At 52.8% G+C, this 1,072,546-nt stretch overlaps 352 protein-coding genes and 1 non-coding gene across 353 annotated transcripts; 191 read left to right on the top strand and 162 right to left on the bottom strand.

Moving 5' to 3' along the window:
* Nucleotides 1-336: 336 nt before the first annotated feature.
* J4E86_006328 (uncharacterized protein) lies at nt 337-1,320 on the top strand (the record flags this gene model as incomplete). Its single annotated transcript, XM_051446858.1, is given in 2 exon segments — nt 337-457; nt 476-1,320. The coding sequence occupies 2 exon segments, from the start codon at nt 337-339 to the stop codon at nt 1,318-1,320; spliced, it is 966 nt and encodes a 321-aa protein (XP_051302433.1).
* Nucleotides 1,321-3,100: 1,780 nt separating this feature from the next.
* Nucleotides 3,101-3,961, top strand: J4E86_006327 (uncharacterized protein; the record flags this gene model as incomplete). The annotated part of the gene is made up of 2 exons (XM_051446857.1): nt 3,101-3,406; nt 3,437-3,961. The coding sequence occupies 2 exons, from the start codon at nt 3,101-3,103 to the stop codon at nt 3,959-3,961; spliced, it is 831 nt and encodes a 276-aa protein (XP_051302432.1).
* Nucleotides 3,962-5,392: 1,431 nt separating this feature from the next.
* Nucleotides 5,393-8,040, top strand: J4E86_006326 (uncharacterized protein; the record flags this gene model as incomplete). Its single annotated transcript, XM_051446856.1, has 6 exons — nt 5,393-5,573; nt 5,635-5,731; nt 5,778-5,877; nt 5,931-6,687; nt 6,951-7,625; nt 7,676-8,040. The coding sequence occupies 6 exons, from the start codon at nt 5,393-5,395 to the stop codon at nt 8,038-8,040; spliced, it is 2,175 nt and encodes a 724-aa protein (XP_051302431.1).
* Nucleotides 8,041-8,771: 731 nt separating this feature from the next.
* Nucleotides 8,772-9,809, bottom strand: J4E86_006325 (uncharacterized protein; the record flags this gene model as incomplete). Its single annotated transcript, XM_051446855.1, has 2 exons — nt 8,772-9,428; nt 9,471-9,809. The coding sequence occupies 2 exons, from the start codon at nt 9,807-9,809 to the stop codon at nt 8,772-8,774; spliced, it is 996 nt and encodes a 331-aa protein (XP_051302430.1).
* A 288-nt stretch (nt 9,810-10,097) lies between these two features.
* J4E86_006324 (uncharacterized protein) lies at nt 10,098-11,656 on the top strand (the record flags this gene model as incomplete). The annotated part of the gene is made up of 2 exons (XM_051446854.1): nt 10,098-10,293; nt 10,341-11,656. The coding sequence occupies 2 exons, from the start codon at nt 10,098-10,100 to the stop codon at nt 11,654-11,656; spliced, it is 1,512 nt and encodes a 503-aa protein (XP_051302429.1).
* A 2,554-nt stretch (nt 11,657-14,210) lies between these two features.
* On the bottom strand, nt 14,211-15,289 carry J4E86_006323 (uncharacterized protein; the record flags this gene model as incomplete). Its single annotated transcript, XM_051446853.1, has 2 exons — nt 14,211-15,117; nt 15,174-15,289. The coding sequence occupies 2 exons, from the start codon at nt 15,287-15,289 to the stop codon at nt 14,211-14,213; spliced, it is 1,023 nt and encodes a 340-aa protein (XP_051302428.1).
* Nucleotides 15,290-18,610: 3,321 nt separating this feature from the next.
* On the bottom strand, nt 18,611-22,330 carry PAN2 (poly(A)-specific ribonuclease; the record flags this gene model as incomplete). The annotated part of the gene is made up of 7 exons (XM_051446852.1): nt 18,611-20,573; nt 20,623-21,039; nt 21,088-21,683; nt 21,730-21,856; nt 21,918-22,093; nt 22,150-22,257; nt 22,310-22,330. The coding sequence occupies 7 exons, from the start codon at nt 22,328-22,330 to the stop codon at nt 18,611-18,613; spliced, it is 3,408 nt and encodes a 1,135-aa protein (XP_051302427.1).
* Nucleotides 22,331-23,171: 841 nt separating this feature from the next.
* Nucleotides 23,172-24,188, bottom strand: J4E86_006321 (uncharacterized protein; the record flags this gene model as incomplete). Its single annotated transcript, XM_051446851.1, has 3 exons — nt 23,172-23,287; nt 23,336-24,041; nt 24,093-24,188. The coding sequence occupies 3 exons, from the start codon at nt 24,186-24,188 to the stop codon at nt 23,172-23,174; spliced, it is 918 nt and encodes a 305-aa protein (XP_051302426.1).
* Nucleotides 24,189-25,564: 1,376 nt separating this feature from the next.
* Nucleotides 25,565-27,513, top strand: J4E86_006320 (uncharacterized protein; the record flags this gene model as incomplete). Its single annotated transcript, XM_051446850.1, has 3 exons — nt 25,565-26,062; nt 26,113-27,293; nt 27,345-27,513. The coding sequence occupies 3 exons, from the start codon at nt 25,565-25,567 to the stop codon at nt 27,511-27,513; spliced, it is 1,848 nt and encodes a 615-aa protein (XP_051302425.1).
* A 3,991-nt stretch (nt 27,514-31,504) lies between these two features.
* Nucleotides 31,505-32,371, bottom strand: J4E86_006319 (uncharacterized protein; the record flags this gene model as incomplete). Its single annotated transcript, XM_051446849.1, has 3 exons — nt 31,505-31,707; nt 31,765-32,058; nt 32,146-32,371. The coding sequence occupies 3 exons, from the start codon at nt 32,369-32,371 to the stop codon at nt 31,505-31,507; spliced, it is 723 nt and encodes a 240-aa protein (XP_051302424.1).
* An 880-nt stretch (nt 32,372-33,251) lies between these two features.
* Nucleotides 33,252-33,911, top strand: J4E86_006318 (uncharacterized protein; the record flags this gene model as incomplete). The annotated part of the gene is made up of 1 exon (XM_051446848.1): nt 33,252-33,911. One exon carries the CDS (start codon nt 33,252-33,254, stop codon nt 33,909-33,911), a length of 660 nt encoding a protein of 219 aa, XP_051302423.1.
* A 327-nt stretch (nt 33,912-34,238) lies between these two features.
* J4E86_006317 (uncharacterized protein) lies at nt 34,239-34,717 on the bottom strand (the record flags this gene model as incomplete). Its single annotated transcript, XM_051446847.1, has 2 exons — nt 34,239-34,451; nt 34,526-34,717. 2 exons carry the CDS (start codon nt 34,715-34,717, stop codon nt 34,239-34,241), a joined length of 405 nt encoding a protein of 134 aa, XP_051302422.1.
* Nucleotides 34,718-34,905: 188 nt separating this feature from the next.
* On the top strand, nt 34,906-37,884 carry J4E86_006316 (uncharacterized protein; the record flags this gene model as incomplete). Its single annotated transcript, XM_051446846.1, has 1 exon — nt 34,906-37,884. One exon carries the CDS (start codon nt 34,906-34,908, stop codon nt 37,882-37,884), a length of 2,979 nt encoding a protein of 992 aa, XP_051302421.1.
* A 565-nt stretch (nt 37,885-38,449) lies between these two features.
* Nucleotides 38,450-40,979, top strand: J4E86_006315 (uncharacterized protein; the record flags this gene model as incomplete). Its single annotated transcript, XM_051446845.1, has 3 exons — nt 38,450-40,316; nt 40,388-40,525; nt 40,657-40,979. 3 exons carry the CDS (start codon nt 38,450-38,452, stop codon nt 40,977-40,979), a joined length of 2,328 nt encoding a protein of 775 aa, XP_051302420.1.
* Nucleotides 40,980-41,462: 483 nt separating this feature from the next.
* On the bottom strand, nt 41,463-42,840 carry J4E86_006314 (uncharacterized protein; the record flags this gene model as incomplete). The annotated part of the gene is made up of 3 exons (XM_051446844.1): nt 41,463-42,305; nt 42,355-42,438; nt 42,490-42,840. 3 exons carry the CDS (start codon nt 42,838-42,840, stop codon nt 41,463-41,465), a joined length of 1,278 nt encoding a protein of 425 aa, XP_051302419.1.
* A 5,719-nt stretch (nt 42,841-48,559) lies between these two features.
* J4E86_006313 (uncharacterized protein) lies at nt 48,560-50,479 on the top strand (the record flags this gene model as incomplete). Its single annotated transcript, XM_051446843.1, has 2 exons — nt 48,560-48,860; nt 48,912-50,479. The coding sequence occupies 2 exons, from the start codon at nt 48,560-48,562 to the stop codon at nt 50,477-50,479; spliced, it is 1,869 nt and encodes a 622-aa protein (XP_051302418.1).
* A 771-nt stretch (nt 50,480-51,250) lies between these two features.
* Nucleotides 51,251-52,189, top strand: J4E86_006312 (uncharacterized protein; the record flags this gene model as incomplete). Its single annotated transcript, XM_051446842.1, has 1 exon — nt 51,251-52,189. One exon carries the CDS (start codon nt 51,251-51,253, stop codon nt 52,187-52,189), a length of 939 nt encoding a protein of 312 aa, XP_051302417.1.
* Nucleotides 52,190-52,240: 51 nt separating this feature from the next.
* On the bottom strand, nt 52,241-53,215 carry J4E86_006311 (uncharacterized protein; the record flags this gene model as incomplete). Its single annotated transcript, XM_051446841.1, has 2 exons — nt 52,241-52,334; nt 52,395-53,215. 2 exons carry the CDS (start codon nt 53,213-53,215, stop codon nt 52,241-52,243), a joined length of 915 nt encoding a protein of 304 aa, XP_051302416.1.
* A 1,562-nt stretch (nt 53,216-54,777) lies between these two features.
* Nucleotides 54,778-55,651, bottom strand: J4E86_006310 (uncharacterized protein; the record flags this gene model as incomplete). Its single annotated transcript, XM_051446840.1, has 2 exons — nt 54,778-54,787; nt 54,843-55,651. The coding sequence occupies 2 exons, from the start codon at nt 55,649-55,651 to the stop codon at nt 54,778-54,780; spliced, it is 819 nt and encodes a 272-aa protein (XP_051302415.1).
* Nucleotides 55,652-56,155: 504 nt separating this feature from the next.
* Nucleotides 56,156-56,959, bottom strand: J4E86_006309 (uncharacterized protein; the record flags this gene model as incomplete). Its single annotated transcript, XM_051446839.1, has 3 exons — nt 56,156-56,646; nt 56,694-56,810; nt 56,875-56,959. The coding sequence occupies 3 exons, from the start codon at nt 56,957-56,959 to the stop codon at nt 56,156-56,158; spliced, it is 693 nt and encodes a 230-aa protein (XP_051302414.1).
* A 333-nt stretch (nt 56,960-57,292) lies between these two features.
* Nucleotides 57,293-59,349, top strand: J4E86_006308 (uncharacterized protein; the record flags this gene model as incomplete). Its single annotated transcript, XM_051446838.1, has 2 exons — nt 57,293-57,459; nt 57,516-59,349. 2 exons carry the CDS (start codon nt 57,293-57,295, stop codon nt 59,347-59,349), a joined length of 2,001 nt encoding a protein of 666 aa, XP_051302413.1.
* A 3,528-nt stretch (nt 59,350-62,877) lies between these two features.
* On the top strand, nt 62,878-63,964 carry J4E86_006307 (putative secondary metabolism biosynthetic enzyme; the record flags this gene model as incomplete). Its single annotated transcript, XM_051446837.1, has 2 exons — nt 62,878-62,984; nt 63,226-63,964. The coding sequence occupies 2 exons, from the start codon at nt 62,878-62,880 to the stop codon at nt 63,962-63,964; spliced, it is 846 nt and encodes a 281-aa protein (XP_051302412.1).
* Nucleotides 63,965-64,319: 355 nt separating this feature from the next.
* Nucleotides 64,320-65,576, bottom strand: CPC2 (cross-pathway control WD-repeat protein cpc2; the record flags this gene model as incomplete). Its single annotated transcript, XM_051446836.1, has 4 exons — nt 64,320-64,745; nt 64,921-65,238; nt 65,312-65,438; nt 65,497-65,576. 4 exons carry the CDS (start codon nt 65,574-65,576, stop codon nt 64,320-64,322), a joined length of 951 nt encoding a protein of 316 aa, XP_051302411.1.
* A 752-nt stretch (nt 65,577-66,328) lies between these two features.
* J4E86_006305 (uncharacterized protein) lies at nt 66,329-67,261 on the top strand (the record flags this gene model as incomplete). The annotated part of the gene is made up of 1 exon (XM_051446835.1): nt 66,329-67,261. The coding sequence occupies one exon, from the start codon at nt 66,329-66,331 to the stop codon at nt 67,259-67,261; it is 933 nt and encodes a 310-aa protein (XP_051302410.1).
* Nucleotides 67,262-67,684: 423 nt separating this feature from the next.
* On the bottom strand, nt 67,685-68,338 carry J4E86_006304 (uncharacterized protein; the record flags this gene model as incomplete). The annotated part of the gene is made up of 2 exons (XM_051446834.1): nt 67,685-67,938; nt 67,990-68,338. 2 exons carry the CDS (start codon nt 68,336-68,338, stop codon nt 67,685-67,687), a joined length of 603 nt encoding a protein of 200 aa, XP_051302409.1.
* A 394-nt stretch (nt 68,339-68,732) lies between these two features.
* J4E86_006303 (uncharacterized protein) lies at nt 68,733-69,195 on the bottom strand (the record flags this gene model as incomplete). Its single annotated transcript, XM_051446833.1, has 2 exons — nt 68,733-69,028; nt 69,084-69,195. 2 exons carry the CDS (start codon nt 69,193-69,195, stop codon nt 68,733-68,735), a joined length of 408 nt encoding a protein of 135 aa, XP_051302408.1.
* Nucleotides 69,196-69,566: 371 nt separating this feature from the next.
* J4E86_006302 (uncharacterized protein) lies at nt 69,567-70,538 on the bottom strand (the record flags this gene model as incomplete). Its single annotated transcript, XM_051446832.1, has 3 exons — nt 69,567-69,641; nt 69,689-70,189; nt 70,239-70,538. The coding sequence occupies 3 exons, from the start codon at nt 70,536-70,538 to the stop codon at nt 69,567-69,569; spliced, it is 876 nt and encodes a 291-aa protein (XP_051302407.1).
* A 1,487-nt stretch (nt 70,539-72,025) lies between these two features.
* J4E86_006301 (uncharacterized protein) lies at nt 72,026-73,567 on the top strand (the record flags this gene model as incomplete). The annotated part of the gene is made up of 1 exon (XM_051446831.1): nt 72,026-73,567. The coding sequence occupies one exon, from the start codon at nt 72,026-72,028 to the stop codon at nt 73,565-73,567; it is 1,542 nt and encodes a 513-aa protein (XP_051302406.1).
* A 2,469-nt stretch (nt 73,568-76,036) lies between these two features.
* J4E86_006300 (uncharacterized protein) lies at nt 76,037-77,181 on the top strand (the record flags this gene model as incomplete). The annotated part of the gene is made up of 2 exons (XM_051446830.1): nt 76,037-76,669; nt 76,729-77,181. 2 exons carry the CDS (start codon nt 76,037-76,039, stop codon nt 77,179-77,181), a joined length of 1,086 nt encoding a protein of 361 aa, XP_051302405.1.
* A 456-nt stretch (nt 77,182-77,637) lies between these two features.
* On the bottom strand, nt 77,638-79,014 carry J4E86_006299 (uncharacterized protein; the record flags this gene model as incomplete). Its single annotated transcript, XM_051446829.1, has 1 exon — nt 77,638-79,014. The coding sequence occupies one exon, from the start codon at nt 79,012-79,014 to the stop codon at nt 77,638-77,640; it is 1,377 nt and encodes a 458-aa protein (XP_051302404.1).
* A 579-nt stretch (nt 79,015-79,593) lies between these two features.
* Nucleotides 79,594-79,930, bottom strand: J4E86_006298 (uncharacterized protein; the record flags this gene model as incomplete). Its single annotated transcript, XM_051446828.1, has 2 exons — nt 79,594-79,682; nt 79,756-79,930. 2 exons carry the CDS (start codon nt 79,928-79,930, stop codon nt 79,594-79,596), a joined length of 264 nt encoding a protein of 87 aa, XP_051302403.1.
* Nucleotides 79,931-80,556: 626 nt separating this feature from the next.
* NPS6 (NRPS) lies at nt 80,557-86,522 on the bottom strand (the record flags this gene model as incomplete). The annotated part of the gene is made up of 2 exons (XM_051446827.1): nt 80,557-85,980; nt 86,028-86,522. The coding sequence occupies 2 exons, from the start codon at nt 86,520-86,522 to the stop codon at nt 80,557-80,559; spliced, it is 5,919 nt and encodes a 1,972-aa protein (XP_051302402.1).
* Nucleotides 86,523-87,954: 1,432 nt separating this feature from the next.
* On the top strand, nt 87,955-88,714 carry J4E86_006296 (uncharacterized protein; the record flags this gene model as incomplete). Its single annotated transcript, XM_051446826.1, has 2 exons — nt 87,955-88,103; nt 88,162-88,714. 2 exons carry the CDS (start codon nt 87,955-87,957, stop codon nt 88,712-88,714), a joined length of 702 nt encoding a protein of 233 aa, XP_051302401.1.
* Nucleotides 88,715-88,761: 47 nt separating this feature from the next.
* On the bottom strand, nt 88,762-92,804 carry J4E86_006295 (uncharacterized protein; the record flags this gene model as incomplete). The annotated part of the gene is made up of 3 exons (XM_051446825.1): nt 88,762-91,511; nt 91,567-91,803; nt 91,856-92,804. The coding sequence occupies 3 exons, from the start codon at nt 92,802-92,804 to the stop codon at nt 88,762-88,764; spliced, it is 3,936 nt and encodes a 1,311-aa protein (XP_051302400.1).
* A 379-nt stretch (nt 92,805-93,183) lies between these two features.
* Nucleotides 93,184-94,425, bottom strand: J4E86_006294 (uncharacterized protein; the record flags this gene model as incomplete). Its single annotated transcript, XM_051446824.1, has 1 exon — nt 93,184-94,425. One exon carries the CDS (start codon nt 94,423-94,425, stop codon nt 93,184-93,186), a length of 1,242 nt encoding a protein of 413 aa, XP_051302399.1.
* A 636-nt stretch (nt 94,426-95,061) lies between these two features.
* On the top strand, nt 95,062-96,444 carry J4E86_006293 (uncharacterized protein; the record flags this gene model as incomplete). Its single annotated transcript, XM_051446823.1, has 2 exons — nt 95,062-96,021; nt 96,076-96,444. The coding sequence occupies 2 exons, from the start codon at nt 95,062-95,064 to the stop codon at nt 96,442-96,444; spliced, it is 1,329 nt and encodes a 442-aa protein (XP_051302398.1).
* Nucleotides 96,445-98,024: 1,580 nt separating this feature from the next.
* On the top strand, nt 98,025-102,201 carry J4E86_006292 (putative NRPS-like protein biosynthetic cluster; the record flags this gene model as incomplete). The annotated part of the gene is made up of 5 exons (XM_051446822.1): nt 98,025-98,463; nt 98,511-98,805; nt 98,854-99,560; nt 99,620-99,947; nt 100,455-102,201. 5 exons carry the CDS (start codon nt 98,025-98,027, stop codon nt 102,199-102,201), a joined length of 3,516 nt encoding a protein of 1,171 aa, XP_051302397.1.
* Nucleotides 102,202-102,675: 474 nt separating this feature from the next.
* J4E86_006291 (uncharacterized protein) lies at nt 102,676-103,752 on the top strand (the record flags this gene model as incomplete). Its single annotated transcript, XM_051446821.1, has 2 exons — nt 102,676-103,569; nt 103,597-103,752. 2 exons carry the CDS (start codon nt 102,676-102,678, stop codon nt 103,750-103,752), a joined length of 1,050 nt encoding a protein of 349 aa, XP_051302396.1.
* Nucleotides 103,753-103,843: 91 nt separating this feature from the next.
* Nucleotides 103,844-105,700, bottom strand: J4E86_006290 (uncharacterized protein; the record flags this gene model as incomplete). The annotated part of the gene is made up of 4 exons (XM_051446820.1): nt 103,844-103,979; nt 104,028-105,236; nt 105,290-105,627; nt 105,674-105,700. The coding sequence occupies 4 exons, from the start codon at nt 105,698-105,700 to the stop codon at nt 103,844-103,846; spliced, it is 1,710 nt and encodes a 569-aa protein (XP_051302395.1).
* A 2,423-nt stretch (nt 105,701-108,123) lies between these two features.
* On the bottom strand, nt 108,124-108,563 carry J4E86_006289 (uncharacterized protein; the record flags this gene model as incomplete). The annotated part of the gene is made up of 2 exons (XM_051446819.1): nt 108,124-108,462; nt 108,513-108,563. 2 exons carry the CDS (start codon nt 108,561-108,563, stop codon nt 108,124-108,126), a joined length of 390 nt encoding a protein of 129 aa, XP_051302394.1.
* A 1,377-nt stretch (nt 108,564-109,940) lies between these two features.
* On the bottom strand, nt 109,941-110,627 carry J4E86_006288 (uncharacterized protein; the record flags this gene model as incomplete). Its single annotated transcript, XM_051446818.1, has 2 exons — nt 109,941-110,249; nt 110,427-110,627. The coding sequence occupies 2 exons, from the start codon at nt 110,625-110,627 to the stop codon at nt 109,941-109,943; spliced, it is 510 nt and encodes a 169-aa protein (XP_051302393.1).
* Nucleotides 110,628-113,092: 2,465 nt separating this feature from the next.
* On the top strand, nt 113,093-113,527 carry J4E86_006287 (uncharacterized protein; the record flags this gene model as incomplete). The annotated part of the gene is made up of 2 exons (XM_051446817.1): nt 113,093-113,207; nt 113,241-113,527. 2 exons carry the CDS (start codon nt 113,093-113,095, stop codon nt 113,525-113,527), a joined length of 402 nt encoding a protein of 133 aa, XP_051302392.1.
* A 1,624-nt stretch (nt 113,528-115,151) lies between these two features.
* On the top strand, nt 115,152-116,081 carry J4E86_006286 (uncharacterized protein; the record flags this gene model as incomplete). The annotated part of the gene is made up of 1 exon (XM_051446816.1): nt 115,152-116,081. The coding sequence occupies one exon, from the start codon at nt 115,152-115,154 to the stop codon at nt 116,079-116,081; it is 930 nt and encodes a 309-aa protein (XP_051302391.1).
* A 425-nt stretch (nt 116,082-116,506) lies between these two features.
* Nucleotides 116,507-117,214, bottom strand: J4E86_006285 (uncharacterized protein; the record flags this gene model as incomplete). Its single annotated transcript, XM_051446815.1, has 1 exon — nt 116,507-117,214. The coding sequence occupies one exon, from the start codon at nt 117,212-117,214 to the stop codon at nt 116,507-116,509; it is 708 nt and encodes a 235-aa protein (XP_051302390.1).
* A 2,414-nt stretch (nt 117,215-119,628) lies between these two features.
* Nucleotides 119,629-120,125, top strand: J4E86_006284 (uncharacterized protein; the record flags this gene model as incomplete). The annotated part of the gene is made up of 2 exons (XM_051446814.1): nt 119,629-119,780; nt 119,828-120,125. The coding sequence occupies 2 exons, from the start codon at nt 119,629-119,631 to the stop codon at nt 120,123-120,125; spliced, it is 450 nt and encodes a 149-aa protein (XP_051302389.1).
* A 1,211-nt stretch (nt 120,126-121,336) lies between these two features.
* Nucleotides 121,337-124,571, bottom strand: J4E86_006283 (uncharacterized protein; the record flags this gene model as incomplete). The annotated part of the gene is made up of 3 exons (XM_051446813.1): nt 121,337-121,477; nt 121,534-124,197; nt 124,245-124,571. The coding sequence occupies 3 exons, from the start codon at nt 124,569-124,571 to the stop codon at nt 121,337-121,339; spliced, it is 3,132 nt and encodes a 1,043-aa protein (XP_051302388.1).
* A 593-nt stretch (nt 124,572-125,164) lies between these two features.
* J4E86_006282 (uncharacterized protein) lies at nt 125,165-128,524 on the top strand (the record flags this gene model as incomplete). The annotated part of the gene is made up of 2 exons (XM_051446812.1): nt 125,165-127,659; nt 127,714-128,524. The coding sequence occupies 2 exons, from the start codon at nt 125,165-125,167 to the stop codon at nt 128,522-128,524; spliced, it is 3,306 nt and encodes a 1,101-aa protein (XP_051302387.1).
* A 3,730-nt stretch (nt 128,525-132,254) lies between these two features.
* On the top strand, nt 132,255-133,514 carry J4E86_006281 (uncharacterized protein; the record flags this gene model as incomplete). The annotated part of the gene is made up of 1 exon (XM_051446811.1): nt 132,255-133,514. One exon carries the CDS (start codon nt 132,255-132,257, stop codon nt 133,512-133,514), a length of 1,260 nt encoding a protein of 419 aa, XP_051302386.1.
* Nucleotides 133,515-137,121: 3,607 nt separating this feature from the next.
* Nucleotides 137,122-138,658, top strand: J4E86_006280 (uncharacterized protein; the record flags this gene model as incomplete). Its single annotated transcript, XM_051446810.1, has 3 exons — nt 137,122-137,614; nt 137,665-137,804; nt 137,852-138,658. The coding sequence occupies 3 exons, from the start codon at nt 137,122-137,124 to the stop codon at nt 138,656-138,658; spliced, it is 1,440 nt and encodes a 479-aa protein (XP_051302385.1).
* Nucleotides 138,659-140,155: 1,497 nt separating this feature from the next.
* J4E86_006279 (uncharacterized protein) lies at nt 140,156-142,118 on the top strand (the record flags this gene model as incomplete). The annotated part of the gene is made up of 4 exons (XM_051446809.1): nt 140,156-140,228; nt 140,278-140,347; nt 140,395-140,615; nt 140,665-142,118. The coding sequence occupies 4 exons, from the start codon at nt 140,156-140,158 to the stop codon at nt 142,116-142,118; spliced, it is 1,818 nt and encodes a 605-aa protein (XP_051302384.1).
* Nucleotides 142,119-142,985: 867 nt separating this feature from the next.
* J4E86_006278 (uncharacterized protein) lies at nt 142,986-143,990 on the top strand (the record flags this gene model as incomplete). Its single annotated transcript, XM_051446808.1, has 1 exon — nt 142,986-143,990. One exon carries the CDS (start codon nt 142,986-142,988, stop codon nt 143,988-143,990), a length of 1,005 nt encoding a protein of 334 aa, XP_051302383.1.
* A 2,015-nt stretch (nt 143,991-146,005) lies between these two features.
* On the top strand, nt 146,006-146,849 carry J4E86_006277 (uncharacterized protein; the record flags this gene model as incomplete). Its single annotated transcript, XM_051446807.1, has 2 exons — nt 146,006-146,162; nt 146,221-146,849. The coding sequence occupies 2 exons, from the start codon at nt 146,006-146,008 to the stop codon at nt 146,847-146,849; spliced, it is 786 nt and encodes a 261-aa protein (XP_051302382.1).
* Nucleotides 146,850-148,742: 1,893 nt separating this feature from the next.
* Nucleotides 148,743-150,302, top strand: J4E86_006276 (uncharacterized protein; the record flags this gene model as incomplete). Its single annotated transcript, XM_051446806.1, has 1 exon — nt 148,743-150,302. The coding sequence occupies one exon, from the start codon at nt 148,743-148,745 to the stop codon at nt 150,300-150,302; it is 1,560 nt and encodes a 519-aa protein (XP_051302381.1).
* Nucleotides 150,303-150,355: 53 nt separating this feature from the next.
* On the bottom strand, nt 150,356-152,332 carry J4E86_006275 (uncharacterized protein; the record flags this gene model as incomplete). Its single annotated transcript, XM_051446805.1, has 1 exon — nt 150,356-152,332. One exon carries the CDS (start codon nt 152,330-152,332, stop codon nt 150,356-150,358), a length of 1,977 nt encoding a protein of 658 aa, XP_051302380.1.
* An 899-nt stretch (nt 152,333-153,231) lies between these two features.
* Nucleotides 153,232-155,101, top strand: J4E86_006274 (uncharacterized protein; the record flags this gene model as incomplete). The annotated part of the gene is made up of 2 exons (XM_051446804.1): nt 153,232-153,668; nt 153,718-155,101. 2 exons carry the CDS (start codon nt 153,232-153,234, stop codon nt 155,099-155,101), a joined length of 1,821 nt encoding a protein of 606 aa, XP_051302379.1.
* Nucleotides 155,102-181,513: 26,412 nt separating this feature from the next.
* Nucleotides 181,514-183,245, bottom strand: J4E86_006273 (uncharacterized protein; the record flags this gene model as incomplete). The annotated part of the gene is made up of 3 exons (XM_051446803.1): nt 181,514-182,101; nt 182,153-182,654; nt 182,773-183,245. 3 exons carry the CDS (start codon nt 183,243-183,245, stop codon nt 181,514-181,516), a joined length of 1,563 nt encoding a protein of 520 aa, XP_051302378.1.
* An 823-nt stretch (nt 183,246-184,068) lies between these two features.
* Nucleotides 184,069-185,682, bottom strand: J4E86_006272 (uncharacterized protein; the record flags this gene model as incomplete). The annotated part of the gene is made up of 3 exons (XM_051446802.1): nt 184,069-184,237; nt 184,288-184,736; nt 184,825-185,682. 3 exons carry the CDS (start codon nt 185,680-185,682, stop codon nt 184,069-184,071), a joined length of 1,476 nt encoding a protein of 491 aa, XP_051302377.1.
* A 690-nt stretch (nt 185,683-186,372) lies between these two features.
* On the bottom strand, nt 186,373-187,410 carry J4E86_006271 (uncharacterized protein; the record flags this gene model as incomplete). The annotated part of the gene is made up of 1 exon (XM_051446801.1): nt 186,373-187,410. The coding sequence occupies one exon, from the start codon at nt 187,408-187,410 to the stop codon at nt 186,373-186,375; it is 1,038 nt and encodes a 345-aa protein (XP_051302376.1).
* A 417-nt stretch (nt 187,411-187,827) lies between these two features.
* On the top strand, nt 187,828-189,803 carry J4E86_006270 (uncharacterized protein; the record flags this gene model as incomplete). Its single annotated transcript, XM_051446800.1, has 5 exons — nt 187,828-187,957; nt 188,092-188,600; nt 188,680-188,869; nt 189,079-189,358; nt 189,428-189,803. The coding sequence occupies 5 exons, from the start codon at nt 187,828-187,830 to the stop codon at nt 189,801-189,803; spliced, it is 1,485 nt and encodes a 494-aa protein (XP_051302375.1).
* A 43-nt stretch (nt 189,804-189,846) lies between these two features.
* Nucleotides 189,847-191,421, bottom strand: J4E86_006269 (uncharacterized protein; the record flags this gene model as incomplete). The annotated part of the gene is made up of 2 exons (XM_051446799.1): nt 189,847-191,355; nt 191,392-191,421. 2 exons carry the CDS (start codon nt 191,419-191,421, stop codon nt 189,847-189,849), a joined length of 1,539 nt encoding a protein of 512 aa, XP_051302374.1.
* A 207-nt stretch (nt 191,422-191,628) lies between these two features.
* On the top strand, nt 191,629-191,988 carry J4E86_006268 (uncharacterized protein; the record flags this gene model as incomplete). The annotated part of the gene is made up of 1 exon (XM_051446798.1): nt 191,629-191,988. The coding sequence occupies one exon, from the start codon at nt 191,629-191,631 to the stop codon at nt 191,986-191,988; it is 360 nt and encodes a 119-aa protein (XP_051302373.1).
* Nucleotides 191,989-192,450: 462 nt separating this feature from the next.
* On the bottom strand, nt 192,451-193,689 carry J4E86_006267 (uncharacterized protein; the record flags this gene model as incomplete). Its single annotated transcript, XM_051446797.1, has 1 exon — nt 192,451-193,689. One exon carries the CDS (start codon nt 193,687-193,689, stop codon nt 192,451-192,453), a length of 1,239 nt encoding a protein of 412 aa, XP_051302372.1.
* Nucleotides 193,690-194,179: 490 nt separating this feature from the next.
* J4E86_006266 (uncharacterized protein) lies at nt 194,180-199,048 on the top strand (the record flags this gene model as incomplete). The annotated part of the gene is made up of 4 exons (XM_051446796.1): nt 194,180-194,378; nt 194,467-198,022; nt 198,071-198,650; nt 198,698-199,048. 4 exons carry the CDS (start codon nt 194,180-194,182, stop codon nt 199,046-199,048), a joined length of 4,686 nt encoding a protein of 1,561 aa, XP_051302371.1.
* Nucleotides 199,049-199,718: 670 nt separating this feature from the next.
* Nucleotides 199,719-200,761, top strand: J4E86_006265 (uncharacterized protein; the record flags this gene model as incomplete). The annotated part of the gene is made up of 2 exons (XM_051446795.1): nt 199,719-200,055; nt 200,106-200,761. 2 exons carry the CDS (start codon nt 199,719-199,721, stop codon nt 200,759-200,761), a joined length of 993 nt encoding a protein of 330 aa, XP_051302370.1.
* A 2,210-nt stretch (nt 200,762-202,971) lies between these two features.
* Nucleotides 202,972-204,602, bottom strand: J4E86_006264 (uncharacterized protein; the record flags this gene model as incomplete). Its single annotated transcript, XM_051446794.1, has 3 exons — nt 202,972-204,282; nt 204,327-204,418; nt 204,467-204,602. 3 exons carry the CDS (start codon nt 204,600-204,602, stop codon nt 202,972-202,974), a joined length of 1,539 nt encoding a protein of 512 aa, XP_051302369.1.
* Nucleotides 204,603-205,411: 809 nt separating this feature from the next.
* Nucleotides 205,412-206,148, top strand: J4E86_006263 (uncharacterized protein; the record flags this gene model as incomplete). Its single annotated transcript, XM_051446793.1, has 3 exons — nt 205,412-205,560; nt 205,608-205,820; nt 205,869-206,148. 3 exons carry the CDS (start codon nt 205,412-205,414, stop codon nt 206,146-206,148), a joined length of 642 nt encoding a protein of 213 aa, XP_051302368.1.
* Nucleotides 206,149-206,927: 779 nt separating this feature from the next.
* J4E86_006262 (uncharacterized protein) lies at nt 206,928-207,879 on the top strand (the record flags this gene model as incomplete). Its single annotated transcript, XM_051446792.1, has 2 exons — nt 206,928-207,102; nt 207,149-207,879. 2 exons carry the CDS (start codon nt 206,928-206,930, stop codon nt 207,877-207,879), a joined length of 906 nt encoding a protein of 301 aa, XP_051302367.1.
* A 262-nt stretch (nt 207,880-208,141) lies between these two features.
* On the top strand, nt 208,142-208,978 carry J4E86_006261 (uncharacterized protein; the record flags this gene model as incomplete). Its single annotated transcript, XM_051446791.1, has 1 exon — nt 208,142-208,978. One exon carries the CDS (start codon nt 208,142-208,144, stop codon nt 208,976-208,978), a length of 837 nt encoding a protein of 278 aa, XP_051302366.1.
* A 2,485-nt stretch (nt 208,979-211,463) lies between these two features.
* J4E86_006260 (uncharacterized protein) lies at nt 211,464-212,406 on the top strand (the record flags this gene model as incomplete). Its single annotated transcript, XM_051446790.1, has 3 exons — nt 211,464-211,773; nt 211,828-212,169; nt 212,234-212,406. 3 exons carry the CDS (start codon nt 211,464-211,466, stop codon nt 212,404-212,406), a joined length of 825 nt encoding a protein of 274 aa, XP_051302365.1.
* A 378-nt stretch (nt 212,407-212,784) lies between these two features.
* Nucleotides 212,785-213,532, top strand: ERV25 (vesicle coat component; the record flags this gene model as incomplete). The annotated part of the gene is made up of 2 exons (XM_051446789.1): nt 212,785-212,994; nt 213,083-213,532. The coding sequence occupies 2 exons, from the start codon at nt 212,785-212,787 to the stop codon at nt 213,530-213,532; spliced, it is 660 nt and encodes a 219-aa protein (XP_051302364.1).
* A 1,829-nt stretch (nt 213,533-215,361) lies between these two features.
* On the bottom strand, nt 215,362-217,183 carry J4E86_006258 (uncharacterized protein; the record flags this gene model as incomplete). The annotated part of the gene is made up of 3 exons (XM_051446788.1): nt 215,362-216,127; nt 216,173-216,608; nt 216,655-217,183. The coding sequence occupies 3 exons, from the start codon at nt 217,181-217,183 to the stop codon at nt 215,362-215,364; spliced, it is 1,731 nt and encodes a 576-aa protein (XP_051302363.1).
* A 2,215-nt stretch (nt 217,184-219,398) lies between these two features.
* J4E86_006257 (uncharacterized protein) lies at nt 219,399-220,543 on the top strand (the record flags this gene model as incomplete). The annotated part of the gene is made up of 3 exons (XM_051446787.1): nt 219,399-219,665; nt 219,717-220,052; nt 220,106-220,543. The coding sequence occupies 3 exons, from the start codon at nt 219,399-219,401 to the stop codon at nt 220,541-220,543; spliced, it is 1,041 nt and encodes a 346-aa protein (XP_051302362.1).
* A 981-nt stretch (nt 220,544-221,524) lies between these two features.
* Nucleotides 221,525-223,581, top strand: J4E86_006256 (uncharacterized protein; the record flags this gene model as incomplete). The annotated part of the gene is made up of 4 exons (XM_051446786.1): nt 221,525-222,422; nt 222,473-223,245; nt 223,303-223,364; nt 223,413-223,581. 4 exons carry the CDS (start codon nt 221,525-221,527, stop codon nt 223,579-223,581), a joined length of 1,902 nt encoding a protein of 633 aa, XP_051302361.1.
* Nucleotides 223,582-224,567: 986 nt separating this feature from the next.
* On the top strand, nt 224,568-226,811 carry J4E86_006255 (uncharacterized protein; the record flags this gene model as incomplete). Its single annotated transcript, XM_051446785.1, has 1 exon — nt 224,568-226,811. One exon carries the CDS (start codon nt 224,568-224,570, stop codon nt 226,809-226,811), a length of 2,244 nt encoding a protein of 747 aa, XP_051302360.1.
* A 1,808-nt stretch (nt 226,812-228,619) lies between these two features.
* Nucleotides 228,620-231,050, bottom strand: J4E86_006254 (uncharacterized protein; the record flags this gene model as incomplete). Its single annotated transcript, XM_051446784.1, has 7 exons — nt 228,620-228,766; nt 228,818-229,023; nt 229,073-229,151; nt 229,203-230,573; nt 230,740-230,896; nt 230,943-230,964; nt 231,020-231,050. 7 exons carry the CDS (start codon nt 231,048-231,050, stop codon nt 228,620-228,622), a joined length of 2,013 nt encoding a protein of 670 aa, XP_051302359.1.
* A 1,077-nt stretch (nt 231,051-232,127) lies between these two features.
* J4E86_006253 (uncharacterized protein) lies at nt 232,128-235,436 on the top strand (the record flags this gene model as incomplete). The annotated part of the gene is made up of 3 exons (XM_051446783.1): nt 232,128-232,625; nt 232,677-232,893; nt 232,951-235,436. 3 exons carry the CDS (start codon nt 232,128-232,130, stop codon nt 235,434-235,436), a joined length of 3,201 nt encoding a protein of 1,066 aa, XP_051302358.1.
* Nucleotides 235,437-236,368: 932 nt separating this feature from the next.
* Nucleotides 236,369-238,477, top strand: J4E86_006252 (uncharacterized protein; the record flags this gene model as incomplete). The annotated part of the gene is made up of 2 exons (XM_051446782.1): nt 236,369-237,006; nt 237,058-238,477. 2 exons carry the CDS (start codon nt 236,369-236,371, stop codon nt 238,475-238,477), a joined length of 2,058 nt encoding a protein of 685 aa, XP_051302357.1.
* Nucleotides 238,478-239,301: 824 nt separating this feature from the next.
* Nucleotides 239,302-241,996, top strand: VPH1 (H(+)-transporting V0 sector ATPase subunit a; the record flags this gene model as incomplete). Its single annotated transcript, XM_051446781.1, has 3 exons — nt 239,302-239,430; nt 239,516-241,607; nt 241,659-241,996. 3 exons carry the CDS (start codon nt 239,302-239,304, stop codon nt 241,994-241,996), a joined length of 2,559 nt encoding a protein of 852 aa, XP_051302356.1.
* A 1,190-nt stretch (nt 241,997-243,186) lies between these two features.
* On the top strand, nt 243,187-245,227 carry J4E86_006250 (uncharacterized protein; the record flags this gene model as incomplete). Its single annotated transcript, XM_051446780.1, has 5 exons — nt 243,187-243,274; nt 243,633-244,067; nt 244,118-244,287; nt 244,424-245,106; nt 245,158-245,227. The coding sequence occupies 5 exons, from the start codon at nt 243,187-243,189 to the stop codon at nt 245,225-245,227; spliced, it is 1,446 nt and encodes a 481-aa protein (XP_051302355.1).
* Nucleotides 245,228-249,350: 4,123 nt separating this feature from the next.
* J4E86_006249 lies at nt 249,351-249,459 on the bottom strand. The gene has a single exon. It is a non-coding gene; the product is annotated as a tRNA-Glu (tRNA).
* Nucleotides 249,460-250,149: 690 nt separating this feature from the next.
* J4E86_006248 (uncharacterized protein) lies at nt 250,150-251,567 on the top strand (the record flags this gene model as incomplete). Its single annotated transcript, XM_051446779.1, has 3 exons — nt 250,150-250,235; nt 250,287-250,460; nt 250,511-251,567. 3 exons carry the CDS (start codon nt 250,150-250,152, stop codon nt 251,565-251,567), a joined length of 1,317 nt encoding a protein of 438 aa, XP_051302354.1.
* A 351-nt stretch (nt 251,568-251,918) lies between these two features.
* Nucleotides 251,919-253,626, top strand: J4E86_006247 (uncharacterized protein; the record flags this gene model as incomplete). The annotated part of the gene is made up of 5 exons (XM_051446778.1): nt 251,919-251,993; nt 252,050-252,298; nt 252,346-252,646; nt 252,698-252,978; nt 253,030-253,626. The coding sequence occupies 5 exons, from the start codon at nt 251,919-251,921 to the stop codon at nt 253,624-253,626; spliced, it is 1,503 nt and encodes a 500-aa protein (XP_051302353.1).
* Nucleotides 253,627-256,548: 2,922 nt separating this feature from the next.
* Nucleotides 256,549-258,279, top strand: J4E86_006246 (uncharacterized protein; the record flags this gene model as incomplete). Its single annotated transcript, XM_051446777.1, has 2 exons — nt 256,549-257,052; nt 257,110-258,279. 2 exons carry the CDS (start codon nt 256,549-256,551, stop codon nt 258,277-258,279), a joined length of 1,674 nt encoding a protein of 557 aa, XP_051302352.1.
* A 284-nt stretch (nt 258,280-258,563) lies between these two features.
* J4E86_006245 (uncharacterized protein) lies at nt 258,564-259,743 on the top strand (the record flags this gene model as incomplete). The annotated part of the gene is made up of 4 exons (XM_051446776.1): nt 258,564-258,609; nt 258,657-258,878; nt 259,182-259,463; nt 259,517-259,743. The coding sequence occupies 4 exons, from the start codon at nt 258,564-258,566 to the stop codon at nt 259,741-259,743; spliced, it is 777 nt and encodes a 258-aa protein (XP_051302351.1).
* A 1,499-nt stretch (nt 259,744-261,242) lies between these two features.
* J4E86_006244 (uncharacterized protein) lies at nt 261,243-262,611 on the bottom strand (the record flags this gene model as incomplete). Its single annotated transcript, XM_051446775.1, has 2 exons — nt 261,243-262,476; nt 262,523-262,611. The coding sequence occupies 2 exons, from the start codon at nt 262,609-262,611 to the stop codon at nt 261,243-261,245; spliced, it is 1,323 nt and encodes a 440-aa protein (XP_051302350.1).
* Nucleotides 262,612-262,861: 250 nt separating this feature from the next.
* Nucleotides 262,862-265,190, top strand: J4E86_006243 (uncharacterized protein; the record flags this gene model as incomplete). The annotated part of the gene is made up of 2 exons (XM_051446774.1): nt 262,862-263,326; nt 263,379-265,190. The coding sequence occupies 2 exons, from the start codon at nt 262,862-262,864 to the stop codon at nt 265,188-265,190; spliced, it is 2,277 nt and encodes a 758-aa protein (XP_051302349.1).
* A 225-nt stretch (nt 265,191-265,415) lies between these two features.
* J4E86_006242 (uncharacterized protein) lies at nt 265,416-266,515 on the bottom strand (the record flags this gene model as incomplete). The annotated part of the gene is made up of 3 exons (XM_051446773.1): nt 265,416-265,906; nt 265,956-266,153; nt 266,278-266,515. 3 exons carry the CDS (start codon nt 266,513-266,515, stop codon nt 265,416-265,418), a joined length of 927 nt encoding a protein of 308 aa, XP_051302348.1.
* A 771-nt stretch (nt 266,516-267,286) lies between these two features.
* On the top strand, nt 267,287-268,944 carry J4E86_006241 (uncharacterized protein; the record flags this gene model as incomplete). Its single annotated transcript, XM_051446772.1, has 3 exons — nt 267,287-267,656; nt 267,704-268,539; nt 268,588-268,944. 3 exons carry the CDS (start codon nt 267,287-267,289, stop codon nt 268,942-268,944), a joined length of 1,563 nt encoding a protein of 520 aa, XP_051302347.1.
* Nucleotides 268,945-270,530: 1,586 nt separating this feature from the next.
* Nucleotides 270,531-274,514, top strand: J4E86_006240 (uncharacterized protein; the record flags this gene model as incomplete). The annotated part of the gene is made up of 3 exons (XM_051446771.1): nt 270,531-270,669; nt 270,844-271,294; nt 271,343-274,514. The coding sequence occupies 3 exons, from the start codon at nt 270,531-270,533 to the stop codon at nt 274,512-274,514; spliced, it is 3,762 nt and encodes a 1,253-aa protein (XP_051302346.1).
* Nucleotides 274,515-275,590: 1,076 nt separating this feature from the next.
* PAB1_2 (Protein phosphatase PP2A regulatory subunit B) lies at nt 275,591-277,908 on the top strand (the record flags this gene model as incomplete). The annotated part of the gene is made up of 2 exons (XM_051446770.1): nt 275,591-277,728; nt 277,779-277,908. 2 exons carry the CDS (start codon nt 275,591-275,593, stop codon nt 277,906-277,908), a joined length of 2,268 nt encoding a protein of 755 aa, XP_051302345.1.
* An 885-nt stretch (nt 277,909-278,793) lies between these two features.
* Nucleotides 278,794-280,001, bottom strand: J4E86_006238 (uncharacterized protein; the record flags this gene model as incomplete). The annotated part of the gene is made up of 4 exons (XM_051446769.1): nt 278,794-278,936; nt 278,995-279,703; nt 279,752-279,824; nt 279,877-280,001. The coding sequence occupies 4 exons, from the start codon at nt 279,999-280,001 to the stop codon at nt 278,794-278,796; spliced, it is 1,050 nt and encodes a 349-aa protein (XP_051302344.1).
* Nucleotides 280,002-280,667: 666 nt separating this feature from the next.
* Nucleotides 280,668-282,655, bottom strand: J4E86_006237 (uncharacterized protein; the record flags this gene model as incomplete). The annotated part of the gene is made up of 5 exons (XM_051446768.1): nt 280,668-281,224; nt 281,282-281,470; nt 281,520-282,222; nt 282,277-282,386; nt 282,442-282,655. 5 exons carry the CDS (start codon nt 282,653-282,655, stop codon nt 280,668-280,670), a joined length of 1,773 nt encoding a protein of 590 aa, XP_051302343.1.
* A 910-nt stretch (nt 282,656-283,565) lies between these two features.
* J4E86_006236 (uncharacterized protein) lies at nt 283,566-285,399 on the top strand (the record flags this gene model as incomplete). The annotated part of the gene is made up of 6 exons (XM_051446767.1): nt 283,566-283,599; nt 283,712-284,150; nt 284,210-284,594; nt 284,646-284,776; nt 284,826-285,265; nt 285,311-285,399. 6 exons carry the CDS (start codon nt 283,566-283,568, stop codon nt 285,397-285,399), a joined length of 1,518 nt encoding a protein of 505 aa, XP_051302342.1.
* A 2,284-nt stretch (nt 285,400-287,683) lies between these two features.
* Nucleotides 287,684-289,437, top strand: J4E86_006235 (uncharacterized protein; the record flags this gene model as incomplete). The annotated part of the gene is made up of 2 exons (XM_051446766.1): nt 287,684-287,834; nt 287,885-289,437. The coding sequence occupies 2 exons, from the start codon at nt 287,684-287,686 to the stop codon at nt 289,435-289,437; spliced, it is 1,704 nt and encodes a 567-aa protein (XP_051302341.1).
* A 4,460-nt stretch (nt 289,438-293,897) lies between these two features.
* Nucleotides 293,898-295,910, top strand: J4E86_006234 (uncharacterized protein; the record flags this gene model as incomplete). Its single annotated transcript, XM_051446765.1, has 2 exons — nt 293,898-294,039; nt 294,091-295,910. 2 exons carry the CDS (start codon nt 293,898-293,900, stop codon nt 295,908-295,910), a joined length of 1,962 nt encoding a protein of 653 aa, XP_051302340.1.
* A 9,105-nt stretch (nt 295,911-305,015) lies between these two features.
* Nucleotides 305,016-308,138, bottom strand: J4E86_006233 (uncharacterized protein; the record flags this gene model as incomplete). The annotated part of the gene is made up of 2 exons (XM_051446764.1): nt 305,016-306,658; nt 307,163-308,138. The coding sequence occupies 2 exons, from the start codon at nt 308,136-308,138 to the stop codon at nt 305,016-305,018; spliced, it is 2,619 nt and encodes an 872-aa protein (XP_051302339.1).
* Nucleotides 308,139-308,724: 586 nt separating this feature from the next.
* Nucleotides 308,725-310,746, bottom strand: J4E86_006232 (uncharacterized protein; the record flags this gene model as incomplete). Its single annotated transcript, XM_051446763.1, has 5 exons — nt 308,725-309,075; nt 309,126-309,513; nt 309,965-310,203; nt 310,253-310,710; nt 310,743-310,746. 5 exons carry the CDS (start codon nt 310,744-310,746, stop codon nt 308,725-308,727), a joined length of 1,440 nt encoding a protein of 479 aa, XP_051302338.1.
* Nucleotides 310,747-311,457: 711 nt separating this feature from the next.
* On the bottom strand, nt 311,458-312,705 carry J4E86_006231 (uncharacterized protein; the record flags this gene model as incomplete). Its single annotated transcript, XM_051446762.1, has 2 exons — nt 311,458-312,243; nt 312,295-312,705. 2 exons carry the CDS (start codon nt 312,703-312,705, stop codon nt 311,458-311,460), a joined length of 1,197 nt encoding a protein of 398 aa, XP_051302337.1.
* Nucleotides 312,706-313,621: 916 nt separating this feature from the next.
* Nucleotides 313,622-315,178, top strand: J4E86_006230 (uncharacterized protein; the record flags this gene model as incomplete). The annotated part of the gene is made up of 2 exons (XM_051446761.1): nt 313,622-314,864; nt 314,916-315,178. The coding sequence occupies 2 exons, from the start codon at nt 313,622-313,624 to the stop codon at nt 315,176-315,178; spliced, it is 1,506 nt and encodes a 501-aa protein (XP_051302336.1).
* Nucleotides 315,179-316,385: 1,207 nt separating this feature from the next.
* On the top strand, nt 316,386-317,645 carry J4E86_006229 (uncharacterized protein; the record flags this gene model as incomplete). The annotated part of the gene is made up of 2 exons (XM_051446760.1): nt 316,386-316,610; nt 316,677-317,645. The coding sequence occupies 2 exons, from the start codon at nt 316,386-316,388 to the stop codon at nt 317,643-317,645; spliced, it is 1,194 nt and encodes a 397-aa protein (XP_051302335.1).
* Nucleotides 317,646-318,646: 1,001 nt separating this feature from the next.
* On the top strand, nt 318,647-319,708 carry J4E86_006228 (uncharacterized protein; the record flags this gene model as incomplete). The annotated part of the gene is made up of 1 exon (XM_051446759.1): nt 318,647-319,708. The coding sequence occupies one exon, from the start codon at nt 318,647-318,649 to the stop codon at nt 319,706-319,708; it is 1,062 nt and encodes a 353-aa protein (XP_051302334.1).
* A 2,566-nt stretch (nt 319,709-322,274) lies between these two features.
* Nucleotides 322,275-322,853, top strand: J4E86_006227 (uncharacterized protein; the record flags this gene model as incomplete). The annotated part of the gene is made up of 1 exon (XM_051446758.1): nt 322,275-322,853. One exon carries the CDS (start codon nt 322,275-322,277, stop codon nt 322,851-322,853), a length of 579 nt encoding a protein of 192 aa, XP_051302333.1.
* Nucleotides 322,854-323,151: 298 nt separating this feature from the next.
* On the bottom strand, nt 323,152-325,028 carry J4E86_006226 (uncharacterized protein; the record flags this gene model as incomplete). The annotated part of the gene is made up of 5 exons (XM_051446757.1): nt 323,152-323,459; nt 323,524-323,891; nt 323,946-324,305; nt 324,357-324,687; nt 324,740-325,028. The coding sequence occupies 5 exons, from the start codon at nt 325,026-325,028 to the stop codon at nt 323,152-323,154; spliced, it is 1,656 nt and encodes a 551-aa protein (XP_051302332.1).
* A 1,853-nt stretch (nt 325,029-326,881) lies between these two features.
* J4E86_006225 (uncharacterized protein) lies at nt 326,882-328,620 on the top strand (the record flags this gene model as incomplete). Its single annotated transcript, XM_051446756.1, has 4 exons — nt 326,882-326,926; nt 326,974-327,124; nt 327,178-327,635; nt 327,685-328,620. The coding sequence occupies 4 exons, from the start codon at nt 326,882-326,884 to the stop codon at nt 328,618-328,620; spliced, it is 1,590 nt and encodes a 529-aa protein (XP_051302331.1).
* A 1,975-nt stretch (nt 328,621-330,595) lies between these two features.
* J4E86_006224 (uncharacterized protein) lies at nt 330,596-331,450 on the top strand (the record flags this gene model as incomplete). The annotated part of the gene is made up of 3 exons (XM_051446755.1): nt 330,596-330,649; nt 330,704-331,135; nt 331,187-331,450. 3 exons carry the CDS (start codon nt 330,596-330,598, stop codon nt 331,448-331,450), a joined length of 750 nt encoding a protein of 249 aa, XP_051302330.1.
* Nucleotides 331,451-334,068: 2,618 nt separating this feature from the next.
* J4E86_006223 (uncharacterized protein) lies at nt 334,069-335,460 on the top strand (the record flags this gene model as incomplete). Its single annotated transcript, XM_051446754.1, has 1 exon — nt 334,069-335,460. One exon carries the CDS (start codon nt 334,069-334,071, stop codon nt 335,458-335,460), a length of 1,392 nt encoding a protein of 463 aa, XP_051302329.1.
* Nucleotides 335,461-335,929: 469 nt separating this feature from the next.
* Nucleotides 335,930-337,412, bottom strand: J4E86_006222 (uncharacterized protein; the record flags this gene model as incomplete). The annotated part of the gene is made up of 3 exons (XM_051446753.1): nt 335,930-337,090; nt 337,210-337,319; nt 337,388-337,412. 3 exons carry the CDS (start codon nt 337,410-337,412, stop codon nt 335,930-335,932), a joined length of 1,296 nt encoding a protein of 431 aa, XP_051302328.1.
* A 538-nt stretch (nt 337,413-337,950) lies between these two features.
* Nucleotides 337,951-338,859, bottom strand: J4E86_006221 (uncharacterized protein; the record flags this gene model as incomplete). Its single annotated transcript, XM_051446752.1, has 2 exons — nt 337,951-338,583; nt 338,635-338,859. 2 exons carry the CDS (start codon nt 338,857-338,859, stop codon nt 337,951-337,953), a joined length of 858 nt encoding a protein of 285 aa, XP_051302327.1.
* Nucleotides 338,860-339,907: 1,048 nt separating this feature from the next.
* J4E86_006220 (uncharacterized protein) lies at nt 339,908-342,188 on the bottom strand (the record flags this gene model as incomplete). The annotated part of the gene is made up of 2 exons (XM_051446751.1): nt 339,908-342,092; nt 342,154-342,188. 2 exons carry the CDS (start codon nt 342,186-342,188, stop codon nt 339,908-339,910), a joined length of 2,220 nt encoding a protein of 739 aa, XP_051302326.1.
* Nucleotides 342,189-342,705: 517 nt separating this feature from the next.
* On the bottom strand, nt 342,706-343,636 carry J4E86_006219 (uncharacterized protein; the record flags this gene model as incomplete). Its single annotated transcript, XM_051446750.1, has 2 exons — nt 342,706-343,344; nt 343,391-343,636. 2 exons carry the CDS (start codon nt 343,634-343,636, stop codon nt 342,706-342,708), a joined length of 885 nt encoding a protein of 294 aa, XP_051302325.1.
* Nucleotides 343,637-349,397: 5,761 nt separating this feature from the next.
* J4E86_006218 (uncharacterized protein) lies at nt 349,398-355,835 on the top strand (the record flags this gene model as incomplete). Its single annotated transcript, XM_051446749.1, has 1 exon — nt 349,398-355,835. The coding sequence occupies one exon, from the start codon at nt 349,398-349,400 to the stop codon at nt 355,833-355,835; it is 6,438 nt and encodes a 2,145-aa protein (XP_051302324.1).
* A 301-nt stretch (nt 355,836-356,136) lies between these two features.
* Nucleotides 356,137-357,159, bottom strand: J4E86_006217 (uncharacterized protein; the record flags this gene model as incomplete). The annotated part of the gene is made up of 2 exons (XM_051446748.1): nt 356,137-356,278; nt 356,327-357,159. 2 exons carry the CDS (start codon nt 357,157-357,159, stop codon nt 356,137-356,139), a joined length of 975 nt encoding a protein of 324 aa, XP_051302323.1.
* Nucleotides 357,160-358,873: 1,714 nt separating this feature from the next.
* J4E86_006216 (uncharacterized protein) lies at nt 358,874-361,951 on the top strand (the record flags this gene model as incomplete). Its single annotated transcript, XM_051446747.1, has 2 exons — nt 358,874-358,909; nt 358,955-361,951. The coding sequence occupies 2 exons, from the start codon at nt 358,874-358,876 to the stop codon at nt 361,949-361,951; spliced, it is 3,033 nt and encodes a 1,010-aa protein (XP_051302322.1).
* A 408-nt stretch (nt 361,952-362,359) lies between these two features.
* On the bottom strand, nt 362,360-364,052 carry J4E86_006215 (uncharacterized protein; the record flags this gene model as incomplete). Its single annotated transcript, XM_051446746.1, has 3 exons — nt 362,360-363,081; nt 363,131-363,828; nt 363,973-364,052. 3 exons carry the CDS (start codon nt 364,050-364,052, stop codon nt 362,360-362,362), a joined length of 1,500 nt encoding a protein of 499 aa, XP_051302321.1.
* A 330-nt stretch (nt 364,053-364,382) lies between these two features.
* Nucleotides 364,383-365,180, top strand: J4E86_006214 (uncharacterized protein; the record flags this gene model as incomplete). Its single annotated transcript, XM_051446745.1, has 1 exon — nt 364,383-365,180. The coding sequence occupies one exon, from the start codon at nt 364,383-364,385 to the stop codon at nt 365,178-365,180; it is 798 nt and encodes a 265-aa protein (XP_051302320.1).
* Nucleotides 365,181-366,391: 1,211 nt separating this feature from the next.
* Nucleotides 366,392-370,295, bottom strand: J4E86_006213 (uncharacterized protein; the record flags this gene model as incomplete). Its single annotated transcript, XM_051446744.1, has 2 exons — nt 366,392-367,412; nt 367,462-370,295. The coding sequence occupies 2 exons, from the start codon at nt 370,293-370,295 to the stop codon at nt 366,392-366,394; spliced, it is 3,855 nt and encodes a 1,284-aa protein (XP_051302319.1).
* Nucleotides 370,296-372,793: 2,498 nt separating this feature from the next.
* Nucleotides 372,794-374,800, top strand: J4E86_006212 (uncharacterized protein; the record flags this gene model as incomplete). The annotated part of the gene is made up of 2 exons (XM_051446743.1): nt 372,794-373,483; nt 373,532-374,800. The coding sequence occupies 2 exons, from the start codon at nt 372,794-372,796 to the stop codon at nt 374,798-374,800; spliced, it is 1,959 nt and encodes a 652-aa protein (XP_051302318.1).
* Nucleotides 374,801-375,615: 815 nt separating this feature from the next.
* On the bottom strand, nt 375,616-377,301 carry J4E86_006211 (uncharacterized protein; the record flags this gene model as incomplete). Its single annotated transcript, XM_051446742.1, has 1 exon — nt 375,616-377,301. The coding sequence occupies one exon, from the start codon at nt 377,299-377,301 to the stop codon at nt 375,616-375,618; it is 1,686 nt and encodes a 561-aa protein (XP_051302317.1).
* A 4,070-nt stretch (nt 377,302-381,371) lies between these two features.
* Nucleotides 381,372-382,593, bottom strand: J4E86_006210 (uncharacterized protein; the record flags this gene model as incomplete). The annotated part of the gene is made up of 4 exons (XM_051446741.1): nt 381,372-381,789; nt 381,841-382,193; nt 382,242-382,370; nt 382,417-382,593. 4 exons carry the CDS (start codon nt 382,591-382,593, stop codon nt 381,372-381,374), a joined length of 1,077 nt encoding a protein of 358 aa, XP_051302316.1.
* Nucleotides 382,594-385,302: 2,709 nt separating this feature from the next.
* Nucleotides 385,303-387,494, bottom strand: J4E86_006209 (uncharacterized protein; the record flags this gene model as incomplete). Its single annotated transcript, XM_051446740.1, has 2 exons — nt 385,303-386,800; nt 386,983-387,494. 2 exons carry the CDS (start codon nt 387,492-387,494, stop codon nt 385,303-385,305), a joined length of 2,010 nt encoding a protein of 669 aa, XP_051302315.1.
* A 477-nt stretch (nt 387,495-387,971) lies between these two features.
* J4E86_006208 (uncharacterized protein) lies at nt 387,972-388,805 on the bottom strand (the record flags this gene model as incomplete). The annotated part of the gene is made up of 1 exon (XM_051446739.1): nt 387,972-388,805. One exon carries the CDS (start codon nt 388,803-388,805, stop codon nt 387,972-387,974), a length of 834 nt encoding a protein of 277 aa, XP_051302314.1.
* A 565-nt stretch (nt 388,806-389,370) lies between these two features.
* J4E86_006207 (uncharacterized protein) lies at nt 389,371-390,787 on the bottom strand (the record flags this gene model as incomplete). The annotated part of the gene is made up of 2 exons (XM_051446738.1): nt 389,371-390,615; nt 390,671-390,787. The coding sequence occupies 2 exons, from the start codon at nt 390,785-390,787 to the stop codon at nt 389,371-389,373; spliced, it is 1,362 nt and encodes a 453-aa protein (XP_051302313.1).
* Nucleotides 390,788-391,191: 404 nt separating this feature from the next.
* On the top strand, nt 391,192-393,221 carry J4E86_006206 (uncharacterized protein; the record flags this gene model as incomplete). The annotated part of the gene is made up of 6 exons (XM_051446737.1): nt 391,192-391,244; nt 391,293-391,373; nt 391,434-391,906; nt 391,954-392,224; nt 392,275-393,076; nt 393,129-393,221. The coding sequence occupies 6 exons, from the start codon at nt 391,192-391,194 to the stop codon at nt 393,219-393,221; spliced, it is 1,773 nt and encodes a 590-aa protein (XP_051302312.1).
* Nucleotides 393,222-393,394: 173 nt separating this feature from the next.
* Nucleotides 393,395-394,907, bottom strand: J4E86_006205 (uncharacterized protein; the record flags this gene model as incomplete). Its single annotated transcript, XM_051446736.1, has 3 exons — nt 393,395-394,190; nt 394,249-394,678; nt 394,736-394,907. 3 exons carry the CDS (start codon nt 394,905-394,907, stop codon nt 393,395-393,397), a joined length of 1,398 nt encoding a protein of 465 aa, XP_051302311.1.
* A 795-nt stretch (nt 394,908-395,702) lies between these two features.
* J4E86_006204 (uncharacterized protein) lies at nt 395,703-396,787 on the bottom strand (the record flags this gene model as incomplete). The annotated part of the gene is made up of 4 exons (XM_051446735.1): nt 395,703-395,912; nt 395,959-396,087; nt 396,137-396,353; nt 396,405-396,787. The coding sequence occupies 4 exons, from the start codon at nt 396,785-396,787 to the stop codon at nt 395,703-395,705; spliced, it is 939 nt and encodes a 312-aa protein (XP_051302310.1).
* Nucleotides 396,788-397,223: 436 nt separating this feature from the next.
* J4E86_006203 (uncharacterized protein) lies at nt 397,224-398,402 on the top strand (the record flags this gene model as incomplete). The annotated part of the gene is made up of 3 exons (XM_051446734.1): nt 397,224-397,259; nt 397,311-397,754; nt 397,812-398,402. 3 exons carry the CDS (start codon nt 397,224-397,226, stop codon nt 398,400-398,402), a joined length of 1,071 nt encoding a protein of 356 aa, XP_051302309.1.
* A 389-nt stretch (nt 398,403-398,791) lies between these two features.
* On the top strand, nt 398,792-400,548 carry J4E86_006202 (uncharacterized protein; the record flags this gene model as incomplete). The annotated part of the gene is made up of 3 exons (XM_051446733.1): nt 398,792-398,820; nt 398,881-399,509; nt 399,575-400,548. 3 exons carry the CDS (start codon nt 398,792-398,794, stop codon nt 400,546-400,548), a joined length of 1,632 nt encoding a protein of 543 aa, XP_051302308.1.
* Nucleotides 400,549-400,628: 80 nt separating this feature from the next.
* J4E86_006201 (uncharacterized protein) lies at nt 400,629-401,535 on the bottom strand (the record flags this gene model as incomplete). The annotated part of the gene is made up of 3 exons (XM_051446732.1): nt 400,629-400,924; nt 400,978-401,424; nt 401,475-401,535. The coding sequence occupies 3 exons, from the start codon at nt 401,533-401,535 to the stop codon at nt 400,629-400,631; spliced, it is 804 nt and encodes a 267-aa protein (XP_051302307.1).
* Nucleotides 401,536-401,854: 319 nt separating this feature from the next.
* On the top strand, nt 401,855-404,237 carry J4E86_006200 (uncharacterized protein; the record flags this gene model as incomplete). Its single annotated transcript, XM_051446731.1, has 3 exons — nt 401,855-401,936; nt 401,999-403,393; nt 403,444-404,237. The coding sequence occupies 3 exons, from the start codon at nt 401,855-401,857 to the stop codon at nt 404,235-404,237; spliced, it is 2,271 nt and encodes a 756-aa protein (XP_051302306.1).
* A 30-nt stretch (nt 404,238-404,267) lies between these two features.
* J4E86_006199 (uncharacterized protein) lies at nt 404,268-405,937 on the bottom strand (the record flags this gene model as incomplete). Its single annotated transcript, XM_051446730.1, has 2 exons — nt 404,268-405,673; nt 405,721-405,937. The coding sequence occupies 2 exons, from the start codon at nt 405,935-405,937 to the stop codon at nt 404,268-404,270; spliced, it is 1,623 nt and encodes a 540-aa protein (XP_051302305.1).
* Nucleotides 405,938-406,450: 513 nt separating this feature from the next.
* J4E86_006198 (uncharacterized protein) lies at nt 406,451-407,700 on the top strand (the record flags this gene model as incomplete). Its single annotated transcript, XM_051446729.1, has 2 exons — nt 406,451-406,654; nt 406,711-407,700. The coding sequence occupies 2 exons, from the start codon at nt 406,451-406,453 to the stop codon at nt 407,698-407,700; spliced, it is 1,194 nt and encodes a 397-aa protein (XP_051302304.1).
* An 86-nt stretch (nt 407,701-407,786) lies between these two features.
* Nucleotides 407,787-409,897, bottom strand: J4E86_006197 (uncharacterized protein; the record flags this gene model as incomplete). Its single annotated transcript, XM_051446728.1, has 4 exons — nt 407,787-408,028; nt 408,085-408,482; nt 408,597-409,148; nt 409,239-409,897. 4 exons carry the CDS (start codon nt 409,895-409,897, stop codon nt 407,787-407,789), a joined length of 1,851 nt encoding a protein of 616 aa, XP_051302303.1.
* A 1,620-nt stretch (nt 409,898-411,517) lies between these two features.
* Nucleotides 411,518-412,702, top strand: J4E86_006196 (uncharacterized protein; the record flags this gene model as incomplete). Its single annotated transcript, XM_051446727.1, has 3 exons — nt 411,518-411,605; nt 411,652-412,147; nt 412,330-412,702. 3 exons carry the CDS (start codon nt 411,518-411,520, stop codon nt 412,700-412,702), a joined length of 957 nt encoding a protein of 318 aa, XP_051302302.1.
* Nucleotides 412,703-413,000: 298 nt separating this feature from the next.
* Nucleotides 413,001-414,246, top strand: J4E86_006195 (uncharacterized protein; the record flags this gene model as incomplete). Its single annotated transcript, XM_051446726.1, has 4 exons — nt 413,001-413,238; nt 413,290-413,780; nt 413,836-413,905; nt 413,963-414,246. 4 exons carry the CDS (start codon nt 413,001-413,003, stop codon nt 414,244-414,246), a joined length of 1,083 nt encoding a protein of 360 aa, XP_051302301.1.
* Nucleotides 414,247-414,968: 722 nt separating this feature from the next.
* On the top strand, nt 414,969-416,712 carry J4E86_006194 (uncharacterized protein; the record flags this gene model as incomplete). Its single annotated transcript, XM_051446725.1, has 3 exons — nt 414,969-415,218; nt 415,272-416,231; nt 416,282-416,712. The coding sequence occupies 3 exons, from the start codon at nt 414,969-414,971 to the stop codon at nt 416,710-416,712; spliced, it is 1,641 nt and encodes a 546-aa protein (XP_051302300.1).
* Nucleotides 416,713-418,646: 1,934 nt separating this feature from the next.
* Nucleotides 418,647-420,390, top strand: J4E86_006193 (uncharacterized protein; the record flags this gene model as incomplete). The annotated part of the gene is made up of 4 exons (XM_051446724.1): nt 418,647-418,818; nt 418,880-419,086; nt 419,146-419,313; nt 419,375-420,390. 4 exons carry the CDS (start codon nt 418,647-418,649, stop codon nt 420,388-420,390), a joined length of 1,563 nt encoding a protein of 520 aa, XP_051302299.1.
* A 1,961-nt stretch (nt 420,391-422,351) lies between these two features.
* J4E86_006192 (uncharacterized protein) lies at nt 422,352-424,805 on the top strand (the record flags this gene model as incomplete). The annotated part of the gene is made up of 1 exon (XM_051446723.1): nt 422,352-424,805. The coding sequence occupies one exon, from the start codon at nt 422,352-422,354 to the stop codon at nt 424,803-424,805; it is 2,454 nt and encodes an 817-aa protein (XP_051302298.1).
* A 3,397-nt stretch (nt 424,806-428,202) lies between these two features.
* Nucleotides 428,203-432,805, top strand: J4E86_006191 (uncharacterized protein; the record flags this gene model as incomplete). Its single annotated transcript, XM_051446722.1, has 4 exons — nt 428,203-428,206; nt 428,260-428,826; nt 429,080-429,684; nt 430,802-432,805. The coding sequence occupies 4 exons, from the start codon at nt 428,203-428,205 to the stop codon at nt 432,803-432,805; spliced, it is 3,180 nt and encodes a 1,059-aa protein (XP_051302297.1).
* A 1,664-nt stretch (nt 432,806-434,469) lies between these two features.
* On the top strand, nt 434,470-435,522 carry J4E86_006190 (uncharacterized protein; the record flags this gene model as incomplete). The annotated part of the gene is made up of 1 exon (XM_051446721.1): nt 434,470-435,522. One exon carries the CDS (start codon nt 434,470-434,472, stop codon nt 435,520-435,522), a length of 1,053 nt encoding a protein of 350 aa, XP_051302296.1.
* Nucleotides 435,523-436,208: 686 nt separating this feature from the next.
* Nucleotides 436,209-436,965, top strand: J4E86_006189 (uncharacterized protein; the record flags this gene model as incomplete). The annotated part of the gene is made up of 2 exons (XM_051446720.1): nt 436,209-436,283; nt 436,336-436,965. 2 exons carry the CDS (start codon nt 436,209-436,211, stop codon nt 436,963-436,965), a joined length of 705 nt encoding a protein of 234 aa, XP_051302295.1.
* Nucleotides 436,966-439,864: 2,899 nt separating this feature from the next.
* J4E86_006188 (uncharacterized protein) lies at nt 439,865-440,664 on the bottom strand (the record flags this gene model as incomplete). Its single annotated transcript, XM_051446719.1, has 2 exons — nt 439,865-440,337; nt 440,385-440,664. The coding sequence occupies 2 exons, from the start codon at nt 440,662-440,664 to the stop codon at nt 439,865-439,867; spliced, it is 753 nt and encodes a 250-aa protein (XP_051302294.1).
* A 1,632-nt stretch (nt 440,665-442,296) lies between these two features.
* On the top strand, nt 442,297-443,478 carry J4E86_006187 (uncharacterized protein; the record flags this gene model as incomplete). The annotated part of the gene is made up of 2 exons (XM_051446718.1): nt 442,297-442,912; nt 443,096-443,478. The coding sequence occupies 2 exons, from the start codon at nt 442,297-442,299 to the stop codon at nt 443,476-443,478; spliced, it is 999 nt and encodes a 332-aa protein (XP_051302293.1).
* Nucleotides 443,479-446,375: 2,897 nt separating this feature from the next.
* J4E86_006186 (uncharacterized protein) lies at nt 446,376-447,104 on the top strand (the record flags this gene model as incomplete). Its single annotated transcript, XM_051446717.1, has 1 exon — nt 446,376-447,104. One exon carries the CDS (start codon nt 446,376-446,378, stop codon nt 447,102-447,104), a length of 729 nt encoding a protein of 242 aa, XP_051302292.1.
* A 1,506-nt stretch (nt 447,105-448,610) lies between these two features.
* J4E86_006185 (uncharacterized protein) lies at nt 448,611-450,849 on the bottom strand (the record flags this gene model as incomplete). Its single annotated transcript, XM_051446716.1, has 3 exons — nt 448,611-449,419; nt 449,481-450,798; nt 450,847-450,849. 3 exons carry the CDS (start codon nt 450,847-450,849, stop codon nt 448,611-448,613), a joined length of 2,130 nt encoding a protein of 709 aa, XP_051302291.1.
* A 725-nt stretch (nt 450,850-451,574) lies between these two features.
* On the bottom strand, nt 451,575-452,629 carry J4E86_006184 (uncharacterized protein; the record flags this gene model as incomplete). The annotated part of the gene is made up of 2 exons (XM_051446715.1): nt 451,575-451,675; nt 451,723-452,629. 2 exons carry the CDS (start codon nt 452,627-452,629, stop codon nt 451,575-451,577), a joined length of 1,008 nt encoding a protein of 335 aa, XP_051302290.1.
* Nucleotides 452,630-453,247: 618 nt separating this feature from the next.
* J4E86_006183 (uncharacterized protein) lies at nt 453,248-454,421 on the bottom strand (the record flags this gene model as incomplete). Its single annotated transcript, XM_051446714.1, has 3 exons — nt 453,248-453,845; nt 453,892-454,151; nt 454,200-454,421. 3 exons carry the CDS (start codon nt 454,419-454,421, stop codon nt 453,248-453,250), a joined length of 1,080 nt encoding a protein of 359 aa, XP_051302289.1.
* A 412-nt stretch (nt 454,422-454,833) lies between these two features.
* Nucleotides 454,834-456,548, top strand: J4E86_006182 (uncharacterized protein; the record flags this gene model as incomplete). The annotated part of the gene is made up of 2 exons (XM_051446713.1): nt 454,834-454,974; nt 455,145-456,548. 2 exons carry the CDS (start codon nt 454,834-454,836, stop codon nt 456,546-456,548), a joined length of 1,545 nt encoding a protein of 514 aa, XP_051302288.1.
* A 265-nt stretch (nt 456,549-456,813) lies between these two features.
* Nucleotides 456,814-457,498, bottom strand: PSF3 (DNA replication protein; the record flags this gene model as incomplete). Its single annotated transcript, XM_051446712.1, has 4 exons — nt 456,814-456,881; nt 456,928-457,036; nt 457,085-457,274; nt 457,326-457,498. The coding sequence occupies 4 exons, from the start codon at nt 457,496-457,498 to the stop codon at nt 456,814-456,816; spliced, it is 540 nt and encodes a 179-aa protein (XP_051302287.1).
* Nucleotides 457,499-458,418: 920 nt separating this feature from the next.
* On the top strand, nt 458,419-464,416 carry J4E86_006180 (uncharacterized protein; the record flags this gene model as incomplete). The annotated part of the gene is made up of 3 exons (XM_051446711.1): nt 458,419-458,855; nt 458,910-464,304; nt 464,354-464,416. The coding sequence occupies 3 exons, from the start codon at nt 458,419-458,421 to the stop codon at nt 464,414-464,416; spliced, it is 5,895 nt and encodes a 1,964-aa protein (XP_051302286.1).
* Nucleotides 464,417-465,304: 888 nt separating this feature from the next.
* J4E86_006179 (uncharacterized protein) lies at nt 465,305-466,369 on the top strand (the record flags this gene model as incomplete). The annotated part of the gene is made up of 1 exon (XM_051446710.1): nt 465,305-466,369. The coding sequence occupies one exon, from the start codon at nt 465,305-465,307 to the stop codon at nt 466,367-466,369; it is 1,065 nt and encodes a 354-aa protein (XP_051302285.1).
* Nucleotides 466,370-466,657: 288 nt separating this feature from the next.
* RPL8B (60S ribosomal protein L8B) lies at nt 466,658-467,604 on the bottom strand (the record flags this gene model as incomplete). The annotated part of the gene is made up of 4 exons (XM_051446709.1): nt 466,658-466,920; nt 466,975-467,336; nt 467,386-467,474; nt 467,524-467,604. The coding sequence occupies 4 exons, from the start codon at nt 467,602-467,604 to the stop codon at nt 466,658-466,660; spliced, it is 795 nt and encodes a 264-aa protein (XP_051302284.1).
* Nucleotides 467,605-471,033: 3,429 nt separating this feature from the next.
* On the bottom strand, nt 471,034-472,958 carry J4E86_006177 (uncharacterized protein; the record flags this gene model as incomplete). The annotated part of the gene is made up of 3 exons (XM_051446708.1): nt 471,034-472,446; nt 472,496-472,542; nt 472,940-472,958. The coding sequence occupies 3 exons, from the start codon at nt 472,956-472,958 to the stop codon at nt 471,034-471,036; spliced, it is 1,479 nt and encodes a 492-aa protein (XP_051302283.1).
* A 663-nt stretch (nt 472,959-473,621) lies between these two features.
* On the top strand, nt 473,622-476,359 carry J4E86_006176 (uncharacterized protein; the record flags this gene model as incomplete). The annotated part of the gene is made up of 2 exons (XM_051446707.1): nt 473,622-474,758; nt 474,806-476,359. 2 exons carry the CDS (start codon nt 473,622-473,624, stop codon nt 476,357-476,359), a joined length of 2,691 nt encoding a protein of 896 aa, XP_051302282.1.
* Nucleotides 476,360-477,206: 847 nt separating this feature from the next.
* Nucleotides 477,207-479,367, bottom strand: J4E86_006175 (uncharacterized protein; the record flags this gene model as incomplete). The annotated part of the gene is made up of 2 exons (XM_051446706.1): nt 477,207-478,493; nt 478,543-479,367. 2 exons carry the CDS (start codon nt 479,365-479,367, stop codon nt 477,207-477,209), a joined length of 2,112 nt encoding a protein of 703 aa, XP_051302281.1.
* A 614-nt stretch (nt 479,368-479,981) lies between these two features.
* Nucleotides 479,982-483,338, bottom strand: J4E86_006174 (uncharacterized protein; the record flags this gene model as incomplete). The annotated part of the gene is made up of 3 exons (XM_051446705.1): nt 479,982-480,113; nt 480,162-482,927; nt 483,015-483,338. The coding sequence occupies 3 exons, from the start codon at nt 483,336-483,338 to the stop codon at nt 479,982-479,984; spliced, it is 3,222 nt and encodes a 1,073-aa protein (XP_051302280.1).
* A 3,583-nt stretch (nt 483,339-486,921) lies between these two features.
* On the top strand, nt 486,922-489,747 carry J4E86_006173 (uncharacterized protein; the record flags this gene model as incomplete). The annotated part of the gene is made up of 2 exons (XM_051446704.1): nt 486,922-488,860; nt 489,026-489,747. 2 exons carry the CDS (start codon nt 486,922-486,924, stop codon nt 489,745-489,747), a joined length of 2,661 nt encoding a protein of 886 aa, XP_051302279.1.
* Nucleotides 489,748-492,944: 3,197 nt separating this feature from the next.
* J4E86_006172 (uncharacterized protein) lies at nt 492,945-496,000 on the bottom strand (the record flags this gene model as incomplete). The annotated part of the gene is made up of 2 exons (XM_051446703.1): nt 492,945-493,052; nt 493,103-496,000. 2 exons carry the CDS (start codon nt 495,998-496,000, stop codon nt 492,945-492,947), a joined length of 3,006 nt encoding a protein of 1,001 aa, XP_051302278.1.
* Nucleotides 496,001-496,519: 519 nt separating this feature from the next.
* On the top strand, nt 496,520-497,443 carry J4E86_006171 (uncharacterized protein; the record flags this gene model as incomplete). Its single annotated transcript, XM_051446702.1, has 1 exon — nt 496,520-497,443. The coding sequence occupies one exon, from the start codon at nt 496,520-496,522 to the stop codon at nt 497,441-497,443; it is 924 nt and encodes a 307-aa protein (XP_051302277.1).
* A 132-nt stretch (nt 497,444-497,575) lies between these two features.
* On the bottom strand, nt 497,576-498,032 carry J4E86_006170 (uncharacterized protein; the record flags this gene model as incomplete). The annotated part of the gene is made up of 4 exons (XM_051446701.1): nt 497,576-497,596; nt 497,644-497,694; nt 497,842-497,934; nt 497,985-498,032. The coding sequence occupies 4 exons, from the start codon at nt 498,030-498,032 to the stop codon at nt 497,576-497,578; spliced, it is 213 nt and encodes a 70-aa protein (XP_051302276.1).
* A 597-nt stretch (nt 498,033-498,629) lies between these two features.
* Nucleotides 498,630-502,019, top strand: J4E86_006169 (uncharacterized protein; the record flags this gene model as incomplete). Its single annotated transcript, XM_051446700.1, has 5 exons — nt 498,630-499,096; nt 499,150-499,229; nt 499,290-499,337; nt 499,386-500,506; nt 500,553-502,019. 5 exons carry the CDS (start codon nt 498,630-498,632, stop codon nt 502,017-502,019), a joined length of 3,183 nt encoding a protein of 1,060 aa, XP_051302275.1.
* Nucleotides 502,020-504,553: 2,534 nt separating this feature from the next.
* Nucleotides 504,554-506,324, top strand: J4E86_006168 (uncharacterized protein; the record flags this gene model as incomplete). The annotated part of the gene is made up of 4 exons (XM_051446699.1): nt 504,554-504,897; nt 504,945-506,012; nt 506,067-506,107; nt 506,185-506,324. The coding sequence occupies 4 exons, from the start codon at nt 504,554-504,556 to the stop codon at nt 506,322-506,324; spliced, it is 1,593 nt and encodes a 530-aa protein (XP_051302274.1).
* Nucleotides 506,325-511,280: 4,956 nt separating this feature from the next.
* On the top strand, nt 511,281-512,393 carry J4E86_006167 (uncharacterized protein; the record flags this gene model as incomplete). Its single annotated transcript, XM_051446698.1, has 1 exon — nt 511,281-512,393. One exon carries the CDS (start codon nt 511,281-511,283, stop codon nt 512,391-512,393), a length of 1,113 nt encoding a protein of 370 aa, XP_051302273.1.
* Nucleotides 512,394-514,400: 2,007 nt separating this feature from the next.
* J4E86_006166 (uncharacterized protein) lies at nt 514,401-516,493 on the bottom strand (the record flags this gene model as incomplete). The annotated part of the gene is made up of 7 exons (XM_051446697.1): nt 514,401-514,598; nt 514,747-515,002; nt 515,052-515,155; nt 515,212-515,314; nt 515,361-515,705; nt 515,765-516,386; nt 516,442-516,493. The coding sequence occupies 7 exons, from the start codon at nt 516,491-516,493 to the stop codon at nt 514,401-514,403; spliced, it is 1,680 nt and encodes a 559-aa protein (XP_051302272.1).
* A 501-nt stretch (nt 516,494-516,994) lies between these two features.
* Nucleotides 516,995-518,434, top strand: J4E86_006165 (uncharacterized protein; the record flags this gene model as incomplete). The annotated part of the gene is made up of 1 exon (XM_051446696.1): nt 516,995-518,434. One exon carries the CDS (start codon nt 516,995-516,997, stop codon nt 518,432-518,434), a length of 1,440 nt encoding a protein of 479 aa, XP_051302271.1.
* Nucleotides 518,435-519,166: 732 nt separating this feature from the next.
* J4E86_006164 (uncharacterized protein) lies at nt 519,167-521,784 on the top strand (the record flags this gene model as incomplete). The annotated part of the gene is made up of 2 exons (XM_051446695.1): nt 519,167-519,922; nt 519,970-521,784. The coding sequence occupies 2 exons, from the start codon at nt 519,167-519,169 to the stop codon at nt 521,782-521,784; spliced, it is 2,571 nt and encodes an 856-aa protein (XP_051302270.1).
* A 446-nt stretch (nt 521,785-522,230) lies between these two features.
* Nucleotides 522,231-524,633, bottom strand: J4E86_006163 (uncharacterized protein; the record flags this gene model as incomplete). The annotated part of the gene is made up of 4 exons (XM_051446694.1): nt 522,231-523,424; nt 523,473-523,741; nt 523,789-524,392; nt 524,445-524,633. 4 exons carry the CDS (start codon nt 524,631-524,633, stop codon nt 522,231-522,233), a joined length of 2,256 nt encoding a protein of 751 aa, XP_051302269.1.
* An 829-nt stretch (nt 524,634-525,462) lies between these two features.
* J4E86_006162 (uncharacterized protein) lies at nt 525,463-527,416 on the bottom strand (the record flags this gene model as incomplete). Its single annotated transcript, XM_051446693.1, has 2 exons — nt 525,463-527,282; nt 527,329-527,416. The coding sequence occupies 2 exons, from the start codon at nt 527,414-527,416 to the stop codon at nt 525,463-525,465; spliced, it is 1,908 nt and encodes a 635-aa protein (XP_051302268.1).
* An 808-nt stretch (nt 527,417-528,224) lies between these two features.
* On the bottom strand, nt 528,225-528,943 carry J4E86_006161 (uncharacterized protein; the record flags this gene model as incomplete). The annotated part of the gene is made up of 2 exons (XM_051446692.1): nt 528,225-528,729; nt 528,777-528,943. 2 exons carry the CDS (start codon nt 528,941-528,943, stop codon nt 528,225-528,227), a joined length of 672 nt encoding a protein of 223 aa, XP_051302267.1.
* A 409-nt stretch (nt 528,944-529,352) lies between these two features.
* On the bottom strand, nt 529,353-530,659 carry J4E86_006160 (uncharacterized protein; the record flags this gene model as incomplete). Its single annotated transcript, XM_051446691.1, has 4 exons — nt 529,353-529,535; nt 529,581-529,754; nt 529,802-530,183; nt 530,238-530,659. The coding sequence occupies 4 exons, from the start codon at nt 530,657-530,659 to the stop codon at nt 529,353-529,355; spliced, it is 1,161 nt and encodes a 386-aa protein (XP_051302266.1).
* A 3,317-nt stretch (nt 530,660-533,976) lies between these two features.
* On the bottom strand, nt 533,977-534,740 carry J4E86_006159 (uncharacterized protein; the record flags this gene model as incomplete). The annotated part of the gene is made up of 2 exons (XM_051446690.1): nt 533,977-534,210; nt 534,267-534,740. The coding sequence occupies 2 exons, from the start codon at nt 534,738-534,740 to the stop codon at nt 533,977-533,979; spliced, it is 708 nt and encodes a 235-aa protein (XP_051302265.1).
* Nucleotides 534,741-535,716: 976 nt separating this feature from the next.
* J4E86_006158 (uncharacterized protein) lies at nt 535,717-537,789 on the bottom strand (the record flags this gene model as incomplete). The annotated part of the gene is made up of 2 exons (XM_051446689.1): nt 535,717-535,904; nt 535,959-537,789. 2 exons carry the CDS (start codon nt 537,787-537,789, stop codon nt 535,717-535,719), a joined length of 2,019 nt encoding a protein of 672 aa, XP_051302264.1.
* Nucleotides 537,790-538,345: 556 nt separating this feature from the next.
* On the top strand, nt 538,346-539,528 carry GPI8 (glycosylphosphatidylinositol anchor biosynthesis; the record flags this gene model as incomplete). The annotated part of the gene is made up of 2 exons (XM_051446688.1): nt 538,346-538,863; nt 538,925-539,528. The coding sequence occupies 2 exons, from the start codon at nt 538,346-538,348 to the stop codon at nt 539,526-539,528; spliced, it is 1,122 nt and encodes a 373-aa protein (XP_051302263.1).
* Nucleotides 539,529-540,176: 648 nt separating this feature from the next.
* Nucleotides 540,177-544,086, bottom strand: J4E86_006156 (uncharacterized protein; the record flags this gene model as incomplete). Its single annotated transcript, XM_051446687.1, has 3 exons — nt 540,177-541,082; nt 541,131-543,679; nt 543,930-544,086. 3 exons carry the CDS (start codon nt 544,084-544,086, stop codon nt 540,177-540,179), a joined length of 3,612 nt encoding a protein of 1,203 aa, XP_051302262.1.
* A 775-nt stretch (nt 544,087-544,861) lies between these two features.
* Nucleotides 544,862-545,884, top strand: J4E86_006155 (uncharacterized protein; the record flags this gene model as incomplete). Its single annotated transcript, XM_051446686.1, has 1 exon — nt 544,862-545,884. One exon carries the CDS (start codon nt 544,862-544,864, stop codon nt 545,882-545,884), a length of 1,023 nt encoding a protein of 340 aa, XP_051302261.1.
* A 2,509-nt stretch (nt 545,885-548,393) lies between these two features.
* Nucleotides 548,394-549,836, bottom strand: J4E86_006154 (uncharacterized protein; the record flags this gene model as incomplete). The annotated part of the gene is made up of 1 exon (XM_051446685.1): nt 548,394-549,836. One exon carries the CDS (start codon nt 549,834-549,836, stop codon nt 548,394-548,396), a length of 1,443 nt encoding a protein of 480 aa, XP_051302260.1.
* A 275-nt stretch (nt 549,837-550,111) lies between these two features.
* Nucleotides 550,112-551,467, top strand: J4E86_006153 (uncharacterized protein; the record flags this gene model as incomplete). The annotated part of the gene is made up of 1 exon (XM_051446684.1): nt 550,112-551,467. One exon carries the CDS (start codon nt 550,112-550,114, stop codon nt 551,465-551,467), a length of 1,356 nt encoding a protein of 451 aa, XP_051302259.1.
* A 1,350-nt stretch (nt 551,468-552,817) lies between these two features.
* On the bottom strand, nt 552,818-556,555 carry J4E86_006152 (uncharacterized protein; the record flags this gene model as incomplete). Its single annotated transcript, XM_051446683.1, is given in 2 exon segments — nt 552,818-555,378; nt 555,397-556,555. The coding sequence occupies 2 exon segments, from the start codon at nt 556,553-556,555 to the stop codon at nt 552,818-552,820; spliced, it is 3,720 nt and encodes a 1,239-aa protein (XP_051302258.1).
* Nucleotides 556,556-556,756: 201 nt separating this feature from the next.
* J4E86_006151 (uncharacterized protein) lies at nt 556,757-559,745 on the top strand (the record flags this gene model as incomplete). The annotated part of the gene is made up of 3 exons (XM_051446682.1): nt 556,757-556,770; nt 556,818-556,954; nt 557,005-559,745. 3 exons carry the CDS (start codon nt 556,757-556,759, stop codon nt 559,743-559,745), a joined length of 2,892 nt encoding a protein of 963 aa, XP_051302257.1.
* A 1,551-nt stretch (nt 559,746-561,296) lies between these two features.
* Nucleotides 561,297-566,376, bottom strand: J4E86_006150 (uncharacterized protein; the record flags this gene model as incomplete). The annotated part of the gene is made up of 3 exons (XM_051446681.1): nt 561,297-565,993; nt 566,041-566,287; nt 566,335-566,376. The coding sequence occupies 3 exons, from the start codon at nt 566,374-566,376 to the stop codon at nt 561,297-561,299; spliced, it is 4,986 nt and encodes a 1,661-aa protein (XP_051302256.1).
* Nucleotides 566,377-566,917: 541 nt separating this feature from the next.
* On the top strand, nt 566,918-569,147 carry J4E86_006149 (uncharacterized protein; the record flags this gene model as incomplete). The annotated part of the gene is made up of 2 exons (XM_051446680.1): nt 566,918-567,205; nt 567,258-569,147. The coding sequence occupies 2 exons, from the start codon at nt 566,918-566,920 to the stop codon at nt 569,145-569,147; spliced, it is 2,178 nt and encodes a 725-aa protein (XP_051302255.1).
* Nucleotides 569,148-569,702: 555 nt separating this feature from the next.
* Nucleotides 569,703-570,480, bottom strand: J4E86_006148 (uncharacterized protein; the record flags this gene model as incomplete). The annotated part of the gene is made up of 3 exons (XM_051446679.1): nt 569,703-569,861; nt 570,099-570,225; nt 570,362-570,480. 3 exons carry the CDS (start codon nt 570,478-570,480, stop codon nt 569,703-569,705), a joined length of 405 nt encoding a protein of 134 aa, XP_051302254.1.
* A 582-nt stretch (nt 570,481-571,062) lies between these two features.
* Nucleotides 571,063-572,808, bottom strand: J4E86_006147 (uncharacterized protein; the record flags this gene model as incomplete). The annotated part of the gene is made up of 1 exon (XM_051446678.1): nt 571,063-572,808. One exon carries the CDS (start codon nt 572,806-572,808, stop codon nt 571,063-571,065), a length of 1,746 nt encoding a protein of 581 aa, XP_051302253.1.
* Nucleotides 572,809-574,227: 1,419 nt separating this feature from the next.
* On the top strand, nt 574,228-578,813 carry J4E86_006146 (uncharacterized protein; the record flags this gene model as incomplete). Its single annotated transcript, XM_051446677.1, has 2 exons — nt 574,228-578,238; nt 578,289-578,813. The coding sequence occupies 2 exons, from the start codon at nt 574,228-574,230 to the stop codon at nt 578,811-578,813; spliced, it is 4,536 nt and encodes a 1,511-aa protein (XP_051302252.1).
* A 3,832-nt stretch (nt 578,814-582,645) lies between these two features.
* J4E86_006145 (uncharacterized protein) lies at nt 582,646-585,370 on the top strand (the record flags this gene model as incomplete). The annotated part of the gene is made up of 6 exons (XM_051446676.1): nt 582,646-582,763; nt 582,819-583,345; nt 583,390-584,685; nt 584,730-584,829; nt 584,882-585,216; nt 585,266-585,370. 6 exons carry the CDS (start codon nt 582,646-582,648, stop codon nt 585,368-585,370), a joined length of 2,481 nt encoding a protein of 826 aa, XP_051302251.1.
* Nucleotides 585,371-586,338: 968 nt separating this feature from the next.
* On the top strand, nt 586,339-588,397 carry HSE1 (ESCRT-0 subunit protein hse1; the record flags this gene model as incomplete). The annotated part of the gene is made up of 4 exons (XM_051446675.1): nt 586,339-586,428; nt 586,549-586,879; nt 586,928-587,548; nt 587,595-588,397. 4 exons carry the CDS (start codon nt 586,339-586,341, stop codon nt 588,395-588,397), a joined length of 1,845 nt encoding a protein of 614 aa, XP_051302250.1.
* An 817-nt stretch (nt 588,398-589,214) lies between these two features.
* Nucleotides 589,215-589,766, top strand: J4E86_006143 (uncharacterized protein; the record flags this gene model as incomplete). Its single annotated transcript, XM_051446674.1, has 1 exon — nt 589,215-589,766. The coding sequence occupies one exon, from the start codon at nt 589,215-589,217 to the stop codon at nt 589,764-589,766; it is 552 nt and encodes a 183-aa protein (XP_051302249.1).
* A 1,015-nt stretch (nt 589,767-590,781) lies between these two features.
* Nucleotides 590,782-594,736, top strand: J4E86_006142 (uncharacterized protein; the record flags this gene model as incomplete). Its single annotated transcript, XM_051446673.1, has 3 exons — nt 590,782-591,369; nt 591,416-594,483; nt 594,538-594,736. The coding sequence occupies 3 exons, from the start codon at nt 590,782-590,784 to the stop codon at nt 594,734-594,736; spliced, it is 3,855 nt and encodes a 1,284-aa protein (XP_051302248.1).
* Nucleotides 594,737-595,056: 320 nt separating this feature from the next.
* J4E86_006141 (uncharacterized protein) lies at nt 595,057-596,244 on the bottom strand (the record flags this gene model as incomplete). Its single annotated transcript, XM_051446672.1, has 1 exon — nt 595,057-596,244. One exon carries the CDS (start codon nt 596,242-596,244, stop codon nt 595,057-595,059), a length of 1,188 nt encoding a protein of 395 aa, XP_051302247.1.
* Nucleotides 596,245-596,627: 383 nt separating this feature from the next.
* On the top strand, nt 596,628-599,120 carry MAK5 (ATP-dependent RNA helicase; the record flags this gene model as incomplete). Its single annotated transcript, XM_051446671.1, has 1 exon — nt 596,628-599,120. One exon carries the CDS (start codon nt 596,628-596,630, stop codon nt 599,118-599,120), a length of 2,493 nt encoding a protein of 830 aa, XP_051302246.1.
* Nucleotides 599,121-599,362: 242 nt separating this feature from the next.
* J4E86_006139 (uncharacterized protein) lies at nt 599,363-600,289 on the top strand (the record flags this gene model as incomplete). The annotated part of the gene is made up of 1 exon (XM_051446670.1): nt 599,363-600,289. One exon carries the CDS (start codon nt 599,363-599,365, stop codon nt 600,287-600,289), a length of 927 nt encoding a protein of 308 aa, XP_051302245.1.
* Nucleotides 600,290-600,737: 448 nt separating this feature from the next.
* J4E86_006138 (uncharacterized protein) lies at nt 600,738-601,682 on the top strand (the record flags this gene model as incomplete). The annotated part of the gene is made up of 1 exon (XM_051446669.1): nt 600,738-601,682. One exon carries the CDS (start codon nt 600,738-600,740, stop codon nt 601,680-601,682), a length of 945 nt encoding a protein of 314 aa, XP_051302244.1.
* A 1,975-nt stretch (nt 601,683-603,657) lies between these two features.
* Nucleotides 603,658-604,437, top strand: J4E86_006137 (uncharacterized protein; the record flags this gene model as incomplete). Its single annotated transcript, XM_051446668.1, has 2 exons — nt 603,658-604,023; nt 604,075-604,437. The coding sequence occupies 2 exons, from the start codon at nt 603,658-603,660 to the stop codon at nt 604,435-604,437; spliced, it is 729 nt and encodes a 242-aa protein (XP_051302243.1).
* Nucleotides 604,438-610,941: 6,504 nt separating this feature from the next.
* J4E86_006136 (uncharacterized protein) lies at nt 610,942-612,672 on the bottom strand (the record flags this gene model as incomplete). Its single annotated transcript, XM_051446667.1, has 5 exons — nt 610,942-610,994; nt 611,042-612,009; nt 612,058-612,146; nt 612,193-612,258; nt 612,667-612,672. 5 exons carry the CDS (start codon nt 612,670-612,672, stop codon nt 610,942-610,944), a joined length of 1,182 nt encoding a protein of 393 aa, XP_051302242.1.
* A 514-nt stretch (nt 612,673-613,186) lies between these two features.
* J4E86_006135 (uncharacterized protein) lies at nt 613,187-614,787 on the top strand (the record flags this gene model as incomplete). The annotated part of the gene is made up of 2 exons (XM_051446666.1): nt 613,187-613,219; nt 613,378-614,787. 2 exons carry the CDS (start codon nt 613,187-613,189, stop codon nt 614,785-614,787), a joined length of 1,443 nt encoding a protein of 480 aa, XP_051302241.1.
* Nucleotides 614,788-615,158: 371 nt separating this feature from the next.
* Nucleotides 615,159-617,074, top strand: J4E86_006134 (uncharacterized protein; the record flags this gene model as incomplete). Its single annotated transcript, XM_051446665.1, has 2 exons — nt 615,159-616,241; nt 616,289-617,074. The coding sequence occupies 2 exons, from the start codon at nt 615,159-615,161 to the stop codon at nt 617,072-617,074; spliced, it is 1,869 nt and encodes a 622-aa protein (XP_051302240.1).
* A 353-nt stretch (nt 617,075-617,427) lies between these two features.
* Nucleotides 617,428-618,424, top strand: J4E86_006133 (uncharacterized protein; the record flags this gene model as incomplete). The annotated part of the gene is made up of 3 exons (XM_051446664.1): nt 617,428-617,481; nt 617,543-617,817; nt 617,938-618,424. The coding sequence occupies 3 exons, from the start codon at nt 617,428-617,430 to the stop codon at nt 618,422-618,424; spliced, it is 816 nt and encodes a 271-aa protein (XP_051302239.1).
* A 688-nt stretch (nt 618,425-619,112) lies between these two features.
* Nucleotides 619,113-620,009, top strand: J4E86_006132 (uncharacterized protein; the record flags this gene model as incomplete). The annotated part of the gene is made up of 3 exons (XM_051446663.1): nt 619,113-619,339; nt 619,404-619,503; nt 619,581-620,009. The coding sequence occupies 3 exons, from the start codon at nt 619,113-619,115 to the stop codon at nt 620,007-620,009; spliced, it is 756 nt and encodes a 251-aa protein (XP_051302238.1).
* Nucleotides 620,010-622,038: 2,029 nt separating this feature from the next.
* MIC33 (putative mitochondrial 2-oxoglutarate/malate carrier protein) lies at nt 622,039-623,103 on the bottom strand (the record flags this gene model as incomplete). Its single annotated transcript, XM_051446662.1, has 2 exons — nt 622,039-622,087; nt 622,142-623,103. 2 exons carry the CDS (start codon nt 623,101-623,103, stop codon nt 622,039-622,041), a joined length of 1,011 nt encoding a protein of 336 aa, XP_051302237.1.
* Nucleotides 623,104-625,023: 1,920 nt separating this feature from the next.
* J4E86_006130 (uncharacterized protein) lies at nt 625,024-626,411 on the bottom strand (the record flags this gene model as incomplete). The annotated part of the gene is made up of 2 exons (XM_051446661.1): nt 625,024-625,275; nt 625,335-626,411. The coding sequence occupies 2 exons, from the start codon at nt 626,409-626,411 to the stop codon at nt 625,024-625,026; spliced, it is 1,329 nt and encodes a 442-aa protein (XP_051302236.1).
* A 1,365-nt stretch (nt 626,412-627,776) lies between these two features.
* J4E86_006129 (uncharacterized protein) lies at nt 627,777-628,315 on the bottom strand (the record flags this gene model as incomplete). Its single annotated transcript, XM_051446660.1, has 2 exons — nt 627,777-628,039; nt 628,090-628,315. The coding sequence occupies 2 exons, from the start codon at nt 628,313-628,315 to the stop codon at nt 627,777-627,779; spliced, it is 489 nt and encodes a 162-aa protein (XP_051302235.1).
* Nucleotides 628,316-629,700: 1,385 nt separating this feature from the next.
* J4E86_006128 (uncharacterized protein) lies at nt 629,701-634,840 on the top strand (the record flags this gene model as incomplete). The annotated part of the gene is made up of 6 exons (XM_051446659.1): nt 629,701-630,223; nt 630,270-630,423; nt 630,469-632,093; nt 632,137-632,573; nt 632,625-632,678; nt 632,726-634,840. 6 exons carry the CDS (start codon nt 629,701-629,703, stop codon nt 634,838-634,840), a joined length of 4,908 nt encoding a protein of 1,635 aa, XP_051302234.1.
* An 11,227-nt stretch (nt 634,841-646,067) lies between these two features.
* On the top strand, nt 646,068-646,351 carry J4E86_006127 (uncharacterized protein; the record flags this gene model as incomplete). Its single annotated transcript, XM_051446658.1, has 2 exons — nt 646,068-646,074; nt 646,116-646,351. The coding sequence occupies 2 exons, from the start codon at nt 646,068-646,070 to the stop codon at nt 646,349-646,351; spliced, it is 243 nt and encodes an 80-aa protein (XP_051302233.1).
* Nucleotides 646,352-647,336: 985 nt separating this feature from the next.
* Nucleotides 647,337-648,497, top strand: J4E86_006126 (uncharacterized protein; the record flags this gene model as incomplete). The annotated part of the gene is made up of 3 exons (XM_051446657.1): nt 647,337-647,553; nt 647,958-648,337; nt 648,378-648,497. 3 exons carry the CDS (start codon nt 647,337-647,339, stop codon nt 648,495-648,497), a joined length of 717 nt encoding a protein of 238 aa, XP_051302232.1.
* A 334-nt stretch (nt 648,498-648,831) lies between these two features.
* J4E86_006125 (uncharacterized protein) lies at nt 648,832-649,501 on the top strand (the record flags this gene model as incomplete). The annotated part of the gene is made up of 3 exons (XM_051446656.1): nt 648,832-649,154; nt 649,192-649,397; nt 649,452-649,501. 3 exons carry the CDS (start codon nt 648,832-648,834, stop codon nt 649,499-649,501), a joined length of 579 nt encoding a protein of 192 aa, XP_051302231.1.
* Nucleotides 649,502-654,220: 4,719 nt separating this feature from the next.
* J4E86_006124 (uncharacterized protein) lies at nt 654,221-656,313 on the top strand (the record flags this gene model as incomplete). Its single annotated transcript, XM_051446655.1, has 5 exons — nt 654,221-654,531; nt 654,811-654,941; nt 654,993-655,197; nt 655,250-655,532; nt 655,591-656,313. 5 exons carry the CDS (start codon nt 654,221-654,223, stop codon nt 656,311-656,313), a joined length of 1,653 nt encoding a protein of 550 aa, XP_051302230.1.
* A 1,269-nt stretch (nt 656,314-657,582) lies between these two features.
* Nucleotides 657,583-659,322, top strand: J4E86_006123 (uncharacterized protein; the record flags this gene model as incomplete). The annotated part of the gene is made up of 3 exons (XM_051446654.1): nt 657,583-657,867; nt 657,922-658,265; nt 658,317-659,322. The coding sequence occupies 3 exons, from the start codon at nt 657,583-657,585 to the stop codon at nt 659,320-659,322; spliced, it is 1,635 nt and encodes a 544-aa protein (XP_051302229.1).
* A 3,165-nt stretch (nt 659,323-662,487) lies between these two features.
* Nucleotides 662,488-663,487, top strand: J4E86_006122 (uncharacterized protein; the record flags this gene model as incomplete). The annotated part of the gene is made up of 2 exons (XM_051446653.1): nt 662,488-662,555; nt 662,611-663,487. The coding sequence occupies 2 exons, from the start codon at nt 662,488-662,490 to the stop codon at nt 663,485-663,487; spliced, it is 945 nt and encodes a 314-aa protein (XP_051302228.1).
* Nucleotides 663,488-664,181: 694 nt separating this feature from the next.
* J4E86_006121 (uncharacterized protein) lies at nt 664,182-665,010 on the top strand (the record flags this gene model as incomplete). The annotated part of the gene is made up of 2 exons (XM_051446652.1): nt 664,182-664,207; nt 664,254-665,010. 2 exons carry the CDS (start codon nt 664,182-664,184, stop codon nt 665,008-665,010), a joined length of 783 nt encoding a protein of 260 aa, XP_051302227.1.
* Nucleotides 665,011-667,615: 2,605 nt separating this feature from the next.
* On the bottom strand, nt 667,616-668,999 carry J4E86_006120 (uncharacterized protein; the record flags this gene model as incomplete). Its single annotated transcript, XM_051446651.1, has 3 exons — nt 667,616-668,009; nt 668,058-668,932; nt 668,982-668,999. 3 exons carry the CDS (start codon nt 668,997-668,999, stop codon nt 667,616-667,618), a joined length of 1,287 nt encoding a protein of 428 aa, XP_051302226.1.
* Nucleotides 669,000-671,120: 2,121 nt separating this feature from the next.
* On the top strand, nt 671,121-673,895 carry J4E86_006119 (uncharacterized protein; the record flags this gene model as incomplete). Its single annotated transcript, XM_051446650.1, has 1 exon — nt 671,121-673,895. The coding sequence occupies one exon, from the start codon at nt 671,121-671,123 to the stop codon at nt 673,893-673,895; it is 2,775 nt and encodes a 924-aa protein (XP_051302225.1).
* An 822-nt stretch (nt 673,896-674,717) lies between these two features.
* J4E86_006118 (uncharacterized protein) lies at nt 674,718-675,359 on the top strand (the record flags this gene model as incomplete). The annotated part of the gene is made up of 1 exon (XM_051446649.1): nt 674,718-675,359. One exon carries the CDS (start codon nt 674,718-674,720, stop codon nt 675,357-675,359), a length of 642 nt encoding a protein of 213 aa, XP_051302224.1.
* An 801-nt stretch (nt 675,360-676,160) lies between these two features.
* J4E86_006117 (uncharacterized protein) lies at nt 676,161-677,177 on the top strand (the record flags this gene model as incomplete). Its single annotated transcript, XM_051446648.1, has 1 exon — nt 676,161-677,177. One exon carries the CDS (start codon nt 676,161-676,163, stop codon nt 677,175-677,177), a length of 1,017 nt encoding a protein of 338 aa, XP_051302223.1.
* A 329-nt stretch (nt 677,178-677,506) lies between these two features.
* On the bottom strand, nt 677,507-678,931 carry J4E86_006116 (uncharacterized protein; the record flags this gene model as incomplete). Its single annotated transcript, XM_051446647.1, has 1 exon — nt 677,507-678,931. One exon carries the CDS (start codon nt 678,929-678,931, stop codon nt 677,507-677,509), a length of 1,425 nt encoding a protein of 474 aa, XP_051302222.1.
* A 4,888-nt stretch (nt 678,932-683,819) lies between these two features.
* J4E86_006115 (uncharacterized protein) lies at nt 683,820-684,908 on the top strand (the record flags this gene model as incomplete). Its single annotated transcript, XM_051446646.1, has 1 exon — nt 683,820-684,908. The coding sequence occupies one exon, from the start codon at nt 683,820-683,822 to the stop codon at nt 684,906-684,908; it is 1,089 nt and encodes a 362-aa protein (XP_051302221.1).
* Nucleotides 684,909-685,327: 419 nt separating this feature from the next.
* On the top strand, nt 685,328-688,338 carry J4E86_006114 (uncharacterized protein; the record flags this gene model as incomplete). Its single annotated transcript, XM_051446645.1, has 3 exons — nt 685,328-685,389; nt 685,440-686,424; nt 687,364-688,338. The coding sequence occupies 3 exons, from the start codon at nt 685,328-685,330 to the stop codon at nt 688,336-688,338; spliced, it is 2,022 nt and encodes a 673-aa protein (XP_051302220.1).
* Nucleotides 688,339-688,640: 302 nt separating this feature from the next.
* Nucleotides 688,641-689,426, top strand: J4E86_006113 (uncharacterized protein; the record flags this gene model as incomplete). Its single annotated transcript, XM_051446644.1, has 1 exon — nt 688,641-689,426. The coding sequence occupies one exon, from the start codon at nt 688,641-688,643 to the stop codon at nt 689,424-689,426; it is 786 nt and encodes a 261-aa protein (XP_051302219.1).
* Nucleotides 689,427-689,641: 215 nt separating this feature from the next.
* On the bottom strand, nt 689,642-690,043 carry J4E86_006112 (uncharacterized protein; the record flags this gene model as incomplete). Its single annotated transcript, XM_051446643.1, has 2 exons — nt 689,642-689,937; nt 690,013-690,043. 2 exons carry the CDS (start codon nt 690,041-690,043, stop codon nt 689,642-689,644), a joined length of 327 nt encoding a protein of 108 aa, XP_051302218.1.
* A 694-nt stretch (nt 690,044-690,737) lies between these two features.
* J4E86_006111 (uncharacterized protein) lies at nt 690,738-693,427 on the bottom strand (the record flags this gene model as incomplete). Its single annotated transcript, XM_051446642.1, has 5 exons — nt 690,738-691,414; nt 691,470-692,114; nt 692,170-692,660; nt 692,724-692,995; nt 693,044-693,427. The coding sequence occupies 5 exons, from the start codon at nt 693,425-693,427 to the stop codon at nt 690,738-690,740; spliced, it is 2,469 nt and encodes an 822-aa protein (XP_051302217.1).
* A 2,894-nt stretch (nt 693,428-696,321) lies between these two features.
* J4E86_006110 (uncharacterized protein) lies at nt 696,322-697,682 on the top strand (the record flags this gene model as incomplete). Its single annotated transcript, XM_051446641.1, has 4 exons — nt 696,322-696,498; nt 696,550-696,622; nt 696,676-697,152; nt 697,198-697,682. 4 exons carry the CDS (start codon nt 696,322-696,324, stop codon nt 697,680-697,682), a joined length of 1,212 nt encoding a protein of 403 aa, XP_051302216.1.
* An 833-nt stretch (nt 697,683-698,515) lies between these two features.
* J4E86_006109 (uncharacterized protein) lies at nt 698,516-700,010 on the top strand (the record flags this gene model as incomplete). Its single annotated transcript, XM_051446640.1, has 4 exons — nt 698,516-698,770; nt 698,834-698,957; nt 699,008-699,561; nt 699,618-700,010. 4 exons carry the CDS (start codon nt 698,516-698,518, stop codon nt 700,008-700,010), a joined length of 1,326 nt encoding a protein of 441 aa, XP_051302215.1.
* Nucleotides 700,011-701,534: 1,524 nt separating this feature from the next.
* Nucleotides 701,535-702,161, top strand: J4E86_006108 (uncharacterized protein; the record flags this gene model as incomplete). Its single annotated transcript, XM_051446639.1, has 1 exon — nt 701,535-702,161. The coding sequence occupies one exon, from the start codon at nt 701,535-701,537 to the stop codon at nt 702,159-702,161; it is 627 nt and encodes a 208-aa protein (XP_051302214.1).
* Nucleotides 702,162-704,823: 2,662 nt separating this feature from the next.
* Nucleotides 704,824-705,850, bottom strand: J4E86_006107 (uncharacterized protein; the record flags this gene model as incomplete). Its single annotated transcript, XM_051446638.1, has 3 exons — nt 704,824-705,263; nt 705,316-705,450; nt 705,769-705,850. The coding sequence occupies 3 exons, from the start codon at nt 705,848-705,850 to the stop codon at nt 704,824-704,826; spliced, it is 657 nt and encodes a 218-aa protein (XP_051302213.1).
* A 1,022-nt stretch (nt 705,851-706,872) lies between these two features.
* On the bottom strand, nt 706,873-708,462 carry J4E86_006106 (uncharacterized protein; the record flags this gene model as incomplete). The annotated part of the gene is made up of 1 exon (XM_051446637.1): nt 706,873-708,462. One exon carries the CDS (start codon nt 708,460-708,462, stop codon nt 706,873-706,875), a length of 1,590 nt encoding a protein of 529 aa, XP_051302212.1.
* Nucleotides 708,463-708,845: 383 nt separating this feature from the next.
* Nucleotides 708,846-709,480, bottom strand: J4E86_006105 (uncharacterized protein; the record flags this gene model as incomplete). The annotated part of the gene is made up of 2 exons (XM_051446636.1): nt 708,846-709,421; nt 709,475-709,480. The coding sequence occupies 2 exons, from the start codon at nt 709,478-709,480 to the stop codon at nt 708,846-708,848; spliced, it is 582 nt and encodes a 193-aa protein (XP_051302211.1).
* A 1,347-nt stretch (nt 709,481-710,827) lies between these two features.
* J4E86_006104 (uncharacterized protein) lies at nt 710,828-712,786 on the bottom strand (the record flags this gene model as incomplete). The annotated part of the gene is made up of 3 exons (XM_051446635.1): nt 710,828-712,154; nt 712,204-712,555; nt 712,609-712,786. 3 exons carry the CDS (start codon nt 712,784-712,786, stop codon nt 710,828-710,830), a joined length of 1,857 nt encoding a protein of 618 aa, XP_051302210.1.
* Nucleotides 712,787-715,382: 2,596 nt separating this feature from the next.
* Nucleotides 715,383-716,195, bottom strand: J4E86_006103 (uncharacterized protein; the record flags this gene model as incomplete). Its single annotated transcript, XM_051446634.1, has 2 exons — nt 715,383-715,802; nt 715,929-716,195. 2 exons carry the CDS (start codon nt 716,193-716,195, stop codon nt 715,383-715,385), a joined length of 687 nt encoding a protein of 228 aa, XP_051302209.1.
* A 703-nt stretch (nt 716,196-716,898) lies between these two features.
* J4E86_006102 (uncharacterized protein) lies at nt 716,899-717,807 on the bottom strand (the record flags this gene model as incomplete). Its single annotated transcript, XM_051446633.1, has 2 exons — nt 716,899-717,254; nt 717,312-717,807. The coding sequence occupies 2 exons, from the start codon at nt 717,805-717,807 to the stop codon at nt 716,899-716,901; spliced, it is 852 nt and encodes a 283-aa protein (XP_051302208.1).
* An 894-nt stretch (nt 717,808-718,701) lies between these two features.
* Nucleotides 718,702-719,262, bottom strand: J4E86_006101 (uncharacterized protein; the record flags this gene model as incomplete). Its single annotated transcript, XM_051446632.1, has 1 exon — nt 718,702-719,262. One exon carries the CDS (start codon nt 719,260-719,262, stop codon nt 718,702-718,704), a length of 561 nt encoding a protein of 186 aa, XP_051302207.1.
* A 984-nt stretch (nt 719,263-720,246) lies between these two features.
* On the top strand, nt 720,247-721,012 carry J4E86_006100 (uncharacterized protein; the record flags this gene model as incomplete). Its single annotated transcript, XM_051446631.1, has 3 exons — nt 720,247-720,819; nt 720,875-720,911; nt 720,987-721,012. 3 exons carry the CDS (start codon nt 720,247-720,249, stop codon nt 721,010-721,012), a joined length of 636 nt encoding a protein of 211 aa, XP_051302206.1.
* A 491-nt stretch (nt 721,013-721,503) lies between these two features.
* On the bottom strand, nt 721,504-722,967 carry J4E86_006099 (uncharacterized protein; the record flags this gene model as incomplete). Its single annotated transcript, XM_051446630.1, has 1 exon — nt 721,504-722,967. One exon carries the CDS (start codon nt 722,965-722,967, stop codon nt 721,504-721,506), a length of 1,464 nt encoding a protein of 487 aa, XP_051302205.1.
* Nucleotides 722,968-724,757: 1,790 nt separating this feature from the next.
* On the bottom strand, nt 724,758-725,249 carry J4E86_006098 (uncharacterized protein; the record flags this gene model as incomplete). Its single annotated transcript, XM_051446629.1, has 2 exons — nt 724,758-724,792; nt 724,820-725,249. 2 exons carry the CDS (start codon nt 725,247-725,249, stop codon nt 724,758-724,760), a joined length of 465 nt encoding a protein of 154 aa, XP_051302204.1.
* Nucleotides 725,250-733,354: 8,105 nt separating this feature from the next.
* Nucleotides 733,355-734,062, bottom strand: J4E86_006097 (uncharacterized protein; the record flags this gene model as incomplete). Its single annotated transcript, XM_051446628.1, has 2 exons — nt 733,355-733,871; nt 734,010-734,062. The coding sequence occupies 2 exons, from the start codon at nt 734,060-734,062 to the stop codon at nt 733,355-733,357; spliced, it is 570 nt and encodes a 189-aa protein (XP_051302203.1).
* Nucleotides 734,063-734,424: 362 nt separating this feature from the next.
* On the bottom strand, nt 734,425-735,351 carry J4E86_006096 (uncharacterized protein; the record flags this gene model as incomplete). The annotated part of the gene is made up of 3 exons (XM_051446627.1): nt 734,425-734,475; nt 734,640-735,037; nt 735,108-735,351. The coding sequence occupies 3 exons, from the start codon at nt 735,349-735,351 to the stop codon at nt 734,425-734,427; spliced, it is 693 nt and encodes a 230-aa protein (XP_051302202.1).
* A 392-nt stretch (nt 735,352-735,743) lies between these two features.
* J4E86_006095 (uncharacterized protein) lies at nt 735,744-737,306 on the bottom strand (the record flags this gene model as incomplete). Its single annotated transcript, XM_051446626.1, has 4 exons — nt 735,744-736,292; nt 736,341-736,590; nt 736,645-737,070; nt 737,119-737,306. The coding sequence occupies 4 exons, from the start codon at nt 737,304-737,306 to the stop codon at nt 735,744-735,746; spliced, it is 1,413 nt and encodes a 470-aa protein (XP_051302201.1).
* Nucleotides 737,307-738,045: 739 nt separating this feature from the next.
* Nucleotides 738,046-738,986, top strand: J4E86_006094 (uncharacterized protein; the record flags this gene model as incomplete). The annotated part of the gene is made up of 2 exons (XM_051446625.1): nt 738,046-738,226; nt 738,274-738,986. 2 exons carry the CDS (start codon nt 738,046-738,048, stop codon nt 738,984-738,986), a joined length of 894 nt encoding a protein of 297 aa, XP_051302200.1.
* A 644-nt stretch (nt 738,987-739,630) lies between these two features.
* J4E86_006093 (uncharacterized protein) lies at nt 739,631-741,649 on the top strand (the record flags this gene model as incomplete). Its single annotated transcript, XM_051446624.1, has 3 exons — nt 739,631-739,709; nt 740,023-741,465; nt 741,516-741,649. 3 exons carry the CDS (start codon nt 739,631-739,633, stop codon nt 741,647-741,649), a joined length of 1,656 nt encoding a protein of 551 aa, XP_051302199.1.
* Nucleotides 741,650-742,340: 691 nt separating this feature from the next.
* Nucleotides 742,341-743,324, top strand: J4E86_006092 (uncharacterized protein; the record flags this gene model as incomplete). The annotated part of the gene is made up of 3 exons (XM_051446623.1): nt 742,341-742,423; nt 742,472-742,851; nt 742,909-743,324. The coding sequence occupies 3 exons, from the start codon at nt 742,341-742,343 to the stop codon at nt 743,322-743,324; spliced, it is 879 nt and encodes a 292-aa protein (XP_051302198.1).
* Nucleotides 743,325-745,081: 1,757 nt separating this feature from the next.
* Nucleotides 745,082-746,680, bottom strand: J4E86_006091 (uncharacterized protein; the record flags this gene model as incomplete). Its single annotated transcript, XM_051446622.1, has 5 exons — nt 745,082-745,384; nt 745,465-745,643; nt 745,697-746,274; nt 746,328-746,589; nt 746,641-746,680. The coding sequence occupies 5 exons, from the start codon at nt 746,678-746,680 to the stop codon at nt 745,082-745,084; spliced, it is 1,362 nt and encodes a 453-aa protein (XP_051302197.1).
* Nucleotides 746,681-747,996: 1,316 nt separating this feature from the next.
* J4E86_006090 (uncharacterized protein) lies at nt 747,997-749,848 on the bottom strand (the record flags this gene model as incomplete). Its single annotated transcript, XM_051446621.1, has 3 exons — nt 747,997-749,262; nt 749,311-749,405; nt 749,452-749,848. 3 exons carry the CDS (start codon nt 749,846-749,848, stop codon nt 747,997-747,999), a joined length of 1,758 nt encoding a protein of 585 aa, XP_051302196.1.
* A 382-nt stretch (nt 749,849-750,230) lies between these two features.
* J4E86_006089 (uncharacterized protein) lies at nt 750,231-752,394 on the top strand (the record flags this gene model as incomplete). The annotated part of the gene is made up of 4 exons (XM_051446620.1): nt 750,231-750,322; nt 750,370-750,704; nt 750,755-751,164; nt 751,213-752,394. The coding sequence occupies 4 exons, from the start codon at nt 750,231-750,233 to the stop codon at nt 752,392-752,394; spliced, it is 2,019 nt and encodes a 672-aa protein (XP_051302195.1).
* A 74-nt stretch (nt 752,395-752,468) lies between these two features.
* On the bottom strand, nt 752,469-753,092 carry J4E86_006088 (uncharacterized protein; the record flags this gene model as incomplete). Its single annotated transcript, XM_051446619.1, has 3 exons — nt 752,469-752,734; nt 752,792-752,910; nt 752,965-753,092. The coding sequence occupies 3 exons, from the start codon at nt 753,090-753,092 to the stop codon at nt 752,469-752,471; spliced, it is 513 nt and encodes a 170-aa protein (XP_051302194.1).
* Nucleotides 753,093-753,696: 604 nt separating this feature from the next.
* On the bottom strand, nt 753,697-756,430 carry J4E86_006087 (uncharacterized protein; the record flags this gene model as incomplete). The annotated part of the gene is made up of 2 exons (XM_051446618.1): nt 753,697-756,088; nt 756,135-756,430. The coding sequence occupies 2 exons, from the start codon at nt 756,428-756,430 to the stop codon at nt 753,697-753,699; spliced, it is 2,688 nt and encodes an 895-aa protein (XP_051302193.1).
* Nucleotides 756,431-757,149: 719 nt separating this feature from the next.
* On the bottom strand, nt 757,150-758,462 carry J4E86_006086 (uncharacterized protein; the record flags this gene model as incomplete). The annotated part of the gene is made up of 3 exons (XM_051446617.1): nt 757,150-757,187; nt 757,240-757,799; nt 757,849-758,462. The coding sequence occupies 3 exons, from the start codon at nt 758,460-758,462 to the stop codon at nt 757,150-757,152; spliced, it is 1,212 nt and encodes a 403-aa protein (XP_051302192.1).
* An 834-nt stretch (nt 758,463-759,296) lies between these two features.
* J4E86_006085 (uncharacterized protein) lies at nt 759,297-761,726 on the top strand (the record flags this gene model as incomplete). The annotated part of the gene is made up of 4 exons (XM_051446616.1): nt 759,297-759,547; nt 759,604-759,830; nt 759,882-760,551; nt 760,634-761,726. The coding sequence occupies 4 exons, from the start codon at nt 759,297-759,299 to the stop codon at nt 761,724-761,726; spliced, it is 2,241 nt and encodes a 746-aa protein (XP_051302191.1).
* A 2,720-nt stretch (nt 761,727-764,446) lies between these two features.
* On the top strand, nt 764,447-768,420 carry J4E86_006084 (uncharacterized protein; the record flags this gene model as incomplete). The annotated part of the gene is made up of 4 exons (XM_051446615.1): nt 764,447-764,472; nt 764,515-765,860; nt 766,709-767,285; nt 767,958-768,420. The coding sequence occupies 4 exons, from the start codon at nt 764,447-764,449 to the stop codon at nt 768,418-768,420; spliced, it is 2,412 nt and encodes an 803-aa protein (XP_051302190.1).
* A 1,060-nt stretch (nt 768,421-769,480) lies between these two features.
* J4E86_006083 (uncharacterized protein) lies at nt 769,481-771,417 on the top strand (the record flags this gene model as incomplete). Its single annotated transcript, XM_051446614.1, has 5 exons — nt 769,481-769,797; nt 769,843-770,335; nt 770,383-770,724; nt 770,771-771,062; nt 771,125-771,417. The coding sequence occupies 5 exons, from the start codon at nt 769,481-769,483 to the stop codon at nt 771,415-771,417; spliced, it is 1,737 nt and encodes a 578-aa protein (XP_051302189.1).
* Nucleotides 771,418-771,584: 167 nt separating this feature from the next.
* On the bottom strand, nt 771,585-774,485 carry J4E86_006082 (uncharacterized protein; the record flags this gene model as incomplete). The annotated part of the gene is made up of 1 exon (XM_051446613.1): nt 771,585-774,485. The coding sequence occupies one exon, from the start codon at nt 774,483-774,485 to the stop codon at nt 771,585-771,587; it is 2,901 nt and encodes a 966-aa protein (XP_051302188.1).
* A 772-nt stretch (nt 774,486-775,257) lies between these two features.
* J4E86_006081 (uncharacterized protein) lies at nt 775,258-776,315 on the top strand (the record flags this gene model as incomplete). Its single annotated transcript, XM_051446612.1, has 2 exons — nt 775,258-775,744; nt 775,795-776,315. The coding sequence occupies 2 exons, from the start codon at nt 775,258-775,260 to the stop codon at nt 776,313-776,315; spliced, it is 1,008 nt and encodes a 335-aa protein (XP_051302187.1).
* Nucleotides 776,316-776,522: 207 nt separating this feature from the next.
* On the bottom strand, nt 776,523-777,331 carry J4E86_006080 (uncharacterized protein; the record flags this gene model as incomplete). The annotated part of the gene is made up of 2 exons (XM_051446611.1): nt 776,523-777,213; nt 777,264-777,331. The coding sequence occupies 2 exons, from the start codon at nt 777,329-777,331 to the stop codon at nt 776,523-776,525; spliced, it is 759 nt and encodes a 252-aa protein (XP_051302186.1).
* Nucleotides 777,332-777,905: 574 nt separating this feature from the next.
* J4E86_006079 (uncharacterized protein) lies at nt 777,906-778,847 on the bottom strand (the record flags this gene model as incomplete). Its single annotated transcript, XM_051446610.1, has 2 exons — nt 777,906-778,565; nt 778,611-778,847. The coding sequence occupies 2 exons, from the start codon at nt 778,845-778,847 to the stop codon at nt 777,906-777,908; spliced, it is 897 nt and encodes a 298-aa protein (XP_051302185.1).
* A 360-nt stretch (nt 778,848-779,207) lies between these two features.
* On the top strand, nt 779,208-779,950 carry J4E86_006078 (uncharacterized protein; the record flags this gene model as incomplete). The annotated part of the gene is made up of 2 exons (XM_051446609.1): nt 779,208-779,324; nt 779,375-779,950. 2 exons carry the CDS (start codon nt 779,208-779,210, stop codon nt 779,948-779,950), a joined length of 693 nt encoding a protein of 230 aa, XP_051302184.1.
* Nucleotides 779,951-780,367: 417 nt separating this feature from the next.
* Nucleotides 780,368-782,532, bottom strand: J4E86_006077 (uncharacterized protein; the record flags this gene model as incomplete). Its single annotated transcript, XM_051446608.1, has 3 exons — nt 780,368-780,400; nt 780,451-782,258; nt 782,310-782,532. The coding sequence occupies 3 exons, from the start codon at nt 782,530-782,532 to the stop codon at nt 780,368-780,370; spliced, it is 2,064 nt and encodes a 687-aa protein (XP_051302183.1).
* A 1,740-nt stretch (nt 782,533-784,272) lies between these two features.
* On the bottom strand, nt 784,273-786,811 carry J4E86_006076 (uncharacterized protein; the record flags this gene model as incomplete). The annotated part of the gene is made up of 14 exons (XM_051446607.1): nt 784,273-784,334; nt 784,390-784,415; nt 784,467-784,537; nt 784,606-784,651; nt 784,721-784,754; nt 784,813-784,825; nt 784,885-784,910; nt 784,964-785,264; nt 785,320-785,511; nt 785,563-785,599; nt 785,761-785,864; nt 785,914-786,093; nt 786,158-786,302; nt 786,366-786,811. 14 exons carry the CDS (start codon nt 786,809-786,811, stop codon nt 784,273-784,275), a joined length of 1,683 nt encoding a protein of 560 aa, XP_051302182.1.
* Nucleotides 786,812-791,716: 4,905 nt separating this feature from the next.
* J4E86_006075 (uncharacterized protein) lies at nt 791,717-792,623 on the bottom strand (the record flags this gene model as incomplete). The annotated part of the gene is made up of 4 exons (XM_051446606.1): nt 791,717-791,850; nt 791,901-792,319; nt 792,367-792,551; nt 792,600-792,623. The coding sequence occupies 4 exons, from the start codon at nt 792,621-792,623 to the stop codon at nt 791,717-791,719; spliced, it is 762 nt and encodes a 253-aa protein (XP_051302181.1).
* A 261-nt stretch (nt 792,624-792,884) lies between these two features.
* On the top strand, nt 792,885-794,650 carry J4E86_006074 (uncharacterized protein; the record flags this gene model as incomplete). The annotated part of the gene is made up of 2 exons (XM_051446605.1): nt 792,885-792,963; nt 793,011-794,650. 2 exons carry the CDS (start codon nt 792,885-792,887, stop codon nt 794,648-794,650), a joined length of 1,719 nt encoding a protein of 572 aa, XP_051302180.1.
* A 4,449-nt stretch (nt 794,651-799,099) lies between these two features.
* J4E86_006073 (uncharacterized protein) lies at nt 799,100-801,823 on the bottom strand (the record flags this gene model as incomplete). Its single annotated transcript, XM_051446604.1, has 2 exons — nt 799,100-801,022; nt 801,074-801,823. 2 exons carry the CDS (start codon nt 801,821-801,823, stop codon nt 799,100-799,102), a joined length of 2,673 nt encoding a protein of 890 aa, XP_051302179.1.
* A 655-nt stretch (nt 801,824-802,478) lies between these two features.
* Nucleotides 802,479-803,204, top strand: J4E86_006072 (uncharacterized protein; the record flags this gene model as incomplete). Its single annotated transcript, XM_051446603.1, has 1 exon — nt 802,479-803,204. The coding sequence occupies one exon, from the start codon at nt 802,479-802,481 to the stop codon at nt 803,202-803,204; it is 726 nt and encodes a 241-aa protein (XP_051302178.1).
* Nucleotides 803,205-803,639: 435 nt separating this feature from the next.
* J4E86_006071 (uncharacterized protein) lies at nt 803,640-805,365 on the top strand (the record flags this gene model as incomplete). The annotated part of the gene is made up of 3 exons (XM_051446602.1): nt 803,640-803,754; nt 803,807-804,123; nt 804,172-805,365. The coding sequence occupies 3 exons, from the start codon at nt 803,640-803,642 to the stop codon at nt 805,363-805,365; spliced, it is 1,626 nt and encodes a 541-aa protein (XP_051302177.1).
* A 2,775-nt stretch (nt 805,366-808,140) lies between these two features.
* On the top strand, nt 808,141-809,917 carry J4E86_006070 (uncharacterized protein; the record flags this gene model as incomplete). Its single annotated transcript, XM_051446601.1, has 3 exons — nt 808,141-808,790; nt 808,856-809,707; nt 809,770-809,917. 3 exons carry the CDS (start codon nt 808,141-808,143, stop codon nt 809,915-809,917), a joined length of 1,650 nt encoding a protein of 549 aa, XP_051302176.1.
* A 741-nt stretch (nt 809,918-810,658) lies between these two features.
* J4E86_006069 (uncharacterized protein) lies at nt 810,659-813,307 on the top strand (the record flags this gene model as incomplete). The annotated part of the gene is made up of 1 exon (XM_051446600.1): nt 810,659-813,307. The coding sequence occupies one exon, from the start codon at nt 810,659-810,661 to the stop codon at nt 813,305-813,307; it is 2,649 nt and encodes an 882-aa protein (XP_051302175.1).
* Nucleotides 813,308-813,828: 521 nt separating this feature from the next.
* Nucleotides 813,829-815,707, top strand: J4E86_006068 (uncharacterized protein; the record flags this gene model as incomplete). The annotated part of the gene is made up of 4 exons (XM_051446599.1): nt 813,829-813,933; nt 814,117-814,473; nt 814,624-814,639; nt 814,686-815,707. The coding sequence occupies 4 exons, from the start codon at nt 813,829-813,831 to the stop codon at nt 815,705-815,707; spliced, it is 1,500 nt and encodes a 499-aa protein (XP_051302174.1).
* Nucleotides 815,708-816,728: 1,021 nt separating this feature from the next.
* J4E86_006067 (uncharacterized protein) lies at nt 816,729-818,566 on the top strand (the record flags this gene model as incomplete). The annotated part of the gene is made up of 2 exons (XM_051446598.1): nt 816,729-816,864; nt 816,915-818,566. 2 exons carry the CDS (start codon nt 816,729-816,731, stop codon nt 818,564-818,566), a joined length of 1,788 nt encoding a protein of 595 aa, XP_051302173.1.
* A 239-nt stretch (nt 818,567-818,805) lies between these two features.
* On the top strand, nt 818,806-819,720 carry J4E86_006066 (uncharacterized protein; the record flags this gene model as incomplete). The annotated part of the gene is made up of 2 exons (XM_051446597.1): nt 818,806-818,827; nt 819,074-819,720. 2 exons carry the CDS (start codon nt 818,806-818,808, stop codon nt 819,718-819,720), a joined length of 669 nt encoding a protein of 222 aa, XP_051302172.1.
* Nucleotides 819,721-820,599: 879 nt separating this feature from the next.
* Nucleotides 820,600-823,698, top strand: J4E86_006065 (uncharacterized protein; the record flags this gene model as incomplete). Its single annotated transcript, XM_051446596.1, has 3 exons — nt 820,600-821,803; nt 821,857-822,131; nt 822,163-823,698. The coding sequence occupies 3 exons, from the start codon at nt 820,600-820,602 to the stop codon at nt 823,696-823,698; spliced, it is 3,015 nt and encodes a 1,004-aa protein (XP_051302171.1).
* Nucleotides 823,699-827,395: 3,697 nt separating this feature from the next.
* On the bottom strand, nt 827,396-830,804 carry J4E86_006064 (uncharacterized protein; the record flags this gene model as incomplete). The annotated part of the gene is made up of 3 exons (XM_051446595.1): nt 827,396-830,034; nt 830,085-830,271; nt 830,319-830,804. 3 exons carry the CDS (start codon nt 830,802-830,804, stop codon nt 827,396-827,398), a joined length of 3,312 nt encoding a protein of 1,103 aa, XP_051302170.1.
* A 2,204-nt stretch (nt 830,805-833,008) lies between these two features.
* J4E86_006063 (uncharacterized protein) lies at nt 833,009-834,244 on the bottom strand (the record flags this gene model as incomplete). The annotated part of the gene is made up of 2 exons (XM_051446594.1): nt 833,009-833,135; nt 833,286-834,244. 2 exons carry the CDS (start codon nt 834,242-834,244, stop codon nt 833,009-833,011), a joined length of 1,086 nt encoding a protein of 361 aa, XP_051302169.1.
* Nucleotides 834,245-838,551: 4,307 nt separating this feature from the next.
* Nucleotides 838,552-840,367, bottom strand: J4E86_006062 (uncharacterized protein; the record flags this gene model as incomplete). The annotated part of the gene is made up of 4 exons (XM_051446593.1): nt 838,552-839,277; nt 839,327-839,674; nt 839,730-840,116; nt 840,173-840,367. 4 exons carry the CDS (start codon nt 840,365-840,367, stop codon nt 838,552-838,554), a joined length of 1,656 nt encoding a protein of 551 aa, XP_051302168.1.
* Nucleotides 840,368-841,953: 1,586 nt separating this feature from the next.
* J4E86_006061 (uncharacterized protein) lies at nt 841,954-842,792 on the top strand (the record flags this gene model as incomplete). Its single annotated transcript, XM_051446592.1, has 4 exons — nt 841,954-841,986; nt 842,039-842,192; nt 842,241-842,338; nt 842,403-842,792. 4 exons carry the CDS (start codon nt 841,954-841,956, stop codon nt 842,790-842,792), a joined length of 675 nt encoding a protein of 224 aa, XP_051302167.1.
* An 826-nt stretch (nt 842,793-843,618) lies between these two features.
* On the top strand, nt 843,619-844,548 carry J4E86_006060 (uncharacterized protein; the record flags this gene model as incomplete). The annotated part of the gene is made up of 1 exon (XM_051446591.1): nt 843,619-844,548. One exon carries the CDS (start codon nt 843,619-843,621, stop codon nt 844,546-844,548), a length of 930 nt encoding a protein of 309 aa, XP_051302166.1.
* Nucleotides 844,549-844,794: 246 nt separating this feature from the next.
* Nucleotides 844,795-849,932, bottom strand: J4E86_006059 (uncharacterized protein; the record flags this gene model as incomplete). The annotated part of the gene is made up of 8 exons (XM_051446590.1): nt 844,795-846,347; nt 846,395-846,492; nt 846,541-846,695; nt 846,743-847,321; nt 847,377-849,358; nt 849,415-849,456; nt 849,504-849,671; nt 849,719-849,932. The coding sequence occupies 8 exons, from the start codon at nt 849,930-849,932 to the stop codon at nt 844,795-844,797; spliced, it is 4,791 nt and encodes a 1,596-aa protein (XP_051302165.1).
* A 268-nt stretch (nt 849,933-850,200) lies between these two features.
* J4E86_006058 (uncharacterized protein) lies at nt 850,201-851,331 on the bottom strand (the record flags this gene model as incomplete). Its single annotated transcript, XM_051446589.1, has 2 exons — nt 850,201-850,425; nt 850,525-851,331. 2 exons carry the CDS (start codon nt 851,329-851,331, stop codon nt 850,201-850,203), a joined length of 1,032 nt encoding a protein of 343 aa, XP_051302164.1.
* Nucleotides 851,332-856,813: 5,482 nt separating this feature from the next.
* Nucleotides 856,814-859,583, bottom strand: J4E86_006057 (uncharacterized protein; the record flags this gene model as incomplete). Its single annotated transcript, XM_051446588.1, has 2 exons — nt 856,814-859,287; nt 859,337-859,583. 2 exons carry the CDS (start codon nt 859,581-859,583, stop codon nt 856,814-856,816), a joined length of 2,721 nt encoding a protein of 906 aa, XP_051302163.1.
* A 1,764-nt stretch (nt 859,584-861,347) lies between these two features.
* J4E86_006056 (uncharacterized protein) lies at nt 861,348-864,504 on the top strand (the record flags this gene model as incomplete). Its single annotated transcript, XM_051446587.1, has 5 exons — nt 861,348-861,896; nt 861,949-862,500; nt 862,550-862,807; nt 862,857-863,034; nt 863,081-864,504. The coding sequence occupies 5 exons, from the start codon at nt 861,348-861,350 to the stop codon at nt 864,502-864,504; spliced, it is 2,961 nt and encodes a 986-aa protein (XP_051302162.1).
* Nucleotides 864,505-866,384: 1,880 nt separating this feature from the next.
* Nucleotides 866,385-867,770, bottom strand: J4E86_006055 (uncharacterized protein; the record flags this gene model as incomplete). Its single annotated transcript, XM_051446586.1, has 1 exon — nt 866,385-867,770. The coding sequence occupies one exon, from the start codon at nt 867,768-867,770 to the stop codon at nt 866,385-866,387; it is 1,386 nt and encodes a 461-aa protein (XP_051302161.1).
* A 956-nt stretch (nt 867,771-868,726) lies between these two features.
* J4E86_006054 (uncharacterized protein) lies at nt 868,727-869,238 on the top strand (the record flags this gene model as incomplete). Its single annotated transcript, XM_051446585.1, has 2 exons — nt 868,727-868,853; nt 868,907-869,238. The coding sequence occupies 2 exons, from the start codon at nt 868,727-868,729 to the stop codon at nt 869,236-869,238; spliced, it is 459 nt and encodes a 152-aa protein (XP_051302160.1).
* A 50-nt stretch (nt 869,239-869,288) lies between these two features.
* On the bottom strand, nt 869,289-871,667 carry J4E86_006053 (uncharacterized protein; the record flags this gene model as incomplete). The annotated part of the gene is made up of 2 exons (XM_051446584.1): nt 869,289-871,609; nt 871,637-871,667. The coding sequence occupies 2 exons, from the start codon at nt 871,665-871,667 to the stop codon at nt 869,289-869,291; spliced, it is 2,352 nt and encodes a 783-aa protein (XP_051302159.1).
* A 1,442-nt stretch (nt 871,668-873,109) lies between these two features.
* On the top strand, nt 873,110-876,286 carry J4E86_006052 (uncharacterized protein; the record flags this gene model as incomplete). Its single annotated transcript, XM_051446583.1, has 4 exons — nt 873,110-873,637; nt 873,683-874,160; nt 874,211-874,386; nt 874,442-876,286. 4 exons carry the CDS (start codon nt 873,110-873,112, stop codon nt 876,284-876,286), a joined length of 3,027 nt encoding a protein of 1,008 aa, XP_051302158.1.
* Nucleotides 876,287-877,034: 748 nt separating this feature from the next.
* On the top strand, nt 877,035-878,690 carry J4E86_006051 (uncharacterized protein; the record flags this gene model as incomplete). The annotated part of the gene is made up of 1 exon (XM_051446582.1): nt 877,035-878,690. One exon carries the CDS (start codon nt 877,035-877,037, stop codon nt 878,688-878,690), a length of 1,656 nt encoding a protein of 551 aa, XP_051302157.1.
* A 259-nt stretch (nt 878,691-878,949) lies between these two features.
* Nucleotides 878,950-880,937, bottom strand: J4E86_006050 (uncharacterized protein; the record flags this gene model as incomplete). Its single annotated transcript, XM_051446581.1, has 3 exons — nt 878,950-880,389; nt 880,618-880,716; nt 880,890-880,937. The coding sequence occupies 3 exons, from the start codon at nt 880,935-880,937 to the stop codon at nt 878,950-878,952; spliced, it is 1,587 nt and encodes a 528-aa protein (XP_051302156.1).
* A 720-nt stretch (nt 880,938-881,657) lies between these two features.
* J4E86_006049 (uncharacterized protein) lies at nt 881,658-883,595 on the bottom strand (the record flags this gene model as incomplete). Its single annotated transcript, XM_051446580.1, has 1 exon — nt 881,658-883,595. One exon carries the CDS (start codon nt 883,593-883,595, stop codon nt 881,658-881,660), a length of 1,938 nt encoding a protein of 645 aa, XP_051302155.1.
* Nucleotides 883,596-884,066: 471 nt separating this feature from the next.
* J4E86_006048 (uncharacterized protein) lies at nt 884,067-884,408 on the bottom strand (the record flags this gene model as incomplete). Its single annotated transcript, XM_051446579.1, has 1 exon — nt 884,067-884,408. The coding sequence occupies one exon, from the start codon at nt 884,406-884,408 to the stop codon at nt 884,067-884,069; it is 342 nt and encodes a 113-aa protein (XP_051302154.1).
* Nucleotides 884,409-884,730: 322 nt separating this feature from the next.
* J4E86_006047 (uncharacterized protein) lies at nt 884,731-887,520 on the top strand (the record flags this gene model as incomplete). The annotated part of the gene is made up of 5 exons (XM_051446578.1): nt 884,731-884,877; nt 884,930-885,269; nt 885,517-885,913; nt 885,962-886,454; nt 886,954-887,520. The coding sequence occupies 5 exons, from the start codon at nt 884,731-884,733 to the stop codon at nt 887,518-887,520; spliced, it is 1,944 nt and encodes a 647-aa protein (XP_051302153.1).
* A 96-nt stretch (nt 887,521-887,616) lies between these two features.
* On the top strand, nt 887,617-888,978 carry J4E86_006046 (uncharacterized protein; the record flags this gene model as incomplete). Its single annotated transcript, XM_051446577.1, has 3 exons — nt 887,617-887,652; nt 887,718-887,865; nt 888,524-888,978. The coding sequence occupies 3 exons, from the start codon at nt 887,617-887,619 to the stop codon at nt 888,976-888,978; spliced, it is 639 nt and encodes a 212-aa protein (XP_051302152.1).
* A 1,112-nt stretch (nt 888,979-890,090) lies between these two features.
* On the bottom strand, nt 890,091-890,963 carry J4E86_006045 (uncharacterized protein; the record flags this gene model as incomplete). The annotated part of the gene is made up of 1 exon (XM_051446576.1): nt 890,091-890,963. One exon carries the CDS (start codon nt 890,961-890,963, stop codon nt 890,091-890,093), a length of 873 nt encoding a protein of 290 aa, XP_051302151.1.
* A 2,184-nt stretch (nt 890,964-893,147) lies between these two features.
* Nucleotides 893,148-894,308, top strand: J4E86_006044 (uncharacterized protein; the record flags this gene model as incomplete). Its single annotated transcript, XM_051446575.1, has 1 exon — nt 893,148-894,308. One exon carries the CDS (start codon nt 893,148-893,150, stop codon nt 894,306-894,308), a length of 1,161 nt encoding a protein of 386 aa, XP_051302150.1.
* Nucleotides 894,309-895,217: 909 nt separating this feature from the next.
* On the top strand, nt 895,218-896,381 carry J4E86_006043 (uncharacterized protein; the record flags this gene model as incomplete). Its single annotated transcript, XM_051446574.1, has 1 exon — nt 895,218-896,381. One exon carries the CDS (start codon nt 895,218-895,220, stop codon nt 896,379-896,381), a length of 1,164 nt encoding a protein of 387 aa, XP_051302149.1.
* Nucleotides 896,382-896,503: 122 nt separating this feature from the next.
* J4E86_006042 (uncharacterized protein) lies at nt 896,504-898,077 on the bottom strand (the record flags this gene model as incomplete). The annotated part of the gene is made up of 2 exons (XM_051446573.1): nt 896,504-897,557; nt 897,614-898,077. 2 exons carry the CDS (start codon nt 898,075-898,077, stop codon nt 896,504-896,506), a joined length of 1,518 nt encoding a protein of 505 aa, XP_051302148.1.
* A 2,342-nt stretch (nt 898,078-900,419) lies between these two features.
* Nucleotides 900,420-900,854, bottom strand: J4E86_006041 (uncharacterized protein; the record flags this gene model as incomplete). The annotated part of the gene is made up of 1 exon (XM_051446572.1): nt 900,420-900,854. The coding sequence occupies one exon, from the start codon at nt 900,852-900,854 to the stop codon at nt 900,420-900,422; it is 435 nt and encodes a 144-aa protein (XP_051302147.1).
* A 1,150-nt stretch (nt 900,855-902,004) lies between these two features.
* On the bottom strand, nt 902,005-902,826 carry J4E86_006040 (uncharacterized protein; the record flags this gene model as incomplete). Its single annotated transcript, XM_051446571.1, has 1 exon — nt 902,005-902,826. One exon carries the CDS (start codon nt 902,824-902,826, stop codon nt 902,005-902,007), a length of 822 nt encoding a protein of 273 aa, XP_051302146.1.
* A 978-nt stretch (nt 902,827-903,804) lies between these two features.
* NUO51 (NADH-ubiquinone oxidoreductase 51 kDa subunit, mitochondrial precursor) lies at nt 903,805-905,427 on the top strand (the record flags this gene model as incomplete). The annotated part of the gene is made up of 3 exons (XM_051446570.1): nt 903,805-904,098; nt 904,150-904,221; nt 904,270-905,427. The coding sequence occupies 3 exons, from the start codon at nt 903,805-903,807 to the stop codon at nt 905,425-905,427; spliced, it is 1,524 nt and encodes a 507-aa protein (XP_051302145.1).
* Nucleotides 905,428-905,642: 215 nt separating this feature from the next.
* J4E86_006038 (uncharacterized protein) lies at nt 905,643-906,371 on the bottom strand (the record flags this gene model as incomplete). Its single annotated transcript, XM_051446569.1, has 1 exon — nt 905,643-906,371. One exon carries the CDS (start codon nt 906,369-906,371, stop codon nt 905,643-905,645), a length of 729 nt encoding a protein of 242 aa, XP_051302144.1.
* A 1,354-nt stretch (nt 906,372-907,725) lies between these two features.
* Nucleotides 907,726-914,359, top strand: J4E86_006037 (uncharacterized protein; the record flags this gene model as incomplete). Its single annotated transcript, XM_051446568.1, has 6 exons — nt 907,726-907,825; nt 907,944-908,063; nt 908,252-911,955; nt 912,119-912,346; nt 912,398-914,191; nt 914,246-914,359. The coding sequence occupies 6 exons, from the start codon at nt 907,726-907,728 to the stop codon at nt 914,357-914,359; spliced, it is 6,060 nt and encodes a 2,019-aa protein (XP_051302143.1).
* A 1,458-nt stretch (nt 914,360-915,817) lies between these two features.
* J4E86_006036 (uncharacterized protein) lies at nt 915,818-920,867 on the bottom strand (the record flags this gene model as incomplete). The annotated part of the gene is made up of 3 exons (XM_051446567.1): nt 915,818-916,771; nt 916,829-917,700; nt 917,750-920,867. 3 exons carry the CDS (start codon nt 920,865-920,867, stop codon nt 915,818-915,820), a joined length of 4,944 nt encoding a protein of 1,647 aa, XP_051302142.1.
* A 2,361-nt stretch (nt 920,868-923,228) lies between these two features.
* ATG13 (autophagy protein 13) lies at nt 923,229-926,083 on the top strand (the record flags this gene model as incomplete). Its single annotated transcript, XM_051446566.1, has 3 exons — nt 923,229-923,462; nt 923,514-923,609; nt 923,660-926,083. The coding sequence occupies 3 exons, from the start codon at nt 923,229-923,231 to the stop codon at nt 926,081-926,083; spliced, it is 2,754 nt and encodes a 917-aa protein (XP_051302141.1).
* Nucleotides 926,084-926,595: 512 nt separating this feature from the next.
* J4E86_006034 (uncharacterized protein) lies at nt 926,596-927,902 on the bottom strand (the record flags this gene model as incomplete). The annotated part of the gene is made up of 3 exons (XM_051446565.1): nt 926,596-927,603; nt 927,651-927,712; nt 927,761-927,902. 3 exons carry the CDS (start codon nt 927,900-927,902, stop codon nt 926,596-926,598), a joined length of 1,212 nt encoding a protein of 403 aa, XP_051302140.1.
* Nucleotides 927,903-928,398: 496 nt separating this feature from the next.
* J4E86_006033 (uncharacterized protein) lies at nt 928,399-929,418 on the top strand (the record flags this gene model as incomplete). Its single annotated transcript, XM_051446564.1, has 2 exons — nt 928,399-928,609; nt 928,670-929,418. The coding sequence occupies 2 exons, from the start codon at nt 928,399-928,401 to the stop codon at nt 929,416-929,418; spliced, it is 960 nt and encodes a 319-aa protein (XP_051302139.1).
* Nucleotides 929,419-929,879: 461 nt separating this feature from the next.
* Nucleotides 929,880-932,933, bottom strand: J4E86_006032 (uncharacterized protein; the record flags this gene model as incomplete). Its single annotated transcript, XM_051446563.1, has 1 exon — nt 929,880-932,933. One exon carries the CDS (start codon nt 932,931-932,933, stop codon nt 929,880-929,882), a length of 3,054 nt encoding a protein of 1,017 aa, XP_051302138.1.
* A 5,715-nt stretch (nt 932,934-938,648) lies between these two features.
* On the top strand, nt 938,649-939,258 carry J4E86_006031 (uncharacterized protein; the record flags this gene model as incomplete). Its single annotated transcript, XM_051446562.1, has 2 exons — nt 938,649-938,664; nt 938,882-939,258. 2 exons carry the CDS (start codon nt 938,649-938,651, stop codon nt 939,256-939,258), a joined length of 393 nt encoding a protein of 130 aa, XP_051302137.1.
* Nucleotides 939,259-939,839: 581 nt separating this feature from the next.
* Nucleotides 939,840-941,358, bottom strand: J4E86_006030 (uncharacterized protein; the record flags this gene model as incomplete). The annotated part of the gene is made up of 2 exons (XM_051446561.1): nt 939,840-940,824; nt 940,907-941,358. 2 exons carry the CDS (start codon nt 941,356-941,358, stop codon nt 939,840-939,842), a joined length of 1,437 nt encoding a protein of 478 aa, XP_051302136.1.
* A 340-nt stretch (nt 941,359-941,698) lies between these two features.
* J4E86_006029 (uncharacterized protein) lies at nt 941,699-942,247 on the bottom strand (the record flags this gene model as incomplete). The annotated part of the gene is made up of 1 exon (XM_051446560.1): nt 941,699-942,247. The coding sequence occupies one exon, from the start codon at nt 942,245-942,247 to the stop codon at nt 941,699-941,701; it is 549 nt and encodes a 182-aa protein (XP_051302135.1).
* Nucleotides 942,248-945,282: 3,035 nt separating this feature from the next.
* Nucleotides 945,283-947,843, top strand: J4E86_006028 (uncharacterized protein; the record flags this gene model as incomplete). The annotated part of the gene is made up of 2 exons (XM_051446559.1): nt 945,283-947,692; nt 947,743-947,843. 2 exons carry the CDS (start codon nt 945,283-945,285, stop codon nt 947,841-947,843), a joined length of 2,511 nt encoding a protein of 836 aa, XP_051302134.1.
* Nucleotides 947,844-950,791: 2,948 nt separating this feature from the next.
* On the bottom strand, nt 950,792-951,971 carry J4E86_006027 (uncharacterized protein; the record flags this gene model as incomplete). Its single annotated transcript, XM_051446558.1, has 3 exons — nt 950,792-951,646; nt 951,726-951,876; nt 951,943-951,971. 3 exons carry the CDS (start codon nt 951,969-951,971, stop codon nt 950,792-950,794), a joined length of 1,035 nt encoding a protein of 344 aa, XP_051302133.1.
* A 2,742-nt stretch (nt 951,972-954,713) lies between these two features.
* Nucleotides 954,714-955,121, top strand: J4E86_006026 (uncharacterized protein; the record flags this gene model as incomplete). Its single annotated transcript, XM_051446557.1, has 1 exon — nt 954,714-955,121. One exon carries the CDS (start codon nt 954,714-954,716, stop codon nt 955,119-955,121), a length of 408 nt encoding a protein of 135 aa, XP_051302132.1.
* Nucleotides 955,122-955,633: 512 nt separating this feature from the next.
* J4E86_006025 (uncharacterized protein) lies at nt 955,634-956,638 on the top strand (the record flags this gene model as incomplete). The annotated part of the gene is made up of 1 exon (XM_051446556.1): nt 955,634-956,638. One exon carries the CDS (start codon nt 955,634-955,636, stop codon nt 956,636-956,638), a length of 1,005 nt encoding a protein of 334 aa, XP_051302131.1.
* A 1,207-nt stretch (nt 956,639-957,845) lies between these two features.
* On the top strand, nt 957,846-959,179 carry MPG1 (mannose-1-phosphate guanyltransferase; the record flags this gene model as incomplete). The annotated part of the gene is made up of 5 exons (XM_051446555.1): nt 957,846-957,852; nt 957,904-957,947; nt 958,028-958,174; nt 958,229-959,105; nt 959,160-959,179. The coding sequence occupies 5 exons, from the start codon at nt 957,846-957,848 to the stop codon at nt 959,177-959,179; spliced, it is 1,095 nt and encodes a 364-aa protein (XP_051302130.1).
* A 482-nt stretch (nt 959,180-959,661) lies between these two features.
* J4E86_006023 (uncharacterized protein) lies at nt 959,662-960,747 on the bottom strand (the record flags this gene model as incomplete). The annotated part of the gene is made up of 3 exons (XM_051446554.1): nt 959,662-960,125; nt 960,171-960,287; nt 960,342-960,747. 3 exons carry the CDS (start codon nt 960,745-960,747, stop codon nt 959,662-959,664), a joined length of 987 nt encoding a protein of 328 aa, XP_051302129.1.
* Nucleotides 960,748-961,626: 879 nt separating this feature from the next.
* On the bottom strand, nt 961,627-962,512 carry J4E86_006022 (uncharacterized protein; the record flags this gene model as incomplete). Its single annotated transcript, XM_051446553.1, has 2 exons — nt 961,627-961,839; nt 962,411-962,512. 2 exons carry the CDS (start codon nt 962,510-962,512, stop codon nt 961,627-961,629), a joined length of 315 nt encoding a protein of 104 aa, XP_051302128.1.
* A 3,106-nt stretch (nt 962,513-965,618) lies between these two features.
* On the top strand, nt 965,619-966,374 carry J4E86_006021 (uncharacterized protein; the record flags this gene model as incomplete). Its single annotated transcript, XM_051446552.1, has 2 exons — nt 965,619-965,643; nt 965,878-966,374. 2 exons carry the CDS (start codon nt 965,619-965,621, stop codon nt 966,372-966,374), a joined length of 522 nt encoding a protein of 173 aa, XP_051302127.1.
* A 937-nt stretch (nt 966,375-967,311) lies between these two features.
* On the top strand, nt 967,312-969,258 carry J4E86_006020 (uncharacterized protein; the record flags this gene model as incomplete). The annotated part of the gene is made up of 1 exon (XM_051446551.1): nt 967,312-969,258. One exon carries the CDS (start codon nt 967,312-967,314, stop codon nt 969,256-969,258), a length of 1,947 nt encoding a protein of 648 aa, XP_051302126.1.
* A 359-nt stretch (nt 969,259-969,617) lies between these two features.
* On the bottom strand, nt 969,618-972,831 carry J4E86_006019 (uncharacterized protein; the record flags this gene model as incomplete). The annotated part of the gene is made up of 3 exons (XM_051446550.1): nt 969,618-972,411; nt 972,467-972,682; nt 972,737-972,831. 3 exons carry the CDS (start codon nt 972,829-972,831, stop codon nt 969,618-969,620), a joined length of 3,105 nt encoding a protein of 1,034 aa, XP_051302125.1.
* Nucleotides 972,832-973,187: 356 nt separating this feature from the next.
* On the top strand, nt 973,188-974,879 carry J4E86_006018 (uncharacterized protein; the record flags this gene model as incomplete). Its single annotated transcript, XM_051446549.1, has 2 exons — nt 973,188-973,355; nt 973,428-974,879. The coding sequence occupies 2 exons, from the start codon at nt 973,188-973,190 to the stop codon at nt 974,877-974,879; spliced, it is 1,620 nt and encodes a 539-aa protein (XP_051302124.1).
* Nucleotides 974,880-975,102: 223 nt separating this feature from the next.
* On the bottom strand, nt 975,103-976,821 carry J4E86_006017 (uncharacterized protein; the record flags this gene model as incomplete). The annotated part of the gene is made up of 1 exon (XM_051446548.1): nt 975,103-976,821. One exon carries the CDS (start codon nt 976,819-976,821, stop codon nt 975,103-975,105), a length of 1,719 nt encoding a protein of 572 aa, XP_051302123.1.
* A 293-nt stretch (nt 976,822-977,114) lies between these two features.
* On the bottom strand, nt 977,115-979,114 carry J4E86_006016 (uncharacterized protein; the record flags this gene model as incomplete). Its single annotated transcript, XM_051446547.1, has 2 exons — nt 977,115-978,322; nt 978,370-979,114. The coding sequence occupies 2 exons, from the start codon at nt 979,112-979,114 to the stop codon at nt 977,115-977,117; spliced, it is 1,953 nt and encodes a 650-aa protein (XP_051302122.1).
* Nucleotides 979,115-980,859: 1,745 nt separating this feature from the next.
* Nucleotides 980,860-981,795, bottom strand: J4E86_006015 (uncharacterized protein; the record flags this gene model as incomplete). Its single annotated transcript, XM_051446546.1, has 1 exon — nt 980,860-981,795. One exon carries the CDS (start codon nt 981,793-981,795, stop codon nt 980,860-980,862), a length of 936 nt encoding a protein of 311 aa, XP_051302121.1.
* A 780-nt stretch (nt 981,796-982,575) lies between these two features.
* J4E86_006014 (uncharacterized protein) lies at nt 982,576-983,750 on the top strand (the record flags this gene model as incomplete). The annotated part of the gene is made up of 2 exons (XM_051446545.1): nt 982,576-982,920; nt 983,031-983,750. The coding sequence occupies 2 exons, from the start codon at nt 982,576-982,578 to the stop codon at nt 983,748-983,750; spliced, it is 1,065 nt and encodes a 354-aa protein (XP_051302120.1).
* Nucleotides 983,751-984,437: 687 nt separating this feature from the next.
* J4E86_006013 (uncharacterized protein) lies at nt 984,438-985,439 on the bottom strand (the record flags this gene model as incomplete). Its single annotated transcript, XM_051446544.1, has 1 exon — nt 984,438-985,439. The coding sequence occupies one exon, from the start codon at nt 985,437-985,439 to the stop codon at nt 984,438-984,440; it is 1,002 nt and encodes a 333-aa protein (XP_051302119.1).
* A 1,227-nt stretch (nt 985,440-986,666) lies between these two features.
* On the top strand, nt 986,667-988,805 carry J4E86_006012 (uncharacterized protein; the record flags this gene model as incomplete). Its single annotated transcript, XM_051446543.1, has 1 exon — nt 986,667-988,805. One exon carries the CDS (start codon nt 986,667-986,669, stop codon nt 988,803-988,805), a length of 2,139 nt encoding a protein of 712 aa, XP_051302118.1.
* Nucleotides 988,806-989,008: 203 nt separating this feature from the next.
* Nucleotides 989,009-990,202, bottom strand: J4E86_006011 (uncharacterized protein; the record flags this gene model as incomplete). The annotated part of the gene is made up of 2 exons (XM_051446542.1): nt 989,009-989,027; nt 989,091-990,202. The coding sequence occupies 2 exons, from the start codon at nt 990,200-990,202 to the stop codon at nt 989,009-989,011; spliced, it is 1,131 nt and encodes a 376-aa protein (XP_051302117.1).
* Nucleotides 990,203-990,872: 670 nt separating this feature from the next.
* Nucleotides 990,873-992,363, bottom strand: J4E86_006010 (uncharacterized protein; the record flags this gene model as incomplete). Its single annotated transcript, XM_051446541.1, has 4 exons — nt 990,873-990,899; nt 990,950-992,125; nt 992,182-992,238; nt 992,289-992,363. 4 exons carry the CDS (start codon nt 992,361-992,363, stop codon nt 990,873-990,875), a joined length of 1,335 nt encoding a protein of 444 aa, XP_051302116.1.
* A 408-nt stretch (nt 992,364-992,771) lies between these two features.
* J4E86_006009 (uncharacterized protein) lies at nt 992,772-995,663 on the bottom strand (the record flags this gene model as incomplete). The annotated part of the gene is made up of 2 exons (XM_051446540.1): nt 992,772-995,404; nt 995,651-995,663. 2 exons carry the CDS (start codon nt 995,661-995,663, stop codon nt 992,772-992,774), a joined length of 2,646 nt encoding a protein of 881 aa, XP_051302115.1.
* A 298-nt stretch (nt 995,664-995,961) lies between these two features.
* On the bottom strand, nt 995,962-998,593 carry J4E86_006008 (uncharacterized protein; the record flags this gene model as incomplete). The annotated part of the gene is made up of 4 exons (XM_051446539.1): nt 995,962-997,819; nt 997,877-998,251; nt 998,300-998,403; nt 998,474-998,593. 4 exons carry the CDS (start codon nt 998,591-998,593, stop codon nt 995,962-995,964), a joined length of 2,457 nt encoding a protein of 818 aa, XP_051302114.1.
* Nucleotides 998,594-998,947: 354 nt separating this feature from the next.
* On the top strand, nt 998,948-999,968 carry NUO31 (NADH-ubiquinone oxidoreductase 30.4 kDa subunit, mitochondrial; the record flags this gene model as incomplete). The annotated part of the gene is made up of 4 exons (XM_051446538.1): nt 998,948-999,094; nt 999,146-999,279; nt 999,328-999,859; nt 999,912-999,968. 4 exons carry the CDS (start codon nt 998,948-998,950, stop codon nt 999,966-999,968), a joined length of 870 nt encoding a protein of 289 aa, XP_051302113.1.
* Nucleotides 999,969-1,000,772: 804 nt separating this feature from the next.
* J4E86_006006 (uncharacterized protein) lies at nt 1,000,773-1,001,414 on the top strand (the record flags this gene model as incomplete). Its single annotated transcript, XM_051446537.1, has 1 exon — nt 1,000,773-1,001,414. One exon carries the CDS (start codon nt 1,000,773-1,000,775, stop codon nt 1,001,412-1,001,414), a length of 642 nt encoding a protein of 213 aa, XP_051302112.1.
* Nucleotides 1,001,415-1,001,868: 454 nt separating this feature from the next.
* Nucleotides 1,001,869-1,002,794, top strand: J4E86_006005 (uncharacterized protein; the record flags this gene model as incomplete). Its single annotated transcript, XM_051446536.1, has 2 exons — nt 1,001,869-1,002,183; nt 1,002,240-1,002,794. The coding sequence occupies 2 exons, from the start codon at nt 1,001,869-1,001,871 to the stop codon at nt 1,002,792-1,002,794; spliced, it is 870 nt and encodes a 289-aa protein (XP_051302111.1).
* A 345-nt stretch (nt 1,002,795-1,003,139) lies between these two features.
* J4E86_006004 (uncharacterized protein) lies at nt 1,003,140-1,003,568 on the top strand (the record flags this gene model as incomplete). Its single annotated transcript, XM_051446535.1, has 3 exons — nt 1,003,140-1,003,209; nt 1,003,269-1,003,322; nt 1,003,405-1,003,568. The coding sequence occupies 3 exons, from the start codon at nt 1,003,140-1,003,142 to the stop codon at nt 1,003,566-1,003,568; spliced, it is 288 nt and encodes a 95-aa protein (XP_051302110.1).
* Nucleotides 1,003,569-1,004,017: 449 nt separating this feature from the next.
* J4E86_006003 (uncharacterized protein) lies at nt 1,004,018-1,004,561 on the top strand (the record flags this gene model as incomplete). The annotated part of the gene is made up of 2 exons (XM_051446534.1): nt 1,004,018-1,004,081; nt 1,004,275-1,004,561. 2 exons carry the CDS (start codon nt 1,004,018-1,004,020, stop codon nt 1,004,559-1,004,561), a joined length of 351 nt encoding a protein of 116 aa, XP_051302109.1.
* Nucleotides 1,004,562-1,005,583: 1,022 nt separating this feature from the next.
* On the top strand, nt 1,005,584-1,006,177 carry J4E86_006002 (uncharacterized protein; the record flags this gene model as incomplete). Its single annotated transcript, XM_051446533.1, has 2 exons — nt 1,005,584-1,005,632; nt 1,005,849-1,006,177. 2 exons carry the CDS (start codon nt 1,005,584-1,005,586, stop codon nt 1,006,175-1,006,177), a joined length of 378 nt encoding a protein of 125 aa, XP_051302108.1.
* Nucleotides 1,006,178-1,006,282: 105 nt separating this feature from the next.
* On the bottom strand, nt 1,006,283-1,007,537 carry J4E86_006001 (uncharacterized protein; the record flags this gene model as incomplete). The annotated part of the gene is made up of 2 exons (XM_051446532.1): nt 1,006,283-1,006,990; nt 1,007,055-1,007,537. 2 exons carry the CDS (start codon nt 1,007,535-1,007,537, stop codon nt 1,006,283-1,006,285), a joined length of 1,191 nt encoding a protein of 396 aa, XP_051302107.1.
* A 674-nt stretch (nt 1,007,538-1,008,211) lies between these two features.
* On the bottom strand, nt 1,008,212-1,009,225 carry J4E86_006000 (uncharacterized protein; the record flags this gene model as incomplete). Its single annotated transcript, XM_051446531.1, has 1 exon — nt 1,008,212-1,009,225. One exon carries the CDS (start codon nt 1,009,223-1,009,225, stop codon nt 1,008,212-1,008,214), a length of 1,014 nt encoding a protein of 337 aa, XP_051302106.1.
* A 446-nt stretch (nt 1,009,226-1,009,671) lies between these two features.
* J4E86_005999 (uncharacterized protein) lies at nt 1,009,672-1,011,186 on the top strand (the record flags this gene model as incomplete). The annotated part of the gene is made up of 1 exon (XM_051446530.1): nt 1,009,672-1,011,186. One exon carries the CDS (start codon nt 1,009,672-1,009,674, stop codon nt 1,011,184-1,011,186), a length of 1,515 nt encoding a protein of 504 aa, XP_051302105.1.
* Nucleotides 1,011,187-1,012,132: 946 nt separating this feature from the next.
* J4E86_005998 (uncharacterized protein) lies at nt 1,012,133-1,013,663 on the top strand (the record flags this gene model as incomplete). The annotated part of the gene is made up of 2 exons (XM_051446529.1): nt 1,012,133-1,012,576; nt 1,012,626-1,013,663. 2 exons carry the CDS (start codon nt 1,012,133-1,012,135, stop codon nt 1,013,661-1,013,663), a joined length of 1,482 nt encoding a protein of 493 aa, XP_051302104.1.
* A 1,965-nt stretch (nt 1,013,664-1,015,628) lies between these two features.
* J4E86_005997 (uncharacterized protein) lies at nt 1,015,629-1,015,993 on the top strand (the record flags this gene model as incomplete). The annotated part of the gene is made up of 2 exons (XM_051446528.1): nt 1,015,629-1,015,815; nt 1,015,875-1,015,993. The coding sequence occupies 2 exons, from the start codon at nt 1,015,629-1,015,631 to the stop codon at nt 1,015,991-1,015,993; spliced, it is 306 nt and encodes a 101-aa protein (XP_051302103.1).
* Nucleotides 1,015,994-1,016,650: 657 nt separating this feature from the next.
* On the bottom strand, nt 1,016,651-1,017,277 carry UBC15 (Ubiquitin-conjugating enzyme E2 15; the record flags this gene model as incomplete). Its single annotated transcript, XM_051446527.1, has 3 exons — nt 1,016,651-1,016,907; nt 1,016,967-1,017,059; nt 1,017,118-1,017,277. 3 exons carry the CDS (start codon nt 1,017,275-1,017,277, stop codon nt 1,016,651-1,016,653), a joined length of 510 nt encoding a protein of 169 aa, XP_051302102.1.
* A 943-nt stretch (nt 1,017,278-1,018,220) lies between these two features.
* J4E86_005995 (uncharacterized protein) lies at nt 1,018,221-1,019,438 on the bottom strand (the record flags this gene model as incomplete). The annotated part of the gene is made up of 2 exons (XM_051446526.1): nt 1,018,221-1,018,949; nt 1,018,998-1,019,438. The coding sequence occupies 2 exons, from the start codon at nt 1,019,436-1,019,438 to the stop codon at nt 1,018,221-1,018,223; spliced, it is 1,170 nt and encodes a 389-aa protein (XP_051302101.1).
* Nucleotides 1,019,439-1,020,202: 764 nt separating this feature from the next.
* SPB4 (ATP-dependent rRNA helicase spb4) lies at nt 1,020,203-1,022,188 on the top strand (the record flags this gene model as incomplete). Its single annotated transcript, XM_051446525.1, has 2 exons — nt 1,020,203-1,020,393; nt 1,020,442-1,022,188. The coding sequence occupies 2 exons, from the start codon at nt 1,020,203-1,020,205 to the stop codon at nt 1,022,186-1,022,188; spliced, it is 1,938 nt and encodes a 645-aa protein (XP_051302100.1).
* A 667-nt stretch (nt 1,022,189-1,022,855) lies between these two features.
* Nucleotides 1,022,856-1,023,905, top strand: J4E86_005993 (uncharacterized protein; the record flags this gene model as incomplete). The annotated part of the gene is made up of 3 exons (XM_051446524.1): nt 1,022,856-1,023,170; nt 1,023,222-1,023,434; nt 1,023,489-1,023,905. 3 exons carry the CDS (start codon nt 1,022,856-1,022,858, stop codon nt 1,023,903-1,023,905), a joined length of 945 nt encoding a protein of 314 aa, XP_051302099.1.
* Nucleotides 1,023,906-1,024,131: 226 nt separating this feature from the next.
* On the bottom strand, nt 1,024,132-1,024,968 carry J4E86_005992 (uncharacterized protein; the record flags this gene model as incomplete). The annotated part of the gene is made up of 1 exon (XM_051446523.1): nt 1,024,132-1,024,968. One exon carries the CDS (start codon nt 1,024,966-1,024,968, stop codon nt 1,024,132-1,024,134), a length of 837 nt encoding a protein of 278 aa, XP_051302098.1.
* Nucleotides 1,024,969-1,025,374: 406 nt separating this feature from the next.
* J4E86_005991 (uncharacterized protein) lies at nt 1,025,375-1,026,761 on the top strand (the record flags this gene model as incomplete). Its single annotated transcript, XM_051446522.1, has 2 exons — nt 1,025,375-1,025,548; nt 1,025,598-1,026,761. 2 exons carry the CDS (start codon nt 1,025,375-1,025,377, stop codon nt 1,026,759-1,026,761), a joined length of 1,338 nt encoding a protein of 445 aa, XP_051302097.1.
* Nucleotides 1,026,762-1,026,940: 179 nt separating this feature from the next.
* J4E86_005990 (uncharacterized protein) lies at nt 1,026,941-1,027,316 on the bottom strand (the record flags this gene model as incomplete). Its single annotated transcript, XM_051446521.1, has 2 exons — nt 1,026,941-1,026,972; nt 1,027,022-1,027,316. 2 exons carry the CDS (start codon nt 1,027,314-1,027,316, stop codon nt 1,026,941-1,026,943), a joined length of 327 nt encoding a protein of 108 aa, XP_051302096.1.
* A 777-nt stretch (nt 1,027,317-1,028,093) lies between these two features.
* J4E86_005989 (uncharacterized protein) lies at nt 1,028,094-1,029,956 on the bottom strand (the record flags this gene model as incomplete). The annotated part of the gene is made up of 4 exons (XM_051446520.1): nt 1,028,094-1,028,800; nt 1,029,191-1,029,385; nt 1,029,450-1,029,869; nt 1,029,947-1,029,956. The coding sequence occupies 4 exons, from the start codon at nt 1,029,954-1,029,956 to the stop codon at nt 1,028,094-1,028,096; spliced, it is 1,332 nt and encodes a 443-aa protein (XP_051302095.1).
* A 1,968-nt stretch (nt 1,029,957-1,031,924) lies between these two features.
* Nucleotides 1,031,925-1,033,730, bottom strand: J4E86_005988 (uncharacterized protein; the record flags this gene model as incomplete). The annotated part of the gene is made up of 1 exon (XM_051446519.1): nt 1,031,925-1,033,730. One exon carries the CDS (start codon nt 1,033,728-1,033,730, stop codon nt 1,031,925-1,031,927), a length of 1,806 nt encoding a protein of 601 aa, XP_051302094.1.
* Nucleotides 1,033,731-1,034,168: 438 nt separating this feature from the next.
* Nucleotides 1,034,169-1,035,449, bottom strand: J4E86_005987 (uncharacterized protein; the record flags this gene model as incomplete). Its single annotated transcript, XM_051446518.1, has 3 exons — nt 1,034,169-1,034,371; nt 1,034,421-1,034,817; nt 1,034,865-1,035,449. 3 exons carry the CDS (start codon nt 1,035,447-1,035,449, stop codon nt 1,034,169-1,034,171), a joined length of 1,185 nt encoding a protein of 394 aa, XP_051302093.1.
* Nucleotides 1,035,450-1,036,502: 1,053 nt separating this feature from the next.
* Nucleotides 1,036,503-1,038,264, bottom strand: J4E86_005986 (uncharacterized protein; the record flags this gene model as incomplete). The annotated part of the gene is made up of 3 exons (XM_051446517.1): nt 1,036,503-1,037,800; nt 1,037,861-1,038,038; nt 1,038,124-1,038,264. The coding sequence occupies 3 exons, from the start codon at nt 1,038,262-1,038,264 to the stop codon at nt 1,036,503-1,036,505; spliced, it is 1,617 nt and encodes a 538-aa protein (XP_051302092.1).
* Nucleotides 1,038,265-1,038,871: 607 nt separating this feature from the next.
* Nucleotides 1,038,872-1,040,302, bottom strand: J4E86_005985 (uncharacterized protein; the record flags this gene model as incomplete). Its single annotated transcript, XM_051446516.1, has 3 exons — nt 1,038,872-1,039,087; nt 1,039,133-1,039,198; nt 1,039,253-1,040,302. 3 exons carry the CDS (start codon nt 1,040,300-1,040,302, stop codon nt 1,038,872-1,038,874), a joined length of 1,332 nt encoding a protein of 443 aa, XP_051302091.1.
* Nucleotides 1,040,303-1,040,956: 654 nt separating this feature from the next.
* On the top strand, nt 1,040,957-1,042,521 carry J4E86_005984 (uncharacterized protein; the record flags this gene model as incomplete). Its single annotated transcript, XM_051446515.1, has 2 exons — nt 1,040,957-1,041,480; nt 1,041,570-1,042,521. 2 exons carry the CDS (start codon nt 1,040,957-1,040,959, stop codon nt 1,042,519-1,042,521), a joined length of 1,476 nt encoding a protein of 491 aa, XP_051302090.1.
* A 1,646-nt stretch (nt 1,042,522-1,044,167) lies between these two features.
* Nucleotides 1,044,168-1,044,954, top strand: J4E86_005983 (uncharacterized protein; the record flags this gene model as incomplete). The annotated part of the gene is made up of 3 exons (XM_051446514.1): nt 1,044,168-1,044,199; nt 1,044,246-1,044,581; nt 1,044,630-1,044,954. 3 exons carry the CDS (start codon nt 1,044,168-1,044,170, stop codon nt 1,044,952-1,044,954), a joined length of 693 nt encoding a protein of 230 aa, XP_051302089.1.
* A 659-nt stretch (nt 1,044,955-1,045,613) lies between these two features.
* Nucleotides 1,045,614-1,047,521, bottom strand: J4E86_005982 (uncharacterized protein; the record flags this gene model as incomplete). The annotated part of the gene is made up of 5 exons (XM_051446513.1): nt 1,045,614-1,046,813; nt 1,046,861-1,047,065; nt 1,047,115-1,047,226; nt 1,047,286-1,047,408; nt 1,047,479-1,047,521. 5 exons carry the CDS (start codon nt 1,047,519-1,047,521, stop codon nt 1,045,614-1,045,616), a joined length of 1,683 nt encoding a protein of 560 aa, XP_051302088.1.
* Nucleotides 1,047,522-1,054,017: 6,496 nt separating this feature from the next.
* J4E86_005981 (uncharacterized protein) lies at nt 1,054,018-1,056,937 on the top strand (the record flags this gene model as incomplete). Its single annotated transcript, XM_051446512.1, has 2 exons — nt 1,054,018-1,056,243; nt 1,056,290-1,056,937. 2 exons carry the CDS (start codon nt 1,054,018-1,054,020, stop codon nt 1,056,935-1,056,937), a joined length of 2,874 nt encoding a protein of 957 aa, XP_051302087.1.
* Nucleotides 1,056,938-1,057,310: 373 nt separating this feature from the next.
* J4E86_005980 (uncharacterized protein) lies at nt 1,057,311-1,058,286 on the top strand (the record flags this gene model as incomplete). Its single annotated transcript, XM_051446511.1, has 2 exons — nt 1,057,311-1,058,251; nt 1,058,277-1,058,286. 2 exons carry the CDS (start codon nt 1,057,311-1,057,313, stop codon nt 1,058,284-1,058,286), a joined length of 951 nt encoding a protein of 316 aa, XP_051302086.1.
* A 2,299-nt stretch (nt 1,058,287-1,060,585) lies between these two features.
* Nucleotides 1,060,586-1,065,437, top strand: J4E86_005979 (uncharacterized protein; the record flags this gene model as incomplete). The annotated part of the gene is made up of 3 exons (XM_051446510.1): nt 1,060,586-1,063,418; nt 1,063,473-1,065,093; nt 1,065,152-1,065,437. The coding sequence occupies 3 exons, from the start codon at nt 1,060,586-1,060,588 to the stop codon at nt 1,065,435-1,065,437; spliced, it is 4,740 nt and encodes a 1,579-aa protein (XP_051302085.1).
* Nucleotides 1,065,438-1,065,837: 400 nt separating this feature from the next.
* J4E86_005978 (uncharacterized protein) lies at nt 1,065,838-1,067,235 on the bottom strand (the record flags this gene model as incomplete). The annotated part of the gene is made up of 1 exon (XM_051446509.1): nt 1,065,838-1,067,235. One exon carries the CDS (start codon nt 1,067,233-1,067,235, stop codon nt 1,065,838-1,065,840), a length of 1,398 nt encoding a protein of 465 aa, XP_051302084.1.
* A 1,237-nt stretch (nt 1,067,236-1,068,472) lies between these two features.
* Nucleotides 1,068,473-1,069,451, top strand: J4E86_005977 (uncharacterized protein; the record flags this gene model as incomplete). The annotated part of the gene is made up of 3 exons (XM_051446508.1): nt 1,068,473-1,069,030; nt 1,069,085-1,069,198; nt 1,069,251-1,069,451. The coding sequence occupies 3 exons, from the start codon at nt 1,068,473-1,068,475 to the stop codon at nt 1,069,449-1,069,451; spliced, it is 873 nt and encodes a 290-aa protein (XP_051302083.1).
* A 1,518-nt stretch (nt 1,069,452-1,070,969) lies between these two features.
* On the top strand, nt 1,070,970-1,071,339 carry J4E86_005976 (uncharacterized protein; the record flags this gene model as incomplete). Its single annotated transcript, XM_051446507.1, has 2 exons — nt 1,070,970-1,071,271; nt 1,071,327-1,071,339. The coding sequence occupies 2 exons, from the start codon at nt 1,070,970-1,070,972 to the stop codon at nt 1,071,337-1,071,339; spliced, it is 315 nt and encodes a 104-aa protein (XP_051302082.1).
* Nucleotides 1,071,340-1,072,546: the final 1,207 nt, after the last annotated feature.

The raw sequence follows: 1,072,546 nt of genomic DNA, 5'->3' as shown, positions 1-1,072,546 counted from the left end.
CTGGGGCATCCAGATCGAACCATTGCTGTTGCACTGGGCATCATCACGGCACGCTAGCCACGTGTGAGCAAGATGGCCCTCCAGGGCTGCCTTTACCTGAGACCACGTGATCAGATCACCGCCAAGGCTGCTGCATCTATATCAACCCTGCCACACTTGCCTTCCCATCCTTCCGAAGCCACGCTTTCGGACCTCTCACAGACGACTTTGGAGTTCACCCTCACCTACTGACATACCCGATACTACATTGCCAACGCCCTGGAACTTCCCTCCGCCAGTTCGGACGTCCTACTGAACCTACCACCGAACGGATCTCCCACGTCGCAAGAGTCGGACATGTACAACGACACTGAAGTACAGGAACCCAGCGCCGACGATGTGGTATCACTGCTGGTCGACCGACAAGCCGCGCTACGCTCGAGTGTACAGAACAAACAGCGGTTGCTTGCGCGGCTGAGTACGTCCCGGTAGTTAGAAGCCTGGATTCACGAATACGATCGCGTCATGCTTGTGCAAGACGTGACCCGGACAGATAACGTCAAGGACACTTGGGCTGGTGGAGAGCATGGCGCGATTTTGCTCGACGACGGTGACTATCTCGACACCAACGACATGACTTCAGAGGAAGTAGCTGCATGGGCGACGCACATGAATTCTGAGAACACAGCATGCATGAACTCTCCTTCGGAAGCCAGGCTCGCTACAGTACGGGCAGAAGTGCTGCAACCTCTAGCCATGATGACCTACGGGGCGCGTGAGTTCCTAGAAGAATCTGTGTACGACCTGGAGTACGGACAGAATAGCTTCGATATGCCCGAGCTATTCCAAGCATTCAAGAAGGAAGAGGCGAGGCGAAGCGGCATGCTAGAATCCCATATCGTCTCACCATCAGGCTGCGCAACCTCCATGTTGCATTTGCAGCTACACTATCCAACTTTCACGACAAAGACTCCCAAGGACGGTCAGACGCTGGACGCGTCAAACTGCTGCATCCGAATATTCATCGAGAAGGGCTTCGCGGCGAGCGACACATATTGGTACGAAGCGTACTTCCGCCGTCTGACCGCGGCGTCCGTACGTCACCTCGCGAATGTCGCCGACGAGTGGAAAGAGGAGGTCAAACAACTGCACGACGAATTTTTCTACAGATGTCAGTCGCTTTCGAAGAAAGTCCTACTGGTATTTGGCGCCTTCAATAGAAAACAGTTCGATGAGCGACATAACGTGGAGAACATCACGGTCCGACTATCGTGCGGCAGCCCGACGCTCATGGGCATAGTGCGCAACGACGCCCAAAAGATTTTATTCGTCGTTGTTTAAGCTTGGCATCCAGAGTATCTACTGAGGAATCGAACCACTGCAGTCGGTCGACAGTACGACGCAGCATTGAACATTGCTGCGGCATTGACAGGCATAGACACCAAAGCAGGTTACTTCGAAGCCCGAGCAGCGAGAACGCACGAGAGCAACAAAAGGAACCCAACACAAACTAAGTCCACGATCTCTCAGCCCCCTCCGACGCTAGCCCTCGTGAACGCCACAGAAAGAGAACAGACAAAGAGAGCATACAAGGTTAAGGCGCTTAGGAAAAGGCTAACTTAAAAGACACTACAATATTAGAGAACTGTGAATTACACTAAAGACGTGCCCCTTTACACCTACAGTCTAAACAGCCTGGGAAATTATTTTGACTGCAAAATTAGATGACGCCTTTCCGCAAGGCGGATACAAACAGTGTTATTCTGTTTTCTGCGCTCTAAAACAGTTGCCAGCTGTATACAACGGGTTATTGCGAGTGCACCGAACGATGCCAGGAACGTGGAGTCCCTCCCGGGTACCGTTTTGGTACCCCGGCATTACAGTGTTGAACCCTTGTCGACGGCACCTCGAGGAGAAATATGATGCTAGTATATACATACTTAGCTACCGATCATCTCAGACATTGGCCTATACACCTCACATAAGTCTCAAGTTCACCTTAGGACAATGTCTTGTTCATAACGAAAGACACATGTCTAACCCTAGACAACACAGCGGACAGAGCATACATCTTCATCTATATAAAAGGGCAATCAAGATGTCAAGATTGAAGCAATCATCAGCCAAACCGCCCAGCACCCGAGACGAAAGAAACCCCGCCATCACGTCCCAGCATCTCAACACCCGCGCTAATGTCCACACCAATCACCCTGCCTATCAGACAAAAAGCCACATCAGAAGCCCTCCCACCGCTAACGCCCTCCAACCTCCTCCAACACTTCCCCACTCTACCCCTGTGGGGGGCCCAAGCATACCAAGAGATCTACCAGGCAGTTCACATCTTCAAAACCCTCCAACGCGCCACCAGACTCTCGCCCGAAGCTCGCGCGTTGCTCAACATCGCGATCCTGCCCATGCCAGGCTACAAGTACGGCAGCAACAAAGCGCCGATGCTGGATTGCAGTGTGGGTATACGAGATTTGTTTGAAGATGAGAAGAGCTATGAGTTTGGAAAGGAGCAGGTGGTGTTAGTGAGATTCGGGAGGGAGTGCGAGAAGTTGTGGGTGGGAAGGTGGGATGAGGATGGGATTGAGGGTTGGACAGGGGATGTTGTCTTGAATCGATAATTTGAAATGGTATATCGCTAGCATCCGTCGCTTTGATGATTGATGCAGTCTCGTTCATTCGCCATGGCCGTGCGAGAGATGGTGATGCAAGAAATGATATGCACATGTATTGCTTGCGGCTGCTTCACTGTCAAGTGTACGTTCCAAGGTTCTTTCGAGGTCGCGCGAAACTTCATGCGATACCGCAAAGTTAAGTCATACGGTGGTCGTTCGTAGAGATAAGCGCCAGATTGGGTCTTTCAGAGTATTCAAGCTCGATCTGATAAGATGAGCGTATACAAGTGACTGATTACTTACGCGACAAGCAGTGTTGGCAGGAGCTACCCCTCATGCATCCCTGTCGCTTCCCGTAGCCGCTCCCTTTCCGGACAAGCCTGGGCGCAATGACTCCACGTCCACGAACACTTGGTGCTGAGCTCTTCAGGTAGTAATTAACTCACCGTGAGATAACCTGAGGTCCCAACCAAGTCAGTCCCCAAGATACAACTGCCGCAATGGCCACGTCACAGCAAAGCCTAGACCACCTAATCCTCTTCGTCCCCGCCAACCCAACAACGCAACTGCCCGAAGTCCCTCCATTCTTCTCGGACAACTTCACACTTACCCCAGGAGGCTTCCACGCTGACGGCGCGACATCAAATGTCTTGATTCTCCTCGCAGACGGATGCTACATCGAACTCATCTCCTTCGTCAACCCTTCCCTCGCGCCTGAGCATTGGTGGGGCCCGGACGCCAACTTCGTAGGCTGGAAAGACTGGTGCTTGACCAACTCGCTTTCGCCCGAGAAGAACTACGAGGCGGTAATAGAAAGTCACTCAAACCCGATCAAGGGTGGGAGAAAGAGGGCCGATGGAGTCGATGTAGCCTGGGCTGTCACCTTTCCCAAGGGAGAGAAAGGTGGACAGAGTGTTAGGGGCAGGGTGCCATTCTTCTGCCACGATACTACTCCTCGGGGTGTCCGCGTTCCAATCGACGATCCGAAGACGACTCATCCATGCTGCGCGATTGGGGTCAGCCGACTTACTATCATCGTGCGCGACCAGGCCCTGCTAGATGAGACTAGAAAAATCTACGACGCCGTCATCGGTAGTACTGGAGAGAAGTTTGATGGAGGATTTGAATTCAGGATCAAGCGCGTGCATGAAGTGGAGACTCGTGACACCGGTGCGAAGATTATACTGCGCTTGCCAAAGAACGAGGAGGAGCAGGAACGCGTTAAAGATAGGGGATTCTGGTATGGCGACGTAGTCCTAATAACAAACGCAAAGGCCGGAAAGTTTGGAGGCTCCGCGGAGAGGCTGGATAGTGGAGAAAGAGGTGGCGGGGTTGGCGGGGTGTGGCTCGAGCATGCCTGAGCGGACGGCGGTGGATATAAGAGTGGAATATCAAGGGATCAGTGGGACCGAGATTGAGGCTGAACTATAATTTGGCGTATTTCGTATTGCCTGCCTGCGAAAATACATGTGCCGAATGGAAAAGGCCGCCGGAAGTTGCCAACGTTGGAGTTGGTCTGGGGTGGCGACCTGGGCTATAGCAAGGGATGCACCTGCAGGCCGGCGAAATGAAACCATGCTTGCACACACCCGTGGTACTACTGTGCTGCGTTGGCACAAAGCGCAGATCAAAGTGGTTATATCGCGCAGAAGCGCCATGGGCTTGTTCCTAGCCATGCAAGACTATATTCGCATTCGCAGTCGGGAGGATTTATGGATGTGTAAAGCTAAAGGTTGCATGTGCCTTAGCGGCGCTAGGCCGCAACCGGGCAACCGAGGGACAACCCAAATTTGGCAGCTGCGATGATTGGCGGGTGTTGTCCGGTGGTTTGAGATGACTTGATCCACAAAAGATCGGGTTTTATCCTTAGGTGGGAGTGTGGTGATGCGCGTGTTTGTTCAAGACGTGGCTCACTAACAAGGTGCAGTCTAGGAGATACACCATATGCTGCCCGGTCACGATAAGGTTACAGAGCACAGTGCATGACTCGGGTTATTTGTGCGATGGCACTGCAGAGGTACATAGACGGACGACGAGGACGACAGGACGACGATCTGGAGGCGTTGATACGGCAAAAGAAAACACGCCAGCGACCCAATCTTGGGTTCCTCGCTTACAAGCAGCGAGATGTCTAGAGCGAGAGCAGTAACTCTTCTCGGCGGAACTCGAATCGAAATTCTGGTGTTGGCGGAGCTAGCTCGGACGACTGATAGCGGGCACGTGTCCCAAGGTTTGCTTTTGTGCTAAGGTGACAAAGTGAAGTGCCGGCAGGATCGCATTCGACGCAAATTCCATGTCGACCTGTCTGGTCGCGCATGGGAAATTACCGTGATGCAGTGTGCGAGTGGGCAGCGACGGCGGGATGCCGCTGAACGGCAGAGGGGACGACCGGCAGAGGGGCCCGAGGGCTAGCGCCTGCGGATCTGGACCGACGTCTGCCCAGCTGGAGTCAACGTCGACGCCGTCTACTTCTCTGCCCGCGCCCGTGGTCGAGGAAGTCACTATATAGGGCGCGGCGGAACCTTCGTCTCGACACTCGCCCCGTGGCGCGCCCCTGCAATGGCGGCGCACGCAGCAGGTCCAGGGCAGATGCGCGGGCACGATGAGTATTGGCCATGCGGACTTGTGCACCGAAGCCAATCACTACGAGGTCGCTCCCGCCAAGGCGCAGCGTTCATCCCCAATCTTTGATTCCCATGACGCAGGCGGTTATTTTCATAAACACGATGCGAGATGCGCTGAGATGACTCTTGTTCCCTTACCACGCAGCGTGAGTTTTCGCGAGCGGCCCGATGCAAGACGACAGGCGACCTGGACCCCCTCCGGCTGGTCACCCCTCGGCCGGTCCCTACGGGTCGCAGTTCAAGGTCGCCATTCCACGCTTACCACCCCGACGCGCCCCGCCACCCACCACGCCCAAGTCGCGCCAGAGGGACAGAGTCCAGCGGGCATGTCGTAACTGCCATAAGAGGAGTGCGTTGCCATTGTCCTTTTCGACATCATTCACTTTCTCACGACATCTAACACACGCTAGAGATCAAGTGTAGCGGCGGCCTCCCCCGCTGCAACTACTGCGACAAGACCGACAAGACATGTGTATACGAGCGCCCCAGGAAAGACCGTCTGGCGACGTTAGTTGATCGACCTGATTCCGAGTTCTGAAATTGACTCCCCCAGTGCCAAAGACCGCAACCATGCCCTCGTCTCCGTCCTCAGAGACCTCAGCTTGCGCGTCAGCGACGATGACCGACGTCGAATTGAAGATGCCCTCCAGGATGTGAGTACAGGACCTGCCAGCCGGATGCCACTGCTCAAACTAATACCGCCAAGTCAGATGACGAGGTCGGGTCGCCCGTCTCCATATCCTCTTCTTCGCGAGCATCCGCCCCTCAGCCATTCTCTCAGCACTCGCGCATGCACCCCTTTGCCCCGTCCTCTAGCTATGTGCCGCTCGGAGCAGAGACCTCGCCTACCTCGGATCAGTCACCCCTTCCTCGCCTGGACGGTACTGTCCCGGAAGACTCTGGCGACGAAGACGGTGGCGAAGTGCCCAATGTAGTCGAAGCAGGCTTCTTGGGCCAGATCTCCGAAGTACAGTGGCTACAGACGCTCAGGAGCAGAGTACAAGCGCTCGATACCGTTCTGCTTGGCCCACCTGACACCACTGCGCCACTCTCTCAGCCACCCTCGCCTACTTTCACTGCCTCACCCACCTCCCTTGCCGCAACCCCGCTCGAACAGATCGCGCTCACCAACTACTATCTCGACGAAGAAGGTATAAAACTCACAGACTGTGGGAATCCCTTTGAGCTGCCACCCGAGCATACTGCAGCACTGCTATTCCAGTGCTTCACCCAGACCATCCAAAGCTCCTTTCCCATCCTCCCCCCAACTATTGAGCACCAGCTGCTCCAATACTATACCTTGGTTCGGAACGGGCAGGCTATACATTGCCCGGAGAAATGGTTTGCGCTAGTCAACCTCGTCTTTGCCATAGGCGCCAAGTTTTCACATCTCGTCCAGGCCGACTGGAGAGCTGATGAACTGGATCACATCGTCTACTTGTCGCGTGCCTTTCAATTGCTTAGTATGAATGACACAATCGTTGTCCTAACGACTCCGGATCTGCTCACAACGCAGGCAAGTCTGAGCCGCGGATTCTGTTCGACTATGCTAAACATTTTAGGCTGCTGGACTCTTTGCGATTTACTACATGACTGCTGGCCATTTGAATCGGTAAGTATGCGCAATATCTTTGCTCGTGACTACCTAGTCTATCCTTTCTTCGTCCCTTGCTTCCAATCGATGTGCTTGCATGCTGATACTGTATCAGGGCTTGGGTAATGGTAGGCATGGCGATGCGATCGGCTTTCTCGCTCGGCCTTCACGTGCAACAAGATGATCAATCTGTCTCTGCCGCCCGAAGGCAGAGTATGGTTTGCACCTGGTGGAGTTTACATGCCCTGGAGAGCATGCTCAGTTCGATTACCGGTCGACCGAGCATTATACCCAACGAAGACATCACAACTCCACTGCCCAGTGCCGTGAATAGCGATCAGACCCAAAGCGTACCTGTGCCCAGTCTCGACTTTCTCGATGCCGATATCCACCTGAATCTCCTGACCCAGCAAATCATCTCCAACCTCTACACACAGCGTAGATCTGCGCCATCATGGGACTACCTCCAACAAATGACTATATCTCTATGCGAACACCTTGACAAGTGGGCATTTGAATACATTCCCCAAGTTCAGTCAGAAGAACGGAACTCAGCTCGCATGCAACAACGCGACGTCTTCTTGCTCAAACTTCAGTACTACCGACTGAAGGTTCTGACGACTCGTCCCTCACTGCGCCGTATTGAACGCTGTTTCCAAGCCGGAACCGATGACTTCAATTCGCTCGATCAGTCTGTGGCAGAGTCGTGCGTACAAGCGGCACGAGATGTGGCATCGCTGTTGGCAAACGAGCCTAATGTCAGGAGTCTATATGAAAAAGGGCCCTGGTGGACAATTGTCCACAACAGTATGTTAAAACCTCAAATTCCCGTCTCAACTACTGACACATCACTACAGTCATGCAAGCTCTCGCCGTCCTCATGATAGCCATATCCTGTCCCGATCACTTCCGCGACACACACCAAGCGTCTGTGCACAGCACACGGCAACTCGTCACCTCACTCCGCAGCATGTGCGACACAAACATGCTGGCTTCCCGCGCCTACCAGGTCGTATATTCGATAGTCAAGACGTCAAAACCGTACGTCTGGGCCGACATAGCAGATGCCTTCCCGGATGAGGTCATCATGGTGCTGCAACAGCCAGCACCAGCAAAGGTGGATCCACAGTATCTGCCATGGCCGGACAACGACCAACCATCCGAAGCTCTTTTCCGCTACGAGATGGATAATTTCGGCAACTACCATTTCCACATGTTATGAGGACGGGGGATTACCTTTCGCGACAAATCACTGCAGCACCGACTGCACACAAAATGATGCGATTGGTGGTGGACCTGGGAGACTATTCTTACCCTTGCGGCATCGGTATCCGATTTGACGCTAGCGGCCGCTGTATCGTACCTTAACGGGATCCCCACCTCGTCATCAACGGGGCCAAAAGTTGGAAACAGGACAAGCTCGCATTCTGGATCACTGCCGGCTAAAAACGGGGCAACTGGACGAACAGAATCGGATCAAACGGCCACGTTGTAACTCTCTGCCGGTTGAACCCCAACACTCTTCGCTACCGCAACATGACTTACGCGTGTTATACCCAAATACTATTTCGAACAGCGATGCTAGATGAAGGAAAGATGTTGTATCATAGCATCAGCATTCGCTTATGCGTGTTGGACTATGGACTCGCATCGCATCGACGCGTTCGCGGGACGGGGAAGAGGAGTACTACGCAAGTACATAGTACATCATTCACGGAACAGTAATAGCAAGATAGTAATAAAAAGCAATATTGGTTCATGACCAATGCATCTCCTTTGATGCAACAGCGGGGAATTTTCACATGGAGGCATACTGACAATGTCCATGTGACAGTTGTTTGATGCTGTAGGGATGCACTAGTAGGAGACTACCTAGGTAAAGCCATATAGTCTAGCCCCATTGCATTACTTCAGTCTTGCTAACATCCAACAGGGCAAATCCAGCACAGAACCTCAAGACAGTCTGGCAGGTCTCAAGCCAGCTCCTCCCGCAGCATCTCCCATGTTTTCTGTATCAATCTCTCCAATGACGCTCTTCAGCAACTCGGGCACAATCTGCGCTGCATCGCCTTGGAAGAACCAGTCCCCATCGTACAGTCCTCCCGCGGGAACGTCATTCGCGTCCATGTTGATAATGGCAACCCTCGCTCCCTTGCTGCGCGCAAGATCCACATACCCGGCGGCAGGGTATACCTTCGCACTCGTCCCAATGACCATGATGAGATCAATATCTTCTTCGTCCTCGATAAATGCGTCGACATCCTCCATAACCTTCTTAGGCAGTATTTCGCCAAACCAGACTACACCCGGACGCAGCAGGCCGTTCTTGCATTCGGGGCAATGGGGGAGGTGCTTGTAGTCGAGTTCTGGGATTTCGACATTGATGTCTGAGATGTCTAGTTCGCGGGCGGCAAGGGCGGCGTTTGTAGTTGGGTCGGATTCGTCGGTGGGTATGGCGAGAGCAGGCACGATGGGGTCGGTGTAGTTGTTCCGCTCCGAGTAGTTGCAGAAGAAGTCTGAGCACTTGAGGTCGAAGAGGGAGCCGTGCAGGAGTTTGAGTTGTTCGGCGGGGTGTTGAGCGCGCGGTGATAGGCCTGGTGGTGGTGTTAGCTATGCTACAGCTGAGGGTCGAGGTGGATACTCGCCATCAACGTTCTGGCTCAGCGTGATAAACTGTTCCTTCTTCTTCGCCAGTTCGGCAAGGGCGTAGTGTGCGGGATTCGGCTTGGCTTTGAGGGCCATGTGCCGTCGGTAGCTGTAGAATTGCCACACGAGTCCTGGATCGCGCTCAAAGGCTTGGGGTGTTGCTAGTGATGTCGCGTCATGCGTCCTCCACATGCCTCCCGCACCTCGAAAAGTCGGTAGTCCAGAAGATGCTGATAGCCCCGCACCGAGAAGCGCGAGAATACGCGTCGACTTGGTCAGGTGTTGCTGGAAGCTCTCGAGGTCCTTGGGCGGAACGACGCTGGGTTGGGCGGCCGACGAGGCCATTCTGCGGATGATGGTGGGCAGCGTCACGGTGGAGGTGGTCTTCTTCGCAGACTGGGCGTGCGAAGAGGAGGAAGATAAGAGGCCGGGCGTGTCATGTGTGCGTTGGCTGTCCGACAGGCAGAAACGGGGGCCTGGAGGTGTTTGCGGGGAGGGGGAAGCTGCGGCGGTAGTGGCACCTGCAAGGTACGTCAGGCTCCCCCACCAGCGGCCTAGCGCCCACCAGGCCGGGAAACCGATGCCTCTTCCGCCGAAGCTTGATTCGCCCGAGCCAACCCTCCGCCAACGACCATGACTTTTGCCTTAAGATGGCTGCGACCGGCTGCACGCGTGCCATACCGGTGCGATGCTGCGAGACGCGTCGGGCGGGTGCAGCCCAGAGTCGGCGGCACGAGGGCGTATGCGGCCGCTGCTGTGCCCGCCGCTGAACTCCGATTTGGCCAACCGCTCCATGAGACGCATCCACACCTACTCAAGGCTGGGGAAGGTGATGACCGCCCGAGCAACGTCTTACCCTATACTAACATGCTGTAGTCACCCCCGGTATCACGGCACTCGAGTACCACCAACGCCGCGCCGCCCTCGCCAAAGAACTGCCCCCAAACTCGACCGCCATCCTCGCCGCAAACGACCTGAAATATGCGTCCGGCGCCGTCTTCTACAAGTTCCACCAGGATCCAGACTTCCTGTACTTGACGGGATTTAGAGAGCAGGATGCCGTGGCCATAATAGAGAAGCATGGAGATGGGGAGCACACATTCCACTTATATGTCCGGCCCAAGGACCCCAAGGTGGAAGCCTGGGAGGGGCCACGATCAGGCGTTGAGGCCGCGGAGGACGTCTTCAACGCCGACGTGAGCGGCAGCGTCGACGACCTACCTCGTCTGCTCCCCGACATAGTCAACCGCGCGCAAGCCATATACACCGACCTCCCCCAATCCCGCGTATCCAAGAACCTACTATCACGCTACCTCGCCGGCGCAGAGCCCTCACGCACAGGCGGTATCTTCAATGTCTTCCGCGACGCACCCGCAAGCGTACGACCCCTCCGCCCGCTCGTCAACGAGCTCCGCCTCATCAAATCCGAAGCCGAGATCACAAACATGCGCCGTGCAGGCCAGCACTCGGGCCGCGCCATCACAGACGCAATGCGGCAGTCCTTCACCACAGAAAAGGACCTCGACTCCTTCCTCGACTACTGGTTCAAGCAAGACAACTGCGACGGCCCGGCATACGTCCCCGTCGTGGCCGGCGGCATCAACGCCAACACCATCCACTACGTCTCCAACGACATGCTCCTCAACCCCAAAGAACTCGTCTTGGTCGACGCAGGCGCCCAGTACGGCGGCTACGTCACGGATATAACACGTACATGGCCTGTATCCGGCAAGTTCAGCCCCGCCCAACGCGATCTCTACACCCTCCTGCTCGCGGTACAAAGATCCTGCATCTCGCTCTGCCGCACAGATTCAAATTTCACCCTCGACAAACTACACCATACAGCTTCCAATTCCCTAGCTGCCGGTCTGAAGGACCTCGGCTTCGACATGGATGCCGATGCTATCCAGACACTGTTTCCACACCACGTGGGCCACTACGTTGGTCTCGATGTGCACGACTCCCCTGGTCTGAGCCGGAGTAGGAAGTTTGAGAAGGGCATGTGTGTTACCGTGGAACCCGGTATCTATGTCCCCAATGAAGAGCGGTGGCCCAAATGGGCGCGCGGCATAGGCATGAGGATTGAAGATAGCGTTTGTGTGGATGACGAGAGTCCGTATGTCCTCACTACCGAGGCGGTCAAGGAAGTCGTCGATATAGAGGCGTTGAGGGGGACGGAGACGAAGTTGTAAATGGGAATCGTGATATCCGCTTTGATCCTTTTGTAATGAAACATCCTTGGTATTGCTTGGTGACCATAAGGGGAAGTGAGGCTTACACAAGTACGAATTCGTCTGCACTCCCTTCATCCCAAGTTACTTCTTCGCCGCGCATAGCGCCTTCAAGGTAACACTGGCCCATCAAGCGATAATAACCATTTGCAAGACGACGAAGCACAAGTGGTACTTTCGAGCCGTGGATGATGCATATCAAGTCGCCCTCACAAACCGAACGATGTGCAAGCCCAATTCTCCAATCGCGTCCCACGATAACCTGTCGGGCCCAGGCTACGCGAGCATGATCGCGAAGTCTAGTCGCTCGTTTCCCCAGATCATCAGCGTTCTTGGACCGACCCATCGTGATAACGTCACGCTCTTTTGGCGCGTTTTCAGTCGCCAAGTACGTTGAAACCAGCTCGTCTACATCTGAAGCTGGTAGACCTTCGCTGCAGTGCTCCCTTAGCTTCTGGTTCAGTGTGAAGGAACCGTCGGCTAGAATAACTTTCAACAAACGCTCCATTGACGGGGCAGTCGACTTCTGTTCTCGCCACATCTGTCCCAACAGATAGTGTAGATGTGGCAAGTTGAGGTAAGAGCAAATGTCCCATCCATGCCGGTTCGTAAGCGGCTCAGCAAGGCCTTTCGTAAACGCCAGCGTGTGCGCCACCTCACCGATAATCTTCCCCGTGACCACCAGATGCGACGTGTCGAGGCCAGTCACCATCTCAGCTTTATGCCGTCTCCCAGCAGCAGCATCAAAGTAAATCCAACTCCTCGGAAAAACCAACGGTTCCGCCTCAGCCGTCCTCGACCAATCCGGCACCCAAGACGCCAGAACCGGCCACCGACTCGTTTCTTCGTCCTTCCGGTGCAGCAGTCCGAATAGATTTAAACTGGCTGTAGCTTCAATAATCGACTTGGTGGCTACGTAGGGTACAATATCCCATTCCATATCGTGGTCCGGCAGAATCTTAACCCGCCGATCTCGCTGTAACCCCAGAAAAGCGAAAATGATGTCATGCGGGCTCGACGTCCTGGATCTCGGCGCAAAGACGGAAAGTGAGTGGTAGAAACACGTCGACTCATTAGGGCTGGGACCTCGCTGAAATCGCGCCTGCATCCGCAATCGCATGATCTCGTTCAGCACCAAATACCCAGGTAGCTGACGTAAGTTGACATAGTCCCTCCCTGTGAGATACCGTTCCGCGCTCCTGAAGTGTACCACAACGGCCCATAGATCTTCTATAAAGAAGGTGAAGGCGCCGAGGAAGCAAGTGGCTTTAGTTGGTAGCACGGCTTCTTGGACTACCCAGGCTCGGGTGAACCAGGGTAGGGCGAGGAGATTTCGCACGAAGGACTGGTGGCCGGGTTGTGATAGATGGGATGCGGATGAGGGTGTGTGTTTGGTTTTTTTTTGTTGGATTTCTGGAGGTGGGGTGGGGGATAGGTAGTAGGACATGTATGAGGAGGAGGGTGTCTCTGGCCCGAGCCAGATTAGGACGCGTTTGCATTTGCTGTAGATTTCGCCCATGAGAGCGACTTGCTGGTTGCGGTCGGGGATGCTTGTTTGGTCGACACACAACTGCGGGCGGAGCAGCGAAGTCAGTAATAGATCTTTATTTAATCTATGACGGATACCCTACCTGATCGACCCAAAGATAGCCCGTTTGACAATAAGGCCAAATTCGCGTAAGTGTAGTGCGCAATGTAGGCGTGATGAGGACCGACTTCCCCGATCCCAACTCGAAGACACAAGATTTGTCTTGCTCGCCCCATACATAGGAGATCGTTTCGTAAGGAGGTGGTGCATTTAGTGACACATCCACGAGAATGGGCTCTTCTTCACACTCAGAAGCTTCTGGTAGCTTGAGAAGCCTGATGTGACGTTCCGCGAGAGCTTTGTATTCGTGGTGCGCCATTTCTGAACAGCGGTGGTGTATCTTCATGGATTAAGCGTTTGGACCAGAACAGGCCCTCACCTGAATCACATTGGCTGGCTACTGATGGCTGTCACACCTGATTCATGGCTTGATCAACATGCAACTTTGTGAAAGCTAGGGTCCGATTTATCAGTGACGTGACAATGGTATCGGTGTACGCAACTACCTAAGGTTGAGGGCCATGGCTATGCGCTCCAGTACTCCGGCGATGGTCACTGACACCTGAGGCATGTAGAGTCGAGTTGGAATTGTGCCAGAGGTGGTGTTCCCACTGGAGCTAAGTTGATGCGGAGGCTTGGTGTCCGCTGCTCTGGCGGGGAAAACCTTAGGTGGGCCGCTAGTGCGATTCTGCTGCCTCTGATTGGCGAGACCTGCGATGAAAGGGTGAGTGCCATCAGCTCCAACTGTTTGGCCGTCTTCTGAGCTGGTCAACCAAGTTACATTTTGAGGAGATACTGTGCCTATCTATCCGACATGGCTGCATGTTTGTTGGTGCCTTGCCAAGACAACCTTAGGACACGGAATCATGATTGAGTGATAGATTATTTATTAAATATACACATGAAGTGCCTGAATATCTACTACTTCTAGTAAGTGTAGCAAAGGAGTTTACCCTGAGTATCCAAAAGATCCCTCAACTTGACAGTCGGCGCCAACTTACCCAGACCAACCTCAAAGTCCAGAGTAACGTTCTTGCCACTGTAGTCGAAAGGAATGATCGGGCCACCTACCTGGTGAAGGCGGTTCTTCAAGTCCTTCTGCTGCCACATCGAGAAGATGTGGTCGATGTTGCCGTGGTGGAGGTAGAACACTGGTTCACCGGGGCTGTTGTTCGCATCACCAGCCTGTCCCAATGCACCGCCAACGCCGAAGTGGCCGCTGCCGTGGATGTTGGGTACCGCAAAGGTAGCCTCGCCCTCGACTGCACGGGCAAAGCCAGTGTAGTCCTTCGAAGCCATGACCTTGTCGACGAGCTTTTGGTCGGCCCAGACGTTAATGAGGGTAGGGACGAAGTCGCGCTTCAGGCAGTGGGGTTCCGGGAAGTTGACCATGAACTTGTCGGGTGTGAAAGGTCCGTTGGTGACGCACCCACCACCTGTTCCACCTTCAACACCAAAGGGGTTCGTCTCGGGTGTGGGGTCGACCTTGACGCCGTTACCGCCGAAGCCGGTATCTGGCTGCCAGATCTCAGAGTCGAAGATGCGTGTCGATGTGGGGTTCTGAGGCTCCGCATCCGCAGACCAGTCCCAGTAGGGTTGGCCGCCAGTGTAACCGCATTCTTCCCGCAGGGCCTTTTCGTAGGTCGCGACGAAGTAGCGGTGCCAAAGTGTGAAGTGGCCGACCCAGTGGATGTCGGGTGTTTGGCTGCTGTGGACGGCTTGGAAGTCGTCGAAACGGTTGATAGCGCCCTCGATGCCAGAGATGGCTGGCTTCGACGCTAAGCACAATACCGCGTCAATGTATGCCTTCTTCTGTGGGATTGACAGTTGCTTCCTAAAAGGCAGGTGGTCAGTATAGTTTCAGAAGAGTTTCTGATGTGTTAGACCTACCATTCGTAGCGCTTGATGGGGTTCTTGCAAGTCTTGGCCGCAGGTGCAGGAAGAGCCGCTGCTACTGCCGACGAAGCGAGGCAGAGCGAAGAGATGAGGACGTTGATCTTGACCATATTTGCGGTTGAAGTTGAAATGCGCAGCTATGTGTTTCAGGTTGTTCGAAGGCGGAGTCTTGAGGTCCCTGGAGACTTGTAAAGATGGTGGGCGTCAAGCTTTATGTGCGGCTCATTGTAGGCCTTATCAGACGCATTTTACCCGTGCAAGACCCATCGAACGACATGAACGCTATCAAAATTAGAGCAAAGGGCAGTGAGTGGCGAGCGGACGTGAGCATTGCGAATAGAAACGGGACGTTGGACCCTACGCTGTGGGATTTGGAGCGATGTCCGGGGCCTGAAAAATTCCTGTATGCATGGCGATTCAGGAGACATGCAGCCGCGCCGCATGCAAGGAAAAGTTGAATGTGTACCTGCTAATCAAATGTTACATGCGTTAGTGTGCGGCGCAGAGATCTGCGTAGCCACCCAGATACCCAAATTCCTTGCTGTACATATGCCATCGCAGGCTATAACTGTTCAAGCTCTTCTTTGCAGGGGATTCTCTTATTGTAAATGCCCATGGCTTTTCAGCGTCCGTTGAGCCTAAGGAAATGTCCCGAGCGGAAGACGTAGCGTGGCTAGTGCATGTTCCGTCAAATGTAAGCTACCGAGAGCTTGGACGGCTCGTATTCCTCCCATGTGGCGCTGAAGCGGAGTCGATTGGTTCGGAGGCGCTCTACACGGGAAGCCCTTATTGACGTTCTTCCTTTGAGTTCACCCATGCGCGCCAACGGTCTAGATGTGGTGGCATGGTCAGACCAGTTTGAAGCGGAAACGCACGTTCTGTGATTGCCTAAGCATTGAAGCATACAACAATTTCGGATGATTGTGGCCGGTGGGCCGGTCTGGATATTCCTGTAGGATTTACCTTGCATAGCCAAGAGGTCGTTGCCGAGATAGCTAAGATGCATGCGTGTTTTCTCCCCTCATCCTTTCGATCTTGTCGTGTTGGCGGTCACATGGGATTCTTTGAGTTCGGAACAAAGTAGCTGATAGGAGGCGCATTGTTTCTATCGGTGTTTTGCTCCCCAACGCGTGTCTTTGCTCAAGCAGCAAAGCCGCTGCGATAAGGTGTGTGGGCTAGGGACGGGAGAACCCATGGATCGGTTTGGCCCGCCTCCGCGCTGCGGCACAATCAACGTCTGAGTCGTGTGTTTAACGACTGCATTGATTGGAAGGACCCCAACATGTCCAGGTCTTCTTGTTGGCGATTGACGGGAAAAAATAGGGTTAATGGTGGCGAACGGGATTAGATGCTGGGAAGAGAAGGCACGGCACGGAGCTGCTGAGAAGCCCTGGTCTAGGCGACAACGGAGCGTTCCTTCGTCCCAGGACTCTTCGTCTTCATTCGCGCTGCCCTCCTGGGTACCGGCTCTCGGCTGGGGAACGGGGAGAGCGCGCGGGTGAGTCCAGTTCCGCCTCGCAGATAGCCGAGGGGAGCTAGACTGTTTGGAGCGAAGAGCCGCATCACCAACATCCACCATGACTGAACGAGGACAGTCGCACCGAACTCGCAAATCCTTCACACTCTGTCGGATTCCAGCCGCTTCGTTTATCCAATGATGGCTCGGAGACTTTAGCCGCCGAGGAAGGAGTTCATTCAGTCCTGTTGGAAATGCGGCATGTAATAACAGAAGGATTGAGAAGATGAAGCTGCTGGGCAATGTCGTTCCGCGACACGGCTGGGCGTGGTCAGGGAGGATTTGTTAACATTCATAGCCATGGTTCGTGCCTGTCAATGCGAGATCAACCTGATGTGAGTGCATGCCTCCAGTATGGCAGACGGTGGCTATGGTATCACTTGGGACAATGGCTCGCGGCAGCCAATGTTCGTGATCACGACTGGATTTTTGATCTTCTTCGCGACAATAGCAGTAGCACTTAGGTAAGATCTCTCAGCCCTTGATAAGTACATTCATCGACCATTTGCTCATCTTTTCCCAGGCTCTACTGTCGCTTCACGTTCACACGACACATAGGACTCGATGACAAGTTCATGGTAGCTGCGTGGTTGGTTTCAGTTTCACTGGGTATTCAGAATGGTTTCCTTGTTAGCTGGGGAACTGGGTATGTACATCCGTGTCTACACAGCATATGGCCACTAACAGAAGAGAAAGTCGACACAACGCCGATTTGGATGCCTCGATCATATTGATCCCCACATTCAAGCACTGGTAAGACACATACTGTCCAGATAGAAAGTTCACGACTGACTCTGCTTCAGGTATGCGTATCAGCTCGTGTACCCATGGGCATTGTTCTTCGTCAAAGCTAGCATCTTGGCTCTCTACCATCGAATCTTCACCCAAACCAAGTTTCGCTATACTGTGTACGGTGTAGCCGCCTTTGTTGCTGTTCAGACAATCGTTGTCACATTTGTCAATGTAAGTCATATGCGGAGCTACCATATACCTCCCTGAGACTACCACTGACTTCCCCAGGCCTTCGAATGCGGAAAAGAGCCATGGAGAGCCTGGTCCCCAACCTTTCCGAAAGGATGTAACGATCTTGCCAAGACATACTTCTCGATGGCTTCGGTCAACATCCTCACCGATATTTTCATCCTGGTTATGCCGATGCGCGCTTTTGGGCAACTGAAACTTCAACGGACCAAACGATTTGCGCTCCTCGGTGTGTTCATGGTCGGCGGCGTAGCGGTGATCGCCTCTATCGTCCGGCTGTACGCTCTCTATGTGTACGCTGTAACGGATGATCCACCATACGATGATATATTTGTAAGTACCGACCCAGTAGCGACCGTGACTATTATGACAAACACTAACGATGCAACAGATCCTCTTGCTCTCGCAAATCGAAGTGAACGCAGCCATCATATCCGCTTCCGCCCCAGCGCTCCGACCTCTTCTTACCAAGGCATTCGCATCCTCATCCCACAATTCATCCGGCCAATATCCAGTGTCCTACGGGGTCGGTGGACCGAACTCTAAGATGTTCAGTCGTACGGCTCGCACGCGTTCAAGGGGACACATGGAGCTCTACTCGTTTAATGGAACAAAAAGGGTTAGCAAAGCTCCCGTAGGGGATACCCGGAATACAAGTGAAGAATCCATACTGGGCCCCGAAGGCATTACAAAGACGGTTGAAACAAGAATCGAGGAAAATTACTTGGGAGATTCTATAAATGGAGGGCATGGTAGACATGGGGAAACCCAAGGGTATGATGGTGTGAGGCATAGCGATGTATAGTATTCACGATCAATAGTCGTATAATGGAATCCTACCAGCCACCAAACAGAGCGTACGCAAACTTTGGTGGAGTGATGTTCAATATCCCAATAGTATGAATTCGTTTCTACCTGCAAACAAAGTCATACATCAGCGCCTGAGCGGACTGCGGAAGCCCATACTACCAAACTGGCTACCTCCCTTCTTCGGCGTGGTCAATGGATCCGGTACCTCCCCGCCATAACTCCCACTCACAGCCCTATGTCCGTGCCCACCATTCCCAACAGCTCTTCCCCCACTACCTGGCGCTTTGAATCCCACCAAACTGCCCTTAGCATAGACGTCATTCAACATCTGTTCCAACACGCCCGCATCATCAAACTCCTGCCACTTTCTCCAAAGCTTCAGCGCGGTTGTCGCGTCCTCGATCGAATCGTGCGTGTCCTCTTGGATGCTCTCTTTCAGTACACACCAAGCCAGGAACTTCAAGTTCAGTTTTCGCTTGAAGTCTGGTTTGAACCATAGGTTGCTTGTGTCGACGACTTGGTTCTTGGGGACGTGGATGTTGATGGTGCGGAAGTCGTTGGCAAGTGAATGGCCGACAAAGACACATCCTAGATTGAGTAGCAACCATAACTTCTTGTAGGCGTGTTTCAGGGATACTGGCGCGTGCGGAGAGGTTTCGCGGCTGAGGTCGCCCGGAGATATACCAGACCATTCGGTGAGGTAATCGACCACTTGTTCGGTTACAGCAATGTAGTCATCGATGAAGGGAAGGCCTGCCTGCTCTCCTTCGCCGCGACATACTGAGACACGAGCTAAGCCCTTGCGATCAGGACGAATGGTCTGGCGGGTGCCATCAGCCTTCATTTCGATCTCTTCGGCTTGGAGGCGGATGAACTCGGCATCGATAGCGACTGGGTAGCCAGGGCGTGGCTCTTCTGACGAGTGTTGGAGCAGCTTAAATTTCTCCTCGGGAGGCGTTGGGTTAGACGACCACCACCTGTACAGAATGGAAGTGTCAAGGTTTTGTTTCCACGAGTCGTCGATCTTGTTACGGGCAGACTTCAGCTGGAAGGTCAGGACAGACGGAAGCTTCCAACTTGTATCGAAGCGCAGAGCCTCCTCTTTGGGGATTGGTCTCACTAGGAAGTCGTTAAAGAGATGCCATCTGTCCTCTAAATCCTCTTCTCGTGACGAAGGTGCGGTGTTGATGGTCGCTACCAGGTGAGGCTTCTGACGCTCGCCGCTGTTGATATCCGCGACTACTCCAACAAGTTCATAAACCATGATCTGATGTACTCCGCGTTGCAGGTGTAGCTTCAGATCTTGGCCTTCGAAACAGTAGAATTGACCTTGATCTACTATGATCCCGATCTCTTGCGGAAGCCAATTGGGCGTCGACCACAACAACTTGGCTTCATGACTTTGTATGGCGGCGTTAAGCATCAGCACTCCAGGTACTGACTGTATGGTCTTCCGCTGTACCATCTGCTGATAACGGTTGCACTTTGTACACCAACCCCGAGTTTGATCTTGCCGCTCGACGCTGGCTTTCAAGATCTGTGAGAAGGTCGGACGTGCTATTCTAGTGTTCCTCATCACCTGCTTCGCAGGATATACGAGCTCATTGACGAAGTTCTTGCCTCCACGGATGGTTTCGTTATTGCACTGTGCACATCTCATGCTCGCTTTTGCTTGGGTTTCCAGTACTTGATCCATGGCTGAAGGCCCAGTGTGCCCTGGAAGCATTTGTCGGAATTCTTCGGAAACCTTGTCCAAAAGAAAGCGGTTGAGGTTCTGGATCATAGTGGTAAGTGCAACGTTGGGAGCAAATTCTTCAAGCAGATTCAGTGAAACTGCATTCGAAAGGCCACTGAAGGTCTTCAAGAAGTTAGATGCTTGACAGTTGAGCCCAGCCGCCTTTTCGAGCATATCGATGAGAAACCCCAGTTCGCAAAGAAGGCAAGACTCAAAGAGGCATGGCGAAGCAGTGTGTTGCAGAGCGAGATTTCGTAGCAGCGGCGTAAATCGGAAGAGTTGCAGAAGTGAATTGGCGTAAGAGTTGGTAATATGAGTCTCTAGACCAGAGTAGGGTGTCTGGTTGTAGTAGCTGGTGCCGTGTCAGTGCGTGGGCAAATGATATTGTTGGGAAGACATACGCAAAGTCGAAGTCATCAACACCGAACTTGCTGTATTTGATCTCCACGTTTCCATACATGGCTGGAACATCTTTGCGTGTAACATCGTCGAGATGCAGGTCGGTCAAAGTCTCCATAGTCTCTGTTATCCGGGCATCTGGCTCTGTGAAGGACTGCGATGCACGAGCTTTCTCACTTAGAAACTTGGGGGCAGACAGCGATTCGCTCACTCTATCCACCTGCCGTGTTGCTTCGGCTTGGTTTCTGCGCTTCGTATTGGGGTTCTTGGCGTAGAATCCAATCTCGGCGCGCGTCATGTTGCCGAGTATTGTGCTATCAATCTTAGGCGGAGGGGCGCCGACTTCGAAAACTAGATGACTAGGCCAACTCGAAAGCAGCTGTTCCTTGTAATATGGCATACCAACAGTACTTAGGGGCCTAGAGAGGGTGAGTAAAACGTAGAAATTGGCAATCAGTGGGACCTACGTGTCAGGGCTCCAGTCCATCTGTGGCGGCGGTGGGACATTATGATCTGCAGTCTCTGTTGGGTTACTGTATTCCGGGAAGTGGACCTTGGTCGGAGAACCCCATAGATGTATGTGCGAGTTGGAGTCTGCTAGTGCAATAGCCTCGCCTGAAGGTGCCATCTCAAAGCCAGTGAGGAATGAATCATAGAAGTTCAGCTGCCGGAGGTTGGCCGAGTCGGGGTTCATGAGATCGATGACCTGCATCTGGCCGTTCTGAGAGGCGATGAAAGCTGTAGTAGACATACGGGGATGCATGCGCACATAGGCTGCACCTGTGTGGAATGGAATGGGAGGTAGCTGCTTGAGCGTCTTCAAAGAGAAGACATTGGTGAATGGATCCAGCATATATGCATATTGTTGTCGCGGAGACCATCCGCATGTTGCGAGGAAATCGCCCTTTGCGTCCATGTCGTTGATGCTACCAGTATGACCTTCGAACACCTTGATGACGGCAAGCGAATTTGAGTCCAAGATGTGGATGCTACCGGTCTTCGTGGCGGCGCAAAGGTACTGTCCAGCACGCTTCATGATCGTGTATTGAGCTTCGGCAGGGAGCTTCCATTGGTTAGTTCAGGGTAGTTGATGAAGGCATGCGATATACCGTATGTGTGATGATGCCCTTCTCCACATCTACTTTGAACATTTGCGCCTGGCATCCTGCGACGAGGATCTCGCGCGTGCCTTTGGAGGTGAAGTTCATGCATGTCATGTCCTTGAACTCGGCGCTCCTATACGCTGATGGTCAGCCGCTGCCCTTGTGCGCTCTTTCCCCTTCCGCAGCCAACATACGTCAGGTGCCATTGTGTGAGTCCGCGGCGGTGGGAATAGTGGACGCTTTGTTTAGAGATGGAGAGAATCCCCTTCTCGGTGAAGAGGAATTGCTTGACGGGGCCGTCGGGGGGCGCATGTCCGCGGTACGAGGTATAGCGTTCGAGGTGAGGGCCGTAGAAAGACGTGACACGCCCCTGCGAAGATGTCAGTCGCACGGCACCAGGCACGGGCCGCGAGTGAACGTACTCACATGGTTGTTTCCTGTCCATAGCAATTCTTGTGTTGTGTCGAAAGCGAATGTCGATATGGGTACAGCAGGTAGGTGTGGTCCTGGGGGCGGCAATTGAGCGATGGCTAGCTGCGCAGTGGTCAGTACGGTAGGCGTGATTGGCATGCCGTCGGCTACCTACCTCGTCCCAATCCGCCTCCATGCTGAAGTCGCGTGTTGCAGTCCAGGAGCTCTACGGAGCAGTCCCGACATGCCTTGCGCTACGTGGTTGACGGACGCGTCGCGGTAGTTGGACCGTCGAGGCGTGGGGTGAGGCCGGAGCTAGAAGACGCGAGGATGTGTGCTGGTGGGACCGCGGGGCATCCGGGAACAAAGCCGCGACCACCGCCTTGGAAGGTGCTCGGCAACTCAACGTCCTTCGCGTACAATACGAGTCTACACTTATTGTTCATGAATATGGCACGGTGGCATGTGATCTTGAATTTGAATGTTTGATTCCTATGAACAATCCCCAAACGCTACTTGTCCGACCGACTACGTAAAAGACCTGGCCGCAGATGATGGTACGCACAAGAGTAGTGGCTCATGTACGCACGCACGAAAGGAGAAAGTAAAAGTGCATGTATCTTACCTGACAATGTAACTGGTCCTAGCCATACGTGATGCGGTGACCAGTGATGTCAGATGGATTGGGTATCGAACGCCTATCGAGTCGTCGTGCTTAGTGAGTTGGCTCAACAGACGAGAGTGTGTACCGAAGAGTCATACCGAAAGATGCAAATGTCGTGGTCTTCGTGTGAGCTCAATCGAGTAGTCGTGAGAAGTCGAACCGAGTGCGAACTCCTGCATCAGGTTAGCTCCATCCTCTAATACAAAGCCAAAGCTTCGCTTCTCGATCAACAGTGGATCACTCCATGTAGCTGAGGTATATCTATGTCTGAAGTTGGCCCGAGGGCAACGTAAGCAAGGGATTCAGAGTATCAAATGTTCTCGATCACACTTGTACGTACCACGGAGTATTCGTCGACCTCGCCTTGGACGATCTAGAAGCCTTTGCGGTCGCCAGAGTACTCCTCGTCCTGGTCGGCGTCGGCCTTGTGGTCGTAACGCTGACGCTTGTGGGTTTCGGTCATGCCCTTGCCAGAGCCCGTGAAGCCGACTGTGAGGGTTAGCGATGAGACACGGGAAGATTGCTAGATTTACTCACCTCGACTGCCAGCCTCGGTACTGGTACGGAACATGGACTCCTTCTTGACAACGCCCTTCTTCTTGCCTTTGTTCTGGAAGTCGGCCCAGTTTGACTGCCTCTTCTTGAGGATGCCCTTGTTGGCGATGCGACTAGCCTTCCGCTCTTCTCCGTCCTGGGCAGCTCCGGCGCTCTTGGCAGCCTGCGCACTCGGGTTCATGCTAGCAGCTCCGGAGATGACGTGGGCACTCGAGACAACGGGCGCAGACGGGGTTGCGGCGAACGCAGGCTCGGCGTCGCGCTTGCGCTTGTTCGGCAGAGGGCGTACGGCGGAGCCATCGACGGTCAGGGTGTCGTCGTACTCGATGAAACGAACAAGGTACTTGGGGGCTGAGGCGGCGCCGAGTTTACTCTGGATCTTGGCTTTGTACCAGGACCTGTCAGTCCACTGCGCCTCGCAGATGTCGCCAATGTTCAATACGATGGCCTTCTCGGGCTCTTGCTTCTCCATGGTCTTGCGCAGGACTGGGTGCTTCTCAATATCGAACTTGGGACCGGCAGGTTCAGCGGCGTCCTCAGGAAGCTGGGCCTCGAGAGCGGCGAGTTCGGATCGCAGGACCTCGAGTTTGGTGTCGTGCTCGGCGACACGACCCACGATTTCCGCACGCATGGCTCCTGTTTCTTCAGTCTCTCCGACCGTCGCGATCAACGTCTCCATCTCCGAAAGCTATACAATGTCAGTTGGGTCAATGCGATAGCTCCGTGGTGCGCAGCTCACCTGGCCTGCCCATTCTGCACGTCCTTGCTCTTCTACGGCGATTGCCTGCTTCTTGGCGTTGATGGCGCTCTTGATCTGCTTGGTGTTGTCCGCCATGTTGCAGTCGCTGGTTGACTTGAGGTTGCGATGTTGTGGTGGGTTGGATTAATCACAGTCGCGTACAAGTAAGGATGTCGCGACCAGCAGTGACGCCCGGCAGGCAGCCGCTGGGCTTGGCGCCGCCCCACACAGCCTAGACCCTTTTTTTCTCCGCGCTTCAGCCCTATAAGTGAGACAAGCGTGCGTGAAGGTCGAATGGCACTGGGGCCGTCACCACCGTCACCCAAACTCACTGCTCACGTCACCTAACGTCTGCAGATGCAGCCATCACTTCTGCATTTGATAGTTCCTGCCGCATCTTCATGCTTGGCACCAGTCTACAGTCTACGCTGCTTCACCGACGTTTGTGACAGATAGTATCCATGATCAACTATGGCCGAGTCGCAGGGACCACGCAAGTACGCAGCGAGATGATTAGTATTCTTCTTTCCAGAAAAGCGCCGTCTTCGGAAGTAGACTGCGAGAGACGCACTGGCAGCTCTTATTCAGCATGACGCATGACGCCAATGAGTGTAGTGGCAGCGAAAACCCCAATTCTGTTATAACCAGCCAGTCTCCTTCCAGCAGACAGCACTCGAGAATCTGGCGAGACTCACATCTGCTGCAGGACCAGGCACCGGACGCGGTGATCAGCGTCCGGTGTGGTGGTCTTCGATGGCGTTCTCCCTACCCCACCAAGCTTTGTGCTTATCAATCAGACCAGGAAGCGCATGCTGAGCCTGCCGTCTGCTGCGCCCTTCTCTGACGCCGTGCTTCTGCGAGAACAGTCACACTCTCGGCCCCAACCTATCACTGACGCTGATCATCCGTTCACCTGTTGTCGGCCGCTTTTTGACAGGCTTAACGGCGTTGCTCCGAAAAGTCGCCCGAACCAACCAGCTAGGGTACCCAGGTGCCGCATTGGATCTGGCTTCCAGGCTGTGAGGCTGCGAATTGACTTCTTGCACCATTGCTCCTTCACCATCTGACCACCTTTCGCTCAAACTGCCCATTTCTTGACAAAAGACTTCGCATACCCCACTGCGGCCGTCGTCAAGTGCGCTATACTCACAGAGCGCTCTGCCCTCTGCACAAGCCCTCCCATACCCGCGAAACCTTCGTCGGCTTACTGGCCCGCCTCCGCCCGCTGAACGAGCTACCCAGATCAACCCCAAACATCTTGCGTCATTCATACCACCTCTCAGAACCCCAACGCGCCCGCTCCTCCACATTTTGCGGTGTCCGGGTGGCGAAAACGGTTATCGCACGTGGTTGACCGATAGCCAGCCCCTCCGAACTTCCGCTACGCTGCGCAGCTGCGGCAAGCAACCCGCAAGCTCTCCTCGGAGCTATACACAACACCAACCATCCTCTACCTCGCGACACTAGTTGCAATGGCTGGAACTACCAACGATTTCCAGAATGGTGCGCCCTTCTACCTGGATGCGACGCAGCAGGATCTCCTCCTCGCGGCCCTGGCCTCGAACAACCAGAACCCTAACGACATCTTTTCCGCCGGCCTAGACAGCGGCTCCAACAACAAGCAGTCTATGAACAATTCCCAATTCCAGTATCCTCTTGACAGCCTCGATCCCGCATACTTCACGTCGCCTCAACAACAAACACCCGCGAACGGCTTCAACGGCGGAAGTATGGAAGAGAGTCCCTTTGTCGACTACCTGGACGGCGACAATGGCTTCGATTTCGACAACGCAGACGGCGACATGATCGGCTCACTGCCTGGAGATACCCCCGGCGATTCGAGCGAAAAGCGGAAGAGTCCGGATGACGGTGATGATGACGATGATGAGGGCGGCGGCAAGCGCAGGGAAGGTGAAGATAAGCAAGCCAAGAAGCCAGGTCGCAAACCATTGACTTCGGAGCCCACGACTGTAGGTTTCATGGAGCATGCTCACGTTGGCCCAACTGACAGCAGGCATAGAAGCGGAAAGCCCAGAATCGCGCGGCCCAACGAGCTTTCCGAGAACGCAAAGAGAAGCACCTGAAGGACCTCGAGACCAAAGTACAGGAACTTGAAAAGGCTTCCGATGCCACAAACCACGAGAACGGTCTCCTCCGGGCACAGGTGCAACGGCTGCAAACGGAGCTTCGCGAATACCGAAAACGACTCTCACTCAACAGTACCGGAGTGTCTCGTACTCCTGCTCTTGCTGGAGGCTTCAGCTCTATGCTGAACAACAATAGCAACAACAACAACTTCTCCTTCGAGTTCCCGCGTTTTGGCGGACTTCCTGGCGCTCAGCTACTAGACAACGGTCCATTAGCAAAGAACAAGAACACGTCGGTTTCGTCGAATGCATCTGGTCGCCAAAACAGCACCGGACGCGCCCTTAGCCCTACCAGCAGGGCCAATGGCTCGCTCACAGACTCCCCTGGCGCCATGGGCCCAGGAAGTGCGCAGCGCTCCGGCAGTCTCAACGGCTTTTTCGGATTCGACAACAACAACAAAACGAATAACGAACCCTCACGCAGTAACACGGAGAACTCCACTCGTTCGCAATCGCGTGTCTTCCAGTTCAACAGTGGCTCGTCAAGCCATTCAGACTCACCGTCCAACTCCTCCACATCGCCTACCAACCAAGACTCCTCCTGCGGGACATCACCAGAGCCAAGTCATACCTCGCCCAATCATCAGTTGGACACGATCAAGGACGGTTATGTGTGTCATGGAAACTCCGAAGGTGAGGTTCTCTTCTGCGAAAAGCTCAACATGGCCTGCGGCAACCCTCGTAATCCCATGCCTCGTGCGATGTCCCAATCTGACGACAAACCTTCTCCTGCAGTCTTAGCCGCCAAATCACCCACTCCCGCCGTCAACGGCATCGATTACTTCGCGAACCAAAACGGCGGCCAATTCGACCCGACCCTCTTTGGAGAGTACCGCGATACCCAAAATGCGATTGTGGGCGACGGCGACTTTACTGGTGGCTTCTTCAATGATGCTTTCCTCAACACTGGTTACGGTAGCCCCTTCCACTTCGGCGACACACCTGCTGTGCAGAAGACGAATCCTCTTGAAGAAATTGAGCGCATACAAGATGGTGAGGACGAGGTAGTCCCCGGCGAGGATGTCAACTCGCTGCTCAACTGCCACAAGATATGGTCAGTACAACCCTGTAATCGCATGAGAATTGGTACGCTAACACCGCACAGGGACAAGCTCTCAAGTCGCCCAGACTTCAAGGATGGCACGATCGACATCGACAATCTCTGCTCAGAGCTCCGCGCTAAAGCCCGTTGTTCTGAGAGCGGCGTGGTCGTTGATCACAAGGACGTTGAGGCAGCCCTCAAGCGTCTACCCAAGGACAAACTTCTTGGATGAAATATGGCGCACACCTGCATGGGATAACGGTTAAGGCGTACATGTTTGGCTTCTTTTGGGTCCATTTATTTCTCATGTTGGCACGGCCAGTCACTCGTTGAGCATGCACTTAGCAACCTTGCAACGATATCATGATACTTGGAAGGGTGGGCATATCGGCGTTCGAAATGGCGAAACGACGAAAATGATTAACGGCTGTGGAATACACTGTTCGTGTGCAAGTCGTAGGGTCGATCATTGGATGGTGCTTCGGTCACAACCCCAGCTTCCTTTATAGCCTTGTATTCAATGAAGTATTTTATTACTACTGCCTACATATGACAGCTGTCCAGCCCACATGTCCCTCCTACTATACAGCCCCTCTCAGCATTGCGCAAGTGGTCTCACCCCTTTAAGTCTCCTACTTCTCCTTGGCATTCTCGCCTCCAGAATCTCTGCTATAGCCACTTGACTACCTTCCCGCGCATACTCCGCAGCCGTCGAACCATACGTCACAACGTTCGGATCAGCCTCCGCCTCCAACAAGACTTTCACCGCTTCGATGTTCCTGAAATACACCGCTTGGCTCAGAAGAGTGTCTCTCTTGAGAGCCGCCCCTCGATCATTCACATCTACGCCTCTCGCGATGAGGAATCTCAAAGCTGACATATCTGTGGTTTGCCCTTTGGTCGCGTGGTAGATGGCGGCAGGATCTAGCGTTGCGCCATGGTCGAGCAGTATTTCCATTGCACTTACAAGTCCGGATTCGGCAGCTCTTGCTAAGGGAGTTACACAATCGGCGCAGGAACCTACTATTCGGGGATTTGACGTTATGTTTGGGTTTGCGCCGTGGGCAAGGACCCAGAGGAGGGTGTTGTCGTGCCAGATAGCTGATCTAGGTGTCTGTCAGCACAGGTTTTTGGCTTCTCAGCATGATCGCCAACCTCCGTAATGAACTCGGATCAATGGAAAGAGCACATCCCAGCAACAACAATAGAAAACCTACCCAACAACACTCGTTCCATACCATAGTCCACCCAACTTCCACCCCCTCTCTAACATCAAATCCAATAACTCCGTCTCACCATCGCCCCTCTCAAGCGCATCTTCAAAAGACTTCCGATTCAGATATGCCCCGTACCCGATCAGCGTGTCAATCACCTCCAGAGAAGCTTCTGGCATCGCTACTTGGAGACAGTACACTTTGTCTTCTTCTGTAATGGCTCGCGTATCCTTTTTAGGGCGGCCGCGTTTGGAGAACTTGGCGTGGAGCCCGGAAACATCGTTAGAGCGGATTAGAGACACGAGCTCGAGGGATAGAGGGTCTGAAGGCGGGTATGTTGACATAATGGATTGAGTTCAAGAAGGAGCGGGCATGCGACAGTCTTACATACCTAGGTAGGCTCAGTGTGGCGAGAAGCTGAGCATGCGAAGGCTATGCCAAGGTGGCAGCCTAGTAGAAGCAGGACGTGTATGCAGGCGTACGGCGTGGTTGAATTGATGATGACTCACATCTCCAGAGTTGAAGGAATACCAGCAGACATCAATTTGGATGCGGTCAAGAGACGACTGTTCTTGCCCACGAAATGAACAATCCACCTGTGGCCATACAAAACGCCCTCAGTTCTGACGATGTCGATGGTGTACGAGCATGGCTAGAAAGACATCCTCCACCCAGCTACGAAGTCTTACAAGAGTGTCTTCTACTAGCCATGCCCAGTGGCTCTCTTGAAATGATCGATACCCTACTCAAACATGGAGCCACACTCTCATTTCTAGCCTTCCTCGAAGCTTTTGAAAGGGAAGAAACCGCCGTGTTCCAGAAACTCGTTGACTACGGCTGGGATGTCGATTCTACGGAGTTTGAACTACCCGCTGTGCAGTGAGTGAAATATACAGCATCAGTCTGGCCATAGCTAATCAGTTTCAGCCTCGTTCTGGACAATGAACGTTTACTGCGTTGGTTTTTGGATCAAGGAGCTAATCCTAACACCAAATCTGTGAGGCGAGGCGCGTCCTGTCTACAGCCTTGCACACCACTCGCTGCCGCAGCAGAGTTTGATGATGATGCGCCTCTCAAATTGCTACTCGCTTACGGGGTTGAGATGGATCCATTGGCACTTTTCCACGCTATTGGAGTTAGGGGCCAAGCAAACGGTATGGCTACTACGATCGCTTTGGTAGAGTGTGGTGCCGATATAAACTATGTGGCGAGGCTTTGGGCGACTCCACTCCACCATGCTGTCAAGTGGGGCGCAAAGGAAAAGTTGGTGTACCTGTTGGAGAAAGGGGCTGATCCTAGGAGAGGGTCTAGGTCGAGTGAGGACACGCCCGCGATGTTTGCGAAGGTCAAAAAGCAGCCGGAGTTAGTCAAAATCTTAGAGGAAGCGGAGGCTAGGCAGGAGATTTAGATGACCACATGCATGCGCTAGGATGCAAAGATATTTCGATGGTGTACGGCAATTGGAATATCTGCTATTGAGTTGGCCCCAGTGTGATATATTGCTAGCCGGGGATCGAATCTATTGGGGATATCTGGGGAAGCTTACAGTTGTTGTTGGACGCATGACGCACCTTTGTAAGTAACCCTGGAAGCGACGTCACGCGAAGCGCTGCTACGCCGCAATACCTAGGTACCACTTGCTGACGTACATAGAGATGCAACCACGCCTCTGATTCCATGCAGTTCATCATCATACCGACCAACATCACTGTAGACGCAGCTATACTATCACGAGACCATTCGCGAAATATGTGGCCACCATTGTCTAACCATCTACTAGAGATCATCCGATCCGACGACTTGTCCAGATTGAATAACGAATTATCGCAACATCCACCTCTTGACCAAGAAGAGTTGGATAGATGCCTCATATCTGCCATGTCGGAAGCATCTATGGAAACAATTAATGGTCTTGTCAGATGGGGTGCTAAGATGACGGAAGAGTCTTTCTACGCAGCTATCGATCGAGGGAATCCTGCCTTGCTTCAGTTGATGGTCGAAAACGGTTGGAACGTTAATTCCACGAAATATGGTCCCACGGCACTTGAGTGAGTGTATGTTTTGCCACATCTCTAGCCCCTTCACACATCTGGAATCACGGCAGCCGTTGAGAATGAAACGCTACTCCGTTGGCTACTCGCACATGACGCCAACCCAAACGCAGAGGCCAAACAAAAACCTGGCTTCAGTGCCGAGCGCTCCACTCCGCTAATTGCGGCGGTCAAGCTCTCTGATCCCTCTCCGGCTAAGATACTATTGTCTCATGGGGCTGATATGGACCCTTTAGCGATGTTTGCCGCCATCAGTGATCACACCTGGTCTAGAGGCACAGAGACTCTAGAACTACTGATTGAACAAGGCGCAGACATCAACTATCGCACAGAGAGATGGGGTTCACCGTTGTGTCACGCCGTTCATTGGATCAAGAAAAATCAGCTGGAAGTTCTGCTGAGACACGGCGTAGACACATCGTATCGTGATATCCGCGGTCAGACGGCAGCAGAGTACGCAAGGGAAATTGATCAGCATGAGTTGGCTGCCATCATAGATGCGGCGTCCAGCACCGCTGTTTCTTGAGGTGTCTCGAGAGACGTGTGTTGGGTTCCCGTAAGAATGACGCCGCTCTGGTGAATGCGCTCTTGGTAGGATGACTTGTTAGACGTGCGTTCTGACATCTCTATGAAAAGTTGTTTTCGGGTTGAGATGCGTTTTCATCGAATACAAGTTTCGCGCTGGGAATACACGTATCGGTGCGTCACTTATTCGGTGACTGATACCAACGATCCGAGGTGAGGGTCGAAATCCAGGGGCTCTCAGCACTTTAAGCGCCATAATGCAGGGGGTTTTGGGTTGGGAGTTGGCGGGTACCAGAGTCTCTTATCCGCAAGCAATGAGCTTGGAAGGGCTTGTTCGAATTCTGTATGGTGCTGTAGCTCTACAATCTCATGTCTTCTTATACATATCATCGTTTCTCATCATCTTAATGCCTTGCCCTCATTCACGCCCCGCTCACTCAAAAGGCCTCATAAGCTCATTGCCTGCCACAGACTCGGCAAAGTTCTCCAATGCCGTAGTATGGCACCAAGGCTTCAATCTGATCTCTTTCAGAATGGTGCTCGAGAAACATCCCGACCACCCCATTCGAGGCAGCTGCGCCGTCACCGATTCGATAACCTCCCGGCCTATGAGATGTGGTTGTAGTCCCATGTTATCTGAGTAATGTCAATCAATTGAATACACAAATCAACAACAGCAGGAGTATGGCTTACCGAACTCAGTAGCAATCTGAATCATCTGCACCATTGCACTGACCGTGCCTGTCTCACCGGGATCCTGGTGGCGGATGATGGCCTCTGCAACGCTCTCAGCTTGGATTTGGGGAGCGCCGAACTCCTGCAACTTTGTCAAAGCGAGGAGACCGCCTTGGAACTCGAAGGACATGTGCGTGTTCGACATGTTTCCGTCGGTCGTGCCGATGTCGTGGAACAGGCAGGTCAGTGCCCAGGTTTCGAAGAAGGCACTTGAATGGTATTCCGGGAAGTAATGTTGGATGATGTAGATACCTGTCATACAGTGTTAGCGGTTGTGAAAGATGCATAATTGCTACCATAACCGTGATGATGGGAGCATTGGTTTCGGAGAATACGTACCGTAGCAGAATACCCTCATGCTGTGATTGTAGGTCTCCTTGCTTAGATGCTCCTGTGCATACTTGCGCGCTTTGTTGGTCACATCGGTTACAGGCCAGGCGTCCATGGGGTCTGAGTAGGAATCATTGTTCATCTCTTTAACATCCTCAGCAGACGGGACGTTGGAGCGATTCCTTGGGACGGCAATCCAGCCAAAGTTCTCGGGTGTCCATTTTCCATGAGACATGTTGGATGCTTCGAATAGAATAGTACTCTTGAGGTGAGTTACAAGTGAGAAGAGGGTGTTGGTGATTAAGTTTGAAGTCGTGATGGCGCGACTTTAAGTACACCTGCTGTATACAGATGCGCCTTTCGTCCCAGATAGGTTAGACTTGACAAGAGCTCATCCAGGCGAAGTCTGTCGGGTAAGCGCGACACACGTGCGCATTAGCGAATAACCTTCAGCTTTACATGCTGACGTTGTTTGACAAATTTTCGTCATTATGGAATTCGTTTTGCCATTAGCAATTATTGCATCATGTACGTCATAATCATCTCCGACGACGGTGACGATCGATGATTAGAAGATCGAGTACGCCTGGCTGTGTGAGCAGAGGACGTGCCGAATAAAGTCAAAAATTGATACGCTTGGACCTATCGTCAAGCTGATAGACTTGACGAAAGAATAGCAAGCCATCGTTGGATAACTCCAAGATGAAATGAAGCACGGACATGATGGGTCGTTGGATCATTCTATCGATAAGGGATGACTAAGAAATGAAGATGGCCGAGGCCGCAGATCCAAAGTTTTGGTGACATCAACGTGCACCGCGTCTCACAGGCACGAACAAGCTTCAATTGTCGTTATGAAGCCACAATTCATAGCCAGAGCAGTGCGCTCGATACAGAGAGGATTACCACAAACCTCATCATGTCGAACAGCAACCAAACAATCCCCATTCCGAATACCTCCAGCAAGCTCACGATGCATATCGACCACCGCCCCCAAACACCACAACCCAACACCCAATTCCACCTCCACCGTCGACCCAACAGAAGTATCGCACTTCAACGCGCTCGCATCATCATGGTGGGACCCCCACGGCCCCTCCCGCCTCCTACACCTCATGAACCCGCTCCGCCACGACTTCATAACTTCATGCCGCTCTTCTACGTCCCCACCAAACCCGTCTGAGAAACTACGATATCTAGACATTGGCTGCGGCGGCGGCATCTTCGCCGAATCAGCCGCGCGCCTACCGACCACTACCTCCGTCACAGCAATCGATCCCACACCACAAGTCCTCTCCATTGCTGAGGCGCACAAGCGACGCGATCCTACACTTACCTCGCCAGGTAAACTTACATACTTGAATACGTCTATCGAAGATCTACCACGTCCAAAATCAGACACAGAAGCCTTCGACATTGTCACGCTGTTCGAAGTAATCGAGCACGTAAACGCGCCAGGCCCGTTCCTCGAACACGTCCTCCCACATGTGAAGCCTGGTGGCTGGTTGATAATGAGCACGATTGCGCGGACGTGGACGAGCTGGGTTGTTACGAATGTGGTTGCAGAGGATGTTTTGGGTATTGTGCCCAAGGGGACGCATGAGTGGAGTAAATACGTCAACGAAGAGGAGTTGAGGAGTTGGTTTGCAAAGCAGCCTGGTTGGGGCAATGTTAAGTGTATGGGTGTTGTGTATGTGCCGGGGTTGGGGTGGAAGGAGGTGGCGGGGAGTCAAGATTGGGGGAATTATTTCTTTGGTGTAAGGAGGGAGGGCTGAAGAGGGGGTAAAGAGGGTTGTGACGATATGATGCGATGCGTAAGTGTTATGGTCAGATGGGAGCATATGATACCCAAGTAATGTACAATATATACAACATCATAGCCGCCTGGCTTTACGTACGCTATGCTTCCTCGAAGTTTTCATACACGGCGCTGTAGCAACGTTATGCGAAGCGCTCCGCTACGTCTGTGTTTGTCGCTATGTTGCGCATGCACTCGGTCTTCCCCATAGCATCGTGTTGTGTTCCAACGCTTCCTCGTATCATTTCCCTCTCAGGATTGAATCCGAGATATCGCAATCGCTCTTGTCCCTTCTCAGCCGTCTTCATGACTTCGTTGCAGGTCTCTCCTCGAATGGTGTCGGTATGTTCCTGCCTGAGGCTACCGCTTCACTCCCTGTCTCCACGAGATCGTGTCCACCAGCCAATTTCCACGCCCTCAGGTAATCTTCGCCGGTGAATCGCTTTTCGTAGTTCTCCGCCTTGCCGACGTCGAGTCCTCGCACCTTTTCTAGACTGGAGTCTACAAAGGGTGTCAACTATGCAGATGTTAGTATGAGATCTCTACAATGTCTTCCCAGCTGTCGCAAGCCAAACAAATCATTGTACGCACCTCAATGTTATGTGTGCCATGAAGTGGGAACACATATGTCCGTATCTTGCTCCAGTCGGGTGTGAAGTTTCCGTATCGGTTGATTGTGCCCATGGATCCCACGCGGTTTCCCTTGTAGTATTCCTTGCCGGCTTGTTTGGGTGAAAGCGGCAGGCGCCGCAGCATCTTCTGGAGAGAGGCCGTGGGTTTCATGGCGGCGGTTTAGCTGGACCCTGCCGTTGTAGCGAGCGATGCGACGATGTCGATGATGGCCGCCATCAATCTTCGAGGCGTTTGCGGAGTTTGGAGCGGAGGTGGGCGTGGCCCGTGCGTCAAAAAAGTGCAAACCCAGAAGTTCTGCAGGTCGCTCCGCCGCGTTGCCTCTCCACCACAACGCCAAAATGCCGCCCCGAGTAGCACGCAGCTCGATTCAGAGCGCTGGCGCTTCAAGCAAAGGCAATGCGAAGTCGCGAAACCCCAAGAAAGCGCAGAAGCGCGCCCTCGATGCCTTCTCCATCGCCCAGTACGAGAATCCAGACGATGCGAAAGTGCGCAAGAACCGCTTAGGCGAATTCGACCCCGCCTTCAACCGGAAGCGCGCGCGCGATGACGACGAAGAGGAGGACGAGGATGAGGACGAGGAAGACGGGCCCAAAAGGCGCAAGAAGAAGTCTGGTGACGAGAGCTACGACGAAGGAAGCGACTCCGAGGGCAACACCTGGCAGATGGGCCACGTTGAAGACGACGACGATGACGAGAGCATCGACTCGGACGAGGCGTTTGGCGAGAGCGACGAAGAACGCTTCGAAGGCTACACGTTCAGAGGCAGTTCCAAGAACCACAAGGGAAAGGTAAAGAAGTCGAAACGAGAGCAAGACATGATGGACGAGGATGGCGACATCGATCTCGACGAGGGCGACAGTGCAGACGGAGAGGAAGATGATGAAGACGACCTTGGCGAAGATGCTATCGATCTAGCTACCGCCTTGGATCAATACGAGGAGGATGAGGCTGAGGAGCGAAGGGAAAAAGAGAAGAAGAAGAAGGCCTCCGCGTTCGACGACAGCGACTCGGAACCAAGCGAAGGCGAGGACCCCGCAGCAGATGGCGCATCCGACCTCTCGTCCGACGAAGAAGATGAGGATGACCGCCAGGCGCAATTGCAGAATTTGATCTCTTCGTTGGCTTCACGAGAGGATGACAAACCCAAGGGCAGGAGAGTGGATGTTCATGAGTCGGCTGCCCCGGACGAGTTTGGTGTCTCCCGCAAAGTCGATCTCCTCAGCTTTAAGTCCAAGGTTGCCGACGCGGAGAAAAAGAAGGCGCTCAAGCTACTGCAAGACGACAAATCCTCAAAACGAAACGACATTGCTAGGAAACTAGACGCGCCTTTACCGAAGCGACAGCAAGACAAGCTCGACCGCACCGCGGCCAACGCCAAAGCAAACGAGACTCTTGAGAGGTGGACCGACACTATCAAGCAAAACCGCCGCGCCGATCATCTGATGTTCCCTCTACAGAACCCTACCGGAGGCGACATGGGTGAGAAGACACTCCTTCCCACAACGACCGCCGCACCTACGAACGATCTCGAAAGCACGATTCAGTCCATCCTCCAGCAGAGCGGGCTGTCGAACGGCAAGGAAGACGAGGAGAAGATACAGAAGTGGGAAGAGCTCCAGACGAACAAACTACCAGTTGAGGAAGTTCTCAGGCGACGCGCTGAACTGCGAATGCAACGAGAGCTATTGTTCCGTGAAGAAGTTCGCGCCAAGCGCATCAAGAAGATCAAGAGCAAGTCTTATCGGCGAGTACATCGTAGGGAGCGCGAGAAGCTGCTGGAGAAGGAACGTGAGCAACTCAAGGCCGATGGCGTTGATCTGTCTGAGGAAGAGCGCGAATATAACGATCGCCGGAGAGCTGAGGAACGCATGGGGGCTAAGCATCGCGAGAGCAAGTGGGCCAAAGGTATCAAGGCTACTGGAAGAGCCAACTGGGACCAGGACGCGCTCGATGGTGTGACTGAGATGGCCAGGCGGAACGAGGAGCTTCGTCGTCGTGTTGAGGGCAAGACCGTGCGCGATGACGATGAGGAAGCATCTGATGTGCCAAGCGAGGAGGAAGAGAGCGACGATGACGACGATCAATCGGACAACGACGCACTACAACAATCTCTCGGCAAGCTCAAGTCGAACCCCTTCTCGACTAAGGAGTCTAAGCTGGGTCAGATGGCCTTCATGCAGAAGTCCGAGGCTGCGAAACGCGCACAGAACGACGAAGCCGTTGAAGCCCTAAGACGCGAGCTTGCAGGTGAAGACAGCGATAACGCCGAAATCGATGAGAATGCTACCAAGGCAGGACGGAGAAGATACGGTCCCAACGCGGACGTGTCAGCTCCGGCTATACAGATCAACCGCAGCGAGTTCGAGGAGCACGAAGGGTCCGACGCAGAGAACGAAAACACCCCGACTGCGGAAGGCGAAGAGTCTGTTGCGGACGCAGCGTCAGCTAGAAAGCCCGCCAAAAAGAACGGCTTGAGCGGTCTCTCGAATGGCGCCCGTAAAGAGCGCAAGGCTGCCGCGCCTGTAGAGAACGGCAGCGGAGAGTCCAACCCTTTCTTGACCAAGGCGAAGAAAGAGAAGAAAGCTACAACAGAGCCTGAGCTCTTCCCAGCCACAAGTAGCACAACCACCGCTACGCAAGCTAAGGCCGTCGCTCCTAAGCCTACGCCCAAAGCCAAGCCTCAAAAGAAGTCAAAGCAAGCGGCCAAACCTCAAGAAACCAAGGTAGACGACTTCTTGAAGCAACGCGTTACAACGGCCGATGACGATGGTTGGGCGACTGTCATTGGTGGTCAACAAGATGAGGACATGGACGAGCAAGGCATCGAAGACGAGGGTATCGATCTTGACGTCGTCATGCGCAACCAAGCTCTCACAGCAAAGGGTTTCGCCGGCGACGACGTTGAAGCCGACTTCGACGCCGAAAAGAAAACCACCATCGCAGATGAAGAAGCAACCGAAGAAGTTTCTATCCTCCCTGGCTGGGGCTCCTGGACCGGTGACGGCATGTCCAAGGCCGAGAAGAAGCGTAACCTTGGCGCCAAAACAGTCACTAAGAAACCCGGTATCGATGCCGATAGGCGGAAAGACAGGAAAATGGACAAGGTCATCATCAATGAGAAGAGGCAGAAGCCTAACGTCAAGTATATGGCTAGCCAGCTACCATTCCCGTTCGAGAACAGGGAACAGTATGAGAGGAGTTTGCGCGTGCCGAAGGGCAAGGAGTGGGTCACGAAGAAGACGCATCAAGACGTTACGAGGCCGAGGGTTATTGTTAAGCAGGGTGTTATTGCACCACTGCGGAAACCGCTGGTGTGAGCGGACGGTATTAAGCAAAGGTTCGCTTGCCTTGCAATGGAAGCGGATCAACTTTTCAATCTTACTTGTCTGTCATGTGCTGGCAGTCACTTCTGCAAGCCACGTGGAGAAGCTCCTCCTTCCACTTACACCGTGACTTCCCCCTCCTTCCACCTTTCCTTACAGAGTCACATGTTACGATCCACCACTGCATGTCATTTTTCCCTTGTCTTTCTTCTTTCTACTCAGTGATAGATCGTACATTCCTTCGCAATGCCGCCGTGGTGCGACCGTTTGACCGCGCAAATGCGCAAACCTCGTGGTATTGAGCAAACTAGCCAGGCGTCACTTCCCAACCCTCACTGCGCCCATCGCGACAGTAACACCAGACAATGGGTCTTTCGCAGCCTGCAGACCGCATCCTACAACCTAAACCGATATCACCATTACCCACCTACTTGTCTATCAACTGTATTGATACACGATCACTATCACGCCTACGAGCATACACGGAGAAGACTGACACGCAGTTCACATCGAGCATTCGGCTCAGGCAGCTCCCTTCCAAACCCCTAAGATAGCGTCGATGGGACCATCGCAATCCCGCGTCGGCGACCCCCGACCGGTTTCGAAGTCTTCGAAATCTAGCAAGAAGGATAGTTGGTTCGGAACGTTGCGCGAGACGCGTAAAGGCATCAAGACCTCGCTAGGCTATAACGGGTCGACCGTTCCCGACGAGATACCTCCCGATAACATCTTCACGCCTATACAGCAAGACAGCATTCTTCCGCAAATACCGATTGGTCGTCATCACCCAGTCCCTAGAACGGGCGTGGAGGATGACGACAAGACGACTCTGCACACGAACAAGTTCTACGCCAATGCATTTCTGGGTCAGCAGAACCAGCCTATTTGGACACATCCCTACTCGATATGGTGGGGCAAGTCGGCATCGGATGTGGGAACGGTGCAAACATGGGGCATGTGCGTGAGCCATATTGAGGAGAAGGATTTGGTCTTCGAACCGGGACATCCTGCAAAGGGCTATATCAATCCGCTACACAAACAGCATCTCATCCTCAGTGCCGTCGAACTCGATGCTCGCACTACCCTTACCACGGACACGCATCTCCCCTTCTCCGTCAATATCAATCTCAACGCGCATTCCACACCTAAAGAACCTAAAATTATCTTCCCTGTCGTTCAAGGCATGAGCTTCGTCACAGCTGGCTATCGAGACGCAACGCCCATGATACAGACTGGCGGTCGCGGCTTCGTAGACGTGGTGGATCCGATCATCATGGGTCGTACAGTCAAGTATCGTCTGAAAGACAAGGACGGTGCGTGTTGGGCCATGTACATCAATCCAGTGGCGAGCCTCGAGTACGACGCCACGAAGTTCGCCAGAATCAATGCCAACACGCTCGTCGGCCCGCCAGCCTTTAAAGGCACGATCCAAGTGGCAAAGAACCCACTCGGCGCAGAAGGAGAAGCCATGTACGACCGAGCCTGCGGAGCATTCGTATGCGAAGCCAGACTCACCGCCGTAGTACCCGACGGCAAAGGCATCTACACATTCCGATACACAAAGATTGGCCACTCACCATTACTCATGTTCGCCCTACCGCACCACATCCAATCCCTCGACCCCGAGATGCGCAACCAAATAACCAACCTACGCCTGCGCACCACCACCAAAGGCATAGCAACAGCCATCTGGGCCGAAAAGCTCACCTTCATCGAACCCGCCATCCCCCTAACCATGCACTTCGGCCCCTGGAACCCCACCATGAGCGCAAACGCCAAAGTGCGTTATCCCCCCGAAGTCCTCGCCTTCATCGCCGCAGTCGCAGAACGCGACCTCCGCCGCGCCATGACCGAGCGCATACCCCAAGACTCCATGTACTTTGCCGGCAAAGCTCTCTCTAAATTCGCAACCATCGTCTGGGTCATCAAAGACGTGTTGAACCACGAAGCCATCGCAAACGCGGGTCTAGACAAATTAAAACAGGAATTCGCGCGGTATGTTGAAAATCAACAGCGTAATCCGCTTTACTACGACGACAGCTGGAAAGGCGTCGTCTCCGCCGCTGGCTTCACGGATCCAAATGCCGATTTCGGTAATACGTATTACAACGACCATCACTTCCACTACGCATATTTTGTCTATACGGCTGCTGTAATCGGGTATTTGGATCCGGAGTGGTTGAATCAAGGGGATAACAAGGCGTGGACGAATATGCTGGTGAAGGACTACGCGGAGAGTGATTACAACGGCCGCGACTACCCATTTCAACGCGCGTTTGACTGGTGGCATGGACATAGTTGGGCGAAGGGGTTGTTTGAGAGTGCAGATGGGAAGGATATGGAGAGTACGGGGGAAGATGCGTTTTCGTGCTATGCGGTTAAGATGTGGGGGAGGGTTAGTGGGGATGCGAATATGGAGAAGAGGGGTATGCATACCCAATTTCCTGGCAAAAAGACCGAGAGTTCTTGTATAGAAGGCTTACTGACGGGTGGATAGGAAACCTCCAACTCGCCATCCAAGCCCGCTGCTTCAACTCGTACATGTACATACGCTCCAACAACACAAACCACCCAAACCGCTACACGCAGAACAAAGTTGCGGGCATCCTGTTTGAGAATAAAATCGATCACGCGAGTACGTATGCCCGTCATAGTACCTTTTGCTGTTGCTGTAAGGCCCATCACCACACCCACACACACACATACACATCGAGAACCCCCTCCGCCTCCCCATCTAACCCACTGTTGGCTAACACACCCAAACAGCGTACTTCGGTCTCGAAACCTCCCTCATCCACGGCATCCACATCGTCCCCATTTCGCCGTGTACCTCGCTGATCCGGCCCCGGGGGTTTGTAAGAGAGGAATGGGATGCGCTCTTCACGGAAGGGCGGGCGAATGTAGAAGGAGGGTGGCGCGGGATACTATATGCGAATCTCGCGTTGATTGATCCGAGAGCGAGTTACTCGTTCTTCAGGGATGGCATCGATGGGTTTTGGGATGAGAGGTGGATTGATGGTGGGGCGTCAAGGACGTGGTATCTGGTTTGGGCGGCGGCTTGGGGGGAGTTTGCTAAGACTGGACGGTGAGGCGTTGGTGATGTGATGGGGTAGACAGTGAAGCAGGGCTTAGAGTGTTGTTTGAGTAGCCTGTCCTGAGCAGGTGAGTATCCACGACGACAAGAGCATTCAAATATTTCTTGACAGTTCATTTGATCCTACATATACAAATCCTCCCCTCCCTTCCTTCAACCTTACCAACATGAGGTCCCTGCCAAGCTCAGACCACATTCGATCGTCAAGCCACACTCCACTTTTCGGCAGCCGATCGTTCCGATGCACTGCCACAAGAAGATATAACGCCAAGGACAGCTGCACCGCCCCACAGATACTCGTACAAGGAGACTAGGAACCAAGGAAATGCAGTAGCAAATAGGAAACTAAAGAGGCCCTTCCGTTCTGTAGTCTTGTGCCAAGATATATTAGAGCAGAACATAGATTGTACAAAGGAAATGGGATTCACCGCGCCGCTCAGCGAACGCGAATCGATTGCAGCTAGCACGCTTGCACGCTCTAGGTAGTAGCGAAGAAGCGCTTGACAACATCGACGGTGATGTCGCCGGCTGCGTTGTCGGGGTAGATGTAGAACGCAAGTGCGATTATGGCGTAGATACCAATGCACATGGCGCCCTCAAGGTAGTTGCTCTTTCCGTCCTGGATCAGGTAGTTGACGATCAAGACAGAGATGAAGAAGATCATCGTCTCGAAGCCCTGGAAGTGGAGGGTCATGGGCTGACCCATGATCCAGCCGAGGATGACAAGGAAGGGAGTAACGAAGAGAGCGATCTGCATGGAGGATCCGATAGCGACGTTGATAGCGAGGTCCATCTTGCCCTTGTATGCGACGATGACGGCGGTGACGTGCTCGGCGGCGTTTCCGACAATGGGGATCAAGACTAGACCGACGAATGTTTTGCTGATGTGTGCGGATTCCACAATCGAGTCGATACTATCAACGAGGAACTCAGCGCAAATAGCGACAAGGACGGTAACGATGACGAGCGCAACACCGGCAGCGACGGGAGACAAGATCTGAGCCTCCTCCTCCTCGCCGCCACCTTCTTGGTTCTCGACATCAGCGAAGAGGCTGTGGTGGGAGTAGAGCTGGAAGTAGAGGTATAGGATGTAGAGGATGAGCAGGATGATGGCAGTGCCGTGGGAGAGGACCAGGATGTTCTTGTCAGTCTCAAGGTTGTCCTTCTTGTTGTCACCGTGCATGACGGCGTAGAGGGTGGCGGGAATGATGAGCGAGGCGGATGCGACGGCCATGAGCGAAGACATGGTAGATGCGACGGTCTCGTTGAATCGGCTCTCGTGTTGAGTCAGGCCCGCGGCGAGGAAGCAGCATCCGAGCACCTGGTCACAGTCAGCGCTGAAGTATGAGTAACAGAATAATTTGACTCACAAGAAGGATATTGGACAGAATACTGCCCAGCATGCTGGCTTGGACAATTCGGATTTCGCCCTGCTTGAGCGCAACAATAGAGACCTGATGCGGTTAGCCAATGTTGCAGCGCAATGGATGCGCGCGGAAGCTTACAATGAGTTCGACTGCATTTCCGAAAGTCGCATTCATCAATCCACCAAGAGTTTGACCAAGCTTGGCGGATAGTTCCTCAGTCGCGAAACTCAGGAGGGCAGCAAGAGGGATAATAGCGATGAAGTTGAGGACGAAGACGACGGTAGGGTTCCAGTGCAATGCGCCGGCGATGATGCCGAGCGGCACGAAGACGAGGAAGACGTTGACGTAGTTGCTGGCGAGTGTCGCGTAAATCAAATGCAAGACATGCTTGGGCATAGTCTTGACGCGCGACTCGTCCTCATAATTCTGGGTGCGCCCGATGAGCGGGGTGTGCTCATCGTGGAGCCGGCCGTTGGCGGGCTGGGGCATGGCTTGCTGCTGGTGACGGTGATAACTCTGTGCTCGACCGTGACGGTGGAAAGACTGCTTTATGTTTTCTGCCAAGGGCACAGGTTAGCGATATATAATTCGTGGGCCGAGTGCGCGATGGAAGTTGATGAGGATGCTGTGCTGCGCCCCGGTCGGTCGGTCGGCGGCGATGGAGGTTTGGTTAGGAAAGCCGAACAACGATGGTGTTGTAGGGTCGATCCAAATACCAAGGCTGCGCGAAGCGACTATGACAAGGCCGGCTAACTGCCGCGTGCGGGAAAATGAATCAAAAGGGCCATTGTTACTCACTCATTGCTGTTCGGGAGAAGAGTCAGATGCGCACGGCGCGGGAAAGCTAGCAGTATATGACTTGTCGAAGCCAAGCTCGCTGGTCTGGTAGGTAGCTGCCGAATGCACGCCCTGCGATTGGCGGAAGACAGGCTAGGAGAATTGGCAAATGTTTTGAGGTTGTGTCTTCGCAGCGAGGACCCGGCGAAAGTGGTTAGTTATCGAGAGGGGGAGGAGGGCAGTGCTGGCTTGCTGTTTTCCTGGCCGGTTGAGATGACGAGGTGGTTGGTGAGGTAGGCTGTGTAGACGCCAAGCGGGTACCAGCGCATGGTTTAGCTCGGGAGCTGCCAGGTTGCCCAGGGGAAGTGGAGCATATCGTCACATATTTCCCTCACTAATCGCCACGCTGTCTCAGAAATTGCAGAGACTTGATTCAGAATGTCTATATCGCATTCTCACCAGCCTCATGAGTTTTGAACATGTGTGCCTCGGTGCGCGCTTCAGCCAAAGCTGGTGATGTCATCACCTCGTCGCGCTTGCCCGCCAAGTTCAATCTGAGTCTGGAGTGGCCCATGCACGTCAAAACAACCGCTTGCAGATCATTCAAACTGACCGTCTAATCAAAAAGTTCGTTTTGAGCGCTTCACTCCGGTACGTCGCGGAGTGCCAAGTGCGCGGACGAGATTCACTGATAACAACACTGCCCGCTGTCTTCGTCGCTCAATGTGAACAGCCTCACCGCTTCTACGAGGTAAGCCCGAGTCTTACAGTTGACGATGTACAGCGTGGCAAGGGATACTTGGCGCGCCATATTCTCTCTACGAGGATACACCACGGAGGCACATGGCCCGAACTCCGCCTTCGTGGCTGACTGACATGTTGATCCCCTCCCGTGGCGGAGCTGTGAGAAGAGTTCTTGGAGCGTTGGCAGGCGGTTTTCTGGCTTCGTTCTTCAATGGGCTTTTGAAGGTCTTCATCGGCTCATCACTGATATCCTGGGGCGTGCTCTGCGGTGCTTTGCGCGGCGATGCATCCATTGTCCACTCTGTTTCCATGCCCGCGCAACTTACAGCTTTCGCGCTCGAACCTGAAGAGCCTTCTCATGGGTAGCTTCAAATGTGTACTTTGAGAACGCCGACACTTCTTGAGTGTACAAGTGAGATATCGAGGGCACTCTATCCATGAATTTTGACATAGGTGTGCATCCGCATGCTTGAACCATCGGCTACTGATCGAATGGCAACCTCAGCTGTCACAGCTGTGGACTTTTGTCAAGCATACTGAGAAGGCCTCGATAGCTTGTTGTCGTTTCGAACGCGTATAGTGACCGTATTCCAACTCACGCAATGGGTGATCTCCTGCTCACTCATGCTGCTACAGGCAGATTCGTAGCAGCCCGATGATAAGGTGAACCACATTGCGTGTCCTCCAATGCAATAGTAAGAGCAGAAATGTCCTCAATGTATAATCCACGTTCTTCAAACTTCCACCGAAGAAATACAACTCTAACGTGTGTAGGAGCTGTTGAACAATAGGGTCAGTTAAATATTAGATGCACAATATTAAAGAAGAATTAAGTGTATTGTTCTCGAAAGATTCGAGACAAACTGCTATCGAGCCACAGTAGCGATTACGAGGTGTTTATGCTGGGTGCTAAGTCATATCGGCCTCTTGAGAACCATGTACTGAGGGTAGCCGAACCAGCCGCGTTTCCTGAATTCTCGCCGCATCAGTCCAAGCGGTCCGTTCATTACTAGTTCTTCATGCCATCTGTTCATTATCTCAGGCGGGCACAACTCTATCCTATATAGCATACGGGCTCTGTAAGATTGGAAAGCAGCGGAAGCCGCCCACAGCGTCACAGAACATGCACACATTGCAACGGCCGTGATCACAAAGGCTGTGATAGAATGGCCAGTACTGTTGATCTGCTGCACATTCTACAATGGTTGTTAGTGCTGATATCCATGAGCAGAAACCAAGGTGCTTACCATTCCGTACACTGAAGATGCGAGGGAGACGGGTAAGAATATAAATGCCAAAGCCGTGACTTCAAAAGTGTTAGCGTTTGTGTTGGATTGCGCATGGATGTCGCCGTACGTAGCATGACTCTTTTGCTCTCACGGATGCTCATCTCTGCCATATGAGTACTCTTTCTTGTGCCTTCCACCGCTAGATGATCCCTGACCTGTGACTCGGATTGTTCGAGATCTTGCAGTTGAAATGTCAAGCATTCCATGGCGTCTTCGAAAGCTACTTGAATGCCTTCGTTGTTGTAGTTGAAATGTTTTCGGAAAAAGCGCGTTATCCACCGCAGTGTAGTTCTTTGCGCGTCCATGTCGATCCTCAAATAAGTCCATGTTGGAATTGGAGAATCTAGTTCATAACGGAGAGGCAGAATGGGGAGGTTGACGTTGTCACCTCGGTATTGTCTGTAATACTCCAGTTCCACCTGAGGCTGCAAGCCATCCCTACTGATATGAGGTACATGCAAAGGTGCTGTAGATAATTGTAACTCGATTAGTGCAGCCAAGCAAACGTAAAGGAAATTACCCTTGCCGAAGGAGTCATTAGAGCCAATTCCCGACGTGATGAACCGCTGAACAAGCCAGGTGTTCTCATGTTCATAGTCAGGGAGATCGGCGGCAGTTCCGAATCCTTCCGGGGCACATGATGGTCGTTTGATTGGATACATTACAAAGCTGGTTGAGTATTTAGTTGCCCAGCCTTGCCAATTGCGGTTGTTTGCCAAGAACAGGATTGCTGTGATACTAGTCAGCTAACATAGTTGCATACGGCTGGACGGTTGCAAATACCGGTTTTAGATGCTGTTCCTGGCGTATCCTCAAGTATACACAAGACGTTCCTCCCTATTCGTAAAGCTGGAAAGGTTTTGTGCCAAGGTCGTTCTCTTCCATTGCATGGATCCCCCATACACATCTCCGCATAGTCGAATATCTCAGGCCCTAGATCCAGACCGAGGCCGAGGATGTCTTTCGTTTGAGAGGAAGTAGGGCGATACTTTGCACTTATGATAACCACCCTGTAGGCCACATTATCATTCGGAGTTTGGAGTACCGTTTTGAAATCATGGCAGGATAGAATTGCTGTGTAAGGTCTGACACCGCTTCCGTCTACGGCGGGTAAGTTCCTTGGAATATGGAGGCTATCCTTTTCGTGTGCGTTGCAGTATTTGGCGGAATCATATCCGAGTGTGTAGCTGTACTCAATGGAATCCTTTTCGAGTGTGTCGCAGTAATCCCATCTCAGACAATGACCATCTCCATTGAAGCTTGCCAACCACAAAATGTCCCTTTCAGGACAACAGTTTCGCCTGGGCGGTTGCTTCAGTTTCGCCTCATACTCTGCGTATGATTTGAATCCAGAGGCAGCCTTGGAATCCGCAGGAGAATATGCGCCACTGGAAAAGCTGGCTCCGGCGCTAGCATCGCTTGCCATGGTGTGGGTCATTTCTTCAAGAATCTTGAAAGGCGAGTGGTTTCGTTGGTAGACAGAGGATGCGTCGATTGAGTGGTACACGGAAGATGATGTGAGAAGGTCTTTCAAAATCGGAGATGCGGCTGGATGTCATTCCATATCAAGCCCCTGCGGGGTCGTCATGTGAAAAGCCTGATGCAGGCATTAACAAGGCTGTTATGCAGATTTACCTCTGTTTGTACTCGTTGTGCCATATTTGAGCAAGGTTGAGCACCCCGCGCGTAACTCCGTGGTGTCAATTGGCTGGCTAACTGACCTGTGCCACATGCTGGCATACTTAGACCATCAATCGGCCGCGAAACGAGAGCTGAGCGTACATGCCTTCGGGCCGACCTACAAGTTTACACCAATGGGCTGTGTAGAGTTAGAGCGAGTGTGGTACATCTGAAGCGCTGTGGGACTCGTAGGCCCATGTCGTCCTCGTACTCCGCATGTGCTGTAGGGGCTAAAGAATGCGTCGATGCCGGGAATGCTGATCGTGTTGGTAAATAACCAGAAATTTGTGAGACACGAAGCAACTGGAAGGTGTTGTGCGATTGTTACACTGGGTCGTTGTGGAGATACGCTTCGCACTTTGTGAACGCATCTGGTGGCAGCCTGACCGCGACAGCGCCAAATGACCAAGCGGCAACTTTTTACAAACATTTTGATATCTCCGTATGCTGTAACTGAATAGGCAGTAAGCCCTCCATGGTCTTGTGCACCTAGACATGCGATGATGGCTTGTTTCGCGAGTTGTTGCGGCGTGGTCTCCGACGTGGGCCTGCAGATGCGCTGCGACCATAGCGTTCCAGCAATGGAGGCCATATATGGCTGTCGCAACGATAAAAATACATGTGTACGGTGCAGGAGCAAAAAAGACGTGTTCGGTAGTCGCGACTGCCCTCAAGCAGCTAAGGGTGCCGGGTGATGCCGGCGCTTGCCCATGACGTCATCGGCAAACCTCAACCCAGCGTAGCTTCCTCCTGCCTCTTCAACTACACCCAGCTGCCATCCTGATGCAACGTCCGCCTACTACGCTCATGAGTGCATCTTCACGGGAGAAGTCCATAACCCTCCATAGCTCAATCATGCCTCAGGAACCCGCACAGCCGAAGCTGCCCGATCGCGTTCGCTCCGCATTCGAAGTTTGGGTGGACACATAAACCATGTCTTCATAGATGCTATCACGAGCGAACAGCCAACTTTTGAAAGAGTATGGATATGATTGGAAATGACTTTGGAATTCCGCCGGTACTTTGCTGCCTACCGCGAGGTAGACACCACCAATATTCGGATCGATTACATGTTTCCCATACACCTGACTTTGAAAGAAGGCCAGATTTCACGTTCACGCTAAACACGTCGCAATCCTGGAATTTCAGGCTTCCAAATAATGGACGGCGTCTTCAGGGAATGGCTACCGCGAGCATAACCTGTGCGCTGTATGCGTCTACCGTTGGTTCCAAGGAGTCCATGGGAGAGTAACTCTTCACAAACAGCGTCAGCAAGCCGATAGGTCTGAAGTGTCTACAGCAAACAGCAGCGCAACTGTTCTGGTAAGGTAAAGACTGTATGATAGCAAGCATATGCTGCACAGTCCATATTCCTACTCCAGAAACCGCGTTCATTCTGCGACTGACATAGGCTGCGCGCCAGTATAGGCGCCCTTTGCAGCCGTGGTTGTATGGTCACGCGACCCATAACCCTTTTAGTGCACTCTTGGAAGATTCTGCTCAGAATTCACTACTTCAACCTACGTCAGAAAGCACGAGCCCCTTTCAAGTGTACACTTCACTACGATACGCTAACCCAGAACCACGAAAGTTCCCAGTGACGCCTAGATCACGCGCTTGGAACTGTGATATATACAAACAACAGCCTCTACCGTCTCACCACTCGGGCGAGTCGTCACAACATCCACCACTCTCTGTAACCCGACAAAGCCGCCGACATGGCTCACCTCGGACTACGCGCGAGTTGCTTTTCTCTTCCGGCCGCGCCGTACTTCTTCAGCAATGCGTACACTATTTTCGAGCATCCCAGCGGCCCATTTGGCGCGCGTGGTAGTCACACTGGCGCTCTCCCCCCTGCGGCGACATATCTTCGCCAGATAGTCAACCCCTCAACTCCCGCTCATGGTCTGTCGCCTTACGCTAAGTTTCGGCGCTTGGGTCCGGTATGGGCCGTTTTGAGCTTGACGACATGGAGCGCTGCAATAGTCGCCTTCAAGTTGGAGGAGGAGCAGATGAAAGGTACGCAAGTCTTCAAATGCAGTTAGTAGATTGAGACACTGACAGCGCCAGCATTGGAGGACATCCTCAGCGCAACACGCTTTCTTCGCTCGACTCCCCTCGCCTCTACCACCCTTGTGGCGCAAGTCAATCGTGCAGAGTGGGACAACATCTTGATGAACCTACTTCGCATGCCCCACGATAGTCTCTCCGCGACCCTTCGTGCGGTAGCGTCCGAGATCGAGCCAGCACTGGAGATCGAGGCTCTACATGTCCTAGAGCTACCCACACACTCGTCTCCCGTCAAGCTTCACACAGCTGACCAGATGAGCCGCCATAACAAGTTCAACCTCTTCTTGGACGACTTCCCCGCCGGACGTGTCGCGGAAAAGGACTACAGCCTTCTAGCGGCCAAGCTCCTCGAGAACCCCGACTTCTCGGTTGTTCCGCCCTGGCACGAAGAGTTCTCTCTCTTGAGACCTTGGTTCAACGTCGCGCTCGAGCTTCCGGAAGACTACCTCGACAGCGATATCTTTGCGCATGAGATATTCCTGAGGAAAGTCTTCCCTCTTGTCAACAAGCATAAAGGAGCACCACCCCCGAAGAGGCTTCGCGCTGCTATCCACGCCGCGAGCGGCGACGCGCCCCTAGAGGCCGAGAAGATGATGCAAGCTGAATTAAACGCAGCTGCGCTTCTGGAACCTGGTCGCCTGCTGCAGGTCAAGATAGAAGATCTAATTCCTGACGTCGCCAAGACCGAAGAAGAACACAAGGCTTTGCGCAAGATCTCTCTGAAGGAATTGAATATCCCCCGAATCCTGGAATCTGACGACCGCAGCGTCATCCTTCTTCTACAGGCCAAGATGCGCGCCATCATGCGTAACAGCAAGCATGTTGCTGATGTTGATGATACCTGCATCTGCGACATCATCAGCGAATACAGTGATGACGAAGGAGAGCATCACTTCAATGACGCTGCCGCGCTGAAGAACATCTTTCCCCAGCGTAAGCGAGACATCGTCCTTGGTTGGGTCTCATCCATTGAGACTTCAGTTATCCACCACATTACGCTCTCCAGCGCTGATCAGACGTACTGCGAGCCACTGGAGCCTATCGGCGATGCGGACGACATGACTGAAGTAGAAGGCGAGCTCCAGAAAGCGAGCGATATAGAATGGGAGCTCGAAGGTTGCTCCCTCATTTTCCCCCGCGGTCACGATGGTGAGATCTTGCTCGGATATGGCTTCCAGGCAGACCAAGTGGTCTCCGAAGGACACTTTACCAACATGATCAGTGCTGCCTCGCCGTCAGAGTCAAGCTCGGATGCAAGCTCATACGAGAGCGAAGACGAGAAGGCAGCCAACCGCCGCAACTCCGACACCTCGTTGGAGAGCAATACTGCTCGGTACGACTACCAAAAGAAGCGTATCGTGATGGCTTCGGTGGAGCATTTCAACAAGCGCCGGATTAAAAATCTCCACATGGCGTACGGCATTCCGCGTGGTGCGCTGGACCCAGACCAGCCGGGACACAACACGCCCTCTCGTTTTGCGACATGCGACGAAGCTCCGGGCCTACTGGACCAGTTCAACGCGGACTATGAGGTGAAACGTCGCGAGCATGAACATATTGCCGAGTGAAGGAAGATTTCCAGATGGATATCATCTCACATCGGTCACTCTGACAATCCTCCAAGCTTTTGGGACTTTTGTCCTCTCGAAGATGCGGTCGCTGCTCAAACTCGGTCATGGTATGACCGGAAGCAGGCTTTCGGACCTCGCTTCATTTCCAATCTGTCGCTGTACTGTTTTTGTTCTCTTGTTCTCGTTGTAGTTTTGCTTTCTGGCACGCACAACGTGCGGCGTTTCTCCACAGCTTTGATACCCGTCCGTTTCTCTCTTTCGGCGTTTTATATCGACTGCTTCGGAGTTCGAAATGTCTGGAACCTTCCCCAATTTAATACAACTTCCTACTTAATTTCTATAGTATCTTTCTGACTGCACCACGCGATTACACTTCTCGTCACGTGTCTTTTATAAGCTTGCGCTCCGGCTGGTGACCCACTCTTTTCGGCAACCTTGGTTCTCAACTCTGTCCCTAGGTTAGGCTCCAAAGCGTCCTCATAATGCCAGATTTGCTTACTATGGCAGTATGAATGACTGCCCTGTGTTGGACATTGTATCGCAGGTCAACCATAGTTGTGTTAGTGCAGCTTTCGTCTTCGCATTGAGATATGTATATAATGACTCTCGCATTTCACAGTAAAATTGGTTGTTTTTTCACTGTCCCTCCAAGACTTTCAGACTATCTTCACCCAAGTGCACTCACCAAACCAGACACTTTCTCAACCACGCGCATACCAACATCACGCGCCTACACTTTCGAAAGCAGAACAAGCAATAGCCAGCATCATGTTCTCTCAACTTGCAGCTTCCAAGAGCGATCAGGCCACTGTCATCACCAAGCCTGCCATGCAAGAGCATAATGATGTTGTTCTGGAGCAAAATCACCCAGATAAGCCAGACCACCAAGACTGCCCAGAATTCCAGGCGGCCAAGAAGCACGAAGCCTTCTTGCAGCTAATCCGCGAATCGCCGGCATGGATGGCTGACAAGTATTTGAACGGCCTCTCCGACCCAGTGCGCCGAGATTTCGACGAAACTACCGACAAGACTAAACGATACTGGGCGCAACATCCCGACTTTTTCTTGCTCCATTTTGGTAACTCTGGATCAAGCTCTGAGGCATCCAGTGGGAATCAGTCAACGCTGCCGACGCAGGTTTCGTCTGATCTTGCTGAAGATGATGGGCACGTTGATCACAAGACATTTATCCACGCACCAAGGCCGCGCCGCGAACAGCGGATCGCCGCCAACTTGGAGGAAATGATCGAACAGGCCGAGGCCTACGATCCAATCTCCCCTGCTACCTACGAAGCTGTCCACAACGCGCCCGAGAGGACGTTGAGGCAGCCTGACAACTACCAGACGTACCAGAGCGGGTGGCAACAACGTCTATACGCATTGTGGTGGGGACATCAGAACTACGCTCAGCCAGCGTTCGCCCATGGATATCCCGGGGAGTATACACGGTGGTCGCAGGGTCAACAAATACCTCCTTATGAGCAATGTCAGCCTCAACCACCACCAGGATACTTACAATACCATGCTACCCAGTCGATGTATATGCCTGGGTATCATGCTCAGTACCAGCAGCAGTATATCCCATGGCAGCCAGGATTTGGCTACTACAGACAGTTCCCAGTACAAAGGCCAGCATATGCGGCACATCAACGCCCGCGATTTAACACTTATGCGGATGAGATGACATGGATGGGCTTCGCACGTTGAATGGATAAGATTCGATTCGTAGCCTACTCCCTGACACCGACGTAGCATACTCTACAATCCCAACGCCTCACTAATACCTCCAGTGAGGTTACCCAAGATATTCGACCCACCAACAATAGCAAAGAACACATCTTTGTACGAATCCCTAGCAGCAACCGTTAGCACATATCTCCCACAAAACCAGACAGTCAGGAAGAAAACTTACGCCACAATTTTGACCCCCTCCAGCAACGGCTCCGGCGAACTCGACTGCAACTGCACAATCATCAACCCCAAACTGGGCAATGTCGTCGACAGCACACTCGGCCTCCACCCCAGCTCAAACGGCAACTTCTCCATCTCAAACAAACTCCTCACATACTCAAGCTTGGCCTTGCCCGTAACCGGATCGCCCATGGTAGAAAGATACAAAGCATTCTCTCCATAACTCAGCACCGCTTCTCTCGTTCCATACACAAACTCCGGATTCCTCTTTTGACTATCCGTCGTGCGCGCGTACTTCGCCTTACTCGCCGTCGGGATATCCGTACGCTCTTTCCCGTTGAAGAAGGAGATGTATTGTTGCCACGTTGGGTTGTGGAAGGGCTGCGGGTTAGCGAAGTAGGCATCTTGGCGGGACATGCTGGCGTCGTGCTCGATGGGGAAGTTGTGCATAGACAGGTCGTCGAGGTCGAAGGAGCCGCCTAGGGGGTTGGGAGAGGAGAGTAGACCCGCGGCTCCTATGGCGGTTGTGAAGTCTGCGCCCATGTTTAGGCCGGCGGCGAGGCCGGCGATTAGGTGCGGGATGGTCATGTTGCGCCCGTTGCGGTGGATGAAGTCGTGGTTTGCTAAGGCGTTTAGACCGGGGCAGGGGGAGCGTACATCACCGCTGGAAGCGGGATGCCAGTTTGTCCATCGAGGGTCGCTCGCCGGTGCTGGGGCGAGCGAAGTGAGTAGATTCGCTATGTCGAGTGGGAGATCTAAAAGGCCTTTTGCTGATACTACGCCGGCTCCGACGAGCACTGTGGTGACGAGTGTAGAGCGCATGTTTCCGGTTGTTTCAAGAGGTGTATATATTTCCCTGCAATCCCGAACGGGATGGATGTTGAAGTACAGTTAAAAATTCGATAGTAAACACAAAAAACGTTCCACAACAGACGTCCATCCCGTCCTTAAGCTTTCCCACATCCACTACTCAGGCAACTCCCCCATAATCCCCTCGTCCAATGACCACGCCCCCAATCCCGCTGACCCCTCATCCTCCTCTTAAAGCCCTGGATCGTGCCTCGGAGCCTGTGCATAGCGTCATGTAGCTCGCATAGTCCCGCGTAGTTCCTGCATAGCTAGTCGTAGCCGGCATATAGTCCCCACGTAGTCACGTAGTCACCCGTAGTCAATCACTACTACTACAGGTCAAATCGACTGACATCGCTGCGGACCTGGATGCCGTGGCTGGCGACTCATGCTGATCGGCGGCTAGGCAAGATCGAAGTGCGCCAGATCGACAGACTCCAGACCCACGACGGGGAGATCGGTGATGCGAGGGTAATTGGAATGCACGGAGAGGGGAAAGTCGGCACGATGGGGATCAAGATATGGGGTCGATTGGGTTTGAGTCTTGATTCGTGTTGTGGTTTTGTTGTTCTTGCGGCGAGGTGCAAAGGTGGTTGGGGCGGTGACGTCATAGCTGCGCTGAGCCGGGTAGTTTGGGGGCCGAGGACATATTGTTTGTCTTGCATTCGCTTTACCTTGCCGTTCATCCCTGCCTCGCTGTACATCGATTTTCCGATAGCAGCAGCAATACGATGAGTGCGATTACTCAATGCTCTAAAGATCGATGTGTAGCGGCGAGGTCGTCACGAGTTCGACATGGGGATGATGCATGATTTTTGAGTATCTTCATTCTTTTTACATTATTATTGCTGACACCTCTCCATATCTTCGCCTAACCAACATTATTGCGTTCTGCGCTGTTACTTCCATCAATCTGGAGCACTGTCTTAGGCGTGACGGCCGACAGGGCTCGTAATGTCTACCATTGCGCACTCAGGGCTTCGATTCTAATGTCAACTTGTATGCACGCTCATGCAAACTTATATACGCAAAGCACCGCCGCAGTGAGTGCGACTATTCTACTCTGATCGCGTTGACGCAACGCATGCGGAAACGTGCTTGAATGAATGAGTAAAACCATCTCATGCAACGGAGAAACTTAACAGGCCTGCAGCCTACACTACGGCAATGATAAGCAAATAAGAACACGCAGCGTTAACGTAGGCTTCAAAGCAATCCCAAACCAACACCACTCATCCAATCCCCCACCACCTCATCAGAAAGCCTCTCAAACTCATCCCAAGACTTAGCCTCCAACTCTTCCTCAACTCTCCCACCCCGTAGCCGCCAGCACCCCACATCACATCTACAAGCCGGCGGATAATGATTCTGCGGCCTCCACGCCTCATCTTGCTCGTCCTCATCCTCGTCGTCTATACCAATAGTTTCCAAATCAATAGGATCAGGCTCATGCACAGCGAAAATACGATAATACAGTGCAGGATACTCCTCGAGGTACATAGCATGCCGCTTGAAGATATCATACCACTTCTCCTTCACCCACGGCTGGACATCGCCAGTTAGGGTAATCGTCTTGATATGTTGGAGATACCCTCCATACCAAGCATACTCCAGTATCCAGTCAATGACCAAGCCACTATCACACACGTGCGGGCGTAGCCTTGCTTCCGCGTAGTTCCAGACCGGATTCTTCTCGCACCAAGCAGCTTCTCCGACGTCGTACCAGGGGTTTGCCTGCTTGTATGCATCGCCGAAATGGATCTCGAGTTCCTTTGTGTGCAAAAGGAAATGGCCGGCGCCATGGCAGAATTCGTCGCGATATAAGTTATCGCCGGCAACTGCACCGTCGCGGTAGTGGAAGGGTGGTACCGCGACGTCGAACATGGCGAAGTATTGTTCAGCCGTGAAGTCGAGTTTGATCTTCTCTAGTCCGTGGAGCGATGAGAGATGCTTCATACGAGCGTATTGCGCACCGCGATCGTTTATCACAGGAAACTTCGTCGACAAGGAGAGTTTCGGGTCCTGGCAAATGGCATCCCATGGCTGGTTGGGTAGATAGTACCAGCCTATGCGGTCCTTCATCTTCAAACTCATCAGGAGATGGCTCATGTAGAATGTTGTTGGGTCGGAGAACTCTTTGGCGTCGGTCAGCCAGGAGCGGATCCGAGACCGAAAGTATTCTTGGAAAATGAATGACGGCACATCGCTGGTCCTGGAGATGGTGGCGAAAGGATCGATGTTTTCAGGATTGGTGTACGATAGTGTGTAATGAGGATGGGCGGAGCCATCGATTACGATGCGTTGTTGGCCGAGCCAATGCTGTAGTACGCTGAGGAGTAGTTCTGGGGGTAGATTCTGTGCAGCGACTTGGAATGTCATTTGGTCATCGTTGCTTGAACATGGTGCCATGGTTCAGAATACTGCCTTGAAGAATAGACGTCAAGACATGGGTAGAGGGCCTATATATGTTTTAAAGTGCATGCTTAAGCGCATCGTTGGTATGATTTTCGTCACTGCGCGTGGTTTACAGTCCGGTTCGTGAATCGGTACCACAGTTCGTACTCAACACCTGAATAAGTGCGGAAACGCGGAGACACTAAGGTGAATTTCTGGTCATGCTGCGTTGTAAACAAGTAAGCGGCAGTGTTGTTGGCATGGGTGTGAATATGTGCTGGGCATGGATATTGAGTGAGCGGAGGAATCGGCTTTGCCACGCTCCCATCGACTCGAGATCTGACCCATGGTTGGGAAGCGTGGCATGACAGATCCTACGCCACGGAGGATCATCTTGACAGGATATGAAATGGTTGATCGAACAGAGAGCAGTATTTTGGTGACATTGAATATCGCATATGCTTGCTGATGTTTGCCAGATATTGAAACAGGTAGTTGTACAGTCGCTATTGAACATGGTCATGATCGTCGTTTGGTTGGCGCTGGACTCCAGCCCTGGGGTTGCCATTCCTGGCTCTGAGCCGCCTGCTTCCATGGCGAGTCCTTGGGCTCCTTCTTCATCCTCTTTCTAGGCGTGAAGGCAGGCGCGTCGTCTTCGGTAGGAGGTGCTGGCGGGTCGCGTGGCATCTGCTGAGGCTCTGCGGGTTGTTCGGGCTCTACTGGCGCTGGACTCGCGGCTTCCTGATCGAGTGGCCGCGGTGGCTCTATGCTGTCGCGTATCTCTTGGTCGGCATTCATTTGCGTGACGCCGCTGTCTGGGTCTCGCGACTGCAGCATTTGCACGGGCTGTTGCTTATCCGGCGCATCGAGCGCCGACGGCTTCTCGGCCCATCGTGCATCTGCCTGCGCGGCCAGCTGCTTCATCCGCTCCTGCCTCATCATATCCTGGTGTTGTTCGGCGACGGTGGGGGGTTCGTAGCGCGTGTGTCTCAGCCATTGCATCCATGACGCTGCCACAGTCAGCCTCGGTCAAACACTGGATAGGGAAGGAACAAACGTGATATTTGCACGTCGCCATAGTGAGTGCTGCGACTGTATTTTGCTATTCGCCGGTTGCGCAGGGCGTGCAGAGCGTCTTTGAATTCCCAGAAGGTGTTGCCCTGGAGATCGAAGCCTACGAAGTGTTATTACTTGGAAGCAAGGATACGCCAGAGACCTATGTCGAGGCCTGCACTCACCCACAAGCCACTTCTTGCGCCAGGGGAAGCGCTTCATCTTCCATTGGTACCATGCTTTGCGAATTGCACCCGGTGCGCCCGCCATGCTGAGTCTCGTTGGGCCGCGAACAAATTCCAGCGGGCGAATATCTGGAGGCGACTTTGACGCGCAGCCGGTGACGTTGGGGCGAGTGGCTGGTGCGTTCACGTTAGCACATGTGCAAGCATTCCCCCCACCACCAAGTTTCTCCACACAACAACACATGCCATCATTGCATACCCCGACGCCACAACAACACACGTAGCAGTCGAGGCCCTTACATAGAGACATATACATTATCATATCTCACTACTACACCTCGTGCACCCTCCCCATCACCGCCCACACGACCTTCGTGCCCAACAGCAACAAGCCTGATTTGCGCCCAACCCAACCACCATGGCGTCTGTAACGTCGCTAGATCAGGACATGCGGAGGCTGCGGATGGACCGATATACCCCCCAAGCAGCCAACGAAGTCCGCAGTTGGATAGAAGACACACTCGGAGAGCGCCTGCCTGCGGGAGATCTCCTGGACGCGCTCAAGGATGGGACCGTATTATGCAGGTACAGTGATATCCGCAGCTACCAGGTAGCCGGGCCAGTATAGCTAACTTTCCCAGACTCATCAATCTTGCCATACCCACGCCTGTCCGGTTCAAGAAGTCGAATATGCCCTTCATACAGATGGAGAACATCTCGCACTTCCTGCGAGCTTGTGAACAGCCGCCGCTGAACATGCCCGCCCATGACCGCTTCCTCACCGTCGATCTCTACGAATCGAAAGACCCAGCTCAGGTGCTGCAGTGTCTCGGCGCCTTCAGCCGTGTCGCCAACGCGAAGAACCCGTCCAACTTCCCCAACGTCATTGGTCCCAAGCGTGGTGGAGCTGGCGCGTCGAGCCCGACAGCAACCGGCGGCATGGCGAGTCCTGCATTGCCGTCTCCTGGCTTCCCACGCAGCAGAGGACCTAGCACCGCCAGCAACACCAGCGGCTCGAGCACATTCAACCCCCTTGCGCGACCTCCTGCCGAACGGACAGCATCGACGCTCAGTGCCGCACGCACCGGGGGTTCAGACACATCATACACATCCAACGGTCTCCCCAAGTCACCTCCAGGCGGAGTCAGTAGCTGGAGCAAGAAGGTCGACGAAGGCAGCACAGCACCGGCATGGAACATTCATCAGTACGGATACATGGGCGGTGCGAGTCAAGGCAATCAGGGCATCTCATTTGGTGGCCGGCGGCAAATCACGAGCGCAGGCCCGCACGTGCCGAACCTGGCTGAGAAGGAGCGACTGCGACGCGAGAGGGCAGCCGAAGAAGAGCGACTACGTTTGCAAGCTGAGGAGGCCGAGAACATACGTCGCGTCGAACGCGAAGCCGAAGAAGAGCGCATACGCATAGAGGAGGAGCAGAAGTGGGAAGAGGAGACTCGCAAACAGCAAGAAGCCAAGCAGGCGCGACTGGATCAACAGAAGCGCGAGTGGGAAGAGCAAGAGCGCCAGTGGAAGCTGGAGGAGGAGCAACGCCAACGTGAAGAGCGCGAGGCACAGGATAGAATCGACGCCGAGACGAGACGAAAGCGCGCTGGAAGTGATGCCAGGCTGAAGGGGCAGTACCTGAGCGAATACCAGGCTGAGAAGGTCAGGTCGCCGCGGAGTCGACGAGGAAGCAGCGAAGAGCCCAACGCTGAGCGCGACCGCATACGAGAGCTAGAACGCCAGCTCGAAGAGGCCAAAGAACGCGAGCGCCAGTACCAGGCAGAGCGGGAAGGACGCCTATCAGACAAGAAGGTGCGATCGCGGTCCAAGAGCCGTACACGCGAGCGATCCAAGAGTCGAGCCCGACCAGCGCCTCCACCCCGCGCTCCCTCGCCACAAGACAGCAACGTCTCATGGGCGCAAGCAGACGATCGCGAGTACCTGCGCAAGCAATGGGACCAGACACAAAGACAGCCAGCACGACCTCTCCCCGAGCCCGCAGCGCCATCTCTCCCCACGCGTCCACTACCCGAACCCACCACGCGACCCCTCCCCGACCCAGCCGCATACACAAAGCAGAGCCGAACAGACCGCTACCTCTCCTCCAACCCTGCCCCCACACCACCGAAGCCTCAAACCTACATTCCACCTGAGCTCACATCCACCTCCGAGCAACGCGGCGAAGACGCCCGCCGAGCCGCCGCTCAAACAAAGACTAAGGCCGCCGGCTGGGCCAGCAAGTCGCTCCTTGAACGCGAGATGGAACGCGAACGCGAGCGCCAGAAGGAGTGGGAAGAGTCGCAGCGTGCGCTGCAAGAAGCGGCCAAGGACCCTAATGCGGGGACTGGCGGTGGACAGAGCTGGGACGTCAATCAGTATGGATATATGGGTGGGGATAATCAGAATAAGTTGGGGGGAATTGGGGCGGGGAAGAGGCAGATTATTGGACCTAGGCCTTTTGGACCTAGGTAGATGGGATGGGATGAGCGGAGGGGAGAGGGTGATTTCGTTTGTTTAGGCTTGGTAGATGTTGCATGTTAGCGCTGCTTGCGGCGGGATATGTACGTTTCTAATACATTAATTTTAGACTTTCTGTATATCTGCTTCTGTTGAGAAATGTGAATGTACTGTGCTTGGTGCAATGAGGAAGAAGGCTTTTCTTTAGTATCGGTCACTTTAGATTAGCCCGGAGGGCGGTATCTTCTTGGTATCTGGACGAGATATGTTTTCCAGCTGGTATTGGGGGGCTTGCTTCTTTGCGAGCACGGAATTGGTTTGAAGAACTGGCCAATGGTCAACTCCAGGCCGAACGCTGTTAAGTGATCGTGAGCATTGAATCATGCCGTACGCTGTGATGTTCGTACGGTCAATGTTGTTAGATTGGTAGGAATGTAAGGCTGCGAACATGCTCTAAGTTACAAGCTCACTCAAAAACAGTCCAAGATATAGAAACATCGTATTCGCTGTGGAGATATATATTGAACACGCACTTCATGCAGCCGACGTGCAATACGGCTCAATGACTGTAGTGATGGCGACAGAAATGTCTAAACCGCCTAACCCGTCTTACTCACGACGAAAGCAACGATGAGACCGCAGGCAGTTATCATGTACGCGCTCACGCCGAATGCGCCCTGGATGTCGTGCTTAATCACCGACCAACATATTCCGAAGAGCAGACTTCCTCCGATGAGTATGACAAAGCTGATCGTGATGATGAGGTCGAAATCCCAGCCTTCTTGGAAATAGAATCCCCATCCTTCCGTTGGGTGGTCAATACCTGCCTTCAATTCGCCCGTAGTACGCTTAGGGACTAGGTTGTAGATCCAAGTTGACTTCTCATTGATCTTGTCTGGGTATTTGAGCATGTGAAGTAGCGTTTGTGGTCCAACGGGTGGCCAGGTACCTTGGCGAAAGGGAAGAGTGCGTCGATATTCTGCGGCAGGGGATGGGTGGACCTTTCGCAGTGGAGGAACGCAATTACACTCTCCTGGCTGAGCTGAGGGCCACTGGCAAGACGGGATGTGGTGGCGCACCTCAACGCTGGTACTGTTAAAGAGACGGAACTGCTGTTTTGTTAGATTGTGGTCTCGATGTTAAGAGTGGATGCTTGGTTCACTGACATTGCTAAAGAATATCCCTTGAATGGAACGGCATGATAAAGCAAGTAGCATACGGTTGCGGCGTTTCGAGACTCTTGATTTCAGGATGCTAAACAGCGCCCGGTCATTGTCAATAAAGCTGACATCGTTCTGAAGTAGTACCGTTTCGTCGCGTGTTCGATGCACACAAGCCATGAGGTGGAGTGTAGTCGATTGTTGCTGTGGGCCGCTCGCATTGGAGACGCCGGTTGCCATTGCCATACCGCCACCATTATGACGAGGGAGGCCTGTTTGATCCTGGCTGGGCCATTTGAAGGCTCTGAGTACGCTGCGACTGATGCGAAAGAACCAAGTCAAGATCCCACCGGTATATCTCTGGTTTTCAGAGCCACGCTGATAACGAACGACCGTGATGTTGGCTTCTGGTAAAGACTGCCGCATTTCTTGTGCCATATGATCAATGATATTACCCGGTCCGATTCGCGAAAACCTTTCCAATGCCTGGAACCTGGATTCTCTGAAGTCGTCGAAGAAGCGATCGCCATAGTTCTACGGTCAAGGTCAGTGAAAATCAATCGTAGGAAATTCTTTGCCAAGACACACATATTCACATCTTATCCGAGTCCAACCTGTTCGGGGCAGTGGAGGCTCTAGCCACCCCAGGTCGATGAAGATGCCATCTGTCAACAGCAAGACAAAATCGAGTAAGAGAAACACCGCGACTTTCGCTCCAAGTAATCGGTCAAAACCCAAGAGCAGATTGCGCGCCAGTTCCTTGGTATCTTCCTGCCACGAATGCCAATTTCGCTCCGTGTTGTCTTTAGTAGCAGGTAATGGCCTTCGCACGAGCGAAGCCCGCTTCTGTATTGTGGCTAATCTTTTCATGTAGACAGCATGCATGGCCACTTGCAGTGTTGTGTAAGCACTGCTCTCCGTCAAGAAAAGACGAATAGCTCTCGGATCCCTTGAATCTGCATCGATAAGTTGTGACTCCACCGTTTTATCTTCGACTATGCCCTTCCGGATCGTACTCGTTCGCCGGCGAAAGTTCATAAGGATCGCTGATACGCTGCGATCTCTTGCATTTCCTACATTTCTTGTCGATGAGCCAGCAAAGTGTTCAGCGACTCTGCGCGCATTTGCGCGTGTGAGGCGATAGGCTTGGAACTGAAGATGGTTATTTGCTTCCACATGGAGATTTTCCGCAAAAGTTTCCAAGGCTCGACGCAGACCCATCGATAGTCCCAAGTCTAGAGACCTGGTATGTATGCCCAGAGCCAGGTACAGGGGCTTCAAGAGCTCGTCCTCGGAGAGAATAGAGATAAGGATTTGCGTAGCACTTTCTCTTTGGTTGGACGAGAACCTGCTATCCTTGGAAAATCTCTCCCTTGAATTTCCTGGAGCGTTTTCATGATACAAAGAGTTATGGAACTTCGATGGTGATGATACGTTATGCTCATCGTCCAAAGTGGGAAAATCTGAAGTGTCCCAGTGGCTCTGCATCGCCGCGGCTGAAGTCAATACCTGGGATGCCGCTGCATCGCCGATCTCGTCGCCAATACCACCGTTTGACCCCCAAAGTTCGAATTGGAATCCGCAATTGCCCGCTAGAATTCCAAAGCTGAGGTTGCAAGGCCTTCGTCAATGTGCGTTCCGATGTTCGGGAAAGGTTTTGAGCAGATGAATCATTTGTGGACAAGTACCGAGAATTTGATCTCCGCTCGATTTCCGAGCTTCTTGGTCTCTGTACCCTACAGTGGGCACAAGAGGTTTGAGGTATTGGTATTCAATCTCTTGGAGAGGCGGATATGAAAGATACTGTATGATTTCCGCGGGAAAGGTGATGGAGAAGGCGTAATCGATCTTGATAGAAGGCTACGTCTTACCTACCAGGCTGAAGGATGGCTGGCTGAGAATGAGTAAGCAATGAACACATATCGGCTCAGCCCCATAGCTTTCGTCCTGTATTCAGCCTTGGAGCGACCAATGACAATTGGACAGCTCCAACACTCCGCGGAGTAAAAACGATTGCAGCTCTGTCAAAGCCCGAAATCAGCCAGCTCATCTTTTTGTGAGCGCGATGTAGCGGCGGATGACGGTAGTGAGCTAGAAAGCTGCTCAGGTGAAGATGGGTCACCATACATTGCCCATCGAGTAACGAGCTAGCCGCATTCGTTCTACCTCGGCTCCATCATCACAAGCTCCAACCGAACGACTCGCCCGCCCAGGTCATCAGAGCCGCCGACATCTCACTCCTCATCTTACGGACGTATCGGCACTTTTCTCAGCATAGATTTTCGACTTTCCGGGCAAGAACTCAACACCGGCTTCATAAGAGAAGAGAAGGAGCAAGGAACTCGACAAAGATTAGGCGTACTACGCGACTTCAGAAGCTACAATGGCGGAAGCATACCAAAAAGAGTTCTTCAACGTTTCCTTTCCAGCGGAATATGTTGCGCATGTCGAGATTAATCGACCGGAGAAGCTGAATGCTTTCAAAGAGGTGTGAGTGGACAACAATTCCTTTTTTTCACGGAAGGTCCGGGTTTATGGCCTCGGAATCCACGCGTATCACGTGTCATCATGAAAGAGACGGGAAGGAATCATATCAATGTCGCGAATTGCTGGGGACATCTATGCTATATGGTGTTCATATATTATCTCCAAATCGTGTATAGCCTATACGCCATAGGACGCACACATCCCACAACCCCATCTCCACAAACCCCCAACTAACGTTGCCCAGCATGTGGCTAAACCTCTCCACCATCTTCCGCCAACTCTCCCACGACCCCTCCGTGCGCGCCGTCCTCCTAACCGGGGCCGGCGACCGCGCCTTCACCGCGGGCCTAGACGTGCAAGCAGCCTCAGAAAACGGGGCCCTATCCACGCAAGCCGACATGTCAGATGGCGCCCGCAAAGCCAACGCCCTGCGACGCCACATCCTAGAATTCCAATCCTGCATCACCGACATCGAAAAATGCGAGAAGCCCGTTATCTGCGTGCTGCACGGCGTATCCTTCGGTCTAGCGCTGGATATGTCACTAGCGTGTGATATCCGTGTGAGTACGACGACGACGAGGTTTAGTGTGAAGGAGGTGGATATAGGACTTGCGGCTGATATTGGTACTTTATCTCGTCTTCCTCACTCTGTTGGCAATCTGTCATGGGTTAAGGATATTGCGCTGTCGGCGCGGATCTTTGGGTCGGATGAGGCGCTGCAGCATGGGCTTGTGTCCAAGGTGTACAAGGATAAGCAGGAGGCGGTTGCTGAGGCGACCAAGTTGGCGACGTTGATTGCATCAAAGTCGCCGGTGGCGGTGCTGGGGACGAAGGAGATTATCAATTACTCCAGGGATAGGCCGATTAGTGAGGGCTTGAACTACACGGCTGTGTGGAATGCGGCTATGCTGCAGACGGCGGATGTCAAGGATGCTATGATGAGTGGGTTGAAGAAGACATCGCCCAAGTTCAGCAAGCTGTAGAAAGGCCATTGAATGTGTTTTGGAAAGACCCTGGGATGCGATTATCATTTGAAAGACTTTTATCCCATACCATATCCGAGCAGCGAGACACACTTCGTTCATCGCGGAGGACGTCTCAGTGAGCAGCCTTACCATCCCATAGCCCACATACGAAAACATAAACCACCACGCATGGCAAGCAACCACTTTTGGACTTGAGAATTTTCATTGACTCTAAGCGCCTGGACGTGGTAATGCCGGAAGAGTCCCAAACCCATCCCGCATGAGCATCAATCATAACCCATGGCATGCTACAGAAGATGTGGAATCGTGATTTTCCCGTTACGCCCCGTTGCACTACCCAACATGCACTACCTTATCCCCTCGCCATGACACCCCAGCAGCGGATACGGTTGTCGGTGTATCCGGCGAACAGGGTCTGGCCGTCGGCGCTCCAGGCCAAGGAGACACACTCGGGCTCCCGGCTCTTCTTGCCAACCTCCATGTACTCAGGCTTGAGCTCGTCAACCTTGGACTTCTTCTCGAGGTCGAAGATGATGATGCTGGAGGCGGTGGCAGCGCACAGCCAGTAGCGGTTGGGGGAGAAGACAAGGGCGTGGATCTCGTCACCAGCGGAGAGAGAGTAGAGGTGCTTGGACTCGTTCAGGTCCCACAGCATGGTGGTTCCGTCCTTACCACCGGAGGCGCAGAGGGAGCCATCGGGCGAGATGGTGACGGTGTTGATGTAACCGGTGTGACCGATGTGGTCGGTCTGGATGCGGCAGGAAGCGAGTTCCCAGACCTAGATGTTGTCAGCTTCCCGAATTTGAAGTGGCTTGAAGCAGATCGAGTGAGGAGCGTAAATCAGTACTAGGTGATAATTGTCTCATAGCCGAAGCTCTGAAGTAGCAAATACATAGATATTCATCATATAAACAAGGAAACGGAGGGATTTGTGTAAACGCGGATGTACGCACCTTGACGAGCTTGTCCCAACCAGCAGAGACGATGACGGGGTTCTGGGGGTTGGGGGAGAAGCGGACGCACGAGACCCACTCGGTGTGGCCCTTGTCGGTGATGGTGTACTTGCAGTCACCGAGGGTGTTCCAGAGCTTGATGGTTCGGTCGCGCGATCCGGAGACGATCTGGCGGTTGTCGGCGGAGAAGGAGACGGAGAGAACGTCGTTGGTGTGGCCGACGAAGCGGCGGGTGGTGACACCAGTGGAGAGCTCCCAGAGGCGGAGGGTCTTGTCCCACGATGAGGAAAGAGCGTAGGCGCCGTCAGAGGAGATGACCTGTGCAGCAATTGTCAGCTCAGCCGTCGTCGCTTCCTAGCTAGCCAATTGCCCAATTTTGTGGTGAACGTACACAGTCGGAGACAATGTGGGAGTGACCGTGCAGACTCCTCTTGGGGTAACCGTAGGAGGTCTCGTCGCGGGTCAGGTTCCAGATGATCAGAGTCTTGTCGCGCGATCCGGATAGGAGCATGTTGGGGCTAATCGCGTGTCAGTATTGCGCATTCGTGCATTTTCCCTCTTCCCGCGTATACGCACTTCTCCAGGGAGGTTGCCAGGGAGGTGACCCAGCCGGAGTGGCCCTCGAGGGTGCCACGGAGTACGAGTTGCTCGGCCATGATTGCGATGAGTGGCTTCTGCTTGGGATGGACGTAGGCGCACTCGGGTGTTAATAGTTGTTCGTCGAAGAGCACTGCGCACAAAGACTGGAGGCTTCAAAATTCCAAGGTTGATAGGCGAACCACTAGCGTCGTTTGGGCTTAGCGTGGACCGTCAGCACTGGTGCCCTTACTCGACATTTGACCTCACTTGGACATGACATTGTCAAGCCATTAACTAAGTACCTGGAGTGAGTAATACAGCCCTAATGAATAGTGGTTTACCACATGACGCCACTCCACGCGATATCTCATCCTCAGCAACTCACTCCAAAGTCAGGTATAGAGGGGTCAACTTGCTTGCGCGTATCTCACCTCTACGTTACGTGCCACATTATCGCTTACATTGTATAAGCATTCGCGTTGATTCTATTTCTGAAGAATTGCATCAGTGCACTATCAAGACTAGTCAATGCATCTCTACTCGTTCCTTCCTTAACTTCACAACCTCTATCCAAAGCCGACTAACTCCGGTTTTCCAAGTCTTATCTCCGCGCTCCTTCCCCACCATAGAAACGTACACAAGCATAGAACAGCATACCTCGCATGTGATAGATGATGACCTGATCCTGTTCTTGATCTCATGCGATGACTTACACTCACGTAAATATAAGACTAAGTCTCTACCTGACGTGAAACCCTCCACTTGCTTCCATCAAGATAATATCCATCTCATAATACTCACATACCACACTATCAAACATTCCTCCAAAATGACCTCCCCCGAAACCACCATCCTCCTCCTCGGCGCCGGCGAACTAGGAACAGCCTTCCTCCCTCACCTCACCGCCCTCCCCAACACCCACATCACCATCGGCATCCGCTCCCCATCCAAATACACTCACCTCCAATCCCCCAACATCTCCCTCACAGCCATCGACCTCTCCTCACCCTCTCCCTCCCTCGCCAAAACCTTCTCCGCATACGACATCCTCATCTCCGCAACAGGTTTCGGCGCCGACCCCAGCAGCGTCCTCAAGCTCGCCGAGGAAGCACTGCTAGCCGGCAAGATCAGAAAAGATCAGGGGAAAGGGAAGTTATGGTTCTTTACCTGGCAGTGGGGTGTCGATTACGATGTCATTGGTGATGGAGAGGGGCTGATGCCTTTGTTTGGTGCGCAGCGCGATGTGAGGAATTTGTTGCGGCGGAAGGCAATGGAGAGTAATGTCAAGTGGACGGTTGTTAGTACGGGGATTTTCATGTCGTTCCTTTTCGAGCAGTTCTGGGGGATTGTGGATCGGAGTGAAGAGGGGGAAGGAAAAGTGGTGGTGAGGTGTTTGAGGGAATGGGATCATAAGGTTACTGTGACGGATGTGAATGATATTGGACGGGTGTTGGCGAGGGTCGTAGTGGGGGATGTGGAGGCTGAGGACCGTGTATTGTACATCGCGGGCGATACGATTAGTTATGGGCAACTGGTTGACATCGTCAAGCGGGTGAGCGGGAAGCAGGTTGAGCAAGAGGCGTGGGGTCTTGAGCATTTGAAGAACGAGCTTGACTCGGCGCCAGAAGATGGTATCAAGAAGTATAGGCTGGTATTCGCCAGGGATGGTGTGTGGTGGGAGATAAGCGGGACGGTGAATAAGGCACTGAGCATGGACATGATGGATGTTGAAACGTTTGCCAAAAGTCTGTTCAGTAGATAGAAGGTGGTCGGCAACTAAAAGCAATGAGCGTGTTGTGAGTTTCGATATAGATTTCGTAAACCGCATTACGTATAATTACTGACGAACTCTTTGACAAGTAATACTACATGAGCGTGAGCCGAAAGCATCGCGACAGCCTGGGGATGGGACGTACTTGTTCCCAAGTGCCTTCACAGCCGTCTTGCTCTCGCTTCCCCTAGCGTATGGTCGCAGCCTGCGCTATACCCTCTTGATCCGTGTCGGGACTATGGCGTTCGCGCCTGTAGCTGCTCCACCTCCTTCTCGTCCACCACCCCTCATGGAAACTCCGGGTATATCTTCATCGTTCTGCCTCTTCCTCTTCATTCCCGCCTCAAGGGCCTCAGCTGCGTAGTTGTCGTGACCAAAGGCAGGTATCATTCCTCCATGTGCACCAGGTCGCTCCTAACGTCCCGGTGGTCCAGGAGGGTATCTGCCAGGAGGTCCGCCAGGGGGCATTCCCATACCGCCTGGGGGTGGATAAGGCATTCCTCCAGGGGGTGAGCCTGCCTGTCCTGGTGGTGGGAATGGGAAGGGCGGCATTCCTTGGGGTGGGCCGCCTCCCATGTGTGGTGGTGGAAAGGGCGGCATACCGCCAGGGCCCGGGGGCATACCGTTTGGCGGAGGGAAGGGTGGCATTCCGTTGGGTGGCATTGGAGCTGTCGCGCTGTCAGTATGGGATCGTGTGTGGTAACTGTGCGGCAACGTACGACCTCCGCGGCCCATGAAGTTTGGAGGCATTCCACCCATGGGCGGCATTCCTGGCGGCGGGAATCCAGGCATACCCATCGGTGGCATTCCCATTGGAGGCATTCCGCCCATGGGTCCGCCAGGGAAGCCACCAGCCAGGTTCTGTTGGAACAGCGGGTTGGCCTGTCCTTCTGTGTTGTATGCGTCGGTGATACTATTGATGACTTGCTGTGTCTGGTCGCTCGATATCTGCTCGTAGTAGGCCTGGACGTTGCGGAGGTGGTTGCGGCCGTTGTTGTGCGCCTTCCGCACGCTCATACTGTCGTGGGTGAGGTAGACATCGCAGTAGTCGCAGAAGAACTTCGGCATCGTGTACAAGGTGCTCGTCTGGGCGCAGAGATGGAAGATTCGTAGTAATGGGGTTGGTAGCGAAGTTGCGCGTGGAGTACTGAGCGCGTCGCAAGAGCTAGAACTGGAAGAATCCCGTCGGCGATAGTTGCGCCGATGGTCTTGGCAAGCCTCATCGCCCTTTCACGTGTTCCATCCTGAGTCCACACCTTCCACATCATGCATCGCTACCCACGCCATATCGCATCGATGCAAACTAAGCACTATTCGAATTGAGCTCTTTAAATCAGGATGTGCTCGTAGGAGAGATCGAATTTCGCATGCAAAGGCTACAAAGGTCGTCCTTTTGAATCCATCCACGGCTCCGTGAGGGACGCGTCCAACAGTCTCTCATCGAATCTTCTACCACCATCCTCTATTGAGGATCATGAGCCGACACCTCAATCTCCACCCTCATAGCATCCTCGCCTAGTTTGACAACGCCAACACACGTCCAGATAGGCTGATGGTCCGGCATCCATTTTTTGAAATTCCGCACCATAGCCCCCAAGGCCTCATTGTCCATAGGAATGTGGTAAGAGTTTACGCGGAACACCTGCGACCAACCCTTCCCACCAGCGGTCTTCAGAGCGAGTTCCACGTTCTGGAAAGCTTGGTCGATCTGTGCGTCGATGTCTGCCGGAATGAGTCTGGTCATGGGATCCCATCCACCTATAGTCGCAGTCATCAGTTTGTGGAGCTCAAGGAATTCATGGGTATGAATTACCTTGGCCTGCACACTCGATGCGGTCACCGATCCGGACTGACTGGCTGTAACTAGTGTTCTCTCTGGCCGACTCGCCCTTGCCGGGGTAGGCGTAATACTGAAGATGCGACATGTTTTTGCGGCTATGTGCGTATAAATTCAATCTTTGGAGATTCCGCACGTATCGTAACATTGCGGTACCGCAGCATTTATAGGTACCAACATTGGCATATGACGCATATACTAATCATATACAGTCCGGCTGACCAAGCTCGCAGGGAGCTATCGTTAGCTGCTTGGGTGGGCTCGCGGCTCCTTCTCCGCTGCTCCGCTATACCACCGCGTCCGCTACGCAATCCACAACACCACTCCGTCGTATATCATACAACTATACGTAACATAAGGATCTGATCTGGAGTACGGTAAAAACAATACCCAGGTTCAAAGACTCGTTTATCAAGTCAAGGGAGCCTGTCTAGTTGGCACGACCGATAGCCCAAACACCTACAACACCTCAGTCCCCTTTGAACGAGTATCGGTGTCCAGAACCAGACTGTCATAAGATTTACCGCAAATGCGCTATAAGCTGTCAGTATCATGCAGTAGGAGGTCACATCATAACATACCAGACGTCGCTCCGAAAAGTCCTTACGAAGCTCCAACCACACTTCCCGGTCCGTACAATCCGGCTTGCCTTCCGATGTGGACCTGCATTGAGGTTGTTGCTCTGAAATTTGCTTCTCTGTCGCCTTCAACCAAGGCTTCGGCAATGGCCAGTCTGAGAAATGGACGAACTTAGCTTCCTCTATCACTTCTCGTGCATTCCAACTATTTGTTGGCGAACCAAGATACGCTTCACGCTCATTGGCCTGTTGACCAAAGGTGCGAGTCAACAGAGCGTATCTGCGAGGTAGGAGCGCCAGGGCAGAGTTACCGAACACCTTGTTCAATATTTCCATATCGTAATCATTGCCTTCGTGGTGTTCCATCGCGTCCTGCACCCGTTGCCAGCTATCTTCCGACGGCTCGATGACTACAAGCAAAGACGACAGGAAAAACCGGTCGAGCCAGTATGCGCGAGGCATTGCGACTGGAGTTGTAGGAAGGAAGAAGAGCTCATCCATGTTCTGCTACTCATTAGCCAGTGTCGTGATTAGGAGAAAGAAAACGGCCTACATTGAACAGCGTTCCATCAGAATCCAAAGCAATGACGCGCTTATACTGAGTCTGGTTGAATGCTAACAGCTTTGTATAGCTATCCTGCCAAGTCGTATCATTCTTGTTCTCGTAAGTCTGCACTTGAATAGGACTTAATCGTGCCCCATATCTACCCCGAGCCCGAGCAAGTAGCTTTCCTTCATAGTTGGTAGCATCCGTCTCATCTTCGAATACACCACTAGACACTTCCCATTCTTGGGGATACAGCATGAGGAGTTCTGCTCTTGTTCCGTGTCGTCTGAGAGCCTCGAATATCATGAGAGAGTTGCAAAGATAGCTTGCATCTGTCACGTATTGTACGTATGCGTAGTGTGTCCAAGTTACGTTCTTGCCTATGGCTGCGGGTGGGTACGGCGCGCGGTTCTTTGCGGAAGTATAGTCAGGTTGAGGGGACTGTCGGGATGTGGATAGTCTGTAAAGGTTTCTTGCGAAGACATATGCTAGCAAGAGTGTTACTCCTACAATGAAGATGGCGCAGGGCTTACGAGTCGTAAGCGCAAAAAGACGTCGCATGGAGAAAGTCAGATGCGCTATCCGAATGATGCATGAAGAAGAAGGTTGGGCGGAAGAACTTAACAGAATGGCTAGTGTGCAAGCGAGACTCTGGTGTTTGAACACAGTCTGGAAAACTGACAAAGGCAAGCGCAAGAGATCTCACTGTCTGCTCGTACTTGGTGAATGACTGGATTCAGTACCTACGCAGATGCGGGTAAACCGTGAACGTACCACTGTGAAACAAACAGTAGAGAGGCCATATCGCACTGTTCGCTCTCGAACCGAGTGAAGGAGAAAGCATACTACGAAACGGAGTCTTGTGACAAGGCAAGAGATTCCAAGACTGAGCGGGTATTGTCTCGCAGTCAAATTTACATTCTTCAGCCTGCTAGCACGTCCACTGTCGTACACTACCGGAGCATTGACTGTTAGCGACGTATCCGCCCGTATCATTCCAATCTTGCGCAAGAATGGTGTGATACCCTCAGGTTCAACAGCAAGGTGATAGGAATGAGGCATGGCTGGTACTTGACGCTTGGGTAGAGAGATCAAGTATAGACCTTCACAAGCAGCCACGAAGACGCATGCTACAATCGCTGAATCATACCTGCCGGGCTGAAAATCATTATGAAGACCTGTAAAGGCGCGATCCTTCCATACGCTATAAAGTCATTGTTTCGAAATTCTGCCCTTTCGCACGCGGGACCGTTAGTGGAATTATTCGCAACGTTCCAATCCGCGACACGAGAATTGCCCAAGTGGTGGTTTTCACCCCCATCACCCCACGTTGTACAATGACGCAGACATTGATCGTCGCGGTACCAGGGGACGAAAACAGCTCTGCGGGGCAAGCTCTCCCGTGATTCAATGGGTACATGCTGGCAGAGTGCCTAGTCGACGCTTCCAATTCATAGAACCTTTCGCCATCCATTGGAGAGACCGTGATCCGGTCGATGATCTGTTTGTGAGCAGCTGCAGAGTTGACAATACTGTAACTATCGCTGAATACATTATTTGATGGCATAGAAACGGGTTTGGCAACTGTGTAGCCGCGCTGAGCGGTTGAGTGTGAACCTTGTACGTGCTGTGCTAGTACGGGAAGGGACTCAAGCAGCGAGAGATGCCTGCCGTGCGATAATGCACGACAAAACATGCTTACGCCCAGCATTCCAATGCGCAAGATATAATGATGCGTCGTACGGCAAGATGCGCATTTCGCAGTCTTCCTCCTTCAACATACTCGTTGCAAAATGACGGGCAGCGTTGACGATGGCGGGGCCAGCCCCACGCTGAGCAATTACAACAGCCTCATCGCGATTGGCGTACCAACCGCACTACTGCTGACACACCTCATCCGTGTCGCACTGCAATGGTACCGTCTATCGCACATACCCGGTCCCTTCTGGGCATCAATATCCACCTACTGGATCATATCGAAATCGCTCAGAGGGCAACTGCCTTTCGCGACGAAAGAACTAACCGACAAATATGGCCCGCTGGTACGCGTCAGTCCAACCGATCTGGTCACCAGCGATCCAGACATTGTGCGCAGAACAACAGCAGTGCGGTCTGAATACACACGAGGGCCATGGTACGATGCAATGAAGCTGGAGCCTGGACGCGACAATCTCTTTTCGATGCGCGACGAGGCGGCGCATTTGAAGTTGAGGAATAAGATGGCTCCTGGCTACTCTGGGAAGGAGAATGAGTCCATGGAAGGCACTGTTGATGAACAGATTGCTGCTTTCATCGATCTGATTGAGACGAAGTACATCTCGAATGCGACCGAATACCGGCCTATGGATTTAGCGCTCAAAACGCAGTACTTCACACTGGACGTCATCAGCGCATTGGCATTCGGGAAACCGATGGGTTATCTAAAGCAAGACGTCGATCTCCACGATTACATCAAGATCACAACGACATATGTTCCAGTTATGATGGCGCTTTCGTACGTGCCTTGGCTGGCGAATCTGCTACATTCGCGCCTGTTGAGAGGCGTGCTTCCTAAAGAGAGCGACAAGCTCGGCTTCGGGGCCTTCATCAACGTGGCTAGGAAAGCGGTTGCGGAAAGATTTGCATCCGAGGAGTCCAAGCCAAAGTCCGACATGCTTGGATCTTTCATTCGTCATGGGCTTACGCCGGAAGAAGCATCGAGCGAAGCGCTCCTGCAGATTATCGCTGGTAGCGATACTTCGGCGTCTACGATTCGCGCTGTGATGCTGCATACGCTGACCAATGCGTCTTCTTATAGAAGACTGCAAGCGGAGATTGACGACGGTATCGCTGCTGGGACGATTTCTTCCCCTATTACGGATGCTGAGGCGCGACAACTACCGTATCTTCAGGCTACTATCAAAGAGGGCTTGCGCATTCTGCCTCCAGCGAGTGGGTCGAACTTCAAAGCCGTTCCTGCAGGCGGTGACATCCTTGCCGGCAAATTCATTCCTGCAGGCACGCAAATTGGGTCTTCCTATCTCAGCATTCAGCACTCTACAGATATCTTCGGTCCAGATGCTGAGCTCTTCAGGCCAGAACGTTGGCTGGACGCTTGTGAAGATCATGCACGTCTTGCGCACATGGCCAGTACCGTGGACCTAGTCTTCCACTACGGAAAATACAAGTGCTTGGGCCAGAACGTCGCGTTGATGGAATTTAACAAAGTATTCGTGGAGCTACTGAGGAGGTTCGACTTCTCGATCGTACATCCGCATGAAGCGGCGAAGATATACAATGCCGGGATGTGGATTATGGAGAACTTTTCGGTCAGGGTCACACGACGTGCAGTCTGATTAAGACGTGACCAGGGCTGAGTGAGATGCGCTTCCCATTGCCGTAGTGCTGATGCACTTGTTAGGTCTTACGGCGGGTTGCGGCAGATGTCGACATAACGGAAGGGAGGGAACCGACATGTCACCGAAAGTATCGGAAGCAAGGTTCATGTCATCAATCTCGGCCTCCGGGTAAACCATGTCTTGTATTGACGCACTTCAAAACCAACGTCCGAACAAATTGAACAATGTATAGCCTGCTGTGTAACTTGACAGTTTAGGTGAATGTGATGAGTATTACGACTGTAAGACGTAATGGAATCGACCACTACAGGCTCAATGCGCACCTCATAGATGATGACGACTCCAAATCGAGACAATGCATCGCATACCGAAACTACGGAGTTCAGCGTGGCAGAAACAGGCCCATGTTGAAGAATATCGAAAAGCATGCGCCGCAGTATATACTCGGCTTTCCAAACCCAGCATCACTGCGCCAACCAAAACTGCTGATCGAAGCGTGGCAACGGAAAAAAGAAGGCCTGCACGAACAAGCATATACAGTTCTCGGCTTCTCAGACCTAGATCGCGGAAGACCGCTGATCGAAGCGTGGCGGCAACATTGTTCTGTCAGAGTTGGAAGAGAGTACTCGGTTTCCAAAACACCATCTGGGTCGACTACGAATGCCTACGAGGCGTAGCGCGGGTTGCATTGCTGATGAGAGCACAAAAGTATCATATGCTCGATTTGCCACGTGCACGCATCGCGAGCGGTACCAGTACCGGTGTTCTCCAACCCAGCCGTGTGACTTTCCTCGTTGGGGACGCTGCCGCTGGTAGAGACGCTGGTAGGCTCTAGCTAGTGGGTTATGTGTAACCGAACAACTGTCCCATGAGGCTGAGACACGCCCTATAGTAGCGCGAACATGCGTTCTACACATAGATTGAACGTTTTTCTTCTTTGCTCATGTGGCACATGCCCGTTGCGGCATTGCTTGGGTTTGCACTGGTGAGTTGTATGGCGGTGAAGAAGCATAGCGGCACGCCGGGCTCGCCGTTTCGATTGCTAAAAAGAATCTTACACGGGATGGTTTTTTTTCGCACGCCTCGCAGGTACTAAGCTCAGCCTTCTTCAGCCCTCGAGCAGTAGTGTTATCGTTTTTCTCGTGTCGGCGCTGGCTAGCGCTGAGTAGTTGGCGGGGTAGACCGTATTCCTCCTTCGCCCTCACGCACTTTCCAACATCATCACCATGCTGCTTCGTACTGTGGAATTGGACCTCGTACGACGAGGCATTGGGGCGTCACGATGGAAGTGGAGCTCGCCACTCGAAATAGACGGCCGATAAGCCTGTGCGCGAGGAGATTGCGATGGGGAGTTTGCGTGATAAGGCGATAGTGGATTGTTCGGGATGCTTTGTGCGAGGTTATTCCCGCATGTGTGTGGAGCGCCTCTATGTGAGGCGCTGGGGGTTGGGTGTTTAGCGACAGGAAGTGCATGCTGGCCGCAGATCCCCCTTTCAAATCACAGCCACTTTGTTTGCAACGGCAACGGCTGCTATCTTGCCGTCGCACAATGGATTGTGGCATTCTAATCTCAGCTGAACGGGCGAAGGGCAATACTAGCAAATCCTCCTGGTAAGATGACACTGCCGTATTCAATTGACAACTCACCCGCGCGTGATGTGACAGTCTGCATGACAGTAGGTATGGCACGCTGGCGGACGCCATGTTGACCGGAGCATTACTAGACATTGCTAGATACCGAGGGCGTTCCTGAGAGCTATATTTAGCTGCACGGCATCTGGAAGCGAAGAGAAAAACACGATGCGCCATCCAATCATGGCGGCCCTGCATTCCGGCAGCCGACAGGTCCGCCGCGTGAACGCAGCGTGGGCAGCCCAGGAAAAGCGACAAGCTCCACAGTAGTTCGTTCACGTCAGCGCGCTGACAATTTCCGCGCAACTCGGGGTCGGCTCAGGCCCAGGAGCCCACGGCAAGCAGCATTATCCTCGTGTGTAGACTGTCAAGCCCGAGGTTGGCCTGACCTGGGCGCCCGGCCAGCGTTTGATGAGCCACGGCCCAAAAGCAGTATAGCCTCCCACTTATCATTTGTTCCCTCTGCTGTAGCTCGCGCACGCTTACTTACTTTCCAATACTACGTTGCAGGCCTAGGCCGAATTCACGCCCACGGTACATGCGTGCTTCGTATTTCCATGACCGATCATCAGGTGTCGCTGGTGAGACGGCTCGTCAAGCGCACTGCGAATGATCTGCAGTACGAGGCGCGCGCTGTGGATAGTCGGGCGGTAAGGCGGAAGATGCAGGTCCCAGGTATAAGGATGACTGGCCGTCCTGCATGTCGGGATCTTTTTGTACAGCTCGCTCAACAATCACACCAAGCAACCGCATTCGCTTTTAGGTTGTTGTCCTTCGCTTTCCTGCTACTGTCAATCGGGATCTTAGTACCTTTTTAATACTTATACCTTAATCATGCGTACCTCAATCTTGTCCGCCACCTTGGCTGTTGTAGCCAGCGTCTCTGCGCTTCCATCTCCCCAGGAACTTCCCTTGACCAAGCTCATCAAGGCCCTACCCCTCAACATCTTCGCCGAGACACCAAAGTTCGTTCAGCCCGTTCCTCTCGCGGATGCCAAGCGGATATTCGAGGAGCACAATGCCACACAGCCAGAGGAGCCTGCTGCGCAAAACCAAAACTTCCGCGTCTCTACACTCGCTGCCGCTGCAACATGCGCCAACCCCCGCGTCCGCGTTGAGTGGGACTCCTACCCCGACAGCAGCAAGCAACAATTCGTGGATGCCATCAAGTGCTTGATGGGCCGCGCTCCCTCAGGCCAGTTCCCCGCAGCCAAGAGCCGGTATGAGGACCTCGTCGCCCTCCACCAGACCCTGACACCCAACGTGCACGGAAACTCCAAATTCTTGCTCTGGCACCGATACTACACCTGGGTCTTCGAGGACATTCTACGCTCAGAATGTGGCTTCAGCCAAACCATGCCATGGTTCGACGAGACCAAGTACGCCGGTCGCTTCTCGGCATCATCCATCTTCTCAGCCAAGTGGTTCGGAGGCATTGCCCTCGGCGGAAACTGTGTAACCAATGGCGTAAGTACAACCCCATTGTCCGACACGCCTCCTATAACCAAGCAACTAACACTCTACAGGCATTCGCCAACCTTGCCATTAACATTGGCCCCGGTTCAGGCAACACGCCCCATTGCCTTGCCCGCAACGGCGATGCCGCCAAGACCCAATACTGCAACTCCGACTACGTGAATCAATGCAACGCTTACGGCGACTTCGCCGGCATGGCCCAATGCGCAGAGGGAGGCCCCCACGCCTGGGGCCACAACGGTATCGGCGCTGTCATGCAAGACACGTACGGTTCGCCCGCCGACCCCATCTTCTGGCTCCACCACGCTTTCGTCGACCGCAACTTCCGCATCTGGCAGAACGCCAACGGTGCTCGTGTCAACACCATCAACGGCAACGACGCATCTGGCCGGGCTCTTACCCTCGACACCAACATCAACGTCTACGGTATCCGTCCTGATGTCAAGGTCAGGGATGTCCTCGACACCACTGGAACCACGCTGTGCTACAAGTACAACTACTAGAACTTGTTTGGCTTTTGTGCTTAGCGTTGCTTGGGTGGCAGTGCCCGTTTACGCCTTTTCGTGTTCTTAGCGCTTCTGTAAATATTTTATTAGAATGACATGTGTATCCATGAGAATGTCCTGTCTATTGTGAGACTATGTGCGACGAGTACGATTGGGTCGCATGGCCCCTTCATGTAATGAAAGTGGCTGAAACAGGCGACATTGTAACAGTACTGACGGCATGTAAGACATCGACCCCATATCCTCATCTTTGCAGGTTCTGACTGTATCTCACATGAAGATTATTGCCAAAAGCTAGTTCTCTTGTAGTGCTTCTTACTGTAAAGCACCCTAAGAATATACGCGATGTTCCATGCGCGACCCTGACGAACAGTGGCGTGAAGGTAGATCTCCAGGGCGAGCCTTTTAGAAAAGCTCATCAGAATAGGCTTTTCCGTACTTGATGTATCGTTACTATGATGTGACTGAGATTGGGGGGAGTTCGCAATTGTCGATCGCAAAGTGAGCGTTGTGAGCCGTCAGCGGGCACTGCCCTCCACTGACGAGATAATTCTCAACATCAGCGGCGAGCTCGTCGTCCTTCTTGTCCAGTCGCCATCCAAGCACATCCCCGTTTTCACCAAGCGTTCCCGACACAGTCGCACGTTTCAGCGACAAGCACTCCGCTATCTCTTTCAATACACCCGGCCATGCACAATGCTGAATAGACCTCAATGGTACCTTGGGCTTTTCTTCTGATGCGTCGTTTGGGCCTGCCGTCCAGGAAATGTCGCGTAGCCTGAGATCCTTCAACGTGGAGCTGTGTCTGCTCAGAAGTGACACCAATGTGTCCGGCGTAGCAGAAAAACCAGACAACGATAATTTCTGTAATTTAGGCCATGCAGTTTCAGCAGCGAAAACGTGGCGGATGCTTGCAAGTGGTGCAGTAGTGTCCACTGACCCGTTCTCCAGGCCGACTTTGAGACTTTCGAGCTCTGGTAGACACGCAATGAACATCTCCAGGTTTTCCATTAGTAGTTCCAACGTCCATTTAGTACTTTGGAAGCGCCAGTCACCGGAGAATCCAAATATCGTGATGTCCAGACTTGTTAAGCAATGTAGTTCACCCGGCTCCCATGAGGTGAAAGCCTGAGGTTGTACTCTGTCTAACTTGAGTTTTCTCAGCGAGGTTTTGCAATATTGCTGTATAGTCCGGAAAGCCTCCACCCCTGGTAGAGCATAGAAAGCGTTGATACCTTCTCCTCTACGCAACACGGGAGGTACGGGCAAAGCGCGGGGTAGCGTATGTGCCACTTTTCTCACACCTCGGTGGGCCTGCGAAAGCTGACCGTTGACCATGTGTATCGAACGCAAGTTTTGAAAGTTTCCAAGCGCCTCGAACTGGCTCATCGTTTGTCTTGCGATTCTCTCGTCCTTTACTTTGTCACCATACGCCTCCCACTCTCGTCGGTCCTCCGCAAGCTGAGCATATAACGGCTTATCTAGCTCTTGTGAGTCGCTGCGGCGATGTCGGGGCATGAAAAGACCTGCTGTGAAGTCCCAGTACCACTTCCATTCGTGCATGCCCTCGAGGCGGTAAATATGCCATAAATTGTCGTCCCAGAAGATGGTCTTGACACATCTTCGAAGTCGATCATTTGCACTGAGCTTCTGCAAGCGATCAATGCTCGCAGTACTGTAGTGGAAGATAATCGTGTTGAAGAGTTCTTCGGTGCCTGTCACGCACAACTGTTTGCTTGCGAGCCGATAGTGTGGTAAATCGTCACGGTGGACGTATGTTGCGATAAGCCGATGTATCTCTGCGGGAAGGTGCGGCACTTCGGCTGTCATATTGGATATCTGCGGCAGAAACCGGGCAGTGATGTTGGGGTGCGCGCTTCAGGCTGGGTGTTACCGTTGTGCGTGGAGTGGAAAAGATCATTTGGGTGTCGCAAGGCAGACGCGGCATGATGGAATGCTGGGCAATCACGCTAACCACCAAAGCACGTGCCCTGACCAGGACGCGTTCCTTCCCGACATCGATATGCTATCTGGGCAGTCTAGGAACAGATAAGATTGAGGATAACGACGGGATACAATTTTCCATAGAATCACAAAAGATGCCGGGCACTGGATTGATCTACAAGAGAGCGCAGATCCTGTCTTTGTCCACCGCCAACCGAGCTAACCCATTTGGGCAAGGAGAGAGCCCCTTGCTTTCTCTTCCCAACCACCGCCCTTTCGCGCACTCAGCCACCACAACACGCCACGCTGTCGTCAATCACTCACACAATCCACCCTTGCACCAATCTTGGCATCGATGCGAAAATTTGTAGCCATCTTCGGTACAATAAAACGCCGAGTTCCAAGCTCCTGGCCCAGCGTCGCAGAGGTCAGTTGGGAACGGCTGGCGCATGCATCCGTGGCAGCTCAGAGCGTCATGGGCGTATTCCCCTTGGCAGTAAGTATGAAGGAGCGTCTGGTAGTCTTGGCCTGTAGCAGATCAGCCTTGCGATTCTCTAAGAGTATTGAGGAACGAAGAGGAAGTTGCAAAGGGGTGGATTGGGCGAGGTATCTCGAGAGATGACGCACCTTTTCCCCAAACGACTTCGTCGAAGCAATATGTGCGACCGGGTTCGCCATCGCATTCGACCTGGCCCTGAGCGGGAATAGGACTGGTAAGAGCACCTTGTCTCTTACTCAGTCCTTGTGGAGGGGCCGCTGCTGTAAAGACGGCGAGAGAGACGATTGCCAGAAGAAGATTCATGGTGGCGGATTGTATATCGATCAAGGGGTGAAAACGGTGTATATCAACGAACAGAGGCTGATAGATGTTGCGACGCAGAATTTAGATGACATGTCACTGGCATAAGTAGGATGCCACTGGGCGTGACGTGGTCACGATAGATGGGCGCCAAAGGCAACAAGGCGATCCGTTAACTATCACAGTATCTCATGTCCGCATGCTCTAACTCGAAACCGGAAATTGTAGCACGAAGACGTCGACTGAGATCAACTTTGTCACACCTAGACTCGATGACAAGCACGTGCGTAACGCTACGCGCACAGTTGCTATAGCATCATCAGGAAGTCATATCCGTATGATGCCTAGCCGGAGAACCTCGAGTCACAACATCAATCTCCAAAGACGCCGTCTAAAAGACAGAGTAGGGTGATTGTGCCCAGCGAACAATGCTCAAGAGTGTTGCATCCATGGCGAAGCCTAATAGGCAGAACAAGGCAAGAAAGAGCGATACTAAGCTAGAGCACATACACAGTCACATTCCAGCAGGAGATGTCGGGATTCTTCACCCGATCAAGTTCGCAAGGGCCTGAACTGAAAACGCATCATAATTTACACCAACGCCTATTACCCAAACACCATAACGCGATCTACATCACACCCTCAAAATCTTCCAAGCTCGGCTTGCTCTCCTCGACAAGTGCATCCCCACCATCGAAGATCTTCTCTCCCGCCTTACCCTTCATCAAGCAATCTAATGCCTCGCCAACCTCCTTCAACACCCCCCTCGCAACGTCCTTCCACTCCTCAAAAGTCACAATCTCAATACCCAACTTCTTTCCTCCATCCTTGACAAAGGCCTGGCACTTCCACTCCCTCAACGGCTCGCCATGCGGATACAGCGTCTCGAACTTCGCTTCAACACCATTACCGAAAGGCAGTTCTTCGACCCAAGCAGGTGCTTGATGGACAACTGTATCGAACCAGTTGACCTTCTTAGCATCCCAATCCGTGCAGTTCTCCACGATCTCTGTGAAGCCCATGGACTCGTAGGCCGCGGAGGTAATGTGCTGGTGCTGCACAAAGTTCAACAGGTCGAGGTACGTCCAGCTAGACTTGAACGGTACGCGGAAGGGGATGTACTGCCATGTCGGTCCAAAGATGCGATCAGCGTTCGCCGCGCCGATGTTCCTTCCCGAGACGACCTCACCAAAGACTACGTCTTTGAGGCCAAGACGCTGTGACAAAACGAGCGCCCATGCAGCTGTTGGCAGCGACCCGATAGTGATGTTTGCCGGGCGGGCAGAGATATCAAACTCCATGTATACATCCGCAGGGCCGCGGTGTGTGAGCGGAATGTCGGGCTTCAGGACAGACATCTGGGAGCCAGAGAGAAGGTTCTGCCAGTAAGGGATGGCTTTTGGCATGTTGTCTAGAACCACGTGGTTTACGTGCTTGCTGAATGGTATCGTCTCTGGTACGTCGGTGCCTGCGTATAGCGCGGAGAGCTGCTCGTACAGGATGGGAAGACAGATCTCGTCGTATTGGGCGTGGGAGATGCGGAAGACGAGGGTGGAAGCGCCGGTCCTTGCGCTTGTGAAGAGGGTGAAGGACACGAATGACGAGCCATGCGGTTTGGGAGCTTGGATGTCGTGTTTTGTGAAGGCTTGGGCGACTGTGTCGATGTCTTCGTTGTCTGGTACTGCGATCTCGGTGTAGGGAACTCGCAGAGAGGACAGCACCACGCCAAGTACCTTGCTCTCGTCTTTTACAAAGACAGTGCGCAGGACTTCGTTGCGTGCCACGAGCTCTTGGCAAGCTTGCTCGAGCTTCTGACGATCGACTGGTGTAACGAACTTGATGAGTTCGTAACGAAGTGAGTAGCGTGGCAGATCGACGGTACCCTCGACAGCGAGTTGCTGGAGCGGCCTGGCAGGGTATATATCCGCAATCTGCCATGTCTGATCTTGCAGGTATGCACCGATGCGGTCGGCACTGTATAGCGACGCTTCCTTACCGAGCGCGGCGAAAGCTGCATCGATGTTCACGTTAGTCTGCGATGCATTTGCTTCCGCCGCGGACGAAGCAAGCTCGGAAAGAGATTGGCTTTGGAAGACTTGCGCGACGGTGATGTTGAGACCCTGGGCGCGTGCGTCGGATACGAGACGCATGGCACCGATGGAGTCGCCTCCAAGCTCGAAGAAGCTGTCGCTGCCGTTGATCTCGCTCTTGGGCATACCAAGAATGCGGCTGAGGATATCCAACAGCTTATCTTCTTTCTCGTTGCTGGTCGAAGCCGCCAACTCGGACAACGACTGGCTCTGGAAGACTTGAGCCACGGTCAGATTCAAGCCTTGTGCGCGCGCATCGGACACGAGGCGCATTGCACCAATGGAGTCACCACCCAGTTCGAAGAAGCTGTCGTTGGGCTTGATCTCGGTCTCTGGCATACCGAGGATACGACTGAGAATACTGCACAGCTTCTGCTCGTTTGGCGACGACGCCTTTGACTTGGCATCTTGAGTCGGGCTGTCGATTGGCGAGGTGCCTACACCACTGTCGCTCATGACACCTCGCGGCCTCATCGCCTCTGCATCTCGAGCCTCGGCAGGATCGAGAACAGCCACATCGCCCAGCTTGCTCTCGGGGTTACCCAAGAACGCCGTGATGATGCGGTTGAACACGACAAGTACCCTCTCCATAGCGTCCTTGCTGATGCACTTTGAATCGAAGCTAGCCATGACCAAGAAGCCGTTCTCGTCCAATGTGCACACGAGCATGAGTGCGTATGTGTTGAACTTGAGTGCTTCACGTGCAGCTTCTGCGTCATCAGCGGGAAGGAAAGTATTAGCAGGGGCAGTCTCCATATCGACAGGAGCGCCGTCGTCGTCCTCTCTGGGATGCAAAACAAGACCCGTGCGCAGATCGCATGCTACTCGTGCGTCCTTGCTTAGACGGCGGATATTTTGCAAGCCCAAGTGCTCATGCGGGATCTGCTGCACAGTCTGCGCGTGAACGGCTTGGAGATACTCAGCGATTGGTCGGTCGAGGTTCAACCGGACGCGAATGGGAACCGTTGTGATCATGGGTCCTTCGATCTCCACAATCGCGTGTACGGGCGCGGAACGACCGGTCAACGTCTCTCCGAACACGACATCGGGATGGCCCATGTACAACGATGAGGTCAATGCCCAAGCTCCGCGGATGATAGTTGCCAGAGTGAGCTTGTTGTGCGCTGATGTTGGGACGGTAACGTAGTGTTCGAGCAATGAGTCGGCTTGGGTAACATACCCCTTCTGTGGTAGGGGAGGAAATTGATGCGGGTTGACGCCGTTCAATCGCTCTTTCCAGTAGTCTCGAGCTACAGCTGGGTCAAGGCTGGTGAGGTGCTTGATGAAATGCTTAAAAGATACAGGTCTTTCAGTCTTGAGGCCATTGAAAGCGCGGTTGATGCGATCAAACACGAGAGGCATCGACCAGCCATCGTATACAGCGTGATGCATCGTGATGACGAAGTGAGTCTTGTCGCTACCAGCTTCTTGAGCCAGACCGTAGCGGAATAGTGCAGTGCCCAGATCCATAGCTTCTTCGCGGTCGCGTCGAAGATACTCTGCTGGATCATGACCATGCTCGCGCAGTAGTTTGCCGTCCTTCAGGACGACCTGGTAAAGACCACGGCCAGAGACGTTAACGATTCTCGTGCGCAAGATGGGTGAGCCCTGAACTGCGACATCGAAGGCTTTCTTCAAGCGCTGAGCGGTCGCTGATGGCAATGTCGCAACTCGCTGAGCGACATAGGCATCCTGGAACTTGGCCGAAAGGGCCATGAGACCTTCTTGAAGCGGCGTGCAGGGAAGAACGTCCTCGACTTCGTCAACTTCAACACCACACAGCTTGGCAGTTTCGGCTTGTGCGGACTTCGCTTCCCAATCCTTTCCAACCAGCGAGAAAGCAGGTACGTCGTTCGTTGCTTCTTCCGACAACGGTGTTGCCTTGGCAGCCATGGCCGACAGGGTGGGATTCAGCATGATGTCTGGAACGTGTAGCAACAACCCAGCTTCTCTCGCAAGAGGAACCAGCCTCATCGCTCGGAGCGAGTCTCCGCCCATACTGAAGAAGTTGTCGTTGGCACTGAAGTCCGCTTCTCCTCCCAGAAGCTTCGCCCACAAGGAACGAAGCTTGAGCTCCGTCTCAGTAGTAGGCTCTTGCTTCTCAGAGATCACTGAGTTGAAGCGCCTGAGATCTTGGCGTGTGACGGAGGTACCGATCTCGCGAAGTCGCTTCCGGTCTGTCTTGCACGACACTAGTAGTGGCATCTTCCAGAGCGGGATGTAGGCGCTTGGCACCATGTAGCCGGGAAGATCGATGGCGAGTTGCTTGGTCATGGCTTTGAGGGCTGACTGGAACTTGGTGGTGAAGCTTCCAAACACATTTCCGTCGAGATGTCGCATGCCGTTCTTCTTCTGCTCGACGAGGAAAGCGACGAGCGTCTGTTCCCCACCTCCACTGGGCTTGATGACTTCAACAGCGAGTTGAGTGTCTGCAGGGAGATGCTTCTGCATGTTGAACTCAATTTCAGCTAGCTCAATGCGCTGGCCTCGCAGCTTGACTTGCTGGTCTTGCCGTCCGACGAAGATGGGTTCACCGTTACCGTCAGGGTCGAAACGTACGAGATCTCCAGTCTTGTAGATGCGCCCATGTCGACCTGGATAGCTCTTGCTACCTTTGAGCAGGAACTCTGGGTCTTCGATGAACACTTCCTTCGTCTTTGACGGGTTGTTGAGATACCCGTCACCGACGATGGGGCCTTCGATGAGCAGTTCACCGACTGCACCCACTGGTACGAGCTTGTTGTGGTCTTCAGGCTCGGTAAGCCAAATAGCACATCCCTTGCGCTTGCCCATAGTGATGTATGGCTTAGCAGCCACGTTGTCGTTGATGGTCGCACCAACCGTGGCTTCCGATGGTCCATAAGCATTGACGACCCTGGTCCTTTGACCCCACGACATCGCATCGCTAGTCGATACTCCTTCGCCACCTAGCGCGATGGAATCCAAGTGATCGAGGATGTCTACGTCCAGCGTTCGAGCGACCGAAGGAGTCATGCCGGCGAATGTCACGCGCATGTCGCGCATGGCACCGCTCATGTCGTTCATCCGACGTTCATCGGAAGGTGTGCAAAGCGTAGCACCGTGAGCGAGTGTACATAGCATAGAGTCGATGCAAACATCGAAGGCATAACTCGCGAAGTCCAACACGCGAGAATGCGATCGATAGCCCACAGCATCAGCGCGCGGTATCGCACCAGACGTGTACTGACTGTGCGTAATGATGCATCCCTTCGGAAGACCCGTACTTCCACTAGTAAATTGGATGTACAACGGCTGGTCAGGTGATACTGGTGCGAGAGTGGTCTTGGGTTGCTGCGCAGCAGCTGGAGAGTACACCTTGTCGAACTTGGACGCGGAGATGGGGATGATAGTCGCCGATGGGGCGACACGCGCAGCTAGTGTAGACTGAGCTTTCGATGAGATGAAGAGCTTTGCACTGACTTGCTGCACTACTGCTCGTAGGCGGCCTTCTGGTTGTGCTGGGTCAAGGAGCGCGAAGCATGCGCCGGCCTTCATGACAGCCAACACTGCAACCGAAGTCCATCGCGACTTCTCGAAAAGTACCGGAATAATCTGACGCGGCGAGTCGTCCAGCAGTTGTAGGGTCTGCGCCAAATCGGTAGAATAATCTTCGACTTGACGATACGTCAAGGTGCCGTCCCAGGCCTCGATGGCGATCTTCTCCGGATTGAGCGCAGCCTGCTCGGAAACCTTCTCATGCATGCAGAACCTCAACTCTGGCTGTAAGGGATAATTCCAACTCCAGAGCTCATCGAGTTCTTCTTCGGTAACAGGCATGAAGGAAGAGAGGGTGTGATCAGGGTGGCTGAATAGGGTATCAAGAATCGAAGCAAAGAAATGAAGTTGGGAAACGGCTTGGTGGCGAGACATGGTCGTCGTCTGCCATCTTGAAGTGGCATGGAGAGAGCCCCCCTCCCTTCTGAATGATACTTCAAAAGTCCACTGGGTCATGTCAGTCGTGTTAGGGAAATGCTTGGGCTGGTTAATACCTCATGTAACGATCCATCGTTAAGGAAAAGAGTAGCATTGTGCGCATCATAGTCCTTTGATCGCACATTGCTAATCTGTGACTTCAGACTCCCGGCTGTTTGGTGGCTGGCGAAGTTGATATCGGTTGTGTTGATGGTTTGCGAAGCCCGATCACGGCCATCGACCGCGCCCCAAGTGAATTGATGGAAGACATCTCTCTGGTATCGGTGTATGAGTACCGACCATGCAGCCAAAACAGTGTCCACAACAGCATCTGAGGTGAGGTCGCTGGGTATTAATGCCCAAATCTCGTTGGCTTTCGAGCTGTGGCCGTTCGTATGCAGAACGTCATGGTCGCCATTCTGGGTTGCGGCCTGCTTGTGCGTCTTCGAGGCGCCATTGCTTTGCACCTTCTTCGCAACATGCTCCTCTGGAGCACCACTGAAATTCGATACATGCTCGCCGTTGCGAAGATGCATCTTGTCGCCGCTCAAACTGCTATGTGGTCTCTTCATGGCGAGGTCGGTATATATTTTTGGAGAAGGTGTGGAGCTGAGGAAGACGTGTACGTTTCCGAGTCCGATGAAGACCCCGGATACTTCTGTAGCAATAGCCAAGCAGTGTAAAGCCGCGAGTCCACCAAGTTCACCCACGATCTTCCGTCTCTCTCACAAACTAAACTCCCCACACATCGCGCCAGGATGAATCTCCGGCACGAGCACACCAGACCGCTTCAAGTGACCCATCATCCTCGGTCGGACAGCCGTCGGCGTCATAGTTTTCTCTTACGACGCAGAAACAGGGTCCACTATATCGCGCCATTATGTCTTTCTCGATGTAGGCTGTACTGCGCATCGCCTAACGTAAAACACGGAGGCGATGTCACCAATATGGGATCAGGCGCAGTACCACGATTTAGCCGTAAAGAAAAGCCTCGTCCGCCCCTGCACACCCATCCCCACACTTAGCGGATCAGATAATTCTAGCGTGAAAGGAGGCGTCATGAGGCTTCATCTGATAAATTTGATGATGTGGTTTCGATGCAAGCGCGGAATTGCCCGATGGAGTAGGAGTCATGCAGGGTTACGTCTTTGGCGCTGCAGATCTTTTTCATCTGATAACGGCCGATGTTCGGAGAACTACTCGCGTCCAATTAGAGCGTCAAGGCCCGTTGCTTGCATCGATCGACAGCGTCCACCGGCTTTAAGTGTCGTGCATCATTCGTTAGGGATGTTGCTGGTTGAATGAGAAGGGCCGGCGCTGCAGTATGCACGCTGTACATACGGGATACGGCCATCCCACGCGTGAACGACACGGCAAATTCTCTTGTACGCGCTGATCGCGGCAAGAGGTGGGTATGCGCATGGCCATGGTATTTCTTGGATTTCGCGCTCTAGCCGTCATCGGGCTTTATGACGGGACATCCCTCCGTCGGGAAGTTTCGCTAAGAACGGATCAGATAACTTTAATCGGCACATGCGAGGGGGAGGCACAGGCAGAACGGCCGGTACGCCTCAATGGAGAAGGCCTGGTTGTCGTCGGTGGCGTGAGGGTTTTTCTCGTCGTAGTGTGGGTCTTGCATACTAGTTTTGCGCCCTGTAATTTAGCGTTTGTGAGGCAGGTGGTAGTGCTTCAGCGACAGCCGAGGAATTGGCACAGCTATGGTGCCCGCCCTCCAACTGCTTGGTATCAAAGTATGTTGTATGCGTGACTGACGATCTTTGAACCGCAAAGCTGGGCATCGGGAGTGGATCGTTGAATCCCCGTGGTTAATGGGCGATAATGCTACCAAGTTCATGTCTTTGGGTCGAACAGTTCGCTGCAGCTGTCAAACGTTACCAAAACCTTCTGTTTCTAAGTTTACATCTTGACTGGCAGACGGTCTAGATCTTTCCCCGCTGCTCGATCACCCAAACGACACCACACTAAGTTGACGAATCGTACAACATGGGCTTCGTAGTCCTCCCCGCTCTGGTGCCAGACATTAGCGCGGTATACGACGTGCACTTTGCGGCCTTCAAAGACAGCCCGATCACGCGCGCGCTGTTTCCTTCGGCTACCGAGAAAGATTTGACAGACTCAACTTCCGAGTTTCGGTAAGTGCCGATCATTGAATCGCGTTGACTGTCGGACGTTTGGACTGACTAGGCGAAGACAGGCTCATACCGGCCATGTCTCGGAGTATTGGAAGACCAGTGCGACGCAGTACACCCTGAAGTGTGTCGACACCGAAACTAACAAGATCGTTGGTATGGCGCTTTTCGATGTGTACATCGCGCCTAGTGATTGGAAGAGAGGCGAGATTGGATGGTTGAAGGGCAAGGAACGTGAACGAGCCGAGGCACTTGTGAAGCCGCTTTGGGACGCGAGAGAGAAGCTGTGGCTCAATGAGAGATACGTTTACTGCCACGTCATGGCCGTGCACCCAGACTACCAACGGAGGGGCATCGGTGAATTGCTGTTCAAGCATGAGATGGACGTTTGCCGGCAGACTGGGTTGCCAATGTACATAGAGAGCTCCAAGCAGGGCATCAAGTTTTACGAGAAGATGGGAAGCAGAAGACTGAAAGAGAAGCTGGTGCACAGGTCGGAAGACATTACTCCGGAGAAGACCAACGGCGCGAGGGAAGACCAAGAGCTTCCGTTATTCGTCTGGCTGCCGGAAGGCGGGGAGAAGAGACTGCCAAAGTCTGTGGAGCTGGCGTGAATCTGACATGGTGAAAAGCGATATAACGATATATATTATGAACAAATCTATCCAAGCATTTGATGGAGAGCATTGACGCGGTAGCTCTCACTGCGTTGCACCAACTCTTCGTGACGTCCTTGGTCCACTACTTTACCTGCCTCGACCAAGAAGATCACATCGGCCCTGGCAATCGTCCTCAGTCGATGCGCGATCGCGATAACGGTTACACCGTGGCCCTTGACAGCCCGTTCGAGGCCTTGCTCCAAGGCCTTCTCACTCTCCGCATCCAATGCGCTCGTACTCTCATCCAATAGCAGCAACTTGGGCTTACGCACAAGAGCTCGGGCGATGGACAAACGTTGACGCTGACCTCCAGATAGCTGGTTGCCCTTGGACCCACACTCGGTGTCATAGCCTTGGGGAAGATCGATGATGGTGTCGTGTATGTTGGCCAACTTACAGGCTTCTTGGATCTCTTCGTCGGATGGTGTGTGTCCAGGTCTTGCTCCTAGTCCGATGTTGAACTTGATGCTTCCTTGGAAAAGTATGTTCTCCTGGGGGACGTAGGCAATATCATCACGGAAAGACGCGCCGTGGTGGCGCGCGATGTCGAGACCGTTGATGGAAATGCTGCCGGAGGAGGGAGAGTAGAATCGTTCGAGAAGGGCCAAGACAGTACTTTTACCTGCACCAGATGGTCCGACCAAGGCGCAGAATTGACCCGGCTGAATGGTCAAGGAAAGAGATGTCAAGACCGGGACACCAGGACGTGCTGGATACGAAAAGCCGACATCTCGGAAGACCACCTTGGCGCCACCTTGTGTGGTAGCTGGTATTGGTGATTCAGCCAGTGCTTCGACATCATCCTGGTTCTTTTCCGAGAGACTGAGGTCATTGTGGTGGCCCCCAGAGGGTGTATCCTTGCCCAATTCGATAAGTCCGCAAATGCGCGACATGGCGCTCTTGGCCTTGGAAATCTCAGGTGCGAGTGTGAACAACTGACCCCATAGTTGTGCGGAGACAAGCATGGCGATGAGAATGACGAAGAACTCGGTCTGGGTGTACCTGCCTTCGATGATGTTCTTTGTGCCCCACCAGTAGGCGAAAGCGTAGATGAAGGTACCGCAAGAGTTAGCGACGGCCAACCAGACATTGGTCTTGAAACTCTGCTTGACCATCTCCTTGCGTGGCGCCTTAAGCGATCGCCGATAATTTTGGATGATCTCCTCTTCGATAGAGAGTGCATGTACAGTCTTAATGTTAGAGACAGCTTCGATGGTAACACCGATAGAAGAGCTGAAAGCGCCAGCGTGCTTGGCGGCGAATTTACCAATAGCACGCAACTGCATGAAACCAGCGCCCAAAAGAAGTGGTACGACGACGAGGCAGACAACTGCAATTCTCCATGCGAGAATGTGGGAGAGGATTATGGCGGCTATGAAGTTGACAATGACGGAAAAGAGTGTGCCAATGATGGAGCCGCTGAAGCCCGCTAACGATTGGCCATCCTTGGTGATGAATTCAAGAAGCACAGTCGGGCTTCTTGATTCAGACTCATGCCATTGTAGTGGCTGTTGAAGTAGCGTGTGTAGAGACAGGTTGCGGACCTTGTAGATCAATCGTTCCGACAAGAGACCAAAAGATGCCCAACTGGTGAAATTCGCGAGGAAGGCGATACAGGCAAGCATGAACCACATTCCAGAGAGCAGTTCGCCTCTAGAACGAACGTACTCGGGCGTGTTGCATGGAGACATGGTGCCCATGATGTTACCGAATAGAAGACCCGATCCGCAGTACTGGCCACCCACTACGAGTGCTGCAAAGAAGGCCAGCATCACGAGAAGCAGGTACGGTCGCGTCAAGGGAAGCATTGTCTTTCTGATAGACCCCGCAATGACGACACCCTTGGTGTGCTCGACAGCTTCCGTAGCCTTGTCGTCGTTCGCCGGTACAGCATCAGGCTCCTGCGCACTCAGCGCCAACTTCTCATTGACGATAGAATCGGCATCGCGGGAGTCCAGACTGGTCCTTGAGCTAGTCGCGCCCTCGTCAGTTTTGACACTTTGGAGGCGAACCATGTCTGCGTAGGAGCCTTCCAAGTCCATGAGTTGATCGTGGGTTCCTTGTTCGATGATGTCACCCTTCTTCATGACGATGATCTTCGCTGCAGCTCTGATAGTGGACAATCGATGAGCAATCGAGATCACCGTCCGGCCGCGGGAAGCCCGCTCGATAGCAGCTTGGATACGTTGCTCACTGGCTGAATCTAGAGCAGCGGTGGCTTCGTCGAGGATCAGAATCCGAGGGTCGCGAACCAGGGCTCGGGCGAGAGCAATGCGCTGCTTCTGGCCACCGCTGACGAGACTGCCGCTTGAGCCGACCGAAGTCGCGAATCCAAACTCCAGGCGATCGATGAAGATGGCAACATCGGCAAGGTCTGCAGCTTCTTTCACCAACTGGAGGATTTCCACAACCTCTGGGCCAGCCTTCTCTGCAACTTTGGCAAGATCCTGGCCGCCCCTGACGTCTTCGGCAACTTGAGCAAGGATTCCGCTCAGCAGTATCTTCTCCAGATGGGCATGAGGCGGGCTGTTGACGAGACCGAGAGCAATGTTCTCCAAAATGGAGCGATCAAGAAGTGATGGTTCTTGCTGGACGAGACTGATGAAACCTCGGAGAGACTTGATGTTGATGTCCTTGACGTTGCGACCGTCCAGAAGTACATCGCCAGATTCCGGGTCATAGAAACGGCTGATAAGACTAGCGACTGTGGACTTGCCGCTTCCGGAAAGACCGACGATGGCAGTCAGTTTGCCTGGATTGGACGGTCAGCAAGATTACTTCCATTTCATTACATGTGTGCGACTTACCAGCTTCGCATGTCAAAGAAATACCGTTCAGCACGGGATGATCAGGCCTTGAACTATACGTGAACGCGACGTTGCGGAACTCAACAGTCCCATCAACATGAGTAGGCTTTTCCGCGGATGATGAGGTGTTGTCAATGGTGGGTTGGGTCTCGATGTCCTTGCGCAAGCGCTCAAAAGCTGAGATCGCCCCGCCAAACAGCGGCAACATGGGCGCGATCTGACTGAGGACGATGGCACCTAGTATCCGAAGTTAGCGTCGGAAGACCCAAACGATTGGTAAGATACTGACCATCGAGCAGAATGAACGTGACAGTGTAGATCTCTCCGATAGTTGCATTGCCTTTGCCCTCAAGAGAGTCTGCGATCCTGCGACTACCCTGCCAGTAACCCAAGGCGCTGGCTGAGAAGGCGATGAAGTAGAGCAGACCAGCCTGGACCGCAGCGGTCGTGGCCTTCTTGATACCTGCCTCACGAGCATCGCTCAAATGACTCTCAAACTTTGCTTCGAGCCTGGCATTTGCACCCAGTGCATGCACGAGGCCTACATGACTGAGAGCTTCAGACGCGATGGCGCTAGCAGACCCAAAGCAATTGCCGACCTTGGCAGCATACTTGCCAAAGAAGTGACCGCCAACCACGGCCATGAGCAAGAATGCAGGGATTAAGGAGACGAGCATGCCAGCAATCTCGGCATTCTTGATGAAGCCAACGATGTAGGCCGTGACACAAAAGGACAGGCAGGTCAATGCAACGCCAACCTTTTCGCCAGTACCACTCTCGATTGACTGGATGTCGCCATTGAGTCGAGAAGACACTTCTCCGGCCTGTAGGTTGTCGAAGAAGGCCATGTCCTGTCGCAGCAAGTTACGGAGGTAACGGTCTCGGATGCGCTGAGCTAGGCGCTGCGATGCCAAGTTCCAGCATACAAGGTGCGTGTAGATGCAAGTGAAAGTGCCACAAGCAATGTAGACAAGCAGCAGGATCTTGGGCGTAATGTTGGCCTCTTCAGATCCATTGGAGCTACCTTCGCGGTTGTTGCATGTCGCAATGTTGATCTCGTCGACCAACTGACCGAAGACGATTCCGATGAGCGGGAATGGCACGCCTGCTGCAATGGCAGCTATTGCGCCCACGAAGACCAGTATCTTGTCGAGCCATGTCGGGTCTGCGTAGAAGAGGAGGTGGAGGAAACCAAAGAAGCGCCTGATAGAGGCCCCCGAGGGCTTGCTGAACGGCATTGAGCCTGTGTGATGGGTTCAGAAGCTCAAGAAGGAGTATCTCGCGCCGTATGCAATGGTGAAGCTGCGCGAAGACGCCTGCATGAGGTTCATCCGGGCGCTATGGCCCCGCCAGGAGGCGATGGCCAAGATCGACATGGTGCAGCAGCAGGGTCAACGGCTAGCACAGCGTGAAGAGGCATAGCGTCACGTGAAGGAGGATGCGTGGTGGAAAGTGGTGTGGGCCGGTGTGGTTCGTGTGTGGAGGCTTCAGGACGTGTCACCGAGTCACTTGCATTGGGGTCTGTGCTCAAGTTGCATCAGATTAGATAAAATTTTGCACCATCTAGCGCCTAAACCTTGGAACCCAGAACCCACAGCTGCGCGCCATCATCCCGCTCTATATCCTAGCCTGGACCTGTAGTCCGGCGCCATCCCGTACTTCAGATGACCCTGTCGCTACCTTGCGCACGATCTCGCCAGCCATCAGGGCAATGTCCTTGGCCAATGCACGTCCGCCCTCTGACTTTGAGGACACCAGCCACAGCCGGCAGCCCTCCGCGACGGCGCCACGCTTGAACTGCACTTCCTCCAGGCTTTCTCCCTTTGGCCGGCAGCCCAGGATGAGCGAATCAATGCCCTGGAATAATGCTGTGCTCGAAAGCGGACTTGCTGCAGTATCCCTGATGATGAAGTCGGACTGTGAACACGCGGCAGCAGCGTCCTTCCCGATGATGACGCGCAGTCTGAACTCGCCCTTGGACTGGACTAGCTTCTCGTACGCGCGCATGTAAATCGTCTGGATGAGCTCTGATGCTTCCGTGACGGAGGCTGGCTGCGCGCTAGTCGGTTTGGCCCAGATCGAGCAAAGTTGGGGTTGCGCCGGCTTCGTGTCGTCGAGAACCGTCAAAGGGGCCAGCGATTCGTCCTCTGTCACAACGGTAATGTTTCCCAGACGCGAGCACGTCAGGAGATCGTCCAGCACCTCGGCAGTCTTTTCGCCTGAGCCAACAAGAGACACGTTGAGCCGTGGCTCATTGGCTCCTCGCAGTTCGTTACGCCTGCTGGGGTACTCGTCCATGGAGATAATCCGCTGCCCGGATAGGAAGTCAACATTCGGTAATGGCTGCGCAGCCGGACTGCTCGCTCTCGATGGGGAGGGTGCGACAAGACTCCTCGCCCGCACCACGTATGTCTTGCCTGCGCTGTCCTTGACGGCCACCTTCCAGCTTTGCACAGCATCTGCCTCAACTCCGGGCGCTACACCAACGACTTCGCTGCCATAGCGGACTTCGTCTTTGAAGTGCTCGGCGGACCACCTCATGTAGTCTTCGAACTCTTCTCGTAAAGGGTTGAGACGATCCGAGTTTGAGAACTCGATGAGACGTTTACGAGCGAGCAGATAGTTGACATAGCTGAAAGCAGTCCTTGGGTTGCGTAGAGTCGCCAGGTCGTACATGAAGGGGCTCTCCATTCGCGTTCTCGAGATGTTGGATGTCGATCCCCATGAGAAGGATTTATTCTGCTCGACGAAAAGCATTTTGGACGGTGTCTTAGACTCGCGATTGGCGATGGCTGTGGCGAGTTGAGTTGCGCCAAAGCCAACGCAGACAAGGTCGTAGTATGGCGATGAGTCTGCCATAGGTGCGGCAGTCGTTGCGTCAATTGCTCTTCTCTCGGTCGAAGTCATAATGGAAGGATGTTTGGTTGATCTGGAGCAAGTATCGATTGTCGCCCTCTAGATTTGTACAGCAAGAAGGTGTTTCAGCGCTAAGAGATATAGTATCACAGCGACATAACTCGATTGCACAGCTCAGGCACAATTTGCAGACCCCGCGCACTGGCCATCATCAAGGTATACTGATGCCCACGCTCGAAACAACGATGTCACCAATGGCTAGCGTCGCCGGTACTCAATGCGCGATACATTTTCGTCCACTGACGCCGACCTGCATGGGTTTGTGGAAGCTAGACTCAGGCCCACATGGGGTGGATCAGCCACCAAATCGGAGCTTTCCTCACGCCACCTCTTGACCACAACCCTGTGACCAGATTTCCTTGCCGGAGAATGGGTAACAAATCCCTCTAAGCCTGCGTAATGCGGTGGGCTAAGCTATACCGGATATTAGGAACGACCTCGGTTAAACATTCACGCATCGTATTCTGAGCATCTTGAACGACTTCAAGCATCAGGGTTATAGCTTCTCGTACATTGCTGTCGCATGCTCAACTTTGTCTTCAGCTCCTTCTTCATCGTCCTCAATTATCATCTATCATTATGGCGCAGCAAGCAAAGCCGGATACCGCGAAAGAACCGCTCGTTCTCAAGCTTCCTCATCCATACCTTACGGCATACACTGTCGTGAATGTGGCACCAGAGGGCCAGCCTGCTAGCTACCAAGTCCAGCTATCTTCATCAAACACCACCAGCAAAGGCATCGCTCCACCCACAACCTTACATAACGGGACTGTCACATTCAGCGACGTCGCGACCTTGAGCCAAGATGCTGTTCCACCGATGGGAGATAACAGTTCTTGGGCTCGCACTCGACGATCTCCATACGTGACAGTTACGTGGACCCAAGATCGTCCATCTGTCCCGCAGCTCTGGCTCATCGCCTACGCGTTGGTCTCGCTGCACCCTCTAGTTGAGAACTTCCGCGTGCTATTGTCAGGGAAGGACTCTCAAGCACTAGCCCAAGAGCTATACGCCACTGGTTTGTTTCATTCGCATCCAAAGGGTTCCAACGCGTCGGCACCTCACGATGGCCATCTCCTCTTCCGCGGAACATTCTGGCAGGGCGCGGCATCTCCATTCGGTGCTCGACCAGTCTGGGCACCACATCTCGATGCCTCAGGAAAGCCGATCGATAGGCGGTATCCTCCCTTCCCGTTCCAGAATGCACCATCAACACAGTTTCCGGCGCTTCCACGGCATACTCAGCATCCAGTTCGGGAACCGAAACCTGAGCCGGGCTCGATCATCTATAGCCGATGGGTACCACATCTGAAGGAGCACTTCACGATGGTGGCTCTCGACTACACCAATGACGAGCATCTCCGCCTTTTCAACAAGTGGCAAAACGACCCACGTGTCGCTGCGGGATGGAACGAAACCGGTACCCTGGATCAGCACCGTGAATACCTCCGAAAGCTGCATGAGGACCCCCACGTCCTCACCATGTTCGCTGCCTTCGACGACATACTATTCGCGTACTTTGAAGTTTATTGGGCGATGGTAAGTCAAGATCTCGTTCGATCCATTGTAGCATTGAACTAATACATGTCACAGGAGGATCACATGGGCGCCCACTACCAATCCTCGCCCTATGACCGCGGAAGGCACTCACTCGTCGGAGACGTCCGGTTCAGAGGACCGTATCGTGTCTCAGCGTGGTGGTCTGGCCTAATGCACTACATGTTCCTCGATGAGCCGCGCACCTGGAACTTGGTCGGTGAGCCCGCCGCAACGAGTAGCACGGTGCTAGCATACGACTTCGCCCACGGCTTCCACGTTGAGAAGCTCATGGATCTTCCTCACAAGCGCAGTGCGCTGATGATGGTCAACCGCGAGAAGTTCTTCACGTTGAGCCCATTCACCTGGGACGGGGAGAAGAAGGTTCGCCCAAGCCTGGATGCAGGCGCGAAAGCGAAATTGTGATTTGGCATTATGCGCTCCTTTCTCGATACCATGTAGCTATACCGCTTTCCATTAATGTAAAATGTGCCCATGTTCAGTTTCCGACTCAATGCGTGAGCCATTTCCCTTTCCGAACACGTCGGAACTAGCTTCCGCGCCCAAGTACCGCATCCCGGGTTTCGCCTGGAGACGGCTGCAACATTTGTGTTATGCATTAGACAGCTTCCGCAACGCGTTCACAAGCAAAATTACAACAACTACAATTCTCCCGGCTATTCGTATATCCCACGCTAACCCATGGCACGCACGTCACATATGACATGACCTCACCTCCGCTCCATCCAATGAACGTCGGTCTGCACCCCGGCCTCCTCGCTGCAGCATGCGGATCTGATAATTAGCCGCAATGTTTTTATCTGATCCGTCGGTGCATGGCGCCCAAGCCAGTGCGCACCGCCAGTGGACGGCGGCATACGCCTACATGGATGTCTTCGACCGCATTTTCACGCGCGCTCGGATGACGGTCACTACTATGTGGAGATGTGGTGTGGATGCAACACGTAACGGTACTGCAGCGACATGACAGGACAGGCCCCCGCGGGTTACAATCTCGAACTGGTAGATCGCTACGCCGATGGTGGATGTGGATGTGGATGAAAAAAATTATCAGATGCACCGGCATGACACCTGGGCGCCTGATGGGGCAGGCCAGTAAATTATCTGATCCGCTGGAGGTTATTGCCCAGCCGGATACAAGGCGATAGAGCATCCTTCCCACTCTCCACACCTGCATCCAACGCCCCATCCCATGCCGGACGCCTTACTCGTACTTTCCATCTGATAAAAATTTCTTTTGATCTGATAAAACTTTGCTCTGCATCAATGCGCCTTTTACGAGGTGGAGGAGGCCCACCGATGTCGCAGCTGCTGTACAGTAGGTGGTCCGTTTAATCTTATCAGATCAAGATCGAGCGCCCGACCCCTGTCAGTCTACTACCCCGACAATGGTGGCTTCGCCGCTTGCTGTCCTCGGTCCCAACATGCAATGGGAACGAACTACACTCACGGGGGCGATGCGACTTGAGCGTCGATCTTTGCCTGGTGCGAGGAAGGAAAATTCTGCCCATCACTTGATGGTGCCTTGTTAGCCTGGCTGCGGCGTTGCGTCCGGAAGGAGCAGGGCTGAGCGAGAGGCCGGCGATGGCGTGGGTAGTCGATCGAAACGTGAGTGATGGCCCACAGACGCGTCGTTTCGAGGGCTCCGGAGACGGCGAGTTGGGAGGGCGAGATGGGTTGCCCTGTTTGTGCTCTTAGATCCGAGCCATCGGCGAAGCACCGTCATTGAGCTGTTGTTATCGCTGGATGCTATGGCTGAAGTTACTACCGACAAAGTTCATCGTCGAGTGATTGATTGCCTTTGGGTGTTGTTGTATACTATTGCTTCTTTATTGTTTTCTTTCTACGCCTTCCATCAGCTTAGTCGCCAGCTTATACCCACCGTCGCGAACTCTTAGTTTTGAGGTAGCATTCGGATCGCTTTCCGCATTCGACCACAGTACTTCGAGACACTGCCAGTGAGGGAGCGACATACACACATCGAAATGGGGGAGATATACGACCAATCGCGGAATGACGCATTACAACGTCTGAACCAAACTCTGCTTCAAATCGACCCTTACATCCTACCTCCATATCCCAACCTCTCCATTGTCGCAGGACCATTGGACCCACCACTACTTCAACTAACACTATCGCAACTGCTCCAGCGGCAGGTCGAGTGCTACCCGGACAATGAAGCCGTCGTCATTCCCTGGACAGGTGCGCGGTGGACGTACAAGAAGCTATGGGAGGAGTCAAGTTTGCTCGCAAGAGCACTACTGAAAGAGGGAGTGCGGCCGAGAGATAGAATAGGAATCATGAGCGGGAACTGCGAGAAGTACATTGCGCTCTTCTTTGCGTGTGCGAGAGTAGGCGGCATCTGCGTTACCCTCAACAATACGTATACGGCGACGGAGATGGAGTATGCGCTGAAGCACACCAGTAAGTTGACTTGACGTATGACATGGAAGAAAGACTGACCATGGTAGAATGCAGAATACTGTTTACTACACCTACGATCGCGCGATTCGACAATGGGCCGTTGCTTGAGAAGCTCAGTCAAGACGATATCAGCTCCACACTACCAGACCTCAAGACCGTGTGCCTGATACGCGGTCAACACGACAGCTTCATCTCCTACTCTTCCCTTATCGAAGAAGCCCAATACATTCCCGAGCATATCCTAGACATCTTCGACGGCATAATAAGTCCCTACGATGTCGTAAACCTGCAGTTCACGAGCGGTAGTACTGGCAACCCGAAGGCTGCCATGTTGACACACCAGTAAGTGTTACCATATTATCTCAGATGGCCCTTTACTGATGTATACAGCAACCTCATCAACAACTCCCGCTTCATCGGCGACCGCATGGATCTCACACCGAACGACACCCTCTGCTGCCCACCACCTCTCTTCCACTGCTTCGGTCTCACCCTCGGTCTCCTCGCCTGCCTCACACACGGGGCGAAGATTGTCTTCCCAGCCGAACAATTTGATCCAGTTGCCTGTATGCAGGCTATCGACGCGGAGCGCTGCACAGCCTTACACGGTGTACCAGCTATGATGGAATCTATAATGGACGTGCCACGGCCGGAAGGCTGGACGAGCGATCTGAGGACAGGCATCGTGGCGGGAAGTCCGGTGCCGAAGTGGTTGATGGAGCGCATGGTCAACGAGCTTAACATGTCGGACTTCACGTCTTCGTATGGGCTCACCGAGGCTAGCCCGACGGTGTTCAACGCACACACAACTGACTCGCTGCATGCGCGGTTGACTACTGTCGGAACGGTGCTGCCACACGCGCGCGTCAAGATCGTCGACCATCAGGATCGCGTCGTGCCCATCGGCGTCAGAGGCGAACTCTGCGTCGCTGGATACCAAGTCTGCCGCGGATACTGGGAGAATGCTGAGAAGACGGCGGAGCTCATCGTTCGCGACGAGTATGGCGAGCCTTGGCTTCATACTGGTGATGAGGCGGTTCTAGATGTGGATGGATACTGCACCATCACCGGGCGGTTCAAGGATATCATCATTCGAGGTATGTGTCTCCCTTCCGACAGCATAACCCTTGAGACCTGCGTACTGATGAGATGTTAGGAGGCGAAAACATCTACCCCCTCGAAATCGAGGAACGTCTCGTCGCACACCCATCCATTGCCCGCGCGATCGTCGTGGGCGTCTCGCACCCTCGCTACGTCGAAGTGCCCGCTGCCTTCCTCCTACACGAGCCCAACACGGATAAGCCAGACTTGGCTGAGGTGCAGGGCTGGGTGCGGAAGGTGCTGGGCAGGCACAAGGCGCCTATGCATATCTTCTGGTTGGGAGAGGACTGCGATTCCGAGGTGCCGTTGACGGGTAGTGGTAAGATCAAGAAGTTTGTGTTGAAGGATGTTGCGGAGGGTTTGTTGAAGCCCGCGGAGGGGAGGTAAGCACTGTGTCACGTGCCGACGTGCCGCGGATGAAATTTAGCGTGTTGCGGTTTCGCGCAAACATCACTGTTCTTATCGCGACTTCATCATCGTCTTTGCGCAATTACTTCTCTTTAGCTGTACACACCTTACCGACTTTCTGAATTATTTCATACCTCTTGCTCAGACTCTTTCCCCCGCTGACAGTCGTTCCTGTCGTCCACAACTTGACGCTCCACGGAGTCGCACAATTGACGTCATGTCGTCGTCAAAGCTACACCATTGCCAATGCTTTGTTTTGGCTCACGCGACGCACTGGACCAATGATGCACCAGCTATTACATGAACCCGTCATGATAATTGACAGTTTAGGCATATACAACACTATGTACCTCCACGTGCAGCTCCTACGCTCCCTCCACCTGCCGTTAAGACATGTCGCTGTCTGCCCCTCGTCTCTTCCGTATCTCTCTCCTACGAAACACCGCACGAGTATCCTCCATACGTCTAGCTTCATATAGCAGACTCGCGCCCCGCCTACAGCAAACACCGAAATACGCTTTCGCAGGACAACGAGCGAATATGGCGACCGTGAGCGGCGATGCGCCAGTAGCCACGGCCAAGACTTCGAGCCCACAACACTTCATGTGCACGAGCGGAGAGACGGACCCTGTCTGGATTCACCACTTGCCGTACAAGAGCATCCCCAAGTTCCCCAAGCTTGACAAGGACCTCGAGACGGACGTCTGCATTGTCGGCGCCGGCATCTCCGGTGTCTCAGTTGCTTATGAGCTCGTCACTCGTGGCCTGAACGTCGTCTTGATCGAAGGCCGAGAGGTACTTTCAGGTGAAACTGGACGTACCAGCGGTCATCTCGCCAACGACCTAGACGACGGCTACACTGCGATTGCGAAGAAGCACGGGGACAAGGGCGCAAAGGCGGCCGCCGAATCACATACCTGGGCGCTCAACCGCGTCGGCGAGATCTCCAAGCAGCTGGGCATTGAGTGCGAGTACCGCCATCTTCCCGGCTACGACTTCTCGCAATACCCCAAAGACTCAAAGGACCATGCGAGCGACATCAAGACTCTCATCGAAGACGGCGACAAGGCGAAGGCGCTCGGTATCCCCACGGAATACAAGGAGGGTTTCAAGCTCAAGGGATGGGAAGGCAGCATTGATCAAAGCGATGCCGTCATATACCCACAGCAGGCGACGTTCCATCCCACCAAGTACGTTGTTGGTGTGCTCGATTTTCTCAAGCAGCAGTCCAACTTCTCGTGCTACACCAACACTCGATGCATCGACGTGCAGGAGAAGGGCGTAGAGATCATGGGCATGGGCCACAAAGATGTCTACGTCAAGACAGCCGACGGAAACACCATCAAGTGTGCTGATGCCGTCGAGGCTACTTGTGTCCCGCTTCAGAAGCTCTCTGTCATTGCCGAGGAGGAGTACTTCCGCACCTACTGCATTGCTATTCGCGTACCCAAGGGTTCAGTCGAAGACGCCCTAATCTACGATTCGGCCGAAATCTACAAGTACATACGTCTCACCGAGTGTGACGAGAAGGATGACTACATGGTCGTGGGTGGAGGTGACCACAAAGTTGGCCAAGCCGACACCGTCGCACCCTTCAAGGAGCTTGAAGAATGGACACGCGCCCGCTTCCCACAAGCAACCACAATCGATTACAAGTGGAGTGGTCAGGTCTTCGAGCCCGTCGACCACATGGCGTTCATCGGCAAGAACCAAGGAAACAAGCACATCTACATCATCACCGGTGATTCTGGCAACGGTCTGACTCACGGCGTCCTCGCCGGAAAGCTTATCGCAGACTCGATCACTGAGCAACCCAATTCCTGGATCGCCGCCTACGACCCCAAGCGTCTAGCTTCCATCGCAAAGTCCGCAACCAGCATGATCAGCCACGACCTCCAGATCAACGCCCAGTACAAGCGCTTCGCTCAGTCGGATATCAAAGACATCGAAGACCTCGTACCCGGTGAGGGCGGTGTTCTCAACACCAACCCCACTAACCCGCTCGCTGTGTACAAGGATGAGGGTGGCCAGGTTCATAAGTTCTCCGCGCTTTGCCCGCACCTGAAGGGCGTGGTCTGCTGGAATACGACTGAGAAGAGTTGGGATTGCCCGGTTCATGGGAGCAGGTTTAGTAAGGATGGTGTGCAGCTGTGTGGGCCGGCGAAGATGGGTCTTGGGCCTGCGAATGAGAGTGGTGAGAAGATGCAGCAGCAGGCTATTAAGGGCTGAGTGTTTGATGCGATTAGTCTCAGGCGGCGAGTACGGTAAAGTTACTTTATGAATGGAAAAACATATTTCAAAGTATCATCACGCTGTTGCGTCATGGTGTCATTGGTGTAGACTGATTTAAATCTGAGCACAACCACAGGTCATGCAGAACGCTCTTTGTGTCAAACCTCTGTAGAGAAGCTTTTGGCTTAGGAGAAGACAGCAAGCCACTCTAATTGCCTGGCAAACATGCACCTGCCTCTTACCATCATGACAGAAAATATCACATCCTCTTTCACTGCCCTTTCACGCTCACCTCCACCCATTCCCCCACAATCACTCACGTCATACCAATAACAACGCGCACTCTCACTTACACACAACATCCCATATACTCAAAACATTCTATACGAATCTTACCTACCGTCGCCAATCACCACCTCCACACTCGCTCGCTCGCTCGCTCCTGTAGTCCACTCCTTCCGCGCACCCAAAATGGCAACACCAAACCGCAACCGCGGCCGCAGCTTCCAACGCGTCGACCGCGCGCAAAGCATACTCTCCGACTCCCAAGCCTCCTTCCACACACCGCGTCCCACACCCCCACCGCCACCTACACGCAGCGGCCGCGGCGTACGCGCCAACAGCACCGTCAGCGACGCGCCCTCGCTGCTCGAACAAGACACACCCGGAAGGTCCGCGAGGAAAGATGCAGCAGCCGCAAAATTATCCGCACACTACCACTTCGCGCCCACAGTCCCGAATCCGTTTGCAGGGACGCTGGAGGCGAGTTTGGACGCGATACAAGCCTGGGGCCGGATTCACAGCAACCTTGGGATAAAAGGGTTGCATCCGCTCATGGACACTTTACTCCGGCCAGTGGATAACAAAACAGACTGGCCGGCTCTATTCAGCGCGCTTGAAGATAGGCCCGCAGGTCGTTTCCGGTATCTGTGTGAGGAGGTACTTTTCCTTGTCACGCGGACGTTGTTGCCGGAGGGGATTGTGCAGAACAGGGCGCTTATGGCTAGGCTTTATGATAAGAAGAAACAGCTTGCTATGCGGTTGGTGCTACGGTATGATATGTTGAGGGAGTGGAAGATGAAGCATGGGGCGACGGGTCGCGAGATGCCTGTTGCGGTTGCTTCGGTGCCGCCGATGGGAGTACCGGCGCCGGATCCGGTTCCCGTGAGCTTCCCTGCGAAGTTTCCGCATAGGAAGGCGCGGCTGCCTAATATCATTGCGACGGTGATTGCGGCGCCGGCGGGAGGGTATGGGACGCATGGTGTGATAGCGAGGATGAAGCATCATGTTACGGCTTTGGATGACTATCTCTTGTTGAGCGATGAAGAGGTGGTGGGGCTGAGTGGTATCGCGCTGCTGGAGAGGGTGTGGCAGGTTCTACTGCATTGGCAGTGGTTGAGGCAGAACAATGAGATCCTGGAGGAGATGGAGGTGCATGGGTGGGAGGAGCTGGAGGGCAAGGCGGATGAGTCGGAGTGGATTGCTGATGATGTGAAGAAGAGTGCGCAACCTGGGAGTAAGAGAATGAGAGAGAAGGAAGATGAGTAAGGGTCGAGAATTGCAGGTGATTGCAGGCTGAGAGCTATGAGTAGGGAAGCTGCTGCCAGGAAGACTTGCAGATAAAGAGGTGCGCTGCGCACTACAAAGCGCCTAGTCGATGGACGCTGCTGTTCTTGCTCCAGCGACGGAACGTCTTGCCTTTCCACCAAAAGAGAATACCAAACGAGCACCAGAGCGTAACAAGAGCTGCGTTTGTCATAATGGGCGAGATAAATCTACTACAGTTAGCAATGCTCTTTCAAGATCAGATTTACGCGTCTTACCCAACCTCTTCACTCCACGGTGTGATGAATTTGCCAAACCCATAGCCCCAAAGATTCTTGTTGACGGTGATGGCGACGAATAACGAGCCTGCAACGGGCTTGTACGAGTCAACAGCATATGTACTGACGATACCAGGTAGCGCTGCAACCTGTATACCAGCGCATGTGTAGCCGATGATGATGATAGCTTCCCAAGGCCACTTGCGCTCATAGCCTATCGCGACGACGATGTTACCAATAAACATGATGATGACATATGGTATCATAGCTGGTAACCGCATCTCCGGTTCACGAATACCATTGTTCTTCCTGGTGCTCCTTGCAGACACCCAATCGCTGAGTGGGCCAGCAGTGAAAAGTCCGATGAATGCACCCAGCATGATAGCGAAGTTGGTAAAGCCAACAGTCATAGGCTTCATGTTGTAGGGAGGTAGGGCGAGGACTTGGCTTTGTGTAAGGTTGATGGTGAGGAAGCTGGAGCATGACCAACTGACGACGAAAGCGGCGAACTCGACAATGGGGAAGGCGAATAGCTTCCAGGGAATCCAAAGGTCGAGGAAGATGGAACGGAACGGGTGGGCGTTTGGTTGGAAGATCTTCCACTGCCATTTGCCAGGTTTGCCGCGGCCAAGGAAGGGGTCTCGTTGAGCTGTCTCGGACATCTCTAGGCCGGCCGTGTTTGGCAAGACGGAGTTAGCTGTGTTGATGTGCTGGATTGGATTTGTCTCTTTCTCGCTGTCGGAGTGGTTAATATCTTCCTGGGTAGTCGCTCGTGTCTTCTCTTCTAGTGAACTGGGTTTCTTTTGTCCCAAATGCTCGGGCAACGCGCGCTTGAACCTTGTTTCTGGGAACATAAAGACCACCATCAAGAAGGAAAGGCCGAGGATGCCAGTATTGAGCCACCAGAAGCTGCGCCAGCCGACCGTCTCGGTCATTGATCCAGACACGATGGGACCGACCATCAGCGAGCCCATGTAGACTACCCAGTAAAGAGTGTTCCACTTCCCACGGTCGTGCAAGAAGAAGATGTCGGCGATGATCTCGGGCATGATGGTCTCGGCCGGTCCAGCACCAATGCCATTGAGGATGCACGCGCCCATGAACGAGTTGTAGGAGTTGGCCTTGGCGCGCCATATCGAGGTACCGAAGTTGATGAGTTGGGATGCGAGATACACCGGGCGACGACCGAACGATGTGCTGATTGGAACCCTAGCATTACTAATTAGTCTTTGGCCCCTGTATCATGGTCTGATGGTACTTACCAGATGAAGTTGCTAAATCCCAGTACCAAGATGCAAACACCAGTGAATTGGACTGCACCCGCCAGATCGGTATTGAAAGCTTCTATCAGTGCCGGAAACATTGGTGCTAGAGCCAATGGACCAAACCCTTGCGTGAACGTGGCCATTGATGCCGAGATGATGCATGCCATCTTCCAACCGGTACTCCAATTGAGAGGATCGTTGGGATCATCGCTGGGTTGTGGAACGAGGACTTGGCGATGCGCTCCTTTGACGAAATGGTGTGAGCCTACATCTGCCATGACCTCCGTGCCGGGAAGGATTTCTGTGTGAAGCTCGGCTTCGAGCTGCCGGCGTTCCTGAATTTCTTAGCACTGGGCGGTATCAATCATCTTGAAAACTTACATCTTCGTTATAGTCGTGTGCCTCCATCGTGATCAGAGCAACTGGTGTGTGAGAGGCTATGGTTGTGCTCAGACCAAGGATGCAGCGAGGTACTTGTATCGCTTGCTGTACGAAAAGGCGCACCTCGCGGGCCTATTCTGACTCAATCTGGAATGTCGGTGCTATTGCGATTCGACTTCGAAAACCAGCCGGAGTGCAAGTCAGACGTGGCTTGCCATAGAGCGCGTGAAGATGTCGGCAGGATAGCACCGTGAGCACCTCTCGTGATCCGGCAATTGTAGTCGGAGCAGAATCCAAGACAAAAGGTTACTAAAATGTGTAGACAACGGCCGGCCGATCCTCCGCTGAGCGTCTGGCTACTTATCGCCCAGCCTGGTTTCCAACAGCCAGGTTCTCCGCATCTTCCGCACGTGAAGGGCCTGCGTGCCGTCTCATCGTTCATAGCACATCATCTACGGCACATATTGGCGCGCGCTGTCCAGTCATGAGCCTTGAGCACGTATTAGCCTCTGTTTAGCCCCGGTACGTCGACACATACCCATGTTCGCAGCGTTGTAATCTCGACCCAGGTTCCGGGATCGAGCGGCAGCGGATGAAGTGGGCGGCAAATGTCTCTCGAGCACGCTCAGCCACGCTGCGCGAGTTCACGCGAGGGTCAAGCTGACCGCACGGGAATTTGATCGAAAGAGTGATGGTTTGGTGATCGTGAGTGAGGTTTGACGACTTGTGTAACTGCCGAGCCACGCTACTTCGCGCTACGTCACTAGTGCGATGCGGGGAAAATAAGGGGAAGCCGCCACGAGAAGACTAGAACGCCGAGCTTACGACACCAACATTGACAGTCCAGCGTCACGATATCCCGCATGTCAATACGCCTCTCGACGGTATTTTGCTGCTGGTCTCTTCAGACCATCTAGGCTACAGCACAACCAGGTTGCTGCGTCTTCATACCGTGCGCGTCATAGCCTTATTTCCCATCGTCCTTTAACGTCTCTCATTCCAAAGCTCCCACGAGTCTCAATCTTCGCATACGAACCGATCGTGTACTTTGGGATCGTAATCCAAATAGCCTGCATACGGTTGCCATGAGAACTCGAAATTGGCTTTCTTGCCGAGGGGAGGTGGACCGAATTCCTTCCACCAGTGGCATGGCCGCTTGCAGACGCATGCAGGAGGGCTGGTAAGGGATAGTCAAAACACGTGCTAGCAGCAGCAGCACAACGACAGAGCAATGAAGGTGACTTACAAAGGTCGCTGTAAGTAATCTGATATGATAACTTGTCTCTCGACGGAAAGATCATGGAGCGTACCATTGCGCTCATCGTACAGGATTGCCTCCCACTTGGTACGCGTGCTATGCTTCACATGTCCCGACATAGACACAGATGGAATACCTCGAAGAGCCTCCAGCGCGAGAGTGAAGAACCAATCCAAGAGAGTCTTTTGACAGGAGATCAGGTTGGCGCGATAGTCCCGTAGCGAGGGAGTCCAAGGGTCTTGAGAGATGAAGCGACCTCGATTAGCCACCTTATGTATCCGCAAGGGTGTAGGTACTTGAAAATGGAGATGAAGATGGGCTAGCGTCGGGATGTTTCTAAGGACGTGGATCGGAGGCCCATCGGGTGACACCATGAGGCGCTGGTCGCTGAACCCTAGGAACATGAAGTAAATAGAATTGGGAAAACCAAGGGAGATGCGACGGAGCCATTTGCCTTGGAAAGGATCAATAGCGTCCGTGAGCGTCCAGAGATCACCAAAATGCGGAACCGTCGACGTCGTGACAAAGTTACGGATCTCCGCTCTCACCTGCTTACACACAAATTGTATGGGCATATTCCCAGGACTTGTGTTTCCTGCCGGGTCGAAGGTGTACTGAGTGGTACGAGCGAAGGTCCGCCAACGCTCACTATACATTTTGTAGTGTGGATAGCCGAAGACTCTCAAGGTAGCCTTTGGCGGGTTTCGACTACGGTCCCACTCCTCACGTGGCCATAGGTAGTACCCGATGATGTGTCCGTATATCATCGAGCGAAGTTCGAAAGGCAAGTTCAATAATCTAAAGGCTCGCCCATTCGCCTGCCACCAGCATTGCTGGTCGTTGTCGAAGGCACGTGGGGGTAGTGTCGCGAGCTTTCCCTTGAGCCAGTGCTCGAAAGAATTCCATTGATCTGAGAGCCCAATCTCGAGGTCGCTCAATAGGCTTGCTACTGGACCGCATGTAAGAACCAAAGAAGGTCGTCGGCGTATATGTAGCTTGTTTGTCATGCCAGCTTCTTCAGAACTATGGAGCGCGAAGAAGGACCCGTCTTGAAGCGACTCCAAGGACATGTCGGCGATCGGGGTCCTCCTCCATACATCGAAGTCAATCTTGCGCAACTCGAGGAGACGGTCCTGTAAGATACGGTAGTCAACGAGCTGAGAGTCGTGTCAGCCTAGTATTCGAGTAACGTTCACGTCGCACGTACAAGCCCTGTCTCCTTGCTAAAGCCCTTAGTTTTGCACCGAACCTCAACCCAATTACGTAGAGGACGCCAGGTACGGCGCTCGCGGACCTGGACACATGCTAGAGAAGATACGTCTGCGATGTCTGACTTGTTCGACAACGATAGATCATAGCGTATCTTGACGTGAGGGGTTCTTGGGCTTGTGCCGACGAAGCTATAGTAGCCGGAAGAAACTTGTTGGATCTTTCGCGGAGACACCTTGAACCCGACCGTTTTCGCGTGGAACCTGGCGCATCCGCGGCGCTTCTCGGCAATGTACTCGTTGATCGTGACCGAGATCAAGTCCTTGAATCGTCAGTATTGCCATACATTAACCTTGTATGAGACGAACTTACTGCTTCTTCGACCGCATTTGAAGCTTCCTGGCGACTCGAGTGTTGTGACATTTTGCCGCTGGGTCTAGGGGTTGAGTACAAAGCGACTGATCATTGTTTGAGAAGCAGTGTTACGGACAGCGGTTTTATACGCGGGCGCAACGAAAGGAGGAGTGTGTGGCCCTTAGGCAGCAATCTGCGTGAAAGATTATGGTCTTCCTCTAAGTCAGTGTGTCAAAGCTTACTCGGGACCCAACAAAGGTAAATTTGGGATAGAAGCCGGAAACTTGTGATTGCTTATCGGCGAGATGATCGTATGTTCCATAAAGCGCGTTGCGAGATTACGATTTGTCGGCTGCGAGTAAGACATATAGGCAGGACATCTACATCGCATTCGTATTGTCTTAACGTGTTCATTCAAAGATATTGTAGGCTACATAGTAGACGATGGTCTACCTGCGCCAGGGCCAGACTCGGTCCAAAGCTCCGTACCTATCACATGCTGTCATAGGTATCATGACTTCTCAGTACCAGGAAGACTTCACAGTCGCACCCTCTCCTTCCTCAGCTAGGACACCTGTTGCACCACCGGCGGGAATTCGTGGAGCGAAATCGTCAGGTACCCAAATCACAGGCCCGAAACTCACCCCATGAAACTTTCTCATGCTGCAGGAGTCGAGTTCGTCACTGAGACACTTCGTATCCTGACAGACATGTCCATACATGCAGTCTGCACGATGGCAACCACTGCCCATCGCGCAAGGGTTCCTCTTTGTCATGTATCTAACCACCTTGCAGATTTGGCTACTGATTTGAGAGTGATCGAAGGAACAATTGCTACCAAAGCGGCATTTTCCTTTCCCGAGATGGAACGACCTGCAAGGCGGGGCGCCACTTCCGAATTTCTCTGCGTATGCTTGTCTATCGGCGGGAGAAGGAAGCTCCATATGGTAGTCTAGACGATGTCCAGTTTCGTTGACGGGTACATGGCCACGTTTTGCGTCTTGACGATACGGAAGTCGAGCTTTTTGACGATGCGCATCCGTGGTATCGTTCGACACAATAGGTTCAATGTCGCAAATGTAGTGAGTGTCGAGGTATGAGAGACCGTGTGACTCGTCTTTGCAAGGAACCTCAACACTGATCAGTTTCTCTATGAAGCGCTTGCGCATAGAGTGCGATGTGAGTGAAGCTAACGGGTCTTTCCTGCGGGCTTTTCGAAGATTTTCGGGATGCTGATAGAATCGCACGGCAGAGGAACGAACACGGCCCCTGCGCCCATCCCGTTTCCCTCGATTAGCGTGACTTTCTTGGAAGATGTGCGCAGCATCGCGAGGTATACGGGTCGTCTCCAAGCAGCGAGGAAGATGTGCTTGCAATTTGAATCGTATCGAGCTGTTTCAAAGGCATCTAATATGGTTAGGAAAGACAGTCCGAGATGTTCAAGTGTCACTCACTAGAGACTTTGAGCTCTACCGTAGTTTCGTCTTGAACGCCGATGAAGTCGAAGTCGGCGTCAATCGAGGAGAATTGAACAGCAAATTGCTGAAGCGGGCGAAGTAGATCATTCTCTAACTTGGCCGAGTCGGCATATAGGCGCACAACCAGTCGAGACGCCCCGAGGGCTGCAACTGCGGATATCCCGATCAAGTAATTCTTAATCGCTTTGTGAAGACGACTCCTGATTTTGAATGGCTTGACTCTTTCGAACTCGGAGTAGATGTGCTCGGAGGATTCGTGGTAGACGTCGTTACAGAACTGAGTGTAGAGTTAGCAGTTGATGATGTAAAAGTGCTCGTCATGTTGAGATGTACTCCAACACTCCAACACGTCCTAGACGGCTACATTATCATCTCCTTCTTTATCTTGCAACGTAGATCGTCGCGTATCCATCTGACTTAGGCTCTGGATAATAGGTACAGGGGAACAGCTTACCGGATGACTATGCGCATCAATCAGCACCAGTACGTGAGCATCGCCGCGTGAGTGGAACTTGGTGACAGTCTGTTCCAACTCCACCGCAGCCTCTTGGAGCGACGTCTTAGACCTTTCGCCAGGATCTTCGTGGGTCGATATGCTATCAGCGAGACTACGCAGTCGCGCCGCCAGCTCAGCGACCTTCTCGGGGCTCGCCATGTTGTTGAGAAGATGAGAGAGAAGCCTCTGGGGCTGGAAATCTCTGTATGGGCGTCTCTGAGATCCCTGTCAAAGCGCGTCGCTCTTCATGTTCACCTTTCACCGCGCCAAGGCGGTGAGCGTGCGGCGATCGACCGATTAGGAAGTCAACATAACAGACGCGACAAAGACGCTCGAATAGATCGCAGTCGAAAGCGGTAGAAGCAGATGGAAGCAATGGTAAAGAGAAGTAACGCAAGAAGTGGACCTGTCGACCACACGTGAGACTGTATAGCAAGTATCAAAGAACTATTGAAGGTCAATGGTGGTCGAAGACAAGGCCTTAAAGGCCGTAGTACTACTTCGGAAGCACTGCATATCTTGACGCAGTGCCCATGCCATCTCCAGTACCAAGACCTAAGAATCGGCCGTCCCAGCTGAGCAGCTTCTCTTCGCATGCTTGATTTGAATGTCTCTTTCTCCCTTTCTGGACAAAACGAATAGCTTTCCAGCAAGCATATGCGATCAAGCACCGTTACCGGCTCGTGGACCCTGGGAGTGTCTGCGTCTACCAAGTGGGCAGCATGGCGAGAGAGAATGGTCCTTAAAGATTTCCATAAAATGCAACGAGATGTCGTGAGGACGTATTTGTTGAAGCGCAACGGAGAGAACTACCCGCACGGTCGGTATCACTAGCGCTCTAAGATGACGATCAACGACGTCATCACCCTTTCCTTTTCCCACAATCCCAGCCACACCGATCCGCGTGGCTGTTCCTGTTTCACCATCCACATCAACAATATTAGAGTACCCTCTCTAATATTATACTAGACTCTTCGCGCCACGCTTCGATATACTCGCATCAGTCTGCCCGCGTGGGCGGAATATCTGCCCCAGCTCCTCTAGGCCAGCGTAGCACGCTCTTGTGGCGAGAGCAGCCACCTGCTCACTACGCGCGAGTACACACACCAATAACGATTGCCAATTCGTTTGCGATCATCCTACAATTTTTCGGAAGCAATACAACTGCCCAGTGTCACTGCTAAGTAGCCCTTGAACGTCTCGCTACGCCGTTTGATGTTATCGGAGTCGACATCGGCTCTGCTGTGTTGCGAGAGGCGCTGCTTCAACAGACCCAGAACAGTCAAAGGCTATAAGAAAGCTGATAGAACAAACATCCCGTTCAAGATACTGCTTGGTCCAGTTTTTGCGAGATTACCGGTGGTCAGCGTGCGCGCCTCATTTTATTGTGGTCTAGTGCCTATGAAACCATCATCCAGGAAGAACGTCTCATTTCACCATCTGGAGCACTTTCACCCACTTTGGTCCCTTTCGGTCTAACGCAACCATTGCGGATCTCTGCATCGATAATACTCGTGTAGGGGCTGTCAGGCCGAGCGGCGTCTGCCTGCAGAACGTCTCCTACGCTCAAGTGCGCACACAAGAATGTGGCTGAGTTGGCCGTGTGGAGTAAGCTCGCGGTACCGGAACCCTCGAGAACGAATATCACGCGCAGATTCTTGTCCGCAGCGACTTGTCCAAAATACTGAGCCATTCGGCATGGAGATACAAGGTTGCTTGTGTGTGTACTAGCCGAGATTGGCACACTAGGGCTTCATAGGTCAGCATGCAGTCAACCCCCCGGGGCACGCCCTTGAATGACTCCACATTTCGCGAACGCAGTCCATTCCATGCGTCATGTTGGCGCGGATGTCACCACTTCCGTAGTCAACTCCTTCCTTTCTTGAATAGCACTGACTATCCCTACTGCGCAACATGGATACCTACGATTCGACTGTCGGTACTGTGTCGCTTGGTATGGTGGTTATTGATGAGATCCACCTGCCAAAACGATCGCCTTTGATTGACGTAGCGGGGGGGCTCCGGAGCTTACTGTATGTATCTTACACGTGTGGCGCTTTTAGAACGCTGATAGACTTACGATAAACAGCAACGCTTGGGAGCCGCCTATTCAAGACCCCTGCGCGATCGAAGACGGTGGGCTGTCTGGCTCTTGTGGGCTACGACTTTCCCGATGCTGTGCGAGAGCAGCTACAGGCCTGGCGGACCACTCTGCACGAAAACGTCTCGCAGGACAGACTGAGCACCAGAGGGCTTCTTGAGTACGAAGATGATACCTTTGGACGTATGTGACTGCCTTGTTCCAGTGATAAACTTTTGAAGCTTATGATCACCTAGCGAAGAAGTTCCGCTATACTACGGAGCCGTTGAATCCATCACCAATCGATCTGGTAAACACGAATCTACTTGGATCGGAAGCATTCCATCTACTTGCACCGCCCGAGATTGTCGAAACACAGATACCAGAATTGATAAAGCTTCGCATGCAACACGGGTTCAAAAGCCGGCCATTCATAGTGTGGGAACCATTTCCAGCCGCTTGCACCAGCCAGAACCGAGCTTCATTCCTGAAAGCCTGCAGACTTGTGGATGTGTTTTCGCCCAATCACTTAGAAATGTCTACCATGTTCGAGGATTCACCCTGCGAAGGCTTTCAGCCTGGCCGACTGGAAACATATGCACTAGAGTTCAGCAAGGCAATCGGACCGAGCGGAAACGGAATCATTATTGTGAGAGCAGGTGAGCATGGTTCACTGACCACTCAACATGCAGCTAAGAGTGTATGGCTACCCCCATACTACGAACCATCGGCGGTCAAGGTTATCGACCCCACCGGTGGTGGCAACACGTATCTAGGCGGGTTTATTGCAGGCTGGAAAGCATCAGGAGATATTCATGAAGCATCTATGTACGGTAACGTGGCTGCAAGTTTTGCTATCGAGCAGATCGGTTTGCCTTCTTGTGAAGTGAGTGATGGTGAAGAGATATGGAACGGTACTCGGGTAATGGAGCGTCTTGCTGAGTACAGAGCACGGCTCAGCTCCACAGGAAAGAAATGAGAAGAATATACCACACAGGTAGAAGAAACCGTTGCAATGATCGACTCGACTGCGCGTTTGGGAGAGGTCCATCTAGATGACAAAGGTTTTGATCCTCCTTCGCTCTCCTCAAGAAAGCCTCCCAGCCTTCATTCCGTTACGACTGAACAGATTTGAGCTGAGACGAAGTTCTTACCGCTACCACCGACTACATCGCGTCATATTCCGGCTTTAACACATCCACGCACAAGTGAGGCTTCAGTCCGCGAACCCACGGCATCACGGAGAATGCTCCGCCGAACTCTACTCGCAACCTAGCGTACCAAACTGCATACTGACGCTACTGTCTAGATGCCGCTGTAGAACGGAGATGCCGCTTTAGATTGGAGATGCCGCTGTAGATTGGAAATACAGACTTCACCAACCCGTTCCCGAGAAGGGGATCCATGTAGCCGCGGGCTCAGCCCTGCCACCTCGTATCGAGCGCCTGTATAGCGTCTAGGATGGATTCAACAGCTCTTGGTGTGACGATTCGTAGCTCACGGAGGAATCCCGCAGCCTCATCACGATGCAAGGCATCCTTCCCCTTCGCCTGCGGTAGATTCGGATATCGCTCGTGATGCGGCTGACAAGACTTGGGAGATATGGGGCAATGAGGCAATACGAGGCTGTGGGCGTCCCGTCCTCGCTATCAGTAGCGCGCGGATAGGTAATCCCGAGCGAGCGATTTACCACCATCTTACAACGCAAGACTATCAGAAGCTTCAAGATGCAGGATTCGCCATTCGAGGGGCTCATGGAGCAACGCCGCCACCCTTCATACTGGGGAATGCTGGGTTCCTGTACATATGCTGTTGCGTATCGTGCAGGAGGCTGAGGAGGCTCAGTAAGTCACGCGCCAGGGTTCCCAAAGGATGATAGTTGGATCGTCAAGCATGAGGGGTTGGTGAAGGCTTTGCAGCCGTATGCCTAGATCTCTCCCAAGAAATCCTGACAGGACTAATGCACGCACACATGCAGAAGTCTCAGTTCCATGCGTCTCAGCTTTCCACTATAGGATCGCGATCATCAGCGCTCTATCACGTTTGAGAATCCCATTGGGTACCGATTGGGTACCAGAAAACGCTACCCCACCGTTGGAACGTGCATCTCCAGGGCTTGTTTTGTAATCTGACAGAACGGGACGCTAAAATCGCCGATCACTCCGCAACTTCCCACTCTTGCACGTTTGCCCTGCTGCTGCCACGACTACCAACGTCAAGAATACGTTTCCACGATACCTTTCAGGATGTCCGACACTCAAGTCTTGGGCTCGATTCCGCTTGTTATTGGTACGAACTGAAACGACGACATGGCGGCGCGCATTCCGGTTCGATACGGAGTCGAATACCGAATAAATAGAGGAATGCCTTTGCCGCTTTGTCTCCTCAGGCAGCTTTGTAAGTATTCAGGAGATATGTATATAAAAGTATGAGCTCGTGTCTGTTCGTCAGGATGACCACATTCGTATGTCTCTTCAGAACAACTTCTAGTAGCACGTCTACTCCACAAGACATCTACCCAAAAAGAGAGCAACACCATCTTTGTCATCATCACAGCTATTCCACTTTACAGTTTCTACCAGGACACATCTTTGATCCCAACCATGCCTTCGTTCCTAATGAGAACTTCACACGGTCTCATCAGCATCTACGACTCAAATCTCAAGAACGACCAGCCCGCCCTCCTTCTCCTACACGGCAACGCCTCATCCTCCAAACAGTTCCGCCATATCATCGAGTCGCCCACCATCAACAAGGGCTGGCGCATCGTTACTCTGGACCTCCCCGGCCACGGCTGCTCGTCCAATGCCCCTGATGTCAAGACAACGTACTGTCATCGTGGCTACGCCGACCTCGTTATACGTGTCTTGCAGCACCTCAGAATCGAGTCTGTGGTGCTCATGGGCTGGAGTCTGGGTGGTCACATCGCGATCGAAATGCTTCCTTGTCTCGCTCATGACGATCCTCCCATGGTGGAAGATGCACCTCGGATCAGCGTCAAAGGGCTCATGCTTATCGGTACCCCGCCCTCGCGTGGCGCCGAGCAGATGGCTCAAGCGTTCAAGATGCCGGCTGGTGGTCTTACCTTCGCGGGGAATAGAAATTGGGTCAATTTGGAGGCTGACCTTTACCTGAGACACGGTGTGGCAGCGGGCAAGGAAGAGTTCTATGAGAGGTGGATGTTGGAGGATGCGAAGCGGACGGATGGGCGCGCGACAGTCTTCATAGCTGATGCCGCGACTGGGACGAAGGATAGCCCGCCCAAGGGTTGCGATCAGAAGCGTGTGGTGGAGGCGACTGATGTGTTGATCGCGGTCGTGAACGGAATGGAAGATCAGTTTGTCAACCTGGATTATATCGATGAGGAGGTGAAGTGGAAAAGGCTCTGGAGGGGTGAGTGCTTGGGCTTATCTGGGCTCGGGCATGCGCCATTTTGGGAAGATGCGGCAGGGTTTGAGAAGGTGTTGGAGGAGTTTTTGGACGATTGTGAGGAGTGGGAGGGTTCGGATTGTGATTCTGCTGTAGGTATTTAGTCTACCATGTTCATAGTTTCTCTCCATGTACGCAAATCACTGATACCTAATGCATATGTAGTATCCACTACTGGTTCTTGTTGAATGTGCTGGTTCTATAACGCAGGCACGGCGCGGCTGAGTAACACCGTAGATAGTCGCAATGCAGGTGTATTTCCCAAACACCTTTGCTCACAGTATGTAGCAGGTAGTATCCGCTACAATCCCATCATAGTCGTGAGCATGTGCATTGGAACCGCCACATCGCATACTATAACGTACACTAATTGCTGACAACCATCTCGATACGAGGACATGTGATCGCAAGTTCGCTTCTGGCGAGGTTTGGATGGGGCGTAACTAGTCAGTGTCCATGGAAGCGCTAGGTCTACCATTCCGAAAGCTAGATCCCTGTACACGTCCCGCCTGATCTACGCATGTCTGATCTAATTCTTACGACCTAACAGGGCGTAGTCCCACTCCTCTTGATACTTTCGGAAGAAATCCCGCTCACCAATAAGGTGCTTGCCCATGAACGCCTCCCAATGCTCGCGCTTTTCCCCACCCTGAGTCATGGCCTCGAGCTCTCGCGCTCTCCGCATGCGAACCAACTTCTCCGCGGTCTGCTTCAGCATCTGTTGTGGGGCGACATATTCAAGTACACTCTTGTCGGGTTCTTCGCGATTCATATATATTTCGGTGGCCGTACGTATCGTTTCCAAGGTTCTACTATCTTTGAGGTAGAAGACCCCGTCTTCGCCTTTCCAGGGAACTATGACATGCTCCCACTCATCAGCTCTCATCTTTTCCAAGCCGTGTGTAACTTCGAGGCGTTTGTACCAACCACGTTCACCCTTAGCGATAGTTCGCATCACTTTGTGCCGGTTTTGGCCTTCCGTATATTTGATGAGAGTGTTTTTGAGCACGGCTGTTCTTTTCGCGTATCTTCTCAGGGTAGATAGACCGAACGGAATAATCGCCGCGAGAGACGTGTCGTCGGAGGCCGAACTGGTCTGACCAGCACCAATGGATAACAGAACGGCGGGCTCACTGTCGTCGCCCCAGAGCGAGGCGGCTTCGGAATAAGCACAAAAGCTGGGGTTGTTCTCAAGTATGCCGCCATCTTTGAGGGTTAAGCTACCATTAGGGCCCATTACTTCCAGCGGCTTGAAAAATAGGGGTGCGGCAGTAGTTGCTCGACCGGTCTGCCATGTGCGCAAGTCAGGAGGATCTTTGTTGTAAATGGGAACCCATGGCGGAAGCGTGTCAGGGTTGTAGTGATGATTGTACGTGCGCAAGAGAAATGTCTCGTGCTGTTGGCTTGAGGAGAGCGTTGTCAGGCATACACTGGATAGTATGTGGATCAGCTTTTTTCTCACGATCATAGTATCGATGCTGACTCACGTTTGGCAAAGCTGATATTCTGGGGTTTGAAGCTCATGAGCAAGGATCTTAGCCTCCTTGGGGGGTCGACCTCGCCGTATTTCTGGGCCATCCGAATCGTCCGAGCCATCTCCGTGACCTACATATATATCCGGCCCTGTTGAGCGCCACTTGAATAGTTCGTCATAATCGCACGAAGCTCGTTCGTGCTGTTTGCAGTGCTGTCGAACCATCACTCTGAGAGTAACCTCAAGATCCGAAGCACGATATCTGACAGCAAGAGGTGCCAATTTCCGAGGGTTTGCATACATTGCTTCTAGAATCGATTTGAAAGCAATTATCGTCTCTGGTACTGTCATACGAAGTCGACTCAGTGCAATGGCTAATATCCTGCCAGCGTTTGTTAGCAGATGTCGCTACTGATCGACCACTACTGGGTGCAACAAAAGCTTGCGCTGGTCGACCATCGCATAGGCAGCACTTACCCTCCCGTCGATGTGCCATACATCTTGTGAAAGTAATGACATGGACGGAAATCAGAAGCCTGAAAATTTCTGGGATAGTGTGTAAACTGCCGCTCGAACCGGTTCTCACAAGCGATGACCTCGTTCATAAGTGCCTTAATAATCAAAAGACTTGACCACGACTTGACTCCACCACCATCTGACACTCATGTTAGCGATAGCTCTGGAGACACTGGCTGAAGTACAAACCGAGGGTGAGTAGGCATTCTCCTGTTCCACCCTCCACTGATCTCGACCATTTGGTCCCCGATTTGTCTGCTTGAGATAGTGTATCGTTGTACCCTGGACGGAAAGATGCGCCATCGTTGGATTCCTCCTCTCTCTGGGTCTCAGTGAAGGGTTCCTCGCTGCTGAGGAATGAACGGACTGATGCGACATCGTTGTGTTCTTCGTCTCGAGTAGTCTTACTGATAAGTAACCCGTTGAACACTGAACGCAGTGATGAGCCATCGTTGATTCCCCCGCCCCCCTCAGTCTCAGTGACGGCGATATTGTAAGCTTCAGATAGACGTAATGTTCGAGCTGTAAATTCAGATGGCGATATTTTGGATTTGGCTCCTTCCACGACCCAAGGCTCTGTATTCTCCAGGAAGGTATCCTCCAATACGGCTACAATGAGGTGACGGTTGTTTCTGACGAACTCTGTCGTAAAGCCTGCTGCTCGTAGAGATCTCTCTATTTCTAGCCAGACCTGTTGTTCGCCATCTGCAATTTGTGGAGCCGTAGCAAAGCTGCGAATAGATGGAGCCGTGACAAAGCTACCAATGGATGAAGTCGTGACGAAGCTACGAATGGATGGAGCTTCAGGGAAGCTGCGAATGGATGGTGCCGTAACAAAGCTGTGAATGGAAAAAGCTTTGTCTGTATTTTGAAGGCTATTCATCAGCTGATTGAGGGTCTCCTTGATGGTCTCGTAGTCCTTTTGGGTCTTGCGGTTGCTGACGACATTGAGATGTGATTGCAGACTTGTGAGCCTCGACCGCAAATCCAGAACATTTTCGCCGAAAGATGGAGAAAGCTCGTATCCCCTAAATTCACCTTGCTCTAGGGACTCTACCAGTAGTTTGAGCTCTCCCAGTATTGAACCGCATTCTTCTGAAACTCTTCCAAAGTGTAGGTCGCTGGAAAACACGCTGGTGTCGAGCGTATTCGCATAGTCTTCAGTGTATTTCGCAAATACACTCAAAGCCTCTAGACTACCGAGAAGTTTATGGGAGTTGTTTGCTTTGTTGCAACGACTGCTCAAATGTTCAGCGACCTGCCGTATTTCGGTGATCTGGTTGATGGTAATGTCTCTGCCTGCCGTAATGTCGCCTTGGAAGACGGCGCCACCCCCACTATCCACGGTTCGGTCCGGCGGGTCCATTCGTGCGCAAGGAGCTTGGCTGAGGTCTTGCAACCATCCGGAAAATTATTTAGAGGCTGGCGGCGACATGCGATCCATGAACCGGTCTTGATAACGTTTGGGATGGAGGTGTTCTTCTGGGTGTCCTCACAAGGTGGGGTCAGGCTGACTGCGTATCGCACACCTTGCAGCAGGCTTGGTCAGCTCACCTGCAGCTGCGGCTGAGACAAGGCAGATGGCAGCCCGATGTCTGCCTGCTTGACACACTCGTCAGAGGCTGTCGCGCATAGCTTCAGAAGCTGTGGAGATACTAGAAATGGGCATGTTCCGCCGTTTGAAGACGAGCGGGAGGAAAAAGAATGGGTCAGAAAACGACAAGCATACTGAGCAGCCAGCCGAAGAGTTGCTCTCCACGGCAGGCGCATACGGACTCAAAACGGTAGCGGAAAGCGCGACTGACACCGTAGAGTAGGCACCCAGCCTCACCACCAGAACACATCTAACCCCTACCTTAGTGTTGTATTCGTCCACGGCCTCACTGGTAACCGCGAAACCACGTGGACGTACAAGAAGACGATTTTCTGGCCAAAAGACCTCCTGGCGAATGACCTCGAAAACGTGCGCATCTTCACCTTTGGGTACGACGCAGATGTGGTCAAACTCCTTAACATCGCGGGCGGAAACACTGTACGCGATCACGGGAAGTCTCTCGCTCAAGACCTCTCCTTGCGAAGAGCAGAAACGAACACAGTACACACCTACCTTCCCAACACCATTCCACCAAATAACCATCGTAGACCTCCCGCCCAGTAATCTTCGTAGCCCACAGCCTCGGCGGCCTCGTCGTCGAGCAAGCCCTCCTAATCTCGCGCGGCACCTCCCAACTGCACGTAAAATCACTCCTCACCTCCACCTTCGGCATCGCCTTCATGGGAACCCCCCACCTCGGCTCACGAAAAGCAGACTGGGCCGCTCCACTAATCCGCCTATCCTCGCTCCTCCGAAAGACCAACAGAGAGATCGTCGCAGTCCTAGAACCTGGATCAGAAATGCTATCAACCCTGCAACAAGAGTTTCACACCATGCTCGAGGATAGAAGAAGGAATGAGGGGAAATGGATCGAAATATTTTGTTTCTACGAAGAACTGAGTTATAGCGGGATTGGGGATATTGTGCCGCGTCAATCGGCGATTTTGCCGGAGTATCCGAATGCTAGTATCCATCAAAACCACTCTGATATGACAAAGTTTAGTGGGGAGGCGGATCCGGGGTATGTGAGAGTACGGGGACAGCTGTGGTTGTGGGTCGATGCAATCAACAAAAGAGAGCTTAGTGCCACTGCGACAATTCCAGTCCAAACTGATTCCGACGAACGGACACTTGTCTCGCGTTCGGACAGATCAGAGCACGCATCTAATGTACCCGATGGCAAAGAAGTATCTGAGTTGGAAGGCTCGGGAGAGAGGCAAGCAGCGCGGACGGGGGATGGGGTACAGGAAATTGGGGGTAGTCGGACTGGCGCTGTTTTATCCGGAGGCGGCCCAATCTTCATGGGCAATATCAGTGCTGGGCGTGATCTTAGTTACACTCAACGCTCTTCCTAAGAGACAAACCTTGCCTCATCAGTATATAGCAGTCGGGTTTATTGAACGTAAGACCTCCTCTCCGTCTCTCGCAACACCAGCGAGACCAGCAATACCAAGCCCCATCTTTGAACAAGGAAGATCAAGAACTCAAGTTAAAGTCTACGAGCTACCTGACCACCAGTATAATCTGTCAAAACCACATGCCTCGAGACCAACGCATCACCTAAATGTTACCTCAAAAGCACTGGCAGCCCCCTACTTCATCGTGGGTACAAGTCCGACGTAGTGATCATTGTCACAGTGTATGGCACCGAGAAGGAATCTAGTCCATAAGCAATAAACTCTTGTATGCGGCCAACAAAAAATCTGATGTAGACCCGAAAACAAAGTTTATGATGGACAGCGAAGATGAATCGATTTACGTCTAATCGAACCAATCTACTTCTTCTTCTCCTCTTCTTCGTCTTCATCATCATCATCATCCTCTTCCTCGTCACTATCCTCTTCATCCTCGTCGTCGTCCTCATCGTCATCATCTTCCGCATCCGATACCTCCTCTCCAAGAGCCTTAAGCCGTTCCTACAATCATTAGCCCCATCTCTCATCGACTCTTTACCAAAGTGTAAACGACATACCTTGTCTCTCGTCCTCTTCTCCTCAAGATCAGCCAGCACCATAATGAGGTCCTCAAGCTCCGTCGCCTTCTCCTTCTCTGCTTCTTCCGCTTTACGCAGTTTCTCTTTGAGGTCTTTAAGTTCCTTTTCACTTGCGCCTCCAGCCTTACCCTTCTGGGAGTTCGACTTTGCGGCAGCCGCTGCAGCTTCAGCTTTACGCAATTTCTCCTCCGCCTCTTTGACCTTCCAAGTTGAATCTTGAGCCTTGGTTTTGAGATCCTGGTTTTCGGCTTTGAGTTTATCGATGGTGGATTGGAGAGCTTCCTTTTCAGACTTGGATTGCTTGAGCTGGGTTTCGAGTGTGGATTTGGACTGCTCTGTCTCTTCTCTGAGTTGTTTGAGTTGAGTCTCTTTCTCTTCTTCGAGTTCTCTGAGCTGCGTCTCTTTCTCCTCTGTAAGGATCTGAAGCTGTGCTTCGCTGTTCTGTACATGCAATTGTGCGTTGCGGAGGGTTTCGGTGATGGTGGCGACTTCGGTGCGGGTTTGTATGAGTGTGTGTTCGAGGTTGCGGATGTTCTCGATGGCTTCTTGGCGGGCCTTCTCTGAGGCGCCCAATCGACGCTCTAATTCGGTGCGTGTTCTATGTGCGTCGTGGAGCTGCTCGTCGTACTCTTGCCTGACCTTTGCGATGGCGAGGTTGGCGTCCTTGCTCGCTTGTTGCACCTTGTTGTTAAGCGCCACGATTTGAAGATTGTACTTGTTCTCCATCTCCAGCATAGCTTGTCGGTGGTCACGGTCCTTCTTTGCAACTTCCTTGTCGAGGTCGTCGTGCAGTTTATCATTGATGCGCTTCAGGGTGCTGCGTTGCTCCTCGGCTGATTGCTGGGTCTTGCGATGCTCGGCCTGCTCCTGGTCTATCTTTTGCTCCAAAGTCATGAGCTGTGCTTTGAGCTCTTGGATGGTTTGCTCCTTCTCGTTGCTCTCTCCACGAAGCGCATCGACTACATCTCGATCAACACCATCGTGTGACTGATGCTGTTCAATATTTGGGTTGCGATCGATGGCCCGAGAAAGTCGACTAAAGTTATCCTTCAAGAAGTCTACAAAGGCTTCGTCGAAAAAGATGTCCGGCAATCCACCACCTCCGCCGGCAGTCCGGGGCAAGACCTCAAAGTCTCGTACGAGCGGATGACGTCGTAATCCGGTGATGGCGTCCAGGTATTTGTCACGACCGAGCTTCGTCATGAGAACTGGTTGTAGTTCGCGTCGTGGCACGGGTGAGTCCCTTGTTGAGAATTCGTATACGACTCCTAGCAGTGCAGCACAAAGACCGCGAATCATGACTCGGTCTTCTCCAGGGGTCAGGACGGCTTGTACCAGACTTTGCAGACTGCTGGCTTCTCCTAAGAAATCATCTACTGCAGCGGCATCCTCAAATAGCCAGCCTAGCAATAGCATTAGATAGGCTACCGATATGCGCTCATCTTCCCCGAGTTGCAGGCTTGCGATGAGATTCGCAGTAAGCGTTTGTATGCACGTGACGACCTCTTCACCGCTCTCTGCATCTCCTTCCTTGACCCCCATAAGAGTGTCTTTCGCTTGATAGTCATCAAAGATGAGGTGGTAGATTAGATTTGAGGCAAACCAGATTCTGTATGGGTCGCCAGTTGGGGGAACCTGGGGTCCGGCCATTAAGATGGTAAGAGCATTGGCTGTTTCGTCGCCGCCTTCGTGACCACCGATGGCTCGGTTGAGGAAGTGTTCTTGTATCTGTCTGTGATTGTAGAAGTAGGCCTTGATGCACTCGCATCCTGCATTGCGCAGGTCGAACAGGTCGTTCGGCGCCGGAAAAAGGACCAGGTTCAGAAGCGCTTCAATAACGTATACGGAAGGTACGCCGTTGGGAGAAGTGACGCCATTCGTAGGAGGCTCAACAATGGGCCTGACCTGCTCTTGAGCGAATCCTTCTTGGAGCCGAGCGTTGCCTCTAATCAGATCCGCGCACGTGTTGAGAGCCTCGATCTTGATAGGCATGGCGGTTGCAGGGTCGAAGGCGATGTTCAGCAGTTGGCGGACAAGGCCATGTTGCTGGAAGACGTTCTGGTTCTGCAGTGTGCCCGGACTGCCCTTGACGAGGAACATGCGCATTATGGCGAGCAGCCCCCAGATGTTCTTGTCGCTCTGCGGACTGACCCATCCATCCTCTTCTTCAGCACTTGCGCGTGCCTTCTTCGGCTTGTTGCCGCCGGGTAGCAGCGCGGCAAACCTCGCGACATGGCCCATCTCTCGTATGTTCGTCTGGTTTGACACGTTGAAGCGTATGAGGATAGCCAGCAGACTCAGGCAATCTTGAACCACAACCCCGCCCTGGGTGAGGCCGCCATCGGCATGTATCATGTTGAAGACCTTGGTAAAGGCATCCTCGAAAACGAAGAGCTTCTGAAGTTCGGCAGAGGTTCGGGACAGGTCGGTAAGGACGACGAGGGCTTCGTTACGGATGGCATCGCGGGGGTCGTCCAAGGTGGCTACCAGGCGCTCAATGCCGCCGGGGGCTGTGAGGACGCATTCCTGGGTTCGTTGGGGGCGGGCGAGGGAGATGGCGCGTATCAGTTGGAGCGAGTAGAGGCGGGAGTAGAAGTCGGGCTTGTCTAGGAGATCAAGCAAGAGAGTGATGTTGTCTTGCCGCTATCATAAGCTCAGCACTAGTAGATATGTAGCAGGACAGGACCTACTTGTGAGAACTGGTCGGCCAGCAGCAGCTCCAACTCTTCCGAGGCCTCGTGACTGGTCTCGTCGGGGTGGAAGAGCATGAGCAGCGTCTCGAGCACCACCTTGAGCGTGTCGACGTCGTCGCCATCTTTAGTCAGCGAGGCAATGAGCCCTTTGAGCGCGCCCGAAGCAACCGAGGCGGGATATTGTTTGGCGAAGCTCCGGAGGCCGAGAATGGCAGCGCGACGGTCTTCAAGGAGGCTTGCGCTCGTCAGCCTCCCACTAAGAGTGCTGATGGTGTCGGTTGCCGTCTGCTTCGGAGGCGCATTGGCCTCGAGAACGCGCATCATCTTGGGAGATTGACAGGGCTATGGCCTCATGGTAGAATATACGACGAGTGTTCAGTCATACGTATAACTATCCATAGAAACGTAGTCGTCCCGTTGTATCGAGGCCTCGTGCTGTGGAGCTCCACGTATAATTTGGCGCACGGGCTCGCGGGTCCTCCACATCCCTGCAGCGTCGGCGAGTCGGCAAAACCGCGACCTTCAGGGTCCCGGCCGCGATGCTAAGGAAAGAGCGCGTCTTCCATCGCCGCTCCCTCTCCCTCTCTCTCCCCATCACCACCTCCCATCAACCATCGTGCGCAAATTCGGTGATCGCGCGCCCACGGAGATTGCGGCACTAGCACTCATATCGCCGCACTGGATATCGCATCCGGCACTTGAAGAGGAGGAAAGGGCTTTCATCGCCATCAGGCAGTCTTTTTCTTTCCACCGCGCATCGTCGCAGCACTACCACAATATCCAGACTACTAGTACACGCGCTTTCGCACTCGTCGCAATCGCACTCGCACTACTACCCTCCAGCTACAGTCTCACTATAGGCGCCCTCCACCACCCTTCACCCTCACACCGCGCGCCACCGAGCGCCTACCGCCATCATGGGTGTCCCAGCCATGTTCCGCTGGCTCAGCCAGAAATACCCCAAGATCGTCTCAACTGTGCAGGAGGAGTTGCCCAAGAAGGTCGGCGACAATGTCATTCCCGTAGACCGCACCGGCCCCAATCCCAACGGCGAAGAGTTCGACAACCTCTACCTCGACATGAACGGCATCGTGCATCCTTGCTCGCATCCCGAGGATAAGCCCGCGCCCAAGACCGAGGCCGACATGATGATGGCCATCTTTGAATACACTGATCGCTGTGTCGGCATGGTCCGTCCCCGTAAGCTTCTCTACATGGCAGTCGATGGCGTTGCGCCTCGTGCCAAGATGAATCAGCAGCGTTCGCGTCGTTTCCGTGCCGCCAAAGAGGCAAAGGAAAAGGACGACGAGCGCGCTGAGTTCCAGAAAATGCTCAACTCGCAAAAAGCTAGTCGTGGCGAGGACATCTCCAGTCTCGAAGAGGTCATCGAAAAGACCTGGGACTCCAATGCAATTACCCCCGGTACACCCTTTATGCATCTCCTTGCCGAGAGTCTTCAATACTGGTGTGCCTACAAGTTCACAACCGACCCCTCGTGGAAGGACATGAAAGTCATCATTTCCGATGCGTCTGTGCCTGGTGAGGGTGAACACAAGATCATGAACTTTATCCGCTCGCAGCGTTCTATGCCTACTCATGACCCCAACACCTCGCACGTTATCTACGGCTTGGACGCCGATTTGATCATGTTGAGTCTTGCTACCCATGAGCCTTATTTCCGTGTTCTCAGAGAAGATGTCTTCTACGACTCGGGTAAGGACAAGGTCTGCACGCGCTGTGGCCGCAAAGGACATATCCGCAACAACTGTGAATTCCCCGACGACGGCAAGAAGCTTACCGAAGAAGAAGCTGCCGAAGAGTGGGCCACTTCAGAGCACCAACTCAAGCCCTTCATCTGGCTGCATACCAACATTCTGCGCGAATACCTGGCAGTCGAGATGGAGACGCCAAAGCGCAAGTTCAAGTACGATCTAGAACGCTCTCTCGATGACTGGGTCTTTATGTGTTTCTTTGTCGGTAACGATTTCTTGCCACATTTGCCTAGTCTTGAGATCCGAGATCAGGGTATCGACTTGCTCATCAGCATTTGGCGAGATCTCGCTGCTGAAATGGATGACTACGTGACCAAAGATGGTTTCCCAGACATGCGTCGTGTGCAGCAGATTCTCTCCGCCCTAGCGACTCGAGAGGCTGGCATCTTCAAGAAGCGAAAGGAAGTCTCTGATCGCCAGGCAGCAAACAGGGCTAGGCGCGAGGCACAGCAGAACGGCAACAAGCGCCAGCGAACTGAAGCAAGCGGCCCACCTGGCTTCAAGCGTGCGAAGGAGAGTACCGACACATATACCAGCGCGGGTATTGTATTCTTCGACCCCAAGGATGCACAGTCCAAGGAAGTGCGCGATGTGCACAAGGACATCATGCACACCCGTGATGCCCAATCCAACAAGAGCGCCGCTGCTCGACTCAAGGAGCTCATGAAGGCTAAGGCCGATGGCACCGCTGCGCCTGAGCCTGAACCGACCCCAGCTTCTGAGCCTGCGTCGGAAACCGCTGCTGAAACCGAAATCGTCCACCTTGGAAAGCGCAAGGCAGATGAGGTTGAGGACGCCGACAACGGCACGCCCGGTCGGAATACACCCGTAATCCCCGACCCACCCGCCCAGGCTGCCGAGCCGAAGAAGAACGACGACGGCACTGTAGAAGACACCATCATGCTTTGGGAGGAAGGCTACGAGGAGCGTTACTACGAGCAGAAATTTGGCGTTGACCCCAACGACATCGCTTTCCGTAACAAGGTTGCGCGTCAGTACGCCGAGGGTCTCTGCTGGGTGTTGGCCTACTATATGCAAGGTTGCCCATCGTGGACATGGTATTTCCCTCACCACTACGCTCCCTTCGCTGCAGACTTTGTCGGTCTCGAAGATATGGATCCCCGCAAGCTCTTCGAGAAGGGCACACCGTTCCACCCGTACGAGCAACTTATGGGTGTCTTGCCCGCCGCATCAAACCACGCCATCCCCGAGCCCTTCCGTGTACTCATGGAAGATCCTCAGAGTTCAATCGTCGACTTCTACCCTCCAGACTTCCCTATCGATCTGAACGGAAAGAAGTTCGCCTGGCAAGGTGTCGCCATCTTACCCTTCATCGACTCGAAGCGACTACTAGATGCCATGGCAACCAAGTACCCTGAGCTCTCTGACGACGAGAGAAAGCGCAACGAGTTCGGCAAAGAGACACTCATGTTCTCCCAAGAGAGCGGTCTTTTCGACGATGTTGAGAAGGCTCTGTACCGCAAGGGAGAGCAGAAGTACAAGATCGATCCCGCCAAGAGTCGCGCGCTGCATGGAGAAATTGAGCCGCACGATCTTTTCGTTATGGACAGTCAACTCGTGCCGCCTTTTGATGCAGATGGTATCACGGAGTTTGAGATTACTCAAGATCGGTCAATGAGGTATGTTCCAGATTCTTTCAACTTTACATCGACACAGCACTAACAGTCATACAGAGTATACTACGAAATGCCAAGCGTGAGCAACACCCGAGCCCACAAGTCCGCTCTCCTCGAAGGCGTCATCATGCCCAAGCCAGCTCTCAGCCCCGGTGAAGCCGAATCAGTCCGTCGCTCCAACGAACGCGGTGGCTTCCGCGGCGGCCGTGGTCGCGGCGGTGGAGGTTACCGCGGTAACTACAACAATGATCGAGGCGGCGGCTACAACAACGACCGTCGCGGCAACGATAATTATAACAACGGCGGTGGACGAGGCGGCTACCAAAACGGTCGTGGAGGCGGTGGCTGGGACAACAACCGCGGCGGATACGGAAGCAACCAAGGTGGCTACGGCGGTCCTCCACCTCCGCAGAACTTTGCTCCTCCCTTCCCCGGCGGCAACTTCGCGCCTCCTTTCCCAGGCAACTTCCCTCCCCCACCTCCCGGATGGGTGCCTCCCCCCGGTGTAGGAGGCTGGCAAGGTGGTGCGCCCCCGTACGGGGCACCTCCCATCCCTCCACCAGTCACGCAGCGTCCAGCTTGGATGAACGGTGGAGGTCAGCAACATGGTGCCCCGCCGCCACACCACGCACCCAATAACAGCTCATTGAGGGATGAGCGGTTTTACCGCCCTGCAGACGAGATCCTAGGTCGCAGTGGAGGTGGTGGTGGATACCAAGGAAACAACGCCTATAATGATCGCCCGCCGAGGGACGATAGGGGTGGTCGCGGAGGAAGAGGCGGACGTGGTGGACATCGTGGCGGTGGTGGTGGCGGAGGGGGATACCAGGGGAATAGGCAGAGCTATAACTCTAATGACTATCGCTAGAGGGAGGCTTAGGTTGGATGTGGTATGGATCGGTATGGAAAGGATGGGATGATTAGGATATGAGCTTTGTACAATAGTATATGGGTTTTGATTGATGCCTATCGAAAACTCGTTTTATGTTTTTTTGCAGATGGAGAACGAAAGAGTGTGTGAATGTTGTGGGTGTGTGTATGTCTTCACGTGATCTTCTTCCGCTGCCCAGAATTTACATGTCGCACAGAGCATCATCTTTCGTCGATACTGCATCGAAACACGGAGGATTGATTTGACATTCTCAAGGCTTAGCGCGTGACTAGTACCTGGGGAGTATAAATACCCCTCGTATCTTCAGTCTTTCTCACTCAAACCACCTTTCTTCTCTTTTTACAAAAAACTATGCGCGATCACGTTCGATGGTGCGTTCTCTGCTCTCGGTGTATCAAAATACCCGCAGAAGCTAATCATGATCTCCTGCCTCTCGCCAACGCCGGCATCATGCACATTCATCTCGCGTTTAATCACATCATTTGGTGATTATGATTTCGTGTTTTGTACCATATCGTCGTGCTCTCTAAGTCTTCTTCCCATGACGACGTAAGAGTAAGATTTTTGAAATGCACATATGTTTAGGTTGTGGATATTTTGGAGACATACGTTGCCTATAACTACGTTTTATTGGATATCTCAGATTCAGGAAGAGAACAGAAACATGGACATTGGTCACATCGATTTTGGTAGGTGAAGTGCAGGAAGGCGACTCGCACATGTATACAGTGTTACTGGGTTTTTTCGGTGACTTTGGTGCTCCGCACATGGCAACGGTGTTGGTTAATTTTCTGTTTCTGGTTCCCAGACATCCCCCGTTTCCATTCATGTTTTGGGAAACGCGTCGGTGTCGAACATGCGATGATCGTCTTTGGTTTTCGTAACTGAAGTTAAGGAAGGAGTACCGGAAGACTCGCACACATAGGTTGAAGGAAAGAGCAGTTTTGGTCTTCCGCACACATGAATACTATGGTAAAGGTTTTTTCGATTCCAGACATATGGAAGTCGTCGAAAAGTTCCAAGGAAAGATGGTGGAATTGATCATAGTCAGGTCGTAGGCGGACTTTTGGTGATTGAAGTGGAGGGAGAAGACGCGGAAGACTCGCACACATCCAAGTTTGCGAATGACGATTCTGGTCTTTCGCACATCGCCATGGTGTAGTAAAGTTTTGGTCACCTGCCATGATGCGGATACTCGTGATTTTTGAGAAACAGAAGTGATAGTGTGATGTAAAAAGTCGAAGGGAGGGGAACTGGGTTTATTTAGACATCCGGGTCGGTGCGGAGACAGCATGTGATGTGCACTGATCGACGCACTGATCCTCACAATCACCTTGTACAAGGAAAAATCTAAACAGGTCTGCAGACTACAGCAGCACAAAGACATACAAAGTAGGTGACCTAACGTCGATGTAGGCTCTAGAGTGTTTGGTTTTTCCCTATGGCTGCAGGGAAAGGGTAGAGAATGAAGTGTGGCGGTACCGCTGTGTCTGCAGAACTGGAAGACCGCGTGGGATCACGTGTCAGCGCGGGCAGATGTGTATACAAACCCCCCTTTTGATCTGGCTCTTCTTCTCTTCAAATCACCATATCTTGACCCTCGAAATTAAAACATGATGTACACAGCCGAATGGCTGTCTTCTTTTCCAAAATGTGGACAAGCAAAATGGCATGTGTTTGTGTTCTTCCTCCTCAAAAGTCAGTCGAAGAATGGGATGGTCTGAGTAAGCCCATACGACCTGTTCGATCTTCCGCGTTCTGCTCTCCCAAAAATAAAAGTCATTGTTCGCGACTGTCCTTCCCAGAAGCCTTCACACAGCTGGCATGAACTGAGCACACCGATACAACTTGCCATCTCTTTCTCGATCTGCTGCTGTTCGCGATCTACCTCTCCTGAAATCTCTGATGAAGAAATATATGGCATTGGCGTCTGTGAATCCATAAACTCAGTCGATCATGACTGCGTTGCGCGATCGTAGTCTAGACACGTAGAACGACCAACGAGGTTATTCATGAAGTGGCGTCGCTGCTGCACTTGCATTTTTCTGGAGGTCTTTGTCCCGGATTCAAAATACCAAAAACCCGAGATCGCATTTCGATGTCGCCGAACGCTTTCCTGTCTCGGAGACTTTGGAGTATCCCATTATGAGCGAGCTGTGCCTGGAACCCTCAGGAAACCATTGAGATTGTTTGTACGATTCCAAAAACGCGAAGGTCCCCGTCATGTGTGCTCGGGCTATGCGATTCGATTGTCGCAACGCGTCCCAATATTCTAATTGATCAATAAGAATATATGTTGCGGTAAAATGCCTATGATATCTATCATATGACACGTCGCGACGGCGAGTGCACGGGGGAGCTGCTGGGAATGCCCAGGTGCTGTCGCGCGACCGTGACGCGTCGCGTTCACACGACAGATTACTTGCCGTGCGCACCTTGCGTCCTCAACCAATACCCCAGCTATTGTAGCAATCTTGAGGAAAAGAGCAGGAACGCTAACGATGGATTCCTTGATGATTGCGCAACACGCATGTGCGGGACCTGGTTTTCGAGGAGTCCGATGCTGGTGTGCGTTGGTTGGCGTAATCCGAATCAGGCAAGTTATCGAAAGTCGTCGATTGCGGCGTCTGCATTGTTACCACAACTTTTTGAACCTTGAGCCTGCCAAGACGCGGTATCCGCACGCACTCTCCCGCGGAGAAACCTCAATTCGTGAGCCAGATATACAGACATCGTCATAAGATATTAACAACCCATCAGCAGACTTTCAGAAACGGCTGATTACCTCAGAGCGTGCCTGCATTTAGGTGCAGCGTTGCCTTCGGAAGAAGTCGGCATTTCGGAAGCGAGCTGCGAAGAACCATCGGATGGTGATGGTGTGACTTTTAGTCAACAAATACCGCAACTGCATCATCAGACTTGAGGCTATGAGCGACTGTGCGATTCTGGTGGCTACGAAGCTTAGAATGAGTTCACAGGGTCTGGTGAGGACATTAACGTCATGGAGTGCCTCCAGAGAACGTTGACGCCCGATATAGAAAGTTGCGGCGAAGCGACCTAGGGATGGATGACTCCAGTTGTCTATTGTAACATTCCACTCACGGATGTTACCCACCTGGGCAGGCAGAAACTGCAAAACGTTGTCGCATGTCGGAGTCTAGACCTATCGTAGCTTTCGCGCGTAGATGTACTTCGTACCTGAACATCCTCACCCGCGCGCCATCCCTGTAGCCGTGCAGCGGAAAAGCCGCGGGCGCCCGGATACGACGAAATCCATCACTCACACGTGTGCTATGCGTAATATCCGATCGCACTTACTAGACGGACGCTTAGAGGCTATTGTAAGCCTGCGAAAATCCTGTCACGCTTTGTCAATGTGGAGCCATCGAACTATTCTCATCGTTCGATATATCCTGGTTGCTTGCTGGATGGAAATGCATCACCGCGGAGATGCACAACTCAGCGGGAGTTGCAGGGAGTGGGAAATGGCGTGTTCGTATGTGGGAGGGAATGGGAGAGATATTTAGTCGGGTGGGATTTGAAAATTATCTGTCCATATCACACAGTTGTGTTGTTTTGGTTTTGGTGGTATATGCCACTCATTGTACTCCTAGGAAAATTCACAACACCACAACGACGACCAACACTCAAGTTCGCACCCGATTTTGCTTACCTCACAGATAATCTCAATCGAACACCCGCGAAAATGGGCGCATTAACCCCATCACAAGTGCAGACCATCAAATCGACAGTCCCCGTCCTCGCCGAGCACGGCAACACCATAACAACAAAGTTCTACCATGACCTACTCTCCGTACACCCCGAACTGAAACACGTCTTCAACAACACGCACCAAGCGACCGGCCACCAAGCACAAGCCCTCGCAGGAGCCCTCTACGCATACGCCGCCAACATCGATGACCTGGGGAAGCTGAGTCCAGCAGTGGAGCTCATATGTCACAAACATGCGAGCTTGTTTGTCCGAGCAGACCAGTACGATGTCGTCGGCAAGCATTTACTTGAGACGATGCAGACAGTGCTGGGTGATGCCGCGACGCCTGAGATTCTGGAGGCGTGGAGTGCGGCGTACTGGCAGTTGGCGAATGTCATGATTGGCAAGGAAGATCAGCTGTATCAAGAGACGTCGTATTGGCCTGATTGGAAGGAATTTACCATCACGAAGAAAGAGAAGGAGAGTGAGGAGATTACGTCGTTCTACCTCGAGCCAGTGGATGCAGATTTGAAGCTACCGGTCTTCAAACCTGGCAAGTACATCTCGGTCAACGTTTTCGTGGACGAGCTGGAAGGTGGTGTATGGCAAGCGAGACAGTACAGTTTGAGCGATGCGCCGGGAAAGCAGTATTTGAGGATCAGTGTGAAGAAAGAGCCTGGGATTGAGATTGGGGAACCAAAATACATGACACATGCGGGCTACATCTCCAACCTGCTACACGACACGAAGAACGAGGGAGACGTAGTGAAGGTGTCGCATCCATTCGGAGAATTCTTCTTCGACGCGGAAGAGGTCGATGCAGACGCACCCGTTGTTCTAATCTCAGCAGGCGTCGGACTCACTGCTTTGACCTCCATCTTCAACTCCCTGACAGCGGAGAAATCGGATCGACCGATAACCTGGGTCCAAGGCGCACGCAATTCAAAGACACGTGCCTTCAAGACGCACTTTGACCAATGCGCTGCAGCAAACGAGAACGTGCATGCAGTGTATTACTCGTCGACTCCGGGCGAAGGGGAAGTCCAGGGCCGTGACTACACCATCAAAGGTCGCGTAGATCTGGACAAGATTGACAGGAAGTACCTGCATACCGACAACGGCAAGACACAGTACTACTGTTGTGGACCCACACAATTCATGCTCGGCGTTGAGGCAAAGCTGAAGAGCTATGGCGTGCCTAGCGAACGGGTGAAGATGGAGTTATTCGGTACCGGCGGAGTACCGAGGATCTAGGGCTGTTGGTGGAATAGCGATCGGCTTAGTGATGCGTTCATCGTATTTCTAGCTGTTTAGTATACCAGATTTCGTATTAGTAGATCCAACACCGTTCTGCTCATCCGCGCGCCAGTCGCGCAGCGGATTTCGTCAGTGCAGCGGCGTACAAGCCACTAATTCGGCATGTGGGATGCGTACCACAACGCGCATGCCGTAGGATGCCATTTGCAACGCTCCTACGGACACGTGCAGCGGAACGAGGAGCTTTGATGGTAGATCTTCTTAGATGGCAGCGGGAAGGTAAGGTACTAGGACATTGACCAATTCCGACGTCCCGGTCGTTCACCAGGTCAGGCCAGAGGTCGCACACTTGCGCCAGATGCAGGGCAATGTTCCCATGCCTGGGACCATGTAAGAACGGTCTTTGAGGAAGCTCGTTTTGGATATATTGTACCCCAGATACTGACGCCACCTGGAAGGCACGCGGCAATCTCTTTGTTTACTTCAATAGAACGTGTAATATCGAATACTACCAGGATCCCATACCTGAATGCAGAACAACTCAGCAGAAACAACGGTCTTCGTAATTTGCCAATTGAACTGAATGTTGATCGTGATCATAAGGGGCGCATATAGTTCACAACTGCCAGTACAGCAGGGCCGGTAGGATCATACGACAAGGTAGGGCCGAATTTTGAACGTTGTCCGTTATCACCTTCATGCAGGTCGGAGTTGTACGCGCTGCCGCCGACGTCTAATTCGCCCATAGGGGCTAAACAAGGCGTTGCAAGGCCAAAATCTGGGTGGCTGGTAGCCTGGCGGGTAGAAAGCAGGCGCCAACTGAGATGACGGCATGCAGGTTCTGAGCAGAGTCATCTCTCGGGCTCGTGTTCGGAGTCACAACCGGCGAAAGGGGTAATCTTCTGGAAAAGACAGGGTGTGGGCGAGTGAAGCGCACCGTGAGCCTGACCAATGCGAGCGTCTTCTAGAAATTGCGCAGAAGGGCGCTCGGGCAATGTGTGAGCCTTACGCGCAGGGTTGCGACAAGCACGCCGGAACGTTGGTCAAAGGAGCTGGGGCCGCAACCGCCGGCTGGGCCAGTGGCATATTCTGCGGCGATGACACAAAGCGCAAGGAATTGTGAGGCGCCCGTGCATTCGGAGACAAGAATAGCTCCCAGGAATCCATGTCGGGTGAGGATGTGAAACAGCTGTGGGCAGCGCTGCCGTAGATGGCACAGTACGCGTTGTGTGCGCGTGATGATGGCTCAATAAGAAATAAGATTTAGCTTGTCGGTGTCGATCGTCTATGAACGAGTCTGGGGAGTGCGGTGTAGAGAAATTATGCTTTTGTGATGTGCTGGCCCCGTGCACAACTGTTTTGGAGATGCGCTCGTGTCAGGCACAGAAACGCGACGAGGCTGGGAGTGGGTCCGGCAAATATGGGCATTGGCTTTAGGTGGGACGCGCAGCACAGACGGATCTGGCGGAAGCATACCGACGACCAGGCTGCAAAGAGTTGAAGATATGCGGGACCCCTTCACCGCAACACGGCCAGGAGGCAGCAAATGTCGGTGGGCAGAGCTTGGCTTGGAAAAGGGAGTGAGGGAAGAACCACGTGCCTGACTTGCCTTAATGAGGATGTGCTAGAGACGCGGAAGCGGCAGGCACGCTGTACCTGCCGGGAAGGAGGTTTTGTGATATTGAATTCCCTTTGAAGATGCCGTGCATTGCAAAGGATGCAGAGGCGCCCTGTTGGCAGTTGGACATGGACATCGACGACGTTGGATACGGCCTCGTGGTGGCGGTGTAGACCACGCAGACCTGGCGTTCGCGCCCTGAATGATTGACTCGGCGGCGGTCAGGGGCGTCTCCGGGTGTCTCACAAGTCTCCAACCTCCACAAAATGGACAAGCGTGGCCCAATAGGCTGCGGGACTGCAAAGGCAATACGTTGGTTATTCAGTCGTTATGCTTCTTTTTCGCTGTCTCAAACCCGGCTGGTGCTTTGGCCCCCTGGTGGCTTCTTGTCGCCTGCTGCACGTTCTAAGCAAGTGCTATGCACCGTGCCTTCCCTCCCTTCTAGCGGCCTTCTATGTGCCTTCCAAATCTGGCCCATGCTCCCACATCCCAGCAGCCTCCAGGAACCGCTGAATCGCTGCACATGGTGTTGCGACCCAATCTGCGCGGTAGTGGAAAGGGGAGGGTGAGATATCGTGGCGACCGCATGTAACGCCGGAGCCGCAACTCTATGCTGCTTGTCAAGTCACGATGCATCATCAACTCCAGTCGCGTGGTAAGGTCCAACATGGGCGTTGGAGACTACCGTCGGCTTGTGGATCCTCATCTGTGCACAAAAGCGCCACATACGCCTCAAACAAGGTCGCAGGACTGCCCCAGCTCCTTGACAGCTAGCAGCGGCATGCTAACAGGAAAGGTCATGGTGAAGCTGTAGTGTCGCGAGCGCGAGATGAACGCAAGGATAGGGCCGCTCCACAGCTGGATGCGCTGCGATGCATTGATCGAGTGTATTTGAACGTGCCCTGCTCCATGCTGTCAGAAGAATGCTTGCCCGTTCCCTCTACACGCACCACATCTCCAGACTGCTAGGACCAATCACCTAGAGCCTCAGACACAGTCAGCGAGCAGAACTGATTTTGCTGCAGCCACGATTCACCTTTTCTTTTGCCGGCCCTAGGGAGGAACACGATCGACCAGCGCCCCCATCAGTCCACGACAAAGTTACCGACCATACCGACCCTCTTGTTGGGCGGAAGCAATCTAATCAGCACTCCGGCCCAAAGTGTCTTGTACGTCACGTCACCACATTGTCTAGGTGGACAGCCAGACGCCAGAGAACCAGAACCGCCGCGCCGCCCCCGCCACTCTTCAGTTTGTTTGCGGTGAGACGCGCAGTTTCGTGTGTCTGCATAGCCGTTCGTCTACATAAACCGCAGTGTCAGTGTGGTGGGCTTCAGACGCTTTGACAGCGACGCTGCCTGCACATCGTGGTCCCTTTTTGTCGACTAGCGCCTAGGACGATCCGCCCAAGGCCGAATCTGCTCTAGCGCCCCTACGACTTTCTGGGCAACTACGCGCAACGAGGAAAGAAGTACCTGCAGACTCTCCAACACCACGCCCTCCATCACCGCCATCCCCTGCCCTGCCCTCTCGCGCGTCTATATCTATCTCAGGTACGTACTCCCGCTTTGCACGATTCCCTTTCGCCCCGTGCAGCCCGCGCATTCCCGCTGCAGGTCCTTCTCACCGCTCCACTCCCCTTTTCTCCTGCTCCGACGTGGCCAGCGTGACTGCCAGACCGACAATTTCTGGCGCGCCCTTCTTTCACCCTTTACCTTGACGCTGCTGCCACGACGCTCGCTCAACCTCGCAACTGACATCGCCATCCTCAGTAGTGCATCCGCTGCATTGACCTACGCGCGGCCCCTCGACGACTCGACCTGACGCCCTCACCAAAGCCCATCTTCGCTGCGTCCTTGCCCGACGCCTGATTTGCATCATCCTTACAGGCTCTCACCCTCACTTGGTGCGCACCGTCCCGTCTCTTGCTCATCGGGCCTGCAGTGCCTTGCCGCTTTCCGTCACGCGCATCCCGCCGACCGGAGAATGGAGTTGGACACGATTCTGAACCAGAGATTAACAGCATCCCTAGGAAACGGAGCGCTCACCATGCAACACGCAATGCAGCCCCAGCACTTCGGTGCGCCCCCCAGCTACCTCAATGGCGGCCACATCAAGTCGGAGAACGGCTCGGAGCGTGGCGTGTCGCCGCACCCGTCAGACTCGTCGCGCTACTCGTCGCAACAACCGCAGCAGCAACTCCCCTCGTATCCCTCGATCCCCCAACAGCACATGAACGGCCTGCGCTACCCCTCGCCCTCGCAAATGCAGGCGCCCATGCCCATGCTCAACAACAGTAATTACATTCCCAACCCGCCAGAGCACGCGTACGCGCAGCAACAGCAGCAGATGGCGGACGCGCAGGTCCAACACCAACACAACGGTGGGCGCCCCGCGTCGGACACGGGTCCACCTAAGGCCTTCGCGTGCTCGACCTGTGGTAAAGGCTTCGCGCGACGCAGTGACCTCGCACGTCATGGTAAGAAGCTTTGGCCCCAACATCAAAAGCAGAGCACTGACAACATGCAGAACGTATCCACAGCGGTATCCGCCCTCACGTGTGCGACTACCCCAACTGCGGCAAGCAGTTCATTCAGCGCTCCGCCCTCACGGTTCACCAACGTGTCCACACTGGCGAGAAGCCTCATATGTGCGAGCGATGCGGAAAGGTACGAAAATTCTGTTTCGCACTGCATTCACATCTAACATCGAACAGCCTTTCAGTGACTCCAGTTCGCTGGCCCGCCACCGTCGCATTCACTCCGGCAAGCGCCCATACAAGTGCCCATACGCCGACTGCCAGAAGACTTTTACGCGTCGCACTACCTTGACGCGTCACCAGAACCACCACACCGGCACTGTCGAAGAGGCCGCTGCCGCCACTGCTGCTGCGCTCGCATCGCGTGCCTCTGCCTCGAGCAGGACCGGTCGCTCCGACGGTGGTGACTACTCCGAGACAGCATCGCCGCTCGGCACTCCTTCGCCCAATGACCGCAATCTCTCTCTTTCACCCGCACAGGGAATGCCTCCTGGTGGCATGCCTGGCCTGCACCGCCAGGGCTCCGACTACGCCTACATGGGCGGTATGAACGTCCCTCCTCACATGCGTCATGAGATGCCCCAGCCCAGCCCTCGTGCCTCCCCTGCGCTCACAGCTCAGTCATACACATCCAACGTGAGCGGCTCTCGCCCAGCGATCACCTCTCACCCGACCGCCTACGGCCCACCGCCGATTCTTGAGCCTCCTGCGTCTGCAAACCACAACCAGTCCGGAGGCACCACCAGCGCCAACGGCAGCCCTCACATGTCCGCCATGGGCTGGCAATCACCTGGTCAACAGGCTCTCCCCTCCCCAGGAGCTCAAGACAACGGCTACGTCTACCCAGAGCCCCAGTACCAAGCACAAAACGGCATGTACTACCAGCAAAACAACATCCGTCGGCCCAACAGCACCGAACCCGACCACTACAATCCCAACCACCGCGAGATGGGCAACGGAATGTGGGCTCCTGCTGTCCAATAGAGTTGCGGCCCTGGCGCAGTTCTCCCACAGATCCTGGAAGATACATCCAACGTAACGCTTGAGCAAGCTCCACCGCGGCGTCACGGTTAATCTTCCCCACTGTAAAACTAATACATGCGATCACCTCATACCAGGGAAAAACTGGACAGGTCTGCAGACTACATTGACCCAAAACCTTGCAAAGGAGGTGACCCAAAGTCAACGTAGGCTCCAGGCTGTTCAGCTTTTCCCTAGGTTGGTGTGCGATCCTTACTCTGGTGTTCTCGGCAGGCAGGACCTATACCCTGTTCCACAAAATTTTCTTACTGGCGCGTCTATTGTTTGCGGTAATCTGTCCTGCATAGCGAACCCTATGGGCATGCGGGTCATTGAGCGCGCTAGTTTTCCTGTTTCATTCGACTTGATCATCTCCGGGTCGTGGTTATCTGGCGGCGGTTTTTCCATGGGTTTTTGTCCATCCCTCTCGAGACGGGATGGCAGGCGTTGGGCGTGCCTCATACACACCAAGACGGGCAAGGGCGTCCTGGCTTGTTCCGTTTTGTCCTGTTTTTCATATGCACCGGCAAACCTCTCTAGACTGGTATTTAATGAAGGACTTATATCCGCCTCTTAGACTACACCACTATTCTGCGCAAGCAGAGCCAAAAATTTAAATCTCCATAATACACTCATTCCACGACATGCAAGTGAGATGCGTAATATGTGAACCGCTGTGCTATTTCCATTGTGGTAGTTGTAGAGATGTTGTGCTCCCGTCGTGCATGGCAGGAACATGAAAGAGCTCGGCTGTACCTGAATACCCTGAAGGTGTTCGCAGAACTTTGAATTGACGATAAACTTCGACAACAATGCATGCTTGAGGGTGTATCCCAGTTGTGCGTACAAGTTGCTCGAGACGAGCGCCTTCGTATTCTGTGTGCTGCCCTACAGTCGCCTCATTGGGCTCAGCGCATTGCGAGCATTACCCGTTGCATCCAAGATCTGCCCAGGCGACAAGAGAAGCCTCGTCAGCTCATTCGCAATAGCTGCGTGCTGCTCGCACAGTTGTTTCACGACAGAGAAGGATATCCAAGTATCTAGCACGAGTGAATGCCACAATATGAAAGACCAATGTCCATGTTGGACCTCAAGTGAAGGTGCTGGTGGTGCCCGGCATTGACGTCGTCGCCGCGCTTTGACCCTCGAATTCGGTCGCTCGGCCCTGTCCTATGCAGGCGGTCATCGCACCAGCCTCGCATTACGTCTATCCACGTCTCTCCTGCATGTTCATTTTACCCCAGCTTGCCACAACCCACGCTGCCATATCTCGCTACTCTCACCATCGCTGGGCAGTCAATTCCGACGACAAACCGCGCTGTTGATTGCTTGCGCCCGTCTACTTAGTGGCACGTCATCCGCCCAGCGCTATACCTCAGCCACTCCTCTGGCGACCCTTCCCTCCCGACAGCTCCGACCCAACGACACCGCACACCGTGAGACGGAAATTACGTCGCGACCATGAGTAAAATCGCGAGATCGGTCAAGAACGTGACCAAGGGGTACAGCCAGGTCGAGGTCAAGGTCCGCAATGGTATGGAGTGCCCCAGGAGCTGCATGCACGGCGTAGCTGACCATCGCAGCGACCAGCAACGACCCATGGGGCCCCGTCGGGTCTGACATGGCTGAGATCGCCCAAATCACCTTCAATAGGTACGACGAGTGCGAAGGCTACGCGAGCCATGCTGACCGCTACCCAGCTCGACCGACTTCTATCAGGTTATGGACATGCTCGACAAGCGCCTGAACGACCGCGGCAAGAACTGGCGTCACGTTCTCAAGTCGCTAAAGGTGCTTGACTACTGTCTGCACGAGGGCTCTGAGCTCGTCGTGACATGGGCGCGCAAGAACATCTACATCATCAAGACACTGCGCGAGTTCCAGCACACCGACGAGGACGGTCGCGACGTCGGCCAGAACGGTAAGCGCGTCTTGCTTGGCGAATTCGTGCCTTACTAACACAATCGCAGTGCGAATGGCAGCTAAAGAGCTGACTTCGCTCATCCTCGACGAAGAGCGCCTGCGCGCCGAGCGAGCCGACAGGAAATCGTGGAAGTCGCGGGTCACGGGCATCGAAGAGTACCCCGGTGGAGGCCACCACGGTCCAGATGGCGGGGAGAGAGCCACGCGCCCGCGCAACGGCGAGCAGCGTCGCAACCGCAGAACAGAAGAAGAAGATCTCGAGCTGAGACTCGCGCTCGAGGCAAGCAAGAACGAGGCAGAGGAAGAGAAGAAGCGCCGCCAACGTGGGGCCAGAGTTGAGGACACCGACGATGACTTGGAAAAGGCCATCAAGCTGAGCAAGGAGGAGGAGGAGCTGCGCCGGAAGGAACTCGAACAGACCAACGCCGACTTACTTTTCGGCGAAACCACCGCACAGCCAAATGCCTACCAGCCCACGGGCAACAACCAGGGGTACCAGCAGCAGGGCCAAGTGGACTGGTTCGGTAACCTCATGGACCAGAACCAGCAGCAGCCTCAGAACACTGGCTTCCTCAACAACGCATACTCACAGCCCACGGGCATGCAGCCTCAGCAAACTGGCTTCCAGAATGGTTTCGGCGGCTACGGTGGCTTCCAGCAGCAGCCCCAAATGCCACAACCTACCGGCTTTGATCAGTTCGGCGCTCAGCAGCAACAGCAGCAATACATGCAGCCCCAACACACGATCCAACCTCAGCAAACCTCGTTCAACAACAACCCGTATGGTCAATTTGGAGGTGGAGGCTTTGGTGACATGGGCCAGCAGCAACAGCAACAACCGCAGCAAGATCAGAATGCACTCCAGCCTGGCAGTCATAACCCGTGGGCAAGCAACCAGACTCAAGAGTCGCTCAAGCCGCAGCCCACTGGCTCCAACAATCCATTCGCTCAGTCCTTCAACCGACCGCAGCCCACTCAGACCTTCACGCAACCGACGTTGAACTCGTTGAGCGAGCAGAAGACTCAGACCCAGTTCAACAACACCTCGTTTAACCCACCGGTATCCTTCTCTCCTACACCGGCAGCGCAACCACAGCAGCAGCAGCAGCAGCAGCAGCAGCAGCAGCCACAGGCGCCGCAAAAAGAGATGGATCCGACCGCTGCCAGACTCAACGCGCTTCTTGCAACAGGCGAAGGTCAGGACACTTTCGGCAACGTTGGAAACATGCGTATTCCAGCTCAACACACAGCTCCGGGTACATTCGTCAACTCGGCTGGTGCAGGCTTGAACCGGGTCAACGCCAACGCTACCGGCAACAACCCGTTCTTGAACTCGCAGTTCACCGGCATGCCGCAGCAAAACCGCATGATGCCCGCGGCGACCGGCCCAGCGAGCAACTTTGGCGCCAACCCTTACGGCAGCGCGAATCCATTCGGTGCTCAGCCTCAGCAGCAGCAGCAACCCCGTCAGCCTGGTGCCAACAACCTAATAGACTTATAGTGTGCTGGTCCAGAAGGTAAAGCCTGCGCTTCGGGTCATTCTTCGATGCTGAAGCGTGGCACTCAGGTCTGCCCCAGATCCCCTCTCCCTCAGAGGCCCAAACCCGCATTCACGTATGGCAAGGCAGAGAGGAGCTTGGACGAGGCTGGTAGGGACGCGTGGTCATTTTGATTCCCTTATTATTATTTCCCCCGACCACTGCGGTTTGCATAGAGGCGAGCGACGAGCGCAACGAGTCAGTGGTGGCTAGTGTAGATAGCTTGATGAGACTATTCAACCCATGATAGTACAGCTCGTCTGTGGTGCCGCGCAAATGTCTAGATCGAGACTGAAATCATTAATCCCTATTCTCTTTTCACGCTCCTCTCCGTGAAGTGAAAACTTGAAAGCTATCGGGTACCAGCACGAGACTGCGACGGCCTTTTCCTATTGTCCATTTACGCCCTCTCACCGTGAATCGGGAAGCTATTGTAAAATAGGCACACGTGACGCAATCTTCATGCGCACTGACGTTTGCTGGGCCCACAGCCGTTCTACACGCTATCCAACCCCGCAATCATTCACCTCCGCGTCGAGTCCACCTGCACCTTGCCGTGTCGCGAACTCCCTTGCCGGCTATTGTTTGCGCCGCTTTGGTTTATTGCCATTGTATTCACTTTTGACGCTTCTCTCAGCCCAGCTATTATCGAATGCCGCGCACCTGTTAGCATTGTCTAGACCTCACGCTTGGCCAGCAGACTTCACGCTACTGTACTTGGCGACTTCGACGCGTCACGGCCAGCCAGCCATCGTTTGATATACAGACAAAACAAATACGATTACTAGTATCGCCATCTTTAGGACATATCGTTCTACCCAAGAGCCTACATGGCTTCAAAAGACAAGGCAATGGACCGACAAACACGCCCGGTGTTCGCCATGAGTAGCCGAAAGCGTGCCATTCAAGAGGAGGAAGTAGAAGCGCATGCGCCAGAGCCCAAGAAGCTTCGTACTCGTGGCCCAGTTGATGACGATGTGGTCGGCAGAAAGCCTCAAGCTGCTGTGGCACCAACCTCGCGAGGCCGCAGCGGTCTTCTCACGCCAGAACCCAGCACCTTGACCGAATCGCAATTTGAGCCTCCAGCCGACACCTCAGAGACGTCCGAGACTGCAACAGCAAACTTCTTCCCCTTCATGAAGCTTCCCGCCGAACTGCGCATCCACATCTACCACATGGCGCTCGTGCGCGAAGAGCCGCTCCTCCTGCATGCCGACCGCGCGCCCGAGAAACCCGAAGACGGCGACGACCTTCTCGCAGCACCGCGCCGAAACAACCTCTACGCCCCCTACATGCCCGGTCGCGATCCGCCCGGCGGCGCCTTCCATCGACCCAGACCGGGTCCCGAGCGCATCCCACTAGACGACCCCATCGTCCCCGAGATCCTGCGGCTGAACAAGTTGATATACAGAGAGGCGCGTCAGGTCTTGTACAGCGACAATGTATTTACTCTCAGCCTAACAAGCGGCATCCACACCCTATCTACCCTCCACCAGCGCTCGCGCAGCCTCATCAAACACGTCGTCCTCACCATACCCTCCCACCACGATATCCTCGACGGCTTCGCCGACCTCGTCCGCCTAGGTCTGCGCTACTGCTGGGGTCTCAAGACATTCAAAATTATCCTCCAAGCCAGCCTACCAGACGACGGACGGGTGACCGGCGCGACAAGCGTATACGCCAACGCATTCCACATACTAAGGTGGCTACCTCGCGGTTGCAACGTCGGTCTTGAAGGCAACGTGAGCGATACCGTCAAGCGCGTTGTCGCCGAAGAAGGCAGATTACAGGCTGTACTTGATGAGGTGAGAGAGCAGCGTTCTGAAACAACGTGATGATGTGAGGATGTTGGGCGCTGACCAGTGTTGCAGGCGAGTTATCTCAAGAGACAGCATCAGATGCCGGAGAGGCATTAGTGGTGTCGATGTGGTGGCTCTGTGTTGTGTTTTTTGAAGAGCGTGATCTGAGATGGTCTTGGGTGTAACGCTGTTGATGATGTGATGGGAAGTTGCCCTTTTTGCTGGCTTTGAGCCTTCGCGCAACGGCATGTTGTCGCGTCTTGCGTCGTTGCCAGCGAAGAGACTTTACGCTGAGTTGCAGTGTTGATGATAAGATGGAAAGTGGCTTTTACGAGCTGGACTGGAGACTCGTGTTGTCTCGTCTTGCGCAGTTATGAGCAGAAGCGTACATCTTGAGTAAAGCTTCTCTCTTCCATAATCCCGCCTTGCGTGACGGAGGAAGCACGTGTTAATGCGTGCTGCCAAATCTTCAGCAGGAAGTTTATACTGAGAGCAGAGAACCTTTCTACCAGTCTTTCTTCGTATTTTGGGTTTCAACAACATGCGACTGACCAAAGTACAGCCGCAATGACCAACCCAAATGAGAGACCCAATTTGAGTCACAGGCGCATTGTGCTCTTCGTCGAGACACGCGACCGCTTTTCTCAGCCTCTTCTTGGCACGTCAAGTAATGCCACCTGCCATGGCAAAGCTGCCTCTTGTATTTGCGATATTTTCTCGTTGAAGATGATCTGATTGGATCGATGTGATGCAAATTCTGGGGGTCGTGAGTGGCTCGGCTCCTTCCCGTCACACAGTGACATTGGACGAAATGGACTCGACCAAGGCATCGTATCACTCTCAGCAGTTGAACGTGACTGACGACCGCCACACCCAAGGTTGTAATTTTATCGTAAGTTATGAATAATGCACAGCTCGCCCCTTTCCCTCGAAAAGGCGGCGTGAGATTTCCTTGTCTCGCGACTGCTTATGCAGCACCTTAGCTCCTACCTCTATTGGCTAGTAGCTTACGACGTTGAGACGCCACAGGTACAGTACCATCTCAGCTCAACAGTCCCGCGTACTCGCTAGAAAACTGCCTGGTAAGCCTCTCGTCATCGCACGCCTGAGATCGCATGCGCTGTTGGACTGAGGTTTGTTTGGACTTGACGGCGGAAGCTATGGCGGTGACGCGTCAAACGCGCCAGCGAGACGTCACAAAGCTATGAGAACCACCTGGAAAGACAGGATAATGAATCTTATCGTCAGAGCGAGGACCAAAGCGCGAGTCCGAGTTATGACCGCCTCCTGTTTTGGTGCGCAGATGGGAAACACCGCACCGTACCACCAACACTGCTCGGCACACCGGCGTCCAATTTCTGTTGGAAAAGCTCAGCTAAAACGAAGCTTCTCAGATGATTCAGCTTCCTCGGAGAGTGATGGTGCAGGCGGTGGGGACGAGATAGATGCCTCTACCGCCTGCTCCGCCTGCTCTCGTGCATCTCAGCATCCACCATACATACGTCAGATCGGATCACGGTTCCGAGATGATTCAGCTCTTCTTCAAACGCAAGCACTCATGGCTATACTGTTCGTTCAGTATGCCCAATGCGGAAACAAGTAATCTTGGGGTTCAGTGACCAAGCGGCTCTCAATCCGCATCTGTCGCACAGCATTACAGGCAGCTATGACTAAGTCCTCGAAATGAATACCCTTTGGATTTGGCATCTCGGATGACCATATCATAATGCCGTGCGGCGAAGTTAAGACCATGGTTGACGGCAGCATAGTGGTGAAGTGCGTTACTTGCCTCCGCCGCCCATTGGGGCTGTTGCTATTCTTGTTGTGTTTAATCAGCAGTGCCCAGGAAAAGCACGGCAGCGGAAGCCGTCGCCTGGCTGTACCTAGCCAACGTTGATGTAGGGTCTAGGCTAAGCTCTCTTTACGGCTTGGATGTAACCCTGCCGTCTTGCAATTAGGAACTGATCAGCGGCTCAAAAGCAAGCCTTCGCCAACGCTTTCGGGCAATATTGATCCCATCGTTCTGGTTACCGAATACACTAGCTGGCGCCATGGACTCTCCTCCTACCACTTCATCGTCACAATTTCTTTCCACACCCGATGCGCGACCAAAACGAGCGGCAGTGAGTGAGGAGCCCGGGAAGAAGCCTAAGAAGCCCAACAGCGAGATACGAAAGCAACAGAACAGGATAGCTTCACGTAACTATCGTACGTGAGCCCACGGGTCGTCGCTTGTGGTGACCACAACTAATGACATTCGGTATAGGAGAGAAGCGCAAACGGAAGCTCCAATACCTCCAGCAGTTGATCAGGGACGACTCAGAGGGCCGTCAGGAGTCAGAACCTTCGCCTGAGCAGCACGAAGTGTACCCGCGCTCTCTGTCTGCGGACTACGACATTGCGGGCCCGAGTTCGTCGCCCTACCAGATGTCGTCAAACCGTGTCTTCGGCGCAAGCAGTGCAGTTGCAAACGAAGCCATACTGGCAGCTACCGTCGCATCCCTTGATCCCCATCATCTCGCAGTGGACCAAGCGTATCCTTCTTACCCGCCTCATTGGAACACGCACATCTACTCTCCGTCTCCACCAGCGAGCATACCCTGGAACATGCCGCCAGCGTGGATGTCGAGTTTAGACTACTCTGCGCAGGCAGTTGCGACCACCCGCCCCTCTATGTACCGATACCACACCCACCCAGCACGGCCATCGTTTCAGCACCCGCATGCGCCATCACCGTCACATTTCCAACGCGACTTCTCATCGAACACGGATGTCTACGGCTATGGCGCAGAGTATGCATCACACAGCCAAGCGCCTGGCAACCCCAACGTGAGTCTGCCTACCTCGTGCTCGTACTCGCCGTATAATCAGGGCCGGCGGACTGCTCCACATTGAGGTTCGAGATCCTCTTCCCCCGTTTTTTGCCGTATGGCTTGGGTGGAGACAGCAAGTAAGCTGACGTGACCAACGCCTAGCAGTACGCGCTTGTATGCGATCCTTCGAGCTACGAAAGGCTGGTCTACATCTGAACGTCTATAACGCATCGATTTCAGTCCGCGATGGCTCGCTTGATGCGAATAATGCAGGCAAAACCGTGCCAGAACGTTTTCCTCCGTCGCAGTCAACGCGAAGTCTCTTCCCCGATCAAAGATAACGCGCGTCACCACTGAACCGGCAAACTACCACGCACAGAAAATGACCACGACGATACAATCGACTTTCAGCTGTCTCCAAAATTCGCTTCAAACGAAGTATCTTACTCCATCGGGCTATTGTTCACGCGCGGAAGCCGCGAAACAGCTTACGCCAAGGCTACTGCCACGCTGGTAGCACCACATCACGATATCTGAGACATATGGCCACGCGGTCTTGCGTTACTTGCTGGTATATGGGTGAGATGGATGAGATGGAGGGGTCTCTTGCCGATGCCATACCGTGTCCATGTTTCGGGCAAGCTTGGATACTTAGGCATTGGAAGGAGGTTCACGGCGATGAGCTTTATCATAGGAAGCCAAGGACATCGACATTAGGGAGGGCTTTTGCTTTCGAGGTTTTCGTTGTTGCGGCTGAACAGCTAACAACCATGCTGGGTACGGAGGGTGTTGGATCGAGGTGGACTGGCGTGACGTCAGCTGACCGGTCACCTTTTTGACCGATACATGCTGCAGCAAAATGGGAAAGTAAGATCTGTGTGTACTCCGATGGAATAACAAACATCTATACTGAAATTGCGGGTACGCGGATACGCCGTTCTTCATGCTCCTGTTGTGAGATGGGCTTCGGTTAAGCGCCTACATGGCACCGCCACAGTGTAAGCGCCGGGATCAGGATCGTCGCCTCAACCTGTTTCAGCCTTGCCCAACATGCCTACGAGGCGCGTAATACACGCGAGAGAATTATTAAAAAGCACTGCATTCATCATGCCTTCAAGAAATCTGCTACTTGCCAAAGGTGGAGTTGACCTTCACCGTGTCTGTCTATCTTCTTGTTGTCATGAGACGAACACCCATGCGCACTTCGCCTTATGATGGCGAACAGGCAGTTGCGGGGGCGTCCTCAATACGCCACTCAGAGTTCTTGTAAGGCGATTTGCATGCAATATCGAGTTGTATTGACCTTCCGTAGGCCCATGGTCAAGAGATTCTATCCGTACGAATCCGAGAAACATCTTGCTGAAATAACGACAAAGCTGGGTCGCGTATGCTTAGATTCCACGAACATAGACAGAGATGCGGAGGCGTATTTACAGCGTCGCACGAAGGCTGAGTGAGTAAATCTGATCGCTTTGAAGGGACACGTACTAAATTTTGTGCAGGTCTCTCGCCAGGAGATTCTACGGGGGAAATGAACGGAGTAGCGCTCAACACGCGGACCAACTTGCTCTAGTGTCCAACGAAGAATTCTCTTTCTACGAAATCTGTTGCCCCGCATGCCGTGAGTTCGGAAGTACTGAGGTGATCCGCCGAGAGGAATACCACCGAGAGAAACATTTTCGAATTCCGAGGCGAGAAATCAAGATTTCAAACTTGAGGGAAGACTGCGGCTTTTGTAACATCCTGCGGAAATGCCAGCAAGGTTTTGCACCGCGTTGTAGGTTGATCAAAATATGCTTCCAAGGAGATACAAGCGACAAACAGTTATGCTTTCGAGAAAGCGTCGAAAATGACAAATGTAGAGACATTCACGTTCAGCTGTACTCAATTGGTAGGTCTGTCATCTCGTTGGAGGGTCTTTGCTGATATAATAACAGAACCTATAGCTGCCATTCGACCGGGCCCCTTCCCGTTCATGAGAGAGTTTGATCAAGATGCTGGTTCACAAGCCTCGATTGATGTCATGAAACAGTGGATTGATCACTGTCAGAAGACACACGATCATGCTCCAACAGGTCATTATCGTGGGCCTTCACGTCTGATCAAGCTGAGTAAGAGTGAAGAGCACAAGGCGCAGATCTGCTCACCGAGAGTTCCGGTGAAGTTCGCTGCGCTTTCCTATCGTTGGGGAGCAGACGCGAACTCTGCAACATTGAAAGCCAATGTCAAAGAACGTTACAAGAAGCTGGTAACATCAGACTTTCCTCAAACTCTCCAAGACGCTATTCGCGTTACTAGAGGACTGGGCCTCGAGTACCTCTGGATAGATCGGATCTGTATCGTACAAGACGACGATGATGATTGGGCAAGGGAGGCATCAATCATGGCCGACATCTACGAGACTGCGTACGTTGTCGTATCAGCCACCGCCACCGAAGATTGCAGAGATGGCTTCTTGAGAAAGAGTTCGAAGCCACCGCTCGTTCTCAAGTACACACAGCCTGGCCAGGGAATCCTTGAAGTGCGAGCAAGACAAATTGAAGGCCACAATTGTGACTGGAAGGCACCAAATATCCACTACGCATTGGATTCACGGGGTTGGTGCTTCCAAGAAAGATATCTAGCCCGCCGCACTATCCACTTCCTGCCCACCGAGATCGTCTTCCAGTGCGAGCTTGAAAGACAATGTGAGTGTGGCGCAGCTGGCAAGGAGGACTTTGACTACAGCGAAGATGACGGACTCGGCACCTTTCTGGACCTGCGGGACGAGCCGAACCTTGACCCCAAAAAATTCCATTTTGGAGCCGATTGGATGCTAGTTGCGTCGGAGTACAGCAAGATGAATCTCACCTACGGAGGCGATTCACTTCCGGCGCTCTCAGGCCTTGCAGCCTCTCTAGCGCACTTAAAGGCTGGCGAATTCATCGCTGGACTTTGGCAGAAAGACATCGTATTCCAACTCGCATGGCACATTGAGCCAGGCCTTGATTACCGGCGCTGGACCTTTCCCGAAAACGTTGACGTGCTGGGTCCCACGTTCTCATGGAGCTCGCATGTGCTTCCTGTTGTCAAAGGCCGTGAAGACCATAAGAGAGATATATGTACTTTGAAAAGCTTCGACGTTGACCTGGCCACGTCCAATCCTTACGGGAAAGTTCGACATGCGTCGATCCGCCTCAATGGGCCGGTGGTGCCTGGACGTGACTTGATTTTATGGTACAAGACGTCCGATGACAAGCAAGACACGGCGGACGTGTACCTTGACTCGGGATTATGTCTCATGGTGCCCTTCCTTTACCGAGATGCAACGAATGCTGCGCAATACACAAAGCTCGAAAGGGAGATAGACTGGGATTCTGTGATCTGCTTCGGGCTGTACGAATGCGGAACCTGGGCAGCGATGCAGCTTGATGTTCTTTTACTGCAGCCCAGCAAGACGAGGAAGGGTGACTACGTCAGGATTGGACTTGTTAGCGGCATGTGGAAGCCCTGGTTTTATGATAGGGCCGTGGAGCGTACGATTACCGTAGTCTAGCTAGGTAATTCGTAATAGTATTGGCTGGATACTACAACGCGTCCCAGCGAGTCTTATCCACGTTCTCTCCCAGGTCGTCTGCGTCTTCTTCCACCCGTTCTCGACTCATTCGGTGGCTCCTCCTGTGGCGGTGGCACCTCACCCGCGGACCACCTATCCTGCTCATCCCTCAAGTCGATCCAGCGTTCGTCTATCCCTTTAGCCATTGCCTTGTCTCTCCGTTCTTTGCGTACGACGCTAGCCGTCACACCGCCCTGAACCAACAACTGCATCCCTATTCCTTCTTCCGTACCTTGCTCATACATACCCAAGTTCATGACTCCACCGTCTGGGTTATAAGATTTGCGAACATCAATGTTGTTGTGATGTCGGACCAAGCCGTATGACAGCATAGGATCCGGGTATGTATCCGCGATGCCGTGAAAAGTAAGATTTTGGACGGCGCCTTCAAGACCGGCATATAAGTTCAGTGATGTCGACGACGGAATGGAAAGACTGTAGACGGGGGAATTTTGCTGCGCGCGTGAGACAGGGTTGCGGGGCTTGAGGTAAAGATTCCAGCCGCCACTTTTTCTTGAACTTTGGCTTTTGTTATCATCGACGGTGTTGGTGGCCGAGTCGCGCGAAACTGCCTTGCCTTTCGGTTTGCTGCTGGGTAGAGAAACAGCGTGGTATGAATGCGAGCCTGACAAGCGCAGGTCAAACACCTTGATCATGCTGTGTAGAGCTACACCTGCTACGAAGCGTTCTCGCCCTTGTGCGGCAAGAGAGTATACTGCCGAATCGTTTGTTGGATCCCAAAAGATCTGTTCGAAGCCGCGTGGTGAGCGCATGTCATGCAGCCTAACGATGCCATCGTAGCCGCCAGACAGGAAAGTGTGACCCGCTTCCGATGCGCCCGGTGATGTGCTGGGTACTGGGAGTATAGAATAAACCGCCGTGTGATTTGAATGCGCCAGGCTCTCGCTGGCCACAGTGAAGCGACGCAAAGGCTCTGATACAAAGCCTTCGGGCCCAATGTGGTAGACCTCGATAGGTTCGGCGTGGGGACCCCATCCAATGGCGACAGCATCATCGCTTATAAACTCGCATGACCATATTTTACGTTGTGGTTTTCCGTCTAATACGGTCTTTGTTGTGGAAGAGGGTCTAATCGCTTCATCCGAGAAGTTGTGACGATCGATAGGGTAAATCGCTAGCGATGTATCCGAAAGTGCGGTGGCTAACAAGGGCGTGCTCGAAGACGATATCGAAAGTTCGGCGATGGCTCGTTTTCTGGTTTCATCAAAGACATTAGGACGGTCGGTATTATAGTTTTGCACCCGCGTCTCTGCAAAATCAGGACTGGCGCTGAGTACCGATAGCTGGCCTGATGCCGTCCCAAAGACGATGTCTTCGGAGGCTAAATCCCGTTGATGCGGACGGAGCAACTTCAAGTTGACGATGTCGTCGCGACCTTCAGAGCTGTCTGGGATCTTATACGTGAACCACGTATTCAAGTGTCTGAACGCGTCATACCTCCACGTCTGGTCAGGCGCCTGGTCGAGCCCCTCTTCACGTTGTCTGATCTTCTCGATGTTCGCACCTGTCTCTTTCGTACGCATAACAATTTGCGTACCGGCAGACCATGCCAATACTTCTTTTCTTTCTCCCCACGATCCATATATCTCTTCATAGCTGTCAATGCTAGGTTGATAGCCCATTGTCTGACCCTGTGGACCCCTCCATCTTTCGGCTCGCCAGGTATTCATGCTCATCGTCTTCTCCGTTGGCTCTAGGTACCTTGCGATCAGACCTCTTCTATCCCAGTTTCGGCATAATGTTGTCACGCCGTGGACGGCGTTGTAGGCATCCGCGTCCAGACCGCTCAGGCCAAAGCGGCCTCTGAGCAAAGCTTTCCATCCATCGAGCTTTGCGAACTCGCTCAACCGGCGGCTTGCAAAAGAGAGGTAAAGTAAATCCCGCGGTCGTTCAAGATGGCTCGTTATCAACGAGAGAATCTCATTCGGCAGCGTGTCGATAGTCGCCATGCTGTAGTCGCCCTCCTACACTTTTGCTCAAGGCTTGGACGACTAATAATGTAATGTTGATATTTGAAGTGTCAGTAATCAGTCGAACGATCGCAGGGTCGGCATGTTGGCGTTTATAGGGCTCATGTTTGCTGGGCGGAAAAATGAATGCCTAGGTGTCTCATCGGACGATGACGACAGAGTTCTCGCTTGGTGGCGTTTGCACTAGCCACATGTGAGCCGGGAGGTCTGGGGAGTCATCGATCATGGCGACAACGAGGCCACTTTGTGACTCTTCTTCGTACACTGCACGCCTAATTCGGTCGACATCAGCTCAACCCAAAGCGGTTGTGCAGTCAGGAGACGATATCGTTTTGTACCTGAAATCAAACTGCGCCGCTCGGCATCCGCGCCCCAAATTAGCCGGCATCCCTCATCAGGGACCGCCACACTACCCGCTGGCCGCGTTTCCCCCTGGCATCAAAACGCGCTATCACGCCGTTGAGATCACGGCAGAAACTGTTGGCTCGTTTTCACCATGAGCCCGCGCCGCTGTTGTTGGAATCCCGCACTGTCCGCACGCCCTGTTGATCGCGGTGCAACTCTCGCAAGATAGCCCCATCGCGCCCCAAGCTCGCGGTATCTTCTCGGGTCCTGGGCCCACGGCCATCCCTATAAGCAGGCCATCCACCTCCGCGGATCTGGCGCTGATGACTTCCTTGTTGTGTTCTGTCTTGTGACAATCATCCGCAAGTGCCAACCTTAATCCTGGTTGTTTCTGACTAAATGCGCGGGGTCTCGCGAGCGTTGCCGTCAGTCGCAACAATTCCTGACAGTCAGACACTTGTTCAGCAATCCGGCGCCGCCCAATCGATCCACGACATTTGTTTTGCTGCGACGCGACGCGACGCTATCGCGCCATGGCGGACGATGAGAAAAGGGTGTTCGCCTTAATTAGCGCCATCGGCACGATTCGCGATCAGCTGCGACAGAACATCGACGGCTTGCGACATATCCACAATCGTTGGAGAGATAGCGATGGCTCTTCCATCAACCTCATCGCGCAACTAACAGCATTGAAGTCTAGTCTCGGTAACATCCTGGACTGGCTCAATTATGCTATTAGCGACCTCCATCCACAACTGGTATCCGACTTGGACGTACTAGCGCATTCTTGTGGGCTGCTGGTACGCCATGTAGATGCCCTGAATGCGCGTCTGGACTACCGGGACCATGGTGCTGTCGATGTCGCTTCCAAATTAAAATACAGCGTCGCTAGTAGATCTATGGAGCGATTGCAGCAGGTTGCGCAACGACAGAATGACGCCGTGAACTTGTTACTTGCGGCATGCCAATGGTGAGCTGCTAACCCACCCCTACGTACAACTGATTCTAATGCCTCTCAGTACTGCACAAGCGCAACGAAAGATCCTGCTTCATAAGAGCCGCCAGATCAGGAAGGAAGATGCGGCAAATCTGAGGACCCTCACCCAATCCTCGAAATTAAACGGCGCTTGCATTACAAGCCTTGCGCAATTATCGCGATTCATCCAATGGCTGAGACTATTGTTCCACATGAAGATTGCGCGGAACGATTTCGATGGAACGATCACACCATCGGACGAAGAGTACGAGCATATGGCAGCAATCAACCGGTCCGAAGCAATAGATCGCGCTTTGGAGAGAGAAGCTACTAACCTTCGGCACGAGACTAAGCTGGTCCTTGTAGGCAATCCACAGGGTGGCAAAGAGTTGATAATGCATCAGCTGAAAGTGCAATTCGCCGAAGGTTATGATAAGACGGAAGAACGATTGAAGTACCGCCCCGCAGTTTACCAAGTTGTAAGATCGCTCATATCGTCTATCACGAACTTACTCACAGAAACTGGTGTTACGCTCTCTGCCGAACTGACCCACGACTTCGCCATCTTGTTGCACGAGCTAGACGCCAGGGAGGAAGGCATATCGTCTGACGCCGTCAAGGCAATCACCAGAATCTGGTCCTGTCCCGAATTCTCCAAACTATACGTCAGGAACTTCGAGATCGAATTCCCGCAGTACGCGCCATACTTCGTGCAAGAAGCACCACGCATAGCCGAGGAAGATTATGTCCCCAGCGAGGCCGACATCATACGCCTAACCCGATCTGGTGGTGGCATCAACGAAACACGCTTCAACTGGGACGAGCTAGATATCCACCTCTTCAACATCAAAGGCTACGTCCCTCAACACTTCAAGGAGCGCTGGTACCATCAACTCGAAGACGCGACTGCCGTCATTTTCACTGTTGACGTATCCCTCTACAACAAGCCCAGCCCCGAACGGCCCTCCGAATCCATCCTAGTCCACGAATTTGAAGGCTTCGAACAATGGGTCAATCGTCCCGGTTTCGCCAAATCCACCATAATACTCATTCTCAATAATTTTACCCGCTTCGTCAGCAAGATGGCCTACGCACCCTTGGAGAAGCTTTTCCCCGATTACGTCCGCAACGAATCCGATCCGGAGTTGAGTGCACGTCAATACATTCTCCGGCGTTTCAAGAACATGAACCATCAGTGTCTTTCGATATATTCTTTCTGGGTCGATTTGGATTCGAGCGATAATCAGCATTTGTACGGTGCGCTTAAGAAGACACTGAGCCAGGTTCAGGCGAGGAAGGCGCAGGAACAGGCTTGGTGTGAGGGGCTCTCGGCTGCGACAGAGTCGGATAGGCCGTCCACGAATGGGCTGTCGGTTGCGTTGAGTCCGACGAGGAGTCGCAGTCGGAGTGGGGGCAGGAAGAAGTAGGAGAAAGATCGAGCGAGGGGTGCCAATCTGATGCGGGTTGGCTGGAATAATGGACTAGTGGAATATGTCGTTGAGGCGGCGCGTCGGAATAAGTGTGACTAGGGTAATGGCTTGGGATTTGCTGTTCGGATTTGGCGTTCCTGGGTTCGAAGATACCATGGTACAGGTTGTTTACATATAGAGAGCTCCGTCTCATAATCATCACCGACATCTCCTTTGTATTTCAACGAGAGGTTGAATAGCAGGTAGTTTGTTAACAGGCCTGAACTGTTCTTCCTGGATATAATACGGTTGAGCTGTGGTATGACGGACGCCTGGCCTGGTTTCGCGCTGGTCCTTGGCGTCTGAAGGTCTTCTTGGTGTAGAGTCTAAAGTTACTTGCGCTGCATCCTATTGATACAGCAGCCTGACAATGTAGCATCCCTCAGCCTCATGCGATCACTCAGCCACTGCTCCGTCTCCTTGCGGGTCTGCACGCTGCTGCTATATGTACTACTTGGGCAATTGCGGCTGTGCTTCGTTGATTGGCTGCTTCTCTTCTGTTTGGCACTACCGTCTTAGCGCGGGCAATGCCCCGATCGCGTAATGCCCGGGCAACAATACAACAACCTCTACACAAATCGCGATATAACTCTACTAATATAAATTTAATTTAAGAAGTAATTAAAGAAATTAATTTACGTAAAAAAAGTATAACTTTCTTATATATATAAGTTATAAAAAAGTATAGCGTTAATTAATAAACGCTCGCTTAAAAATACTAGAGGCAAACCTAGCTACGCGAGCTTATATACCTTTCTATCTATCTATAATATAAGATAGAGCTTATATAGTATATTAAGAAGCTTACTAAGTAACGTTTACTACTTACAAGGATAATAATACATAACTTTACTTTAGATTTAGCTAGAAAAAATATCTCTAATAGCTAGGTTATACGCTTTCTAAATAGAAACGCTTTTTATCTTATATTACGCTAGTAGATAGAGATAGACTATAAGCGCTATAAAGCTAATTTAGCTACTAAGTATAGCTTATACTTTAAGAATTTATATAATAAGATAAAGAAGTATAATATAGAGCCTACCTATATATATAATATAGATAAAAAAGAGTTTTAAATTAGATTACTTAGACGTTTAAAACGTATATTTAATAAAGTATTATATAACTAAAAAGAAGTTAGAGCAGCTCTTTAAGATAGTAATATATAGTAGATAACTATTCTAGCTTACGTTTGTATAGATAGTATAGCTTTAAGCCTATTACTTATTTTTTAGTTAGCTACTAGAGCTCTATAATTCTTATAGATAGACGCTATTAATAGTAAAAAGTACTTAGTCTTTATAAGCTTATCTCTATTAGACTAGATAAATAATAATATAGAGCTTACTTAGTTAAAGAAGGTATTTAAGAGAGAGACTAGATAGTAAGCTTACTTAGGTTACTAATTACTTCTTCTTAATAGCTATAGATTCTATAAAACTATAGATTTTATTAATTATTATAATAATAATAAGATTCTATTAGCGCTATTTCTATCTTACGTAATCTATACGCTTTAACTACTTAATATTAGAATATTTAAGCCTCTCTTAGAAGCTTACTTAACTAAGCTTTTAAACTACCTTTAGAGAAGTTAGAGAATCTTTCTAATAATAAAAGAAGACTTCTTTCTACTCTTTTAGCGTGTCTAAGGTACTACTTTTAAGCTTTAAACTATTAGAAGGTCCTTTAAAGCTACTAGTATTTACCTATCTAATACTAATATTATACTTAAGAAGTACTATATAAAGATTGTTCTAAGATAATCTAAGAGTTAGTTCTTAGAGTATAAGCGAGTGCGCTAGATAGAGTAGGTATACTAGTATAATTAGTAGATTAATATAATAGTATAAGAGTGTAATAGCACGTTTAGTAGAATAATATAATATTATAAGAGGTTAAGAAAGTATAATCTTTAGATTAAATACTAGAGTCTTATATAAAGTTAAATATACTAAACTATAAGAGTTTAGTGCCTAAGCTATATACTTAATAAGTATTACGCTTATAAATAAGTATATAAGTAATTATAGATAAGTAGTAATATATCTTACTAGTTATTAGTCTAACTACTAATACTCGTAGATAAGCGCTTATATAGAACTAGCGCTATTCTACTTATAGATAAGTAGTTACGTAACTATAGCGTAGTTCTTATACTATACTTCTATAACTATACTATATAATTCTTTAAAGTAATTACGCTAACTCTAGAGTATCTCTTAGATTAGATTATAACACTATTCTTCTTCTCTATAGATTTATTCTTAAATTACGTAACTAATTTATTATTTCTATTAATAACTAAGGCTTACTCTACGTTATAAGTAAGGTAGTTATTATATTCTCTTTCTACTAACGTTACTTACGCCTTAGCTCTAAAATTATTTAAGCTAACTATTCTACTAAAACTTCTTATAACTATTATTTTCTTAAAGAAGTTATTTATCTTATTATACTAGATTCTCGTCTAAAGTATACTAAGTGCACTTAGTTAGATTAGGCATATATAAATATATTCTAGAAGTTCTTAGACTATACTTAGAAGAAGTACTAAAAGAAAGTTAATAATAATAAAAAGTTATTAGTAGCGGTAATTTTGCAGTTACTATAGAATAAGAAAATTCTAAAATAGGTAGAGAAATAGGCGCGTAGAAAAGCGCTTTATTTAGCTTTAGATATAGAGGTAGCTAGTAAGATAGAGACTACGTAGAATATTAATTATCCTGCTACATTAATTAGCGTCGCGTTCTCGCTAACTATATAGGCTATAATAGATATACTTAATACTTCTATCGCTAAGCTTAGTACTACTAAAGGTATTATTAGTAGTTTGTAAAGTTCGTATCTAGTTTCTATATATTATCGCTATCGTTGTATTCTAACTACTTAACTAGATACTCTATTTCGTTATTACGTTATTAATATTTAAGAATTTATTTAACTTTAAAGATATTATCTTCTTCTATTTTAAAATAAAAGGTTTTCTATAGTAGTATTCTAAGATCTACTAGTTCTAATATATTAATATAGAATTATAGGTAGATTTTTACGTTAGAGAGAAGGTTAAGTATAAATATAACTAGTCTCTTCTAGTTAAGAATTAAAAATAGTCTAATCTTAATATTATTAAGCCTTTTATTAGGTCGCTTAGTGCAGAGATTCTTTATAAGCAAATAAACTTTATCTCTCTTCTTTAGCTAAGATACTATTTTTCGTTTCTTATTAATATATAAAATACTCTAGCGTTATACCTTCTTAAGTATCGCTTTAAGTAACTTATATACTATCTTTAGCTTATTAGTAGTAGTAATAGCTACTTCTATCTTCTAACTAGAAAAAGTACGTATAAAGAGATTTAGATATCTTCTATAGTTCGCGTAGAATAGAGTCTATTTTATAGACTTAGAAAGCTTATTATTATACGCTATCTATACTATAAGTAGTAATAATACCTAGTTATTCTATTATTTATTAATATAGATACGTAGATAGACTTTTATTATATAATTTATTCGCTTAGTTTATCTATCTATCTATAGGTAATAAGCTATTAATAGCTTTCTCTTAGTTCTAATAGCAGCTAATAAGATAGTCTAGAAGTTTAAAGTAAAGAGCTTATCTCTATTACTAATAATTAACTTTAGAATACTATAGTGTTAAATAACTTAATTATTAATAATATATACTAGTTATACTACTATAAAGTTCTTACGAAAAGTAATATACTTAGCTTGCTTCGTAAAACAATCTACTACTATAAGAATAGCGTTATAGAATACTTATATTACAAAGTCTCTTAAGACTAGTAGGCCTATAATAAAGTCTATAGAGATATCTAACTAAAGCTAGTTAGGCAGCTCTATTGCCTATATTTCTCTATAGAGTACGTAGATACTATACTTATTCTTTTAATAGTCTGCGCACTTAGTAATAAAGGTAGTAACCTTATTCTTTATATATAGAAACTTATAGTTACGTTAAATAAACTCTATAGTTCTAGTAATACTAGAGTAACTATATATAGAGTTGTTATAGTATTACTTAATAATTACTTCTTATAATTCTTCTAGTACCTTACTAGTAACTCGTAGTATTAAGTTTAGCGTCTTAGCTAGTTCTAATAATCTATTATTATTAATCTTAAGTATTATAGTATCTATAATAGATTTAGTTCTAGTAATATTATGTCTATAGCTAAGAGCGTCTACTCTACTATTATCTTTTCTAGGTATATATACAATCTTAAACTTATACTAGCCTAATTTCTTTAACTATTATACTTATTAGTAGTTAAGTTTCTTAGTAGTTATAAAGTTAACTAAGTTCTTATAATCTATAAATATTATAAGTTCTAAGTAGCTTTTAGCGTATACTCTCTAATATTCTAGATAGGTAATAATAGCTAGAAACTTCTTATTATAAACGTTATATTATTCTTTAGGCTCTAAGAACTTACGCAAGTAGTAGGTAATAAAATACTACTTGCCTTTGTATAGCTAGCTAGCGCAGCTTCTAAGAGTAAGGTCTAACGTATTAGTTTTAAAACGTAGTAGTTATTCTAATTAGAATATATAGAAGTATAGTAGTATAATACTTATATTCTTAAGCGTCTAAAACGTATCTTCTACTTTCTTGCTCTATATAAAAGGCGTATTGTTTTATATTAGCCTAGTTAGAGAAATAGTAATCTTAGAGTAATTCTTAATAAACTATTAGTTAAAGTTTAGAAATTCTAAAAAGAACTATATTTTCTTAACTATAGTTAGTTAAGGCTATTTCTTAATAAGCTTAATCTTTTTTTCGCTTATTTATACTCTATTAATATCTATAATATAGCTTAAGAAGAGTACTTTTATTGCGTAGAATATACACTTCTTTAACTTAACCTATAAGTTATACTAGTCTAGGCATCTTAGTACTATATAGATATATTCTACGTAGTCTTCTTTATTCTTAAAGTAGATAAGAATATTATCTAGGTATATAATAACAAAGATATCTAGATATATTCTTAACACGTTATTAATAAGTACCTAAAATATTACTAGAGCGTTCGTAAGCCTAAATAGTATAACTATATATTTATAGTATCTATATTATATACAGAACGCTATCTTCTATTCTTTACCTTTTTTTATTCTAATTAGATAGTAGCTATCTCTAAGATCTATTACTATAAAGATCTTAGCTTTTAATAGTTAATCTTATAGTTCTATAATATTTAGTAGAGAGTATTAATTCTTAACTATAATATTATTAAGTTTTTAGTAGTTAACGTATATCTTTAGTAAGTTTTCTTTCTTCTTTAGAATAAAGAGTATTAGAAATCCTACTAGTGTAAGAGGCTACGCTATATTAAGCAGACGGTTCTAGTTATATAACGTATAACTTAGCGCTAACTAAAGTAGTAAAGCACAAGGCCTATAAGAGGCAAGTTGTACGCGTAAGAAGAACCTTTCTTCTCTTATCTTTCTTCTTCTATATATAGAAGCAAATGTATACTTATTAGTAGGCCTCTTTCTGCCCGTAACATTAGAAGAAAGATTAATCTTACCTTACTCTTTCTTTTTGCACGTAGCAAGTTAGAATTAAGAGCAGCTACTTATTAAGTGTTATAGATTAGTAAGACTCTACTCGTATAATAGAAGCACAGGTAGATAATAATATAATAAACTAGAAAGAGCTAAGAGGAAGCAGAATAGACTTCTCTCTAGAAAGAAACTATACGCTTAAAGTAGAGGAGCTTTAAGATTACGTATAACGACTATAGAGCGACCTAAACTAAGTAACCTAGAAATAATAGTTATATGCTATGCTAAGCTAGCAACTCTAGGCTCTAACTTAAATTGTCGAGAATTAGAAGAGGATGCTAAGTATGCTAAGTCTAGGTAGGACTACTCTACCTGCTACGTTAACATTAGGCTGAATTTAAGAGTCTATACGATACGAGAAGCTACGCCTACTAGATATAGAGGTCTTTAAGAAGGGTAGTTATAAGAACTACACTTAGTAGAAGATACGCGTGTAAGCGAAGCTCTTTGTAGACTAATAAGCTTACCTAAGCGAGAGTAATTAAGTTTACTATATAATTACTTATATAAAAGAATAGGCCTTTATAGCTCTAAGAACGTACGTTACTATATTAATAGAGAGAAGATCTAGCCTCTCTCTCTAGGATTTGTAGTAATAGCTAGATAGGTTTTTTATTAACTCTATAATTAAGGAGAAAGTAATATAGTTTCTTTATACAACGAAGTAAGGCAAAGAGAATCTTATTCTCTACGTACAATTCTTTAATCTTAAGTTTCTAGAGGCTAGTCTAGATAGCGCAAGCAATGCGCAGAAAATTAATTACCTTAAGAACTTATTAAATAAGAGATTACTACGTTACTAAGTAGGTTATTAACCTCCTGCTAGAGAGACGTATAAGCAGTTTATTTAAAGAATGCGTATTACTTAGAAGAATCTAAAAGCTGTAGATTAGTTCTCTCTTAACTACACACTCTATATAATCTTACCTCTACGTATCTATTACTATAATAACGCGATAGATTAGACTCCTACTATAGCAGCGTTCTAGCCTCGTACGAAGAGAGAATTTTAGAGAATATAGGCCTAGGTTTAGAAAAGAAGAGAGCGAGGAGACTATTTAAGATGTAGGCACTAAGGCTATAGAGTCGCTTAGTACTAGGCTAAAATTAGAAAGCGATCTGCTTATATAGAAGAGAAAGAAGCTATAGTCGCTGTAGTTACTCCTGTAAGAGTAGATACTAACTCTAAGAAGTTAGAAAAAGAAGGGCTCTAGCTTAAAGACGTAAGCTAGAGCTAAGTATAGAAAAGCTTCTTTAGGCTATATAATCTTCTTAGAAGATTCTGTTACAGCTAGTAGTAACCCTTTCTATGTTAATAGATGTTATAATAAATAGCCTAGAATACGCTACCGCTATAGTTAATAATAGTTACTGCACTTATAGAATTATAACTAAGAAGCTTGTATAATTAAAGGGCTTACCGCGTATAGAGATACTCTAAATCTAGATTAATAGAGTAAACGATTAGAAGAGCTCTATTAACGCTATTATAGAGTTTAACTTAGACGTCAGAGAATTAAAATAACGTACTACGGCATATATTGTTTCTACAACGTATAATTACGATATAATTCTTAGAAAGTTATAGCTAGAATAAGTTAGTAGAATTATTAATTCTAGCTAGCATATATTAAGGCTACTCTAATATAGTATTACTATACGTAGTATAGAGTTATAGAAGAAGAAGATAGACTTCTCTCTAATCTCTACTGCAGCCTTCTAACTACACGTACAATAAAATTAGTAAGAGAAGAATAAGGTATAGATATTTGTAGTAAGCCTTCGCGATATTAAGAAAGCTCTCTAAATTAAGACTCTCTTAACAGCAGAGCAAATCCGCTAGTAACTTCTAGAATATCTATAGTCGTACGTACACCTATTCTAACTAAAGAAGAGAGAGGACCTTCTACTCTTATAAAGGCCTAAGATAGACTACTAGCTAGAGCTAGAATAAGAGAATAGCAAGAACCTAAAAATTCTGTATAGGCTTCTCTACAGCATATTAAGAGATAAACTATTAGTACTATAGAAGATACTATATAAGCTTCTAGATAAAGAGTTTATATAAGCAAGCAATTCTTCTATAGCTTTACTAGTTCTATTTATATAGAAGCTAGACGGTAGGTTATAATTTTGTGTTAACTATAGAGCGTTAAACGCTATTACTAAGAAGAATTAATATCTACTGCCTCTTATTAAGGAAACTCTGCACTAGATTAGACAGGCTAAGTAGTACACTAAGCTTAACGTAATAGCTACTTTCTATAAGATAAGAATTATAGAGAGGTAGAAGTAGATAATAGCTTTCTAGACAAGATTTAGCTTATATAAATAGCTAGTAACCCTCTTTAGCCTTATAAACGCTCTAAGCACGTTCTAGCGCTACGTAAACTAGGTACTAAGAGACTTCTTAGATAAATTCGCCTTAGCGTATCTTAATAATATTATTATCTTTACAGATAGACTACTATTCTAGCACTATAGCTACGTATAGGCGGTGTTAGACTAACTTAAGGCAGCCGGACTATAATTAGAGATAAAGAAGTGCGAATTTAACGTCTAGCGTACAAAGTACTTAGAATTTATTATAGAAGTAGAGAAGAGCGTGTCTATAGATCTAGATAAGGTATAGGCTATCTAAGACTAGAACGCGCCTACTACAGTTAAAGGCGTACGAGAATTTCTAGAATTTACGAACTTCTATAAGAAGTTTATTCTCTACTTCGTATAACTATCTAAACTACTAGTCTAACTTATACGTAAGAACGCTAAGTTTATATAGAGAATAGAGTAAGAGAGAAGCTTTCGTACGATTAAGAAAGCCTTTCTATCTAACGAGATTCTTATACTCTTTAACCTAGAGCTGCCTATAATTCTAGAATACAACTCTTCTAGATACGCACTAGAAGAAACTCTTTCTTAAAGAGGCCTAGATAGCGTACTTTGTACGGTTGCCTACTTATTACGCAAGTTTCTTGCTTATAAATGCAACTACTTAATCTATAATAAGAAGCTTCTAGCTATAATCTACTATTTAAAAGAATAGAACGCTAAACTCTAAGACGTATAAGAATTTAAAGTTATTACGGATTATAAGAACTTTAAATACTTTACTAAGAAGTAAAAGATAATAGAGCGCTACGTATAATAGTTAGTTAAGCTATTAAGGTTTAGGAATATAAAGATTAGATATAGGCTAGAAAAGAAGAACGTATAGGCTAACGCTCTTTCTAGATAGAACTAAGATATACTATAGAATAAGGATAATAATAGAATCGTAAGTAGAGAGTTTGTAATGCTAACTCTAGCTTACTAATAAGATAGCGTACGAGTTACTGCATTACTCTCTCTAGTTACACTAATAGTCTTAGATATACTGCTCTAGCTACTAAATAAATAAGAGTTAATACAGAACTACTAGGCTATAGTAGTAGCTAAGAACAACCTTTATTAAGAAGTGCTCTAGTCTATATAGAAGAGGCAACACTTACTATCTACGACTAGAAAGATAGCTATGTCTCTAGGAGACTGCGTAATTAACTTAAACAACTGCCTTATATAGAGAACACGAACCTAGGTACCTAAATTAGAACTACTTCGTACGGGCATAATCTAGATAGCCTACCTATTCTTATAAACAGGCTATCTAGGTTAAGAAGAGATATATAGAATTATAGCAAGAGAATAGTACTAGCCGAAGATAAGCGATAATATTAGACGCTTTATATAGAACTGCGAGCTTTATAGAAAAAGCACTCTATAGAGAGATAGAAGATATAGTTACCTCTACTCTCTGCTAGTTCTAAGCTATACGTAGCAGCACTTAATAGTAGACTTTATTACAGAGCTCTCTCTTTTAGAAGAGAAGTTAAACTTAATAGTAGTAAAAGACCGCCTTAGTAAAGCTATAATCTTAATACCTATGCAGAAGATAGAGAGCTAGAACGTAGCCTAGGCCTTTGTACGAGAAGTATACTATTACTATAGCCTTTCTCTCTCTATTACGTCTAATAGAGGCTCTTAGTTCGCAAGCGCTATATAGAGAGACGTCTATAGGTTATTAGGTATAAGAAGGAACCTATCTATAGCCTACTATCTATAGACTAATAGTACGACTAAGAGAGTAAATAGCAATATTAAGGTAGTTATACGAGTATTTTGCAATAATAACTAAGATAACTAGGCTACGCTATGCCTAATTCTTAAGCTAATGCTTAACTTCTGCACGAATACGTCTACTAGTGTCTCTCTCTTCTTTCTATAATATAGTTACTATAATACGCTTTTCTTCTAATAGAGAGAACAAGAACGTGCGGATAGTAACGAGATAGCTAAGAAGCCTATATATAAGAAGGCTAAAGATATTATCTAAATAATTACTTCTACTATAGAGTAGGTAATTGCAGCTATGTTATACGTATAGTAAGAATAGAAAAGGTAGGTAAATAAGTCTAGAAAACCTGCCTCTACTTACAAAGTTAGAGATTAGGTTTAGCTTAACCTACAAGACGTACGCACTATAAGAGCTAGCAAGAAGCTAGACTAGAAGAGTAAAAAGTACTAAGTGTTACGTGTACGAGACTCTTACTAGGTAGAGTTAGCTATTCTCTAGAAAACTAAGTCGTTCTATATTAATAAGATTAGACTAGCTGCTACTAATTCTCTACTCTTATAACAGACTAATAATCTAAATTCTATAGTAGTTATTATATAAGACAAAGACGAATAAGAGAAATATCTTAAATAGTAGGTAGAGAGTATTATAAGTAAGAGAACACGTTAAGAAACTAAGTAATATCTTATAAAATAGGTTAGATTTTAAGAAGCTATATAGAAACTAAAATAAAATCTAGCTAACACTGCTGCTCTATAGTTCTAGCTAACTCGTATATAAGCTATATAGTTGCCCTCTAGTTCTCTTTAGAGAAGATAGAACTGCTAGTAGCAAAAACTTAGTTGTTTGTATTAATAAACTTCTTCTTAGCAGAGAGAGCACGAATCGCCTAACTATCTATACGAGGACGAGAACTAGAAAGAGCTTCTCTTCTACTATTAGGCGCTTCTTAACTAATAAGACTATAGCGCGCACTATGCTTAGTCTAGACGTAGTTAGAATAGGCACTATTCTACTCTCTAGAAATAGAGACATAACTAGCGAAGGCAGTAAAGGCTCTAGCACTACGTACGGCATAGGCGCAGTTGTTAGAGTAGCCGGCAGAGTTAAGAACACTATAGGTATAGATAATAAAAGCCTTAACGTATAAGTTGCGTCTAGTAAGAATTTAGCGAGTATAGATAGTGCTGCGAGCAACGATAGAGGAGTACTTACTGTTGCCTAGACTCTAATAGGCGTTATATAGTAAGTTCTAGGTAGAATAGAGAAAGAACTTAGCGATATAGTAGATAGAAGTCTATTAGATAGTTAGTAAGGTAAAAGAGAAGTTAAGAGAAACGTATAAAAGCTATTGCAAGCACATAATAAAGCTTATTAGCAACCTCTCTATTAAGAATATACTAGATAGAGTAGTTATTTATATTAATACTGCCTTATACGTTAATAACCGTAATCGCAGCGTTAGGATAGTTGCAAGTGAGCAGGCGATAGGTAATATTCTAGAGGTTAGTCGCAGCGTTAGCGTACGAGCTATTAGCCTAACCGCTAGTAGCGAAAGCAAGGTAGTTAGAACTATTAGCGGCCTAGATACTACGAGTAGAAGTAGCTATTATTAGGTTATTGTATAAGAGGTCTTAATAAGAAGCAAAGAAGTTAGTTATTACGATCTAACCTAGAGGGCACCCCGGGGTTAGCGTAATTACTTTAAAGGATCGTGCGGCACAGTTGTAGAAGTGCGGCATAGGAACTGCGCCGTAGTTACGTAACTACTCGTCTATAAGTAGAATAGCGCTAGCCCTATACAAGCGCTCGTCTACGAGTATAAGCAGTTAGACTAATAACTAGCAAGACACATTACTACTTGTCTATAATTACCTACACGCTTATCTATAAGCGTAATACTTATTAAGTATATAGCTTAGACACTAAACTCTTATAGCTTAGTGTGTTTAACTTTATATAAGACTCTAGTATTTAATCTAAGGATTATACTTCTTTCTTAACCTCTCGTAATATTATATCGTTCTACTAAACGTGCTATTACACTCTTGTACTATTACATTAATCTACTAATCGTGCTAGTACACTAACCTATTCTACCTTACTTACTTATACTCTAAGAACTAACTCTTAGGTTATCTTAGAACAACCTTTACACTTTAAACACTCTTAAGATAAGTAATATAGAGATAGACACCTCTACCGCTTCCTATACTATAAAAGTTACTAGCAAGAGTAATAAGCCCGATATCTATAATAGAGAACGCAATAAGCTCGAAAGTTAGCTACTCTAAGTTAACTGTTACTTCTACCTCGAAGGCGATAAGATTAACGATAACGACATAGTTGTCTAGGCTACTACGTTTCTACGAGGAAACACTAGAGAATAGGTTACGCCTATTATCCGTCGCTATATAGACGACACTATTAAGAATACGGACAATAAGAATCTAGTCGAAGACTAGAACACTTTTAAAGCAAAGATGCGCGAAGTATTTTTACTCTTCTAGGAGATAGTAATCGCCGAGTAGAAGATTTAACAGCTGCGCCAGACGCACTCTGCCGCTAACTACACTACTTAGTTCTAGTAGTACTAGGTAGTTATTAATTAGAATAACAACGCTTTAATGCAGATATATAAACAAGGTCTTAAACTCTAGGTCTGCAAAGAACTAATAAGAAGTAGAACTAGTATTAATACGCTTTAAGAACTTACGAATAAAGCTATCCGTATTAACAACAAACTCTACAGACTCTAGCTAGAAGAACGACTGTTTGCGTAGAGAATGCGAGCACTAGGGAATATAAACAGGAACGCCTAGGTTTACTCTAAACCTCGCCGTTCGTACCCTAACTAAGAACGTCCACGAAATAATCTATCTAGGATTCTAGAATCGTACGCTACTAATAGCTACGAACCTATATATCTTAACAATCTTAACAAAGGACCTAGAAGACCTAAGTTTTAAGATAAGAAGTAGAAGAAGAAGAACTTTAACTGCTACGCCTATAGCAAACTAGGTTATATAGCACGGGACTGTAAGAGCTAAGGCAAGGTAGTACGATAGCTAAATGTCCTACGACCTGCAGGACTCTAATAAGATAAGAAGTAGAACATTATTACTAGACCCGTTTATAATATTAATAGCTACACGAACAGTGTAATTAATAGGCTAGAAGATTTAACCCTTATTACTCTAGTAGACGCTACCTTAGACGAAGCAAGCGCTTCTAAGGACGAGTCCTTCGAGGACCTTAAGGCAACCGAGATCGACTAGACTAAGTTTAGCAAGATAGAACTGTTTTAGCAGAATAACAGGCTAGCGACACTATTTGTACTAAGCGATAAGATGCTATAGCTCTTACTGCAGAATAACTAACTACAATAGTACCTTAACAAACCTAATGTTAACTACGCATACAAAACACCTAACATTATAGCTGCTATGCGATAAGACTTCTACGAGCTTTCGTAGTAAGTTTAACAACACAAGACAGACGTCCCTAAGGATATACACTAGTTTCTACTAACGCCCGAAGAACTAGACTAGGTTAATAGAGCGGTTAAGTTATAGAAAGATAACAACTATTATCTCTTAGATAGAGAACGAGCTTAGAAACTAAACTAGCTCGAGAGGAAACAACTAACGTAGTTAGCACCAAAACTAAAGAAGCAGCTACGCAGACAACAGCCGGAGCAAGGCAAGGTTAGAGAATAGCACTAGATAGACTACCGCAATCTAGAGCATGTTAAGCTAACCTAGGTCGCGTGCTTACACAACTACTACACTATCTACTACTCTAGTAAGATTAATAACAACTACTTTCCTAGAACGTGCTACAAGGCAGTCTACTGCAAGAAGCGTTAGTACGAATATCTAAAGGACGAATACTCTTTGCACTTATAGAATAAGAAGAAGAAGCTATACTTCTATAGTTACGAAGACCTATAAGAGACACTGCAAATGCATATAACGCAAGAGAAGCAGTACAAGAACGGAATTAGTGCATAGAAGTGCAATTAACTCTTATAGCACACGTGCCTTAATATTAAATACAACGCACATATAATCGCAAAAGAACTCTATAGTTACGGTAGGCAGTCTTTTTTAGACAGAAGACCGGTATACCTAGAGCTAGCAAGAAGATCAACTTATTAAACTTCTTAGAACTTATTTAGCTCCCGGTAGAGCTTAATAGAGTAGAGATACAGGTATTTATAGACTTAGGAGCTTAGGTAAGCTATATTTCTGCACGAATAGTGTACTAAGCCGGGCTTACACTGCGCAGAAAAAAGAAGAGTTACACGCTACTTATTGCTAGCGGGCAACTAATGCTAAGTAAAAGAAAGATTACCTATAAGGTCACTAGAGTAACGCTCGATATCTATAGATATTAGGAGAAGCTAGACCTAGACGTCTTTAGATTAGCTACCTATAATATTATATTAGGCCTACTCTAGTTATAAGAATATAACCTATAAATTAACTAGAAGTTAAGAGAGTTCTTGTTTAACTGCTGTAGATTAGACGCAACTATAAGTATGCCTACGTATCGTATAAAGCTAATAGTAGATAAGAGGGAGATTAACGTAATTGCAGCGAAGCAACTAATCTTAACTAAGAACGTCTTTAAGAAACAAAGGTTCGACTTAACAGATATAGGAAAAGAATTACCCGATCACGAAGTTAGAGTTCTAGAGAAACGCGTAACTCTAAGCATCCCGAAAGAGTATAAAGAATTTAAACATCTCTTTACAGAAGTAGTAGATAGCGACGCCTTACTAAAGCACTAAGATTAGGACTACAAGATCGTCCTAGAAGAAGGAAAGAAACTACTCTTTAGACCGATCTATTCCTTATTAGAAATAGAACTTAATATTCTAAAGAAGAAGCTAGTAACTAACTTAAAGAAAGGCTACATTAGACCTTCTACTTTACTAGCAGGATTCCTAATACTCTTCGTTCTAAAGAAAGAAGGAGAACTACTAAGAATGTGCGTTAACTACTAAAAGCTTAACAACATTATAGTTAAGAATTAATACCCTCTACTAAACATTACAGAACTACGGGATCAACTATTAAAAGCTAAGATCTTTATAGTAATAGATCTTAGAGACGGCTACTACCTTATTAGAATAAAGAAAGGTAAAGAATAGAAGATAGCGTTCTGCACACGATATAGACACTATAAATACACTGTTATGCTGTTTAGACTCACGAACGCCCTAGCAACATTTTAGGCACTTATTAACAACGTGTTAAGAATACACCTAGATATCTTTATCGTCGCATACCTAGATAATATTCTCGTCTACTCCGAAAACAAAGAAGACTACGTTAAACATATCCGCATAGTACTAAGGTGCCTAGACTAGTACAACTTACAAATTAAGCTAAAGAAGTGTATATTCTACGTAATAGAAGTACTCTTCTTAGGCTATATCGTAGGCATTAATAGAGTACGGATAAGCGAAGAAAAGATTAAGCTTGTTAAGAAATAGCCTCGACTAACTACAGTTAAGGAGATACAGTCCTTCTTAGAATTCCTAAACTTTAACTAACAGTTTATTAAGGACTACTCTAAGATTACTATTTCTCTAACTAGGCTAACACAAAAGAATACACCTTTTATATAGAGCAAGGAAGCAGAAGACGCGTTCTAGACGCTTAAGAATGCAAGCATTACACTACTATACTTCTGCATATTCTAATTAGGATAACTACTACGTTTTAAGACTAACGTATTAGACCTTGCACTTAGAGGTTGCGCTAGCTAGCTACACAAAGGTAAATAGCACCTAATTGCCTACTACTCACGCAAGTTCTTAGGGCCTAAAGAACGTTACAACGTTTACAATAAAGAGCTTCTAGCTATTATCGCCTGCCTAGAATATTAGAGAGTATACGCTAAAAGCTGCTCAGAACTTACAATATTCACAGATCACAAGAACTTAGTTAACTTTACGACTACTAAGGAACTTAACCGCTAACAAGTTCAATAGTTAGAGAAATTAGGCTAGTATAAGTTTAAGATCGTGTATATATCTAGAAAAGACAATAGCAGAGTAGACGCTCTTAGCCGCAGACACAACATCGCTAGAACGAAATCTATTACAGATACCGCGATACTTAAGGTTAATAACAATAAGTTATTAGGACTAGCTAAGACGCTAAACTTAATACTGCAAGTTACTAGTAAAGTACTAGAAGAATTGCAAGACGTAATTATTAAGCAACACTACAACAACTCTATACACGGTTACTCTAGTATTACTAGAACTATAGAACTTATCTAACGTAACTACGAGTTTCTAAATATAAAGGATAAAATTACTACCTTTATCGCTAAATGCGCAGACTATTAGAAGAACAAGTATAGTATCTATATACTCTATAGAGAAATGCAGGCAATAGAGCTGCCTAACTAGCCTTAGTTAGACATCTCTATAGACTTTATTATAGGCTTACTAGTCTTAAAAGACTTTATAACACAAATGTTCTATAACACTATTCTCGTAGTAGTAGATTGTCTTACGAAGTAAGCCGAGTATATTGCTTTTCGCAAAAACTTTACAGCAGTACAACTTATACACATTATTAACAATTAAGTTATCTAATACTATAGTATTCTAAAGTTAATTATTAGTAATAGAGACAAGCTCTTTACTTTAAACTTCTAGACTACCTTATTAGCCGCTATTAGAACTAAGAGAAAGCTATTAACAGCTTATTATCCGCAGATAGACAGACAAACTAAGCGAACGAATCGCACGATAAAAGCCTATCTACGCATCTATGCTAACGAACAACAGAACAACTAAGTATTGTTACTACCTATAGCATAGATAGCGTACAACAATAAGCTTTCCGAGTCTATAGAATAGACTCTGTTCTACGCGAACTACGGGAGACACCTAAATCTCTTTACACGTACTTTTCTTAGTTAGAAGATAGAAGTAGCTATCGCTACTACTAATAAGCTAAAGATAGTATATAAGTTACTTAAAGCGACACTTAAGAAGGTATAACGCTAGAGTATTTTATATATTAATAAGAAATAAAAAACGGCACCTTAGCTAAAGAAGAGGGATAAAGTTTATTTGCTTACAAAGAATCTCCGCACTAAGCGACCTAACAAGAGGCTTAACAACGTTAAGGTTAGACTATTTTTAATTCTTAACTAGAAGAGACTAGTTACGTTTACACTTAATCTTCTACTTAACGCAAAAATCTACCTACGATTCTACATTAATATATTAGAACTAGCAGACTCTAAAACGCTACTCTAGAAAACCTTTTATTTCGAAACGGAAGAAGATAATATCTTCGAGGTCGAACGAATTCTTGAATATTAATAACGTAATAACAGAATAGAGTACCTAGTTAAATAGTTAGAATACGACGACAGCGATAATATATAGGAACTAGATACAAACCTTACGAACTACTAATAACACCTCTAGTAGTACTAAGCTTAGCAACAGAAGCATCGAGTATACTTATTATAGCCTATATAGTTAGCAAGAACGCGACGCTAATTAATGCGGCAGAATAGTTAATATCCTGCGCCGCCTCTGTCTTACTAGCCGCCTCTATGTCTAAAGCTAAACAAAGCGCTTTTCTACGCGCCTGTTCCTCTGCCTGTTTTAGAATTTTCTTATTCTATAGTAACCGCGAAATCACCGCTACTAGCAACTTTTTATTATTATTAACTTTCTTTTAGTACTTCTCCTAAGTACAGTCTAAGAATTCCTAGGACATGTTTACACATGCCTGACCTAACTAAGTGCACTTAGCACACTTTAGACGAGAATCCGGCATAACAAGATAAACGACTTCTTTAAGAAAATAATAGTTACAAGGAGTTTTAGCAGAATAGTTAGCTCGAACGATTTTAGAGCTAAGGCGTAAGCGACGTTAGTAGAAAGAGGATATAACGACTGCCTTACTTATAACGCAGGGTAAGCCTCGGTTATTAATAGAAACGATAAATTAGTTACGTAATTTAAGAACGAATCTATAGAGAAGGAGGATAGTGTTACGATCTAACCTAGAGGGTACTCTAGAGTTAGCGTAATTACTTTAAAGGATCGTACAGCATAGTTATAGAAGTGCAGCACAGGAACTGCGCCGCAGTTACATAACTACTTATCTACGAGCAGAACGGCGCTAGCCCTATACGAGCGCTCGTCTACGAGCATAAGTAGTTAGACTAATAACTAGCAAGATACATTACTGCTTATCTATAATTACCTATACGCTCGTCTACGAGCGCAATACTTATTAAGTATATAGCTTAGATACTAAACTCTTATAGCTTAGTGTGTTTAACTTTGTATAAGACTCTAGTATTTAATCTAAGAATTATACTTCTTTCTTAACCCCTTATAATATTATATTGTTCTACTAAACGTGCTATTATACTCTTATACTATTATATTAATCTACTAATTGTGCTAGTACACTAACCCGTCTTACCTTACTTACTTATACCTCGAGAACTAACTCTTAGGTTATCTTAGGACGACTTTTATATTAGTGTAAGAAAGGAACAAGTTAAGAGAGGGAAGCTAGCCTTATATACCTAGAAGGGGGCGCTAAAACTCTTTCTTACTACGAGAAGTAGTTAAACAATAATAGCTAGATCTATACAAGAGGCCTTATTTACTATTAGAGTAGTTAAATAATAATTAATATATACGTATAGAAGTTAGATTTACTATAGACTCTAATGTTATATCGTAAACACTCTCTTATAATAACGCGTTACGTATAATTCTTAGAAGAGGAGTATTATAAGAGGCTACGCTATATTAAGTAGACGGTTCTAGTTATATAACGTATAACTTAGCGCTAACTAAAGTAGTAAAGTATAAGGCCTATAAGAGGTAAGTTATACGCGTAAGAAGAATCTTTCTTTTCTTATCTTTCTTCTTCTGTATATAGGAGCAAATGCATACTTGTTAGTAGGCCTCTTTCTGCTCGTAACAACTAGTAAAGTAGAGAGTCTAATATAGCCTTTCTTTAAGTTAGTTACTAGCTTCTTTTTTAGAATATTAAGTTCTATTTCTAATAAGAAATAGATTAGTCTAAAGAGTAGTTTCTTTTCTTCTTCTAGAATAATCTTATAGTTCTAATCTTAGTACTTTAGTAAGGTGTTACTATCTACTACTTCTGTAAAGAGATATTTAAATTCTTTATACTCTTTTAGAATACTTAGAGTTACGTATTTCTCTAGAACTCTAACTTTATAATTAGGTAATTCTTTTTCTATATCTATTAAGTTAAACCTTTATTTCTTAAAGATATTCTTAGTTAAGGTTAGTTACTTTACTATAATTACGTTAATCTCTCTCTCTTATCTACTATTAGCTTTATATAATATATAAGTATACTTATAGTTATATTTAGTTTATAGTAGTTAAATAAGAACTCTCTTAACTTCTAGTTAATTTGTAGATTATATTCTTATAACTAGAGTAGACCTAATATAATATTATAAGTAGCTAATCTAAAAACGTCTAGATCTAGCTTCTTCTAATATCTATAGATATTAAGCGTTACTCTAGTAACCTCGTAGATAATCTCTATTTTACCTAGTATAGGTTACCTATTAGCAATAAATAGAGTATAACTTTTTTTCTTTCTACGCGGTTTAAGCCTAGCTTAAAATACTATTTATATAGATATATAGCTTACCTAAGCTTCTAAGTCTATAAATATCTTTATCTATACTTTATTAAGCTTTACTAAAAGCCTAATAAGTTCTAAGAAGTTTATACTATTAATCTTCTTATAAGCTTCTTCTATCTAGAGTCTTAGTTTAAAAAAGCCTTTCTAAATCTATAGAAATCTTTAGCAATTATATATTTATTATAGTTAAGGTATAGGTAGAGATACTAGTTATCTTAGTTACACTCTTATACTAGTTATTCTCTAATATCTTTCTAAAATACTATTTATATTTAGAAGATCTCTTATAGATTAACGTATCTAGAAAAATAGAAAGTAGTTTGCTTATTCTATAGATACACTAGGCACACGTTAGTAGTGTATTTAAACTAAAACTATTTACACTTTAGCGTTATCTTATTTAATCTAGAGTTCTATTCTACTTTATTCTTATTACTATAGTAGATTAGGTAGAAGTTCTTAATATATATTATCTAGAACAATTTATCGTGTAAGGCGTTCTAGTAATCTATCTAGTACTTAACTTTAGTAAGGCGTCTATCTATAGATTACTTCTTTAACTTTAGAAGTACTATCTTAGCTTTCTCTTATTCTATATTAGAGAGATAATACGTAGATTAGTTCTTCTATAACGCTATAGCGTCTCTAGTCTATTTATATATCTTTTTACTATTATAGCCTATCTTCTTAAGTTCTTCTAAGAGATCTTAGTATTTATTAAACTTTTTAAATTCTTTAAAGAAGTTCTCTAATTTAGAGAATTCTTTTAGCAATCTATCTAAATAGGCGAGTAGCGTATTAATCTTAAAATCTAATCTCTTAGAGTATTAGATAATAACCTTATTATTACTAATCGTAGAGTCCTTATAATTCTTAATAGCTTTCTAGACCTAGTCTAGTTATTTAGAGGTAGAAATAATTTTAATAATATATAGTAGAGGATTTTTCTTATCTTCTATTACTTATTAGAAGAGATAATAATAGTTCTCTTACATTTTAGCTATAATATCTAGAGTCTCGTAGATATACTTAATATTAAGTTTATTAAGATATCGCAGTAGCTAGTTAATTTGCGATAAGAGTTAGACTATCTAGTTCTCTAGAATATATAGTATAGATAGTCTATTATTATTCTTAAATAGTTCTATCTTTCTAAACTTAGTCTTATTAATTTCCGTAACCTCTATAGGTTTCTTAGATTCTTCTTTAGAGGTACTTAACTTATTTAAAGAGATATCTTCTTAGGTTATATTATTAGAGGTTAGAATAGATATATTACTTAGTCTACTAGTTAAGCTTCGTAGCTACTTACGTTAGAAATAGTAGTTAATAGCCTATATAGCTCTCTAGTTATTCGAGTCTATAGATTATAGAATATTTAGCTATCGTACTACCTTGCCTTAGCTCTTATAGTTTCTTGCTATATAATCTAGTTTTCTATAGGTATAGTAGTTAAAGTTCTTCTTCTTCTACTATTTATTATAAAACTTAGATTATCTAGATTCTTTATTAAGATTATTAAAGTATATAGATTTATAGCTATTAGTAGTGTATAATTCTAAGATTCTAGGTATATAGCTTCTTTAACGTTCTTAGTTAGAGTATAAATAGCGAGATTTTAAGTAAACCTAGGCGTTTCTATTTATATTCTCTAGTACTTGCATTCTCTGCGTAAATAGTTATTCTTCTAGCTTTAGTCTATAGAGTTTATTATTAATATAGATAGCTTTATTCTTAAGCTCTTAAAGCGTAGTAACTTCTTCTCTACTTCTTATAAGTTTCTATTGCACCTAGAGCTTAAGATCTTACTTATATATCTATATTAAAGCGTTATTATTCTAGTTAATAGCTATCTTATACTACTAGAATTAGATAGTATATTTAGTAGTAGACTGCGTCTAGCGTAGTTATTAAATCTTCTACTTAGTAATTACCTTTTCTTAGTAGAGTAAGAAGACTTCGCGCATCTTCGTCTTAAAGGTATTCTAGTTCTTAACTAGAGTAATATTTTTAGCGTCTTTAATAGAGTTGTCTATATAATAGTAAATAATTAAGATAGACTACTTCTTAGTATCTCTTTTAAGATAAGTAGTAGCTAAGATAATCTTGTTATTATTCTTAACTCTATCTTCTTTAAGATAGAAGTATTAGTCTAGCTAGAGCAGCTATACTTTAAGTTTATTATAATTACTATAGTAGATATTAGGCTTATTACCTTAAATAGAGGCTCTAGAGACGTAGAAATTAGCAGAGGTATCTATTATAGTATTACTTATCTTAAGAGTATTTAAAGTGTAAAGGTTATTCTAAGATAACCTAAGAGTTAGTTCTTAGAGTATAAGTAAGTGCGCTAGATAGAGTAGGTATACTAGTATAATTAGTAGATTAATATAATAGTATAAGAGTATAATAGCACGTTTAGTAGAATAATATAATATTATAAAAAGTTAAAAAAGTATAATTCTTAGATTAAATACTAAAGTCTTATATAAAGTTAAATATACTAAACTATAAGAGTTTAGTGCCTAAGCTATATACTTAATAAGTATTACGCTTATAGATAAGCGTATAAGTAATTATAAATAAGCAGTAATATATCTTGCTAGTTATTAGTCTAACTACTAATACTTATAGATAAGCGCTTATATAGAACTAGCGCTATTCTACTTATAGATAAGTAGTTACGTAACTATAGCGCAGTTTTTATGCTACACTTCTATAACTATACTATACAATTCTTTAAAGTAATTACGCTAACTCTAGAGTATCTCTTAGATTAGATTATAATATACTATAAGAAGATATCTAGTTTAGATAAAAGCTCTAATTCTTATCTTAGTAGAGAAGACTAGCTTAAACTTAAGTCTATTATATATTATATAGTAAAAGATTAGAGTAGTAAGAATGTTAAAAAGCTTTACTAAAGTCTATACTATATTTTAGCTTAAAATAGTATTCTCTATAAAGAGATTAGAGGTCTTAAGAATACTCTTTTAGTAAAAAAGAGATAATAAAAGAAGAGCTTTACTCTCTATCTTAATAACTCTTAGAAGTACTATAGTAGAGCTATTTTCTAGTTATCTAAGAAGATCTAGTAAGCTTATAAGAATAAGGCTTTATAATAGTAATAACTATAATAACTATAACTATAGAAAAATAAAAAGAATAAGCTTAGAGAGAAAGCTTAACTCTATAAGCTTTAGCTAGTTAAAGAGAAGCGTATTAAAAGAGAGAGGCTTAAAGAGATATAGAAGAAGAAGTAAACTATAAAAGAAGCTAAAGAGAAGCGCTAGAAATCTCTTCGTAATATATAAAAAGCTATATAACTATTTTAAAAGAGTAAGTATAAGGCCTTATAAGCTTCTAAGCCTTCTAAAAAGTATTAGAAACATACTATTATTAGTATACTTTATATAGAAGCTAGTAGTGCTGCTATAGTAGCTCTAATATAAAAGACTAAGACGTAATTAATTTAGACGTCTAAAAAATATTCTAAATAGCATAAATTATTTATAAGTATATAATTATTATAATACTAAGTTTTTATAATATTACTACTATTTACTATAGCTCTATAGCTTTGTTTTTTATATAGATAAAGTAGTTGTTGCCTAGGCATTACGCGATCGGGGCATTGCCCGCGCTAAGACGGTAGTCAATATCCACTCTATTTCCGGAATGCGCATCTCCTTCCCCCTGCATCGCAACCTCTAACATCTGTTGTGCTCCCATCTACCATCGACTTTACCTGGGTAAGGCCTGCTCTATGATGTGGGTAAAGAGAATAAGGCGTCCAGTTCGGCGTTCAGTCGCATCCATGCGCCTACGACTAATGACCTAGATGATCTCGCAGCTTGTTACCGGTTTCCGATACGGTGTGGGGGCCAGCCTTGTGATGCGGCAGGGCTGTTAGGTGTTACTCTGTGGCTTCGGGCAGGACAGCGCGACACCGCTGATAGGGCCCGCTCCGCCTGACAAGGCTTGCTTGTGTTAGTAGGCTGGTTATGAGAGGTCGCCGTCCCTCTGGTGGCTGCAGGCGGGCCACCGGTCAGCCATGTCGGAAGATTGGTGGCCGCCCCGCAACCTTCAAGTCGCCGACGTCTCAACTACTATGCGCTCGACTTTGAGTTCATAGTTCCCGTGTTCCCAAGCCCTTTCTCCTGAAACGTTCGTTCTTACGCTCCGTTCGACTTCCCATCAACATCAAGCATGGTGGTATCCAGCATAGCCATTGTTACCGACCTTGCGCAATGGAGCAGTTCAGGTCCATCCGGCGATCCTCCTCCTCTGACAACCAGATATGATCCTAGCCCGGGATGCGCGACCCAATGGGTACACAATCCTGTCAATGCCACCAACATCCGAAGCGGAGACAATAACCTTGTCTGGCAATCCACAAACGGAAACCCGGGTGGTCGGACGGGTATCGCAAGCCTTCTATCAGCGAACTACTGGAAGTCTTGCCGCCCTTTCCTCCAGCCGATAGATCAGCCGTATTACAGCCCGGGGATATGTACAAGACAACAAACGATAGCTGGCATCGAGGAGCAGCGCTTTGGCAGCTCGCGAAGGTGGAGAGGATGGTGTTGCGACAGGTTGTTTGCCCACGGCTGAATCCGAATCTCTAAACCCGGGCTTACGTATCCACCAGGGGAATGTCCATGACAGTTTTTGGACAGGACTGCGAAGGCGAATTTTCGACTCCTAGGACTGCGCTCGCAAATTTCACAACGACAATTATAGACCAGTGGGATAGGACTCAAATCGTCTCTGGCATTGACACAGCAACGAGGTTTTGTACAAGGTCAGGCGGTTCCCAGACTTGCGCAGATCAGACGACGCTGCAGAGGCCGACTGTGTTATCTTCTGGTATGGCTTTTGCTACTCCCTTCGGGGTGTATTGGGAGGAAAGAGATTTGTCGAACTTTCCTACCGAGTATGCTTCGTCACTCGCGTCCCTAGTTGACACTACATTTGGAGGCAACAATACGACTGCAGATCCATCTCCGGACTCAGAAGATGATGGCCTAAGTCCTGGCGCTATAGCGGGTATAGCTGTCGGGATAGGCCTATTTGTTATCATTGGTGTCGTCATCCTCTTGTTCTTGAGGCGAAGGAAAAAGCAGCAGAGAAAACGCCTTCAGCGACCGAATGAGGCGGAGATGGATGGGAACTCGCAAGGGTTCATGCACCCTGTGGATACTAAATGGAGGGCTGAGGCGGATGGAAGATCGGTGCCCGTCGAAGCTGGGACGGGAGGTGTGGTGCCGCGGTCGCCGGTGGAGTTGGATGGCACGCAGCGGGAGAGAGACCGCTGAGGATATGGAAAAGAGAGAGACACTATAACGAATTTGTCGCGCTAACGAAGATCGCAATCGAGCGATGGCCGTCGTTTTCTTGGCTCACTGTTGCTTGTGTGCCTGTCTTGCATGCGACAAGGCTGCAGGTACTCTGTCATAGTATTGGGTGTGTGTAGTACACAATGCCGCTGTAGCCGCTGCATGATATGCACATATCGGCGCCGAAGGACTACGCCGCATTATGCGGCGTAGCAATTCTACCAATCAACCTCACAATTCGATGCCCGTCACCTCTCCACATCTGGATCAAAGTTCTGTGCCGCTGGTAGAGCTCTTTAAAGATCCGTTCTTCCCCGAAACCAATGTCGACTTATTCTACCTCCGAGATCCCGACCACATGGCGACTGTTTCAACCATACCAAAGTCTGATTGGAGATACCAAACTGCTCCAACGAATTTGCCCCCACTATTGACCATCTTTACGCCCCCAGGAGAATGTTCAACGCGCTGGATCTACGACGACACCAGTTCATCTGCAATATACAGCGGAAGAGCTGTCTTTCAATACTATACCGATGCTGTTGCCGACTCCTATTACTATGAATGCAATCCGTATCGGCAGGAGCAGACGACGCCGCTGTACAGCCCCGGAGTTTGTGGGGATAGTCAGCAGCCCGTTGAGATAGATGAGATTCGCTTGGACTATGTCTATTGGTTAGCATACTGTTGTCCCAGGTACGCTACCCATGCTCTCAAAGGGTCTTTAACTCTCACCCCGCGGACACGCGCTTACACGAATGCAAATTAGCGATATGTCTTATCGTTTTGTGGAGCGCGAAGGCTGGTTCTGCGAGAAAACGTTTTCGGAGACGACAACTGTACTTAGCAAATTCACCATTACCACAACCTTCGACGTTGGGGGAACATCCGTCCGTACGCTGATCGACACCACTGAGCAGGCGTGCGACCCTCGCCCATGCTCTAGTGTTACTACAAACAGTAAGATGGTGTTGACAACAGGTACGGCTCGAGCGAAACCAACCGTCGTCTTCTGGCAGTCTAGCGATCTCGCCCTGTTCCCGAGGGACTATGCATCTTCTATTGCAGCGATTATTGGTGTTTCATTCGACGGCTCCGCAGCGTCCTCTTCAATACCATCCATCACCTCGCAAGATGCAGACTCCGGACCATCGACTTCGTCTCCGCCCATCACATCACAAAATACAAACTCCGGCTTAAGTCCAGGTGCCAAAGCTGGTATTGGAGTTGGGGTAGGTATCTCCATTGTACTAGGCGTCGTGTTCTTCTTATTCCTATGGCGAAGGCGGAAACAGCAACGACAACAAAAGCAAAATGCACAGCGACCAGAGCAGGAGCCCTCGGGCGAGATTGGGGTATCGGAGATGGATGGTGATGCTAACGGCTCGAAACGCTTTTTGAGTGGCCATTGGAGGGCTGAGACGGAAGCACCGTCGGCTCCAGTTGAGGCTGGATCGACGAGTGTGCATATCATACCGGGACCGCCGGTGGAACTAGACGCTACACATACGAGAGGAGGAGAATAATGGCTACGCAAAATCATGTGGAGTATCATATAGAAGGGAAATGTTTGTATGAGAAAGAGATGGAATCAAGACAGAACGGAGTCATCGGAAAGCCTCCATCTATGACCCATCACTAGAGTATCCTTCGTCGAGTTCGTTCTCATCTTCGCTTGTGTCGTAAGTCTCTTCTTCCACCGTGTTGAAGCCATCGTCGTCGCCGCTTGCATCATCGCTTGCCACGTAACTTTCATCGTCGGAGCCACTTGCATAGCGCTGCCAATCGCTTTCACTTTCCTCAGAAACATCTCGTTCTAACTCTTCGATACGAATGCTCAATCGATCCAATTGTTGAGACAGCGAACTGGGAGAGCAGGTCCGTCTTGGTACCGTGTTCTCTCTCGCTAAATGCGGAATGATCTTTGAGCGAGGAGGCTTTCGTGACGTAGAGGGTATGTCAGGTATTCTCTCATTGGGTGGCTCGAGAGATTTCGCTCTTCTTCGTTGCTCGACCTGATGGCCGTCTGGAGTGAGAGACGTCGAGGGCTTTGGATGCAAGCGGACTTGAGTGATCCATCTGCATATCTCAGGTTTCACCCGGTCGTGCACCCATTTGCGCATGTTCTCGATCACAGCACGTAGTGCAAAGACACCCCAAGTAAGCTCCAATGAAGTTGCCCAAATGCAGCGCATCTCAATGTTGTGGCTGGTCTGACGCATGTTAGCTACTTGTGACGCTTGTATGGTAAGCTTCATACTCACTGGGTGTCTGAAGGTAAGCCAAAACCGAACGCTTGGACCAACACATGTGAAAGAGAAGATGACCAGAGCATCCTTACTTGGCTCGTTCACTCTCTCAGCCAGTCTTTCCCTCATCATGAGTGCTTCAGCAGACGCGTTTGCAGCTTGGCAATAACAAAATTTTGACTTGTCACGCTTCCATTTACTGGTTTTGACTTCGACAACAGCCCAAGGAAAGCATGTTAGGTCTGCAGCGCCAATCGGTTGTGGTTTTTTAGGATCCCACTTGGCCAACGCAGATGTCGGTGACGAGATTAGGCTACATCCGGATGCCTTCCGGAGTTCGCTAAGGACAGGAAGCGTGAAGTTTTCGACTTTAGGGTCAAAACGGTGGAATTTTGACATCTTGTGTGAGGGATCGAAAATAGGGAATGAGTAGGTCACGTCCGGCTTCGGTCCAGTGCGCACTCGTATTACGCAATCATTCCTCGGGAAGCGTTCGTTCCAATGAACATCGGCATGCCTATCAAAGTTAGCCTGATGTGTGAGGCGCCACCGTATTGCTTACAGTTCCCATCGATCAAACAAAAAGCTAGAAGAAGTCAATGAAGAGACTTTGAAAGCATTACAAATGTGCATACCTGTGCTCGTCTGGAGTGCCATGTACCTCCATGTATGTTTTGAAGAAGCTCAATCCTAGGAACTCCGCCCATGCGGATTCCTTCTCGTTCCTCCCACGAAGATATATCGCCCGTTCCTTGACTTTCCGACAATTTTCCAGTACTTTTGTCGTCTCTGCTGCTAGGCTGTCTTCTTCGTCAAAGCTCTCCTCGCGAAGATATTGATTCCTGTTGGGCTTCAATCTCCAGAGTGATTGCGATGCGATAGCCCCATCTTGACCTGAACGTTGGAACGTCTCGAGCTCGGCGACAAACTTCTTTCTTTTTTTCCTTGGGACTTTTGTGCGCAAAAATCTCATCTCCCAATGTATGGGACGGAGCCACTTAGGCAAAGAGTTCCTCTTGTGGACATGCTCATAGAAGTAAATGCCCTCATCTTCTAATATTTCCCGGGTCAAGTTGGGCTTTTTAGTGCCTTTGGAGGGAGACTGCATGTCTTGATGGCGTTTCGGGGTTAACTGTGTGCGCTGTACGGGAGTAGGTGGTAATGGGTAAAGCTTCACACCACGTTTGCGACGGACGACTGTGGTAAAGCAGAAAGTACGCTGGCTGAGTGTAGTTCTTTACGACTATGTTCTAACAGATCTTTTTATTTTGTATACTGGAAAGCATCAGGAGGCTGGGGCGCAGTACTTCGAGTATGCAAGGCTGAAACAGCTTTGGCGAAGCACCTGCCAGTTCAGCCTCCGCGCTCTCGCCCCCACGCTGCAGGAGTAACAGCACCGCTGTCATCTTGGCCTCGTCTTCATTTCACCGATAGATAGCCCGTCTATCGCGTGCTGTTCAAGCTCTAACCGAGATGTTTGAAACATGGAGTAGTGTCAGATGAAGTAGAAGGATGAAAGATGAGGTTCCGCGGCGGGAGACGGCTCTCCTCTCACGCGGCCCGTGCGCAGGATCATAACGCTAACGTGTTATTGGGAGCTGCTCCGTCGATGCAACACCATTCAGCAACGTTTCCGGAAAGCAGCAACGAGAATAGTGTACGAAGGATGCTTTGATACAGGTGATGGCCTGGTTTGAGACGATCGACGACGGATGCTACTTGGCGATGTTTCCGCATCCCACACCCACGTGGCTGTTATCGGATGATGTACTCATTAGAACAGCACACAATTTAGCACAAGAGGTGGCCAGGGTACGGAGTGTCAGTTCTCGATATGCCCTGATAGCGTTACAACGACATCACTCAGAAGGGGAGCTATCGACATCCCAGAAGGAGCTACGTTTTGAACCGGATGTCTGCCTACGGCCTATTTACAGAGTGTAACGGAAAAGAAGGCCAGGTCCGTTGGCGACACCCTCCAAACCGACCGCCTGGTCAGACTTGCGGTTCAGCTTCTGCAGCCAGAAGCGCAGTATGAGTGACGCAGTTGCGCAGCAAAGGAGTGCTACTGTTAAGACAATGCAGCCCATGCGGTAAAGGCTAAATCACTGAGTTAGTGATTGTTCATTTGGGGTATAGAGAAAACTTACGGTGCGCTCCACGCGGGGTATAGGTAAGCAGTGGCGATGTTCGTCGCATTCGACACAGCCGTCGCCAATGCCAGTGTAACAGCCCTCTTTGCCTTTGGCCGTGCAACTGTTGCAGAGACCCAAGGCAAGATGAGCTGGAACGCAGAGAAAGATCCCATAGCTTGTAGGAACATGGCGAAGTAGCGAGGTCCAGTTTGGTATGTTGACATAGAGATGATCTGGCCAACTGCGGAGATGACGCATGCTGCGACAATGTGGAAGCAATGCTCACCGGATCGTCCAGAGTGCCACGAATTTGCGACCGAGAAGATGAAGGCCAGGAAGTAAGGCGGGGCTGTGAGCAAGAGCGTTTCAACGCGGGGGAAGCCGAGTGTCTGGACGATGGATGGGAAGAAGTAGGTGAAGCTCATGGATACGACGGCGCACGTCTGGATGAAGACGAGTAATGGCTAAAGGTGGCATTCGACGTTAGCAACGCGTACTGATTCACAGATTTCGATTCTCGACACGCAATGATGAGATGAGAGATATACATACCACTTTCGGATCGGAGAAAGCCTGCTTTAGTCCAACGAAGACCGATTCATTCACTTCATCTGCCACACCATCATTCTCGCGGTCAAGTCGCCATTGCGCCATAGCGGTCTCTTCAACCGATAGGAACGAGGTGTTCGATGGGTAGTTGGGAAGAAGTGCGTATCCAGCAAAGGCCATAACGATCGTCAGAGCCCCCTCTAGAATGAAGATCCAGCGCCAACTCGGGTAGCCACCAAGACCTTCCATGCCGTCGACAATGCCAGCGGCAATCAATCCGCCAAAAGCCGAGGACAGCGTGTATCCAGAGTAGAAAGTGGCGATACGACTTGGTAGCTCTTTCCGCGTGTACCAGCATGAGAGAAAGAAGATACATCCAGGGAAGTACGGCGCTTCCGTTACACCGACCAGGAATCTCAAGGCGACTAGACCGGCGTGGTTTTGAACGAATCCTGTAGCGCCGGAAACAATACCCCAGATAATGACAACTGTCGGCAGGTATAGCCTGGGCTTGAAGATGGAGAGCAGCATGTTCGACGGAATCATCATGGAGATGTAACCAGCCCACAGCACCATAACGGCAGTCTGATACTCCACATCGTCGATACCCAGTGTGGCTTCTAGACCTCCGAGACGTGCATTGGCGATGGCGTTTCGATCGAGGACGTTGAGTAAAAAGAGGACGATCAAGATAGGTAAAGCTCGGAAGTCGATCTTCCGCACAAGTTTCTTCTCGAGGGCGGTGAGTTGCTCAGGTGTATGATTTCGCAGGATCTCGGGGACGGAGTTGCGAGATTCATTTGTAGCTTCGATGTATTCGCACGCTACATCCTTTTCCAGAGAGTGCTTTTCAACGTCCATGGTGATGGATTAGACAAGGTTTCGGGGTCGTGACGGTTGAGGGTGAAGCCAGACTGACGCTACCCCACGAACCTGGGGTAAACTGCATCTTATACTCTTACCCCGGATCCATATAGTCACCACGTCGTCGTCTTACCTACTGGTGCTGGCTAGCTTAGTGTGGGATGAGATGCGGGGGTTCCCGCATCTAGCTATGTCTCCCGGCCGGGTAAGGTCGTCCATGCAAGTCGCACATGCATAGCAGGTGTCATGGCCAGCCAAGTCTGGTGATCACGGCATTTTGGCCGAGACTTACTGAAATGACGCTTGCATGCTAAAGTATCGGTCTTTGAGCGACTTGGCAATGATCTAGATGAGAGACGAGGGGGAGACCGGGGATGCGCCGATCACGGTGCTTTATGTATAGCCGAACAGGGTCGTGATGGAACGTGCCGACGGGCAGCATGTGCATTCAGTCACCGACAGTGCGTAAGGCTGTACTGTATGCGATAGGGGTGTCATCATAGAACAAGATAGTTTGTGTAAGATAATAGTGGCCTGGCCAGCGACATGCGAAAGGAAGACGCCTGGCATGTATCTTTGCAGACGTAATAATCTCTGCGCGATGACTTGGACGTCATAAGAGAGCGCTGTCAAACATGGTAGCATAGTGGCTGTGTGAATCTTTCAAACGGATCGTGGTCTAGTATATTATGCTGCAACTTCTACAGTATTGACTTGCACACTCTCAATCTTCTGGCTCGCCTGCCCGGTTCCCTTCACACTCTGTTTCGGTGCGAAAGCCTCCACATAATCCCGAACAATTTGATCAAATCCAGTATCTCTCACGAAGCCAAGGTCCAAAGCCTTAGTGTTGTCAAACTCAGCAGGCCATGAGTATAGAATCTTCTTGCACGTGGGTTCGTCCTTCATCTCAAGCAATTCAAGCTTATCGCTACCTCCTACCCTTGCAAGAGAGTCCATCATGTCCTGCACCGAGACGCCAATACCAGGGAAATTGAGGCAGCGATCAAACTTGGCTAGGCGGTTGATGTCAAAATCCGTAGCTGCGTAGACGAGATTTTGAACCAGAATGCGCGGAGAGCAGAGCCAATGTCGCCATTGCTTATCCTCTAGCGGGATAACGCATTTGATGCCATTCATCGGCTCGCGGATCATACCGCTGATGAATGAACTCGCCGCAGCGGTAGGCTTTCCAGGCCGTACCGAGACGGTAGGGAAGCGAAGCGAGATGCCATCAATGAAGCCGCGTCGTGTGTACTCGGTGATGAGGTACTCGCACATCATCTTCTCCGCGCCGTAGCTTGTCTCTGGTGTCGGCATCTGAGATTCCGTGACGGGTAATGTGACGGAGTTGTTGTACACTGCCTGACTTGAGGCATATATTACTCTCGCTCCTGGGCACGTTTTCCGGATAGACTCCAGTAGTGCGCGGGTAGCATCGAAGTTCGCTTTCATGCCAAGCTCGAAATCGGCTTCTGCGCCTGAGGACATGATGCCGTGGAAGACATAGACGGCTTCTATGTCCTTCGTGACGACAGAATCTGCTTCCGTACATAAGTCCGCCTTGATGGCTTGTGCTCGTATTGAGAATCGCGCATCTGATGGGATGGGTGGTTCGATGATGTCGGTGAGAATGAGAGAATGTGCTGCCTTCTCGTCGTCGAGCAGCTTCTTTGCTACGAGTTGACCGATGAAGCCGGCGGCACCTGTGATAAGAATGCGCATTGTGTTTTTGATGAACTGGGGTAGTGTGAGATGGCATGCGGCTCTGCCAAACAAACTTTACTCATATACGAATCGCGCTCTGCAACCATCGGAGCGGTGCTTCGGCCGACTGTATGCCCTTGTGATGCAGGCATGTTGCTCGCGAAACCTTCTCCCCTCGGTTCATTGTATCCGTAATGATTAGATGCTTGATAGTGTTGGTGGTGCCGGCCGCGGTTGCGATTGTCAGAGGCTCGTCGCTGCCTGCGAGCCATCGGCGTTTCGCCGGGCCCACTTCTCCGCATCCACGTCGGTAGATCGACTAGCGAGGTACCTGCCGCGCCAATTGACAGCCTCGCGAACATTACAAACGTTCTCGATTTACTCGCGTTCTTAGCACGATCAATTCATTAGCCCTTCTTGTGACAGTGTGACAAAATGGCAGATAATACCGTTCCCGTGGAAGAGATCAAGAAGCATGCCACTGAACAAGACTGTTGGATAGTAGTAGATGATGTAGTATGGGACATAACAGAGTTCATACCAAGTCATCCTGGGGGCAATGAGAGTGGGTGTTTTCTTGCATGTTCTATCAACCTTACGAAGCATTGAAAAACATGCAGACAAAATTAGAACCTCTATTTCGATGCACCCATTTCAGAGTACCATCATGTTACGAAAGACGCAACTGACAGCTCCCAGTAATAACCAAACACGCCGGGCTCGACGCCTCCCTAGCCTACAGCTCTGTCCACTCACCCACTTTGATATCCAAGACTCTCGCTCCAGGCAAACGCATCGGCAAAGTCTCGTCCTCAACACCCTCCTACGACCTCCTGAAACCACCCCCAACAGAATCCGCTCAACCCGCCCTATCAATCGCCTCAAAGCCGCCGCTCAGTAGTTTGATCAACAGCTACGACTTCGAAGCCGTCGCCGAGAAAGTTCTCGGAAAGAAAGCATGGGCCTTTTACTCCAGCGGCGCCACGAATCTGGTGACGCGGGATGCGAACAAGAGCATGTTTGATCGGATATGGTTTCGACCGCGGTTATTGAGAAACATCTGGCATGTGGATACGAGGACGAAGATGTTGGGACAGAGTGTGGAGTTGCCGTTTTTTGTTAGTCCGGCTGCGATGGCGAGGTTGGCGCATCCGGAGGGGGAGAGGGCGTTGGCGAGGGGGTGTGAGGGCAGGGGGGTTGCACAGTGTGTATGTTGATATCTCCATTTGCTGTGCGAGCTGAAAGACGGGAAGGTGGGAAAGATGATGTGCTAATGCGAACTGCCAGATCTCAACAAATGCGTCGTTTACCATGCAAGAAATCACAGGAAGTGTGAAAAAGGATTCCATACCCTTCTTCTTCCAACTCTACGTCAACAAAGACCGAAAAGCATCTGAAGCTCTTCTCAGGGACGCGGAGAAGAATGGGATCAAGGGCGTGTGGTTTACCATTGACGGGCCTGTGCAGGGGAAACGAGGTATGTCCCATCCCACCCTACTGAAACCCTCATCCTTGCATCCACCTCATACAAGAAGAAAAATGAACAGGCCTGCAGCCTACATTAACGCTTAGTCGCCTATCTTGTAGGGTTTTAAGTTAATGTAGGCTGCAGGCCTGTTTAGTTTTTTTCTTGTATGGCGTGCATCTCTACGTCTTTGCAAGACCCATACTAACCCCCTATTGTAGAAGGCGACGAGCGCGTAAAAGTCGAATCCGCAACCTTCGCCAAAGCCGCCATCAGCGGCGCGGCCGCCACAAACGACAAGAAAGGCGGTGGCCTCGGTCGCACCATGGGCGGCTACATAGACGACACGTTCAACTGGGATGACATCGCTTGGTTGCGCAAAGCGACTAAACTACCCATCGTAGCGAAGGGAGTACAGACAGTTGAAGACGCGGTGCTAGCTGTGAAACACGGATTGGATGGTATAGTGATAACGAACCACGGAGGGAGGAATTTGGATACGTATGTCCACTTAACCTTCCAAGACGCGGACGACGAACGATTAGAGCGTTTGCTAATACAGGACAACAGTTCCCCACCATCCCTCCTTACACTTCTCGAAATCCGACGCCACGCCCCCGAAGTCTTTTCCAGCCTAGAAGTGTACCTAGATTGCGGTATCCGTCGCGGAACTGACATAGTCAAAGCACTGTGTCTAGGCGCTAAAGCCGTTGGAATGGGTCGGCCCTTTTTGTATTCACTGACGTATGGACAAGAAGGTGTGGAGCACTTTATCGACATTATGAAAGATGAGTTGGAGACGACGATGAGGTTGTTGGGTATAACATCGCTGGAGCAGTGCCATCCGAGGTATCTCAATCTAGGCGGTGTGGAACATTTGATCCCGAAAGATCTGGAAGGCGGGTTACCGGAGATTCCAGGGAAGGGGGTGAAGGCGAGGTTGTAGAGTTTGTTTGTGTTGACGAACGGAATATTGGATTTATCTGTAACTATTCAAAGTCGCCCGACTCCAGTGCCCTTTTGTCAGCTCTCTCCTCTTGCATCTTCCTCTCCTTCCTAAACTTCTGATCCAACCCCGCAGCCTTCAGCACCGCAAACCGTACGTGGTCAACACCCAATCTCTTCCCTTCTACCAGCGTCTCCGCACTCACTCCCAGAATCTCTCCTAGCGCACCGCCTCCGACCGGCGGCTGGATGTCGTACTTCAACTTCTCCATTGCTTTTCTGAGTTCCTCGGGGCTACCTTTCGGCGACAGTCGACGCAGCACTTTTCCATCGTGGCGTTTGATCTCCTTGGCTGCGGGGATGTATAGTTTATCTAGCTTGGAGAGGATGACTTGGTGACTTACACCCGCTAGGCGCAGTGAAGCGAGCAGAGAACGGTCTTTATCTTTAATACCGTGTTCAGCGTCGATCAAGAGGAAGACGCGGCGGAGTTGCTTGCGGTTGGTAATGTACTTCATGATCTCCGTTCCCCATGACGCGAGTGAACCTTCGCCATAACCGGGCATGTCAACAATGGTTAGACCACCGAGGCCGACGATCTTTTCGCGATCTTGGCCTTGCTTCTTGATGGTTACGCCGTTGCCGGCGCCGAGACCGTAGAGGTTCATTGTTTTGGTGAAGCCGGGCGTGGAGGACGTACGCGCTAAAAGTGCTTTGATATCGGCGTTTACGACGGCGTTGAGCAACGAGCTCTTGCCAACGTTGGAACGACCGACAAAAGCTACTTCCGGCACGTCAGACTCGGGGAAAAGACGGAATTGCGCTACACTTCGTAGTAACTTTGCGTTGCGGCCGTGGGTAGTGAAGAAGTGGTTTGCAGTTGTTTTCTGTGCGACAGTTGGCGGAAAGGTATCCCAGTACCAATTGAAGTCTTGCAATTTGTTGAGATTGAGCGAGAGCGAACTGATTGGTGTCTCAGGCGCTGAATTTAGTGTTGTCTCGGATTTTGGTCTTCTGCCCAAGGGCGCTGATGGCGGAGAGGGTACTAGTTCGTCTTGGAACGATTTCTTACGACCAGCGGGGAAATTTGTCTCCCATTTGCGAATGACAACACTCTTTGGCTTTTTGATAAGAGGTTTGTGAGGCGCGTTGAGATGTGCTAATTCCATTTCTTTCCCTTCTTCTTTTAATTGCTCCATCTCCAATTCTCTCTTGTGTCTTCGGCTCTCTCGCATTGCCCGCATTTGTGCGGTGGTCATGGGTGCATCTCTGTTTTGTTGCCGTCTCTCGCGCATCGTAAGAGGTCGTGGTTCATTCGCTACTCGTTCAAGATCCTCAGCAGATGGTTTTTGCTCGTCCGTCAATTCTACGCGCAGATTATGTTCCGTCTTGCTCATATGCAGTATACTGCGTGTTGGCGCAGTCGGCCTAAACTTGGCGATGGCATCGCCATTCCAATGCTTCCGTATCCGTAGCCTCGCGTTCGGCGCATCGTCTTGAGATGCATCGGTGGATTGTAGGCGTACTTGCGATCGCGCGAGGGGTGTGGAATGCTGGCGCGATAGCCTTTGTATGCAATTGCGGCATACGTATCGCGAACTTGGCGCTAAGTTGTTCATTGCGTTCGTACAAGAAGACGGAGGAACAGTGGTGGTGCACATGAAGTTCACGACTGGTCCAAGCGCTGCCGCATCTTTTCGCCGCAGCACTTCCGTGTGGTGAACTTCTCCAACACCACGTCAACATACCACCACACCCAGAACACCCCGACGGCCTCTCGATACATCTAATCTCCCAAACCAAACCAACTACCTCCACCGCCCACAATGGCACCACCCGCCACCCCCCAAATCCTCTCCATCTACCGACGCCTCCTCCGCGAACTCCCCTCCACCCCCCAATTAACCCGCACCCAACACCAAAAGCTCTCCGCACCTTCAAAACTGCAACAGCGCATCCGCTCGACACTCTCGCAAGCGAACCCCAATACCAGCACGCAAAGTCAATTACAACAGGCGGAGCAATTCATACAATATGTGCAGGCGCAACGGATGCATTCGACATTGCTGGAGCGGTATAATCCGGGTATGGGTATGACGGAGGAGGAGAGAGTTAGGTTGAGCGCGAGGAGGGTGGGCATGAATTTGCCGGTGGAGTTTGAGGAAGAGGGTGGGGAGAAGGCTTGAGGATGAGGGACGGGGGTCGGCTGGTTGGAGTAAGATGGATGCGTGCGAAGTGCGATTTCAGACATTGGAGGGCATGATGACTGGAAGGATGACGCGCGCGCTGCGAGAACCTCAAGATATGGATGATGCAATACAAGATCACCAGCATCGCGACACGAAACCGGAGTCTTCTCGGACGAAATGAAGAACACTGAGACGGACTGGCACATGGAGATGGAACTAGAAATGTGCATATGCAATGTACGATTAGAACTGTACAAATCTATAAACTCAAACTTTCAACACAGTAATCCGACCCTCAGTCGACCAAAGTCTCGTACTAGTGTCGCCAATTAAGGGTATGCTGCTTTTGGTATACATAACTCCGTGTTCGCCATACTCTTACACGCCAAGGCGCATATCCTCTTTTTACTCGTGAAAATGCTGTGCGAACCGTCTCCCACCTATATCCGGTTATGACGCTCAGTCCTCAAACTTGAAGCCCTTGCCGCCAGAGGTGTCAATCATGCCACCCCTGTACGAGCCTCTCTTTCCCTTGTTCTTCTCCTTGGTGAAGCCCTTGCCCTTGGTAACGATCAGCTTGGCGTGCGCGCGGTCGGCGTAATCGTAGGAAACGTAGGCGTTGCTTGCGAGGTTAGGGTCGACTACGACGTCGGGCTTGATGCGCTGGAACCGGTTCTCGACGTGACTTCGCTTTGACTTGGGAGCGTCTTGTGAAGGAGAGCCGGCCTTGCGCTTGTTGTTCTTTGGCTCGGGGGATGTTGCTGGCAGAGTCTGAGACGAGTCGCTGCCAGAGGCCTTGCGCTCGAGCGCGGCGGGTTTCTTCTCATCATCGTTGTCGGAGTCGGAGTCGGAGGAGCTGTCCGAAGAGCTGTCTGAAGAGCTGGAATCGCTTGAGGACGAGGGTGTGGCAGCCTTCTTTCCGCTCTTCTTGGCTTTCTTCATCTTGGCTGGCTCTTCGTCAGAGTCGCTGTCGGAGGAGCTAGAGTCGCTGGAGTCGCTAGAATCTGAAGAGTCCGAGTCGCTTGAAGCAGACGATGATGAGACTGAAGCGGCCTTCTTGCTCTTCTTTGCCTTCTTGTCCTCCTTCTCGGCTTCTGAGTCGGAGCTGCTGTCGCTCGAGGAATCGCTGTCTGAGTCGCTGGACGAAGAGTCGCTGGAGGCATCGGACGAGTCGGAGTCAGGAAGCGGGACGTTGGCGGGCTCTTCTTCAGAGCTGCTATCGGAGTCGCTCGAGTCGCTGGAGGAGGAAGCGGAGGATGAAGACACGGATTTGGCCTTCTTCGCTTTGGGTTTCGCCGGCGCGCTTTCCTTCTCAGATTCGGAATCGGAATCTGAGCTGGAGCTGGAAGAGTCGGAGCTAGAGTCGGAGGAACTCGATGAGCTGGAAGCATCGTCCTTCGCAGCTGCCTTCTTTCCAGCAGTCTTCTTGGCCTTCTTTGGCTTTGCCTCGGCCTCAGATTCGCTGCTTGAGTCGCTGCTGGACGCGCTTTCCTCATCGTCGCTAGCCTCAGAATCGGTGTCGCTCATGGGCGACGCACACCATCGGTCAAACTCCTCGTCAATCTTGGTGACAGCATCCTTCTCGCCCTTCTTCTTGAGGAACTTCTTTACCAGCTCAAGCTGCGGAATTTCTGTCGATGCAGCCTTCTGCTTCTTGTCGCCGCTAGACTTCTTAGAGGCCTTCTTTCCGGTAGCCATTGCGCGCGATACGTGTCGTAAATTGTGGAATGCGGTGGTGGAGTAGTGGTGTTGGCGTGAAAGGTAGCAGACGTCGCGCAAGAAAAAAAGTACGGTAGGCGGAATGGTTCAGCGCCCCGGCTGCGCTAAGCCCCAAACGTGATCCCTGTCCCGCGCGCCTGCCGTCTCATATGGAGTACACGACGCCAGACGTCCCTCTCCGCACACCACCCCATTGCCTCTCTTCACTCGCCGCCCACATTCTTCCCTCGAACGGCGCACTTGGCAGCACTTGTTCCGGGACTACCGCATTGAGCACCCCGATTGCTCCTCACCGCCGCTCCACCCGTCGACGTCGCATCGCCCGGCCATCGCAAGACTCATTACCACCTTTCGCGATTCATGGCAGCTCCCGGAGGACCTCTCGCTAGCGCCCGGCGGCAGTAATCGGCGCATCATCCACCCACGCCTTCAACTACCCCATCGGCCTTGCAGATAGCCGCACAGCAGAATGGAGGGGAGGCCACGCAACTACACCAACGGGGCGGGGGACCCTCGAGCTCCTGCAGGCCGCCCGCCTGGCAGCTCGAGGGGGGCGCCTTCTGCCTCCAGCTCGACGCCCTCTGGCATGTCGCGCGCAGAACGATTCGACGACGAGCGGAAGAGAATCACCGAAAGCTGCTTCTCCAAGACGGATGACCAGGGTCAGCGTACGTGTCTACATCAGTGCCCGCGCATCTTGGGATATATGCTTGGCATACACCTCTACGTGCTGTAGCATCGACTGACAAACCCAAGTCCAGGAATCTTATATCACCCACATCCGCGTCCAAGAAGATGGCGGCTACCCGCAGTCCCCCCCACCACCGAGCTCGGCCCCGTCGAACAAGAAGGCGCGCATCATCATGATATCAGTGCGAAACACAGGCAGGGTGAAGCTGCACAAAGCCAGGGAGAACGCCAACGGGTCCTTCTCCATTGGAAAATCTTGGCCTATGGAGGAGCTTACTGCTGTCGAGAACTACACCCACCTCAATCCTACCAGTGAAGAGGAGGCACAGCGGAAGCTATGGGCTGGGGAAAAGGGCTTCACTGTGACCATAGGTAAGCCTTACTACTGGGAAGCGGGCACGGCAAAGGAGAAGGAGTTCTTTATTGGAAGTATGGTTAAGATCTACAACAAGTACACTAAAGGAGACTTTCCTATCCTGACAGGATTCAGCGTGACAGAGCTGAACAGTCTGACCAACGGACAGCCGCATCTCGCGACATCAGAAGGCCGAGCCGCCGCAGCCAGTGGTCAGGGTGGTCAAAGTCCGTCCCAGAAGCGACCCGGGCCACCAGATCAAAGACCAATGCCTCCAAAGTCACCTGGACCACCGCCGAGAAGACCTGGCGAATCTCCGCCTATATCTGACGGGAGAGCGCTTCCACCTGGCCCAAATCCAAACTTCCGGAGACCTCCTGGAGAGCTAGGGGGGCCACCTAGAAGACCAGGACGACCAGACGACTTGGGTAGACCGAGTACTGGGGATGACGCCCGTAGGCCTCCGCCATTCATGCCGAATTCAGTTTCGGTCGCGCCATCTATGCCCGACCTTCGCCAAAAGCGGTCAATGGACCCAAGCATTCGCTCTCGGCCTAGCGGCGATAGTATGCGACCTCGTCCTGGCCAGGGACAAAGCCCTATCCCACCACAGTTTGCGTCTCGCAATTTGACCCCACAATCTTCGAATTCTGAATTCGCTGGTCGGCCACGGACACCAGATTCAGGCAACTTCCCAGCAAGCTTGAGTCCAGGGCGCGGGCCGCCACGTGAGGATGCGCAATCGCAACGGTCGGAAAGATCCCTTGACGAACCATCATTGGACGGCGCGCCTCCAGGTATTGCGCCACCAGACCCACGCAGACAGAACGGGTACCCCTCGCCTAGGAGAGATCCGTCGCCCAGGGGTCTCAGGCCTGGAACAGCCCAAAGCGCTGGTCGACCAGGTACAGCTCAGAGCAACACCAGTTCAAACTTCACACGAAACGACGACATGCCGCCAGAAGAACCGCCCCAAAGGAGAAGGCCACTCATGGAGCCTCGTCCGTCACAGATGTCACAACGAAGTGTTGATAGCCAAGGCCCAGAGCCACGCTCAACATTCCATACGCCTTCAGGTTCGCCTGCTCCACCACTGGAAGTACCGCCGCGGAGACGACCTCAGGAGATACCCGAGAGACTGAAGCCCGTTTCTCAGGAAAACATCGCGCCTCCCGCAGACCCACTGCCTTCTCGACCACCACAGCCTACGCCTCCTCCCACATCACCCCTTCCACAAATTCCGACTGCGCCAATACCAGCAGCACCACAAGCTGAGGAAGTAGCGGCACCTGCAACACCACCAACAGCGCCTGAGCCAGAACCTATAGAACGCACTAACTCCATGCCTGAGGATCAAGAACGCCCTGGCCTTGGGCCAATGGTCAAGAAGCCGCTGCTTAACGATAATGCGGCGACCAAGTTCCGCAAGGCAGCAGCGGCGGCAGGCGCATTCAAGCCTCGTGCTGGCGGAGCTGCTGCAAAGCTCTTCAATAAGGAGACGAAAACATCCGATGAAGCAGACGGCGTCAGCGCAGTGTTTGTGCCCCAGCGTCCAACACCAAAAGAAACACCAAAAGAAACCCCTAACGAAGAAGTCGAGACGAAACTCGAAGAGCCCTCCAAAGCCATACCAGACAGGTCATCTAAAGAGCGGCTGCGCGTTAGTACAGAGGTCGTTCCGTCAGTTACAGTCTCTGGCCCAGGCGATCGCACTGTGGCTGGCGCTGTCCAAGAAGTTGAGGAACAGCCTGCTCCGCCACCTCCAGAAAAAGCAGCGTCAAGGAACATTGAGCCTGAGCCCGAGGTGAGACGAAAGAAGCGCCGGTCCAACCAGCAGATTGTCAACATATCCAAGCTTGGTATAGACCCGAACATCATTGACGAACGGGGATTGGAATTTGAGAGTCTGCTGACTGAGCTGGGATGGGGAAACAACGAGCTGTCCGCAAAGCACATCGAGTCTCTGGAGAATGACATCAAACGTGAAATCGCCCGCGTGGAGGCAGGGAGCTGGCTAAATCACCTGGAGCAGAAGGACGATCGCGTAGAGGCTGTTGAGCGCATGTTGGACCGCGCAATCGCTGAGTGCGACGAGCTTGAGGGTCTATTAACCCTATACAACGTTGAGCTAAGCAGCTTGAACGATGATATCGCTTTTATCGAAGCACAGAGTCAGGGTCTGCAAGTGCAGACTGCGAACCAGCGGTTGCTGCAGCACGAACTCCAGCAGCTAGTCGACACTATCTCGATCACATCAGACCAGCTGGAATCATTGAGACGCGCTCCTATTGGCAAGATCAACGGACTCAAGGATATTGAGTCTTCTTTGGTTTTGCTTTACAAGGCACTCATTACAATCGACCCTTCTTTCGTCGCCGGAGCTCGACAAGGCACGATCAGCAGTGGACCAGGATTTGGTAATAGCGATTTGGCAACGATGCAAGCTCTGCAAGAGAAACGAGACAGGTACCTCAATGAGGGCTCCATGTTCCTTGAGAGGCTCAAGAAACACATGGAAATCACGTTCGGTGCAGCATTCTTATCGACGAAGGACGCACTTTCGAGACTCGATGACCAGGGATCTGAGCCATCTCTCAAGAGGAACGTAGAAGCGCACGACGCAGGTCGAAACGAGTTGTGGATGTTGAGCCCAGTCATGCTGTTCGCGAAAGAGATCGACAGGGCAGCATGGGACTCACTACTACGCATGTATCAGACTCAAGCAGCGCAGGTGTATCAACAAGAGGTTCGCGACAATATCCTGGCATGGAGACGGTTCGCCAGAAAGCCCACTGGCGAGGAGCAAGAACTGCTCTTTACTGCACAGGAGAAAGAGCCAGAAACTACGTCCACATTAGGCACGGCAAGGAAGCTGACCGTTAAGCGAAGTCAGACCCTAGCTCGTGGCCTGAGATCAGCGTCTGGGGACAAAGATGGCAAGGCGAAGCCAGCGGCTCAAGACGGCAAATTCCACGCATTCAACGTCTTCGCTAGGATCCTAGAAGATACCGGTCCGGTTCTTTTGACGGAGCAGAACTTCATTACTGAGTTCTTCCATGCTACTTCAACTGACTCGCTTGACTTCCCCGAGGCCGTGCAAGCCGCGCCCCCTGAAGCGCGTCGTGGACCCAACCTCTGGATCCGCAAGCAGTTCGAGGCGGACCGAGTCATGGCAAAACATGTCACTGGTGTCATGGAGGAGATCTTTTCTTTCTGGCCCTCTGAGATTCAGAGCCTTGTGGACTGGGCTACCAAAGCTGATCCTCTGTAAGTCATATTTAGGTTATACATTGCTCGCTCACTGACTCTTCCTAGGCAAGGTGTAGGCATTCTTTGTGCTGTCGACCGGAAGTTGCTCGATATAGCAGAGACGGACCAGGACTTCTTGACAAGGAACCTGCGAAAGATACACGAACGTCTGCAAGGGCTGTTCAGCCGCTTCTTGGACGAGCAGATACGGGCCATTGAAGATACGAAGGTCAAGATCAAGAAGCGCAAGGGCGTCATCTCATTCATGAAGACCTTCCCACACTTCTCTGTCGCGATCGAGAACATGTTGCCGCCTGCTTCAGAAGGCGGAGACAAGTTGGAAATCCGCGACATGGTTGACGAAGCATACCAAAGGATCAACAAGGCCATGTTCGAGAGCTTGAAGGTCATTGCCAAGGAGTCGCCCACCGTCATGGCTTCCCAAGGACAGGGCGATCCCGAAGATAAAGAGGCGCTCAACTACCACATTCTGCTTATTGAGAACATGAACCACTACATGGAGGAGGTTGATGCCCGCTCGGTCCACGTCCTGGAATTCTGGAAGGGTAAGGCTCAAGACGAATACAGCGAGCACATGAGTCTGTATGTCGACGCCGTCATCCGGAGGCCACTGGGCAAGCTTCTGGTAAGTAAACCTCTTCATCTTATACCACTAAATCTGACATGATCCAGGAATTCATCGAATCAACCGAAACCCTCCTCTCCCAACCTGGCGCAAGCGCGCAAGCCATCGCCCAACGCTCCTCGCACTCACGTTCCGTCTTCAAGAAACTAGTCCACTCCCACGACGCCAAAGAACTCCGCAAAGGCATCGAAGCCCTCAAGAAGCGCGTCGATAAGCACTTTGGCGACGCCGACGACCCAACTATCAGCCGCGACCTCGTCTTCAAGGTCCTCAAGGAATGCGAGAAGACATACAACAAGGTATCAGAGCGCATGACGACTATCAACCAAGATGTATATAGTGGGGAGGTGGAGATTGATTGGGGTACTAAGGAGGTCGAAGCCGCGTTCAGGAGATAGAGTCTTCGGAAAAGTGGGAGTCGGCATCTTCTCGGGTTTGTCGTGTAGTGTCAATTGTATCGCTGTGTTGCTGGTGTTTGTTGTTGTGTTACTAGGATTTGTGTATTGGAGTGTTTTGCATTGACGCGTCTATGATGGTTGGTGTTGGGGGTTGTATGGCTGGGTGCTGGGTTAGGTACGCGGCTTGCATGGTGTCTTGGAGCGGCGCGAGTGATTGCGAATGTATCGTTGTGCCTTCGGGCTCATATTTTTGCCATCACACCCACACTATTCACATATCCAACATTTGCATCCATTCTAGACTACAATGCAGTACGTCAACACGCATCCTTATGCACGTAAGCAAGATCTCGTATCCTGAATGCGAAGCCCGCCGGCGTCCGAACGCACCGAGCCCTGCGCGCTATCCGGAAGCTTACCGCTGGACCCCAGTCACAAGTGGAGGTAAGCGAGGAATGACGGCATCGATCCTGACTACGAGTCTAGATCGCCAGGCGCTTTGCAACAACGGTATGCGCCGGATGAACCGCCGATGATTGTGTTTGTTGGGTTGAAATAGCGAAGCGCATAAAGAGTACCTGAAGATCCTCCGTCTTCCGATTGAGGGTATATGTTGGGGTGCGCAGAAGTTTCCTCAACCGCATTTCTGGTTTCGAAGCTTTGCAACAACATGACGCTCTTACAAACCCTTCTCCGCGCAACCGCGTTCAAGAATCCTCTTCTACGTACCCTCGTACCCTCTGTTGCGCTTGCATACGGCATTCAGGCTGCTGTCGCTGTCCCCTCCATCGCAGCACAAACGGAACGGTACTATGACCTCTCCGGCAGCTTCACATACCTCTCCTGCACAGCCCTCAGCTTAGTGCTGCCCTACATGCGCGCAAGAGCCGCAGGAACCATCACCGGCGGTATAACCGAGTATTTCAGCGCTCAGGGCCTGGGACAGGGCACGTGGTGGTGGAGGCAGGCGCTTTTGAGCGCCGCCGTGGGGATTTGGGCTACGAGACGTACGTTCGCTTGCGAAAACGTGACTTGAACAATCATTAACGATGGACAGTGGGTTCTTACCTCTACAAACGTATATCCAGCGACGAAGGAAAAGATTCCCGTTTCGACTCCATCCGGACCTCCCCACCCAAATTCCTCGTCGCCTTCTTCGCCCAAGCAACATGGGTCTCCCTCTGCACTCTCCCCGTCATCCTGGTAAACTCCGTTCCACGCTCCGCCTACGCAACCTCACTCCTCGGACAAGCCGTATCTTCGAAACCCTACCTAACAGACATCCTCGGCCTCGCCATCTTCGTCTTCGGTCTCACGTTTGAGGTCGTGGCTGATAGACAAAAGGACGCCTGGGTCCAAGGCAAAAAGCAAAAGAAACATTCCGAAGAGTTCCTCACACACGGCCTGTGGAGTAAATCTCGGCATCCGAATTACTTCGGCGAGGCGACGCTGTGGAGTGGCATTGCGATTGCGGCGGCAGGGTTGTTAGTTAGGCAGCCTGCGCAGGCTGCTTTGGGACTCAGTGGGGGAATTGGTGGACAGGTGCTTGTTGCTGGTATGTGTGCGGCTAGTCCGGCTTTTGTGTCTTTCTTGCTGCTGAAGGTTAGTGGGGTGCCGTTAAGTGAGGATAAGTATGATAAGAGGTATGGGGATCGCAAGGATTATCAGAAGTGGAAGAGGGAGACGCCGATGTTTGTGCCGAAGATTTGGTAGGTTGATGGAGAGGAGTTTGGAAGATGGAATTGTTCTGGACGTGTCAGGACAAGAGGCCGTAGGTGAGAGCCCATTATGGGGAAAAGTGAAGTCGATCAAGGCGTAGAAAAGAATAGCAACGTCCTTTCTCCCTCAGTTTTTCGGCGCTTTCTCTACTATTCGTAAAGCCTCTTTGTCCATGATTTTTGCTTCCACCAACGCTGTAACCGCATCGCGTATCCAAGTCTGACAGTTCCTTATCTCTACCTTCTTTCTCGGTACCTACCACATCCAGTCAATCAGCCATCCCATAGATCGCTTACACATCACAAAACTCACCTTACTATCCGCAGCGATCAAACTCGGTCCCGGCGGCTTTACACCCAACACAACCTCCTCAAGACGATCTCTCGCAACTTGATCAACAGACCACTTCCCGTCACCCATTACATCGACAACATGCTCGTCCGCAACTTCCCCCAAAGAGATGAGTTGGTGCCGCCGGCCATCAACACCAAGTTCGTGGTTACGTTCGAATTCTATGCTGAAGCCACTTGCTGCATCGCCGGTTGCGTTGAGATACGTTCCTATTTGAGGGTCGCTAGACGAGGGGTCCGGGATCCAGAAGCCCCAGTGCGCGGGGAAGAGAGGGGAGTTGAAGACGATGAGGTAGATTGGCCGGGGCATATTCTACTCTTCGGTGATGAGTGTGGAAGGATTGGGGTGGAGGCTGTGTCCGGAGATTTTGCTAGTAAGCAAGGGGGTGCGCAGCGCTAATGCACTGTGCCGCCCCCGCGATCAGCGTTGCATACCTGAATGTCTTAAACGTGCTAGGCATCAGTTTTGTAGTTGTATACAAGAAAGATGCTGGAGAATCTTTTGGATAACGAAGTCTCTAGTTCCTCAATATGTTGCGGTAGACATTCACAAGTCGCCATACTACTGCAATACTAGACATCGCTTTCCATCCTTGCAAGATGCCGGTTCTGGAGTTACCAGTCTGGCTTCGCATGTTCGTTCAATCTCTCAACACTCTTTATATCGTACTAACACCATCCAGTATCCTCTTGGTTCTCACCGTGGCGTCCTTCATACCACAACTCCACCGTACCATCTTCAGAAAGCAAAGTTCAGGCATGTCGACAAACTACCTGCTATTCAACCTCATCTCAGCAACCGAACAATTCGCCTTCACGTTCTTCTATATTGTAGATTCCATCCGAGAAGACAGAGGTTTTCACCGCGAACCCGTAACCGTGGGGAATTGGATCGATCTAACACAAACCGTTGTTGTACTGCTGTATTGGCTTACCTTGTATGCACCCCTTGCATTCCTTCCATTTCTCCAGTTCAAACAGTACAAGCACTGACTCTCATCGTTTACGATAGTTCAATCCTACATCTCCACTACCCCTCCCCCTACCGCGACGTCTCAACAAGCTCCGCCATAACAGTCTATGCAACGTATTTCTTCATACTGATCTTCCCCATCTTCGTCGATGCCTTCTACGCTAACGATATAAATTGGTTTTCCCACCTCATGTTCGCCTGGGCATGGCATGGTGCGCACATCCTCTGCATCAACTGGATTGTCATCGGTTTGGTTATCGCGTCGTTTTTCTGGCAGGCGAGAGCGATTCGTGCCGAAAAAAATGATGAGGAAGAGGAGGAGGATCGGGACGAGGCGAAGGAGGAGGCGCTGAGCCGTTTGGGGCTTGCGATGCAGGCGGTGGTATTTACTGGGGTGGGTGTGGCCTGGGGGTTAAGCGTCGATATGCCTTCGCGGTGGGAGTGGTACAATGGGTTTTTGGGGTGGTGGGATGGATGGTATCATTATGCAGGCTGGGCTGCGGTTGGTTATGTGATGTTTGCCGGTGTACAGGCGGGCTTGCTATGGGAGGTGATGCGGGATTGCAAGGAAAGCAATGGATGTGATGATGATGAGACGGAGCCGTTGCTGCACGCATGAAGGCAGTCTTAAGACCCTGCTAAACTTTTACCGATTACAAACGAAGTGATTAGCCACTCTTAGGTTGAAAGTCATGCAAACCTCGTTGGTGAAGTCCCCACCTAAAATTGCTACCACACTTGTCTACCCGCACTGCGCACCCTATGATCAACGAAAGACGCGCACTTCATTTCCCGCCAGATTCACATTCAATCTTGTATCTATTGGCTTCTCTCACAGCAACAATCATTTCATCAAAGGTATCATCAAATCTACATCACACTCACGCCAACGCGCCCATCGGGTCCCACAGCTCCAGCATCTTCGGCTTCTGCTCGAGCACCTTCTTAATCGTGGAGCTGACAACGCTGGGATCAACGACGGCTTGGTACGCAAACTCATCCATCCAAGCATCGCTCATGACGAAGTAGCCCTTGTCGCCTGCGCGCTCACTCCACGAGTTCTCCACCCTCCAGCGCACGGACTTGCCATCAACAACATGTACAGCCGTCAGCACCATAGCATGCGTCATCTGGCTCTCACCGGTCTGCAGACGCTCCGCCTTGGACATGCCGAGCTTGATATTGAAGCCGAGCTCGTACTCGAAGAGATCGGTGTCCATAATTCCCTTCGTGGAATCGGAGTACTTGCCCACATCCGAGCCAAAGAAGACGGGCATGCCTTTCTTCAGCATCGCAATGCAAGCATCTTTGATGGTCTTCATGTCGACATTCACATACGTCACTGGTCGGCCGTTCCAGACGTTACCGAGTCGCTTCACGCTGAGCAGACGGTTGTAAGGGTTGCGCGGGTCGTTTACAAGCGAGAAGAGCGAGTGCACGTCCGTTCCAGACAGCGCGCGGACGGTCTTGTTGTCGGAGAGTTCTTTCGCAAAGGCGGTGGGTCGCGTCTTGACGGTGCAGAAGTTGCCGTCCTTGTCATAGTACTCCCAGGTGAACGGCTTGGTAGAGCACGGGGGAGGTCCTAGCATCAGTGTAAGGATTAGGTGGATTTCACGCAGCATCTTCTCCTTCTCTTCGGCAATAGTCGCCTTGATCGCGTCTGGCGATGCGTTGCTGGATGCGATGGCACGTAGACGGACGGCATCCTCCCGCAACTTGGTAGTGATCAGACGGTCCATGGTGGACGAGTTGGACGCGTTGAACGAGTCTGGGTACAGCGAGTGCGGTACCAGACCATACTTCTGCACGAGGTTGGCCACCATATCCCACTGTCCGCCGTCACCGACAGGGCTGGACATCAGCGCCTGCACGATGCGGCTGTCAATCTCCTCACTCTTTGTATCCAGTATGCTTTCGAGGAAGTAGTTTGCCTTCTCAATCTTGTCCCAGTAGAAGAGGTATGCTTGCGATAGCTGGAACTCGGACAACTTGTACTTCTTCATGATAGCGACGCGGAAGACGTTGGTGGAAGCGAAGAGCCAGCATCTTCCAGATGAGGCTTGGTTTGTGACAGGCGAGCCCTCGAAGGGGATCTTGATGTTGAACTTCTGGGTGTCTGCGATGACAGCGGATCGGGATGAAAGTACGGCGTTGGCAGAGTTGGAGCTAAGAGCTGCGAGAGCGAGACGGTTCTACAGAGGTAAGTAAGAGACGGTACAAGAGCTGTGTGTAGTACCTTTGGGTCTTCCATGAGCTCCTTCTCCCACTCTGACACTGACGCGGCAGATACATCTTGTCGGTACTTGACGCCGGGGGTGTATCGAGGTGCTTCGACAGTTAGAGTTGATATATCATTCTCAACGCCATGTAACGTACGAGCCTCTCCGCCAACAACGACAAATCCATCCTTCTCGTTCATGGGTCGTTCATCCTTCATGTGGAGCGCCTGGAGTCGCTCCATCAACTTCTCATTAACAGCAGCATCGGACGGTCGTGACTGGTTGTTACCCATGATGAAGATGGGGACAGAACTTGCGGACTATCGTACAGCTCTCGATCGAGAGATAGCTATGTGTTGTAATCTGGGGAAGCTCTGGCTGCCCATCAAGGTGTCGCTCGTTATCGCGCTTATCGGGCGGGAGCAACGCGTGCATGGGTCTCGTGGCAGCCCCACTCCGATCAGATGGCTGGCGCGGAAAGTGCCCGCCTCCATACCTTCCACATTCGATCGACGTGCATCGAAGCATGATGCTTACATGCGAGACACGCCGACTTGTGCACAACTCAGCATGCAGATGCACGTTACTCACGACTGTTGATCGGGTGCTGGAGTCTATCGTTGCCTGACTGCCTCAGCCACGACGCTGCGACCACCGCGCTATTACCGCGTACGAGGCTACGAGCATCGCCTAACGGCCCATCTCCACAGACCCTGAAACTCGTGACAGCCGTTTTGCTTCTTCATCAGGGCAGCGAGTAACATTATACCGCACCAATTTAAACACTTTGAACATGCATCCAACACATCCATCACCACCTACGCATAGAGGCCATGCTGCAACACCGGCCCCAAACGGCGCGGCTGCTAAAAGAGGGAGATGAAGATGTACAGGGCCGAACGCGTGTTTCATCACGGCGCCGCAAGGCGTTCCCCTGAGCGTACGCATCACAGCCCAGTCAACGCGAGTTCCCGAAATATCGGTGTATCTCGCGCTCAGCCCTGCAAACTGAGATTTATATCCTGGTTTCCTCTTTTTGTTGCGCAAACATCGCACCTAGCCACCGACAAGCAGCGATAACCTCCAGCGGCACCGATTCACCATGGCGCAACGACCGGTATTTTGGCAGAAGCGCGTTCTCGTGCCCTTCTGGATAGTGCGCATATGTATCATGCTCTTGATCATTGGAGCAGTAGGCATTTCGCTGAGCAACGTGAAAGAACTGGAAGACGTTATCCAACCCTCAGTCTCGTAAATTACACCATCAACGGCGCATACACAAAGCTTACAGCCAGCAGATTGCTCATTGTCATTATACTCTTTAGCTGTATAGTCCTCCTCATCGACATTCTCGCCATCCTGCTCTTCCTTCGCGATGCGCTGAAACCCGGCACTTTCCTCACCATGAACTCGTTCCAGACTGCGTTCTGGGGCGTCGCCTTGATCATGGAGTTTGCGGATATCGGCAAGGGCGGTAGCCATGTAGGGCTTGGATTCGGTGTCTTCGTATTGTACGTTCAGAGTTCCATGGGGTCGTTTGCAGCACTGACACATCGCAGCCTCAGCTACTTCGGTCTCTTCATCTACTCGGTCATCGGTTATCGTCGCGCGAAGGCAGAGGCCAAACGAGGCCAGTACGCACCGGCGCACAACCCATTCGGGGGTTCCGTACCTGCTCAGCAATCATCTCCGTACAACAGCGCACCCGAATACCAAAATACCGCATACCACTCGCAGACGCAACCTGCTGAGATGAACAACCAGTATCTTCCGCCATACCAGAGCGGTGCTACGACGGACTACTACCAACAGCCGGTGAAGCCTGCTCATATCGTATGAGCGAGAGATGGAGTTCTTAAGGATCTGGCGAAGTGCAGAGAAATATAGAGCATTTGGATAAGGCGTTCTGGCAACTAGGAGACATTGATACCATGGGTTCCGGATACTTTCACATGTCAACATGCCGCATGAACCTTCATGCGCAGCGGTCCGAACAATTCAGTATTGAATGATGGAAGCATAGTTCTTCGAGGAACGGGCCGTTTGATTACATGCGCGGGATGACATCCCATATGGTCAGTGTGAGGAACGGTTTCCTGAAAATCGATAGACGGATATATGACATATCATGAACCAAACTACTTGCATGTCAAAATCCGTGAATGACACCTCGAGCTCCTCACACGTGCGAAAGACTACCGGGCGCTCCTGCCCATTTGAGTGGCTGCAGCCGAGGCGCTAGGGGCGACACCCCCAAAGGCTTGGAAATGTCTCCGTTTCGGAGGTCAACAACCACTCACAGCCCCAAAGCCGATGTTTGCAGCATGTCACGACCATGGTCATTTATGCGAGGAGCAATCAGATCGCTGCTACCCGCACGTTGTGACTAGACTGCGGCGTGTGCCATGGCTGTGTTCCTGACCTCTGTTCGCCCGTTCGGCTCGCATAATGCTTGGAACATTAGCGGTGGATCAAGACTGGGGACTCTGTGGCTGGCGTAAGGATAGATCGGGAGAAGGGTGTTGTTATAAACGTCAGGTGCGCGCTGTTTACTTGCATAGGTCTCAGGTCGCTCTGTCAAACACATTCGCTTCATCATCTTCCATTCGTTACTCAAAATGCGATCCTTCCTACTACTCGCTGCGGCAGCTCCTTTCGCTCAAGCCGTGCGCATCGTTCAGTCAAACGATGATGGTTGGTCAGAGGCAAACCTTCGCACCTTTTTCGACGTCTTGAACTCTGCTGGTCACGAAGTCGTATTGTCTGGTCCCGCCGAGAACCAGTCTGGCAGAGGTTGGTAGTCGAGTCATGGCCATATACACATGCTGACTTATATCAGGATCCTCCGACGCACCCCCGAAAACCGTTGATTCAGACGGTTGCATTCATGCGTCCTGCCCAGGAGGAAGCCCGCCAACCGGCGCAAACGCGACAGACCCTCGCCTAAACTACGTCAACTCGTTCCCAGTCACTTCGATCAAGGAGGGAATCGATGTCACGGCTCCCAAGCTCTGGAACGGCGCAAGGCCTGAACTCGCCCTGACCGGACCGAACGTCGGGAGCAATGTTGCTGTTCAGGTTCCCTTCTCCGGCACAGTCGGCGCCGCTGCATTCGCGGCAAAGACGGCTCAGATCCCAGCCATCGCTTTCTCTGGCGTGACGGGAGACCCTACTGCATGGAACGCACCTACTCCTTTCCATAGCAAGGTCTATGCTGACCTGGCTTTGAACGTTACCACGACTATCATCAACTCTGGAAAGCCATACCTCCCAGCAAACTCCTTCCTGAACGTCAACTTTCCCGCTGTATCCGAGACCAAGTGCAGCGACCCCAGCCAGTTCAAGTACATCTTTACTCGCATCAACACGGGTCTTCTGAGCGCTCGCGATGCCGAATGGTGCGGTAGCACGCGCCTGCCGTGGGAGGCGGACGTCATCTTGATCCGTGGAAGCGACTGCTACGTTACCATCAGCCCTGGCGATGCAAACGACAAGACGACTATGAACGATGCTGCGGTTCAGACTGAGATTATCAACAAGCTCAAGCCGATCCTTTCGTGCTTGCCTTAAGCTGGGAATCATTATTGGGATGGCTGAACATGAAGCTTTTATGATGTACATAATACTATGAAGGATAATGCCGCTTCATAAATACCCTTCGATCCGTCCTTCATCGTGACGTGACCACCATAACGACCCTAAGGAAGTAACTGAAGTGAAAACACGTGAGGCTGATGAGTCATCGTTAATCTAGGGTGAAGGTAGGCGTAGTCTTACATCCCAACAGCCAATACAGCCAACCTACAAGATTCTCAACACCAATACCGAAACCATGTCAGACCGCAACGACGTCGAGACACCACGAACACCGCGCACCGATAAACCCTTATCACTCGCAGCGCGCATGAAATCATACGAAGCACACTTCGACCAAACCCTCCCACTCGACAAACCAATCATTCTCCGCCTGGATGGTCATGGCTTCTCACGCTTTACCTCCCATTTCGCGCGTCCATTCGACGAGCGCATACACACCGCAATGACATCAACCTGCGCCGATCTCCTCCATTTCTTCCCTCGAGCCACAGTCGCATACACTCAATCCGATGAAATCACCCTAGTCTTCCCAGAAGGCGTGCAGACTTTCAATGAGCGAGTGCAAAAGCTGTGCAGTCTAAGCGCTAGCTACTGCTCCGTGAGATTCAACAAGCATCTCACTGATGCTCTGAAGGCCATGCCTGAGCCGGAGGTCAAGGGCGATGTGGAAGAAGTGCTGGGGACGGCGCATTTTGATGCAAGGTTCTTTCCTGTGCCTGACATAGCAGAGGCGCTGAATAACCTTATTTGGCGCTGTCGCAATGATGCTGTGAGGAATTCTGTTTCTGCTTTTGCGAGGACTATGTATTCGACTAAGGAGATGAATGGGAGGAAGACGAGGGATCTTGTTAGTATGATGCTAGAGGAAAAAGGTGTTAGGTTTGAGGAAGCGGTGCCGAAATGGGCGATAGAAGGTTGTTTGATGAAGAGAGAGCAGTACGAGCATGAGGGCGTGAATTTGAAGACTGGCAAGATTGAGAAGACGTTTCGGACGAGGACGCGGGTGGAGGAGAGGGGTATACGCGAATTTGGAGATGAGGGGTTGAAGTTGATGACAAGTAGGTATTGGTAAAGTAACTTCGTGAGCTTATTGCTCTTCTGCGCGGCAGTCAGGCTGCGACAATAGCCACAGCGATCAAACGTCACATGCAACCCACTCGTATGTGTGCTTTTCTTAATCCTTTCTTAGTTGATATTGAATCCGCGAAGAATAAAGGTACATAGGTACACAGCTGCGTAAAGTTATTACAGTGTGTTTGCGTTGCGATAATACAACGTGTTGCTCAACCGCTCCATTTAGCGTTTCCAGACCAGCGCAATTAAAAAATGAAAAAATAAAATAAAATGAAACAGAAAGATGTGAGTCACACACGCAACTCATACCTGATCTCCTCATGCGTAGAATGCTGCAAAAAAAGAAGTTGGGGCCTGACCGGGATTCGACTAGACGCTATTAGTTTGCGTTCGATTTCGAATCTTAATGGGTGAACTTACACCCGGGGCCTCCTGCAGAATAGGCTTATCACGGTCACGTGATTTCCCAAAGCAGGAATCATACCACTAGACCATCAGGCCGATGGATCTCTTGAAGAGATGATTGATGGAAGGTTGTGATTTTGGTGCGTTTATATCGCGGGTTTGGAAACAAAGGGGCTGCGCCGAGAATTGGCGCATTAGCGTTCCGAAGCGAGACATGCTGCATCTACCCCACCTTAGTCCACTAGTCTCACTATCTTGCCCCTCGGATTTGACCCAAGAATATTGGATATTGCATTTTCATGTTTCCACCGCGACTCGTTTTTGCTCGACACACTTAGGACCCCAAGAGACTTTCCGATGCACTCGATGTAAAGCCTCAACACCGCATTCATGATCTGGATTTCCAGAGCCTGCGTTGTCAATTTAGTGATCGCACTTGAGAACAGTCATGGGGTAGCAGCAATATGAAATCATAAGAAAGTGCAACACTGAAGCACAGCATGCGAAAAAGTTTACAATTTCAAGACCAACTGTGCGCCGTAAAAGCATGTACAGTATCATGAGCATCGATTCAGGTTCCGTGGCATTTGATCGGCCTCCTAGCATCCAAAGAGGTTCTCATCCCTCCAAAAAATGGAAATTTGCTCAGACAAAACATCAGAGTGTGTAGAATCACATCGTGGTATTAACCATAAGATAAGCGGCAGAAACATGGGTGTAACGAGAGAATAGCCATCTCGACTAGAGAAGTTCTTGGAACTGTCACTTGGTCCGCAAACACTAATCTGCCAGAATAGATGCAATGAGTATTTGCACACACGCCGCATGTAATGGATGCAGAAAGCGTTCGTGCCTCATAGTTAAAAGCTTTATCACTGCCTAGAAATATTGCAATATTTGATTAAAAGCTTTGCGGATTGCGCAAAAATGGCGCGTTTTGCCTCCAACCATTCATGATTACACCGTCATACTCATGTATCTAGCAACCCGTAGGTTCAGGTCAAGCTTGCTTAGATAGCAACGGTATGATTTATGTAGCGCGTTGTGTTGCATTGTGCAAGTACGTGTGCTTCTCAACTGAGTAAGCCCGGTCAACCAAATCACGATGTGATCGCTTCTCGAGGTGCCCAGGCCATTCTATCGTGAAAAATGAATCCTGCAATGCAAGGAACACGCGAAAGCCTGACGTGAATCCCATGGCAAAGCGGATCATTTTCTCCACAGCAGCCGCTACCACGACCGTGCATGCTGCGCGGTCAGACTCTTATCATGGAAAAATGAGAACTTCTCCATCTCAGATAACGCATCAAGCACAGAATTCCCATGTTTGCTCAGAATGATGTACCTCTGGCGTGTTGGCGACACTATCCGCGACCAATCACCACAACTACCACCCAGCCCTGTGTCTCCACAGCCCCGCATTCCGGATACCGGTTGGGAACAGGCGCGACCCACTCAGACCACGCAAGCCAGCCGTGCCTGCAGGTGCCAACATCGTGAGATTGATGCTCGTACGTCTGTGTGGCAAGCCCAGTAAGCTAATCGTTACCAAATCTTATGCCGTGTCTCGGTCACGCGCCTAGCATCAAGCTTTTGCCCTGCTCGTCTGCAGCGGCGTTCATCTAGGGTCTCAACGAATCGTGCGGCTGGGTCGCCGCGGAAGTCACGATGCTTTGTCGGTCAGCCAAGGTGAAGGAAGGGGAGGTACGCGTATGAGCTGCAATTACATCATGCCTGTGTGACATATACATGTCAGCACAGGAGCGCCCTGGCTTGTCACTCAACATTGTGTTTCCTCTCGTCTTGTCTTCTTACTTTCGACTATCAGTCTGCGAATACACAACATCAGTTATGGCAGCTTTCCGGTCTTCGAGAATGTTGCTTCGACGTTTCGCGCGCCCAGCGCCACCTGCATTCCGACTTCAGCCTTGCACGACCCCTCTTCAGCGTCGAGGTCTCGCTTCACACCAAGACGCAACCTATCCCCAAGTTCCATACGAAAAACATGAAACTGTTGGAGAGAAGCGGTTCAGCCAATTCGACCTCGACGGAAAAGTGTTCGTGGTTACAGGTGCAGCATGCCGTCCTCCTCCCATCTCCAGAGCAGACAATATGCCTTTGTAACCCGTGTTAACGTATCAACAGGTGGAGGTCGTGGATTGGGACTATGCATGGCCGAAGGGCTCGTAGAGGCTGGTGGCAAGGTGCATTGTCTCGACCGGTTACCAGAGCCCCCTCAAGCATTCCAAGAGGCTCAGGGCCGTCTCAAGAGCAACATCGGTGCAGGTCTGCAGTACCATAGGGTGGACGTTACAGACGAGCAGGCGATGCGAAAGTGCATTGGCGACATTGCCTCGGAACACCAAAGGCTTGACGGCCTCATTGCAGGTACGGGATTCTTCAAATACTTCGGAACTCCAATGCTAACCATCCCTTCTCCAGCTGCCGGCATCCAGCAAGTCACACCCGCGATCGACTTCAAGAAGGAAGACATCGCAAAGATGCTCGACGTCAACTATACCGGCGTGTTCCTAGCAGCCCGAGAATGCGCCCGTCAGATGATGGAATACAAGATTCAGGGCTCGATCTGCCTGGTCGCAAGCATGAGTGGCACCATTGCCAACCGAGGCTTCATCGCGCCCGTTTACAACTCGTCCAAGGCGGCCGTGGTGCAGCTGGCACGAAACTTGGCCATGGAGTGGGGGCGAAAGAATCCAGATGGTTCAGGGGGTATCCGAGTGAACTCTTTGAGCCCAGGTCATATCGTCACGCCGATGGTGCAAGGTAAGTTCTGACTGTACGAAGTGCATGTGAGACATATACTGACTTCGTACCTCTACCTCTGCAGCCAACTTCGACAAGGGCGAGGCCAGCCGCGAGGAATGGGAGAACAACAGCATGTTGGGCAGGCTCAGCACCCCTGAAGAGTACAAGGCTGCGGGACTGTTCATGTTGAGCAAGGCGAGCAGCTACATGACTGGGCATGATCTGAAGCTGGATGGCGGTACTACCGCTTGGTAAGAAGGGTGTTGTCGTACTGTAGGATATGTCTTTTGAGCGTTCTCAGCGACAGGTTGGCGTTGGTATGGATTAACGCCGTTACGAAATAGTCTAGTTTTCGATAAGCTTTCAAAGCTGTAACGTTATATTCCTGAAAAGTTGGCGCAAATTCGTGGTCTCAACATATTGAAGCTGAAAGAGTGATGGCAAGACACGCTCCTCCCAGTCGCTGTTCTGGTTCAGGGTCCGCACGCGCCTTCCCCACTCCGCGCTAGCTTACAGTCGGACCATCTGTCCTTCCGCGCGGTCTTGCGACAGCTGTACAATTCGCGGAGCCACCAAGAGGGCAACAACTCGAGTCCGCAAGCGCTGCAGCTCCCCACACATCCCCAATCTAGCATGGACCGGTTAGCACGTCTTCTCAGCTGCGTGCTGCTGGCAATCCTCCCCCTCGCCGCGGCCCTGAAATTCGACCTCCACCCGGTCGCACCACACGACTCGGCCAAGTACGAGCGATGCGTTAGGAACTTTGTTGCCAAAGACCAGTTGGTGGTTGTCACGGCGATTCTGGATGGATACCGCGGAGATGGCCAGAGAGTGGATATGCATGTACGTTGCAATTCCAGCGCGAATGTCAACAAACCAGCATCATGCGAGCATTATACTGCCTGGAGACCTTACTGACAGCAACAAACAGATCCGCGACGCAATGGGCAACGACTACCACCGTCCCAAAGACGTAGTGGGCGAGAACCGCTACGCCTTCACCTCGCACGCCGACTCAGCCTTCGACGTATGTTTCGAGAACATCTTCACCTCGTCCGGCTCGTCCAAGAACATCGCACCCCGCCACGTCGAGCTTGACATTGACATTGGCGCCGACGCCAAGGACTGGAACGCCATCCAAGCCGTCGACAAGCTGAAGCCTGTAGAAGCGGAACTCAGGCGGATCGAGGAGACGGTTGGCGAGATTGTCACCGAGATGGATTACCTGAGGAGTCGCGAGCAGAAGCTGCGTGATACCAATGAGAGCACCAATGAGCGGGTCAAGTGGTTTGCGCTGGGCACTATGGGTATGTTGGTTGGATTGGGGGCTTGGCAGGTTGTGTACCTCCGCGCCTACTTCAGGAGCAAGCATCTCATCTAGAGATGCGGAGTGGAGAGGAAGACTTGGAATATGGTCGTTTTGGTTAAGAAAGAGACGTCAGGTACGGATGGGTATGGATACGAGTACGGAGCGTTATGGCCTGCATACTTCACACACGATTGGAGCGGCGTTGGTAGGACATATCCAGATTTCAAAACATGTTTACAATAGTCAGCCGCTACGTCCCTTTCTTTGGTACTCCTCCCATAAGGCCGCTGGCGTCCTCTCCTTCTCCACAGCCCTGATGTCTACTACCCATCCAATGCCCCTCGCCAACCCCAACAGAACCAGTATGACGATCCATTCCATCCACCCCTCCACCTTCCTCTTCCACCGCCCAACCCACAGCACCCCAGACCACACATGTCTAACCCTCAGATAAACCCCTTCTGGCAACGGCCACCCGTACCATTCCGCCCCCAACATGTTCCTCAATCCCAGCACCACAGGCCAATTATCCAACTCCCAAAACACATTCCATAGCTGAAACTCTACCCACCAGGCACCCAACACCCATCGCGCAAAATGCTGAAGCGGAGGCAGTGTCGTGTTAGAAGGTGCCTGAACAACCCCATTCAAATTCCAGAAGAAAAGCGCTTTCTCCCCATCCGCCAGATCCGTCCATTCCTCCACCACAACCTCGTCGTCGATATCAACCGGAAATCGTGGTGTAACACACGATGGTCTGTGGTTCGCCAGATACTCTCTCGCTCTCCCCCAGTTATGCCGTGCGTACTTGGGGACCTGGATAACTAGTCCGGGTTCAGTCTTGTAATTGCCGTAAACGCATACCTCGCCACCGGCTGCAGCGCTCAGGATGGCAGTTTTCCCGTCGAGACACACGAAGATGGAGCCGCGGACGAGGTGTAAGTATTCTGTGTGAAGGGTGTGGAAGTGGAGGCCTGATGTCCATTTTGAGTGGCGGGGCAGGGAGATTGTGGTTTTGGATGGGGATTGAGTGGAAGAGGAAGGGGAGACGGGGATGTGGTAGGTTACTGCGGAGGGCCCTGGGCGGATGACAGGTTGGGTTCCTGGGGGAGGAGGGTCTAAGATCGTAGGAGAGGGGCTGGGTTTGGAGCGATGGGAACGCCTAGGCATCTCGGCTGGATTTGCAGCGTGTCGTGGTATAAGTTGAATGCTGAAAGGAGACCAGAGAAGAGATGATGGAAAGGGAGATGTAGCCTCGAGTTATGCAGCGTCCAGTGTATTGTCTGTGTAATGATTCAAGTCGAGATCCTGAGGACTATTGCGCAGTGTAGTGAGGTAGCTATATAATACATATATATAGAAATGTAGTCTGGCTGCCTAAGCATACTATGTGGTAATCAGCAAGGGGCGGCTGACGTTCGCCAGGTACCTAGGTACTGTCAGACAAGCGGAACAAGTCCGCACCTGTAGCGACATGTAAGCCACTGTACAGAACTCTAGCTTACCACATCCCAGGTCTCGTTCTCGACAACGGCGCAAGCACAATAATATTTATGTATAGATTGATATCAGTATGTGATAGTAGTAATGCTTGTACAAAGCTGTTGACAACACAAACGCCTCAACCCAGCCCATGTCCCTAACAAAAGTATCAAGGCAACGATGCCGTACATGTGATATGTCCAATACGCCACGATACATATCTCATCAGTCAGACGCCGCGATAAGTATAAGCAGGACACCGCTCCTTTATCTAACCAAGTCGCCATGCTAGAACGATCAAGAAAGAAGCAGCAGTAGTAGTAGTAGCCAGACAAGAGCCGTAAGCTATGCATTTGAACGCCGAAAAACAGTATTCAAAAAGGAGGAAGAAAGAGAGAGACTAGAGGTAAGCGGGTGAGTTACTCGCTGTCCCCCTCGATCTCCTCTTCTTTGCCACCAGCAGTAATGGCAATGCGCTTTTTGGGCTCGCCCCACATTTGCTGTCGAACCTTCTTCTTCTGGTCGTCTCTCAGCGTCTTGAGGAACCCATATGTGCCCGTCAGGTCGTTCAACTGCTGGTCCAAGCCAAAGCTGTTGCTCTGCGCAGCGCGGATGAGAGGACTGATGAGGTTCTTGCGTGCTTTGTCTAGCTGGTCCCTGACTGAATGAATGATTTGGATATGCACTTTCAATTCCGATTTGTTGATGAGTGTCGATGCGCGCACGTCTTTGAGTAGCTTGAGATTCTTTTCGTACTTTTTGATCTTCATCTTGTTGTTGATGGAGGTGCGCCACATGGAAGCGAGGAACTCGTCTTTGCGGTTTGCGAGCGAGTCTTCTTCTTTGGCGACGGAGCGGTGGAGGTTGTGGAATTGGCGGTCTACACTCTCGAAGAGTTGGAAGAGGACGTCTGCGCGCGCGAGCTCATTTGCAATGTTCTCCTCTAGAGTGGTCAGGAGGTAGTCGAACGTGCGCTGCAGGGTAGCTTTCGACCGCTGTTGTGTAGTGTGTCCAAGGATATCGTTGACAACACGGCCAACGGCTGTAGCTTCGCCGTTGCGCTCAAGCAGGCCAATCGCGTTGAGGCCGCCGTGGACATTGTCGATGACTGTGTCAATCATGCCAACCTTTGGGCCTTGAATACTTGCTAGCTCTCGCTTGGCCCATTCCATAGTAATGAGGATGCTACAGTTATCAGTAGGTGTACGAGGTCAAGAAGGCTATACCTACGAGTCCATGTCGCCATCTACGTTGGTAAAGAAGCTGGTAATCTTCTCGGATAGGATCCTGAGACTATCGCCTAGGTCGTCTAGCTGATCGATGATGACAGGCGACGCAGACATGTTAGTCGCACGGACGCTCTCTCCCAGGTCTTGCACGGCGATACTGGCGTCTGCGAGCTCGCGCGACCGTGGAATGACACTTTCTGAAGCGTATAGCAAAGGCTCAAACTGTTTCGCCATGCTGGCGACATTGGCGACATCTGGAATAAGACTGGCTTGCCAGGGATGTAGTAATAGGTAAGACATTAAAAGAGTCGCGACAGTAAAGATGAGGTTGGCTCTTGACCTCGTAAAGACGTGAAGGCCACTTGCGAAAGTGGTGATTGTATCTTCGATAGGCGCTGTGCGGAACTTAGCTTCTCCTCTGTACGCAAAGCGCATGACTATGGCTGTCAGTATACACAGCGCGCATTGGGTCTCAGTACTTACAGCCCTCGACTGGCCCTCCGTCGTCATGTTGCGACAGCGTTGACTCGGTCCCCGCCAATGCGCCCGCGCTCGCTTGCGGCTCTTCCTCCGGGCTCTGTAGTCGCGACGCGATGTTGGTCGACATGTATCTCTGCTCCTCCTCGGGAATGGGTTCTGGGCTGGTGCGCGGTGTCTGCTTGTAGGGCGACTCGGGCAGTGGTATGCGCGAGGGTGTGACGTCGCGATCGGTGCGGTACTCAAACGGCGACTTGGACGGGCTGTTGCGCATGGCGCTTTCACCGAGCAGCGACTTTCTGTACCAGTGATTGCTAGATTGCGACTTTTGCCATGCTGGAGGCGCCCATGGCCCGTCCGACTCGGTTTCACTGTCTACCTCGTCCTGGGGCACGCTCCAGCGCGACGAATGCATGTTGGAGCGGCCGCTGTAGGCCGAGTGCATGCTGCGCTCCGGGTCGAATGCTTCGAGCGACGCGCTCAGCGACGGGATGTCGTGCTCGTATAAGCTCCCGCGATCGGTTGTGTCCATCATGGTTTGCGCGCAGTCGCTGGTGGCGGAGGAATGGGAGGAATGGGCGGAATGGGAAGGCTGGTTCGCCGTCTCAGCTATGCGGTACTACGGGCGTGTCGAGGCTCTGGCGGGCACATGGGAGTACCCTTGTGACGCGTGAATCGGGGAAGGAATGGTGCAGGTGGTGGGTGCCTAGCGCTTTGGTCAAGACAGAGTCGAGAGGGAATGCGATCATGGTGGAGGAGCCCACAGAGAGTCCCCGTATACCGCCGATAAGCTAGCCCGCCTATGCGAGCGCATCTAATCGCCCGTGTGCTGTCCAGGGCTGCAGTGGGGTGAAACGGAGTGGCTGGGAGCTGAGTCTTGATTGGCTGTCATCCATCCGGGCTAGTGCGGGGAAAGCGCGACCGCGACCCCGTGACGCCCTGCAGCACGCATTCCGTACCCTTGCAGCCCACCATGCCCGTCCGAGTGGTGACGATAACATTAAGCAGTAAGCCCTTGGTCTTTGCGTCCTCAAGCTTTCGAGTAGAGTCCAACATCACTCATCGCGGAGGGTGCGCATTGCGGAGTTGCTGTCCTCCGATTGGCTGTCATCGCTGTGGAGCAACACTGCGGGACGGGGGCGAGCGACTGACTTACATGATATGCACCATACTGGGTACTAGCTCCATCTAAGGTAGCAGTAACCAATGAGCAATGTCCGACGATCAATGCAAAGGAAGAGTGCAGTCAAGCAAGAAACAAACCTATCGCCAGTTCTAGATGGCATGGACGGACAAGTGGGGACAAAAGCAATGCCATCTCACAGGTGCAAGGTGTGTATATCGACTTGAACTATTTCCCACGTATAACTTGACGTTTGTACTATTCTTTCCGTATTTGAAGAATCCGGTGATGGTGTGCACCTTGCGTTTGGTTTCCTGATTCTCTTTGTTGCTGCCATTGTGGTTTTAGGTGCGATTCGTCTCGACCTTGACTTTCTTGAAGAAGTTCGAGACCTGCTTAACTGTACAGTGCCAAATTCCTCGACGGTGATCTGGTACGTGTTCCTCCAACGAGCATTGGCCAGTCCGGCGTCGCCATTGTCCATGGGCGAAGGCCAAGGATCGCCGCCCTTGGGATGGTATACGACAGTGTATGTATTTCTCATGGAGTTCCAACTTGACTAAAGAGACTAGCTTCTGGTTCCAGTCTGTTGCAATTTTGGCTGCTGAAAAGGGCGGCATGCTCAAAAGGAATTCGATCAACCGCTTATTCCAGGACTTGGAGAGTTTGTCGTCGGAGAATGCAAGAGAGTATCGACAAAGGTCTATCTGGCTTGACTCCCTTGAGCTCGAAGAAATTGGTCCACCGCACGATGGGTCTTCTAGTCGTGCCGTAGGCAGGTGGGGAGGGCAACGCAAAGTTCAAAGAGCTTACCGCCATCGCTGACGATAGACTGCCCCTAACCATGTCGTTCTCGAGCTTGGTGACTTGGGCATTGGGCTGCGGGAATTGGCCATTGATGCGTGTGTTAGCTTGATTTCTGTATTTTGACTGATTCTCATATATGCGTGGCGACTACAGATGTAGATGCCGTTGGGGAAATATTCTTATATATGCATGGCAATTACCGTGATGTTGAAGTTTACCCGAATACCTTGGCTGGCTCACGAGAGGCCATGCCGCCGCCTGCGCCACGTCCGGTCATGTTGTGTTCGTTGAGTGAAAGCAGAGGCTTATGGAACGATTTGGTACAAGTGACTTGAGAGATAGGGAAGAGACAAAGCGTGGGACATCTGTTATGAGATCGTGACTGCTACAGAAGCCGTGGAGTGACGGGTAACTGCACATGTGAGACTTTTCGACGCGGCAGGCTCAACTCAACATCCAACGGCAAACGGCCATGGCGTCTGTCTCACCGGTTCCTTCCGCCCATGTGTAACGCTCCCTACGAATCAGATCGTTCTGCGGGAGTCGCAACCCAACCTGCACTGTGGAGGTATACGCTGCATCATGTATCGTAGTTTTGCAGCAAGTAATATTTTGAAGGCCTTCGGGGTACATCTTGAGCGAAGGCGCACATGTAGCATCTTGATCTGCCAATATCAGATCATGGTAGTGATTTGCCGAACACGTTGGGTTGATCTGGGGTAAAGGCAAACTGCGCACGGACGTTGTAGCGCGACATCGGCTTGAATATTCGGCGTCACTTTGCAAGAACATCACCAAGCCGACTCCACAACACAACACAATGCCGCCACGATTAAACGTCCCCGCGATCACGCGCTCGATCGCGTTCCGGCCAAGGCCTCAGGCTCAATGGCCTGCTCGGTCGGCGCTTCGAATGGCGCCGTCGCAATGCCGCCTCTACTCGGATCAAACCAAGCCTCCCGCCGCCGACCGATCGAAGCGAGAGGACGCAAAGCCGATTGAACATGTCTCGGAAGAAGCAGCTTCGATGGCGAAGACGATGGGAGAGGATGGTCCCGACCTCAACCAGGGCACACCAATTGAAGATGTGGAGTCATCCACAGCAAACATTCGAAGGCGAAGGCTGACAATGTGCTAGGTAGTCAAGGGAGACAAAGAGGCGCAACAGAATCTGCCCAAGGTGATGCAGGACAAGCTCAACTCCCAAAAGCCCAAGACGACACCGAACATGGCACCCAAGGGCTCACGGTCCTATTCGACAATGACGACACAGCCAAGTGGGAACAGCGGCATGGACATGGGTCTCGTAGACTTCCAGGCTGCCTCAAAAGCGCCCACGACGCCAGGACTCAAGTATGAGATGCCCACTCTGCCGCTGCCCAAGGACGGCCATGTCAAGCATCGCCACGACCCCGTAGTCGACCAGGTCACCAATCTGCTCATGCGACACGGCAAGAAGAGCGTTGCGGAGCGAGTAGGTCAGCCACCCTCGAATCAGAGTCTACAAACAACTAACTTGACTTGCAGAACATGGCGCTGATCCTGCAACACCTTCGGACATCACCCGTTCCCACCATTAATCCAGCACGACCTCTGCTTCCTGGTGCGCCGCCACCATCGCATCTACCCCTCAACCCTGTGCTTTACCTTACTCTCGCCATTGACTCTGTCTCGCCTCTGATGCGCATCCGAAGTCAGCGTGGCGCTGCTGGAGGTGGTGTTGCCCTTCAGATCCCCGTTCCGCTGGGTCAAAGGCAACGGCGACGTTCTGCTATCCAGTGGATCCTGGCCGCAGCTTCCAAGCGGAGGAATATGGGCAGTGGAAAAGGCAGCTTTGCCCAGCGTATTGCGCAGGAGCTCATTGCTGTAGTACAGGGCACGAGCGGCATCTGGGACAGGCGCAATGCTATTCACAAGCTTGGTGTCGCTGCACGAGCTAACATTGTCTTGCCCAGGAAGAGGTAGACTTTCGTTCGGTAGGGAGCGTCTATGTATGATATATTTATCGATGCCATTGCTGCACCCATATGCGTCTTTTTTTCGCTTTACGTCGGTTGATTCGGGAATGATGCGGTAACTTTCATTGTTCTTTTGGCTAGACCGCAGGAAGCTCCACATGAGTATCCGTGGATGGAGCGACTGCCAGCACAGCACAGCCACACCCCGGGCTGCTTCACTAATCGCCAAGCATCATATGAAAGATGCGCGCGCTGCTGTTGAATTGCTCAATGTGCGTGCGCTTGATGATTGAATTCAACTGGACAGTAGTGGAAAGACTCTTCATATCTGCGCGTTGTTGCCTATTCATGTCAAAGTAGCCACTCGTCCCTGCGTCAGCGGCGTGGCAGTCTCTGGCGATCTTCGCTTGCCAAGCGCTGCCAAACCGCCAGATGTTGAGGGGAGGGGTTTCATGCCCACTTCGCCTGGACCAAGAGCACCCGCGACCATCGACGCGCGCTGACTGTTCGTGCATAGCTTCATCGCCTGCTGCTCGCGCTTTGACTTCCACATGTCGTCCGCCTCCATCAACCTGCTAGGGAACAACTTGTTCTCCGACAGCGGTTAGCTACACTGTATACTACGGTTCGGCCCGCCATCGCTTTCAGCTACTGCCAGCTGCTACAGTCTTTGGAATTGCTACCCCACCGCTGCTATTAGTCCATCCCATCACGCGCTCACCCCACATCTTTCCAGACGACTGCGCTCGGGACTGCATCGCTGCTATTTGTAGCCCCTTCACCCGACAGCACACAGCACCGCCTATGATGCCATAGCGCGACGCCAATTGATACTTTAATCACTTCTGCTACCCCGCGAGCACGACCGCGTTTTACTACCAAACTTCCACTTCGACCAGCCGCCAGCCTCACTCACTTACTCCACAACTCCACAGTCCGCACTCCACACGCGACTCCGTGTCTTCTCGTCCAGTTGCACACCGCCACCATGGCGTCACTCGAAGCTGCTATTGACGAGGAAATGAGAGAGGTCGTCAAGATCCTCGAAGGCAACCAAAAGCCCGGCGCACGACGCGCAGAGAGCCCAGCCGCGCGCGCGCAAAGTCCTGGCTCCGCTGCCTCGCCCATCCGCAGCATGCTGGACGTCGACTCGCCGGCCCAGCGTAGGAGCTCCAGCCGCGGCAGCACTGGCATCCCCTTCGCCATGCCCTCGTCACCGCGTCGCGTGAACCCCGAATCGGCGTACAAGTTCGAAATGCTGCCCTCCATCGACGCACATGCCATGCCTAAGCGAGTCTCGCAGGGTGGCAAGCTGGATGCCGCTGCGAAACCTCGTGCCATGTCCTCCGTCTATGGAAACTCCAGCGGCTTCCTGGGCAATTCTAGGGATAGGCACAACTCCGCGAGTGGGCCTTTGGGCAGATCCAAGTCTGGCTCTCCGGGGCCAGGCCGATCTGCCTCCCCAGTAACGCGCATGGCCAACCCGACGCCGGCCGCACCAACATCGAACAACACTTTCGTCACAGACTCGGGCAAGCGCATTGACATGGACAAAGCATATCGCAAACTGAACGACTCTGCTTTGGCGCAGTCTGAGGGCGGATTGGCCTCACTACCGAATCGCAAGGGTGTTGATCCCGTCAAGGGCACTGCCACTGCGCCCGGTGGGGGCGTGCGCCTGGCGACAGACGACGACGGCGAAGATAGTGCTGCTGTCGAGAGTAGTGACAATGCTTCGGATAGTTCAGATTGGGAAGATGGGTGGAACAAAACCAAGGAGAGAAAACGAGGCAGGCAGCGGTCGAGAAAGTCGTCTGGAGGCACCGACAGCATGGGCCGAGAAGTCATCACTGCTAAGAGCCTGCTGGCTGCTGCCGAGCAAGAGCGTAAGTGTTGCAAACAAGATCGACTTGTACATCTCACTGACTCCACACAGGGCGAGATGTCGCCGTTTCCTACAAAGTACGATCATTACTAGACCCCAACATAAACATCACTGGCCCCAACGGGGAGAGGATATCGAGGAAGGGTTCGTCGGGAGTGGTACATCCCCATACCAGTTTTGACCAGGGCGGGTCTGGTCTTTCGACCCCAGTTCATTCAGACCACGAGGATGAGCTTGCCGAGATCAAATCAGCCCAGCAGCTTTCGCTGAATATCTCACCTATCCAATCCAGCCCAGAGGCCCACCGCTGTGTTCGACAAATAATCCGGGGCGACTACGTTCAGTTTGCTGAAGACGCGAAGAACGGATTGAGAAGACAGCGTGTGTATCTGGTGTCTACTGATTTAAGTGACGAAGCAGCCTATGCTTTGGAGTGGACCATCGGCACCGTTTTGCGAGATGGTGACACTCTACTCGCCGTCTATGCCGTCGATGAGGAAACTGGAGTCGCAACCACGGATGCTTCAGGTGCACCTATCAGTCAAGGTACTACCGGACGGCAGGAATCTGATCATCTCAAACGGACGCTGTCGAACCATGACGGGTTGCCAGCCACAAGACCTGGCTTCTCCGCGCTATCCAGCTCCATAATGGCTACCGAGGCCAATGTGAAAAACATGGGAAAGGCGGAGAAAGACAGGTACCAGGCATGCGTAGAGGTGTCGGACCGGTGCGTCAAGCTGCTAAGGAAGACCCGGCTGCAAGTGCGTGCCGTCGTTGAAGTGTTTCACTGCAAGAGCCCTAAGCACATGATCACTGAAGTGGTAAGTTTTCGATCTGGCATCTCGTAAGCGAGCAGTTTGCTGACAGGTGCTGGACAGATTGACTTCTTGGAACCCACCCTGGTGATCCTGGGGTCGCGAGGCCGCAACGCGTTGAAAGGGTGAGTTGATCTTGACAAATGCCCCTCCGCAATTTCTAACTACGGCAGTGTTCTTCTCGGATCGTTCAGTAACTACCTTGTAACCAAGTCGTCGGTACCAGTCATGGTCGCACGGAAACGGCTCCGGAAACACAGCAAATACAAACGGCAGAACGTTCGGATGTCGAACGTGATCGCGGGCTCCAATGACAGGCTCGCAAATGCAAAGATCGATTGATGCTCGTTTGGAAATTTGTCAATTCGCGTTTTGGAGGGTGTTTTGGTCCGGCGGGTAGCTGCCATCGCAAGCCTGAGATTTGAGTTTCCAAAACGTGAGCGGTTTGGCCGGCCAGCATCACGTGTCTGGCTTGGTAATGGCTGGAGTCTGGGTTCTGTTTCTCACAACACATGTATCTCTACACAGATTGGGGAGTCAATCTCGTGCCGCGAGTCTATTTTTATCCAGATCGTGCTCAGGCACAGCATGCTTCAGCATCCTTCCGCGCTGGGACGATCCATGGTAGGGCTTAGCCTCTTCATGACTTGACCGTTCAACTTCGTATGTCTGCTGCATCATAATCACTCTCCGCTAGAACAATTTTGTCCGGAAAATTACGTACCGTGTGAAATTGCAGGACGATGCATACCATATTGCTTTTTTCCTTCTAGAACTTCTAGCGCGGCATGTCGAGTCCGCAACCAGGCGTTTACCGGAACAAATCCATGAGTCTGCATGTTTCAGCTCGTGGTTTTTCTTTTGCAGTCGCGACTGCCCCTTCCGAAAGATTGCGACGTCACCTGCTTTGCACCTGCGAGGACCGTGCGGACCCGTAATTGTACCCGAACATCTGGATCGCTCAAACTTTACTATACCCAACTACGCCTTATGCATCCTAACGTATCGTCAAAAGGCAGCCAAGCCTTCATCATACCCCGCAAGTACGCAATGCGGTAGCAGGTGCGCGAGGGCCCGCTTGTGGCGCCAGTGGGCTGACGGAAAACGTTCATGCATGGCACCGTCCTCTCAGCTTGTCTACCGCTGGCCCCAAGACCAGAGCACGGCTTTGCGCCGGCGCTCTTGGGTGCAGAAGGAGGGATCATGGGTCATGAAGAGAGAGCGAGGCCATCGTAGTCAAAAAGGTCTGGGTGCCTTGTACAAGAGGCCAGTCCATCATCGAACACCAACAGTTTTCCTATCAAGCGATCTGGATAATGTATTTTCCGATGGCTTTGTCAACACCATTCCAATACTACTCCCGGTTCGGACAGTGCAACTTTCTGGACATCGACGAAGACGAGCTGGACACTTCGAGTCTTACTACACGGACTGTCAAATCTGGTGCACGAGAGAGTTTGATCAATCAGCACAGATGGACGGCGCCGTCGTTCACCACCAACATCAATGCGACTACCCTCTTGGCAAATATCAGCCGTCTAGCACCGGCACTCACCAAGGAGTTCGTTCCCAAGGACCATCTGGAGGCCACTTTCCCCTTCCGGTTGATCAACGACGTCGAGTTCCGCGGCGAGGAAGAGTCGTATATCGCACTCAGCTACTGCCGGAAATCTTTCACTCTGAACGCGCCAAGAAGAGTAGTCACACCGGTCGGAGATCTTCCTTTTGGATGGCAGAAGGAAATAGAGCAGTTCCCGCTACCGACTGGTGCCGCGTTATTCGAGGCTGTTATTAGAGAAAAGAACAAGGGCGAAGGGCTATGGTTCGACCAAGTTTGCCTGGAACAAGAGGATGAGAGCGAGAGGACAGGGGTCGCGGGTGCTATCGATGTCATTTACAAGAATGCAAGGGCGGTTGTAGTGGCAATAGACGACGTCGCCATCACACCAGACGAGGAACAGTTTCTACGCTACTACGTCGAGCAATACAGCTACTCCCAGGTACCTTCGGGCCAGCAACCAAATGCAGGACTTACTCCGCCTCTCATGGAGCAGTTCAGCCCCCTCAAGACTTTCCTGGAACGAATTCTCAGCTCTGAGTGGTTTGATCGCGCTTGGTGCGCCCACGAGATGAAGATGGGGCGAAGCCATGTTTTCTTAGTACCTTGCTTGCGGCACTACGAGGATGAGGTCCAGACAATCGTACGATTTACCGGAGAGTTCTTCACTCACTTACTGGTTCTTGCCAGTGAGCTCACTACCTTCACAAACCCAGTCTCGATGAAGATCCGCTCGCTTCTGGCCTTCTTCCAGGAGCTCGATACACTAAGTGCACATGGCCAAGGCACATTACAGAGACCGGATACTCCGCACGATCAATCTCCAACGATGCAATCGTTTACGTCATTGGTCGCGGAAACCTTTCGCATGAGAGCCGGTGGTAATCCAAGATTACCCGAGTACATGCGGAGGCTTGACGCAAACCGGGACAAAACTGCTATCGCTTTGAACGCTTCAGGCCTACCTCTAGCACTGGCTCCTCCAGGTCCGTTCTCGAGACCGAACATCGAAGACGAATGCCTTCGGTCACTACTACTCGTCGGTATTGCGGCGCGAGATCCTGTCGCACTTTGCACAACTGGCACACCACTTCAACTACACGACGGGTCAGTTTCGTGGCTGTGCCGTCCAACCTCCCTGGACACCAACGCGGCCCGGCCCCCACCCCCACGCTTTTCAAGCCAAGCAAGTCAGATTGTTCAAGCCTCAGACGGCAGAGCCGAGTATGCGCAGCTAGATCTCATCTTCCTTGATCTACCACACCGAACACAACCCAGCCCGTCTTTTCCCGCACATGTTGTGCGAGCGCGTACAATCATCGATCTCTGTGTTCAATACCAGATACCAGGAACAGGGTTGTGGAACTTCTCACATGCACCCCATCACCCACGAACACCAGCTTTACGCAACATCTTCATCCAAACACTGGCTTGCGTACTGAGCTGCGGCTCACAATGGCTTCTAGAAGTCTCGACAAGCCTCCAGGAGCCAAACGAACCCCGACTGGCGCCCTACAGCATCGAGATGCTGTTGAATCCTCATCTCATCTTACAGAACTACATGCTTCTTACCGAAGGCCGAACGGCCTTCTCATCGCTCGTCCACTTCCTCTCTAAACTAATCACTTCGGGTATACCCTGGCCCTCAGGCGCTTCAGAGCGCACTCACGGCCCTTTAATCATCTCCGCGCCCTCTTCACCTTCATCGACATACGACTACACCGGCGTACCCCTCTCAAGCGGCAAAGCCATCATCTTCGCTCCCTTTGAACACTCAAAGACGCTTCTCATCGCCGTTCCCGAAGTCGTCAAGGGGACGGAGTATTCCCCGTTAGCCCGCGGTTGGATCTTAACCAGCATGAACCCCTTCACTGGCAGTCCCAAACCGACAGTCAGCTGGACGTTGCAATCTAAAGGCGCCATCTTCGGAGACATCAACTTCGCTACGAGACTAGCAGGTAGTGGCGCCGTGGACGTCAGGAATCACAGGGTTTACGGTCCTTTGCGTCGCTGATACCTGGTGCTGTAAAACTTCTTTTCCTTTTCTTTTGGGCGTTTTACTGGGCACTTGGTTTTGGGTTATACCTCGGATAGACTGGATAGACGGATGGGATGGCTTGATGACACTTTAGATTGATGTGATAGATAGACCTTTTTGGACGCGAGCCCTTTAGATTGATGTGCTGCGGTATCTCGAGCCGCTATGAATGTATTGTATATTATCACAAAAATTTGGAGTTGTTTCGATCGTGTCGCGATGATGTTCTCTGATGCCGTTTGGCTTTCTTCTCACATCCTCTACCTTGATCGCAAAAGGTCATTGCTCGCCCCACCCCAACCCTCCACCACACAAGACGCGTCTCTCATAATGTTCGTACTATCAACCCTCTATCACATCAAGTCCCTGCCTACATAGAGGCCCTTACTCGGCATTCCGCATAACAACCTCGGTCCACCATCGTGACAAGCTGAACAACACAACAGAAGAAACGACCTCAATCACAAAACGACCTGAAACCTCACTCGGCACAATTCCAGCAACCCGAATTATACGACAGTGCTGTTTGATCGGCTGGAGGGTACTCAGGATAGCCACGCCAGCCACGCCAGCCCTATCGTCCTCCAAGCACGCAAGGTCGTATCTGCATAACGGCAAACACAGCCAATCGCATCTCAGTACCACAATAACAACACCAATCGCATCCCAGCATCTCAACATCCCTACAGCACTCGCGTCTACATTTCTTTTGCTTTTCCTGCGTGACCTCATTTCACAGTCATGCATAGAAGCCCACGAAGCCTGCACAGAAGGATCTGAAACACCCCTAGCGTATATCTCGCATCGTGAATCTGCTGAATCGCACACACTTACACGTCAAGGGCGTGCATATCGTGGCTTGTCAAAGGATTCGGTCCGTCAACCGAGTGCTGAGGCAGACGCTGGCAGCTGGCGAAAAAAGCAAACAAGAGTGGGGCGGGCGACGTTTCGAGATAACGGGTTTGGGGAAAAAGCAATGTGGGGGTGTAGTTCGCTGCTTTGAGAGATGGATGTTTCCGGTCGCAGATTGTTTGATGGATGACGGGGGTGTGGGAAATCGGATGTGCGTGGCACTGTGGGTAAGGGGTTGTGGGTTGTTGAGGATCGGGCTGGGGGGATGAGTGAGTCGTGTTGGTGGTGGTGTGGGTATGCTGTGGGCTGACGAGTACCTAGGTGACCATGGGTGGATCATGAAATCTGCATGACGTGACGCGTGTAAGTTTTCTTTTGGTGTCGTTGCAGCATGACTGGGTGGAGTGTGTGAAGCGGGAAAGTAACACCCGAGTCTATGATGAGTTGATAGTCAACATCATAAGACCTGGGGTGGACAGAATTCGTTTCGCGTACATACGTTTAACTCTCGACAAGCAGTAACATGTGTTGCATGTTTCTGCATAGATGGTTCTACATGTTGACGAGAAGATACGTTATAAGCTGGTGTATACTTCTGGCTCCAATCACTTTGCAGAATTTGTATCGCACTTGCTGCATACAAGTTGCTAAATTTTGACAAGTACGTAGTTGTGAGGTCCATAGATATTGGCGTGATTCGAGGCAGGGCACCAAGGGTGGCCAGAGTTCATGTCGTATGTTGCAGCATACATGTTGCTGAATATTGATAAGTGGATACGTCTTGAGCTGATCTATGCTTCAACCTCAAAATAGTTTTGTCAAATACAACACGGAATCAAGATTTGAAAATAGTTAGCATGGCTACATGGCTATTGTATTCTGCAGAATTCATTATTTTCAAGCTAATGTGGACTTCAGAGCCCCAATTCAGCTCAGGTGCTCTCCGCACCCAAAGGCGCAAGCTCATTAACGATGAAGTCACGTGCGGAGTACAGATTTGTGGAGCCATATACCACTCTTCTTTGCTGACCTGCACCCGCAGCGCTGGTCCGTTGCGACCATGCCTGGAGGTTGCCAAACTATGGAGATGTTAGAACATGTCTTGGGTGCATTTCTAATTGACTACTCACCTCGTCCATACTGCCGCCTCCCACTGGGAAGACGAGGGCTTCTGTGTAGCCTTGCCGTCTTTGTCCGAAAGAGGCTTCAATACCACGTGAGACAGTGCCTTGATTGCGTGATTGACTGGCTGGCGGTATGGTTCCACGCGCGTTCGCTGACCGGGGATCAAAGTAAAGCCACGATTCGATCTTGTTAAGCGCACTGGAAGTCGCGTCTAGAAAGGAATTAGCACAATTTTTGATATACCAAGGGATGTTGCTCACTTTGTGGATCGGATATGGCCTCTACGACTTTGGTGAGGGTAAGATCCTTGTTGGCTGGCAAGTAACTTTTAATGCCGGACTAGAGGATGCCACATTAGTTATTGTCTCATACAAAGGTCTATGAACCTACCAATACACCTTCCAGATTAGGTGTTCCGAGACCGGCTTCCTTGAACTTGTCGGTAACGCGACTCCCTAGACTCGAGAAGCCGCCGAAAAGATTCGATGACGTCGTCTGGGCAGGTTGTGCAGGCGCGGAGCTGAGCATTGTCATGCGCGTGATCTGTCGGACTGTCTTGACGTATGCGACGGCAGTTGTATCGCATCCAGCTTGTTCCAGAGCTTGTGTGAAGCTGTCGAGCTCGTTGCGCGATAGGTCGTCAGAGGTGGTGAGATACCACTGTAGGAACAGGCGCAGCTTGTCGTAGGGGTCGTTTCCTTTATCCGCGGCTTTGATTATTTCCATTATTGTTGCTTTGGTGGCCTTTCCAAGCTCTTCTTCAAGCTGGAAGAATTCATCCAGCTTCCTCTGCTTGATGCCATCCATGACAGACTCAAGCATACTCATGTGACTCTCAATGGTAGCCTTGCGATCACGGAGCTCAGGGAGCATGGATATGGCCCCTTTGAGGTGGGCTGCGAACTGGGTCTCTACATCGTCAAGAGAGTTGGAACCTGTGGTTTTCGTGATCTTCTCCGCGTCTGCTGTGTACTTGGTCCATTCGTTTGTGACGTCTTCCGCTACTTGAGGGAACGGCTGCGCCGCGTTGCGTTTCCAGAAGTAGTCACTCGCAGTCAAATCGTACGTCTGCTTCTTGGAACCACTCTCTGGCTTCTCCTTGTCATTAGGCACAGTAACGGTGACTTTGTTGAGGGAAAAGTCTAGCACGTCGTAGACAAGACTTTGGTATATCCAGGAGTGGCTGAACATGGGGTTGAGGTCGATGTTGCGGTCGACAATGATGAGGACGGGGCGAGACGCTGTGTTGGCGGAGAAGAGGTTCTCCTTGCTGTTGAGGATGTGGTCGCGCAGTTTTCGATCGAGCTTTGCAGCGATATCAGAAGCAGCGCCTCCAGTTGGGCATCGTATGATGGGTACGACGGCCATGGTGACGACGACGGAGAAGAGGCCTGAGACAATGCGGTCGATCAGCTCGTCCAGCTCCTGATCCGACGTCTTCGGGCTGTTGATCTTTCGGTACGCATCTTCGATGTTCAGGGAGAACTGGTCGCTATCCAGGGTGACAAAGTTCAGATACTGGTCGTATAGCTGGGCAATGTTCTCTGCAGCTCCTGGCGACGCAGCAATCTGACTACCCCAGTCTTCCAGGAGTGTTCGGGGGACGCTTGAGAGGAAGTTTAGGTATATCGGAGTGTACAGGCTATCGTTGAGGTCCTTGGTGACTAGCGCGAGGTTCTCGGCGGTGGGGGCGATCAGGTACACGCCTGGCGTGTCGGGTATGGGGCTGCGCTTGGAGGCCAGGTTGAAGTGTACAGTGACCTGTGTGTTCTCAGTATGTGTTCGTATTCTAACACACCATAGGAAAATCTGATGACCGTGGGGACTACATTGACGCTGAGCCTTCACGTTTGCTCATTTTTGAGTCGATGTAGCCTCCACGGTCTTCAGACTTCATCGTGAATAGGGTGCTCGGGATTGGTCATACCCCAGCTGCCCTCAGGTCGTTCATGCGTAGAACTGCCGATATCACATTCCTTGCCTGTGTATCGAGGACTAGGACCTTCCATTCGATGTCGGAGGTATTTGCGGTCGCGCTGGCGGCGTCTTCGGGAGCGTCCACATCGTGGATGGGGGCATTGAGGCTTTCTGGGTTAGCGGTGCCGTCGGTGAAGCGGTTTCAGCACTCACTTCAGTATGCGCTTGATTGCAGCTATCACGTGCTGTCAGTGCTATTCCAGCGTCTCAAAGAAAGTCGCATCGCATACCAATCTGGCGATCCCGCAGTGAGAGAGCCATTGTTTCCGTGCTGGCACCCGCCTCTTGTTAAATTAAGCGCATGCGCAGAGGGGACATGAAAGAGCGTGAGACGTACGCGAAGACCAGAGTGCACAAAGAAGATACTGTGGCGCGTCTGCCTGCCCGCGCTCCTTCCACGGTTGCTGTCTCGGCCTTTGGTGATGCAGCTCGAGCTTGCCCGCCGCCCCACTGGGGGCTAGCGCGTCGCGCTACTTGGCGGCCAGGCGACCTTTGAAAACGGGCTCGCCCCTTCGCTGCGCTCCCTCGCTCTTCAACTCACCTCGCCCACGACAACAAATCGTCCCCTTCTTCCCTCTTGACACTCATGCTACTTCTCAGTGAACTCTCGCCCACCTAATAAGGGCATCTGATTCTGAGGCTAGATTCAACCTTCGGGTCCTTGCTTTGGGGGAAGTGCGCGCTCAGGCTGGCGGCGGCGTTTGTGAGGAAGGCTTGCGTTGTGGAGGGCAGAGTGACAATCATCTTCGATTTCTGCTACTAATACAGCTCCGTCTTCGATTCGACGCGCTGCGCATCAGGGAGTCTGGCCGGAGAGAACTGCTCGCCGCTGTCGCTGTCGCAGACATACAACACGTGCTGTGCTCTGGTGCGCGCAAACGTACGTCAAGTGACGCGCCCAGCAGTGGGCTCCTCATCGCATAATACGCGAGGCAAAGTGCCATCTCCATAAAAGCCGTATCTACTGTACGCATCGTGGACTGGGCGACACGGCATCGCGGGCGTCGGGACACGAGTACTGCCTTGTGAGCCAGGTCTGTTGCATCTCCCACCACATCCGAGGGCCTGCGACCTGCGACGGCCTTCAGACAGCACAACAGCACTACCGCCCGAACCGGAAGTTTTATCGACCTTTTCTCCCTTCCCCGAATCGGCAACCCTTCACACTTGTGACTCTGCGCCAGTCCATTTGGCGCCTAGTGCTGCTGCATAGTCGCCTAATTCATTCCGTTCGCTGGTTTCAGACACTTGTGCGTCATCCGCCAATCACACCCCTGCAGTTGTAGCTGACAGCTGACACTTTGGCCAGCCAAGAAAATCCTCTTCACCAGCCACAACATGGCGGCTAATCACGTGCCGAGTGACCAGGTGCCTCTGCAAGGCCAGAACGTCTACACCGACCCTTCGTACCAGCACCTGTTCCCTGGTGTCGACCGCTACGGCACCCCTTCATGGGATGCCCAGTTGCATCAACACTCGGCGCTGCCACCTAATACCTCAGCCCAAAGCTGGCACCATGGGGCTTACGCACAACAACCCTTTAGCGGCAGCAGCCAAGCATACACCACTCAATCACATGGTCTTCGCACCGCCTCGCCGTATCAGTATGGACAGTTTGGCCAGCAAAGCTCCTTGGGCAGTTACGGACAGCAATCGAATGTCGACCCATCGCTGGGCATGGATCCCAATGCTATCCGACAGCAGCAACAGTCGCCATATCCAATGCCCATGCGAACTCAAACTCCCCAGGGCCATGCAAGTACCGTGACACCACAAGCTCTGCAGCACAACACGCCCTCGCTGCAACAAGCCCGCCCTACTGCATCTCCTTATCAAGTAAGCCTCACCATTGCCTCTTGTCATCTATCAAATGCTAATTCTCTAAAGGCACCGAAGACCTTGGCAGACAACTTTGCTCAGCAGCGTACATCTGCTACGTTTGCAAAGCCAGTACCCGTGCCTGAATATGACATGCCAAAGGGAAGGAAGTCGGGGGGTCTGTACGTTCTTGACCAGGCTGCACTAGCAAAAGCTACCAATTCTACTCCTTTGAACAAGTTTGTGACATTGGGCAACGAACCTTTTCATCTCGCAACCAATAGAAGTAAGCCTGAATATACTACAAACATTGCATTTAAAGCATCCTCTAACATGTGCACAGCTGCGCTCCCCGTCTACGTCCCTCGGCAATCGCTCAAAGACCTGAAGAAGGCTGGTGCAGACAGCAAGAAGCTTCGTGCAAGTCTGTCGGCTGCCAAGTCTCAGTCGAGAGCCTTCAAATCCACAAAGAAGCCTACGAGGCAGGCGAGCGATAGTGAAAGTACTACCGACTCATCGGATTACGATAGTGACTCTTCAGAAGAAGAGGAGATGCCCATTCCAGAGACAAGACCAGATGATCCTGATGCGGCTGTTCGTTATGATGTCGTCAAAGCTACATGGCATCCTTCTTCGTCTTCGCCTAGTTCTGACAAGATCAAAAACAGCATGCGCGAGGTATGGGAAGTACTCGACACAATCCATAAGCGGTGGCGAGCCGACAGCAAAGCTGTGACGGAAGCGGAGGAACAGAAGAAGCTAGGTGAGCTGCCCGTGCTGAAAAGCCGGGTAACCAGTCAGCGTGACCTGCTCAAGTCTGCCCTTCAAGCTGCGCTTGAGCACTCCCATCCCGATGTGCTATATCAATTGGGACTGATTAAGCCTTTCTTGTATATGTGCTATCAGTTTCTGGCGAACCGTTTCAAAATTAAGGACTACGATGGGCCTTTGTCCGCGGTCATATACGAAGTACTCTCGCGGTGTGGTACCTTGACTTCTGAGCTCCTTGAGGAGACTAGGCTTGGAAAGGCACTTGTTTCGATGAAGAAACACGCAAATGACAAGCACAAAGCTTTCATACAACAAATCATAGATGGTGCTTCCGCAAATTCCAAAAAGGCCAAGGCAAGCTCGCCGCCACGAAGCGAGCCCACAGAAAACAAGGGCATCAAACGACCAGCACCAGATGCTGCGAGCCGATCGTCCGCCGAGAACCCTTTGACGAAGAAACCAAAGGCACCCGACGCTCCCGTGAACGCTGTCAAGAAGGATCTCGCGTCCACATTGGCTTCGAGGTCTGCAACCACTGGTTCGAACACAACAGTACAAAAGCGACCTGGCGAGAGAGCGGCACCGGCGCCCGCTCCCGTCAAGACCCGTGTTAGTCAAGTTACCAATAAGCCCTCGGGCATCTTTGCCTCGCTCAACGCGGCAAGCAAGAAGTCAGCGCCTGCACCAGCCCCCGCGAAGGCTGCTGCGCCTAAGGCTGCTGTCCCCGCGCCGAAAGACAAGAAGCCAGCGGCAACGACATCATCGAAGCCCGCATTTTCGTTTGCTCAAACAATGGCCTCACTCCAGAAGTCAAAAGAGCCGGAAGCTGCGCCAGTCAAATCCGAGAAGCCAGTTCCAGCGGAAACACAGGAAGAGAAGGCGAAGCGTCTGCGGAAGGAAGCTCGAAGACATCTTCGTGTTACTTGGCGGCCTGAGACGTCGCTGGTGGAGGTCAAGTACTTTGATCACGAGGCGGATGACGAAGAGATGGACAACAAGGGCGACAATCTTGTTCGGGATGCCGGTGACCTCGGTGGAGAAGGACACATGTTCAAGCAGCATAAGGAGCTTGATCTCGACGACGATGATGAGGAGATGGATTTCGACAGCCGATCATGGCCCCCACCGTCCCAAGTCGACTTCAGCGTGGTGCCTCAAGACGAGCGCCAGCGCAATTACGCGCCTTATGGTGGCGGAGAAAAGGAGCCGTCGTGCCCTGAAAGGGAGGCCAACGTACAGCGCGAGAACGGTACATTGATGGTCTACTACTCAAGTCCTGACGACATCCCACCATCACCCCAAGAGCCGGTGGAACAAGGGCAAGACAACACATCGACTGGCACCGTGGTCAGTTTCGGTACTCCGCCCGATATAGTAAAGAACAGGTGCCCACAAGCGCCAATGTCTGCAGGTGTACCCGACTTTAGTCAATTGGAGAACATAATCAAACAGCTTTCCGGAACCAGTCAACCGCCTGCCGCTACTCCGGCTCCTGTCGAACAGGCTTACACGCCGCCTCCTCCGTCAACAGCCGCTCCATTCGACCCCGCTGGCCTTCAGACCATACTTAACTCCATCAGCAATGGCCAAGCCCCTCCTCAGCCCCCACCTGTGTCTTTCCCGATGCAGCCACCGCCACAGCAGCCAGGCATGCCCCTGGATATTGCTGCACTCATTGCCAACATGCAGGCAGCAACAGGCGGCGCTCTTCCTCCACCACCACCTCTCCCAACTGGCTTCCCTCCATTCCCATTCGCTTTCCCACCCCAGCCTCAGCAGCCTGAAGCTGCAGCATGGACACCACAGATGCAGGATGCGTCCACCTACCAACCCCAGATGCAGCCGCAGTACAACCAGCAGTCGAACGGTGGCACCAAGCGGCAACGCGATGAGGGCAATGGCAACGGCAACAACGATCGCAACCAGGGAAAGCGGCCCAAGAACCGGGGAGATCACAAGCCTCACAAGGTCCTGGCATGCAAGTTCTTTGCCAAGGGTCTCTGCAACAAAGGCGAAAACTGCACCTACATTCACGACCCCAAGATGATCGGGCAATGATGTCGTTGCAAAACCTACGTGTCTCTTGGAGGAGTATGATGGATCTGTATAACAAGCGCTTTTCTTTCTTCTTCATGTTTTCCTAGTTGTCATTCGAGCATATGCATGCATACCCCGGGCGGTTGGCCTGCCCACGCGCGCAGGCCGGAGCATTCACAGGCGTTTGTTAGTAGCGCAGCATTTGAAAGGCGCAAACAGGGATAGTTATGGATATGGGTGGGATGCATCTCTACGGAGACATGGATGGGCTAGGAGTGGTATGTGTCGGATGATAGTAATTGTGCAGATGGATAGCATCCTAATTCTATTCACACATACTTGCATTTTATTGATCTGTTACTTGATTTCGCAATGCTACCTAGAGTGATGACGCGCCCTTGGGGAGGAGACTAAATGTTCAGCTGCAGTCGATAGCGTTCGCTCGCAGCCTGGAACCTGCAGCTATGGCCCAAACAGTTTCAAGGCTGCATGTTTGAGAAAAGCAATCACGTGGTAAACGACTGAAGCACTCGGCGCCCTCCTTTTGATGATTGTCTTTTCCGCACCATTTTGTGCCTGATCATCGCCTTTGTCCTGGTTCCGAGACGTGTTGTTGTGGAGTAGCGCGCATCAACCGGTTCCGCGCTGACCAGGCTTTCCCGCAACGGCAAGCTCCGTCATATCTTTTCACAGGCATCAGACATCATCCAACCTTGGCCGATCCGAATCCAGCCCTCCGTCCAACACTCGCCCTCGCCCATCACGACCGCAATCGCTGCACTCGCTGCACCCTCTGGACCCGCACCCTCGGCGCTCTCCACGTCGCTGGCCTCTTCTTCCCGGACCTTCTCCGCTGCCGAGTCATCGCTCCGCCGTACACGAGCCGATCCACGACCACCCCACGCCCACCACATCGCGCCTCCATCGTCCGCCACTACCCAGACCCCGCAATCATGGCTCCCGCCCGCAAGAGGACCACCAACATCGCGCGTCGCAGGCGGACAGATGACGAGGATGAGAGCCAGTCGGTGGCAACCCTTGCCGACGACTCGCAGAGCGACGCTTCCCTGCTGAGCGATGTCGACGAGGACGCCGACGCCGACAACAGCGACCTGAGCGAAGTCGACAGCGCGCCCTCCCTCACACAAGGAAAGCCCAAGCGGAAAGCAAACGGGGCGCGTGATGCAAAGGCCCGCCAGGATGCAAGCAATCGCCAACCCTCGCCGCCCATCGCCCGCTCCGATGTGGCCTTTTCCACCATGAAGGAGACGGAGATCATGATGAATGGCTTGAAGATTGGCGAGGACGGAAAGGACGCGGAAGTGGTCGACTTCGAGACGGGCGTGGCAGCAGTGGAAGCCGCACCCGCCGTTGGTGCGCCGCAATCGCGGGCAGAGACGCTGGCGGAGCGGCGGCGGCGGGAGCATGAAGAGTACAAGAAGAAGCGCGACTCGGACCCCGCCTTCATCCCCAACCGCGGCGCCTTCTTCATGCACGACTCACGGCATGCTCCCGGTCAGAATGGCTTCAGGCCCGCAGGCCGTGGGCGTGGGCGGGGTGCTCCCATCGGCGGGCCCTTTTCCCCTGCCAAGTACGTACAGACGCGGAGAGCATTGAGACATTCAACTAATTCATGCTCTAGCATGCGGCCACAGCCACAGGAAGCCACGGATTCCCCCTGGCAGCACGACCTGCATGAGACCGTCAACGCGCCCGGCTCTCATGCTCACCCCGGACACCATCCTTCCAATGGCCCCATGTTCGCATCGAGAGTGCCGCCAGGTCCTAGTCAAAAGCCACCGCCAGCTCGCAACTTCTCCACCACGACGCACACGCACAATGCCATGGTACGCGTCTTCCTGCCGAACATGAAGGGCCCTATACACTTCCAGAACGTCCCCATAAAGTCGCACACTCGTCTGCCCAACCATCGGCCACCCCTCCGTCGCGACAAGCCAGTCCGCATATCCCTACCTCCGGCTCCACCGCGCTACATCTTCCCCACCACAGAGCGCTCCTTCATCTTCATCCCAAGGGCCCTTCGACCCAACCAACAAGGCTTCGGCCGGGGTCGCGGTCGATTTGGATCCTTTGGCGGAGGCTTCTCAAGCAGACGGACAAGCGCGTACGGAGGCAGTGTATACTCGCCAAGTGTAGCCATGAGCAGGCGGTCGTCCATTGCACGCGAGATGGGCCGGGACAACCTCGTCTCTCCGGCTGGTTCCATCATGTCACGTAACGGTGGTTTCGTTGATCCCAGTCGTCCTGTCGTGCGCCTCCCGCCTGGTGGCCCTCGGATGCCCAATGGACCGTCCATGATCTCGCCCACGAACGGCGCTGTGCAGCCACCTTACCCTCTTCCACAGAAGCCTACCTACCGGGAGAACTGGCAGGGTTCACTTCCGATGCACCAGCCCCGCCCGCAGAAGACTGTCTCTGTTGCTGGTATCGAATCGCCTGCATCTATGAGCTTCAACCCCCCGCAACAACAAGAGCAGCAACCCTTCCATCAGCAAGTTCCCGCGCATATCAATGGAGCTGCCCCTGCGGTCGAGCAGCCATACTATCAGCATGGACGTCACCCTTCGTACCCAAGCCAAGTGTCAACCGGCACACCCAACATCCCCGAACGAGCCATCCACGCGCCCGCATTCCAGCCTTACGCGCAGCCTGGCTTCCAGCCACAAGCCTTTGTGCCACAGGGATACTACTATCCCCAAAACGGCGCACAGCCCCAATACATGGCTCCTGCCGGCATGGTGCCAATGTTCGTTCCTGGTGCTCAACAGCCCGGCTATGTCATGCCGGTGTCTGCTCCTCCTCCTCCTCCTCCTGCGGCTCCACCAGCGCCTGCTGGCCCTCCCAACATGGTGGCTTACGAGCAAAACGGCATGACATACTACGTGGATTCCGCCCAGCTCTACCCGGCGCCGCCGGTAGAGAACTATGCTCAGCCTAGCTATGCCGTTCCTGGGATGGGAGGCATGATGACACCTGGTCCGGACGGCGCCTACTACTACCCACAGCAAATGCAGCCCGCGACATTCTATCCGCAACAATAGACGACTAGATCCTTGCCACCCATGTCCCATCTCACAATCGCTCTGATTACCGGTTTTGCATTTCGACATGTTACGTCAAACTATACAGTTCCTTCCTTGCAGTCGAGCATGGCGCATCTGGCTTTCGATTGGGATATTTGGTGTTCTAGGCGAAGCACATTCGACAGCGTAACTTGGTTCTTTCCCTCGGTCACGATAGCAAGCGACACAAAAACATTCATATTATCAAATGTACTGGCGGGTATCGGTCTTTTCTCAGCTGCTTACGATGTGGCTCTTTTACACAAGAGATGATCTGCTTACGTTTGCATGGTGTTCTGCGTCTTGCGTTCGGTGGCTGTATCTTTCTTAGTCTGGATATTTCTACTCTGTCCTAATAAAGCTAAAGTTTGATTCCTCGTCATTCGACATTCCGGTCTTCTCCTGGCTTCTTGCATTATGGCAAGCAGCAATGTATCGGGGTTGGAGGGACGTCAAGTAGGCGAATGCCTGTGCAAGGCTTTGTTGCTCGTCAACTACTTAGATAAATAAATATTGGTTTCACCACCACGATCTCGCGACGGCGAACAGCATCAGACCTCATTGTGTTGCTTGTATTGCTTGTGAATTGCTTTTAGATGGTGAGTGGGTGTGGTTGGCATGGATGCAGTAGCGGGGCTTGGCGCGTCAAGACGCTAAGAGCTGGCACTGGGTTCGCCGCATCATCATCGCGCAGGCGTTCGAGGCAGCTCTCGCTCCATCAACCTCCATCTCGCATAACCCGCCCCCATCGAATTCCGGGACAAGCACACCTCCCCCGAAGTCTTGTCTCCCGATCCGCCATCATGGCGCCCAACAAGGACACCATGTTCCGCTCCGCGGACATGTCCTTGACCCAGCTGTACATTGCCAACGAGATTGGCCGCGAGGTCGTCTCAGGCCTCGGAGAGCTTGGTGTCATGGACTTTAGAGATGTGAGCACAGGCAGACATGTTCTGGAGCTTCCCTGGCAGCTCTGGGACGGATGTGATGGCATGGGAAGCTGACAAGATGTGCTAGCTCAACGCCGATACGACCGCCTTCCAACGTACTTTCACCCAGGAGATTCGCCGCCTCGATAACGTGGAACGCCAGCTCCGCTACTTTCGCGCCCAGATGGAGAAGTCGGACATCTCGATGCGCTCCATCTACGACTTCAACAACCCCTTCACGGCGCCTTCCGCCTCCGAGATCGACGAGCTCGCGGACAAGAGCCAGAGCCTGGAGCAGAGAATCTCTTCGTTGAACGAGAGCTACGAGACCCTGAAGAAGCGCGAGGTGGAGCTCACAGAGTGGCGATGGGTGTTGAGAGAGGCTGGTGGCTTCTTCGACCGGGCCCGTGGCCAGACCGAGCAGATTAGGGACTCTGTTGATGATGACGACGCGCCGCTGCTCCAGGATGTTGAGCAGAACGGACAGGGGGACACGGGTGCCGAGCGCTCCTTCACCGTCATGAACATCGGTTTCGTCGCTGGTGTCATTCCCCGCGAACGCATTGCCGCGTTCGAGCGCATCCTGTGGCGTACTCTCCGCGGTAACTTGTACATGAACCAGTCGGAGATCCCCGAGGCCATCATCAACCCGGAGAACAACGAGGAAACCAACAAGAACGTCTTCATCATCTTCGCGCACGGCAAAGAGATCATCGCAAAGATCCGCAAGATCTCAGAGTCGCTTGGTGCTGACCTCTACAGCGTGGACGAGAACAGCGAACTCCGCCGCGACCAGATCCGCGAAGTCAACACCCGCCTGAGTGACCTGGCTAGCGTCCTGAAGAACACCAAGTCCACCCTCGATGCCGAGTTGACCGCGATAGGACGCAACCTCGCAGCTTGGATGGTCGTCATCAAGAAAGAGAAGGCTACCTATGAGACGCTGAACAAATTTTCCTACGACCACCAGCGCAAGACGCTCATTGCTGAGGCATGGGCCCCCACTAACTCCCTCGGTCTGATCAAGTCGACCCTGTCAGATGTCAACGAGCGTGCTGGCCTGTCAGTACCCACCATTGTCAACCAGATCAAGACCACCAAGACGCCACCGACATACTTCAAGTCGAACAGGTTCACAGTGGGTTTCCAGACCATCATCGATGCCTACGGAACGATCAAGTACCGCGAGGTCAACCCTGCGCTGCCAGCCATCGTTACGTTCCCCTTCATGTTCGCTGTCATGTTCGGTGATGCCGGACACGGTGTCATTATGCTTCTCGCAGCTTGCGCCATGATTTACTTCGAGAAGCGGCTTGAGCGCAGCAAGCTCGATGAGTTGTTCTCCATGATGTTCTACGGTCGTTACATTGTCTTCATGATGGGTCTCTTCTCCATCTACACCGGTCTTCTCTACTGCGACGCTTTCTCTCTCGGACTGCCCTGGTTCAAGTCTATGTGGGTGTGGGACAACGACGGCAAGGGCCCAACCTCGAGCCGTGTGGAAGGTTACACCTACCCCTTCGGTCTGGACTACCGCTGGCACGACACCGAGAATGATCTGCTGTTCTCCAACAGTTACAAGATGAAGCTCAGTATCTTGCTCGGTTGGACCCACATGACCTTCTCCCTGATGTGGTCGCTTGTCAACGCTCGCTACTTCAAGACCAAGATTGACATCTGGGGTAACTTCGTTCCCGGTATGATCTTCTTCCAGTCCATCTTTGGTTACCTGGCCTTTACCATTGTGTACAAATGGTGCATCGACTGGCCTGCGCGTGGCGAGAGCCCGCCCAGTCTGCTCAACATGTTGATTTACATGTTCTTGAGCCCTGGTACACTCGAGGCTGGCACCCAGCCGCTCTACCCTGGTCAAGCAGGCATTCAAGTGGTTCTCCTCTTGTTGGCGCTTGCTTGCGTTCCCGTTCTTCTGTTCCTCAAGCCGTTCTACCTCCGCTACGAGCACAACAAGGCTCGCGCGATGGGCTACCGTGGTATCGGCGAGAACTCGCGAGTCAGCGCGCTGGATGACGACGATGAGAACGGTCATGCCAATGGACGTGACAGCTACGGAGATGACGACGACGGCATTGCCATGATCACACAGGATATAGGCCACGGTGAGGACCACGAGGAGTTTGAATTCAGTGAAGTCATGATCCACCAAGTCATTCACACTATCGGTAAGTTCTCCATCTTGATATCATACCACATCCACTAACACGCTCTCCCAGAATTCTGCCTCAACTGCGTCTCCCACACAGCCTCGTACCTCCGTCTCTGGGCCCTCTCGCTCGCCCATCAGCGTCTCTCCATCGTCCTCTGGGAAATGACCATGAAGAACGCATTCGCCTTCACCGGCGTCGGCGGCGCTTTCATCATGGTCTTTGTCTTTTACTTCTGGTTCGCACTCACCGTTGCTGTGCTGTGTGTTATGGAAGGTACCAGTGCCATGTTGCATTCGCTGCGTCTGCACTGGGTCGAGGCTATGAGCAAGCATTTCATCGGTGACGGTGTAGCGTTTGAACCGTTTAGCTTTAAGCAGTTGCTTGAGGATGAGCCTGTAGAGTAGTTTGCATTTGTTTTGTGCAATGTCTTTCCTTTTGTTTTTCTAGTTTGGGGTGCTGCTGTAGGAATATGATGAGAGTAATTTTGCATGTCTGTATATAGGAATGGATATTTTTACTCCGTGTCACTTGTGTTGTTCGTAAGCTGAAACTCGTCTCAAGTCTTTTTTGCGTGGTTTCTCGGACGAAGATATATCGGAAATATTCGGGTCGTCAAGGAACCGACTGCCAGGACCGCGGACAGGAAACATGAGTGGGCCCAAGATCGTAGGGCTGTCACTGTGGCTGGGTGAGGCATTATTCCCCTTGGGCGCCACGGAACTGCGGATCAGTGACCAGTGTTACAAGCCTCATATCGGTGATGACATTTGGAGCTGCAGCTGTGACATCTGGCGGTGCTGAGGCGTAAGCTGACAGGGGGTTGTTTGGCCACACCTTTGGAGGGGTCTGCATGGGCAGCAAGCATGGCTGACTTTCGATGTCGCTCGTCGTGCATGGCGTCTTCTCCACGCCAATGCCGACCTGCATATCCGTCCCATGCGGCATGGACTAAGTTCTTACATCGGCCTCGACGCGGTCGGCAGCACTAACTACCGTACGCTACGTATACCGTCAAGCGGTGAAGAACAAGTGAACCCAGGATGAGGGCCTTTGTGATCTAGAGGCTAAAGGCACGCGCCGATCCGAGACGTAAGCCTCCATCATCTCCGTGAGGCAATTGATTAGGGATTGGGATTGTCTGAGCAACGTCGCAAGGCATGTCTGTGTTATCCCCGGTGGCTGAAGCAGGACGCGGAAGAAGGAATGTTACATACGGGATTGGGCTAGCTACCAACGTAGCTTGCACATGTGCAGTTGCGGATGCGTGCATGCATGCGTTTGTGGGTGGATGCCCTACCTGGCGTGCGAGCGGCGTGCGAGAGGGCACCACGACACGCGTGTTTACTTCGTACGGCGAGTTATAAAGGGCCGATGCGCCTTACCTACCCTACATACACATATTATCTGGCCCTTGAACCTCCCCTCGATCGATCTTCTTGAGCCCCTCGTTCTCCAAAGCTCGCTCTGTTTTGTTCTGTTGATACCACTTGCCGTCTTCCTTCCACCCCACTACGAAGATCTGCGCACCCACCCCTCCATCATCGAAAGCTAGGCAAAGCTTGATTTCGCGCAACCACCAAACTCTACACACACGATGTCTTTCTCAGCAGACAAAGTCAGTCATCTCAAGGGCGCCTTTTCGCAGAGGCGCTTTTCGAGTTCCAAAGATCCTAGCGAGAGTGGTACGTACATTACCGTTTGTTCCTCCCGCGATTGCCCATGCTACGTCATTCCTGAGGTGTACAACCCAATGGAAGTGGATCTGAGAAAATTGGGGGCGCTGCTTAAGATGGGCTTCTGGGAGCTATTCGGTTCTCGATGTTCCGATCTTGACCGCTAGAGGTTCTTATCGGACCTCCTCCAACTTTTGCGCTTCCTTGGAGAGTCTTGTTGGAGTTGCTTGAGTCCTTTTAGCCGCTTCTCTTATCGCGCATTGTCCCCCCGTGCCGTTGCTCGCAGCCATGTCGCATACCAGACACGAATCAGGTCTTTACAAACTGGGAGGATGTATTGAAGGTCAAAAGTGCTAACATATCGTAGAACTCGGATCCTCCATCCATCGCCAATTCCGCCAGTCGCACGAGGGCCACAAGCCACACGCCGGTCTCGACGCCACGCGCGCCTCCACAGGTGTCGTCTGGACATCCGAACAAGCCTACAAGCACGGTTTCCTCGAACACCCGGAAGAATGGGCAAACCTCGGCCAGGGAGCGCCTGAAGTCGACGACAGCATCAAAGGCTGCTTTGAGAGGCCGAAGGAGGTAGATATCAGTGCCCATGGCAGAGAGTACGGCCCAACTGCTGGTATCAGGCCGCTGAGAGAGGCGGTCGCGACACTATACAACGAGCACCACCGCAAGTGGCGCAAGAGTCAGTACACATGGGAGAATGTGTGTATTGTGCCTGGTGGACGTGCGGGTTTGATCCGTATTGCTGCTGTATTGGGTAACTGCTACTTGGGCTTCTTCATTCCTGGTATGTTCGGATTTAGACTGCAGGGTATAGGCTGGTGCTAACGAGATTAGATTACACTGCGTACAACGAGATGTTGTCGCTTTTCCGTAACATCGCTGCTATCCCCGTTCCCCTAGGCGAGGCCGACCAATACCACATGTCTCCCGACAAAATTGCTGAGGAAATCGCTCGCGGTACCTCTGTTATCCTCACATCGAACCCGAGGAACCCGACTGGTCAGGTACGTTCAATCTTTGTTTCTACGCTCGAGCTGCGTAGTTGTAAACATTTTGCGATCGCGTATTGCAATTTCCTGCCGACGCAGCGATCAAAACAGTGTCTCGGACATCTTACTATCCGTGCTAACAGTTGAATAGATGGTCACCAACCCCGAACTCGCACAAATCCAGAACATCTGCCGAGACCGCGCAACCCTGATCATGGACGAGTTCTACTGCGGATACAACTACACCACCAACTGCGACGGCACGGTCATCTCCGCCGCCGACAACGTCGAAGACGTAGATGAGGACGACGTGCTCATCATCGACGGTCTCACCAAGCGCTTCCGTCTCCCCGGCTGGCGTGTAGCATGGGTCATCGGCCCCAAGGAATTCATCCAAGCCATCGGCTCCTGCGGTTCCTACCTCGATGGTGGCTGCAACGTGCCCTTCCAAGAAGCCGCCGTAGAGATGCTCTCACCACCCCGCGTCCGCAACGAGATGCGCGCTCTGCAAATGCACTTCCGCACCAAGCGCGACTTCGTCATCGGCCGTCTCCAGGAAATCGGCTTCAAGTTCCCGTACATGCCCAACTCGACCTTCTACCTGTGGCTCGATCTGTCGAACCTACCTGAAGGCATCAACGACGGTTTGAACTTCTTCCAGGCTTGTCTCGAGGAGAAGGTCATTGTGGTGCCTGGTATCTTCTTCGACTTGAACCCTAGCCGTCGTAGGGATCTGTTTGATTCGCCGTGCCATCACTTTGTCAGGTTGAGTTATGGACCTAGGATGGATGTTCTTGAGAAGGGACTGGACTCTATTGAGAGGATTGTTAAGAAGTAAGCTGATATTGAAGTGCTTGGTTGCGGGATAAGGCTAACTTTTGATAGGTACAGAGAAGAGCCTCAGAGGCATCGCGCTGTAGCGCACAGGCCGCGTGGTACTGGTGCGCCCAACTAGATGTGAGTAGAAGGCGACATGCGTGGATTCGATGATTTGTGTGTTTTAGTAGGTCAATGTCGACTTCAGTACACATCATCACTCTTTTATCCTTCAGTTTTCTTATGAATGTCCCCACTCACAGCGACATCTGATCATTCCTTCCTTGATGATTTACGTGACTCAGTAGGCCAAGCCTTGTCGGGCGTATTGCGATGATGTACTATCGCGCGTGTCCTAAAAGAGCCAGGCCGTTTCAGCTATAGGCTCAGGGGTCACGAGGAGCATACACTCTCAGCGAAATCATTGTTGCACCCCTTCTCAAGGAAACACGAGACCTTGTAAAGTCCAGGCGCCGACCCGGTCAAATGCTCATCTCAGGAATCCATGCTATCACAAGCGCTCGCGTCGTCATTCGGTTTGGCTGGAGACACTGGCAAGAAAAAAAAAAAAACAGGACCCAAAGGTACGTTATTTCGTACAGTACATCGCTCGGGCTTCGATTCGGCCTCAAAACCCCGGACTGTAGCATGCCTTAGGATCAAGGTAAACCATCACGTGGTTTCGCTGTCGTACCTGAGCATGGCCGTATTTCCGATCATCTGAGATGAGCCAATAGCTCGTGTTGCACCACCCTGCTTGCTGCATGTGCACTCATTGGAGATGCTGGCAGCATATCGCATTGCAGGAAGTCTTCCTACCAGTGTCACATCACAGCCTACTCCAATGCTTGCCCCGGCCCGCATTTTGCAATAAAGTCAGATATCTCTGCCTTTCCCTTCGTTCCAGGCTTTCAACTCAACCACTCGCTTCATGTCTTCCACCGTGGTTTCCGTGGTTACGTATCAGCCCTCTGACATTTCGACATGGGGGATCGAGGTTCCAACGGGTTTACCACCGCTTCAAACTGTATTTACGCCTCCCGATTCGTGTACTACACGTTGGATGGCAGATAGATCGTATTCTTCAAAACCAACTCTAATAAGTGGATATGGCGTGTACGAAGGGAACGATGTGGAAAGCCGGTACTGGTCAGCTTGCTATCCGTACTTGACATCACCCAGATACAGTCCAGGGATCTGCACTAGTGGTCAGGCGTTAGCTCGGATATGGGAGTATCATATTAGCAGTACTGTGATATGGGCAGGGCTATGTTGTAAGAGGTGAGTAGATCGCTATGCTTTTCACCTCAGGTCTTTACTCACTCGTCGTTAGTGGTATGCAAGACGTCGACAGTCTATGCCAAGAGATATTCTCACGGGAGCGAACTGCACTTGCATGGTTCAAGACATCAATGCTGGACCAATGGGGCACGATGACCACCATATCACTGTACGATTCGCTTTCTCAAGCACTCATGAAGGACGAATACGACCGTCGTATAAACAGCCCAACCGTCGTATATACAGGGACAGCACACGCGATACCGATCGAAGTTTACTGGAAATCAACCGATCTATCATCATTTCCAAGACAGCAAGCTTTGTCCTTGGCAGCAATCATGAAAGTCCCATTTGGTGACAGCTCATCCTCGACGCCGTCATCAACATCTTCCACGTCGCCACCTGACACAACGGAGCCAAGCAAGCCACATACCAGTCTAAACCTTGGTACAAAAGTTGGCGTAGGAATCGGAACGGGTCTCTTCACCATCTTCGGCATCATTTTCCTCCTACACCTTTGGCGAAGGCGAAGACAAAGGCAGAGGCAAGAGAAGGAAGCGCCTCCTCCAGCAGATATACCAGAGATGGGAGCGCACTCAAGAGGACTAGCGCATTTTTTAGGTGGAGAATGGAGGGCTGAGACTGATGGAAGTTCAGAGCCGGTCGAAGCTGGATCGAGAATTGTGAGGGTCACTCCGGCGCCGCTGGTGCCGCTGGTGGAGCTGGATGGTAATCAAGGAGGAAAGAGCTCAGTAACGCATACGGGTGAGGAGGAATGCTGTGCAAAGCCGTGCTAAGTAAGGAACTTTAGCGACAAAGCTCGCATGAATAAGCTGCTCGAACCGAGCGGACATATCGCAGACCCAACGGCCTAACACATAAGCTAATGCGCCTTGGCTCAGACAACGGCTCCTTTCCAATGCGACATGCGCGAAATGGATGATGCGCGTGGATTAGTATGTCAATGTCTACTTCAATACATACCATTATTCCCCAGTCTCTTCCCAATCCGTGTCTTCGCACATTGGTCACCTTTCTGTCTCCGTCCGATACTGACACCAGTCCACATCCGACGTTTTTTCTTTCGAGACTGTGGGGGCCAGCCTTCGGACACAATGTAAGGCATTGAGGGGGCTATCGCTTGGTTTGAGGCTTGCAAAAACGAAGTGTGATTGATTCTGATCCAATGTAGGACTTTTAGCTGTCTTGGTAGGCTAAGTAGGTGAGGAATGAGAGGACGCCACCACGTGTGGCTGCAGATGGTATACCGGTCAGCTTTGGGCGTCATTGGTGCCCGCTCCGCAACTTATCAACTTGGATTTCTTATCTGTTGCTGTTCAACCTTCCGGTTCGGTTTGATGTTTCTTCTATCCTACTTTCTTGAATCGGAGGTTCTGCGATCTTCCGCTACTCGGAAGCAAGGATGGCCACGATCATAACGTCTGTTATTACGGACGCAAATGTGTGGAGCGATATAGTTCCGACCAGTTTGCCTCCACTCACGACCTTCTTCGAGCCACCAGACGGGTGCTCAACTCAATGGATCTGGTATGGTGCAGGATCGGTATCCAGCGGATTCAGCGTACCAAACATGGCTGCGATGGGTGTGCAAAGCGATTACTATGCACGTTGCCGTCCCTACGACCAAGTAAGCGCAAGGTATAGCCCAGGCATATGTACGTCTGGCCAAACTTTAGCTGAGATGGACGAACTGCGTTTTCAAAGCTTTGTGTTATGGACTGGAATTTGCTGTGATAGGTGATTGCTCACCTCAAGACTGTCAATAGAACTGGCTGACTTTCTCATCCAGCGGTATGAGGTACGATACCATTAGCGAAAAGTGCGAAAAGGTTTTCACAACCGTCATGGAAGTTCTCACAGGAATTTCCACCACTATACCCTGGCTTTGTGAGGCCACAAATCCGACAATATATATTGTGGATCTCACCACAATACTCTGTTCCTCGTTCGAATCGGATGGTCACACTGTTCACAGTACGAAGCAGACTATTCTACGGCAAATGCCATCCAGGGTCTCGTCTGGTACAGCAGTGGCAGAACCTTTGGTGGTATATTGGCAAGCCAGCGATCTGAATTATTTCCCTGTTGATTACGCGTCGTCGCTCGCTTCGGTGATGAGAGTCCCTTTCGTAGCTACAGGACTTTCATCACTAACTCCTTCGAACACTACGACCCCGGTAGCCACACCTCCACCCACCGATCCAAACAACAAAGGCCACCGGCTGAGCCCCGGAGCCATCGCCGGTATAGCAATCGGGATTGGCGCCTTGGTCATATCCGGCATCGTTATCCTTCTGTACCTCTGGCGAAGACGGAAGCGACGACAGCGTTTACAGCATCCAGACGTGCCTGAGATGGAAGGAAGTTCAAGAGGTTTGAAGCGCTTCATGGGTGGGAAGTGGAGAGCTGAGACGGATGGGACTTCAGAACCGGTAGAAGCTGGATCAACAAGTGTGAGGATTATTCCGGGGCCGCCCGTGGAATTAGATGGTACGCAGAGAGAACGGAATCAGTAACGCATACCTGGGTACGGAGAAGGAGGGACTCGGGGATTACTTTACAGAGTGATATGTTGGGAACGAATGCTAGAAGGCTTTGACGACTATGCTACACGAAAGGGTTTTGATGGACCGCAGAGGCGACCATTTTACCATTGTAATAATATGCTTCCCTTTCAAACTGAGGTCACGGTGGGGATGGAGAGGATTCTGCATGGCCCAACGGCACTTTCGTTTCTTCCACCCATGATTAATCGACCACCATTGTTCCCCAATATACTAGTAGTTGATGGGGGTAACAAGAGGGCGCTCTGGACGTCTGGGTAAATCTTGGGTGTGATTGACTTGGTGGGGGTGGTGTCCCGGGTGCGTTGAGTTGGCAAAAATGATTCTATTCAAACCAAACACATCTAGTATGTTTCTAGATTGTCCAGATGGTGTAGAATAGCAAAAAGAAACTGATTCCGACACCGGGAATCGAACCCGGGCCTTGCCGGCACTGCGCTGCTGTGAGGCTGCGAGCTTACTCTGCGATGAGAGCGGCAAATCCTAGCCACTAGACCATATCGGAAATTGATGGAAGGTAGAGAAAATGAAAACAGTATATTGAGAGTTATCGACATCTGGCGTGGTTGGGTAACGAGTTCGAAAAGATGCGAGTCAGGAAATCGGGCAGGGAAAAGTTGGACCAAGATTAACTAGATCGCATCAAGCCGATGTATTACAGACCCACAACGACTCGAGGCTAGACTAACTGTACTTGTAAGGTATTCTATTGGACGACTTAGGTGCATACTACGTCGTACGTGGTTTGCGAAGCCACTGTTGACGCATGGCCGAGGAGGTCCTCAAGACACTTTCGGATTACGCAGGATATCTGGTACCCTACTGAAGTACACTAGGCATCTCTATTGTATTCTGATCGTAATATGAACAGCTTGTGAAGACCTCCTGGCTTGAGAGCTTGTACCACAGTTCACGTACTATGTCATTCAACCAACAGCTTCGACTGCATATTCGCCCACCAAACGTAAATAGTTCACCCGAAAATGGACATATTTACCTGCGCCGAGAGCTAGCTCCTATGAATTGGTATCGAAGTTCGATCAATCAAAATAGTTCTCCGATGATGTGATGACTCCCGACATCGCCGCGTCCCGCCCCGCGAAACAAAAAGTTCCCCGCGAACACCAACTTCGACTGGACATAGCGGTCCTCCATTCCAACTCCCAATCTCTCTCATCCACCAACCACACCCACAATGGTCGCAAAGAACACGGTGTTCGATCTGCAGAAATGCGCGCGATCCAACATCCTCGCATTGGAGCCGTACCGATGCGCGCGCGAGTAGGTGAATATCCATGACTCTTACCGCGGTACCCAGCTCATGACGCGTAGCGACTACAAAGATGACGGCACCAATATCCTCCTCGACGCGAACGAGAACGCATACGGACCGGGACTACAATTGAATGGCGAGGGCAAGCTGCCTGGCGCAAATGTCAATGGCACCTCCGACGCATCTTCCGCGATTGATGTTGATTTGGTTGGCCTGAACCGATACCCAGATCCGTATGCACACCGCGACCGCTTGCATCACACACGCTGACGACCTCATACAGCCACCAAGAAGAACTCAAGCAACTCCTCTGCAACCTCCGGAATACCCACACCCACACCTCGAAGAACATAACACCCGCCAACCTCTTCGTTGGTGTCGGCTCCGACGAAGCGATCGATGCCCTCATCCGCGCCTTTTGCGTCCCCGGCAAGGAGAAGATCCTGACATGCCCACCCACATACGGCATGTACAGCGTTTCTGCGCAAGTCAACGACGTCGCGCTAGCCAAGATTCCCCTACAAACACCAAGCTTCGATCTCGACGTTCCCGCGATACTGAAGGCCATGGATGAGGACAAGAGCATAAAGTTGGCGTACCTGTGTTCGCCGGGCAACCCGACTGGAAAGCTACTCAAGAAGGAGGACGTACAAAAGATACTGGAACACCCATGGAACGGTGTCGTAGTGGTGGACGAGGCATACATCGACTTCGCGCCCGATGGAACAAGTCTAGCGGAATGGGTAGCAGAATGGCCCAATCTGGTAGTCATGCAGACACTCTCGAAAGCCTTTGGTCTCGCAGGCATTCGATTAGGTGCTGCCTTCGCAGACCCAGCGATCGCGCAGATTCTCAACAACATGAAGGCACCCTACAACATCCCCAACCCAACAAGCCAGATCGCGCGCGCCGCCCTGAGTCCGAAGCATTTGCAAGTCATGCAAAGTCACAAGGACCTCGTCGTTAAGCAACGCGACAGGCTGATCGAAGAGCTGCCCAAGATCCCTGGTATCGGAAACCTTCACGGCGGTGTGGAGTCGAACTTCTTGCTCTACCAGATACTCGATGCGCCGGCGGATCAGGGCGGTAAGCCATCGAATGAGACAGCGCTGGCGGTGTATGAGGGCTTGGCGGAAGAGAAGGGCGTGGTAGTGCGGTTCAGAGGAAAGGAGCACGGGTGTTTGGGCTGCTTGAGGATAACGGTGGGTACGGAGAAGGAGGTAGATCGCTTCTTGCAGGAGATCAAGCAAGTGATTGAGGGTATTCACCAGAGCTCGGGCAAGCTGGGGAAGAAGGAGGAGCAGAGGAGGGAAAAGGAGGCTAATGATGTGGTTGCATAGAGGAGCGTTGCAGAGAGGGTCGCGACGACAAAGTACAACTTTAAACGAGCAGTCTGAACCAATGTCAGGCCCCAGTTTGATTCAAAGGCACATTGTCTTCTTCATCAGGTGGTAGAGTGCGTCACTTCTGGTTCTTGGCACTTCGAGTACTTGAGGTGAAGGTGAACTCTGAGCGTTTGCTCTTTAGCGCTCATTCCGTTTCGGGAAACTCAAATTTCAGTCTCGATATTCCGCTTCTGCCTGGTTTCCCCTTCCTTCTCTAGAGTCGCGCAAATTTTGTTCGTCGGCTACCTTCCTTAATACTTTCCGACACCGCGTTGCGCCTTTCGACAATCGGCAATAGCAGCGCACATGGACACGGCAAAGCAGGAAGCTGAGCTTCAGGGCCTGCTCGCGGAGGGCCGAGCCCTGCAGAAAACTTTAGCGGTATTGTCTTCCACTTTCCATGCCTTTTTGGTCTTTGACGACTAACCTTTTACTAGATTGCGACGACGGATCACGGCGCGTATGTAGAGAAGTGCATCGCAGCGAGTGAGCGCATTCTTTCCGCCGCAAAGAGTGTGGCTACAGCGTCTGTCTCAACACAGACTGCGTTAGAGGGCGTACAAGAAGCTAGTACAGCCAGCATTGCTACTACTACTACTGCGTCTATTCCAGCCCGTGCCAGCATTGCTAGAGCCCTAGGCGGCCATGCTATTGTTCTGGTTCTCATCGATGGTACAAGCCACCATGTATGTGACAAACCGCTGGCTTTGATCACGATCTGACATCTAAGCAGTTTCTTGATGAACTATACCGCAATAAGATGTCAGGAGGAGCTGAGACAGCGAAGCGTCTTCGTGCTGTCGTGGGCGAGAGGGTTGCAGCCATACTTCCCGCAGTCGCACGAAGCGGGTACCATATCTTCATCAAGATGTTCGCCTGCCTGAAGACTCTCTCGACCCGCGCTGCCGCAGCTAAGTTCGCGTCTCCGGAGCCTAGATCCCTTGGGTTTCACTTCGGCGAGTTCACCAAGGTGTCCTCATTCTTCGATTTCGTAGATACAGGCGATGAGGGCCATGTGCCGACAAAGATTAGTGGTAAGGTTCTTCTGCTGTATGAGATATCTGGTGCTGACATGCCTGATGTAGAAAACCTCAAGTTTTATATGGCCGACCCGAACTGCAAGCATGTTCTCTTTGCCGCTGCGGATTCACCTTTGTACCGCCGAGCACTATATCCCTATCGCGGCCAGGCTAAGAAGGTGACACTTGTGCGTGGCACGAGCAATACTGGCGGGTTAAGTGAGCTGGGGTTTCCTGTAGTGACATTCGGCAATGTGTTCTCTCTACCTTTCATTGGTAGAGTCAACGACGGAGGTACAACGCAGATTGACACTACCATAGAGTCTGCCGTGGCTGGTACTGCTGCAGTGCGTTGAGTTCATCATTATGTCATAGGTTTCTACTGACCCATGTCTCAGAAAGCACGTTCCACGAGCCACACAAGTACTTCCACCAGTCTCATTGATGTCAGCGGAGATCTCGAGACTGTGGGGGCTACGTTATACGAAGGCAAGTTGCCACTCTGCTACATTGACGGCCGCCTACCCGTGAATGCGGCAGAGCAGCGCATCGACATTTATGTGCCAAAGCCACCCGCAGCGGAATTTGATATGTACGACGCGCACTACAAACGGGATAAGCTGTGCAACCAACACCATCTAGGCAATTCTTGCACCATCGCAAAATGTCGGTACTACCACGGCGTGTTGGAACCCGAAGCACACAGGGCGCTGCAGTACAAAGTGATTCGCATCCCATGCGAAAAGGGTGGCCATTGCAGATCTTCAAATTGTTTCCACGGACACGTCTGCCAGAACAAAGAATGCGCTATAGCGGGCAAGAGTGTTAGGGGATGTCGAATGCCCGCTTCGATGCACGGGATGGATGCCAAGGTCGCTGACTGGGTGGCCCCATCGAATGTCAAAGTGAAGAACAAAGCTAAGCTGGCTACACCAACCAAGATGGAAGATCTCCGGCCGTTCGATGATATCGGAGACCTTATCGACTTTGACTAATGGGTTTCTGTCTGGCCAGGCGTGTACTTTACCTGGACCTGAATACTGGAGTAAGGATTAGAAGGACACAAGTAGATGCCCGAGATGATGAACCACGAACCTAATGAGGAAGACCGAGGAAGCGCCTTGTAGGCTACATATACCTGGGAACGACACGCCTACAAATCATAGGAGAACGCGCCTTGGGGCTCGGATTCGTTGTAGGCATGTGTACCATCTATGGATGTGCGTCGACATCGAAGGGCTATAAGCAAGCTAGTAGATGGAAAAGCCAATACATTGGAGAACTGAAGACAAAAACAATCATCCATTATGATTGTTGAATGTGGTGCATGACTGAGATCTGAACGATGTAGATGACCTCATGTTCCCATGGCTGCCAAGCCTCCATCGCCGAGGCGCAAGTTCGCGCCAGTGAACCTTCCATCGCGAACAACACGCGTCCAGCCACCTCATTTTTCCGGACCCGTGTACCAACGCCCACCCCGCATCACTTCTCGCGCTTCCGTCTGAGTGAACACTCTATCTGAAACCTTCACATGATCCTGCAGCACCCGCGATTGCCCGGTAGTGGTAAGCAGAATTCTGAAGGTGCCTACTGATGTCTTCTGGTGCCCGAACAGTATGCACAGGAAAGCATCGCACCACTGCGCAACTGCTCCGAATGCGAGATCGTTGAGGCTGTCAATGACGCATATGCTGAGGTGTGGAGTCGCTGCCAGAAGTGCTGAGAACAACTCAAGAGCTGCCGGCCAGCTTTCATCCGAACCGTCCAATCTACGTAGCGCGTCCTGAGACGCTTCGAAAGTGTCTCCGTCAAATTGGAATTGCAACAGCTGAGATACCAAGCTGTACACCAGCCCGATCAGCCCGACTTTCTCCAATTCTCGGTCCGCTACATGTGTCGCAATCCGAGGTCTCTCGCAGAAATGCGAAACTGTCGGTATTCCCGCTTCCCACGCTGCAGCTAATATGTTCATCGCGAACGCGCGAGAGCTGGATATGCCACTATGCGATACTTCTGGGCCTGACACCCAGAGTGTAGAGAACCCAGCTTCTGCATCCTCCCAAGCCTGGTGTTTGCACGTTCTTTGGACCTCAGATACCCAGCATTTGTTATCGACACAAAGCGAACGACCTTCGGTCCCTACACAGAAGTCCTCTAGACCAGGAACGAGGTACCTTGATTCTGTTCGATTTACCAAGTTGTCATCCAGCGCGGCTTGCCCTGGCGCCCTGAAATCAATAGTCTGTGCGAGCTCCTCCTTTTTATGATTATCTTCTTCAGCCCCGAATTCGATACAAGACCTCTTGTGCCCACTTAAAAGCAAGTTATGTGAGTTCCGTCCTATGTCATACAAGTCGGAGAGCTCCGAGTTTTGCTGTAGCTGAAGAAGCAAGCGTTCACCGCTTCGCTTCTGCTCCGCACTCATGACCAGCGAATTGGCCAGGTCCGCAGTCTGCGCTACCCTATACATCATCGTCACTTCTCTCTCGATTTTTGCTATCGCTTGTTCGTATCCTTGCTTTATCTTGTTGTTGAAGCTCTTAAAAAAGCGGGTCGGCTGCGACTCCATATACCACTGCATAGCCTCGCGATAGAAGAGGAAGACTTGCGCGTAAAGTCTGGAATACAGCTCGCGCATCCGGCGTGTCTGTACCAACAGCACAAGATCCGCTGTATGAATCGCTACTTCGGTTATATGAGTAACATACTCTGAAAGGCAGTCGGCAATCTCGTCGTGGTTGACAGCAGCCTCAATGATGAGCATAAGGCTACCAGAAAGCACAGAGACGTAACTGTTGTGCGACGGGAAGATCGTGAACACGTTCTTGTGGGCTTCCAGTCCTTGGCAGAGGTGACGAAATCGACAAGCGAACTTGTTGGTAGAATTAGTAAGGTGAGCATTACTGCGCAGTTTATCTGGCTATCGTACCAATCCTTCTTTGCTCCTCCATGTGTTCTCAAGATCACGAACGTAGTTGCACAAGTCATCGAATCCATGGGTGGCCATACCCTGGATTGCCTCATTGGCTCTCGTCCGAGCCGCTTTGCGTTTCAATCCGAGTTTCGCTAATCGCGATGGCGGTTCTGGAATCTCGAACAATTTGCAGGTCTCAAGAAGTGCAAGTCTCTCCGTTTCGATTGTATGGAAGGCAAAGTCGCTAATTCTGTCAGTACAAGCAGATACACGGAAAGAAGATGAGCTTACTCTTTCTCGTCGTCTTTGTATAGCGCCCGTGCCCGAGCCTCGAACATCTGCTTCTCTGCAGCGTCCTGCGCATGCTGTACTCTAATGGTCGCAAGCTCGAGGGTCGAATCTCCTGGCAGCTTGTTTGTAAATCGCCGCACCAGCGTTTGTCCTTCAAGATTCTCAGCCTCGATCCGATTAGAAACAGTGTCCGACGCCATCTGCTGACCTTGAGATTTGACTACGAACCTACGGAGATCAGGTCAGCTAGTGATGATGCAGGCAGAAGATCCAAAGGCTTGCTGAAGCCCTGCGCCTCACTTGCACCCTTGCAACCTCAACAAAGGGTCACACAATCTGCAATGGCCCGCGTGGCTTCACAACTGAGAAGCAGTAACACTTCCAATACCTATACACTGGTCACGACGTGCGTGGCTTCATTGCTGAACAAGAGGTACAGATTGATATTATCGCGACACAAGCGCTGATCTGAGCTAGATTGACGGGACCTCATGTAGTATCCGTTTCTTTGTCCTCGTTCACTGCCCGCGTCATGCATTCTCCCGTATAACTACGCATGACTATCTAATTTAGGCTGACCGGTTACGAAAACAACTCGGGAAAGCCCAAGCAGCGGCAGGTTCCTGAGGGGCCAACCTTGGCTCAATTGCGACCACGAAATCATTAGATTTTGATCATTCACGACACCGCGCTTCTTCTCTTGTCCATCATGGCAACGGCCGAGCCCAGCTCGCTTCCTTCCAACGCCTGTGCTGAGCCACCAAGAAAGCCTTGCCCGGAATCTGTTCTCGTCGCAGTCGGTGGAGACGAGTCTATTGCTGACCACTACTCCAAAAACCCGAAGCACGGCCGATCGAAACTCCCCAGCGGTGATACTACTGACGATATTCAACAATGCAACAGCCAATCCGAAGAAGTCATGGAAGCCTGCTCCGAAAACAACAGTGCTGGAGATGCGAACTCTCAGGACGAGGAAGCCGAAGAAGTAACCGAGGAGCTAGGCGAAGAGGACCACGAACAAGAATTTGATGACGATATCACATTTGAAGCTCCGATGGATCATGTCAACAGAGCTATCCAGGCGGCCACCGAAGCTGGGACGAAGAATGAACCGTGCTTCGACTTGTCGACAGGTTTACCTCGGCATATCAGCGCAAGATTTGAAGATTCGGACTACTACGTCATTCCTTGGATAGCGTGTTACTCATGGGAGGTATGAAGAACCCATTTTTTATAAATTTCGTGTTGTACGCCTGACTCAGTATACCAGGTGGTCTTAGTTTTACTAAAGATGTATTACTGCAACGACCACAATGCACTGAACGACATAAACTGGAACAACATCACTATTCGAAAGGTAGACCATGGCTTAATCTCCTCTGAAACGTGGGATTCAGTTATCCAACACGGAATGCGCGTCTCATTCTCGGTACACTCCTCTCGCGTCCCACAGCAGCCTCCACTGGATTACCGAGATCAGTTGCGGTATACTGTCACCTACTTGGAAGTCAGTCCAAAAGACAGGGATGGATGTTTCGTCGACGAGCGCACATATGACGCTCCAATGGAGGTAGAGACTATCCACGGTGATACAGCGATGCCCGCACTGGAAGAATTGAGGACCATCCAGACCCCACGTTACCGGGCAAATGAGAAGGACGCCGATGCGCAAGCGAGAGCTAAGCTGGGGCCTCTCGATCAAGTGAAAGAGATTAGCCTGAAGATCAATTCGTCATATCTACTGAACATACTCAAGTCGGTGATCGAATACGCGTCAGAATCTCCTCATGGAGAGGAGTTCGGTGTAGGTATGGGCGAGTTCAACTACCCATATAAGGATCTTTACCATCACATGGACGATCTGGTAAGATACCGGGCTGGTGAGAGCTACTTACGTGCTCAGCACCCCGCAGCTTTCAACGAGAGGGCAGACTGTCACATTGACTTAATTCTTGACTATCTGAGCTTGCAACGAGATATACCCTTCGAGAAATATGCCTCTGCCCGCCGCGAAAAGGTGTCAGTCACTACTTTCGCATCATGCTGGTTACTCCTAAAACCGGGCACTGATGTGTATGTGCGTGAAGAAGATGGACTTATGAACGCGTATATCGTGCATGCAGTCAGCGGAGGCGTCACCCAGGTCGATGGAAAAGCGATCAATCGCGACTACGAAGTATCCGTATGGAACCTGGCGTGTGATGGAACACACGCATTTCCCGAGGTTCGACATGTGCGTGTTCCAGTTTTCGACAACGAGAGGGAGGTGAAAAGTCTGCCCGTATTTCCCGTTGAGTACAACGACAACTTCGACGACGGTAAACTCAAGCAGGAGTTGACAGAACGAGGCAAGAGGTATCTCAAATACACGAGCCAACCAAGCTTCTTGCAGTACTCTGGCCGGGGCTTAACAAAGGGTGTAGAGGTAGCTACATCATAACGCCTACGATATAAACAACTGACTGTATGCAGTACAAACGAGCACGTGTTGTTGTTGCACACGAGAAGACGCCCTGGATTTCTTGCGACTTCAGCGATGCCCACCATAGACCGATGAATTTCTCAACCTACATAAAAGCATCTGTTCGCGTGGCAAGCTGCGAATGCCACCAATGTGAAGAGTTGAGAACATCGCAAGAGAGTCACGACAAGGAACGATTCGGCGATTATCATACGATTCAGCCAAAGAGCCCTGATCTGATCTCTGACCATCAATACATGCTTATGGCATCGCATGTTTATGCCTTCATGCTGAAAGAGCGCACTTATGGTATGCTCGCCATCTTTGTCGCCCTAAAGTTGCTTACTGTACACTAGACTTGCTAGCTGTCGAAGGCTTGGAAGAGCCTGAGCTGGTCGAAACAGCGATCGACAGACTGGTCATAGATCACAACAACAAAGAGTTGATCAAGGTCATGGCCCAGGTCTATACAGATAGCGACCCCGATCGGTTCAGTGGGGACTTCATACGTGGAAAAGGCGAGGGGCAGATCATACTTTTGCACGGGCCTCCTGGAACTGGCAAAACGCTCACAGCTGGTGTGTTTCCGTATCATGTTGTCGGTGTACAATGACTAAAGTGTCCCAGAAACCGTTGCAGAGTATACACGACGACCGCTCCTTAGCATCACTGCAGCTAACTTAGGCCATAAGCCTAAAGCGTTGGAAAGGAGTCTTCTCCGCTTCTTCAAAGATGCTAGTGACTAGGGCGCTATAGTGCTACTAGACGAAGCAGACGTGTATCTCGAGCAGCGAACGATACACGACCTGAGGCGTAACAGCATTGTATCAGGCAAGCTTTTCACCTCTGTGTCTACTAACGGTCGCTAATTGTCATTACAGTGTTTCTCAGAGCTCTCGATTATTTTGAAGGCATATTTTTCTTGACGACGAATCATGTTGGTCAATTCGACGAGGCCTTCATGTCGCGCATCCATCTCTCACTCGGGTATGACAAGCTAACGAACGACTCGCGTGGCAAGATATGGGACAATATGTTCAGGAAGCTCCGCGATGATCACGAGCGTGGCGGACGAGAAATACTCTACGAGTATGACGCGAAGAGCTATGTCAAGAGCAGAGAGGTACAGGAGCTAGAGTGGAACGGACGAGAGATTCGAAATGGTGAGTCGCTTGATGTGTATACTGCAACGTGTGACTGACGAGTCGTACCGTAGCCTTCCAGACCGCCGTCGCCTTAGCGGTCTTTGAAGCCAAGAAGGACAAGAGTGGAAGGCCACCCAAGGTGACTGAGGGCCGCCTCAGACAAGTCGTGCAGATGTCTTCGGCTTTCCCCAAATACATGACTGCTGCGCATAACGGTATGAACGAATCGACATGGGCTTTCAGACATGGGAATCGCGAGGACAAGTTTCCAAGCACACCAGCGAAGACTGCGACTTGAATCTGGGTAGCGCGAAAGTACTTTCCTCATGCTTTTTAGTCGTCAATATCTACTTTGACGGCTTCTCAAATGGAACTGAGTTCCTACGCTTAGTTTCAGTTCATGGCAAGCTCAAAACCAACTCCTCGCATGTGTCAATCACCGAGAAGCAGTACATGACTTAGTTCCGTTATACTTTGATCGCATGCTGTTCTCCAAGAACTCTTTTAGATACGCACTAGCTGCAAATCGCAGCGCAAACAACATATCCATGGATCGAATTTGTTTTGATAATGTGATTTCGAGATGTAGTTGAAGAGACAAGATGCGTACTTCCAAAAGGTATATATACCCTTGCATGGCTGGAATTTATGAGGTAGGTCATCGCATCTCTTTCGTACACGACTCATGCTATTTTCCGAGCACGCATTTCTGTCATAGTTGGTTCTTCTGGTTGTGAGACCACAGCACACTCATCATATCAAACACTTTAGCTTTTCGTTTTGGATAATGCGTGATATACATCGGATCTTTTTGCGACTGTGCTCAACTTCTCAGAACATAGTATTTTAGCTCGTCCGTTTTGGGTTTTCTGAAAGAGGAGGCAAGGCTCTCGCTCATCAAATCGTTCCGAACAAATTTGGAAACGCAGCTTTCGATGTTGGAGAAAGAATGAAGGATGGTACAGGTCGTCGGAACGGACAGTATTTATACACCTCTGCTCCACTTCGACACAGCCACTCATCGGCTACGTTTTGATACTGTTGCACGACGACACACATGGATCCTGAATGTTTTCGTTTTAGTAGTTCCGCAGACATCATCTTTTCAGGAAGCTCTTTTGGAGTCTCGAGACATGTATGGGGGTTCCTGTGTTTTGAAGACATCGAAAGCACAAGCCAGACTCGCGCACATGAAAGTACTTTTGGAGGCTTTTGGAAGCACAAACATTAAAGTTGTGGTAGGAGTATAGAGCTTGAAGGCAGCGACGGAGCAGATATTTATACTCGCGTCAGAGCTCCGATGTTCGACAGTCTTTTGGGCTTGAGACATAAGGCGAGAACATGTGCAATTTTCCACCCATTTTTGGTATGTGATGTGATGGCCATGAGGGATAGCAGACGTGCGCAAATCAGGGAAGGAAGCCCGAAAATGTCCGAAGAATATACATGTGCGAGCTGTGGATTCATCGTGTAGCTGTGAGTATGTCGAAGGATACCCTGTCCCTGTTGAGACATCGAAAGTGGGAAACATGTCTCCAGAACTGCCCAAAGCAGGCTCTCTGAATACCACAAGAACATGCGCGATGAGCACTAGCATTTAATTTTGAGAGAGAAGGTCATGGGTCGAAGACGAACGGCATTTGGAACGCTCTTTCTGTGAAGGTTGGAATGAAGAAGGGTTGTGGGTGGTTCGACGAGCAATTTATAGACCCAAGGACAAGAGTTTCAAAGACGGGCCATGCCGGAATCCATGAAATGTTTATCATTATGGTACAAAAGTCTAACTTAAAATATACATCAGTTCGACAACACCTCAACAATGTTATCCCAGAAACCCAAATCGTACACATTTTCCACCGCCGCCAGATTCCACACGCGCTCGAAGCTATCTTCTCTAGCTACTGACTGTATGCGGACCGGAAGTGTTTTAGGTGGTTGACCATTTCGCGTGCGAATGAGAATATGTCTACTTTCTAGCGGCCAGGTCGTTGGCGGCTCTTCGTCTTCTGGCGGGGTTTCCGGAGGAGTCGGGAATGGCGACGTTGACGAAGAAGAATGCGCGGAGGCATGTGTATGTTGCCGTGCAGGTGTTGCTGAGCGGTATTCTTGCATAGTATCTTCCCGCCTATGGCCCAAGAAAACGACGCCATCGGCCATTTCGTCTCGCCAGTCCGCCCACTTGGCGCTCTCGTTCGTAGTCATGCCGGCCCAGATCAGGTAGACGTGGTATGCGAGCAGACCCAACGGAAGCGGCCATGTGAGAAGAGCCAGTAGTCCAACCCCAGATCCGCGCACACCGCCCATGTCGAGGTAGATGGTTGTGTAGATGAGAAAGTAGTGGGTCTTCCTGTCAAAGTATCCAAACCAGCTCTTCGTGTTTACGCCTTGCTTGGGGCTGTATCTGTACCATCCTTCGTACTTCAGGTAGTGTCTGTGGACCAACGGCGAAAGGCTGTAGTAAGCCAGGTATGCGCCATAAGCGATCAGTATGCCGGTGGATAGCAAGAGGGCTAGAAACCACTTGTAGTTGCCCCTTCCTAGGCAGTTGTTGACCCATATACAATGATGGTCCATCCTCGACACGCATGTCTTGCATATACTGCAATGCTTGCTCCGCGCTGGCTTCAGGAACTTGCACGTCCGGCACGGCGTGCCTGGATAGTACAGCACCCTGTCGTACGGGTAGTGTCGCATCTGCTCGGCATGGTTGAGCGTGGTGATGTATGTCTGGCTGTTGCTCTTCGCGCTGAGATATAGGAAGATGTACGGCTGCGGCAGAAGAACGAAGGCTAGGAGCTTGTGATGCGGTCGGATGAGGTGCCAAACGGTGGGCAGGAACAGCGTCGCGCATGCGGTTACGAGGCCGAGGAAGAAGATGACGACCAGCGGGTGCTTGTCGTGCATGAGGTAGTTGCCCAGGCGGGCGCCGCCATTGGTGATGCGGCCATTGGTGAGGGCGAGGTCGAACTTTCGGAAGGCGGAGGGGAGGTGGATGAGGAAGAGGCGGTTAAGGAAGCCTATGGGAGTGTTTCTGGGAATGTTAGAATGGATGATGCGAGCAGGAGGAACGTAGATACCTGAAAGCCGGCAGTCGTCCGAAGAAAGCTACAAAAGTCACCAGCGACACTGTGATGGTGAAGATGATGATGGTGCGGGCGACGGTCATGGTGAAAGAGACCAGCAGGCTGCGACACTACGCATGGCGGAACAGAATGAAGATGTGGACCGAAGCTCTATGGCATCACGTCGCGCTCTGTCTGTCAGTTCACAGAGGTGACAGCGCAAGCGTCGGATAGGCCTGAGCAGCCGCGGAGGCTAAGCGACCCCGCGTGAATCATGCGTCCCATGTGAGCACGCGTCGCGCCTGAGCCAACGCGTCATTCACCACCACCACAACCCGACAACACCACCCCACCATGGCTGGGCCGACCGTATACACCGACGTCGCCGAGGATTTTGATTTCGCATCGGGCGGCCAATTATTCGCCGGCAAAAAGTTCTGGGTCGCGCAGCGCGTGGCGTCGCGGAAACGGCTGCTGGACGACATCAAGGCCAACGGCGGAGAGATCGTTGCATTGGAGAAGAAGGCGGACTACCTCATCGTCGACCACGCTCGGAGAGACTGCCCTCCCGGATCAACATCGTATGAGTTCATAGAAAAGTCCATCAAGGAGGGAGAACTCCAAGATCCCGAAGACTACACAGCCGGACCGCCGTCAGGTGAGGCGCGAGAGGCTGGTTCCATCCACCAGCCCACGAAGAGCGGAAGGACAGCGTACACAGCAGAAGAAGATAGGATACTCTCCAAATGGGTGCGCGACGCTCAATCAAAAGGCGCTTCCATCAGTGGGAACGAGCTATACAAGCAGCTTGAAGCCAAGGTATGCGCCAACAAAGAAATCGCGCGTGGGAGTGGTTGCTAACAAACGACAGTACCCACGGCATACATGGCAGTCATGGCGCGACCGATGGGTCAAGACACTTAGCAAACGCCCGCTCTCGGCTTTCACGATACCTGATAACGCTCCTCCATCTCCTCCCTCCGACCAGTCGAACGAACGTATGCCCCCAGTTCCATCCCCCTCCAAGCCTACAGAACAGCAAATACCTAAAACAGAACAGGCTGCGAGCGCGACAGCCCTCGATAACAAAGGCAAAGCAAAAGCAAACCGCGACTATAGTGTGGAAGAGTTAGAAGTCTTGTTCAGCACAGACGACTGGCTGGAATGCTATGCTTTTGTAGAGATCATCGATGGCGTCGAAGGACAAGACGACTATCTCTCTGCTTGGGATGGGTGGGCTGAAAATCAGGGTAATCAAACTGCCGAGCAGTGGCGGCAGTATTACGAGAAGGTAGTCCGTCCACAGTGGTTGCGCGATCCGGTATCGAAAAGGGAGAAGATCAGGAAGAAGATGGAACAAAAGCACGATGCCGAAATTGCAAGGCGGAGTCAGGCGCTCAGTCAGCATCCAGCAGAGATAGAGAAACCAGACGAAACACTCCCGCAACCTCCTCCAACAACACGAAATAGACTGGAGCCGGTACAGCGGTCAGCCTCTGAGGGAGCGCACTCTGAGGAAGTACTGCAAAATCGAAACCCACCCAAAATCGCATCAGAGCCTAAGATGCCGTCATCATCCACCGCTCGCCAAGAATCCCCGAACTTTTATGATGAACAGCTTGCCAGGTACACTAAGCGATTACGGGAAGACAACTTTGTGAAGCAGGAAGATGAGGAAGAACTAGCTCCTCCCACCAAACGTCGGAAGAGCGGAAGCGCGACGCCTACCCAGGATGAGCCAATGCATCCGATCAAAGCCGAGGGCACGCAGAACCAGCCTGTGGAGATATCTTCCGCTGCGAGTTCCCAGACTACTTCGACGTCAGAAGATGCCGAGGAGCTGATGCAAGAGCAAATCCGGTCTCAAGGACTCGATGCAGTGGATGAAGATGCTACCATTGTCAACATGGACGAGGATCTGAAGGAAGAAGAGGTGGGAAGCATAGAGTCGGATGAGTTTCCTGACATCGACGAGCTACACCCACTCTCACCACCGCCAGAGCAAGACTCCGTATCTGGCGATGATCTGCCCTCAAATACACCTACACCGCGTGCCACCCGACAAAAGGTTTCTAATTTCGACACTCAAGCCATCCTCTCGTCGCCGACGCAAGACACGTTCTCAAGACCACAAGACTACGTTCCCAACATGAACCCTCGACAACCGCAGCGATTTTCATCACCACCCGAACAACCGCCATCCGACGCATCGACAACCCAGTCTATGGAAGAGTTCCGCCGCTCCCTCCAAGAAGAAGGAGAAGGAGAAGACCCCGACCAAACACTCTACTCGCAACATCCCCCTCAACCCCTCCTCATATCCTCATCCCCCGCACCTTCCACCTCATCCACAGGCGAAGAAGACTCCGACCCACCTCTCACCGGCGACGAAATCATCGATTTCTACACCGAGCTAAACGAGCAAAAATGGTCCAACGAATTCATCAGCAAAGCACTTAAACGCACAGGTCTGCGTCCGGACTTGGCGGAAAAAGTACTCGATGCATGGAAGCTTGGGAAGCCTTTACCGATGGAAAGGGGTATTTGGAGTAAAGAAGACGACGAGGCTGTTGAGGGTGGTGATGGGTATCAGTTGGCACTGTTGGAAAAGAAACATACGCTAGATGGGTGGGGTGGGATTGTGGAGAGGTTGAAGTTTTTGGACACGTATCGAAGTCGGTAGGGGGGTTGTTTGGGAGTTGGTGTGGTTATCTCTATCACTTTCATCCTGACGTCTGTCAACATGGAGTCGATTTTCGGAATGGTGTTTCGCAAGATTGGATTGGACGTTCATATTTGTATATACCCTCAGCGCGCCTACGTGGCCTCTATCCTCACGTAAAAGGCTAGAACAACGATCTGGCAATCTATGGCTAGAAGAAGCTCATCGAACCAACTTCTACGACCCTCAATGCCCAACCCAAGCCCGATGCGCCTCCCCATACCTCTCCCCCTCCGGCTTCGCCTGATCCACAATCCTCCTCATCTCCGCCATCTCCTCCTCGCTCAACTCCACATCCCTACTCCCCCAATTCTCCTCCAACCTCCCCACCTTCGTCGTCCCCGGAATCGGCATCATCCCCTGACTACTTACCCAAGCCAACGCAATCTGACTCGTCGAACACCCCTTCTTCTTCGCCAACTTCTTAATCTCCTCCACAATCGCTTTATTGCGATAGAAATTTTCGCCTTGGAATTTCGGGACAGTACGCCTGAAGTCGTCAGGCGCAAAGTCGTCGGGTGAGGCATAGTCGAAGTTGTCGACGAGCCAGCCGTGGCCGAGGGGTGAGTACGCGATGTAGGAGATGGAGAGTTCGGCGGCGGTGGCGATGAGGGAGTCGGTTTCGTGGAGGGTTTCGAAGGCGGAGTATTCGGCTTGGATGGCGTGGATTTTGGCGACTTAAGTGGATTAGTAAGTTGAAGACTGATAGGTTAGGGGAAATTGTACTTGAGTTTGCTTTTCGGAGTGTCTTGGCCGAGCACTCTGAAAGACCAATGTACTTGGTCTTGCCTGCCTTGCGGCATTCGTCGAGTGCGGGGATGGATTCTTCGAGGGGGGTCTTGGGGTCAATGCGGTGGAGGTAGTAGAGGTCGGGTGTAAATCCCAGCCTCTCAATGGTACCATCGATGTATTTCTTGATGTGAGCTGGGCTGTTAGTTACGCCTGACTCGCCATCGAAGCATGCAACGCCACACTTTGAGGCAACTGAACATAGGCTATCAGTGATACTGCCAGTGCGAGATCTTGTTCTCTAAGTGAGATGACTTACTGAAAACCTTGTCACGGACGTTGTGCTTTCGGATGAAGTCTCCTAGAAGCTTTTCGTTCACACCTGCCTGATACACGACGGCAGTGTCCCAGAAAGTGCAGCCGAGTTCAATGGCTTTGAGAAGAACAGGCTCAGCTTCTTCGAGGCTGAGGTTGCTACCTAGCCCATGACTGAGACCCATGCAACCAAAGCCTGGAGATGGAACTTGGATGTCCTGGAACTGGAATGTCTTGACCATTTTGATGGAGTTGGCTGCGTAGAGACGAGGTGTGCTGAGGTAGAAGTGGAAGCTGGTGAGCTGGTGTAATAATGCAGGACTTGCCCACATAGGTCTTTCTTATATATTCACACATGGCGACTTGGAATACGTTCGGTGATACAGACTTTGAGAGTGTCAGCCAGTTGCATTAGCGGACCCATGCAACTTCGTGGATAAGTGATGTTGAGTCGAGTATCTCCGCTAAAGCCGCGTTACCTTCATGCCTCACGTACTCCTAATCCTCACGTACTCCTAACAAGAACCGAATTTTGTCGGTGAAGAATCTGACGTGATGTCCACATGGTTGTTTCAATTGGCGTGCTCAGAGGCGTTATGTCCGTTACCGCCGGTGTTGCGACTCACATGGACATCGATAGTTTGAAGTATCGACGTCTTGTCTATGCCAATTTCGCAGGTAGGTTCCACAATCGCATAGCTTATAGAAGTGACTGTTGGTATTATTGCAATTGTATTCAGCTAGTACGAGTTGCTTTGCCTAAGGAGAGGTGAGATATGTGGGAAGACCGCAGCTAGCACATCGATGTTGATGAGGACCTCCAGCCACGCAGCCACAGCTTCAAGCCACTCATTACCAGCAATGACGTCGCCCAAGATGTGGATGCTGGAACCCTGCTTGTCGCGTGTGTCTCCTGAGATCTGTTGAAGTGTCGACACAACTACGTCTTCGCGTCTCCGTGTATTACGCCGCGATCCGATCTCCCCGGCCATTGCATCATCCCTGAGCCGACAATGAGGCACCGACTGTCGGCGCTGGCCTCGCTCCCACGCGCCTCAACCTTCCCAATCGCTCGATGCGCGCCACTATTCACACGCAACTCTCCACGCATATCAATACAGCTTAGGGCATCCTCCCAATTCAGATGCTATGCGACCAAGCCCAGAGGCGTGGACAAGGAGACTGACAAGTATGGAGATTACAGCAACTCCAATGCGCGGCCCGCTGCAGACCTCAACGAGAACATCACACAGGAAGAGAAGGACCACTTCGCAAAGAAACTGAAAGAAGACAAGGGCAAGCAAATACGAACACCATGGCACAGGGAAGGAAGCGACTTGCCGCCTGTTGCGCGACAGAGGAGCGCTGGAGCCATGACCAAGGGTATGCCTCTTTCGTTTTATGAGGACTTGGTCACTAACAAGAGATAGGCAAACTTCTCACTACCCCATCACGGATGCTTAAGATCATCCTGCCACTTACGACGAGCGATATGAACACCGATCGCAAAGACGTGGAACCGCTAGCACTTCTCGTCCACCCACAACAACCCATCTCCTACCTCGAACGCCTGATACAAGCCGAGCTACCCACAATCAAGGACAAGGAGGGCCGTGATCGCCAGCCGAATGTCTACTTCCGCGCCGAGGACTCGATGCAGCACGACGCCGAGCCGGAGGAAGTGGAAAGCACACCAGTCAGTAACGAAAGCGAGAGTCTCAGCGAGAAAGACGGCGAGGAAGACTTTGAACAGGTCGACGAGATCCGTATCGACGGAAAGGTCCAGAAAACAGGGAAGCTCAACAGCCAAGATCGGAAGACACCTGAGCAAGCTGAGCAGCTGCGAGGTGGGCCTGGAAAGGGAGGCGTCGAGTCGTACTCTGGACAGGGCCAGGAAGCACCAGCAGACAAGCAGGGCGAACGCAAGTTTGTACGATGGTCATCATCAACCGAGATTGGTGACTTCATCCGCGATGCTGCTCGAGGGCAGGAATTCGCCATTGAGATTGAAGGTGCGCCAGAGGAGATCCGGGTTGGTGTGCCCAGCTTCAACGACAGGACCTACTATCTACGAATGCGTCTGCGCAAGACGTCCAAGAAGATCAGTGAGATGGCGAGTGTGAAGAAGGAGTGCGACGATCTGGCACAGGCGGCGGCAAAGAACGTTGCAAGGGCTGGTTTCGTCGGCATCGCTGGATGGTGGTGCGTTGTGTACTACCTCACCTTCCAGACGGAGCTGGGCTGGGATGTCATGGAGCCCGTCACGGTAAGTTTGGTCACACCTTGAATCTGGGATTATCTAACGTTCTGACAGTATCTTGTTGGTCTCTCTACCTTGATTGGAGGTTACGTATGGTTCCTCTACCACAACCGCGAAGTCAGCTACCGGTCTGCCATGAACTTCACCGTATCCCGCCGACAGCAGAAGCTGTACGCGCAACATAATTTCGATTTGCGCAAGTGGGAAGTCCTGATTGAAGACGGAAATGCCCTTCGCAAGGAGATCAAGGCTGTTGCCAACGAGTACGATGTTGAGTGGGACGAACTACAAGAAGAGAAGGACGAGAAGGTCCAGGAAGCACTCAAGAAGGACCGCAAGAAGAAGGAGGAAAAGAAGAAGTCAAAGGACGACGAGGATGACCCGGCACCGGAACCGAAGAAGGACGACTAAGCCACGTGAGCGGTAGTTTGTTGGACCAGCTCATACATGTTTTGTAGATTGAGCACTTGAGCGAGGCGTTCATGGGCATCTTCGGTAGACAGCGCTTGCAGCATGGTACATATTGCTGCCACGTGTGGTTGTCCACCACATATACATATTTGCCATTGAATATCACTTTTGATCATCTGATGGCGCGCAAGCTGATTTAATATGAGAAAGCATCGTCAGCCGGGTTTGCAGGCGGAGAACGCCCTGCTGTCATCTATAACGTGGTACTGTGCCGCCACTATACATGACCGCGTCTGGGGCTAACGCGCTGTCAGACCTGGGTCTGGGAATGCACGATTGCCGAAAACCGTACTACTACCATCAGCATGCAAGCAATCGCTTCCTCCCACGGTCATCAGTGTGCCTTTTGTCTCACACCTCAGTCCATGATAGGATTGCGACACCACCACCAACTCGTAAAGGAATGTGCATCATCATGTATAATCGGTAGCAATGTCCACGTATGCGACAAATGTTGTGTTGCGATATAAATGGATTGTTGCCTCCTCGGCCAGCGAAAAGCAACTCGGCACCAAGACACTTCGAGATGGCGGTGCATGGTGGTGTAGAGATTTAGGGCCCGGGTTGGAGTGGGCCGTTGCGCGTGTTGGAGTGGGCCCACAGCGACTATTTATATCGCCCCGTGTGGGGATTTCTTCTTAGATACCAAGACGAACACCACAACGGTCGCATGTCGGACAGGACGATAAACGTGTCACGAGGCTGTCCGAACTTCGCCCGGAATACATCGGCGGTTTGCAGCACACCTGGGATTGATAGTGCTTGTTCCGAGAGGTGCTAGACGGGTGCAGACATGGCCTGAGGATGGCGACCGTGTGGTGCCTGTTCTTTACTTAGCCGCCGACGTCTGGTCGCGGGCAGGGATGGTGCATAAGGTGCATGTGGGCGTATGCATGAGGCGGCGCCCATTCGCTGGACAAGCAAAAGTCAAGCCTCGCTACAGGGCCAAACCTCCGTCGTCGACACTGCATCGAGTCTAGACGTGCAAGCCGCGTGCCCGACATGATCGACGTCTGCTTGCCCGGCGTCGAATTGGCCGCCTTCCCTTCCATCCTCATCGTTGACCGACACACAGCATGACCCAGCATCCTTGCGCGCCTCGGCCTCTGCGTTCGCGTGCTAGGTGACAACGTCGAGCGTGGTGCAGCGACCAACGCCGCCCCATCGCGTCTCCGCTGCTGGATTCGCCCGTACCACTTGGGAGCCGCCAGCCCTAATTGACATCAAAGTTGATAGTGGCAGCCATGGAGCACGCCTACAGTCCCGCGCCGCCGTCTCCCCGACTGCCTCCACCACCGCCCTCACCGCATCCCGCCCACCTCCAGGCTCCGCAGATATCTCCCCGGCGCTTCGCTGTGCAACCTCCCCTCCTCAACACCACCCTCGCCCCGCCCCATCACTCCCCCCACGCGTACCTGCATGGCTCGTCGTCTACGCCGGGGACTTCCTCATCTCTGAGCCTGCCCTTCACGCCTTCCCCGACGCCCTCGACATATGCGCCTTCCCCCAGCGCCGCTGCTTCTCCCATGGCCATGAGGGGCTCGGGTTCAGCCGTGCCATACAATCCCCAGCAATGGACGCGGGGAGGGAACGTCAGCGGGCAGCATGTCCAGCATAGCCAGACGTCGGTCCCTACGAGGCTCCAGGATGTGACGGGCATGGAAGGTATATATCACTTCCTACTTCTTCCTCATCTCATACCATACGTAGTAGATTGGATAGACTTTCTTTTCGTCTTCGCAAAGCATGAATGCCTGTGTGCCGAAGCCTTGTATCAATTGCGCAAACCCTTCGTGGAAATCTCCCGCGCATAATGAGATGTGATGCTAATGGCAACAGCGTCGATGCCCTCCCCACCGCCTCCGTACTCCCCCGGCCAGAATCCGAACGTATCGCAGTCCCTGAGCAGCCATAGCAATACCTCGTCTCCTCAGATGTCGGCCGGCGCGTTTCCGCATCCTCCACCTCCCCCACCACCGAGTAGCACCCCTTCCTCGGCGCGACCAATCTCTGGGTACCATAGCCGACCCGGATCTATGGTCATACCCTCTAGCGCGACGAGCATAACGTCGAATCCGCTATTCCCTCCTCCACCGCCCAGAAACGGGCCTGGTCGGTCAGCATCGCGCGACAAGTTGGCTTCCAAGTTTAGTCTGTCGTCGTTCAGGAATCGGAACAATGACCATAGTCCTGCCCCGAGCAACATCGACTCGCTTCATATCAGCACTTCCGATGCGATTCAGCGGGCACCAGCTTCTCCTGGCCTGGTCGCACAGAGGGCAACTTCCAAGTATGTCATTGTACACTGTAGCACGATTCGATACTGATTTCGTTACAGTTACATTGCAAACACGTTAGAACGGCGGTACAGTCCCGACACACAGTCGCCTATCCGGGCACCAACCTCTCGCAGAGCTGCATCTGCTGGCGTACCAGGCTACGAGACCCGGACGCCTATTGACGAGTCGCCCATAGTTCCACCAGGAGGGAGCTGGAGTCGAAATGCCCCATTACCCCCGCCTCCGCCGGGCCCGCCGCCCAGCAGCTCAAGATCGCAAAGTATGGGCCCCGGAACAGAACCGCCAGCAAATCGAGCGCCTACTTTACCCTCCGCGCCTCCAACGAGGAGGCCAGGTCAAACAACATTAACGCCGATACCACCTACACCCCAGGGCTGGCAGGAAGAGCCGCAGAACGTGCGATCAAGATCCCCTGCAGCACACGGCCTACACATTGATACAAGTCCTCGCGCTGTCCATCTATCAGATCCTGCGCCAACGTCAGAAAGCGGAAGCGTTTCGATATCTTCGGGGCCAACGACTATCACATCGGGTTCCGGGAGCACTCTCTATCGCGCAAACAAACGGGAATCTAGTACCAGAGGCATTCGGGAGCGAAGGAGCGAGAGTCGTGCTGCTCGGGAGCTACGGATCGAGCCGAGCAACAACCCTTGGGCGCAAGATTTAGAAGCAGAGTCAGCAAAACCCGCCAATCTCGACTTGGGAACGCCTGAGGGTGGGTTGACGCGTCGTGGTGCCATCACCAAAGGCACACCGAGGAGTGGTGGCGCCCTACGATCGCCCAGGAGCGGACACCTCTTTGAAGACCCTGGGTCGTCGCATTCTACGCCTCGGATGGACGTGAACGGAAAGGCGGCATCTTTGTCCGTCGCAACGCCACCTTTCTCGCCAGGTATGGAACATCTCAGTCGTTCAGCACAAAAAGCACCCGTCTCCATTCCCTCGAAAGCGCTACCCACTCCACCGTTGCGTATCTATGGTGATGATGGAGAAGCGGATCTGACGCGACACTCAGAAGCTGCAAACGAATCGGCTACGCAAACACCCAACACATCGAGAATGGGCGTACAAAGCTCAACGCTGAGCACACCCAAGCCAGCAAACATCCACGCTTTTGCGACTGCCTCCATGGAGCGACATCGACAGTTCATTGAAAAAGAGATGGCTGCGGAAACGGACCAAGACAGGCTGGAGTTGTTTGCCGAGTTCATTGTCACTGAGTCGCGACTCCGCCGTGATCGGTACTCTGGAGCTTTCGACGCAATGGCCGGAGACATTATGGATCTGACAAGAGATTTGTGGCGCTCGTACGGCAATTCTGGGCGCAGATCAGCTACACCAAACACCCAGGCCACGCCTGTAGGTCATAGTAGCAGGAGATCTCAAGGATCTGTAGCCGGCGAATCTCCAGATACACGCTTCTCCTCGATGCCGACGACAGCTGCTAGCCCGGCATCCTCCATTGGCAACTTCACTCCGCATACCGAACCGGCCTCTCCTTCGAGCGCATCTAGCCAGAAAGCTCGCGATGCTTCGTGGGCGAACAACTACCACCCCTCGCTCTCGCCCATCCCGAGTATGGCTATGAGTACCATTCCTGATGAGCAAGATTCGCGGGGACGCTCAGCAAGTCGCTGGTGGGAGAGCGATGGCGGCTCATCTGGCGTAGGAGGTGGCAGAAGGGTGGAGCGGAGTAAGCGGGAATCCAAATACATGAGTTTGTTACCGAAAGAGGCCCGCGAGAACCAACAGTGGGCGGGTGAAGATCTCTCTACTCCCAGGCAACGAGGCGAATCTAGCAGTCGACCAGCTTACGGAGCCAATGAATACCCACCCGAGAAGGTCGGACTGCACGAAGACAGTCTACAGTCATCGCAGCAGCAGCCTTACGGTTACTATCCCAGGTCTGCTACGGCGACGCCCGACCCACACAAGCTGGACGTATCACGATTAGTCACTCTCCCGCCATCGTACCCACGTCATCACCCCGCAGTCAACAATAGCCATCCCGATTTGGCAACTATCCGGACTAGCCTCCGAACTCTATCTGAGCTCGACGATGTAAAGAGTACAAAGGCGAAGTTCAAGGCGAAAATTGAAGCACGAAAAGAGCAAGAAAATGCATCGCTGTCTGACAGAAGAGCCCAACTGCGATACAACATCCAGGACAATGTTCGGAATGGAGTCATGTCGTTTGCTGAGGCGGCGAAAGCAGAAGCGGACTTCGAAGCGCGCGAGCACCAAAGAGCTCAGGACGTAGTCCAATGGGTGTTCGACAGCTTTCAGGCTGAAGTCGCCAATCCACTGCACGCCATGTTCTGTGAGCGCATCACCAAGGCCACGGCATCGATGGAGCATCTCAAAGGGCGTTTGAGCAGCGAGGCGCAGGAGCCCAATCCGAACCAGATGCAGGAGGAGGGCGACGAGAAACCAGAACTCCTGGAGATGCTTACCCTGCACAAATGGCTCTTTGAGGCCAGAGAGCAGCTGCACAAGGAGATGTTTGACCTAGAAGACGAGCGCAACGACCTTTACAGAGACATCATCGTCTTGCCGTACGTCCAGACCAAGAACGAGCAGAAGGTGAAGGAAGCCACGACCTTCTTCCAGCGCGATGGCCAGGATCGCAAAGTCACCTTCGAGAAGGAGACTTTGAAGCGCTACGAAGATCTGATGAACGTTATCGAGCAAAACGTGACTCGGGGTGTCGAAGCGCAGTTGTCAGCTTTCTGGGATATTGCGCCTGGACTACTGGAAATCGTGCAGCAAGTACCCCGCAATTTGCATGGCTTCGGAGTTCTGGTCCCACCGCAAGAGTATGCGGAAACACCAGCATACCACGACTACCCTCTACAGTATTTGTACACTCTACTGGCTCATGCTGGTCGTTCGGCGTACCAGTTCATTGAGTCTCAGATCAATCTGCTCTGCCTATTGCACGAGGTCAAGACTGGAGTCATGACCGCGGGCTCCCGACTTCTCGAGACTCAACGACTATTAGAGGGCGAGGATCTTACGGGTGTGAATCAAGAGATGAAAGCCATCAGGGCAGACGAAGAACGGCGACTAACGGATGACCTCAAAGAAAAGGTCGGTCTTGTTGAAAGCCAGTGGAACGAGGCACTTGGGCAAGGCCTGGAAGACTGCAAAGCACGTGTAGAAGACCACTTGACCGAGCAAGGAGGGTGGGATGATACTCTCAAGGAGTAGTCTGAGTGCTTGTTGATGACGATGACGTGGTTGGCATTTTTAGCATTTTCGCACCGTATCGATACCCGTTTGAATATCTACTCAAAATACCATCTCGTAGGTTGCCGAATCTGACATGGATACGCCTTGGAGGTATGATTGCGCTTGTCTCCGAAGACGGTTGTCTAGCTTGCAGTGCTTGTGCATGTATGTTGTGCGTCGTCTGACAGAGATGCACCTTACCCCAGGATAGCTGGTCAGCGGCGCCAAACCTGGTTTCGATGCGCACTTGATAATCTTGCTTTGTTTTGTTTCTCGAGTATTGATCAAGTTGGTACAGTCCTGCACAGAACTTGCAACAATGCATGATCGCGACTGCAGAAACTCTTCTGTTCCACCCCTCCTACGCCTACTCGCGTATCTGACATGTCATACGCACAAGGTCAGGGTCCAGTATCGCAGCGGCTGTTACGCTTGTCTGCTCTTTCACAAACAAGAGCACTGTAGTGAATCCGCTGCCCCTGGTCTTGTCAGCCGACTGCCTTCCTATTTGCTCACCCATCGCCATTGTCTGCCTGCCCAGGGCTCCTTCATTCACCGCCCTGGTTGCGCCGTCTATAAGAAGCTAGCGCGGCGCCCGGACCACCCAAAAAATCACACACCTGCGCATAAAGACTGGCAACCTCGTCGTGTCCCTCCCCCCCAAACGCTTAACCACCTCCAACTACACCCACAGCTCTCCAAGCCCTCGGTTCCCAGTGGACCGTTCATAACAGAAAAAGAAACAAAAAAATACAGAAAACAACAAGAAAAGCCCGTCCGACGACCACCGCCAACTCTTCGTCTCCCACTGTCGCTTGCACCCGACAGACGTCTTACTTGATCTCACCTTTTTCGCACGAAGAAGCAACCAGCGCGCTCGCACAGCCCGCGCTCCCGGTCCCATACGCCGACTCTGTTACCCCGCACATCTTCTGTTGCAACTTAGGTGAGTGCTGAAACTTTTTGCGAAGCGAGCGCACTGGCACATGTCGACGCTGCTCGTGCCCGCAATATTAGGACCCCTCCGCTAACCTGCGACCCCGTAGATATACATCATGTCTGACGTCGCCAACTCTACCTCGCCCGTCCAGGACGGTGCTGCCGCCAACGGCGCTCAGGTCGACACCAACGTCGCTGCCGCCCAGGGCGAAGCCCCCACCCCCACCACCGCTGCCCCCGCGAACAACCAGAACTCCGCGTCGCTCTATGTTGGCGAGCTCGACCCCTCCGTCACCGAGGCCATGCTCTTCGAGCTGTTCTCGTCGATTGGCCAGGTCGCGTCTATCCGTGTCTGCCGTGACGCCGTTACCCGTCGCTCGCTCGGTTACGCCTATGTTAACTACAACAGCTCTGAGGATGGCGAGAAGGCCCTCGAAGAGCTGAACTACACCGTCATCAAGGGCAAGCCTTGCCGCATCATGTGGTCCCAGCGTGACCCCGCTCTGCGCAAGACCGGCCAGGGCAACGTCTTCATCAAGAACCTCGACCACGCCATCGACAACAAGGCTCTCCACGACACCTTCGCCGCTTTCGGTAACATCCTCAGCTGCAAGGTCGCTCAGGACGAGCTTGGCAACTCCAAGGGCTACGGATTCGTCCACTACGAGACCGCCGAGGCTGCCAACAACGCTATCAAGCACGTCAACGGCATGTTGCTCAACGAGAAGAAGGTCTTCGTCGGCCACCACATCCCCAAGAAAGAGCGCATGAGCAAGTTCGAGGAGATGAAGGCCAACTTCACCAACATCTACGTCAAGAACATCGACCTCGATGTCTCTGACGAGGACTTCCGTGAGCTGTTCGAGAAGCACGGTGACATCACCTCTGCCTCCATCGCGCGCGATGACCAGGGCAAGAGCCGCGGGTTCGGCTTCGTCAACTACATCAAGCACGAGGCCGCCTCTGACGCCGTCGAGAAGCTCAACGACGTTGACTTCCGTGGTCAGAAGCTCTACGTCGGCCGTGCCCAGAAGAAGCACGAGCGTGAGGAGGAGCTCCGCAAGCAGTACGAGGCCGCTCGTCTTGAGAAGCAGTCCAAGTACCAGGGTGTCAACCTCTACATCAAGAACCTCAACGACGATGTCGACGACGAGAAGCTGCGTGACATGTTCACTCCTTTCGGTACCATCACCTCCGCCAAGGTCATGCGCGATGCCATGCCCGCTGAGCGCGCTGAGACCCCATCCGACGAGAAGAAGGACGAGGCCAAGGAGGAGCCCAAGGAGGTTGAGAAGACTGAGGAGTCCAAGGACGAGTCCAAGGCTGACTCTTCTGACGAGAAGAAGGACGAGAACGCCAGCGGCGAGAAGGTCACCATCAAGGGTGAGAAGAAGATCCTTGGTAAGAGCAAGGGCTTCGGTTTCGTCTGCTTCAGCAACCCCGACGAGGCCACCAAGGCCGTCACCGAGATGAACCAGAAGATGATTGAGGGCAAGCCTCTCTACGTCGCTCTTGCCCAGCGCAAGGATGTCCGCAAGAACCAGCTCGAGGCTACCATCCAGGCCCGCAACCAGCTCCGCATGCAGCAGCAACAGCAGCAGCAGTTCGGTGGCATCCCTCAGATGTTCATCGCACCTGGCCAGCAGCCTATGATGTTCCCCGCTGGTGGCCGTGGTCAGATGCCCTTCCCCGCCGGTATGCCCGGCCAGCAAGGTGGTCGTGGCGCTGGTTTCCCCGGCGGCATGCCCGGTCAGCAAGGCGGTCGTGGTGGACCCAACGGCCAGCAGATGCCTCCCATGTACATGCCCCCCGGCATGGCTCCCGGTGCTTTCCCTCCCGCCTACATGAACCAGCAGTACATGCAGCTTGCTCAGGCTGCTCAGCAGGCTATGGGCGGACGCGGCGGTCGTGGTGGCCCCATGGCTCCTATGCCCGGTATGCCCCAGGTCCCGATGGCTGGTGTTCCCGGCATGCGCGGTGGTCAGGGCGCCTTCCCTCCTCAAGGCGGTCGCGGCGGTATGCCACAGGGCGGCCGATCTGGTCAGTCCCCCATGCCCGGTTACCCTCAGGGCGGCCGTGGCGGTCCCGCCGGTGCTGGCGTCGACATGGGTGCTCTGAGCGGCGCTCCTCCTGGTCAGCAGAAGCAGATGCTCGGTGAGGCTCTCTACCCCAAGATCGCTGAGATGCAGCCCGAGCTCGCTGGCAAGATCACCGGTATGCTCCTCGAGATGGACAACAGCGAGTTGATCACCCTGTAAGTTTTCCCACTTTCCATCGCACTACCTTCCGTACTGACTATCCTAGCACCTCCGATGAGTCTGCTCTCCGCGCCAAGGTCGACGAGGCCATGAGCGTCTATGACGAATACGTCAAGAACAAAGAGGGTGAGCCTGAGAAGGAGGCCCCCAAGGAGGAGACCAAGGAAGATGCTTAAACCTCTTTCTAGTTGCCACTGAGTAGGATTCGGTTCGCCATTCTCTCGAAAGGCAACAAGTTACGATGGTCGCATGATCTTTCTGAACGGCGAACGGCGCACGGGTAACGGTTTTCATTCACGACACGGGACGGCTTTCATGACCCATGCACCCAAAAGTTTTCACGATTCGATGTCCACTTCTCAGCTACCTACTACGATACCTCTTTCCCCGGTGACTGACTCCTTCACTGGAACGTCGGACACCTACAGCACCCAAACTCGCATCTCGAGAGTTTGGTTTTCCCCTCATGTTTTTTTCTTTGTTCCCCGCTTTGTGCATGTTATCATAGACGGCGCCCCGTCTTCGAAACGTTCATGATATGGGTCTGTGTGGATGGATTTTCTTTGCGCAAACAGTATGATACCTCACGAGCAGCTTTACGATATCAAGCTGGCTCTCAATGTTCGGGTTTTCGGCGTCTCGATAATTCATGGTAGATGTGGATAGGATTACGGGTTCGAAGCATCTAGTCCGTACTGGATAGCTTTGCTGGGGAGAGATGAGCAGATAAGATCTTAGGCATGTAGTCGATACTCCTAATAGATCTTACAATATTCACGACTGGCTCTTGATGTGATGACTTCCCATTTTGTCTGCTTGGGTGTTGGTGTCGCTAAGGTCTGTAACCACGCATACAACCATACCATCAAGATCTCAAGGTCAGACACCACCATTACACGTGCGTGAAAAAAAGACAATGAAGAAATGTCGAAATTGGTATCGTCATTCAATAATACTGCGTCGATGTCGTAAACTCAAGTCTTGACCAGCAAGGTATCTGCTTATATGCCCGTGATAGCCCAATTATACGCCATCCCACGTTCCAAGCTATCCACAGACGCCTATTTCTTGTAGTTCTTGTGCGCGTCAATAACCTTCTGGACCTCGCCTTCCGAGCCGAGGAAGATACCCGATCGGTCGTGGATGTGTTCGGGGACGACTTCGAGCATACGGTCCATCTTGCTGTTTACTGCCAAACCGCCAGCTGCAAGCAAGAAAGTTAGCATGAGTGCATTGGGACAGGAAGAAAGGGGTGAACATACCATTCTCAAACACCATAGCCATAGGCGCACACTCATACAGAATCCTCAACTTGCCCTTTGGCGTCTTCTTATCCGCGGGATAAGCAAAGATACCACCATAAAGCAGCGTGCGATACGCATCCGCCACCATGGAACCAATGTACCTCGCACTGTACGGCTTCTGTCCCTCAGCGGGGTTCTTAAGGCTCTCGCACCACTGCTTAACAGGCTCTTCCCAGTACATGCTGTTACCCTCGTTGACGGAGTAAATGCTCCTCGTCTTGGGGACGCGCATATCAGGATGTGTGAGGATGAACTCGCCAAACGCGTTGTCAAGCGTGAAGCCATTGACGTTTCCGCCCTTCATTGTAAGCACCAACTGTGCGGACGCGCCGTACATGGTGAAGCCCGATGCCACCATCTCGGTGCCGGGTAGAAGCATCTCCTCTTTTGTGCCCTTGGCGCCCTCGGGCAGTTTGTAGACGGCAAAGATGGTGCCGACGGCGACTCCGGCGTCGAGGTTGGAGGATCCGTCGATGGGGTCGCAGGCTACGGCGTAGCGCGCGTTGGGGTGCTCGTTGAAGACGATGGCTTCTTCTTGCTCTTCTGAAATGAGGAGGCGCACGCGGCCGGAGGAGCGCATGGCGGAGATGAAGAGCTCATCGCCGATTACGTCGAGCTTCTTTTGGTCGTCGCCGGTTGTGTTGGATGTGCCTTGGAGGCCGGTGAGCTGGTGGTGTTAGTCGTGATTTCGCCTGACTTTTGATAAGTTGCATACGTTGATGAGTGTTGCTCTCCGGATGTAGTAGGCAATGCTCTTGAAGGCGAATTGCAGTGCGTGGCATAGTAGTCTGGTGAGAATGATTAGGCCTCTGTTCCACATGACTTGAGTTTGGCACTTACGTGAAGTCTCCTGTTGCCTCCGCGTACTTGGTCTGCTCTTCAGTGAGGAATCGCGTAAGGGTGATGATGTCGGTGTTGATCTTCTCCTGCGCGACTGGGCCTCCCTCGTTACCGTTGGAAGCCATGGTGTAAACTTTTGGTAGAGTTCAATTTACAAGATGCGAAAGTAATCAGACGGTAGAAGCAAGCAGGTAAGTTGGTATCAGCGGTGGAAGGGAAGATGGGAAAGCAGTATGGGAAATGGGGAAATTTGGAGAGAGGGATGGTGAAAAAGCTATCAAGCTCAAAGTTAAGCAAAAAGCGGAGCTGGCTATCGTTATGAAGTCAGGGTGGGTAGAGTCGGGCAGGCGGACCACACTTCTGTGGCATTTGTTTGGCAGGCCGCTGGGAAGCTATAGCCCTCGGCAACTGGCCGGACGTCACTGGCAGCTCACGATGCTTCAGCCGGGGCGGCGGTCAGCGCGTGTCACTGCGCCAGTTTCTCCGGAGCAAGCCCGAATTTCGTGGAAAAATTCCCGAGCGAAGATGCTCGACATGGTTCTGGCCCGCGAGCTGAGGACGGCATCCAGAGTGTTGCGGGAATTGACGCGCTTTGTTGCGGGAGCGCGTGGGTGGCAGGCTATGATGCAGGTGCGGAGACGGAAAAGTGGAGGGGCACGAGGGGTTGGCGGGGCGCGACTGAGGCGCTGACGTTTGCCCGACTTCTTCCGGACCGCGGACGGGGAGACATCACCATCACGCTCGTGCTATATACTCCCGTGCTTCTGAAGACTATTCGTGGTTTAATTGCGCTATGCTGCGTTTTCCTCTTTGGGCTTCCGCGTCTGGAGAGAAACCGCGACTTTCTCAGTCAACAATTTACTCGTGTTCGGCGCAAGCAGCGACAACAATATGCCCAGTCCAGTAAAAGCTAAAGACACCAGATAAACTGTCTTGAAAGCTTGTGACAGGCCCGAATGATAGGCCGATACCGCAACTGCTCTAATCTCAGGGGTTAGTCCTTTTACCGCGGACCATGCCGCAGGCGTTCCCAACGACAAGGCTGAGAGGATCGAAGCAGTGCTATCTTTAGGCAAGCCAGCGCCCAACACGGCGGGTACTACTGCAGCAGGTACCGTCGTCGAGCGCCTGTTCGCCAGGACGACGTTGTAGACTGCTTGACATGTACCCGCGACAGCGGTGCGTACTGATGCAGCAGCACCGCCAGCAGCGCCAATCTCTCGTTGATCGGTTATCGTGAGAATCGCGTTTCCGAGGGCGATGTCCGCGACGTAACCCATCATCATGGCAGAAAAGAAGATTAGCGCAGAAGATTGGGCTTGGTTGCTTGGGTTTGCTGTTGACACCGCTGTTGTCCCCGTTAGTATACAATACAGTGTAGATGCAGGGACAAAGTAAGACTTACACGCAAGCAGCCCTCCACCTATAGCCATAGCCACGGTAATCTGCCAATTCTGATATCCGATCGGTCCAGCCAGGCATCCTCCCACGAAACCGCCTATCAGGATGCCTAAATTGGCTAATGAGGAAAGGAACGCGGCATGCATAAGGTCGCCGTTCGCGTAGAAATTCTGTGTAATCTGAGGCCAGATGACTGCAGAAGATTAGCGGCTTCCTAGCAGGACTCAAGGATAGACACTTACTTGCACCGGCATAGTATACTCCAGCCCCAATACCCGTGAGTATTGCCGATACGACCCACGGGCGATGGCGAAAGAGACTCATAGGAACCAAAGGCTCCTTAAGATCCATGAAGAGTTCCCAGCATACAAAAGCAACAAGACAGCCGAAGCCGATGAGAATGAAAGATAGCACTTCAGCCGACGTCCAGCTATACTTCGTGCCGCCCCATGAGAGACCAAGCAAGAACATAGTAAGGCCAGCGGCATAAAGCAACGTGCCGACGTAGTCGAACTTCTTAACGAAATCCATCTTCTTCTCCCGCTGACCGTGCTTCTGGTGGAAGTTGGGAGGATGGTAAAAGACGCAGTAGCAGATCAAAGACGCTCCGTTGACGGCAGTGAGTAAGAAGTATACTGCTCGCCAGCCAACGCGAGTCGCAACTAGGCTCTGCGCAACGACGGGGGCGAAACCCTGCCCAGGTAGATTCCAGACGTTGATTGCGCCAATCATGAGGTATCGGTACTTGGACGGAATGAGTTCGCCGATGGTGTAGTAGCAGGATAGTTGCGTCGCAGCTGCGAGTGCCTTGATCATGGATCCAACTATCAACATGTTGACGTTAATGGCGAGAGCACTGATGAGCGTGCCAATCATGGCGAGGAATGCGCCCACGATGAAGAAATAACGACGACCGAAGATATCGCTTAGTCTTCCTATGATGGTCTGGTCAGAGTCAGTGATGAACGAGTGGAAGTCAAGATTCGTCGTTGTACGTACCATACCTACGGACAGTCCAACTGGATGCACAAGTGCGACCCATTGGATATTGGGATCTGGTCCAATGTCCGCATTGATGGTACCCAGAATAGGTGCAGCATAGGCAAAACCTGCATTGTGTTGGTTAGACATCCTCTCATGTGATTTACCAAATAGCGGACTTACCAGCATTGCCAGCCCAAGCCCCAAAGCCCACGGCGCAGCATGTACCGAGGAAGAAGGAACTGAGATAGTAGCCCTTGGGCAGATTCTCCACATCGCCAGCGAAGCCATCGGCGTCAGTCTGAATCTTGTCTTTGTCCTCCATGTCTTTGAGAGGTATGCTCGAAATGTCCTCGATCGTAGAGATATCGGGAGTTGTCTTATCGGTTGCGGCCATTCTGATAGCTGTTGTTGCCCCAGTTGTTGTTGAACCGGACAAATGTCGGAAGTGAATACAGCATTGATAGCAATACTTATGGTCTGGGATGAGACTTGATTCATACGCGAATCACACAGTCCCATCCTTCCCAATGTTGTGGCTGTCAATGTCGCGATCTGTGTTGAGAATTACGGGAGTGGATACATTTCTCCGAAGCCACCGTTTTCAGCTCAGCACACGCCATGAGATTCGTAGAGTCTGATGATTCGAGAACACGACTCTGCTACGTGACTGTGATCAGGGTACATAGACAAGCATTGCGGGGTATCGCCGCGCGAATGGTAGTTCTCACGCCGCCACGTAGTTCGGTGGTGAGTCTCGCCGTTCATGATGCGATATGCAATGTCAGTGTGGTAGCGTACGAAAGCGGGCGCTAATGCAAGGTCATGCTAGCGGCACCATGTCGTTTGCGGTTATAGCGATTTCGCGGAAGCCGATATGCGACCGTATACTTTCGATTGGATGAAACGAATACGGATATCGTTGTTCAAACGATGTCAGTCGTGCCGCAACTCCGCGTAATCGACTTGCATGACACTGCATTGCAGAGTTCATGTCGATCAGAGCGTGCACCGTTGAAGTGGAGATGTATCTGGGCAGTCAAGTCTATCCTGAGTTCAAGACAGCCCAGAGTCCCCCTGAAATTGATCGAGACCTTACGTCGTCTTCGAAGTCGCACGTCTCCAAATTTCACACAATATGGTAAATCGTCAGCGGAGTCCCATCAAACCAGGATGGGATGCACAGACGACTGTTCAAGAAGTGGACGAAGCGACTCCCTTGTTTCCTGAACTGACATCAACATACGAGGTGAGCTTTCGACTCCGAAAATGATCTCTTTTGTCAGCTAAAGTTTTGTAGGCAGTAAATGGCGCTTCACAGGATCCTGAGCGAGGAGATGGGTCCGCGAAAGACCACTCAACGCCGAAACGTTCGCTGGTGACAACCATTTCCATCTTGTTGATCGGTGGGGGTCTTTATCCTGTCAGCATAGCTCTCCGCTAATCGTAGCAGGTGTCTTCATCTCCCAAGCAGACACATCGCTGGTGTTAGCCACCTACGGCAAGATCTCGTCAGAATTCCACGACCTCGAAAGCGGCTCCTGGCTCCTTTCAAGCTACATGCTAGCCATGTGTATATCGCAACCACTCTTCGGAAAGTTGAGCGACATCTTTGGGCGAAAGTCGTGTTTGCAGGTGGCCTACGTCCTCTTCGCGATCGGAACGCTCGGTTCAGGACTGGGCCGGTCAATGGCTCAGATCATCGCTGCTCGTACAATTCAGGGTGCTGGGGGCGCTGGTATGGTGTGCATGGTGTCAATATTGTTGACTGATCTGTTGCCCTTCCACGAAGTCGCGCTATACCGAAGCTATGTCAATGTGGTGCAGACAGTAGGAAGAAGCTGTGGCGGCGTGATTGGGGGGCTTCTTGCTTCCACGATTGGCTGGCGCTGGTAAGTTCTAATATGACAGTCCTTTCGTTACGTACACAAGTTACTGATGGATGCCGCAGGGCCTTCCTGGCACAAGTTCCTCCAGTCATTCTTTCGATTGTCTTAGTCCAGTGGAAGTTGGACGTTCCGCAGAAAACTTTCAAACCTGGTCACTGCGAATCCACTCGCGACAAGTTACGACGTATCGACTTCGTCGGAGCGGTGTGCATGAGTATAACAATCTTCACTGCGCTGCTCGTCCTGGACACTGGCGGCCAGAAATACGATTGGAACCACCCCGTCATCGTCACATCCGCTTGCGCTGCTGTTATCGGCGCTGGAACGTTTGTCGTATACGAACGGTACTTCGCGAAAGAGCCAATCTTTCCTGTCCAACTACTCACCCGCTACGTTGTTGGCACTTCTTATGGAATCCTTCTCCTGCAGAACTTTTCTCAGACCGCAGTAAGACCCAGCAATTGTGGCTGAAAGATGATAGGCTAACTCAGTGGCAAGCTAATGTTCATCATCCCCATCTACTTCCAGGTCACCAACAATGCATCGACTGGCGAAGCCGGCGCCTACCTCATACCCTCTGTGGTTGGAAATACAGTCGGTGGCCTCCTGACGGGGGCATGGATCAAGCGGTACGGTCCTTCGTCCATGTATCTGGGATGGCGGGCTAACACAAACCAGGACCGGAAGTTACAAAGCTCCTACCATACTCGCGAGTGCCAGCTCAGCGTTGTCTTTCGTTCTCTTGCTCTTATTCTGGCGTGGGCATACCACAGTCTTGGGATCCCTCCTGATATTCCCCGCCGGCTTTGCAACAGGCATGGCTCATTCGGCCGTCTTCGTTGGATTGACATCCGCAGTGGCGGAGGACGAGGTAGCCATTGCTGGCTCTGGCTTGTACCTGAGTGGGAACGTGGGGGGCGTTACGGGCGTCAGCGGGGCTGCTGCAGTCTTTCAAATCGTTTTGCAGATGGGCCTGAATCATGCCCTGGAGGGGAGGAATGACGCATCCGAGATAGTCGAGAAGGCTACCTCGGATATCGCCTACATTCAGCATGTGGGCGACGGTCTTCGCGAGCTGCTGATGCCGGCATATATATACGCCACGCAGCAAGTATTCGGTAAGTCAAGAACATTCGAGGCCTGACTTTGCTAACTTGCGACAGTGCTTGGGCTAGTCGCCTCCGTCATCGCATTTTCCATCGCACTTGTCACGAAGGAGAGGAACCTGTTGAAAGCAAACTCGCCCGAGTAGACAACGTATCTTGACACCCCTTCTCTACGCGTGAGAGTCAATAACTTGGATGGCGCAAGGTGTTTGACGTCACCCATGCGCAGCCTGTTGTTGAATGGTGTAGCCGAAACATATAGCCCGAATTGCTACAACGATCAACAAACACCGTATAGTACAATGAAGTCTTGCATCAGCTGCGGCGCTGACCAAGTCATTCGACGCATGCGTGATCAAAGCGTCGCCGGAATGCAGTCCAAGTATGGGAATGTTTCCACCATGTCGGGCCCGACTGTCCAGTTCTTCAGCTGCCGGACGTGACTTTCGAAGTCCGGATTGAGCTGCAGCTCACTGTTCGATGCGACGATGAGAATACTAGATATGTCGTGAGGCCAATGGATTAACAGCGAATTGCCCGTGATCTCCCGTAGCTTGGAGAACTCCCGCCCCTCAGACAAGTCCATATACTGGAGTATGCGCTTCCGTGCTTCAGGCCTTCAACTATATCGTCAGTAGTGACACTCAACCTTTGACCGTAAGCTTACCAAACTATCGTATCAACCCAAATCGGATGGGGTATTGTTAGCTGGGCTTCTACGGGCCTCAAGAAGTCTGGCATGGCTTCGTAATTGCGCTTTGTGGGGGATATGAGCCAGCGGAGCAACAGGCTCATATAATACAAACACGCAACCCTTTCGGCTGAGCCTTTGACTGCCATACTTATCTTACCGTGCTGACCTAGAGCATCCGAAATCGGATTCTGCGAATTGCGGGTAGCAGGGTTGAGCAATGACCGAACGCTAGGGAAAGACTTTTCTGGAAGCTGCCCAGAAGATTGCACGTGCTGACGGCTGGTAACGATGATCTCGAGCAATACAGAATCGAGCCGACAGGTGGCGGATGCATGAAGTGGCAGTCGCTCCCACGGCGGAGGCTGTGAAGCTGTGCCAGCCATGTCTAACAACGGGAGCTCTGGTGCGAAAGGCCAATCCCTTGGGATGCCGACACCGTCCTGGGCTGCATTCGCGCCAAATAGTGACAATGAGTATGTATTGTTCGCGTCTGGTTCCAGGACTAAGGATTTAGCTGATATCCGATCAGTCCATGATAGCGAGACTTACTCGAAGTGCCATCCCACATATTGAAAAGAGACTCGTCCGCACTGATAGGCAGCTCTAGGCTCAGCCCAGTATCTGCATCTCTCAAAAGCACGCCCTCGGTGGACGTTGCGCCGTAAGCTGAAGCATCGATAGTCGCTGAGCCATCGCTCAGGCCAGCAGATAGTGAATGCGATGCGAAGTTCAACGTCGTATTGGCCCCAATACTAGTCGGGGGAGATCTTGAGGTTTGCGACAAGTCGAGCCCGGCCTCAGCAAAGGATGGGTCTGGGACTGCTCCAGTCGATGGTGAGGACGCATCTCTATCAAATGGTGAGACTGTGTGGTGATCGACCATCTGAAGGGACACTCGCGCCGAATTGATGATCTCTCGAAGGCATGTTTCATTGTTCTGCAGCTGTTTGACGAGGCCTTCCGAGCGCGTAAGGCGCCGCTTCAGATCAGCGACCTCTTCTTCTAGCTCTGCTATACGCGACTTCTTCCGCGCTCTCGCAGCTCTTTGGTTAAGTCTGTCGAATGTCCTCTTTCGGTACAATTGTTCGGTACTCATATTTGCCACTGTCCTGTCCATGGCTGCGTGTCTCGTCGGTGACGAACTTTCCACATGGAGAAGCCATGAGAGGAGCGCGCCGGCATTTTCGGCGACTTACTAGGAATCGCCCCGAGAGGATTGGCGTTTGCGGCTTGCTGCGTCGTAGCCGGGCACGCAATGCGGAGACGATAGCACGAGGGAGACATTTCCCGCGATGGCTGGTGCCAGGTGTGGGGTGAGGCTCGTGCTCGAGGTTTAGCGTCGCACTACGTGACAATGCATCGACCCATGAACTCCACTCGCTTCCTGCACTCACGCGTCACGGCGCCGGCCTCGTCTTGAAGCCCAGTATCGACGCGGTAACATCGACCCTGAACATGGCTCTGTTTGGACGCGGGGAGAGCGCGTTCAACCGTATGATGCCTTATAAGGGCACATTTCTCCCGGTCCAGTTGTCAGCTTCGACAACGGCTTGTCACCATGAAGTTCTTCAAGCTATTCCATTATGCAGTGCTTTCGTCGGTACTGTACTGCGCAGCAGCGAAGCAACCGAACATTCTCTTCATCTTGACAGATGATCAAGATTGGCACATGAAGTCATTGGTTTGTGCATCTCTGGCTGTCTCGAGTAACAATAGCTCACAAAGAACAGGAACACATGCCATTCCTGCAAAAGTATCTACTCCATGAAGGTACACTGTATGCGAACCACTTCTGTACGATTGCGTTATGTTGCCCTTCTCGCGTAAACCTCTGGACCGGAAGAGCTGCTCACAACACGAATGTGACTGACGTCTTTGCACCCTACGGTTCGTAGTCATCGCCGCGTGTTACTACCAGCCTCGTTAACACGTTTCAGGTGGCTACCCAAAGGTCGTTCGCGAAGGCATCAACGATGACTACCTCCCAGTATGGATGCAGAATGCTGGCTACAACACGTACTACTCAGGCAAGCTGTGGAACCACCACTCTGTTGACAATTACAACGCACCCTACGCCGGCGGATACAACGGTTCCGACTTCATCCTCGATCCCTATACGTACGAATACTACAACGCACACATGAGTCGCAACGGCGGACCACCCATAAGCTACAAGGGTCAATACTCGCCTGATGTGACTGCAGAGAAGGCGTATGGCTTTCTCGAGGAGGCAATGCAACACCCTGAGCCTTGGTTCCTCACCATTGCACCTATCGCGCCCCATAGCAACGTGAAGCTCGTGCCTGCCGAAGAGTATAGTGCGGATTTGCCTCAATACGCAGAGCGACATGCTCATCTCTTTACCGAGTACAAGATCCCACGCGATGCCAACTTCAATCCCGAGAAGCAGGGTGGCACAGGATGGGTCAAGAGACTTCCGCTTCTCAATGACACAGTCATTGACTACAATGATGAGTTCCAGCGCTCTCGCCTTCGCGCCCTTCAGTCAGTAGACGAGATGGTAGAGCAACTGGTCAAGACTCTCGAGCAGAAGGGACTTCTAGAAGACACATACATCATCTACACCACCGACAACGGTTATCATCTAAGTCAGCATCGCCTACATGCCGGCAAGGAATGTGGCTACGAGACTGATATCCACATCCCCCTCATTGTGCGCGGGCCAGGTGTAATGAAGGGCCACACCACCGACATCGTCAGCTCCCACACTGATCTTGCACCCACAATCATGAAGTTGGCCGGTCAGACTCTACGCGAAGACTTCGACGGCTCGGTCATGCCCCTCACCAAAGAAGACACCCTTCTCGCCGAATCCACAGAACGTCAAGAGCACATCAACATCGAGTACTGGGGCCGAGCCATCCCCGAAGGCATATGGGGCCACTACGACAACCCGGTGAAGGAAATTCACCCGCCCGACCAAAACTGGGGTGGCTACCTACACTCTGTACGCAACAATACATACAAGGGCCTTCGCCTCATCGGCGAAGACTACAACATCTACTACTCAGTCTTCTGCACGGGCGACAAGGAGTACTACGACATGCGCTTCGACCCAGGCCAGCTCGAAAACTACTTCGACGACGAAGACGTGGACCTCATAGCGAAACGTGACACCTACCGTATCGCAGGCCGCCTCTTCACCGCCATCATCGACCGTATCGACGCGTTGATGATGGTCCTCAAATCATGCAAGGGCGAAGCGTGCAGAGATCCCTGGGGCGTGCTACACGGTAGTGACAACAAAGTCAAATCACTCAAACAAGCACTATCGTATCGCTATGATACTTTCTACGCAGCGCAACCCAAGGTCCAATTCGAAGACTGTGCTTTGGGCTATATCCGTGAGGTGGAAGGCCCGCAGGATGCGAATGTGTGGGGTGGTTGGGATGACGGAGAGAGGTCTGAGCTTAAGGCGCGAAGGAAGCCGAGTTTTGTGTATCAGGGGAATCCGCATTTGCTCACCTGAGGTCGATAATGAAGTTGTCTTCCGGTACAGCCTAGAGGTGGTCAGTAGGTCTCTAATCAAGCAAAAATTGATGCGAAATGCAATATATGCCTCAAGAGCCGATCGTCTTGTGAGATATACATCCCAAGCCCCAAGTAGGAGGACTAAGTTTACCTACTACGGCGACTTGTTCCACGCCAGGCCGAGTTTCGAAGTAGAGGCTTACCGGCTACGACCCCTTCTTCAAGCTACCCAGAAAAGATCACAGAAAGGCATGTAAAAGGTAGGATAATGTATGAAGTAAAGAATTTTTGTTCAGACTGTCATTGAAGTACATCTAGCTTCCACGACAGCACACGAGACTACACGCTGTAAACATACATATCATGGGAATAAAGTAATGCAATCAATGACCAACTACCCCTTTCCACGCCTCATCCAGCATTTACTCGCCCTTCAAGTGATCCTGCTTCACGGTGAAAGCCATATCTAATAGGGCCTTCTCTTCGTTCTTGTGTGACACCTTAAGTCCAGTGGCCACCGACGCACTAGGGTTGCGGCCAGCGTACATCACGTGACGTCTATTGTGGTGCTCGGTTTGGTTGAGCAGAGTCTCGATTCTGGGCTGGGTAAAGCTCCAGGCACCGGCGTTAAGCGGCTCTTCCTGGCACCAGATGATGTTCTGGGCGTTGGGGTACGAGTCCAGGTTGTCCTTCAGTTGTTGCCAGGGGAAGGGGTTGAGCTGCTCGATACGAGTGATAGCAACGTCCTTCTCACCGCGGGCCTCACGCTCCTTTACGAGCGCGGCGTACACCTGACCTGTGCAGAGGATGACACGGTTGATGCCCTCATGCGACTCAATCTCGCCAGTAGCGTGCGCGGGGTCTTCGATGATCCATTGGAAGTGAGAGTCGCCGGTGAACTCCTCAATGTTGGAGCGAGCGAGCGGGTGACGGAGTAGCGACTTGGAGAAGAAGAGGATAAGAGGCTTGCGGAACTGGCGGTTCATCTGGCGACGGAGGAGATGGAAGAGGTTAGACGGCTTCGTTGTGTAGGCAATCTGGATGTTGCAGTCCTGGTGCTGTCGGTCGAGCTTGTCGGGCGAGGGGAAGATACGGGGATCCTCATTGCAGAGCTGCAGGTAGCGTTCCATACGTCCAGAAGAGTGCTCGGGACCTTGACCGTCGTAACCGTGGGGCAAGCTCATGACGAGGCCGGAACGTTGAAGCCACTTGACTTCACCAGAGGCAATGAACTGATCGATGATGACCTGGGCAGTGTTGGCGAAGTCACCGAACTGAGCCTCCCACATGACGAGGGCGTTGGGTGATGATAGCGAGTATCCGTATTCGAAGCCAAGCCTACAGGTGATTAGTCACGGCAAAATACAACAAAATGGCATGAACTTACACTCCGTATTCGCTGAGCGAAGAGTTGGAGATGGTGAATGTTGCCTGGTCCTCGGCAAGGTTCTGGAGAGGTGTGTATGTCTTCTCAGTTTCCTGGTCGTGGAGCACGGCATGGCGCTGAGAGAAGGTTCCACGCTCGACATCCTGTCCGGAGACACGGACGTGGTGGCCTTCCATGCACAGACTTCCGAATGCCAAGGCTTCCGCGGTAGCCATGTCGATGTTCTTGCCGTCCATGACAGTCTTGGTGCGGCCAGCCAAGATACGCTTCAAGTTCTTGTGTACATTGAAGTCCTCCGGCGCGCCGCCGATCTTTTCAGCGATGTGCTTCAGTTGAGTCTCCTCGATGGCGGTTGGCAGATGGGGCAGGACCTCTTCCGCAAGCTCCTTGGGCGACTTGAAGCCGTTCCAGGCCGAAGTAAGCCATTCCTTGGAGTTTGGTACGTAGTCCTTGCTGCGGTTGAAGCTCTCATCTAGCATACCCCAGACCCAAGCCTTGTGCTCGTCAATGTCCTCCTTGGTGAAGGTCTTCTCGTCGAGCAGCTTCTTGGTGTAGATGTCCAGTGTTTGGGGTTGTTCTGAGATCTTCTTGTACATGAGAGGCTGGGTGAAGAAGGGCTGGTCAGTCTCGTTGTGACCCTGCTTTCGGTAGCAAACCATGTCGATAACCACATCCTTCTTGAACTCGGCGCGGAAGTCAGCTGCTAGCTGGCAGACGAAGTTGAGGGCCTCGACATCGTCACCGTTGACGTGGAAAACGGGCGCATCAATTGCCTTGGCGATATCAGAGCAGTAAGGAGTCGAACGGGAGAACCTAGGATCCGTGGTGAAACCAATCTGGTTGTTCACGATGATGTGAATAGTACCGCCAGTGTGGTAGCTGGGGAGCTGGTGGAAGCCCATAGTCTCGTATACTATACCCTGACCGGCGAAAGCGGCGTCACCGTGCAAGAGCAGACCCATGGCGCTGGAACCTTCCTTCTCGTCATTGTTGTAGTGCAGAATGGCGCGGGTCTTTCCTAGTACGACGGGGTCTTCGGCCTCGAGATGGGACGGGTTGGCGACGAGAGACAGCTGTACGCGCTTTCCGGATGGGGTGGGGCGCTCGAAGTTCATGCCCAAGTGGTATTTGACGTCACCGGAGCCCTCTTCGTTGGCCTCGGCAGTACCGGCAAATTCACTGAAGATGGACTCGTTGGGCTTTCGGACGACGTTGGAGAGCACGTTGAGACGACCACGATGCGGCATGCCGATAACGATGTCCTTGACGCCAAAGTCGACACTGCGGTCGATAAGGGCCTTCATTCCGGGAATCAAACTCTCACCACCCTCAAGACCGAATCGCTTGTCGTTGGGGTATTTGGTGGCCAGGAAAGCTTCGAAGTTGGTACCCCAGATCAGGCGGTCCAGGATGCGGCGCTTCTCGTCGACGGAGTACTTGAAGGGTGTGGGAACCTCGATACGCTCACGGAGCCAGTCGCACTGCTCCCTGTCGGGAATGTGAATGTATTCAACTCCGTAAGAGCCGCAGTAAAGGCGTTCGCAGGCGTCGATGATCTCCTTCAACTTCATCTTCTTGCGGGACTCGGTCTTGAAGCGCGGCAAGATACCGGGGCCCAATTCGATCTCTTGTTCCAAGTCCTTTTCGGTGAAGTTGTAGTGTGACAGTTCCAATTCGCGCGGCTTGCTGTATCCGAACTGTTCAGCTTCGGAGCGGATGCCCAGCGGGTCGATCTTGGCCTTGTGGTGACCGCGGGCCTGGTAGGCTCGGACGAGCAGTTGCACTTTGAGATGGTTCATGACGTCGGTACCCTCGGCGGAGGCCATGCCCATGCCAGGCCTGTTCGCGGCGCCGCCCTGGGGCGAGCTCATGATGTTTGGCGGCGGTTGGAAGGCTTGCGACACGGGCATGTCGCCGGACTCCATGTTGTGGAAGTAGACCTGCCATGAGTAGTGGACGCTGGCGGGGTCCTGCTTCCACTGCATGTACATGGCATCGATGTAGTTGGCCGTGTTGCCTTGGAGGAACGAGTCGTTGGGGTCCTATGCCGTCATTGTTAGCTATGGGTCGAAGAGTTTGAGGGTCTGGCTGGGAGGCACGCACAACGCCCTTGTTGGTGTCTTCCGACGACACGGCATACTGGCGGCGCTGCGTCACGGCAAGCGGGCGGCGACATGTCGAAAGAGCGGTTCGTGAGGGCTGTGCGAGGCTCGAGAAGGATGCTCTCGCCGGGGCGCACTGGAGCTGGCGGGAGCAGCACTGGCGCAGAGTGTTGCGCAACATGACGGGGATTAGATTAACAAAGCGGAGGTAGGGATGGGTGACATCCAAACGGACGACGATGAAGAGAAGAAAAGCCTCAGCTGTAGCAATGTGCAGTCGAAGTTAAGCGTCGCACGCAGTAGAAGTTGATGCAGCCCAGGACAGGCCCCGTGTTCCGGCCTAGCGCGTATCATGGATCGCGGGATTTCTGACCGGTCACCACCCACCACATTCAAGGGAGCGACCGAACACCGTGAAGTCTATATTGACACCGCGTCTTCTCGTCTGCTTGTTGTTCTCCAGATATAGTCTGCAGACCTGTGCAGGCTTGCAGTGGTACTCTTTGCTGGTCACGGCGGCGCTGCGATATGACGAAGTGGTCGCTCATCTAGTGTTCTCGCACCACCAGCCAATAGCAGGGCAGGCCTTATGTAACTCGCATGCAGCCTCTGACGGCTTCTGACGCTGCATGGCACGGATATGTATCCGTTGCGCCTGATGTGTTACTTCTCTTGGCTGATGCGAGCCATGCGCCATGTTTGCAGATACGCGTTCTGAAGTGGGCGAGGAGATGAAGAGGCCACATATAGCCAAACCTCCTCAAACAGCAGATGCATTCCAGCTGAACATCGAATTGAGTTTCGGAGTAGGGTACAGCCTTGCCTCAGAGCCTCAGCGGCTGCCATGCCGTTCGCTAATGCGTAGTCACGTGCGACGCGTGAATCTGGGGAAGCCCAGACAAGCTAGTACCGCGTCAGCCTCAAGCCAGGCACGCCTCACTGATCGCCGCGACCTTACCCCCCGCCATCATGGCCGACGCCGCTGCCCAGTACAAGAAAGATAACGGCAGGGTCGCCGTGTCTGCAGATGGCAAGACGGTGTCCTGGAAGTCGACCAGTGGCGCGGCCAATGCGCCTGCTCCGTGGTCCATAGCCATAGCAGATATTGGCAGTATGTCGAGGCCCCACGAGAAAGACGCTTTACACTACTGACACTCTCCAGACCTCCAGCAGACGCCCGCGACCGCTGCCAAGGCATCCATCAAAATCGTCGTGCCCGAGCCAGCGCCCCTAGCTGGCAACCACACCCTCACATTCACCTCCGCTACCGCTCGCGACGACCAGCAGAACATCACCAGTCTATTGCGCAAATGGATCGAGGCCTCCAAACAGCAGAGCGCTCCGTCTCCGGCTCCTGCTGCTGGTGGCAAGGATGGAGGGGACAGCAGCGCCTCAGCTGCCATCGCTATGGCGCAGACTGTAACCGCTGGTGGCAAAGACAACGAGGAAAACTACGATGACGCGAAGCTGCTTGCGGATACGACGCTTCAGATGTCGCTTCTCAATTCAAATCCAGCCCTTCGTCAACGCTTCGACCGAGCGCTCGCAGAGAAGCCTGATTCCGTCGGTGTTTTACAATTTTCTATGCAATTTTGGTCTACACGCGTGCACATGTTGAGATCTCATGCAACAGAAAAGTCGCAGGCTACAGGAACTTACAACGTGCTGTCCGTCATCAAATCAAAGTCCGTCAACGGCACCCTCATGCTGAGCTTGACCAAAGAGCAGATTGAGCTCTTGTTCAGGCAGCATCCAATCGTGCAAAAGGCTTACAATGAGAACGTGCCCCAGCTGAGCGAGGGTGATTTCTGGGAGAGGTTCTTCCACAGTCGTTTGATGAAGAAGCTCAAGGGCGAGCGCATCCAAGAAAAGGACGTGCTTGATCCTAAGCTTGACAAGTATCTATCCTACGATGAGACGGCAGACAATCAGGATCTGCTTGCAGCTTCTATCCCCAACTTCATCAACATCGAGGCGAACGAACAGAATCACAGCCAGAAACAAGGTAACCGGCCCGACTGGACCATGAACCCGACCAATTATGAGAAGGCGCCCATTCTCCGAGTCCTGAATCGCATGAGCGAGAAGATGATGAAAGAAGTGCCACCTTCAGACGGAGGTCGGCATGGACCCGTTGGAGTTGATGAAGAGACATACAAAGAGCTGCAGTTGCGGGATCTACAGCGTGCAGATGACGACAACAGGGTCGTTCTCCGCGTACAGGATCAAAGCCGGTTCTTCTCCGCCGGCCAGAGCGTGCACACCTCAACCAGTGCTGCGACCTACACCAAGCGTACTCCTGCACAGGCCCTCTCGACGTTACAGCAGGATCTTCGCAAGTTCGGCGGCGACGGCCAGCTTTCGCGCGTTGACCTCCATTCTACGATCGATATCGACGATGAGAGTAGTAGTGACGAGGAGGAGTCGGTTCCCAAGAAGACTAAAGTTGGCAGTAAATCCTCACGAAGTGCAGCCTCATCACAGATCATTGCGGCTGTTAGGAAACGACATCTGCACAACGATGACTACACGTCATCCAAAGCCATTCCCACCAGCGAGCGGGCAAAGGAGCTTCACGTATCAGAAGGGGTTTTAGAGAATCTCACCATGACCCACAACACGACAGTCGAGTTCTTGCACTACTTCTGGGCCGTGTTCTACTCGGGAGATCCCGACCGCGCGGGTGAAATTGCACGTCTCATCGAGACGCTGGATAAGTCACTTGACCGGATCAAGGCGGTTGCCGACATGGCAGAAGCAGAGCGCGAAGCAAGGATCGAGCATGCGCGGAAAGAGAATGAGTTTGCCAACCAGCGAGAGAGGAAGAAGAGGAAGTTCGACCCAGGAACTATCAGAGGAGGCGCGAAAGCTGTCAAGCAGATCGTGGATCCCCTGATTCGGGCGATCGACGCTGCGCGGAGTCAATACAAGAAAGCGCTCCAGGAGCAAGTTGCACGGAATACGGCGACTGCGACTGCTTGATATTATGCCAGGCCTCCGTCTTTCAAAGGTTGAAGATCCTTCTGATTTGCATAGCGAAGGCGTTTGGGAAATATGGCTTGTGTCGATCGGAGACCGCTAGGTATTTTCGTGAAACAATTGCAGACCATGCTTTGAAATACACACATTCTTTCCGGAGATACATAATAATTGTAGTCAGTGAGGCAATTGATGTTGGGAATGCCCATGTCTATCCAACAGCCATCTACGTCGGTTATTGCGCAAATCCGCAATGATCTACACGCATCCCACGAAAATGGTCCGCCATGACCAAAAGTGATGCTGAAAGCTACAAACCACATGTGTGATCAATACCCCATCGGGTCTGAAGGTGCATAGACGCCGACAATTTTCGGATCATGTACCTTAACAAGAAGTAATATCAGGAGAGTCTCTACACCGCTACCTTAAGGCTCGCAATGTTGATAAGTGCACAGTACGGCCGGTTCATCGCACCTGCCAAAGTGAATGTCTTCTTACCAGCCCGGCCTGCTTCGGCAGGCACTGGACCCCTGACCTGGGAGAGGCCCCACTTATTGAGTAACTCGACGAGGCACATTTCTTTCACAACCTCATCCTCACTTCATTTCTTCGCGGTATGATACTGCGCGGCCTGGACGCAGCAACTGAGGGCTTGGATATTAGGGTAACATGAAGACATGTTGCGCATGCAGAAGAAACACACAAAGCAAGAGAGGACGTCATCAATTCCTGAAACGCAGGAACAACTGCGACCAACAACAACCGAAATTGGAATGAGCGTTTGTTGCGACCAGCAATACCGAAACATCGAAAAACCAAAGGAAAAGTCTTAACCGAGTATTAAAACCAGAAAACGAAGGGCAAGGTTGGATGAAACACACCCGAAGAGCAAACAGATCCTCTGAGTAGACCGAAACCGCAAGACCTACATCATCCAACATGGACCGAACCTACGCGACACCTACAACATCTACAATAAGAGATGCCGTCGCAAGTATACGTGTTCCCGGGGTTGAAAGCTAGGGTTGTCGTCCGCGGTAATAGTCGCGCGCTGGATCATAGTATGGTTGGTTTCCTACTATCCTTTAGCTAACCTGCACCAGATACGTAACAGAACATCTATTCATCGACTCAAAAATATACGTACCATTGTTATTAGGAACTCGCTCCCTCGGTCGGTTGTCTCTGCAAAGATCAGTGTCGAGCTCAGCTGCACGACAACCTTAGTCGACCTACCTGTAACGGAAGCTATGCCAGAGGTACCATCTCGCGACCCAGTTCTCTTCGTTGACATGGAGCATGTAACGACCGATGTCATAATATGGTCTTGTTTCCGCGCAAGCATCGCGTACGATCATCAAAATATGCAGATGTTTCGACGTTTCCGACAACTCGTCCCATCTATATGGTTCTGCTACAGAGGGGTCTGCCCTCGATTGCTCGGTCAAATTGTAGCGGTTTGAGCTCAATGCGTTTCTGGCAGCCACAGCTTCGGCCTACGAAAGTCGTGTGGGTTAGCGGACAGCTTTCTATTGTCAGGCGGAGACTTACGAGAAGCAGTCTGTGTGTACTCTCACTGAGTTTAAGTCGATTGCAAAGCTCGCTCTTGCTGGCGCTCTGGGAAAGAGGTGGCAGGGTCATGGTATGGCGACGTTCCCTAATAGGATCGTTCATCACGCCAATGGTACGCAAAGAGCAGCTCAAGTGAAACTAGATATGAGAAACAGAAAGTCAAGTCTCTTTGTCTTATACCTGGGTTCGACAGCCGTGGAGGAAGATCTTATGGAGTCGCTGTCATGTGACAATCAAGGTCCGTCCCGTCCTCTTTCCTTCCGCTGTGACACGGCGCATACGCCGCATTACGAGATAATGGAGATCCGATTCGAGAAATACCCATTTCCCACCCTTACTCGCCTGGCCCCGGCGCCATGCTCTCGAGGTGGCTTCACATGCAGCTAGCGAATCTTAGGTGTTATGCCTGGCCAGCGCCGATCTATTGACGTGGACAGGGTGGATCACATGGGTCTCGCGTATCCTCCCGTGCAGCAACGGCAGGTAGATGCGTCGAAAACCGCTGTCCTGATTTGCCGCGAGGACATAGCTTCAGATCCATGGGCGTGCAGCGATTCATAACAACCTGTAGATCTCTCCACATCATTATACCATCATGTTGGCGCTAGCTAAATCAGCGATAGTGTAGCTTAGCCTAACGACAAAACAACATCCGCACTGCGATCATCGGGCCGGTGAGTCGAGGACCTGATGCAATCCCGAGAATCAGGTCGACGGACTTGAGCGCTTGTCAGACATGAATACGACAAGCATCCACGGTCGGCAGGGAGATGACTGCTTCGAAGACTTTTCGGACCAGCTAATGCCACTCAAGCGCGGAGCTTACGACTACATGGCTCACGAGCGTGGCGCATTGGACGGAATGGATGGAGCTCGACTCGTAACGCCCAGCTCTTGCGGACCAAAGGCGCTCGAAGAAAAGTATCAGAGTTGGGGAGTGTAGGTGCAAGACAGCACGGCCCGAACTGAGTCACGCCTCGACATGAGATCAATACTCCACTCCATACTTACAGCTCCACGAATCAGCCTACGCGAGACATTCAACTTGCTTGAATTTTCAGCACTTTCGAAGGCCATCTAGCTGTCAACGACGTACCAGGGTGATACATGCCGTATCCGCCCTCAGCTACTGAAAGTAAAGATCGCCGTCAAGTGCAGGTCAAAAGACAGAAGTTGAAAGTAATCAGTAAGCCTGGCTTAAAGGCGTCATCGAGGGTTCGATGAGAATCACCATAGAAGCGTGCAAGTTTACACAGCATCATGGACCGGACAGGCATGAGCAGTCCCACAACCGTATGTTTCGACGGTGAAATGCGCATTTCGCTGCTGAGCGGATCTTGTTCATCGAACATATACCAAATCCAACAACTTCTGGAAGCAATGAAAGGTTTTGCCGCGCCCATGCAGCCTCGTCCAGCCCGGCTAAGCCCGAGCTAAACGAGTCTGCAGCGAGCGCACGGCTGGTGCCCATCGCGAATCGAACTTGCCGAAGGTCAACACCGGTCAGCTACCTGGAAAAGCTACCCCTTGCTTACCGTCATCATGCTGGCTCATAGGTTGACGACAATGAGACACATCCCGTGTCTATTTTCAGTCTTCTCAGCGCACTCGCACCGACTGAATGGATCGCATGAGTGACATATCGCTGATTACCTTCTATTACATCGGTGATGGATGATTCGGCGGCTTCTCCGTATCCAATCCACTGCGGCAGTAGCTCTGAGAGCTCGTGGATGGTGTGGACTGGAAGTCGCTTCTGCAGTTCAATCTTGCCAGGCTATCCTGGGACTTTGTCGACGATATATGAAGGTACATGGAGAAGAGGACGTACGACCAGCCACATGTGCTCGGAACACAGCTCTATGATTGTCACGACCGCGATAGGCTACATGTTCCATGGTGAACCTAGCCAACACATCGCTACCCCAGCCTTAAGTACGTCGCTTCTGTGGAGACTGCGTCAAACTAACCAGTATGCTTTCCGTGCCGGCGAATCTGGATTAGTGGACCGTTTCGTCTGCTCAACGCATCGTATACAATGTAAGCGGCACGACCTACTTGTTCCCGTCGCCGGCCTGATTGTACGGATCCGGCTTGTTTTGCCGATCATTAGGCTCTGATTGTGCAGCCTGTGAACAGAGGCTATGGAAGCTATGCAAAACCAGCATTCTCGATGGAGCCATTTGCGAAATGCGTAGGTGATCTTCGAATCCTTCGCTAAGCACATGCTTGTGCAATCAATTATGGATGAGCGCTCTGTCCATGAATAAGGGTCATGATCTCACAGCGGCGCTAGCCAAAGACAGGCAGGCTGGGGCATAGGGTCTGCATGCAGGAGAAACCGCCACGAGCAAGTTGGAGCGATGTACTTGCGTACGGGAGGGTCCGACGTTGAAGTCGAAGAAGCACAGCAACAGTTTTGCTTTTGCGCATCATCGCCAATTCTAGGAAGGGTCGTGGGGCTTAGAGGCTACGAGTACAGAGCATTTTGATTGGATGGCCCTCCGCACACAGCCGCGTCGAACATGTTCCCTTCGCTAGGACAGAAAACATTGGAGCTATCTCCTGGGCGGACTGCAATGGTCGTACGATTCGGGAGAATTGAGTCGGCGAATACCATGGCCTTGGTCATGCCGTCCGAGTGGTGAATGAGCCGCCACGAGATACGACAGGGCGGTTGCACAGGAGCAGGTCATGGCTGCTCCTGCCTAAACAATACAACCTCGGAAAGGGCGCTGCGGAAGACCTGCTACTTCCCAGGATGCCCTGCGGCGCACAAACCAAGTTGCTCTGCTATCAGCAGGGTCCCACACTCATGCACATTATGATCTAGCATCGATCGGATCTCATCTTTGACAATATCGATGACAGGACATGAGCATGATGCCTAAAGCACAGCCCCGCGACGCCAGTCTACTAGACCGCAGCAACGGCCAGGAACCAATATGTGGTCCAGCTCCATCAGATCCTCTGAACGAGACCTACGCCACTCCGTCCTTCCGATCGACCCATGCCATGCAGCCGGATCCGTTCGCCTATTACAGAGCTTTCCTAGATACGAGCTCGTCGCAAATGCAACCGCAAACGCAAGGCCAAGGGCGCGACCGGCATTACATCGCACAAGATCACGATGATTATGCCTGCCACGATATTACCGGGACCGGAGATATGCAGCATGACATGGAATATCAGCAACAGGCCAGAGCTCGAGGCGTTCCCTACAATCTTGCCGTTCGGCTCGCAAATCGCTCCAATGGCGCGCCTCTAGCCACTATTGTGGAGCAGGGTTCCTACTCGACGCTAAACTCACATGGCTCCCTCCTCAGCGTGGGCCGCTTCCCTTCACTCCGTGTGGTGGAAAATGCCTCGCCAACGCGCTCGTCACACAGAATTCCATACACACCAGAAGAACATGTTCTCCAGCGCATCACAGAAGACGTGCAGCGAGGGCAATTGTTGAAACCACCAAGCAATACACACGATGTGCCCTTGTGCAAGGATTACAGCAACTCGTTCCGGGCTGATGATGCCGCAATCCCATCCGCGTTTCCCAGTCTTAAGCCATCGCAATTTATTACCCATCGGAATGGCAAGGCCGACTCCGACGCTAATACCAGCAATGTCAAAAGCTTCTTTCGTGGCGTTATACACAATGTTCGAGCTGCCTCGAGAACCCGGTCTAGGTCGTCCTCGACTCAGATGTCGCTCGTTGAGAACCACAGCGATCGGCCGGGCGCGAGCGAAGATAGCCTACAAAGCCAATTACAGGCATCTGACATGTCTCAACTGGGCGATGACACATTTGACATGCCATATCGTTTGCCTACTGCATCCCAGGCCCTAAGCGCGACTAAAGCGTTAGCTTCAGAGCATCAGGCCAGAAATGGGCAGTCATCCATGGCTGATCCTAGTTCCTCAGCTCATGCGATAGCATCCAATTCTGACGTCGACCCGTATACGCTCGAGTCGCGAACGGCATTTGGAGCCGTGTCAAAGCTACTACCACCGTCGGCTACAGCCCGCCCGCGTGAACGGTCCTCTTCTGTGCGTCTTGTGTCCCCGGAAGCACGCGATGGGGCGCGCGATGGCGGTAGCGCTGGAGTACCAAAGCTGTCAAACGAGGTCAACAACACCATATCAGCTGGACACACATTTTATGGTGCAGGCAAGAATACCCATTCACTCACAGAGCATGACCACTCGACGGAGGCTAGTCACAATGCGAGCTTCTGTAGTACCATGTCCACTTCCTACTCGGGAACAGTAGTCGGTGTCGATGTCGATCTTCAGCACGACTTCCCTCATCCAGTGCGTTCCTCGCGTTCACCCACACCTGTCGCGCCAGTATGGTTCACTCCGCAGATGGTCGAACTAGAACGGCAAGCTTCACTCTCTGAGTCACCTCCCGAGCCGAATCAAGTTGCTGAGACAAAACCTACGCGTCGTTCAATCACCTCATCCGCATTGACGTCTTTACTACCAATAGCTGCAGCATCGGGTATCGTTCGCCCCAACTACGACACACCCAAGATTTCATTCTTCTCGCCTTCCGGCAATCTTATCCAGCCAGAGGGTAGTTCGACGCCAGGCACTACGAGCCCTTCGGACTTCAGCGGCTCACCCACTGCGACCACATCGTGCTACGATAACAAAATCACACCTGCAACCTATCGTGCGTTCCCGACAACGACATGCCTGCCACCCCCAAGGCCCTCTTTGAGGCCAATGACCACACCGCCCACATCGTCGGTTCCGCTCCCTATGCACCTACGTTTCCATCACAACTACAGACGCCCTGAGCAGTCGCAGTTCGACTCTACGGTTGGCTCCACAGACTCGTTCATCTTGCCTGCACCGTTAGTCCAAGGCTGTGACGGGATAGCGCAAACCGAAAGTCTTGCGCCTTGCTCCAGACCGCGTCATTCGTACGAGAAGCTGGGGGCACGCCCGCGCTACAAACCTCGCAGATCAGCTCGATCATTCGCTGAGGACCTCAAATATGAGGCGAGGTTCCACAGAGCCCGATTGATCACGGCCATCATCGCAAGTTGCACCTCGTCTGGAAAAGGAAGGGTCCTTCGCAAGCGAAAGGCCGCGAACCGTAGAGCCGCAGCAACCGCATACGTTAGCATGCTCCGGAGCTGCGCAGGTGAGGCTACAATTAGGTCCAGAAAGAAACGGATACACCCCCGTCAACCCACAGCTCGACGCGACGTAGGGGTCCTCGGACCGCTTGCCGGGCACATACTGCGGATTTGCTTCTGCCAGCCATACGACGGCGCAGGCAAGACGACAGCCAGCGGCGCTACCAACAAGACCTGCATTGGCAAGAGCAGCAGCAATCACACAAGAAACACTCGCAGCGTATCGAAGAAGGAAAGCCCTCGCTCCAACGCAAACGACATCGACGTGGATGCAGCCTTACCCAACGCGCGGGTCGTGACCGGAACCGAACGGAAGGTCAGCAATACCGTACGCCAGCGCACCACGGTCCGCAAGGAGAAGAGACACTCGTCCACCGGCACCAGTCACCACTCCAGAACGCGCCGTGACAGTGCCGTCAGCGTGGGTGTGGCACCCAGCACCGCTACCGCGCGTGGCTAAGCTGACGGGCTAGACCGCATCTGCTGTGACAGCTGCCACACAGGTGTGTGCGGGTACGTGGTTGTTCAGTTCGGTACCGATGTACCACAAGGAAAGCGGGTCTTGTCACATCTCATCAGAAACAGGCATTGCGGTCGTCGCTGGAAGCGGTATAGCTTGGTAGTATGGTTGTTCCGCTTTGGGAACTTGCGCAAGAAGGAAATGGACACATTCGTTACTGCTTTTGGATACGATGGAAAGTAGGATTACGCGATATGGTTAGACGTATGTTGTTAGTTGGCTCGATGGAGGTGTGTGTGGGGATGGTAATGGGTGGGATCGACAATGTTACTTCTTTTCTGAAAGGGATGATTTGTTCCACCAATGATGCTTGCTTTGCAATGACTCAAGAGTGGTTCTTCTGGCGACTGCAAAGTGATTTTGCTTTTGCGTATCGTTCATGTGTTCTTCTGAGATGTGAATGATGTGCATATACGCTATCATGGTGGTGCTATAGGACAGGGGCGGCTACTCCACTACCCCACACGGAAGAAGCAAACAACAATACTGGTCTGACGTCTTCTTTGCTTTGATCTTCCAAGGGGATGCCGCGCTGCATATCGGCAACTTGATAGTGCATACGCAGATAACTTCAAGCATCACAACCGACGTCAGGTTACAGCATCCCACGCCTGGCGAGTAGAACGCACCAATGCAAATTACTCGCGAGCCTCACCTGTACAAACTCGTATCGAGAGCAACCCGCCAAGTCCCGACACCGGTGACCCAAGCATCACCGCACGTGTATTGTTGATATCGCTGAATAGAATGAAGCAACCAGTGAGACGTTCCGACCACTATGATAAAGACGTAGTAATTGGAAGAGAGACCCGGATATCGGCGACCTACTCCAAGTATCTGGAGCCGCCAAGACATGACAACCATAACACAGCGGTGTACTCCGCTGCCGTCTGTCATCCGTCATCCACACATACACATACATACACGCGAGGTGCTGAGAAAGCGGTATGCACACCGATAACCAGTATAATTCGCTTTCTACCTCGGCGCATGTCTACACGCTAACAGGCTGTCGGGTTCGTGTAAGCTCTACAACGCTTGGCTATAGAGTAGGAAAACGCATGGAAGTACCGCCTAGAACTGCCGCTTGAGCGACTCGAGAAAGCATATGCAGGTACTGCCCGGTTGAGTAACAATGCATCCGAGCCGAGGAGCTGAACCCAGTCAGCTCAACTAAGCACCGTCTCCCTTGCGTATATCAGAGACCAATAGTTGGCCATACGCGACCATCGAGATTCACGCATGAAAGTCGCGTATTAAGCGTATCCGAATCCGAGAAACGTGGTTCCCGGTAAACAGGTTCGAAGACAACAACAAACGCCTCACTTTCTCTCCCACGTAGGGCGGGCTCGCCGAGCTCCGCGGATTCATGCAGCTGACGACAGATTGGGACATTGGGTAGTCGCGAAACCCCACAGATGAGTCTTGTTGGTGTTGTTGTGGTGGGTGTACGGCTGTAGTACTTCATCCAACCCCCCTGCCCATCACGGCACTCCCGACGCCTCACGCCTGCGTTATCGACCCAGGGCGTCGGTAGCGGGGGGCACCGCTCATTCCGGGTCAAAGGATGTAGATCCGTCCCCATTCGAAAACACGTGCATATGCCCATGACAAGCCTGAACAAGAACTTGAAAACCTGGAATTCGTGTTGCTGATCACTGACTTCGAGGTCGCTACGAAGAACTACAGCCAGGGATAGGCGAAAGCGTGTGTGCGTGTCGATCATGTTCCTCTCTCTCGATGTCGTGCAGCAAGGGCGCGGTAGCTACATACAACGGTGGGCGAGTGGGTTTCGAAAGGACACGGTGACGAGAGGTTTCGGAGTCCGCGGGCATGAGGATGCGAGGATCGGGCTTGGTGGTGACTGGCTCAATAAGGGTTGCTGGACTTGTCGGCCCAGAGGTCTTTCCAAAACTGGCGGAACCCATACTGCTTCTCGCGGCGCTCATCTCGGACGCGAACTGGCCCTCCAATGATGTTGTCTAGCACGCTCTTCTGGCCGGAGCTCTGCCAACTATCTGCTTTCTTGGGCGGTTTGCGTGCGCGTTCGAGGATGGCCCCGGCGAGCTGGGGCGCGACGTCGGCGAAGCAGGAGTTCAGCTCGCGCTGCAGATTGTAGTAGGGTCTTTTTGCTAGCTCGGGTGCGAGGAGGTTGTAGCTGCGCGCCTTGTCGTTGAGGTCCTTGATGGCGACTTTCCAGTAGCCGCCTTCGATACGTTCCCAATCTGGATCGCGGAAAGGGTACGGCGCTGGTGCGACTGTTGGTTCGGGAGCTTGGACAGGTACTTCCATGGTTTCCGTGGTTGTTTCTGTTACGGTAGCTGCTGCTGGGTCCTGCGCTACAGCTTCTGGGGAAGCATCAAATGTAACCTTTTTTGCTACAACTTCTTCCGTGACTACTGGCTCCGCATTCGATCCTTCACCTTCTGAGTCTACCTTCAGCCCGCCTGACAAAGTGATCTGTGACATGTGCCCGTCATCGTCAACAGTGGTGAGGGTCTCTTGTTGTTTCCTTCTCAGAGGGTTTGCAATCAGCTCTGCCTTTGCGAATGCCTCAGCTGTCTTGATCTGGTCCAGTAGCGATCCGCCCTTGCTGGCTATCACGCGAGCAGCATGCCTCTTCCAGTCCGCCCGTAGTCGAGTTCTGAACTTGCTCGCAGCCGACGTGAGCTCCTGCTGCTTTTCGATCCACGGCGGTACAATCTCCTGCTTTTGTATAATCTTATTCATGAAGTATTCGGTCGTGTCGATGAAAGGGCTCGATGCGTTGTAGTCTCTTTCGATGTTGGCCTTCTTTCCGCGCGGGATGTTCTTGAACTGGCCACGAGCGATGGCGTCTTCGATTCTCTTATTCGCAAGAGATGCGATGCCTTGGATGGAGCCAGGGACGATGGTACGCGCACCTGGTTCGAAGCGGTCTTTGAGGTCCTGCAACCGCTTCTCTCGGTCGAAAGCCTCTATACTCTCGTCTTCATTGATGGAAGCGTAGACGGTGCTCCTGTCGCGTGCGTTGGCCAATCTCACGCCGCGCCCCTCCTTGCTCCGAGCATGTCCGGTATCGATGGACTGGGGTATAGGAACGCCTGGCATCTTGGCTGGTCGCCCGAGTCGCAGCGGCTTATGGGCATCGTTCAGCATGCGTAGGCTCGCATCGTGGATGGACTCGGTGCCGGTCCAGGCTTCTGTTGTGGCAAGCTCGCGTGTGTGGCGGGAGGCGAAGGCGGGCAATTCTGCTTCGGACGATTTGAGGTTTGCAGATGCGATTCGCTGTTCGAGCTGTGCCTTGAGGTCTGCACTGAAGCCTGCCTCTTCCACAGCTTTGACGGCGCCATGTCTTCCCGACTCCAGCGCGTCTTCACTCATTTCCCGCATGCGTCGAGTGAATGCGCCTTCCTCCTTTTCGGCCCCCGCGCCTGATCCATGGCCATTGTTTCCTGCTTCTTCATGCTCCTGTTTCCCGTCATCCTCATCTTTGCGCTGTGTTGCCGTCTGCCCGTATCGCCTCAGAGGCCCTGCCGTCGCGGGTCGGGATGGAACGAAGACATTGGATCTTCGATTCGTGCGCAAACAGCGTGCGCAGATGTACTGTCTCGGAAACGCAAACGCGGGCATACAGGAGGGTCGGTGAAAGGAGATGGGGTGTTGGAGGAAAGTGGCGTCGCCGAATTCTAAGAAATGCCCATATCCCACGTCATGACCTCCAGTTTTAGCGCGAGTCTTATCGATAAGTGACATGCGGCCGAGGCTCCCCCAAACCACCGATGAACTTCCTACTCAAGTTGAATGAATGCACTGTCATGATCTCATAACTGACACCTGATGGTACATCCAAACTAAAGTATATGTTCAAGAGAAGCCAGCCATCCATAACTAGCCACCCGCACCACCTTCAGCAACATTCACCAGCAAATCTAACAAAGTATGTCTCTTTTCCTTCTCACCCTTGATCATACACATAGCAGTAGCTAAAAACACCTGATAGATCCTACTTCTCTTCATCCGCAAGATCCTCGTACTTTCCGCCTCTTCTTCTTCCGCCCCTTCCTCACTTCGAAGTAGCATCTCGGGCGCGTTTTCATTGATGAGACGCAAGATAACAGTATCGAAGAACTCCAAAGTACCACTCTTTCTACTCGCAACAGACGACGTGTATACCCCCAAACACACCTCATCTCGCTCCTCTTTCTTCTTTTCAGTGACTGGTAGCCTGGCGACTAGCTTCAGATGGTTGAACCGCAACAAGACACCACACGTACGAGATTCCTTGATAGTACCTGTTCCTTTCCAGAAAAAGTCAATACCGACATACTGGAAATGATAGCATCTCGTGTTACGAGAAAGAGGGCTCTTCCACCTTAGATACACCACCTCGTCGGCTGTCGCAGGTTCTTCTAACTTGCCATTCGTCCTGGCAATAACATCGGGATCTTTTCCTCCGCCAGTCTTACGGATGTTTTTCACGGAGCGAACGTATTCCTTGCCCGTCTCACCCCACAACCTCCACGTCCGCACTTTGTACCCTTTGAGCTTGTGGTGATCGTGCTTGAGGGCGTTCTTGTCGCCAGCGTTGTGGCGCCATGGGACCACACCGCGTGGGTCGAGTATGCCGGGGGTGGATGGGAGGAGTTGCAGTATATACTCTTTCCAGAAACAGCCTTCGTGTATCAAGATAGCTGGCTGCGCGGTGTAATTACTGCTGCCAGTGTAAAGTACGCGAGGCGGTACGTGGAAGGCGAGGTATGGTCGGTGAAGGAAGAACGCATTATCGTCAGGTTTTACACTAGGTAGTCCAGCGTCTCGACGCTCTTTCTTCTCCTTGCGTGTAGCCTTCTGTTCTTTGATCGTTGGGCCGGAACGTCGTTCCAAGATAGGGTCGACAATCGGTGTGATGCTCTTATGACATGCGTGCTTCTCGTAGATGTGGAAGGTCGAACTCGACTCGGTACTAGGTGGTAGCTCATGGTCATATTCCGTGGGTAGGCGGGTAGTCATCACACCTGCAGCCGATGGTATGGGTGCTGTAGTGAATTTAGTGCCCTGATCATGTCAACATCTGTCAAGCGAGAGGCTGTCGGTATCAGCACACATACCTTCGTCCCGTCGACTCCATCAAGCTTGATTGTACCAGAGTCATCTGACTCTATGACAGTCGCCATAGCTCTTCCCCGCGATGTTCATCTCCCTACATATATATGGAGTATGGCCTGTGAATCTGGCTAGCCACTCCCTATATGTGGTGGTTTTGGTGGTCACCAGATGATGCGCGAGTGTCGCGCCAAGCTCTGTTGTGGAGGCTGAGCCACTCGCATTGCTCGTGTTGATGCCGGCTGCTACATCGTCCAATCGAAACCTTGTGCCATGTGTATGAGATAGTACGTGATGGCTCGACTGGCCACCGTTTTGCTAAGAAGTTGTGTAAGCACATGCAAACTGCTGAGGCAGACTTGAGGCAGAGTTCATACAAACCTGTCCAGGCGCAACACCTCCCAATGGCATGCACAGTGCACTAGAACCCTTGCATACGATGATGTGGTACTTTTGTACTTTCCCGATAATGCAGTATGCCATTCCATGCTATTTACTGACTCTCAAGCACCCTCTTCGCGCCATCGCTGATGCGCTTAACCTCCTCGTGTCCCTTCTTGACCACCTCCTCCATTTTCTTCTTCGCCTTTTGCAGGTCATCCGGTAGCACATCGCGATTCAGCTCGAATTTCCTCAGCTTCTTGTTGTGTTCCTGACGCCCTTGCTGTATCAGCTTGTCTGCTCGCTCAGAAGCTTTGACGGCCGACTCGACGGCTGCGCGACGCGATTCTCCTGTTGGCGGAGGGAGCGGGACTTGGATCGTGAGTGGGTTGGAGGGTTCGGGTGTAAGAGGTGTGAGTGAGTGCGGTGAGGCGGCGATGGCGGAGGTAACGTGCTTGACGTGCTGTGAAGTGTTAGAAGACTTGGTGCTGTTGTAGCAGCAGCTTGAAATACCGTGTCTTCCCCGCAGATGACATTGAACATTCTCCCTCTGGGCACAACCTGCGCGATATCACCCAGTCTCACGGTCTCTTTGTTTCCTGCCGTGCCCAGTTGCACTTTCAAGTTCTCCACGATTTCAGGGTTCGTCTTTCCCCCACTGCGCAACTGACTGAGATCATGCGTAAGCTTCTCTAGGGCCTTGAGGATCTGTGCCTCCAAGCCCGAGACATCGTAGGCTTCGTCGGTAGGTGTGAGCGGACCCGGGTTGCTGACGGGTGGTGAGGAATCGGTTCGCGCATGGGCTTTGTTCGCTTTGCCGGCCTTCTTCTGTAGTTGTGTGCTTATGGAGAAGCTCCGGATGGCGTGGATCGAGCATTGTGGTGTTGGTCGCAATATAGGCCTGGTGGTGTGAGCGGGGAAGTTCGCGCAAAGCAGCGATTGAAGCTTACAGACTGCGACTCGGCGCCTCAATTGACCTCGAAGATGTACATAACGGGCTTCTTGAGCTAAGACGTATTGCGGCACGTGGTATGGCGGTGCGAGACATGGTTGCTGATATATGAGGATGATGGCTTGCTGGTACAGCTGTTTACGCGGGCGGAGGCACGGACAATCTTCCGCACGCGACGAGGACGTCATCGTGTTCCCGAACCCTAATCACTAATCAAGGCCGCCCATCCATGGATGGATTACATGTAACTTTCGGTCCTGACTTTCATCCCCGCATTGCTGACATGCAGACTCCTGGTACAGATCATTGCTTGTTCCAAAGTCTAATTGCAAGGCTAGATCACCGCATCTCTCTTGGAGGCATCTCAACAGGCCTGTCACCCGTCAAAGGGTCCCGATACCAGTTCTCCTCCGGGTCATCCAAGCATTCCCCTACTCGCACCAGCTTGTATCCATGCGCCCGTGCGTTGTCAATCATGAACTGTGTGTATCTATGCACGGTTCCTTCGTGGGTGTCGTGCGCCAGGCCTAACCAGGCCCGGACCCCGTTACGGTTCTTGCCCTTGATCTTCTCCATGAAGTTCTGTTCCGTGTAGGTGTAATTACCTTCCCAGTCCCGTCCATCGAGATCGGCTGCAGTCTTTTGACGCAGTTAGTTTGGTCCTCTCCGTTACTCTTTGCCAACTCACCACATGGTAACCGAGCTCTCCCATCTCTTCCTGGCATTGAGGGCCACAGATGTTGAACGGCGGGCGCATGTAAGTTGGGAAGAAGCCCAGAATGTCATTGAGAACAATCTCTGCTTTTATCTGTTCGTCTCTGCGTTGCTGCGGAGTCATCTTATCCAAGTTCTTGTGGCCCCAGGTATGTCCCGCGATTTGGTGTCCTTCGTTGTATATTCTTCTGATAAGCGCAGACCTCTCATCGAACTTGTGAGCTATCAGCTCCCAGTACAGGTTGATTGTCCTGATATAAAATGTCGCTTTGACGCCGTTGGCTTTCAAGATGTCCAACAAATCCGCTGTCCACTCTCGAGGACCGTCATCGTACGTGAGTGCAAGCGTATTTTCCACTTTGCAGTTGAAAATCTTCGTTCCATAGGGAACATCTCCCAGCTTGGGCCGAGGGGTGTCTGATGTATTGAATCCTGGAGGCCATTGCGTGCCATCGCAGGCTAACCCATAGTCCCAAAGACACATATGTTTACCAGCAAAGTTTGGATGTGTCATGCGAATACCCTATTCACATTGTTGAGTAAGGCGGTAGGCGATACGCAGGGCTTCAACTACTCACATCTTTCGAGCAGCATCGGCTACACTCAGGTTGCTGAACTCCTGGTCCGCATCTTCCATAGTTGATAGTCTCAACGTTGACGACTGGATTTATTACTGGGCATATATTTCCCAATGGTGTGTAGTAAAATGGATGGTAAGCTCCCAACGCACTGTTCATGATGAATTGGATATTCGGCTGACTGATGCGGCGCTGTCCAGCTTATCTAGATCGATTGCGACCACAGCGACGCTGTCAGCCGGTTCCGCGAGCTTCGCGACTTATTCGCCCCGTGTTTAGGTTCACATCCGCAGCGGCGCGACTGCTCACCGCTTGCATCCAAATCTCAGGGGCCAAATGTATCAAAGCGCCGGTATGGACTAAATAAACGCCCGTTAGGCCCGATCTCCAAATGTGCAGACAAAATTAGCCGGTCTTAGACTTGGGTACCGAATGCAAAGACCGGACGATCACTTCCTCGGGCCGATTACGAAAGATGGCGTGTATTACCATTAAATAGGCGAAAACCGTAATGTACAGAAGATGGCCAGCCAAACAACCAATAGAGCCACTTTGCGAATGCGACTGAAGATGTGTCGGCCTCTGACGCCCGCGTCAGCTATCATCGGTTCCAGACTTCAATCCGCACATCTGCCAAGGTTTCCAGAACTGTGTAATCTAAGCCAGGTTGTTTCGCCGCTACCACGATGGCGTCAAACGATCTCAAGACGTCGGGCTTCCAAGAACCTTCTTCCAATCTTGATACTTCGGGTATCGCCTCCTGGTTAACCAGAGGATCGCAAAACATGAGATCTACCTCGCCAGACTGTCGCATGTAATTCAGCAACTGCAGGCCTGGCGAGTGTGACAGGTCCGACTGCCCGGGCTTGAAACCGACTCCGACAACGAGAAGCCTGGGGCGGTGTGTCGAACCATGTTTCTTGTGGCACTCGTCCATCATAGTTGCGAGAAGCTGGCTAGCGATGCGCGACGGCCGCGACATCATCTTCTCGTGCGCTTGTTGTAGGAGCGGAAGATTGCATGTCGACATGAAGTAGATCGGGTTAACCGGGATGCAATGACCCCCAATTCCCAACGACGGGTACATCGGCAGATACCCAAAAGGTTTGCTGGCGGCTGTGCGTGCCACTTCGAAGGGGTCGATCCCCAGTCCCTGACAAGCGTCTGACATCTCGTTGGCGTACGCAATGGCTATCGTCCTTTGGCAATTCTCGTACAATTTTGACATTTCCGCGACTTCGGGTTTGCTGACAGGGATGACAGTGTCGAACACCGTCTCATACAATCGTACAATGGCATCCAGCGAGCCCGGGACAATGTCGTCGAGCCCAGAAACGACCTTTGGTATTGATTTAGGCGGAGGCTCGATTCGGCCTGGGTCGATCCTCTGGTAGGTGTCAGCCAGTACTCGTTCTTTCGGACGAAAAGATCATCTTACCTCTGGTGACATCCCCGCAAGGATGCCGCGGGATCCGGCCAGCGGCCCAAGGAGAGCTCTTGTCATGCCGACGGCGACGGTACTTTCTATGACTACTATCGATTTGCTGGTTGCGTAGCGTTGCAGCATGTCTATCGCGCTGCGGACATGTGATGAGTCTACTTGGCCGCTCAATCCCAGGGTGGTCGGTACGCAAACGAGAAAGTGTGCCGCGTCCTTCAAATTCCTCTCATCGGTTGAGAATTTGACATTGTACCTCTGTGAGTGCTTCGATCGCAATCTTTCTATCCGGGAAGCCGAGACGTCGTATCCAATAACCTGGTAAGCGGAAGAGAAGACTTCCATGAGATGTTCGCCAACATATCCCACTCCGATGATCGCAACAACGGCATTCTGATCGTGTTTCTCCATGGGAATGTCGTAATACGGTGATAATCCGTGGTCGTACAAATTGTGATGTACGAAATAACAAGCTCAGTAATCGAGAAGTCCCAGAGACGACATGGTTTAGGGACGAGGTATATATTTGAACTCGCTAAATTACTCCTATCTTGATACTCTACTGAACGCACAATCCCACTGAGACATGACCGTATTGCGATGGCAAAATTTCATCCGGTATTGATACACTAGCAGCGAGTCTCGCTACGCGCCAAGTCTTAGCTTCGGTACTACCAAGTATTCCGAAGCGGTCCGTATGTTTGGACTCACCGGTGTACCTCCGAACTAATGCGTGTTCAGCATGAAAAATCGCCACAAAAATGTGTTTTAGGAAAGCCACGCACGCAGGCACAAGATGTCACGCCGCCTGGAGGTACCTCGGTGATCAGCCCTGTCACCGTCCCTGGCGTCCCTGCGTTACACCGCCTGAAACTGTATCGCCTAGCTGGCGTTCTAGAGATTAACCAGACTTCCATTGTGGATATGCTTAGTTTGACGCTCGTACCCTGACACAGTGACCCTGAATTCCAAAAGGCACATGGCGTTTGTACAAAATACTAGAATAGCATCTTTCGCTCCTGCAGCACTCGCCGTTAACCACATCACGACACAGGAATTCCTATCTTCCCCATGAAGATGGATGTCCTCAATACAGCGAGCTCTGGCGCTCAGATTGCAGGCAATCTCAAGAAACGATCGCGCTTTTTCTCCTCCAAGGTTTTGAGCAGCGCTGTTGAACATTTACCAGATGTCAATACGGATCGTCTCAGGATTGAGAAATATGTAATATGGGCCATCTTAATACCATTCAAGTAAGTGAATGAAAACCATCACACCCCACTGCGTAAGATACGAGTTGCTGATAAAGCTACTCAGCCTCTGCATAATGTACATGTTTGCAGACTGGGCAAAGTATTCCTGGGTCCTCTTCCCGAACCTAATTCTTCGAGCCGTTGTGGATATGATCGAAATCACCATGGTCATCCATGCCCTCATTCGAAAGCGATTGAACCCGCCTAAGATCACGATCCCCGCAACGCCGGAGAGCTTGGTCTACCTACTTTGCTGCTACAACGAGTCGTATGAAGAGATGATGAATTCGCTGGTTTCGCTGGCTGAGCAGCAGTCGCTGGATGATCACAAGAAGGCTATTGTCGTAGTTTGCGATGGTCGCGTGAGCTGCAAGGGCATGACCAAGACGACTTCCGCCCATCTCAAAGAAGATATTGTTGAGCGTTCGACTAGCACGTTCATGAAGGAGGCGTACACTGCCTGGGACGACGGCCCAATGGACATTGAAATCATCAAGGGTGAATTCCGAGGGCTTCCAATCATCTGCATTATCAAGAACGAGAACCGCGGGAAACGGGATGGCATCATTCTCATCCGGACGTTCCTGAACAAGTTCAATCAGCGCAAGGCGAACCCTGATTTGAAGATGATCTCGCCCAAGCTCTTCGCCGAGCTCTCAGGCTTCCTCGAGACCCAATCCATCCAGAAAGTTGACTACGCTCTTGGAATAGACGCAGACACCCGATTCGACACCAAATGCGTTCACAACCTGATGCAGACCGCAAGAGAAGGCGATGAGATCGTGGGAGTAACCGGCTACATTCGTCCCGACCCGATTGCTTTGGGAGGCTGGACAATTTCGTATCTCTATCAGAACGCCGAGTACATGGTTGGCCAGCATCGGCGTCGCCTGCGCCAGAGTCTCACAAGTGGAAAGGTGACGTGCCTGCCCGGCTGCTGTCAATTGTTACGGGTCTGCGAGGAAACAATGGGCGACTTCATCCTGGGGAAATTTGGATACTATCCCAAGGCTTCCGATGGTCTCTTCCGTACAGTTCGTTCCATGATGAGTGAAGACAGAGACCACGTCTGTCTCGTCATTGCACACTACGCCCACGTCCGGACGCGTGTGAACCTCAGTGCGCGAGCGTACACTACAGCACCGAATACTCCTTCGGTGTTCGTCAGTCAACGCCGTAGATGGACGCTGGGGCCGCTCACAAGCGACAGTCTGCTCCTCAGTCGCAGATCGACGGGCTGGATGGAGAGAGCTTCTGCTTTGGCTTCCTTGACGCATTGGGTGCAAAACCCAGCGCTTCTTATCTCACGGTTCTTCCGTACGTACCACTCCGGCTGTGATTCTTGAAATTTTGCTAACATCATAATAGGTGACCTGGACGATCGGACCATATTTTATATCGTAGCTTTCGAGTACTACCGACGCGTCTTCGACTTAATGGTCACCCTCATGTCGTGCGATTCGTTCATCGATGTTGTCCAAACGGTCATTGGCTGCGTTGCCTATACCTGGTCCGCGGCCTACGTCAACGTCTGCACGCAGTTTTACACGCTGTGGAGGATGGACGATTTCCGGTGGGGCAAGACGCGTATAGCGGTTGCGGGCAAAGAAGAAAAGACGCACACGGGGTAGAAACAAGGCTTCCTGGAGAATGCAAATGGGGGAGATGAGAGAGGTTGGGCGGTTTCTTTGTTCCTTCTGCTAAAGGGTTCTCGGCCCCTGGCTTAGTGTGAGCCCTGGCGCGTGTAGCCAATCGGGTCATAGATCGTACGTCACGCTCCGTAATGTAATCATAGATACAGAAACGATAAAAGAGAAACTTTCGACATTCGCATGCGTGTTTCATGGCTTTTTCTGCTTTGCTGTACTTTTGATGCAGCCTCGTTGGCGTGACAGGTTGGTGGAAGGTTCGGATGAGATCATGCCGGGCATATGAGATCTTGGAACAACCTCTTTGTTCCTTTTGCGACAGTATGACATCTTTCCTCATTGCCATGGCTTACATTGTTGCCGGGCACGGTATTGATCGCCCCTTCGTTGCCGTCCTCCGTCGTACAGTTAGTGTGCTTACACCGATCGCTCCTTGCAATTCGCCCAACACAGATACTACGCGCGAGGTTCGCTGACTGCTCGCCCTCAGGTAGTGGAAGTCAAGTTGACCGCTACTGCAGTAGCTCTTACGAATGCGCGCCCAAATGTACTACTATGTACTACTTGAAATGAGGCTCAACAGACCTTGGCGTCGAGTCAGCGTAAGGTTTTCGCTTTCGTCTCAGGCAGATGAGAAGGCAGCCCTGTCGACCACAGCCACGCCTGACATCACCGCCGATCAACAACGCATCACACCAACAACACCCGGCTCCGCCTATTTGCTCCGTCGCGCAATAAGACGTCTGCGCAACCTAGACTTGGTGCGCAATATGTTTGTCAGAATTTAGAGCGGCGGCATCTCCGTCGCGATGGCAATGCGATCATGTGTTCCGTATTTCCGTGGCCAGCGCGAGAGGCTTACTGCGGCCAGCAGCCCTGAAAGCCTCGCTGTGCCCACCCAGCCCAACCGCCTTGTTGCCGGTCCCGCCACATTGGAAGGGCGGCAGAGGTTTGTATGAACGTTGCATTTTGCTATAACGTCTACCCGAAAGCCGGTTCTGCCACTCTATGTAAGGCAGCAATACCCCGGGTTTCTTTCACGCCTCTTGCTGCCACTCACCCGTCTTCTCGCCCACGATCGGCCCCACTTTGTCGACGCGCTCTCACTTCATACGCGACGTGAGTGAAGTCGCCTTACATGGCTCCGGACTCAGCTTCGCTCTGATCTGAGAATTGACAAGAAACAACAATGGCACCGCTCAGCACCATGGACATGCTGGCCATGGCGAAGCGATTCCCCGGAACGGCTACGACGCGTACTTCGCCACCGAACAGAGAGAGCATGACGACCGAGGGTGGTTTTCTCGAGGCATGGGCTCAAGGGTACAATGTCGGCGCTCTGATCATCCTCATCTTGATCGTCTTCTGCAACTACCGCTCTGGCATGTGGCTTCACAAGCTCATTCTACTTGAGGTGAGTCTCGGTGGTGCTCTCCAGGCGAATTGCTTCATCGTATTTACCAATTACTAACCAACCCAGCTTGTCCTTGCCATCTGGCACGGCACCTTCATCTTCGTCGACGACCCGAAATATGGCTGGTACCTCAGCGCGACTGCAACCCTACTCTTCATATCATATTTCCTCCACAACGTCGTCTCGTGGCTCAAGATCCGACCCTTCTTACCACTCTGGGGATCTCGTTTCTTCATCATATCGCTCATTTGTGTTCAACCGTTCTGGATAGCAGAGGCGTGGTCTAACTTCGCCTACTTCAATCAGCTTGCAAACGGCTCCAACATCAACCCTCGCATGCGGCCGTTTGAGGCTCTGCTGCGCGACCCCTGGTGGATCTTCACAACATGGAAGCTCATACATGCCATCAAGAAGACCTACGCCTTCAGTCTGTGGACTCTTGTCGGTATCAACAGGAGGTTTGGCGTCATGCTGGCATGCATGCTACTCTCCATTGTCTTCCTGCTTACCGACGTTGCCGTCAGCGCTGCGAAAGTCACGGCCAGTAGCGGCATCAATCCATACTGGCGGTTCGCCCTCGTCTTCAAGTGCGCATCCGACACCATCTTCCTCGACGACTTCAAGTCCATCCTAGACGATATCGTCGCCCGCAAATTCAGCTCCAGGGATGACTCAGGGCGCCGCCGTTCGATAACCGGCATCAGCCGTCCGAAGAGCTCCCGCTCAACCTCCCGCAATGACGAGTTTATCGAATGCAGCAACCTTGAGCGACCCGACATGCCGTCACACGGTTTTCAGCCCAAGATGACGGCACGGTCGAAATATCGCTCAGCTTTCTCCAAGAACCACAACATGCCAGAAGTCCCGGCCATTCAAATACATCACGCTGAGGCCGACCAGCCAAGGAGCCCAAGTCAGGATAGCCGCGATAGCCAAGGTCCTGTGTTGCCAAGGCCGGCGCATACAGTTTATCGCAACCCGGAGTTGCGGGCGAGCGAAAGCGATGGTAGCTTGCTGATTGGCAGGCTCGTCTGAAGAGTTTGAGGTCTGCGGCACAGGAAAACATACATTGGGCGTTCTTATGAACCTCATCATACCTTTCGACAGCGAATGAGATGTCGCGTTCCCCACCGAACCAATCAGGCATGCTCTTGGGTATTCAAAAGTCCCCGGAAGCTTTAGATCTTCGAGCACTTGCATGCATGATGCACTTCTTGTTTTTGAAGCGAGTGATGGCACAAAGTAAGTCTCAATTAATTTTCTCCAACACGAACACAGCTAACACTTCTTACTAGAAGCACAACACACAGCACACCTGCAGGTCCCAACATTGACTCGATGGCGCGCTGGGCGCGATATTGAATGATGCCCGTGAAAACGACGGCAAAAGCGACAGGAAGACGAAAGATGGAAGAGACATGGCGTTCTGAAGCGATGATTTGCATGATACCCTGACATGATTACATTTACACACACCACGACGGTAATTTCATAATACTTATTCCTTAATCATATCATACAGTCTTTCCTCTCCTTTCGTAAACGTGCTTGGAGGCATTCCGCTCACACCCATGATCGGTGCTAAGACATTCGGTACTAAATGATTGGTCTTACATGAGCCAAGAGGTGGCTTGCTGCTGTGGTAGGGCAGAGTCGGGGAACACAAACATCTACTTCAGCTTTTTATATGCTCACCGGAGGGAATGGAAACCCTCCGCGGATGGCTTGGCATATCGGAATGGATGCGAAGGTTTCCTCGGAGGGTTTGCCAAACGGACCCGCACGCCATTTTGCTTGGAAAGGGTTTTATCTAAGCACGAACGCGTCTTACCGCGGAGCCTGATGCTTGGAGCGTTATACCAGTCCATTTAATGCTGCGTGGACGAAAAGAAAGAGACGTCACACGCGGAGCATGACCACATAAAGCGAATCATGGTGCTTTTGCCACCTTTCCAACACACTCGCTTTGATATCCCAGAACAGACTTTGTCTTTACCAGTCCGCTGCGACAAAACGATCAAGTAATTCTACCAAACATGCCGTCGTCAACAGCCCCCTCCAGCACTCCAACCACACCCGCATGCATCACCGCCATCCCCGACTCAAACGGCCACGTCCCACCCTACGCCTGCAACGCGCTATACCAATACAACCCCTCCCTCGCCGCCGCTATAGTCTTTGCCCTCCTCTTCGGCCTCCTCACAGTCGCACACATCGGCCTCGCAGTCCTTCATCGAAAGCGCTTCTGCTGGGTGCTCATCACAGGCGCAATCTGGGAGTTTGTCTCCTTCATCCTACGCGCGCTCGGCACACGAAACCAGCAAAATGAGGCGTTGGTGATCTTGTCCACGCTGCTCTTCCTGCTCGCGCCACTGTGGATCAATGCCTTTGTGTACATGACCGCGGGCCGGCTGGTGTATTTCTTGCATCCGCGGAAGAAGCTATGGCGTATCGAAGCAGTGAAGATAGGGCGCTGGTTTGTGGGACTTGATATCTTCAGTTTCATTGTTCAGGCTGCGGGTGGTGTGATGATGAACCCGCAGGCTGGTGCTAAGACCAATGGGTACGGGAAGAACGTGTATATGGTTGGTGTGGGTGTGCAGCAGGTCTTCATTCTTATGTTCCTGGCCTTGATTATTAGGTTTCATTTGGATATGCTGAGGGTGGAGCGCCAAGGTCGGGAGGATACGGAGAGTGACCGGAGGGCAGGTACGGTGCGTTGGAAGTTGCTGACGTATACGCTGTATGCTGTCCTTGTGCTCATCACGACGCGTATCATCTTCCGGTTGATCGAGTTCTCGGCCGGTGTCAAGGGTGCAACGAACGTTCTCGTTGGCACGGAGGGGTATGTTTTGGGACTGGATGCTGTGCCGATGGTGTTGGCTCTGGTGTTGCTAGCAGCGGTACATCCTGGTGTCGTCTTGAAAGGGCCTGGAAGCGAATTCCCCTCGCGCAAAGAGAGGAAGGCGGCGAAGAAGGCAAGAAAAGCCGAGAAGGAATCTCGAAAGGGTAATAACTACTTGCTGCAGAATAGCAAAGGCGGCCCAACAGTGGAAGAGAGCATGCGCATGGATCGGGGGACGAGCCACGATGTGTGAGTGAGTTGAAATACATCTTTGTAATCAGAAAGACGTCATAAGAAGAAACAATTAAACAGGTGCTTTGCTGTCTACATTAGGCCAAAAGTTAAAGTTTACACATTCCCTACAGCAATGTAGGCTTCTGGGAGGTGTGTGTTTGGCGTTTTCCTTGTACAAGGTGCTGAGAAAATGGAAGATGGGAGGCTGGGCTCGGGGAAGTTTGTTGAAACGCTAGCTGCTTTCTGGTTAGCGTCAAGGCAGCCATCGGGACCGGCCCCGGGGGTGTTCGTCGACGGTACCAGCGACCGTGGAACACACAAAGGACAGATGTACTGAGCTTGCATACCTGGCCTGTACATAAGAGAACACTGCCGCGTCCCGACTGCAGGTTCACATACATTCGACAATATGACCACCGGGCGTTTTCCATACTCTCTCCGCCTCAGCGACGAAGGGGCACTCGAGCAGAGCAAGGAACCTCGCATGGTATTACTCTACTCACTCTACGAACCACATCAAGACCCGGCAGGCCTCCCTCCCTCTGATGTGTTCATGCATAATTCTGAGCACAGCATGAGCGACCTCATGAATGTTCGGCCGAAAGCAGAGCCGCCTTACTCAAATGCAGAACGTTCGGCAGTCGAAGACTGGAGACAGCAAGTCGAACAGCAGGTGACGACACGCATCTCCAGCTATCGATACAAACCGTCGTACCACCCATCGTACCACAAAAACACTCTTTTCTACGCGCGGCCAAACGACGAGCGTCCCACCTACACAGAACATCGAATGCTTCAAATTTCTGAGTTACGAGATCTCATACTCCAATTCGCCGGACCTGCTGCGCAAATTCGAGCATTGCATGTATCGAGAAGCTGGCGGTCTTCAGTATTCGCCACTATAAGCAGTGGCATGCCCGCTACTACATACCGAAAACCATTATCGTCGCGTTGCAATACTGTAGAGCATGGACAGCTCATCGACGAAAACGCTATGGCGCCTCTGCAGCCCAGTTCCGAAGAGATGAGGGATTTTGAGGCAAATTTTGATCGCATTCACAAGAGATGGTGCAGGGCGCGCGTAGGCTGGAGTTTGTACTTTCCCGCAAAGTGCGTACAAAGGCGAGATCTACCCAGTTCCTTATCTGACACCCTCAATAATATGGATTTGGGTCAGCGAGGCGATGCCTTCAGGATGACGTATAGTGTATCCCGTGAGACGGACACATACTGGTTAGATCTTAGTCAGTTGGAGATAAACCCATACCTGGAAGCACTCTTTGCGGAAGAGCACCAGAGCAAGCATCGACTCGGTAGATGGGAAATCTGCTTGAGGAAAGCGGCAAATAGCCCGCAAACACTTCTGCTCAACTCATTCCTCTCGAGCAAAGCTTTGTTGGACGCTATTGGGTCTATGCATGTCACATCACCACCCTGCCGAGCTTTAGGCATTTACCATGACGACTTTTGGAAAATGCATGGAAACGGCCGTAATACACTTCTGACAAGGATCAGGAACGATCAAGGTGTACGCATTTCTGAGCTTTTGGAGGCCTTACAGCGAATCGCACCAATCGTTCTAGAAGCTTGGTTCAAAAGTACTGAATGGCTTGTCAAAGAGATACCACAAGCACACTGGATCGACAACCTCTGGAGAATGTCTGGCGCACCCACGATTCGAATTTATCTGGATAATGTGGGTATGTCAGATGATGTCCATATGATCAATTCAAGCCCTTCGCTTGAAGAATTTGACGCATGGGAGACGGCAAATCCGTTGGTACTCGGCTTGTCAAGCCATATCACTCGCGCTGCTCAGATGAACGCAGAGCCCTTGCGGAGAACGAGAGAGAAGGAGTGGATATCTGAGGATCTTATCGAACCAGCTGAAAGCACTACCGGCCGGTACCACATCAATTGGAATAGTTAAGGAATTGGGTTGAGCTTTCAGAGATTAGACAGATGATACGGCGGCATGTTTCAGAGGTCATGGTTCATGAAATACATCGCTTTTCCCGGTCATGCACAACCCACAGCGTACCTTTTCTTTGGGATTTGGTAGCATAATCCCTAATTCAAGATCCTCTTTACAAACACACTTCCCAGTCCCTAATGTTACCGCAGAAGCCGAATGTGCACCGAATAGACCGTAGAACATGTCCTAATCCTGTGGCGCCTTACCGTTTACAAAGGTTTATTTAACCCACTCACACACCGTGAGGGCTGCACGCGATTTTCCGGTTGATAGACGCCGGTCGTCTACTGTGATATGGAAAAATTGTCCTGAACCATGGTATACAGGCGACACCCATTGTCCTGGCCAATGCGACAAGCTCATAATGTAATTCCAAGAGATTTATATCCTCAAGCCAGCGCACCCGCGCTTGTTCAGACCATTATAGCAATCGCAAAAAAATCGCTGCGACAACCGTGCACTAATTCACCTCGATTGCTCCATTCCGAGAAGGTGCGACCGGCAACAATTCTCACTCTCACCTAGTCACATACCACCCGCCTTGAAACCGAACTCAACCCTCCGCGACACATAATACACTCGCGACTACTTCAGCTTTCTCACATCCAAAATGACAGTCTTCGCAAGCAAAGAAATGTTCAACAGCCTGGGTCTCGAGCAGGTCCAACAGTCGCACGCGCATGCATCGCAAGATTGCACCATCTGCCGCCATCCTCTCGCCCTTCATCCTACGAAGAGTAAATCGGCGGAGTCCAAGCTTCACCGTGCTGTACGAATCGCCGCCTGCGGCCACATCATCGGTCAACAATGCCTAGACGCTTGGCTCGAAGTCGGTAACACATGTCCAACATGCAAGCGCCTTCTCTTCGAACCTACTGGCGACCCTATCACACAGCAAGACATCAACAACATCCTTCGCACCTTGGGCCCGCAATACGGTGAAGATGCGATCATGGCCGTTGTGGCGCGACGCGTCGCCCGCCAGGAACACGAGCATGCGCGTATGAGACAGGCGCACGAGATTGAGCTGGAGAGGATGAAGGCCGAGGAAACAGAGGCTAGGAATGATGCGTTCACGCTGTCCAACGACGACTTCCTGGACAGCGATGAGGACATGGATTTCGAAGAGGAGGAGGAGGATGACGATGAGGCCTTTGAGGCAGAGGAAGATGGCTCAGACTCGAGCTAGCACTTTCTAACGAGTTGATGGAAAGAGAAGGTCAGCATGTGCGCGTAGCCAAGGCAGTCTTTGCGAATCGATCGGAGCTTTATGAGTGATAGAGTGCCTCCGATGATATCTGGAATTACTTCGGTGAGAGCGGGCACGAAGTGGGTGGCTGTGATGTCTTGACCACAATGGTCTATCTATCCGAAGCTACTGAGTACCTTCGGGGTCTTCTTAGACGTTGGAATACAACAAAGTGCACTTTGACGTATTCGTCGAATGAAATTGTCATCCCTAAAGCTCAGTGCCGATCTTCGCCCGCTCACTTACTCTCCACCCTCAAGTTTGTCCACATCATACCCGTGACCGGTACCTTGGCGACCGCAAACCCGATGAGTACCTTGACCTGCAGGTTATACGCCTCACCAAACACCTGCCTCACACGCTCCAACGTTTCCGGTGAAAGAGTCTGCACTAACTCCGTCCTTTCTAGCAGGCTCTCTGCAAGCTCCAAGGGTAATATGTCGGTCAGATGGGACCGGATGTAGGGCGTGGAGATGGACGTAACGATGGCGATACCGACTAGACCGCCCAGGGTGCGGAACTGCGATGTAGCTGCTGAGCCAACCGCTGGTAGTCGTTAGTAAACGGAAACCTTGGACACATGCGTTTGTGAATGTAGTGGATAGCTTACCCAAATCCCTTTTATCCATCGCGTACGGCACAAGTAGGATGAGTCCCGAGTTGACCAGACCAGTTCCCGTTCCGGCAATGATCTGGAACGCATACTGACTAGCATCGATATGCGACGAAGTATCGATCTGCGACAGCAACGCAATACCGAGAATCTCCATCAAGGAGCCACCGAGAATGATCCAGCATGGCGGTATCCTGGGCTTGCCCATCATCGCACCAGCGATACCACTGCCAAAGGGCACGAAAGCGCCGTATGTGAGGAGTCGGGCGGCGGCGGCAAGGGGAGAGAGGCCGTTGACCGTGATAAAACGTTGGGGGATTTGCGCAATGCATACGAACATGACCGTGCCGGAGAGATAGGTATTTCTGCATGTCTACATCAGAATGACGCATGATGAGGATACAAAGTTGTGGACTTACATGATCATGCCGAGCTGTATGCGGCTCTGACAGAAGCGCCACGGAAAGACGGGCTCGGGGTTGGTGCGACGCTGTGTTATGTACCATTGCCATGTGAAGAACGCGACGGCGAAAGGCGCGGAAACGACGAGTAGAGGAAGGACTTTGTTGGAAGACCACGCATAGTCCAGCGACGCTTGTTGGAGACCTGTAGCGAGTAACACGAGAGTGCCGAGCATCAACGTCGCTCCAAGGAAGTCAAGTCGACTGAGGGAATGCTTCGAGAAGATCGGGTGAGTCTGCTGCGCAGCTGGCTCGTTGAACAGCGTTCTCGGAAGTGTGAAGCAAAGTGACACAGCAGTAAGAACTCCGACAGGAACGCTCCACCAATGTTAGTACGTTGACCCATGTTCTTCAATGACGTGTACATACTTCAAAAGGAAGATCCAGCGCCAGCTACCATGCAGGGTGATGCCGCCACCAAGAAGCGGTCCCGTGATCAGGCTGAGTGCGAGCACCATACTAACACCTGCCATGTACTTCGGCAACTTGCCTGGTGGCGCAATCTCCATGAACATGAGTTGAGTGAGTGCGTACACACCGCAGCCGCCGATACCCTGACACCACCGGAACATGATGAGCTGGATGAGTGTCTGACTAGCTCCGCAAAGCGCTGAGAAGATGGTGAAGATGAGTAGCGAAGCAATGAGGGTGTATTTTCGTCCTGCAATGTCTGAGAGCTTTGCCCAGATCATCTGGAGACCTTGGACATGATTAGCGAAGTGGTCAGTCTGTGAGGGTAAGGAAGTGCTTACTGCAGTAGGTCAACATGTATGCCGTGAAAAGCCATGAGCTCTTCTCATAGCCACCCAGTTCGTCGGTGATGTCCACAATGGCAGTGCTGATGACGGTCGATTCGAGAGTAACGAGGAAGATCGAGATCGTGAGACCAGCATTGATCAGGTAGAGCTTCAGGCCTGTGATGTACTTCGATTCATCAGTCGCTACCACCGGCTCAGCTTCATCGGGGGCGGAAGTATTTGTCGACGCCTTCTCGGCACTCGAGTTATCCAGTACGGCATCGTCCTTAGGAGTAGAAGACATGGTCATGCTTTGGCAACGAAAGTGTGGAAATGAGGTGCGGTGAGTGAAACAGAGCGGGAGAGAAGTGTAGGAGTGAGAGCGCAAGAGATTTCGCTAAGGGTCCAGAGAGGCAGGCGCGTTGTTTGTCGCTGCTGTTGCTAGGTGACCAAGGAAAGTGCGAACCACAAAGTCAGGTACGACTTGCATAGCTTGTGTGGAAATGTGTGAGGTGAAAAGGATAATGGAATTATAAGAGTGCTTCAGCCAGGGGCTGGCAACTGTGCCACGTATTGTATGCAAGCATGGCGTTTCCCTTGCTCTTTCGATAAGACCGTGCCATTCACTGGTCGTGAAAATGCGGTTCTCCATCTGCGTACGGCGAAGAGTACTATTCGAGTATTGACAGCCCGACGATGTAACAAGTTATGCCTCCCATTTGCCGTGCCATTGCGCGAGTCTATAGTAAGTAAGCTGATTATTCCGGGAACACGGTATCACATAACGCCGCAATCAAACGGGGTTTTGGTTTCGGCCCCATGCATAAGCGAGCAGGATCAAAATCCACATATGTGAGGCTGTTCTCGGTATGCCCGAATTCGTACAGATAGTAAGTACGTTAGCTCTTAGTTCAGCTGTGGGTTGCCCTTTCCTTCCCGGCAGGATCATTGTTGTGGGGGCGGGGCTGTGCGACCATTGGGGCTGGTCTTAGCGCAGGCGCGAGCCGCCCGTTGGATGTTGAACCTGGAGCCGTATTTATCCCGTACCGAGTGCTTGGGCATAACTCATCCATGGTCCAATAGAAAACGCTCGCATGCGAAAATCCTCTCGTTTTATCGACTGTGCCGGAGTGCTGCATTCTTTATCTGTCGCGTGGTGCCATAATGCGACCGGAGAGGTTGTCCAGTGCGAATGGCCCATATGCGTGGCGAACGTTACAGCGCGAGATTGGAGTTGACTTGGCGAAGGACCTTATTCTCCCTATAACTGATGATAGTAAATCAACCTAGGAGAAAATTGGATAGGTCTGCACATCATCATGGGAACATGCAAGTAGGTGACCTAACGTCGATGTAGGCTCCAGGCTTGTTCGGTGTTTTCTTGTATGAGGTGGCCCCCAAGATGAGCCCCTTCAATAGGCGCCCGAGCTACAAAATGAGTATAACTTGGTCGTCGTCGGGGTCGGCGACTTGAAGCTGAGCGAACGCTGGATGACTGCAAACCCCACAACCCATTATGCCGCGATGAGACCTAGTCTTGAAGAATGACTATCATAGCCACATCCGCTTACGTGCAGTTTGACATTATACTCAAAACATACATCGCGCTTATAACTTCGCCAAAAGCAAGACGACGGGACGTCTTAAACTATCGTTGGCTTGGGGCCATGTGCGTACGGGTGTATTGAAATGTGGCGTTGAGGGCTACCGCACTGTCAAACCCCGCCCCGCTGATATAGCACTAGTTCGCTCAATATGCTCGGATGATTGTTGATAGTGATGGCCTTTCTCAGTTGGGATGGTATGGCATCGGGAGTATGTCGGAAGTAGCGGGTTGGGGCTGCGTTGAAGACATAAAAAGAAGTCGAAGGAGTGAGTGGTGGTCAGATGGAAGGCACGCCCGACACGTCGCGACAGATTGTGCTAAATTGTGCAAAAGGCGCATGGGAAAGCTTCATCTTGGTATGGTGGCGGGCCGTCTGAGGTGGAGATTGAGGGACGAGATAGTGTGCCCAGGCGGTTCGAGCGTGTCTCGCGGGGTTGGCGGAAGCCCTGGAGGCCGTTGAGATGGCTCGGAGCGACAAGATATAAAGTTCAGTGTCATGGAGTCTTGATTTCCGCAGTATCAGCCGTTACAATTTATCAGAACTCTCCAACATGATTGTCTCCGCCCCGCTCGTTCTTGGCGTAGCTACCATCTATGTCAGTATACTCCACATTAATACACGGTCTCAACTTACATGGGATAGCTCGTGTACTCCACGATATACAACCTATGGTTCCATCCTCTCGCAAAGCAGCCGGGACCGTTCTTTGCTCGCATCTCCGGCATACCCTCTTTCTACCATGCCTGTAAAGGAGACCGCCACATCTGGTCTTGGAGGCAGTTCCAGATCTATGGTACGTGTGTCAGGCTTCGACCCTTGAAGCCATATCGTTAACGTTGCGTGCAGGCGACAAGTTCCGGGCAACTCCCAATCTCCTACTCTTCCAGACCCCGGAAGCTTACAACGCCATGTTTGGTTACAAAGCCAACGTCAAGAAGTCCCCATTCTATGAGGTGTGGAGACGGAACAAACATGACCTAAACACACTAGGCTGTACGGATGTAGAGGTGCATGCTCGAAGGAGAAAGGCTCTTTCTTTGGCATTTACCGAGCAATCAGTCAAGGCTACCGTGCCTTTCGTAGCTCGACATGTCGATCGATGGAACGAATTACTGCCGGGTGAGACCTTCGGTGGTGAGGGGTGGTCTGGACCACAGAATCTAACCAAGTGGGCTGACTACTTGTTGTTCGACATGTTCGGCGACATCTGCTTCGGCAGCTCCAACAACACCAAGGAGCCAGGGTTGAATGACCTGAAGAGCATCCCACACAACATTACTAGATACTTGCGATTTTATAACCCAGTAAGTCGTCGCCGCTCCTCACCGCACCTTGTCTTGCTGACCGCCGTAGCTCGCAAAATCCCCATTCCGAGGCCTGTTGCTTTGGCTCAAGCCCCGCAGCTTGGATTCATTGATGAAGCTCATCACTCCGAAGGAGATCAAAGCTTACTTTGCCTTCACGGAAGGTCTGGCCAAAAGCCGAATCGAATCCGAGCGGAGGAATGAGGCCGAGAAACGTCCAGTTGCTCGAGAAGACATGTTCCACTTTCTATGCACGGCGAAGGATCCAGAGACGGGTGATTACGCGCTGAGTACCGACAATCTGATTGCCGATGCAAACTTGCTCACAGTTGCTGGCTCGGATACAACCAGTGCAACTGTAACCGCGCTCTTCTTCTTCATTACTCGCAACCCCAAGGTCTATACAAAGCTCGTTCATGAGATCAGGACCAATTTCAACGATGTCGAAGAGATCGGCTCAGCTCCGGATCTAATGGCTAAGTGCGAGTATCTCCGAGCAGCGGTATACGAGTCCTTGCGCCTCTCACCGGCTGGCCCAAGTGAGCTTGAACGCACCGTGCTTCCGGGTGGCATTATGATCGCTGGTGAACACCTTCCTGGCGGCATCGTAATTGGTGTTCCGAAGTGGTCGCTCGGTCGAAATGAAGCTCTTTGGGGCGATTACAACACCTTCCGCCCAGACAGATGGATGGTCTCGGACACCAACACACAAGAGGAGGTGAACCATCTGAAGCGATCGTTCCATCCTTTCTCCAAGGGCGTCGGTAGTTGCCTAGGTCAAAAGATGGCGATGGTACAACTCTGTATGATCGTTGGTAGGACTCTCTGGAGATACGACGTGCGTCAGGCTCCTGGGCAGAACGTGGGAGAAGGCCGCCCCGATCTTGGCTGGGGCCAGAGGAACCCTGGTCACTTCCAGTTGAGAGACGCGTACATCTCGCTTCGTGAAGGTCCCATCGTTCAATTCAAGAAGAGGGTGTTATGAGAGGCATGGCGTTGCAGGATTTCGAAGCTGAGACTTTGAGATCGCCGGGGTAGGTCATTAGGTCGTCTCTTTTCTTGGGTTCGTACTGCATTTGGTGTCTGTTGCGTGCTGCTGGTTGGCAACAGCGTCCGGCGCGTCATGCGAATTGCTCCGTAGGTAGGATAATCATCGTAGCCAGGGTTTTCAGGACTAATAACGCGTCCCTTTCATCAAGAGACGTCACAAGGCAACGCTGACGTGAGTTGCTGTGATCTTCGTGCAGTGGTAAATTTGGAGGGGGCTGGGACTGGTTCGCGGGCGTGTCTAGATGCGCCGACTGTCGCCGTTCCCAGGTTGCCTTAGTCATCGATCCCCGCCATCAATCCACATTTCGTGATCGCAGTCGGTAAGAATGTGCTCGTTCTGATAAGATATACTCGAAGTCTACACTTAAATCGTGCACCTTCTCTGTAGACATTCCAATGTGAACTGCAACTTAGGCTTCCAAAGATGGGATATCTGGCAGCCCATAGGTCTCAAAGATCCATCAGCACCAAACTACTCCAGGGTTGAAGACACGTGTAAATGGGGTCCAGACTACAAAAGCAACGCGGAGGCGGAGGCTGATGGCAAGGGGAGATGTGTCGGTTTCCGGTGAGGGCGGGCGTGAGTCATAGGCCGACGATCCATGCAACACCCAAAAAGTCGTGCACCAGGCTGCACCCTCCCAATGCCTCCACGATCATCCCCGGATCACAATCTCGCATGCGGCCGTCCTTCGCCCATCAAGTTCTTTGTTGTCGCCGTGATTGCGTGTTCTATTGTTTGCACTTTCACAGGGTGCGTGCCTAAACAGGCCCGGGGGAGGCGCAGCGTACCGCAAGTGTCTCAGGTCGTCGCACGCCTTTCAAAGGGCGGCAACTCAACCAGCAGAACCCAAGGGGTCCAAGGAAAGGTGTCGCGATGAGTTTTTCTCTTCGTTCTGCGCCGTTGCTGGTGGCCAGAGTGCGGCAAGTGAGGCGACGGGGTCGAGTGGACGGGCTGGATTTGGGCCATCGCTCAATCCGGGTCAGTGCGTCGTCATCGCTGGTAACGAGGGAAGGCACCGGCCGACCTGCGCGCATCAGTAAGGCAGCAACATGCGCGCTGCACCTTCCAGTGTCGCGGAGAGCCTGTCGGCAGCGCTGCAGTCGACACAAGCAAACCGGCTCAGTGATTGCAGCGTCGCATATGCGGGGTGAAGCTGGGGGAGTGAAGGGAAACGGTTGCGCATGACGCTGGGAGCCCCTTTTACTCACAGCAGAATCTTCTCGCTACCGGAAATCTGAGGCTAAGCCCCAATCGCCGCCCAATCCCTGCGACGTAGCGGGGCGCTAACGGCTTGGCACGCAGGCAGCCACTACTATAAGTACTCGGCCTCCCCCCCAACTTTTTAACGAGATTTCCGCCGAGCCCGCCGTTGTCGCAACACCTCAACCCTCTACTCTACCATCGCCGCAGATCGAAAACTCACCTTTTCAACTGCGCGCTCTCTAATACTGCGACTCAGAAATCCCGGTGTGCCATTTTCGCACATATCCACTCTCTCAGAGGTCGCGATCGGCGCTAGCTATATTCAGCCTGCGACAGCCCAACAGCAGCCTCATCCTCAGTCGCAATCTCGACTTACCCCGCCAAAGGCTTGCTGGCTACGCTTTTGGTCACTTAATCTACACACTAACCCGCCGTCCACTGTGACAGCACCACTCGACGGCATACTTGTCAACGTACGCGAGGGACACATTCGCTTGTAGCTCTCCTGCCTCCGGTACCGTCTCCACCTATCTCATAGACACACCCCTCCGGTGTCGACCGACCTCGCTCTCTACCTCGCGATCTCGTAGTCCGCCGACTTGACCGTCGCTGCCGCTCTAGAACACACTCTGACCTGCGCAGTCTGTCAAGATACCGCTCTCCTCAAGAGTGTATCACTCCAAATCCAATCAATAACTTCATCATGGATCCCAACTCTCTCACTTCTCACCCGTCCACCGCCGCCCAGGCTCAGACGGTAAGCTCTTGTGATGTCTCCCATTTGTCAAATTGTTCTAACGTTCGCTCTCAGTTCGTCGCTCCTGGATCTCTCTCGTACCCCCAGGGCGCGAACCTCGACCTGAGTGCGCCAACCGCCGAGCAGAACACTCAGCAGGTTGCCGACAACGCGAACGGTGTTGCGACCCCAGCGGCTACTCCTGATACTCAGAACGGACAAGTGCCCTCTGGTATCGTGCCTACTCTCCAGAACATTGTCGCTACCGTCAACCTGTCCGCTCGTCTCGATCTCAAGACCATCGCTCTTCACGCCCGCAATGCCGAATACAACCCCAAGCGTTTCGCTGCCGTGATCATGCGTATTCGCGAGCCAAAGACGACGGCCTTGGTCTTTGCGAGTGGAAAGATGGTTGTAACCGGTGCCAAGTCTGAAGACGACAGCCGCCTTGCTTCCCGCAAATATGCGCGGATTATCCAGAAGCTCGGGTTCAGCGCTAAGTTCACCGTACGTCGCATCGGACTAAGTACGTATGATTCAATGCTAACGTCACCATAGGACTTCAAGATTCAGAACATCGTTGGCTCCTGCGACATTCGCTTCCCCATTCGTCTCGAGGGTCTTGCATCTCGCCATCACACTTTCTCTTCCTACGAGCCTGAGCTCTTCCCTGGTCTCATCTACCGTATGATGAAGCCGAGAATTGTCCTCTTGATCTTCGTATCTGGCAAGATCGTCCTCACTGGTGCCAAGGTCCGTGAGGAGATCTACCAGGCTTTCGAGCTCATCTACCCTGTCTTGTCGGACTTCCGCAAGTCATGAGCACTCTTTCTTCCCAGGATCCGGCCTCAAAGAGCCTTGACCACACACCTTAACCGGTGACTTGGCTACGACTTGGACCTTTCCTTCTAACTTGTCATTTTTTGCGGCATTGCATGGTGTTACGGTGCGCGGCATTTCCTTCTTCATGCCTTTTCAAAACTCCAAATTACCCTCGACACGATTAGACATCTGCACGCGGGGTGCCTTCAACCTCTCTTAATCCGGGTCACGAAGGCTTTTTACTCTCTTCTCTTTCCATTTACGGGTACGAACACGTCGGCGGGCGGCGTGAGGGGATGGTCCCAAAGATTGCTATAACGGGCGGAGGAAGGAACGCGAGGACGTTCGGACAGTGCGACCGTAAAAGCTCGCACCGGGAGCTCGAGAAGGTTGACGATATGACACCAGAGCTCTCATCGATGGAAGTGCTTCAAAGCATCCATCGTGTATGTGTACATGACCCTTGGCCTTGAAACAGGTTAGGCAGTAATGTTATCATGATCATAATAGCCTTCTTCACCCTTGATGTGACGTGACTGCATGTGATCATTGACTGCCCACCCGAGAAGTATGACCGTCGCTGCTGGATACCTATTTGCACCAGCGATACTATGCTTGGGTCATACTCCTACTTTGAACAAGCCATCTTGCTCCATGTTCTCAAGGCTAGAAGAGGTCTGGACTATCGTCTTGAACTGCTGGTTGTGATAGAAGTGGTAGACGAACCCAGCGACGGTCATGTGTAGCCTTCTGTTGTATGGTACGCGCGGCCATTGTCGCTCACGAAGGCGGTGGCTAGATTGAGCGCGCGCGAGAGTGTGCGATGATGTGGATATGCTATGTGTTTCCTCCTGACTGGGTTCGCCTTAGTGGTATGGGTGGTCGAAAGCACAACAGTGGAGGCGCTGTGCAAAGTTTCGGGGTAGAAGAGGAGGTACCCGGCTACGAAGTCGGTAGCCCGCTGCGGCGTCTGAACGTGGGTCGATGTAGCGCTTCAGTGGTCGAAGTGTTTGCTGGAAAGCGAAAAGGTGGACGTATACGGGGCTGAATCTGGTGTTTATGGTGAAGGTGTAACTCGGGGTCGGGTTGAGCGAAATGGGAAGAGATCGGGGACCTTGGTTGCGGAGCCAAGCTCTTCGATCGCCCCAGAGCTCGGACAATATTGTGAAAGCCAGTGCTTAGGAAGTGAAATTCAATAGAGTGAATTCCTTTCCTGCCTGTTCCTCTTTGTCCTGCGGGGCTCCATCACGTCTCAGCGCGTGAGGCCTTCGGTCGGGTCTGTCGAAAAAGGCAAGCGGCATGCCGCGTAGCTCGAAAGTCTTGTGGAAGGGTATCAATTTAGCTCTGTGTGGCGTTTACGAGCGGTCCAGGTTTGGTCGAAGATTGACTACACGGTAACCCGGCGACTACCGCAGTCCGAAACCGTGTTGTGGTGTATTCATAGGTAGTCTTGGCTCGAAGCCACAGCTCCTTGAAGTTATCCATGTGATGGTTTCTACCATCAGACTTCCAGTAAACCTACCGTTCAACGCAGCTACTAAGCAAGACGATGCGATGAAGTAGGATACGACGGAGAATATGAAGAATGAAGAAATCAAGATGTGACGCGGGACTTGTGAAGAATCAGGAGACAAACGAAAAAAGGAATAAGAAACGCTGTGCAGACCAATGCACGCCGGTTTGGGGCCGTACGCCTAACCTTCAGAAGCCCTTGCGAAAGTGCATGGCCGTGAACGATAAGGGAAGGTTAGCGCTATACCGTACCTGAAAGAGTTGAACCACATTTTGGGCAGCAGGATGAAGATGTGGTTAAGAAACTTGGTACAAACCTGATAACCTTGGCGAATAAAGCGTCAGGGAAGTACCAAGCTCCTGAGACATCCCGCGTTCCATCATGAAGTCTATTGAGTTCGGGCGTTAGAGGCGGCTTGGGTTGTTGCGTGTCTCAGCTAGCGAGCATAGACCGCTTGGTCAGATATGGGATCCTAGTTTTTGATGTTTCGAAACGTTTATACAAGGAGGCTCATACAAGGAAGAAACTGAACATGCGCGCTGGAGTTTGCATTAGTATTAGAACATGTGTGTATAAAATTCGAAGGCAATGTTGCTTCAGGAGGTCTGTTTCGGGAGTCATACTTTGTCGAGGAGTCGGTGTCCAATCAATTCCTTGAAAGGGGTGGTGTGGTAATTCTCCGAGCGTCTATGCTACGTCACGGTCGAAGGTATCGATGGAGGAACGGCGTTTCTGCGCTGGCTTGTGTATGGATGTAGAGGGGCAAAGAGAAACGAAGAAAGTGCCAGAGTAAAAGATACAGGTCATGCGTACTGCTGTAAGTCAGTGGATTCATTTTCAAGAAAAGTTCCCTGGAATTTAGAGGGTAGTCGCTGATTGTGTGGGAAACGAGATGCAAACACGTGGGCCGTGCGTCATGCATGCCGTTTGCGTCAGTAGCATGGCGCGCCTTCCCTCCTTTCACCAGCAGCCACCATGAGCGCATAGCTGCATCCTCAGCGCAGCCAGGCCATGTAGCCACACTTCACTTCTCTAGCTCTAATTTATAATATCCTCAGACCGATGCCTACATTCCTTACGCCTAGCCCTTACGACCGCCGCCGCCATGCGCATTCCTCTCTTCCGCATCTGGTACTCGACCACGTACACCACCCTTCTCATAATCCTGCTCCTGCTCCTCGCCGTTACGCCCGCCGACACAATATACCAATCGATCAAATCTAAAGAGCTTCAGAAGCTATTTGTCATCGGAGGTGTCTACCTGTTGACCTGCCTAATTGTCCTGTTGATCTACTCGACGCGCATCTACACAAATAGGACTGTGCTTGCGGCGATACCCAAGAGCTATGTGCCGATTGAAGAAGGAGAGGTTGGTAAGGGTGTGCGATGGATGATTGTCAAGCATTTCAAGAGGAGCGCGGTCATTGCATGGGACAGCAGGCCGAGGGATGTTCGCGGCGAGGTCGACGTGGATGAAGAGAAGGGCGAGGAATCACGACCAAACACCGCGGAGAGCAGAAGGGAGAAGCACAAGGCGAACAAGAAGAAAGGCCATCATCACCATCACCATGCGCCGGATGCGACAATCATACCCGTGTCTGCGAACTCGCCGCCTTGGGGCAACGTCTCGCATCCAGGCTGGGCGTCACCTTCGTCGCCTGATCTGCCAAACCTCCAGTACTGGGGCGTCATCTGCGAACTACCGAACCTCATCGAAGCGAAAGCCGTCTCCCTCGCACCGCCCGACCCAGCCCTCGAAGAAAGCGCCCAACAATACCCCGATAACGCGCCGCCTCTCCCAGACGCGCGCATTGTGACCCTCCTCCAGCGCCCACGCGCAATGGGCCTCCGCGAATACCTCGCCCGCCTCGCAGAATTCGGGCTGCTCAACCCACCCTCTCTCGGTGCCACCTTCCTCGCGCAATACGAATACGCCCGCTTCTCCACCGCAAGCCTAACCGAGACACAATTCCGCGACACCATGGCCACTTTCGCAGAGATCCTGAACGGCATGACAGAAGTCGACCCGGCGGTTATCGAAGAAGCACGCGCCCAAGACATCGAGTCTGACACACGCAGTCTTGCGCCCACAGAATCAAGCTCCGAAACGAGCATCTCCTCGCACTCCCATCTCCCCTACCGCACACCCCAACTCGAGCGCCAAGCTTCGCTGTCCTCTTTCAACAGCTCCCTATTATCAGCCGATAGTAATTCGACTACGCATTCCCCGCAAACTGTCCGCACCGCTCCGTCACGCCAACAACAGCGCAGTTCCACTCTCTACGGTACACCGCGTACACCCTCGCAACGCTCGCATGCGGATTCTGGGTCGGAGACAGGCTCTGTCATAGTCCGTGAAAGGCCGCGCAGAAGTCCGAGTACTCTGTTGCCCAATTCGAGCGAGAGTTCGCTGGGAAGTGGAGGCAGTGTGATTCGCCTGCATCCTAACCCCAGTGAGGGGGATTTGCCGTACGAATATACTATTGACGCTGGGTGAAGGGGAGGGGAGGGGAGGCGTGCTGGGAAGCACGTTGATATTCTAAATACATACCTGGGAGGATCGAGTCAGATCCGCGGCAGCATGAGTATTGAGCGCAAGGCTCCAGACGCGAAGACGCGCCCGCGTGAAGAGGGAGAGAGAAAAGGTTACGACAGCGCCAGACTCTTGGGTCAAGGTGAAGACAAGCGCAGGCAGGAGTGGCATTCCGCGCGAAAGCAGTGTTGGCAGTGGGGCAATAAGAACACACACAAAGCTGAACTGCAGACATCAACTCGTATGAGCCAAGCTACGAAGAAGAAGGACAATCAAAGATTCTTGTATATATCATTCACAGCACATAACATTTTACTTATCATACCATCATGTAATCAACGTACATTCAACCCAACCTTGACTTTCATCAAACAATCATACATATAATGTAGTACCGAACCCAAAGTCCAATGTCATACAACATTGTATCGTCTTACTCCGCAACCCAAACAGCAGCCATACCCATACCGGTACCAATACACATACTAGTAACACCCACACTCTTCCCCGTCCTCCTCAACTCCGTAAGCAGCGTACTAACCTGCCTCGCACCCGTCACACCAAGCGGATGCCCAAACGCAATCGCACCACCCTTGGGATTAACCTTCTTAACATCCAGCCCCAACTCATTGATACAGTAGAGACACTGACTAGCAAACGCCTCGTTAATCTCCCAGATATCCACATCCTGCTTATCGAGACCAGTCTTCTCGAGCACAACGGGAATAGCAGCAGCGGGACCCACGCCCATCATGAGCGGCGGGACGCCGACGATGGAGGCTTGAACGAACTTTCCGATGATGGGTTGGTTGAGGCGCTGGGCGGTGCTGCGTTTCATGAGGAGCACGGCGGCGGCGCCGTCGGAGATTTGCGAGGCGTTGCCGGCGTGGATGGATCCGTCTTTTGAGAAGGCGGGGCGGATCTTGCCGAGCGATTCGGCGGTTATGCCTTGTCGGACGCCGTCGTCCTTGGATACGGTGATGGTTTGTTCTTCTTGTGTCTTGGGGTCTGTCCACTTGACCTGGAGAGGTGCGATTTCCTCGTCGAACAGCCCTTGCTTCTGGGCCTCGACGGCTTTCTGGAAGGAGGATGCGGCGAAGGCGTCTTGCTCGGAACGGGGGATGTTCTTCGCTTTGGCCATTTGCTCGGAGAGGACGCCCATGGGGACTTTGCAGTTCGCAGACTCCTTGTGCGACTCGAGGAGTTCGGAGAACTCAGAGACGGCGCCGGGACCGTACTGTGTGCTCATGCTTTCTGCGCCGGCGCCGATGCCGATTTCGATCATGCCGCTCTTGATAGCGTTGGCGATGTCGACGCAGGCTTGCAGGCCGGAGGAGCATTGTCGGTTCAGCGATTTGACGGCTGTGGTTGTTGGGAAGCCGGCGGCGAGGGCAGCGGCGCGGAACTCAGTTGCACCGCCGCCTGGGGCGAGGACGGCGCCGACGGCGATGTCTTCAACGAGGTTGGGGTCGATGCCGGAGCGTTGGAGGAGCGCTTTGTAGGCGCCGTGGAGGAGGTCAGAGGCTTGCGTGTCTTTGAAGCCGCCTTTTCCGCCCTTGGTGAAGGCGGTGCGGAGGGCGCAGGTAATGACAATCTGGGAGATGAGGGTTAGTATGGTATTTCAATGACAGGAATGCGTCTTTAGCTGGAAAGGACATGGAGCTGATCCAACAGTCGCTGTCGCATCGCTCAAAGACAGAATGTGAAACTCACGTCATCAGCCTTCTTCTCCAACAACCCCTTCTTCCCCTTGGAGCCCGCAGCCCCAGGACTCCCACTTCCACCCATGAGATGGCCCTCGACCTGCGTAAGGCGTTCTTGAACTGTACAACCGTCAGCAATCTCATCCTTCATTCACCAACGCCACTTTTTCTACTCTCACCCAACATACCTTTGTTGGGAGCTTGGTTGGCCATATTGAGTAATATCGTCGATATAGAAGCTGTGTGAATGGAAAGCTGGAGAACAAGCTCCGACGTGAAGTATATGAAGCAGCACTACCGTTCGGTCGCGGCAAGCATTAGGTCATTCGCATGCGAATCGCCGAGGTACGTTATGCTTCTGGTTAGCGCGTCTGTGGGGCGCGTCATCCGTTCCGGGGGAAGCTAGCTTTCACATGCTTCCAGGTGTCGACTTTGCGGGCACTTTGGGGTGCTTCACATGTCAGTGTGGGAAGTTTGCTCGTCATGTGCGGTTCTGCGGTGCTGGCTATCGTGTTGCTGATGCTGACGGAAGATGCTTTGTGACACGAAGCAGTGGATGTGTAGGTGTTGAGATGCAGACACGGCATTCGCGAGAGCAGCCATACTCAACAAATCACAATCTATAGTCTCCAGTAATTCAGACGAAGTGGAGTATCAGAATAATATGATAATAATTCATGCGGCCATGTGAAGCCGACGACCCTGAACGCCCTGCTCAAACACACCCATCTAATCATGACAACGTTCCTCTTCACCGCCTCGCCTCATCTTCCTTCCAAGGATTATTCATCATCTGCCTCTCCAACTCATCTACAATGCTTCCACGCTGGGTCTCCTCATAGCCTGGCGGCGGATCCGACGGTGGCTCGAAGCGCTCTTGTTGAGTCCGCGGGCTCGACAGCGGACTCGATGCTTGTGGACTGGACGGCACGGGAGCCGCAACGACAGGACCGCCTACGCCCGCTGTAGAACCGTCCATCGGCGGACTGGGAAGCGGATCCGGTACTCGGGCATGTTGTCTGCTCTCCTCGTATGCCGGTAGGTCTTCCAGATGTACGTTGTTCATGTTCACGCCTCCAACACCTCTGCTTCCATCTTCCACGTCACCGCCGCTCTCCCGCGCCACCTCGACAGCCTGCCGTAACCGCTCCTTTAACCGCTCGAATATGCTCGCAAAGTCGAATGCGCCGCCCTCTTTGAATTCCATGACGAGGTCAAGCTCGGCGTGCTGTGATGGTATGCCGCCGCCTTGGACGGGCTGGATGATGGCTTCCCATTTGTTGGCGCCAAACCAGGGGGCTGTTACGCGGGAATCGGTTACGTTGAGGATGGGGACGGCGAAGGATTGGAGTTGGGGGGTTGGGGCGACGGGGAGGTAGATCATCTGATGGTCACGTTAGTTGGATGCCACATGATGGGGGTAGTATGTACGAACCCGTCTGTTTGTGAGGTATACAACGCCCGACTTGCATTGTTGTGAGTAGGACTCGCTGGGACTACGTTGATGGCTAGTCTGCAGCGAGAGGGTGGTTCGAGGAGGAGACTGGTATAATGTCTGTTCGCCAGGCAGAGGAGTGTACCCGCCATTCTCAGCGAGCATAACCCAACTAGTTTTGCGGTCAGACTTCGACTTCTTCATCTTGTGTGTCTTGAACCCCATGCTGCTCTGCCGAAATGACTATGCCCAAAGCTCCTTGTTACAATCCGCGGGGTAGGAATGCGAGGGGCAACACAAGCACACACGACAAAGCCAGGACAGGACGTTCAGGCAGAGCGGGAAACGGAGCGAGAGAGAAAAAGGAGAGAAGATACTAACTTGACAGACATGCTTGGAAACCGCCTTGCAGCAGACTTGTTCACGGATAAAGCGTGAATAGTTCGCCCACTCCCCAACTGTCAATGCAAGCCAGCCTTCCTTACCGCGAATGCGCTAACTGTGCCTGCGCGTGAAGCGCCCGCCTTGATTGTATCGGCCCGACCGCCGACTGCCTATCAGATCTCGCGTTGCGGTTCCCGCGCAAATGCGAGTGATCGGTTTAGCGTGGTGCGGTGGAGACGAACGGTGGGGTGGCTACGGTCGAGAATTGTCGGCTGGGGCTGGTCTGCCGCGGCGAGCGCGGTTGTCGCGAATGCAAATGTGTGCACTGCGGAGGGCGAGTTATGAACGCTGTATAGAGGGGTAGAGGTGAAGATATGTAGATGTATGTGTCGATATGCGTATGCAGCTCGGATGCGGTAGTTACGTGTTCCGGATGGGCTTTCGGACTGGTGCCTGCAGTATGTAGGCAGGTAATGCAGCTGATGATGATCCCGTGAGACGGGCTTGCGTCACTCGTTGAAGGTGGAACCCAAGCCTGGAAGCATGGCAAACGTAGCGCGATATTGGATCGAGTGCACCGCAGTCATGGGCAAACAACATGCACGTGTTTCATAGATATTGTTCCCACTTGGGTAGGGTATTCCATTCATAGCCGTAGCCCTCGCTGATCAAACGCCATAGTCCGCCGCTACAAATGCTAGTCATGAATCAATGAAACACAGTAATAACCCCAACAGCCCATCGCTGAATACCGAAGATACGAATAGCATTCCACATCATTCGATGAATAGTCTGGATGCCCTGAAGCCCACGTTGACGTTAGGTCACGTACTTTGCGTGTTTCCATCGTGACGTAGGCTCCAGGGTGCTCAGTACTTCCCTTTCTGAACTATTCCTCCCTCTCCGTAACCGTCCATCGCCTCTTAGGCCCATGACTATGCTCGTAAACGTCGTCCAACTTTGGCGGTCCCCAGAGCCCGTTGTTGGCTTTTGGGGCTACCTTGGCGCCCCAGAGACCGCCAGCAGAAGTACTCGGAGCGCTCTGTTTGCGGGTCTGGGCACTAACGAGAGGAGTGGGTTTATCGTTGACTTCTCGCTCTTCTTTCGAATCGAGTTTTGTCAAACGATTGCTCACATCAGACGCGCCGTCCAAGTGTGCGATAGAGTTACTCTTGGATTTGGAGGCAGCTGCGGCAGCGGAAGTCGGCTTTGGCGGCTGTGGATGCTGGTTTGAGAAGTTGAGGACCATGTCGGCTTCTGTGGCGGGTGTGCTTGCGCCTGACCACAATCCGCCTGATGGAGATGCAGCACCGCTTGTCGCACTCTGCGCAAACCTCGAGTTAGATCCCGAGCTCATCGTCCGTCGCACGCCTCCCAGTGAGCTGTTCCAGTTCCTGTACGGCTCGCCAAGTGAGAAGGGGGAATCAAGTGGACTGCTAGTCGTCGATGATCCTGTGAACCTTCGTCGGTACTCCAACGATGGACTTGCTGTGATGGCTGGGGATGATGTTTGTGTCTGCGCGGATGGCGGTTTTGAAGGGTCGACGCCGGGCCGTAGATGGTCGACTGAAGCTGAGAGCTTCATATCGTAGGTATCTGACATGCCGGGGTCTGCTACGGACAGTCTTCGTGTGTGTATTGTGGCTGGTGCGGATGTCTGCCTAGGTTCATCTCTCCGGACTGCCATGGACAGCGACGCCAGACCTATATCCATCAAGACAGGCTGGTTCGTCATGGCGCCGAGCAGCGCATTGCATCCTGCTCCATGAGTAATCAGAATCAGAACCAGCTCTTCCTCCTCATCCGCGGTAGGATCATCGTTGAAGTTGGGGAAGGGGTCGGACTTGGTGTGCGACATAGGCGGTGGCGTCAGGCGCAGCGGTTCCTTAAACATGAAGCCAGGAAACTGGTCCTTTGGAGGCGCTGTGCCGTGGACTCGATACCACTCCATCATGCCCGCAAGGCCTCTCCTGAAGCGCTTGTGCATTGTGCTCCATTCGTCGCCGTACTCGCCGCCGTCGCCCCAGTTCTGTGGTGCACGCATGCTGTCCCATTGGAAGTCTACTTTGACGCAGGCTTCTTGGGCGTGCGCGACGTAGCCTCGTGGTATCGGGTCGGCGGGCGAGACGGAGTAGGAAGGGTGCGGCGGTTCGTAGACGCGGTTGGGTATCGCGGTCGGCTTGGGTGTCTGAGTTGGCATCGCCAGTGGTGCGGTTGCTTCTTTCGATGGTGTTCGTTCCAGACCCAGTGGGCCGGCGTAACTGCTCGAGCGCTCACGAAGCGGCGCAAACTGAGCCAGACTGCTCATAGCAGTGCCAGCTCCTCTACCACCATTTGGTGTGCTAGTCCCTGATTTGTTCCCCATCCAACCTCCCGGGAAGTGGCCCTTGCTGCTGTTCGGGTTTGGCTGTTCTTGTATGTAGTCGCCCCTCCGCAGCAGATCAGCTTTGGCGCCCGCTACCATCATAGTCGAGTTTGGCGGGGCCGTGATGTCGGCGTAGTATTCGGGAGACAGCCATTCGCCCAGGAACGCGTCGATGCGCAGGAGCACCCTCTCAGGGCCTGTGTGAGGCCGCGGCAGTATCTCGAGATTGGGGTCGGCGAGCGGCTCAAAGGTTCGGGGCTGCGACGAGGTCGACTTGGTGCGCGGCGCTTTCGGCGAAGGGACTCCCAGCGAGCCATTGGTCTCTTTCGAGGGAGGTTTCGGGACATTGAGCTGGGGCGTGGTAGGCGAGTGGTATTGTGAGATGCCGGCTGCGACCGCGGTGCTGGTCTGGACGCATCGCAGGAAGGGACTCGAGTGTATGATGATCTTGCGCTTCTTCTTGGGCCGCCCTTGCGCCTTGCCGTCCTTGGAGATGCTCAGCTTGCTAAAGTCGAGGTGGGCGGGGTCGTTGGTGGTCGCGTTCTTCGCGTCTTCTGCCTGCTGGATGTCTCGCTCGTGCAGGAGAGCGGCTATGCGCTGGCCGAGGGCCTTTGCCTGGGACCAGCCGCCGTACGTGAGGGGCGGATCATACGGCGTGGGCGAGGAAAGATGCCATGACTTGTCGGCAGCGTCGAGTCGGGCGCCGTGTCTGGGTGCAAGTTAGCTACAGAAGCGGAATGTGGAGCCGTGAAGGCTGGGTGAGACGGTACCTGGCGACGACTACGACTGCAGGACCCTTCGCCATGCCCCGCTAGAGATGCTTCGCGTGCGTCTGGCGTGCAGCTGTGCGACGGTCGTGTATGCAATGCGCCTCCAATACGAACAAGCAAGTCGGTGGAGAGAGCGATTGTAGAGGCTTGAAAAGAAAGCAAGGCGACAGCTGCGAGGCGTCAAGTGATGCTGCAGACGCTCCAGGGTTCACTATAACTTTGCGACCCTGCAGACGCTATGACACCATCGTCTCTCGCGCTGACAGCTGGAGCGGGCGCTCGAGAGGGGTTGGTCTGGTGTTAGGCTGTTTGTGCTCGACGCCACTCTGCCGCCTGGTGTTTCACTGCTGCATGTCGACTTCTTTCACTACTTTCGCCCACGTGTTGCCTACAAGAGAACGCGTAGGTCAAAACAACAAAAACTTTGTCTCGCCTTCGCATATGTCATCTTGGTCCGGCGGCGGACTTAAGCCGCCGGTGGGGCCGGGAAGAGCCCTGACAGCCCTGGAGCACGCCATCAATTTGCATGTGATCTTGATTCGACTAACACGCCTACTCCAAATAATCTCCCTGCGTCTCCTTGTGTATAACGTCGAACAGCGGTTTCGCACTGAACCACCCAGCTAGCGAGCTTCCAATCGTCTTGTGTGTGTAAACCGCGTCCTCCTCTGTAATCTTCACCGTCTCGCCACCCCGCCCAACCGCCGCTGCGTCCGCCATCAGCTGTGACTGACAGCACTTCTCCATGCTAATGAACCAGAACACTGCCTCCTCTACGCTCTTGCCTACAGTCAGCAGGCCGTGATTTTGGAGCAGCGCAGCCTTCTTGTCGCCTAGACACTTTGCAATGTTCTTGCCCTCTTCCTCGGCCAGTACCACACCGTTGAACGACTCGTAAATGACGTGGTCGTTGTGGAAGGCACATGAGTCTTGTGTTATGGTGTCGAGTTTGCGACCAAGTGCGCAGAATGTGCGACCGTAAATCGAATGCGAGTGTGCTGCGGCGACGACATCGGGGCGGGCAGAATGGACAGCGTGATGGATCATATAAGCTGCCGTGTTCAACAGTCGGCACTCGCCACCATCGATGACCTCGCCCTTTGCATTGACGAGAATGAGGTCCGAGGATTTGATGAGGCTGAAGGCGACACCGAACGGGTTGACCCAGAAAGTCGTAGGGTCCACAGGATCCTAAAGCAATCAGTTTACTGCGCACAGCATGTGCTACACGACTTACTCTCAGTGTGATATGGCCAGCCACTCCCTCATCAAACCCGTACTTTCCAAAGATGCGGAAAGCAGCAGCCAGTCGGCCCTTCAGGTACGCCCGCTCCTTGTACGGGTCGTCAAACTTTGGCGGCTTGGGAAACTTCAACATCTCGATCTTTCCATCCTTCTGGTTCAGACCAGGCTCGTTCGGTGCCACCGTGTTCGCTCTGGTCTCGTCGCCTGCTTGAGGCTCGATTGCTGACGGAGGAGACATGATTGTATTCTTAGATATAGTCGGGTAGATCTGATAGGTAAAGAAGAGCTCCAAACGAAGACGAAGTAGCACGAGTATCGAAACAGCAGTAGAAAGAGCCCTCCGTTACAACGTGCGGCAATAAACAGAAGTCGCGACGGACCAACCTTGGGAACCGCCACCCCTCCTGCAAAGGCAACCACGACCTCGGTCACTACCTCGGAACTACAGACGTAAGCACCCTATCTGCCCAAGTAATCACCTGCGTTATCGGAACGCTTCCGATAGTCACCCATCCGGCGTTTAGCACGTTAATCAACAACGCGTGGTTGGTCGGCGACCGATAACTAGATGCGTGTGCGGGGCGTGATGGGCGGGGCGGGGTAACTGTATCTACCGCCGCTCGGCTTTTATGATCAACGAAGGTTTTCGGTAGTGGGCGGAAGTGGAAAGTTTCCATGATTACGGTGGCGAACGGAGATGGAAAGCCTCCGTGATTATGGGTTCGGGGTGAGTCGAGAGCGAGAGCTCGGTATGCCCAGATTTCCGAAGGCGAGGTTGAAGCTGGAGTGGATGGAATGAAGACACCGGTCCGAGGAACAGGCATGTATCTTGCGTAGATGGGTGTTGAGATTACTGTACTCTTGAAGCAATCGCGAAGAATGAAGAATAGAGTGCTCCTTTGGTTCAGACTAAGGCCTGGTCTTGGTTCAACCTGGTCTTGGTTCAACCTGGTCTTGGTTCAACCTGGTCTTGGTTCAACCTGGTCTTGGTTCAACCTGGTCATTGAAATTGTATCTTAGTACCTAAGTATACACGATTGGGGAGATTGAAGCTACTTCTCAAGAATTGTCCAGACATTCACATTACGGTCTACGTTAACATAGATAGTTGACTAGGTATCTTGTGTTGTGAAGATTCTAATTTCTTGATACGTGTTGGTAAGATGTCTACCGCAGTACGAGAATGAGATTTTATTTTACTTTCCCTTCGCACACCAGTAATAGCACATATCCAAAGCAGGCAAGCTACTCAGATTGTTATAAAGCAACGGGAACAGACACGGATATACCAGTGTTACAACTTCCAACCGACGCGTGATAGTATTTCTAGCTTCTACGACCACACGCAAGCGTATATGCCATATAGATATCAAAGAAGGGCCGCGGACCGACAATGCGATGTGTATGGAGCATGTGAGAACTGAAAACGACATACTTCGGCATGCAATCACGAAGTAGTTGGAAAACAAAGGTGCCTAGGAACTACCACTACTGCTGCGTCTATCCCAGCGCGAACTGATCTCCATGTTTGTGTATGCAGACTAGGTATGCCATGCATGCGAGGAGCATACACCCTACCGCTAATTCTGTCAGGTAGGAGAGAATCGTACTCATGTCATGCAGGTGAAGTATAGTCCCCGTTCTGGAGCTGTGCATGGCGTTTTGAGTGCTAAGACTAGTACCGACATCACCCTGCATCATGTCGTGGAACGGTGGAACCGGGTGAATGCGTTAGGATATGCATGTCGGTTCCCGTGTATTACTATGGAACCACAGATGCGTCTGAGAGGATATACAGCAACATTTGGCAGTGGCTGGTAGTCATGCGTTACTTATGTATTTCTTTGTGGTTGTGAAATCTGCACAGAGTCGGAGTTCGATCTAGATGCTTGGTCTCTCTCTCTAACACGGGTATCAAGAGACAAGAACGATTAATGGTGCCTTTCCACGGCTGGCTTCCGTAAGCTTGGGGAATGCGACGGTGGTTTCCAGTGTCAAGACGTTCGGTCATGGAAGCCAGAGATCACTTAAACATCATGATCGCAGTCGAAAAGATGGTATATTATTGGAACTGTCTCGTAATCGTGCTAGACGCAGACTCATTGTGATGTGACATCTCGACGAGATCGAAGAAGCCTTGATGCGTTTGGACGTCAAGAGAAACTCTGCGCCTGCCACCGAGGGCGTAAAATTCTTCCCTTATCGAAGAAGAGGATGCGTCTTCGACTTAGACCGGGGCCTGTTCATGTTCCAGAATGGCCATCGAAGTCGTATCTTGGAGTTAGGGATAATTGCGATAAGTCTATGGTGATTCTCCCTCATGTGTGATGTCAAATATGGAGAGCGCGTATCCTGACCTGTAATATCACCAGACATCTGCTTGACTCGCAACCACCGGAAACAGACTGCCGATCAGTTCTCCAGGGAACACTTTGCTAATCACACTGCGCAACCCCCAATGTATCGGTTTCGCCGTACTTCTCATGCGCAGCCGATCTGATTGGCTTTCATCCTTCTCACACTGAAATTGCGATGCAGGATCAAAGTGGAGCGATTTGCTGCATTGCATCTTCGATCATTTCGAGTCAGACTAATGATCCACTTGAAGTAGATCACTACAAGCGAGGCGACGTTCAGCTGAGCGTTCCGTGGCGCCACGGGAATCCGGCATGTCAGAATGTCAATCACGGCTCCCAGCGCCTCGCACTGACTGTGCTCGTCACGTTCGCGTGGCATGCATGTCTGCTTCAAACACTCCATGTATTGCCTTTCTCGCGAACGACTCGCGGAGCAATCATGCCGTCATACAGACGTAGTGCTGTTGATGATTACCCGGTGGGGGTTACAATAGACTATCGTGAGTATTGTGATCCGGCGAAGCCTCACCGGAGACTTTTGTCGCTCGACCGTTCACGGTAGCCGAGAAGTAGCGTGTTTGCCGTGAGCACACTTGACACTTGTGAGGGTGGTGCAGATCAGCGTGGTAGCTTGTGCAATGCTACGTTACCACAGTCTCCCACGCTTGGATGCTTCTTCTAACTTCCGTCCGATTGGGGGTATGGCTGCGCCTTCGTACCGTTTCGGACGAGGGTCCTGTCGGTCGCAGTCTCCAGATGTATCATATTGGCGAGCTAATATCGAGTCCAAGACATCGCCGGTATCTGGGTAGCTGCAGTGTCGCTTAGTGTAGCGCCATGCTGGGTGGTAATGCTCACTGCCTCCACTTTACATGGAATCTTCTCCTGTTGGTGACTGAAGAACGACCGGCAATGACGCCAGCTGCCCATCACGGCTTGTGGAGACGCTCTTTCATTAAGATTGCGTGACTGTTGAGATTTTTCGACACGCCTACTGCTAAAAGCATGTACTGCTATGTTGGCGTCAACGGGTACTCTACACGCTGTCTGAGCTCTCCGAACCCAATTGCCTTACAGGACACATAAAACTGCAGATCCCACGGACGAATCAACCAAAAGAATTCGCTGGGAAAATGTTCCGGCTTTCAAAACACGACGACGATTAGCCGTGCACGGTTTCCGTACCGTGCTGGGGGAAGCTGTTGCCGGGAAGCCCGATGACCCGGCGTTCGAGCCGAATCTTAATTTCGTGGCTCCCAATAAGGAATACGGCTGGTGAGAAAGTGCCAAAAAGGACGCTGGTGGGACGCGCCATCGTCTAAAGTAACTAGAGTTGGAGATGCAGACAGCCTTGGAAGTGGAGGTGAGTGGAGGCCAGGATCTGCGGCTAGGGCGCGGGCTGGCGCATGACGTAGCGTGGATACAAGCAAAAAGCACACATTCCGAAGGACACGTCGATACAGAGCCCGATGCCAATCTGAGCAGCGAAATCAGCTCTCTCCCATCTCTCCTAATCTTTCTTCCATCTATCAGAATCTCTGGCCGGTGTCTTGAGCGTCGTCGAGAAGCGATTCCAACGATGCTGTCGCGGTTCGATAAGCGAGCCCTGCCGTGGAAGCGTAAATCGACGGGGAAGGCTAAAAGGAAAATGCCGAAAGCCAAAGACGCATCGACGACCTCTCTCCGAGGCTGGGGAATGGCTCTACTCAGATCCCAGACACATCCTGCACCGATTTCCGGCATCGCAATCGATCGACGTGAGTGGTGGGTCTGCCCTGCTCCCATCAGCTCTGCACTCTGCCTTAGCGGGCCGCCCATCGATGATGCTAGGAGCAGATCAATCTTGAGGCTTGCAGATGTCGGCGAGCAGCGATGTGAGTGGGCCGCTTGGCCCAAGAGCGGGAGGACCGTTCCTCCACCCGCAGATCCACCTGGCCTAATTGCGACAGTTCAGCTCTCGCCGCGGGCCATGAGATCCACACTATAGGACTTCGGTCAACCCCGCCTACTTCCTAAACTCGATCAACACTAGCGAGGTATCCCGTACTTTCATCTAGAGCCACGGCAGACGTGGTCGCCGACCATTCATGGAGCAGCTAACAGGCTGCTCGCTTGCAGGCTATCGTGGCTTGCCCACGCTGTTGAGAACGACATTGCACCCCAACGGCGGTGCCTGTGCTTGCCGCCTCGTCAACTACGGAAAGAGAACGTGTTTGACGGGAGTGGAGACGGGCAAGGCGTGGTGATGCAAAAACAATCATGGAAAATGAAACGCGAGACATGTGATATCTCACTCCTGCAGAATGCATGTCGTGGATGTGGTACGGTTACCACTCTATTGGAATCTTCTTCTCCGACAGTCTTGCATGGGCTCTGAAAGACTGCAGATCGAAGCAGGTTCTGAGGGACGGAGAATCTCGACTACGAGGACTCCAGATGACTCTACTGGACGCCATGGCATCGATGTGCAGCCTCTCAGCTATACCAGGCTGATGACAAAGCTCCCAAAACGGTACTCCTGTTGACCGGTCTTGGATAACCTTCACATAGATTGACTGAGCACTGCTCCTTGCAGCGATTGTGTTGAGTCGCTGCGGCATTTGTCCAGATCAAATCGCCATAGCTCAAGCTTCCCCACTCCGGCTGAGTCCTTAGTTGCATTGCCTTGGTTCATTCGACTACGGAGCAAGCGCAGCCTCCCCACGTACTCCATACGGTGGAGCTCATGCACCATGCGTGCGCGTCAATGCACTCACTCATGCCAAAAACGACGTACCAGACGTGTCAAGCTCGGCTAGGATGCATGATCGCCGACCTGCATTATCACTCTAGGGCTGTCTTGAGCCATCCACAGACCTCATCCTGGTTCGAGGGACTAGCTCATGCGCGTAGAGCTGTTGATACTCATCGGGAATACTCACAAGCTCAGACTATGACGACAAGCTGTTGATCCATACTATCAAAGTACATGTGCCCCGCTCGTGGTCTGTGAGCTCTGCCGCATCTGATCGTAGCTTTTGAAGCCATTGGGATATATAGGGACGACCTGAGTATCATTGGAGGCATATTTTTCATGTTCCTCTCAACTCATGTTACAGATTTTCAGTGAGTCGGCCTCTCATCCTCAACATATCCTCATACTGATCCAGCTTCCTAGAGAGACATAAAAAGAAGCGCTCCTCCCAGGCATCCGTAGATTCTCAAGATCTTAATAGACGCTCAGCCTCCATCGCATCTATCGAGACCGACGTAACCTCGTCTCCTCCGTCCACGAAGTATTCATCTTCGCCGCCGTCACTACCAGTCACCAAAGGTCGACCCTCTCCGGCACAAATCAGCTACTCCACTTCGGCAGTACCTGGAATTGATCCCCAACCATCGCCAGAACCTACTGTACGACCCAGTCCAGTGATAAGGAACACCTTACCACTCACAGAGTCAATACCTTCGGTCTCGCCTGCATCATCTCGTGTTGCTCCTACAACACCTACACCAGCTCGCCGTAACACGGAGCTAATTTTTGACTTGTCTCCGCAACCAGACAGTCCTCCTTCACCATCCCCCATCCGTTTCTCAGTGAGCTCCAACATCTCATCTGAGTCCGTGGTTACCATCAAATCTCCACAACCTTCATCGCCCATCATGCAATCCCCCAGACCCACCTCTTCTAGGCAACAGACGAACGGCGCGAACGGTTCATCTGCGGTGTTCTCTCCTCCACAGTCACCTCAAGCCCTCTTTCGCACAAAGGGCCGTCTCCCATCATTCACCTCTTCTCGCGCTACCAGCGGAAACTTCAGCATGATGAAGTCGTCGTTCAACAACTTGAAGCGAGGAAACGGCAACCAGTACCAAACATCCATGGTCCAGGACTCGGCAGCCTCTCTCCGGAAGAAGAGCATGGCCGAGCTGGGCGCTGGTGTGTTCCAGAGCATCGGCAACGTCTCTTACGTTGCCTTCCTGGAATGGATCAGATCTGAACGCCTGACCACTCTCCCTCACAAGGGCAGTCGCTGGGACAAAGTTTTGATCCGCGCTCTGTACTTCGCTGAGCAGCTTCACAAATTCGAGCAAGCTGTCAAGCCATTTGCTCAGGACAGCAGCTCGGCAGCTACCATCGGATATGGACATGCGCAGCTCCTTCTCGAGCTGAGCCACCACAACTCCGAGGCTCTTGACAAGGCCTTCTCCGTCTTCTACAAGTTCGCTATGTCATTCCAGTCGGTTCTGCATCGCTCAGAGCTGTTGACATCAGGTAGCTCAGAGATCCGCGAGCAGATCTGCTTGTTGTACACAGACCTCATTACTCTCGTAGTAGACGTGGCCATCAAGTTCTACAAGACCGTCAAGGGCATGACTCCCGGCCGAACAACGCTTGACATCTTTGAGCTCTTCGGTGAGACCATTGATGCTTTCCGTACTCGCCAGAACACTGTCGTCGAGTTGATCTGGCAGTCCCAGATCGAAGGCGGAGAGTTCGAAGAGGGTGAGGCGATCGATGTTCAGCACTTGAGCCGCTGGTTGGCTTCGCAAGACCGTGTCATTGCCGCCATCACCAGAGACCACGAGACATATGTAGACAACCAAGCCGAGTTTACTTGCCTCTGGTTCAACAAGCACATGACCAGGTTCTTCCAGAGCGAGAACAAGGTTTTCCTTGTCACCGGTCAGTCGGGCGCTGGAAAGACGACATTGGCTGGATCGATCGTCGAGCGATTGCAGCGACCCATGAACAAGAAGCAGTACGACACGCTCTTCTGTTCGCTGTCGCCTGACATCCCGACTGCTGCTACATCTTTGGCAGTAGTAAAGTCGCTCTTGTACCAGCTGCTTAACCTTCGCATTGGTAACATGGGTGTGTACCACGCCCTTTTCAATGCCTACAACCGATGCCGAGGCACCGATGATATCAAGGCCTACGAAGAGACCATGTGGCAGGCACTGGGTGAGGCTCTCCAGCAGCCAGTATCTGGTAGCAACGAGTTGGTTATGGTTGTAGACGGTCTTGATGAGATCGCAGCCTCCAACAGCGCCTCTGTTCAAGCTATGGGTGGTTTCAGCCCAGCTGATTTGCTTGAGAGGCTTGCTAAGGTGACTCAACAAGGCCACGGAGTCAGACTCATCACATTGTCATCTTCCATGAAGATGCCAACTTCGGCCAAGGGAGTTCAGCACCAGATCGTCAAGGAGGACGTTCGAGACGACCTTCACGCCGTTGCCCTACGTGCTTTGATCCACAACCACCACTTCCATGGTCAGCGTCCTTTCGACCAAGAGCAACTATTGGACCGCATCATCACCATGGCTAACGGATCTTTCCTCCATGTCACTTTGACTTGCGAGTTGCTAAACACCCAGAAGTCACCGGATGCGTTGATCAAGACTCTAGAGAGCTTTGAGTCGTCGAAGCCGTCCGTTCAGGACCTCACTCTCAAGCTCTTTACCGCTCTCAACCCCAACAACGAGGCAAAGACTTTGTTGTCATGGGTCTTGGCTGCTGAGCGACCTCTCACAATCGATGAGATCAATACCTTGTTCTCGGTCGACGTGCAGCGCAGCACTGTATCCGACAAGGGCGTCAACACGAACGAGATCTTCAGGACTCTTGAGCCGCTGTTTACTCTGCACCAACGCATCGTTCGTTTCAAGCATCCCGTGATCCACTCCACCCTTCACGACTTCTCCGCCAACGGAAAGATCCCTATTCCTCTGAAGGACAGTGAGACCGACATGCTTCTTAGGGTTCTTGCTTACACCAAGCACACTTTGAAGGACCACAACACCGAACCTACCTTCGACACGTTCGATCCTACCACACCCGACAGGCTGTTCAGAAGGCACCCTTTCCTCGAGTACGCGGTGCGCTACTGGGTTCTGCATCTTCAGCAGTCTCCATTGGCTCCCAAGTCTACTGGCGAGTTCAAGCCTACTGCCGAGCTTCAGAAGGTGTTCCCCCAGAGCACCATGTTCCCCATCTTGGAATCTTACTGCTGGGACACTCAACTCCCCATCCCCGAGGCTTTGGATCTGCAAAAGCTTGTGGTCGTTCTCCGCAAGAGCACCCTGCCAGAAAACCACCCTGGTCTTCTCCAGACGTACCTGTCCATCGCGACGAGCTATTTGCTCATCTCCAACATCCCGGAAGCAACCAAGTACCTCTACTTGTGCACCTTCGTCAGCCGAAAGGTCTTGTCTGACATGCATCCATTGACTCTGGAGTGTGCTAGTCAGTTCTTGAAGATCACTGAGACCCAGACTACCACCACGAGGACTGAGATCATGACTCATCGTGAGGAGATCCTCAAGGTGCTGATCACGACTTATGAGCGTCAGTACGGAAGCACCTCTGAGCTAGTCATTGAGACCCGCAAGCTCCTCGCTCAGCTCTACGCCCATATCAACGAAGAGGATAAGTCTATCGAGATCTACCGTCTCATCCAGGATGCAACCATCCAGCTCTACGGCAGGGACTCGCACCAGGCCCATGACATCAATGACCACCTCAAGGTCACTCTTGGAAAGGATACCGGCGATCGCGAGATCGAGATCTACGACGACTTCACTTTGGATTATGACCACGAGGAAGAGGAGGCCATTGAAGCCCTCACCATCTCCACTATCAACGCTCAGTTGATCCAGATCCAGAAGCTTCTCTCTATGAAGAAGTTCGCGGAGGCTGAAAGGATGTACGTCGAGCTTTGGATGGAAGTCTCCTCCAAGTGCCGCACCGTCCAATCTGTGGAATGGCATGAGAAGAACATTGAGATCGCCACCTCTTATGCCCAGTTCTTGAAGAACCAGAAGCGTACCAGCGAGTCTACCGCCATTTTGTCTTCAGTCTGGCAACAGTACGAGTCGCACCAGTTATCTTTCGCAAACAGCATCGTCTCGCGCCTCTTGACGGTCGGCAAGGAGATGCGAAGCATGAACGCCCACTCGCAAGCTCTCTCGATCTTCAAGTTCGCCCATTCTTACCACAAGAACATGAGCTCTCAGGAGAGCAGTGAGTCTCGCGAGGTCAGCCAGCAACTGTCTGAGACTTCGAAGGAGCTCGTCCAGCACAGCCTGAACAGCACTGGAACTACCACTACGACGACTGTATCGGAATCTGTCTACCAAGATGTGTTCTTCTCGACCATCGCAAGCTCTAAGACTATTGAGGCAAGCACCATGTCGCTAGCCAGGCAGCTTGTCACTCAACACATGGCAAAGAAGAACTACACCGCTGCCATCAACGTCATTCACGCGACTCTGCAGCGCACTTGGTCTTCATTCCTTGCCAACTCCATCCACGACGTCACAATGGCGACTGTGTTCACTCAAGAGTCTATCGAGCTTGTCGAACGCCTCGCCGAGTGCTACTTGCAGACCCGCCAGCTTGACAAGGTTGATGATGTGTACAACCGCTTCTTCCGCGCGGTCTTGGTCACCGAGAAGGTCGACAAAGCCACCTTCGAGAGATCGAAGAACCTGTTGATCAACTTCTACGACAAGCACGGCTACGCCGACAAGGCTATCAGCACGTACCAGGAGATCTTGGTTGTGTACCGCGCACGTCTTGGTCACACCCACGAGCTCACCATCCAGACCTTGTACATCTTGGCCCAGAGATGCCGCAGCCACCCCCGCAACCACGGCTACTGGCTCGACTACTACCTGCAGATCATCACCGCTCTCAACAAGGACTCTGATGTCTGCCACAAGGACGCACTTGACGCTATGCTGGTAGTCACTGTCACTTATTGGGAAGACCGTAGGTACGCAGAGGCAGTTACCTTCTACGGAGTCCTGTGGAACACCTTCGTCCGTCAAACCAAGCAGCACAAGGTCTTCACCGACGTCAAGTTCGTCGAGACACTGTACGAGCGATACTACCAGTGCCTGGAGGAGACCAAGGCCAACTGGTCTGAGCTCTACAAGGTTACCAAGGAGTACCGTGAGACTGCCATTGCCGTCTTCGGTGCTGAGTCGACCACTGCTATCAGCGCAACTCTCGCACTTGCTCAGGTTGCCCAGAGCAGTGAGGCGCACATGTCCGAGGCTATCGCTTTGTACGAGGCGGTGCAACAGTCAGGCAAGCAGGTGACGACCACCACCAGCACCACAGAGATCAACCAAGCTTTGTCATCTCTCTACGTCAAGCAGATGCACTCTTCGCTCTCCAGCAACATGAAGGCTGAGACTGTCCAGCGTGCTCTGAGCATGTCTGAGTCGCAGTTCCAGCAATCTACACGCGAGAACGGCTACAGCCACGAGTCCTCGCTCACTAGCTTGAGGGAGCTGGCGTCTTTGTACTCGCGCCAGCAGAAGTCAGATCTTGCTGTCAAGCAGATCTCCAAGGCTGTTTCCGAGATTGTGTCGAAGGAGACTTCTTCGCAGAAGCAGATCGAATCGGCCAAGTCCATTGCCGCCACCTTCCAGGCCATCGAGCAGACCAGCACTGCTCACGCCATGGTGCAAGAGCTTCACCGTCAGATCTGCGCCAAGGATGCTCGCAACGCTTCCAAGTGGTCGTTCGACCTGACCAAGAGCAGCCGTACCGCCATCGCCTTCCTGGCATCCCTCCAGTACAACTTGCGTAGGGATCTCAGCATTGGCTTCTCGGAGATCTACGCTGATCTAACCATGGAGTACATCTACTGGGTGCAGTTCCACTCGACTCTGGACAACAACGAGAGCCTCACCAACATCCTGCTCGCTGCCGCTCCTCTCCGCTACTTCTTGCGCCGCAACGATCAGCAAGACATGATCACGGTAGTCGAGGAGCAGGCCGTTGGTCTCTTCGTCAAGCGTGACGCCCAGGACCTGAAGGACTTCAGTAAGGAGTCGCCACGCATCTTCATCATTGGCATCCTTGACCATCTCGGCCACGGACGCAACAAGAACTTCAACCGCGCCGTCATTCTCTCCAGCAATGACAGCGTCGCCAAGCTCACCAAGGCGAAGAAGTTCCATGAGGCATACGACATTGCCAACCTCGGCTTCCTCTTCGCCCGCAAGAACGACGGTTACAATGGTCCTCGTGCCATCAGCATGGGCTTCAAGCTCGCCTCCCTGCTCGTTGGCCGTGACGGTGAGAAGTGTCCCGACGCCACTCTCCGCAAGAAGATGCTGGACCTCTCCAACCGCATCGTCAAGCAGATCTTCGAGATTTGCAAGAAGCTCGAGATCAACTTCGCTCAAGTCCAGCTCTACGAGTTGTCCCACCTGTCCGCTCTTCTCGGCCAACAGGAAGACTACGAGACCCTCGAGTGGCTCCTCACCACTCTCTGGCAAACCCGCGACGCCCAGCGCTCATGGCCCTCCGAAGTCCTGCTCAACCTCGGTCGTCGCCTCATCTGCGCCCGCTACCTGGCGAACCACCAAGTCAAGGCCATCCGCCTCGCCGAAGACATCGCCTACAACATGCGCCGTGCCCACGGTCCCCGCGCCCCTGTCACCATCGAGACGTACGAGCTCCTCGCGCAGCTCTACACCTCCACCGGCCACGCCTACCAGGCCCAAGCCGCCAAGGGCGAGAAGACTGCCAGCCTCGCAGCCGACTACTTCAAGAAGGCCATCAGCGTGCACGAAGACATCCTCCGCGTCCTCGTCAACGACCAAACCTCCGCCTCCAACGACTCGGACGACGAAGACGACACCACCGCCGAGCTCCTCGCTCGCGAAGGCGTCAACGTCCAGAACTCACCCAACTCACCTCGTCCCGCGGCTGTCGACTCAAACACCCTCGACAAGTCAGCAACTGCGCTCAAGCACTTGCACCTGCTTAAGCTGGCGTACCAGCGCTACGGCGGCTGGCCCAAGAGCTACAGCGAGTACGAACACCTCAATGCTCAGCTTTTCCGCTTGTTCGGCGCAGAGGCTAAGTGGAAGGGTGTTGAGGGCACCGAGAAGTGGGATGCGAAGACCTTTGGTGCTGGCAAGGCGGAGAGCCAGGAGGGTGGCTTCCGCGGTATTGCCGACTGGAGCCTTGGCAGTGAGGAGCTGGTTTCTGTTGGCCATGGACATGGTCAGGGACAGCATGGTGCTATGGTTGGTAATGGTGTTGTTGCTCCGCTCAAGACCCACATTGACTACTAAGAGGTTGGATTTGATCTGTTTCGATTAGCGCGTTTGGATCGTTGCTCACACATTTCCTTGAGTCATTGAGTTAGAGATGGAAGAAGTCTTGCTTGTTTCGATCAACAGGTTTTGATCGTGTTTTACAAAAGTTCACACTTTTCTTTCTTTGTGTCAGTTAGTTAGTTGGTAATAATAGTTTCACGGCGGTTCTGAATCGAACGTCCTTCTTAACATCTTTTCCATTGGTGCTGTGACGCTTACCTTTATACTGTGATACTCCAAGGTTACCCTATCTTCTGACTTCCCTTCTTTGCCTCCTCTACTTTTTGCTTAATAATTCCGCAATCGAAGCCGCCGTGGCGTTGTGAATAGGGAAGGTGGGATGTAGCTCGTTGAGCCACAGGTACTCGTTAACTGGGTACTCGCACGAAGCATCCTTGGTGTACCAGTCCGGCGTCCCACTAGTAATCTGTTAGCAATGCACGCTCTCATCTCGATCCAGGACTTACTTCATATACGCTGCACAGTAGCCCGTGACATTCTTCAATCCAGCCGTTTGCTCATAGCTCGCGGGGTCCTCAATAACCTTACTGAACAAGCCCCACGTATCATGCACAAACACCTTCGTCCCCGTATGATTCGCCTGGAATGCATCGACCATCTCTCCAAGCCTCTTATTCCAATCTAGGATGACCTTCCCTTCGTTCTCCACCGCATAACCGCCATCATCTTGGTTCAGCGTCAACGGCGCAAGATTGACAGGCGGCACGCTCAGGAACAAGAAATTGCGCGCCCCAGTCTCATACACGTCGTTGAGAAGATCGGCGTAGACGGAGAAGATGGTGTCGTAGAGCGTGGCGTTGTTGAGCCACCAGCTGTTTCCAACATCGTTGATGCCGATGAAGAAGGCGAAAAGTGAGGAGGATGACGTCCAAGGTGCAGTCGCAGCGTGCGAACCATAGGTAGGCAGGAACTCGGTGCGGACCTGGTTTTTCATGCTAATGACTGTGGGAGCGTATGGTGTCACGAGGTCGGAGTCAACAGTAGCGCCACCGTAGGCCATATTGTAGGTGAGTAGGTCGCTGGCATTGTAGGTTGTAGAGAGAAAGCCGACCCAGTTGGGACCGTTGGAGGACGTGTAGCCGGGGTACGCCGGGTTACCGAACAGGTTTGAGGGGCTGGGCTGTGTTCCGTTTACGTCGAAGCCGGTTTGTGTGTAGGAATCGCCGAAGACGAAGAGTTGTTTGACATTTTTCCAGCCTGACCATGATGAACTGTTTGTGTATGGAGCTGCGAGGGTGGTAGTTGCTAGGGATAGCGCGAGGGTAATTGACTTGACCATTGTGTTGTCCGTTTACTGCGGTTCAGACAGAATGAAGGTAGCTAGGAGGTAGACATTGAAGAGAGCACGGCATGGTGAGTATAATAAGGACAGAATGATGCCAGTACCCAACTAATCCGGGTCCCCGGACCAGACGATCGACAGGTGCGAACGAGGTAAATTGCTCGAGATTACTTGACGTATGCGAACACCCCACATATTGCAACTAGAGCGCATGCTACACTGAATCGCTCGCGGAATAATTCTAGAAGGACGTATGTGATGCACTAAAGGCTTGCGCGTGAGTAGTGCGCGTAGAAATGCTTGTCCGGAACAGGGTCCGAAGAGGGTGACGCTCCGTGTTGTAACGGGTATAGTGGGTCGGTGAGCATCATCGTCGACGCGCGATATTGGAGTTGTACTCCGGATTACTGATCTGAATGGATATGAAACACGTGCGATGTTTGTACCTGTGCTTACACTGACACAGGGTGGCTGGTAGAAACTTCTGGCGCGAGGTCAGTGCGGTAGACGTTGTGAGATGCAGGCAACAATGCCATGGCGCGGTCTTCATGACTCCCGAATGTTCAAGCTCAGATGAGAGAGTATGCGAATTGATGTGTCCTCCTGGGATATGTAAACGCGTTGTGGTGTGCGTCTCCAAGGTCCCGTCCGCGTGAAGGGAGTGGGTGCAGTCCCACCATCTCAGAACGACAACAATATTGGGATGAAGCAAAGACTGAGTGAAAGTGTTTCTGGGAGAGAAGCGAAAAGGGAAGATACTGTATCAAGAAGCGCCTGGCGGTGTAGTTGCATTTGCCAGAGAACTGGCTCTGAGGGTCGGCTATGAGGGTGGGGCGCGTCACGGGTACTCGTTCAGCGCTCGTATACACACGTATAGCAATGCGACCGGCGTATTTCGTACCGGCAGCCAGCGGACCTCTGTAAGGAGATCTAGAAGGCAGGAAGCATTCGGCCGTAGTCAGGTATGATATCAGTCGGATGGAACGGGATGGCGGGAGTCGGAAAGCAGGAAAACATCCATCGGCCGAAGCAGGATGCACATGAGGAATGCGTCAGAGGGCGTGCGGGCAGCGAACACCTGCTTTCCCATGCTGCGTCGCATGCGAAACAGGATGGAAGAAAGACGGGTAATTATCGCAAAGTGTGTGGCTAGAAAGCCGGTCAGTCGAGTAGCTATGGGTGGAAAAGGCGTGGCTGAGGAAAAGATGGCTTGGTAAGGCTGAAGACCCTGGCTACCAGCCGCCCGCGTAGACCGCCCGCGTCGACACATGTCATCCAAGCATTGGAACATCGTCTGCCCGTTGCGCTACCTTTTTTTGCATAGCTGTTACAAAGAAGCAACGTGGTAGTTCTCCTTAGTACTCTCGAACACTCTGGAGCCAGAAAAGGGTCAAATTACCCCCAGATCGGCGCTCTACCATTCGGCTTCGCAGCAATCCGCATTCCGAGTCGACAACATCGTCACCAGCGCGCCCGTAAAAGCTGACAAGGCACCGAACACCCGCCCGACCCTTAGCAATCCGACTTCCGAAATGCCCGGCTGCTAGGAAACATCGTCACCATCGTCACCGTCGATCCCTGCATTCGCTCCACCGCCAGACATTTATACACGCTTGCGCTACACGCCTGCACCCCGCGTATTTGTACCAAGGTTCACAACCACGACCACCTTAACGCATAGCAAAGAGAGTTATAGTAGCAGAATCTAGCCATGGCGGGAATGGAGAACATCGAGGTGCATAGCAAGGTATGTACAGCGTCTACGTCGCGCTTCCTCGCTGACTGAAGGCAGTCGTACCTTGTAAGATGGGTCAATGTCTCGTCAGGCCACACCATCTCCTGGAGCGTCCAACCCCATAAGAAGTCGCTCAACTTCGGCATCTTCAAGCACCCCGGAACAGCTACCGGCGCAACTCCCCAGCTGCCCACCTCTGCGCTCGTCGAATCCGGGCCCGGCACGCCTACCCTCGAGCCACCTACAACACGCGGACGCGGAGCTTCGACGTCGCGGAATGACAGAACAGTCGTTTTAGATAAGCTGGCGGCTATTGGGCTGCGGCAAGTGCACTGGCATGGGAAATGCGAGGCTGATTTGGTATCCATGGGCACATACGACGTGCCACCAGGCGAGGGTGGCATGTACGGACTGGTCTTTGACAACACCTTCTCCAAGACCGTGTCAAAAACTGCCACCTTCGTCCTCATGACATATCCGACCAACGCGGCGCCCAAGTCTGGTCATCACATGCACTACGCGCAGGCCATGGCAGGCGCGAGCACCACGAGCCTCCCGAAATCGAGCCCCTCCATGGGCCCCATCGAATCCTCAGAATCCCTACCGCAAGCCTATGCCGAGCGACCGAAATCACAATACGGGCAGAAACAGGGGAGTCTTTCCGGCTCCTCATTCCTGACAGGAGTGCTGCAGAAGAAGAGGAGAAAGAGAAACCAGGGCTATGCCAGGAGATTCTTCTCCTTGGACTTCACGTCCTCAACGCTCTCCTACTACCGGAACGACCACTCATCTGCACTGCGAGGAGCCATACCTTTGTCACTGGCGGCTGTGGGCGCGAACGAGGAGACACGCGAGATATCCGTCGATTCTGGCGCCGAGATCTGGCAGCTGCGAGCAAACAATGAGAAGGACTTTCAGATGTGGAAGAACGCGCTCGATCGCGCCTCAAGAACCGCTTCGGATAGAGGGGCAGTCGCTTCACCAACCCTGCAAATCAAGGACAGCCCATACCAGAGTCTCCCGCACGTCTTGAACTCTGCCGAAGAGAACGAATGGGCAAGAGTCGAGGCCTTGGTGGGCAGAGTCTCTGGAACGCGAGACGCAGTACGGAGGTTAGCACAAGATACCGATCCGAAGTACAACGCATCATCGGCCATGAGCGTCAGAAACATGGGTGATAGTCTGTCACCAACGCCCTCCAACGACGAGGCGGGTGACTACTTCCCTGAACAAAAGGCCCCTGAGAAGATGGCTTTCTGGAAGCGCAAGCCGAGCAGTTCTGGCACCCAGAGTCCGTCCGCCGGCATTTTCAAGAGGAGTGTGTCAGCGCAAGTAGGAGCTGCGTCGCCTGGAGCCGTCCCTCCTGGTGCCTCCAATGCGGCAGGTAATGGCACCCTTGCCGTACCCAAACGCAATGGACGCGCGAGCACCATGATGAGCTCCGCAAGCATTCCACATGAGGAGAGCGTTCACGACAACTGCATGGCTCTACTCCGAGACCTAGACTCTGTTGTCAGGGACTTTGCTGATCTTATTAGCAAGAGCAAACAAAGACGGATGCCCCCGGCCGCACCTCTCTCTGCTGTAGGATCACGGCACAGCTTTGACTCAGTAGCTGAGTCTGTAGATGAGTTCTTTGACGCTCCAGATGGCGATGCGAGCAAGTCCCAGCTTCTGACTATCCGACGTGACAGCCAAGAGGATAGCCGCGAACGTGAGCAATCACCAGATGCTGACTCAGATGGCGAGTCGGAGTCTTCCTCAGAGAATGGCAGTGTGGGAATGCTGGACCGACCTCGCATGTCGCGGGAAACCACTCCAGCACTCTTCCCTACACGTCCCAAGTCGCTTACACCTCTGCCACTAGACCCTGTGAAACGTCGGGGCACAGTTCCAGCTCCGAAGGTTCAGCCTCCAAGTCTCATCGCATTCTTCAGAAAGAATGTCGGCAAAGACTTGTCAACAATCGCCATGCCGGTATCAGCCAACGAGCCCACATCCGCGCTGCAAAGACTGGCAGAGCAACTAGAATACAGCGAGCTGCTCGACGCCGCAGTAACCGCAACCCCAGATAACGGCGAGCGCCTCGCCTACATGGCCGCCTTCGCCATCTCCGCCTTCAGCAACGCCCGCGTCAAAGACCGCGCTATCCGCAAGCCCTTCAACCCCATGTTAGGCGAAACCTACGAACTCGTCCGCGAAGACAAAGGCTTCCGCTTCTTTGCGGAAAAGGTCGTCCACCGCCCCGTCCGCATGGCCTGCCAAGCCGAAGCCAACGAATGGACCTTTGTACAATCCCCCACGCCCATGCAAAAGTTCTGGGGTAAGAGCGCCGAAATCAACACCGAAGGCCGCGTCCGCATCTTCCTCCACGCCTCAGGCGAACACTACTCCTGGACGCTCGCCACATCCTACCTGCGCAACGTCATCGCGGGTGAGAAGTACCTAGAACCCTCCGGCACCATGACCATCATCTCTGAAACTACCGGCGCAAAAGCCGTATGCACATTCAAAGCGGGTGGTATGTTCGCCGGCCGCTCAGAAGAAGTCTCCGTCCAGGTCTTCGACGCTTCAGGTTCCGTTCTACCAATGGGTCTAACAGGAAAATGGACATCAGACCTCCAACTCACTTCCGCGGGCCAACCCACCGGGAAAACAATCTGGAAAACAGGCGATCTGGTTGACAAAGCAGAGAAACACTACGGTCTTACTACTTTCGCTGCTGCACTCAATCAAGTCACGTCCATCGAGGAAAACCGCATGGCGCCCACTGATTCCCGTTTGCGACCTGATCAGCGGGCCTTGGAAGACGGGGATGTGGATAAGGCGGAGGCGCTGAAGGCGAAGCTGGAAGAGCGTCAGCGGAGTCGCAGGCGTGTGTTGGAAGAACATGGCCAGGAGTGGCAGCCGAAGTGGTTTACCAAAGTGGGGCCTGTGGAGGCGGCGGCGTTGGGTGACGAGGAGGTTTGGAGGCTCAAGGGTGGGAAGGACGGGTATTGGGATTGTAGGGAACGGGGCGATTTTGGGGATGTGGAACAGGTTTTTGAGACGTAGACGTAGACGTAGACGTAGATACTGGGGAAGTGGTTGTAGGGAGAGTATTGTGGAATCTACAAGGTCTTCTGCATTCGAGTTAGGGTTCGACTTGATGTGACGTAGTCTTATTGGTATGACATGAAGTGTACGAGTTGATCTCGAAAATAAAGGTCTTTGGTATATAATACTAATTCGAGAATGTATACCAAATACTGGCACGAAACACCATAATACCCAAGACACTCATTCACCCATGGGTCTCAGAGGCAGCCGGCAACCTCAAACACCACGCAATGCTAAGAACCAAAACGTGCAAGCTTTTGGTGTCTTCGTCTATAACAGAAAGGTCAAGCTGGAGAAGAAGAAGGCAAGCCAAAGCCCAACACTAGCACCCGACCAAAACTGACCCTACGTTTAGCAGGCCGTTCAAATCTCAATATCCATGCCGATATCCATACTAGCAATGATATCGTCATCCATCTTCGGCTTCCTAAACGTGGGCAGACCTTTCCGCTCCGTCTTCTTCTTCTGCGGCTGCTGCGGGTTGGGCGTGCTAGCTCTGCTGGAACCATCGCCATCGAACAGCGCATCGACGTCCAGATTATTACTCTTCTTGAGCGCCTCTTCCTCCTGCGCTTTGCGAGCTTCTTCTTCGGCCTTGCGCCTAGCAAGTTCCTTCTTCTGCTCCATCTTCTTCTGGCGTTGTTGGTCGAACTGCGCTTTGCGCACGCGCTCGGCTTCCTGGATGCGGTTCTTGCGGTTCAGTTCGGCGATGCGGGCGGCGGCTGTTTCTGATTGGGTTGCGATCTTGGGTTGGGCGTCGGCGTTGGGGCGGTTGAGGAGGTGGGCGTACTTCTTGGACTTGGCGATGCGCGCGCTGATGTCGGCGTCGGTCCAGTGGTGGTTTTGGAGCGCCTTGAGGTCGTCGTATTTGCGCTGGAGGAAGGACTGTGTGGGGACCTTGGCGTTGGTCTCTATGAGGGATTGCCGGTAGGTGTCGAGGTCGTTCTCGGTGAAGCGTTGGTTGGACATGAATTGGAACTGGTAGTCCTTCTTCACGGAGCCGTGTTGCGCAATAACGTATTGATCGGTCGCGACGCGCTTACCGTCCTTGCCGTCAAAAACGTATGGTTTGCCAGCTGAGAAGCCTGGATAACATGTTAGCATAGTCTGCGATGCAGCTGGTGTCGTGCATACCCTTGATTTGCGCCATCTTGTACAGTGTCCGCCGTTGTGAGTCCTGACCGACGCCCACACGTCCGAATGCGCCAGTCAAGGCCTCCTCAAAGCCTGGGTGGAAGCAGACTTCTGAGAAGAACCCGCGACCAACACGCACCGACTCGAAATCGCGGAGGGTGGCAGGCAACTCTTCGCGGGCCTTCTCTGGTGCTCGGTCGTCCCACTCCACGTCGCTCTCACCATCAGCGTCGACATCTGAGCCACCGTCACGATCTCCCGAGCTGGACCGCCTGCGGCCACTGCGTCGGTCGTCGTTGCGCTGTCGTTGCTGACCGCGCTGCTCTCGCTCACGCTTGTATGCCTCGAGCTTCTCGTTCTTCCGCGGTTGTACCTTGGGGCGAGTGCTCCTGCGCTCGTCGGCGTCTTCGGAATCAGCCTTGCGCTTCCTGTCGTTCTGGACGTTCGCGGCGCGCCTGGCGAGCTCGGCCTTGAAGTTGGCGCTGCTCATCTCTTCGGCACGCTGACCGAGGATCTCTTCCCGCTCCAGCTGCGATAGGCCCAGGATGCGGCGCTTGTCTGATTCGTCGATGTACTTGCCCTCTAGGGGGTAGGGGACGTCTGCGGAGCGCTCTGGTACGTCATCGTCGCGATCTGAATCCGACTCGTCCATGGCGTCGGAACCCAACGAGTTTGGCGACGAGGCTGCGGGCGACGAGCTACGTGGAGTCAGCGCCATGTTGCGGCAGGGGGTTGAGCGGTCGGTGGAGAATAGAGCGGAGCGGAACGGAGAGGAGAGGAGCGAGGGAAAGTAGCGAGGCAGAGGCAGAGGAGGAGAATGATAGGTGAGAGATGGTACTCACGCCTCGCCTTCTTCGACGTCTGCATCTTCGTCACCGCCAGCGAGGGCGAAGAGCTCGTCGTCGATATCATCGGCCGACATGTTGAGTGGGATTGGCGAGGATTTCGCGGTGATTTCTGGATCGTGGAGGCGCGTTGGAGACGGGCCCGGTGTCGCAGAGGGTGCCGTGAGTGAATTTGGGCGTGATTAGGGGGGAAGAGGATGAAAGAAGAACGTGGGAAGTCCAAAGGTCGGGGAAACGCTCGTTGAGCTCAGGCCATGCCGCGTTGAAAAGTGGGTCGTGTTAGCGTGCCTTGAGCGCATCATACCTCACCCGCCTATTGTCCGACTCACTGGATTCGAGAACAATAGCTTCCCCCCTTCACCTGTTCACCCGTATTGCCTGTGTTGCACAGTAGCCCGGCCTGGAACATGTCTCCCGTCTTGCTCTTACCGCGGGCATTATCGCGCAATGTGGCCCGTCGCAGCCTCCAATACCCTGTGCTCGACTTTCTTGCCCCCAGTACCACATGCGCACCACGCCAAACGTCACGCCTGGCCAGCACCGCCTCCGCACCGCAACCCCCGCCTTCGCAGCCCGACTCCGCGCAATCACCGCCTTCACTGCAAACCCAGAAAGATGGCAAACCAATACGGCCGCTTTCGCAGCAGCAGCAGGAGTTCCTCTCTTCCGCGCTGCGTGTGAACCAGACGGGTGAACTCGCCGCCATCCTCATCTACGCTGCCCAATCACCCGTCCTCACACGGTCACACCCGCACTTGCGACCGCTCATGAAACACATGTACGACCAAGAAGCTGGCCACTACAAGTTCTTCAACGAGATCATTTCCAAGCACCGCATACGACCCACCGCCATGACTCCCATATGGACCGCCGCGGCCAGCATGCTCGGGTGGTCCACCGCTGTCATGGGCCGCGAGGCCGCCATGGCATGCACAGAGGCTGTTGAGACGGAGATCGGTAACCACTACAATGAGCAGGTGCGTGTGCTGCTAGACTGGGCGAAGAAGTGCGAGCAGCGGGGTGAGAGCCTGGGACCCGAGCTGGACAAGTTGGTGGTTGAGTTGCGGCGGATTAGAGATGAAGAGCTAGAGCACCTGGACCATGCGGTGGAGAATGATGCCAAGAGCGCGAAGCCATATGATCTGCTGAATGAAGTCATAAGAGGAGGGTGTAGAGGCGCCATCTGGGTGAGTGAACGTGTGTAGTGTGATGTATGACTGAGACGATCTTGTATATACTGTAACATTAGACACGCATACCTTATATTGCGTTTACCTTCTTCCTTCAGGTGAGGGGCGGTGAGGGGTTGATTCTTCTGTTGGCGATGTTTCCTTTACAATCTTCGCCCTCTAGTCAAAACTCTCACATGTCTTCTGCTCAACTCCTTTGCTTTCATGCGCCAGTCTCTTGTCTTGTCTTCTTTGATGCCGATGCTGGTCAGGGTGTTGAGAGGTTCATTCTTCTGTTGGCGATGCTTCCTTTACCTTCTTCGCCCTCTAGTCAAAAGTCTTAAACATTTGATACTCAGCTTCCTCACTTTAACACGTCAATCTTTCCTCTTCTCTTCTATCCTTTGATTTCAATGCTGTTGTTCATACCCCACACGTCCCCCAGCCAACTGCGCGGTTTTCTCCATTTCTCGCTTTCACCTTCACTTCAACTGCGCACTCCACCAAAACACGCTCTCGCCATCACAACACGCTCTCATCACCACAACAACGCTGCCACCCACTCTTCCCACCACCCCATGAATCCCATTGACTTTGACCTCTATTGACTCCCTCTCTCTCTCCTAATATATAGCACTTACTGCGACAATATTTCATCAAAACAAGTGTCCGGCACAACACAAAGTACTGCCAACCCAACTCTGGTTAGGTTAGAGGTTCGATCCCTCTCAGTGACACACATACAGATGGGAGGTTCATCCCCACGGGGCGTCGGGTTCCTTATACCTGCAAGCATCGCTTAGCGGGTATATGGAACCTGAGCGGCATCCCACCAAGGGAGACGTCCCTTGGTCGGATGTGCTCGAGTAACGTTAGAGAGTGAATCATCGAACTGGCGGAGGCAGGGGCCTGTTCCATTGATCTGTTTTTTTGCTGTTTTTTTTGCATGTTGTAGTACAAACTAAGGGCGACAGTTGACATAATAATGTAAGCTAGTGCGTAAGCAGTAGAACTTAGTTAGTTCGAGGTGCAAGAGGTAAGCAGTTAGAAATTAAAGGTACGTTATGCGTGCAAGGGCGTTGAAGGAGGAGAGTAGAGATAGGCGGTGGAGGTAAGTTTAGAAATGTTAGATGAGTAGTTGCATCATGGTATAAAGAAAAAGCTACAGCGAAGTGATACCTATCTAGCGCACTACATAACACCCAACACCACGCGCGTACATGCTGGAAACATCACCTCCGCAACACCTACTCAAACCCACCACCAAGATCACTAAGCACACTCCTCATCCCCTGCTTCCTCCCACCCTCCACCTTCTTCCTCAACGCCTCCTTCCTCTTCCCCTCCTTCTTCTCTAGCAACGCCCTCCGCTCCGCTTCCCTTGCCTGAGCATGGATGTTGCTCCGTCCCGTACCTCCTCTCCTCACCCCACTCTCCTTCGGCGCACTGCTACCCACAGACCGCTCGCTACTGACAGACAGATTACTAGTTGCCTGGCGTATGAGCGACGGAACACGGAACCCTGGTGTCGCAGCCCCGCGCGATGGAGCATGGAAGGCCAAATTGGTGTCTGCGCTCACAGACTCTTCGACTGTGGATTGCCGACTTAGGGTCAGGCGGTCGATGATGGGTTTGCGCGCTGCGGAGACGAAGGCGGGTTCGTGGTCGTCTTCTGCGTCCGAGAGCTGCGAGTCTGGGATTACGATGCGGGTGTCTTCGATGAGCTCTGAGATGGAGTCTCTGACGTCGTCGGCGGTGAGAGGCTTGCGCGCGAGGCTCTCGGATGCTGTTGTGCGGCGCATGTGTGGGGGTGGTCGGTTCTCTTTTTGGGAATCTTGGGACTTGCGCTTGAGTGGGCTGTTTGGTGCTGATAGGGTTTGGGAGGCGGCCTGGGAGTCTGGGACGGCGATGACGTCGCCTTGAACATCCTCTTGCGATTGTGACTGGGAGTCGTTCATGTCCGGCTCCTTCTCAGGCATGTTGAGATAGTCGTACTCGCCTTCGTCGTCGAAGTCAGCGAGTGTCTTGAAGAACGCCTTCTTCTTGTCATCGTCGGCGAGCGCCTTGACCTTCTGGTCCTGCAACAAAGCGTTGGTCTGCTTTTGGAATGCAGCGCGCTTCTTGCGCTGGCGCAACTCGGCCTCGTCCTCAGAGTCAGACATATCAAAGCCGTCATAGCCGCCGCCACCTCTGCGAAGGCCACCCTTCCTCTGCATCTTCTTGTAGAGCTCGGCGAGGTGCTTTTCGTCATCTTTCTTGGTCTTGTCACTGCATTGCATTAGTATCGACATAACAAGTAGGTGGAAGTTGAACCTACGCGTAGAAAGCGGCAATCTGGCGCTCGTTGACCTTGACGTCGTTGTGGTCAATCATGTCCTTGAGGTCTTCGTCTTCCTCGCCTTCCTCATCGTCACTGGCTCCTCCAAGCCCGGCGTATTCGTCCTCAGACTCCTCGGCTTGTTCCATGACGGCTTCTCTCGCCATACTCTTCTTCTTGTCAAATTCTTCGGCCGCCTTGGCCTTCTTAGCCGCTTGCTGCAACTTCTTGAAAGCATCTTTGCTAAGCTTAGGAGGGCGCTGAATGTCGTCCTCGCTCTCTTCCTCTTCAGCATCGATCAAGTCGTCTTCAACGTCGGAAAGCTCAACAGCGGCCTCTCGTCGTCCACGCTGAAGCTTGCCCTTCTGCTTGATTGGCGACTCAGCAATAGGCACCATGACGGTATCGGTCGTTGATGGTGGCGGGGCAAGGCCTGCTGGCGACCGAGAGAAGGAGAAGCCTGCATCCTGTGTCGGTTCAAAGTCCTCGACCTGGGTCCGCGAGAACATGGGGGAAGTCCTGACAACTTGGCTGATCCCCATGCTGAACTGAGACTCGTCACCAGTCTGTGTTTGCTTCTGTGGCGACATGAAAGTCTGACTGTTGGGGACTACAAACTCTGAAGCCTGGCTAAAGTTTGCAGCGGGTTGGGTATCGGGCAGGTTTCGCAGGAACTCTAAAGAGTCTTGTTCGGTGTTGATGGCGGCAGCGGGCTGGGAGTCAGACTCCAACTCGGCCATGGTGCCTGCAAACATTTGTGTGAGGCCTATGCCGGTGTTGGCGTTGCCGAACCCAAAGGCGGCCATTGCGTCGGTTTGAGTTGCTGGTTGAGTGGGTGTGGCAGGCCTAGGAGCCTCTGCATCATCATCGTCGTCATCGTCAACAACTCGGTTGCGGGCACGGTTGATGGTTTGCCTTCGGGCAGGAGCGACGGCATCTTCGTCTTCCATATCAACATCCTCGGTGACGTTCTGGGCTTGCACTGTCTGCTCTGGCTCGCCGTCCTCGTCAGCCATTCCGTCGATGAGAGGATTGTCTTCAGCGTCGTCTTCCATCTGCTCGTCTTCTGAGCCTGATAGAACAACCTCGGCTTCTTCTTGATCATCGTCCTCTTCTTGGTTGGCGTCCTCCTCGCCGCTACCGACATAGTCGCCGTCTTCATCATCGCTGGAGGGAAGGTCATCGATGGTCTCGCCGTTTTTCTTCGCCTCCTTCCTCTCCATCTTGGCTAGCTCAAGGTCCTCCTGCCTTTGCTTCTCGAGCATTGCTACCATGTCATCGATCTCCTCTTGGCGCTTCTCCCTCTCCTCTTCGGTCTCAGGGTTGTGGCCTCGCTTGATCAAGTCAGCTATTCTCTCCTCTTTGGCTTTCGCAGTCTGCTGGCGAGCCTTCTGAGCTAGGGCGAATTCCATCTCACCACGAGTCACTATCTTCTGTCCCTTCTTGCCCTTTGGTGGTGACTTGGTCAACTGAGCGAGAGCACGAAGATGTACGAATGACCCTGCCTCGTTATCCTTCTTTGTGGGTAATCGGTCAAAGACGGGGAATCGGCTCTTGGGCTGTTCCACCTTTGCATCATCGTCCGAGTCCGAAAGTTCCACCATGTCATTGTCGGAGGTCTTTTTGGTTTCCACCGCCGCTGTATGCACAGTGACTGGCTCTGCCTGCTTCATCCAAGGATGTACCGGCAAGTGTTGGAACTCGGGTGCTCGCCCTTTGCCCTTGTCCACTCTCGCGGGCTCGAGTGGCTGAACGTTGCTTTCGGGCGCCGTGGTAGATGTTTGTTGATCTACGGAAGCACCATTTTCCTCCGTAGCATTTTGTCTTTGGGGACTCGTCGGTGGCGTATCCTGTATTTGGTTTGCCTCTGCATCAGACGATGTAAGGGCTGAGCTGGCCTCTGGCGTTGGGAGAGGTACGACTTCGGCGTTAGGCGCTTGGTAGTTGAACTTCTTGAACAGATCCTGGGTCGTGAAGCGCTTCTTTGTCTTGGCTTGGTGGGTAAGCTGCATGTTGCGGCTTATGCGCTGCTGGTCGCGAGCCATTGCCTCCAGGGCCTTCTTGCCAGCTTTGCGGGTTGGCTTCGCTTGTTGTGTAAGCCGCCTGCCGCTCTCGCCATCCGACTCGCTGGCAGAGTCCTGATCTGCTAGCCGTCGTGCGAGCTTCTTAGATTGTGCCTGCTGCGCTTCCTCCTCCCGCTGTTTTGCTAATCTTTCCTCTCGAATGCGTCGTACCCGCTCTTGCAGGTCGGTACTATGGATGGGCCGCGAAGACTCGTCGGAGTCTGAGCCGGCATTCGCTGATCGCCGCGATGGCTTCTTAGCCGGTGACGGACCTGGAGTCACGAAGAGGCCTGGGGAAGATCGTCGTGATCGTACGCTTGGCGATGCGGATGCTCGAGGGCTTGCAGTCTTCGTCTGGGTTGTGGCTGGTTTGCGGGCATTCGCTCGTACAGGCATTGCGTCCTCATCTTCGCTACTTTCAATGGTAGCAATAATTGATGCCTCCTGCTGTGCTTGTTGCGGGGCGGCCGGTTGTGCTGTTGATGAGCTCTTGTTGGCAGCGAGTCTCTTCTTCATGAGTTCGTATGCGTCTTCTCCGTCGCTCTCGTCTTCCTCGTCAACCTGCGTTGTCTCCGGCTCCCGACGTGTTGTTGTGGAAGGCTTTGCGCTGATTGTGGGGGCTGTGTCATTCTCAGATGCAGACGCGTCACTATCAGATCCGGCTTCGCTATCTGAAGAGTCCACGGTTTTGCGCAGAGCTGCTAGCAGCTTTGGCCGAGGCTTCGCGGACGCGTCTGCCGCGCGTGTTGGGGACGTTGGTGCTGATGTCATGGTGTATGCTGAAGTCCCTAGATTGGGCTCGTAGAAATGGGTGTTAAGAGGCGCTGGCGGTTCGTGTGTTCTGATATGTGATGGTGGTTGTAGGTAGAGGCCGCGTGAAGTCTTCGTCGACGAGGTAGACCAGAAAACCTAAATGGAGGGGTATTAAACGCGTAATGCAAGTACTGAAGATGTATATCGAAAGACGTAATAATTTTGCAAGGCTGGATACGTTCAATTGCACATGCACATGGCGGGGAAGTGTCGTGGTTGGAGCAAGCTTGGACTACGCGTGATTCTGGAGGTCGCGACACGCGACTTACGACGCGACTTCTCGCGCTTGCCAAACGTGGCTTAAGTGCCACCATTCCTTTTTCTCTCCACCACCAGATCGCTCCACATCACGATACATCGCATCGTCTGAGACAACGTCGCAGTTGGCGACTTCTACCGGAATACCAGCAGGACATGCTTCATTTCAGACAGCTCGCTTTCCTTTATCCGCGTGACCCGCCACTCACAAGCCTCGCTGAGTTCTCGGCCAAAAGGTCCTCCACCATCCCACATGACACTGTCGTCGCGTGTGTTGTGTGAGCAAGATACATGGGTTGCGCTCCGAAAGAGATGAATTTCTTGGTTCGATACCACCACATCCCGACCAGTTCTGTTTATCCATTTAGCCAAGATTTCGATCGCGCTGTCCTAACCATGATAGTCCGTCTCTGTTAGCAAGAAACCAACGGGACGGCGTGTCGCGGACTGATTGGGCACGTCGACATCATATGTCCATACGAGTGCGAATGCGTCAGCCCTATGCCTCTTCTCTGACCAAGCAGTAGCCGATCCACTGCAGGAGTTTGCTCCGCCACAAAACACACGATCAGCATGAATGCAGACTTCCATGCAATTTGAGTATCTCCTTTGTTGAGGCTGCGATTTGGCGTAAACACGATGGAGGCCTGATCACGTTTCATGGAAGCCGAATCATCGTCGCTTACAAAGGACTCTGCGCGTGAATCAGACGTGCAGCTAGGTTCTTAGCCTCCTGGATTTCGAATTTGATGCAGGTGTAAGTTCACGGGGTGTAGGAGTTGTTTTGCATGAACTCTGGCACACAGCCTCGATGGATACCTTGGGCACGCACAGGCAGCTGCGCCGCAGAACACCCGCTTGGTCAGCTCATCTTCACGATGATCATACTGGTGGCCAGTCCTCTCTACAGCGGGCGCGTTTCGACTTATGCAAGGTGGTGGTCATAGCAGGAGGGAAGGTTGACGTTTTACAGGCGTCTTACCTGTTGCGATCGGACCATGGTGCTCCGCCAAAAATAGCACCCGTTCCTTCGTCGGTAACGCGTACCCCAGAGAAAGACCGTTGCCAGCCAAGCAGATCTTGCAAGGGCCACTTTCACTTTGACTGCTCGCGAGCATGGCTGGAGCGATCATTCGACGTCATGCGGGATCTGCAGAACTCCTTGCCTTATCTCGCGTCCACATGCGTCTGAAAGATGACGACAGACGTGAGCAACAAGCGCCTAACACGCTACCACGCGTAACGCGCCATTGGTGGCTTTCCGCCGAAACGAACGCGATGTGCTGTAGCAACAGAACTACCGATGCGGCCATCGCGATGGTACCTGTTGTTGCTCACGGAACTGACTGCGAAACGCCTCAGGCTGGCTTTTTAGTGTTGGTTGTTCGATGTGTCTTACAGGGCCACCCTACTTCTTTGAGCACTGCCACCAGAACGGCACTTTTGCAGGAACGCATACTGCGACGAATTTCGGGCCAATGGCCGAGTGCGAACTTCTCTTACAGCGCGATGGATCGTAGATGGTGGGGGTGAGGAGTTGGGATTATGTCACGTCTGATGCAAGCGACGGCTCCAGATACCTTTTACGCGTTCGACAGTGAGGTGGAGCGGTACGACAGCTTTCAGATGGCGAGCAGATGCACGTTTCATGTGGTCTGCTGAATTACCCCTGAGAATGCGGCCCTAGGTTAGTAGCGCTGGGGGTCCCTGCAGCGCCGGCGCGGCGATCTCCCTTAGAGCATCGTGAGGCTCGACGCGTTCAGAATTTGAGATCGCGAAAGGAGAGATCACCATGGACAATATTGATCACTAGAGGGAGTTGCTGCAGCGCCGGAAACTCTCCGTGCAATAGTCACTTGCTCTAGTACCAGACTGGTGTGGAGGCATGCATGCCTGGGTGCCTGCATGCCAAGGCAGCCTCTTAGTGCCCTCTTGAAACCCGTGAAACAGACCACGGATGTTGCTCTTCTAAACAAGAGCCGTCCGTCTCCGCCCGGAAATTGGACGATCAATGTCTTCCTGGCGGCCTAAGAACTGAGCTTATACCCATCCGTATACCGTCAAAAGCTTCTCGAACGCTTCCATTTCGCGCGCACTCGCCCTCCCTACATAGTAACCACAGCTCTGCCCGCCCAAGACGGACCGTGAACCACCAATCTCCGGCATGATACTGGCGATTGCGCATACATCGAGATAACATGGAGGCCGACGACGCTCAACTCTACCAATTCAGCACCCCTCAGCAGAGCAACTCGTTCAAGCGCGCGCGGCGCAGTCTACAAAGCTCCACGCCCTTGAGCAGCGTGACCGAGAGTGTCACTTCTTCCCCCCGTCACTCTGGCCAGAACCAGTTGGCACCTCAGCTCTTTGACCATGTCAATGCGCTGAAGCATCTTGATGACCAGCAGATCCTCCAGCTACTTTCCGTTGCGCGCAATGGAGGTCAGTCAACGTTCAGCCCTGGCGGCGCGTTGTATGCTCACGCGTATCCAGATGGTATGCGTCGGTCGGGCGCCGACCGATCGTCCATGTCGACCGTCGGGAGCCGCGCGTCATCATACCTGAGTGTACCATCCAGCAGAGTACCCAGCATGCTCTCGGACCCGCGCTCGTCCATCGCGTCTACCGACTCGTCCTTTACACACTACAGTGCCGCATCCTCGCGCCTGTCGACCGCATCATCTCGTCTCTCCACAATCTCTACCACATCGACGCCCGCGCCCAAGAACTTTGCCTGCACATTTTGCGACAAGGCTCTCAAGTCGAAGCCATACTGGAAGTCGCACGAGGAGGAGTTCCACGAGCAGCGACTTACCTGGAGATGTCCCGACTGCGAGCAGATCTTCCATGCTGGCAAGCGCTTCCGTGAGCATCACACCAAGCTACACGTACGTCAGCATTACCCTTCATCTAGATTCAAGGCTAACAATTTACAGGGCTGTGAACACTGCAAGCAACCGAGGGAAAGCGGTCAACCCACGAGCAGGAAAGCATCGCCATGCGTCAAGAAGTACGAGATCGTCATGCACGACAAGGACGCCTGGGGTTGTGGTTTCTGCGCTTCTCTTCTAACCACCTGGGAAGAAAGATGCGAACACATCGCTCTTCACTTTGAAGAGAAGGGCGGATCCAAGTGGAACTTCACCAACGTCATCCTCGGTCTGCTGAAGCAACCCGAACTCGCCAGCGCATGGAACCAAATGATGCTCGATCGCCATGGCGACGAATCAAACTGGCCGTCGCTGGCGTGGGAGTCTAAAAAGTGCAACCGCTTACGGTATAAGCTCGAGACCAAATGGGATACACGCGTTTTCGACATTGAGAAGTTGGTGCAGGACACCTACGACTTGGCCGAAATCGAGGTGAAGGACGTCGTCGAACCCACGACTGAACTCACGCCCGAAGCTCCGGAGTCCCTCGACAACAGCCAAGGCGAAATCGTGGAGTTCAAGTTGGAGTCGAATGACTTCATGACGGACAACAGGTTGCATAGCTCCCACGGCCTACCGTCCGATAACAGGCTCCACAGCTCGCACGGTCTGCCGTCTGAGCATATGATGATGGACATTGACTCTGTGGAGCCCCCACAGATGCATCATCAAGATATGCAACAATCACAATGGCCGGTCAGCCAGGACATGCACCACAGCATGAGCGCGGCAACCGCCATGGGTGGCTTCGGTGCTTTCGATACCACCATGACGTCGATGCCAACGGACTTTTCGCAACCGATGGCGCAAAGCTTTCAGCCACAGCAGCAAAGCTGGCCAAACGCCGGCTTCGCTTCGACTCCCGACCTGCTCAGCTACCAACAACCAGCGCCATACATGGACTACCAGCAACCCAAGGAGATGGTCTCTGTACCCACATCGCAGTACTCCAACTTTGCGCACTACCCCCGCCAAAGCCTCCCACCAAACTTCTTGCAGCAGCAACAGCAGCAGCACCAACAACAACAACAGCAACAGGCGCCCAGCACGCCAACTTCTCGTCGCTACGTCCCCAGACTAATTAATATTTCGAACAACTCGAGCCACCGTGGCGTTCAACTCGAACAGCCACCGCCGCCACCACCCAAAGACGAGCACCAAAACCGCTTCTCCCGTCTCATCATGAGACGGCGCCCAAGCAACATCTCCCAGCACAGCATCGTCTCGCACCGCGATATGGGCGGAACCTGGGGCGACGATTCTAACTGGGGATAACTCTGTTTCAGCACTCTCTCCACCGCGCATACACGCACATAATACCACCTTTTGCACCCTCGGCTGGGCCGACCACGCACACTCTCCTTAGAAACAAACAAATAAAGCACCGCAACAGGTGACTCCGAACCTCGCTATTCGTCCCTGGGTCCTGGCTCCGCCCTGCACCCCTCGACGAAGCGAGCTACACGACACCTCAACGGAGATAGTACCCACACAAGCAGCTTCATCAGCGCTTGCCACTTGTTTTTCCTTTATCATTTCCTTTCTCCTTACGTATACAACAGTGTTTCCAGCGGGATGGGATGAGGATATACCCATATATGCAGCGACTTGCCTTTTTTCCCACCTTGTTTGTTGTCGCTGTTTCGCCGCAACGTAGTTTAGTGTCTTTGTTGAGAGTTTCAACCATCTTTGCTTGCATGCACATGCACCTAATACCCCCGCACCTCTTTTTTCATGTTGCCATTTGGTTGCGACGCTATTGATGTAATGATGGGGTTTGGAATGAAATATCTAGGAAGGGAAGGAAGAATGGGATGGACAGGGCAGATACCATATAGAGTTACTTCAATGTGCTTGTTAACTTGTTTCATACGTTGACTTTTGACTGGCTGGGTGATGTTTCGTGTTACTACTGTGCTTCATACGTTGGATTTTGAAAGGCTTGGTGATGTCGTGTCATGGCACTGTGGAAGAGACATTACGTTGCAACGGTTGATGTCAACGTGAGGGTATTGATTGCATTCTGCAGGTCTTACATTTAGTGCCTCTAGATACCTCACGCCGCCCACGTAAACTCCACAATCCACTATCTACAAGACCACACGTCCACCCATGTACCTCTGCATGCACCTATGCTGGTCAGAAACGCAGCGGAAGCACAACCAATTCTTGTCGTTGAAAAGGTGGTTGGCGAGCTTTTCATCCGCAAATCCGATGGCCGCGTCCCTAACCTTGGTGTCAACAGGAAGGTATCGCTTGTCGTTGCGAGCAAGGCCATTTCCAAAATTAGCCAAATCGATCACCATTGACGCGTGCTTCTTTCGCTGAGATGCTGGCACCTTGAAGGCGCACAGCACCTTCTCGACCTGCGCATGGAGGTTGGCAGGCTGGGCTTTCCGAAGCCCAGAAAGGCGCAGAGAGCCGTGCTTCAGCTGCTTGAAGACGACATGGGATGTCTCAGGAGGAAACTCCTTCCTGAGGTCCCTCACAATCTTGTTTGTTGACTTGCGCTTTGGTGCCACGACCTTGTCGCCCTCGGGGTCGGCCTTGATGCAGGAATAAGAGGTCGAAGCATGCATTGTAGGCTTCACAGGCTCTTGAGGTTTCGCGGTGGACTTGGTTGATGCCAACGTCCCCGCCCGGCTTGCTTCAATCTCCTCCACCAGTCGATCAACCTTGACTTGTAGGCGGCTCATGGCCCCCATCAACTCCTCGACTTTCGTATCAGCCTTGATACGCGCAGTCCTCTCTTCCTCCAGAATGCTCAAGATCATCTCCAGCTGACCCTTGTTGGGAGAGGGCGCCAGGTCAGTCTGAGTGGATGTGGACTTCGATGGGACGGAGTCTAGAGAGACCGCCAGTGACGAAACGATCTTGGGAGGGGAACCATCTTTGCTGATGAAACTGGGTGATGATGGTGAGGGAGTCGAAGTGTGTCGTAATCTCTTCTCCTTTGGCTCGGCCGATAAGCTAGGCTCTAGTGTTGAAGGAGCTGTGAACGATGTTGAGGAAGCACCAAAGTCAAAGACGAGTTTCGGTGCTGTGACTGGCGGCATTGTCTTCTCCACGGATGCGGCAGCAGTAATTGGGCTTGTATCAAGACCGCCAGGTGCCAACTCGCCATTAGGCTTCTTGGAGCGCGACCCTTTTTTCAGAGGTGCCAGCTTTCTTTCTGGTACCTTGGCTTCAATGGACGGGAAAGGCTTGTCTGCAGGCTTCGCCTCTGTATCAACCTTGTTGAATATGGACGCACCATCGGGGCCGACGAAGGGGTTTACTACTGCTGATACCGCTGGAAAGCTCATAGCTATACCAGGAAGCTGCAACGGGGAAGCATCGTCGGGTGGCGAGACGACAACCTCGGGAATGTCGTTATCTTTCTGGGCGGGTTCTACAGTGACAGCCTCCAAGGCAAGGTCCGTCTGAGGTGGCAGCGGACGAGCGGGAGTGGTGTTGGGTGTAACGCCTTCCGGGTACTTTGTAGCGTCTCTTAGTAGCTCTGAGAACTCCCGCCAGTCGGCTGGAAGATCGTCACGAATTATCTCAAGCCTCTCAATGAACTCTGAACACACTTGGTGATAGTCTGTTACATCCGTCCTATTGTCCCATGTTGACTTCTCGAGTCCTCTGACATACGCACGGAGAGCCGCGTCTGACAGGATGAGCGTCTGCTCGGGACAGTCGCTAGGGACCTTGTTGCGACACTCAATCACGAGATCAACTATTCTCCGCGCATAGTTCTGGCGTTCTTTCGCTTGACTGGCTCTGTAGCTCATGGTGTATGTTGGGGTAAAGGTGGGCTGCTTGGTATCGTCGGGTAAAGGTGGATCGTTTGGTATCGTTGAGGTAAAGGTTGACTGTTCAGTGCCGTGAGTCGGAAGTTCTGCACTTGAGGTGGAAAGGATGGTTTAAAAAAGAAGTAGAACTGTACCGTGCGATTATATAGTATAACGCGAGGCTGTGACTTCGAAGTGAATTGGAGTGTTTACGCCTTGGCGCTCAGTCGCAGCGCTGCACAATAGCAGACACTGGTATTGTCGCTGAAGCGCAAAGGTGTCGCAGAGTGCGCTAGTAGAGGCCGTGTCTAGCAGTATCACTGGTGAAGGTGGAATTATGAGAGATTGACGACTTGTTGCTGGACGCAGCGGGGGTTGTGGAGATTTGGAAAGAGGAGAGTTTGAGCGCAGGCGGGGAATACAGAAACGCAAGTGCGAGTAACTATTAGCGCTATCAAAAAGCCCACAGGTTATGCGGTATGTGTTCGCAAAAAAGGGTGGAGCGCGGGACGGGTATCGGCCCAGACGCGTTTGCGCTGAGGGCCTTTCACTACGTCTAACGCAAATCACACATCTTCCGACTAAGCATTCTGGCTCCTGAATGAAAGTGTGATGCTGAAATACCGGCATTAGATCTATTGGGTCTGTACGAGTATCCAGAGTGACACCGACGTTGAGGGTATTCACCGCTAAGAGTTTGTCCATCAGTATAGTTTGTCGGTGACGCAATGAGCCTCGAAAGCGCAGAATGCGACAAACGTTTGTGAGAAACTCCGCATGCGTTTCTTGACTGACCGATGTCTCCGCAAGGAATACCAGATCTGCTCTTTCTAGTGATGTGAACGTGGTTGCTTACAGGCCATGTGTACGGGCCTCCAGAAGCCTGGGGACAGCAGAGGAAAATGGCGCAATAGCATTTAGAAGATGAGAAAGCATTTCCCATATATGAAAACAAACAACGAGTGCTATCCGAGTACAATGATCTTGGATCTTCTACTGAAAGCTCTATTGTGTTATCTCGTCCTTCATGGTGGGCGTTCGAGTTGGGACGTCGATATGTACGCTGTAGTAGCATGAGTGATGATATAGACATGGCATATCAGTGTTCGATATGTGTGTAAAATCAAACAAAGACGCTGGGCATTCACGTATGCGACGCGATGGTGAAGAGGAAGGAAAGGAAGGGCTGGCGTTGAGGTTGGACCGGGCTGGCCCCACTTCGGACGGACCGCTCCGACATGAGCCCGCCAATCACCCAGGCCACGGAGCGTCTGGTGTCTTCCAGTTGCCAGGCTGGGGTGAGGTGTTTGCTTGTAGCTCATTTCGAGTAATAATCGCCCTGTGCGACATTTGCATGCGTGAACTGCGGCGCACGACCTCGGGACGCTTAGACTCGCAAGGTCCTACCTGGATGATGACACCACGGCAGGATTGGTCAATTCGGCTTGCACGTACACTTGGGGTAAGATCGAGTCAGATCGCGCGCAGGTAATCTGCGTGCCGTCGCTGACAGCGGGAGCGATGCGAATAGCGCACTTGTTCGAACTCATTTCCGAGTGCAGAGAGCATAAGTTTTCATAGCGAATGATCGGCATTCACCGGAGTCGTTCCGGCATCACTAGTATATCATTCATTCACACTTCCCGATTTCAATAGCTTTGGTGCCCTGGTGGCGGCCATCAGCACTAAATATGTGGCTAGATCGTTCCATGCTACAAGAGGTTGTCGTAGGCGCACACCATATCCTCTAGCTCGTGCTTTCTCCCGAGCAGGTACGCACGGTATAAGCAGGTCGACGAACAGCGAAGGCAGAACCAGAATCTGCGAAAGTAGCAATATTAGCGAGACTATTCCAATCCAAGTGTCACCCGCAATGGGAATTTGCAAAATCGACTTACGCAGCAAACATTGACAGTCCATACGACCATCTCATAAGCTCGCAACCGTACAGGTTTTCCTTCCATGCCTCCGCACACCCGCGTTCGAGATACCAAGGCCGGAGACTGATATGCTCTGGATCTGACAGGTCGCCCGAGTTTTGGATCGAGGCACTATACATCCACAGCCCCGCCAGTATGATATCGTACAACGCGTTGACCGTGATCGAGGAGTGGAAGTCGAGAGTTTGCTTGCTGAAAGACATGATTGAGAAGCGGACGAGCCATGTGAACAGGGTTATGATGGCAATGCATAGGTTGCATAACGTACAGCTGGTTGAAGTGTTAGAAATCCAAATGGCTGCTGTATTGAGGACGTGGGAGGATACCTTTCATCCCATATCAATGGTATGGGTGGTGATTTCCGATAGTTCGCATAGTCGTATACACGTTGGATAGGATCGGAATTCCAGCCTTTGGTGCCGCCTTCTTTCCATAGTATGCTGCGGAAGCGATCGGGATATGCAGTCGCAAAGAGAGATACGAGCGCGATGGCTAATATGAGATCAAACAATGTGGCACTGAGAAAGATCAGATAGGGATTGCGGAGCATGGTGAGCGTGATAATAATTGAGGAGCGACAAGTCCGACTGCCAGTTTCACCGAACGACATAGGAGCCGTGCAATGGGATTGTTATGTCGACTCAGTGATTGATTTGACAGAGAACGTGCGCTAGCGCGATGTCAGCTCAGTTGTGGTTGTCTCAGGTGCTCAGCGCCACCCCATTCAAGGAAAACATAGAACACCCTGGAGCTTACATGGACGCTACGCCTCCATATTTGCTCATCGTTGGTCTAATGTAGGCCCTAGGCCTGTTCGGTGTTTTCTTTGTACAAGGTGAGCGCGTCGTGACAGCGGCAGGATTCGGAAGAGAGACATCGAATCTCCGTCAATCATCAAGCCTATCAGCACCGAAGACAGGTAGCAATGTGGAGTGAACTACAGTGACAGCAATGCCTTAGCCTGTTCTCTTTGCATTAGCTTGTAGTTCAGTAGGGAAGAACGCCAAGCAAAGTTGCGCAAATGGCCTCATTCTGACTTTCGAGAAGCCACACCTCAAATAATGCCAACGTGATGTTGCGAAATTAATGCGATTAGAAAAGTGCGCCGATATGCGCCCATTCCCATGTGCCACCTCGCCTCTTGTGTAAGTGAAATGGCTTGCCACATGCACTAACAGTATATGTATGTACGAGAACATCATCGGATCCCGCAGTGTATCGCAAAGCAAGTTGGTCGTCTATGCTCATTACATTATGCATGCGCGCATATCTTCTGCGCTTGTCTAAGCCATGGTGATTGATGCTCACCAGCTCTCCTGTCTTGCGACTAATCATCTAACTCCTGCCCTGCTCCTCAAGCTCTCTTAAGCCTTGCCAAACCCCTCCATTGCCCTCACGGGCCTCGCCGTAATCGCTACTTTTCTAACGGACAGCATCGTCATCTGCGTTTCCTCACGTCATCTCTCTTCGTAATGTCCCTTCCATCGGAAGCTCACTGCTTGAGAGCTGAGCCGATAGTGAGTGTGAGTTGAGTGTAGTAGCTGGCTCATCGGGTCTTCTCTGCAGGTGCATACCTCCTGGCGGCTCTTCATAGTCGGGATCTTTTGGCAAGTACCACATGGCGAGTCCAGCTTGGTATAGTGGAGGCAGCGTGCCGAGGCGAAGATTGGGTTTGGGGGCTATGATGGCTTGAGCGTTTGTAGGAGGATGATGTTGGTGGCTTGAGTCGTGTGGGCGAAGGATCCATCCGTGGATCACGTTCCCACCTCATACAAGAAAAAAACCGAACAGGTCTAGAGCCTACATCGACGCTAGGTCACCTATCTAGTAGGTTTACATGTTGATGTAGGCTGCAGGCCTGTTCGGTTTTTTTCTCAATTGACGTGTTCCGGTCATGTGACTGTGACGTCAGATGCGCGTCCTCCCGCAGCGGCACGACTGTGCCACATAGACATCAACAACAAGTGCGCTCATGTCCGAATTGACACTTGCCTCCCACGTCGTACAATGAAGCACCTCACGTTTTCCGAGAAGCCGCCGTGCTACGCGCCTGCTTCGTGCATCAACGTCGCTACCCCCAACATGCATCGCTGTGGCTAGCCATCTCGACTCTGCGCCCCAACAACGCACTCATAACCGATCAAGGTTATATTCTTTCGTAACTTTGATTTCGTTCAGCCCCAATGAGCCCAGTCTCTCCGAAGGAGCCGATTCATTGCTCAGCGTGACGAAGGCAGCCGCCTGCGGTTTGATGCCTGGCATCCATTGCGAAGGAGGTGCGTTGAGATTCGATGTCGACGAGCCGTTGCTCTGTGTCCGGAACTTCATCCGGCGAAGACCGATACCGCCATCCTCAGTAGGGAGCGGAGGAGTTCGGCGCCACGAAGGAAGCGAACGGACGTTGGGAACGCAACAGCAGACAATACCGACAGCGACCTCGATTGGGGAAAAGCAGATACGCCACCACGACGCACCGATCGGATCGTCATTGACGTTGCCGAAGACGTCGATCGCGCAGTCGATACGGAGGACTGCTAGGATGGTACAACTGTGTGGTGTCAGCAAGAGCTATCTGGAGCGAGTGCTTAGCTTCACGTACAAGCATCCAAGGAGGAACAAGACCATCACCCATGCCTTCTTCTTGCCTGAGAGATCTGCTGCTGCTATAGCAGGTATCGGGGCGAAGAGGATGACACTGTTGAAGAAGACGTGCAGCGATCCGATGATGATGCACGACTTCTTGCTCTGCAGCTTGCACTCCCCTGGTGGATGGCACATGCTGATCCAACCCGCGAGCGACCAGATGTACCAAATCGCGATGAGCGCCATAGACACATAACAAGCGATGCGAGCAAAAACTCTCTTCTCGTACAGGCGGAGGTAGGATTTCGCAAAGGCCACCTGCACCGTTGCAACCGACGTAGCCCAACAGATGTCGAGTGCGAATTGTATCTTGAAAGCCTGTTAGCCAACTATCGAGAAGCCTCCAGCTAAACATACCCGCAGCCAGAAACGCTCCACAACGTCAAAGTTCTTCGTCGGGTCCGCCTGAATCTCATAGCTCGTAAGCCCTTCTCCGCCGAGGAACACCAGCACGTAAACTAGCGTAACTACGACAAAGCTCATAGCCTACGGTTGTTAGCATGGTACCGCCGTCATGATTCCATCGTCTTACCAGAGCAGCCAGCATCAGCGCATCTTCGTTGATCGTGTTGACCCGTCTGACACTCCTCGTGTACCATCTCGCCGCCACCGCCGCCGCAGCCACCGCAAGGCATAGTGTAGGCGCAATCAACAACGCAAGCTGCTTGCCATTGACAATGTCAAAACGATCCGATTGCTTCCCCGCCATGATCGATACTATCCAGCTCTTCTTCACTTCACCGCATACCGAGCGCACATCAAAGCCAAAGTCGTCGAAAGAGAGGGGCGTAACTGGAACCAGGATTAAAAAGCCCCGAGCGGAGCGAGTGAACGTAGATAAAGCCAAAGAGGCGATCCTCCCCATTGCCTGGTCCAGAGCACAGAGTTGTCATGCACTATGCTCGTTGAGTCCGCCGTCTTCAACGCCTATCTCGCGTCACCCAGGGTGCCTCAGCCGTGCGGCCCATGCGACAAGTGTAGTGTTGGCCTTTCGGGAAGCAAGACCTAGTCAGGGAGCGCGGCGGGGCTCATGCTGTGCGCCGCTGATTTGTCGCACATCTGACGGTCCGACGCGGAACACGGCTAACCTGCATGCATCCCTGCCAGCCATATACCTGTGACCCAATGAAAGCTACCACACCAGCAGGCCCTCCGTTCATGGGGGCTTGCGCTTCCGGGGCACTGATGCGGCTAGCATGAGCTATTGCAGACAAAAAGCAATATAGCAAGCTGGCAATCCTTTGCCGTATTCTGGTAGGTTTCTTGATGATAGTTTCACTTCCCTCGAGGCGATCGGTTAGCAAAAGAAAAGTAACTCAACGCTATGGGCGATCCGCGCATATGTCTGCATCACGACGTGCGGGGTTGCCGAAGCTGAACACCCCCGAGGCGACGGTTGGCTTCCCCTATCGATCACGCAGCCCCCATGCTCATCACCGCGAACTGAAACAAGCCCGCCCGCGTCGGCCGTTCTTCGTCGCGTGGTCTGCCAGGTCATGGTTCCGGCACAAGCGAGGTGGCGCCCTTCTATCGTGACCTAGAACACAAACTCCACCTACCAACAAGCCTAACAAGATTGTAACTTTGCTTCTCGAGATTCCCGGCACACGTTGAGACAGCATTCATGCCTGGCTATATACTCTAACCTTCTTTCTCAACAGTCGTGCCGTCTCGCTCAACACTACACATATTAAAGGACGCCGCCCTCTCTTTTTCCTTTCCACAGCGGCCCGATCGGTCCTCCGAAATAAATCTCCGACATGACACCGCAAATGCACACGCGTGCAACGGGAGAGTTACCGCAAAGATGTATTCTAGAATTAGCTAAGAGATAAACCCGCATCTGGGGTATATCTCGCTCCGATCATACGATCCTGCAGCTCTTTCGGCCTAAAATCCTAGAGGTGACGTCGCAGATTGTATATTGGATGAAGTCATCGGGCTAAGGTTCGGGCAGTAATGCGGTCGTCTGCGTGTCATATGCAGGGCAATAGGAGGGAGGGAGGTGGTATCACGTGGGGCGGGCTTATCTGGTGCTGTCACATGTGATTGGGGACGGCAGAGAACGGGTGAGTGAGGGAGAGACAATGCATTCGGAACTACAGAAACCATACGGTACGACTATGCGCGGAGGCATTCGCAACCGTGAAAACCGATAGACGCCAACGCCAAACCTATCCCAGGAGATATTCAGTGACCTCTGACCCAGCCCAGACAAACTTCATGAGGGTGCGCGTCGACCTTCACGACCCCAACACCCAAAAAACCCAAACGCCAAAACCACCCCAGGAGGTCGTCGCATACTTCGCACGGATGCAGTGAAATGCTAGTACTCAGAAAGGAGGTTCTATCCACCCCCAAAAACTCCTGCTCGCCTCCTCCTCCCTCTCCACCCTCTCCCTCTCCACCCTCTCCCTCTCCATCTCTTCCTGTGCCCATGTTGGGAACAGTACTTTCCTACACATAGGACAAGTGTTGCACCTCTCAAACCAAGTTATGATGCAGTTGGTGCCAAACACGTGTCCGCAGGCGTTTAGCTTTGACACTGGTTGCTCTTCATTGGTGTGGTGGCTGTGAAGAGGCTTTGTGGATTTGAGCCAACTTGACTTGAAGACAATCGTGTTGGCTGGGTATTGTAAAGCCAGTTCAAGGACTTCTTTGTCGGCGGCGGTGAGCTTGGTGGCGGAGGGGTTCTCGCAGGCCAAGTCTTTAGTGCAGATGCTGCACGTGTCTGTTTCACCGGCGGGCTGGAGGTAGGGAGACAGACCCGCAGCGATGAAGTCGGCCTTGCAGGCGTAGACAGGTGTGGTTGAAGACATCTTTGTTGTGGTGTGGTGAGGTTGTGTTGGTAGATGTGGTAGTAGTGTTGGTAATAGTGTTTGAAGATAGTTGGGATGGAATGGTAAAACTTTCTTCGGATTTTGGACTTTGAATGTGATGGATGATGAAGAAAGGATAATGGAGAGAAGAGAGGGACAGAGCACTATTTATTGAGTTGGAAGCGTCTCTGTGACTCACATTGCACGTTGGTAATGAGTTAATGATTGAGTTGGAAGGCTATCTGTGACCCACACTGGCCGTGGGTAATGAGTGGGTTTGCTGACCTTGGAGACCTCAGGAGTGGTGGTTCCGTACTATCAGGAGCGCATGATCGCGCATTGTTCGCCGGAGCGCCATGCCGAACCTTAGATTTTCAGATAGCTGTGACTCAAGTACATCGACGGGCCTATAAAAGAAAGCCGCATTCACCACATGCCAGGGAAGCCTAGAAGTCTCTACTGCGCTGAGGTTTCGCGGACTTTCGATTCAATACCAATGTGGGCTGCGAAATTTCTGTTCGCTTTCTTCCATAAACGAGGTGTGGGCAAAAGCTCCGCATCAACAATGACCAGATCTATTAGAATTACACACACACACACTATAGCTCCTCAAACTTCTTGCCCCGTGTTCTGCTCAAGGCAGCAGTAGCGCCAAATGCGATACGACCCACATCATCCGTGGGTTTCTCGTCCCCGACGAACCCTGGACACGCAGCAACAGTCTGCTTCCACTGCTTGTCCCCCTCGGCAGCGCTCAGAATATCAGCATGTGCCGTACCAGCCTTGACCACGAATTCTGCACCCAACCAAGGCATGAAAGGCCTCATCCAAAAGGCGTACAGGGCAAGCACTAGTAATCCGAGAAGGTGAAGGCCGAGGAAAACGGACCCGGTGATGACCCCCCAAAGCGCGATATATGTCTTCTTGGTTGGAACGCCCGTATCGACATATACATTCCGCGATTGGTCGAATCCTCCCCATCTGTGGAATTGGCTCGGGTTCAGCCACTCCTTGTTGGCGAGGAAAGCGGCCACAGTGAACGCCCTACTTGCAGAACGTTCCGAATCAAAGAATGCGGCTAGTTGTCTCACGCGGCCAAGGACGTCGACTTCGGACTGGTAGTCGTAGTCGCGGAGGCACGGGCCCCCTATGGCAAAGTTGAGAGGCATATTCCCGAGGCAGTTGTTGCCGAAATTTCTGAACCATACTTCATCATCGACCTCAGGCCGATCTACAAGGAAGGCGGATGGATTTGAAACTCTTCTCTCGATGAAAGAGCCTTCGCCGAATAGTGCCAGTCCAATAGCAGTCAGCGGACCGATGTGATTTCCAATGGGTTGTCTCACATTTCCTGCGTATGTTTCGTTGGTTGCTCGTTTCTCATCTCGACTGGATCCGCTGGTTGAAGAGCCTCTAGCGCTGTCCAAGGATAGCTTATGGAGTAACGGCCCGGCGCGATTGCCGTTCTTGGTATTAGGAAGTTCGAAGTAGCCTAACGTCGAACGGGCGGTGATTTTCCACATAACAGGAGTGCGTAACATTGAAGGCACCGAAATTGCGAGGAAAAGATCCTCGGTAATGTCCTGCCGGTTGTACGTAGCTTGCCAAGGCGTGCCAGAGATATTGGCGGGTATGCAAGCTATTATATCGAACTCCCGGTATCCCGTCTCTCCTCCACGGTATTGTGCGAAAAATACATCTTCTCTGTCGCGAACGCATTCGGTTGGCCACTCAGCGTCTGTCATGTTCCTGTATTCAATTGTGGTATTGAGGCGCGGTGCGTACTGAGGGTCAACATAGACACCGGTGCTGAAGTCCAAGGGAACGGGTGAGAACCAGGCATCTAAGCTCATCTCATCAAGTTGATAAAGACTCCTCGAGAAGCGGTTACAATTGGTGGCCACACTGAATGTATCGTAACACATGTCATTATCCAGTCCATCCTTCTGTTCATCGATCCAGAGGTAAGGCTCATGTTCTCTTTCCGCGCGCGATTCTAGAATGCTACGGAGTCGAACAACTGCTGTATTTATGTCATTGTCGGTGCTGCTGATTAGAGCAGGTATATCAGCGACCCTAATCAGACCGGACTGTGTGCTGCGAGTTGGTATTCGTGTCGGAGTAACCTGGATAAACGTTGTCTGCAGAATCGGGAAGACAGCACCTGTATTCGAGTCAACACCGGCTTCCTGCCAAGATCTGGGCATGACTCACCCACTAATGTCAATGCAAAGGCGAAGTACAATGGAAGACTTCCAACTTTAGACCACCTAGCCCACATTCTTGGGCTGATCCAGCCTTGATCTGCAAGCGCCATAGTCTGACGCAGATTCAACTTCGTTCTCGAGCTGCCAGCCTGGATATAGGCAGCGAAGGCTATAGAGCATATCGCTGAAGTGATGGGAATGGTGAGTAGGGCGACCACCGATTGCAGGATCTGTGCAGCCCTAAGGATCCTCTCGTGTTTAGCCAAGAGACGAGCTACATCTTTAAAGTAGTCTTGATTATCCGTATAGCTTAACTTGCTTCCAATCGGCCGGCTGCTCGCGACACAAAGAACGATCCAGGTAAATAGGGCGAGTGTAGCGTAAAAGATGAAGACCATCAGCGGCCAGAACGAAGTGTGGAGGGTCCTGACGATGGGCTCGCGAACGGTCATGGAAGACGCTCTCGACAGCCTCGACGTGTACATGGGCTCGTGAGTAGTTTCCGGGACCTTTGGTGCACTCGCATTTGCTTGTCTGGTCTCCTCGCTGACGCTGTGCATCTCATGCGACTCCCGTTGCTCCATGTTTGGTGTGATCGATCCGCCGGTAGGGAAGATGGGGAGTCAAGATTCCCGCTGTAAGGGATGTAGCGTAGATTTAATAAAGCATGCGGATGTTGTCGTCTGACAGCGCGTAACTTGACTGCGCCGTCTTGGCTCTTGTCTTGGCGTGCAGTTTGTATTGAAGTTGGGGGCTAAGAGCGGGTGTCGGCACGAGGGAATGTGATCCTCCACCATCGTCGCACAGGGGCTCCAGAGGGAGGCATACTTGTACACCAAACGCAGTGCCAAACCCTTGTGAACCTATTCAAAGGCCAGCCCACAGATTAGTCAATGAGACATCATGGCGCAAATTCGAAGAGGGTCGTCCAACGCGTACACTTTTCGCGGCAAGTGCTGGTGTCTTATTTCCACCTCAGCCTTACAGGGCTGACTTCAGGCCTCCCACCACACCGGTAAAGGGTCCAGGCGAGGTTAGACGTCGTATAACCGACATACGACTCATTTCTTCGCGACCACTACTACGCCACGCACAACTCCGGTCCGCCCCCACCAGCCGAACATGGTTTTCGCGACACCAAAGCGACCTAAGCCTAATCCTAACATCTTGAGCCTGTCGTCTTGCTCTTTCAGGAATGCTGCCAGTGGCGCGAACACATGTTCTGAGATGTCAGTGATGGTGATGGCTTCAGGGTTGTATCCTATCTGCTCCAGCCTCTCGCGGTACCCCTGTGGTGTGGTGAAGTTCGCCCAGGGCGCACCCATGAGAGCAGTGAGAAGGCGAAGCGTCATCTTCTGAGCCCATGTAGCGGTAGGAGAGAGACATAGATCAAAGGCCATCCAGTTTGCTTCTAGCTCTGAGTGAGCGTACTCAATGATGGGCCAGCGTGAGGGAGCGAAGTGATATGCTGTGTCTAGTGCCAACACCCAACGCTCGTCTGTATCGTCCTTCGCATGCTGCAATTTTGTTTGCAGCTGTTTGTCCCACGACTTGGGTTTCGACGCGTCGGCAGAGGAGAGAGATATCGTGGGGTTTCCACCATCTTCCATTTCAGGAGATTCCCCCTTCGTCGTATTCTTCTTGAGCTCGTCAACTCGCTGCGAGGCGTATCGAGCCTGCACAGCATCTTTCGTGATGCCAATGTAATGTTTCCATGTGGCGCAGCAATCTCTTTCATCCCACCAGTCTTTGTCGCACGCTCGAATAGGTCCCTTGCTCATGAGATAGATGGTTTGGTCCCCGCATCCGAAGCCCAGATCCACCAAGGCTCTTCTCCGTGCTGCTGGGCCTTTGTCGCTTGAAAGGCCAGCCTCAGCAAGGATTACGTTCAGCATGTCTCGACAGGCTTCGCTTAGTGTCGTTGAAGTGGTGGCGTTCTTCCAATACCCCATGTTCATCCACATGGCTGTGGGAAGCTGCAGATGTAGCCGCCCATGTTGCAGCCCGTAAACTGAAGCCTGGTCTTCTTGAGCCCCCCGCGCTCTCATCATCAGCCAAAACAGTAGGGTCGCCAGCACTGCGCCGAATATCTGCGTAGCGGACATTTGTTTGACGTGTGGTCGTGATTGGTGCGACGCAGAATCGGGTGCTTGTGGGATTTCGCGGGAAGCTTCAACGAGGCAATGACGCTAGCCGTTTCCGGCGAGAATGTATGACAAGACGCCATATGATATGCACAACAGGAAGTCGCATCATAGACCCCTCAATCCCGAATACTTTCACTTTCGTTCAAACACTTTGAATCGCCTACATCACTTCTTGAGTCCTGGGATGCTATGGGCATGTTGTCTTGCCCGGGTATCTACTCTATTGGATTACCTGCAAGGCTACGAAAGGACCAAGGGCAAGAGGATGCTCCATGCGTCACAGTCCGAGTCTGGATACGCTTGTCTTCATGAATTATTGATGCCTCCAGGGCACCGCGACGTCGAACGCATCAGCCACTCGCATGGCCGAGACAACGCAGCCTTCCAGGAGGACCATACCGTCCCAACACCAGCCGCCCACGAGCCACACATTGTCCTCGCCATTCCTCCACTGTGGCACTGACTTGTCATCTGTGCCGAAGTTCGAGCGCTTGTCAAATATGGCGTTGACGATGCGCTGGCTCTCCGGGCTGCGAAGAACGCGCGTGAACCGGCTCCGTTGAGCAACGCATTTCTCATCGAGAGGAGTGCATGGGCAAGTGGTTACTACGACGCCACATGGTTGGACATGATGTGATTCGGTCGTGTGCGTACCGGAGGTTGCTGTATTGAGGTGGATGAGCTGCGCGCCTTTCTTATCGACGTGCCTGGCGTCGCTACCGTGGAGGACTGCCCAATCCGTGTGAACGACACTTTCTACGACTGCAGTTGGTATGCGCTGCATGTGGTGTTGCAGAGGTCTGAAGATACGGCCGACGACATCTGGGGCGACGGCTAGAATAACCTTGTCAAAGAATTCCGTTTTTTGAGCGTCTGACCCGCCCTGAGACCAGGTTATCCGAACGCCCTTTTCGGAGGGCTCTACCGCTGTTACAGTGGCCTCGAGAGTAACATCGATACCCTTGACCAGGCGGTCTTGTACCCCTCCTACGCCATCTGATACAGTATAGTGTGGTGCGCCGTGGCTCCTCCGCTTGTACTCGATGATATCGCTGGCAGGGAATGCGAGTAGCGACTCGTGTGGACAGGTGGATACGCTCGATAAGAGGGGGAGGAGGTAGTAGGTAACGAAGTAGGTTGGGCAATATGTGCGGTCCAGGTACTGCTGCATAGTCTCGCCTCGTCTAGGTTCGAAGAAGAAACAGCAGAGCGCGAACCACGAGTAGGCAAGCGTCAAATATAGCCATTGCATCAGGTACGAGGTCCTGCTAACTCTGCTCGGTCGGGACGCCATCTGGTGGAGGTTCGATGCATGTGTAAAATACGATGTGTCGCGGCGGCCAGTCGCTAAGGCCTCGGGGCTCGCATCGCGGCATTTCGCGAATTCGAAGAGGAAGGGCTGGGAGTTGTATTCGATGCGCAGGTAGTCGTACAGGGCCTTGAGGTTGTTGTAGTAGCCGCCCGCAAACGCGCGCATGGGCAGGTCCACGCGGGTGGAGGCGTCGGTGGCTGCATCGGGGATGGAGATGGAGGCGGCGTCTAGGGAGAGCGTTTTGCCCTAGAATTACTTTTGTGAGTACAGTCGCGGATAGAGTGGGTGTCAGGCGGCCTACCGACTCGAAGACCCTGACGGCATATCGCTGGCGGACATCGTGGAACAACAGGTTCGCGCTAACCAGTCCCGCCAGGCCAGAGCCTATTATTGCGACCTTCTCGCGTGGCTGCTCCATGCTGAGGTAGTCGTGGACGTCAGCGGTGTGGAGCTATGGTGTTGATATTTAGGGCATGACGTGCAAATCGTCGCATGTCCTCGGCTGCTGGCCCGCAGCAGTCTCAGAACAGGCATCGTCCGTCTCTACCCAATTTGATAGCAGACATCAATTGGCGACGGCATCGTCGCCGGGGCTAGGCTCAAATGGAGCAAAGTGCATGGAGCAACATGTGCCCGTCGGAGTCGCGCGTCCTGTCTTGATGTCATCCTTTAGATTGAGCGTCTTGATTGGTTGAGGGAATATCACCGACGCGTCCCTTGCATGCGACATCCAGCAGTGGCCACACGAGATGTAACTCTAGACTCTAGAACATCACTTTCCTGTAGACGTTGTAGATATCGTTTTTTTGATTGATCGTGGAAATGGCAGGCACCGACAAGCTTCCTGAGATGCGAGTCGCCGTCATTGGGGCTGGGTACGCCACCCTCTCAACAAAAATCATCACATGCTAACACGGCGGAAGTCCCGGCGGACTGACGACTCTTAAGACACTGCTTGAGGCATCGACACCTGATCGGCCGATAGAGGCTGTTTTGTTCGAGGCGTAGGCATACTCCACTCAGCCCCGATCGGGTTTACCATCACATGACCTAACACCCTCCAGCGAAGACAATATCGGAGGCACATTCCACTACCGTGCTTATGAGAACGCCGAGCTGGTATCTTCAAAGCAATTGACTACCTTCTCCGACCACCGCTTCCCCGTGTCAGCACCAGACCACATTTCGCTTCCACAATATGTCGGCTATTTGCAGGACTACGTGGACAAGTTCGACCTACAGCCGCTCATGAAGATGGGCTGCAGAGTCAACAAGATCGAGCCTATATCGAAGTCGACTGATCGGAAGTGGAAGCACCGTGTCAGATACGTCGACAAGAATAGCGATGGGGAGGAGCGCACTTTCGACTGTTCACACGTCGCTGTCTGTACTGGACTGCATGTCGAGCCCAACATTCCCAATATCCCTGGCATCGAGAATGCCAAAGGAGAAGCTTTCCACTCTTCACAGTACAAGAAGCGAGCACAGCTGACAGGCAAAGATGTGCTCATCATGGGCTGTGGAGAGACTGCCATGGGTACACTATACAAGGACACGGAGACGAGTACACGCTAACGTTTGTAGATATCGCTTACGAAGCCATGAAGGGTGATGCAAATTCAGTCACCATGTGCTTCAGAACGGGTTTCCTTTCTTTCCCCAAAGCGCTTTCGCGTTTCAAGGTGTTCGGCAAGCAATTCAAAGGAGGTCTGCCTATCGACGGTCTCATCACCAATCTCTTCGAGACAGCCTACGTGCATCGCGCGATAGCTGCGAGTCGATTCCGTTGGTTTGTATCGGACTTTGTCATCAAGCGTGTGTTGTGGTTCTTGACTGGCACACAGGCGGGCATGAAGTGAGCTTCTATCTGATTTTAGCGAATGGGCACATGCTGACCCAATACAGTCAACATGTCGGCGCACTGCCACACGACAGACTAGGCAGAGCTTTCGTCTTCCTAAACAAGAGCAGTAAAGCGATGCCATATCTAAACCGGCCCTACAAAGAGAGCCACCCTCTCGCCTTCCTCGGCAACGGCTACGTAGACCCACCCGAAGACGCGCAGTCGAAGAAATGGGTAGACACATGCACATTCCCGGAGCGCATAGACGAGACCGGAAGAGTGATATTTGAGAAGCGCCCCGACCGTAAAGATTGGAGACGCATGAAGGACACGGAAGTGCGACCAAACTGCGTAGTCTACTGCACCGGCTACAAACAGTCCTTCTACTTCCTTGATCCATCATACCCCACAGCAGCCGACGCCACCATCCGCAACATCGTCTCGCCCGCAGATCCTAGCATATCCTTCATCGGCTTTGTACGACCTGGTGTTGGCGCCATCCCTCCCATCGCTGAACAACAGGCCATGTGGTGGACAGCGCTCATCACCAATCAAATGGCCATGCCTACCGATCCCCCACACTACCATCTCCTGGCCAAAGAGACATCGCGCATCAAGTACGGTGTTGATCACAGCGCGTACATGAGCACTCTAGCGAAGGACTTTGGTGGCGCTCCCGGGTTGCGCGAACTTTACATGGCGCACGGGTTGAAGGTGCTCCTGGTCTACTGCTTTGGAGCAAGCTTCGTTACGTTTTACAGGCTTGTCGGGCCTTTCAAGAGTGATGTTGCTCCTAGTATCACGAAGACTGAGTTGGCAGAAACTATTCTTCGCAGAGGCATTCTCGGCAACTTGTTCTTCGGGGTAAGCAACAACCAAGCGCATTTTCGTAGTTTGTGTACTGACATCTTCGCAGGTGATACCAATGCTCTTCTACGGGTTGATCAACTCCACGGCCTGGATGCTTGAGATGGTGGGCCTGATACCAGAGGAGAAGCCGGTCGTTTGAGTAGGATGTAGTGTCCTAGCCATTACGATCGACCCTCTTGGCGCGAAGATAGCAGAGTTTACCGACGAAAGTGAATGAAATGTAGACATGTTTGCAATTACATGATCATCTTCATTACGGTGCTGACCGAGGGTATCTCTCAAACCATGTCTAACTAGCAAATAGAAAACCACCTACGACGAGTTACTGTTGTCCGCGCACGAGAAAGCCGAATCAATCGACCCATCCTTGTACGCGTCCATGATCTGGACGATGACGCCATACGTGCCGCCGATCGTCAGGAAGACCGAAATACCGATCAAGATAACATGCAGCGCATACATGATCTTCTGCCACCAGTTCCCCTTCCAGTAGCCCTGGTGGTCGTAGATCCACAGCCACCCAGGCAGACCCAGCGCCAACGGCGCAAACGCCACACTACCCGCCAGACTAAGCAGATAGTTGAAGATGGGCACACCGGACGCGATCAAGAAGCTGACAACCGTCATACCCGTAACGCAACCAAGCCAGGTACCCCAATGAACCGGCGAATTCGCCTGAAGATGTTTCGAGTTCCTCAATATGCGGACGAAGATGTACTTCGCACTAACATGCACATACAAAGCGCCACTGACACAAAGTCCAATAAGACCAATGCCGTACGCAACTTTCTTCACCATGGGTCCTGCGCTGCCGAGAGAAGGCGATGCAACCCACTTTCCGCACCACTTGTACACGACAAGGCTGAAGGAGAGGTACGCGGCGGTAACGAGGCCCATGCACCAGTTCACTGCTTTGCTGAATTCGCGCGGGTTGCGCATCTCGGACATGACGGGTAGGAAGGCGGAAGTGCCGGCGCCGGAACAGAAGATTGTGCTTGCGGCTGTGATGCCTGCGGCGAAGGTCGGGTGGCCGATTACGTGGTAGCCGAATTCGTAGGGCCCGGATTGGGGGGCTGCGGCGGGACGGTCGAGGGTTGTTACTCCGACGCTGTTGAGATAAATCAGCTACGTGGTTTCGAGGGCTCGAGAAGGAGTGGAAAACTTACACGACGATGAAGACAGCAACGAAAACAGAAATGAATCCCGCCCACGTAACCCAAGCAATCTTCTCAAACTTGCGTACACTTGCACACGTGCCAACCATAATCGCCGCGATGATGGAGAAGTAGTTTGTGCAGAGGGAGTGGTTGGATAGCGCGTTGAGTGCAGTCGATACACCGACTATACCCGATGCTGCGACGATGATGAACGCAACGAGGAAGAGCACGCCGGTGATTTCTTTGACGATGCGGCCACCGACCAATTGGCCCATGTCGGCGATGGAATGACAGCCTGGGTGGTTGTTCCGGAATTGGCCTTGCACGAGGGCGCACCATGTGTTGAGGGCTTGCCAGCCGAGCACGTTGATGGCGCCGGGGAAGGCGCCGAGCGTGTACATTGCGCTGGGAATTGTAAGGACTCCCGTCGCGAAGATGACTATATAGTGATGGCTGTTAGCGAAATGGTCGTGAAAAGGAGAAGGCCGTTACTTACGCTTCAAGAAGATGACTGCGGTGTGAACCCAGGACACCGTTCGGAAATCCTCATAGCCCTCTCCTCGCTTGAAGATCTCGCCATCGTTCTCGAGGTCAACCTTCCCGTTGATGCTCTCGGAGCTGGTGCTCGGTGCGGGCGCAATGACATCGTCTTGCTTTTCAGCCGACATGTTGGCGATGTCGTCAGGTAGTTGTACTGTCGACCCGGATTGAGTAACGAACAGTTGTTCAACACTTCAAGTATCGGTACCTGGGTCACTGTATATATATCCGTTCATGTACGCATGCCACGCAACGGCCCTATCCTTGCCAGATGCAGGTGCCCTGGTAGAACGTTGATAACCCGCGTGGTAATCAGCACGCCAACGCGGTATCTCTCAGAATCCGGGGCAGGAGTGGATCTTGCCAGCCCGCTCTGCCCCGTTGTTTTGGAGGTTGATAGTGGCGAGAGAGCGGTGCGGGCGTCTCCATCGGCTACGCGATTCAGGCGCAGGGGTGCCTCCAATGGTTACCCCGGTTGGAGGGAAGGGTCGCCTGGGGATCATCATTACTCCAACTGATTGCGGAGATGAGCAGCGGAGGGCTTGTTGCGGCGCGTGGATGCTGCATGCCTTGGGAGCTGGGAGGGGGTTGGAGACGGTGGATATGCCCGATTGCTGGGTGGGGTGTTGCTAGCGTTCACCCTGCAGTGGCTCGTTTGGCAGTTGCCGGTGGCTGCGTATGACGGCGGTTCCTGCGCGGGGCTGGCTTCTAGAACGGCGTTCATGCGGAGCTAGGTGGCGCATGTTCGTGATCTGATCGTACTGTAGATGCCACGGACTAGTGGTGATGTTGTCTTTGGCGTGCTAGTGACAGCTAGCTCGTAGTTCGCATTAGGCACTGCTGCGATGCGTCTTCGCTACCATCTGCAATGGACGATCTGCGGAAAAAGCAAAGTCGGAAAATCAAAAATGACATCAAATTGTTTAGTTAATTGGGGACTCCTTCAACTTCAGTCCCGCTTCAGATGGCATGAGCGCTCCTTCGGGCGGCGGGTTCTTCTTTCTGAACTTATCCGCCATCTCCTCCATCGTCACAAACTCAACGCCTTCATGCTTCTTGAAGTGCTCGATCAACCTCTCATGCATCAGCAGCAGATGTGGTCGTCCAGATACATCAGGGTGGATTGTGATAGGCTGCAGGGGTGTTAGATGAGTTCTTCAGGCAGTTCGGGATACTTACAAAGATGAACTCGTCGTATTCGCGGTAGAAGTAGTCGAAATGGTCCCTCCATAGGTCCTCAGTATCTCGCGCATTCACGAAGCCATGGCTGTTCTTCGAAGCCTTGATGAACATATGTGGTGGCAAGTCCTGAAATTCAGTGTGAGCGATGAATCAGGGCGTATTAAGTCGTACTTACATCAAGATACCAGTTTGCTGGGATTTCGACTAGGCCAGTCTGTTGACCTGCAACGAGTGGCTTCATCCAGTCCTTGGCCTTTTTCTTATAATCGATCTTGGTCCAGGTATCTCCGGTTCTCAGATAGTAAGGTTGGCAGTCGTGGTGGCTCATGCTGTGATCGTACTCAATGCCGTACGAGAGCAGCAGTTCGGCACCTTCACGGCTTGTTTCCCACCTACCGAAATAGTCAGCGTACTGTATGCAGCGGCGGTCCTCGGAATATTACCATGGCGCAACGCTTCCTCGGGGAGGCTTGCCAGCAAACTCAGTCAACATGCGGTACGTCTTATCCAGCACGTGGTGTTGCTGTTCCAAGCTCATATCGGAGGGGTTCTCGTGACTGTAACCGTGGAGGCCTATTTCATGTCCTGCATCGCGTACTGCTGCCATGTCTTCCGGGAATGTCTCCAAACTATGGCCTGGAATAAACCATGTGGTCTTGATGTCGTACTTCTTGAACATCTTCAAGAGGCGTTGCGTACCAACCGTGCCAGCGAACAGACCACGCGATATGTCGCTGGTGCTGTCTTCTCCGCCATACGACCCAAGCCATCCACATACCGCATCTACATCAACACCGTACGAGATGAGAACGCGCTTCTTGCCCATGATGGCTGTATTGTATGGGAGATGATGAGTTGATGAGGTTGTCAATTGGATTAAACGAAGAGCTATCAGTCGGACGGATTCGTGTGGGAACAGTCAGACCAAACTACCCGCACGGGACTACTTCCTCTTAATGCCATGATGCCGAACCTGAGAGCTATGGCGGGGTAAGTGGGATGGAATGATGCTGGACCGACGGCGCGCTTGTCAATTTCGTCATGGGATGCGCCAGCCGCCAGCTGCCCCTGCCTCCGCAGCTGCCCCTCGCTTGGCCTTATCGTCGACCCCAACCACCTCCAAATCTCGTCTCCAACAGCATCCGAAAACGGTCCTACGCTCTCCAAGACGCGTTCGCATGAAGTTACGATGACGATAACCAGGGTGTTGAGGGTAATAACGAAGCGCGCACCTTTGAGTACATCCATGGTCAATTACAAACATGTCTGATAAGATGCGCGCCGCACAGATCGTAGAGGTATGATGACGTCATGAAACGCACGGAATCATATCTAACAAACTGCATCAGTATGAGAAACCGTATCAGCTATGTGAGCGAGCTGTACCTCAATGCGGAGACAATGACCTTCTCGTCGAAGTTTACGCAGCCGGCTTCTGTCACTCGGACCTTCAGGTTTGGAATGGTCAATTTCCGGCGGCCCTTCCCATGATACCATCGCACGAGCCGGCTGGAAAGATTGTACAGATTGGCGCGCAAGTGCAAGGCTCATGGAAAGTTGGGGATCGCGTTGGAGTTCTCAACTACAAGAATGCTTGTGGACAATGCGCAGGATGTCGGCAGCATGGACGACGAGCAAAACGTCCTGATCCGCGCTTCTGCCAGAACAGAATTGTCGCTGGCTTCAAACACGACGGCGCATTTGCCGATTACATGCTGGCAGATCCTAATACTACTGTGCACCTCCCTGATGAAGTTTCTTTCGAACAGGGAGCGCCTTTGATGTGCGCTGGTGTAGGTCCATCTCTTGTCGACTTCGTTTGCACGACATCATTGCTAATAGCATGAAAGGCGACAGTATGGGGCGCATTGCGAAAGCTTAGTCCCCAGGCTCAACCAGGCGATGCCGTAGCCATTGTAGGTATTGGGGGTCTCGGTCAGCTTGGAATACAATTCGCCAAAGCCCTTGGGTACCGGACGATAGCCATGGACAACCGTGAACAAGGCCGTCAGCTTGCGCTCGACTTGCCCGACCACTTGAGACCTGATCTAGTCATGGACTCAAGCGCTAAGAACGCCGAAGAGAAGATACTAGAGTTTACTTCAGGCGAAGGTCTCGCGGGCATCGTAGTATGCACAGATTCTATACCAGCCAACGCGTGGTGTCTTCAGCAACTGGGCAACGGCGGTGTTATGGTTCCGCTCGGCTTACCAAAAGACAGCTGGAAGTTCGACTCGGAAGCCATGGTATTCCATGAGCTTACCATAAAAGGCAGCTATGTCGCTAGTGCGGAGGAAGTTGAGTCCATGCTCAAGGTCGTAGCCAAGCACGGCATCTCGTCTCATTTGACCGTTTTGAGCTTTGCGGAGATACCCAGTCTCATAGAAAGATACCAGCATGCATCTATGAAAGGCCGACTAGTAATCAATATGAAAGGATAAGCCTCCGTTGGGCCGGGGATGAGCTTGTTCTTACGAGCAGACTTGGAATCTTACGTGTCTTTTACGTGTCTTTTGGACTTTGGTCTGACATTATGAAACTTAGCAACGCAGACCCTCAGAAACGCGAGGTTCTGGGTACTTTCTGGTACGTTATCGAATCGAGTTCGCCACGAGTTGGGGTCATTTGGAGAGCCTCAGGCGTGATCTCTTAGTTTGTTTTGTGGGACCGTCGACCCACTTGCTCACCATTGGTCAAACGGTACGTAAGAACATCTCGTCTACCTGAATATGGTCCAAGTCTCGCGGCAGAGTATACCGTTCAGCAAATTCTTATATTGACTGTAGCTATCGTAGTATCCAGTTCACACAGCCGCACCTGCGTAACCATCATGTCTGTCTTCTTCGACTCGCCTCTAAGGTCAGTACCATATACTTTACTTTCCAAATGGAAAGTGTGCGAATATTGACGGTATTACAGTGAGGATCTTGTACGGGTTGGGGACGCAGAATCAGTACTACAAAGCATTGGCATCAGTAATGGCATCCCAGCACACGAATCTCGGGACTACCACCAATTGCTAGCGGCGGTCCACGATGTAGCGGAGCACGTACTTCAACTTCCCGACTATACATCACATACCGATACCGAAAGATATCCACGGGGACGAATTCACCGACCATCAACGGAAGAGCAAGATTTCGGCAATGCTTGGGCCCATAAGTTCCAAATACGTGGTAACCCGCAAGGACATCTCCTCCAAGGGAAGACTGTATGTCTCAAAGACAACATTGCAGTGGCCGGAGTACCGCAGTTCTTCGGAACAGACGCCATCCCTGCATGGACACCCGACTCCGATGCCACCGTAGTTACCCGCACATTAGATGCTGGCGCTGACATCGTGGGAACGACCATATGCGAAAACTTCTGCAACTCCACATCGTCATTCACTTCAGCGCAAGGTACCGTTCACAACCCGTATGCGAGAGGGTACTCGGCTGGTGGCAGTACATCTGGTGGCTGTGCTGTAGTCGGTGGCGGTTTGGTAGACATCGCAATTGGTGCCGATCAAGGCGGCAGTATTCGTGTTCCATCGTCATTCTGTGGATGTAAGTACATTATGACTGTTGCGTATCACATCACGATGTAGTGCGAGGCTGACGATCTACACCAGGTGTTGGACTAAAACCAACGCATGGCCTTGTTCCTTACACTGGTATATCCAGTGGCGACGCTGTCAGTGATCATGCTGGGCCCATAGCAAGATCAGTACGTGACGTAGCTTTATGTCTCGATGCGATCGGCGGAAGGGATGACTATGATGATCGTACACTTGGTGCACCAACTCACGGGTCAAAGCATTACGCAGAACGTCTTCAAAGCTCGGTTACAGGAATGAAGATTGGCGTTCTTAAAGAAGGCTTCGAGCACCGTCTCGTAAACCAAGACGTCAAATCAACCGTAAGAAAGGCCGTTCAGTCCTTTGAAGAACTAGGTGCTATTGTCGAAGAGGTCTCATTACCCCTTCACCTAGAAGGGCCAGCTATTTGGACCATCCAACAGCGCATCGCAGGCACCTTCAGCATGTTGGGATACGCGCACGGTCGGAGAGGACTATTCTCAACAGCCTACGAAGCGGCGCGACAACCATGGACGAATGAAACATTCCAAAAGCTCTTTCCGTCTACGAAGAATACTATGATCAACGGCCTCTCGCTGATGCAGAATTACCCGGGCCTTTACGCGAAGACCATGAATGTGGCGCAACAGCTCCGCGACGCGTATGAGAAACTACTTCAGGAGTACGACCTTATCATTATGCCGACAACACCTTTTGTAGCACCACCCAACATAGACTGGAAGCGCGGGGAGGATGCGCCGATAGACGCGCTGAAGCCGAGTATGGGCATTACCATCAACACCGCTATTTTCGATGTAACGGGGCATCCGGCCATGTCACTTCCCGTAGGCTTTGCTCCTTCGGGTGTTGATTCTGAGGTTAGCTTGCCGGTTGGTATGCAGTTGGTCGGTGGCCTTTGGCAGGAACAAAAAATACTAGATGCGGCGTTTGCTTGGGAGTCGGCAAACGACTGGAAACAAATCGGCGTGCGACAAGACCAAGAGTCGAAGCATGCTACGAAGCTGTAGAGTATGTCGTCATTTAAAATATCCGAAAATTGGCTTCGCTATTTCAAGCAACATGCCTCGTCACCGCGACATCTTTCTGATCAATTTATCGTGTAGCCACCATCCACAACCAATGCATGCCCTTGGATGAACGATGATTGTGCCGAACACAAGAACAGCACTGCGTCAGCGACTTCCTCTGGCGTGCCCATTCTCTTCATAGGCGCTATCTCAATAGCAGGCTTCAAAGCTTCCACCATAGCTGGCAACGTCGTAGTCATGGGTGTCTCAATAACGCCAGGACAGACACAATTCACGCGTATCCCATCATCGGAGTAATCGATAGCGTTTGCGCGTGTCATGTTGATGATGGCACCTTTTGAAGCGCAGTATGCCGCTGTAGGATGTTCATTAGTTGAAGTCTTATATATTACGACAAGGTCAACTTACCAGCACCCGGCCTCGCTACGATGCCGAGCTGACTAGCGATATTGACAATAGAACCCCTCTGCTTCGGATGCTCATCAAGCGGCTTCTGCTTCAACATGTTTCGCAGCTGCGCACGGCAACTAAGCCATGACCCCTTGTAGTTGATAGCATTGAGTCGATCAAAATGTTCGGTCGTCATCTCTACAGCTTTGATGACATTGCCTCCAAGCACACCAGCACAATTGACTCCATAGTCGAGCCTCTTGAACTTGGAAAAGGTCTCATCGTTGAATGAGTCGACGAACTTCTCATCAGCGATGTCGCCAGCTCGCTGGAAGACCTGAGCGGAAGGGTTGATGCTCAGGATAGAGTCCCTGGTCTGCTCGAGAGTCTTCGGGTTGATGTCGGTGATGGCGATTCGCGAACAGCCTGAACGGGCGAAACCCTTAGCTACGGCCGCACCAATGCCTGATCATCATGAGCATGGCAACACAACGTCGCATAAGATAGCCACCTACCAGTTCCTCCAGCGCCTGTGATGACGGCTACACCTGGGAGTAATCTTGCAAGCGATGCCATACTGCTATCATGTGGCGGTGAAAGCGTGATCTACCGAGATACGCGCTCACTGATTGCCCTGATACACGCATAAATGCACTCAAGAATGGTTAAGGGATAGCGTACCGACACGACGTTCTACCGGCGATACGTTCGGCGGCTATCCCGTCGAGTTCCGCTATCTTGGAGTAAGCGTTCCACCTACTCCGAAGATACGCCTTACGCTAACCACGGCGCTATTTACCCCGCAGACATAATTGGCCGAGGGCAAAACCTTGAAGTAAAGACCAAGACCCACCTCGCTCCAATTCACCTCCAACTCCAACAATTCTCACACCACATGCACGGACTCGCTCACGTTTGTACCCATTGCTCCAGAAGCTTCAAGCGAGCAGAGCATCTGATTCGCCATACTCGTACACGTTCGTGCCCTCAACTAAGTGACTCCACGATGAAGGCGTCGTCAGAACTGATGTCAGCATAGATACTAGAGAGAAGCCGTACTCGTGTCGATGCGGACAAGCGTTTACACGCCGTGACCTGCTTACTAGACATTGGCGCATCACGCACCATGCTGGCAATCCTGATGCAGAGTCGACAACGTCGACTGAAACAGCGACGACAATAGACGCACCGGCTTTGAACGTCCCCAGCGCTGGGGCCGTCGAAGCGCATCTCGTCCCGCAGGTCCACGCAAGCCAGCTTGATTTGCAACATCCTCCGCCCACCTACCAAGAACTTCAGCCGGCGCCGCCGTATCGCGACGAAGGGTTTGAAGATTTCCGTGACTTTGTAAATTTCATCGATGGTGTTGGACTATCCGCTCAATGGACGCCTGAGTACGACTTTGACTGGATGCGCCTAGGAGAACCTCGTCAGGAGTCTCGGCGGCACTCCCGAGAACCAGAAAATCAGCCTTCCTCACCAGGTGCAGAGGATATTGGCACACCTTTCAGCACATGGTTACCATCAGCTCCAGCTGACGATGAGGTCCATTTGCGATCCAATACGCAGGATGGCGAAAAGAGAACGAGGAACGGGACATACAATGTAACGGATGAGCACCGAAACTTCTTGGTATCCTTACTTGAGAGCTTCGCTCCTCCCATCGCCGACTTCCAGATCCCTTCCCGTCATACCCTTACTAGGTATATTACCGCGTTCTTTGGTGGCTTTCATTCGCATTTTCCGTTCATACATGCGCCAACTTACAAACCGTCATGTTCGCCTCTGGAGTTGACACTGGCCATGTGCGCTGCTGGAGCGCAGTACTGCTTCGAGCGAAGAAGCTCCGAACGTCTCTTTCGTGTCTCGAAAGCCATTGTCTTCGAACGCCTACGACAAGAAGAGTCGCATTTCGGGCCACAAACTCTTTCCTTCATCGCTTCTACGAACATATGCTCGCCAGAAGCGCATTTCATTAGCAGACGCACAGGACCGTGGTCGCCTTTGGACATGGCGAAGACCCTACTGATTCTGGTAGGGTTTGCGACATGGGAAAGGAAAGACCTACTTCAGCAAGCGTTCGCACTTCGAGGCCTTCTAGTGCAGTCACTTCGAGATATTGGTCTCAAAGAAGAGGAGCCGCCCAGGACTATATCGACCTCTAGAGCAGCAATGTGGGATAATTGGGTACAGCGCGAGTCATCCAGACGTACAAAGCTTGTGGCCTTTTGTTACATCAACGTGCATAGTATTGCATACAACATCCATCCTCTGCTTTGGAGCAGCGAACTTCATCTGCGACTCCCTTGCTGTACACCAGATTGGCAGGCTAGTAGTGCCGCACAGTGGGCTGCGCTACAACGCGACGGACGCGAGGATCACATGCCCTTTCAGCAAGCGTTGTCGATACTTTTGCAGGGAACGACAAATGAGGGTAAGCTACTTTGTCAGAAAAGTGATTGAACGTGCGTTAACATATTCCAGAACTAGTACACCCCATACCCAGCCCGATTGGCAATTACATCCTTCTCCATGCACTGCTTCAACGAATACATGTAGTCAGGGAACTCTCCTTCCCGGCCACATCACCGGCGACAATATCAGCTGCAGAGCTACAAGTCATTGGCCGCGCACTCCGCGCATGGACTTCTCTCTGGCAACAAACTCCAGAATCAATGCTCGATCCCAACAATGAGAGCGGACCCATCCCTTTCACATCAAGCGCTCTGTTAGTTGTAGCCTACGTGCGGCTCTCCCTCGACATAGGACCTTACCGTCATCTAGAGTCGCGCGACACCGACGTCATAGCCAACGGTCTAGCAAACCTCCCAGACATTGAGCGCAACGACAATATACTGTCAGCCCTGCTGTACTCAACCCATGCGCTCAGCATCCCCGTCAGATTAGGAATCGACAGGGTAGCGCGCAGCCAAGCCTTCTTTTGGAGCGTTCAGCATGCTATATCGAGCTTCGAGTGCGCCATCTTCCTTGGGAAATGGCTGTGCTGTATTCCACGGCCGTTCCGCGAGGAGTCGTTGTCGCGATCTGAGCATCGAATCCTTCACTGGGTGAGATGTATCATCAAGGAAGCGTATGCGGTGATTGACTTTGAGGATGCTGAAGAGACTGATGGTTTCTTGACTGTACCCAGCGAGCCGTTTGCGCTTGGTCTGGCTGTGCTGAATATTTGGTCAAGGTTCTTTCGTGGTAACACGCAGTGGCAGTTTGTTGTGAATCTCGGGTTGAGCTTAGAGAAATACATCGCCAAGCTGGCTTGAACTATATATTCGCTCGAAACCCACAGCCCCTCATACCTTATCATTATGCATCTTCTCATCATGAGCCTTGACAGTATCCATAACCTCACCATCCCCATCAGCAAAAGCCCTATCCCCGAATGCAATCGCAATCTCCTCAAGCGAATGATTCGCTGTCTCAACATAGTAGAAGTGCGCCAGGCCTGCGGAGAAGAGACAGAACCCTGCGATGACAAGGTAAAAGTACCCACCAATACCTGCAAAAGCGTCCGGCGAAACCATGCCGATAATGAAGTTGAAGACCCAGTTTGACGTCGTCGCAAGCGCCATGCCCTTACTGCGGCTGCGGAGCGGGAAGATCTCCGCAGGTAACAACCATGGCATTGGACCCCAGGTGAAACCGTAGACAATGTTGTAGAGCATGATGAAAGCGAATTGTCCGTTTGCGCGGGTCATAATGGGCATGGAAGCTTCTGTGAAGGCACAGACGATGCCGAGAAGGGCTGCCATGAGAACGCCGCCGAGGATGAGAAGAGGCTTGCGGCCCCAGCGATCGGCTAGCCACCAGGTTGCGACAGTGGCTGCGGTGTAAGGGAGCGCGTTCGCGGCGGTGTAGAGAAGGGACTTCTCGTCTGAGAACCCGGCGCTGGAGAGAGTGGAGGGGAGGTAGAAGGATATGATGTTTATGCCGTTGAGTTGAGCGAACATTTGCACTGTGACGCCAACGATTGTACGTTTGCGGTAGCGGGTGAACATTTCCATCCAGCCAGCTTTGCCGAGCTCAGCCTCGTAGACGACGGCCTCCTGGATTTCGAGAAACACCTTTTGCACGTGCGGGGCGTCGGTATCGCCGCTGGAGTGCAGGTCTGCGACTGTTTGGAGGCTTTCTTGCATGAAACCGTTGTTGGCTAGCCATCTTGGAGTTTCTGGGAGGAAGAATGACATGACCACTAAGATGAACGAGAGGATGATTTGGATGATGAACGGCCCTTGCCAAGATAGCGCGTCTGGAAGCATGAAGTGGAAGCCGTAGTCGACCCAGCAAGATAACATGTAACCTGCAATCAGGCATGTGTATTCAATGCCGACCATGAGACCTCGAGCGTGGGGTGCCGCAATTTCAGTTTGGATGATGGGGACTGTCATGGATAGGAAGCCCACTCCGAAGCCCTGAATCGTACGTCCGACGACGAAAGTTGCGAAACCTGGGGCGAAGATCTGGATGAAAGCCGAGAGGAAGTAGATCAGGCCACCGAGACGGACAGTGCGCTTGCGACCGATCATGTCTCCAAGACGTCCGGCGATGAGAGCACCCACAGCGGCGGAGGCTTGTAGGCAGGCAACCAATATTCCTGTGATGGATGGATTCACTGCTGCTGTGCTACCATCTGCGCCACCGTACTCGCTGAAGAAACGCCTGACGAATACTGGGTTAACCAGTAGGCCAGACATGATACCTAGCGGAATCAGTATTGTTGATCAACATGCAAGTACCCGAACACACCTGAGTTGTAACCAAACAAGGCATCACCGAGACTGCCAAAGCCACATGTTGCGAACAACAAGGTCTTGCCCTTGATAGGGTACCTGGCCGTGATCTTCTTCGGCTTTAGCTTGCTCTCAAGCCATCCCTGTTCAGCAGCGACCTGTCCAGCTATTTGCGAGGCGCGTTGCTGGATGTTGGCGCTCTGACTGGCGACTGAGTTACTACGGGCAGCCATATTCTCGACCAGTATAGAGCAAGATATGAGTAGAGAAGTAGTGCGTGTTACGGAGCACACGGAGGAGATGCGGTGGGATGATGGAGAAATCTGGGGAAGCCTGACAGCTTTATCGTCCCCAGATCTCCGCAGTGGAGCGCGTTCGGCATCATCGCCTGTAGTCAGGTCATGTCACGGTTCCGGTCCTAACGCTGGCCCTGCAGCGAAGAAATTTGGTCGGCATATACTAGTGTGTTTCTCGAGAAGTTGATCAACGCTGTAGCGCTAGGGGATGCTTTGTCAGCCAATCAGAAGCGCTCTTCTCATGAGCCGCGGAACCGGTGCTGGGGCAGAAAATTCCGGGCTGGCGGCTCCGACTCGTGAGCATCGGAAGGTCAGCAGCCTGCATGAGCCGCCGGAACCGTACTGCAGTCGCTCTCGCACTCGGGTAAGGACGCCTGGCCGGTGATATAGTCAGGGCCTCAAGATGGAGACATCAATTCTAATCATTGCCGTACACTGTGTTTCACAGTCATGTCTTCAGCTGATGTTCACGAACCCGAGAATTCCTCTGGGTCTTTGACGTCGCCTGAGAACCAAGTCACAGCGCCAATGAACACGTCCTTCGTCCTGAGCCCATCCAGGGTATTCTCATACGAGCATGGTCCAGTTCCAAGTCTTCCAACTCCCAGGCACATTCGCGTGAGGATTGTGGCTACCGGTCTTTGTGGTTCTGACGTACGTATCGCCCGCTGTGGTCTGTAGTGTGTTCATCAACGTTGACTGCGATCTAGGTACATTACTGGCAACATGGGCAAATCGGAAGATATGTGGTCGAGAACCCGATCACTCTCGGCCATGAATCTGCTGGTATCGTCGATGCTTGTGGATCATCCGTCACAGGGCTGTCGGTGGGTGACCGCGTCGCATTGGAACCTGGCGTAGGATGCAACACCTGCGAGACATGTCGCAGCGGCCGATACAACCTGTGCGAGTCGATGCAGTTCGCTGCCACCCCTCCCTACAATGGCACGTTATCGACCTTCTACTGTCTACCCGAAGAATGCTGCTACAAGCTGCCGTCACACATATCCTTCCGTGAAGGTGCCCTGGTGGAGCCGCTAAGCATAGCTGTGCATTGTTGCGGCCTCGCTGGAAGTCTTCAGGGCAGGTCTGTGGCGGTATTCGGGGCCGGGCCCATAGGCTTGCTGTGTTGCGCTGTGGCACAGGCTTTCGGCGCTGCGAAAGTCGTGGTTATTGACGCAGTGGCCCCCAGGCTGAGCTTTGCGACCGACTTCGGTGCCGATGACGTATACATGATGGAAGCTGGGTTTCCAGAAACGAATGCTCAGAAAGTTTTGGAGAAGGCTGGGCTGGCTACAGGGTTTGATGTTGTGATCGATGCAACAGGAGCAGAGCTATGCATCAACTGTGGTGTAGCTGCGTTGAAACGCGGTGGAGTCTTCGTTCAAGCTGGGCTGGGCTCTCCTAAGATCACATTTCCAATCGGCCAGATTTGCGACAAAGAAGCTACGCTCAAAGGAAGCTTTCGATACGGGCCAGGAGACTACAAGCTTGCTATCCAGCTACTAGAGTCCAATCGTGTTCAACTAGCTAGTCTTATCACTCATGAGTTCGCGTTCTCAGATGCGGAACAGGCTTTTCAGAGTGTTGCGGATAGAGTCGGCATCAAGTCGCTCATATATGGACCAGGAATCGATAGGGCGTTCGCAGAGGGTCGCACCGAGCAGCATAGGGGTGTGTCTGATCTCCCGAGGCTCTAGTCTGTGATGCGCTGAACACATATCGCAATAATTGAATTGCTCGAATTGAGACGCGTGCCCACCAAAGGATGTTTGAGATGCGACAGCTAGAATTGTGGCTCGTTCCAGACGGAATCCCAGAACCAGTATAGGCCGTTGCCAGTAACATCAACACCATTTTCATCGCTGATCCAGTCCAGCTCGCCTTCGAGGTTGAAGTCTCCGGCGCTAGCATTTGTCCAATCATTGTGTTCGCTAGGCAGGTGATCCATACCACTGTCGTTCGTGCCCCATCGCGGGACTTCAGCTGTGTTGTCACGGGAGACGCTGTCGAGGGCGGCGGGAAACACTGTGAAGAGTATGTGATTAGATTGGTACGCAGCTTCGGGAATGCATCAGTCTTACCTCTCTGTACTGACGCCATGCTCTCGTGAACGCGCTGCATGCTGTCAACTGTACTCTGTTGCTGTCTGTTGTGTCCACTCGGTGGCAGTTGCGTCGGCAGACGAAGGGTGTCTTCGACAGACATCTGCGCGGTCCCGGTGTGCGATCTCGTCATATCGCTCTCGCCAAAGATGGCATCTGCTTCTCTGCGCAGTAGCATCTGGATGACGTCTTTGAGGACCGCATTACTCTGCATTGAGAGCTGTGTCCTTTTGCCAAGTAGCTCTTGCAAGCGAAATATGCGTGTGATGGTCCTTTTCACTTCCTGTGCTCTGTCCGAGAGTGGGTCAGACAGCGCCAACACAGCCATAACGATGGCAGAGTTGAACAGATTGATAGCCAAGAAAGCTACCAGGTGGCTGTCAGTGGCTAGCTGAGAAAGCCGTGGTAGTTCAGTCACCTTCGATGTTCTCAACGCGGCGTCCCACCATTGCTCCGTGCTCGACATATGGCTTCTGTTAAGCGGGCTAGACCCATGAACCGCATGAAATGGGGATTCGGTGTTCGTAAGGCTTGCTGGAGATAGTGCGTTGCCATGCCCGCTTTCCGGTTGCGTCCTGATGAGGCGGTCCACTTGTTTTGCGATTAACGGGCGATTAAAGATGATGAGGAGGTTGTCAAATGTCAGCTGGAGGGACAACGCTTGCAGCTGGTGCACCCGTCCGGTGCGTGATTGATCCGTACTACAGTCAGCAGCCATATCTAGTAGAAGATGGGGCGGCAGACGTCGGCGCCACGCCCAAAGCTTCTCCGTCACGTCCGTGATCTGATCAGTGTATTGTGGTCCGCTCGGCCGTTCATTGGGACCCACCGCCCGCATTCCGAAGATGGTCTCGATGATGGGTGACGCGATAAGGTAGAGTTTGTTGAGCTCTCGTTGGTAGGACGAGTAACAAATTGTTAAATCGGCTTCTGGGGGGTTCGTCCCTCTGAAGTAGGGCGACTCGCATACGTCGATCGGGTGGTGTGTATTGCAGTCCTTCTCGTTGATCCCGATGGGTCGTCCGTACGTAATGGAAGCGAACCTGGTCAAGTTAGCTAATGATGCTACAGTATACGAGGAGGCTCAGACCCTGTACTGAGGTCCTTCGTATCTCCAGGGAGGGGCGCATTACCGATCCCATGTGTAGATAGTCCACCAGACTCTTTTCCTCTCTTCGCCATAGTGAGGGTCGCCTCGTAGCGGCTGGCGGTGGAGGCCGATGGCTTGTGCCGTTCGAATGGTTGCGCCTAGTAACGCAAAGGATAGATTAGGCTTCCCATGGTAGACATAGTAGGAGCCGAGCAAGATACACGTCTGAACAGACGAGATGGTACTCTGGTCCATCAGTTCAGCCAATTGGGAACCCGCGCCTTGAACGAGGGACTGCGACCAGGCGTGCCAATCCTCGTCTGGAAAGTCCGGATCCACGTCCTTCTTGTGGGACTTGTACCATGCTCCCATTCCCACAACTATAGATAAGAGGAGGAGGAATGACTTCTGCGACGGATAAGCAAGGCCATCTTTGATAGAGTCGAGTTTTGGCCGGAATCTTGGCTCATAGATGACCAAGCTAAACCAATGCACCGAGTCGAAGTACTCTTCCAAGAGTGCCCGCATCATGTCGATTGGCGGCAGAGAATGACCGAGAATAGACGCTGTAGGGCGTCTCTGAGTGCGATCCAGACGAGACGCTGGAGCTCTGCCATAGACATTGCCGCCCGGTATAGCTGATGTTGTCCGGCTCAATGTTGGCTGACTTCCCAGTCGGTAGATCTGGTGTGCGATATCCATGGCCGAATTGGCTTCACCTTCTGCGATACTAGCACGCCTGCTCTCATCGCGACTGTTGCTCTCCGGATCTATAGTTTGATGCGTACCTTCATGATGCTGAATTGGAGCCTGCGGTTGCTCATGCGAAGCTTCGCGGGAGGGGCCTTGGGTGCGTCTCCTCTTCGATGCGCGTGGAATTTCGGCATTACCTACAACGCATTCCACGTTTGCTCGGATGCAAAGCGCGCAAGGACGCGATATGTCGCACTTGGATACTCAGTCGGCGGCGCGCGTGACAGGCGGTGGGAGGGCGTGACTGACTCGGCTCTTGTTGCGACGAGTCCTCTCACACGCCTTGCTGACCCTGGTGGGTAGCTGACGCCCGACAGCGGCATCAAGAGTTGCCGAAGACATTGTTTGGGTGGTGCCATGGATGATGTTGCGATGGAACGGGTGAGGGCGCGCACGCGTCAGGCACGCCCGGTCAGCTGCGGAGCTCGGCGAGGTTTGCACGGTTGCCGTCGATGCCGCTGCCACTGCACTTTCGCGTCGTTTCCGCCCACCAATGGCATTCTCATCGCTTTGCGTGTCGCCGAATGCGCTTCACAGGTGATGAAATAGGCAGTGTTAGACAACTCGCGCGCCTGATTCTCTCAGTCATTCCGCCTCGATGTTACAGATCTAGCGCTTTCACCAACCTCATCAGGTCAGCACCAACAATCATCGGATATAGCACCATATCGCTTTCTGACATCACCGAGCGTGATCGCGGTCATGGAACGTGGCCAAGATGGAGACGCGCCGTCCGAGGTCTTCGTGGACGAACAGCCGCCTGCAAAGCGACGGCGAACATCAGAACAACCTGCTCGGGAGGTGGGCTTGATGCGAAGCGTCCCTGGTGACAAGTTCACGGGCTTCGTGGGCAGTGCCAGCGGCATCTTCTTCATTAGGTCAGTCTATGGTGCGATCCGACGCTCTGCAGTGCCTACAGACCGCGAAACGCCCGGCAGCGACATCGTGCCAGGCGAAGACGACCATCTGTCTCTAGTGCAACCGAATTCCTCCGGACGCCTATGGCGGGAAGCTGAGATCTCACACGGTCAAACCTCTCACATAACGTTTCGCGATCTGGTCGCTTTTTCTGGGAGCTATTTTGCCAATTGGCACCCGTTCTACCCCTTCGTACACGCCACAACCGTCCTAGAGTACTTCGATTCTTATGCAAGAAATGGCTTTCCCGATCATGGTGCTTCGGAAGACCTACAGCTGGTGATAGTGCGTTCGATCATGTCCATCTCGCTTGCAGACCATCGACAATCGCCAGCGCTACCGAGTACTCGACATCCTGCCTGTATTGTCTTTCCATCGTATGATGCTGCTGTAGATAGTCTCCGCACGATACTTTCTCGTCCCACGACAATACTCACGCTACAAGCCGCGCTCAGTGTGCAGCTCTTCTTAGTCTCTATGCTTCGCTTGAATGCCGCCTCCCGTCTTGGAGGGCTGATTATGCGGATGGCTGTGCAGCTAGGGCTTCATCGTTGCCCAGCCAGATTTTCGACCTTCACATCAAGCACAAGAGAGCTTCGGCAACGCGTCTTCTGGTCACTTTATGCTGTTGATCGTCTTCTTGCCCAATCCATGGGCCTCCCACTCGGCCTACCTGACGACGATATCGACGTCTGCTTTCCCCTCGCGGAACACCATCTGCAGACGCGCGTCGAGCCTCGTAAGTTAGGTAATGTTTCTTTTGTGCCATATCTCACAACCTGCAGGTCGTGAACTCCACCTGCTGCACCTGGTTGCCCAGCAAGCCAGGCTGCGTGGCGAAATCATCGAATTGCGCAACAAGTCGCTACACTACGTTCAGCATGATCCTGACCGAGCGACATCAATCATAGCTAAACTTGGCCAATGGTGGAACGATGTTGAGGACTTCATCGACCCGGATAGCCGATGTGGCGCTTCTCATTACGCGACTGTAGTGTTGACACTACTTAGACACGAGTTGATCATCTCGCTGTATCGTCCCGTCTTAGCTACCGGTAGTAAAGATGTCGCTTATAATGCCGCTTTAGAACAGTGCATCAGTTCTGCGCGTAGCATTATCACTACCTTGCACAACGCTATCCAGGGCAAAGATGGGTCGCAAACTTATCATTACCAATTGGCTCTCCTTTGGCCCTCCTGCACCTGGGCTGTGTGGATCAGCACATTCATCATGTTCTACGCCGCCCACGAGGGCCGCATTGATCATAGCATCGTCATAAGGTAATCAATATGTCGAAATCGTGTTACCTTTACTAACATTAACAACCAAGATTCGCAGATAAAAGTCTCGACATACTTCAACACCTCACGCTACGCGGCAGTGCTTGGCCTGAAGCAAGCTCGGCGGCCATTCGAGACTTACAGGCTCGAATGCTGCAGAAGTCGGCTCAAATGGTTTCTAGATACGACTCGGAGGTCGCGGGAGATGCAGGCATTGCTCAAAAAGGTGATTTGAACGTACATTCAAGCCTGCACGAGCAGTCATTACCTACCCGCAACGATCATCCAGAGCAAATCGGTAGCCAAAGGAGGAATGATGTAGATCCTCATCATGACCCGCAGTTTCCTCCATATGATGCAGCGTTCGATTCCAGTACGACGAGCAACCCGAACCGCAATGCTACTTTTCTTGAGCGCAACAGCTACTGGAACATATTCGTTGGGACGGAGGGTGCCAACGCTTCATCAACAGAGTACTCCAACGGCCTAGACCCTTTCTCTGGCTTCGACATCCCCTTCTGGTTCGATCAAGAGCAGCATTGGGATTTCACATAGTTTCAAGCGCCAGGATAAATCCGAAGTGCTGGGTGTGGTGGCATGGTTTGGGAGCGTCGGACTTTGTTTGTCCGCGCTCCCCCGCACTTACCCTTATCCAGCGCACCAGTGGCGAGCTCGGCAACAGTCCCATCGTCGACGAAGTGTGAATATGGGGTTTCTTAGTCCGGACTATGAGGCTTAAAAGATACTGCGCATAGAACACCTCAAGAGATATCAACTCAAGTGCTTACCGCCATTACGATCACTCATTAGCCGTTACTCCCTGTCCGAACCCAACATTTCATCAGCCACCAACATGCGCACGCACTCTATTGCGACTATGGGTGCCGATGGCATTGGCCCTGAAGTTATCGATGCCGGGGTAAAAGTTTTGAAGAAGCTGGCACAACTTGACGGCACATTCGGACTACAATTTGAAGACTACGACTGGAGCTCTGAGACCTACAAGAAGACAGGCCAATATATCCCTGATGGGGGATTAGAGAAGCTCAAGAAGCATGATGCGATCCTGTTTGGTGCTGTAGGTGCCCCGGGTACGTATCATATGCTAAGTCTTATGCAGTGTTGGTACTGAATCCTGACAGATGTACCTGATCACATCTCCCTCTGGGGCTTGCGGCTCGCGATTTGCCAGACCTTCCAGCAATATGCCAACGTGCGACCCACCAAGATCTTCCGGGGAACATCATCGCCTTTGCGCAACGCAGAGCATGGCGATCTAGACTGGGTGATTGTACGAGAGAATTCTGAAGGTGAATATGCAGGACAAGGAGGCCGGTCGCATAGAGGCCAGAAGTGGGAGACTGCTACGGAGGTCTCGATCTTCACCCGCCATGGTGTGGAACGACTTATACGCTTCGCCTTCGAAACAGCCCAAAGTCGGCCGAGGAAACAGATAACGGTCGTTACCAAGAGCAACGCGCAGCGCAATGGCATGGTTATGTGGGATGAGATTGCTGCCGAAGTTGCGAAAAACTTTCCTGATGTCAAGTGCGACAAGATGCTCGTCGACGCCATGACGTGCCGGATGGTACTTGATCCGAAATCTTTGGATACGATAGTTGCAACAAACTTGGTGGGTAACACACAGCGTACGGTGTTTTCACCTCGGCTTTGACTGACTCGTCCAGCATGCGGATATTCTTTCCGATCTCGCAGCTGCACTGGCAGGCTCCATTGGCATCGCTCCTACCAGCAACCGTACGTATCTTTCATTTCCACATGGTTGCATCCATTGCCCATGCTAAGTGTTACCAGTGGACCCCACACGCCAGCATCCGTCCATGTTCGAACCGATTCATGGCTCGGCTTTCGACATTACCGGCAAGGGTGTCGCAAACCCAGTCGGAACCTTTTGGACAGCGTCTGAGATGCTAGCATGGCTAGGCGAGGAGCAAGCGGCAAAGAGATTGATGGAAAGCGTGGAAGCTATCACGGAGCGAGGCATTGCCACGCGCGACCTGGGAGGCAAGGCGTCGACAAAGGAGGTTACTGACGCGGTCTGCGCTGAGCTAGAAAGCATCTACAGCAAGAGTCAGTAGAAGCCAGGGTCAAGATGGGGTGGGCCTGATGATGCGGCAACGTTAGCCGCTGGCTCCAACCTGGTGGAGCGGACGTTGTCCGGTGCAAAACCTGACTCGTAGCCGATGCGATTGTCCTTTAGGCCTACAACGCCATGTGCCAGCCATCACGATAGCTTGAAACGCCATATTGTAAAGTTCAGAGATCAGCAACACCCGTCCACATCCGCGCATGTCGATCGTGGCTACGTTACCTTTGATGAAGCCACCACTGCCACGAAGCCATTGTTGGGACCTTATGTGAACTCTAAAGCAGAGCCTCTGGCGATCTCTTGTTTCCCCTATGCGGTCGCACACCCAAAAGAGGCGACGATTGACAGCATCTCCATCGGTCGCATTAACCCGAGGCATGCTGGTATCACTAGCCGTCTGCAACATGAAGCAGTGGATACCTGTGCGACCAACCCGGAGCTAGCCCCCGCATCCTACCCATCCTTCCCCGCACACCACCGAATCATCATTCCCTGTATGCAGTCGCCCAAGCTCAACTGCCGTGGGATTAAGGCATCCCCCACCACCACCACATTATAGTGTCCGTCGCATCTTCGACAATTTAGGATTGCTTCCACGCTGCTTCCATCTATCTGCTGTGCGATCTAGATTGCTTCTTTGCATATCGTTTATCCTTCCACGTGTGCTCCCTTGCGCTACCATTCCAATCACACCGCGGAAATAGAGTTACCATGCCTCTGGGTATACTCCAAGACTACAAGCTCGAACATGTCCCTGGGACAGCTCCGTTAAGCGAGCTTGGTCGCATTGATCTCGAGATCACGAACGATGTTGATCGCGGGCTACTGAAGCATGATCCTTCTGGGCAGATCGTGCTGGTGCCGCAGCCTTCTGATTCGCCGAACGACCCCTACAATTGGCCAAGATGGAAGAAGGAGATGTTCACCGTCGTCATCGCATATGGATGCGGCGCTGTAGGAGGTAGGCTCGCGACATCAAGATACCACATACTGAGCTAATCGCATGTTTTGTAGCTGTCGGTCCGCTGCTCACACCAGCTTTCGTGCCCCTGGCAGAACAATTCAACGTCCCATTACAGAGGTTCACTCTCGGTTGCAATGGATCCTGTATCGTCGCCATCGCAGTGGGTAGTCTCATCTGCAACACCCTGGCCGTCAAGATTGGGCGACGACCAATCTACCTCGCAACCACAGTTGGCCTGGCGGTGTCCTGTTTCTGGGCTGCGGAAGCTACCAGCTTTCCCTCTCTGGCGGCAGCCCGAGCCGTCCAAGGTCTTTGCATGGCACCGTTTGAAGCACTCATCCCAGCATCCGTCGGAGACATCTGGCACGTTCATGAGCGCGGATTTCGAATGGCCATCTTCAATCTTGGTGTCCTCGGTGGTATCAACCTAGCGAGTCCAATCGCTGGATCCGTCATCCAATACGGCTCTCACCGCATCGCATTGCACGCAATGGGCGGTGCTTTTGTCATCATGCTCATCCTGATTATCTTCTTCATGCCCGAGTCCGCCTACCGCCGCCACGACGTCATCAACATCGACACGAGCTCCAAGAATGTGGAAAGTGACGCGGTTGAGAAGGAGAAGTCCGCCGAGCGCGTCGAAGACTATGCGGTCCAGTCGTCCGTCTCTTCCGAGGCCCCATACCCTTACGTTAAGACCCTCATGCCATGGTCTGGTTACTGGGACCATGTCTCCTTCTGGCGCACATTTCTACGCCCCTTTGTGGTGATCATGAGCCCGGTAGTCATGTGGGCGACCTTGCTCTTCACCATCTGCGTATCCTGGCTTGTCTTGATCTCCATCACGTTGTCGCAGATCTTTTCCGCGCCACCATACAGTTTCTCCGTGAGCGCGGTTGGCGCAACGAACCTGTCCTCGTTCGTGGCGTCGTTGTTGGCCACGCTGGTAGCCGGTCCGATCATCGATGGTGTGGCGAAGTGGATGTCGACACGCAACAAGGGTACTTTCGGTGAGTGCAGACGACCCAAGCTGTGATTGCAAGCAACTGACAAAATTCAGAACCCGAGTTCCGTCTCCCTGTAATGATAACCTACCTGATATTTACCGCAACCGGCTTCTTTGCTTGGGGCCAATCACTCCACAACCGCGATCCGTGGCCCATCCCAGTCATCGTCTGCATGGGTCTGATCAACCTGGGTGTTCAGTTAGGAACTACCGCCGTCGTAACCTACGTCTCCGACTGCCATCGCGAGCAGGCCGCCGAAGCCTTTGCCATCATGAACTTCGTCAAGAACCTTTTCGCATTCGGCCTGACGTTCTACGCCAATGATTGGATCGCGGTACAGGGTGTGAGGGACGCGTTTTATGTCATTGGTGGTACCACTGTCGCTGTCACACTTTGCACGATTCCAATGTACATTTACGGCAAGCGTGCGAGGAGTTGGGTGAAGAGATGCGGAGTACTCGATAGTGTTCTCAAAGCCGAGTAAAGGATCAATCGTGCGACGAGAAGAGCCTGCGTGTCTCGTGAGCGTTTCCCAGTGTATTCCAAACTCTAGAATGTATTACCGTAGCAATATTTTTCCAACCTCTTGATCGTGTCATACGTCCAGTGCCGACCACAGCGTGATGAATGGCCAACATCGCCTTCCAAGCGTAGGCTGGTCCTGCGGCTGCCGACAATCGGTATCTGTGGTGGTTGACTCGTGTGACTCAGGACGAGCCGCCTACCTGACTCAGCCTGACTGGCATCGCAGCAGCATCTGCCAGGCACTCCTCTCGAGTTCTAGAAATAGTTTTCTTGCCATCTTGCTGGATCAGTGGGAGCTCGCTGCATGTTCGGTGCTATAGGCATTTCGCAGTCTTTCAGTTGCTGCAGGACTGACACCGGTGGGAATGTATCGCCGGGGATCTGGCGAGAAGCGTGCGCACCACTATTCGGTCGACCTTCGGCTGCCCTGGATGTCTTGCGCGCTCCGTCGTTATCAGAGACGGAATTGCTGTGTCTCGACGGAAATACTTCCGGGGCTGCCGTCGCGCGACACTGTGCTTGTAGCCAAGCTGTCAACTGCTCGGTCGTCTGCAAAGGCAGGCGCTTCCATTCTTCAAGCTTTTCTGCTTTTGAACCTTGTCGCTTTGGTGCGTGCGATGATGCATCTGAAAGCCTAACGTCGTTCAACCGTATTAAGTCTTGGTTTTGGACGACAGTGAGTGTTGCGGAGAGTGCAGCCTCGGTGTCTGCCAGCCGCTTCTCAAGAGCAGTGATGTATGCGGCTGGAAGACCTCGCTTACCACCCTCTTGATAGTGGCATGGCAGCGATGATGTCTGGCACTGAGAACAGCATGGACTGTGTTGGTTAGATGAAGTTCTGCAGCTGGCATGCGGGTTACCCACAGCTTCCGATCGCACTTGCACTTCTTCGATCTGCAATTCTCGCATGCGATGGGATTCAACTGAACCTCCAGGTCGCAATGTCAGTGTATTTACCACAGTGCTGGACGGATTCGCGCACCGCTTCAGTCATAGTGGGATGATGATGGAAAGTGTTGGAGTTTGAGGAGGCTGGAGCTATCCGGAAGGTGTGGCTTGGTGATCTGTGCGCCACGAGGAGAGCCGGCCCCTAATGGCAGGCGCGTCAAGCCTTTCACGTCATCTCTCCGACGCGACAGCATCTACTTCAGGGCTTGAAACGACATACATGACGAAGAGCAATGCTGCTGAGCAGGATACGCATCGTGGAATGGTGCAAGCTCCTGCTGAGACCCGCCTGCGAATCGATTGCCGTTGCGGCACTACCGCACAATGTCTTCCGCCTGAAGAATGCCCGGGTTTTTGGCCCGCCGATCCAGCCTCTTTCGCACTTCGTCGCCCAGATCAGTCAAGAAGTTGGCGATGCTGTGCGAAAGAACTTGTGGAGGGGCAGGAGATTTTCCCCCGCATTCAACCTTACCTGTTGCACCACGGACCGCGCCATACATGGCTAGTGCTGAGGTCTATGTCGGGCATCGGGTCATTTGAGTCCAGCCCTGCATGCACATTCACGGACCTGAGTACACGATTTTGATATTGAAGCTGACGGTGTTGAGTAAGGCAGACTAGCATAGCACGGCATTTATCCGCACGGCAGAGAGAATTAGCCTCATATTTCCAGGTATGGAGCAATGAGACTTGGTGGTGGCTGTATCGTCGCAAGACAGACATTCGTATTTCCTTTGATCAACGGTCATGCTTTATCATGAAGGATGCGTCAACCGTACCACCGGGCACAAACCCCGCAAAGCCAAGAAGAAAGCGAGGCAGATCCAGCATCCCTTAGTCGGTTCGACGGTTCCTTGAACCGGTGAGGTGCTTGGCTTCGAGTATGTAAGTTGAGAAAGTGCCATCCTGACGCTACACTGAGTACCTATCTCAACCGGAAAAATCATGGCACCAGCAGTTGCAGGCCCTGGTGACGGTATCATCGAGCGTCTTGTCGCCGCCGATACGGTACGATGGTGGAACAAGCCAAACCTCCGACGTCTCTACCTATTGCTGGTACCTTTCTGCTTCTTCATTGAGTCTACTTCTGGATTTGATAGCTCGATGATGAATGGAAGTAAGTAGTTATTACTACAGCGCTGCTTGAGATGAAACACTGATCCAGTATACGTCATCAGTGCAAGCTCTCCACTACTGGCAAGAATACTTCAATCATCCCAAAGGAGGCCAACTCGGATTACTTGTCGCCTGCTACAACCTCGGCGCTATATCGAGTATTCCGTTCGTTTCCATCGTGTCTGATCATCTTGGAAGGCGGAAGAGTATCGTCTTGGGGTCCACGATTATGATCATCGGAGCAGTAATGCAGGGCTTGTCGCAGAACCGTGAGTACCTTCAGCATGCTTATTGCATTCAGAGATCCTTGCAACTGACATACATGTAGTCGCCATGTTTATCTTCAGTCGAATTTTCCTTGGCCATGGTATTGTCTATGCAATTATCTCCGGCGCCGCTCTTCTCGGCGAATTAGGCCATCCCAAAGAGCGACAGTTTCTAGGTAGTCTCTTCAATGCATTCTTTGGAGTAGGCTCCGTTCTCGGTGCGGGTATCGGTGAGAAGTTCCCTCCATCGAAGGCAGATGAATGCATGCTGATCTTGGCTCCGATGTGTAGTCGTCCGCACACTACTCATTCCGAGCGACTGGTCTTGGCGCCTCCCCTCCATCCTCCAAGCAGGCCCTTCTGTTATCCAGATCATCTTCGCTTTCACGGTCCCGGAAAGCCCTCGATGGCTGGTTTCGAAAGATCGGAGCGAAGAAGCTCTTGAGATCTTGATCAAGTACCATGCGGAAGGCGATGCATCGGCTGAGCTACCTCACCTTGAGATTGCTGAGATCAGGAAAGCCCTGGAGTTGGAGAACGAATCGCGACAACGTGGCTGGGCCGAGCTCTTCCAATCCAAAGGCATGCGACACCGTGCCCTTGTCGCCGCCGGCCTTGGCATTTTCGTCCAGTACAGCGGCAACAATCTCATCAGCCAATACCTTGTGCCTATCCTGGAAAAGATCGGCATTGAAGATAGTCATACCCAGGTGCGCTACAACGTCGGCTCAGAAGCATGGGGCTTCCTCATGGCGCTTGTCATGGCAACTGTCACACCCCGATACCCACGTCGCAGGATGTATCTGCTGTGCGCGAGTTGCTTATTGTGCGTGTATACCGCTTGGACCATTGCTCAGGCTCGTAATCGCCAGACTGGGTCTAAAGAGACAGGCTATGCGGTTCTGGTCATGATCTTTCTCTACAAGCCCGCCTACAACATCGCCTACAATGCCCTCACATATGTCTACATGGTCGAAATCTTCCCGTACTACGTCCGAACCAAGGGTCTCTCATGGTTTCAACTCTTCAATCGTTGCTCCGTCATGCTTGGATCGTTCACCAATCCCATCGGACTGGAAGACCTTGACTGGAAGTTCCTCTTCGTGTACATCGCTTTGCTGTGTTGCGAGATTGTCTTCATCTACTTCCTGTTCCCGGAAACGTACGGAAAGACATTGGAAGAGCTTACTTTCTTGTTTGAAAGTGAGAAGGATGATGCCGATGCGCTCGCTGCAACCACCGCCAAGGTTATGGGTCAGGATAGCAACGCCATCGAGCTTCATGAAGCGCCAGACAAGAAGGCCTAAGTCGCAAGTAAAGTGGTGGCTGGGACTGAGGTCGATAGATCTTGCAAATGACGTTGCATTTGGCGCTCACAAGGCGGGTTTTGAGGCCGCTTGGAAGTGAGCCGCATTCCTTCGAGCGGGTATGAAACGGTCGTGGACGAAAATAGTGGAGATGGAGATGCACAATTTGTGGCTGTTCAGCACAAGTCAGTGTTGCTCGCGGTTGTCTCCGGTAATGAATCATGAACTAGTCCTCCCTTTCCCGTGTGAATTTTCTTGCATCGCTCATTGTGGCTCGCAATGAACACTTCGGGGTCGTGCAATATTAATGAAGCCATGGCTGACATCAGCTCAACACCTTTGCAATGTTGCCCGTCTGCCCGTTCAACGTTCCAATGTAGCATGCGGCGCAGCAACATATCAGACCATACCCTGCATACAACGCCTGAAGAGGCTGGAAACTGCGCGGATCTCCACTTCCATCCATAAGTTTGTTTCGACAACACAACGCACCAATGACTCGCTCTTCTATGCGACCATGACACCGATCAAGCGACAGCGGCTACAGAAGACAGATCTCCGACTGATCGGGACCTGTGGGGTATGTTCCGAACGAATGGGAATCTGGCGGCTTTGAAACAACAACAGATGGGCATAAGCTTGGCCAGTGAGGGTACGCAACGATCGCAATGCAGCCTTGATAGCCGCGACCCGGCAGACTGGATTTAGCGTACGCCGGTGTTAGTACACGTGTCAGTACTAGAAAACACGAATGACATGTTCAGCCTCAAGCCACCGTAGTATCAAGTCAGTAAGCGAAGTGTTGGATGTAGAGGTAGGCTAGCTACGAGGTGTCAGGCGATGGTCCATCATAACACACCTGATATGCTTCGGCTACTCCAGAGGAAGGCAGTTGTCACACCCCTGCTTGACACTGGGAGACGCCGTCACGTGAAGCTTGCTTCATGCATGCATGCGTTGGTTGCTTTGCACCGAGATGCCAAATGCACGATAGACGCGACGTAGAATATTCGAAAAATAGACGCATGGCTAAATATTCCGCGGCGCTAATAGGTGGCTATTAATAAGTGGGGTTATCGGCCCCGCGCTTAACGATAGCGCGACCCCGCTATCTGAACCCCCAAAAGTTTGTCGAAACATCCCGAGGCCGTCGTTCACCCACCACCACCTCGACCACCCACGTCGCGCGAGTTCACGCGATACCCCCGAGGCTGGAAAGCGGCATCGCCATTCGCTCACCGAGCAAAACCAACATGTTTCCCCAACCCCGCGCTCCTTACACTGGCTGCAGCGTCCGATGAGGCTCGAAGCGCTTATACGACTGTGCCTCATTGATGCATCGTCATCGAAACGTGACCTCATGGAGGGGCCAAAAGCTAAGAATACGCCTAGCTGCATATGTTTTAATACCACAGCGGCAACGAGAATACGCTAGCCTAGCCATGCGGCCATCCCAGCGGTTATACACATGCTCTGTACGGCTACACCCACAGCGGTGACCCGGCTTGACAGCTCCCGACGCCCGCGCCGCACGCAGGTGTCGTGGAGATGGCTTTCAGCCGCCTTTCTTGGCATGCTTTTCTGGAGGTTGGGTCTGGTCCTTGCGGCTAGCTCGTGCCGTGAATGGTGCGTTTGCTCGGTAATGCACCGGTTTCCAGAACGAAGGCATAGTTTGCATGTACGCCGCAGTAACAGTGCTGTTTGATGTTTCGAGCAGCCTCCAATCATGGAAATGGCCTGTGGAGGCTAATACTGCAGCTCGATGTTGTTATAGTATGGTGATGGACACCGATGGTAAGTACCTGGTATCAGCCTACAGCTTCTCTCCAGTCTGGCACTGCTCTACTATCTTGTACGAAGCAACATCTTTCCATCCTTCTCCACTATCTACGTACCCTAATTCGTATTCACGTATTCTTTTAATGCCTTACCCGATTTCCACATCAGGTTACTATCCCAACATGTCTCGATCTCCTCGCACTCCTATGCGTTCGCCTGCTTTTCCAGACATTCCAATCTACCTGGATACCGGCGATGAACGCATCACAGCAAAGACATATGGTACAACACCAACTACGCCAACCACACCAGACATCATCCCTCCTCAACGCCCGACACACCTGAGCCCGTCACACATCAATGCGCCACCCATCAGCCCGGCCGAGCCGAGCCCCACAACCACTATCGAGACTTCCAGTTGTCGGTCAGTCATCTGGCCCATTCCAGAACCACCACCGGAGATTCAGCACCAGTCTGACTCTAGGCGACCGACTCTTCGCTTCTTCCCGACTGAACGCCCTCGAGTCCGTCTTGACACCGTTCATTCCCTGCAGGTTCCTTCCATCAACGAGAAGACCCCAATCAGCTACTACAATCACCCTGGGTTAGGCATTCTCAATGGGCCGCCTAAGCCTCCCTCCATCGAGATCTCGCCGCCGATCAACGAAAAGTCCAACCCGGAGGCCAACATCGCACAACGTATCGAAGAGACGTTATGGAGATACAGTGCATCTGGTAACATCTTGAAGAGATGGTTACTGGAAGTACTCAGTTGGCTGTTCAGCGCGATCTGTATGGCCGCCGTGATCGGTGTACTTATCAGGCTCAAGGATGAACCATTGACAAAGTGGGCCTTGGCTGAGAAGACTGGCTTGACTTTGAACGCCTATATCTCCATTCTGTCCAAGATGGCCGGTGCCGCCCTCATCTTACCAGTGTCTGAAGCCCTTGGCCAGCTGAAATGGAGCTGGTTTTTGGAACACTCAAAACAAATGTGGGATTTCGAGATCTTCGACAACGCATCCAGAGGGCCGTGGGGCTCTTTCCTACTATTAATACGAACCAAGGGACGGGCACTAGCCGCTTTAGGAGCCATGATCATGCTGTGCTCTTTGGCCTTGGATCCCTTCTTTCAGCAAGTGGTCGATTTCCCCAACAGGTGGGCCCTTCAAGACACAGCGAGTCTCATTCCAAAGGTGGCATCTTACACACCGTTCTATACTCCGGAGTTTTTCCAAGGCTTTGAGATGAATTTTCGAGACCCTGCTCTTAGGCCCGTTATCAGTCAGTTCTTTATTGACAACGGCACACAGCCTGTACCTTTCGGTAATGGAACGAGGCCCGAGATACCCCTTTCTTGTCCCACGAGCAACTGCACTTGGCCCCCGTATGAGACGTTAGGCGTCTGTAGCGAATGTGTCGACGTGTCCCCGCTACTCGAGTGGGATTGCATCTACACTCGCATTGATTGGAGCGCCAACCAGACGGGCCCAATAGAGGTTGACAAGTACCCGAATTCGACAGTCTGTGGTTACTTTCTCAACAAGACCAGCGATGCGCCCGTTCTCATGTCGGGTTACATCCTTGATGATGCCGACGATGAACCCATCAAGGGCGAAGCTCTCATCATGCGCGCCCTTCCGCTTACGGACATGCTCGATAGGTTTTCGTTATTCCAAGGCTCTATCAACTTCCGGCACGTACGCAATCCTATTCTGGATGCCTTGATTGCCTCTGTCGATGGTGGGTCTGCTGGCGTATACCGTAACGAAACTCCGGTCATACATGAATGCGTTCTAGCATGGTGTGTGAAGACTATTGAGTCATCGTATGCTTGGGGAAGCTACGACGAGAATGTCACATCAACCTACCTCAACGGAACGTCCGGACCTTTCCCATGGACCAGCGTGCCAGTGGAACTAGAAGGAGAGAACGCCACCATGACCATTTATGCGGACGATATCAACATAACACCACCACCGTCAAGCCGGAATCTGACAACCGGCGTCGTATTCAACGATACCTATCACTTGTCGAACACAACCGCTTCGAACGTCATCATTATCTTCGACGATTTCTTCCCATCTTACTACACTGCCGCGACGTCAACGGAGAAACCGATGCTGAGGTATAAGAACTTCGCGGACGGCCCATCCATGCGCAAGCTCGCATTCAATCCATTGTTAGCACCGAACAACATTACTCATCATTTCGAGAGACTCGCTACTGCTATGACGAACGTGGTACGATCCTCCGATGAAAGTAAAAACATGCTTGGAGGTAAGGCGTATAACCAGGAGAACTACGTTTCGGTTCGATGGGAGTGGCTCACTCTGCCGATTGGTCTTCTCTTAATCTCTCTCGTTTTCTTGTCGGCAACTGTGGCTAAGTCAGCGATGGAACGCGATCGTGTGGGAGTATGGAAGACTTCGGCATACGCCACCCTCTTGTATGGTCTGCCAGATGAAATGCAGCAACGGATCACAAGATCTTCGAGCACAGGAACCCCAAGAGCCAAAGCAAAAGAACTCAAGGTCAAATTGCAGCCCAATCAGGGCTGGAGAGTATCTGGAAACCTTTTCTCCCCATTCGTAGCGAAGCCAAAACCCAATCTACCTCCGCCGGGTTGGATCTAAGAACATCCAGTGTTCTTCAGAAGTAACATGAACAAAAGAATTAAGGAAATTACAACTAGTACTTTACAAACCGACAAGGAACGATGCTCGTGCGCTCACTTACTTCCTCCGCTCTTGGGTCGGCTCAGACCCCTCTTGCTTCCACCGCCGCCACCACGTTGCAGACCCCTCTTGCTTCCGCCACCACCACCACGTTGAAGGCCTCTCTTGCTACCGCCACCACCACCACGTTGAAGACCTCTCTTGCTACCGCCACCACCACCACGTTGAAGACCTCTCTTGCTACCGCCGCCGCCACCACGTTGAAGACCCCTTTTGCTTCCACCACCGCCATGACGCTGGAGACCTCTGTCCTCCAGATCGTCGGAGAGTTGCTCGGAAGCATCTACATCGACATCTTCTACCATATCCTCGTCGTCGTCGTCGACGTCTTCGCTTCTCTGATCGATGACGATGTCGTATGCGGCGTCTGGAACGGCTTCGATCAAGGCATGTCGTTTGAGAACATCACGGACTAGACCGGTCAAAGAGAAGGCATTGCGTCGCTCAGCCACGGCCTCTCCACGTTGTACAATCTGAGGGTGATCAATATTGGTAAAGAGGTAGCAAAGTTTGAGGGGTACTCACATCGGTTGCCGGGGTTGGCGCAGCAAGTGTGAGAACAGCCAAAGAGGCAGCGATGAGAAGGTTACGGCTGTACATCGTTGGAACAACAAGAGGTCTTGAAGAAAGTATGTGGGTCTTGAAGAGAATACTCTTGCTAGGTGTTGGAGGATGATGCCAGCTCGCTACCTAGGAGGGTGTAACAATGTTTTGGAATGTTGGATGGAGAATATGGAACTTAGGAAGCAGGAACGGTCCCGGCATTTAACCATCGTCCAGGGTACACACCAACGGTGACCGACAGTGACGACTCCAGACCATCGCACCGCATGCTCATTTCCACTACCTGGCTACCGGCGCTTCAACCCGTAGTCTCTCCCAGCTTCGTAACCGCCTTCGAAGCCACCGGCACGGCACCAGACGCATGGCATCGCACGTACGATGCGCGCATCACACAAAGTTGTGCAACCATTGGGAGAAAGAGCAGGGAGCATGATAGCTGATATACGAATGGGGAAAGGTGAAACGCAAAGACCGACGCGTTGGAACACAAGGCGTTAGGCCCTGGAATTTGTGGTGGTCCACGGACGCGACGCAATGGATCAGGGGACATCCCGCGATTTTCGTCACAGAGTTATCACATTCGAAGCGCTCAAATAGCAGGGCTTTCCACGAGGCGACTCTGCAAATTCGAGATCATGTAAGTACGATTCATCACCGTACTTCCTGCAATTCTCATCCATTGCCAGAACGACTTCTGACCAATCGAAAGGTTATGACAATGTGATGTGGCTTGGCGGCGTTTTACACCTACCCCTGGAGTTGAAGCGATTGGCCCTACGCGATCGGTGCCTTATGCGAATCAGCCATAACCCCGCGACCTAGTCACGAATCTTTCCTACACGTGACGAACATCAGCGTTACGCTTTCTTCGGCTTCTTTGTACATTCTCAATAGTAATCCTCAAAACGACTATTCACAGAAAGAAGTCACACGTTCAACTGTGCTTGTAGCTTTCGCTGAAATGTGGTGGCGTCTTACCCCTGTACAGGAGCCGGATCGGGTATGGCTCAGGGTGCGATCCATTTCATTAATATCTGCGACCAGCATCATCATGCCTTCTCTGGATCTGAACTCGAATATCTTAACCGTCCCACTCGACTTTCCGGATCAATGAACTGTTCTGATACGGCAACTCCGCGTTGAGATAGATGTTTGGCGAGCCGAAGTGTCTACCTGAGATTGACATGGACCAATTACAGACAACGTCTAAGCGCCCGAGATCGATACTCACATCATCTGAGCCTCTTCATCCAAGCTGCAACACGACCGCTACATGCATGCAAACCTTATCAAAACCACCGTTCATGCGGCTGGAAGATTTTCTTTGATTCCGCTGCAGTGTCACCACCTAAATCATGCGGCACAGCCGACAACCTTCCGAGCCTTCTTCGCACGCCATGCGCAAGCAGTCACAGTGTTCATGCATGGTGATATCGACCAATGTCTTGTCTTGACCTGTCGCAGTACCAGTCTTGTCTCGGCGAATGCATGGGCTGCCACATGGTTTTGATGAAAGTACAGATCTTGAGGTAGTGCCTAGGCGACCTCAGGAGCGTCACATAATCCGAAATCCATCACTCTACGATCTTGACGCCATCGCACAGTGGACCATGCTAACCCTTGCTTTGCGTAGGGCCGTGATATGCTCGTAACATCATTCATCGGTCCCGCTTTTTCAGAATGCTCTCCTCTCCATGGACATTGTTGTCATTGGTCGAGCGAAACTATCTTCGCTCTGCATAGATGACATGTGCTACCAGAGGCTGTTCTACAGGAATCTCGGTTGAGCTTTTGAAGCCCTTCGACTGTTGTTTGTGCCTTGCTATTCCAGTTAGTTCCGAACAGAATGACTGTGTTGGTGGTGTTGCACACTTCATGACATCATGGCACGAAGGCCAGAACCTTCCAACGTTCCAAGGTTGGAACGCAGCCCAAACTCGATCCTCCGTACCTGACAGCATTCACCAGTCAGACCTGCCTTTACCAAGCTGCCTTGCGCTCTGCCTACTCAGATAACGACTTCAGCGCTTATGACTTTGATCATACTTACTGTAAATGCTGGCTCTAGACGGTCCGACAAGCTGTACCTGCAGGATGGTGCGCCCGGCGCTAAGGTGATCGGCGCCACATGACTCCAGGGCGGGCCTGACGACGCTATGGGCGCTAAATATACCACTCCGACAGGTCTGACAGTGTCGCCGAGCAACAACCTCAAGGACTCGTCCTCGTCAACGCGGTAGTCTCGAGCCCTACATCGACTTTCGTCCAGTTAGCCACGCTTCCCGAGGATCACGCCCGCTATGATCGCGTCGTTCCATCTAGACGAGCTGCAAGGCATTCGCAGTTTAAGCGCTCTATCGTTGAAAGAGGGCCCTGGCGGAATGTTGGTATCTACCAATCATTACTTCCGGCACCTCTTGTAAAGCATCACCTCTGACGGCATGAACATTCTCGCGCTCACCGAGACGCACTCACGATGTCACAACAACAACAGCGACAAGGGATCCCGCTACCCCTTTCACTCGCGCAGCCACAGCATTCATACTTCTCGTCGATCAATGAACCCTCGAACATACCACCTCCGCCATCCTATCGAGCTTCTGTCCACGAAAAGCACCGTCTCGACTTCCCAGGGCGCATAGAGCGAAAGCTAGCGCAGTACAATTCCTCGCAGAATGTTTACAAACGCTGGCTTTTTGAGATCGTTAGTGTGGCAACGAGTGCTGTCTGCATGGGTAAGACACCATCAGTTCTGCCTGATCTTTACATGTGCTAACTAAGAGTGTAGGCATAATCATCGGATTACTCTACTATCTCCACGATCAAGCTCACAACAAATGGCCTGCAGGCCTAACGATAATCACGGTTCTTTCGAAAATTGCCTCGGCAGCACTTATTCTACCTATATCGGAAGCTATCGGGCAGCTGAAATGGACTTGGTTCTACGGGAAAAAGTCCAGAGACGCATTCGACTTCGAGATATTTGACAAAGCATCGCGCGGTGCATGGGGATCGTTCATGCTCCTGTGCCGAACGAAGGGCAAATCACTTGCCGCACTAGGTGCACTGTTGACAGTCCTGCTACTTGCGATTGATACTTTCTTCCAGCAGGTTACCGATCTCAATGAGCGTTGGAAGCTACAGGGCAACAGCTCGATTCCACGAACCGTACAATATACCCCCTCCCTCGCCCTTACATACGACAGCACCTGGGACAACGAACCCGTGGCCACGATGAACCAAGACCTCAAGAGGACCCTGGATCCATTTTTCTTTGACCAAAATGGCACACGTCCTTTTCTCACCGAGGGTGGTCCTCAGGCTGAGATACCACTAGTATGTCCAACTAGTAGATGTGAGTGGCCGGCCTATCAGTCTTTGGGAGTCTGCAGTGCCTGCGAAGATGTGTCATACCTACTTGAATATGATTGTCTCCCCATGAAGATGGACTGGATTAGAAACTCAACTGGTCCTGGAACGGAGGATACATATCCCAATGGTGAGATGAGCCTTTCATCATCGACTGTCAGTCTCGGCCATACCAAGCAAGGCCGCCGACCAACCTGTGCAGGTTGAATATTACTATGGCTAATATCATTGTGGTATAGGTACTGCTTGTGGCTATTTCCTGAATGCGACGAGTTCACTGCCTGTCCTGATGTCCGGGTACAGAGTCGAAAACAGCACGGATTCCCCTCATGGAGAGACACTTCTCATGCGCACGCTACCGCTCGTCACAAACCCTTTGAGGTCACCGCTGTACGGGGGTTCTATCAACTTCAAGCACATCAACTATCCTATCATCGATGCGATAATCGTAAGCGCAGCGGATGGCTCCTCCGAGAGCGTCTATCGCAAAGCCCTCCCAGTGGCTCACGAATGTGTCTTATCCTGGTGTGTAAAGACACTTCGCTCCTCATACGCACGAGGAGGTTACAAAGAGGAGGTCATCGAGACCTTTACCAACACGACACAGATCGAATACCCATGGTGGGGCGAGAGTGTGGGGCTTGGCATGACGCTGACTGAGTTTGATGCAAATATCACGATAACTCCACCTACCAACGACAACTATACGACCACTTATGGTGTCTCAAACGAGACGTTCATGAACACAATCTTTGTTCTGGACGAAGTGTTCCCCTCCCTGATTACTGTCACCGAGCCATCGGCCAAGCCATATCTGAAGATCAGAACTAGTTTCATCGATCAGGTCATGTTTCGAGAAGTTCGGTTCAACCCATGGCTTGCTCCCAATAACGTCACCTACCACATGGAAAGGATAGCACATGCTCTAACGAACGCAGTCAGGTCTGATGCTAACAGCAATGAGCTCATCGTTGGAAGCGCCTCATCCCCAGAGACTTATGTGGTGGTTCATTGGGCTTGGCTTACATTCCCTTTGCTTCTCCTTTTCCTAAGCATCGCATTCTTGGTGGCTACAATGATCAAGACTTCACAACACGCATACGATGATATCGGCAACTGGAAGACTTCCGCCATGCCGACGCTGATATACAGCCTGCCAAAAGACCTTCAACAGGAACTCAAGACACCGGCAGCATCAACGCGCACCTTGAATAGAAGGTCGAAGAAGGTCAAGATCAGACTAATGCCCAAACAAGGCTGGAGAGTGTCTGGTCTAGTTCAACCCACGTCTACAGCTCCACCTGGTTTTATATAGCTGTAAAGTCTTACTTGTTATACACACATGATTTTGATGAAGATTGTCAAATTACGCGTCAAAACCTGGCTTTGCTCCAGTCGTACTCAAAAGGTACGTGAGGCTCAGTGCCAATCGCTCATGCAACCAATATGCTCGATTCTAAGCGCAACAAGACAACGAGCCTGGAATGAGCGCGTCTGTGTTGCAACGCCAACTTTCACATGCCTAGTCGGCGCCAAAGCCAGCGGTAAATCGACCGGTGTCATTGGCTTATACCGCCAAGCCACACGCGAGATAAACATGGTTAGACACACAAGTCTGCACGACCATGGACTCGCAGCTACTCGGCGCCAAACCCGCTGCTCTAACAAGTTTCTTCCTTCGCTGGCAGCTTTATCTTGCACTCCGCGGCTAAATATCTTTAGTTTTAGGACGTGCGATCGCTGCATCAAGGAACTGCCGAGCTAAGCCATTCCCGCTAAAGGTTCAGAGTGTATGGCGGGTTCATACAAGAGCATGCCACCGATTTGGTGGCACGCCAACTTCGTTCAGCAGCCATCAAGCATACTTCCATTCGAATCACACATTCCCAATGAATGAACCACCCAGTTACACATCCGCGATCTCAGAACACCCACGTAATCACGTACCGACACTTCCCCAGTACCAATTCTCAAGACAGCCGCCACACAATGCGCAAACCTTAGAACGCGATACGCCACCACCGAGCACTTCCGACGAGGCCGAGAAGAACTCATTAGACTTGGTACAGCGCTTAGAGAAGAAACTGGCTGAGTACAACGCGTCTCAAAATGTTTTCAAGAGATGGCTTTTTGAGACTGCCAGTTGGACAGTGAGCGCGTTGTGCATGGGCGCCACCATCGGTATCTATTTATCGATCAGTGGGGAGGAGATGACCAAGAGCGACCGATTTCTCACGATAGCCAATATCTTAGGGAAGGTTGCATCCGCTGCCCTTATCGTACCGACATCTGAGGCACTTGGGCAACTAAAGTGGCATTGGTTTCATGAGTCCAAAGCTATGTGGGATTTCGAAATCTTTGACAAGGCATCCCGCGGTGCATGGGGGGCTGCACTACTTCTTTTCCGGACGAAAGGAAGGTCGCTTGCTGCGTTGGGGGCGCTTCTCATCGTACTACTGCTTGCCATCGACACCTTTTTCCAGCAAGTGGTAACCTATCCGGACCATTGGGCCATGCAGAACTCTTCCTGTTCGATTCCAGTCGTCAAGAAATACCGTCCACCTACCTCGAAGTTCTACATCAAAGCTGAAGAACAGGGGTTGTATGATGAGGTATCTGCCCCTATCATCAAAAAGTACTTTTATGGGAACGGCACACGATCTACACAGCTGGGGCGAGGCATTCGTCCAGAGATTCCCTTATCGTGCCCTACTAGCAACTGTATTTTCCCTGAGTACGACACTCTTGCAACGTGCAGCAGCTGCGCGGAGGTCTCTCACAGTCTAAACATCACGCACGCATGTCTCAACACCACGATCGACTGGAGTGCCTACTACCAAGGTCCGATAGAAAGTGTTCCGTATCCAAACGGGACCGTGTGCGGGCATTTCCTCAACATCACTTCGAGTACACCGCTTCTTCTCTCGGGATACGTGGTACTAGAAAACGGAACGACAAACACTACTGGCGAGGCTCTATTGATGCGTACAGTTCCTCTTTCCGACTTTTGGACTAGAGACCCCTTCTACGGCTCAGGCTCTGTCGCCTTCAAGAACATTCGTTATCCAATCTATGACGGACTTATCGCATCCGCAGCTAATGGTATTGGCAGTGTCTTCCGACACGAGCCCCCTGTAGTCCACGAATGTGTACTGTCGTGGTGTGTTGAACGCATGAGATCCTCATACGAATCGGGTATATACAGCGAGAGCATCCTTTCAACGCATCTGAACATCGCCACCGACCCCACACCATGGCCTTGGATCGTTACGAAGCGGGAGTCTGGCACAGATTTTGTTTATGCGCCCAATGTGACTCTCGATGTTCCATCGCAGAGCTTGCCAGGTACAACCTCACCCGGCCCCAACATCACGTATACTATCTGGAACGAAACCGTCTGGAAAGTCAACGCCATTTGGGACGATTTCTTCCCAGCATCTTATACGAGCAACAACTCGGCGATGCAGCCAATACTCAGGTTTCAGAATTTCGAAAATGGCCCTGCTACGCGATACATCGACTTCAATCCCTGGCTAGCACCTAACAATATTACACATCATATGGAGAGGCTAGCTAGAGACGTGACCAATGTCATACGGTCTAATGTTGATAGCAATGAGATGATAGCCGGAAAAGCATACAGCATGGAGAAGTTTGTCCACATCAATTGGCTGTGGTTGATATTCCCACTCCTGCTACTCGTACTCAGCCTTGTGTTCTTGGTTGCTACTATCATCAAAACTTCGAAGGACACCGAGACAGGTATATGGAAGACTTCGGCGATGCCAACGTTGATGTACGGTCTACCGCAGAATATGCGGAAGGACAGTACCTCAACCACAAGCTCGGGTGGCGCATCACACCACGATCCCCGCAAGGTCAGAATTAGACTCTTGCCAAAGCAAGGCTGGAGAGTGTCTGGACAGGTGCAGCCAGCACCGACAGCTCCACCTGGCTTCATATAACCGTAGACCTTTGCCCGCGATGTTAAACTGTAGACAATCAAGTCATTCTGATAGAACTAAATAGCATGTAATGGATAACCACATCTGGCACGTTTTGCCAAGCAATCGTCATCGCGGAGCCAATCTCGCTTGCCGAAGCCCAGCTCCAACGCGTCCCGCTGACCCTCACTCCTTGTATCCCCGTCCCAACTTCATCACTCGAATTTCAACTCCGCCTTCGGTCGCCGGAAGATCTTCGCTTGCTACTGCATCCAAGGTCGCTCTATTCGTCTGCGCGATATGGCTATGTCGGTCTCCGCGCCGAGGTCGGTAGCTGACATCCAGTCGCCATGCCGCAGCGCTAACAGCAAACCTCCCATAGGCGCACGATAACGAAGCGCACGCCCAGCCACGAGAATGGACACGTGCAACTTGCGCTTCGCCTCTGCAATACCTGGCTAGGTAGTAGAAGATGATGTTCAGCCTATACAACTCCGCAGGCGCCGGTCTGCGGCCATCTCGCTTCCAGGAATCGATCGAAACACCTTCTTGCCAGCAAGACGTCTACCCTTCATGTCTCTCACTGAGAACCACGATACACTCCACAGCAATATACGCTCCACCTCGATGGCTCCAACCTCGACAGCAAGACGATCTTATCTTCCCCATAGTTCACCACAAAGTGGGGAATACCGACGACCCCATTCGCCTGAATCGCTCGACCCTCCAGAACACGAAAAGCCATCGCTAGACTTTACACAACGAATCGAGAGGAAGCTAGCGGAATACAACGCCTCTAACAACGTCTTCAAGAGATGGCTGTTTGAGATCTCGAGCTGGTTAATAAGTGCATGTTCGATGATCGCGATAGTCCTGATATGCCTTCATATCAAAGATCAGCCAATACTCTCCACGAATAGCGCGTTCATTGCCGGGATCAATGTGCTGGGGAAGATCGCGTCTGCTGGATTGATAGTTCCCACAACCGAAGCGCTCGGCCAGCTGAAATGGAATTGGTTCCACAACTCCAAGGCTATGTGGGATTTCGAAATATTTGACAAAGCTTCTCGTGGACCGTTAGGAGCGTTAATGCTCCTTTATCGCACCAAGGGTCGTTCACTAGCAGCACTCGGCGCTCTGCTAATACTCCTGCTACTTGCTATAGATACATTCTTTCAACAAGTCACCGAAGTATCCGACCGATGGACCCTCCAGGCAACTCTCGCGGCAGTGCCTAAGGCATACAACTATGAATCGACCTATCCGAAAGAGTACCTAGATGGATATGAGATAGCAACAGACGATAAAGACACCTTCTTGATAATCGAAAAGTTTTCCTACGGCGAAGGCATACGCCCAGTCGTGTTCGGAAACGCCGTTCGCCCCGATATCTCAATCGTAAGTGATACACGATACGTCATCTCGATTATCTTCCACCGTTGATCTCCACGCTGACCAGCTACGTCTAGTCTTGCTCGACTAGTAACTGTACATGGCCCTTGTACAAGACACTAGGCGTTTGTAGTCAATGCTTGGACATATCTACTGAGCTCTCGTTTGCGTGCTTGACGCAAACTGTGGATTGGACCGCAGATTCAAATGGATTATTCGATCTTCAGCAGCCGTACCCTAATGCGACAGCGTGTGGTTACTTTCTAAACGCAACAAGCGACAATCCGACATTGATGTCAGGATACCTGTGGGACGAGGCCAACTCGATCGCGGGCGAAGCCCTCACGATGCGCACTTTTCCACTGACTCAAATCATCACGAAAGAGCCTTTATACGGCAACGGCTCCATTCATTTCAAGCACATACGCCACAAGATTCAAGACGTTCTAATCGTCTCATCGAGCGATGGGTCAGCTGAAGCGGTGTACCGAAATGAGACGCCTGTGGCACAAGAGTGCCACTTATCTTGGTGTGTAAAGACCATGAGCTCGTCATATACTTGGGGCGGGTATAATGAAGAAGTAGTTGACACTGTCTTCAACACTACTTCTGGTCCATTTCCTTGGGAAGCCTATCCTTACCAGACCGAGGTTGAGAACGGTACCGATATCTTCTATATGGAGAACATAACTATCAAGGCGGGAGAATTCACCGGCGATGGCAGGCTTGCCAATTTTGGGACGTCAAATAATACTGCCTTGGCGTTGATGCAAGGCTTCACAGATATATTCCCCGCATACACCACTCAGGTCAATGAGTCAGCTTCCCCGATTCTGCGCTACAAGACATGGAAGACGGGTTCTCCATGGCACCAAACGCTCTTCTTCAACCCGTGGCTTGCTCCAAACAATGTCACGAGGCACATGGAACGATTAGCCACAGCTCTGACCAACGTTATACGATCAGCGCCTACCCGCGAGGATGTCGAAGGCCACGCGTTTTCTAAGGCCAACTTCGTATCAGTAAGATGGGCATGGCTTACGTTCCCACTTCTCTTACTGGTCCTAAGCTTTATCTTTCTGGTTTCGACAATAATCAAAACCTCCAAGGATACTGGTGCCGGCATCTGGAAGACCTCCGCGATGCCGACCCTTATCTACAGCTTGCCGAAAGAGGCGCAAGCCCAATTCACCAACTCGTCAACATGGAATAGCGCACAGGATACAAAGAAAGTCCGCATAAGATTGCTACCGAAGACAGGATGGAGGGTGTCCGGCCAGAGTTTATTGAGCCGTTCTCCGCAGTTACCACAACCTGCTGTTCAAGCACCACGTGGCTGGATTTGAGATGTGTTACCTCGCCCTGTGCGGCTGAATGCTGTGTATGATATATGACATATTTATTGCTTGCACGGCAAAGCCGGACTCCTCACGGGATGCACATTATGGACTCTTTTATTACAATGTGTTCTGTCGATCTATCTGATACATGGAGCATGATCTAACGCATCTGTTCGGACCCACCGGGGGTCAATTTACAGGTGTGGCGCTACCCGCAGAAATCTCCTGCTCCATTGCGGCGCGGTCGCGGGCCGTCACACATTTCCGGCGTGACGCCTTGTGTTCCAGCGTCGACGCGAAATGCAAGGAACAAGCACGCACTACATGTTCATCACGCGAAGATGCGCAATCATTGGGAGCGAGAACGGAGAGCATGATTCCTAGAGGACGAAAGAGGCAAGCTGAAACGCAAGACCGGTGACTTTCCAGGTGGCAGCGGGTCGAAGCACTATGGAGGAGTAGATGGACATGAGTATGCTATGGGAGCCTTTTGATGACATTGCGGCATGGGTGTCAGGATCGAGGATATATGCCATGCTGAGTACCACACTCAGACCGCATACCGAAAATGCACTGCGGCCCAAAATCTCTTTCCACAAGCACGCCCACCCAAGCTTAAAAGCTTCATCATTCTCGAAGAGCATCACGACTTTCCTCATAGCCCTTGACGCTGTATATCTTCAATCGCCGCGATGTACGGATCTAGAGTCCTCTTTTTGGGGTTCCTCGTGCTACCCATCTCTGCCGTACCTCTTACAGGCTCTACAGTACGTCCCATCCTGCAGGTGCATGTTGAATTCACACTAACACTTGTACCAGATTCTGCAGAAGAATGCCGTGGTCGAACGAAACGACGACCTTGTCGGAGCCACTATCCTTCCCAGCCTACCGAAGCGAGAGCCTATCATCGACCTGGTGGGGCGAGCCAGGCGTATCGGCGGTGGTGGTTTTACCCCCCCGAAGAGGTCGGTAGAGGAAGTCGAGAAGCGAAAGCATCTTAATGGTGGTGGCTCTGGCCTCCCTAAAAGGCGCTCAGACAGCCTCGAGACCCGAGGGATACTTCGTCCTATTGGCGCCTGGGAGGAGCCGGGTTCAATTGACAGCCTCAAGACACGTGGAGGAAGGCGCGGTGGTGGCGGTGGTGGTAAGTGGGTTGGTCGACGTTCAGAAAACCTTGAGACACGCGAAGAAGCCGACGAAGACAAGGATCCTGTGGACGAAGTCGAAGTCGATGCTTCCGAAGAAATCTCCAACGATCTGGAGGAAAGGGGTATCACGAAACATTCAGGAAACGGCAGAAGAGGCTTCCAAGGTGGTGGCGTTGGTGGAAACAAGAGCGGTCTCCGTGGTACAGGCGGTGCTGACGGTCATAAGAGAGGATTGCAACGTCCTAATAAGGGAGGAGGTGGCAAGAGAGGGTTGACTCCAGGCCGTGGAGGAAGTAAGTGAGCGCACGGTTCTTTTGTTCATGTTGCATCCCAAGGAACGCTGGTCGTTCTATGCTCCAGCCTGGGGGAGGCTGGTTGGGCCATGGTTTAGATATACAAAGGGCGGTAAAAACTTGTCTGCCCCTCCAGCCTTCATTCTTTTGTGGTTTAGCCTTCAATACCTTTGCCTTTGCTTTTTATACGCTACAACTATCCATATGGACAAGTTATCTGAAGCTGACGCGCTTGCCCTGCGTCACTACCTTTTTCGACACAAGTACAGGAGGTCATGGAGCAAAGTCTTGAGTGGGCTGTAAGCCGAAATCACAAATATAGACTTTCAAGAGCAATGTAGACTCCTCGGTCATGTAACATGTATGGATGCCATATCTACCGAACTGCCTTGTAGTAGGCTCTCGGAGCGCTTGCAATGTGATGGATTGGTGTGATCAACGTTACTAGGAGCGATGGGATGCATTTCGGTGCATTCTCGGTCTCGTGTGCTATGCCGCTAAGCGCCATAGGTTCCCACTTATGCTGGTGACTGGGTTTCAGCCTACCTGATTTGCACCAACCGTTATGCTCTCTTGGTTTTACTCCAATCATTTTACAGGTTACACACGACACCATGAGCTTTCGTGCCTTGACAATGCGACAGAGCCCGCATCGATGGCATCTAAGACGATTATCAGGGTGAGGCGTGGTCGCTATTCGAAGCGCCAATATCCTGGAAACTCGCACATGGTGAGCCTAAGCCATGAATAAAGTCGTAGGCAACCTCCTTCGCTGCTGGCAATTGCTTCATTAACCGAAGGGCCTTCCATCCTCTTCGGCAGCTCAGTCTTATATCGACACCACTCCTTTCCGCTCGTACCAACACATACAGTATGCGTGCACTCGCAATCACCACGTTTCTTTCCTTCTCTCTTGCCTTATTTGCGGCACCAGTCCCAGACGCTGAGGTATGCCATCTCGTGGTTTCATCCCCGTGTCTTCGCTCACACTAGTATAGACACCTCCTCAAGATATCTCATCTGCTAGCGCATTTCATCGACGAAATGCCATCTCCGTGACTCTTATCGAGCCATTGGAAGCTCGGGCCAGAATCGATGCCTGTCCCGGACAGGCGAAACGAGATGCCGAAGAGACATCTGTCGAAGCTCGGGCCAAAACCAAATGTGGCGACGGATGGCCGAAACGAGAGGCCGAACCCGAGGCTGAAGTTGAAGCCCTGGTCGACCGTGGTCGCCTTGTCCTATATCCAGGCGCGTCCCTTGCGGTTCCGGTAGGCGACTTGGTGGAGCGAGCCCGTGGCTCCCGTCCGGGTGGGGAAGGGAGTGCTGCTGATCCCCGCAAGTTCAAGACCGCTGGTGGTAGTCGACAAGAGGCCGAGCCCATCAAGCGAGCTATCGGATTTCCAGAAGGTGGCTCAAGCACCGACAGCAGACGTGTATCGAACGATGACCCGGCCCAACGTGGCCACCTTGTCTCATGGCCCCGCACGCCCAATGCTGAGGCATCAAACGACGTGGTTGAGCGTGGGAACGCGGTGCCATGGACTCCCAAGCGCGATGCGGACCGGGCAGAGGACTTGATCGAGCGATATCCTGGTCTTGTAAGACCCCCTGGAGGTTCTCCTAAGAGAGGTCTTACTCCAAGTCGCGGCGGCAGCTACCGACGTGAAGCTGAGCCTAACAGAATCGGCGGGAGTATAAGTGGCGGTCGACGAGATGCTGATGCAGAGACCATCGAGGCCCGTCAGCGAATGAACTCAAGCACTGGACGTGGCCGCCGAGATGCCATCCCAGGATTCGTTCGCCCAGGCGGAGGGACCCGCCCAAGAGATGCCATCCCAGGAATTGTTCGTCCATTCGGAGGGACCCGTGTTCCATGAGGCATTCGCGGTAATGGTGCTAACCCACGAGGCGTCCGTCCGGGCAACGGAAACAACGAAAGAGATGTCACTGCAGAGACGGTCGAGGCCCGTGGAAGATTCAGAGGTATAAGTAGTCCTGTTTGATCGAGGAATGGTAGAGAGTACAATCAGGCAGATTTTACTTCTTCTGTTGTTGCGAACTCTTTTTGTACTACAAGATCAGCTCGGATACCTCAAGGACCTGCTGGACACCAGGCGGGAGGTATCCAGCTATCCTGTATCTCTTTACAATAAAATACACATGTTTCCATTGGAAGTGCCTAGCTTTAGATCCATCCCGGTCGTGGTTGTGTTTGCAATTGCCGTGATGTCGAGGCGAGTATCACGTTGTGCTCTTTCGCTCTTGCTTTTGTGGTGCTGGTGCTGGTGCTGCTTGACGACATTCTCTATCACTTGGCTAGTTCTTTTGCATTTACATCACGGGAGAAGGCTGCATGGGTACATATTGTATCGAGATTGTCTAAAGACGAGCTATGAGTACATGAAACCGGCATACGCCGGCAGTATCAAAGATCAATGCGCAGCTGATATGGTTCATCGCAGCAGCGATATCATTAGACCACACGAATGCAGTATCATAGACCAGCAGAGCCAGTATGGTGACCAGCAGAGCTAGTATCAGAGACTAAACGAATCTAGTATTGTGACTGGTCCGAGACCAGTATCAGGCAATGTATGCACCGCTACCAGCGGCAGAACATCGCTTTTGGATGCTGACGCGAGCTCAGCTCCGAGCAGCAGCATCATTCAGAGTATCGAAGGATTCATTGCCCAACTCCTTCGTAGGGTCAAATGTCTTCGCCGAACTATCTGTGCGTTCGAAGGCGTCGAAGTGGAGTCGAATTGTCGGATTCGACATATTCTGTTCTAAAGCTTGGAGTCTTTGGTCGATGGAGCCGTCCTATAGGTGCCGGCTGGCAGCCTAGCTGCTTCATACTGCGACTTCAATCGAACATCTCGGGAGGGCGGATCAACCAGGGACGGATCAAGGTTCCGGCTTGATGAATTGGCTATTGGATGGAACATTTGTCGAAGTCTGGCCAGGTTGCGCACTGCTCTGCTGCAGAGGCGAAGTCTGGTTGTGCTCATTCGCAGGCATGTTCCCACGATTGCCGATCAAGATAGAAGCTGACGCTTGCTGTAAGATCTCTGCGATCTGCTCACGCACTATCGAGGTGATCAGGGCTCGGAGTTCCGGCGTATCGAGGGGAGTGCCAGTAGTCGTATTCGAAACAGGTCCGCTGGCTTGTTGCGCAAGGTACTCGTTCACCTTTCGCTCGGCTTCCATATATATGTTGTGCGAATCCTCGAATTCGTTGACTTGATCGACTTGCAAAGAATGCAAAGGAATAAGCTCTTCACCATTTCTCACTATCTCAAAAGTTGTGTCGCGATAGTCGCGCGCGACTGCCATAGCCATATCGTAGTCAATCTTGTTGGGTGCATTGGGAGTGTAAACTATCTTAATTAGCATTTCGTTTCACTAAAAGAACGAGCTGACTGACATTTCATCTTCTTTCGCGACTCCGTTCCCATTGAGTCCTGCGCATTGTACGCGCCGTATCGCACATTATTGTCGGATTGGTGAGAGTTGGAATAAGCTCCGCTGCGTTGCGAATTATTGGCGAATTGGTTCGAATTGGCATACTGGTTTGAATTGGCGTGTTGGTTCGAATTGGCGTATTGGTTCGGGTTGGCATATTGGTTCGGATTGTTTTGGTAAGGGCTATTGTGGCCCTGGTTGGGATAGTTGTTTTGGAAACTGAAGTTTCCGCGACCGGCCATTTCACTATACATGTCAGCGCTCGTCTGCGAGATGAGAATGTGGGGAGTACTTACATTGTGTGTGGAAAGGCGAGGAGCTAGAGAGGCCAGGGAAGCTGCGATAATACAGCGGCAGGTGGGAGACAGCGTCCAATTGGGGTTAGCGTGGAACCTGGATAGCGCCCGACATGGACTTCCAGCAGCCGAGCGCGATACCCAGGTACGTGCCAGGTAACAACGCCTGCAGAGATTGGAACATTTCTACATCGTGCGCAAAGCCGCGAAATTCGAGAACATCTGGATAGTTCGCGTCCGATGTGAGGGCTAACATGAATGATGGGTAGGAGGTGATAGTGGGTTATAAAGTACATACATTGTACCCGATATTTCGTCGCGTTGCACCTTTGGCACCACCCACTGGAGTGCTCGTTTTTTTCATGGGCGCGACACAAGCATCGTCTTCGACAACTGCATCACTTTGCTCGCATTATAGCACTTTTCATCTGTCGCCGAGGGCGGCGTAATTGCTCACCTCATTAGCGTGTTTACGCGTCGGACTTTGACGCGTCAATCGCTCCGTTGTCGCGAAAAAGACGCGTGTCCATCAGCAGCCCATTACCTCAACGCCTACGCACAACTCGTTCATCGTCCATCGCCCATTGGCGGCAGTATATCGATTGTTCTGCTGTCCACTCGCCTGTTCACTTACTTGCGCATAGCGTCGCCAGAGGTGTAGAGCTTCGCCGCGGTTGCAAGTACCTAAGTATCTGGAGCGTTGCATAACCACCTCGTTCTTCGATTGAACGCTCTAGTCTAGGCTTCTCGGAAGTTTGCATCTGCCTCCAAACTGTCTTGCCGACTTCATGATACCATCGCGATCGCTTGTTTGCCACAGCGCAGCAATGTATTCTGCAGCACTTGTATGACGCTCAGCAGAAATCTGAGGCCGCGACATACGTGCTGCCGAAGCACTGACTCGTTCAAATGTACACTGGCGACTACTGTTGCCGACTTACCAAACCCCAAATTTAGACGCTCAAAATTACCGCCGGAAGACTTCAGATTCGAGCGCGGAACCCAGAAGCATTACCCACATACCTAGGTAGCCCTGGAGGCAGCTTGTGCTGCGGTCACGCTAAGCCAGATCCTAGCTAGCGCCCATGCTTCTCTAGGCCCCGGCCATATGTATCTCGTGGTACCAGCAACCGTGGGACGTACAAAGAACACCTGTACAAGCGAACGCGGCGAATACTTAGCCCCTCTCACGCTTTCCACAAACTCTGTATTTCGACTTTTCGCAAACCTTCACAACCGACCCCTTCCTGCTAAGCGACCATGGGTGCCGCACTATCTTCAGTAATCCAATCAAGGGCCAACGAGTCAATTCTGCAGGCTGATCCTAGGAATTCCTTGCTCCACTCGATCTATGAGCCAGACCGTGATCTTCGACACCTACATACCAGAGAACTGGAACTCCACTTGGAGTGGTACCATATACAAGACCGCGCAAACCTACCCCCAGTAGCAGCTCCGCCCTACTCAGAAGCGGAGCTTTCAGCGTTGGAGTTATGGAGACAGCAAGTCGATCGCCGAATAATGAAGCGGATATCCAGTTACAACGTTAACGAATGCATCCCGGAAGGCACAAACAAAATGGCATCCGCGTCACGGCCACTGGGTCGCTCAGAGCATCAAGTGTTTCAAATTCCCGAGCTCTTAGACCTGATACTGCATTTCTCGGGGCCACAGGCACAAGTCCGAGCACTGCAGATCTCAGCTGCCTGGCGAACCTCCGCAATATCTGTTATTACAAATCGCCGCATCCAGGAAGCGTTCCTTTCGCCATCGACTGCTCCAGTTATTGAGTACGGACAACTGATCGATGATGCTGCTTACGTCCTGCCGAGGCCATGCACGCGGCAGATCGAGCAATTCGGGCTTCATGTCAATCGTATGATCAGTTGGCGGAACAAGTCGTATTACCCGAACTACATCTATTTCCCAGCATGTATGGCGCAGCTGAGTGATCTACCGAGCTCAACTGCGAGCTCTCTGAACGAACTGGATATTGGCCAGCGCAGCATTGACTATCACGATAACACATTCTCAGTATCTCGTGATACGGAACTCTTTTGGCTGGACTTCACACAGCTCCAGATCAATCCTTACTTCGACCTCTTGTTCTCGGAGAAGGGCCGTTTACTGCAACGCCTTGGTAGATGGGAGATTAGTCTACGTCCTGATGCGACACCTGGCCATCTTGTTGTAGGTAACTCACCTTCAGACATGTTGCTAGTACATGCTATTGGATCGATGCACATCACGAACCCGCCGTGTCGATGTGTGGGTATCTATTGCTACGATGCGGTCGTTTTTGGAGCGTGTGGCGGCGCACCAGCGTTGTTAAAGAGAATTCGCAATAACGACGGTATATGCGTTGGCGAACTTCTAGATGCGCTTGAAGACTGCGCACCGAAGTTGCTCGGAAAGTGGGCTGAGAACGCCGAACAGCTCCGCAATCGCGTTACGGAAAACGGCCATTGGATTGACGACGTTTGGCGGATGCCCGGCACACCCAGATTTCGCCTTCATCTGGATAATTACGATATGCCGGACGAAATGCTCCGCATCAAAGATACCACTACACCAACAGGGGGAAGGGATCCAGAGTCCGTTGCTTCCACGTTCTTAGGGCTCCAATTCCACATCACCCGCACCGCCTATATGTCCGCGGAGCCACCCAGAGCAACGACAGAGGGCGAATGGCTCCCTGAAGAGCTTTTCGAGCCTATGAAGACTGAGACTGGACGATCGAATGTTGATTGGGAGGTGTGAGAGTCATTGGAGTTACTAAGGTACTGTCAGGCATGGTTAGCACGTTGCCTACTTTCTTTTATTTCATACGCGTCGACACAGGCATACTCAGCTCATAAGCTCCATCTTCACATGCGCACAAGAGGAGCACAGCAAGGAGTGTTCTGTTCCGAATTACTTACAGCACCACGCCAACCAAGGAAAAAGCTGAACAGGTCTGCAGCCTACATCAACCTTATATCACCCCCTTTGCAGGTTTTAACGTTAATGTAGCCTGCAAACATGTTCGGCTTTTTCTTGTATGAGATGGGACGAATCTTCAATAATACTAGTTCGATTAATAATGAAAGGGTTTTCACTGCATCCTCCGAAGATGACCAATAGCCCAGAGGATCTGCCACCCTCTAAGCAGTATGCATGATTGTGCCTTGCCACTCTTGACCTTCTCTTAATCTAGCATCATCAAAGCTGCAGTCCAGTGGTAGCTGCAGCATCCTTGATTTGGTCGATAGCTGCTTCTGATTTCAGGCCAATCTCACACCCTCTCCGGCACACCAATCCGATGCTGGAAATACCAGCCAGTCCATGCCGTCGATGCGAACCTGCACTCCCTCCCATCGTCTGGCGCATCTCTCAAAGTCTTCGCGAAATAAGTCCTTGGGTGGAACTCGCTGCAACGGTCGCACCACAGCATCCCAGGCAGATCCCAGCTTTTGTTCTCGAGCATCAGTCGAGAGGCGAAGACATCGCGCCTCATGCGTCGCCAGTATACCAGTAGAGCGGGTTGATCGAAATAACGTCGGCGTTGCAAAATTGCGGTATGCCTGCAAGTACGAACGAGCGTTAGGAGGTCGGCGGGAGGGAGATACATGGCGATTTGCTCGAGAAGCTCATTAGGTAGACGGTATAGTGCAGACTCTCGATGATTGCGGTTCTCGATACGAAGGTATTTCCTTTGTGTCTTGAGATTGTGCCACCGCCCTATAATCGCTTGCAGATACGAGTTATTTTCCTCCAAGCAGAAGTATCTTTCATCGCGCGATACGATAAGATTGCCGTGGGTCCGCGTTATGGGTGTGACCCTGCCCGACGAAGTGATGGCTGCTCTTGTTGTGATGATGCTCATTGCTGCGAATGCAGCCACCTGCATTGTGTCGAGGACGATAGTTTTGGGACGTTGATGTTATTTTCAAGAAGAGTTTTTGAGGATCTTGTGGTATGTCTGCTTTCTCATATAGTACCGTCAGATTATATCACTAGCCTACTTACCGTCACGAGAGGTCTCGTTCGAGAATCCACATCTGTTCCCATGGTTATGAGGTAGGTTGTGAGATGCCTAGTGGCGGCTCGTTCCTCGCTACCTAGGTACGCATCATCGATGAACCGCTTCAAAATTCTACGTAGTGCGCAAAAACGTGCGAGCTGAGCACACTTGAGCTGTTATAATCGAGGCCAATGCGAGAGCTGGGATGCGTTATCGACGAAACGTGATCGTGACGTGGAAGATCCATGCCCGTGCGATCACAGCAAAAGCAGTAGTTCGTGGTACCGGCGCTACTGTCGCCGCGCCCGAGCTCACGGTGTTCAACCCGCAGGGTCTTACGGGCTGTGCTTCCATCACCAACCCGCTGCTCGCGCGCTCGCGTTACGTGCAGTTTTAGCATCATCGCCGCATTTGCTTTTCTATCCTTTATGTTCTCTCAAGGCCAACGGCGTAAGAGTTTAGATCTACCGGCGAGCAGCCATATTCTCCTATCGACGCGTATCCTACGAAGTATTCGACGTGTCGATCGCGCCCAGATGCCATTGTCGTCGGAAAACCACGTCACATCTCGTCCACAGCAGCTCCTTGCCTCAGCGCCTACATACTGATCGCTCGATCCCGCAGTTGGTTCAGTGAATTAATCATTCCGCTGTCCGCTCGGCTATCCACTGCGTCGCAAAAATGGAAGGCACCCGGTTTGCCTTTGCGCCAAGCCGAATCCTAGCTAGCGGCAAGGCTCCAACAAGCAAACCATGGGACTTACGGAGGACAGCTGGACAAGTGCAACTTCTCGCAAACTGTCCTCTGCGACTTCAAAGGTCTGCTCATTACTGTGACCAAGAGAACGCGATCGAATCCTCACCTCACTTGACACACCATGGGATCCGCACTTTCCGCAATAGCATCGTCCAAGATTGTCGATCGATCCAGTTCGCCTCTAAATGCCAGAAACTCCTTTCTCTTCTCCATTTACCAGCCACAGCACAATCCGGAGACTCTTGCGCAGTCACATCGCAACGTTCTCAACGACATAAATAATTTATGTGATCTATCAAATACGCCTACACAGGCGTCGCCGTTCTATTCCCCCTCAGAGCAACGAGCTGTTGAACAATGGAGAGTGCAGGTTGGTCACCGAGTAAGGACACGCATAACCCTTTACCAGATTCGCCAACCAGACACCATAATCCAAACGCATAATCAACGACCATACCAACAACCATGCCAGCTACTAAATCAACGTACAGAGCATCACATGTTTCAGATTCCCGAACTGCTGGACATGATACTCCAGTCCGCCGGGCCTCAGACCCAAGTTCGAGCGTTGAACATATCGACTGCTTGGCGCACCTCTGCCAAATCTGTTATATGCAGTCGCACAAACGTTGACGCGTTTTGTACTCTATCCTCACCGGATCTGCCAACAGAGTATGCACAAATCATTGATTGGGAAAGCGAGACCCCTCTTCAACCCAGCACTGACGAAGTCGCGCAATTCTGCCTTCACGTGGCGCGCATACGCGACAAGCTCTGTCATCCGCAAGTCCACAGGTTCTTCTATTTTCCCGCGTACTTCGCACAGTCACCAGGTCTACCAGACGCAATCGCACACTACTTAAACGAATTGGATGTTGCGCAACGCGGCCAGACCCATATGAACGTACATTCGATCTCCCGCGACGCAGATCTTTACTGGCTCGATCTCAGTCAGTTTCGAACGAACCCGTACTTCGAGTTGTTGTTCTCCGAAGAAGGCCGCTTAGAGCATCATCTAGGCCGATGGGAGATCAGTCTACGGGCCAAGGCTACACCTGACACTATGTTGGTCGACGACTCGGTTTCGAATCGACTTCTTCTCCAGGCTATCGGGTCAATGCAGATCGTTCATCCGCCGTGTAGGAGTCTTGGTATCTATCACTTCGACGTCGATAAGTTCAACATAGGCCGAACACACCCGCTGTTGAGAAGACTTCGCAGAGAAGATGGCATTCGTGTGATCGATCTTATAAGAGCATTACACGAATTGGCCCCTAGTCTGTCATCAACATGGATGCGCTATGCGGAGCAACTCCGTGACCAAATCAAAGACGCGCACTGGATAGACGACCTCTGGAAGATCCCCGGATCACCGAGATTCCGAATTTGTCTCGATAATGCAGATATGTCAGATGAGTATCATCTAGAAAGTCTTTCGCGGGCGGCGTCTATGGCGCGATCGGCAGCCGCGGATGTGCAATTGGGTATGGATGCTCACATCACTCGTCGACCGTACATGTTTGCCGAGCAGTTCAGAGGATCCAGAGAAGGCGAATGGCTTCCGACTGAACTCTTCGAACCCATGAAAAGCGAGACAGACCGTCATCCAATCGAATGGAACAAGTGATATCCATCTTGGTTCCTGACATGAACAGGAGGACGCAGAGCAATATCACTCACGATCTCTGCAACACATACTCTGCGTATACGTACAGGTACTTTCCAATGAAGGACATCACAACCCTCAGAGACTTGCTTGCACAGGGTAGAGCAAGCGGCGACATCTTCACCATCATGTAGCCTCGCCACTCCTTGAGGATCGCTCTGGGGGCGTCGCGTTTCAAATATGTAGTTTTGATAACAGTCACGAGTGCTTTCAAGACAAGAATGCATATGTATGAGTCAGCATCATGCCATCTCACTAAACGTGACGTAAGGTTATTTCCTTCGAGGATTGAGAATGTATTGCTACTCACTACCCACACCCTCTAACCAACCCCCACCCTTACAGTCGCAACATCACGCGTCACTTCACAGCATTATCATTACCCGTCCATCATTCGCATACCAATAACCAACCAATCCCACCTCGCAACTCCATCGCCACCGCAACCCCGGTCAAAACCACACCTCAGTCGACCAACTCGGCACCGCAGCCTTGGTCACACGCCTCTGCGCCGGCCTCACAGCAACCCGCGGATTCAACACCCGCCGATCAATCGTACCATCCGTCATTGCGCCTCCTTCCATATCCGCCAACGAGGAACTAGGCAGAAACAGCGTTTTAATCCGCGAAAATAGCGACGGCTGTGGCGATTTTGGGCCGTGCTCTCCTTCTATCTTTGGCGACAGGTCAGGTGGTGCCGGGCCATTACTCGGAGGAGTGCGCAGGGGTGAGCGAGAGGAAGGGATGGCCGTTGACCCAGGAGTCAGGGACGGAGACGGTGTTGGCTCAGGTACAGGTGGTGTCGCATGTGGTGGTGGGGGCGTGGGTGGACTGATTGGCGGTGTTGGGGTGGAGGATTGTAAGGGCGGCGGGTTGGTTGGCGGCACGGACACCGAGGACGAGAGTTGGGGACGCGCCACAATGCTTGTGTTGGAAGGGAGAAGCGAGGTTCCTGTAGGTGGGATAGTTGGGACGCGCGGTGATAGGCTTGCATCTTGCGACGGGGAGAGTGATCGCTGCACGGGCGCGGTAGAAGTTTCCTCTTCTGCGGTTGGCATTGGTGCCGGCTTGGTTGACACAGCCGCTGCTCTATCTCTGAGATCGTCGCTTGGTCTAGGGCTTGCTTCAGGTATCGACTCCATGTGCGTTATTTGCCGACCGAGAATGGTTGACGTAGGCGTCGGCGTTGGATCATCATCAATCACTTGCTCGACAACAATTGGACCCTTTCCAGCATCATCCGGAAAAGGTCCATCGTAGACTTTACGTCGTCTGAAGCAACGGCAGCAGCACAGCATGGAAAGTAAACCTCTGTATATATTCATTCAGTAAAAGGTGGTTTCAGAAGTGAAAGCGCGGCCGTAGCTATAAGGTGATGTTTGAAATGTAGAATGTTTGTGAAGCGAAATTGCGCGAATGAGTGTGCAAGGCGGTCTATATGACAGATATGGGAAGAGTGCTATGCACTCACAGCAACAGAGCTACCGCTGCAGCGAGACCACCAATGAGACCATTTCTGATGCTACTGTCGCGAGAATCCTCCGGTTCAGACAATAGATCGCCTGGGTTGTGACGGCGCGAACGGCTGAAAGGGATATTGAATCGAAGTGCCGATGCTCCAGACGTCTGTTTGACCTTCTGATCGGCGGTAGCGGTGTACACTCCAGTCATAGGCACGGAGTTTGTCGCAGTGGGCTGCGGTTCGGGATCACCCGCGCTCGTCGGCACGTCTTCCTCGGATGGATACCAGATGCCAGCCTTCACGGTACCATTGCCCGCGATGATAGCTGCGTTTTCCTCCTCCGTGCAGGCAAGGATAGCTTGACGAATCCAGCATATTGGTGGAGGGCTCTCTCCTGGGTTATTTCTGTGCTCAGAGGTGCTAGGGCCTTCTGTACTGAAGCTGGACAGATCGACGTCGCGACCGGTGCTGATATCGTCGCCATGAATGATACGACTGAAGACGGTAAAGGCGGTCTCTGGCTGGAATGTCGGGACGTAGTGGCCGGAGTCGTAGATGCGAGAAAAGGACAGGTTGCCATGTTGACGAACAGCGCCGCCAACGTAAGATTCGTTCACCTGAATGTCCGCATATCCAGCCTCCTTGAAAGCCGTTTCGTAGCCAGGCACACGACTGGCGATCTCGAGAGAGTTGTTCTGCCCTCCATACCAGTTGCATATGATGTCCGCGTCACCGTAGATGAGGCCGACTTTGATGCCGCGGGCGAGCAGGTCTGCCACGGCCTCCAATGCGCCTCCGCGGGCAGAGTCTCCGTCTAGATACATGGTTAGCAAGGTAGATGCGTATAGAATCGAGGATAGGGCATGATTTCATACTGTAACTGAAAGCATCCAACACCATGTTATTTGTAGAAGTGAAGTTGACTGGAGCACCCACGGATTGCATGATGTGTTCTTCGTTAAGATACGTCTCAAGTGCGTCACTAGGGCCAACAGTCGGGAGAGCTCGGATGTCGTAGATGCTTCTACCAGGAAGATAGGCGGGGCCAACGTTTGTTTGGCATGTTAAGAGCGCAGCTACGCAAATTTCGTTCACTTCCTGGACGGTACCCAGACCTTGGGGATCATTGGCAGCTGCCGAAGCAGCGCACTGGTCGACCAAATCTACACAACCCCCTTCTGCGTAGACGTCTGATATCGCGTTTTGATAAGTTGTGAGATCATAGCCTTCGATGCCGTAGGTATTGTTGTATGCGAAGAGCAAGCCCGAAGTTGTTGACGTCCTAACATCCATGATACCGTTGACGATGCCCACTGAACCAACGCGTATCTCCAACGTTTCAGCCGGAAGATCGCCTTTCTTTCGACGATCATTCTGCTCTTCGTAGTGATCTGCGAAGACAGGACCATAAACACCCCCATAGCTCTCAGCGAACAGGTTTATCTCAGAGGGGTTGACGGTGTCGCTGTCGGATCGAACACCAGGATTGTACTGGGGAAAGGCTGACAAGAAGCCTTGAAGGAAGTGCCATGAGGAATCCGCGGCAATGACGGTCAAGTTTTCGGTTTTCTTAGAGCTGGCAGACGGGAAGGTGCCGTTCTTGAAGCGCCATTCCGGGACGTCGGCGGGAAGCGGAGAAGGTTCTAGGCGCTGGCCCAGATCTGCCCAATAGCCTGTACTGAAGTCGACCGAAACGTTGACGCGCTCATCATACGAGAAGCCGACTTGCGTGGGTTGGTCGATGAAGAGTATGTTGGAGCTGCGGTCCCATCCCCAAACCCTAGGCTGAGAGACGTAGCTGCCGTTTGGCCCTTCTACCAGCTCGCATGGACCCAGTTCTGAGAAGAGACCAATCATGCTCGAACTTCCAGGTCCTCCACTGAGCCAGATGGTCAACGGAGCGGTTTCTGGATTCTCACGTGCTTCGAAGAACCAGAAGAAGGTGTTGATTGGGTAGTTTTGCTCGGCCGGCGACAGCGTGAACGGGGGAATGTTGACATATCCAGTATACTGCTTCTGCGTCTCAAACGCCGTTGCGCATACGTGGGCGTCGGGTGATTTGTAGGATATGGTGATGCGCGGGTCTGCAGGCGACTTGATAACGGTGTCATAGGTTACAGGTAGTGGATACTGCTGGGCGATTGACGATCCAGCGTGGAGAGCAGACATGAGAACGATGGCGAGTAGTTGGATCTAGTGACCGTCAGTGATTGGTTGGCTTGCGCAGAGCAGTGTGCCTACCATGTTGGCGGGAACCGGTGTAGCGGAAAGCTATCGCGCATGAGAATGAGGATAAGAAGCCTGACAAGGTAGAGCAGGCGGCCGAATTGTTACAGTCAAGCGATGCGCAGTGCCGCGTCTTTGGTCCCGTGTTGAGGAAGTGAAAAGACGACGGTCGTTCAGAGGCAACCGCGTGTAGTGCCTAGTGGTATTTGTAAGGCGCCTTCCTTCACTTCGGACAAGCGAAGGGATGCGCGAAACGGGCAGTCCCTCGCTCACTGCAGAGCAGCGGCGAAGAGAGCGTTGCGCGGGTGTACACGCCACGAGGACTAGCGAGCGTTTGTAATACAATACTACGCGATGATGTAGACGGCAGGGAAAGGGAAATCCAGTTCGGTATCACAATAGTCGTGCACAATCACTCACAATAATGCAGCTGTACCCTTCCAATACACACTGCATTCTGTTGCTCGCCGAAGCATCTGTCCTGTCGCGCACCACTCTGCCTTATCATCACAGCGCGTTGTGTAAGACATCTCAGCCACCTTGTGCTATTTGCGCGCTACGCCGCGTGCTAGAGGCGTGTAGGAACGTGTCTAGGAAATTATACTTGCCGTACCCTAGTGTCGGGTGCATACAGCCTAAATGCCGACAAGGGCTTGCATGGTCATGGATCCGGCCGCCAGCCACCCTTACGTTTGGGTCGACATCCAGGGCGCGTAAACCGGCTGTGTTGTGAAGCCATGTAGTCAACTGTTCAGAGCGGCGTTGGCCAGTTGTATCCTTCTGCCGTGGCCCCCATATATCCACGCGACCGCGTCGGCCATGTCGTTGTGGTACGGTATCCATCCTGCGCAGTGTGAGCTGAGAACTTGCAGAAGTTGGAATGAGACTTACCTTCGGGGGCAAAGCCGCCTGGCTCTTTGCCCTTCAGTTCCTCCCAGGTCTTCTTCCCGGCGAGTCCCAGCTGTACGGCTCTTGACCTCTTGCCTCTTTTTGCTATGATCCTTACTTCACCTTTCATATCCTGGTCCGGCCCTGCGACCCTCCAATTCTCGTTGACTTCGTGCCCTGGCTTCGCTGCCCAGGGCTGCATAATGCGCCCGTCCTCAGTCTTCTTATCACCAGTCGCCGTCTGCTGCGCATACGGAACGATGTACATCTTGACCTCGGCGCCGAACTCGTCTCCATCCCGTTCCTTGAGGAGCGCATCCCAGTTCTCAGGTTGAGCCGATCGTTTACGCCGATGATCGTAGCCGGACGCGATGAAATCGGTACACGGGGTGATGTAGGTCAGTTCCTTCCAAGCATCGCTATTCAAGAGTGTCTCGATATCGAAGTAGGTTGTGACGTCTCGCCAACCGTCGCCCATGCCGAAACCGTGCCAGCAATCTTCGACGACCAAAGTATCTAGACAGAGACCGGGAAGTAGTGTGAGCGCATTCGCTGCATAGTAGGTCGGGTAGTACTGCGAGCTTCCGGAGGAGTACAACGGGAAGGGATACGCGCGCACTCGGGCATGGCGCAGACGCGTAAGTACACTCTGATCGACGGAGAGGAGCGTCTCGAGTAGATTCTCTGTACCGCGAAAGTGGAGTGTGCAATTGAGCGGGAGATGGCGGTGCGCCTCGGCGAAGATCTGGCGACAACTGAGCAGGAGCGCTATGCGATTAGAAGACTCAGAGTCGTCGCTAGGTGTGCTAGCGTGCTTGAAGCCATGTTGGATAGTGTAGCTGCTGAAGAGGAAGCCATAGATGAGTTCGCGCAACTCAACAGGTATCGTCAGAAGGTTTGGGGTGCTCATGGTGTCGATACTGCTGTTGCGCAGCGATGGTTTCAAGGATAGAAACGTACGAATCCCTGCTTTTAAAGGAACCAAGCGATACTAAAGGAGCTGCTATTGATAAGGAGTAGTCTATCTTAGAAGTTGGTAGCCGGACCCAAACAAGTGGTCGTGCTGCGTAAGCGGTGCAACTGGCCGATAAGCAAGATCAGGTTACATGGGAACGATCTGACGGCAGCTGTCAGTCCAGCCCAATCCTGCGGAACGCGCGGATTATAAGTCATGTTCAGCTCACATCCCGGCTGGAGCTCCCTGCCAGCGGTGGTTCTTCCGAGGGTGAGATGACGTTTGAAGCTGTTCGGCGCACTAGGCAATGGGCTAGTGCGCGCCCGAAGTGTCGCATGCGCGGTCGCAAACCACGAACGGTCAGGGTATGGGCGAGCGATTAGCTGCGCATATGTACACGTGCCACGATAGCGCAAGATCGACATGTATTACAAGATATGGTTTGCTGTGGAAAGCCTACGGCTAGACGAATGGAATGCTCTGTTCTGGGTATCTTCGATGCTCGCTCAAGTTCAGATCTGCCTGCTTCTATGGTCCGCGAGGACTTTGCGCCATATACTACAGCCAACGCCCTCAGTCTGACTTGGACCGCCCACGGGTCCGTTGTTGTTCCTCTTGCAGCTTCTTCTGCTGCCACTGCCACTCTACCAGCACAGGCAAAAACTGCCACAGATCAAACTCGGGCCACAGACACTTCAGGAAAACGATAGACGTGTTCTCGTGGGCTTGCCATAGCATGAAATCGCTCAGCCGCTCGACGCCAGAGGTGCGAACTAGCAGGTCAAGAGGCGGGGCATCAGCCGTCATCATGTTATCGTTCAAAGTCTGAGCACTGATGGACTCTGGATCCAGAAACGTCGGCCCGTTATTCGAGTCATCCTTCTCAGGCGAGTTGATGGCGGTCGAGGTTGACGAGGAACGCCCGTCTTCAGCCAGAGCCGCCTCTTTCGAGGGTGACGCTGGCCGCGAATCAGCCTGCTCAGCAAGGCCCTCTGTATCCTCCTCCAACATTTGCTTGCGAATATGCTGGGTGATGTGGGACTCGGAAAAGGTTCGCTTCGAAGGAGTGGGCAGGTTGTGTATCGGCGTGCCGTACGTCTCGACAGTCTTCATGACTGCGGTCGTGATTTCGTGTCGCGAAGTGTAGGGGAAGCAGACGTTGAGGACAGCCCTGCGGGTGGTCAGCGATGTCACCTAAGGAGCGGCGGGGAACTTACTTCTTGTTGTGTGCTGTCATTGCAACAGCCTTGTCCACAGCCATTTGTACATCAGGACTGAGAAGCTCGCGCTCTCCCAGCACCCGGATGGATGCGCCGTAACGGTCCAGCAAGGCTCCGTGCTCTGCCATTTGTTGCAGCTTCACCTTGGCCATGGACATGAGGGCATCGACTTCATGCTTGGAGCGCTTGAAGTTCTCTATGCTGAATGCGTAGATGGTGACGACCTTGACGCCAGTCTTGTAGCAGACTTCGAGGATCTGAGATGGTTAGCATGACCCCAAAACACTGATGGCAGTCTCCTATACCCTTGCTAACGATTCGAATCCAAGGTTGTGCCCTTCTACCGTCTCAATGTGGTGGTTGCGCGCAAACCGGCGGTTGCCGTCCATCACGAATGCAACATGTTGCGGGATGGGGCCCTGCTTCAGTGACCCGATAAGGAGCTCACGTAGCTGTCTGACTGTCCATGCGACGGGCGGCGAGGTCGCAAACCACTTGTGTATGCGTGAGTCGTGGAGGGAGCCCATGGTGAATATTGTTGAGATACTTGGCTTAGGGCGTAGGGGCTTCGGAATGTCGAGGGGATGCAACGTCGTGGTTTATGGATGGGTGAGAAGCCGGATGGATGAGACTATGCTACGGGAGTCAGGGTATCATAGTGTAAAAGGATTGATGCCAATGCTAGACGCTACGTATGACTTCAAGGCGCAGCGATGGTCTAGGAGTCGCGTCACTTTGGGGCCCTGCGGCGGTGTGGCTGGGCTGACTGCGTTAGGCGTGGCGCACCCGTCGCTTCCGATTCTCGAATCTCTTTGCCGGCAGCCGACCTTCCGACCATCTTTCTTCTTCTTCACCGACGCAAGCCTCACTTGCCGCGTCATCAACACTGCGCTCATCGCCCAGCTGTAGCATTCCACCCATCTCTCTACTAACATCGCCATGGCTGAACAGCCTCAGAGTAACGTGACGGAGCTCGCCGAGCAGCTCGTTGAAGGCTTTGCAGCTCTGAGTGGAGAATACCAGGTTTTGTTTGATTCACAGAAACAACTCGAAAGCAAGCTCTCGTGGGCTAAGCAACAGGTACGCAATGTCTTTTTACACTCCTTCCTCTTATGATGAACAACTTTAGCTCTAGACCTGAAGCTGCACTCGCAGCTCTGATCGAAAACAATCACAGCTTAGCCTGATCCGGACACCATTCTACATTTCAGCACACGATATCTTTGACGTACACTGCTGACAATACCCAGTATCTTGACCTTTTGAAACGCTTCTCGCCCAACACGTTGTCGCAAGAACACCTTACCTTCCTGCAAGATCTTGAGCGCGTAGGAGACGAACAACCGCGGACACATGTGAATTTGGTGGAGCAGTTGGCACATAGCGATGATGTAGAGCGCAAGAGCCGAGCACTGGTCATCCAGAAGGCTGAGGAGGCTGCTGTCAAGCTGCACGCCCATGAGAATACTAGCAGTGTAAAAATATGGAGTGGTCCGTCCGCAGACAAATCCGCCTCGTTACCTGAGATACAGACCAATAGAGCCACATCACCCATTGAGAAAGACTTCACTGTTGCTGGAACTCCTAGTAAGCTCGCCTGTCCCTTCGCATCGGGCAGCGGCAGAGGCAGCCCGCTCGCTACCCCACGTAGCTCGACGTCCCGATTAAGCGCACGTGGCCGAAGATCGAAACGACCCTCCTTTACCGATCCTATTCGCGCCGAAATATGCAGTAACAATCCTGCTGCTTCCGCAACTGCCTCAGTAGCGGCCTCTGGCTCCGCTGCCGTCTGCCCCATACGCTTCCTCGACCAACACAACCCAGAGGAGGTGGCCCAATACTTTGAGAAACACAAGCATGAGCTACCGAGAAGCCATGAAGTTTGCATCAAGCGCTTCCAGAGTAACCAAGAGAGCATAGAGCAGCTAGATCGCAAGTATGGCAATCTGGTCAATATGATCCAGGGCCTCGGTCAGAAACATCAGGAGTGGCTCCCTGAGGATCCCGACGACGCCATCGAAGAAGAGCCCGAGGCAGAAGCCCACTTCAGCACTGACGCAAAGGCGGACACCAAAGTTCAAAATTGGGCCTCGGCCGTCTCGGCAAGTCTCAACGATGGCACCCCACCGCCTGAGGAGGAACCAGAAGAAAACACACTGGACGAGTCGAGAAGCGGTCACTTTGACCGCCCGCTCAAAGAAGTCAGAGTTGGCGAATCTCCAAGTCGGCCCTGGGGCATCTCGATACCTGCCAAATACACCAATGCACACAGCTCATCCTCGGTTGGCTCAGTACCAACAGCGTCGCCGCAACTACCCCTCGACACTGGCCGTCCAATCGGCGAGACGCCCCAAAAGACTGGCAAATGCCCGTTCGACCATCGCGCGATGATGGGACAGACGCCGCAGCAGCCTGAAGTGCCACAATACACTATGCCACCGCAGTCGCAACCTCGGGCCCCAACCACACATGTTCCACCGACGGAAACTCCACCGCAGCCCCGAGCTCCGGAACCATCACAACCACCAAGAGAGACGGAAAGTCCGAAAATGGTACCGCAGATGGTTTTCAACGGGCCTGTGTTCTTGGGCTACCCGCCCGAGCAGTTGGCTATACTATTGCAAAACAGCAATCTGGGTGCGTCACTGCGGTAGACATGGAACACTCACTGTACATGTTCTCGTTCGCTGGCTGTGTGCTTGCAGGTATGGTATTGTACTCAGAAGGTAGGCTCGAACAGCTGCTTCTTTCACACCTACACCTCACCTCGTCTTTTGGTATCGTCGTGCTTCTTGTCATGCGCTCGTCATTGATTACTACGCTGTGCCTTCGTCCATCTTTCAAAGCTCCTGCGCGTCGATCTTCTACCTCTACTGGCCGACCCTATGGCACTCATCTTCTGCGATCCGGCTACCGTGCTCATTTCTTCTTCAGATCTGCCATCCACGTCCGTACGCCCTTTGCGCTATCGTGTGCCGCACGAAATACTGCATCGTCGTTAGCTCATGTATGGCTGAATCCCTCAACACCTACGTTGCCGCTCGTTCTCATCTAGGCCTCGCATGAAGTCGGCGCCTTCTCCTAATGCACCCCGTGGATTATGAGCCTGATCAGCTATGAGAGCAGCCCGGGCCTTGAATGTCTATATGGGTTAGCATATATCGTTGCATCGACCAAGCACAGAACTCACATCGCTCAGTACCTCAATCATCTCTTCCTCTTCAAAGAGCTCCAGGATTCGTGCGCCGAGATTGTAGAAGTGCGGGGCCAGAGCTCGCAAATCGACGGTCCTTGGGTCAGCTTTGAGGGCGTTCAAGACGCGCGGAGATAAGGCGGACGGAGGGTCGATGGTCACAAGTGAGGATGTATTTAGACTTTGACTGTAGATGTTGTGAATACGGAATGTACATATGATTAGAATCTTCATTTACCTCAGTGCAAGCATCTCGCCGAGCCAAAGTGGAAGCTCGACTTTAGAACCCTGCTTCATATCGCCGCTCATGTTGCCCTCGAGATAGCCGAGGCCAGGAACGGTAAGCTCAAAGGTACATGGTACCTTTTGCGCATCCGTCAAGATAGCGTCGACGTCGTAATACGAACTCATCTTCTGACAAGCATTTCTGTCAGTAAGCCGACACGTAGAAACAGGAACAAATTGACTATCTTTCAGCTGATGCTGCGGTGCGAAAGAAATGCATCAGAGGCCATCCTTGTACGAGGCAACCGACGTGTCGCGTGTCGTGCCACCAGCCTGGTGCATCGGGACGAATATGCAAGGAGATGAAAGCGCAGGCAGAATGGAGGACGAATGCAGCCCTGCGAGTAGGAACGGGGCGGGAAGAGGCAAAAAGAAGGCGGGTCAGAAGATGGTAGAAACGTGTAGCTTACTGCGTAGTCGCCTGTGTGTATTGCGCGTCTTCGAGTGCCTGGCGGAGGTCCGATGATATATAGCGCGTTTCGTCCGGATGTGATGAATCACCGCGCACCTCGCCTTTCAGCAGCGCGTACAAGTCTCTTTGAGATTAAACGAGTGGATTAGTCGTTCTGCAAACGTTCGACCGCGACAGCGACTGTTCCCCCACGATCTCGACGCTGCCGCCGCTCTCTCGCCTAAGGTTGCAGGGTTGGAGCTCCAGACTAGATGTCATCTGGACGAGGCGCCGGATACCCACATGAACCACTGCTCGTCAACCATTGCACCCGACTACATCTCCACCCGCACTCACGCCCAACACCCGGAATCTGCTATACACGGCGCATTTGTGGAGTAAGTAGCGCGCACAGCAATTCACCCGCCCCACGTGCTGCGGTGTTACTCTGTGGTTCACAGCCCGTGACTACGACGACGTCTCAACCACTTGCTGACTGTTTGTGTCTGCAGTCAATCCGTCCCGGCTGCCCTCGACTGTGAATTGCTAGCTGTACATTGATGACTGCGCACTCCCAAGACTCGTCTCTCCACTGCGCCCTAGGCACACGCCTCACGACCCCCCACCACAACCTCGACCACCACCACCCGGCACCATGGCGGTCAGCGAACGGATATCACAGCTCATGAGCGCCCTCGATACGGGCTCCGGCCCTGATACCTCGCGTGCTACGTCACCAGGTAGCGACTGGCGGCAGCCCAACGGTGGCGTCAACGGAGCAGACGACCGGCGCCGTCCACGCACATTCCCCTACTTCGAATACCTCCCGTACCAGACAGAAGACCAGAGCGATCGCGAAGAAAGCCTCAACACATGTCTGAAGCACCTCTACATAGCCGTCTCGGCCGGCGACTTTGCGCCTGGCGCTGTACATTGGACGCGCGAGATCCGAGGCTGGCTCTCGCTCAAGTTCGACCTCCCCCGCACCACGCGCGTGAAGCTCGTGAAGCTCTACTATGAGCTGGCGCTGGCTCCCGGTCTGGACTACCTGGTCGCGGAGCGCTTCGCTAGCATGTTCATGGTCCTGACGAAGTAAGTGACACACATTAGAGTTTGGATGACGGGTGGAGACTGACACGACGACAGGCGTAAACATTACCTGCGACCCGGCAAAGACCTCATACTCGACTGGCGACCCCTGTATCGAGAGCTGAAGATGTTCGTCCTGCCCTCAGAATCCGGAGGCTCACATCCGCCAAACGTAAAGCGCAATATCCGTACGTTGACGAAGATGTGCACCTTTGCGCAGTCGTACTTCGACCCCAAGGAGATACCGGCTATACTGGAAGAGCTCCTGCCCTTCTTCAGCACATCGTTCAGCGAGAACGCATTTGTGGTTGTCGGTCTATTGAACCTGCTCTTTCCAACCCACCCGGCACCCGAGGACATGCAGCAACTGCTGCCTCAAGAATATCTCCCGACCTTCTTCCATCTATGGTCGCTCGTCAACCGGTCGCGGCTCTTCGATGCGCACTACATTGATACACTTTCGAGGCTGTCTAGGGACAACCTGACCGCGGCGCATGTGCCTTTCTCACAATACGGAGTGTTTACCGGCGAGCAGTCGTCTCAGATCTTCACGGCTATCCTGCGGCTACTGGAAATCCCAGTCGGTCAAGCCACGTCACCATACAGCAATACTGTTGACCTAGGTGCAGGACTTGCTGTGATGCTTGACCGTGACCCGCGGAAGCACCCGTCGACTCACCACATTGCCCGCATCATCGCCATGTCGTTATCGCCTGCATGTGCAGAGCATTCTGACTCTACCCTGACTAAGCTCGAAGGGCTCATCCAGGCTGTGGAGACTTTCTTCCATCCATCCAATTCGGGTAGCTGGACTAGACCTCTGGCGCAGTTTGTCTACTACCTGGCCGACATCTTTGTGCTGCGGTGGAATCGAGAGCACAGCGGGGAGATGGATGTGCCAGAAGAGAGGAAGCTAAACGACGCGGTCAAGAGGCGCTTCGTACTCTGTCTACGAGAGGTCACATTCATGGGCATCTTCTCCAAGAGCGACAAAGCCGTACAATACGCCTTGTCCACCCTACAGAGCCTGGCACACCTCGAGCCCAACTTGATTCTCCCCGGCGCACTACAACGCATCTACCCCGCAATGCAAGGGCTTGTCGAAGTACATCGCACCATCTCGTCAATACGTGCGTTGCACATGCTCTCCAAGGTCATGGCTAAGACAAAGGGCTTCCGGTGTCACGTTACTTCTGTGCTCGGGCTTGCGCTCCCGGGTATCGACGCCAACGACCTGGAAAAGACTGTGCATACTTTGCAATACGTCCAGGGCGTGTGCTACCTCATTCCATTCCAGGACCTCACCAAGGCGCGGAAGGCGTCGGATGAGACAGCTCGAGATGGAGCAACTACACCGGATGATGTTGGCGGTAACACAGGGCTTGCTTTGGAATGGATCACGGCACAAGTCGAGCGATTAGAAAGCGCCAACGGGAACATTGAGATCAACTACGACGAGGAGCTCAGTGACGGGGATGAGGCAATGATCTTACGGTCATCCACGACTGGTCTCAACGAATTCCTGATTACATTCCTTGGTCGCGTGTTCACGCTCCTGGAAAACTTGCCCGATGCGTCTAGGGTCCGCAGTGGCTCTCCTGAAGAGTATGTGGTTAACCAGCTACCAGCCGCTTTCACGCCGCTGCTTGCGGCACTCTCTCCGGAGCTGTACGATGTTGCGCTTGATAAGATTGCGAACTTCATCACAAACCATGTCGTTCACCAAGCCAAAGATGCCATCGCATTCATTTGCAACAGTCTTGTCAAGATCAACCCTGAAAAAGCACTGAAGCGTCTGTTGCCACATCTTCTGGCAGGCATCCGTACTGAGATTGATGAGATTGGCGCTGGATCGACGCGAACAACAGGCGCCGAGGTACTTCCCCGCGATCGTGCTCTTGTTTGGAACCTTTGCATTCTTAGCATGTGTGTTGTCCATGTTGGTGACGCAGTTCTTGAGTGGAAAGACGAGCTCTTCGAGATTGCAGAATACATGCAGCAGAAGTGCCGCGGTACCCCCACCGTGCATGTTTCCAACTTCATTCATCACTTGCTACTTAACCTTACTTGCACCTACACCATCGACTACTCGATCTACGAGCAAGATGAGCTTGCACAAGGCTTGTCGACAGAGTCGTGGGGTAGACAGGTCGATATTAAGAAGCTGAACATCAAGTGGCACACTCCGAGCTCCGACGAGATTGACTTCGCCGTCAAGCTTTTCGAGACTCACGCCAACAACTCGATGAAGGCACTCAAAGCCCTGACGCAACCAGACTCGCCGATAAAGCGCGAAGGCACTGGCAAAGATTGGTCCGACGAGGTTTCTCGAAATCTTGTCCTGCTGCGCTTGATCATCTCCGGTATCTCTGTCTTGTTTGATGTTCGGCATGATCAGGCTGCTGATGGCGCCACCGAGTCTGATGACGACTCTGACGCTGATGCGATGGACACAGAAGGCATCGATGACGATGCTGGCCTAGGAGAAGCTGAAGATGAAGAGGTCAAGCCTACTTTCCAGTACGAAGCCGGCTACCCTCTGCGTCGTGGCGATGACAACTACAACCTCATTCACGATCTTCGCGAACAGGTTGGCCAGATGCTACACAACGTACATCAATTCTTGATCGAGAAGCAGCCTGACGACGTGCCGTGCTTCAACTCTTTGTACAACGCCTATCGGTCGTGGTTCATCGATGTTGGCATCGAGCGATCTGCTCATGTGCTTGATAGAATCTCTAGGTTACTAGAGAACGACGAGCGGCCTTTCCGGTTCAGTGGACTCCGAAAGCAATACCCACGACCTCTACTAGTGCGCCGCGCAAACGTTTATCATCTGCAGCGTTTACGGCACAATGCTAACCCACGACCCAAGACTGATCTCGACATGATCTTGCTGCTTGATCTCGCCGAATCTAGTATCTCAGTCTACACTGAGATCCGGCGCACTGCACAGACAGCCAATGAGTCAGCCGTTAAGTGCGTGCTGGGTGCTAGGCCGCTTGTCATTCCTCCTCTACTGGATGCTTTCGTCAAGGCTGTTGCCGAGAGCGACTACCCTCGCATTAAGGGTGCGATGTTCACTCTTCTGTTCGGTAGCCTGGCGAAGACCATCAGCCGCGACTGGCGATTTACGCCTAAGCTCATCAAAGCGTTCATCGAGGTTACCGGTGCCGACAAGCCTTCGGTGCAGAAGCTAGCAACTAACGCTACTTTCCAAATCATGGACATGGGTAAGGCAATGGAGCGCATGGTTATCCTCCCGAAGGAGGTTGTGGAAGCGATCGCATACGCTATCGACTCTAGCGAGGGCGATAGTGTACATACCAAAGTCAACAAGCGTCGGGACTATATCAAGAAGAAGCGCGCTCGCATCGAAGGCAAGAAGGCTGAACTGTCCAAGGAGCTTGTCGATATTGCCAAGACCGAGCACTGGAAGAAGGTCAGTCGGACTGCAGCCATCATTGTCAACCTGGGAATGCGTTACGACAGCATTGCCTCTGACGAGATGATCGATCTCGTGGCGAAGGGATCCATCGATCAACATCCTAGTCTTCGAGGCCTTTACGCTGGAGCGCTTATTGGCTTGTACTCCGTTATTCAGACCCGTGCGATTACTGGACATAACTACGAAAAGTACTTGCTCAGCGAAGAGGAGCTGCCGGATAAGATCTCGGTACCGACCAAGCCAGAGGATCCGAACTGGACCGAGGAGTACCTCGCTTCGTTTGCGCAGCCAGAGGCCAAGTACTACGTCGACTTTGATTATCCTGGCTGGCTTGTGTGGAACAAGAGCATGACCGCGTTCAAGCCCAATGCGCCCCAGCTATCGTATGATGAGGTCGAGAATGGCGTCCGCCAAAAGATCGCCAAGCATCTTACTCGATCCTGGTTCTCCAACTACTTTGCCTTCATGAAGCAAGAGCCTCGTGACAACAGCGCCGACAGGTTCCGCATGTCAAGCGCGATGGTTTTGACTCACTCATTCGATCTAGTCTTCGGCGGGTTGACCGAGGCGACGTTCGAAGACATCAAGGATTTGACCCAGTCTGTCTACGCTGATGGAAGCGACAAGCATCAGCATCGTGCCACCGCTGAGATCATGGCCGCACTGCTCTCATGCGCCCCAGATCTTAAGGCAGACCAGCGCGAAGCCGTATGGGAATACGTCTTCCCTATCGTTCGTGGCATCTTCCAAGACGGACTGACACCAGAGAACTCCGGTTACTGGACTACTTTCCTACATGTTGTGTTGCAGTCGAAGGATCCACGCCGAGGATGGCCGCTGGTCGACTGGCTAGCTAGCTTCCGCCTTGACATGGAGTCCAACGCCGCCTTCAAAGAGAGCTCCAAAGTCCACTTGCTGACGCAATGTATCTGCGATGCGGGCTGGCACTTCCGTCTAGAGAAGCCGATCTTGGAAGACTTCATGAAGCATCTCGACCATCCGTACAAGGGCGTGCGAGAAGCCATGGGCCAGACCATCGCGAGTATCTTTAGGACACGTTACCACGAATCGTACAAGGATGTCGACACGCTGATGAAGGCGCAAAAGGACGCTTCTTCGATCGGCGAACGCCCTTACCAGCCTACGGAAGAGTTCACTAAAACCATCACCGAGGTCTTTGATCGCCTTGAGGTCTGGCGTGGGGAGCGTCCGGCAGGTCAACAGACACCTTCGTCGTACACGTCAGGTGGTAAGACTGTTCTTCTCTGGCTCGACTCTACGCTCTCCTCGTACGAGTGTACCTCGCTCGTTAGGTTCTTCCCCGATATGTTCATGGAGCAGCTGCTACACATGATGGACATCAAGGAGGACCCTGAATTGCAGTCGCTCGCTTACCACGTCTTCCGCCACCTGCCCAACATCCCGCATCGCCAAGGTGAGGACTCAGACTTCATCTCTGCTCTCATTCGCATCGGACGCAACGCGACAAGCTGGCATCAGCGTCTTAGAATCCTCATCAACATCCAAGTCATCTACTTCCGCCGACTCTTCCTCATGAGCGAGGAGCAGCAACAGAGCATGTTTGACTGCGTCTCCGCGATGCTGTCAGATACACAACTCGAAGTACGAATGGGTGCTGCCACCACGCTATCAGGCATGATTCGTTGCTCGCCAATTGCATTCCGCGACCGCCAAGTTTCTACACTCAAGGAACGATTTACCAAGCAGCTCAACAAGAACCCATTACCAAAGAAGCGCAACCCAGGAACGCCGACAACAGAGCAAGGCAAGCTCGTCCTGACGCGCCACGCAGCTGTGCTGGGTCTTGGTGCGCTTATCCAAGCTTTCCCATACCAGAGCCCTCCGCCAGCTTGGTTGCCCGATGTACTTGCTACACTGGCTAGGAAGGCTGCGGCTGATCCAGGCATGGTCGGTAAGAGTGTCAAGACTGTTCTGGCAGACTTCAAGAAGACTAGGCAGGATACTTGGCATGTTGATGTCAAGGTAAGTTTCTACTCTGATATGATCGTGAACTGTGCTAACCTCTACTCAGGCGTTCGAACAAGAGCAACTGGAGGACTTGGAGGGTGTGCTGTGGAAGAGCTACTTTGCTTAAACGACAGCTATGCGGCGAATGGGATATTACGAACGACGCTCAATGATACCATAAGCGACGAACATGTACATTAAGTTAGATCGGACGGGTCATGACTACGGGCGATATGAACAGGCTCTGCATCAGTGGCGCCTAGTGGAAATAGCATTTTCTAGATAGTCTCTTGCTTACACAATGAACCTTTTCGCTCAGCATTGCTTACTCAGTCGCGACCCGACGCGCGCTCCTTCCTGCTTAAAGCCGTCTGCCCCTCCCCCGCTCCGCTGTACCTGCGCCTGCACATGTGACATCATACCCTGGACCTTCCGACCATCAACAATAAAACCACCGCTCGTTGCGCGACGCATAAACAGCACTCGTTTTCCGACACTACCCCATCATCGAATCTACAATGCCATTGACTGTACTTACTGACGAGGATGTGCGCACTCTCTTATTGCAATTGACCAAACAAGACATTCTCGACTTGCAGCAGAACCTCGCTGATGCGCTGCACCATTATTCTACCAGCACGGAAGAAGACGACAATAATGGATGTTGTGAGAGTTTTCAGTCTGCAGGCACGAGTGTGAAGACTAAAGATGGAGGGATGATGACGGTTGCGCCGGCAAGCAGGTAAGTATAGTTCTTGCAAATACAAATGCATGACAATTGCATCGACTAACTATCCGCAGCAACGATGGTCTCGGAGTCAAAATAACAACAAAGCCAGAGTCCAATTCTCCAGACACAGCCTCTGTTACTTCATCGATGAGCTCACTCGCTCTATCTCAACAGTCCATACCAACGAGTAAAAGCTCAGCAACCACAGCTTCTCTCTCTTCAACCCAAACATCGGCATCAAATACTAGTCTCACACTCTTCGACCGCTCCGGAAACCCTCGCGCCATGCTAAACTCGTCTGAAATGACAGCCTTCCGCACCGCCCTCGCAAGCACAATGCTCTTTAAGAAACGAGCAAACGTTCACGACGTGACAGTCTTCGGCGCAGGGAAACAAGCTTACTGGCACATCCGTCTTGCTCTCCTGCTACGCGGACCCGATATCCATCACCTTAACATCATAAACCGAGATTTCGAACGTGTACACCAGTTATTGGAGAAACTATACGATCCCGACTCCGCTCCTTCGACGTTCAACCCAGATCCAAACCACGTGCCAACCTACCGCCGCGCATCAGGCCCAGAGGAAGGCTCAACAGAAAAAGAAACCCAGCACCAATACCTCCACCGGCCCAAAATCCAAATCCTTACCCCAGGACACGGCGAATACCCACGCCTCCTGCACGCCACCCTCCGCTCTTCCTCGGTCCTATTCCTCTGCACCGCCTCACCCACACCCCTCTTCCCCGCGCCCATCCTGACGAATCCCGAAGGCCGAAAAAAAGGCCGCTACATAGCCGCCATCGGCTCCCTCTCTCCACTCGCCACAGAACTACACCCAGACATCCTACGCCAAAACGTCGCGCCCGAGCACGGCCACCGCCACTTCCACAAGCACGCAAAGCAAAGCGGGGCGGTGGTGGTGGATAGTGTTGAGAAGGCGTTGAAAGAGGGTGGGGAGGTGGTACAGGCGGGACTGGGTCCGGATCAGGTTGTTGAAATAGGAGAGTTGGTTATGTTGAAGAGGGATGCGGACAAGAGGAGGCGAGAGTGTTTAGCTGGGAAAGGGTTGATGGAGGCGGAGGGCCTGGATACGGGGGGTGTGGAGTTGGGCGAGTGCGAGATGAATCGGAGGGAGAAGACGGAGAAGGCGAGGAGGGGGAGTAGTGAGAAGAAGGAGAAACATCATGAGGGGGAGGATAAGGCGCATAAGAGTTTGATTGAGTGGTTGGTCAAGGGGAATGTTATATATAAGAGTGTGGGACTGGGTCTTACGGACGTCGTGGTGGGCGGTGACCTTGTTCGCATAGCGAATGAGCGCAAGATCGGGACGAAGATCGACAACTTTTAGGGTGGGTTGTCGCATCCATCGGAACTGGAAGTGGGTTCACAGCAGTTCCACTCGTGCGAGTGTAGCTGAGACGGTAATTAGACTTCAGCATATACAATCGAAACATAGTCACAAGCAACAAATCATGCGAATGGCGTGCGTTATCGTGATTGATTCCAGTCAATGCAGTCGTTTGCCGACCGCTTTTAACCCTCCTAAACTCCGTTGGTATTGTGAACCGACTATATGCAGAGATAAGAGACACGCCGTAAAGTCATCATGAAATCGAGAAAGCACATCAGAACCCGCTTAGATCTTGATAGCGCTCTCGATGGCCTTCCTCTTCTTCTCCATGCGGGCGTTGGCCTTGGCACCCATGATACCACCTCCCCAGTGACGGGCAGCGTCCTTGTGGTGCGACTCGAGGTAACCGTCGTTGACAGCGGTGACAAGCTTCTGGAGCTCGTTCTTGTCCTCGGAGCGGACCTCAGTGAGGGCGAGGACAGCGGCGGTCTTCTGGTGGACGACCGTTCCGAGACGGGCCTTGCCCTTGACGATAACGTAAGGGACACCTGATGTATGTCAGTGAAGGTTCGATGTGCAATTTGCGCATTTGGGGCACTCACCCATCTTCCTGCAGAGAGCGGGCAGGTAGACAACGAGCTCGATTGGGTCGACGTCGTTGGCGATCAGGACGAGGGAAGCCTTCTTGTTCTCAATCAGGCCAACAACGTGGTTGAGACCGTACTTGGCGACGTAGGGCTTCTTGCTGACGTCCTCCTTCTTCTTGCCCTCAGCGACGGCGGTGGCCTCCTTGGTGAGGCGCTCCTTCTTCTCGGCCTTGGTCTCGGGACGGTACTTGTTGAGGATCTTGAAAGCCTGGGTGGCAAGGTTACGGTCGGCAACGTGCTGGAACTGGGCAATCGCCGGCGGGACCTTCAAGCGCATGTTGAGGATCTTCTTCTGGCGTTGAAGACGGACATACGCGCTGCACATCGTCAGTATCTGCTATCTGCGGTGGGTCGGGGTTTGCTTACGGCCAGCGGACCATGCGGCCGACGTTGCGCTGGGGCTGGATGTCCTGACCGATGCCATAGTTGCGAGGACGCTTCTCGATGAGAGGGTTCTGTTCCATTGTGAGCGGTTGCAGTTGAATGTTTGAGGAATGGGCAGACCTTTTGCTTCTTGGCGGCAGACGACTTAGAAGTGGCCTGGGGGAAAGCCGCAGGCTTCTTTCCGGATCCTTTGGGAGGCATTGTCGAGGCTGTCATAGAGAACAGAAACCATTAGCGAATGTTCATTCACTATAGGTCTGAATCTCGTAAGAGCGAGAGGGCCTTTCAGCCGCTCTCCACTCTAGCCATCATTTGTATGCGACACGCTCATGTAGAGACGTGCGATTGTGATATGCTACCGAGCATTCATGGCGGATATGCGCTTACCTGGTGTGTTGGCGGCGACGAAGTAAAGATTGGCGACGGTGGACTTGACGAACGTTCGAAAGCGGGCGCAAAAGTTGTCGGCACCGAAATCCAGAGAAGCGAGTGCGCGCGGGTAGGGAAGAATGTTTCGCCGGCGCTAGCGCCTGCCCAATCGTAGCGTGGTGCCTCACCATCCATCATCGACCGCGACATTTTCAGTGCGAGATCATGAACGCGATTAATCTCAGCACGAAAGGGCGTAACGCGCAGCTCGTCGCCATATTCTGCCTATGGAAAGCTCTGCTCCTCTCGCTTGCTGCATTCTGCCCAGGTCCCGGATACGACACCTCTGGTCTCATACTGCTCGACACGAGCGCCCGGCGTCATGTTAAGCTGGATGTCACCTCCCGCTATGAGCGTTTTGTCCTCAACCTGCTCCGCTGGGACGCATTGTACTTTGTGAAAGCAGCTGAGCGGGGTCATGTCCACGAGCAAGCGTGGGCCTTCAGCGGGGCGTATTCGTATCTCCTGAGACTAACCGGTCAATGTGAGCACCAGAGGCCCAGTCATTTGGGTCGGCACTGATATCTCGCAGTGATGGTTGGCGATGCGCAGGCTCCTCTGCACTACTATGCCCTGGCCGGAATCATCCTTTCCAACATCTGCCACCTCCTCTCTGTGCTAGTGTTGTATCGCCTATTGACCTTGGTCCTGGAACCTCAACGCCGACAGATCATCCCATTCATCGCCGCTGTCTTGCATATCCTGACGCCAGCTTCTCTTTTTATGAGTGCACCGTATGCTGAAGCCATGTTCTCATTGCTCAATTTCACAGGCATGCTCTTCTATGCTCAATCTCAAACTGCGGCTGAGACTGGCATGTCATGGGTTCGAGCGGACTTTCAAAAGATTGGCTCTGGTGCTTTTTTCGCAGCAGCTACACTGATGCGAAGCAACGGTCTACTCAGCGGCTTAATCCTCCTATACGATGTCGCTAAGTACATGCCCTCTCTGATGTCTGCGCAGTTGCGCATACCAGATGTAAGAAGGATGCTTGTCACATGCATGGCTGGTAGTCTGATAGCCTTGGCTTTCTTCGGGCCGCAGTATCTGGCATACACGGAATTTTGCGACCAAGGCAGCGGCACTGGAACTAGACCATGGTGTGACAAGACCTTCCCGAGCATTTACTCGTGGGTACAAAGCCATTACTGGTAAGTTACCCTAATACGATGACTTACTAGTCTGACCTCTTCCAGGAACGTAGGACTCTTCCGTTACTGGACCATCTCAAATCTGCCTCTGTTCATACTAGCGGCACCAGTTTCGTGGCTGCTCCTCACATCAAGTGTCACCATTCTCCGCAGCGGTGCCCCACACCCGTTGCGTGGGCGTCCTGTACCCCAGACTGGTGAAACAGCCAAATCCAGGAACGGAACCTCCGCGATATGCAAGCTACCGGAATTGGCACTGCCCCAATTACTACTGGCTGCAACAGCCGTTACCAGTTTTCACGTCCAGATTGTGAACCGGATTGCTTCCGGCTATCCCATGTGGTATCTAGTTGTCGCTACGTGGTTGGCTGATTCACAAAGTACTCGTCCGACAGCAAACCGTTCACGAACAGCCAAGTGGTGCATCAGAGGTAGCATCATGTATTGCTTGATACAGGGAATGCTTTTTGCTAACTTCCTCCCACCAGCCTGAAGCTCAGGCCGCGAAAATACTGTCGTACCCACAAAGCGGTGGCGTAAGCTCTACAACGTAGCTCTTCAATTCAGACGCCCAGACAAACTGTACGACGTAGCTTATTACTAGTAAAACGCCATGGTCAGACTCCTGAACTCCAATACGAATGTTTTGCAATTACCACAACACTCGGTACATCTAGACGGTTACTTCATTCTCCGGGCGAGCTGGTGCTAAACGTAGGAATAGCTCAGAAGGACACACATTACCGAGCTATGACCCATGTCTTACATGCGAATTTTGGCACTGCGGTAGAAGCTTAACGATCAGCTACGAGGCTGTCATGATGCCAAGTACCTCACAATCTCACTACTAGTGTTGCTGCTCTAATGTCTCAGCCATCGCAAGTAACAAGACATGCACCCTACAATGGATTTTGAAGATGACAGATGAACGTCGCATAGAGCGGCTGACCTGTCTTTCTAGCCTATCATGGAGAGCTGGTCTGACGACTTTGTACCTGCATGCGCTACTGACGCCAACCTACCGATGGAAGCCTAGATCATCGTATAAAAGTTGGCGATGCGACAATATGGCGAGATGCTGTGCCAGCATACTACTACAGTTCCAGTTCAGTTGTATACAAAAACGTCATGATATCGAACCCCTCTGCAAGATGCGACACATTGGGCGAAGCAGAACATTGCATCATCCACTGCTTCCCTACACATGACCGACAGCGTTGCAATGTCACTGTTTTCGCGACGGAAAATGACTTCCTGAACACCAACGCGCCATTTCAGAACACTGATCAATGCCCTAGTTTCTGAGTCAGAAGCCTTCTGCTTGAGAATGATGACCACCGTCAAGTCTCACAGCGACGCCACCTACACCAACCAGAGTGTCGGAGCGAATACGAAGGCCTCCCGGAAAGACAGAAGGAAGGCTTGGTCACGCCAGCTTTGTCACTAGTCTTTGGCATAGCGAGGGCGACTTATAAAGGTTGCTCCAAGCTCCTTTGGTTGGTAGCCGTGCTCATCAACTTAGTCCGACCTACACTCGTTACGAGAAAACGATGAAGCTTTCTACCTTCGCTACCTTCCTCAGCCTGTCCGTGGCTTTGGCAGCCGTGCTCGACACTAGACAGCAATGCAATGAGGATGACTGCTTCCGCGCAGTTTTCGGCAACGGCGGATTCGGTCAGATAATCAGGGCTGGAGAAGATTGCGATGACTTCCTTACTACAAGTGTCATCTGGTACCCAATGTTCGTATCCCACTCAAGATGTCCATCGAACACACTAACGATCTACTACAGCACCACCATCACGTCCTTTACTCTTACGACATCTACTCTGACAACACCATGTCTTTCGGAGGTATTGCCCGTTCCGACAGGAGTGCCCATTACTACCGACGAAGAAAAATTGTGGATTCGACAAGCTCTGCCAACCGGAACTAACTGGTCCACGACCACTGTCTTTGGACCAGTGCCTACATACGCCACCCAAGCCTGTGCCTCGCAAGAATACAAATCTGTATGCGGATGTGCGAGCATCACCGAAGATACTGTCACCTATCTTGGAACCGTAAGCTTCATGTCAGTGCGTGATGGGTAATGGCTGATCATGTTGTAGACTGTGACAAATATTGAGACTACAACGTATACCAGCGTCACGATAACTGGGACGTCCTGCCCAACCATTACACCGTCGTCTTCGATGAGTTCTTCAACTTCGAGCATGGTGACCTCGTCTCCGGTGTCCAGTAGTGTTTCTAGCAGCACTAGCTCTACTATCTCGTCATCCTCGAGCACGGATAGTTCTTCAAGCTCGGCGACATCGTCATTTAGCACAGGAAGTTCTTCGGTCTCGTCGACGGAGTCAAGTAGCTCGTCTAGCACGCCAACTGAAACCAGTTCCTTCGTCTCTTCATCCACGACTTCTAGTGGCTCGTCTAGCACAGGAAGCTCTTCAGTGTCCTCGACCGACAGTAGTAGCTCATCTAGCTCGTCTGCCACGCCAACTTCATCCAGCTCTAGCTCTTCAGCATCGTCAACTGAGTCTAGTAGCTCGTCAAGCACACCGACTGTATCCAGTTCCTCCAGCTCTTCATCTACAACACCAAGTAGTTCGTCTGCTAGCTCAAGCAGCTCATCTAGCAGCTTGTCCAGTAGTTCGAGCACATCATCATCAACCACAAGCGATGTATCAAGCACGAGCTCGAGTAGCTCATCTAGTACTTCAACTGAGCCCTCCGCCACTTCAAGCACCTCGTCCACGGTATCAAGCAGCTCTTCGACTTCCTCGGGAGAAGTTCCTGTCACAAGCAGCATGTCAAGCTCTTCCATGTCTTCATCATCCATCATGACACCAAGCTCCTCGTCAGCTACTACGTCACCCGAAAGCTCTTCCAGCAGCTCTTCATCAAGCACATCGGACATATCGAGCTCCTCTAGCAGCGTCTCGACGAGCTCAACTAGTAGTACTGAGTCCTCATCTTCAAGCAGTGCAACATCTACCTCTAGCGACTCAAGTTCATCTGCAAGTAGTAGTTCGTCATTTTCAACAAGTAGCACGGACTCGTCGTCGTCATTGTCATCAACCACTACTTTGACTCCGACCTCCAGTGCTTCGAGCACATCGGCTAGCAGTTCATCACCTTCATCTTCAGCGAGCAGCACCGACTCGTCGTCCTCGCTCTCATCGTCCACTATCATAGACCCGACGACCTCTAGTGCTTCAAGCACGTCTGTCAGCAGTTCATCGTCATTCTCATTGAGCACCACAGACTCGTCCTCCTCGCTGTCAACGATTACGATCATAACTTCAACCTCCAGTGATTCGAGCACGTCTACTAGCAGTCCGTCGTCCTCCTCATCATCTTCTTCTTCGTCGTCATTCAGCACCACACCGATTTCCTCAACCACCGATGTATCTTCGACTACATCCACAACGAGCGCAACGCCCAGCCCACCCGTGTGTGGAGGCTTTGGCGTTGGTCTCTGTGACGGCGCCTGCCGCGACCTTGCGACTGACGTTCTTCACTGTGGCCGCTGCAACAACGCGTGCGTCGCGGGCAACGTCTGCAATAACGGAGTGTGCGCATCTCGTGCATGCGACTCCAACTGCGAATTCGACCGCCTGTGCAACAGAAACGGAACTTCGTCATGCCGGTGCGCAAGGACCATGGGTGGCGCTGGTGTCTGTTACGACAAGGATGCGACAAACTGTTCTGACCCAGGTATCCTTCAATGCAGGACCTCAGCTAGCTGTCCGATCGGCACAGTTTGCATGCCTAACGTCTGCGACTGTGCAGATACTACCAAGGGCATCTGCGTTGGCACCACTGGGTGTGGGGACGAAGGATTGTCTGTCATGGGCGGGCTGATCCGAATCGGAGAGATGGAGAAGCGCAGAAGGACCGTCAGAGGGTTGGCGAACCAACTCTAAGGATGGGACGAAAGCATGGTGGTAGCATACGCAGGGAAAAGGGCGGCATCGTGGTTTGTTGTGATTTGGGAATAGTTGGGTGCCTGCCAATGTGCTAGTGGGCGTTGTACAATGGTCTTCACAACACAATATACATCCTTCGCTTCTATACCTACACCGGCAACGGCATCCCGTGTTGTGAATAGCGGTTGGCGTCAGTGCGACATTAAGCTCGCGGTGCATAAAGGCAATTTTTTGTTGTCAAGTGACGCTGCCGTGAGCGGTCAGTGCCTCGGAAGTTAGGTGCTAGCTTCTTTCGCGATGTCAACACACGATAGCGGGTGGTGCCAGTGTAGAGGGTCGCGTGTTTGGAGGCAACAATACGCGACGCGACTGGGGAAACGCAGGTGGTGTGGAGGTGTCCAGATGCAGGCCATCGTAGAAGGGCCTTGTAAACCACGGCGAGATATGACGGGTGCAATGTTTAATGTCTAACGCATGAATGTGGCGTCTAGCGGGTCCTAGCGTGCTCCCCACGCGCTGGTGTCGTTGCCGTGGGGATCGCCCGCCATGTCCGCGACGTAAACACAAAGTATGCCGGACATGTGCCTCATCGCCTCCCCAAATATGCCCGCCATCCTTCTGCTATAGACAACCCACGTTTCAAGCCTTCTCTTCCCGGCCCCGACCTCAGTCGACGCTTCCCCAATTCCCATCTTGTTGGAGCATCATCATGTCGACGCCGGACATGGCCACCGCCGCACCTTCGCATAGACGGAACAGGAGCGCTGCAGCTGGAGTGCTCAAGTCCATCATCGCGAACAAAGGCCACAAGCGTTCGCCGACCGAGGGCGCTGGGCTGCACAACAGCACCCAATTAGCCAGCCCGCCGTACATGCCTGTCTCCAACTTCCAGGCGCCGCTCCTGCCGCCAGACCACCCCCATAGCCAATTGCGCGCGGCAAACCAGACGGAGAACGTTCCCACCAACCCGCCGTCACCGCGCAAGTCGCGAGACGTCAATTCGAGCCCCAAAAAGAGCCTGCACAAGAAGACGCTCAGTTCCGTCTCGCTGCGGTCACTGGCCAAGAAGGAGAACAAGGAGGAGAAGGAGAAGCCCGCCTACAAGAAGTCATTCGACTCGCGGCGATCTCAGGAAGAAGCTGAGATGGGCGAGAAGCCGAAGAAGACAAAGTCATCGACCAATCTGGCTGCCATGTTCGGCGGGCGCCGGAGAGACAAGTCACCTGTGAAGGAGAGCAGAGACAAGGAGAACACCACACCACCCCGCTCTTCCCACGACAAGGCCCCACCTCGCACTCCCATCTGGGCCGAGTTCAGCTCCCAGCAGGAAGTCACCACTACGAGCAAAGTCCCGCTTAACGATCAGCGACGGAGCGTCGAGGAGGAGATTGCCCTCTACACTCCCCAGGACTACTCCCCCACCAAGCAGCGCAACTTCTTCGAGGTCGGCCAGCCAGCTCTCCGACCAGCTCCAAAAGAGCGACCCAAGTCTATGTTTGCTCCGAAGTCGACCTCCACGGCATCCTTGCTTGAGACCTTCTCGCGCAAGCGGAGCAACGAGCGCGTTCCTCTATCAGACACCAAGGGCAACGAGGGACGCACAAGGGAGAGCTCCCCTACAAAGCCTGCAAGACCCGTACTCAGTAGGGCGAGTACCGACACCGGCAGCAAGGACTACAGTCTCAATTCCATGGCGCCGCCGCCGCCGCCAGCCACAACCAAGAAGCAGAACCGAGTCATGGCTGCCGTTGCTGCCTTTAACGGAAAGTCAAAGCAAGCTGACGGTGCTCCGGCGTCTGCCAAGCTCGACCCAAAGGCGGTAGACGCCGAGTTCGAGGAGGTTCTGGTAAGTGCTGTCTGAAACCACCAATGAATACCTGCTAATGATACTAGGAATCTCGAAACATCCCCACACATCAACGTGCCCAGATGCGGACACTGAAGCTCGAGGTCAAGGCAGACTTTGTTCGCATGCACAAACTTGACATACCCCAGACCTCGCGAACAAACTCCGCCCAGTCTTCAATTGGCGAGAACACCAAGCAGGCACCACAGAAGTCGTCCAAGTCTCGACACGGATCTGCTGTCGAGGATGCACAAGATGAGGCGGAAGAGGACAAGTCAGCCAACTCTACTAAGCGTGAGCGACCGCGGAGCCGAACATTTACCTTCAACAGGAGTGACTCTCCCACGAAGAAGCAGAAGGGCGAATCCGGCGAACGGAAGACGAATTCAAAGCCAGCGCCTATTCCCAAGTCTCCGTCTATGAGGTCACTGAGGTCCAATGCTTCTGATCGATCTGTGTCCAACGGAGCGAAATCGGTCAAGGCCGACGAGTTCATCTCCTACTTGAAGAAGACGCCCAAGCCACAGAACGTCGAAGTTGGCAAGCTGCACAAGCTGCGCCTGTTGATCCGCAACGAGACCGTCGACTGGGTTGACAACTTTATCCAGGATGGCGGTATGACTGAGTTGGTCGCGCTGCTGCACCGCATCATGGAGATTGAATGGCGCGAAGACCACGAAGACACACTTCTGCACGAACTCCTTCGATGTCTCAAGGGACTCTGCACAACTGCCACAGCTCTCAAGCAGCTCAATGAGATCTCGTCGACACTGTACCCTGCATTACTTGCTATGCTTTTCGACGAAGAGCACAAAGGTCCGAGCGAGTTTACTACGCGTGAACTCATCATCGAGATCATCTTCGCTCACATCTCCATGGCACCTGAGGGCGAGCTGGAGACCCGCGCTAAGGAGCTGATGAAGTACCTCAAAGACCCTGTCAAAGAGAAGCAGGCTTCGACGGTTCCGTTCATCCTCCAGATGCACACACAGCGGCCCTACCAGGTCTGGTGCAAGGAGCTGTCCAACGTGACCAAAGAAGTCTTCTGGATCTTCATCCACCACCTCAACGTCATTCCCGTTCCCCCCAAGCCTACGGAGGGAAAGTCGTACGCGAAAACGCACTTCCCAGGTCAACGCGCAATCGTTCCTGCAGCACCCTACGTTGGCGGCGTGGAATGGGACGCAACCAACTACCTCGCCACTCACATTGACCTCCTCAACGGCATCATGGCCTCTCTCCCCACACGCACCGCACGCAACGAGTTCCGCTCCGAACTCAAAATCTCAGGCTTCGAGAAACTGCTCGGTCACCTCCGCGCCTGCAACCCCAAGTACTATGGCGCTGTCCACGACAGCGTCAAAGTCTGGATCGGCGCCGCCCTCGAAGACGACTGGGACGTCAAGACTGTGCGCATGGGTGCTGGCGATGGCAAGGGCGGTAGCGTAAGCCCAGCTAAGCAGAGCCCGAAGAAGAAGACGGAGCCTCCACCGCAACTCATGGCACCGCCTAAGATGGATGTCGGGCTTGGTCTTGGACTGGGCTTTGAGCGGGAGATTGCCATTGGCAGTACGAACAAAGTGGACGATGACTGGATTTGAGGTGTTCGACTTCGCTATCTGTCCGACATCTACTACCACTTGGATATCAGCCTGATATCTCCTACCCAACAGCCACTCTCGACCATCTCCTCCTTTGGATGACCAACTGCTTCGACTCACCATCAACTCAGCAAACCCATCCACACTGCTTTTCCCACCGGCGCAAACACGGATACAACGGCGTTCATCACCTCTCCACTGCATTCCATCTCACATCGTCACATCGTCAAATCAACATCAAATCATAGCATGCATCTTATCCTTTCCATCTCCCACCCCCATTGGATCTCTTTCACGACACTCTCTCTTTTGGCATTCCTGGGGTCATGAACGAATATCTCTCCCTCTTTCACATCACGACCTTAGCATATGACATGACTCTCACGACCGACACGACACGGCTGGCTTCCCTTTTGCATAGGGGGCAACGACGTTGTGTTTTACTACCTTCCTACCTTCTTTTCGACACACACAGATACATGAATGGAACGCGTGTATAGTGTATACATATACTTGTTATTGCGCTCCTTTTTTTTATTGTTTATGCGCTATGTTTGAGATGCATGGGTATGGGCTGGGGCGTATAATGTTTGGTTAAGGAGTTTTGATGGGGAGAACTCAAGGCATCTATCTTCAACATTTGGTCGTTTTGTGATGATGATGATTGATGTGATACAAACGCCCTAACCAGGACTCTATTCAACGTTCTAAGTGGGTATCTGATGTCTGACAACTGCAACTCCGTCATCCCAGGCCATAGCCATGACCATGCTAATGCCGCTAAATGATAAACTCCACATGAATGCCTCAAACCTCACACTCTTCGTAAGTCATACCCCATACCACATCAAGCCTTCTTCTTCCCCTTCCTCCTCCCCTTCTTCTCACCCACCTCCACGGTCCCACCCTCCACCTCACCCTCCTGCAACCCCATAACCCCATTCCCCTGCATCTCCTTCAACTTCTCCTGGCCACTGATAAAGAAGCTCAAATCGCGATTCTGCTCCTCGAGATCCGCTTTTTGGGCCTCAAGCTCCTTAACCTTATTCTCAGCCTCTTCAGCCTTCTTCTCCAAATGCTTAATCCGCTCCATCAAGCTCTCATTCACAATCTGCTCTTCTTTGTATTGCTTTGTGAGTTTGCGGGCGAGTTCAGATGCGGACGTTGCTTTCTGGGCGTTGCGCGCGGATTCGCGGGTGAGGGAGGCGATGGTATTTGTTGCTTCGGACTGGGAGGTGGAGAGCTGGTCGAGTTTTTGGGAGAGCGAGGCGACGGATCGGGTTGCTTCGTCGGCGGTGGAGGCGGCTTTTGCTGCTTTGTCTACTGCGCGTTCGAGCTGTTCCTCAAAGTATGCGCGTTGGGATTCGAGTTGCGAGGTGAGTAGGTAGGCGTACTCCATGCCCATATTATCGAGCTTCTCGCGTGGGACGGTGTCGTTGGAGTAGCCGGTCATGCCGGGTGCGCTGAAGGATTGGTTCGAGGCGGGCATGTCGACAAGTTTGCCGTCTGCTTTGTTCTGGATTAGGCGGTGGACGTAGCCGTCGCCTGCATAGTCCCAGACGTGTTGGGTTACCACGTCCATTGCGTAGGTATGGCTTGTTGCTTCGTAGTGTGCGAACGCGTGTGCTGAGTCGTAGCGGCCACATCCTATGTTACCGCAGATTAGGCAGATCCAAAGGTTTTGTGTGGATCCGCAGACACTGCACTCGTTGTCTGGACTCTCGCCGTCTGCGCCCCGATTTGAGGTAAAGGCATCGTTTTGTGTGTACCGACAGACTGGGCAGCCTGAGCCCCGCCACTTCTCAAGACAGGCGCAGTGGAAGACGTGCTGACATAGAATGGTGAGGAGGCCAGTCGTTTCGTCCATGCGTTCGAGACAAACAGGACAGGTTGGTAACTCTACCAAAGCAGGTGTAGGTGGAGCGTGTGGTTTTGCGGTAAGCGAAGTAGCGATTGATGGTCCGTCGACTGGTGAAGGTACGGTGCTAGCTGGCGGAAGAGGAGCTGTGGGTTGTTTGGTTGGCGCGGGCGCGAAGGGATCGTTGGTGAGGTCAGGATACGAGGTGGGATCGCGGTTTGAGTCGCCGTTCTGGAAGTTGATCGACTTGACAAAGACGACATGACAGTACTCAGGCTGTTTCTGTTAGCTGCAACCTCTTGACTATGACTGTCCTTTGTCTTACCTCCATACTATTGAAGGCCTTGCCATCCCATTCCTTTCTCCACGCCCTCGCTTTCTTGGCTTCCCGGAACTTCATCAGCACCATGTACTTGTTCGCTCTGCTTGTCCGGATGAGCCTAAAGTGCGAGACGTCCTCCCTCGTCTGCTCGCCCATGAAGCCGAGAAAGTCGGAAGGTGTCATGTATGAGGGCACCGCCAGTATGCACAGCGTAGTGCAGTCCTCTTCGTTGAAGTCCTTGCTCGCTCCGTCCACCTCATCGTACAAGCCTGGCGTGTCCTGTCCATCGCGATAGAGATGCACCACGCCCCAGCCAACATCTGTGTCTTTCAGATCTGAGGGTATGAACTTGCCCTTGGTCGCGAGACCACCGGCATTTGGCGCGTGTGAGGAGTGCTTGAGGCGGGCTCGATCGAGTTCAGTGCCGGTGCTCGGGTTCATGTCGATGCTCAGTATGGAGATGGTGTCGAAGCGCCAATCCCTGTGTGCAAAGCTTTGTGTTCGCCTGTGTCCCGGCCTTTTGGGCGGTTTGACAACGGGTACCGGGCTATCGTGGTGATCTGAGAAGGATGGTCGCGCGCGATGACTGAACCGGCGGGCGGTAGATGTGCGATCACGGGCAGCAGCAGCTTGGCCGGCCTCACTGCTAGAAGCTATGGGTTTCGGGAGGTTATTGTATGCGCGTGATGCCGGGGGATAGGAGCCCCAGGACGCTCGGCGATGGGCTGGAAGCTTCGAGTCGAAGATGTCGCTAGGTAGAAACGTCTTGTCCGGCGACGAGCGCGAGGGATACAGCTCGAAGGTAAGGTGGAAAAAGTACGCCGGCATCAGGTCTTATTGGTAGGTGCCTGCATTTCCAGCGAGTGTGATTGTGAACAGAAGTTTAGAACGTACGCAACGTGTTTGCGACCTGAGCTACGTGACTTGCAGCCGCGGCAGTGGGGCAAGCGCAAGCGCGTCATTCCCGCATCTCCGCAAATGTTAGCGCACCAAGACGCGCACGACTTCACGACAAGGCACATTTGGAGGATTCTAGTGATAGAATTATATTTCATTCTTGCCCTGTACCTATGCAGTGCAAGCCCAGCTAATCCTCATAATGGTGGTCGCCCATGACGTGCCCTCGATGCTGTCCTTCGGATATAGTAAACGCCATAGCTATGCAATAGTAAAGAAAATGTAAAGAAACACGCTATCCCGACAAAGATGTCATTTCCCACACTATGTGTACGGTAAGAGAGACGGCCAAGGCCGAGCCAAAGAAAGGCATTTCATGATGCCACCTGAATAAATAAGATTCCATCGCCGTGTCGTCAAGTCATTCGCCAGAACGCGTAGTGGGTATCGCTTTTGAACATGGCCAAAACATTCGCGCCGGTCCCAAGTGGTGATGGGTGTAACTGTAATTCGTGTAACTCGCAGTGTTGAATGGTAGAACAGAACTAAGCCTGGTCCACGTCGATTAGGTCGCCCTCGGTGATATCTTCGATCTCGTGGCCCTTGGAGTTGACGACAATGCGTCTTCCTCGTTGGTCGGCGGGAACTCCGTCGCGTGAAGCACCAAAGTCGAGAACCTGCAATTGTCAGCTAGTAATTCGTGAAGGCTGTTCTTAGTTGCTTACCTCGATGTATGTCATGCTGTTGCGCTGAACAGCAGCAACACAACGACGCTCATTGAACTTGACCTGCCATACGCCGCTCAGGTCCGTCAGCAAGTCCTTGACAAACTCGCCCGTCTTCACGTTCCACATCTTGAGTGTGCGGTCAGAGCCAGATATGACTTTCTGGCCGTCGTGCTGGAAGCATGTTATGGCACCTGTGTGAGCACATAGTCGGCTCTTGCATTGCCCATTCTCTGGGTCCCAAATTCGGAGAGTTGAATCAGCAGCCGCTGATACCAAGCGCTCGTGACTCAGATCGAGAAGACCGACGAGCGAGGTATGACCCTCAAGCGTGAAGATGCAGGCCCCTGTCTCCAGAGACCAGACTTTGACCATGTTGTCCATGGAACCACTGATGCAGCGGTTGCGCGCATGGTCGAGAACAACACTGTACACCTTCTGCGAGTGACCTTGAAGGCGTTGCAGAACCTCTCCGGTAGAGATCTTCCACACTCGGACAGTGCAGTCGTAACTGCCACTGACGAGCGTGTCACCGTGTGCAGCGATCGCGCGCACTGAATGATGGTGTCCAGTAAGGGCGCGTATGAAGTACGGATTGTCATGATCATTGGATGACGCTGCTGCCTGCATGATGCCCCGATCGCCTGGCTTGGGAAGTTTCCAGACACGAAGTGTAGAGTCTCGCGAACCCGTAATAATGAGCTCCTCCTTCGGCATCATGATTGGCTGGCCGTCAAGGGTCTCGCCAATCTGAGTTGGCTTGAGTATCACTAGGCATCGGACGGTGGAGGTGTGACCCTGGAAGACATGCGTGCACTTTCCCTTTTCGATATCCCACACGCGCACTGAGCGATCGGTGGAGCCGGATACAAGTGTGTTGCCCTCGTACTGAAGGGCCCACACGCCGCCTTCATGCCCTTCAAGGCGGCTTCGTAGCGCTCCTGTTTTTGTGTCGTAGACATTGATGTTCGTATCATCACTGCCTGTCAAGATTTTGTCTGTGTCAAACTGAAGGCATGTCACCACGTGGCGCTGATGGGCGCGGAATGCAATGTGCTTCGGCTTCGTGTCAGTCGCCATCCAGCTCTTGCGGATGAGATGATGACGTTGATATAGAGACTTGAAGAGATGCATAGCACGAAGACCAGGCAAACCAACATTGGGATCGGAAATGGCGGCCTCTGCTCGCTTGGCAAAAGCATGCGGGCCTTCTTGGCAGTCTGCGGGGCGCGAATAGAGGGCCATCTGTGTCCTAGTAGAGGGGCGGCTCTTGCGCGCTTTCTTGCCGCTGCCACTACCATGTTTACTGGTAGCCTTCCTCTTCTGACGTATGGAAGACGATCGTGTCACTGCGCCCTCTTGGTCTAGCAAACCACTGGAGAATCCCGAGCTGGAAAAGCCCGAGTGGCCTTCGTTGTCAGATCTAGAGGCTACCGATTGAGCCCTGAGATCGCGCTCGTAGCTGTCAGCAGAATGAGGATATTGCCAACCCCAGCCTTCTTGCACAGCGCGCTCCAACTCGCCATACGGCAGCTTGTAGCCATCCTTGTCCAACAGATCTTTCCATGCAGACTCGTGGGTATCGGTGAGCTTCCTCCAGTATTTCGACACCTGTGCGGCGCTGCACATGCTCTTGACGTCCAGATACCCAATAATCTCAAGGCTGAGCTCCGTAGGTAACGAGGCGATGAAGTCGCGTTTGAGGGCGGGATTGACGACATCTGCAACAAAGTGTAAAGTCGGCTTCTTACATCTTCTGAGCATCTGGTATAAGACGTACGACTTCATCTGTTCCGGCAGAGCATCGAACGAGTTCAGCATGTTCGGTATGTCCATAGCGGAGGGTGTGGGTAGTTGCGTGTTGGAGCTGTCGGCGTTGTCACGCTGTCGGGAGCCAGGAAACAGGGTGAAATCTCCCACGCGTGAGCTGCTTGAGGTGCCCTGTGACAGGTCAAGCCCGGAGACGTCGTTCGCATCGAAGTCCATGTCTGTGCCCGAGAAGGAAGCCCCGCCATTTGTTTGTTGGGCGAGGTTTGCGGCCGCAGTGATGGGCGACAAGCTCGGACTAGGTAGGCTCGCGTCTTGTGCAGACGTTGTGTCAAGAGGCGTGAGGCGTGAGGGGGTGAAGGACGCGTCGTCGGCGAAGGGTCCAACTGGTTCCAGATCAGATTCGGCGATTGGGGGTGTAGCAGCTACGCCGGGGCCATCGAATACACCTGTGGGGAAGGCGTGCTCGGGAGAAGGCTCGCGATGGTCCGAAAGACTACCGCTGGAGTGTGATGACCGAGCGCCTGATTCTTGGAGCCGCCATCTGGGCGGCGTTTCGTCTGGTGCAATTTGCTGTGACGTAGTCCGTAGCTTGGAGTTGTGTAGATGGGCGGCGGTGCGGAGTTTTGCCAGCTTGGATGGTCCGGAGCCTGCCATATCGGTATCGGGTGTGGCCAGCTGCGGATCCTCCATGTCATCCGAGGTGGAACGGGAGGCCGTACGTGTAACGTCCTTATTCTCGTGCTCCAGCCGGGGCTTCTTGCTTTGGCGATGTATGCCGAGAAGCTCGACGGCCTTTGTTATTGACGGTGGCGGCGGCGAATCGTCTGCATTATCCCGTTTCCGACGGCCAGATACGGAGCGTAGGCCTTGGTGAGGAGCGCGTGGTTTCGGACGCGTCGAGCGGCTGGGTGTCGTGAAGACTGGCGGGCCGTCATACGACTCGACCTTTCTGAGGGTGCCGTTGGTCGATCGTAGATTGCGTTGGAGTGATTTCTGCTACAATAGAAGCGTTAGCCGGTGGTTGGCAGATGCAACGTGCAGGGCCTCAGCCGCAGGCATATCCCTGGCATGAGGAATGCGTACCTCTCGCACCCTTTCCGATGCAGCGTCTGCCTCCTCGAAGCAGGCCAGGTTGCCTCCAGATTCAAAGTAGAACTTGCGTATCGACTCGGGTGCCTGGACGTGGGCCAGCGGGTAGTCCTTGGGGTCCCGCTCGCTAAGGCTGCCGGGGGCGTTTACACACAAAGGCGGGAACGTGGTCGTCGTGGTGTATGTGGTCGTGACTACCGTGGTCTTGGTGGCAGGCGCGAAGGAGAACTGTCCCATGGTGGCGTACGGGTCTGTGGCTTCGGTGTGCACCGTCTTGGCCACGCCGTCAGCGCCGGGGCCAGCAGCGTTGGAGGCCATGTTGCACGGACGTGACGAGAGACTGAGGGCGTGAAGGCTCTTTCGGGATCCAGTATTTCGTGGGAGGATGGGCGTGGAGAGCCTGTTCGGAACACTTGCCGAGTGAAGAGGCTCGCGGAAACGTTAGTGGTACTGTTCCGGGACCTGAGACCTCGGGATCAAAGCGCGAGCTCGGAGGAGCAGAAGACAGGCGGGAAGAGCAGCGACTCTAGTAATCATACATGTCGCCAGCCTATACGTTCGTCGTGTACGGGCTCGTAGTGGTGGTCACGGGAACCTGGTACTTTGCTATCCGACGTGTCGCCGCTGACGGAGAGATAGGAGCCGCTGGAGACGTGATGCCGTGGCGGAACGCGAAGTGCAAGGTGGCGGTAAGGTCGGCACGCGGTGGATCGGGAAGACGCCAGAAACGAAGGTTGGTCGTGTAGTCGTGTAAAAGGCAGTGTGGTGGACTGACAGTGGTGGTGGGGTCTAAGGTAACGAAGGCACCTGGCTGGTGGGCAAAGCTAGCTTCCTCCATCCATGCAGGTGTCAACCGCCCCAATTCACACATATCACGCGCAGCGGCAAGCTTCTAGTCTTCGCGGCGGGGCAAATTATCCCAGCAATACTCTCCAGCATGTAGAAATCACCTCAATACATCGCAACGCCTCTTCCTCTCTATGTCGAAGCTATGGTTCCTATGACATGAGCTATCGCTGCACCTGCGCAGCTTGCGGGTGGATAGTGTTCTCGCGTCACTCGGCTCAGGCGCCTTCGTGTGATTCGATCACTGCCCCATCGACTTTTCCCGCCGTGGCAAAATCACAACAACAAGCGCCGCCCTCATGCTTTACCATCTTCCGCTTTGTCTGAGGGAAAAAGCTTCCATAACAAACGATACCGTGGATCCGTTCGATTTTCGAGACTACACGCTGTGTATGCGTCGGACACATAGGCAGCAGTGTTGCAAGAGACAGCTGCACGACGCCGGAAAGCGCCACATTGCATGACACATCTGGACAAACACAATACCCAATGAGCAATACAGCAGCAGCAGCATCCAGCAAGAGTGACTGTCAAGATGCAGTCGCAAAGACATGGACGGTTGCGTGGTTGAAAGCCCGGCTGATGGCCACATCGCCACATTGGCGACTTGCCATGATCAGATGTCTTCTTAATACATATCGAAGGAGCGTACGTCCGACATGTGGCGTGACTCACTTGAATCTGCATAATAATAGGAAATCATTGTTGCCCAAGTGTGTTGTATAAAAACACGTGACGACCTTATTTCATCGTAACGTGACCAGTAAAACCGAGACGATGCTTTCCGCTAGAACCGCACATGACGAGCTGTCGTCGTATGATGTGTCTACCATGACCTGCCTTCTCATCTAAGGCAGCATCCTTCATCAAACCCTTTCGTTGCGTTTGCGCCAGCAACGTCGGCGTCTTCGTGCTAGAGTGTCTGAGAAAGCGACAGAAAGAGATTTCATTGTCTGTTCGCTGTCGTTCTCTCCACCCAATATAAAAGGAGGAAAGATATCTTGATACCCAAAGCGCAGTTACTTATCATCGTTCCAGTCGACCAGGCTCCCGGGCTCGGAGTGACTGAACGATAGTTTGAGAGGAATATGTTTTAACTTCTGGATGTGCATCTAGTGTTTCAGCTGCAACTCGAATGTTCATCACAGAGAGTTCGCATTGTCGGGTCCATGTTTGTTGCTCGGGTTCGGGTGGAGGAGCTTGTAAACTCTACTACTCAGACTGCACATGATGTGTGCATCTCCTTCGTACGGCCAGCCAGGACCTGCTCCGAAGTCATCCATAGGGAGCAAACATGAGCGCACCGAGCAAGCTGAAACGACCTTCCCAAGCCCCAGTACCCATAGCACCAGCCGGACCTGTCAAAAGTTCGCGGTGCGATCTATATTCATATTAACACGGCGAAAACTCCGAAAGCCACTCAACGCCACCAGATGCGTTCGGCTGCGTTCTTTCAGCCTCGTTCTTGGGCCTAAATAATTTTGTCACGCTGACATGTTGGGTTCGATTGACCCTGAAAGTAGGGCTGTCGTTCACGTCCGGGCCTTCTTTGAACGGCCTTTCAAGGTTTAATGTAGGGAACAGAGCGTTGGACAGCAACACGCGACAAGCTCTCGCATCAGCACTACGTGAAGTATAATGATTGTGTTCGACGCGTACAGGACATGGACTACCTTGGTATCACAGACTAGCTGTGATGGACTTCCAAGGGGATCGCGCTTTCTTCGCGAGGAGATAGCCGGATCGGCGAAGAGCCGGCTTGGCTTTCGTCCGTCCCCACGAAGATGTCCATTGATCACCGTGGAGCAATCCACACCATATCCTTATAGAGGCGACCTGTGACCAGAAGGGAAGGACGCGGGCGCATCACACAGTTCATCTCGCATCCCTGAGTATGCTCGACAACCCGAGATACCCAAGATACCCAATGTACCCAACATGCGGACGCCTCAGCGCTGCTACCCGCCTTGTGTCGCAACTCTGTGGATGAACGCGAAGCGAAATGCGACTTGTGCGACATCACCTGCGATGACGGTGAGTCGGAAGTGAACCCGATGGAGGAGGCAGTATGCAGGTACGAAGGGTGGAAATTGGCGACTTATGGAGGACCACGATAACACGACCATTCTCGACTTCCTCGTCCATATTCGGCATGCCACGAGCTAGAGCCTTGGCAAAGGCTAGCATGTCGCCTACTGAGCATGGGCGATCCTACAAACTTCGGTAACGCGAGCTCTAGCTTTGCTCAACCACTTGAGCAATTTCTTTCCGACAGATCCAGCCTCGTCTGATGCGGTGACGGGCAACAGGCGGATATGCTCGAGGCCGTGCCTCTCCGCACTGCTGCACATTCGGGTCGCGGCGGCGTGCTGTCATCTGACTGGAACCCAGGGAATGCATGTATGCGACGCAGCAGTGTGGCTTTTGGCTCGGAGCTTGTGCCTTGCTGCGGTCCGCACGTCTTGCCGAATGGCATGATACCCCTGAAAGCCTACTACGATGCGGATCCTACCACCACCAGCTCCTCACAAGCGGTAAATTCAATGGATCCTTGGGTTAATACTCGCGGGTTATACCCGCCATCGCCCATCTTCCTGGGAGATCTCGAAAGCTGGTTCTTTACTCCGCCATCCCCATCGCCCCCAGAAGCAGCAAACTCGATAGTCCTGAAGCGGCGCTGCATGACATCGTACTACTTTACGCCGCGCTGCCGTTCCTGCAGATAGCACTCAACCAGTCCACGCCCGATTAGCGCTCAGTGCAGCAGCGCAGTAGGGGCCCGCAGTTGAACCCTTGGACTCCTCAATTGAGGTTGCCGGATCTCTCCTACCGCATATCGGATCGTCATCTGCACCAAAAAGCAAACATCACTTAATGCTGTCAGCGCTGGCCGGGGGTAGCACAAGACGTGCCATTCGACGCAATTACACCCTATGTGGGCATTGACTTCGTAGCGCCAACTGAACTGGTCCCGCGATTCAGTCTCGACTGTCATATCTCTAACTACCCTGAGTCGCGCCCACGCCGGCACCACAGCCACCAATCTTCCACCATCATGGCTCGCGGCGACCGCGCACCCAAGAAGTTTTCTTTCCCTCTACCTCGCCGCTCGCGACCCAAGAACGACGACCTCGACGCCCGCCCTGCACCGTCGATTGGCTCTGGTCCCGACAAGCCCTCTCGTCCCGAAGACACCTCCAGCAAAGCACACCGAATCCTAGGGACGTCCGATGTCCTGCATCGCTCGGCATCTCGGCAGTCGACAATACCACCAAGTCCTGGATTCATGTCCATCACTGTGTCTGAGGCTAGCTTCGGCTCCCACATCGACGAGAGAAACACGGCAACACCCGCCGAGAACGACGGATACCTGAAACGTCCCACCATGGCAACACGAGCCTCGTCGAACGTTCTGGGACGCACATATACTGGGGAAAGCAGGCAAGGCTCGGATAGCAGTTCCCTCCATCGCCGGCTACACCCTCAAACGTCGAATTCGACCCTTCGATCACATTATGATGCAAAGAAGTCGCCGCTGGCCATCTCCCAGCAAACTTCCGACTCGGCAGTCAGAGACAGGGCTTTACGAAGAGGGTATCCCCCGGTGTTGACGGATCATGGTTACGACAATCACGAAGCGAGTCCAGTGTCGCCTGTCATCCTGGAGGAAACGAGGAAGAAGGAATACCGAAAGAGTAAGCCAGCCCGGCTAGATCTTACAAAACTGTTCCCCAAGCCGAAGGATGGCAGCGGCGGTCATGGAGGTACGCTGCTTTCGCCTGCCAAGATGGTCAACTCGCCGGCCGCCATGTCATCCACCTCTGAGTTCTTTCCTCGCCCAATGACGAGGCAACCGACGCCACAAGTACAGCCTGCCAAATTACAGAAGAAGAAGAGCATGAAGTACCATAATCCTCCAGTAAAGCCTCAACCTCAACCCCAACCTCAACCGCATATGAGTCCAGTACGCAAAGTCAAAAGAGATCAGTATGATAATGCCAAGATTCACGTACGCCGTCCACCAAAGGGCGTCCAGCACTGGTTCGATGCGCTCGATGAGGATAGTGAAGAAAGTGAGGAAGAAGTGCGCGACTTGGAAGACAAACGCCACAACAGCGTCGCGACTGAGCCAGACCTTGTGCCAGACCTTGTGCCTACTGCTATCGAGGCTTGGCAAGTAAGGAATGCATCTCGTTGCGATAGTCGATCGCAGAATCCCACACCAACGTTTAAGAGGGACAGTTTTGCGCTTGAGGATATCGTCGACATTACCCATCTGACCTCACCCAGCCAGTACTCTTTGGACACATATCGCTCATATACCTCAGCAAAGACCAAGACGTCAGCTATCTCCAAGACTAATCTCCAGGACTCTAGTGTCTTGTCTTTCTCCTCGTCTGAGGATGAAGCTGACGACCGGTCACGATCCCGCAAGGGCAGTGTCCGCAAGAGCATGGATAGCGCCGACTACACAGGGGAGATCGTTATCGGTCGGGCGCAAGCTTACGAGCTTCCACCACATCGCCGTATGCAGTCGTCGGGAAAACTGAGCATACTCTCAACGTCAACAAACGCCACTATCGAAGTTATGTATGCACCAGAACCGCCTTTCCCTTCGTATCATCACCCTCGTGGCAGTACCTACAGCGGTGGCAGATTGTCCAGCCACGTCAGGCAGCCCTCGATCATTCACGAAGACGACGACATCCGTCCAAAGACCGCCGTTACCCAGCCGATTTCACCAACGGCACACAGTGTTGTGAGCACGCGCACGTCAGCCAGCGCACCACAGGCTCAGTCCGAAGGGTCACGTAAATTTATGCAAGTCACGCCAGAAGAGGAGGCTTTGTTGGAGCTGATGAGGAAGAAACGTGCCGCTATGAACAAACAGATCGAATCATCGCAGTCATCTACACCGGAACAAGATCGGCATCAACACAAGTCAACTAAACGTCCTACGCCGCCGCATCGCACGTCTGCCTCTCTTGCAGAAGGTATGTCTCCCAGCTCTGCGCGAATGGTTGAGTCACGGACCAAACACCGAGCACCCACGAGTGCACCTTGCTCCATTGCGCCATCACGTGGCAGGTCTTCGACGACAGAGAGTCGTGCAACTACGAGTCGACTCCGCGACACCTCGGCCAGTACCACTTGGTCAGATCGAAACTACTCGCCTGTCAGTCGCGGGAGAGTGTCGCACCAACTGCTCACCCCGTCCGTGTTCTCGCCTCAGGACATGTTGTCTCCCCCGTCTCCACCGCTTGCTGCGAGCTTCGCATCGCCCACTACCACTGGCCACCCATCTCCCCTGCCATCGCCGATGACCCCTGCTCTTTACGCCGATGAGAGAGACGTCACTGTGAAAGTTGCAAGCAGTGACACGAGCAACGAGCTTGACGAGCTAGCTATGCTTGACCACGGTATCATGCGTATGCCCTCCGTGGGTGCGAAGTCTGAATCCTCCCACCGACGACGTAGGACCGCATCCAGCGACGCCGAGATAACCTTCCCGGTGCCGCCCACATCCACCAGCTTCCGCGACCTGACTCCAGTCTCAGAGGCCTCGTCTCGCGCTCCCAGCATCGTCGAACCCGCACTCCCAAAGATGCCCAAGAAGAACGCGCGACACATCAGCGAACTCGCGCTTGCCAGCATAGAAACGCGGAGTCGGCAGAGCAGCATTCGTTCTACTGAATCCCGTACGTCGGTCTACTCGCAGTCATCGAGCTACTACAAGCCTGCAAGTAAGGGGAGGGCACGTCATTTGAGCCCAGACGCCAATGTTACGAGCAGTCCCAGGATGACGAGTAATGATCGGGATAGGGACAGCGTCAGTGATGATGTCTTGGCTGCCTGGGGCAGTCTGGGAGGGACGTACTAGACTTGCACATTTTTCTTTTCTTCTCATTTCACCATACTTTCACATTTGGTCACGAACTTCTCTTTCTAGCGGTTACATCATTCCCATTTCAGCGGTATGATACCCTTCCGCTTCTCACCCGCCGCTTATAGTTCGGCCGGCCTATTTACCTTAACTTGTAAACCTAAAGTCGATATCTGTTGTACGATTTCCTTTGTCGCTTTTTATCACTGCATCGCCTCGTTGGGTTTTCAGCATCAGATGCATTGGTTTCGTTACCACTATTACCATTATCGTATGAGGACAGGGCTTGGTGATGAGGTTGGGCCATTCACATTCCCATCATAGATTCTTTCCACGACTCGTAAACCGAGTCTTCAACCTAGAGTTGAGTCGCGCGTCAAATTGCGCTCGACGTTCTAATCACATGACCTTTTTCAACGCAACTCATATTCCATGCCATGTTTTTTGTCATGTTCCCCCACCCCCCATGATGCGTGCACCCCTTTTTTCCTTCTCAAACGACTTTCTTTTTTTGGAAGACACCAGCATGTCATTGTAGGGCCGTGCACCCGGCCCTATCTCGCTTCTGCACGCCCCGTGCGACCCCAACGAGAATGGGAAGGAGAACGAAAGTGGCGGACGCAATGCAAGCATCAGGGAAGAATGCAGGATGCAGCCAGCCGTTCAACCATTTTCCGCGTTCCCGACCCGTTGGGAAAAAGCGAATAGAGGGCTGTTATGCTTTTTTGATTGAGTCGGGTACCTCGTCCACGCATGTTGGCGGTGTGTTGTGTCACATTGGTCGGACATTTTGACGCGTTTGCTTTTTCGATGATACCCACCGCGTTTGTGGAGAGAGGTTGTCGTGGTGGTGTGAGGGCGTCTGCTTTGGGAAGAGGGAGTGAGGGGAAGGTGGGGAGCATGATCATGGGGGTTGCTTGTTTGGAACGTTGAGGTGGGTTTGTTGTTACTTTTGTCGATTGTGAGGATTGTTCTTTTCGGGATCGTGTGAGTTCGCTAAGTTGGAGAGAGTGTTTAGTATGCGAGTTATTGTGGTCGTTCTCACGAATACTATGGCGTCTTCTCATGACGTACACGTCGTTGAGGCTGAGTACGTTGTCCAACGGATGATTGCACGGCTTTCCGTCTGTTACTTCTTCGACACGTCTCTAGCCTTCGAATTGTTGTGGTTGAGACTATCAACGTAGTTGCTCATGAAGCGAACAAATGTTACTACTATACAGACTGACCATCGAAAGTCTGATACACGAACAAGGGAACGCTTATTTATCAAGTACCTTATCAAGTTTTCTCGATACTGTAGCTGACATAACTCTCATAAACGATGCAATCCAGCCCAGTATCGAGATACTTCCTTGCTGTTAGCAGTAAACTCATGCACTTCCACACTACCCACCACCAGCGCCTCACATGCCCATCTACCTACCCTGAATCTGCACTGCAACACCCCCCTGAGGAATATACGCAGCCCCAGACACCGTGTTGTCGCCCCTCGTACACCGATCCATAATCACACCAGCCGACCTTGCGATATCGTTACTAAACCCACGCGTTAGCACTCCATACAAACCATACTAATAACAACCAAGAATACATGAAAGATGACTTACCAATTCACACTCTTAGGAGCATCATCCCTCCCCCTAACACTAACCACATCCGCACTTCCAAGTCTACACTGCACCCGCGCGGTAAACCCATCAACATTACACTGCTGGCCCGCATTACCCCTGCCCGCTAGATCATTGATACAAGCCACGGCGTCAGGCACAGAAGGAGGTCGTTGGGAGAGTTGTTGGCAGTTGCCGAAGGCTTGGCGCTTGTCCAGATTGGCATCGTCAGTGGAGAGGTCAGGATTGGGATTGGGGTTGGCGGCATGGAAGGCGGCAACTGCTTCCTCGGGGCTCATGGCATGCGCTGGGTCGGCGATTAGGCTGTCGACCCAGGAGGTCCAGGTAAATGTTGAGCGGGGGCTTTTGAGGGCGGTGCTGCTGCCGAGGGTGGCGAGGGTGAGGGTTGTGAGGAGGATTGAGGGTCTCATTTTGGATGGGTGGGTAGCTGGTGTCGTCGGATGATGTGGGATGGTTGCGGATGGGAAGGACTTGGAAGTGGTGTTCTTCAACTCATTTATACCCATCTCACCTCCCACATCACCATAGAGCACCACATGAAACCTTCTCTCAGGCCTCCAAGGCAACCATATCGTGAAGCTTCGATAGCATCGTCGGAGATATTCGGTGTCAGCCCGGGGACCTCTTTGAGTTAATCGGCGAGCATGAGGATAGAGCAGCGATATACTTCCTCATAGTAAAGACAAAAGACAACCAATGACAAAGGGAACCTGATCGCCGAAGACGTGACACAGCCACTGTACCGGTTCTTCAGGCTGCCCATGTGGCAGGATACTCGGAGAATTGAGCGCTGACACTTCGCACTATCTCGCCATGAGAGTACACTCAAGGCCACCCGTATACAGGGGACTGCAAGCGGAGATGTCGGCCTTCTGTCTGTTCAATAAGGCCGTACTTCGGAAGACAGCACTGGTATCGCATGTGAGCCTCAAAAACGTCAGGAGGCATACTACGGAGGAAACGAGAGTTCATCGTTGTGGTTCAGTCCTGGGACCAGTTTGTTCGATCGATTACCAACTCGAATGACGTTGTCTTACGGCAGTTCATAAGGTTTGTGTGAAGGGTAGACCATGGTGTGTTGCGGTCCGAATACGCGGAAGCTTTGAGCAATGTGGAGGCGCTAGTAAACGTCTATCTTGTAAGGCGTCCCACGTCTTCTCGACTGGGTTCTGGGCAGTGATTGATATCTTGACTCTAGAAGAAGACGTTCTGTGGGACTAAAAGGCGAGGCATGGCCACCTCGGATGCATTTCTTCTGCTCATTACATGGACAGCCCATCACAACGGAACAACAAAGGTCAGATTCATCTGCGATCTTATGCCAACATCATTTCAATTGAGAAGCGCAGCGTATACATTACTTTATATGCAGATATGCTTTCCACTATAGCAGCAGCGATGCAACGCCAGTACATGTGTTGCGATGCAAGTCCCAAACTCCGCGTGTAATGCGTGAATGATAACGGATCCAGAAGAGTACAAAGTGGGTATATAGAAATACAAAGTGTAAGAACGAGAAGTGAAGTTAAACGTAACATGGCGATGCAGTCAAGCGACTCGGCGTTATTGTGGCGTCGTCATAGTGCGGGAGAGTTGAGAACGTTGTGGCATAGCGTCTTTGCGTAGCTGCCGAACAACGGCTTCGAGCTTTCGTCGTTCTTCTTGTTCCGCCTGTGAATTGTTAGTGATGTGCGAAACAGTCGTGCATGAATATGACTTACCCTCAGCGCCTTCAACCCCTCAGCCGTCCGGTCCCTCATCATCTTCCTAAAGTCTTCTCTCAACATGCGAATACTAGTCGCGCCCATGTCAAGCTGTGCAGCAGCTCCATTAGGCATACCGGGGCCGGGACTCCTAACTCCGAGCCACTTGACTTTCTCGTCACTGAGCTCGCGCTCCAGAGCTTCCTTCTCGTCGCGCAGCTTGTCGATCTGCGCTTCAAGGACTTCGCGGTCCTTTTCGTTTTGGATGGCGTCCCGGGTGAGGGCTTCGTACTCGGCAGCCATGCCGGACAGCTCGGCTTTGAGGTTGCGCTCGGATTGCCGGGCTTCGGCCTCTGATTGTGAGGCAACGTCTTGCACTTTGCGGAGCGCTTCTAGTTCGCCGAGGAGAGCTTGGTTCTGCTCTGTGAGCTCGTCGAGCTCTCGCTTGATAGCCGGGTTGGCGGCGGAGTCGGCGGCACGTTGCGCGCGCGTACCGTAAGCGCCATCGAGCTCTGCTTTGGCGAAAGTGAGTTCGGTTGTGAGACGGACGATCTCGCCTTCAAGATTGCGGAACTCTTCCTCCTTAGCATTGAGAGAGTTGGTTGCGTCCAAAGAGCGAGCCTCGGCAGCTTGCTTCTCGGCAGTTACGGCTTCGAGAGCAGCTGTAGTCTCTGTGATCTTCTCCATGGAATTGGCAAGTTGAGCCTGGATCGTTGCCGCCTCGGTACGAGCTTCGTCCTGAGCATCCCTCAACTTGGTCTCTAGCATGAGAGCCCGTTCCTGCGCGTCCCGAACCTGGGCTTCGTAGCCAGCAGTGCGTTGCTCGGCCTCTTGTGACGAGACATTGTATGCGGTGTTGCGCTCCTGGTGATCCTTCAGCTCTTCCTCGAATGTGGCAGCACGCTTTTCAGCCTCTTGCATCTTGCTCTGGAAGTTTACAGCTTGCTCTTGCACGTCCTTGAGCTGGTTCTCGTACGCGACAGCACGTTGCTTGGCCTGGTTCAGTTCAGTCTCAAATGCCATCACTCGCTCTTGTACGTTGATCAGCTGAGCCTCCAGACCAGCGTTCCGCTCCTGCGTCTCGCGCAAGATCTGTGTGTCAGTCGAGACCTTTGACTCATCGAATTGCTGTAGCTGTTCCATCGCACGCTCGAGCTCACCCTCCATGGACTTCTTCTCAGATCTCGCGCTGAGCAAATTGGTATTGAGTCGCTCAAATTCTGCCTCTTTCTGTGCGTCCGACTTGTTGTTCAGTTCACGTTGCTGCTTGATCTGGCGCATCAGGACTGATTGCTTGTCTTTGAGACTAGTCGCTCGCCTGAACAGTAATTGCACCTTTGAAGAGAAGGCAGGAAGAGAGTAGCTCTCGTTGACGTAGTCTTCGTCTGGCGAAACTTGTTCATTGGCGTCGGGATCTTCGGCAAGCAACTGGCGTCGTTCACGTTTGCGTTCGCGTGCTTCTTCCTCGCCAGTGAGGATAGCCTGCCAGAGGCCCATGATTGTAGTCTCGTACTTCTCAGCCTTCTCAGCGCTCTCGGACTCGTCGACCGCAGGACCCTTGGAACGAAGCTCATTGATTTGCTCATTCATTGCGTACTGGATCTGCTCGAGGTTGTAGAAGGAGTCTTCCATGTAGTTAAGCTGTTCGGTGGCGCCACCGCCAGTGATGGTGGGTGGCGGTGGGATCTTGTCGGACTGTTCGTTTTCGGATCGAGATATTACCGCATACAGTTGGTTGTTCATGCCTTCCAGGCGGCCCTCAACTTCGCTCAGAGTATGCCTTGAGTTGTTGCGGATGTTGGATTGCTCAGCGGCGATGCTACGGAGGCCCTGATCGAGGAAATCGAGCTGGCGATCTAGGGTTGACGCGTCTGGCGTTCCTTCCAGAGCCAGCGGTGGCAGTGAATAGTCTTCGTCACGCTCGGGGTTCGCCTCGATGATGAGTGATCTGAGACGCTCGTTGATCTCCTGGAGTCGCGTGGCAGTCGCATTCAAGGCTTGATCGTGACGCTCTGTGGAGGCTGTGAGATGCTTGCCGGTTTGCAGCACGTTCATGAGGTTGTCGAGATTTTCCGGCGTCCTGTAGAAGCTGCGCTCGTCGAAAGCGCCGTTGAGTCTGCCGTCTTCGTAGGTGTTCAGGCTTGCGGGGCTGTCTGGTCTGCGGAAGCGGTCTTCTGACAGTTCAGAGTCGTCTTGACGCTGCTTTGGTCCTTTGTGCGTGAGCTGCAGTACAGCCGCAGTGTGCATCAGGAGTTGCATATCGATCATGCGCATGCGAGACTCTATCTCGAGGCACTCCCGAATGAACTCCTCGACCTTCTTGTTGCTAGACTCCAGCCCTTCCTCTGTCTTGGGGTCGTAGTCCTGCACGGGATTGCTGCCTTTGCTGCTCTTGCTGCTCTGCCCGCGCTTGTGTCCGTTTGCCTTCTTCGACGCCAGCCGTCCGAGGGAGCGCGTCGCATCGCGGATCTTCGTCTCCGACTCCAGCTTCCGCCTGACCGTGCCCAGACGGGTGTCCAGGCTCTTCTGCTCCTGCTTGAGCGCTTCCACCTCCTCGACCGAGAGTATGTCGAAATACTGGCTGTCTCCGATTGCCGTCTCAACAAGCAGATGCATAGCCACGGGGTCGGTATTCAGCGCGTCGGAGTTTCGCTTGCCCGAGTTTCGCGGTGTGTAGACGCCATTCTCGCGGATTGTCTCCCGGCGGCCGTCTACGAAGACCTCTGGGGGCGGTATGAAGGCGCTGGCACCGAAGCGCGGGGAGATCTGGTAGGCCATGGGGAAGAAGCTGGGCGAGGCGGTGCCATTGATGCCGGACGGGTAGTTGGACGTGGGCGAGGGAAAGTCATAGAGGGCGCGGGGACTGAGCGTGTCCCCGACGTAGGGGTACTGGGTGCGCAGGCCATTGGCGGTCATGGTTCTGAATCTGAGCGAGCGACGCGGCGACTCGGGGCGTTGGGGGGTTATAAAGGACCGGATGGAGAAGGCGACGGGAGCGCCCAACAGTAATACTCGCGCAGCCAGCGGGGGTGGTGGGCGCGCTCACGGCGAGCAGCTCAACATGGTTGCAATTGGAGAGTTGGCTCAGGAGACGCTACTCTAGCAGTCTGCTCCTAGCACTCGACTGCGCCCGTCAAGGGGTGAATGAGCCACTAGCCGGCGGGAGTTCACGCGTTCATGCGCGCTTGGCAGGCACCGCCCATCCAGACATTCCCCACCATCCCGCGTTCTCGTCCCGTATTCGCTGCGCAGTCCTGACGACACCACAGCTGGCGTCTCGTAGCGTGCCCCGCGCGAAACATTTCTCTGCAGTGACTCTAGTGCTGGCGCATCTCGTGGTGAAAGTGCCTCTCCCATCTGATTGCGTCTCAGTTCGCCGCATGCCAAATTCGGATCTGCACTCCGCTATCGATAACGTCCGTGTCAGTCAACAACATGAGCGCACGCGCAACCTACACCAGAGACCAAATAACAAAGTACTTCGACCGCCTGGGGTTGCCTGACCAAAAGAGAAAGTACGATGTAGCCGGTCTGGACCCCGACAGCGCACTGGAGTACCTCGCACTGCTCCAGAAGCTGCAGCTAGCAACCGTGCCCTTTGAGAACATCAACCTGCATTATTCGGCCCATCATTCCATCTCTATCCATCCGGAGGAATTATTCAAGAAGATCATTGACGATGACAATGGACGCGGTGGGTATTGCATGGAGAACAACAGACTATTTGGCACGCTGTTGAATTCGCTGGGGTTCACCCTGTATTCAGGCGGCTGTAAAGTTTGGGCTGCTGACAGCTGGACGGGCTGGTCGCATATGGTGAACTTTGTCACCATCGGCAACACCAAATACCATGTCGATGTTGGCTTCGGGGCTGACGGGCCCGTTGTCCCAATGCCTCTCGACCGCTCGGGCACAGTCCAAAAGCACATCCAGCCTGCATCGGCCCGTCTCCAATGGCGCAACATTGCAGACAACACTGACCCCGACCAGCGCTTCTGGGTTTACGAATACCGGAGGAATGACGAGAGCGACTGGGAAACCAAATACTCGTACAGTGAGCTGGAATTCCAGCCTCAAGACTACGCAGTCATGAGCTACTACACTTCCACCAGCAAGCATACTTTCTTCACGCAGATGGTGGTGGCAGACAAGAAGATTCTAGGTGATGATGGGGAGCTAGAAGGGAAGATGAGTCTAGCGGCTGCTTCGTTGAAGTGGAATATCAAAGGTCAGAAAACCAAAGAAATCGAGTTCAAGAGTGAGGGAGAGAGGTTGGAGGCGCTTGAGAAGTACTTTGGGATGAAGTTCAGAGACGTGGAGCGAGAAGGCATTGCCGGACTGCCATCAGAGATCAAGTAGACACCAGTACTCAACATTGAGAATTGTTGATTGCTCGCACGCCTACTATTGCTATATATGCCGTAGACCCTCCCAGCGCGATGAAGTTACTATTGGGTATGTTGTATGCTGTGTCGGAGCATCTCGCATCGTCTAGAGGAATCGCTTCTCGCACTGCCTGTGGTTAGCACCTTCCAACAGCCCAGCACCCGCATACGCACCCTCCATGGGTTGTTGAGCTCGAAGCCTTCCGGGGCGATCGGCTTGTCTGTCTGTCCGCGCATGAATCCTGTCAGTCGGCGGTCGCGCTCCATCACTGGGTCTCGTAAGCATGTCGCATGAGGTCATCGTGAAGCTGTCGTACTTTGCTGTACACCTGTTAGCTTACTCCTGGTGCGCATATGTCTCTTGCAACCTACCCTGTCCCATTGGTCGATACCCCTCCTGGTCTTCTTTCCTCCGTTCTGGATCTCCTTGAGCTTTCCGACAGACACGGCGCTGAATGCGAAGAACTGGCCCCCGTGTTAGCAGCCTTTCACTCCCAGGCGCGCCGATTACTCACGCCCGTCATAATGGCATAGGGCAGCAGAGCCTCGAATGGGACACCCATGATTGCGGTAGTGTGTTCAGGCGCGGTGGTGTTGCGGGGTGGGCTATCAGTGCGGACTGGCTGGAGGTGCCGACGGCGTGAAGTGAGGTGCGGCGGCCGTGCGTCAACTGCTCCTTGGCGGCAACCCCGACTACGACCAAGGGTGTCATTTCGGACGACGACAGCGCATCGCCCATACCATTTCCTGCCGAGCGACAATTATTCTCGGTGTCGCACAGACTCACCCTTTCATACGAGGCGCGAAACCCGCAACCTTCAGCCGCCAGACCCCCGAAATAATTGCCTCCGCTGCGATCGCACCTCCGCCTTCCCCACAGTCACGCCCAACGCGACTACGAGACCGCCGCATCTGCCTCTGGCGATTCACGACCTCTAAAACCCATTACACGATACACCTGAGTCGAAAACACGCGGTTATAAGTTTCACGGGTCACGACAACGCGCTAGGACACAGACACGACGCGCTCACCAACCACTGCATGAGAGAGCCTCCGCGGCTGCTACCGCTCGCGCAACCAATGTTCTAAGACCTATACCAATTGGACTGCGACAGTGGCGTATCTTGCCTCCAAGGTGGCCTCTGCCGTCAACTTCGCAATGGCGGAAATCATGGGCCAAGCCGCGGCCAACACCGACCCGGACGACATCGATGCGGATGGCGAATACGAGATGGACGATGTAGAGTACGCGCCCGGCCCGCCTATCGAGGACATGCCCGATGCTGAAGGCCAAACTACAGACGCTGAGGGTTCAGACGTGGATGCCGAGGGCGAAGATGTCGATGCTGAGGGTGAAGATGTGGACGCCGAGGGTGAAGAGGTGGACGACGATGAGGACGAAGCTGAGCCCGTCGGTGCTGTCAAGATCGCACTTCGTCGACCCAGGTCCGACGACGAGGAAGAGGACTATGACGGCGACGATGTCGCGAGAGAATCCTCCGATGCCAAGTCCAGCGACAGCGACGAGTCAAGCAACCTTGATTCTGAAGAGGAGAATCAATGGCAGGCGAGCGATGGTGGTGAAGAGGATGAAATCATTAGGTCGAACAACCCCAACGTGTGCATGTAAGTATCGCCCCAGAACATTGAGCCTGTAAAACCATTTACTAACTGAGCAGATATTGCAATTTAGACGAGGACAACGACCCCAGCCCGGAATTCGAGGAGTACCTCTCTTGCGCCCAGTGCGGAGACAATGGTGAGTACTCAGTGGGGAGGTTCGACTTACGATGTGGTAGCTCACACGTTGTTGGTCCAGCACATCGGCAATGCGCGCGTAACGCTAATACGCTTAGTCCCGATGACGGTATGTTCCCTTGTCAGGCCCGAACCGCACCTTACTAACGACGAATAGATGCAAAGCTTTGGCGCTGCGAAGGATGTATCAACAACTTCCCAACGGAAGCAGAAGAAGAGGCAGACGAGCCTTCGACTCGTCGGAGACGTTCGTCTGCGAACAAATTGACCAAAGAGTTGCTCCCTTCACATCGTGGGGTTGACCCCGAAGGACATTCAATCTTCAAAGAGCTAATTCTTCCCGACGAATCAGCAGATGGACTACGTTCGCTGCGCAAACGCAAGACTTCGCAGGAAGAGGAAGCGCCGATTCCGTCGAGGCAAACACGGAAGAAGCGGAGACCTTCCGAAGCATCCAACTCAGATGCGGCGCCATCAGTGCCTGCAGTTTCACCCCGGCCACCTTCAAGAAGCGTACGAAGTGCTCGTAGCGTCATGACGGATGGTCACGAGAGTGGAGGCGAGGCAGAGCACACTGGTTCAGATCGAGAGGCAGGTCGCTTACGACCAGCGCGAGCACGTCGTGGTCAGCCTAAGAGGACCGACAAACGACCACTCGCATGGATCGAAGAGGCCCAGCCTGGAAGCCTGATCATCGCTTTCCATCTCAACAACGAGAAAGTCCAGAAGATTGTCACCGCCAAGCCCAAAGTAAAGACACTCACGCGCGAGCAAGAGCGACAAGAGAGGCGGCGCGAGAGGGATAGAGAACGTCGCGAAAGAAATCGTCGGGCTGCACAGGCTGCACGAGAATCCTCAGAGGTCTTGCATTACCCGACAATCCACATTCAAAATGCCGCTCCGTTCCCAGGCTTCACCGACAGGGAGCCAGACGAGGTCAAGAGCAAGCCCTACGGTGGTGTACTTTCAGAAGCGGATGCCGATACATCCAAGACCTATCCTTCGCCCGCCGACCGGAAGCGGTTCGACGATGCTCGTATCAAGGCTGAAGAAGAATGGAAAGTGAAACAGGCTGCACTTTACCCGCCCGAGCCACTCCGGTCGCACAAGCAAGCAACCACAGCGAGCAAGATTAAATGCGTCAATTTCGGTGGCTGGGAGATCGACACCTGGCACGCTGCGCCATATCCTGAAGAGTACAGCAAGAATCGGGTGCTTTACATATGCGAGTTCTGTCTCAAGTACATGAACTCGGATTATGTGGCATGGCGGCATAAGGTAAGCGTTTCGACTTCTTTCCATGATCATATACTAACAAACACAGCTCAAATGTCCAGCGAAGCACCCTCCTGGCGACGAGATTTACCGCGACGGCAAGTACTCTTTCTTCGAGGTCGATGGCCGAAAGAATCCAGTGTACTGTCAGAATCTCTGTTTGCTCGCCAAGTTGTTCCTCGGTTCCAAGACGCTATACTACGATGTCGAGCCCTTCTTGTTCTACGTCATGACAGAAAATGACAACTTCGGGTGTCATTTCGTCGGCTACTTTTCGAAAGAGAAGCGTCCCAGCTCGCTCAACAACGTTTCTTGTATTCTCGTACTTCCTATTCACATGCGCAAAGGCTACGGACAGTACCTGATAGAGTTCTCCTACCTCTTGACCCGCGTGGAGAGAAAGACGGGAAGCCCTGAGAAGCCTCTCAGTGACATGGGTTTGGTGAGTTATCGGAAATACTGGCGGCTTGTCCTGTGTGAGGAACTACTCCAACAAAAAGCCGCGATCAGCATATCGGCTATATCAGATCGCACCGGCATGACACCTGATGACATTGTATCAGCGTTGGAAGGCTTACGAGCTCTCGTGCGCGACCCTGTCACGAAGAAGTACGCGCTTCGCCTTGATTTGAACTACTTCAAGTCATACATTGAGAAATGCAACGCTGCAGGCAACCCAAAAATCAACCCAGAATGTCTGATATGGACACCATACGTCATGGGCCGTCTGGGCCAGTACGAAGATGGACCCGCCCTGCAGACAGTGCAACAGCGCGACGAAATCGAAGAAGAAGACAAGCCCGCACCCGAGGAAGGTGTACAGATGGCAGCCGCGAAAGCCAACGGGACAGGCGAGGAAGCAGACGGCCCCCACCCCGCCGAAGACTCTGTCAACGGCGGCTCACCAGCCCCCGGCACACCCCTCGCCAACGGCTCCACCGTCGCACTCGCCGGCTCCCACATGGACGAACCCGCAATCCCGCCCTCCCGCTACGAAATCTTCCCTCCCATCCCCGGCCAACCTGCACAGCGCCGCCGCCCAGGCCGCCCCTTCGGCACCCGCCGACGTACCAGCACCCCCAATCGCGTCCGCAACACATCCCTCTCCATCCACACCGCCCCGGTATCCAAAATGCAACTCTCGCCCAGCCGCGGCGCAAAAGCCCTTATGTCGCCCTCCGCCAACGGCGCCCTCACACCGGGTACTATCTCCCTACGGCGTACACGCAGTCGCCTCGGCGAAAGCGTCACCAATGGCGACGACGTCTCAGATGGCGGCGCCGTTAAAGCTGTTGTTGTTAATGGAAGGAGGAGTACAAGAAGCTCTGCTAGCTCGAGGGGTAGTATTGATTTCAAGGGCAAGGGCAAAGCGCTGCCCATTGAAGAGGAACAGGAACAGGAACAAGAGCATGATGAGGATATCGACGCCGATGGCGACTATGATGAGGAAGAGGGGGATATGGATGTTGATGCTGAGGGCGAGGAGGACGATGATATCATCATGCAGGATGCATGAGTGTTGCTGAACACCCTTTTCACTTCTCCCGCCCACGTCTTGTAATATTTAGTGTTGGTGTTGGTGGTGTTGATCTGACACCTAACTACCCTTTTCCTCGTTCTCCTTTCTATTTATGTTTCAGCGCGGAGAACTAGGGCTTCGATTCTTTGTAGTGTTATGGTTGTAAGCGGGTTGGGGCTATTGGTGTATATGCATTACGGAGATACCTTGGGACGGGATGGGATGGGATTGCGAAGCGGGGCGTTATTCAATGTATCTGCATATATCTTCTGAACTGAGCTTGATTTGTGTTTTTTTCTTGAGAAGACGGGATGAGGATTCGTTTCTCGGACTCTCTTCTTAGGAAAAACCACATGTCGAGTTTCAATTCAGGGGATGTATGTTCATCTATGGAATATTCTCGGTGATGCATTTGGGTACGACGTTCCAGGGGCGGTATCATAGTCTTGTTGTTATCGCTGGTAGCATTCGTGCCAAATGACGAGTGGTAATGACGCCGTCTCAGTTCTCTTCACTCTAAACATCCATCACAATCCCCACTTTTGCACCACCTTCTACTGTTGTCTTATCCCAACGCGCTTGATCTAGCTAACAGCCCCAGGGCGCTCCGCGCTCGAGCCAGGTAGTAATACAAATCCGAAGAGTGCTGCTATGTCTCCACATCCAGCGTACACACTCGGCTAAATACTCCTGCAGGTTATGGGAGCCATGTCATCATGGATGGCCCGCAGATAACAACACGGTGGATATGTAGGTACATGTAGTTACATCAGTGCATTGAAATTGCGCAGGCAGCTAGGTGACTACGTAGCGTAGTTTGCAATTGTAGCCACGATGCTTCATCTGAGAACGATTACACGCCTAGGTGGGTATTTAGGTATACTTTGATTTTGTATATTCATCGCTGTTCTACCTGATGAGCAGCTAGTTACTTAGGAACATCTTCGTAGGAAACGCTTACCTGCCTAGGTGTAGGTAAAATCTAGAGAGTTAACTACCTCCATTTGTACCCGTGGAGTCTATTGACATGACAAGCATAAACTGAGTGTGTGCAGTTTGTTCCCTCGACGGTACGTTTTTACATTCTGCCTGATATGGATTGGATCATCGTTGTTTGGACCAAGGTAATATGCTGCAAATATGAAGACTACTTAATGGTGATGCTGTGGTTGTTCGGATGTTGTTGACATAGATACCACGCGCGCGTGGATATAGTCTACTTACTTTGATAAATAATCCTACCTAGATAGTACATCAATACCATATATCCACTTCTATTCCAGGTCCTATTTTCTCTTTCTGGACGATATTGTTAAAGTGGCGTATGAATTCAATTTGAAGAATACATTGGTGCCTCATTAGGTGAGTCAGTAGACCCCCGTATCTGAGACTGAACCTGCTTATGCAGTGCTCCAGTAAATTCTAGGGTACATGTCCAGCGACATCACTACTTGGGGCCTCACTGGTACACTAGTGGATGCGCATGCGACGAAGAATGGCAGAGACGGGACGACAGAAGCGCATGGTACGAAGTTCAACCTTCGAAGTTGGGGACTGGTCGGGCAAGTTCAGGATATAACAACGACATACTGGTATCTCAAGCAGAACAAGGGTGCGTATACCGAGCATAAGAGTACATCGCTCATCCATTCACACTGAGCTTTCTCTTTTCCTCTTCGCGCGAGATGCCCAGTCGACATTCTTGACATTCAGTCCCGGACTCTCAAACTGTATCCCGTACCGATCCTCGCACCACAGCGGACACAAATTGTTTACCGAACATGTCGTGCTACAGTGCACAGCCCGTCACCCACCAGTCTCCATGGCATTTTCAAGTGATCATGACCTGGGATCTTCTCCCTGCTTCACACATCGACGAAAACCCTATGATATCACCCAGCATACTAACTTCCCATCTGGACGATTAACGCCCAATCTGATCTTCTCTGCGCGCAATGACGATCTCATACGGTCTGTGTAAGCAGAACCCGTTTTTTTCGCTCGTCGCTGATGAAAGATGCCGAACACCGGCGTTCCCCAAGAATGAACTCCATCTTCAATGTAACTCGCCGCTTTCGCTCCTACTTGCATCGCAGTGCAGCGCGTTGCATTGCATTCCTCTAGTGACTTGTGCGACGTGAAGCGCCGTTGGGGTGCCGATACCGCATGCCAAGGCTGTGAGCACGCGATGATCGTGTACTGTGACACATTCGTCGTCAACCCCTTTGCCAGACATCCATCATCAATCTCGATTCGCGTGTTGAGACTTGATGGAGGCTGAGAATGTTTGTGGCTGGATAGCGATGGATAGGGCTGAGAGCACTAGGCCTGATGCGGTTGGACCGGGTTGCGATAAGAGTGATGTGCTGCGGGGATGTCAGAGTGGGATATCCCGATCGAAGCGGGACAGAGCCCGAGTCTAGCGCTGTCGTTCGCAAGGCGTCGTTGACATCTGCCTTTTCTTTTGCGTTCCTGCATTCTCGAAGACGCCTCTGCATTTGCTTTTGAGGTTTGTGGCACGTTACAACACGATGCTCGGCCTGTCCATTTCCGCCCTGGGTATCCTTTTCCCACTTCTGCTTATCGTCCAAGTGCTGGCTAGCTATGTGAGCAATCCACTGCGAAAGGTCCCCGCTGCCCATCCGCTGGCGCATATCACTTCACTCTGGATGCATTCAGTCCGATGGCGGGGTATCGAGAATGCGACACTGAAGGCAGCGCATGACCGCTTGGGCCCAATTGTGTGTTTGGGACCCAGCGAGATCAGCGTGAACTGCGTCAAAGGAGGGATCCGAGACGTCTATGCCGGGGGATTCGAGAAAAGCAGTGCCAAGGATGGGTACAGTTGGTATGCTTTCTTTTCGAATTATGGAGGGTAAGCACTGTCAGATGACCGGCCGTGCGTTTATTGACTCATCGTAGAGTCGACAACATGTTCTCCACTGGACGCAATAAGCCGCATTCGCAGAGGAAGCGAATGCTGAGCAACATCTATAGCAAGTCTCATGTCACGGCAAGCGAGGCACTGCTCGGCCAGACGTCTGCCATTATGTACAAGCGCTTTTTGCCGTATCTGGCGACGACGTTCGCCGAGTCTGAGAAGGGTGTCCTGAACGTCTACGCACTACTCAGCGCAACCACGATGGACATTGTGACGTGCTTCATCTTCGGGCTCAAGGCAGGCTCGAACCTAATCGATGACCGAAAGCAGCTTGCGTGGTTTCTTGATTTGTACAACTCGCGTCGATCCTACAACTTCTGGCCGCAGGAGTTCCCACGATTTACTAGCTTTGTGGAGAAGTGGCTTGGCTACCGATTGACACCGAAGTGGGTCGATGAGGCGAACGGTGAGATCGAGAGGTGGACGGTGAGGATGTGCGACGATGCTAGTGCTGTCTCGAGCGCAGGCGATGCACAGATCGAGGATCGACCTGTGGTGTGGCAGCAGCTCCAAAACACCATGGCAAAAGCCGCGAAGGAGGGTGGGGAGAGCGCACTACAGACTCAAATTGCGAGCGAGGTGCTGGACCATCTTGCGGCCGGGTTCGATACGTCCGGGATAACACTGGCCTACGTCGTCCACGAGGTCTCGCGACATCCGGGAATCCAGGCCCGTCTTCGCGCTGAGCTGCTTGGTCTCTCGCCGCAGCTTATCCCGTCATCAGCACCGACACTGCCTGATGCTAAGGCTGTAGACAGCCTACCATTTCTCCATGCCGTCATATGGGAGACCCTGCGTCTTCATTCGGCCATTCCGGGCCCACAGCCACGATTCACGCCGCCGCAAGGCTGTCAACTTGGACCTGAAGAGGCTTCGTACCACATTCCTAGTGGAGTAAGGGTGAGCGCAAGCGCGGGCCTATTGCACCTCAACGAGGAAGTGTTCGAGCGTGCAAACGAGTGGAGGCCAGAGCGATGGCTGGACATGGACAGGCTAGATGAGGAGAAGCGGAGGGATATGGAGAGCCGGTGGTTTTGGGCCTTTGGAAGGTCAGTACTACTTCTCGAAGCACGTTGACCGCTGACACTCACTATCATGGACAGTGGCGGACGCATGTGCGTTGGAAGTCACTTGGCGATATATCGTAAGTGCTGATCCTCCATGATTGCTTTTGGGCGCTCCGTTCCCAAGACATGGATGCTAGACGCTGACTGAACCCAGAGATGAAGTACATCGTCGCAGCGCTGTATTCCAACTACAGCACCACGATCGTCGACGATACAGGCATCGAGCAGATGGATTCGTATACCGCGCCGCCCAAGAGTGACAAGCTTATGGTAAGACTTGCAAAGGTAGAGTAGGAACGAGGCTTGCTGAAGGCTCTTACCTCAATGATCAGGCATGTTTGGACCCTGATCTCCGACACTGAACAAGGAAGGAAGCATCTGCCCCGCCGCACGTGCAACCAGTCTTAGCGGGGAATCGCCTTGACGTAAAAGCAAGCATACTGTCGGCAGCCGTACGGCGAATTAAGAGTGTGCGGCCGGTTCACGCCGCTGAGAAATTGTACCATGGTAGAGCTGTGGGAACCGTACGTAGTTGAGCCAATCAACAGTCATAAACTCATGCGCTATCGTGGGGAACGCAGCGTTAGAATCCTTCAGGAGCGTTCAACTCGTTTTTGGCGGGCTGTGAAGGCTTCGACTGTTTGGACAGGTTTCTGTCAGTGCGGTGGTATGCTTCTTGTCTCATCTGGGCAAGAGATGATGCTTGTTGATCTGCTTCTTCCATCAATACAAACGCATCAGCTTTGGCATAAGTTGCATTGCACCGGCCACCCGGCTAGACCAACGCAAGTCTTCGTAGTTCTGCCACAGTTTCGTACAGCCAATGGCGACCTGGAAGCCGCGGGCTCGCTCGACGCCGGCTATGCAGCATCCCTTTGTCCAGGGATCATGTCGTTCTGCGCGACCAGTGACCTTCTGCGTACATACATCATATCTTCTTGGCTCACAGGTGGCCAAATTGCTGGTGACAGTTCAATGTATGCGGATCGCCGAATTCCGCTTGCGATGTCTCAACTCTCGGTTACAATGTATCATGAGGGACACGTATGTATGATACAATGATTCGCGGATTGGTCTGGCAGTCGGTGAAGCTGCTCGACAGTAATAAGCTTGCGTTTCTACGCAAAGCGATCCGTGTGGAGTGGTATGTGGAGTGTTCGTTGTGCAAGGTGGGGGCGGTCGGGAAGAGCTGTGACCAATATTTACGGCAACAATAACGGACTTGGAAGTGTTGTGGATCTGGACCTGGCCGCATTCGCATTCGAGGGGCACTCGACTCGAGTAGCTAGGGCAGGCGAAGTGCAGCCGTGCTACACTCTGTCAGTCAAGTGCCGTGTAACCCAAGACCGGTGTAGTGATTATCATGCGACAGTATCCTGCTCGGATGGATGATGGATTTCGGGGCCGCCGGACGGTAGTTGGCGTCGAAGCTGCATGTAAGCAGTCCTTATTTGCGGCGGCAGAGAGGGCAGCGCCATATGGCCCTATTGGGAGACTGATAAGAATCCCATAGGTACTGCTGTGAATGCCGATCAACCCGTCTGAGGTGTACGCAACCGTCATGTCTACGGTGTGTGCCGCTGATAATCTGCAATGTACACTCAAAGAATTGTTTGACAAGCTTCACAGTTAGAAAAAGTATGCCGGGATGCATATCTACTGACCGCCTCGACGCGTGCTCATGTCAAATCGCCAGCTGATCTTACAGATCAAGGCCGCTGTTACTGACATCTTAGCCCAGACGCACGGTGGTGTAGTTGCAGCGAGCCGTCCGATCTTTGGCACGAGAATGTACTATGGTCGTTAGTGCGTTGTTTGTGAACCATGTGTGTTCATTCTTTCGATCATTGCCTTGCTGCGGCAGTTGTAAACGTGGCTATGGCGCCTAAGACTCATTGCGTCCACTGCATACGGCTCAACGGAACCAGAAGCCTAGTCGCGATGTGTCCCAAGATACCAACCGTGTTTGTGCATTAGAGATCTTAGATCCAACAAGATGCAGGGAGAATGTCCACGAGGTCTTTGCGATAGAGGCCATGTCACCACCCCACATCCGCATGAGGGGCCCACAACCGCGAGGCACTGGAAAGGTTTCCGAGCTTGCACAATGCAAATATCCAGATTAAGACGCTTGGATGGAGGCCGGATACCAGAGCAGAAGGGCAACCCTTTTGTTTGGACTGTGCAGGCAGATTTGCGATATCCCAGAGTGCACGCCTGACTAGTATTGCAATATTGAGTGACAGTGAACCTCATGGCAGCCCGTGACGGCAGCTGATAATCTCTCGACAACGATGAACAGCCCGAGCCTCCGCGGTAGTAAGCGAAAAGTAAATTAAGCGCATACAAGGTCGATGTTGGGACAATATTTGCAACATATGCAAAGGGCCAATAGCGGGAGGCTCTCGTGTCCTGCAGGAACAGCGGCATGTCGGAGGACGGAGAGAAGACGTGGTGCACGAGGGAAAGCTGCCGAGACAACGAGACGATCTGTCGTAGAGGCGCAACAAGCAAGCAGCTAGCACTCAGATCATCGTGCTTTGACGACAGCGAGTGTTACCTGGTGATGGTGACCCGGCAAGACTTCGCTAAGGACATGGCTGGCTATAGCGCTGTTGTCTGAGGTAGACTGCCGGCCACATGAGGCATCGCAGGAAGTGCGCCGGCCTCTCACTCGCTGGCAGTTTGTGGCTAAAGGGGTGTTGGACGGGGGTGCGGATGACGGTGTAACATCGTAGAATTTCTTTCATGAGGAGAACGGAGCATTCGGCGGTCTTCGCTTGGAATCGAACCACATCCCTGCAGAAATCCTCCCAGCCACCGCGCGATTTGACGGCGATCATCCTCCCCACATGCATCTTCATAGCCTCCAGACGACATCACCCGCCCTCAGCCCGACGAACGTGAATGCACAATGCGTCATTGCCCCATCGGTCTGCAGCGCCCAATGGGGACGTTTCCTGCACGGTTCAACGCCCGTTCCAGGTCCGATTGACGACAGCGAGCGTACCGGGCACTCTATCGCAGCGTGCGTGCCGTCTGCTGCAGTGATACGCGACTATGTTGTGGGTATCCTAGCCTTGACTGTCCTGTCAGTTTAGCCTTCGAGTCCTGAGGCACGTCCCGGAGCCGCCATCGTGCGCCGTCGGAAAGCGTGTGACAGCCGCCATGTGTGTGGACGTGTTCAGTACCACTGCACTCGCCTGCGAGTGGTCCCGACGGATATGTTGGGGTCCGTTCATCAGCTAACTCGAGCGCTCTGTGCCTCTGGCTACGGATCAGAGGAACCGTAGCAAACAGGCTGTCGAACGGCGTGATGCTGAGATATTGGGCGCCAATGGATCATTATATACGACCTCTCAAGTAGAGTAGTTGCAGTGGCTAAATTCCGAGCGTCTCTGTGAGTGTCTACAGACATGGGGCTCTTCCGTTGCATGCAACCGGGTCCCCCGTTCGATGCCCTTGGACAGTGCCCTACCAACCCCAAACCTGGGATTGCCGTTGAATCCAAGCCGTCTCGCTATCCTTGCTCTACTGCCGCGCAGTCTGTGCAGCCAGGCTCTGCCATCCGGCTGCATGGGTTACCCTCGCTCTGGCAGCATAGTGCGGACGGGCTATTGCTGCATTCTAGCGCCAAACGACCCTTGGGCTCTCTTCGGCTTCATTCGAAAGTGCTGTTGAGCATATAGAACAGTCGCTGCACTACGGCACAGCATCTGCGACCAGCCTGTCTTCTTGTACCTCGTCCCGCCGTGCCGTCCTTGCACGCTGACACATGCGCCAGCGGGCTGGACAAGATCCCATTTCCATCGCAAACCCGGTATTTCGCTGAGTGCATACCGTCCTGTCGTTTTCGATTGTACCCTCGACGTCATCTGCAGAACGCATCAACCACACTGCAGCCCTCTCCGGACTCGACGAGGTGCAAGAGCAAAATCAACCAGGCCTGTGTCAACAAGCGAGAAACCTTAGCTTCCAAAGCGACCGTGCCTACAGAAGAAGAAAGAAGCCCAGGCGACGATCGATTGGCTGCACTAGAGCTTGTTCGCATGATTCACGCCGCCGCTCGTTCATCTCTTAGCACGCTAGCTCGGAGAGACCCTACAGCACTGATCGGCCGCGCTCGGCACCAGTTGCACTCGAGACTAGACGGGAAGCGACGAATCACCGTCGAAGCCGCCACGGAAGCACGAGTGTAGAGGAGCCCCGATTGAGACGACTACCTCGAGGTACCCTTGCCAGCTCTTCTATCTTGTGTCTTACTCTTGTGCGTCTTCCTTCATGAGCACTGCGACGTCGTCGCCCTCGACGCTCTTCCTCTGACCTTCACTTCTAATTCCATAATATTACCAGATTACCCTAGACTTACCCCCCGACACGTCATCGCTGCTTGACTGGTCGACCAGCACGACACTAATACCCTCGAAGCCGTTGGAAACGGCCCTCTTTATTGTAATATTCGGAGCACACCAGGGCACTCTCGACCACGGTTCGGTACCAGACCTGCGTAACCTCAGTTCAATCGCAAACTCCTCTTCGACATCAAGCTGGTGCTATGCCTTGCGGAGACAGTGCGGAAAGTACAGTGTTCTACGGGTTCCACACTGCAGGTGCTGAGCGACGCAGGCGCAGTACACATTTTTCGTTGTTGCTTATACCTGCGCCTATTTCTGTTGGAAGTCACGGTCAAGGGTGGAGTCAACCTTCTCTCCGCAGGCGGGCCTTTAGTTCGGTCCCGTTGCAAGGCGAGCGCCAGATCCACTCCCGCGCGCGCCATTCTGATATCGACGCTTTCCAGAGGTGCCTCCAATTTTGAGAAAGGCAGCGCATACCATACGAGGACACGCATTATTATCGATTGTGCTGGACTGGAACACTGAGAGCAGGCAGCCGCGCTTTGACGGCACTTTCTCCGAAAAGGGTCTTCCACCCATGGAACGGTGATCCACTCGCACTTTCATCGCTCATTACCACTACAATCACTGGTCACGCAGCACCTTCGGACGGCACTGCACTCCGTAGTGACTCAAACCTTTGTTCGATTGGTCACCTTTCGCGTATTTCTCTCAAAGGTCGCTAGCCGAATTTCCAAATTCTCTTATGTTCTCAGTATTTTTCGACCGGACGACTCCATCTCACCACCACATTCTCGGGCGTCTCTGAGACTTGATCCTTGGGTTCCTTACAACACGATTACGACCGCCGACCTCTGCTACAGAGGGCCAGACCATGAACATGAACATCCCAACCATGTATCCGCACCACCCGATGCCGCCGCAGTATAACCAGCCCTACTATCAACAGCACATGCCTGTCACACTACCAGTCGCAAGTCAAGGCCCCGAGCCTTTGAGCCCGAACAATTGTTACCTGTCCGTCCGCCAGCAGCCTAAAGAGGCACTGGTCGCGGTCAAGAGCAAGGAAAAGTTCCGGAAGCCTGTGGATCCTCCACCCATTCTCCAGCTCAACCTTCGGGATCGCGTTGACGCCTCGAACAGCTTCTTACAAAACCCCTACATCTTCCTCAGTGCATCCCTGTACAAAGCGGACAGAGATGAGCCCGTCGAACACACTCCCAATGAATCCATGGCCGGCACACTGGTGTCGTCCCTGCATCGTCTCAAGGATGTCGATAACAAGGACGGCGGTTTCTTCGTCTTCGGCGATATATCTGTCCGGATTCAGGGCAGCTTCAGGCTGTGTTTCAGCATGTACGAGTTCCACCCTTCACGTGGGGAGGTCCAGAACCTCGGCTCTACACTGAGTGAGAAGTTCGACGTCGTACTTCCCAAAGACTTCAAGGGTCTCGAAGAGTCTACGTATCTCTCGCGGGCGTTCTCCGACCAGGGCGTTCGACTCAGGTTGCGCAAAGAAGCTAGAGGGATGATGAACAACAAGCGTTCGTTCCAGGCAGACTCAGAGCCTACCTCCCAGGCACAGATCGCCCCTAGCTACGAGTTTCAGTCATCCAAGAGAAGAAGGGAAGAATACACTCTACCCTTAAACCCAGAACCGACCACACAGGCACCCATGGACCACCCCGCCTACGACTACGAGCCATCCAAGAGGAGGAGGGAAGACTCTGGCTATATCTTGCCTACCAACTTGGGCTCTGACCCCCCGCCTCTACCAGCGTACCCAAATAGCATGAATTTGTACGCTTCCTCCACTCTCGCACAGCCACCACGGATGCCATTCCACCCAGGTCATCCAGGTCATCCAGGTCATCCAGGTCACCCAGGTCACCCAAGTCACCAGGTGTACAACTCCATGAACTTTAACATGGTACCCTCGTACGTCGATCATCCAAATGTTGATCCATGGGATCAGAAGATTCAACAGGAGACGGATTATAAGGTCTAGGAAGACCGCGATCGTCTTCCTCCATATCGAGATTTTGCGACCGGCTTGCTCGAGTTTTGCCCCGATATCAAGATTCAGTCATGCGAGGACGAGGCGGAGGAAGAATTCCCCTGGTCGAAATATGATGACCAGGTCGAGTTCATATGATAAGCACACGTCGGAGAAGGCATCGCATCACGCGTCCGTCTCGTTCATTCAGTTTTCGATGGGTATTTGACTTAGCGGTCTCAACCCTTTCTACACTCTCGGTTTGCGCGTGGTTTCGGACGTCGTCGTCCCCACGCTTTTCTTTATCAGCATGGTGTTATGACGAGGGCATTATGCATTTGGGTACGGAGTCATTAATCACGACAACATGACGTCGTCTTTCTTTTTGTTCCTTTCTTATACATCGCTACGGTACTAGGTATCACACTGTCAATGGAGAGAGTAGTAACCCTACCCTCCTTGGGATCAAAAAAACACACCGCCCACCGAACTTAAAATACAAACAATTCAAAATTACACACTGAATCCCTATGAGTGATGCGCCTGATGATGAGCTGTGCCTTCCGCATCGCAACCCCCCAATGCCGTACTACACTACCAGCGCGTGCAAGCCCTGAAAGATTTGGAAGACAAAGACGGCCACTCGGCTCGTTACCACCGTCACATGCGAAAGCGAATGTGTAGCGTAGATCTCATTGCGCACTTCCAGTCTCAGACTCGCGCTTGAACTAGTGATCGACAGCCGCGAAAACCTGCCTGGTGACATCGGGCGATGCCGTGCAGTAGCAACACAGCGGGGTTTCCCGTCACAGCTGACGAAAAATGGTACGAGATTCTTGTGCGGGCAAATTTGTGCCTAACTTAACACAGGCCATGCTCTTGCGGCGATACGAAGACGAGATCCTGTGCTAGCTGGGTTGGTGGTTTTCGTGTTGGGCTGCATTCTCATCGCGCAGTGAGGATGGAGAAGGTTTGGGGGCGGTTGAGTGACAGGATGAACGTGTCGCAGGCTCTTCTGGTAGGGAACTGGTCCATCTATCTAACAAACAGGTCATGAAGACCGTGGAATACATTTCTCTCGAGCCGTAGTCCCTCCCGTCTCTCTACCAGACACTCCCATCTATGCAAACACGTTACACTATTCCTACCACAACCCCCATCTGCTTGCCCCAGCAAGAAGAAACTGGTAATGGTTCGGTTCGCTCCAGCCCATACTCGCACCACAACCCCCCCTCCCTTCACTGCCGGACCCAACCCAAGCTACCCAGCCCCTCGCCTCGCTTCCCCCATCGCGTGCTTCGCGTACATTCGCGCGTCTTCGCGTTTAACCCAAGCCACCGCGCCGCCCGTCAAGCTCAAACGCCACACAGCACCCTAAACCTTTCCCACGATCGCCGTTTCACACTCATTGCCTTGGGGATCGTTGGGCCCCACTTTTCGCGTCGGCTGTATGGCTGGAAAGGGCATGGTTGGTGAGATGACGCGCATGAGCTGGAGGTAACGTGATTTAGTGCGTGGTGCTAAGGGACGGTTGGGCCGAGAGAGTTTGGGGGCTTGGCAGAGGGGGAGGTGGTGATTGGTGGGGGTTTGATGATTGTTGAGGGGTTGAAAGGGGGTTTGCTGAGGGAGGCGTGGTTGGAGGGGGTGATGGGGTGGTTGCGGCGTGGTGGGCAGGATGGGGTGGTGTCACGGTGGGAGGAGGAGAGGGAGTTCAGGGTGCATTAAAGTTTGTGGTGAGTGCTTGATTTGCTACTTGTGCAACTAAACAAGACGACCAGCTCGTGGTGTGTCTCCATGATTCGTATCTTGAGGAAAAGCTCATACGGTAGCCTGAAGGATACGCAACGATCATAGTCGTGCCATTACATCAAGAGCCACCAATGTATTCCCCAACCCTTCGCCATGCTCCAAGCAGCAACACTCGCAACGATTCCATACCAAAGCTTACAACGAAATAAGCGTCGCTACCAAATACCGAGTGTATATGCGTCGTGTGCATGCTGACCGTGTATCTATGTCTTAAGCATAGGTCGCGGTAACGGCTCCGTATCGAACGCCCTTGACCAAGAGAGAGAACTCCAGAGAAGACTGAATGATCATCTCGATCTTAATGTTCAACTCGTAGTAGGCCCCACCACTGATGCTTGTGCAAGCTTCATACGCACTCTGGGGAACTCCGCTCAAGTCGACTACCAGCGTGGCAACCGTGAAGACACGCTATATTTGGTCAGTCAAAAGAATTCGTGATATGCTTGAAACTTCGGCAACTCACCTTGTCAGATGAACGGGTAGGGGCCTCTTCAGCATTGCAAGCTAGCAAAGCCAGAGTAGCAGTACGCGGAGATTGAGGCCAAAAGTAACACACCAAATCCGAGTACGCATGCGACTCTGACTTCGAAGAGAGATCTTGACCCTTGTCCAGTAACCACATCATCTGTTTTGTAGCCATCTTGATACCCGTGAATGAACACCGGGATCCATCGGCCTCGTCATGCTGGCCAGCGACGAATACGTTACGGATTTGGGTGCCGTAGTGTCTACGACACTTACGGTTCGTGATCTGGGCGCGGCCGTCGCCTTCAAGGCCCTTCGCAGCTGCGCCTCGGACGATAGCCGACCATCTAGATCAAGTCAGTATTTGTGAGATTGATGGTCGGAAGTGTCACTTACGCGTGAGCAGGTCGGATCGCTACCAGACCATGAGATTCGGCAAACAGCTTGATCTTCTCGTACATATAGGGCGACTCAGAGAAGCCACCCACCATGAAGACGAACTAGTCTTGTAAGTATGTTCCAATATATTAGTTGGGAAGATAAGGCTCTGACATACCTTAAGCTTCACGTTACCAGTGCGGCGTGCCTGAACGATCTGCTCAAGCAAGAGTTCGTACGTGCGACGAAGCGGAAACTCAAACATTTCCTTGATATCAGCCCTGTGAATGTTAGAAGCTGCTTCAAGCCTCGCCTAGATGAACTTACGGAGTGATCATGATTTCACCATCTTGGATACCTCTAGCCTCGTCGTCTTCGACAGAGCTCAGAGGAACGGGTAAGCGCAGAAAGCTGGTCTCGTGACCCGAGAAACCGGTCTTGACCTCCATCACAAAGTCCTGAACCATGCGTGAGAGCTTGGGAGACAGCGATGTACGAGGAAGATCTTCACTTCTCTCTCCGGCGATCGAGATAAAGTCGGCAGTGCCTAGGCGACGCTCCAAACACTTCATAAAGCCTCGCTCGACAAAGCTACCGCCACACTGATCACCACTGCCCACTGTAGCTTCTTCCAATGTTGTTGGATCCAGCTCAGCGACGCGGTATGAGATCCTAAGTTTCAATACGTTAGTGGTTGCCCGGCTTATATATAGTAGGTGCGATGGACTCACAAATCGACTGTACCTCCGCCCATATCACACACGATGAACCCGTCGCCGACAGCAAACTGATCATCCTGAATGCCTCCACGCATAGACTGAATGGTGTAGATGGCAGCCGCTTCAGGCTCTGTTGTAAGCACGATCCTCTTCAGCTGAGGAAGCTCGATGTTGTTGAACCCGGCTTTGTCGACAGCTTGTAGAGTTGAGTGCTTGGCAGCATCTGACCATACAGCTGGAACTGTGACGACGAGAGTGAGAGGAAGAGTTCGCCAGAGGCCTTTTCCATAGTGAATGTCGAGGTTCTTGATCGTATGGGCCTTGATATGCGCGAGATACTTTGCGATGATCTCAACCGGCTTAGCAGATGATCCTTGATCACTACTGAGTGACAGCTCCCTCATGATCTTGTCTACTTCGCCAGCCTTGGGGTCATCCAACAAGAGCTTAGTCCACATATGGCGCTGTTCATTTGGAGCGATGAGTGAGCCCCAGTTGGCGAAGTCCTTCAGCGCGAGCTCGCTGGGGACCTTGTCCTTGGTTGCGATCCTGGTATTGCGACACGGCCAGTCTTGGATCAAGATAATGGTCTTGCCGACTACACCTGTATCCGAAGTTTCGCAGAAGGCGACACCTGTGCAATGTCAGCTCCCGCCCAATGCTGCGAGTATCTCAAGGATCACGCTTACCGGTGAAGGTAGTGCCATAGTCGATGGCTATGATCAGGCGATTGCCGCGCATAGTGGGCAAGTGTCGATGCAAGGTGAGGTGGAGGATGGATTATGCGTGCGTTGGAGATGGGGAGAGGCAGTTCTTGTGCGAGCACAAAAATATTTAGCGAGAGACTTTGAAAATTTCGTCAGGAAAAGTGAAGGTGAGAGTGAGTCCGCGCGTCGGTGTGTTTTCGCGCAACACAAACCACACCCTTCACTCACCACCCACCGACGGAGACCACACAACACTGCTTCAAGACATCCAGCCAATCGGTCGTATGAGATTGCCATGCCAGGTTTGGTCAGATACCTAGTAGGAGTAGTGAGTCTTCATCCATTCATGAGTAACTTTGTGCTAATTGACTGTGATCAGTACGAAGCTGCCATGGGCACTTCACACCGCTCTCACCCGATCGAATCGGGCCATCGCACTAGGACCCTCGGCGTCGATTCGTCCTCAAGACAAACAGCTCTAGACGATAGCCACAAGAGGAGCAAGAGCGACGGCGTTCGGAAGAGGTCTGCGACGATGCAGTCAGCAGGCAACTACGAAGACATGCCTTTGCACGTACGCGAGACGACGCACTCGACAGAAGAACAGGAAAATCTCATCGCCGCTTTCCAGCTTACACTTACCAAGCGCGATGAAGAAATCGCAGAGCATCGCGCCGAGTACACCAAGGTTCAGTCCAAGAATCGCAAGCTCAAGTATATCATCGCAGAGCAGATCACGAAGATTGGAGAACAAGACAAGACTATTGGAGAACAAGAGAAGACCATCGGCGAGCAGAGCAAGAAGATTGAAGAGCAAGACAAGACAATTGCGACGAAAGAGTACTCATTGAACTGGAAGACCAAGCTCATTACTCGCGCCATTGACGAGTACCTTAAACCTCACTCGTATGCGACTGGGGAGAGCATAGACATATTCAGCCCGGAATCGTTCTGCAATACCCTGGCCTCCCTGGCTCGAGAAGCTGCAGAACGCGGCCCTATGCAAGATCAGATCTCGTCGCTACAGAAGGAGTTGCTCGGACGAGTCGAGAAGGTACACGCTGCATCTGACGACGATTTCACGCAGGAATTCCGCGTAATTGCTTCACTCGTCAAGACCTTGAGCCGCACCGTTCGCGCCGTGAGCGAACTCGATGTTGCGGACGCCCTTGGAACTGGCTGTCTTCAACAGAATGTATCTCACCACCATTGGACCAGCCGAGCAAGGAAGAAGCAGTTTGTTGAAGCTTGGGTCTGGTCCATCCTCATCGACGACATCTTTCGTACACCTTTCTCGATCTTTGGTGCAGACTGCGAAGTACTGAGCACAGCCTGGCAGAACATGTACGTGACCGATCATGTCAACGGCTGGCCAAACCCGACTTCGCTTTCAGAGAACTGGCGCTGCGCAACGATGGAGAGCATGTTCGCCTTGGTCGATCGAGAAGCGATCACTCACGGAAAGATGAATGAAGTGCCCAAGCAACTGGAACCCGCCGTCATTGCCACACGCAACAAGATCCAGACCACTATCGAGAACGGCCTTAAGAAGATCTCTTCCGATCCCGATGTCTCGCAAGTGGGCAACATCGTCAACAAAGCATTCGCGTTGGCCGCACATATGTCACTCCAGAAGTCCCGTCTCCAGGTCACATATCCCAAAGTAGGAGACACATTCGCAGCAGAGTCCATGAACTATATCCCGGATCCTGATGGCGAAGACATCGACGAGGGCGTAGTGGCGTTCACTGTCAATCCAGGCTTGACCAAATGGGGTGACACCCACGGTAAAAACCTCGATCACCGTTACGACATCGTCGCATCTCTGGTACAACTCGAAAAGGCCAAGGAGAAGTTCATGGAAAGGAAGACTGAACACGACTATGTCGACATGTTTAGAGAGAGCTTCAGGGTCGCGCTCCCTCGGTTCGAGGACTTGGAAGCTCTCAGGCGCGACCGTGAGAGCCAGCGTTGAACGGAGAAGAAGTATTGCTGGAGCAAAGAGTCGACGACCGCTATGAGATCCGGGTTATGGCAGTTGAACAGTATGTTCTTTTGATGGACTGAATCTGGAATGGCGAATGTACTGGAGCGGCACGGGTGTACTCTTGCAACACGCGAGCTGTTTCTACGAAGCTTCTCAGTAGTCCTGTTTCTAATCTGAACTGTAACCCCGACGAATGTGTGAGAGTACATACTCTATATGAACGCTGTGTTGCTGTGCAGGTGTGATGATGACAACAACATGTGTGTCTGTTCACAAGTAAAGTTCTGGAAGAGTGAGATGCACTCACACAGCTTCTTTACTGCTAGGACAGAGGAACGAAAGCGAAATGGGACAAGCTCTTCTCCTTTGACGCTGACAATTTATAGGAGATGAGACGCGATCGGAATCGAGATGAGGGTGAATGTTCACGTCAGAGGCGCGTCCGAGCGAAGCCATTTCCGCGGCTAGCGCCGAACGCGTCTCGCCCATCCTCGATACCACACGCCTACGAGCTGTGCAAGCACCCGCACCCACGCATGCCAATTGCCCTTCTGTCATACTCTTTATTTTAATCACGTCTTCTATTCTTCGCCCCGCAAATGCAGAGCATACCATAAGCTTCACGCCGCCCCACCAGCCCCTCTCAAATCCTCTCGACGCGTCTCGCAGCGCGTTTTCTCGACACCCGCACGCAGGGCAAACCACTCTACCGCCGCCGCCATGTACCTTCCGCGAAACCTCATAGCCCACCTATACCAGAACCTCATAAAACGCACACATGCCGCCGCACCGCCTGTTTTACTCCTCGTCGCCCTCGAACCAGACGCGCTTTGTGCCTGCCGAATCCTCACCGCGTTATTGAAGCGCGACTACATACAACACAAGATCCAACCGATAGCCGGATATGGAGACCTATCACGGGCGGCAGAAGAGCTGGTACGGCCGATGCGGACAACGGACGGTGGAAGTGGAGGCGTCGTAATATGTCTGGGCGTCGGAGGCATGGTGGACATGGAAGAGATACTAGGCCTGGACGTGGATGAGGATGGCGAGGGTGGCACTGGCGATGTCGAGGTCTGGCTTTTGGACGCGAGACGGCCGTGGAATCTGACGAACGTTTTTGCCGCCCCCATAAGTCAGGACCCCGCAACGGGAGAGTTTGTGCGGAGACAAGCGGGGGTGGACAAGGGCAAGATCACGCAGTCATACCAGTCGTCAAGGGGTGGAATTATAGTCTTTGACGACGGTGACATCGACGAAGAACTACAGGCAGAGCGTGAAGCATACGCTGGGCTTGAGGAGATGCCAGAGGTGGGGGAAGAAGACGACATCAGCGACGACTCGGACGACCAGGATGATGAGGAGCCGCCGTCTGGACAAGCACCGAAGAAGCGGAAGTCGTGGGGCGAGGAAGACGACTCTGAGGATGACATGACAGACGATGAACGGCCAGCACAAAGACGGAGGAGTAATTCGGTATGTATAGTCGATGTTCAGACGGAGGCCATGCTAACATTACCCAGGGAGGCTCAATACCATCGTCACCCGAACCGAGAAGGCGAAGAGGCCTGCTAGCAGCGCAACAACTAGGCGGCTCCTCCGACTTTTCTCGTTCAGACTCCCGCAGCCGCTCCGCATCCCCATCAGTAGCCGCACCCAAAGAGAAGTCTCTGAAGAGCCTACGAAGGCAGCTGATCAAGAAGCGGAACAAGTACGCATCTACACTCGATAAATACTACGGACTCGGCACTTCCTACTCAGACCCCGTCTCTTCTCTCGTATACAACCTAGCGTCAGAACTTGGCCGCGAAGACAACGACCTGCTATGGAATGCCATCGTCGGCGTCAGCAGTCTGGAACTATACGGGCGGACAGGAAGCGGTGTTGGTCTAAACCCACTATCAGCACAAGGTGGCTCAGCAGGATGGAATGGCAACCGAGGAGAGAACATACGCTCTGTCCTACGAGACGAAGTACGGCGACTGAATCCTGTCACGGACGCTTCGAGTGTGTCCCGCAATGCAACGATGGGTGAAGTGTGGGGTGTCATCCCCACAAGCGCCCTCTCAGCAACCGACAAGTCAATCCGCCTCTCTCCCGAGCCGCGTTTCCTTCTCCTCAGGCATTGGTCTCTTTACGAAAGCATGCTGCACTCGCCCTACCTCTCTGCCAAACTACACATCTGGAGCGATGCGGGGCAGAAGCGACTTGCCAAACTCCTTGCCAAGATGGGTGTGTCACTCACTGAGTGCAAGCAAAGATATACACACATGGATATGGAGCTGAAGCGTGGTCTCCGAGAACGCCTTCTGAAATTCGCTCCACAATACGGTCTCGATGGCCTCGTACCACCAAAGTCAGGTACAGGCGACCCCAAAGACGGATGGGGTTTCGTGCGCTGCTGGGGCTGGAAAGCATGTCTCTCCGCCATCGACGCCGGCGTAATCCTAGGCGCCATCCTCGAAGTCGGCGACGCAAAGAACCTGAACCAGTCCGCCCTCGACAGCTCCAACTTCGTCGGAGCCAACGACCACACCGAGATGCCCTCCTCCACGCAAGAACAACAAGACCTCGCTCAAGAACACATCACCAGCCGCTTCTGGACCGCTTACGACGCCCTCGGCGACATCGACCGCCTAGTCGAGCACATCAGCACAGCCCAACACCTCCACCGCGCGATCCTCCGCACAGGAACCGCCCTAATTGAAAAGAAACAGATCCGCCACCTGCGCGCCTTCCGCATGGCCGTCGTAAAAGAAGGCCCCGACGTCCAACTCTTTACCCATCCAGGCGCCCTCACCAAACTCGCCCTCTGGATCGCCGAAGCCATCGTCGAACTCAATGGCACAAAAGGCAAGAACAAAGGCAGTGAGCTCGTCATGGCCGGTCTCGACGACTCTCGCGGTCTTTATGTCGTTGTCGGTCTCGGCGGCGGCGGCGCAACTGAATCTGCTAAATCCCGTCTTCAGAAACGAGAAGCTAAACTTAAGGCCAAAGAGGCACGTCAGGCGCAAAAGGCTGAAGCAAGGGAATCACGTCGCAAAGCACGTGTTGCGCGGAATCTTGCTGCGGGCCTTGAAGAAGACGAGGTTGCTGATGAATCGGAGTCCGAAGCCGAAGAATCCGATTCCTCGTATAACGACTCTGAGGATAGTGAAGATGAGGATGAGGAGAGGGGCTCCGGCAGGAATCGCTTCGGCAATGCGTTCCAAGAGGTTGTCAGGGAGACGGGAGCCCGAGTAAGAATGGATAGTTTCGAGGCGTGTGTGATTGAGATTAAGAAGGAGGACCTCAGTGGGTTTTTGGAGAAACTGAGTCAGAAGGCTGTTGTTGGGTAGATGGGTCGATACGCACTGTATCGTCTGTCGAGAGATTTCTTTGCGTCACGTACTGGTTTGGACAGAGGAAGGCGATGATTTGGATTTGGTAAGAAAGGAAAGGCAAGATACCACTTTTGCAGGAGGAAAGGTTTGATCTGGGCACAGCGCTTTTGCATGATTTGGCATTTTTGGATGGGGATATCCGTAACTTCTTTCTATTGATTCAGGCATATTTGTAGGCAGGGCGAACGATGTACAAGCGATGATATTACAAGAGTACTTAGCATAGCACAACCACAACCACAACACAGCATAGCATTACAAGTAAGCATAGCAAGCAAATCGTATTCATGCATAACATATCCAATTTCGACCGCTGGGAAGAAAGGAAAGTGGTATCTTTAGTACTAACGCACAAACAAAACCGACACACCGCTCATCCAAACTACCATCACGACCAAAAACTACTTGGTATACGAGCGCTCTTTCCTTCCTCCCATTGTCAGGCCCTCGCCATCTTCGACGTCGTCCCAGCTTCCTTCTCCGCTACTCCTTCTTTTCCGCGTCCTTTGCTTGACACCATCTGTCAGCCTCCTCTTCACCTCATCTAGGTTGCCATCAATAGTGCTGAAAGGCTTGAGCTGGAAGCCTCCGAGGTTCGCACTGCTACTATTCCTACTACGGCTCTTCTTCGGCGTCTGCGGTCGACTAGAGAAGAAGTCTTGGTTGGCAAGGTCGTGGAACGATTCGTTGCGCGGTATCTCGTTGATGGAGCCGGGTGACGCGGGGTAGTCGTAGGTTTCGATGTCCTGGCCTGCTTCTCTTTCCGCGTCTTCGTCCGACTTCTGCGGTGGTGTGTTGGGACGCTCTTGCTTGATGAAAGGATCCTCGACGATGCGTTTGGAGTGGAAGTCCTCGTACATCTCCGGACCGAGTTCGTTGATGATGTCGTTCACACGCTGGGCGAGGTTCTCGCGTCGCTCTTGTAGTTTGACGAGTTCGTTGTTGGAGAAGGGGTTCATCATCTTCCAAAGGGGACCGAGTGACTTGAGGATGTCCATGGCGACTTCGCCGAATCGGAGAGCGCCGTATGTGAGGGTGACGTAGACGACGAGTTGGGGGATGATGAGCCAGCGCTTCTGAATGCCAGCGGGAAGATATCCGTTGCATTGGTTGTAGGAGTACCAGTAGAGTCCCAAGCAAACATACCAGGCGTAAGCTGTTGGGGCGGCGGCCATGGCAACGAGAAGCTTCCACGTAGCCATGACATCTCTGGCTTGAACCTTGACGTTTGATGCAGCGAGTGCCTCTCTGGCCTTCTTGATCGAGACAACCTTAGTAACAATGAAGACCAAGCTGAAGAGCAGAGTTCCGGGAAGGACGAGCATGCTCAGGAAGAGCAGCTTTCCGAGACGGTAGAAGAAAAGCCCAAATGCCGTAATAGGATGCATCTTGGCGTATTGCACCTGATGATCCCGGAGACCGAGCGCCTTAAGCTTGCCGTTGTAGGTGGTGACTTCCTTCTTGAGTTCGACGATGCGAGGGTCGTCTTTGTAGCGTTCGTAACCCTGGACGAGGCGGCGATTAAGCTCCACGATCCTGGGAAGAGGGAGCTTCGTGCCTTTGGAGTTGTAGAGGCGGCGCACAGCTTGGATGACCTAGAAGGGTCAGCAATGAGAAATAGTATGGGTGTGTATTGCACATACCATGAGTGTATCGTAGTCTGGTGTTGTGACCGTGACGGAGATAAGACCCTGACGAATGGTTTCCAGCATCTCGCCGATGGCCTCACGTCTGCCAGGGCCATCGAACTTCTGGGCTAGCTCAGGTGGGACGTGGATGGGCGTGCCGAACTCGATGACGGCCCTTGATCGGAATTTGTGGGCGTGGAAGTAGTTCATGCCGACGGGAATGATGTTGAGATTGCAGTCTGGCTTCGTTTGCACTGTACCAAGCGCCATGATAGCAACACCAGCTGGGAGATGTTAGTGTATTGAATACTTGAGCTATGGGGTAACTTACCTTTCAGAGGAAGAAGATCAGTTCTGTCGTGACTACCGCCCTCAGGGAAAATACCGATGCTTCCTCCGTGGTGGAGAACCGCATGCACCGCGTCGTAAACTTCTGTCTGATCGAGCTTGGGCGCAACCTGGAAGGGAGTTCCCTCGTAACCATCAGCGATACCCTTCTTCGCATTGGCTCCGTCCACGAATGTGCCGTCCTTGGTCATGTCGTTTCGCCCAGTCATCTGCTGCATGGCAACACCTCCCTTGAAGCCACGCTTCAGCCTGATCTCTTCTGGGCCCTTGATCTCGAGTATCTCAGCCGTCGCCGCCTTGTTGTCCACTTTAGGCAGTACGAGGGAGCCGCCGACCTGGAATTTCTTATCTTCAAAGTTTGTGCCCACACCTCGAACAAGCGTCGGGTCGTTGATGGGATCGGGGAGGTAGATCTTGCCCTCTGCAGGCTTCGTCATGTCCATGGCTCTTCCTACAGGCACGACACCTGTCAAGCCCGCCATTGCGCCTACGAACTTGCGCTTCATCGATTTATCGGCGATTAGGAATTGGATTCGGCGGTCGGATTCTTTCTTTACGACTCTCATCAACATGAGAGGGTCGACAAACTGCCATCTGTCAGCATACATCCTGCAAGAGTAGCGTCGCAACATGTCCTACCTGGTTCGCGTGCGGTGCGCACACGAAGATAACGGGGCCTTCCTTTGGCACCTTCCAACTACTCCTAGGATGCACTTCTCGGAAGAAGAGCTCCACCAGGATCGAGAACGTCCACAAGAAGGCATCGTACACGTATTTGTTCATGACGGCAAGCTTCTTGCCCTTCGCATCTCTCTTCTGGGTCGCCATGGCGGCTACCTAAACCACGATTATGCTGCCGGCGGATGTAAAGAATATGGTATGCGCCGCCAGGAGGGCGAGGTTGGTGTAGCCTCCTATGGCTGGTGGTGCGTATCCGTCCGCGGACGCGATGGCGAATGCGACAGAAAACGAGGGGTGACGAGACACGAGATGCGCGCAAGGCGGAACAGGGTCGCTGGCAATGAAGCTGCGTTGGAAGCTACAGTAATGTCCCTCGTTAGCATCAGAGCGCAGACTCAGACATGTTGTCACGCACCTTCACGTTCTAGCACTTTCTCTACGTAGGTCGCGTGCAGAAGAAGAACATCAGGCCACAGTAAATGGAAGTTCCGAGTCTGCGCGGACCTGGATAGCCGATACCCGACGAGCGCTGGCTCTGGTGAGGAAATCAAGCTTTCAGCAGCGCATATCCGCAGCGCTATTTTCGTTGTTGAGCTCGGATATGTGGAGGGTTGCAGATAGGGCCGGGGAAGTGGGATGGTTGCTATGTCATCGCACATTAATTGTTGGCGGCCCTTTTCTAGTGGGGTAGGAGCCAGCTGAGCCCGCTCCACCAAATGTCACAGCTGGGGATGCGCCACACCGATGAAGGTATCTGGCAGAAGTTTACCTACATTTTTAGCTTGGAATCACACGTTGATGATTGAGTCAAAATCACAATTACACACGCGGATAGTCAGATGAAAGGACCATTATACATTCCAATCTATCAGAGGGTGCCGTCAAGCGGCCCGGGAATATGGTGGTCTATAAAGCAAGAAGGGTATATATGTACAGTAAAGAAGATGAAGACAAGATGTGATGTGCAGATTAAGGCTTACACCATAGCAAAGGCCATCGCTGCCACCAAAACGGTGACAACAGAGGTGCTGACGGTGAGGGCAGAGCCAGCGCCGAGGAACTGCTCTGGAGATGTCGGGTTGGGCAAGCTGGTATTAGCAGCGGGCGCCGACATCAACGTGGTAGTAACAGGAGGTACAACCGGAGCTGGCGAAGAGTCTACGACAAGGCCCGTGGTCGCCGATGCTGCCGGTACGTAGACAGTCTCGGTCACGCTGGGCGTGCAGCTGGTTGTCGCGGAGGAGCGAGCGAGAGTCACAGTCCGAGTTACGCTGCGGGCGCAACTGCTGGATGAGCCTCCGCTGGACTGACTAGCAGGCTTGCCTGAAGCCGAGGGCTGGGAGCTTGAGACCGACGTGCTTGTTACGACAACGACCGAAGAGACAACCTGTGTGGAAACAGGAGCTTCATCAGCCTCCGGGAACTTGGGAACGATGTTGTGGTTGTCGTTCGAAGGCGCCTCGGTGGATGGGGCCTTGCTGGGTGCAGGGGTCTCGCTGGTGACGCTTGATGAGGGAGTAGCTTCGCTGGCAGCTGGGACTTGGCTAGACACAGAGGTGGCTGAAGAAGCGGCGTCACTTGTCGCAGGAGCAGGTGATGGCGCTGGCGTAGAGCTAGGCTTCGGGGAAGGGCTGCTTGATGGCTTCGGCGCGCCGTTGCCCTTTGCAGGCAGGGTACCCTTTTCGATCATCAAGAGTGCCTGGGTGACCTCCAAGGCTGACAGCTGCTGGCCGACGCCAGAGGTGCCGTCCCAGCTTCCAGTGTACCACTTGCTGCCGCATGTGACGCCGTCAGTGCCTCCAGAGCAGGCCTTGGCAGCACCGACCGCAGACGCCTTCAGCAACGGCACGATCTTGTCCTTAGTAAAGGGAGCGACCATGGCAGTCTTGGCAATGAAGCGAGAAAGGTATGCCTTGAATGATTGCTGATCGAGGTTGCAGTGTCGGCCAGACTCACCCGTCTCGCAAGCCCACTCGTACATGATGTCTGTGGCGTTCTCGTAGGGGCTGAAGAATAGCAGTTCAGCGTGATCAAGGAAGCCGGACGTGCGATCCTTCCAGGTGCTCTCGCCGTTGGTGTAGTCGTACATGAAGGCCGATCCATGGAGATACATGGCATTGTTGTAGCTCCACTGGGTCTTGTCGGCGACTGTGGCGCAGTTGGTCTTGTCGTCTGTGCCATCGAACACCTCGTACTGGTCGCTGATAAGTCCAACCTTCTTTGTCCAGTCGTAGATCTTGACAGCCCAGTCCGCGTACTTCTGCTCGCCAGTGTAGCGAGCAAGGCGCGCACCGAGAGCGAAAGCGCAGCCGTTGGAGATTGAGTTCTTGTAGTTGTAGCCGTAGCTGTTCTCAGGGTACACCTGCCACTTCAGTCCTCCACCACAGCTTGTCTCGTCCCAGCGTCCGACAATGTTCTCGAAAGCGTTGGTCACGACCTCGAGGTAGCTCGCAGGCGCATCGGCGGGATCGGGGAACTGGTATTCGACTGCGCTCATGACGGCAAGCGCCCAGAAAGCCTGGTCATCATTTCCAGTCTCTCCTTTGCGGTAAGATAGGATGAAGTCGTTGTCGGGCCCGTAGTTGGCAGTCAATGCCTGTTGGAGTGTCTTGACATGTGAATCGTCGCCGGTGAACTGGCTGTACTCGATCATGCCACCCCAAGCGGCGCCACCCTCCCACCAGTAGTGGGGCTTGGGCCAGACACCGACACCCTCGATGGATGTGCCTGTGGCGTTGCCCTGGTACATCGACATCAGTCCGTACGCGTATTGTCGAGTGACGGCGAGGATTGACGCTTCTGAAGGTTAGCTTTGTAGCGCGGTTGCTGCGAATATCCTCACCTTCATCCTCGGGGTCGAACTTGATACCGCCGGCGGTTGCTGTAAGGGCACTGAGGAGCACTGCTCCAGTAGTGGTAAAGTACTTCATATTGGTTGAGAAACGAATGAGTAGAGTTCAAAAGAAGGTAACGACTAAAAGTCAGAAGAGAGAAAGGGAAGAAAAGAAGGACTGTATAGCGCCGAGGCTGCAGAATGTGAAGGAGAGCAAAGCACGCATGGTGAATGCCGGGAGTAGGGCTTATCTAAGATCGAACTCGCGTGGACCCATATTTCTTCGGTGAGGGCAGTCGGGGAAGGAGCGCGCGGGTGCAGCAGGGATTGGGTAAGCGGGCGTTTCGAAACGCAGGAACAGATTTGGTGTCGGCCAATGGCTAACTAGCACGCATGTTTCAGGTCGGCGGCTGCGCTGCTTTTGGGCCTCCATTTTGGCGCCACTGTACGGTCGTCCGGGCGGCTTGTCCTTCATTATTTGGCCTCCTCAAATCCCTTGTGTTCACTGGCCGTGCCGACGTGCTGCTACTTTGCTATTGTTTGGCTGCTAAGAAAAGATCGTCGTGTGTCGCAGTGCTCTTACGACCAACACCAGGACCGATTGCACGACCATCTCTTACGCTACGGATGATCAGCTAGAGGTACACTAACCGCACGAATGAGGGGCGATCGGGGCCGTCGTAGTGCTAAGAGCGCGGGGATCATCACAACCATAAGCAACAGGAAAGAATGTTGAATAATAAAAGTCAGCTTACGGACCCATGGCTCGTTCATGAGGCGGAGTTTAATCAAAATCCCCCCAACTCATGCCTCGGCCCGTCTGCGATCATGCGCTGAGGCGTATCGTCCCAGGTCTACCCAGAACGCCCCCATATATGAATAGTACGCGAAAGTAACACAGCCACTCAGTTGACCCCCACAAGCCTCTTCTCCTTCTTTTCCTTCTCTGATTCGCGCAGTGCGGCGATCTCCTCTCTGGTCATGTTGTACGATGCGTTGACTTGGTTGAACGGGTTTTCGGGGTGCTTCTCGAACTCCTTGCGGATTTGGTCGATCTTCTGCTGTCGTCGCAGACCCTTCTCGTCCTTCATCTCGTCCAGTCTTCGCTCCTCAAACGCAGCGTATGCAGCCTTGAAGCGCCTCTCGGGATGGCGGTCCACCTTGTCCTGGCTGTTGCCCGTGATATCCAGAGCGTCGAGGGCGTTGTCGATACCGGTGGCGTTGAGCGCGCCAGGCTTCGCGTCGAAGGAGCCGAGCGCTGAGTCGATGCCGCCCCCGCGGGGCTTCTTTTCGGCTTTGGGGTTCTTGCCCTTGGGCTTGGAGGGCAGGGAAGCCTCCTCTTCGCGGAGCAGGGCTTCCTTCTCAGCCTTCTTACGGGCTGCTTCAGCGGCCTTTTCTGCTGCGGCCTCGCTATGTTATGTTAGCTACTGCGTAAGTAGGGGCGAAGATGCACATACGCCTTTGCATTTGACTTTGCGCCCTTGTTCCACTCCTCTGCCTCTGCCTTTTCAGCTTGTTGGTTCTTTGCAGCCTGCTTCGAGGCAGCGGCGTCTGCCTTGCGGGCTTGTCCTTGCGCCTTCTTCGAGCCCCCTCCATCGCCGCCGGCCGCGCCCTTTTTCGCCATTGTTTTGTGAGGTATGCGAGATAGTATTTGTTCCCGAAGTGTATGGACGTGGTGCGCGCGTATTTCGATGTGTGGTGTGTAGTTGGGAGTGAGTCAAAGTTTGGTATGCGGCGCCTGACAGCGGCTTGCGGGCATCAGCGGGGCACAATGGCGTCAGACAACACCGACACGCGTGAATGACTAAGCAGCACTGAAGGCTCTTTCCACGCGTTCAGCAATACCCGCGAATGTCTGCGCCCTTAGTGTTCAGATGAGATGCAACTCCCATGAGTCTGCAATCACCTCTACATATACTTCAGGGACAAAGAATACATCGACAAACAGATTGTGACTGCTTGCAGAGCCTGCATTTCTGTTTATTGAGTATCTACCTTGCCACGCCTCATGGTCGGATGCAAAGAAGGGACTGTTACACAATCCCTTCTTCTTTCTCTCTCCTTATGTGCTCTCGTCTCGCTCGCATCGCATTACCCGGAGTGAGCTGCTTCAAGCCGAGCCATGGCGAGTTGATAGGACTGGGACCCGTGTAGATGAAGATGTCGTAGAGGAAGCCTCCAAACGCGCAGCCAAGGAATGGTGCCACCATCGGGATCTAGACATGGTCAGAAAGAGCTATCAGCGCCATCAGAAGACATACCCAGAAGTAGTAGCCCCCAGCCGACCACACCTCATGGCCATATCCAACAGCATACGACATCAATCTTGGGCTGAAGTCACGAGCGATGTTGATCGCATAACCAGTCTGCCAGCCGAAGCAAGACCCCAAGCCGAAGATGAGGAAGAACAGGCAAAGTGGGAACCATTTGTCGGACTATAGCAAAGTCAGTACTATCCCTCAATGATGCCTATAAGCCATACCTTCGGAACTCCGTTATTGCTCGGGTCCTTCAACGCGAAGATGACGAACATCAATAGTGTACTTGCGATGAACTCCGAGAAGAATTGGTTCGTATTGGTAAGGAATGGCTGCGGATAGGTGCAGAAGATGTTTGCAGTAGCTTTCTCGGCAGGTGGCACTGTTCGCATCTTCCCGCCCTCGAACCAGTCGATGGAGCTGATGTAGTTCGCGTATACGATCCCGGACCCGACGAAACCACCAAGCATCTGTGCAGCGAAGTACATCGGGAACCGCCGCCACGGCAACTGACGGAAGATGCAGTTGCTGAGAGTAATCGCCGGGTTTAGGTATGCACCAGAGTCGCCTGCGACGTACAGACCAAGCATGACGCCCAGGCCCCAGCTTCTCCGAGTCAGCATACATTACCAGCATCTAACACTTCAGCGCTCGACTCACCCCCAGTTAATCGACTGATATTGTCCGAACCCGTTACCACCCGGTGCCGTCGTCTGTCCAGTCGAAAGTAACACCTGCGCAACCGCTCCATCACCGAACATCACCATGATAGCGGTGCCCCAGAACTCCGCAAACGGCTCCCTCATCACCGTCCTTATACGCGACCATAGCAACTCTGAGGCCGCGCCGTGATCATGCTCTTCGTCGATGGGTGCTTGAGGATGCAAGCCAAGTACCGATCGCTTCCGTTGAGCGCTCGAAGACGTTCGATGGGCCGAGAGTTCAGAATTGGTAGAATGCGCCGAATGCTGTGTTTGCGCTTGGGTCAAAGGCGTGGCGCTCGTACCAGACGTAACACTGTGTAGACGATCATCGGAGCGGTCGTCTGCCCAATCCCGTGTAATAGACGGCCCTGGGGCCATAGGTCCTTGTGAAGTCATGCTGAACACACGTCAAAGCAACACTAAACGAAGAAGAGAAACAGTCTAATTCAAAGCCTGTTGAGCCTCAACACCAGTACCAACGTGAGAAGAGTTCTAGCAGACGCACACGAACAGCCTACTCAGCGGACCACGACTGCTTAAGCATGTCTCGTCGCATGCCCTCGGCACTGTATACCCCGTATGCTAGAAGACGTCACAGCATGATCCCCCATCGCGATGCCAACGCCATTGGAAGCCGATCTCGTACTTCCCCTCATTTCTACTAGCCAGATCTCCCGGATTAGGGGGAGGGTGCCCGCGCCATAAGCTTGGGTCGTGACTGTTGCGCGCTAGGCATGACGTCTGTCAAGGCTGGTGGCTTATTTCCGTGGATGGGGCTGGGGGGATGGGGATCTTCATGGGATTGTGGGAAAGTGTGGTTAATCGGTGGTCGAATGAGTGTAAGTTTGGATGGGTAGCATTGCTGTGGGCACACCAGAGTTGATCTGATGCCCCGTTATTCCCGATACTTGAAATGTGGAACGAATCTGGGGTGCATAATGTGGATGCGTCGGGCGATCGCGATGCCCTGTTAGCGCGAAGTTTGTTAACCACACCTCCAGGGCTATCTGGCCATCGATCGCCTTCCTCGTTCTTCTATCCTGATGCCCTATACATTTTTGACAAGTCACTCACATGAATGCGCCTTCACTTTCATTGATCGGTACACTTCCAAGGCTGAAATATGCACATAAGCGTGTATGATGTCATGAGGCTGCGCATGAGGTGGTAGCAGCAGACCTGGAGCACTGCCCCGGTGCCTCGTCCACTTCTGCACCCACCTTCATCCTACTCATTAAAATCTCAAGCTCTCATCCGGTTTTCACTCGAGTTGCATCTATAGTCATCACCTAGCGATTTATATTCTTACAACTCAGCGTCGACCGTATGTCACAGGAGTCCGTACCCCGCGTCGGTTTACAGTGGCTGTGGCCTTGCTCTCTGCAAAGAAAATCTAATAAGCGTGGACGCACACAAGATCAATCTCATCTGCCTCGCCATCGAGACACGGTGCAATGCACACTTTGCAAATCAGTCGCGGACGCGATAGAGAAGAAGACAGCGGATCCTGGAGAGTACGTGTGGAAATATCGCGATGTCCAGCAGAACGTTGGGTGCTTTACATGCCAGAAGATAGCGCAGAGGTTCAAATTCAATACACAAGCGGATCATATAGGAGAATGGACCGGCTCTGTTTCCTACTCTCAACGCGATAACCATTGGGCTTTGGGGGTTCGTGGCGAAAGAGTCAAGGACGAGAGAATTTACCCCCTCCATTTCTACGTGGAGATCCAAAAAATTCCAAGTAAGCCCGGCTTTTCCCCTTTCGACCAGAAAATCGACATCGATGGCATCAAGAGATGGATCAGTAGATGCGAAAAGGACCACGCGGGCATATGTCATACACTCACGAACTCAACGACTAAGATGCCGGATGCCACAGACTTACGGTTCATTGACGTTGAGAAACTTTGTCTCGTGAAGCAATCCGAACAAGATGGCGATGGTCGATATGCGGCCTTGAGCTACGTTTGGGGGACAGATGTCGATCCTTTCCAGACAATGAAAGTCAATGCCGAAGCTTTGAGCCAGGAATATGCGCTCGATCTCCCTTGTAACCGCACTCGGCTCCCCAACACCATTTCAGACAGCATATCCTTGACACGCGCTCTAGGCCTTCGCTACTTATGGGTTGACAGATTCTCTATCATACAGGATGATGAAGTCGCGAAGCCCCATCAGTTGGCCTCCATGGCATCTATATACTCCAACGCTTACGTCACTATAGCTGCCACAGAGGGGGGAGACAGTGCCTATGGGATACCTGGAATCAATACAGAGCGCCCGAGGAAACCACCTTCTGAAGTTTATCATCTTAGTCCCAACTGCCGCGTCCAGGTGTTGACGCCTTTACGTGGAGAACAACGTACAGTGTATCATACCCGCGGCTGGACTTTTCAAGAGTGGACATTTTCGCGCCGCACGATCGTTTTCCACAATCAGTCAGTGTCTTGGATTTGCGAAGAATTCACGCGATCGGAAAGTGAGCAGTATCGGTACATGATTCCTAGAAAACTGTCACGGGGGGCTTGGGATACGTATCCTAATTTTAGAGGATACTGTAATGCTGTTGAAGTCTACAACAAACGGAAGTTGACCTATTCCGAAGATGTTCTATCTGCGTTCGACGCGTTTATGGCTGTGCAAGGACGTGCTATGAAAAGCGGTTTCATATTCGGTATACCAGAACTCTTCCTCCCCAATATGCTTTGCTGGCATCATGGCCAAAACACTTGGCACTATAATAAAGGACACCTCCAGCAAAGGCGAACGGGTTCTCACGGCAACATCTTGAAAACTTTTCCTTCCTGGTCGTGGGTGGGCTGGTCTGGGTCTGTTAACATGAATTCCGCCGAGGCGGCATGCCGGCTGGCGATAAGAAGACTGCACTGCACCACTCTTGAATATCCTCACCTTATTCAATTTTCCAAACTTGTAATCGAACCGCACGACGAGCGGAAGGAACACGTCAAAGACCTACACTATTACGAAACCCGTGGCTTGATTAGCCTAGCGGAAAACGAATACTATTCCTACCGCTTACCTATCAAAGTACTCGACAAGCACCCCATAGTTCGAGAAGATGAGGTACGTAGCTTGACATCTGGATTCGTTCATTCTACCATTCTAGAATTCAGGACTCGGCGACTTGTTGCTTCCTTGTCCAGGCACGATCGCGACGACCTGAGAGAAGAGACGCCAATTCTGACAGGTCCTGAAGGTCAAATGATCGGTATCTTAGATATCGACTTCTCGATCAATGCTCTTCAGTTACCTCAACATGATGTCGAACTTATCTGCATCAGCGTGGGTAGGCCTGTATGCACTGAACATGCTAAGCTGCGTAACCTCGACCAAGGACATGTCTTCCAAGGGACCTGTCCTCAGGAGTGTTACCCAGACTGGCATCACTTCGCTTCGGAGATCCATACACCAGCATCCAAATGGCAGTTCCTGGCCTATCACGTTCTCTGGATCGAGTGGGAAGATGGGATAGCATATCGAAAAGCCATAGGACACGTGTGGAAGGATGAATGGGATGCTGCAGACACGCAAGAAGTAGACATTCGACTTGGGTAATCGACTCATGGTGGTACTGTACTGTATTGGTATCTGCCCGGCTGCCCTTTCACAGCGTGAAGTCCAACGTCATCAGGACGCGAGACGACGACAACGACTCACCCCGCCGCAACTATCTACTCCATGCGGTCTCCAGGAGCCAACATCTCCTCCTCGGAGTCAGACTCGACCTTTTCAGGAAGCCTTGTCTTCCTCAACTTCTTCTCCACCTTCTCCATCGCCTCACCCCCAACCGGCATGTCGGTGTCTACGGCCTGCTCGGTGGCCTTCATGTTCTTCCGCTCGGACTGGCGGCGGTCGTTGAAGCCGGCCTTCCGCTTCCTTGCCGGAAGGGCGCCTTCCTTGTACTCCTGGTCATGATTAGCATAGTTTCCAATTCGTCAAAATGGCTTCAAAGAAAACTTACATCTTCATTGAGAGGATGCAGCAGATCCCGAATCACCCTCACTACATCCACCGCAATCACCACACCAAGATTCTTCTTCGTCCTCTTGTCAATGTTCCTCAATTCTACCGCCGAATTGATCTGGCCGCCCATGTAGTCGCCCTGGCCCTGCGTAAACTCCGACAGAACCGCCAGAGTCGCCAGCAGGCGCAAGTCCCAACTCGCCGCGTCGCCAGCGGGGCGGAAGGTGCGGCCGCCGTACATAGGCGGAGGAGGGGGGAAGGAGGTCATGTCGATGCCCCAGTTGTCGTCGATGAGCGCGAGGGACTCGGAGGCGGGGTGCGTAGTCGCCAACTTGTTGTTGGGGATGCTCGCGAGGGTGTCGACGAGGTCGCGAATGCTCTTGGGTGCCATGGTGACTTGCACACCGTCGAAGGGCTCGCCGCGAATCACATCGCGCTTCTCTTTGCGGGTGAGTTGGGAGAAAGTAGACATGGTGTAGACAAAAAAGGTTTAAAGTGATGATAGCTTGATTGTGTGTGGATGGCTAAAGGAAGCAGAATTAAGGCTACAAGAAAGTTTTATATGGGCCTACGCTCAGTGCTCAGTGAAGGAGCGAAGAGAATCCATATTCACCTTCTCATTCACTTTCAGTTCTCACTAATTTTCCGCACTCACTGCAACTACAATCGACGTATATTCACGCACTAGTACTGAAACAAGCAGGAGCAAAAATGACGCAATTTGCCAGTCTAAGTGAAGGCGAGTGAAAGACCTTGAAGAGCGCAAAAAAGAGCAAAAATAAATAATCACAACACTGCGGTAGACTATGAGGATCGAACTCACTCACCGAAATGGCTGTTATCGACGGTATTACCAAGGTCAACCCAAGGTACACATCCAGGGATTATTAGGCCATTCGGAGTCGTGTTGTGATGGAATGTTGCTAAATTTAATACAATATATACACATATCGCAAGTCATGGGTGAGTTTGTTGTGGGGAGATATGGGTCGAAGTGAGAGCAAACGCAGTGTTGTGGGATGTGAGTGCAACCACGAGAATATGACGCACTGGCAAACACGAACCCCAGCCAGGAGGCTGTCGCTACATTATGGATTGACGGACAAGAGATGCCGATAGAGCGGGGAGTATCTCATCTTAGTCCCAGGCGGTGGAGGTGAGTAGACAACAGAGCGAGGAGGATGTCAGTGCAACCCCCAGCAGTGGAGAGTTAGGACACAAAGGAAATTGAGGATGACATGGTGATGTAGCATACTCACTTGTCCATGCAGAATGTGTTGAAGGACACTAGGCTTCAAAATGCGCGGCCCCCAGCAATGGAGACTCACGAAACACAGAGCGTTGAAGAGGACATGACAATGGAACATACTCACTTCGCTATGCAGAGTCTGTTAAGAGACACCAGGCTACGTCACGCACCAGCTAATTTGATATGGTTGAGACGCGCCTTACAAGTGAGGTACCTTGAGACTCGCCAGCAACAAGTTCACGATACTGAACAGTCCTTCGCCGAGAATTAACCCACTCGCGAGCACAATGATCGGCGTCTCGCTTCGACCTTTCCAGCGCCGCCACCATAGACTGAGCAGGCCGCCAATCGTACGCGCCAACGTGAAAGAAGGCGTGTTATACATGCCTACGCGATGAGTTAGTTTATGGGATATGAGAAGTAGAAGGGCGGCAAGCATACCGACAGCGACAGCGATACCACCAGGCACAAAGTCAATCCACCACCCACTTAGACCCCTCTGCTTTCTGTTGTTACCCCATACTCTGACCATCGTACCCACGGCGAAGATGATAGCCGCCCCACTAGCCCATTCCTTGACCATGGGTGGTAAGCCCTTCCCTGTCACTAACCGCGCAGTGAAAACCCATACGTATCCAGTAGGCACCTCGAACAGGCCACCAGGGATGGTGTATACGTTAGTGTAGAGCTTATACACGACAGCAGATAGTACCGCGCCAACTGCAGACCCAATCATCTGACCCCAGAATTGCGCATTCGGCGCAGCGCCGAGAAGATGGCCGCACTTGAGATCCTGCAACAGATCGCCTGCTTGTAGCGCCGCGGACTCAGAGATGGCGCCCGCAACAAGGTTAATGATGACGGCGTTCTTGGCGCCAGGGCCCGTAGTCGGAGTGACGAGCGCGAAGACGAGTTGTGTGAGCTTCGAGATACCAGAGACGGGGTTGAGATCGGTTTCGCCAAGTGCGCGAACACCCATGACGGACAGGAGAAGCGCAAGTACCAGCGATAATAACGTAAGGCGGAAGGGGATGAGGTTGGGAAACGATACGTGGACTGCGATAACGCAAAGGACTAGTGACGCGATAAGACCGATGATGGTGGTGCGGTTCGAGACGAGGTGCTCCGGCGGCGCGTCAGGCTCGTTGCCTTCAGCCAGGTGCTGCTTGATCGCCTCCAATGGATTGACGGACGTACCATCGCTGAGCTGAGTATATTGCGGCTTAGACGTGATGTTGAGCGTGAGGATCTCCTTCCAGGTATGCGACTGGAAGTTCTCTTTCGCGGTTGGATAGTAAGCTCTGGCAATCGTGACGACTGGGCGTAGAAGAAGCCATCCCAAACTGACGAGGGAGTCTGCTAACATGATGGCGAGAGAGATCCAGACAATCCATCCTTTTGAGCCATTCGTCCAGTCTGACACTGGCCCTGGAGCCCACTCCTTGTGCTTCGCGAGAGGCGAGAGGATGCCCCAGCCTATGATAGCCCCAAGAAGCATGTGTAGTGTCGTAGCCGGACCCATAATGATACCCTGGCCGACGTATGCAGGTGATGGATTCAAAGTCCAGAGCCAGTTCTGCGCCAAAGAAAGACCGAATACGGGTATGTCGTGAAGCTGCGGGAGGAAGTACGACACGACAGTGTATAGCGCGGATCCTCCGAACGAGATCAGCAACAGCCTAATCTTCGATCTCCAGTCTCCGTCTTCTCCGAGCTCTTGATCTGGGTCCTTCATGCTGTCGTCCATGGATGGCCTGAGGTCATGCTCTTCGCGCTGCGCGCTTGAACCTTGCAAAAGGCCCTGTGTCTCTCCATCGCCGGACCGATCGTCCCCGTCCTGGACTCCTTCACGGGCCATCATCGTCTTCGATTTCTCATCTCCGTGCAGCACTCTGATTAGAAGAGCAGTCGCAGTACCACTAGGGAACTTCAACTTCTCTCTGATGATCATCTCTTTCCGCAAGGGCACTGCAAACACTACTCCGAAGAAGCAGATGCCAACAGACCACACGATCAGTTTCCACAAGCTGATGTCCAGCGGTCCGTTCTCTTCAGGCGTCAACAGATAGTTCAGCGCAGGAATCACACCAACAAATCCGCATCCGAGAGGCATGGTGCCAACCGATCCAGCGACTGATTGAACCAAAACATTCTCCACCGGCGTGAACGGCAACTTGAGCGTCCTGGCAACGACCTTGAAGTAGGCGAATCCGATCAGAGCAGAAGGCATCGCCATGCCAGAAACCCAACCCGTCTGCAGCCCAAAGTACATGTTGGAAAAACATATCACAACACCAATCGCCAAGCCCACCAAAACACCCCTCAGCGTGAAGTTTTGCGGCTGATCTGCCTGCTCAGCCAGGTACCTGCGGGCACCCGTCGTACTGCGGCCGAGCGCATGACCATCCACCTCTTCACCAAGCCCTGCTCTTTCGTTTTCCAGCGATGCGGATCCCCGGTCTGGAGCCATCCTCGAGATATCCTGGAGCTGAATCGACTCAGCCAGCGTGAAGACGAGGAAGGCGCATTCGGGAAGAAAAGGAAGAGGTCAGAAGGCCCTGATAGGAAGATAACGAAGTCTTGACAGGGTATGGCGTGCTTGGGCATGTGCACGCGATGATGCAAGGCGATCTGCTAGCGTGCGCGGATCCACACGTGACAGCCGGCTGTTATTGGCGGAGTGAATTGCTTATCTCCGATTTGTCAGATTGCGCCAACACTCCAACGTGCATCGCGAACTGCTGGACAGGGGCGCGTCGCGGGTCCGCAATACGACGTCAAGAACGCTCTGAACTGCCCGCCGATCTACATACGACATTGGTTTCACGATGAAGTTCTCCGCCGCCCTCCTGCCTCTACTGGCAGCGCCCTTCGTCGCCAGCGAACACACATCCAACTGGGCGGTCCTCGTCTCGACATCACGCTTCTGGTTCAACTACCGCCACCTCGCCAATGTCCTCTCGCTCTACCGCACCGTCAAGCGTCTCGGGATCCCCGATTCGCAAATCATCCTCATGCTGCCTGACGACATGGCATGCAACCCGCGCAACGCCTTCCCCGGAACCGTCTACAACAACGCCGACCGAGCGCTGGATCTCTACGGCGACAATATTGAGGTAGACTACCGAGGATACGAAGTCACAGTCGAGAACTTCATTAGGTTGATGACAGACAGAGTGGGCGAGGACATGCCACGCAGCAAGAGGTTAATGACGGACGAACGGAGTAACATCCTCGTGTACATGACCGGGCATGGCGGAAACGAGTTCCTCAAGTTCCAAGATGCAGAGGAGATTAGCGCTTTCGACCTCGCCGATGCATTCGGACAGATGTGGGAGAAGAAGCGGTACATCCACCCCTCCTTCCCCTCCACCACACAAAGCCATCTACTAACATGATCATCTCAGCTACCACGAAATCCTCTTCATGATAGACACCTGCCAAGCCAACACCATGTACTCCAAATTCTACACCCCCAACATCCTCGCCACGGGCTCCTCCGAAATCGACCAATCCTCCTACTCCCACCACGCCGACAACGACGTCGGCGTCGCCGTCATCGACCGCTACACATACTACAACCTCGAGTTTTTGGAAAACCAGGTCAAAGATCCGACGTCCAAACTTACCATGGGCGATTTGTTTGATAGCTATGACGAGGAGAAGATACACAGCCACCCCGGTATACGGTATGATCTCTTCGAGGGAGGCGAGCAGGCGGCGAGGGAGAGGAGGGTTATGGACTTCTTTGGGAATGTGCAGAATGTGGAGGTTGAGGGGAGGAATGAGACGGGGTGGGTACGTGAAGCGGGGAGCGCGGTCAAGCTGGCGAAGAGTCATGATCAGAGTGTGGGGAACGTGAGTGCGGAAGAGGTACCACACAGAGCGCGTACAGAGGGTGCTTGGAAGGTGGATGAAGAGCAAGGGTGGACGAAGCAGGCGTATGGGGCTGCGGCTTTGGTGGGTTGTGCGAGTGTTTGGCTCGCGGGGAGTTGGATCGAGTCTATATAGTGTCGCAGAGACTTGTGGTCTTCCATATTTTTTGACGTTAATGATACCCAACATCACAAAAGCCATAAGTTCCGAACTATGCTACTGGGCGCTAGTGTTTATTCTGGGTGGGATTGTCAGGCATGGGCTTATGTTTATGTTGACATGAACTACAGTGGACAATTCCAAGTCTGCATGGTAAGGACAAGCCTAAAAGATACGTCCTTCCGATCATTTCGGGACATCGCATCACATTACATCACATCTGTACGAAACAGTGATGAAGCGCTCGATTGCTACTTTTCCACTATGCGTAGAACCCGCGAAAAGGAAAACACATAAGGTATCGTATGCCGTTCTCCATGATCCATGCTATGCACCGAAACTCCTCTAAAGAACATGAAACCAATCTCAATTCATTGCGATCACATAGCATCGTGTATCGCGCCGTGTCGCGTGAACTCCACATGTATTGTCCGACAATCAAACCCCATTGAAAGGAATAAGCCCAAACTCATGCAGTCTGCATTGGCAACAAAAACGAACGTTGGCGGGTTCTTGACGCGATGTAGACTTCTGGGTCGCTTTTGTCCGTTACCCGCTATGAGTTGGTGTTCCGTTCTCCCTAGCATGAGGTGGTCAACGGAGAGATGCGCTTAGCCCCATCTCCTAGTACATGGCAGACGCGTTCTCCGCCCCACCATAAGCCGTCTCCTTGAAGCCAGCGGGAACAGTCCATCCATGTGTTTGACAGGCACGTATGTATGCGTCAACCGCTTCCATGACACCGTAGTCTCCAGGAGGGCCTTGTTGTAGACGAGCAGGCTTGGGATCCAGACTGGAGATGGCCATGCGTACTTGGAGAAGAATAGATTCGATGGAAGAGACAGCGCTCCAGCCATCGTTGGTGAGAAGCTCCATGCACATAGCACCACCACCGGTGACGTGACCTCCTCCACCCATGGTGAAGGGTAGGAAGCGAGGTCGGATGACACGGACGAATGGTGGGCTCATGGGATAGTCCTTGCCAAATCGTAGCTCCAGTACGACGCTCTTGACTTTCTTTGACTTCATGTCTTTTGCAAGTGGCAGAGTGGGGTCGAATGAGTGCAATTCTACGATCCACTGGTAGATGTTCTCGGTCTTCTCCTCATCAATGTGCCAACCTAGCTCATGCATCGGTTCTTTGTTCTGGATCTTGACGAGGTCCTTGAAGTCCTTCATAAGGCGCCTGGTAGCAGCAGTTGTCGCCCATGCAGGTTCTTGAAGTTTAGGAAGCTTATCGTAGTCAAGCTTTCCGGGCTCGTAGTCGGTCAGAGGTTCACTGGATGATGACTTGCCAAAGATCTTGGACGAAAACGACGCTATCGAGGCCGCCACCTTTGACTTACCCTTGTCGCTGATTGAGTTTGGCGTGGGAAGAGGGTCAGTCCCTTGGAAAGACTTGTGCTCATCTTCACCGTCAAAGATGATGCGATCCTCTTCAAGGGTTGCGACACTGGCGGCGTCGTCATCATCGTCAATCTCGATGGGATCGTACTGTGTCTTCCCAGAAGCCTTCTGCCGCTTGTGACCCTGTATGTCTGTCAGCAAGTGCGCAGTAACATGTGGGACACAACTCACTCCAGTAGATTTCGCCTTGGGACGCCGAGAAGCAGCAATAGCGTGGATCGGAATAACGAGGTCGCCTGTCACACCACGAGGCGTGCGGAGCGGATCCTGATCAACACAAAGAAGTGGCTTGCTACCCGGATCTATGGCTGTTACGTTATCCGCGCGTGTCTTTATAAAGAGGTAGCGGGTCTGGATCCAATCAAGCTGAGCGACGACGAGATGCGGAGTCTGGCTCACATATTCCTGCGGAGCGTTGACAATCTCATTCAGAGCCAAGGTCTGTTGAACCTTCAACTCGCTCATTGACCAAGCCGCGCCGTAGGACATCGAAGAATAGCCCAAGCTAGTATTGACATCAGGAGCATGGTAAACGCCATTTCCGAAAGCGCGTCCGTGAGCGGTCTCCTTGAAGTGAAGACCCTCTCGGATGATGGTGTGCCAGTTGTGGATAGGACTGCCATGCCACGCGAACAAAGTTGGGAATTTGAGGCTGAGGCGGTTAGTAGTGTCTCGTACTGCCTGGATGAACATTCGCTCCTTATCAGGAGCACCCATTGCGAACCGGAACTGCGCCCAGCCCGCCATGCCATACAGACGCTCCTCCGACTTGCGGCCGTTCGAAGCATCCTCTTCGTTATCAACCTGCAGGATGCAAGCTCGATTCGAAGCGATGACCCAGCGCAGTATTCCAAGGACGGCAGGGGAAAGACGGTCAACCCAAGCGCTCAAAGAAGACTGCGATTTCCGCAAAAGGTACTTCCTCATTTCTTGCACAGGCGGCAGGAGATCGAGAAGTGATGCAATGACTCGCGGCTTCTCGACATCGGCCAAATCGTCGAAGTTGGTGTTGTAGATGTAGAAGCTTGCGGACTTGAACTCGTTCTCTGGGACTGGCCGCGGGGCTGACACCTTCGGTTTTGATGGAGTTGGCTGTGCCATGCCGTATGCATCCGTCGGTCCCTCGATGGACGGGATGACAGGATTTGAAACCTTGACTGATGGATACAGAGACGCATCGATCACGCGGCAATGCAGAGCTTTGGTCGGCTCATCATCTGTCCGCATAACGATCCATTGGCCCTTTGATACAGGACAAGCTTCCCTCGCGTTCTCAAACAGCATCTCAAGATTGGCCGCATTGTATCGCACACTCAACGCAGCTACTGGAGGTGTACTGTCGGCTTGCGGAGGATGTTGTGCGGGGTCTTGGGTGACATAACGATAGTGTGTACTGATAGGTATGTAATCCTTCTCATTCGTTATTGGAGGTGGAACTGCCAAACTGAGACCGGTTGGAAAGTCCCTCAGTCGACTAGCGCGCGCACTAGCGTAGCAGAAGCTGATTAGGAGATCGACGACTTTGGGTTGTGAGACGATCTCATGCTCGATACTCGGACCGAAGCCTAGCGACATGTACTGGTACAAACACAGCGGATTGTCACAGACATAGGGCTTGATAGCTTGTAGGTCATCAGGCATTCTACTGAAACAGATCAGGCAGAACTCGGTACATCGGACGAAATGCCGTAGCACGAATTGCATCCCTACAAGAGGTAGAGAGTGCTCTTGACCATGTGAAGATGTGATGTGATCATCGGTAACAATCTTCGGCCATGTATTGCCGGCACGTTCGTCGTCGTAGTACCTGTCGTGCGAGGCATCGTGATCCGAGTGTGATGCATGAAGCACTTGATCGTTGTAGAATGACTCGGCACCATGCCATGGCATACCGCCGTAGCGGTATTTTAGCAGCATGTGAAAGCGCTGTTCCAACAGCTCGTTCAAAGGCCTTGAGATGAACGAATTCCGGAACCCCTTAGGTAGCTCAGAAGAGACGTTTTGAGAATCGCCTTGTTGCGACGCTTCCCGTCGCTTCTCCTCCTCTTTGCTCAAGACTGTGAAGGCAGATATAGCCTCTTGCATGGTCGGCTTGTACGTGGTACAGACACCGATGCGGATGCCGAAGTTCCGTCGAGCTTGGTGGGCATCGTAGGACCTCAGGTCGTCCATGTTCTTGTAGCCTGACGGATAATGAAATACCGCGACAAGGTATTCCGATGGCTCGACCTGCCATGCTTGCATAGCCTCTTCTGAGATACCGAGTTTCGAAATGCGAATGGACAGGGAGACATAGCATCCTAGACCATCCATCAAACCTCCGAGATGTCCAACCTTGAAACCCTCGCTCTTGGCAATCAAGAGGTCATTTCGGACACGCTGTCGGAAAGCAGACGTAGCTTCTGTGTAACCTCCACCCGACATTGAACCACCGTCGGTGGCAAGTCGCGGTTTCGGCATCATGTCGTCGTCACCGGGAAAGTACTCGTCTTCTTCGTCCTCTTCATCGTCGAAGTCTTCAAACTCCTGAGAGTCGAGCATCTGCTGGTCTCCATCCCGGTCGGTGGACTCCAGCCGGGTAGAGACGAGCTCTAGAATCTGGGAAACGGTCTTTGCGTAGGTAGCGTCAGCGATGCTGTCGAGGGCAGTAGCGACGCCAGCAGAAAGGTTATCGGCGCCGAAGATCATGCAGGTATGGCCAGTAGGGTAATCGGATACTTCTGTACAGTCTGTTAGCTATGTTCCGTCAAGGTAATGCAGACAGGCTGGGAGTTCCAGGTGGTAGGGGCCTCACTACCAGGGCGACTAGAATTCGTGGCGCCTGTGTCTGCATACAGGGACTTAAACCTTGTCAAGTATAGACCTCTTGAGCCAATGTATGCTTCTACCTCGAGACAATCTTGTAAAGTGCGACACGAATTGTAGCCGTCCCTAGTGTCGCGAGTTTTGTATATACCGGAAGTAGCTTACCTGGTACAAGCGCTGAGATCTCTAGCTGCTGGCCGTCTGCGAGGCACATGAAGGTGAACTCGCCATCGTCACCACCAGGGCGCACATTTGAGATGCCCGCAATCGAAAGTCCTTCTGCCGCCTTTTGCAGATCGGCTTGGAATTGCCGCCGCGGCATTTTGACGCGCGTGTTTGACAAGTGTTGCTGGTGTCGCGAAGTGTTTGCGTACTGTAGTGGAGGTTGCTGTTTGCAGGTGGAAAGCTGGCGCGGATTGCGATCGGTGGTTGAGCGAGTGGGCTGCGGCGTAGTGCAAGTCTGGTGGAGAGGCCTTAATCTTTTGAGCACTCCAGATCGTGGATTAGGCAGAAACTGCCTAGGTAAGGGCCCACGAGTGACGTCGAACTGCCGTATTCGGCGTGAGGTAGCAAACGCTGGACGGCTTAACCTTGGAAACTAGGTAATCGCGCCCACGAACAGCTAACGACGGACGAGGAGGAGAAAGAGACGAAACAGAAGAGCGAGAGGAAGAACAGCGACTGGCGACCCTGCCTTACAGGCTCTTGGCAGACTAGAATCCGTGAAACGCAGTCAGTCCATGGTGGTGGTGGAGGACGGGCCCTGTTGCCTGGGAAGAGTGGGTAGGGACGGAGTAGTGTGGCTCAGTCCAAGCTCCAGCCCGCATCTTGCAGGCGGGCAACCGCAGGGATGATAGCTATGCAATCCATTTCAGCAATTACTACTGATATCATAGATCCCATATCGAACAAAGAGAAAGTGAATAGCAAACACAAAGACGTACGCGGCGCACCCAGGACGTGGAAGATGCCGGCCCCTCCCCCACAATTACCTAGTTTCCCTCTCCCGCATCTAAAGGTCCCGAGCGTTCGGCTTAACTGATTCAGGAACGGCCGCCGCCGCTCCAGTCTTCCTCAGCCCTGCTCACGCCCTCGCCATGGCTGTGTCGGAACAAAAGACGACGCCCAAGTCCACCCACGTCTCCGACCCTGCGCTTGCCCCGTTTCTGGGATCGCGCTTCGATGCCGCCGAATACCTCAACGCCACGCTCCCCTCGCTCTCGCTAGCTGCCAGGCCGAAATCGAGCAATGCCGCCTCGTTAGCCGACCTCTCCTCCCAGACCCAAGATCTCCTTTCACAGCTCAATGCGCATACGACGCGATTATCGGCGATCTTGACACAGTTGACTGATGACATACTGCGGAGTGGCGGGCGCTTGGCGTACGAGGTCGAGGTGCTGCGGGGAGAGGCCATTGGGCTCACCGAGACCTTGACAGATGGGCTAAAGAATGATGTTCAGAAGTTCCTACCGGGCGGCATCACGATAAAGACGGAGTCGGCCGATGACGATGCTAAGAGCGCTGCTGCGACACAGGCAGATGCGCCAGATGAGCAACCGTCACAGCCAGCACTGGAGGTGCCCGATGAAACCACCCCAGAGTACATCTCAGACCTCCGCACCCTCACCACAGTCCGCTCGCGCCTGGAGACTGTCATCAAAGTCTTTGGGGAAGCCATGCACTGGTCGATACCACCTTCTGAGGTCTCCCTAGGAGCCTCCCTCATCAGCGTCTCCGCCCCCGAACCCGGCACAGACAGCGCCTCGCGCGAACAGAAGGGCAAAGAATTCGCTGCCTCCCTGCGCACCGAGATCGCGGACCTTATCACCGGCGATCCGGACGGTGGCATGGAGAAGGCAGAGGTGCGCATACAAGCTCTGAGAGACCTAGCGCAGGTCTGGAAAGGCACAGCAGAAGAGAAGGCGAGGACCAAGTTCGTGGAGGGTCTTGTCAAGTTGGCAGAGGATAAGCAAAGAGAGCTTGATAGAGAGAAGGAGAGGAACAAGGAGCGTGGTCAGCAGAAGCACGCTCGTAGTGGGAGTGTGCCAAAGCCGCAGCAGCAGCCACAACAGCAAAGAGGCGGCTTTCTGGAGAACCTGCAGAGGAGATTTGTGGAATGAAAAACATGCACCCGTCCACTGCATATCATTTCCTGAATATCATCGTCACGTGAAAGCGCATCAAGTCGCGATGGAAAGCATTTTCTCTCAGCTCAAGTGTAACCTGCCATTGGCTGCGCGTGCGTATTCATGCTGCAAAGACATATCCGCAGTACCATCCCCAAAGCACCGCCAACATCTCTACTCAGCACGCCTGCTGCATCCTCTCCTCCGTTCTTTGAATCACCCTTTCAGCAATCTTGTCAGTCACCGTTTCGGCGATCCTCTCGACCATTCTTTCAATGACACGTTTGACTACCCACTCAACTGTCTTTTCAATCACTTTCTCGAACAGTCTCTCTATCAACCTTTCGATTATCCGATCGACAATGTCTGGGCTATCCGACCCACCGGGACGTATGAGACCCATGGCTCTGGTCTCTGGTCGGTTTCACTGAGGGGGAAAGGAGACGTAAATACGCGGTTGCTGGATACTACAATGTTGTGAGATAGCGTTGTGCCTGTACCGCGCGCTTACTTGTCAGAGAGATGAGAGCCAGTCCTGGTCATAGCAGTCAGACAAGCTCGCAAGATACCCATGCTCATTTCTTCACATCATAGCATCTTTCCTCTACTCAGCTGTACGCTGCGCCTTTTCCCCTCATCTGTTCGTCACTACAGCTCTTCTCCTTACTCAAATCACCCGTCGCGACTACTAGATCCTGCATGCCTCCTACTTACTCTCGACGAAGACCCCTACTACACTGGCAAGGAAGTAACGCTAGAGCAAACTTTGTTTACATACTCCAGCCATAACCTTTTGTCCGTTCACATCCACGTAATAACCAAATCCGTCAAGCTTCTCTCGCTAGTCTCCAGACATCGTAACTTGATCATTACGCCCCTTCATACACCATGATCTTACTTCTCACATTGTCATCACCTTCGTCGTCGTCACATCTCTCCACGGCCCTCTTCATCTCACCTTATCTGTACCCAAGTATTCATCACAAGCGGATCATCGCAACACAGTGAGTTGCCAACATGGTATCATCGAGACCCCTTATGCACTTAACTAATATACAATACAAAAGGTTCCTAACATGAACTCGCATTTTTTCGACCATCTTTTCGCCTATCCTTCCAGCCAGCTTTAACTTATCCTTCCGGTCCTTCTCCCTGTCATCCCCTTGACAACGCCAATCTCCAATCTCCTTCCTGCGATCGTCACGGCCGCCGCCGTCGTCTACTTCCACACCTGCACCTGACGAGGCCGAGGATACCCAAGATGGGGTTTCGTGTGTTGGTCAAGCGGAACACAAGCCTATGTTCCCCAACCGCGCGACAATTAGCTTGAATAGGTACTACCCTCCTCTTGCGCAACTACCGCAACCTTAAGCTCTCCTTTCTCCTCTTCCTCCTCCTCCTCCTCCTCCGTCGTCGCGGCAGCGGGAGCAAGGGAGCTAGTTCACCTCTTCGCAGCGAATATCCGACTGTCATGCTATGCAGCACCTGAGTCATCTCAGTCCTTCGAATGTCGCCACTAAGACTAAGCAGACTTACATGTCCAACACCAACACAACGATGACTCGGGCCATGGTCTTCTCGATGATTGAGCGGAGTATCCGAAATCATGTACGAGCTCTCTCAAACACTCCAGCTGTGTGCCATACAAAATAGCTGATATGAACACGCAGCCATGATGGCTCCTTGGGGTTTTTTCCTAATACTTCTCCAGCATTCTTTCGGCATTCATTCACCATTCTTCTATTATTCTCCCGCTATCCTTCCACCGTATTCTTGGGCAATCATATTGCTTGCGACATTTTTCTCATTTCAGATATCACTGGTCGTTTCAACAAAGTCATGGACTTAAATCGCGCATGAGCGATGCGATGGAAATGACCGAGATGTCAGAAGTCACACAACCAGCACCAGAGCGCGGGAAGAAGCGCACTTCCTGTCAGAGATTGGATTGGATTGTTTCGTTTTGTGTTTACCTGTTCTGTACTGTACGAGATGATGAAGAAGACAATGAACCTCTACATGACTGATCTGCGTTTTATGGACGTGCAGACAACATGGTGTGCTAACTGAGCAGTGAGTGTGACGCTTGTTGATCGTTAACAGTATAAACACACCTCTTAATGCACGGCCATGACACAGCCACGAAGCACAGCGAGAATGATAGCTAAACTATCTCGCATTGTTACAGAAGCAAACAACTATCATAAACTCATACAAACGTTCTCGACAACAAAAATGCCTCGCCTATCCCAGCCCCATCCCTAGGCTAACCAGATCCCCCCACGGGAGCCAGCCCTTGCGGGCGGCTACAACTGTGAGGTTCACCTTAAGCCCAAGGGAAAGGGAAGAGGGCGGATGCGGCCACAACAAAACCACGAAACCAAAACACAACAACAGAAACAACCTCGAAAACCAACAAAACCAAACGCCAGTCCATATGCCCGGGGTATCATAAGCGACCGAACTCCGAAGTACTCCAACCCTCACCGAACGCGTGGGGAAATCAAATAGTGGGAATGGCTTCCAAGACCGTCATAGCGCGTTGACCCTCAGCCTCAAATGCCATGATTTGCCTTTCGCAGGCCATGCGCAATTTCTCCTCGCCCCGCTTGGCGTTGTAAAGAACCCATTGCTCGATGGTCATGGACTTTTCATGGTCTGTCAGGTTTGCCATAACAGCGTCGAAGATTTGTTCGGGTGTTGAACCAGCGGCCTCGATGTTGTCAAGACCGGCGTCGATGAGAATGTCTTGCATCAGGCCCTGAGCCTCTCCCTGGGACGCGAAGAGCATGTCCACATTGGCGGGCTCCCAGCCGTTGTTGTCATCTGCCTCGCTCATAGGAGGTGGGGTCCTCTTAGGTGTTCCCACCATCAGGTCGCCTGGCAGGCTGGACATGTCGAAGTCTGATGCGACGTGATCTTGGGTATGAGTCGGAGTCTTCTTAGGTGTTCCGCCCGGCAAGTCGCTGGGGAAGCTTTCAATGCTTGATGATCGAACGCGCTTGGGTGCAGGTTGTGCGACCTCTGACATCTCCGTGATTTCCATTGCATCGCTCATGCGCTTCTTTCCGCGCTTGGGTGCAGGTTGTACAACCTCTGAGACCTGGGTAATATCCATCGCGTCGCTTGTGCGTTTCTTGCCACGTTTAGGTGCCGGTAGTGGCATCTCCGATAGCTCACTGTCCTCCATCGCCATCGTAGTGTCATCGACGTGCTTCTTGCCCCGCGTGGCCTTCTTACTCGCAGTGGATGCAGTAGACGAGCGTGCTGAGCGACCTTTGGCTTTTGAAGCCCGCTTGCCCTTCTTTGGCGCAGGGATGGGTGGGTTGTAGATATCGGACAAAGTGAAGAAGAGACAGTCGGGAGAGCGTTTACGATGCTCTTGCATTGGGTCGTCGCCAATGTCCCAGGCGTCGAGTGCGCGAGCACAGTATGCACAGGTGACACCATCGGGAGTTTCGTCTGTGGGGTCGTAGAACCATCCCGCGGCGACCATCTGGTCGACTGAGGGGTAGCCGGCATTGGGGTCTAGAGGCCACATGTCGCCGAACGTGTCGCGACGCGCCGCGACCATCGCGTCGGAGGTCGGGTCTTCTTCAGTTCTGCCTGGATCACCAGAACGCAGGCGAATGCACGCGATGACTGCGAAGCCGCAACTCGGCGAATGTGTCGCGTGTTCATATGCGGGGACGTCTGATTCCTCCCAGCCGTCGAGCTGGCACTCGCAGGAGAAGCATTGTACGTTGTCTGGGCTGGCGGTAGTGGGCCTCCATACAAACCCCGCGTACGCGAGATCTTGTGCCGCTGGTGAAGCCAATGGCCAGCCGGCTTTGGACTTTGTGCCTGCCTTTTTCGATCTGCTGCTCGTGCGTCGCGTCTTTGTGGTCGTCGCTGCTCCGCCAAAGGTCGCGAGACGCGCCTGGAATGAAGCCAGCGCGGCGTCCATGGTGTTGGCTGTTGTAGGGGTGGCCGAATTTCTTTTTGGGCGTTCTTGTGTGATTTCTGTTCAATTGAAAAGAGTAGCGCCTAAGTTACACGCAGTATTGAGAGTTGCTGGTGTGGAGTGTGGTGGGATGGGTGGGATGAGAGGAAGTCGCGTCTTTACGACGCGGCAGGCGGGACCAGCCAAACATCAAATCCACCAAGCTGGTTACGGAAGCAACCGCTTACGTCATCCACCCTCTCACTTTGCGAAACCTCAGGCATCGACTTCTGTACAAGATGTATCGACGCCAACCAGCATTCCGGATAGCGTGGTGCAGGAGGCCTCTGGTTAATGTCAATCGCCGCTTCATCTCATCCGAAAAGACTGTACCCGCCGACAAGCCACATGCATTCCGATCGCTGCCCCCAGACTGGGAAGATGAGCCTCCCTCGCTGGACGACTTCACGCAGCTGCCACGCGACTTCGGGAAGAACCAGCTGATACAAACGAATGAGGAGTTCAAGCGATCGTTAAGGGGCATACTCCGGCAATTTCCACCGGTTACCTATGCGTTTGCCTATGGCTCCGGCGTCTTCCCTCAGTCAGCTGCGACAGCTTCACGCCCGTCGGAATCACCGCATCCGAACGCGCCCGAGGCAATTCTCAAATGGCAGAAGGGCGGTGGAAAGATGATAGACTTTATCTTGACACCTCGGTTCTCGCAGCACTTCCACTCGCTCAATCTGCGCGAGCACCGAGACCACTATTCTTTCCTGGGGTCGCTCGGCTCAGGCGTCGTCAGCCATGTGCAGGAGAAGTACGGTGCAGGCGCCTACTTTAATCCATATGTTGTAGTGAACGGAACGATGATCAAGTACGCTGTTGTCAACTACGAAACGCTCCTCCGCGACCTCACCGATTGGGACACCCTCTACTTCGCCGGCCGCTTACACAAGCCCGTCAAGATCCTCCACGAAGAGCCCAACCTCCGCGTCGCGAACCAACGTAACCTCCTCTCAGCCGTACGATGCGCGCTTCTCCTACTACCCCAGACGTTTACCGAGAAGGAACTATACTCTACAATCACTGGCTTGAGCTACCAGGGCGATCCGCGGATGCAATATGGCAGCGAGAACCCCAAGAAGATCGACAACATCGTCACGCACCAAATACGGAACTTTAGATACCTCTACCACGACCTCATACTGTCACTACCAAACATACTCTACGCCGACGATTCCGTGGTGCGCACAAGGGGTTGGATCGAAGAGCAGACGCTAGATCAGAAGATGTCGCAAGATATGGATCCCGAGAGGCGCGCTACCATGATCAGGCGGTTGCCCAAGAAGTTCCGTGAGAAGGTGTACTTCCAATACCGCGGCAAATTCGGCATTTCAGGTCGCGAATACCAGGAGATGCTGGATGCAAACAAAGACGAGTCTTCTGGTGGTATCTTGAAGAAGCAGGTTGCTGGCGACTTTGACAAGCGGATAGCGGGCGAAAAGGACGTTCCGCAGATGGTCACCAAGGCAATCAATCAGACAGTTAAGTGGCCTTCCACTGTGCAGACTCTGAAGGGACCTTTTACTGCAGGCTTCTCCAAGACAGTGCGGTATCTGCAGGAGAAAAGGCAGAAGGCGAAGATGAAGTAAACGACATGTTATTATATGTGAATGCTCGCTCTCTCAAGCATTGTTTCCTTTGTACCATCACCAAAAGCGAGTAGCAAGCAACTTAGCTTCTACGTGTCTCGAATGCAATCGCATATAGCCGCCGTCGCAGCTCACGGGTCAGGCTCTCTGTATAAGCGGAAAAGCGAACATAGACTTTCAATACTCTTCAAAATATGAACATAGCTTGATCTTCCTGCATGCTTTGTTTCCTGTGTTTCTAACAGGTTATTTGCACGTTATCAACTGCACATATTGATTAATCTGCGGCTATCCACATTGTTGAGCCACTGCTGCATGTAAACGAGTCTCGTCCTGACCGCCCCTCTCCACCGTCTCCACCCACAACTAATTTTGAACAAACGCCCACACCTTCTCTCCATATCTTGACATACGTAGCAAGATCCTACGAAATCTCTAGCGCTGTAATGATTACTTCCAAGGTTATATACATTCCAAATCCCCGATTAGTCATCAAACCAACCCATCCAACGGCTCAATGGTGTAAGTCCCCAACTTCACCCATTCAAGTCAAACACCCCGACTAACATCTCTACCAGCTAGTCGCATGATTCCTGCTTTGGGAAAAGCTTTCACAAACTGCAGGAGGTCCCGGGTGTATGTTGCCAGTGTTCGAATTACCAAAGTATCAACCACTAACGCGTGTTAGTCAAATCCCGGTTGAGCCCTTTACGGATCTTTCTTTTTTTGCCGATTTCTGGGCTTTATTGAATGGGGAATAGATAAGAGACGATACATGTAGTGCCAGCGAGCTACTTACTTTGGCTTTTGTGTGTGTCTGGTTGCGTGTTGTGACTTGGGCGACCTTTTTTGTGTCACGCTCAGTATGTAAACCTCACCCTTTAGATCCTTACAGTTCTTGTCCCGATGAAAAGAAACCATAAATTACAATGTGTTATGCAAGACGATCTTGTAACGAATCTTGTTCGACTTGCATGGTTCGATGCAGCAGATACAGGATGTTGCAGAAATATATCCGCATGAACGTAAATTAGATAGAAGGTGTCTCTCTAATCGGGACCTGTTGGCTTAGCTCCGCACTCTTACCTGATAACAAGCATCTTAACTCAAAGTACTACATATGCTGTGTCGCATGAACACTGCTGATCAGGAGCATACATCACTAACTCTTCCACCTTTCAGCAGCACGATCTTGAGAAAAGTTCAATAGCATTCAAAAATACAAAGTAGAGGTATCTCAACATCCCCCAAACTCCAACCCCACCTACCCAAAGAGTGTGAAACAGGTATCATAACTTCATATGCGCATCCGACCCAACCCAAAACGCCAATCCCAAGCGAATCAAAACATCACCGCCTCCCCACCGGCCACTCAACCTCCAACCCCAAACTCCTATCAATAGCTCTCCCCTCCCTCTCATCCCTCCTAACACTCTCCCCCATAACAACAGTCGCGCACCTCCTAAGCACCTCCTGCCCCGTAATCCTCTCCCCAACCCTCCCCGGCGCACAATCCCCCACCTGCAACCTCCTCTGCGTAACCTCGAAATACTGCTCTTCATTCTCCAGCGTAAGCAACTGCATGAAGACGCTGCACATAACAACCAGCTCCTCCGTCATCTCCATTTGGTAGCCCCAGGCGTGGAATATGGCGCCGACGTATGGCAGGTTCCCATTTTGGGTGAGGAATTGGCGGAGGAGGGTGTGGTTTGTGGCTGAGAGGCGGGTTGGGGGGATGGTGGAGGGGCAGAAGAGGGCGGGGTGTTTGAGGTGGGTTGTGTAGAGTTTGTCGAGGGCTTTGTAGTGGGTGCGGGTCCAGGGTTCGATTTTGGGGAGGGGGTGGAGGTGGGAGAGGATTGGGTGGGGGGATGGTGATGGGGGCCGTGTGAGGGTGGACTTTACGCGGTCGAGGAGATGCGGTTGCTGGGGTGGAGATGTGGCGGGCTGGCTGCTTGCTTCTGGGCTGGCTTGTGACTCCTCGCTGATGGAACTTTCGATTGACTCGTCGACGACCTGGGGACCTTTGTAACGGGCTGGTGATTGTTGCGGTGATGATGCGGAGTCCTCTTCGGGTTGATGCGAGGCCTGGGAGAGTGGCGAAGGCTTGCGGGCGGACAACAAGTTCTGCTGGAATCGTTGCTGCATCTTTGGCGGACTTGAGGGAAGTCGACTGCGGTCAATCCTACTGGGCTCCTCAGTGACCTCAGTAAGGTCGTTCAAAGTCCGCTCTTGCGGCTCGTAGGCATCCAGATACTCATTCGCTTCCTCGCGCACGCGGACTATCGTAGAAGCTGTGTTACCCTCCATCTCTACACGGAATTGTCGTTGGTCGGATGCTGCAGAGATTTTGCTATCGCCATCAACAATGGTATGGAACGGAGAGCTTTGCGCGATTGGCAGCGTAGACTCCTCAAATTGCACCGAGCTTGTTGAGATGTCGGCGCTTTGAAGTTCTCGCCTCAAAGGACTGCTCTTCTTTGGTGAACTCATGAGCGCAGGGAAGCGAGGTGGGGTGTCAATGAACGGGTTTGTCTTTGTTGTCGGAGATGGCTTCTTTGTTGCCATGGGCGGCGGCGAGGATTCTGGAACGAAGCTCTCACCTTGGTCTAGAAGTTCGGAAAGGCTCACTTTCTCCTTCTCTTGTCGCCGCTGCCGTCGCTGTTCGAAACGGGATGGTCGCTTTTGGTTGAAGACGTTGGGCATGTTCGACTGGAAGAACATGCCGGTGTCATCACTAGCCTCGCTTGCCGGACTCGACTCATCGTCAATCTGGATCGGCTTGTCTTCCTCCAGTGGAGTTACGACATCCTCATCCTGCTCATCCTGTTCTTCTTCGTCTTGGTCTTCGTCATCTTCGGGTTGTTCTGTGACTGCAGGTTCCGCCTGGGCAGGGCTCGGTTCTCGCTGTAACTCAACTTTCTTGTTGTAAAGAGCATCATTCGCCTTTCTACGACGCCAGGTCCTTGCAGCCGATTTGGTGGGAATGTCCTCAGTGAAGACATCGCGGAGTGACTTCTCTTCCTCCACAGGGGCTTCCTCCTCCTCAACTGAGACCACCGAACGACTAGCCTCTTCTTGCCAGATGTCAGCGAAGTCATCCCATTGCGCAGGTTTGTCTGCCTGTTCTGCAGATTGACCGTGCCGGGATTCTTCCATCTCATCATCTCTCTGCGTCAAGCCAGTTCGTTTCGCGGGAGGTGTGTCTGCCCGCCAGCTCATCTCACCCTCGCTCCTCGCAGGGCTCACCGGTACACTCTCCTCTTCGACATCCAGGACCGGGTATTGCACCTCCTCCGCTGCGACGGTTGGCTCCACTGGTGAGACGGCATGATCCTGGTCTTCGGGAGTAAGAAGACGTGACTGACGTTTTCGATGCGTTCGGAACACACCTTGTTTGGGAGCTATCGTAGGATTGCTTTTGATGGGACTTGAAGGAGCGGGTGCACTCTCCTCATATGGCTGGCCCGCAAGCTGCTCACCAAGACGTAAGCCCGCTTGAAGCTCTTTCCGGGTGCCCTCGCTGAATCCCCGGAACAGATCATCAAGCTCGTCACGCTTCTTGTCGAGTGCCTGTTGAGGAGGTTCGGGCGTAGACGAAAGACGATTCGGATCCAGCAAGCCTTGTAAAGCTACGCCGGCGGTGACTACACGCCCGAGCGTCGGTGTCTGAGCTTTGGGTGGACTAGGCTCTATAGCGGGCGGCGCTGATGGGACGTCGGCATCTATAACAGGTGTCACGAAACGCGATAGCTTTGGGCGTGTACGGTCCGAGGGTGCTGTGAATGTCTGGGGTGGAGGTGATGGCTCTTCGCTAGTCGATGGTTCAGCATTGTGTGCTGTAGCTGTATTTGGCTCGGAATATTCGTTCCTCAGTGATGACCCCACGGCTGGCGCTGTGGTGTTCTGCGTATCTGCAGGCTTTCGCGTACTCCGCGGTCCGTTACTAAGCAAGGTGTCAAGTGAAATCATAGTGAAGCTCTCGTTGCCAACTGTGTCGTCCCGCATCCTCATCGTCCCCTCGTCAAAAGCGGCATCTGCGGGATTCCGATCGTCGGGATCGTCTTCGAAGGCTTGAGCTTGGTCGTCTTCGGCATCGCTCGCATGGGCGGAGCTTTCGCTGGGTGTGGGGAGGCTGGCATGGCCATCTTCCGAGAAATCGAGATCCTCGGGCTGTATAGGTTCTGCGTCGTCTCCACTGGTCGGCGTAAGAACATCGCTTCCCTCCTCTTCGCGCTCGTCAGACTCCATGAGTACCACTCTGTTCGCGTGTGGGGTGCCCTTGCGCGTTCGCAAATCCTGCCTCGTGCTCCTTTGTATCGGCGAGCTCAAGTTGGGTAATTCTTCAGCCTCCATCAGCGCATCGCTCATGGTCTCGGTAGTGGGGCCGGGGAGATGTGCGAAATGCGCGCTCTTTTTTGAGATTCCGGACTTTGAGCTCGAAGGAAGTCCAGGCGTAGTATCTTGCACCGACCCTTCCCGTGTCCCTGAATCCTCGGCCACAGCCACGACCTTCCTGGGCCGGCCTCTCCGCTTCTTGGGCGGCACATCGGTGTCGACATCGGCTGCGCTTGACTCTCCACCCTTCATATTCAACTCGCGTGATCCGGATCGTGCGCGTCTCTTGACTGGTGTTCCCTTCCGCTTTGGTTTAGGAGTGGCTCCCACGTCAGACTTTCGGGGGCGTCCGCGGGGGCGTTTGACAGGCGAGGAAGTATCGTGATCCTTCAATGGCACCGTCGTCGTCTTCGTTCTTGTGGTTACTCGCTTCACGGATGGGGATGCGTTGACGTCGTCGCTTCCGGGTTCAGCCTGGACGGTGACCTTGATGCGCCAGGGGCTCGCACCACCGCCGCGTGGTGTGCTCATGATCATGGACTTGGTGGGCGACGAGAACATCATCTCCGAGGCCTCGAGTCTGCGGTTCTGCTTGGTCGGCGAGCTGCCCGCCATTGAGTCACGCGGCCGGGGCTTGCGGGCGGACGTGATGGTGTTGTCGAAGGAGAGGGCCAGCGGATCCGGGCTCGAGTCGTAGCTGCGATCGCTGTGGGCATCGTCGCCTGCCGTTGCGCTTCGGCCGCGGGGCGCCATGTCTTAGAAGGGTCGGAGGGGTGTCTTGGTTGTTAGTGCGAGAGGAATGCATGTGGGTGGGGAACAAACGTGCGGCATCCGTCAGAATGCGGGACGGGCCACGCGCTGTCGCCCTAGCAACTATCTTATCACGCGCTGCTACGCGCGACACCACCAACAAGGCAGCCGGCGAGACGACCGAGTGCAGACTATGGAGCCGCGATGGGTATTCATGGGTGAGTTGCGCAGTCGTTTTGTACGCTTTCTATACTGATTCGCGCAGTATCTACAAGGAGATCGGCCCAGGAAAGCGCGTAGCCCTGTCAAAGCTCGCCGTCGAAAAGTTCGAAGAGACCGGACGGCCACTGCGCATTGCTATCGACACATCAATATGGCTTTTCCAGATACAAGCTAGCAAAGGTAGAGCTCTGGCGTCACGTACATGCTTGCGCTATGCTGACTGTGAACAGGCGGCACCAATCCGGCGTTGCGCACCTTCTATTACCGCCTCCTTCGCCTCATCTCGCTCGCCATCCATCCCGTCTTCGTCTTCGATGGACCAAACAAGCCACCCTTCAAGCGCAACAAACGCACCGGCCCCAACGTCGCCTCTATCCCCGAATTTCTCGCAAAGCAGCTATTGAAGCAATTTGGATATCCGATACATCTTGCGCCGGGTGAAGCTGAGGCAGAATGCGCGCTACTACAGCGAGAGGGAATAGTGGATGCGGTTTTGAGTGAAGATGTCGACACGCTCATGTTTGGAAGTGGCATTACGATACGCAACTGGTCACCGGAGAAGACGGGAAAGACGCCAACACACGTCAACGTATACGATGCGGTTGAAACAAAGAACGGGCCGTCAGGACTGGATCGTGAGGGCATGATATTGGTCGCGCTGATGAGTGGAGGAGATTACGTCCCTGAGGGTATACCTGGATGCGGCCCAAAGACAGCATGCGAGGCTGCGAAGGCAGGTTTTGGCGCCGATTTGTGCAAGATCCCGAAGAACGACGCCAGAGCCATGTCCCAGTGGCGGGAGCGACTGCAGCATGAGCTGAAGACGAACGAGAGCAAGCACTTCAAGCGGAAGCACGGTGCACTAAAGATCCCAGACGACTTCCCGCGTCTGGACATTCTTGGATACTACACACACCCGGCCATTTCGAATCAAGCGGGATTGGATAAACTGCGCCGATCGATCAAGTGGGACCAAGAGCTGGATTTCTCGGGCTTGCGCGAGTTTACACACGATGCGTTCGACTGGGTCAAGCTTGAAGGCGCAAAGCACTTCGTCCGCAGTTTGGCGCCCTCGATGGTTGTACGCCAGCTACGTATACGCGCTGGAAACCTCGATCGACTACCTACGAACAACATCCAGGCGGTACAAGAGGACGAAGCTCTTCTCATCAAAGGCCTGCATGGCAAGCGACAACATTCGGTCACGGACAACTGCACAGAACTGCGAGTAAGCTTCACGCCCATTGAGCTCGTCAAGATCGACCTTAGTAAGGAGGATCCGGACGATGATGTGGAAGTACCACCTAGTTCTCAGCAAGCCGGAGGTGATGCGGAACTCGATGATGAAGATCTGGAAGATGAAGGCCCTAAGAAGCGTGGACCTACGAAGTTCGACCCAGAGAAGGCTGCAAGAATCTGGGTGATGGAGACTTTCGTCAAGGTTGGCGTGCCGCTCACGGTGGAAGATTGGGAGGCCGGGCGGCAGACAAAATTGAAGCCTAAGCGAGCAGCAACTGTGCAAGAGCCTGGCAAAGCTGCACCAAAGGCCAAGGCTGCTCCCAGGCGGACAAAGACAGCCGGCGATCAACCGCAGGCTCGCATCCAAACCTTCGCCAAGGTAACGAAACCGGGCTCAAAGCTCTCGCGAGCTCTCGCAAAGACACAGGACAAGGTTGCTGAGGTCCCTGTACCTGTCCCGCAGTCTGCACCACAACAGGACGATGTGATTGATCTACTCTCCTTCTCGCCAGTAAAGATTCGGGATATTGTACAGCCGCCACCACCTGAACGCGAGAAGTCGGTGTCTCCCCCCATTGCAGATCTGCCTCCAAGTGTGAGCAAGCGGAGAAGACGAGCCCCGATTCAACGCTCCAAAACACTTCCCGCTGATATCAATGCTGTTCCTGATCGACCATCGACGCCTCCTCTTCTGAACACGATAGAAACATTGGACTTGATAGATTCGCCTGCCCATCCGTCACCCTCACAATTACCCGCGAAGAAGGCGAGGACACGAAGGACTAAGGATGCGCCGGCTACAACAGCGTCTCGAGATACTTCTCTAGCCTTGTCTCCTAGCAAGTCAAAGCAGTCGACGTTAGATGCATGGCGAGCATCAGTGACGCCCACAAAGCGACGAGGTGTGACACCAGCTCTCAATGCAGCGCCACCACCCCAACTTCGCTCCCTGTCAGAAGAAGTCGACTCCCTAGACTTGACGCTTTCGTCGCCGGTACGAGAAACCCGACATCAACAAAGTGCCAGTACCAGCGCACTACCAACTTCGAACGTGTCCACGACGCGTCCACCATTAACATCGATATCGTCGAATGCGTCGCATGCATCCACAAATTCGGCATCATCAACAGCTTCCACAACCAACAAGAAGAAGGGTATAAGAGACGTTCTTGGCCCATCTCGACCTCGCCGTACTTCACCTCGTCTTAGCAAAATCATGTCTGCGCCTCCCGATGTCGACTCCCTCGATCTCACATCACCACAGCTTGTTGCAGCAAAACCAAGATCAGAATCACCAACGACTGATACTCTTGACCTCACATCGCCAGAACCCATGTCAACAAGACCACGATCTGCATCTCCAAACGTCGAAACGCTTGATCTTACTGAACTCTCGTCCCCCGTCGTTGAGCGCGCCCCAACACCGACAGCACCTGACCCAGTATCCCCTCCACCGACCTCGACCTCACCTTCCTCTCTGCGCCGATCCCCACGCGATCACAAATCTACCTCACCACAGCCGCCTTCTCGCACCTCCCCGCCAGCAGCATGGAAAGCGCGAGAAAAGAAGAAACGCGCAATCGTCCTGCGAAAAAGCGTAGTCGGCGCCTGGACTTATGTAGATGTCGATAGTCCGGAAAAGACAGCAGCTGGTGAAGCAGGACTTGTGCTCAAGGGCAAGGAGAGACGGAAATGGCGCGAGAGTGCTGTGGAGATGTTGGATCTGACATAAACCTGGATGGTTGTGTTTTAGCATGAGAGAACTTCCTTTCGGTCCTTTTCGATGCAGGTTCCATGATCCGGGACATGATGGATACGAAGCGCGGAGTTTATTGAATGTACCACGTTGAATTCCTGTCCACCTCATTTTCTCATAATCGTGCAGCTGCTACATCATCCATACCATACCACACAAACTACCCACATTGACGACACCAAGTGCGATACGAAAGTCATACACATACCCTCCGTATCTTGAGACGTTGTACCCCTGCAACAAATCCCAGACCCTGCGCGCGTTCACACCAAAACCTGCTCCCCACCCCAGTCTCACTCCCAATCCAGCCCATGACGTCATACACCCAAACCTTCACCACCAAGGCACGCGGCCATGCATACAAAGCATGCGTACCACTTTCATCCGCGGAGTCTGCTCCGTTACCAACCTTTCTCTTTCTTTCCAAGATACCACAACAGCAATAAAACACATAGCCCAATCTCTGCATCGCGATACCCGTTAAACCTCCGACCACCACATTATCTAATAACCTTGGTACACCTTGAAGAAGACGGAAAAATTTATTCTCCAAAATGACACAAGCGGTATCCAAACAAGACACCTCGTCCCAACAAGTCCAACAGCAGCGTCAAGGCGCGGGAAGTAGAGAGGTGCAGGAACATCATGCTAGTGCGAATGCTTCTGTATGTGCTCCATATCCACTCCCTTTCCCCCTTTCCGTTCCCTATTTTTAATATATCGTTTCACGGCATCACCTACAGTCCTATTCAATGCACTGCCATTAGTAGATGAGTAGATGGATATACATGTAGTATGGATCGTGTGTATAAACCTGTACTAACAAAGCGTAAAAGGCCGGTCTAAACCTCAACCTCTTCGGCGCCCTCTCCGGCGCCTTCTCCTCCAAGCAAAAGAAAACTACGCATCAGAATGCTGATGGGTCGAGTACTACGGAGGAGGATAAGAATGATAAAGGTAGTGCATCCCCACCACCCACTCATCAATCTCATCCCATCCCATCCCATCCCATACAATCCAAGCCCCTCATCCAATTCCCCAATATACTCAGCGTACCCCCCAGCCTTCCCCTTCTTCAATAACCCCGTTATTTGACTACAGTCTTACTAATCGGATTGTATAGGTACCGCGAGCGCAGCAGCCGGCGGCAAAGGAAGTGCATACGCAGCAGGAAATGCACAGCAGAGTAGTTTGAAAGCGAGGGAGAGTGGGATGGCGCAGGAACAGAAGCAGGGGAAGAAAGTGGAAAAGGTTGATCATTTGGGGATTGAGGGATAGCGGGGTTGATACCGTTACAACGTGAAGAATATGATGACACTGAATATGAAATGACTATGACTATGACTACATTAAATCAACCAAATCGGGATGATGCTAGGCGTGACAACATTGCGAAAAGTAATACAACGATACATCGTTCCATGCCTTCATGAAGAATTCCCAAAAACCAAAAACGCCATATGTCAAACCAACATCTCCAGATCCGTCCCGAACACCTTTACAAAAACCACATAAAGAAAACATCTCTCAAACCGCCCCACCAATCCGACTCAACCCCTCAACCCCCCTCTTAGCAGCAACAACATGCCAAGGCACCGTCCCATTCCGCGTGCCCCTCATCCCCCTCAACTTCGCCAAAACGCCCAACGCCCTAAACTGCCCCAGCACCTCCTTCAACAACCCCTCAGCCGTCGTCCTCGTCTGCGGCGTAGGCGTCCACATAAGACTCGTCGTACTTCGCTGCGCTGGATCCTGACCAGGCCCCGGACTCTGCGGCGTACCCGGATTACTAGCGTAATGATTAGGCAAGCCAGCGCCGCCTGGACTGGGGAGGTCGGAGGAGGCAGAACTACTACCGCTGCTGGTGCTGGTGCTGGTGCTGGAAGAGGGTGGGAAGGGGGAGGAGGCAGCGCGGGTGGAGCCTACGGCGCCGATCCAGAGGAAGTTTACGGCTATGACGATGGGGCCGGGTTCTGGGTCGGGGATGGGGTGCGAGATGCTGTTGGTTGTTTGGTGGGTTTCGCCGCGTTTGACTAGGAGGCCGGAGATAAGGGCGGGGCTGAATTGCGTTGTCGAGTGGGTGTTGTGGAGGCGATGGGCGAGGATTACGCCCCAGGTTTCGTCTGTCACGTCGACTAGGCGGGCTTCTGGGTCTGCTGTTGGGTCTGTGGAGGAGGGGTCGGCCGAGGGTGTTGCAGCGGGTGTTAGACCTGGTCCTGGATCGGAGGGGGAGACGCCAGCTTGGGAGGTGGAGTCTGGAGGGCTTGCGCCGCCGCCGATGGTTGTGCTTGGAGCAGCCATGGTGGGTATGAACTTGTACGGTGGATCTGCATCTACTGCTGTGAGTAATGTAACGAACACATTGATCTGTGTCGGACACGAAATGAGGTAGACCCATGTCTCCAGTTCCTCCCTTTCCAGGACTCCGGCTTTGGCAATGCAGACACGCCAGTTAACTCGTCGTGATTGTAAGATCTCAATAGTCGTCTGCCAAATCTCTTTTGCGACCTCTCTGAACACACGCGTACCTAGATGGTACGAAACAACAGCTTGTGACTTGCCACAGCTGTCGGTCCAAGCTGCTGTCACCCAAGTGCCATCGAGACTGATCGCGTAAGCAAGATGCATATAGGTATTCTCTCGAAGCAAATCCTGCGCTGGCTCGGGGATAAGCTTGAAGGGTATGTTTCGTGGAAGCGTCTCCTCGAGATGGAAAGCAGGTGCCGCGTATATGCTGAGAGATGTCTTGTCGCTGTTGGGTGCACTCGGCGGGCATCGATCGTAAACCTCTCGAGCAAGACTGAAGTAAGTAGCGGGATCCAGGATGACAGGGGCGTCAAACGAAGCGATGTACTTGATGGGTATAACCTGAAGCACCAGATCCGGCTTCTGGGGCTGATCTGGACGTCCTGGTGTTCCTTGACCATACGCTTGGAAGAGCGCCCAGAAGGCAGAGCATAGTTCCCAGAGCGCAGACGGACCACCGAAAGGATCGATCATGTAAATGACGAATGCATCAATCTTTGAATCCTGTTGCTCCCGTATCTTCGCATGTTGTATGGCAAGGAGCTTTCCGAGCTGGACGCAGGTCTCTCTGAGGAGCTTGAACGTCTCCGACGGTGTGATGGACGAGCTGGCCCTCACAGGCACAAGACCTCCTTCAAACTCGACAACCGTCTCGACGCGAGAGTGTGAACCGAGCTTGCAGCTGTCGTAGGCAAGCTGAAGGTTGAGCAGGAAGTTCTCAAGGCAGGGTCGTAGAGCATCGCTATGTGGGTATACGCAGAATGTAACGACATTCTTGGCAGGACTAATGGGTGATAATCCCAAGGGCTCCCAGAACGCTACTGCTGGTGGAAGCAAATCCCAATGCGTCTCCGCACGGCGTACCCTTAAGAATGGTGCGTTGATCTGGTACATGTGGCTCCCGGTAACTGCCGGACCGTCACTCTTCCGTGCAGGTGGCCTCTGCTGCGCTTTTGCCAGGGCAGCATAGTCCTGAAAGACCTCGTGCACGCCTACAAGTGTAGGTAGGTCACAATCCTCGGCCGCTGGGAAGAGCTCTTTGATGACAGCCTGCCAGCGCGTTTCTGCCATCTCATCACCTCCGGATTCTTTTTCGAAAGGTACATCCTCTCCCAATAGATCCAGAGTTGCAGACACAATCTGGTCTGTTACAATCTGCGTAATTGAGATGCTGTCCTTGGCACTCAAAGGCTTCTCTTCTGATACTTCGTAAATCATCTCAGGCTGAGAGGTGGGAGTGTCGGGCATTTGCGCTGGGTTTGTCTGTAGGGTAGGTAGACTGTAGCGCGCGCCAGCTAAGTGTCGTTCCACTGGAGACGGGAAATGGACCAAAGACCAATCCCATAAGCTTGGCTCGAAATTGTTCAGGTTTGACTCATCAAGTTGAAGACCGTGTAAATCTTGCCAATCGCCTCCCATCGAGTCCGCGAACGACGTTACCGAAAGCGGCGTGGCGTTGCCCTCGCTCTGTAACTTCCTCTTCACAGGCATGACGAGACCGCCTATGGTAGCTGTGGGCGTCGCTTCCACTTCCTCATCTTCTCCAGAGTCTTCATCGGATTCGTCTGACGTCTCACTAGAATCCGAGTCTTCGCTAGCTGCTCGAGCTAGAGATGCTATTTCTGGTATCTGATGCGTAGACGCGGCCCCTACAGTGATACGAAGCTTCGAAAGTAAAGGTATGTCTCTCAGACTTTTCGTCTGGGTGACGGTGGCCCCAGCACCAGAACTAGGGCTGGAGATACTGTTACGGCCATGTTCCACAGAGTGATGTGTGCTGAATCGTCCATCCTGATACTTGGCGTCAGACATGCTCATTTTGCGACTGAAAGCCACCGGGCTGAAGTGTGTATCGTGTGGGGTATCCGTGGGTTGAGTCGATCGAGCACGCGATGTCTTCTTGTTCGGCGGAGATGGCTGTAGTGCTTTGGAAACAGCGCTCGGGCTTAGTGGTGGAGTTGGCTCCTTGGAGAATGACACTTTTGCTCTTGGTGTTGGGACGGTACTTTTCTCCACAAGCAGGTCGACGCTTTGGTTCGGCGGTTCTTCCACGACCATAGGCTGTTTGCCTTTGTCTTCTTTCTTCACGTCGACGGGAGGCTCAGAAGCCGTATCCAACGCACTTTCGAGTGCAGCGAAAGGGTCAGACGTGTCTTCTTCGGTCTTGGGTTCGACAGTGACTTGAGGCTCGGGCTTTCGTGGTGTGTTGGCAGGTGCTACACTCGTATCTGGCAGCTGAGGTGCGTCCATCATGTCAATATCGTTATCGTCCGGTCCGTCAAAGAAGTCGAAATCCGTGTCGTTGATGCGATCCCCTCCGTATCCATCTTCGTCCATATCGTCGCCGAAAAGATCATCGTTTCCACCGGAGGTGTTGAAGTTGTCTGGCGCAGGTGCGACGGGTGACGTCAAAGGCATTTGTTGATCTTCCATCTTGGTGTCGTCTTGTGGAGCGGAGAGATTGATGGCAGGGTTGCTGCCTCCGGGTGCTAGGATAACGTTGGAGACCGTGCCGGATACGCTCGGTGTGTCGCTATGGGAGACTGCAGTTCCGGGAACAACCCCATCCGGAGGTGTGGGGTAGACACCACCTGCAGGATGCAGGTCCCCGTAGGCACCACGAGCGTTTACAGGTGATGACGCGATCATGTTCTGTTGTTCGTCCTTGAGACGGGCAGCGTCCTCCTCAGCCTTCTTCGCTTTTCGCCTCGCTTCAAGAATCTTGTCACGATCCGGCTTTCCTAGAAACCACTCCTGTGCGGCATCAAGTGGATCCTTGAAGCCTATTGATTCTGGCGTGTCGTACCATCTCAGCATACTGTGGCCTCCAGCTGCCGCCACACTAGCCGGCTCCGCAGACTTCATCTCGTGTTCTTCTGATCCGTGAAAGAAGCACAGTGCTCTGGGCCAGAGGACGTCTCGATCCTGACCTGTTAAAGCCGGGCTCGAAACTAGAGGGTTGTTAACTGAGGTCATACGTATTCTAACCCAGGAGCTTTTCTTCTCAAGGTCAGGCAAAGTGAAGCCCTTCCAGCCCAGCCAACGCTTGACACTCGACTTCCAGTTCTCAATGCTCTGCTCTAAGGTGGTGAGTCTAGTGCGTTTCCTATGACGGAGGCCTATCTCCTCTACGAGGGAGTCAAGTGGATCTTCAAGGCTCGTTATTGTCGCAAGCAGGCCATTCGGAGCCACTCGGATACATCTACCAACAAGAGACTGCTCTCCAGCTTGCGCTGACACATCGCCGACGCAACGAATATCAGTCTTTTGGTCAGTGAAAGTCGATACGAGGAGTGTGCCCGAGCTGGCCCAATGTACATTGATGCTTGTAATGCGATGCACGCAGTCTGGTGGTTCAATCTCATCTTCATCATCGTCTATCTGCTTGTAGGCCTTGGAAACAAACGTGCGGAAGTTCAAGGCAGTCACATTGCAATCTTTGACAATGTTGAACGAGATGAGAGCAATGACGGATGATGTGAAGACCTCATAGACTGTGAAGCAATCGGGCGGCGCAGGGGCATCAGATGCCGAGGCCTGGCTGTTGCCCTGTGACGATCTCGCACTGCCAGCAGGCAGGCCTCTTTGTGGTGCTGTTGCCGATGAGGAATTGTTCGAGGCCGCGGTGGTGTTGGGGTTGCCCGGGCGCATGGGAGGGCGCGCTAGATCGATGGCCTTGGTGCATCCTGTCTGCTCGCCTAGCACGTGTCAGTCGTAATTTTGGGAAGGTGCGAGCGCGACATACTGTGCAGGCGATAGCCGTCGAGCTCTGGGAGGTCGACGTTCGGCTCTATCTTATCGACGGTCGTGGGCTTGAACAGCCACAGCCACGGTCGCGAGGCATCCTGCGCAACAAGGCGCAGGTCCTGTCGCAGCTCGGCTTCGACTGCGCGTATGTCGTCGGAAGCATTCCAGTCTCGCGTTCTCGAGGAGGTGGGGGTGGTGGTGCGGGTGATTGAGAAGGCGTGATATGCAACAGCCTCAAAGTCTCCCTGTATATTGTCAGCGTGCCGTCGCGTATAAAGAGTTTCCGACGTACTATAGCTTGCGCATTCGTAGTACAGGTTTTGAGAAATTCCATTAGAGAGATGGCTCCTTGTTAAGGGACATTCAAGTGGTATGCGCGGCGTATTTTCACTCCCAAGACTGCGCTGTACACTTTTTCCATCAACTCCACTGCGGTCCGCCCAGCGCGTCACGCGCGACAGTGTCTATCAAAGCGATGGAGGAGTGGTGTGGGCGGGGCGTCGAGGGTCGAGGGTCAGTGTATCGGCATGATCTAGACGCGTAGGAGAAGTGATCATGGCTCCGAACACGGGGAGAGAGCCGGATGCAGCTTTCGACGCCTCCCGATTGCAACGACGTGGTACAGGGCGGGCAGTACAAGCACTTGAGGGACAGAGCGACTGGACCCGGCAGCGAAAAAGCATGTGCATGCGATGTCAGCTACGCGGAACAGGCAGACCAGTCGACGGCGGCTGGCTCGCGGTCGCTAGCCCACACATCCATGTCGCCCGGGTGCACGCCCGGAGTTGCGCTTAGTACTAACGGCTCCACTCTTTTTTCATCGCGAACTTCCAAACGCTCTCTGCTGCCGCTCTGTCGCAACCCACTCCGCCACCATGAAGATTTCCTCAGGCGCCGTTCCGGTATACACCATAAGTGGCAGCGAGGCGCGCCCGCTGCCCGAGTGGCTTATTCGGAAAAGAAAGCGCAGTCTGAAGAACGACCCCGAATTCGCCAACCGCGTCGACCTGCTGCAGGATTTCGAGTTTGAGGAAGCCAGCCAGTGTGTTCGCGTGAGCGAGGATGGCGACTGGGTCATGAGCACGGGCACATACAAGCCTCAAATACACGTTCACTACCTGCCCCATTTGTCGCTGTCGTTTGCAAGACACACCAACACTCTTGTAAGCTCTTTCCGTTCTTACTACCCCCCGCAAGATATACTGACTTTCGCAGAACCAAACCTTCCACCTCCTCTCCTCCGACGCCAAAAAGAGCGTACATCTCCAGCAAGATCGATGCATAGAATTCCACACCGGTGGAGGCCTCCACTATGCGAGTCGCATACCACGTTACGGTCGCGATCTTATCTACGACCGGAGATCAGCAGAGTGCCTGGTACCCGCCGTCGGTGTCAACGCCGATGGCATGGGCGAGGCCTTCAGACTGAACCTGGAAGTCGGGCGCTTCATGCGGAGTTACGAGATTGACGTCGGTGGTGACGATGTGACGACAGTCGGCGGCGGCGCTCTCCAGGGTGGCATTGGTGCGGGCGCAGTGAACACTGGTGCTATCGCCGAACATTCGCATGGCCTCCTCGCCTTCGGTACCTCTATCGGCACAGTTGAGTACTGGGACTCGCGATCAAGAAACAGAGTGGGCATTCTGTCGGCGCCTCCAGATGCGTTCGAGGGGAAGTCGGAAATCACAGCGTTGACCTTCCCGTCATCAGGCCTGGAAGTTGCCGTGGGAGACTCTAACGGCATTGTACAACTCTACGATCTTCGATCACCGAAACCACTTCTGCGAAAGGACCAAGGATACGGCTATCCGATAAAGAACATCATCTACCTCGACGGCGCGCAAACTGCCGAGCCCAAAATTTTGACCGCAGACAAAAGGGTCATCAAGATCTGGGATCCAAAGGACGGCACGCCATGGACCTCCGTGGAACCATCAGTAGACCTCAACCACGTCGAATGGGTGCCAAAGACTGGTATGCTTCTGACGGCAAACGAGGGCAGGCAACAACATTCCTTCTTCATTCCACAGCTCGGTCCAGCGCCAAGATGGTGCTCCTTCCTTGACAACATTGTCGAAGAAATGGCCGAAGACCCCAACGACCCCAACGCTTTCGGCAAGGGCGCATCTGGAGATGTGTACGACAACTTCAAGTTCCTGACCCACGAGCAGCTAAAGCAGCTTTCCCTGGACCATCTTGTCGGAACTACAAGCCTACTCCGACCCTACATGCACGGTTTCTTCGTCGCCCAGAAGCTGTACGAAGAAGCGCGCCTCATCTCAAACCCAGACCTCTGGCAAGAACAGCGCGCCAAGAGCATCGCGGAGAAGATCAGCAAAGAGCGCGAGTCGCGAATCCGCGGCAACAAAAAGGTGGCCGTCAAAGTCAACCGAAAGCTCGCAGAAAAGATGCTGGAAAAGCAAGAAGAGCAAGCGCGCCGGCAAGCCAAGCGCGTCCTCAAGCAAGGCGGCGACGACGACATGCTCGACACCACCAGCACCGCGCCCGCCGTTTCCGAGCCCACCAAACCTGCCGACGGCGTCCTCAACGACCCTCGTTTCGCCAAAATGTTCGAAGACCCCGAATTCGAAATTGACGAGCAAACCCGCGAGTTCCAGCAGCTCAATCCCAGCACCAAGATCCCCAAGGGCCTCACCGCTGCCGAGCAAGAAGACCTCGAATCAAGAAAAGGCTCCTCCGACTCGGACTCTTCAGACTCTGAAAACGACGCCGTGCGTCCTGCGAAGAAACCACAACAGCAGAAGGAAAAACAAGACAACTCGCGTATTTCATCCAGCGCCTACCGTAAAGCAGGTCACCGCTCGCAACGCGGCCCCGAAATGGTCGTTTCGTCGTCGAACCAACGGAAGACTGGGTCGTCTGCGATGGCGAAAGACAAGACGTTTGGTTCGCGTGTCAGTAAGCTTAAAGAGAGGAAACCGGCCAAGTCGGCGAGTAACACGACGGTGGTGGGTGAGCGGGAGATTACGTTTGCGCCGGAGAAGAAGCAGAGGAAGAGGCCGGAGCAGGAGGGGCAGAGGCATGATCGGAGGAAGGAGGGCGGGAGGAGGAATGCTAGTAACAATGTTTTTAGGAATATGTAGTGGGATTAAAAGTGAATGGTGCGAGGGATGGTCAAGGAGATGGAGATGGAGATGCATACTTGGGAGTTGAATGATACCCTTATCAAAGTGTAACAATGTGCTGGAGTGGTGATGTGTTGCTGATGTTGTTGATGTGCTTCGCTTCCTTGTTTACCATGAAGACGCATGAAGTCACTCTATCATCCAAAAATTTCCACTTCAGCCTTACAACCTATGCGGAGCAGGAGGCGGGGAACACAGAGCGAAGAAATAGAAAAGTGCTGAAAGTGTTCTTTCGCATATCTGTCAGGACACGTACGAATTTCAGATTGAAGAAAGTTAAATCGATCTATTCCAATAGCTCGTCCGCAGCATGATGAAAGCTCGAAACGCAGCCTACGCCATATATAAAATATACTCCTCCATGCGATCAATACCACATGGCACCGCCTCTGTATAGATATACCCCAGTCCCATTGTCTTGTCTAAGCGGGACTTCCTCTCTCGCCCATTCAGGCTCAGAACCCTCGTCGATGGTATTCGTTATGTTATATTGCCCGCTCCGCGTGAAGAGTCTTACTCAGAAGACTGCTTGTTCATCATAGTGTAGGCAGCGAATGCGAGCGCACCACCAAGCAGGATGATAGCGTAGAGACCCACACCGGTGGATGCGCCGTCGGTGGTGGTAGCGGTTGTACCGGGTTGCGCGTAGCTCTTGGGCTTTGGGTCGCCCTCCTGTTTTCGCTCGTCAGTATTGTTGTTCTGTTTTGTGGATACGGAGAACGGGTTGTTTCGTTTCCGTGCATGGTGGGCGGAATCGTTCCGAAAAAGTTCCTTGACCCGAGGACCGGCTTCTGGGCGCGGCATCTGGGGGCGCGGGATGCAGATGTCTGGTGTGTCGGGGGATTTGTTTTGTGTAAAGGAAGGGAGAGAGGGAGGGAGGGTTATGTGTGTATGTGAGGGGTGTCGTACCTGACGCTTCAAGTTTCCAACAAGCAGCCCATCGAGAATCTCACGGGCTTCATCCGAGTGACCAACATCCTCAAAGGCTTCTGTTGAGTCCTGGCCTCCGACATCGAGAAGTACCTCTTCACCACCTCTGTACATGTGTTAGCAACCGTTGCTGTCACCATTGACCCGAGACATGTGAACGCGGGGCTTTTCGACATAACAAGCATGAGTATGCGAATGCCGAGGTGCGGTGCATTGCGCGGTGGGCAGGGCAGCGAACGTACGGGTGCTCGTCTACGAAGCTCGATGCGTTGTAGACTTTGTCGTGGACGACGATGTACAGGTCCTTCTTGGTGTTGTGCTCCGAGACGTCGGAGTAGGTGAATTCCTTGTCGGCAGACATTGTGGTGGTGTAGCGGAAATTCGGGGTACGTGGTCTTAAGGCGGGAAAACCGAGCTGATCGTGCGTCGAGGCGAAGAGAGAATTGGACGGGAGACGGTTGCGTTGACGTGGAGGTGTCAGATGGGAAACAGCACGGCGGATAAGAAGTTGTGCACAGTTGTAGCGGGTTGATTAGCTAGCTTCTCCCGAGGTCGGTTTAGGCGTTGCAGAGGCGCTCGCGCTCAAAGTCAAATTGCTGTTCTACCATTGGCTTAGGCGCTCACCGACCCAAGGCTTCCGAGCTCCGGCCACAACGGGTAAGAAGACCCTGTCGGCGGGGCTTGCGGTCTTTTTGAGTAGTCAATTCCGCTGGCAATGGGAATAGCACCTTGTGGGCTGAAAGAAATAAACAGGTGCTCTGCCGTCTACATTAGTATAAAACTTGGAACGTACATATTCCCTAAGGCAATGTATATTTGTAGGAGGTAGGTGTTCAACCTTTTCCTTGCAGAAGGTGATGTAAGGATGGTTGTCAAAGAAGTCGCTTGCTATGCTATAATGCTATCATGTTATCTACACCTGCTCCGCCTCCCTAATTCACCATCACGACCCCAAGACCTTGATCTTCATCCACTCGCTCGTTCCTATCCCAAGGTTTAATCCGTTCAACGCCCACCATCTTCGCACGGCATCTCCCCGCGCTCCCTCAACACCATCCTCTAATGCTTCTTCGATATCACACGTCTTGTACTCCACCTTCAGGCCGCTGCGCTTCCACCATTCTAGCACGCCGGCATGGCCCATTTTGGTCGGTCCTACGAGAACCTGGTTGTCAAAGAGAATTTTCTCGCCGCGAAGGGTACGCCAGTAGTCTAGAATATGTGTGTGGCCATGGGTCGAGGCGATTTTGGCTATTGTATCTTCATGCGAAAAGGGAATGCCGGATTCAACCCAAAAGTGAATCGCGGGTAGGCAGCCTGACTGTGTTGCGTAGGTGATGGACTTGCCCACCTTGAGAGGTAAGTCGTCTTGGCGGGGTCTGCTAGGAGCTTGCTCATCGATTGGTGATGAAGGTACCGAGGGGGCCGTCCTGTAACGGCTGTGCTCCTTCCACCACTTGAGTACGTGAATGTGGCCCTGCGAGCTAGCTTGCTCGAGCGCAGCTTCTGTGTACTTCAGTGAGAGGCCAGAGTTATACCACCAGTCAAGGGCCTGGACCGAGTTGGTGCGGCTCGCATTGTCAATGGCTTCCGCGGAGTACTCCTTGGTAAGGAAGGTAGGCGACGTCCGCCAGTACTCGAGAATCTCCGTTTTGCCAAACACAGAAGCCTTGTGGGGTAAAAAGGTGTGCCCAAATGTGCCCCAGAATAGCTCCTTGTGAAACTTTTCTAGATGCGCAAGAACGGGTACCATGGCAAAGCGCATGATGAGTTCGATGCATACCCGGGAGATGCGTGTGGGGTTCTCAGTGTCGAACACAGCCTTGATCTCCGAATAGGGATAGGTAAGAAGCGCCCATTCTATCTTCTGCATCTGCGTCTTGGGGCCTTCATCGCTAGCCGATTGTCGCCACTCTTTCGGTATGGGCAGATTCGTGTGGACATTCAATGTAGTCGCCAGCTCCCAGTCCTTGGTAAATTCCAGGATGATGGACCAGAGCTCTGGCGGCAGCCGAGACCCCTTGCTTCGCGTAGGTGTCAGTGTTGGGAGATGGGCAATAGGTAGTGCGATAGTGCGATCACCAACTGCCATCAAATCGATCTGGGTTTGTATAGATTCATTGAAAGCCTTGTGCCCTTCTACCCATGGGTGGTACTTGCGCCCGGAATGGTCGAAAGACCACAAGAACGGAGGGAGTACGCGGATCCAGTTCCACTTCCGCCGTATCTTGCTGATCTGCTTCCTCGACATGGGGTTCTCCCACATGAGCGTGGACATGCCCGGTATGAGCATTATCTTCTTTGACACATTCCAGCTGCGCAAGATCTTCAGATGCAGGTTTGTTGTGAATCCATGGAGCATACGGGCGAGATTCTCGGCGTCAAGCGGTGCGAGGACGAGCAAGTCGGCCCATGAGCAGTACTCTGCCACGTTGGTCTCCTGATAGTCGATATGTTGCCACTCGGGCGTCGTGTCGCTCTCGGGGTCATACCTGTACCAGACAGGCTCGAGCTGGGGCGGGACAGTCGTGTGCGTCGTGGTCGGGAAGTCCTTGCATGCGATGATCTTCAGAGAAACATGCTGGAGGCGATGCAGGCGCGCAACGATGGAGCAGCCAAAGCGGAAGGCCGAGGGGTCAGTGAGGGCGACGAGGACGTTTAGCGTTCGCGCGGGTGTTTGCGAGGACATTGAGGGGTGGCGTGTGGGAGTGTGTAGGTTGCGGTGAGTGCCTCCAGACATCGATTCACCGTTACGTTAGACCGCGATTGGCCGCTGCCCCACCAGCGTTGCTGTCAGTAGCTGCCAAGCCACGACAGTGTCAGGCACGAAGGGTGCATGGACGTTTGGGGATGTAAGCCATTGATGCCATACTGTCGCGAACGGTGGTGACGGCCGCATTCAAAGGCCCGACCTCGTTACATGTACGCGTCAAACATGAAGTAATTCCATGGTGCATCGTTGGTCCATGAATTCGTCAGAGCTTGGCGCGTTGATCGTCGAAACATTTGCACGCCACGGGCCGGAGTGGACATGGATCACGTGAGATCGGCGCATCCTGCCCCCGGGGCTGTCTGCCGTGGGCACTCTGCAATTTTCTGGGGACAGGACAGTTCCGCGGACCGGCGACGCAGCGTACCGATCTTGCTGCGAGAGTGTCTGGAGCCCTCTGAGCCCTCTGACAGCTGTCATGGACATGTTTGTGAGACCCGGGTGTCATTATCCGACGCCTCTGTGGTGGTGAGGGCAATAAACAAGCAGATGACTGTCGCAATGATGCGCCGCGTCTCACCAAACACATTCCACGTTCGGCGTCAAGCCACGCATCTCACCGATGACGTAGCCCTCTTCCGCCCCAATTCCCGCGCGCGAGTGGGTCCGAGGCCGCTGAGGATGGAAATGTGTCGAATATCCATGCTCTGGTCGCTAAGAACTTTCATGGCCTAACCTGCATCTTGCCCCTAACCTACCTGCTCTGAGCTTAGATCGTCGATCGCAGAGATAGAGCGACTTAACCCAAGACGTTCGCGATCGACATCTGGAGGCGCATCAAGCCATTCAAGACGACGCATGGCAGTCATCTATCTCATCAACTAGACGGTGACGCGCTGCCCGTCGTTGTGTCTGCACAAGTGCAGCTAGGAGCCAGCCTGGTCGTTGCGCATCTTCTGCCTGTGTCCGTCCTTCTGTCGCTTTCCATCCACTCCAACCGTTGCATGCCTCGCACTTGACTGCCCTGGACGGTCCAGATTTCGTTCGCCCCTCCGCACGCCGCCACATCCCCCAGCAGCAGCAACTCTGCCAACTTCATGAGGCTGCTAGACCCGCCCACCATTCCCCTCTGGCAAAACGAACGAGACTCCTATTAGGGATTGTCCGCCTTTCGCCACCCTCACGCGGTCCCTGCATAACGCCAAGTGACCTTGCCTGCGGTTGAGAGCACCACAGCAACTATCCACACCACACGTTAGCGACCACCAGACCCCCATGGACGCCTGAAGGCACAATCCCACCGTGTGCGGGTGCCTCTATTCCTACCAACACCCAGGCCGTCGGCGCACTCTTAACCCTGCCGCCGGCGTGCTCGCCTGATCGACGACACACAGCTCCATGTCTCAATCACCCCAGCAAACCCCCAACCTTGGTCGTAATACACCAAGCGATGGCCGCTTCAACTTCTCCACCGTGTCGCCCGTGCCCGAAGAGCCTGCCACGCCCGACGCTGCACCAAAGGCCGCCGACTTCGCTCTGCCACCCAACAGTGGTCCTAGTAACGAAGGCGCCATGAGCCCCTCCGCTACCGACCGTGTCTTTCCCATACGGAGCGCCATCAGCGTCGACCCTACTCCCACCCCAAAGGGCGGTCACTCCCAGGGCGATTACTTCCACCCATACTCGCGAACAAACGACTCCCGCTTCACAAGCGACTCCCGCCGAGCTTCGCAGGGATCGACTACGTCACAGGCTTCACATGGCTCGCAGCGCGCTTGGGGGTTGCGCCCCGGGGGTAACAAGGCGGACTCAGGTTCCGATACGCAGCGCTCGTCCATCCAATCCACTCAAAGAGCTGACGGCTCGAGAAGGGCCGCCCCTCAGATACCCCAAAATCTGTTCAATGATCTGTCGTCAACAAGGTCAGGTGGAAGCGCACAGGAAGGCAGTCGGTCACCGGGGTCCAGAGCCGAACGGGCACCGTCAATTGGGGGTGCTTCCGCTAGAAGCGGCATCAGTAGTTTGGATATGGGCGGACTGGTAACACATCGGTTCAAGCACGTCACGACTGAGGGAGGACACATGGTCATAACAGGCCGTGAGGGCGATACCCTACAGCGCTGCGAGGATGAGCCCATCCATCTCCCGGGCGCCGTGCAAGGCTTCGGTCTGCTACTGGCACTGCAAGACGACCCCGAGGGCAGCCTGCTAGTGCGCGTTGTAAGTGAAAACTCTAAACGCATATTAGGACGCACCCCGAAGGAGCTATTCGCACTAGAGAGCTTTACAGACATCCTCTCTGAAGAGCAAGCCGATAACCTCTTGGACCACATCGACTTCATCAAAGACGAGGACTCCGATGTCACGTCCAATGGGCCCGAAGTCTTCACCATGTCCATAAAAGTGGCAGGCTACAATCGAACCCGCAAGCTGTGGTGCGCCATCCATATCAATGAGTCAAATCCTGGGCTCGTTATCTGCGAGTTCGAGCTTGAAGAAGATCCACTATATCCGCTGGTGCCCCCCAACGACCTTACTCCAGAGCTGCCGGAAGATACTTTGTCCAGTCAGCCCACGGCGGAGGAACTACTCGAAAGTACAGAAATCAAGAGCAAGCCCTTACGAGTCCTGCGTAGTGCGCGGAAAAGGAAAGGTGAAGCTGCTGCGATGGAGGTCTTCAACATCATGTCCCAGGTGCAAGAACAGCTGGCTGCGGCACCATCATTGGAAAAGTTTCTCAAGGTTCTTGTGGGCGTTGTCAAGGAACTAACTGGTTTCCATCGCGTCATGATATATCAATTCGACCAAACGTTCAACGGCCGTGTCGTTACCGAACTTGTTGACCCGCGAGCGACCAAGGATTTGTACAAGGGGCTGAACTTTCCTGCTTCCGATATTCCAAAGCAAGCTCGAGAACTGTACAAGCTAAACAAGGTACGCATGCTCTACGATCGAGACCTAACAACCGCAAGGCTCGTTTGCCGTACCGCTGAGGATTTGGAAAGCCCTCTCGACCTCACGCACTCGTATCTTCGCGCCATGTCCCCAATACATCTTAAATATCTCGCGAACATGGCCGTAAGATCGTCAATGTCCATCTCCATCAACGCGTTCGGTGAGCTGTGGGGTCTCATTGCCTGCCATTCGTACGGGCCTCGCGGCATGCGCGTATCTTTTCCTATTCGAAAGATGTGTCGCATGGTCGGCGATGCAGCATCGAGAAACATCGAAAGATTATCGTATGCGTCAAGACTACAGGCCAGGAAACTCATCAATACTGTACCAACACAACATAACCCCTCCGGGTACATCATCGCCTCCTCTGACGATCTCTTGAAACTGTTCGATGCCGACTTTGGTTTACTCTCGATTCGTGATGAGACGAAGATTCTTGGCGTCCTAGAAAACTCGCAAGAAGCACTTGCCATGTTAGAGTATCTCAGGATGAGGAAAATACAATCGGTCATGACCTCCATAGATATCATCACGGACTTCCCCGATCTACGATACCCGCCAGGTTTCCATGTCATAGCAGGCATGCTAATCGTCCCCTTGTCGGTAGATGGCGAGGACTTTATCGTATTCTTCAGGAAAGGACAACTGAAGGAGGTGAAATGGGCTGGCAATCCATACGAAAAGTTCATTAAAGAGGGCACCGAGGGTTACCTGGAGCCAAGAAAGAGTTTCAAAACCTGGTCCGAGACCGTCGTTGGAAAGTGCCGCGAATGGACGGAAGAAGAGATTGAGACCGCCTCAGTGCTATGTTTGGTATACGGCAAGTTCATCGAGGTTTGGAGGCAAAAAGAAGCTGCGCTGCAGAGCAGTCAGCTGACCCGGTTATTGCTGGCGAACTCGGCGCACGAAGTCCGCACACCACTGAATGCAATTATCAACTATCTCGAAATAGCACTGGAAGGGGCCCTGGACACGGAAACGCGGGAAAACCTTTCGAGATCGCACTCGGCGTCGAAATCACTCATCTACGTAATCAACGACCTACTTGACCTGACCAAGACGGAGGAAGGCGGACCACTCATTAAGGGCGAGTCGTTCGACTTCCGGGAAACCATCAAGGATGCCACCGACATGTTCAAGAACGACGCCAAACGGAAGAACATATCTTACGAAGTTATCGAACACCCGGGGTTGCCTACCTTGTGTATCGGAGATCAACGGCGAGTCCGTCAGGCCATTTCCAATATCACTGCAAACGCCATACAGAATACCACGCAAGGAAGCGTCACTGTGGAGGTTTATGTTGCAGCAAGGCCCCGCAGAGATCACGTCGAGGTTGAGGTGGCGGTAGCCGACACGGGTAGGGGCATGAGCCAGAAGAAGCTTGATCAGCTCTTCTATGACTTGGAGCAAGTTCAGTCTGAGCCTGCATCCATGTTGGAGGATGCGCTGGTGCCTGACAAGAAGCAAATTGCCGAGCAAGATGAGAAGTCAACGTTGGGTCTCGGTCTGGCTGTCGTTGGCCGCATCATCAGGAATATGAACGGACAATTGAGGCTTCGATCCGAAGAGGGCAAAGGCACGAGGTTCGTCGTACAGTTCCCGTTCGACCTTCCAGACGCCGAGGTAGACGCCGTGACAACGGCGGAGGCTTCGCCAGCTGGTAGCATCACACCCCAACCGGACAGTACCTTATCGAGCATCTTGCCTGGCACTGATGAAGGCGAGCGGACTCTCATTGCCCCAAGTCTATCGCGCCACACCTCCGACAGCGAGAGGAGGAGTAGCTCGAGTGGCGGGGTGAGTGGTGGAGCGAGTGGTGTGGTCATTCGAAGATCTAGTGCGGAGAGTCTGACCAGCAAGACGAGTCTCCGAAGCTTCAAGAGCGGTTCAAGTCAAAGAAGTGACGTGGACAGACTTATCGACGCGATACAAGAGCCGCACATGATCGGCAGAGGCGATGGAAGCCCAAGTGCACACTCTCTGAGACCGACCTTGACGAAGCGCAATAGTCTTGATCCCGGCGCCGCGCGCATGAGGTCTAGGAGCCTGGAATACATCAGCAGCCAGCCTATTGTACCTCCACACCAGAGAAGTATGCAGGTCGATCACCCAGGTAAAGCTACCGTACCTGGCTCCGGTGCCCCAATCACGGCTTTGAAGATGCCTGATGAAGGCGGCGATAGTCCGGTAGATCCTCGGCCCAAGCCTGGGAGTGTCCTCGGAGAGGTACAGGGCGACACACCAATACAACCGTCTGCGGAACCGGAGAAATTGACTTCGGATCACATGCGCGTACTCGTTGCGGAAGACGACCCGGTGAATAGTAGGATTGTCAAGAAACGATTAGAAAAGCTTGGACATGAGGTCCATCTCACCGTCAATGGCGAGGAATGTTCGTCGGCATACTGCGACAATTCACGAGACATTGATGTTGTCTTGATGGATATGCAGGTCAGTAGAGTGTTCTTGAAGACCTGCCCTGTTTACTGACTTTTTTGAAGATGCCAATCGTCGACGGACTTACCTCAACCAAGATGATAAGATCGTTCGAAAAGCTTCACACCGACATTTACTCAGCCCGAGCCGCCCTCTGCGGCCGCGTCCCCATCATTGCAGTCTCAGCCTCTCTGATCGAGCGCGACCGCCAACGCTACATCGACGCCGGGTTCGATGCATGGATCCTGAAACCTATATCCTTCCCTCGGCTCAACGAGCTCATGGCCGCTATCGTCGACACAGACATTCGCCATGACTGCCTCTACCAACCCGGAGAATGGGAGAAGGGTGGCTGGTTCCACGGGGGCAAACATAGTGCCGACGAGGCCAACACCAAGCCATCAGGCGAAGCGCCAATGCCCAACCCTTCGGAAGAAGTGGACGAAGCGGTCATGCGATCAGAAGAACCGATGGCTGGAGAGGAGAACGAACAGGGCGATATTCCAGACGAACAAGCTCGGCTCTTGCAAAATCAGGAGGAGGGAAAGACGGAGCCACCACCGGATGACGCCTCCAAAGATCCAGCATGAAGCAATTGAGATGTGTGTTATTGATCACGTGGTCTGCCATCACCCTAGTCGACTCACCTTGCCCGCAGTACTGCTGATAGATGCCGCCTGTTTCGGCCAGTCAGCTATCCGCGCCCACACCGAACACCGCCACCACAGCCTTTACTTTCTTTCAGCGCCTCACGACCTCAATCCTAGTCCACTGGTCAGCGCATACCCTTTCACCGTATACATATAAATTTTTCTCCAAGTTTCACCACTCGATTCAGGCGGCATAGTTGGGTTGGCAACAGGGCCCTCGCAAGCATTGGAAGGGGTTTTTTGGGTTCTTGTCATCTTATCCCAGGTCCAATATTAGACGTTAGAAAGTCTGCGTCGAGTTTCTTTGCTGTCACGCGCGTATGATGATGAGAAGAGGAGTTGTTGTTTTTTTGCTGCTGTACGACAGCTGTTCATGATACGGGATTTTGTCGTGTCCGGGGAAAGGGGAAAAGAAGGGTTGGAAAGGGGGCTAGAGTAGGATAGGTGCGAAGTTCAATTGATGGACACAAAAACATGAGATGTTGCTGTGTCTGTATGTGTGTGTTTTGGTGCGCATGATGTAATGTGGGAACTGCGCAGCTGTCAACCTCTTTCGTGTAATCGTTATATCATGTCCATGGAACTTCTGCAAGTAAAATCTTGTTTCAGCGAGGTATATCACATATATTAACGCAACTCCTACGAACTCAGAGTGTATCTTCATTGTTGTGGCTATGAAGAGCAGAGCGATAGTAGATGTTGCGGCACTTTTTACAGGTTTTGCGCTTCGTAATAATTGCAGCTAACTATGTGAAGTTGTGCGAGATGCAAGGTAACCCCTTACCCCAATAAATGTTTATAAGAATACTTGTTCGTATTATCTCTAGAATTCAGAACAATACTAGAGATTACTGCAATATCAAAAATTTTGGATTAGGGGGTCATAGGTAGCATCGTACTTGCCAGATGTAAAATTTCTCCTTATATCCCTGTTTTGCATGGAATTTGTATGTTTTATCCGATCACGTATCCGGTCACTTTACAGATACCACGTCTTTTGTCGCTTTTTATTCTATAGAAGACTTTCTTTCACTCCCATCACTCGTGTTCTTTTGATTGTTCCGCAGCAGACACCGTCGTCAGAACCTTAGCTAGTGACCTTTTCTCTTTCCGGCTAGACAGCTACTTCGTTTACTACATTTTGTCGAAAGCTTTCAGCATGCAGAAGCGCTGATCTATAACGGGGATACAGACAGTTGCGTAAGCGCAGCTAGACGTAATCGGAGGGAAATACAGGCATACACTTGTATTATCATCGTACGACTAATTGGTTCAGCGACTTGAGTTGTTCGCCATGCAACCTCTTCGGGAAATGTACATTTCTTGTGGCTACGAAAGATGACTGGACTAAAATAATGCAGACCTTTAAAGCCTCGTCGCCAAGTTGACGTACACTACTACGCATTTGTTGGTGGGCAACGCAAATCGAAAACGAGGTCTCCCTTCGTGTACTAACGGATTCACGCGTGACTCTTAACGGGTAATCGGAGCAGATACATGAAGAGCTCGTACAACACAAATCTGGAAGAGCAAAAGAAGAAGAAAATGAAGATAACGACAATGTAATTTACGAGGAAGAAAATGCTAGCGAGTAGATGAGCACAGGAGTAGACGTCGTAGAGCCAGGTGATCGCATTGACAACATGGGAGAAGTGCACGAGCACAGTTCGCAAAAGGAGTGAGCGCAAAAGTCGGTGGTGCAGTTTATGTGCGTCTCTACACTAGGTTGTTGAGTAAAGAAGGTGAGGATTGCCGTGCCACAGTACGTTGCATTGACCGGGGTGAGGAGGGCGGCACGGATAAGGAGCGCATGGCAAACGTGAAATCTGATGAGATAAGGGATGCGCGTTGTACATGCATTCGAGACATGCATATGGATGACGAGTCTAACCATGCTACGATGTATGTTTGGTCGTAGGTTCTTGACGGGTTTCGTGGAGAATCTAACCTGAATACTGTACCTCATGCTTGCGAAGTCCGTAACCCCCACGAATTCATCTATCTGGAAGAGACAGCAAGGAGTCGAGCAAGCCTCCTTTCTGTCGACATGCATGATCTAGGTGCTTATTCAAGAAGCAAAGTCTTCGCAGAATGCCAAGCCTGAGCGCGATGCGGGTTGAATGTGTAGAAGGCTTGTGTTTATGGTGTTGCTGCAATCCATCTTATACAGACGCGCAGTTACATCGCGTCGACTACAGATGCGTGTGGTGATGATGTAAAAGCGTGCCGACAACCGAACGTTGAAGCCATGACGTCGAAGAAGCAAAAATAGCATGACCAACTGCATGTTTGACGGTGATCGTCATAGCTCACGATGTGGCTGTTTCGGGCTTCTTCACAGATGAATCCAGACTCGAAGAGCGTTAGAGAGCTGACATAGATCGACAGACTCGTATCATTTCACGTGGCGTGTGTTAGCCTTGCGCAGTTTTGGGGCGGGCTGATCAAACCCCTAGATGCTCAGAGGAGCGTTGTTGTGCACGGGGCAAAGTGCCGTGGCCGGGTGCGTTAGAAGAACGGGAGATGGGCCGTTGCCGCGGCGCTCGGGGTATGCTGGCTCTTGTTGCATGACCATTACTCGTTGACTCGTAAAGCGGGAGTGAGTTGTTCGTGCAACGTTGGTTTTGGAGCGTCTAGGCGAGCCTGGTCGGAGTTGTTGAGCGATGCCGTGCTCCTTGCCTTGACATTTCATGTTCTTGCCCAGGTGGATTAGTATTTGTTGGCGCATGACTTACTGCTGTCTCGCGTGCTTTGGGCTGGCACGTTGGATGCTGTATCACGGCGACCTGCATGTGGGAGAGGAGACGTGCGTGGCGTGTTTCATGAGGGTGAAGGTTGAGGCTATCGTGACGCTGTGCTCTGCGGCCGGAGTCGTAGCGACAGATAGCGCGATGTGGGGGGAAAGAGGCTGTCTCGGAGCTCGGGCGCTGCCTTGCATGGCATCACCAGTTGATTTACAAAACGCGTCTGCCCTGCAGTGAAGCTTCCATGGTGAGGTAATGATCGCGCGTATTGCCCGGGAGACGCGATAGGATGCGTGGTGTTTTTGGGCATCGGTGTTGGTAGCAGGTACCGAGCATGTGAAAGATGCGACGCCGGGAAGAGCCGCACGTCGACCAAGAGCAGGAGCGTCTACCAGGGAAGGCGCGATGGGATGGCAGGTATAAGAATAGACTTTACGGCGTGGTTTGGTGTTGGGTCGGGGTCGCTGTCAATGGGGCAAGTTCAGTCCTCGATGCCATATGGACAATTAATTGCACGGAGATGAATGCGAAAAGAATAGACAAGACATCGACTTGGTGATGTACTGTGTAGACGTCGACGTGACATGAGCTACTGCATATCGCCACACCTTCTTTGGGCGTCAAATGCGGGCGCGCATGAGTCGGGGGGCTGCGTCGCAACGGGCAGAGGGCGGGCTTCAGTCAGCGGCGGCAGGCCGTTGAGAAATTAGAGGAAACAAGTCCTGAAACAGACGTATTCGGAGTAGGGTGGAGGTATAGCTGGCCTGGTGGAGATTAGGTGGTAGAGTCGCTAGCTAGGACTTGAGCACGGCAAAACCAGCCCTGGAGAGTCGGCCAGATCCATCTGTGCTTCTGCTGCGATCACTTCTGTCTGTACCTGTTTCTGCCGTGCATCCCCTCTCCACGTATCCAGCGACTGAGCTTCCCACGGCGCCGCCCATCTTCTCTCTTCTCCCCTTCCGGCCTGGCCCCCCTCGGCTGCGCAGGCTCGAGGTGTGACGTTGACTAGGACACTCTGCAGGCCCGCAATGGACGACAAGTCATCAACGCGGCCCACGAGGCTGACCAAGAGAGGGCCGTCAAAAGAGCGAGGCCCGCCAATAGCCTATTTGAACAAGGGCCCGACGACGCTGAAGCGTGCGCCCAGTGCGTGGTGTTCCTGTGTTCCAACCTGGCCTGCGATACTGACCTTACTCCATAGGCGCCGCCTCTTACTTCCAGCCGAATCTTGGCGTAGCACCTGCAGCATCCTCGTCGCAGTCGCCAGCGCGAGGCCTCTCCCGCTCGCCCTCGCACACCCTGCGGCCAGTCTACGAGCCGCCGAACCCGCACGCCTATGACCTGCAACCCGTCCACGTCGGCCAGCCCTTCGACCGCATCGTCGAGGAAGCTCTGAACGCCTCGAGCCAGCCGCGGCCCGCCCTCCAGCACTCGTACACCGACCAACCTGCCCAGAACCGCTACCTGCGCCAGTCGCGCTCCTTCACCTCCAAGATGGACAGCACGACGACCCCGCCCTCGACCACCTCGAGCAAGACGAACCGCTACAGCGACGGCAGCGGCGATGCAGCCAAGAAGCGCCTCTCGGGCGGCGCAAAGAAGAAGGGCACCTTTTCCAACTTCATGAGCAGCATGCTGGGCTCGCCGCGCCGCCCGACCATCTCGACGCCCACGAACCCCATGCACGTCACCCACGTCAGCATCGACAACCACACGGGCGAGTACACGGTGGGTAGCCCCTCATTGCTGATATATGTGTGCTAACAGATCAGGGCCTCCCCAAGGAGTGGCAGCGCATGCTCCAGCAGAATGGCATCTCGCAGGAGGAGCAGAAGCAGCACCCCCAGGCCGTCATGGACGTGGTCAACTTCTACAAGGACAATGCCGAGAAGAACGAGGAAGATGCCATCTGGGACAAGATGGGCCCCACGCAGCCTCAGGGATACGCGTACCAGGCCAACATTGTGCCCCAGACCGCAAGCTACGGCTCCAACCAGCCCCCGCTCAGTCCCCCGCAGAGCCCGCGATTCCCACGGAACGACCAGTCTAGCTTCGAAAACCCGCGTGCGCCTCCTCCCGTTCCGCGCAGCCTGACCTCCCCCGTCGTTAACTCTCCTCCAGTCAATGTTGCAGCTCTCGTGCCCAGCCGGCCAGCGCCCAAGCCTCCAGGTCCTCCTGCTGGTTCCGCCGCGCCCATGCCAAACAGGCCTGCCCCCGCGGCCCCAAGTCCGATCATCACCCAGCACCAGACCCCTCGCTACGAGAACGACTACCCCCAGGCTGCCTATGCCCACCCCACTCCCTCAGAGAGCCCCAATGGCTCTTCTGCAATGTCCCGCACCCGATCCAACACCACGGGAGGAACACCGCCGCGATTTGATTCCCCAGCCAGTTCGACCCCGATCTCTCCCGCCCAGCAGTACCAGCAGCAGCAGCAACAAGCCATGGCCATGGCAACCACGCAGCAGCCAAAGGCACCTCTAGGGCGGAGCGTCAGCCAAAGAGCCCCGCAACCAAACTACGCACCACCTGTAGTCCCTGCGCCGCAGCCGCAGCCGCAGCCGCAGATGCAGATGTCCCAGCCGACGCCCCAACAGGTCTTTGCCCAGCAATCGGATCCCCAAAACATTCCATTACCATCGCAACAGGCTCGTGTTGGTCCAGCGCCCCGACCACGTCAAAGGCCGAGGCAGAGTCAGGGACCGGATATCGTGGCCAAGCTCAATGCCATCTGTACCAATGCCGATCCCCGGGAGAGATACCGCAACCTCAGCAAGATTGGTCAGGGTGCTTCTGGTGGTGTCTTCATGGCCTATGAAAACAGCACCAACAAGTGTGTAGCCATCAAGCAGATGAACCTCGAGCAGCAGCCTAAGAAAGACTTGATTATCAACGAGATTTTGGTCATGAAAGACAGCAAGCACAAGAACATTGTAAATTTCATGGACAGTTTCCTGCTCAGAGGCGATCTGTGGGTGGTTATGGAGTACATGGAGGGTGGAAGTTTGACGGATGTCGTTACTTTCAACATCATGTCCGAAGGCCAAATAGCTGCTGTGTGCAGAGAGGTGAGTTTTCATGTCCCGCTCGAAGAACTCAGCTAATTTTTCAGACCCTCCACGGCTTGCAACATCTTCATTCCAAGGGCGTCATTCATCGAGACATCAAATCGGACAACATCCTGCTTTCCCAAGAAGGCAACATCAAGCTCAGTATGTTGAATTCGGACTCACCACTCTCCATCAAGTCTAACACATTTCACAGCCGATTTCGGTTTCTGCGCGCAAATCAACGAAAGCCACAACAAGCGCACGACCATGGTAGGTACCCCCTACTGGATGGCCCCCGAGGTTGTCACTCGCAAGGAGTACGGCCGAAAGGTTGACATCTGGTCGTTGGGTATCATGTCCATCGAGATGATCGAGGGCGAGCCGCCGTACCTGAATGAAAGTCCACTCCGTGCACTGTGGCTCATCGCGACCAACGGCACACCGACGATCAAGGAGGAACATGCCTTGTCGCCAGTGTTCCGTGACTTCTTGGGCTTCTCGCTCAAGGTCGACCCCGACAAGCGGGCTAGTGCTCACGATCTTCTGGTGGTAAGTACATTGGAGCTGTCTGTGGTTGATAATCGCTAATAAAATGCAGCACCCCTTCATCCAGACCGCTGAACCGCTAGGCACATTAGCGCCACTGGTACAATCGGCGAGGAAAGCAAGGGCAGAAGAGAGGCGGAAGAAGGGTGGTCTGTGAAGTTTCTTATTTCATTATGAATGTCTCTTAACACCGGAACTTAGGTACGGGCAATGCGCAGACCAACGGCCGCGATTCGTCACACACGAGCACGAATTCGTTCGCCGATTGGTATGGCAAGACGATGGAATTATAGGTGACGAAATGGCGCACAACGATGAACAGACGCACGTGGTGGAGGCTCCCAAGTTCGCATATCCAGCCCCAGTGGCAGCTCGAAGCCACCCGCCCCTCATGGTCGTGTCGCGGTACCACCCCCTGCTCGGCAGTCAGTATGCAAAGGTCGAAGCCTCATACTGCTGCTCTACACAACGAGCATTGTCGAGCGAATTAGCAAGCGCGTCATATCCTGTTCAACTGCTCATATTCGCGAGCGCATTATATATGTTGTTTCAAATACTCCGAGTGCCGATGTAGGCATACATCCCATCTCATGATCTGGCAGATTTCTTGGGTTACAGAAGGACGCGCATCTCTTACGACTATCTCATACAATGTGTGCAATTTTAGTGTCTATACGATTTGGGGTTACAAACTTGGCCGGAGGTGGCAATCTCGGCATATAGAAAAGTCGAATATGAATATTCTTCCTGTGTACCTGCAATCGATCGATATTCAGGGGCGTATATTGTGATGGGCATTGACATGTCTTGCTTGGTGAATTTGCGACCCGAGCATTGTGGCTGAGTAAGGGCCGCCACATCGTCGTCATTGGGCGGGGAGCTCTAAGCCCGGTTGCATACGACTGACTGCGACACGAACGACTTTCACTCTCCCTATAACACACAACTCGGCCTTCCCCCGAACCTACCCTTACTACCTCGCGCGCATTTGCGATCTATCCGCGCACCCTCCGCCCTTCTCAACTTTACACCTTTACCTCAACTCGCGTATCGACTCCAGGCACCCGCGCCCCCGGAGAGCTTCCCCATACCGAGTCTCAAGACACTTGGAAGCAGGCAGACGTCATGTTTCGCGCGCAATCCAACATCTTCGACGATGTTGTCGTAAAAGCCACCGACGAGAACCTCACGAGTGAGAACTGGGAATACATTCTGGTATGGTCAGCACTCGCGATGCCTTGGGCGGCGAGTTGGGCAGATGTCGCAACATTCGGCCAGCCACGACCATGCGCCTTACATTCCAGCATATGCGACAGATGCTAACTTACCACGCAGGATGTATGCGACAAGGTTGGATCGTCCGACACGGGCGCCAAAGATGCGGTCGCCGCCATGATCAGGCGGTTGGCACACCGAAATGCGAACGTACAACTATACACCCTCGAGCTGGCCAACGCCCTGAGCCAGAACTGCGGAATTCAAATGCACAAGGAGCTTGCTTCACGAAGCTTCACAGAAGCGCTGCTGAGGCTTGCCAACGACCGCAACACACATCAGCAGGTCAAGGCCAAGATACTGGAGCGCATGCAAGAGTGGAGCGACATGTTCGCCCGCGACCCTGACCTGGGAATCATGTCTAATGCCTATATGAAGTTGAAGTCACAAAGTGAGTTGGGGAGTTAGCGGTGCCATGTACAATACTGACAGGTCTTAGACCCCAACCTCCGAGCGCCTTCCAAGCCACAGAAGACGCAGATCTCCGACGTCGAACGCCAGAAAGAGGAAGAGGAGCTACAAATGGCGCTTGCCATGTCGATACGAGAGTCCAAGGGCGCAGCGCCGACGACTGCCAAGTCCAATACCCCCCAACAGGGCGGATCGACTCCCAGTGCCCAGCCCGAACAGCCTTCGCAACCCCTACCATCAGGCACAACCGCGGCGACCGTCTCACGCGTACGAGCCCTCTTCGACTTCCAACCATCCGAACCCGGTGAACTGCAGTTCCGTAAGGGTGACATCATTGCCGTACTCGAATCAGTATACAAGGACTGGTGGAAGGGATCCCTGCGCGGGCAGACAGGTATCTTCCCGCTTAACTACGTGGAGAAGCTGCAAGATCCGACGCGCGAGGAGCTCGAGAGGGAAGCACAGAACGAGGCTGAGGTATTTGCACAAATAAGGAATGTGGAGAAGCTGCTTGCGCTGCTGAGCACGAGCTCCCAGCCAGGCGCAGGCGATGCGCGAGACAATGAAGAGATCACCGAGCTCTACCACTCGACACTGGCTATTCGGCCGAAGTTGATCGAGCTCATCGGGAAGTACTCGCAGAAGAAGGGTAGGTCAATTGTACGAAGTCTCGCGATCAGCGCTAACTCTACTAGATGACTTTACACAGCTGAACGAGAAGTTCATCAAGGCTCGTCGAGACTACGAGTCCATGCTGGAGGCATCCATGTCCCAGCCTCAACAACCTGCGTACGGTGGCCGTCCTGGATATGGCGGCTACAATGCACCACCTCCCTCAAACTACCAAGGATACCCACCTGTATCATCTACGCCACACCAGGATCCGGGCCGCTATGCTTATGGTGGAGGACCCCAGCAACATGGGCCTCCTTCCCAAGTACCACCCGTAGGCTCAAGCCCTGCTTTCTTCATGGTTCCCCCGAACGAACGGACACAGCAAACCCCGAAGCCAGGACCGCCATCAGACCCCTACACATTACCTCCAGGAAGAGTACCAGTAGGAGGTCGACCGCAAAGCTACGCACCCCAGGAGCTAGCGACCAGCCAATACGACTCGCCAGTAGACAACCGCCATTCTTTCCACGCTCCAAGCCAGCCACCACAAGGCTACGAAGCAGGCGGCTACCCACCACAGCAAGGCGCTCCCCAAGGCCCACCACAGGGACAGCAAAACCCATACGAGCAACTCTCATCGCCTCCTCCACAGCAAGCTCCACAAGAACAGCAGCCTCCATCTGACCCTTACTCACAACAGCCGCCTCAGCAAGGCTATGGATACCCGCCGCAACAGCCCGGATATGCACCACCTGCTCCGCCTGGCAACACCTCTAGCCCCGCACCGCCTGCTCAGGGATACTTGCCATATCGACCTGGAGGACAACAAGCGCCCAGCGCGCCGCCGGTCGGCGGAGATGATGCCGCGGGCTTTTACCGTTAGAATCGGTCGTGGGGGTCGATGGGCGGGTGATGGAGATTGTAGTCGTAGTTATATAGTATAACAACAGGTTTATAAATGCGAGATGCTACAAACTCGCACTGGTTCTTCACATGGTTTTGCAGATGACAAACGGCTCTTTTATACACACATTTCCCCAGTTCACCCCGAGTTTCAGGATACGATGATACAGCGGCGGGGCGTTGCTACGCCACGTTGACGTCTTTGTTTGATGTAAGGCTGTTTTTGGACGTGGGAAGGGTGATGCGAGGTGCGAGATGCGGTTTGTTGGATACGGAAGGCAGATTTCCGGTCATGACAAAACGCGTTGTGTGATTGAAGAGGGATTTGGTGGCAATACCTCAATAGAGTGAATACACAGTGATGCAAGGATCCCATTGATATAGCCTGCCTTGAATATCTTGATCTCATGGCAGTGTTGACTTCGCCGACGCGTGTTGCACCACGCGATCATCTCTTTGTTCGGTTGAAGGGACGAGCGGGTCGTTTCTTTATCTTTGCGACGCCGCATCGTGAACCTGTTTCATCGATCGTGCCGCATACAGGCGTAGGGCTTTCCATAGGTCATGGCATCGGCATCGTTTCTTTATGATAACCGGAAGGACATCCGAGTCGTCTCTTTGTCCTTGCAACGCCTCCTTCGAACTTCTTGTCTATTGGTTGGCTGGCATACACAAGCAGGGCGTTGAAGGATATAATAAGACAAACTACACGTCTTTCACGTTATGCACCTTTGCTTGCCCACGTCCACGTCCACACCCGCGCCCACTCGAAAGGTAGAGTCAGATTACTCCACACCATGCATCTACCCATGGCATTCCTCCTCGCGGCCTCCGCAGCAACAGTCCTGTCTGAACCATCCACCCTGACCACCCCTCCACACGACACCAACACAACCACCCTCGTCCGCCGCGGCGACCAATGCAACACCGCCCAACAACACTACCCCGACGTGCCCGAATGGGAAAAAGCCATGCGCCAATTCTGCTCCATCCACGGCTCCGCCCCCATCTTCTCCGACAGTGCCACCGTCTTCACCTACACCATCACCGGCCACGACAACAAACCCATTGACTGGATCTTCAAAGTGAACATCGACAACGAATTCGCACACCACTTATGGAGCTGGATACCGCTCACGCAGGAGTGCTTAGACGGGTTTACGGCGCTGACAAAGGACAAGGGAGGCGGGGTGGGCAGGAGTTGGTGTTATTGGAAGGCGAGGACGAGTCAGGATGATAGTGTGGGGTTTTTGGGTGGGAAGTGGACGCAGCATATGCCCAAGGAGAATCAACCTGATGGGTATATTACTTGGGAGAGTCGGGCGAGGAAGGGGCAGAAGGGGATTTGAGTGGGACAGGAGATGGAAGATGCGAGAATGAGGATGTAAGTGTGGGATATATGGTTGGAGACGATGTTCTTGTTACTACTTTGACATTTCTGGTCATATGGGCGGCGGTATGGAAATTCTCTTCTTGATCATGCTCTTTTTCGATGCTCAGCTTACCAGAGTCATGTGGTAACTTCCGGTGGCTATAGTCCATCGGCCGTTTGTTCCTGTTCCTTTGATAATGACCAAAGAATTTACAGAATTATGGACATATATTCAGAGGCCAATGGTTTGTCCATGCGTGGTTGAGAAGAGGATATTGGCGACCATACTGAGGTCGTGAACATCTGATCCGATAGCATCTAGTGCGCGCTGGAATGTGCGTTCCACCGGAAGTCATATCGCAGGCGAATAGTATCCGGTCAGTTGCAATACAGATGAACGAATGCGAGGAGTGGATTGCAATTATCGAGGCGTGCCCAGGTGTGGAGGTTAGCGGCTCTCCAGGGCTAGGCTCAACGGGATGGATCCATTGGAATTAGTCGGGTGGGGCGGCTTCGCAGGGGTCCAACACCGACCAAAGGGAAGTTCGAGTACCTTCGAGTAGCTTTCTGGCCACCTGTGCTCTCTCTCCCATTGCACTATCGCCTACGACACCTGCAACCGTAGCAGTCGTCTCCACATCAATTGAACCCGCACCGCCCGTCCAGTCACGTTATGGCCTGCTGAGTAACGGCATCAAGACCCTGTAAGCTATTTCCTGGTAAGCTCCGAGTGACAACAGGCACATCCCACGGTTGCATTACTTGGTACCCGCACTACCGGTAAAGCGCTGCAGCGAGAAAGCGAGGGCTTCTACACTTCGGCTCTTATTTCTCAACCACCCACTAACTCTTCACCCCCAGAACAAGAAGTACACCGCCCACCGAAATCTCAATCTCCACGTCAACGTCAAGCTGGCTCCACGCTGCTAAGCTGCCCACCCACCGTCCACGCGAACACCCTTTGGTCAACTCGAAACGGTTTATACTCAATCATGGCATCCGAAGCAGTTGCTACCTCTGACGACGGTCTGACCCCGGCGCAGAGGCTCATGCAGAATCATGGCGTTGAAGATCACCATGTCACTGTCGAGGACGTTCCCGACGAGGATGAGCTTGCCCACCCCTCTGCCGAGCTCAGCGAGAAGGCAGCTGGCAAGCAACCTGCCTCCAAGAAGCCAGCCCTCAACATGTCGTCTGAGGAGGCCTTCCCGGCTCTCGGTCCTGCCAAGCGCACTCAGGCTCCTGTCGCGCCCACTTGGGGCAAGAAGCCTGCCTCTGTCACTTCCAACGGCGTCAATGGCAGCGCGCCTGCCCCGTCTGCCCCCAGCCGTGGCCCCGCCCTCCCGTCCATGAACATCCCCGGCAAACACACCGAGCGCATCTCCCTCGCTGCCCACCAGGTCGCCCCTCGCGGTGAGCTGAAGAAGCCCATCAACGAGATCGTCCGCGATATCAACAGGCGCTCCAAGGCCAAGCTCGACTACAAGCAGGGCCAGGGAGCTCTCATCTTCGAGGCCACCGGTCCGGTTGAAGCGGTCAGGCAGGCTCTCAAGGAAGTCGCCAATGAGGTCGGCTCCAAGGTATGTCAACCATCAATTCCACTCTGAACAAACTAACATCTGCCAGCAATCCGTCGATGTCCCCGTCCCCGCCTCCGTTCGCGCCCACATCATCGGCCGTCAAGGTTCCAAGATCCAGGAAATCAGCAAGCGCACCGGTGCCCGCATCCAGGTCCCCAAGGCCGAGCCGGGCGAGGATGAAGATACCGTGGTCAATGTTCACATTGAGGGCAATGCCTTGACTGCTGAGATGGCTCGTCGCGAGATTGATGCCATCGTCAACGAACGCACCTCGACTGTCAACTTGCGTCTGAAGGATATCCCTGCCGAGTTCTATCCTTTCCTCGCAGGTCCCAACAACGTCCACACCGACAGGCTTGTCCAGGGCCGCGACGTCAACATCCAGATCCCGCAGTACCACACTTGGCAGTCCCAGGCACCTCCCCAGGCTACTCGCGGCCAGCCCATCCAGTTCGCTCCCCAGGCCAACTTCCCCATCCAAGTCTCTGGTGACCGCGCCGCTGCACAGCAGATCCAAGCTGAGCTCGAGCGCCGCGCTCAGCAACTCCGCCAGCAGTTGGCCATCGAGCAGCGATCCATCGAACGCGGCAGGCATCAGTTCATCGTTGGTGACCGGGGCCACTCTCTCCATGACTTCTTGGAGGAGACTGGCTGCAGCATTGTCATGCCCCCGAGCTCCGACGACAGCGAGACAGTCTACATTGTCGGCCCGCCCAACAAGATCGAGCAGGGTATCAACAAGCTTGAGGATCTTGCTGCTAGCATGACCATGGCTACTGCGGATGCTGCTCGTGAGCACAAGGGTCCCAACGCACAGGCGCATGCACACAACCTGACTCGCTACCTGCGTCAACGCAAGGCCCTTGCTGACCTTGAGCGCATGCACGAGGCCAGCATTGTCGTACCCACAGACCGTGATGCCCCAACCGGATGGGAGATCTACGCTCGCGACGGAAAGAACAGCATGAAGGCTCGTGGCGACATCATGAGCGTCTTCCAGTCGCACCCTCCTAGCCGTTTCGCGACCATGAACGTCGATCCTTTCTACCACCAGTTCTTGCGTCAGCAGAATGCACCAAAGGTCCGACAGGACCACGGTGTTCATATTGTCTTCCCCGACGAGACCGAGCAATCGCCAGAGTTGATTCTTGTCTACGAGGGTGACGCTCCTTACAGCGAGTACGCCATTCCTCGTGGCCGACCCTCCCCAGCTGAGATCAAGGCATACCAGCAAGGTCTGCAAGACGCTCAGCGATTCATTATGGGTCTGACCAAGAACCAACCACAAATCGATACTCGTGGCCTTGAGTCCAACCCCAAGTTCCATCGCAAGATCGAGCAGTTCGTCAATGAGCAGCAAGAAGGTCTTACACCCGACCAGGTTCCCGTTCAGGCGCTGTTTGGTCAGCGACGACCGGAGCCTCACAGCCGCTCAAACAACAGCTTCGCGATCCGTGGACCGTCGAGCGCCGTTGATGAGCTCAACAAGAAGATTCTCGCTTTCATCGAGCAAGCTGAGAAGGACGAGCTTGAGCGTAACCACGTCACAACATTCGACTACCCCCAGAAGTACGCCAGCCATCTTGTTGGCAAGGGTGGAGAGAACATTCAGCGTCTGCGCCAGAAGTACGACGTTGATGTTCAGATCAACGACGGTAAGGTCGAGCTGAAGGGACCTTCCGCCAAGGCACAGCAATGCAAGAAGGACATTCTTGACATGGCCAAGAAGCTCGAAGACGAGGCCACACACACCTTGAAGGTTGCGCCTCAGTTCCACCGCGACCTGATCGGTGCTGGTGGCAAGCAAGTAGAGCGTCTGCAGGACCGCTACGGTGTACGCATCAACTTCCCCCGCCGAGCACAGAACGACGAGGAGGCAGCAGATGCGTCATCACAGAAGAACGTTCGTTCTGGTCAGAACCAGGATGAAGTCATCATCCGTGGACCCAGGAAGGGTGCCGATGAGGCCCGCGACGAGGTGCTTAGTCTGCTCCAGTACATCAAGGACAACTCCTTCAACGACACTGTCTCGGTCGCTCAGAGCAACATTCCTCGCCTGATTGGATCAGGCGGTCGCGAGATGGAGAACCTCCGCCTCGAGACTGGTTGCCAGATCGACGTCCCCGGCGCGCGTGATGCCGCTGATCCATCCGGCCGCGCGGAGATCAAGCTCAAGGGTACTAAGAAGGCTGTTGAGGAGGCCAAGAAGATCTTGCAGCAGCGTGCCCGCGAGTTTGATGATACCATCGTCGAGACTCTGGATATTGACAGGAAGCACCACAGGAGCCTCATTGGTGGCAGCGGTGCCAACATCCGCTCCATTGTCACCTCGGCTGGCGGACCTGACAACTCGCGCGACTTGGCTCGTATGGTGCGCTTCCCCCGCCCCGAGTCTGATGAGACGACTATCCGTGTTGAGGGTCCCAAGAGTGTGGTTGAGAAAATCGTTGCTGCTTTGAAGGCACAGGCCTCCTCGCTGGAGAACCAGACCACCGAGACCATCGAAGTCTCGCCTGACAAGCACCGTCTGCTTATCGGCCGTGGAGGTGAGACACGCCGCCAACTCGAGTCGCAGCTCAGCATCCAGCTCGACATTCCTAAGCAGACTACCACTGGTGCCGCCCGTAGTCAGGTAAAGATCACCGGTGAGCCTGCTGCCGTTGAGAAGGCCAAGGAGCACATCCTTGAGCTCGTCAAGGGCCAAGAGGGCGAGACCATCCAGGTCCCCCGTCACCTCCACCACGCCATCTCAGACAACGGTCAGTTCTTCAGGCAACTGCGCAACCAGCATAAGGTTACCGTCGACCACGGCGGTGAACAGGTGCCCGCGAAGCCTGCCCAAGCTGAGGCTGGACGCGCTAGGAAGGGTGCTAACGGTGCTCTTCCTTTGATCACCGACGATGCGACTGCCGGTTCCAACGAGCACTCATGGGAGATTGTTGACAACAACGCTGTGGCAGAGGGCACTGATACCTCCGCCACTATCCCCTGGATCCTGCGTGGACCCACTGAGAGCCTTCCCAAGGCCCGTCAAAGGCTTGAGCAGGCTATCGAGGCTGCTTCCAAGCCTTCCGCCACTGGGTACCTGATCCTGCCCGACCCAAGAAGCTACAGGTAAGCTCAAGCGTGCAACACTTTCAATGCTGCAGTCATACTAACACCCCATAGGCTCGTTGTCGGACCCGGTGGTGCTACAATCAACGATCTGCGCAAGAAGACCGGCACAAAGATTCAGGTCCCCCGCGACCAAGCCAAGGATGAGGCTATCGAGATTGTCGGTACCAAGGATGGCTGCGAGGAGGCCCGCCAGATGATTCTCGACATCGTTTCCAAGGGTGGCAACAGTGGTCGTAGGGAGCGTGCTTAGGCATTTTTATGATCATTTTGGGGATGCGATGATGACATTTACTATCAAAAGCTTTGGGCATATTTTGGGGTTAAGGTGATTCTGTGGGAGCGATGTTCATTCAATATGGGAGAAGCATCTACTACTCATCTTGGACTACCTAAAAGGGGATATGCTTAGCTGTTGTATACAGAAATAAAGCTTCAAGTTCAAATGTTCTCATTCAAGTGACTACTGCTGCATCCCGTGTTCGCGAAGGATCATCTTCCTTCGCCCTACTGGACCATAAGCTGAAGTATCTGCCTGATGTTTGATAAGTCCGGAAGGGTACCTAGCCTATACTATGACGCTGCTTTCTCTGCCCTTCCCTTTGTCTTGCCATACGCCCCACCAGCCAACTTCCGCATCTCCAACGCCCTCTTATACGGCGGCGCAGTAGGCGGCTGTACAGGATCCAGACTAACCCTATCCTTTGGCAAATGATACGTCGCATCCGAATCATACGCCGACAGATCGCCACAAGCCAGAAACGGAGCTATCCACCGCCGACCACCCTCCTCAACATCATCCTCGTCATCCGTCTCATCCCCCAAATCAATCTCAATCGCACCATCCTCCCTGACCCGGCTCGTAACCTTCTTTTCCGGTTTCGTAGTATCTGACTTTGCCGGCTGCGGCAACACCGTCCCCGCCCCCAACGGCCTGTCCAAACTCGCCATAAACCCCTCAGGCGGACAAAATCCCTCACAAACCACAAACGCCTCAATACTACTCGCCCGACTACTCCTCGGCTTCGCCACTCTCACACGCTCAAACACTATCTTGAGCTGCGCAAACAGCAGATCTACGTCTTTGCCTCTGAAGATCTTGGCTACGAACTTGCCGCCCGGTTTGAGGACGCATAGGGCGAGGTTGAGGGCCGCCCAGAGGAGTTGCGATTGCACGTAGATGTCGAGGTCGTGCAGGCCGGTTACGTCGGGGGCGCCGTCGGAGATTACGAGGTCGACGGGTGAGGAGCGCGTGGGGTGCGTGGGGTCGTAGGTGTCTGGGTCGAGGGCTTTGAGCATGAGGGGGATGGTGGAGGGGTGGGTTATGTCTGCGCGCATGGTTGTTACGCCTTCGAGGGGGGACATGGGTTGTAGGTCGATGGCTACGATGCGGACTCCTTCCCTCGGTGTGAGTTTTGATGTCTCGTCTACCTTTTTTTTCTCTTCTTCCTCTACACCCTCCTCTTCCTTCTCCTTCATCTCCTTTTTCTCCCCACCACCGCCCAAAACATAATCCCGCATATTCTTCTGCTTATCCTGCCATCCCGCTCTCCCAAACTTCTCCCCCTTTATCAGCACGCGCGAGAGAACCTGACTCCAACTTCCTGGCGCGGCGCACAGGTCTACGACGCGCGTTACGCCTTCGAAGAGGTTGAATTCTTCGTCTAGTTGGAGCAGTTTGTAGGCGGAGCGGGCGCGCCAGCCTTCTTCTTTGGCGAGGCGGTAGTAGGCGTCTCGCTTGTCTTTTGAAGATTTGCCCATCTTGATGGGTGTTGTTGACGTCGATTGACGTCGAACTTCTGGTCTTTAGATGTGTCTTTGGTGGGATGTGTATTTCTTGCAATGCGGGTAGGGCTATGCGAAGGCCGTGAGGCTTTGTCTGGATATGCCAACCACGTCTAAATCGAATTTTCTCGCCAAAGTGTTCCCGCTCTTTCTATGTCTTATGCGTATCTCTCATCGTTGCCGATCCAGAAAAGGTCAATTAATGAGTGCGAGTCATTCGCACGTGAAGTGTGGGAAAGCGCAAGTGGGCTAGAACAAAAGTGGGGCGAGCGGACTCCCGAAGGCCGACAAGTTTTCCAAAAAGTTCACGGCGCGCGCATCCAACCCACGACAAACCTCAATCGCACCCACAGCCCACCATGAAGCGCCCTAATCCCGCCCCGAAACAAGCGTCGCATAAGGGTCACAAACCCAAACGTCAAAAACTCGACGACTTCCCCAAACCTCTTCCCCCATCTACGAGACCCAAACGCCGTGTCCAACTCAACGAGCTGGGATGGAAAACTGTGGAGATGCCCGATCGGTTGGAAGATACAGAGGGTTTCTATGGACTAGAAGAGATTGAAGATGTTGAGATTGTGAAGGATCCGGTTACTGGCAATCTTACCTTTGAGACTACAAAGACGGAAGATGAGGTGGCACAGGATGTGGAGGAAGCGTGGCAACGGGAGGAGGACGAGCAAAAACGCTTGGAGCAGATTACCTTTGATGAGGAGAAGGTGGTGGGACAAGATGAGAGCGTAGGAAAGAAACTGCAGGAAGCAGATGAGGAGGTCGCGTGGGAGGGCTTCAGCGATGAGGACGATGCGCCGGTGGGAATTTTGAAGCAGACAAAAGACGTGGATGCCAAGGATACAGCTGGCGCACCCGCTACCAACGGCGAGCCGGAGGTGAAGAAATTGACAAAGACTGAGAAGAAGAAGAGGGCGAAGGAAGCAAAGCTCAAGAGGGAGGCAGAGGAAAAGGCCAAGGCAGAGCTGCCGACACCAGATGAGGTTGAAACAGAGGAGGCCGAGGACGACGAGGACGACGAACCCTCCGATATCGAAGATCGCGAAGACGGCGAGACCTTCGGACCTGGCGCTTGGGATATATTGGCGAACCACGCTGATGACGACGACGACGAGACAGACGTCCGCGCATGGGCTAAACTCGATCTCTCCGAAGAGATGCTGGGTGCGTTGGCGAAGCTGAAATTCTCGAAACCCACCAGTATCCAAGCGTCTACCATACCCGAGATCATGTCTGGCCGGGATGTTATCGGCAAGGCTTCGACAGGTTCAGGAAAGACACTCGCTTTCGGCATCCCAATCGTCGAGACATATCTTGCTGCTCGTTCGACGCCCAAAGAGCCCGAGGACAAGGCGCCCATTGCGCTGATCATTGCGCCGACACGTGAACTTGCGCATCAGATCAATGATCATTTGATCGCCCTTTGCGCGAAGGGCGATTTTGACTCCCCGTACATTGCATCCATCACAGGTGGTCTGTCCGTACAAAAGCAGCGCAGGCAACTGGAAAAGGCTGACATTGTTGTCGGAACACCAGGACGACTGTGGGAAGTCATGAGCAGTGGGTCGGGGGTACTATCGAAGTTCAAGCAGATCAAGTTCTTGGTCGTAGATGAGGCTGATCGTCTGTTGAGCCAAGGACACTTCAAAGAAATGGCAGAGATTCTCAAAGTCCTAGAGCCCGATGATGAGCCTAACGAGAAAGACAATATTGAGGAAGCGCCAGAATCTCAACGGCAAACTCTGGTGTTCTCTGCCACGTTCGGAAAGGAACTGCAGCACAAGCTCGCTGGGAAGCAGAAGTATGGTGGTGGGGATCTGATGAACCAACAACAGTCGATGGAGTACCTGCTCAAGAAACTTAAGTTCCGCGAGGAGAAGCCAATGTTCATCGATGCCAACCCGACTTCGCAGATGGCCAGCAGATTGCAAGAAGGACTCATCGAATGCGCCGGACCCGAGAAGGATCTTTATCTGTATTCGCTGCTCATGCTCTACACCAAGAAGCGCGCTCTCGTCTTTACCAACTCAATCTCGGCAGTACGCCGCATAACGCCGTTCCTGACGAATCTGGCGCTCCCAGCTCTACCCCTACACTCCAACATGCCCCAGAAAGCCCGATTACGTTCCATCGAACGATTCAAAGAACGACCAGGATCAATCCTCGTAGCCACAGACGTCGCCGCCAGAGGTCTCGACATACCCAAGATAGACCTAGTAATCCACTACCACCTCCCTCGTGCCGCCGACACCTACGTCCACCGCTCGGGACGTACCGCCCGCGCCGACGCATCCGGAGCCAGCATCCTCATCTGCGCTCCCGAAGAAGTCGGCGGCGTTCGGCGCCTCGTCGCCAAAGTGCACGCCCGCGCCAGCGACGCCCCCAAATCAAAGAAAACCGCCTTCTTCATCCGCACCCTAGATATCGACCGCCGCATCGTCTCCCGCTTGAAGCCCCGCGCTACCATCTCCAAACGCCTCGCCGACACCGTCATCGCGAAAGAAAAGAAACACAGCGAAGACGATGTACTCCGCCGCGCAGCTGAGGATCTAGGCGTAGACTACGACAGCGAGGAGTTCGAGAAGGAAGCGCCTGGCAAGAGGGGCCGCGGTAGTGGACGCAAGAAGAAGGAGAAGGAGGCGAGTGAGATGACGAAGGGAGAGATGCAGGCTCTTAGAGCGGAGCTTAAGCATTTGCTTAGTCAGAGGATTAATACGGGGGTTAGTGCGAGGTATCTTACTAGTGGCGGTATTGATGTTGATGCGCTTATGGCTGGGGAGGGGAACATGGAGTTTTTGGGTAATTTGGATGGGCTGGGGTTTGATGAGGTTGTTGAGTAGTTTGGTTGATAGGTGGAGGGTACATATCTGCACGCATAGTCCACCGCTCGGGTCTACGATCTTCTGGACTTTGTTTGGCTTTCGTCCCAACAAACTAAGCGATTGCGAAAGACAAATTGGGACTGCCTTTGTGAGGTTGTAACGCGCAAACATACTACCCCTATATTATTGCCGTCGTTCTGCGACTCCTCGTGGCTAATCATACAGAGCGACCTGTCTTCTTGATGTCTTCAAACGCAACTATGAACCCGGAGGATCAGACTCAGCCAAGCGTCGATGACACGGCGACCAGAGACGAGTCCTCCATCACGAAGCCTGACGTCTCAACAACCACGGAAGAACCTCTACAGCCCCAGCCTGCTAGTCACATCTCGTTTGAGTACCTCCAGAGTATTCTCGTGCAGTTTACGATCTGGGCACCCGTCATCTACTTCTTGCTCCATTTCCGCGCCAACCTCTTCACCAGCGATGTTCTCACCAACGCTCGGGCTTCTGAATCTCTACTACTAACTACGATTATCACTGTCCGCACCATCACAACCGAGTACATGCGAAGAACCATCGACGCGCAGACGAAGACTCTGAAAGGAAATGCGGATACGGTGAGGGGATTACAAGACGAGAACAAGGCGTTATCAGAAGAGCTTTCTACTTGTCTCCAGGGCAGAGAAGACGCGTATGATTCGCATAGGCAACGCATCAACGAAGCCCGTCTTAGACACTACACATCCCTCCACAAGCACCAAAGCAGCACCATCAGTTATCTAGAACATCTATCCAGAACCCACACCAAGGTCTCCGAGTCTCCCGCGCTAAATATCCCGTTCGATAAGCTCTACATGATGCGATCAAGAACACAAATGCGACTGAACATAGCTGAGAGTATCGAGAAGATCCTGTACTCAAAAACATTACGCGCATTGAAAGACGAGGGAGCTGATGGCTTTATCCGCGAGGCAGAAAATGATCTGGAGAAGGCGGCGGTGGTAGATGGGTATTTGTTGCATCTGGAAGATCTGGCGAAAAATCCTGCTGCTCCTGCTAGGGTCGATTCTGGGTTGGAAGTGAGGTTGAATGGGCATAGGGAGAGGCTGGAGAGGTATTGTGAGGGGGATTGGAGGGTTAGGAATCATTTGAGGAAGGTAGATAGGGAGGAGGAGCAAGAGTAGGTAGAGGATTAGGACCAAAGTAGATGTGATGCACGCGTAGGTAGAGGAGCGTCGGGATGTCATATGTGTGAGAGCGTTTTGTACACTTCACTTGTCGCAACACCTGCCCTCCGTGAAGTCGCGTATCCGCAAGAAAAGACTTCCCTCGATACAATTTTATCAGTGAACGCCCAGTAGCAATTATTCGAAATGTGATGACGTTATCTTTCCCGCAAGTTCAGACTACGAGGGGTAAGGTAATGTGGTTGCCTGATTGCTAGGTGGAAACGTCCACAACAAATAGCAAATGACGTAGTATAATCCATCACACCCCGTCGTCTATATGAGAAGCTCTTTCGTCAAACCAGTATCTTCCTGAACAAGACTACCAGAACACGAGTCATCCCAAGCAAAGATAGCGATGGAAATCAGCGCTGAGCCTGTCACTACCCAACGTCCAACTCCAAACATGGCGACCATGGAGCCCAACATCGACAAGGACAAGCTCCCTTCTGAAGCGGAATCTGATGGGACGCGCCAGGGACCCAGCACTGTCGACATGGACGAGCTCAACCGAATCTTGCGCAAATCCGTCGACGAGCCGCCACGTGCTCGACACCAGTTCTCACCAGGCACGGCTGTTCTACTTATCTTCTACACAGTGATACATATCGCGTTCATCCAGCCCGTATCTTTGATCCTAGGTCGCCAGTTCCTCGTCCCCATCGTCTTCATGCTCCTCATCAAGCTCACCGCCACAACCTATCTGGAAGAGGTGGTAGAAATGTACGACAAGTACATTGATCAAATCAAGGACTTGGCAAGCCTTTCGCTCGAACTGGCACATAAGTATGAAGAAGCGGCGCAAGAGAACGGGGAAGCGTTCCGCATGTTTCACCAAGGAACAAATGAGATGCGGCTAAGATACTATCAAGCCTACTTGGATCACTACCAGACCCTCATCGATTACATTGAACCCATCGCCAAAAAGGTCAAAACCATAGCTGCGCCGCCTAAAGTCAAGGGCGCAAGAAGGAATGGCTGCAATCGCAACAAGAACGATAACAACGCTCTTGCTGATACCCTAGAGGACTTCGCTGCAGCACTCAAGCAGAGACAGACCACGACCAGGCTACAGATTGCAGTAGCGGAGAAGATCAAGGACATACTCGATCGCGAGGGCTTGTTACCGGAGGAGATTGATCAACTAGTGGATGAGGCGGGAGAGGATCTGGAGCGTGCGCAGGAAGCTTCGAATACTCAGACTCGATCATCCGGTTCTTGTACCTCCAGCTCTATCGCATTGCCATCACCGGTCGTTGAGAGCGTTGATAGCAAGCTGGAGAAGCATTTCGAGGACTTGGATAGGTGGTTCCAGAGTGTGCGGGATCGGCCTGTTGTCGCAGATGAGTAGCTGAAGAGAAAGACATCGCGGGGAAGATCGTGGTTGCCATGGAATCGATCATGCTGCATGGAAAGTGGATGAGGATGATGAATGAGGAGCACACCGATCCTAAGTGTGTTCCCCAGCGCTTATCCCAAACGTACTCCTAGTGAGGAAAACGTGACATGTATCCCTTCTTACCTCTTCCCACGGCTGCGTGACAGGAGTTCGCGATTGACGTTGTGTGATGTATGCGTGACTGGCCGTATCCCGAGACGATGCGCGAGCGGGTGCTTTTGACGTCTTAGTAATCGATGACGTAAGCACGCCCGCGCTCACCTTCAGGTGCGCTCCAAGCTATGGCAATCAAACCGTAACATCCTTTTCACCAGATCTCTCCCGGGTACCTAATCCATCTTCTATAGCGACATGATCGTCTTCGCAGACACGAAAATACGAGTGTAAGGGAAGCAAAAATGACGTTAACTCGATATCCCGCCGCCAAATTCGCGACTGCGACGCATCACGCCCGGTGAATCATCAGAAGCTGATGAAAAGCCAACCTTCGATCAGGCAATACAGCCTTGCTTTCTGCATGACAACAACAATATCTGGCACCGTGCGGTAATGCAAACGATGGTCTAGACTGCATCTCGACCGCCACCTTCTCAGCTGCGCTCAGCCTTGTAGGATTAGGAACGCCATGAGGAACATCTGACTTTTGCACAGCCTGACGACCACTTTGATCTAGCCATCCTTCATGGCAAGCAAACTTTATGTTTCTGGCTTTTTGCTGCATCTTGCGTTCCAGATAGGCGGCGTTCACAGTTCATTGCTTCGGTGGTTCATGCCAGCAAGAGCTCGATCCGCACCAGAGGTCGGCAGGCGTTCTTGAAAATGATGTCAAGGTAGGATTATACATTGTAGTAATGGCTGATCACTTATTAAGGCTCAAATGTATGTATACGACAAGAGTTCTCGCCACCTCTGGTGTCCGTCAGTCACGAGTTTGTTCAGCCTTGTGTGCTCGCCACACGAAGCTGGGTTGGCACCCTTTCCTTGTTCGTTGAAAATACACCAATCACCCTCCGATGACTTGCATTCGCATATATTACGCATAAGCCAAAGGCTTGTATATTCAGCCTGATGTACGCTTACCTCGTGTACTTAATGAACCCTTTCGGCTCTTTCATCGAAGCTTTCTTACCTCGCACACATCGTCGCATCGACCGGACATACTGCGATGGCGGCAGTAGATCATCTTCCATGGCGGTACGATCACTGGAAAATACGTCCAGAAAAGTTGGTTCCGCAGGACAAACATCTCATACTCTCAATGTGTGAGACCAGCGTAAGTGCACATACAGCCAAATGACTTTGACGCAGCTGACGGTATATAGGAAGGCGTCAAATTCAGCGAGAAGTCAGTACGCGACAGTAACATACCAGCGCTGTGTGCGGAAACGGCCGGATCGAGTCCGGGTACGAAATGGTCTCTGGAACTGTCAGTATTACAGACTTCCAATTGAGGCTTTTTCTGAACCCCCAGAAGCCTCATGACTGTCATTCCAAATATCGATTCTGGGCCGAACGTTGTCCCGTATTCACTGGATGCTATTCAAGCTCTGCGCGCATACTGGCAACTCCCATACACCTACGTTCCTACATTGGGAAGTGGTCCAAACGTATCGATGGCCTTTTCTCCTCTGCTGGATGATGAGCATTGGAAAGGTGAGTTGGCTCTGATGAGTTTCCAATCGCAACGTGTTGAACCTGCCGGCCAAGCGCTTCACTTGTAGCTTATCCATGCTTACCGAAATTCTCAGGTTTTGTCCATAATCTCTTCGGCGAAAGCAGGACTACAATCATGCATCATATCCCAACACGACGGACCTTCGGGGTGTGCCTCGTGGAAGAAAATGACGTTGCTCGTTTTACGGGAGAACTTCGACACGCCCAGAGCTTTGGGTCAAACCCACTTCTATTCCCAATTGTTATACTCTGTATGAGCTTAACTGCCTTGCGGTCAATACAAGAAGAAACCTCCGAGGAGTGTACAGAGCTAGAAGAGACCATGGGCCTGAACGATGAGAATCATGAGGTTGCATTCAATCAAATGGCAAACTTCACACGGATACCTCAACGCTTAAACGTATTGTCGGCTCAATTAGCAAACATTCAGTGGTACTGCTCGGCTTATGTCGAGGCACTCAATTCTTTAGAGGATCAGCTCCAAGCCCTACCTGATGGATATGGCACTAGTGTCTTCACCGAACTTCATGAGCAGATGACGTATTCCCGATCGTGCTTAGAACATATTGGCTTCATAACGAAACGAGACAATATAATTGTCCAGTCTATGATACAAACGGTACGCATTTCTCTTGCGACATCTGTTGAAAACCTATGCTTATGACTGCAGGTTCACGTAAATCTTCAGCAGAGAGACAACCAACTCAACCACCGGTATGGCGCCGATATGCGACTGATCACGGCAATCACTCTCGTCTTCCTGCCCGGAACCTTTGTCGCAACTTTCTTCAGTACTACGTTTTGGGACTTTTCTCCCGACAATAAAGGCACGAAGGTGACATACTGGGTGTATCTGTACTTCGTGGTCACGATAGGTCTGACCCTGCTGGTGCTCGTTGTATGGAGGAAATTCACTGCGCTTAAGCGACTGAAATTGGGCATGTTACAATTTGGGCGCCGGATCCCTATGTTAGGAAGGCTGATGCGCGAGAAGAAGGTGGATGACGAAGAGTCGGGAAAGAAAGGTGACTGAGGCATATCTCATATGATTTTTGGTTAGATTGTTCTAGCCCATATAGCTGAATAAGCATGCGTTGAATGATGATGATCATGTTGTTCCGAGATAGAGCGGATGAGGCCAATTTCAACCGTGGTACAGTCATCTCGCTAGTCCAGTGTTGTTTGCCCGAGCAAAAGTCGTCTCGCTCAACTTCTCACTGCACTCCACACACAACGAAACAAACTAACGAGAATCTACCGCTATCAGCTCAACAAGATGAACTCTGTATCACCGGAAAGGATCAAGTTGAAGTTGCTGCTACATACTGCAGTGGACCACGTAAAAGCGCAGGGTGTTGGTATCGGCATCTTACAGCAGGCCAGATGTGCAAAAACGGGGGCCTTGATGCCAGGACTACTGCCTACCGAAGAGCGTAGATACGGCATTACGCGCGCAAACTTTTCGACCGAAAACGTCAAGACACGCGAAAGAGCTGAGCTACTTGCTATGTTACACGCTCTCGGCCTGGCCTCCAGCACGATCAAAAAACGATGTCCGCCAGATGTCCAACTGCGGACTATACAGATCTTTTGCGAACATCCGTCGGTTATATATACTGTCAAACACCACCTTCGGTATTCTCCAGCGAGCCTCGAAGACGAAGTGAGTGGAAACGACCGCGCCATGATCAAGAGAGTTATCCAAGCCATTCAAAAACTCGAGAGAAGATCTTTTGAGGTCGTCTTAACAATCGCAAACATGGAAGACGACGCGCAAAAGAAGGTACGCTTGGCAGCAAGGCAACGAGGCAGTTTCGCGTGTAGACAACGCCGCCAATTGCAGCACGCTCGGGGAAGAGCATCAACAGCAGTGCGCCGCACCTTGGAGAACGAAAACTCTACAGAAGCGCTCGTAGAGGGGATTCAGGAGCTCAAACTAGCCCATTAGCCACGTTATCACCAGACATCGTCATCCGTATCACCGGCGTCAAGCGCCTCGATGGTAGTCCCTCCTTCAACGAACACTTCATCTTGATCCATCAACCTCATTTCCTCATCCAACACGGCCCTCCTGTGTCGCCACTCCCGGAACAGTCTCCGACCGCACAGCTTCCACATTATGTTCGTAAGTGAGGTGAGTACGCCGAAGAGGAGGAAGCTCGCCACTGCATTTTCGAGATACCACATGGCGTATGCAACGCATGCGACGATCGATAAGAAGATCGACGTGTATAAGATGATCTTGAGAGAATAAATCGAGAGACCCTCGATCTCGGCATCATCGATCGTGGAGATGGGTGTTGCGCTAGGTGGAGAGAGCGGTATTTCGCTGTCGACATTCGGTGAGATAACCTCTTTAGAAGAGGTTGTGGGTAAGCCTCGAGTCGGGAAGTGTGTTTGCGTGGTCATTGTCTGTTGCCGATGGATGCAAGATCGAGTAGGGTTCAAAAAAGACTGCTTGGAAGACCGGGTGTTGCGCAACACAAATTGCAAAGGCGATCGAGCAAGATTTCATCGAAGATATACGTACATCCCAGTCATCTTTTTCAAGAAGACACGTTGTCATGAGTGCCTCGAAATGGGGCCGTCTCACGTACATCCGTCCCATGTTGCCACCACGCCGCAGTCAACATCATTGCACCACCGCATACGATTTGCCACAGAAGGAAAGCGACATACCATCTCCAACCGCATCCCTGTTTCTTCGCCATCTCAAGCCCTGTCCACCATCTCCAATTGAATCCCCGATTCTTCGCCAACTCAACTCCCCTGTCTGTATCTCTGCGTACCGCATAAAAGTCCACCTTTTCGTCCGATAAGTCACTCCTCTTCCTCAAACCAACTTCTGCCTCGTCATCCCCCATTGTTCTTCTCACCCTCCACTTGTCCTTCACCATCTTCTTCCATAGCAAGTCTAGAATAACCCCCGCGATTGCAAACAAAAGTGGATGATAGAGACGACGGACAACTTCGTGTGGTTGGAGAGACCGGAAAATGTGCAGTATAATGCATCTGAGGAACATGTCGTAGACCATAAACCCGAACGTGCGGAAGGACAGTGGCTGATCTTCGTAGCGAAAGCGATCAAGGTCGTCCCACCATTTCCGAAGACCTGGTGGAAGGGCCAATTGAAGTTTGGTTCGTGGTGGATGGGAATCCGGCTGTTTCTCGCTGTAAGCCGAGGGCTGTGGCAAGAAGTGTTCTTTTTGCGAAAACATATTGTTGTGATCGTGATCCAATGCTGACAAGAAAGTGAGGAGATGGTCTCGTACAGGAAATGCAGCAAGGGAAGTTGTGTTTGGAATACATGAGTAGAGGGAGGCGGTGTTCATGCGCGATGCGGCACAGTAGCGTACAAGGTACGCGCTAGGGAATCTGCCTTGCTGCGCCACTTGATGTCTCATCTCAGCGAAAGATTCTTGGCAGCATATGCAACCCGAACCAAAAACGATTACCTGGTTTAAGTGGCGTCAAGATATATGAAGGCATCAGTACCACCTTATACAAGGGAAAAGCTGAACACCGTGGAGCCTATAATACTATTAGGCTGCCTAATTTGCATGCTTTCATCTTAATATAGGCTCCAAAGTGTTTAGTTTTTCTCATGTATGAGGTGGTACATAAGCCAAACATCGAATCAATGAGCATGTACCGTGCCACAAGCACCACTGTCTCAACACCTTCTCATTTCCTCAATCCAAATTCCTCCCCATCCTTACATCCGACAGCATGGAGATGCAACCCATCCTCAAGAATCTCGTCAGCATCCAACAAACCAATGACAGCCTCGTCATCTGCAATCGTCCTGTTCATTCTATAACGCCTGTATCTTCTCCAAAGAGTAGCAGCCGTGTACACCCACCACGGGAGAAAGAAAAAGGCAAGGACGGGGCTCCAGTGTACGGAGGGAATGACCCAAGGGAGTATGAAGAAGTAGGTGATCCAAGCGAATGGGATGCCAGTGAGGCACATGAGCATGCCTGTCGTGTTGCGTATGTTCCAGAAAGTGCGTGGTCTGTTGCGACGAACCCGAGGATGCTGTGGTTTATTGGTTGTTTTGCTAGGAGACGGAGGACGCAGTATAGTGCATGGCGACTGTGATGGTGGATGTGATTCTGAGTTTGGCGTTTGTGTTGGTAATGATTCCCGTGGTAGCGTTATCAGAGGCTTCTTCTCGTAGCTCGCAGATGTGGCCATTGGGATGGACTTGATATGCGCCCTCGTGCTGGATTTTGTGGGAATTGAGCGCACAAAAGAGGTTCATGATCGTTTAGTACATGGAGGTGCGGCTGCGTTGCCATCTTGTCGGGTCGCATGCGGCACAGCGGATGAAGAGTCTGCCTCGCTGCGCCGTAAGAGTTGGGGGCCGGAACTCACACTGCAATCCGATCACAGACTGACCGATCAACGAGGGGCGGAACCGTGTCTTGGTATTGCTGTTATCTGCAGTGTACGTCATCCGTTTCGTCCTGCTTGCTCCGCTACATGCGCTTTCTTCCACCTTTCGTACCCTTGCCTTATACCTGCTCTTTTAAGTTCATCCACCACATATTCTTCATCATCTCCATCGGCTTTGTTATCTTTCACATCGACCTCCCAACCACTCTTCTCCCCTCTCGCAATCACCCTTTTTACCCACATCCGCACCACCCATCTGGTGATCACCAATCCCAACCCACCGACACCAATTATGAAAGGTATCAACTGCCCAACACTCGTCCACAGACCACTCAAACCACTCACGTGATTCCAATGCAGTGTCAACTCGAGCTGCAGGATGACGATGACGTGGATAAGCAGATCGAGGATGGTGTAGTACCACCCTAGCCAGATCTTCTTTGGCGTTGCAGGGTTGGTAAGCAGGAGTGATGAAGCCAGTGATACGGAAGTCCACGGTTGTATGACATCCGGGGTTGAAGGAGCGGAAGTATATGTGATAGCGGCGTATGTCTGAAACGGTCCGTTAAGTGGATCGAGAAGATGGGCTTGGCGTAGATGCGAGTAGATGACGAAAGCCTGGGGTGGGAAACGACATGTCAGAAAGGCTATGTAGCTGTGTAGTTGGCAGTGAAACCATGATGGCGGTGCTTGTCTCTCAGTAGTTGCGTTGCGGTACTTCTTCGGAAAAAGTATCGATCGTGCGATGACTGGGAAGGTGAGAGGTTTGCCGTCAGTGCTCATCTGATATGGGCTCGCTGCGACGCAGTGTTTGATATACAATTCGCTTTCGTAGACTTCTTGGATGATGGAGAGGTCCGGCAAAGGTTGAGAGATGCTTGCGTTGGTGCGAGAAGACGATAGCGAAGTCGGTGTGGTAGGAGAAGGAACCTCCTGAACAGTGATGCGGGATGATCGATTGGAGTGTCCCTGGTGAATGATGCGAGAAAAGTATCTCCACTCTGCAGTTCTTTGCGCCAGGGGATCTGAACGCGTGCGAACCAAGTTGAGTGGGCGGGCGGGCCCAAAATCGACTCTCGCTGGTAGACAGCGTGAGCATAGAGCTTGAGTACATGCTTCGTGAGATGCTCCATGCTTTGAGGTATCCTCCGTGTCCTTCTCTTCAACAGCCTCTTCGTTAAGGTTTTGTCCCCGAGACTCCTCCCAAGACCTAACCGCCTCGACGAACTGCCTTCTCTTTTCGCTGACCTTCCAAGCAGTCCACGGTTTCAGAAACCCCAGAACCATCCAATAAATCGTGCAAAGCAGAACGAACAGACTCATAGCCATCATCACCTTCCTCGCCCAGCCAAACAGATCCGTCTTGACCACATACATCATCAACCACGTACCACACGGCGTCTCCTTCATATGGTCCAACCCTGCCCACCAGAACCACACATGGAGACAGATATTCACTAGATTGACAATCTCGCACACTACTCTCCTCAGGAAGCTGCCGCGCGAGAAGGTCGCTTCGCTGTATGACGACTTGGCGCGCACACCCGTTATGCAACTCCATGCCAGTATTTGTAGCAAAACGAATGCCTCTACGGCATACACATCGGCCGGATTAGAAGCGTAAATTAACGTGACGATAAGGATTGCGACGCTAAAGATGCTGACGGAGTCGCGGAGTACCTGGGCTTCAGAGAGGAGGAAGTAGTTTGCGAACCACACAGCCAGGATCTGCGCGTATATACCGATCCGGATCCCGATGCCGTAGATATCATTATTGCCCTCGAAGCCGCATGTTGGGTCTGTAGTTGCGTGATTGAGGATGGGGGAAGGCGACGAGGAAGGTGTGGAGAGGTACATCGACGCTGGCGGGTAGGAAGACGTCGGAAAGCGAATGCGATGGTGATACAGTCGGAAATGACACAACCTACATGTCAGCAATCTCTGGTAGGCATCAGTAGTGCAGTGCGCTGCTGTGCCGCATTCTCTGTGCTGTCTCTAAGCGCCCAGGTTCAGGCATAGCGGATACCTGAGGCAAGCCATTCGCCACAGGCGCAAGGCACTGAAACATCGAGGCATAGCCCAACAGCCGCGCGACGAGAAATAAAGTCGTGGTAGAGTAGGCATCGCAAAATCTTTCCCTACTCGTTGATGCAAGGTGTGAAGAGAGGCGATTTGAGGTGTAAAAGGAAAAGGCGCAGGATGAATGATCTAAACGTCCTATTGCTATGAGCAGTTACCAACGAGCTCATGAGCTGTCGCTGTATTCCTAAACTCCAAAAGTAATCCTCCTGCTGTGGTATGCTCGCTCAAAATGTCCCAAAACACCGTTCCCTTATCGTGCCCGTTGTCTGGCGCGTGCCGTCCGTTACGTGCCGACTGTTGCCGCTTCCGCTTTCGCACGCGACGGCGCCGCCATGCGTCGAAGCCGTCCGCGGCTCTTCATATTGTCGTCGCGTTTACATGACCGTGCAAGGAATGCAGCAGCAACTGCAGTCATCGGTGCTGATGCAGCTGCACTTTCCGCCCTGAGGCTTAACGATCGAGCCGGCGGCGGAAGAGACCGAGTTGGTAGAGGCAGGCATTGCGAAGTATGAATATGCGACGATCGAGTGAGTTTACGACGTGTTGTGACTCGGAGGATGGCGGTCGCGGGCTCGTGACTGTTGGTTCAGAGAGATGACAGACTTGCGCTGCGATGACGTTAGCGGTGTTCGCGGCCACAAGATCAGGGCTGGACTCACAGTTTGTGCGATGAAGGTGCGTGAAAGGTGAAGTTTGTAGCGGGATAGTAGACAGTGGTATCGAGGAGGCAAAGGGGAGATTAATACGGTCGCAGAGGGCATCCAGCCCTGCTTCAATGCTGCGCGTGGCGCTAGGCCAATGACAGGCCGACGCTAGGGGCTGCATGACGTCGCCCGCGTGGCAGTGAACGTGGCTAATGCCGCGCGTTCGGTCAGAGGCGCGCGCGGGGCATGCAGGAGATGGGAATGCATGGCAGATGGTGTGGAAATGTTGTATTGAGATCTATCTAGATGGCGAAATTGTAGGAAAGGGTATTGCTAAACATGAGATGAGGAAAGCCCAACACCGTGTCTCGCCTTGAACATGCAGGTCGTGTCCGTATCGTGTCTTTGATAGCTTAGACGTCTCTCCAAGTTGGTTGGCCCTTCTCTGCGAAGGGTGTTTTGACAGCTGTGGCGCGTTAGCTAGGCCAAAGAGAATGTTTGCAGTTGTCTTACCATTACTGTCGCCGAACGGGTCATCCTCATCCTCCTCCGGCTCACTGTCCGGCTCGACGCGCTGCGGAGGCATGGGGATGCTCGTGGGCCTAGGCGGCTTCGGAGGGGCGGACTCATTGATACCCATATTCGCCATAGCTGCTTCAGCGGCAGACACGTTACCCTCTTCGTTATCACTATCGCTGTCGTCGTCGATGCTCTTGTCCATGAGCTCGAAGGCCATGAGGCCCTTGACTAGCTCGTCGTTGGCGTTGAGAAGACCACCAATGTACTGCTCAGACTCCACCAGGTGAATGTAGCGCAAGATCTGGCGACGCAGTTGCTTGCACGTCTCGAAGCGTCGCATAACTTCTGCGTTCTCGCTAACGCGCTGTTGCTCTCGGTTAATGAGTTGTAAGCCGTTCAGCAGATTCGTACTGGCGACGTTTGCCGATGCCATCGTCTCAAGCATCTGACCCTTCTCCTTTTCGAGGTTAAACGGCTGCCCCTTGGTCTTCTTCTTGTCTTTCTTATCCCTCTTGAATAGCGAAGTGGTTGGAAGAGGGGTACCAGCACCGAGTACAACAGGTGTGGTCGTCCGTGAAGATGACGTATGGGGTGGCTCCGGTCGCCTGCTTCTAGGAGGAGACTGCGAATGCTCCTCACGCTCGCGCGCAGCTTCGGCATCTTGCTGTCGCACAATCCGAGATTGTTGTGGCTGAGGACGTTTGGTACGAGGAAGTTCTTTGTGTAGTGCAGCTATCCGCTCAAGGCCAGGCGTTCCCTTGTATGCGACAGCCCAACTTCGGAACAAAACGTTGGCCTTCTGCCGTACTTCCGCATCGACTGTGTCGTCCCTTGCCAGGATGCGGAGTCTCTCGAGAAGTGGCTCATCTGCGAACGCTTTCTGGAATCTGGTTCCAGCATTCTGAATCAGAGCGTCCATTATGACAAGGGCGCGGATCTGGCGATGCACATTGCCATACTTGCTGACGACTTATTAGTGCATATTGTGGTTGCGCGGGAATCTGGCTTACAGCTTCTTTCGCAGAGCTCGTGCTGCTTCCGTAGGACCAGATGCCTGGATGCGAATGACCTCGATGAGATCAACGACACCACCGACATCCTGTACTAATTAGCAAGAGACATGCAATCTTGACAGGACAACTTACATTCTCCTCGTATTGCTCGCTCGTCAATCGATCGATCTGGACCGTGACAGCCGAGAAAGCGTGCTTCTACGTTTGATCCATGTTCTTAGTACCGTGTGACAGTGTTCAAAGAAGCATAGCGGGCAAGGGTTCTCGAAAATCGGAAGGTCCGCATATGCTTTAGGGTCCTTGTGGTGATGCAGTGTTTTGCGAGGGGGTTCGATTGACGCCTCGACTGACGACTCGCTTGACAATGACAGACTTTTGCGGTACAAAGGAAGTGCTTGCAGTTCAGAAGATGCACTGCTATACGAAGAGGAGGTTCTACGAAGCGTCTCTCCGTAGAGAAGGGGTTGTCCGTCATACCAAGAAGCGTGGGAAATCATGACTATGGTACGAATGGTGGTTTGAAGGATGAATGAAACGGGGCTGCTGCGGAAGAGAACATGGTATTTGAACGCTCTTAAGGAGAAACGAGTCTGAAGAAGAACTTACAGGCATCGTACGTTTGTCGCTTCGTTTGACCCTTCAGGGTAAGACCTGCTATATTTGAGAGGCGAGAAAAAGAAAGCGCCCCGAACAGGATGTTTGCTTGGCTGTCAGAACGAATCTGGACAGAATCAGGGTCTGGTGTTTGCACCACGGTCTGAGAAAGGTCGGAGGGTCGGTCTGGAAGCAGAGCGCCGGTGTTACAGATAAGAATAGAACACTCGGGGTTCAACGGAACATGTGTTGACGAGTGGTGTAGAGTTTGCAGAGAGTCAGAGTTGGTGGCAGAGCTTCGTAGCGGAAGTCTAAGTAGTAATGGTTGCCCATGCGCACGCGATAAGATGAAGCTATGGTTGCTTGGTCGGGCGCAAGCCCCCCGCAGTGGGGTGGCTTTGGGCTGAGTAAGGGACCATGGAAGTCGCGACCCACCACGTCAACCTTCTTCACCTCACCTCTCACTTCGCCTCCATATCGTGTCGCTTCACGCATAGAGTCAGCATGGATGCATTGAGCGCGCTGCATCACGATGGGGCCACGGGGACAACGAGAGAACGAACTGGTGATGATGCGTGAGAGGCCCGACGCGCGCTCACTCACCTTTTCTCACCACACGTTGCTTTTATCTCAGATCGCTTGAACTAACCTGAAGTATGCAGATGCACTCACATTCGCTCGTCGACTTCTAGTTTCACGGCCATCAATCAGCCCTCGACGCAGTTTTCGACGCCTCCCTCGTCAACCGCAGCACCCGTGCAGCAGAACCAGGCGCGCCGGAGAGCCGCCGTGCACGAGCGACGGCGACACAATTCTACTGTCGCGCGCTATCTTGGTCTTGGTGGCGCGGACGAGCCAACGCATCTCGAAATACGTGCTCCTTCGCCGGCATTGCCGCGTAGCCCGCCTCCAAAACCTCGACGCAAGCGACCTCGGTTGGCCGTCCAAGGGAGCACATCAGATGGCAGACGCGTGAATCCGGAAGGAAACGGACTCCCCGATCAACCTCGTGTGTCGGAGAGCTTTCGGACAAAGAAGCCTTCACGCAATTCCGCAGCCTCTAGATCTAAGGCTTCACTATCTACGACAACGCCGCAGTCAATATTTGTTGACGATGCGCAAACACCACGATCGACAACAACCGGCAACGGAACGGCGGTTTCACACCAGGACCACCTCAGTCAAGCCTGCAATGTGACAGATTATGGTTTCGCGAGTCCTGAAACCATACGAAATGTTAGCCAAGATACAGTAGCCGCATTGCCTGTGCAGTATCCGACCGCACTCTGCGAGTTTGATTTCGACGATAACGACTTTGATACCAGTGAACCTGAACAACTTGATGCTCCCCTCGCACCACTTCAGATTGAGAACTCGATGCTTGCGCAAGACGACTTCGACTTTGACATCAACGATGATGACCTGCTCACATTGACATCCGAGATTGACGACGCATATCCTGACCTTGCAAATGCTGCTTTGAACCGCTCTGTGCAGCCCGGGGACAGGGACGATGACAGACTGCGTCACCCTCCCGGCACCTGTGCGGATGCCCCTACCATACTTGATGGAAGTCCTGACAAGAAGACCTGTCAGCCCGTGTCAAAGCAATTCACTTCCCCGGTCACTCTCACGACGCGCCTGCAAGCCGCAACTGGCGATCTAGGTTCATCGAAGATACGCAAACCATTTGTCAGGCCACCATTTCCAGAGGCTGTCCGTGATCGCTCACCCATCATCGGTCTTTCGTCAAACCTACTGCTCAGGACATGTTTCCGCATCGGTGAAGTGATTAATCAAAGCTGTCAGGCATCCAAATCAGGGAAGCACATCATGATTGAGATGTATGCCAGAGTGCTTGCTTCTGAGCGGACTAGTACAGAGCAGCAGTTCACCTTCTGCGACCTCTTCCACGCCAAGCCACCTTACATCAAGGCAGTGTATAATGCTGCTGTCTGGAAGTCGGTGCAGCTCTTCGAGTACGACAGCAGAAGACTGTTACAGCAAGGGCGGATCTGCCGCTGCATTGGCACCATGAAGCGCGAGGGTAAGGAATGGACAATGACAGTCCTCAACATCTGGGAGGCAACTTGGGAGGACATCGAGTGGGTGCAAGGAATTGTGGACTCTTAGCAATAGCATGAAAAGAGTGTTCAGGGGTACGAAGGCACGGGTGATCTATGGGTGACCTACGCGTCATGATCAACATCATACCGAAGGCGTATGGAAGCTGTTAATACGTTTCGTATAGCATTACACAGCCTGTGCTACAGAAGTTTCAATTCCAGAAATATCAGAGGTTGTGGTTGTAGGTAAAGCCTCATAGCATGGTTCACCCATGACGGTGGCTTGCACGTGACGAGAGGCCCCGCTTCGTGACATTGACGTTCAACGGACGGGCCATTCACCAATCCCGACAAATTGACTCTGATCACAGCGCGTTGCTGAGAGAATGCGTTTCAGGTCGCTTCCTGTCATATCAACCTTCCACCTCAATGTTGACGATGACGCCAGACATCGGTAGCGAGCGCAGTACCGCCGAACAGGGCGAGGGAGCCATGATGGAGTCGCAACCTCAACTGGCGACAACGCCGTCAAAGACGAATTCGCCCAAAGCACGGTCGCTCTCGGACAGCACGCCCCGTCTTGAGCCCTCTCCGAAATTCCGCGAACCCGCTCGCATGTCCAAAGATGATCAGACCATCGTCGCCAGCCCCAGCACACCGCGTCGACCCGACTTCCTCTCGCGAGGCCTGTCGCTGCAAATGCCTGCGCGAGAGTCGCCCATGCCCAGTCCCGCCCACTTCGCTGCCCGTGTGCCCCTCTCGCCCCAGCTAGATTCGCGCAACACGTACGCGTCGCCCGCCTCTGTGCTGCCCCGACGGTCGCGCGGTGCCGAGTTCTCGAGAGCCTGCACCAACCTCCACCACTCGACCCTCCCCGACCAATCCTCGCCAGATTCCTCGCCGACGATCACGCAAAAGGGCATCAAGATACCGCCGCGGAAGCCTCGCTCCAACTCGATGCTGCTCGACTCGCCCAATGTGAGCATGCAAGGGGGCTGGAGCCATGGCGATAGAACCGCCCCGTCCAGCTCCGTCGGCAGCATCAACATGATGGGCTCGGAGGACTCTAGTAGCTCTTCGGACGAGGTGGATCCACTGGACCCTGAGGACAACGACGATCCTATGATCATGACCCCGCAGGCGAAGACCAACACTCTCTTCCCCGGACTCAATACCGGTAACGCGTGGTCGAACTTGTTCTCGCCTGGTGGACAGCCCAACTTTGCGAGCATGCACAGGGCAAGGTTGCGTAAGGGTCGCAGCCGGAAGAGCTCGAGCTCGGCCAGCGGACACAGCTCCATGGCAAGCCCTGGGCCAGCATCGCCGCCAAACGGCAAGGATACAGGATACTTTGCGCGAGAAGCGGCTATGCGGAAAGCGGGATCACGACGAGAGAGCCTGTCGCTCTTTGCCAACGACCTTCACATCTCGTCTGGCAATGACAGCGGAGACGAGGGCGGTAATCTGCCCCAGACTCCAGGTGTGGTGAGGCGGGTTGTCACGCGGAGAGGCAATCTACTGGTATGTACTTCCGTTGACACGCAGACATCAGATGCTAACTTTACCAGCCCAAATCGAGGCAGTTCGGTCGCATACGAGCGGAGCTATTTGAAGAAGCCGCACCGGTTGATAGCGAGTTCCGTCGCGAAGCCGAGATCATCCGACAAGTGAGAGAGAGCGACACGGATCTGGAGCGGCCCTCTAATACAGCGCAATCATCGCCCAATCTACTACCCACAGTACCCGGGCTGGACGGTCCGCTCGAAGGTGTCCCGGAAGAGGGCAGCGAGAGCAACATGAGTCTAGACGGATCAACGTCCAAGGGACTTTTCGGCGCATTCGGTAGTCTTCACAGTGGTCGCAACTCGATAAGCAACGGATTCTGGAACCAACGCGCCGCACATACTCCACCGCCATCCTTCCCTCGCGCAGAGTCATCCGCAATGAGCGAGGACATGAACATGGACTCGCCTTCTATGAATGGCGGAGCATCCCGAGCATCTACACCAGGTCCCATGCAGCCCCCCACAGCAGCTGAGGCCTTGAAGAAGTCAAACAAACGCCGACGAGACGACGACTTTGACGAAGCTTCGATCAAACGACGTGCTGTTTCCCCAGGCCTCAGTGTTCACAACAGCCCGGTTATCTCGCAGTCGCCAGCACAAAGGGACAGCAGTCTTTGGGGCACGAATACTAAAGCCAGTCGGGAGACTTCGATCAGCGGTCAGTCACACGGTGAGCGTTCAAACAGTGGAGGCAGCATGAGCATGACACCGACACTGGGCCCAAAGCGGATAGGTCTGCAGGGCATGACGGATACCAACGACGGCTTGATGAAGATGAGCATCGAGTGATGGCCATGTGACTTCTTGTAAGATAATGTTAGCATTGATCACGGCTTAGCGCGGCGTTCCAGGATTAATGAGGCCAACGATGGTTGCTCGATATATATAGATACCCATTGTCAATTTCCAATTTCAATATCATAAACGTGATGCGAACATCGTCCGCGTGCACTGCAGTTGACGTAGCGTCCTCCGCAATCGAGTATGGGCACATGGATGTTTGACCCCTGTTCGCCCTGCTGGCCCTTGCCCCACTAAGCGGCTGCGCGCCTCGACGTCCGCCCGCAACTCCACGACGCGCCAAACAATTGAGACAACCACAGAAGCATACCCGCCCTCTGCTACATAGCCAAATCGCAGCTATGTCACGCACAGCAGCTCTCTCCTCCTTCATCGACAGCGCGCCGCCTGGCGAGGTACTTTCCCCACCAAAATAGAGCTCCCCTCCCTCCAGTACACCTGCTAACAGCACCACAGCTCGCCGATGTCACCAAGGCAATCAAGTCAATCCTCGGCGACGACGCCGTCCAAAACGAGCTCTCGCCCGCCTTCCAAAAGTACAACGAGGAGCAATTCACCACAACCAAGCTCCCCGGCGGCAGCACCGAGGTCCTAGTCAGCCAGTACAACTCATTAGGCGACGGCCGCTACTACGACATCGACACACAAAGCTCCTTTGACTTTGACCACGCCACGGGCAAAGCCAGCGCTGTGCAGAGTTACGTGGTGGAAAGCGCACAAGAAGAGCTCCTGTACGTTCCGCCCCGCCCCTCCCCTCGCCAAGCCAATCCCGCGCGCATCCCTCGTGCACACCCATTGGCTACCAACACACCCATGCCGCATAAAAGCTTAACCTAACCTCACCCCAACAGCAAGAGCCTAAACAAGTCGCTCAGCACCCACGCCTCGGAACACTACCCCAAGTCTTCTCACGGCGTATACCCGGTGCCCTCCTCCCCCTCCTCCCTCGCCATCATCACGGTCGCAAACAAGTACTCCCCCACAAACTACTGGAACGGCCGCTGGCGCAGCTCCTACATCTACGACACGTCCTCCGGCTCCATCACCGGCAGCATAAAAGTAGACGTGCACTATTACGAAGACGGCAACGTGCGTCTGCTTACGACCAAGGAGGTTAGTCTCAGTGCGGGCGCCAGTGCGAATGGAAGCGAGGTTGTGAGGAAGATTGCGGCCGAGGAGAAGAAGTATCAGGAGGATCTTAACAGGGCGTTTGGTAGTCTGAGTGAGGGCGCGTTCAAGGCGCTCAGGAGACAGTTGCCGATTACGAGGCAGAAGATTGAGTGGGAGAAGATTAGTGGGTATAGGTTGGGCCAGGATATTGGTGGTGGGAGGAGGTGAGGGGATGTTGCCTCGTTGTGTGATGTGAGGTTTGCGGGGGTTAGTGGATGGGACGTGTGGTCGTTAGCTTTGTGTACTGAGGGGTCGCTGAATGTGATGGCTGTAGCACGTGGTATGATATTCGTGGCTGCTTACCCCGGTGTCCTCGCTCGCGTGCTTGCTAAACGAGAGATGGTATCTTGGCACGTTTCTGGTATATGTGGGCGGCGAGACCAGCTTCTCCGGGCCGCATGGTATCATGATGTCGGTCCTTTTCCTGCTTCTTCTATTGTCACGATTTGCTTGTCTTTCAAACATCACGTTGTCGCACGTTTGTGTTGAAGCTGAAGAAGCTACAAGCAGGTTTATCTTCGATGGACTGTCTCTCGTGAACTTCTTCGACTCTCAATTCCCCGGTAAAGATGCTGGTGGCACTAGCCTCAAAATCAAAGGTACGAGATCCATGCGAAACGATTTTTGATGAATTTGAGATCGCGTCACTAATATATACTACTTCCGTAGCTGGTCTTGCTGATCCTGGCAACGACGAAGACAGTCTCGTCAGTCCTGCCTCATCAATGCCTCAACGTTGGTCGCACAGCCTGACAAGGAAGTAGGGCGGGTCTATCAATGGTGCCTACTCATGGGGCCAAGCCAACGAATTCTTTGCTCTATCAGGCGGTTGTCAGATAGACCCTGCGGGCACCTGATGATCTCCCAGTCTGTTGCGGCCCAACGAGGGGAATACATAGGCATTTCCAACAATGACGATGCTACTTACATCGCGTGGGTTAGCGTCGTTCAATACGACGGCACTGTGGGTGGTGCTTGGACCGGCGATATAGGCCGCTACTGTGATCAGAGGTTTTACTACAGCAAGGAAAAGGCTGGAACGTATCGAGACACCGGCAAAGACTATATCCCTTCGTGCACCTGGTGAGTTCTGACTTTACGGACTGCGATCGAGAATTAGGCTGGACTCGTACCTCCAACTATACAGGCTTGACGAAGATGGCTCGAACGATATCGTGAACGCAGCGCTCAAGTTCAGCCTTGGTGCGTATGGCAAGGACGTCACATCAATTGGTGACGAAGAGGTGGTATGCGCTTCTACTCTCTACGGAGGAGACAGGTGAGTACATCATTCAGTGAATCATATGAGTAAATGGCTACCTAGGTAATCACCAACGCAGCGAAGCCCGCCAAGCGAAGCATCCCCAAACGCCCTACGTGGATGCACGAACATCTCATCGTCTCCAACTGGACCAGCCAAACGGCCCCAGAACTCTGCGACTCAGCCATGTCCTGGGGCCTCGACTTCGTTGAATCTGACGGCCAGTTCTGCGATATGGCCACGAAGACCCTTACTCCACTTTGTTCATCCGAGACCGTCGGCAGCTCGGACTGCGTCGATGTTGACGAGGAGGCCGTCAGCGTGGTGAAGCGCACCAGCGTTGCAAGGCGGGCCGCGAAGGTTACGCACAAGTCTTACAATAAGATTCAGAAGTGGAATCCAGCCCATTCTAACTTCGCGCACGATGATTGGCTCTCATTCCCACTGGCACCTTTCCTTGGGGAGATCTTGGCGCTCTACCAAGATGGATAAATCGGCAAGGAACGACTGTGCCACACAGTTAGCAACGGGCTCACCGAGCGTATCCCAATGCAGGGTGTGATTAGAGTTCCGTATAGTTATGACATAACGCCTAGCGGACTGTGCCACATAAGCATCTTGGCCCGCGGGGCGAGCGGGAGCTTGGCGACCTCGGGAGGCATCCCCAGGCTTGGCGCCACGTCAAATCATATTAACCGCCAATAGGCGAATGCTGGAAAGGGCATTCCAACTCAGCCGGGCACCGCCCGACGGGTACCGGCTCATGCATCATGTGGTTGCAATTTCACAGATGAGCACTGGGACGATGTCAACTCGGCAGACTGTGGTTCTATTATGCTAGGGCTTCGCGCAACACACATCTCAACTGCATGTACAATCTGAGACTTCTCCGCTTCTTCTTCTCCGGACGATCGAACTACCTACAGGCCATTACTGACGGAATACGAAATACACTCGAAACGGATATCACTACCAGACTATGCATCAATCTCGTATGCTATCTCTCCTGCAAGTTGCCAGTGGACTGGCATCGGTCGCTCTATTGCTGTTTCCGCCCAACGCTCACGCCTACGAATATGACATCGTAAGGTACTTATCACTTACTCTATGCATACCCACAACCAATGAACTGACTCCAAAGTGGCAACAACTTGACAGTTCGCTTCTTCCAAGAGAGCCAAGACGAAACCTGCTCTTTCCGCAACAGCAGTAGCGCATTGACTTTTACGACATCGACCGTCCCCCTCGGCGAGTACTGCTTCGAGATGGAAGACGTCTTTGGCGGGAACACCACTCAGGGTTTTGCGAACACAAGCTGGGCCCTCGGGCAGCTTTCAGGCGAAGCAGGCATTTACTGGGCAGTGGAGAACGCCGAGTTATACAGCCCCGAGGTGAACTACACCAGTGTTCTCTATCATCTACGCCCGGTACTATCTGCTGAGACAAACGAGTACGCGGATCGCTCAGTCTCTATTTATCCTGCTAAAGGCTGTGATACTTGGGATCCTACCAGTGACCTCCCGGTAAATCCCCCTGTTCCCTGGTATGGCTTCAGCTGCTGGAGCGAGGAAGAAGGCAATTGCGGTACTTCGGAGTACGGTGCACGCAGCTTTCGCGTCGCGCCAGCCCGAAAGGAGAGCGATCGTACAGGCAAGTGTATGGTATTCGCGGAACGTGGTGCGGCTATGAGTGTCCATACGTCCTCTCGTGCCATTTTCGGCGCCGCACTGAGTGTTTCTATGGTCATCTGGTTTACGTTGTAGTCATGATAGTCCTTTGGTAGCTTGAAACGTCACGAATCCCGTCACCTTCGTTATTAGTTAGCTCCTTGGCAGTTGCAATACATCTATGATAGGCTGGACACCTCGCAAGACAGCCTCCGCTAAGACTGTGATGACCTCGAGACAGCAAGTCAATCACCTCTTCAGCAGTCCATGCGCGGGGAGCTGCTCTCGAATGATAAATGTCCTGACTTCAAGAACCCCACCCTAGCGAAGAACATGTCAAATGGGGTGTAGCTAGCTGATCAAGGTATCACTAAGTATCGACACCCAACTACAGCCCAAGACCATTTTTCAGACCTTGAACTCGCGATCCTTTTGGAGCGTCACTCAAAGTCACGAAGCATACTCAAGTAAAAATCAGTAGTTGCAGAATCATTGTGATAACAGAAACCCTTTTCCTAACGCGTTACATTGAAGGCCTACTCTAATAATTTCCTCGAGAAAAAATACTCTTCCTAGAATGAGTACAGCATTGTGTCACGTCGCGATACACACATTGAGACACCCGTATACTGGCAGCATGCGTGCGTGCGCAAACATGGCAGCGTACCATATGCATTAGTCCTGAGCGATTAACGGACGCCTCCATCGGAAGGATACGTGAATGAACGATGGTTCAAAGAGAAAAGACAATGCCGAAACAACATCAATGGCAATAGCAGCCACGTGTAAACGCCATAAACCCTCACTCCAAACGCCTCATTCTGATAATAAAAAAATAGTCCATCTCAACACTCTCATTTCGTGATGAAGCCCAAGTAATCGGCGACAATAAGCGTCACCATCCTATCACTCTCGTTAGCACACACCCTCACATCACGCCAAAGGACAAAAACTTACGCATGCGGCGCAATACGGACATAGTACGTCCCAAAGCCACGGTAAAACCTCAAAAGCCCCTCTTCCTTCGCAACCTTCCTGAAGCAATCAAACATGCCCTTATACGGCATGGTGCCATCCGACCCCTTCGTCTGCTTCTGCAACCTCGTCTTCATAAAGTCAAACGGCAGCGACAGGAACGACGCAAAGAAGCCTGCAACCGCCGACGCAGTAAGAGTCTGTGTGCGCGACGACAAGGACGTGTTCTTGAGCTGCTGTTTAGCTTCAGAGAAGAAGGCTAATTGGCCGAAGTTGAGGGCCATGGCGCGGACGACGGTCGGGTAGCTGCCGGCCCATAACCGTGTGACGCCTTCTTGCTTGCTGATGCGGACGAGGGCGTCGATGACGGAGGTGTAGTTTGCGCGTTGGGCGACGGGTTTTAGGCCGTCGGATTGCATGCGGATGAGGGCGAGGTCGGCCGGGTTGCCGACGATGGCGGCGAGACCTCCTGCAGCTAGACCCGCGCCTGCGCGCTCTTTGAAGCCGATGGCTGTACCGTTTTCCTTGGCGCGCGCGCTTAGTTTCTTCATGAATGTGTCGAAAAAGCCTAGGCGCGCGGTTGTGTAGACGGCTTGGCGCAGGATTCCCGCGCTCAGGCCTGTGTAGAGGTCTAGCACTTTGCCTTGGGCGATGATGTCGCGGAAGACTGTGACGGGGGTTGGTTTGGGGCCGGTCTTTACTCCTTCTCCGGCGAGCTGTAGGCGCACTTTAACCATGTCTACGGGTTGAATTACAGTTGTTGCTGTCATGCCTGCGATGCCGCCGTTTACGAAAGGCAGTGCTGCGCGCATGAAGGGTGTGTGTAGGAAGTCGGCGGTGGCCTTCTTGGGGTTCTCGGCGGCTTTGGACATGGCGGAGGATGCGTCGCTTAGGACAGCTTCTGAAGATTGCTTTGCGTTCTCGAGAGCGCGTGCGGCGGGCATCTTAAGGGTTTGCGAAGTGGCGGCTGCTGTTGTCGACATTGCGTTGTCAGTGACAGCCTGCGCAGTCTTGATATGTGAATAGATAATGCAGGAAAGGAAGATCTGTGGGGTATATCGCTGTCGCTATGCTGTACTGGAAATAGACCAAATGTGAAGAAAGACTGTAACTAAGAAAGTAAGAAAGCCCACAAAAGAGACTCCATGGCCGGGTCTATATCCCAGCAGCATAGCACTACGACGTGCGTCCGTGAGGTGTTGGCAGAGCCTCAGCCTGAGACGCAGTTCCCATGCGCCTTACACCGCGGCCGTGGACGTCGCAAGCTAGCCGGCTACGACCTAGATGTACAGCTTCGCTCGGCGCACAGGAAAGAGTGTCATCGGACATGTGTGCATTTCCGAAGGCGCGCGCACGTGCGATAACCCTTCTCTTTCCGATTGCACCCGCGGCGATCGCATTGTGGATGCTCAAAGACGGTGAAGAGGAAGATGGGACGTTGGGTGCGTACCTCGTGCGCTGACGTCTGTGCGGAGGATCCAGTCCGCGTCGGAGAAGTGGGGTGTGGGTCGCGGGTTTAGTGGGTAGGGTGGTATGCGCTCGACTACCCGCTTCCTAGCATCAAACGACTATGCGACGATACGACTTGGATTGAAGCAGCAGAGGAGATAGATTTATGGACGAGGCTGTGAAGGAAGAGGCTCGGAGGACAAAAGCAGCACGATGATCTGTTGTTCTTAGTTGTCAACAGGCCCAGCCAGTCGACCGGTGCCATGAACTGAGGGGTGGGCTGCGTTTCCCCGCATCGCAGAGCTGCCCCAGCGAGCCACTGATATGAACTGCTGCTCGTCCTACCTGATGCCAATCGCTGTTGGGCCAATCGGGTCACACTGAGTTCTCGAACTCTGATGCCATTCTTACTTCACAGGCTCCCATGTTGAAGTTTAACTTGCACGGCGGAGCGGGACGAGCTGGGCGCATTGATGTCGCGTGTCCATGCCATCCGGTCTCCCTTGCACCGTTGAGGCTCTCATACCATTGCGCAATGTCTTGGTCGAGTAACACACGATCTTCAGGCACAGAGTATCCCGTTTCCAGTGCGCCACATGCGGAACCGCTTGCATGTGAGCGATGACGTTTGTTGTAACGGCAGCCTTCGGCCAATCGAACGATCGCAACTTCAACGCAGCGCATCCTGTCACATGTCATGGACAATACTGTGAGAGGGCCTGCTGCAGTACACCACGTTGTGGTTGCGGTACCCTGTTACTAGGTGCAGTGACCTCACTGTGCTTTTCCGGATGAGACTGCGGTTTCCGCGCGCACAACGTGCATCCGTGCGTCGTTCCAACCCGACGTGCGTGTACGCACATTGCTTTTCATTCGTTGGGTATTGATATACCGCCGTGTCGCAGATCGGAATGAACTGGCGAGATCGCTTTCTTTTGGGCGAGATCCAGGGTCCTCAGTGCTGGACGGGGCGGTGCTGAGGCCTTTCGCCCAGGTGCGCGGTTGAAGTTGCAACCACCAGTGACCCGAAGGTATCCGCGGCCGAAGACATTCTGAGTGACGACAGGCTGTGAACGACTTTGTGAGCGGAAGAATATTGTAGCGAAATATCATGCAGGGTACCAGATCTAGGCCAACACAATGTCCGTGGGTGAATGGTAGGTCAACTAGTCTTCGGCACAGGGTCGGGAATGTGGAGGTGCCCGGCCGGCCTGAACGCTTGCAGAAGAAACGAAAGGGCTGCGCAGGTACTGTTGAGAAGATTGATGCCTGACTACGGGACAAGTACTACGCCGCATAGATTGCGCGGCCTGTCTGTTGTCTCAACATATTTCGCTGGAATCAACTACGTCTTTACACCTTTGGGTATCATTGAGCCCGTCCGAAACCGAAACGCCATTCCCATCGTGCATAGGCTAAACCGACATCTCGCTATCGCTCGGAGATCCGAGGTCCTCGATAATGCTTGACTCTGGCGGTTGTTGAGTTCCCGGGACCTGCAGCCTCGAAGTCGCTCCAGACAGATCGTCGCTCCCATCGATTTGTTGAGCCTCACGAGGAGCTTGCACCTCTTCGTCGGAGTCGTCACCTTCAAGTTCAGCTGCTAGCATGCGCTTGATTCTGCGAGCGATAATAGTGTCCTTGCGCACGTCGTCTTTGGTCAGCAACTAACAAGCAGTGTTAGTATAGGTCTCTGAGAATATTGACGTGCAGGGGATAGACTTACCTGTGAGCAACCATTGACTGGGCACTCAATGGCTCTCTGACCGTCCACCCTGTGACCGCCCGATCGGATCATATCGAGAACGGCATTCTTCTCAAAGGTATGAGGACACTTTGTACTTGTGTATGGGTCCTTGAACTGCTGGTATGTGATGGGGCACCTCGTGCTGATGGTCGCTTTGTCTACTACGATGTCGTCGTCGTCGTCGAGGTCGCCTCGGCGTGTGTCCGTAATGCCAGGCGCTGGCGACCCGGACTCATTGAACCAGGTGTCTTCATGACCAAGTGTGGGACCCTCGTCGCCATACTTGGCATCGTGTACCGTGCGCTTGAACTCGCGGTAATCGTTGTTGCGTGCATAGCGCGCTGTGTAGGAGAGTGACGTGTAGGCATCCTTGTCGCGCTGCATACGATCTGCAAACAGCTCACTTGCGCCTGTGAGAGCTACGCGAGAGCCATCGAGGGGTGTAGGACCGGGCGTAGGTCTGTCGTCCATATCCTCGTCGTCACCCTCGTTTTGTGCCCGCTGGCTGGCTGCCTGAGTCTGGGTGTGCCTTTGTGTTTCCCGCTGTGTCATCTGCGTCCGGTATTCGTCTGCCGACCGCCCGGGCGCAGTGTTCCTTAACCACTCCAGCGCTTCCTCGATGCGCTGCGCGGCGACACCCGAGTCAATGACGGCGCGCATGCTTTCTTCCAGCTTGGTGGTAGCCCCATCCACATTGGTCTGGAGCTCTGCCATGATAATTTCTTCTTCGTCTTTGTCGTCCAAACTCTTGCCCACGTCCCACTTCTTCTGCCGTCGCTCGATGTACCCAGCATGGTCGCGTAGCATGTCGTTGATGTTTGCCGCTGTACTGGTGACATGCTCGGTAGCCTGCTTATTGTGCCTCTTGATGTCATTAATATTGCGACCTTGTAGTTCCCTCAGGGCTCGCGTCGCTTCAGTATCGAGGGGATGCGATGGCTTCTTGTACGGTGGAAGGACGTCTGCGCTGCGGTTGCTACCGGCAGTTCGCGCTGGAGTGGAAACTCCAGACGGGCGACTAGCAGATGGCCTCGTAGTTCGGTGTCGAGAGGCCATGTTGTTCTGTTCAGTGCGATTTTGCTATGTGAATGCGATGTGGTGCTGCCCAGGTGTCGCGTTGGGCAGGAATGGCGCCAGACACGATGATGCGGGGGAACGCGTCGGGATAATTACTTTAGGACTAGCGTGCTCGCCAGGTCACGTGCTACAGCTTGAGTGACTGTGGCCGCCCTCTTGTCGCAAGGCCTTAAATCGAGTGTCGGTCTCGTGAACATCAAGTGATCAATGCTCTTAAGTCCTCAGTACTTGAATTGATATCACAGGAGCAATTTGGAGTCACGGTGTTCAAGTTACGATCTGCCTGCTGCCCAGGCGGCCTTCCTTCTAATTCATGCAAACAAAAGTCCGAACACCATGAAGCCTACATCAAGATGAAAAGATGCCTAGCGTCGATGTCGGCTTTACACCCGTTTATTTCCTCCCTTGTATGAGGTGCTTCCGCGATGTAGCTCTGCGGCACAGCGAACTATTCTCGGAAATTAACTGCACGAAGCGATCTCGTCACATACCCTGCAACATTACCGTTCTTCTAATCCTGGGTCAGACCTACGGCAGTCATGCAAAGCCGGCAGATGAACTGGGTGCCCAGCCGGGCGCATACCACAGCACCGGGATAGTAGGATCAGGGTCAGATCATCTCTGCATATACCACGCCTTTCCCAAGCCTTTCCCAAGCCTTTCTCAAGCTTTCTCCAAGCTATTCCTGGGCATTTGCCCAAGCTTTCTCCAAGAAACTCCCAAGAAACATCCAAGCGATGGCCAAGTAACGGGCTATTCCTGGACGTTTGGCCAAGCGCCTGTGGTCAGATGGGCGGTCGCTGACTTGGCGTGGTCTCATAATAGGCCTTGGTATTGCCGGGCTCGAAACTCTCATTTCAGTATTCCCGGACTCGAAGCTCTTACCTTGAGTATGTCGAAGGGTAGAGAAGAATATTGAGATCTTTGAAAAGGTGGTTATAGTTATGTTTGGGTACTATCGAAATCTAGGGTCTACGTCTTGACACCATCGACGCTGACCGATGCGTCCATTATCCATACGTCCGAAAAAGCGTGGTATCATAATATGTTGACAAGAAAATAATGACACCCAAAGTGCAAAGACTCCGGAGTCCTAAGCAGCCATCAACCGCTTCCCAAGTGCTATCGTTACCGTAATATTCATGTACGCCCCAAAGATGCATGCCCCGCGTGCTATGATAAGCCGCATGAAGAATGCGGTATGTGTGCGCACGTTCCGACGGACAAGAGTTGTGAGGCGTCCTGTTCCAAACTCCGTCATCGTCTTTCGCGTCGACGGGTGCCTCGGCCCGCGTGGCGGCGCTGGTGTTGCTTCCAGATAGTCTATGCTATGCCTTCGGAGCTTCACCTCATCACGCTCGTGATGGTAGTTGTAGTTTGTGGCGCCTTGTTGGACAGAGGGAGGCCCTTCTCGATATCGCGCATTTTGTTGGCGTTCTTGCCCGGGGGCGGCGAGTTGAGTCTGATGCCTGTCCTTCGGTTTTCGCGGTTCTGCTTGCCGGCGTCGTTGTTCGCGCGGCCGGTGAAGCGACGAGACGCACGGCGAATGGATGCGCGAACGTCCCACTGGCGCTTCTTCGCGAGCCACCAGAGTACACCCGATGCGACTGTGTTGATGTTAGCTCGAGTATGCTGGGACGTGATGTGCAGAACGTACTGGATCCGAGCACGACTAGGACGGCGACCACAATGATCGCTGCGATAGCACCTCCCGAGAGCGAGAAAGCACCCTTCTGTGTTCCCGCAGCGCCAGCATCGCTGGGGTCTTGCGGGTTGTCGCTACCGCCGTTGTAGCCGGGAGGAGGAAGCTCGCTGCCCGAGGAGGAGTCCTGAGCAAGGGCGAGCAGAGGGAGGAGGAACGAGAGGAGGAGAGGCCTGCTCATGATGTCGATGTGCCGTGGGATGCGGCGTGGACGGGAGGATGGATCGGATATGAGGTGACACGAGGCTGGTGTGAAGGACGTTCGATCAACTGGAGGAATACCAACAACTCGCTACCAGAACGGAGGGCATGTCTCTATATTTGCGTGGCCACCTGCGAACATCTTTTATCCAAGCCAATACCTTTGCCATCACTTGTCCAATACCCCGCCAGTCTCAGGCTTCTCGGCGGTTAGCATCGTGCGCTTGGACGGCAGACCAGGTTGGCTGCCGGAGAGTACATCAGGCCATTCTCTTAATATAGCGGCATTGGCGTCGAGTTTTGTCGGCTTGGAAGGATAAGCCGAAAGGATTGGTAGGGCGTACTGGGTAGTGGGCGCGTAGCTGTGTAGATGAAGATCACCGTGCAGCCGAGCTAGTAAGGGGTAAAATGTGATTGGCCGCACCCCGGTCTGAAGCGCCCGGCTAGCTATGTCGCCGCACACTTTCGTTTCAGGGGAGCATGCAAGGCGACGACTCCCATCGTCCACCTCACGGCGTACATGTAGCAGCTGCCGCTTATTGTAGTCGGTGAGCCCGTGGTATCGAGGTATTTCTGGCTCCTCATCTCCGGTGCAGTCCACGTTAGCCACCTACGTTTCGGCGCAGAGTGGACCAGACGACGTAAAAAAAGTAATCACATGGCAGGCGACATGACCTTCTCTAATCTAGGGACAAGTATCGTACGATGTTACCTGGGTATTCTGGTGGATGCGCGCAATCGGAAAGGTGCACCGCGATGATCAGTGTGGTGCGCTGCATGAGGCGACTTTGGAGTAAGTACTCACCCCTCAAAGATTTGCCTTCCAATGCTCTTTGTCTACCGTCACGTGCCTGTGGCCGCGCGGGGTACAGAGCAGGAACATGCCGGATGGTTGTAATGGCAGCTATAGAGCTTCAAAGCAAGCTCAGCAAACTGCATGCAGACATCATCGATCGAATGGCTGTGGGCAGACATGGATCCGACGCATGATCTGGAAGATGCGTCCGGAAAGCATACTGCAGTGTGAAATATGTACGCCGTGAGGAGGTGCTTCACTGGTTCTATGTAGGTATGCGATGTGGGTGTTCTTCTTCTTTCCATCGCGCCTTCCACCATGTTTTTCTCAGCCGTCATGACCGAACGTGTGGCGTCATTCTGTTCAACCGTGACTCCCTCGCGTCGATGAAGGAAAGAACGAAGGCAGGACGCCGCTGCAAACCTCGTCGCCCCTCACTCTTGTCACACAACACTTCATCCTCGTCTACTGGTGCAGTCGTCTAGCACGTCGCTTCTCATCTTCTGCCTGCGTTGTTCCTACTACGGTTTCCTTGCGTCCGAACGCGCCTGGCAGTGCTGTCACTCACCATGGCCGAGTTGCCTCGACAAGGCAAGCAGGTGCCGAAGCGGCAGAAGCCTTCACGACTAAGACATGGAGTACGCCCCGAGTTGACCGATGACGAGCGAGATCGCAAAAAGCCTGCCCCCCAAGAACCTGACAGCGATGCAATTGTTCCTGAGACTCAGCCGAATCAGGACGGATACTACGTTCGTAATGACTTCACTCCCGAGCGTGAGCCGGACCTCAGCGACCTGCCTACTAGTCCCGGTACTGCAGAATTGTTGCAGCGCACTGCAGTAACAAAAAAGGCGGACATTCATACATCAACCTGGGTTCCATTTGCTCTCAGCACTCGCACCAAAGAAACACCCGGATTGAACAATAACTCTGGACCAGCAGATGTATCCACGTTCGCTTTCACACGTTCGCAACCGAGCCAAGTCCCCAGAAAGGCATCCCCTAAGGACAAGGCCTTTACCGCCAGGTCTGTTTCTGATACTGAGTCGACAACACCTGGTGTTCACAAGCAGGTTGTGCATGCATCTCAGGGTAAGCAATCACGCCATCTCAACCGATCAGACTAACGTGCGAATAGATGCCAGTGTGACAACAGAGCCTGCATACGTCTCACCATCAGTCTTCCCGGGCAACGTCGATCGCCACAAGCCAAATCCTGCTACCGATCAGGAAGTACTTCTCTTCCAACAGCCGGCCGCCAAAGAGTCACAGAACGAGTCTGCATATCCTTCGTAAGAGCTCATAGCAAGCGTCCAGAACTCCACTGACTTACGTAGACCTACCCAAGCGGACACGCCGTCTAAAATTCCTCCTTCCGCACAGCCCGATGCAAGGCCGGCTCCTGGAACTAGCAAGGCCCGTGTTGTCAAGAAGAGCAAGAAAGGGAGAAAAGGACAGCTCTCTCAGCAGCGTGAAGGGCAACGGCCTCCTCGATCAAACGTTCTGGCTCGGCACGCTCAACAGGCCATGACGACGGGCAAACCAGTCGCCGAGACATTCAGCAAGCCCCTTGCTATCGACGACGCAACAGTTCATACATCCCAATCTCATGCAGTGCAAGCACCTGCCCCTATCAATGACCTCGATGGGCATACATACATTGAGGAGTCTCCGCTGATGAAAGAGCATGAGTCTGTCGCTCACGTCGAGGAGTCCTGCAACACCACTCAGACCATTCCGGACACGACCTTCCAAGAATTTCTAGAGTCTTCCGCTCAGCGCGAGTTCCCCACGTCCTCTATGTTTGTGACATCGACTTTGCCTCCGAAAGTGGACGATACGGAGCGCGAGCAACAGCCGCTCGCAGATGTTCACTATCAGGATCGCGGGCTGGCATCCGCCGAAGAACGTACTCCATTGCCGGCTCAGGACTCTGGCCTCCATATCCCAGAAAATGACGAGTCGGTTGCTGTGACCATCCAGTCCAATCAGCTGCAGCAGCCCGAAATATGTGCAAGAAGTCAACAGTCTGCCCCACTGCCAAAGGATTCTGAAGCTGTTCTACATCGAATCTCCCACCAGGACGCATCTCACCGTGTGGCTAAACCTCGAAGAAAGCTACGACCCAGTGGTTCGGTACCAAACAGCCCCCAGGAGCAGGCCATGTCTCTCAGTGTTGATCAAGCAATGGAGAGCGTGAGAGTGGCGATGTTGGCTGACAAATTTCGGGCCAAGCATGAAAGCATGATCGTCGCTGAGCAGCGCGAGGCGGAAATTGCAGGACTTCAGGGCACGATCAACGATCATGTCCAGACTATCGCAGAGCGTGATGCGAGCATTCGAAGCCTGAGAGAAGCTTTCAGTCAACTCACCGACAAGGCCAAAACCAACCAGAAGTTCGTGCATGGCCTTCAGCAGGACTACGAGAAGCTGCAGAAGTCTGCTGCGAGCTTCCAAAAGCACAGCCAGATGACACTGACAGAGAAGATCACCGAGCTTGAGGATGAAAAGAAGACGTTGTACCGCGAATGCGAGACTTCAATTGACAAGCTTGCTGCAACTCAAAAGAAGATGAAGTCCGCGCTCAACGATGTCTACGGGCGGTTCATCATATCGGAGTCAAAGAGGAGAGATCTTATCGAAAATCTGGGCAAGCGGGACGCCGAAATCGGAGAAGAGCGGAGAAAACGCGAACACATGGAAAATCAGCTCCTGTCAAGCGTTCAGAGTATTCCCGGTAAGATTGTCGATGCTTCTGACACCCTGGCCAAGAAGTTGGAATCACTCCAGAAATCGATTGAACAGGCGCCTGCCCATGACGATCGAAATGACCCGATCGAAGAATGTCTGGACGCTTTGCGAACCCTGCAGATGTCGCCAGCCTTGACAGCTAAGGACATCGAGAAGATGGAAAGCACGTTGCGTCTTGTGCACGAACGGCAAGTCATGATCCTTTCTTATTGTGCATCTTTGATGTGCTGACTAGTTGCACAGATTGGACTCAGGTCTTGATACCCTCTCCCGGACCATAAGGAGCGAACCAACTCCTGACACGGAACTCCGGAATTTTATCGGAGAGCGACTGAACAGCCTTCAGGAAGCGATGCTGAAATACGATGAGGCTACTACCGAGAACCGCAAAACGCAGGAGCTAAACGTTTCTCTTAAGGTGAAGCTCGAGGAGCAGCAGCAACATTCCCATCAACTCAACGAGCAAATCAAGGAGCTACAGCAGTCCGAGGCCAATCTTCGGGACCAATCCGATCAGCTGGAACGGGATCTGAATGAAGTGAGAGTTTCTCCCCCCGTCCCACACGTCGACACAGAGAAGCTCGAGCGAGAAGCTGTTGACCTTCGCCAACAGTTGAAAAAGGTTGAGGGTGACCTGGAAGCTGCAAATAACAAGGTCGAGACGATTGAGCAGGAAAGAGATACGTACAAGGTGAGCGGCGTCAATCTTCTGCCTACTGCGTCTTTTTTTGACGAATGACAGAGCCACTCCGATGATCTCAAGACGCAGCTACAGGAACTGCAGCAGAAGCATAGGGTAGGAACCACCATCCCGTCTCATGGCCTCACTAATTCTGTCAATAGGTTGAAGACGACGTCGCCATACGAGAGGAGATCGTCAAAGACTGCGAGAGTAGATTCATGGAGAAAGAACGCAGCTTGAAGAGCGAAATTGATCGACTCACAACTGAACGCGACGAGAAAGAAAACGCACATGAGGAAGTGAGCTTCAATTTGGACGCCGCGGATACCCAGATTGATGAGCTAGAGGACAAGATCCGCACACTTGAATCGAAGGCGTTGGAAACGACAAACATCCAAGAGCAGCTACGACAGACGACCGAAGAGCTTCACACCAAGAGTAGGGGCCATGCTGAGTTGAGTCGCCGTTGCGAGGAGAACGTCGAGAAGATCTCTGAGCTGCAAGGTCTGCTCGTTAAATCACAAGCCCAAGCAGTCGAACAACGTACGACGATGCAAACTATGCGCGAAGAGGCTGATACTACACTTGGCAAAGTACAACAAGATGCAAGCAATACGCTCCAACTTTTACACAATCAGATCTCTAAACTTCAGGAGGAAAAGAACGATGTGTCGTCCAAAGTTCAGCAAGCCCGGACCAATGAGGGCAAACTGCGACAAGACGTAGCCGAACTATGCGCTGCAAAGGAAGCAGACGAATCTCGATGCCAAAAAGATGCCGATCAAGAGCGCGAGAAGCTGAATGAGCAACATCGCACCGTGATTGATGACTGGAACCGTCGTCTGACCGAGAAAGACGCTGCATTAGAAAAAGCAGAAGCGGATTTACGGCTCGCGGCAGACCAGTTCAAAGCCAAGCTAGCAGCTGATCGCGAAAAGGCAGAGTCGAATATGCAGAGACTTGAACGACAATATCAGGATGTGATCAAGGCTGAACGCGAAAAGGTTCGCCGCAATCAACAAGACGGCTCCCAAGTACAGGGTGGCAAGAGTGTCTTACAGGATCCACGCGATGCTGTACAGGCAGCGAAGCCCCGGAAGAAACTTCAACGACAAAACCACTCGGTGCTCGACGGTCTTCATGGTCAGAGTCCTCATTTTGAGAAGCCATCATGGGCCTTGGACGCCGAGTTCTCACAGACTCAGCTTGACGATGACGACTTGTTTGCAACACAACATCACACTCATGAAACCCCCAATAACGCAGACAGCATTGATCACGAACCTGGGACGGCTACAGAAACTCAGGATCTTGGAAGTGCATCTATCTCGCAGGATATATTCAACATGTTCCGACCGTCACAGCAAGATCCCAATCGCCAAGTCTCAAGCTCGTTGAATTTGAGTAGCATATCTCTCGACGACTTAGCAGCGCTGGATGAGACCCAGCCTGCTTCAGGTGCTATGCTTCGTGGTTACGTTCGTGATTCTTCCAATCATGCCTCAGCCCATGCAAATGCAAAAGCAACGCCGGCAGCCGACAACGTATCTGTGGCTGGCTCTCACTCATCTCGATCATCCGGACGACCACGATCGCAAGCCAACACAGCGTCGCGAATGATGCCACCTCCTGGTAATAGCTTCAGATACTCTCAGTCTGGTACTGGTATGCATACGGAAGAGCGCGGAGGCTTCACCCGACATACTACGTACGGAAAACCACTGGAGGCGCTCGGCGGTAGCGGCACAAGTGCCTTAGATCCTAGAGATCAGACTAGACCTTCGTCACAGCAGACCAGCAACCAGTACGACCCTCGACGCTGTGCCCAACCCGGATCACAGCACGGCGTGACGCATCCCACAAAGCAGGGTTACACCGAAAAGCGCAAGAGTAGCAGTGACTTGACGGAGAAGGAATCGGATTCAAAGAAGCAGCGGACCAGATCTCAGTCGCGCCCGTTGAACTCCTCTACTGATCTCCCTGGAAAACCCCCGTATGCTTCTGGGAAGTCAGCCTCGACTTCGCGCCCGAAGGCACAAAAGACCCTGTTGTATGGGCAGGCAAGTGCTTCAACTTCGTCCCGATCAAAGACTCCTGTCGTTTCCTCCCGTGTGCGTGGTCGTGTCACCCGTCAGGCTCCGTCTTCTAGTGGTGCGTACTCCCCGCGTGGCCAGCCTTCATCGCAGATATCCACTGGTGGTCCGACCCGTCGATCCTCGACCCGTCTTACTAGGAGCCAGAGTAAGGACGCTCGCTATGAACTTGTATCGAACTGAGCTAACTCGGTGGTGTAGGCAGGAGCGGCACCGCATTCGGCGATGGCTATAACGATCGCTTCCGCCAGGAGCTAGACTAGCTGCATTGTCGAGTTGAAGCGTAGTAGGGTTTGTAGACGAAGCGTTTACGTGAGGAGATCGCGGACTCTCGAAGACTGTTGCGGTCCTCGACATCGGGTCCCGCTCGAGTCGTTCGTGTGTGTGTTGTGTGTCTCGAGGTGCGCGGAGGGAAGACAGCGTCGTGCGCAGGTCCTTTTCGCGAGTAGTCTTTACGAAGGAAACGATAGAAAAGGAGAAAAGTTCAACGTGGCGAGGATCCTGTAGATCTAAGTAGCAGACCTAATGCGAGTACAATATAGCCTGTATTATGTCAAGCTTGGCCTGCTCGCACAAGTGCAGACGCTCTCTGGGGAGCCATTAACGCCTGGAACGTGCTTCACCAAGTGATGGAGGGTGGTCGGTGCTGCTGCTGGAGGCTTTTGGCGCTAAGGTTTGTTATGTTGTCAGGCCTTTTCAAGCTCCCCTTTGCCACCCACACCACCAAATCACGGCCACCCACAACCTTCTTCTGCAAGGCTGGTGCGCATTTCAAAGGTCTCTTTGCACCTTGCCCATACTTTCTCTCTCGTTCCATGCCCGTCTTGAGCCTTTGCGGCGCCTTGACGATGGCGGCGATGCGGGAGTCCCAGATCGCTCCAGGTCTTGCCCACAACCACGCCGCTCTCGAACACCACTAGAGTTGGCGAGAAGCTGGCCAAAGGTACAAAGAGCCAGCTCCAGCTTACTGGACCGCCGAACGAAGTGGTGCTATCGAGATCGACGCCCTGTTGTTGACCTTGTAGCCGGCAAACTCTACCCCGCCTCAGGCGGCGGCAGCCACAAAAACCTCACCAGAAGGCTACAAGGCCTTGACCAGTAATTGAACTCCCTTTCCATCCCCAGTACACGGCGGCAAGAGAGCCAGGTGAGATGTCGCTGCTCAGCTCCTGGCCGTGGACCTCCGCTGCTGGCCTCCGCGGCGACAGCGGCGGCGACTATGTCCCCTAACAACACACTCTGGCATGCCCTTGTTGACTACTATGGTCTTCGCCATGCGCGCGCTGATACTGACAAGCATTCGTAGCGATGATGCCGCCAACCTCACCGGCGATGCTGGCAGGTCTTGCTCGGACATGCGCGACCTCCGCCATGACCACCGCATCAAGCGAGTCCATGGTGATCTAGTCGGTCTCCCCTCAGGTATGCTCCAGTCAGAGCGGCGTGAGCAACGTCCGCCTAATCAACGCTGAGCGATTCGGCTGTCACCGAGTCGCAACTCCCCTTTCCTACCTCATGCGCACAAGACCCATGTGACCTTAGGCCTCAGGCAAGTCTTTGCCAAGTCTTTACTCTTGTACTGGGTCCTTCTCTTTCTCTTCCAGCAACTCAAGTACATCAACTGACGGATGTGCTCGCAGGTACCTTCCACCTTCCGAGTCTGCTCTCCCTGGCCGGGCCGTTCGATGGTCATCCACACCCGAATCGCCTATCATACATTGACGCGCCGCCCACACGGACAGTAAGACCACGTCACAACCCTAGGTAAGTCTGTCTTCCTTCTTCCTCAGACCATACCGACCGACACGTTGGGTGAGCATCTGGCCCCGCATCCTGGGTTGTGGTTCTTCATACCGCATCCTTCTTCCCGGGGCCTATATTGAAGCCATGACGCGGTGAGAGAGTTTGTTGGTCCTTGTTGGGCGCTGCTGGGGCAGCGCGTCTCGAGCCCAGAGACAAAGTGGAATGACAATCAGATACCGTCGCCAATCTCTGATGGCCTGGAGATCGATCACCAAGGGGGGCAATGACCGCGTCGACGCTTGACTGTTCCCCTCGCCGTGGTAGCCATCTACCAGTACGGCCTGGATGGTTGTCAAGCTCGTACATTTCGTCGCTTTCGTACTCTTGTCGTTTTACTGCTGTCGAAAGGGTAACGACCTTGAGCAAGCTGACACCTTTTCTAGATTCGGCATCGGCGTCGACCTTCGCAACCCGTCTTACTCCTTTGACGCCACCGCGAGACCACCAAAGTCCTCAGCTTAGCTCCATCAGGTAACGTTCGACTCCTCTCCTACTCCCCGTTTCCATATCAGACCCAGGCGCCGGGTGTGCGAGGATGGGTGTTCCATACCCTTGTCTCGCATGACCCTCCGGTGATTCGGAGATCCAGCGCGCCGAGAACAAGACTACAGCAGAGATAAGCCTTGAACAAAAGTGGAACGAAACGATACTGCCCTGGGAGATTAGCATACACCAGTACCCTGGCGAGAGAGTACACCAAACAAAACAAGAGAAGCTACCACGTTCAAGCATCTACTGTAGCGGACGCATGACTGTTCCATTCGCGCTGCCCTCGTCGGCAAATGTGCCTATAGGTTGTCATGCTCGCACATGCCAACAACCTGTCTTCGACTTGAGTACGAGCGCAGACGTTTGCTGACTCAACTGTAGTTTCGTGGAGCGCACCAGCCGCAGCCATCATGGTTTCATCAGACTTAGGTAAGTCCGCCACACCGTCTTCTTTTCTCCCATCTCTTCATATCCCCCTGCAGGCGCAGGGTGTAGGAGGATCGATCTTCCATATCCTTACTCGTACACCCACGCGCCGAGATCAACAAAAGACCTGCAAAACCTCCCGCTCTCGGATATCTGTTCTTAAACTACAACTACCAGTCGACTCGGTCGATTTGCTCTTGGGCAAGGAAGGAGCAGTATCTTCAAAATCTGCAGGTCGATGCGTGACTGGTCCATGGCGAGCTAGCTCCTCCCCGCGAGTGCCGCGTGTGGTTTGTCGCTCTCATACATCTTTTCAGACGATGATAGCCTCTTCAAGAACTTTGATGAGCATGTCCGTTAACACTCTAGTAGGTTTTTCGCGACGAGTTCGCAGACGATAACGACGTGTCGGAGTTGCCGACCTTGCAGTAGGTTGGTAGGTCGCATCGTCATGTCATCCTCGGTACGCATCCCTCATCTATTCCAACTCTTGCGCATGTGCCAAGTACCCGATGATGATACATCAACACTCATTCCAATCACCGAACAGTCGCTGTCGAAACCTATCGCTGAGGGTTCTCATGGGCTTTTCTTGACCGAGGTTTGAGCTTCGTTTTGCTGACATTGAGGCGCAGGCAGCTCTGCCATCGTACCCAAATAGCATGAATTTGTACGCTTCCTCCACTCTCGCACAACCACCACGGATGCCATTCCACCCAGGTCATTCAGGTCATCCAGGTCACCCAGGTCACCAGGTGTACAACTCCATGAACTTTAACATGGTACCCTAGTCGAGAACATCTCCAACAAAGGTAAGTGCGCAGTCGTTCATGTTACTTGCCCACCTCCCCTCATGATGATCAAAGAGTAAGGTTCAGACCGGACGACGCACGCTCGTCAGTTCCGATGGCGACATTCAACTGTTCTGAAGATTACACTTCCACTCTGTAACTCGTACTGTGTTGGTAGACTCCGCTGACAACGCATGTAGACGTTGGCATGACTGGATGGTCGACACATTCGCGACCCAATTCCGCGACAGTTGAATAAGTCTTTCTACCTCTTCCCACTTTGTTCATCTTCGTGATGATACTTTCTAAGCACGTCTTGCTCGTTTCGAATATCCATGAGAACAACGAAAGTTCTGATCTTTCCTTCTCTTTCCATGATCTTTGAGACTCTGATACTGTTTCTGTGCTGACAAGCAACAGGCTCCTGAAGCACCGGCCTTGATGGCAAGGCTATTGGCGACAATGCTAGTAAGTTTGTCCAAGGCCTTCCCACCCATACGCCTCCACTGCAAGGGCCGTCGTCTCCGAGGTAAGCGTGCGACATTTCATCCAAGACTTGGCCAATGATGAGCAACCGACTAAGCATCTCTTCTGACAACCCATGAGGTCATTATCATGTATCATACTCTGAGGCTTCCCACTCTTCTGTTTGCTACCTGTCGTACATGTCTTGGCTGTGACTGACAATGCAGGAGGCTGGCTCGGTCTTGACCGCGATGCGACATATCGACCAATGTACTGCACTCCACTCGTCTCTGTATAGAGGCAGCACATCGACATGATGACAACCAAAAGCAGAAATTGCCGCCGCCAGCAGTAATTCAGGATCGCGAACGTGTACCCGCCGACTCGCACGTTCCCGAAGTAAGTCCTTCTCAGTTTCTCGCGTTTTGTTGTTGCAATGATGATTTACTCTGCCGAATACCCCATTTAACCCTTACTGTAAATGACGGCTTGAGTGGTAACGTCGACAACCAGATGCATGGCCCCTGTGGCAGATGCATCTAGGTAGTTGACATGTCAAAAACGGATCTGAGCAATTTGAACCTCATTCTCATCGCCTTTGTTTGTAGGATCGAGCTTGGCTAACGAGGTACGAGAGCAGGACATCGGCCCCATAGTGTGGCTTCCAGGTAAGCGCCGTTTCGCAAAGTCGGCGTTTGCAGTCGTTGAGCATCCTCACACACCCGGAGGTCCGTTTCGGCGCCAGTTCAAGCCGAAGGTATGTACTGCCATCTCCTCCTCTTCTATTGTGTTATGATGAACCTGTTTCCCGATATACTTCCACCTTACCCTTATGAGGGCATGACCTTACGAGGGCATGAACACGGGTGCGATCAGCCAGTGTACCTCGTTTATCGACTGCAATGCCTTTACTCGCAGCGATTTCTTGTGCCCTCTTCTGTACATTTCGGTTTTGAGTACCCGCCTTTACTGAATACGCGATGCTATCTCCGAATTTTGAAGCCAAGTCTTTGTCGAACTTCGCTAACAAGGCATGGGGCCAGATCGAGCGGTGCAGTTGGGCTTGCGCAGCATTATAGGTATCGACATCGTCGTAGTCGGTTTGGCATGCACCGCCGGGAACGCATGGTCGAAGAGCGGTCATTCTCGTGCGAGGTCCGAGAAGCAGCGCGGAATGAACGACGGTAAGCATGGCTCCTCTGCACTCTTTGCTATGCTTGGAATACCTTTTCCGATTCCTGAAGACCGTTACATCTGTTTTCTTCTGTAACATCTCTGTAAAACCGAGCAACACATCTCCACTTCGTCTTGAGCATCCGATGATTGGCTGTCGCTAACGAAGTAGTTGCTAAGGCACAGAAGATCCTGCTGGCTTTTCGGTGGCGGTCTTCAGACGTGGCTATCTTCCACGCGTGTAGAGGGAGGCTTGGCGCTGCCGATGCGCGTCCGTGTCTTCTCCGCTCGGCGGTTCTTCCATCTGCAGCGCGATGGCATCGCAAGCTGCATTATCGGGCCATCTCTTCCGTCGAATTTTATTGTCGTTGTGCACATGATTGTAGACGTTACATGCGGTTGATGTTCAAATGTCATGAGGAAGGTAGGAGAGCGCTTCGACGCGTCGGCGAGCGACTGAGCGGGGCCTTAGACGAAAATGGTTTAGCTGAAGTTTGCCAGAAGCACATCTCGCCTCATCAAACTTCTCCCATCCTGCATCACGCCCGCCGCCATCATGGACGCCAGCGAAGTCGTGGATCCAGGAAATTGTGTGCAGCCTCGTTGCTCGGCCGGCATAGATTTGCAAAGTCTTGCTCCTAACATGCTGCTGCCGTGCGATGCGCTTCCTCCGACAGCGGTGCATCGCGGCATGCGGTTCGACGCCCCGGCTTTCGTATGACGAAGGTATGTTCAACATCGTCTCGTTGTTTCTCTGCCTTTCCTCGCGACGTTTATCTCCTTTCCCAATCTTCTTCCTTCGAGGTTGTCCGTCCTTTTCGTATTGTCATGCCGCAGCTGCCGGTCGTATCCGATGAGACGTCTGCGCGTGGGGAAGAGGAGGGATCGTTCGACGGTGTTGTCTGGCGGAGGGCGTACTGCGGCTGCCGTGTCGCTCTACCGCAGCCGTTGAATGCTGGTATTTTACTGCTTCGTAGTCAGTCCTTGTCATCATGCTACAGTAAACTCTTACCATGTCTTCGCCGGCTCTCTGCGTCTCCTGCAACCCATGGTTCTCCACTGTGGTTGTTTCTTGTCCTCAACATCATGCTGCTTATGCGGGTCGAACCGGGGCGAGCTCTGGAAGAGGCCGAGCATGACTATCAGCCGTCACGTCATGTCCATGTCGCTGAAGAAGCTTGCGGAGAGCTTGATGCTGCGTCTCGCCTTCGCCCTGAGGCAATGGCTCTCGCGTACTCCTTGTCGTATGCAGATCTTTCAGCCATGTTCTACGTTGATGCTGCTTGTGCGGAATCGCTCAATTCGATGCATGTGGCCGTGAGCAGACGTCCTGCGACGACGCGGTCCGCGGTAGAAGAAGGCGACTGAGGCTGGGGACGCGGAGGTGCAAATTGTCGCTGCTTCGCCTAGACCATGCAGCTGGCAAAAAAGCCGGCGGGGTGGCTGCCGCGCAAGCAAGTTGACTTGTGGAATTTCCCGCCGGTACGGAAATGTGCTCCAGCATCCAGCGTCGGCGGTCCTCATGAGCCCGGTGTTTTGCACCGCTGCTTGTATCGCTCAACCTCCTGCGTGTCCTTTATATTCCTTCGCGGGGTTCTTGGCGCGCAGATGCGAAAGGCGGGCGGATGCTGGGAGGCTTGGTACCGGCGGATAAAGCTGTACGGCGCAGCTCTGGGCACTATGATCAGGAGATTAGCATAAGTTCCTGTAGGTCTTGGAGACTGCCGGCCATCCGGCTGATGATGTTCGGAAGGCTCGTCACGGGAAGAAGGATGCCTCCGCATGCATGATCGGACCGTAGCTCGGTCGGTCGATGCCTCGCCTAGCCAAGGAGTTCCCTCTGGGGCTTGCTTACCTTTGTGTGCATGATATGAAGCCTTCGCATGGCCGCGTCGCCTCCGTATCCTGGCTGCGCCTCTGGTGTACTGGTCTTTGTCGCTCGCCTCAAGTATTGCCGCGATGTCGTCGAGGCTTCGGCACCGGTGCGTGCTGTGAAGGAGGCGTCTGCCACGGCGAGAGCGCTGCGGAGGTTCGACGTGGGAAAGGTTTGCGGGGTATGCCCAGGGTGGTGGCGCAAGTTCGGCGGAGTCGCGCTGCGAGAGGTAGGTCGACAAAGACTTCATTCACGCTCATCGCCGTCCTGAAGACTTTGGAAGTATCGGTCTCTCCCGTGGATCTCCCAGGCGCCCAGTAAGCTGGAAACTTGAGACGCCGTTGCCGGTTGAGGTTGTTCTGCCGCCGCCGTTCCCGCCCTTTGTCGGTCTGTTTGTTCGTCGCCAGCAGAGCCCCTGTTGTGCCTTTGCCGGTGAGTTGCGCTGTTCGATGAGAAGAGAGGAGAGGCCGTTCATGTTGGCGCGCCGATGCTCGAGGAGGTGATGGTTGTCGTGTAGCTCGTCTAGCCCCGATGTGCAGAGGGTCATCGGACATGATCGTGCCCCTGTCGAAGAAGTCTTGCGGGATCGAGACGCGAGGAGAGCTCAAGCCTTTCGTATTCCAGGGGCAAATCTGTGCGGACTGGAAGCTCCATCCCATACAGTATCTGCGCGCCCTTGTGCTGCCCTTGGGTTGTATTCGATCGGACTTGTTCGTGCGCCGCCCAATATCTCCGCCGTCGCCATCGCCGATTCCGTCGCCACTTCTATGCCACGGAGGCAGTTGTGGAGGGTAGTCTTTCGCCCAGCTCATCGAGTTGGTTGAGGTGTGGTGCTGGTAGAGGTCTCCGCGCTGGTGGATGTCGGAAGACGCGTTTTGGTGCCCGCCCTGGGCGATGTAAGTCACAACCCTTGTTCATATACTCACAAGTAAGCAGATACTCGGAAGTTCCTGCTGTCGCTGGATGCCCCCTAGCATCCTCGTAGTTCTCGACTGAGGTAAGGTCGTCACCTCCAGCTGTGGTCTCGGAGGTCACGGCTACCTCGACGCCGCCCGTCTTCAGCAGAGTTGCTGTGCCTCTTTCCGATACATGCAACAGCTTCAGGGGCTTCATCCGTCTTTGAGCAGCTTGGGCTCAAGCTTCTGTAAGTCTCTGGGCCATCTCAAGTCGGTGCAGGCTTGGCAGTGGTGATGGTGTTGAAGGGGCCCGCGGAGATTATCACTAGCGTCAAAGGCAAAGCAAGGTCAGGATCACCAACACAACACGGCAGGATAGGACTTCAAGGCCTCGCGAGGAGGATGCAATACTATATAGCTATCTAAAATCATCATCGTCGTCCTCCCAGCTCTTCTCTTGGTGTTGCAGTGTCTCAGTGGCAGATGCATCAAGCTGCCGCCGTCTGCCCACCCCTGTCTCATTGCTTGCGGTGATATTGATACTATCGAACAACTCGCCGTCACCGCCGCTCTCTCAGCTAGCTGCCTTAGCATAAATCAGAGCTTTTTGTCTCACTCCCTCCCTCCCTCCTTCTCTCACAACCACCACCCCAAATTGCCTCGCAATCGCCCTTTCTCTGCTCCTCAAAGCTTCATTTTCCTCTTTCAACACCTCTACTCTACTTGGCAATTGCCTCAAGGTATCCCCCCACTGCTTTTCTGACAGCCCGCTGATTTTGATAGCAGTAGCGCTGACTTTGGCTCTCCCCGCCACCTCTTGCCTCGCCTGGAGTCCGTCGCCCATGCTTTGCATGGGGATGAGTATAACCCTTCCATCAGTATCTTACCCTCCTTGCCTTGAACTTTGCTGACGATGACCTCGCCGGCGCTGCCGTCGCGCGTCTGGTCTAGTACCCCGCTCCAGGAGCCAGCTCCAACCACCTCTACAAGTATCCCCTCCCCTCCTCTAACATTGCGACGTCGTCATTGATACGGCGTCGCCCTTGTCATGCTAATCCGCAACTTGTAGTCGCTGGGTCACTTCATGGCACATCTTGCCGTCGCCAGCTCTGACCACCGCTTCAGGTATCCTCTCCCCTCCTTTAACATTGCGATGTCGCCATCAGCGCGGTGTCGCCTCGACCTGCTAATCCCCGATCTGTAGTCGCAGCGCCTGCATTACGGCACTTGCTGTCGTCGCCAGCAGTATCTTCGTCGGACCACCCAGCGTCACTACCCCGCAATCTTTACTCACAAAACGACTATGTCCACCCATTGGTATGTTATCTCTTCTACCTTACATCATGAGTTCTTTGACTGACCTTTGTCTAGTGGTGCTTGCCCTTCCACCTCCATCCCCTTATCTCCCCCACCCTCCTTCATCCAGGTTTGTCATCCCCCTCTTTACTGACCTCTCTCAGACCATGGTGGCCAAGTATCAGTAGATGATCGACTGCTCTAGCTTGCCGCATTCTGTATTGCAATAGCAACGCGCTACTTGTCGATCTCATGCATGCTGGCCCCTCATGACCATTGCGACAACTCTTGGTCCACTTCTAAGTCCATTCCCTTCCCTCATCGAGCTCATTGACTAACGATACCAGTACATGGCACCTCAAACCTTACCCATCCCCCTACCGAGTACCCCAGATACCTTATCAAGGCGACCACTCAGGCTGACTACATCCAGGGTATCGCTGCCGCCTTCGATCGAGCTCAACACCACGAACCGAGACGCCTCCCACAACCGGCTTTCAGCTTTTCCCAGACGCTCAACGAGGCTTGCGCGCGCAAGCATCAACCGACTTCCGTTTTTCTTCCGATATCTCCCTCTTTCACTTCTCTCGCCTTCGCCCAAGAGAAGAAGTGACATATCGGATGCCACCGCTGTACAACATGACAAGGCAACCTCTGCACGTACGTATCCCCCCTCCTCCGTCGTCGGCTAACTAGTGTTCCAGGGTGGGATGGCAAAAATCTGACTCTGGCTCCCCGTTGCCGCCTCCTGGTAACGCCCTTCTCTTCGGAGAAGGTCGGCTAACTGAGCTCCAGTATAGTCGTGCTTAACCGCATTGAACCTTCTTCCAATCATTTTGCTTTCCTAAGCATCCTCGCCATATCATCCTTTCTTTCTCTCCTCCCCTTATCCGAGCTCGCCATCCATGCCGACCTACGCGCTGGCCAGCACATCATCGAGCAGTATACCTTTCATCAGCGTCTCATCGACGCTTAGTATTCACGTACTCCTGTCGTTGACGTCCATTTACTAACATGTATTCAGGCTGTCTCTCACTGATACGTCAGCGTCTCGAGATGCCATGTGGTTGAGACAGACGATCCATGCGCCCATCGTGGGCAGTAATCGTATTCGACCCTAAGGCTTCGATAGCCTATCGCATGTACGTCGTCCTCAACCTTTGCCTTTTGCTAACGTGTCTCAGTATAGAAAGCGATGTAAGTGCCCACTCCCCTTTGGTTGTTGCTAACGTGTCTCAGTGTGGGAAGTGAATCTGTCTCTGTGCGTCCCCGCCGCGCTTCCTGGAAACATCTCACCTAGTCTGAGGGAGATGGCTGAACAGGGCAGTCCCAGCAGGAAAGGTCATTGCCTGCTGGTGTCTTCGTTTGTTTAGGCGACCGCGCCGCGAGTGGTCAAGCCAATTCCTCGCCGAGAACGCCTTCCGCCCCTGAAAGTTCAAGCAGTACACTTGGAAGCAAAGCAAGATGTGTCACTGGGACATTGAGCAAAAACAAGCTACAATGAAGAGGCGAGCTGGCGTCAGACGAAGTGAGCATCATCTTTCCCCTTCAATCAATTCCTCTTCATTGACTAACGCTTGCCAGATACCAGCACCCCGACAAGCCCTGCCATCCACCCAGGGCATGGGAGGCAAAATCTGACTCCGGGTCCGCGCCGAGTCGCACCCGCCTCCCGGGCAATGCCCTCTCCCACGACGAGAGGGTAGCCAAGTGAGCTCCAGTCGCCAGTAAGACCTCAACATCACTTGCTGGTGTCGCCCCGATACCGCCGCCGCGAGCGAGCGAGATCGACGCCCGCTGAGAAACCGTCTCGAACGCCAGCCTTATAACACTTCCAAGGTCATTTGCAATCGCAATGCGACGTCGCTATCTTTCCTACTTTTGCAAGCGTTGCAGCGTTCTTGGTTGGAAGATGGAAGGTACTCGAAGTTCACGCCTTTCGCTTCTGCCAGGACATATTCGTTGGTACAAGCAGCGACCCATCGGCAAGTGAAGTACAAGACCGGTGAGTAGCTTCTTGCATCCTACTTGAAACCCATACTAACTCGTCTACAGGAAATGCCGTCCGACGTCACTTGTGGTGGTCTCGATAACATCTGCTCCATCTACAACCTGTCGGCCCGGGAAGGCCCAACACGTTCAAGACGCAAGCTTTTCTGCTACTCGTCAACAAGCGCATCCCCACATCGTTTGTTGGCATGACCTGTGTGCTGTGGGATCGGGTCGGTCCATCTGCCGACCCAAAGACTACATCACTCCCACCGCCGATGAGAACGCATACCCGCCTGGCGATGAGGTTTCGTCCGTTGTCAAGGACAGCCCAAACAAGCTGAGCATCGTCAACATCCCCACATACATCGAGGAGGAGCAGATTCGAGAGCTCGTCGAGACCCAACAAGCTGATCTTTCTTCTCTCTTCTCCTTCTTGGATCTCGGGACTGGCTCCAAGGTGCACGAGTTCGCCGACCAGTCGTCATCGTGACTGAGACGATCTTCATGACCGTCACGCTTGAGTCAACTTCAAGCTCTGCTTCGTCCAGTTGCTACGCCATTACTACCTCTGCTGCACTGCCGGAGGCGTCTATCACCGTCGAGGTCCCGCAGAAGGGCGTTCCTGACGTCGCGTCCACGCCTTGGTTTCGCTTCAACCTCCTTACCTCCTTGGCTCGTTGGCTCCTCCATGCAGCTACTACACTCCCACATCGCCTCTTTACATGGCCGATATGAACCAAGAAACGATCCAGAATGTGGGACAATGTTGTTCTTATTGTTGTTGATGGACGTGTTCCAGAAGGTCATTACCATGGTACATGAGTACGTTCAAGGAGAGGACTTTGAGGAGGACGATGCTGGCCCTCAGGCCGGCTTCGAAGAGGAGGATTCGACAGCGACAAGTCGCCTTCCCTAATGATGGGTTGGTGCCCATGGTAAGCCGCCTTCTCTACCGATAGGGTTGGCGTTCATGGTAAGTCGTCTTCCCCAGCATGGGGTTGGCGCCCGTCTTCGGATGGCGACATGAGTATTCGGCGACCACGGCGAGGAGAGGTCTAATGCAGCAAGTCCGCTTTTACTTCCTACGTACGATCGAGACATCCCATCTCCCGAATCAGAACCCGGAGTCGCGAGAAGTCAAAGAGCAGTACGTTCTGCCCAGGGCCAATGTCACCGTTGCCAAGCGTGGCAGCCAGAACAACGACGTAGCGTCGGCAGTCAAGATGCCCAGCACCCCAGATACTCCCCGTGGTGAGCAGAGAAGAACTCACACCTCTTGTCATGGCGCACAAAGACAGATGTTTGGATCTTGGAGTTGGCGATAAATGCAGAGCATCTGTTCAACAACTACAACATCGACCTGCTCATCAAGTACGTGGACTTCGTTGCGCTTGGTCTTCCGCAAACTTCTCCGGCAGGCCTCTCGCCCAAATGCCTACAACGTTGCGCCACAACATCAACAGCTTTCACGCCCCATGCTCAACGACGACAAGTTCGAAATGCATCCCGCACGATCACGTACTCCTGTCCTTCACGTCCAAGAACAGAGTCTTGAGGATCGATACGGTACCCCACAGACATTCCCGGGCATCACGAGAGTAAACCTGCATACCAAGATGGCGGAGATGAGCCAACGCATAGCTGCTAGCACTTGGTTTCAGCGCTTCCTCTGGCCACCCTCATCGGCAAGAAGTACTTTGTGTTTCACGACACCAACGCGATGGCATCGCAACGCATACTTCATCTCCTCCGATAGCTCGTACCAACGGCAACCACGTCAAGACCTGCTCTGATGTTCGGCGAGATCGGCTACCATCTCAGCGCCCACCGCCTTCGGGTATGTTGAATATTTCATACCCCAAGCTGTAAGCCGCCTTCCCCATCCTAGGGTTGGCGCTTGTCTTGGGGCGACAGTTCAGAAGCAGCCGATATCTCTTCACCCAACCAGTAGTACGAGCATATCGTCGACAGACGAAGCCCATACATCGCAGTATCCTGTGACGCCCTGGAATACTTCATGCCCGGATGGCGGTCTCCATCTGATACGGCTTAGACTGCTACCTCGCTACTGCTGTATGCTCGTAGCCCGTGCCTAGAGTGCCACGACTTCTCCTCTCCATCGCCGCTGCCTCCAGCTCCTGCGGACGGAGTTCACCATCTTGAATCAGCTGAAGAGTTCAAGTACTTATCGCCTCTTTCGGGGAGGAACACCACTCCGGATCTGCTACTCGTCAACAAGCGCACGCCTCTTTCGGGGAGGAACACCACTCCGGATCAGGGCGGCGGCGGTGACGAGGATGCCGCTAAGCGCAAGCTCTCCAACCCGATCCTCGCGCGTGTCGTCGTTGGTCGCAAACTTTCGAAACCTCGCCAGAAGCCCGTCTCGGAGCAGCCCGTCCTCAGGATGCGCGGCGACAGGGAGGCCAGGTACCGAAGCCAATCTACTGGACACTACCAGACGGATTCGCTAGCTTCTGTGCTATCCACCTCGCCATTTCGTGCTACTCGTCAACAAGCGCAAGGAGATGTTCAGTGATATTAGCCCTCAGGCAGGCTTCGAGGAGAATCTGTACGCTGCTATGGCGCTGTCTGGTACCAAGGCTCAGGTCCTTGAGATGCACAAGGAGTTGGTCTGATTTGAGATGGATATGGATGAAACTGGTAACTGGTGTGTAATGGCTTGAGATGATATGGACATGACTGCTACCACTACCCAATCGCCACTTTCGGAGAGGACGCGATGGAGGCTTCGGCGGCGGACGTGATAGGATGCGTCAGCTCTACTGTCGATTCCGGGTTCGGGTTCTTCGACCGCAGGTCGCCCAGTAACATTACCAAGATGCCAGATATTCGCACTCCAAGCCCTCTGGAGGCAAAAGGAGTCCCCGCCCTTCAACAAGCCGCGCGAGGCTACGCCCGATCTCACCAGCTTCACAAACATTCAGAAGAAGGCGAACGTCGCATGACACAATGGGGCATCAAGCCCGCAGGTTACGAGAACATCACCGCCAGAGGCCGTCGCATCGCAACGCATACTTCAGTCCCACTGGTCCGCCTATTCCGTTCAGTGGCTCACGCTTGAAGCGGCCTCCTCCCCGGGTCTCAGCGTCTGCCTTCCCCGATGACGCCCCATGGGATGACCGCCAACAGCTCTGTCCTGGACAAGAGCATATTGTGCCGGTGCACAAGGTTTCCTGTACATTTTTACCATCGCCAAAGAGTTACCGCAGCGACGACTTCGAGAACACATACAGTCCAGGGCCTATGCTAGATCAATCTTCGCCACGGCTGCGGTCCCTCCGCTTCATTCACTCTTTCACTGACTCCCAGCGCATGGAACCAGTTCACTGACCCCAACAACACCACCGTCTTTATTGGCGGTCTCTCCGGCTACGTCACCAAGGACGAGCTCCGCTCCTTCTTCCAGGGCTTTGGCGAGATTACATATGTTAAGACACGCCCAGGCGAGGATGAGTTGGTGGAGTGGATGATGAGAAGTATCGAAGGAAACCCTCCTTGGTGTTGCGGTAGATATAGTAAGTCTCCCATCCCTGCTTCTCTTCCCGGTTCCAGTTGCTAACCCTTCTCAGATTTATACTTGTTTGATACCTATTCGGTCCCTTTTGCCTGCGTGATATGATGCTTCCGCCTTTGATGTTGACCTGGCTGCGTATCTTCGCTTCCGGTAAGTACTCCCTTCTTCGCTCCCCTTCATACAAGACCATAGCTAACTCTTCCACATCTCCTCTCGGCTTGTACCGACGCTCGCTCTGCACTTCTCAAGGCGGTGCGATAATCTTCCGAGACTACTTCCTCATAGTAGCTTCTCCAGTCCGCACCGCCGAGATTTGAGTCCTATCTCTTTCCCCAGCCCTTGATCCAATGGCGGCTATCTCTGGCGTCGTCTCCAGGAGCGCCGACAGCAATCTGTGAGTGTCGGTCAAATTGACTAGATGATCGGAGGTTTGAGACGGTGGCTGACTTCAAACGCATGATCTCCGGTATCGCGCTCGCTTTCGACTGACAGTCGCATCGCTGTAAGTACTTCCGACCAAATGCTCGATGGCTGTGACTTATACTGATGTTCTGCATGCACGCCTTCCCGACTGGCGTTGACGATGGTCAGCTTTCTCGAGCCCAATCATTCGGAACGGCGGATGCTATCTTGTGAGTGTCGTTCATATTGAACAAGTGTATGAAGATCCGGCTCCTTCACTAACTTGGGCACCAGGCACTTCAATTCGCGTTCCGGCAGGCTTTGGTCTTGATTACTTTATCGCAGTAAGTGCCTTGACCAAATGCTCGGTGGTGAAGCACATTGCTGATCACCAAGATATACGCCTCCTCGCCTGGCTCCTCTTCCTGGTCGCATCGCCTGACGGCTTCTCATCTTCCACTCGCGGCAACTCCGCCCGATCACCAATCAACACTGGTAGCATTGTCGCGCGTCGTTTTCCGTAGCGGCCAAAGTATCTTGTGAGTTTTGTTCCCATTGATCAGCTGACCCAAGTATTCAGACACTACCGGCGTGTTCTCATGTCCTCATCTCTTTCTCTGATCGATCGCAGTCCCAATGTTGGTTTCAGGGAGTCGCATCAACCTCTAAGGTAGTGAGACCACTTCCTCATAGTGGCCTCTCACTGAGCGGCTCCCAAGAGCAAGTCGCATTTCGAGTTGCTATTCAGGGCTTTTGTCCTGTATAGACCCACAGCTCGATGGTCGGGCGTGGGTTAAGCATCTTTTCCAATTGATTGGACTGATGTTCTGGGTCGTCCGTACATTTCCCATACTTCACATGAAATTGAGGACACTTGATCGAATTTGGCAGCTTCTGGTGTCGGCGGCGGCGCCACGCATCTGGTGAGTGTCGTTCGAATCGACCAAGTGCTCAAAGATATGGACTTTGCTAATGCGATGCGTGTATTCTGACCTTGTTCGACTCCGCGGCGGACTTCCAGTCTTGACGGCTACTTTCAAGGTAAGTACCTCCTCTCTCCAAGACAACATCCTGCTAACCGTATGGTGTCGTATGCGCGCAATGTGCTCTTCCAGCTTCCTCACTCGTACCCAGCGGCGTGACGGTGAGTACCTCTGATCCCCCAAGTCAGCATCATGCTAACCGGTTGGTGTCGCATACGCGCATGTGCTCTTCTCGGATTCGACGGTAAGTGCCTCGTTCCTCTCAGGACAACAGCATGCTGACCGCGGGCGGTCTGCCTTCTCCAGGTTATTCATGCGATGAGCTCTTGTCCAGTCTTCGCAATACACCCAACGCCATAGTGTTGAGTGTCGTCGTCTGCTCTGCTCTTCCCATTCGCGTACAGCTAACGTTGTCGCAGATACGCTTAAGCATCATCAGCAAGCTGCTACATCCGTCCCTTCTCATCCGTTTCTTTCATGTCTGCCTCCTTCTCTTCTGGCTAACTGATTGCCGGAATGCGTCACGGTTGGTGGATCTTCAACCTCAATTCCACGGATGTCGTTCAAAGCTGATCAGATAGCCAAAGCAGCTTCCGAAGGATGCGACAACATCAAAAGCAGACTATAAAGCATTTCAAGGGTATCGCCTTGGCTCCAGGCGCCACTTTGACGCTCCATCGTCGTAGTGCGAGGCCGGGGTCGCAGGAAGCGCCGCACCAAAGGTATGCTCAACACTCCATCTGCAGGCCATGCTAACATCGACTCAACCTTGACCAGCCGTCTCGGAACTCTTCTCCTCTCCCCTCGGCCCCCTGCCGGCGCTTAGCGCATGCCACACGCCGCCTGCTGCCTTGTTGCTGCGCACAAGCCCGGGTACCCGCTCGACGCAAACAAACACCCTCACCGCTCGACCTTGGGTATATAACCACCACAATCGAGTTTCCCTTTGCCTTCGGGCATTTGGTCATTTGAAACGATACAGAGAAGATTAGCATGGCCCCTGCACTAAGGATGACACGCTCAATCAAAGAGACGCTAACATTTTTTTTGCGAATCTTTTGGCTTCACTTTGCCTTGCGTAAGGTCAGCGATTCGAACACGCAAGGCGACGGCAGCACGGACTTGCTTTCCGCGCTCTTTTTTGCTGACAACGCCGGCGCGCTGAGTACGGACAAGCGACATAAGGGTTCGTCGAGCATCCATCCCAGGCTATGGTGTCTTGTTATCAACTTTGAAAAGCTGCTGATATCCAGGTCTGTCAATCCGTGGCTTTTTTTTGCGAGTGCTTTCTGAGCTCATCGTTGGTATCGGTTCGACGTTGGTCCTGGTCTTCCAAGGGGATACGCGATCTTCGAACGCCGCTTTTTTTTCCAACCAGTACAACGGCTCCACAGAAAAGGACCTACTGCCTCAGGGCGATAGTAGTGTCCCGAAACTGGAGCCGAGAAGAAACCAAAGTGCATGCCCTGTCTTCCAGAACTCGAGGGGTCGGATCTAGAATGGTGTCATCAAGTATACTTGCTGCGCCCGTTACGCAGATGCGGAAGGCAGGTTGCGTATATGCATGGACGCAGAGCTGTTCTGCTCGCCCGCTACATGGAACGGCATGTCGCGTGGGTCTGCAGGTTGCTCTGCTCCAACATTTTTAGGTATATCAATCCATGTATTTCTCAACATCGCCCGGCGTTCGAATTCGGAGTGAGTGACATACGCCAGTCATGTCGATGACGGTTTGCATATGACGTCGTCATCGCCGAATTTGGTGATGGAGACATGTCGCAAGAGAAATGGGATGACGATAGTACACATGGGCTTCCAATCTGGAAATAACAATGGAATTGGTGGAACGATCGAAAGGACACTAATGACAGCCAAAGTTGGAAGAGTCGCGAAGAAGAAGAAGAGTTCTGAAGGGAACGCGAGGGGTACGTGTAGCGTGCACTTATGCAAGCGTCAGTCAGGACTCGGATGATGCAAGGTAGAGCAGCATTGTTCTGGGCGAGACCCGGACATGGCGAGGTCAAAGGTGAGAGGCGTGAACCAGACCATGGCCGCGATGGTTGGAACGAAGAGGTTTGACGGGCACAGCTGAACTTTGGTGCCGCGAAGACCTCAATCGACGCTGATTGGCTGATTGGCTTGGCGCCGCAGAACCTCCGGGCCAAGATCCGCATCTGCAAATCGTCACGCAGCGACATCACCACCGTTGACGTCGGCACCACACATCTCCGCCTGTCGCAATGGCGAAGAAAGGTATGTGCTCTCGCTTTACTCAAATATCAAGCCCTTAGAAGCCAACACAACGCCCCCGTCAATCCGCAATGCACCCTCCCACGACTCACACATCTGCGGGCATGCGCTGACGACGAGCCTCACAGCAAAGTCCCGTACCATTATGGTGCGCCTGATTTCGATGGCCATGACGGGCTACTACCGGACGATGCAAAGACCACGTGCGCATCAACCGCTGAGCATGCTCAAATACGACCCCATCGGTACGACCCCATCGCTCCTTTCCCTCCATCGACCTTGGGCGCGCCGGCCTTACACACGACGTCATACTAGAGTGGATGCAATTTTGGGGCAATTGAAGAACCCGCGGGTCTTCGCGGGGCAGGCTAGATGCAGGAACATGGCTGACAGCAGACAGTGCGGAAACAAGTACTTTTCCTCGAAGCCAAACGCGGCAAGAAATAGAACGAACTCTTCACCACGATATGAGCGGGCGCAATGGAGAGCATTTGACGATCACAATGAATATTGGATCTGGGCAGTTATGGAAGTCAGGATGAATAGAGGGAAGCCGCGCACCACAGGTGGAAGCCCCGGCAGCAAGGACTACCATCTGGAGCCAGCGACAGGCATGAAGCAAGCCCCATGCTTGCACGCCTATGTACTATACAGTCAGCATGGTTTGGCGTTATATCAAAGCAGACATGAACAGCACGTCTGCCACACAACAAACAACTTCTCACTCTCGCCTACTCCAACTTTTCTTACTCTATCTCCCCGACTACGCGGCAATACTTATCTCTGTTCACAGGTACTCCCGTATTCCTGACCCGAACGCCGAGATGAGGATGCTCGCCAAGGTCAAGGCTCCGCCCCGCTGCTTGTCTGGCCTCTTGGCCCTACTTAGTGCATCGGAAAAGCCTCAGCACCTGGACGGGTTGCCCGAAGAGGTCGTTCCGACTGGAGAAAGGCTTGGACTACGTCGCCGATGGGCTTTGTACCAGCCACAAATTACCCCATATATGCTATGGCTAAGACTCTGGGGTTGCAGGCGATGGCGCACGGAGGAGTTGGCTGCAACCTAAACGCGTCTGTCTACCGGCAGGATAGCCGAGTGTGCGGAAGCGCAAAAGTATAAAATGGTGCTGACCAGCAGATGTTTGCACTATTCGTTGGCTAGGACTCTTTCGACCATCTCAGTCTCAAAATGGGTTCCGAAAAGATGGACGAGAAGCGCTCAGAACATTCACCTGACACGCGCATTGATAACATCAACTATGACAATCCTTCCTCATCATCACAACATGCGATCGAACAACAAAAGGCAGCATCACAACCTTCCGGCGTCCTAGGTATCTTCTCCAAGCTCGGTAACCTGCCAGAATGGCACGTTCCCGGCGCTGGTCTCCTCCAAGGGAAAGCGTTGAACACCGCCATAGCATGGTGCTCTTGTCTGGCATTTCTCATGTTCGGTTATGACCAGGGAGTTTTGTCCGGCGTCCTCACTCTCGATGGCAAGTACTCTGACATATGAACTGTATGAGACATACGCTGACTTCTCCACCATCTAGATTTCCAACGCCACTTTCCTCTTATGACACCTCGCGAACGTCAGAACAATCTCTGCTGGCTCGATGCACCGACCAACACTGTTCCTGATCCGAGTATGTGCACGGGTAGCCCCAGTATCTTGTCCGCATGCGTCGCGGTGTATCAGATCGGATGTTTCCTCGGCGCTGTCCTCATCTTGTTCTACGGTGAGGTCTGGGGAAGGAAAAGCAGTAGCTTTTGGGGCAGCTTCATCATGATTGTTGGAACTATTCTTCAAGTGGCTGCAGGAGGTACTCGTGGTGGTGGAGTCGACGGTTACGCCCTCCTATCCATTGGGCGTGTGGTCGGAGGCATTGGCAACGGCATGGTCACAGCAAGTGAGTATCACCTCGACTTGCACGCGTGTTCACTTGCTAACAACCTTTCAGCGATTCCAACCTGGCAATCTGAGTGCGCGAAACCTGAGAAGCGTGGACGCTTGATCATTACATCCGGAGCAGTCATCGTCGCAGGCGTAATGATCTCGTACTGGGTAACTTACGGATTCTACTTCCTGCCATCGGGCGAGGTCTACAGCTCCGTGCGCTGGAGGTTCCCCATCGTCTTCCAGTCTTTCTTCACTATTCTTGTCATGTACGTATACCTTCTCCTGCTTCTACAGAGAATACCACTAACATGATCTCAGGATCGGTCTTTGCTTCCTGCCCGACTCGCCAAGATGGCTCGTAATGCGCGGCCGCCACACCGAAGCCCGACTCCTGCTTGCTCGCCTCGCCGGTACATCTGCAGACTCGGAAGAAGTCGATACGGAGCTTACGAACATCAAAGACGCGCTGGAAGCGCAAAGTAGGGATGGGCCATTCAAGATGAAGGAACTTTTGCACAACGGCCCCAGTCAGAACCTTCGGCGCACGTTATTGGGAGTCGCCTCGCAGTTCTTCCAACAGATCAGCGGTATCAATCTCATCGTACGTACGCCTTCAGATATCGCAGTGGTAAACCACAAACTGACCTTGCTTTCACTAGACCTACTACGCAACCTACGTCTTCGAGAACTCACTCGGTTTTGGCCCCGACATGTCCCGTCTCCTGTCCGCCTGCAACGGTACCGAATACTTCCTCGCCGGACTAGTCGCAATTCCATTGATCGAACGAGCTGGTCGTCGCAAACTCATGCTCTTTGGTGCGTTCGGCATGATGGCTAGTATGGCTATCATGAGCGGCATGACGTCGACGGCCACCGAGAACGAATTTGGTGCTCCGGTCTTAGAGCCCAAGTACGGCATCACGGCTGTGGTGTTCATGTTCGCCTTCAACACGTTCTTCGCGATCGGTTGGCTAGGGATGACATGGCTCTACCCTGCCGAGATCACTAACCTCCGCATCCGCATCCAAGCAAATGCGCTCTCTACGTGCTCTAACTGGATATCCAACTTCCTCATCGTCATGATCACGCCCCCAGCTTTCGCGAATCTGCAATATAACACCTACACCATGTTCGCAGTCTTCAATGCCTGCCTCATTCCTAGCGTCTACTTCTTCTTCCCCGAGCCCAAGGGTCGCAGTTTGGAAGAGTTGGATGTCATCTTTGCGAGCGCGCATCATGAGGGCATCAATCCGGTCAAGCAAGCGAAGGAGATGCCTAAGCTGATGGGCAGGGAATTGGACGTGGAGATTGCGAGGTACTTTGGTGGTGATGTGGAGGAGGCGAGGCGGAGGAGTGTAACGAGTGCTGGAGTGAACGCGTGATTCAACCCGGAAGACCCGGATGGGCTGTCGTACACTGGGTAGGAGCAACCTCGGTGTGTGTGTTTCACACATAAACCTCGCAGAGTCCGGAGATTAGAGCATTAGTAAATGCCACCAACAACATTGCTCATTCCAACCCAATACCTCTGAAGTCGCGAAAATTGCTGTTATGGCCGCGTGTACCCGCCTGTATACTCATCCGCTTGAAGCCTGATTCAACAAGACACCGAGATACCGTGCCGTGTTGCCCGTATGCGATCTACTTGCTGACTGCGATTGTCCCCACCCAGCCACTTGCTAGTGGTCTGTGCAACCAGACACCACTCACCCATCTGAACTAAGCCTTGGCCATCTCCGGTTCCTAATGCAACAAGCCATGCGATTTAACTTCCTGATGCAGGAAAAAGCCTACAGCTCCAGGTAATCGCCTCAGTCGCCAAAGCCACAATTAAGGCCTACCGCTCGGTCGGAGTCAGCACAGGGCTGGGCTGCGGCATGTGGCGGGGCATCTCCCGGCCTCTTCCCCTCCATCCACCTCCACACGCCATCGACAGCGAACGGCTCATCAAACTCAGTGCCAGCCCTCCGTCCAATATCACGCCGAAATCATGACGTCGATAAGCTTTGCCCGCTCGGTAACAAGCAAGACAAGCCTTGGCAAAGGGCCTTGTTCCGCCGCTGTGCATAGCGAGCTTCTTCTTTGGGTAAGGAGCTCATTATGCGCGCTGCAGCAAGCTTTGGGGCTTGTGGATACGAGGCTTCAACGTCAACGCGGTATTGTAGCAAAGGACTTGATGAAGTGGGCGTGCAAACATCATAGCTGAAGTTGCAGCTTGAAGAAACGAGCGCAAGAAGACGGCACAAGGATTATTGATGGTCGCGCAGGTGAAACAGCAAATCACGCTCTACCCCCGCCAGGACGTGCCGGTACTTCCTAGCCGAACTTCCTGAGCACTGCTCCCAGCACACAGCCGGAGGATCTTCAGAGACACGTTATCCGGCCAATAATTGCACAGAATGTCCGCAGTTGCCTGATTTAGACTACTTTCCTGTGCCCCAACCCGCGGCTCGCAGCATACGACCATGTAGTCTGACGTTGACCCCAGCGCTGAAATATGCGAGAGGCATGCGTAGCTAGGTGAGCCGGTGCACGCAAAGCCGCTTGGCTTCGTAGTAAGGCCGTGTATATAAAGAGGTGGAAGACACTACTTTGCTGGGCAAGCATTCGCTGAAGTCTTGGTTGCTCTTCTTCCCGACAAGCTTCCCACCATGGCGCGCTTCGCTCAACTCGCCGCCGTTCTGGCCGCTGCTTCGCTAGCCAATGCTCGCGCGCCGTTCATCAAGGAACGTCAAGTGCCCGCTGACCCTACCGGCGTCACGACCATTACTTCTGCTGCTGGTGCCAAAATCACGTACAAGCAGCCTGGCAAGGCTGGTGTGTGCGAGACCACCGAGGGTGTCGACGACTATGCCGGTTACATCAGCCTCAACCCGACGACGAACATGTTCTTCTGGTTCTTCGAGGCTCGCGAGAACCCGTCCGAGAAGCCATTGGTAAGTACTGTGTTCGTGAAGCGTTACTACAATTTGTACTAATCATATTGTCAGACCTTGTGGTTGAACGGAGGACCCGGAAGTGACTCTCTCATTGGTCTGTTCCAGGAACATGGCCCTTGCAACGTTACCGAGGACTTGAAGACACAGCTAAACCCTTACTCGTGGAATGAGCGCAGCAACATGCTGTACCTTTCACAGCCCGTGGGTGTCGGCTTTTCCTACGAAACCACCGAGACAGATGAGGATGGCCGCTACTCGCTCGTCGACCCAGACACTGCAAACACCACCGATGCTGCAGCCATTGGTGCATGGCACATTCTCCAGGCTTTCTTGGAGCTGAGCCCGCAGCTCGACCCCGATATCACCAACTTCACTTTCAACCTTTGGACGGAGAGGTAGGTCATGTGATAGTCTAGAAATGATCGCAATGCTGACAATGTCCCCAGTTACGGAGGTCACTACGGCCCAGGCTTCTACAACTACTTCTACCAACAGAACCAGAAGATCAAGAACGGCTCATGTGCCGGTGTCGAAGTCGAGATGGACACTCTCGGTGTCATTAACGGTATAATCGACGAGCAGATCCAGGCGCCCTACTACCCCGAATTTGCCGTCAACAACACCTACGGCATCAAGGCCGTCAACGACACCGTCTACACCTTCATGAAGAACGCCTACTACATGCCCGAAGGCTGCCACGACCAAATCGAATACTGCAAGCAATCCGACCGCACCACCGAAGCCGGCTACCTCACCTGCGCGCAAGCCACCAACCTCTGCCGGTCCCTCGTCGAAGAGCCCTACTACGCCTTCGGCGGCCGCGGCGTCTACGACATCCGCCACCCCTACGACGACCCCACACCCCCGGACTACTTCGAGGACTTCCTCAACATGGCCTCCACCCAAGAAGCCATCGGCGTAAACATCAACTACACGAGCACCAACGCGCCCAACGTCTCCTACGGCTTCTCCACCACGGGCGACTTCGTCTTCCCCAACTTCCTCGAAGACCTCGAGGAGATCCTCAGCTACGGCGTGCGCGTCGCCCTCCTCTACGGCGACGCAGATTACATCTGCAACTGGTTCGGCGGCGAAGCCGTCTCCCTCGCTGTCAACTACACAGACTCCGAAGCTTTCCGCGCTGCGGGCTACACGCCTTTCCTTGTTGATGGCGTTGAGTATGGTGAGGTGCGCGAGTATGGTAACTTCTCTTTTACAAGGATCTATGAGGCGGGGCATGAGGTACCATATTACCAGCCTGTGGCTAGTCTTGAGCATTTTAAGCGCGTGTTGGATCATGTTGTTATTGCGGATGGAAGTCAGGTTGTTACGGATGATTATAGTACGAATGGGACGGCGGAGAGTACGCATACGGAGGAGTTTGTTCCGTTGCCGCCGACTAGTACGCCCAGTGCTAGTGCTGTTAGTAGGGTTAAGAGGAACGTGGTTTAGATAGGTCGTGGTTGCCATGTGAATGGATGAATGAAATTACGCATAATAATGTGGTTCCTTAATGGCTTGCTTTGAGTAGATAGGCTTTAACGGAACGACTGTGGAAGGGTCTCTTTTCCGGAGTCTATCAGTATATTCATCGATACGGAGTCACAGACATAAGATAGTTTGACCTGTTCACGTGACGTATGAGCTTAACGACCGCCAGCGTGCCAGTTTTGTATGCTCGGAATATTCACATGGATCTGCAGAAATGCTGTGCTGCTTTAATTTACTTAGGAAATCCGAGATCTGATCTTTCTCTCTTATGAACCTGCATCACGTCCAGGAAACCCCATGCCAAGATCCACGTGACAATGCATCGTTTGGCAGCAGTTGGCCCAATGAAGATGTCAGTGATAACAGTCCTACTTTGAGTCTGAATGTCGGTTCGCCAGTCGTATGATGGCATGAAGCGTATTATCAGACTTGTCACTTCAGCACCACAGTCTCTTGTTCCATACCCTGCCAACAATGCTGGATACCGTAAAAGCCATGCACGTACGCAGCTCCGATGAACTCAAGATCAGGCCCACTATCTTTCGATCTAAGCACGTATCCAACACTTCCGCCACCTTCAAGAAAGTACACCGCATCGCCCTGCTCTGTGTCCGGTGGTACAAGTAAGAAGTATCCGGTCTGCGTGACTGCGATGCATCTACCAATCGATGCGTATGGAAGTGTTGTTGCGAGCCAGTCATTGAACCATAGCAATGCCATATTTCCCTGTCTAGAGAAGAGGAATGACCGACTTCGGCGTTGACGATGGTACGGGCTACGTTGCCATCTCTCTTGCGCGCGATGATTCGTTGAGAATGGCATAAGAACGTCTGTCGATTTCAATCGCGGGTGACGTCCGACTCGTATCCAGAAATCGCCGATCGTATGTGGATCTACGCGTACACCTCTGGGCCATTGTTCATGACGAAATGGTAAAGCAGTGATCTCTGAAGCCGATCCGCCAGTGTATAGATCAGCCCACTCCTCGAAGCGGGTGGTATCAGGCAAGTGTAGTGTGGCATCCCAGACGGAGCTGATCGTTTCAATCGTGTCTAGCTTGTACCCTTGCAGTGTGATCGTTCTTCCATCTGCACTGAACGACGCTACTGGACACTGATTACTAGTTCTTCGAAGTGGCGGCATCCACGATTTGTCAGGCCATATGTTATCGTGAAACTGGGATCTGTAGTGTATAGGATTCGATATACGCTGTATGGGAAAAAGTCTTTGAGCAGTCCAGTCAGGTACCCAAGAAGGCAGACCGAGTATGTTTGGCGTTGCGTCTTTGTAGCAAAGGATTTCCAAGGAACGTTCGGTCTCGATGCTGTAGCGCGCTGCTCTTAAGTAGACTTCGTCTGCAGGCAGTGTATAGTCGACGTCTAACAGCCACGCGAATTCAGCTTGCGCAGTACTTGTATCCAGCAAGTTCAGTAATGAGAACACTTTGTCACGAGGATCAGTAGCCAGACAGAAGCGGCTGTCTTGAAGAACCTCGGTTAGCCGTGGCTCCAACCACAAGAAGAAAAGAGTGCACAACCACTTGTAGATACTTGCCAGCATCCCATATCCCCCATACCGATCCAGACATGAAACAGACGAGATGCCTGAGACGTCCATAGCTGTCCAAGTTGTTACAATCAATTCATGTTGGCGAACGGAAAGGGGCAACTGGAAGAAGCTGAACTTCTGCCCGGGAGAGTAAGCACCAAACCAGCTGACAGTCCAGGACAGCTTGTCCCATGACATATGGTTCCCCTTGTAGTACACAATGATCTTTGACGTGTTGGACATATTGATCTCTTGCAAGATCCAAACTCTTCGAAACCATGGATGAGCGAATAGGACCTGGAATTCTCTCATGGTATCGCTGACATTGGAATCGGAAGCTTTCAGTAGTTCACAAAAGAGCTTCCAAGTACTCAAAGCTGTCGCGGGCTGCTCTGGTCCCTCCGCTGAGCCTAGAAAGACAACCGTCCTTGTCGCATGCTTGTACACAAGGTGCATGATCGTCACCTGACTGTTGCGCTCTTGGATATCTTCTTGGTTGATACAAAGCTGGTCAATCCAAAGTATGCGTTTCTTATCTGGATAGCGCATGACTCGGAGGGCTTCCCGGAGGTTGCTGGTAACGCGAAGAAAGGAGCCGTCGCACTCCACCCGATAGCATCGATCTGGCAAACCCCATGTATATGAGAGTGCTTCGTATGAAACACTCTGGTTGATCGCTATGTGACGTAGACTGCAGAGTATATCGTCTTCCTTGGTGCCTGGTAGGAGGTGGAGCACTCGTATCTCTGTAGGCGAGCCGGTACCGCTAGCGAAGCTCTTGTAGACGTATGGCTCCATGTGATGCTGTAATAAGTGTTCAGCTTTGTGAGTATGGCCATGCTGACAACCAGGCTGAGCGAACGAAGTGAAGGTTCGGGGCCAACGCCCAGGCGCCCATGCTGAGCCATGTGGCTTACTGCCTTCCAGCCAGCTGCTTCCCACACACGCCACATAGGCTTTACATCTGCTCCTCTTATATCGCTGCCCTCTTGCCTAGGCGTTTAGCTATTAATAACTTTCGGGAGTTTCTTCGCGATAGCGACGGAGTGCGTAGCCGTTCTTAGCATGGTGCGCGAGCCCGTCTGGGCATGACGTCACATGTGTCAAAGCTACGCCGCACTCTCGCTGCACGCTTCGTGCTGACGTCCTTCAGCCACCATCACTATCACAAATCGAAGTCGCCATGCATGCGCACTCGATCGAAAGAGGACCACTCCGACAGAATATATGCCGTACACGCAAGTCGATTTCAACGCCCTCGACATGAGAGGTTACTCACGCGTAACGTTCGCGCAATCGTGTCCCCGACCACGCGTCAAACGCGTCTCAAAGGCCTTCAGCCACCTGCAGATATAGTCATGTATTGTGACGCCAAGTTCACAACGCTACATGCATATGCAGCTCGCGCCACCAACAATGGTATTCAAACGCCAGCTCAAGCCTTGGAACGTCACCGTTGAGGAGAATCAACATGTAGTGAGGCTGTGTCAGCCCGCAACAAGGTGTCGCACTCCCCATGCTTTCTGGCACCCCTCGCCTCTGGGGCCACACGTGACGGTCGTACGGCGCTTAGACAGCATGCACAAGCAGCTGCAAGGTCAAGAAGACCCGACCGGAGATGCACGTAGGGCAGGAAAGTCCCTAAGGTACGAGTCTACCTTGTCTGAAAACGAGTAGTACAAGCTAACAAGATGGCAATAGGGCCTCATCCACGAATACCCAGCAGTACGCGAACTCTACAACCGAAGGCGAGTCAAACACATCGAACTCGAAGCCTCCTACCTACAAGCTGGTCAACGACAAAGCAGACCACGATGACGACTTTCTCCTGCTGGCAGGAACGCCGGAGCCTGGCTATCTCGTCCCTACAAAGAAGCGCTTCTTTACAGGATGGCGCATGGGTGCGCTCGCATCGGCTACCTGCGCCATATTGGTGTTCAGCATGAACCTCGCCGTCACAATGTGGGTCTGGAAGAACCCCGATTACGAGCATGCGAATGGCGTTGGGACATTATTCCAAGGCAGCTGCTCTACTGTTAGAGAAGTGAATGTCTACGTCCACCTGGTCGTGAATATACTCAGTACCTTATTGTTGTGCAGCTCGAACTACTGCCAACAGATCCTCGCCGCACCAAATCGAGAAGAGCTGGGGCGTGCGCACTCACGGCGAAACTGGCTGCACATCGGCGTTCCTAACCTCCGCAACCTATGGCATGTTGGATGGGATCGCTCCGTATTGTGGATTTTGCTGTTTCTCTCGTCTGTACCGCTACATTTGTTATTCAACTCTGTTGTCTTCACAAATGTACAGGCAAATGAGTATGCTGTTATACCGACGACGCTTGACTGGGTAACGTCTACGCAAGACGTTTACGACACTTCCGGCTTCCTGAACGTCAGCATGAATGCAACAGAGGCGATCTCCTCAACGATTAGGGACCAATATAGATTTGACCCCTCTGATGCGGTCGCGTTAAGGAATGGCAGCACGATGCCCAAATACAGGAATGTTACCACATCAGATGTCTCAAAGCATACGGTACGCAGTATGTATCAGCAGTTGGGAATTTATACTTGATCCAAGCAAGCCCAACGGTTTTCCGGGACGCTACTGTCTGGGTTGGTCGACGTTATCGGAGCGGCTCTTTCGAATGGGTGCTTAGAACACCAGAGACGATGAAAGAGGACCTCAGAAACGATACATATGTTATCGAAGATCCAAACCGACATCTCCCGTTCATAAGTACGCCATCTATGTATCCGTCCAACGGGTGGCGCTGCCTTCCTCATCGTCCAGAGAAGTGTAAGTGAGCTCCGTATTCGCCACCTACGAAGATGGTGTATTGACTAGAGTTGACACAGGCGATCCTGGCGATGGGACCGCAATCCCAAGCAATCGATCAGCGTGGCAGCCATTCGAAGTACCCGTGGCATACTGCACTATCGAACAAGTCGAAGAGTTTTGTAAGCTGTAATTCAGCTTTACCATCGCCACAGCAGTTATTTTGGCCAACCTTGTCAAAGCGATTTGTATGATACTGTTGCTTTTTCTGTACTGGGATCATGGCGCGCTTGTAACCATAGGAGATGCGATCGCGGCATTTCTTGAAGATCCGGATCCCGAAACCTACGGTCGTTGCCTGCACACCAAACGAGACGTCGGTGTCCGATGGAACTGGAACGAATACGCTAGCATTCCGAAAGTGGCACTCGACACTGAGCCCGCGAGATTCAAAATGAGAAGAACGAGGTGGGCTAGAGCTCCGAGCACCATGCGTTGGTGGCAGACGTACTCTGCGTAAGTCGTGTGCAAGCCGTTCGCGGTCATCTACTTACCTTTACAGATACACCATTATTGCTGGGCTCGGTGGACTCTCCATAGCACTTTCGTTGGAAGGCATGCCCAAAGACCCTGTAAAACTGTGGAAGACAGGGTTTGCGACAGTCAACGGCAACAATCTCCTGGACTTCAGCACATCACTAATTCCGGGCGTGCTCTTGGCGAATACACCTCAACTAGTCCTCTCATACTTGTATATCGCGCTAAATGCTCTCTACACAAACATGTTCGTCGCAGCGGAGTGGGCAAGCTACGTCAAAACACGGAAATCACTCCGCATCACATCGCCCACTGGCTTCCAACGCGACTCGTACTGGCTCAACGTACCCTTCCGCTACGCTATTCCCATGACCATCATGTCAGGTCTCTTCCACTGGCTCGCGTCACAAAGCATATTCAAAGTACAAATCTCCATCACAGACATGCACACGCGCAAAGCCGCTAGCGAAGTCTCAACATGTGGCTATTCACCCGTCGCTATCATCCTGACCACGGTCGTTGGTTTCACCATCGCAGCTGGCGGTCTCGTCATCAGCAGGTTCTGGTATCCAGCTGGTATACCTCTGGCTAGTAGCTGTTCTGCTGCTATTAGCGCGGCCTGTCATGCGCCGCCAGAAGATGTGAACGCCAGTCTTTTACTGGTACAATGGGGTGCTGTTACACATGGGAAAGTAGGCGAGGGTGGGGAGGGGCCGATCGGCCATTGCTGTTTTACGAGCTTCCCGGTTGAGATGCCTATCCCGGGGCGGTTGTACGCATGAAGTGTATGAGTAACGCGAATATCTCTACGCCGTCGCAGCTCTAATGGCATTAAGAGTACCACGACTATCAATCTTAATTAGAGCAGACAAGGAATGGTCGAGCTAATGATATGGCGCTTATGTTAACGGTAATTCTTTTCGAGCGCCGCGCCCTTCTTATCTGCACCTGTTGACTATCTGCTCCAGGCCCTTTGCAACTATGTCCCCTCCTACCAGAACATTCATCGCGCTACTGGAGTTCCCCACGGAATAGTCGTCAGTCTTTTGCTTCGCGCATCGCTGTTGTTTCGCGTCCCCGAATTCCCTGTTCATGGACTATTTTGACTTGTTCCACCATTTCCTGAACTTGGAGATCAGTCAATGAACTTGTTTCCCCTTGTTGCCGTAATCTCGCGAAGACCATGTCCTCGGCAAACGGCGCATTGATAAGTATTCGAAGGTTGGTCGGTAACGCGACTGCACCGGTGTGTTCGTCTAAACAACCTTCTAAAAGATTTTGCGTACCCGGTATCCAAAACGCTTTCTCTCTCTCAGATAGTGTGATAAGGGATTCGCCAGTAATGACGATCTCCAGGGCTGCCATCCACATCAACACCAACCCTGGCCGGTACGCCTCACATGACCGCAGATCGAACGCCCACTGAATCTCACACAACGGATGGCTTCTGCTATACGCCACCCATGCATTCAGGGAAAGCTGAAACCTGTTTCGGCCCGGCCAGTAAATCATTACCGTCAACATACGGTCCAACTTCCGGTCGTATGGAACCCGAACGAACAGTCTTCGAATGGGTCCATGGCGATACACATCAGAGTCCATACCCCTGACGAAGCGCCACATAATTCCGTTGTACATCAGCCGCTGGGCCATATCCTCGACATGGACTACATTGGGTTTTAAAGGGAGCTTCTGCGTCTCTGCACGGACTTGGTGACAAATGAGTTTGAGGGGGTTTGCGATGGGGCCATCAGCGGCGTTTCTTGGGCGGAGTGTGATGGAGCTTGTGAAAAGTCCTGTGAAAGGTACAATTGACAGCCCATCTTCGTAGTAGAGAGCGTATTCATATATCATGGTGCGCAGCTCCAATGGTAGATCAAGAAGCTGTGAGGGGCCCGTTGGTGAGGGCGAGGGGTGGATCCTCGTTGGCCATGACACTGAGGAGATGTAACCGCCCATGGTGATGATCAAGAGTCGGAGATTGGGAATGCGCGCTGGTAAGACCGAAGGGTTGAGAAGGGTTCTTATCTCTCGAGAGGAGTAATCGGTCGACCAAGAAGCGTAGGAGCCTTGACTGTCGCCACTTCCAAAATCACCGCTACTGTGAATGACCGCCAAACCGTCAAAGATCATGATCTCGGTGCGTGAAACTTGTAGCTTGGCCACCGAGCGTACAAATAGGCCTCTGCTTCACCGCTGTATTTCTACAACCACACAAGACTGCTCCACCAGTCTCAACTACCCACCTAACGAACGCACACCACAACTATGACTTCAAGACACAAGCAGCCTCTGCGATTCCGAAGCCACCCAGCCGATGCCGCAGACCCCAGTGGCGTATGCCACTATCTGAACCTTCCTCGAGAAATACGAGACATGATCCATACATACGCCTTGACATGCGAAGATGACCTTGTCGCGACTTCAGCACCCACCCGGCATGGCCCCGGGCATTTCCGATGGTCGCCGAGTCTCCAGCCTTTCCAGTACAGTGAGCGACCAGCCGAGGACTATCACCGCGCTATCTTCAAACCCGGTGATTGCAACCCTCTTCGCTTAGTCTGCCATCAGACTCGTGCGGAGACTCGGGGGCTCTTGCTGAGCTTGAACGATATTTCCTTCTCTCTTATACCGCAAGGAAATAGTCGCTGGCTCGATAAATTGTATGAGAGAATCTTCAAGGACTTCTACACTCAGTGCAGTCACATCAACCGGAATCGCCTGCGCAAAATGACTGTTCACGTGTCTTCTCACAGAGTCAGAAGCTCGGATTTTATCCGAGTTCGCGATATCCTCGACTGGTATACCTGGAAGTTCTCTTTCCACGACAACATCTCAATTTTTTTCCGCTTCAACATGGACGGTATCAATCCGGAACACTACCTCAAGGAAACCATCAGCTGGAGTCTGCTGCGCCATGAAGCTTTTCCTGAAAATCCTGGAAGGAGGGGGCCCTCCATGGACACGTTGCCGTGTTATAAGAGGCCTGTGCCGTTTGCGCCTAACGTACGTTTCTCGATCGTGCAGGAGTTTCCGGAAGATGTTGTGGAGGCGCAGTGGAGGGCGGCTTGTGGGAAGTGTGCCGAGTCTGGTCGGAAAGACGCGGGTTGCACCTGTGTGGAGGGTATAGCGGGGTCACGGAGGGTGTTTGAGGAGGGCTTGTAGGCTGCGGTGGGGTTCTTGCGTGGATCCAGCGTATGGCGGCGACAGCCGTTCAATATTCACGTCTTCTTGAATTACCTCTAGTTTGATCACTTGCTATAGAAGCCTTAATTAGCTTTCCATATGTGCTGTTTCGTAATGATACTTGCAATATCTTGAATGCACGGTATTCCGCATCATGCCTACTAAAGTCTATATCCCGAAAACGTCTCGTTCCTCCCACGACTACGCCGCCGCGCTATTCTCCGCCAAAACCCCATTCGCCGCCGCCAGCTCTCCCATAGCCTTCCCACTCCCCTTCTGCTTACTCTTAAAGTACTGCGTGAAATCATGTCGAACCTGATGTATAGTCTCTGCAACGCTCTTCCCCCACACCGGATCATCACTCGCCCTCTCACACATCTTGAAGAACTCCTTCCTCTTCTCCTCGTGCTCGGGGTCCCAAAGACGGTGGAAGTTTTCGCGCGACATGGGGTCGATCATTTCGCGCCAGATCTTGATGCGGATTTCGGAGTATTTGTCGAGGATGGAGTCGTCGAGTTCGTCGAGGTGGATGCCGGTGAAGCAGTCGTAGAGGGAGCCGACGTCGGCGAATCCGCCTGTGAGGCCCATGCCGCCGCTGACGTTATGTTAGTAGAGTCCGCTCCTCATAAACTGGTATACATACAATGGATTGCACAGATGCGCTGCGTCGGCGACTAGTACAATTCGGCCTACGCGGAAGCTGGGCGCGCATCTTTGTTGGAGCTTATAGGGGCTCATACTCTTGAGCTTGTACTCATGGGGCTTGGGGTGACCGGGTAGGATTTGCTCGTAGCGGAGGGGTTGGCGTTTTACGAGCTCTTCTTTTGAGAGGCCTTCCGAGTCGCCGTATGTCACTCGCCAGAGGCCGTCGTTGGTGATCTTTGCGGCCATGTACCAATCCGTGGGGTGGACGATGAAGTTTGAATCCCACCAGTCGAATTTCTCGTCGAAGGGTAGGTAGACATTGGTAGCGACAATCTGCGCCTTGAGCGTCTCCCCTGGATATTCCTTCCCGAACAACGCTGTGCGCACACCACTTGATGCGCCATCAGCACCAACTAAATAATCGCCTGTAATCTTCTTCTTCTCGCCATCCCTTGTCTCGACAATCGCGGTCGCGCTGTTGTCGTCTTGCTCTACACCGGTCAATTTGTGGCCCCACTTGATCTCGGTGTTCGGGTAACTTTCAAAATGCTTCACAAGTAGGGGGCCTAATTGATCGAGCGGTAGCACAACCATTGCGTATTTTGAGTCTTCTGGATCGCGGCCCATGCCACCTAGAAAGGTCCCATCCTGCAAGCGCCAGCATACACCTTTAGGGTGCAGCCCGACGGCACGTACATCGTCTATGATGCCTGCGCGATGGAAGTCGTAGACCGCTGAAGGCGCATAGTGAGCAGCCCGCGGGTTGTCGTTGATCTTGGTATCCGCATCGAGGATGGTGACTTTGATGCTGAGGTTCTTCGCTAGAAGAATTCCAAGCAAGAGACCGGAGGGGCCAGCTCCTACGATGACGACCTATCGGTGTTAGCGACATACACATGCAAGCCATCACGGAGGAACATACGTGATTAATCTTCGGCATTGTGACAGATTTGGTCTACCGCATACAGATGATGAAGAAGTATATCTCAACCACATGTCATCCTTTAAGAAACTCAGATGACATGTCCATTATGGTGGGGCTGTCACATCCCCGCCTCCAAACTTCTCCATGCCAACTCGCAGAGTGTCGGCTGAGCTGCAGCTGGCAGGTGCGGGGAACGAGTCGACAGCCCCACATCCATGGTAGGTAATCGGCACCGGGACATCGTGGGACCGCCCGGACCGGCACTCGTGCACGTGATGCGCTGAGTAATGATAGCCGTGATAGTGGAGCAAAGGGTCTTGGAGCCGCAACAATGCTTCCTGCAGGGCTGGTGGATCGTGAGGTGCCTAAGTATGACGTAAGGAAGAGCACGCGTCTCCCCTGATGATCATAACTCTGGCGCGCGCCTGAGCCCGACAGCAGGCAAGCAACCGTTGCTATAGCGAGTGCGTCTTACGAAGATGGTGACGAAGACATTGCGATACACATAAGAAGTGTTGGGAAGACGTGGCCCACGCTATCGACACCTGGAGGTCGCGAACCTTGTGGAGAGTGGAGATAAGTCGTAGTGGTGGCAGGTGGTGAGATCCTAACAGAATTAGAACGCACCACCCGCGCGCGACGTCATGATCATGGCGTATCGTCGTGTCCGTCACACGCAAACACCCTAGCATGTGACGATGCGAGCGACACCGAAACATGCGCTCCGACTTCTCTCGCGGCGCATTGTTGTTGGGACCGTGAGATGCGCAGGGACTCCCGGGCTCGCGAAATAAGCTTTACCGGCCTTTCAGAGAATTTGAGCCGCAAGTTTGCTCTCGTTCGCCACCAACGCGACCACACCCAAATCCAACACCATGCGACGACCTAGGTAATCTATCCATGGCTATCGTGTTCAACGCATTCCTTTTCAGTGCGCCTCCGCTGCCATGACTCAACCGTGTGATGAACCTAGGCGCTGGTTAATTCTCGATCATCGCCTAGGAGCCATTGCTCCACCCATGCTATCATAGCACTCCAAGCTCATTCCCACGATGCCCCTAGGTTTGCGACGATTGGGCCGACGCGCGCTGAGAGGCTTGGACGACCCAGTTATACCCACTGTCTCCTTATCTCGGTTTCCCTCAACCAGAATGTCCCAAGCTTTGGCACCACGATGTCCACTTTTCTTGCTGCGCCGACATCCGTCCTGGGTATGGGTGACTGCAAATCTTGGCTGTAGCGGTGTCCGCGCTTTGTCCACTGTCGTCAGTCCAAGAGCTTCATCAAACATTGTGCAATCCTGCTGCTAACATGTTGCTTCAAAGTCGTCGTACGCCGACTCCTGACGGCTCCCTAAAAACTCTGCGCGTCCGGCGAATGCAGGCGTCTTTATACTCTGATATCTTCGGCACGCTTGCGGCTCTTTTGCATCGGCCTTCGCGGGTTCCCTAAAATATATTTAACGCCGGTGCAGCCACAACCGCTGCAGCGATCAAGGTTCTGGAAGTTTGGGCTACGACTTCTGGTGCCTGTCGCGATTTTGGCGCTCCCGACGTTCCACGTCCCCTGCACTTTCCGCTCCACCCTCACGCTGTCGAGCTGACGAACCCGACACCGAACCTTCTGGCCGCTGTGTTTCGACTAGGAAAATTGGGTCGGCACGCCACTACAGAGTTTGAGAACCCTTACAGACCCGTTCGGGACTACGCGACACACACCATTGCACTAGAGGCTCTTATCAATCCCACGCAACATTAGGAGTACTCGCCTTCCATCGCGATCCCAGCTTTTGACTCAAAGCAACACTTCATTCGTACCTGATTTCCTGTCATTACGATATTATTATTCGATTTCTAGGCATCATCCACACACAGGCCACAACAACCAGTCATACCCTGTTTGTACCTTGGAACTCACGATACTCGATAGATCCACCTGCAGGCGCATGAACGGGACCGGATATCAACTCGCCTATTGAGTACCGCCGCCTGATTAGCGCACAGTCAGCACTCACCACGCGAACGTTGTTTGCACCGAGTCGCGGAATCCGGCGCATTGGTCATTATTGCGAGCGCACTGGCTACTCCTGAAGCGCCCAACTAGCCCACGATAGTGCCCAAACAACACAATATCATCATGAATCCCTCTCAAGACGCCGGTCCCTCTCGTCAGGCCACTTTCGAACTCGAGGACCAGATGTCTACCACTCCCGGCAGGAAACGTGTTGGTTGGCAAGCAGAACACCCCGCTGTACGAGCAACACAGTCACCTGAGGACACTGGCTCTGCCGGGCAAAACACCCCTCTCGTGCGGAATGATGTATCACATGATGATCTCCAGAAGATCCGTGCCTCGTTACGCTTAGCTCTTGGGAACGAACATTTACCAGAAGAGGTTATCCAGGAACCTATCACTGCTCCAAAGGATGTACAGAAACCCCGACCAGCCATTCGGAAGCCAGGCCCTCGGACTCCGCCCCCGGAGTTCTACCTCAACGACCAACCAAATCCATTCGACGACCAGAATGCGGCAGCGACGCCTTCAGTGCACCAAGAGCTCAAGGAGAGATCTGGACTCGCTGCTCAACGACGTGCGGCAAGATTGTCGAAGTCGGTGGGCACTTACTCTGCTCCAGTATCCCGGCGAAACTCCAAGGAGCTGGCTTCTCCACCAGTTGAACTCCAGAACCTGTCAAAGCAGTACGAATCCGTCGGCGAAACGACTGACGACGATGATGAAGACCCGCAGTTCATGAAGCGCGCATCCATGCTCCTTCGTCAGCACACCATACGCGCCGCCAATGGACAGCCCGCATTGAGCGCCGAGGATCTTTACCATACCGAGGCCACATTACGGTCAGGCCAGGTGACACCGGATGCTATGGAGGTTGAGGACGAACACGTCGTTCGTCCTACCAAGTACCGGACAGGAGTATTGGGTACCCTAATGAAGATGTCTAGTAACGCGGCACCACCTTCGTCATCTTCGTCATCACGCAAACCCATCCATCACCGAACCCTCAGCACCAGTACATTCAGCGGAGCTTCGACTGCTGCGAACTCACCCAACCCCTCACCACCCGCTTCCGGATATTCCACCCCGCGCGGAGGACGTCCCTGGTTCAGGAGTCACTCCAACAACCAGTCCGCAACTTCCATCTCGCACTTGGTCGGATCGTCGGCGCACAGCTTTGCGGCGCCTGCACAACAAGAACTAGGTCAGGAGTATGATCAGCAATACAAGAAGACCGCGGCGCGCCCTGGCATGGGCAAGCGATCCAAGTCAGACGAGTCCATACTCCCATTCAAGAAGAACAAGAGGAAGGAAGAGGAGATCAAGATCAAGATTCATCTCGCTGGTACACTCGCGCGTCAGAACTATCTCCGCAAGCTGTGCAAAGCGCTCATGATGTACGGAGCCCCCACTCATCGACTGGAGGAGTACCTGAACATGTCGGCTCGTGTCTTGGAGATCGAAGCACAGTTCCTGTACATGCCAGGTTGCATGATCGTCGCGTTCGATGACTCCTCAGTTCACACCAGTGAGGTCAAGCTCGTTCGAACTAGTCAGGGTGTCGATCTCGGTAAACTGCACGATGTTCATGAGATCTACAAGGACGTGGTACACGACAGGATTGGTGTCGAAGAAGCCACACCTCGACTTGACGCTATCATGGGGCGCAAAGCTAAGTTCAACAAATGGCTTCGCGTGCCGATGTACGGTTTGGCATCCGCAACTGTAGGGCCTTTCGCGTTCCAGGCTCGATTCGTCGACCTACCCTTCTGCTTCCTCTTGGGTTGCCTCATCGGATGGCTTCAACTCGTCGTCGCACCCGGAAACGATCTTATCAGCAACGTTTTCGAGATTGGAGCATCGGTCATCACCAGCTTCGCGGCGCGCGCCCTTGGATCGATTCGACATGACGGGAAAGAGATCTTCTGCTTCAGTGCCATGGCTCAGTCTAGTATTGCCCTCATCCTACCCGGTTTCATGGTGCTTTGTGCATCGCTGGAGCTCCAAAGCAAGCACATTGTCGCTGGATCTGTGCGCATGGTCTACGCTATCATCTACTCCCTCTTCCTTGGTTTCGGTATCACCATCGGCACTGTCCTGTATGGCATGATGGATCACAACGCCACCTCGCGCACAACATGCCATGAACCCATGTCAACCAACTTCTACTATCTCTTCGTCCCTGCATTCGCCATCTGCTTGCAGATCGTCAACCAAGCCAAGTACAAGCAGATGCCCTCCATGACTGTCATCGCTTTCATCGGCTGGGTTGTCAACTTCCATAGCTCAAAGTACTTCAAGAGCAACGCGCAGGTCAGCAACACGCTCGGAGCACTGGCTATCGGTATCGCCGCCAACGCCCATGCTCGCTTCGGTCGTCACATCGAGAACTGGGGTCATGACACCTGGGAGAACAAGCTGCGCCCCCACTTCGTGAAGGTGCGAAAGATGTGGCAGAAGAAAAACCACGGACCGCTCACGCTCCGTACGCAAAAGGTCGAGCGATCAGCTTATGACCCAACCCACACCAGCAGTGGCCACACATCACGAGCTAGCTCAGTCAGCGACTTCACACCTCACACTCGCAAGATTGGCTACGGTCTTGCCGCAGCCGCCATGTTGCCAGCTATCTTCGTCCAAGTCCCATCTGGACTCAGTGTCCAAGGCTCTCTCGTATCGGGTCTGACCTCAGCCGACCAAATCGTGCGCAACCAGACTGGCAACGCTACGACAATCAGCAGCGCCGACGTTGGCGGCAGCACAAGCATCAACTCCATCGCTCTGGACGTTGGTTTCTCCGTCATTCAGATCGCTATTGGTATCACAGTAGGCTTGTTCCTTGCTGCGCTTATCGTTTACCCACTGGGCAAGAGAAGGTCGGGGCTGTTCAGCTTCTAGGGGAGGCTGCACCTACCACCGGCTTTCTCGCACCCATCGCTCATCACCTTTCTCCTTTCAACATGTTATCCGCCGCAGTTCCCTCAGCGCATCAAAACGCATTTCTTTTGTTGTCGTGTTTTACAAGCAAGCGAGTCTAGCATTTGCAGGAGTTGGTGTTGCTATTTTTACATATATAGATGCAGCTTCTGCGAAGCTACGAATAAGATTAGATACACGATTCTCGTATAATGTATTACTATCCTTGGGCTGGGCCTCCCAAACAGTGCCGCTCTTCCCGGGTATGATGATGTCACCAGCGTGCACAACCATATATTGAATAGCGCTGCTTGGCACCCGTGCCTCAGATCGGCATCGCTGACGCTCCACCGCTTTGGTCTCTGCGTAGCAGAATATGGCCATTACTCGTCTGATATCAACGCACACCTCTGCACAACATGTCTTCAGATTCGAGCCCTATCATGCCGCAATACAGCGTGAATGTTGGGGTGCCGAGGCGCATAGCTACCCCGCATGCTTGCATTTCTAGGGCTATTGGCATCCAGTAACGTGCCAAAGACGTACCCACACGGCGCCTTAATGTGTACTTTGCGGCACGCCGTGGCTGAACGCACGCCCGAAACCTGGTTCATGACACGTAACGCCGAAGCCAAACATGCGGACATCGGTGTCGGTGGTTGGTAGCTCCAGATTACAAAGCTCGCGGGTTACACGTCCGACCTCATGCGCAACGACTCCATACTAAAGTATCGTGAACATATACATCTTCATCACGAGCAACTCACCTGACAGCTTTTATAACTCACTTCGCAACTGCTCAACATGACAGTAACACAAATAATCCACTTCCGCGCACCCTCCGCCTCGGAAGCCGACGCAGCAGCCCACGCCGCCGTCAAAGCCCTCAAAGGCGCCAAAGCCCCCGAGAACTACGTCCTAGGCACCCAAACCCAGGACAAGCGCAATCTACAACTGACCTCTGAATGGCACGACCCCAAAGCCGAGTCCTCAGCGGAAGCAAACACGTACCGCGAGACTGTCATCAAGACCCTCGGAAACCCCGACAAGATGTTTCACGTCACTTTCAAAGACGGCCAGTCCGCCTTTGACAACGGCGGTCCAATGTCGTCTCCCCTAGTCGAATTCGTACAGACCTACTTTCCAGCCAGCAAGATCAACGAGTCGTTCAGGAATAAGATTGAAAAGGACTTCAACAAGTTCAACGACATGTGTGCGAAGGCTTTGAAGGGGAGTGGAGGTTTGACGTACGGATGGGTGATGGAGGAGCTGGAACACAAGGATGTGAAGAAGGAGAAGGCGAAGTGCTTTTTTGTGGCGAGGGGATGGGAGGGTATGCAGTATTTTGAGGAGGCGGTTAAGAGCGAGGAGTACAAAGAGGCGATTGGGATTTTGTTGGGGTGGGAGGCGCCGTGGGAGTTGTGGCATGTGAAGAGGGAGTATTAGATGGGAGAGGGCTGTGGACTAGGACGTGGCGGGGCGTGATGCGCTGGTATGAGCCGAATATATCCCGCGACCTCAAGTCGCAATTCCCGTCACCATCATGTGATGCGGACGTCGTCTGTGAGTCTAAGTATGGGTCATCGCAGTACCATGTCATCGCGATGCATATCCTGCGAACACAGCCCTTTTACGTGAAAATTTGGTGTGGTTAGGAGTACAGTCACTGTGGTTGGTCAACGCACGACCTGCCCATACTTCGCAGTACTTCCCATGATGTAATGGTATGTATGCCGCAAGACATGACAAACAGTTTAGCTATCGCCAGTGTCGATGCATTGTACTCGGAATGACTTGATTGGATCGTTGCTCACTCTGCTTCAGCGCAGTACCACTGGGACAGTGGATTTACCAAGGTATCGCATCGGCGCTCAGGTCTGAGTCACAGGTGCAGCCTGACATGACACATACTTTAGCTACCCCAGTGTTGGTACGTTGCATTCGGGAGGGCTCCATTGGATGTTGCTCGCTCTTCGTCATCGCAGTACCAGTGGACGAAGTGGATAGAATAGATGCGACCAATGTATTGCATATGTGTTTTGATCTGAGTCAGAGGACGGAATCGTATATAAGGGCTGCATTCCTGGCTTTTCTACTTGGACAACTTCATCATCAGACAGTATCGAAGACCTTGACGCTAGTACCAAAACACATCCGCGAATTACAAATATCTACATTTGCTCGACTAAGACGCAAGATCATAACTACAAAGTGCTACTGTACTTCCATCTCGACATTTCCGACATCATGGCTAACATCAAAGATTTGGAGATGCAGTGCAAGTTTACTGAACTGCGGAGCGCTGAGTTGCAGGAAAAGTCGCATCGAGAAAAGATGTTTTGGACTACCCTGGACAAACGTTTCGGCACTAGCAAGCCAGAAGTCGTCAAGGAGGATGCTAGTAAAGCAGAAATTCCGCAAATCAGGCGGCTCGAACAAGACACAAGCGCAATGCCGCATGCGTCTGCAAGCATTGTTTATTTCAACATGAGCATGGAATTGAGCGACATGCTTCCACAAGAGCTTCGCGACATGATATACGGAAAAATCATGCCAAGCCACGTCATAGTCAGAAAAGCCGAAGCTGGCGGCATATTTTTCGAAAATGAGGAAGATGGAAAACGCTTCGACCTCGCTCACCACGAGGGCTTAGGCCCAGAGATCTACCTGGAGTTCGTTGAGCGCTTTTATCGCACAACGCAATTTACATTTGAACTTCCAAGTGAAGAAGAGAACATAGCCCTGTTTCTCGCTTCAGACACATCCGGACTCCAGCTCGATCTAAACAAGCTAGTCTCGAAAATCTCGCTTGATATCAACGAGCGCCACTTCACAAAGATGGAGGAGGCAGGATATGAATTTGGCTTCGACACTCCGTATACAAGAGCGTCGCCGCCAATCACCGAGCTTTTGATGCTGCACAAAACCCCCAAAATGGTTCTCAAGCGGCGCCTTGATTTCCTCACCACTTTGCTGCCGATGGATAGCAAGAGTCGCATCCTCACTGTCGCTTTGGAATACGACGTGAGGCATAGGAATTATCTGCTCAATATCCTGCTGCCAATCCTCCAAAAGCTCAAGAGCAAGGGCTGGAGACTACGTCTGGAGCTTGAGGATTACAAGACAGCGTCGGATCGCTGCGCGAGCTTTACTGAGGATACGCTGGACTTTACAACGAAAGGCTGTTTAGAGGGTGTGCAGAAGTGGCTTCAGGTTAGTGAGATGGATGCACTTTGCAAGATCAACACTGACTTGATCAAATAGATGAATTAATGAGTTGGAATGATGTGTGTATATGCACTCTGATTAAGGGAGGGAGCGAACACTTCTAGGGTTGCTTCATATAGAACAATGGAAATCACCCAGACGTCTACATTACCCCCCAGAGTGCGTGAAGCTTCATTTTGATACTGATGTAGGCGGCAAAGCATAAATTCAAAGAGGGCAATGTAAATGACCCAGACATCTACATTACCTCCCAGAGTGTGTGAAGTTTCGTTTTCATGCTGATGTAGACGGCAAACCATGAATTGATAGAGCACTATATCCACACGGAGCGCCCGACCTGCTTAAGCATACTGACCGTCAAAAACTTATACGTCTCCAACGTCCTCAACAGCCGGTATACGAAACTCCAACTCCTGGCCCCCGAAAACGCCTTCTGGCTTCTGATCCCAAAAGGCCTGCCTACATGCGAGCAAGTCATCCACGCTCATGCTGTCCCTGCTCATGACCCAAGACCACTTCTCTCGGCCATTCAGAATCGTTACGACTTGTCCATTCTTGACCAGATCCTGGAAGAACGGCAGCAACTTCTGCATCAGCACCAGCAGCAGAAGACGCCCAATGAGTTCAAAGTCTTCTGTGTTTTCCCACTCATTTTCTGCTTCGTCGCCGCCTTCATATTTGAATGGGCCCTCGTGGGAAGAGTCCCTCCATGCCTCCATGATATGTTTTGGCAGAAGGTGGGACCAAGTCCTCATGCTGGGTCGAATGTCTATAGTAATCCGAACACCTCTCTGTGTGAGCGTCTGTAGCGGCGCGAGCTCGTTCAAGAGAGTATCTCCAGCGACAAGTCTCCATAGAGAGTGCGCCGGGTCTTCCTCGAGTACTGGGTCGTACGCTTCATATTCTAAACCTTCATCCGCAGAGCCTGAGATTGAGTCCAGATATGCTTGGCTTTCTTCCGCAGATTCTGAGTCTTCCGGGCCTATCCATTCCTCGTGGCACATATCTAACGGTATCTTGAGATGAATGTTGCGCACGAATTCCTTTGGGACCAGGTACTCGTATCCCCTCCAACGATTCTGGTTAAGGAAGCGCGTGAGGTGGACTAGACGGTCGATGGAGAAAACCGTCTCGCGATGGAACGTCTTCATTCTCTCCTCGGCAAACTCAGGGCTCACGATGTTGGTGTCTAGATACCAGGGCGTTTTACAATCTTTTCCATTGAACTCTCCGTTCAGAGACTTAGAGGTGTATACTCGTTCCACGACTTCTTGGTTGCTGGATTCGTCTCCCAAAGGCTCTTTGTGTTCGACGTCATAGTCGACTTCAAGTTCCTTAGGGTAGGGTTCGACAAAAGCGTAAACTATGTCTACGAGCTCCGTGGGTAATTTCTCGGAGATAAGTTCGCAAAAGACCCTCGCTTCGCTATTGTGCTCCAGAACGAAATCCAGCTCTGCTTCAACGCGTGCCAGTCTTTCTCTAGTAGTTTGAGCTGTAGATTGGTGGACTAACAGGCGCTTCTGGTACAAGGCAGCATGCGCAGCATTGTCTGGGTTGTCCGTGTATTCAAGCTTCCGGGCGATGAAGTCTTCGAGTTCCACTTCTTTCGCCTGCTTGGACTGACAATCTTGCCTTAGGGTTGACACAACATTCCTAAGTGCAAGACAGCGAAGTCGGAAGTGCTCTCGTTCATCCTTGGCACACGATGTCCGTCCAGAGGAATCCGTGAAGCTGTCGACCTTCCAAAGACGGAGATCGTCGGCAGTCGCTCTGTTATGTGCCGCAGACATCAGAGTTTGACCGAGTTGATTGAAAGTAATGATTGGTGTGAATCGTCGATAAGGGTGAAGTTTGGGAGTTTTTATAATGGGTTACAAGCGTAGTGTTCACCTACCATTGTTGTGAAAGTGGCCAAGCGGCGGGATTGCACGACGCAACTCACTCACTCGTCGTGTGGAAAAGGTGCCTTCTTTTACGCACATTACTGTGAAAGCGTTTGACTCGAATGTTCGTGAAATAGCTTGTTGAAATAGCTGCAAAGACGCGCCGTAAGAATGCCGAGGCAATCAACGTCATATCCTTCCGACTCCATGAACGCCAGAGAAGAACCGCCAAAACTTTGTGGTCTAGAGATAGACCCGTAAACGGAAAGTACAAATACATGTTATACAGTTCGTGATACAATCATCGTATCGTTCGATGCGACAAATTGTTGGAAGAAACCCTCTTGACACCGCCCAGATGCAAGACGAAGGACAAAATGGTACAGAAACTGAAGGATATACAGCTAGAAGGGGTCACAATGCACGATCCTCGGACTATGCCGCACATCGCGTACAGCAGGAATGGTTTGCGATCTGGAAGCTCGGGTGTGAAGTAGGGTGTCGTGAGGCGAACGAAGCGGCGGCGCATCGTGCGGTATGTCTGCACGAGCATGTGAGCGCATATGACTTGGAGGTGGCGATCTTGGGTGAGCGACTGGGCGCATTGGTGAAAGCTCATATTGATCGGTCTTGGGTTGCCAATTCGGTGGGGCCTCCATGGGTGACGATGGCGAAGGATAGTCTGTCTTGGCACTGCTAAACCAGCCATTGATTGCTGCACCCATGGGGGATGTTAGGTCTTGTATCGAACCGGGTCTGATTCCAGTCCCCTCATATGTGGTCATCAGCGGTGGTGTCTGAAGATGCGTTGTGGTACTGAACTTCCGAGGTTGCGCACGGCTGGACGACCGTGTTATGAGTGCCCCTGGACCGGAAGGACTCTTCGTGACTGACGGATCAGAAGACCTTACGCTCGTAGATATCGTTTGTGATCGCATTGCTCGAATTGGTGGCACCCGAGATGGGCTATACTGTGGCTGCGGTGAAACGGAAGAGGAGCTTTGAGCCGGGAAAAGCGAAAAGCGTTCCGCATATGGCGTAGTCAAAGCCGGCGTTGGGGTGCGACTGGAGTAGCATGAGCTTGAAGAAGTTGGTCTGGGACTGTAGATCTTTGTTGGTGGGCTGGGTGCCTTCCTGGAAGGGATGAATGATTGCGGAAGCAAAGCTTGTGGCGATGCGCACGATGGCGAAAGCACGCCCGAGCTTTCTGTGCGTGGACTCGCCCAGTCTAAGCTTCGTTGCCGCCGAGGATCTCGACATGGGATATATATGTTCAAACCGCGAACGCTAGCCTGCTTGCCGAGCGGCGTCTGCGGCCGAGGAGGCGATAAAGGCGATAAAGGTCTTGGAGCGGGAATAAAAGGCGAGAGCTGCGGCACGCGATTGTATGGAACAACGGCATCTGCAGTCGGGTTCCAGAGTTCAAGAGCCTTGGTCTTGTTGTGTCGGCGAAACCACAGCGAGGACCTTGAGCGCCCTGTCTCTTGATCGATGAGATGGAGGCGACTCTTCGTCGAGTGAGTCCTTCGCAAGTCACCGTCCATACCTTTGAAGAAGGGCACCATGTATGGAATGCTGGCAGTTGCGATGCTGAGGCATACATGGGCTTGCGATACGATCGCCGGCACCCAAAGTCGGTATTGGGGATCGCCATGGAGCGTAGCTGGGAATAGCAAAACGAGACGAACAATTGCCAAAATTAGCACCAACATGCGCGGCGCAAAGCATGCAATGACTGCAAATTTCCTTGAGAGCCGTACTTGAAGGTATGCTACGAGGTGTATGGAAAGCATAATGACTGCGACTTCGGTGGAAATGTCGACGATGCAATAGACGATCCAAAAGATGCGCTGTTCAGGTCAGCTTTCAGATCGTGTTTCATTGGGTCCTATGTTGCATACCGAGTTGAAACATCTTGGGCCTACAATTTGCCAAGGTCGAGGTAGCTGGCACTGAAACGCAATTGCGACAAGCGACGCTGCTGTCCAGACTGACACCACCACACTGAAAGCTACCACAGCTCGGCGGATGATGCGTTGCGTTACGACGACATTGTAAAATATTACCAATATCGATAACTTCGCGAAGCCAATGGCTACGATGTAAACAATCTGAGACGAATAGTACCCTTTCATGAGGAAGATGGTTTGCTCCGGGGTCAACGGGCCAACAGTGCCGAGACCTTCGAAAGACAGGACAAGGGCTATGATTGAAAGACTGACGGCGAAGGACTGCATGCATTAGCGAAGTTCGAGAGATATGTTGTGCAACTTACAAAAGCCATAAATATCAGGAGATCATCGAGCGCCATTCTCCGAAAGACAACAACCTTCATTATCTGCCGTGCTCCAAAAACCATCATCGTGATGATAAGGATGACCCATGATGCGGCCCTGATGGTATTTCCTCGGTCGATGGGGCTGGCTGATGTACTTCGGGGCAGGAAATATCCACTCGGTAACTTCATATTCGACACAAGGGAAAAATGGACAACGTCCAGGAAACTGACCCAGAAGGAAACGATAAGGAAATAGTGAAATGATCAGACCTTCTTACCCCATATCACCCTAAGCATGACGAAAGAGCAGGTCATGGAGCAGAAAGGCTGTAGCTGGTAAGGCGAATTATGGGTGAAGCAGAGCCTCGCGTGTGCTTCGAGTTGTCCAGGGTGCGGGCCAAAAACAGTACACGAGGCGATCAATCCTAGAATATCGCTACAACACTTTCTTGGTACTGCTTACCTTGACGTTCAGTTCGGCAGTTCATCTCAAGCTGCTACACTTTTGTCCTGGGTAAATAGGACCTTGGCGTCTCTGGTTCGCTGTTCAGAGCCCCTCTGCCTCTTCCCTAGGATTAGTGTCCTGCGATGCACTGGTAAGCGCATATGCGACTCGGCAACGCTGCGTCATGCATCTAATCTTGGGGTGTATAGGCGCTTGCGATGATTTGTAGATGCTGCTGATGGATGGCGCGGCTGACATGCGCTACGTTCCTTCCGGCGGGTATGCGCGTTGGGGCGCGGGGCCATCCTCCCGCGCCCTCAACGTAGACGCGCATGAACACTGGTGAACGGTACGAAGTGACTAAATCGCGAAACATGTTCCTTAAATGATCATCGCTGGCAGGAGGATGTTGCGGTCTACGCAGCATCCGCGGATCGCTGGGGCTCAACGACGGTGAAATCGTACATGGTTTGCAAGGCTTCTGTGCACTCCATCAACTGGTAGTCATCAGCTTGCCTCGTAGCCTTGTCGCTGTAGACTTGTCTCTGAAGTAGAATGCCAGACCGGATTTCCTAGAACGGTGAAGACGACGGTTCCGGCTATGTACGCTGAGGTTGGGTGCGGTTGTCTTGGGTTCGCGTAACGTGGCGCGTCTTTTCTTAGGTCTTCGTGCAGACCCCGGAAACCGATCCCAAGGCCAAGCGTACATCCTTCCCAGGTACCGATAGTGTGACTCGGCGCTTGAAGCCGTCTTATCTTGCGATTCGGGGTTTGAAGTAGATAAGGTGCCTATTCTTGTATTCAGCCCACGACTGAGCAGGTGATGCGCTCGAAACTGAGGGCGATCGAGATTATTGAAGATATCAGTAAGCGGACCGCTCATGCGACGAACACTATAGTGGTGTCGATCAAGCACAGAGCGCTTGAAGCGTGCTGATGAATCAATAAGATAGAAGGTGGGCCAGAAGTCGTTCGCGAAGAGCGTTGTTGTGATGGGTCGCGAAAGCCGCCAAAACCTTGGAAGGATGGGAGGGCCGCGCCTTGACCCAGCCTAGCGGATGATGTCAGCACCGCCTTCCAGCCGAGACCGCTCTCACCCACTCGTCTGAACGGCAGCTTCGTCAACAGTGACAACACCAGGCGATCCCGACGCAAGATGAGAAACCCGCCAGCGCAATGCATGCCCACTGCATTACTCAGGACCAGAGTGCATTGATAACCCAGAGACGGTCACTGCGCGGATCATCTACGGCATCTGCCGGCACGCATCTTCGTGCGCGACAGCGTTGATATACTCAATGCCCCCGACAGGCCTATCGATGCGACAGGGACAAACTCTACCTCGAAGACGGCGCAGCGATATGGTTTCAGAGGCCAGTGTTTGAGTACCACAATGAGCCACCAGCAACCACAATAGTGCCGCTCTTGAACATCACCATTCCATAAGCGCTTGCCTTCCTTCTGCTTGCGTGGCCTTGAGTTGGCAAGAATGTTTCAACCCACTATCTTTCCAGATCGACCTCCAGGATGAAGCGCACACTGCACTAGTGCCTGAAGATGATCGGTCCGAGCGGCGCCTGCCGGCGATCCGGGCCCTTTTCGTCTAGTCGCCCCTATTTTGGGCCGATGTCTCATACGATGCAAATACTGAAACCGACAACTCTCACTCCTAACAGTTCACTGCCACACGCAAGTGGCGGCACTCCTCCATCCGGAACGACGCCACGTACTGTTCGACCCACTTCAAAAGCAAGTGGGAAACAAGCACCACTTCACAAAGCTTGGTTGAGCTTGACAGCATCAATACTCGATTCTTGTTGGCCAAAAGCATGACGAAGCTCGTGGGTCAGACATGTGAAGTCTTGGGCTTGGGCGTCTGAGCGCACGATCAACACAGCAACACCCAACTAACGTTTGATTGCGCTGGGTATGGGTTCTCATAAGGGCCTATTGAGGATGCTTTCTTTTCTATAAGCCTACCGTGTCGAATTGTGTCCTTCGTTCAATTTCCTAGTACAAGTACTGATAACTTCTAATCTCTAATACTGTCCTTACCGCTGTCTTGGCCCGACATGAATGCCTCAGCAACGATCCGTGCTTCGTACATCCGCCAGGCGCGGATGAGCATGACCCCTCGCCCACATAGCATATCGGAGACGTTATCAATCGATCTTCAACCACGCCCCGCTTCAACCGAGAAGCTCCAATCCTTCGTCCATGTCGACCACATTGAACACCGCGAAAAATGCCACTCCGAGCGTACTTCACAGCCGACCATTTTCGATGTCGAACGCAACGCCGATAACAGCCAAGCATACATCGACGACCGCTATCTCGACACCACTTCGGTCATGGAGTGGGACAACAACAGTTCCGTAAAAGTGCGGCTAAAATCCATGTTCACAGTCTTTCCTTACCGCGACCCCATCTACCTGGTAGCAATCATCTTCCTCATTGGTTCCATCGACCTCGTCATCAACGCCACCTTCGATCTACTACCTCGCATCAATCCCTCCACCGAGTTCGAAACCGAAGAGACCGTCGCCGTTCCTAGTACGATATTGATCGGATCGATCTTCTTCTTCGTCGCAGGCATCTTCGACACCTTCAGTGCTCTGAATGCGGACCGTGGTACACTTGAAACGTCAAAGTTGGAGCCCGAGAAAGTCAGATACCGGCCAGCGCTCCTTGGCACACCGGAGTTCAAGTGGATACCATCGTGGGAGAAGGTTTGGGAGTTGTCGGCCACCAACTTGGCCTTCCAGGCTGGTCTCATCGTTCTCTTTGGGGGCATCATCTTTATGTTCGCTGGCATCGTCGACTTTCCCGGCATTGTTCCGGAAGAAGACCCTCTCTTTGAATACATCGTTTTCGGGCCCCAGGTTGTACACGGCGCGCTGTTCCTGGTCGCGAACGCTATGTTGGCGTTCTCCGAACAAGAGCGCTGGTACAAGCCCAGGTTCTTTCATTCGGATTGGCAGAGTGCCATTCTCAATGCGCTTGGTGGGCTTGGTTTCATGATGGCTGGTTTCTTTCTCTTCCAGGACGGTGAGAACGAGGAACAGGGAAAAGTGCATGCAGCTATAGCGGCAATGGCAGGAAGCTGGGCTTTCTTGGTAGGCAGTGTGATCAGGTGGTATGTTGTTTTGGAGTTCTGGTAGTGCTTACGACGACGCTGTTACTGTGACTTTTGTATCGGGGTGTACCTCAACTCATCTAATTACGACCACATTCATTAGCGTTGTTCTTTCTTGTCACGTCAGCCTAGGAAAAGGTTAGACACCCTAGAGCCTACATCCGTGTTAGGTTACCTTTTCTGCATGGTTTTGTCTTAGTGTAGTCGGCAACCTGTTTAGTTCTCTTGTATAAGGTCTTGTGTTCAGCGCATATTAGATCGAGATCGCTCATTCATTTATCCACTTTGTGGTCCGTCCACATCACGGGATGTTTATCGCCTCCACCTTCTGCGTATATATGAACGCCGCTCCACACCCAGGGCCTGCTCTCAGTTTCGTAACGGCCAACTCCAACGCGCAAATACGTCAATCTCGCCCAAATTACACCAAGATCGCAGTCAACCATGGTTCATACGAAGACACGCAAGGTCCCGACGCTTGTAGAGCTGCGCGCAGATGGATACCAGTGAGCGCCGTCACCAAATGGAGATGAACCGTACGCTGACGACCATGCAGAGCCGCCAAGAAGATTGAACCACTTCAAAGTACCGTCGATAATTTCACCTTTACTGCATGCCCCAAGGGACACGGCGCCCGGCGCGTAAGACTAAGGGCGCAACTGCGACGAGCGAAGGATCGTCTGTATCATACCGCTGTCGAATGCTCCGGTCTAGAATCCCCACCAATACTACAGGCCGTGCAGGATCACCTACCCCGAGAGCTGCGCGACATGGTCTACGCTGAGCTGATGGATTTCGAGAACCCGTCGTTTGACATCTGGTTGGAGGGCAGTGGATACGTACTGAAGACCACCGATAAACCACGCTCTACATTTTTCCACCGGACCAAGATGGCAGCTAGTGTCGTCGATCGAGGCCAAGATCCTTACTACATCGATCCATCCATCGTCGGCAAAGAGTCAGCTCTAGAGATTTTACAACTTCGTTACCGACGTGGCCAATTCAATATCCACCACGACGCGCTAATAAGCAGGGTTCTCAACCAAGATGCATGGAAGCAAGACATCGTACCAAAACGCTGGCTCTCCAAAGTCACCATCTACATGCCCGAGGACATTTACCAGGTTGAAGAGCGTAGAACTCTACTCCGTCAGCGCTTCGATCTACTGCAGCAACTCACCAATACCCGAGCACGTATCCAAGTGATATTCCCTAACAAAGAGACGTATTGGCACCTCCAAATTGGTCCTACGCGTAAAGAATATGAGGATCTACTTCCCACCGACCCAACTATACGCCAAGCCATGTTAGCTACTACTGAACGACTATCAGCCTCGAATGTTGGGACCGAGATCGATGCCGCTGTTCATAACGAGAACGTTCATATCATCATGGAGGCCATATTCCCGAGCCTGACGGCCTTGAAGGCTCGAGGCCACCAGATTCACTTCGACGATAGGATTAGCGGGTGGGCATGGACGGCGGGGGAGGGAAGCGCCACATTCGCTGATGCCTGGACTAATCGAAGGCAGTTTCGTAAGGTATGTATTCAACTTGAGTCTTTTGTAAGAGTGCATGACACTAATCAGATTCAATAGGCGGAAGTCCGCGAGTATATGAGGCTGTCTCTGTATCAGATGTATCCTTCGGGACGTAATCTGGACGCTGGAGAGAAGGCGGAGATGAGGGCGGAGGGTTAGACGATGTGAACACGATACCAGGAAGGGCTATGATGCGTGTTGGATTTGCTGCATATACACTGCTAAATTCTAGTAAGTGAATAGTCCCTAAGACGATGTATACCCCTGCTCAGATAGTGGCTTTACTTTTTGCAGGATGCAATACGAAGTGTAAGCGCTGCTTCGCCAAGGACGCGAAACTAGTAGCTTTGCCGGTTCAAATTACGTCAATCGCAAGGCTCGTTATCCGTTGAGCTCTCGGGTTGCACGTGGCGGTACTTCTTATTCGGGGGCATTCTTTTGCGTGTGGGTCGTATGAAATTCGGGTGATATGATTGGGGTCTAGTTCTCAACCTTGGTTCGCATGGAAGATTGGAGTTTTTCAGCCAAATTGAGCATTAATCACGTACTCACGGTAGTGTGTACCTAGGTAGAGAAATTTGAAAACATATTCAATTCTTAACGAGTCACTCAATCTTTGTTGACGCGTTCTCTGGAGTACTGGCAACGGAGCCTTTCAAAATTGCCTCTTTGGGACTAGTTTTTCAGCTAGCTGAGTGTCGCAACCCATACCTGGGTCCTTTGGTGTTTTGCGTAACACCAAAACAAATCACTCAATATATTACCCAGGTGTTCGCCATGTTCACAACCCATACCACTGGTGACCAACTCGGCTTCGTAGATATCTTCGGACGCTGTTCACTTGCCTCGACGGAGTATGCGCACTACCGTCTCCGAGCTTTCAGGTCAGTCAGGGCTTTCTGTCGTAACGTTGCGTGAATAACCTCAGCTAACGTCCAGGATGCCAGTCTACATGTCATTGCGGAGAGACTGAGGGCTGAGAAGGAAAGATTTGACTGTACGCTGCAAGAGCTGTACTCGTGGAAAGAAAAGCAGCTTTCGACTCTCGAGGGCATCGAGAAACGACTTGATCCAGATACTCGAAGCGGTCCACCGTCCCTCGCAGACCCAGCCAGCAAGGACGGAGCTACGATGAAGCTTGGTTTGGCAGAGCGTCGTATCAATGCAGAGCTTCGGAAGCGTTCCGAGATCGAACCGAAGGAACTGTACATCCACCAGACGTTCGCAGATGTCCTCGGAGGGTACGCCAGGCTCGTACACCCTGGTCTCCTCGACAGAATGTTCGGATCGCTACCAACAGGGAAGCTACCACGGGAGGTTAGGGACTTGGTATACGACCATCTGCTCCCTAGGGAGAACACTTACACTATCAAGTTAGCAACAAACAACACTGGCTTCTCCATCCACAAAGGAGCACCGGACGGCACTCTACCTACTCCACCAATTGGCTGTCCATACCCCATGATATCAACCACCCACCCACTAGCTGACGAGATCCTCGAAAGATTCCATTGGAGAACGACGTTCATCATTCAGAAGTACATCTGCACGTTGCAGCCGTTGTCTATTCACGATATTCTCGCAAAGCTTCCGTGGTGGTCGAACATCGATGCGGGTGTACTCCCCATAACCATCACCGGCCGCATCACCTTCGCCATGCGTTTTGACAATAGTTGGAGGATTGAGTCAGATATCGAGAAGACTATTGGAGATTTGAGAAAGATCTTGAACTCAGCCAGTCTGGGCGTAACTGTCTCTCTTTCGATTTTTCCAGCTGATAGTAAGCGCGGCGCCGAGTTCCTTGATCGAGCAAGACCACTCTTGCTTGAGTTGCAGGAGAAGGGCCACGAGATTCGCATGATCGACTTGGCTTGTTGGAGAAAGATGCACAGATGCAAAGAGCCACCAACATGACGGCGGAGTGCTGCGTTTCTAGTAGTCTGGCTCGGATGCGTCTAGGTTCCACACGCGACTGCCGTGGGACTCGTGGTGTGACGTGGGGAGAGACTGCAGGTGTGGGGTCTTGGCAGGCGGAAGAAGCCGAGGTTGTGGATGAAGTACGTCACGCCGGGCTTGCCGTGTTCACATCATCAATCAATCAATACGACAGCATGCTTGGCGGAACACAGCCTCTGAAACCACATCTTGTGCATTACTGTGAGTACTGCCAGCCCGACTGAGAAACTGCTTGCGTGCTTTTCCTGGTTATCGCAGCCATGTCTCGCCCAAACATCAACGCGCCAATACCCTCATACGAAGAAGCCGTCGTCGCGCCTCCGCCCACCACGATACCTCAACCTCTTCCCGAGCCCGCCGCTACCGAACAACCTTCTGTCGACCCAGAGCCAACATCCACCATCGTACCAGCATCGCCTCCGCCCGAGTTACCGCCCGCATACGCTACTGTCGACGAAAAAGCCACGACCTTCACCATCTATGGCACTTTCATCCACACGCCGAACGCGCCCGCCTATCAACTTTCCTCCCTCCTCGATGCGCGAATAAACAAACTACGGATACGAAGGCTAAAGGCCGAAGAGATCACTTTCCTCCAATCCGGCGCACCGACCGTCGCCTTCGACAGCAGCAGCGTCCTATACGAAGCCCACGACCCGCCCTTCCTCATCAACGAATACTATATTCAAGGCAAAGCAGGGAGCACACTACCCGGCGCTCTACAACTGCGCTTCGGACTGCGCCGGTGGCATGTCGTGCATATGCCCACGCAGGGCAGTCGACCGAACGAGATTATGACTTGTGGGAAGCCAGGGGGGTTCACAAAGGCGCTGAAGCAGAGGAAGAACGAATTGGAACCTAGTCAGTGGAAAGACAGTGAAGGCCATGTCGTTGCGACAGAGGTGTTGAAGATGGGGCCTGGAGGCAAGATGCCGACGATTGAACTGAGGCATGATCTAGACCAGACATGTCGGGAATTGATATTGGCGCTTTGGGTGGCTCGGCTGTGGGCGGCTTTTGGGGCGGGAAGCGGATATGCGCATTGAGGTTATCATTACGAACCAACCAATTCATGCGCGTGAATGGCGTGATGATCATTAAAGTAGTTATGTCTTTAATGATCATCACGCCATTCACGCGCATGAATTAGTTGGACTTGGTGCACGTCACGAGAAAGGACATCACAGCCAGGACACAACACAGCCACCGTCAAACCATCTTATCATTGACGCAACACCACCACCTCCCTCAAAGCAACACCCTACTCGCTACGAACAACCCTCTTGAATCCCTGCTGCGCAACCTGGTCCTGCGCCGCCGCAATCACCGCATCCGCATTCGGGTCCGTGAATCCACAACCAGTCTTTCCGTTCTGCTGGCTAGCGGCCTCAGCAGAGCAAACACCGTCGCCGGTCGCTGCGACCTGACTGCAGCAGGCGGAGCTGCAATCGGCATCCGACACGCAGCCGCCGGTGATGAACTGCGAACCGTCGCCTGCACCGACGTTCTTGGCGCCTGCGTTGTTGGGCGTGACTTGCGCCATGGAGACGGCGGCCACTGGGGAGAGATGTTAGTATACCGTGTCTTTGAGTTTCTGACTACTAGTGTGGGTGGAGGTATGGGGAAGCTTACAGGTGAGGAGAGTAGCGATGGAGAAACGCATATTGCTGGTTATGGGTATCGAAATAAACTCGTCGGTAGATTATGTATAGTACGTTTGAACGAATGACACCAGGTCAGCTTTTGCAGTCACAGACGCAAAGAAAGAATGGAATAGAAGTGGGTTGTTGTAGTGCGAAGAAGATGTTGCTTGATGGTCTTCCAATACAACGGGCGAGACAGCCTTCTTATGCCTTTTCCTCAGGCACCCGCGATGTACACCCCGCAGTACACTTCCAGTGCATCGTGTCATGCTCTCCGTGGCGCTGAGGCTGTACCTGTGTGATCGCCTTGTCGCCTGCGAATCCAGGCGCCGGGTGTCGGAGGCGAGGTACCTATAATGGATGCGGATATATCGTGCATGATTCATGCTGTTGGTTGACTTGCACCTGACTTGTACTATTGAGCGGTTTGCTGGTGACGCGTCCTCTGGGAGATGTGTTCTGGCCTATCAGCGTAGTTAATGCCGTGGCGAATGGGTCTCGTTCTGCTGTTGCAGGAGGTGTTTCAGGATAGTTCACGTGATCGGAGGGGTGTGCGGAGTGCGTCAGATGTGTCGGATGTCTTGGCGGGGAGTTTGATGTTTGACGGAGGTTGATATCACAAAGATTCATCGACGCGAGTCTGTTCTGTACTTCACCATTGGCTATCACTACTTATGCCCTTGGCCCTTGGTGTTCGCGCTGTGCTGTTCTGCATCAGTTGGAGAACTGTGCGCTCTCATCAACATCAACAACCTGATGTCCAGGACTGGGCGGTACATCACCCGACTCCCACACAGTCTGTTGCTCTCCAAGCCTGAAGACAATCTCGCCTCCCTCCGTCATGATACCACCGGCGTCTTCATGCTCGAACCAATTCTTTCCCCAATCCTGCCCGTTAATGCTCACGCCCTGGACATAGTACCCCTGCTTTCCGTCTCCATCATCCAGCCCCTCGGCCCTGATCCTCAATGTCTTGTCATGATTAACAGTAATGTTGATGTCGGAGAACCAAGGACTTTCCAGGAGATAAACGGGGGTTGTGACTATCGGATACAATCCCAGCATCTGCCAAATGAGCCAGCAGTTCAAGGCTCCTGCATCACTGTTTCCGGGTATACCATTGGTTGTGTTGAAGTAGAAGTCATTGGCAAGCTGTCGGCTTCGCTCGACGCTCTTCCACTGCTTGTTGAGGTAGTTGTAGAGGTAGGGTGTTTCGAAGTCGGGTTCGTTTGCGACGTTGTTGATGGTGGTAATACCAAGTCCGTTCACGCCGAGGTCTACGCCAGACGTGTTTGGTTGGAAGACGTAGTCGAGGCGTTCCTCGAAGTGCGAAGGGCCGCCCATTAGCGTGATGACGCGCGAGATGTCGTGGGGAACAACGAAGGAATACTCTACCCTGTTGTTAGTGTACAAGCAGAAGATGAATGCAGGCAGGCAGCGACTCACCAAAAGCAGTGCCTTCGTAGCTCTCATCCTCCCAGTTACAATCGCCGCAGTCAGTAATGTCGTAGGTCTTGTGAAAAGTGCCGTTCGCGTATCGCGGCATAACGAAACCGGAAAAGTTTCGACTCGCAGACTCAGGATCCCAACTCATCTGCCAACCTGCGGACCGACGAAGGTAGAGGTCACGATCGCCAGGCGCTTCACCAGCTGCGATCTGGCTGACAGCAAAATCGTTGAGTGAGTATTCCACCGTCTTTGAGACTGCACGCGTGCTGCGATCAGCTGAGACGTAGCCGAGTTCTATCCAGTCTTTCAGCGCGCCACGGCCTTCTTTCAGGGAACCATACGGGTCGACTGGGTTCTCATCAAAGAACGGCAAGACGTCGGCATCCTTCTTGACTGCTGCATAGCCTTCCGTCCAGTTGATCATACCCGTCAAGCCCTTGACGTAAGCATCTGCCAGGACGTTGTCGGCATTCGATCCTCCCTGGACCAGACCATTGTAATTGCCAGATCGGCCATCGGGAAGATATCCTTCTTGCTTGGACATATCGATCAGAGACCGAATCATAGACTCATAGTAGCTTGGCTGGATGAGGTGCCAGAGCGAGACCTGGTTTCGGAACAGATCCCACATAGTATAAAAGTCTTTTACACTAAGTTAGTCTATGTCTCACATGCATTTCGTACAGCCAGAACTTACCATCCCAATATGGCTCATTCGATTCCCATAGCGGGTTCTCGCCTACCCGCTCGCTGGGTATTAGGTGCATGAAGTACAAGCTGGAGTATAACAACGCCAGCCTGGTCTTGTTTGCCGACTCCGAAGTGTCAACACGAATCTTGGAAAAGACATCGCGGTTCCATTCGTCACGCGTCGCTAGCGCGGTGTCCTCGATTGACCACGAAGAGAGCTCGGCGTTCTTGTACGAACATGCCTTGTCAACAGACATGAAGGAGATGCCTACTCGCGATTTGATCTCGGTGGCATTAGTCCAAGTGAATACTGCTCCAACACGATCGTTCATCGGCCCTGACCGGGCTGTTGATCTAGTATACGTAGGTTGAGGTGTTGTGCCATTATTAAACGACCGGAAGTGTCGACCGACAGGGAATGTATTCTTCCCCTTGAAAGCACGTGCCTCGTCAGGCATACTATCGAACTCGCCGCACACGTACACGGTGACTGGTGACCTAAAATGACGGTGTACGAAGTCAGTATATGTCTCACACGCAGTTCGTACTGGGAGATTTTACCCAGTGTTCCAGCCTCCTGCTATTGATGTATACCCAGTGTATGTGCTGTTGTTTGGTTGAATCTCGATCTCGGCACCTGTGTAGAATTGAGAGTCCCATGAGCGTGTCAGATGGGGTAGGTAGTGCGACAGGTCAACCAGAACGTGCTTCTCGGACGAAGACGGATATGTGTAATGGTATAATCCTGCGTGTCGAGAGGCCGCCAGTTCGACCCTGACACCCGATTCAAGCTCGGTACGGAAGTAGCCAACTTGCGCGACGTCTTCGCCAATCTAGAGGCTTGTCAGAAGCTGTCTATGCGTCACACTTGATGACCCTACACGATCTTGCCAGTAAGTCCGATTGTCCAGCAGATTGACATCGCCATCGATGCTTGTCAACGGCATCTGGGACGGATATCCATATTTCGATCCTCCGCCTGTTCCTGACTGGTGCATCAAGCTGATGCCAGTCACATGGCCTTGAGGTGTATATCCGCCGTTGAGCGCACTCTGGTTGATAGGCTCTTCATACGTGTCGATACCCAGTTTAACCATGCCAAATGGTACCGCGCCGCCAACGAAGACATCGCCGCCGCCGTATGCGTAGCCTGGTATCGCGCCTTCAGTCCCGATGAATGGATTCACGAACTGCGAATAATCGACGTCTTGTGCTATTGCGCATGGCGCAAGTACCAGTAGAGACAACAACCTAGCTCCCAACATCTTGAAAACAGTTGATGTAGCTGGGTGCGTCGGAATTCCTTTTACCTCTTATGCGTCCCACCCGTTGGCGCACCACTTTCCAAGGTACCCCGCATGCGCGCATCGCTCCCCAAGCGGGCCTTGTCGGCTGTACACCCTGATTGAGCTCTAAGGTTACATCGTCAATGAATCCTTCGTTGATAAAGCAGTTGCAACGGGCTATGACGTTGACTCTCGGGTCCCTCTTCCCCGTCAGGTACGTGCCAAGATGCAGAGAGAATCACGTGGTCGGGCACGTGCGCATCTTCGGAATCATCTTCCGAGGGAAAGGACGAGTTTCTCATCAATTCTATCGAACTCCCAACTTCGCGCCCGGCGCTCGACAAAAGCGCATTCTCTTCCTTGATGAGACGCATACATTGAGCAATGCACCTCGATGGAATTTGCATGTTCCAGCCACCCCTTCAGGTAGACGATGATCACCTACTGGCCACACCTTCCACACCAGTCCCGACTGATTGAGCCGACTCCATCCAAACCTCAACGTTGTTTACATGACAGCACCGCATCGACATCAATGGTCAAAACACGTCGCCTGTCTGTTTGTTGAATCCTGAAGCCTATCTGGTTGGGCCCATCAGGCATGCGCGTCACTCTGTGTGAGCATCGGAGCTCCTCACATGTCTTCCTCTTTCGAGTTTGATCTACGAGATAAGATGTCGAACCTTATGCATGCGTGTAGGTCATCGCTGCGAAGGCCAAAACTCCGGGGCAAATGCATCGATCGAAGTCGTCTGGAAGTGCCGGCTCTCTAGTATTCTGGATGGTGGGCTCCAACGCATAAGTTTGGGCCCTAGCGCAGATGCCCTACACTACACAAGACATGAAGTTGACGTAGAGAGAATTTAGGAGGGGAGATGGTGTTGATTTAGTCGATGGCGAGTGTGAACCCGAACGAGCTAGGCTGGCCGATCTGCTCCGCAAACTTTGTCTCCGATTCCAGCTGCCTAGTTGCTGGTTGGCCTACAGAGAAAGGTTTAGATCCCGAAACTTAGACATGGAGAATACGCCACCCTCCATGAGAAATCGACGAACGCGGTCAGCGCATAGGGCGCATGCAAGTATCCTGAACTTTCATGCCTACGCCCGGCGGGTAATTCGAGCGCGCCACTCCCTTTGCAACCGCGACGACCTGGTCACGAATAGCTGCTTCTTAGCACACAGGTGACTCGTACGAATGTTCATTCAGGTCAACTGCGGCTGTGTGGACCGAAAACACAGCGCTGATAACAGAGTTTACAAAGGCTGCAAAGCGCTGCTGATGCACTACAGGTCACCATTAGTGTGCGGTCACATATTGCATCGCGAAAATGAACCATTACATATCAAGTCGTGGTGTAAGCTATCCGACACCTGTACTTCCGCTTCAGAGCGGTATCTGATTCGTCAGCAGTGTTCGTAACGACTAGAAGCGACGAACCAGAGGTGCTCGGTCGACATGTCCAGTAGTGAATCCACTTGCGGTAAGGCAAGCGACAGTTAGCTGTGCAAGGCCGTTCGCCTCGTCTTCGAACCTACACCAAAACCAACACCACCAGTCCAGATCACGATGCGTCCACTCTTGTATCGATTGGCTCACTGCTAACGATGAATGCGGGGTCTTGGGTAGCAACCATCGTGACGACAGGCACATTGCTGCCATTTGTGAAAGAGGTGCAGACACACGCGCAGCCTACTAGGTATGTCGAAGTGGCTGATCTGCCGTTAGCACCTCACTCACTAAACCACAAGCACTATCTCATGTGGGCGGGAACAGACACCCTATGAATAAACTTTTTTTTTTGAACAGTTGGCCGGCAACTTCGTCGCGCAATATTGCCACAGCATGTTGCTGCCATGCGACTACCTAGGTACGTCTGCAGTACCTGCGATATCCCTACGTCGCTGCATTGGGGGTGTTTGAAATACCTCCGCAGCCCCTGCCAACGTTTGCCCAGCGCATACTCATCAGACTAAGGTGCGATGTTGCTGGGTCCAACCTCCTCCCGTTGCCTTCGTGGTCATAGGTTTACCAGCATCCCCAAGATGAGTCCGAGCGCGGCATGTTCCAGATCGTCCAAAACCGCGGCTGTCGATTACGCACTCGGCATTCATTGAACTTTATCAGAATAAAGGGTGATGACCGAGCATCAGTCTATCCGCGCGCTGGCCCTAGTGCGACAATGGAAGCCGACCCACTCTTGCTAGAGAACAAGATTTGCGACTACAATCGAATGTACCCTGGCATCAATCTACACAAGTCCCGCTCATGACCTGAAAACCGCGATGGTATGACTGCCGGGACATACGGGCCCGTTGTTAGCGCGCGTACCAAGCGGCGAAGTGGGAGGGGTCTCCGCTCTCGGGCCGTCGTTCACTCAAGCCAATGCGAAGTGCAAAAACCGCGATTGGCCACATACCTGGAAAATGACGAGGGTGCACGCCGACGTGATGCTTACCGGCTCTTGCTTCAGGCCCGAGTCAGACAAGCCTAAAGCACGTACCAGAAACGTTCACACCGAGACGAGGTTTGACCAGCGAATACCCACATCTTTGAGATGGTCTTGGACACATAGGCATAAAACTTCCAGTGAATTGCATACCTGACAAACACCATATCGCGATAGCTTCTGCGATCGAGCTCGGCGAGATCTTCGCCGGACCCTGGCATGCGGAAGAGTCTCAGGCACTAGCCTATTGTATAGTTTGTGCCTTACATTTCGACATCCGCGGAGCATCCTTACCTATAGATTGTACCCTCATCCCGGAGGAACACAGCCCTTTTTGGATGGAACTCCGTGGGACATTAATATACCTATACCGACTGGACGTTCCCATCGTATCCGACTCCTCGGTCCCCCGCGAGCGCGATCAAGATGTCTACCCAATTCGATAACTGGCGCAGTGACCCGAGTGAGTCGCACTCGATGTTGATGGCCGTCTCGACATGGTCACTTGGTGGAGTCTCTTTCGCCTTCCTGGTTGTTCGCTGTTGGATCCGTCGTTCCCAAAAGAAGTTCTGGTTTGACGACATTGTACTCATTATCAGCTGGGTAAGTGAGGCGAAAGGTCAAAGTGAATCATGGATCGCTGATACACCACAGTTTATGCTCCTTGGTCAACTCATCTTAAACCAACTCAGCATCAACCTCGGTTTTGGAAAGCATGCGCTCGACAGTAAGACTTCGCAAAGAAGACTTCATTCAACCTATCTCTGACCTTCTGGCTAGTTGACTTCAGCCACTTCGAACGTATCACGTACTATGGCGCATCCGCGCTCACCTTTTCTATCACGGGCATCATCCTTAGCAAGATCTCGTTCGGGCTCACCTTGCTTCGGTTGACTGACGGATGGCTTAAGGCCTACGTTTGGTTCGCTATCGCTACCCTTGCCTTATTCGCAATACCAGTTGCTGTCCTCCCCTGGGTACTGTGCAAGCCAATAACGAAGACCTTTGTTGATATCCTTCCCGGGACGTGTATCGACAAGGAGCCTTCCGTAATATACGGAAGATTCCAGGCCATATGGGCTGCCATTATGGATATTTCTCTGGCATTGTTGCCTTGGAAGGTCCTCTGGAATCTACAGATGCGCACCGCGGAGAAGATCGGAGTTGGTGTTGCCATGAGTCTGGGTATCTTAGCGGGAGTCACATCTATTCTCCGAGCCAGATACGTCGAACAGCTGCAGACCCAGGATCTTTCCTGTAAGCTATTGAAGCTCTATATCTGAAACGAGCTAACCAAAGCAGACCAAGCGTATAACTCCGTCATTTGGTCAACAGCAGACACTGCCATGACAGTCGTTGCCACGTCCATCCCGGTACTCCGTGTCTTCTTCAAGCAAGCGGTCAATACGGCCATCTCACATTACCACAACTCAACCAACCGAAGCAACAAATCGAAATCTACTGGAACTGGAAGCACTCCTTCCAACCCTTCCAACAACGCAAGCACACTTGCGAATCAAAGTGCACGACGATTGAACAAGAACACATCACGTACACTGGAGAACACGAGCACAGATTCATTATTCAAAGACGACGACCTGGAGCGTAGCCCCAAGGAGGGTTACATTGAGTTGGACGATCTCATTGTTGACGAGAAGACTGGAAGGGTTTCGGCTGCAACACCCGAGTCATTGCCAGAGTCCATGTCACGGGCGCACCTACACGGTGACGATTGGCCCTTGGCAGACCATATTCAGACGCACATAGAAGACATACGGAGGTTGTGATGGAGCTTACGGGTAATTGATAATCACGAATAATGCCATAACGAAGATGTTTGCTCACCAATTCTCGGCCGCGAATCGGCATCACCCTGAATCCGTTCTCTATGACTACTGACGAGTCTTGTTAACTATACTAGCCATCGCATTACTTTCTTCGAGTATTTAGAACATGAGTAATGAGAGGCGAGAGGACCCTGAAGACCGAATCTCATCGCAGTCTTCTCATTCGCCTTTGCCCGGTTCCTGGCTCCGCTCCCTTCCGGCTAGCGGCATCTGATCTACAGGCCCGCCTCCACGCTGCGGCAGGTTCCCAGGTAGCGCCACTGCACGCCCACCACCATGACAACGCCTAGCGTCCCCGGATCCCAAATCGCACCATGCGCGCATCAGGGGCCTTGTCGCCCTTGCGACCGATGGCATCGGAATCATCTACCGACCAATCGAAGATGACGTGATGAGCCGACCGACATTAGTCGATATCTTAGTCGATGTCTCTAGCATGTCAGGCGCATATCCAAGGCTGCACCACCACACTCTTTTCCTAACTTCGGCCCTTCTGTCGGTCGTTGATGTAGAACAGAGTCATTGTTCTACGCTCGCGCAGAAGGTTTGCCATCTCATCAGCGACATACATGATCTCAGCACGATGATCAGGCACACCACTCCTGAATTAAACTTCCACTACGAAATTCGCCATGGGTGATTGGTGGCGTTCATGTCATTCGCCGTGAACACCTCAGACTGTTCGCATATAATAGACCTTCAACTGCCAAATTGCTTTTCACCCGTCACCGATACATACGCTCCTTAGTCTTTGTATAGTTTCAGTCGCAAGCATGAAGGCATCCATTCTATGCGCTACGCTCCTTTCATCGGCAGTACTTGCCTTCCCCGCCAACCTCCTCAACAACCTCCCTGCTGATCTCAGCGATGAGGGGCTCGCAGAGATCACAGAGCTGGCGGCAAAGATCACCAGAGCGGTCGAAGAGATGCCGGCCAACTTGGCCAAGCGACAACTTGGTGCTAGCATCCTACCGCCGGGTTTCGATGCAGACGCTCAGCGCATCAGCACTACGGGTGAACACCGTTACGTAGGTGGACTCTTGAGATGGAAGACTTGTTCTTGCATCAATTTCTAACACGTCCACCTACAGATTGCACCAGGCAAGAATGACCTTCGCGGACCATGCCCAGGTCTGAACGTCATGGCGAACCATGGCTATCTCCCTCGCAATGGAATCGCTTCCGTCACGCAGTTGACTACTGCATCGAACGAAGGTACGCATGCTGTCATGGGATCGTCAGCCAAATTGCTCACAGCGCCGCAGTTTTCGGTATGGGTCTCGAGCTCTCTGCTTTCCTGTCAGTCCTTGCTACCGTTATGGGCGGCGACATTGTCTCGTCTTCCATCGGTGGCCCGCCCAGCGGGGGTCTGCTTGGTGGACTCACCACGGGACTAGGTCTCGTCGGAAAGCCACAGGGTATGAGCGGGACACACAACCGTTTCGAGGCTGATTGCTCTCCCACACGAGAGGACCTGTACAAGAACGGCAACCCAGTATCACTCAACCTCCCTCAGTTTGAGGAACTAATGGCCATGCCTATCGGCCCCAACGGCTACGACCTCACTGTCATGCATCCTTTCCGTGGCTCAAGATACAACAACTCCGTCGCCACCAACGGACACTACTGGGCTGGGCCTCTGACCCACTACGCTATCAACACTGCGACTTACCTGTTCACCTTCCACTTCTTTTCGAATCACTCTGCAGAGTACCCATCAGGTTATCTCGACGGAGAAACCCTCAAGTCGTTTGAAGGCGTCACAGGACAGAAAGGCAGCTTCAAATGGGCTCGTGGTCAGGAGAAAATTCCCGAGAACGTAAGTTTGCTGTGCAAGCATCATCAACGGTCGAAATCTACTAACACCTACCGCAGTGGTACCGCCGCGCTATCGGTGATGACTACGGAATCGCAGCCTTCACCCTCGATGCTGTAGGCGCACTCCAAGCACTTCCCTACATGGCCGTTGTCGGTGGCAACACCGGTGAACCCAACACCTTCACCGGCGTCAACATCGCCGACCTTACCGGCGGTGTCTTCAACGCCGAGACACTGCTCGAAGACAACAATCTCATGTGCTTCGCATTCCAGGCTGTCAACTCTGCTAGTCCGGATATCTTGAAAGGTCTCCTCGGCAATGTTCTGCTTGCTGTGCAGAAGTTGACTGATGCCCTGAATCCTATCCTTGCGAAGCTTGGCTGCCCTGATCTTGCCAAGTACGACAAGTCTTTGCTTGCCAAGTTCCCGGGTGCTGGTGCTGGAATTTAGTTGGGTGTGAGAGGATGACTGCTATATGATACCAATACCTACTTCACTTCATATAGTGTATTAATACATACGTAATGAATATCATCAAGACTTAATGAAGCGCAAAGCAAAGTTCCCGTTGACCTTCGCGTCGAAACGTGCCACATCCCTTCCGTCTCTTATCTTTGCGTAATCTCTCCGCGGGGGAAGGTTGTTGTGCAATGTAGTGAAGTATCGTGAAGGACACAGATTAATAGCTGAATGTGGCTAGAAGTAGAGAAGTTCCAATCCAAGAGGATCATGACACAGGAGTCGGGTAGTGGCTGAAACCGGCCGTCATTGCACCGAACCCCTTCGCGGGCGTACAATCACGTCGGCAAGACCTGTCATCGAAGAAGCCGGAGCCTCTGTACTTGGAACGATGCTCAGATGCTGAGGGTGTGTATTCGCGATGCGCGAGCAATGCAATGTGATGAGACGATCAAAGATCTCCTCCTCAGTGGCTCGGGCCAATCTCACCTGAGCAGAAGCTATGACCACCCGTTGCGTCATGACTGCTCCCAGTCCGTACACACTTCAATCGTCATCAGTACTCACAGTCAGACCACCGTCTTCGAAATGTATGTCAACAAAGCCTTTTAATGAGCGCTAGACCGCTGCCTGGCTTCCAGGCTGCTGCAGCATCGCCCTTTGCTCTATGCCTCTCGTCTTCGACAGCACGCGCCCGTGTCTCGAAGAGTCAATCTCATCTGGGCAGCCCTTGAAAGAGCGTTAATAGCTTGACAGGAAACGGCATGTCAGACGTCTTGCTCCTATCGGTAGCGTTGCGATAGCCGACCGATTCTTGACCTGCTGTTCACGAAGCCGTGCAGATGATATCTTGGTCGAACGGCCTTTCAAGCGTGCCCTTCCTCCCGGCCGGCATGGAATCCGAGTAACACAAGATCACGGGCAGCTAATGGCGAGAAGATTACCACGAGAAGAGACATCCAATACAATCAGGATGCGCCTCGATTCCGCCCAAGACATCCGCATCGTATGTTTTGCGTACTTGGCGAACGAGAACCCGCGACAAATTAGCGATGCGTACCTTGGGCTCATCAACTTTTGCACCCATGCTCATGCTAATTCGGGATGTACACTTCGTAACTCGATCGTTCATTTGAGCTGAGTGTTTACAGCATGCGTTGAGGCCTGATGCTTCCAAGGCGCCGAGTCGGCTGTTGGTGTTGGCCAAGGTGCGCGAAACTCAGCACGCGTTACAAAGGTGCCGCAAATTACGGGACAACAACTTCCAGCCAACACCAAGCCTTGGTGCTAAGGCATCCACGTACGCTGTATCACCACATTTAGTGAGTATATAACCAGATGGAAGGGGCGCTATGTGAGGCTCGGTAGGAATAATTCGCTGTTGACCAGTCCTTTCTCCAACACACTCATTCATCCTTTCGCTTCTTCCAATTCTCTTCTACACGTTCTTTTGACAAGACATTTACCGCACATCTTTTTACCGTACACGCTTTTTATCCATCTCATTATACCATAATGTATACCGCCGCGTTCATCACCATTGCAAGCCTGGCGCTGGGCGCGACTGCCGCACCAGTCGCAGCATCGCCTCTCGACATCGGCAACGGTCACATGCAGCTGCATATCAACATCGACCTGACCGGTAAAGACGCTGTCGCGGCCAACGCTATCGATGCTCAGCAGCTGTTCGCTTTCTCGTCCACACACTTCGTTCACGCCGTTCCGGAAGAAGTCGTCAACGGCACCGAGCCAACCGGTGGTCTCGCCGGCGCATCCGGCACGTTCAACTTCGGCATCAACAGCGCTTCCAACATGATCTGTTACAACATCACGCTGCACAACTTCCAAGGCGAATTCGACTCCCCCGCGACTACAGCGACGCACATCCACGAGGCCGCGCGCGGTGCTAGTGGACCACCCAGAATCTCGTTCCCGAACCCGGAGCTGGTAGAGGGAAGTGAGACGGTTAGGAACAGCGCAGGCTGTATCAAGGGCCCATTTACGACTGGTGTTATGGTTGAAGGAAAGGATTCGGGCGAGGGCTTCCATGTCAGCATGATTGAAGCCAACCCGGCGGCTTTCATGGCAGACACGCATTCGAGCTTGGCGCTACCTGGTGCAGTTAGGGGGCAGATGGCATAATTGTACCGTTGATCTCATTTCACTCAATAATTGTAATGCAAACTCTGTACACGTTATGATAGTACCTGCGGAATGACAAGTGATAAGTCCTAAAAGCTTCTATCATCCACAGCAATCATGCCTCTTTCGCAGCAGTCTCTCGCTCGTTCTCTTTCGCACGGATTATTGGAACGACCCTGATACGCATACCCCTGTACTTTTTCGTGAACCAACTTTCGGTGATTGCCTTGTTCCATTCCATTATCGAACTTGCAGTACGCCCCCATTTCAGTATTGCAGAACCAGAAAGGGCATAGAAGAAGTGGTTCAGCGTGATACCTTCAGGCTCAGAGATCTTGATGACTTTGGGTTTTTCCTTGTTCGGCTGATCATCGTGAAGCCTATAGCTGACGTGTAATTCGATCTCCTTGAGTGGAGGCCACGTTATGAACATTCGTCGCCAAGATGCGTCTGGATTGGGCAATCCATTCCGTCTGTTGAGGGTACGAAGGAGGTGCCAGCAGCTGATGTAGGGGAGTTTAGGGTTATCGAAAGAGATGATCGAGCCAAGCCTTGGTAGATCGATGAAGCGAGGATCGATGAAGCGACTCAGGAGAGGGTGTGCGATACAGTCGGTGAGTACCTCCGGTTCGGTGGAACGGTTGGCACGATGAGTCTTCCAAGTCCTTTCTAGGAAGAGTCGCCTTCCACTTGGACTGCTTTGCTCCTTCATATACATTTGGTACCGGAATAGGGCGTTAGAGGTCTCTAGCCCGTCCCTAATCAGTTCGCACCAACGCTTTTTGACGCGTTCGCAACGCAAAAGATCCTCGATGGACAGCATCCCAAAGGTAATGTCGAAGATTTCATTGAGAAGTTGGGTGAGATCCATGATGAAGATGGTCGTTCGATGTGAAGGGTTAGTTGTGCGGTACACGGCAGAACTTATGCTTCAAACAATGTTTGCTGCAAGCGCTGCCTGGAAGCGGCATGAGCCTGCCAGCAGCATCGCATTCCGGATAGCTAGTCTGCCTTTTCCAGCACAGCAACCTTATCCTCCGCTCTCCGCTCGAGAGCCGCTCGTCTCCTCAGATACCAGATCTGCACACCATATCCCACGACTAATGCCAAACCCAATACGAGCATGGGGACTAGCAGCCACCGAACAGTTTTCTATACGTCACGACAGTCAGCATCCGTTCTTCCAATCTGTTTTCTTGATTTAGTCTTACCGTCTCCACACACGCCAGCCTCCTTGCCCTATCATCCGTTTTCCGTATGACAGGTAGCATAACGCAGGTCGCTAGCTCACGCGTGCATGTGAATTCGTTGTTGTATTTCGTCAACACACTCGGTATTTGACAACGCTTGTGTGACTGGTAGTGTAAGATCGTGGACCATATTGCGGATGCAAGTGTGCTGGCGAAGGATACGACTGTGAGAACCACAGTTGTGATGTACACAGTATTGCCTCGGAAGGGATGTTGCGAGTTCTGGATGCGCTGTAAGCCCTGATCAAGATACAGCCATCACGAAGAATAGTACCTGTGTATCTTCTTCCATTATAGCTCTGGGCTTCGCTCGCATGATCCAGATACTCAGTACACTTGCCACAACGCCCAACACCGCTCTCGCAACGGCTAGTCTGTCATATGTCTCGTTGTAGTCCACAGCTATCCACTGCTGAATCGTCTGCTGCTCGTCATATGTTCCATCTGTTCCTCTCCAGATGTACCAAGCGTCAGCGGGGAAGTATTGAACCAAAAGCCATTTCGCGTGACCAGTGAGACCGAGGGTGCCAATAGATGCGACCAAGAGTAGGACGGAGCTTATGAAGAGTATGCGGTGAGATAGGCTGGAACAAGGCATCTTGGTGTTGGCGATGTGAATGTCGAAGGAGGCCAAAACGGGCGTTCGCGATGAAGAAGAGAAAGCAAAGTCCAAGTATGAGAGGATGTCCACAGTCTCGAAGAGATGAAGTCCCTAGAATTACTTCGTATTGCTTGCTAGTATCACCGACTACCCACAGTCTCAAAGACCTGCGTTCGGTCAAACCTCGGTAGAGACGTACGTCCGTGGCTGTACCCTATCATACTGTGAGATATACGTCGATAGATACCATTGCAGGAAATGAAGGACTACAGCCCCCTATCGTGTAGCGCATGTACGAAAAGAACCACAGCAACTGGACAGAATCTGATTCATGTCAGCTGTATGCGCAGCATCTACATTTGTCGGTGTTGATGTGGTGAGCAGGCTGGCCTATGGAGCGGCTAAATTGCCGGATCATGTCAGCACCGCTTTGATTTGCGGGGACCAGATCGAGGGAGGCCTAAATAAGCGCAGCAGCACTGCCACTTCGGGGCGCTGACTCGGGGTCAGTAGGGCCAGTATCAGTCGCAGTGCGCAGACGCTGCCTTGCTGACTGTCGAACATAGACTCAAAGTAAGGGTTGCATGCTTCGTGGGATCGGTGGATGCGCTGTCATTCATCTCCATGGGGCGACTTCGTCTCGAGATATTGGCCGCACGTCTTACTCGTAAGGTCTTGGGTCGAGAACCAGCAGCGGTGCGTAAGCCGACCAGACGATGCATTACTGCCGAGGCAGTTGCATTCAATACTACACCGCTGCCCCCTTGGCCACTTTTGTGGCCTTTTCTGCGCTTCCTCCTGCTTTCACTTCTCATCGACGGCCCTCTACTTCGTGGACCAAGACGCCACCCAATTCGGCGGTGCCATGCTGCCCATCAAGTTCGCCTCCATTTATGGTGTGTCCGTATTTTGTCGCCGTGTGCGTATACGCTTGCGCATCAGGATATCCGTTCCTGGTCATCTCCGGCGTACCATACGGATTCATAGAATCACCGTCGCTCGATGGGACAGGAGTACCCGCGGAGTGGCGCTTGGAGCGCTTGAGGATGTATAAGATGGCGACACCGGCGAATGCGATGACCGCAAGCCCGCCGACGACGCTTCCAGCGATCACGGATGTGTTGTTCAAACGACTGCTACCGCCAGGGGGTTGATCCTGCTCGCCGGCCGGGCTCGATGTTGGGGACGGGTTGCTATTCGATGCAGGTATACTGGAGGCTGCCTGTTGGGACGCGACTGACGTTGAGTCCACTACAACACATTAGTAATAAGTCAAATATAGCATTTGCGCACTGTCACGTACCATTGGCCGGAAGCGCTTGGTAAAGCGTCGTCGACATCAACGGATGGCTGCCTGTCCAATCGCAGTAGATACGCGTGTACCCGTCGGATGCGCCAAAAGTGGTGAACATGATGTCCGAGTAGCAAAGCCCATAATCTCCATCGCTGTTCAGCTGGTTAACATGGTCGAGTCTACGCGCAAGACATGCAGCTCAACTTACCAGGTACTAGTTACGCCTCCAGACCCATACACCGTTGTATGTGAGCAGCTTGTCCATGCCTCACAACCTGTCTTCGGTAAAGGGGAGGTCGTGGTGATTCCATCAACCTCGAAAGCGGACGACACTTTGCACGATTGATACAGGCTGCCTGTTGTAAAAAGGTAGCCGTCGGACTGAGGGAAAGTCTTGATCGACCCTATTGCCAGGTCAGATAAGCGCATCTCAAGATCGAGCGCGCATGCCAGTGTACTTACAGACTGGCTTATCGTCTTGCGTGCCGATAAGCTCGTATCCCATAACCACGATGCCATTTGCAGGACCTTGCCTTGGGAGCATTGCAGGAGCTGTGGGTGCAGGCATTGGGGCATGTATCAGTGCCGCAGCAGCGATATTGATAGAGACCATTCGCAAGAGGAAAGAAAACATGGCGATAGATAGCGAGGGTCGTATGGCACAGAGCACCCAGCACGTGCACTGCTCAAGTCGGTGGAAAAAGAGCGATAGAGACGCTCTCAAGGTCCGCGACCTCGTCGCAAAGTGGGTTTTGTCTTTTGGACCCCAACCATCGTGTCATTTTAAGTACGACCGACTATCACGACATCCTGGTCATGTTCGACGGCTGTGAGTGGGTGCATGAGGCACAGGAACACAATTGAGGTTTAGGGGATATGCGGGGCGTAGCCTTCGAGCACGGGCAGCGTTGGGCCGGGGGTTTGAGAGGCGGATAAAGTGCGACTTAGTCCAATCGTGGCATGATTGGCGCCCGCCAAGCAGGCGTTCCGTCGTGGCTGGGCTGGGAGCCTCCTAAACCCGGATCCTGCATGCAGCGATCTGGAATTCGTTGCAATAGAGATCTCAATGCGCGGGCAAAACTTGCCGGTCGGTATAGGGCTGCCGGCAGTTATCCCTCAGTGAAATTGCGCAGCGATGCCTTGCGACACTTGGACGTCTCAATGTCGAGCTGATGCAGGTAAAGCCCGTGTCCCTAAGCTCATCCTTCGGCCCCAAATTGCTGTGGATGCTGGAATATTTTTCAGTCTGCTGGCTACGCGCCAGCCGAGGCGTACACTGCAAGAAGCCTTCGACGACACATGGAACCTTACTCGCACGCTTCCCCAATTATATCGAGTTGGTACTACACCTGGACGTAGCGTAGCGGTGCGTCCGTTTGTAGGTTAGACAGACACAGTCAAAATACATTTGCTGGGACTCGTCTTGTTAGCGCATGAACACGAGATACAGAGAACGCCTCTGGATGCATCCTGGGGAATTTGGGCAAACGGGAATCTTCTTCGTATGTATGTATAGCATAGCCAAAACGCCAGGTCCGGTATAATACTGGCGCGCAAGATGGGTCCTCAAAAGCAAAACCAGGTGCCAATTCTCTTGCTCCTTCCTTTCCATCCCTTATCAACCGGCTCCATATCTTCTTTGGTATAGACATCGGTCTCAAGATCCATTTCGCTCGCTTTCCTAAACTTGGTCTTCTTCAGAAGTTTCCAGCCGACAATCATCAATAGGAAGATAGGAAGTTCCAGGTAGAAGCTAACGAAATCCACGGCGGCAAACTTGGGGCTGAATGACGACCATCCCTGCACTAGCACAATAAAGATGTTTAGGAAGACGCAGATGTAAGGGCCCCAAGGGTACATCCAGTTTCGGAAGGGTAGCAGGTGTTCTTTTCCTTGGGCTTTGAGACCTGCGCGGAAACGCAGCGAAGAGATGCCGATGCATATCCAACTCAGTTGGTTCGAGACGCCCACGATGTTCTGCAGCCATGTCCATAGCTGACCCGATCCGACAAAAGAAAGGGAGAATAGGACAATGGACACCAAGCTAGTCGTCAACACTGCGATCCACGGAACTTGGTATCGCGTCAACTTCGTGAAGACTTTGGGCGCATGTCCGTTCGCTCCGAGTGTGTAGAGCAAGCGCGAGCCGGCGTAGAGGGCATGGTTGCCTGCCGATATGACACTGGTGAGGACCACTGCGTTGACGAACGATCCAGCCGCTTTCGAACCGGCCATTTGGAATGCGATGGTGAAAGGCGATGTACGCGATGACTTCGTCGAGAGACCGGGATAATCGTACGGTATGTTGAATCCAATCATGATAGCCGTGAGGATGTAAAAGAGCAAGATGCGCCAAAAGACGTTCTTCACGACCTTTGGAAGCACGCGTGCTGGATCGCGCGTCTCTCCGGCTGTAATTGCGATGGACTCAGTTCCACCGTAGGCGAACGATGCAGTCACGAAAACGGATGCAAAGCCTCCAATGCCACCGACAAACGGCGCATCTCCAGCGGTCCAGAATTTGCCTCCAATATATCCATGGTCGGTATTGGCACCAGCATTGACTGCGATGCTCAGGATAATGAAGATGACGATGGTCACCACCTTCAAAAGACTCAGCCAGTACTCCAGCTCGCCGTAGGCCTTAACGTTGATGATGTTCGCCAAGACGATCAGCACCCATACGGCTATGCCAACTGCATACCATGGGACGCTATCGCTCCAGTATTGTATCAGCAACTGCAAAGCGACAAGATCGGCCGCCGTGCTGACAGCATCGTTGAACCAGTAATTCCATGTCAAGGCAAAACCAAATGCATCGTCCACATAGCGACCGGCGAATGTGCAGAAGGAGCCTGCGACGGGGACGAAGGCAGCCATTTCGCCAAGAGATAGCATAGTGCAGAAGACGATGAAGCCGACGATCGAGTAGCAGATGAGTAGCGAAGCTGGTCCGCCAGTTGCGAGAGCTTTGCCAGTTCCGAGAAAGAGTCCAGTTCCGATCGTGCCTCCGATGGCTATCATTTGCACCTGCCTGGCACTGAGAGATCGTCGGAGGCGGTCTTCATTGACGAGGTGGGAAGGTATCCGGTCCAGGGATTCAGGCGATGCCGCCGCGACATCATGAGGATCTTTCTCAGGGTCGGTGGTCGTCATGTTTGGAGCGAGGCCTACCGCGGTGATGCGATGCGATGTAAGTGCTGAAGCTCAGAGCTGGCGCATGGAAGCTTTTCATGGCGAAGCTTAGGTACTTCTCGACTGAGCACGAGCGCGATACCCATAATTCGCAGGCGAGTCAGCGATCATTACACTTCTGGCGCATTTCGCACAGCTTGCCACGGAGCACGTCATTTTGCTCGTAGCGGATTGGTGGTGCGGGGGAAACCAGAGGGTCGGAAACATTTTCACTCTAAGTTTGCATTGGGCTACGCCACATACGGTTAGTGCCCTGCCCCGCTCGGAAAGCTTTCAGCGACGCGAAGAGGCTTGTTCTTCCTATGTCCATTTGCTACCGTACGTCTTCAAGGTGTTTTCTAAGGTCATTCTTCATATCCCACCTTCCAGATCTCAAGTGCGACGACTTTGCCTTCGAAAACCATCGAGCCTGCATTGATCTCTACACCACGCAGTGCATCGCTGAAAGCAAGACTCAGGGCTCCAGCGGTAATCTTCACGCCATCCTGCTCCGCCAGTATCTCTAACGTATCTTCTGGATCATTCGTTCCCTTCTGGAAGACACGATGTACAGGGGAAACTCCAAAAATCGAGTACTTCTCCCTAGGTCTAATGAACCGAACCCAAGGAGGATCCAAGTTGTTAATTTGACGTTCTCCAAGCGCGCCTGTGTACACGCAAATCGTGGTCGATTGATGCGCAGCTTCCGATATATCTTCCTTGGCTTGCACGATTAGTAGGTGATCCGGCGCTCGTAAGATCGTTGCGATTTTGGTGATGAGCCGCATGTCGGCCTGGAAATCAGTGCTGCCAGGTTGCAATTGCACATCAATGGCTTGAATGTTTGGCGCCAGGCTATGTTCGTCAGACATGATTAGGAACAGTTGCGCGAGCTGCTCTACAGCGATAATTTTGGTTGTCGCAACCTCGTTGTAGACACCCTATCGTGGATCAGTTTCTCTTGTGTATCCACTTGCAGGCTAGGTCCACCTACTGTCATGGCCAGTGAGTATGGCAGCCCGTGCCAAAAACCATGGCTGATGCGGAAGCTCTGCTCGATGAATGCCTCTAGTACCGAAAGCAAATTGGGCTAGGATTTGGTGAGCGCTTGTACAAATTCGGGATGGTAGGAATTGCCTTACGACTGAGGACAGAACAGTGTCTCGAAACGCCGGCCAATCGACGGACGCCATATCTCCCGAACTTCGTCTAAAGCCCTTGATGATGCATCCAACGACGGCCTGGTTTAGCGGCCGTCCAGCAGTCCCGAACAGTCTGTTGAACAAGGAAACAATGAGATCGAACAAGTTCTCCAAGTCGTGTACTGACACAGACCCTTCCAAGTTTCTCGAGTACGAACTGGGAAGTCGAGAGGCAGCTGGCACAACGTCTTTACGCATGAAGCCGTATTTGGGAGGCCGCCGCTGGCGAATTTTCTCACCCAGCCTGAACAGAACATCGATGAGGTCCTCGTCGTCATCCTCCGAACGGAGACCAGGATTTCGGAATGTGCGCGAGTTACCAGTAGCCATGCTCCGAAACAATATTCGCACGTCATCTACTGGGCCTCTTTCTCTGGTGACTGGCTCACCGCCCTGCCACCTGGAAACTTCGTGCGAGAGAACGCGATGATTGTTTTTAGACAGCATATAAATGCCGCGAAGGAAGGTGCCGCTTGTCATACGTTTGTCTTCATCGACGGGGAACGGGAATGATCCGTAATGTACCAATATCCGGTAAAGCAGTGGTCCGGCCCTCTTGATTTCGTGGGGCACATCGGGATTCCGTTGGACCAGGTAGCGAACGAAGGTATCAACCGTCCAATCTGCTTTAGTGAGCAAGCGACCCTGTTGTGAGCGGACTACCTTACATGGAGGCCCGCCTTCGTAATCGCATGTTGATTTTGCTTCAAAAAGTTTGCGCAGCCCGTTCAAGAAGTTTTCTGAATGGGTATACAGTTCGTCCAATAACAGGCCCAGCACCTGGCCTGATGACACGAATCAGTACTTTGTTCAAAGGAATGCTAGTGTTCATCACCTTGCCCTGTAAACACGTGCAGGGGATCAACCGGTGGGCCGATGGTGCTTGAGGACAGCCCCATGGGATGGGTACGGGCACTTCAGAAAAGGCACGGAACAATTGAGGGATGTCTTCGATTATGGATTGATAGGAGAATCAGTGTCGAGGCGACGCATGCAGATGAGTGCGGCTGTGGCGCGCTCCAGGCTTCCATCTCCCGCCAGCGGCCAGGCGTCCAGCGGCCAGTCCCGAGCACCACGAGATGCGCGCACCGTCCCTGTTCCTCGGCAAGCATCGCAACATCATACTTCTCATAGAAACATCTTGATCAAACTCCTTTGATAATGTCCGCAGCCTTCTCCGCAACAGCATACATCGTTGCCTGTAGGTGCGCCGCCGGTATCAACGGCAGGATCGACGCGTCCACCACCCTCAATCCTTCCACGCCATAGACTCTCAATTGCGGGTCCACACATCCACCCAACTCTTCTGGCATCAGCGCACATGCGCCGCTCGAATGCGCATACGTCGGATTCAAAGCAGCCGCCTTGATGCTCGCGTCAAAGATCTCATCGTCGGTCTCGAACCGCGCGCCCGGCACGGCTTCGACGGGTGCATAGCGCTTCAACAGGGGTGCGGTCGTCCAATGCTTCCTGTTCCAGCGCACGAGCTCACCAAGCACTAATTTATCGACTGGGTTCTGGAATGCGTTCCGGACGACGATCGGATTTGCTAGTGGATGCGTGGTGTTGAGGGTCAACATACCGCGCGAGAGAGGTTTCTGTACTGCAGTAGCTGCCCGACCCCAGGGTTGGATCGGGTATTCACCCGTGGCCGCGTCGTCGGAAAGGTAGTGCTCGATGAGAATCTTGCGCTGTGCAATAAAGCCCTTCAGCAGGGCATCGATCTTTGAATAGCGTTGTGGTAGGTAGGTAGTGGCATTTTGCTCAGAGATGAGGGCGGTTATGTTGGCGTACTTGTCCGAGAAATCCTTGAATGCAAGAAAGAGTACGGCATTGCCTCGTCCAAAGGTCCATGGGCCCGTACGGTTAGCCTCGTACAGATCGGCAGCTGTGGCGTTGAAGACTGGGTCGGGTTTTGTGACGAGCATGTCGGGATTAGGGATGGACTGATTGGAGAGGTTGAATTGCATGTACAAGGCTTGGTGATCCTGGAAGTTCGAACCAACTGCCGGAAGGTCTTTCTTCACGGCGATCCCAGCAGCGGATAGGTCATCCTTTGGACCGATGCCTGACAGCATGAGCAGATGCGGTGTAAAGACGCTCCCGGCTGCAAGTATGACTTCTTTCTTTGCGAAGACAGATGCGGTTAAGGATCCGGTGTTCGATGTATACTTGACACCACTTGCCGCGAGCGTAGTACCGTTTTTGAATAGGATCTCGTCCACGTGTGTATTGGTCATAAGATGCAAGTTGCTTCGTGATTGAACTGGGTCGTAGTAGGCTCTGCGAGCATGGCTTCGCTGCTTGGTGGAATTATCGATGGAGTTTGGCGTCCAGAACGTGCCAATCGGTCTAATGAGACCCTCCGGTGAGTGCGGTATGTCGGTCCGGGATACAAAAGAGGCCATGATGTCGACGTAATCCTCGTACTGGTAGTTCGGTATCGATACTTTGACTGGACCGTCACCATATCTATGTACAGGTTAGCTATCACCCAGCCGAAATCGGTATGAGCACACACGCATTGGCATCAAATGTCATGTTGAAGTGCTGGCGAACTGCTTCCGAGGGGCCATCAAAATGAGTAGACTTCTTGAAGTACTTCGCGAGGCCTTCATAGCCCCATCCCGGATTTCCCAGCTGCTCCCATGCATCGTAGTCTGCATCGGAACCTCTATCCCATTGCATTCCGTTGACCACTGAGCCACCGCCAACAACATTACCTACATGCACCATCCAGGTCTTGTTCTGCATGAAAGGCTCTGGCGCAGACGTAATGGGGTAATAGTTCTCAGCGTTGATGTTGGCAAAGTAAGGCACGCTTGTCGTGGGTCTGTTGTCGATGACGCCATTCTCAATGATCAGAACAGAGACTTGACGCTGTTAGTCAGGTGAATCATCCTGCTGAGAGGCGCGTGGTGCTTACCACCTGCATCTTCAGTCAAGCGATTGGCAACAACGAGCCCGCTCAGCCCCCCGCCCACTACAATGTAATCGTAAGTTCCTGGCTCCGAGGATGTCTGCCGAGCGCTCACTACCGCCGCTGCGGCTGTTGAAAGAAAGCCGATGAGACCGACGAGCGAGCTGAACTTGAGCAACGGCATCGTCGTGATTCGTCAGGCTCAGCGACGGTGGAGTCGATACTGAATCAACTCTTACCGGGGCATCGAGACAATTAAATGCTCAGCAGTACCATGATTTAGCCAGGGTGACGGTTAGAGCTCTCAACATCATTGAACCCGGTCTGCACGTGACAAGCGGTGTGTTGCATCCGAGTCGTTCTGGACCGACAAGTTTCCAGTATCAACAAATGCATTCGCATGGTATTCATCTCGGTGTCGACCTCCATTTGATGTTGTAATGCTGATCGTGCATCCCTCCGATGCGTGTTTCCAGAGGAACCCCACTTTGGCGCCTGCCGAGCAAATCACGAAGAGTTAACGTGTGGGGCGCCAAGCGGCGGCGGCGGCGCGTCTTCCTCCGCGAGAACCAGCCTTCCGAGGTCGCATGCGCCTCACCCAAAACACTATCTTCCGGCAGATGTCTTCCTTGCCTTGATGCAGCTCCATCGATGCCACCTCTAGCAGTCGTATAGCGAAAGTTAAGAGAAGAACGCAATCATCAGCCGCCGGGTGTAATGTAGAAATCGAACTCTTTTCCCAACGCACATGTCCTCGGACTCACGCAGGTGCCAACACAGCGATTGACATCGGTACCTGCCATGCATATGCGGGCTATGCGTGTCTTGGTATCGACATGGCCTACCCACAAGTAACGGTAAAAATATCCGAGATGTCTGCTCCCCTGGAGTGCCTGGCCCGGCAAATGTCCTGTGGCCACTGAGAAACAGTCGACAAACACCATACGCGCCAAGAAAAGGCGAACAAATTGGCCGGGGCGAAGGCTTACGTGTGATAGAGATTACTGCTATCATGTCAAGAGGTACTGTGCCTCAATGAACCAGTACTCAGCATGCGACGGATAAATCGCTGACAAGGTTTACACAGGAAGAACAGTTGGGGCATGCATGCTTCTAGGCAGAGAAAGACACATGTCCGTAATCTTGAACTCTTGACAATGATTCTCTTGTTTCGTCATGTGGATGAAGTTGGCTTTCATCTTCCATTCTTCGATCTCACTGCTGTGCATCGGGTGCCAGATAGGCCACCAAGATGGAAGGCGCCGAGAACCTACCTACGACGCACCTCGAACTCATTGTTGTCTCGATCTGCATGGTTATGTTTAGCACCGTTTTCGCTGGTTGGCGAATAACGATCAGGTTCAAAGCATCTCCGTGGATGCGAGCGAGCGACTGGTTGATGATTCTCGGAGCAGTAAGTGAGCAAAAAGCCTAGGTCGAAGTTCATGCGTAGCTAACCAACTCGTACAGGCGATGAACAACTCCGCTATGGCCGTTTCCATCGTTTCCGCCTTTCACGGTGCGGGCCGTCTTTTGAGCGATCCGTTTTGGCAGCCGAATACACTGGAGAAGATGGTCTACCAGAACCGTCTCGTCTTTGCGAGCCAGCTCCTCAATGTTTATGCTATGTGGATTGTGAAGCTTTCCATTTGCACATACCTCCTGGCACTCAATTTCTCAAAGGGATACCGTTGGGTCATATGGGTGAGTGCACTACGACTATATTTGACATGACCCAAGCGCTGACATCAATCGGCTCCGACAGGCGACGATCGTTTTCGTCACTATCTTCAATTTCCTACTACCCGTGATACAGCACTTTGGTCTTTGTCGTCCTCTCGCGTCGAGATGGGACATACGTATTACCGACAAAGAGTGCTGGTCGCCGGTAGTGCGGATAGGTATTGCATATACCCAAGCCATTTCCAACATCATCACGGACTTGGTGTATGCGACAGCACCGATCGCATATCTCCGGTCTGTCCGGCTCAGTAACCGTACGCAGTGGAGTGTGCGGGCTGTCTTTCTTATGTCTTTAGTGTAATTCCCTCGACTCCATGATAGCCAAGAGCAAAGACTAACGAGCAACAGGTGTACAGCCATATCCGTCATGAAGCTTTGGGATTTCCAGCGGCTTCAGGGTATGAAAGAGGCTTACTACGAGTCGGTTACACTTTCTATTTGGTCGATGACGGAAGTTTCCGTGGGCATCGTGGTTGCCAACCTACCGCCGCTGCGCAAATCTTTCGACAGCCTTCTCATTCACGTTCTCCCCAAGTCATCGAATGACAAATCGGCTTCAACTAGATTCCAGAGCTTTCATCTACCAACGTACCATAGGCATCTCGACCCCAGAGCTATAACCGAAGGCATGGCGGGCCGAAGCGCGAGACGGCCCTCCATGACTACGATTCCAGGGGACCACGAGAGCGACAAGGCGATCCTGGAAGATGTTCGATCAAGAAAGAGTAACGACAGCCATCACATATTGTGCACGACACACATCAGCGTGGAAAAAGGTCATCGAGGAGCTTAGACTATTACGAAACCACAAAGGTCAAACGTCATTATCAGGCTATATATTGTTGGCTCTTTGGATCGTGTTTGGAGACGCTTAAACGATTCATTGTCACGATCTCGTCATAGTCTATATACTAGCCGTCACGCACGTCCAACCCTCGTTTGCAGTCAGCAGGCCACGGATGGCTCTCAAATGCGCAGCACCTTGCACCTTTTCCCTGATACCATTTCCCATACGCTCATACACTATTTCCAGCCGCTTACTCTGTCTGTTCCTGCGCCTGCAAGTCCTGTACCCTTCTGTCGGCCTCAGCATCAGCTCCCTTCTTGCTCACAACGGCCTGCGCAATCCACGTGCTAACAAGCACCACCGCGCAAACCAAGGTGGGAATCAACATCCTCCTGCTCGCCTGCGCTTCACTGCAAATCTGTTGGCTGTGATCATCATACCCCCTGGAAAGCATCTCGAATATACTGCAAGCAGCTAGTTCGCGCGTGCAGTCGAAATACGGGTTGTAGTATGAGTATGCAGCACTTGGTACGCATGCCTCGCGTTCCAGACGTTTCTTGGTCTCGAAGGTTATGATCGTGGAGGTGAGTGACATGGCAAAGGCGGCGAGGCCGAAGAAGATTGAGCAGGCTAGTACCCATGGGAAGCGTGAGCCTGCGGTCTTGGGGTTCTGGAAGAGTTGTTAGCAGAGCTTCTAGAGGTTAGAGGTAATTAGGCATACCTTCTCCTTCATCATCATGAACGCCACTGTCAGCCATCCCACGACTCCGGCAACCAATCCAACACAACCGCTCACCAAGACCCAGATGTCGTTGCTCGTCACATATTGCATGTATACTTTGTTGAAGTCCCTGTTTCCGGCGTCGTACTCCTCCCAATACGCCCTGCGTGCAGGTGAGCCGACGGGTCCGTAATATGTGTAACTGCCTTCTGGATAGCTCGCGTTCATCGACTCGCTGTAGTGGGTGACGAGAGCGACCGTTGCGATCGAGAGAGCGACTAGGGTTGTCGACGCCAGAAGGGATGTGGCTTGCAAGGCCTTGGACAAGATTGATGAACTCATGGCTGTGTCGTATGCAGTAGCGTTAGGATGGAGATATGATGGTTATCCTGGAAAAGGTAGAGGGCGAGATGGAAAGACGAGTGCGATATGAAGCACAAGGCTTGCAGCCCACGACTACTATATACAACCACGATGAAGCCGGGCGGGGTAGCATTTCACCATATTCTTCCACGCGCATGCTGGAACGGGACCCGAGTAAGACACGCTTAATCGCACGACTGCGCCTCCGTCAGGCATCCCGCGTCCGACTTAAGTGCAACCTCACCTCGACCGCCAAGCACACGTAGCGCATGCTATGAAGGAAGAATGCGCAGATATCATTCGCGCGGATACACTTGGTGCTGTAGTGTATTAGAGCGGAGTCTGGGCAGATCCTGACGTCGTCACAGCGACTACGCCGGGCACAAGTTGCGACGTTGCGTCTTTGCCAATGGAGCCTGGACCCGAGTTCGCTACCAACGCCACATACAGTTACCTCGACAACAGAGGATTGATTCTGTTCTTTTCTTTGCTCTCGTACTCGGCTCTTCAATCGCTGCTATTTCGCACAGTCTACGTGTCGGATTGGAGAATTCTGCCTTGGGGTTGACCTTACAACAATGTGCATTGCAACGAACACGGTCCAATTTGTTGATCAACATTGGACCTCTTATTGATTAGCTTTGCATTCTTTTCCTATCATCCCTTCCATACTTCATCCATCTCAGTATTCATCATCATACCTCTGCTCGTCCCTCCCCTCATCATACGCATTCTCCATATTATCACCAAACTGCTCCACACCCTCCGTCATATTATCCCACCTGTTCTCGATATCCTGCGGTATATCTTCCACAGCCTGAACCTTCTCGCCCGTCCACTCCGCTGCGTTTTCGGGGAAGTCTTCCACGTCCTGGACGCCGTTATCCCATTTCTGCTCGACATCGTCGCCAAAGTTCTCGGCGCGTCCGACTTGCTCGCCGGTCCAGCCCGCTGCGTTCTCGGGGAAGTTGCTGACGTCGTTTCCGAATTCGTCGACGCCGTTGGATACGTTGGCTTTGGCGCTGTCCCAGCCGTCTTCTGCGATGGGGTGTTAGCGATGATGTAGGTAAGCTGGGTGAGTGGAGGGATACGTACCGATCTTGTCACTCTCGTGCATTAGCAGTGCGCCGCCTGCAACACCTGCGACACCGGCTGCGGCGTACTTCCAGCCATTACCGCCGCTCTTCTCTTCTTGCTGCTGACCACTGCGAGTCGGGTCGTATGCGCTCTGTTGGTATGCGCCCTGATTGCTGTACCCATCCTGGCCGTAACCATATCCACCTTGTGGTGGTGGAGCGCCGTAGTTGCCCTGTTGTTGCGCGTAGCCGGGTCCGGGGTACTGGAAAGTTCGCTCGCCGTTCTGCTGGTTCACAAAGACCCAACGGTTCTCGCGTTGATCCCACTCAGCATACCATGGTGATGAGACTGGTGGTGGTTGCTGAGAGTGCTGTGGGGGAGGGTACTGTGAGTAACCCTGTTGCTGTTGTTGAGGTGGGTATTGGTCATAGCCTGACTGCTGCTGTTGCTGTTGCTGTTGATCTTGCTTGCCAGAGCTGGTGAAGTCGGAGATCAATTCGCTGAGGAAACCCATGATGAGTATGCTGTGGCTGTTGGGTAGAGTGAGAAGTTAGTGGAAGTTGTATGAGGACTGTCAATGTGGATGGAGGTGGGGTGAGGTATTTATTCAATGATCTACTTATGCCCCTCTTACGCATCAATCGGTCCACTACATCTGCAGCTAGATCTGTTCGAGATGGCCCACGATGCGTAGCAAATGCGAACGGCCGGACCTTTGAAACGTGGCGCAATCTCGGTGAGGCGGTGAGGCGGTGCCGCTCTCTCCGTATTCGGCAAAAAGCAGCCGCAATGGCCAGCAACGAGAAGTCGCTACAAACACGTCCGCTCCAATTCCATCGAATTCAATTCTGAGCATGTCGAACGCCAACAAAACCAGCCTTTTGGATGAGGTGGTCGGCATTCCTTCGCAGGATGTCAAGCTTCTTTAAGCTTTACTTGGCACGCGCATGGTCCCTCCCGGATGAGCTAGGCTCTGACAGCCCCACTTAAGCGATGGTTTTGAGGCGCAGTTCAGGGGCATTTAATGACGCGACGCGTTGCGCTGCGCCACCCGGCTGAGATGACGATGAAAAGCAAAGTGCGAGTCCGATACTACAAAACTCAGCTACGCAGGGATACGTATGTGTTGAACGCTCTGATTATCCCATCAGATTAAACCACCGAAAACTTTCACGGTTGCCTCTGACAACATGCGATATTGAAAGACAGAGGCTTAGAAAGCTACATCGGCGGCCGAGGAGTTCATGAGTTTGACTTAGTATCGATGGAGATTGCGCCCGCTCGTTCAGTTATTTCCTTGCATTACATGCCACTGCCGATTTAGTCGGACACATTGTCAGATCCCTCATCAGATCTCCCATCAGACTCCTAGTCGAATTCCTCGTCAGATCCCTCGTCAGATCCCTCGTCAGATACCATCGGACTCTTCGTCTGTATCAAGCCCCAGTGCAGCGTCATTCCAGGGAGCCCATGCGCCCCGTTCGTCGAACCGCCAATTCTCGCACCATCGCGGAAACCCATCACGCCAGAAGATGTAGTACTTTCCAAAACTGTAGACGATTTCTAGGCTCTTTTCAATTTTCATGTCTTTCTTCTCGCTCGTCCAAAATTCGAAGTAGTCAATAATGCTTGCGGGCAGTTGCTGGCCACTGAGTTCGAGATACACAAGCTTCGGTGGCCATGATCCGTCCTCAAGCGTCTTTCTCCTTAGGATGTTTGGTCGATCGCGAGTGGTGGTCAGAGTGATGGTTCGTATATCATCGCATTCCAGCAACGCCGAAAGCGTGAGGTCGGAAACTTTTGGGGCACCATCGATGCGCACATGCTTCAAATTCGGCAGCGCTTCAACCATGGCTGCAACCACATCGTCTGTAATCTCTAGGGCCTCTTCGCGCAGGGGATCGCCGAGATATATCATCTGGATGTATTTTCGAAACTCCAGTGGAGCTTCGGTGATGTCCCTTAGCATCCGGCTGTGATTTTCGGTCAGCGGAACGTGCATGCAACGCTGTGAGAAAGATTACCAACTTCGTGACATGAACACCGCGCGAAAATACACCATCTTAATCCATCTATGATCGAGTATTGCTTCCTCCAAGTCCTCCGCTGAGTGTATTATTGCCGCAAAACGCCCAAGGGGATGCCGGCGCGTTGGCATATCGGGGCCAATCCGTCGACGTTGCTCCTCGAACCACAAGTACGTTCCGCGGTCACACCCGTCCCAGACTACCGGCCACTTGCGCTTTCGTGGATATTGCATGTGTTTGAACCATCTAACCTTACCTAGGTAGTGACGACTTTTTGGATACCCGCGGACCCAATCCCCGGAGGTTCCATTCTGTGACATGATTACGACGGGTGTGGTGCGAACAAAGAAACGACAGCATGAGATGGAGAAGCGAGCCGCGGCCAATGGCGGTGTAGCCGATCGACACGCGACATTTTGACCACGTGACCACGCGACAACGACCACGCCATTATCCCAAAGCGACAAGAAACAGCCTCAAAACAACTCGACACGCTGGTCGGACGAACCTAAAGTCTGCACACTGGTCTGGAAAGCGACCTTGCAACCTTAAGAAATGCTTCATCGTATTACGGTTCAAAGTCAGCGCGAGGGCGGAATGGATGAACATCAGGCGGCATTCCACAGCCACCAAGGGCGGTCCTTACTAATCAATTCTCAATACCCTTTTCCACAGTGACAGACTCAAGACGGGCCAGCAGCCATGAGCAAGTTTTAGACAAAAGCGCGCGACCCTCTGACGTGTTTCGTCGCCTTCACCTCGACTTTGGTCGGCCTACTTTACCGCAGATTCTTCTTATACCTATAGTCAGTAGCTTGTTGTATCGCAATCTCTCTCAAAACTCTTCTCCTCAACATCCTACTCTGCGCATCCCTTACACTACTTTCTTGATTGCGGTCAAGTTCCTCAAACACTTCAATATCATCATGAAGCTCCTCGCGATCTTCCTCCTTGCCCTCATGGGCTTCCTCGAGATCGCCTCAGGCGCCGTTATCACTGGCGTTTCCGACGATCTCACCGGATCTGCCGTCGCTGGAGACTGCCATAACGGCGACGAGAAGTGCTCTATCCTCCCAATCATCCTTCTCGGCCGCCACTCCATCAAGCGCTGCATCAACCACAACTGGGTTGACGTCGAGATCTGCAACGTCGGGGCCATCTGTAACTCAGACCCTTCACCTCACTGTACCCTCGCGACCATCGATGGTGAGATCGCTGACAAGGACAAGGCCTCTGCTGTCACCTCCAACGAGATTTCATCCAGACAACAGGTCTGTCTTGAAGGCACTCAGCAGTGCGCCTACCTTGATCCGATCAAGCGGCACATCATCCAACGCTGCTATGGCCGCAAGTGGGTTAACACCAAGGTCTGCGAAGCCACCGAGACCTGCATCGGTGGAGCTGCGCCCCAGTGTGTCGCTCAGACCGTGCTGTCTCGCGACGAGACTGACGAAGAGGAAATCGACGAAGAGGACTCCAACCCAGACGACATCGACGCCGTAAGTCCCTCATCCACCCCTTACATCCCAATACTTATTTGCTAACAACCCCCAGGATCTCGCCCACAAGTCCGACCTCCCCTGCACAAAATGTAAGAGGATGCGCGATGATTGCTTCAGAGTGGGTCACACCCACCACTCCCCACTCCCCACTCCCCACTCCCCAGCGCCCTCTCCTCCTCTTAGTGACTAACATTGCCGTAGAACCATCGTTGCAGAACAACCTACTGCCACCACGAATGCCTCAACAGGATGAAGAGGTATCTTGTTGAAGACGGTCGGCATGGACGGTATCGCGGTACTTGCCAGGACTACTGCCCGCAGTTGTGTCGGTGATGCGGAAGCGTGGTCTCCGGTCGTCCTTTGCGTTTGTGTATCGATGGAGCTACCGTTGACATGAAGGGTTCGATGATTGGTCTTAGGATTGAGGGTTGAAAACGATGGTGTGGCTCAAGCAGACGTATATCGTAGCATAGCTAGTTCATACCGCGTAATGCGTAAAGACATAGCTTCTCGTCCTTCTCTTCGTTGACTTTTATGACATCTCTATTCCGAAGCCGAATTATACCTCTGCTAGACACGCATCTACGCGAACAAGATCTCAAGCACCCATACGATATACCATGCACGAAACAGCCCTCTCATTAACAAACCACCCGCGCAAACTTTTCTGGGGTATCTAACCTAATCAAAAACCACCTTCTTTCCTGCCGCAGGCCCCTTACCCCCAAGATCAATCTTCAACTTCTTGCTCTCCTTCGCCAACTTCGCTGCCTGCCAACTAGGATGCAATTCACCCTTATCATCCCTCTTAACACCCAGCCCCATCTTCCTATCCTTCTTATCATCTTTCTTGCCCAACGGCTCCGCATTGCTTCCACTCTGCTGCACGCCCCGACCACCCAGCGGCTTGCCCCGTCTTTGTCGCTTGTCATCACCGGCAACGGCGCCTCGTTTGGGGTCGAATTTGACATTCTGCTGTTGTTTCTCGAGATGTTTGGCTTTGGCGCCGAATTTCGCTTCGGCGATCTTTTGGCGTGCGCGCTGGCCGCGACGGTTCTTGCGAGGTGCGTTGTCGGCGTCTAGGTCTGAGGCTTCGGATTCGGAGCCGGAGAAGTAGGCGGCGTGGCTGAGGGCGGGGAGGAAGGCGGAGGAGGTGGGCTTTTCGAGGGCGGCTTTGGTTTTGGTCTTCTTTGTGGGTATGGCGGCTTCGGAGGAGGAAGAGTCTGAATCTGAGGCTGAATCGGCAGAATCGTCGGAGGCAGGGGCTCCTGATCTCGAGATCGCTACAGTATCGCTGTCCTCGTCCTCTTCATCACTGGTGTTGTCTGGTTGTGCGACTTCCTCCGCTTCGTCATCGCTGTCGCTCGCAGCTTCCAGATCAGCGTCAGGGTCGTGTTCGCTTTCGCTATCGGCGATACTAGGCGGTCGCTCATCGCCGGACACCGAGCCCTCGTCATCTTCTTCCCCTGAGGATGGCTCGGCTATCCGCGCGCTGAAGGCCATGTACGGGTCGTCCGCCTCGTCGCTCGCGTCCTTCATCTCCACGTCGGCCTTGTCGGCAGCCTTCGCCCTCTGCGCCTTCCTCGCCATCTTTTCTTCCTTGTGCTTCTTCATCTCCTCTGTGGTATATTCCTTAACAATCTCCTCCACCTTTTCGTTGTCCTTGGCTTTGTCCACCCCAAGTATGCCCTTCAGGTCCTCGATAACCTGATCCACGGCCTTCTTCACCTGTACGACCTTGAACATTCTCGCGGTGACATTGAGTGTGCTGGTATCCTTGCTGCCTTCTCTGATGCCGGAGATGTATTCCTGTAGTGGCTCCGCATCCTTCAAGCTTTTGACCCGTGACAAAGTTTTGCGCAAATGCTGGTCGCCCAGCTGCTCCAAGTTCAGCGCCTTGAGGACATTGTACTCGGCGTTCAAGCGAAACACTGCCTCTTTTTGTCCCTTCTTGGTAGCATACTTCTTTCTGCGACTGTACTTCTGGCGCTCGAGCTGTGAAGCATGGCGCAGAGCTTGGAGGAGCGGTTTTTGCGCATCTTCGAGGCGCTTCTGGCAGTACTTGGCTTGTTTCGCGGGGTTCGTGATCACGGGAGGAGGGAGGTTCCCGGAGGCGGCGGTCGTCTCGCGCTTTCGTTTCGGCATCGTGGGCGTTGTTTGGTGGTGTTATTGGCGTCAGACTGCTGGCTGGAAATTTTGGAGATGGGCGCGGCCTAATCGATAAGCCCGCGGCCAGACCTCCCCCATGTGGCCGCCGCCCAACCTTCTTTCACTCTCACTTTCTACTCAGTCTCCAAGCTTGTCACTGTCATCACACCACGCGCGCTGTAGTGTAAATCTTCATGATGCATTGCAGTCTTTCGAAGAAGACATATAGAGATGCATACTACAAAGATAGCGAATCATACCAGCTTGAGCGCTCAGCGCGCCTTCCACTCTCATCACCCATCCTCTTCATTCTATCTTCATTTCACCTTGCGTCATCATCGTCATCTTCTTCGTCGCGTCTGCTGCTGATTATAGAACCGTGTCTCTGGCATCCACGGGTGCTGAGGCGGTCCATTGTCAGGCGCACCTCCGCCCCGCCCGCCATCAGGAACAGCGGGTTCAGCGTCAGCATACTCGCTTCGGCCCTGCCCTCGTGGCCGCTCACCATACTCGGTCTGCCCTCCCGGCTGCAGATGAGGATCCACCTCTGCGGGATGTGGGCCGCGGGCGTTGTTCATAGTGGGCACCTGAAGGAACTCGGGCTGCTGTTGCTGCGGCGGTGGCGGTGGCGGCGGTTGAGCATTGCCCTGGCCCTGAACACCCGGACCCCGAGCTGGTGGTGCTTGGTTCGGTGTGTTAGGAGCACGCTGCGGTGCAGGGGCGTTAGCATTGTTCCTGTTATTATTGCCAACGGGTACGAAGCCTGGCGGACCGCCGGCCGGGTTGTCTGTCTCATGGTCAGCTCTTTCCTATCGGTTCTGCTTACTACATGGCAAATTATACGATTTGGCATTCCCATCATCTCTTCGCGCGGCCTGGCGTGTCTCGCTCTCTGGTCTAATTGATGAGCTCGTCGACTGTTACTCCAGTCTTCCCAGATTGATGGGACATGCTTGCGTACCCAAAATCTCTTCGTTCGTGCCATGGTTCTTGGTGAGAATGCGTTGGGTACATGAAGAAGAAAACAGCCACAACGATCTTATACTGAGGCATGATGATTGTCGGGACAATGGAAGAGGAAGTATCAATCCAACACTGGACGCGGAAACAGCTCACGGAAATGTCACTTACCACGTCTTCCTGACCCGTTGCGGTATCGTCGCTGAGCAGCACTATATCGATAACCGCCATGGCTCTCATCGGAATCGTAACCGTAGTCGTACGCGTTCCTTCCGCGTCTTGGTTCTTCGTATCCAGGATATCCTCCATATGTGGGATACCCTCCATATGCAGGGTATCCACCGTATCCCCCGTATGTAGAATATGAGCCTGCTTATTTAGCAGTGAACTAGTAGGCTGTTCTGAATACCTTACCGAAGTGAATGGGAGGCGGCGTCCTACTTCCCCCGAAGAGTCGTTTGAAGAAGCCCATGCTGTTGACACTATAGACACAGGGATTCGATGATGTGCAGAAGACGCACTTGTGGGATCTCGAAGCTGTTCTCGATAGGAAGAGTCCTTGTTCAGGATTGTCGATGAGTGGAGGAAGAGTGCTTTGGCACGGAGAAGCGCAGTGGCACTATATGGACCACGGCTGAAACGGTGAAGATGCGACAACTTCCATGATTTATCAAGGTCAGAGACCTCTACGATATTCCATCTATTACCGATGCTATTGACGTGACACCAGTGCACCAAACGTTCCCAAAACCTTACATCTATCGCGTACAAGAATTAAATTCCGACAAGGACCCTTCCCATGAACGAACCAAGAAGGAAATCGGCTATCATTGACCGGGCCGCCAGTTGGGCCTGTCAATCACTGCTCCCGTCACGTCAAATGTCTTACTTCTGGCCTTTAGATTCGGGCCCGTTTTACCGCCGAAGAACAGGAAAGTGCCTTTGCTGATCAAGACTTTCCCTTGGGTTTTCTTCTTCTCATCGGTGTTGCGACGCGGGTTGTTTTCGACTTGCGGTTTCTGCCTCTCGTAGGCTTGGTGCCTCTGCCTCTCATCTGTTTGCTGTTCTTGCCTCTCATCAGTTCGGTGTCTCTGCCTCTCATGGGCTTCGTGTCCTCGTTGCTCATGGATTTCGTGTCTCCGGTGCTCATAGGCTTCCCTGGCCATTTCATCGGTCTTGCTCATAGCGCCTTGCGAAATCATGCTACCCTCTGTCGATTTGGGCCTCCGGTGGAAGGTCTTGGATGCTTTGTTCTGGGCTACCAGACGAGCGACTTCTGCGTGCCTCCTCTCTATAGCTCCTCCTCTCGCGGTAGACATTATTTCACCGGAGTCTAGATCTGCTTGTCGATTGTGTGGTTCGTGATTGGTGTAATGCCCAGGTCGGTTGAAGTATCAAAGTAGTGGGGGTGGTTTCGATGATTGCTGGATATCGAATTAGAGCTTGTATGTGTTGATTTGTATAAAGAATGGGGCATGCAATAGTGGCATTTACAGGTATAGATGGGCGTGCACCGCTCTCTTCCCTGGCGGTATGTGACATTGGGCATTCAAAAAGTTGGTATTTGATTATTCCGCTATTGACGGTATTGGCAGGCCATGCGACAGGCGTTCTATGCTAGGATCACAGTCAGAACCTCCAAGGCAGGTTCGCGTATGTGACATGAAGGCCAGCAGTCATATACGTGACAGGTTCCAAGTCATCCGTTAAGCTATCTCCTTCACTGTAACGCTCGGTCACATATGTGTCGACGTTGGTCAAAGCGGAGACGATGAGCAGGTCAGTGTGCATTTCACGGCACTGCGATATATCCTGACATCTCCAAGGGCATAATACTCGAAAGGCCAACTACTGCGTGATGGCAAGATTATATTCATCCTACGTCGAACGATAAGCAATGCATAACTAACGTCAAGTGACTCATACCTCAGTCTTGTGTAACGTACACATCGATGAGTCTACCCACTAAGGTATCTGCATCATCTATACCTTCTACATCTCCGAGCGATCTAGCACCCGTTTCTCAATCCCGATCTCTGCTCTGCGAAACTGCGCCACGCCGAGCCATACGCCACCTCCAGCCTCCGACCATCCCAACCCCGATACTATCAGGCCTTTCAATCAAACCATTTCGCAGGGAACTTACCCCCGTCGCCCTTTTCGTATACCAGCGCTGAATCGTCGTACTCTTCCTCCAGGCGAGTTGTCCTCCGAGGCCGCCCCACTTTCTCATGTCGCTCATCCCGGGTCTTAGGCAAACGACCACTTCTCCGACCTTGCTCAAGTTCTTCGCCCAATTTCTCATACCCCGTTCCGTACTGAGGCGTAGGTGTCACGTACGGCGACGGATAACTTGCATCAGCACTTGGATAGTATGATTGAGCGGTGGGCGGTGGATGTGTATATCGCGGGTCTGGGTATTGCTGAAATGGATGTTGATGGTTTGTATGTTGCGGATATCCAACTGGCGTTCCGCAAGCAGGGTATTGCGCTTGCTGTTGTGGTCGATACTGGGGCGGATACGTGTGCATATATGTCTGCGGGTCAGGCTGTGAGTACGGCTGTGGGTACGGGTGCGGGTACTGTTGTTTTTGCTGATATTTCTGCTGAAATTGTTGCTCTTGCCGCTGCCACTCTTGGTACTTCTCGCGATACTGCTCCTTTTTCTGCTGATCTTGCGATCCAGATGCGGGCCCTGCTTCGCCGACCTCCGAAGGGTCCGGGAGAACCACGGTCACATTGTCGCTGCCAACATATGAACGAACATCGATGTCGGGCTTCTTCTTGCGCCTGGATGACCGGAGACGCGTAGCATCTTTCGAAGCTTTGGCGGTATGAAGGGCGTTGTCATTGTACACTACCAGCGCGTTGTGTTTGCCTGCAAGTGGTCGGACGGTTTCGACGCTCGATACCGAGCTGCTGCGACGCGTTGAGGCAGACTTGCTACGTTCGGAGTAAGGTAGACTTTCAGACCTGGCGTCTTCGTGCTCATCGTAAGTTACTGTCACCTCCGCTGGTTCATGCTGAGCACTTCCAGTGCGAGATGTAGTACTGCGACCACGGTCATCACGAGATGCTTTTCGACTACTCTTAGAACTGCTTGCTTTACTCGACGCTCGTCTCGAAGTTGGCTCGCGTTCGCTACTGGACTCATGTTCATTAACATCGACATAACTTCTGGCTTTCGACGCGGTGCTGCCGCCTCGCTCACTCCGACTAGGTTTGATACTCGAGGCTCGCTTCGAGATCGACTGGCTTTGGATTCTCGGCTCGTAGTCTTGCTCGCACGCATGACTTCTGGCTGTAGACGCGATGCTCATATCTCGCTCACTGCGACCCGATTCGCGAGTACTCCTAGTACTTGCAGCGTTACTTGGGGCTCGTTCGGGGACTGGGTCGGCATGATTTTCGTCGCGATGGACGACACTTGGCCTGTGGCTTCGCACACTGCTTTCCACTTCGCTTGAACCGCAGCTGATTACAGATTTGGCGTACTCTTCATTGGCGCGGAGTAGAGCGGCACTGACAGTGCTGCTGACATGTTCGCTTCGAATGCTTGGTGCTACGCTAGACGTTCGCGAAGATGGAGCTCGCGAAGATGGCGCTCGTGAAGATAGGGGCTGCAAGGACGGTGCTCGCGAGGGATCCCGCGAGTGGCTCTCTTGCAGGTATTCTGACGACTCTTTTTTGACGCTGACGCTACTAGGTGCGATACCAGGACTCCCAGATACAGGTGCGGCTAACACACAACGGTCCTCCAATACCGTATTTCTGGCAACACTAGCGACACTCGGAGAACGCGACGGCTGCAAATTGTGTATCACGCTTGAAGCAGTTGACGCAGGAAAAAGCGGGTGCTGGTCCGATATCGTACTTGATGTGACGGTCACAACGCTTGGGGCGCGATACGTTAGAAGTCTTGACTCAGACACAGACGTCGTGCTTTCGGGTACCCTGCTTTGAGCGACGCAAGAGCTATCTCGTGAGGGGGGTAAAGACGGGTAAATCTCGGGTACGTGACTCGGAGCGGCGGATGTAGCTCTCGGTGCGCGAGAGCTGTTTCTTGACACGGGCGAAGACAGATAGTCCTCGGAAGCCGTCCTCGGGGCAGTGCTCACAGCGCTGTGAGTACGAGAGCTAATCGTATTTGAGGATGGTATTGGGATAGCTCTCAGAGAAGGTGGATGGGATTCTCCAGGTAAGCTAGGTTGAGCGACGCTGTTGGTGCTCGCATGACTCCTAAGATCGCTGACTACGCTCACAGCGTGGGTATTATGAGTACTATGAGCGACGCTCGGGGTATGCGACGAAGTTGCAAGATTTGGTCTTGCCGGTGCATGGCTTGGGGCCTCACTGATGTTGCTTCGAGGATATGCGTTGTAAGATACGACAGAGACCTCGGGTAGACCTCGAACATAGGGCCTCTCTCGACTATGAATTGGTGCCGCGCTTGCTAGACTTGTGCTAGATAAGTGTACTACAGGTGGAGGCGCCCTTGCAATCGGGACCTGCGTTTCAGGCAGAGGATGATGCGGTCCGCGACTTGTTACTTTGTAACTTGACGGTCTGTCTTTCCCAGGAACGTTGTGCACGTCTTTCCGCTTCTCGACCTCGAATTTCTTAGTTTCCGCACCGTTTCCTTTGGTACGGGTCCAGGCTTGCGCTTTTGGGTGTAGCTGTATCGCAGGACGGCCCACGTTTACTTGAGTGTGAGCTTGTGCATCAAGGAATGTATCCAGATTAGTTTTTCAAGCGAAATAGTATGATGGCAAATGATGGATAAGGTAGGGTATCTGGCCGCATATTTGAATGAGCCTCATGTGAATGGTCATTCTTGAAGATAATCAGGTCATGCAATCGTATGACTGCGTTCACAGTGTCACTAAGTGAAGTTGACTACGTCGACATAACCGTGACTCTACGAAGGCTCACGGGTGACGGAAGAGAGATGTGAATCACGGTACATGATTGGCATGGGCAATGAGCACGAACTCAATTCGGGCACACACGAAATTCTGCTTCGCTGTGGCGAGTCCCGCTATGAGCGCAGGTACCGGCGTGGTGACTTTGTAAGTGTATACATGTGATTGCACATTCTCTGGTCACGAAACGTGCAGAGGCTGGTCATAATGAATGCGAAAATATTTGTAGTATCAACATGTCTGTCCATGAGGCTATGGTGCTGGGAAATGGATGGGGGGAAGCATGGCATGACGTCTTCGGTTAAAGCTAAAGATACCCAGGAAGCAACCAATCTCGTCGGGCAGGCGGCTGCTTACACTTCAACTTACCCCGCAGCCTTCCCTCCCAAGGCAACACAGATGCGACGCAGATTCCAAGGCCTACATCTCAAGCGCAATCTCAAATGTGCTACCAAGTCATCGAAAGATACACCTATTGTCGTTGCTTATACTACAGGCACCCGATAGATCCCTGTGCAAAACATGGCGTGCGAGGTCACGGTATTCAGGAGAAGACGGTCTTAGTAGGATATCTCTGCTCATCACATGGAGGGAATCCCATTCCGAGGTCAGAACCTTACGAACTCAAACGCGGTGCTGAGGTTGCCGATATCGTTGACAATGTCACGAAATCAGACGATAGCTCGGATGACGGCGAGAGCGTCGGTTCGACCTCGATTACGCTAAGCAGATGTACTTCCTTCATCGCATCGGATGGGCAAGATACTGTTGCAGAGGTTATTGAGGTGCTGTTGGAAGACCCTCAACTAAGTTGGCAGAAATTGGTTTGCTCTCAGACAACGGATACAGTTGAGATGAATGTGGATGATATCCATTTCTTCCTAGGTGCGTTCGAGAGGGATTTGCGCTCCGAGGCTGACTCCACCCTGCAACATCATACTTGCGCATTCTTGCGACGTCGCCTACGTTATCTTTCGTCTAAGATATACGAACACTTCAACGTTGAAAAGACTACAGCTCTTGGAGCGTATCTAGTCGACGAAAAGAACGCTTTCGGGTCGTTGCAGCGACTCCAGCTGATCGATTTAAACGATGCGGACCCTATCCTCATGCCGGCATTTTCCAAGATCCGGGAGTTTCTTTTCGATGGAACCGCCTATAAGGCGCTGAAAGACAATGTAAGGAACTTCGCGAGACATACGCGCAACTACGAGGACGAGATGGCCGACATCGTGATAAGACATATACACCCGCCCGAAATGGGTTGGAAATCTCCTTCCAACGGTGATTTGCTCTTGGATGTTTTTCTTACCGACCTGGCAAGGGAGGCGAAAATTCACATGCTCTCTGATTCAGATCGTGCCGGGATCAAGAGCACTCGGGACAAGCTATCAAAACTTTCAACCGAAATCAATGCAGCATGGACACAACAAGTGCCGGGTTGGCATTTTTACCCGCTCATACATGCCAGTCGCAGCTGTGCATCATCCATGACTTCTCAGGAGGATATGACAGAAAAGCAGCGTGAAGTCGCGTCTTTCGAGACATTCGCATGCTCGAGCAGAGCGTTCTTGCAATTGGCAAGATCATTTGCTCCCAATACATGTAAGACTACATGCGAGCCCAGCTGTGTTCCTTCTTCTAGAGTAGACAAAGTGGGTGAAGAGGTCCACTCTGGACCGCATATCACGTCAATCAGATTTGCATGCGTAAGCCTTTCCTGCTCTGAAACTCATTTACTTTCGCGAGACTGAACTTCGATAGTCTTGCGGAGAGATCATCACCGACGACTATGAAGAGTTGTCTCAAGGAGCTGTCATCAACATTCTACGACAAGTAAGGCTGCTATCCGTTCGAAAGATCTATCAGCAAGCAGCGTCGCAACAATCGCAGCGAAGCAAGGCGTCGTTCTCCTTTCGGGGCCTACTACCTACGTTCGCTACAAAGACCGCACCAAATGCACAGCTCCCACAGCACCAACCCGTGAATCAAAAAGGCAATTATTCGAGCATAAAGCCATGCGACATGCAGACCCAAACGAATCAGCATGAACACCACTTCATTCACTGGTGTATTCCTTGGAGTCGCTATGCTACACGTATGTCTGCGCTGCAGTCATGCAAGTTCAAAACAGACGTCGATCTCTTCAGAGCTCTCAAGCAGCGCTATGAAGAGTCCAAGGACAGATACAAGAGGTTGTTGTCGTTCAAGAAAGCAACAGCCTTGCGCTTTGTAAAGGCAGGTTCTTCTCACGCACCCAGAGCGCCATTTAGCTTTGACTGATAGTATCTATTAGTTCCGCCTTTACCATCACCGCCTGGTAGATATTCACGAGATCAATGACATACCACCGGTGGATCAGAATCACGAATACGAATACTCACCCATGCCAGCTGATAGCATCCCCCCGATCGGCCCGAATCTGTTGATGCACTTCTTCCTGCATCCGGAAGACAGCCCCTCATCCGCGGTTCTGCTTCCAAGCATTCCGAAACGCAAAATTGACAAACTCGAGCCCTGTCCAGTGCGGGGAAGTAGGTACGTGAACGCGTTGGCTTCGACGACAGAACTATACTGACACGTACAGTATTGGCTGGGGGCTTGACGTCGATACTGGGGTTGACGAGTTAAAGCTCTTCGGCCTAGCCCTGCTTGGTACTTTGGCAAGCATCGTATTCGGGCTGGTGTGGTCAGTGGTAAAACACGACATACAGGGCGCATTCGCTGTTGCAGGTTTCTTTTTCGCAATTTCCGCATTCACTATCGCGAGTGTCAAAGCGTTGGACTTCTAAGGTTTGTGTGGTAACACCCGAGTGGATGTAATATGTTTTAGAGTTCTCTATGATACAAATTTGCCACACCGCTTCATTGATCCACCGCCTAGATCGTTGATCCAGCACTGCCCGGTACTCTCTCTCCGCTCATCCACGCTGGAAGAACAAATTCCGTTCTATAAGTAGCATGTCTATCTATCTTTTTGTATAGTCTGGCCTTACCAGGCATGTACACTAGGTCCTTTTCGACTTCTCGATCGATCATGCTCTGCGCATACGGGCGTGTTCTCTCTGCGCGTGCTGCACCCACAGAAGAGGCGGAATCCTCTGGTCGGATTCCCTCGCTGTGGTAAATTCCGTCATCCTCAGGATCGTATTCCCTGTCTCTGTCGTACTGCTCATCTTCATATGCGGATGGAGCGCGGCTTCCGTTACGATGCTCTGAGGGGTGACGAGAGCTGGAGTGTTGACTACTGACTTCGCTTGGGGCTCGCCCTCTGGGAGATCTCGCGTCGTACTCGACATCATCGTGGAAGCGACTCGAGGTACTATGTGCACGACCTGTTTGAATAGTTGAATGTCCACTGCTCTCGCGTGTGGAAGTACGGGTCTGGGAAGGGGTGTTCCGCTCGCGATGGCTATGACGACTCTTGCTGCTACCGGCTACGCTACGATCCTGCTCAGCAGCTTTGTGTGCATATCCCTCATTGACCCGAGACTGAGCAATCGAGATCCTGCTTGATGCCACACGGGGAGCTTCTCGTGAACACGGGTTAGGATATGCTTCCGGGATATGTTCCTGGGTAGCATTGACCTCGCTAGTAGCGTAAGAGCTGCGACTGCTGCGAGTTGCACTTGGCATTCTTTGTGCGGGTGGCGCATCGTAGTCTCTTCTAGAAGTACTGCGACTGGACTCGGTCGTACTCTTGTTCGAAGGACGAACTGCAGGTGGCGGTTCAGGTGCTTCTGGTAATGGTGCGAGTTGACTCGATACGCGGCCTGATGACTTATGGGTTCCCGACCTGCGATCTTTCGCGACCTTCACGGAATATTCGCTAGTCGATCTTGTCTCCTTTCCTTTGACTTCTTTCGTGTAGTACGCAGCTTCGCCTTTCGAGTTCAATCCGAAGGCTTCACCTTTTCGACGGACCCATTGGCTTTTCTCGGCATATGAGCCCGAGAACATGATATTCGATGAATATAATACTGTAAGATATGGTATATGATTTTTAAGCTATTTACAATGAGCGTAGAGGCTGTGAGAGGTGGTTTACGGGTTTAGAAGCAGAAGAGAACGTTTTCTTTTATCACCAGTATATGTGAAGGGGTTGCTGGCGCTCCAATTGCATGCTTCAATGAATGAGCACCAAGTTCATACAACTGTGTATGAATGGATGTCATGGCCAGATTGACGCGCAAGCATTCCATTACTGGAAGCTAGAAGATGAGAGTAAAGTATGACAAAAATTCGCATAATTAATGAGGAGCGAAGGCTACTAATAGTTCCAATATATGCTTCTGCCACTGGTACTTTTTCTGTCAGGTCATGAGTAGCAATACAATTGCGACGCGGACATTAACAACGGTTTGAGAGCACTTGCGATATTATGTGGAAGAAGATGTGGAACAAATGAGTGTACAAAGTTACTGCCTAGACTGGAAGTAGGTCCATACACCATTATTACTGGAAAAAATGGCTTTTTTCCGCCGTGAATACTGCAGATCCTCCTATCGACGCCCACGCCTCTTGGCACCGCCGAAGCCAGCACCAAAGCCCACACCGGGAACGTCAGGGCCCATACCACCAGGTACACGCATACCAGCCCCACCTCCAAAACCTCCAGCTCCATCCACTGGCTCGCCTATCCCTTGAGGCATTCCACGTTCTACATTGCCATAACAATCGTCGTCGTCATCGTCATCATCGTCATCATCATCATCAAACATTCCCCTCATATTGCGGCGTTCGCCCACTCCATGGAGGCGAGGCGGTTTGAAGAGCTTGGCCCACTGATCAGCGTAGACTTTCTCCCACTCTTCAGCGTCACCATATGCTTCCGTCAGCAACTCGTAGTATTCCGCTTGCGCTGAGAATCGGTCTCTTTTGTTGAAACGGCCGTTAAGAGGGCTGTTGAACCCATTGTTGGACCGATATCGACTGAAGATATACGCCTCCAACTCGCTGGGCGGCTGGACGAAACGTTGTACCCGGTCGGCTGGCATTGGCTCAAGACCATGATCTTTCCTGTGCTCATTGTGTCTTTCAAGTAATCTAGCTCTCTCTTTCATCCAAGCCTGGGCTGTCTCCGCTTTCTCTTTGTCAGTGGGAAAAAGATGACTTTTGCCTTGTGCCTTCCCGAAAGGATAACCCCCGAAAGGATACCCCCCGGACGACTTTCCAGGTTTGCCGCGGCGCCTAATGAAGAAGGGGTCCATGTTTGGAGGAAGTAGGTATTGGTTTTGGACGTCAGTGTCAAGCCGGAGTTGTTGCTAAGTACCTCGGTAGCTGTTTTGGTGTAGGGCAGAAGAAGGTATCGTAGGAAGCTGCACTGGTCATAGGAGAGAGATGTTTTATACGAAACAGCCATAACTTATGATTGTGAAGAATGATCATGTGCTGTTGATGAGGCGTGAAGTGACGCCACGTACATCGCTGCGCTCGTCAGCTGAACCAAATGTCACAGACGCCATCAACATTCGATTGCTGTAACAATGCTCATCTATAAATCAAGAGCCGATTGAGTGATGCCACATAGACGTCGCGCAGCGAGCCGCACCTCAAATATACAGCCCATGTCTCAGACTTCGTCCAATTGAAAGTGATCAGGGAAGCAGATAGGAGTCATTAACTTTACTGACTGAATGGGCGTGAAGATGCGATTGTCACACTATCTCAACGACTTCTAGTACTCCTACCGCCCATGTCTCCGACATCTCCCATCTCTGCTCGATACACGGATAACAAACCCATCAAGCCTCCCTCAATCATGCATGTTCCAAGCAGAAGCCTTACCACCTCCACCAGGCCAACGCGGGCCACGCCCATCCTCTTGACCTCTTCCTCTTCCCCCTCTACCATTGTCCCATCGACCAAAGCTATGATCTGGAACAGGCGGGCCTCCATGGCCCACATCCCTAATGTCCGGAAGTCCAGCGTTGGGTCTTCCTCCTCCCCCTCTACCGTTGTCCAATCGCCCAGAACTATGATCTGGAACATCTGGGTCTCCACGGCCCATACTCTGTAGGTCCGGCCATCCTGGGTTACGTCTTCCTCCGCGACGACGACCCAAGGGCATAAATCCCAAAGCACGAGGATCATCAGCCATGCCAGCAAACCCGTGGTCTCCAAGGCGAAAATGCCCTGGACCGTGTGATTCATCGCGAGGCCCGCCACTCGCTTCGAGCTGAGCCCTGAGTGTTGGTGGTAAAGGTTTGTCGTTGAGTCCAGATTGCTTGAAGTACTCCGCATCTCGACTCATACGTTCACGCCACCTCTTCTCACTCCTTTCGCTCTTTTCCATCTGTGCCTTCCTCCGCTCGATCCAGATTTCGGCATCTACCCTCTCTTTTACGCGCTTCTTGATGGTCTTGGGATCATTTCCTACATGGATCGATGGATCTTGTTCGCTGGGCATTGGCGATAGGTATTCGTTTCCACTTCCTCGCTCGCCGTGATGGTAGAGTGGAGGTGGGGTGTTGCTTTTGAAGAAGTTGAATAGGCCCATAGTGTAGTATTCGTGCTGTGAGAGCTACTGGTTCGTGTAATTGACTCTGGGTTGCTGCGCTTTGCTTGTACGTTTCTCGGGAAGTGTTGTACGCGGTAGGAGAAGTTGTATCGCAGAAAAGGTCGTGGCAGTAGGAGGTTAGTATCGTTTTTATATCGAAGGGCTGTTGTGACGGCACAGTCCTGGAATCTGGAAGTAGAGGATCACAGGATACTGTTGATGCATGATGGAGGCGCGTCAGTGTTGTCACTCATCATCTACGCACATGCGGTCGTTCTTGTGATCATCTTTGTGATCATTGCCATGAAATTTGAACGCTGTCATGATATATACATGCCGACAAGCACGACCGGTGACATCCAGCCGCCTGTCAATAGCTATTCTAAGATGTCTCAAAAGAATGCTGTGATGCCCTCCTTCCTCCTCAAAGCAATGTGAAGGGAGATGTACACCGCGATACCAAGTCCCAGCATACCAGAAATGACACCGAAGCCCATGAGGTACTTTGGCTTGTCGTCGGCAGGGAAGAGGTAAGCGCCGTAGATCTGCGCGAGATTGCCCATGGCATTGACAAGCGCGATCGCGATGGCCCTAACTTCCGGCTGCATGGATCCGAAAGTTGCGCTAGCGAAAGATAGCGATACAGCGTTGGAGGACCAGAGTCCAGCAGCCATGAGAACGAGCAGCGCATATCGTGCCTTGAATTCGTAGACGAACAATACGCAGATGGATGTTATGAGCGCAAAGCCGAGCCAGCCTGCGATGACGAGACCACGGTGGTTGGAGATGGCGTCGGCGTAGTAGGTTGTGACTGCTGTGCAGACGAAGGCGACGGCGTAAATGGGGACGGTCATGTATTGGGCGGTGACTGTGTCGGTGTATCCGAGACCGGTCATGAGCGTTGGGTAAAAGTACGAAAGGGTGGAGGATCCGACAATGACCTGACATTTGTTAGTCGAAATCTTCGTAATTTGCGCATTATGACTTACCATGTAGCCAAGGATGAAAGAAATAGTCCTCCAGTCGCAGATAGCCAGGCGGAAGGACTTTCCCTTGCCCATCCTCTCATCGCCCTCGGTATGTGTCTGGACACCGCCCTCCTTGAGGCGGGCGATAGCGATAGCACGCTCGCGGTCGGTGAGGCGCTTGGTGTTGGCGGGGAAGTCCAGCAGGATGAAGTATGCGCACATAGCCCAAACAATAGTCGCAGCCCCCTCGATAATGAAAAGCCATCGCCATCTATTACAGAATTAGTCATGAGGTTTCGTGCAATAATCAAGGCTTGTTTCTTACCCGCGAAGACCACCAGTACCCTCCATGCCGCCAGTGATGGCACCTGCAAGAAGACCGCCAAATGCGCCACTGAGAATAGCCGCAGACATGTATACACCGAAGCGCTTCGACTGCTCATCTTTCTTGTACCAGGACGAGATAATGAGGAGGATACCCGGAGCGAAACCGGCTTCGAAAACACCAACGAGGATTCGGAGTGCGACAAGGTGCTTGAAATCGTGGATGACGGCCATGCAGCATGTCAATGCTCCCCAGATGATCATGATGGCGGGCAGGTAGACGGATGGCTTGAGGCGAACCAAGAGCATGTTCGAAGGCGGCTCGAAGACGACGTAGGTAACGAAGAATACAACCAATGCAATGGAGTATTGCTCAGAGCTGAGCGAAAGGTCATCAGCCATACCGGCGATTTTCGCATTTCCGATGCTAGATCTTGTTAGCTATCGCTACTACGTCACTTGAAATACAACTTACTTCGTGCGATCCATGTACGATAGCAGGTACATCAGCCAGATTGTCGGAAGCAGAAACAGGTCGATCTTGCGGACCAACTTCGCTTCTTCATCCTTCGTCCATGTGAAATCTTCGGTGACCTCGACGTGCTTAGTGCTGTCCATCTCTTTGAAGTCGACTGGATCTTGAGAGTGGCGTGTCGACGACATGGTGTCCTGATCTGCGGTTTGACAGGTGCGACAGCGTTGTGACAGGAACGAAGCTGCAGTGGAAGGAACCGACTTGCAGTGTTGCGGTAACCGTTGCGGATATCTCCAGATGGATGCGACACCCGTGTAGCTTTATAGAAGGAAGATACCTCACCTCCACAGGTTTTGATGATGTTGGCTCAAAACAGCTTGGACCTCCCCAGATTGTGTTCGGCCCTTTTCCCTACCCCAGGTGCCCAGGTCGCATACTAGGAGCCGAAAACCCGCTACAGGCCCGCTACAGACCCGCCTGCACCGATAACTTGACGGTTACGATTGGTTGTGGAACACGACAGAACGTGTTCCATGCATGAACTCGCTGCGCACCCGGCTATGTGGCTCGAGGCGAGCTTTGTGCCACTAAGCGAAGGCAAAAGGTCGGAAGCTCACGTGTTTGTCGCGTCGGCGCGTATGCTCGCCACGAGGCCATCGCGCCTCCGAAGATGGTTTGAGCCGAGTCTCAACAACATCCCGGCCTTGTGGACCTGGTTCGCGGCGCTCTCACCCGTGGGGTGTGTCTCGTACCGATCAACAGCACTCGGTCGCCACATGCCTTTGTGGGGTACCTAAATGCGATGTACTTAAACATGCGGGGTGCCAGCGAAGTGGTGGTGGTAACTCGATTTTCCATTCTCTCGCGAGACCTGCCTCTCCAGATATCCCCAAACCTTCGCAGCCTACCCTTGTAGACCAATCGGAAATGTCTCCCTCTGCCATCACACCGCAATCTGACCAGACAGCACCTGCTGGTCAGGCCGCCAACGCCCAAGTCGAGCAAAGTGTGCCCAATCCCGTCTACCTTACGACTGAGCCGAAGGAGGACTTTGACTGGAAGATAACCCTGAAGGGCAAAGTAGTCGCTATTACCGGCGCGAACAGAGGTCGGTGCATGTCGAATCTAGATTGCGGATAGATGCTGACCTGTTAGGCATTGGACTTGGTCTCGCGACAGTATGCCTCGCAAACGAAGCCGCTGAGATCTACTCTTTGGACCTCTTCGAGCCCGGCGAGGAGTTTAAGGCACTCCAACAAGCAAACCCCAAGCGCGTACACTACCTGCACTGCGATGTCACCTCTGAGGAGAGCGTCATCAAAGCCATTGACGAAATCGTGGCACAATCGGGCCGGATTGACGGTATGATCGCCAACGCCGGAATGACCAAGCACCAGCCCGCACTCAACTTCGACCGCCCGCAGCTCGAGCAGCTTTTCAATCTCAACGTCTTTGGCGCATACTTCTGCGCAACGGCAGCCGCGAAGAAGTTCATCGAGCTCGGTATCAAGGGGTCCATCGTCTTCACAGCATCCATGACGTCCTACCGGCCAAACAGGGCAGCGCCATCAGCGCCATATGGAGGAACCAAGGGCGCAGTACGCAATATGGCACACACACTCGCGATGGAATGGGCGAAGCACGGCATCCGCGTCAACTCGATATCCCCGGGTTTCGTGCGCACGCAGATGACTTACTACGTTGAGCGGGCGCCCGACTGGAACTTGAAGATGCAGTACTATGGCGGCATGCCTAGGTTGGCCGACCCCCGCGAACTTGGCGGCGCGTATGTGTACCTGCTCTCAGACAGTGCCAGTTACACTACCGGTATTGATATTCCTGTTGCGGGCATTGTCGGCGCCTGGTAGAGGGTTTGGTTGCTTCTTCGTCGCGCTATATGCATTGGGTGGAGTTCATGACTGCCGGCTGGCTGGGATATATCTAGAGTCAATTCAACGCATCTTCTTCCAATTCTCGTCCTCACTGGAAATGGGAAGTGATGTGTGTCGATGTTGGTGCAGATGTTGGGGTTGATGCTGATGATGCGGTGGTGCTGACTGTGAAGGATGTAGCGATCCGCCTCGAACGGAAAGAACCCGGAATGGCACAACCACGACTGACTAAGCACGTCCTGGCATTGCACACAACCAGTCGCTATCAGCGAAATACCTCCTTTCTGCATAAACGCATGTTCTTCACTTCTCACAAACAGACTTCAGGACTGTATCATGGCCATCAGGCCTCCCAACTTCTGCCGGTGGTGGACAGTGCTTTGGACTGGCGCGGGGTCCTAGAACTGTATCCGACGCGGGCCTTTTGCGAAATTGCCACAGTTTCCCAACCACCGTCTGATCGCCTTTCCTAGGTTCGCGAGATATCAACAACTGGGCTCCGCATGCGCTGTATCATCCTGGACTAGTCTGAAGCCTGTCCCGTTGGTCAGAGACTCGTTCCCCACGGCAGGCCTAACCGCCGAAGCGGATCCTCGAGGGCCAAGCGAAGTTCCACCAGCATGCGCAACATCATTCGTGATGCAAGCATCGTCAACAGGCAATCCCAAGCCGCGCAAACCCCGTCCCTCACGAGCGCGAGTAAGTTTGCCTATCTCCACTGCATTTGAGACCTTTACTGACTCGACGCGTCTCTTGCAGGGCTTACGTACGACAACTGGATGGTAAGCTGTTCCCTCAGCACGTGTTGTCTTGTCTCCCCCCATGTGAAGCTCACTAGCCCGATGAGCTACAGCGTGCAGAGTATCTAGTTGATCACTAGCTAACACAGACAGCCTAACTTGTAGACGAAGGAGGGTGAAATGTGACGAGCTAAGACCGCGATGCGCAACATGCAGCAAATCCGACAGAGAGTGCTTATGGCCATCACCCAATGACCCTCCTGGAGGTGCAGCAAGCAATGCATCTGGCTCCGTACAGTCTGACACGTCTCCGGCTCAGGATGCCTCTTCCATTGCCACTACATCACCGGCGCCTGCCAGACGAGCGATCCCACCTGAAATCGATCCTCAGCTTTGGAACGCTTCTCCCGAGCTCCTGTTTGAATCGCCATCGACTGTCATCAACTCGTTACCTTCTCCCAACTCCGCACCTCTAGCTTACTACGACCTGCTTGCTGAAGATGCTATCAACAATATCGACAAGTATAATCTCAATGTGGACCTAGACAGGAACAACTTGTCCAGACAGCAAAGTCCAGCAACCGATGGAGCAAGCTCTGATCGACATCCGCTCTCGTATGAACGAACGGAAGATGCCGATCCATCGGGACACGAGCCGTGGAACTGTATCGATGTCATACCCATGTCGGACGACGAGCTTGTGCTCTTCCAACACTACGTCAATGTCATTGGTCCCATTTTAGACCTGAACGACCATTCTAAGCAGTTTACATACACTGTTCCTTCTCTAGCGGTCCACAATGTTGGCCTTTTGAAGTCTCTGCTCGCGGTGTCCGCGCGGCACATGGCACTTCTGAACGAGCCACAGCTTCGTCGGCTTAACATACATGATCCGGAACCAGGCGCTGAAGATGGCAGGACCAGACAACTTCACAGCCCGTTAATTCAGGTGGCGACGCAGTACTACTATGAGACTTTGCACTACCTATCAAAGAATCTCTTCTATCCGTCCTACAATAAGTCCAGGGAGATCATATCAACCTCCATCCTCATCAGTACATATGAGATGTGGGACTCCGAAGGCCAGTACAGTAATGGAGCCTGGGAGAGACATCTTCGTGGTATATTCTGGATACAGCGGAGTCAGAATAACAACGGAGAGTCCCCAGATCCGCTTCGGAGAGCTGCCTGGTGGCAATGGATACGTCAAGATACTTGGGTTGCATTCCGCGAAGGACGACGGGTTCTCACTATCTGGCGGCCTACCAAGCGTTTGATGGATCTCAGCCCGGATGAACTTGCGTTACGGATCGTGTACATATGCGGAAGATGTGTGGACTTTGCAGCAAATGAGAAGAAGTACGATCTGAACACGCGCATCGAGCAGGCTGGAAAGCTTTTACAAGCATTGGAAGACTGGCATGCGGCCCTCCCAATGTCGTTTCAGCCTATCCATCGCGGACCTCCACCTGGACCTGGCGCCTTGTTCACGCCCATCTGGATCCATCCTCCTTCGTACGCCGCTGCTATGCAAACCTTTCACTTTGCGCGGATCATCGTTCTCATCAATCAGCCATCGATGGGAGGTGTGGACGAGTTCAGAATTCGACAGCGCACTTTAGACGAAAGTGTAGACATGATCTGCGGCATCGCCATAACGCATCAAGGTAGGGATATCGCGAGCGCCATGGTCAACTTCAAGTCTATCTATGCTGGTAAGCTCCTCTGCACATGTACCATCCAAGACAATGCTTACAGTCTCTAGCTGGTCTATGCGTTCAGAACCCTGTCAAACAAACCGCTATTTTGCATCTTCTTGAGCAAACACTTGACATCACCAAATTTCCACCTAAGACATTACTCACGGATCTTACCAGCTATTGGCGAGCCGAATCATAAGCTTCCATTATCGTGCCGAATGCAAGTCAAGTCCTATCTTCCTCCATGAGTGGATGTCAATTTCGTCATCGCGGCAATGCGGCATGTGTCGGACCGCAAGAAAACAGACTTTCAGCCGCATCTTCAGCCGCACTTGCCTTGACTCCACTGCGATGCAGACCTGGTTCCGATGAGTTGGTCGCATGACTCGTGTCCGGGCCAAGACCAGGAAAGCATGACAAGGTCGGAGTGTCACGTTGCGAGGCAGAAGTCGGAGGTTGTAGCGGAGCAGGCTCTTATTCAGGTTCGCCTTCCCCACAGACCCCACACGGAGGTGTATGTTCGCCGTCGTGCAATTCCCTGCAGAGATGGAGTAGAAGCGGGGTACATCTTGGAGGGCCGATCGCCTCTCTGGGACGTTTGTGCCTCGTAACGAGGCACATCGGCTAAGGCCTGTCGGGCGGTTCCATCGTGCCCGCCGTCTCGCTCGCAACTCCGTCAAGGCCATCCAGACTGCTCGCGACGAGCACCAATGATAGTTCTCAAACTCCGCGGCTTTCCCGAATCAATAAGCCGCGGGGACATGATAATAGCTTCAGTTCCGAGACGGTTCCGACATGGTGAATTGAATGCGCTCGAATTCTCCCAACACTACATAATAATACGATAGAACATCAAAGACATCGCCAATATACATCGTTCTATAGCCATCATGCCAGTCAGCAAAGATAATCGTACGCTTGCCATACTCAATGCCGCTGCCGCAGGCAACTACGGCGTCATGGCCGCAATCGCGTACGAAACTCTCCACACATACCAGCCGCGGTGCTAACCGTAGACCAGCTATAACGTCGAGCAACTCACAGCTCTTGTTCGCGCAGCCGAGTCAAGAAAATCGCCCCTCATTATCCAACTCTTCCCGTCGACCCTCAAACAACTACCCCTCCTCGCGCATGCCGCAGCGCACGCCGTGAAGACCGCGACAGTACCTCTCTCCCTACACATCGACCACGCGCAAGATGTCGAGCACATTCGGGAAATCATCGCGACACTCCCTGTCGATTCAGTTATGGTGGACATGTCACATTATGACGAGGCTGAGAATCTAGAGAAGACGAGGATATTGACCAAAGAATGCCAGGACAAGGGTATCGCAGTAGAAGCAGAGAGCGGACGGATAAACGGTGGAGAGGATGGTATTGCTGATACGGGAGATCTTGAAGGTAGGCTATACCAAGCTCTTCAAATTGGAGATGAAGAGTAAATACTGACTTTGCCAGCGCTCTTCACATCCCCCGAAGACGTCGACAACTTCATCGCCGCGGGCGTCGATATCCTCGCGCCTTCAATCGGCAACGTCCACGGTGACTACGGCCCAGCTGGACCGAAAGAAGGTCAACTACACTACGACCGCCTCGAAGCGATCGACAAGCAAATCAACAAGCGCGTCTTGGTCGCACTACACGGCACCAACGATTTCCCGCCTGAGGTCATGCAGCGGTGTATACGATCTGGTGCTGTCAAGCTGAATGTGAATAAGTTGTTACTGGAGCCCGGCAACGAGGTCTTGCGAAAGAACGCGCCAACGACGCCGCTGGCTAAGTTGATTGATATGCAGATGGATGTGATACAGGAGGCGACGGAGAGGTGGATGGATATTTGTGGGAGTAGCGGGAAGGGCGTTAAGGCGCCGTAGGGTTGTTACACTGGGTTCAAATAGATTTCTTCTTGGTTGGTCGTTCAAAACATGATGCCTTTCGGACCTCATCGATATTGAAATGGGGTATTAGTCGTGGTGTCTCGCATGAGCCGTACTGCTGAGTGCAGAAGTGTTCTACCCGGAGGCAACGCACATCCGCTTTCAGACACAGAACACACAAACGCAGAGCTGCACAGTGGACTGTTCATCCGCTACCTGTTCGGCTCTCTCGTCCAATGCGCTCTCTTCGTTTCCTCTAGTGCTGCCCCCTGACTTCCTTGCGATGTCTTCTGCAGTGAATCATATGGCCGACTGTCTCAATCGCTAACTTAAACGCAAATGAATTAAGCACAGGCCCAACCCTGTATACTGTACCTGCGATCTTCTTACATACGCCTCTCGCAGCTTCGTTCCGAGCGACTGAATGTATATACATCAAGAATGCAAAGGCTGCACTGGTCAAACCAAACCTGGACCGTCTCAATCACTTCTACATCCTGCTTGGATCTGTCATTCATAGCGTTATTGGGACATACTTGATCTACACTGTTGGAACGCCAGGGTTGGATCGGAAAGCTTTCGAGGATACTGATACCACCATCAAAGAACGTTAGAACGTGAGTAGCTTATAGATGATCGAGGATCGCAATGGCAGTGCAGCACGTCAACCTTGGAAAAAGCTGAATACCCCAGGGCCTACATCGACGTTAGGTCACCTACTTTGCACTATCTTATGTTGATGTAGTCTCCAGACCTTTTCAGTTTTGATCTTTTACGAGGTGTTAGGGTTTATGTTCCCATCCACGCACGTAAAATTCTTCCACTGAACATGATTCGGCGGGGTCGGCCAACAAACTTACCCCTCATCAGCCAGCCCCACATCACACTCAAACATCCACACATCAAATTTCTCAACCAGTCTTTCTTTTCCATCGCCGACGGCCGCGTGCAGGCTTGAGAATAGTCTATATATTTGATGTAATTTCCAAATTGCCATCGGTTTTGTAGTGTACGTCTTCACAGATTCCCACTTCTAGCTTGCCCCCGCTAATCACCATATAGGTAGCGGTTATCACTCCGGATTCTGATCTTAAAATCAGTATCTTCCGGCAACCCCGGTTCGATTCCGGGCAAGACCTTTCTTTTACCAATCTATGCGTCATTTACAGTGCTGGGTGATGCGTGGGAAGAAGCCCTGTCCTTTTTGGAGTGTTGGCGATTTTTTTGCGGACGGGAGTGACGGCGGCGTGGTAGATGCCACACTGATGATAGATGATAGCGTAGTTCTTGCGCAGAACTTTAACGAAAGGGGAGAGAAGGATTAGAGCATAATGTACTACGTCTAAAAGTAAGAGTTTGAACAGGTAACGTTAGGGCATGTCTTTGTTGGGGACGCTTCTGTTTTTACAACACTACAATTCTGTAGGCCGCTTGTTACAAAGAATACCGCAGAACAAGTTCGATAGCTAGCGCGGAACAGAATCAGGTCGCAGTTAAAGCCAGAGAAAGGTGCACTCTTCTTCGTGAAGGTAGTAGTCAAGAAAACCAGTTCGCACTGGGATTAGTTCTGTTCTGGGTAGAGTGATTGTTCACGTCACGAGAAAACCTTTGTACATCATTTATAACAGTACCTTCTTCTGCTGTCAGACATGCGGCTTGGATAAGGTTCAAAACTGTAACTTGCTGGGGCGTCAGTGGGAGAGTGAAGCATCGCAGGCAGAGACAACAATCTTGAAATGCAAATAAATACGCGACTACAGCTGCCTAAGATCCTCCCAGCTACTATTACGCCTCCGATACTGATGCCGTTGAACTGTTTCTCTTGCATCCAGCGTCACTACATCATTGCCTCCTTCTCCTTGACCATGATGCGCCTTCCTCGGTACCACAACATCCATCTCCCAACTCATGCGTTCATCAATCCGGCTCCACCGCCTTTCAGCCCACTCCATCTGCTTCTCTACATGCGTCGTCGCTTCATCAGCAAGCGCGTGGTCTTCGAAGAGGAACGCGAGTTCTTCCAGGGTGCGGCCATAGGTTTCGGGGAACATGAAGTACTGTGCAGATTTATCAGTTGATGCTTCCCATTTCAAGGATATGTACAGGGCAAAACCCTGCGAAAGTAAAGATGACTTACGATAAAAACAATCTCAAACCCCAGCCAAGCGCAATACATAATCAGCCACTTTCCCTGAACATGTTTCAACCCGATCGGGTTAAGTATCGTTGTCGTGAAAACCGCTGTCCGGCTAAAAAACTGGAAGATAGTAATCCCTTTCGTGCGCTGCGCAAATGGGAACAACTCGACCAAAAAAGCTGCGACTCCATTAGCATCCCTTTCCCCATCAAACACGCTCCCACCGACTTACTGTAAGTCAACGCATTATACCCAATATTATAACACATCTGATACAGAAAGATAATCGCAATCGTCAGCCTCGCCGGCTCAATCCTCTTCGTAGCCGTATACCGCTGCATCGCCACCGTCCACGCGACATAACAACACAACAGACTACTCGCGCAGATCAGATACATTTTCCTGCGCGGAAACCGCCTCACTAATAGCGAGATACACACGGCATTCACCAGATTCCAGCTATTGAGCCCAACGTTCACTTTGCCGACGAAGCCAGGGTCGTCGTACCCGATCATGTTGAGGAGCTGGTTGAGATAGTAGCTGAGTAAAGTATTTCCAGACCATTGGGTGAAGAGGCCGAGGAAAGAACCGATTATCACACGCTTGCGTAAGCCGGGGACGGCGATCATTTCGCGCCAGGAGCGTTTTGAATGTTCGAGTTCGATGCGGATGGTGTGTTCGATTTGGGCCATTTCTGCGGCGGCGAAGGGGGAGGTTGTGGCGCCTTCGGCGTGGTAGGTTATTAGTGTGGCGTAGGCTTCTTCGCGGCGGTCTTTGGAGATGAGGAAGCGTGGGGATTCGGGGATCATGCTGGGCAGGTTAGCTTGTTGAGATTTTGGAAGCAGTGGGAATGAGGCGGGTACAAGATGAAGACGATTTGGAGTAGTGATGGGCCGGCTTGGAGTAGCGAAGGTATGCGCCAGGCCCAGTCGTCTTTCAGGCTTTGGGTGCCATATGATACGCCGGCTGCTATGAGCGAGCCTACGAACCAGAGTGCGTTGAAGAGAGAGGTCATGATGGGTCGTTCTTTTGGATATGCAAGCTCGCCCATTAGTGATGAACCTGCGATGATGCAGAAGGGTATGCCGAAACCGAGGATGAAGCGCGCGCCGACGTACATGCCAGCTACAACGTGTTAGTATAAACTTCATCTGATGATTGAACGTTCAGTCCTACCGCTAATGGAGAAGGCTTGTACTACAGATCCTACGACCATGATCCAAGAGCCTAAGAAGATTGCCCATCGTCGGCCAAATCTATCGTTCACGTACGGCACGAGTGGAAGAGCGCAGATTGCGCCAAGGTTGTATGCTGAAGACATGATACCGAGAAGCGCTCCTTGTGGGTTATTGAAGTCTACGTTGTCAGCAACGGCATCTTGTGGCCGAAACCTCGACTTACAGAGCCGCCATGTTGGCGCGATTTGCACTGCGTTGATCATCTGCGAATCAAATCCAGAAGTCATCTCAATCCCAATACATGTCGGCAGCAAGAGTGCATACAGCCTCCTCAAATTCCGCTTTCTGTACCAAGGTATCTGGTCCTGTTCAACAATGCGCGTCAATATCGGTTCCGCCTGCCTCGCAGCCGCCGCAGCGCCAACAGGCGCCATCTTTGGTATCACACTTCAAACTGCAGTTCCAGCAGAAGTCGAGGGAATGTCACTAGACAGATAAACGAAGCAGTGGCGGCTAGCAGTGATGGGCGTCCGGGGCGTGCGGACATGCCCGTTAGTCCTATATACCCCAGATTTGCGTGGCGCATCATGGCTCGTATCACCAAACTGCATGCAGGTGAGAAAGCGAAACTGGAAGGGCTGTGGTAGAGTTGTGCTGGGGTAGGAGTGCATTGACCTTTGCCCCGCACCCGGGCGATGTTGGTGGTCATATACGACGTCCAGTAACGAATCAAGGATCGTCCTTAAAGTTGTGGTACGCGGATAGAGTAGTACGCCACGCAGATTCGCTTTTGTGTCGCTGTTCGTATGACTGTGGGCATGAAACACACGTATCTACGTAATGTTTGTTCGGCGATATGCGACAAAGAAATCTGTAAGTCGGAGCCAAAAGACGTGCGCATGATACACGATGACATCTCATACTCGATGTAAGTTTCCTCAACCCGAGGACATGCCAAGAGGGGTAAAGTACCCAGTAAGAACTTGATTAGCGATACCAATTTGACGGCCAGCCTGTTCCAGAATGGTCAGCACGGCACCGCATCCGGAGGACGAACCTTCGGCTCCATGGCATTGGATATACAAGCAGGATATAATGAGCCGATTGCGGAAGATGAACAACAGTGGGCCGTGCGCGGCATGTCTTATGGTAAGCGATGCGGTGTAAGTAAGCGATGGTGTCTGACGGACTACTCCAGATGTTGCGAACGTATCGTAAACTCAGCGCTATCTCTGACCGGCTGTTTCCATGGCGCAGTGTAGGTGACCGGTGAGTAAATGACTGTGTTGGAGGATAAAGTTCAGATCGTGTGTATTTACGAGAGCCCTTTCGGACACGAACGCGATATCCAACTCTAAGCAAAGGAAGGCTGCACCTTTCCCGCGATCCTCTCCAAAACGCGCTCTGGCAGTAAGCTTTCGTACATGTGATGTGTCCACTCACAACAGACTCGCCGTGTATATGCCGGATCGATAATCTCCTCGATACCAAACGCGTTCGCAGTACGAACTGGGTTCATCAGTCGTTTGTACTCGTTCTCCAACTCTGTATAACGCCTGTCTCGCGCTTCTCTTCCTTCTGTCCTCTCAATCTCCTTGAGTTCAAACGAATGTCCAACTTCAATGCCACCCTCGAGCGGTAAGGAGCCCCACACGCCGGACGGCCAAGCGACGCGCATGCGTGGGTCGCGGCAGTCTAGCATGATGCCTCCTGCTACGCCGTAGACGCGTCGCACGATGACGTTGAAGATGGGCATGGTTGTGCTGTAATAGGTCGCAGCGAGAGTGACGCCGTGCCGCATCGTTGCAGTGCGCTCTGCAACGGTTCCTATCGCGTAGCCTGGGACGTCGACGAATTGGACGAGCGGGAGGTTGAATACGTCAAGGAACTTTAGCATGCGTGTAATCTTCTGCGAACCCAATGCATCCAGTGCGCCGGCATTCTGCTCGCAGTTGAGAGAGACTATGCCGACCGGTTTGCCTGCGAAACGCGCAAGGCCTACTATGGCTGTAGTTCCCCAGAGCGCTCCGATCTCGAAGAACGAGCCTTGGTCGACAACTTCGGTGATGATGGCCCGCGGGTTGTACATGCGGTTCTTGGAACGCGGTATAATTGATCGGAGGTTTTCGGACATTCGGTCGATTGGGTCAGAGCAGTCGATTGCTGGAGGCAGCTTCGTACCGCAGTCGGGCAGGTAGCTCAAAATCGTGCGTATCTGTTCAAAGCAGCCCGCCTCGTCCGGCGCCAGGTTATCGATTGTGCCATTGGTGCAATGCATTGCAGGCCCACCAAGATCTGTAAATGAAAGACCTTCCTCGAATGTCGCGTTCTTGACAACACTGGGACCAGCGTTGAACAAGGAGCCGATATCTGCAGCCATGACTGAGAAGTGGCAGGCTACCACCCTAGCTGCTCCTAGACCAATGGCCGGTCCCAGGACGGCGCCCAGATTCGGTATTCCCATGTTGATTTGTTGTACGACTTGTGCGAAGGAGGGTAGCGGAGGGACGTAGGAGAAGCCTGTGGAGCGAATGGTCGTGACGGAACCGCCGCCTGATGAGCCATCGACGAGTTTGACGATGGGAAGCTTCAACGCGATCGCGAGCTTCTCCATATATATCTGCAGTCGTCAGTACCAGCATGGATGGATGTAATGAATCGAGCTTACAGTCTTCTCCATAAGCGCCCCATCAGCGTGTCCAGCGCGTATGGAGAAGTCATCGGCCGTGAACACAATCTTTCGACCTCGTAATCGTCCGAAGCCTACCCGCAGTCAGTACATCTTCCCAATGCCGTCCATAGTACATACCCTGCACGTTATTCGAAGGCACGTAGTCTTCTGGTTCCTCTTTTACTGGCCCTAACTGCTTCCACTTGACTGTCCCACTCACGCTGCCCACCTCCTGGAAGCTCCCCGGATCAAGCAGCTGCTCGACTCTTTCGCGCACCCATAGTTTCCCTGCCTGCTTCTGCCTCACGTAGCCCCTATTGTTCTTGTCTGGCGTCGCGGCACTTTTGCGCAGAGTCGCGATCTGCCCAAGGATGTCTGAGTAATCAGCGGGCAGATCTGAGTCTGCTCCTTTCCGTCGTCGTCGCTTTGGTGTGTTGGGCGCGATGTGGGAGCTGACCTGCGCGAGTCGGTCTTTGGCGGTTTCGGATGACGTCGACGCGTCTTTGGGCACGGGCTTTGGGTCGTCGCCAGCCATGACTGTTGATGAAGTATAATTAAGATTGTTTTCGAGCTCCAGTGATGGAGCGACAACGGAATTGTCACATCTCGATGATGCGGACCAAGATGGGATGGTCGTGGTAGAATGTTGGGGTAGAGCTGGGGAACCGAGGCATCTTCAAGCTCCCCGCGCTTGCCCTCCTCCATCGCACTCCGTCAAAACGCGACCATGTCATTGTGGATGAATCGAATGTTCAACGAGCGTCCCGCTTTGTCATATAATCCAAATCGCATTCCAGCTCCCTGAAAGCCTCCTTGACGACGGACGACGTGACCACGCCTTACCTAATTCCACGACTCGTCCACTCGAGTCGTTCCACTGATGGTATAGTGGCATAGGTACCCAGGTATATCCACGAATGTACTGCTTGACCGATCCATACTGCTGGCTGGACTCCAATATGACGCGCCCTCCACAAAGACCCATCAAGCGACTTCTTATCGCGAATAGGTTAGTGGCCAAGTAGTGTCCTGGTGAGCGTGATTAACTGTCTGTAGGGGAGAGATAGCAACACGAATTATCTCTTCAGCGCGAGAACTCGACATTGAGACGTTTGCAATATACGTATCAGGCGACGACTCGCATGCCGTCCGGGCAAACCATGCGATCAAACTATCATCAGCTTCATCCTTCATGAGCATTGATGGTCTTGTCGGCATCGTCAAGGAGCACCAAATCGATGCTGTACATCCAGGATATGGCTTTCTGTCAGAGTCAGAAGAATTCTCGAAGAGAATCTGGGAAGAAACCGGCGCAGTAGTTGTCGGCCCTGGGTGGGGTATCTTGAGTAATACTGGAGATAAACTCAAGGCGAGAGAGCTTGCCCAACAATGTAAGACAAAAGGCGCGTTAGAGTCGCGAGATTACTGACAGGTAAAACAGGCGACGTTCCAGTATCTCCAGCACTCCAGCAACCGACTAACAAAGTTCAAGACGTCCAGCGCTTCGCATCTGAAGTCGGCTTTCCAATCATGGTCAAAGCAGTAGATGGAGGGGGTGGCCGCGGTATTCGTCTCATTCGCAGCGAAGACCAGCTTACTTCTTTAGTGAAAAGAGCAGTCGAAGAAAGCCCGTCCAAGCAAGTCTTTGCAGAAAAGGCTGCAGTCGATGGCTTCCGGCATGTCGAAGTACAGATCATCGGGGACGGTACCGGAAACGTAACGCATCTCTGGGAACGCGAATGCAGCATTCAGAGAAGATATCAGAAGATTGTTGAGCTTGCGCCCAGCGCTGTGCCTGACCGGAAGCTGATCGCGAAGGTCATCGAAAATGCTTTGAAAATGGCGAAACATGTAGGTACTAATGTTGATGGCCATTCTGTCTCGCTAATATATTCATAGATACAATATTTCTCTCTCGGCACCTTTGAGTTTCTCGTGAATCCATCAACGAAAGAGTACTACTTTTTGGAGGTCAACCCTCGCTTACAAGTCGAGCACACGATCACGGAGTCCATCTCTATGACTGATATCGTCAAGGCACAGCTACTACTCTCCCAGGGTGCATCTCTGAATGACTGCGGTCTACCAACAGCGGAACGAGATCCGGAAATGCCTCCTCCAGCGCATTCAGTTCAACTACGTATTACAGCGGAGAATGTTCAGACTGATTGGTCATTATCGATTGGCAAGATCACCTCTTCTCAGTTCCCTTCCGGAAACGGCATTCGGGTTGACACGCATCTCACCAGCGGTCGACCCGCCGTAGTATCTGCAGATTTCGACAGTCTGATCGCAAAGGTCGTTGTAACGGCGTCATCGTGGAAGGACACCGTTCGAAAAGTACAACGAGCGTTGGATGATACGCAGATCGCAGGAATAAAGACGAACCTCGACATGTTAAAAGCCATAGCCGCGCATCCAGATTTCGTGCACGGAAAATGCGACACGCAATGGCTAGAAAGCAAACAAACCGAGCTCCTCCGATCAAGCCAAAATATCGCTCCAGCCAGCCCGAACACTTTAAACTCAGACATCTCGCTATCCTCCTCGACAGCCTCAGTCTCAACAGCCAACACCCTATTCCGAAAAGGCGACGCCTGGTCCATTTCCATCTCTTCTCCTACCACCAAAGCTAACGAGAAATCACCACCCCATCACCTCGAACTAACCCGTGTTCTCCGAAACGACTTCCCCACCTCCCTCAGCGCAGAACTCCTTTTCACCACGCCCTCAACAGCTTCATCTACCACGCCCCAAACAACACCCTACACCATAACCCTCTCTTCAACTTCCGCCAGTGCATCGGCCGCAACGTCGCACCACAGGCGAGGGAACCCGAGTGATCCTTCGCACATCAGTATCCCATTCCCGGGAAAGCTGGTAGAAGTGTTAGTTGACGAGGGCGATGTGGTGAAAGAAGGAGACGTGATATGCGTGGTCCAGCAAATGAAGATGGAACTAGAGGTACGCAGTCCACGTAGTGGACGCGTGACTTGGGTTACGGAAGCGGAGGATGGGGAAGATGTCGCTGAGGGGGTGTTAGCTGCTATCGTTGAAAGCTCTCAGGAAACGCGTCTTTGAAATCATAACTCATTCGTTAATTCTTTACATCATCTACATCCCCTTCCACGCCGTCATTCAAAATCACGACCTCTTTACATAGTCTCACACCTAACAGTCGTATAAACATTATCCTTCGTCGCCCGACTATACGGGCACACCTGCCTCGCCTTGTACACAACCTTCTCCAGATCCTCCTTCGCCAGCCCACGCACCTTGACGAGCAGCTGGACGCGCAGTCCCATGTCGAGGTCTTTCATACTGCCGACGAGTTCGACGGTGGATTCGACGATCGAGTCTTCAGGGGTGGAGGGCATCTTGACGCCGAGGGAGGGGGCGACGGCGTTCATGGCGGATTGGACTACGTGGGGTTAGTTGGAGCTATGGAGATGGGTTATAGAGGGGAATTAAGACGTACAGCATGCACCGTAGCCGGCTGCGAAGAGTTCTTCGGGGTTGGTCTTTCCGGCGTCGCCGGGGCCGCCGAGGGCTTTGGCCATTGTTAGGTCGACCTTTAGATTCTCGCCGTCTACATGGCTGAGGGCGTATTAGCACAGGTACGTAGGCGTCCAATGACATCTTTAATCATACCCTGTGCGTGCACCAACAACGTGCGCCTTTGCTGAGTAAAGCGACGGCGCCGTCTCGGTGTTCAAGAAGCGACGGCATGGTGCCGCCATGGCATTTCGCTGCGAGACACGAACCGCATTGCGGAGCATTGGTGTGAATGTCCTGCTCGCCATTGTGTATGAAGTGAGGTCTGTATGAGGGGGATGTATGAATTGAGTTCGTGGGTGTGCAAGAATGAGGTTTGAAATGACTAGGGCTGGAATGTGCGGTTCACCCAAGCTCTAGCAAAAGAAATCTGGAGCTATGACAGCTGTGACGTCCACGCGACGATCTCGCGGCGTTCAAAGTCATGACGTTTGCATCCAGCCAGCTTGGTGGATGCTAGCGCAAGGCACTCCCGCCGCTAGTGAAGCGAGATCTGGGGAGATCGCGCATGGCCATGGGCCGTGGATATAGGTTCGGGTTGCAAATCTGCTATTCATGTGCAGTAGTAATGCGGAGCGCAGAGAGCCATTCCCGTTCTTACTGTGCGGGCTGGAACTTGAACGCTACTACTTGCGCCATGCAAAAGAGTGTAATGGAACCATACATTGAGAATGAACACTTCCACTGGAGGTTTGTCCGGCTACCCAACCCTCAGAAATTCCCGCCATACGCGCTAGAATTTGGAACCTCTATCCGAGTTTTTGCTGCTGCAGTACTGCTGGCTATCGGAATTCTTGCAGTGAAGATACACTAATCTTCAGGAATGCTCTAAGTTGCCGCGTGTTTGCCCTTGTCACCCAGTGATAGCATGTTTTCTGAAACACGAGGTGATGGTGTGCTTGGCGTAGGAACTGGCTGATGAGCAGACACTCTGGATGTCACAGAGCTAGCTTTAGAGCTCTCTTCTGCTTGTGTGGGTTCGAATACGTTGGATATCGGTATGACTGGTGAGGAAGTGGTTCGGTGTTCGGGATTGCTTGGGGTTGCAGCGTCGTCTTGCAAATTCTCATCTGCTTGCGCTGTTCCAGCGGTACTGGGTCTCGATTGACTTCTTCGTGGGCTCTCGTCTTGAGTAGTGAAGCCCGCGGATCGGGGCGGATCGGGATGCTGATGGGCGGTGGAGGTAGACTCATCGGTTTCTGGTGGGTCTTTCCATACTGTGCATCGGGCAAGCGAGGAATAGACCAAAATCTGGGCATCTTTCCTGTAATTCACCAGCCCAGTACGCAGAATCAAGCGCGCGATCTCATCTACATCAACCTCTTTATCATGCCCGTCAGACTCCACAGACCATTTCTCGGCTTCTGCATTGTATTTCAGCTTCATCGTCTGCCAGAGCGCATCCAAGAAGCCAGAAAGCAACTCAAAAGCGAAGTGAGCTTCCGGCCTGCCTACCGGAATGGCAAGGTAACCACATGAACGATTCTGACCGGCCCCATGAGACGTACCGAGGTCTTGCATGTTTTCGAGACTCAGCCCAGTACATTTGTATCTATGATATGCCCGAATGTCCTCAACTGAATACCGACGATGAGCAATGCCCTCTGATTGCGGTGCTACCCCCCCCTTGACCGAGAGGAATAGACCCGATATTTTTACTCGCATGTGGGATTCGAGGAACTCTACTTTCTCTTTCCAGTCCTTCTCAGAGAAAACCCTTGCAACGCATATGTCGGTTGTATGAACTGGTGCACTATACCTCCACAATGCTAGTAAAGCACGCAACACTTGCTTATCGAGCGACTGACCATGTGTTTCGAGCTTCAAGCGCTGGCAGTGTGGTTCATTGTCGTTGGGACTCATACTCTCAACTACGTGCTCCCACACGATTTTTGAGTGTCGAAGTTGCGAGTCGACATTGTGGTACACCTCTCTTATGGCGCGACGGAGACTCTCTGAGAGGAGATCGAGACCACCACCGAATTCAGTCGACAGCGATTGCAGCATTTCTCGCAGCACGATCCTGGGATCGTCGATATCGATCAGACCGGCGCTGGGCGTACTGTTTGCACCGTCTGGCGAGTTCCACGGATGGAAAATCACATCATGTGTCTGCGGCCAGAGCCCACCCTCGGCGGGCCATGAATTGTTGCAAGCATCTCCGACTGAAAGAGCGATGAAATTGAAGTCCGGATCCAGCTGGAAATGTATCGGACGATTCGAGATCCCTCTGCGAATCCAAGCCCGAATGCAAGTCATCAGTAGCGTGATGCTAAGCTGTATGACTGTTGCTGACCAGTGAAGCGCTCGTAATCCGACAAATTGGCAAATGAAACCAGTGAAGCAGAGGGTAACCGCAATGATGAGTCTTCGTTCCTGATTTTGACGTCTTATTTGCGGTAAAACGGGATCTGTCTCTTCTGCATCATATCTTGAAGTGCGAATTTTCTTATCCCCAGCATGGCTCATGATGACGTACGCATTGAAGGGCTGATCGCCCATGTTCTGTCGCAGTTGCAACCAGAAGATATTCTTCACATCGCAACCATTTGTCGGAATGAAACTCTGCTCAACAGTCGTTGCTTCGATGATGTACGAGCACAGTGCTATACCCAAGACGAGTAGGCATGTTCCTATAAGGAAGGTTGGGCATGCGTAGTCTTGGACAGAGTTCATGCCCTTTGGCTTTCTCCAGTAATATGTCATCGCGGTAGGTATCGCTACAGCAACAAGTTGCAGAGCAGCTCCAACGATCGCAAATGTACATAGTTCGGAGCTAGTTGGAAGGGCCTTGTGCACATTGAGTGCAAGGTTCGGTGGCTGTCTGGCCAGCTTCCAGGCAATATGTCTGGCCTGAATTTCGGCCTGCAACTCTGAATCTCCGGACGGAGTGAGAACTTGGGACTGCTTCCTCGATCTGAAGTTCAGTCTGCCAAACACGTCTGTGAACGTCTTTGAACGGCCTTCATCCACAAGTTTGAGAACTCCTGCCCTGTTGGCTTCACCGAGGTTGCCGATGCGAACCTGACTAGGAGCTTTAAGTTCGATTTCTTCCTGGCTTGAGACTTTTTGCGTAGACTTTAGTTCATACACAATTATCTCGAGGATCTTAGCATGGCCCGCTTGACGCACGACCCCTTCATCAGTCCAGAGTTCCGACGTTGCGTATGATGTCGATGAGAGTAGCTCCAGTTCTGCTGTCGCGATTTTCTCTCGCGCACTATCACTGTTAGCAACTTCACTAACCTGGGATGGACGTCACCTACCGACCAATGACAGCCTTCAAGACTCTAACATTTGAGACGCGAATTGCCGAAACCACGGTAGTGATTATTCCCAGCGGACCAACAGCGAGAAGTATATGATCGGCCCAGCCAAGCGACATGCTGAGGAATTGTTTCGTAACTTGCTCTCCGAACAGCGTTAAGAGAGGCGCCAAATCGCTGCCGAGGTTGTTGATGAACTCTTCGCCATTGAAGCCGTCTGAAGGAGTAGGCGTGGCGATGATTGGTATTGCTGTTGGCGTGCCGCTGCTGGTCGAAGTAGTCACGGTGGGTGGCATGACGAAGATAGTATAGTGTAAGGGTGTGGAGTGGTTGCACCCTGTGCACCGGCACAATAGTAGCGATCAAGAAAGCAACGAGAGAGAGCTAGGGTATCGGTAAACTGCGCGAGGGCTCGACTTATAGGCAGAAAGATGCAGTTGAGCGATTGCGCAGACCAAAAATGCCGCAAGGCTGAGCACGACAATGTTGTCAGCGAGGCTGTCGAGGCGGCTTGACTGATGGCGAGGCGCATAAGAAGCCTGGGTTATTACACCTTCAGTTGGCGTTGCCTTGGTTGAAGCCTGGGTGCCATCCGGTATCGTCTTGGAGATGTCAGAGGAACATTGGTTGAGGGAAGGCAGGACGAAAGAAAGCTGCGGGGCTCAGGCTAAGAGTTCGTGAGCAACAGCTATGCCTGAAGCGAAGGTGCATGAGGCAGATTGATAACTGAACGAATAAGAAATCAAGCCACGTCTGACAGCAGGCGCCTACCGCTGCACTCGGGCGAGGAAGGAGCAGACGGAAGCGACTTCCAATTTCGACCAAGTTGGGGATGTGTCATCTTTCAAAAGCCAATGGGGTATTTAGGTACATTAGAGGCGTGTCGTTTTTGGTATGCGCTTACCTTGTGCCGATGCGAATGTGATTACTTATGGTTGTGCTTCGGTTAGCAGAGGCCTGTCAGCAGGGTTCCAATTATCGTAGCTTGCATGCCATCGTCTCGAAGATGATTGATTCAATAGTCTATGGTCTTTTTGATCGCATCGTAAACCCCTGTCAATATTAGCAAAAGAGAGCACCAATAGATCCATACATGGCAGCTTACTCGTGACGTCCGGAATGACAAACTGCTCGAACATAAGCCCGGTATGTGTCGCCCACCCAGTCACCCTCTTGACAGGCGCCTCTAGTCTAAGGAAGGCCTTCTCCTGGATCGTAGCAGCGACCTCAGCCCCCACACCAGCATTCATCATACTCTCATGTACCACAATCGCCCTTCCAGTTTTCTTCACACTCTCCAGGACCGTCTCTCGGTCCCAGGGGTATATCGTCCGCAGATCTATCAGCTCAACGCTGCATCCAAAGTCCTTCTCTGCTGCTGCTATCGCCGCTGAACATGTGTATAGTGGTGTGCCGTACGAAACGATCGTGACGTCCTTGCCAGTCTTGAGGACTTCAGCCTTGTCGAGCGGAAGGTAGAACGCGTCAACGGGTACGTGCTCGACAGCAGCGCGGTATAGTATCTTGGGCTCCATGAATATGACGGGGTCTTCACAACGTATCGCGGAGAGGAGGAGGCCTTTGGCCTGCACGGGTGAGCGGGGTATTACGACGCGTAGACCGGGCGTGTGGGTGAAGAGGGCTTCTGGGGACTGTGTGTGGTATCTAGTGACGTGTCAGTCGATTTCAAGAGGGAGCGCTGCTGGAGTCATACAGTGCGCCATGTCCGACACTGCCTGATGGCATGCGGATGACTAGTCCTCCACAGTTGACGCCAGTGCTCCCTGACCGATATCTGTACTTGGCCGCCTCATTGTGTATTTGGTCGAAGGCGGGGAAGACGTAATCGGCGAATTGGACTTCTGCTACTGGCTTCATACCCTCCGCAGCTGCTCCTATAGCGAACCCCACGAGTCCCTGCTCGCTCAAGGGCGTGTTGAAGACGCGCTCTGTGCCAAAGTCCCCAGCCAAGTTCATGGTGCACCGGAAGACACCACCAAACTGCACATCTTCTCCGAAGACCATAACGCGCTCATCCGTCTGCAAAGCATATCGTAGTGCCTCGTTGACGGCGGTGTAAAGGTTTATGCGTTTTGTCTGACCCTTTTGTATGTCTACAGGGAACTCGGGGTTCGCGAGAGAGGATTTGGCGGTGTGGTGGAGAATGGGCGTCGCATCGTACTCTACTGTGCCATTGAGGCGTGCGCCAGGTGCTGCCGAGGAGTATTGTTTGCGTTGAAGGTGGTGTTGACAGCGGGGCCGGAGTGGTGCTTGCGGGCGAAGCAGATAGCGCGACAATGCGCGGATTGATGGTGTTCTAGCAGCCATGTCTATGGAAATGAGAGCAACGAATTTCCCCAAAGCCCCAGAGAAGGTACATGCAATAAAGTCATGCTGGGCACAAACATGTGAGCCGACGGTTGTGCGGGTGTATGCGGCGGCTACCAGCGGCTCTCCAGGTTTCAAACGTTGCGGAGTTTAGCGGGCAAGCGCCGAGAGAGGAAGGTGCGGGCACGTGATGTGGCTGGAGGTAACGTGACTTCATACTTGCCAAGACCGGAGGCGCTGCATAATGACGATGGACGCCAGAATGGTTCGCACGGCAGGTGGAGACTAGCGCATCCAAACTTCGATGTTTTGCGACAATTTCTCCTCGATCACTGTGCGATTGAGTTACACAGGGCTTGCGGTTGTCGTCGCTTTGGGATCTACTGCAGCATGTGACCAAGACAGCTATGACCTATGATTGTAGGAAGACGGCACCGTGTTGGACTTGGCGCCTAGTCTTGAGCCTGGGGAAAGCAATACAGGCTAGCGGGAAGAAGCTCGCCCGGAGTCAACTTTGTGGCCGGCCCCTTGTACCGACGACGCGCACACATGTGTGATCAGAGGCAGATCTCATTGCTTGAGGGTGTGACAGACTGCTGTTAATTACGCCGGGCGTATACAAAGGGTTGAGGTCTGACAATAAGACTGCACGCGCCTTTGTCGCCTTTGGGAAGCTGCATCATGCGTCTAGATCCCGACCGTGCGCAGACCCACCAAACCGCTGCTTCCGCATCATTATTTGCGCGCCCACCACAAACCTTGGAGTCCACCTCTCTCGCCAGTCCATCTCCCCGACTCGGACACTCTTCATCTTCCCGCACTGAGGTGCTTCCCATGGCCATGAGCGCCCCTCGTCCTCGCGCAGCCGCCAATGGCTCGATGCGGACTGCTCGCCTCGCCTTCATCGGCCTCTTCCACGCCTTCGCGCCCATGGTGACCGCGTTGCCCATGCCGTTTGGCGACGCGACCTTCAAGACCGCTGGGGAGGAGGTCCCAACGGACAACGATGGAGAGCGCTGGCTTCTCCTGGGTATCGCCGTCGCGCTTGTCTTGGCCGGTGGTGTGTTTGCGGGTCTGACCATTGCGTGAGTACATCGCAGTCCCGCCGTCGTGTCACAACGCGCTAACAGCGACTCTCCAGCTTGATGGGCCAAGATGAAATCTATCTCCAAGTCCTTGCTTCATCCGGCGAGAAGCACGAGCGCAAGAACGCGGCCAAGGTGCTGAAGCTGCTGGAGCGAGGCAAGCACTGGGTTCTCGTAACGCTACTCCTGAGTAACGTCATTACCAACGAAACCCTTCCTATAGTCCTGGACAGGTCCCTCGGCGGAGGATGGCCTGCCGTTGTCAGCTCCACGGTCCTCATTGGTATGTGCACCCTCTCTCTCACCTACTCTGTTTACGTCTAATACGCCTCAGTCATCTTCGGTGAAGTCGTCCCCCAATCCATCTGTGTGCGCTATGGCCTGCCAATCGGCGCCATCATGGCACCCATCGTCCTCGGCCTCATGTACATCATGGGCATCGTCGCCTGGCCGACTGCCAAACTCCTCGATTACCTCCTCGGAGAAGACCACGGTACCGTTTACAAGAAGGGTGGCTTGAAGACACTCGTCAGCCTGCACCAGTCGCTCGGACTCGAGCACGAGCGCCTGAACGAAGACGAAGTCACCATCATCACCGCTGTGCTGGACCTCAAGGCCAAGGCTGTCGGCAACATCATGACGCCCATGAAGGACGTCTTTACCATGTCGTCTGATACTATCCTGGACGAGAAGATGATGGACAACATCCTCTCCGCTGGCTACTCCCGTATTCCCATCCACACACCCGAGAATGAAAACAACTTTGTGGGTATGCTCCTGGTCAAGATGCTCATCACATACGACCCCGAGGATGCTCTGCGCGTACGCGACTTTGCTTTGGCCACCCTACCCGAGACACGCCCGGAAACGAGCTGCCTTGACATTCTCAACTTCTTCCAGGAGGGCAAGTCCCACATGGTGCTAGTCTCTGAATTCCCTGCTGAGGCACGCGGTGCCGTCGGTGTCGTTACTCTGGAAGACGTCATCGAAGAACTGATCGGAGAGTAAGTTGTGCATCCTCGAAAAATATTCTGGCGCCTACATTGTCGCCGGATCCTTCAACCAAGTTTGTACTAATGAGACCAGGGAAATTATCGACGAGTCCGACGTATTCATCGACGTGCACAAAGCGATCCGACGCATGGCCCCCGCCCCTCGCGCCCGCGTCCCTCGAGGCAAAGTCGTCACCGATGTTCCCCGCAAGCCTTCCGAAGCACAAGCTGTCGACTCCGAAACAGACGCGGAGCAGAATGGCAAGCCGGCGCCACGCAAGACCTCTCTGCCCGAGATGCCTGAAGGCCACCCCAAGCCCTCGTTCCTCCTTCGTCGCCGTAGCAGCGGCAGCAAGGGAGCGGGTTCACCTCTTCGCAGCGATGATCCGACCGTCATGCAGCACCTGAAGCATCTCGGCCCTTCGAATGTCGCGACGAGGCCCAAGCAGACTCGCATCAACACTGTCAAGATCAAGCCCGGTCAGGCAGCCGTGACTCCTGACATTCCCAAGACGATACCAGAAGACTCCCAGGCTCCAACCGAGGCAACTCCGACTGAGGGTGTAATAACCCAGGATTCTCATGCGCCTGAGGGCGGTATTGGCGAGGGCTTGCTAGCATCGGCAGGTCGCGAAGCTAGCGACGGCGTACACAGCGTAGCGGTGGGATATGGCACCATGGCTCCAAGTGGCGACCGCATGTCTTGGAGATCTGGTCGATCGGGTATGAGGGAACACGACGACGAACCTACGTCTCCGAAGGGTGGTGCGAATGAGGACGACGAAAACACTCATCTCTTGGTCGACAACCGCAATGAGAACGGCGAGGCGAACAGGTCACGGGCACGCTCCGTCAGCACCATTGCCTCCCTGCGCTCGATGCGCTCGCGCTCGCGCAGTCCCTTGAAAAAGCGACACACTGCTCGAAGCGGTAGCATCTCTGAGAATGTTGTCGATGTCAATGGCATCAAGAAGATCGTTCTGGAGACTACCAGTTCAAGCGACTCGGAAGAGAAAGCGAACGGCAGCCAAGTCGATGGTCAAGATGGCGAAAAGCATTCTGAAGCCGAGTCTTCGCATGCCGGAGGCAAAGGCGCAAGCAAAAAGAAGAGGAAGAAGCGAGGTAAGAAGAAGAAGGGTGGTGCTGGCGACAGCCACGAATCACAACCTCTGCTCGGAGACAGGTAACCTCATTACCCGTTTTGAGCATGTTGTTAATCCCGGTTTCTACAGAGGTCATGAGCGAAATCGGTGCGAATGCGAGTGCGAAGTTTCTCAGTCATTTCGAGTCTGGCAAAATTAATTGGCATGCATCGGCGTCTTCTCCTTCTTCTCCTTCGATGTTCAACGGGAAAATGGATGAGAATAATGGGCATTGTTAGGACTGGTATCTTTTCAAGGAAGTGTATTATAAAAAGTGCGTCGTTTCTTGGACGATTGGTGTCGTCTGTGAGCTTCAAATATACATTTTGCAAGCGCGTCCGCATTCACCACATTTAAGGGAAAAGACTCAACCCTGTGAGACCCACATTGAAAATCAATGTTCTCATATCCTTGATGTTGTTCTCGTGTACTTTACAGGCTTGTTTAGTTCTACCCTTGTATGAGGTGCATCGGCAATCATACCCCGTCTTGCCCATAGGGTGTCTGAAGCTAAACAAAGACATCTCCACGATGTCTTGCACATGCATCAATCTGGGCAAAAAGGGTTTCTTCCCGTCAAATTCGTTAACTCCAAGATCCAACCATCCGGATTCGGGGGATACCCCCCTTCCCTGTCACGCGCATATCTCCTCCTGCCAAACCACTCTTTCTGCTGTCGATCCGCCCACATCGATACTTCGACAGGGTTAGTGATCCACCGCTCAACAAGTCTCCGTATGGCGAACGCATGCGTCATGGAATTACTTCCCGCGTTGTCGTCGTCTTGAATCTGCAGGTTGAGCAGTTGGTGACACAGGGCTTTGACGCTCCAGTTCCACTTCACTCTTGGTCCCAGCTTCTCTGCGGCTAGGATCGATGTATCGATGATGCGCGTGTGTTGCATCCGAAGGGCGGTTAGAGAGGGGAGTAAACGGTGGCCTACTAGTATCGTGTTGGCGTCGATGTATTTCCATAGTTCTGTACGCGCCTCTGCCCAGCTTCGTAATGTGCTTTCCGCGTCAATGGGTGTGGTTGATATTTTCGCTTCTTGCGCGATCTGACTATGAGATATGTACCAGTCTGCGACCGGTTGGAATGGCTGGATCACAGCGTCGATGAGGATCTCTCCAGTGAAGTAATCGATGGCTGATATGCGTGTTATGATCGTTGAGCAGTTCAGCAAGATGGCACCTCGCTTTGGCGAGTGGGAAATGTGTGGTGGGGTTGGAAGAGATGTGCGCATGAGTGTTGTTATGTCGTTTATGACTTTGTTGCGGTTGGTGTCAAGCGTGTACCTGTTAGCCATGAGGGTGGCTCGAGTATGGCAGAGCGAATTAAGTGCGGTAAGTGGTTGGCTCTCTGGAACATGCGCCAGCTTCTGCTTTGGTAACGCTGGAGGTACCTGCGTGTTTGACGGTATACATGTCTGTTTTCTTGGTGTGTTCGCGTGCTTGTGTGCCAGTGATGTCTTGGTTGGTTCTTTAGCGGGCGGCTTTGGAGGCGAGCTTATTTGGAGTGCAGATACAAAGTGCGAAGAAAGTGATCCTTCCCAAGCTCTCGGAAGTTTCTTCACGACAACAGGGGCTGCAAATTCGCCATCCTCCTTGGGGATCGTGCCTGGGGCATTGACCGCTTTCTGAGTAGCAGTACTAGTGCTCGTAGTGGAGGATATCGCATGTTTGTTACGACAATGATCCGATAAGGCGGGATTACTAGCGAAGGTTCGTTTGCAAAGAGTGCAACTGAATGCTGACGAAGCTGGGTTATTGCCCTTGTTTGGTGACATTGTAGTGAGGTCTCGCTGTTGTCAGCAAAGGCGAATGTAAGCTCTGTGATTTCCTGTTCAGAGGCAACGACCATGTTATCGAGTGTAAGTCATGCTGAGCAGGCTGAGCTGCTGGTAATACCTGTTCACGCTACCATGCTGTGTAACGATGGACGGGGACGCACCCGCCTACCCCGCCCACTCAGTGCTCGCCACGTCAATTCAAGGCTCATACGCGCAACTTGCATTGCAGATGTGAGAGATTCGCGGTTTGAAGGATGTGACCTGTATCCTGCACATGTGAAAGCTTCGCCAGCTCGCAGAGGGGCATGTAAGTTCTGGTGAAGGGGAAGGTGGCTCCGCCCCCTCGGCGCTTTCGCGGTTCTGTAATGCACGGCCATCGGACGTGTGATGCTGCCGGTACTGCGGGTGCTCGAGGCGTCTTTGAGTATGATGGCAAGGTTTGGTCAGGGTGCATCCTTCTGAGCCGGAAGGTGCGTTGGACTCAGTCACGCTATTTCAGAAGAGGAAAGGCCTCAGAGCAGGACACGGGTTACGCCTGACCTCGGGAGCAACACCTCAGTGCAGTCTTCACAGTCCGAACTCCGAACCACATCGTCAACGTCGTTCTACAGCTATGGCAGCTTCAATGACAACAATCGAACACAGCCAAGCTAGGAAAGCAACTGTCGATCGATAAGAGAACGCCGTACTTTGCTGCTCGCGTCGACATCTCCAAGCCCCGCGTAAGGCGAGCAATTGCGCAAGGCGTGCAATTGCGCAAGGCGCCCAGCGGCATGGCCATTCAAGCACCAGCCTTGCCATCGCGAGGTACCGCCGGCAGTATTCCAACAATTGCTTGGTAATTAGGGAAGATTTCCGTCAATCAACAAGGATCGCGTGGGTGTCCTGAAGCTTGCGTTGATGCTTATCAAGCTCTATATAGTGTCGCAGCCCCCCGCGAATATCATGCTACACTACGGGCTCGTAGAACGCAAAGATGTTCTCCGCCGCCACTTCGGTGCTGTCTTTGTTACTAGCATACTTTGTCTATATAACGACTTACAGAGTCTTCTTCCACCCGTTACGCAACGTTCCTGGCCCCTTCTTTGCACGCTTCAGTAAACTATGGCTCGCATGGCACGTCCGAAAAGGACAATCGCACGTCCACTTCCCCAAACTACACGCGCGATACGGGCCTATTGTGCGCATAGCACCTGACCAAGTCCTAGTCTGCGACGAAGACGCCATCAAAACTGTTTATGGGGCGGCGACGTCGTTTACGAAGGGAGATTGGTACCGCATAGCTGGCGCACCTGACAAAGGCCGAAAACCTGCCGAGGAAGTTCTCGATATGCTGACAGAAACCAACATGGAGAAGTATCGCAGGCAAAGAAGAGCCATTGGGCCGGCCTACAGCATTGGGGGGTTAGAAAAGCATGAGGGATTACTTGATGCCTACATCGATCAGTTCGCTGGCAGACTGAAAGGGTTTGAAGGGAAAGAGGTAGATCTTGCGGAATGGACCCATATATTCGCCTTGGAGTCTATGAGCCAGTTCACTCTTGGCAAGCGACCAGGTTACACGGAGAAAGGCAGTGACGAAGGGAACGGAGATGCCAGCGATGCGTTATGGCAATGCTTCACTGTGATTGGCATCTTCCCAGGCTTCGTAAAGCTGATGCATGCGATTCCGAAAGTCGGCATGTTGCTGGTCCTACCCGCGTCACTACTCTTGGGTGTTAGACTACCGAAGGTTTGGCCCGTCTTCAGCTTCTCTGCTCCGACGATCATGCAGAGGTTGAAAGCACTGGAAAGTACGAAGGATGTTAAGTTTCCAGGCGATCGTCCAGGTCTCTTCCATGATCAAGGGGAGAGTGTGGGGCCATCGGAGCTACAGGGAGAGGACATTGAAGAGACGGATATGCTCGCTACTTTGATGCGTCTGCATCATGACAAGGAGGCACGTTTCCCTCCTTCATGGGTTCTCTCGATAGCTCTTACCAACTTCGGCGCTGGACACGACACGCTCATGTTCACCCTTTCTTCGGTCATTTACCATACGTACAGGTCGCCAGCCATCCTCACCCGCCTACGTAAAGATATGGAAAGCCAGGGCATCTCAAAGAATACCAAATACTCCGAAATGATCCAGAAGGTACCACTGTTCCTCGCCATTATGAAAGAAAGCATGAGAATTTGGCCTACGCTCGGATGGTACATCCCTCGCCTCGTACCCGCTTCCGGAGCCACACTATGCGATACCTACCTTCCGCCTGGTACTACAGTCGGGACTAATCTCTGGGCTTCACACTTTGCTCCTGAGGTCTTCGCAAATCCCCATGACTTCAATCCGGAGAGATGGCTGTCCGGTGGTAGCGAGGACAAAACGAGAGAGATTGGCAGGATGGACAGTATGTGGATGGGATTCGGGGGTGGAGGTAGAAGCTGTCCTGGGCAACATCTTGCGAGGTTTTTTGTTGTCAAAACACTGGCGCGGTTGGTTATGGAATGTGACGTTGAGATAACGGGAGAGCCGGAGATCGGTGGTTGGTTCCAGTGCACGATGAAAGGCGTTGATATTAGCGTCAAGGAGAGAAAGACGCACTGATAGCAGTGAGGGAGGGAAAGGTGGCGCATACGTCTGTCTGCATATCGGAGTTTTATAGTAGGTGCAGACGGTGCCTTGTCTGGAAATCCTCCCAGGAGGGTACTTGATGTCATTGCGGCGGTCGATGCTCGTTCTTCTATTTGTAAACTGCGATAGTGTTGACGATGAGGCGGGCGGAGCTGAGGTCTGCAACCAAAGGTGCGGCCCGAAGCGTCGGAATGAAGAGTTCCGATGTCGGAACCGCCCGGCGAGCGCATCTCACCTCGACACCCTTTGGCTTCAACACTGAACACCTTGAGGCCCAGATCATCTCTCATTCCCCATCATGTGCATCTGTCTCATCCTGCGAGACCCTTCGCCATTCTCATTACCTGATCTGCCCCGCCGATCGCCGATCGCACTCTATCCTGCTTGATTGTGGCGCCAGTCGTCCAGTAACGCAACAGGAAAACAGCCCCCAATTGTCCTCCATGCAGCGGCACGGCGCGGGGAGTATTAGCAGAATGCTTCGCATTCCTACGACACGAGCTGCATACACTCTACATGTCTGTCAGCATGGAGTATAATCCAGGTAAGGGTTACTCAGATAGCGCAATATTACCCAGTAGATTGCGTCCATCCCAAATTGTAACGGGGCTAACGAGACTCCAGCAAGCCGGGGATCAGATGAGATTGGCGACTTTCCTGACATCATAGTCACATCGCATGATGAGCTCAACACGCCGGGAAGACCACGCATCGATCTTGAACCTTTGTTCTACGATGGCCATCGCCAATATGGAACTAGCCCGGGGAGGGGGGATGCTGCGAGGAAGGTTCTTGAAGATTGGGAAGAGAGATACAAAGCCAACCCAATCTCTCAGGTCGATTTCTTTCGCCCGGAAGAGCTAGACTCAACCTGCGGCGCCTCTTCAAGAGACGAGGACGACAAACTGGAACTTGACGTTGGTGATGAGCTGCGGACGGACCATACGGTGCCCCAAATCGTTGTTCATCAGCCAGATGAATCCAACGCGTCTGCAGGATTCACCGAGAAACCATCGTTGAAGAAAGCACTTCCATTAGGGCAGGAGGCACATTTCGCGCCGGTGAATAATCTCGAGAATACACTGAGGCCCACCATCCGTCTACGGCGACATAGCTTTAGTAATGTCTCCGTACAAGACCTCACCAGGGAGCCGAATTTGAACGCTTATGCGAAGCCAAAGGTCCACCCAACACCACAGCCGTGGAGTCGCATCGACGCGGGTCCGAAAGGTGGATGGAAGATGCGTTCACGGTGTTCGCCTTGGCCAGAGACCGGGCACCTCGTCGATATTGTGGTAGTCTATTTATACAACTCCGGCTTGTGTGACACGTCTACGGACCCCGATCTTGACCTAGACGCTTTCCGACATCAAGCCCAACCTCACGTGGAAAGCCCTAGTGACGCCCCAACGCAGCCGATCCGCCGTGCTAGAACAGATATTGGAAGAATGCATCATCAAGTTTTGCCGACCATTTTCACGAACACCCCAAACCGCGTCCCTTTTGAGAGTGTCAAGCCTCGACCCGTAAGCTGGATACAGGATGAGAACATGTTGCGAAAACGGGTACCCGGCAGCCGGGTTATCACTGTCGGCTTTGACTTGTCTTCGATGCTCTCTACCGTACCTGATTTCGAGGCTGCAGCGCAGCAACTCCATGAGCATCTACGTCAACTGCGAGAACATCGTCCAGCACCAATTGTGTTTCTTGGTCACTCATTCGGCTGCTTGATCATACTGCACGCGCTTGCATCACTTTCATCTGGCCATGCGTTGGCCTCGAATGTCTTAGCCCACACCGCGGGGGTGTTTTTCTTTTCTTGTTCACTTTCCAATCCTGAAAAATGTACTCAATCGTTTGCTAAGATCCATAGAGTGAAGGCTAGCGGAAAGGTTCTCAATGAACTCCTTAGCAGTGCTTCCTTGAGCCAGATGCGCGAGAAGGCTAAGACCAGCTTAGTCTCTTCACGACAAGGGCAACAAGACGCGCCTAGAGGTCTCCCACGTGGGAACCAGAGCTCATCGGGCATCAAGAACATTGCGATCGGGTTTCCAATAACCCAGATTCACGCCCGAGGAGACGATCAAGGGACTGGCCAGGGGTCAATTAGCGAACTCCTAGGCATTTCGACCCGTACCTTGATATTCTCCCGGGATGCTGCAAACGTGCTGAAATTCGCCGCTTCTGACGACCTGGACTTCCTGCGATTGACGATGCTAATGAAGGCCAATGTCCAATTGTTTGGTCTTCTGCGAGCATCTATCGATAACAACCCAAGAGAGGTAGACGCCCTACTCAAAGAAGGTGTCAGCCCCAATCTACGTGACAGGCTGTAAGTACGCAAGTCTTTCTCTACTTCTAGAGATTTCAAGTCGAAGTAGTGCGATCTCTTTTCGTCCTACAAGATGTGTTCTCTGGGTCATATTCGTGTATCAGGTGCACTTCATGAGGTCCATTTTGAGTAATGACTGATCATATCAAAAAGGCACCAAACGCCACTTCAGATCGCCGTACGACTCAATCACGAAAAGCTTGTTCACAGCCTTCTCAATGTCGACGGGCTGGATGTCAACGTGCGTGATAGCCAGCTGAATACGCCACTCCATCACGCAGTCCGCAACGGAAACGAGACGATCATCAGAGCCTTGTTGCACCATGACGCAGACATTGCAGTGGAAAACACACACAAGCGAACACCAAAAGCCCTTGCCGAGAGACATAAGTCTCGTAGGCACATAGCGAAAATGTTGCGCAGTCGCGTGGTGAAAGGACCAGATCATCGTCCCAGTGCCCAGAGGATCGGCAACGGTCGATCACCCACTTCGAAAGAGGGTAAATTAGCCTGCAAGAATTATCAGGTCACGGTCACGGAAGTGTATGTGTCAAAATCTAGCGACAAGCATTGGAGTGTAAACATTTCTGTCGAAGCGCTCTTGTACGGAAGCACCTCTTTGAAAGACATCCTTGAACAGGTGAGGCCTAAAGAGGTTGCCGCGAAAGTACCAGTCTGTACTTGGGTACATGTTCCAGAAAACAATGTAGGTTCACAGCCCATCTGAAATCCTCTTGCATATCGCTGACATATCACAGATGGTTTGGGTCGAGGTATGTAGCGTGCCAACTCCGATTCCTTGCGCTGACCCAGGTCAGGATCTGTTTTCGAAGCTAGGCCTACATCCTGCGATATGGCAGGAAACGAGGAGATCTGTTACAGGATCTTTGCGCAACGTGCGTTACGTGTGTAACTATTCCCACATTTACTGAATGAAACAGCGAGCCATAACACCTCATATCGGAACGAGTGACCATCATTCAATCTTTGTATGCTTCGCATCATAGCTTTTAGAGGAATGGTGCTGACGTGCTTAGATCCCTTTCTTGAGCTATGAAGCCAACATGCGACACGAAAGACGGACGGAATATGTCCATGAGGTCGACCAGGAGCACTCATTGCAAAATTCCACCGATGCGAACATACCGGGACCAGTGACAATGGAAGCGCTGCGCAATATGTCACACAAACTATCGTCAAAAGAACCCGAACTTCTACAAGTACCAGTCAGACACAGTCTGCCCTTAAAACCATCCTCCGACGATTATGACTCCGACTTTTCAGACACCTATGACGCGGACGATCCTGATGATTTGGAAGAAGAAGAAAAGGCATTGGTCACCGCATACCTACATGACCCTCCAGCTCTGCATATCCGACGGTAAGTTGCTACCCATTTTCTTGAGTCTATGTGCTAACGGTGCAGGACGTTGGACCAGTACTACTACCATATGCTTGACAACACGAAAGAGCGCGACATGGACCAGGTAGTGTCTCGATGGGCAAAACACACGAAAGCCGAGGCTCGGCACAATATTCTTATGGTGGATCAACTCTGGCTTTGGTCCACTCATCAGAAATTGTCTCCAAACAAAGCTCAAGACAAATCATCTGAAACTCGGACGAACCGTGAGCAGATGGATATGAACAACGGGAATAAACGGGATGAAGAACCCCAAGACCACTATGTCATATCTTGCTTCCCAAGCAGAACAGGAACCGGCCAGCATGCGCACCGCGTCATGGACGATCTTAGACTACTAGTCTTAGATCCGACGCACCGAAAACGATATCCTATCCGTAAGCCGGAAGATCTCACTTCACGCATCTTGGAGACCTGCTGCAGCGTTTTTGATAGGCTGCTGGATGCGGAGCCGCTTCGCTTTTTCCAGATGTTCGAAGAGAGTGTTGGAACGATAGTAGGTTTTGAGAGTAATGCCCTACTTACTAATGCTGACTTTCGCAGGACGACAAGGAGAGCCGGCTCTTTCGATCCTTTCAACGCGGATCTACACATCTTATGCAGCTCAAAGGAACCAACAAGTACTACGAAGAAAGAAAGAATAAACTTCTCGTCGATCTCCTCGACATCCGCGAGGAAGTGAAGCTCTTGGTTGAGATAAAAGACATCCTCGATGAGATCAACATCATTCTCTCAGTACTAGACATACAACGGACGGTCATCCAGCAGCGACGGAAGGCGGAAGGGTTCACCTTCTTGGGTTCTTCAGCTGCAGAGGATCTCATCAAAGCCGACATAGATGACTTCAAGAAGCTTGAAGGCCACAGCCGCACGATACAAGAGAAGGTATGGCAGATATTGCAAAGAGTGGAACAGAGCTAATTTCCAACAGATCAATACTTTGATGGATCTCAAACAGAAGGCTGCGAATGCCTGGGAAGCACGAGAAGCTCGTGAAACCACAGTTGCAGCGAGTAAACAAGGAAATGTAGGAAATCCCTATGTTGTCTCGTTCTACCCAGCTTACAATGTACAGACGATCTTGGTGTTCACGATTGTGACCATAGTGTTTCTTCCTTTGTCCTTCATGTCTTCCTTTTTTGCGATCGGCATTGCCGCTTTCCCCAAAGACAATATCACTGGAGAGACCAACTGGCCGCTTGGTATTGTTACTGGCCTAGTATGTGAGTAACTTTTCCCCGTTGGCGTTTTTGTTAAGGCTCCTCTCGCTAATGCATCCTCACAGTCGGCATATCTCTCAGCGTTTCCATTCCCCTCATCGTTCTCGCACTGAACATGGAGCACTGCGCAGCGACTTATCGAGAACTACGCGACAACTACTTCGCGCGCATTGGCATGTATCTTATCGCGCTAGCGGTGCCCGTAATACCAGAGAGATTGGCCAACATATTGGGGGAAGAATGGAATGCAAAGCTGCAAAAACGCTATGAGGCGTATACAGAGGATGGGTCACGAGACATCATGTCTAGCTCCACGTTGATGGTTCACAAAGAGCGAGAGGAGACATCGATAAATTAACGTGTAGTAGCGGATCAGATGCAATGAAATCGATGGAGCATGCTTCTATTGTAAGCTTAGCTACAGTGCTGACAGCCAGAGCGATAGCACGTTGCCTCAAAGGACTTACTCTGTATAACAAGAAACCAAACAGGCCTGCAGCCTACATAACGATAAAATCTCACATTTTAGTCAACCCAACGTTTGTGTATGCTCTGAGGTGTTGTTGAAGTCTTCGCAACAACACCCTCAGCCAACTGCCACACCCGGGCGAGCACATCCTCCGCCACCTCGCTTTCAAGCCAAGCGCGCGCCTTTTCAACAACCAACTCCCAAGTTTCCTCCTCATCTTGCATCTTCTTCTCCAGGAACAAGACTACGATCGCAGTAGCCAGAAGCTGTTCGGAGTTCTGCTCGCTGAGTTGAGCGTTAGCTAGGCTAGCGGCGTCGCGGTCGAGCTTCATCTCATCGAACGGAAGCTTATCGATAGCTTCCCATGACCCTTCAAAGGACTGCCGTGAGATGAGGCGCTGGAGGAGGGTGCCAGTCTCTTCCTGTACTTTCTGCCTTTGTGGCGGAGAGGAGGAGGGACCCATGGCCGACCGACTCGACCGTTTCGACGAACCAAACCGACCCCTTGGTTCTAATACTTGCGCGGGAGATGACGTGCGCAGCGCTGACGGTTGGCCAGGATGAGCCATGGGTGCTGCACTGGCTTTCTCGAAACATCCAAAGCCCATGTCTTCGTCTGAGCCGGCGTCATCCATTAGTGTAGTGCCAGCAGGTATCCTTCTAGCTCGGAATTGCCCGCCTTGTCCACCTCCTCCGCCTCGCCCGCCTCGCCCGCCGCCAGTACGGCCAAAGGGACCGCCGCCGTAGCCTCCACGGAACATAGCGAAGGATCCAGACCTCGCCGACGCAGATGCAGGTCCACTGGCAAATCGTGTATCGCCACCATACGAAGTGGTAACCGGTGATCTGTATGATTGGCCATGCTCCAGGACCTCCCAGTCATCGTCATCCGCTAGGTCACTCCGTTTGATTGTCGATTCCAGAGCTTTACGGCGTTTGTCGGCGATTTCGGCCTCGTTAGACTCTACGGCTACAAATGAACAGTACTTGCCGCCGACCTGGAACTCGACTCCAAGACGAACAGCCTCGCGTCTCTGAAGCAACAGATACTGAGAGCTATATTTCTTCTGAAAAAGGACGTCAGTATCACGAACGGTAGCCTCGGATAGCCATCCATGACCCTCTTCGAGCTCCTGTGTTGCTTTGCGGGCAGCAAGCTGGTGAATCATCTCGTCGGCCTCTTTGCGTACTTCTACTGGAATCTCTAGCTCCAACGGGCCTTGGGGTGAGGTGCCCTTGAGAACAACACTCTTTGGTTGCAGGTGTGATGACTCTGGAGACATGAGGAGATAGACACAGGTACGGTTGAACGGAAAGAGGGCTGGTATCTCGTGGGGTGTCTGCAGAAGCGTTGGGCGCTTTAGCTCGGGTAGACCCGCGAAGATGTCCTTTGACTCGCCGTGCTTGGGGTGCTGCTCTTCTAGATCGGGATTGTAGAGCGAGATGGGCTTCGCGTCAGCGTCTGGGGCTTTCGTTTGCTCTTCGTCGTTATCATTGTCCAGGTGAAGGTTAATACGAAGGTTGTCGGCAACAGACTCGACGCTGTCATCTTCGTATTTGACTTCGAGACGGTAATCCTGGATATGAGGGGTGAGTGCACCTTTCAGCATGCGAACAATCTTGCTATCAAGCTTTTCGTTATTTGCAACCATCTGAGCGAAGCCTCTTCCGGCCCTCGCGACGCCTTCAATGAGCGCACTAGACACACCTCCGCCTATGCCTATGGGGAAGACACGGACGTTGCCATTCTTCGTGTTCTTGGAGACGTAGTCGAACAGCTGATCTTGAGCCCAAATATCGCCATCGGTAAGTAGCATGAGCTCGGTAGGAAGTTCGGTGTTGCGAGCTTCGAAACAGGCCTTGACCGCTGTGAGTGTCTCGGTCCCGCCAAAATTGGCCCCGAACACTTCTACGTGTCGAATAGCGTCCTCCAGTGTATCTTGGCCATACAGCTGACTCTCTTTCCAAAGAAACGAGTGACTGCTGCCGAATGAACAGATGTTGAACATGCAGCCGATAGGGATCGACTTCAGGAAGACTTTGAGTGCCGACACCAGCGTGGGGATCTGATCACCCATGCTACCCGATCGATCCGCGATGAAGATGATCTCGGGCTTTTGCGACTTGAGGTTGAACTTCGGTACCAGTGTGGTCATCAATGCTCGCCGGTTGGGGAGCGTTGGGTGGGTCTCCAGGATCGCCTGAGGCACGCCGACGTCTTTTGCAACCACCTGTAATACAAAGTCCTTGTCTAGGCCTGTGGTACCTAGGGAAAGCGTGGCTGAACCTTGCGAGAGCAAGGCATCTTCATCGATGGTACTTGTTGAGAGCGACCCAAGCGTTACTTCGATGGGATGGGATGGCGAGATGACCTTCTTGATGGGAATACCTTCTGCCATCTTGACATCCACGGTAATGGAGATGCCCTTCGAATCAAGCTCAGCCGATGTGTCCTGGAGCTTTCCAGGATAGGATCCGTAACGGGGAAAGATGGACGCAGGTATGGTAAGACGAATACCATCGACTTCGGCATCGTGCTTCAGCTCTTGGATGTATTTGATGGACACATGCACAGATGCGCCTCCGGGAACGTTGCTGATAGCAGTTGAGAAGACATCCGCCGCCTCATCCAGTCGTTCGAGCAGCGCTGCGGCTTCGCCTCTCACCTTGGCCTTTTCATAAGTCTTCTTGGCTTCGTTCTTCTCCTTGACTAGGCCGTAGATGGTACGCTCGCCGATTTGGCAGAAGAACTCGACAACGCTGACGCCATCGAACAAGGGAAAGGCATAACAGATCTCATTCAATGACTCCTTGGACCGGTTCACGAAGGTCTGCGTCAAGGTAGTGCGGGCGGCCGTGGAGATAATCGTCGTGTGTGCGTCAACCTTGATTTGGGGGAGGTATGTTCGCTCCCGCGTTCCCGGATGGGAGATGTAACAACCGCACACGTGGCGCATCGTTGCTGTTCTTGTTCGAGGTTGGATGAGTTGAAAGGTAAAGTTGTTGGGGTCTCTCAAGAAACAACGCACACGCTCCTAATATACTTGACCAGCCGGCTGCTGCCTGTTACAACCTTGGGTGGGGAATTTCCTACCGCTGAGGTTTGATAGGCCCCCAATGGTCGTGCCAAACTTCGAGCTCATGAGTCACAAACTGCGGGGGGCGTACCATCGAAAGGGTCCGGATTATGGTGTTGAGAGCCCCGTAACTCGTTTTAAGCTGTTCCCGTTGACGAGCCCTTCTCTTTTGGTAAGTACGTTACAGTCAGTACTTGTTTTATTCGACCATTCGAGGTTTTCAAAGCTCGCAGAATGATTCGCATCTCACAATCTGACGGCTACATGCCGCGTAACATCGTTGAGTTGTTAGTTTTTGCTGCGTTGTAGCCTCCACGGCTACCTGGACTAGGTAGTCAGGCATCCTAGATTCTGGGGGCGGCCTGGCGCAACCATCAAGCAACGCGAGATATGGCTGGAACAATGACTCCTATCCAGCGCGCGAAGATGAACGCGATCGCATTTTGTGATGTCGCGCGTGTGTGTTGACGGGGAAGAAAGACGCCGAAGTGTCGCGTCGCCCGATTTCTCAGACACCAATTGTGTCATGACGTCAGGCATCATCGCACACTTTTGAAACCTCGCGTCTGGCCGCAATGATATATACGTCGCCCATTAATTTCTCTGGTGCTGTTTTTCCAGCAATAATACCTCGCCAGCATAAACACGCAAGATGGAAATCCCTGGGTACGACGCGCTGGTGTATTACGCCACACCACCCAACAGCTACATCGGCACCACTATCTTCCTCTCATACATCGTCGCGGCACTTTACGCGACTATCAAGATCAGCTACTCGCTCTACTCTCAATACTCGGCCATATTCGACACTTCTAGCCCGTCAAAGGATGAGAAGCTCAGTGCAGCAAAGGCAGCGCGAGCGCGCCACATCAAGATCTACGCGTTCCTCGCTTCGATCAGCTTCGCGACATTGTCCTACCACATGCTCATGTTCCTGATCACGCACTACCTGGAATGGAGCGGAGATAAGAGCAGGAGCTTCAGTAATGTCAGTGCCGATCAGGTGAAGAGATGGATGTTAGAATCGACTTTATTCCAAGATTTCGCGCAGGATCTGGTTAAAGATGCGCCGAACGCGGTGTGGACGCAAGCTGCGATTCTGGCGACATGGTTTTGGAATATTTATATGGCGCAAAAGGGTAGGTAATGTTCGATATACGCGCGTGAGAGGGTACTGACGCATACATAGCGAGAACGCGCAGATACGACACGTCGATGGTGCGCACGTACATCCTGCTCGGCCAGATCCTACCCATTTCCTTTACAGTTTCACTGTTCCTGATCCAACTCCATCTTTCATCTCCGGATATCGCAGTCGCAAAAGAAGCATCTAAAACCGATGTTACGACCAAACGTCGCAAGCCGATAGCAACGCTGCAAATTCCGAACATTCTTCTCAACGCAGCTCTACTCGCACTTCCAGCTCTACGATCCAACTCAGTCTTCAGTGGTCTACTTCTTGTGACTCGCGCCGTTTTGTTACTTCCTCACTTCTCGGCCATGAGCTTGAGGGACGCAGATATTGTTAAATGTATTACCGTGTCTGGTGGATTTGCGGTTGCAAATGCGGCGATGATGAGAAAGGACCTCACGCCTGGCAGCGTCATGGGATCTTTAGTAAACGGCGGATACGCAGTCAAAGCTCTGGGATGGGATGCAGTATTGGGTCTGATAGTGTATGTTGTGTTGGGGTGGGGCGGAGGGGTCTGAATACACAACCGGCTGCCTTCTAGATATCGATCAAGTGCCGCATTCATGCTAAGAAATACCTTATACAAGCAAAGCCCTACACAGGTTTGTAGACTACATCAAGACAAAAACATGCAAAGTAGGTGAGCTGACGTTGATGTAGGCTCTAGGGTGTTCAGTTTCTTCCTACTTTGACGCGGAAAGGTGAATCATAGGTTCCCAGCTGCATTATGCGGTGCCATGTCCAAGTTTGCTTGGTGCATTGTTACCCCTTCCCTTCTTGTACCAACCCACTCTCGCACCTTCCGATACCAAATGTTGAACCAACGGTGATGTGGCTTCCTCCAGAAGCGGGATGACGTCATCGTATATGAAGTGGACGATAAATCCCACCTTCAGTCCCTCGAGGTGTTTGATATGACGAAGGTACCACAAGGGTTCAAGCTGCTTGGCGTATTGAGCTTGTGTCTTGGTGCCGCAGTCGAATTTAAGCTCGATCTGGATGCGGCGTATATGCTCCTTCGGATCGCAGCTAGTTACAAGAACGTCGTAGTTCAGTATGAACTTGAGCTCGTGCATGCTTGCCACCCGGAGCAGTTTGGTGCGGTATAAAGTCTCTGCTAACTCGATTCGGTAGGTCTCGTCGACGTGTTCGTATACTGCGAAATGCGGGATCTCATCGCCTTTGATGGTACATCTCCTGACATCAAATTCCTTAGGGTTGCTGATAAACTCTGCAAGATTCCAGTCCGCAGGATTGTTGACCATGAGCACCTGATGCTGACGGTTGCTGCACCGGCTCTCGAGGATGTACGTGTAGATGATATCGCGAAGTTCCCGAGGTAACTGGTGCACCATCTTCGAGGTGAGCTCTGAGCACCAGCCTGGGCTGGCGTCGTCACATACGAGTCTCAAGAACCTGTTGTATGTTAGTTCCGTTCTTGATGGATGTGATGACTTGTATCGTACGACTGGAAGAAGACTCCTTTCGGGTACATTCGAAGTTCCACCTCGTTGCGTGGCTTGGTGGCTGCCATCTTCGCTTCTGAAGCTTTTGTACTAGTTCATATCGTTAGGTTCAAATTCATGATGATACCAGCCGCTTCAGTTTCTCCATAATGGAGAAAATGTATGCATGACTGGGATCATCATCGGTGTTGCGCCGTGAAGTCGATATGCTGAGCATACTTTTTGTGCTTGTCGAGTAGAAGTGTTCTGCTTGTTTAGTAGGCTCAATCTCCTTCGTCACGGCAATTGTCAGTAGTCAGAGGTTCTGGTGTGCGGCAAAGGTGGACGAAAGCTCAACGACCGTTTGTTTGACAAAAGTCGTCAAGGGGGGTCAGTGCGTACCGAGCTGGCAGCTGTTTGCATCGTCTAGGCAACTAAGGCTTGAGGCACGTGTCCCTTCCGTGACAACTCTCCAAAGCGAATCGGAGGAGGAGAGTGGATGCCTTTTGTTGAGCACCATATAGAGCGGTCAATCTAATGGCTCAGACCGCCTTGTCGAGGCCGAGTACTGCGCGACATACGTGTAACGACTCGAGCAAACTTTGCTCTTGGATGACAGACATTGCACGTATAGTGCGCTCCAATTCGTGACGATAATGCCTATCATGCGAGCAGTGACTTGAAGGCCTCGCTAATAGCCTTGAACTTGTCAGGTTGCGACAGCGCCCAGTCACGCACCTTGTCAACACCCTCCAGATCCGCCCGCATATGATCACTTGAAGTAGTCCCATTCAACACAACGACTCCTTGGTCCATGACAAGAGCGTAAAGCGCAACGGGCAGTCCGACACCAACAGCTTGAGCCAACGCAGCGACCGGCTCGGATCTGATAAGAGAAGGGTTTCCGGTCAGAGTCCAGAAGGACTGGTACATAATGCTGTGTTCGCGGCAAAAGGCGCGTAACGGTACATCGTAGCGCGTCTGAGGGTAGAAACGATTCTGGACAACGGCGGGCTTGACTGTGGCGTTCTCGTGGATGGCTTGAAGAATGGGAAGAGTGACGTTTGAGATGCCGAGGGAGCGGATCTTGTCGGGCACATACGATTCCAGTAGTTTCCAGGCTTGAAGTGTTTGGTCAATGGTAGGCAGTGGAGAGTGCAAGAGTAAACAGTCAACGTATGAGGCATTATCTGAATCTTTGTATCGCAGATTCTTCAGCGAGGACGCGACGGATGTGTGTATTTGGGTGTCCAGCGGCGCGTCAGGGTCGTAGGGCATGTTGGACAGATCTTGGCCAGCAGGTGTGGTATACTTTGTTTGTAACTGTGACGCATGAGTATCAAGCGATTCGATCTCCACTCGACATACGTATAGCTCGTCCCGTTCAAGTGTGCCCTCAGCGAACGCCTCACGAAGTGCCTCGCCAACCAAAGGTTCCTGGTAATGCCTTGGTTGTGCAGCTGTGTCGACGCGACGAAAGCCTCGGGCTAGAGCTTCCTTGACCAGCCCCTTCGTTTGATCTTTCTTCCAAGCAGTACCATAGATGAACGCAGGTTTGTCATCGTAGAGGCGCGATGCGTGTTGATCCGTCGAAGCAGATGTCATGTTGCGCGCGTTTGATAACAAGTAGCGGGATCTGGAGCAGGCAGCAGTCGAAGTACGAATCGGTATAGGAGCCAGATATCTGAGAATCATATCGTGTGTTACTGAACAAGCTAATGTAATTGTGGTTACATGTCCACGTCGGAAGTGACGATGCAAGGTACCACGACGCTGACTAAGCCAGCAACGGTGACGCTTGCTATCTGACATGAGCCCCACCAATGTTCCGATCGGACCTCCATCATCCCGACCAGAAAGTGCTCGAAGTACCACGCTCAACACCTCATTTCCTCTAGAGACTCACTTTCCTACCCTTGTACTCCAATTCTATTCTCCGGAAGAAATACAAACACAACTGCCACCATGGTCCGACCAGACAAACCCCGCGACCCCATCGCCGGTCCCGAAACACCACAACCACCCTTCCCAATAAAGCTCCGAGGCCCCGTAGTAAAAGGCTTTGGACGCGGAAGCAAAGAGGTACAGATCCAACAACCCTTCCAATCACTATATCAAACTAACAATACCAGCTAGGCATCCCCACCGCCAACATCCCGCTCTCGGGCCTAAGCATAGGCGGCCACGACGCTCTCGAATCCGGCATCTACTACGGCTGGTGCACCCTCGACACAACCACAATCGCCCACTCCACCTCCTCTACCAGCGTCCCCAGCGCCACATCCGACACCTCGATCCCCTCGCAATCCTCCTCCCACGCCGTCCTCGACCTGGAATACTCCTCAGAAACGCCCACGCCCTCCACAATCTACCCCACCGTCCTCTCCATCGGCTACAACCCGTACTACAAGAACAGCCAGCGCAGTATCGAAATCCACATCTTGCACAGCTTCGAGAAGGACTTTTATGGCGCGCAGCTTAGTCTCATGATATTGGGGTTTATACGGCCGGAGTATGATTATGTGAGTAAGGAGGCGTTGGTGGAGGATATTAGGGAGGATATCAGGGTTGCGCAGAGGAGTTTGGGGAGGGAGGGGTATGAGGTTTGGAAGAGGGATGAGTGGTTGAGGGGAGGGGAGGATGTTAAGGTGAATTGGAATCAGGAGGGGCAGAAGGATGGGGTGGGGATTGCGCAGATGATAAATTAGGGGGTGACGGAGGGGGATGGAGAGAGGAGAAGGTCTCTTGATGCGCACAACGAGGGATGTTAGGAATGAACGAAACATTATTATAATACTGTTGTTCTAGCCGTGGAAAGCATTGGTATCGCGCCTTTGGTGGCAGCTCGTCTACTCCGTTTACGCCTCAATGTACGCCCTTGAACACCTGAAGCAAATAACAAGAAGTAGCATACCGAGCACTACCTTCCATGATGCGCACGTCTCGTGAGACGACTCTGGTATCCATGCATATGCGCCAAAATTCTCAACAAACCAGAACCATAAAAGCACTTTTTTGCTGCCGCCATGACATGATCGTAGAAACTCGAAGTCCATCATCCGTATTCAGGCAATCCGTCGTTGGGAATGCAACAAGAGCTGCGTTCTTGTTCATACTTATCCCACTCACTGCAGGCCTTTGTCAAGAACAGGCATGACCTAAAACTCATTAGCACTTGACCCATACATAACTTCAAGATTGAACTTACACTCATACAAACAAGCACAGGCATATCAAACATATCGCGCTTGATATGCCACCAGATCATGCAATCAACCATACCATTCTTCGCGCCGAGCCGTTGCATGGCACTCTCGCCCTCCACCTTGACAAGCGGATCGACCTTGACATCATTACCGGCATTCGCATTCTTCATTTCCTGGATGCGGTCCATGTCTGCCTTGGTCTGGTATCTGAGCATGTTGACGCGTTGAGAAGCGTAGCCGTGGGGGTCCTGGTAGCACAGTTCAGAGAAGTGTTGCAGGAACTCGAGAGCGGATTTGGGATCCATGAGCTCGATGATGTTGACGCTGGGTGTGGTCTCGGAGTCTTGCGCGGTGAGGTTGGGTGTGGTGTTTTGGGTTGAGCCCGTGTCGCTTTCGCTCGTGTCGCGGTTCGTGCCTGTGTTGACGTTGAGATTGGGCTCGTGGCCGAGAAGGACTTGGTCCTTCCAGCCCGTGAGAATGGTAAACTCCTTGTTGATGCCGACAATCTCGCCTGAGCGACGACATATCAAGAAGGGTGTACCGACTTCCGCAAAGTGATCTTGCAGTGTCATAACCTGACGTTGGAGACCCATTTCCTGATGGATCAGGTCGTCTCTGTTCAACTCTTCCCGCACTTGTAGCAATACAGGTCGGTAGTTTTGAAGATACTGTTGTGCCTTAGCAACCCAAGGCCTCGAGTAGTTCTTGTCTATCAGCTGGTAAAGCCTGTGGTAGCCCTTAACGTAGTCGTATGGCTTGGTAACTCCTTGGTAGATGCTCTTGGTATCGCGTTGTCGCTTGCGCACGCCATTAGAGTGTATCGGCTGGAGTGCCGTGGTCGAAGGTCTGTTTTCGTGTTGTGATCGACTAACAACCGGCGAACGCTGCGCATGCGTTCGGTTTGTGTTGGCGAAGAACGCTGCGGTCGCCAGTGGGTTGTCGCCCTCGAAGGTAGACGCATCCGTAGAGGCTGGACTTGCTGTATGGCTCGCAGGCCCATGGCTCGCAGGCCCTTGGCCGATAACGAATGCGTGAGGACCACTGAGGCTGTCGTTCCGAAGGCTGTGGTGATCATGGCCAGCGGTGTTTGGCGTGTGAACGTGCATGCTCCCTTGCCGCGAATGTGCGTCTTGCCACTCGCCTGCTGGAAGTCCGTTCGCATTGTATGCCATAGCGGTTGCCGCGTTGTTCTGGTCCGCGTAAGTTGAGGGCATCTGTGCATTGTACATGTTCACAGCGCCGTTCATGTTCATCATCGCGTTATCGTGAGGTGTGTCCACTGCGCCTGATGACATATGACCTAGCATGCCAAATTCCAGGGCTCCGTAATGGTTTCCGAAATTGAGGCTCGAGATGTCGAAATTGAACAGCGCAGGGTCACTTGGGTCGAATAAAGGTCCAAACTGCTGCAATTGGCCCTGCTGATTTTGAGACATGGGGTTTGGTGCGTTTTGTACTGGGCCGTGGTGTGTCTGGTTGAACGGAGGTGATATTGGCGACTGCTGATTGCTGAAGGCGTGACCGTCTTGAGCCACAGGCATTTGTCCTGGTATCGAATTGGGCGGGTAGAATGCCGCTGGCTGGGCTTGATTGTACATGTTGCTCTGTGGAGAGACCGAGACTGGTTGTGTGTCGTGACTCGGTATCGGTGTTGGGCGGTTGCCGTTCATGTACGGGTAGTGACCGCCTACACCAGGCATGAGCGCTCCGTCTGGCGCATCGTGGAGGTACTTGGCCTTTTTACGCACGCCGTCCATGCAATGATCTTGGAGACCGCGCTTGATACAGCGATTGCATGGTCTCTCGTCACCTAAAAAATGTCAGTCCCGCCATTGAATGCAATGACTCACAACGAACTCACCACATGTCAGATGGGCTCGCTGGCAGGCAAAGCATGCTCTCCGCGCCTTCTTCCTCCGCGGTCTTAGAGGGTCTTTTGCATTGGGCTTTCCATTGGTAGGCTTCTGGCTGGAATCGCCATCGCCAGACTGGCGGTCTGTAGTCTGTTCAGCAGCCATGTCGTCGTCCAAGTCGCTCCTGTACTCGGGCGAAGGAGAGGCATCTTGGGCGTCTGGGGTGGTCATGATATCCCCTCTACTGGCGCAGGCACTCGGCCAAGCACGGACGGTCGCTGCGGTGGACGGAGGCGCTGGGGAGAGAGCCTAGTGCTGCGTGTAGCCGTCAATGGTGATCTTGGGGTGTTCCCAGCAAAACGGTTCAGCCAATGTGTCTGGGGTGCACGGCTTGAGGCGTTCCAGCTGCGTGTTTTAGAGTGCGATCACGCGTGCGCTGGCTGCTTGAACGGGCGCTGCCGTGGCACTCTGACAGGTCCAATGACGAGCTATGCAGGGGACCCAGAGAGTGAAGGGCTCTCAATCCGGCGGACAGGTATGGGACAGTGCTATTGTGGTACGGGGCCGGGGTCCATGTAATCGAGGGAGCATTCCAGGAGCACACAGAACCATGTTTGATAGCGAGATGCTACCGAGACGCGCTGCCCATGCTGCTGGGAGTCGAGTGTGGTTCTACAAGCGGTGCCGGGGTTCGTACAGTGAGCCCGCGGGAGGTGAGAGCAGCAGCGTGGCAGTCACGGGTGCGGCGTCGCGTCGAGCGCGGAAGGCGCGACACGATAGGGCAGTGGGGTGATACAGCGCGTGCAGTCACGGTCAGCGCTGGGGCAGGTGCGATGGGCGATAGCGATGTCGATGGCGATGGGCGATGGGAGATGATCGTCTGGGGAGGCCGGCTACGAGTCGCGACGGAGCGCGCGGTCGAGGCGATGGAGGCGCTGCTGGGCTTGACGAGCGGCCAGGGCACTTGCAGCGCTGTGTGCAGTTGAGAGTGGGCTCGCGGCGTCGGGCGCTGGTCGTGTGCGGTATATTGAAGCTCGCTGCAAGATGCGCGCAGATGCGATTCCCCGCAATTGGCTGTTCGAGGTTTGCTGGAAGGTGCAGCCCACGCAGCTGCCTCGGTCCCTGTCGACCGGTAAGCCGCTTGCTTGGCCGGCCGCTAGCCCGCAGTCACGCACTTCTGCTTCACTATTTGACGTCGCTAGCACTCCAGCCACTCTGGGGCTGCCGTCTGCCACATGATCGTCGTCAATACATAGGTGGATCGCGGTCAGTCCATCTTTGCAGATTGGGCACCCTGCTGCAGACGGCCCTGCCCAGTCACTCGCAATTCCCACCGCGACACCTCATGCCACACAGCGCATCCCCAAAAAGCAAGCAGCCGGCATGCCCAAAGTGCCTCAAACTCGGCTATGAGGCATGCATGCAGTGTGGGATGCGAGGCCTTGGCGTTGGTTCTCACTGGCGTATCCCCAGCCTATGGGCGCGCTCGTATCACCAACTATCATCACTCGCTACGCTTCGCGAGCACTGTGTGCCCTCACAGTCTCCCTCACCGTGTCTCTGGCCTGCCGACCACGTTTCCTCGCACGCCGGTGCACCGCCCCCGGCAACGGTACCATCCGCAGCCGCTTTCGTCTCTTGTGCATCCGTTGTCCCTCGAGCTGGCGTGGCCGCCCTCGTGGCGCTCATGTTCCGTCGCACAAGGGCCCGGCCAGCCTGCTTCATGTGGTCTCACGTGTGGGCGCAAATTCCTTGATTCAATAAAATTCTTTCGCATCAAACTGCCGTGTCACTCGCTATTATTAGTCCTCTTCCAGTCAAGTCTGCCACATGCCCTCGCGTCGCTTCCATGCCCACTATGCTGATGCATATCGACTGCCTCCCCTGAGCCGCTTGCCATATCGAAAGAACAAGATTGGAAATCTGCAACAATATACGTTAGTGGTTCCCACGACCATTCTCTTAGGTCTCTTACGGTGCCATAGCCAGCGCAAGGAACGCAAGTAGAGTAGTTGCCCACTGGTAGCCGAGATCTTGTCCAAATCAGTGACCGCTCTTTCATCATGGTCTGCCGTCCAAGGGACTTACTGTTGTACATCTGAACACCAAATAGTCTATGTCGTTAATTAGTAATGAAGTCTGCCCCAACGTTGGTGCTAGCTTACGGGAAAGCCGCAGCAAAGTACGACCGCGCGAAGCTGTTGGCCGCGAGAGCCGATGCAGCGTAGACAGGGTACTGTTCGGCGAGGTCACTATCTCTGTACCCAAGAGCCTGGTCCGACTTCGGTGCGTGGTGGGACTTACAGCTTCGACCAAGAATGTAAAGACCCCTGAATAGACCCAGATGACACTACGTCACGGAATACGGTCAGTGAGCTGCTCATCGACCACCTGAAGTGTCTAAAAGAAAAAAACCTACCCAAGGCCAAATACTGCTGAAAAGATAATTGGAACTGCAGTGTCATGGTCAGTTATTATTGCGACTGGACAATATGCACGATGATGTCGTACCTATCCAGTGAACCTGCGGAAGCCGGGATGTTAGCCATGGAATCTTCCATGCCAGTAAAATTCTAAACTTACTGAGGAGTATGTCGTCCACCCAAACCCTGCATACGTGTGATTAGAAGCTTGTTCGAGGCGAGGCCATGCAGCGGCTTACCAAAGAGTGCGACAGGGACGACCCAGGCCCCAACAATAGTCGAAGGGAGCCGAAACTCAGGTTCCGAACCTCCGGGCTCGCCTCCTTGCTCCTCGCGTTGCCGCACGAGCCTGCCGTATATTCTTCTCCAGAAAGGGTCCGTGGAGACACCCGCGAGCATGCCAACCAACAGACCCAAGAATGCGAGTCCAACCTGCGAGATGCTGAAGCCATGGTTGTTGCCGAATACGAGAGGAAAGGCGCCAAAGAAGAGGTACAGGATACCTAACAAGATTGCCGACAAGATGCAAAGACTCAAGCACTAGATCACAACAGTCAGTCCACCAATCACGGCCTCACTAAGCGCGGAGACCCACCATAGGCTCGAAGAAAAGAAGTTGAAACGGGCGGATGCATGACCACAGCACGGTTTTGGCGATAGATCTGTCCATCTTCTCAATGGGCGCTATCCACTCTGGGTTGCCGGTTTCTTCTCGCAGTCGAATTGCCTTTCGCCGGAGCAAAACGGGGTGGTACGTCTCAGGCACGAAAAGAACGATTAGGCAAAGCTGCGAGGCTAGCATTAGTTCTGGTACACATGGTGTGCAGCACAACCTTACCTGAACTCCAGACCAGATTATGAGAACATAGAAACACCTAGTTGCGTGTCAACAAATCGCCGATTTGTCTGCAAGAGCTGATCGACGGCACGCTCGATACGAGTATCAGGGGTAGATGCTGCCAGCTCGGCCAACGCCATCGTAGCTGCAGGTGCAGTGTCGCAAGGTGGGGATAGTGGGCCTGGAATAAGCACTTACCATCTCCATGTAGTATTTTCCACGATGAAGCCTCCTATCAGAGGGCCTACCTCTGGCCCAACGAACGGACTGGCTGTGTAGACCATCATAGGTGCAGATAGCTCCTACACTTACGTCAGATATAGACGGCTAGCGAGCATCAAATTTACTGACGTGTTTCCCGAACATGTCACCAACAGTCCCTCCAGCAACACTGAGGAAGGCTGAGCCAGCTAAGCCGTCCAAGAAGCGCGCAACCAGCATTGTCTGGATGTTCTGTGCCACGGCGCATGGTATCATCCAGATGAGGAAGAATGTGAACGAGCAGATATAGATTGGCCTTCGACCGTAGAACTGGATCATGTTAGTCAATCACGGGTACGGTGAAGTGCCGTTAATCCCCGGCAGCTGTACGCACCTCCGAGAGTGGACTTAGAATCATCGGTCCTGCGCCGAGTCCCGCAACAAACATAGATAGACCAAGCGTGCACACTAAGCGCGAGGCCCCAAACTCAGGCTCCAGCTGACTATACGTCGACGTATATAGCGATGAGGTGCATGTCCTACATTTAGCAATCGTTAGTTTGTGCGCCCGCAACGGTTCGTATATGGAGTTGATGACGTACACGCATAGTGAACTACTGGCGCATATCAACACGATGAGCCATCTTCGTAGTTTGCCCATGCTCCGTGGATTCTCTGGGTCGGCGTCACCATCCCAGGTCACGAGGTACGGTTGCTCTGTTACAGGGCCGGGTCGGGAGTTGCTTGGGCCTTTGGCATTGGCTTCTGCGTCGAGGCATGTGTAGCCATCTCCTCCAGCTCTCGAATGATGCGATCTGACAGTCTTCAGACTCCGGCCGTCTTGCGAACGTCTGCTCTGGCTGCGTCCTCTTTCAGCTGTTGCGTCATTCTGCTCCTTCGTTGGGGATTGCGTAGCTCCGCCGTGTCCAACATCGTTCTCTTCGTCGATGTCGGCAGCAGATACTCCTCTCTTCTCGTACTCGCTTGACGCGCTGTCCTCATGTTGTTCGCGTGCCGAGCCAAAGCTCGTTCTTTCTTTCGACTCCATTCTGATGAGTCTCGCCGTCGCTCTGGGTGTTGGAATGAAACGCAAGGTCCGACGAGTACCAAAATTACCAACGACACGCCAATCTTTCAGAAACTGCTCCACTCTGGAAGTGACTAGTTGCCGCTCGGATATAACTCGCTAAGGTTCTCAAAGAACCCCTGATGACAAACCCTGGTTATGCGACGCGATGCAGGTCCAACAGGCGAAGGAATGAAGTGGAAAAACCGCGGCAGGAAGGGATACTGTATACTAGAAGCAGACATCGCGCTTCGACTAAGCTTTCAAACCGCGCCGCGGCGATCGGCCCAAAGGCTCTGGAGCCACTCGTGCGCAGAGTGGGGTGGCGTCTTCCTGCCATAACGGCGCCAGTCTGTCTAGATTGCTGGGGTGCGTATGTGCGTCATCCGGCTAAGACATCTGCTAGGGTTCTGACATGAACATGTTGATCAGCATGCTGGTATGTAATGCGGATTTAACGCGCGAGTGCCGACGATGAATTCCATGGCAGACGCACACATCGATCTGGAGATACGACGCCGTCGTCTTTCGTGAGCGGCCTTCCGACGGTACTTCCGACAGTGCTTCCGACGATGCGATTCATGTCTTCGCCCTTGAATTGCCGCGATCGGCGCAAGACCTGCCGATGCGAAAGACTAGCGGGCCGTAATTAGCAAAACCATCCGTTCGGAAAAGCATTTGCCCTGGTCCCTGGAAACTGCTATGCGATAACGTCTTTCAACCTCGCGTTGCCCATTTCAAACATTCGCAGAAGGTCACATACCGTATCTCCGTGTTGTAGTCCGTTGCAGCCATCGATCGTGTTGGAGTTGTTGTGCAACTAGCTCGCAAGGGCGCACCTGCCCACCACGATTGCCACTAACTCCAAACCCCGAGACCACGAGGCAATTCACTCTGGCTTTGAAAGCAGAACGCAACATATACGCTTTGTAACGGTTTATCTGCTTATCTAGGTGTGGTGTTTTCAGTATAGAGATGACATCAGATGTAAGCTTCTGACATACATATCCGGACCGCCGCAATAACGGCACCACGTGGGGAATGCACTAGGGGAGATGACGGGCGTTATAAAGGAAAAAGAAAGCATGAAGCCCTTCTTCCAGACGTTTCTAGGTAGCGCCTTGACCGCGCCAATTATACGCGAGTACGCCGCCGATGGGATGGCTGATGCATGTCTCTCTGGATTTGTCGCGCATGGCGATGCGGTGGAAGGGCGTTGCGCATTCAATAGACGTGTAGTAGTCCCCCTCAAAGCTTGGTCACTGATTCAATTCGCCTCACAGTGGCTCTTCTCATTGATCGGTCTTAGAACAGAACATGCCTGCATTGACTGAAAAGCTAGAGATGACGAGTTGAGCGATGCGACGTTGATGATTTGCTCGGGTTATTCGAATTGGAAGTATGCGGATCGAAACTACATCCATACATCATGTTTATGATACACTATCACAAGGCTGGAGTTTTGAAGGCGATCTCGCGGTTCCCAGCTGTACCTAAGAGGTTCAATGCTCGCAGCTCATGAGCTGGTGGTGCATCCATGACATCAAGCAGATAGAGCAGTGTCTGTCCATGCAAGTCTTGTTAGACGATTCTCTTCATTCTATTTCCTACTAACATGCATGACGTGCACTGAGTCTACCGACCGTGATTGTGATCACTCTTGTTCGATGGAATACTTGGTGCTCGTTCGAGTGATGCACAGTTGAGATGTACATAGCAATGCACAATAGAAGACACTCCACAGCATGTAATTATACAAGCAGAATGTTGGCTAGACGATATCTCCAAAACGTTGCCTTCCACAAGAATGCGTGAAATCTAGAATGTGTCTCATAGCTGGCAACTCATGCCTTTCTAAATCATGGATCGTGACAATCAAACTCCATAATGCTGCCCTATTCCTGCCATACTCCCATACTCCCCTTCCCCATACCCCGAATCGTGCCTCCATCGTGAACCACTCCTGCCACGAGCCTCCAATGCCTTCTTCCCCAACGCGTGCCACTTGCCATCCAAAGAGCCCCCATGCCATCTAAACGAGCAGCCACACTCAGTGCCATAGCAAGCGCATCTGAACACTGGCAAGAAGCCCGCCGTCCCAAGCCCCCTACAAAACCCCGTCCTCGCTCCCAATACCACCTTTTCTCCTTCATTCCACTTGCATTCGTTTTCGCCCTTTCCTTTCCTTTCCTTGCACAGTGCACGGTGACATGCTAACATGAGGGCTACTGAGGGTTATTGAGGGCTACTGAGGGATACCACCCGCTCCTTGGCCTTCGGGGTCCTTGGACCTTCGGGTACTCGGGCTTTCGGGGCCTGAAATAGGATATCTCCGCTACGATGCTCTTCCATAGCATACGTGGTCATCTGGGTCGGGAAGATCAAACAGCCCTTTGCCAGCGTGAGCCCAGAGTGTCTTCGGATGCATTGACGGTGTCTATCTACTGTGTGATCCTGCTTGGGCAACATTTCTTGCTTGTTTCAGATTAGTGCGAGAGCGCGAAATGGCAACTTTTCCCCTTTTTGCATGTCTTTCTTCTCTGTGATGTCTGTGACGTGATTTCAATCCTTGCATTTGCCCTTTGTTTGCTGCTAATGTTGGGTTGGTAGGCGCTGTGATTTCGTGACTGACGGTCTGTGGGTTGGGTTATCGCTCTTGCGTTCTGGAGAGGACTGGTATGGTGACGATGACGCATGCGGTACGTATCGCCGCCGCCGCCGCCGCCAAGGTGGCCTCGGAATGCAACAACAAGGTGGGCATGATTGGTACAGATTGGATGTCAAGCTCCTGGCCCGTGATAAGCATCCCATTAGATTGCACGGTGCGTGGGCGTAAGGGATGCTGCGTATGGCGGTCGTTGTGACTGGATCGTCGCTTTGCGCCATTGCAGTACGAACGGAAGAAGTGTATCATTGCTATGCCATGGAATCACGGCCCGTGTTACAAATACGATGCATTTGAGCATTCATACCATGGTCGTACCGCCCCACACCCAGCGTTCAGGAATATAAAAAGCCCTTGCATCCCCGCCTTCACCTTTTCTCCATGCGCAAAACTGTTTTCCTATGAAATGGAGTTATCCTATCATTCGGTGGCAGAACACCGAAAAAAATCTTCCTTCTGTCAAACCCCCATATGCCTGAGCAGCCACAGCCACCAAGAAACACACTACTCAAAGCCCCTTTCTTACTTGGTTAGAATGCGTGGTTCTGAATAAGTGTCCTAGAGGGACTCGAACTCAACAGGCCGACATGAAATCATCGGAGGCGGTGATGATAACGACAGATGGACAGGCATCTCTCCAAGGAGGGGATCCACAAGTCCGAGACTGAAAATATCTGAGCCTCAAAACTAAATGGTTGGGAAGTTGGGAGAGTGATGGGCGGGTGGGGTTCCATGGTGGGCGCGGCGAAGCTGGGGATGGGTGGGATTTGGGTTGCGGGTTGCTGCATACATGCTGTTGAAAGTTGATAAGTTGCTACTGCATTAGACAATGTGTACCTCAACCAGAAAAGTATTTCGAAACAATGTTCTTGCAGATTGCGATACGGGATGTAGTAAATCACTCACAAAAAGAGTCATAGCAAGGAAAACAGTTCATTTGATCCAATCTCGTTATAACCACCGCGTCCAGCGCGTGCATCCTAGTAATAAGGACCAGGAGTAGGTTCCCAGTAATGGCTATCTAAACGTTCCTCACGATCGCACGCCTCGTAGCCATGCGTCATGATCCGGTTGAAGGTGCCGCGGCGCTGGAAGCAGTGTCTGCACAGCGCGTTTCTCTGCCAGTCGTCGCCATGGGGGTTCTTGTATATGGAGATGTCGTGCCGGAGTTCGTCACTCGTATCCATCAAGTGTAGTGGTCTTAGGTAGCTGGGTGTCTCAGGGGGTTCAGGGGACCCTGACGTATACCTTCGCGTGTCGTGTCGTTCAGGTGTTCCTGACCGAGGTATTGTAGGCGCCAGGGTTCGTTTTGGTGAGTCGCTCCGCAGCTTTTTGGTCTGATGTTGTCGCCGGGCTGTCTCTTGGCTTCTCCCTCGCTTACGTGCTTCGCGATGTCAGCGCCTGGGTATGGTTAAAAATTTGGGTATACGTACGACACGTGACAAGGGAACTCTGATCTGAAGGCACAGTTGAGTCCGTCAACGCTGAGCTCGGAACCGTTGTCTCAGTTGAAGCTGAAGTCACTGCCGAGGTCGGAGGCTCAGCAGGTGAAGGCATGGACGATATATCAGAGTCGCAGAAGAGAAGTGGCGACTTGGAGGGGTCGATATCCTCCCCAGTGGCATCTGGCTGAGTTATGAAGCGCGAAAGTGGGATCTGTAGGCTCCTGAGTGTTGGTCGGGGCGGTCGGGGCGTATCCTTTGTAGGGCCATCTTGTGACCTGATTTCGTCGAGGAGCAGGCGTAGGAAGGATGTCGACGGCGCGGCACCGCTTGGGGACTTGGAGGTGGGCCGTAGGATTGGTGTAGGCATCTTGATGCTCACAGGTTGTGATAGGCGATGCAGCTGGTAATGGAGCTAATGGTAGCGCAATAAGATTGGGACGGGACGGGATGATGTGAGGTGAGGGAGACGCATGGCGGAGGAATTGAAGTTCTCGAGTTGATGTCGTGCGTGGGGAAGGTGTCAAGGTAACAACAGAAGAGGCAGCTGCGTTTGCCGTCACATGCGACTACCCCATACAGCTCTGGAGGCTTCCATTGGATGCACGTGTCAGCGAGAGAGAAAATGCGTCGGGTCTACACAGCAAACGGGTCATGATGAAGTGAGATTCGCTACGAGATGCCACATAGCTCTCACCTGATATGGTATACTACAAGCCTCGTCTATCATGCAGAGGCCGTTCCGTTGCGCCTGTTCATATCGTGCATTGGTCGTGTTGCTCATGTCTCGGACATCTCGGTGTCCTCAGCCTTGGCCAGGCCGTGCTCCTTCAGCAGAGCATCGATCTCGTCCGCTCCCCACAGGTGGTGGTAGATCTTGCCCTCCTTTGTCCTTCCTACTGTCGCAAATTCAACTATGCATTGTTAGTACTCTCCCAGTATAGTAGTCAGGTGATGAACGTACTCTTCTCGCTGCTCAGCTTAGTCGAGTCCATGGTCTTGCTGAGCACCTTGACTGCGAGACCGCATGCCTCCTTCAGATCGCACTCCTCCTTGTAGTCCTGCTTCAACAAGCTCTGCGCAGAGGCGTTGTTCGCGCCGACACTGGTGGCCTTCCAGCCGCCGTAGTTGCCACTGGGGTTACTCTGGTAGAGCTGGAACTGGCGCTGGGGGTCCCATCCTGCGTAGATGAATGACACACCGAACGGTCGGAGACCTCCGTGCTGCGTGTAACCCTGCTTGAGATCGCATAAGCGGCGGACGAGCTGCTCGCAGGGAATGTCTTCGTTGTAGGTGAGGAGGTAGCGTTGGGCGTTTTGGCGGGCGTAGTTGATGAGGATGTTGGCGTCGGCGGTCATTCCTGCTACGGCGCAGATCATGTTACTGAAAGGACATTAGTCAAGGTATTATGATGTTGACGGTCCACGCACTCGTTCAAGATGTACAGCTTCTCGGCCGATGTGTCTTGCTCCAACAACTTGCTGGTGACCTTCCTCTCTGCGGCGAGCACGATGCCATCCTGGGCTAAGATGCCTAGCGCTGTTCCGGCGTGCGAGATGGCCTCGAGGGCATATTCGACTTGGTAGAGGCGACCTTCGGGGGAGAAGATGGTCGTCTACGCACTGTTAGCAGTGTCCTGGCCGTGGTTGCGGGCATATCGTACCCTGGAGTCGTATCTCCGTGACATGATGGCGGTCTACTCTGGCGGTCTGGGTGGTATTGGGGGTGTAGACAGCAGTGGGCGAGGGTGAGGGCGGCGGGGAAGTCGGGGCGTGGGCTGGTGTTGATGAGAGCTCCAGGCACAAGCTCCTACGCAGCGCGTCGGCGATTCAGGCTGCTTGGCGCCGACCACTTTTTGGAGCGCGCGTTGCAACACCAACTTTCCCATCCCCAAACTCTTTTCGCAAGAGCTGAATAGCTTCAATTCCTCGCTGCACGCGACATCACAATGTCGGACATACCGGTGCGACCGCCTGCACCAGCTGCACCGCTTCCTCCAGGCTGGACAGAGCACAAGGCGCCCTCAGGTAGCTATAGCTCCTACTTGCGTCATATGCTTCCGCTAACATTACAGGCCACTCGTACTACTACAATGCCGAATTAAATAAGTCGACATATACGCGACCTGCTGCAGAGATCCCGCAATACCACAATCCAACGCCGCCACCTGCACCCGCACCCTACAACGCGCCTTCGAATTACGGCCTTGGCCACGATAGTCAGACAGCGCAAACTGCCTCTCAGCCTCAGCCTTCAATCAACGACTTCATCTTCGCGAGCGCGCCGAAGCAATTCCCCAAACATGGCGGGGCGCACCAACAAGCAAGAGGTGGGCATCGTGGAGGGATGCGCGGAGGGCAGAACAGCTTCAACGACCGAAGAAGAGACCGCGATGATCGGCCAAAGCATCGCCAGGACATACCAAACTGCGCGCCTTGGGTTCTGGTCAAGACAAAGTTCGGACGACGTTTTGTGTGGAACAAGGACACGAACGAGAGTTTCTGGAAGTTCCCACCAAATGTCATGACTGCCGTTATCGAGTTCGATCGGAAGGAGCGCGAAAAGAAGGAACGCAGGGAACGGGGCGAGCCAAGCGACGTGGAAGAGGAGAACGATGCCATGGCGGAGATCGAGGCGGAGCTCGCAGAAGCGGAAGAGGAGGTGGAAATAGTCGAAGTGGACGGTGAGGAGGGTATGGAGAACGATGAGGAATATGAAGAGGTAGAAGTCACGGACGATGAGGGCGAGGCGTCAGGGCATGCACAGAAACGACAGCGCACCGAAGAGCCATCTGGAGACCCACAACCCGAGGAAGATGACGATCTTGCATGGCAACTGGCACAAATGGAGGAGATGGAGATGGACCAGGGCTATGACGAACAATACGATGAGGAGGAGCCTGCTTTGTCCGAAGAAGACTGCAAAGCGCTGTTCAAGGAGCTCCTCGACGATACTAAAGTCAGCCCATTTGCACCCTGGGACAAGATCATAGAGGACGGCGTATTATTTGACGACGACCGATACAAAGCTTTACCGAATATGGCAGCGCGCAAAGAATGCTTCAACGAATGGTCGAGAGATAAAGCGCAATTCCTCAAGGAAGAGAAAGCCCGGCAAGCGAAACGAGACCCTCGGATACCGTACCTGGCCTTCCTCGACAAACATGCAACACCGAAGCTCTACTGGCCAGAGTTTCGCCGGAAATACAAGAAAGAACCTGAGCTCAAGGATACCAAGCTCCCAGACAAAGACAAGGAGAAATTATACCGCGACCACATCAAGCGTCTGGCCATGCGATCATCCGACCTGAAATCCGATCTGTCTGCACTCTTACGTGCTCAGCCTCTCGCTCTCCTCAACCGCTCCACAACCATCGATACCCTACCCTCCGCCGTAATAAGCGATCTCTGCTACATATCCCTCCCGCCATCAACACGCGAAGGCCTCATCAACACATACATCTCCACCCTACCACCCGCACCCGAAGGCGTCGTCTACTCCGCCGAAGAAGAAGCAGAACGCGCAAAGAAGTGGGCCGAGCGCGAACGGCGTGAGAAGGCGCTTGCAGACCGTGAGCGACGCGTTCGTGAGGAGAAGAGAAAGCAAGAGCGCGATCTAGCCTATGGGAAAGGCAGGTTACGCGAAGAAGAAGCGGAGATTGAGCGAGCGATGAATGTAGGGAAAGAGGGCTTGAAGAGTTATCTGAAAGAGTAGATACCCATGCACGTAATACATACGCTGAAGTTGAACCTACATCGATGTTATCAAGATAAGACTTGCATATTGGGGTTTCTCAGAGTTTGGTTCTGCAGGATTGTACCACTGGTACGCCTTATAATCCCCCTCTTCATCATACGTCCGTTTATTCTCATCGCCACACCCTCACCCACGACCCACACGCCCACGCACATCCCCCAGCGCCTATAAATAACCCCCACCTCTCCTCTCCTTCTCTTCTCCAACTACTCTTCCCATCACCCCAGACCCAAACATCCTCCTCGTGAGAGATGTATGAATTGATGTTTGGCTCTTCCTACCCCTTGTCCCCCCTACAAGAGTAGTCCCGAAAAAGCGTTGAATGCGACATAACCCCTACAGGTGGTTTACTCGTCTTTGATGCTTGAAGGAATATTAAAGGATTTGATGAAGCATGCTTCTCTCGAGGTCACTTCATCGGATTCTTTTCGGTCTGGGCGTGAGCGAGGCGGTGATGAAAAGGACAATGAACAAATCATCCTGATCAGTTACTGATTCAGAATAGGTAACGGTTGTTCTATCTACATTTCTGAGCCTCGGGTTGATGTCGGTGGTGATGTTGGTGCTGGTGGTGGCACGATGGTTATTTGATCGTTAGTATGTTTGTAGTTCAATGGAAGGCTTGCAAAATTGTCCGAAAAAGTTATTTGGATGTTCGCTTTTGAGTTTCAAGATACATTATCACTCAGTACTTTCACTTTTTCATGAGAGCGTGTTACTTGGGACTGGCAACGTCGATACCGTCAATTTATTCGTCAGAAATGTCGGTCTTGGTGTCGGGCTGAGTGGAGTGAGTGGGGACGGCAGAGATCGGGTGAGGTGAGATGAGATGAGATGCAGGTGGGACCTGAGTGGAGGTTGCATGTATTCGCGGCGATACTTTGTCTTGGCCTATGCTCGTGTATACGACATGTATCTCGCTTTCGTGAGTTGATCTTAGTGTTCTCGTTCTCGCGTTCTACGGCATCACTGCTTACCGCGATGGGAAGGTTATCTTGAATCCTATCGATCACAGCCTCTCGTTCTGTTTCTCATTCTCATTCGGAGTCACAGTTCCAATCAAAGTTCTCGCTTTCGGATCCTTCTCACGTCTCCACCGTACTCATAACCAAACCTTCCTTGGCGATATCAACCTTACATCCATGATCGCTCGATCGCCGCAGGGACAATAACTCTCTATCACTAATCTTGTCTTTCCAGCTGCCCAACTACAGTAATTCCACGCCCATCCATCGATTCCGGCATCGGATTCGCATCCTTCGCCGTGGGTAACCCCTGTATCCACCGACACGTTACCTCCAAGAAAAATAAGTAATCATCCGAAATCCCACGCCATAGCCTCATTCTCCACACCTTGACCTGATGTGCCTAACCCCCAAGACCTCCCCAAACAAGTAATCCATCGATCACAGCACCGCATTCGCATTCCCTTCCGCCAAAAACCCTATCTTCGTATCCGGAGTTGAGATAAAGGAAGGAGTAGCGTACCAGTGCGTTGGTTTGTTCGCAGTCTCGTGTGGTAGGAGCGGGTATCTTACAAGGAACCGTGCCCAGGCTCGCTTTCGCTTTTGGCTCCGATTACTGATTACATGAGGATTACGCTAAGGGAAGGTGCCGCGCAACATCGGTGTGTGCGGTTGTTCGCGGTCGGTGGTTTTGCTTTAGCTGCGTTGTTTCTTCTACGAATACGAAATGACTGCATGCGGTAGTTGCTGGAGGAGGTGTTGATGATAGTCTCGCGTTCGCGTTGGGGGGTTCTGCTCGAGCAGTGCGTATGGGGGTGCTAGTGGGTGTAGTGTAGGTCAGAATAACGGCTCATGACGAAGACGCGGAGGCCCTAAATCTCGGTCTCGTTCCTGTTCTCTTTCTCTTTCTGTTTCTGCCAATTGTCGGAAGTCTGACTCATTTCATCGTGTTGCTCCCGACTCTTGCGCAAATGATGAGGTATTCCCTAGACATCTCCAAGAGGACGGGGACGTGGATACATGGATCCGCAGACACTCGAGCTGAGCGCTCCAGGCGGAGCGGCGTCGAAGGAGTCTAGATGCGATATTGATCTTCCGCTATTTACGTCTTGATCCGCTTCCCTGCATGCAAAGTGCAAAGTACGATGCGTAAACTGTATGGTGCTGCGTTGGCATCGCACATGTCAACATAGGCCTGCCGGTCACTCTCCCGTGCGTGGGACACCGGCGAGACGCTTGCGAGCCAATCGCAATCCTGGCCCTAGGACGGCTGTCCCCGTTAGGCAACTACTCAGAGACCATCGATCGCGGCAGGAAGGGCACTGCGGGGCTCCCAGCCCTGTGGAACCAATCGCAGCGCCGTCAGCAGGGATGGCTTCCGCATCGGGTAATTCGCGCGAGCGGTCGTAGATCACGGCAGTCTTGGCAGATAGGGCAATGTGGAGCCGCTACTGGCCCTACGGGGCCAATCGCAAGTGCGAGGCAGGGCTGGCGACCCCGTTGGGAAGGTTTGCAAAAAACTGTCGATTCCACCCACAGGAAGGGCACTGGCCCTGTGGAGCCAATGACGGCCGCCAGACAGGGCTGGGTTGCTCGGATAGGCAGGTTTGTGAGGGAGCTGTGGATCGCGGTGGCCGCGAGTGAAGTAAGGGCCACGAGGTGACGACCCGAGACCTCGGGACTAGGTTGCCTCTCTTCTGTACTTCTGCTGTGAAGTATTGGTCTCACCGTGAAAGATTCTGAACCAGCGAGCTGCAGGTGTGAAGCTACCTCTTCTAGCAAGGCCTGGCTGGCCATCGATTCCTTTGCTCATGCAACGAGTTCTTTATGGTCTTTCGTACCTCTCTGTACTCCCTGGTCCAACTCAGATCAGCGGGCGGCAGCTGCGAAGATACTTCATTAGGAAAGTTTATGGCTTGCCATCGATTACGGCGTGACACTATGCATGTCCAGGTCGGCGTGCATGCATGAGTACGACAAGCCCTCCAGGCCTCTCATCTGCTGTGGCCTCCTAGTACCACCTTGCCCGCTCCAGACCAGCAAGCTGCAGATGAGACACTACTGTATCTAGTAAGTTCTCAGTTGACTGTTGATTCTCAGGGTGTGACACCGCGTTTTCCCCCTCTGTTTGTGCTCCCTCAACACATTCAACACACCATCTCGAGCAACATCAAAGCTGCGTGTCGATGGCTGCGTTCCACACCACCTGGGCACGGAACACCGCAGGATGTCACTAGCACGACATGTGCGACCTTCACTACCCCACCATACTACTCAACACGGCAATTTTCAGGTGAAGTGTTGATTGTAGTTCCTGCAGTTCGTCCACGTCAATTGTCACGCAACAGTTACACAGCGTCTGTCCTTCCCGTCCGTACCCCGCCAATTCTACTGCCTTCAGTAACTTCTAAGTAAAGTGTTGATCGTAGGTCCTCCTGCGAGCCATGCACAGCCGGCATAATTAGGCATCAATCTACCTGGTCAAAGCAACAGTTACACAGCATACATGCGCGCACCTCCGTTGCATCACACGTTACACCCCGCGCTAACACACTCAATATACCGGAAGCAGTAACTTGAAGCCAAGGTATGGATCTATGGATGTGGCATGGACACCACCCGCATATGCGCCATTCCGGTGTCAAGAAGCTCAACGCACTGTATCGAGTAGGTTGGGGGAAGAGTGTAGATTGCGGTTGCATATAAAGACATCGGGGATGCGGAAATGCACCTTATCCACCCTTCTGCATGCCGCGTCATGGTCACAAAGAGGGGTGATTTGCGCATTCCTGTGTACCCAGGTAGGTATGTTGAATATCGATGTGTGTGGGAGTCTGCCTGCAGATATGCCGGTGAACGGGGCGAGGAATAGGGTTCTTCACCGATGAGAGTATGAGTTGGACAAGGGTAGACGAAGGAGGGGTTATCGCATTACTACATATAGTAAGAAAAGTCGAAAAGACGAGAAAACCGTAGATTACAGCGAACTGTCAATCTCGCTTACCGCATGGCCTCAAGAGATCACCTGGGGAGAAAAAGGCTTAGCTGGAGGCCTGACACTGCATGGCATGCACTACCAGCATCAGCTAGCCAGGTTACACAAAGCAGTACGAAGAGCCATCATTTTGAACGAAACAGTATGTGTATTTTAGAACAGAAAGAAGCAATGAGCGTACACGTAAGCAACGAGGTAAATGGATGGCAGAAACCGTCTCTGCCTCATCGCATGGGACAAACAGGGTACACCACATGTGGGTATCAAATACAAGAGAAAGAGAGCGCCGCCCACACTTCAGCATCCCGGCCTCGCCCTGCCTTGCTACAAGAAACCCTGTACATCCATCCAAGCGCCTCAAAACACCGAACCTGAAAACCCTCGCTCCTCCTCTCGAATTCAGCGCATGTGAATGCGCAAAGAGGGCAGCGCACCTGATACCCTTACCTACGGGGCCCCAGATGGCTGTGCCTGCTGTTGGCCATTCGACTCGGTCTTTGAGCGGAGGTGGTTCGTGAGCACTGTGATGTTGTCGCGCGCCTCAGGCACCGTTTCGACGATATGCCTCAGGTTGATCATCTGCAGTTCCGAGACTACAGAGTTTTGGGACAAACTAGATCCCAAGATCGTAACAATGACTGGCGCATCGATGTATGGACCGAGAATCTCAAGTGCCTTGGGGATCTGGTGATGCGGCGGGCCGTTGACGGGAGGCGTGGGTTGTTGGACTGGGACCATGTTTGCAGGCGGTGCGGCGAACGGGTTGCCGTACTGGCCGCCTGGTGGGTAGGCAGCACTGACAGGCGAGAACTGAGGTGCATGAGGGTTGCTAAGCGGCGATGGGCCGTTGTTGAGAACAGGTGGAGCCACTTGACCAGTTGCGATCTCTTGCTCTGGGTATCGCTCGAAATGTTGGGTGGGTGGAAGCTGAGGCTTGATCTCGGGAAGCTTGGCAACCATGGCTAGGATTAACATATGTTCCTTGCGAGGGGTCTCGATAGTGCAGTACTCGAGCATGTCGATGAAAGGAGGGAGGTTGCTGCCGCCCTCCTCGATAGGGATGACGTAGAGATCACGCAGGATGTCGTTGTCTTCGACAGGTACTACTCCCCATCTGCCGCGTGAGTGGAAGTATTCATACAGATGGTCCATGATGGTGCGTCCATCCGTTGTAACAGGGCTGACGGCCAGGATGGAAACTTCATGGCTCTCGGTGTGACCAATGTTTTGGATATAGTCGTTTCCCTTTGCGCTTTCGATGCGACCTTGGATCGCCACGGTGTTGGTCAGCAGCTTTTCCCACGGCACGATCTGACCGAAGTCACCACCAGCGACGAATCTGGCGACCGCATCGAAAGGCTCCATTGACTGCATGTTGATGGAGCCCTGCCAGCAAACAGTCGGGTCCGAGGAGTATCCTGACATCTCAACATCATTGTCTTCGTCTTTAAGCAAACGGTCGACGTCGGCGTCATCAACAGCAGTCGGAGGCTTGTCTTGCATGTGCATCGAACTTTGGCGACGCTGAAGGAAGGCCTGCTGATCATGCTGTGGCGATCGAACTTTGTCAAAGACGGAGTTGATGTCGAAGTTGGCCGATGCTCGTCGTGCGTGCTCAGACTGGGCGGTGTCAATCTCTGTAGGTCTTCGTGATGCACCGGCGGGACTCTCTGGAGGGCGTGTTCCGGATGGTGACTGCATCGCAGTGTCCTCGGTGATGCTCTCTCGTTCGCGGAGTGTGGGCTGCTTAAAGTCGTCATGGTCGTTCTCGAAGTTGTCTTCGCCGACAATCTCCTCGCCCTTGTGTGTCTTGCGTAGTCGCGGTCCGGCCTCCTCGGTCAGGATCATCTGCTTCTCGGCCGCTTCACGCATGGCTGCGTATTCACGTTGCTTGTCCTCGCTCGCCATCTCTTCAGCCTCCATACTGACCAGATCATCAGCTTTCAAGCTTCCAGAGAGGAGGCGATCCACAAGCACCGTGTTCTTCTTGACATTGAACATGATGGTACGAATCTTGGTGAAGTATGGCGAAGACGATCCAGTAGGTTCGCCATAGAGATTGAAAGCGGCATGGCTCATTTCGAGAGTGTACTTGGTGGCGAGAGATTTGGCAGTCTGTCCATCCGGTATGCGGAATCCCCTGGTCTCCGAGGCGGTGCTGATCAACGGAGCGAGTGTGTCCCGAAGCTTCTCTGCCACAGCCTTTTGGTTTTGCGGGAGCGAATCGATGTCGCCGACTGGGGCTGACTGAGGGGTAGGCTTGCTCTCGTGATGGCTGGACTTTCTGCGCTTCTTGCTCGCGTTGGCCTTTTCAGTGGCAGGCTCATGGCGACGCTTCTCACCAAGTGGCGATTGTGGCTGACTCGTCTCCTGTTTACGGGTATGAGCGTGCGATAGTTTGTTTAGTGTACAATGACATACCTTTGACTCTGCATGTCCGTTGGAGGCCTCTGGTGTAGGCACAGTGACGGGAGCAGGCGTGGGCGTGGGAGCCTCAGCCGGGGCCTGAGCGGTTTGTGAAGGCGTGGCCGACTGCTGAGGCGTGCTGGCCTTCTCGGAGACGGCCTCCTGCTTGACGTCGCTGGGGCGGGGTTTGGGCTTGGAGCCCTTCTTGCGCGCCCACGGTCTCTCTCCACGCGCCATGGCAGCGAGCAGCTCGGTATGGTCTTCGGGCTTGCATTGCTCGCAGTAGTAGTTCTTGCCCTCCCAGAAGTCGCCCTCGGGGAGGCCCAGGCACTTGTTGTGTTGCCAGGCCTCGCAGCTGTCGCAGCAGATCATCTGGCGCCCGCGGATGTCGCGCTGGTCGCCGCAGACACAGCGGATGATGGCGTCCTCCTCTTCCTCATCTTGCTGAGAGGACTGCGTCGACTGCGCGCGCTGCGACTGTGCCTTTGCTTGTCCCTTCTTGCTTTGCGCCTGTCCCTTCTTCTCCGGAACTGGTGGCGCCTTGGCCTTGGGAGCGGGGGAGGGCTCGTCGAGGGAATCTGCGTTCTTGGTGTGGTGGCCTTTGTTGGCGCGGCCGGAGCGGCGGATCTCGTCTGCAGTGGCAATATCAGCATCAGCGTGAGGGTTGGGGATGGGCGTGCGCGTGGTGGTGCGGGTGCCATGAGGGGCGCGACTCAGTGGCTTGATGCGACGGATGCGCGTAGATGGTGTCTGCTTACCGGCCATGGTGTCGGACACGGGTGATGGGCTCAATATAGACGATACCACGAGTGCAGCTTATGCTATTGCGGAACAAGATTCAAAAAGTCTCTACGGAAGCCCCAATCCTGCCTTACGCGCGTCGCACTGCGGACAGACGGACACCAAGTATGGAGCCGCCTCTAACTAGTAAACGAGCGCGAGCGAGCGCTCCTGCCCAACTGCACAGACAGAAGGCGCGATGCGTTGTGCGACTGCCGGTTATGAGTCGCAACTGCCTCTTGCGCGTACCTGCCGAATGCGGAGCCGGTGCCGCGCGGTGCGTGGGCGCAAAAGAGATGTCAGCCGCGAGGGATGGAAGCTCAATGCATGCGCTGGGTCGTGAGCGCACTAGAAGACAGCAGTGGGCGGGTGCGGGTTGCCAGTGGGAGTCGCAATGTGTCGTGTGGTGTCGGACTGAGTGGTGTCAGTGAGGAGGTGGAGCTTTGACACAGCGTTTTGCCGACGCCTTGGCTGCCGTAATCCTGGCCACTAGCGAGCTGTGGACCCTTTGCGCGGCTGGCGTCAGAGCTACTGGGAGCAGCGCCAGCCAGTCTCAACAAGAACACTGGCAGATTCGCACACTATAGGCACAAACACGACGACCCGTATTTCCAGAAGAGCAAGAACCACCTGCATCATCATGGCCGACGCACGAGCTCTTTTGCGACAACAGCGCGCAGCACGGCAGCAGGCGCAAAAGCCCCAAAAGCAATCGGCAGCTCCTGCGACGGCACCCGCGTCGAAAAAGCGCAAGGCTACAGACGAGACAGTGGAGGAGAGGAAACGCACGCGAACCGAGGAAGAGGCTGGCGTACCAGCGGGCTTCTTCGATGCTGGAGCTGCACAAGATGGAGAGGAAGCCGCGCCGGCAGCAGACCAGAAAAGCGCGCCAACACCAGATACCCAGCCTCCAGAGGCACCCAAGGCGCCTGAGCCCCAACTCGATCCCACAGCCCAAGCAGAGCTCGATGCCTTCTTGAACGAGATGAACGCCGAAAAGCCTATGCCACCACCACCTACTCGATCCGCCTATTCGGGCGCTGTCATCGAGGCCGCGCCCATGACAGCCGCCCAGATCGCCGCACAAGCACGAGAAAACCAGAGTGCACAACGCGCAAGGAGGGACGAGGAAATGGAGGGCGAAAAAGAGGATGCTGCGCGGGCGCTCGAAGACGAATTCGAGGAGATGGAAGGCCTTGAAGAGAGGGTGAAGCGACTGCGTGAACAGAGAGAAGCTTTGCGATCCAAGTCTGGAGGGACAGTCGAAGCAGAGAGCGTTGCGCCCGAGCCTCAAGCCATCGAGGAAGATGGCGAGAGCGAGTCCGACGACGAAGACTGGGACGACTGGAGGTTCCGTCCTGCTTGATTTCTATAACTGCATTGCATATAACAGGCTTTGTGGTGGTCAGCGCATGTACTATATTGTAGCATTACACCATTGTGATACCCGGGGAGGCGTTCCCAAGCAGCGATGCGTTCAGTCCAAGCAGGGTTGTCCTTGTCATACAAATACGACATCACATAGAGACAATTATCTATCTTGCTTTTCCAACACTTCGAACGACTTGCAGCCCAAAGCAAACCCCTGACATGTGAGATGGCGGTATCGAGTGCCAAGGCGAGCGTCATTGGTGAGAAACCAAACGCTTCAGGCACGAATGAGACAACCTAACCCCACTCACCCACTTCCACCCTCGACTGACACGTGCCCTCGCGAGTTCCTACTTATATCCAGACAAACGCGTTGGAATACGACTCGGCACTCCCAACACGAACTCCGCACACGGCATCCTACCCCACAATGTCGCGACGGCCCAACCCTGCCGCTGATCGGGCGGAACAGAATCGCGCCACGCTCAAGAACTTGGTGAAACTCGAGGGCAACAAGACATGCTCCGACTGCAAGAGGAACAAGCGTGAGTTATCGAAGATTGATGTATAATGCGCCTTTACTGACAGCTACTGCAGACCCACGATGGGCCAGCTGGAACTTGGGAGTCTTCATCTGCATTCGGTGCTCGGGCATCCACCGTGGTATGGGAACACATATCAGCAAAGTCAAGTCGGTTGACCTCGATACCTGGACCGACGAGCAACTCCAGAGCGTGCTGAAATGGGGCAATGCGCGAGCCAACAAGTACTGGGAGTCGAAGCTGGCGCCTGGCCATGTGCCGTCCGAGGCAAAGATTGAGAACTTTATTCGCACAAAGTACGAGTCGAAGCGATGGGTCATGGAAGGGCCTATGCCTGATCCCTCGACTTTGGAGGCGGACGATGACGATATTGTAAGTGGGCCAGGATAGCTGCATGGGATGGCAACTAATAAAGTATAGCCATTGAAGAAGGTTCAGGAGAAGGTCCAAATAGAACGCTCCGCATCGCAACGCCTAGCTCAGAGCTCCAGCCAGCCTCCCCCTCCCCCGCGACAAGCACAGCCGCCGCCAACCATCGACCTTTTCGGCGACGACCCCGTTCCTCAGCGACCGAGCACCGGACCCCCGATCGCAGCCAGAGGGCCTCCCAAGGCAGAGACAGCCCCACCGAAACAGAACAAGGCAGGCGATTCATTGTTGGGATTGGACTTCCTCGGCGGGTCGTCTTCTGCGGCACCATCTCGTCCATCTAGCACAGGCCCTGCTGCAGCGGCGCCATCGAGACCAGATCTCAAGCAGTCCATCTTATCGCTATACGCTTCCAAGCCTGCCGCACCACCCCAGCCCCAGCAGCATGCACGTCAAGACTCATTCGGCGGACTGGCGTCACCCCAAGGCCAGCAATCGCCCCAACAGTCGGCCTTTGGTGGCATGAACGATGCCTTTAGCAGTTTGTCTTTCAACCCTGCTCCGGCAGCTAAACCCTCACCTTTCTCTGGCCTCGACAGCTTCTCCAGCGCAAAGGCACCGCCTTCAACCTCTTCCTCCAACATGTTTGGTGGTGGCGGCAACTTCTTTGATTCCAAGCCTGCTCCCCAGACCCAATCGCAGAGCCGCACAATGAGTCCGTCGGGCGGTATGGCTGACTTCAGCGCTTTCTCTTCTCCCGCCCCATCCAAGCCTGCAGCTCCTGCAGCAAGCGGCATGAACGACCTTTTGGACCTGTCCATGCCGTCTGCACCGGCGCCTGCACCAAGGGTCACGTCCCCACCGCTCGCATCGCCGCAAGCGAGCTCAGCATTCAACCTGTCTTCACCAGCACCAGCACCCGCTCCTAAAGCTGCGCCCGCTCCTGCGACCGTAAACTACTCAGGATTCTCGAACATGGACGCATGGGGTAGCAACGACGTCTGGGGTTCTTCTGCCCCAAGCCAGCCCGCAGCTCCATCCACAACATCACACGCTCAGCCTACAACCCCCGGCTGGGGCGCACCACAAGTAACCCAAGACGACGACTTCGGTGGTTGGAGCAGTGCCGCACCCACCACCACTACCCAGACGACTACCACAACCCACACCACAACTACTCAAAGTAAGCCTGCAGGAGGATTCGGTGGCGGAAGCGATGATCTCTTCTCGAACGTTTGGGAATAGAAGTGGTGTGTTGGATCGGTGTTTGCATGCTACACGTACTTTAATTCGTATCCTTCGGAGCGTGAAACAAGATGCGGCTCTGGACGGAGTGTAATGTACATAGTATGATGTTTATAGACCGCTGAATCGAAACCGCAATAGACATGCCCCCAAAACGCCAGGTATGCATACGGCCCCTGCCGTTTCCGCCCGTAACAAATCATTCCTGTGACCCTATCCCAGGACTCATATCAGTGTCCCCATCGTGGTCACCTGCGCTCCCAAGCTCATGTCCTCTTCTGCCGTCTTCCCTCGATGTCGCACCGCGACTATCCTGGATCATGTTTCTGTATCAACTCCCATCTTCATGCAATCCAGATTTTCTCAGAAAATCAAATGCCAAATCCAATACAACATCACCACCGCCCCTATTATTATCCCCGCCAACTTCAGAATGGCGACTTTGTTCCCCGATGAAGCCATGCGTGTGAGGCGTGTGGCGGAGCCTTTGAGTGATGTGCCGAAGGAGGAGAAGGTGTCGCTCTACAGAATGAGATGTTAGCGGTCGTGTAGTGGGTGTTGAAAGTCGAGATAGAGGCGGCCCGTTGGTACCATAATAGGGAAGGATGAATGGGTATTTGAGGGACATGTGGAGGTGAAACTCTGTGAAGCATCTTTTCGTTGGGCTGTGCATGGGAGTATAGGTTTCTGGGGGAATAGAAGCGAGGTGAGGGAAGACGTTGCATGCTCGCGCAGGAGATGCGCGGGTAACGTACTGTGCTGTCAATGACATGTTGATCGCGCGCATTATCGTAGATGTCTATCGTTACGCCCCGCAGCGCAGATACCTTTGAGGCGAGTTCATCGAGGCGGGAATTGTTTTGTTGTTCGCGTTCGTAGGCTTGCGACATTGTTGCGGGTTGTTGGAGGCGCCGGCCTGAGTTTCGTGGGCGTTTGGGGTTGGGACGGTTGTCGGTCGAAGTGCGTGCGATCGCGTCAACACAAAGTGTGCTAGGCTTCTTTCTCGGGCTTGCTGAATGCTGAGTGTGTCTTTGAGGCGGTTCCGGGATCGTCTGGCAACCTTCATACGCGACTTGCCATGGGTGACGTTCGGGCGCCAAGGGATCCTGAAGGAATGGGGCTAGCGTCAATGGGCGGGTTCACGCGTGCCCACGCGGGTCTGGGGAAGCTGCGCTCCTCCCATCATGCAACTCCCAACCTTGGAAACGTCTGAATACTTTTTGCTGCCATATTCTTTTGGCTTGCCCGTCATCATGGCCTTGCAAGCACATGGGCCACGCCGATGACCTCCCACTATCTAGCGCATCAATGCATGTGCCTAAATGCAGCAGCAGCAAAGTACTTCCACACCCCTTGCGCAGTACCTACCCATCGCCATCAGAGAACAGCGTACCTAGGTACTGTCATGTAGCACTACATCCGACGACAAAGCACATGGAGATCAACATTCTGGAAGGTACGGCTAAAGCCAGCTTCCGCCTCTGATTCGCGCGTCCCTGCACGCCGCGGTCTTCAAGCATGAGAGATGCACACACGACAACCCAGTAAAGGCTGCGATTCTGCATGGCTTTCAACTCGAAACGCTGCGGGGTCAGTCACTCGCTGCAGTGTTCTGAAAACATGGGCCATGCATCTACTGCGCCGCAAAACGCAGCATTGCTTGCCCGGGGAATAACAACCATTACAGCGACGCCTCTCAGCTACTCGCTGCGGGGTAGGTGTGGTAAGTCGCTCAGCCTATATCTTTTGGAAGGCTTAGATATTTCGACTCCGTGGATGTGTATGCCATAAATAGTATACGGATGCTATCTGCGCCAGCCTTGCTTATCTCCCCACGGGTTCGGTCTCTTCATGGGGGCCATCATGATGGGGCCGAGACATTTCCGCATACCGGCACTGCTTGATCGTATCTGCGAGGTCAAGGCCGCAAGGCTGAGGATGAGAGTGCAGTCTGAGTACATTCGCAGTCTCACCACAACGGCGAGATGCATACACTTCTCGTACTCACTCCTTGGCTTTGGATCTGCCTTCTCTCTACTCCCTTCAGTACTCCAATAACACCCTGCCCACCATCCCTACCACTCACAGTCCTCCCACAATCTACCGGGGAATGTATCGTAGCCTGCATGTCTTATTACCGGGAGACACACACAAAGTACAAAGTAGGTCACGATTACCGTCGCAGATGTACCAGAGCCTAGTCGATGTAAGTCCGAAGGATGCTCTTCCTTACAGTATCGCCGGTTCTGGTATGGTACTGGTGGCGAAGCAGTGTACTGAAGCATTTTCGGTTGCATCCCGCATATTCGGCCCCCGGTTGTGCTACGCCGCAAAGCCTCGTGCCGTTTGACGGTACATAGCCGGAAGTACTGTAGTGGAGTGAGGAGGGTGGTGTATAAGTGAGTGGGTTTGGTCTCGTCTGAAGTGTAGCAATCCTCTGGCTTTTGGCTTTCGTCTTGGGTCGGTCCATACGCAAATTTCTTTCCGACGTTGCCTATCTTCCTTCGGGCACGATGGCATTCTTTCGTACCCTTTTCCTGGCCTATGCCATTGCGTGTGTCCACGCCGCAGTCACACCACTCGACTCTTCAGTACAGGTCCGCCATGCTCCGGGCCACTCTGTGGAAGATACATACCACGCTATCAAGCGAGGCTTAGCTTTAGCTAGCCTAGAGAATCGGGAGGCTTCTTTCAAAGCTGAGCCGATAAGCATAGCAAGAAGTTGGAGCGGTGCCACTTTGTTGTCGGTGTAAGTACACATACAGGGTGCTTCTCATGTCGATGGACGCTGATCATTCCTTCAGGCAAGCCGGAACCAATCAGGCGGGGGACCACCAAAACGGTACCGGGGCGATTGAAGCTGGCATAGAAGTCACCTGTCGAAAGTGCTACGTAAAGGGAGTCGCTACTGCCGAGCTTACGATTGACGGCGACTTCGACGCGGAGACGCTCGTCAACAGCACCGCCGACTCAGTCAAGACAAGTGTTCAGACCCTCACAAGCGACTTCAAAGACTATCTAGTCAAGTCGATAGAAGAGGTCGAACACACTTTCGACATGAGTGATGGGATCGACGCATCTGACTTCGACTTCGACTTCCCCACATTCAATCTTACATTTGACCTTGACGTTCCGCCCATCGAGGATGCTAACTTACACTTCCAATTCGATGACATGGAGCTATACCTGGAGATTGGAACCACTCTGAGCGCCGGTGCGACATATGAAATTACCCTCTTCGCTACACAAACTCCCGTTGGGATGAAGATAGGACAATACCTAATGCTTGGCGCAGTCGTTACTGTTGATCTAATATTGGCTGTAGAAGGTGCTATCGACATCAGTACCGGATTTCACATCAAGCTTGACGATGGCGTTGCTATTGATCTTCCATTGTTTGGAAACGAAGTCGCCGATATGACTGTGTAAGTTCCAGCTTTCACACCTGACCACATCTTCGATGTATTTGCAAAATACTAACTACATTCAGCAACGGCGGTCAATTCGAGTTCCTACCTGTCACTCTCGAAAGCGCAAGCATATCTATGTCGGCAGCTCTTCGTGTTGGTGCTCACTGCGGTCTTGAGGTTATTCCACCAGACCCACCAGCCTTCAACGTCTTCAACATGAACTTTGAACCTCCAGCAGTAGAAGCCGGTATTGAAGTCGCCGTCTTCGCAAACATAGCTGAGTTCAACACCAACATCACCTACGCTGCAGATGACGAAGACTGCAAGCTGAAAGTCCTGCAAGAATACAACTTTGCTGTAGGCGCCATCGCTGGAGCCTCAGTCGCTGTCGAATGGTTCAACGAGACCAAGACATGGGGACCGGTGGCTGAAGCATCTACCGCCATCTTCACGACCACGTTGGTGGAGGTATGTGGTATCCAAGGCAAGCCTACTCCGGCACCCACCATCACACCTGGACCGGAGAGACGTGAGGATCTCACCGAAACGGTGATAAGTACCGAAATCACCAGAAGCGGTGTCAGCTGCAATATTCCTGGGCCTGCCAACTGCCCCAACGCGCAGCAAGTCTCAACTACTACTAAGTTCATGTCCTCCATCACGACGTCAGTAGCACCAGGCGTTGAAGCGACATGGCCTGTCGAAGCATCCGATACCGTCGAAGAGACCATTGCTTTCGGCACGCAAGCAAAGACTATGAGAGCTGTATCCGGTAAACCGACACCATACGTCGCTCCACCTGACGAAGATGGTGATGACAATGTACACAATCTTGTAAATGGCTCGACCGGAGGTGTCAGTAACAAAGTCATCATCGGTGTCTGCGTCGGTCTGGTTTTGCCCATCCTGATTGCTATCATCGGAGCTGTCATGTAAGTCTGACCTTTGACGAAAACTCTTATATCGTCTCAAACACTGACTTATTGCGACGCAGCTTCTTCCGTAGGCGCAAGAGGTATGCTGCCGTGGGCGGACCTGCGGCACCTATGGTCGCTGAGCCTTACACCGGCCATAACGACTATAAGGACCGGATTGAGGAGTCGAAGTCTCCTAACGGTGGTGTTTCGGAGATGCACCGTTGATTTCCTCTCTCTCAGTGCTGTTCACGATTTCCTTTGCGTCCTGTCGAATGATGCGATGAGTCTTTCCTTTTCTCGTTAAGTTCGGGTATTCGGTCGGCGTCTCACTTATCCCTTTATCTTTTGCACAGTCATCATCCGATTTAAAAATCACGGCTATATACCTCAGACTTCAACTCATTCCATCGCTCCCACGACCCCCCAGCGTGAAGCAGCTCGCTGACCCCGCTTGCGGGACCGTGCGGAGATAGCAAGCGGACCGATGACCTTGTCCGGCTTAGCTCGCGACGTCACTACCACCGAAGCTCACCACTGAACCTCCGTGATCTTCATCCTCCACAACTTATCCGGAAGCTTCACCATGGCAAGTGGATCCGTTCTATGCAAAGACAGTTTAAGCCGACGGCCAAGTATCGCCGAGACAGCCACCCCGCACGCTGCATGGCGGGGAAGTACCTCTGTAGGCTAATGTCCTGCGAAAAACGCTCTACGGGCAGCGGTTTATGTACTGCCCAGACGGGCCGACCATTATGTTTCTTCCGTTTATGACGGAGTGTGTGCATGGGACGGAGGGAAATGACCCGTAGTGTGCTCTATCGTATCGTATGGTTTTGCTCGGGTACAAAGTACCGTCTTCGTCGTTCACGCTTATCGCTCATCCTTAGTGACAGCATCGGTGCCATCAACCATCAGATGAGCTAGTTCTAAAGTTGGTATATTTCCCAACATATCTCACCCACCAGGATGACGGGTTCCTTGCGAGCGCTGTACAACTCGTACAGCATCCTACTCCTCGGCTTCTTGTTCTCAATCTGCTTCGACTCCGCAGCCGCTCATGTGGTGTCTAAGCCACGATCTACAACATCAGGCCGTCAACGCACTTCTCTAAACGCAGACTGGCGATTTGAGCGATTCACTTCGGATCCAGATGGCTTGAGCTACGAGGGCTTGAAGCCGTGGATGCTACCTTGCGCGAACGACTTCATCACCGGAGAAAAGTACGAGAGACCATCTGGTGCTGCTCCCGGCGCCAACATCAGCTATGTTCAGTCGAGCTTCGACGATGCCGCATGGGAAGCTGTCTCGCTCCCGCATGACTGGGCTATCTCCGGCACATTCGACGCCCCGGGCGTTGAGGGAGGTCAAGGTCGTTTGCCGATTAATGGAATCGGATGGTACCGCCGCACACTCTCCATGGATGCGCAAGTCCTCCAATCTGGCAAATCCGTCTTTCTGGATGTCGATGGAGCTATGTCGTATGCTGCGGTATGGCTGAACGGTCACCTCGTTGGTGGATGGCCATACGGCTACAACTCTTTCCGTCTGGATCTTACTCCTTACGCCAAAGCTGGCGAGAACACACTCGCTATTCGCCTGGACAACAAGCTTGACTCATCGCGCTGGTACCCGGGCGCTGGTATCTACCGTAATGTTTGGCTTGTCACTGTCGACCCAGTGCATGTTGGACATTGGGGAACCTACGTCACTACTCCTAGCATCTCAGAGGCGGAAGCTACTGTCGAGATGGTCCTTGATCTGGAGAACAAGGGTAACAGCAGTCAGCATGTTGAAGTTGTCACCGAAGTCTTCGAGCGCGACGCGACGACAAAACAAGCTACTGGTGAAGCTGTCGCGAAATTCTCTGCTGCGAACGCGGACGTTGCAGGCCATTCTAAGCAAGCAGTACACGGCTCAGTTACAGTTCCGAACCCAAAGCTTTGGGGACCACCACCTAGCCAAAAGCCCAATGAGTACGTCGCTATCTCTACCGTCTCAGTCGGCGGAGAGGCTATGGACACCTATGAAACTGTATTCGGTATTCGCTCGGTCACTTACGATCCAAACCAAGGTATCCTTATCAACGGTGAGCGTATCTACGTCCAGGGATCTTGCAACCACCATGATCTGGGCGCTCTTGGAGCAGCTTTCAACACCAGGGCTGCGGAACGACAGATCGAAATATTGCAAGAGATGGGCAATAACGCTCTTCGCACGTCTCACAACCCGCCTGCCCCCGAGTTCCTTGATCTCGCCGATCGATACGGTCTCATGGTTATGGATGAGATCTTCGATACCTGGAACTTTCCCAAAGTGGAGAACGACTTCCATCGCATCTTCCAAGAATGGCATGAGCCTGACCTCCGATCGTTCATGCGCCGTGATCGCAACCACCCCTCTATCATCTCATGGAGTGTTGGCAACGAGCTTCCTGAACAAAGGAACTCTACTGGTACCGAAACTTGCAGGACACTTCAAGACATAGCCCACGAAGAAGACCCTACCCGCCAAGTGACCATCGGTATGAACAACGCCAACGCCACTACTGGAATAGCAGCCGTTATTGACATCATCGGTTTGAACTACCAAGGTGAAGGCAAAGGAGACTCTTGGGTGAGCACCTTCCCCAGCTTCAAACAAGAATTCCCCGAGAAGATGATCTGGAGCACCGAATCTGCATCAGCACTCAGCACTCGCGGCAAATACCTCTTCCCTATCACGGCAAACAAGAGTGCCATCGTAGGCGGCGGACCAGGGGAAGGCGGTGACCCAGAGAACAACATTGTGTCTTCATACGATCTCTACGCACCTGAATGGGCAGCTTCAACCGATAAAGTGTTCGAACAGCAAGACAGGCATCCATACGTCGCTGGTGAATTCGTCTGGACTGGATTTGACTACATCGGTGAACCCACCCCATATGACAACTCAAGCCGCAGTTCCTACTTCGGTATCATCGACCTGGCTGGTTTCAAGAAAGATCGCTTTTACCTCTACCAAGCACGCTGGAGACCAGATCTACCCATGGCCCACATCCTCCCCCATTGGACGTGGCCCGAAGATCGTATCGGCGAGGTCACACCCGTACATGTCCACACTTCTGGTGACGAGGCAGAACTCTTCGTCAACGGTGTCTCCGCAGGCCGTCAATCAAGGGGAAAGTACGACTACAGACTCCGCTGGGATGGCGTAAAGTACCGTCCCGGCAACATCAGCGTCGTCGCATACAAGGACGGCGAAGAATGGGCCACGGCATCTCAGTTCACAGCAGGTTCTGCTGCGTCGCTGAACGTGACTGCTGATCGCACGACAATCACTGGTGACGGTTACGACCTCTCATTCATCACTGTCTCCGTGCATGACGAGAACGGTATCTTGGTTCCAATGGCGGATGATGAGATTAGCTTTGAGGTCTCGTCTGGCTCAGGTGTTGTCGTTGCTACGGATAACGGTGATCCGACAGACATGAGCCCATTCCCGGAGTCGAAGAGGAAGGCGTTTGGTGGAATGGCGCTGGCTATTGTGAGGAGTGAGGCCGGTGCTAGTGGAGATATTGTTGTTGAAGCGAAGGCGGAGGGCTTGAGTGGTGGGAAAGTTGTTCTTACTGCTAGTTAGGTAGTGATGTGTGATGCATGAGAATAGTTAATCTGAATGAACTCACATGATATTCGTTAGCATCATCAGTGTATCTTAAGCTTGAGTGCTGGACATGTTGACTATCGCTTGCCCTGGCAAGTCTACGCCGAATTGAATGTGTCCATGAGACGACGTCTTTAAGCCAACAGTGAATGTTGATAAGTTTTCAGCGCATCGGGGGTTGCGATCTGATGCTCTAGCGAGTCTGAGTCGTAGACGCGACTTCAGAACGCAGTGCATGTCGACTATGTCGTCGCAAATCGAGATGCAGATAATGGCTTCTACTTCCAACACTAATTTCCATCCCATCTTTGTCGAGATAGAGAGAATTTTCTCGTTGCCATAGGAAAGTCGCGGGTCGGCGCCCGCAACCCACACATATAATATTTTGATCCCACCCGACTTCTGCCTCCTCACCACATCCACACATTCGAGTAAGCCCCCTACCTTTTGCACCTTCTCTCATATCCAGACACTCACATCGCCACAGACTAGTCACAATGCAAATTGCCACTACCCAGAAAGTCGTGAATGCGCTCTCTCCTGCCCGCCGCGTCCCCGACGTGCGCCGCGCCGCAGTCAACACTAATGTCACTGCCAACCCGGTCAGGCCGCTGTACCAGCGGCTCCATCGACCAACTTCTTCAAGGACAAGGCTAGCTGCTACTCCGGTGGCGGCGAAGCAAATTAAGCCAACACCTCGCGTGTTGGCGTCAAGGACAACTACCACCGCTTCGGCGCCAAGGGTACCCAAGATACTTGCTAGAGCTCGAGCTGACTATAAGCAGAATGCGGATAGCAAGATTGTTAAGACGCGTATCCCGAGGCCTACGATTACGGCGGTGAAAGAGGCTAGTGTACGGAGGCAGTCGAGGCTTTGGGCGAGGATGACGAGTGTGGTTATTCGGCGTAAGATTACGGTACTCGCTGCCGAGACCACTACGGAGGCGGATATTGACGAGGAAGAGTTATATGAGGAGGTCAAGAAGCCTACGATGGAGTTTGAAGAGCCGGCGTCGGAGATCGATGAGCCCGCGGACGACGACATGGACAACACTTCGCTCATGTTCAACGACAACAGCTTCGATGACTCCGTCAGCCCTGAGCAGCAGACTTCTGCCATGAACCTCTTCGGACGGAAGATGGTCAGTATGAAGCGGCTCGGTATGGGGCTGCGCACAAATCGGGATTGGTTCGTTGGGCTGTCTCGATGCCCTGACTACACCGGTGATTCGGTTGGTTTGGAGCGCGTGCGATCAAGGACTACGGTGACGACTGAGTCTCATCTGACACAGGACGCCAGTGAAGGAGGTCAGTTCATCAAGTTCGATTTATTTTCACAACTAACGTCTTTCAGTTTTAGCTTTTGTCGAAAGGCCACATTCGGCGAAGGCTCCAGCTTCACGGCTGCCTGTTGTCAAGCCAAAATCTGTTGTTGTCTCCCAGAAGACTACGAAACGACAGATGACTACTTCGGAGACAACGTCAGCATCATCATCGAATCGCGACGCCACGGCGTCAAAGCCACGCAAGCCGGTCGCTCCGGTGGCAGCTCTGCGCAAGACTCCGAACAAGCCAACCACTGTTGCCAAGTCGCTCCCGAAGCGGAACTTGGCTCCAATTTCGTTGTCAAAGCGTAGAGTCAGCCGTACGAACACGAAGAGGTCCGCAAGGAAGCCAGATGCGCAGGCATCACGCAAGGCTAAGACTGTACTGAAGTCGGCCATGCGCAAGCCCAACTCCCAGGTCGTCAAGAAGCACGTTTGCTACGTTGAGGGACCCATCGCGCCACGCTTCTACGACGTAGAAGAGACCGTCAAGCAGTCCGCTACTGCAGTTGATGGGTCCACAGCGTCCTTTTCCTGGGAGCCACTGACGGGCCTTCTCCACTCTCAGCCACCCTCGCCAGGCAGAGGTGCAACTCAACTCTTTGAAGGCTCCGACAGTGGCGCTCTGACCATCAAGCGACGCTTCCTCAACCGCTACGCCAGCGTCCAGCGGTACGCGGCGCGCCGCCGCCAAGAAGCGTTGGCTCGCAGCGAGCGAGCAGCGCTGGGTCAGCTTGACTACGGCAACGCAGACTTCAGGATCGCCTTGCAGGCCTCCAATGTCATCACCGCGGATGACATTGGCATGATGCAGGATCTGAGCAACATCGGCAAGGCTGGCAAGTTGTGGTGCGGTAATCGGGCTTCGGCAACACCGGTGCTGGTTTTCGGGTCGTTCAAGGAGCCGTTCGACAACGCGGCTATCCCGGCGAAGGGTGTCAAGGCGTACAAGAAGCCTTTGCGATGGCCGATCACTGGGGTTGAGGCACGGTTAGAGAAGTTTGCGGACGAGCACCTGAAGTCTCTTCAGGGTGCCGATTTGGTGATCTGAGGGACGGGTCTATTGGAGGTAAGACTTCTAAAGCGGTCCTACGTTCTTCGCTAACGACGACTATCAAGGCTTTGGTTACGGACGAGAGAGGAGCGCTGTTCAAGAGATGGATGAGATGATGGGAAGATTGATGGAGGTCCGGTAAGTTAAGTGGGTTTTCGCTGACGACCACTAGCACGTAACAAAGCCGGGGCGTCCTTTTCGACAGGGCGGGGCGAGTGGTGGGACCCCGCATTCATCGCGAACGCTTTTACGACTTGGAAACCGATGCAGTGGGACGCGAGCGTCTTGGAGGAGGTGTGGCAGGCTCGCACAGGTGTGATAACGGTTTTGTTGGCTTTGATGTTGGAGGATTGCGTTTGGGCGATTTTCACATTTTGTATACCGTTCTTGTTTGCTTACTACTCATTCTTCTTTTCGTCGTAGCGCAATGTACTATACATGTTCATCTTCCTCTACGTACGAACCTGTTCTGAAGTCCGGGGCTTCCAGGATCCAGGTCTTGGGGATTTCGGAGTTGGCATGCCACATCTGGCCCGTTACCGGTATCATCATCACCGTCATCGGTCCGCCCGTTTTCTCGTTAGTATGAACTCGACTATGGATAGCTCGGCTCCCAGGGAACTGTAGTCGCTTCTCTAAGCGCCCATTCAGTTGGTTATTCTACTTCCCAAGCCCACGTGTTGACGGCAATGTCATCGATTTCATGCAGAAGGCAACGCCGAGTTCCAGGCCTTCGCGCAACGTTCCTGCGTCCTGTAAGCCCACGTCGCACGTGTGTTGCTCATTGGTGAATTGTTATCAGGCACAGCAAGGCGCCAAACCTCAAGAGGCAGTTGCCGAGAATTAAGCACGGCCACCGCCAAGGTCGCCAAGGCTGGAATGCCGTGACTGCAGCTACTGAGGCGGCGGCGTCCGCTTTGTTTGCGTGGTACAAATAGTGACAGGCTGCCAAAGAGGTGGCTTGCTGTTGTGCTCGCGCCTCTTCTCACCAACTCCACCAAGCCCAGTCGGAGTGAGGATGAAGTTCGCCACTGGATCTAGCGTGTCACTTATCGCCGTCTCGGCGCTGACGGCGATCGGTCAAGCAGAAGATGCGCTGTATAGCAAACGTATGGTGAAGCGCGGTATTAATGCGGATGGAAACTACAACATCTGTAAGTCAGCATGTGTTGACTCCAACATTGCTTCTGCTCACGTGATTCAGCATTCTTCCACATCAACGACGTGCATGCCCACCTTGATGAGTTCAGCTCCTCAGGAACCGACTGCACCAGGCCCGAGCGCGGCTGCTATGGTGGTTACGCGCGTGTGAAGACCGTCATCGAGGAGCAACGCCCCAACTACGAGGACAGTCTTTTCTTGAACGCCGGTGATGAGTTCCAGGGCACTCTGTTCTACGGCTACTACGGCGGCGAGAAGATTGCGGAGACTCTGAACCAGCTCGGATTTGATGCCATGACTCTCGGCAACCACGAGTTTGATGGCGGTGATGCGGCGCTCGGAGAGTTCTTGGTCAACCTGACGTTCCCCATTGTCAGCGCGAACGTGCATTCCGAGGACGAGAACGTCAACAAGACTGTCAAGCCATACACCATCTTCGAGGAGCACGGCTTGGCGCTGATCGGTGTCACTGCAGAGGAGACTGGCAGTCTCAGCAACGCCGATGTTACCACCGTCTTCTCCAACACCGTTGAGGCCGTTCAAGGTGCTATCGATGAGATCAAGGCCACTACCAACATCACCAGGATTGCTGCTCTCACTCACATTGGCTACGACAAGGACCAGGAGCTGGCCAAGGCTACCACTGGTCTCCAGCTCATCATGGGTGGCCATAGCCACACCCTTCTCGGTGACATGGAAGACGCCGAGGGCAAATATCCAACTATTGTTGAGAACCAAGATGGCGACGAGGTCTTCATTGTTACTGCCTACCGCTGGGGCGAGTACCTCGGCTACATCGATGTCACATACGATCCTCAGGGCAAGATTCTCGCTTATCATGGCGCCCCGATTCACCTCACCAACACTACTGAACAGGATGAGGACCTTCAAGAGCAGATTGAGGAGTGGCGCATTCCCTTCGAGGAGTTCGCTGCTGAGGTGCTTGGTACCAGCGAAGTAGAGCTCGACCAGACGACCTGCCAACAACAAGAGTGTCTGCTCGGTGACTTCATGGCTGATGCTATGCTCGCCTACCGCAAGAACAACACCGATGACGTCGACTTTGCTCTCATTAACGCTGGTGGTATCCGTGCCACCATTGATCAGGGTGACATCACCCGCGGCGAAGTCTTGACCTCGTTCCCCTTTGGTAATGCTATTGTTCAGGTCGAAATCGATGGCAAGACCCTCTGGGAGTCTTTAGAGGGTATCGTGACCGGTGTCAACGTCGGCAATGGCAGGGAAGTCACCTCCTTCTTCCAGGTCAGCACTGGCATCAAGGTCGAATACAACCCCGAGAACGCCAACAACTCCAAGCTTGTCTCTGTCACCATCGGCGACGAGCCTCTCAATAACGACACTACCTACCAGATGGTCACTCTTGACTTCATCGCTGGTGGCGGTGACAACTTCTTCGAGCCATCAACCGACTTCATCACCCTGGACACTCAGGATGAGGTACTCACTTCGTACATCTTGAGCCAGACACCAGTAAACATCGAGCTCGATGGACGTATCGAGGAGGTCGACGGCCAGAGGGAGGACACTCCCGGAGCTGGTAACGGTACCAGCAACGGCACTTCACCCACGACGGGTGCACCGCCTCAGCAGACTGAGAACGCAGCTGCACGTCTTGGTCAAGGCGCCGTTGGTGTCAGCGTCTTTGGTGTTCTCGCCGGACTGTTCATGCTATGAGCTTGAAGCGATCCAGAGGCACGGGGTGCATGATTCGATGTGAATGATATAATAAAACCATTAATGAAATATTTACCGTCATCAGATGCCCCGCGTTTTCACTCTTGTCAAATCGTCTTCCATCTTTCGTCAACTATTCGTTACCAGTAATGCAAGACAGCGAGCCACATGCGCCCGTACAGTACAAACCTCCGATGCGAGCGCACCAGAAAGTATAGTCTCGCTCCAGTCAGATCAACATGGAAGTGAATGACAGGGTCAGTAGGTCGTGTGCAAAGCACCTTCTGGCTACAATAACTTTTGGTTGCTTTACCTAATCACGTTCGCTCAACAGAAACGCCTATCCAACTCAACTCCGAACGTTGCACTATATTCATCAAGGTATGCCTAAACGCGACAAGAAAAGCGAACCCAGAGTTGTCGTGGGGCGTTTGAGAGGAGTGAATGACATAAGAATCGGCACACCGGCACACCCGCCTTCCTTCCTGCCACCTAATACCACTCCAGTCGCGAAACGCGAACCTAGCATCACTGAATACACATTTGAGCAATATCAAGCTGCCAATCTCAACGATGACGAGAAGCACGCCGTCATCGGCAAACTCCGCGATGAGCTGCCCATCATTGATCGCGATGAGGCTGACGATGTACTTCTTCGGTCTATGGGACAGCAGCTTGAATTAGCGGTCTTCCCGACATGCATGATGATGCAGGTTGAGCCTGTAGCTGTGAAGCGCATGCTGGATGACCAGTTCCGCAAGGCGTACGGAGCGGAGGTTGAGGCGGAGATGTTGGGTAAGTTGGGACTGTGCCGTGTTGAAGATGTCGAGATGGCGGTGGCTGCGGAAAGGATGCGTATCCGCACTAAGAAGAAGGGTAAGAGGCAGAAATTGGGGGAGAGTCAGGAGATGTTGGCGGATGTTAAGGAAGACTCCGCCGTTCATGCACTATCTCCGCCGAACAAAGAGGTGAAAACGGCGCCAAAAAGCATTGAGGATGAGATCAAGGCCCATATTACACGAAGGAAGAGAGCGAAGCGTCGGGTCAGGATGGTGACCCTGCGCGCGGGAGCTGTGACGCAGAAATGGGAAGAGTTGAGTCGTAGTTCGTCAACTAGTGTGCATGATCAGCAGCACATGCCGCTACTGCCATAGAAGGCTGCTTAGGAACATATTGTAATGCTAGACGCCGGCAAGCGTACTAATCGCCCAATGCCGTAGTCTGTGATGCTACCTAGGTAAAGAGCCGTAGTGAGTGTCAAGTGGCGGACTTGAGAGGTAGGAGTCAGGCCTCATCATGGAGAATTTACGCGTAACTGGATCCAATAGTTCAAAGATGAGTCTCTGTTTGACCACGCAGCTTCGCGCGAACGCGAGTCCTTCGAAAAGCCGAGCTAGACGCGTGACGTCATGGAGTGCTTAGTCATCCTCGACCGCGGCGGGGGACGCGTTCTCGGCGCCTCCAGGGCTGTTTCCTCAACATCACTGCATCAGCCCAACAACTTGCTAGCTACCGTACTCGCGATTACGGCATTCCGATGCTTCATCATGACTACGAAAGATCGTGTTGTGAAAAACGGATGCTACCCCGATCAACGTCTGCACCTCACGCAAGGAAAAGAATTTAAACACGCCTGCGGCCTACATTAAGACAAAAACATGCATGATAGGTAACCTAACGTTAATGCAGGCTTCAGGATGTCGAGATTTCCCCTCATCCAGGTGGAGGCGTCATATCCTCATTGCGATGCATCCAAGACTTTCGACTGGCCATGCTCTACCGGATAGCTTGCTAGACATGTCACGTCTCATAATGTATGTCGATTGTCACACAATGATTTTCGGCGGCAATGAGCTCGTGAGCAATAGCGCAAATCCAGACTCTACGGTCTGTAATGTAACGCGTGGTCATGAGGCTCGGGCAAGCAAACCTCGAGTTCCTCTCGCAATAACTATAAGTACTGCTCAGAACGCCCTCTGAACCCACACCATAACAGTTCATTCGCATTCATTCCTGATAACCTCAGAAACAGAATGGTAGATCCTTCAGATGAAAAAACCGTTCCCAACATCGAACCCGTTCCCTGGATCGTCCAACCCCCAAGCAAGACCGCTATCTGTCACGTCGACTACCCCTTGGGAGATACAGCGGAGCTCTATGTCGTCCCGATCACTGTCAGCAGACAGAACAAGACCGAACAGTCAAACCCCATCATAAGCCAGAAACTGCGACGCAAGGCCATTACTGAGTACCTCACGCTGCATAACCTCCACGACCGCTGTGCACTTCAACTGTGGGCCCTAAAGAACGTCGACACACAAGGAAACACCGATGGGGTAGTCTGGCCTATCGACGAGCTCGTATTTTTCGCATCCGACCAAGTTCGTGTGGAAAGTCTCCCGGACGAGGCGAAGCAAGGCACTATCCTGAAGAACACACTCGCGACAATCAAGGCATCCGATGGTACATCACGAAAAGAGGCTATCCATTGCGAACTCGACTTTGCCCAGGGGAAGAAACTATCAGCAGAAGGCACCGACTGCACAGAATACTGGAGAAAGATAGAGCTCCTCGTGCGCAAGTTTGGCCCCACCATGTCTACCAAGGCTGTGACATCTGTCAAGTCGGGAGCTCTACTTCAAGAGACCATCGAGAAAGAAAACCAGAAGGAAGATACCCATGTCCGATTCCGAAACTACCAGACCACCGTCAACGGAGCTGAACACCTTAAGGTCTTATTTCGCACAACATTGAAGCTCGATCCTGACCATCGAAAGCTTCACGCCGAGGTCGATCTTGTTCCTGGTATCAACGGTGGCGTGGGTCTTTCTGATCTGATCGCCAGCACCTTTGGGTCTGGCCCACTGGATATGAGCGACGCTCGACTCTCGCGAAACGTTAAAGCGATGCTGGTCGGTCTTGCAGTTGCCCGCATATACGAACCGTCACCTCAGCCCGCTCTCGAGCCATCGGTATCAGCAACTGGTTTATTACACGGTATCGGAAATATGGCAAACAGTCCCCGTAGTAACAGCGGGCGTACTCCTTTGGGGTTATTGTCGACATCCCAAGAGAACTCACGTGCAAATAAAGTCGGGTCGGGAAGCAGCAGCACCGCTGTAACCTCTACTTCAAGCTTCCCAGAATCCGTGATCTTGAACCTAAAGCCGGCGTCTCAAGTTCCGGCCTTCTGGAAAGACGACGAGAAACAGACAGTCGTACAGTATCTCTTAAAGAGTAAGTGGCGCGACTGTGATCGAGACAAGGCCCCGACTGATTCATCATTATAGCATATCCTGACCTGAAGGAAACAAAGCTCCTCGGACTGCCGCTAGCAAACATCGGAAAGGATACCTGGGTGCCGCTCGAATTCCTCAAAACAGCCGGACAGGCAGCTTCGATACAGCAGGTTCCATCTTCAGGCCACTTGACGGCTTCGCTCCAGGACCTAGGAGCGAATTATGACTTGGCTGGAAATGGGAAGCGGTTGCTCGACTTCCTCAACGGTGAAATGAGGGACATGCGCAAGCGCCACGAGGCAAGTCGATATTTGCGTGTTGTCACTGTAAACAAGTCAAGTGCTAACATATTTGCAGGGTATGGAGCTAATCGTATCCAAGAACAGTACAGAGGCTGAGACGCTCAAGCTCTCCTCGAACGACACAGAACGCATGGGTCGCACCTCTCTGGAGGGAGCTGGAGTCGGCGCCACGATTAGGTGCGGTATTATCTACGTTAGACCCAGTGCTATGCGCTCCACAGACTTTGACAGCTTCGCGAAATCGCTTGTCACGCGACTGGAAAGCCACGCAAGACTAGACCGAGACCAGCGCATCCTCGATATTGAGTCACTGGACACGAGCCCTATCGCTTCAATTCCCGACATCAAACCACTTCTTCTGCTGCCTGGGGACACTACCGAGGAAGTCAAAGCGTTCTACGACAGCAAAGTTGACACAATCATCGCCGTGGTAGATGAGCGGGGTCGGAGTAAGCAAGAGATCCAGTACGTCCGGGCAGAGCTACAAAAGTTCGGCAACAGGAAGCTTGGCGCAGTCGTACTCTGTGTCAGTAGAAAGGACCTGGAGCCCCGAACCAACAAGACAACCGGACTCCTTACTCATCTTCCCACAGGTATTCTCCAACAGCTGAACGCCCTGCATGGCAACCTCAATTTCGCCGCCAAAAACCCGCCTAGTTTAGACCCGGTCAACAAGCAACTGATGATTATAGGAGCTCACATTTCACACGCTGGATCCGGTGCGGCCGCTAGCTGCCCCTCGGTTGCGGCTCTTGTTGGTAGTGTTGACGAAGCACTGATGCGCTACACCGGTAGTGCGCGACTACAGGCTACATTGAAAGCTACTTTCTGGAAACCAAACTGGAAGCCCTCCAAATTGAAGCACGAAGTCGAATCACGGATTGTCGACCTTGAGAGCATGATGCTCGAACGTATCGAGGCTTGGATCGCGAAGCAGGGACGCACGCACGCGCCACACATCGTCTTTTACCGCCATGGCCTACAGTCCAACCACGAAAACACCGTGATGGAGGAAACCGCTGCAATCAGTCGTGCCTGCAAGGGTTCCACTTGGGAAGATGGTAACGCTGCCACCTTCGACTATGTACTGGTCAACAAGAACGCGCACGTTTTCTCGCCCTACCGTAACGTTTCCAGCGAAGAATCCTCCAAGGAGGCTGCGTATGAGTTCAACATCGCCGACAGTGCCGGACAAGTTGGACACAAGTACCAGTACTATGTCCGGGATCCACCCAGCAACATGCTCACTGGCGATCAATTCAAGACCCTCACACGCCATCTAAACTCGAGCTTTCAGCAGAAGTATGCCAAGATTGCTATCGCACTTCCGGTCCATTACGCCCAGAAGCTCGCTAAGCGAATGTACGACTACTTCCTTTTCGCTACTACAAACCGGTACGACCAGCTTTCGAGCGTCCAGCGACGATTGAAATTCTCCGACGAAAAGACATTCCAAAGCGATCAACAGATGGCGGATATGATGAACGAGTATCTGCTTGGTTACGGCGTAGTGAAAGCGCGCGAAGAACCACAGCCAGATCGAAAGAACCCTTGGATGCCACAGCTTGACGACAAGATGTTCTACCTCTAGCTGTCTGGCTAATCTTCACAGCTAGTAGCCAGGGCAGCTTTATTTACCTCCTTCCTGGCTCTCCTTCTTTTCGCCACCATATTTTTCGACTCTTCGTCACCTTCAGACCCCCCTTATTTCCTATGTTCGCGCATTCACCGCCTCACTCGCTCCCCCTGCACCTGTCCCGTCCTGCCCACCTCTCCTTTCATTTCCTTTGTTCCTTGTCATTTGCGATCTCTTACCGCCCCACCCCCCTTTCCCTGCCCACACCATGCCCGTTTTCCTTTGACCATCTCGATCCCTGTCTTGCGTTCTGATTTCCGCGCTGCTTTCACTTTGGATCTCCCACGAGGTCTCTAGTTAGTCACTCATTTAGAAAGAATACCAGTCACTCCTTTGAAAGCACGTTTGTCTTGCCATGATCTGAGTTATTGAGAGCCCCGCAAAAGCCGACGTTGGCACTTGCACCTTATACAAGGGAAAGATTGAACAGGTTTGCAGACTACATCAAGACAAGTACATGCAAAGTGGGTGTGTTAACATCGATGTAGACCCCAGGGTGTTCACATTTCCCCTAGTTTGACGTGCGTGTGAGAGCTTTTGTGCGCCAGAATATGGCGTCATCATGCATGATATTGTCATGAACTAATCTAAGACCATGTCGAATGTCAAGGAAGTGGAGACGGTCCGTGCGCAGTACTTCGGTCTTTGCGACGGCGCTGAAAGTTGATGTCAGTTGACAATTGAGTTGACTTGATGATCTCAAATAACAACGAAAGAAGCTTATGCAAGTACAATCTCCTTCCACTTCATCGGCCTGCGACACGATTTGAACACGCCTTCTCGCTGGAGATAGCCAGATCCAATCCTCTCGGCGACATCCCCGTTCCACTCAATCATGAGGACTCTGTACCTCGGAGAAGGAACGTAAGAAGCACTCTCCCGCCGTTCAAAGCTCAAATCCCCCTCTTCGGAGATAATGATGAACTCGCGACATGATAGACCCGCCTCCACTTCCTCTGAGTTAACCCCAGCATCGTATTCGCACTTTCCGACAATATTGCCCTCCGAATCTATCATGTTGCCGTCCCCGCCCCCCACGACAGGCTGTTCACGCGGTGGATGATCCCGAACCTCGTAATAAACCGATACTTTCCAGAATTGTAGTACCAATGGAAACCCCGCAGTGCCGTCTGAGCGCTCGTAGCATAGCTTAGTTGGTAGGGAGTTGCGTGGGAGTCCTGGAAATCTCGCCTCGTGGGCTTCTCTGGCCAGATCGACATCCTTGCCATACTCATCGCCGCCATGTAGCCATCGGGGTTGGGCGTCAGCACTCGCGTTGTCGCAGACATAATATACTCTCCACGTCGCATGCTTGAGGCAAAGTTGAATAAGTTCCATCTCCGATGCCTTATGCACCCATTCTCGATGCCCGTCATTCGGATATCGCTTTGCGTCACCATACATATGTAGATAGTCAATCTCTTCGCTGCAATATAACTGAAGACCACTCCAGCCTGCCCAGGTCCAACTTGGGAAGCACTTGCGTCGCTCTAAGGTGCCGCCCTTCCAGAATAAGGCGTGATTGAAGTAAGCAAGCGGTAGGCCCTCATAACAGCTTCCAACACCAATTCGTTTCACCACACCAGCGAAGGCATTCAGTATGTCCTCTTCTTTGGTGATCTTGAGTTTTGAGTACCTTGCCAGTGCCCACCGGTAATTTGTATGGGGAAGATGCCCATGTAGACGTCGCTTGAGAGAGAATGTAAACTCACTCTTGTTGTTAGAGACCATAATTCTATCTGATGAATTGGGAACGCAATCATCGGGGCCATCTTCAGTATAACTAGCTTCATCGCATAAGAAGTATACCTGATCGTTTGGGGCAAAGACGAGCAACCTAGATGCCAGCTGGAATTCCTGGAAGCTAATATGCGTGAGTGAGTGTTCTTCGGGAATTGCCGTGATGCTTTACATACGTCCACGCCCTCTCGCAATACTTAGTCTCTCTAAATAAGTGCTCGATATCAAAATGTGCCAGGAGGGTCACCTCCGACGATATCGCGCGAGTGATTTGCTTGCAGTAGCGTTCTGTACTTACACCGCGAAGCGGATCGTCTGCGCTACTGCAAGTCCCCGCAACGACAGTAAGAAGCGACCCTGCGTAGATGTTGTCCATGTTGGAAATGGCAGCCTGCCTCGCAGCAGCGTCGTCGGAAACGATGCACAGAGCATCCACCCACAAATATCTCTCGCCAATCTTCTCTACTAAGATCATAGCATCGCGTATAGTTTTGGGAACGGTGGGAGAGGAAAGACTAGACTCGCGGGAGAGGTCCAGGAGGTTGTCCTTTTTTAGCTGCACCTGAGTGGCATTTCCCCACACATAACTCAGGGCTATATATCGGCAATTCTTCGGGGCAGGGACGATGCGTTGGTCTACGACGTCGATGACAAGAACGTTCTCGACGGATATGTCGCTTTCCAATTTTGATCTCTCTCGGCAATGCGAGTGTTCGCTCTCGCAACGGGTGATCCAATGTTGGATGTGCTCAAAATCCAGAAACGATGGACCCTGCGGAAGGATGCGACTGAAGTAAGGGTACCTTAGAAGATCTTTAGTGGCTGGTCGGATCCCCGCTCCCCATTCATAGATTCTGTCCAGACCATGGATTTCCAGTGCGATGCAAGGTTGAAATTTGGATTTCGTATTCCCCGCTATAGGCGTACGAGAATTGACCAGGCAGGTTCGTGCACACCGATCGTCGACAACAGAGGGTATCTTGTAGGCAATAGTCGCTTCGATCAACTCTGCGATGAGCTGACATAGGTCGCATTCCGATGGCCTTATGTATACATTGCATTTGTGCGACCACGGCGGCTCCTCGAGATCCGCTGGAGGAAGGAACTTTGCGGGGTTTATATTGAGTTTAACGCACTCGTCGCAAAACCTTATGATGATATATAGAGTAAAAGGATGTAGAAGGAACGATGGTGATGCCTCTGAACAGCAATGAGGGGCAATTTCGACCCCACCAAATTGCGGGCATGAGGCACAGCAAGACACCTACATCAGCTCTAACTCTATCCATACATGATGAACAGGCCATGCGTAGCCGCCCGAGGCGGCTATGGAAGCTAAGACCAAGAAACGACAATAACGTCTGAAAGTGGTTCAGCTGCTGAAGGGGAAGGCATCGCGAACGCTGACGAAGGCATCCTGGGTCTACGATGACATGAAGAGAACCGGTAGTGAGATGTTGCCAGGCGACACGAAACAACTAGAGGTAAGGGTCGATGGAGGGTGCATTGTTGAATGGTGTGAAGATTTGTCGCGCATGAGGAAAGCGCGAAGGCCACAGTGAGGCTGCGGCGGATGCTGCTAAGCCTCGCGCCATGACATCACCGACCCCTTTCACTCGTGCCACGAATCCATCGAGAAAGTACGCGCATGGCATTTGTTAGGCACACGCGAGTTGGGTATATCATGATAAGTAAATGGGAGACATGAGGAGCATATGCATTTGCAGTCAAACATTGCGGATCCAATTGCTGCGCTACAGTATTTAACTCCACGTGACTTCTAGAGACCATGCCCACCATCGACGAATCAACAACAAAAGTCTAGCCAAAGCGTTATCAATCTGAAAGCAACCGAACTCCAAATAGTACGTTCTCATCTTCATAGAACCCCGACAATACGCTCCCATTTCGCTCAGCTCAATGTCCCCTGGCGACTCCTCTCCACGCCTGCCGGCGCCGTGCCAATTTGGCTCACGAGCTCCGCTTCATCGGCCCGATTCAATTTTGAATCAAGCGCATCATCCAGACCAGTGTTCCTCTTGCGCATCGGACTAGTCGCATCTGCCGCACTATCATCAACATCGAGTTCCTTTTCCTTGCGCCTGATCGTACCCATGCTTGCTACACTTGCATCGTCGCCATCGGACTTCTTCTTGGTCTCGCCCTCACTGTTTTGCACTTCGATGGTGACGTCGGTGTTGTCTTTGCTGAAGACGCGGAGACCGACGACGCACACAGCGTTCCAGGGGTCGCGCTCGAATTCATCTTCCTCTTCGACGTAGGGGTAGCGCGTGTTGTTGTAGCAGATATAGCGCTGGCGTTCAGAGAACATGCGCGGAATGTTGTCTTCATCGTCGGAGAGATCTGAGTCGAGCGAGCAGGGGCCATCGAGATCGGAATCCCAGGAGTCGTCGGACATGTCGTCGGGCGAGTGCATTCCGTGCTGAGCGCGGTGGGAGTACTCGCTAGCACTTCGTCCGCGAGTGACCTGAATACCAGGTCGGATACCCGGGATGGGGGTGAGTGTAGCCCGGCGAACGCCAGTTGATGGTCGGTGCTCAGGACGCGGACTGTATGCCCTTTGACCGGGCGTTCCAGGGCGAAACTCATCAGTCAGCGGCGTGGGGATAGGCGTCGGCAATGGCGTAGGAATAGGCGAATCCGTCATCTGACCTTCGTTGTATCCGTCGCGACCTTGGTATGCGCCAGGAAGGTCGGTGTTGTAGCCACCGCGACCCTGAAGCTCCCCAGGCATGTTTTGATTGTAACCTCCGCGACCCTGAAGTTCTCCTGGCATGTTCTGGTTGTACCCCCCTCTGCCTTGCAACTCACCAGGCATATTCTGGTTGTACCCTCCTCTACCCTGGAGCTCTCCAGGCATATTTTGATTGTAGCCTCCGCGCCCTTGAAAGCCTTGACTATGGGTCGCAGGGGAAGGTTGGGGACTGTGGTGGTATCCACCACGTCCTTGAAGGATTGCAGCCTCAGGGATCGCAGAGCCATTGCTGTCGCGGTTGTAGCCGCCACGACCCTGCAATGCTCCGGGAAGCGATGCATTGTAGCCATCACGGCCTTTGTTGTATCCGCTCCGGCCGCCAAAACCGCCACCTGGACTAGCCGAGCGCTCACGGAGTGGGTCAAGGCTCGATGCACGATGGTGCCTGGAGACTGCTTGGTGAACAGGCTTAGCGTCTTCGTCGCCGGAAGTGCGGTTGTCTTCCTCGACATTTATTCCAAGACCAGACAGGCTTTCGAGCTTCCTCTCGACTTCTGCCATGTCGCCAGATCGATTGAGTTTGCGCGTCTCTTTCGCAGCTTTCTTCAGGTCACGCAGCTCAGCCTTTTGGCGTAATCTCTTACGGCGTTGATGAGCTTGCTTCATCTCGGCCTTCTTGCGCTCAACTCTCTCCTCTTTGTGACGTTTGGCCTTGTCTTCTTCTTGCTCCCTGAAGTGTCCTTTGGCATGCGCGAGATCGTAAGACAGCCCGATCGAGAGCAGTTTCTCGCGCCGTTTGGTACAGGTCATCCGAATGACTTCATCAGGTGTCGGATTGTCAGGAATTCTGGTCGCTTTGATCTTGAGCAGGACGGTGTAATTACCAGGCTCAAGATCCAGCTCGGTAGAGACAGAGCGCGTCATGTAGTACGTGCCGTTGCTGCGAACGATGTACTCTTCTTCGTCGTCTTTGTGGAGCCGGAACTGTAGGTTAAACTCATACTGACCTTCCAGACCTTGGTAGTAGCGATCATCAAGCTGGCTAAGCACGATGACTACGGGGCCGCCCTTCGCGAGATGTATCTTGAATTTGGTGTCGAGGTAGTCGACGCTCCACGGAACGTTGACACTTGTCCACTGCTGAGAAACCGTCCATTCCGGACCGAACAGTCGTGTACGGTCAAAATGCTGGTAGGTACGCAGAAGGTCCTTGTACGAGATCCAGAAGACACCGTCGTCCCCGAATTTGTGGTCGAGCTTCTTCATCCATTCTGGAGTCCATTCTTCTGAACCGTCGCTCCAGCGACCAGTCCACTCGGTGCGGCCCCAGGGGTTCCGAAGCTTCAGCAGGCGCTGACCATCGATCTCGCGTGCTTCCATGACGGAGTATGCATGTTTCTCCTGGATACCTTTGCGAGCGCCGTAGATACCGCCCATCTGGCCACATCCGAAGAGAAACGTCTTATTGACGTTCATGAGCTCTTCGTGCCAGAACTTGTCCTTATCCAAGATGTCGGTTGCAAAGATTTCAGACGTGACACCTCCAGTCAGGTCCTCGATACCTTCGCCTACAAAGCCGCCATTAATGGCACTGTAGTCGCCGTGTGCTTTGGCAAAAGCCTTTTCCAGCAGTGGCAGCCATGTTTCATTGGGATCGCTGCATTGCGCGAAGTACAGGGCCCTGGAACCGGTTTGCATGACAGTCCGGTATTCATCTTCGGGGCTTTTCCGGTTCTGAAGTTCCAACCAGTGGGAGCGCTCAAGTTTTGCTTCGTCAAAGTCCTCCTTGATGAGATACAGCTTGTCGTCGATGACCTCGGATATCCATTCGCCATCTGAGATAAGTCAGCTTGTGAGCTACCCGACTATATAGTCATGTTTTTACCTCTGTGGAAGACAAATCCGTACACGCCGACCTGCTCATCGCGCGCAACGCACACCCGCTGTATCAATTCTTCCTTGTTCGAGATCGTCGCCAGTGCCGACATGAACCAGCAGTCACCGTCATTGCCCTGTCGTACATCGTTCGCGGTGGCGCCTTCGATGAAAAATCGTGGTTCATCGAAGATGTCCTGTGACGAGTTAGGCATGCGACGATAGTGGTGGTGGTAATACATACCTCGACTCTCTTAACCGACAAAGGATGGAAGTCGGCGTTCTCTTCATTGAGCCCAGTCAAGCAGTCGGCGGGAATGTCTGGAATAAGCTGCGACCGTTTGAAGTCGGCCTCTATATCGAAATGTGGATCTCTGTATTTCTGGTTCAGTCGTCGGCATTCTTTGACGATCTTTGCGACCTTTCTGGTGCAGGCTTCCTTGGCCTCCTCGTAGGATGCAAGCGCATTGACCCCAGGTATGGACCCTCTCGGCGCATGTGCGGCGGCACGTTTCGCATACAGATTGTCGGGTAAGATCGTAAAGATCTTACCGGGGTGTTTGGTCGTAAATTTGTTCCAGAACTCGTCGATGTTCCTCTGGGGAGCTTGTTTTCTGACCGGCAAGCGTGGCCGTGGCGCAGAAGCAGGTGTATCTTGAACCATGCTGGGCGCCCTAGAGTGTGGAGTGGTGATGTTGATGAAGTCGTTGTGAGTACCATTCGATGCCATTGTCAATTCTGTGCCGCGGCCCAAATGCTCAGGGGCTGGCTATGCTTCTTGGGGCGTACGGCGTCCATTGGGGGCTCAGTCGTTAATAAATGATTTGGGATGACGATGGAATTTTCAGCCCCCAACGAAGCTTCATACAGCTGCCATGTATGGTGTGGTATTTCGAGAGCCTGTAAGAAAAGAAGTGGGTCGGTCAGACACGAGGCGTTGCTCGGCGCTGCCGCAGGGCCCCCGCTCGCCATGCCGCTGCGAATCAGCTTGCCGCGGAGCTTCCGAACCCATGCTCGCGGCCGTCATCAAGCGGAGAGGCAGATACAACGGCGATCGGCTGTAGCTGCACTGGCCTGCATCTTCAGCTGCAGACAAGGACGGACGACGAGTAAGAGTGTTGGGTTGGGACGCGACGCAGTAGGGAGGCTCTCGTTCTCTGGAAACGGCTCAGACGGCCAATGCGCGCAACTAGATTAGCCTGGGGGCGGCCGGCTAGCCTATTCTAGCTGACTACGGCTGGAAGCCTGACCGACTTCTTGTCTTGTCATATTACCAGTAAAGGGTCATCTGGTGATGGTTTGGAGGTGAGCAACTTGTTCGCCGAATCTGCCTGCATATGGTGGTGGTGCTATGACGCCTCTCACACCTTGGTACCATCACCGTGCGGCATTCGCGATGGTCTGATCAAGCGTTTCTTTGCAGACGGACAGGAGTAGCACCCAGACATGTGAAACGTTCCATCTGCGTGTTCAGCTCATGGGATGATAATTTTGGAGCTGTATACCTACACCTATGGGTCATTCTGCATCCCGGTCCAGTTTACAGGAAGGGCAATGGACACGGGCGCAACACCAGCGAGGTTCGAGAACAGATTGATGCCGTACTAGGATCCACGCGAGGATGGGTTCGGGCTAGAATGATTTCAGTGGGTGTTTGTGTATCTCTGCGCGCCCGAGGTGTGTGCCGACTCTCCATTGATAGGCAACTTTCCCCCGCGAGCATGGGACATGCATCAGGTATCTCGGTTCCGAGCCGCCGGGCATGTCTCATTGCGTCCATGGTGCTGGAAATGACGCTGACTAACGCGCTCAAAGTGCCTGCATAGGTGCTGTAACGTTCAGCAAGGCTCATAATGAGTCGACAGGAGTAGCGGTAATGGCTGCGCGCTCGTCGAGCCGATGTCTCGATAGGGAAAAACGGCAGACGTAGCTCCCGGATGAAACAGTATCACCAACGATTGTCAGGTTTCCATGTCAGCCCTAGCACACAGCCCTACGAGCGATGCTGCGAGCGTCCTGCGATTTTGCAGGGATGCGATCTCACCGTAATTTCGACGCGCACAGCCAATCGCGACGCGAAGCCACACCTGGTGTAAGGACAACAATAAATTCCCTTGCGCCGGACACAAGGGCGACCGTCCAATCGCGAGTACGTTACTTGAGAGAACCAACCTCTTTCAATAAATCTATCGTGACGTCCGGGGATGCACAACTACGTAGGCTGACACTTTTTCCAGTAAAACATAAGGAGATACAAACTGCTGGCCAACTCGGGCCTTGACGCGACACTTGACGCTGTGACAATGCGAGGTCAGCTCGGGGTATGCAACACAGCTGGCGGATTGAGCGGTAAACACATCCCCTGAGTGTTGAGAACGTGTCGACCCCCGAAGGTTTAGCGAAGATTCCGATACCGATTTGGAATGTGAAGTAGTGCCAGGCTGAGTGCAAGGCTGAAGTGGTGAGATGTGGTGCGAGGCTTGGAACGTTTGCCGAACTCGGGATTCTGGCGCTTGCCGAAAGCACGGACGAAGGTTTTAGCTTGATGCCTCATCATTCCCTTTGCTTGAGGCGCGTCCTGCTACCACAACCCTTTTACTCTATCGACATCACGGGAAGACGACATGAACAGCATCACCCAGTATCATGTCGGTCGGCTCAGTTACGAGCCTACACCTCGCAGTAGTCGACCTCTATCTCCGCTGCTTCTCATTCGTCGCCCTCTGAGCGGAGCCGCTATCCCTCCAGATTTCCAACGACTTTTGTCTAATTCCTGTTCAGCTATTCGCGAGCATTTACGGCAGTATCGACAATGTTGCTTAGGAGGCCCCTCGATTGACTATAATTTTTGTAATTTCGGATTTCGATGCAGCATGCAATGTCCACCCAATCCTTCAGACACGAAAAATAAAGCCTCATCGCTGCTTGACTACATCACAGATACCCACCCCGCTTCTCGGTCGCCCAACTATCAATATGTCGCCGTATGTAGTCATCATCATTGAACACGCTGATGCTGTCCAGGTTTGCGTCGCCTACCATAAACTTGTTCCTCTTGCGGCTGTGTTGAGGTAGTCTCGAGCCTTCCCTATCACATAATTTGCTTCCCGCGGGATTTGAGCTCCCAGTAGATGAATCAGATGCTATGGAACTAGTCTCTGATCCGAACCCACCGTCGGAGTTCAGCTCCAATACTGGCCATGGCTCGTACTTCCGGAAGCTATCCAGCCATCGAGAAATCTTTCTGCGGTCGACATTTGCTATCAACTTCTCAGCATTTTCCGCGACCAATCTCTCCAGGTACTTCTTATCTCCACCCAAGTCGAACGCATTTTCCGCATATGGATCGATTCCAGCTGCTCTGGCTGCCGCTCTTCTAGCTTCTAGCTTATCCTCCGCGTCCTGTAACATCGTTGCATATTTACGTATAAGCTGCACGAATTGCGGGCCGTACTCATCCTTCAGCTCTTCCGGGTCGCGATCGGGATTATCTCTACAGTAAAAGTCTAGCAAGGGCCCGTGGGTGCCCCGAGCGTCGTCATGCATCTGCCTAGCCGATTGGACCTTTGCTTCGAGGCCTGCAAGGTGTTGCACCCACTCGTCTTTTATATCAGCTAGTTCTTCCTCATACGTTCGCGGAGCCTTCGCCGGCATCTCGTTGGGCTCTGGTTCGGGTGACACCGCACCACAAGAGCTATCCGTGTTGGTATCTTCACCGTTATACACATCACTATCCCCATAGTATCGGGAGCGAATTCTGTGATGGAATCTGTAGTCGGCTGCGTTCCAGTCTCTCTCATCGTCATCTGATACAACTCCAGCATCTTCCAAGATCAGGCGGTGATAATGATCAAGATCCCACAAGCTGGTCCACCAAATGTGTTCTGCATCCCGCAGCCTGCTCTTAAGTCGCCGTTCGCGCGTCTTGAAGGCCCGATAATTATTCTGTGCGCGCTTGCGATAGTCCTTCACGGCTTTGAGACGAACTTGTTCGTCATAGTGGGGGAGGCGTGCAAGACGTAAATCCTTCTTGACCTGCTTGACCTCCGCAATGGCGCGTATGTACACTTGCCAAGCGGGTCGCGCCTCTTCGTTTATCGCATCTAGTTCCACATCAACTTGCTTTTTCGTTCTACGGTACCGACGGCCCTCGGTAACAGCGTTGCGCATCGCATTAAGCAGTTCACGGGCGACCACGAGAGACAAGACGTTCTTCTGACCATTAAAAGTCCGAGACAAGACGGAATCCCCTTCGGTGAAAATATCAGCATCTGGCGCAGTTTGACAAGCGTGCCATAGGTCGTATCCTGGACCGAGATCCGCGCAATCCTCGCAGGAAGATAAGCCGCAATGAGCGGCGTGATAATCACCTGGATAACAACGCTGGCAACCCGCCAAATGGCAACCGCAATGTTGAGAACCGCCTCTTGATGTAGGGTGGGCCGTTGGCGCATGTGACTTGCCATTCATGCTGGCTGCTGCCCTTGATGGACTCAGCTTCTCAGCGGATGTGTGCGACTTTTGTTTTGTCATGTTTGACCTCTCGCCTGCTGCCGTCGGGCACATAGCATCTTGGGTATTTCTACCCGATTCGCTAAGGAGATTCGCTTCTTTCAAGGTTTGGCGAAGTACAGAGTTCTCTTCGTTGTACAACCTCCACAGTCCACTCCTGGAAGAGATGGTATCAAGTTCCGATCGACGATTCGGGCGATGCGCGGCTGGAGACAATCCATTTTGAGATCGTTTCCCATGGTTTCCAGGACATGGAGTACGCTGCTGTTCAGATCTGGAACCTCGCAAGAAGTATGAGATACCTTTTCGTTTGGATGGCCGATACATACCGGGCATATGACCTATTGAGCTACAGTCTGCTGGATGGTGTCTACACGTTAAGTGCTTGTCAAAGAGCAACGAGGAAAGCGAGAGAATCACAAGCTGAACAAAGGACTTGTCAAAGCTCCAAGTGTGTGTGATGAACAAAGCCGATAGTCCCAAACCTTGATCCCAAAGCCATGACCACCCTTGTTCGCCACAATGGGCACTTTCTAGCGACAACAGGAGTGGTGAGAACGCGCCTAGCGTTCCGTTACACCCATACTGTTGAACAGTCTCTATTGGAATCTGTGCTTCCACGTTTGAAGGTATCTGCGCAAAGCGCGATGCGAGTTATCGCACACCCTTAGTGATAATCGGTCAGATTCTCTTCTCCATTCTTTGGTAGTGGAACAGCTCCTAGAAGAAGATAATCATTCACTTATCGTGAAAAGGCGGTCGCCCTAAGCCCAAAACTGCATCTTTACACGGAGCTTCCTCAAAATGAAGGGCCGCAGCTACAACCAGAGCTGTACTTACTCAAGCGCTCCTACCCTTGTCTCTCTACCGAGGCTTCTCACTCGACACACCAGATTCGAGACCTCAACCTTAATCGACTCTGCCAACAAATTCGAAATTCACAGATCACGAGGGAGTCAGGCGGCTGACGACCCTCCATAATCATGACAAGCGGACGTGGCCGGAAAGGTAAGAAGGTGTCTATCCATTCTCAAAACCATAGTTTAACGAGCCTCAGGACAAGGCAGAGGCGGCAAATCAGGGGGCGGCGCGGACGAAAACCGCCAACCACGGTCAGATTTCAACCATGATGGACGAAACAAACGAATGAAGTACGATAGCTGGGTTCCCGCCAATGATAAGAACGATCAGCCTAGAGGACGACCAAGGCCTCCGATGCTACTCGAGAGTAATGTTGGACGAGAAAACGACCCAGACCGCCCGAGATCAGCACACGGGGACTCCCAGACTGTCACCTCCATCGAACGCCACCGAGGACAAGATTATCGTAGTGATTATCGTCGCGGTGATTGAGAGCGCGAACGCCCAGCATCATCGGTCGAGCGTGATACCATTCGTTCATACAACTCGGAATATGGTGTAATGACACAAGAGAGGCTTGCATCTACTGACAAAACTCATCGAATCGTACATGCGGCTTCTGAGAACACCCAAGTCAAGCCCAACGTTTCAAGTAATGGCGTGGACAGCTTCAGCGAACACACTATCCTCCGCCGACATCGTAATAACACTAGAGACAGTCGATCACTCTCAAACACTGCTTCCCATCAGGATCTATCCGGCATAAGTAAAGCGATTAGCGACAGCAAGCTAGATCTTTACGAAACGCCTGACAAAAAGCATTCGAAGCGGGTAATCGGATACCAAGCAATCTACGAGGGAGAAGATCAAAAGATTACCCTTGCCCAGCCGGACGATATAGAGATTGGTAATGTTGTTGAGATTCAAGAGACGGCACTTACCAGCGATCGAAACGCACACCTGGGCAATGGAAAGACCATAGCTTCATCAGCAGGCCTTCAAAGTTCGAAGAAGATGAGAATCGTTGTCACCGGCGGGACTGGAGAGCTACGAAATGGCTTCCGCATCACTAGCTGCAACGACAACTTCGTGGAGAAAGTCAAGAACATGGGCCCTTCAGCATTGATAAGGTTTTTCCTGATAGAAGTGTACGGACGACAAACACCCCCTAACCCACTCGGTCTCCCGACATTGCGCATCGAGTCTAGGGCACAGTGGCTTGAGGTCTCCGCCGCGGACACTGAGAACATCGTCAGTTTTCGTCCATATATAGGTATGCGGAATTTGGGCAATGCAGAGATCAGTGACGTAGTCACGGCCGTACTTGTGAAGAGCCAGCGAGATATTATGGGAGTAACAACATTGGCCCAAGCTTTCCAAGGCACACATCCTTACGGGCCGTTCCCCCGCCGCAACACACTGCCGACCCCAACAGTCGACCACGCAACGCCATCTACGGTATCGCAGACACAGACACAGTCTCGAACGATTACCTCCGCGTCCAACCCACCCACTGCGCCGCGAGCTCCGGTTAGGCGATCTGGTCGACTGGCAGGTCGAGGTCCAGATAATGCAGGTGGTCACAACGCAGGTCACCAGCAAGGTGCGATGGACCCCACATTACGGCCCGCTCCGCAGGTCAGAACACATGAACTCCCGCCTCGTCTATCAAACATACCGTACCAAGAACCTACCCAGAGCGCAGGTGATAAGCGCAAAAGGGACGACTCGGTAAACGATGTTCAGGAGCGCGCTCCCGACCCATCCTCATGTCCCTCTAATAGTCCGCAGTAGACTCTCTGGGCTACCATCGACATTTGTTTCTTCACGTACATCCGCGGCTTCCTCATGTACAGCTTTGGTGTTTTGACAAAGGTATCAAGGTCTCTCCACACGGCCTCGCCTTTGTTACAACACTAGCTCTTCTTGTTCCCATCACATGTCTTTGCAGACATCGCTCATCCATGTAACTGCATGCTTCATTAGTCGTAGCCGAAAGTCCCAGATCGACGTTATCTCTGTGCATATTCTCCTTTGCGTATTCTCTGCGTCTCTTAGTCGCTTTTCCACGATACTACAGCATAATAACCCCGCCTGGTTGGAAGCATACTGGTCATTGTGTAGTCTTCCTGATCGAATTTCATTTTCTCCATCAATCACACCAGTGAGAGCGCTAGGCGCCAGGAGCAATAGAAAAAGTCATTAACTCAGATGAACAGTGCCCAGTTAACGCCTCCCTCGCACTCCCACGCAGAAACCGGCAACTGTCTCCGCCGCGAGTAGCCAGCTTTCCATCGTCTTCCCATCACCATCGCGCTGTAGTCTCCACATCGCCCACTCATACCGCTGCGACACGAATGCTTGTAGATCGTGAAACATTGCAGTGGTGACGGATGCGACCGTGGGGAAGTGCGCATCGACCAGGGTGCATATGGTGTCGAGAGTGATGCGCGAGAAAATGTGTGCGTTGACGAGCAGGTTGACGAAGAGCTTGAATGTAGGTTCGTGGAGTAGGATGGCAATGAGGAGTACGAAGAGGATGATTTTACGGAACGTAAGGGCCATATTTGCGAGTCCAGCGTTGACACAGCTATCGGTAAAATGATGGCTTATCGAGACTGCCCAGGTGCTGGTATCGATGATGCCGCTTGAAGGAGACGCTAGTCCTGATTTGGTTACGCGCCTTGACATATAGGCTGTCGGGAAGGTAGAAGAGTCAACACTTGGAGGCTCTACGAGCTGCAGATCGCTAACAGAGTACGTTTAATAGCACTCACTAGTAAATCAAATGCTCAGCACGGATCTGAAAGCCAGCTGTACCCGTCAAAGTCTCCGTCGATCTAGCGTGAATGCGACGGTCACGTGATAAATTGTAGTTTCACTGCATCGCACACCAATCGTCAATTATAAGACAGATTGGATCGCATACGTTTTTAACGCAAATAAATGACAAGGCAAAGTTCTGAGTGCTTAAATATTCTTTTGTTACAGTTCTTCCATCCACACTTCAACCGTAAAGGCAGCTACCGCTTGGTTTCCCTGTCCATCGTCTGCGCAGTGCAAGACAACTAAGAGCCACTACCACGCGTCAATAATGACTCTTTTTAGAGCTCATGATCAATGGCAACTGATACGTACGGGGTATTCGGGTTCGGCGCGCCTTTGACAAGCTTGAAGCCACCCGGTTGCAGGTATTGGAAGACCTGTTTCGGATCGTACTTCTTGGATATTTTCATCAGCCGTTGCTTGTTCTTCGCTCCGTAGCTGCCGATGGGGTCTTGGTATTCGGATGCGTAGTTCAGATACACATAGTCGTTGTCCAGGTTCCTCCGCTTCGCTTCCGCTTTCACAAGTTTGATGATCTTGGCAATCACACTGTGAAATTTGGGCTCGTCTTCTTTGTTATTCCAGGCAGCGTTGAAGTTGAGCACGAAGTATGGACCGTTCTTTGGGTCGATGCCTAAGGCATTCCCGCCATTCTTCTGCATGGCCTGGGTCGTGCTTTCCGTGATGGGCTGGATGGCCATGATGAGTAGGATCTTGTCGACGTCGGCGACGGTGGCTTCTTGCGTGTAGAACGTATCGACGATGAATTTGAGCAGTTGCATATCCATCTTCAGACTGATGCCCCACCAGGTCTGGAAAGCACCAGGAGCAGGAGCTCCCTGATTGAGGAGATCGGCCATGCCGGACATTGGGCGAAGGTTAGTCGTGTCGTCGATGGCAGTGATGTTATTCCAGCGGGAAAAGACAGGCGCGTTCGCAATAGGCTTGGCATAATGAAGGTTGGCGAAAGCGACCTTGCCGATTCCAGGTGCGCTGGCGAAAGTCTAGACACATCAGCTTTCCGCGCGTAGGGAGTGAAATCAGCGCACTTACAACAATCTGGGCAGCATCTTCATCCTTGACAGAACCAGAGACTGTGAACTGATGAATCGCATCAAGCACCGCGGGGTATGCATCTTCGAGGTACACCCGCTGGCCTCCCCACATCTGACCAAGAGGAAAGGCGTCAAGCTTGAAGTTTGTAACGATTCCGAAGTTGTTGCCGCCTCCTCTCAATGCCCAGTATAGGTCGGAATAAGAGGTCGCGCTGACGTTGATCGCGATACCAGAAGCTGTGACTAGTTCAAAACTCGCCACGTTATCACAAGCCCAACCGCGCTTGCTCGCGAAGTGAGATATGCCGCCTCCGAGTATAAGGCCAGGCACGCCAACGGGGGCCATCTATTCCTATAATCAGTGGCAGAACCATGAAGTTGGCGCAGATGCGTAGACTTACACGTCCTCCTGCGACACTTAGACCGTCTTTCTCGACAGCATTGTAGACGTCTATCCATCGGAGTCCCGCGCCAATGTCAACCGTCTGCTTATCGGAGGCAACAACAGCCTGCTTGAAGTTTTCAAGCGATACTGTGATTCCATCTTCGATACTAGATGCACCGGCCCACGCAGCATGGCCACCGCCTTTTACGGCGAAGGGGCATTGGTATAGTCTAGCCGCGAGCACGAGTGTCGAGACCTCAAGTGTCTTCGTGGGTTTGAACACACAAGAAGGTCGTACTAAACCTTGTTGGGCAGACCAGTATCCTCCGGTGAAGTTACTGTATGTGGTTGCTCCTTCAGCCAAGACCTTGTCGGTGCCGAAGAGTATCGTCAACGCGGTACACTAGGGTCTGTCAGCTTGCGCAACCCTAGGTTCGTGATATTGTGACAAAAACTTACAGCATGTGAGCATTGCGCATCTGAGACACGGGCATTGAGTGCATTCGCAGGTTCTGGCAGAACCGAAACGTCGACGCCGAGGTTTTCGAGAGCCGCAGTGATGTTGAAGTCTTGCGGCTCAAAAGCAGCGTCGCTAGCTTGGGCTCCCACACCGGCTGCAAGAGCTGCAATGGAAACAAGACATGTGACCTTCATCGCTGCTGATGGCTGCAATCAATTGTGCGAGTTAGGTCACTTGGCAGCGCGTTCGTGACAATAACCTGCGCGTTTGGGTCCCAAGGGCGCGTCGAGGTCTGGGGGGCCCGGGGCTCTCTCACTTGGGGGCCTCTTTAACAGCATACCAGTGCGCCGCATCCTTCTGCACCTCGCTTGGCTGTAAGCATCTAATTTGAGGTACGTGTCCGATGATTGGCGCAATGCTAAGCCTCCTGCAAGAAGACGGTTGGATCCTGCGGGATTGTGGCGATGTGGTGAGCGAAGCCTTGCTCTTGCACGGAATGGGCACCTGAGATGGGCTGTCAGCTATTCCTATTCCAGCCTAGTGCAGTCCGGGGGAAGTCGCGTCTCGCAACCCGTCGCCGCTATGAAGTTCACATGAACAAGCAGCCTATAGCACTCTCAAGGCCACAACAACATTGATTCCGAAAAGGAGATGAATCAAAGCCGAACAGCGATGCGCTCTGATAGCAGAAGGATGCTCGGAACGGGGATGGCTGTGCCGGCCGAGCGGCAGAGGCGGGACGACCCTGGAAATGAGAACCTTACTCCCGGTAACATCGCCCCCACCAGACTGTGAACGATACTGCAGGTACCTCCAGGCCCCGCTGGACGACATCCTCAAGTGGCTCGATACGAGACTTCCAAAGCGGTGCGCTATCGAATGTTACCGACGAGGCGACCATGAGCTCTACAGCTTTTGTTAGACTGGTCGCACGATGGCAGTGCGCGTTAGGTCTGCGCGACTGGGTTGTGCAATACCGGTCTTCGTGAGATATGCAGTAATACAGACCCACGTCACAAAAGTACCTTGTACGGCAGATCAGTCTTATCAAGGTAGACGGGCGCTTACGGGAATACTCATCGTGTGGCTCCGCTTCGCAAGCGGTCAGATATCAAATACTTGATCTGATGTATCCACACGTTCCTGCTGGTGCTATTGATGTAAACTTTTCGCTACTTGATCGATCGCTTCACATCTGGGCATCCAAATACCTACCGACATACAGTACTGGAACGCTTCACCGCGTCGGATGTCTGGCAACACACGTCCGATATACCCAGACCCGACACCATGACGTCCCAACAACTTGCAGATGTCACTTGGGACAAGAATGCACCTCCAGCAACGATGAGCAGACGCGAACTGGAAGGCATCAACACCGCTATGCTGAGTCTAACGTCTTTGGTCTTCGTCGCGCGCATTGCCATTCGATTATGCAAGCGGAGAACATTCGAGCTGCAAGACTTCTTTTGCTGTCTATCTTATGTTTTCTATGTCGCAATGCTTGTCATGTTCTTCAAAGAGAACGACCCGCTTTATCGAGCCGAGCGTGTTCAGAGAGGCGAGGCGCCGTTGTATCCAGGACTCCGTGCGTACAATCATCTTTCCATACGCAGACAAAGCGGCATGCTGACTGTCTTAAGTTCGTGATGCAGGAATGGTCTATCGATGGCTGACGGCTGGTCAATTGTTGTACTATTCGTCTCTGACAGCAGTAAAGCTATCACTGTTAGCACTATACCGACTTCTGTTGAACAAAGCCTCGCCAAAGTATAACATCATGTGGTGGACGATTTTGGCCTTTTGTGTTTTGGTAAGTGCGACGCGTGACCATCGTTTAGCGCTCGTTACTAACACTCGGACAGTCTTATGTGGGAAGTGCTATGACAACTATCTTCGTCTGCGACGACCAAAATGCGAAGTACAACTACGGCATGTGCGCGAAACCGAATGAGCAGAAACGCGCGCAGTTTAGCCTATGGTTTGCGTACGCAGTAGATGTAGCTGGTGATCTCGCAGGTTCGTATGCCAGTCCTATCGATTACGGGACCTCACTGACAAGTGCAGTAATGTTCCTTCCGTTTCGCATGACCTGGAACCTTCGGCTACCCAGGGCTCAAAAGCTCGGCATCTTCGTCCTCTTCGGAAGTGGTTGGATATGTATTGTATGTATCACCCGCTACTACCCGCATTCCTCAATGACAAGACTGACATGATGCTTGCTTTCAGGTCTTTGCGACACTTCGTGTCGTTCAAGTCAGCGTCAAAGACGGTCTGCCGAAGATACCAGACCCGAAGTGGTTGCAAATGTGGACTGTCATCGAGACTTCAATGGGTTGGTACTATCTCTGGGACGGACTTTCTAGCTCTGCTGACTTCAAGCCTCAGCGGTCATCATTGGATGTGCTCCAGCATTCAACGCTCTTCGCCGTCGTTCTGAGCACCACAACGTTGAGATATCATCAGTTCGTCTCGATATGGAAACCGCATGTGGCGGTCAGACAGCGTGGACGAAGCCTTACAAGCAGGTCCTGCGAACGAATCAGCAAGGGAGTGAAGAAGCACTGCATCAACGCAGTACGCCTGGACTGGCATACTAATCTGGAGTCTGCGCCTTAGTCACCAATGTCAGTTTTTCATCTCATAAACTATTTCCATCACCGTTTGTTTTGCGGCGGCTTATCCGGTGACCATCGTCCTACGAGTCCAAACTTCCACACGAAATCTCGCATTTGAGTGTGGAATAGTTGGATCTCGCAATGTTGTTCAGTGAAGGGGAACGCGATAACGCGGCAGCTGCTTGGGTGACGTCAGTCGAAAGCGCGCAGTCACCACAACCTTTTTCTCATGACCTGTGATCTCTCAGTCAGATATCATTATTGTAAATGTCTTTGGTCCATTCGTCTTGCCTTCTCGTTCACATTCACCTTTCCCGAATCGAGACGACAATAATCAGTGTTTGTGGTCGCGCGGCGTCATCGACGAGTGTAAACAACAACGCGTACACTGCCCGTCCTCACACTCTTTTCACCTCCGCACCTTTTTTTTTTGAAAACTCTTTCAGTCACCACTCGCCATCGGGCAATCGTGTAAGCTTGGCTCTACGTTGCGTCTTGTCTCTCATTCAGACTTCCCTGGCTCTTGTCCACAACCATCCAAACAACACAACACAACACCGCTCCGACCATATCAACGCAACCCACAAGAGGTAAACCACTGAGAAGTCTACATAGCGCCGGCCGTTCATTAACTCACGTTTCGGTGCGAAAGTAGATTGCAGATTATTCGATTTTCCCATTGGATTTGGTGCTTTCGGCTGTCAGCTCCCACAGCAAGCAAGATGCCTACCTTGCGCAAAAGGATCAGAAGCGCTTCCGAAACTCACATCTCGATCCATACCCCAGTCCAGACAATGAAGCTCGAGCCCCAGCCACAGCCTTCCGTCATGTCCGTCGCCACACAGAAGCGCAAACGCTGCGCGGACGAGCAGGCCGACCCAGCCCTCACAGCACCATCCAAAAAGCTCAAAACATCAACAACATGCGCCCCGGCCATCACCGGAAAGCCTACAAGTAGCAGTCGCAACACACCCAGTTCAAAGTCCACGCTCATCCCCTGCGGCCCCCGCAAAAAAGCCACCCTCGGCGTCAAAGACTCATCCCTCCTCCTCATGCTCTGCGACAGCAGCACCACCCCGCACAAAACAACCGAACTCCACTTCCGCAAGATCCCGCACTCCCTCATCGACTGGCACAACCCCCAGCACATCTCCCAGATAAACGCCTGGCGCAACCAAATCTACGGGCGCGCTGGCCTAAAAGCCCGTTCCGTGAGCCTCTGGTACGAAGCCGAGGAACTCTGGTTCGAGCTCTACTTCCAGCTTTCCATTGTCGAGGCGCGAAAGCGCGGGATCATGCTTCCGGGGAACAGGCAGGTGCGCGACGCGTTTAATAAGACGTTTGTGGGGAGGGTCATTAAGGGGAGGGGTGGAGAGGATTTGGAGCCGAGGGTGGAGAGGGAGGGGAATGCGTTTGCGTCGAAGTTCAATCGTATGTTTCCGGCGTTGAGGGCGAGGTTGAATGGGTGTGTTTTGGGGAGGTCGGGGGATGTGTTTGTGCCGGTTATTACGTTTGGGATGGTGGAGAGGTATAGGGTGATGAAGGGGAAGTTGGCGGAGAGGGGGATTGAGGCTGAGTCTGAGTATGCGGATGGGCTGGAGGAGTGGCAGTGGTTTCTGTCGCATCTGCCAGATGTTGAGATGGAGGCTGTGGTCAAGGAGGAAGAGGAGGCCAGAGAGATGGAAGCGAAAGAGTATGATGCTGTTGCTGCTTTGGTCAGCCTTGCCAACTCGCCGGTTGACTCTAGGTGTGACTAGAGTGCGCGTTGCATACACTGTTGAAACTGAACATCTTGACCGTTGCTAAGGTTATGTATACTTCTGGCTCAACATCCTTTCATAGAAAGGAAGACGTTCTCACAGTATGAATGAACAGAACAAGGAACAAAGCGAGTTGGAGAGACTAGGCCTTTACTAGTGCCTAGATTTCGCCAGATTTTCGCCAACCCACACATGTCCAGGTTGCCTATCCATTGCACGGCAGTGACTCCAGATATAGCACCTCTAGTCATCAACAAGTTCCACGATATCGCCGAACTCTTGGAACAGCCACGGCTCCAGATCCTTGAAAGCTTCGGGTACCGGCTTCTCCTCGACCAGTGAGACCACGGCCGGCTCATCGCCGAACATGTTCAATATGCCTGCTACTTCTTCTTCGACACATGCGTCTTGTTGGTCGCCGACTATGTGCAGCTCGCGTGGCGTAGCCGTCCGTTGTTGCATGTCTGGCGACGTAGATTCCTTTGCGGGTATGGCATTTGCAATCTCGGCTTCGGCACTGTCTTCGCTGTCAAAGAAAGGCGATCGAGAGGTCTTGATTTGTGTTTTGCGAGGATGATCGGGATGACTGAACTCCGGCTTTCGCGGAACGTGATCTTCGGAATTGATCAAACTAGAGTCCATCTGCTCGTCACCTTCTCCGTAACCCATATTGTCATCGTCGATAACGGTTTCGAAGGGCTGCGTGGTATTAGTGTCGCTTTCACGAATCTCCTGAAGATTCTGAGAATCTGCAAGCCCAATGAAAGCCTCTCGAAGGACGGAGTCGTCATCGTCAAAGGCGTCAGATTCGTGAGAGGCTACATGAGCTGCATGCTCATAGTCCATGTAATCTTCCGGCTCTTGTGGGCCACTGAGTGAGTTTTGCTGCGCAGACTGATGCTGAGGATGATCGAAGTTGATTGATGGCTCGTCAAATCGAAAATCACCGTAATCGCTTGATGTTGGATGCCGCTCGGGAGCGGAGCCGCCCATAAAGTCAAGACTATGCTCACCACCTTGAGAATAGCAATATGCTGGCTTCTTGTACATGACGGAATGAAGGGAAGAAGGTAGCTCTTTGCCCTGGATCGTCTTATGCAGCTGATGGAGGCCGCGATAGTCTCTGGGTCCGTTGGTGCCATAGTCGGCTTTCTGCTTCTTTTCTTGCTGCGTGAGATCGAGCTCGTCAATCGGCGCAGAGACCTTCCTCTTGGATGCTGTAAGCTGAAGCTTAGTTTGCTTCTCTTTGCCTTTCGGCGGCGGTGGTTGCTGCGTCGGCTCAGGTCGATCTTCGATCGATGGTACGCGTTTGGCGACAGCTTTCTTCTTCGATGGTTTGTCCATACCAGTCTTGCAACACTGGTGCTTGCATGCACTCCGATCTTTGCACGGGTGATTGCAGGCCCACTTTCCATTAGCTAACTGTACTGGCTCTGGATCGTCTTGTTCAGCAGCAGCAATCGGCCGTTTGCTCTTTCCGTCATCCTTGTTCTTGGTCACTTTGTTCTTCGCAGTATTCTTCCGCGTAATAGAATCGATAGGGTCGGCGTAATTCTCGATGTGATCAAAGTCGAGATCACGAAAGGAAGCATTGACAAGAGCATCGTCATCCACATCACCATCTCCATAGTCATCGCTGGTGGCGGACACCTTTCTGCTTGGCCTTGTAGTCTCCGTGCGGCGCTTTGACATATTAGACTGATGTGATGCTGGCCGCTCTGACTCCAAGCGTTTTGGGGCTGGGAACAAAGAAGCGGCGACCTGGGGCTTCACGGCGGCGGCACGCATACTGCCAGCTTGTAACAATCAGTCTTGGCTCTCACAATCGAGCCGGAATACATACCTATGCCATCACACATGACGTAGCAGTTGATTGACTGGTCGGGGTTTGTCAAGAGCGCTGGGAATGTGAGGCTTTGACCAGACCCAAGCTTTGGGCCACTGCGACAAAGATTAGTACAGCGCAATACCGAGATCGTAATGGCCTACCTGATGCGAGCAAAATGCACCTTGCGGCCATCGGAAGTGTCAACCAAAAGGCACACGTATATGAGTTTGTTGTTGAAGCGCTGGGGCGGCTGCTCGTTGATGAAGCCAATGTCTGCCTTGATCTGGATTTTGACCCCATCGTGGGTTTTGATTGCCTGAATATCATTAGAATATGCATTTCAAAGAAAGATCGCAGACTGACTGTCGAAGGCTGGGCTTGTAGTGAGACGCGAAGCTTTGGAAACGATCGGACTTTCTCGAGCACGTCGAGGCCAAAAGGTGGATTTCGACCGACGAGTGCTTCGATCCTATAAGGCTCGCAACCTTCAAGATCTTCCATGGACTTCAGTCCAGCATTGACGAGCTTTCTGACAGCGACATTGCCGATACTGCCAATTTGCTTCATTTGGAGCGGGCTATCGTCCCAGATTCTGGCGCCTAAGCTTCTCTCAAGCATGAGAGCACTGTGGATACTGATGGAGTCACCTAAGGCGATCTGGCAGTCGATGATGCATCGAATTAGACTGCCAATATTCTTGAAGATGATCTGTGTCTCTGTCGTATATTGAGAACGATGCTTGCCGGCCTCGCCTTCCCAGGAGATGTCGGCAGACCCAAGAACGGATTGTACGATGAGAGATACCTTCTGCGATGGTAGATCAAGGTTGACAGGGATAGCCCAGCGGATCGAAGCGGACTTGTTGAGCAGCTTGTAGAACGCCTTTTCGCCTTGACGAAAGCGTATTGTAGAGTACTCGACAGCTTGAGCGATGGCGGAAAGCTGTGTATGAATGTCAGCAAGGTCCTCCGAGTAGCGCCAAGGTTGTGTGACTTACAATCTCCGAGGGAGTGGACCGCAGCCCGAGTTCCATGAAGACTTTCATGGTCTCGAAATGTACGTAGTATCGTGCCATAGCATGGCCAAACTCGGTGCATCGGAAGTACTCTTGCCCTGACACAAGATTGGTCTCGCGCAAGAGTGTGATGTCGCGGAAGCATATGTCGTCGACTTGCTCCTCGATGCTTTGACCACTTCGAGCGCCGTCCAATTTGTAGTAACTGGGATTCTGCTGGAGTCGGACGTAAAGGAATGTACCTCTTAGCCATTTCCGAGCTGACTCTAGATCGCTAATAGTTCCAAGTCCAATCTCGGCGTTCATGTGATCTACCAGATTGAGATGGAGTTTGCTCTCTATGAGATCCTGGCCTGTGACCAACATTTCGTACCGTCGGACTTTCGCCTGCCTGGTCATAATCACTGCTACAGCTGAGTCATCGTACTGAGGTCGTCCCGCGCGACCCAGCATCTGCATCATCTCCAGGTCCGAGTACTCCTGCATTCCTTCCGCACCCCACGCCATGGTATTCTTGATGATGACGAGATGGCAGGGTAGGTTGACTCCGACCGCGAGCGTAGATGTGCAGCAGATGACACTGATCTCGCCAGCGATGAAACCTTTTTCGATCTTGGTTCGATCATCGAGATCAAGTCCGGCGTGATGAAAGGCGACACCGGAAGACACGGTATCTCGAAGCTCCTTGTTCAGCAGCAGGGGTGGCTTAGACGGAGGCTTCCACATGCGATCTCGGTCTGATGCCGAGACCCACCAGTTTGCTATCAGCTTCGCCGTACTGACTGTGGAGTTTCGGGTTGCACAAAAGACCATGAGAGGCTTACGCTGGGAGTGAGAAGCAATGACCTCAGGAATCTTGGCATCGAGCACTTTTTCAAAGCCGAACTCATTGCTAGAGTTGTACGCAAAGCCTCGAACGTGCTTGCGTAGTTTGACTGGGCGAAACTCTTCACCAAACTTCTCATTGGCGGCTGGGATGTCTGGTTCCGACGAGTTCTTTCCCAACCATGCCGCAATGTCATGGAAGTTGGGCACTGTCGCTGATAAAGCCACAAAGCGCACATCCGTGCCGATAGATTTCATCCGCGACACGACCGTCTCAAGCGTGGCACCACGGTCTTCCTTGAGTATATGCACCTCATCGATAAGAAAGACGCGGATGAGTCTCATCAGTTTCTCGTGGTCTTTCCACTTCCTGGTCATGCTGTCCCACTTCTCGGGTGTTGTTATGATGATGTTGGCGCTCTGTACGTTGCGTAGATCCCCAAGGTCGCTGTCACCGGTCAGCTCGGCGCATTTGAGACCCAGCTTTTTGAACTTGGCTTCCCAGTCACGTTGGCGTTCTGCGCACAAAGCCTTTGTTGGTGCTTGATAGACCACCTTGTACTGACCTGTCGCGCTGGTGGCAACAGCTCGACAAACAGCAAGCTCGAGAATGACGGTCTTCCCACTTCCAGTAGGGGATGCAAGCACGAAGTTGTCATCTGTTCTGAAAACTCTGTCGAAACACTTGGACTGTACGGCGTTGAAGGTCGGATAAGGAAACACCATTCGAAGACGATCTGGTAGGGTAGTGACAGGGACCAGGCGGATACCTTGGCACATGGGAGCAGCGCTAGACACATCTTCTGGGTACGTCTGCGGCTCTGGGGGAGCTTGTCGATGATGCGGAGGATTGAGGTCGCCTCTGTGTTGTGCGGCGGAACCGCGTTGTTGGCTAGCATGTGGTCGAAAACTGGGCGGTGCAGCCTTTCCATGGGAGCGCTCATGTTGTTGTCGGTACTCTTCAGCAACAACATGGCCGTCGCCTTCGAACGGTGGGGCCTGTGAGCCGTGTTGAGGTCCGAAATCAGTGACTTGCTCGGCACGCCGCTGACTTGCCCTAAGTGCTGGACTAGAAGACGGGCCGAGCGGCATGTCGGAACTAGACTCTTGAAGCGGAGCGGCATTATAGGCAAAGCGGCCTGGACGGTGATCAGCATGGCCACAACCACCAACAGTAGAGGTGCTTTCGACTCACTCATTTGACCTCGCATAGCCTGTTCAGGACGCGGGTAGTACTCTGCTTCTTAGTCAGTAGATGCCTCTCTGTAGTGTGGGCTGAAGTACCTTCTTCGTTGTACATGTCTTGATCACGAACCTGGTAAGACGGCTGCGATTGGGTAGGCGCCGCATGACTGTAGAACGTGGAAGGGCCTGGTGCAATTGACAACCTCTTTGTGCCTTGTGCAGCTTGCCGCTGGAAGTTAGGATACGGCTGCCGAAGCACTCTGTCATCTGCACAGTGTGAGCTATGCAGTACTGGAAGCGAGGGGACCACATACCGAATGAATCGAGTTGCTGACCTCGGTCGTACATGCCATCGTCCTCAACCACGTCATACTGGGGGTCATCATATTGAGTGGCGCGATAGCGATCCCGAGGTGCGACTAGTCTTCCCGGCTGCTTGAACTGAGGCCGAAGCATGTCGTACTGCGACGTGCGGCGGGGAGCGCCGAACTGCTCGTAGCCATCATGCTGATAGCGGTCGTCGTCCATGACTGCTACATGTGGCTTGATCAGAGGCTCTTTGGCAGTAAAGGCGTGGCGGGAAAAGTTCAGAATCTAAAGTGGGGCGGTAAGTGAGAGTTGAGATGAGAGGGAAGTGACGATGGAGGAAGTCGCGGCCTGGCGTGCCACATCCGGATTTGGCGGAGTCACTCGACGGCAAACTTCGATCAAGGAAGGTAGTGAGCGCGTAGATCTCTGTCAGTTATGCGTGCACCTCGTCCGCATTGTGATCACATGGTCCCTATATTACTATCGCTCAAGCATCTCGCTTGTGAGAATGCCGTTCTATAGAGGGCGATTCCGGTGCTGCTTTTGGAGCAGCTTCATACACTGATGACCTCCGCGGCTTGTTGGTATCGATTGTGCGATCCACCGTAGTCTTCTCGAAGTCGGCAATCCTGACTGGCAGCGATTGCGAGCCACGCTCAGGCTTTGTGTAAAGATAGGTCGCGAACAGCACGACGCATGTACCTAGGAAGAACTGCCGATGGTCAGCATCATGAGCCTCACTATGGCACTAGAGACTTACTGATCGCGTCACCCTGAAGTCAAAAAAGTAAACGCTTGCAATGCAACTGACCAAGATAGAAATCGATGTGGCGAAGTTCTTGGCGATATTATCGGCATAGTTGATGACGAGCGCAACCACAATGCCACCAGCTGCTTGAAGACCGATGGCTGTCCACACCACCCAGTTGTAGCCGACGAAGAATCCGGTCTTCGCTATGATCTCCCCATCCTTCCATATCACGCCCAGGAACAACGATGGAAAGAGCGACCAGAAACAGAGCTGGCAGTTGCGGACCCAGAGCGGCGTCTGCTTGGCGCTCGTTGAGTCCTTCAAGATCTTCTCAAACGTAACCCCAGCCAAGCCTGAAAGCGCGCAGGAGATCAAGACAGCCATAAGCCCAACCCGGTAATTCATGTGGGGTATCTGGGCTGCGCGGTCCGCGTGTATGCCCTCGTATGACCCAGACCGTTTCCCTAGCCGCCCTGCGACATTCTCACCAAGGTCGTGCAGCTGCTCCAGCGTCTTGGTCCATGGCTTTGCACCAGATGCTTGTGGTGGTGACGGCGCAGTCGCTTGCGGTACTTGTATGATGGATACACCGATGATGAGAAGCAACAGTGACAGCCACTTGCGCGCCGAGAGCGTTCTACCCAGCATCAACACGCTGAAGATAGCCGTCGTCAAGATCTTGAGCTGGTATGTGACCTGAAACGTCGCGGCGTCCAAGTTACTGACAGCAATGTATTGGAGAGAGTTCTGTATCGTGTATAGCACGGCGGGTATCGCAAGCTTCCAGCTTTCGTTCGTAAAGATCGCGGTCGTCAAGGTACGGAACAGTGTGGGGATAGTCGTATTCGAAGGAAGATTGCCCGACATCTCGTGTAATGCCTAGGACGGTCGTGAGCCTAAAAGCAGTTCATCCCTCTCAACCCGAGCGCCGTACCATAGTCAAGCTTATAGCAAGCTTGATGACCTCATTCAAGAAGACGCTTGTGCTTGCGTGGTATCGTTGCTCTCCAGTCAGAGGCATTATCCTGGAGTAATGCATAACCTGGGGTCGCGTCAGCCACTGTCATTCCTCGCTTGCTTCTCCACAGTATCCGCATGTTATGTATGCTCTTCGATCGCGTTGGGGTAGTGCTTCGCGGTGGATGGCAATCGTACCAGGATGAGGGCAGAGTTTTGGAATATAAGCTGTGCAGGGATTAGCTTCTGCGTATACAACGAGGGCGACGAAGATTGGCTTACTGTCACGAGAGAAACATGCTTCATGGGCACCCCGCCCAGAGTTCCTGAAGCCGACCTGACAACCATGGTGGGCTTCGCTCTCGTAGATGTGCTGGGATGATTGGGGGTTCGCTAGATGCGCATGGCGAAGATTATATCCCGGTAGCGATAGGGTGTACGTAGAATTACAGTGAATGTAAGGTCAAACCGGTGCAGGGCAAACGAGACATGTAGACTGGGTCCATCTTGAGTGCTGTCAGCTGAAGATGGGGCGCGGCTTCCGCTGCTCGAGCATCCGGCGCGATGAGCAGGGATACTTAGCGCCGACGATCGAGCTTGGCATTCAGGCCAATTTCCGATGACGCGCATCTCGACGCGTCACGGACATCCTCATCTTCACAACCACCACAACGCTTGACTACTTGCCATATACGTGAGCGATATGCCGTTTCAACACTCTGCAAACTGGGCCAAGAAGTGTGGCTGTTTCAGTAGTGACGCAAGCGTCTCCAGGTCTGCTGAGTATTGACCGAGGTGTAGGATCTGCTCAGGCATCGGCATCGGTTTTGCTTCAAAAAAACGTGGGATACTTCGCGATCTGATGTGGAAGGTTGTACCTCGCCATTCGAGGCTAGAACTGCCGTACTGCGGCGTGGTATTTCGGGCTAACGCTGCGTCTGGGATGGCCGGTGCTCTATCGAACCGGGCCTGGCAAGGCTTTCGTCTATGCCTTGTTCAAGATCGCCATCTCGTCCTCTTGCATACAGTCTGGTGGATGACTACAAATATCGCATAGTTATCTCGGGCAGGCGTAGATATACGGCTGCACCCGTCATTGGACTCATGGATTTCCGGTGAGGCGTTCGCGCAGGCATAGAGCCAATCGAACACAACCCCAACGTTCCGTGCATGAGCTCTCTTTACCATTCGCTCACAGCATATAGTGCAGCTGACATGGAACGCAGCGTTTGCTGATGCCTACCGCTGCAGCGATTGGCACACCCCCGTTGGACTTAAGTTGGGGCGCGAAGCATCACCGTGATTCCGTCCGATTTCACTTACGATCAACCCCTCCAAGATAACGACAAACCCTAAGGCCTTCAGCATCTGGTCCGGTCCGTCCTTCACCACTCCCGCCGCCTCCGCTACAAGAATACACTCGAGTCCATTAGCCACCCCGGCCCAACAATCTCACATCCCCCATCTCGAATACGTTCATCCGAAGTCTTACTTCTTTCGCTTTCAATTTACCATGCTTCCATACCGATATCCGGATCTCCCACCCCCTGCAGCAGGCAAACACACAAGGCTTCTGAGACTCAATCCTGGCGACTTTTCAGATGACCTTCACGTGGAGCTGGAGCAAGTGCTTTTGGATGGCACTTCCACCTACGAAGCGCTATCCTACGTCTGGGGTTCGCCAGCCCATTCTGTCCCCATACTTGTCGGTCCTACCCGAGAACACACCATTTCGGTGACGCAGAACTTAGCGATCGCGCTACGCCATCTCAGAGCAGTGAACGAATCCCGAACATTATGGGTAGATGCAATTTGCATTGATCAGAGTGATTTGGAAGAACGAAGCTATCAAGTCACTTTGATGAGCGACATCTACCGAAAAGCATCTCAAGTGATAGTCTGGCTTGGACCCGAAGATGACAATTCTTTTCATGCCTTCAACCTGACGAATGCTATTGGTTCAAGGGTCGATGTGAATTGGACAAATTACTCGTTCACGTCCAAGGTGGCAGCCGACAATCCATTTTCCCGTATACTAGTTGATCTCCTAAACTACCAGTTTCGAGATGACGAAGCATATGCCATCAACGATCTCCTCCACCGACAGTGGTTTAAACGTCTCTGGATTCGGCAAGAGATTTGGCTGGCGACCCGAGCAATCATTCGTTGTGGTAAACTCGTCCTGCCTTGGCATGTGTTTAGCAACGCTATTCTGTTCCTCTCTGTGCAAGGCAGAGAGATGATAACGATACGACTCGGAAAACAGGTCCCTGATTTCTTCTCCCGCATCGCTCTGGCGACCAGTATTTGCGAGTCCCGTCCATATTATTTCCAACATTTGCGAATCAAGCTTGCCAACGTTGCATGCGCAGACCCCCGGGACAAAATATATGGCATACTGAGTCTGCTCCATCCAAGTCAAAAGCCCATGGGCATTCTCCCAGATTATACTCGCAATGTAGAGCTTGTCTACCAAGACGCTGCTCTAAAGTTCATAAGTCACACGATGGATCTGTCCATACTTCTCCAGTGTGAGATGCAGGATACTGCTCCCCACATGCCAACATGGGTTCCAGATTGGTCTATTGATCTAAAACCGAAACCAATATCCCGGAGTCCATGCAGTGCAAGCGCTGGGTTCGAGTCGATCGTATTCTGCAAAGAAGAAGGAACATTGAGTGTCGCTGGTGTGGCTGTTGCGACAATAGAAAATGTACAACCTATGCATTTCGGTGAAACCGGGGAAACGTTTCTAATCATGCTAAGGACTCTTTGGATTATGGTCATGTCCAACCCGACTAATGCGATTGACCTAGAGATATCTCAGCTGTCTGCAGTGTGTAGTACGCTTTGTGCCGATGAATTCCGCCATACCAGCATCCCGGAACGCGAACAACTCCCAGACTTCAAGTCAGTCATACAGACTTTCAAGACTATACTGGCAACCGGGTCCCTCCTGTTCGGCGATGTGGACTCCCAAAAGGATTGGTTCAGTTACGGAGCCATACTCAGCGCGACGTGTGACAACCGGTCTTTCTTCGTCACAAAGGGAGGTTCTGTTGGCATCGCACCACTATCCGCCAGACCGGGCGATATGGTCTGTGTACTTCTGGGTTGCTATTCTACCGTTCTACTTCGTCAAACTAGGGACGATACCTATCAACTTGTTGGTCAGTCATACATGTCCGGGGTCAATGCTGGAGAGGCACTATTGGGACCTCTACCAGAACATTTACGGCCAATCAATTACCGTGACGACCAAGGAATTATGCATCAATTCGCCTTATGGAATGAGCATACAGGAGAAGTACAGTTCAAAGACCCTAGACTGGATAAACTACTCCTTATCCCCGGCTTTCAAGCTCATGACCATGGAAAGAAGCACTTTCCAACAATCGAGACAAGTGTTGAAGCACTCAGAAAAGCCGGTATCGCGGCTCAGTATTTCGATCTCGTCTAGACGATGACGGTTCTCCTCACCTGTACTTAGGACACGCCACTAGAACTGCGGTGACGCAGGGCGAGCAGCGAGCCTCTCACACCTCGCAAGTTCATGCCAGCGGAACATCTTCTATCTTACTGAGCTGTTGAACCGCAGCCCTAAAACGCTCATACACCTCATCCGCTTAAGTCATAATCGACAACGAAATCCAACGACACCTCTTGTTCATTCTCGACGATAGACAGGATAGCGAAGTACCTATCACGTGGGTCAGCGCAGCGTCGATGTCGAAAGTCAAAAGCCACATCGAGAAGGTTCCGCTGCAACACCACACCTTCTCTGCGCGCAGCTTGTCTCATCTGAGATTCAAGAATATGGAGCAACGGCATCCAATCGAGCTCTTTCGCAGCTCGTTCATGCAGATTGTAGAGCGGAGATACGATCGCAGACTTGACGCGAAAGACTAAAGCTCTTAATGTACGCAAGTCAGCGGTCCATTGGATCCGATACTGGCCACATTGCAAGACGATATGCCGAGCCAGAACTGCCTCTTGCACGGTCCATATTCGTTCAAACCATCGTCGGCCGATGATGTTGGAAACGCTACGCTCGAGGTCGGGTATCGCGATGTGTGACCAGGGCGCGGGTCCTCCTTGGACGTGACGTTGTAAAAAAGACTGCAAATGCTGCATGTCTGTTCCGGTTCGCTCCGTCGGTACACCGAGATGAACAACAACACTTTTTGCAGTTCCGTAGATCATGCCCATCTTTTGAACCTGATGGCTCCTTTCTGTTACGCTTGATTGATCGACGCACACTTGATCGGCCCACATCGTTCGTACTGACGCTGAATATCGTAGAGCTGCGAAAGCGTCGTGAAGGTTCTTGGTGATGTTGAATCGAGAGTTGTTGATAATGATCTCGGCGCGGTCCAGACCGCTTCCCCAGACGTAAGATATTGCCTCGTATGCGGGTGCGTCATGCAATGTCGTTGCCATCAGACTGATCCGGATCGGATCACCAGGATTGCCTGGCAGGAGTTGAAGCAGACGAAAGTCTTCCTCTTTGATTTTGTCGAGGGGAATGTGACGGTAATGCTCTTCGGTGTCGTTCTACACAATTAAGCGCTAATCATGTCACGACCTGGTGGGACGTACTAGTATTGCAGAGGGTGGGGCCCTTGGACTGTCAACGGTGCATCTGATCCAGAATCCAAAGCCGAAATGCCATCCAGTAGGCAGCCCGAATAACCATCGGTCAAGGTGGAAGGGAAGCGAGCTGAGCTTGAAGAACTGCCTCCAGAATTGTGTCCAGTACGTCATTGTTGCTGCGCGATACCTAGGTAGCTGTAGGTAGGGTGACTTTTAGCTATACTTTTTCAAGATCTCATCGTAATCGGCTTGCGCTCTGAGAATATGAATTGAGAGCCAAAGTGGTGAGTCAAAGAATCGTGGACGCGATCAGAGGCCCGAGTAGATTCCGGTGAGACCTACAAAAGGCACAGCCACTTCATGGCGTTACGGCGTACACCGCACCAATCAGACCTTTCAGCCACATGCATTGGACTCAGGTCATCATTGGTTCAGGACACAGCGTGACCATCCATCCATCATGCATGTCACATGTGCGAGTATAGCGTTAGCTGGACATGAAAGAAGTCGCTAGATGAGAAGTCAACCATACGGTAAGAAACGATCAGATACCCTCACTGTACCGCCAGAACTCTCGGAAACTGAACAAGTATAGTTGGTCTGATATATCATTTACCTGTCAAAGGGCGCTGCAAACCGAACCCACCAAAAACCAAATCCACCACCCAATGCGATGCAAACATGCCCCTATATACATAAATCATCATACAAATGACCCCCACAATCATCGCCAACGTCACCCAAGCAACCCCAATACCCCCCAAAACCACCACTCAGCACCACCAACACCCTCCTACACCTAATAAGAGTCCCCAAAAAACTGACTAGCAAGCATAATATCCCGATCCCCATTCGCAAAGTCCCACCCCACAATCGTCGGATCCTGACTACAACAGATAATCCTCCTGGCATCAAACTGCAGCTTGAACACACGCGAGTTAGTGCCGTTGTTGGTGAGAGGCGCGGCGAGGGGGTGAGGCTGGTGGTGATGATGGTGATGGTGGTGGTGAGGTGCAGCGTTTGCAGGGCCGGCGGCACCTTGTTGTGCGGGTGCGGCGTTTGCGGTGGGAGGGTTATTCGCTGCGGGAGCTGGGTTGGCGGTGACTGCTGTGTTCGCGGGTGCGGTGGCTGCGCTGGCGGCAGGGGCATGCATTGCTTGGGATGCTGCGTGGAGGGCGTGGGCTTGTTGGGCGAGAGTTTGGGCTGCTTGGGCTTGGGCTTGGGCTTGCTGTGCGAGGGCCTGGAAGTTGTTCTGTTGCGCGGCGGTTTGGGGGTTGGCTTGTTGGTTTGGGGGTTGGGCAGGGTGGTTTGCGTTGGCTGCGTGGTTGACGGGTCTTCGGGGGCGGCCGCCGGCTGCTCGGACGGCGTCGTTTTGGAGGAGGGTTTGCGACTTCTCCCATGCTCCGTCTGGGCCTCGCTTCCAGATGATGACTGTCTCGTCGTATGAGCCGGAGACGATGCGCGCCCACTTGCTACCGCCGCCACCTGGTGGTAGTTTGGCCCCGTAGGCGAATACCTTTGACGGGTCACGAGAACCGGCGTTACGAGCGCGCCGCTGCTCTCTGCTGAGATTTTGACCAGTGAGCTGACCACTGGCCTGTGCTGCGAAGTAGTTCTGATCAATCGACCGCGCTTCGGCTTCAAGCTCCTCTTCGTTGCCAGGAAGGTCGCCGAATTGAGCTTGCACGGTGCGCACAAGATTACTGTGGCCGTTCAAGCAGGCCACTTCAGCCCCTGTTGCGCGGTCGAAGATGCGTACACTTTCGTCCGAGCTGCCACTAACGATGCGTCGTCCGTCGAACTGAACACATGCAATACCCTTTGTATGGCCCGAGAAGGTTCGCGTGCATGCACCAGTGCGAACGTCCCAGCACTTGACACTCCTATCTCCAGATGCCGAGACGATCTGACCATCGAGTATCTGTATGGCATTGACTGCAGCGCCATGTCCTTCCAAAGTCATGATCAGGCTGTACGGAAGGAGGGGCTTGAAGTGGAGGTGTTGACTCTCGACGTGTTCCTGCATGTTGATAATGTAAGAGGGGAAGCGAGCGCCCGACTTCATGGTCGATGAAGGGTAGGTATCGTCCGTTGGCAGCATCTCTTTCCGGTTCCATACTTTGATCGTCTTGTCTTTCGAGCAAGTGACTAGGTAGCGATCGTCGAACCTGAGATTCAGGACCGACTCGGAATGCGCCTTCTCGATTTCCTTGATGATGTGTCCGGTGGAAAACTTCCACAGTATCACCCTGCAGTCGCTACCACCAGAGACTACAATGTCTTGTTCGGGGCGCTCGTCGAACTGTAAGCACAGCACGGACGCTGCGTGGCCGACGAGTGGCGGGTGTACAAGGCGCTGAGTGTCCAGGTTCCAGACCCTGATGCTCTTATCCCTGCTGCCGCTCACCAGGAACTTCCCAGAATACTGTATGGTATACACGCACTCGGTATGAGCTTCCTCGGGGTGGTTGGGATGTGGTAGCTGGAAATTGGAATATCGTCCGGTGCTCCAGTTTTCTTCTAACCTCCTCTTTTGCTTGTACAGATATTGCCAGTTGATCCTTGCTTCAGGGCCGGGGAGCAAGAGCGAGGGGTGTATGGGAGGCCCGTTGTTCTCCGCGGAGGTGCTCGCCTGTGACGCCTCCTCGGTGACCGCGCCTTGTCTTCTTTCTCGGCGTGCCACGTCAGTGGGCGAGGCTGTAGGCGATGCACCGTGGAAGGAGATGCCCTCCATCTTATCCTCAGACCTGACGGATGGACTGTCATCAGCCTCTACAGCACCGTGTTGTTCGCCCCAAGCGTTGCCCGCAGAACCACTAACGGCCATTGGCTCTGATATGTTTTGTGTGCCATTTTCCAACGCGGCCCCGTCACCAAACAACTGCCGTTCTCGCACGCGCTTCTTGTGGGATGGTTTACCGTAATCGGTGTCTTCGGCGGCTCTGTGTCGCGTCTTCCGCTCCTTCTCCTTAAACTCTGCGCGCTTCTGTCTTTGCGCCTCCTCGTATGCGCGCACCTGTGGGAAGTTGGAGTTCCAGCCCTCTAGCCTGAAAAGCAATTTCCATAAGGGGCTGTCGAGCACGCGTTCTCTCCACGAGCGGGATAGTGTCGACGCGCGTAACAGCGTCTCGGGGTTGAGATATGAGAGGATCTGGAAGGTGATCTCGGGCGGAAGGTACATGACAGGGTCGAGATGCAGGAGTGGGTTGAGCTTCTCGACGATGCCGGCTATCGAGGAGGTCCGCAGCGAGCGTAGTATGGCATATGCGAATTCTTATGTGATGTTAGCGCAGACGCGCATGCTATCGTGGTATGTACTTACCACTTCGTTCGTTCTCGCTCAGGTTCATGACCCAGTCGGGCAGGGCAAACGGCGAGTCGGCGTCCATCTCGGCGTCGGTCAAGCGCACGTCGCTGCGCATAGCCATGTCGCCCTCATTCTGGCTCCTCGTGTCCTCGGAGTAGCCTTCGTCGAAGCGGTTTGCGCTCATGGCAGAGGCGGGGCGGAAAGGATGCATGTAGGGCGGGCCAGAAAATTGGGCGTTGGGGTTGCCTAGAGGGCCTGCCATGGTGGTGCACGCGAGGATGTGGGTGAGTGGAGACAAAGGTCGCTAGCTGAAAAGTGATGCTGCGGCCGTTTGCAGCGCGCTGGACTGCGGCGAGAGGATTGTGTTATGCTGTCTCAACATGCGCTGGCAGGGTGTCGGGCTGGTGCTGCCTGGCGCTCTTGGTAATCAGGGTACTGGCGATGCGGAAAGCGACGGGTGGCGAGTACGGGGTGCGATGCGCGTTCGGATTATCACGGCGGGGTGAGGTCAAGTCAAGGATGGAAATGTCAACTTCGCGATGGCTCTCCCACTTTCGCAGAGCCTCGAGATGCCCAGGTGCAGCATGTCATGGCTTCCCGCGACACACGCCCGTGCACCCGCGCCCATTCACTCCAGATCTGCCGCTAGCCGAGCTGCCTAGGGCATGCGGACTACTACTCGTGCGGCCAAGTCGCTGCATCTGAGACACACCAGGAGAGGGACGCTAGATGCCCGCTTAACGGTCTGATGCACTAGAAGTTGAAGGATGCGGGCTAGAAGAAATGCAACAATTCCCCGATGTCGTTGCTTTCATGTGAAGGTGTGCCGTCTACGTGAAGCAGCGATTAGTCAACGGTTGCGCAATCGCCTGTTTGAATTTTACTGTTGGGACGCGGGTAGTCAAGACTGTTTGAGGATGCCTGACAGATGTGACAACTTCACGTGGATATCTGACGGTTGTCTTGGAGCTTTTATTATATCGCCCAGGTAGCTGCGGGCGTTCAAGCGCCGATCGGGAACATCACCTGCTCTCGCGTTCGCCTGAGGTGGACCAATACTGTGTGCCCGTCGGACGGCATGTGAGAACGGGCGCGTATCCAGCCTCCCATGGCCTTCCCGGCAACCTCATGGCCAAAGAATGGGAATTGCTTTCTCACACCGCTCGACTGCCGCTCTCTAGCAATACTCGCATGAGCCGCGTGGTGTACTTGGGGCTAGCAAGGCTGGAGAAATGGGTCCACGACGGGCAGGCAGAGGGGCGATCGCGGCCCAAGGCAGCGCCTGTGCCGACATGACGAACGGCAGGCGGCAGATGCTGGAGATGATGTGATAGGCACGCGCGTGCATTCACATTGCTAACCTGGCAAGTCATCGCAAGTCATGAGCGAGGCGCCGCTGTGAGTCAGCCGTCATATATCGCAGACTCGGTCGTGATCAAAGGACTGGCACTGGAAATGAGTGGAACGGCGACGCGCCGCATGGCTGTGGGGTGTCACCGAGCCGTGCTGCAAACAGCGACGTTGGCACAAGCAGCGCCCAACGGCCAGCTGCCAGCCTGCCTGGGACGGCCAGCAGATGCCAGTGACGGGCGTGTATTGAGTTTTGTAGTCGCAGTCACGTGCCGGCTGCAACGCCTACATGGGCGGGTGAAACGACGAGCCGTGAACCCCTTTAGGCGTGCGCCGCCCGACACCTCATGCGAGACGTCCTGCGAGATTACACGATTATCGCCCATCTACAGCAAACAGAGATTATCGCGACCCGAATGCAGGCCGGCGGTGATTTTGCTCCTGTCGCCGCACGCTCCACATCGCCGCCCTGTTCAGTTAGCAGCAGCGACCCTGACCGCCTAGGTGCTAGCGCGAGCGCAAGGAGATCGATGAAAGCAGCATGGAGGGCGGACTATCGTTTCACTCGGGTCTGGTGAGAGCCCATACCACCTTTGCCGTCTCCCATCCACCCCCCAAGTCGCCCTCACAGCACACTGCACACGCCCGGATGACCTCGACCGGGCCGCCTGCCCTCATGTCGCACCAGAGCTTCCAGAGCACCTACTCGAGCTACTCGCACAGCAGCGCGCGCGACACGCAGAGCACCCAGGCCACCAGCAGCAGCACCCTCTTCCACCCCCCGCCCGCCTTTCCCACGTCCTCCACGCCCGTCAATGGCGGGCCCGTCGAAGCCAGCGACAATGTCCTCAACAAGCGGGCCGACAAGGACACCTCGCTGTTCCAGCGCTGCCTGACGCTGCAGATGCGCCTGCGCTTCATCCCGGGCTTCGACCGCTGGATCGCCGAGGAGGAGGGCAAGGCCGACGACGATGCCGACCCCGTCACGCTGCTCTGGCGCACCTTCCGCCGCGGCTACCCGCTGATGGAGCTGTACAACGCCCTGGGGCCCCGCACGCTGCTGAGCATCCCCAGCTCCAAGCAGGACGAGAAGAGCCTCAAGAAGAACGAGAAGATGGCCTGCTACAAGTTCATCCAGAGCTGCGTCGCCGAGCTGGGCATCCCCCAGGAGAGCTGCTTCATCCTCGGCGACCTGTACGGTGACGACACAACTGGTTTTGTGAAGGTGAGCCCGCACGACGAGACTGTGGGGTAGGCCCACGCTAACAGATCCCCAGGTCACCAACGTGGTCAACAAAGTCCTCGACGAGCTCGTCGCCCAGGGCAAGATCGCTGGCGTTGCTGAGACCCTCGAGAATGTCGGCGGCGTCGTCACCAAGCGCACCCAGCGCGAGCACATTATCGACGAGCTGGTCAAGACGGAGCGCACCTACGTGCAGCACTTGGAGCTGCTGCAGGAGTTCAAGAAGCTGGTCGAAGAAAAGGGCGTCATCAGCGGCGACCAGGTCCACGACATCTTCCTCAACCTCAACGCCCTCCTCGACTTCCAGCGCCGCTTCCTCATCCGCGTCGAGCAGACCAATGCACAGCACCCGGACGAGCAAAATTGGGGAAACCTTTTCGTGCTGTACAAGGATGCCTTCAAGGTCTACGAGCCGTATATCGCGAACCAGAAGAAGTGCGAGCAGATCGCCATGCGCGAATTCGACAAGCTGAAGGAGACGGGCGGACCGCCAGAAATGCGACAAATGGTGGAATCGCCGACACTCCTCGCATCTTTCCTGCTGAAGCCTTTCCAACGACTCACCAAATACCCCCTCCTACTTCAGGTATGATCCCCAAAACCTAGCCCAGAATCCCATCTCTAACACAATGCAGCAATTGCGCGACAAGGGCGACCTTGACGAAGGACGACGCGAAGACATTTCCAAGGGCATCGAAGCAGCATCCTCCGTACTCGCAGGCACCAACGACGCGATTGCCCGCGAAGAACGCGTCGAGGCGGTTGAGGAGCTCAAGACGCTTGTAGAGGACTGGAAGGGCCACCGGATTGAAGGTTTCGGAGACCTGCTTCTGCACGGCCAGTACACGGTGCTGAAAGGCGAGAGCATGACTTCCAAGAACGAAGAGCGCGAGGTAGGCACAACCACCGATCAACCCTCTGTACATCACTAATTCCCCACAGTACAAGATTTACCTCTTCGAAATGATACTCCTCTGCTGCAAAGAGATCAACGTCAACAAGCCAAAGAACAAAATGTCAACCCGAACCCTGGTCACCAAAGACGGAAAGCCCAAGCTACAGCTCAAGGGCCGCATCTTCATGCAAAACGTCACAGAGACCATCTCCCTACAGAAGCCAGGTACGCTCTACCTCCTCCACTCAATCTATACCCACTAACCATTCAGGCTCCTACACATGTCAGATCTTCTGGAAGGGCGACCCTGGAATCGAAAACTTCATCATCAAATTCACCTCCGAGGAAACCATGAAAAAGTGGGCCATGCAGGTCGATACCCAGCGCCGCGTGTGGAAGGACCAGGCGCGCACCAGTGCCAGCACCACAGCCTCCAAGCCATCAGATACCCAGTTCGCGTACATGCGCGACCAAGTGCTCGAAAACCCCTACCAGGAAGACGACGATGAGGATGGCGACGAGGACATTGATCCCGTTACAGGCTATCCCTACAGACAAAACAGTTCCACGCCCTCGTTACGTTCGCGGTCGACGACTGGTGAAAGCGGCCCTCCAGATGGAGACTCAAGGGTACCGCCTCCACGTTTTCCTATGGGCTACAACGGTCAGCCAGCACTAACCCTGCGCACCCAGCAGATACAGAATGCCTCCAACAATGAATCTTACTTCTCACCTACGGCAGAAACACCAATGCAAACTCCCATGTCAACACACTCCAATGCCCGCACAAGCTCGTCGTCGAACGGCACATTCCCCTTCCCCCGCCAAGCTCCACCAAACGGCTATTCTCACGATGAGAATAACCGCCACACTGCTCCCGCTCAGTCGCGCCACGGATCCAGGGGCGAGAACGTTCAACATCCCCAAGGCCGTGCGATGCAACGCCCGTCACTACCGGCCAATTCCACTCTTTCACAGCAAGGTAGATTGCGGGCAGCTAGTAGCCCTGACATCAACTCACATCTCCAAGGACAAACACGAAGAGCGCCGCCGTCACAGCCAGTACCAGATGTGCCACCTTTCCCTACCCACTACGCCTACAACGCCGCGATTGTCAACCGAAGTAACAGTAACTCGCCCAACAACCCACCGCCACGCGCTGCAACCCAGTCACCAGCGATCCAAAGAGACCGCTTGATACAGCAACGAACCGCCGCGGAGTTGGCCAACGCGAACAACGAGTACCACAACAATGCCATGCGCCGCGATCCGAACTACCCAATACGTACAATGACGCCCGCATCATCGTTTGAGCGAAGCCAGGGCACTTTAACGCCAGCGTCTATGGACTCACGAAACATGTCGCCACCGCTTGGCCAAGACTCAAGCATACCGACACAACTTAAAGTCAAGGTGCACTGCCCATCAGCCGGAAGCTCCATGGTTCTGGTCGTCAGCACCAACATCAGCTACCAGTCGCTCAAAGATCGCATCGATGCCAAGCTCCAGCGATCGACATCCGTCTCACTTGGCTCCGGCCAAGTCAAGCTAAAGTACCTGGACAGCGACAACACATACGTCAGCATTCAATGCGATGACGACGTACAAGAGGCGTTTGAGAACTGGAAAGAGCAGCAAAGCAATCTCAACCCCGGCGGCGGCCTCGGCGAGATTGAACTGTTCTGCCAACGGTAAATTCTGTTATTACACTGCTTTTCGGCATCACGGGGCGCTACTACACCATTTGGGGCATTGATTCAGGCGTTTCTCCACGGCGTGCTCGGCATACACCGCTTGCTCTTTTACTCTCTCTCTTCCCGTTCCATGATATATCCTAGGGGCAAACATACCCTTCTTGCCCCGGCGAAATTTGGGTTTGTGTCTGTATGTGGAGGGAGGCTGGCTTCACAAATACCTCTTTTTTGCTCTTCTCTCTTCTACCGACCGAACGAACGGCACCATCGCAACATCCTACCCTAACACACATTTGCGGGATTCAGAGCTGGTTGGAGGAAATCAGCTGGTTCTGTTCTACGTGCGTTTGTTCTTCCCCACAACAGACGAGCGTGATCTCGTGCTGCGCCTTGTTATACTCTGAAAGACATGTTTTATCTATACCACGAGCTTCCGGTTTTCTTTAGCTGCTTCGTAGGCGGTGCCGGCTCATCTTTTTTCTCTCTTACTTTCTTCGACTTGAAGACTATAGGGTGGGTGGGCTTGGGTTGTGGTATGATTGAATGATGTAATGAATGCTTTCAGTTTCTTGAGAATTTGAACTTTTTTGTCCTTCGACTTTTTGCGTCTTGGTCTTCGGTGTAGGACTAAGTCGTTGTTGGTAACTTTAGATTGTTGTGTTGAGGGGGTGTAGGTGTTTAAATACGATTCATTCAAGTTCTGCAAAATACCCTAACGTATGCGGCTCCTGACTTCCGTTCATCGTCACATCCTGTCTTCTCGAGGTCGTTCCTACCCAAACCGTTGGAGTAAATCTCGAACTCCGCTCCTACTCCGAGCACCGACCGATATCTTGGCACGCCGAACATCTTACCATCCACGCCAACCTAGAAAAAGCCTGAACACCCTGCAGTCTACGTGAACGTCGCGTCACCTACTTTGCACGCTTTTGACTTGATGTAGTCTGCAGACCTGTTCAGCTTTTTTCTTGTATGAGGTGCATCCATTACCTCACCCACGAAACCCCATCTTAACATCAGTATTCACACCCAGCACAATCTCTCCCAATGCCTCCTTCCTACACAATCTCAAACGCGCTCCCCTCAGACGCTTCGGCGATATCCTCCCTCTTCGCACTATCATGGCAATCCCCCTTCTCGCGCCTCCAATTCGGCAACGTGGAACCACGTGACCTGGCCAAGGCAATGACGCCTCGCATCGCGCAGCAGATAGCAGAGAAACGTGTGCTGTTTATGGTTGCGCGTGAGGAGAAAAGTGGGAATGTTGTCAGTGTCGCGCAGTGGACTGTTCCTCCTCCCCCTTCCAAAGGAGAAAAGTTGGAAAGCAAGAACATACGAAAATTAGAGGAGACGGGTCAGGAAAAGGAAGAGAGAAAAGAAAGAGAAGCGTTTGATGAAGAGATATACCTCAACTCTCTCCCCGCATCTTGCAACACCGCTCTCATCGCCCAATTCACAATGCGAGTTCGCGTTCTACGCGAACGTATAGTACAAGGCGCTCCGCATTTTCTTCTTGAAAATTTGGCGACGCATCCAGGGCATCGGGGACAGGGTTTAGCTGCGCGGCTCATACGGCACGTACTTGATATGGCTGATCTGAGGAGTGTGGTTGTTTATCTGGAGACAGGGGAGGAAAATAAGGCGAGGGAGTTGTATGCGAGACTGGGGTTCGAAGAGAAGGGACGAGAGGAGATCGGATTGAAGAATCTTGTGAGTAGAGAGGAGAGCGAGAGGATGGACGTGGGGGATGTGCATACGGTCATTGCGTATGTGAGGGTACCTTGCAGGACGACATAGATTTCATTAAATTCTATAGGTAAGGTCTATGTGCAAGATTGCAACGAGTTACCGCTACTCTTCCGTTCACCCAGTACATGGCACTCAGACCCTTTTGCGCAATCTTCCCGTCACCGTGAGCCGCGCAATAAGAACGCACAATGCAGACACAGTCGCCGTCCCACCAGCATAGAAGATGGCAGGGCGATAAACATCAATGTTCTGACCCGAAGCGACGTCTCGTCTACCGCCAGCGGCCTCTAACAAGTAACCAGCGATTGGTGCGCCCATCAGATACCCCACGCTCCAACCAGTGACTGACATACTCATAGCTACCGCAGCTCGTCCGGGGCCAAAGATACCAGCGACGACCGTTGGCTGGGTGGTAAAGTACGCGCCGTTTGCAACACCGTTCAGGATTGCGAAGAGTACGAGTGGACCGAGGGTGTTTGAGACTGGCCAGATCGCAAGCATGCTTGCGGCGTTGAGCACCATGACGATGACGAAGGTGTTGAGTGGTCCAAACTTGTCGCACAATGGACCTGCAATGAAACGGCCGATGGCATTGCAGGCGTTGAAAGCAGCGACGAGCGCAGCACCAGTACTAGAGCTGAGACCAATCGACTGCGCAAACAATGGTAGATAGTACGGCGGGACGAACAGCGCAAAGACACCAATAGCGCTGGCGACGAACGTAGCGATGAAGGTAAGAGATCGGAACATGGAGAGGTCGACAAAGGGTATGTTCCTCAGCGGCACACGATCCTTGACCATCCACGCAGCCGGAAGACCAATAGCCCAGGTAAGCAGGCCTTGTATGCGGAACGTCCACTCGATCCCGACTTTTTCGTACAGGGCGTTCAATGCAACCGCCATGACGCAGCCGCCTACTCCGCCGCCCAGCTTGATAAGACCGTTTGCGAGACCGAGACGAGCGCTGAAGTACTGCACGGGGACTGTGTTGCAGACCGTCCAGTTGAGCGACATCCCAATGCCGCCGATGACGCTGTACGTGCCGAAGAGACCGGGGAGATTGGACGTGCAGAAGCTTGCTCCGATCAACCCCAAGCCCATGAGGAAGACACCAAGGATGATTGTTGCTCGGCCGCCTATCAACCTCATGAGACGGACAGCTCCAAGTCCGTACAAAGCGCCGCCTGCAAGTCCCAGGGAACCGACGTAGGAGAGTGTAGATGGAGGGACGTCTTTCAGCGTTGAATCGAGCAACGCGGCTTGTAAGACGCCCCAGCAGTTGATGATGGCGTTGTTGCAGAAACTTGTTGTTGAGGAGCCTGCGACTACTATCCATCCGTATCCGCCGTCTGGTACTGCGGTGACGGAGTAGGCTGCGTTGTCTGGTGTTTCGTCATGGATGTGACTCAAAGACGACGGTCTGGGAGTTGGAGTGAAGGTCTTGCTTGATGGGGGTTGTGGAGTCTCATGAAAGCTCGTGAGCTCGATGCGGTCTTCTGTGATGGTAGTAGTAGACATCTTGATGCTGTTATCTTAGAGTCGTAACAGGAGGGCAGACGCGGACAAACTTATGGATGTCTCGCGAAGGGCGCGTTTACACGCCTTAGACGCCAGAGTGACTGGTACTCAATGTAGCCATGCAGGTAAGCGCAGAATGCCATGGGCCGATTTGCCCTCGCTTCTTGCAGAAGGGGTTTTTCCGATGGAAAGGGAAATGAGACCTACGGCGTAGGGACTTCTCAACTACAAGCAACGATGGACTTCCAAATGTGTTCATGTGTGTACCTCTAGGAAATCATTGTACTCATGCGTCTATTGCGCTCCATACCTCCAGAGCATGCATTACTTCTGCTTCTCTCGGGCTTTTGTCGCATCGCACGTATTATGTTCCCGTTACTGCATCTACCTGGTCAATTGCTCAAGGTGGCCGTGAGACATGGAAGGACGGATCACTAGACGACTGCTTTCCGACGCATAATCACGTTGGATGGTAGTCTGTCCCAGATTGCTGAACAACAAAGCGGGGAAGCTGCGGAGGTGCGCTAGTGCGTGATTAGTCATCTAAGCTACCCTGGGTCCACCTGGGCAGGGTCCACGAGCTATCGACTGTCTAGCACTCTGGCGCTTACCACACGCTTTCGAGTCCTACACGTCTCGCGATTGTTCAAACTACAGACCATCAGCATGTGTAGTTGTCTTGTCCGGGCTCTCGGTGCTTCCCAAGCTTTGCAAGCCGCGAGACCAAGTTTCCTCCATCAACTGCCCGGTTTTCCAGGCTAGGCGCGCTCGGTGCCCACTCGCTGAGACGCGACACGCCTCATCCAATATCGCATCCTTGATCTGTCCACGTCATGGCACATGGCACAATCTATAGACAGCATATAGAGTCGTAGCATACCAGATCGTTTGCTAACCCTTCACACCTATTAACACATAACTTATCTACTGCATAACCTACAGTCACAGCACCCACAATGGCAACAGAAGACACCGTCGACCTGAGCGCATCGCACGCGCCCCAGCAAGCATCCCTCGAGGCATTCACCTCCATCCTCGACACCGTGAAAAGCGAACTCCTCAAACTACGACGCGACCATGACAGTAAACCCACTTTGTCCCATCGACTCCCCTCATCCCTCTAACAACCCCTCTAGAGCACGAACCCGAATACTTCCGCGCCGTCTCCCACCTCTCCGACAGCGACCTTACATCCTTCAGCGCCGACGACCTCGAGTCCGTTCGCGTAGCCGTAACAGCATACGGTCTGCATCTCTTCGGCAAAGTCAAACTACCCGCTTTAGACAACGGAAACATTCACATTCGCATCTTTGGGTCTGCCAAGGATGGGACAGACGGAAGTAGTCTTGATGAGAGGGAGTACAGTTTGCATAGTATACATACGGAAGAGGTGGTAAAGGAGGATGGGGACAGGGTTTATAGAGCGGTGTTTGGGAAAGAGGATGAGTTGGAGTGGTTTGAGACTTGATTGGTATACTAGGTATATCTAGATAACGAATTAGGGACTTCGGAAGGCATCTACAAGTCCTGCAGGCCTAAAGCCTCATTCACCTCCAAGATGCGTTCGTGAACCATGTTCAGGGTCATCTTGCCAAACTCCTTGAACGCCTTGTGGTCTATTTGCCCGTTCAGCATCTCAAGCTCGTGGCGGTAGGCTTGGCGAAGACCAAACATCTTTGCAATCTCATTGTTGATGTTCTTCAGATTATCATCTCTGCTTTCTCGTCGCTTGTTTGCCTCACCAAGCCAGTACTCTTGAGCGCCCGGTAAGCGACTGAAGGTTTCGTACGCTGGGATCATTTCGACGTCTGAGCGATATAGGTTGACAACTCGATTGAAGCGAAAATCGTTTTCGGGATTGAAGTACTCTTTGATGGCGATAAAGGCTTTCATAGTGTTGACAAATGTTTGCCATTTCGCGAACAGCGCCTCAATCTTGCTCAATGCCGAAGGGCTAGAGAAATCGTGCTTTTTGGTGATTTTGGCACCAATGCCATCGAGAATTCCAGCGAGCTCAACAAAAGCGGAATTGCCTGCATTTGCGTTCAGCCACTCGGCCTCGCATGCATTGATGGCGGCAGTCAGCTCTCTGATCCTACCAGAGCAGTCTTCTGAGACGGCCTTTTGTGGCCTTTTCGTCTCATGCTCCTTTGGAGCGGCCAGGGGGGCCTCCTGCACTGCGTGCTCTTGACTGATCCTGGCGACTACGTGGTCGTCAACGGGAGAAGAAGTAGTAGGCTCCAGGCTATTGTCGGCGGCAACCTCATCAATTTGCTCAGGGTTTTTGGGGTCTTGAACCTCTGAAATTTGACTGGCGACACCATCACCAGCCGAAAGAGACCTATTGACGGCCATGTCGCCGCCTCGGGGTGCCGTGAAATCGAATGCTCCGGTCCAGTTTTCTGGGTCGAAGCCGGACGGGATGGTAGGTACAGCGACGCTGCTTTGAGAAGGCTTAAAGGTGAAAGCGAAAGCCGATGCTATCGGAGATGTTGGGACAGAGGAGCTACGATGAGAACTGACACCATCTTTGGTGTTTTCGCTTTCATCCTCATCATCGCTTTCATAAGGTTGTGGCGAGCGAGGCGATATAATCTCAGCGTCGTCTTCTCCAGCGTCGTCTGCAGAATCATCTGATAGCTCTTCGTTACCCCCAGCAAGATCCCAGAGCTCGTCGGCGGTATTCGAATCAAGGCCATGGTCTTCAGAGGTGTCTTTAGAAATGTACTGCGTTTCAGTCTGGTCATCCTCAGACTTCTCGTCTGAGCCAACGTCGACGCCACCATCACTATCGTCGGTCTCAATGGGGGAGCAAACATCTTCACCATTTTCGTGGGGATGTGAGGGCTCCGTCAATGCTTTGACTCCTGTCGTCGATTCAGTCTGCCCATTAAGCGCAGCAGTGTGCGCCTGAAGCTGTTGGACGTGATCAAGGAAGAGCTGCCGACCGGTTCGACTGCCCTCAGGGTCGCCTTCAGACGAATTCCAGTACGTTCTCCAATCATCCAAGTCTTCCAGTGCCTCATCTATATCCTCGTTGTATGAAGTGTTGCAGTCTTCGTGCTCGAGCGACGAAGTCCAGATTTCGGTCTCCCAAGATGATGCAAGCGCGACGACGTTCAGGTTCGGCGTATGATTCGGGGATCTCAGTAACTCGCAGATGCCACGGATATGGCTTTGGAAGCCTCGACGGTTGTCTTTGCGCAGCTGTGCCTCTGGTGAGAGGCCTTCTTGGTGGTTGTCCGTAATGAGTATGGCTTCGGTGGCTTGGGTGGCGGAGTCGGATTGAGTACATACGTAGCTGAGGCTGGCTGGAGCGTCTGCAGAATGCTGCCCAGATACGATGCTCTCGTTCTCCAGCATGTCGTAGTTCAATCTGTCCATCTCCCAAACAAACCATTCTTCACCTGTCCAATAGCTTCCATCATCGACTGGCCAAGCCTCGGACCACTTCTTGTCGCACTTGGTGAGGAGTCGCAAGGTTGATCTGACCTCATCGTCATACTTCTTTCCATCAGAGCTTTGCATCGATCGGGTCCAGATGTCGAACTCCCATTGCTTAGCGAAGACCTCGGGCTCGCGTTGCATGATCGCGGCGTTAGGTGAACTGAGCTTCCTGAACCTAAAGAGTTTGGCAACCAGCAGCTTGGTAGCTTCCACGCGGAGGTTTTGGGTTTCCTCGGTCCATACACGCTCTGTGGTGGCTTCCACACTTGGAGCATCGGTTGTCATGTTTGTGTCGGGTGGGCGCATCCCCGCAGTCAGACTGCGGTCGTAGAATCTCTTCCTTGCGCGAAGCGGTTTCGGAATGAAGCCAGGCTTGGGACAGTTTGTTGCATCTGGCTAGGCAGAGGCGGGATCCGTACTGAAAGACGAGTCGTTCAGTTGAGACGACATGGTAGCGCTTCGGAGGTGGAGAGTTGTGGAAAGGTCGCTGAGATGAGCTGCTGGTTGTTTCTGTAGTGAGCCTTTCGCGTGTAGTATTGGGCGAAGAGAAATGGAGAAACGAGGGGCGAGGTATTTGCGTGAATCTAGGCGGAGTTGCAAGTTGCGATGAGCTGTAAGAGGTCGCAGTGGATGAGGTGAAGCCTATTGTTCCAGGCTCAACAATAAGAGCAGGCATAGCGACCGACGAGTGCATGGTGGTGGTATGTGCGCAGTGAAGTGAAAGTGAAAGTAAATACCTGCTTCTGTTTCCCAACATAGCGAGCATGAATGAGGCCATGTAGTCGAGGATACTGGGGGCATGGACCCCTGGACAACGGCTATGAGAACATCATGGGGTGCTTGATAGTAGATACAGAGAAAAGGTGGCGATGTCCGCACATACTACCTTGGGCAATGTGAAGACAAACACTGGTTCCAGTGTCCATAATATTCGACTCGCGACACTACCACGCCCCGCGTCCTGTTCCTTACCATGTTGTCAACCTTGAGGTGCCATGTACAGGATGGATAGCTGGCCATGTCCGAGCAGACGAAGACTAGCCTATGGTGTGCATTCAAGGCTTATGGAGCCTTCCAAGGGTTCATGGAGACCGTTGCTCGAGGTTGGCATGGCCCAGAAGCTGATATCCGGGTCTAGGGAGTTGTCTTGGATGGCGTCCGACATAGGCGCTTGACATCTCGGCCGCAATGTCCGTTAGGCTATAACGACCTGGTCCGCCATGATGGAGGGGCCCTGGCGATTCAGAAGTGACATCTTGGCTCCTCAAAACGGCAGTTCAAAGGTGAAAAGACGAGGCGCGGCGTTGTGAAGAAATGAAGTAGACATCTGCCGGAGGACGTAAGGTTTGGGAAATTAGTGGGCCAGATCGCAGCCAATAGGACGCGTCGGAAGCGCTGTCGCCCCGCCTCCCATGCTTTCTTCACGAGCTTTGCCACTTCCACTATGCTCAACCGATCGCAGCGCGTTTCCAAGCAGCGACAGTCCAAAGGCGTCTGCTTGTGTGCTGAGCAAACAGTCTGGCAACGAATTCTGAAAATGCAGCTAAGGCATCTCATCGATCGATTGCTTCGGCCCGGAGGAAGGCGCCAGGCCGGGATACATTGCGACTAGCAGTTTTCCGAGCTGAACACGACAAACAGATGCAAACAACTCATCCTCGTCATACCAGTTCTTCTTGAGGTACTATCGGTTGTCGCGATCGTCGCCGCAGTTCTAATCCTTCGCGGTCGCCACAATCCTCACGATCGAGCATCTGGACCAGTCTGGAACGTTACACCCGGCGCGCCCCTCTGACAGCCCTTAGCTCCCGCAGTGTATCACACCTCCGCATAACACTCTGCGCGACCTCTGCTTTCAATGCAGGGCAGTAATTCGACATACAGAAGTCTCGATGCATCCCATGGGCGGCCAGCGCGTTGCCTTCTTCCCGAAGGCAGATGCGGCCGTCCTCGCATCGAGGCATGCTGCGCCGGCATCGTCCGAGCGCCCGACCACCACCGCGCCAATACTTGATCTTGAGAATGCCGACAAACCCCTTGAGCCATGGATTGCGGAACAAGTCACGTCTGTGTATCCCAACGATGACGACATCTGGACGCCAGCACCAATACCTGCCAAAACACTATGTCCACCTCAGTGCTCTGCGGATCGCTATCTCTTCCCAGTCTTGACGCGGAACGAGAGGCTAAGGTTGACGTTGCTCTACTACTATACTCGCGGGGCCCTTGAAGATGTAGAGTTGATGTCTCGCCTGCAAGAGAAGGTCCATCTCGCGCATGAGACAGTAGGATGGGAGTTTGTTATTGCTGGTCTTCTCAACCACAGCACTTATACTCGCATGGTCACTGTGAACCTCCCTCTTGCGATATTACCCCGTCGCGAGAGCACTTGCGCCCACACCATCAATCAACCACCAGGTGTAAGTGTTAATCATTGCTGCCAGGGTCACTACTAACAGCTATAGACTGTCTTTGCGCTGCAGAACATGGCCAAAGATTGGCGCTTCGAGAAGTCACCGCATGTCGAGCAGGGCGGTTTGCGTGCGTATGCCGGTGTACCGTTGAGATTTGATACTGAATTCGGAGAGCACGTGGCTTTTGGCTCCCTTTGTGTCGCTTCTAATTCCCCACAAGAGCCTCTCTCGCCATTAGTACAACAGTCTCTTGCAAGGCTGGCTGATTGGATTGTTATGGACATAGTGCACAGTGCAAGAGCTCGCCGTCAGAAGGAACGTAGGCGGATGCTGGAACTGCTCTCCGAAGCTCAGCAGCAGTGCGACAACCACCACAACATGGAGGAAGTGATCCCCAGAATGCTCGAGGATGTTTATCTCAATACGCGAGTGAGCATTTATCAGACCACGGACAGCCACATAACCCTTCCTGGTGGTACGAGCTTTCGCACATCGGAATTGGAGCAGGGCCTCTGGGAAGATACCGCTTGTAGGTGATTGTGAATGGTACGAGCGTGATGCGTACGCTAACTCTCGCAGACTTTGATTACGCCATCGAGAATCTCAATCATTTGGATATGACTGCGCCCCGGCCTGTACGGGCCATCGCGGCACAATGTACCAGTCAGCGTGCGGCAATGTTTCTCGTAGTAGCCAGTAACGACTTCAAGATGGTCTTTGATGATATGGATTCTTGGTTCGTACATATGTGTGCGGTAAGCAATGGTAGATTCGTTCTGGGGGCTCTTGCTGATACTCTGTGACATTTAGACAATACTATGTCGGTATTGGCAAGGCCGCGCACTTCAGGAGGCGCTCAGCGCTAAGGAAACGTTCCTTCGCGGCATTACGCATCAGCTTCGAACTCCTATACATGGCATTCTTGGCTCTGTTGAGCTTCTGACTGAGGAGCTGAAATCTCGAAACGTGGTCCCTTCGACGGCTGCCTCGTCACCCACTGCCAGCCCAGACATCGAGCAATTGGACCCATACACTTATATCAAGACCATCAAGACTTCGGCAAGAGAGCTGATCTCAACGGTGAACAGCCTCATCAAGTTGAATCAGTGGGCAGACATTGCACAGGCAGAACGCGTTCTCACCATGCATACAGTCTCTGAGATTGAAGATGCTTTGCTGAAGGAAACCCTACTAGGACTATCGGACGACCTATCCACGCGACCCTCGATTATAATACAACATCATCTACCACCAAGCTGCGACTTGATTGCTATCGACAAGCGAGTATTCCTGGATTGCATCCAGCCGCTCATGGTCAATGCTGCTCAAAATGCCGCTGGCGGTATGGTAGCAGTGACTCTGTCAGTCACGGAGGGTTGCCAGTCTCTCGTCGTCGATGTCGAACACAGTGGGCGTAAGACACCCAAAGGGAATTACGATCGCGTGTTTGACGCACACGAACAGATAGATCTCAGTGGTACCGAGTCTACTTTGGGTTTGACGTTGGCGAGCAAAGCGGCGACGCTCTTAGGTGGCGAGATCACAATGGTCACTTCGCCCCATGGTGTAGGCTCGCATATCAGAGCGATGTTCAATGAGCCCGTCTGCGCAAGCTCATTACCTGCGTCTCGTGCAGTGAAGGATAGGTTCAATGAGCTTCCGCAAAGCTTCCATCACCTGACGTCCAAATCAGCAACGTCGTCTCTCGGCAACTACTTCACCCAGTATCTTTTAAGTGCTGGCTGGACATCGTCAAGCACATCGAAGGGCGCTTTCGTAGTCGTCGACTATACACCGAATCTGGCGGAGCTCTACCGACACACATCGAACATCGATGCCGACCAAGTTGCTATATGTCTCGTTCCAGAATGCGCATGCTTTCTCGACTTCCATACGGAGCGCGTTCGGCGACAGGGAAATGTTGTATACGTTCAAGGACCATTCTTGTCGGAAACATTTGGACAAGCGTTGAAGCACGCGGATGCAATCTCTGCCGAATTCCGCGCCGCTTCTCCGGAGACGGGGCTGTGTGCGACTGGCGGGGTCGTCATCGAACCAGTCAATCAAGATCCTGCGCCCGACTTGAACGAGCGCCCCAAACTCCCATCCGAGCGAGGTTCAATCTTTCCCGCCAAGCTTCAGAATGAACTAGTCCAGTCAGTGCGGACCTTGCGCATCCAAACCAAACCTCCACCGTCCGCGAAGGATATCTCAACATCGAGCAAACCCTTGACACTCCTTGTTGATGACAACGCTGTCAATCTTCGTCTATTGGAGATGTACTGCAGTCGTCGTGGTATCCCGTTTCGGAGTGCAAAGGATGGGCAGCAGGCAGTCAATATCTTTTCCGAAGCTCTTCTACCGAAGTACGACCCACTGCTACGACAAAATCTGCCCGTCCAACCAGTCGGACTTATCCTCATGGATCTTCAGATGCCGGTATGCGACGGTATCGATGCAACACGACAGATCCGGCGATTGGAGAAGCAGCATGGGTATGAACGGAGTGTCTTGTTCATCGTCACTGGTCAGGACTCTTCGAATGATCGCAAGGCCGCAGACGATGCTGGCGCAGACGAGTTCCTGACTAAGCCGGTAGGACCCAAGGTTCTTGACCAATGGGTAAAGAAGTGGTATCCTGATATCGAAATATGAAGGATCGACTATCTATTCGCGCGCTGACGAACCTTTGAGTTCTCATACTCATCATCCGAGGATCCGTGCATAGCATATCACGAGCTGCCATACGTCACAGCTGTGCCGACAGCTACATCCGCACCGGAAGTCACTCGTATAGGCAACCTAAGCAAAATGATGCAGTAGTTTCCAGGGCCGCTACGGTCGGGATGTCGTATTGTCTGCGCATTGTCGAGCGCCTTGACCAAAGTCGCCTGTGTGGTCAAGAAGATCGATAGGCGCACGAGTTGGGTCAGCTTCCGGACACGCAGCGTTTTGTCATCACAAGCTAGCGAGACGTGATATGGCTGTTGATTGGTAGTGCCATCAGGCGATGACAGCTTTCGGGTCGCATCAGACGCCGACTGTACGCTTGCTATGACTTGATTGTACTTTGAAGGTTGAGGCATGCAGCATCCCAAGTATGATGCAATTGTCAGAGGAGGACTGTACGTATGTAGTAGATTGCGCGACGCATTTCGTCATCACCGATCAGGCCCGCTGACGCCAAGTGATTATGTCATCCACATGTGAAACCAGATGCCGCAGCATATGTCCACGCCAGTAACACCCATATACCCTACCTCAACCATTATGTATTTTGGTCCATCTTAAAACCCATCGTTCATGCTGTCTCCAAGATTGCCGTCGACAGTTTGACAATACCTACCTGCATTGGCCCGTCTGCCCGCAGTTTAGGCGCCAGCCTCCCTAACTCTTCTCAAAGATGGCGCTATCATGGCTATCCTACTCATGCATAGCCATACTCCTCGCAACCGTATACATCAGAAAACGACTCAGCGTCCGCACATCCCAAATCGAGCGCGATGCAGAAGCCGAGAAACCTGACCGTCTCAGACTCGACGATGGCCTAACAGCATCTGGACGGCAACTGAAAGCCAAGCTTGTCGCAGCCATTCCCCACATCATCATCACGCCAGACAATGCAACGGAATTCGGAAAGTCAATGAACGCGTATTGGGACCAGAAAGCGTGTGAGGTGCCGCCTGCATGCGTCGTGCGACCCCGCAATGTGTGGGAGCTAGCGCAAGCGGTCAAGATTCTCAAACGCGAGTTCGATTTGAGGGTTGAGCGAGCGAAGGAAACGAGAGAAGAGGTGGAGTCGATTTTTGCTATTCGGGGTGGAGGTCATTCTGCTGCTGCTGGCGCGTCGAGCATCAAAGGTGGGGTTCTCATCGACTTGTCGCTCTTTAAACAAGTCGTTCCTGCTACAGATGGGCGGAGCGTAGTGATTGGCGCGGGTTGTAAGTGGATAGATGTATACTCGGAACTCGAGAAAGAGGGTCTCGCGGTCGCTGGTGGGAGGAATTCTGCTGTTGGTGTGTCTGGTCTCACGCTCGGCGGTGGGCTCTCGTTCTTCTCGCCGCAATACGGGTTTGTGTGCAGCAACGTCCTTGAATACGAGGTCGTTTTAGCAGACGGAAGGATCGTAACTGCCTCGGAGTACGATAAACCTGATCTTTGGCGTGCACTCAAAGGCGGAGGAAACAACTTTGGCGTCGTGACAAGTTTCACGGTCCGTAGTTTCGCTGCGAAGAACGTGTGGAGCGGTTTCATCTATCTCCTCCCATGGAAAGCCCCTGCTGTGCTCACAGCGTTCCATGACATCGTCTCGAAAACACTGGCTGGTGAGCTAGACCAACGCTTCGACCCCTACGCCGCGGGCCCGTTGGCATGCTTCACGTACCTCCAATCCGTCGGCATCCAAGCAATCTCTGTGCACCTCGTTCACACCGCGCCAGACACGAAAGAAAGAGGCTGGCCGGAATGTTGGCGTAGCTCGGGATTCCATAAGATTGGGCGTGTGTGGAGTACGTTCAAGATCCGCAGTTTAGTTGGTGCAACAGACGAACTCGGTGTTCTGAACCCGCCCGGACGACGACAGGAGTTTGCGACTACGACGATCAAGAATGACAAGCTGACGCTGGAGGCGGCGCATAAAGCGTATCGTGATGCGATACCGAAGATCAAGAAACATGGTATCAAGGGCATGAATTGGACGCTTGTCCTTCAACCTTATTTACCTTCTTGGGCGCGGAAGGGCGATGCGAACCCGCTAGGTCTTGATGAGGGGTCTGATGAGCCGCTCATCAATGTACAGTTCACAGTGAACTGGGCGTTAGAACAGCATGATGAGGTAGTGAGGGCTATCACTAGAGAGGCGATCGAGCAGATTGATGCTTTTGCCACTGAGCACGGGACGAGTCATCGGTATCGCTATTTGAACTACTGTGCGGCGTGGCAAAAGCCATTCGAGAGCTACGGAGAGGAGAATTTGAGCTTCTTGAAGGGCGTTAGTGGAGACGTTGATCCCGAGGGGTTATTCCAGCGTGGTTGTGGAGGTAGTTTCAAGTTAGGGTAGTGAGATTATCTCGCCTCATCGTCACGTCTCTTGAAAAGTGGGCAGGTGGTTCAGAACAATATTAAAATACTACACGTGCTACAACGGCCGCAAAAAAAACCATCGTCTGTCATCAACCTCGTATACTCGTCAACGCCGTCCGCTCTGGGAACACTTCCTCTGAGCCGCTCATGCTACCCCATCCCCACATTATACATGTCTGAAACGCCATAACACCCGTATTGCAATCGGGCTCTCGCTACGCACTAAAGAAACTCGACTAGTCAAGGCCGGCGGCGATCGCGGCAAGCGCCCAGTCCATGAAACCGGCGTTGGTGTCAAGGATGTTGGTGTTGAATTCGGGCAGAGTGGGGTAGAAGTTGGTGCTGTACCCAAATTCCATGGTGAAGCCGTGGATCTTGTTCGCGCCAGACTTGGCGTATGTACGGCTAGCAGCGTAGTCGTCCGAGGCACCAGAAGTGGCGTAAAGACCGACGGACTGCATAGACGTGTAGTCACGGCCACCGACTGCTCGCATCGCAGCCGCCGTCTTGGCAGCAACGTTCTTGATGTTTGTCGCATCAGCCGAGGGAATGTACTCCTTGTACGTGGAGTCGCCAAGACGACCTCTCTTTCCATCATACGCGCTGTTGAGGAAGTTCATGGTAGTGCTGGTGCTCTGAAGCTCATCGTCACCCCAGTTGTACAGGATGTCGCCGGTAGCGGAGTGGATGTCCATGAACCACCTGATCTTTGGGAACGAGTCGTAGATGCTGACGTGGTTCTTGGTCTCGGGCTCCGATGCAGCAGCTGAACCGTAAAAAGCCTCTGAGCTTGGCGAGGTGGAAGCAGGGGATGTAGACGGGTCGAAGTACTTCTTGAAGTTCCACAGGAAGTCAAAGTTGCGGTTAATGTCTACACCGACGGAGGCACCGCTAGTGCCGGACCGTGTGTTGCGGTTCTTGCGCCATAGTGATCCTGAAGACTGGTCGTATGCGACACCGTCTGGGTTGACGAGCGGGAAGAAGACGATGCCGGCGGCAAGGACGCTTTTGACTTGAGCATTGGTGTATGATTTGCTACCGTACTTCAGACCGCTTCCAGCCTTGTTTGCGGCGAGGAGATCTGAGATCCAGTAGATGAGCTGATCAGGGCCTCCGCGTTCGCGTGCGTGCATTCCAGCGGAGAGATAAAGGCGGTACTTGGACTTGTCTGTGCCAGCACCAACGTATCCGGCAGTTTGCGTAGCGCCATTGAAGGTCTTGTATGGCAGAGTGACGGTGCTGATTCCGTATCCGTTGACGAGTCCCTTGATGGCAGAGTTGATCTCGGTGGGGTTCATGATGCTGCTCATGGTCGATCCCGTAGCCTTGGTGCCAAGACCAGACGGTGTGACTGAACCTCCGGACCAACGGTCGCCAGTGCCGATCGGTGCGGTGGCGGCCCTCTTGCTGAGGTCGCGACGGTGTAGGCTGATCTCTGCATGGTTCTCGTACTCTTTGGAAAGATACGCGATTTGGTCCTCGGTCAACAGGGCGTGGAGCTCGAAATGGCCTTCTTTCGATGGCACCGCCTTGGGTCTGCAGCCAAGATCGTATGTGCCATTGTTGACGATGTCGAGAAAGTGTGCTGGAGAAGGTGCGTTGAAATGAACAGGCAGAAGGCTACCGAGTACGGTAGTGCTCTGGAGTATCAGAGCTGCGGCAAGAGCGTACTTCATCTTGAGTCAGCTTGGGGTGAAGAATATGGGGAACGTTAGAATGAAGTTGCCGGTACTCTACAGTATGTCGTGAAACGAGGTTGTTTTTATACATTCCTTCCATTCTGGTGTAACGATCGACCTTCTCCTAATGGCCGGCAGGTGATACTCTAGCATAAACGTGTCGGAGGTGCCATGGTGTCGCCTGCCGCTGATTGGCCGACTTCGCGAATTACGCCGGGCGCTAACTTGATCTCCTTCTGCTTTCGTCCTGTCTCCGCTGAAACTCCAGATGCACCTGCCCGGGAGGATCAAGTAGATCCAGAGATGCATGGGCAGTGAGAGGACCTGCCCTGGGTGATGTGCAGCACTAGATAAGATAGATTAACTGGCCCTGAAAAGCAAGCCCTTTGGGGCAAAGTTTAAAGCTGGATGGCCGGACGCTATCGTGAAGCGGTGATTTCCATCTGGGCATTCCAGGGGAAGCAGGTGCCAGGACAAGACGGCTTCACCGAGCATACCTGCTGGCCCTGGAAGTGACGCTGTGTGGTTATCTCGGGTTGCGACATAGTGAGTGGCGTCCGTGAGTGACCGGTGTGCGCTCGCACATGACAACCACGAGGTATCGCGCAATCGTCGGAGTCCGAACACTGGTGGCTAAGGAAGGCTGCAACTCACAAACGTGCGACTTGCGGATACTCAAGCCTCGGTGGTGGCAGGCGGAAGATGCGGGTACCCGCCGCCAAGAGGGCCACGTGCCTGAGCCTAAGCAAGGGCAAATTGTCCGGCCGCTAAGTACGTCACCGTCACGCCAAACAGCTCAACATGCTACATGCGACACACGACATGCGTGACAGACTCTCTCATCTGCAGATATTGGTCGATTGATGAAGAACCCTGTACGACACGCCTGTGGCCCTGGTATGCTTTTTCCGCGTGTTGGCAAAAAGCAGCTCTGCTGGGAACAATCACACTGTCGCCACCCTATCATGCTTCAAGGATCCAAGATTGCACCACAACCCGGAACCCCCCGCCTCTCTATGTCGAACACGATCGCTTGTGAATCGCTTGTTGTCGATGACCAGCACAGCTTCTGCGTTATCCCCACACCACTCACACGTGCATCTGTCACAGATCAGACCGCATCAATCATGGGAGTAAGCGAATGGCGGTGATCAACCAACGATGCGACTCCAACACGCACGCGACTAACGCGCGACTCGGGAGGATTAGCTGACGCGAAGCCGCCCATCAATTCAGCTATACCTACGTAGCTAATTAGATTCTTTCTAGGTACCGTTGGCCGGTTGGTGATACTCCACTCGGTCGATCGTCGTGGTCAGCGTTCCGTTTGCTTCGAGTATGTTCTCCATTACATCGATCCTCAAATGAAATCCGTCCGGACCAGTTTTCTTACTTCCAATCGCGGACCCCGTCTGCGAGATATCAGAGTACCAATCAAGCTTCTGATCCCACACATTCGGAGTCGAAACCGTCAACTCGACGTCTTCCCAGCCGTTGATGACGTGCTCGCAATCATTGGAGAAGTTGGTATAGTTGACAGCGACACGCTTGATGAAGTCTGCTTGTGAAGGTGCCATGTCTCCGATGAGCTTCACTTTCGCAAACCCAGAGATCTTGCCATGGAGTGTGTAGTTGCCTGGCTTTAGTGTAAGCTGCGAAGGGATTTTGGCTCCTGATAGGAACGGCGTCGCCCACGGTATGCGACTAGGCACCTTGTAAACTGTGGCTGGACGCGTAGGCTTGCGATCGGCCATTCGAGCGAGCATGACACGATACTCACGCCCACCTTGGGCAGTGGACACTGGACACTGTAGCGGATTACTGCCACCACATGCTGGCGATGTGACGATGGCCTGCCAGTACACAATGCGCGTACTGTCCAAAGAGAAAGCTGGGTCCGCTCGGCCGTTCCAGTTCGGATCGTCAAAGCCTCCTTCGCTACCATCACCCTCCCCGTTGACCTGCTGCCCGTAGTAGGACTCACGATCCCCATAACGATCTATCAGGATTGGCTGGAAAAAGCGACGTGGGCCATTGTTGCGTGTAGATGCGGCTACAGCAACGGCAACGATATCGATGAGAGGCGGAATACCTCGCATACCGGACATCCACATTTGGCGTTTGCTGGCACGCGTATCCTGAGTGACGAACCACTCGTCATCGGCAGAGAAAGCAATAGGATCGGCGTAATCAGGGTGACTGGTCAGACGGCGAACAACCCCAGTCTCGATGTGAACCGAATACAGATCGATATTTGTCGACTCGGTCGGCGCACCAATGTAGAGTATCTCGTCGCCGGAACCACTGAAACCCCGCAGTTCGCCAATTGTGATTGAATCGGGGTGAAGCTTCAACTCCTCGCCATCAGCCGTTATGAAAGCTCCGCGCTTTGGATCCACGAGCAGGTCGACATCAACCAGGTCATAGCGAGGCGCACCAGGGCCCGACCCTGAGGGTCTCGCATTAAACTCCAGACGCCCGAAGTAGGAATACTGCCCAGCGTCGTTGGTAAACGAACTCCAGCCAATATGAACATCATCGGGGTGCACACGCAGCTCACGCGGACTGCCACCCGACCAATGAATCGGGTAGATGTGGATATTGTCAGGCGTGCATTCATCGCTAGCCAACTGCTCCCCGTTGCAGTCGAGGATGTTGTGGCCCCAAATTGCTTTGTCGCCGCTTCTGAAGACATGGGGATAGTCTCGTTGTGGGTCCAGTTCTCTTGCGTTCTCAGCCGGTACCCCACAAGTTAGGCACTTCCACGCGTCGCCATTGCTGAAGTTTGAGCTATCAGCTTTGATGAGGATTAGCTGGACTCCATCGTAGATGCTCGCCGGGTCGGGAGCCGTGGGAGCTCCAACGAAGGTCACCGTGACGATGACGTTTCGGCCGTCCGGAGTGAAGTCGCCAACCTGAAACTTTTCGGTGAGTCCTCTCGCGATGCACCCGGTCTGATTCGGACATGCGCCAGGGTCTTGGCTTGGAGAAACTGGAGGTAAAGGTAGTTCGAAGATTTCAAATCTTTCGGGCTTTGGAGGCTTCGGAATGTCTAGCGGGGTGTTGAGAACAGCTTGTTGATCGTCGTTACTGGCTAGCAGCTGGTGACTGCTTTGATACGGCAGGAGGGCGCTTGCGCCAAGAGCAGCTGCAGCTGTGTATAAGTGCAGCAATGCCATACTGCAAGCAATAGCCTTGGCCATGGTAACGGCTTAGGTAGATTGGATGAATCATGGTGGGTCATGCAGCAGTTGTTTTATAGATGATGCAGAGTGAAGCTTGCGGTAGCGCACCTCAATACGCCGGATACGCGATACGCGTACTCTGAGCTTTGACCCCCGCCACCTTCCCGAGGTCTTATAGGCCGCGCGTGCCCAGTTGGCCTCCGACCGCAACACCACGCCATGCAGCAACGGATCTGGAGAGGTACTCGGGAGTCTACTTTTACCAAAAAAAAAGAATCCTAGGTTGTTTTAAGGCGATGCAGCCCACTGGTTTATCCGCGGAGAGCTGCGCAGAACGAGGCCGACGCGACTGAGCACGCAAAGTAATCTGCCTGGACCTCATGTTCGCGAGCGCGGCAGCCTCTGCAAATCCGGCCATGGGGAGGATCGAGGTGTGGTAGTAGATTCGCTCCTGGGATCCAAAGCACGACGTCCTTTCCCCTCGTCATCCTAGTTGGACGCAAAGATACCGACATCCCTGGGAGACTTGTATGGCTTGAGCTTCAAATCATCGTCCGTACCAGCTTCCGGTCGCAGTACTCCTGCATCCAAGAACTGGACTATGAACTTGTCAACTTCGCAGTCGCGCATGGTCTTCAGTTCAGGCGCGCGTTTCCGGAAATAGTCTAGGTAAGCTGCTGCGTACGCTACCGTGGAGCTATTTGCTTTCTTGGTGAGCTCTCGTAAAGACAACAGCAGGTACGCAGGTGCGTTTGCTGCGTAAAGGAGCCCTGGTACGAAGTCGCTCTCTTCAGGAACCGCAAGCCTTGGTAATAAGGGATCAACCTCCATCGTCTGACGATTTGTTGCCCTGAGTGCTGGCCAGTGGAAGTGAAGGAGCCGGGAGGAATATGGCGCAGTCACTTTAGGGAAGTGCAAGTATACTAGCGGGTCAAGGAGGATCCAATGTGCTATTCTCTTTCGGAAGCATCTTTGAAACGATAGCTAGTGGTATGGTGATGGGTGATGGTAGGTCGACGTGACTGCCGTTTGCATGTCTTGGCATTGTTGTGGTTGTTTACGAAGTCTCTTCGCCAGTGTCTCACTTAGCCACCCACACTACACAATACTCGAAAATTTCTCGTCTTCCCGAAACCCGCTTCTAATTCCCACCATGGCCTTCCCACGTCTACAGAAGTTGGTTGACGATGCAGCTGCACAGCTCGACGAAGAGCTACTAGCTGGACTGCCGTTCACGGTCAAACCTCCATCTCCAAGGCGACTTCTGAAGCTGATCGTGGATCACGCTGACGATCTGAACGTAAGCTCGTGTGATCTACCTGAACTCACAACATGCTAACGACTACAACTAGTTCCACGCCTGGGAATATCAACATTGCGCAGCTGCGGAGATGTTCTTTGGAGATTACACTGAGGCGCTTGTTGCCGGCGGTCACCTCAAGCTCGACCATAGGCCTGCTTCAGCTACTGGAGCTACGCCATCAATTGCTCCCACGCCAATAGCTACTCCTGATCAAACGATAGCTGTCACTCAGCGAGAAGCTTCTCGCGAAGCTTTAGTACTTCACTTACGGCGAAGAAAGGCTTCACGCAGCAACATGTGGGAAGCTCTTCAAGCCCTTGGACCTTTGGGAAATGCAAAGCTCAAGCTTTGCTATAGCTTCTTCCGAAGCGCACGTGGTTGTGTTCGAGGTAAGTCCTTCTAGATGAGTCATTTCTGTATCATGTGTTAACACACGATAGGACATATGTGCAACCTTTCGCACATCCACCCTACCGAGCTTCAATTCGCCGCCATGGAGCGATACAACCCAGCTTTAACTTCCTATCTGAAGCGAGCTTGTGAACTTCGGCCTCCGGAGTACACTAGCTGCTTCCCAAGCTACGCAGAGTGTGCCCGATATATTCCGGGATACGAGACTCCAATGCGGCGTCTCAGTGAGGCTTAATACCGTTGAGCTGATCGAGCTGATCCGCCACGTGAACGAAGAACAGCTTTCCCTCTTCTTGGAAACGGATGAGCGAGCTGCTCCTCTGGTCACGAAGCTCTTCGACAGCAACGACAAGGATCGGGCCGAGTTCGCGAGCTTACAGCGAACGCATGCCGCATTCCTCAAGCGGTATCAGGAAGCTCAAGCTGAGTTTTCGTTCGAGCTCCACGAGACAGTTCTTCAGCTTGAGAAGAACCGAGCTCTACATGCCCAGGACAAGCAGCTAAATCTTGAGCTGGAGTTGGAGAGGGAGGCAAAGCTTAGATGCAAGGAAGCTGCTGCGAGACATGTGGAGCTTTCGGCAAGTCGACGTGCTGCGCTTAGTAGCGCGTATGCGCAAGAGAGGTAAGTTTCTGTCGTATCAATTTTACTTGTACTAACTTCGTCTTACAGAATGCGCGGCGAGCTCCAGGCCAAGCTTGACCTTTCGATCGAGGCTGCCGCCATCTCCAAGGCTGCGCAAGATGTCGCCGCAGGTCACCGACGACCTTACTTCTGGCAAGGCTTCCTCCGCGGAGCCCAGTGGGACAACAAGCTGCAACCGCTTCGGCGCCTTGTTAGAGTACCAAGCTCGACTGTTTCTGCCACAACTTCTCGGCCTTCCGCGCCACTCTCCGACAAGCTTGAGTTTGTACGTGCCGAAGCTTTCCACGAAGCTGTGGTCCTGCCCTTCTCCCCCCCTTCGGAGGACGTCAAGCTTACACTACGGGAGCGAGCTACTCAGCTTTGGGAGCCTGTGCGCAAGACCGACGGCAAAGCTGCGAACTTGCCAGGTCGCTTCAAGGACAACAACAAGTCGGGAATGGCATATCGGCTAGCTGCACCTGCCGAGCTCAAGGCAGAGCATCCTTCCAAGGTCTACTTCGACCAATTTTGGTCTCACGCTGTAAGTTTCTTCCCTACATAACATGATGATTTCCGCTCACACTCTCAGCAAAAATAAGCTACTTCTCTTCACGTCTGCAGCTGCAGCTCTTGTCTCCTTCTCGCCTCGGTCATTCCAGCTAATGACCGTGTTTTCTCTTACGTCCATAGCCAAATCAATCTCATGATCAGTATCCTACTTGTGTGCTTGTGACGTGATACGTCTTGCAACATGACAGCTCATGCCTACTGCACAGCCACTGTTTCATATCGCAACGAATTGCTTGCCGCGATAGTATTGAGCCCCATCGCCGCGTTCTTATGACTGGGCGCCCGGGTTGACGGACCACTTCCTGCAGCATTGGAGATACATGTCGGCCAGGTCACATGATCACTGCAATCGCTGCGCCCGGGCGGGCTCTGGGTGACCTCCAATTAGCGTGGACTCTACGCCGCAACAGGGCCCGTGCACGTCGTTCATCCCGATCAGTTTTGCATATCGTCCAACGCTGAACCTTCAGCACCTTCACCTTTTCTGCAATCCTCCCTCATCAAGACTTCCAACGACAATAGAAGGTTACACGCGCCCTGGCCCCCCGTTCCCTCCAGCTGAGGTCGAAGACTGGCCGTATGGAGACGACATCCCAAATAACGAAGTCGAAGCCGACATGAGGGCTAACGAGCAGGCCGAAAGCTTCTGGGCTACATACTCAGACCCTGGCACGAGGAAGAAAAAGTACAAGGTCCGGTTCCGCGACACCCTCGCCAAGCATATCGCGCGGCTGGAAGAGATATGGGAAACTGTAGCTTCATACAACGCCGATAAGTTCTCGTACACGTCGCGAAAGTCAACAATGGATGCCAAACTGCGGGATCCCGAACTCCTTGTCTTATGGGAAGTGCTAATCGCCGCACAAGAGGCAAAAGACGAGAACGACGACACTATGGAACCGCTCCATAAGCTGGAGCAGAAGCTTCGTCGGATTGCACTGACTGGCATCCACGTGGGCAATCTCACCAAGAAGCACACCAAGTCTGAGAAGGCAGCTGGAGGACCTGACATTCGGAAGGCCGTGTACGCTTCATGATCCAAGGACAAAAAGCCCTTATATCGCACGAATACGGGGAAGCTAGTACGCGAGCAGGTTATAGTGTGGTTGCCGAACACGACAGAATACGCAGCTATGCGGAAGGCAGAATACCGATGGGGAGACATCAGGGTAAGTTCATTATAATGTCTATAGACATCAGTGTTCCCGGGTGTGCTAACCAATCATTGTCGCAGGGCGTACTGACGCTGTACGAGACCAAGCAGCTGACCATGACGGAGCTCCAACGGTTCACACTGAACTATGCGATGATAGACGCTGTTATCGCATGGATGCGGCAGCTTCTATCAGAACACGGCAACGCAGGTGAGAACACATCTCAGCGTACCTGAAAGCGGCGGGCCGACATTGAGGAGCGTTTAGCAGCTGTGCGCATGCCTTTTTTCTTCGTGCTGGCACTAATGGCAAGCTCGTTTTTATAAGCCTTCTGCCTCTGGGTTTAATTGGGGATGGAGTCATGAGTCGCTCTATGACTGTGAGCTACGGAACCATCATATCCTATTTAGTGAAACAGTACGTCTCTTTACTCTGTTTTCAGGGTTCGCGTGAGTGGCTTTGTGTGGTGATGTTGGCCGTGACTCAGAAGAGCAACGAGGCGAACCGCTGTTTTGGGTGGCGCTGCGCCCTTTTGCTGACTCCGACGTCGAAATAGTACCTTTAATGTTCGAGGCGTACTTTTCGCGCACCAATCATAACCCTCCGTCGAGAGCGCGTCTGAGCTCGCTTGTAACTGCGATACCGTAAGCGGCTGGCTGTTCAGGAAGTAGGCCGTCATCGTAGAGTGCGCGTTATGATCGCATACATGGATCGCAATCTAGTATAGTCTTAGAATGACAAGCGCATTCCAAGACTCACAGGAGCCGGTGTTCCTCCGCACACACATATAAAGTATTTCGTCCAGTCCAAAGTTGCATAAAGGATCGACCACCTGAACGACAGACCCTTATCAAATCCAACAAAGACTTCGCTTTTCCCGCAACAGCAACAACCCGATCCAAAGGTCACAAGAAGCTACTGCGATTGTCAAATCTTTCTCTCAACACCAATCATCGACCCACACGCTACCGCGTCATCTCAATGTCTACCGCTACCAACAAGGCCGAACAAGCCGTCTCTTACGCTGCCTTGATCCTCGCCGACGAAGGCATCGCTGCCACCCCCGAGAAGCTGCAAGCACTACTCAAAGCCGCAGGTATCGAGGACGTCGAGCCTATCTGGACCACGCTCTTCAGCAACGCTTCCAAGGATAAGAACGTCAAGGACATTATCCTCACCGCGACCACGGCCACACCAGCCGGTCGCGGTGACGCTTCCGATATCAAGGACGATGGAAAGACAACTGGAGAGGATGGAGATGACGAGAAGGACGGAGAGGAGGGTATCGATATCGACGCGGACTCGGATGATGGGTCTGCATTTGGGGATCTTTTTGGCTAGAGGGACATCGGAGATGGGAAGAATGGTACAGGGGAAAAGGAGCGATCAACACCGTCTTTCGGGATGGCCTGGGAGGCATGCGAGAGTTTTGAGATGCTACGTTAGTTGCGCAACAAACAAGAGGATCTTTCTGTCGCAAAAGCTGCTACCAGTCTGGTGTGCGTAACTGATCCTGACGCGCACAACGTGCGATATTCGGCTTGATCCGCACTCTTCAAGCTGAGGTGAATGCGACCTGCTGACACTCCGATGGCTTAACGCCGCAACGTGCATACAAGCTTCGGTCCTGGCCTTGCAGCACTACAACTGTAAGGGTGTAGAGTAATCATGTCGTATTCAAGGGCTGGCGAACGTGGCACTTCACTTGGCCAATATAGCTGGATGATGTGCAGAGACTTGCTAAGCTTCGAGTTTGAATGTGAAGTTACGCGCTTCCCTCTCGAAGTCGGCAATGCGCTCAGACCTGCTGCTGATCATAGGTCGAGCTGATTCATGTTCCCCGATGCCAGGACACCGGAACGAGTAGTAAGCACTCAACTTGAAAGCACTTGGCAACAGCCAGGGAGAATGTTCGGTGTATCGATGGCAGGCGGTCAATGCGAATCGTATGTTGTTTGTAAGAGATGCGAGTAAGTTCCGCGTCTGAACATTTATCCTAGGCCTTGCTGCAGTGCGACGTGATGTGGTTCTAGAGTCCCCGAGCTACGGCCGACCGAATATTAAGCTTTTGATTGCGACAACCCGCGTCCCCTGCTCGATCTGCAGCCATCTGAATCGGAACCCACGCCCAAGGATTTGGTGAGAACTCTCACCCCGCAAGTACTTGCTGACAGTCAGCTCGGGTCCGTACGTTTGGGTCAAGAAACCTAGAGTTGACGGGCCGCTACATCGGCTGTAGAAGGAAGGGTTCTGTTATACAATTGCGCCATGATGAGCTTGCTGGCTTCCAGGGTGATGAGCAAAAGTGTTGTGGTGTGTCGAAGTAGTGCCGCCGGCCTGTGCATAAGATGTGCACGCGATCGAGGAGCGCACTGTGAATCGCTTCGGCGCATTCCGAGACAGCAGGCTAAAGTAACATACGACTGGTAGGTAGCATCCGTAGTATTTTGACATCAAATAAAGCGCACAGGTTCTTTTCTGGATCGGTCGACCTTGAGGTCAAACACATCGGGTCGCTGATATCCACCAACTACATCATGATATTGTTTGCCCTCGATGCAGTCGTTAAGATTCATGTCGGCATACAGTATGTCTTCTTGATCTTGCAATGCGGATATATATTCTTTCTCCACGCCTTGGTAGGTGAAGCTAGGCAATGGCGCGCCGGTAGGATCCAGGAAGAAGGTCGCGGCGCGAGGCATGGCGTGCAGGGTCTCGGCTACCACATCCGCTTGACTTGCACCCTCGATGATCGTCTTGATGGCATCTTCACCAAGATGGCCTGAGCATGCCACACCGAAACATTTTGCTTCAAAGCAATGCGCTGCAGCACGGGTCTTGTTTGCGGCTAAGTTGTCGTAGTTTGTTCCACGCGCAGCGCTTGGACTCGACTGCTCATTGCTATCGTCGGTGGTTTGCTCGGCAGTTTGTGCTGTGTGACGCGAAGTTCTTGTCGGCCATATCGTCGGCCAAGTTGATATATGAATTTGCTCTGCTTGCGCGATCAAAGAGTACCTTGCAAGTGCATTAGTGCTTTCGCCACAGATTAACGCGCCGATACGCCCGTATTGCGTGTTAGCAACACGCAGCCCATAGCCGTCACCGCTACTCCATGTGAGCTTTTCGAAGAAAGTCGGGACCAGCTTTCGATGGTGAACTAGGACTTCGCCTTCGGTCCCAATGAAGATGTTCGAATTGTACAGGCAGCCGTTGCTGTGTCGCGACCTTTCGCTGAAGCCGATGCTCACTAGGATGTTGTTCGACCGAGCCGCTTCGCGCAACGCCTCCATTTCATCGCCATCAGCATAGATAGATTCTTGTACCATGCGCTGGAACAAGGAGTGGTTTTCAGTAGGGGGTCGTAGAGAACTCCAGATCGGAAACGCAGAGATGTAGGTTTCTGGAAAGACCACGAGGTTGGCCTTGTTAGATGCCGCTTGTCTGATGAAGGATAGGGCTTTATCTGTTGTTTTGCGTGCATTGAGAAAGACAGGTGATGCATGACAGGCCGCAACGCGTAAGCTGCTTGCCATGACGGACGGCTTCTTTTGTTTGTGCTCGTGTCTGTGAGTGAAGAAAGAGGACAGTGTTGATGGTACCTAGGCATTCAACCCCGCGTCTGCGGCGTGATTTCCCCGCACCTCTTGGAACCACGCAACCAGTTCATGTTGTCCTCACGAGCTTCTGTAAGCTCAGCAGTATTCAATAATTGAGCCTACTGCATCACTGGAGTGTTCCATGATCTCTGGTCCTCTCTCGGTCCCCGAAGCGGCTGTCACTACGCCAAGAGGAGGCATCGTTTCACGGACTGGTTTTACACAAAGCGTTGCCTTCGCGAAGCCCCCTAATTTCGCACACTCAGAAGAGACAGCTTCATCAGCCAAGCCATGGCTGACTTCCTATTGAGAGGCATCGAATGCGGTGCTTTGCAGGGAGCGAGCAAGGGAAGACGGAGATGCGACCTGGGCACGATCGGACTTGCCCGGTTCCCTAGCGGATGGTTCTGACACCCGCTCTTTCAGCTAGAGCTATGGAGTAAAACCGATACATAGCGTTGACCTGGAATGTTCGCGGTCGGTGGATAGAGACCAGATGTGAGCAGGAACCCGTGGCCCGGTGGACGAGAGCCTTGGCCGTTACGCGCTAACCCACTAGCGTATTCAGACTGTAAATTATCTGGGCCACTGTTCACTCCTTCATCGTTCCTCAGTATCATGTATAATCCACATACGTTTGTTCGCGCGAGAAAAAAGTTCTTGCAGTAGGCGGTTAAGGGGACGTGTGACTGTGCCGACATTGAAAGACCTGCATCACAGCCCACTGAAGTACAGGCGTAGCTTCGGAGCGGCGATCCGATGCGGTAGCACCGTAAGTACAACATCAATCGCAGAGAGGACCTAATTTCCTGAGATAACGAGCATTTTTCAGGAAGTCCGGTATGCACATGGCTCGATGCAGCAAGTGTGTACGATCGATGTTGTGACCTCGGGACAAGGACAGCAATTAGCCGCCTTGCCACAACGCCCGACCAGAGCACACATGACACATGATCTTGATCATCGTTACGTTGCCGTATTGATGAATTATCTCATTTTGATCTCAATATTTTCCATTTGAGGTTCGTCAGGGAGCAAAAAGTTGTAATAACTCAGTATAGTCGTAATCCTGACGGGGGGATAACGACGTTGGCTGCGTCATTTATTCAGCATTAATCGACGAGAGCATAGCCCGTCGCTATATCGCCATCGGTGACCGATGTAAGGCTTAGTGAGGCAGCGGAATCAAGGCGCTGCTTGCTTTGTCACCAACTCGAGAAGTTGGAATGCGTTTCAGCCTAGCTCGTGGGATAAGTGACGTTCCAGGTCCGGCAATGTGCCGAGCAACCTGGGAATCCCACGGCAGTGACCGAAGCCACCTTCCACGTTTCGAGCTGGTTCCGGTACCTCAATTTCAGGAACTGTGCAGCCATTATCAATCTACTGACCAATCAAGCTACCGCGACGGCACCGATTGATGCGAAATTCCGCAGTGGGTCACCCGCGTGCCTGGACTGACAATCCTGACATGAACCACATCGGTCCGATGCAGCCTCGGTGCCCTGTGCGTCCAATTCATGCTAAACAACAACCCAGTCGCGACCGCCTCTGGAGCGCTTGGCGACACAGCGGGACGGAGTGGTGCTCCACTTTAGACGTTTTGACAGGATTGTTTATCAGATGAAGGGACTTCACGGCCCTTCTCCGATGACGCAAATGGTTTCGAAACCCAAGTTGGCAAGTAGCGCCATGGAAGTCCAGTTTGGCACAGATGGTGTGCAGGCAAGGGTTAGATGGCATGCAAGATCTTGTGCCCAGAGTGACTTGCATGCCGAGTAGGCACAGCTCTGCCCGTCCCATGTCTCCCAGGCTTGACTGAGGAGGTATAAGAGTCTTGGGATCTTCCACTCAACCCATCTTTCACCCAACGTCGATCTTTCCTGCTATTAGATACCCCAACAGTACTCGCTCAAGATGCGTTACTCACTCCTTGCTTTCGCTACTTGCGCTCTGGCAGCACGCCCCTTCCTCAACGAGCCCGATACTGGTATCGACGACCAGTTGGCTGGATTCGTCGCTAATGACACCCTACCTCCTCTTACGTCTTTGGTCGGCCTGCCAGACTTCCAATGGGTCGGCCGCCAGCACATGAACACCTCCGCCTACACATACTACCGCAACGGAGCGGCTGGCGAATGGTCATACCGCAACAACCTCGAAGTCTTCTCGCGCTACCGATTGAGGCCCCGCGTCCTCCGCGACATCACCAACATCCAGGCTTCCATGCCCACAACTATCCTCGGCCACAACTTCTCAGCACCCTTCTTCATCTCCCCATGTGCGCGCGGTGGATATGCCAACGAGGATGGTGAGCTTGGCCTTGTTAAGGGTGCCGGCGAAGGCGACATCCTGTACATGACCTCGCTTTACTCGTCCAAGAGCTTGGAAGACATCTACGCTGCTCGCCCCAACGGCTCAGAGCAAGTCTTGTTCCAACAAGTCTACCTCGACGGTGACATGAACGACACCCAGGTGCTCTTCAAGAGGATTGAGGATCTCGGTGCGAAGGCTATTGTCCTGACGGTCGACTCTCCCGGTGATGGTGTCAGGCATCGTGCTGCCCGCTACGGTGTCGGTTCCGCAGACGTCAACCTGAGTCTTCTGACTTGGGATCTGTACCAACAGCTGTCCAACATGACCTCCCTGCCTATCATCCCCAAGGGTATCCAGACCGTCGAAGACGCTCGCGAGGCAGTCAAGCAGGGCGTAAAGGCCATCTTCCTCTCCAATCACGGCGGCCGTCAAACCGACACTTCGCCCTCTTCCCTTGAAGTCGCCCTAGAGATCTACAACGAGGACCCTGAGATCTTCCAACAGATCGAGGTCTACGCTGACGGAGGTATCCGCTACGGAACCGATGTTCTCAAGCTCCTCTCCCTCGGTGTAAAGGCTGTCGGTCTCGGAAGGCCCTTCATGTACGCCAACATCTACGGCGCTGAGGGTGTCGCAAGGGCGACAGAGATGCTCAAGTACGAGCTCATCAACGACGCGGCGAACATTGGTGTAACCGACCTCAAGAAGATCGGCCCAGAGTTCGTGAACTGGAAGACTCCCGCTGTAAGCTTCAGCGTATAGACGGTGACGTCACCAGTTCTTGCTGCGCAGGAGCTCGAAAATTCCCTTCTCTTCAACTAGATGTATATACTTTTAGCGAACAATTTATCAAGACTTTCTTCAACTTCAAATTGCCGTTACGTTCTGCACTACCATGATCGCGACTTCACAGCCTGCAAAAACCCATGGACTATGAGGCTTACTGCCGTCGCGACGGCTGGAAAGTGCAGCAAAGTAAACATAGTTTGTTCGATGGCATCGTCAGTAATGTCGCTACAGCTCTACACGCTTGAAGCGTCATGTAGGCTACTCTCTACGCATTCACGCGTTCAAAAAGCAAGCCCGTAGCCTCCAAGAGTCAAACACGCTAGTGTCTTAGCGTGTCGCGCGCCTTCCCGAGGCCCTGTCTCACGATTTTTGGTTCCATCTCAACCCTCATCGTCAGTCGCCTGCAATTATTGAGTAGAGAGTGTCAGACACTGTCCGATAGATCTTCGTGGTTTGCTCAGCGACGACAAGCGTAAAATTTTTGCGACACCACCATAGCCCGTTCACCATTCGCAGGCCCATTCGGACCCTTATCGCGCGCCTTATCGGCCATGTGTAGGGCGCATCTCAAGCAGTCCATTCCCATGAAAATGCGCTGCCTCCTTAGCCCTACATACGCGATGGCATACTCAATCGGACGTCGGTTAGGTAATGAAGACACTCGCGCTAGACATTGAAAGGCAGGTGTACGCCGGACGCGACAGCGTTCTACACTAACAATATTTCTTCGCGCTCTATTTATGTCTTCCACAATTAGGCCTCAACCTTGACGCAGTTCTCCTCACAACTCTAGAACAAACGAAGCCATCAGCATAGTATCTCGGATCTTTGCCGCTCTCGTCCCAGTCGATTTTCACAGAATTTAGCAGACTCAGCCAAGTCATGGTACATGCCACGGAGGATACGAATGCGAAGCCACAAGACGTGACAACACCCTTGACGCAGAGTACTGTTATCAAGGACGGATCGGATAGCTTCCCTAAGAATGACGTAGTCATCAGCTACCGAGGTGGCATCATCGAGAACAGACACAACGTACACGCAGCCATCGTTGACGCCTCTGGCAAACTACTCTACACAATTGGCGACTACCAAAGGATGACCCTTGCGCGATCATCAACGAAGCCCATTCAGACCCTTGCGATCTTGGAGACTGGAGCTGCGGAGAGATTCGATTACGATGACGCAGATGTAGCGCTCATGTGTGCTTCGCATAGTAGTGAACCTCGACATATCGAACGAGCACAAGCGATGCTGGAGAAGACGGGAGAGAAAGAGGAGGTTCTTACATGTGGTGGACACCCCGCTCAAAACGCTGCTGTCAATCGCGCGTGGATCAAAGAAGGTTTTACACCGACTGCTATCTACAATAATTGCTCTGGAAAACATGTCGGTATGGTAGCAGGTGCGGTGTGTCTGGGCGCTACAGCTCACGACTACTACCTACATGAGCATGCCATGCAGCAGCGCGTGTACCGAGCTGTTGAGGACGTAAGCGGGCTTACTAAGAAAGAGGTGCTATGGGCTGTCGACGGATGCAATCTTCCAACACCAGCGATGCCTCTTCCGAACCTCGCGCTCATGTTTGCCAGGCTTGCGGATGCCGCTGACCTTTCCGACGATCCCTCGAAAGAGACACTAGATCAGCGAACACAACATCTAGCTCGGATTCACAAGTGCATGGCCAGCTACCCTGGACTGGTTGCTGGCGAAAGTCGCTTCGACACAGCGCTTATGACGCCTTATAACGGACAAGTCGTTGGCAAGATCGGAGCAGATGCCTGTTATGCAGTAGCAGTTCGTGCTTCACCCCACGCTGATCTGGCTGGGATGAATCACGGCGCTATGGGAATTGCCGTCAAGGTTGAAGATGGCAACCTCGATATTTTGTATGCTGCCGTCATCGAGATACTGGAACAACTGAACATCGGTTCAAGCGAAGTGAGGCAGTCGTTGGACGGTTGGAGATATCCAAAGATTGTCAATACTGCAGGTGTTGTCACGGGCGGCTACGAGCATTGCTTCAAAGTACGAAGTGTGGTGTAATAATAATCTTACAGAACAGTATCAACGCATTTATTACCAATCCTCTATAGCCCTCTGAACCGAGCTGCCGCAACATACCGCCCATACAAACCGAGACAATGTGTTGACAACCCTTTTGGGTATCATGGATTGGACGGCGTGGCCAGGAGGCATTCCATGAGCCGCGTCGTGAAAGGGATCAGACCTAGAAGAAGCTCATCTAGCTCCATACCCAACTCTGACTCCATGCTCAACGTGGGAAAACTGGCCATCTTCAAAAGCATGGAACCCACCTCTTCACAGAATACGGGAAGCGTTGTGCTATCACACTCACCCAATGTTCGGATCTCTTCAAACTTCATGAAGTAAGGACGTCCCGCCTTCTTCTTCTCCACTGGCAGGGCTTTGAAGCCGGTTAATATGGCTTGGCCATCGCCGGAAAGACCAGTAGCCTCGCGGTACTCAACAAGTGTTCGCATGCATGCTAGCCATTTTTTCAGAGCTCCTTTGTACTTTTCGTACATGCTGCTTTCCAGTCCTTTCCTGAGCTCTTCTCTATATTTCACGACCATCATGCCGATGTGTTCCACAACCTTTTGCATTTCTGCAACTTCTTGGCGTCCGGGATTTTGTGATTTGAAAAGATCAAGGAGCTGGAATCCCAGCTCACGCCGATCATGAAGGAACTGGGCGTTCATACAGTTCTCCATCAAGCTGGTCCTATCTTTGACGGATGACTCACTGGCTTTCCCTGGGTTGCTGCCGATTTGGGATCTGCTTTGTTTACACTTGCTGTTCTCCAAAGCTGTGATCCCAGTACCCACACGCTTTTTTGCAGGTGTCACCACAGAGACACCGTGTGTGGTACGGATTTGTGACATGTCCTGTTGTGTGGAAGATGGGTTTCTCAGTGATCGGATCTTGGAGGCTGGGACATTGGGATACTCTTTGGATTTGGAACTGTTTGAATCGCCAGTCGGAGAAAAGCGAGCGAGCTCATCCGCACTGGTATCAGGCGATGGCGACATGCTGCGGATACGCCTGGAGTTACCGACGCGTACGGCGTCCATGAAGCTTGTTGGCGGTGTGGGATCCTCGGTTTCGGGCGCGGCGTCAGAGGCTTTTCCTTTGCGTCTGTCATCTTCGGCCTTACGACAGGCACGTTGGATGATATAGCCGAACACGTGTAGTCGGATCCTGGATCGCAGAATGTTAGTCCTCATTGTTCTGCTACTGAGCTGCTATGAACTGACTTGTTTCGATCATCAGGATCTCCATAGATGAGGTGTCTCGGATACCCGTTCTCGGCGAACTCTGAAGCGTTCTTGGATTTGGGAGCAGACTCGGCATCAAGGGCTTCACTGAGCGCCCCAGTGACATCAGGAGTAGTGAGGGACTCTGCTTCCACTCCGTCACTCCATATCTTAGGCCCAGCCCCTTCGAGACACTCGTTGACAGTTTCGTCCAGAGTGATGCGCTGGCTGACAAGTGCTTCGCGTATGGCGTTCCTTGACTTATAAAGCCGCGCAATTGTGTGAACCTTGTCGTTCGTGGCTATCCAGAATTTTCGAATTGTATCATTCGACTTGAATCCTGGTCGTCCTGGCTTTGTGGGGTCGGTGAACCCGTTTAGCAGCCCCAGGCGGGAAAGGTATGATGAAGCCTTGGTTGATCCTCTGGTGCATTCTTGAATCAGGGTTGAAAATTCTGGAGGCATAGCCAGGAACTGTGACGACAATCTATGGCTGTCAGCTTTTCGATTCGGTGAGACAAGACTTTCAACGCTTGCTTCTGTGGATCTGGACATACGCTCTATTTGCCAGATACTGTTTGAAACAATATCGTCGTCGTCGTCGCCACCTTCGGTATGTAAATCAGAGCAAGGAGAACAACGGTACAAGTCGTGCGTAGAAGGACAGTTGATAATCTCGAGTGAAGTACCATGAGACTGGCTTGCAAAAAGGGAGGACAGTCTATCAGTTATAACATGATGGTAATATCCCTTTACAGCTGTATCTTGTTCACCAAGACTGACCTGTGGCTTCGGCGACCAGGCGTAGAGCTACCACGGCGATTAAACGGGGAGGATTTTCGCTTGGCAGGGATTATTACATCCCATCGTACGACACGTATCCCCGGTCCGACTTGAGATATACATACTCAATGCCATATTCGCACTAGCGGTGGCTGCATTATGCATCGCTTTCTACTGCACGGATACTATCTCACGCTTACAAGTACGTAGTTTCGAGGATAACTAATTTTTCAACCTTCGAAGTGCCTCTTACAGGATGGGCACAAGCTCTAAAAGACCCCTGATATTAGCTTCACGAGAAAGCTCAGGTCATATTCCGGAGTTCGCTAGCTTCATCACGAGCAAGCTGCCACAGGTTTTGACCATACTGTCAGATATTCTGCTCTTATCTAGAATATGCAATTTCGGGGAACGTATCCTAGCGTAGAAACTCTTTGCGCGATCGGCAACGAGGAGGACCTTCATAGCGCTATTAAGGGTGAAAATACTGGTCAAAATGATGTTGAGCAGCAAGACATCATGGTAAGCTCTCCGATAGGCCAAGAGCTGGTCGGAGAGCGTCCTTCCAAGGTTCGCTAAAGTTACGTGGAAGCTATGGCCTGTCCCTTTCTAGGTCCCCTGTTTTGCACCGACGGAAAGGGCTGGGCTCGTGCTTCAGCAATTATACGTGCCTTATCGGGCGGGAGTAGCAAAGCCGTTGCCGCATTTCGTGCTTCCATAGGATTCTATGAGCTGTACGTCAGCCCTACCTTGAAGGCAATCATTGCATCCTTCGTGCAAGATCTGAGAGACCAATGCTTCGAGATAAGCTCACATCAAAGCGAGAATCTGGCGTCTTCATTAAGTCCACCTGACATCGGGAATAAAGAACTGCCCAGGCCGCCCAGATGCCGTTACCGATGACACCTACGTAGCGTAGGCAACAGTATCCACAAGCCTGAACCCCTGGGGAAGAAAAGAAAGCAAATTCTGCAGTTGGATTCAACGGGTGGCTGTGACAACGCCCATAGGCCGACTGGGGCCTTTTGGCTAGTCGAGCCGAGTGCATGCAGGTATGAGTCCGAATCACACGTTGACGAGTGATGGAAAATGTAAGGAAGTGATGAGCACGGCTACCGGTGAAGTTTTAGGAATCCTAGATGGCGTTTGCTCCCTGGCGTGGTAGTGTGCACGCACCTCATGTCACTTGGTAGCTGATACACAAACACCGCCGCTAACTCCATTCGGCCATAGAGCCAACCGCGCCGCATTGCTGATCCTGCCCAGCGATGACTGGCGACTCCTTTATTTCGGCAACGTACCGCCCCGTTTAATCTTACGTCTCGGTGGCGTACGCCACTGGAGCCGAAAAGAGATTAGGAGAATATGAGCCGGACTGCGTCTGTGGCGTCGCCTTAACCGACTTTCCGACACTTGAGGCTCCGATGCAGGGGTCGTATCTTCCGATCCTTGGTGTAAACCGGCCCGAGAGATAGTTCGTATATCTGTCAAAGTGTGGCGTTGCTTTGATTGGGTAGAAAGAATGGATTGAGAACATCTGCTTGCTTCTATCATGCCATCTACTGCCCATTTTCCAGCGAATAAGCAATTTCACAAGCTCCTGACCCGTACAAAACCCACGATGACACACAGGAAATAGGCGCGAAAGGCCTAATCGAACCCAAAAGCCTGGCGAGTCAACATACTGACTTCTCCGGTTCCAGGAGACTGATCTCGCGTTGCCTTGTCCAAAATCAACAACAAAATGCAGGCCATAAGAAAGAATGCCACAAGGAAGAGTTTGCGGACTGACCATACAATACATAACCATATCAGACTTGACCAAGAGAGTAAGAGAGCTGTCCATGTATGACCGGGTCCCGTGGAGACAGTGGGGGCTCCCGTAGGCTCAGCCGCTTGGTTTGCGTGTTCGATCTCTTGGGAAGGGCGCCCCCGTATCTTTACGCATGCACGCTGAAGTATCCAGCAAGATACCAGCGTTTTGATGCTGTGAGGAATTTTTTAGCTAGCTCTCAGACCCACTGTCACGATACTGACTTGTTGCGATTTTGATCATCTTTATACAAGAGGTAATCGGGACGAACATAGTCCTGGTTCAGTTCGTCGATGTCGTTGGCGCGTGGCTTGAAGCCACCATCGTGCTTCCATAACATGGGACCGTACTTCTTCATGAGTGGCTCCACGTTCGTATCGAGAAAGGTAGGTTGCGAACGTATTGCCTCACATAGTTTTTCCACGGAGAGATACGTGTCAGAGATTTGCTCCACAATCTCTTTAGTCGCTTTGTTGAGGTCGCCGGCTGTGCCCTCGTATCTGGGCCGTCCTCGTTTGGTTCCGCCTTTGTCGCCTACAGAGGGTTGTCGGAGTCCCAAAGGCTCGGTGTAATGGTGAACTCGGGCTGTTTTGGAAGTAGCTTCTAGTAGTCTTTCTAATGTTTCGGGTGGTTTGGGGGTCGCCATGTGAGGACCCGCACCGAGAGACAGCATTTGGAGCCAAAGCAGGTGGCGAGTAACGAAATTGGAAGGATGTCAGTCAAGATATCAGATAGGGGACGCGTTGCTTTTGGCGCCCGAAAGGGTCACATCTCCCAGTAAAGTACCCACGAATCCGTGAAGATCGCTTACCTGTCGGAGTTGTACGAGTCGGTAGAAATAGAGAGGTGCTGAGTCAAAGATGTTAGGCACGAGCTGGATTATGCAAGAAGAACTCAGCTTTGAGAGAGTAGATGATTTAAGTACGCAGACGAACCTTGAGCCCCCACTGTCCTCCCACAGCAACTCTCAGAACGAACAGCGTGGCTTAGAGACATATGCTATTCCGGGCTTGTCTCAGTGAAGTTGTTGTTCGAGCGAGACCCGGCTCGCTGCCACTGAAACATCCTGGCTTTTTACAAAGCTCATGGCCACGCATTTCGAGTGAGACATGCCAGGTGGGCAAATGGACTTTTTTTGGTGCCAAAAGGTTTGAGCCGAAAGCTGGTTCACTGTCTCTGATGCTTTTCTACGCTAGCTTGACCTCTTGACAGGCAGGAAAATGTGGTTAAATAGCGATGTCGGGTTTCTCTCGGTGTGTCCAGCAGTGGGATCATGGCTTGTGGTTTGCGTCGCTGGCAAGACAAACCAGTCGGTGTGACTGCGACCAGTGGGTCTCATTTGCCGACATCTTTAACGACACAGCGGCCCAGATTCCAGGAAATTCTGTCGTGAGGTCCTCCATATAGGCCAGTCTTGTGTTGTGGTATTTTGCGCAGGTCGGGTGAAGTGGAAGCCGCAAAAAGGGCACCTGCAGCGATGTTTAGCGCGAACGCGTGACGTCACGCACGATCACACGCCATGGAGGATGGTGGCTGAAAACAGAGCCTGAAGGCCTTCGCAACGGTATCATTATCAGAATTGTGAAGAGTAATATTGTGGAGTAAGTTAGGATAGTGTGGGAAGGTCACAATCATTGGGTTGTAGTCGATCGACTTCCTCCCACTTGCTACCTTTTCGCCGAAAGTGCCCAGCCGTCCTTCAAAACATCACTAAACGCCCGACCACCCTCTCAACGTCCACCCAGAGTAGCCAACAAACACAAACTTTTCTTAGGACCGCTTTTGCGCCACTCACCTCATTCAGAGCTGTCCAGCTTCTCTAACATCGCTAGCAGCTCATTCTGAATGTCCACCTCTTGCTTGACTTTGACCCTCTTCGACTCTGGTACAGCGCTCGCCGCGGTGGCCTCAGCGTTCCGATTAGAAGTGAAACCTGCATATACTGCAGCCATATCACCGGGAACAGGTCTGGGTCGCTTCCGCATGGCTGCTGCCGGGATATCGAAGTACGGTGAGCCCTGGATAGCCCTGTCGGTGATGCTCAGTGGCTTGATGTTACCGTCGATAGGACCAGGAATGTAGGGGCTGGGCTTGAGCATAGCCGGCATGGTACCGCTGAGCGAAATCTGGGTACTAGCCTCAAATCTCTTCGCCTGCGCTTCCTCTGCTGCTCTCTTCACGCGCCAGTCAGGGGTCTGTTGTCCTGATGAAGCTGGGCGACCACAGAACTCATATTCTGCTAGTTTGGAGCGACGAAGTGGACCCCTGGCAAATACAGTGGTAGAATTTTCGAGATATGCTGGCCGGCCACGATTTGGCCTGCTGGCTCTGATGTTGCCCAGGTTGTCAAAATCGTAGGGCCAGAATGTGCTGAGCTCCTTCGCGGTATATGCTTGGGATTTGTAGACTGCGTAGCAGGCTTTGTCGTCGAGGTATACGTACCTTGGAGGCTCCTTTCTGCCATAGATAATGGGACGTGGTACCTTTCCCATGTACATCTTCCAGGTCGGATGACCGCGGACTGTAGTCTTCGACCGCATAACGAAGGCCTTGTTGGAGTCACCATTGCCAACGCCATCGTGCCAAAGGATTCGCATTCGTTTGCCGTCGGAGACCATTGTATTTTCCCGGCCGGGGGTTGCTGCTGCGATATACCCAGGTTTGACCATGATGTATCCGTCTGGGTGTTATCTTACCTTACCGTACAGAGGGTAAATGTATGCCAGGCGAATACAAGGGGGTTTTCTAGGCAAAGAAAGGGGGACTTACCCCGGAATTGAATGATATGATCGTGATGAGTGAAAGAGAATCTCGACTAACATCAATGAGAGAGGATGAAGGAAACCTGACTGTAGAGAGGTGGATTATATAGAGCTCTACTGCTAGCGGCGATGACAGCCAGTAGCCACGTGGGATGCGAAACGTACGTTGAAGCCCACCGTGAATCCACTGCCACGAGGTGTAGGAAAGAGAAAAGATGGATGTTGATGGGGTGGCATGCGACGATATGTGAGCCTTCACCCAAACATCTCACAGCTATCGCAAAGTTTCTGTACACGAATCTACATCTTCAACGATCAGCGAGCAACAAGAAGACTTGGTATTAGCCTGTTTTAGTGGCGTATGCTGCTCTTCGTGGAGAATCAGTGCAACGATTGTGACAGATGCTCTGTAATTGATGTCGAATACTCGGGAACACTCTTCATGGTAGAAAATCACTACTGCTCAATATGAACATAATAAGATGACAACGGGTATACTTGAAGGGCGTTGTTCCTTGGCGGTATAGCTCAGATCCACGGACACTGCAGGAGCTCAGAGTTGTGTTGCGAGTGATTCTGGACGAAAAGAGTGTAATTGCAATCTTGCGGCATCTCGTCGATGGTCCGTGACGATGATGATGATGGTGCCGTCGAGTCGGACCTTCCTGGCGGATTGATGTCAACGATGTCGGCTCGGGCCAATCAAAGACGCCAAGAAAACGGTAGGTCATCCAGATCGAACTTCACGACCGCCACCACTCGCATCGCCAGACCCAACGCTCGCTGGACCCCCGAGCATCAATTGCGCGAGACAACACATATACAGCAGTCACGATGCTCGCACGACACGCACCTGCCTCATCGGCGCTCAGCGCGGCCGCCCACCGAACGCTGCCCGCGGCTTCGGCAGCTACTCGCCTTTCGGCCGCAGCCCCCCAGAACCGCACACAGAAGAGGACGCTCGCGACGGTCCAGGATGCGCCACCAAAGAGGACATACGGCGGCTTGAAGGACCAGGACAGGATCTTCCAGAACTTGTACGGACACCACGGTGCGGATCTGAAGAGCGCGCAGAAGTACGGTGATTGGCACAAGACGAAGGAGATCCTTCTCAAGGGTCACGAATGGGTGTGTAGAGGCAGATGTACAGGGCAAACGAATCAAGGCTGACGGGTATAGATCATCTCTGAGATCAAGGCTTCTGGTCTCCGTGGCCGAGGTGGTGCTGGTTTCCCCTCTGGTCTGAAATGGGTAGGCAACGTCAAGATCTGTTACCGCGATCTCTGCTAATGGTTGCAGTCATTCATGAACTTCAAGGACTGGGACAAGGATAGCAAGCCCCGCTACCTGGTCGTCAACGCCGACGAAGGTGAGCCCGGAACCTGCAAGGACCGCGAGATTATGCGCAAGGACCCCCACAAGCTCATCGAGGGCTGCCTCGTCGCTGGCCGTGCCATGAACGCTACCGCCGCCTACATCTACATCCGAGGAGAATTCTACCACGAAGCCACCGTACTCCAGCGCGCCATCCAGGAGGCATACCAAGCCGGTCTTATCGGCAAGAACGCCTGCGGTTCCGGATACGACTTTGATGTCTACATCCACCGAGGAATGGGCGCCTACGTCTGTGGTGAAGAGACCTCCCTCATCGAGTCGCTAGAGGGCAAGCCCGGAAAGCCTCGCTTGAAGCCTCCGTTCCCCGCTGCTGTCGGTCTTTTCGGATGCCCTTCCACTGTCGCCAACGTCGAGACTATCGCTGTCGCACCCACAATTTGCCGACGAGGAGGCAGCTGGTTCGCCGGCTTCGGTCGTGAGCGCAACCAGGGTACTAAGCTATTCGCCATCTCCGGTCACGTCAACCACCCTTGCACAGTAGAGGAGGAGATGTCCATCCCTCTCCGCGAGCTCATCGACAAGCACTGCGGTGGTGTCCGTGGTGGCTGGGACAACCTGAAGGCCATCATTCCCGGTGGTTCTTCGACCCCCGTTCTGCCCAAGCACATCTGCGACGACCAACTGATGGACTTTGACGCGCTCAAGGACTCGCAGTCTGGTTTCGGTACCGCCGCTGTCATCGTCATGGATCAGTCCACAGATATCGTCCGCGCCATCACCCGTCTTGCCAAGTTCTACCACCACGAGTCCTGCGGGCAGTGCACACCATGCCGTGAGGGATCAAAGTGGACTCACCAGATCATGGACCGCTTCTCCAAGGGCCAGGGTCGTGAGCGTGAGATCGACATGCTCCAGGAGTTGACGAAGCAGGTCGAGGGTCACACCATCTGCGCGTTGGGCGAGGCCTTCGCATGGCCGCTCCAGGGTCTCATCAGGCATTTCAGGCCAGAGCTCGAGGCTAGAATGCAGGACTACGGATTGAAGAACGGTGGTCAGGCGCTGGCAGGTGGATGGGCACATGATTCCGCCAAGAAGGGCCTTCTCGTCTCGCCCGGCCAGTAGAGGAAGAGCTGGGAGATTTGTACTATGCATTTTCCGTGTGTTTGAATTTTGATTTCGGCGTGCAATTACTTTGAAGAGCTGAGCTGTAAATAGTTTCTCGGCGCAAATAAAGCAAGATTGAAATTGACTCGCATGACATCCTTTCTCGCAGCCATGACAGCAACGCCGGAAACGCCTTGCAAACTAAAGTAACAGTATTTCCCTTGCCCTCGTTCTTAGGTCCCCATGCAGATCTGGATAAACTCCTCCCTCGAAATCGCGTTATCGTTGTCCATGTCGAACTCCTCAATCATAGCCACCAGTTCATCATGCGACAGCGCCTCACCCAACTCCCTCGCAACACGTGTAAGATCCTGCAGGGTAATCGTGCCCTTCCCGCCCTCGTCAAATAGCTCAAAAGCCCTAAGAATCTCATCTCTCGGATCACGACTCAAAATCCTCTGCGCCATGAGCGTCTGAAAAGCCTGAAAGCTCAATAACTGTCTTCCAGGCGCCGCATACTGCTGCTGCTGCTGTTGTCTCGAACTCTGCTTCCCACCCTGCTGACCCCCCTGCGTCCCATACTGTTGCAGAATCCCCAGAATCTCCTGCTTGGGCAAATCAAAGCCTAGTGCTTTCATCGCCACTTTGAGCTCGTGGTAGTCGATGTAGCCGTCCTTGTCGAGGTCGAAGAGGTTGAAGGCTTCGCCGATTTCTTCTCGTTGTTCTTCTGTGAGTTCCGCGAGGGAGGCGGCGCCGGAGGCTTCCATGCGTTGGGCGGTTTCGCGCGCGGCGCGCTCGCGTTCTAGGCGCTCTGATTCGAGGCGTTGGGCGTTTTTGGGGTTGGGTGGGAAGGCCGGTGTGCTGCTGAAGGTTGGTTGCGGTTGGGTGGGTTGTTGGGGTGGTGCGGTGCGGTTTAGGCCGTAGCGGGGGCCGGGGCCGAGAGGGTTAGAGGATGTCGCCATGAAGTATTTTGAGGGGGGTTGTGGTGGTTGAAGATGGGTGTCGCGGGTCTGGTGGGGTGCGCGAGGTTGTGGTGGACTTGGGCGCGTGGTTTGATAGGCGAAGGCCCAAGGAAAATTGCGAGGATTCACGAAGGTTGCAAAGGTATCCCGTTGAGTTGCGACAATTCTCCTCGCTGTTTGGAGATTCTCGATGTGCACGAAGATGCGCAGTTGTTTGGGACGCGAGGCGCGTCAGGCCTGCGAGCTTAGCTGCAGCTCTAGCGCGATTTGGCCTGGCAGTGGGGAATCGAGTTGTGTAGGGCTGACAGAGGCCCCGGCATTCAAACACGATGTATATTCTGGTACAATATTAGATTTAGTACCTGTTCATTGATTCTCCATCCCAAAGCAATCCCAGTATCTTCCTCCGTTTGATCTGTTTCCATCACGGAGGACCCCCCGATTACTGCCACGAATCTCCATGCAGCTGATCGAACCACCGAGGCAGTTAGAGCGCAAGCAATATGCATTGCATGTAAGCTACCCACATTCGACTGCCTATCGGACCTTCAATCTTCACATGATCTGAAAGACGCCTGCCTTATCGACCAACCCTGCACTTGGAATGACGCAGTAGAGCGGCTGAGAGGATGGCGTGAAGTAAGGGAGCGTAACGTCTCACCAGGCGCAAAAACAAGTCCTTTGTCCTGCACACCTTCGTCCCAGCCAGAATCACAGTCAGACATCTCTGGCTAGACCAGTCTCTTCCTTGCAATGTGAGTCCGGTTGCGCGAGGATTTGTTGCCAAGGCTGTCTTCAGTCACCAGGCAGCCGTAGGTAGCAACAGGTATCCATCAGGCATCTTTTCGCACAAGTCGCGCCCAGAAAGCGTGTCGTATTATTCGTCAATCGCTGTCTCGCTTTGTCATGCGTGCAGTGGCTGCAACCGTATCGGAGGGTCTTTTGCTGGCAATCGTGTTTAGGAGAGGCACACGTGACGCCCGGTGACGGGTTAGCGCAATTTTGACGTGCCTTCCTCCTAAGTGCAACCTCACCTTTGCTTGTCCCTCCAAACTCTCGCGCCCGTCGCTCTTTCCCTTCCATGACGGCCATTTCACTACTTAATCGGTGCCGCGCCTGATCTTCTTACTAATTCCACTCTTTACTCTTTTGCTCCTCACAGCAAACCCCCACCGCGCCTTGTTCTCGTCCGCCCATTCCTTGGCGCGTTTTCCGCGAAGCTCTCATCAACACCTGCCTCTCCAAGAGCTGCAGCACCTCGATTCTATCAACCACCCCACAACCTCACGACTCTGCAGCGCATTGCTAGCCAACTAGACACCAGCACACGCGCAACCCGTCGGACACGCTCAAAATGTCCTTCGGCGGTGGTTTCGGGGGCTTTGGCTCCAACAACAACAACCAGTCCACTGGCTTCGGTGGATTTGGCTCAACCAACAACAACACATCGACTGGTATGTACAGACTCTTGCTTGAATTCTTGGATCCCTTTACGCGCGACCGCTTCGATGCGCCCTGCGACATCGCCACGGCCTCCTCGACGAACCGTGTCTAACTTGCCCTCCGCCTCAGGCTTCGGCTCAAACGCGAACACCGGGACGAGCATATTCGGCGGCGGCGCAAACAACACGGGCAGTACAATGTTCGGTGGCGGCAACAACGCCAGCTCGAGCTCGCCTTTCGGCGGCTCAGGTACGTGGACCGGTCGCGCTTCACTATCGCGTCGCTATTTGGATCACTCCGCGTTTTGCGAGGTCGCTATTTGAAGTGCTACAGGATCGCCAACAACGCTACGTGTTCCGTTGCTCCATCGCGATAGCCTCGACCTTCACGCGGATCCATTTTTCACGACCCGGACCAAAGACTAACTATCCCTACAGGAGGCTTCGGCGCTAACACGGCACCCAAAACCACTTTCGGTTCGCAACCCTTCGGCAGTTCGACAACAGGTGGCGGTCTCTTTGGCGGTGGAGGTGCTTCAGGTGGCAGCGCGTTCGGCGGCGGCGGCGGCGGCTTCGGAGCGTCGAACAACACCACCTCAGCTTTCGGCGCCAGCAACACAAACACTGGAGGTGGTCTTTTTGGCCAGGCCAAGCCGGCGACGGGCTTCGGCGCTTCAACAACAACTAGCGGAGGTCTATTCGGAGGCGGCAACACCAGCAGCGGTTTCGGATCTACCAACGCGAACACCACAACGGGCGGTTTTGGTTCCAGCACTACTGGCGGTTTTGGTGCAGGCAACGCCCCACCTCCAAACAACGGTACCGCCAGTACTCCGTTCCAGGCATTCCAGGAGAAGGATGGCACAGGCAACGCGCAGTCGCAGTACCAGACCATCACCTTCCAGCAACCGTACACCAACTACTCCCTCGAGGAGCTACGAGTAGCCGACTACAACCAGGGCAGGCGGTATGGTAACCAAAACGGCCAAGCTGGAGCGTTCGGACAGAGCACTGGTTTCGGCGGATTTGGTAGCAACAACAACACCACCGCTTCTACCGGCGGCTTCGGTGCAGCGGCCAACACTGGCGGCAGCTTGTTCGGCGGCGGCAACACCAACACCGGTACCACATCAGCATTCGGTCAGAGCACCGGTTCTGCGTTTGGAGCAAACAACAACACTGCGAGCGGCGGTCTTTTCGGTCAGAACAAGCCTGCCACTGGTGGACTATTCGGCTCAAACAACAACACCACAACTGGAACCACTGGTGGCCTCTTCGGAGGTGGCGCCCCTGCGACAAACAACACTACAGGTGGGTTTGGGTCTGGAGGCGGCGGTTTCGGTGCATCCACAAACACTGGTGGTGGTCTGTTTGGTCAGAACAAGCCTGCGACTGGCGGCGGTCTCTTCGGAGGCGGTGCCGCGACCAACACCACCTCAACACCTTTCGGAGGTGGTGCCACGAACACTGGTGGCGCGTTTGGTCAATCGAACACCACCGGCGGTGGTCTCTTTGGTCAATCCAACAACCAGGCCTCCTCTACCCCCGCGTTCGGAGCCAACAACACCGCCACAAACACCGGCGGCGGTCTCTTCGGCAACAGCACGGGTGGAGGCTTTGGACAGAACAACCAGGCTCCTGCTCAGAACAACACCTCTGGAGGTCTCTTCGGCGGTGGCGGTGGTGGCTTCGGTCAGAACAACAACAACCAGCAAAAGCCCGGTGGCCTCTTCGGCGGTGCAAGCACTGGCAACACGGGCGGCGGCGGTCTCTTTGGTCAAGCCAACCAGACCCAGCCAGCTTCTGGCGGCTTGTTCGGCGGTTCTACTGCTAACAACAACACCAACAACACTGGAGGTGGTTTGTTCGGGCAGAAGCCTGCTACTGGCGGCAGTTCTCTATTCGGCGGCAACAATGCTAACACCGGATCATCTGGTGGAGGCTTGTTCGGCGGTCTTGGGAACAACAACAACACTCAGCAGAACACAGGAGGTGGTCTCTTTGGTGGTGGTCAGAACAATAACCAACAAAAGCCTGGCGGGTTGTTTGGTGGCTCTACATCGAACCAGAACACTGGAGGCGGTCTCTTTGGTGGCGGAATGGGACAGCAGAACAACCAACAACAGGGTCTTGGTGGCTCACTCTTCTCGAACCAGAATCAGCAACAGGAGCAGCCGAGCCTCAGCAACAGCTTGTTCGGTGCTTCGGGAAGCTCTCTTTTGAACACGTCGATGAACACCAACCCTTACGGCAACGACGCCCTCTTCGCTGGCCTTGCTACCCCAACACAGAGCCCTGGCCCAATCGCCACCCCCTTGTCGAGCAGTCAGAAGAACAAGAAGAACGCCATACTCCCTCAGCACAAGCTCAACCCGGCTGCTTCGACACGTCTTCTTACACCGCAAAACAAGAGGGGCGGTTATGGATTCTCATACTCCACGTACGGCACTCCAGTTGGTGGTGCGAGTCAGAACGGCGGCCAACTTGGAGGCAGCCTGTTTGCGAGCGGCAGTTTGTCTCGATCCCTGGGTAAGAGCCTTTCCACGAGCAACCTCCGGAACAGCTTCACACCCGAGACGAACAGCATACTAGCACCAGGTGCCTTCTCCAACACGGGACGCAACTTCGGTAACGGCAGTCTCAAGCGACTCAACATCAACCGTTCAATCGCCAACCGGGCTCCGCTGTTTGACGAGCCTTCACAGAAGCGCGTCAGCTTTGCTGGTGGTGAGAGCCCGAACGGTGGTGCTAATGGAGAAACTGCGCTGGTCGTCAGGCAAGATGAAGAAGATGCTTCTCCCCGGTCCAACAAGGACACCAACGGCGAACCTTCTCGCCCAGCAATGCAGCAAGTCAATGGAACGGAACTCGCCCGCGTTTCAGAGGAGCACGTACTTATCCCCAAGTCCTCTGCATCCATCAACGTTCAACCGGGCCAGGACCCCAAGCCAGGCGAGTACTGGTCAAGCCCCTCGCTGGATCAGCTAAGGAGGATGAGCAAGCAGGACCTCAAGAGCGTACCCGACTTCATTGTCGGTCGTCACAACATTGGTCAGATCAAGTTCAACCACGGCAAGCCTGTCGATCTGTCTGAAGTCGATCTTGACAGACTGTTCGGTGACATTGTACAGCTCAATGCTCGCAACGCTACCGTGTACGGAGAGAGCTGCACATGCCTGCCAAAGCCACCGCTAGGCAGCGCCCTGAACCAACCTTCCGAGATTGTCCTTGGTAACTCTTGGCCTCGTAACAGGGCTGGCAAGAAGGACGTCAAGCATCTTGAGCGTCTCAAGCGAGTGGCTGGCACTACTTTCATCAAGTACAACCAGTCCACTGGTGAATGGACCTTCTCTGTTCCTCACTTCTCGTCTTACGGTCTGGACTACGACGACTACAGCGAAGACGAAGGCGAAGACGACGATGCGTCAAGCGATCTCAGCGACGTCCCTGACACCCCCGCTGAGCAGCAGCACCGCTCGAGCCAGATGACCAGCACACCCCAGGACGACTCCTTCATGAGCCCACAGTCTCAGTCTAGCCCCGATGACACCTTTGACTTCAAGAAGGGAATGCGCAGCAGCCGCACTAGTGTGCCTGGTGGCTTCGGCGATGAGACCGCGTATGTGGATGATGAAGATATGGAGGACACCCATGGCGAGTCTTTTTTAGGGCAGCGCTCCGTGGGTTCGCTTGATGGGCAGCACGATGCTGACTACTCTGAAGAGAGCGAATCGGAATTGGCACGCGACCAGAGCATGGCGGACTCTGTGTCAGGACCAGTTCGAACCACGGAGCAAGACACCGCTAAGGAAGACCCGTTCAGGAGCACGTTGAAGCCAAAGTCGATCTTGAAGCCTAGCCAGCTCATGAAGCCCGGAGCAGGCACACCCACAAAGGCGCAACCGACATTCGATGACGATTGGGCAAACCAACTCCAGCGCACAATCAGCCCAAAGAAGCAGGATCGATTTGCCCTTCGCGAAAGCCAAGGCAACGTACTACGAGAACACGAAGCGCAGCCTACGAAACTATCGCAGTCCTTTGGTGCGCGACAGATGACTACTGCCATGGATTTAATGGACTCTCTCTTCGGTGAGACCGAGAAGCAACAGTTTCCCAAGCGTGGTGGACATGGTATTGAGGTTTGAATTCCCCTCCCTATTGGCGTTTGTATTCATGGGGCGTAATCTGTGGCGGTTTTCCTACGTGGTTCTCCTTCATAGATTGACGCTAGGACCTTACGTCCGCCCGTGTATGTAGTCACAAATTGATATGGGACAAGATTGCTGAAACTCTTGTCTCTAGTTACCCTATTCCAAGCGACCCAAAACCGCCTCCGATCTCGACGAACTTGCCGATGCCGACAAAGAGTTCCACGGTTGCAGCAAACCCCACTTCAGCGAAACCAACGTCCTGATCTACGGCAACAAGGGTCCCTCGCACCTCGAAGGTGGTGTCTTCGCAACCGCTCAAGACCCACTCGTCGATGCTACAAAGGATATGCGCTTCGTCAAGATGCCTACCTTTACTGATGTAAGTTTGGGTCTATGGCTATTGCTATAATGTCGTTACTGATCATTGCAGTGTGCACCCGAAACTCTGTCGCTTCAGAAACAGTACACGAAGATCTTCACAACCGGAGGCGTACCTTTGGCAAGACTCGTGACTGATCCCGCCCCAGTCGAGTTCTCCAGCATGGCAAAGGCCGTCGCGCTCGACACGCCAGCTGGTGTCCATGAACAACAGGCTTGGCAGCTACTCTCGCTTCTGTTCGACGATGCCGACACGATTCCAGCCGACGTGCCAGAGGAGAACGTTAACACCTACCGGAAAGAGAAGTTGTCTGATTTCTGGAAGCTGCTCGTCTGGGAAGATGCACAGAAGCATGCCCAGCAAGCTGCCTCGCCTGAAGAACGCGCGATCGCCCACCTCAGTTGCAACAACGTTGCCGAAGCTTGCCATACATTGCTGGACGGGCTCGACCTCCGGTTAGCCACGATGGTCGCGCAGATTGGTGGCGATGAAACGATGCGCCAGAGCATGGTAGCTCAGATCGAAGAGTGGCGGCGTCTGGATATGCTTTCCGAGATGGAGGACGCCCACCGTGCCCTCTACGAACTCCTAGCCGGCAACTGCAGCAAGTCCGAAGGCAAAGCGGGATCTGGCAAAGAAAACCGTGCTTCTACCTTTAACGTCTCGAGCCGGTTTGCCCTTGACTGGCGACGGGCCTTTGGTCTTCGTCTGTGGTACGGTACGATGATTGACGAACCTATCGAGATGGCTGTCGCGCAGTTTGCGGACGCCGTTAGAGACGGTAATGAAGACGTCAAACCAGTTCCCTGGTTCATTCAAGACAACGCCGACATGGGCTGGAAAGATCCGGATGCTGAGCACCGAGAGGACCTGCTCTGGGGCATTCTCAAGCTCTATGCGGCAGAGAAGATGAGTCTTCCTGCAAATGTCGAGGACGTTCTCGCTCCCGAGAATGTGTCCGGCAATCCCTTCAACGCCCGTCTTTCATTCCAGCTCTTCCAGCTCTTCAAGTCTAGGCAAGAAGATGATGCTGAGGCTGATGAGCGTAAGGTCGCTATGCCTACCGCTCGCGGTCAAGACGAAGAAGATGACAATTTCCGCCGTTCACTGCAGTCATGGTCCGCACCTGGCGCTGCAGAAGATGTGCAGGCAGCGAATCCACTTGTCGAGTTGGGTGATAAGATCACTCTCACATACGCGGCTTCGCTACATACACCAGAGCACTGGACCACTGCGATCTGGGTATACACACATCTTTCTTCTCCAGCGACGCGGGAGCACTACATTCGCTCGCTCGTCAACCAGTTCTCAAGCTCCTATACCTTGGAGGAAGGCGATGCCACTTATAAGTACCTCACATGCGATCTCCAGGTACCTGCAACATGGCTTCACGCTGCCGCAGCACTACAAGCGAAGTCAGGCGGCGATGCCTTACGCGAGGCGACCCATCTCATCAAGGCCGACGAGCTTGAAGAGGCACATGAAGTGCTCTGTCGAAAGGTCGGTCCTGAAGCTATCGTCTCTCGCGACTACGATGCCCTTCGTGAGCTCATGGGCGGCTTTGTGTCCACGTCGCCACCTGATCGCCCGAAGGAAGCCCTACAAGGCTGGGCCCAAGGTGGTCAGATCTACTTTGACTACATTGAGTTGATCGACCTGACCGGCCAACGCTCCAACTACCGCGTCGACGAGGAGCTCGACAATCGTGTCAAAGAGCTGCTTACCAAGCTACAACGCGCACTGGAGATTGCGGGACGCGACAGGCTAGGTACTTGTGGTCTGGAGGAGCGTGTGGCGCTTATGGAGATTGCTGGTACCGTTGCCAACCTCATTTCAAAGACTCAGGTATGTCATTCCCTTCTCCATTTTCGTGAGGCGTTTGAACTAACAATCATACAGCAATCCAACCGCAACGCCATCCTGAAGCTTCCTCTCACCGAGGACCTATGGCTCAAGCACTCGATCGACCTCAGCACGAGCTACTACCGCAACGTCATGGTTACTACTCGGTAGGACCGATATATACGAAAACTCCGATCGGGAAACTTGCGTGATCTGCTCGAGCATGAACAGTTGACTGGGATTATCAACCCAAAGCTCATGGCGTATTGAGGTTTGGGTTATAACTGAATCGACTTTTCGCGAATGAAGCATGCATGTTGGGGTATTGATTACACTGGGGAGGAAAAGCGACTTCACTTCGATCATGTGTATAATAGGTTTTGAGTGTGGAACATGAGTTTAATGCATTGGTTATGTTATTTCATGGTGTTTTGTTTTGGTGTTGATACTGAGCTTTGTGGTACCTTTCAAAGTGCACCGATCGTACACATGGATTTGGAGCTTGAGCTTTTGTTGTGGGAACGCGTGCCTCAAATTCCGAGACATGAAAATTGCCTCCATAGTTTTCGAAATCAGGGTGTTCAAGTATAAAGGGTTGTGAGGAATGAAACAGGGAGGTAGCAGAAGACGACTTATATACCTCTGCGCTTAGTGATTCTGAATTTGATTGAGCTGGTGTTGCCGATGTAAGCGGCAAGCACATATGCAGGCCGTCCTACCTGTGTAGCTAGCTCGTGCAAGTAAAAAATCCCGCCCACGACCCTAAAGCTTTTTTCCTTACTTCCCATCATTTCCACCTCACATCTCAAAACCGTGAATGGTTTTTTCCATGTTGCGCGCTCTTCCGACTTTCCAAAATCAATGTCCACAAGTTTTATGTGAAGCGTCCATGGTCTGCTCTCGGGTTGTTCTAAAAACGTCATCTATTCAGTTACATTAGAAGACCTGTCTGCTCTCTTTCTTTAATTTAAAAAGTAGCATAACGAGAATACATGTCTGGGCTGCTCTGAGAACTAGTCTGGTCGTCTATATAAGCATCTTCGATGTCGCTGCCTCCTTCACTCCTTTGCCACATTTACGAGGTTCTTCCTTCCAAAAATGTCGAATACTCAGCGATGGGGTCCGCCTTCCTGTGTTTCTAAAATAACGAGAGCTGGGTACCATGAGAAAAACTCCCGCTGCATGTTCACATTTCGCAAAACCGAATGACTGGAGCTGATGTTCCCTTCGTCTGCTTGCCGTCTGAAAAGGACTGTACTGTCGTTCATGTCCGAGTGATGCTACACCATAGCACATAACCAAAAAAAAGATTATACAGACTGTCATGAGAAAAAAGGCACCTCATACAAAAAAACCCCCCCCGAACAGATCTACAGACTACATCAAGACAAAAACTTGCAAAGTAGGTGACCTAACGTTAACGTAGACTCCAGAGTGTTCGGGGTTTTCCTAGGTTGGCGTGGAGGGGGCTACCTGAGGCCGCGAACAGTGCAGCAGGGTTTGAAACTTTAATCGCAAATAGCCATGTGACGAGCTGTTCTAACAATCTAAAACGGCTGTGAATGGTATGATGTAAATATACAGATTTATCAAAATGCTAGATGCTATATACAATGACAGTCTCCGGACTCACGTCCGCGAAACAGAAGCCTGTGCCTGTGTTGCAGATGGAGCGGTGCCATCTCTCGGCGGCCCTTGAGCACGCCCACCACGTGCGCCACCTCGACCGACGCGACCGATTTTACCACGGCCGCCTCTAGCCGCATTATCGCGACCAGGTGCGCGACCACCAGCATCCTGGTTCGGACCCGCCTTTGGTGGCGCATTATCCTTCGCAGCTGGCCCAGCACTACCATCACCCTTTCCTTTCCCCCGATCAGCATCCTCGACACCGTCCTTCTTGTCCTTATCCTGACTCTTCGCCTTGCCACCTCGACCACCGCGACCTTTGCCCCGTCCGCGGCCAGCAGCACCCTTTGAAAGTTTATCGACGAGTTTCTTGGTTTGTTCCTCTTCTTCAATAACACGTCTGCTCTCTTGGTCCCACCATTGTTGGAATTCTTGCTCTTGTTGAATTTCTTGAAGACTGCGCTTGGCTGCTGCGTCGCGGATTGATGTCTTTTCTGCTTCTTGCAGGGAGAGGATTTCCATCATGCTGAGGTGTTGGCTGGGTGAGGTTGAGGAGTGTTGTGGGAGGGGGATGTGGCGGACTGATCGAGGGGTTGGAATGGGGTCGGTTGAGACGGACATGCCTCTTTCAGAAGCAGCGGGACGGGGTTGGGAGGGCGACCCAGCACCGTTTGCATCCTGGCTCTGCGAAGCGGCTCGCTTGTCCTTTTGCTTTGATCCAGCGCCCTTCTTTGCAACTGTCTGTCGCATGGTAAGCTGAGGGGTGCTTGATGCGCGAGAAGGCTGAGGCGATGGCTTCGAAGGCGGCGGCGACGGCGCCACTGGGGCCACGACAGGACTGTTACTCAGTTTCCGATGTGCAGCTGCTGTCCAAGGGGACACAGCTGGTGGAACTGGCTCTGGCTTCGCGATAGGTGTGCCGAGTTGCTGGGCTTGAAGAAGACGTTTGCGCTCCTGCAGAGGTAGGAGTCAGTATATGTCTCATATGCACTTTGTACAATCAGAACTTACCTTCTGTGACAACTTGGCACTGGCAGCCTTCGCGACTCGCTCGCTTTCGCCTCGTGAAAGACCGAGCGACAAGTTCGATGGTGTAGCCGAGGAGTCTTGAGCCATGATGTCCTTGAGATCTAGCTTAGGACCTGCAAGCGGTGTGGTACCCCATGGCTGGCCAGGTAGTCTGGTCTCCTTGACAGCTGGCGGAGGAAGAGGACTGACAGACTTCAGTGGTATGTCTCCTCTTTTGTCAAACGTATGTGGTGATGGTCGTGGAAACGTGCCCCAGGGTGTTTCAGGAGATCCGGCTGGTGTTTCCACCGCCTTCTCCTCCCCAATCTGCTCTGTGAACCGCGGAGGCTTGATCTTCTTTGGCACATCGTCATCGTCTTCCCCATCTGACATCTCAAACATGAGATCCTGAGTGGAAGCTTGACCCTTCAGTGCTGGCGAAAGCACTGGACTCTTAGCTTCTTTCGATACTCTTCTTCGGTTGCGCTGGCGAAGCGGGGAAGCTGCCACTTCTTCCAGACTCTGAGCTCTGAAGGAGGACGAGAGATTGTCACCATCCGCGTACTTATTCGACAATACTATCGCATCGACCTTGGCGCGCTTGCCTCGCTCTATCCTTTCGGCAAGCTCGGGATAACGGTCAAAGAGAAGAGCCTCAGCTCGTCCACTTCTTGCAAAGGGTAGGTAAGCGAGCTGGTTTTCATGGGCAACCTGGTTAAGCTCCAACAGCAAGTCCTCGTCCAATTCGTCGAGTGAGCCATTCTGCATGACTGCTTCCAAACTCAAGCACACATACTCAAGGGCTGCGTCCTTGAACTCGGCAACTGAGCTAGGTGCAACTGCTGACAAGAGAGAGCAGACGTTTCGAGCATTGACTGGCATCCAATTAGCGAGTGTACAAGAAGACCCAACGTGGATACATACCATAGCGACCTATCAGTCTTTGACAAATCTGTGACAGACGGTCCAACATCAATTCATTGGCCACAGACATGACGTCCATAACATGATCCAGCAGCTCGTCGAGCGCTAACAAGTCATTCAGATCCTCACTCGTGACATCCTCAAAAATCTCCTCGCCAGCGTCGGTGTAGAGGTGACGAACGATGAGCTCAAAGAGACGCGTCTCAACATGCGTCAAATCGATGTGGATGAGTGAAGACTCTTCCGTCCGCCTTCCCGCGAGCCACTGACCACCAGCACGTCCTCTGAACAAGCCTTCGAAGAAAGGACAACGTTGGCAAATCACATCGGAATGCAGTAGCATCTCGCCATCAGCAAGATCAACGATGACGTCACCGCTCTCGAAGAAGGACTGCTCCTTGATGGCGAGCTCCATATCCATATGCAACGATCTCCGTGGTTTAACCATTTGACGGACAGCAGGCTCGAGCTGTCGCATTTCGAGACGAGAAGCGACCTTCATCAGTTCTGTTCGTACCGAGCGATACCTGTGCGCCAAGGAAGGATAGTGCCGAGTAACGTTCCAGAAGTCTACCACGGAGTCGGTGTAAGCGTAGAGGACCAGATTGAAGATGGTGAGAAAATCGAGACCCTGGAAGAGTACCAGGACTCTGCCACCCTCTGCGCGGACAGTAAGTAGATCAGGCACCACGTGTTCGGCGCCCCTGACACGAAAGTCGAGCAGAGCATCCCGCAGTATACGGCTGCGCCCGGTCAAGATGAACTCGTGAATAGGTATCCGGACATCGGACAGGGTCGATCCGACTTCCATATTGTATGTCCGATCTTGTGTCATCGACGAGCCTCGCAAAATGTCAGTCATCTCCGCTTCCAGGTCCTTTGACTTCAAGACGCGCTTGCGGAGACCTTGCGCTTCTGAAGCTCGAGTCCAGAATCTTGGTGTCGGCTCTTCATCGTCTGACGTCTCCTCATAGTTTGTCAACTCATGGAAAGAGAGCAAAGGTGCAAGGTCGTCCCAAAGCCCGGCCTCATCCACACCTATCTGGTTTCTGGTGACGTCGCAATCCTTGCGAATCGCGGCATACGCACCAAATGCGGAGGCACGAACAGCAATAACCCGGGTCAAGCCCGAGACACGTTGGAACTTGTAGTCCTTTGGCTTGGATTCTACAGCGGCGGTGATGCTTGCGTTCTTAATCGTCGCGCGTTTTGTACGTCTCCAGACGCTACCGACTTCAGTAGTCAGAATGATGGAACCATCCTGATCGACATCGACATCTCTTGCTGCCATATGGCTCTTCTTCGACGACCAGATGCGGAACGGTGCAGAAAGTGCTCCTCTGATTTGTTTCGGATTGGTGGTCGATGTCCCAGCGTCCTGGGCACCCTCTGAACGTCGACTGACTGCAACTGTGAAGACCTCACCAGAAGTAGATAGCGCACAAATGGTGTCACCACCCGATGTGATCTTGCTGATCCTGTTCGGTGCGGTATCATACTTTGTAGTCAGCCAGCTCTCCTTGAGGAAGTTACTAGTGAACCCGTCCAATGGGAAGCTGAGTTTCGCATAACCGTAATTGGCAAATACCCAGACTTCGCGACTCTCCAACAAACACACTGTAGCCCCGTCGATAGCCGAAACTGAGTGGATTGGGCTGGAGAACAGTGCTGCCGCAATTTTCCTGGGCACGACCTGCATCTCAAGCGACCGTGCGTCCGAATCGACAATACCGAGTTGGCCCTCATTCTTTCCAAAAGTGTACAGCGAAGTCGCAGTATGGACAACTGAATGTATCCGAGATGCAGAGATACCGGTAACAACATCTCGCTTCAAAGGTCCAAAGATCTGGCGGGGAATAGTCGATATCGGGTCGTCATCTTTTACGGCGGGCTTCGGCAGCGCGTACCCTAATTGTCCGTACGCATTGTTACCCCAGGAGTAAATCTCGCCTTCTTCAGTAATGGCCAAAGTGTGGTTCTGCCCCAACGCGACAGCAGCCACCTTCTTTTGACCTAGTCCGCCGCTTTCAATGCAGGTAAATTGATATCTCGTCGTTTCATTGCCCGTGCCTAAGCGACCACCTGGACCGTGGCCACACATGTACAGATTGGAAACTGGGTCAGTGGTCAAGACGGCGGTGTGGAGTTTCGACATTCGTACGTCTTGAATGACTATTGGAGTATTCCGGATATGAGTAGGAAGATCTACGGTACTGCGCGCTTGGAGGAGCCCAGAATCCTGCATTGGCGCGCCTGTCGCAGTCCAATACTGATTTTGGCGCTCGCGATGCTCCCTATAGAAACGCTGAAGGAGGTGATCTGGTCTGCGCAGAGTGATGCGCTCCGGATACTGACGGTCATCTTCATCACCAAAACCAAGCGTGACGTTCTTGTTGCTGCCGAAGGTGTACACCTCGTCTCCCTCGAGGAGTACGGGCGGTGTGATCAACTTCTTGCGCATCTCGTCATCCACATCGCCACTGTCACCGTGAGCCATGTCATCGTCATCGTCAGAGTCGAAAGCAGGCGCTTCTTCTGGTCGCAGAGTGCGATCCTTGATAGTCATGGAGAATAAATCCAAAGGACCATATCCTTCCTTGTCTTTGATCTTGACCAGGCCCCGCGCGTGCTGGTTGAACCCGCTGGATCCTTGGCCGAGGATGTCCTGCGCATCGCGATTCAGAATGAGACGCGCGATAGCGATGTTGCCAAAGTAAAAGGCCCTATGGAGCGCAGTCCAGCCGTTCTCTGCATCTTGTATGTATACGTCGGTCCAGGGATGTTCTAGCAGTGCTTGCGCGAACTCTACTGCGCTGTCCGCGGTGGACGAGGCTGAATGGTGCAGGATAGTCATTCCTGCAGCATCGCGACTGTTGATGTCAAATCGACTGAGATTCGCAGCCGCGCCCATGCCCATCTTGCGGCCCTTGGCACTCGTTATTGGTGACGCATTGTAGCTACCCGGACTCCCGTTCACTGCAGTGGCAAACCCTCCGCCCTGCCAGCCAGTGAAGCTTTTCTGTGTTGCGGATCGGTGCGTATGCGTGGGGGTTGCGAGGACATGTCGAAAGTTGTCGACATCATCTTCGAGGTAGTATTTCCAGAGATAGCCGCTCATGTGCCGGTATGAGGAAGGAGTGATCCGAAGCTTTTACGAGTAGCACCTGGCCTCAACCTCAGGGGGTCAAAGCGTGTTTAAAGGTGCTGGCTGTAAAGCTGAGGACGACTCCGGATAGGGGGACCGAACGCGACGGGTCGGCGGGGTGTGTGGCAGATGTAGTCGTTGGTGGAGGTAAGACGTGTACGTGTTTCGGTATACGGGTGGGAATGCGCGGGGGACGAGGAAGGAGCAAGGTGGCAAGTCGTCCGAAAGCGATTGCTGGTGGTTAAATTGAGCCTGCAAGAGGTGCGAAGTGGCAAAAGTCGACGATGGATTGCGACAAGCTTGCTGGGCAACGTGTGCGTTTGTGTTGGTTGTGGAAGGCGCAAGTGGCGGGGCGCGAAATGGGAGTGGGTTGAGGTGCTAGGTATCTATGACGAAACTACCGAGGCGATTGATTGTAGGGCAGTCGCTGAGTCGCGAGAGTGAGATGAGTCAGAATGAGACTGCTATACTTCCTCAAGCATCCGGCAGGCGCGATGAAGGGGTTAATTATATGCGGCAGTCGCGAATACCTTTCGGAGGTGCACTGCGGGCGCGTTGTGGGATGGCCATCTCGAAGCCATGGGGTTCCAGCCAATGGCGTGCGCCCTCCTCTCCACAAGCTGTGCTCGGAGGTCGACATTGCTTGCAACGTAAGCTCCTAGAGTGACTACAGTGGTTTGTGACTATGGCATCCAAGTCATGAGATGTCCGACCTCGGCTATGACATGTCGATGAGGACGCAGAGCTGTGGAGTGGTTCAGCGTAGCGCGCGATGAAGGCGCGAGCACGACTATACTATATACCATGCACGGTTACTCCACACTGACTGGCGGTCAACCTGCCCTATATGACAGACTTCAAATTGGCGCTTGTAGTCACCGGAAGGGTCTCTTGGACTTTGGATGTGCTTCAAGGGCGAGACTTGATTGTAAAAGAAACGTGAACCGCTGCAGGGCGGGAGCTAGCCTCTGGAAGCTACTTGGACCTAGCGATGAGTTCACGACAAGGGAGCTACGAAGAAGGTCCGAAGACACGGCGTCAATCACATCATCGAGCATGAGGTGATAGCACGTCTTGATAGCCACGCGTTCATGGGTGCCTTCGAAAGACGCGCCAAGGCCAGGCCGTAGATATCAAAAGCAAGTGATGATGCTTTGCAGTGCATATGCAGCTGAACAGCCACAGGAGGTGCTCTTGCATGCATCGACACGTCTGTTCAACATGGGTCATAGGCAGCGAAGATACGAGTCTGCGCAGATGGACGTTCTGCGCAGACATTGACATGCAAGCTAAACCTTGTGTGTCATAGATGAAGTGCCTGTTCCTGGCTCGCCGGCCATGACATGATGAAATCGGCACAGCGCGTCTCACCGGCAACGCGGTAGCACAGACGATAAAGCAGATCTTGTATGACCGGTCAGAGGCCAGAGGCTGTGAAAAGGCAAGGGAGGCGTCGAACGGTGGTGCATAGCCGGGCTCGCTAACCAATGAGGCAGTCTGTGCCAGGATAGCCGTCCACGTCGACTGGAGGAGGAGGGTGAATGCGCATGCGCAGGCCACGATGATGGTGGTGGATGATGGCGTGGCCGCGGTCTCGATGTCAGAGGAGTGGTCCCAGCTCCCTGAGCCCGCCGAAGCTTCCACAACGAGTCACGCCAGTCACGGCTTGGACACTGCACACCTCCATCTTCCCCGGATTTGGCCCAAGTCAGATAGATTCCCTCATTGAGCACCTGCTGCTAGCTCCCTGCAGCTCCCGATAGCTTTATCTTGCCCGCCCGACTACTGCGCGGCTGCTGCGTCGTTTATCTCGTGCGCGAGCTTAGCTATCTTCCGCCCTCGTCATTCCACCACGGCCGCGTGACTGACTCCCGGCGCATGCGTCCCAACCCTCTCTGACTCTTCATACGCCATCCGCCATCCGCCTGCCCTGCCTGATTGCCTGCCTCTGTCCAGGACTCCGCCGTAGCAGTTGTCGTCCCAACAGCTGCAGCCACCCTCACTGCGCCCTTCTACCTCCCAGCCGGGTACTCAGCTTAACTCCGCTCATTGCCCCAGGCACGCATTCAACACAGCGCCAGCACCCTGCATATCATGGCTGCTGCCTGAGCCCTACCCGCCTGTTGAACTATCCCCCGCGTGCCCAAGTCTTCTGAGAGACATATCTGACGGCTCCTACGCGAACCTGACCCTGGCTGCACTCGTGATGGCTACGCGCATTCACCCTCGCCTGTTTCCGCCGCAACCATAACCGTCCTACTTCACTCGCCCGAGTCCCTCGCTGCCAGTCACGACACGCTCTCTTCCCGTCCGTACCTGCAGGAGGCCGCCGCCATGCACCCATACTCGCGCCCCTCGCCGCGGACAGCCTCGCCTGCCAGCAACCTCCAGACCAACCCCACACGTACCAACAACCAGCGGCATAACAGCCAGGACATGACGGCATACTCTACCACGCCGCCCTACAGCGACCGCGGTGCTGAAGAGTCGGAAGGCGAGATGATGTCGAGGGGAGAGCCCGCCTCCGAGTCGAGGGGGCAATACCACAAGGTCAACCAAGTCATCCAGGTACTTATCTTCTCCTCCCATCCGTGGCTGGACGCATACTCACTCCAACAGAACTTCTTCACGAAATCAGCCCTCGCCATCGTATCTTCTCGCGTAACACTACCTCCAGCATACAACAAGGATGGCAAGATGAAGCACAACAAATGGGTATGTGCTGCCTGTCCCGCAACTCCACGTTCCTCACTGACATGTCATAGTTCAATGTCGTCCTCCCCGATAGCGATGTGCTCCAACGCCAACTCACCGAATGGAAACTCATGGACGCCGTGAACGGCCAGCATCCCTCGCTATGCATCGACATCTACCTGGACATACAAGGCCTCGGCCACAACCAGTCGCTCGTCATACACGATGATGATGGAAAGAAGTGGGACGTCGCTGCGGCCCTCAACTCTGCAGATGCGACATCGCGATCGTCAGGCCGCACGGGCAAATCCACACAGGTTGTGCTCGAGCGTTGGAGGGTACACGTCGGAGACAAGAGCTTGGTGCAGCCTTCAGAGCTGAGCGAACCACTTCCCAACGTCTACAAGAAGGCCGTCGTCACTTTCCGATCGCTGTTCGCTTACCTGCGCTTCATGCCTGCGTTCAGATACAACAAGGTGCTCGCCAAGCAACCCGCAAACTCACCCTCACTGAAGCTCAACTACCGCGTTTCGAATGGGGATTTTAAGAGCCCCAACTCCGACACCCTGAATCTGCCGCTCTACCCAACCGACCCAAACGAAAGGATTACAGACATAAACGACATCGAGCCCACCAACTCGCCTGTAGGCCCTCTGAGTGTGACAGTCGAGTACCGCACCAACTGCGAGTTCAGCGTAGAAGACTCAGAGTCTCTTCTGAGTTCGCAGTTCCAGGGCCTGGACGACACTTATTTCGAGCAAAAGACACGCCAACTACCTGGATCACTTCCTGTAAATAAGATGAATGCGCAAGAAAGCCCCGATATTGGACAAGCCTACGGCAGCCTTTCAACGTTCCACCAAGTTGGTCCGCCAACAGGAACAAGCCCCATCTCAGCTCTTCGCGCTGCACGGGATATGCCGTCATCTTCACCCATGGAGTCACCACCACAGAAGCTGCCACCCAACCATCGCACCGCTCAAGGCTCCAAGTCATCCTTACGCTCTGTGGATACGCCGTCATACCAGCGACGAACCTCAGTCTCTTTCCAGCCCTTCAAGGCTGGCTCACTCTCATCCTCGCCAGCCCTCGGTGTGCCCCCATCTCCTACCAGCTCAGTGGGAAGGCCCGGCAGCTCCCTTGGTCGAACCGCTACCCCCAACCCACTCACTCAACCGCGTAACCGAACGTCACTGACTGCCCTCCCTCAAACGGCGCTTCGGACACCTTCATTACCCAACGACAATGTCATCACTTCTTCTGCATCAAGTTCGCCAAAGCCTGCGCCCATCAGTCGCTACAGCAGTAGCTTCGGTCATAGGAGGAGCAAATTTTCCACAGGGGGCGGCAGCAAGACAGAGGATGATAACCTCAGTAGTGGGAAGGGGAGTCTTTCCTCGTCAGCGCAACGCGGGTCTGACACAATGAATGAGGGCACAGGCGGCAGCTCAGGCGAAGTGAAGACGGACGATGAGAACATTTCCGACTTCCTGAAGCTTCTTGAATCGAAGAAGGATTTGAAGAGCTTCACACGGAGCGACCAATCCGCAAAGGCAGCCACCATGCACAAGACTACTGCTCAGCTGTCCAAGTATCAGCGGATGCGCGAGTCACATACAGGCCTTGCTGAATCGGTTTCTTCTTCCACCATGCTTCATCGCACACCATCATCCTCCAGCCGCCATCTATCTAGTGTCCCCGCGATGATTGCTGGCACGTCAGTATCGACAGCGTCTTCACCTGGCAAGCCAATCTCACCCCATACTCCGCATACACCAGCCATCCCGTCTCGTCTCAGCGCAAATAGCATTGCTGAATACGACCAACCTACACGCAGTCGAAGCCGCCCTGGCCGAAGGACGCGCGAGCACGATGTAGTCAACGTCGAAGAGCAAAGCGAGAGCGAGGATCAAAACATGAACGCCATTGCCATTCCAACTTCACCGCGACCGTGGCACTACACTCGCCGATCGAGTTCCGTCTCCCAGCAGAATAGAACACTACCTGACGACGAGCCCGACGTGTTCGGCGTCCGATCGGCCAGTCTACCATCGGAGGAGGTTGATCGCGCTAACGATCTGCATCGTCTGACCAGCGCAGGTCTTACGTCTAGTGGACTATTCGCGCAAACGGAGCTACTAGCTAGTGGCAATCGCGATAGCCAGACTGCTGATAACGATTCTCGCGACGACTTGCCCCGGCCGTCGTCCACTTCCAACATGGCCAAACGCGGCACCCAGGCTGGTGCACGTGGTCGTGGTGGATTCTTCTCGCATAGCTCTTCTACCAGCCTCAGCACCGGCGGTACGAGCTCGACTGAGCGTCAAAGTCGCTACAACTTTAACAGCCGCGCTGCAACCAACGTCGACGACGACGAACCTCTGCTCTTCCAGATGAGCGAGATTGGTGCTGGGGGCTCCCGACGCAGTCTCGAGGAAGCACGAGGTGGCACCAGTACAGGCAGCGGCGGAAAGCGTGGATCGTACTTCCGCTGAGCATTTTACTTTCAAAACAAACACGTCAAGCTTTTGCACTTCTCGATCTCTATTGACATCCTTTCCGATGGCGTTTCCGGGGCATGGAGTCTGGAATATCTTTCTATCATCCCTTTAGCGTTTTACATACGTTGTTGCGCATTTCCAAATTTTCGTTCTTTTCTCACTTATCAGATTGAGTACCATGGCGGAATGGATGGACCCGGCGTTAAACAAATGGGTGTTTGTTTTCTTTTTGCAAACGGCCGGGAAGGACATCTAACTCTCATGTAAGGAGTGGATCTTTATCTATGATTGTCATCAGTGTTTGATGCTCGGCGGGCGCGGAGTTTCTGGGATGGGAACGGATAGGCATGGATGGTATGGGTATGGATACGGGTTATCAGGGTAGCGCAGACGTCTTGATTGGATCGTCTGCAGTATGAATGAATATGTTATCACTCCGCTCATTTTGTACTCGACTCTAAGTTCCCGGGCGATGCAGTGACAATGCGATCAAGCAGAGGTACTCTCTACTTCACCTTCTTCCCCTCCAACAAATCATCCAACCCCTTCAGTCCCCCCTCAAACCCATCAAGATCATACTCCTTGGGATACCTCACAAGCACATCCTTCAACTCCTGCACATGCTCCTTCTGCTCCGCCGTCAACTCCTCCCAAACCCCCTCAAACGCATTCCGGATACTAGGTTTCTTCTCCTTCTCCGCCTGTTCAAATGCACTTAGCACCTCTTTCCTCGTCGCACTCCTCAACTCCTTTTCTTGGCCATCGTCCCAGAGTTCGCGTCCTTCAAGCCACTTCCTAAGTCGGGTAATGGGGTTATCGCGGCGCTTCCAGTCCTCGACTTCGACGCGTTGGCGGTATGCGAAAGAGTCGTCGGAGGTGCTGTGGTGGCCTACGCGGTATGCCATCATTTCTATCAAGACGGGGCGCCCGCCGTCGTGGAGAGCGAGGCGTCGGGCTTCGGCTGTGGCGCGCCGGACGGCGAAGATGTCGTTGCCGTCTACGCGGAGACTGGCGATGCCGTAGCCTGCGCCGCGGGAGGCGATGCCGTCGCCTCGGTATTGGTCTGATGTTGGGGTGGAGATGGCGTATCCGTTGTTGCGGCAGATGAAGATGCAAGGCACTTGTCTGGTCGCAGCGATGTTGAGGGCAGCGTGGAAGTCGCCTTCGCTGGCGGCACCCTCGCCGAAATAACATACCGCGACACGTGGCTCTGTCTCGGGGTTCTGCACATTCTGCATCTTGAGGGCGTAGGCAGCGCCTGCTGCGTGGGGGATTTGCGTTGCGAGGGTTGAACTGATAGTGTGGATGTTGAGCTCCTTGCTGCCGTAGTGGACAGGCATGTTGCGGCCTAGACCGTTGTCTTTTGCGTTGGCGAAGAGCTGGTTCATGAAGGAGGAGAGGGTGAAGCCGCGTTGGAGGTAGACGCCGGATTCGCGGTATTGGCAGAAGATTACGTCGGCGGGGGAGAGGGCGCTGGCGGAACCGATGGCTATGCCTTCTTCGCCGGCGGAGACCTTGTTCTGTCAGCATGAAGTTGAGAGGTGTTTGGTATTTGACGTACCATGTAGAATGATAGTCTTCCTTGCCGTTGCGCTTCAAACATCAATAGATCCATTATGCTCACTGTAGTCTGTCAATGGAATGTCCACACGCAGCAACGGCCTCACTGACGCTTGACCATGTTCTTGTATAACGACAGAGCTTCCTCATCTGAAGTCTCCACGCCAATCTCCTTGTCTATGATCTCTCCATACTGGTTCATGACACGGTACGTGGATATCGCTGGGGCCTGGGCTGGTTGCATGAACTCCATAGTATTCGTGAACTCGCTGTTCAGCGCACCAGGAAACAACACCCTGGGCACAATGTCAGTCTCCCATCCCAACGCAGTCCATACACAAAAACTCACCTCTCAGCCGTAGGCGTCGAAGCAACACCCCGACATGACTGCAACGGCGTGCCGACAACCTTCCTCGACCCATGAAGCCCTCCCTGCAGGCCCGAAAGCCTCTGTAACCGTAATATCCGCGAAGTGTACCGGAATGACATAATTGGTAATTCTACATCCTCAAAACTAAAGCGCGGGCGGGGGACAGCGGTATATCAATAATTCTGGGGAAGCATGCGCCTGGGGTAGGCGGCAAGCGTCGGCGTAGTCGACGTCAACCGCGGTCAAACAATGGCGGGCGGGCGCTAGCAAACTTCCGGTTGGTACGGCTGGCTGGGCTAGATGCGCGTGTCATGGCGCATGAATTCGAGAAAGTCGCCCGCCAAGCCTTGTCGAACAACAACCTACGACCAGCGCAAACATGCAGGCGAGCCGACAGAGGATAGGACGGCAATTGCTGGGCGGGAGGAAGAGCAGGGTGGCTAGGGAGCCGTACAGATGTTTCTCGTGCTCCCTTCGACAAGCGCAGCAAGCGACGCCGCCACCAAAGTCGCCGCAGAATGGCGGCAGCGGCCAGCAAACGACGCATTTTGGGTTCGAGACGATATCTGAAGCGTTGAAGGAGCAGAGGGGTACGTCAATTGCATCCCATCTCCCCTTACATGCCCGTTACTGACAGTAAATCCCAACAGTCGGCGCAGTATTCTCCTCGGTAGCCTCCTCCTACGACTCCATGAACGACTTCATGTCCCTCGGCATCCACCGCCTCTGGAAAGACCACTTCGTGCGAAACCTAAACCCAGGCCTGAATCCCCTCACCTCCCCCACCACCCAACAAGGCATGTCCATCCTCGACATCGCAGGCGGCACCGGCGACATCGCCTTCCGCATGCTCGACCACGCCTCTACCATAAACCACGACCCCCACACCCGCGTCGTCGTCGCAGACATAAACCCCGATATGCTAGCTGAAGGTCGGAAGCGATCCTTACAGACACCGTATGCGCGGTCTCCACGATTGGATTTCGTGGAAGCGAATGCGGAGAAATTGGATATGATCCCGGATGCAAGCGTAGACCTCTACACCGTCGCCTTTGGCATACGCAACTTCACACACAAAGAGATCGCACTGAAAGAAGCTTTCCGTGTTTTGAAGCCCGGCGGCGTATTCGCGTGTCTCGAATTCAGCAAAGTCAACAACCCCGTCTTTGATGCCGTGTACCAGCGCTGGAGTTTCGGTGCTATACCTCTGATAGGACAGGTGGTTGCCGGGGACAGGGAGAGCTATCAGTATCTCGTGGAGAGTATAGCGAGGTTCCCGAGTCAGGAGGAGTTCAGCAATATGATCAGGGAGGCCGGGTTTTTGGTTCCCGGCAAGGGGTGGGAGGATCTGACTATGGGAATTGCGGCTATCCATAAGGGAGTTAAGCCGAAGGTTTAGGAGGGCGGAGATTAGGGATGGGGTAGTGTAGTGTTATGTCTGTATGAATACACGAGTTGACAAGATGATCACTATCTTGAGGCTCTGATCATGTCAGTTTCGCTGATGTGCCATTATTCAAACTCATCCATCTTTTTTACATTGTCCATTATGACCACAACCTCTTCGTTACGGTGTAAGACAAATAATTGGCCACGGCCTCAATCCCCCTTCGTAGCACCAACTGCGACATTCGCTTCCCCAATCCATTCCATCACATCGCAACACCGTTCCACCAAACCATCAAGGTACCTGAACACGCGAAGCGGCATACGTCGAATAGCTGCCCTGTCCGACGTGTCAAAAGCTGTGCAAGGTGATGCACAGGCACGTCACATTCATTCAGTGTAGTGTTGTACTGGAAATTAATTGGTATTAGACTGCTTCAATCTAATCTTCCGAAGCGATTGACATAATGGTGACTATGTAGCATCGACCAGCCAGTCGGGATCAGCGTCTTCGTCTTCGGGGTCTTCCATCATGAGGGAGCCGGTTTCTGAGGGGGATGAGGAGGGTGGAGAGGGCATTTCGGTGTCGGTAATGGGCTTGTGTTCGAAGCCATCGGACTGCTCCGGGGGTGTAGGCTCTTCGGGATTTTCCAATTGCGCGTCGTTTGTGATTTCTGCTTCTGGTATGAAACCTCCGGCGGGTTCTGCAGTTTCGTCAAGCTGCGAAGGCCCAGCATTAGCGTCTTTGGTAGCAGTGGAGGGACCTGCTTCGTCTGGAGAGCCGTCATGGACAAAGCCTCCGCCTTCTTCGTCATCCTCGGAAGAGTAGATTTGACCATAGCTACTCCTACGCCGAGGGAGAAGTTGTTGCGAGTCTAGGATGGAGCTTTCGAAGCTTTGATGTCGGTTTAGACTGATAGGCGCCGGACGGTCGGGTTCTTCTGGGATAAAGCCGCCGCCTCCATCGCCATCGTCTTCGTTATCATCCTCAGGCAGGAACCCGCCATCTCCGTAATCTTGCTTAGGTGGTTGATAGCCACCCGCTGAGGGTTTTGCAACATCACCCTCATCAGGGAAGAAGCCTCCGGCCATCTCCTGTGCCGCTAACTCTCTGTCCTCTTTGCTAATCTCATCTTGAACATCAATGGCCGGGCCTTTCTCGCCATCAATCTCGATAGCGTTGACACGTTGTGCGATACGAAGGCCAAGGAAGAAACGTCTCCACAGGCGGAGAGACTCAACCCTTCGCGCTTCGGCTTCAGCTTCTTCTTGTTGGTGCTCCATTCCATCAATGACTGCCTGGACAGCATCTGCGTACTCTTGTGCAACCACGACACCCTGAACGATTGCTGTACCATGGCGACCCTTGAAGGAAAAGCCAGTGACAGCATCGGCATAGTCTACCCCAACGATACGCGCTGCTTTCGATGCGAGCTTGTGTCGGATGTGCGTACCGCCGGGCGGACACATGGACGGGACGTAGAGATCAAGATTACCATAGGCATTACGGGGCACGCGCCCACGGACAACGGGAGGAGGAATGTAGAGCTCGGTCTGGAACTCTGCAAAGAGCCCCGCACCAACCTCGTCGACTTGCTCATCGAAATCCATATCTGCTCCAATCGAAGACCTTCTTCCTTTCTTGGGCTTGGCGCGCTTGAGTGGCTGCTCGCCAACTTTGACGTCCCGTCCCATACGATACCACTTGTCGGCCGTCCGGACTAGATGAACATTTGTACGACGGTATATGGGTTCCATCTTTGGGTTCATGGCACTGCCGCAATTGACCTTGCCGACCTGGTTCAAGGGATGTATCACTTCGTTATGCCTGAGATGACGCTCAAGAACGTAAACTGGATGGCCTCTGAAGTCTTGCACGTTCTTTGGAATACCTTCGGCAGCTTCTTTGCGAGCCAAAGTAGCGTCTTCCATCTGGTCTCTGTCGAGGGTGGTTCCACGCTGGAAGAATTGCATCGCCCGTTTCCACCATCTATCGCCATCAGGGGTGATTTCGACACGGTATTTCCGCGTCTTGGCATTGTATGCTTTCGCGTATCTCCGGGTGACGTCTTTGGCAGTATAGTCCTCGTCGAACGCTATCGCATAGGAGAGAATGTTCTGAGCAAAGTTAAGCGGTGGCTCTAGCTTCTCAGGTGAGTTGACGGTAAATGTCGAGTGTGTATCGATTGGTATCCACTTCTGGTAAGAAGGGTTGAGTACTTCCACCCAATACACTGGATACGGCGTGTGATAGGCTTTCTGTTTCTTGGGTGTTACACCTGTCTTGTTCAGAACAGCATGTCGCTCCCCCATCACACGCTCGAGTCTGGATAATTTCTTGTTACGCGGGCCCTGTGACTTGGGTTTCGTTGGACTGGGCTCTGCCGGCTTGTTATACGGATCGACGACTATCGTGTTTTTCTGGGCGCTGGTCTTCTGCGGGGTGGCACGTTCGGCTGCAGAAGCAAAAGGTAATGGCTGTAGCGAGCAAACAAGCCTGACCTCAATACCAATGCCACGGAGAAGAGCGCAAAACAGTTGCGTTCCAACGTCCTGAGACCCTTGTAAAGTGTGCGCTGCGGTGCGAAATTCATCCTTGTCCATAGGGTCATCAAGGTCGTCAAAGTCTGAGAAGGGTCGGATGGCGGCTTCGGCTTCAGCCCATCTAGGCTTGTACATGCCTTGAGCCGTGATTCTGAACCGCTTTGACCATAGTACCTTTAACTCGTTCAACCCATCTATAAATTGCTTCGAGGCCGAGTACTGCGACAAGTCGGGGTTGGGTACCAGATTGGATAGGGTCTTGGAGGGCACCATTTTACGTAGCGTGCTTTGTACCCTCCTGTCGTTGCACCAGGCATTTCTGCGATGGACGTGGTAGAGCAGACAGAGAATGTGCATCTTGTGGATATCCAAACGTCGCTTCTTGTCCACCGAGGTGATGGCCCGCCGACGCACCTTCCTCCTTGTCCCAGTGTCCTCTATCCTTTTGGCTCCCATGGTGATGTTGATGTCGCCAATCTTGGGTGCAGCCTCAACGCCTTCGTCGGGGTCATCGGTATCGTCGCCGTCGGCAAGCGCGTCTTCCCATTCCATATCGCTGTCATCTGACTCGTCCGAGTCGATGATAGTCTGGCGCACTCGCTCGTTCGTACGCGGTTCCTCGTCAGTGACGGATTGGGCCTGAGCGATGGGCCGCGATCGCGTGTGCGACGGCATCTGGGATTGTGATGCAGCATCTTCGGCTTGGGACGGTACGGGTAGTGGCGACTTCGGAGCATCGGTCAGCGGTCGCCGTTGTCGTACGGGCTCAACATGGTGTTCCGGGCTTGGTTGTCGTCGTGGAGGCGCCGTTTTTCTCTTCTTGAGCGGCGGTTCGTCTGTGCTCGTGGCCTGCTCTTCGCGCAGCATTTCCTGGAACACGGCTGGTACGCCTGCATCTTCCTGTTCCTTCTTGGCTCTCCGCGTTGACCGTCTTGGAGTAGCCGACTCCGCCGCCTTATGCGACCTTCCTCGCGCGCCTGCCATGTCTGCTGTCACCGGTAGAGTTGGCGCGAAGTGTGGGGATTCGATCGTGACGCTTGCGGTTGAGAGCTACACAGCGCAACAGCAACCATCATGGCCGCAATAACCAGAGAGTAGATTGCGTGCAGATACCGCGATTTGTGAGTGTACTCCGTTGCGGCGGCCTGATTAGAATGCTTCAGTGAAGGCTGACCGTGATGACGCAATCGTCCAAAAGCGCGCTATCACGTGTTCGGCGATCTAGCCTCGAGCCCAACCTTGGAAGGTCGCGTCCACATCACGCTCGACCAAAGTCACTCCAAGATGCATCGGAAGGCCAATCTCACGCTCCACCTCATACAAGGGAGAAAAGGAACAGCTCTGCGGCCTGCATTAAGGTAGAAATACGCAAATTAGGTGATCTAACGTCAACGTAGGCTCTGGTGTGTTCAGGTCTTTCCTTGCATGAGGTGGCTCTATGAGGTGGCTCCATGAAATGGCACTCCCCATGTTAAACCTAGTATCTGGGACATGTAGTACAGATTGGCAGCCTCCATGGCTTTCGAGGTTGGTACCCGGATACTATGGACGTTACTACCGCGCGTAACACAGGAGATTGTCGCTCTTCCCTGACCAGCATACCTCCTCAGTCGCACCTGTATGCTTTGTGGAAGTCGTGTTACAGCTGTCAGTATGGATCTGGGACAGCTTGATAACCAGCCCATATTTATGGTCATTGATCGAGTAGGCTCGTACTTCCGAGCTGTACCCACAAAACCATACCCTGGAGGTATTCAGTGCGGCTTTACAGTTCTACAGGATACAACACAGTGACCTACCTTCAGAATCGCTTTCATATGAGGTGGGCCTGGCGACACGCTCCTTCGCATTGCAAGGTTCTGCCTACTTGACCGTACCTCGTTGCTACCCTCATCAAGACTTGCGCCTACTACAGCTACGTAACCGGATGTCTTGTTATCTCCCATCCTGGTGGAGTTACCGGACGCATCAACATCATCAACATTATCAGCTTCACCGACATCAGTAGCAACACCAGAAGCATCTATCACTATTACAGCAACTCATCATGGCCATGTCTATGAAGCCCACCGAGAATGGCATTCCACGCGCTCATATTCTGGGTCTTCCGTTCACGGTTGACCGAAGCACTCCGAAATTGCCTACGGTCGAGCCACAGCCTGTTCCAAACCCGTCGCGAGCACCGGAATATACTGGCTCTCAGTATTCTGAGGCAGCAGATGAGACAAAGGTTCCAGCGCCTGATTCAGTCCATCTCCCAAAGAAGCCACATCACCGTCCATTTGGCGCGATTTCCAGCTGCTGCTCAACCAGTCGACCTCACACACCCCCTGCGACGGCAACGGTACATGCACACGGCGATGCCCATGACGATGCAGAAGTCCCAGCCTTGGAGAGCACACATACCCAATCTCACGCCATGGGTATTTGCTGCTCGGGGTCTCCCCACCCAAGTGAGGACTCTTCGCTAAAGCATCTAGGTGATATCGCGATTTCGAGCGAACACGCGGACGTTGAGCTCGGCCCTCCAAATTTTGAGCGAGTCGTTCTCCGAATCGATGGTCTCAAGTGCGGATGCTGCGAATCAGGGCTTTCGCGGGCGGTTGGCCGCATCCCTGCCGTTAGGAACTTTCAAGTGAACACTGTCTTAGCTCGGGTCGAGCTAGAGTTGGATACCAATCGGCTGTCCGTTGACAGAATTATCGAGCTACTGGAAACGAGGACTGGATACAAATTCGAGGAGCAGGTGACGGTTTCTGGTCAGGTTTTACAGTTCATTATCACCGATCCCAGGCGTTTGCAGCATGCCGTCCAACCACGTGGCGTCACACGTGTCGAGTCCCCCGAACGAGCACCATGGCGTCCTTTCGGCTTGTTGAGTGGGCGCAAAGGCTTAACGCAGAAGAAGATGGCCGACCTCAACGGAGATCCCGGTGCCGAGGACAGCCCTCGCGGAACCTCTAAGCTACGTATACCACCGACCAAGATATATTACGACGCGAACATCATCGGCGCTCGAGACGTCTACGAACACTACCTCAAATACGATCCCGATCTAACTCTAGCACCTTTAGTGGCAGATCCAGGGCTTGATCTTGGAGCCAAGCAGACCAGAAGAGCCCTGAAATGGTTCCTTCCCACACTGGCTCTCACTCTCCCCGTCCTCATCTTCGCATGGGCCCCACTCAACCACGAGAACCCCACTTTCGCCCACATCTCATTGGCTCTGGCAACCCTCGTACAGCTAATCGCCTTCTACCAATTCGTCCCGAGCGCCTTGAGATCTCTGTATCATTCTCACGTATTAGAGATGGACTCCTTGGTGACATTCAGTACGCCAGCTTCAAACTCGTCCTCAAAGTACGTTTGCTGACTACATACTTCCATAGGTACCACGATGGCGTACGTTTTCAGCGTCGTATCCTACAAGTACCAACTTGATGGTAGGCCACTAGAAACTGGATCGTTTTTCGAGACGTCTACGCTGTTGGTCTCGCTTCTCTTGCTGGGCCGCTTCATCAACGAATACGCCCGTTATCGAGGTAAGTGAAAGTATATCTTATCACCCAGGAGCCTACATCGCCTTTAGATATTATGGTCATGAGTTTTACTATCGATCTAGTCTCCAGGTCACATTCTAATCTTTTCTTGCAGCTGCGAAGTCGGTATCCTTCAGATCGCTCCAAGTCGACCAGGCAATCCTTGTGCAGCAGACCACGACGTCGTGGGCCAACGCAATCACGAGCAGAATCGACAGCAGACTACTACAGTACGGTGATTACTTCTGCACACCACCGCACACCAGGATCGTGACAGACGGCGTGGTCGTATACGGAGGCTCCGACGTCGACGAATCAATGATGACGGGTGAGTTCAAGCCGAACGCGAAGGGACTTGACTCGGAAGTCTTCGCAGGCACCAACAATGGAGACGGTCAGCTCATCGTGAGCTTAACGAAGCTGCCTCACGAGAACTCGGTCCAGCAGATTGCCGCCTTGGTGGAAGACGCTGAGTTGACGAAGCCGCGAGCACAAGCACTGGCTGATCGGGTCGCTGGTTGGTTCGTCCCCGCGATGGCTTCCATTGGGCTCACGGTCTTTCTCATTTGGCTATTCGTTGAGCGATACCACAACACAAAATCCTGGAGGGTACGGTATCCGCCCCGTGTATATCTCTAATTTCTAGCTAACTATTATCCAGTATGCGTCCGCCAGGCTCTACTCCGCGGAGGCAGATCCAGATCAGCGTACTGACGTGTTAGCAGAAGCGCAGTACTCACTGCCATTACCTATGCTATCGCCACCCTCATCGTCTCATGTCCATGCGCCATCGGTCTTGCCGTACCCATGGTCGTCTTGATCGCAGGTGGTGTGGCCGCACGACATGGCATCATCTTTCGGGATCCCCAGAAGCTCGAGATCGCACGCAACGTCACCGATGTCATATTCGACAAGACCGGTACCATTACCACAGGAAGACTTGAGATCATTGGTCTCCCTATGCATCGCAACACGGACCACATACTCATGAAGGGGCTGTTACTAGGCCTTGTGAAGGACATCAAGCACCCTGTATCCATCGCGATCACCCAGTATCTGGAACGAGATATACTCGCCCACAAGAACTTCGAATCTCTTCAGGTCAACAACATCACCAGTATTCCTGGTAAAGGCGTCCAAGGCAATTGCGCGAAAACTGGGGTAGAGATTCGCGCAGGTAACGCGGAATGGCTTCACATCAACGTCATCGGACAAGGAAAGAACACAGCATGCTACTTCACATACGGCGGCGATCTTCGCATAAGCTTCGAGCTCCTGGATCAACCCCGACCTGAAGCGATAATGGTAATCAAGGAACTCCACGCTCGAGGAATAAACGTACACATGCTCAGTGGCGACAACGACGGGGCTGTCAGCGACGTGGCGACAACCCTATACATCGACGAGGCGAATACAAAAGCTCGATGCACACCCGAAGGAAAGATGCAGTACATCCGTGATCTCCAGGACTCGCGCAGGAAATCCATCGTCATGTTCCTGGGTGACGGAACGAACGACTCTGCAGCGCTCAAACAAGCCGACGTAGGCGTGCACCTCAATGATGGTTCCGACGTTGCAAAGTCCGCCGCTGATGTCGTCCTTATAACGACTCGACTACACGACGTTCTCATCCTACTTGACATATCGCATGCGGCATACCGACGTATCTGCTGGAACTTCAGTTGGTCGGCATTCTACAATTTCTTCGCCATCATCCTCGCTGCCGGCGCATTCGTCAAGCTCCAGGCTAACGTAAGGATCACGCCGCAGTGGGCGGGTCTGGGCGAGCTCATCAGTGTCCTACCGGTGGTTCTTATCGCCTTCCAGATGCGCTTCCGCAACTATGGGAAACCGTACGGAGCGATGGAGAGGACGTATCAGAAGATTGAGGCGCCGAAGCGCGAGCAGCGACGTAGTCGCCAGAGTGCTAGTTCGGCGAGCGCTGGGTGCTGTGAAATGCCCACATCGACTTTGGCACATGTTGACGCTATTACGGGTATGAGTGAGAAACGTGGGCTTGGGAAGGTGGCGTATTGGCTTTCGTCCAGACGATGATTATTCTATTTGTTCTGCGTTTGGAGTCTTGTTGGCGGTGTAGGGTAAATGGGAAGCGCGGTGTTAATTGTTCTTGTCTTGTCTTCATGCCTATTCGCGCTACTTTCTAAGTACACCATTCTATTAATTCCTGAATAATGTGCCCTGGAGTATACATTGCTTTACTACGACACATCGCAGACTGAAGTACAGTGTATACCTTTAGGGTCGATGGTGACACAAATCAAGTGAGTTCATACTGCCATTACGTTTTCCCAACATCGATCTTCCCTTATCACAGAATACGGGGATCGCGCACTCTTTGATAAAGCGGCTGATGAATTCCTGTGGCACGCTGACGCCGTCGCGACCCCTCCTCCTATGATAACGCCTTCATGCCCACGACACCAGATGCTAAGCCACTTCCCTTCCAATCGAAACTTGGAGCTCACGCACAACGAAGAATAACATGCGAAGCGCCGAGAAATTGACGGTGACTCCAAGATGCGACACGGGTAAGATTCACGTAAAGAAACAGTGATGCTGAGCGGTACTAAGCCCGGGAAAGTGCTTCATAGTGCTTCACCGCATAGAGGCGTTTCTCGGCGAGTTGGGTGTTCAAGCGGCAGTTACACAAAGTCTGATCGGTACATTCTTTGCCTTGGTGGAGGTTGGCTTGGATTGGCTGGCGTAGATGAGTCTGCGAAGGTTTTCGGTTGAGTAGAGGTAAAGTTGGTTCGCTACCCAGATACCGCTCTCATTCCCCACACCTTCTCCGCGCGCTCATTACAGCGCGTTTGCATACTTTCTACAGATGTAAAAGCTACAGCGATAGTTCGGCTCGATGACGAAATGAGGGGTGTAGAGAAACAGTGGCGCACATTATGAGAGCGTTTGTGCACGCGGCGCTCGCGTGCGACTTCAGTCAGTCAGCCGGAGAAGAGGGTATGCGACGGCTGCGGTCATTGAAGCCTACCTTGGTTCACATCCCTTATTCAAGTCCCTTCTCTTACATACTTGGTATATAACCTTGCTGTGGGTTGTCCGGCCAAGGCTTGTCATACACTTGGTGCTGGGCATACAGAGATATAGGTATAGACTTACCAGCCGCTTATCCGACTCAAAGATGGCGACTTACATCGGTACGTACTCTTCCTTCGATTAGGCTGCAAGCCCTGAGCTATGCGGCGCAAAAGACGAATGCGTAGAAAATATTGAAAGATGTCGCAGTCTCGGGGGCTACCACAGACTTTATACATCCCCTGACTGATCCACACCCCGGTCGCATCACCCCAGATACTCCGCACAAGGATCCCATCCTGCACAGCTCACACCACTCTACTAACCATCCCAACGCAGAACCCCTCGCGCACCTCCTCACCGGCAACGCAACCTACCGCACCGACACCACAGCCCTCGACCCCAACGCCTTCACACTTCTCGCCCAAGGTCAAGCTCCCGACATCCTCTGGATCGGTTGCGCAGACAGTCGCATCCCTGAAACGACTGTATGCCACTGCAAACCCGGAGAGATCTTCGTGCACCGCAATATAGCGAATACGGTACATGCAGATGATCTATCAGCGGCGAGTGTAGTAGAATATGCGGTCGTGCATCTGAAAGTCAACAAGGTTGTTGTCTGCGGGCACACAAAGTGCGGCGGGGCAAATGCGGCTTTGCGAGACGACGATTTGGGTAGCGTTTTGAATAAGTGGTTGGGGCCTGTTCGAGAGTGAGTCCACTTTTTGTCAATTACTTCGCCTTCTGAGAAAATGTGGGAAGGAGATCTGGTGGGGCGAACGCGTGTTCGCAGGATCAGTATCCTGGAATTGGAAAGCTACCGACCGTACTAACAACACCGACAGACTCCGCCGTAAACACGAAGTCGAGTTGGAAGGCCTTCCCAACGATGATGCGAGGGCGGCGCGTGTTGCTGAGCTGAATGTTCAACAGTCGATTGAGGTGCTGAAACAGCATCCGGCTATTAAGAGAGCGGTTGTGGAGCGTGGACTATCGCTTCATGGGCTTATTTATGATATCGGGGTGGGACAGTTGAAGATCTTGGAGGAGGTGGGTGGGAGGAAGATGAATGGGCATTAGACTTCACCTTGAAGGGGTGAGGACAGACGTTTGGATGATACAGTGTTATTGCGGCGGTCATGGTCATGACTGCTTTGATAAAGATTTGGGCGTTGGTTTATAGCGTTTGAGAGTCATGGGGGTTCCGTGTAGAAGGGTAGATTTTCGTGAAAGTATGTAACTTGATATAACCGGCAATGAGTACATGAAGTCTGCTTGGATAAGTGAATTAACGTGTTCAAAAGCCCTCCTTGTCCTCAAAGTACTTCCTTGTCTCATACACCGACATGAAGGGAATAACGAACACAGGATGCACCGCCCTCACCGCATCACCCTCATCCCAAATCTTATCCTCGCCATCATAACGACCCTCCATCTTCCAATGGAAAGGTGCGCCAAAGGTACCCGTACCAAGAGTCTTGTTTATATTCTCATCATAGGCGTATTTATGCTGTACCGCACTCAGCCCAGCCAGATTGTAGCACGTGTGATACGCATCTGCGCCTTTCCCAGGCTTGTCCCTCAGTCCACCCTTGTTTTCTTGACACGCGGCTAAGATGTACCGACCAAGTGCGCCGCGGTTCCATAGTCCTCTCGTGGTTGCAGCTTCGGCAATAGACCAACAGCCGCCGATCCAGTGGGAGTAGCAGCCGTCGACGAGCTTGTTTGTGCGGCCATTGTATCCACCTTCTGGTGTGCATTGGCGCGACGATAGCCAGTAGATCAGCATGTTGACGTCCAGGTACTTGTGAAGCGTTTCTTTTGGTGGGCCGAGGATGGCGAGACTGCCTAGTCCACAAAATGCGTAGGCTCCGTGAGCTTCGTTGCCTGGAGCTGCGGAGATGCCGCCATCCCAGGACTGACACTTGGAGATCCAGTTACCCAGGCCGTCTGTGAAGGTGGTGAAGCCCTGTTTTCGTACGGGTGCATCGGGTGGTAGCTCGAGAGGCAGGTTAAGGAGGGATAGTACGACTAGGGCGCAATAGGCACCGCGAATGTCTTCTTCGCCGCCTGCACACATGGTGAAGCCTCCGTCTGCTTGCTTCATTCGGCCCAAGAAGTGCCATAGAGTCTTGCGATTGATTGTCTCATATGATTCTTTCCCGCCGACTGTGGCCAGCGACAGTACTGAAGCGTATGTACAGGCAAGATGAGCGTACTGTCCGTAGCCACCTCCAAATCCTCCATCCGGATGTTGTGCCAGGGAGGCGGTGTGTGGTGTTCTATGTGCTATCAGAACATGTGCGGCTGAAGTCATGTATTGGAAATTGTCTGCAAAGGGATGTTCAAATTGGAAAGACCTACGTTCTGTTGTAGTCGGATATATCAGACCCCAGTGCGGTCAGGCCTTGCAGAGACCAGTATATGATCCATGGTCGCGCAGCATCCAACGCGGCAGCGCGTGCCGGCCAGTCATCAAGTTGTCCTTCTAAGAAGTAGGCGTGCTTTCGGCGCTGCAAGCTCGGCATGCCAGAAGCGTTGAGTGGGAAATTGTTGGGATTGCCTTCCAAGAAAGGTAATATGACCTTGGACGTTTCTTCATCCGCTTCCGATGTGTCCGTCACGAGTGAGTCCCTGATTGGTATTCTTATACTCTCCAGGTAAGCAATGTTCGCTTGCTCTTCCATGGTAGCGGTTCCCATATCCTCGTAGTCGCTGTCCAGCTCCTCGTCTGAAAGCTCTTCAATTCGTTCTGATCCGGGAATAATCTCCTCTAAGCGGGAATCAGGAGCTGAGGAACGTAGTGGAAGAGCCATCTTTTGTACGTGCACTTCGCGGCGTCTCAATATTGAGCGGTACACGACTGGGCATCCGTGAGTGGCTGGCGCGTATGATGACTTTTAGCAAGGGTTGCTTAGTATTGTTCGAGTGCAGGTGCAGCGTCCAGATATGGTATGGGTATCACGGTACACGCTCGCATAGTGTGGCCAACATTACGTGAGTTAATGACTGCTCTTCGTTTGTTGCAAATGCTACTCAGGTACAGGAAAGAAAGAGTGGAGCACGTGGGGAGTGATCAGATTGAGTGCTAGCTGGCTTGGCGACATCTGCTATCGATAGAGAACCATCCCATCTTGTTCTCCATCGACACACAACTCAATCCGAAGAACGCACCCCAGCCATCCCAGCAAGTTCCTCGCCGATCGCCTCGCCCGCAAGCTTCAGCGGCTTCGACTCCTGCAGAACAAACAACATGCGCGTCCAGTCGGTCTTGCTGTGGTTGATCCACTGATGCATCGTTCCACGCTGAATCGCAACGTCACCCCGCTTCATCAACCGCTTCTCGCCGCTGTCTAGTAGACATTCGACCTCGCCTTCGAGTACGCAACCGTAGTCCAAGCTCACAGTCCGGTGCATCGTGCACGCTGTGTCCGGGGGGATGTCGACATGACGGAGGACTGTGCCACCGGAGACGACGAGGCCTGGGGCGTCCTTGAGATAATTGCCGTATACATCGAGATCTTGGTCGTCGTTCATATCGACGGGGAAGCCTTTGGTGGTGAAGCTGAGGGCGAAGGCGATGCCGTCGTCGTTGGCTTTCATCTTGCTTTCCTCGTTGAAGGCTTTGCTGAAGACGGCTTTGCCTTTATCATCATGGGCCGTGATGTAGCGGTGGATCTTGGGCAGCGCGCCGATGTGTGCCATGGTTGAGGTCTTTTGGAGTGTTGTGAAGTATGCTCGTTCGTGATGATTGAGTGGTGTTGAAGGCGAATCTGGCAATCACAACACTTGACTAAGTCGCGCCTTCTATCTCGCCAGAATGGAAGTGACAATTGACATGCCCCACGAGAGTCTCAGATATACTGCTTCACTCTCTCTGCGGGTTACACGAGGTACGGGAGATGCGCGTGGAGCCGAAGGCCGGCTGCGGATCCACATATCCAACTTCCCGTACTCCGCCATCTACGGCTCTTGAGTAGGCGTCATTGCATCAATAATAGCCTGAGTTGTAGAGTTTCGTCTCGCTGCAGTTCAGGGTTCGGTATGTATAAGGTGTGCTATATTGCCGCCACATCGTTTATACGCAACAAGTCTCGGCATCTGCAAAGCCAGTAAGCTGGCCAAGTAGTGAACACGAACAACTGAGAAGGATGGAATGGATCATATCGATATAAACGTATCACCAGATCTCCTTCCGCTATGGTTTTGACTTTCTCAAACGGGAAACAAGTCGCATCGACCACCTCGCAGTGCACGCCTGAACTTTAGTTTGCTAGTCCGCGTTCAGGATCATATCTTGATCGCAAGCTCTTGGTATGCATCTGGCTATATGTAGATATCCGTCTTGGCCAAGGTAACAATGCAACCCAAGCAAAGGTCGCTACACAGTGCCGTCAGTGATACCAGTGGGACATGGTTTAGTGACAGGCAGCACAAACGTATCTACAACAGATGAACTAAGCCTGGATAAGACCGTTCGCGCTGTGTCGATGTAGACCAGTCGTTTGGCCCTGGGCTCATGCTGAGCTGACATCACTGGATTTTCTGGACTATAGTTCAGATGCGCAATTACTGCCCCTTACACAGGGTGAGAACTTTGCATGACCTAGTCAGCAAAGTTTTGTCGAATGAAAGCTTGAATGGTGTTGTCATGGCCGACAGACCGTGACGTTCTTCTATCGGGTGGACCAAACTCTGGCTGCCGCGTGTACGGAAAGAGCGCTCCAGCACACCGCGACTTCCTTCACATCACAAACGGATCAAAACTTTGTCGCAATCGCTGCCTTTCTGTTATTACATCGCCACTTCTCCTTGTGCTCACCACCAATTCTCTCAACCCCTGCTCTCATTCCACTTGTTTCTACTGCATGGCGCTACTTGCGTGGTCTTACACCCGTCACCACTTCTAGTGCTACTCCATACTCACGAGACGGGGAAGAATGCATCCCACAAAGTACCCAAATGCCTCATCCAATCTCCTCAACTGTCAAAGCTAAAGAGATCAACCGGTCACTCTCCTATCGAGTGCGGGGATGTTCCCCAACCTGTCACCTTTCCCCTTCGTACTCTGCACAAGTCGCAAGTCAAACCCAGTCAATAGGAAGACAACGTTGCTCGCGTCATACGGAGACCCAACATGCGGCCGCCTCGCCTATGGTACGCCCTGAGAATGTTGGACAAAGAAACGTCAGCAAGGCCGTACAGTAGCACAACGCTATCCACTCCCCATGACTTCAGATGATGGTGGCTTGCGTGGCTACTGACATGTTAAATTGTGGGTGCGACACTGCAGAACCACGCAGATCTTGCCAAAAACGTGGAAGCATCTCTAAGACTTGGGAAGCATTCAACTACAGTATACTTCAAACGAAAGTAAAACGAAACAGATGGCAGAGATGGTCACGAGCACTATGACGAATCTCGGCATGCCACAGCAAGAGTGATACCAATGTAATACGCCCACCAGTAAGACCAGGGGCGCTATCCTGTCAAGCTGTCGCTGCTCAAACGGCGATATGCGGGCAAGGCATGACAGGATGCACAATACTTGAAACGGCTGCCATGGACGAGAATCCGGATGCAAGACACGGCGCTCAGTAGTACGATCGGAAGCGATGTTACGCAGAAGGCGCTCGGCATGCCAGGGTAACGATGAGCGCTTGCCAACGCGAGGAACCGCCGGCGAGTGGACACCGCGCGTGGAGGCAGGTATGGCGCTCATGCTGCGGATGGCCGAGGACGCTGGAATGTATGATGACGGCGGGACAAGTTGCGAGGCATCCTCGGACCTGTCGGTGAGTCTGGACGTCGACGGCGAAGTGCCGTTATAGAGTCGCAGGCCGGGCCATGCCAGTGAGGCAAATACGGACAGCCCTGGTCCATGGTAGTATCCGCGACTTTGTCCACCATTTGTCGCAGTCTATATTCTTAGATCCACCGACGGGCGCCAGTAGCGCAGGCCGGGTCGCCTGGCTGCATGTTGAACAGCTCGTTCGAGAGGTGAAGGTGGACGATCCAGCACGGGCATGAGGGGTGGATATAGCCCACAGCGTCGAGTATAGGCTGTCTTTGCTTGTTGCGGCATCCCCAACGCTCCCCTCCACACCCTGATGCTACCTACCGGACCCCGAGTCTAACGCTTATCGGCACTATCGCAGGAGGGGTCATTGTGCTCGATAGGCGACAGCTGATCCGAGAGAAGAGCGATATTGCGACACACTGGCCTGCATCGCCGTCTCACTGGCTGCTGCAGGGTGAGGCGTCAGCTTGCGTGGGTTCAGTTAGCCAGACGACAGCCAGACCGAGAGGCGGAGCTGGCTAAGGACACCTGTGGAGCGTCTCGGCGGGCGAACACAATTCGGTTCTGTCGTCGCTCAACGATCTGCTCACTAGAGGCGCCTCTCCACGATAGTTGAGCACCCTCTCGCTACCCGCACACCACCCAACGCGCCCGTCTAGGAACCCTCGTGCACGTCGGCGCTGGTCAGGGTTTTCTTTGACCTCGATTGCGAATCGCGCGGTCCGCTGCAGCGCTTCTGGCGCTATCCTAACCAAGTGTAGGACTAGACGAGCCATTGGTGTGTGGGGCTGGGACTTGCATACAAAAAGCGGTGTACGCGTCTTGGCATCATCCTCCTACACTCTGGTCGGCCCATCGCCCGCCCGCTTACCTTCACCGCTTACTATCAGCTCGAAGAGGCTGAGAACACTCGAACCCCATTTTCACTCTCCGTGCAAACATGGAGAACCAACACATCGACTTTGACGGGGCCATTTACGGCGTGGACGGTGCCTTTGACCCTTCCTTCGACCCGAACAGACAAACCTACAACTTCTCCCAGACGTGGCCGCTGCCAATCTCACCCGGCAGTATGACACAACAACAGCAGCACCACGATGGCAGCCAGCAGCAGCAGCAGCAGCACTCGCATCACCAGCATCAGCACCCACACCAGCAGCGCCGCATTAACAACGCGGCCGCGTCTACCGCGCACAACTCGCACCCGAGCACGACGAGCATGGCACCTCTCCACATGGGTCTCGGCTTTCCCGCGGCCATGCAACCGATGAACCCCATGTTGGCCACTTGGATGAACATCAACACGGATGGCTTTGGGCAGGATAGCTATGGACAGGGCTCAATGGGAATGGGCACGGAATTCAGCACATACGGAGGGCCTTTGCAGACGTCGCCTGTCGAGTTCGGCATCAACCCGCACATGATGAACTCCATGTCCATGGCGCCCATGAACTTCATGACCACAACCAGCATGGACGGGCTACCCACCCTGACTACTGCGCCCTTTACAATGCAAACAATGAACGACTTCCAGCAAGAGTTCACTCACCTCGGCAGCGCGCCCGCCGAATACACCGCTCACTCAAATCCCAGCGTTGGCACTGGCTCACCTGGTGAGAACTGGATGGAGATCCGTTCGCTCTCCAGTAGCGACAACGGCTGGGTCGACGTCGGCCTCGGCCACGGTCACCGCAACTCGTACGACTACTCGGATAGCTCTGCCATCATCTTCAACCCAGCCCAGTCACTCCACATCCGCACCGGCTCGAATTCGTCAAACTCGAACCACTCCGACGTGCCACCGTCAGCACACTCCTTCAGCAGTTTCGAGGAGATACAGTTCCCCATGCACTCCCCTCAATCAGAGAACAACTTGGAGCTTGTGCACTCGCATAGCCACTCCCACTCCCACTCCCACTCTGACAGCTGTAATCACACCCACGGGCTCCCGATGAGCGATCACGACTTCGCCAGCTACATCTCACCCACCCAGTCCGTCAGCCCGCCCATGGCACGCGTCGAGCCCATTGTCATAAAACAATCCTCGTCGAATACCGCGTCGCCAACCTCGTCAGCCGTCAGCTCACCGCCGGCTCGTCGCAGGAAATCACCCGCGACCGCGACCGCGACAGGATCGAAGCCTGCCAAGACCATCGTCAAGAAGACACCCGCCCACACCACCAAGAAGGACGCCACGGGCGAGAAGCGCGTCGGCAGGAGAAGGGGACCTCTCAGGCCTGATCAGCGACAGCAGGCTCACGAGATCCGCAAGCTTCGTGCATGCCTGAGGTGTAAGTTCCTCAAGAAGACCTGTGACAAGGGCGACCCGTGCGCTGGTTGCCAGCCATCCCACGCGCGTCTCTGGCAGGTCCCGTGCACGCGTATCGACATCAAGGATATTGCCTACTTCATGAAGGACTGGAAGGCCGACTACGAGCGTCACGTCAGCCTTGGCTTCTCTATCGGCAACATCAAGGGCTTCTCGACATCGGAGCGTCTGATCTACGTTACCCACGGCTACGGCCACTACCTCCCCATCATGGCCCGCGACGTCTACGTCCGTGATGAGAAGTGCTTCGGCGTTGACTGGCACGAGACCCTCAACGGTCTCCACTTCGAGATCAACACCGCCAAGCTGTCCGCCGGTATGGAGGGCATCTCCCGCGCTATGCTCTCTGACTACCTTGACCGCCACATCGACGGTGGTTTCGAGCAGTTTGTTGATGAGTACTTTGAGGGTACCTACTTCGTCACTGAGTTGTTGAAGACTGCCTACCGCTTCTACACTCGCGAGAAGCTTCCCGTCATCCGCAAGGCGCTCAAGCTTGTCCTTGCCTACAACCTGACTCTCCACGTCACCATGATCGAGGGTCTCGGTGATGAGGACAACACACCTGGTAAGGTCGAGGACCAACAGTCCAAGTTCTCTGGCAAGACCATCGCACCTGTCATGATCAACTTCCAGGTCAAGTGTGCTCTTGCCGACATGTGGCGTGAGCTTCAGAAGGATGTTCTTGAGGAGCTCTCTTCGCTCTACCAGTCGGTCTACAGTGGCGACAAGTTGAAGAACTGGCCCACCATCTTCATGCTCGCTGCCATCCTCCTCGCTGTCTGGGAGTTGATCCAGTTCGACTGCAACTACCGCGTTCCCGACGTCGGTGCCGTCAACAAGTTCTGCGGTGAGATGGAGGGCACCCCTGTTGGTGTCATTGTTGGTCTCTTCTCGGCCATCTCCCAGAAGCTTCCTTCCTTCACCGAGTGGGATTCGAGGAAACACCACCACCTCCTTGCCTCCAACCCTGCGGTCTGCGATGCCATGACCGAGGTCCGCGCGCACGTCACTAAATATGGTAAGTCTGATGTCCTTGCTACTGTCTACACACACTAACGAACACTACAGAAACGTACCTCCGTTCAAGAAGTGACTGCAAGTTCGACCGTACCGACTTCGACTCATTGTCGAACAAGTTCCTCTCGAAGCTTGTCATCAGGGCCAACTAAGCCCGACCATAATCTAATCACCAGGCTGCACATACTCTTCACGACCAATTGTTTACGCGCGACTCATCCACCGACAACCCTCTCAGCAGCCTGCTTTCACGGCACAACCCATATACATAGAACGACCCACGACTCATGTGTCCGATGTTTGCACGCATAACGGCTGACGACCCGACCTAAAATGATGAACGACCTGTCCTGCATTTCCTGCGATTCCCCGGTGTCCTATGGATGCCAAGTTAGCCCGCGATCGTGGAAACGATCAACGATTACGGCTTATCCTAAACTTCCCAACTACATCACGCTCACTACCCGGCGACACCGGAAACCAATATTCTTTCACCACCACAAATGAATTCATACGACTTTTATTGACCTTCTGAACGGAGACGGCTGCACGTATGATCTACGACAACGATCACGACTACTTGATTTTACAACACGAGCAAGCGAGGCAGAGCCGCGGACCGCTGGTCCTGTGTGTTCTTTGAATTGTTTATTTTTTCCTGTTTCCTTTTTAGTTGTTCCTTGCAACATTGTTGGAGGGGTCCATGGTATGGTGTCGCACTCCAACACTCCTGTGTTGTTGACGTTCAACACCGTGTTGCCAACCTCCTTTTCCAAGCAAGCAAGCAGAACAAAGTCACCTTTTCATCTTCTTGACGATTGTGTTACTGGCATAGCGAGCGAGCAGGCTTTCTTTCTTTCCTTGAGGCTTCGAACATACTCCTCCGGCCCTTTTGGCACTTGTTGCCGAAAGCTGTGAGTGAGGCGGATTTCTTTTTTAACTACTGAAAACAGAGTATGTATCTATCCATCGTTGTCTTTATCGGGTGTATTTTGCTAGGCTATAGCAAAATCAAAACATGGGAATTATCAATATCGGTATTATCACTATTGCCTTCACATCTACATTGCTCTACACACATCGTGACTCGTATAGTACGTGAAGTTTTCTGAGCAGGGTTGGTGTGACTCAATCGCACCGACTCCCCAGCCACTTCTACACCGCAACGGCAAAAGACTTTACAAAACCAACCCCCAATCTCCGTGCCTGCATTACATCGCCAACCCCTCGCCACCCCACTTACCCAAAACAGCCAGAACTACAGGAACTCCCCTTCCTACTGCAACTTGTGTTTCACGTTCAATGCAGCCCATGAAATCGCCGGACTACATCTCCGGCAAAACTCCGGCTGGGTCCTCGCTCGCGGGAAAAAAGAGACTGCTGCACCACACCGCCTTTCCCGCCCCTCGCTTCCGACACTACCCGTTCTTGTGCGCCATCGTCTGTCTCTCTTTTTAAAACGTTTTCAACAGGCTCGAACAGGTTTGTTAATTTCTGGCCAAGCAGTGGGCAGGAGACTGGACTGGAATGATCTACCCGGCCCCTTCCTTGTCGATCACGATCACGCCCGCTGACTAGCCGATCCGTCGCGACAACGGGTCATGAGCGTGCTTAGGCGAGAGTTTGTCAACAGGATAGGCCTGTCTTCTTGCTGTACAACGTGTAAGCGTGTGGTAGTATAGAAACAGGCGTATGCTTGCGATCATTATGTGTGTAAAGTAGAGTTTAGACCTCCATGGGCTAGATTTCTGCTTAGTTACTATCTTACTGCGGGGTTAGAGTGTGTGTGGCGTTGTCTAAGTGTGTAAGGCGGGTTCCCACATTCACCGGAAAGGGAACGCATGGTGATCTCATTTTGGCGCTGGGTTCGAAGTACACGCGGTTTCGAGTCTGAGGGACCGGGTTTCGTAGCCGGTTGTTCTTGGATGCGTGAGAATGTATGGGAATTAGTTCGACGTTGGGATTACGAGTATCCGTACGTACTGATGTGATGTGGTTAGCTACATCTCAACGTTTCATGCACGGATCTCGGTACACTATCTTGAGCTTGATCGTCTCGCTACCTCTTTCTTGACATAGTTGAACCATCTGAGATTCTAAAAGGGAGTTTTCCCTGCGCATTTTCTACCCGCCCATACCAAATTCCTCCTACCCAGCTACCACAAACCCCCCAAACCCCAATTTCCCAATTTCCCATACTTCCATCTACCATCCACCATCTTCCCGCTAGAAGCAGCTAGAAACCTCGCCACCTGTGGGGCTAGCCCTACAGCCCGGCTCGAGAAAAAGCAACGTACTGATGCGTTGTACAAACAACGCCCGCTAAACCGGCGTGGTGGCGCATGCAAGGTAATGTATCATGTACGCACTCCGGATGTACATACATTGGTCTCAACGGTCTTCCGAGGGGCTCGTCTCGAGATGAGTTAGCGGTGGGGAATGATTGGTAAGTATGTGGTGGGAGACCGGTGGTGAACTAGTGGCGCGAACGCGGTGTGGTAGGTAGGGCGAGTAGGTCAGGTGAGGGCAGTGAGGTATGGGATTTGTAATGCCGATGGGGATGAAGATGGAAAGGCGTTGGGGAATTTTTGGGGGAACTGAGTTGCTTTTGGTGTCGTTGAACGGGGGAATTGCGACTGCTTTTTTCATCATTGAACGAGCGTCTGGAGGGGCGGTGTGTCGGAGATGGGTGTAGAGACGGAGACAGATTCTGATTCCTATTCTTGTTGATGCTGAGAACTTGGGGTTGAGGTTTTTAAGTAGCTTGTGAATGAACAAGTGATACTAAGTCGTCGTGGGTGAAAGTTGGCGACCAGGCTGTGGGTAGAAGTAAACGTTGGCAGAGACATTGGGCGATGTCGAGACATCGCTGCTCATACTCAAACACCACCCTCACGCCCTGCAAAGCCACCGCGTGCAAAGGAGGAACTGAAGAGGCGCTCCGCAGGCTACCTTGACGCAACAATAAAGGTCGACGAAACTGTAAGACATTGTAGACTTCGAGGTGTTTATCTCTTTCCTTAAACGGAGTGAAGTCGATAGACCCTTTGAATTCATTGCATGGCATTCTCCTCGAATAACGATATCTGAACACCATCATCTAGAATCCCTGCCTGGCCTTCGGCACATAAACCTCCTCCAAATACTTCGCATCCTCATCACTGAGGTTGAAGTTGCTGTTCTTAACAGTTTCATCAATCCTCTCCTTGGAGCTCAACCCAATAATGGGGCAAACTCCCTTCTTAATCGTCCATGCCGTCGCTATACACGCCATGCTAACGTTGTGTTTCTTCGCCACCTCTTCCACACGCTCGATAATCTTCTTGTCGATAGCGTCTTCGCGCCCGTGCACAAGCATCTCAAGGAACTTATCCGTCTCAGCGCGCTTGGATGAGCGGTCGCTCCAAGGACGAGTGAGAGCCCCACGGGCGATTGGGGACCAAGGGATGAGGCCGACACCGGTGTCCTGACAGTAGGGAATCATCTCGCGCTCCTCCTCACGGTAGATGAGGTTGTAGTAGTTCTGCATGGATACAAACTTGTGCCAGCCGTTGCGGTCGGCGATGTTCTGTAGCGTCTGAAACTCCCACGCTGCCATCGAACTGGCACCAATATAGCGAACCCATCCGCGTTCAATCACGTCGTTGAGAGCTTTCATGATCTCCTCTCGGGGTGTACCGCGGTCCAACCGATGAATCTGAAGCACGTCGATATAGGTGCCGAGGCGTTCGACGCTCTTCTCGACCGCGTCGAAGATGTGCTTGCGGCTGAGGCCGACTTGGTTGACCATCTCGCCGTCGTTGGTGGATACGCTGGCGATGCCCAGGCTGGGGTCTTCCTCGACGACGCCGAAGTAGCATTTGGAGAGGAGGACGACTTTGTTGCGCGGGATGTTGTATTGCTTCAATGCCTTTGCGATGATCTTCTCCGAATGGCCGTGGGAGTAGATATCAGCCTGTCGCAGGTTAGCTCTGGATATCCCACGGCTTTTTCGGCGTCTTGGTGGTGTGAGGATGAAGCTTGTGTGGACTTACAGTATCCCAGGTATTGATACCGCTCTTGTATGCATGCTCGAGAAGCGGCAAGCTCTCAGCCTCGTCCAGGACCCACGGCTGCCACTTGGAACTACCGAAGCTCATGGCACCCAGGATGACTTTTGATACCTTGAGGCCAGACTTGCCCAAGCTGTACACCGGTCAGCGTTGTTATTGCCGTGGCTGGTCCTTGGCCCAACAATGGAGGTATTCGTACTTGACATATTGCATCTTCTGGTCTGCCATTGCTGCAATCGCTTGTGTTTTCGAGGAGTATATCTTTCGTAGTGTGTAGCCCTGAAGCTGTTGTTCTGCACGGCGGGGCGATAGCTATATATTGGTGGTTGTCGCGGAGATGGTGGCGGAAGTAGTTGGAAAGACCGCAGGTTTAGTCAGATCAGCCTTTAGGAGCTGTACAATGGGTCCAAAGGTACTCTCTCCTCTTTGAAGATGTGGATTTTGTGCGACGTGCCACCGTAGTTCATGGAGTTAGCGGAAATAACGTTGGTGTATGGCGTCAGAAGTGGGGTCAACGGAAAGAAGCCGCGGTACATGAGCGTCGTGGCAGCAGCGCATGCTCTCGGCGTCGCAATGAGGCCGTTGGTGCTGCTGAGTACCAAGATGGCGACAATGACAGCAACAGCTGCAGCGATAGCAAGTGGATGTGTGTCGCAAAAACAAAAAGCTACAGGGGCATCACATAAGACAAGTATTGAGAAACTCTCAGCGCCCGTAGGCATGCTTAATGCATTGTTCAGGCTTTAACAGCCGTCGTGTAAACTATGAATAAGACCAGATCTCCCGCAGGCAGATCATCCCATGAACGCCATGTCCCAGATATCATCGTGAACCGTCAATCATCAACCACCTACTGTCCGCCACGCAGACGGAGCACCAAGTGGAGAGTAGACTCCTTCTGGATGTTGTAGTCTGAGAGCGTCCGGCCGTCTTCCAACTGCTTACCAGCGAAGATAAGACGCTGTTGGTCAGGAGGAATACCCTCCTTGTCCTGAATCTTGGACTTTACGTTGTCAATCGTATCGCTGGACTCGACTTCCAATGTGATGGTCTTTCCAGTAAGAGTCTTGACGAAGATCTGCATACCACCACGGAGACGAAGCACCAAGTGAAGCGTGGACTCCTTTTGAATGTTGTAATCGGAGAGAGTACGGCCATCTTCCAACTGCTTACCAGCGAAGATAAGACGCTGCTGATCCGGAGGGATACCCTCCTTGTCCTGAATCTTCGACTTGACGTTGTCAATAGTGTCGCTGGATTCCACCTCAAGGGTAATGGTCTTTCCGGTCAGGGTCTTGACGAAGATTTGCATACCACCGCGCAGGCGCAGGACGAGATGCAGGGTGGACTCCTTCTGAATGTTGTAGTCGGACAGGGTGCGGCCATCCTCGAGTTGCTTTCCGGCGAAGATGAGGCGTTGTTGATCCGGAGGGATGCCCTCCTTGTCTTGGATCTTCGACTTGACGTTGTCGATGGTGTCGGAGGACTCAACCTCAAGGGTGATGGTCTTGCCGGTGACTGGAGAGAGTTAGTAAGGGTGTTGGGTCATGGACAGCGACGTGGCAACTTACGGGTCTTGACGAAGATCTGCATACCTCCACGAAGGCGGAGGACGAGATGCAGGGTCGATTCCTTCTGGATGTTGTAGTCGGACAAGGTGCGACCATCCTCAAGCTGCTTGCCGGCGAAGATCAAGCGCTGTTGGTCCGGGGGAATGCCCTCCTTGTCCTGGATCTTGCTCTTGACATTGTCGATAGTGTCGGAGCTCTCGACTTCGAGCGTGATGGTCTTGCCGGTGACTGTGGGAGTGTTAGCAGCTGAGGCGCAGAGGTATGGCGGTGGCGGTGACTACTTACGGGTCTTTACGAAGATCTGCATGTTTGCGGTGTGCTGTGTCTCGGTGTGGATGTGGTGTTGGTTGGGTAGAACAGCTTATGAGTGGGCTGCAGGAGTGTGAGAGTGGTGCGAGAAGAAGGAAGAGAGGGGAGAGGCTGGTTTATATGCAGGCAGGCTGAGGCAGTGAGTGAGTAATGATGCGGCGAGAGCCCGTGCGCCAATCAGCAGCTGCGCACGGGAACATTCCGGCTGCTTCCACACACCGCAGGCAACGGGCCATTACTTGACCTCGCTGTTTGCCATCACTCGGCTGGTTTCTTCACGACGGTGCCTGATCCATTGTCTATTACCTCCTCACTGTGCTCCATCATCGTCGCGGCCGCCCTTCACTGCTACACCGCGCAGGTTCCCCGCTGGCCCACCGCCCGTTATCGCCTGGAGCCTGGACCAGCATGCGCCCGACATGTGACGTAGACGCCACCAAGGCAGCTGCGCCCTTGCCTCTGCGGTCCTCAACCGGCGCCTCCACGGCCGAAGACATTCCATGACACTCGCCATCCAGAATTCGATCAAACTCTGCATCCCGAGTCTTCACCTATCGCGTGGGCAGAGGCCGGCATGGGACACCGAAGTATGGATGCGCGATACGGCGTTGCGATTACGGACCCGCTTACTCGCAGCACCCCGCATACCCGGCATGGGTCCGCCGAGCGATTCACCTTCCTGGCTTTCAAGTGGCGAGCATCGTCTAGCAAGCTTGAAATCGCGTAGAGAAGATTTCGACCATGCAAGACTCTTGCGCGGCCATCGCGTAGGTCCCGTGGCGCGCAACCCTCCTCTTTGTGAAGGCGCGCTTTCGGCTGGTAGACCAAATCAATTTTGAGATGTGACAACGCATAGCTGCGACACTGTTTCGAATAACGTCGCATCATCTCGACGACAATACCGACGGTAAGTATCGAAAACGCCGCCCAGGCAAGCATCGACAATTCGAAATGTGATGTCACAATGGCGTCGCGGGGTAGGCCTCTGCCTTGAACGTGGCGCCATCATCTTGGCCGGCTCACCATCGCAACACCGCAGTAACTTAGAAACCCGATACCAATCTCAGTCATCGCGACATTCGAAATCACTATGACGACACCAACGCTCACGAACCCGTCCTTGACCGCTGCGATATGCTCGCTCGAACATAAAGCCTGGGCAGCGCTATGCAGTTCCGGCGCCGAACTCGTCCCGCTTCTCTCCAGCAATCCCGTCATGATCTTCCCGAGCGACCTCATCCTGACCTCCGTATCGTCCCCAACAGTCCACAACATGCTTCAAGGCCCCGACTTCAAGCCCTGGAAGTCATACAAACTCAGCCACGATGAAGTCGTTATACTGGGCAAGGACAGCGCGCTGATCTACTACCGCGTAGAGGCGACAAGGGACAGCGAGACGTTCAGGGCCATCTGCTCGAGCGCATGGGTGCTGCAAGGTGCTTCAGAGGGCGTGTCAGGCGATTGGAAGATGGCGCACCACCAGCAGACGCTGATCTAGGGACCTATGTTGCTCAGATACCATGTTTTAGGCCGTGAAGTCTGGGAGTCTTTGATACCCGTGGACAGTTCACATAGACTGCAGGCAGCTGGTCGCTGTAGAAGCGAGAACTGTGGGTCTCAGAATACGAGCAAGCATACATTGCGGCGGTTGAACGCTCTGGTCTGCTACATATACTTAGTTATACTGCGGTACAATACTTCAAAGCCTACGACTCAATGCATCTCCACCTCAAATCACGAGGTTTGGGGTACTCCCGTCCTATAAACCTAAACGCGATAGCTTGAGGCATCTCCACATAGCGCGGGTGCATCGCTAGTGGCCGTCGAGTGACGTATGTGATCTTCCGAAGTTCCGTACAACATTTCAAGGGGTAGCTCATGAAAGTACTCACATCACCAGCCACGTTCCCGTTTTCGATGAGGATTGCTGTCCTCAGGCAGCTGGGTCAATCTTTGTCATCATCACCGTCTAACGGGATCACATCAGCAGCATCACCACGATTCAGCACAATGGCAGTCACCTACGCAGCCGCCGTCAGCACACCCAACGGCGGGGTTCGGCAGCCTCAAATCCAAGCCCGAGCCTGTTCAGACCCAGATCTACGCGCATCCTTTGAAGCAACGCAAGCACAGCAAAAAGAGCAGACCAAGAAACCCCAACGACCCGGTGCAGGAATTCGTGCCAAAACGAGTTTCCGCGGCTGGTCAACCAAGAAGGAAGGCAAGACCAGTACCAAGCAGGCCAACAATGAGCCATACGTCGTGGAAGAAAGCCGGCCTTCAGGACACTATCCCCGCCAAGAGCATAGACCGAACACCGCGAGTCAAGATGAACAAGTCTACGTCCTCACACTCAAACTCACAGATTCCCTAGCCAAACCCATGGACGACATGCGAAATCAGTACTTCCCTAAACACCTCAACCGCACAGGCGCGCATCTCACGCTCTTCCATGCACTCCCACATTCGCACATGGAAGCGCTAGAACAAGGGCTCGCACAGGTATCGGGGAGCATTCAGCCCTTCGACGTCTCAACCGGCAAGCCCTTCCGGATGCGCAAAGGCGTAGGCATAAACGTCGACTCAGGCTACATGAAGATGAAAAACGTCCACGCCGACTTACAAACCCAATGGTCTGAGTTCCTCAGCGAGCAAGACGCAGGTGGCTTCCGGCCCCATTGGACCGTCATGAACAAAGTCGACGAAGAGACAAAAGTAGACAGCGCGTTCGCGACGATACGCCAGGAGCTGAGTGAGAGGAACCAGGAGGGTCGTGCCGTGGGTCTGGATCTGTGGAGGTATGAACGTGGGAATTGGATCTTCGCAAAGGAGTTTGTGTTTGGTGAGGGGCTGGTTAAGACGCCGACGAAGACGGGGAGCCCGCGGAATCAAGGGCAGCGTTTGTCGCCCGAGCAGAGTCCTACGGATGGGCCCGGGAGGAGACCGGGCATGTTTAAGCGGGGAAGTAGTGTGGGGGATGCGTTGAGATCGATGAGCTTTCGGAAGAGGAGTTAAGATAATATACGAGTCTGTAGGATGTGAGATGGGTTACGAAGTTGTGTATAGTACGTGTTTTGGGCGTTTGTACGGGGAATTTGTATACTACATGATTCAGAACCAGCGTTCAGCCAATGTATGCGGAGAAGAAATGGTCTGGTCCCGGCATGCCATGTCCATGGTTTGCAATGACCGAGGGGAGTCCCGCTGGCAACCGAAGAACATCGTGGAGACTAGATCAAAGTAACGGCAGAAGCGCAGTTCTATTTTATCTACCCGTATTCAAGACTGCGTAAGCGCATTGGACGCATGATCGTGGCAATCTCGCCACCAACACACGACGCGCGTCGCATAAACGCTGATTGAAGCGGGAGCGAACATCGTGAGTGTGGCTGTGAGGGGCCGAGTGGAAGTACCATGGATCTGCAGAGATTCAAAACGTCGTGCATTGATGATTGATCAGGTGCACCATGAGCGACGTGACAGATACATTGGCGTTTGTCAAAGGCTTGGTAGTATTCTCGGTCAGCCACAGCTAGCCACATGTCGGCGGTACCAGGGGCGCGGGATAGCTTTCAGGGTCCCGACGTGGGGACCGAGGCGTGATCAGAAGATTCTGAGATGACCACGTCGCCCAATTCACAGCTTCACGGGCACGTGGTGCTATTCGCTCTGGAAAAGGGAGAGCAGAGCGGTGACCAGCGTCACGTACCCAACTCACAGAAATGAGACGAGCTGATTGTTCCCTCGTGATGGAATACGAACTCAGCCTATTAGCAGTCACAACACGAAGCTACGCCCCGAATTAGAAGCGGATAGGGCGAGCGATCAGGAACAGGGCCCATCTGGCCAGGCCACGACGACGATAGCGGTTAGGGAGTTGGTTTAACGAGGCGTAGCGGGAGTCGGGGGTTGCGCATGTGGTGGGTGAAAGAAAGGGGAACCGGCGCCGGTGTGAGCTAGAACATTTCCAGGGAAAGCATTAGCTCCGCTAATTGTGGACGCGGGTGCTTCGACGCATATAACCTACAGCTGGCCTCATCACCAAGCCGTTCCCTTGCTCTTTGCCCTGCGCTTTCACTCGACCGTGCGACTCTTTTCTTCTTCTATACCCGGCAATTACTGTCTGCTTGTGCTGTGTTGAAGACTTGACTGTGTTCTTCCGTTCCTCCCTGCGACAAAGTTCCTAGTACCTGCGCCTTTACACAACTTCAACACCGCCAATATGAAAGGTACGTCTGGCCAATTGCGACTATGCTGTACGTAGCTAACAGCCGATGCAGCCATCATTCTCGTCGGAGGGTTCGGTACCCGTCTGAGGCCTCTCGTAAGCCCTCGTCCCCGCGCAGCCCTCGCTCGAGAGCCCCGCGATGCCAGAAGCAACGGCCATGCTAACGCCAATTGCAGACCCTCACCTACCCCAAGCCGCTCGTCGAGTTCGCGAACAAGCCCATGATCCAGCATCAGATCGAGGCCCTCGCCGCTGCCGGTGTCACAGATGTTGTCCTCGCCGTCAACTACCGCCCCGAGATCATGGCCGAGGCGCTCAAGACAGTGAGTATACCCACCCTTCCGCAAACCAGAGCACAAGAATAACCGGCTGCGCAGTACGAGAAGCAATACAACGTGACCATCACGTTCTCCGTCGAGACCGAGCCTCTCGGCACCGCCGGCCCCCTCAAGCTCGCCGAGAACGTCCTGGGCAAGGACGACTCGCCCTTCTTCGTCCTCAACGCCGACGTCACCTGCGACTACCCCTTCAAGCAGCTCGCCGAGTTCCACAAGCAACACGGCGACGAAGGCACCATCGTCGTCACAAAGGTCGAGGAGCCCTCCAAATACGGTGTCGTAGTCCACAAGCCCGGCCACGCCTCCAAGATCGACCGTTTCGTCGAGAAGCCCGTCGAGTTCGTCGGCAACCGCATCAACGCCGGTATCTACATCATGAACACGAGCGTGCTAAAGCGCATCGAGCTCCGCCCTACATCCATCGAGCAAGAGACTTTCCCTGCGATTGTCAAGGACGGCCTGCTCCACTCCTTCGACCTCGAGGGCTTCTGGATGGACGTCGGTCAGCCCAAGGACTTCCTGTCAGGAACATGCCTCTACCTCTCTTCGCTCGCGCGCAAGAACTCCAAGCTGCTGACCCCCGCTTCGGAACCCTACGTCTACGGCGGCAACGTGCTCATCGACGAGTCTGCCAAGATAGGAAAGAACTGCCGCATCGGTCCCAACGTGACCATCGGCCCCAATGTTGTCATCGGCGACGGTGTGCGTCTCCAGCGCTGTGTGCTGCTCAAGAACAGCCGCGTCAAGGACCACGCTTGGGTCAAGTCGTCGATTGTCGGCTGGAACAGCACCGTGGGCAAGTGGGCGCGTCTTGAGAACGTGACTGTGCTTGGTGATGACGTTACGATTGGTGATGAGGTTTACGTTAATGGTGGTTCGGTTCTGCCGCACAAGTCTATCAAGCAGAACGTTGACAGTAAGTTTCCCTTCATACTCCATACTATGTGTTACGGTGGCTAACAGAATCTAGCTCCTTCGATTATCATGTAAACGCACCCACGAGATACCCGGTCGAACGACACGTCGACGCAAATCTTCTACACACACTTTTTTTAATAACGTGTATCTTTCTTGTATATTTCTGCATACACTCCGGCTGGCATATAGAACTGCGTGGTAGTAGTTGTGCATTTTCTACGGAGGCGTCTCTACAAGCACTCTACATCTCCCCTCTTCAGCATGGGGGGTGCATTCACGATACGAAAAAAGCGTCTGGTTTGGTACGGATGGATGGATGCTTTGGGTTGGGTTTAGCGATGGGATATAAGCAAAGGTTGTGCTTCGGCATGCTGCCTTTTCTCAAGAGGAAACGGGGAAGAATGGGGATGAAGATGGACATGGAGATGGACATGGAGATCATGTGTGCATGTACTGTACTGCAGGTATGAATACCAAAACCTGAAAATAAAGCTTTCCATTTGAAGATTGCGTACAATTACACGTTGAGTATCGTTACGATCACATACCCTGCCTCACTTATCAGACTTATGCTTCCCACAATTATAATCATCTCCCTCCCTCACATTCTTCTCGTTCTTACACGGCTCGCCCTTGGTCGTTCTTCCACTACACTTCACTTTCTCTGTACCCTCACCCTTCTTTGCCTTACCGCCTGTCGGGGTGTTCTTTGTCGGTTTTTTGGGAGGGGCTTTGCCCGGTTTCGTCTTTGTGCTTTCCTTTTTCCCGTTGTTGTTGTTCTTCTTCCTCGGCTTCTTCACTGTCTCAACTACTGCTGGTTCAGATGGAGCATCAGGCGACTCGTCGTCATCGTCGTCGTCGTCATCGTCATCCCCTTTCTCTGGTGACGCAAACCGTGTCTTCTTCCGCGGCGGCGCCTTGCGCTTAGTTCTAGCTTCCTCCTCGCGTTTTCGTTTCTTTGCTGCGGCTACCGCGCGGGCTACAGCAGCATCTGGCGCGTCATCCTCCATACCCGTCTCTGCATGTTGGTGTCCTGGTCGAGGAGCAGTGCCCGCTGGCATACCTTTCTCCTTCGGTTTGTTTGCTGGAGGACCGGGAGACGGAGGGGGTGGAGTGGGACTTTTTGGACCTAGCGGCGACGAAGCCGCTGAGTCGATTTGGGGGCCTAGTGGCGAGGAAGCTGCTGAGTTGAATGAGTATACGGTGTGTCCCCACGATGGCGTTCTGTACATACGTTCTACGGGCTCTTCGATTATGGGGTTCTGGGCCCCGACGCCGCTGGTCTGCGGTTCTCCTTCGTTTTCACCCTCGTTTCCATCGTTTCCGAGTGCTTCTTCGTCGTTATCCCAATTTATGTCATCTGGGAGCGGATCAAGTTCGGGTTTGGGTTCGTCTTCAGCGACTTCTGTGGGTGAGCCCGGTGGTGGCCAGCTGTATCCCACGACTCCTTGCGCTGCCTCTACTTCTTGGATTGGCTCTGCCATTTGGACTGGCTCTACTTGTTGAGTTGCGGCTACTTCTTGCTTGACCTTTGGTTTGTAGTCTTCTGGTTCTGACTCTGAGCTACTGGAGGAGGAGCCAGAGGATGAATAGGTTGGTAAGCCTGGTAAGGATGGTGCTTGATGCTTTTTTGGTGACATGGTTCCTGTGCTGAAATTTCAGCGGGCACCTGTTTAGGAGGTATGGTAGAATTGGAAAGGTTTTCTGGTTTTGTTGATGTTGTCGTGCTGGTGAGTTTAGTGTTTGAATTTATGTCGAAGACTATTGCATGCCCGTGAGGTCGTTCAGATTTGCTACCCAGGTAAATAGAGATGGGGCCGAGTCCAATTCCACTCTTATGAGTAGCCGGAGATGACCACGATACAGAGGTATCTTTTGTTGGACAGTAAATATGTTGTCTCTTTCTTCTGGTCAAAGAAGCGGAATCAATTCGATTGTAACATTGTATCCTAGCTTTGGTCATTGTAAGTCGGCATAAAATATTCTTTGTGGTAATGACTTTGTTTCTACGCTTGGTGAGCAGCTTCAGCAGATGTTTCACTCATGGTTGACAAGTCTTGTGCGTGGCAGTAGATGATCTTCATCAAAGACTTTCTGAAGTCAAGATTTCAGACTATTCACTTTGCCCGGAAGTCAGGCAGTTATCTTAACCCGAAGTTTCGGGCGAGACGATAGAAAAGCTTAAGCTCGCACTGTTCGGTTTGCACGTAAACCAACGGAGTTGTCTTAGACAAAGATGTTCGACCAGACAAAGAAGGGCCGAGTAATGAGACGGCAGCTAGGTCTGTTGCCATCATTCCCAGTTATCACGTTCTTTGCTTTGTCAATAAGTGTGTCTGGCCGAGCAAGACTCTTATTTTCCCTACTCGGCTGATATAGTCGTGGAGACTTGCGTAGGCATATGCACTATCTTTCGTCATTTCCGGCATCATCACAACAGTAAACAAAGTTTGCCATGTGTTACTCTTTCGATTCCATGTATTCCACTATAGTGCTCAACACCCCACATCCCAACCCCTCTATGCCATATCCGAGTAGATGACGAGCGGCGGCGAGTTGACCTTCGGCTTAAAGTGCGCCTTGATCTTAGCATGTGCCTCATCCTGGTTGTCGTAGTAGTCCATATCCTCCTTAGACTCGAATATGCAACGCGCCAGCATCGTGTAGCCCTGGCTGCGCGGGTCGTCATAGGTGGCATTGGCTTGTGCAAGCTGGATGTACGTCTTGCCGTCCTGCACAAAAACACAATGACGTTAGCATGCATCCTCTCGATAAGCAGCAACAAACAACAAACGGCGGACGACGATAGCCTCGGAAGTCAGTCGGTGCGGAGGCTGTCGGTATATCTCTAGCGTCAGTCTGTCCATCGTGAGGCTTCAATGGATCCAAGGCGGCCGATATGTGCGTCGTGACTCGGAGTTGATTCCGCGCGCTCGCTGGTGTCGCCCGCTTGCTGCAGCCTCGTCACCCCCACCCCATTTCTCCTAGCCGCGGCAATATTTCCAGCGATTACCCGCCAGGGACATTGCTCCGCGCGCGCGAAGAGGAGGGTTGACGCCATTATCCGCTCTTTTCTTATCGAGGGAGCAAGATGGAAATAGCCCGAGGGCGACTAGAATAAATCTGGGGTCCCGACGTGATGAGATGGTCCGTCGTGCAGGGGGCGGGCGGTATGGACTGCACGTTCGATGGATATGTGCTGGCCGTAACTCGGCTGAGAGAGCGGGTATGTATGGAGATCTAGAAGGGGAATGGGAGGGCTTGGAGGGAATGTTGGCGAGTCAAGAAAGGGCTTCGACGTACCTTTTTCGCGTCTTGGGCGAGAGTGTTGTACATTTGGATGGCTTCTTTGACCATGTCCTGGTCGGGGATCTTGAACATTGTGAGGCGGACGATCTTAGGCATCTTGACGGTTGTCGGTTCTGGTGATTGGAGAGAAGCTGTAGTAGTCTTTTGTATGATTCTGCTCGTTGTATGAATGTGTGTATATTATGCATGAGGCTGTCAAGTTGGTATATCTAGGTACTCTGTCGGACTCCGGAGTAGGCGGAGAGCCATTCGAAACGTCAACGTCAACGTCGGTTCCCCTACGCTTTGCACAGCGTAATGTTCAAGACGTAGTACATACTCCATCTACGGTCTAATTACATTTGCTTTTTGCGGACGCCGTAGTCTGGCCGTTGACCCCGCGTACGGCGCCTGTACGACGGGTGGTCTGTTTGTGAGCTGACAGCAATTACGTAGCCTGTCTGCTACGAGACGGCGAGGCTTACACTCTCGATGCGCAAGCCATGCCTTTCTCGACAGTCTGAAACGTGTCACTAGAGAGGGAATGTCGGTTTGAATCGTGGGGTAACTGATGCTACTGACAGTAGACGACAGACACCGCTATCCGATGCCGGTGAAGGATGGCAGTCATATGCTGTTAGACGTCACACATGGAGCGTGGAAAGAGCTGGCCAGAGCCTTTACCGCATCCTCGAGTTGTGTAAGGGTGAATGGACCCTGAGGGGCTGCAATCTGCAATGTCGAGATTCGGAGGGTCGGGACGGTGCGTTGTGTCCCTCATCGAGCATCGGTAATGGACGCGAAACCCGGCCCCTCTAGATTGATTACCCTGCACCACACCCGGCTGCAGCACCACCTCTCACCGCGCGAGGCTGAACAGGAGGGTGAGGGTGCTCTTGGTTGGAAAAGCGCTCGAACATGTGGGTCTTCAGTAGCCTATTGATGGAATCAGGCCGATTCGAAGACGACATGTCCACGACAGGACGCCTCCAAGGCCGACAACTCTGCGGTCCAAATGGCCGCCCTCTCACGCGGTCGAGTAGGTCAAAGAACAGTCTTCTTTGCTAATGCGTAGTGTCAAGAATTGATGCGCAGAAAGAGGGGCGCATGGTTGACAGCGCTGGCTTCTTCACCGCCTGTTTTGCAGCTTCGGGCGGGTGGCCGTGCTGGCGCGCTCGCGTCATCCACAGATCTCCCGCGCGTGCGACATAGTTCTGAAGCTCGTTCACTCATCTCCGCGCTGATTCTGCTGGCCTTGGACGCGCTCGTCTGGACTTCAAACGCTATTCTTTGTCCAATATATCAGTGGCTGTTCCTTGCGCTTCGTTGCCGCTATTCACAAGCGCCATCGTCCCGCTCCATGTATCAACCACCATCTTGGATCGGCGCCAGACAGAAGCGGTCCTTACTGGGACCTGGGACCTAGCCATGCACCGCTGCCTGTCGTGAACCGCGCCGGCCTATCGAATCGTCCGAATTTTGCTTCCGCTCCACGACGACTTGCTCTGTGCACCCTCAACCTTTGTACTGCTGCTATCCACTTCGCGGCAGGTCAATTGTCGAGTACGCTCTGCAGCCGCCCGACGCATGATCCCTTTGTGTCGATTCGAAAATTTCCTCCTAAAGCTCCAGACCCGTTCGTGCTGAGCTTGGCATCCTGCTATCTTCAATGTCTTGACTTCGGCAAAGTGGGGACTGCTTGATGCCCTACCATCAGCCTTGAACATGGGGATCCCAGGGTCTGTGAACTCTTCATCTCTGTCTCTCTCGATTGACCGGGATCGCGTGCGCGAGAACGCCTGGCCCCTCCAGCTGTCCTCTCCTCGTCAATCATCGCCTGTCAAACCGTACTCCACTACGTATCGCGAACGTGCTTGAGCGCCATCAGACAGTCTCCGCAATGCCAATTTATGCCTGCATGCACACGGCTTACAGCTAACAGCCGTTGACCCTTTCCCTATTCGAGCTGCAGGCGCGTTTCCCAGTAGCGATATTCAGAGGACCGTGCTTTCTGCATGTATGCGTTGGCAGTGACGCTTGATGCTTTCTGGTAACACCAACCCCAGGTATCTCCTCGAACCCTCGAACGCATCAATCAACTCGTCTCGCTCGCCCCTGGGGCTGTCGGGTAGCTCCATGCTATGCCTGTTGTGACGCGTTCTCGCTTCGAGCCACTATGCTTTGCATTGTCTTGCAGTCACACAATCGTGTCCAACTCCTCTCCAGTCGCGACTCTGGCGGTTGGTACCCTAGCCGATTAGCAGTCCCATTTTTTTGCTGCACGTCTGGTCTGGTCTCTGATTCCTTTCAGACCCTGCCTCCCAAACCATACGCCGATATCACGCATTCTGTTGCCAAGATTTCAGGGTATCGGTACACTTGACAAAGGGTGCAGAGTCTGACGTATTTGCGTTCTCCCCTCACTTTGCATATTGCATTAGTGGGCCCAGTGCATCCGGGAGATACGAGCAAAGAGTGCTGTTAGGATGCACGTCTGCCACCTCGTTGTTTATGCGCCCATCCTAGGCGTCTAAACCTGCACAATGCCGATCGAGACATGTCCAGCCTTGGGAAAACGGGTTACAGCAATTGTGTCCGATCGCCAGCCGTTTTTCACTGCGCTACTGCGTGCAGCACGGTGGCAAGAGCGAACCGGTCAGGCTGTACCTTTTGAGGTTTGAGTCTCTTACTAGCTAAAATTCTGGAACCTCTACCGTTGGCTACCTTCTCGCCAGCACATACTATGGGTCTCCCTCATTCAGAGCCGCAACAAGACCCGCAGATTATCCATTTCCACAAGCCCAATTGCCCCTCCGTTTTTACTGGTGGGCGAGACGCGCTTGGATACATGCTACACTCGCCTGCTGCAATATATTCCTCCATCCCACAGTAGGCACATATGCTTCCCCCATCCCCGTCCGACTGACTGCAAGCCGCTCCCTCTACCTTGCTCTTCATACATCAACGCTTTTCATCTCTTTTGTACAGCTGTCAATGCTTTATTGGCAACTGTCACCCACACCCTAAAAGCATTTACTGTCGTACAACCACTGCTACGGATACCTTCTCGGCCTACTATCGTCGCCACCAACGAACGCTTGCCAGTTCAGCAATACTCCGCAGCAGTAGTCTTGCCCTCAGACTGACAGCTCACCATCGAAGCGCCATCAGTCGTTCCAATCGCTCCATTACACGTCAATAATCCTTTTCGACCATCTCCAACATGTTTTACGTTATGTACCTGACAGGTTAGTGCTAGAACTGTTCCTTTTCTTTTTAGACAGTTGGTACCACATAGCCGGATCTAGTTGAGCCAAATGAGGTCTTGACGACATGGCAATTGGTGCAAGACTCATGGGTGATAGCCCTGTCTAGTGTAGGGGATCCACACAACGGGGTGGAAGACCATGTCCAAGACTTTGCAGCACGATAGCAGATTCAATGTGTGTGTGTGTGTACTGGTTGCTGACCCTCGGATATAGGTCTTTGCCAAAGGCGCCACTGGCCTGACCCACTTTTCCAAACCTACCGAACACGCTACGGTTACGGATCAACAGTCAGAGTAAACAACCGAGAGTACTCCACGGATGTTGAATACGAAAGCGAAGAGCTAGCCAAGAATGCCGCCGCCACCCGAGCCTACATGATCTGCCGCAACTTCTCGGTAAACGATGGAATGTACCCAGGACAACGGCCCGGCCAGGGCGCACAAGGACTGCCAACACCGATAGGAGCGGGCCGACGCAATACTTCCTCATCCAACGACTACGACAGCTCCAGTACCACCAGTGGCGGCACCAGCCCAAGGAGCTCCGACTGTGGTCTCGATGCTGCACAGGCAGCCGCGGCAGGAGGACGACGACCCAGCAAGGCTTCTGTCGCGCCATCAACTACCTCGGCATGCTACTGCGGTCGTGGATATGTCCGTGCTTACGAGAGATGCTCAGGATGTCTCCAAGAGGCGGGATACAGGGTGTAAGATATCGATAGACTTCGCTTCCCTCGACGGGATCCACACCAAGCAACAACGAAACCAAAACCTTACGACGACCGCATCGAATCAAAAGACTTGAAGAGCTCGAGCTCAGCGATACCACGATTCCTACGACTCTGCATCCCTTACGGCCTTGCTACGAGCTTATCTTTATCCAGTACTGCGGTGATATCTTATCGGGCCTGGACGCCTTGTTCCTACCCCATCGAAACGAGCTGGGCTATGTAACGACCATCATACCCACGCCCATTTTCCTTACCCTGATCTTGCTCTTCCTCCCCAGCGGGGCTGCATAGCGACGGCATTGAAGCGTTTTTAGCGAAAAACCTATTCCTCTTATTGCTTTTAGGATCGGCAACCACCTTTCCATTGATCCTGGGTTGGCTTCTTCATTTTCGCGCTCACGAAATTGCTCTCATATATTACGATGATGACCTTTTCCTTGATGTTCTCTTTTGGTTTTCCACTGTTTTGTCTGATGATTGAGCCAAAGATGAAAGATGTATGAAAGAAGATCACATGATGATGTTGGCCACGCGGCTATATAACGATGATGCTTATGATGGTTATGAAATTATACACCTTATTCCACTATTGCGTCGGTTCTGTTGGCTCGAATGATTGAAATGAGTTTCCGCCCCCAATTTCACGACCTATCGTCCAGCACAGCCCCACGAGGCCACTTGGGTGATTGGCTCGCTTCTCCGCTCCCAGCTTATCGGATATCCAGATGCCATCACAGCCAACAACATCAGGAAGGAGCAAACAGTCCGTGCCACCGTTGACGTCAATTATAGGGGGAAATAAATGAGAGGAAAGCGACGCGTAATCCGCGAAGTTCAGCAGCCTCTCCCGGTAACGATGTTGAGCCATGCACCCAACGCGAGCCGTCGCAAACTGCTAGCAAGTTCAGCGCCCAAGCATGTATTCCCAGCTTGACGCGTCCCGGAAAGAAATACGTCTACTCCATGTTCACCCAGGGACCTGGAATGATGACATCGAATGCCACCTTGAGACTGCCTCGCTGAACGACAACCCACAATTCTACGCGATCTCGTATGTTTGGGGCGACCCAACGATAACGTTACCCATCAGGATCGATGGCGAGTCGCTGGAAATAACGCAGAATCTGCGCAATGGGCTGCAACGATTGCGGAGAACGGATGAGACATTGATCATCTACGCGGATGCAGCCTGCATCAACCAGTCGGACCTCAACGAGCGTTCTGAACAAGTACAGCTCATGGGCGAAATATATAGTTTGGCGGAAGAAACGTTCATCTGGCTCGGCTACGGATGCAGCCCGCGAGCGCCCTTCAAACGGCCGGCCACCGTCGACTGGACTGGAGATGAAAGAGACGCGACAACAGTGGATGCCTACTTCAAGCAGAGCAAGATCCGGGATGGTGGAAGAGAAGAGCAAAAGGAGGCAGAGGACGTACTTGGCTTCTTTGTTTACATACGAATCTGTGGCATGGACAAGCACGTAGGCGAAATCCCCTTCTTCACTGTAGAGAACGGGCGGCTGCTTCGCAAGGAGGGCTGGTCAGCAGTCATTCGAGCTACGAAGACATGGATTTCCAACCCATGGTGGTATCGAATCTGGGTTGTACAAGAGACGGTGCTTGCTCGACGGGCCACAGTGGTTTACTGCAACAACACGATGCCATGGAATACGCTCATAGAGGCAGTTCAGTCCATCACCAGACACTCCAAAGGCTGTTGCAGAAGCCTGAGCTTATCGCTACCGACAAACGGCAGGTTGGCTTGGAGTCAATTATCATTCGCCGTGCACACCGGCGCGGTAGCCCTCCAGAAGCTCAGACAGCGAGGCAAAAGACTGTGTCTGAGTCAAGTCATGCGTCTAGTGCACCTGCACGAAGCGACGAATATCAGAGACAATGTGTTCGGTGTACTAGGTCTCGTAACAGACTGGCAAGGTACATCGCCCATTATCCCTGACTACAGTCTCTCCCCGAAAGAAGTCTTCATCCAAGCGACCATCAGGGATATACGCGGTACCCATTCGTTGGATGCATTAATGGGTAGAACCATGGCCGGCGTATCAGGCATACCATCTTGGGTCGTGGAAATAAGCCCGAAAACACCAACACAGTACGCAGTCGCCCAACTCAAACTACATCGCTCAGCACTGTATGCAGCGGCGGGCGGAACTGCAGCCCACATCGAGAGAAGGAAGGATGTACTCACGGTAGACGCATTCGAGCCACGCCAGACAATCTCACAAGTCTCACAGATATTACATACGGAGCGACTTACATGGAAAAACATCATCGACACTCTTGAGACATGCTATCGCATGATAGAGGCAGAGAAGGAAAATGTCTTCCGCGCTTTGGCAAACCAGTCCTTGGAAGAAGCGCTCTGGCGTATCTTGACGACTGACTGCTGGGAACCGCTTCCGTTGAACCACGCGGCTTCCTCCAACGACTCTTCGCGAGGAAACAAAGCACAGAGATTCCGCAATACGAATGTCACGCGCTTGGGACGGAACTTGCAGGCTTGGTGTCAGGCTCGAGCGACGAATCCTGATGCTGTAGGAAGTCTGCATGGCGAGGATCTTAGCGACGATCGCTTTTTCTATGAGTCGTGGTTTACGTCGGGCTTTGATCGGAGGTTCTTTATCACGACGGATGGGTACATGGGTGTAGGCCCACCGGAGATGCTGCCGGGCGACTCTGTTGCTATTTTGTTGGGAGGACGCGTACCGTTCTGCCTCCGAGCAGCTGAGGATGGGACTAAAGGTCACTATACGCTCGTCGGAGATGCGTATGTGCATGGGCTGATGGATGGAGAAGGCGTTCCGGCGAATTGGAAGGAGCATATCGTTAAGATACATCTCCATTGAAAAGACTTCGATTTAAACAAGTTTGCCTTTCGACACGTAAACGTTTCCTGCAGTTGTAAAGTGCACGACACCCTAGGATGTGGTGAGATAAAGTGCAACATACTGACACTGGAGTCGAAGAATTTGAAGACAACGCGGACCCTGTTAAAGTGACGGTGTGATAAACATACCAACACTCGACTCATCAGTCGAAGCGGTATCATGAAACTACCCAGATATCTAAGCGTACAATCCCCTGCGTACAAATGTAGTAAACTCCAAACAATACCGTATCGCTCATACAGAAGAAAGCGGAAACAGCCTTTTGCAACCTCACCAACGCCACGCAGCAAGGGCTTTACAAACACATACTACTACATCTAACCACCACCTTCGGCGATGGCCTTGAGCAGACCGCCGACATAGTTCCGGAGAGTAAGATTATGGCTCGCTGTGAAGGCGATTTGATCTCGCAGCGGAGCAAAGATACGGGGGACCCATCCAGCGTTCTTGGCTTCTTCTTCCTCTTTCTCTTCGTTCTCTCGTCTTTGTTCCGCCGCTGCGTCGCTGAGACGTGGCTTCTTGCCGCCGGCTGTGGCCCGTCTCGCGGCTTCCGGACTACCCTCACTGGCACTGAATGTCCGCTTGTGGGCTGGGGAGGATGGCGAGGTAATGTCGGTGACAGTGGTAGGGGGCGGGATCTTGTTGAGCTGTCGAGCAAGGTTACGAAGAACGAGAACGGAGGACAGAGGAAGACCGGCGGCATCGTTGGTATCGTCCGTCGCAGTGTTGTAGTAGCGGAAGTTGGGTGCTGATTGCGCTCCTGCTGCATCATCTCGGCCGCCGTATCTGCTTGCAGAGCTGGTCGATGAACTTTGGTGTCGTCCACCCATACCTAAGCTACCCAACCCGACCGGTTGTCCAAATTGGGGCTGGAAATTCTCATGTCGTGCTTGTGCGGAAGAAGTCAAGGGCCGTGACTCTGAAGGCGTGCGGTTGTGTTTCGCGTGAATGGCCTGCTTGATACTCGTATCAGGCAAATGCGTCTTGACATGCTGTCCAGCCTCGAACGCGGATTCCGTGCCGTCAGGCGAGAATCGAGTGCAGCCGCCCCAGTGACAGTAGTATTTCGTCGCTTCTGGGGTGTCGCCGTTCTCGATATTGACAATGTCCTTGATGTCCAGCTTTGGCTCAAGCAACCACTGTCCGGTTTCCTGATCGCGAGGAACTTGGAGATGGACACTAACAACGTGTTCCCACATGGAGCGTGCTCCGGAAGCGAACTCTCCGCACTCGATATTGGCTGTTGAATGTTTCGAGTCGGCATGGCCGTTCAGGAGGCTCGGTGGATGCCAGCAGCAGCGCATGTACGGTCTCTTGGTGCTTGGGTCGACTGGTACGGATCGTGGCCGTATGCCTCTTATGGTATACTTTGGCTGTCCACCCACGGTCAACACCTGAGCGGAGGCGCCGCCGAACGTCGTCGATACATTAGTGATGAAGTCTTTCGCTGGCATAAGCGCCTTGAAGGAAGCCGGGTTATTCGTCATATGTTCTGAGAAGGCTGCGTTGTAGGCCGACCAGAGCTGAATCTGAGTAATTTCACCAGTCGCATCCTCTTCGAAACACGTCTTGAGCCACTGCGAGCTACGCTCTGGCTCATCAAGCGTCACGAGATGATCTATGATTGCAGACGAGAGCTTAGGCGCGTTCTCTGGAGGTGCAGAGGTCTTTGCCGTCTTGGCGGCACTCCTTCGTTCTTCGTATGCAATTGCACCGTACTGTAGCAAGCGTACCAGTTGCTTGGCCACTCCCTCAATGTCAACTTCGTGTACAAGCGTCTCAACGTTGTCGGGGAAACCAGTGAAGAGATAGAGGAAGTCCAGGCATGCTATGCGCAGATCCTCGTCTTCTACTAGCAGCCAGTCGCAGATTGACTTGAGGGTCTTGACTGGCACGTCAGAGAGCTTGTTTGTAGCCTCTAGGTTCATTGCTATCCGGGCGAGTGCTCTCAGCGATGTGATGATGCGACCACGGTCGTCGGAATCCACTTGGGCGAGCAAAGAGCGATACAGCGGGCTTTGAGAGTCCAATATCCAGTACTTTGTCAGCTGTTCGGCGATCTCTAGGGCGTAATGCTGTAGCTCCACGATAGTGGAGTGGCGGGGCAGGTTGAGTGCGATAACGATCATATCTTGGATGGATGGCACAGAGGCCGCGAAAATGGCATTCTCTTTCAGCATGACCATGTTCCGGATGATGAGCGCAGCCTCGTTGATCATAGTGAGGGCCTTTGCGGATTGCTCGGGTAGGAGGTTGTCGTGCATGTCGAGTGAGCGAAGAGATTTGATGCGCTGCAACAGGTCGCGGGTGCCGTTCAGTCCGTTCAGGGTTTGCGGCTGATTGAAGTCCTCCTCGACGTATGAGATGTCCCAGTTCACATCGAAGAACAATGTGGACACGTCAATGACCTTGGCGATGAGTGCATCTGCGAGCCCCGGGAACTGATCGAAGCGGTACTTGTCTCCTCGCTCGTGTGAGATCTTGACCAGGTGGTGCAGTGCGTATGCCTCCTCCTCAGGCTCCTTTGACCGCAGCGCATTCAAAGCGCGGATGTATATGCTGGGCCCTGAGAAGCCGGTACCGGGCAGCATCATGCCCTTGAGCGGCACCGGCCTGTTCTTCTTGTTGAGAATGTACTTCTTGCGCGACTGTATGTAGGTATCGAGGGAGTTGGAGGGGGTAACGACGGGCTTCATGGTGGCTGGTACGGCGGTCCGTGGCTCGTAGTTCGCGATCGTCATGGCTGCTCCGCTGGTGCCGTAGCCGTTGGCTTGCGACGAAGTCAGATGGCCTGTCGATTGGCGCGTCTGTCGGGTTGAAGACTCGGGCTGGAAGAGCACTCGCTGCGGCGGCGCATGGCGGAGGGACCTTGTCGACCGCCCAAGGCTACCGGGCTCGTCCACGTCCATCTTGTCGTCTTTCGGTGTCTTCTCGACGTCGTCTTCGGAATCGGAGTCTTCCTCTCCCCTTAATCGTTCGGCCTCTCTATTGCTGGTTGGGAAGAAGTTGTCGACGGTCCGGTTGAGCAGGTCTCCGCCCTTTGCAGATACGTTCTCGAGGATTTCGGGCGGCGGGGGTTCGCGTTTGTGAACGGTGGATATTTCGTAGGCGCTAGAGCAGGCGTCAGCAGTGGTAGGCGCAAAGTTGTCTTTCATGATTCACGTACGCAAGGTTCTTGTAGTAGGCCGTCTTCACCAAAAAGGCCTGGGTGGTGATGCTGGGGCTCTTGGGCAGGAACTCAGTCGCGATTTTGCGCCACGCAAGCTTGTTGTTTTTGGTATCTGAAACCCTATCGTAGCCTCCCTCTTCATTAACGCGTTTGTAGAGTCGCAACAGGTCAATGTGCCGGCTCCCGACCTTGGGTTCGCGATCCAGGACAGTGCTACACGTCGGGTCAATATGCGCTCATTGCGGCGAGACAAAGAACAAAACCCACCCGCGCTTTTCGTGGTATTCGGCCAAGGTATTCAGGAAGTCTTCATGTTCTTGGGTGCGCTCGACAGATTGTTCCTCTGGTTTGTTTGGGGCCATGGTGCGGCTGTCGCATTTACTCGGGACTGCTCGGGCACGGGTCGCGACGCATGCGTGGATTCAGCTGTGTGCCAGGCGCAATGGTGGATCTGCTCGTGAATGCGCGGCGCGCGTCGTTCGCGATGATGGATGGGCGAACACCAGAACTCCAGACTGCACCAGGTCCCTCGCGTTGATTCGCACGGACCACATCATGTGACTGGGTGGCCGGTCGCGACTTCCTTCGACCATCTCTCACATCCTCAACATCTGAGTGCGCGACCTCAACGTGGTTTCAAGACGACACGGCTCATCGCACACATACTATCAGATGAACGATTATTGATCTCGACTAACAAACAGCATTGCTAACAATCATGCTATCCCTTCCGCTCCAGACTCTGTCAACAGCACAGGACACCGACGCCAGCGAGCAGAGGTTCAACTGGCAGAAAGAGACCAATGACCTCACATTGATCATCGACAGCTATGGTGCGCGCGGTGGTCTTCAGCTCATGAAAATGTGTCAAGGCTCGCAGGTTCGGGTACGACGCATGCATGACTGATTACCCAGAAACCCGCTTCAAATGATGTGCTAGCTAACCGTTGGATGACAGCAAACCATCGAAATCGAGAGACTGATCGACGAAGGCAATCACATTACGCGTCTGAGTGAAGAGCGCGGAATGCAGGTGCAGCCCGACCACCTACACATATCCGCCATTGTGCGCTGCCCTCTGCTCGCTATCAAATGGCAAGTGGCCAACAACAAGATCAGGCGTATCCAAATGAGGTTCAAATCAGACAAAGACTTCGACACCGCGTTCAGCCACCTCCTTCATCTCGGTCTCTACATGGGCGGCCAGAAGGCAGTCCCACCTCAGCCAAGGTCTACGGCTCAGCCACCATCGCCGGCGCGAGGAGGATCATCCTCTCGGCCAAGTCTGACTGCTGTTAGCTACCCTCAGCTGCCTCATATGAGCCCTGTCGTAGGTGGACCATCATGTCCTCCTTCACGACTGGCGGAGATCTCTAGTCGACCGTCCACTAGCTATGACTTCTCTGCTTCCTTGAATCATCAACTGCCCACAGCGTCATACACCCGTCCAGTTTCTGCCACCACAGGCTACACTAGAGAAGACGGTGGTATGCCGGCATCATTCTCAGGTCCTCTTGCTCCTCCAGTATTGTTTACTCGTCCTACCTCAGCAACCTCGGACATCTTAGGACGCTCGCATGTTGACTCTTCACATACGTCAGATCAGCACATGTCAGACCTTCAAGAATCTCATCGTATGTCTACGGAGCGACCGGATACTGCTATGCTCTTCAACCGCCCTGGTAGTGCAAACCGTCCCAGTACTGCCGATCGCCCTGGTAGCACTGAGATACTACCACCAAGACGCGAGCTTCCTTTCCCACGCTTATCTTCGCCGCGTTCCTCTGGCAGCGATAGTGTGCGACCCTCTACTGGCACGATGGGTCCTCCTCCTCTACCAGCCCGTGTAGCCAGTAACCGACCTGGTTCCAGTCGAAGCGCAGCGAGCAAGGAGATTGAACTTCCTCCACTTCCCCAACCCACTGTCATCAGCAAAACGGCACGTGGAAAGCAACCGATGCAGCAGCCTCCTCGCACACCGAACCAAGATCAGTACATCCCTGCACGCGCAAAGACATCTCCACATGGCGGCATCGAGAATCAGTCGCCGTTGACATCGTCTCCAATCTCCTCTCCGTTATCTTTCAATCGGTCAAGTTTCAGTGCCATCCCGACACCGCAACCTCTTGGTGAACGAAGTAATGCTGCACAGAATCTTCACCATAACGTGTCGTATAGTGGTCTCGACACCCCACCTACGTCTGTTGCTGGTCATCGTGGTGTGAGCATGTCCAATCCAGGTGCTACTAGTAGTGTGAATGAAAACGACCAGCTGGCGACATATGCGATGCAGTCTGACGAGGGACGCAGAGCAGCGCTCAACGAGTTCGTCTACCGCCACCTGGAAAGCGACGACTTCCTCACGCTGGTCCAAGACATGGAGGCTACTTGGGCGAGAGTTGCAATGTAAATGCGATGAGAGGACCGCTAGCCAGAGGGATCTAGCACTGACTATGTGAAGGAAGGAGAATCTCCTCGAGACTTTTCAAGAAGACGTAGTGAAGAGTATGGAAAAGGGCGCGACGGCATCTCACAAGCATCGACACGTTCTGTTGTTTCAAACGCTTTCGTAGTTCTGAGATAGTAATACTGTTAAACGATGATGAGAATCGAAGCCCTCGTTTTGCATCTACTCAATGTCTACTCCCCTGCTCACCAACAACATACCCCCTCGCAATCCCACTCCTTCCCTCTTCCATCTTAGCCGCCCTCTTACCCCCAGCCTCTTCTTCATCCTCTACATCCCGGTAATCAGTACCCAGACCCTGCCATGTCCTATGCGAGCGCAAGTACTCTGCACCAGGCGACGCGACACCCCCCACAGCCGCTATGTCGTCATTTGCCCGTTTCGTCAGCGCCGAACTCGACGACGATGTTGCTGCATTCCCATTAACAGCTTTCGTCGCGCCACTCGAGCGCATAGGTCTCGCATGCGAAACGTAGCGACCAGTCCGAAGATCAAACTCCGGAGGTGCTGATTCCTCTTCAGAATCATAATCGCCATTCGCGTCTCCCTCTCCCTCTCCTTCATGCGCACTGCTACCAGTCTTCTCTTTCACACCCCCCTCCCCCTCATCCAAAACCTTCTGAAAATCTCCCTCCCACCTCCCCGTCCAAACCCTCTCCTCATCCCCCATCAACGCCACCTTGAGCTCCCACGGCGTAATCATCGGCCGCCAAAACTCCCTACTCTCAATCAAACTACTCTCCCAACACCCTATCACCACCCATCCGCCCACCTCGCTGAAATTAGCCACCTTGGCTGCATTCACTTTGCCAACAACAAAGGTGTAGTATTTCTTGCCTGCAGCCGCGATCTGCCGTTGGACGTGTGAGAGGATGTGCATGTAGTTTTTTACGGAGAGCGTGTTGATCAAGATGCCGAAGATGGGGGTTGTGGAGAGGGAGGTTAGGAGGGCGTAGCGGCGCATGAGGGTTTGGTGCGTGCGGGCTAGGGTGGCGGTGGGTGGGGTCGTGAAGGGGGTGTCTGTGGGGTAGATGTGTATTGAGGCGACGCGCGAGGAGAGTGTGAGGAGGAGGGAGGCTGGCGGGTCGGAGATGTGGAAGAGGGCGTAGTCGTGGAGGGCTTCGTCTGTTTCTGTTGTGTTCGGTGGTATCGTTCGGTTTGGGAGCGGCGACGAGGGATTATGTACGATTTCTGTAGCGTGGATGTGTGTGTAACCGGCGTCTTGGAGGCGTGCGTGGAGTGTGGGGATGTGGTGCGAGTATGGTATGTCGGCCATGAGGATGATCTTTGCGTCTTTTTCGCGATATGTTTCTTGGAATGTTGCGAGCACGGGGTTGAGGTCTAGTGGTCGTTCTGTAAAGACGTATACGACTGGTAGTCTTGAAGGAGGCGAGAGACATGAGCGGCCATAATGTACGACAACGTCCGCATCGACGTGCTCTGCTGCAACTTCGTCTACGCAGCACGCGCCGTATGATGTGTCGCCCAGTATAAAGAGATTTTCCTGTCTGCTCTCCTCCTCACTGATCGCCACCTTCTCCAAGCCCGCGCTGACAGCTTCCACACCTGTTGTCCCATTTGTATGTCCATTCTCCTCTTGCATCCCATCCCGCGCCTTCCTCGCCTTACCCAGCCCCCGACTCAGCTGCTCATACACTCTCGGCGCATCAGTAAGCATGTGATCTGGGAACTGCAACGCAATCCTCTTCCATCTCCCTTCGCGGATTTCCCTGACCGTGCGCTCAATCTCGTATGTGAGCGTGATCTGCTCATCGGAAAGTCTGGGTAGACTCGACGTGTCTACGGCGGGAGTGGGGTCTTCGAAGATGTGCGTGTCGGGCGTAGAGAGTACGGGCGCGCTTGCGAGCGAAGCAACGGCGGCCATTGTGTGTGGTAAGTGTGGGAAGGCTGCGTTGGGTGCGTGAAGCGTGGCGGGGTCGTAACTTTTTTTGACGGGCGCGCAACTGGCGGGGCACGCCTCGGTGATGCAGGGACGGGCGGCGCCGAAGAGCCGCAATGCATGGTATGGTAATGTCGCACGTGTGATAGGTGAATGGCAATAGAACGTTCGATATACGTGTAATGACTCAATTACTATCTACAAAAGAGAGGTGGTATCATATTTCAACCCGCGCTGAATCCAATCCCTATGTCGCCAAAAGCAAACTAGAAAATATCTCACATCATCAAGTATCCTGACACGGCTGCTGCCAGAGCAAGACCGAGGACGTTGGGCAAGAACTTTCCTACACCGCTGTCGTCGTCGCCGTTGTTTGTAGTGGCGAGCTGACCAACAATCAACTCGGGAGTGTATGGCTGCGATGTCTCGACTGTGGTGCCGTTCCAGCAGTAGTCAGTGAAGCACTGCTGGCACACTTGTGGGATAGCCTCGCCGTTGCGCTCCAGACTCCTAGAGAGGATAGCGCATCCGACGCAAGTAGGCCAGTTTGAAGCACCCTCACGTGTTGAATTTGCTTGGGTGACGACGTCGTAGCCGTTCTCGATCATGCCGTTGCGCTCTGAGATGCTGTAGTCGAGCTTGTTGAAGGTGGAGGTGTTGGACCAGAAGACGTAGGGGGCGTTAGGGAGGTAGACGACGAGAGGAGGGATGTTGTCGCCCTCGGTGACGTTGCTGCTGTTGCAACCGAAGAAAGCAGGGCGGCTGTTGAAACCTAGGGCAACGAAAGTGTCCTGGCCGGGGATGTAAGGGAACGAAGTCCTGTTCATGAGAGTGCCGCTTGCACGCTCGTAGGTTGCAACCAGAGAAGTACCGTTAGGCCAGTTTTGCGACGGGTCATCCTCCTCGACGGTGTCGCCAGATGAGTCGATAGCAAAGACGACATCGACCTGGCGTACGGGCTGAATTACCGGGTTGAAGGGAATGTTCTGGCCATCCTCACCACCGTCAACGAGAGTAAGACGTTCCCTGTCAGCACTGGGGTTCGTCTCATTGTGGTAGCGGAAGAACGGGTTGGGTGAGTAGTCGGCGATATCGTCACCATCTTCACCGATACCCTTAAGGATGTTCGATACGAAGTTTACCAGGATCTGAGGTACATCCTGGATGGTGTTCAATGTAAGGAAGATCTGGTTGAACAAGGAGCTGCTGGTTCCCATGACGAAACCCAGGTTATCGAATCCCTCAACACAGCCCTGGTCTTGAGCAAGTTCACCCTCGCTGAAGTTGGAACCGATGTACTTCAGAGGAGCAAAGCCGTAGGTTGTAGGGTCAAACGAGCCCATTTCGAAGGGGTTGAACTCGAAGTTGGTGGCGTTCAAAGAGATGATCAAGTCTCCGGGCGAACGCTCATCTGCGACGAGGATAGGCATTGGTGCGTTTCCAGACGAGAAGTCTTGGTCGTCCTGGATGGAAGAGAAGGTGTAGGCTATTGGGGTTAGTTTGTGGACTTGAAGGATCTGGCGGTAAACATACCTGGGGCTCCATCGCTGGCGTTGATGAGCTGGAAAGAAAGACCGCGACCGTAAACATCGGTAATCGACGTGTTGAAGTCACCAGCCGGCGAATCACTCTTGTCCTTGACCGTGCTGACCAAGTTGTCGTAGTACTGCGCAGTCGAGAGCAGCTGGATTCCCTTCGTGGGAGGTCCCTTGAACAGCGAGTTCTGGAATTGCCAAATCGCCGAGTCCTCGCCCTTGTTGATGATTGCCTCAACTGAGGTAAAGTTGTTGGCGTAGATGCTGCCAATCATCCAGCCTCCTCCCGATAGTGCGGAAACATATGTGGATGCCTGCAAGATTCCTCCCAGATGTCCTGCACTCGTCGAGTTCGTTGTCCGACTGTCAAACGCCGCTAGAGCACCCGCACCGTTCAGCAGGGCCCGGTATCCTCCTCCAGAGAACGAGATCGCAATGTTCGGTAGGGCGGTAGTGTTGTCGCGGTGGTTGCTGATGTATTGTCCAACGTCGAAGCCCTCAATGTTGACGCGTTCGAGGAACTCGCGCATAGGATCGATCGTGTTCGGCCTCCTCTTCTGGAGCCATTCTGTCTCTTGTTGGGAGAGTTTGTCGGCGGATCGAATGCTCGGGCGCGTAGACGGGCAGTTGACTTCGGCTGGCGCGTAGCCGTTGGGAGCCTGGGGAGAGGCACGCTTCAATATATCCAAGCCATTGGGAGGTACGACTCTAGCTTCCCGAGGAACAACCGCAGATGCTGTCATGCGTCAGCTGGGTCCCTGCAGGAACACAAGGAGGCGCATCACTTACAGGTCGCTAAACTAGTCAATGCCGAAGCAGACAACACAGAAGAATACTTCATCCTAATGAATGGATGTAAGGAAAGGAGGGCTGAGAAGGCTGAGAAGACGCGAAATGAATCGCGAACAAATGCGGAATCATGGCAATGTTAAATGATGCGCTCCATGCTGACGGGAGGCTGCGGAATGACCCACACTGCACAGGCGGCTATGCTCCTGGCTCCAACGCACCAAACGCCCGGAAGAGCTAGGAGGATCTGACCTCATAGGCGTGCTACTAGGCGTGCCACTTGTCGTGGCTGAAGGCCCTGACGATCAAACTTTATTTTTAGTCCCATCTCTTCTCGTCGAGGTTTTGTCCGTGTTTGGTTTGTAAAGTACTGTCGCATGCCCGCCTGAATCATCAGGCCCTCAGCCATCATCGGTCCTACAGATCTTCTTCGTTTGCAGCAGTTGCTAGCTGACACCGCCTTTCTGCGGTAAGGCTCTGGTCAGCGGGCACCGTTGTGGCGCGTCATCTCCCGTGAGTGGCTGGCGCTCATTTCGAAACAATACGCTTTCGGCACTCGGCAAGCTGCCGGTACGAAGGGTACGAAAAAGAACCTTGATACGACCCTGTCATCCTGGCATTGAGTGTGGTGTGTTACTTTCTCCATGTTTGAGTTGTCGAGACAAGCGTTTGGCGCAAAGTAACTGTCGCTGCCCTGTTGTTATGCAATAAACAATGTCGTCATCTTCGTTAGGCCCCTCCTGATCGCAACTATTGCCGTACATAGCGCGTCGCGTCCTCGCCGTTAGGCAGCCTTCGTAAGGGCATTTCATTCGACCGAATTCCCAGACATTGCCTGAAGATCGTGATTTTCTTCACTACAGCGTATGCGCCATGCGCAGCGAGGAGTAGCTTCGCAAATAGTTCTGTTCCGAGGCTCCGGACTCCGCCATGACGATCAACGGGCGACACATAACGTCGCGGCGGTGCTATGGCCTCGCGCTACACAACGAATCGCGACGGTGCATAGGACTAGGCTATGAGCTAGATGCATGTATGGAGATGAAAGTATTGTTGACGCGGCCTGCAGGAGATGTTGCTGAGCGTAATCGTATACGCGGTACGAAAAGAGACGCTCTCGGCAGGCGTGCCCCGCGGCTTCCACCCGAGATCGCTTCAACGGCAACTGTGTACTGCCATGTTGAGAGTACGCCACCTCCGCCTTACAAATCGTTCGTTCGTCCGAACCTAAGCCTCCACCTCCACGTCTCCTTCCAGCTCATGGATCCTGTGGCGATGGTCCGCCATCGACTACTCAACAACAAAGAGGCACTGCTAACGGGTAGCTTACTCGCTGAGAACCAGTGTGAGGCGAACCATGATTCATGCACATCGAGCATCAACGACACCGAAGAAGAGAACGCGCCTTGAATTAGACTGGACCCTGGTCACCTTCAGGTTAGTCATTGAAGTCTTACTGTACATCTCATGGAGATCTGCGGCATACAACCTCACAAGCAACGACGATGATAGTCGCCATCTTCCTATCAGCAGCATACATTGTATCAACTTCTCTCCTTGTATCTCATGCTTTCCATGTGTATTCTCCAACTACTCATTTCGTCCAGTCATAAGACCTAGTCACCGTACTTGTACGAGCCCAATCCCCTTCCTCGATCGTCGCATCTAGCACTGATCTCCACGGCAACGTTGTGCATGCCTAATTATCCCTTTCAACGACCAAACTTCTCTTGAACATATCGCGCGAGGCCACTTTGCGCCCCAGGAGCGAAAACTTGCCCCCGTAGTGGAAGTCACCCCACGTCGCGATTCCATCCTGTCCCACAAGCCTTCGTGCCAGCGCTTCCACTTGCTCGAACCTGACAGTATCAAAGATCGGGTTCTTGGAGGTCCAGTTGGTAGGTATAGTGATCTTGACCTTTCGCAGACTGCCGTCCCACTGCTTGGTGTGCCATTCGGCGATCCAAGCGTCCAAGTGTTCTTCCCAGTCCTCTGAATCTCGAAAACGAGATACTTGCCATTCCAATTCCATAGTCACATCTTTCACATGTGCGCGGTTGAGGATGGCCATGAACTCGTCTTCTATTCCCATATATTGGTCGTATTCCCTTACAATGGTGATATTGCGGAGCACTTCGCTGTTGAAGACGAGTGGGGTGGTAAAAGAGTCGTGGAGGGATGCAATGATGTCACATTCACCCTGAAACTGACAAACACGGTTGATATCGACTGCGTTGAATGTGCGCGAGGAGCTGAAACAGGAGAGGGCTTCCGAGCAGATTTGCTTGCTGGTGAGGACCCACTTTGGGATGCCCCAATTGAACGCGGGGAGGATATCGTCGTAGCGGATGTCGAAATGGTCGTCGTTGCCATCGTCTTCGAACAGCCGAACCTTGTGTGTGGCCTGGACAATTAGACCCTTGGTCTTGAAGATAGTAGGCAGTGGGCCTAATGCGTAGGTATAGATGCAGTCGCGGAGTTCTCTGGGTAAGCGGCCAAATGGGAAGGTACCGGTCGATTTCCAGCCTTGCGCAATCTCAGTTGCTCGACGGGCTCTACTGGCGATGACTTTGGCCTTCGTGCGCACATGTTGGCGTATATTAGGGAAGTATCGATCTACCACTCGGCGCGGCATCGGCGGTTGACGGTTCATCGTGGTGAAGATCTAGGTTGAGCTCAGGAAAGTGATGTGGGAACAGTTGAAAAGAACAGTATACACTCAATCAGAGCTAGCGCAATACCTGGCGGCAGGCGCCATTTGTCACTAAGTAAGCGTAAATAAAGGCAGGGTACAATCCTCTCTCACTGCGATCTGGGTAGTGAAGCCCCCGCACACCGAGCAAACAGACTAGGCAGACTGATGTCGTTATCACGCACAGGCCTTCCGGAATTTTGATGACTGCACATGAGCTGCTGGGTCGTCTGTGTAGGGGCAAGTCGCCGAATACCATGGTGTCTCATGATTCCAGTGAGTAGTCAGTAGTAAAGCCAGATAGACTTCAACGTGATTACAGAACGTGCGTAGTATACTTCTAGGAGCATGAGAACGTCTGGATGTCATGTAAGCTATCGAAACCTCCCCAGGACTTTCTTGACGTCCTCCAGGACTCTGCGAGCCCCCACCTAGAAAGACATCTACCAAGTCACGAACCTCCTGAGTACTTTGCCCCTCGCGAGCAGCCTGATCGAAGGGCCCACGTGGGCAGGGAAGAAATGACGCGGTGAGCAAGAGCAATCCGCGTTTGCAAACGCTCTCTCACCTTCACTTTGGGTTCTCAAGTCACGCTCACCTAGAAACGCGAAAGTCTCTTCGTCCATATATCGTCTATCGCCGACTCAGTTCCTACTCTCTTCTTCAACAATCTACCTACCTACTTGTCTCTATCTACACATACACATACCAAACAAATTCACAATGTCTTCCACAAGGGCCATCGGATTACGCGTGCTCACCCTGTTCGATGTCGACTCCCGCAAGGACTGGTTCAACTTCCTTCTCTACCGTTCGATGACTTGGAACGACATGGTGGTGTCAATGCAAGCAGCACTCAAGCGCGACGGTCAAGAGCTTTGGGTGCATGATAGGAATGGCGAACCCTTGACCGATACCGACCCTGTCTTCAACATGGCCAGCATCGCGGGCCGCGAGGTGTTGCTCGTCACAATTCGGGAGAACACACGTGTTACTACGGGCAAGGATTTGGAGGTCGTGTTGTATCTAGAAGAGGAGGACCCTAATGCGCTTCAGACAACCCTCCAGGTAAGTTCTCGCAAACCTGGACGCTATGAATACGGGAAACTGCTTCATTTATGTCACCGAAGTCAAAGAAGCCTGCACTGAAGGACATCTGGCTGACCCATTACTTCTAGAAACTCGATTTCGAGGACAAGCGTGTTCACATGGAGAAGCTTCGTCGCCGCGACGGTATTGAAATGAGGAACATCTGCCGCATTGTTCTTCCTCACTCCGAAGTCAAGAAACTCATCTCGAAGATGAACGGCGTTTCTCAGCACAAGTTCAAGGACGCATATTTCGTAGCCAATTCCATCATAGCTATCCGCAACAACTGGCGCGTCCGCACCACGGACCAGACCAAGCACCTCCTCAAGGATCCGAGGTGCGTCGCCATGATCAGTATCCTCAGCAAAGGCCTTCCCGGTCAACACCTCTTGGGCGAAGACTTCCTCGTCGCCGCCAAGAATGCGCGTGTGGCCGCGGGTGGGCCGTCCGAACCCCAGCATCTCATAGAGCAGGACATCTTGGATGCCATCCACAACCTGTACAAGGCCGCGGACGCGATTGATTCGACTTGGAACGACAGCAAGGCCACAAAAGCTATCAACAAGCGCGCTGATCGGATGGAAGCTTATGGCTCGCGCAAGACGGGTGAAGCGGCGACTGCATTTGCCAACGCCGAGGCCGAAGACATGGGTGAAGAGGCTGCTGAGGCGGCTTACATTGGCAAGGGAAAGGGAAAGGCGGTCGACAAGCTCGCTGGCCGTCTTGAGAAGACAAAGTTGCCGGACAACGTCATGGACGACGAGGACGAGGTTGCCGATGACGACGACGATCCAGACTACGTAGATTAGGTAGATGAAGGAGCCTGGAGGATGTCAGTGAGATGGGGGTGAGTGGAGGGATACATGCTAAGACGTCGAACACCTCTTGGGTCTTTTATGATGTCTCAGTGTTTACTTGCATGGTTAGCGAAGGTGTTCTGGGATTACTATGGCGTTTTGGTGGACACTTAATAGTTTACTGAATGGACTATGGGTACTGTGAGAATCTGACTACTTGGACGAGCATACTGAGATAATGACATACCTTTTGCGTAAACATCTCATCCCGGGACCCGCGAATATGGATATGTCGCAGTGTGATGATCGCTTTCACTTGAATAGTCTGTTTATCTGATCTCTCGATGTGACGTAGCCAGCCCATGCGGGTACTGTTTGCACGTACCCACTCCGACAGTCGCACAAGTGAACGCGCTCACCCATCACATCTGAGCAATGATAACCACCAATTGTACGTTATATACACATTAAGTTGACGATATTATAATAGAATCTGAGGAACCAGTAGCGTATGTAGCTTTGCATGTCTACCCCGTCGTGCGGGGTGTGATCCATTCTCATACCTGGTTTCGGTGAAGGCATCTATTTTTGCTCTGGGTTCGAAACTGGCCGCGTCCATCAAAGTAGATCATCTTTTGTTTTTGTTTGGCCCAATTCATTGTCGTTGACTCGTCACGCATCTGCACTGCCTTAACAAGCTTAGTCAGACCCTTCCAGCCACCCGAACAGCGCGCTATGGTATGTCTCACTGTCCTGAACTTGGGGACTATGGCCTAAGTCCTCAAACTCAATAAGCTCTGCGTCCGGAATTCGCGCGGTCGCTTCTTTACCCAACACCTCATATTTCCCTATCTTAGCCTGCACTTCTGGTGGGCTCCAAGCTTTACCGATCGCCGTGGTGTCTTTCGTCCCTATCAGAAGAAGAGTCTTGGGTTGCACTAACTCAAACTCGTACGCAATGGGTTGAGTCAAGACCATATCCGTGGTCTGCGCCATGTTCCACGCAAAGTCGATGTTCTCGGGTGACGTTTGGTAAAGTGAGACTAGCATATTGACCCACACGTCGTATTCGGGCTTCCACGTGTTGACGTAGTAAGTGGCCTGTTGGTATTTCCGGATCGATGTGTAGTTGGTGGCCAGCTCGTCTTTGTACAAGGCGTCGAGATTGCGCCATGGGACTCCAAGTGCTTTCCAGTCTTCCAGGCCGATCGGGTTCGTGAGAATGAGATGGGATGTTTGCTCTGGGTACATGAGGGCGAATCGCGTGGCCAGCATACCGCCCATGGAGTGACCTAGTACGTATGTTGACTCCACGCCTAGGCTTTGCAGCAAGAGATGTGTGTTTCGCGCCAGCTGCTGCAGCGAGAACTGGTAGGCGGGTGGTTTGGACGACTTGCAAAAGCCGATTTGATCTGGGATGATGACGCGGTATCCGCGGGCTGAGAGACGGCGCGCAGAGTCCTCCCATGTTGCACCGCAGAAGTTCTTGCCATGGAGGAGCATGATGGTCTTATTTGAGGCATAGCTGGTGTTATGAGGGGACACGTCCATGTAAGCCATTGAGAGATTCGCGCGTTGCGACGTAAACTCAAAGTACTGTACTGGCCATGGGTAGGTGTAGTTCCAGATACTGGGTGGAACCGTGTTCGCGCCAAATGCCGTCGCAACGAGTTGCGTGAGAAGTACAAGCTTTAGCCACATCCTGAAAGTGACGATGGAAACCTGAGACGATCAAATGTGATTTCGGAAGAGAGTGATGTGGTAGAACGTAAGGTTTCTATTCGAATTCTTGGGACTCTGACATGCATATGATGTGCAATGACGCCTGCCAATCTATCGTGCGTATCGCGACCCACTCTGATGCTCGTCTTCATACATTGCTTCGTATTGTGATCTGGTGCGTGGTACGAATGTGCGCATATACATTAACTTGTGGGATAGAACAAGTTCGCCGACTCTCGTTTATCAAGGTAACATCTGAATGGTGTCTTCCTCTCTTCTACGGGGTGGTCCGGTATGTAATAGCCATAATTGTACACAAGGTGCTTGTTCTAGTTGCCAAGAGGAGATTAATCCTCCAATGAAATGAAGGATCCCGAGGGTACTCATTCAAGATGCCTCTGTGCCCAGGCGTTGTGCTATGTGGCGGTTATCGTCTTTCCACGGCCATGATTACGAGCTCCAGGATCGTTTACATGCATCTGCCGTTTTCCTCAAGCAAGGAAGAAGCCCTGTAGTCGATTGCCGGAGTGATCAAGCATGCCAGGTTTTGTTGTGAGGGGAATCTGCGGACTAGTTCCCAACATGGCTAGCACCAAGCTGCGCGTCTTGAACCCCGGAACCCCATCAGATTTCCAGCTTCCACTCCTCCGCGCCCCAGTTCAAGCCACACCCCGCGGTCGGACACAAAAGACATCCATCCCGACCCCTGCATCCACCATCCATGATGCCATCGCCACGAGGCCGGCGGGCTACATACAGTGCCTAAACGGCTAAATTACATCGGACCTGAACCTCGGATGAAGATGCATAGACCACTATCGCGATGCTGCGCTCGGTGTGATCTAACTGCAGGCCAAGCGATACATCGATCTAGAAGGATTCGTATCCATTGCGATATCAAGTGACAACCGAAGATCCATATCGCATGCTCACTTTGAGGCGAGTGTATTCGCTCTGGGCACGATAGGTTTTGGTACGCCTTCGTCGCTCAGTAGAACCGTTGCGGTACCCGTCCTCTGCTTAAGCATTCTGCCACTGCCCCTGCCTAGTGATCGATCTACACCTCGTTTCCTGGGGTTAGCCCGTTCTCGAATGCTTATTTCCAATAGCCTCATGTGGAGGGGAACTGCTTGTGGCTAGCGCTGCGGTTGTTCATTTGCAAGCACGACGCCATCCGGGTTACCGGCGCCGTATAAGAGGACTAAGATGAACGACCATGATTCTCCAGCTGTCGATCAAGTCTCTACGCCAAGCTGGACATTCAAGATGACAGTCATCACCACCCTTGTTGCCGCTGCGGCGGCTGGTATTGTTGCTGTCTCTCAGGCTTCACCAGTGGGATCAGCACCTGCCGTTGGCGTTTCGAACGCAAAGTCCTCTTTGACACTCATTTACCAGAGCAACCTCAACGGCTCAGACGACAAGAACCACATCGGTGCCATCATCCTCGACCCCGTCCCTCAAGCCAATGCAGCAGCAGCCTGTGCCTCGCTCAACGAGAAACTCATCTCCAAGGCTACGCTCCAGAAGTACCAGGCTGATTTCAACGATGCTCTCTCGTACCAAGATTATGCCAAATACACCGACGCTGAACGAGGGTACTACATCGACAGCGGCGTGGTTTCAGTCGGCAACCGAGTGAAGTACATGTCCGCTTCATCACACCACAAGCAACTCCCAGTCTTGTGCACACAGTCGGCAAACAATGGTTCAGCAAGCGCCGGGCCTGTAAACGGAAGTTCCATCTCAGTAGCATCTGGTGGAAATACTTTCGTCGGGTACCGCAACCAGAAGTCGTTCAGGTTCCTAGGTATTCCATATGCCGACACGCCTACCCGTTTCAAGTACTCTTCACTCTACTCCAAGAAGGGCCAAACGATCCAGGCCACTGAGTACGGTTCGAACTGCATCCAAGGCGGTGGTGGAAGCGAAGACTGCCTTTTCCTCAACATCCAAACACCATACATTCCCAAAGTCGGGTCGAAGAAGCAGCTCCGACCCGTCTTGTTTTGGATCCATGGTGGTGGATTTACCGGAGGAAGTGGCGCTGATCCACTTTCTGATGGTGGAAACCTTGCCAGTAAGGAGGATCTTGTTGTTGTCAACATCAACTACCGTCTTTCCACCCTCGGCTTCCTAGCCATTCCTGGAACAGACATTAAGGGCAATTTCGGTATCGCTGATCAGATTGTGGCGCTCGACTGGACTATTGCAAACATCGCTGCCTTTGGTGGTGACCCAGAGAGGATAACCATCGCTGGAGGATCTGCCGGAGCCGGCTCGGTCCGAACGCTGTTGGGCTCTCCTAAAGCCATCGGAAAGTTCCAAGGCGCAGTTGCGCTATCTAACCTCGGAGGAGGCGTAACGCTTGGCCTTGACGGTGACTACGGAACAACCTATTCAACATACTACACGGTCAACCAAAGCTACACCGTCGCCGGCCCTCAGATCTTTGCGGCCGCTGGCTGCAACAGCACCGATGTGTCAACTCAAATCGCTTGTCTCGACAAAGTCCCTGCTGCAGACCTAGTTGGATTCAACACCGTAGCTCGATACGTCGTCCAAGACGGTACTTATGTCAACACGCCCGAACTCATCATCTCAACCCGCAATGCCAGTACCGCGCACATTCCCGTCATCTTCGGTACCGTCCTCGATGACGGCGCTTCATTCTCCACATACCCCACAAGCCCCATCTCAAACCACTCTCAAGGCCTACAGGAAGCACTCGGTATCAACAGCACATGGGCAGAGCGCGTCATCCAGTCCGGTCTCTTCCCCTTCACCAGCACTGGAAACCTGACGCTCGACTCATTCAACGTCTCGCAACGCATTGCGACCGACAAGACATTCCGCTGTGCCGATCAATCTACAGTCTACTCTGCCTCGCGATCAAAAGCTTTCTCAAAGACATACTACTACCAGCTCGACCGTTCCATCGACGGCTACGACCCCAACAACCTCGGAGGCCCCGCCAACGACAACCCCGATAACCCGTACTTCCGCTTCCACGGCGCAGATTCGCCTTGGTTCTTCGGCGTCTTGAATCGCATCCGCGAACCGGAAGATCTGTGGAGTATTCAACTTACTACCAGCTACTTTGCTTCTTTCATTAGGAGCGGCGACCCGAATCCTAGCTTGAAGTATCTTGATGTAAGAGGGTATTATAAGGTGCTTGAAGGTGTGACGAAGTACGGTCAGTGGATGCAGGTCGATGCTACTAAGAAATCGGGAGATGAGATTAGGCTTTTGGATTGGCCGAGCAAGAGCGCTGGGTACACGGATGTCGAGCAGTGTGATTGGTTGGGGTACCCTCTGGACTACTATCTTAACGGTGGTATCTGAGACTGTCACTGCTATGAGTCGTGTCCGTATACAGTCATGTATAGGAAAAGCCTTCATAATGCATGTGTAATCGTCATCATAACTTCGAACAAGCCACGATTGATGCAGTTTATCTAGAACACCTGCAATGAAAGCGAATGATAATCGCATTGCTAACGTTGTACCCACGCTGATATTCAATGCTATTCTACTCGCCCCCACCCTCACCAATCCGTCCTCATACTATAATAAAAATTCCCACTAACCTTCCCCAACAAATGATCCCCATACCTCCCCCTCCCATACCCGCCCTTCCCGCCCGTCCTCTCCACACACTTCCCCAACGGCTCAACCCACGCCTCAAAATTCGGCTCATAGAAAAACGGCACACTAACCCTATACCTCTCCCCCCGATGAATAACCCGATGTTTAGTACTCTTCCACAACCCGTTGGTCCACCGCTCAATCATATCGCCGATGTTGACGACGAAGGCGCCGGGGAGGGGGTCCGCGTTTAGCCAGGTTGTTCCGTCTTTGAGGAGGACCTGTAAAGAGGAGGGTGTGGGGTCTGTGAGAAGGAGGGTCACGCAACCGTAGTCTGTGTGGGCGCCGCAGGAGAATTGGTCGATGTTTTCGTCGCCCGAGATGGGTGTTGTGAGGGGTGGGTAGCCGATCATGCGCATGACCCAGAAGGAGTCTGAGCAGTTACGTAGGAAGATTTCTTCGTCTTGCGTTGAATCTGTTGCGCCTTCTTTCGGCGGGGGACCGAGGTCGAGGGCTACGCCCATGGCGTGCACGAGGGCTTCGCCGACTTTCTTGACGCGCGAGATGTATTCTTCGTACACGGGTCTGAGCTGTTCGGGTTTCTCGGGCCATAGATTAATACCTTGAAGACTCTTGACGCTGCCTGGTCCACCATCGCCTGGTTCTCTTTTGTCGGCGGGCCAGTCCCGGTACCAGTCAATGGCTTCTTGCATGTCTTGCAGCCCGCCCGTCACGTTTTCGCCCAGCCCCTGGTAGCCGCGTGCGCCGTCGCCTCCTTCCGGGCTGCCGGCGTCGAAGCGCTTGATCTTGTTTTTTTCTTCTAGGGGTAGAGAAAAGAAGTCACGCGCCAAGTTGATGATTTCGTCGAGTTTGGTCGTGGGGATACCGTGGCCGGTTAGGTAGAAGAAGCCGTAGTTTATGCAGGCGGCGTTTATGGCGGAGGCGGTTGTTGAACGGGCTTCTTGCGAGGAAGAGGGGTCCATGAAGGGGGATATGTCGATTATGGGCAGTCCATCTTTTTGGGCGGCGGCGATGGGCTTATCGTAGCGGGAGCCGGAGGCGGGAGTGGGATTGAGATTCCTGGGAGATGTGGATGTGGTGCCATTTGACTGTTCATCTCCTGCTGAATCGGGGGATATATTCATATCTGACATTGTGTCTTCCTTCAAATGACCGTGTCTTCCTTGGTTTGCAGGCACTCTTTCAATTCAGAGATCGGTGGATGGATCGTATCGCCTCTGACTCAGACACGACAACGGTCCTAGTAACTCACAGTCAATCGTCCTGAAATGGAGTCAGCAGTCATTTATGATTTTATATGAGCACTGCGTGTAGATTTTGATGAGGTTGGCGAGTTGGTACAAACGTGTGTTGGAGTGGAAAGGTCGAGATGTCGAATGTTCGGATGGCGATGCCTGATCGAGACTAGACGCGGCTATTCTAGGACATGTTCAAGTTAAGACGCAATAGCGGTAGACATGCATTCAGATCATGCTACTGCGAAGGACTTTGTCCAGGGTGATGACTACACACGGTGTTTGCTCAGGATAAGGATTTTCCACCACACGCATGGTGCACGTCAATCATCTTGCTGTCAAACAAGGCATGCCAGCAGAGAGCAGCGCCCCAAGATACGTATCTTCACAAATGTAAGCGCAAGATCACTCTGGCTATCATCGTGGCTTCATTTCAAGTATAGTGGTATATCGCTCTATCCAGTGACCACATGTCATGCATCGCATCATGATTAATTTCTATAGATGCACCTGCATCGCATCATCACGCACTGCTAACTAGCAACACACTGCTACCAACCGTGGTCATTTACATGATGACCTCGTTCGAGACGTCCTGTACAACACGTTAGCACACGCTGAGAACTCAGATGTTGATTGACTTACCCTCTTGAGCTCCTTGTAGGGCAGGCAAACACAGTTTTGCACGCGAACCTCATCAGCAACAGCACACTCCTTGCCGAGAATGGTGATGCTCTGAACCTTGACGCCGTTCTTGATGACGCTGGTGGTGTGGCTAGTGACGGGGGTAGGAGTGCCCTCGACACGCGCCCAAGCACCGACCTTGCTGTGCCAGCCGATGATGGTGTACAAGACGCATGCATCGTGCTTGATTTCGGAGTCTTCGAGGACAATGGACTCCTTGACACGTACACCAGCGCCAATGACGACGCGGGGGCCGATGGAGACGTTGGGACCGATCTTGGCAGTTGGGTCGATCTGCGCGGAGGGGTGGATGTAGACGGGGGGTAGGATGTTTGCGGAGGGGGCGGCGAGCTCTTCTGAGCCTGCCTGGAAGGCCTTTAGGAGGTACAGAGCATTCGCTGGCACGGCGGAACCAGCGGTCTTGATCTGGCGCCAGAAGTCCTTGGTCTCGAGGACGAAGAACTGCCTGCTGTCGGCGATGTCAGACAGCACATCCTGTTCCAATCGGATAACAGCATTCTCCTTGTTGTCATCGTCGTCGTCGTTTTGGTAGAAGGAGGATTCGAGGTTCTCGGAGGAGGGGTACGAAAGCAGCCGTGGGCGCTCGGTCCGTCGCTTGATGGCGCTGCGGATGGCGGGGAAGATGCACTCGGTCGCGAAGAGGTAGACGCCGCAGTTGATGAGGTTGGAGATGTGCGATTCGGGCTTCTCGACGTAGTGGAGCACGCGCTTCGTGTGCGCGTCCGAGACAATGCATCCGAAGTTGGAGGCGGCGTCGTTGGCGACCCGCGTACCCAGCATTACCGCCTCCGCATCCTTGTCCTCGAACAGCTTGAGCATCTCCACCAGCGGGAACGAAGAGCAGACATCGGCGTTGAGCACAAATAGCTTCTCGGGCCTGCCCTTCAGTATGACGTCGCGGAAGTGGTAGAGACCGCCCGCCGTGCCCAATGCCTGGTATTCGCGGAGGTACTTAACGCTCAGGTGCGGCCAGCTGGTCGAGACGGCGTTGATGAACTGCTGGAAGACGGACTCCTCGTAGTAGCCGACGATGAAGACCTCCTTGATCTCGGGGACGTTTGTGATGGCGCGGAAGCAGTGCTCGATTATCGGGTGGCCGGCGATGGGGAAGAGCGGCTGGAGCAGCGTTAGCGGGGATGTCCTGGGGCTGTCTATTTCGCGTCGTCGCGTACCTTGGGCAGTTCCATAGACAGAGGCCTGAAGCGTGTGCCGCGAGAAGGGCCTCCGACCTAGTCTGGTGAGTAAACATGACTGCGTCGGTGTTGTGGGCAGTATCTACCAGAATCACGGCCTTGGTCGAGCCTCCAGACGGAGACTTGGGCCTCATGGAGAGGGAAGGCGGTTGCAGACTCATAGTGGCGTAGTTTTGGATGTGAAAAAGCAAGCAGGAATCAAGAGATAGTTGGAATGTCTCAAGATCAGAAGAAAGGTGCAGTGAGTACAATTGCGAATCTGGCCTTCAGGAACGAGTTGGTGGACCCTGGAAATCCAGCCCACGTTGGCGTTGGCGGTGAGGCGCCCTGGCGAATCGGGGCGTCGGCGCATCGTCAGGTGCAGCTCAACTTCATCCCTTTTCACACGCCAGCTGTGAGGGAATACGAGCAAGCTAGATCCGTCGCGCATATACGATGTCACAATGCTAACAATTCTGCTACCAAAATAACAATCTGGATTCTCGATGACTACTAACCATATCGTCTGTCGAAGCCTCTTACCACCTGTGCTATACCTATTGGGGATTCCCATCAACTCCACATCCCAACTACTTTCCTACGCCAGTCGCGAGCTTTTTGTTCTTCTTGATCAGCGCGTTGAGCTTCTTCTCCAACACATCATGTTCTCTCCTCGCCGCATGCATCGCTTGCTCCGCCTCTTCCATGGTCAGCACACTACCTCTTCCTCTTCTTGTGTTGCCATATCCACCCATTCCAGCTGTCGTCTCAATCGCGTTCATTAACCCCTGCATGTCCAGTCCGCTTCCACCGCCATTTCCAAAGGTGATGTTGCCGTTGCCGTCAAGGCCGAACTCTTGTGAAGACTGGTAGCCAAGTCCAGCACCCACGAGCGCCTCGAGACCCTGCACAAACACGCCGCCAAGCTTGTCAGCCGCCATCAATCCCATGCCGTCTATTTCTGTGCTTCCTACCGCTCCCCCCTCAACCACTGCTTTGGCCGCTTTGGCTAGTCGGTTCGAGTTGACAGAGATGTTCGCTGTTCCGGCGCCAGGTGCGCCACCAACAGCCGCCATCTCGGGACGTGGCTGGTTTGGCGGTGGGTTGTCCGTCTTCGGGAGAACGTATTGATTCAGATAGGCGCCAGCATCTGCGGGTGTTTGCTGCTGTTGTGGGGGAGGGACCTGGGGCATGGACGCGTCCTGGCCTTGTACCGGTGGCAAGGGAAGGTTCGTCGAACCGAGAAGTCCAGAAGAATTGTCCAGTCGCGGCATCTGCTGTCCGCCGTTGGTGTTCAGCTTCTTACCTGCCTCCTTGAGTGCAGTCGCGATAGCTGGGAGGACGTCATTTGAATGCGCTGAAGTAGTCATACTGTGACCGTGTGCATTTTGCTTACGAGGGTGGAAGCGGGCATGGCCTTTGAGCTCCTCGATATGCTTCTCAAGCTCAAGTGCCTTGTTCTCAAGCTCTTCAGTCAACCCCCAGAAGAACTTGCCGTTGGGTGTAATCAGAGTCCTGGAGTCTAGCTTTGCGTCCTGGCTGTTCAGACGTACTGGCTTCTTCTTCGCAAGCGCCTCAAGGTCGGCTTGAGAAAAGTGCAGCTTCAGATCCGGAGGTGTAGACACATTACCGTTCTGAGTAGAGCGGGTGGCATGAGCGAGTGACGAAGACAACGGTTTGAAGAACTCAAGGGTCGATGCAAGGAGCTCTCCCGTGCGCTGCAAGTCAGCCATGATCGACTGAGCTGAATGTTCCCGCTTTTCCTTGGGCTGTTCGGGCTCGGGCTCCGGTTCAGGTGTTGCTGTTGCCGAGATCTTCGCTGACGAGACTCTCCGTGAGGCCACTGTCGGCACTTCAGGTTGTTCCTCTTCGACAGTAGCCGGCTTAGGCGAGGCTGGCTGACTCTTGAAGGCAGCGGCAATAGGTTTAGCGTTTGTTGTCGGCTTTTTGGCTTTCTTCTTGCGCCCAATGATTGGAGCTTGCATTACCTCAACATCCGACTTGTTGTCTTCCAGTATTTCTTCTTCTATCTGCTTCTTTCGCTCTTGTCTATCCTTCTTGGCTTGTGACTTTGTCTTCTTCCTAACAGGCGCAGTCCCGACCTTACCGCCGATCGGAGGCGGTGAGCTGGCCCTGGAAAATGATGTAGAAGTAACCGAAGCAGTGTCCGATATCATTTCGCTTGGTGTGCCTGGTATATTGACGGAAGCGATACTCGCTTGCCTAGATCGAAGCTTGTCGACCGTTGGGATCTGAGGCAAGGACGGTTGTGATGCTGCCGAAACAGGCGGTGGCACTTCTGTCTTTGGTGTTGCGACGACACGCAAAGTCCTCGGCGCACCCGCGCGCTTGATTGGCGATCCAGTCACCGCTGCGGCGGGACTTGGAGGTACAGAACCGGCTGATGTTGTTGGCACAGAACGACTGCTTTTTGGCTGAGACTCTGCTTTGGATGAGTTTGGAGCAGGAGAATTTGCTTCAACCGGCAATTTCGTTGCTGCTTGGATATCGAGTTTGCCAGGAGGCTGTCGCTTGGTCGAAGCTGGAGGTGTCGCAGTCGCCGCAGGGGTGCGCGCTGTCTCTTTCTGTGGCTCTCTCTTCGGGGTGGTCTGAACTGCAGCTTGAGTTTTCTTAGAGGCACCCTTCGATTTTGGCGTGTCCTTGCTGATCGTTTCCGCCATCGACTTCTTGGCGTCTGGTGTGGACTTCGGTGTCTGCAAAACATCTTCTTTAACTGCTTTTGAAGCCTCTCTAGGTGTGGGTTCCTTGGGTGTCTGGGGAACAACTGCTTCCCTGGTCGTTGTTCTTGAGGGCGTCATAGGCGCAGGTGAAGGCTTGGAGACAGTGGTCGCGGTAGGTGCTGCTGCAGGAGTTGCAGGTCCAGTAGTCTCAGCTTTCTGCTTACCCTTGGTATTCTTGTTAGGAGTTGAGTTGGGAAGTGGCGTGGCAGGTACAACAGGCACGGCCGGTATGATGGTCGAAGATGTAGTACGGGACATTGGTCGAGATCCAGCACGCGAACGTGACTCTTCAAGGACTGCTTTGGGAATTGCTGGTACTGTGAAGCCAGGCGGTATAGTAGGAGTCGATCGGCGAGGATGCTCGAAGAATTGGCCGCTTAGTGGAGTGCTTGGAGCGGGCCGTGTTGGCTCATTGTCGCTGTCGTTAACAAGTGCATCGACGTTGATAGATGCCTGTTCCTCTACACTCAAAGATCCATCATCTGCAATACTACGTCAGCACTAGAATCTTCAAAGTGTAAATTGACAAAAGCGAGGTCATGATCTAAGTACGGCGGCCGCCAGACGATGGTCAGGATGGGTTGACAAAAGCGTAAGGTACATCATGTTGCAAAAGTCGTCTCTCGAACATCTTCGTCACTTGGTGGGCAAGAAAACAGTGAACAGGCCATCTCTCTATTAGAAAGTAAGCATGCCGACATGATGCGGCAGGAGGGGTAGTTACGTACATGCGATGGCCATGACGAAGACGACGAGAGAAGCCAACCTTTGCAGCGGCAGGACAGCGCAATCCACCAAATCATGACAGAAAATGAAAAGAAATGAGAAGGTATAGGTGCCGTGAAGACATGCCGGGGCAATATGCTTTGACAAAATCCGTGCAGTCCAAATCATAACGCCAGGCGATCCAGTGTCGAAGCACTGGATATGTGCCGATGCATTCGCCGTAAGTCCGAAACGCCATGCAGCCATCGTTGAAGTAAAGTACTAAGACAAAATGTCAAGCCGCGAGGCCGACCCGAGTGCAGAATGAAAGTGACTACCATCGTCCAGCGCCGCCGTAGTTGTTGTTGGAATAGAGCGAAGAGAAACCACCTTGACCTTGACCATACATGCCCTGCCCGGCCATTCCGCCTTGGTGCAGCCTCGCCTGCAAGATACTCGGGTCTTGGACATCGGCAAGACCGCCACCCCCAGAGGAGGAAGTGTTGGCATGCCTATGCTTCTTGCCCTTTTTCTTGGATTTCTGCGAACCAGACTCCTGGTAAGCTCCAGGCGAAGGTCCATAAGGGAAGCTGAGGAGGCCAGGGGCAGGGGCAGGTGTGGAAGTTGAAGGATGTTGATTAAGGAAAGAAGGAAACATTGACTCACGCTTTCCAGCATCAGCTAGTCTAGCACCACCGTCCATGTTACGGCTGCGGAGCAGGTCTTGATACATGGCATCATTGTTGTTTCTCGCCGTTGCGCCAGCCCCGTAGGGTAGACCACCGGTAGCGAAACCGTGGCCTTGGCCGAACATGCCAGTCCCGCTGACCGGGGGTGTGCCAGTAGGCTTGAGTCCTGGAGGGGGTCCCTGCACGTTGGTGAAGAACTGCCCACTCAACTGCTGATGCTGAGACATGGGGTTGAATTGATTGGCATTCTTGGGCATCATCGAGTTTTGCTGGCTCATCAGCTTCTGGTTTGCGACAGGCTGCACATTCGCAGAAGCGGAAGCGCTGTCGTTGGCGAAGCTAAAGCGTGAAGTGTGCCTGGTGTGGCTAGAGGCATTCTGCTGTTGAGGATGCTGGGCACTTGGCATGTTGTTCAGTAGGCCCGTGGCTTGGGTGCCAGACTTGAAGTTGGAGAGCAACAGCTGCTGCTGTTGCTGTGGTGTAAGGCCTCTGTTACTCAGTCCCAGGCTGCTGAAGTCCTCGGCCAAAGGCGTGTTCTGTCCGAAAAGGCTGCCTCCAAAACCTTGCTGACCAGGTGGTGCAATCGCGTGTTGATTGAGGTGGTTGGTGCTTGTCTCGGGACCGTCTTCGGGCTCTCCGCCTAGCTGCAAGCTGCCGCCAGCCGTTGCTTCGTTGTCTTCACGCTCAGCAGCTGGGGCTTGCTGGGACGCTGCCTTTGCTACAGCAACAGCTTCTGCTTCAGCCTCGCGCTGCAGTGCCAGTTCCTTCTCCTTCTTTTCTTTAATGGCACGACGCTTAGCACCGCCATTGGGATCCAGGAGTTGAGGAAACTCGGTGACAGCTTTCAGTTCTTCCTCAGATAAAACGGCGCTCGAGAACACGAACTTGAAGTCTGGCGAGCAGATGACCTTCAGTAAATCGTGAATACCATTGTCGCGGGGCTTCGGCGGTCGGGCAGCGGGTGCGGGTGTCGGAGCAGGCGGTGGGGTTGCAGCCTTCGATGCTTGTGCAGCCTTCTCCTTTTCCCTCTCTTTCTCCTTTTCTTTTTCTTTTTCTTTGTCCTTGCCCTTCTTCTTTGGTGGCTCAGCTGCCTTCGATGGTTTGGGTGGTTGCGCGGGGACAGCATTCGTGACCATGGGACTGGCGTTGTTCGAAGCGACCGTGGATCGGCTGGCTCGGCGTTCCAGCAACGCCTTACTGCCCCAGCTAGCGGTTGCAGGCAAACCGGGCGCCTCGTGTATCGAGCTCGACGTATCGGTACTATCCTGTCGATGCATCGGGATGGCGGCAGCGACAGCGGGACCCTGGTGAGCGGGGGGCGCGGCTCGAGACGTAGACGATTGTGACGGTTGTTGCGTCTGGATGGAGTTCATCATGGAGAGATCTTGGCGAGTGAAGCTGTCGTTGTCTTCGCCGGGTTCGTGCAAGAACATGCAATTGCGATTATTGCAGGTCTCGCCGCGGAGATACGCTGAGCAGTACTTCGTAGTACCAAATTGAGCTCTGCAAGAGATGTGAGCTTGTTACATGACACGTGTGCATGGATAGAGATTCACATACCTTAATGTCCTCTCGCCATTCTGAGAACCGTCGACAGCATTGATGCACTTCTCTGCATCTTCCTTGCGAGCGAATGTCACATAAACACCCACCGACTGTTGATGCTGCGCGTTCTCCTTGGCTTTGCTGACGACAATCTTGAGGATCTTGCCGTACTGGCCGAAGTAGTCGTCTCCGCGAAGAGTTTTGAGTAGTTCGTCTTCGCGTATCGTCGGCGTGAGACCGGTCACGTATACGAGGTTCTTCTGGACGACACGCAGACCAGACAGGTGCTTGCGGCTGAGAGAGTCGGCTTCGGCTTTCTGTGCTTCCTTCTGCCGTATCTGGGCGTTCTTCTTGGCCTTTTGCGCGATGAGCTGCTTGTGTTGTGCCATCCTGGGCAGTGTCAGATGTGTTTAGAGATGGAAGGTGCAGGGGACCCACTCTTCGGGGGAGATGGTCTTCCACTCGATCGTGGAGTCATCGTAGGGGCGGCGGCAGGCGGGACACAGTCCGTTCATAGTCGTCTTGATGTTGTTGTAGCAAAACTGGCATATCTGGCACGTGGGTCAGCATGGGACTCGAGATGGTTCACCGAGTTTTGGCACAAAGGCGTACTTGGTAGCCGCATGGGCAGGGGCGGAAGTTCCTGTCCGAGAGGTCGAACTCTTCGACACAGAGCGGGCAGCACTCCTCCTCGTCATCGTCGACGAACTGGTCCTGCTGCAGTCGAGACATGGTGGTGTGTGGTTGCGATGTGTTGTTGAGAGCGGGTGGCGCTCAAAGTAGAGATACGTGGGGTGAGACGAGACCTGGGGGGTCGGGACGAGAGGTCAGTAAGGAAACCGCGGAAGTACAAATAAACGCCGGCCGGAGTGTCGCTGTCGCTGGAAGAGGGATCCACAGGAGGTGATGGGGGTTAAGAGGCTGCACCTGCGCGATGGCACACCAGGTTCCGCTTAACGCTAGCGACTTACATAAGCGCGCATTTGCGGGTGGGAGCTGCGAACTCGACGACGTCGACGACATCACCACCCGCAGTCGCCCTCACCTGCTACATCGCGTAGCCTCACCACTCTCTCACCGCACAGAATGGCTATGCGGCTAGCTGTAGGCCGGCCATTGGGCGCCGCCGTCCGCGCCTCGGGCTCCTCCCGCCATGCAGTTCGCACCTTTGCCTTCACGGCTCTCCGGGCAAAGGAAGTCGCGGGTCCCGAATCGGAAACGCCAAACATGAGGGTGCGCATGTCACATGATATAGCGAAGACGTGGTTTCTAATGTAAACGCAGTTTGCCCCCCGCGACGAGACCGTCACGCTCAAGCGCGCCATCGTAAACCCGGCCGACCACTACAAAGAGAAGGGCGAGGCTCTGCACAAATATGGCCAGTACATCATGTCATGTCTGCCCAAATACGTCCAGCAGTATGTCAATTCACACCTGGGAGTAACTACCGTCTGACCCTACCCAAGGTTCTCCGTCTGGAAGGATGAGTTGACCATCTACGTCCCGCCCGCCGGCATCATCCCCACCTTTACCTTCCTCAAGTACCACACCGCCGCAGAGTACACACAAATCTCAGATATCACTGCCGTCGACTACCCCACCAAGGACCAGCGTTTCGAGGTCGTCTACAACATGCTCAGCATCCGTCACAACTCGCGCCTGAGGGTCAAGACGTACGCGGATGAGGCCACTCCAGTACCCAGTCTGTGCGATCTCTACGATGGTGCCAACTGGTACGAACGTGAGGTCTACGATCTTTTTGGTGTCTTCTTCGTTGGACACCCAGATCTGAGGCGAATCATGACCGACTACGGTTTCGACGGCCACCCACTGCGAAAGGACTTCCCCATGACCGGATACACTGAGATCCGATACGACGAGGAGAAGAAGAGGATTGTTGTAGAACCCCTGGAGATGACACAGGCTTTCAGGAACTTCCGTGGTGGCTCATCAGCATGGGAGCAGGTCGGTCCTGGTGATGACCTCAAGCCAGAGAACGTAAGCTATCCTTCATACCACGTTCTCGACTCAACCTCTAACAGGCACGTAGTTCAAGCTCCCAACGCCAAAGCCAGAGCCTCCCAAAGAGGGAGAGCAAAAGAAATAGAAGGTTTAGAGCATTTGGATTGTATATACCTGCGAATGAATGTGATTGTACAACATCCGATGGCCCACAACGTATACCCGCTGCTGTGATGATTAGCTCGGTGTAGTTGCTTCACTTGTCGGCGCTTTTGAGTCTGCACAATTCAGATTGCACGTCGGAGTAAGATTCACAAAACTTTCATATGGGATTAGCCATGCTAGGCACGTGTCCGACTGCTGCAGCACGATCGCGTCTCGTATTTCGTATTTGAAGTCTCGATGCTCATGCCAAGCAGATCTCGCATTTCCCCGCCCAATCAGGGAAGCGCCTAGCACTGCACCTTCCTCCGTCAGTTCCCACTTGTCGGGTAAATATCGGTACCCGCTAGACAACGTCTTGCATGATCTGCCGTAGTATGGCTTGATGTGTAAGACGAACCACCATAGCTACCCATCGGAAGTCAAATCTTGCACGTTCTCACCCGGAACAGTACCCCGCTTTCCCCGGCTGCATCACAAGATGCCGACATCCCAGGATGAAGAGGCTTCGGGGTAATCTCCTTTGGTATCCTCAGTGGGCTCTCTCCATCGCCATCACAATCATCCAGCTGTATCATACCGACGTTCTACCGTACTTCCGACTTCCAGCCAATCGCATGCGTTACCATACTTTAGCAGTAATCGCCGTCGTCACACCCGTAGAGTTGTCTTGCATCACTGTGCCAAGGTATAAATACAATCAAGATTCCATAGATTAACATGCATCATCAAGATGAAGTCCTCTATTCTCTCTTTCCTCGCAGCTACAGCCACAGCCGCAGTGACCATGTCCAACACGACTACCACAACCATCAAGCCTTTCAGCCTCTCGGCTCCACCAAACACTGACATCTGGCGCAAGCCTCCCATGCACAACGCCTTCAATGCATCGACCTACCCAGAGCAGCTTCCAAGCTTCACTCTGAAGAACTTCCAGCGAGCGCAGCTGTCGTTCGAGCTTCCACCGTCTGACCAACTCCGCCAATACGACCAAGCTGGCCTCTTGCTACATGTCACCAAGCCAGGTGTTCCAGACAACCAAACCAAATGGATCAAGACTGGTATCGAGTTCTATTACGGAAAGCCGTATGTGGCGACCGTGGGCTGTGATGCTTGGGCTGACTGGTCACTTACACCTATGCCTGAGTTCAAGAACGGTACTATGCCCGGCGCCACCATTGAGGCGAGAAGGGAGAGCGATGCGCTCGGCAACAGTCTTTGGATTTACTGGATCATCAAGGATGAGGCTGGCAAGGAGGTCAGCAGGCAGCCATTGAGAGAGGTCACCTGGGTCCTTGCGGAGGAGTATGAGCGATGGAGCGTGAGTATCGCAGGATATGTTTGCCGCCCGACCACGGCAGGTGGCGATGGCATGCTTGAGGCGGAGTTCAAGGACGGTCTGGAGATTGAGACTCTCAATCACGTGTAAGAGAAAGGTGCGAGTTTGGTGTTTGTTATGGTACGTGATATCGTCACCTGCGGTTGCGATAGTACCTGACAGCAAACAGTAGATGGTGTATAAGTTGCAGTGACGCGTTGATAGCCAGTAAATATCATCGTTTACCTCCATATATACGAACTTCCCCGCATGCATATTGCTCAATAAGGCTATCAAATCCATATCTTACGACTGCAGTGGGCACAATATGACCCAAGTCTGCTTCCAGGAGAGTCAAGTGAGCCATCACTGGCTCCTGAAACGGGTCAGCCGAGCGTAAGCGACGGTTTCACTCATTCATTGAGCAAAGCACAAACTCACTGCGCCTACCTGGAGAGCACTGACCTCTTGGCTATATATCCTCATCGATTCTGTTCTCTTGATCCACACTCCCTACTCGATAAGGATAGTGATCTAATTCAATACCCTCTACGATTCCACAATCATGGTCAACGTTCAGTTACACTGCCCGTCCACGAAGAAGACTGTCGAGGACTTCTATATCACACCATTCCAAACTCTCGAGCAAGTTCTACCGAGTGTCCGGCTTGCCCTCAATCTCAAGTACGCAAAGATCTACACCGTCGAGGCCAAATCGATCACGGAACCGAGTACCCTTCAGGAGGACCAGCGGATACTGGTAGCGGCCAGCGCCACGGAGGTTATGCTACCCGATTCGCCATCCGAGTGGGTGTTGTACGACGGCGAGGAGGGCGACGATGTGGACATGAACGTTGAGTGTTACGGCCTTGGGTGGGATGTAAGTATACGTTGGTCTCTATCAACGACAAAGCAAAGTTATTGACTAGGATGTAGGAATTATGTGATCTCGACAAGTGTCTCCATATCACCAGCCTAAACAAACAGAAGCCTACATCTCGGAACCGGATGCGCATCACACGCGAGTACGAGTCCGTCCAGGCCGACATCGACGCCTTGGACTCTACGAACTCAACTTCTGCAAGTGTTGCCGAGGATGAAGACCACATCGAGAAGTGCTGGGGCGTCGCTGTCGAGCACTTCTTGCCTACATCAATGAAGCCTACCGCTTCCAAGTCCAGTTCGAAATCGTGCGACTCTTCCACACTGGCGGTCCTAAGCATCCTCGCGGGCTTCACCCAGGGTCAATCTCGTCTCGTCTTAGGAGTCCTGGAAGAAGCGGTCGCTCTCCGAACCGAAGAAGATCAAGGTGACGACAAGGATCCCGCTTTGCAGAAGGATGATGTCATCAACGCCATTATCCTCGTCTACGAAAAGGCTGAGATCATTGAGGCTAAGCTGATCAAGAGCAAGGGGGTGAAAGGAAAGGGAAAGGGGAGGAGGCGGCCCTCGAAGGGCACTCCGAAGAAGCTTGGCGCTATGTCGAGTTGAGTGCAGTGATGGATGGACGAGGCGGCTACAAGACGGGTCTAGTGTTTACATGGCGTTACTTGAAAGAGCGAGAATATACCCGGAGTGTTTTGAAAGTGAGATTGGGGATGAGAAGTCTTACCCAGGCGGCTATATTGGGTTGTACGGTATACATCAACTATGAAAGATATCTATGTAGCTGGGAAGACAGGCTACAGAGTACAATTGCAATGGATCTGTCAAGTTTGTGTTTGTCTACCAACCGCCTTCATCACTAACAAGCAGAGGCATCAGGATATGTATACTTATATCTTCCGAGACCTCTCTTCTCACATCTTCCATATTTCTCACCCACGCGATCGAATCATGTCAGGACAGCCACCACCAAGTGCACAACCAGCAAATGCGCAAGCTAAAGAAGAACCAGCCATCTCTAGTAAGTTCGAATCCAAAGCTGTTCCCCTTGACAAATCTACCAGCCTTCTAACTAAGCAGGCCAATGGCTTCTAGACAAGCTCAAGAAGAAGTCCCGTGAAGACAAAGAAGATTGTACGTTCACCATCCAGCTCACTCCTCCTCTTCCTCTATCTCCCTCCAACCTACTACTGTACCATCCTAACGCCACCCACAGACCTCCGCATCCTCCGCTTTCATGTCAAAGAAAGCGCCGCAGAAAATAGATTGCAACAAGCACGCAATACCACAATCTCCGAATTCGTACTACAGAAACTTCAAGGTAAACGCCCGGGACACGATATCGATGCGGCGAAAGATTATGAGATGATGAAAAGGTAGAAGCTGCTCGTTGACCAGGCTGTCAGTGATGCTAAGCATGAGGGACTGGTGGAGTTGGTGAGGAGGGTTGAAGAGCTGATTGAGGGTGATGCAGATGGACAGGCTGGTGTTTGATGATGCGGGGTTGTGACGGTCAGGGGGCGAAAGACGAGGCTGTTGAGACGACGATCGAAATGATGCATGAGTCCAGTGGGTTTGGGGTCTGTATACCGCTTGCCTTGGTAAATCCACGTAGTGAGGAGGGATCAACAAAACCCATAGAGTCCATCGAGTTTGTCGCTGCGTACCAAGCACCTCAGGTACTAACAAATGATTGTCACCGATACAAGCACGACCACATACCTATATCAGCGTCAGATTCTTCCCAACATCCTTACTCCATCTGATACACACCTAGAAGACAGCATCCCGAACGCATCGCTCAAGTATCCTCAAACAATTCGATCAACATGGCCGAACAAGAACAGCCACCAGGCCCGCCAATCTATATGCCCCAAGGGCCTAAGCTCTCTTGTAACAAAGCCCCCAAATCGCCTTCTTGAAAAAGCCAGCGACTTGCTAACTCAATACCACAAAGCGGTGATGGAATACTTAGATTTCCTCCAGGCCCAATCACGACGTCCTAAAGAAGAATGTACGTACACCACTCGCCCCAGACTGGCTCCTTCTCTGCAACCGTCACTGACATATTTTAACACTTCCATAGGCCTGGCCTTCCTGAAGAAGTACATTGACAAGAGCTTGGGACGTGTAGCTGAACGGCGTGAACGCGACGAATCAGCCATAGATCTCGCTCAATTAGACGTCGGGGCTATGGAGGAAGGCGAAGAACGAAAGCGCGCGGTGGAGCAGCTCGTGGATAAGATGGAGAAGAGAATGTTCGAGTCGTTCGTAGACGCTGCCATGCATGACGCCTTACAGATTTTGACCGGGGCGGTTGAGACAATTGTGCGGAATCATGTGCCGAATGAGAACGACGCTTCTCAATCGTAGATGGAGAGGGTTGGCTAGGTTTGTAGTTTGCGTGCTCTTTGTCCTAGGGCATTGATGTAGTCGATAGCAAGCACACTCCTGGTATAAATCCTAGCGGTGCGGTGCTCGTTCATTCACGATCTTCATTGCTCTTCTCCCGATCCTCTCTTACTCAAACAAAAACTCATCTCAGACATTCCTGTCCAAAAAGGGCTTCCGAAGAACCGCCGACGGCTATGTCAAATCAAAGACCCTTAAGCCCACCAAGTCGTTCAAATGTGACCAGTAAGTACAACCGCAACGTCCTTCTTCAAGAATGAAGCAGCAGGTCTAACGAATCACAATGAAACAGGCTCATGGTTTACTCTCCCGCTCCCTCAGATATCTTCCCAAGACCGTGAGGAATGTACGTACCTGACTCTCCTCCCTTTGCGTCCTCATACTTCTGCTCCAACTCAGACTACCTAGGTAATCTACACGTTACTATAACAAAATACCATCCCATGTATTCTGACACATATCCAGACGTCCGCACCCTCCGCTCCCATGTCCACGATAGCCTTGTGGCTATAGAATCACTAAGATGCGCTGATGGGGTACCCCGGGCAAGGACTCGCGTTGAAGACCTGGAGGAGCAATTGAAGCGTGCGCAGGAGCATCTAGAGGAAGAGAAACGACGGGTGATGTTTGAGAAGGCAGTCCATGATGCTAAACACGAAGGCTTGGTGGCGTTGCTGAGCAAGGTTGAGAACACCTTATGGGGATAATGTGCGGAGTGGATACTGTCACGAGCACGAGGTATAGCTACAACATCGAAGGATACGTCGTCCATTGGGTTTGTAGTTTGTCGACTTACTGATTGTCCTGTGAACCGACAGGATATCCAGCAAACCGCACGCGTCCTATACATTCATGATACCACGCTCTCTTATTAGCAGTATCCCAGATCCGTGTCTCTTCTACCAATCCGCTATTGCACCTTGACCGACCAAACTACTTTCCACGTCTTCATCCCAAGGCCCTCTTCATAAACTCATACCAAAATGTCCGACGAGGAAGAAGCTCCACTCCCCGCAACCATCGAGATCAACAGTAGGCAACCTTCCCTCCTCCCTCTTGCAGATTCGCTGCGATAGCCGTAAGAAAGTGCCAGCTAACCAGCTCCTCCTCAACAGCAGCATGGTTCCTGTCCAAACTCCCACAGCTGTCGCATGAAGATAGGCATGAATGTAAGTAACCATCCCCATGCCACCTGCGTATTCCAACACAGCCAAAACACGCTACTAATCCAACCTAATCCTTACACAGACAACGCCGTTCTCATCCGTAACATCGAAATCATGATGGAAGAGTTGGGATTGCCTGACCGTGATCACCACGCCGCCAATGTGAACGCCGATGCTGAGGTCGTGGCAGCAAGGAGATCAGTTGCGCAAGCGAAGGAGCTGCTGAAGCTTGCGGACGAACGTTTCCATCGTGTGCATGATATATCCATTGCTCTGGGTGCGGAGAAGGGTAGGAAGATTGGAGCCTTACGTACGCTGATGAGGAAGACTAAAAACGCTATGCGGGAAGAGGGGTGGGCAGATCTTGGGGAGGCAAGTGAAGAACATGGTGACAGCTCTGATAGTAGCTGATTTCCAGGCTGTAAAAGAACCTGATGATATGTAAATTTGGTAGATGATGCCTTACATGTTACTTACACCCCAGACCCACCCATCTCATTCCTGATCTTCATCCCTTTACGCCGCCTGCGCAGCTCTCAACCCTCCTCTTTGTCCCGCATTCCGACTCCTCACCTCGGTCTGCCCAACCTCCAAATGCGTGCCTGTGCTGCTCTTCTCGAGCGACACAGCCGCCCGGTCAGTCACTTGGATATAATCCTTGGCATCACGCTCGACCGCACCAGGAGTAGAGACGTGAATACCCTCAACGAGAACCTTCTCATCGTCCGGTATCTCCAATGTAGTTTCCTTAATCTCGGGACCTTGTGTCTTTGTGCCGAAAGGAGGGTCGAAGCGTTTGCGTAGCGTTTCGATCATCTTGCCGAACCAGAACCAGTTCAGGCCGTTGAGGATGATGTTGGAGGCGAGGTAGGCGGTTATGAGCCAGAGAGGGACAGTTTGGCCTTCGGCGAATCGGAGGATGTCATGCTTGAAGCCGGCGTTGTGGAGGGTGGTGTTTTGCGATAGCTTTCCGACGTCTGGGTCTGAGTGCCTGTATGCGCCGGCAGCGTAGGCATGGTAGACGTCGGTAAAGACGCGGATGGAGTTGTAGGAACCCCACACGATGCGGCAGGAGAAGAAGGTGCATAGCAGGATTATGCCGTTGACGAGCTGGATGGTCGTGCCCGTCATGTTGAGCTTATCGCAGAACCAATGGATGTTCAGGAAGGGCGAGGAGAGTTCGTAGAGGATAAAGGTGCACGCGTAGTAGTTCACGAAGGGACGCTGTCACACGATCAGTACTCTGAATAGCTCCCATGTGCTCTGGGAAGCACCGTGGCTTACTTACGAAACCCAGCGAGAATACGCATAGGGCGCAGATAGCATGGAACAGCATGCCGGTACCGAATGCCTTGACATTCTGCAACGTGATGACCAAGTCCCATAGGAAGTAGCCTCCTGCCATAGCTTGGATCAAGCCAGACGCTCCAGTGTATCCATGCACGCGCTCCGTCGAGTCCATCTGATTCAGCTCCTTATCCGTCCACATGACCCACAGCGCCATACCGCAGACCAGCGTGCTCTGCACAAATGACACGATATGCACATCCCAGTTGAGCTTGGTTCGCGCGGTGAAGTTGGCGTATATCCGCGGGAAGAAGAAGCGTGAGATGGCGGGGGCGCCGTAGCTGAAGATAATCTGGTAGAACGTGAAGGCTATCGCGACTTCGTGGAAGTGCAGCGGCAGCGACTTCATGTTGAGGAAGTCGGCGACGGGCTGTACATATTTGACCAGGCTCTCCGGCGGCGCGAGAGGGAACGGGTCGTGCATCGTGGCAGTCGAGTGTGGGGTGCAGCAGACGCGGAGGTAGGTGGAGGTGGAGGTGTGAGAGTGATGTCAGGGCGGTAAGGGTTGCACGCGAGCAGGAGCGATGGTCCCTTCTTATGCAGGGAAGCAGCGGAGGGGCGTTCGGCAGGAAGGCAGAGCAAGAGCGGTTTTATACTCGGGTAGATACGAAGATCCAAGGCCGCGGCGGCACAATGATGCACGCCGCTCGAGGATGCCTGGGAAAAGGTGCGGATGACGACCAAGCTTGGTGCAGTCCCCTGTTCTAGGCCGAGATGCGATTAGCGAGCCGAGGACCCATCGCCCTGCGCCAGAGGCACACGACAGATTTCATGTCCACCGGGCCATTTTTGTGGAATGCTAAATCACTGCCACGGGACCGCGTCATGTTGGACGCTGTTGGATGTGTTTGGGTACAATGCACCGCCACTAGAGGCGTCATGCCGTGACAAATCTCACCCTCTTCGGACGCCGCATCACCGCATACAAGGAAGAAGTTGAACACCTAATAGAAGTAAATAGCTCCGAGGTTTTTATTGACCTGGCTAACTTTCGTTTCATAATAGAGTAGACTGCGGTGCAGCTGCCTGGCGTTTCCCTCGTAGAGGTGGTAGTGGGTATCTTAAAGCAATAATGTGATGATGATGAAGATGCCGCGCTCAGAGCCCATCAAGTCTGACGTTCTGATTGTGCCAGCAGTTGATGCATTTATCTACCTTCAACCTCGCAGCGTATGCTACGAGGAACATCTCTGCAACGTACGATGTTCTCTCGATTCTGTCGAGAAGGAAGTAGAAATTCTGCAAACTCCTATAGCTGATGATCCGATTGCTGTGACCGAGTAAATTTGCCGGGTGGGCGGTGAACTGGCTCTGTTGCGCGGCCGGTACAGGTGAGTTGAAGAGGGCATTCATGCGTCTAGCCTCTTCCATGGAAGATACCGGCGGCGTAGGTAGCCCAGAAAGATAGTCCGGCTGAGCAGACGAATGATCATGTGATGCCATGTTGGTTGGTCCTGTCCATCCTCCTGTGTTCCCTCCGAGCAGAAGAGTACCTGCTACTCTGTTTTCGGCCAGCCCTCTTTCCATGTCCAACTGTGAACCAATCCACAATGACCACACAGCTTCTGTCAAGTTGTCATGTGTGGGTACAACGTTGAAAGCGAACCCCATCTCGTGCTCGTTGTTGAAAGGATAGTATCTGTTGGTCTGGCTATGCCTCCCACCAGGGAAATAGTCTTGGTAACTGACAGTGGCATTTGAAACGCCGAGTTCGTCGTTGACCTGCTTGTTGAAGTATGCGTTGCGATGCTTCTCACTCATCGACACCAGTCCTTCTTCCCACATGAGTCGCTCGGCGACTAGGAAAAGTTTACGCACGTGGGCATGCGCCTCACGCTTCCCTCTGCAGATGGGGCAACAGTAGAATGGCATGTACTGAAGGTTTGGAGTTTGCGTGGCATGTGCCTTCAATCCTTGTAATGGATATGGAATGAAGTCTTGCCGCGGGAATGGTACAGTCGCGGACTGTCCTTGGCCCCGACTCGTACTTGTTCTGCGCCTTCTCTCAGTTTCAGCAATAGAGCCATTTTCAAAGCAGATGTTGGAGTCTTCCGGGTCGGCCAGAGGGTCGCATGCAGGGTCAATTGGACGATTGCCAGGATTGGAAGTCATGATGAGTAAGTTGTAGGAGAGAGAGGCCAAGAGAACTCATGATTTACACAGGTCTGTCAGGCAGGCTTTTACACTCTTATTTGAAGCCCTGACCCAACATGAGGATGTATTACGAGTACTTGCGAGTGTCTCACTGGGGCTTTAGAGGGTCACCGCGGTACCGTGGTCGTGAGCGGGCCAAGGTGAGGGGACAGGCGAATAAACATTCTGCCCTCAGGAGTTGTTGAATTACCGCACAGAGTTACCATCCTGCTTGTCTGACTGATCCTCAACAAACACATCCTGCGAATAGTACACCCATGTAAGGCGGAGTGAGAGAGTGCGGGGAGGTTTCGTGACGCGACTTACGCGACGGCTGCGTGCAGGGATCAAGGATGCTCAAAAGTTGGGAAGGCGCGAAAGCGGGACACATCAAGAGATCCGACTGCAGTTCTCATATTACAACCATGAAAGCTGTCCGACCATCTTTCCGCGCCAATGCAACATGTCAGAGGCAAATCTTCTGCAGCAACTTAACGTCATGCCGCATAAGTTCAATACCACGACGAGCATACACACGACCCGCATTCGCACCGAAACCCTCCATCGACATCAAACACATTCGACAGAACCCAGGACTATATGAGCAGAACTGCATAGACCGCAACTATGCTGCACATAGCAAATCGTCATGGCGGATCATAGAGCTGCACGAGCAATGGCTCGCACTCCAGCAAAGCAGTCGCGACCTACGAGAGCGCAACAATCGCATACGGGCCACTCTAGCTAGGACAGCATCGCGCGCCAAGGACGCCGACGGCAAGCCGGTAGCCTTGAGAGAAGGATTGATCAGCGATGCGAAGGCATTGAAGGCGGAGTTGAGCTCTATTGAGGCACAAGAATCCGAGATCCAAGAAGAGATAGAAGGGCTGGCGCAGGATCTACCCAACTTAAGCAGCACATGCACGCCCGTCGGCACCGAAGCAGATGTACTCGGCTACATCAACGAGTCGTCGAAATCGCAAAATCGCAAGTCGCACGTCGACATTGGGCAGGAATTGGGGATACTTGACTTCTCGGGCTCAGCGCAGACTTCGGGCTGGGGCTGGTACTTTCTGGTCGGGGACGGCGCAATGCTGGAACAAGCACTCGTACAGTACGCCCTAAGTGTCGCTAGGAGGAAAGGATGGAAAGCAGTCGCACCTCCGTCCTTGGTGTACTCGCACATTGCATCTGCATGCGGATTCCAACCGCGGGATCAGAATGGGGAGCAACAGATATACGCTATCGAGCAATCGGAGAAGGACAAGGCGAAGCCGCAACTCGCTCTCGCCGGAACTGCAGAGATACCGCTTGCTGGCATGAAGGCCAATCAGACTCTAGAGGAGGCAGAGCTTCCACTGAAGGCGGTCGGCGTGAGCAGGTGCTACCGTGCTGAAGCTGGCGCAAGAGGAGCCGACACAAAGGGCTTGTACCGTGTTCACGAGTTCACCAAGGTCGAGATGTTTGCCTGGACAACGCCCGACAACATGGGAGAAGATCACTTTACCACTCCAACGGCACCAAGCTCAGAGTCAATCTTCGATGAGATGCTGTCGATCCAAAAAGAGATACTCGAAGCACTTGGGCTGCACTGCCGCATCCTGGAAATGCCCACAACCGACCTCGGTGCCAGCGCGACGCGGAAAATCGACATCGAAGCCTTCTTCCCATCCCGAGAGAAAGACGAAGGATGGGGCGAGGTGACATCATCGTCCATGTGCACAGACTACCAGAGCCGACGACTACAGACTCGCATGCGCGTGAAGGGAGGCAAACTAGAGTTCCCGTACACGCTCAACGGAACAGCACTTGCTGTGCCCAGAGTCCTCGCAGCCATTCTAGAGAACCACTGGAACGAACAGGACAGCACGGTAACAATACCAGAGGTACTGCGACCGTTCATGGGTGGGCAAGAAAAGATACAGGCGGAGCGTCGTTGATGGTGTGAAGAAGTACTGTACGATATGTATCATGTATCTAGACTATGATGTCAGGTGGTTGGGTGTTACTGGTGCCGCAACTAGATGCGCGACACCACCCAAGCACGCCAGCCTAGAAAAAAACTGAACACCCTGGAGTCTACGTTGACGTTGGATCACCTACCTTGCAAGTTTTTGGCTTAATGTAGTCTGCAGACCTGTCCAGGTTCTTTCTTGTATGAGGTGCAAGAAACATGCAGTCAAGATATCCTATGGCCAGAGCCGTCTGAAAACCACGCTGCTTGCCCCCTGCATCAACTTTCAAAGCTTCGGACCGTCAGATGCTTGCACTCCCCTGTTTTGGCCGCGACATCCCAGCTGGTCGCCATCGAGGCTGACTCTGCGCTTGGCCCGGTTATGGCCGGCGATTGGCGCACAGCCTCCAACCTGTTCGAGCTGGGTGGCAGGGTGCATGAGGCCAGGTGCATATTGGATAGCGGCCATGTGAACAACCGCCACAGCCACTGCTGTCTGGTGCTGCACGGCTCCTGAAACATCTTCTCAAGACTGCACATGCGTCGCAAAGCAGCAGAGTCTACCCTGTCGCGCTGAACCGGTTCTGGGCCAAGGTCCACCTTTGGCGCCATCGCATTCGAGGTGGGGTGGTTAGCGGGCCATTCTCGTCTACGGCCTACGCACCAGCCTCCAGCGCTCACCAGCATCAACAACCCGGCCGCCCACCACCAGCCTGCCTGCACCGCGAGCTGCACCGCTGCGTGCAACCACCGCACCACGCAGCTCTGTTGCTGTCGCCACCTGCCCCCGCCCTCGCAGTGTCACCCGCCTCCAGCCATCCGCGAGCCGTCGCAATATTGTTGGAACGCATCATTGTCGCAAACCACCCTTTCGGCCACCCCGAGCACCACAACACCAGACCCGGACAGCGAGATAGCACACGTCGCGGCGCATGGTTTCCTACCCAGACTCGGCGAGTGCAGAGCGCTCACTGCCCATACGGCGTCCCTCGTCGGTTGTATCGCACTCGTCGCGCGCATCCACCGTCCGCAGACATCGCCAGCACCGCTCCAATGTGGGCGGCTCGTCGCTAGCACCCCAAAATGAATTCCCCGTGTTCACGCATACCGGCGACGTCGAAATCGTCATCAGCAATGGGCGGAAGGAAATGCGTTATCTGCTGCACAAGTTGATTCTGACGCAGTGCTCGGGCTTCTTCGAGGCTGGCACGAGCGATGAGTGGGCGACTGCTGGCGATGTGACCAACGCCGGGCCCAGCAACGGCACCGCCCTGTCGAGGATACCATCAGGATCACGACCCGAGCAGAAGCGGAAATGGAGGTACGAGATGGATTGGGGCAGCGGCGATGACGACCTGCCCATGCTCGTGCAGAAGGTGTGTTTGTTTACCGTCCGCGACGGCGACCATGCTAACGAGAGTACAGAAGAACCAGCCTACCATGTTTGGCGGCGACCCAAGTCCACCTGTGCAACCCCCTACTGCGCGCAACAAGCCTGCCGCACCGCAGTCAGGCTTCTTCCGCAGCATGGCCAACTTCTCCACCCTCCACGTGCCCGCGACAGCCACCCCTGAGACCGACCCCGACGACGACACCTTCCGCGACTACGACAACCTGTTCCGCATCTTCTACAACTACCCTCCCACGCTCGACTCTCTCAACATCGCGAATGCCTACGTAGAGTGCAAATCGCTCCTGCAGCTCGCCGACATGTACGACGCGCTTGGCGTCATCGGACCACGCGTAGACCATCATCTGCTGCGTTTCCAAGGCCGGTTATGGAAGCAGATCGCGAAATACCCGCCCAGCTACCTCAAACTTGGCTACATGGCACGGAGTAAAGCCATCTTCGCCGAAGCCATGGTGCACGTTGTCGGACAGTGGCCACAAGGCATCAATCAGCTACGCGGCCAGATTGCTGAGCCCGTGATCGAGCTGATAGAAGACAAAGTCGACGAGATAGACGAGCTCAAGGCCAAGATTGAAGTCAAGCTCTTCCGCCTATCCCTCACAACTAGTCGCGGCGAGCGTGTGAGCCCATCGAGCAACTGGCTGGACTGGATAGCAGTCTCGCTATTCCGACAATGGCTCGCCGAGAACACCACGCCACCCCCAGCCCCGATCCTTAAATCGCCACGTCCCCAGAATTCGCGAGATGGTGCGCCGCTGCCACCTCCACCAGTCTTCAACACCGGCCGCATATTCCGCTTGCTCGGCCAGGCCGGCTCAAGTTACCTCAACCACGACGAATGCAAGCGCTTCCTGCGACTGAACCCCGACCACTACAACCGCGACAACCTGAAGCGCTTCGAACGCAGAATCGAAGAGATCAAGGTCAAAGCCAAAGACGCAGTCAAGCCGCTGATGCGCAATTTCCTTGAACTCGACCTACGAGAAGGCGGACTTCCCTATTTGACATGCACAAGGATCGATCCGCAGGACTTCCCATGGGACGACATATAAGACTGGAGAAGGAAGCAACTATATTGAGAACACACACCCACTCGCTTCGACGTTTATGGATTGGCAGCAATCTGGCGCTTTTTGATCTATCTGGCTTTTTTGGTTTTGTTACGGATGCGGAATGTTTTGGCGCCTGATACCCTAGGATGTTTACATGTAAATACGCCGTTGTTGTTGATTTTCTTGTTATTCCCACCCCCGATTTCCTTGACGATTTGATGATGTGGGAGAGATAGAAAGACGTCTATGTATGTAGAAAGAGAGATGGTAATTATCGTGTGTAAGAGAAGGAAGAAAAGAAGAAGAGGGTATATGCTGGCCGTGTGCTTTCTTCTTCTTTTATCTTTCCATTGGGGCAGATGAAGAGACAAGATGAGATAATCGACATTTCCACATTCCTCCACTTTCCTCGTGACATCCCCTGTTCATTTTCTTACACTGCCGAGCCAATATCCCCTTTTCATGCGGGTGTGGGTGGGTGATCGTCCCTCGGTTCACATGTCCACTCCACACCTGCATCCTACAGGCTCGAAATACACACTACCATAATTCCTTCTTTCGGTCCCTGATATCAAGAGATAGCATGCGGTACGTACTGCACCCGGGCGTCCGAGCGAGATAGGCTCAGGGCGGAAGGCTTGTAGCCATCTGCCGTCATGATCGACGCTGCAGCCGCGCCAAGCCGTAGTAGCGTGTGGGGGCTGGTGACGCGATACGGTGGGTACGGGGAGGATGGAGAGATAGGGCGGAGGGATGTGGATTGTTTTACGGAATTCTGGAGTTGACATTGATGGAATCGATGGGTTGATTGGAAGTGTTAAGTGCTGGTATTGGTGAGTGGGGAAGATCGCCGAGGTGACTGGATCGTTGATCGTTGCTCGCTTGTCACAGAGATTGGAAGATGTGGAAGATAACGTGGCTAACATCAATGACAGGCATGCCAGATCTGTCTGTCAGGTTGAGAGTGTTTCTGGGGCTGAGTATGCAGGTACCGTTTCAAACTCTGAAGGTATCGAAGGAGATCACCACCTGGCCATCTCTGCCATGATCTCAACCACCGAATCTCACATACAAGACCTTCACTACCTACAACTCCACCGCACACTCCTCTTTATAGCGATCATGCGGGACAGAACCAAACAAACAACCCTCCGATAACACTACCCCTAATCATCACCAAACATTTCCAAGAACCTAGATTACTCTTCTAGTTCTCGCCGACGGCCCAAACTCTCCCACAAGCATTGCTTATGCTAGGCATATGTCGAAAGCAGGAGCTTATCAGATCTACATGTCGCTTCGTCCCTAGCTCCCTGCGAAACACTAGACACCAAAGCACTACCCTGCCGTTCATCAGGGTCCCCACATATGTCGTTGCCTTTTCTGCACAGTAACGCAGGGTAGGTGACCAAACAGAGAGGAAACCTTGACCCAAAACGGCGTGACGTATCTGCTTGTAGACTACGTGGCGCACGGGGAGGTAGATTGGGGGAACTTGGCGGATGGGGATCGTCACTGGGTATCTAAGCCTCATGGAGATCGGCGTGGTGGCTGATAGCTAGCTGGTCGTGGATTACAGATTGAGAGCAATCAGAGACAAGCCTAAATGGTCGGCGAGCATTGGGTAGTTTGTGGGATGTAATGCCGAAAAAGAGATGGGGAGGAGGGTATTGGGGATATTGATCGGCGTGTCGTGGTCTTGGACGTGGGAGGATGGGATGAGATCGAGCAAGATCGAGCATCGTACGAGAGTACCTAGGTAGTGTAGGCAGTGTAGCACAAGGGGGCAAGGCAAAGACTGGCATCATAGGCAAAGGAATCATCTCCGCCATCGCGTCCATCAGAGATATATAAACCACCCTCATCTTCTCCAAAGGAAACTCATCATCACAACAGTTCTCATCTCATCATCTACAACACCTTCACACCACCACCACAACCAACCGAACCCACCAAACCATCAAAATGCAGTTCACCATCTTCACCCTCACCGCTCTCCTGAGCCTCACCTCCGCCGCCGCAGTCACCAAGCGTTTCCCCTACTCTGCCACCTCCGTCCAGGCTCGACAGAGCGAGATCTGCGGTGGCCTCGCCACGCCATTGTGCTGCCAGACTGATGTCCTTGGTGTTGCCAACTTGAACTGCGCGAACGGTACGTTACGAAATCCAGTCCATTGAAGTGAGAAGAATGATTGCTAATGTGTACAACAGCCGGCGCTGGTATCGAAACAACAGAGGACTTCCAGGCTGCTTGCGCTGAAGACGGCACGACGGCTCAGTGCTGCATTGTGCCTCTTGGTGCTGATGGTCTGCTCTGCACTGCTGCTTAAGCTGTCCTCAACTTCAGAGACACTGGATACATCCAAGAGTAAGGGGTGGTTCGGCATGCTAGATCTGCTACTGAAGCAGTGAACCATATAGAGAGTGGATGTATGTGAGTAGCGGTCGAGACGTTGCTGAGATGCAGCGCAAGGGTGTTTACTGTTCTTGTTGTCACTACCTACCACTCCTTTAGGTGGGACAGTTTATTTGTAGATATACTTAGAGATGGGGGATTGGTAGGAAGAGAGCGCTGTATGATACAATGAGAAACCTGTCTATTTAAGCTACATCTTAAACCACGCCTCGTGAAGTCGATTGAATAACCTATCTACTTACTGAGATTCTTCTGCTGGTCGAATGCTGACTCTCCATGTGATTCCCGGTTCAATGAGTCTGAAACCACTTGCTCGTCATAGAGTCCGCAAAGCCTATGATGATGATGCACCAGAACAGATTCCGACTCTTGCTACGATCCGATGACACCAACACTATTCACGAACTCACAGAAAACGGTATCATATGCATTCAAGCCTCCCTGAGAACAGTCAAAAACACCGCCATGCAAGCCATGACACCATCAGATAATCGCCTACCCAAATACCCGTCCGCGCTTATGCTATCACAAAAGACACTTGCCTCCCTCCCTCTCACCCTAATCATCCACCTCACTCATAATCCAAGCTATCCCTCACACACTTCCTCACCCTCTTCTTAAACTCGGGTGTATTATCCCTCCACATGCTCGCCGCCTCCACATTCGCCGGGCTCTCATCGTTCGGGCTCGACAGCATAGAAATAACAGACAAAAGAATCGTCTCGGGCGTTTGTACGGGCGACCAGCGTTCTGCGGCGGATTCGTAGCCGTACTTGTCTTCTTCGGGTGGGTGGAGGATCGAGATGCATACTTCGCCGTTTTGGTAGACTGGGAGGTGTTAGTCATGCGATTCGAGTTATGAGGGGTTTGTGAGGAACGAGACGTACTGTTAGGGTGGAAGATGGGTGTCTCGAAGCGCATCTTTGGTGGGAGGAGCGGGTATTCGCTGGGGAAGGTGAGGCGCGCGCGGAAGAAACCTCCTGTGTGTGATGTCAGTACCGGAGTTTCTACTTGGGAAGACTGTGTCTGGGTCTGTACCTCCGTAGAACTTTGTGTCGTCGTCGATCATCAGCATCACCTCCCACTCGAACACATTGTTGTCCACCAGACCGCAGCTTATGCCCGATATACTCTTGTCGTTTTGCATTTGCTTGAGTTGACGAGCCAGCAGCCCCGCTGCCGCAGATGACGAAGCCATAGTACCCTTCTTTGCGCGTATGTGTATGTGAAGTGGCGCTCGAAGTTGAACCCTCGGTATGCGCAGAGTGATCGGGAACGGGTGGGGGAACGCAGCCGAAGAGACGGTTATAACAGCTGCGACGCAGAGATTGCACACGTTCTACAGCGATCCGGATGTAGATGTTCTTGCGTGAGGGAAGTTTTGTGTGCGCCGGTTCTGTTGCGGAAAGAGGGTAGGTGGAGATTCCAGAGGCGCGTTCGGGCGCAGGACGTGGAGGGCTCTTAACGGCGGGTGTGGCGGGGCAAGCTGCGGGCGATCGGCAGGGGGCTCGCTGGCAGTCGTGGGCAGGGGATTACTGGGTGGATGGGAGTATGCGCAAGAGTCATAGTGTCTCCGTGAGTCTTGTTAGTGAGCGTGAGTGAGCGTGATCATATATGAAGAAGCAAGTCGGCGGCATGCTCCAATGGCCGCGTCGCATGTGGCGGTATGCGCCAAGTCGAATACCGCTTTGCAGGGGTCCTTCAGGGTATTCAGGCCTTCCCTTTTGCGTCTGCTCTGCATTGAGGACGGGTGCTTGCCGACAGTCAGCCCTAAAGGCGTGTGGGAGAGCTGGATTCGGTGCTTGGTAGATGAGCAACGTGAGAATTTGGACCTCGGCTTGAAACTCGATAAGCCCTACGACGCCTTCACACCAAAGTAGCTTCTGTGGCTGCAAGGAAGATCACTATTTGCTTATATAGGTATACCGATTCATGTCCCGATCTACTCGCCCAATACCCGTCCATCTCCGTCTGCCCAGTTCCCATTACGTCCCAGAACGCCGTCGTGACCATGATAGATGCGATGCCACTCCCCGAGGACCCGTATCTAGGGTATCATTTGATCCAAAGGGGATATAGATTGGAAATAGCAAGACTCTAGAAGAGACAAAACGTAAAATCGTACATATAGGGACATCTGATTAGCCGAAGATCCGGAGAAAGCCCCATAGCCCGGCTCCGCAAAGCACGGGGATGGTGAGATTGTCGTCCCAGCCAAAAACGTCGATCGCTTCACTGGCACTGGCGATAATGCCAGACGCCAGAGACATGGCGCCCAACGCCCAGTATCCGGTAAGGGAAGCTTGCTTCACGGTGAGATCCAAAGTTTCCCGCGCCTGGGGAGGGAGCGTCAGGGCGCCTTGGAACGCAAAAGCGTATTCGCCGTGATTGTACTCTGAGTAGAGAGGACCTAGCCAGCCCCACCATACGGCTGCTGTGATAACACCCGTCACGCACGCCGCGATAGAACCCGCAAGACTCTTGCCTTTCCTGACTCTGGGCGTGAGGTGGCCCCAGAGCCTGCCAAAAGTCGACGCAGCGGTATCGCACCAACTCAGTAGTAAGATGCTCATAACTGCTATGTCTTTCGGGCAAAAGCGCATGACTATCCATGCACCCAGAAGGTAGGATATGACACCGTTGTATCCATCGACCTCTGACTCGCGCATGAAGGCACCGAGACACCGGATGTAGAAGCGATTCACTTGCCAGTAGCGGTGTCGGATGACGTCGGCGAGGGCAATGGGTATCAGCATGGTAAGGAGGACATTGTGTATTTGCGACGTTTGCGTGCCGGTGCAGTAGAGGAAGATGGTCAGGAAGCCGATGGAGACGTGGAGGATCTTGCGAGGAATCTCATGCCGGTGAATCTGTCGACGTCAGTGATGAGCTTGCGAAGTCACCATGTGTGTACTCACGAATGAACGCCATTTCTGGTGGATGGGAATCAAGCCTAGAGGACTCGGACTCCTGCTCATCTCCCTCCAGTAATTCTTGTTCGCTTGCGCGGGTGACAGGTGGCCGTTTGAAGTGTTGCCCGGCAGCGCGAGATCCTTCTTCATGCCTCCATTCATCTGCCTGCGACTTGTCAGGCCGCTCATCCTCCGCCGTCCTACGCCTCCCTCTAGGACAGGACTCCGGCTTCTGGCATTCCGACTCCTTGCTCGAGCCCTGCTGTCGGGGTCTGATCCCGAGTCCTCATCGATAGGTGGAGGTGACGTAACCCGTTGTTTGCGCGTCGAAGAGCGCGTCACGGGTCCAAAATAACCATCTTTCGTACTACCCGCCTCCGAGGGCGTTGGTGACGGCGAGATCACACGCGGCGTGTTGGGGATCTGGTATTGGCGTGAAGATTCCATGGCTACGCGCCAGCAGGTGGGAAAGTAAGGGAAAGTAGGAGCCCGGATGACGCCGGAGAGAGTGGAGTGGGCCCTGGCACAGAGTAGGGCGATGTTTACCAGCAGGGACTGGCGATCCGAGGGTTGGGAATAAAGGTAATGAGGCTGGGTTGGCGCGTCACAGCTAACATGTGGGAGGGCGGCACTTAGGGTGGCTTCGACATTGATGTCAGCATCAGGCGTGATCAGAGGCTCATGGCCCGCGGATTCGTCCGGGCAGCGCGCATCGTTTAGGGAGGCAGAAGATGCCACAGTGCGTGCAGGCGACAGCAGCGGTCGTCTTATTTGTTATAGGCGGGTGAACAGGGAACGGGTTGGGGCGTGACGGCTGTAATCTTGCTGCATGAGCCTGGGAAATTTGGTCTCACGGCTACGCATGTATGATCCGGTCTCGCGAATGCGCCTATGATCAGCGTGGCGGCGGATCAGTCTTGGCGATGCGATCAGGTTCGAGAAAGGAGACACGGTGTCACTGTGTCATTGCAGGCTCGCGAACTGGATGCATCATGTCTTGAGTAATCAAGCTTTTGTCAGATGCGCTCGAACCAGTGACAGCTGACGACCCCGCGTGCTCTCGAGTGCACCTACAGATAGGTATCTGCCTGTGAACGACAGTGTGGCGCAAAGTGGCCGTGCAGTGCTCCACTTTATTTTCAAAGTTCGCGCGACTTTTCTGTACAGCCGTCGCGACTCCAGCAGACATCTTCACGATATCATAGTCCATGATGGCACCCCAAACTAAGATAGATCGTTCATTCAGCGCATTAACGCCTGCCTTATCAGAATGGATTCTCGAAGCTGTGGATTCCATGGGCTTCGTGAAGACCACGCCTGTGCAGCACGCAGCCATCCCCATGTTCATGAAGAACTCTGATGTTGTCGTCGAGGCTGTCACAGGGAGTGGAAAGACTCTAGCGTAAGGTCATACATTGCCAATCTTTATGCGCATCTAACAAGCTCCTAGTTATCTGATTCCCATCGTCGAGCGCTTGTTGCGACTGGATGCGCCTATAAAAAAGCATCACGTGGGTGCCATTATCATCTCACCTACCAGAGAACTTGCAACACAGATTCATACAGTACTTTCGTCGCTTCTCAGATTTCATGCGCCCTCTGCAGCCTTACTGGATCCGGAAGATGAAGATACCGACATGGAAGACGCCGATGCTCCGCCAAAACCGACCTTTCCTGTCGGAACGTTGAAGGTTATACCCCAGCTCCTTCTCGGAGGATCAGTAACGCCCGCTCAGGATCTGAGCAGATTCCTCAAGTCATCTACCAACGTACTCATCGGCACACCAGGACGACTACTTGAACTCCTTTCCTCACCACATGTCCATTGCTCACAGTCATCCTTCGATGCTCTCGTTCTTGATGAAGCTGATCGTCTTCTAGACCTTGGCTTCAAAGATGACCTGCAAAGAATCCTCTCCCGACTACCCAAGCAACGCCGAACCGGTCTCTTCAGTGCCAGTGTTTCTGAAGCTGTCGACCAGCTGATCCGAGTGGGTCTCCGGAATCCCGTTCGCATCGCTGTCAAGGTCAAGGCACGAGCTGCACCCAATAGTGCGACAGGAGAAATGGGCGCCATCGAAGACAAGAAAACGCCAGCAAGCTTGCAGATGACATATCTGACCATACCAGCATCGCACAAGCTACCCGCCATCAAGAAAGTCTTGAAATCATTGGATCCGCAGCCGCAAAAGTCTATCATGTACTTGGCGACATGTTTCTCGGTCGACTACTTCCAACACATCTTACCTGAAGTTCTAAAAGGATACACCATTGTGCCCCTGCACGGCAAACTCCCGGACAAGGTTAGAAACCGGAACTTCATCAAATTCGTAGAGAGCGTCACACCATCCATCCTCCTGACCACAGACGTCGCTGCCCGTGGTCTCGACATCCCGTCAGTGGACCTGGTCCTTCAACTTGACGCACCAAGCGACCCGAAAACCTTCATTCACCGCTGCGGGCGCGCAGGTCGCGCAGGTCGCAAAGGTCTAGCCGTTACATTTCTCAGTCCCGGCCGAGAAGAAGATTACATCGAGTTCCTCCGTGTTCGACAGACTCCAGTATCGCCGTTAACAACACCTGAAGTCACAGTATCCGCGGAAGAAGCCACAGCCATGAGCAATCGGATACGAAAAGTAGTGAAATCCGATAGAGCATTATTCGACAAAGCACAACGCGGCTTCGTCTCCTGGGTCCGTGCCTACAGCAAACACACCGCCAGCTCCATCTTCCGCATCCCCGATCTCGACTGGACAGAACACGGCAACGCCTGGGGTCTCCTCAAACTACCCAGCATGCCTGAACTCAAAAAGTGGGACGGAGACCGCAGTCTAGGCGTAGTCATGGATTTCAGCACATACGCATACAAGGACAAAGCGCGCGAAGCACAACGACAGGTCGAGCAGAGCGAGTATGAAGCTAATAAGGCGGAAGGGAAGAAAGATGGCAAGAAGCGATATGTCACGGAAGATAAGAAGGCGTCGGCGTGGACGCAGCAGAAGGATGCGAAGGCGCTCAAGGAATCACGGAGAGAAAAGAAGGCTGCGAAGCGCGAACATGACCGTGTTGCGGCGTTGACGGAAGATGAGCGGAAAGAGGAAGAAAGGGTGAAGGGTATGATTGACCAGGTTAGGAAGAAGGTCGCAGAGAAGGAAGCCCAAGAGGCGGCGGATGAGTTTGAGGGTTTTAGCGATTGAAAGCCGGACGTCCACATACCTTAATCACTTGTAGATATCTACGAGAGCCCCTTACATCTGCTTTAACATGTTCTTAAGTCATCTCGCACTTTAACGTATAATGACAGCCTGTAAGTTCGCGCAAAAAGAGTCAAAACGAGTCCGTGAATCGAACTCAGCAAAAACAAAGAATTGATGTTAGAACCTAGAATCGAACCCAGCAGCAAAAAGAAAATCCTTGGTCGGTGCTATTAATACTGCGTATTGGGTATATCAAACCCGTCGTCATCTCTCAAGCTGTGATCTAATCGGGACTGCGTATTGGGTATCTCAAACCCGTCGTAATCCCCATTTGGCCACCCGGAATCTTCTTATGGAAACTTACAAGATTAGAGGCATTGTATAGTCAATACAAATCTTCTGTGGGTGGCAACAGTGGATCAGTCGCTACATCTATGGACCCTGAGCGCAGTGAAGGCGAGGCGGTGGAAGAGCGCTCGCAAGGCAGCAGTGACGTACTGTCGCACAATGCAAACGCTCACCTTCACTTTTGACTTGAAGAGTCTTCTAGGGCGACAAGTCTCTCGTCGCTCATCTACCCGCTCTTTATCTCTGCTCACGATCTCGCGTCTCCTGACCTATCCGTCACCTTGCGCTCCCCTGAGTATACAACAACATCAACGCTACTATGGCGCACAAAATAACTATTCACTGCCCTTCCATCGACAAGACCAAGAGCGACTTCACCCTCGGACCTTTCGATAAACATGACAAGGTCCTCCAGCAAGTTCGCACGTTCTTCAAGATCGACTACGCCGCCGTCTACGACATTCGCGCTCAACCGATCGACGACATCTGCGCCTGCGAACCGGGACAGATTGTACAGGTCGCCGCTTCAAAGGACGAGATCATGAAGTACTACAAACCCAAGGTCTGCATCTTCTACAACGGTGAAGAAGAGGTGTCCAATGAGTGGGTCGACGGTTACGGCTTGCCGTGGAAGGTAAGTGATGTCTATTGAAGCGCAATCACCAAACTCTAACCAAATAAATAGGATCTCAACGACTATCAGAGGTGCTCGCACGTCATGAGCCTCGGCAAAGGTCCAGGAGGTTTCGTCTTGGACAACACCATCCGGATCACGCGCCCGTACGCCGACGTTCAAAAGGACCTGAAGGAAGTCGCCGGTGCTGCTCCGGACGATATGGAAAACAAGCGCAACCTTGGGCTGGGGATCTTCTTGAATTGGGCTTGGAAATGGGAGATGGTTAGTAAAACCCTTGTCCGAACTGAATTGAGACTCATACTGACGTATCTATAGCTCCTACCCGCTTCAATGAAGCCCGCCAAGGATAACGACATGTCCTCCAAGGTTCTCGGTCTCCTCGTCGTCCTTTCCTCTTTCACTCACGGTTCCGCGAGCCTAGTACGCGGCTATCTCGTCGAAACCGTCAAGGCCCGTGTCTCTGGTGCTGAAGACGGTGAGACGAAAGACCCACTTCTCCGCGCTCAAGACGTCGTGCACGTGATCAGCACACTGTACGAGAAGGCGGGCAGCCTAGCTGCGAAGATCGCGCTAGCCAAGGAGAAGGCGATGAAGGACAAGATGAAAGAGAAAGCGCGGAAGACGGCCTGGAAGGCGAAGCAGAAGACGGGAGGAAAGGGCAAGGAGTCATCTGATGTCGATGATCTTGCCGACCAGCTGGGTGGCCCTCAGAACTACATCGATCTTACTTAGAAGGATCAACGAGATGGTAGACTAGCCAGACGCCTACGTACCTGATAGACAGCGAGAAATGAAGTATCCCAAAGCTAATGTAGGCATTTCAGTGATCAATGGCAGCCAAGATTACGTCTACTAAACTCCATGTAGACATTATAGTGAAGCATGCTAATAACGATTGAATTTTCTTAATTCAATGTAGTCACATTAGCATCTCGAACTTTCAGGACTCGCGAGTCGTCTAATACCGCAACCACTGAAAATCATCATGCGCAAGTACTAAGTTGTGTCCTTCTCCCCATATCACCCCTTCCGTCGCAAACCGCAAAGAACCAATCTGTATCAGCGGGAAGAGCCGGTCACAGTTGTTTGCGTCAAATGCCTTGAAGTTATTCGACGTAATCTGGAGAGTGTTGCGCATAGTGTTGTGCAACTTGCGAGCTTCGGCTTGGTCGACACGAAGCCGCCGCGACAGGGTGATTGGATTGTGGCCGTTTCCCCCGAGCGCTACCACCTTCGTTGGCGTACGCAGATTCAATATCATACGTTCGGTGTATAACACACTGAAATGAGGATTGCCCTGGAATAATAGATTGGCAAGTGTCTTCAGGAAGATAGCAATGTAATCGAAGAGCTGTTTGGCAAAACAAGTCGGCGAGTGCTCCAACAAATGAGCCAGCTCGTGCTCGTGAGGAACAAAAGATTCGCGCGGCCCGTCTCGGAGGGGCTCTCTTGTGCGCAAGTCGACGTTGATAAGAAGTTGATTGATGGTAGGCGAAAGCGCCGCAAATTGAACCCAGCTCAACGAGAAGTACGGCCGGCCATGTGAGAAGGTAATGTCGAATTCGTAGTTTAGGCGTTTCGCAGCGACCAGGTGTTGGATTGCTTGCTTAAACTCTCCATGCGTCTGGCGACACACGCGGAGCAGCCCGCGATAACACCGAAGCGGTAAATCGTTCCTCACGTAATGCTCTGACACCACCATGACCCCGCGGAAAGAACGACCCAGCTCTTCATTAAGCAACACCTCGTAAACATGGTTTCGGAGTTCAAGTGGAAGATCCAAAAAGCCGGGCATGGTGTTGGTGACCAAAAGTGCGAATGCGCCTGTCGAAGATCAGGGTCCAGCGGCAGGCACACGGATGTTCGGAAGCGAGACCGAAGGATTATTGAGTATGGTACAGGCCTGCACTCGCTGCTTGCGGGACCAGAGAATGGGGATGCGGGGGTGACGACAGGAAGCTGACGTGATCAAAGGAAGTTTGCGGAGAAGATTGAAGTGAGGTTCAGCCTTTTCGACGAGGTTCAGTGTTGTGAAACTGATCGGTCCGTGCTACCCACGTGATTGGATCTGGGCTCTGGGATTTGCGAGCGGGCAATGGCGGCGCGGCGACTGCATCGTCATCGCTAAAGTGGTGTCTTATCCAAGATGGCATTTCCAGCCGGCCTGACTGCTATGCAAACACGGACAGCGCATCGCATAGATGGATGACTACGAACTGGATCGCGTCGCGTCGGATAATCCTGCTCTGACTGCGCCTGCGGCCCAGCGGGCTCCCATACGACGGCTGAAGTCTCAGGGCCCGACATCGACGTCAGCTGCTCAATCTACCGGTTCCAATACTACGGTCGCATCTGGGGAGTTGACGAAATACGATGTACGTTTTCAACACACGAGGCTTGGAGATGTACTCTAAACAAGCATAGGTGGGCTGGCGCAGGATTGTGAGGAACTTTTCGCCGTCATGGTTCTCCGTGACCATGGGCACGGGAGTAGTTTCTCTACTTCTCGTCGCTATACCGTTCAAAGCAGACTGGTTGTATTGGCTTGCGGTGATCTTCTTTGGACTCAACACGATCCTGTTCGCCTGCGCCTTCTCAGTCTCAGTCTTCCGATATGTGGTATACCCTGAAATATGGACCGTCATGATCGCGGACAGTGTCAACTCGCTTTTCCTTGGAACCATTCCGATGGGATTCGCTACCCTCATATCAGCTTGGTGCTCAATATGCATCCCATATTGGGGGCCCTGGGCCGTTACCTTTGCTTGGGTCTGCTGGATGATCGATTCTGCAGTCGCTGTCTCAGTCACGATATCACTCACGATCCTACTGATCTCCGCATCTGATCGTCAAGCTTTAGATCGCATCACAGCAGCTCAGCTATTACCCATCGCTGCATCCATAGTCGCTGCTGGGACGGGTGCCAGAGTCGCAGAGCATTTGACCAACCCGCAACATGCTCTCGGTACGATAATTGCTTCGTACATTATGTGGGGTATGTCTACACCACTAGCGATGACGGTTCTAGTCATGTACTACACACGCCTGGCTTTGCACAAGCTACCACCACGAGAGATTGTTGTGTCATCCTTCTTGCCACTAGGACCCCTAGGCATGGGCGGCTATTCCATAACCTATCTTGGTTGGGTCAGCAGACGGGTCTTTCCAGAGACGGATTTCTTCTCAGATATACCCATGGCAGGCGACATCTTCTTCGTCTTCGGAGTCTTTCTGGCGCTCATCATGTGGGCGTTTGGGCTGACTTGGCTCTGTTTCGCACTGGCATCTATCTACAAGTCTCGGCCGTTTCCATTCAACATGGGCTGGTGGGGTTTCACGTTTCCCCTTGGAGTCATGGCACTTAGTACGATGGAGCTTGGCAACATCTTCCCGAGTCTGTTCTTCAGAGTCCTAGGGACGATCTTCGCCGTTGCCGTCATTCTGCTGTGGTGTGTAGTAGCTGTTGGCACAGCACGCGGTGCATGGAGCGGTCGTCTGTTCAATGCGCCGTGCCTCAAGAACTTGCCGAAGAGAGATTCTGCGGGGAAGGATGAAGCAGAGAAAGAGAAAGGGCTAGTGCAGACATGATCCTGAGTCACTATCATTGGCAGAAGAGGTGCGTATGTGAACGTTCTAATGGGATCTCATAAATTGCGTTGCGTCTAATCGTAAGAGTATGTATGCTGCATAGCCCCTCGTCGCAAAGCCCCTCGCTGACCGCTAAAAGACCTCCAGCATACCCCGGTTCACTGCCTCAAAGGGTAATTCTAGTTGCCAGCGCCTGCAGCATCGCATTGTCCTACCACATGATTAGCATCGTTCCAAACGACTATTATCATCGAACTCACGCTTCTGAGCCTGGCAGTCCTGAGTGGAGAAGTCTCCCTGTCCACCATTGGCCAAGTTTGCACAGCCGTTGAACTGCTGGTCGCAAGAGCGCTGGAGGGCGCCCGAGAGGTTGACAAAAGTATCTCCCTTGACACTGAAGGGGCGGTTGGCGATGCCGGAGTCGAGGATAGGTGTAGCTGCGACACCACCGAGAGCGCCGGTGAAGGTCTGCGCGTTGTTCTGGCGAACATAGATGGCGCGTGCGTTGCTGAGAGCAGCGACGCTAAGAACAAGGAGGGTGCTGGTGAACTTCATGTTGACAAATTGAAGTATTTGGAATGAAAGTGCGTTAAAGTGATGGGTATCTTAATGTGGTATTGAATGAATGGGGCGACCGAGCGCTGAAGAAGTGAAGTATAGAGAATGAAATGAAGTGAACGTGTTAGAATGAGTGTAGGCTGAATGATGGATTTCTCCAAGAGGCATCTTTGGTACATATATATACTCGCACACCTACCCCCACGGCGCCTACACTCAGATCTCCAGCGCTCATCGCAAAATTACTAGGCGGAGTTGCAATGCCAGTGCCCGCCGGTGTTGGTGTTCCAAATTGCTGCCTCAGGCACCTGAAACCCCGCAGGTCTTGGAGTCGACACACCAAATGCCTCATTACCTTCGAATCGGCTACGCGACTAAACAACTACACCACTCAAGCTACTGTTAAGAATGAAAATGTTTATAGCGCAGGTTTGACAGGTGGTGACAGCTGCTTGCAGCCATGATCCTGGATTTCGCGAGCCGCGTGGGTATGGCGTCGTTTGTCTCGGTGTGCTTCATGTGGTGATTATAGCCGCGGCGCGACAATATGTGATACGTTATAGTGTTCGAGAATCTCGTTGGATGGATCGAAGATTCTGTGGTGAGTTGCATCGACGCACATGAGATGGCATGCGGTGTGTCGCGAGATCTGACGCGCGACCTTCCGAGGCATGATCAGCCATTACTGCGATCGATGATTTGTGATGTACATTATTGTTCTTCTATAATCTTTGGATAGTGCCAGCAACACCGCTATTCTACGATTCTGTAGGCTCATATGTATAATCGTTTCCTGTCTAGCTTTCCTACGTTCCTGTCGGCTCTCGCAAATGCTATCGCGCCCACGGCCTCATTCGGGCAGACATCTCCTATGCGTACAGGGTAGTCGCGCATCAACGCTGTTCTCGCCAATCCAGTCAAAGTGGTTCCTCCCGTAGGCGTTGGGACATAGGGATTCAAAAGCGTCAGCGAGGATGCATAGCCGATGATATCCGGTGCGATCGTGATGTACTTAAGTACGAGTCCGGTGTACGCGGCGGCAAGCAGTATGAATGAGCAAACCAATAATGCTGCGAACCATCTCCAATCTGTTTTGTACATTGGCATCGTATCCTGCGATACATTGGCTTCGGTCGCGACGAATGTAATATTGGCGTCTGCACGTTGTGCCTGGGTGAAGTTCATAGCGCCTGTTTCCATCACGGATGCTGGTAAATTTCCGCCGATCGCTCTGCTGGCGTATGTGGATTGCCAGAATGTATTGTACATTATAGTCAGACGGTCGCCGAAGACTTGCGGCGACAGCTTGTAGAGTTCGACGTTTCCAAAGAATACGCCGGTGAAGTCGAGTGGGTCCTGCAGCCATTTCTCCATAGTCGTCGCGCCTCGAGCTATTGCAGCGGGCATATTGAAGTTGTCCGCGCTCGTCATGGCGAGGAGTGCGGTAGCCATGAACTGCCTCCTTACGGCGATATCGTAGCCTATTGGGTAGTCCTCGTCATACAAGTACATCTTCCTCATCTTATAAGCGGCACACTCCGTCCCATTGCAGCGCACTCCGACTTCATATTTCTCGAAAGAAAGCCCGCAATCCGCCACTGAGTACTTCTCTGTATCCAAATCGACGAGAGATTCACTCCGGATTGGGCAGGGGTAACTGGCACAAACCGGGGGCGCACAGGACGTCTCGTTCTTTTTGCAAGGCGGAGGCGCTGTATCGTTAACTACTTGGAGTTGCCACGTATATTTTGACACAAAATCTATAGGTTCTCCTCGTGATGCATTGTTGCTTGAACATGTCACGTCAAATTGGCGAGCTTCGATGTTGAAAGAGCTAATGCCGACAGAGGGAGGTCCGGCTATCGGGATACCGATTAGGGAAGCGTATGTGACGTTGTCGGCTGTACCGTTCGGCACAAACTTCCACTCGTCAGACGTACTGTTCTCGATAGTGCGGTAGAGCGGGAGTTTGACGTTTCCCCATAGGTCCATGGGCGTAGTACGGTATCTGGTGCTGCTGAGTATAGATGTGAGGAAAATTGGAGTGAAGGAGCTACGGCCTGAACCTACGAATAGTGTAAGTATAGAGCCAGTTTACGTCTAAATTGAGCTTGGCACATGTGAACTTACTAAGGGTATTACCAGTCTCCATTAATGAATCCATAAACGTCGTCGGATGGAGGTAGCGCACTTGTTTGGTAAACTGGACGTTTCCAATCTCTTGGTCAATAAGACGAAGTGCAGACTGTCCACCGACTGGCGAAAGGAGCCAAATCAAGACGGATGCAAGTCCAAGGATAGACCAGGATCTCAGACAAAATTGACGTTCGAGTGCGGAGAAGACGGATTGGCAACCAATCAGCTGTTCGAGACGGCCGAGAGTTGTGCCTCGTTGAGCAAGGAAGAGACCAACATGTCGGAAGAACCTTCCCATCAAGGCCGCGAAGATTAGGGGGAAGATTGTCGGCGAAAGCAGAAGTGTTTGTTCCAGTTTGGTACCGTAGTCCGATACTTCTTTCCCGTTCAACCTGGCAGCGATAAGGGCCAGAGCTGTAGCGTGTCAGCAAGTGGTCGATGTAATCGTTAAAGCAGCTCAGTGTGGTCACGCCGAGATCGATCGTACTCACCCAGAAACATGATAGGCGTTGAAGCCAAAATCACGTCGAAAACCAGGACCAGTGCTTTCAACGGCGTAATCCTCCCAACCTTCCGTAAATCTGAAGGCCATTTCTGCGATACGCTCTTGGTATTATCAACACTGTATTCCGTATCGCTATCCTGGGGAACATGCGGGGCGGTGTTGTACGCCCCGGAATCGTATTGGATGTTCAGGCCGCCATCATACTCCACCGACACATGTGGACCTTTTGCCTGGGGTCCAACGGGTTCATAAGCCATGGCACTCGAGAGTACAGGGAAGTATCGTCGCCAAAATTGAAAAGCAGTAAAGAAAAATGAGATAGAGAAAGGAAAGCTTGAACAGCTACACAGGTACTAGGAAGGATTCCAAGGACAGAGCATGAAATATGCTGCCTGCCACCTGCGTTTTTGGCCCCAATCACACACATGCGGCATGGTACCTTGCGGCGGGCACCGCCCCGCCTCGGAACGGGGTTTGAGTTCGATAGAACATGCGCAATAAGCGGCTGAGGCTCTCAGTGAGGCTCTCAAACCGTAGGATCGTAGATAAGTTGACGCCGCATTGGGGCCATCATGTGTTGCGCGCGAAGTCGACGACGCTGTGTGGTGGATCGGATTGTTTTTTGCCGCTAGGATGCTAGCGTGGTCCGAAAATAGGCTAATGCAAGGGTCATGATGTCTGCACTCTGTCAAACGCGACATGGAACGCCGCCATGCATTCCCCACATCTCCAACACCATACCACCACACGACAGCCTTGGACCCGTACGAGCAGACCGGATACCACGGTACCTGAATCTTCTTATTTCCGAGTTGATCTAGCCCGTGCGATGTTGCCAACCTTGCGCGTTGGATAACCCGCGCAATGAGGATCACAGCATTTCTCTGGGCAACCGGGACCCATATTCCACGGCGCATGAGTAGAAGTACCGTTAGGGAAACTCTGGGACTATCTGAGAAACAATGGCCAATCTTCCTGGTACAAATCTCGCTCAATCCGTTGTCGCGACGTGCTCATAGTGCTAACTTTCTCGCAGCGTGTCTCACTCGCAGTTTGCAAAGACTTCACACGCTCCACATTGACCGAGCTCACTGCAAAAGAGAAGGAATACTTGATTCAAACGATCAGGAAGTCTGTTGTGAAGGAAGGGCTTCCCCCAGTAGACGATGAAGGGATTGAGTGGCGTGTATCAAAGGTTCTGCCAGAGCTGCGCCACTACCAGCGTTGTATGCATACTCTCGGCACATGACCCTTGTCGATGCTAACCGATAACAGTCGCAGATCAGTACGAAGCCTGGGAGAAGGTAGCTCAGAGATCATTCCCTTATGTAAGTACAATGTCACGCGTTCGCTCGGTGACACGGAGCGTTGTCACATATTCTAACCCACTTCCCCAGAAAGTACTTCGCGAGGCGGTTAATGCAAACATGGAAAAGATTCCCAGAAAAGGACTCCGCTACTGGATGGATATTCCCGAAGATGTTCGAATGGAACTCGCAGAAGATGTTAACAGGCGACTTGATGAAAGTGGCCTGCCAACGATGGACGAAGAGGCCGTGTTGTATCGGCTCAGGAAACACGTGAACCATTGGATAAGGGACCACCATGTGTCGCAATGACGCGCCTCACTTCAATGTAAGCAAATTGCATCAAATCTCATTAAATCTGGTGGCTTCAAGAGCATCACGATCGCGTTGTCTCTTGGGATAGCTTTGGGGCAGAAGTAAATTCGATACCTGGGGTGGTCTTAGCTAATAGTGTGTAGTTAGAACGGAACCGCCAAGACAGAACGATGACTAGCTTCAAGCGATTGCTGTATCAATCGAGAGCAAGTTCACACACTGTCCTCGCTCGAAGCATCTGTTCCGAACAACCAACCCAACTTCATTCCTTCGCCCACTCGTACTGCAAGCCACTGATGCCACATATTAGGCAGCCGGTGCGGATGGTAGAGTAGTAGACTACTACTTCCTCCAAACAATGAGCTTGCCTGTTCCCCTACCCACAGCATCCAGCCATCCCTTGAACTGCCCAACGTCAACCCGGAAGCCCTCAACAAGCGGTATACTTCCAGCCTTCTCCATCTTGGCGACCGTCCTCTTCAACGTCAGCGCACCATCATGCGGCTCAATGCTCGATGCATCCACCTGAGGCAGCTCCGAAGTGCTCGAGGCTGAGCGGATCTCGCGATGGAGATGCTTCTGGCCACGGCTTCCGCTCACGAGATTCTGTAGGGAAGCAAAGGGCTTCAGTGGCTCCTTGGAAGATGTCGGGGTCGTGGACGGGTGACCAGGTGCAGGAGCATCCTTCTCGGGAAAGACAGTGTGCAGGCAACTCGACACATCGGTGACGGCGGAGATGTGCCACGCGAGCATGATATGCGGCGGCGCGATGTCCTCAGGCGAGGTGGGGTGACCCTTGATCAGGACATACGCCCACCGTCCCTCTCTATGGATGGCAAGATGCATCTGGTCCTGGGATCGAGTCGCCTCTCCTCCCGGCCCACGGTACCCGCGTCCAAGCTTCAGCTTCTTCTTCATTTCCTCGAGCTTCGTATGCTTTTGCTCTTGCTCCTCGAAAGCAGCGCGTTCGTCCTTGCCGCGAAATACATCGACTTCTGCGTAGGCAATCTCAGCCGCGTCACCTGGACCCAAGAACCGGATCTCCTTGTGGGGAACGACGCTGGTGTCGTAGAAGCCGACGGAGATGAGGTGGTTGTATATGGGAGCGGTGACGGGGAAGGGAAATGAGGCATGGGCACGGAATGCCTTGGGGTTTGGAAGGCGCCGGTAGAATGACTGTACTGTGAAGGACCAGTTCAGGAGGATGGTGAGGAGCGCGGGAGTATACCCGGGGGAATCGATATCCCATGAAGATGACTCAGGAAGGGTCGGTAGGCCGGTTGTACCGTCTATACGGGAACCCTTGGGTGCCGGGCCGGAGACCTCATCGCTACCTGGAGGCGACACACGCTTCTTAGCTGACGAAGGCTCTACTCCTGATGGGGCGTCGATGGCGACGGTAGCTTGAATAGGTGCCATAGGCTGCTTACCCTTGGCTGTTGGAGTAGACATGGGCTCCTTACCTTTGCCCTTGCCCTTTCCTTCATCCCAAGTCTCTGCCTCAACTTGAGGAGAAGGAAACAGCGGCTTATCCGGTAGAGGCTTTTGCATACCTGCCGCTTGACTCAGCACATTCAACCCAAGGTTCTGCATCTTCTTATCGAGTCCATACTCCTCCAATCCAGCCTCGAACTCTTCCTTTAGACCCTCCGGCATGTCAGGCGGCATAACGAATGGCTCCGGTGGTGCTATGCCCAAGACGCGGTGCAGCCTCTTCGCTGCATCAGTAGCGCGAGCGAGACCTATAGCGCGAGTGGTCTTGCTCTTTCGAGATTGGGAGGGCCCGGGCTCGGGCTTGTTGTGAACGTCAGGCGCTGGAGACGTCCAATCATCGAAGCCAGATCGAGGCGCAGGAGGGTTCACAACTGGAGTCTGGGGATCTGCTTCGTTACCCGCTTTCTTTTTGTCAGTCGTGCTCAGTTGAGGTGTAAATTTGCGCAATGCGAAGTTCAGGGATGAAGTAGTGTTAGGCGTGTCGAGCTCGGGGAGGTCAATGGGGGACTTGAGGTTAGTGGGTGCGGGCGGCTGTGAGCTCTCTGCCTTACCCTCATCGCTGGCTTTGGGGCCTTCTTCGGTGGCATCTTTGGCGTTGCCTTTGTTCTTGTTTTTGCGGCGGTTCTTGCTGCGGTTTTTGTGACCGCCAGCCATGGTGAAGGTAAGGAGGATGGGGATCAAGCGGCTTGCTAGCTAGAATCGTATAGACGACCCCTTGGGGCTGTCTTTGGATAGCAAGTTCTCGCCCTCAAGATGGCGAGTTGTTTGGTGAGGATAAAGGTGTAAAGGAAGGTGCAGTCGGCGAGATGGACAGGGACGTAGGCAACGACGACGGCAACGAATCCGCAGTGACCGCAACTCCACGGTGACCGCTAATCCACGGTGACCGCTAATCCAAGGTGACTGCAAATCCATGGTGACCGACGAAAAGGAGTTTCACAACAGACAGAGCAAAGCAAAAACCCGACGTGAAGCAGGAAATAACCTGGATTACCATTACGACATCCTCAAAAGGTGTCTAATTATACTATCGCACGTGGTATCATGTCGCCTTATCCAAGGCTCCGCTCTTTCATTACGGCAGGGCGAAATCTACTCAGTGGTAGAGAACACGTACTGGGCCTCGAGCGTGTAAGCTCCGCTGGAGGGACCAAAGATCTGCTCCTTCTCGCGCCTCCATTCGGGGTGGTTGATGGCGTCAATCCAGTCCTGAACCTCCATGACGACGCAGCCGTACTTGGGGACGTAGCCGCTGCTTCCCTCAGCACCTTGGGTAGACTTGATAGGCAGAGTACCTGGCGCTTTTGTTAGCGGCTGTACGAAGATTTTGCGGATTTCACATACCATCTTGACCGGGGCAGCTGTACATCTGGTACGCGGCTTGGTCAGAGTAGACGTCGAGCTTGATGCCGGACCACTCGCTCCACAGAGAAGCGACAGGTCCAGAGTTGCGCCAGTCGAGAGCCTCAGCTTCGTCGCGGTTGACAAGGTAACAGTTGTCGTAACCGGTGCAGTTAGTTCCGCAGTTGCCGAGAAGCTCGGGCGCAGTCTGGTTGGCACCAATCTGCTTGGGCGCCGACCAAAAGTCGTTGACAGAGTATTGCTCGTTGGGAAGAATAGTACCGGTGGGGATAAGAATGGCATCTACATCCATGCGCTGGCCAGAGTATGGGATGTGGAAAGTGTGGTTGAAGATGGTCTCATCCTCAGGGTTACCGAATCCGTCCAAGTTCCAGTAGGTCTATCTTGATTAGCTTTGCAATATGCATCAAAGAGCAATTTACTCACGTGGGAAGTCAACATGATGGGCGTCTTCTTAGTGGTAGCAAGCGCTACAATTTTGATGTTCCAGGTGTTTGGGGTCATGGTATAGGTAACGTAGCTTACGACCTCACCGGGGAAGCCCTCCTTGCCGTCGGGATCGACGATCGAAAAGGTGATGGAATCCTCGGTATGCGCCACAACAGTGAAGTTGCGGTAATCCCATCCGTCAGGTCCACCGTGCAGGGTGTTGTTGTTGTTGTTCTCGTTGGGCTCGATGAAGAACTGCTCGCCATCGATGGAAAAGGTGGAGTTCCGAATGCGATTGGCGTAACGACCGGGCACACCACCCAAATGGGGGTGAACCTCGCCCTCATAAGCAGTCGCGTTGTCGAAGCCGAGAACGATGTCGCGCTCAACACCGTCCTTGCCCATGACGAACAAGTTGGAGACAGACGCGCCATATGGGATGAAGTGACCGCGAATGCCCTCAGACGAGATCTCGTACTTGCCGTCCTTGTCAGGTCCGGACGAGCTCGAGTTGGTCGGCGGGGTGCTGTACTGTGCGAGGGCAGTCGCAGCAAAGAGGGGGAGTGCACTTGAGAACCGCATCGTGACTTGCCAAGCTCGATCGAGTTGAGAAGTGGAGGTGATGTGATGTGGTGTGGAGAAGCGTACGGGGTTGAAGGGCGGAGGGTTATTATATACTGCTATAGACGAACAGGCTACCGGCGTAATTACCGTTCCACGATCCTGTGACTAGGATCCATCCCGCATATTCTCACTTCTCCAGCCTCCGGGTTTATGGTGCTAACGGGCTCGTACTGGGGAAAGTGCGGGTCGCCGCTCGAGGGTAGCGAACGTGCGCTTCTTCCCCGCAGGAAGGCCATGTCAATTTCCCCAGGAACGCGGCTATGACGAAATCGGCCCGCGTAAGCTCACAGGAGCTGCATACTAGTCACATTTGTGCCATGGAGCGTGACGATCAGCTGTCGCACAAGGTTGTCGCTCTCAATTGCAGTTGTTCTTCTTTCGTGTTGCACCGTGAGGCATCCAGCTCCGTCGCAAGCTCGAAGCCTCGGTCGTCATAGCTCTCAGAAGCGCGACTACTCAATCTCACTTGACAAGGATCAGTCTAGCAAAAGGCACCGGCAAAAGTCGCCATTCGCGGAAAATAGCGGAAAAAACTAAACGCGCCGCCTTCACAGGCAGAACAACGTGGAGATGGCTTGTTGTTTACGCGGAGAGCGGCTGGGGTGAAGTATCCCTGCCGATGAGCTTACCCGTTGAGGCGGAAGCTTGAACCACGCCACATGTCGTGTATGCAAGGTCGGGATGGTATACTGCATGCAGCAATGACACCGCCATTTGCATCCTTCTACGAAGCAGCTCGTCATTCATCATCACGCCCTCATCATGCAGATACAACATGATGTTGGAAGACATTATTTTAGATCGCGCCATGTTCTGTTGTTCTACGAACAACCGTTACGTACATGAGTCGGGTATTCTCGTTGACTATAGTCGTACACTCCTTCTGTAGTTCCAACCACTACTGCACTCGATGGATTCTGCTTCATTTTCGCTGATGCTTGCAGTCATTTTCCATACGACCTTCTCCATTTTCGTCCCAGTAGAGCGCGCAAACTGGCTCCCTGGCTAGGTCTAACGGTATTCCGCATCTGCACCAGGTGAGAACGGCGATCCGAGAGCCGCATACTGTCGCCTTGAACCATCGAACTCCAACTCATTGCCGTTATTCCAGTGTGAATCGGCGAAAGAACGTGAGGGAGGAGGGTACTGGTACGAGCCATCAAGAACCGGCAAAGCCATGTGTACTGGCACGTGAACACCTCGAAGGCCAAGTCCCTGTGTAGTGTATGGGTACTGGCGACCGTATGCAAGAGACTCCTCACGACGATCATCTGAAGCGTTCTGCCAGTTGGTGATGTACTGCCTGTTCTGTTCAGCAGCGGCTGCCTGAGCATCGAGATGAGAGACCACTGAGTCGATGCGTCCTTGTGGTCGTGGCGCGTCGATCTCGGATGCGACGTTGACAGCAGTGAGCAGGTCGTCGAAACTTGATCGAGTAGGCAGCCGATGAGAATGATAAGAGCTCATGTTTTCGATAGGCTGCTCACTCTCTTGGCGGGGCCGCGAAGTGTCGGCAAAAGAATGGTTGCGGTCTTCAGTGGTAGGTACCATCGAAGGCACCAATGGGGCTTCTTGGGTCAACGTTCTCGGTTTCAGGACGGTCGATGAAGGCTTTCGCTGCGCCACACCCTCTCTGCAGCTCGGATGCTCGTTCCAGCTCACGTCTGGCTTGTTGTTCTTCGCCCAACAACCGCTAGTTGTCTCCAGATCATCAAGCTTCTTACCCCAGTGGTGTTTCTTGACCTTTGACCTGCCGGAAAATCCCTTTCCGCACAGACTGTGTATGTAAGGCCCTCCCGTTCCTTGCGACAGGGTGTTTGCCTCTTTGATCTTCTTGTCCGGCTGGATTGGGACTGAGAGTCGATCAGCGATCTCGGCATCTTCTTCTCTTGGTTCCTCCTTCGCCTTAGCCTGGATTATTGAGCTTTGACGACGACGGCGTTTCTTTGATGGAGGGGGCATCTCGTCGATGGGCTGGCCGATGGGTACAGCGACGGGTACTCCAAGCACAGATGGGCTAGCGGTGGTAGTCTTTCCCTTCCTTGCCGAGAGAGCTGGAGACAGTTGGGTTTGGTAAGAGATTGCTGGCGAATTGAAGTGATTGCCTGTGGGAGACTGCGCATGATCGAGCATCGGACCGTTGGTGACGGAAGACCAAGGCTGGCTATAGTTGGTATGATCATCCTCGTGCCATAGTGGAGAGATTCGGGGTAAGCGCATCTGAGGCTGATGAGCCGGCTGCAGGAATTGAGGGCTAGGGCTGGGTTGTTCGAGAGGCTGGCGGAACCCAAAGTCGAAGTCGCCCACGCCTGGAGGTAGACGCACAACGTCAGTATGTGTCTCACGTGCAATTCGTAGTCAAAACTTACCCCAGTCGGCCTCTCTGTGAAACAGGATGTTCAGAAGATCTTGCTTGAGGTCTGCGTGATCTCCGAGCGTGTTCCTGATCGCAACGAGTGTGTCTTTCTTCGACATCTCTCCAGCTCGGAATGTACCAAGGATGTTCAAGATGCTGATGACCTCAGTCGAATGTTCACCGAATCGGAGCTTCGATGGTCAGTATAAGATGCTACGGGATTGTATATGATGATGATGATGGCCCTCGATGGAGAGTGCAAAAGCAACGACGCACCTTGATGTTGTCCAGGAATATGTAAACGACCTGCCCGATAGTCGGTTGATGACCACGACTCACGTGCTCGTGTCTGCCGTTGACCGTTCCGGAGTGCACCATTTCGGTTGGGTGTAGCGATTGATGCGCATTATTGAGCATGTTGTCGCTGTCGAGAGCTTCCATGACGTTAGTCCAGACGGCAGCACGGTCACTATCTCTTGGCCACGACCTTCAGTCCAATCTTAATACAGGCGTTGATGCGAGATATTTGCAGAATTGATGGGTGCTGGAGTCTCGTGGTACAGGCGCTCGGTCCTCAAATAGCCGAGTCTGGTCTGTTAGCAGCGATTGCACCTTCCGGTGAAGTGAAGATGAAACACGTGAGCGCGTGTCGCCCACCGCTTTTCGATCTCGCGGATGCGGAAACGCAAAATCGCTCGTTTGTATAGTAAGTGGACGTGTGCGGGTAGGAGTCTTCGTGGGCTGTTTGCACATACTGTGTCACAAGCAGGGTCTCCTAGGCCCCATTGGGACGACTGTTGCATCTGAAGGAAGTCGCGATGACTGCGGAGGAATATTGCACTCCTCCTCAACGATTCAATCCAAGGCAGCTGATAAAAAGCGACAGGCGGATGCTCAGACTAAAAAGCGCTGAGTGGGTAGAGTTTTCATACGTACGTTTGAGACACTCGGTATGAGGTCGCATCCTAGAAATTCCCCTCCAGTGTCACCAACTCATTCAGCACCACTGAAGAGCCCTCATACATTACGTTCGCGTATCTTTCGATGCAATCAACCGGCCTCTAAAGACTGTTTGGCGAGCATTCCCGGCATCATACACCACCTCTACCACGCTCTTTCTGCAGTGCCAGCCACTGTCCATTCGGTCGAAGAACACAAAGTCGGCAGGCTGACCCGGCTTTAGGGCGAGAGACGTCGAATCGCAGCCAATAGCGGTCTTTGCCCGTGTAGATACGGTTTCCTGCATGGTTAGCATGAGCAAACGGGGTGTTGAACGGCTGCTTACATATAGGAGTTCAGCGTCTTTCTTTGTACCAGCTTGGTAAAGACCGACACCTAGTGATGCAATGCTCTAGTCACAGTTTCAGCGACATTTCTGTATGAGCATTAAGGCGAGATGTCTTACCAGAGGATCGCAGTTCCCGTACGGTGTGAACGCGTTGCCCACGTTATTAACGGCAATGGCAGCATTGAACCCGTACTCGTTGATGAGTTCAACGACCGGCAGAGTCCCGCGCACATTCTCTGGTGTTCGCATCATGAACAGGTCGGAAGTCGGCAGGCCTACGAAAGAAATTGGCAGGTCGCCTACTTCCTGTCTTAGATGCGTCCACTCGTCGTTCCGGAATCTCGTCAATCTAGTGCAATGTCCTAGCGTAATTTGCCTGTCTCCCGCCTTTTCGTTCCATTTGAGCTCTTTGAATATGTCCAGGGTATCCCAGACCAGTGGCTTCTTGTCTTCTTCCAGGAAGTAGTCAAGATGGAGATCTAGATGCTTCTGGTATTTGAGTGCTAACTGCGTGATCCATTTCACGTTATCCTTGGACTTTTGTTCATCATCCTCGACATACGGCGTGCTTCCAAGCACATCCACTTTCTCATACGAGGCAGCGCTAGTCATCAGCTTCCTCACTTCCTCGCCCCCGTCTTGACCAGTAAATAGCGGGAGCTGGGCGAACGCGCAGATTTGCACTTCGCATCGGTCCTTGAACATTCCTTTTAACTTGACGCCCGCATTCAAACATTTCATCTGAACTACCCCATCCACTTCTACAAATGCCCGCATAGCAGTCACACCGTGATGGATGCTCTCTTCGATGAGACGCGCGCCCCTCCTGAGGAGATCATCTTCCTCAAACCTTGACTTGGCCTCACCCGTCATTGACATGGCCTCCGTGAAGTCGCCGCTCTCGATCTGTAAGTCGCTGAATTTGGAATCTTGCAGGAGGAAGCACTTGTCAAGGTGGATGTGGGCATGACAAAGCGATGGCGCTATGAGACGATTGCCTCCATCTAGCGTGTCTTCACTGCGCCCGTCCGAGTCCTTGACATGGCTGTCCACCGAAGCAATTCTCCCATCGTTGATCGTGATGTCCCAGAGTGTCGACGACGGTTTATCCGGTATACGCACGTTGGTAATTCTTCTGAGAGGTTCCCTTGACGCTTGGTCCTCCATGCTTTCCTTCTCTTCACTCACGTCAAAGACTAGAGTGCTGGGTATCGACTGGTATTGCCTGTCAGGGGCAGATGGGGGAAAAAGAAAGGAAGAACGAGAACAGGGGACAGCGATAATGACGCTTAGATAAACTTGGAGGATACTAGATCGCTTCACTGAACGAGCGTCAACGAGTGCCAAGACGGATGCTGAAGCAGTGAATGAGACGGGGCCCCAATAGCAGCGAGAAGCACCTCTTGAAGGCTGCTATTTTACATCACACGCGGGTCTCTGATGTCGATGAGGCTGGGAATAGATGGAAAAGCTTGTGCAGTCGAGGGCTGGGTGGGGGTGATGCCCCGCATGGCCTATAGGGGGAGCTAGAGTATCCGTGCATGCACGTAGTCGTACCTAACCTCGACGCGTCTCGAAGAAGTTACCATCCTGTCCACCTTCCATCTCCACTGACGCGCTTTCATCGCGAACTTCGCTGCCGTTCATTTTCGCACACTTTGCACCATGCAACCGAACTATCAGGCACGGGGATATAATTATCCGCAACAGCACAATGCAGCTACGCCATCCCGGCGACCAGGTAAGTACCCATTGCCAACCACAGCTTCCCCAACACGCCCCATCGCAACGACCGCCTGCGCATACCTTCCGTAAAAGACGATGATTAGTAGGAACGACCTCGCTCACTTGTTTCGCAACCCAGGCCCCATTGTCCACGCTCCGCACCCGGCTGCGCAACCGCAGTACAACAACGCCAACATGCAGGCTTCGCAGCGCGCCGAAGCTGAACGCCGCGAGAAGATGCGCCGAATCGCGAAGAACCCGACCGACAAGAACATTCCCGAGGGCGTAGAAGACGTGTGCATCGGCGATGCCGTAGCCCGCTACAAGGAATTGCGCGAAGTCGAGCGCACGCTGGATGCGACCATGATGCGCAAGAAGCTGGATGTCATGGACTCAAAACACCATTCGCGCGCATCGCGCTACGGCACCATGCGCATATGGATATCAAACACCGCCGAGAACCAGCCTTGGCAGAGCACCGGCCTCGACGCAGACGCTTTCGATTTTGACGGCGAGAACAACGCGACATACCGCGTGAAGATCCAAGGCCGCCTGCTCGACGAAGACGGCGACGAAGGCCTCGAGGAGGACGAGGACGAGGAGAAGGACGCCGATGCTATGTATGTCGACCTTTTACTTGCGCCGGCGCCAGTTCGAGCGCCTGCCGTTCGCGTTTCCACACCCTACAGCGAGACTGACTAGCATCTAGGGACGAAGACGGAGCTGAGAAGAAGCCAGCCGCAAAGCCCAAGCAATTTTCGCACTACTTCACGTCCATCAACATCGATTTCGACCGCGCCAAGAGCTTACAACCCGACAATTTCACGCAAATCGAATGGAAGCGACCCGAGAACCCCACTGCGAAGGAGGCCAACTTCAGCGAACTCGAGTTCGAGCGCAAGGGCGACGAGAACATCAACATCACGATCAACCTACAGCGGTACCAAAACCCCGAAGTCTTTCGCCTGAGCAAACCCCTCGCCGAGCTGCTTGACACGGATGAGGAGGATCGCGCTGGTGTCCTCATGGGCATCTGGGAATACGCGAGGTCGCAACACCTACAACAAGAAGACGATGAGCGCAAGTTTGCGTGCGATGCGAGGCTGAAGGCCCTGTTCGGTGGCCAGGACCACTTCTTCTTCCCGAATCTGCCCCAACTCATCAAGCAACACCTCACAACTCTCCCACCAATCCAACTACAATACACGATCCGTGTGGACAAGGATTACATCTCGCCCGCTGCCGACTCCGGCAAGACCCCCTCCGAACCGACCGTATACGACGTCCAGGTAGCACTCGAGGACCCGATGCAGCCGCTGTTCCAAGACATCCTCCGCCGACCAGATAGCATACAAACCCTGCAAGAGATTCAGAAGATCGATGAGCAGCTTGTGCTGTTGATGGGTGCTATTGGTCAGTCGAAGGCGAAACACGCCTTCTTCACAAGCATGTCCAAGGACCCTGTGGCCTTCTTCAAGCGCTGGCTGTCCAGCCAGAAGCGCGACCTCGAAGTGCTACTCGGCGAGGCTACACGAGGTGGCGGCGAAGACGTGTCTGGCGAGGAATGGCGACGAGGAGGAGCCGATGGTGTATGGGGCAGTGAAGTCGCAAAGGAGAGCGTGGCCTTGTGGCTCGCCAGGTCCAGCATCAAGCCTCATTAGGTAGAGGCCTTGGAAACTCAGGACTTGGAAACCGAGGCCTTGAAAAACTAGGAGCTTGATTCCTTGCTGCTTTATTGGTTTTCTTGTTAGGTCGTAGGAGTTTACGCTCGTGTTATGGAGAGCCGGGTGAAAAGACGGCGTTCATATTCGATACCCAACGATTAGTTCCTTCCCCAGCTTGAACAAGCGATGTGACATGACGCAATGTGGTTTAGTTTTGGCCGGAAGCAGCTACTGGGTTAGTCATCGATCTCCCTGTGCACCTTCCAGATGCCACAGTGATGTTCTGTCACTGGTACCTCTGAAGCACACCACAACTCAGCACCCTCATATAGTGCTGCCCATGTGTGCGTTTAGCACCGTCGATATACTGCTGCCAGTTCACAGCATGGTGTCACCCGCTCAGTTGCGGTTTTCCCTCCTGTCAAATGCGAAACCGGAAGGCAAATTGCATGACAATAGATATTGGCGGCTTTGTCGAAGCAGATCGGAGGCATGCGCGCCCGCTGGAGCCCATGTTGAGATACTGCGAGGCTGAAGTACGGCGATATTCGAATTGTCCAATGAGAAGCCTCCAGCTCTTCTCAGCCTTGTGCCATGCCACATGCAGACCTCTTCACATCACCTCAATCACACCACAGAATTATCCTGCAGACCGCATCTTCCAGGCCGTCCACTTTGGGTGCATGATTGGGTCGCCTGGCCACCGGTGCCAAGGGAAATCAGTATGCCGCCGATTGTGTGCACTGCTTTGCGCTAGAAGTCCCAGTTCCTTGTCCGCATAGTATTATTATAAGTCCGATTACTCTACCATCATAATTTGAAGTACTTCCGATTTCGAAGCAGGCGACAATGCTTCGACACCCTAAACTCGTGGCTCTCACAATAGTCAACTTCATCTTGTTCGTAAGCATCGCATTGGCTGTATATAGCATCATTTCTTCTTTACGGAGTTGTTCTAAACGGGAAGCGTCTCCCTTCTATATTATTTTCGTTGTCGTGTTATTATTCGTTGTCGTGCTTTTATTCGTGGTAGTAATTGTTCTTGCTGCATGTATTGGTCTTAAACGACGGGAAGCTTATCAAAGACGACGAGCCAAGTCCCGCGAGATATCCCCAGAATCTGAACGAGCTCTCGATGTGCCACGCACACAGCCCAGAAAAAGAATCATCTTGAGTCCAAAGCAAGTCCTGGGGCTGGACGACGAAGCATATCTAAGCGGATTACCAGATCATGAACGTAAGTCCTACAGCGCACAAATTCCACTCTAGCAGTATTGACAGCAACATTTCTAGTGCGTAATAACGCATCACACGTCACTGTCTTCCCTATTAATGGATTCACTCGGTATGATCACAAGATTCCAGGCCTTCACAGAGAGCAAGGGGTCAATCCTTGGGACGTCGAATACCAACCTAATCCCGTAATATTCTCTCATCTAAAGCCATCCTCTTCAACGCTACAGCCCCTGCTATCTGAATACTCCGAATCGAGCTATGAGAGGTCATCGAGTGATAGCGAGACCGTTTGGACTCCTTCGCTCGTAGAGTCTTCTTCGTCGTCGAGTAACAACACCATCAACCTAAGCATACTCTCAGACTCTGGATCGAGCCGAACATCATACGATAGTCGATCCATCGATTTCATGCCGAAAAAGCCGGACGATGCTTCATACGAGTAAGTCAAGTTCCTAGACCCGCTGCGATTGAGCTAAAGTAAGCAGGCAAGCGCCACACGACCTTTCGTGGAAGGCTGACGATGGCCCTAGGATACCAAATCCAAACCACACACTATACGGAAACGAAAATGATATCCTCCAGGTCCTTACGGTCTCAAGCCCTGCAGTGTCTTTGTCATATGTGAATGACGAATATACAAATCTTGAAGAGGCCTCGTCGTACATGGTACACAGCAAGTCATCTACGACTGCGCCTCCACCTGTACCTGTTACCTCGTCAACCGCCTCCGCACCAACACCAAGCACCATCGAAGATGAGACAAGGCTACTATACGCATGTCCAGACTGCCCCAAGATCCTCCGTACACCGGGTCTACTGAGGTACACCTACTCTCCCACCCTTCAACATATCCCCTGACTTCCCCTTAGAAACCATTACAACCGTACACACAACCTCCGCTACACATGCAACCTATGCAACGGCATCTCCTTCGGCCTAGCAGCAGACCTAAAGCGTCATAAGAAACATGTGCATCAGCAAGGCATAGAGGACGACGAGATATACCGCTGTACTATCCCAGGCTGCTCAACACCTAACAAGATCTTCAGACGGAAAGACAACTTCAACAGACACATCAAGCGGTGTCGTAAACGGATTGGGAAGGGAAAGGGTAAAGAGCGTGTCGAACCTGGAGTCAAAGAAGAACAAGGTCCGAGGGAAGCGCATATGAAGGGTAGGAATATGGGTATTTAACGTTTAGCGCACAATTATCGAATACAACATCCATCCCCAGCATAACCTCCACTCATAAGATCTCATAGCGGCGAAGCAGCGGCGGCACATAGCGTTGCCCATAGCCCATGCATTCAGCATCCCGACGTCTCTATACCCACACATCCAAATGTACAACAGCGCGACCTTTCTCTTCAGGGAGAGGAGAAGGTCGACGCCTCATCTGTCCCTTCTCTTCTCTCGCCTTCCTCAATCTATACCCTAATCTCGTTCTTCATTCGTTGTGCTTACGGGGCAACAGCTACCCCATGTGTCCCCGCGGTCTCTCTGGTGGTGAAAAATAACAAATGCCTACAACGCCCGTTTCGCGCACACCTCTTTTTTCTCAGGGTGGTGGAACTATGCAACTTCGATGCGGTCGGATAAGGAGAGGAAGCGACAACCATGATGTTCGAAGCGTCGTCGCTGAAGATGTACGAGGGACTGGCATGTATGAAGTCCAAGACAACACGCCAGAAAACGCCGGGCAGCAGAGAAGAAATCGGCCTCGGAAAAGAAAGTCTCCTGGGAAGACATCATCTACGGCAAGGGAACTCGTTGGAAGAAAGGGCGTTTTGTGTGGGCGTGACGTGAAAGAAGGCAGGTGGGCGGAAAAAGGTGAGGAAAGGAGAGCAGGCATCTCAAGTATTGCTGATGATGACTCTGGCGCCTTCTTTACCCAGCACACCCCTCTCTTTCGCCTTGGGACTCCTGTCCCGGCCCTTCTTGCGACTGAGGAAGCCGAGCATTCCGGAGGGTTTCTCAGCTTGGGCATCTTTCTGTACGAGGGCGGAACTTTGGTTAGCCATCTCAGTCCAAGAACCGGTCTCGTTGAGAACTACCTGTACGCCTCCGCTGGTGCTGATGCTGCGTTGCGAGCCTCGCTGGCGGTTGTTCATCGGGCGGGAGAAGGAGGGAGTTGGAACTTCGGAGCCGTCGTTGGGGAAGTAGTCGACGTGCTCGCCGCGTTGCGAGGTGGGTGAGCCGGTGTTGGCGGTCTGGTTCAGTATGTTGGTTGCAAGGGGAGGGCTGCCGTTGGGTGATTGCGTCGATCGGCCAGTAGCGGCGGAACGTGTGGGATGGAGTTCTGCGTCCTGGGGATTATTCGCAACTGGGCGACCCCAGGGATCTACTGACGGTGTGGGAGGTTGGTCTGGTGCGCTTTGGTTGCTCGTCCTTGAGCCGCCGACGGAATCTTGAGGATCTACGACTGCGACGGCGGCAGGCGTTCGTTGGTCACCAGCGGTGGTGTAGTTGAAGGGCTCGAAGAGGGTCTCAATCATCCTGTGCAGCTCTTCAGCCCTGATCTCCTGCTCGGTCGCATCGTCCTTGAGCGCCTCTCTAGGCTTCTGTCTCCGCGCTCTTGCCTCAAGCGGTGCTTCTTCCAACAACAGCTCCTCTAGGTCGTAGGTGGCATCGAAGTTGGTCTTGTCGCTCGACGGGATAAAGACGGGCGGGATCTCTTTGCGCTCTAACGCGATGAAATCGATGGGACGGAAGAAGGGGTTGTCTGTGAAGGACTCGAATCCGATGGCGCCTATGCGCTTTGTCCTGTTCTTCTCCAAAAGCGAGCTGATGGCATGTAGACAGGGCATGGATACGGGCGGACTGGTAACGGGGTATGTGGGCTCTCCCTTGGAGATCTTGGCGGCGAGAGAGTCGTGGCTGCTAGCCTCGAAGGGTCGCTTGTTGTAGATGCACTCGTAGAAGAGCACGCCCAGTGACCACCAGTCGACTTCGCATGAGTATCCCTTGCCTTCGTAGACCTCGGGCGCAAGATAGGCGAGCGTGCCGGACTTGCTCGTCAGCGGCTTGGTGGGGACAAAGTCGGAAGCGACGTTCTGGGCATGTTAGTGATGGCCGGAGACATGATGAGGACCGAGCTTACGAAATCTGCCAGATGGACATGACCTTCGGAATCCAACAGCACGTTGTCTGGCTTGATATCCCTGTGTACGATGCCCTGCTGGTGGATGTAGCGCACAGCGCAGCCTAGCTGGGCTATCCAGAAGCGCACAGCCTCCTCTGTAAATGTCTTTCGCGAGATGTGGAAGCGCAGGTCACCGCCATTCATTAGATCGACCACGATATATCTGCCCTTGTCAGCCGCGTGCTAACTCATCACCGGGAGGTATGACGTACAGGTATTCGATGTCCTGGAAACTGTAGCGCAAGTTGCAGAGGAAGGGGTGGTTCAGGTGTTCGAGCATGCGCCGCTCGCGAATGATGTTGCGGACGCTTTCCGAGCGTACGACTGTGGCACGACGTCAGCTCGAGTAGTGCTGGGATGATGCACAGGGCATGGAGACGAACCTTCATCTTTGCGTATGTACTTGAGCGCAAAGGTGAGACCCGTGTCTTTGCGCTCGACAATGCGCACCTTGCCGAATGCGCCCTTGCCGACGACTCGAAGCAGCCGGAAGTGGTTGAGGTTTACTGATGGTGTTAGTCTGATGCCCTTCTCTTCACCACGCATCTTATCATGCGACTCTTATCTAGGACGCACCTTGGTCGGTAAAGACGACGGGCTTGCCGTTGCTCTGACCCATTGGATGCTTCTATGGCAGACTGCCTGGAGAATGGGAATGCGTGTCTAGTAATGCATCAGGCGACTGGGAAAGCTGGCCGGGGGGATCGGGTGGGGACGGGGCCGTGGTTGCGGGCGGCGGTGAGGGATGGCAGGCTTGGGCGGGCGGGTAGTCGGGGATTATTAAGGCAGAAGCAACAGGTGTCGGACTCGTGATGGCAGTGAGCAGCACGTCGAAAGGAGGGCCCGACAGGATTGAAGAGGCACGTTTCGCAGGCGTGGCCCTTAGCGTCGGCAGGAACTAGCATGGGTAACACGTTTGAGTCGCATCCTTGCTTTCACACGAGTGGCTATCAAAGGCGACCGAACCCCCCCAGAGCTAAGCGTCGACGCTCCCTAGAGTCATGGCCTGCCAGCCACACCACAACGCCTGGCCGCACGATAATCGAGCGCCATGGCATGTCTAGATTTAGGGTTGGCCTTATTGGGGTACAGCTGCAGCACGCAACAGTCCCCCCGTCTGCCATGTGCAGTCCACCGGTCTCCCACGCGGAGCTGTCACGGGACGGGCACTCTATCTGAGCCCAAGGTTTCCGGGGTGGAGCGAGACGGACGTCGTCGTCTTGCTCTGCTCCCGTCTGATCTGCACTACCTAGCTAAGCTCGGACATGTGCTGAAACACATCTTCAACCACAAGGACGCTGCGCAGTCATAGCACGCGATGCATTTGTCCGGCGTTCGTGACAATTTCCTTCTGCAACCATCTCGTCGACGCTGGCAGCAAACGGCCCTCTCGCCGATGTTAGCCTGTCTACAGCCTTCATCGTCGTTGACAGACCCCAGAGAGCCCTCGCGGAGCCGGCGCCGATTGGCGTCTCCTAGTTTCTTCTTTCTAGACCCGCTTTCTTCTACTAGGTAACAACGTAGAACCGTGCCACGGGCGACCACCTCTGCCTCCAGCCAGCTGCGGGTACTCAAGCCGCCGAGTCCACTCCACGTCAAGCGGAATTGCTTTGGCATCCTTCGCGCAGCCTCGACGAAAAGTCCAAGAGAACAAATAGTCGCCAAGATGATCAGATATGTGCACCCTAGCAATGCAGGCGGGGAGAGCAGGAGCCAGTGCTCACATGCAGACCTCGACGAAGAGCGGCGGCGCATGGTATAAACTTTCAAATCTCTCCTCTTTGCCCTAGGCGTAATAGTCTTGGCGGCCCCTCGCGCCTTCTCCGGGACTAACTTTCACTTCTCACTTCTCGCGACGAACACCACGGCCTCATTGTCATGGCATTCTTGTTCTCGGGACCTTCTGAGTCGACATGCATAAATCCCTGTCCACCACCGCTCCGGCCCGAACAGTTCCTCCCACTGACATAATGTTGCACGACACCTCATCAACCGTGGGCACAGACAACAGACCCTTTCGCGGATGCACTCCGCTGCAGTTGCACGTGTCTGTTCGCGTGCGCGAAGGGACAAAGTTTCGGCTGACTACACCCACACCAGGCTAAACAAGTCGCGTTCTAGAAGACTTCCGCTTCCTCCGAACGTGCAGCAGTGTGGACACAACCACGCGGCTACTGCGTGCTTCATGCAGCCAGGTGGGTTTCTTCAGCCTCGTCAGTCCCTATTGCTGCAGTGCGCCCACCCTAGTGCTGTCTCCAAATCACCTTTGGATCCGGCTACAGTTGTGGCTCATTTCCCTAGACGCATACACCTCGTGTCGGTACCTTAATGCCAGGGCAACCCTTCGAACGCCCATCCTGCTTGCATGCGGCACAGCAAACTCCTGACGCAGCCCCCTATGCGTTGGCAGCCAATCTTCGAGCAACGGTATTCTACCCACAGCTTCCCCGTTCCCAAGGCCTTGTTGCTGGTTTCGCACCCGCGAAGCAGTCCAATGTCTGTCCAGTCAGTGGTGTTACGGCTATCGATCGCTGCTATCCAGTGTCTTGGGATCCAGCCCTACAGAAATGCGCTCGGGCGGCACAACCAACTCGAATACCACGAACATCAGGATCACGATGAGCTACCTCCTCTGCGACTCTCGCTTAATACAAGGATCCATTAATCTGCAACAGGCGGGCGTCAAGAGCCCCTTGGTGGTCCTCCGTTGCCTTCATTGGCTGGACCTACATCCCGCAATGCTGACTACCGAATGCATCACATCCGGAAACTCCAGTCTCGTACTAGCGCTATTATGCATCTGAGGACCACCCACAGGATGTGAAGCACTTATCTTCGACATTCCAGCTGAGCTCGCCCTGCGAGCAGTGCTTTTGCCTATTCTTAGCGCCATCGGGACCAGAGCCTGTTTGCACAGACTACATATAAGAGTGTGTGGCGTTTGAATAACGTCCTGCGCAGAGCGGTCCTGCAATGCCTCGACTCATGCTGCGGAGAAGATGCTGGAAGCCTTCTCTCCAGAACCAAATTGGGGGAGTCGATTATGTCGCCATTAACGTGGCTGAAAAGCCTGACGAAAACTGTCTTTACATCCCTACATCGCTTAGGTGCAATACCTCCACTTCATGCACGTAAGCTATGGATATCCCAGCACGCACGAGTTTGGGGTGTGCAGATGATTTTTTGTACCACGATAGTATGCGTGGTCTAGGACGGGAAAACTCGTGCTGATCGCTGTATTGACTGGCAAAAGAATCGATGATTGTGGCTTGCATGTACCCCGGAAAACTGCCAGAAAAGAGTCGAGGCCGGTATTGATGAGATGATCGCCCATACCCTGTCCATATTCTCATAAGTGGAGCACACCGCCAATGATCACGAGTACACCATACAAGGAAGAGATTGGACAGATCTCTGCAGCTTACACCAGGGTGGAGCATGTAGATCAAGGAATTAACGTAGGCTTCTACAATCTATCATACCAGGTAAGGTGATTACTATTCCCCTTGAATAGGGTGCGATCTAGTTTTGCCACGACTACCATCTGCCAGCATACGGCATCGTGCTATCAGCAACACACACACATGTGAAAAGGGTCTTCAACGACACGGTGCAAGGAACAATGAGCATCAACTTTACCAGTCTTGTAGTATTTACCCAGCATCTGATACATATTTGCACTTCGACGGCAAGTGGGAGAAATAGCACCACTAACCCAGATGGGTCGTCAAATCCTAGATTATATCACAAACAAATTAGCAGATGTGCCACCCCTCAAAAGTATCCAGGCGACCTCCTTTACTCATCTCATTGCTCTAACACTAGTGAAGTAGAACGAACGAATAACGGTCGACGAAGACACAACTAAGAAAGTGTTGGTCGATAGACAACGAAAGCTCATCTCTCCCAACCTACACTAAAGAGGTAAAAGCTCATACCCACTCACAATACGTATTCTTCATTCAGCTCATCGCAACAAACGACACTACAGTCATACTCAAACCCCCTCCATCATCTTTGCTAGTGTAAATATGGAATCGTCACTACCGACCCATTACATCGATGGTGCGCAGCAGAAAGCTTCCCGTCTGCAAATGCATTTGTAGAGTACGAAAGAAAAGATATGCAGTAATGAGCACAATGTGCTGGAGATAGAGCCCAGCATCGCATTTGATGACAGCGAGGATAGCAGGGGCGTATCGCGTTCCGCGCTGGCATTGTCGCCCCGCGGCCGAGACGCAGTGGTGCATGTAGGTCGGGGAAGAAGGCACAGGTGACGCGACTGGAAGGTTCAGGCCGCAAGACAGTCAATTCAGCCTGGTTATTTTGTCTTGTCAGTGACCGGCTCCTGCGTATTGTGCTGTGTTGGTAGTCTCACGGGACGTTTGTGCGGAAGATCGAGGGGAGCATTGAACAAATTCTTTTGGTTCTTGCCCGCAGGGCCTTCTTCCTACAGAGTTGTTGTACTTGGCTGGCTTCTGAAATTCTTCTGGGGCTGGTTGAGCGCCTCGAGATGCTACGTGTGCACTTCATCTATCTTCGAGATAGAAGCTCCTGGATTCCACTGCCTCGTTCGCCATGTATTCTCTGCGGATATTTCAAGAATGCACATAAACGTAATATACGTAGTGACTACCTCTTCGCGATGCGTAGCATCAGACTTTTCCATGTGTCCATGGGCGCCTAACAGTCTTGCAGAACGGGAGCACATGTCAGTATTGGAGGCCAAGCTAAGTCTTCGTGCTTTACTAGGTTTTTGTATAGTCCGTGTTCTCGAACACTTCTTATCGAGGGCGGACGCACTGTAGGCCTTGGATACATGGGTAGCGGTGTGTAGCGAGCGCAGTCGTAGCTGCATAGACCCGCGTAAAACTAGCTACTGCCAGCGTTTCTGCTGCGAAGAGCATGATACTACAGGGGGCGAAGAAGGGTGGTGGCAACTCACCGTGTTTTCGATCGGAGGTTGAAGGTGTAGTATCGGTTCTATTGGCTTACTCGTATACGGAGTGCATCTTCACCGTATCGAGGCCTCTGCGTATCTCACTGAAGCCATTCCAATACAGTCTCTAACGAAGATAACTAGAAATTCCTCTTGTTCATCACAAGAGGAAAAGCATGTTCCATGTCTACATCGTCAAGTCGAGGCATCATAGACACTAAGTTGCACTAGATGGTACTCACTCTGGCGATCGATCAGGAAGGAGGGCAAAGAAGAAAGATACACAACCATGACCGCCCGGGTTATCATCGGGTAAACTCCCGAAATCTGAGATGGTGGGAGTCCGCGCTGGTCCACAGTGAGCCCGATATGCGGGATATGCGGCATGTGCGGCATATGCCATCCGTGGCCAGCTGCCTGGGTACAAGGGTACCGGCCGTGAGCGTGATTGTATTGGATGGAAGAATGCTTCCTTGGGCGTCGAGTGGCGATTCTAGAAAGAAGCTGAAGGTGTCGTGCATGAAGGATATCGTAGATCGGGAGCTGATCGACGAGCTGCCTGTGCGTTTACGCGGGTTTCGGTTGCTTTTTTAAGGCAGCATACCACGAGTTCGGTATAGCCCCGGAAAAGCAAGTCTTCCGCTATGCTCTGGGGATAAGTGTTTGATGCTTTTGATGTTTGTAATTTTCTCGATGTTTGGTGTGCCATCGTATGATAGCCTGTTGTGCTAGGTGCTTTGAAGGGTGACAAGAACTTGGATAAGCCGCTGCAGACACCCACATAAAGCTCCCTGCACCTAGTAACCCATGCAAGACCATGCTAGATCCCAAAGGAGTCTATTCGTACTACGCCCATTGCTGTGTGTATCTTTTCATGCTTGTGTAAGGATACGAGGTTCGGGTAGTACGGCGCATGCGGACATGGATTTGGCTGTATGCGCAATCAGTCAAAGCCGGAAGGAATATACGATGATCAGATAGCGCCCTTCGCGGGGTTCAATACGAGTGTCGTACAGCCAGAGTATGCCGTCTTTCTTTTGTCTTGATGGGTAGTCTGATGATAACCTAGGATCTGGGTTGCGGTTCAGGTCGGGCGTGCAGATGGAATAGAGCAGGGATGTATGTTGCACGACGTACATCGAGTGGCAGAAGATCTGCGGAAGGAAGTCTGCCTGAGATGGTCTGGATGCAAGCCTTGAACGTGAGCGTCGTAGACCGAAACATCTCCAGATCGTCGAAGAAACCTTGCAACGCATCTGGGAGGGCAAATGTGACGGGGTCGAGCGGAGCGGTACGAGGCGCAATCCGGAGGTTCGCGTGAGACATTTCTTCTTTGGTGAGCCAATCTGTGATGCCGTATACGGGACTTCTCCAGTGTCTGCCCTCGTAAATCTTGCCCACAACAAGACCAAGGGTTAACTTGGTCTTGGTCAGTCTCGTAGAAATCTCGATACTGGCAGTGGGTAGTTTGCTAGGCTCTGAAATTGAAACTATCTCGCTTTCTTTCTTTGCTCTGATCGTCAGCTTTGCTCTTCTTGATTGGCACAATGGGAATCTGGGAAGATCCCCGTCATTGCCTTCAGAGTCGGTATCCCTCTTCCTCCTCTCACTCAGCATTAGTTTTGTTTCCTCTGGTCTAGACCTTCTTGACCTGGTTCATGGTCGGATAAATCGGAATACTGAGACCATCATCTAGCATGCCGAGGTCGCGTTGCTTCAATGTTTGGTGATGCAGGTTTCCGTCGGAGGTATGAGAGGAATCAATCTGGAGCTGTGCTGTCTGTGAGTGATGGCTTCGAACAAGATTCAATGGACACCTGCGAATTGCCACCGCTATTACTCATAACGTGAACGGCCAGAATTGTGAGTCTCGTGGTCCTGGCGACACTCCGTTTGGCTGTCATCATGTAAGTGGCCCGAGTCAATCCAGTCACCGAAGTGAAGAATTGGATCATAGGAGTCATATGGTGTCCACAAAGGGCGTTGCGCATTGTTCTTTCAGATTGTGTGATAGAACTGAGTTGTTGGAGATGCATTCACCCAAAAGTGTTGTTAAAGGGTACGAGGTTGGTGGTGGCCGGGGTCAACCGAGGAAGCGACAACGTCGCGTCTGCCGCCCAGCACCACTTCGAGCAATACACGATGCACTCAACCAGCAACTTCAGCCCCTCACGCCATGAACGGGGCAGAAACACGGATATACGGTGAATCGCATACGACGGGCCAGCTCCCCACGCCTTCCTCAACGCCCGAACCGGACGATGTGGCACCTCCGAGTGGCCGCCGCGCCCATGAAGCCAAAAGCGAGGAACCGCTGCAGAACATGACGAATGGCGCCAAAGCCGAGCCAAATAGCGCGATCAGCTCCAGTGCGCCGAGCAGGAGGCCCAGCATGCACGAAGAGGCTATCCTCTCCGACACCAGCGAGAAGATACGGCCTATCAAGCGGCCGGGGGATGGGCGGCGGAGGAGCAGCGTGTCGGAGCACGAGAAGATTCTCAAACTCAGTCCCCGCCAGATTCAGGAACTCACGAGTGAACCTGCGAGCATACCCGTCCGAGCAGCCACGCCGATCCTCGAAGACGAGCTGGAAGACGCCACACCGCTGGAAGATGGCGACGGCCAGGGCAACAACAAGCTCTTGGGCGTCGTGCTGGAGCGGCCGGTGGAGCTGAATGGCGAGGCGAGGAGAGAAAAGGGCTCAAGAGGGCGGGATGGGCCGCGAGAGAAGGAAGTCGTCCTGATCAAGACACCTGCAACCGAGTTGCGCAACGGCCGCCCGGTGCTCACCTCACGATCCGTCACCACGCCCTCGCTCCCACGAAGGACCGCGTCAAGGTCGCGATCACGCACACACAACCAGACACAAGAGACAGAGGACCGGCGGCATGGCAGGCATGTTCCTCCGCCATTGAGTCTGGACCACAGAGATGGCACGTCCAAGGGCCACGACCGACACAAGGAGACGCGCGAGATACGTGAGCAGGTCTCTCCGACACCAATCGCCCTCCCGCTGCCACCAATGTCGATGCCTACCTTTCTTTCCCTAGAACTTTCCGCCAGCCGCCCCTCTCCATTGTACATATACCGGCCCGCGACGACAGACTTTCCATACGAAACATCCGAGATCAAGTACGAGCGCTTGCTCAACTTCCTGAGGATACCGCTGAAGATCGAGGGCATACTTGGATTTGGAGCGCTGGCTTGTCTGGATGCATGGATGCACGTCTTGACAATTCTGCCCCTCCGCTTCCTGCTCGCCATTGCCATCTTGGTCAAATGGTGGGGCTCGGTCATTGTGAAAGAGTTTCGCGATCTCTGGGCTTTTGTCTACGACGGTCTTCCTCGCCTTTGGCAGCGCAGAAAGCAGACCGATGGCCCTACGCCCTTACCAACACCCGCTGAGGAAGTGCCCCCGTCCATGTCGCGGAAGCCATCATCCTCTGCCGTTCCCTCGGCCAATACCACAGCTAGGCAGAACCCTCAGATGTCTACGACTTTCAAGTTCCCAGACATGAACGAGCTCAGAGCGCGCCGGCCTCGAAACTCCCGATTCCGTCATCGCCGTACCAAGTCCACGCCTTCTACGCTACAACCAAGCCACAAAGCAGACATACTGAAAGGTCTACTGGTTATTGCCAGCTGCTTCGTCTTGATGCGCTTCGACGCGAGTCGCATGTATCATGGCATTCGTGGACAGTCAGCTATCAAACTGTACGTCATCTACAACGTCCTCGAGGTCTGTGATCGCCTGCTCTCAGCCGTCGGCCAGGATGTGCTGGAATGTCTCTTTTCTCGCGAGACGCTGGATCGTAATCCCGACGGCAGAAGTAAGGTCCTCCGTCCGTTTGGAATGTTCGCACTTGCATTGGTATACACTGTCGCCCATGCTACAGCGCTGTTCTACCAAGTGATAACGCTGAACGTGGCCGTCAACTCCTATTCCAACGCACTACTGACGCTCTTGATGTCCAACCAATTCGTCGAAATCAAGGGCACGGTGTTCAAGAAGTTTGAAAAGGAGAACCTTTTCCAGATTACCTGCGCAGATATCGTAGAGCGCTTCCAGCTCTGGCTCATGCTTCTCATCATCGCAATGCGCAACGTTGTTGAAGTTGGTGGCTTGAGTATCCAAAGCAGTGACACTTCTTGGACGGCCATGTTCACTGGATCTGCCAATGCGTCTTCTGCGACCGCGTTCAAGGCTACGAGTATCATACCTATGAGCTTTACTATCTTTCCAAAGTACATCGCACAGGTGCTCAATCCGTTCCTGCTGGTGTTGGGTAGCGAGATGTTTGTCGACTGGCTGAAGCATGCGTACATTACCAAGTTCAATCAGTACAAGCCAGAGGTGTATAGCAAGTTCTTCGACGTTCTGGCAAAGGACTACTACTCTAATGTAAGCCGTCAAATCCTAGTATACTTTGCTAGCTAACACTTCACAGGCTTTTGCTGACGCGGACTTGACACGACGTCTTGGTCTGCCAGTCATACCACTGTCATGCCTCTTCATACGTGCTGCCATCCAAACCTATCACATGTTCATCGCGATGCACATGCCGCCACCCCTCCACACCACATCAACATCCCTCTCTTCGGACCCGACCTCCTCCCCCACAACGACCGCAGCACTAGCACATATCGACCACGTCTTCCGCCGGGCCCTAGGCCGCTCCTCTTTCGGCGCTGGCATTCCCTCCCAAGCCTGGTACAACCCCCTCTCCTACACGCTCGACGACCTCATCGCCGGCTCCACCATGCTCATCGTCTTCCTCGTCGGCTACCTCATCTTCCTCGCTTTCAAACTCATTCTCGGTATGCTCCTCCTATCCGTCAGCCGTAAACGGTACCACGGTATGCAGGAGCGAGAGAAGATGAACGTGGAAACAGGGGGTAAGAGAATCGGGGGGTGGGGCGTTGTGGATGTAGACGATGAGAAGAGGAAGGTGATTTACGACGATGATCCTGAGACACTGAAGAGATTGAGGGAGAGAGACGAGAAAGGTAGGAAAAAGGAGCAGGAGGAAAGGGAGAGGGGGACGAGCTTTGGGCATGTTAGTCGGTATGCGATGGTTGCTAAGAGGATTTGGTGATTAGGGTAATTGTATCTTGTATATTAACAACTGATCAAAACATTATTCAAGACTTTCTCCCTACCTACACCAAGTCACTGCTGCTGGAGAGCACTTCGCAACGATACCTTGATCTGGGTGAGGGGCTGCTTACCAGCGGGAAGTCCTGCCGAGGTTAGATGATTGGTGCAGCACGCTAGCGGCATGACTTCCATCCGTAACGGCCGCAACGGCCGCAACATCCCCAATAACATATATACATCGATCACAAGCTTTATCATTAGAGATCCGCCATCTTAAAACCAACTCACTAGATCAGCGTTGCCTGCTAACCCCTCAAACACCAATCTAACACTTTCGCCACACCAAACACACGTCAACCCTCTCAACCAAGATGACCGACCAACCCAACCCAACACAAAAGCCCTTCATGGAGCAACTAGCCCTACGCCAAACCGGCGAAAATGAATTCGAAATGATCAACCTACCACAGAAAATGGGCAATCCACTAGACATTGCCTACGGCGGCTACACCATCGCGGTGGCATGCAAAGCAGCCTGTCTCACCGTACCTGACGGCTACAACCTTTACTCCCTGCAAGGGAATTACCTAGGCCCAGCATACACCGACAGACCCCTCCGCGCCAGCGTACGAGTAGTACGCCAAACCCGGACCTTTGCCACGCGCCAAGTCGAAGTAAGCCAAACGACCACTCCCAAAGAAGGCCAAAAAGCAGAAAGCAGAATATGCCTCCTCGCAACCGCCGATTTCATAATCAGCTCCCCCACGTCCCTTCTATCCTACTCCCAAACGCACACCCACCCCAACTGGCGAGACTGTCCCACGCCCGCCTCAGCCTTCATCGCGCTCGTGGAGAAAGGCACGGTCCCAGAAAAGTTAAAGCAAGCCCACGAAAAGAGCTTCAATCTAATCTCGCACTTCTACGACCAACGCCTCGTCCCCGACAGCGTCTTCACCCAGAACCTCTACGGCATCGCCGCCTCAGCACCGCACACCCAAGACGCGCTCGCGCCATCGGAGCGCAGCACCGCAGACTGGATCCGCAGCAGAGAACGGCTTCCCACTACTACCGATAACATGACCTCCCTAACCTTCCTCATGGATCTGGGCATCGCGTTCTTGCCACTGTCGTTCAACCACATGTGGTTTGGGGACGCGAGTGCGGTGTCTAGTTTGGATTTCTCCTTAAGGCTGTTTGTGGATACGGAGGAGTTGAAACTGGATGAGGGGTGGTTGCTGAGGGAGTTGAGGTGTAAGGTTGCGGGGGAGGGAAGGAGTTTTGGCGAGGGCTGGGTGTGGGATGAGGGGGGGAGGTGTGTGGCGCATATGACTCAGCAGTGTATTTTGAGGCCGTTGGCGAAGAAGAAGGGGGAGGGGATGGAGAAGGGGAAGTTGTGAGATGGGAAATAGGTTGGGGAGATTGTGTGTAAGTTGACATTTCTTGGATCTATGGATGGATTTACTATTCACATTCATGTCTCGTGTTTTACACTCAACTTCCTCCAAGTAGTCATGAAAGAATGCATCTTGGAAAGAACGACATGCCCATTACTCAGACGTGCCGTCGGTTGTCTCGATAAGCTCATCAGCACTACCCCAGGCCGTCCCGCAACGTTAGAGATATATCTGGGTGGGCAATCGGACCGACGGATCTGTGCGGAGGGAAGACGCAATAGTAAGCCGGACCCCTTCATGTCCCCGACTTTGGATGCTACGACATATATAGGTTTCTCACGTCCCGGTAGTCTTGGACACATTCAGCGGGTTGATCCTGCATTCGCTTCCTGTCGAGATGCACTCAGCGGTTCGGGTAAGAACATCGCCATGTCGATTCTTCGGCAGCGGTCTCGACGGGCTGCGCAGCATACGACCGGCGGGAATTGACGAACGTCTGAGTAAGGATGCTACCGTTATATAGGCATCTGTGTCGCACTCTTGGCCACCTTGTCGTATTTGCGATAAGTTGGGCAACGGCTGGTCGCACTCGTCATGTTGAATCGCTGCCTGAGGCCTGCTGCAAGGAAGTCGTCAGATCGTTGAGGAATACCCGACGTCTGCAGATAAGAGGCCAAGTACTGACTGAACCTATCGCAAGTTCGGTAGCTCGATCGCTGGCTTGATGACTGCCTAGATGACTGTGAGTGGCATAATATTACCCGGGGCGTAACATGCCAACGCTGACCGGCACAAAGCAGTCGTAAGATGCACACCGTTTAAACAGCATACAGCGAGCTCGAAAAAGCGCGCACAGTCAGCAGTACATACCAACAACATACCGTGCGCGCATTTGAGGTATATGTCGACAGATCAGCCCCGGCGCGGAAAGGCCAAGATCCGCTATCCTCGCCGTATCCCGGGGACCAACGCCCACACAGACCCTCTCTCGCGGCACGACGATAAGCAGCGGCAGTCAGCAAGTGGAGATTCCAGAATCATTATCGAGAAGCAACGGGACCCGGAAGGCTTTTGAACCATCACCGTGCCGCGCACATGGCAGGTGTCAGGGTAGGGCTGAACGTCTTCCGGTCCCACGGAAGACGCTACATCCGCCGCCGAAGCGCGCTAGAAAGATGGTGCAAGCACAAACACCCGGGCAACCTTGAAAAGCCACCACAACACCACGAAACGGCAGGTCGAACCGGATGCAGAGCCAACACCGAGCAGATGGCCACGCAACCACTCCGGGGGCTGGATCCACTCTGCCTTCACCCTGAATCTCGCGATCTGCGATTTTCGTCCGCTGTGCTTGTGCGAGGGAGGGGTCTGGGGCTCTTTCGTTTGGGAGGGGCGTACCGGGATGCGTTTGATTGGCGCGGTATGCAAGCATGCGCAGGGGAAACGGAGATGCACGACGTCAAGATGAGGTACAGTGTTGATGTGTTTGTTTCTGTCGGTTGCGTGCAGTGCTGCGATGGCGTATGCAGTCCTCGATTGCCTGAGACAGTCGACTGTAAGACCTTCTTTTTCTCTAGGGGTCTGGCGGGGATTCGCTTTCTCTTTCGCTTATCGCAGAGGGCAAATGGGCTGCATGTGAGCTTGGCCAAGGCTTAGGGGCAGCCGCGGGCGTTGGTCGGACGAACTAGCTCGGATATGGTGCTGTGTACAGAGGACAGTGTACAGTACTCCGTGGGCGATGCAGGTTCCACCACTGTGGTTACCAGAGAGGGCACTCAGAGCCGCATGGCCGAACGGCGATCGACGACGACGGACGTAACTTTGTTCGGACCGTTCTTCGCGAAACGACAGTGGTGGATGTAGAATGAGTCGAAATCGCGTGGCCGTAGTAGGCAGGTGGTGATTGGCTGTTGGACCTTCTGGATACCGTATCCACGCCGTATCCGAGGCGTGACACTAGCGCACTCGATGCAAGCGAACCGGAGACGGGCAGGCAGGCCATCCGGCGCGCTGGTCCTCGCCAGCCAAGCCGTCAGTCCGCCGCCCGCTGGACCAAATCCTTTACTGGGGCGGCGCCTGGGTCCTCATTAGCAGTAGCTGCTGCTACCTTTATTATCATCTACCTCATCCCCCCGGCCTGGCCTTGTTGTCCTTGCCATACAAACTCTACTACCTTTTTAATACCTGTCCCTCTTTGCATTTCTCCTTCGCCTGACTAATCTCTGCCCCCAAGTGGCGATCTCTCGCCCACCATGAGTCTAGTCGGCAATTTCACAACCAACATGGACCGCGAGGCTGTATCTGGCGGCGTTCCACCACCAGAGATGGGCGGCAGACAGCCTTCCCACTACAACGACAACGAGCAAGCAGAGTCAGATGCATCCACAATAGCAGCTGTCGAGGGCTCGCCACAAAGTCATAACAACCACATCGACCGCAAGGATGGGAACTACAACACACATGACGCCGACGAAATCGCCGAGGCTGCTCGGAGAGAAGAGGCCGTTCACCAATTGGCCCGCAGACTTACCTCGCAGAGTCAACAATCCGCAGCAAACCAAAATCCCTTCAACGCGGCACCCAATTCCGCTTTGGACCCCCATGGCGAACACTTCAACGCACGAGCATGGACCAAGGCTATGCTGAACCTACAGCTAAATGACGAGAATGCGCCCCCTACACGAACGGCTGGTGTATCTTTCCGCGATCTCAACGTCCACGGTTTCGGAACCGACACCGATTACCAGAAGACTGTTGGTAACGTGTGGCTAGATGGACCTGCGCTTGTCAAGAAAATCATGGGCGACAAGGGCCGCAAGATCGACATTTTGCAGCACTGTGATGGCCTAGTCGAGGCTGGCGAGATGCTGGTCGTTCTTGGACCTCCCGGATCTGGTTGCTCGACTTTCCTCAAGACTATTACTGGAGAGACGCACGGTTTCGTCGTCGACTCAAGCTCGCACATCAACTACCAGGGTGTCAGCCCAGAGCTCATGAACAAGAACTACCGCGGTGAAGCCATCTACACAGCCGAAGTCGATGTTCATTTCCCTATGATGACTGTTGGAGAGACTCTTTACTTCGCTGCTCAAGCTCGTCGGCCAAGGAACATTCCAGGTGGCGTCAGTGTAAAGCAGTACGCCGAGCACCAGCGCGATGTCATCATGGCCTTGTATGGAATTTCGCACACTGTCAACACTCGCGTCGGTAACGACTTCCTTCGTGGTGTCTCTGGTGGAGAGCGAAAGCGTGTTACCATCGCCGAAGCCTCCCTCAGCAGAGCGCCACTGCAAGCGTGGGACAACTCCACCCGTGGACTTGATTCCGCCAACGCCATCGAGTTCTGCAAGACCCTCCGCATGGAGACTGAGATCAACGGCACCACCGCCTGTGTTGCCATCTACCAGGCACCTCAGGCTGCCTACGACCTCTTCGACAAGGTACTTGTGCTCTACGAGGGTCGCCAAATCTTCTTCGGAAAGACCACCGACGCGAAGGCCTTCTTCGTCAACATGGGTTTCCTCTGCCCTGACCGTCAGACCGATGCCGATTTCTTGACTTCCATGACCAGTCCTTTGGAGCGTATTGTTCGCGAGGGCTTCGAGAACCGTGTCCCACGCACTCCGGATGAGTTCGCGCAGCGCTGGGCCGAGTCCGCAGAGCGAGCAGCTCTCCTCCAAGAGATCGAAGCCTACGAGCAAAAGTACCCCATTGGTGGCGAGGCTGGCCAGCGCTTCAAGGAATCGCGCCAGCTGCAGAAGGCCAAGGGTCAGCGCGAGAAGTCCCCATACACTCTCTCGTACATGCAGCAGGTTAAGCTTTGCTTGTGGCGAGGCTTCGTTCGCTTGAAGGCTGACCCCAGTATCACCATCACGCAACTCATCGCCAACTCCATCATGGGTCTTGTCATCTCGTCCGTCTTCTACAACCTCCAGCCTACCACTTCCAGTTTCTACTCTCGATCCGCCCTTCTCTTCTTCGCCATCCTGATGAACGCTTTCGGTTCCGCCCTCGAGATCCTGACCCTCTACGCTCAACGTCCCATTGTTGAAAAGCATTCTCGTTACGCCCTGTACCACCCGTCCGCTGAAGCCTTTGCCAGTATGTTGACCGACATGCCATACAAGATTGTCAACTCCATCACCTTCAACCTGGTCCTGTACTTCATGACGAACCTCCGACGAGAGCCCGGCAACTTCTTCTTCTTCGTCCTCATCTCCTTCACATTGACGCTCGTCATGTCCATGTTCTTCCGTTCCATCGCCTCTCTGTCCCGCTCTCTTGTCCAGGCTCTCGCACCCGCTGCCATCCTCATCCTGGGTCTCGTCATGTACACCGGTTTCGCTATCCCTCCCAGCTACATGCTGGGCTGGTCCAAGTGGATCCGCTACATCAACCCTGTCAGTTACGGTTTCGAGGCTCTCATGGTCAACGAGTTCCACAACAGGCAATTTGAGTGCAACGAGTTCATTCCTTTCGGCCCCGGCTACGAAGACATTTCTGGTGTTCAACAAGCTTGCAGGACCATCGGCTCTGTTCCCGGACAGCCATTCGTCAGTGGTGATGCTTACATCAATTCGGCCTTCAACTACTACGCAAAGAACAAGTGGCGCAATTTCGGAATCATGTGGGTCTTCATGTTCGGTCTCATGGGTGTCTACCTCGCTGGTACTGAGTTCATCACCGCCAAGAAGTCCAAGGGCGAAGTCCTTGTCTTCCAGCGTAGCCACAAGCTCCCTGCGCCCAAGAGCAAGTCCGAAGAGGATCTGGAAGCCGCTCAACCTGCACGCAACGCCTCTGTTCAGAACAGCTCCGACGACATCGCCATCATCGAACGCCAAACCGCCATCTTTCAGTGGGAAGACGTCTGCTACGATATCACTATCAAGAAGGAGCCTCGCCGTATCCTCGACCACGTTGATGGATGGGTCAAGCCGGGTACTTTGACTGCGCTTATGGGTGTCTCTGGTGCCGGTAAAACGACTCTCTTGGATTGCTTGGCTACGCGTACTACTATGGGTGTCATTACCGGTCAGATGCTGGTCGATGGCAAGCCTCGTGACGACTCTTTCCAGCGCAAGACAGGTATGTCTCCATACTATCGCTAACATTAGGAACACACACTAACTTCGCATTCAGGTTACGCTCAGCAGCAAGATCTCCATCTTTCCACCTCGACCGTCCGTGAAGCCCTCACCTTCTCCGCCGTCCTCCGTCAACCCGCACACGTCTCTCGTCAAGAGAAGGTCGAATACGTCGAGGAGGTTATCAAGCTTTTGGAAATGACTGAATACGCTGATGCTATCGTCGGTGTCCCCGGTGAAGGTCTCAACGTTGAGCAGCGCAAGCGTCTTACTATCGGTGTGGAACTGGCCGCTAAGCCTGCTCTTCTTCTCTTCTTGGACGAACCAACCTCCGGACTAGACTCGCAAACTTCTTGGGCTATTCTCGATCTCTTGGACAAGTTGAAGAAGAACGGTCAGGCCATTCTCTGCACTATCCACCAGCCTAGTGCCATGTTGTTCCAACGTTTCGATCGTCTTCTCTTCTTGGCCCGTGGTGGACGCACTGTCTACTATGGAGATGTCGGTGAAAATTCGCACGTCCTAGTCGATTACTTCGTTCGCAACGGTGGTCCTCCTTGCCCGCCTGCCGCCAACCCTGCTGAATGGATGTTGGAAGTCATTGGTGCCGCTCCCGGTTCGCACACAGACATCGACTGGCACCAGACCTGGCGCGACTCCGCCGAGTACCGTGAGGTCAAGCGCCATCTCGCCGAACTCAAGTCCGAACGTGGGCAAGCCGAGGCTCTTCAACGCACCATGTCTGCTCAGAAGCGAGAGGACAAGGCTGCTTACCGCGAGTTCGCCGCACCCTTCATGGTTCAACTTCGTGAGACCATGTCCCGTGTCTGGACCCAGTACTGGCGCACACCTTCGTACATCTACTCCAAGACCTTCCTCTGCACGCTCTCGGCCCTCTTCATCGGTTTCTCCCTCTTCCAGATGCCCAACACACAGACTGGTCTCCAGAACCAAATGTTCGGTATCTTCATGTTGCTGACAATCTTCGGTCAATTGGTCCAACAGATCATGCCTCACTTCGTCACTCAGCGCGCTCTGTACGAGGTCCGCGAACGCCCCAGTAAGACCTACTCTTGGAAGGCCTTCATGATCTCCAACATCGCTGTCGAACTCCCATGGAACTCGCTCATGGCCGTGATCATCTACTTCTGCTGGTACTACCCCATTGGCCTGTACAACAACGCAGCGCAAACCGACAAAGTCACCTACCGTGGTTTCCAATTCTTCCTCTTCGTCTGGATGTTCCTGATCTTCACGTCGACATTCACACACATGGTCATCGCTGGTATCGACTCCGCTGAGACTGGTGGCAACATTGCCAACTTGATGTTCTCGCTCTGCTTGATCTTCTGTGGTGTCCTTGCCCAGCCTTCCACCTTCCCCCGCTTCTGGATCTTCATGTACCGCGTCTCGCCCTTTACGTACATGGTGTCCGGATTGCTGTCTGTCGGCCTGGCCAACGCCAATGTGCAGTGCGCGCAGAACGAGTTGATTCACTTTGACCCTCGCGAAGGCGAAACCTGCGGTCAATACATTGAGGCCTGGAAAGCATCTGCTGGTGGTAAGATGACCAACCCCGAGGCCATGACCGACTGCAACTTCTGCGCTATCGAGGACACCAATGTTTTCCTGCGCAGCATCTCTTCCGACTACGGCGACGCTTGGCGCAACTTTGGGTAAGTCACTTCTCTCTACATCTTCCATTTCGAACCTGTTACTAACTCTACCTCACAGTATCCTCTGGGTCTACGTCATCTTCAACATCGTCGCCGCCCTCGCCTTCTACTACCTCCTCCGCATGCCCAAGCCCAAGAAGGAGAAGAAGAACAAGAAGGAAGTCGGTGCCCACGCCGGCGCCGTTAAGGAACAGCATCTCGACCAGCCTTCGCACGTCGGCAGCAGCCTCAATTCCAACACCGAGCAACACGCCGAGAAGAACACCGAGACCGCGCGGTACGCTTCCATTACCGGAACAACCACACCGCCGCAGCAGGCACACGAGATCTCAGAAAAAGCATAATCGTCCTTTATGGCCCTGCTTTGCTGCTTTTCGTACTCTCGTTTTCTATGGGCGTTCTCGCTGGCATGACGACATATTGGTTGTATACATGTTTGGGTGCGATATCGTTTATACCTTTTCTCAAGACTTAGATCTACTGTTTCTCATACGCTCAAGCGCTGAGCACATATCTTATCAAGCATGTTTTGTTTTCTTACATGTATGTACATACAACCTCACCTAATCCAACAATGGTCCGCTTGCCAGCTTGCGTACCATTACGTTGATATGACTAGAATGTTGAACTTGATGGTTTTTACTAGAAGTGTTTGTGATTGTGAGACGTCTGAAATGCCATACATATCATGTTATAAAGACCAGCGGCATCTAGCCACGACTATGATGTGATAACTACCCCCATCTACGCCACAGTATCACTCTCACTATGCGCCAACAGCCCCGCCCTCTCCCCCCTCTCACTCCCCACACTCCTCCAAATCGGCTCCTCGGCCCTGCCCATCTCAATCCGCCGCGCAGCCACAAACCCCCAATGCCACGCCAACCCGCTCACAAACCCCACCGCGTCATTCTTAAACGTCAGCAGCGCAGCCACCGTAACAAGCATAACCATCCACCTCTCCTTCCTCTCCCTCTCATCCAACTCCTTAACTCTCTTCCCATCCCACGTCATATCCCTCTCCAGCACCCTCAAATCGCGGGCATCGGTATTAATACTCTCCCCCACCTTCGCTAGTTCCACGCCCGCAGCCAGAACCAGCACACCCAACAGCGCTTTGGGTATGTCATGCAAAGTACTGATAATCGCATCCGCTTTCCAAAACGTAATAAGCCCAAGCATGAACTTGGCTGCCCCCAGGAAAATTATACTACTCCCGCTCCGAGCACCGAATCGGAACTGGCCGGCCAGTCCACCGGACCCGTGGCACGCGGGCATGGCGCCGAACCAGCAGCCGAGTAGATTGATGGCCGCGACTGAGATGCCTAGTTCCGTTACAGTGGGCGCGGCGGGGTAAGGCGGTGAGGGGAGGAGGTCAGATGAGAGTGCTGAGGCGGCGATGACGGAGTTGAGTAAGGTGAGCGGGAGTTGACCCAAGGATGCTGTTGTTGTTGCTTCGAGGAAATCTTTGGCCGAGGGGTGGAGAATGGGGATTGCGGCGTGTGGGACGGAGACTTTGTCGTTGGTTGGGGATGCGAAGGAGAGGAAGATGCCGATTAGGAAGATTATCATCGCGTAGGGTACGCGGGGGTAGGGGAATGTGCATAGTAAGAGGGTGACTGCTGCGATGGCTACGAAGAGGTTGTCGCCCCACCATGGTCCCGTCCAGGTGAGTGATGAGAGGAGTTTTGTCCCTGTGCTCAAGCATAGCGATAGGCCTGCTCCGACTTGGATCCCCTTTACCACTGGAATAGGCGTGACGCGATTCGCCCAGTTGATCAACCCTGTTATGCTGAACACACCGACCAGGCCTGCGACCACTAACCCTGCAGCTGCATTCTGTTCCAGTGTGAATTGTCGTGCGATTGCTACTGCGGCTATGGCTTTCATCGGTTGTACTGGTAGCGGGATACCGAAAGCGAGGCCTGTGAGTACATTTGCTGCGCCGGTGAAGAGGAGGGTTGAGGGGAGCGATATCGAGTTCGTTAGGACCAGGGTTGTCATGAGCGGGAGCAGTGTGCCTAGATCACCCAGCGAACCAGATAGTTCGGCCAACGGTTGGGATTTTATCGTCTCGATGTTGTGCAGCTGGGTGCGGCGGAAGCGCCGCGTCGTGTTGCGGACTTGCTGGAGGAAAGACATGACTCGACTCGCTGAAAGCTGGACGCTGGAAATGCAGGGACTGAACGCGCAGGAAGGAAATACACAGAGAGACAGGCAAAATGAGATCTAGGATAAAGGGATCATGCTGGCAGAGGAAGTTTGTGCATATCGTGGAAGCGGTGGGCGTTGGGTGACAAGTGCTCGATAAGCTCCCTCGATTGAGGCTGAATGACGTCGTTTGCTCCGCGCGCGCATGGTCTCGTGAACCATCTCACCGCCTGGAAGTACGACGCTACAACGCGCATTCCCTGCGGCGGTGTCTTGAAAGAGAACCATGCGCATGGACGTGCTCCGAAGGAATCGATGGGTGGGCTGAAAGTTACTGTAGAGGGCAATTTGAGGGTTCCGGTGGCGTGCAGGAAGGGGCACAGAGGGCACGACGGCGTTGGACGGTCATTGGATGGATCAGTAGGCGTCGCGTGGAAAGGGCACGAAAGGGCAGCCGTGATCGATGGTTTTCATGAACTTGCCCAACGTGGTGGTTTCGGGTGGTGAGCTTGCAGGGTACGACGACCCCGCTAGGTTTTGTACGGCCTGTCAAAAGGTAACCCTGCGATCAATGGTGGTTGGGAAGTTGCCTAAGGTGGTGGCTTCCGCATGCAATGCGCATGGGAAGGGCACAGTCGCGCAGCTGCAATCGATGGTAGTTTGGAAGTTGCCTGAATGATGGAGTGGGTTCCTTGTGCTAAACATCTTTCCGATGGGTCAGAAGGAGAATGCGCCAGGCAAGAGCACGGGTACCTGCCCAGGTGTATGTTTATCTGCTGAATTCGAGCATCCCAAGTACAAAGTCTACCAGAAACAATCAGAGTTTGGCGACATCTCTCAACATTCACTTTCCTAACGCGGCAGCTATATGCGCAGCCAAACAGTAGCTTGAACAAGGTTGTTTCTCTTGGCAGCGGTTAAGATTGCTCGTTCGATCAACTCGGAAACTGCTTGAACCCTGTGCAGTGTCCGGCCCACTCCAGAGCTACCAACATCAACGTCCATCCACATACGCGCCTCGCTGCATCTGCGACGATGGAATTCCAGCGAATCAGTTCCACATGTGCGGCTTTCATGTCTAATGTGGAGAAAATGCGCGTCTATATATTCCATGAGCTTCGGTATACATGGAAGCTGCTTGCGTCGTCGTTCTTCAACACTTTGCATTCAGACCCTCCCCTACACCAGTCCTTAATCTTGAGGAATTTCCAGCTTACCGCGAAACAAAATGAGTCCATCAGCCATCAACACCGTCACTAGCGCTCTTAGCTCATCCACAACTCAAACATCAACCGCGCAAACACCGGCACTCTTCTCTCTCGCGGGAAAGACAATCGCCATCACAGGAGGTGGTCGCGGACTCGGGATAACCCTCGCATTCGCTGTCGTGGAAGCAGGCGGACACGCAGCCTGCCTAGACATCCTTCCAGAGCCAAGCAACACAGAATGGCAAACCTTGACAAAGCTTGCGAAGCATCTGGGCACTACAGCAACATACCGCAGATGTGATGTTACTAGCGAAGCGGAAGTCACCCAAGTTCTCGATGAGATATCACGCGAGGCTGATGAGCAAGGCGCGCCGCTGAATGGCATGGTCGCATGCGCGGGTATCCAACAAAGAGTGCCAGCGCTCGACTACGAAGCATCAGACTTTGAGCGCATGCTACGAGTGAACGTTGTCGGCGCGTTCATATCGGTCAAAAGAGCTGCGAGGATACTGAAGGACAAGGGTACTGGTGGTTCTATCGTGCTTATCGCCAGTATGTCGGGTCAGGTCGCCAATAGGGTGTGTATATTGCCTCCGTCTTGAAGCATTTAGTGGATCTAACAACAATCTCAGGGTCTTACATGCACAGCCTACAACGCCAGCAAATCAGCTGTACACCAAATGTGTCGCTCGCTAGCGCAAGAATGGGGCCAGTATGGCATTCGAGTGAACACGCTTTCGCCAGGTGTAAGTCTATTTGCATCTCGCTATCTAGACATCATACTGAATGCATCCACAGTATATTCGAACTGCGATGACCGACGAACTTCTCGCAGCAGACCCAGATGTAGAGAAGACATGGATGGCTGGTGCACTGCTTGGAAAACTTGGCGTACCAGACGACTTCAAAGCGCCAGCAGTTTTCTTGCTAGCAGAGGGAAGTCGCTTCATGACTGGCGCCGACCTTAGAGTAGATGGAGGTCATTGCGCGTCAGCCTAGGTTTTATAACATTGGTGTAATGTGCTCATATTCCCGTTGGCGGCAATGCTGATGTCTGGAGTGGACGACTCACGACCGTAGACCCGTGGTTCGCTAATACAATGTATGGTAGAACCCACTATGAGTAAGATCTCGAATACTTTAAGACTACTTTCTCTACTCACTCTTTTACCACTACAACACCTCTCACAAAACTCAAAACAGCCTTCACACAAAGCTCTCGAGTTCAAAGCAGCCATGTCGGACGACAACACCTTCACGTCATACGATCAGTCATTCGACTGCCCACCTTCTTACTCTACGCATGATCACACGTCGCATACTACATCAGACAATTTCTGCAACACGGCTTCCGACCCACCAACACACGACACTCCCCATCACATCCTCTCCCCTCTAGAGCACGTCCACCATTCATCACACCACTTCTCCACACCCAGCGACCCGAACTACGACATCGAAGCCGCATCGAACACAATAAACGCTTCCAACTCTACGAACATCGCCCTCTCCTCGCTGCAGTCAAATGCCGCGGAGGCCCAACGCACAACGCACACCCCAGCGGCTGAGGCCCCACCCCTCACGCGCGGCACTGCACTCACGACGCCGAAGCGGAAGCTGAATTCTGAGGAAGAATGCACGGCCGGCTGCGTTTGCTGCTTTATTGTTCTGGCTCTGGTGATTATCATTATCGTCTTAGCTGTACTCCTTTCTCAAGCTAAGGATCATCTGAAAGATAAGAAAGGAGTAAGTGCAGACGGGAGAATGAGTGGCGACTGGGATGACTGGAACGCCTTGAACGAGGCCCTAGATGGACTGTATAGGGGGAACTGGGGGCGTTGAATGGACTGCGAGTTACTTTGGTGCAGGTAGAATCTGGGAGGAGATGGGCTGTAGGAGGTGGAGATGCAGAAGGTGGTCTGTCTGGGTTGACATGTTGCTTTCGACAACGACGGGCAGCCTGTTGCAGCTTCAACTTTAGTTCAGAGTTCTCCTGATTCCCGAGGTCTGTAGTTGTAATTTCATTCCATTCGATACCAGACACACATCACATGCTTACACCGTCCCGGTGACTTTGATCGTTGAAATGCGTTTTAGGCGTCCATGTACTGCCTGTACGTCATCACGACCCCACATCCTAAAGGCACCCGACCAATGGCGGTTCTTTAGATGCATCTCAACCAACGCTCTATGAAGGATTTAGATATAAGTTTACGCCCCGTTGTCAACATCGTTATGAGTCTTGCGTCCCTTGAGAATTCGTGACACCACGGCCGCTCACATGCTCAAAGCCAGCCACAGTCACATCCTCATCCTTACCTACCTAAGTAGGTAGTGCCTGACACCGGCGGTCTCACTCCAAACAAGCCAGGACACTACATCATCCCTCAAGATGACAGGCGTCATGCTCTTCTGCATCGCCGACGAGGCAAAGCCCGCAAGTCTAACCTCTTCCCAGCCCCACCTCTCTCACAAAACCAACACCCATCCTAGTTCGTCCACAAAGCCACCCACAACATGCCCGACGACTTCTCCCCCTTCTACATCGCCTCCTCCAAAGCCAGCCCCAAGGCCCGCACCGACTACAGCAAAAAGCCCTCCAGCCCCTCCTTCCCCTCCCCCTTTACATCCACATCAGAATGCAAAGACTGGCTGTTACGCAACCAATACAGCGTAAACTTCATAAACCAGAACATCATGTTCGTCGCCGATGCGCGTAGTGCAAAAGATGAAACTCTCGCGGCTTACACGTATTGCGAGAGGACTATGCGCTTGGGACCGAATGACGAATGGGTGCTTCCGCCAAAGGCGCGGACGTGGTATGAATGGCGAATTAGGTATTGGGATGCGCTGATGTTTCAGGTTCATATGCAGGAGGGGGAGTTGAATGAGACGTGGTCGTTGTTTTATTTGAGGGCGGAGGAGATTATGGATGGGGATGGGGTGGTGGATATGGAGAAGGCTACGAAGATAGTATCCGGGGAAGAGGTGTAGGCAGGGAGCTGAAGGGTTTTGCTGTATGTGTATTGTATGCCATTGCGACAACTGTGGTCTTCGTGGATATTCTCATAGAATTTGCTTAGATTATTGTGTCTAAAGTCGCCATGCGGTCAGCCCCAGCTAGGCGACCATACGGCAGGTGTATACGGAGCGGACCAACGGCGCGATCGCACTCAAGTATGCCGGCGTAGAATTCACTCCGCAAACTCTAAATTCGTCATCCCCTCATTCCAAACTCTCCGTCCTCATGTTACTCCGGGCCGCGATGATCTCTCTCACTAGGCTGCTTAGTTCAGCTCTAGGGCGCGCTACAATCGATGAATATGACGCCAGCAGCCCAATGGCTACCCAAGTATCGACGGTGTATGGAATGCCTTGGGCGACGATGAGGATAAAACTGAGCCGAAGGGGAGTTTGTCGTTCCAGACATTGCGATTGATATGTAAGGCGACTCTATTTAAGGTCGCCAAACGGAAGAACCAACAACACAGAAATCACGTAGCCGCAGGACACGGCAGGAGCGATTGGTTAGCCAGTCACTCCCAAACACTTCTGTATCGTGACGTCTCCTATGCCACGTGAGCGAGGCGCTTTAAAGAGCAAGATGCATATTGCATTTCCCCTAGCAGCCAATACATGTTGCTAGCGCAAGGGGTAGCCACATGGCAGCGCTAGGAGCGAGGCGACGATCCCCGCACCGTCGTTCAGCTCACGTAGTGCATATCGGTTAGAACAATCGTTGTGCTTGTTGCGTGGCGTTCAAGCGTTCAGCTCTCTTCATGGCGATGCAATGAGCTTGAATCGCAGTCAGCCAACGCCGAGATGATTGATTCCGACATCGGCGATATGGTCTTCGGAAATCGATCTCGCCGTCAACAATCTCCACAGCAGGCCTATGCAAAGTAGGAGGCCTTGCGACAATGTCTCTCCTCATAGATCCCCGCGGCGAGTTTCAGATCAACCACGGCCCGTGGCGCATCGGGAAAGCCGCGTTAATCCGCGCTCAGAATACTCCATGTGGATTGTTTGTTACACCAGATCCGGCGACAGCACGACTGCGGCGCGGATAACATGGAAAACCGCATCAAGCGCCA

Source organism: Alternaria arbusti (genome assembly GCF_024043155.1).
Source record: "Alternaria arbusti strain BMP 1465 chromosome Unknown scaffold_7, whole genome shotgun sequence".
NCBI classification, from domain to species: Eukaryota; Fungi; Ascomycota; class Dothideomycetes; order Pleosporales; family Pleosporaceae; genus Alternaria; species Alternaria arbusti.
Note: the sequence above shows the minus strand (reverse complement) of the source record. Positions and strands in the feature narration are given on the sequence as shown.